The sequence below is a fragment of the Prionailurus bengalensis genome, chromosome F2 (genome assembly GCF_016509475.1).
Source record: "Prionailurus bengalensis isolate Pbe53 chromosome F2, Fcat_Pben_1.1_paternal_pri, whole genome shotgun sequence".
Classification (NCBI taxonomy): Eukaryota; Metazoa; Chordata; class Mammalia; order Carnivora; family Felidae; genus Prionailurus; species Prionailurus bengalensis.
The window spans coordinates 2,747,708-3,901,140 of NC_057353.1; the positions used below are offsets into that span (position 1 = coordinate 2,747,708).

A 1,153,433-nucleotide genomic window follows, 5' to 3' on the forward strand; every position below is an offset into this window, starting at 1 on the left:
AAGAAGTCATCCAAATGGCCATTAGGTATACGAAAAGGTGCTCAGCATCACTAATTAGCAGGGAAATGTCACGTGGAACCTACAATGAGCTATCGCCTCACATCTGTCAATATGGCTACTATCAAGAGACAAGAGTTAACAAGTGTTGACAGCGTGTGGCAAAAGGTAACCCTTATGCACTGTTGGTGAGAATGTAAGCTGTTGTGGACACTCTGGAAAACAGGATGGAGGTTTTTCAAAAACTTAAAAACAGAACTACTATACGATCCAACAATTTCTGTTGTTGGTACATATCCAAAGAAAATGAAAACAGGATATTGAAAAGATATCTGCCATCTCATATGTATTACAGAATTCTTTTCAGTAGCTGAGTTATTGAAACAGCCTGAGTGTCCATCAGTGTATTAATGGATAAAGAAAATGCGATATACGTATACAACGGAATATTATTCAGCCAAGAGAAAGAAGAAAATCCTGTCATTTGCACAAGCATGGATGGACCTTGAAAGCATTATGCCAAGTGAGATTAGCCAGTCAGAAAGATAAATACCACCTAGTATCACTAAATTGTGGAATCTAAAAAAGCCAAACTTGTAGAAACCGAGAACAGAATGACGGTGAGAAGGGGAGGCAATTGGGGAGATGTTGTCAAAGGATGCAAACTCGCAACTTGAAATCCTGGAGATCTGACCCACGGGCATAGTGATTATAACCCACAAAGCTATAGCATATACTTCACAGGTGCTGAGAGTCTAGCTCTTACAAGTTCTCATCACAAAACAGAAATTATAATTCTGTGATATGATAGAGGTATTAGCTAATGCCACAGTGGTAATATTGTAACGTATGATGAATCAAATCTACACCTTGTACACCTGGAACTTACACAATGGAATATATGAATTATATCTCAATGTTTAAAAAAATTTCTAATTATAGGGGCACCTTGGGGGCTGAGTCTATTAGACAACCAACTCTTGATTTCGGCTCAAGTCATGGTCTCATGGATAGTTGGTGAGATCAAGCCCCCGCTTGGGACTGTCTCTTTCCCTCTCTCTCTGCCCCTCCTCTGCTTGTGCTCTCTCTGTCTCTGTCTCTGTCTCTCTCTCTCTCTCTCCCTCAAAATAAATAAATAAACTTTAAAAAATTCTAATTATAAAGAATTCTGAGAGTTTTCGCTAATCCAGAACTACTCGCTTTCCTAGGATAATATTATACTTACCAATTTACTACTAATAACTTAGTTTTATTTTTGTGTTAATATTTTATTTTTCACATATTAAAATATTTCACAGACTGTGTACTTTTCTTAAATAAGTACATTTTTATACTACCTGGAGAAAATGTAATAACTATTATTTAGCAACAGAACTGATCCAAGTATGTGTGTGTAATCATAAGAAAGAAAAGGTATTTATTATTTGAGATACAGCATAAAATATTATAACATATGTTATATATGTGTATATATATATATATATACACATATATGGATAAAGTTTTCAATTCCCTTTAAATATTTTAAAAGAAAATATTGAGTCCTAATAAAAATTCCTGGGCAATTTTCACTTCTGTTTCATTTCTGAAATCTAATCAGGGACAGTTAAGATGTGCTATATCTATTTTTATCTACTAAAACATGCTTATAAAAGCAGAGAACTTATAATATTCTATGAAACCTGCTATTATTCCAGAAGTTCCCCTTTCTTTTCATGTTAAAACTCCGTTGTACCAAAGGGAACTTCTTCAGCAGTCTGGCTCTTCCTTCCTTATTTCTTTGTTTGCACGGTGTTTTGACATAGTGTGTTTTCTTAATTCCCTTGATATCTAAAAAAAAGGCTCAGCTCTTTCATGCAATAGAATATATATGAAACTATTTTAAACTTCATGCTCTTAGCTTTTCACATCTTCTGCAAGTGAACCATGTTCGTTAGAGAAATAAAACAATCTCCATATCCCCTCTAATCTTTTCCGTGTCCAAATTCATCAAACCCAGGGTTTTTCATACATAAATCAATATAGCATGAGATGCTTTTGCTGTCAATAATAAAGTGGTGTGTGTGGAATGGATTAGAATGTGGCCAGAAGATACATTTGACTTATGAATATAAAGAGTCCTGCTCTGTGATGAAGCAACCCTTCCTGCTCAAGGGAAGGTATCCTACAATGAACAAGGACCCTACAAAATTATGGTGGCAGGACTTTGAAGTTATAGAAGAAATGGCATATTCTGGACAATTCTGGTAAAGATAGTATTGTCAATTCAATTTTTAATAGATAAATAGAATTTTGTTTTCAAACATATGATTTACTACTTTTTGGTCACAAAAATTTAATTTCCCCCAGGAGAGATGATTTGTTTATTCTGATGTATTCTTTTTCCCTTCTTTTGACCAAGAATTACACTCAAAGGTGCCATAGTTGTCCTTTGTGAGAAACAGGGCAGGATAGATAGATAGATAGATAGGGATATATGGAGAACTGTTACAGGCATTAAAATATTTTAACAATATAATATTGTATTATATATTATGTAAATATTATAAATGAATATTTTATATTTCTATATTATGGTTTTTACATTATATTTTCTGTGTAGTTTTATGTATGTAATACATTATATATAATGTAATAATATATGATATTATTCTATATAATTTGATTATAATTTTAATGTATGTTATATAATATCTTATAAATATTTTAATATTTTCTGTACTATTTGACTTTCAACCATGTGCAAGTATTAATCTGATTAAAATTCACTTCACATAACATTTTCCTATTATTACTATACGATAAGAGTGCTCTATCTAGTGCTGTATTTATTAACTAGAGAAAAGAAATTGTTCAGCATGTGGCTACGTATTCGGGAAAATGAAGTTAAATTTTTACCTCACGTCACGAAAATGGATTCCAGCTGGAGTAAAAATTTACATATAGAGTTAAACTATAAAATACAAGAGAACATATTTAAGTAGGAAGGCACTTTTTTCTATACAATACTTAAGGTGAAGAATGTGGGGGGAAAGGATCAACAGAATTAAATACATTACAGTTTAGAAATCTATATATTACAAACAGATCGCAAGTAAAACAAATCTAAACAAAAACTTATAAAAGTACTTGAATATTGTATGACAAAGAGTTACCAGTCTTCTGAAGAATGAACATTTTCAAAAAACGAGTAAGATTTCCCAGCACCATTTGTTGAAAACACTCTCTGCTTCCCATTGGATATTCTTTCCTGCTTGCCAAAGATTAGTCGATCATATAGTTGTGGATCCATTTCTGGATTTTCTGTCTTCTTCCATTGATCTATGTGTCTGTTTTTGTGCCAGTACCGCACTGCCTTGATCACTACAGCTTTGTAGCATAACTTGAAGTCCGGAACTGTACTGCCTCCAACTTTGGTTTTCTTCTTCATGATTGCTTGGCTATTTGGAATCTCTCGTGGTTCCATGCATATTTTAGGATTGCTCTAGCTCTGTGAAAGACGCTGGTGGTATTTTAATAGGGATCGCATTAAATGTGTAGATTGCTTTGGGTAGTATAGACATTTTAACAATGTTTGTTCTTCCAACCCATGAGCGTGGAATGTTTTTCCACTTCTCTGTGTCTTCTTCATTTTCTTTCATAAACGTTCTATGGTTTTGAGAGCACAGATCTCTTACCTCTTTGGTCAGGCTCATTCCTAGTATCATATGGTTTTTGGTGCAATTATAAATGGGACCAATTCCTTGATTTCTCCTTCTGCTACTTCATCATTGGTATATAGAAATGCAAAACATTTCTTTATTGCATGTCATTAAGCAATATGTCATTTTTTATTAACAATGTTGCATACTGGAAGCTTCTTTTTTGACTTTCTACTTTCTCTTAATGTAAAGTTGTTGAACTTTTCCCACTTTGTGCATGTAGTCGTAGTTCATTCATATGTGAGGCTGTATGGATGCACTCGAATATACATACATATTTTACCCCTGATAGATACTCATCTTTAGGCGGTTTCTTTTCTTTTTCCTTTAATGTTTCTATGACAAATCCTATAATGTGCCTTAAACCGTCACATATGCAAAAGTTCCCTAAGGTAGATATAGTTAAGAGCCAGGTAGCTAGATCATAAAATTTTGTGCATTCTCATTTTCGTAAATGAAGTCCCGTTTTTTTCCAAAGTGCTTGTTGCAACTTATACTTTTATTGGCCATGCTTGCTGTTGCCTCGCATCCTAATGACTTTTAACTTTTGTTTTTTAAAGCTATCTGACAACTTTTTTCCAGTTAGTGTGTATATAATGGTATCTCCTTTTTTTCTTGATTTGCATTTTTCTGATTACTAATGGTGTGTGTATCTCCCTAGAATTTGGGGCCATTTGTGTTTGATCTTGTGTGACATGTCTGCTTGTTTCCTTTGGTCATTTTTCTATTAGGTTGTTATTACTATTATTTTTTAATGTTCTCAGTATGTAATGGATCCTAATCTTGGGTCGGTTTTATAATTTCCAAATATCTCCACATTTGTGGCTTATCTTTTCTTTTCACTTTCTTCATGGTCTAAGTACAGTACTGATTAATGCTGTCTAATCTTTCAAATATTTCCTTTATTATTTGCAAAGTTTGTGTGTCATTGATAATGCATTACCTAACCTGAAGTCATTAAGGCAGAATCCGGCCAAGTTGGACAACATAACTATTTACTATGTCACTGACCTACCTATATTCATAGTTTATTTTTGCAGATTTGTTCTTTGCATTTTTTTTGGTAGGATTGTGAGCATGGTAAATAGTCAAATTAAGTAAGTGCAACCAATCATTCTGCTGAGAATAGCTATAAAACTGGAAAAAAACATTAAAACATAATAAATTGGAAAACATTAGAGAACTACAAGGAAATGAACTCTTGCAAGTTTAAGATCCAAGGAAGAAAACACAGAGGGGGCGCCTGGGTGGCTCAGTCGGTTGAACATCTGACTTTGGGTCAGGTCATGATCTCATGGTTCGTGAGTTCGAGCGCCACATTAGGCTTCTGTACTGACAGTTCAGATCCTGGAGCCTGCTTCAGATTCTGTGTCTCAGCCTCTCTCTGCCCCACCCTGCTCACATCTCTCTCTCTCTCTCTCCCTCTCTCTTTAAAATGAATAAATATTAAAAAGAAATTTTTTAATTAAAAAAAAAAGAAAACAGAGAGAAATGATAATTGGCATCCCTTTTTCCCAGCACATGGCCAGTTCTATAGAAAGCATCTGAGAATCTGAGAACAAAGCAGAGCTTTCCAGGAAGCCAAAGGCTACCAGGAAGCAGGGGGCGGCCAACAAAGTTGCTCTGGGGACTCCACGTCAAATCCACCTACAAGTCCTCTAGGTGCTACCTCCAAAACCAAATAGGCCTTTTTGAAATAGAATTGAATAGAATTAAGATGGAGTCATCTCCCTATTGAAAATCTCTGAAGACGTCTCCTTTCATGTGAAATAAAAGCCAACCCTCCCCGTCCTGTCTCCCCAGCCCCCAAATAGAAGGTTATATATCTATGTTGACTGCTCTGTTTGACATTTCCTACAGTTTGGTGAGCTCAGCGGAAATAGATTATTCTGAGATACTGTAAGAAACTAGTCACAGAAAACTCACCTGTCCAAATGAGCTGCAGAAGACTATCTTAATTGATAACTTAAGAGCCTAAGTAGCCCCTTACAACTGACAGTGGTGGTATTTCCAGAGTGCAGCGAGGGGCAGCTCACTCATCATCCCTCCCTCTACCTGTCTAACGGGCTTCTCGTCTCTTCACGCTCTTAGAAGCATCACACTAATATCCTAATCACTCTGTTCCCTTTCCTTCTTCCATACCCTTGTTTTGTTTATTTCACCTGGTGTCCATTCCTTGGCGTCCTCTGAAAATGTCAATGAAATCCGTCATGGTTCACCTACTCTCATAACCCATGCGCAGCATCGGTTTTGCTTTTGCCTCTGCTTTCATAGAGTGGGAATTTAGTGGTCAGATTTTAATCTGTTATTTTCTAAACAATTGATTTTTTTTCTGCATTACACTTTATTTCATGCTTGGTGCACGTGTGTGTGTGAGGACAAAGAAAGTTGGAATCAGTTCTTCCTCTCTCCAGAGCCTGATGTCCGTAATAATTCACTGAGAACAAGGCGGGTTTACAATCGGGGTCAATCACATCTTCAAGGTTTCTCCTAAGCACATACTTAAAGTGGCAATTTTAGCTGAAGGCAAATATAAATGGGAGCAAGTACAGATAAACTAAATGTACTTAAAACATTGATCAAAGGGGCACCTGGGTGGCTCGGTCGGTTAAGCGTCCGACTTCGGCTCAAGTCATGATCTCACGGTCCGTGAGTGTGAGCCCCGTGTCGGACTCTGTGTTGACAGCTCAGAGCCTGTAGCCTGCTTTGGATTCTGTGTCTCCCTCTCTCTCTCTCTGCCCCTCCCCCGTTCATGCTCTGTCTCTCTCTGTCCCAAAAATAAATAAAAAACATTGAAAAAAAAAACTTTAAAGAAAATTGACCAAAACACAAATTAATCATTAGGCTGTTACAAAATTTGCTTGACTAAAGAGTGTCTGAAGCTGTTAGACTGTATCCACCTTTATTACTTTATGTGACACCAAATATTCCTACGTGATCCAAAACCTCCCAAAAGTATTTATTCTAATCCACTCTAGTTTTAAAAATTAATCTTTTTGCCTAAATTCTGGCTTATTGTGTCCTTACAAACATATCTTGATGATTTTTGTCAATTGCAACCTAAAAGTTCAGTACATTTGATGCTATTAGATTCTAAAGATTTTGATTTTCTTCTTTTTTTTAAATATTTATTTATTTCTGAGGATGGGGCAGAGAAAGGAAGACAGAGGATCAGAAGCGGGCTCTGTGATGACAGCAGAGAGCCCAACATGGGGCTCGAACTCACGAACCATGAGGTCATGACCTGAGCTGAAGTCGGACGCTCAACCGACTGAGGCACCCAGGCACCCCAAGATTTTGGTTTCCAAAGGCAAGTGAATAAAAAACAATATTAAAGTACATATGGTCCTTGTTCTGAGGCCCTCCCAGTGAAACTTTAGGGAGCCTCTTGCTTTCCTAGTGAGATTTTTCATTGGCATCCCTCTCACCACATTGGCTTTGAATTCAGCTTTTCCCGTTATGATGGGATCTCCATCCCCAACCTCCTTGCGGGCCCAGGTTCTCACCTGACTCGCTTGTAGCCCTCTCGCTAACATGATACCTTTCTTCTCATCTGTCTTCTCAGCCACAGTTGAAACTGAGCAACCCTGAGGCTCGCCATCCCTTCCGGAACTCCCTTTTCTGAGGTAATAGATGTATATTTTCCACGCCTTTTTAAAACAAATGTTTCAGAGATTTATATTCTTATTTTAAAAAAAATCTAAGTGCACACTGCTGTGGACGTCTGGAAGACAGGAATCACGTGGATGCACACATTCCAGGCCACCAACAATCACACTGATCAGTCCATATATTCCGATCTCAGGAGGGCTATAAGTCACGAGCAGCAGCGACAACGGCTGCTTTTGTATCTAGAATCATCTTGGTGCTATATGCCCAGTTACTGTCCCCATCTTTCTCCCAAACTGAAATTAAACACATCTGTTCTTGGATGATTTGTGTCCCCACAAAATTCCGATGTTGAAGCCTTAACCCCCAGTACCTGAGAACGTGACCATATTTGGAGACAGGGTCTTTGCAAAGGTAATGAATTTAAAATGAGGTCATTAGAGGGGGCCATGATCTGCTATGACCGGTGTCCTTCTGAGAAGAGAAATGAGGACACAGATTCGTGCAGAAGGAAAAACATCTGAGGACACAGGTAGAAATGACCATCTAAAGCCAAAGAGAGGGGCCTCAGAAAATAAACCCTACTAACACCTTGATCTTGGACTTGTTTTTTTAAGTTTATTTATTTTGAGGGTGGGGAGGTACAGAGAGAGAAAGGGAGAAGGAAAATCCCAAGCAGGCTCCACACTGACAGTGGGGCTCAAACTCACAAACCGTGAGATCCTGAACTAAGCCAAAATCAAGAGTCAGCGGCTCAACGGCCTGAGCCACCCAGGCACCCCTTGATCTTGGACTTCTGACCTTCAGAACCATGAGGAAATAAATTTCTGTTGCTTAAGCCACCCAGTCTGTGGTACTTTATTATGGTGATCCTAGCACATAATATAGTCTCTCAGTGGCTAAACAGGGCCCAGCCTTGCAGCTCAGATTTGCAGAGGTCCCAGATAGGATTCCACTTTACTTTCTCCTTAAGTGTCCTGGGGCCATCTTACTGCAAATGGACTATTTGCTCTATTTGTGGCTCTGCTTGAGATCCGTTGATGACCAGTTAACAACACAAATGTTACAGAGAATGTCACATAAATTTGAACCTTCGTATTTTCATATCTTAGTTTTGCCTTCGAAATGTTCCCAAATTAAATCATTCAATCAGTATCCTAGAAATTCACGTTGTAGCCTTTAAAGCACATTTTATGGGCACAAATCTCCCCAGGCCAGTGTAAAATACCCCAAACAAATCTCGTTCCCGGTAATATTTTCACTTCTATATCAAACTTTACTTTTTCTAATATCGTCTCAAGGCTTTTTTTCCCCCCCCTTTTACAACCAGACATAGCTTCTTATTTTTGCTTGCAATTCAGTATCACATGCTCTGCTTTTTGCTGAGCTGGCCCTAGGTTTGTATTGATTCCCTTTAGGGTTTCCTTGGAATTTAATCTTTCAACTTTCGACTTTTATTACCACACTTTCCCCCATTATTATGAATAATGTTCCTGTCTACCTATGATCTTTCTCCAGTGACTTCAATTCAGGGGGAAATTGGTATAAGTTAATGCTTCCCATTAATTTCTCAGAATCTCTCCACCTGCTCCCATCTTCCTACGAAAGAATTCAGAGTAAAATGTTTTTAATTTTCTTGTAGCAAAATACCTAAGTATTTATTTGGCATTAACTATGATTCCAGCACTGTGATAAATGCTATGATAGGTATGATTATTCCCTATTTTCCAGATGAGGAAACCAAGACTTAGAAATTGAATACTTTTTCAAAGTTCATACAAGTATTAAGGGTTGGAAATAATATGCAAACCCAGGTCTGTCTGATTTTACAACTAAGCTTAAAACACCTGTATGGATTCCTTTTTAAAGATTCTTAATCTTGGAGTCTGTATACTCTAAAAATTAGATATATTGTTCTTTCTTAGAGAACTTTTTCCTTATAAGATAAATCCATAGTAATCTGTACAAAATATGAGTAAAAACATAAAAGAAAATTGACATAAAAAGGCACCTTTACGCTCACAACCTAAAAATATTCAGTTGAATATTTTATGTACATCTCATTAGACATCTCTCTCTGTCCCCCTCACTCCTTAATTTAGGGAGGAACTGAGATTCTGGTGGATATTTTATATAAATGCAGCAGACTTGATATCAAATTTGTTTACTCTTTCCGTTTAACATTTTAACATAAGCATTTCCCATTTTTATATAAACATTTAAAAACTATTCATGATGACTGCATGGTATTCAACTAAATAGATAAACTGAAATATAATTTAAAAACTCCCATATCCGGGGCACCTGGGTGGCTCAGTCAGTTAAGTGTCCAACTTCAGCTCAGGTCATGATCTCACTGTTCATGAGTTCAAGCCCCGCGTCGGGCTCTGTGCCGACAGCTCAGAGCCTGGAGCCTGTTTCGGATTCTGTGTCTCCCTGTCTCTCTGCCCCTCCCATGCTCGTGCTCTGTCTGTCTCTTTCTCTCAAAAATAAATAAAGATTTTAAAAATTTTTTTCTTAAATTCCCATATCCTATGCTGGATACAATTCTTTTTTTTTTTTTTTTTAATTTTTTTTTCAATGTTTATTTATTTTGGGACAGAGAGAGACAGAGCATGAACGGGGGAGGGGCAGAGAGAGAGGGAGACACAGAATCGGAAGCAGGCTCCAGGCTCTGAGCCATCAGCCCAGAGCCCGACGCGGGGCTCGAACTCATGGACCGCGAGATCGTGACCTGGCTGAAGTCGGACGCTTAACCGACTGCGCCACCCAGGCGCCCCACAATTCTTGTTTTTGTACATTAGAAGATTCCTGTTCTCCTTATAAATAATGAATTCAGTGAGTATCCTTAAAGTAGACTCTAAGTTTTCTAATAGGTTTTGGTTGGCAGAAAAGTCGAGAGGACACTCCAGAGAGTTTTCACACATTCCACACCCAGTTTCCCTCATTATGCAAATCTTACATTAACAAGTTATGTTTGTCACCATCAGTGTGCCGACATTGAAACGTTACAGTCTACACTTTATTCGATTTGGTTGGTTTGCACAGGATTTCTTTTTTTGGCCGAGGATCCCATCTAAGATACGGCATTACATTTAGTGGCTCTTTGTGTTGCCTCTGATACTAACACGTTACCTGCTTCTGACAGTTTTGAGGAGAGTTGGCCAGGTCTTTCCTAGAATGTTCCTCGTTTGAGATTTATCTGCTTTTCCTATTATCAGACTGAGGTTACACATTTCGGGGCTGAAGACCATTTTTATCACATCCTTCCAGACAACATACCATCGACACGACTTATCCCTGTTGATGTTGACCCTATTCGCTGACTGAGGTAGTGTTTGCCAGGTTTCTCCACCGTAAAGTTTTTCTACTTTTCTCCTTTCCATACTGTACACGTGGGAAGGAAGTCACTGTGTGCAGCCCACACTTATGGATGGGGACGTGTGGGGCACCTGGGTGGCTCAGGCGGTTAAGCGTCCGACTCTTGATTTCAGCTGAAGTAATGATCTCACGGTTCATGGGATCAAGCCCCACACTGGTCTCTGTGCTGACAGAGTGGAACCTGCTTGAGATTCTCTCTCCCTCTCTCTCTGCCTTTCCCCCGCTCATGCACATGCCCTCTCTCTCTTTCTCTCTCCTTCAAAACAAATAAACATTAAAAAATAAAAATTAATAAAAAGGATGGGGAGTTATGGGGCACCTGGATAGCTCAGTCGGTTAAGTATTAGACTCTTGATTGCGGCTCAGGTCACGACCTCATGATTTGTGAGATAGAGCCCTGCGTCAGGGTCTGCCCTGACAGCACAGAGGCTGCTTAGGATTCCCACACACACACTTTCTCTCTCTCTCTCTCTGTCTCTGCCCCTCACTCCCCCTCTCAAATAAACTTAAAAAAAAAAAAAAAAGGATGGTGAGTTGTACTCAACTTTCTTGGGGACAGAATATCTACATAAATTATTTGGAATTATATGGGGCGCCTGGATGGCTCAGTCAGTTAGGCTTCCGACTTCCGCTCAGGTCATGATCTCAGAGTTTGTGAGTTCGAGCCCCGCATCAGGCTCTGTGCTGACAGGTCAGAGCCTGGGGCCTGCTTTGGATTCTGTGTCTCCTCCTCTCTCTGCCCCTCCCCCACTTGTGCTCTGTCTCTCTCTATCAAGAGTAAATAAATGCAAAAACAAAAAATAAAAAAAATATTTGGAATTATACTGCACTGGAAATTTGTCTTCCCCCCCCCCATGTATTTATTTATTCAATCATTATATAAATATGGACACATAGATATTTATTTCATAGTTTTTGTTATATCTAAGCTATTTTATGTATGTTGTTCACTCAAATCGTCCCACGTTTATCCATTGGGAAATCTTTCAGTTGACTCCTGTGTCCCTTTCATATACCTCCTCAGTGAGTGTGTGTGTGTGTGTGTGTGTGTGTGTGTGTGAACACGTTCTCTGTGGCTCTAGGAGATGCTTCAGGCTCATCTTATATATTCCCTTCAACAGAGAGTAATGTCACAAAGCAGACCGTGAAGAACTCTTGGGAGTTGGGGACTTTTCTGAAAACGAAAATAACCCTGAGAGCCACAGCTTTAGAAACTTTTCTGAAATGTGGCCTCTCCCCCACCTCTGATAGGTCTGAGAAGCACAAAAGATGTTCACCACCTCTCTTGCATTTCCCCATTACCAAGATTCCAGATCACTGACAACGCCTTATGAGAAAAGTATTGTGGTATGAAAATTAATAAGGGGACAAACCACTGAAGTGAACTTAGGAGGCTAAAAGGGGAGGCTGGAGGGGGAGCCGTGCCATTCAATGGCAGTTACAGACCCCAACAGAAGACTCATCAACAGGAAAGAGTCACCAACTATAGGTTCCAACTGGAAAAGGTGTACACGGCATCTCCTTCAAGAAATCCACCAACCCTACAGACTCAGCCAATGAGAAACAGGCATCACCTGAACTTCCGCTTTTGTCCGCTAGACTTTGATTCCAAACACTCCACGCAACTTCCTCCTTCTCCATAAAATAACGTTCCTCTCCTTTATTTGTTGGACTTGACTAAGCTTGTGTGTCCTGAGTTGCAATTCTCCTTCATTCTCGGGTAAGTCCATTTTTTTCTGGGAAAATAACTGACAGTTTTATTTTTAAGCTTATCAGCAGTGACAGAAGTGTATTCTGGAGTGTTCTACTTTGGGGCGAATCAATACCCTCCTGTATGAATATGCTGCAGCAACATTTGCAATTTTCACACAGTTCCGAAGGTGGTAGCTGCAAATCTACACCTAAAAATAGGCTTTAGCAGCACGTCTGTAGGCCAAGCAGGCACCGGGCTTCCTGCCTCCTTGACCGACCAACTCTTGGGCTGTTGGATGTTTAATGGCAGGAAACCCACACTCCGTTTAGTGCCGACATGGGTACCAAATGTTCCCTTTAAGTGCTCCTCTGCCTGTTTCCTAGAAAAGTGAGACTTTTGCAAAACCAGAGAAGCCGAGTTTTCCGAGGGGCCCGAAAATCATGCGCTGCACCTCCGTGCAAAATGACTTTGGGTCAGCACTTTGGGTTTCTCCAAACCCGCGAAAGGAGTTTGAGAAGTCGACTAAGGGATGTTGAACTGAAGTAAAGGTAAACAGGACAATAACATAATTCTTGAAGATAGAAATTGTCTTACATTGACAGCAGAATGTAGGAATTTTGGCCTTCACTTTTTACCTCTCCATAATGTTCTGGAAAAGGCAAGGTTTTGGAGAAGCCCCCCCACCATTTCCAATCGATTGTGTCTTCCTGAGAAGTGGTACATACGGAAAGCTGTTTCACAAATGCGTTGGCTTCTTTAAAATTCATGGTTTTTTTTAATCTGTGGGAAAAGGACTTTTAACCAAAGAGTTGTTAGTATCATCAAACACTGAAATTGGAAGTGTCTTTCCAAAGTGTTTTAAACTTTAAATGTAAGATAACTATGATAAAATATTATTTAAACTTTAAAGGAGAAATATAAAATAATCCATTGAGTAGGGAGTGAAAATTGTGATCTGTCCCCCACTTTCGGGATCCATTTCTTTCCTTCCCTTTCTGGCTGTTATGGGGTGGAGGCGGGACATCCGGTGTGGGGAGGCCGGGGAAGGTATGGAGGGTGCAGCCAGGCCAGCCGTGACCTTAACCCAGCTGAGGACCAGGAAGAATGGGAAAGCAGGACACTGAAATGGTCAATATTCCCTTCCCCATCCTAGAAAATCTGCACATCAAGTGTGCCTCCCACAGGACAAAGAAGGCATCGGGAGCTGTGTCCTCCGTCTCCTCAACTGCATGCATATTATTGATATTCCCAAGGAATCCAGAAACTTCATTCTTCAACTGTTTACAAATAGAATTTTAAGCTACCTGTCCCTAAAAACGCTATGTATCCTGAAGCAATTATCGTAACTTTGAAGATGACGTGTAAAATTTATATTTTGTTTTGAGGCCGGCCGTGGAAACTGTGCGTCTCCTAAACCGTTTATGGAGGGACAATAATGGTTAGATCAAATGATCAGCTATTTAAAGATTGCATTCTCACCTGGTATAGAAGTTTTGTGTTTACTTCACCTTCACCGTGAAATATGTTGACTGCCTTTTACCGCAGTGCCTTGACAACCACTAAGGCCACTTAGCGCAAGCTGTCACCCTGTGACACCCCAGAGCTGAGGCTGCTAATTCGCTGGCATGTTTCACTGACAGCACACACATTATTTATCAGCCGGTACAAGCGACGCACCCTCAGAGTACTGGGGAAAGTTGATTGTGCCTTTGTTGACAAGATAGATTACCCGTGCTAAGCTTGAGATTTTTAATTATGCGTGATTAAATGCAGTTCCCTTCTCTGTAATTTGCATGTTTATACCCTTTCAGAGTTAAAAGAATATGTATGTGTATATATAGCAACAGGAGAGAGAATTACTAATGCAAGCCGGAAACCCAATGGAATATATATGAGTTACACATTTAAGAGCAAACATCAGACTCCTCTGGGTAGGAAAAGCTAACAAAGTTTTTCGCATTAAAAATGACACCTTCGGTTCCAAACGTGTATGCTGCAATGACCACGTTGTTCAAATATTAGAGTGGAAAACCAGTTTATATGTACAGGCTACTTTACAGTTCAGAATGTGGTTAGGTAGCTGCTTGCTTTTCTGATGATGACTTTTCATGATAGGTCATTCAATTTTTTCAGTTACAGAATTTGCAACAATTCGACCTCCTTACTGATTCCAAAATTCTGAAGTTACACCAGAATCAGCACTTAAATTAACATATTAAATGGTAATGCGGTATGTAGAATGACATGAAAGGTAACCAAATGTTCAGAAAAACGAAATCTAAAATTCTGATTCTCCTCTAAACGGGGATGTTAAGTCAAGCAAACTTGCTTGGGTCTAATGCAATTTAGTGTGCAGAATACCAAAGGAGAAGGCAAAATACCAAAGAGAAATGAATATTAGTCTCACACTGAACAGAAAAAAATATCTATATTCCCTAAGTTTGCTTTCTGTTTTAAAACATATGCTATGTAGCATTTCTGGTAACTTACAGAGGAAGTGATATGCAAATTACTGTCTGGCTTTGACTTCCTTGACTATGGGACTTTTGGTAACTCAGTGTCACTGCACTTGGTTTTTTACCCCCTCAATACCCAGTTTCTACTCAGCTCACAGGACAGAAGCGATTTGGGCCTCATTGTATTCATACGTGTTTACTGTATCCCAGGCTTTAAAAAGTGGGTCAACATGGAATTGGGTCACATTGGGTCACATTCCTGTGTATAAACTGAGCCTGTCCTGAGGCTCCTGGGTGGCTCAGTCGGTTAAGCGGCCGACTTCGCCTCAGATCATGATCTCCTGGTTCACAAGTTCCAGCCCCGCGAAGGGCTCTGTGCTGACAGCTCAGAGCCTGGAGCCTGTTTCCGATTCTGGGTCTCCTTCTCTCTACTCCTCCCCCACTCACACTCTGTCTGTCTGTCTCTCGAAAAAAATAAACATTTAAAAATGTTAAACCGCACCTGTCCTTAGGTACATTCCCACCATCAAATGAGAAGAAATGGGGGGTTTGCCATGACTGGTGGTGGAGACCAATTTTCTTGGCTGGTAGTGCGGAAGGTAGGACTCTGATGGCAGGCATGGGACCCGAAGGCATACCTGGAAATAGCAGTTCTCCTCTGTTTTTGCCAAAACAGGGTCTTCAAAAACAAATCAGGGCTTTTTTAGTGAGGACATCCTATTTACCACAGTGCACATGTTATGATTAGCATATAGTACATTAGTTTCTTAATAAGAGAGTTTGTGAACTTGTGGATAAGAAAAAAAAATAAGTATTCAGTTTCACTGATTTCCAATTGATATTTTTCAGCTTCTTCAATTACGAATGTAGGTAAAAAAACAAAATAGCTTTGGACATACCAATAGAACCCAAAGCCATTTTTTTTATCATGTAGGTGATGTTTATTTTTTTTTTCAATATATGAAGTTTATTGTCAAATTGGTTTTCATACAACACCCAGTGTTCATCCCAAAAGGTGCCCTCCTCAATGCCCATCACCCACCCTCCCCTCCCTCCCATCCCCCATCAACCCTCAGTTTGTTCTCAGTTTTTAAGAGTCTCTTATGCTTTGGCTCTCTCCCACTCTAACCTCCCCAAAGCCATTTTAAATGTTGTGATGTTTGCATACAATTGGTACAGGTTACCCAAAATATTGTTTTGCTCATCGCTGTAATCATGGTATTTATTGAATTTAAGTGGCCTTTATGAAGTCGTGGAATTTATTAGTCCCACTGTTAGAACTTAACGTGATCAATATAATTCATAGTTACATTTCAATATAATTTGTTTTCTTTGCGATTGCACGTATTTCCTTTTATCTACTTCTATTATATAGGTACATTTTACCAAAGAAGAATAGGGCAGAGTAGAAGAACCTTTATCGTGACGGTTTTCAGTCGCAGGGTAGAAACGAGAGGCTGTTGAAAGCACTCTTTCCCACTTCAGTTTCCTGAAACCTTGAGACCCCTTAGAGGAAAAATAGTAAGGATGGAGATAGGATGGGGAAAAGAGGCTCTACGACAGCAAGGACCATGCTTTGCTAGATGATGTCTTGCGAGGGGCTGGCAGGTCCCCTGACAGCTCTGGCTCAAGACGAGGTTTATCCAGAACACTTGTACCCGGGATACATAAAGATGACTAATCCAGCTTGACATGGGAGAGTGCAGCCCCTAACTTCAAAGGAATGTGTGGACCTGGCCAGAAGCACTGTCAGTGGTGACCTGGATGGATTACAGCCCATACCCTTGTTTTCTGTGCAACTAAAAAAACCAAACCGAAACAAAACAAAACAAAAAACCCAACACCCACTCAGATAATTGTGCAACCTTGAGGAAAGACTTGTAGTTTATAAAGGATTGTAATTGGATTTACTGCCATTGCAGCAAAATGCTGGCCTGGAATCAGTTTATTTTGATCTTAAGAAAAATGAATAGATATTTTATCTACATTCAAGTTTGTAAAGAATCGACCACATTGATTGCATTATTATTATACTTACTTTCTAATAACATTAACATTTATTATTATTATTATTATTTTGTGAGTGTAGTAAATATTATTTCAAGTCCTGACATTTAGGAAGAATGTTGAAGCTTAATTTTTATAGGTTTTGAAATCTGTACTCTGATTTGGAAGGTAAGTTTTGGAGATAAGTTCATGGCAGACGAGGCATTTTATAGGTAATCATAATGACCTTTAAACATGATTTTATGAGGTGGCTCAGTCGATTAAGGGTCCGCCTCTTGATTTCTGCTCAGGTCAGATCTCACGGCTCATGGGTTCGAGCCCCACGTTGGGCTCTGCGCTGAGTGCAGGGGTGGTTGGGATTCTCTCCCTCCCTCTTTCTCTGTCCTTCCACTGCTCACTCACACTTGCTCGCTCTCTCTCAAAATAAATACATAAACTTTGACCATGATTTTATGAGTATCGACTTTAATTCTTCATGAACACATAATTGTGTGTGCTATAGAACATACTGGACATTGTTTGAGGCGACAAAATCCCAGCCACGGACAAGGGGTAGTTTGAGTTCATAGTCTAACGGGAGGACGATAGCTGAATAATCACCAACTTTAGCTAACAGTAAGTCCTGGGAAGGCAGAGGATGGGAACATAGGACGGACCTTGGTGAGTGGTGAGTGGGTTCCGGTCGTTGGCAGTGGGGAGAGGCTGTCTGAGGAACTGACATTCGTTCCAGGACACGAATGCTGAGAAGGGACTAATCACAAGGAAAAGCTCCAGGCTCAGACACTGGAAGATGCAGAGGCTTCTGGGTATTAAGAGAGCAGTGCAAAGATGGAGAATGTGTTTCTGAATGTACTGGACAAGAACAAAGAGAATAAAGGCACAAGCAACCATCGCAAGGGTTTGGGCTTTCCCATGTGACACTGCATGCTTTAAGGAATGTGGCTAACATTCGATGAAGATCACTTTGGATGCCGTTTTGAGACTGGAGTGAACAGTAGGTGTTCAAGATGACAGAGGCTTGGGCCACGGTAATGACAAAGAGATAAAGGGTGGACAATTAGAGATAATATTTTCTAGGTTGCTCTAACAGGGCTTGTGGGAGAAAGGAGTTCGGGAGACGGAGTAATTGTACAATTTACTACCCGAACCATAATGCTTTTGAAAGTAAAAGGAAGTGATTAGTAGTAAGCCAGGACAAGAGATGTAAACCAAGACTGTCCTGGATAGGGGCGCCTGAGTGGCGCAGTCGGTTAAGCGTCCGACTTCAGCCAGGTCACGATCTCGCCGTCCGTGAGTTCGAGCCCCGCGTCAGGCTCTGGGCTGATGGCTCAGAGCCTGGAGCCTGTTTCCGATTCTGTGTCTCCCTCTCTCTCTGCCCCTCCCCCGTTCATGCTCTGTCTCTCTCTGTCCCAAAAATAAATAAACGTTGAAAAAAAAAATTTAAAAAAAAAAAAAAAGACTGTCCTGGATAAATCAGGACATCTGTTTAGCCCAGATTTAAGGAAGAAGCGTCACCAAGACTGGGACTGAGGTTTTGGGCTCAGGGACAATGCAGAAGCGGTGTGCTTATTGGGAAAAATAGCAAAACCTGTAGCAGAACAAATTTGGGAGAGAAAGTCAGCTGGTCTCTATTAGATGTTAAATCTTAAAAAAAAAAAAAAAACAACCAAAAACAACTTAATTTGTTTTCCTAATCACTGGAATCTAAGGAGTCACAAGTTAAAATGCCCCTCAAAGTACCATGTGGAGTTTTGCTATAATTTTGTTCAATAATTTCCAAGACAAGTAGGCTACACTTCATAATGTTATATCCCAAATTTGCTGGGGGAAAAAAAATCAGTGAACCAATTTATTTCATTAGAGGTTTTGTTAAAAAAAAAAAAAAAAACTGATGTTAGCATCAAATGTTAGCATCAACTATGTCAAATTGTCTCCTTTACGCTACTCTGTCCCTTTGTAATTTGTTTACCTAGGTCTGGGCTCATCATTTCAAAATCAGAATAATAAGAGCAGAGCATAATGACTCTCGAGATTGAATTCTTTTGAGACTCCGATGATATTTGTAAACCCTTTGAATAGTAACGCTTATCGTTTGAAGATAATTGGGCACATCTACTCTGCAAGACATGAGCGCAGAATTGAGAAAAATGTACCCAATCAAGAAAAAAAATATTTATTTTTTGCTTAATGCACTCTACTATAAATTGGGCCCATAAATTCTAGATCCAGACTGCATTATGTCATGTGGCAATGGTTTGCAAACCCGGGCTTCACACCCCAGGGATATACGAAGTGATTATTGGTTACGGGAAATAGACGTATATTCCTCCTACCTAATCTGTAAACATTTGATTATTAGCAAAATATACTGGCACAGTAGTACAAGTTTACAGTACCAGTACCAGTTTGTAAGATGGAAAAATACAAAATCAGTGTTCAGGAAACATTTTATTGATACAGCTCTCAGAAATGCATGGGGGAGGGGTATTGTCATATGGTCCCGATGACAGCAGGACATGGTGTCACCCACCCGGACTTTTTTACCTGGCGGGTGGGCTCTGAGTCTGGCCAGACTTGACATTTGTCTGGGCTCACACCCACCCTGAACACCTCTAGGTTGTTGAGTGGTTCCTGCTCACCTCAGGAAAAGTCCCAAAATGACTGGCCAAGAATTTGTCACATGACCTCAAGCAAATCACCTTTTCTATCTCAGTCTCCTTATCTGTGAAACCAGAAATGTGGAATTAATACCTTGCCGAATTAAAGCACGAATGAATAAACGAAGACCGTACGATGGAAAGTTGTACTTAGGTTCTCTCTAGGAGGGAGAATTCTTCCTCTAGCCTCAAGGTCTTTTAGATAGACTAAGATTTTAAAATGACATGAGGCAGATTAAGAGGAGAAAGACACCCGTTTTGTCACAGGCAGACAAGCCCAACAGTGAAACAGAGACCCGAAGAAATGACCAAGCTGGCAGTCGTTCTCCATTTTAGACAAGGACACAACAAATTTCTGAAGAGCTGACAGGACAAAGAAAACAGATATTTGGGAGCTTTAATTTGTAAAGAATTATAAGCAGAATTTGGACTGGGGTAGTAGATGAAGAAAAAAGTGACAAGTTGTGTTTTTACAGTTTCCTCAGCCATAATCCTTTCTCTGGTGATACAAGGATGTCTTACTTTTTGTTTTAATGTTTATTTTTTTTGAGAGAGGGTGAGCAGGGGAGGGGCAGAGAGAGAGGGAGTCACAGAACCTGAAGCAGGCTCCAGGTTCTGAGCTGTCAGCGCAGAGCCCAACGCGGGGCTGGAACTCATGAACCATGAGATCATGACCTGAGCTGAAGTCGGATGCTCAACCGACTGAGCCACCCAGGTGCCCCAAGGATGTCTTACTTCTTAGGACAGGATGAGTATTTTTCATATGGGAGTTTGTTTCCTGCTTTCAGAGGGCAGAGGAGAGTCTGAGGGTTATTGCACCAGCTCTTTAAGTAACTTTCATTTCAAATAATCATTATGCCAAAGCAGCACATTCTGGGGCAGCCTGTCCTTGGCCTGGCGCTCTCTTCTTCAGATACTCATCTCCAACGCTCTGAAGTAGGAGGAGGAAATCTTAATCTCATCTATGAAGTTACCACCACCTACCATTGGACGTTTCAGACTTTCTTTGCCAATATGTCTACGCATTGCACATATTTTGACAGTAAATAATAAATGACACCATTAAAAATAGGGCAATAGAGAATAAGTAAATCATCACAGGCCACAATGTGGTAAAATTATTTTCTCTTTCCAGGATTTATGGGACAGAGGCGGCAAAGATAAAGTTAACTGATTCGTTAGTTCACTTTCATGGAGAGAATAATTTTTCTAAAACGCTGGAAAATTTTACTCAATGGATTTTCAGTTTAATGTTGGAGAAATGTCAGGAAGTATGTATTTGCATACCGTCTGGGATTCCCCCTAAATTAAAGGATTTGGGAAAATAATTATAAATGTAATGTATGCAACCTTGTCTTGTCTTCTGGCATCGAAACTAATAAATCAAGTACACGAATAAGGCCCCGGAAGCATAAATTTTAAGAGAGTAGAGTAAGCCTTCACAAACACAATAACATCTACCAAAAATGTATCTACAAGACGTGGTTGCAGCTACATTTCCATAACATAATTTATGAAATCATAATGAAGTACTTACTTCATCATATGATTATAAACTAACTAAGGAGGCATTACTCAATTTTATGGAAAATAAAGTGATTTAGATGAACTTCAATTTTCATCAAATGTCATAACTTTTTCTATGATCTATGAAAAATGCCACATTCCCCACTCTGTGATTTGTTAAAAATGCCATCTTCCTGTCTCCAGTCAATTTGCACGTCTATATTTCATTGGCAAGCACCATCGTTTGAAACATATCTCAAAGGACTACTTTCCCTTGAAAACTCTCTTCCTGACATTTACTATCGAATACTTACCACAGGTACCTAATACCTGATAAATCAGCGTGGTTCCAGATGGCATCTCCGAAACAACTAATTGAGGTAAACCTCGCAAAATGTGTGCAAACGCTGTGCTTTCCCCTGCCTCCCCATAAATGGCAACGACAGCAGCGGCATCCCCGAAAGCTCTCTAGATCACCAGGAGTGAGGGCACCGGGCGCTGTAATAACTTTGCCGGACTTGTGACATGGGTTACGGCATAGGGTGGTTAACTTACAGACCATTGCGGAGGAAATGTTGAGAAATGCTGAGAAAGCTTAAAGTAAGTTCACCCTGATGTGTAGTGTTCGTGTGGCGATCGGATAAGAAATCATTACAGAGGGGAAGCAGGGAAGAAGTTCATGGGCACCGCGTGCCAAGAAGGAACCGAACATCCCGAGCTCGTCACCGACGGCCTTCCGAATGCTTCCCGGTTGATGGGGTCAGTCCCGCGGAAGAGCAAGGATCCCAGGCCGCGGAGAAAATGAGCTACAGGAGTGTCTTGGATCCGAGCTCAGTTGTCAGTTTCTGGATGTTTCTCATTCTTGGCCGGGCGCCTGCAGGCCAGTGGAACCCAACGGATAACTGGCAGCGTGGTTTGGGGCTGCCGTGCCAACAGCGCATCTCCTAAATTGGATCCTCCTGCTTTTCCGAAGGTTGTCTGAAGTGCCTAATAGCCTTTAAAAGTTCCTTGTCTGTTTAAATCAGTTTGTTTAAATCAGTCTGTTTAAATCAAAAAAGTTTTGCTCCTGTGTCTGGAATAGCCTTGGCTGAGAGGAGGCCTGTGGAGGCAGCGGCACAAAGAGGCTGAACGCTTTCCTAGACGGCTGGAGCCGCGGTCACAGAGGGCGTTTACTGGGGAGCGCGCAGAGAGCTACTGGAGGCCTTCTTAGCAGAAGGCTGGGCAGGAGGTAATGCAGTTTATGCACCCAGTGTGGAAGGAAGAGAAACACCAGGCTGGGATGCGGCTCGCAGCCAATCAGCACACAGGAGCAAAGGCTCTACCAGGGTGGACCCCTACACTGGGCCTCTCTCCAAGGCAAATCCAATCTGACACACTGAGATGTAATAAAAAATAAACGTTGGGTCTTTGTGCCTAGTTCCCGTCACACAGCTTCTAAAACCCTTGGAATCTTCAGAGTAGAGTGTCTTTTTTATGCAGTGAGGTGGCTGGGAGCTGGGGGGCCCTACAAGCTTCAGGGCAGGGGCTTGGCACCAGAAAGACTCAGGCATGATTAGAAGAGTGGGACTTTCAGCCCCAACCCTGACCTTAAGGCAGGGGAGAGGACCTGGAGATTGAATTAATCTTGAGTTACCAAGGTTTTAATCAATCATGCCTACAACAATGAAACCTTCATCAGAACCCCTTACCAATGGAGTTCAGAGAGTTCTGAATTGGTGAAACCATCCACATGCCAGGAAGATGGCTCACCCCAGCTTCCTGGGGACAAGAGCTTCTGTGCTTAAGGTCTTCAGGACCTTCAGGACCTCTGTCCTCTGGCTGTTCATTTGCATCCTTTGTAATAAACCGGTGATAGTGGAGTGTAGTCCTGAGTTCTGTGAGTCATCCTAGAGAACCAACAAACCTAAAGAGGGAGCCATGGAAATGCCCGATTTATAACTGATGGGTCAGAACTATAGCTGGCAATTTAGGACTTGCAGCTGGTGTCTGAAGTGAGGACAGTTTTGTGTAACTTGGGCAGTCAGTATCAGAATCAAATTGAATTGCAGGACACTTGGTTGGTATCCAGAGAGTTAGAGCCTTGAATGATGTGGGAAACAATCCCAAAATAAGCAGGAAGCGTTAGCAGTCCCCAGAAAAAGACAGATAAGACCTAGCTTTCCAGACCCAAGAGAAATCATTATAGGTCCCCAGCTATTTTAGTGATCTATGCCCAATGGGCTCTATTTGCCCAAGCACACTTTTCTTGCAGAACTTCCTAGAAGGTGATAGAATTAGAAAAGAATGCAAAAGCATCAGTAGTTAAGGAAACAAAGGAAACAAAGGGAATGCAAAATCTAACAATATCTCCGGGCCAAAAATTAACCCGACCAAATCAAAGATAATAAGTCAACGGTGAAACCCCCAGTGTTGTTTCAAAACTAAAGATTGACCTACTGCACATTCTTGAGTCATTTTTGCAGGATTTAAACCACTTCGGGCACTCAAACACAAGACTAACTGCACCCAAAGAACTGATGATGCCAACCGTTGCTGGCCCTGTGACTTCCATCAAGTACATCCTGGACGCTGTCAATTTGGGGTGACTTTTGTTCCAGTTCTCCAATGAACTCTCCCTTGCCAAGTTCCTCCATGAATATGCATGCACCCTTAGCTTAAAACTTCCCCAATTTGGGGGGTTTGTGGGGATGGAACACTGTTTTAGGTGCTCTCCTGACTTGTTGCAAGTGCAATCCTTCCTTTTCCCACCTTTGGTCTGGTTGTCTTTTGCCCCAGTGCCCACCAACAGGTGAACCCAGTTTGGGGTTACACTGTGAGTGAAAATAGCTCATCCCTACTTTGCATGTACTATTGACAAGATAAGAAACATTCTCTCCCTTTTCGTTCACACTGTATGTGTTGGGTTCTGTGGTCAGGTGGTACGAAACAAGAAGAGAGCTTTATCCCAGCCATCAGCTGCCAGGGTCTGCATGAGAGTCACTGAGGAAAAGGAGTGGGAGCCACCCCAAGAGGACCTGGAATCACACCTGTTACGGTACAAGGAATAAGAAGAAATTCAAAACGGGCACCACACATGTGGCACAGGTATTCTCTCTCTAGGAATGGAGAGGTGCCCTTGTATGAAAAGGGATGGGCACCAAATAGAGTCCTAAGTTTCCCACCCATGTGGGAAGTCTGCAGGACAGTTACCTTTCCTGGAATCAGGGATTGAAGGACTTTGCCTGAGGAGTTCAATTACTGGCTCTCCATCCGACATCAGAATCCTTATTTACCCTGATGATGCAATTGACGGATGGAAAATTAGGATGCGTGTTGGTTCCCATACACAATACAATTAGGTTAAGGGCCACATTTTGTCATGATTCAAATTCAAGGTGCCCTGAATTTGATCTCAACGATACATTTAAATAGAGAATATATCAGATATCTGTGGCTAAAAAAGATAAAGGGAGATGCATAAGATGTTCTCTGCAGTTTGAAAGACAGGTCAGAGTAATTCTAAGGCTCAACACCTTTCAGTGGATCGTAATGATAACGATAACAATAATAATAATGAAAATAATAATTTTGAGAACTAACTATGTGCTAAGCACAGTTCCAACTTCCAAAAATACATGACCTATTTTGGACATTATTTTCATCCATAAATCCTAATTTTTTTTCTGATTTTATTTTATCTTTAAAGTCATGTCTTGATTTTTTTTAAATCTTGGTAGATAGCATGAATTTTAAATCTTCATCCAAATATTTTTGCCAAAAATTGGGGGAATATATTGAAGGTAAGCAAAACAAAAGAAGGACTGAAACAGATGAGCTTACAAGGTACATCGTATAATTTCTTTCAAAGTATTGTCTTTCTTTCTTGTGCCTCTAAACTATTATGTTTGGCCAATTGCTACTCAAAATACCTCAAAGCCATGATCATCCCTGAGATCCTCAATGCAGCTCAGACTGAATTTTATGACACAGACTTCAATCTTTAGTTATACGTAGCCCCACTCTGGCTTGCGGTGGTATCTCCATTTTTGGAATCATCTGGGGGGAAATGTGCGTGTAGTCCTTGGCTTCCTTGCTCCTCAGTCGGATGGCTTGGCTACTTTTCAGCTCAATTCCCTAATTCTTCTGGCTCTCGAGCAGGTTTGCTGAGTCACTGGGGGAGTTTCAACCCTACCACTGCCTTCCCACATCCCTCCAAGGGTGAGAGTTGCAGATCGCCAGACGCAGCACACAACGTGAAATAACTCAAGGGACAGTTTCACATAGACATCTTGTTTGCACCCTCTCTGGAAGTCCTTTTGGAAAAGTAACTATTCCCCTGGGTACTGACTGTGTACTTCATATACTGCAATGAAGACTCTATTTTTAAAATAAATGTGTATTTATTCAAAGCTATTATAGTTAATTTTATGAGATTATTAAATAAGCTTTAAAAACGATGCAATTAGTATCGGCAAATTTTAGATATGCTTATATCTTCTTCAATACACCATGCTATTTTGATGACATTATTTATTATAAACCGATTATCGGGACTTTCCATAAAGCAGGAGAATACTGATTGATTATAAGGATAATCAATTTTATTTTGAAGTCACCGTTAACATGTATAATCTAGAAGATGTGTATAGATAACTCTCTTAAGATAAGAAGTTGAGGAGGTGAGGAAAGATTTCCAAGTACTTTTGGGGGGTTAAACAGATAGAATATGAGGGTGGACCCTTTCACCTTTAAACCTGATGTCTCAGGTTCCCATAGTTTCCATTGTCCATATCTCAAACTTTCCTCTGGTTTTAAGGTAGAAGTGGTAAGATTTGTGGTCTATTCTTAATATCGTGTGATCTTAAGGATAGGAAGCGAGAAAACATGATTTTTTTTATAAAAAAACTATTTACTGTTCTGGCCAGATGCCCATAGAACCACTCTTGGCTCAAAAAACTGAACAGGATATAATAATGCAGGCTAATTCAAGCAAGGTATGTAACGTGCTTTCTTTTTTTTTTTTTTTTAATTTTTTTTTCATCGTTTATTTATTTTTGGGACAGAGAGAGACAGAGCATGAACGGGGAGGGGCAGAGAGAGAGGGAGACACAGAATCGGAAACAGGCTCCAGGCTCTGAGCCATCAGCCCAGAGCCCGACGCGGGGCTTGAACTCACGGACCGCGAGATCGTGACCTGGCTGAAGTCGGACGCTTAACCGATTGCGCCACCCAGGCGCCCCTGTAATGTACTTTCTGAATAGGCATTTGGAGAGTTAACAAGTCTGGAGGCTGCCAGGAAAGGCCTTTACAGTCTAAGAATCAAAGGGACATCAGATGTTTTCCAGACCTACAAGGCTTCTGGGTTCATTTGTTTGAATTTCAAAGGCTGACAAACACTTCCTACCCCAAGTCAAATAGCAGGCCTCTCCGGTGTAGCAACTGTTACTGCTCGGCACAAGTGAGACTTGGAGACAACCCACAGCTGGAAAGAGCGTGCTGTTTGTTCAGCTGATGTGGAAGGAAACGCACAGTCTCTGAGGATGGCCTGGAACGTGCCATAAGGTGACTTTGAGGCCTCAATTCTAGTCAGTTCTATATATACTGAATTTTAGGGCGGGGTTAAGAAATTGGTGGGTAGACATATTAGCAGGAGTAAATACTATTTAGTTCCTGAGGACTGTTCTAGAACACCATCCCCATTGGTAGAGAAGGAGCTACTCATAGGGAAGGGAAAGAAAGATGTTTGGCAACAGACATTAGAGTCTTATAAGGTTAGTGGGGCAAATGAAGGCTATGAAGGCAATTGGAAGGGTGTGAAGGATTATTAGATGGTTATTTCTTACGAAATACGGAAGCTGGTGCTAAGTCAAAAAACAACACTCTCAAAAATAAGTAAACATTATGGGGTGCCTGGGTGGTGCAGTCGGTTAAGCGTCCGACTTCAGCCAGGTCACGATCTCGCGGTCCATGAGTTCGAGCCCCGCGTCGGGCTCTGGGCTGATGGCTCGGAGCCTGGAGCCTGTTTCCGATTCTGTGTCTCCCTCTCTCTCTGCCCCTCCCCCGTTCATGCTCTGGCTCTCTCTGTCCCAAAAATAAATAAAAAACGTTGAAAAAAAAATTTTTTTTAATAAATAAAAAAAATAAATAAAAGAAAAGAAAAAAAATAAATAAATAAACATTAAAAAAATAATTAAAAAAATAAGCGGGCCACCTGGGTGACTCAGTCGATTTAGTGTCCCACTTTGGCTCAGGTCATGATCTCACAGTTCGTGAGTTCAAGCCCGCATTGGGCTGTCTGCTGTCAGTGCAGACAACCCACTTCAGATCTTCTGTCCTCCTCTCTCTGCCTCTCCCCCACCTCCTCTCTCTCTCTCTCTCTAGCTCTCGCTCTCTCTTTCTCTCCCCCCTTCTGTCTCTCAAAAATAAACATTAAACATTAAAACAAATTTTAAGTGAGCAACAGCCCAAGCAAAATAAGACAGACTAATAGAACTCACATCACCTGCATTTATAGTCTTAGGCTTTCACCTCGGAATAGGAAAGCGGAAGAAGTTATGGGGAGATGGAGGGCCTAATCACCATCAGAGTGACACGCAATCAGACATGGTCAATCCAGCATGTGGCTTCAACTGCCACTTGGACCCCTCCCTGTAGGGGTGTCCATATATGGGACATTTCCATGGTAAACTGGATTTAGATGATTCGACAGATACTGTGACACAGAGGTGAGGGCAGAAGGAGAAAGGACATTCCAGGCCTGCCGAGCCGCAAGCTGCCTTGAGACACCTTTAATCGGCTCGCCTTACACCCAGTGGATAAAGAGGAAACTGCAGGAGAATCCCCAGAGATATCCTCAAATAAAAATAAGGCGAGAAAACAGCAAAAACACGACAGTGCAGCAAGCGTAGAACCTCTGGAGATGTCCCTCCCAGGGACAAATGTCCGTCCACCAAACTGTTGGAAGTATGGAGGGATTTTTGTTGCTGTTGTTTTCTGCCTTTAAAACCCGCACTATAATTGTGTAACTAGCCAATCCGTACTGGAAGAGACCATAAGTTCTCCACATGGTGATTTCCTGGTGGGAAACAAAAAGCCCAGGAGAGAGAGAGAAACTGAAGACTTTCAGTCCAAATGGTGCTCATGCTTCAACAAGGGCAGCAAGGTTTTAAAATCAGCTCCATTCAGCAGAAATTTAAATTAAAATGCCAAATCCAAGTAGGATCCTTGTTGTGGGAAGTCCCGCTAGGGAGCTGGAGGTAGGAAGCGAGGATATTGAGAACACAAAAGGTACTCTACAAAAAAGGTAGAAAGAATCCCTCAATCCTATTTGAAGCCGAGTTATCCCACGGAGATTCCCGGCTCCTGAACCAAGAACACAACTGTTAGGAATTTGTCAAATTAACACTTGTTAAGCAGAGCACGAGGTACCAGATGGTGAGCCGCTGTTCGACAACAGACCACAGGAGAAAATGAAATGGAGTTTATTACTCACAGGTCCTGGAGAAAGTACGCGATATGCCTCCAGGGGTCGTACGGAAAGTCAAGGCAGAGTGCAGACAGAGACACAGGCCTTTATGAGGGTCCCTGGGTGGAGGGCTTTGGGGTTCCCAGGCTAAAATGAGATTGGGGTTTTGGGAAGCCCCATGAGAGTGTTATTTAAGGGGTCCAGGAGGGGAAGGTGTTGGGGGGCAAAGGGGATTGTTGTTTGCACTAGCTCTTGGGAAAGTCGTACTAGGAAGTTACATTTGCCGGTCACTCTGAGCTGCAACCCAGGGCCCGTGTTTGCATGAGGGGCTAGTGTCAGCGGTCCCTGTAGGCCACCTGGCCAAACAAAATGGATACCAAGTGAATGCTATCATGGAGCAGCCTCGCTAAACTCTCAACATCAACTGTTGCATAAGACTAACACTTACTGGGGCGCCTGGGTGGCTCAGTCGGTTAAGCCTCCGACTTCAACTCAGGTGATCTTGCAGTACATGAGTTCAAACCCCACATCAGGCTCTGTGCTGACAGCTGGGAGTGTGGAGCCTGCTTTGGATTCTGGGTCTCCCTTTCTCTCTGACCCTCCCCCGCTCTCGCTCTGTCTCTGTCTCTCTCAAAAATAAATAAACATTTAGAAAAAAAAAAAAAGACTAATACTCACTAGGAGCCAGAAACGAGGAATGCGCCTCCCCATGGTCCTGATTCCAGATCCTACATTCCTGAAACTCAAGGCACTATTGAAGTGTTTCAGAAGATGCGCTCCTGAGAAAGTGTTCAAATCCTGACTCTAGTACTTACCATCCTGTGACGTTTGGCTGGTTAAATTTTCAGTGTCTTGCTTTTCTCATGTATAAGATGGGAAAAAAAAATTGGTGGCTATGTCAGAGAGCTGAAGGTAATGAGTTAATACCAACAAATCACCAAGAAGAATGCTTGGTCCATTGCAAGTACTCAGTAAATGGTAATTATTGTTATTATCACTAGGGGACAGAAGACTGAAACAGTCATTATAAGAACTGAGTCTGAACCAGTTTAAGAGTCACACAGGAAGCTAGTAGACAGGTATATATAAACTTATGGACAGAGTCTGTCAGCCAAAGGAAAAAATTCCACTAGGTATGAGTCTAAAATCACCCGTTCCAAAAACCAGGGGGAAAAAAAAAAAAACATTGTTAAAAAGGCAGTTAACAAAATCAATGTTAGGTACACGAAAACATTCTAAATGAAACTTTTTAGTGGGCTAGTCTGAGAAAGATTTAAGCATATTTAACATTTCATAAAGGTTAATTGAAGAATTATATCTATCAAAACAAAACAAGGAATTATGACCCGTAAAAATGGGTAGAAATGAAACAACTTGAAAAGGTCTAGAAACAACTGGAAATCTTTGAAATTAAACATACGGTCACGGGAATTTTTAAAGTAAGACAAAAATCTGGACTGATTATAGTTAAGGAAACAAATTGGAGTATTGCAACATAAACATGAGGCGGTTACCCAGGATGCAACAAAGAAATACAGACATACAAAGCATTAAAGGGCAGTGACAAAACATAGAAAATAGAGGGATGCCTGGGTGGTTCAGTTGGTGAAGCATCCAAGGTCATGAACTTGCTGTTCATGAGTTCGAGCCCCACGTCCGGCTCTGCGCTGCCAGCTCCGAGCCTGGAGCCTGCTTCAGATTCCGTGTCTCCCTCTCTCTCTGCCCCTCCCCTCCCTGTCAAAAATAAATAAACATTAAAAAAATTATATTCTAATACTGGATCTTTTCCTTTCTTTAAGGATTAGCTTCATCCTTGTGACCACTTAACCATATGCTTCATGTTCTGCTTCATATTGTGATTTCAACAGCTTAGGTCCCTGGAATGTGAATCCTTCTACGTGTCCTGTTTGCTGACTAAGGTGGATTGTTTCCACCATATGTTTGTAATGTTTAAACGTAAACTCATCTTAAGTTGGTGGTAAGGGTGTAGATGGGGGCGTTAGGATTCGTCCCTGCAGAATGATAGTTTCTCTTCGCTTATTTCTGCAAGGATCCCAGAGGTATCCCTGACCCAGCACCAGGTTATCGGTTAGCTTCTTAAACTGGAGTTTCTCATATACTGTTATCTTTGAAAATTTGCATTCCAGCCAACAGTAAGCCCCAGGCTTAGATTTCTTGTGAGCATTTTTTCACACACGTTTTCCAGGAGAGAAAAACAAGCCTCTTTGTTCTGTCTTCCAAGGCCAGTGGCTGAAGATTTTCAGTCCCCTTTTCATTGGAATGATAGCTTAATGCAAGAGGTTTTTTGTTTTTTAATGTTTATTTTTTGAGAGAGAGATAGAGAGACAGACAGAGCATGAACAGAGAAGGGGCAGAGAGAGAGAGAGACACAGAATCCGAAGCAGCTCCAGGCTCCGAGCCGTCAGCACAGAGCCCAATGTGGGGCTCGAACTCGTGAACCGTGAGATCATGACCTGAGCTGAAGTCGGATGCTTACCCGATGGAGACACCCAGGTGCCCCCTTAGTGCAAGAGTTTTAATTCTAATTCTCTACTTTTCTGGAGCTGTTGACCTTCCATCTAATTAGGCTTGTACTGAGGTACTAAAACCCAATTCACGATGAAACACAGGTCAGATAGCAACACCACCACCGTCCTGGGTTGTAAGAGCACCAGGTCACGAGCTCATCACTCCTGCCCTCAGCTCCTTCTTTGTTCCTGGCTTTCGAGGATTGCCCCTTTTTGTCTTGTGTGCTATATCATACATGTTTTCAAATGTTTGGATGTGTTTGTAGGACAGGCTTTCCTGCTACTTGCCAGGGTTATAACTCTCCATGTAACTTTTATCAATGAAGAAAATATTATAAATACATTGTAATCTAATTCTGGTTAACTATCTGCTTGAGAACGTTAAAATTGTCATCCTATACACTCTACACTAGTAGCACTTCATACAGTTAACTTTGCTGCATTTCATGAGAGTGTCTTGCTAACTGAAGTTAAAGTTTGGGCAGAAAAACTTCAGTATCATTAATTCCTCTGTCACTGATTTGGCCTGAGCTTTTTCATTGCCTTAAAAAGCAAAACAAACAATGGGGGCACCTGGGGGGCTCAGTGCGTTGAACTTGAGGGGCAGACTTCAGCTCAGGTCGGGATCTCAGGGCTCATGAATTTGAGCTCCATATTAGTCTCATTGCTGTCAGCACAGACCGTGGTTCAGATCCCCTGTCCCTCTTTCTCTCTCTGCCCTTCCCCGGCTCACACTCTCTCTCACACTAAAAGAAAAAGAACGAAAGAAAGAAAGAAAGAAAGAAAGAAAGAAAGAAAGAAAGAAGAAAAAAAGGAAGGAAGGAAGGAAGGAAGGAAGGAAGGAAGGAAGGAAGGAGACAATAAAACAAAAAAGCAAGACCTGCTCAGCTAAATAACTTTGGCTCTTTGGAGGTGTGGCTCTAAGAGTTAAACTGTTAAAGGAGCAAGGTTTTGAGTCTGTGCATTTGTGCTCTAATGTGGAAACAATGCTACAATGTGTGGCCAAGTGGAAGAGAGAAAAAGAGACAAAGGAAAGAAGAAACACATAATTGTAACATTATGCACTTAGATATATTCGGTTTTTAAAATGCACTGGCCGGGGGCCTGGGTGGCTCTGTTGGTTAAGCATCGGATTTCCATTCAGATCACGATCTCACAGTTGGTGAGTTCAAGCCCCGCATCAGGCTCTGTGCTGACAACCCAGACCCTGGAGCCTGCTTCAGATTCTGTGCCTCTCTCTCTGCCCCTCCCCCACTCGTGTGCTGTCTCTCTCTCTCTCTCTCTCTCTCTCTCTCTCTCCAAAATAAATAAGCATTAAAAAATAATCTTTAAATAAATAAATGAATAAAATACACTGGCTGTCCAAAGATTAATATAGATCAAAATATAAAATTAATGTCTCTATATATCATACACGAAAGTACTGCAACACTATAATACACATAACTCGTGGTATGCCAATGATATGGGTCCGATGGTCTAATAATTTGGTTGTTGAATGGTTTTTCATGATCTTCGATATACGCAATTTATGCGACATTTTCATATTATTAGACGTAGACAGGCTTAAGAATCAAGCTTATCCGGCTTCAAATGTTCTCCACACAAAAAGCAGATATGCTCAATGCAAGTGAAACAAATTATACCGATTTAACAACCTTTGAAAACGGGGTATATGTTGCCTAAACCATGCTTGCATTCCAGGACAACACCATTTCTCAGATGAGTGTCTGCATGTCGGATAGAGAAGAGTGGTAGATTGAATTACTGGCCTGGTTCCTCACCACGCTGAGTTCACATCGTTTGCTTTTTAAAGTTCTTCCCAGCGAGGAGGAGTATTCTTTTCACTCCACGGGACTTTCTTTGGACAAGAAAGATTTTGGCAAAAATAACGCAAGTACAAGCTTCAAATGTACCTGAAGGTTTCTACGTCCACTGTGAGAAGAACAACATGCTTCACTGGCTCACTGGTCCGGCAGGTCCGTGGAGGACAAATACGCAGGAGCATCCCAGAACAATCCGGCCACTTGGAGCCAGGCCTAGCGGGGCTCATCTCCAGACGCATGGACCAGAATAAATAAATATGACTTTAAGCCATTAAGTGACAAGCTGGTTTGTTAGCCGACGTTACTGTGCCGATAGTAAAAACATACCATAAAAGACACCTAATAATTTTGGGTGTGATAGACAATTGAATTTATGTGCATAACATGTATTTATTGATTTTTCAACAAGTCGACTTTTATGTGATATTTTTATTATTCAATTAATATGAGACAGGGCATTGAAGCTAATATACCCTAAAATTAGACAGACTATCCATTATCTATATGAAAAGGCACTGTAAATCTTAAAATAGCTGAGTAGAAATTTATTCTAGTAATAGTAGGCTGAACAATTGAGACCAATTTTTCAATAAGATAATGGAAACGCTACAGGAAATTGACAGACAAAAACTCATTAAACGCTTCTCAAAGCTTTTCAAAAACTAACATGTTGGAAAAATTATAAGGCCAACATCTATGGGAAAGAGAGATCCTGAGATTGAAGACCAGCGCTCAGTCACTGCTTTTGCCTGAGGACGTTTGCTGACCCAAAAGAGACGGCTGAAACTTTTTAGTAAATAGGTATCCATATGGATGAAAAAGACAACTCAGACCTTATACCATATGCATCAAAGCACTTGCGTATAAGTCAAAGATCCAAATATGTCAGTCAAAAAGTTGAAATTAATATTGGAGAATATCTTTATAGCCCAGTAGGTAAATGACCCTGGGATGTGAAGAATTACTTAACAACAAAGGGGCAACAGATGGCAAATGGTGATACGATAAAGTGCACCCCCCACTGGTAACCGGGGAAATGTACATTAAATCCACACTGAAATACAATTGCATTGCCACTACGTTGTTTAAACTTATAAAGCCCGGAAACGCTAGTGCTTGGTAAGGGTGATGGTTTGGAGTAAAGGAGCTTCCATATATATAGTATACTATACTGAAAAATACTGAAAAATACAGTATACTATACTGAAAACTATTGAAATATGTAGTATACTACACTGAAAAATATTGAAATATATAGTATACTACACTGAAAACTATTTTTTTTCATTATCTAATAACCTGAATATACACAAGACCTATGGCCCAATAATTTCAGTCTTGGGTACATGTCAGAAAGAAACTAATGCTACATTAGTTATATATTCTATAAAATTTATCCTTAAAAGTAGAAGCTTTAAACTCCACACATTTATTCTCTCACATTCTCACACTGTCCGAAATCTGGGAGACGTTGAGCTGCATGGCCCTGGCTTCGGATGTTCCATGAGGGTATGGCCCACCTAGACGCCAGGGATGAAGTCATCTCAAGGCTCAAATAGAAGATCTGTCTCCAAACCCACTCCCATGTTTCTTGAGGAAGCTCAGGTCCTCAGGAGCTACTGACTAGCATCCTCAGTTCCCTACCACGTGGGCCTCCTTACAAGGTCACTCACAACACAGTAGCTGTCTTCCTCCAGAGCAAGAAATCTGGGGAAGAGGGAGGTAGAGAGAGGTGCACGCACACATAAACATGCAGAGACAGACAGACCGACAGAGACAGAAGGAGCCAGTGAGCACTCAAGAAGGAACTACAGACTTTTATCCAATCCAGTCTCTCAAGTGTCAAGTGTCATCCATCCGTTCACTCAGGCCATTTCCACCAGCCACACAGACCAACCGTGACAGAGACTGAGAATGAACTACAGCGCGCACAGAGTGTGAGGACGGAGAGGCAGGGGTCACCGCAGACAATGCAATGAGCCCCTGGCAGCACATATACGATCTTCCTTAATCACATTGCTTATTTTAGGTCCCGACTGGGAGGAATCCAAATGGTCAGTAATGCCAGGAGAGATAAAGCATCTTTGGTATAGCCTCAGACTGGAATATTATACAGCAGTGAGGATTAATGAACTACAGCAACAATATAAAGATAACCCTTGTTTTTTGTTTTTGTTTTTGTTTTTGTTTTTTTAAGATAACTCTTGTAGATACAATATGGAACCAAAGGAATAAGGCAAAATGGGATTATTGCAATTTGATTGCAATGACCTAAGTTCCCAAACCGGAAAAACTAAATTTTTATGAATGTATGCATTAGAAGTAAAAGTATGAAGAAAAACAAGTTGATTGCAACATCAGTCAAGAGAGAGGGTTATAACTAGCAGAGTGAAGGAGAATGTGTTTGGAAAAGAACACAGGAGGGTTTAGAAAAGAATCGCCAGTAATACCGATTTATTAATCTGAGTAATGGGTATAGTTTTTCTATGTAAGTATTCCTTATATTCTGAATAGATTTCTATTTTTACGTTTTTATCATGTGTGTGTCAGTCACGTTGACTTATCTAAATGTAACATAAAAATTGAGTTAGCTTCTTAAGTGAAACCCATCCCATATGCACTGCCACATTCTTAGACCTAATGATCGCTTATAAGCAAACACCTTAAATATAAGGGGAAGTAAATGTGAACATTCCTAGAGGAACCAAATGTCTCGTGGTCAAACTTAATATGAATTGCTCCTGTTCCATTCCAATGTTTCTTACGGTCAAGGGCAGAGTCAAATATTTCTGAAATGCCACACAGAGGTCTCAGAGTTGTCACGAATAATGTTGATATTCAGAAAACATTAGAACAAAGAAGAAGAGGCAAGAGCCGAAGAAAAACAGGGAAAGAATGGAGAGGAAGGGGCAGCATCCAAGATAACGGGAGGGAAGAAGAGAGACAATGAGACAACAGAGGCTTTGTCTACGAGGACAAAGAGATTCAGGAATCACCTTGCTGGTTCAATCAATGTTGGTTACTTAAAATGTGACTGAAGTTTTCCAAAGATACATAATTTATGCCTATATATGGGTTGAATTAATTGGGCTAAATTAGTTATTAGCTGTGAGACAGACTATCGATTTCTATGTTCCCTATTAAGGAAAGACATGAGAAAACAGGAAAGAGCTTGGTAAGTTATAAGTTTCTTTCCAAACATTAGTTTTTATTACGATCCAATCTCTTTAGTAATATATTGGGAGTTAATAAATTCCAAGTCATTTGAAAACCCTGTCATAACAATTCCAGAAAACTAAGGTTATCACTTAAACATTTTATTAACATTTCCGGTGTATGGCTTAGCCCTATCCTGCAATTACAGATAGTGTTAGTTCACGGACACTTCAAAGGGCAGAAATCAACAACTGCGCCCACTAATGCTTCTGAGTTCAAAGGTGAGCGCCGTATTTTCTCAGCCGGGGTGAAGTGTAGGTCAGGGATTTGCCAGAGCTACCCTCCTGCATTGCTCTCCTGAATTGACTCCTCAGCTCTGATGCTCACTGTGCAGCTTCGGAATCTGAGCACCAACCCCCGAGCTTCCTGGAAAACACTTTGGAATGGTTCTCTTTTCCGTCACGTTGATAGTGTTTAGAATGGCCACATGTATTTAAATTAAACACATAACAGTTAAGATTTAAAACACTATCAAGGGCGCCTGGGTGGCCCAGTCGATTGAGGGTCCGATTTCGGCTCAGGTCACGATCTCCTGTCCGTGGGTTCGAGCCCCGCGTCGGGCTCTGTGCTGACGGTTCGGAGCCTGGAGCCTGTTTCAGATTCTATCTCCCTCTCTCTCTGCTCCTCCCCCGCTCGTGCTCCCTCAGTCTCTCTCTCTCTCTCTCTCTCTCTCTCTCTCTCAAAAATAAATAAACATCTAAACATAAATTAAAAAAAAGATTTAAAAAACTTTGATCCCAATGCTGTAAATGGCATGTCAGACCATCATCCCAGGGCTCCTTATTGCAAGGGACCTTGCTTTGTCTCTTCCCCTTCCCACACTTCTAGATGGGCAGACTTCTTCATGGTCTTTGTCATGGTCTTTGTCCTTTATGAGTAGGTATACAAAAATATTGTAGGTACGTATAGTGTTTTATTTATTTAATTTTTCAATGCTTATTTATTTTGAGAGAGAGAGACAGTGAGAGCGGGAGAGGGGCAGAGAGAGAGGGAGGCAGAGCATCCAAAGCAGGCTCCAGGCTCCGAACTGTCAGAACAGAGACAGAAGCGGGGCTTGAATCCACAAACCGTGAGATCATGACCTGCGCTGAAGTCAGAGGCTTAACTGAATGAGCCACCCAGGCACCCCTGTATAGTATATTTTTTTTTAATTTTTTTTTCACGTTTATTTATTTTTGAGACAGGGAGAGACAGAGAATGAACAGTGGAGGGTCAGAGAGAGGGAGACACAGAATATGAAGCAGGCTCCAGGCTCTGAGCTGTCAGCACAGAGCCCGACACGGGGCTAGAACTCACGGACCGCAAGATCATGACCTGAGCCGAAGTCGGCCGCCTAACCGACTGAGCCACCCAGGCGCCCCTATAGTATTTTAAACATAGCCAACTAATAAATACGCAGCACAAAATACAATCATACAAACACTGCTTTAAAAGAAATACATATTATTGTATTATTAGATATAAAGCTTAAGTAATAATCTCAATAATGTCGTAGCTAAAACAAAATAAGGCACTTTCATTGGCTTTCTGTGTGGACTGCTGATCTGTTTTCCCACACAAACTTTTTTGAAGGAGAATAATATTCTGTAACGTCAGTGTTTTGCTAATTTATGTGCTGGCATACTGGCTCTCTGTGGCTTTTGAAATTAGTTTTTGCATCAATTTCTTTTTTTTTCCCTGCAATTCTAACCTGAGCATAAAAGAAAAAATGTCTATTATAAATGCAACAAAAAATATACTGCTCTTTATACCTTCATAACTAAGTCTCTAGCCTTCTGAAAAATGTCAGTATACACTTCCTATGCCCTCTCTCTTGGTCCCACACCTCCACAAGTATTCCTGTCTTCTAAATAACTAGTCAACAATCCAAATGTCCTCACCAACCTGATGGATGAGAAATGTACACGTGTATTTTGTAACAGATTTTTATATCGTCAATTTTTCCCAGTTTGTGTCATTTTTATTGGAATCTGTAACTCCTGCTTAACAGGACTTCATATGACACAGGGTAGAGGCTATTGTCCAGTCTTACATTGACAGATATCATAAAGGAATCTTAACAAAATACTCTTTTTTCCGGATATTAATTTTACACCTCAGAGCATTAGAGGAACAACATGTGTAGCGTAATTGAAACTTCACTTTTTTATACAGATCTCGCAGCAGGTAGGTGCAGCCGAGGGCTGTGTTGTCTATAAGACATTTGATTCATAGGAAAATTATACAATCATTAAAATACAGATGACACAGTGTTATTATTCAGCACACTATATTTAAATATAATAAAGATAACCTTAAACTTTCCTGGAAATTATGACCTGCAGGGATCCTTCACGTAATTATTGCGTTTTGGTCAAAGTCACTGTCAACTCTGCTGTATTTTGGACAATAAAATCAGATCCAGAGTGAACTAGTGAAGTCCTAAAAGACTGTTGGAATTTCAAGATGCATCAGCTCTGCATACACGTTTACCCACTAGAAAAGAGCAAAATGCTCCTTGTTGCTCAGCTTTCGGGGAGTATTGCAGTGTTAAAATGGGATCTAAAGGTAAGCAACAAGGTATATGAGCAGTAGAAAAAAAGAGAATACAGACTCAGGCAGTCGAGCTAGATGGAGTCTGCTCCATCGGGGCCAGCACGTACCTGAAGGATAAGCCTAAAAGTCTCGCCTCTTCCCACTACGGAAACCAAGAACAACTCGTGGCCGGACAGACTCTCCTGGGGAATAAATATCATGGCAGCCTTCCTGGTGGGAGGGAGGGAATGATGTGGGCAAGCCGAACCATACAGCAGAGGGCTCAGGTAGAATGTGGCTGTTAGCTTGGGTTTTTAAGTCGGTACCCCTTGGCCACCTCACGGAATATTAGCTTCTTAGATGACATTCTAAATCCAGCATCAAAATCTCAGTGATTTATTTTTTTGAGCAGTGGAGGGAGTTCAGGCCAGTGGGAGGTTACATGCCTTTTAGCACATGGCAGAGTGCAGTTCACACGCAGGACAAGATATATCGAAGGGGCACAAAACTGCAGTAGGGGAGATATACCAGTGTAATCGGATCTCTATCCCGGGGAAAGGGAAGGTGAGGGGAGAGGGCTTTGCAACACTGGGATGTGCTAACGTACGTGTCTCTTTAGGAGGATTTTAGGAGGATTCTGTGACAGCTAACTAGTGCTTATGGAAGTTAGGCTCCTACACTCTACAGAGACAGGGGGACAGGGGCCCTGATGATTACATTTCAGAAGAATGGCTCTCAAGTCATAGAGAAAGACACTCTTGGGGTGTGGAAGATGCTTGTACATCTCACAAGGGCAGAGAAAGGAGTTAGTATGCCAAGTTTTCAAAAGTAAATGTTCTAAGAGAAGAGAAGCTACGGGCCCGTGTCAGGTTTCTGGCTGAAACCAGAAGTAAATTCTTTGGTAGCCATGAGTCTTCCCAGGCAGGGACTTAAAGGGGGCAGGTCATCCCAGGGACATGGCCTTAAACCACTAGAAGCCATGCCAAGCTTCGTCAGGTCTCCTAGTGAGAGAGGTTGGACAGATGGTTCCCACTCAGGGTGTCCGCAGTTCTCAAGGGCATGCCTGAGGCCCGACCCACTGGGCTGGTAAAAGTACAAACGGTCACTGGTAGACTTAGAGAAAAGGAGAAAGGACCGGAAGCGCCAGCGTCCCATGATCCTACACCACACACCGAATGGCCTTGCGCCAGGGAAAGGAAAGGGGGCAGCCGTCTGAGAATTCCAGATGCCCCACCCCCGCACTCCCCGCAGAGGCACAGTGCAGTGAGGCGGGCTCTGGTTCTGCAGCTCTAGCCACTCTGAGCTCCCGATGGCCTCCCGGGACGGGGACCCGCTCTGAGCTCCCGATGGCCTCCCAGAGCAGGGACAAGGCAGCAGGAGACCACGCGGAGCAGCCCCGTGCAGGCCCCCAGCTTACCTGGCCCGGTGGGTGTTGGAAGGTGCTCGCCCAGACACCACGGGCTCAGCCTGCAACAACATCTGCCGGGAGTTGCACAGGCGGCCACGCTGCCCTTATGGATGTTGGACACTGGCACTGTTTCTCCGTTCCTCTTATCACTGGGTCACCTCAGTTTGGTTTGTGGGTGTTTCACATTTCTCTTTTTACAGGCCGTCACTTTGATTTTTACATTTTATACTCCCTGGTGGTTATTGTAACATGATTTTCGATTCTGTCTCTAGGCAGTTCCTCTAGATTGGTTTCGTTTCTCAGAGCTCCCATAATTCTGCAAAACTGAATCCATACTGGATAGGTAGGTGAGAAAGGTATGGTGTTGTTCTAGCATTGAATATTCATTTATTAAAGTTTACTTTGAGAGCGACAGGGTGCAAGCGGAGGGCGGGGGGAGGGGGCAGGGGACGTGCAGGGAGAGAGGGAGAGAGAGAATCCCAAGCAGGCTCCACACTGTCAGCAGAGAGCCTGACCCCGGCTGGATCTCACCAACTGTGAGATCATGACCTGAGCTGAAATCAAGAGTCTGACACAAGTGACTGAGCCACCCAAGCGCCCCTGCTGTTGAATCGTGAGATGCACCCTGTCACAGTCTCCAGTGTGGAACCACTTTTGTCCTTTGAACCACTGAAAATTGTCAATATGGGAACAACTGTGAACTTTCCAACTGTTCATGGGGCTCCTGAGGATGAGGCAGGGGGTTCCTTAAAGGGAAGAAGCCATTTTTAACATTGTAGGGTTTTTTAAGTACATACTGTTTATGAAGTTGAGCATGCCTAAATTAAGAATGTACCTTTAAAAATGGCACATAATTTCCATCTAAGGCATTTCATTCAAGTAATAACCTGATAAGCTCAGTTCATTCTCCAATTTTTGAATTCACCTAGTTTATTGTGCAAATTTGTCCAAAGGCTTATAGATAGGCATAGCATTGGACTGAGCACTCCAATTTCCATAAATACATCATTACAGAAGAGTGAAATAAGACCAAGGAAAAATCTATACACAAGTGAATTATTACTGATGGTGAAAACTTGGAGGCAAAATATGTATCTAAAGAGATTGATATGGTGCCTGGGTGGCTCAGTCAGTTATGCATCCGACTTGATTTCGGCTCATGGTTCATGGGTTCCAGCCCCACGTGGGGCTCTATGCTAACAGTGCAGAACCTGCTTGAGATTCTCTCTCTCCCTCTGTCTCCACCCCTCCCTGCTCCCTCTCCCTCTCTCTGTCTCTCAAAAGTAAAATAAACATTTAAAAAAAGCAATTGCATGATGATTACTTTTATAAACTGCAAAAAGATGAACACTATTTGTCCCCCTAAAACTTACAGAATAACAGAAAGGCAAGCATTAGCCAGGAACTAAAGTCTTTGAGTTAATCCAAGGTTCTTCAGAATCACGTGACAGGTAAGCTAATCCAGTCTAGAAGTCAGGAAAAACTTTTCCAAGGAAGTAATGCTTAAGATGAGACCTGATATCTGGCGGTAAACGGAATAGGCAAGGCCAGTGGAGTTGGAAGCTTGTGAATGGAGACAAGGGACCCAAAAAGGGGTGGAGGTAATTTATTCAGGACACTTTGAATTTGCAATGAATTTGCATTTGAATCTGCAATTCAATTTGCAATGTAGCTCAAAGCTGATAAAACAAAACTGAAACAAGAGCAAAAAATTCCCTCTTTTTTTTTTTTTTATCCTTGGTGCTCATAAACATGACGTGGAATTTACCATCTTCACTATTTTTTTTAAGATTTTGTTTTCAAGTAATCTCCACACCCAATGTGGGGCTCGAACTCACAACCCCAAGATCAAGAGTCACATGCTCTCTGACTGGGCCAGCCAAGCGCCCCGCGTCTTAACAATCTTCCAGTGCAAAGTTCAGTGGAATTAAGTACATTGACACTCTTTACAACCATTCTTACCAGCCATCTCCAGAACCGTCTTTCATCTTGCAACACTGAAACTCTGTGCCCATTAGACAATAATGCTGCATTAACTATCCTCCCAGCTTTATTCTGCTTCCTGTCTCTACAAATTTGACTGGTCTATATATTTCATGTAAGTAAACCATACAGTATTTGTCTCTTTATGACTGACTTAGTTCACTCAGCATAATGTCTTCAAGGTCATCCATGTTGTGGAATGTGTCAGAATTTTCTTCCTATTGAGGTCAAATAATATTTCACCCATATATATATATATATATATATATATATGTATATAAATTATATATATATATATTTATATATATACAGGCAATATATATATTGGCAATTAGTATGCCTTATTTGGAGAAATGTCTACTTAAAATATTAGTGGATTTTTAAATTGGATTGTTTGTGTTTTCGGTTTTGGGATTTTCAGAGTTCTTTTTGTACTTTGAGTATTAGCTCATCATCAGATACATCAAACCATAAGGAAAGCCTAACTCCTATCCAGATCAACAAAACCACACATTGAGGGCCTATTTACCTCTGTTTGTTTTTTTTTTATGCAGTACTTTCTGTCTGGTTTGAAAACAATTACAAGGCATAATAAAAGACAATAAGGGCAAAATAAACAAACAAAAAACAGTTTGATGAGGCAGAGCAATCATCAGAACCAGACTCAGATATGTCAGAGATATCGGAGTTACCAGAGTGGTACTTTCCGGCATCTATGATTCATATGCCACAGTCTCTAATGGAAAAAATGGCCAACATGGGTGGTGTCAGCAGATGTGCACTATAACAGGACGTGCTAAAAGTGGAAAACACTGTAACAGAAATGAAGAGTACCTTTGATGGGCTTGTCAATACGCTGAACACAGCTGAAGAAAGAAGCAGCCACAGACTTCCAAAACAAAAAGGCACAGAGAAAAACAGAATGAAAAAGACAAAATAGAACATGCAGGAACTGTGACGGCATTACAAAAGGCATAGCATCTACATCACCATAAATCAGAAGAAGAGAAAGAGAAAGGAAAAGAAGAAATGAGGTTTGAAGCAATAATAATTGAGAATTTCTGAAATTAATTATAGATACCAAGCCAAAGTACCAGGAAGCTCACAGAACCTCAAGCATAAACATGCACACACGTGCACACACACATGCACGCACACATACACACTACATCTAAGCATAATATATTCAAACTGCAGAAAAGACAAAGAGAAAAGATCTTGGGGTGAGAGAGAGCACCTTAACCTACAGAGGAGCAAAGATAAAAGTTAGATCAGACTTCTCTTCAGAAACCATGCAAATAAGAGAACAGTGGAGTGAAACATTTAAAGTGCTGAAGGGGGGCACCTGAGTGGCTCAGCCGGTTAATCATCTGACATCAGCTCAGGTCATGATCTCACAGTTCATGGGTTCGAGCCCTGCATTGAGCTGACAGCTTGGAGCCTGAAACCTGCTTCGCATTCTGTGTCTCCCTCTCTATATCCCCAGCTTGCGCTCTGTCTCTCTCTCTCTTTCCCTGTCTCAATAAATAAATATTAAAAAAAATTAAAGTGCTGGGGCACCTGGGTGGCTCAGTAGGTTAAGCGTCTGACTTTGGCTCAGGTCATGATCTCACGGTCTGTGAGTTCGAGCCCCACGTCGGGCTCTGTGCTGACAGCTCAGAGCCTGGAGCCTGCTTCGGATTCTGTGTCTCCCTCTCTCTCTGCCTCTCCCCTGCTCATGCTCTGTCTCTCTCTGTCTCAAAAATAAATTAAAAAACATTTTTAAAAAGTTAAAGTGCTGAAGAAATAAAAAATTAAACTAGAATTCTGTATCCAGTGAAATTACCTTACAAAATTAGGGAGAAATAAAGACAAAGGCAAAGAGAAGATGTAAGTAACAATCAGAAATGAATGTGGGACATTGCTACAGATCATTCAGAAATGAAAAGGATTGTAAAGGAATATTATGAACAATTGTATACCAACAAACAAGACATCTTAGGTGAAATAGATATATTCATAAAAACACACAAATTATCCAAACTGACTTGAGGAAAGATAGAGATTCTTAAGAGAACTATAATGAGCAAAGTATTTGGATCATTAGAGAAGTCCAGGGCCAGATGGCTTCACTGGTGAATTTATCAAGCATTTAAAGAATTAACACTAACCTTCCTCAAATTTTTCCAAAAAATAGAAGCATAGGGTTTACTTCCCAACTCATTCTATGAAGCTAGCATCACATGAATACCAAATGATAAGAAAAATTACAGGCCAGTATCTTTGGTGAATATAAATTCAAAACTCTTGGACAGCATACTAGTAAACCAAATCTATCAGAATATTAAAAAAAAACTATATAAATGATTAAATAAGATTTATACCATGAATGCAAAAGTGATTCAACATAAAAGCACACACACACGATCAATGAAACGTACCACGTTGATAGAACTTGGGGGGAAAACACATGATCATCGTATTCGACTCAAAGTCATTTGACAAAAATCCAACACCTTTTCATGGCAAATATCCTCACAAAAATAAGAATAAAAGGGAACTTCCTTAACATGATCAAGGGCACTTACCAACCCCACCCCACCCCCAAACCTGACATCATATCATACTCAACAGTGAGAGATTGAAAGCTTTCTCCTCAAGGTCAGGAAGAAGACAGGGTTGCCTGATTTCCCCCATTACTTTTCAGTATTATACTTAATGTTTTAGTGTATTTTTTAAAAATCTTTTTAATGTTTATTTATTTTTGAGAGACAGAGAGAAACAGAGTGTGAGTGGGTGAGGGGCAGAGAGAGAGGGAGACACAGAATCCGAAGCAGCTCCAGGCTCTGAGCTGTCAGCACAGAGCCGTCGCAGGGCTCGAACTCACAGACCGTGCGATCATGACCTGAGCGAAGTCGGACGCTTAACCAACTGAGCCACCCAGGAGCACCTAGTCAACATATTTTTAAAGGAGAAAAAATAAAATAAAATTTTACAATTTGGAAAAAACTTCGAAGTTGACATGAAATATATATATTTGTATATTTTAAAAAACACAAGAAAGCTACCAGAGCTAATACATTCAGTAAAGACATATATGGAAGATCAAGGTATTAAAATTCAATGTGTTTCTATAGAGTAAAAAAGAGAGACCAGGAAAGTAAACGAAGAAAACATTTCAATTTATAACATCATTCAGAAGAATAAAATAGCAAGGAATGAATTTAATCAAAGAAACAAAAGACTTGTACACTGAAAACTACAAAACATTGCTGAGACAAATTAAATAAGACATAAATAAATGTAATTCCAACTGGGTCCATAGATAGGAAGATTTAATAATAAGATGTCAATACTACCCAACACAACCTAGATATTCAGCTGCCTGTATAATCCTTTGAAAGAACCATAAATGATCTCTGAAAATTATTGGTTTTCTTTTTTTTAGAAGAAAAAAATTCCAAAAATTTTTTCAAAGATAACATGCCACAGATCTTTTGTTAGTTATTCTCTGTAATGAGGATTTATTGCTGTTAAAAAAAAAAGTGTTAACTGACTTGTTCTTCAGATTCTTTCCTTTTATAAAAGGAATAAGCTATAAAAGAAAACATTAATAAGTAAAAATTTAGAGAAAAAATATTTCCAAAATTCCAACAGACTTTTTATTCAGAAATCACAAAGTCTATCCTCAAATTTATATATAATTGCAAAGGGCTCCAAATACCCAAATCAACCTTGAAAAAGAGCAAAGTGGGAGAACTCACATTTTCCACTTTCAAGACTTAACACAAAACTGCAATAATTAAAATATTATGGTGCCTTCTGAGAATGAACACATCAACAAGTGGAATAAAATTGAGAATCCAGAAATTAACTCACACATCTATGGCCAACTGATATTTGATACTGTTTTCAAGTCCATCCAAATGGGAAAAAAATGGTCTCTTGAATAGGTAAACTAAGACAAGTGGGTTTCCATAAGCAGAAGAATGAAGTTGGACCCCTATTTTATAAGATTTAAAGCCTTCAAATTCATGGAATAAAACATAGACTAGACCTTCACGATCTTTGATTTGTCAATGGATTCTTAGATATATATAGAAATCAGTAAAAAGTAAAAAATAGTGTCATCAAAATTAAAACTGTGCATCAAAGGACACTATCAAGAATGTGAAAGACAACCAATGTAATGAGAGAAAACTTGCAAATCATACATCTGATACATGAAATATCTATAACAAGCATATTCGTAGAGAGAGAAAATAGAGGTTTCCAGGGGTAAGGAAGGAGGGGTGGTATGTTATTGGTTAATGCGTATAGAATTTCTGTTTGGGTTGTTGAAAACTTCTGGAACTTGATAGTGGCGATGGTTGTACAACGTTGTGAATGTCAGTAGTGCCACAAAATTACACACTTAAATATTGTTAAAATGGCAACTTTTTTGTTTGCATATATTTTAAAATAATAAAAAACAACTTCTTAAAAAGTGAGTAGAGGGCAATGATGGAGACTATGCTGGTATGCTCAGGGGCAAAAAGGACGATGAGAATGGAAGTTGATAATGATGCAAACAGTGGTAGAGGCTAAGTTGGAGATGGGGCCAAGGATGAGGTCATGAAGGATGTTAAGGCCAAGTTACAGGTGCCTATTCGATTGTAAATGCAATGGACAGCAATGAAAGAATATTGTAAGCAAGGGAAATAACAACCTGATATACGTTTTAAAAGGAACGCTGTGCCAACTGGACAAAGAATACAACCAGGAAAAAGGGGCAGGGAGTGACCAACAATAATGGAAACATGTACACAAAGCAGCATTGTTCATAGTAACTTTACAGTGGAAACAACTCAAACATCCATCAACAGACCAATAAATATGTAAAAAGTAGTATATCTGTAAAATAGATATTATGATATCATAAAATAGATATTATTTACTCAGCCATAAAAAGGAATTAATTCTATAACATTAATTAACTTCATAGGTATCACTCTAAGAAAAAGAAGCCAATCACAAAAGACCATATATTGTATGACTCCGTTTACATGAAATGTCCAGAATGGACAAATCCATAGGGACGGAAAATAAATGGGTGGTTTCTAGGGGCCAGTGGGTGGCAAGAAATGGGATGTGACTAATGAGTGTGGAATTTCTTTGGAGAATGATTAAAATGTTCTGGAATTAGACAGTGTAATTGTTGCACAACTTTGTGAATGCACTAAAAACCACTGAATCCTACACTTTTAAATGGTTGATATGGTGGGTGAACTAAATCTCGATTAAAAAAAGAGAAACACAAGAGAATGAAACCATAGGGAAAAATAAAGAGGTAAAGAGATTTTCTACTATACCTTCTTAATTCCCTTGGCATTTATCTTACTACATATTCTTTGAATTATTTTTCTCTTGGTTTCTCTGAGCAATTCAATGAATACCTTAAGTTTTGATAATCTACTTCTCAATAATACCAACTTAATTTCAGTAATATATACAAAATTTTCTCCTTTCTTTCTCTTTCCCTTCCTTCTCCTGTGTGCTATTTTCATACAAATTTACATCTTTATAAGTGCATGCCCATCAAAACAAAGTTATAATTATTTTTGTGCAGTAGTATTTTAAATCACATGCAATAAAAATAGTTACAAATAGAAAATATATTTATCTTGTCTTTTATAGTTACCTTTGTAATTACCTTTACTACTATTGTTCATGTCTTGGTTGAGTTTGAGTTATTGTCTAGGATCCTGAAAAACTAGGACAGGTGTCCTAATAACAAATTCTCTGTTTTTATTTACCCAGGAATGTCTAAATTTCTTCTTAATTTTTGAAGGGCAATTCTGATGGCTCTAAGTTGGCTGTTGTTTTTCTTTTATCTTTTCTTTTCTTTTCTTTTCTTTTCTTTTTTCTTTTCTTTTCTTTTCTTCTTCTATTTTGAGAGAGAGAGAGAGTGCAAGTGAGCAAGGGGCAGAAAGAGAGAGAGAGAGAGAGAGAGAGAGAGAGAGAGAATCCCACGAGGTGCAGAGAGAGGGAGAGTGTGGAGATGGGAGTGGGGCTGAACTCATAAACCATGAGATCATGACCTGAGCTGAAGTCAGATGCTTAACCAACTGAGCCACCTGAGTGCCCCATGTGCTTTTGTTTATGTGTTTATTTGTTTGTTTAGTATTTTGAATACATCCTCCCACTGTCCTCTCCCTGTCATGGTTCCTGATGAGAAACCAGCTATGAATATTACTCAGAAATTCTTATACATGCTTCTATCTTGCTACCTCCAAGATTCTCTTGGCCTTTGAATTTCAACTATTTGATTATGATGTGTTTAGATGTAGGCTTCTCTTTGAATTATACTAACTAGAGTTTGTTGAGCTCCTTGGATGTGCAGCTTTTTTTTTTTCTCCTAATCAAATTTTGGGAAGTTTTGGGCCATTATTTCCTCAAATGTTATTTCTTCCACCTACTCTCTCTCCTCTCCTTTTCGGAACACCACGTTATATGTATGTTGGAATGCTTGATAGTGTCTCACTCTCAAGGTCTATGAGGCTCTGCTCATTTTATTTCACTTTTTCTCTCAGACTAGATATTAATTAACCTATCTTTATATTCATCGATGCACACTCACATACTTTTTGGAGCCTTCCAGTGATTTTTTTTTTAGTTCAATGATTATACTTTCAACCTCAGAATTTATATATGGCTGTTTCTTATAATTCTGTCTTTATTGATGTCTTCTATTCCGCATGACATCGTGGTAGTGTGTTCCTTTAATTCTTTCTTTTTACCCTTTGAAAACTTTCTTTTTAAATTTTTTTAATGTTTATTAAACATTAAACAGAATTCAGAGCAGGCTCCAGGCTCCGAGCTGTCAGCACAGAGCCACATGCAGGGCTCGAACTCACGAACTGTGAGATCATGACCTTGAGCTGAAGTCAGGTGCCTAACCTACTGAGCCACCCCAGGTGCCCCTCTTTGAACAATTTTCAAATAGTGAACTAAAGTCTTTGTCTAGTAAGCCTGACATTTGAGACTTTCTCACAGAAAATTCCTATCCATTTTTTTTTCTTTTTTACTGTGTATGAGCTTTGTTGTTCTTTGCATGTCTCATTTTGGGGGTTTGGAAACAGTGTGTTTTAAATATACGTATCTATTTTTGTGCCAGTACCATACTGTTTTGATTACCCTAGTTTTGTAGTATATTTTAAAATCTGGGGTTGTAATACCCCAGTTTTGTTCTTTCTCAAGATTGCTTTGACTATCTTTGTGCACTGTTGCTCAGAATGCAAATTGGTGCAACCACTGAGGAGAACAGTATGGAGGTTTACCAAAAAATTAAAAATAGAATTACCACACGATCCAGTAACTCCACTACTGGGTATCTGCCTAAAGAAAACGAAAACACAAATTCAAAAAGGAACATGCACCCCATGTTTTTTGCAGCACTGTTTTCAATAACCAAAATAAGGAAGCAAGTGTCCATCGATAGGTGAATAGATAAATATACATAATGGAATATTACTCAGCTATAAAAAAGAATGGGATCTTGGGCTTTTTACTATCTTACTTGTACTTAATCTGAGAATTCTCTCTGTCCAGTGGTATGCAGTCCCTGACGTCTCTGTTAATTATTTTAGTTTTTATCCTGATTTTGTAGGGCTCAGATGAGTGGTAAGCCAGTGATTAGTCAGTAGTTACAATCAAAAAAGGTGAAGCCCACAAGGTTTCTAATTGCTGTTGATGATCTATGTGCGGGTTTGGAAGCACATTCAGTGTTCTGGAAGGTTTCGTGTCTGTCCCAGGTTTTCCTTTCTACCAAATCCTTTCAGAACTTCCTTGAGTTGATTACAGCCTCTCAAAGAGCCAGGAGTGTGGAGTGCTTGCCTCCTTCAGGTCTGTCCTTCCAACCTTAACCTCCAGATCAGTGAAGGATTTGTGGAGAGCATAACTACTCCTTCTATGGTTTTCTATCGGTGTGTGTTTTTCAAAAGTATTTCCTATCGAGATTGTTATTATTAATGACAATGACAATGGACATTAGTTCCTCTTCTCTGCTCCAAAGCAAATTAGTCCCTTCTGCCAGCAAAGCTATTGGTTTCACGGTCAGCATCTCCTGGTAACATTTCTGAGGGAACTGAGCTGCAGGATGGTGGGAAAGTCCCAGACAAACACACAATAGACTCACATCAAACTTCAGCAGTTTCTTATGAGTAAATGTTTGGGTTTTTTTTCAATTGTTGTTTATCTTTGGTCAATTTCTAGAGCCCTGATGATATAAGGGAGTTTTTGACAGTTTTGTTTAGTGCTATAGTTTCTGTTTTCCTGGGGAATGATTTCCTACCTCTTTACTCCATTAGGGTCAGAAGTGCCTTCTGCCCTTCCCCTCTCCTCCAGTCTGGTTAATTTCTATTTGTCCTTCAGTGACGTGTCCTCTGAGTTGCTTCCTTAACACCTATGTAACCAAGGAGAGATGCCTTTCCTTACTCTTTCCATGGGATCTCATGGGTTGCTTTATTTAGCCTTTAATCGTTTATATTAAAAGATCCCATTGACATACTTTTGTCCAACACTAACTATAAGCTCCTTGAGGGCAGGAACCGTATCTTCTTTATTTCTTTGCCTCCATAGTGAAGCTTAGCGTCTTGCATTAAATATCTGCTTTGTAAATGTCTGAAAATTGTTGTTTGTATGATAAAACCTTGTTATCTTTATGTGTGTGATTTTTCTGCAACTAGACTGGAAACCATTGTGAGTGAAAAACCAATTTTCATTCTTTTTTTCACAGAAATCTGCAAGATGTTGCATGCAATTGTTGTTAAAATACCACCATATTAAATGAATATTTGCTAAACTATTTGTTTCATCCAAAAATGCCTTGAGGTCTCTCAACTTCTTGCCTTTATCTGTTAATTAATTAATTTATGAATCTGTACCTGATCAACTATATCTACCTTCCTTGACTGATCAACTTGTCATCCCTGAAATCTCAAAGATCGCAAGGTACAGGAATCATTTTCAAATGCATTCCCGTTTCGTTGTTCAGTGAGCCTGTGTCTGTTACAGTACTTTCATACTCTATTGATATTTCTATTTAATTCGTGCCCAGGAAGTTAATTTGCTTATATCTTCAGTATTATACACAGTGACTAATGTAGACTAAGCATTCAAGAAAGATCTTGAAATAAATGAATTACAGTATATCCAATCAAAACCTTATGAGATATTTAAAATATTAATAAATTCATCTGAGTTCTTAATCTTTTAAGGCAGAAACTTAACTCTTACATTTTATTTCCTTTAAAACAATTTTAATGTTTATTCATTTTTTAGAGACAGAGCATGAGCGGAGAAGGGGTAGAGAGAAGGAGACACAGAATCTGAAGCAGGCCCCAGGCTCTGAGCTGTCAGCACAGAGCCCAACACGGAGCTCGAACTCACGAACTGCAAGATCATGACCTGAGCCGAAGTCAGATGCTCAACCGACCGAGCCCCCCGGGCACCCCATATTTTCTTTCCTTTTGATGGAATACTATTGGGTTATTAGCATCAAGTTATTTTTTTTGGCTCAGATTACTTTTATTTTGATGTCTGGTGAATTTATTAACAACTGTATCTAATATCTGCTCAAATACTGTCATTCAATTATCTTCAAATATGCAGACACAAGAAAAGCATGGTTTATGTGCAGATTGTATATAATTTTAGCAATTACGGATTTTATTACCTTGCCAGAAAATTATTATTTTTGCACTGTTTCATAAACGTGTGATTGACTTATAGTATAGGATTCCAATTCAGGAGATGGCTTATCAGATATATTAGCCAAATAACAAACCAGCAACCTTCAAAATAAAAATAGAGCAAGCTAAAATCTGTAATTTGATATTGCCATTAATATAGTAGGAACCCTTGAGAAAATGTGATTCTCTGGAGGGTGTCATAGGAAAAGAAGTATAAGAAGGAAAATATGTTCGCTTTTACCTTTTTGCCCTGCTGAGAGCCTCAGCCCTGAGTTTCTACTGCCCGGGTTTGTTAAGTAATGACTCTTCAGTTGCTGGTTACGAGATCTTGGGCAAGTAACTTCATCTCTACCCCTCTGAACCTCAGTTTGGGCATCAGCGAAAAAGGGATCAGAAATACCAACTGACACTGGCTCTTATTATGACCACAGTTACTGTTACCGTCATTCTTGTGGGCAAGTGGCAATGGAGAATGTTTCACGTCAGGAAAAGTTACAGGGACGTCAGGTAATAGATGCCTCGAAAAAAGATTCTTATGCATCAGGGAAGTAGATTGCTTCTTTCTAAGTTAAATAAATTTAGGTATGCCAATCCAATAAAGGTACGGAGCATAATGCTAAGGAGAATAAACACACATCTGAAAAGCAATAAACGTTTTCAGTTCACCGAATTTAAATGCGAGCTAAATTACTACACAGTGTACGTTTTACAAAAAGACATTCTGCCTAAAAGATAATTAAAAGTCTTTAAATGTGAATGAAGTAGTTTCTCCTTCGCTAAGTAATAACAATATAATAACTTGCATATCAGAAATAACATAAAGACAAACACGGTTTGCTCCCGTGCTATGAAAGTCTGAAATCCTGCAGGAGTTTAACCTTCAGTTTTTTCCCTTCCAGCTCTCCTCCCTCCCTGTCTCCCTCTTTCCTTCCAGGTAATGTGTTCTCTAGTAGGCATTGTGTTTAGAGTAAACTGATATCAGGTTATCAAATCCACGCATAACTCCCACGACTAGTGAGCCTCCCTCCACAGCCTGCTGCTGGGGATCACAAGCTATAGCTCTGGCAAGCTGTTACCCGAGCTATGCGAAACACCTTCAGAGAACAGCACTGAAGCTACTCAACCTTTAAAGTGCACCACCATTGTTCCCAGAAATGCTTTTTCTAATGGAGGTTGTTACATGGACGATGGAAATAATGTGAAAGACAAAAATCTGTTTTCTTGAAAGCTGTTTAGAAAAGAGCTTCAATTTTGGGGAGTGATCATAATGGCTCTTTTCATTTTTTTTCTCTCAAGAAGTTATTGGTCTAAAAGGGACCAAAAAGAAGCCGAAATGATGTGTTCGCATTACGTGCCTACCCGTTTCCACTTGGAAAAGCTGCCGACTTCCCATATTCTAAATAAATTACTGGACAGATGTGATGGCCACTTTTTAGAACACAGGCTTTCTTTCTCTCCAAGCTGAATAACTTACTTTCATATCTTTCGTGGGCATAGATAGTTTAGAGATGCTGATAAGACTTACACCCAGAAAAATGCATACTATATATAATATGCATAACACTGATGTGATTTGAAGTGGGGTTCAGGGGCAAATGGTACTTGAGATGTTTTTGGTGCAAAAACAAAAAGAAAAGGTGGTTTTATTAACGCATGGGGTCAGGACCCGTGGGCAGAAAAGAGCTGCTCTGGGATTATGAGGAACCATTGGTTATATACATTTACGTTGTGAAGGTAGAGACAAGGGAAGTTTCCAAAAGGGTTTTCATATTTAAAGAAAACACACAGGATCCTGGAGGCCTAGCTATTGTCAAGCTCAGGCTGTTTTTGTTTGTTTGCTTTTCCCCCCTAACAATGCACTGCCATTAAGACAAGAGGGAGTTCCTGGAGCAGGTGCCATACTCTGCAGTCTTTGCCTCTGTTCTCCATATCAGCACCATGCAGTATAAATGTGCATATACTTAAATGTGATAAAAGCCACCCAAATTAGGAATAATGTTGAACCTTGTATAGCACTCTATATTAAAGGCAATTACTATTCTAATAGAATAGAAAGAGTAGGTTAAAAGTGACTTCAGGGTGCCCAATAATCAGCCTTCGACCACTCATTTTGTTTGATGTCCAAATCAGATATTAATGGGCATCACTGTCAGATTAAGCGTGATAAGCATATTCTGAGCTTATACAAGGATATAGTTTCATACTGCATTTTAAAAGGGAAAGGGATCAGAATATGCCACCCCAAAATATACCATTTTGGCAGAATGATTATTTGGAGCTGAAGGCAATTGAGAAACAGTGGATTTAGAAGGAACTCTCTGCTCTCCCCCTTTCTGCATGAAAGCAGGGCATACATTTCCATTTGTAAAGGGAACTCTCCAGAATCAGGAAGAGAACAAGTATTGATCAAAAGAAATGCTCCTATCACTGGAGACTTCCCTGACTTATTTCCATAAACAAACCTTACTAAGTAAGGCTTATCTTTCATTAGTTCCCCCCAATATTTACCTTCCTACAATTTACCAGCCCTAAATGCCCAAACCTCTCCTCCTTTGTCTAGTCCTCACAAAAGCTTTTCCCTCCTCTGCAGTAGTTAGATATAGCCTCCTTAAAAGTGTCAGACAATTACAATTCTACATGTTTCCCTTCTGTCTGTATTCTCTACTTTACAATTCTGTCTCCTTGTGTCTTTCCCCTTAAAAGATCACAGTTATAGGGGCGCCTGGGTGGCGCAGTCGGTTAAGCGTCCGACTTCAGCCAGGTCACGATCTCGCGGTCCATGAGTTCCAGCCCCGCATCAGGCTCTGGGCTGATGGCTCGGAGCCTGGAGCCTGTTTCAGATTCTGTGTCTCCCTCTCTCTCTGCCCCTCCCCCGTTCATGCTCTGTCTGTCTCTGCCCCCCCCCCAAAAAAAAACGTTGAAAAAGATCACAGTTATAAAAGTTGTAACTGTGGCTAAAGTTGTTGGTGTGAGATAACAAAAAAAAAAAAAAGAAAAGAAAGCATTTTTTAATAAATATACTGATATGAGCACACATTTCAAATAGAAAAAGATAACTTGGGCTGGGACTCATGAAAATGAAAACCCGAAAGTGATTAAGAGTAGTTTTCCTTTTTCTCCCAAGTTTATGTAAAACCACAATAGAATAAGTGCATTATACAAGGTTGGTGCCAACAGAAAATGCAAATGCTTATGAAAATAAGGCAGTATTTTACAGAATGAAGTCAAATAGAAAAAAGGGGGATATCTTTTTTTTTTTTTTTAGGAATTACATAAGTTGTTTTGTTTTGTTTATTCTATTGTGGTAAAATAGACATAGGATACAATTTACCATTTTGACCATTTTTAAATGTATAATTCAGTGGCATAAGCCCCACTCACATTGTGCAGCCATCAGTTTCTCCATTGAAACTTTGTACCCCATTAGACACTGTCTCCCACTCCTCCTCCCACAACCCTGGCAACAACCATTCTACTTTCTGCCCCTGGGAATGTGACTAATGCAGGGACCTCATATAATCAATAAGGTTTTATTGTTACCATTTTAGGAATACATTTTCCTGAATAAGATTTCCTATTTGCCTGGGGACCGTACCAAACAGGAAAGAAGGGGGGGGGGGGTTATGTTAAAAGGAGAATGAAAAATATTGGCTATACCCAGCTAATGACCATTAAAAATGGAAAAAGAAAAACAAAAGCCAAATAATTACAGCAAAACTGGTTCTACACTGTTGCAGGGAAAGAGGAGTCCCCAGCTCTACATGGAGAATTTTCAAGGGCTGAAGTTTCATAGAAGCTGTGATGGTTTTCTTGCATTGCTGAGGTAAGTTTCGTAGCTTCTCAGTGAAGCCATTGCTAGCATGCTTTAATGGAAATTTTCTACCTGCCTTCTGTATTTCAACCATCTCTTGCAAAAGGGATTCAGTGGAAATCGTGGACAAGAACCGAGAAAAAAAACCAGCGGCCACACAGGATGGTGTTGCCAGCAGTGGTGCAGGCAAGCCTCGGGGCTTTTCCAGGGTAACATCTAGGAGGGAAGAGTGATCAATTTGGAAGAAACATCCAAAAAGTTGCAAACCCACGGCAACCTTGTGAATCTACTGCTTTGCAGAGGAATGAAAACAAATGAAACCAGAGCAACAAGGAAATGAGACGATAAATATATAGATCAAGTGTGACAATGGTCCCTTTTCTCTTCATCGCTTTCCCTTATCTGAGCAATATGGCAAAATGCCAACTGTAGGTATTGTCACAAGTTACTGATGACTTATATTTAAGAGAATGAGATGTTTACGTAAGTATACATTTATAATTATGTTCAATTGCATTCTTGGCTCTAGTTACATTGAGGCTTACGCTACCGTCTCTGGTGTTTATCCAGGTGAAATAAGATGTTTTTATATATATTGTATTCCAAAGTAAATTACGCACTCTGATTTCTTTTTTTTTTTTTTAATTTTTTTTTCAACGTTTATTTATTTTTGGAACAGAGAGAGACAGAGCATGAACGGGGGAGGGGCAGAGAGAGAGGGAGACACAGAATCGGAAACGGGCTCCAGGCTCTGAGCCATCAGCCCAGAGCCCGACGCGGGGCTCGAACTCCCGGACCGCGAGATCGTGACCTGGCTGAAGTCGGACGCTTAACCGACTGCGCCACCCAGGCGCCCCGATTTCTATAAGTCCATATTTTGAGAGAAAAGGCTCAGGTTTATATGTAAAATTAATTAGGAATTCTTTTTAGAATTTTATTTAAATAACTGTAAGACAAGGTCAGGAGATGAATAAATATGTTATCAAAAAGGTTTTGGTATGAAGTTGATGGGGAGGAAAACTTTTCCTCTACTGCTTAAAGATGCTTCTGGCTGGTCTGAACATTGAATTGACAGGAGACAGATTAACAGGAGAAAAATCAATGTAATTTTGTACCTATGGGAACCCCACATTTATGAGAGGTTCAAAGACAAAAAGGTAAAATAAAATATATATGTCATCCTGAGCTAAGGAATGTGATGGGGGCTGGGCTTCAAGGGCGGGGGAGGGCACCTCACAGGGAAATAAGAAAAGGGCAGATGTTTGGTGACTAGATATTTGCTGTCCCAGACAGATGCGTCACTCTGGAAAAAATTAGCTCTGGTAAAAACTCATTCTAGGAAAGAACCCCAATTTAGATTTTTCTAGGTATTTAAAGGAGCACCCAAATCTTCTCTATCTGCAGGGTCTCGATTGCCTTCAGCTCAAAACAGTCCATGTGCCAAAGTGGCACAGTTTGGGGTGACTTTTCTGAATGCCTTCAAGGTATAAAAACATGATATAAATATTTTTGCAAAAGTCAGAATGCTGAGATGACTATATATATATGTATATATATATACACACACACACATATATAATTTCTTCCTTTCCACACAGGTAGAATAAGTTTAATTTAGATAAATATATGTAGATACATATGCCAATATTATAACTCCAAATCGATTAATCTAGTCAATTCATAGAAGTTATGTTATTTTAATCCTTCTTGCTGTCCTCATGTTTAAAGACTACACTGTTATATAGGACACCTGGGTAGCTTTGTTGGTTAAGTGGTCAACTCTTGATTTCAGCTCAGGTCATGATCTCATGGTCGTGAGATTAAGCCTCATGTCAGGCCCATGGTCATGAGATTGAGCTCCACATTGGGCTCTGTGCTCAGCTTGGAGGCTGCTTGGGATTCTCTCTCTCCCTCTCTTTCTGCCTTTCCCTTGCTTGTGTGTGCATGCATGTTCTCTCTCTCAAAATACAGAAGTAAACTTAAAAAAATAAAAAAAATAAAAAAAAGATTACACTGTTACATTCAAGAAACCTTTAGCAATAGTTACTTCAGTCAAGATTTTAATGATTTTTCAGATGAAACCGTACCAAGCTCAGTATATATAGTATACACATTTGAAAACTATAAATTAGCATCAATTAATATTACGAGCTGACTGCCTCTAGATTTATGGTAATAATTTGAGTAAAATAATGAATTAAAATTTAAAGTTCTAAATTCATTTCTCAAGTACGGGTTCTAAGGCACTTTAGATGTCTTTATTCCTTCTCTACTCCCCCGCCCCCCTGCCCCGACACACACATCGGGGTTAATCTAAAGGACTAGATTAACGGTCTTGCTGATTTAGCGTCATTATCTGGAAAATCCCATTTCCCCCGGTAACACTATGGGGCTTCTTCAGCCAACTTCTCTGTTCTGTGGTATGAAGAACTACGAAGGGTCTGAGATTTTACCCTACTTAGAAGCTGACATGTTAGCCCGCCACAGCGCGACGTGTGCTGGCAAAAGACACAAGACCCAAGAGGCAGAGACAGAAGCCTTCATCCCACATGGAATGAGCTTCATGTCCACTTCGATTTCTCTTGTCCATCAAGCCCCCGAGGGATGATGCCAAAGTGCGTGCTGTAGACAACGTGGGTGTGCATCACAGTGGAGGAACACGGAGTTGAGGACGTCTCCAGTTTTGGCCCCATAGGGAGACGTTGTCTTTATTCTCCTAGTCAGAAAAATGTCTTCCCTCATCCTGGAAGAGGGCACTCTACTGTCTCTGTCTTCCAAGGCAGTGTGCCATATAGATCTCCTTGAACGGCTAAGGCAAGATGGAAACTCACAGAACATGTACAAACTTCGTAAGGAGTTCCTCATCCCAACATCTGATTCCTCCCATCATTTATCAGAATGAAAGATATTTTCCTTCGGATGCTATTTTAAGCCAAAGGTGGGTGAGGATAAGGAAAAAAGAATCAAAGCAATACTTATAAAATGCTGATGGTATAACGACAATATGTTGTACTGTGTTGTAATTTGTAAACACAGAAATTCATACTCATGAATATTTCTATATCACTTCTGATCTAAAGGAATGAGCATGAAAAAAGAGTTTGGGAATTAATACGATGCACTACAGTAAGTGAAATGCTCATGCCCCATCTTTTCCATTCTATACCATTACTTATTTATTTCACAAAAATTCAGAAATAAAGCATATGCATATATTTGTCTCCAAAAATGAGGTAGCACTAATTACGCTTTAGATGCAAAATAACAACTAAAGTTGTGTATATCAAATAGGGTATTCCATATTCTGTGAATGAATTCTAAGGTTTTTCACTTGATTCTTCAAATACATTTATGGAGATGTTAAAGACACCAATAAGATTTCTTTTGAAAATTTTACTCTAAGTAGAACATATACCAGCAAAAAAGTAAATATTTAAAGCATTGAACAAATGTTTATATAACTTACATAATATATTAACTATTTCCAATATAAAAAATGTATATAAAGTTAAAATCCTCAGCACTTGCACAGCGTCCTTATAAAATATTTTGGTTTTATTGTTATTAGGAGTATATTAGCTGATACATGTCATGTTCATTAAAAGTAGATTTTTTTTTTAATGTCCTAAAAATTTCACTAGACCACTAAGTCGTCCCAAAATGTTCTCTAAAACTTTGATAGTTGTATGATTAGAGATAGAAAGCTATGGCAGACATGATGATTTTAATAGGTTTTAATGAGATACCATTTTCTTACTGCATTTTCCAGACACTGAGAAATATCTCTATCCTAATTCTTATTTGGGGCACAGAGACGCTTTTGAAAACATTTCAGATGTAAGTGAACTGTTTCTTTATTTTGTTTGTCCACTTTTTAAACGTAATCTGAGGGCCCAATTGCTTATTATTAGAAACAAGAAGTTTTGGGTGTAATCTCACATCGAACTTCAACTACTTATAGCTATAGTCCTATTTTCCAATGTGGTGTCATATCGAATTGGGGCCCCCAAATGCAGGGTAATGATCAGGTGGCAGTCTGTGGCCCGGGCGGTGAAAGCATTCACGTGAGACGGAACAAAGGAGATGGACGTGGACTGAATACACCACAAAGGGGTGGCGGGCAGGACAGCGGGCAAAGGAGTGACTGTCTATCAGGAGGCAGTGGGCGGAGGCTGTTGTAAAGGCGGAAGATGCGGAGGTATGGTGATGCGTGGAATTTTGCCTTTTTTGGTAACTGTGCCTGGCTTTCAGTACCCATTGGTTAGTTAGGGTCTATGGATATTTTGACGTGGGTCCCCTGAGGGGCCTGTCTCTATCCAGGCCGGTGGTTGCTCTGGGCCCTTTGGCTGTGATCAGGTTTCCACTGGTCAAGCCTGTTGTCTAAAGTGGCCTCCACATCCCAGTGCAGGACGCATTTTGCGTGTTCAGGAGGCTGGATGCGGTTGTCTCTTGAGGGATAGGTCCGCGCTGCTAGGGAAAGTGACACAGGCTTCACTTCACTCGTGTCCCAATCCTGTGCGTCTCTCTGATTTCACCAGCGGCCTTAGCTTTCCTCCAGGGACTGACAAAGCTGCCATCCGCTTCCAGTGTCAGATGCCGGCTCGCCTGGGCCGGGGTCTGCGCCTCTGTCTGGACTGAGAAGGGTCTTGCAGCCCAGCGCAGACATACTCTGACCCCGGGGAGGGTGATCTTGACCCTTCGAAGTTTCAGCTTCTGCGTAGAGATGGACATTCTGAGGAGCCGCACCAGCGAGGAGAATAGCCCCACTCTGTGCAGGACGTCTGTACGTCCCTAGCATCCCTCTGGCACAGGGTCCTGACGCTCTGCTGTGGGCACATGAGGTTCCGGGTCCTGGCTTGCCCACCTGCAGGTCGTTTCTGGCAAGGGAGAGCCCTGGTGCCGGCGGCGAATTCTCAGCATCCTTCCGGTGGAAGCGGAGACCAGGCTCACTCTGCTGCGTTGCTACACCGAGTTGGTTTTCTAAGTTGTTTGTACTCGCCATGTTCTTTATTGGGAGGAAATCTCATAAAGATAAACTATCACATGACTGATTTTCTCCCCCTGTAACTAAGATAATTCGTATTTATCTATTTATCCCCAAATTCATTTCCACTCTCACCCTCCTATATGTATTCCAGGTCAACTGAAACCAACATGGACTCATTATAGTGTGGTATCGTTTTGCCACTTAAGCCATCTGAGCCGCTTAGTAGCCCCAGGATTAGCTCTGCTCCTGCTGTGACTAGATCACAAACTCTCTGAACTTGGGACAATGCCTTCTCCATGGTCTGCTAGAGTTCCTAATGAAGTGCGTAGCAAGGAGGGAGCTCTCCAGATAGCAGTTACCCCCCAACACTGGCTAACAGGTTGTTGGAGAAACTCATGAGGGAACACGATGCATAAACATCACAAGGAGTCGCTCCAGACAACTAGAAGTTCACAAGACCCTGGGGCCATTCAAACCCAAGAGGAATACTCCTCATACAGACACAACTTGGTTATTAGGATCTCTGAAACTTTGAGATCTGAACGCATGCTATTTCCACATCAGAGAACATCAGAACATCAGAAGACAGAACAAGTTTGCTTTGCACCTGTATATTTTCATTGGTTTTGAAATCTGTGTTGCATAATTCCTGCATTTTTCTAAATGGAAGATAAATTGGGAAAGGAGGAGAAAGAGTGAGGAGAGCAGGAAGAGGAGAGAAAGAATGAGGAAAGAGCCAATAACAGAAGAATGAGGGAAAGAGGAGGAGAAGGCAGTGGGAGCAGAAATGAAGGAGGAAAGAAAAAAGATGAGTTCGATGAAAGAATAAACCTTTGGATGTAACAGATTGTCAGTAAACATTGTCAGAGTTCTCAGCCAGCATTGGAAATCTTGGTTTCCTTTTGACTGTGATAAATGTACAAAATTTTCAGCTAAGAGTGTTAATAAAAAGATTGAAATACAAAAATTTAAAGAGCGCATAATTATCTTGAAAAAAGTAAATTTAAAAAAATTTTAAAAATGAAGCATAATTATTTTGCATGAAAATAGTTCTCCATGACTGTATATCCATGTTATGTGTGTGTATATATATACACATATATATACACATATACATCTATGTGTACACATAGATGTACACATATATGTACATACACATATGTAGACATATATATAGCTTATAAATATATAGTAATATTTAAATTACACACACACATACTGTTAAATAAAATTTTTTAAGTTTATTTATTTTGACAGAGAGAGACAGAGAGAGAGGGAAGGGCAGAGAGAGAGGGAGAAGAGAGAATCCCAAGCAGGCTCCACACTGTCAGCACAGACCCCAACTCAGGGCTCGAGCCCATGAACTGTGAGATGATGACCTGAGCCAAAATCAAGATCTGGATGCTTTACCAACTGAGCCACTCAGGCGCTGCTAAATGAACTTTATTCCAAGATTAAAACATAAGTTTGAGCTTCATTTATGAGGTTCTGCAATGCACGAAACTGCCTGTTCAGGGAGTTGTTCAATTTTCTCCTAGGATGAAGGGTTTATTTGGTGTTCAGAGTGTATGGGCTGTTTTCACATGTCCGAATGGGGGGACAGTGGGGAGAGGATTCCAAGATTAGCCAGGAACAACATTGAAGTCTCTGTGGCTGAAAGTCCATCACTTCTTTGATTTAGTTGAGGTAGTGGAAAGCTACCAGGCGTGGGAATTTTCCAGGGAGGCTGACAGCACACAGTATGAACTCCACAGACCTTTATTGGGCCACCAGTGTCTGTGTTCACCATTTGAGAGGTTACCCATGTCCTTCTGTTGTTCATTTCCTGGTGACACAGATACGTAAGTAATGTTTTCCTAATGGGTTCGCGAGATAACAGGAACCCGGAGCTCTCCGTGTTCAGCTTTTCCATCAAGTGTTTGAACACTTGGTCACTCGGAAAAAGGATTGGACAGAGAAGTGGCAACATCTGCCCCACAGGTTTAAGTTCTAGGACCCTAACGTGCATGACCTTCTCTGGGCCTCCCATTTGTTGGAGTCCGTATATTCCCCTATTTTGCTTTAAAAAAATCTCCTAAACAACAACCAAAGGAATTATGATTCAATATGAAAAGTGGCATAGAATGATATACTGGGCTTTTACATTTTCTTGCTTCAACTGATTTCAGTACAGAAGAAAAAAGTAAAGTAATGAAGTAGGCCTCCAGACTCGTGGTTTGAGCTCAGGTCATGATCTCACAGTTTGTGAGTTTGAGTCCCGCCCCCTCGTCGGGCTCCATGCTGGTGGTGTGGAGCCTGCTTGGGATTCTCCCTCTCTCTCCCTCCCTCTCTTCCCCTCCCCTGTCTCTCCCCCCCCCAAAATAAATAAATAAACTTAAAAAAAAAAAAGAAGTAATGAAATACAGAAGCAGAGAGGAATATACAACCAACTCAACTGGGTTGTTTGGAGAAGGATTCATGGCAAATGTAACATTGGGCTCTAAATAAAATATATTGTATCAGTTAATTATTGACATGAAACAAACTACCCCCAAACTTAGTGTCATGAGTCTGCGGTCATCTAATCTCAAGTGGGTTTGCAGATGTTATCTGTGGTGAGGGGGGCGGGGGTAAGGATGGGATGTGGTCAGGTTAGGATAATGTCAGCCAAGGGCACTCAGCTCTGCAGCATATCGTTTCTGCCTGGCTTCTTCTGGTTACCGTGGTGGTGGGAAAGGTCCAGAAGAGACCCAGAGAACTCCAGGGCTCTTGAAGCCCACATCTAGGATTACTCCTGGTTCCTTCTATTAGTAAAAGCCAATTTCAAAACTCTCTTCATTCACCGGAGAAACAGACCCCAATTCTTTATAAAACTGTGAAGTCTATTGTAAAGTAGGGATACAACGAGGTCATTAATTCAATATGTTAATCCAATCAATCCACTAGATAGACAGATGATAGATAGCTAGAGAGCTAGATGGGCTTTACACACATATGTATGTATCTGAACAAAAACGGTTATAGGGTCTAATGTGTACATACAGTGTAACATAGTACATAGTTGCATTTTCGCCTCTTTTTCTTTTTTCTTTCACTTCAGGAGTTTATGACAAGGTAACAACAGTGTAAAAAGAAAGCAACATTTATGTTGCATGCAATCCACAATTATCAGAATCCATCATAAATTTATACTTTTATGTATAAACTTTGGCATTATGCTTGTTTCTAATATTTTTGAGAAATAAATAAATAAAATTTAAAAAGTAAAGAAATAAAGTTTCTATTTGTCTTAAAAAAATGTTTTCTCTTATAAAAATCTGAATGAGTTTATGTTAGGGATGATCTTTTTTAAAATAAAGAAGATATTCTAGGGGCGCCTGGGTGGCTCAGTCGGTTGAGCATCTGACTTCGGCTCAGGTCATGATCTTGTGGTTTGTGAGTTCGAGCCCTGAGTCGGGCTCTGTGCTGTCAGCTCGGAGCCTGGAGCCTGCTTCTGATTCTGTGTCTCCTTCTCTCTCTGCCCCTCCCCTGTTGTGCTCTGTCTCTCTACGCCTCTCAAAAATAAATAAATGTAAAAAATAAAAAAAATAAAGATATTCTATATGAAATTTTCAAGGGAGGACCCTGTAGAGAAATTCAAAGATATTAAGTAGCTATCGCCCAGACAAGCTTGGCTAAGAATGTATTTTCACCACAGCTAAATGGCATTTTTGAGGTGCTTTGACAAAAATGTAAATTTTGTGGCATTTACAGAATTTAATCTTGGAGACCTGGGTAGTATACCTCTAAAAGGCACATAGTTATCCTCTTGAGAGACCGAAAATGTAGTATTACCAGAGGTGTGCAATATTCACACACACACACACACACACACACACACACACACACGTTAAGATGTGAAAAGAGGAAACAAACAATGATTTCAAATAGAAGTCCACAAAAAGAGTCACAAGGGCAAGTTACACATATTAATGTGTAATCAGGCTGCCTTTTAACATGGGAAATTCTATATAGTAAGTCCTGGAGAGAATAACACCATAACAGCATCCATTTATCATGTATGTGTGGTTAATGGTTAGTGAGCAAGGTCAACCAGGCTATTTTCTCTCTTTCTGTCTGTCTTTCACACACACATGGACCATACATTATGAACCACAGAAAAAGCATCTACTTTAACTAGCATTTCCATTTCTTTGACTCTTACCCCAAAATATTGCAAACAATAGAAACAATATATCCGTGAAACTACTCATGCAAATAATATAAAAATTAGAAAATATGCTATATGTCTTAAAGACAGGACCAATTATGTTACCTCCACATAATAGTTATATGCAGTTTTTGAAAGTCATTATAAAGGCTCTATAACAACACAGAAAAATCTTACATATTGTGTTCAATTAAAAGTATTAGGAAAAATTATAAGTATAGTGTGATAATTAATGGGGGGGGCAAGGTATTGAAAAATGTTTAGGAGAAAATACACTAAGTCATCAGGATGTGCCATACAATTTTCTTCATTCTTTTCCAATTTTTCTACAGTCACTGTATTGGTTTTTGTCACAGAAGATGCATCTATAGATAAAAACAATCACATACCTTTTCTTCCTACAGAAGTGATGATAAGGCAAGTGCAATGAACTCAGATCAAAGAGAATAAAGGGAACCGTGTAGGATTAAATAATCTGTGCCAGGGCCCTTGCTTTTGTTTTTGCCGGACTATGAATAATTCTAGTAATTTCAAACATGAATATCATCCAGTTAATTCTACTAAAACACTCTAATTATAGAAGCCTACAAGGTGAAACTCTCTAAAAAGAAATGCTCATTGCAACATGGAAAGTATACATTTGGTGGTTTCAAAATGGTTGAGTATATTTTTACATTTATTTTTTTGAGAGAGTGAGAGCGTGAGTGGGGGAGCGGCAGAGAGAGAGGGACACACAGAATCCGAAGCAGGCTCCAGGCTCTGAGTGGTCAGCATAGCACCTGACACGGGGCTCGAACCCACGAACCACTGAAAGGGCAGACCTACACCGGCCGACTCCATCTTGTTCTGTGTCCACCTTGAGTGGCTACGTCCCCGATATGCCCCCTTTCCGGGAAAATCGCAGAAACCTCAGACCACGCCTCCTCCCCTTGAGTAACCTCCGGCTCACCTTTTCAAACTTCCCAATCAAAACAAGCCTGGAGACCGGCGTAACAGGACTCTGACCCTTCCCCAGCCAATCGGCTGAGGCCACAGCCATTACCTCACCAACTGCCCCTAGACCCCAATAAAACCTTTGTGCTTTTGAAACTCGCTCTCTCTCCCTGGTATCTCACTGCTGCGTCGGTGCAGGTAGGGGATTGAGCTCGAGCTAGCTCGAATAAAGGCTCTTTTGCTCTTGCATCGGACTCAGCTCCCTGGTGGTCTTTGGGGATCACGAATTCTGGGCATAACACCACAAGATTATGACCTGAGCCGAAGTCGGATGCTCAACCAACTGAGCCACCCAGGCGCCCCGATGAGTGTATTTTTAAAAAGCAATTGTTGTAGGAAGTACCACAGTATTCGAGCTCTTTCTTATGCCTGTAAATAACAAAAGCTTCCCCGGCTTGAAAAGCAAAGACAGTACTTTGTGTAATGGTGTACTCTCAGCATTTTTCAGTGCTTCTGTCTTTAATTCTTCAACTGCCCACCCTTCCTGAACACTCACTGTGTGCTGCACGCTGTTCTAAGGAAGGGGGTTCACAAGGCACACAGGGTTCCTGCTTTCCTACAGCCTGGAGTACAGAGGGAGAGAACAATCAATAAGGAAAACCACAGGTTAATAATTTCCCCTGGTGATAATTCTTATAAAGACATTTAAAAAAATTGATGGATACACACAAAGACCACAAGGATTATTTCAATTGGCAGGTCAGGGAAATGTGACATTTGCAAATGTGACATTCCAGCTGAGACCTGAAGGAACAGTGGGACCACACAGGTACAGATATGGGCAGCGTGAGTGGTACTCCAGGTTTGAGGGATGGCCTGCGCAAAGTCCCTATGGCAGGACTAAGTGCGGCCAAAAGGAAGACTTGGGATATAGGTGATCAGGGAGCAGAGAGCGATGAGATAAATATCACACTGGCAAAGCCAGATGTTATGCTTGATGCATTAGGAAACCCTGGCAGGTTTTAAGCACAAGCATGATATGGAATGATTTGTAATGCAAAGAATTGGTTTCTACTGCTGTGCACAGGAAATATTCCAAGGAAAAAACTGGCTACAGTGAGATTAATTATTGGCATACTACCAATATATCAATCGTACTAGAGTGAAAAACTTATCCTGGAGGAAGTGGGAGAATGGGCAATATTTTACGACCAAAAGCAAGAGTTTTCCCTTGCTGATTATTTGCACACGGTGTGTAAGGAAAGATAAACACCAACATGCCTCGTTGGCTTTGAGCTTTAACTGGGTGGGTAGTGCTGAATTTACTTGATGAAGATTGTGGTCAGAGGAACAGTTTCCCTGGGGTGATGATCCAGAGTGTTGTTTCAGACGTGTTAAGTTGAGATGTTTAGTAAGCATTCACGTAGATATGTCAAATATACAACTTGAATCTACATTTATTTGGGACACAGTGGAGTCTTTTTTGGACTGAAGTATCAATATCATATAAAGGATATATTCAAAGCAATGGGATTTGGGATTAGATGAGATCACGTAAGCAGATAGTGCAGAAAAAGAAGAGAAGAGGTTCCAAGATGTTAAGTCCTGTGGAATTGCAACATGAAGGGGCTTGAGCAGGTTCCGTATCAGCAGGAAAAGCTGAGGAAAAATAGCCATTTATGTGAATAACTCCACAAGAAGGAAGAGGGAGTCATCAAAGGGGTCAAACACTGCTCTTGAGTCAGGTAAGATCTTGAATATAGTGTTAACTTTAAAAAATAAGTTATGTTACCACAAGAATGGGTTTATTTTAGAATAGCAGAGAATTGCAGTTTAGGATGTGCAAGCTATGGCAAAGCCATAGGCCAGTTCAGGAAACAAAGGAGAGGAGTTATTTCATGGAGGAGAAGAAGAAGGAACTTGGGAGGTATTGTTTTGAATGAAAGGCCACTGGAGGCAAGCAGGAGTTCAGGGTGAGGACAGTCTCTCGCTGGCTGAGTTTCAGGGGAAGTCAATTTCTTGTGAGAGATGCAGAGTACATTTCCCCCCTAGTGAAGCCAGGTAATTAACAATTCTTCCTGTAATTGACAAGGAGTGGACCACTCCTCATTCTTGCCTCCAGACTCTAGTAATTAAGGTTTCCCTTTATTAATTTTCACAAATGTAAGGCCAGAATAATGGCCAGTGGATTCAGAAATAGAAAACTCATTGGTGACCTTGACAAAGACGACCAATTAAAAGGGTCTGGAAAGAAAATAGTATAATAAGAGGTGAGCAAAATAAAATAATCCATGAGACCATTTTAGAAAATACTTCCAAGAAACGTTTCTATAAATAATTGGGTAATGGCTGGAGGTTTCAATGTAGTATTTATTTTATTTTATTTATATGTGTATAGAAACATGTGAACACATATCCATGCACATTCCCAAGCATGTGCACACACAGATACACATATATTTAAAAGGAGGTAAGTGAAACGTACATAGATGCTTATTTAAAAAAATGCATATTACTAGGCAGTTGAAAAACATTTAATATGATATACAGGTTAAAGTGGCAGTATATCTTTTCAGGATAGTTTCCTTTTTTGTCAACGGTTAACAACTTGCTACCATGGCAGGACTTGATGACCTGTGAAAGGATGTCCATAGTACTGAAAGCCTGCAGTGGAATTTCCACCTACTTGTATATAAACGCTACTCACATGGATGTGTTTTGAATACAGCAATATTCCCTGCTTGATGTTAATGAACAAGAAAAATTCTCCAAGACACTGTCTCTGCCAGACAGGCATGAAGATATGTCCTAGAAACAGATCAGTCTGTCATATATTGAGCAAGGCCCTGAGCCATGTGCTGTACATTAACCCTACTAAGCAGGTTGCATTCCTTCTATTTTAAACTGAAGCAGCAGGGGCGCCTGGGTGGCTCAGTGGACGAAATGTCAGACTTTGGCTCACGTCATGATCTCCCGGTTTTTGAGTTCGAGCCCTGCGTCGGGTTCTGTGCTGACAGCTCAGAGCCTGGAGCCTGCTTCCATTCTGTGTCTCCCTCTCTCTCTGCCCCTTCCCTGCTCATACTCTGTCTCTTAAAATAAGTAAACATTAGACACAGACTCAAAAAGGTTATGTAGCTTCTCCAAGTAACAAATGTCACACTTAGTTTTTTTTTTTTTTTTAATTTTTTTTTTCCAACGTTTATTTATTTTTGGGACAGAGAGAGACAGAGCATGAACGGGGGAGGGGCAGAGAGAGAGGGAGACACAGAATCAGAAACAGGCTCCAGGCTCTGAGCCATCAGCCCAGAGCCCGACGCGGGGCTCGAACTCACGGACCGCGAGATCGTGACCTGGCTGAAGTCGGACGCTCAACCGACTGCGCCACCCAGGCGCCCCGACTTAGTTTTTTTTTTAAGCAAGTCATACTCAACATCTTTTTTTAAGAAAAAAAAAATAAATAAGTAGGTGGTCAGGGAGCCATTGTCTACAATGAAACCACTTACACATGGGCAGCGGTGGTTTACATGGCCCAATTTGCTAAGTTTCTCTGACCTCTACAAGTCACCTTCCCCAACAGAAAAATCAAACAAAGGTAACTGATGGATTTTTGTGCTTCAGCTACTTTGAAGCCAGTGGAGTTCTGAAATCCCATCCACCTTACTCCTGTAACTGAAGTCAATTGAGCTTAACTAACACAAAAGCAAACACAAAGTCCTCTAGGTTCACCTGATGATAACTCAGCAAAGCAAATTAGAACGCCTTAGCTGGAGGAGATCCAGAGCAATTGACAAAAGTTCATGGTATTCCAAGAATCGAAACAGAAGGCCTGCATAGCCCTGCTCTCTCAAGGTCCTCCTTGACTCTACTTGGAATGACTCTTTTCAGCAATGCTTTCTACATTTTGGGATTTTTCCCCCACAAACTCAACATTTCATTAAAAAAAATAAAAAGAACAATTTTAAATAGGATCATTTTTCAGATTAGAAATCATTGGTCATAGGTAGGTAACACCTAGTTGTATTTAAACAAAGAAAATATCGGCTCAAAATGATGCTAGAGATGCTGAAGCCTTTGATTAAAAGAATCAGATGTGGGTATTGGGAACAGGAAACATAAGTGAAACACAGAAACGAGAAAAATATGCTAATAAAAACCAAACCAAACCAGAATCCTCAAGTTATCTATCCAGTCTTGAAATTGAAATGTAGAAACAGTGATCAAGGGTTATTCTGTAGATAATATCACCTACTTTTTATAGAAACATACAAAGATATTAAGATTTTACACACATTGCTTTTATTTTTGATTATGACAATTCAATGCAGTTTGCAGGAATTATCACCATTTTATATATGGTGTCAAGGTGGCTCAAAATCAGAGGCTTGTGTAGGTTATACCAAAGGTCAAAGTTTTGTATACGGTGATCCATCGGTGATCGTTACTCTGGATCGCATTGCCCGAAAGTTTTGCTTTGCATTTCAAACTCTTGCTTTGCATTTCAAACTCCCCCTTCAAAGGACTTCCAATTGTTTCCAAAATGTTTCACAAAGTAGTATTTTCTAAGATTTCTATGCTGTGAGGGCCTTGTATCCCAGTTCTGTAAACACAGAAATTGAGTGACCTGGCTTAGGAGTCAAGTAACCATTCTAGGGTATTAACATTTTCTTGTGAATGTGATGTTTCATATACTGTACTGTTTTGATGTTTCACATTCACATTTTATTATGTTTACATTTTAAAAATAGTAACAAAACAATACAAATTTAGGTTAATTTTTGTTTTTAAATCTGCTACAAGGATGACATTTCTTAAAACATTTCTTTGATTGGGGGCCCAGGGTGGCTCAGTTGGTTAAACTTCCGACTTGAGCTCAGGTCATGACCTCACAGCTCAGGAGTTCAAGCCCCGCGTCAGGCCCTGTGCTAGCAGCTCAGAGCCTGGAGCCTGCTTGGGATCCTGTGTCTCCCTCCCTCTCTCTGCCCCTTCCCCACTCAGCTTCTGTGTATCTCAAAAATAAATAAACATTAAAAAAAGATAAAGAAAGAAAACATTTGTTTGACTGTTCCCAGTGTATCTGTCCCTGGTTTTGTTGTACTTCCTGTATTCATTTGTAGCATCAGATGTTAGACTGAATTTAATTTTCATCACCTTAATTTCCATAACTGGTTATACAACTTGAGAAGGCAAAACATGGAGTCAATTTTGCTTCTTTAAAAAAAGACATCGAAGAACATAATCTTACTGGGACTGACAGTTCAAATTAATCAACTGCTTTTTTCTCTTCCTGGCAGAGAGAGAGAGAGAGAGAGAGAGAGAGAGAGAGAGAGAGAGAGAGAGAGAGAAGGAAGGGAGAGAGAGAGAGACTGTGCATTCACATCAATCAGTGTTTAGAAAGAGAGTCTGTTCCTCTAGGTCTGAATAATCAAGTGCATATGTTTTCAATTAGTAACGTGTTTGTATTCTGTGCCTCATTTAAATGCCCTTCTTTTATTTGGTGCGTTAAATTTGTGCCATTTTTCTTGCTTCTACGTGTCTGGAGAAAATAATTCAAACCATCAGTGGAATCAACTGGGATCAGCATAGAATCACCGCGGAGAGACGCCTCTGCACCGACCGAGAGAGGACGGCACCTGAGGAGTGGAGCCCTCATCCCGGCTGAGTTTCGTCCTCCGGCAAAACCCGGGCACTTTCTGAAACTTCGTGGTACGGAAGACACGCACTCGCGTCCACAGACACAGGAAGCCTGCGTTGGTCTACACTTGCTTAAGGAAAAGGCAAACTTCGTTGACCACGGTCCTGAGCAAAGCCCCCCCCCCCCCCTTCCCCACGAGCCCCAGGCGACCAGCGTTCCGAGGTCGCGCCTTGAACCCGCCCTGCAGGCCGGTGGAGTGAGGTCCCCTGCGCACGATTCCTGCGAGGCGAGCTCCACACAGCGTTCGAGGCGCGCAACGTCTCCACTGCGCGCGGCCTCCTGCGGCTCGAGCCCGGGGCTCCCCCGCCCGGGCAGGGAAGGGGGCGCAGCGCGGCCAAACAGCTCAAAGTCCAAGGAAAACACGGACTTTGCTTGTGAGTAAACAACCCGCCGGAGCGATCCCGGTGCAACCACGTTTCAGCTCCTGAGGACCAGCGAGCTCCGTGCCCGCCGCTCGCGCCCCCCCCGCCCCCAGCCCCTCGCTCCGCCCGCGCCTCGTGGAGCGCGCGTCCCTTGCGGGAGGCGGAGACCGGCCACCCCGCCTGGACCGCCCGGATCTGCGCGCCAGTCCGCGATGGACGCGGGGGAGGGCAGTTGCACTCCGGGCTTAGTCTCTGCGGGCAGAATCGGGGGCCAGGATGCGGCGAGAGTGCCGGGGGGCGGGGAGGGGGGGAGGCCGGCGACAGCGCCAGCCCCTCTCCTACCGCCCTGCAGAAATTAGTGCTTCGCTCCACCTCCCCGCTCCCGCGCCCCTCCCGCACCCGCAGTAATTCTTTCCCTAATTTCCTCCCAAGTGTACTCAATTTCCTGGCGCCGAAATGCACACAAGTTCCGAGCCTGAAGGGGTGGGCTACGTGCACTGTATTTTCCCTCTTCACTTACACGTAGCTTCCAGGCGGGTAGGATTTGGATCAGTTTTCCAACAGTTTCAACGCGGTGTGCGCCAATCCCCCAGCTCCCCGCTGTCGTGTCTGCTGCACCCGTGTGGAGCGTGGGCGGCGAATCCCTCGGTGGCCGCCCTGGGGACCACCCACGCAAGCCCTTCCACGGGCGTGCTGTCAGCCGGTTGTTGAGAGCAGGTGGAATGGGCGGAAGTGGGGGACCCGCGCACGGCGGGAGCGAAGTGGCTGCAAGGCCTGGGGGACTCCGGCCCGGAGGGGCTGGGGGCGGCCTCGGAGACTAGGGGGTGCGAGGAAAACCCAGGCCACGGGCCCGGTGGGTTGGGCATTGTTCTGGCTTTACAGGGGCGGGGATGGTCGAGCCCTCCCGCTGACTTTACGCATTTCTTATTGGATCCTTTGTGGAATCAGACTCTCCCCACACCCCTGCGGGAGCCTGGGCCGTGGGCGGCGCGAGAGCACTGCCCCGGGAACGCAGCCTCCCGAGGCTCCCGGCTGGCCGAGCCGTTTCACGCGACTCCCCGAGCACTGCCACTCACACGAACCGCGTCCGGCTGGATCCTCTTAGCTGCTCTGCAACGATTCCGATCCAGTTCATCGGCGTTTAAAGGTAGCAAAGCCGACATGCCTTCTCTTTCCCTTTTCTTGTCCTCTGTCCTTTCATGTTGTTAACTAACCTGTCCTTTCTGCTTGGAAGGTCCAAGAAAGACCCACGACCTCTTTACTGTGTCTACCCCAGGGATTTCAGATGGGGCTTTTCAGAATTTAAGTGTGGTCTCCCCCCGCCCCCCCCCCCCCACAGTGGTAATCAAGATTGCGGAGTCGTCCAAAACAGCCCTTTCCATTTTCTGTAATTAGAGACCCAAAGAAACTCTGGATTTTCCACGGCACATAATCTATATTTATTCATATTCTCTCTCTCTCTCTCTCCCTCCCTCTCTCCCTCTCTCTCTCCCCCCTCCTTCCTCGTGCGCGTGTATGCGCGCGCTTGTGCGTGCGTTTCCTTTCATTTCTAGCATTAGGAAACTCGTTCAGGGCCACTGAAAAGTCAGGAGAGGCTCACATCTCATCTCCCACGGATTCCTACCTCCAGGGTCAGATAATGCCCGGAAACGTTGCCACCAAACAAGTCTGAGAGTGTTATTTTGGAGAAACCGTTAACCCCTACCAAAATACAAAGCGCCAGAGGAAAGCAGGTGAGACTCGAAGACAAGGAAGCCCTTTGCGTTCGCTGGTGGAGGAAAGTGCGATCTGGGGACGGGCTGGGGGGCCCCGGTCCTTCTTCTTCAGCACCGGAGGGGATGGACAGCGTCTCCGGACCGGGCTGCAGCCACAGGGACGGACCTGCGCTGCCCTTGCCACTGTCGTCGCCACGGGCATCTGGGCTCCCTGCTCCTCGCAGCTAAAAGGCGGTGCCTCCTGATACCCCCTGGTCCCCCCCCCCCACTTTCCTTGATAGACGAAAAGTAACCTTTCTCATCCACCTGCTAAACTACAATCCAGGGCTCTGAGGAGTCCTCTGGTTCCGCAGATTAAACTCCCAGCAACAACTTCAAGAATAATTCTCCGTAGGGGGCTGGGAGGAATGCACCCAGAAGAGTGAGGTTGAAGTTCTTAGAGGCTCTGAAAAATCATGGGCTCCGCAGAAGGGGTCGGAATGCTCAAAGGCCCACACTTCATGATATAAACAGAATGCTCACCAGAGGGTTGCAACTGTTTTGGAAACAGCTTTGTGAGAGGAGGTTCCAGATCTAGTCACATCCCTACGTTAGAGAAACTGAAAGACTTCTAATTCCTTTACTTGGATGGTAAGTGATAATGCTGTTCTATTTACTTACAACGCTGATGATCTTTTAAATAAAGGTTGTAACAGAAAGATTATAAACAGTATTACCTTGCCTTGTGGATTAAGGAGGATATAATTTTATTTTTAAAAGATTGTTCCTACATCGTGATCTCAGGAAACCTCTTGCCTCATTAAATAGGATATTTTACTTCTCTGAGCCTCTTATGTGACAAGAATATTAAAAATAATATATATTGCCTTTTATGATTATAGTAAACTCTTGGTTGGGTTTTTTTTTTTTTTAGTGCTGATCTAATATGTTTTCGAATTTGTGTGTGTCTTTTTTTTTCAAAACTAATATAATCTGGCATTTTGTAAAAGGCTGTTTTTTTTTTTGTCTTATGCATGCAGTTTAAAGTGATCTTACCTGTGTTATACAGTATGCAAGACTCAAAGTTATAAGTAGAGATGGGTTAGCCATCTCTCCTATTATATTTTATATGATTGTAATTTGCCAAACCATGTATAAGAACAAACACATTTATACAGACACCCTTGATCCTTCCCTCTACCCCAACCCCCAAGTATACTTACACCTGTAGAATCTTACCTCAAGAAATACACACATTTTTACTTAGCATAGTCTTTCCAGCCTTTTAAAGCTTAAGACGCCTTGCTCAAACCAGATCTGCCAGAGGCAGAAAATGAGAAGCTTTAGCGTGCCTTTTTAGGAGAGCTGGGGTTTGATAGCATTCTGACTTCTTCATTCTACAAAATGTATTTGTCACTGAAATCCAAAAAGCGATAGGCCAGTAGGTTGTTGACAAACCATAAACTTTCAAGTGTTAATTAAATCTGTTTTCTGTTGATTTGTATTTCTGAAGTCTTCCCCTGGAGCTTTAAAAGAACAATCTCTCACAGTGACCTTGATAAGCATTCTGCTTTAATAAAAAGGGTTCACTGGGTAAAGGCAGTTACACAAATTTATAGCATCTGCCTGACATTTCACTAAGAGCTTGATCAATTCCAACGAGAACATTCAGTTCAGTGGACAGTGTTGACTTACAAGTATGGACTTTTACAATCATGTAAATACATGTGATGCTATATGCATATGCAACACTGTGGAAATAGTTTGCCCCTTTGAAAAATTATAGTAACTTTAGGTTTCTCTTTTAATTTCATAGTTCGTATATAACTGATGATAAAACGCCTCTAATGCGTATCCATACCTACACTCCTCAATTTCAACACAGAAATCATCTGAGGCAGTGAAGATGGGGTTTGTTGCTGAGTCGATGGGCCCTTATTTTCCATTGGCTTAGAGTGGCAGTTACACTCTGAGGAAAAATCATTCTCAACTGTCACTTACTGCTTACCATGAACCTGCTTGCTTAGCAGAAAGGGAGCAGAGGCATCTATGTCACTGAGCTCCTTGGGGGCTATTTTGCCCTATATAGGTCAGAAATGATAATCTGAGGAAAAGAAAATGTGCCATTGATTTGGATTCCTTCCCAGGAGACTTAAAAATGTTCTCCTAACACCACCAGATTTTTTTTTCCCTAATCTGAGAGATGTGGAAGTGAAATTACCACGTAGAATGACTAATCATGTTTTAAGAGAGTTATAGAATATTGTCAGGCTTTTATTTTGGATGTCAATGAATTAACATAGAGAGACTCCCCTGGTCGGCAGAGCATAAAAAGAAAGCAGAGATGTATTCCAGGAAGCATAGCTGTGGGTTTGTGGCCGCAGTTACCTTCTTAGAGGTAGAGGGGGCAGGCTTGCCCTATGTGTGGCTGAACTGCACAGAGTAATGTTACCTTTGCCTAATTCCTTTGGAGATTTAACCATAGGAATAAATAACTCTAACTCACCCATCCAAGTTCGGGCAAGGTACGTGGAAGCTCGTGTCAATCCTTGTCTTTGGGGAAATGTCATTACATTGAGATAGGCTTTTGCAGGCGAACTCAATGCCTGCCTACATGCTAATATCTAACTGCTCTCCTCCAAAAATAGAAGAAGAAAAAAAAAAGAGTTGATGGGCTAATGAACCACATCTTCCTTTTGTACAGAATCACCTGTCTTTAAAGAGCAATCTATAATTTATTCCAGGACATCCATATCTTATTAAAGTAAGCTATTTTGATAATTATTTTGGTCTGTTAATGCATGTGGTTTGGCCAGTACCAGACAGAGTAATTCAACATCCCCTCTCCTGGGGTTGCCGAGGAGGGCGGATGTTTTGCTGGTAGGGCTAAGTACTGTTGGCTGTTGCTTATACTCAAAAGAGAAAAAAGAAATAGGATTGCATAATCAGGAAAATGGAAAGTGTATATAGGACAGAGAATAATTAACAATGAGCCCTGGAATGTGTTCAGTTGCTCTTCTTTTAGTAAGAAATAGTTGAGAATGAAACAGGGAGTTCTGACCTGAATCTTTAATTAATAAAAAAATGCTATAAAGCTACTTCTTGGTTAACTTTTGGTGTAGACCATCTAAATATTAATTTGATATTCTAAGGTAAGTATTGATATCATCAGATCATATTGGATTTGAATATCCTGTTTGCCTTTGGAATTTTTGCTTGAGCTGGAATCAAGTTATACACATATTTATCAAAACACGTAGAAGCATGAAATGATTATTATTGGAACTTAGGAAGGCACCCGGTAATCGATTTTTATTTTTGTACCACTTAAAAATGTAAATTCCAGGCAAGCAGTCACTTATTCATCCAATTCTAACAAGCAAGGCAGAAGCCACTGGCGAAGAAAAGCATATTGTAAGTCAGAAGTTATTTCTATAGTCGTCTCACCTCCCCAGAAACCTGTACAGTGAGTCATAGAATAGCACTCAAATGGAGAGAGACCTCTTATTTAGGTATATTCTCTCCGTTTAGCTTAGGAGAATGAGTTGTGCATGGCGTGTGTTGAAAGAGACCAACATGTTGCAGTATAAAATATGTGAGGCATTATGACATAGCAGAGCAAGTACTGCTTGACAATGAGAAGATCGGGGCTCTTGAACTGCTTGTCATTAGAGCTGGGATAAGTCACTCAACCCACTGCAACTTAATTTTTCTTCCCTGAAAGAAGATATGTACCTACCAATGAGGGTACAGTGCTTTATATATGTGGGATATAAATACTTGTGGAATGAATGCCTAGTCTATGAAAGGTTGAAAAGTCACGATACGATGCTTTTGAGAGCATTTTGGAAATTAGAGTGCTGTATCTTTGAATTATTGTAAATAATCGTTAAGAGCATTAATTCCTTAATTCACTGAAAAATTCCCTGCTGATTACTAACTATATGGTCACCATGTGTCTTACATTTAAGAGCTTAGGTGTAGGGAATATCGTATTTCCTGTTAATTCAGCACCAATTTTCTTACAGTTTTTAATTGAATCAATATGAGAATGCAGGTAGGGCCTGGTTTAAAAATGTCTGTTACTCAAAATTAACACCATGTTTCATACCAAATAGCCAGGCCTAGGTCAGCATCACTCGAGTTCATTTTAACTACTTTCATTTTGACCTTAAATGGAGCAATCACTACCTTTGTGTCACCATTTTCCGACCTGTAAAGGAAGAATGATATTATTAGTTAATAAGGAGACTCACGGGATTAAATGGACTTTACAACTGGATATCTAAAAACACATCACAATGCATTTGATTTGATTTAGGGCTAGCGAGGATGGAGAGAAGTGTGGACAACGTGGACCAATACAGGGGGATGTCCTGGAAATACTGTGAAGATTAGCCCAAAGCTTAGATTCTACTTGGGAATATCTCAGGAAATCTCAAGAACATCCCATTGCTGTTTTTTTTTTTTTTTCCCTTAAATTAAGTTTTAAAAGTGACTATGATTTTTTAATGTAATTTTTTGAACATGTAGTCTTTACAGATTTCTGTAGTATCACTAAAAATACTCTGATAGTATGTTTAAGAAATCTAAATTATTGTGATGAAAATTATAAAATTACCTACTTGTTGATAGAATGTAAAGGTTTTTTTTTTTTTTGGTTTTATTTGTTATCACTTACCAAAAAGGAAAAAGGAAATTAACAACAGAGAAAGGAAATTGGGAAAAAAAAAAAAGCAGGAAATAAAAGGCCATTAAAATATGTCATGTGACCAAAATCTTTATCTTTGAATTATTATGAAGCTTGTTCTATACAAAGCATCAGAAGATCATTCCAGATTTTCACAGATTTAGTCTTGAAATTATTAGCAAAGCTAAAGTAATAGTATTTTTTTTTAATTAAAAGAGCCATCAAATCAATGCATTAGAATAGTGGCTAATTTTTTGTCACTTTATCACGTTTACTGTATATGCACAGATTTTACAAATTACAGTTTGTAAAGTAGTTATAACGACATTTATATTTAGCAAATATATTACCAGTTACTCAGCATTTCAGAGCTGAAGATTTAATTTTTTACAGGAATAAATACTTACCTGATAAATTCACTAAATAAGTTCACAGAACGTACGAGTCTTTCCAAATTGTACCAGAATTTTAACAGTAATGTTATATATTCGTATAAAACAGTTGAAAAAATAATACATTCTCTTTAAATGTTTTCAAAGGGATCCATGATGAGAAATAAGGAAGTCTCTGAGATTAAGAGATTTAAAATGTTGATAAGCAAAGAGTATCAATTACATCGTTAAACATACATTGAGTACATAGGAAGTCTAGAATCAAATGTCATTTTCTCATCAACTGATTATATGACCTTGGGTTAATCACTTTATCTTATTTTACTAGCTCAGCATTTTCTTGATTGTTTTGGGAAATCATTATCATGTCTCTTAGAAGACAAATACACAGAAACCCATAGGTGTAGCTGAGCTCAAAACTTTTCTTCTGTTTCCCTCAGATCTTTTTTCTTGAAAACATTCCCTTATGGTGAAAAGTGCATAGCATTTAGAATCAGTTGAATCCTGGAATTGAGTCTCATTAGCTATACAAACTTGGGCAATGGATGTAAACTCTGAGTCTCTTTATTTTCATGTGTAAAACGAAAGATTTCCACCTCTCGCGTGGTTGGGGATAGGGCATGCAGAAGGGCTAAGTGCCCTGCCCCCACCCAGCAGGAAATCGGTCAAGTTGGTGGTGTTTGTTATTACCTAGCTTGTTCCCCATCCACATCCTGTGGCTCTGACCGTCCCACCATTTTCTCTTACTGTTTTTCCAGACAAGTCTCCTGTGTTGTCTTCCAAAGCATACCATACTTACCACTACCTGGCTCTCTTCTTCACGCTTTGTCCTATAGGCCGTTTCTTTTTCCGTTGACACATCTAAACCTACATTTCTTTGTGTAGATTGTAACTGGCAATGCCTACGGGGCTCAGGCATGGAAGCTACTGAGTGTGGCTGGCCAGTAGGGCCTGCAGCAAACTGCTGAGAGCAATCCCCCCCCCCTGCCACCCCCCCACCTCTCCCGCCCCCAGGAGTTTCCTGACTCTCAATTCTCCTCAATTAGAGCAAACTCTGGGAACTGACAGCAGAGTTTTGTGTGCAATCTCCTCATTTTCAGCTAATTTAACATTTCGAGTCTTTTTTTTTTTTTTTAATAGAACCAAGTGCATCACAAGCTGGCCTCACAGTACATAGGGTGCATTTTGTCCTGTAGCCCGCAGAGCCATACTCTTCCGAGTTGAGTGGCATTTGTTAAAACCGACGTGCTTAGTCGGAGTCTTTTACTAGTCCTCTGTTTTTTTTTTTTATCTAAAAATAGGAGAATGAACCATGACTTGGCAAAAAGCAAAAAAACAAAAAACAAAAAACAAAAAAACCCTTCATCTTAATACCTTGTAGAAGTTTCCAAGCAATAAATCTCAAATACTGAGGAGTGGCTGATATGAAGTAGATGGTCCATGTCTTTGATGGTCAAAAATATAGCGGGGGAAAAATAGTTTATAGAAATAATAGGAATGGGGATAGGTCCACAGTATTCCATAATGTATTTTCTTCTAGCCTCTCTTCTTACTATTATCTTTCTTTTCTCGTATGGACGCAGCAGCAACGGTGACTCCGATGCTAACCTTGACTAACCTGTTAGGTGAAGAGAAGGAAAGATAATCATTTATTGATAACAGACAGTAGTCTTTTAAGCGCAAAGCACTCCTCCTGTCCCCCAACACAGATTTTAGTGCACTCTTCAGGAAGGAAAGGGGGGCTGTCTTACCGGACAGAAGGAACAGCAGCTGTCCGCTGTCGTGTTACCGGCCAGCCTACGAAACATTTCCAAGTCATCTCATCATCCAGTGCTGATAGAATGTTCCCCCAAAGTGGGCTCCGAGGCCTATTGTGTCTCCAAGAGCTTGCTTTTCTAAGAAAGAACGTTTTAAGCTGAAATGTAGGCAATGTGCCCTTCAGTGTCATTCGTGCACCAAAGCTTTGCGGGCGTCCTTTCTACTTTATTGCTCCGAAGTGAGTAATGTCAAAAGGCCATACAAACAGTCTAAGAGAAGAGACCGGCGCGAGGAAGAGTACTTCTTGCTGGATAGCGTTCTCCTTGGCGGTGTTTTTCTTTGCTTTCTTTTTTTTTCCCAGCAGTTTTAAATAATATATCCTCATTTATCATATGATAATCCTGCTCCATTTTCACTAGACTATTTGTCTTTGTTTTTCTCTGGTCTGGTTTTAATCTTGAAGAAGTAACACTCCTAAACGCAGATTAATTGCCTACATCTTGCGCCATGTATGATAGATAATATGACCAAGAAGTAATACAATAGGGCGCAATTACCCTAATTACCCTAATACAATAGGGCACAAATTACCTCAATTTACTCGAGGTAAATAAGAATAAGTGGTTCATCTAATTCATTCACTTCACAGATGGGCTGTGCGTTTCTTCTCTTCGAGCTCATCATTTTCTCTGCTTATAAATCCTTCAAGTGATTTACCTGTTCCCCACCTAGTCAACTGATTTTTATTTTCCGTTTTGTGTTTTCTTTCTAGGACAATACATTTTAAGAAAGTCCCTTGACATTGTTGTATCGAATCTTCGTAGAACATGATATGTTCCGGGAAACTTCACCTTTGCCTTTAATTTCCATTCATACTATGATTCTCTGGCATTTTGTATGATGTTTACAGTGTTTTTTTTTTTTTTTTTTTTTTTTAGATCCCCGTTAGGGAGTCTCATGTGATTGTCATGGCAGGCCTGTGAGGTTGACTGTCATTCCTGTTTTGCAAATGAGATAACTGCGATCAGGGCAAGTTTTCTCTAGATTAAATCAATTCTCTAGATTTCTGTCTAGATTAACTTACAATTAAGGTTTGGTTAATACTTTGTACTTTCCCACATTCTATAGGTGGTTTGGGGGGACGCACTGGCACCTGTTACTTGCATATCTCGCCTCACACATGCTTCACTTGCTGTAGATTGTGATAAAAATAAAGCTCAGCAACTGTATTTTACATTTTACAAAGTTACTGGAGGAGTTTAGATTCTTGAGGATCTTGAAGGGCTCCCATATTACCTTGACCCTAATCTTATATAGATAGGGAGGTTTGTGGACCACCTCATGACATTTTGAAGTCATAATTTCAAAGCATCATGGAGTCATGAAGGACCAGCGTTAATTCTGTTGCAGTAATTCAGACTGGAGGTGATAGGAATGTGACCTAATGGGATAAGGTTAAAAAAGGAGTCAATTAAAACTGGATGATCAGATGAGACTGATGCCACTAATAAACAAAAGAAGAATCAAGAAGGAGAGACCATATGAGATAACGTTTTCAATACCTGCCAGAGAAACGCTAAAGGATATAAATATAAAATGCTGTACTTTGGAAGGAACCGTGTCACATCTGACTTGGGACACGTCAGAGGAGTGGTGAAAGGGTATAACAGCCACATGGCAGGTGAAGGAACCCTTTGTTTCAGAAAGAGGGTAAAACCTGACTTACGAGACTCGGTTATCACAATAAAGATTATTTCTGAAACTAGGAAAATATATTAACTATTTAAGAGAATGAAGGGAAGATTGTTGTTTATGAACGTAACCATCCATATTTGGGAATGGAAAAGTAATAGGAGAGCGGATTAGAAAAAAATACTTAGAAACGTGTGAGGGAAAATACATAACATTTCAAGAACACTGTTGATTGGTTAACACTGTTGATGCTGTGGAAGTAAAAGTAATAAGGATTCAAGTGCCTTTGGGTTCACACGAAAGTCAGTCATTGGGCATCTTGGAGAGAACAGTTTTTGAAAACTGATTCAGATAACCTTTAAGAGTGTGAGGTCTTAAGGGTCAAACTAAGGCCAAGGGCTACCACATTCATGCTAAGAATGTATAAGAAGCAATACAGTTACCTTTTCAAAACTCCCAGTTCACAACCCCCATTAAAATCTGGCGAGACCACATTTCTGGGAAAGTGAATACTTTGTTGCATTACTTTGTTGCAAATCTTGCCTGTGGTGATGGAGGTCTGGTGAGAGAAAATATCGTTTGTTACAGAGTAAATCTAAAAGAGATACACATAATACTTGGGAAGAGATCTACTTATAAGCTTTTATTTTTCCTATTATTTCAATACTTATTTTAGGGGATCACATAAAATATGTAAAATATGCAATAATTGTTCTTTTGTTTCAGTTACTGGAAAATGAACTTTTCTCCATTAATAATGATGCAACGTAGTATTGACTTTACCTGAAAGGCTGAAATTAATTTCAAATAATAACGTCTTTTTCATTATATCCTCCTTTTATCCGTATCTGTATTATAGGTCCTTTCTGCTTTAGGTGTGTAATATTTACATATTTTATCTAAAAAGAAATTTCTGAGTATGAAATTGGGTACAAGAGATCTTCAGACCTAAGCCTCCTCTGTACTTTTTATCTCTCATTGAGCTGAACGACCTAGAAGGACCACAGAAGTATTGTGACGTCCATCCGAACGGCTAGACTTTCCAAAAGAGTTCAGGCAAACAAGATACTTGCTCTTGCCTAATATTCAAATTCCTTTCTCAAGCCACTCAAATTCCCCAGATTAATTGCCCGGCTTTACCTTAGTACCAAAGGAGTAAATTATCCACTTTTTGGAGGCCAGTTTTCTAAACCACTAGTGTGCCATTTACCAAATTACCTTTTCAGTGCACTAAAAGACTCCCCAGTAGCCCTGAAGGAGTTAATGTGGCACCAAATGGTGGGTGATTTACTCCCTCATCTCCCATGGAATCCAGTGTATAGAGTGACAATGTGAGCTTTTGCTTTGAATCAATGAGGCACATTTGAGTCACCGTCGGGCATGGAGTCAGTGGTTCTCTGGGAGGCTAAGCCATAGAGGACAGGAGGTGTTTATCAATGTGGAGGAGGGCAAAGGGGAGAGGTAAGGCAGATAATGCTGCCAACTATTATCTGAATGGAATTCCTGTGCCAGTGTCTGTATACCTGGCAGTGATAGGCTAGTTAGCAATCCATGGGCACAAGGAATGATCTGGTTATGGGTTTATACAAAGTTCTCTGTGAGGTAATCAACTCCTTTCCTTTTGATGTAGTGACCATTGGTTTTTTGTTTTGTTTTGTTTTGTTTTGTTTTGTTTTGTTTTGTTTTTTGTCCTGGCCTCATTTGAGATGTGGAATAATTTCTTTCCTGCCAATTGTAAATTTCCATGACTTAAATGCAAATGAGTTTACTAAAGGCAACTCTTTGGTTATAATCCTTCTCTCATTCCTCCATAAACTTTCCAATCGTTGTATCGATTCGTGTCTACTTTAGTAGTTATGATCATCTTCTGTTACACTGATATTTCACCTGGCATAGCAAATGGCAACATTTTTTTAAAGGATTCTTTCATCCTACCTGTGGGTCCTATTTAAAGTAGTATATGCACACATACGTCTATTGAATAAATCACAGGTATCCTGCATTATTTTAGGGGATACTATCAAAAATTTGAAAACTGCTAAATATTTACCAGTTATGCTTATGAATAAATGAAATTTTTTTGAGAAAGAAACAATTCTATTACGTACGATGCGAATTTTGTGAAAATGAATTTCTTTTTTTTTTTTTTTCCAATGTTTTTTATTTATTTTGGGGACAGAGAGAGACAGAGCATGAACGGGGGAGGGGCAGAGAGAGAGGGAGACACAGAATTGGAAACAGGCTCCAGGGCTCCAAGCCATCAGCCCAGAGCCTGACGCGGGGCTCGAACTCACGGACCGCGAGATCGTGACCTGGCTGAAGTCGGACGCTTAACCGACTGTGCCACCCAGGTGCCCCAAAATGAATTTCTTTAAATCATATCCAAATTTTAGTTCTCTGTGAAAATGCCTTGACATATATAAAAGCAGTGTAATCGTAGAATAATCAATTAAATGAAGCTTAGAAATCCCTTATGCTATTTTTATAAACATGTAAAGCCCCCTAACAGGCTATTTTCTCTTGAACAGAATTAACAAAACTCCAAATGAAATACAGTCTCTTCCTTCCATGTGTAGCCCCAGAATATTTGCATAAGAGCCAAATCACTCAGACTTTTCAGGTTTATCAAGAATGCATACACATTAAGATATTGAATCCTAGGAGCAAAATGGAACTCAAATACATAAAAGTTGCAGGCATCAATCTGAGACTATATCATAACTACTCTTCATGAACATGGAAATTGAGCAGTTGGAACAAGGCCGATACATGGCCAAAAAAAAAAAAAAAAGTTTGGCAATGGATGAATTACTTAGCATTTCTTTTTGTGAAGAATAAAAGCTTTCTGGCTTCCAACAAAGAGTTTGTGAGCTGTATGGCAGTATTTTGAACAAGGAGATCATTTATAAATGCAGTCTTTATATTTAGGAAATGATTACGGGATGCAGCTGCCGTTTTTAATGACTTTTAATAAAGCACGTTATAAAGTGAATTAGCAATAAATGTTTAACAGATGATAGCGAATCAAGACATTATAGAACATCGTTAGATCTGTGTATTCGATTGTTCAAGCTATATGCCAGTTCCTGGAATACTGGTGGGTTTGTAATTTTCTGGGATGTTTTGAGGGGAAGTTCAAGGCAGATTAAAGTTTAATGAATGGGTTTACTATGTCAACTAGCTCTGCTAAAACAGTAAAAACTTTAGTTATGTAAGTGATTAAGTGAACAGTCTTCAATTTTCTTAAATTTCTACAGTATATGGAACTGTAAAGTGAGATTCATACGTTAGTACGTGAAGATGCGATATTTCAACCACGTTAAATTCGTGAGTCTTTCATAAAGAAGGGTGAATGTACTTTGTAGAAAACCAAATAGTTAGAAAAAAATCTGTGTTCCACACTTGTTTTGCTGGCGTGGCCAAAATTCTAAATTTCACCATGAAGTGGTCAGAATACTGATGAGTAGAGGAGGGCACAACTCCTCATTTAGTGGTTTCTGTTCGTACAAGTATTCATAGGCCACCTCGGCATGCAGAGTAATACAGCAGAGTTTCCTTTTAAAGACTAAGCTCAGGGGTGCCTGGGTGGCGCAGTCGGTTAAGCGTCTGACTTCAGCCAGGTCACGATCTCGCGGTCCAGTGAGTTCGAGCCCCGCGTCAGGCTCTGGGCTTCTGGCTTGGAGCCTGGAGCCTGTTTCCGATTCTGTGTCTCCCTCTCTCTCTGCCCCTCCCCCGTTCATGCTCTGTCTCTCTCTGTCCCCCAAAAAATAAATAAACGTTGAAAAAAAAATTAAAAAAAAAAAAAAGACTAAGCTCAGTCTCGGACCTCAAGAAGGTTAGAGTGTACTGAGGCCAAGGACGGATGTCCAGAACCACGGACTCATTACAAGGTACAACCTGAAATGTAGTCGCTGGCAGATTGTCGGGTTAGGAAACGGACCCTCAGAAAATTGTTGAGGTTGGTTGGCAGACTCAGATGAGTGCATGGCTGAGTTGAAACGGGACCAGACATTATGGCGTCGTTAGTGGTGGCACTCTGAGAATGGGGAAAGAACGTGAAATCGTGTTTCATGAGGATCTCTCTATGGAACCATCGTGCAGGGTAAATGAGCAACATGGGGTAAGAAGCTAGAGAACAGACAAGTGGTAAGTCTTCCCTCCAGCAACTGTGACCGAATGCCCATCATAGACGCAGCGAGGGACAGCGGTGCTGTATTCGGACCGTCTCTTTTTTTCAACCTTCTGTTCCTCTTTACATCATTATAGATTCAAAGGGTGTTGCAGAGACGGTTTCTTGTGAAACTTTTCCCCAGCTTCCCCCCAGGGTGACTTTTTACATAATTATAAAATAGTACCCCATAGTCCCAGCAGTTGACATTTGCACATTACTGTGAAACAAACTCTCTTATTTAGAGTTCGCCCGTTTTTATCTCAACCCATTTGTATGTGTGTGTGTGTGTTTGTGCTGGGTGTAGTTTTATGTTATTTACACCATGCGTAGATTTAATAACCACCACCACAATCAAGATATACAACTGTTTTCACACCACAAAAGAACTTCCTTGTTCTAACCCTTAAGCCCCACTTACCTACCCAGCACTAATCCATTCTCTAGAATTTTGCCATTTTGAGAATGCTATATAAATGCCATCGTATAATATATAGTCTTTTGAGATTGACTTTTGTTTTTCCACTCAGTAAAATGCCTTTGAGATCCATTCAAGTTGGTGCATATGTCAGAAGTTTATCCTTTGAATTGGTGAATCGTATTCCATGGTTGGTTTGTTGTTCTACCAGTTTGTTGGCCTATCTAGTGGATGAAGAACTTTTGGGTTGTTTCAAATTTGGGGCCACAATGAGTACATTGTTACAAACATTCACATATGTAGTTTGTTACATAGTAATAGGTAGCCAGAATGTCTCATTATAAGTATACTTCGATACTTATCGGGATATGTTAATAATGCGTATCAGGAAGGCAGGTAAGGGGTGCCTGGGTGGCTCAGTCGGTTGAGCATCCACTCTTGATTTTGGCTCCATTCATGATCCCAGGGTCATGGGATGAAGCCCTGTGTCAGACTCCACGCTGAGAGTGGAGCCGGCTTAAAATTCTCTTTCTCTCTCCCTCTGCCCCTCTTCCCTGCCCTCTCTCTCTCTCTCTCTTTCTCTCTCTCTAAAAATAAAAATATTTTTAAAAATGCAGATAATATACTGTAGAAAGCAAAGGATTTTGAACAAGTAATACTGTTTTAAACTCCGGTTTTCCACTGATGAATGGTCAGTTTATACCAGTTACTTTTGCTCTATGAACACTACTTTCTGATACATAATAGGTGTAAAGCAGTATTTTTCTAAGAACTAATGCAGACATTTAAGTAATTCAATAATGTTCCCACACAATTGTTGATTTTCTAAAAAGCGTTTTAGTTAATGCCATATGTACTTGATTTTATAATGTTTCACACATTATATAACAGTAAGGATGTGGGTATGCAGATTTTAAAAATATGCATCATGTGTGGGGCATCTGGGTGGCTCGGTCAGTTAAGCGTCTGACTTGGGCTCGGGTCATGATCTCACGGTTTGTGCGCTGGAGCCCCACGTTGGGCTCTGTGCTGACAGCTCAGAGCCTGGAGCCTGCTTCCGATTCTGTGTCTCCCTCTCTCTGCCCTCCCTCCTTTGCTCACGCTCTGTCTCTCTCTCTCTCAAAAATAAATATGCATTAAATTAAGAAAATAAATAAAAAATCTGCATAATGTGTACAAGTCTAGATTGCTGGCAGTTTACCTTATTTAGAAGTTCACACATACATTTACAAAAACTTGACCATATATTGTGCCACATAACAAAACCACACCAGATTTCGAATGTTTAAAATTCCAAAGGCATGGTCTTTAATCAGTGGCATTCAATTAAAAAAGCAATCAATTTAAAAACTCTGGAGTCTTTTCAATAAATGGTGCTGGCGCAACTAGGCGTGCACATGAGTAAAAAATGAATCCAGACACAAATCTCATACCCTTCTTAAGAAGTAACTCAAAATGGATCCTCGACCTAAATGTAAAATACAAAACGGTGAAACACAGGACACCATCGAAAGTCTAAGACCACAAAACAGACTCTTAACTACAGAGAACAAGCTGAGGGTTGCTGGAGGAGAGGTAGGCAGGGGGATGGGCTAGATGGGTGATGGGTACCAAGCAGGGCACTGGTTGGGATGAGTCCTAGGTGTTGTATGTAAGTGATGAATCAGTACATTCTACACCTGAAACTAATATTATGCTGCGTGTTAACTGACCGGAATTCGGATAAGAACTTGTAACTGTAAAAAAGAAAAAGAAGAAAATCTAGATGACCTTAGGTATGGTGATGACTTGTTAGATCCAATACAAAGACACAATTCCTTAGAAAAATAATTGAGTAATTGAGAAGTTGGATTTCACTGAAATGAAAAACTTCTGCTCTGTAACAGATAATGTCAAGGGAATGAGAAGACAAGCCACAGACTGGGAGAAAATTATTTGTAAAAGACATATTTGATAAAGGACTATTATCCAAAGTATATAAAGAACTCTTAAAACTCAACAATAGAGGAGTGAGCAACCCAATAAAATAAAATTAGCAAAAGACCTAGACGGACCCTCACCGAAGAAGAGGTACAGATGGCAAAAAGCCTATGAAAAGATGTCTAACATTATACGCAATTAAGGAATTACACATTAACGCGAGATACTACTATGTACCCATTAGAACGGCCCAAGTGCAAAAACATTGACAACACCTAATGCTGGTGAGGATTTGGAGCAGAAAGAACTCTAACTCATTGCCGGTGGGAAAGCAAAATGGTACCACCTCTTTGGAAGACCACTTTGCAGTGTCTTACAAATCTGAACATAATCTGACCATACAAACCAACAGTTGTGGTTTTTGGTATTACCCAATGAATGGGAAGCATATGTCCACACAAAAACCTGCACCTGGGTGTTTATAGCAGCTTTTCTCATAATTGCCAAAACTTGGAAGCAGTCGAGATGTATTTCAGTAGCTAAGTGGATAAACTGACAAAGGAATAAACAGACTTTGGAATATTATTCACTTCTAAAAAGAAATGAGCTGTCAAGATCCAGTTTCTCTGCTGATTTCCTGGTGCTCTGCCCTACCATATTGTCAGCGCTCAAAAATAGTTGTTGCATGAGTGAACGTCTACCTTTTTAAAGTCTTGCATATAGTTTTTGCTGTGATGTTGAACGTTAATGCAATTCCATTTACTTTTCTTCTAAACTTTTTTTTTTTGAAAAATTTCAATCCTCCGAAAAGGTTGAAAGAATAGTACAGTAAACACCTTTAGATCCTTCACCGAGACTATTTGTTAATAACACTTTCATTATGACGTTCCGTGCTATATTAAGTGATCCACTGTCTCTGACTGTCTCAAACTAGTCATTATTGCCGTTTCTTTAAAAATTTTTTTTCAACGTTTATTTATTTTTGGGACAGAGAGAGACAGAGCATGAACGGGGGAGGGGCAGAGAGAGAGGGAGACACAGAATCGGAAACAGGCTCCAGGCTCTGAGCCATCAGCCCAGAGCCTGACGCGGGGCTCGAACTCACGGACCGTGAGATCGTGACCTGGCTGAAGTTGGACGCTTAACCGACTGCGCCACCCAGGTGCCCCTATTGCCATTTTTAAAAAATAGTTAGCACATCTTTAGATTTACTGACAATTTCTCTGTTCACTATGGCTTTTTAAAAAATAAACTGAAAAAAATAATGAATAAAAAGTAAGTTGCAATACAATTTCCATAACATAATATTGAGCCTTTTAGAATATATAACTCAGTGGTTTTCAGTATATTTACAAGGTTGTGCAAACCATCACCACTATCTAATTTCAGAATATTTTCATCACCCAGAAAGAAACTCTGTACCTTTTTCTTCTCTTCTCAGCCCTTAGCAAACCCCTGCTGTGTTTTCCATCTCTAGCTTAGAATGGATTTCCCTCTTCTGGGCATATCATATAAATAGAACCATAAAATCTGGGCTTTTTCACATAATAATGTTAAAGTTCATTCATGTTGTAGAATGAATGAATACTCTATTTTCATATATGTATAATCTATTGCATGAATATACACATTTTGTTTGTCTCATCAGTTGATGGGCATTTTGGTGTTTCCACGTTTTAGACTGTTTTGAATAGTTATTAATGTTCATCTACAAGTTTTTTTGTGAAAATACATTTTCACTTCTTGTGGGTATGTACCTACCTAGGAGTGAAGTTGCCTGATCATATGGTTCACATTTTGATTCACATTTTGAAAAACTGCAAAACTGTTTTCCAGAGAAGCTGCACCATTTTCTACTCCCACCAAAAATGTGTGAAGGACCCAATTTCTCTACATCCTTACTGACCCTTGTCATGTCCATGGTTTTGATTATAGCCATCCTACTGGGGGTCAGTGGTATCTCCTTGTTTTGATTTGCATTTATCTGATGATTAGTGATGTTGAGCATTGTTTCATGTGATTATTGGCTAACTATATGTCTTGTTTAGAGGAATGTCTATACAAATGCTTTGCCTAGTTTTTAAACTTTTATTTATTTTTGTCTTCTTAACGTTTATTCATTTATTTTGAGAGAGAACAAGCAGGGGAGGGGTGGAGAGAGAAAAACTCCCAAGGAGACTCCATGCCGCCCGTGCAGAGCCAAATGCAGGTCCTCAACTCACAGACCGTGAGATCATGGCCTGAGCTGAAATCAAGAGTCAGGCACTTAACCGACTGAGCCACCCTGGTGTCCCTGCTTTGCCTAGTTTTTAAGTGGAGTGTTTGTCTTTTTGGTGATGGCTTGTAAGAGTTCTTTTTATATTCTGGGCATTAGAATGTTATCAGTTATATGATTCAGAATATCTTCTCCAATTATATAGCTTTTTGTTTTTTTCATTCTTTTGCATGTGGATATGCAGGTGTCCCGACACCATTTGTTGAAGAGATTATTTTTCATCATTGACTGACCTTGGCACCTTTCTTGGAAATCAGTTGGCCACCAATGTAAAGGTTTATTCTTGGACCCCATTTTTTTCATTGCTCTGGATGTCTGTGCTCATCCTAGGATGACATAGTCTTATCATTGTACTTTTGTACTAAGTTTCAAAATAGGCAGGTGAACCCATTCACTTTTACTCCGCCTTGCATGATTCCCATTCAGTCATGTGATGGTTACTTGTTTGTAACTTCCTCAACTCAATGCTAGACAGTTTGAAAGGGATGCTAATATGCATTACCTCGTCTCTGCTTAGCTTAGAATTTGTTCAGGAAAGAGACGAGGCATCAGCATGAAAGAATAAGTACATACGTAAAATTCATATCCAAGATATTTACTTTCTTTGCGACTCCATAAGCTCATAATAGAAATCAAATATGCTTAGAGAAGTAAATGGAACAGTCTCTGAGACTCGAGTGTGTGTGAGCAAGTCTCTTCTGTAATGAGTGCTCTGAGGCTGGTACCCATAACCTTAACCTGTATTTGATTTAGTTACTCTCTTGTTCTTGTCATGGATGACTTACTTCACCATGGATATCTTCTCTGATTATGTGCACTTTTCCTTGCGAAAAATACCTTTCCCTCCCATGGTTATCTTTCCTGGTCATATATACCTGTGTGTGTGTGTGTGTGTATCTGTCTTATGCAGATTTATGTACATATATAATATGTGTACCATAGATGTAACATATAAAGATATGAATTGTAACATGTATTATCATATACCATTTATATGTGTGTACATTACATGGATGATGTGTAGTTGTATACATATATGTGTTATATACAACATTGTTTATGTAATTGGATATATGTAATATATACAATATGAATATATAGTATGCATATGTAATGTTATATATCATATATAACATGTTTATATTACATATATAGAGCTATATATTATATACATAATGTATATAATATGCATATACTAGAGAATATATTATATATAGCATATTACATATGTTATATATACACATCTATAAAATATTTACCTGAAATGTGTAATATGTTCTTTGTCATATTGTCACATGGAATTTCTTTGAGGGAAAGCAGGATGGAATGGTAGTTGCAAACTAAGAAATTCATGGAAGCTTGAGCCATACTCCACTTGAAGATTGAATTACTAATTCAAGGAAGAAATGTTGTAATTGAGAAAGGAAAGATTGCTATTTGGGTGGGAGAGACCTCAAGGGCAAAGCTGTTGATTAGAAAACATTCCCCTGGAGGGTATGTATCTTATGATAGCTTTTGTTCCAGGAAGTGAAATGAATGCAAAGTAAACCCAGAAATAATTGTCAATGCTGTGATTATCTATATAGTTCATGTGACATTTCATAAAAAAATACAAGTGCAAAAAAATACTTGTATAAGCCTGTGAAATATCCTTTTGAACAGGTAATAAGTTGATTTAAAATCTAATTTTCTAGGGAAATATGGGTTACAGTATGAGATGCCCAATCAGACAAATATTTTAAACAAGTTTAGGCATGTGTGTTACAAATGGATCTCTGATGGGCTTAGACAAGAAGCTTGGAGACAAATGCAGAAATCAAGGAATTGCTTCTCTTTGAATTTGTGGAGAAAAAGTTTTGGATATGGGTTTATAAGTCATCATTATACATCTCTGTGAGAAGGCCTGAGAAATCAATGCCAATACTTACTTAGCATCAGGAATTTGAATCTATCCAGTACCATAAAGGTTGTGTAGATTACTGGTTAATAAAACTGGCCAAGCAGTTTTGGGAAGCTTTTACATGTATGAATAGACCCTATTCTAGATTTCTTAACTCTTAGTCGTATTCCTGTAACGAGAGAGTAGCGAAATAGAAGTGTGTGTGTGTATGTTACAGCTCTCCTGGACATTCTGGTGTTGTCTTCTGAGAATACATGTTTGCGGAGCACCCTGAGAAAATGAGGAATCAGAAGCATATCATCATGGGGTGCCTGGGTGTCTCAGTTAGTTGAGCGCCTGACTCTTGATTTCTGCTCAGGCCATGATCTCACAGTCGTGAGACTAAGCCCCGGGTTGGGCTTAGTATGGATTGTGGAGCCTGCTTAGGATTCTTTCTCTCTCCCTCTCTCTCTGCCCCTCCCCTGCTCAAAATAAAATAAGTAAGCTAAAAAAAAAAAAAAAGAAGCATATGATCAGTGGCCCCCATATATTTCCCTTGGTAAGGGCCCTTGGAGCCACAATTCATTTTTTGATATTAAGCACAGGCAGAGATGTTTCAGATTTTACATCCGAGAAATGCTGGGCCCCTGGAAAAAATGAGTTCGTGTAAGGAAGAGAAGCCGAGAGACAAGAAAGAATCATTGAAACAGAGGAGGTGGCCCTGTTTGAAAACATACTGGTCCCTGCTGTGCTGACTATGGAGCCTGCTTAAGATTCTCTCTGTCTCTCTGTCTTTCTCCCTCTGCCCCTCTCCCCTGCTTGCATTCTCTCTCTCTCTCTCTCTCTCTCTCTCTCTCTCTCTCTCTCTCTCTCACTCTCTCTCTCTCAAAAGAAATGTTTATGACCGCTGAATAGAATCTTATTGGAATGGATCCTGTGTCCTTATTTGGCAAGAGTTGAGTTTCCAAAATGCAAAGTCATTGCGAACTAATGGATATAATTTAAAAAGCTTAGTACACGAGTAAGGATCATTAATAGAGTTGGCCAAAATTGTGTCAGCTAAATTAATGCCTTTTAAAAGTAAATTTAAAAATTGATTTGGATGAAAGGAACATTTTCTTTCCTTTTTTATTGTGCATCCTCTAGTGATTTGCCTTGAAGATTCAGTGTGCTTAAAGTATCAAAGCCACTTTCGCTACAACGTCCCTGTTGATTATTATGAGTGGGTTTCATTGTGAACTTAGTATTCTTTTAAGAATTAGTATGAAACTTGCGGTTTTGGAGACTTGTGCAAGTATCCTTCGCATGTTTGGTAATTAAAATATAGTTGTCAAACCGGCTTAAGTAGCGTTGAGTCTCTTGATTGTGGTGATAGTTTTAAATTGCACCCTTTAAATATGTGCAGCTTGTTGTACGTCATCTGTCGTCACTAATGCTGCTGTGAGAATTTCATTTAACCTATTTCTTTGTACCTTTTCGGGTGGCTGTTAGATAATTGAAAGTGACCTGTGTGGCTTGCCTTATATTTCTTTGGGAAAGTGCTGATGTAGGCCTGACTACCATTTTTCAGGAGATGCAGGGGGCCAAAAGGTATGTTATGCAATAGCACTGGGATTCCATCAGCTATTTCCAGAGTGGGGAACGTGTGGGACGAATGACCAGGCCTTTTCAACTAATAGTGGCAAAGGAACCCGGAGCTAAAAGTAGACTTAATGAAAAATAACAACAAAGGCAACATGTGACTTTTTTAGAGCTTGATTTTACACTCCTCTTTCAAGAGTTGCTCAGCTCTCTTGAGGACAGCACGTTCTCTCTCTCCCTCTCTCTCTTTTGCTACCCCTGTCTCTCTTCTTTGGCTTCTCTGTTTGTGAAATACTACTGTAACCCGATCCACAAGCTAGTAGTTTTGACACAGTCGCTGCCTTTGTCTTTGTGCCTCCTGTTTTTATACCTGGTCAGTCTTAAATTCTGCTTTGCGTTTGACTTTGAATTTGGCTTCTCACCATGGCTATGCCAGCAGTCTCCTCACTGGTCCTCCGGCTCTGTTCAAAGCCCTGCCGCTCTCTGGTTCATTTCTAAAACCCAAACCTTACTCGTTCCAGCCCTTGACCGCTTGCCTCCACCGACTGCCCGCGACTGTCAGGGTAACTCCCTCATAATTGGCAAAGCTGTTCACAAGCTGAGCCCACCGGTCTCTCTGATCTCAGGCACGGTCGTTTCCCGTGATATTTTCCGAAATAACAGTATCAGCCGAGCGTGTGCTAAGTCCTTCACTTGCCATATCTAATTTAATCTGCACCAGAATCCTAGAAGGTGAATGGCATTCGTGGTCTACATCTTATGGAGGAAGAAACATGGTGCATGTTTATTAAATCGGACCCTCATGATGAAAACCGCGGCTGTGTGGTCAGGGTCAACCGCGGTACCACTCTGCCAGCGTCTACCTAACACTGAGTGCGATTCCTCTTTCCCTCCCTCCCCCTAGCTGTTCTCTCTCTCTGTCTCCCTCTCTTTCTTCCTTTCCTCCATCGTTTCCTTGGACTTCATGACCGAAGTTAAATTAACTATACAGTTTCCTATCAGTCAGTGTCTCAGCAGGAAACATAGATGGCTGAAAGTAGGAGATCGGGAGGGAATTTAACAAGTGGCCAATTTCTGTAGCGTGGGCAGGATGAAGGGAACCGGCGTGAGCGAGTGGTATCCCCCCGGGATGGTGTCTGAAGGGGAGTCCTCATCTGGCCTCAGAGAAGGTGGGCGTGTAGACAGAGGTGCCTGCCAGGACCTGTGCTTTCCTGCAGAGGGACTTTCCCAGCTCGAGGACTTCACGGGCAGGGTCTCGGGAACAGATAGCCCAAAATCTCTTCCCCAGCTCTCCCGTCGGTGCCTCCCACGGACTTCATCTAAGCAGAAGCCAGAGGCAGGAAGGCCCCTTGACATCCACCTGCTGGGCCCAGGCTCCCGTGGGCCCAGAGGCGAGTGGAGAAATGTGGAGGAAGGAGTTTTAAAATACGGGAATATCCCTGTAATACAGATAACACGTTTTGTGTGTTAGAAATTTCTACAAACGGTGTACAAGTCGCCCTACAAATTTCCTCTGTTTATCACTTGTTTCCTCCAGCGACGTTCGTGAAGACATCACCACGTTGTTCATATACCTATATAGTTGCATATTCCTGGGTGCCACCTGGCACCGCATCCTCATGATCTACCATTTTTTACATACTTCCCTCCCGGAGATGGAACCACAGATTGTTTTCAGGGGCCCGATACCACAGGGGGTAGCATAACAAAGTCCTCACGCATGTCTTTCATTGACTTACGGGTTTGCTGAGTCGGCAGGGTTTCACAATTTTAATTTCATTAAGTACCGTCAGACTGCTTTCCAAAGTGGCTCTTTGAATTTATACGGTCTCCACTAGTGCATGAGGATTTCCGTTTTCTCACATTTTGGGTAACTTCTGGCCTCCTCCATTCTTTAAATTTGCTATTCTGTTGGGTGACAGTTAACATGCTGACATTTGAATTTGTCTTTCTGGCGTGATGAGCAAATTTTAGACTCTCTTCAAATCTTTTTTTTAATTTTTAATTTATTATTATTACTGTTTACATTTGAGAGAGAGAGAGAGAGAGAGAGAGAGAGAGAGCGAGCAAATGAGAGCAAGCAGGGGAGGGGCAGAGGGAGAGGGAGAAAGAGAATCTTAAGCAGGCTCTTAAGAGCCTGACTGGGGACTCGACAATGAGCTCAGTGTCACGACTGTGAGATCATGACCTGAACCAAAATCAAGAGTGGGACGCTTGACCGACTGAGCCAGCCAGCTGCCCCTGTTCAATTGTTTTTTCAACCATTAGAATCTCATCTGTACAGTGTCTCTTTACAGTCAGGTGTCAGTAAATAGTTTAATTGAATGACAGAGCCCTATAGCATGTGGTTTTTATAACAGCTTTTTAAAAACCCCTTGCCCTTGACCACTTAGTAGACACACGATAAATGCTCATTTAATGAAGAACATGTACTGTACATATGTTTTGTATGTAGAATTCTTGGGTATGTCTTTTGAGTTGGCTCTGACTCTTTCAAGCCTTAAGTCATTAAGGGTTTTAAAGTAACTAGACTGAACAACTTGTTCTCTAATCCCTTAGTCCATTCCACGCTCATGGATTCTTTTCTTAGAAAGGCCCGCCTTCCATACCTCTGTTCTCCCAGACGGCATTGAATTCCAGAAGAAATTCTAAGCATGGGGCTTCTTGGGAAGACAGCAGATTCTGAAAAGGTCCAGGATTCAGTAGGTTGAGAACATCCCCTCTCTGCCTTTTATTTTTAAAAATAAAAAGGGGAGTGACAAAATACATGAAGTGATAAACTAAAATGTGAAAACCCTAAAAATCCCATATGTAAAATGATCCACTGGAGGATGTTTGGACGTGATATGGAATGAGGTGAGTTCTAGGCTCCTGGGATTCCACTCTGTCAGGATTTGGTCTGTATCATCTGAAGTCCCTGGAATTTAAGGTGCTGGGACTGAACCAACCCATGACAGAGAAATAGTGCACCGAATCTGGAGGAGGCAGAAGGGCACAAACCAAATACCCGAAAGACTCCCGAAACCGGGCCCATAGACAATGAACTGGGTGGTCTTCAACAAATGCATTGAAGAGGAATAAGCAAAAATATATTAAAAGACAGAGAATCCAGACCAGAGATTGTAACACAATAATGTATCTGAGGAAAGCCTGTGTTCACTCTTGGGGTAGGTGGCAGTTAGCTAGGAAAAAAGGAGTTTTCTCCGTGAAATATTTTCTAAGGGGAAAGAAGGATGGCCGACCCAGTCATAGTGGTAGATATACCTTTATTCCAACATGCTTTATCTCTTTAACATTTCTAATTTAAATGTTAAAGGGGCGCCTGGGTGGCGCAGTCGGTTAAGCGTCCGACTTCAGCCAGGTCACAATCTCGCGGTCCGTGAGTTCGAGCCCTGCGTCAGGCTCTGGGCTGATGGCTCAGAGCCTGGAGCCTGTTTCCTATTCTGTGTCTCCCTCTCTCTCTGCCCCTCCCCATTCATGCTCTGTCTCTCTCTGTCCCCAAAATAAATAAACGTTGAAAAAAAAATTTTGACGTTTATTTATTTTGAGAGAGAGAGCGCACATGTGTGACCAAGGGAGAGGCAGAGAGAGGGGGAGAGAGAGAACCCCAAGCAGGCTCTGTGTTGTCAGCTTGGAGCCTGATGAAGGGCTTGATTCGTGAACCGTCAGATCATGCCCTGAGCCGATATCAAGAGTCAGGTGCTTAACTGATTGAGCCACCCAGGTGCCCCCAATTTTTTAAAATTTTATTTGATGTATAGTTGATATACAATATTATAGTAGCTTCAGGTGTATAACATAATGATTTCACAATTATATACATTACAAAATGTTCACTATAAGTGTAGTTACCCTGTGTCACCATGTAAAATGATTACCTTATTAGTGAGTATTCAGTATGCTGTACTTTTTGTCCCCATGACTTGTTTATTCTATAACTGAAGTATTGTACCTTTTAATCCTTTTCACCTATTTTGCCCATTCCCCAACCCCCTTCCCGCTGGCAACCACTAGCTATTCTTTGTATCTATGAGCCTGTTTTTCTTTCTTGTTTGTTTTATTTGTCTTGCTCTAACTTATTTCACTTAGCATAGTACCCTCCACCTCCATCCGTGTTGCCACAAATGCCAAGATTTCATTCTTTTTTTGGTTTCATGCTTAATCTCTTCATTGATTATGTACAATCTGTAATTTACATAGAGAAGTCATTGATTTTCATTCCAGAATTACCAAGGAAACTTTTCTAACATTTGACTTCCTCACCCATTTGCTCCATGAGAGACACTATGTTCAACAGAAGACATTTCTATATATTCTCTCCCTCTCTCTCTCTCTACATATATAGATATATTCTATATATACATATAGAATATATTCTTCTCCTCTATATATATATCTATATATATAGAATATATATATATCTATATATTCTATATATTCTCTATTATTTCTATATATAGAAATAAATATATATTTCTATATATTCTCTATATATACTCAAATGACATTTTATAAATATTTATGGAGGGCCTGCTATGTTCCCAATATTGTGGCAGGGACAGAGCATACAAAACAGTTTTGGCCCTGCCCTCATGGAATTTTGCTGCGAATGGCCAACAAACCCTGCGTTGATCGATCGAAGATAACCCCACCCTCTGCTAAGAAAGAGAGGAGAAGGCATGGGGGTCAACGTTCGCAGACGAAGACCCCGTCGGCCTCACTCGTATTCTCATTTATTGCAGTGTCAGGCCCATCACAAATGTCGGTTGGCTTGCTGTGTCCCGAGGGCTACCACATTTCAGGCATGCAGAAACGAAGGGTGCGTGACTTAGGGGTGAACGATCGTGAGGCTAATCAAATCAGAGATACACAGCAAGGGTCTCTGCGTCCTATGGGTTTGCTAAGCTTTGTATACAATGTGCGGATGATGGAGTTCCCCAGGGACTGCAGAAACACCCCGCAAGAATTCAGCAGTCAGGGCGGATAGGCAGGCCTGCAACATTCCAAGAGACCCGCGCCCCTCCCAAGTTTAACTGCAGCCCCCCCCCCCCGAAATCTCCGTGTTACATTTTAGCTAGCCAGGCATAGTGTCTAATCTCGTCGTCCTAATAACCCTGACAGAATTTATAACCTGGTGAGGGAGACAGATAGTAAACATATAACCGCACAAGTGAAAATAGACAATGCGTGTGAATACAAGAGGGAGAAACGCAGGACCCTGCCATCGTGAGCATCCCCGCCTGAAGCGTCAGGAACGACTGCCTGGAGGAAGCGATCTTTGAACTGGTGTTCTAAATTTAGCAAACGTTAATTGATAAAGTCAAGGTAACTCTGGTGGGGCGGTGTTCAGCGCGCTGTTGGGACCACCTTGAAGATTTGGACTAGAACGTTAAAGACGCTGAACTCGCCAATAACTAAGGTGTTCTTTATAGGGTGTATCTGAGTGGGCAACCATCATCCCAAGAGAAGAGCTCTTCAGGCCCATACGTTGTTGCATTCAAAATCTGAAAAAGCAGAAGTGGAAAAAGGTAACCAGGCTCCTGGGTAATTTCATAGGACACTTCTCCTCTGACATTTCACACACCTGCCATCCACGAGATACAAAAACGTTGGCTCCTTGCTTTTCCTTTAGAGGTGACGCGATGTCATCCAGCAGGTCGAATGACTCTCTACGATAACGGGACCCCACTTCACAGAGAAAGTCGTCTTTATAGCTCTCCTTCACCTCCTAGAGGTTACAAAACGGAGCGTAGAGTCACCCCGCCTATAATTGAGGATACAAGTGGCAGCCTGATGACACTTCTTACCTTAATCCTCGCTTTCCCAAGGAAACTCATCAAACAATAATTGCTTATATGAAAACACTGAGAACATTTTTAATGAAAAGCACTTAAGGTCAGTCATGGAGGTTTTGCGCACCCTTGAAATGAACGAGGAGCACAGCTAAAGCCGGAGTTAGCACCTTTGGGCTGGGAATGCCCGACCCGCCATGTGCACCCGTTCACTTCGTGCACCTGGCGGGCTTTCCCAAGAGGGAATCTGTGCCCTGCTTCTCTAGCAGATCCCATGAACGCTGTGACAGAGTCTATAGAAGAAGAGGAGGAAGCTTTCGGGATAGGGACTGGATTTTTCATTGTAGTCTAGTTCAAGCTGCCAGAAATTCTAGAAGGGATTCTTTTCTTCCAGATGCAACTCTGTCTTGCTTTACCACTTTATAATTGTTTACTTTTTTGGAGTAATAGATTTTTACGAGTCTGGGAAGCCTACTGAGAGCAAGGTACTAGGATAAAAGATAGGAGAAATGTTTAGACCTAGAAATCCTATCTTTGCCATCAAGAGGCTTAAAATCTAGTGGGATATATGGGAATGTATACAAATGATTGTAGATCAATACAGCCCAATAAGACAAAAGAGGGAAGTGTAGACTGAACATAGACCTGCTTTTCCAATTGGATGCTGGTATAAGGGAGTAAAGGAGGCATTCTTAACTTTGACCAAATAATCTGGTAAGAAGCTTTCCTAGCAGATGCTGCATTTGTCATGAGGAAATCCTACCCCAGACTGGGGAAAAGAAAAAAATAACTAATCATGATCCTAACTTTCACTTGCAGATCACGTTCCAGCTTACCAAACTCTTGCATACAGTACCTTTATTTTTTAAAAATAAACTTTATTTTTTAGCAGCTTTAAGTATACAGATAATGTTACAGGGAGAGTACAGAGAGTTCCCATATACTCCATTCCCAGTTAGCATCGTAAGCATCATGGCATATTTGTTACAATTAATGAACTGATATCAACACATTATTTTTCACGTAAGTCTACAGTTGATTCAAGTTTCCTTTTTTTTTTAAGTTTATTTATTTATTTTGAGAGAGAGAGAGAGAGAGAGAGAGAGAGAGCAGGAGCGTGCAGAGAGAAAGAGGGAGAGACAGAATCCCAAACAGGCTCTGTGCTGACAGCACAGGTGCGGGCCTTGAGCTCACAAACCATTAGATCACGACCTGAGTCAACATCCAGATCTGACCCTTAACTGACTGAGCCACGCAGGCATCCCCGGGTTTCCTTTAGTTTTAATCTGCTGTTCTTTTGTAAAGGATCCTGTCCAGAATGCCATATTACATTTAGTCATTATGTTTCTTCGGGTTTCTCTTGAATTGTGATGGTTTCTCAGACTTCCCTGGTTTCTTGATGACCTTGACAGTTTAGAGGAGTACTGCTCAGGTGGAGTGTAGTATGCCCCTCTTTTGGGGTTTGTCTGATATTCCCGCCCCCCCCCCCCATGAATAATCAGGGTGATGGGTTTTGAAGAGGAAGATCATGGGGATAAACGGCCATCTTTCACATCGTGCCAAGATGCCTAAGATCAACATGGCCCATCACTGTTGATGTTGACCTCAGTCAACTGGCCGAGGTGGTATTTGTCAGGTTCCTCCTCCATAAACTACCCACCCCCCTCACCTGCCCTTTTCCATCTTACACTCTTGGAAGGAAGTCACTGTAGGGAGTTGGGTTCCACCTTCTCAAAGGCAGACTATTTACAAAAATTATTTGAAATTCTTCTTCATGACTGATTTGTCTTTTCTCCCACTTTTTTTGGTTTATGTAGTCACTAATTGTATCGGTATGGACTCATGACGTTTATTTCATACTATTGTTTTTAGTGTGGCACTACTTTATTTTTTGGTTCAATAAGTTTCTTTTCAAAATATTTAATACTCAGGTCCATCCTGTTAAAAACGAAGGCAGTGTGTGAAATGTGGGCTTAGAGATGTTACGTGACTTGCTGAAACACACATATTCAAGATTACATCCAAATTATGTGACTCACAGGCAATGCTACTTCTTGGCTGCAGGAAGCCTCCAGATTACTGGAGAAATTAGCCAATAAAGGAAAAATTGTAGGACTGGGTATTGTAGGATGAAGACCAAATATATGTTCTAGTAACTGTTTCATTCAGTAAATACTAAACACCAATGACAAGTGCTGGCATTTCAGGAGAACATTAATGCACTCAGGCCTATGAAACTGTGTTGCTTTTCCTGAAATAACATAAAAAAGAACAGGATTATTTATGAAGGCTGGGAATTACAGAGGATCAATTTAGGTTGGAAGCTCTGAGACCATGGTTCCATCTTCCTCTCGGAAGGCCTGAGCCAACGTGGCAGCATTTGGGAATGATTGCTGGTTTGTCCAACTTGTAAAACTATAATCTTTGCCCCTCTGGCTCTACAATCTGTGTTTTTTAAAATTTCACTGTGAGCCCCACAGTAAATATAAGACTTATTTGGTTGTAAATATCTCTGTGTTTCTAGTCCTCCAAATTATGTGGCATTTCTTCTTCTATTAAAATGAGTATTTACAGAAAAATTAACTTTTGTATCACTTGAGGTATCGCATTTGAATTTTACTTCATTTTCATTTTAGTTCAATTAATATTTTTTAAGCAACCACACGTTTAAATTCTTAGTTTTTGTTATCACATTAGTTTTGTTAATGAATTAATTATTTTACAAAAGATTTTAAAAATGAAAGCAGGAAAATTTAATTTCACAATGGTTCTAAAACACACAAAGTGGTTACAGTGTAAATGTAGATTTAACGAATATTACCACCCCATACTTTATGTATTACTAGTTTGGTATTGAATATATGATGATTTAAAAATTATGCTTTCAGGGGCGCCTGGGTGGCTCAGTCGGTTGAGCGACTGACTGGTTCAGGTCATGATCTCACGGTTTGTGAGTTCAAGCCCCGCGTCGGGCTCTGTGCTGACAGCTCAGAGTCTGGGGCCTGCTTCTGATTCTGTGTCTCCTTCTCTCTCTGCCCCTCCTCCACTAATGCTCTGTCTCTCTCTGTCTCAGAAATAAATAAACATTAAAAAAATTTAAAAAAAAATTATGCTTTCAGATGACCTTACCCAAAGTGTTGCAAGCTTATCCTTATTTCACACATCCCTTGATTCTATCTGATATCCGAGTGCCAAATCTTTTTACATGTTGAATTCTGATACACATTTCATAATTGTTTCTTTGGGAAAACAAAAATGATTCCTAAGATGGTTAAACAGGTATCAGATTTGACCTTACAAAGCTATCTTCGGGCTGTGAATGCAGAATTGCATTTTAAGGAATATGGTATTGCCTACTATATCCTTTTTTTTTTTTAATTTTTTTTCAACGTTTATTTATTTTTTGGGACAGAGAGAGACAGAGCATGAACGGGGGAGGGGCAGAGAGAGAGGGAGACACAGAATCGGAAACAGGCTCCAGGCTCTGAGCCATCAGCCCAGAGCCTGACGCGGGGCTCGAACTCACGGACCGCGAGATCGTGACCTGGCTGAAGTCAGATGCTTAACCGACTGCGCCACCCAGGCGCCCCTACTATACCCTTTTTTCCATAAATCAGTAGACCCTGTGTCAGGAAGAAGTATTTGGAGAAAAGACATTTGTGTCAACATATTCTTTTTTTTTTTAAATTTTTTTTTAACGTTTATTTATTTTTGAGACAGAGAGAGACAGAGCATGAACAGGGGAGGGTCAGAGAGACGGAGACACAGAATCCGAAACAGGCCCCAGGCTCCGAGCTGTCAGCACAGAGCCCAACGCGGGGCTCGAACTCCCGGACCGCGAGATCGTGACCTGAGCCGAAGTCGGCCGCTCAACCGACTGAGCCACCCAGGCGCCCCTGTGTCAACATATTCTTAACCATTGAATATGAATATTAACTGATGTTGTTGCATTTGGCATAATGTACCCCCATTAAAGTATAAAATACCATGCGGTTTGCTCTTAAGATAGGATGAATAGACTGTTCTGAATAGATACCTAATAATTATGTATTTAGTACCCTACTTAAGATACCATCCATTTGTTCGATCTTTAGCCTTTCAATTTGTTATGTTCAAACGGTGTTAAAAGTTTGCTAAGTTAATTTTGGTACTAAAACGCGCACACAAACACACCCTCATAGATTGCTAGAATCTGGGGTTGAGAGAAGAGACTCTCCTCTTCTGATTGCCGGAGTCCCTCGTGCAGGGTCCCTGGCCCACCAGCACCTCCTCTGTGCTTTCCTGGAGCACCTCACACAGCAGAAGCACTTTATTTTTAGAGGTGGCCTATTCCATTGGGCAGCTCTAAATTGTCAGAAAGCCAGTGTCTGCAACTCTTTAATCTCCTTGCGTCCGTCTTCTGCTGATCAGCTATCGCCCCCAGTAATGCTGCATTATGAACACGGTGACTTAGAATTACCTTACAACAACAAACCTTTATTTTCGCATTGATGGGTCTGCAGATGAACCACGTTCGGCCGACCTGTGCCGGGCTCAGCCTTGCTCCAGACTCGGGTTAGGTTAGGTCTGTTGTGCACCCGGGCGCTCCGGGGCCCCGGCGGAAGGGGTGGCAGCTGTCAGGCTCATGTCAGTGACGGCTGGAGTGTGACGAGCCAGCCAAAGAACACAGGCGTGTTGAAGACCTCTGCCTGCGTCAGTTCACTAATAGTCCATTGTGAAAGCGTATCATGTGGCTCAGCCCAGCACGAGCGGAGCAAGGATGGGCACTCTGTACCCGGTGGGAGCATGAGGGAGGGGACATTGGTTGGACAATAATTCACAATTTCATGCCTCTTAGGTCTGATCTCTGCATGAAAGCATGGCATTCCAAGCATCCCCCCATATTGCAAATGAAGTGACTGAGAATCGGAAAGATTAAGGATCTTGCCAAGGGTTGCACTAAGTGCAAAAGCTGGGAAGCTCATTGAGATCCGCGTCCAAAGCTGCTTTTCTTTGGACTTTCTTTTCGTGGTGCCGACTGCCTTACCCTGGACGAGCATTTCTCTCTCTTTCTTTCTCTATACTTAACACATATTAATGTCAGAAGATGATGTCATACTTCCCTAAAGGTTTCTCTTTTCCAGCTTTACTGTTCTACCTTCAGCGTCCTTTTAATTTCTAGATGAACTCAGACTCCTAGCATCTGTAGTGGCCTAAGTCCATTCCTACAACTAGACAAAATCTTGAAAATGACTTCACAGTTCTAATAATTCTGTGTATGTTTTGACCAGTGTCGGCTTCAGTAAGATTCTGTGAATAACATCTTGAAAACTCTGGGGGATGTGTGTGGTGGTGAAACATACATACCGACCATCAAGAATGTCAACCTTTTCAACATTTTACTTGGATCCTTAAAAAATGTTAAGTATTGGGGCGCCTGGGTGGCACAGTCGGTTAAGCGTCCGACTTCAGCCAGGTCACGATCTCGCGGTCCGGGAGTTCGAGCCCCGGGTCAGGCTCTGGGCTGATGGCTCGGAGCCTGGAGCCTGCTTCCGATTCTGTGTCTCCCTCTCTCTCTGCCCCTCCCCCGTTCATGCTCTGTCTCTCTCTGTCCCAAGAATGGATAAACGTTGGAAGAAAAAAAAAAAGTTAAGTATTTGAAAATTGCAAATCTTATTTATTTATTTATTTATTTATTTATTTGTAATGTTTACATCATTAAGTTTTTATTGTCATTCCAGTTACACGTACAGGATTGTATTCGTTTCGGGTGTACAATGGGACGATCGGACGCCTCCAGACAACGCCCAGTGCTGGTCGTGACAAGTGTCCTCCTTAATCCCCATCACCGATTTCACCCATCCCCCCACCCCCCACCCCTCCAGTAGCCGTCCGTTTGTTCTCTGGAGCGAAGAGTCTGTTTCTTGGTTTGTTTCTCTCTCTCGTTGTTTCCTTTGCTAATTGGTTCTGTTTCTTAAATTCCACATAGGAAGGAAATCGTATGGTATCTGTCTTCCTGGCTGCCTTATTTCGCTTAGCGTTAGACTCTCAGCTCCATGTCATGGAAAATGGCAAGATGTCCTTCTTTTTATGGCTGAATCACATGCCACTGTGTGCCACTTCTTTTTCCATTCATCAGTCAGTGAACAGTTGGGCTGCATCTGTATCTCAGCTGTTGTATGTAATCTTGTAAACATTGGGGTACATCCCCTTGAAGTAGTGATTTTGTGTACGTTGGGCAAATGCACAGTGGATTGATGGATTGTAGAGTAGCTCTGTTTGTAACTTTTAGAGGAACCTCCATACCGTTTTCCAGAGTGGCTGCACCAGTTTGCATTCCCACCAATAGGTCACGAGTGTTCCTTTTCCTCCACATCCTCGCCAACATCTGTTGTTTCTTGTGTTGTTGATTTTAGCCATTCCGACAAGTGCAAGGTGATCTCTCATTGTAGTTTTGATTTGTATTTCCCTGAGGGTCAGCCATGTCGAGCATCTCTTCATGTATCTGTTGGCTATCCGTATGTCTTCTTTGGAGAAATGTCTATTTATGTCTTCTGCCCATTTTAAATTGGATTCTTTGTTTTTGGGGTGTTAAGTTTTATAAGTTCTTTATATATTTTGGCTACTGGACCTTTGTTGGATATGTCATCTACAAATATCTTCTCTCATTCTTTAGGGTGCCTTTTAGTTTTGTCATTTTCTTCCTCCCGTGTGCAGAAGCTAAAAAGTACTAATTTTAAAGTGGTGAAGTCACTGATTTCTTTCGTTTGGTAATTTTAATGATTTCAGGATTTTTTCCTTTTTATTTATGAAATAGAAGACAATATTTACTATTTGGAAAGAGGTGAAAATGCCTTAATACTTTAATTAAGTCTCACAATGTTTTCTTCTATTCAGACAGGGCCTCTGGTATAATCTGGTATAACCAGATTGGTTAATGTGATGAAAATCAACCATTGGAGGACACAATTACTCTTAATATGGGCAAGACCTAAAACACACGAAAAGGTTAACCTTGTATCTCTGTTGAATAATCTTAGGAGATGCAACCTTTAGTCGGATTCATATTTCATGTCTCTTGTGTACCGTTTTATTCTTACAATGAATATGTCCGTATGTTTTCATTCATATTTTCTATTTGTACATTAACATACTCAACCTAGATGTTTACCACATCTACTAAAATCTAAGGACTCCCCAAGTCCCACAAGAGATTAAAGGAGAGTAAAGATCCTTTTGTACTCAAAACAGTTACAAATTATTCTCAGTGGTAAGATAACTATGACAGGTGAAGTTGTACAGAAAAACTGCTTTTGAAAACAAGATGTAAGGGAAAGGACCTGGGCTTGGCTTTATCACAGGACTCACCTGTGTGACCCTAGGCAAGGGCCTTTTCTCATTGAATTTTACTTTTTCATTTGGGGGGAAAAAGATGTAATAATAGAAAACCTTTTAAGGTTTTGTATAAATAACATCAATTAATGAATTTTAAACATCTATACAAATATCTGTCTTATGGATGGTAAGTGTCAGCTTTTTTTAATTTGCAACATAACTTCTATGTCCTCTGAAATAAAAAAAAAAAGATATGGAATAGCAATTAAAAGTGTTCAATGTCAGCAAGAGTTTGATATTTCTTAACACATCCTTATGTTCTTAATATTTATATAAAAAAGAAGTTCTTTGAAAGTCATTCTAAATATAAATATAACTACATGAGTTCTTGGATTCGTACCTTAAACTGAGTTGGCATGAAAACCATCTACACTTCTGGTGCTGTGTATTTTAGTGAAATCTGATCACAACTTTTGACAATACTTCATACAGCAGGACAAAATCAGAAAGAACTCACATTGAGATATTTAACCTTATTACATGTTTACAAAATTGCAAGAAAAATATAAAGCCAAGTGTTCCCCACATAGCCATCTTATCTCTTTATGTTGTATATTAGAAAAAGGATTCTTAGAATCCTGACATGATTACTGAAAAAAAGTTAATTCACTGATTTTATTAAACAAACAAACAAACAAACAAACAAAAACCAGTGGAAGCATATGTAAACAATGAAACCAGGAAATAGAAGAAACATGATGATTTTAAAAAGCTTCAGACCAAAAGTTAGATAGATGCTTCATTCCTAAGTTACATGTGCAATTGTCTAGCCATATATCCTTTCATAAATGATTTGGTCCTTTGGATACTCAGTTTCTTTTTTTTTTAAGTTTATTTATTTATTTTGAAAGAGAGAAAGCAGAGGATGGTCATAGAGGGAAGGAGAGAGAGAGTCAGTGCAGAGCCTGACGTGGGGCTCAAACTCATGAACTGAGATCATGACTTGAGCCAAAATTAAGAGTTGGGCGCTTAACCGACTGAGACACTCAAGCACGCCTGGATACTCAATTTCTTAATCTGTAAAGTAGAAATGACATTTCTGATACTAACCATGCAAGGCCTTTCTCAATTTCAGGTGCAGTAAGGCATGTGAATTTTCACCACCATCATCACCTTTATCAGAACTGAGAGGTTCTGAACCGAGAGGTTTGCTCCCTACCTTCACTGATAAGCACATACGTGTTATAAATTGTGTCTCCCAGGAAGGATGTTTCTTGTTGAAACTTAAAGGTATTTTAATCTCCTATAGATGTTATCTGTGTCAATGAATATATTTGTGTTTTCTAACTAACATAAACTGTGAAAATAGGTGACCAAGATGTATATGATGGAATTAAAAAGTCCCATAGAATGTTAACTCGGGACTTGATTTCATGTGATCATAATGACCACTTTCTAACTTCTTAGGAGAGACCAGGTCACCACCAGAGCTTACGATTTTAAAGGAAAATGCTCAAAGGTATTTAAACCTTCTCCAAATAAGTGGACTTTGCCTCTATTAAAACTCTGTTAACGTTAAAATCTGGCACCTTAAAAACAAAATTCAGAAGAGGTTTTGATCTGTGTAATTACAGTCTAAATGTCTCATCTCTGACTCATAATTATTCTCTTCCTTTTAGTCTCATAAGATCTCTGTAAATTAAAATCCACACGGACTCATACTTTATCATGAAAATGTAACACTTATTAGGGTCATCCTTGAAGCTGGATCTCCAAAACCTGCATTAAGTTTATTATTTCATTATCCATTAACCGTCACAGGTTATTTTCCTCATTTGTGTTGGGCAAGTTTAACTTGAAAGGTGTTTAACTGTCCTCTCCTAGACATGAAGACCGATAGATCTATTGTAACAAAGACCCGAGTGTCTCCCCCATATATGTTAACTCTTCCCTCATGATTCCTGTCATGCACATTTTTTACTGTGTAATTTATAGATTTCTTTATCCTTAACTTCCAAGCCACTCCAGCATTATTCTTTTATTCTTCAATCATCTACTGAATAGTTTAGTTTGAAAATTTTGTTCCTATTTCTTGGACTTTTGAGTGTTGTACTTGAATTTCCTTGAGTACTCTTTTATTATTTTGGGGATCCAAACATCCTGTGTCTCCTCTGGCAGCTGTATTTGGGTAAAAACTCATTTTGTTTCTTTTTCCTCTCTCTAGACTCTTTTTTTTTTTTTGTTGGTTAATGATTGACACTTACAGCTCAGTTCTGGTTGTTAATCAGCATCAGTGAAAACGATGGAGCTTCCGTGGGCTGGAAAATTCTGTCTTCTGCTGAGGCATCAGAAGCCCTTCTCTCTATAGTTGCCTTAACTACAAATTCTAAAGGATGCCCAGGCTTAGGGCGCAGAGGAGACCAGTTCATCTCTTCACCTTGCCCAATATATCCTCCAAGATACATGTCACTCTTCCTTTAAAGGTTCCCAAACCACTGAGAATCACATTCTCCACCTCATAAGTGGACTGATTCACCCTCGTTGGCTTTTACCCCCGATCCCAAAGCTTCTTGGGGCCAAGTAGGAAAATGTCCTGTGCTTGTCCTCAGTCCGGAAAACATTGCTGTTTGTGGACACACGGTCTCCAGGCCTGATGCCTCAAGGAGCTGGCCTTCCTAGACTTGTGGCTGCTTGGTGGTTGGTGAGGAGGCCTGTTGGGATCCTGTCCACCAAAGATTTGCTAACGAGGCATTTGAAATGGTAATGAATTTATATGAACATAGATGAAGAATCAGTGTCATCACCAGAAAAAAACAAAACAAAACATACCTTTAAACTATTGCCAAACACAACAGGGTGATTTACAGCTTACTTGGAAATTAAGGACCAATGCTAGCTCCTTATGTGTTGGACAACATATAGCTCAGTCCTTATACTTAATCAATATATAGTTTACTGGTCTTGATAAATAAAGACGATGAAGGTCACCTCATGAGATCCTCGTTGTTATTTAGTTATTTTTTGAATTTTCTTTAATGTTTATTTTTGAGGGAGAGAGACAGAGCATGAGTGGGGGAGGGGCAGAGAGAGAGGGAGACACAGAATCCGAAGCGGGCTCCACGATCAGAGTTGTCGGCACAGAGCCCGACGTGGGACTCAAACTCACGAGCCGTGAGATCATGACCTGAGCCGAAGTCGGACGCTTAACCGACTGAGCCACCCAGGTGCCCTATTATTTAGTTATTTTGAGTTGCATGAATCTGTGTGAAAATTGTTGGGAAAAGCTTTACTAATTCTGAACCGTATGCAGTTCCTCAGAAGAAAGAGTATTATGTGGTAGATGTTGAGTTTCATAGTTTTCAATTGTGATGATGGTGAGATCTGAATTCTGTGTGCTCATGGATAGTTTGTGTGGCCTGAAAATGCCATACTTCCAAAAGCACGAGGGAGTGTTGTTAACATATACTTTTGAGTTAATTGAACTGTTTCATTCTAGTAATGTTTTTACGGAAGTGATTATTACTCATTGAAATTCTCAAGCATGTTCAGTTACTGTTGGAACCTTTTGAGCTTAAAGGACGGTTCAACGGGCAATCAGTGTCATTGGATCTTTATAGACTATCCCTTTCTGGGTAAATCTTCAATGTTACTTGTTTAACTTCTGTTAAAACTAAAGTTAATTTAAGTACTTATTCATTTGCTGATGGTGGGGGGAGACAGAGCATGCGTGGAGGAGGGGCAGAGAGGAAGACACAGATTCTGAAACAGGCTCCAAGCTGTCAACACGGAGCCCAACTGGGGCTTGAACTCACAAACTGTGAGATCATGACCTGAGCTGAAGTTGGATGCTTAATTGACTGAGCCACCCAGGCGCTCCATTTTTTTCCCTTTTTTAAATGAAATCAGGAATTTGGAAAATGCTTATTCTTTGACAATCAAGTAAAAGGCAGCTTCTTAATGTCTTGGTATTTTTTCATGAAAAGGATGTATTTTGCCTTCTTAAAATGATAAATTTGATCATGCAGCAGAGTCTGGGCAGTTGGTTTTGATTTGGCATGGAGAAACGCTGTCAATTTTCACCTTCACTATCTGCCAAATGTGGGTTATAGCAAATGCTCCCCAGGCTTTCTTCATTTCTCAAAGCTCTGAGACATGTGAATTTCTTCCAGAATTCCAGAAAATATTGTCACTGTTTTGAAACTGTCCATTTCTTCATGGCAAGGAGTTTCTGTCACACTTTTTTTTCATTATAAAATGATCTGTCTAGATGATAGCAAAGCTCTTTTTTCTTTAGTTATTTATAAAACCCTTATAATCTTAGAGTTGTCAGGTAATATTGAGTTATCAATTTCAACAGTTTCATTTTTAGGGATAGTGAAATTGAGACAAAGAAAGATTATGCCTCCGCTTCAATTTTACACAGCTAATTAGTGGTCAAAGTAAGAATAGAAATTAGGTTTGCTGACATCTAATTCATCATGCCATTATGCTAACATGAATATTTTGAAGGTGAAAGCAGTGATATTTTACCAGTGAAAGGCCAACTAAATAATCGGTGGGATAAGAAATTTTCACAAGGAATAATAAGTGACTCAATGCTTACTGTATCTAGGCTTTACATGAAATATCTAAATGAGTCCTCCTAAACCTTTCAAGGCAGGTGTCATTAGCTCATTTTCCTGTGGATGCCACTGAGGTGTGGAGAGTCGACCCTGGCTTTGGTCAGAACCAAGATAATGGCAACACGGTTATCAGAGAGTGCAAATGTTTATTAATATCCATTTAACTCCTTGAGGCAATCTGTGAACATAGGAGTGTGGCAAGGGTAGCCACTGGTAAATTTGTCACCTAGAACTACTCTTTGCCTTCTTGTGTCATGAGAATAATTGCAACTGGAATGACCTCAAGAAGACTTTGGAGTCTAGAGAAAGATTTCTGCCAGAAATATCATTTTAGACTTAAAAGTCTTCATAACGACTAGACTTTTCTTACAGTAACCTGCTTTAATCATTTGTCTTTACCAGGTACTATACGCTATACTCTACTATAAGAAATAAATCGACACACAGTCTTAGCCTCTCTTCTCGCAGTTTCTGAGGAAACATGAGAAGTTCTATAAAGTAAACATTGGTGCTGTTGCATTAGATGATGCAAGGTCCTGCTGGAAATGTGGACGGAGAACACCCCCTTCGGGAGTGAGAGTAGAAAAGAAGGAACCAGTCTTGTGCAAACAGTGGAGAAGGCATTCCACACAGGGTAAACAACCCCCAGGCGCAGGCGTGGAAATGGGAGAGATCTTGGCCTGTCCAACAAATCTGAGGTTGCTTTGGCTGTTGCTGGGGAATGAGGGATGATAATTTAGAACAGGGTGAGAGACACGCGGGCGAGTGGCGTGATAAACCCTTAGCCGTTGTTGTTTTTATCAGAGACTCCCCAGGATGCCTGACCTGGGAGGGGGAGTGACGGAGTCCGGTAGTTTGAAGCCACTACAGTGGTCCCAGTCACAGACTCGTGTCGCTTCGGCTGAGATCAGAAAGCGGATGTGGACAGATGTTGAATGTGTTCCTGGAGTCAAATACATAGGACTTGTTGACAGGTTTGATTTGATAGGTGATAATAAAGAAGGAATCACGGGTAAACTTAATTGGCCAAATAACTGGTTGGGTCCAGTTTACTACTGTGGAGACAATTTGGTTAGGAATCCGTTTGGGGAGGTGGAATGGTGAAAATCAAGCGGAGTATCCGGAATGTTCACATTGGTAAAATTGTTGCCTTCCAAATGGAGATGTCCATAACGCGGTGGATAAATGAATCCAGAGTTCAGAGGAATCCGTATTGGGTATGTACATTTAGAGGTCATTAGTGTACCAATGAGGTTCATATAAGTGAGAATGGATGTGACCACCATGAGACTATGTCTGCCAGAGTCCCAACAGGAAATGAATGGCATGTCAAATTAGAAGGATTTACCCCCAAGGGGACCGAAAACCATTGTGTTGTCACTCCTCATCCATAGGGAACAGCAGGCCAGCTGGAATGAATTGTCCCTGCTCTCCACAGATTGAGGCAGTCTGAGGGGACCTTTGGTAGGGGGACAGAGGACAAATGGTCTGTTCGCATTCTTCTCCCGCCCTCCTATCTTCTGTTGATTCTGCCTACTGCCCAAATACACCTGGAAGCCAGAAATTATTACAGCCTGTGGGTGTAATGTAGGTTAGCGCCCTAGCATGGTGAAGGGGGTGGGCAAGGTGGGGAAAGGGCCAAGGGCGTCCACAGAAGGTGCCTGGCACAGGAAGCAAAGTATTTTAAAATGAAGATTATGGAGCTGGTAGTCTGTTTTCTTGCTTGCTTTTAATGGTCTATGAACACAGAGGAAATGTAGAGAATATCTATTTTGTTTTCTCCCTGGGGTATGATGATAATTAAACCACTTTAGACACTGGAAATCACCCTGAAAAATTTAAAGCTTTATATAGTCACTACTATTGTTCTTGCTAAGGTCAAGTCTCCCACAGAGTGAAGGAAAACATAGCCCACGTTAGAAAAACAAATCCAGTTTTGTGGAAGCTGAGTTCATTTCTTGGAAAATCAGATCCCTGAAAAAAGGAGTATGGCAGCACTGTGTAGGAACTTATGAAATTATTTTTTTTAATTAAAAAAATTTTTTTAGAGGAGAGAGAGAGTGTGTGACAGGGGAGAGGGGCAGCGGGAGGGAGGGAGGGAGAGAGAGAGAGAGAGAGAGAGAGAGAGAGAGAATCTTAAGCAGGCACAACATGGAGTCTGACTGGGGCTCGATCTCACAACCCAACTTATGAAGTTATTTTATGCAGCAATGGGAACTTTCTACTTTTGTCTCTTCCTCCTGTGTTTTATAGGCACTTCTAGTACATGTGTAATAAAAATGCTGTGATTAAAAAATAGTCAGAAATGCAACTCTCAGAATGTATATTTACTATAGTAAAACTTAAGAAAGAAAGCTAAGGACTGCAATCATCTGTTGTGTTTTCTGCTACAATTAAAATGTAGGGGTGGAACATATGATTAGAAATGTTATGAGAATGATTTGTGTAGAAATAATTTTAATAATGTGACAGTATTTTCACTTGATTTTCATCTCCCTAATAATTGGAAAGTAGCTGGATAATTTTTAAAGGTACCCACTCAGAAAATCCCACACCGCTGGAAAGTAAAATTTAAATGAATGTGATTGTTGGGGCACCTGGGTGTCTCACTTGGTTAAGCGTCCGACTTTGGCTTAGGTCATGATCTCGCGGTCCGTGAGCTCGAGCCCCGCGTTGGGCTCTGTGCTGACAGCTCAGAGCCTGGAGGCTGCTTCGGATTCTGTGTCTCCCTCTCTCTCTGCCCTTCCCCCACTCACACTCTGTCTCTGTCTCTGTCTCTGTTTCTCTCAAAAATAAATAAAAACATTAAATGAATGCGATTGTCTTCAACCGCAGTAATTAAATAGGAGACCACATTCAGAGAGATGTCAAATAGCTAAATGGTTCGTTCATACATTTGATTGGTATTTATGTATCAAACATAAAAGTCAACAAAAGCTCTCCTTAACAGAAATGATATCAGTCTTCTGTAGCATCTAGTATTGTAAGTTAAATTCAATTTGTAAATGCTGCTAATTAGAAGGAGAAAGGTGATCAGTTTTTATTTCCTTAAATCTGTGTTAAATTTTCACAGAGAAATACACAGCCCGAAGAAAAATGTGAAGTAAGTGGAAGGTCTGTTTTCTCTTTCTTTTTGTCTTTGATTTATGGATCTGGCAAATCCACTATTAACTTGAAATTTTTACGATCACAGAGCCCGTTCGTTAAATTAGTAGCCCGGCCCTCATGAAATATGGAGCCAGAGAATAAATGGCAAAGCCTATTTTTTTAAATATGAAATTGATTGTCAAATTGGTTTTGATACAACACCCAGTGCCCCTCCCAACAGGTGCCCTCTTCAGTGCCCATCACCCGCTTTCCCCTCCCTCCCACACCCCATCACTCTCAGTTTATTCAAGAGTCTCTTATGGTTTGCCTCCCTCCCTCTCTAACTTTTTCCCCCTTCCCCTCCCCCATGGTCCTCTGTTAAGTTTCTCAGGAAGGCCTGTTTTCATTATAAATTCAGAATATTTATCAGAAAGAAGGTCAATACGTTTCCATTAATAGCTTTTACTATGTTCTTTTTATAAAAAAGGCAAAAGCCTATTGACTTATTAGTTTGCAATATTACTTTAAGTAATACATGTCTTATTGATAGTTTGCTTCAAAGAAATCAGAACACCATGATGTTTTGTGTTTTTCAATACCCATATGTTATAACTGTTTATCCAGCATTTTGTTACGCAGAGTAGATGAACCGCGATTTCTATAGTTGGCCATGATATTAATGAGTCCGAAAATGTGAACAAATGTGAAGTGTCTTCGTGAACATCAAAAGGTTAATTATGCCTGGCATCATTTTATTTAAAAAAAAATTTTTTTTAATGTTTATTTATTTTTGAGACAGAGAGAGACAGAGCATGAACGGGGGAGGGGCAGAGAGAGAGGGAGACACAGAATCTGAAATGGGCTCAGGGCTCTGAGCGGTCTGCACAGAGCCCGACGCGGGGCTCGAACTCTCGAAACGCGAGATCATGACCTGAGCCGAAGTCGGCCGCTCAACTGACTGAGCCACCCAGGCGCCCCGTGCCTGGCATCATTTTAGTATTAGGTATCTTTTGTATCTTTGTCTCTGAAAGATTCATACCCCCACCTATGGCACGAGGGAAGACACTCTCAGCCAGAGTATTTGGCATACTGCATTTCCCTTCAAGATCAAAGACCGTCTAATGTTTTTCGGTGTCTACCCGTTCATCTCATAAATCTGTTGTATGGACTGATTGGACAAGTAACTTCTTTCTCTTTTAGTGGTCCAATTTTCACACTTAAGTTAATCATATTAGAAAGCATTCATGCAGTAAAGTGGCACTGTCTTTGAGGAGCACCCTACCCTCCTCCGAATCACAGGTTGGTGGTAGTCATGTTGAGGGGGCCCATTGTCATCATGGCCACGGTGATGCAAGGCTGCCTCCTTACCGTGAGCCCCAGTGGCTTAAGCTGCTTCTTTGCACATCCGAATGCACAGCCAAGAAGTAAAGCTGTTACAGTGGCAAATCCTCCTGCAAGACGCACGCAGTAGCTTTTCATCACTTCTCTTTAAGGGGAAATGGATTAATCTGGTTTACTTTTACCAGGTGCTGAATAGGATTCCTTTGATTTTAATGGACTTTCTGCTTTAAAATGTTGTCAATGCCTATTGGCACCACTCTTTCCTGTAAAAGACCCAGACAGAATCATAAGGCCGAGCCCTCCCTGGTCACCCACACGGTGGAGCAGATTTGCTAAGTTCGTCACTATTTCCCCTCGGAGATAAACGCCCTTTATGAGCTTTCTCAGGCTTGCCTAAGGCAAGGCTGTTAAGCTCCCAGAGACCCTGGATTCCTAAGCCCCTGGCGAAAGGATTCTAGGACCCATATATGCCGTCTCATTTTCAGTGCCATTTTTCTTCTTTCTTTTGATTGACATAGGTTTCTTTTCTGTGCCAGATTTTCCTTTGATCCAGCTGGGTCGATGTTCTCATCGCAGAAATCCCCTTCAGTGTTACATAGATCAGTTGCTATATATTTCACAAGAGTCATAAAGAACATACAGATTTAAAATACTTATCTGCTTTATTTTACATTTTGCAGGAAGAAATCCCCCCCTTTTTTTACATAGACAGTAATAAAAACATAATTTAGCAGTTTGTGCAAAAAAACATGGTATAAATAGCGAGTTGAAGAAGCCCGTTGAGCCAATTTATGCCAAAGCATACCTACCCAAACTTTGATTGAATTACCTAGATTACAAAACCCAATCTTTCGAAATAACTGTACATCTCAGACTTGGCTTTGCTATTTTTCTAAGTAGGGTCCTAGCGCAGCTTATTAACTTGTATGAAAATAAATGTCAGTGCGAAGGCTGGCGTGGCGGTGACCCGCGGACAACCCTGAGTCGCCCTGATGACACTGTTACTCATTTTTGTCTCCGGACACATACATGAAGTAGGACTGCAAGAAATAAAGAAAGATCCCAACTTAGAGGAGCAATGACTAATGCAAGTCTCTTGAAGGCAGTGACCTCTAGAGCTTTAACAAATACCGGCGCAGTCACCAATCTATCCCTTATAGACCTCCACCATTGAAGCTAATGCTTCTGTAACCCGCACTGCTGTTTCCTGTGGACTTGTGAAAAGGTGTGGGTTGTCTCATTCTCACACTTTCCTGGAGGCAGCGTGTTTTGTTAGCAAGAATGGGAACAGCAAAGTCAGCAGAGTGCCGTTTTCCTGAGCTCATTTTAGTTATGGCTGTCCAATCTGTAGTACATATATTTTTATTATAATTAAATGCATTCATTTAAGAAATGTGAATGTGACTATGGTTGCCATCCATCTTTGTGTTCTTTTCCTTGAGTACTGCTGTATTTTGAGTCATCGTTTTGAGCCGTTGGAGTTGGCTTAGCCCTATGTGGAAGGGGGAGAATGTCATGGGAGCGAGTAACAAGGAGGACCATGCATGCACCTCAGGATAGGCTGGCAAGAAAGAATGTTCTCCAGAAGACAGACCTCCCTTAATAACTCTTCCCAAAGATACCAGATAAAAATAAAAACTAGAATGTCAGCAGAGTCTGAACAAGGTTACTTCATCAAATCATTAGCTTCATCGTGTACTCTGGTTGGATTTTTTTTTTTATTTTTTAATGTTTATTTCTGAGGCGGAGAGAGACAGAGCATGAGTGGGGGTGGGTCAGAGAGAGACACACACAGAATCCGAAGCAGGCTCCAGGCTCTGAGCTGGCAGCACAGAGCCCGACACGGGGCTCGAACTCACAGACCGTGAGATTATGACCTGAGCCGAAGTCAGTCGCTCAACCGACTGAGCCACCCAGGCACCCCTGGTTGGATTTTGAAAAGTTGGCTGAAGGGATGGTGGCCCTCAAGTTATGCACATGAGGTAAGGCCTGTGAAACATGACATTGGAAGTCTTGCCCTTAAAAAGTATCCCTGCTGTCCTGTGTCTAATGCTGAACTTCCACAATTAAAGATATGCCTCTGGGTTTAATGAGAGGTTAGGCATTCAAACACAGGGAAAGACTATGGAAAAGAAGGTAGACGAGAGTGAAGTCAATTGCCAAGGTCCATGAGACACTGTGGCCAGCGAGAAGGGCGGTGCCTTGACTAAAGGCTCGCAAACCCCAGTTTAAATCCACGGTGGGGCACGCCTGGGTGGCTTAGTCGGTTAAGCATTGGACTTCAGCTCAGATCACGATCTCGCGGTTCATGAGTTCAAGCCCTACTTGGGGCTCATGGTGCGGGGCCTGCTTGGGATTCTCTCTGTCTCTCCCTCTCTCTGCCCCTCCCCCACCTGTGCTCGCTTTCTCTCTCTCTCTCTCTCTCTCTCTCTCTCTCTCTCTCTTTTTCTCTCTCTCTCAAAATAATAAATAAACTTTAGAAAAATAGAAAATAAATCCAGTGTGAGACCAAACACAAGGCAAACAGCCAGTATGGAATCGCCTGCCTTCCCACAGTGTGGGGAAGAGGTGATGTGTAGACAGAACCAGACATCTGAGAAGGAGGGGTTCCTACAATGCTAGAGCTGATATGCTTGTCAATATTTTCTTTCTACTCCAAGAATTTACTCCTGTGAAACCCAATTAAAATCGTTCTTAGGTGGAAACAGTGGAGTATATAATCACAGGTGAATCATTACTGGTCATGGAGTAGAAAGATGACACTTGTTATTAGAGAAATAGTTCTCCTTTTGGGTCTCCAAAGCACAGATTATAGCCTTCATAAAAGTGAAAATACAGCTTCAATTGGAGCTTAAATTATCTCACGGTTGAAAATGTTCTTGTAAACATCCGGTGGCATGCCTTTTGATCTTTTAGTTAGTGTGGAAAATAGGATTCTCCTTGCAATATGAAGATTTAATTCATCTAATTAGCTCTTGATTTTTTTTTTGTTACAGTATTTTTTTAAGTAGTAAAAATAAGTGGGACGTATACCTTATATTTTAGTAGTAATTGTTAAATAACATTGCAGGCATTTTTTTTTTATTTGTGTGAATCATGCTCCCGAGAAAACGATCTACAGTCCACATGTGCCAAGGGCTGTCTCTCTTTCCTGCCGCCCCTGACATGGAGCATTCTGGCAAAGAGCAAGGAAGAGGAAGGAAGGCCTTTCTGGTATTTATTATTATTATGAAATATCGTTGAGAAATATGAGATCATTGACCCGAGGCCCCTAATTCTTACTGCCAGATGATTAAGATTTTACTGAACATGTGATTCCACATGTTTCTGGCATCACGTCTGAATTGTTTTTCCAAAGAGATGTTCTTAACACACATTTTTAATAGCAGCTTTATTGAGATATTCACATACCATTGCATTCACTTAAAGTGTACAATTCATTGTTTTTGTTTTTTGTTTTTTTTGGTATAAATACAGAAGTGTGCAACCATTGTCATAATCTAATTTTGGAACATTTCGTTTCCCCAAATGGAAACCTCAGATCCATTAGTAATACCCCCCATTCTCCTCACCCCCAGCCTCAGGCAACCACTAATATACTTCTGTCTCCATAGTTTACTTATTCTTGGCATTCCATAGAGGTAGCATCATACAATAGGTGGGTTTGTTGCTGTTGTTGGTGGTGTTTTGCAGCTGGCATTTTCACTTGGTATACGTTTTTCAAGACCCATCCAAATACTAGCATGTATCAGTAACCCATTCCTTTCTATGGCCAAATATACTCCCTTGTAGGGAGATACCACATTTTGTTTCTCCGTTCATTAGGGGATGGAAATTTTGGCCGTCTCCACTTTTTGACTACTACGAAGAAAGCTGCTCTGGACATTTGTGTCCGTGTTTTTGTGTGAAGCCACGTGACACGTTGCACTTAGTTTCTAGAATCCTGACCATTCTTTTCCTGGTCTGCAGACCCCACCTGCTGATCCACATGTAATATTAAATTGCATCAGGCTCTGTTCAGGTGCGAGAAGGTTTCTAGTGTAACCCCTTCCCATGGCTGCTAAGAAAGTTGGAAAACCCAGGAAGTTAGTACATTACCCACAGTCTTGTAGCTTCAAAGCGTCGGCACTGGACCTCGAGATCTGCATGAGGCTCAGCCTGGCATTCTTCATGTGCTATGTTATAGACCAAACTGGATGCAGCTGAACTGAAATGGAATCAGATGAGCCGACCCAGGGATCTAAATTTTATAATTGTTTTCCTTTTCAAATGTTTATTTATTTATTTTTGAGAGATAAAGCCATAGAGAGTGAGCAAGGGAGGGGCAGAGAGAGGGAAACAGAGAATCCCAAACAGGCTCCACACTGTCGGCAGCCCGGCGCGGGGCTCCAACCTACAAACTGTGAGACCATGACGTGAGTCGAAATCAAGAGTCGGTCGCTCAACCGACTGAGCCACCCAGGAGTCCCTTATGTAATTTATTTTTGAGAGAGATTGAGAGAGAGAGAGAGAGAGAGAGAGAGAGAGAGAGAGAGAGAGAGAGAGAGAATGTGTATGAGCCAGGGAAGGGCAGAGAGAGAGAGGGAGACAGAGAATCCAGTGCAGAGCCTGATACAGGGCTTGAACTTACAAACTCTGAGATCGTGACCTGAGGTGAAGTTGGACGCTTAACTGACTGAGCCACCTAGGCACCCCTGCACATAATATTTTAATGATGACATTCTTTATAACGACTTTGATGTATGTGTTTCTTGAATTTGCTATAAAACAACACTTGTAAAGAATGTCATACATATCAATTATATCTCAACAAAGTTGGAGAAATTTATGTTTTTCTTGACTTTGAATTTGAGTGTGCTTCTCATCTAACATCATGTGTCTATTGAGCATAAACATGGATTTGATGTTGGATATTTTGAAATTCAGAAGAAAACTACAATCAAATTAAGGAGTCAAAATAATACAACAACTACTGAACAAGGAAGTGAATAACGGAGGGTTAAATTGCATGTTCTAAGGCCAATTTCAGCAACTACACAGATTTGACTATTAAAATACAGATTTTGATGGCACTGTTAATACTAAGTAGAAATAGGACTTTGAGAAGAAGCTCTCTTTCTCTGAGCCTAAGCTATATTACCTTTGAATAGATTGCATATGGTCATGTCTAGGGTGTTTTATAACTGTCAAATGCTATGGTACAAATGGTGCCCTGAGTTACTTTGAGGAAGTAGATTATTCTGCAAGTATAATGGATACCTGTTCAAATACATTGGATGCAAGTGAATGGAAGGGACAGTTACAAAGTGGATAGAGCTCTGGAAGGAGCTGGGTTCTGTTCCAGCTCTGTTCTACTGTTAAAGCCTTGTGTATCTTTCTGGGTCTGTCTCTTTCTAGGTTAATGATAATAGATGTGCCCCTGCCCTTTGTTGGGATGCAACAAGATACTGGCTTTTCCGTTCTCGGGTAGCATGGTGAACGTCCTCCAGCGATTAGGGAAGTGTGGAGGACTCCCCAGCCTGGATGTGGCTAGGTGCCTCAACAGAAACAAGGTTATGAAGACGGGAAAGGCTTAATGCATAGAAAAATATCCTTTTATTCAAAGCCCATCTAGGAAGTAGTTTTTCTGTTATCAGGACTGTCATTTTCCAGAAAGTGAGCAGCTGGCTCGGGGAAAAATACCACTGGAGAAGCAGGATGCTGCCTTACCGTTTGAACTAAAGCTCGGTTACGTAGGGTTGTAGGGGTCCTGTTCTGGCAGATTCTACTTCACAAACACAGCTGGCTCTTTTGCCTGCCCCCTCCAGAGCTGTTTCTTCTTTAAAGGAAATTTCTATTCACTGTTTGCTAGGCAACATCACTTTGCAGCAATGCTGTTGTCATTAAACATTATATTTAAGATTTGCCATGATTATCAACAATAAAAAGAAAAGTCTTTCCTTCAATAAGAGGTTGAACCCCACTGTCTTCCATAGGCTGAGATTCCACCTTGGATGGAAAAGTTCTGACTGTGGGAACCAGAGAGGCTGGTGCTTTCTAATGGGTAGAAACGTGGATCCTTTTTGGGGACATATGTCACCCCCTACACTTTGACCCATTATTTTCTGGCAGCAGAATTTTCAATATTGTCCTTTTATTCTTTTTTGGCTGAAGGTCCATGTCTGTAACTATTAACCCTGGTAAATGAAAAATCTGTGATAAAGAATACCTACATCACTGCCAATGACATTCTTTTAGTGGCTCCCTGTTGGAGGGGTACTTTCTGTCAAAATTATTGTAATCGAATGTGCTTGATCAACTCAAAGGAGGACAGTAATAGGTTACATTGATGGAACTTGTCTGCTGAGTCATCTCCCTGTTGTGATGCTGTCGCTGGTCACGTGGCTCACTTTTACCTCCTGAGCCTGGCTCCCCTGTCATCTCATTCTGATGGAGGAAGACACTGGGACTCAGGAGAATCCAGTGACCTGTTAGAATCACAACATTAATTAGTACCAAGGTCACTTCTTGATTTTCCATCAAACTGTAGGAAAAATGACATCGTTCCTACTGTTTTTACAAAAATCATTTGTAATTGGCCTTGAGGGAGTCTGAGAATGGCAGGCAAAGCACACCAGTGACAGCTGGGCAAAACACCAGCTTCCCTTCTGTTTCTTGAGCCGTCCCTGGGGCTCTGGTTCACAGGTTCTAGTCAAGGGGACGTTCGGAAACAGACGTTAGCCTCCGCAGGTGTCACCGAGGTCAGAGTGCAAAGGAAGAGGTTATGGGCTAGGATTGGCACTGGTGACTGGGTCTGACTCTAGGATGTGCAAGGCTGGCCTTAGGGGTCAGACTTGAGCAATAACCTGGTAGATGAGTGTAAACAAGACTTGAAGTCAGTAGGATGGAGAGGCATGTGGGGCTGGGCTCGGGCCACTCAAGTAGCTGGGTAAGGGACTCTAATGGCAGGCATCCTGGGCTGTGTGTGGCAGTGAGGCAGGCCATGTCCTGGTGGGAGCAGAGGTACATGTGGGGCTCCATGAACTGTGGGTATGTGGGGCTCCGGCTAGAAGAGGGCAGCACCTACAGGAAGCTTCAGATTTCCAGCAGTTTCGTTATACCACATCCCATAATTATGATAGATGGAACCTCAACGGGTTAGTTACGAGAATAAATGAATGGATGAATGAATAAAGTATAAATGGATGAACAGATGATCCACCCTCAAGTTAGTAAGCCCTCTTCATCTCCCCCCACTGTTACCTCCTTGGTTTTTCCCAGGTCAGGAAGCAGAGAGGCCCAAGACATATGCCCCCAGCACATGCTATTGAGCATTTCTCTGCGACCACTGTCCCAGGAATCAAAGAGGACGTTGGGGACCAGCACTTAAAAATGAGTTTGGGCACATTGCCCAATTCTTACCTTGCCAAGTCTGATTTCGTTTTGGTTCCTGTGTGAGCTTGTCGTGTCCATTTATATACTATCATTTCCCACTTTTATGATCGTTTTTGAGTCTTCGTGTATAAGGGCTTGTTTTATATTACTATTTCAATGCGTTTGAGTTCCTTTTTTAGTATTTACTCTGTTTTCTTAAAAATTAAGGTTCATTTATCTTTACCTTGTTCATTTGTTCATTTGTTCTTTACCTTGTTCATTTGTTCATTTGTTCATTTGTTCTTTACCTTGCAGGGAACGTTTTTGACCAAGCAGTCAGTGCCTGTGTGTTTTGCTTCCTTTAATTCTGTAATCCGGGTAGAATTTGGGTCTGGTGCTTAGAGGTTGGGGTTTCCTTTACTATAAGTCTTTGTATGGCACCTTCAGATGACCACTTGAGCTTGAATCCATGAAGCAATGCTATGAATAGCTACCAATTGATTTCAGTGACTTCTATAATCTGTTAAAAATAAAACCTTGTGGAGACTTCATTTTCTTCTCTGTTTTCCGTAGCTGATGTGACAAAACATGTCTTTGTAAACCTTCTCAATGTAGAAGGAACTTTGCTTTGTTTCCCTACCAATGTCTGACTTAAAAAAATTATTTCTAAAGCTCAAGATGAGAAAAATTGGTTGAATCAAATCTGATAAATTCCCACAATTTATTTTCAACTTAACACAAGTTAAATCGAATATATGTATATTTCACACAGGTGCTTGTTCATGGTAGGTTGTTGGTGGGATCCTTAATGTTATGTGTCAAGACCCAAAGTGCCCAAATAGTTGATCAAACATTATTCTTGATTTTTCTCTGAAGGTGTTTATATATGAAATTAACATTTAAATCCCTACACTTTGAGTAAAGCAGATTGCTGTGTAATGTGGGTGGGCCTCATCCAAGCTGTTGAAGGCCTTGATAGAAAAACACTGACCTTCTTCTCTAAGAAAGAGGGAATTTTGCCTGCTGACTGCCTTTGGACTTGAGTTGCAATGTCAACTCTTCCCTGGGTGCTGGCCTAGCCTGCAGAGTTTGGGGTTCCTAGTTTCTACAATCCACAATCACGTGATCCAATTGTTTAAAGTAAATCTCTCTCTTTCTGTGTCTTTCTGTGCACACACGCACACACACACACACACACCCCGCCCTCTAGTAGTTCTGTTTCTCTCATGAACCCTGACTCCTAGGCTCAGTGACATTGGCTTTGATCCTTTCTTCTTTCTCATGAGGTGGCAAACCTTTGGTACAGGTGTGGCCTGCTCCCCTTTGCGATCGTACGTCCTGGCACAATCCCGGCATGAGGAAAATGCACAATCATGTTTGTTAAACGAAAATGGGGGACCTCCTATTTTCATTTTTATGATATTCCTGTTTTCTTTTGGCTTTGTAACCAGTTTTTTGATATTTCTCCAGTTCAGTGACAGTAAGTGTTCATCAGTGATGTCCTTGCTACAATGAAGTTTTAAAAATGATCTTATGGGGGCGCCTGGGTGGCGCAGTCGGTTAAGCGTCCGACTTCAGCCAGGTCACGATCTCGCGGTCCGTTGAGTTCGAGCCCCGCGTCAGGCTCTGGGCTGATGGCTCAGAGCCTGGAGCCTGTTTCCGATTCTGTGTCTCCCTCTCTCTCTGCCCCTCCCCCGTTCATGCTCTGTCTCTCTCTGTCCCAAATATAAATAAACGTTGAAAAAAAATTTAAAAATGATCTTATGAATATCCAAGATAGACGGAATTTTGCTCAGTATAATTTTGAAAGTTTGCACATTTTTTGCCTATAGCTGGTAGTCATCTGGTACCTGAGGTATTGCCCAGACACATCAGTGCCAATATTTAACATAAATCAGAGTTTCTACGTATTCACTGAAGCAAGTTGAAATTCTAAATGGCACGTGGAACAGGATGGCAATAGAATCACCGACCTTTATTTTTGGTGAAAACAGGAACCACTAAACCAATACTAATTTTTTGTCAAATGATGTCCAGAACCCCACACCTTTCATTTTGTTTGTTTGTTTGGTTTGTTTTGTTTTATGTTTGTGTTGTGTTGTCCTGGCAGATGGAAATCTGGAGGTGAAGAATACCTCCGTCGCCTCTAATGGCACTCTTTACCTCGGGTAGGGGATACTGACATTGACTCCTCTCCCTCAGGTATTAAAAATGGCCCGAGTTAACCATCATTAGCACGACCGGCCTTGCCGGGGTGAGGGATCAGCAGTGTGTAAGTGGTGATAGGCTACACATACTTGCCTGCGAGAAGTTCGTTTTCTACTGCAGGTTGTATCCATCCACCTTTCCTCATGAACAGCTGAATGTGAGTATGCGATTGAGGCCCGAATGTATTTGCCAATATAACAGCTTGCTGGTTGATCACCTTCCTCTCTTCCCAAGAATGGTTTGCCCTGGGTTGCATGCTTGCTCACTTGCTCAAAAAGAGAATGGACTCAGAAACTGAATACGTTAGGTTATCGGTGGGGCTCAGGAGAGTCTTGCTCTAGGCACCCAGACCCTGCTCCCTGGAGACATTCGACGCGTAGGTGTTCAGACACTTGACTTGTATTTCCTCCGGGTGGGTGTTGTCATGGTCCCCATCAGTCAGCGTCCCTGACCCTACCAGAAGGATCCAATTTTTAAATAACAGAATTTTTTTAATGAAGAGAGGATAAACCGGTACCACTCTGGCTTGTGTGATTTTTGAAACCAAATGTTATGCCACAGAATTTCGTTTACTGCCATTCCCTTTATCTTTCTTTCCTGCATGTTATGTTTACTAATTCACGGAGTTTTTCCTTTGTCCTGAGAACCTTCATTTTACCTTTTATTTTGTTTGGAGGAATAGTAAAGCCAGTTAATTTTTTATTGTTCAACCTTTTATGTTGGGCCTGCATATCCTTCCCTTTCATCCCCTCTTTAAATTTTTGTGCATCTTCGTATGTTTATTTTCCCGGTATTTTTACCATGTAATCTTCGTATTTAAAATATAATTTGTTTCTATTTCGGATTGACTTTTACTTATTTTCTATTTTTTGGAAAATGGTAGGAGAAAACATACCTCGGATTCTGACTACTTGGGTTTCATCATTGGTCAAGTTGCTTCTTTAATGCCTCAGCTTATGGGCTGAGCGTACGGGCTGAGCTTATGGGCTCCACTCAGTTCGTGGAGTTGTTATAAATTGTAGATTTGCACTTGAAATATAGGCAGTACTTTAGACGTATTAGTTACCGTTGTTGTTTTCTTTTTAAAAATAGTCAATTGCTTATTCCAGTCCATTTTACTAAAACGTAGATTTTGCCTCTGTAACTGATTTATTTTTATTTCACTTTTTTCATTCCAGTAGTATTTAATTTGTGATAAACAAAGGACGTGATGACTTCTGAAATCATTTTCTTTATTTTATAGTCATATCTTGTATGTACTACTCTGTATGCCTAGCACACAATAAATGCTCAATAAGTATTTATTTTGACTGTAATGCAAAGCTAACAGCTGTATTACAGTGTATGTAAGTTTGGTGTCATATCACGAATTTGCCAACGATATATTTTTCAATCTTCCTATAAACAACTTCGGCAAGTGTTTTTGTGTTCTATTTATTATTTGGAGGGCACGTGCTAAACAATACCATGAATAATAATAAAAGCGAACACTTCCTTAACACTCAATATTGGCTAGCATTGTTCCAAGTGCTTAAGCGAATTGTAATCCTCATAAAAATCTCACGAAGCTGGACCAGTTGATTTCTATTTTGCAGATGAAGAAACTAACTCACGGAAAGGTTAAGTGACTTGCCAGAAGTCACATGGTTAATGAAGTAGCATAGCCCGGCTGTGAACAATCCCTTTCTGGCTTTGGATTCTGTGCCTTTAATAATGATTCTGTATTTCCACCAAAATGCAGGGTCCCTGTTACTAGGGAACTTACAGTCTGTCACATTACGTTGTTTGTCACCACGTAACCTAGCTGTTGGTTCTATCTCTAGGATCTTCTTTCGTAGATATGAGCTAATGAAGTTCTCTGTATGGGTTTACTTTTTGCTTTGGTCCACAAATTTTCTCAGTGCATGTGTGGTGATGAAAGTCTTCATTTGATGAAGGGACAAAATCTTTACTATTCATCAGTTTTCATTTTCAATTTTTGCTAATTTATTATAACGGATAGACTGGGTCTACGTTCTAAAGGGTTAATTTGGACATAAGGGGGAAAAAAAGGTTCAGTAAATGTAATCTTTAGCCTTTTCTCAATCTGTCTTTCCCTTAACAGTGCCAGGTGTTGAGCGTAGACCTTTCTTTGAACTATGTCTTTCATTTGTAGAAAGAACTGATAGGTGCTAATTATCACTGAAAGTGAGATTAAAGCAACACAAATTCCATTAAGCAGAATTAATTACTAGGCTGGCATTGAATTAAAAAATTTTAAGCAAATCATAAGGTGCCATGAGGATATATGTCTATTGACATTTATAATTTAAAATAGTGATTATCAAAATAATATGTTTTTCCAGCATGTCTTTCATTGTCCTCCAGAAGGGAGTGTGCACCTGTCTCAGCTGATACAAGTGAGGGTATTCTCCTCCTCACTCTTTGTCCCATCATCATCCTTCAGGCCATCAAATCATTGCTCAGCTCCTTTGCAAGACCAAATATGTTTCCTCTATACCTGGTGGACATTCTTTGTTTTTGTCTGCACAGAAATACACCAGTAACTGCTCAATATATATTTATTTTTATATATGCCATTTTTTTTTAAAGAGACCAAAGATTTTGACAGTGAAGAATGAATATGGTTTCTATTCTTCCAGTTTCTCGAGGTCCAAAGCCATTGCTGACATACTTCATTGAATTTCATGACTTGAAATATTCTCCAAATACCATATATTAGCTTATGGAATTTCAACACCTTATTTATCATCCTAATCATGCTATATTTTAGCTCAAGAATACATGTGGTAGTTAATTTTATGTTTCAACGTGCATGTCCATAGGATGCCTAGATTAACTTTTATTCCTGATTTTGCCTTTGTGGGTGTTTTGGGGTGAGATTAGCATTTGACTCATACGCTCAGCAACGTAGATGGCCCTCCCCAATGTGGGTGGGTCTCATCCAACTCATTGAGGGCCCGAGTAAAACTAAAGTTGCAGGAAAGAGGAATTAGCTCCTTTTTCTCTGCCTTGTTCTAAGTTGGGACATCTTATCTCATCTTTTCCTGTCTTTAGACTCAGATTTACACCATTGGCTTTCCTGGGATCTGAGGGCTTTGGAGTTAGACTGAATTACATCAGGGACTTTTCTGAGTCTCCAGTTTGCAGACAGCAGACCTTGGATTTCTACCTCCACAACTGTGTGAGCCAATTCCTTGTAATAAATCATCTATCATCTATCTATCTAGCAATCATCTATCTGTCATCTGTCATCTCTCCTATTGATTCTGATTACACAACCAACTGTGACCAGTACAGTAGATTTTTAAACTTTTACTTTTGCTTCTTGTGACTTGAGGGGTAACGGTAAAGAACCCATCCAAAAACATTTCCCCCAGCAAGTTGACCTAGTGCCTGACTTTGAGCTAATCTTTTAGTCCCTGCATTTTGACAAGTCTCTAAAATGGAAAGATTACTGGGTGAGCTACTAAAAAGAATATAAAATGAATCAGACTTGATCCTTGCCCTGAAAGGACTCAAAATAAAGTCCGAGGTTATTATGAGCAGAAGGTGTCTTTCTGTTCAGAGGAGAAAATATAAAATAGGGAGGATCAGAGGCAGCTTCATGATGAAGGTAATTTTTAAGCTAGAGTTTCAAGAATAATGAAGACTTTCTCTCTCCCAGGCTGACAAGAGAGCATTTATTTTTCTCAGTTCAGTCACAGTTATAAATTTATATGTACTATGCTCTGACGTTTCAGAAAACCAGAAGAGGGGCCGTTCAGGATTCAACTGAGGATAATACTGGATCTTTCCATTGGTTTGATGTTGACTTGAGGCAAAGGCCAATGTTGAAAGGGAAGAGCAAAATCTAGTCTGCATCTGAAACTTGCGGGGCTTGAGTGCCAACTAAAGGGGCTTGGATAAAGTCTGGAGGAATGGGATGGGAAGTAAACATTTATCAGAGGCAGGATGAGAGAAAAATTGAATGATGGCGTATCCTGATCAAGGTAGCTGAGCTCTTGGTGGCTTGCATATGCACTGCTTAATTCAATGAGGTGTTTGAACTAAATTTTTAGGAGACTGAGTAGCCCACTTTTTAAGTTCCCTCTTTTGGTTGATTGTGAATCTTCAAGAGCTCAGAGAGAGGCTTTCATACAACGAAACCTTGGATTTCTTTCACCCCAGGATCCATATGTCACTTCGCGGAGAATTGTATGATTTGGACAAACTCCTAAGAGCAAACTTACTTCATTTTAATTCCTTTAATTTTTCAGACTACATTTGTGACAGTGGTACTTGGCATTGGACCCTTAGAGAATAGAGGTAGCTGCGCTATCAAAACAATGACACAATAGTGTCAATTCCAAGTTGACGGAACTTGAAAAGGAGTGGTCTCTTCCCCCTCTGTCCTCCTCAGCTGCACCCCAAATACTGTTAAGGATGCATGTTGATGATGATTTGCAGCTTTTGATGGTGAGATTAAGGATTATGTGTATTTTTTTCCGCTGGCCTACTCCTGAATGCTAGCAAGACGATCTCTTGCTTTTATCGTTTATTTTATCTTATTTATTTTTTTACAGTCTTTTAAAAATGTAAATCCAAGTTAGTTAACACATAGGGACTTGTTACAATGAGGACAAAAAGTGATTTCAGGGATAGGATGTAGCGATTCATCACTGACTTGTAACACCCAGGGCTCATCCCCACAAGTGCCCTCCTTAAGGTCCCTCACGCATTTAGCCCTTCCCCCCACCCCCCACCCCTCCAGCAACCCTCCGTTTGTTCTGTCTACCTAATGGTCTCTTCTGGGTTGTCTCCCTCTTTGTTTTTGTATTATCTGATTACTTATTTTAATCAACTTGCCATGATGCATACTCACGGAAGGGAACACTTGGACCAGTCTGGGGGTGACTGGCAAGGGTTGGTTGAAGAATGCAAATTCTGGTGTGGTCTGTTGAAGGGTTTTTCAATGACTTGAAACTCTGAGAATGTATCTGTGCCTTACCTTCTGGCAAAAATTCTCAGTGTGTGTATGGTGAGTAGGATCGACAAAGTTTCAACAGCTGTGGGTAGTGCTGCAGAGACATGCAGTGGAATACATTGCATTCTGCTAGTAGTACATGTATGCCCTACTCTACTGCTTTTCTGTATTTATTTTGACTGGGGGGGGGGGGAGCGGAGCATGGGGGAAGAGTAGAGAGAGAGGGAGAGTGGCTCTGCACTGCTAGCATGGAGCCTGCCCCAGGGCCAGAACCCAGGAACTGTGAAATCGACCTGAGCCGAAGTCGGAGGCTTAACTGACTGAGCCCCCCCGGGGCCCCCCTATTGTACTGCTTTTAAATTATTCAACATTTTGGGGCGCCCGGGTGGCCGAGTCCATGAAGCGTCCGGCTTCGGCTCAGGTCATGATCTCCGGCTCGTGGGTTCGAACCCCATGTCAGGCTCTGTGCTGACAGCTCAGAGCCTGGAGCCTGGTTCAGATTCCGTGTCTCCCTCTCTCTCTGCCCCTCCCCTGCTCACGCTCTGTCTCTCTCTGTCTCTCAACCATGAATAACTGTTAAAAAAATAAATAAAAACAAATAAATTGTTCAACATCCAGTACTTGGTGGCCTTGCCAGATTAGAGTAGTGACTTGTCTCCTCAGGACACCTGCGGTTGTTTTAGATGATTCTTTCTGCTCTAGAATCTCCAAAGTAATTAACAGCAAATCATCCATTTCATTGGAGACACGAACGTTTACTACTCGCATCCGAACTATAGTCATGTATCTCTTTGTTTTTTCTTTTCATTTATTCTGTAAGATCCCTGCCTGAGTTGAGGGTCAGAGAAGGGGATAACTTATGCAGTGCTAACCACCGTGTCTCTAGAGAAAAACAGTTCTGCTGTCCTAGATTCTACAGCTCGTGAGACTGGCAGACAGCTTAATTATTTATTTTTTTTTTAAACTAGAGACCCCTTTCCTCTTACCTCGCACAGTGATGCCAAAGTTGACTTAAAGGTGTAGGGCGTGTGGGGGAACTAGGGGCCTTGTGAATGTGCCAGAAACTCGGCTCCAACCTGGCTTCAGGTAAAAAAGAGACTGTTTCAGATGAGATGAAATTCGCTGCTCTCGTTTGCTGAGTCCTGGCTTTCATAAAATGCACACCCATGTGTTTTAAAAAATCAAAAATAATTCAAGCGAGATACGAACATGTATAAAAAGAAGTATAGGTGGGAAAGAAAAAGTATTCTGTTAATATGGTTAGTGTTCTTTCAAGATATTTCAATACATAGGTCAAATCAGTTGGATTTAGGACTTTAGAATAAAATTAGGGACGCAGATATTGAGAAAGGAATATTTGGGGAAATAAAACATGAAAACAACAATGATAATTCTGATCCTATTTGATAACGTCTATAACATCTCATTTCAACAAGATGCCAATTCTACGATCAATCCAGCAAATGCCTTAGATTCTATATTTGTATTCAAATTAGAGAGTGTTCTTGGTGTTATGCACCTTATCATCTTAGAGGAGAGGAAAGGATATCAGTGTTTTGCTAGAAATCCCAGTTTTCCTGGTGTTAGACTGTTAGATTGCTTCCTTTTTGAATACACTAAAATTAACCGTTAGTTCAAGTTTTTATTGTTATACCAGGAAACATGCTGTTTTCCAAAGTGAATGCGTGTAGCTTCCAAAATTTCAAATCATCCAGCTGTCTTTTTGTTCCTATCCAGAAGCACAGGCCATAACTCCATTAGCAAGCCATAAAAACCATAGACAGATAATATTTAATTACAAAAAATCACCTTAGATTTCCACATGGAGGTCGATGAAGTAAAACAACCACCAATATTAGTTAAAGAGGACTCATACTTGCTTAGTCCTCCGTATTATACAGAGTGCTTTGATATGTTTTATTAGCTTTTGGCCTTAATGGTTCTATGAGATAGGTAGATAAATCATGATTAAAATAACTTTTCTACAAGGGGAGTTTATATTCCCAAGAATATATAGTTAAAAGGTGGTAAAGTTATTCTCGGGCCCTTTGATTTTAAATTTCTTGTTCTTTCAACCATTCTCAGGATGATGCATAAGGGATCTTTTTTCTTTTTTCTTTTTGGCTTCGGTAAGAGAGAGCCCTGGCCCGGAAATTTGGAGAACACATCCCCCACACGCCAGATCAGCGATTTACTTGCTGCGTGACCTTGTGGTTCCTTTCATTAACTGTAAAATGAGGGTTTTGAACTAGATAATTTTAAGTACTTTCAGCTATAAAATTTGGTGATTCTATTTAAAGTAATGTAAAATGCTTCAGAAAAAAATTATATCTACAATAATGTACTTTATTACTGAAAGCTTCCCAGAACGTATCCTGAAAACATTCATCTCGTATATGTTAATATATATTATATCATGAAAGGTTTTTATGGGCAATGGGTTTTGGAAATACAGGGTAAGACAAAATTAGACGTCTATTTATGGTAGGACTTCTTGGTAACTTTAGCAGACTGAGTGCAAGGGGAAACTAGAAGAAGGGCATGTGGAATGGAAATGCCCAGGCGTGCTTTGCAGGTGCACTTCTCAGGTGGGATGGGTTGTCCAGAGAATGATCCCTGGGAAACCCATCATAGCCCAGGCCTCCAGAGCCTGTTCTCAGTCAGCAAATCATCACTGTGTCTAGCTTTACTTTGTTTCTTCCAAAATGGTTTTGGGGTTGCTAAGGGCTGTGTATTTCAAGACATGTTTGGTGAATTAAAATTTAAAGAAGGTTCTTACTAAATACAACTGCAACATAAAAGTTAGAACGTCTTAATTCATAGTGATCTCAGCTGCTGAGATCATTCAGCATTCCAGAGAGATTTTTGTCCTTCATTTAGGTATGGTGGTGTTGGATAAAAGGATTTTTGAAATTCCTTGGAATTTCACATGAAGAATCCTTGACTTCGTTTACTTCATATGCTCTTCAATGTTGACTTTATGAGACAGTGCCACTCAACCAAGTTTCCCAAGGTTAAGATTCCAGTGAATTGCCACGAAATACACAGCCACATTGGCCTTCAAGATCGTTATAACTTGTTTTGGGTCGTAGAGTGGGCATAGGGTCTCCACAACTCCTGAAAATGTTTTGTTTTGTTGTGTTTTGTTTTGTTTTGTTTTATTGTATTTAAGATAGGAACACTATGAAGCTGAGCTGAATCCTTTGATCTTTCCCGGGCCTTGCAAGATAGCTCTCCAACAACCATAACAGACAGTTTCTTCATACACATAAATCACAGGTGGCCCACAAGAAGGGAGCTGTGACTTTCTGTTTGGGGAGAGATTTATCCTGTGTTACAACAGTATCATTGTGTGACTGCAATACTTACAAAAACATACTTACACATTAGAAGGCTTCATTTGTTTGCTATATAATTTGAATAATTTTTGTCTTTGTTTCTGACAAATTAACAAGGTTGAGCATTTGTTAACTTGACTTCTTTTGGCATTTTTTTCTTTTCTTTTTTTGGGGGGGGAAGTTTTTGTGTTTCTGTTGGTGGTAGGTGCATGGAATATACTTTTGTTTATTTTTCAGTTAACAGCTTCTTTCACAAACTATATTTGCTCCCTGAGTCATTTATTCTTCTCATTTTTATTTCAAAAATTGGGATGGAGAGAGAATTGGAAAAAAGATCCACTACCTTTTTTGACAACTATTATTAATTTTCAAGATTCACAACCCAATTTACTATACAGCAATGATTCATCCAGAGATAGCTTTCAATCAGTGGCAAATTTAATTAGATTTTCTATCTTTTTTGGGGGGGGCAAGCAAGGCCTTTTTGAAAGCATCAAGTGTAAATATTTATGTGGAAAATGAAGAATGGGAAAAGAAGCCTTCTTTGTTTTTTAAAGTGCCTTTGATACAGACAGAGCAAACCTCTCCCTTCTTTTCTACATTTTTGCATTTTTATATTTATTTCCAAAACATTACCTGGTTTCTCCCAGACCATGAGGCAGTGTCCTCTTGTCATGACACTTATGTGCAAGTGTGTGTGTGTGTGTGTGTGTGTGTGTGTGTGTGTGTGTTTGGAGGGACGGGGGAAAAAGAAATGAAACATGACACTGGTGAATGTTCAGCAAAGAATTTTATGATGTCATGACCAAAAAAAAAAAAAAAAGTGACTTAAACCTGTTCAGGGAAACCTTTTCTAAGGAGACAAGATTTGAACTGAGCTGTAATCGACGGAACAAAGTCAAGTATGTGAAGAGTGGGGAAGAGGTCATGAAGCAGCTGGGGGCAGGTGCCAAGGTGTCTGTTCGAGGAACCAAAGGAGACAAGGAAGGGTGTCCTGGGTCCTGGTCATGTGGAGAATTTTAAAGCCAAGGAGAGGCATTTCAACTTAATTCTAAGTACAAGAGGAAGCCACCAGCAGGTTTTAAGCAAGATTAAATGGCACGGTTCCATTTGTTTTGAAGAGATCGCTGTCTACATTATGTGTAAAAAAGAATTGCAGAGTCAAGAAGGCAGCTTAGAGACCAGGAGGTGGGCTCTGTTCCAGTGACCCACAGGACAGATGCTCATGCTTTGCACAGAGGACGTGCTGGTGAGGAAAAATGGTTGTATTTTGGGCTCTGAGCTCATGATTTAATTACAAGGTGTAGAAAAGCACAGTCATTCCAACCCACCCCATTCAAAGAGAAGGAAGACCACACTGAAAGGGAAAGTCAGTGGGAAGTGGAGAGTGGAGAGAGAGAGTTCTAGAAGATGAAGAATGGATTTCACATCCTCTCAGCATCCCTAATCAGACTCAATGCGTAAAAGCAAGCATACAACCGTAAAATGTCTTCATGAAACGCCTTGTGCTATACCCGTGTTTTCGAGGAGTTTCTTCACGAAGAGAAACTCATCTCATAAAACACACAATTAAAAAATGTAGGGGCGCCTGGGTGGCTCCGTCGGTTGGGCGTCCGACTTGGGCTCAGGTCATGATCTCACGGTCCGTGAGTTCGAGCCCCACGTCGGGCTCTGTGCTGACGGCTCAGAGCCTGAAACCTGTTTCGGATTCTGTGTCTCCCTCTCTCTCTGCCCCTCCCCCGTTCATGCTCTGTCTCTCTCTGTCTCAAAAATGAATAAACGTTAAGAAAAATTAAAAAAAAAATGTACAGACGGCACTTTTCATCATTCTCACTTTGAATGTAGAATCCGTACTTTTGAAGCCAGAAAGGATCTTGGGGCCGGTTTAAACCTCAGCCTTGCATTTGGCAAATGAGGGTTCTAACATCCAGGCAGGTCAGACCACCCCACGCAAGGCCACTTGCCCAGCAGTGGGCCGGCTGGACCTACAGCCTTCATCCTTCTGCCGCCCGGTGCGGTATTAATTATATCTCAGTTTTATGCTGAGTGAATAGCTGGAAGGGAATGTATCAAAAGAAAACTGAGGTCGGAAAAAGGAGCAGAAGAATAGTGGGCGTGGACAGGAACTTGGACGTTAAAGGGCAGGGCATCCAGTCTGGGGGTCTGCTCTGGCCAGGGCGCCCTAAGGGTACAGCTGCTCACCAAGCTATTACAATGGATCACTTCCGTTTCCTCAAAGGAAGACAGAACGTAGACACCGTTTCTCTTGGCAGTCACTGTGGTCTCTGTCACCTGGTGACCCCGGGCCTCCAGTACCACGCATCCTCTCTTCCAACCCCCGGGGCTGAGGGGCAGGGCCTCCCTGGGAATGTAGCTGGGGGTGCTGCTCTGTGTGTGCACTTGTGGTCTCACCTTGTCTCCCGCGCGAGATGGCAAATTGCTTGAAGGCAGGAGCTATGTTAGGACAAACTCGCAAGAGTGCTGCAGGTAAGGAGATGTGAGGCACAGTGAGAAAGAGACCCTGCCCAGGGTATAACACCGCTCCCCTACCCACAGGCTTCAAGGTGTGAGTCCTGACTTCCATTGCACTTTCCTACTGTGGATCGTGTCATAGGGAGAAGGTGGAAAGGGAGGAATCCACAGCGAAGATTACTCAGTCAAGACTAGAAGACGAGCAAGCACACGCAGCTTCTGAGGTAGAGACACAGAGGCGAGAGCACCGCTTTCGAGTCTAGAAGGTCCTACGTTTCCTTCCTAGGAAAGCAGCCTATAAGCTTTGCAACCGTGGGCAGGTGAACTTGTTTCAGCCTTAGTTTCCATATCTTCCTAGCGGGAAGTAACGATTGATCATGTTACCAAGATGGGAGGGACAGTGGTTTGTGGTAACATGTGCATGATGGCACGGATCGCCCTAGTGACTGCTCATTCTCATAGTGTGTAAGTTGCTCGTAACCAAGATTCTGTGATTTTGATGATAGTATTCTTCTTGTCCAAGTCATTTTCATATGCTGCTCCTTCTACTTAACCTTTGCTCTTTCTTCTGGACTCTGTCTCTTTCTCCATTTGTCTACATACATACATCCTTGGGACTTACTCATTCCTGGGTTCTTAGCTTGGGCTGGGTAGGCGCCCTGTTCTTAGATTGTGTGACACCCCATGGCTGTAACATCAGGAAGTGTCTTCAGATTATAGGCTCTGTGTGGGCAGGGGCCACGTTTGTTCCGTTTGTTCATGGCCCAGGCATGGAGGCTGTTCAACGCATATTGGCTCAACGTCTAATGAGAGACGTGTGTGGCGTCCATACTCATACCTCATGAGTGTGCAAGCAGCCTGTGCATATTATTTACAGCTGTGTGTGTGTGTGTGTGCGCGCGCGCGCATGTGTATGTGTGTGTGTGTATGTGTGTAGAAGACAGCCAGGCAGATGCACATGGTTATTTATATCTGCAGATTATTTCATTGGGGAAAATTCTATCCTAGTAAAAGAGCTTGCTGTTAGAAAGCAATCATTGTACCCAGGTAGAAGGCACAAAATTTGCTGAATGTTGCTTGACAGACACACTTCATACTGTTAGGGTACAAGGAGGCATTGAGCCTCTTGCCATGCAGGGATAAAGCAAGTGAAGGGAAAAAAAACCAAACCCGGAATTTTTTTTGTCCTTTTGTACAGTTGTTTGGACAAATGCGTTTTGCGTCTACCTTTTCTGGATAATCACCTTACATTTTCATTTTTCTTTGCTGTTTTCACGTGAACATTGTGTCAGATCGTAAATCATGCGCTTGTAAAAAATTTAGCTGTGGTAAATTACACTTGACAGAATTTACCATCTTAACCATTCCTAAGACATTTACTAGTGTTAAGAATATGCATACTGTTGGGCAACCAATTTCCAGAACCTTTTCATCTTGCGAAAGCAGAACTCTATGCCCATCAAACACCGCCCCATTTCTCCACCCACCAGCCCCTGGCAATGGCTATCCTGCATTCTGTTTGAATTTGATTCTCTAGATACCCCTTTGTATTTTAATTAACGCCTACTTGACACTGTAAAGAAATTAAGTGTTTGGACCAGCGATCAGATCATTCTCGTTTACACCCTCTGGCTCCAGTCACCCTGAAATTCTCACCATTGCCTTTTGCTCTTCTGACTTATGCCTGGGTTTTGTCTCATGCAAAATGCCCTGCCCCAATGTCTGTCTTCACTAATTCCTGCCTATACAGCTCCCAGGGCCCCGAATTCGCCAGCTGAGGAGCCTTTGCCTCTGATCTCTTGGGCCCCAGTTGAGGGGCTTCAGTGTTGCCCAGAGAGTCACCTTGTGAAGTGCCGTGTGGGCTCTCAAGTATTTTTCCTATAAAAATTATGCTATAAATTATACTTGCGTGTGGTTGAAATAAAATTTAATTTCAGGTACATTTTCATCAAGTGGTTCTGTGGTTTGGACTGACAAATTAAATTCAATATAAAACAGTCTTTAGGGAAATGTGTTCCTAAGACTTTAGAAACGTTAAACCGGGGAGCCTCGGTGGCTCAGTCAGTTGGGCGTCCGACTTCAGCTCAGGTCACGATCTCATGGCTCATGAGTTCGAGCCCCGTGTCAGGCTCTGTGTTGACAGCTCGGAGCCTGGAGCCAGCTTTGGATTCTGTGTCTCCCTCTCTCTCTCTGCCCCTCCCCTGCTCATGCCCTGTCTCTGTCTCGCTCTCAAACATAAATAAATATTAAAAAAAGATGAGAAACATGAAACCTAACTTTTGGGGAAAGTTGGCTCACTCACTGTACAATCGTAGGGTTTCTATCATGTTTTTCCCAATCTTGTTTGGAAAAAAAAAAGGTTTTTTTTTTTCTTTTTTTCTTAGAGAAGACTTGTATTTCCAACCAAAATGTCGCGGTTTCCCACTATAGCAGCCTCATTTCTATAACTGTCAGTCTAGAGCCGGTGGACACACAAGACAGTGAAAAGCAATGGGTTTGTCTTTAGGGAACTAAATAAAAGATGCTTCCAAGTGTCTAACCTCTGTCAAGGCTGGGTTCCTGGTAAGCACCGAATGGAGTTCCCTGGAAGGCTCAGGTGTTAATGTGGGCAGAAGGAAAGGCATTTGAGTTAGAAGAGGAAATATGACAGAACAAGAGCAAACAACAGTATTTGAAGGAATCTTAGCAATAATAGCAAAGGAAGGAAAGGGAGAAAGGCAGAAAGAAACACATAAACTGGGCCCAGATCCCTGTGTAAGTCTTATACTTAGAGGAGCCGATAATACAAGCAAAAAGGGAACACTGGCCTCTGACTGGCTTCAGGCTCAGAAAGTTGCTTTGCTCGACCATGAAAGTCATTGTTTTGTTTGTCTTGAAGGCAGGCTAGACTGGAATGATAAAGAGTCCGGGCTCTATGACATTTAGGTTGCCAATGTTCCACTATTACTTTTAAGGGCATTATTGATTAGAATAAGTCAAAAAGATGGACCGATATCATTTGTTTTAGTCTGTCCTGCATTATGGTTAGTTGTTTACTTGTCTGCCGGCAACTATGTTAAATGCAATTTTAGAAAAGGAAGATGGCCACCCTCCCGCTACATCCCGGTACGGTGCGTGAATCCGTTTGGGTAGCTCTATCTTTTTAAGGTGACTAGTAAGAGCTGGAATAATATAATAAGTTCATCCTTATGTGCATTTTTTACTTATGTGTCTTATGAAATGTTTTCCTGTTCCTGAAAGCTGCGTGAAAATGTTTTCCTTTCAGTTAAGTAAACATGTCGTGTGTGTGTGTGTGTGTGTATTTTTTAATATCTATAAAATGACCTAACCCTGTCTTTGTTGGGCTTTCAGAGTATATGAACTTTCAAAAAAAAAAATCTTTTTAGTGAAATAAGAGTAATAAGAAATGAAATACTACTTTTAGGATATTTTTGCCTTAAGTTTACCTTTAATGGTTGCATTGAGGATATTACTAATATTTTACTACAGACCTTTTTTAAGCAAAATAACTAAATATAATCTGTGGAGAAAATAACTGCTTTAAACATAAAAGTCATTGAAAAAGCTGAGTACAGTTCTCAAAGTAACCTGATCCAAAGTTTCGTGTCTCCTTTCAAGTTAAAGGATACTGTCCTTCCATTTCCATATGAGGTCACTTATAAAAGCAAACGTGTGTCTGTGTTTGGGAGAGTTCCATGGGAAGCGTGTGAGATCTGTCAACAGTAATATGAATGGGTCCCTCAGTGGTATTCAACTGCTCAAGAAGTCAGCATTTGCATCCTTCATTTTGAGAGTTTGAAATATTTTGTGGGGCGTTAAATAACAAAAATTCAAACATGTTATCTTAAAGATCAAATTGGCCTTATTCCATAATTCATGAGTCTGTCAGCATCCCACCTAGCAGTAGAAAGGAGTTTCGCAGAGCTGCAGGAAAGGAAAGGTTTTTGAATACGGAAAGAGTGTGGGAAAGGAAATTAGCCAAGAATGCCTTGTTTCAGGCAAAGCATGGTTTCTGCCCTCCTAAAGGGCACAGAGGGAGTCTGTGGGGACAGATGACGTTACCAGTGCTGACCAGGTAACTGCATGTTGTCTAGTTAAAGGTTACGTTACTGGAAGAGGTTGAAGCTGCGATTAGATTCAATATTAAGCTGTGGTTTACTGAGGTAGCGTTTAGCACAAGTGACTCTATTTTGGGCCTGCTGTCTCCTCTGTGACAGTTCTTCCCCTTTGATCACTCTCAGCATAAGTAAGAAATGCGATCAAAGTTTAAGACATTGGCACCACTCTCAATGACTTCTCTCTAGTTCGTATAGATTTTGTTGATCTGTGGTATTGACAGATCATGATGACTTCAGAGTCACCTTTTTTAAGTTGACCATGGTTTCCATTCTTTTTCCAAGGTTCCAGTCTTAGGGAGATTATTTGCATGCTGGTTGGTGGCTGTGACCATACGCATTTAAAGTTTTTTGAGAGACTACAGTGCACCAAGGAGATATTATGATTATTGTAAGCAGGATGAGTCTTAATGTTTGGAGTTCATTTTGGATCAATGATCCCTAAGACCCAAACCAATCAAAGTCAAATATGTCAAAGAGAGATCCTCCTGGAGGAGTCCTCTCTTTCAGCCAACTGGCTAGCTCAGTCATCTTAATTTACCGAGTTTCAACTTTCCCAGAAGTATTAATCCAAGGGCAACAGGTGGTGTTGGCCACAGCACAGACACCTCCTTGCTTAACTAAAAGATAATCGACGGCTACTATTCTATTATCAGAAACGACTTTGGCCAGAGTGTCTAACAAACTTAGTTGGGCAGCTGTCGTCTTAGCAATGGATTCTACAATATGGTCAAGAGTGAAGGAGAAATTTTGGATCATATTTTCATTTATGTTTACTCATAATCAGGGAGGCCAGCCCCTGCCAAAAGAGGTGAACCCTGAGTCATGAATGCCTCCTGATAATTCCTTTCTAACTCAGTGATGGGCTTAGTTTATTTATGGGAGTTTAGGAGCACCAGGGGCCAGTGAGGTTTTCAGTGCATAAGGGGAAGAAGAAAATCTCCCAGCCTGAAAGACAAAGTTGTTTTAAATACCTTGCAAAAAGATGTGCTGCTGGTAAGAATTTTGAGTGAAAAGGGCCGTGTCTGATCTAGGTAATCATGGGCACGTGATGGTGCAAGCATGCTAAGATTTATGTACGTATCCATGTTTAATTGGATAAGTACGGTTATAATCAGAGAAGGGATAAAAAACAAACAAACAACAACACTTGATGCACTGAACTTGATAAGAGACTCCTAAGGGGGTTGACCGTGGTTTGTGGTGGCATTGGGACTAAAAGGGAAATTGGTCACAGGGAGGACCAGGGGTCTCTGGCATCACAGATAGATGGGAATCTTTGATGACAATCCAGCCGTCTGCAAATTTACCCACCCCCCTGAACCTCTCCTTAGCAATGGCCTCAAAGATTCAGATGAGGGCGTTACCTTTCCAGGCTGATGCCAGAGTAAAGGAAAGAAAGAGAAGGAAAAAGGTTTTATGTTTAGTTAGAGTGTAGGTCTTGATCCCCAGGTCGTGAGTGGAAGCAATCTACCTTTGTCCAGCTGCTTCTCTTTCTTGTCAGTTTGGTGGGAAGTCTTCATTGTCTGCACATGGCCAGGTGTCAGAAAGAGGCTTCTTCTTTAGCTGTGGGAAGTGTAGCCAACGCTCAATACCTTCCAGTTTTGCAGCACAGTCACTGGCCGGGAGAACTTGGTAAGGTCTTTACCAGCGGGGTTCGGTGATTGTTTTCCTCTGATGACGTTTCCAGAATACCCAATCGCCAGGCTCCACACTTTGACCAATACGATCCTTTGAATTTGGATCTGGGGAAGCTTTTTTAACCTTTAACATAAAACATTAAAGACTTAACAATAGCTGGTCACGCGAACACGGGATAACGAGGGATCAGCAGAAAGTTGTATACCAATGGACACTGGTATATCAGTGACTATCTAATGTGGAGTTTCTGTTTTCCCAAAGCAGCAGCTCTGAACGAATAGCCAGAAAGGCACCGGCAGCGTCTTAGGCCAAGGGAGTCTAGTTTCAGAAAGTTTAGAGATTTTAAGTTGGAGGATCTCATTTGTTCTGTCAACCTTGTCCGGTGACCGGGGGTGACGGGGACACAGTAATGATTCCCAGAGGTTTTCAAGGCTTTCATTAAGGTTTGTGTGATTTTCCCAGTGAAGTGGGTGTCTGAATCATTGCAGATTATAGAAGGTACAGTTCAGGTGGAAAACTTGTTCTCCAATAATCTCTTTGCCACTGTGAGGGCATCCCTTGTGGCAAGGGAAGGCTTCAATCCATCCAGAAAACATACAGGCAGTAACAAGAACACATTGATAGCCCATACTACCTGGTAGTTGAATGAAATCCAGCTGCAGGCTTTCAAAGGGTCAAGAGTGAGGAGGTCTGAGGCCTCTGGGGTCAAAGGTAGTTTTTCCAGGATTATGGACCTTACATGTCGGACATTACTGGTAGACTTTTTTTGTGTTGTTTTTTTTTTTTTTACAATACTTTCACCAACGTCTGTTCATATTTCAAGTCATCTTGCATATGCCATGGTGGATGAGGAATACATAAAACTGAAAAATGGGGTTTGCCACGGAGCTGGAAAGAACCAAGTGGCCCTCTTGGGTTTCCCACAGCCCTGACTGTTCATTGAGTTTGCAAACATTTGTTTGATCATCTTAATTTCTCTGAATCAGGTGCAGACTGTTGCCACGTTACCAGGACATCAGGATGGCAAAAATCTGGCAGTGAGGGGTCATATTTTGCAGCGGCAGAAGGGACTTCATACACATGTGCCACAATCTTTGCAGATTCTTTTGGTGGTCCCTTGGCATGAAGGTCAGACGGGACATTTCCCTGATGTTCAGGTTCAGGTCCTTTTAATGTGAGCCTCAGTTTTGATGACAGCAATTTTAGAAGGTAAGAGAATAGCACTAAGATGGCCATTTACCTGTTGCCCATTTTTGTTTGGGGTCCCAAAGTAGGTAAAAGAAAATCTCTTTGTTTCCATAACATTCCCAACTCACAAAGTACTCTAAAGGTATACTGGCAAACAGTGTAAATACTAACAGTTTGCCATCCTGATAACTGTCATGCTCTGGTAGGAGTTTGGAGCTCTGCTTGTCGGGCAGATTGAGCTTGTGGGAGGGAGGTTTCCCCTTTCAAGTCATTCATACTGGGCAGTAATAGCACTACCAGCTTGGAAGTTCCCTTTTCCCCCATCAACAAACAAGATTGGATCAGCATTAATCAAAAGAGTGTCTTATGAATCGAGACAGGGTGTCACAAAATGGGACGTTATTACCTCGCACTCACGGGGCTCATCTTTGTCATGAGTGGGTGCTGACATAGCAGGATTGAGAATGTTGGGTCATTGAAGATGTAGATGGGATGGGGACATGAGAAGGACATCAGAGGAGCTATAGCTTGCAGAGAAATGTTGAGTCATTCGAGGGTTAAGAAGACTTTGGATAGCGTGTGGGGTTTGCTGAAGATTCTACCACCTTGTTGGTTGCAACATATAACCTTTGGGTAGTTAGGGTAGACATGTGAAATTGATATGGGTAGTTAGGGTAGACATGAGAAATTGAGTCAAGGTGTATGTTCTGATGGACAATAGGCCTATATTTATCATCGTGATTTTGGGTAAGCCTTCCGAGGGCCTGGCTATCTCTTTCATGCACAAATAAAATGAAATAGTTTTGAAGAGTTAGGTAGTTCTAAGGCAGCGGTTCCATAGTTTTAGTCTTATGAAAGCCTGCTTATGTTTCTTTTCCCAAGGAAGGCGTTCAGGGACGGAGGTTTTAGTAAATTCATAGTTTGGGGAAGCAAATAGAGAAAAATTAGGAACTCATAGTCTACGATAGTCAGCCAGAAATCCACAAAGCTATCACTTAGTTCTTGAGCTTAGGAAATCTTTGGATTAGCTTAATTCTTTTTGGAGATAGCTGTGTTCCTTTAGCAGTTGTGTTATGACTTAGATCATCAACAGTGTCTAGAGATTACTGAAACTTCTTACAGACCTCATGGCCTTTTCCAGCTAACTGTTGCAGCAAATAAATGGAATCTTTTAGGAACACCTCTTTGATAACCCAGCACAACAAGAAGTCATCTACATATTGTCGAAGGGTCACTTTCCCTGGGGCCCGGAGGGTGCTTAAATTTGGTGAAGTACTTGGGAGAAAGAAGAAGGGATCTCAGTGAAGGCTTGAGGCATGACCGTCCAGGTACCTTGTTGATTGTTCCAGGTAAAGACAAATCGATATTGGTGGTTGGGGTCAATAGGAATGCTGGACAAGGCTGAGCAAAGGTCCACCATAGTGAATTATTTTGAGTCCGATGGAACTTGTCACAAAAGGGTGTTTGGCTTTCGAACAACTGGAAATGGGAGTAATTATCTTGTTAATAACCTGTAAGTCCCGGATGAATTACCATCTTCTCCCTATAGGTTTCTGGACTGGTAAGGTCCCTGTGTTATGGAGGCTGGTACTGGGAATGATTAGCCCCTGGGCGATTAGGTCTTCTATTATTGGTGTGAGGTCTTTGTGGACTTGGGCTTTAATGGATATTGAAGCAATTTAGCGAGACGTGTAGTCACACCCATCTGAACTTTTATAGGTTCTGCCCTTTTTATTCTCCCAACGTCAGTATTAGAAGTAGCCCACAGATTTTCCGGCATCTAGATTAAATTAGGGAACTTTTGTTTAACTTCCTCCTCTTCTGTATGAAGGACAGATTGCAAAGAACATAAAAGGTCAGGTTTAGTTTGGCCAGGAAATGCTAAGGTGAGGTCTTCATCGCAAGCAAAAGGTATTAGCCCTTTTAATTTAGAAAGGGGATCTCTAGCTAATAGATTAACGGAGGGTATATCACAGAGCCAAAAAAGATGCTTTTCAGTAAAAGGTCCCAGGGTTGAGGTAGAAACTCGCTCTGAATTTTATTACATACCTCTACTACAGAAACCTTTTTTTTTTTTTTTTTTTTTTTTTTTACTCTGAGGGATTTGTTGTCCTATGAGGGTGGATTTAAAGTAGAAAACATATCTCTGGTATGCACTAGAATTTGGCAAGGTTTCCCATTGTTATAGCTGTAAAGCTAATAGCTTGGGAGATTTTTGTTTACAGTCTCGCTCCAAGGTCTTTTCAAAGTGTTTAGGTATGGTCATGAGTTCTGTTGGGCTGGTGGCCCCCATCCTATTTTCTGCCTTTTTATTAACCCATGAATCTCAGGAGATGGTTCATTTACAAATAGAGCAGCGAGAGCAGCTTGGGTGACCTCATTTATCATACGAAATCCAGGATGCTGTAGGAAGAGAGCTTCCAAATGGGCTGTAAAGTCAGCCACAGATTCACCTTCCTTTTGTTTGCGTATTTGAATAATAGACCAGTGTGGCAGGGAAGACTCTAGGAATGGCTTTTCAAAAGATGAGTTGCTATGTTATGAATTATTTCTGGTCCAATCAAAGATCTTGCATCCCATTCTTAGGGTTATGCCATTCTGCTTCTCAAATCTAGTTTCGGGCTTTACCACGTCTTACCACCATGTATGCACAAGCGGATAAAAAATCTGGGTCACACGTCCCAATTAGGACTCTAAACACTTCAAAAAATGTTTAGGGATCACCCCTGGGCTTAGAAAATCCTTTAACGATGGCCTTTCGTTCAGTCTTTGACCAAGGACTAAAAGATATCTGGGAGGATTGCCTGCAAAAAAAAAAAAAAAAAAAAAAGGTGGCTTTTTTTTTTTTATTTCAAAAATTGTTTTTAATGAAAGCTTTCTGACCTAGGTAGGGCTTGAACTCATGACTTGGAGATCAAGAATTGCATGCTCCACCAACTGAGCCAGCCAGGCGTCCCGTGGGGTGGCTTTATTTTAAAAGGTCACTGTTCAGTATTCTCTTCCAAGTGGGCAGGCAGTTCAGACAGAATTAGTAAAATGTGAGTTACTCAGGTAAGGAAGGAGGGAGAGGATCTGGAGCTATCTCAGTCCTACCGTCTTTTGTTTTAGGTAATTCTGTGTCTTCGATTTTTAATTAGCCTTTTGTAACGAGTCTTTAATTAGGCTATTTTGGAATATTGAAGCCTTCTGGAAGCTTCTGCATACCAATTAAAATAGGCATCACATCCTGTTTGTTTAATTTGGAAACCCTTACTTAGAGGTGTGCTTCTTAAATGAATGATCCTGTCTAATTGGTACGTTCCCTATAACGGCCATTGTAATTCTATGTCGTTTCTAGCAAGATTTCGGGAGGGATCCGAATCAAAGGGGAAAACCGTGGAAAAGCAGTTCGATCGGGCGCTCCAGGCAAAGAGAGTAGAACTCGGAACAGAGAGGAACTGCCCTCAGAACCACAGAGAGTTTTAACGGGTTTGCGCGAGGCCTGTGTTTCTTATTGTCCCCGAAGCCACTAGAAGTGTCCTTCAGCCACCAACTCTGTTAAATAACAAAAATTCATCTGTGTACATTTAAACATCAAATTGGCTTTATTCAATGATTCATGAACGCAGCAGCGTCCCGTATAGCAACAGAAAGGAGCTCTGGGGAGCTGTAGAAAAGGAAAGAGTTTTCAGAAAAGGGGGAGAAAAAGGAAATCTTTAGCAAAGAATACATTGTGTCAGGCAAGGTCACCGTCCGTAAGGGAGTGGGAGGGTCTGTTTGGAATATTGTCTCACTAGCACTGACCATGTCATTCCATGTTGATGGGTTAAATGGTACATTCCTAGGAGGTTGGAAGGTTAGGCGTTAAGTCTTAGTTGGCTGAGGAGGGGTTTGGCACAACTGACTCCATCTTGGGCCTGCTGTCTTCGTTTTTAACATGGGTCAAGTGATTTTGTTTCATTCTTTAAATGTTTTTGCACACTTCCTTTTTGCTAGGTGCTGTTTTAAGTTCTGTGAATAGGCAAATATACAAGACATTCTGATAGCTGAAAAATGTGAATGTGCAAATATATGGATATACACATACTATATATAGCACAAAAATCTGTGTGTGTGTGTATATATATATATATATATGTTTAATAGTATGTGTGTTTCTAAATGTAAAATTTTGAGGCGCCTGGGTGGCGCAGTCGGTTAAGCGTCCGACTTCAGCCAGGTCACGATCTCGCGGTCCGTGAGTTCGAGCCCCGCATCGGGCTCTGGGCTGATGGCTCAGAGCCTGGAGCCTGTTTCCAATTTTGTGTCTCCCTCTCTCTCTGCCCCTCCCCCGTTCATGCTCTGTCTCTCTCTGTCCCAAAAACAAATAAACGTTGAAAAAAAAAATTTTTTTAAATAAAAAAATAAATGTAAAATTTTATACACTTGACAAAAGTCTAAGGATTTTACTTCACCTTTTCTTTACCTTAAATAAAAAAAAGAAGGATGGGGCGCCTGGGTGGCTCAGCTGGCTAAATGTCTGACTTCGGCTCAGGTCATGATCTTGTGAGTTCAAGGCCCACATGGGGGCCTCCACTCTCAGTGCAGATCAGTGCAGAGCCCGCTTCGGATCCTTTGTCTCTCTGCCCACCCCACCCCCCGGCTTGTGTGTGTGCCCATTCTCTCTCTCTCTCTCTCTCTCTCTCTCAAAAGAAAAGAAAAAAAAAAAAAAGGATGGTTAGGTGTGCCTGACTGGCTCAGTTGGTAGAGTATGTGATTCTTGATCTTGGGGTTATGAGTTCAAGCCGCAAGTTGGATGTGGATTCTACGTAATTTAAAAAAAAGAAAAGAAAAGAAAAGGATGGCTTAATCCAGTCTAGTTTAGATCATATTTAATTTCATTTTTGAAAAATAATCAAATGGCTACCTAGTAATATTTATGTCCACATATTTCCTACAATTGTTCAGTTGGTGCTGGAATACTTTAGAGTTAATGGTAAATCATGAGAGGTAGAAGATCCAGTTCAGTCTATATAATTCCATTCAATTCAGTTGGAAAGTTATTACTCTTTCAAAAGCATTAAAAAGTATGCACGTTGTGTGCTTTGAGTGAAAAATTTTTAAAGGGTAAAAACCTATCTAAAGTAAGCCTCGTGACCCTTCATAAATACAAGTTCTTGTCATATTTAACCAAGGAGGTGATGCAGAAATAGGGGGATTTTTACCGAGTGGTTTCATGGGCCATAAAATTTCAAGAACAGTTCCACAGTTAGGCAATTACTTTGAGTCTTGGCAACTGGTTTTTGATGGGTAATTATATTTGATGGAACCTCAACTCTAACTGACTCGGGAAGAAATTTCATGCAGAAACTTTCTGATTAATCTTTGTTAATAGAGAGTTGTCTGCACTTCAAGTGTACAGGTCAGGTGGTTTAGAATTCCAAATTCAAGTAACCTCTTTTCAAATTACACATTTAATGTGACTCCATATGCATGGTATTGTTTATTCTTTGTTCAATAAAAAGGCCACATTCAGTCATTTAATACAAAGAATATGAACTATACTTTTAAGGAACACTTGCTTTTCTTTTTTTTTTTTTAATCTCTGAATGCTTTATAAATAATCTCATTTGCCTTTTATTATTGAGAAGTTTCTGAAATATGAGAACAGAAATAACCACTTGACTTAACATATAATAAGGTAACAAGCAACTGTATTGTCCAGGCGGCCAACAACTTACTGTTTCTACTTTTCTGTCCCCTCCTTATCTCTTTAGCCCCACACTAAGCCTTGTCATGGAGAAGGGCCGACATCTCAGCCCAGCAGTCAGCAGTGGCCACAGAGGGCAGGAGGATTAGGCTGTTGCCCCCATCCTGGTGTTGTTGAAAGGTTTGCAGGAGAGAGATGTAGAAAAAAAAAAAACACTGCTAGTATATTCCCATTTCCTTGTGTCCTCCCTACGGTATGCAGAAGATACTGAAGGCTTCAAAATCTACATTTAGACGTGTTCATGAGAACATTCCATCATGGCAAGATGAGTGGGGAAGCTTGCCCTGAGACCCTGCTAGGGTTTCACTTTGGGGCATGTCCATTCAGTCTAGTCAGGGGATGCACCATTCTGTCTTGCTCTCTTCTAGTTTCCGTTGAGGGCAATTTCAGCTTCTAAGTTGTAGATTTAGAAACAAAATGATCTGCAATAAAGCACAGATGCTCTATCTTTTATTTTTTTAATGTTTATTTTATTTTATTTTATTTATTTTGAGAGAGAGAGAGAGAAAGAGAGAGAGAACACGAGAAGGGGAGGACCAGAGACAGAGAGAGGGAGACACAGAATCTGAAGCAGGCTCCAGGCTCCCAGCTGTCAGCATAGAGCCCGACGCGGGGCTGGAACCCACAGACCATGAGATGGTGACCTCAGCCGAAGTTGGAAATATTTAACCGACTGAGCCACCCAGGCACCAAAGCCAGATATTTAAAACGATACTTCATGCTGTGACCAGCTTTTGTTTTTATTTGTAAACAGTATCTTTCTCTTGAAATGGAGCGAGATCAAGTATCAATTCTTTCCAGTAACATCGAATGAATGATGAGGGATGAAAATTTCTCTAACATCTTAGGCCTAAAAGTATAAGGCACATTGCTAAATTACTGGGCTTTGTTCCTTTTTTTTTTTCCCAAATGGGAAGTAAATTGAAGCATTGACGCTTTGTAATAGGAAGAGATTACCATGCTAAGTATTGTACAGCTTTAAGAATGTCTGCCTTGCTGATTTCATTAATGGAATGGCAAACTTCCCACATAATACCGTTAAAAATTTGGTCTGGAGGAATATCGTGAAAGGTAAGTTGCTTCAATGTTAAGTTCTTAAGCATCTGCAGCATAGCGATCGGTTCCTCCTTTGGAGAACATTTTCTAACCTCTGCCTTATCAATTTCCAGAAGGAAAATTAACTCAGAGGCATTTTTTATTGAATTCTAATTAATCGACTTTCCTTCTGGTGTCCTGGATTAGATTTCTAAGGAAGTTAAGACGTCAGAATCAGAACTTGGGAATGAAGGGTACAGAGGCTCAAATTGAAGGTTGAAAAATACTGCAAATGTTATAAAAGTGGAAGCAAACATAATGTTTTTATTTTATTGAAGTAAATGTTGAAGTCATGCTTCGTATTATCTTCCTGGAGAATATCAATGTGAACTAAGTTTTCTTAGACTAGTAAATTGAGGGAATTAATGACAAAATATTTCATATAAATTATATAACATACTGTAAATATAGTTAAAAGAAGACCCATATTCAGTCTCTAGCAAAACACTTTTTGGCAATCAAATTGGCTGTTTTCAAATAACTCAGCAGGTGGCATACTTTTCTTCAGCTCTTGGTGGTGTCAGTTTCTCCCCATGGGTGGTCACAATTTCAGTTGATTGTTTTTTAAACCTTTGATTTTATAAATATTTTTATTTCTCATCTTTTTCCAGATGACAATGGTTTATATTTTTACTAGTACATCAGACATGACCTTCCCATTTTAAGTAGAAATTTTGCAAGAGACCTCATAAAATTCTATTTGTTGAAAATAGTCAAATAATTCATTGTAATAACAAACTTCTATGGGAGATGGGCTTTGTAGAGAAGTCTTAGATTTTTTAAAAATTTTTATTTATTTTTGAGAATTAGAGAGAGAGAGAGAGAGAGAGAGAGAGATGGATCGTGAGCAGAGGAGGGGCAGAGAGAGAGGGAGACACAGAATCTGAAGCAGGGTCCAGACTCTGAGCTGTCAGCACAGAGCCCAATGCGGGGATCGAACCACAGACTGAGAGATCGTGACCTGAGCCGAAGTCAGATGCTTAACTGAATGAGCCACCCAGGTGCCCTGAGAAATTTTAGATTTTTTAAAAATGAGTGATTTAGGATCATTTACATTTAGTGAAGTGAGTGATATGTTGATCTCAGTTCTACAATAACTATTTTAACATTACTATATAGTTGAAGTATTGACACTTTGTAATAGGAAGAGATTACCTTTTCTAACATTGGTATTGTACATAAAATGGAGAGTGGAATTGAACAGAAGACAGTCAGATCAACAGGGAGATTGCCATAATCTGTGTCTTTTGTGCCACTCAGCACCTTACATATTCTGCTTCCATCTTCCTAAGAAAGGATCTAATTGATTTAGCTGCTCTTTGGATCATGAAATGTTCTAGAGTGTAGGTGAAATGCTCACACAGGACCTTGTTTCAATCTGTTGGGGCTGTTACAGCAAAATAAAAAAGGAAAAATTCAAGTTCCAGAAACACTTTATTTAAAAATGTTGTTGCAAATACATAACAAAATAATAAGTAATGTAACAAAAATAAATAAGGAGAATAATATATTCGTATAAAATAAAAATAATCTTAGTAAAACACCAAATGTTCATAACTGAGCAAACCTATGTAAATATTTTAATGACAATGTAAGTAGTGTAGATGCTAATATTTTTTTAAACACCTCCTTACCCTCTCCTTCCCTGTGGAAGGTACTCCTTTAAATGGCTTGACCCTGTTTTAATATTTCATTTACTCCTTCAAAGCATTTATATGTTTCCATTCATGTCTTTTATTTTGTTATTTTTAAAAATGTTTATGTATTCATTTATTTAGAGAGAGAGCTAGCTATGGAGGGACAGAGAAAGAGAGAGAGAGAGAGAGAGAGAGAGAGAGAGAGAGAGAGAGAGAGAATCCCAAGCAGGCTCTGTGCTGGCACAGGGCCTGACCTGGGTTCGATCCTACAAACTGTGAGATCATGACCTGAGCTGAAATCCAGAGTGGGACACGTAACCTACTGAGCCACCCAGGCATCCCTCCATTCAAGTTTTTTAGAACATATTTTTGGGGCGCCTGGGCAACTTCAGCTCAGGTCATGATCTCATGGTTCGTGGGTTCAAGCCCCGCGTTGAGCTCTGTGCTGACAGCTCAAAGCCTGGAGCCTGCTTCCGATTCTGTGTCTCCCTTTCTCTCTGCTCCTCCCCCACTGGCTCTCGCGTGCTCTCTCTTTCTTAAAAATAAATAAACATTAAAAAATTTTAAAACATATTCAGATATGTTAGATAGAATGGGAAATATAGCTTTATAAGGAAAATAGTTCATTTAACTTTTTTTAAGTTAAGGAAAAATGTAAGATTATTATACGACAGGCCTTGGTTTTTACATCTTTCCAAAAAAATATTTTTTTGCATTCTATTAACTGGCTTAACAGTACAGGATTTCTTAAATCTTGCAAAGTTTTGACGTGTGCAGGGTTGGTTTGTTTCTTCAAACAAATGTAGCACACGATTGTTGCTGAAATATTGAGGACCACTCCATAAAAGTTACAAAAGTTGCAGTTTTAGCCTTATAGATTGATGGGGTCAATGGTTATAGTCTTGGTGACTAACAGATAATAGAAATTTATTCTTCGTAGTTCTGGAGGCTAAAAGTCCAAGATCAGGGGGCCAGCGTGGTCAGGTTCTGGCGAAGGCTCACTCCTGGATTACAGAGGGCTGTCTTCTCACTGTGTGCTCACACTGAGGAAGGGGTGAGAGATTCCTCTTATGCCTCATTCGTAGGGACACTAATCTCGTTATGAAGACTCCTCCCTCATGATCGAATCACTTCCCACCTTCTAATAACATCACATTAAGCATTAGGATTTCAACCTGAATTTTTGGGAAATGCATTCAGAACATAGCAGATACTCTCTGGTCTGGCCTAAATTTGGGTAAGATGCTATCCTTGATTAAATCAGTTGTGGGTAAGCTGGATGTATCGCATGGATCCAATCACGGGCACTGTGCATAATTAATAACTTCTAACAATTTTATGCATAGCAGCTTTCATCAGGACAGGGTTTTCAGTATGGTACATACTCAGTATAGCCTAGATTATAAACACTTAGGGGTGCCTGGGTAGCTCAGTCGGTTAAGCTCCTGACTTCCGCCCAGGTCAGGGTCTTGTGGTTTGTGAGTTCGAGCCCTGTGTCTGACTCTGTGCTGACAGCTCAGAGCCTGGAGCCTGGAGCCTGCTTCAGATTATGTGTCTCCCTCTTTCTCTCTGCCCTTCTCCTGCTCCCACTCTGCCTCCCCCCATAAATGAATAAAACATTTAAAAAATTAAATAATAATAATAATAAACACTTAGACATTGCTTATGGAGAAGAAGTCTTCTGTAATGGATATTGGTGATTCAAATTCAAGGCTAGCCAAAAATGTCTACCCAAAGTAAGGAATTTCGGTTGACTTTAGTTGATATTGGGGAAACAAATGGGACAATATGATAAATTCCGTTTGGGGAATGTTGAGTTTGAATAATATATTGGTATTGGTGGTTGAGGACCACTCAAGTTAAGTGCCCTATTGGATCCCAGGAGACAAGCTGGGAGTTGTCCCTATGCAGATGATGCATATATAGAGGGAAAAGAAAATAGATGAGGGTAGTTCATGGAAAACATGAAATTTAAGGAGGTGTATAAAAAAATATGAGAATAAGAATGGATTAGGAGAATGACTTCCAGAATGGCAGTGTAAGGAACTCCATAGCCCTCAGAGAAGCAATCACAGTGGTTAAAATTATAAAACCAACCAACCAGCAAGCAATGATTTAAAATCTGTGGAAATTCAATGGCCTACAGCAACTGAAGAAACTTTTACTCAAGAAATGTATTAAATCTCAGAATACTGACAGTCTGTGTTTAAGTCACAACCAAATCTTCCCCACTTGGCTCAACCTGACAAATGCTTTTCCCTAATCAGGTCAGCCAAGATACAGGGCACAGTCCCCGTGCAGTTCTCAAGGGAGGGTTATATCGTCTCCTCTGGCGTGGCAAACAATTAACATTTCTCATCATACCCAGTTCCATGTTCCACAAGCTCTACTCCAAGCAAGAAAACTAGGAGGTCTGGAGCTCATTTCATCTACCCATCTCCCACTTGTAAGGCATAAAGAAACTATACTCAAGATACTGCTGGTCCAAAATCCTGGGATTCCAGTTTCCTTAGTCCTGGCTCAGTCATAGAGGAGAGGTTCCCTGTAGGGAGAGGCAAGCAGAGATTAGAGCCTCCTGCTCTGCCCAGATCCCAAATGTAAAACAGCTGTAATTCTAGAAGGGGGCTGCAGTCTTTGACTTGAATTCTGGAACAGTGACACAGAAGGTTTTCCCAAGAGGAGAGGCAGACTTTCAGACAGAGTGCTCCTAAGATTTCCCAAAAGGAAATGATTTTATTTGGAAACAGGTGTGGAAACTTTAAGCCTGAAAGTGCTATTGAAACAATGGAGGGGTGCCTGAGAGGCTCAGTCAGTTAGGTGTCTAACTCTAGGTTTCGGCTCAGCTCATGATCTTATAGTTCCTGAGACTGAGCCCTGCATTGGGCTCCATGCCTGCTTAAGCCTGCTTGAGATTCTCAGGGCACCTGGGTGGCTCAGTTGGTTAAGCCCCCGACTTTGGCTCAGGTCATGATCTCATGGGAGTTCAAGCCTCGCATCAGACTCTCTGCTGTCAGTGCAGAGCCAGCTTCAGATCCTCTGTTCCCCTCTTTCTGTTCCTCCTCTGTTTGAGCTTTCTCTCAAAAATGAATAAACGTGGAAAAAAAAAAGTCCTCTCTCCCTCTCTCTCTCTGGACCTTCCCTACTTACATTGTCTTAAAAAAAATGGAAATTTTGTCTATAAGCAATTAAGAGGAAACTGGTAGCTCCTTGAGAGCAACAAGGCAAACCCTGGCCTATCGAAAAGTTTAACAGAGAGAAACAAGAACAGACACATTTAAGAAGAACCTTCCTGGAGCCGGAACGGACCTTGAATTCTATCCCCAAAGTCCGCAAAGGGTCCTAAGTTTGATTGGATCATATTGTGGAACAGTTTCAGCTCAGGGCACTTTTGAATGTAATAAAGTAATCAGCCTGAAATGAATGGAACCTTATACCTAAGTGGGATATAAACAGATATAGGTGGTTTAGCAGAGAGATCAAGGAAAGAGACCATCAAAGAGCTCTCGAAAACCGCTGTCATTCCAGGGTCTCTGCACATAGGCTCAAGGCAGTGACTTCTGAGAAGTGACAAGAGATGGCACATGAAAGGGCGAGACGTCCGTGAAATAGTCTAGCCAACTAATGAGACAAGAAAGCAAAAGCAACAAGACGTGGGGAAATACGGTTAAATATCAGCACGCAGAATTGTTACAATATTATCAAACATGTCCAATTTTCAACAAACAATCAGGACATTAAAACAAAAACAGGAACAAGTGACCTATACATGGGGAGTGAGAAAAATAGAAACTGCCTGGAGAGGGTCCAGAAATCAGATTTAGCAGAAAAAGACTTGAAACCAGCAAATATGTTCGGAGAAGTAATACCAGCGATACAGAAGAAGTAAAGGAAGCTATGATGAAGTGACTCATCCAACAGACAATATGAATGCAGTGATAAAATTATAAAAAAGAACAAAATGAAAACTGTAGAATTGAACATTAATTGAAAACAGTAATCAGTAAATTGAAATGAAAGTAAATTGAAATAAAAATTCAGTAGATGGGCCCATCAGTAGAGCTGAACTTCGCAAATTTAAAAATTTCAGTAGAGACTATGTAACCCAAACAGAGGAAAAGAAATGAAGAAAAGTCAACAGAGCTTCAGGGATTAACCAACACATGCATCATGGGGGTAGCAGAATTCGTGGAGAAAAAGAAGGGAGTAGAAAAAATATTTGAAGACATAATGGTGGAAAATTCCCTAAATGGGATGAAAAAAAGTGAATTGCGACTTTGGAAAACCCCAACATACTTTAATTAGCGCAAAGACGATTCTCAAACCCTGACACATCATAGAAATATACTGAGAGACAAAGATAAAGATACAATCTTGAATGCAGCAACAGAAGAAAAATAACTCACCATGCACAAAAGAATGCCAATGAAATTAATTGCAAACCTCTTGTCAGAAACAATTTAGACCACATGTCAGTGAAATGACACACTAAAGGTGCTAAAAGGAAAAAAAGAAAAAAACCCTGTAAAACAAGAAGCTTATATTCAGCAGAAGTATATTTAAAAAGCTAAGAGAAAATGAAAGCACTTCCAAAACAACAATTGAAACAATTGAAATTGTTGCTTCTAGATTTGCCTATGAAAAAATGTTGAAGTTTCTTAGACTGAAAACAAGTGACTCCATGAACTAATTTGAATCTAAACAGCAGCTATAAAAGACTTATGCTAAAGAAATTTTGGTAATTAAAAGAGAGTATAGTTGTAGACTTATTCTCCTATACTCTTTCGCCTGATATATGTAATTGTATTATTGGGGCTATAACATGTACAAATGTAACAGTTTGACTATAACACCACCAGGTTGTGGGTGGTAGGAAAGCTTATTAGAGTCAGCATGTAACACTGGAAGATAATATGAGTCCACAGGAAACAATCAGGAGAATCAGAAATGTTACATAAGGAAGTTAATGTTACAAAATTTACAAATATGTATTTGCTTTCCTCCACATTCTTAACTTGTTTAAAAGACATAAAATTATATAAAGCGATAATTACAACAAGCTATTGTTGGGTTTGTAACAGTTAGATGTTATGTTGTATAACAATAATGAGACAAAAAGTAAAGAGGGAACACACCCATTTGGGAGTCACATTTATATATACGACTGGATTAAATCTGTATATATCTGAAATAGGTTTTGTGATCATTTACACTGTTAGCCTCAGAGCAACCAAAGAAAATGACCCCCAAAATGGTGAAAAAATACTTCAAGAATCAAAATAATACCATAAAAATATCCACTCAACGAAACATAAAACAAGGAAAGGAAGAGAAATAAAATGATAGGTGGCTAAAAAACCAAAGTATGACGGAAAGTAAAAACCCAGATGTATCAATAATAACATGAAATATCAATGAATGAATCCACTCAAATCTAATCAAAAGGCAGATATTGCCAGATTGGTCAGAAAAAATCCAGCTACGTACTGTCTGTAGGAGACACACTTTAGGTTTAAAGAAACACAGAGATTGAAAGTAAAATTGGAAAGAGCTACATGCAATCTCTTAACAAATGGAATGGCTGTTGCTACTACCAGAAAACGTGCATTTTAAAACTGATACATGTGCTAGAGATAGAGATAGTTTATAATGATAAATGGTTGATCAGTTAGAAATCTATAACAATCACATACACATTGCCTTATAACAGAGCTTTAAATACAGGAAGCAAAAACTACCAGGAGGGAATGAAGAGACAGTTCAAAAATAAAAGTTGGAGATTTTAACTTCTCATCAGAAAATACATTTAATAATGGATAGGACATCTAGAAAGAAAATCAGTAAGGGGTGGGGGGAGAAACGATGACCAACACCACGAATCATCTAGACTTCACAAACACATGTAGAACATTCCACTGAGCATCAGCAGAGGACACATTCTTCTCAAGCGCCCTTGGAACGTTCTTCAGGATAGACCACATGTTAGGCAATAAAACAAGTATCAATAAATTAAAGACATTGAGATGATACAAAGTATGTTCTTAGATCACATAACTAAAAATCAGTATCAGAAGAGAAACTGGAAAGTTCACAAATAGGTGGAAATTGAATGAAATCCTCATAAATAACCAATTGGTCAAAGAGTAAATCACAATGGCAATTAGAAAGTATTCGAGATGAAAGAAATTGAGGATACAACACACTCACCAAAAGAGCAAAGTAAACACAACGTAAAAGAAGGAACAAGAAAGATGAAAGCAAAAATAACAAAATAGAAAAAGAAACAGCAGGGAAAATCAGTGGGCTCCAAAGTGGGTTCTCTGAAAATACCAAAAGACTGACAGACCTTTTTGCTAGAATGACCATGTTCAGTTGACCCTTGGACAGCCCCCTCACCACTGAAATCCATGGATAAGTTTTGACTTCCCCAGAACTTAACTACTTGTAGCCTACTGTTGACCGGAAGCCTTACAGATCACAACAGTCAATTACATACTTTGTATGGTATGTGTATCGTATACATTATTCTTCCAGTAACATTAGCTGGAAAAAGAAAATGTTATTAAGACAATAAGGAAGATAAAATTCATTTACAGTACTGTAGGGTGGCTGTGATCAGAAAGAAAGGTATTGGTATTGGTGAGGATGTGGAAAAAATTGGAGACCTCCTATACTGCTGGTGGGATGGTAAAATGGTGCAGTCACCTTTGAAAACAGTCTGGCAGTTCCTTAAACGTTAAACGGGCTTCCCATAGGAGCCACCAACTCTACTCTCAGGGGATATACCCAAGAGAAATGGAAACATATGTCCGTCTAAAAACTTGTATGCAGATGCTTCCAGCAGCATCGTTATTCATTGTAGTCAAAAGGTGGAAACAACACAAATAAACCATCAGTTGATGGAGGGATAAACAAAATGTGGTATATCTATAGAATGGAAGACTGTTGACAATAAAAAAAGATTCAAGTAGTGATATATACTACAACACGGATGAACTTTGAAAACATTACAGTAAGTGAAACAATGCATTCAACAGAAGAGCACATAGTTTATCATTCCATGTCTATATAATGTCCAGAATAGGCAAATCCATAGAGTCAGAGGGTAGAGGAGGGCTCCCAGAAGCTGGAGGAGGGGAGAACAGGTATGACTGCTAATGGGCATGGTGTTTCTTTTTGGCTTTATAAAATGATCTAAAATTAGATTGTGATGTTTGCACTACCCTATAAATGCCGTAAATGGATGAATTGTTAAGTTTTTAATGGGGGGATATTATGGCATGGGGACTATAGCTCATTAAAACTATTAAAAAATGAAGAATGCCTTTATTAAACACACACACACACTCCCCAGGTAACAGGCGTACCTGGGTGGCTCAGTCTGTTAAGCGTTGGACTCTCGATTTCAGCTCAGGTCATGATCTCATGGTTGTGAGATCGAGCCCTGCATTGAGCTTTGTGTTGACAGTGTGGAGCCTGCTGGGGGTTCTCTCTCTCTCCCTCTCTCTTTGCCCCTCCCCCACTCTCTCTCTCTTTACAAACACACACGCACACACACACACACACACACACACCAAGAATGCCTTAAAGGAGAATTTTCCCACTTTTTCTCCTGCCATACTTGTCTAAGATTACACTACCTCTCTATGCCTCCCTTACAGCATGTATTCCTATGCAGGAGCAGGAATTGAACAACCCTGGAATTCATTACACGTATATTATCTGTATTCTTGGAGCTGCATAATGTAGATTTCCACATAGTCAAGGAAGAGCACTTTCAAAAAAAAAAATTTTAATGTTTATTTTTTTAAGAGAGACAGAGACAGAGAATGAGAGAGGCAGAGAGAGAGAGAGAGAGAGAGAGAGAGAGAGAGAGAGAGTCCAAAGCAGGCTCACAGGCTCTGAGCTGTCAGCACAGAACCCGATGCAGGGCTCGAACCCACGAACTGTGAGATCGTGACCTGAACCAAAGTTGGACACTAACTGACTCAGCCACCCAGGTGCCCGAAATTTAACTCAATTCTGATACTATATACTTGAAGAGTGTAAGACTCTACAGAGTAAGGGCTTAATTCCACAAGACGGCCCCGCTTTAGATGCCGGTCACAAGTTCAGGTGTTCACCTGTGCTCTGACCAACGCTCTATAATCTGGAGGTTCCCACATCTCCCCTCTCCGGTTTGATTGATTGGCTAGAGTGGCTCAAAAACCAGTTTACATCCCAGATTAGCAGTTTGTTATAAAAGAATATAGCTCAGGAACAGCCAGATGGCAGAGACACACACAGCAAAGAAGTGGGAAGGAGCAAGGAGCTACCATGCTCTTTGGGCAAGCCACTGTCAGCACCCCCACATTCACCAACCTTGAAGTTGTCCAAACCCTGTCCTTGAGGATTTTTAGGGAGACTTCATTACACAGGCATGACTGGTTAAGTCGCTGACCCTTGGTGATCGATTCAGCTCCCAGCCCTTCACTCCTCTTTGGGTATCAGGTGGATGGTCCCAACCATCTAATCCTGTGGTTGGTTCCCCCGGGCAGCCCGCCAGCATCCTCAGGTGCTTCCAAAGGTCATCCCAATGGCATATACATAGATGTGGTCGAGAGGGGCTTGTTATGAATATCAGGACACCTTTATTGTTCTTATCACCTAGGAAATTCCAAAGATTTTAGGAGCTCTCTGCCAGAAATTGGGATGGAGACCAAGTATGTACTTCTTATAAATCACAGTATCACATTGTAATTGTTTTTTTTTTAATGAGGGAAAGCTTTCTTTTCATTTTAAATATAGTTTTAAAATGATCATTTTATTGCATAGTATTTTTGACACAGATTTGCACAATATTTAGCTTGAAGTATCTTAACTTTTATATTATTTGAGATACTTACTAGTAAAGGTAATCTTGATGGGTACAAGTAATAAGGGAACACAGCCTCAGAAGCCTACTTAACTGGAAACAAACCTCCCAAATGGGTCCACTGACAAATGGCTAGTGTTGGAAGAAACTTTAAGTTGGCTTTTCACGATTGTACCTAACATCAGCAGAAAGGTGGAATTCTAAGTAGTAGCTTTCTCCTGATTAAAATACTTAACTATCCCTGTAGGGTAAATGTGGGTTTCGTGTAATAATGGGCCTCTTGAGAACAATTAGGTTTTATGTATTGCTTTAACCATTAATTCACAGACATAATTCAAGGTGTCATGCTAAAAATTCATTCATAGTAAATAAAATGCCCATAGAAATACTAAAATCAGCTTTTTGTGAATGCAGCCAATAGAATTTATATTGTGTTTTTACGCTCTGTCACTTTCTTGGCTAGTCTTTAAACATGTAGACATTGGAAATTTGAAAGCAGAGTATTGTTTTTGCAGGAATGCAGCGTTCATTTTTCGGTTTACATGTTCTAAATCTCTTCCCTCGTGAAGGAAAACCTAGTCATTGTATTTATGCTTGCGTGTATATACGTATGCATTTTAAATAACTGCACTGTTAAGAAGATCAAGGAGAATGGTATGGGAAGGTCTTTTGATCCTACGGTAAGAACAGTCGTTTTCTATGGGCTCTGTGTTGAAGAGAGGGTGGTGTTGATTACTGAATGGAATACCAGATGAACCATCATACCGCTATTGAAACCTTTGAATTCTTAGACATGTAAACATGTGGGAACATTTCTTTTCCTTCTATGTCCTTTTCTACTCTCTACCTATTACAACATAGGATTCTAGCCCCCTAGGATATCCACTGTTTGCTCTGTAGTTTATTGAATTTTATTATGTACATTTTTTGGTGTTTTATTTTCTTTTATTGTTTTAGGTTTATTTATTTATTTTGAGAGATAGAAAGAGAGAGAGCAAGCGAATGTGCACATGCCAGCAGGGGAGGGGCAGAGGGAGAGGGAGAGAGAATTCCAAGCAGGTTGCATGCTCAGTGTAGAGCCTGATGCAAGTCTTGATCTCACAAACCATGAGATTATGACCTGAGCTGAAATCAGGACTCAGACGCTTAACCAACTGAGCCACCCAGGTGTCCCTTTTATTGGTGTTTTAAATAGTAATGAATATGTGTGTGTGTGTGTGTGTGTGTGTGTGTGTGTCTGTGAAAGCACATGTGAATTGTTTTTATAGTATAAATTCACTTCATCTTAGATGGTATGAATGAGACGTGAAAAAATAAATTCTTTTCTACTATCCACCCAGTATTGGGTCAAATTCTCCAGTTCATTTTTCTTACTAAGGAACATCATAAAGAGCTCTGTATTGAATTGGGTTAATCCAACGAAATAATGTTATTTCAAGGCTGAAAGAACTGTTAACGTTATCTAATATAATCCCCTAATTTTTTAATAACAATACTCCTTTTCTTTTCTCTGAATCTAGAGAACACCCTGATGAAATGAGATGAAAGGTAACAATGTTTATGGTAGAAAAGTCAGAAGCTCAAGACATTGAATGGGTTAGAGGAGACATCAAAGATGGGTATTAAAGATAATAATGGCCACTTCTTGCTTTCATTTAGAATGATTTCAGATGTTAAGATATAGTAAAGAACACTTTATTATCTCAAAGCTCATGGGTCTTTTAATTAATAGAATGTAAGTGCTAGAAAAAATGTAGTAATTGCTTAGACATATCACCTCGTAATTTAAATCAGAATATTAAAATCCAGCAGTAAGGTGATTTGAACTTGGTTTCTGCTTTAAGTTGGGAGAATCCAGAGATAGAAAAATACCAATTGAAAAGGAGATATTAATGAAATCAGAGACAAGGACATACTCACATGACAAGATTTCCGAACTTCCAGAGTGGAGGAAATGCCAAGTCTGATAAAGAGTTCAACTTAAAATTGACCAGGGCCACTCAGTATGGTGTGAAACAATAAATAAAAAAGAAAGGATGGATGTGTCTTTTGGTAAAGTTGCTGGATTTTGAGTAAATGTTGGGGTATGCTCTTGTTAGATTGCCTTTTTATAGGAAAAAGTGGAAATAAGATTATTTTCTGAAAATAAATCAGGTGGCCGCAGGTTTATAAGATTGAGAAGAATGGAGAAATTGGAAAATAAATGTGCTAAGAAAAATGGGAGAAAATACTGACATAAGAAGGATTGGGGGGCACAACTGAGAACCCAGTTTGAGTTTGGAACCTATAAAATAATGGCAGAACCAATCTATGAAATCATGTGACCTTTCTCCAATGGCATTCAGCATTTCAGGGATTTTGCTGAGCTGGCAGTCACACGTATCCAGGTGAGGTTCCCCCTTGACCATACACACGTGCACAAACACACCATCACTACCCTAATCTGCCCGACCTGGTCAGTGTAAAAGAATACGGTAGTAGAAATGTTTAGGATACTAACAAAATAGATATTGGCATCTATGTTCAACAAAGAATGAAAAGAGACTCTAGAACACTGTCTGTAGTATGTTCACAGCTCCCCAGCTGCACCTGTGCTCATAGACATTACTCATGACTTTTTCAATAGATCGCCATTTTCCTCTGTTCATTGGATACCATTTATTTGGCTTCCTAATAGTTGACCATCAAGATTCTCTTCCACCCTAAAGTTTTAAAGTTTTCTAGGCCCCCATGCCCGTTTCTTTAAAAATAAATATTTTCTGGGGCCTCTGGGTGGCTCAGTCGGTTGGGCGTCCAACTTTGGCTCAGGTCATGATCTCACAGCTCGTGAGTTCGAGCCCCACGTCCGGCTCTGTGCTGACAGCTCAGAGCCTGGAGCCTGCTTCAGATTCTGTGTCTCCGTCTCTCTCTCTGCCCCTCCCCTGCTCACGCTCTGTGTCTCCTGTCTGTCAAAAATAAATAAACATTGAAAAAAATAAAATATTTTCTGAGCCTCACTAAACTTACAAATGCACACTGACAATCAGGGAATATGACTATAGGGCAAATATGTCAACTGTAAATATTAAAGCAAAAAAAAAAGGAACCAAGATATTCAAAACAGTAACTGAACACTAGGAGATATATACTATTCAGTTTAATGTTTAAATTAGCATTTTTTTTGTTTGTCTAGTTTTTGCCATATATTTTAGAAAACAAGCCTCTTAGCTCTTTTCATTTCTTTATCCTATTTCCCCAAATTTATACGTACAACTAAATGAAATAAGAAGATGTAGTTAATATTTCACAACTGTCGTATTTATTCTAGGGTGATACGATTTTTCAAAGGAATAAGCACATGCCAAGTTATCTCCAGTATTAAATGTCTCAGAAATAAGGACTTCACTGCTCATTATTCTTGGATAAATGTATCAAGGTGAAAAGTGAAAGCAGAAGCAATATTTTTTTTTTCCCTCCGCAATGTTGGATGAAACATTCTTTTCGGAGAGAGCACTTCATTCTTCACGTCCTTGTACTTCTTTCTTATTTCTAATTTTATCTAAGAGCCTCACATTGCATGTCAGAGAGAATTATTTTGACACAATAAAGCTTGGAAATAAGGACAAAATTAAACTATAGAGAATACACTTTCTAAAACAGTAAAGCTTCTGTAAGTAAATAAGTTGCAGCCCTTCTTAAAACACCAACCATTAAACAATGCAATGTTGTTTGATGAAATGACCTAATGATAATCAAGATGTTTATTAAAATGTGTTCCCTGGAAATGATCTAGATCTACTGTCGTTGCTTTTCACTACTTAATACTATTAGAAGGATTATTGTTTTAATAACTACCGTTTTTCATAAGCCTTGACGTTTTAACATCCAGGACCTTGATATTAGCAGGGACCTAGGAGAGTTTCTTGCTTTCTGATCTAAATTTGAAGGTGGAAGCCAGTATTGTATACTTTTTAGATTGCCAGCAGCACTGGGATAATTTTATTTAATGTACTTATTTTATACAGTGTATATGTAAGGAATGGCACATCTAGAAAATAATTAGTCTTTTTAATGGTAGACTTCTGTGAGGTACTTACGTAGTTTATCACTTGAGAATATAAATGTAACTTGGATTCACCTGAGCTAGGCAATTCTGTGAATCCACAGAGCTGCTCTCTGTATAAACTGACACTGTGGAATGAGAACTCTACGTGTCTTGTTTTAATTTAAACTTAAATTAAGCTTAAATTAAATTTAAGCCATGGGTCTAACTAAAGCCAAAGCATCTGCGTATTTCGCTCCATTGCCTTATTCCTGCCTCTAGCCTGTTGAAGGGCCTCACTCTAGAAATTCTTCTCTCTCTCTATGGTATCTTTAACCCCTATGCTTCGTGGATTATCCCAATCAGCATGCAGACATATTGTTAATTGTCCATCAGAAAAAAAAAAAAAACAGGTAAAAATGAACTTTCCTGGTTTTCATAAACTACCACCTTATTTCTCTGCTTTCTATTACGCCTCAGTGGAGTTGTCTATGACCTGTCTCCAATTCCTTTCCATGTCCATTTCATTATAAATACACTCATGTTATATTTCTCCCTCACCCCATTACTGAAACTTTCCCCATCACCATTGAGATTTATGTTGTCAAAACAATAACCAATTCTTAGTACTCATCTTAGTGAATGCCAGTGAGTTAACTATTAGCACATTTGTCATAGTCGATCGTACCCTTACCCTGGGAATATTTTATCACTTGACTTCCAGAAAAACACAATGTCCTGGTTTCCCTCCACTCTCACTAGTTACTCTTTCTTAGTTATTTTGGGGGTGAGGGAGGAGTAGGGGAGGCTCTTCTGAGCCTCGATCTTGAGGCTAAGCCTTTAGCTCCTCGATCTTGAGATATTGGAGTATCCCAGGGTTCGGCCTTGGATATCTGCTATTTCATCCAGTTTCCTGCCTCTAAAAGCTATGCTAATTCTGAAATTTGTATCTTCGATCAAGATTTCTCCCCTGAAGTCCAGCCTCATACATAAGCAGCTCAGCATAGCTCTTCGGATGTCCAAAAACCATATGAAAATTAAGATGTCTAAACTTCATTCTTGATTTTTTCCCTGTCAAACCTTGTCTTTTGCATAAAAAAAATTGTTTTCATTTTTCCAGTTGAAGCCAGAATCTTTCCTTTTCTTTTTTACTGTACATTCACTCCACTAAGACAGTATCTCTTTTCTCAAAATATATCAGAATTCAACCATCTCACCACTTCTGCTATTAATATTTTCATCCACGTCAACACTCTCTGGTGCCTGGATTATAATGATAGCCTCCTGACCGGCTATTAGTACTTTTTTCTTTGTCTCTGTCTTTGCCCAAGCCCTTCCAGTCTATTCTCAACACAAAAACCAGTGATCTTACTAAGGTCAACTCTGATCAGTACTTCTCAGTGACGCTCCACATCACCCTCATGAAAGCCAAGGTTCTCTCACTGGCCTGTGATGAATCTGGCCACTCGGGCCCTTCTCTTTCCAACACAGAAGCTGCCCAGTCCTTCACTGGCTTCTAGAACCACACGGTCTCTTCACCCGGGGCTTTGCCTTTCTGCCCCACTGGGTCTGAGCATGGTCACCTCGGTTGTTTATACATGTCGCTCTTTCCCTTCCTTCCTGACTGGCTCAAGTGCCTCCATCACGGTGTCTCTTCTCCACCACTTTCCTTGAGATGAACACCTCACCCTGGCACCCTGCCCCTGCTTCCCATTCCGATTTCTGCTTTATTTTTCTCCACGGCGCTTGCCATCCATTGGCATACTAAAGACGCTAAATAATTGGCTTAGATTCATTTGCCTCCCCCACTAGACTGTATGTATCAGAAGAGCTAGGATGATCTTAGCGGTTCTGTTCCTTGTCACATCCCCGGAACCTAGATCAGTTCCTGGCCTAATCGACTTTGTCGAGTTAATCAGCTAACTGTAGCTGGTGTTAACATCTGATCATTCCTCCGCACAGGAAAAGGATAACCCGGGTCTGCAACGGCCAGGACGGAGTCTGTTCATTCATTCCGTGCTGACCGTAATAACTAGGCCAGGTGTTAACGTCTTCATATTTCAGCCTCCGCGACCTGCCTCTGCGCTTGCCTCTTGCCATCTGTGTAGAAATGATTGATTGCTGAGAGCCAGGCTTTTAATATCTATAGCACAGAGTTTTCAGTCTTTCTCTCGCTGCCCTTATTTCTAGTTCAGATTTCAAGCCCGAGTGTCATCGGCTCTGTTCCTAAAAATCTATCAACTCCGATTCCTCCAAGTTTCTAAATCACAGAAAGGCGGCCAGAGCTGTGCGCCCTCTGCACGCGCCCGCTCCTGCCCGTCATCTCCGAACGGCTTCTCTTCTTGTCCCGTTGGGTTGTAGCTCCGCACATCTTTATCCCCATGTAGGCCTCTTTCATCTACGCTGGGACAGCTCGAGGGGCTTTCCATTGTTGTGCAAAGACAGGGAACTTCGGGGGCAGCCTGACCCTAGGAGAGTAGCCCTTAAAGCGGGTACCGCAGGCCTGTGCTACTTGTCATTAGCAGCGTCACGTCCGATGAGCCAAGCTTTTACTCGGTCCTCCACCTTATGTCACATCAGTGTGTGACGACCAGAGATGGGGCTTTAAAAATATGGCCAGAAACAGCAGCTTCATCCTGGCTATTTCATGCCCGTCGTTCCATTCTGGCTGGTCTACGGGGCACCGGGACAAGAGGTCACCCTCTGTGTCCCCGGCAGACGATTTTGTGTATTTCGGCTGATGGAGCTAATCCACCGTGGCTAAACTTTTGGCCCTTGACTGCATCAGAGCTTAGCCACTAAGTGATACGCTTGTTTTTCGTTCTTGTGTTTTTTGTTTTGTTCTGTTCTGTGTGTGTGTGTGTGTGTGTGTGTGTGTGTTTGCCCTTCATCTTCTTTCCGGACACCTTATTATCTAACCTCGCTGACAGCTCTGGCTCCCCGTGACTGCGAGGTCCCCACAGCCCTCAGGGTTTCCTGGATTTTCGGCTCCTCTGGACCCACAGACAGGCCTCCTATCGCAGGCTCGAAACAGAACATGAGCGGGATGGCTGCAAAACCAGGGTCCGGTTCTCCTTCTGGCCAAACTTGTGGGAACTGACGACTGTTTGTCGAAGCGCACCAACGGCTTCCCTCTCAATGTCAGCAGACAGCCCTCCGCCAGCGTGTCCCGAATCATGCGGCTCATTCAAGGTTAAACACTTAGTTTGCAGCAAAACTTAGCGGTTATGAAAAGTAATTTTATAAGTATCAGTTTATGTGATTTATACAACCTTTGTGTGAGACGGCAGAGAACTGAGCTCCGTTTCGGAGATAAGAACTCAAGGCTCAGAGAAACGAGGTGCTTCCTGAAGGTCACAGTGGCAACGGAGCCTTCGAATCAGGCCAAGAGCTAACGTTTGGAGGCTCCAGGACCAGAGCTTTTTCTAGGCGTTTCTTATCATGCTTCTCATGTGTTTGGCACCTGTACCACTAGACGTTTTATTATATTAAAAAGTTCCGTTATGAATAATATCTCTGGAAACTATGGAGAAGCGTAGGTATGAATTGAACTGATAAGAGGAAATCATTTAGGAAAGCGATGTATCACTAAATAGACTTTTTTTGAAAGGATGTTTTCTCTCTCCTCTAAATACAGAAACACAGTGTCATCACTCTTTAGCTCTCAGGGCAGTCTGTGGCATTTCCCCCCAATTTTTTCTCCTTTACCTGCATTGTCTCCCTACGTATAATGTGATGTTCTGGGAGATACGGGGGATAGCTCTTATTTGGATGCATTGCCGATGGTTTCTGCTTGGTGTATGGTGTGACTACAGAATCAATTATTGACGATGACATGTATTTTCATGTTTAAGGTTCTACATGCCTTCCCCCTCCAAATCTATAAATGTTTGTTACTTTGGAATATGGTTCGGTGAGAAGATTCATTTATGGGGGGTAGTGAGGTGGAGTAAAGATGGTCAGAAATTTTAGTAAATATGAAAAGAGTACATCCTACTAAAAACTCTTTTAAGAAATTGCAATATAGTAGACATATGTTGCTATATCAGTTTCCAGTGTGTGACATAGTGATTCCACAATTATATACGTGGCATATGCTCACCCCAATAAGCATAGTTACTATCTGTCTCCACACAAAGTTATTACAGTAATTATCGATTGTATCCCCCAGGCTGTATTTAACTTCCCCGGGACTTACTTATCTTATAACTGGAACTTTGTACCTCTTAATCCTCTTTACTAATTTTACCCATCCCTTCACACCCCTCTCCTTTGGCAAGTACTAGTTTGTTTTCTGTCTTGATGGGTCTCTTTCTCTTTTGTTGTTCCTGTTTGTGTGTTTGTCCATTTGTCTTGTTTTTTAGAATCCACATACGTGACATCATATTTTGTCTTTTTCTTACATCGCTCAGCATAAAACCCTCTAGGTCCTTTCGTGTTGTCGCAAATGCCAAGATTTCATTCTTTTTTTATGGCCAAATTGTTTTCCATAGTGTATACAGACCACATCTTCTTTATCTGATCATCTGTTGATGGACACAGGTTTCTTCCGTATTTTGGCTGTTGTTAATAATGCTGCAATAAGCATACAGGTGCATATACCTTTTTGAATGAATGTTTTCAAATAATCCCATTAAAAATGGGACCTGAATTTGCCAAAGAAGACATCCAGATGGCCACAGACACGTGAAAACATACTCAACGTCACTAATCATCACGGAAATACAAGCCAAAACCGCAATGAGCTATGACCTCACACCTGTTAGAATGTCTAGCTTCAAAAGATAAGAAATAACCAGTTTTTGTGAGAATGTGGAGATGCCCTGTTGGTGGAAGTTGTTTCGACTACTATGGAAAACAATAGATAGAAATTTCTCAAAAAATTAAAAATAGAAGTAAAATATAACCCAGTAATTCCACTTCTGGGTATGTACCCAAGGAAAATGAAAACACTAAAAACTCTCTGAATGGTTAAAGAAACAGATGAAAAAAAAAGAGAAATGATTTGGAAAATTTAGTATTGACCCTTTTTCTTTGGGGTGTTGGATCATTTTAAATACAAATGCAACAGGCATTAAGTTCAACAGTAAAAACAATCAACGTCATTTTAGTATCTTAGTACAATTGCCCCGATGTTTCAGAAAGAAATGCAAGACTCTTGGGAGGACTGCTCAGTTCTTCTGTTTGTTTTCTGTGAGCCGTGTTTGGGTTTCAATTCTTAAAATTGTTTAAGAGATAATGTGCCTCCTCCAAATTTGGCACATTTGAACATTGTATGATAAAATGGAAGGTAGCATATGACCCAGCAATTGCACTACCGAGTATCTGCCCAAAAGAAATGAAAGCCTATCTACACAAAAACTTATTTAAAAAAATGTTTATAGCAATAGAGGTGGAAATAAACCAAACGTCCATCAACAGACTAATGGGCAAACAAAGTGTGGTATATCCTCCATGATGGAACATTACACAGCCGTTTTAAAAAATTTTTTTTTCAACGTTTATTTTTGGGACAGAGAGAGACAGAGCATGAACGGGGGAGGGGCAGAGAGAGAGGGAGACACAGAATCGGAAACAGGCTCCAGGCTGTGAGCCATCAGCCCAGAGCCTGACGCGGGGCTCGAACTCACGGACCACGAGATCGTGACCTGGCTGAAGTCGGACGCTTAACCGAGTGTGCCACCCAGGCGCCCCAACACAGCCGTTTAAAGGAGGGAGGCACTGACCCAAGCTACAACACGGGCGAACCTTGACAGTGTTATGCTGTGTGAAAGAAGCTGCTGCAAAAGTCCGCATCTCGTTGTAATTCCACTTACGTGAAACGCCAAGAACAGGCAAATCTGTCAAAACAGAATTTAGATCAGTTAGTGGTTGCCAGGGCCTGGTAGGATGGGGAAGTGAGGAATGACTGCTCCTAGGTACTAAATTCTCTTTCGGGGTGACAAAAATGACAAAATTTCGATCGAGGTAATGGTTGCACAAGCCTTCGAATATACTAAAAACCATCGAATTGCACACTCTTAAAACATGAATTTAAAGATACGTGAATTATATCTCAATAAAGCTGCATGTAAAAAATGTAATGCATTTTATATTTGTTTAAAATAAAGAGCCAGGAAATTATTTACTATTTAAAATATAAGTTAACTACCAACGATTAAATATTAGCGCTTTTCTCTCCCAAACAGCTGCAGTGCTTTTACGGGAAAAACAGATGTTTTAGGAAAACCTTCATGGAATCTAGCAAAAATTACCATTTTTTTGCTAAGGACTTGAACTAAAAAAAAAAAAATCTATTTTCTTTAATTTAAAAGACAAACCTAAATTCAAGGATGAAACAATACATTTCAAAATTCTGATGTAATTATCATGGCAAGATTTGTTGTCTTGCTTAATTAAAAAGCAGGATTATTGTGTGAAATTTACTTTCTCCTCTTAAAGAAAAAATCTGTTTAGAAGATAGATGTTTGTATTACTGGAATTACTTGATATTTTACGTTTTTTTCCCCTGCAAGTGCAGCTATCAATGTGTATCTTATATATGTGTGTATATATAGATATATATATATGAACATTGTACTAATGCCTTCAGGGGGGATAAAAGTGATTTGGCCATTTTCTTTCTGGAAGGTGCCCAAATGAAAATTGCTTGCTCACTTGGCATTATCGGTTAGAATTAAGTCATGCTTACACGTGTCACCATCCTGTTCCCCAGAGTCTGGTCCTGATCCAGAACAATCCAAGGGAGGTGAATTTCACCGGGTTATTATTCACTGGGTTATTGCTGCAGTTAAAAGACTTTGCCAAAGATCCAAAATTATGCTAGGACTCTTTTTTTTTTTTCTTGTTGGCTTTGCAAAATTTGCAAAAGGGTACACATTATGGTAGTGGTTAACAGCATATGTATCAGGACCCTGTGGTCCAAGGGACATTATTAAATGCCCTTGAACCTCAATTTGTGGTCTTTTATTAATGATTTTTGCAAGGATTAAATGTGATAATGTACACAAAGCTTTAGAGTAATAAATGGTGGTAAGAGTGGTCATACAACTGCTTAAATTCTATCCTCCCTTCTGTTCCATGGATTTTATCTATAGTAGGCCAACTCACGTCACATAAATTGGGAATTACCAACTTTGAACAGCTGTTTATTCTGGAATTCCTAGTGAATTTGGGAAACATTAAATATTTGTCACTTTAAGTATTTGTAACAAAGGCTAGTGGTTTCCCAAAAGCCAGCAGGAGAAAGACAATGGCAAGTCATGTTTACTGGGAATTAAAGTTTTTGTCAGGATCCGGAGGACATACTCTTAATGTAATTCTGCCACGGATATTGTGCTTGCCCACCCAACACCTCCTTCCCCTTCTCCTCCCCTTCCCTTTCTAATGCTTTCACACCTGCCCGGTGCAGCCAGCGATTGGCGAAGCAGACTCCATCTTGACTGTACCAAAGACACATTGCTCAGTCCTGACATCCCATCCAGTGGCAATATTTGCTATTGGCATGTGACCCCATGGTCCAATAATGTCTATGTAGAGTTTTCTAGAGCTATTAGAGAAACAAATAAACTTCCTTTTTCTCCTAAAATACCTTACAGAAGAAATCATCTGTCCTCCTTGGAAGTAGGTGAAGGAACAAATATCCCTATTGCTACTTAGAACTGAAATGGGAACCGGCATTGGAAAGAGCCTGATATCACATGATGCAGAGCAGAAAAATGAATGAAATTGGAATCTTTATGACATTATTGCACTGTTGAACTAAGTCACGCATGAAGGCTCCCTGCCCATTCACTTTCCATTATTTGAGCCAATAAATTCACTTTATTGCATGAGGCAGATAGAATTATAATTTATTTATTGGTTTTGTTTCTTGCAACAGAAGACATACTGAAATGCCAGATAGAGTCATATATATTTTTTCTGTTTCTGATACTAATATCTAGAAAGATATAGACTAGTAAATGTCTAAAATCTATTCCTTCAAACTGTTACTCATAATAATTAAAGCATACATTAGAACAAAAAGAAAAAAATACATCTGAACTGGGAAACAAAAAACATAGAGCATGGCGTCCTTATCATTATTAAAGAAGTAAAATGAAAATCTTACTTTATTTTGCAAAATGCAGTGAATCATTTTAAGGATGATAAAAATTATCAGTCTTTAGTAAGAAATTATATATTATGTCATGGTGACTTGCCATATGTATCACCTTTGATTGAATGTATGCATCATAAAGAAATTGTTAAGATTTCCTGCTAATGTTTCTCACCTTTGAAAAAATAAGAGTGAAGATTATTTGAATATAATGGAGTAGTCTTCTAGCTATTGCGGTAAAAAGTGAAAATGACTATTTGATTGTAGATTTAAAACAGTAGACATTTAAGAACTTTTTTTAACGTTTGTTTATTTAAAAAAATTTTTTTAAATGTTTATTTATTTTTGAGACAGAGAGAGACAGAACATGAATGGGGGAGGGTCAGAGAGAGAGGGAGACACAGAATCTGAAGCAGGCCCCAGGCTCTGAGCTGTCAGTACAGAGCCTGACACGGGGCTCTAACTCACGGACCGTGAGATCATGACCTGAGCCGAAGTCGGACGCTTAACTGACTGAGCCACCCAGGCACCCCCCGTTTGTTTATTTTTGAGAGCGAGAGAGTGTGTGTGCACTATGAGCAGGGGAGGGGCAGAGAGAGAGGGAGAAAGAGAATCCCAAGCAGGCTCCCTCCCCACTGTCAGTACACGGAGTCTGATGTAGGGCTTTATCTCAAGAACCAAGAAATCAAGAGATTTTGAGCAAAATCAAGAGTCCAATGCTTTACCAACTGACTGAGCCACCCAGGAGCCCCGAAAAACAGTACACATTTAAAAAATAGAATTCAAGTAGCTTTTGATCTAAAATAAACTGAAAATGTGCCAAAAGGATTGTGGTATATACATATAAATATAAAATGTCTATCTATTACATCATTGTTGAAATAGGACAAAAATGGGGATTTATATATCCCTAGTTAAGGTATATATAGTGAATATTTAAAACAGATATAAAACACTCCATGCGATATAATTAGATTTGACGGCGTGTCTGTTGGATATTTGGTTATTGTTTCACGGGTCCCTGAGGCTACATTCTTTGTTTTTGGTGAAGTCTTTCGATCTGTCCTCCAGCTCACTGTTCTGTCCTCTCTCATCTTTACTCAAAAATTGAGCTCATTCAGAGGTTCTTATTTTTGTTATTCTATTTTTCATTTCCATAACTTCGATTTTTTAAACTTCCTTTTCCTTGTCGAAATTTTCTGTTTTTTTTTTTTTTTCTTCATTTGTTTCAAGAGAATTTGAATTTGCTTGCTGAAACGTTTCTGTGATGACTGCTTTAAAATTCTTGTCTGGTTATAATATGTGTGATTCATCTCACTGTCAGTGTTAGATAATAGTCTTTTAACTTTCAAATTGTGATCTTTCTGGTTCTTGGTATGACACATAATTTTTTATTGTATCCTGTCTTTTGCTGATTATGTTACGAGACTCTGAGTCTTATTTGAGGTTTTTAAATTTATTTCTGTTTTATTTTATTTTATTTTTTTTAGGATATAGGTCCTGCCCTAGTTTTTTAGACTAATTATCTGGCTTTATTGGCAGCTGATTTTTTGACCCCATATGGTGCTATTTTGGTCTGAATGGTTTTTCTTGTGTCACTGGTCCCTGCTGGTACTCCTTGAAGGGACAGAAGAGGCTGGCCAGGCCGAGCCCCTGAGTGCCACTAAATAGAGAAAGAAATCCCTTTCCAGTGGTGACTATGGGCACTGCCAGGCTGACGCCTGTTGTGTAAAGACATCCCTCACTTACAGAGGAAGTAGGGTGGATGGGGGTCACTTCTCAAGAGGCTGCTTGTGGGGGCAGGGTAACCCTTGCTGCCCCACAGGGGAGTGTCTCTGAGTGGGAGAGAGTAGTCTCAGGCCCCAGGAAACAACCTGGTTTCCCTGGCTGGGCATGTTTTGTAGCAGCATGCTGGTGACCCAGGCTGGATGATGCCTCTAGGGGCGAGAGGAGTCAGGCCACGGAAGGAGGCCACCCCCACTGGCCACTTACTGGCACGTGGTTTCTTATCAGTGTCTTTTACCAGTTTTTCTCACCATGTCTTGTGGGACTCCCTTTTGATCCAGAGGTACTTGTGAGCCTACTTGGTCTGCCTTTGTCATTCTGTTGGTGGGGGGGGGGTGCGGTCAGGAGACGTTGGCCCGAATATCCTTCCTCAGATGGGTGGGGGCTTAAATGACACCTCACTTCTATGCTGCTCCTCCAGTCCTGGGGCCCCTAATCAGTTCCTCTTCCACTTTCTACGTTTCAGACTTCTCCTTAGGTTGTCTCCCAGGGTCTATAGTTGTGTCATTAGGGAGGAACAGGGAGAGATAGTCTTCGCCATATTGTCTGGACTGGAAATTTCTAATTTACTTTAAAGCATAACTGTTTTCCTTACCCTTTCAGTGACACTGCATTCCCTAGAGAGGAAAATAAATTATTGAGATTTATGGACTGAATAAACTGAGAGTTGGCTAGACCAAATTTAAAAGGTGGAAAGGTGAAAACCATGTAATGTACATCGACATTTCTGTGAATTGGTTTCAGATCTGCCATCTGGCAGGCCATGACTGGTTTCCAAAGGATGGTCAGTTCTGTAGGATTTCAGAGAAGAGAAACATCTCAGTGAGCTAGAGAGTGGGAACCTTTTACTGGGGGGAGGGGTTTCCAGATATCCTCCGGAAGAAACTTAGAGGGACAGAGAAGAATTTCAAAGATGATACACCCAAACAATATTTCTATGTGGAATGTAATGCTTGGCGTTTTAGAGCAGGAGTTCTACAGTCACATTTCTGGCTTGGAGCATGAACTCTTCTCCCAGCAACTGAGTGACATCAAGAAAGTGACCAAACCCTCTTTATGCGGCCGGTTCCTCATAGGAAAATGAGGTCATTGTAGAGCCTGCCTCAAAGAGACTTTGGAAGGATTAAGTGAGCAAATATGTGCACATTTCCTAATGCAATGTCTGGACAAGTGCTTAATGCTCGTCCTCTTCTATTATTAGACATACCCTGTGAGAACTATTGCTTTCCTTACCAGTCAGGTCCAGTTTTTCAGTTTTTCTTCTTATGTGAAAGTTCGTTATTGTGGGCTGTTTTCCTTTCCTTTTTTGTTTTTGTTTTTTTTCAGTTTTTCTTCTTATGTGAAACTTCGTTATTGTGGGCTGTTTTCCTTTCCTTTCCTTTTCTTTTCTTTTTTTTTTTTGTTTTTCAGTCATCCCGGATGTGGTTTGTGGCTCCATGGATGGATGGATGGATGGATGGAGAAACAGAAAATTTTCCTCAACCTTACAGTGGCTAATGCTAGAGAATGCTTTGCTGATTTAATTCTGTCTACAGCTTATCTCAGTAAATCAAATGACTTGTCAACCACTTGTTGTGTCATATTGCTGATTTGGTGGAACAAGTGAATTAGGTTCCTCATAAAGTTTTTAAATGATTATGCTTACTGCCTGCTGCGTGTGGCTCCTGTTACTTAGGTACCTGTCTGTAGTTGCAAAGTTAAATCACTAAATTGAAGAGGCATTACTGCATTTCCTTCCATGTAAGTAGTTATTTCAAGTAATTTTGAGTAATTTTTTAAAAAAAATTTTGACGTTTATTTATTTTTGAGAGAGAGCATGAGCAGGGGAGGGGCAGAGAGAAAGGGTGACAAAGAATCCAAAGAGGGCTCCAGGCTTTGAGCTGTCAGCCCAATGTGGGGCTCAAACTCATGAGCCCTGAGATCATGACCTGAGCTGAAGTTGGACGCTTAACCGACTGAGCCACCCAGGCACCTCAGTTTTGCGTAATTTTAATTTTCAATCCTAAATCCCAAATTTCCTTAGTTAACTTGCTCAGTAGGTGCTTCGATTAATTATTAATTTGTTATATGTTTTTAATTTTTTTAACATATTTATTTATTTTTGAGACACAGAGCACAAGCGGGGGAGGGGCAGAAAGAGAGGGAGACAACAGAATCTGAAGCAGGTTCCAGGCTCCCAGCTGTCAGCACGGAACCCGATGTGGGGCTGGAACTCACCAACCATGAAATCGTGACCTGAGCCTAAGTCGGCCCATTAACTGACTAAGCCACCCAGGTGCCCCGATTTGTTACAATTTAATTCATTTTTATACAATCTTAGATTTTCCATGATTATTTCTTTGGATATTATAGATGCCTATTTGAGAAGTTGCTAAGCTGCCAGACTGTCATTTCTGGACTCCTCTGCACCCTAATTTTGTATGATTTGCATGCTAGTTGACTGGGAACTGATTTTTATATAACACCTAGCTCCCACTTAAAATGTATGATTTAATTTCAATGTGCTTTTAAAAATTTTAGTTTTAATATTTGGAATATGTGGAGCTTTACGTTCTTATTGTGCACGGGATAGGAATTCTATTATTTATTTATTTATATTCATTTATTTGAGATAGAGCACGCGTGTGTGCCCCGGTGAGAGAGACAGAGGGAGAGAGAGTGCGCGTGCGAGAGAATCTTAAGTAGGCTCCATGCTCTGTGCAGAGCCCAACACGACCCTGGGGTCACAACCTGAGCCAAAATCAAGAGTTGGACGCTCAACTGACTCAGTCATCCAGGTGCCCCAGGGATACGAATTTTACTATGAATACTAGCCTAGCTGAAGGAATTATTGAATACCCTTGGACTACCTTTCCTTTGGTTCTAGGACATCGGAATGCAATTTGGCATAAGTTTGTTCCTTTGTCAGAAACATATGCTAAAGGAAAGAGGTCTATAATCTAAGAATTAGCCTAAGCATTTTTGCTTAGGAGTTTTGTGGTGCCATTTTATCTTATTATGTTCTGTGTTTTGAGAACCAGTCTTGTCATAACCATTGTCTCTATATTTGTCTGGAATAGTGTTTTGTTTTGTTTTTGTTTTTGTTTTTGTTTTTGTTGGTTGTCAGTCTTCCAAGATCAACAATAGTTTCTTCTGAGCTCTTATAGAAAAGTATTGCATAGTGTTAATTATCATTTACTCAAATAAGATTACATACGATACTGGCATTATATCCTATTACTTATCTCTTGAGTTCTTTTTTTTTCTTTTCTTTCAAGACTCTTAATTAAGCTTACTTTATTGATGAATTTTTTCATTGTGTTGATTTTCAAAGACAGTTATTAACATGGATAAAAGTAAAGATTTAATACTTACTATATACTAGTCTGGAGTTATGTCTAGTCACTATCTACATATAAAAAATACTGTGTTCACTTAAGTCAGGCACTCTTCTAAGGGTAATACTTAGACTAACTCATTTAATCCTCACAAAGTCTCGTGAGACTTTGTCCACATTTTATAGACGAGGAAACTGAAACGCAGAGAGTTTTAGGAGTTTACCTATGATCACAGTAATGGGACCTTGTCAGCTTGGTAATTTTACCAATCCGTGTATGTTTCACGAATGTTTAGAATGATATGTTAATCAAATTCCTAACTTGGAAAAACAACATCCAAATGCATCCTACGATTACTAATACGTATAGATAAAAAATCATTTCTCCTAGTGAATCACCAATGTAGACATTTTTTTTCTTTTTTTAAGAATAAGAAATTTACTAAGTGAACATGATAAATATATATCTTAAATTCTGAGACGCTCTCTTCAGCAGTAGATCTATATATATGTGTATATATATATATACATATATATACAAATTTATGTATAGACATGAAATTTGTATCTATATGTACAGACACTTGATAAAAACTTGCGTGCACAGACTCAATATTTTGGTTGCTTAGGAAACCTTAACTCCTGTTCTGTCAACCCCAGCTTTCAGTAGACAAGGTAGCATCTTTTAGCTATGAAATCATTTATGATGCTTGCTTGTGTTTCCTAGTTGGGAGTGCAGGGAAGATGACGGTGTCTGTGAACTCAGAGACTAGTTTACTGTGACATCCAAGGGCACAGGTGTCTTTCAGACAATCCCAGTTTTTGGCAGGCAGAAGGCAAGACAGGAACCAGCTGCTGTTGTTTCAAATTCCACTGCTCCCTTCAGTGGAAATAGAGTTGGGTCATTTTCTTTGTATTTTATTTCTTCATGTTGTCACACGGCTGCTCATTCATTTTAATAATAGTGAAGTATTACCCTAAATCAATAATATATATGCCACTTGCCATGCTGAATATGAATAAAACGGAGACAAACTTAAATGATTTCTGTCATATGTCTGGTTTGCCCTTTTAAATGCAGGACTAGGTATATTCATATGACTGCCTATGACATTGCTTTGAAATGGGATAAGCTCTACATTAAAGGAGTGCACTCCTTACATGTGGCTCATTGAATCCATCTGATCATCTTATTGACGGACCGGAGAACCAAAGAGAGTAAAGGGTTTTTAATCTGGCAGACAAGTGTGAATTCTAGCCAGGACATTTAAAACTTTTTTTTCCATTAAATAAGTTAGGAAAGCTTTCTAAATCACAGCTACTAAATGAGATTAAAACACCCATGTTAAAGAGTGGTGAGAGATAAAAAATAATGCTTTCAAGAACCAGGCAGGCATTTGTACATGCTACTCACCGTTAGACTTATGCAGGAATGCCCCATGAACTGTCCCTTACTTATTTATTTTTTTTATTTTTTCAACGTTTATTTGTTTTTGAGACAGAGACAGAGCATGAACAGGGGAGGGTCAGAGAGAGAGGGAGACACAGAATCCGAAACAGGCTCCAGGCTCTGAACTGTCAGCACAGAGCCCAATGCGGGGCTCAAACTCACGGACTGCTAGATCGTGACCTGAGCTGAAGTCAGACGCTCAACCGACTGAGCCACCCAGGCACCCCGAACTGTCCCTTAAGTGCAGATATTTCTAACCTTCTCTAAAGATGTGTAATAACTCAGAATTTTGAGGGCTTTGATGGAGTTATTTAAATTTAAACTTTTTTTTTTTTTTTTTTACCTTTAAGTATTCCTTTACTGTGAGCAAACTGCTAAATCTAGTTTCTCCAGGTTTTACTATTTTTATGTGTGTGTGTGATTCCAGGCCACTCTCCCCAGGCAAGAGCTCTTCTGAGCATTCCTGGTCCTTCTGTGTTTCTTCTATGAACTGTGTTATGATTGAAATTTTGGACAGAGATTGCTAATTCCTTAACGCCACCGGCGGAGGAGTCTATTTATGGAAGCACCCTGTTTTCTGACACTGGGAGATGGACAGGTTGCCGACTTAAGGCCCGGTGCTGAGAATACAGAAGTGAAGGCCGAGATAGCAGACCCGGTCCTGTTGGAGCTGTGTTCTGATGGAGATGACAAGTCCTTGAACATAAAAAGAATGTAGGGCTTCTTGTTAGGACCAAAGACCAGTGACACCCATTGTCATTGCCTCTTTCTTAGGACCATTATAAGCCCACACAACCCTCCCAAGGTAGGACTTGGCAAAAGATGAATTATTTCCACACACGCATTACAAAGTTAATATAATTTTACCTAAAAAGGGGGCTTTGGTTAAAAAAAAAAAAAAAAAAAAAAACTGCTTACATGTTACGACCGCCTTGGCCTTCTTCTGGGGATGTTGCCTGCCTTTCATCTTCTGTTTGCTTATCCTCATGTAGGAAAGTGCAACTGAGCCTGTTATTTGGAGTGTTTGTGTGTTAATAGAGCAGCGGCATGGAGGAAGGACAATATCGTATGTTCTAGATGGAAACGGAGTCTTGCTGCGTCCGTAGAAATTCCTTTCACTACCTTGTATGCATCCAGGGTCGGGACTCTGGGGACGGGACTGCAAAGTAGGTGAACCACAAAAATGCCGCAAAGTGCAGGGCCTTGATATTAATTCTTTACGTGTGTACAGACTTAAACATTTCAGACAGGCTATATATCAATTAATGCCTCATTGCAGTGACTCTGAGGTTGGGAAGTCAGACGATTAGACTTAGTAGGTTGTAATATTATGCAGATATGGTGAGGTCAGTACATCAGGAGACGACTACCACTGAAACGATACTTGGCGGAACAGTTTCCACGAGAAGTGCACAACATCTCCTGGCAGTTCATGCAGGGTAGCACCAGATGCAGACACAGCGGAAGAGGGGCAACTGTGAGCAACGGTTTATTGTGGTTTCCGCGGGAAATGACAGGGGAGATTAGGAAGCGCTTTTTCTTAAAATAGAATTATGTCATAGATTTTTGTTTGCTTCCACATTTCTCTGTGGGTTTGCCTGTCACCTCTCTTTAACTTATTAATTACTTCTTTGTGTTGTAAAAATTTCTCTTTACTAAATCTATAAGCTTCAAAATGGGGTGAATATATTCAGATTGTATCAGTAGGGGCTCCCTCTGATGGGAACTGTGAGGACAAAAATCAGGTAAAAATATTGTTTCTTTTTAATGAGAAACAACTTTAAATGCATTCAACCTGTTTCCCCAGGGAAATCAGAAAGAGGATAAATAAACACAGGCCCAGGGTTTTCATAGGTACCCATGCTGAGGGAGGACAGCCCTGGAATCTGAAAAGTTTACTCTGGAGAATGAATTCCAGAATTGCAGGGCGAGGACCTCAATTAACTCAGTATTCCTCTAATGTAACAAAAATATGACAAAACAACTAAAATCAATCATGTCAGAACTTGGGAAATTAACCAAGGACACAGAATGAACCAAAGATCATCTATCCAAGAGAAAATATTGAACCACAGTGTGACAACAGGTTCTGTGACGTTTTCACTTGGGGCTGTTCCCATCCTCCTCCCCCCACCCCCAACACCAGTTCAGTGACATAGTAACCAAAAGCCAGCATCATTGCAGACAATGGAGACATGTGACCATTTTTAGAGCTCCATTAAAGCACCATCCCAGAACCCAGTTAATAAAGGCAAGGGCAGAGGCAGCAAATAAAGAAATCTACCCCTACCTTATTACAGAAACAACAGAAAACTTCTGGCAACATTGTAGGCAACACTGTAGGTACTGAGGGCCATTCGGCTGGGGCAAAGAAGAGCGTGGCTATGAATTACACAAGAACTACACCATGGTAGGGACATCATGTACAAGAGAGATCTGAGAAAGAAGACACCGGTCACTCTGTGTTGGCCGACCTTGAGCCCCTGTACAAGCAGGAAGTGATAGCTATGGCTGCCTTAGAAATTATCTGACATTGAAAAGTATGCTCTCACACACAGATCCTCAGGGCAAAGGATGGAAAAATATAGGCAAGGCACCTACGGAAATCTACCCAATCATTGGTTGACTGCTGAATCGCAATGACTGAGGTATGACTCTTAGGAATCCAAGCTCAGAAATAAAAACAAGACTTTAAAGAACAACGTCAGAGGAGATCTCAATGGTCGCAAACGTTAGCAAATGCAGACTCTATATATTTAGTCCAGGAAGATTAGCAAACAAATAAGGAATAAAAGCAACAAAAGACCCTGGGGGGAGGTGGGGAGTGGAAGACTCTGACAGCAGAGAAATTGTAATATATAAAAGGTCCAATTTTCAACAAAAAAATTATGAGACATGCAGAAGGAAACAAAAATGACAGAAGAGTGTTCCATATGCACAAGGGAAAGAATGGAGCCAGCAGAATAAGGTCCTAAAGGAGCTCGAATTTGGGACTTGGTGGAAAGACATGAAGTTAGAAAATAAAAGGATAGAAAAAACACACAATGTAAAGTTGTAGTACTGGAATAGCAATGGTAATATAAAGCAAAATGTACTTTAAAACAAAAGTTTTTACTAGAGACAAAGGAGCATTATAAAAGGAGCATTTTATAATGACAAAAGGGTTAAATAATCAGGAATATATATGATTATCCACATAGATGCATGTAAAAATAGATCCTCAAAATAAATGAAACAAAACTGACAGAACTGGTGAGAGAGATAGGTGAGTTCAGTTGGAGATTCACCAGTAATTTTTTTTATTTTTATTTTTTTACATTTATTTATTTTTTGAGAGACATAGAGAGACAGAGCACAAGTTGGGGAGGGGCAGAGAGAGAAGGAGACACAGAATCCGAAGCAGGCTCCAGGCTCTGAGCTATCGGGCACAGAGCCCGACATGGGGCTCGAACTCACAGACGGTGAGATCATGACCTGAGCCAAAGTTGGACGCTTAACCCAGTGAGCCACCCAGGCGCCCCCACCAGTAATTTTCAATAATGAGTAGCACTAGACAGAAGATCAACAAGAAAATAGAAGACTTGAACAACACTATGAAACAAGTAGGCTTAACACTATATACAGGACAGCACTTAACAGCAGAAGATATATTTTTCTCAAGTAAATATGAGACCCTGAAAAATACACAATTCTTTGAAAGAAATTAAAGTATGTCTAAATAAGTAGACAACCCATTTTCATCAATCAGAAGACTTAATGTTAAGATGGCAATGTTCCTTATATTAATCTGAAGTTCACTTTAATGCTCATAAAAAATGCTAGCAGAGTTTTTGTATGGCAAGCTGCTCATAAAATTTGTATGAAAAGGCAATGACTCAGAGTAGTCAAAATAATTTTAAGAAAGAATATTGTTGGAGGATTCATTCTTGCTGATTTCAAAACCTGTTGGAAAGCTACAGTAATAAAGACATTGACATATTGGCAAAAGGATAGACATATATATCACTGGAATATAATTGAGAGTCCAGAACGAGACCTTCACATTTATGCTCAGTTGATTTATGGCAACAGTGCTAAGATCACTCAATGAGGAGAGAATAGTCTTGTTAACAAATGGATATCTACATGCAAAGAATGAGTTTGGACCCCCAGCTTTTAACATGCTCAAAGTCGACTCAAAGTAGACTGTTGACCTACATTTAAGAGCTAAAACAGGGGCGCCTGGGTGGCTCAGTAGGTTAAGCGGCCGACTTGGGCTCAGGTCATGATCTCGCGGTCCGTGAGTTCGAGCCCCGCGTCAGGCTCTGTGCTGCCAGCTCAGAGCCTAGAGCCTGCTTCGGATTCTGTGTCTCCCTCTCTCTGACCCTCCCCCATTCATGCTCTGTCTCTCTCTGTCTCAAAAATAAATAAACATTAAAAAAAAAAAATAAGAGCTAAAACAATAAAGCTAGAAGGAAACATAGGGGTAAATCTCTATGACTGTGTATTAGGGAATGTGTTTTTACATATGACACCGGAAGCAAAAACCACAAAGGAAAAAAATAGACAAGCTGGATATCATCAAAATTAAAAACTTGCATGTCAAAGGGCAAGACCAAGAAAGTTAAAAACAATGCATAGAATGGGAGAATGTATTTTTTTAATGTTTATTTATTTGAGAGAGAGAGAGAGAGCACGAGCATGAATGGGGGAGGGGCAGAGAGAGAGGGAGACAGTATCCACAGCAGGCTCCGAGCTTCCAGCTCCAAACTGTCAGCGCAGAGCCCCACACGGGGCTGGAACTCACAAGCCATGAGATCACGACCTGAGCTGAAGTCGGTCGCTTCACCAACTGAGCCCCTCCGGGGCTCTCGCTATTTATGTTCGTATCCAAAGTAGGCAAAAACTTAGAGCTAGTAAGTAGGTTCATAACTGATAAGGTTGGGGCTGGGGAAAAGGTGGGAGAAAAGCAGGAAAGAACAATGTCTGCGAGTATGCGGTTTTTTCTTGGGGTACTGCAAAAGTCCTAAAATCAGTCTGGGGTAGTGGTTGCACAACCTTGTGAATATACTGAAAAGGCTGAGGTCTGTAATTTAAATGGGTGAATTTTATAGTATGTGAAATCTTTCCCAATAAAGTTGTAGAAAAAGTTCCTATTGTCTCTCTGATAGATTTGAGGAAAATTATGTAGTTCTCTTATTTGGTAACATTCCCAGTCTTCAGAAAGAGTGGTTATAGAGAGACTAAGCTTATAAACACAACAAATACAAATGCATGTGCAGAGGTGTGTGTAATTGTTGTCCACTTTAATTTGTTGGGCGGAATCCAAAAGTCCCCCCTCTTTACATTGTTGGTTATTCTCAGCAAAATCTTAGTTCACCTTGCTTTCCATATCTGGAAAATTTTATCTGGACCGTTCATTTATCCCCTCATCATATATTTATTTATACATCTGTTGGTTCAGCCTTCATCCATGGAAGCCTCTGGAATGCTTTATGAACCTCTTAGATCAAAGAAAGAGAGTCCTGATGAAAATGTGGCTTATACATTTGGCAAAAAGATAAATAGCAACACAAACTCTGTCCAAATACACAAGGATATATTCGGAGTAGATAGCAATACGATCACAAGGGAACAATTGCAAGGTGAGGCGTGGGAATGTGGGGTACAACTGCACCGATATTTGACGGACTGTTCTCCATGTTGAGGCCCCGTTGTGTCTAAGGTATCATGCACAGGCTGCCATGTATTCCCAGGGAGATAAATGTGTTGTCTAAACATGGATGCTGTTTCCCCCACCGATCAAAGTGAGACCCTCTGAAAGTAACGTGATTAAAAAATAAAACAGGTGGCAGTTTGGAAGCACCGATGCATGACCACTTGTATCTTTCATCCGTTCAAAAGGATTTCACCATCCGATATGGCATTCCTCTTCTTAAACAGCACTTAACAGGGTGATCTCTTGCTCATGGACATATCTGAAATCCCAAAGGAAAATACTTCGATTTGAAGGAAAGCTCTTCTCCTTTCTCTGCCTTCTTCTGCTTAATTTTTCATTTTATCAGAGGAGGTAAAGTTTTCCGTAATACAGGGTGAGTGAAATACTTACACTTTCTTTGGGTGGGTTTTGACATCTTTATACTAGGCCTTCCTAGGCAGGGGGCAGACACAAGGCTTCCTACACAGCTGCCAGCCTGCTATCCATTTCACTCCTGTTTGACTTATTTTAATTTTTTTAATGTTTATTTATTTTTGAGAGAGAGAGAGAGAGAGTATAAGCAGGGGAGGGGCAGAGACAGAGGGAGACACAGAATCTGAAGCAGGCTCCAGGCTCTGAGCTGTCAGCACAGAGCCAGACACGGGGCTTGAACTCACAAACTGCGAGATCATGACCTGAGCCAAAGTCAGAAGTCATACACTTAACCCACTGAGCCACCCAGCCACCCCTCAGTTCACTTTAAATCATTGGGTTTAATGCAAACAAAGCTTGGCCAAGTGTATTAATTACCTTGGAGAATAACTTTTATGTACAATGTAATCATTTGGGGGTAATAAACTTTCAATTATATTTCCTTTAAAATATATTTTATCAGGGGCGCCTGGGTGGCTCAGTCAGTTGAGCGTCCGACTTCTGCTCAGGTCATGATCTCCTGGTTCGTGAGTTCCAGCCACGCGTGGGGCTCTGTGCTGACAGCTCAGAGCCTGGAGCCTGTTTCAGATTTTGTGTCCCCCACCCCCCTCCACCCCACCCCTACTTGTGCTCTGTCTCTCTCTGTCTTTCAAAAATGAATAAACATTAAAAAAATTAAAATATATTTTATCTGTAAAGTATTTTTGTAAATATTGGCTAATTTATTTAGGCACACTACTAATTAGTGTGGAGGTTTTTTTTTTGTTTTTGTTTTTGTTTGTTTTTGTTTTGGTCCACATATCTTTTTATAAAGGTACTTTTTTTTTTTTTAATTTTTTTTTTTCAACGTTTATTTATTTTTGGGACAGAGAGAGACAGAGCATGAACAGGGGAGGGGCAGAGAGAGAGGGAGACACAGAATCGGAAACAGGCTCCAGGCTCTGAGCCATCAGCCCAGAGACTGACGCGGGGCTCGAACTCACGGACCGCGAGATCGTGACCTGGCTGAAGTCGGACGCTTAACCGACTGCGCCACCCAGGGGCCCCTATAAAGGTACTTTTTATTGGAGTGAAGATGGTGTGAAAATACACAAATGATGTTCCCGTGTGGACTGATGATTTGTATTCTGGTAAACTATAATGGGGAGGAGACTACGAATGCTTTTCTTTCTTAGGAGATAAATGTAATATACAATGCACCTGGGGTTTTGGCTCTTCTTTGTGTAGCACATAAAGGTATTTAGTTTTTCAGTTTCTAAGAAATTTGGTGGGGAAAATCTCTATTTGACAGGGATTAAGCTATTTGGTAGAGAGAAACTCAATTATAACTGGATTATTTATCCTGTTCTAAAATCTTAGATACAGGCACAATCCAGCGTTTCTCCAACTGTGGTGTAAGGCCTGCTATCTCAGAATCACCCCAAATGCCTGTTAGCAATGGATATGATTAAGGGCCACCCCTCATCTGCTGTAATAACATCTCTCTGGTAGGGACAGAAGAGGCTGCATTTTAACTACAGTTCCAGGTACAAAAGCCTGGGAACTACAAAGGGCCTTGTGTAGGTTTCCATCAGATCTGACCACACTCAGAAAGCTGGCTGTGATAAACCCCATGACTCCAGAGCTGATTTTCAGGGAAAGAGCTGGAAAGTCCATCTGAAATCTACCAATCTTACTATGCCTTTCCGATTGGCTTCCTTAGTTCTGTTTACACCGTCGCCATTTCTCAGCACTGTTATATGAATTCTGGCGCATTTATCCTTTTTTGGCTATCCCTTTGTCAAAACGGATACAGTCTGTTATCCTTCTCAGATTCTAGACGTCTCTTGATTTCTCCCGCTAGTATCACGTATATTTCTTCAAGCCCTTGTTAGACGTGAACATTTAATTTGATAATGAAACTAAAGACACTTTCTGCAGGTACAGTTAATCCGGGAACTCTGGCAGTCACAGTGGGCCTGGAGAGTCATGCTGCGGTCACAGTGCTGGGACATGACACGGTCCCACAACCATCAATAACTGTCCTAGCACTTTCTGAATGCCGGATGCAACATGTGTGCTGGGTTACAAGAAGGAATATTGCACAGTTAACTTGAAGGAACCTTCATTGTAACGAACAAAGCAGTGATGGGAAATTCACAGTACACGTAAGGAAGCGTGGCAATGTCATGCAAGGGACCAGGCTCCACCTCTCTCTTGTCCTGTCACAATTAGCGAGGTAGAGAATCTCTGTGGAATGCACTAATGGGGATAGTGAATCCCTTTGACGGAGATAGTAACAGCCTCTTGAGGCTGCTCTGCCGATTAATGAGATAACGGTGCCGATAAGTGCAATAGTAGAATTCTGTACAAAATCCTTGAGGTTTCAGGGGATAAAGTACCTAATGATGTCTTGAGATGTGGTAGACGAGAGCCCAGGGCAGGCCTTAGCGCCGTAGCTGGGCCAGAGTCCAGAGCTCCCATAGGAAGCATGCAGCAGCATAGGACAAGAGCAATTATTACCAACTTCTGGAAAGCCACAGAAATCTTCAGTCAAGGCAGAGTCTCAGACAAACCCATGAGAGCGGCAGGTCTCCTCTGGCAATGATGCGACTCCTCTAAGGAGCCCTGCAACTTGGTCAGTGTCCTAAATACATAGTGAATTAAATTGGAAGGAACTGGATTCCATTAAGCAGATTAGATTATCTCTACACTGCCTGAAAGTATGAGTAGTCTTGTTGTCTTTAAAACCTGTTTAGGAGCACTTACTGCCAATGTTTTCAGGAAAAGCTATGGTAGCAAAGTATATCTAGAGTTCAGAAGCAGTGGCTACGTCACGCACGTACCCATCGGGCAAAATCCAGATTGTAACAAAGGGATGTTTGGGGGGTAGGGTGGATCTTGATCTTGTAGTCGTTCTCACACAATACATCTGTTGGTGAGGAGCAAAACTCCAGTATCTCCAGGTTAAGAGAACACTTAGAATTGTCTTAACAAGAGTAAGTAGATAAGGTGATCAGCAGCAAAACAACAACAAAAACAAACAAACAAACAACCTCTGTTAATGCCGTTAATGTTTTCTGTAAATAGACAGTAGGAAAGTCTGACCATTTATGGAAGATCAACATGGTTGAATTGAACTTGTTTGATATCCATTAGGAAAGAGCCTGTGCAGAAGAACAGAGTAAAGATAGGATGGGCAGGGGTAAGGGGGTGAATCTCAGGAGAGGGATCATGTTAATAAGAATTGGAATGAACCAGCATTCCATAATCATTTTCTGTATCCTCATCACGAATGGCACATTTATAATTTTTTTTAAAGAAGTCAAATAACACATAAGATGGCACTATTTTGTTGATGATGGTTTTCTAAATACAGTAGGCCACCAGTATGAGGCTCAGAGGGTAAAGATTAAAGACCCTTTTATATTTGTTGCAATAGCCTTACTCATATATGCCACTATGGGTTTCAGAAAATGTTATTTCATCCATGGAGTTGTAACAGGCTTCCAGAGACTTCCTAAGTATTTTGACCATTAAACTTATCTAACAGTCTCATTCCATTCCCTTTTCAACATCTTCCATGGCTTCTCTAAAGACTCCTGCTGCGTCACAGCAAAGAAAATGCAGTTTCACTAATGTCCAGTACATTCAGTGAGTTAGTCTTTCCTAAACTGAAAGAATGGATGGCAATAATAATAGCAATAAAAGATTTTAACCGTACATGTCCATGGCACCCAGATAGTCACTGAGATGAACTAGAGACCACAGCAGGTGTCTAGGCTCCTTTGTAACCACCAGTGCAAACTCTGATTGGGTCCATAGGCTTTCAGGCTTCAGGCCTCAGCTCAACTAGGACATCACTGAGTTATATTAAGCCATGGGCATGTGCTTATGTAGATGGTGAGGGAATGCACTTCAGTTCTAAACTTGGTTCTATATTAAGGTTGTGTCTTTTGTCATTCTGGATATAGTTTCTGCAGTGGTAAAAAGGAGGGTATCTCATTTCTACCCATGTGTTCTCCATATGTGATCCCCGGATCAGCTTTATCTGCATCACCTAGAAACTTGCTAGAAATTAAAATTTGGGCCCTACCCTAGAACTACGGAATCGGAAACTCTAGCAGTATAGCCCAGCAATCTGTATTTTAATGAACTGTCCTGGTGATTTTTTGGCAAATAAGATTTGAGAATTACTATCGTAGACAAGTAGAATCAGAATACAGGAAGAGAAATGAGTATGGACTGTAGAAACAAGATGGCCTTAGACATTAAAAGAAACGCAAAATCCTACACACTAGATTTGTGTTAGGAAAGCTTACTTTTTAAAAAATTTGTTTTAATGTTTATTTATTTTTGAGACAGAGAGAGACAGAGCATGAACGGGGGAGGGTCAGAGAGAGGGAGACACAGAATCTGAAGCAGGCTCCAGGCTCTGAGCTGTCAGCACAGAGGCTGACGCGGGGCTCGAACTCAAGGACCGTGAGATCATGACCTGAGCCAAAGTCCGAGGCTCAGCCGACTGAGCCACCCAGGCACCCCCAGGAAAGCTTACTTTTAAATACATGAAAATAACTTGCTCCCTTTTAGTTATCATACCATTACCCTCCACCATGCTTTCTATCCAAAAGCCAACACTGTGCTATGTTACTTTAGTAACACCAGTCAGCTCTGTGAGATGTAATCTTTTGCATGTTAATTCTTGAGAATAATTTTTTTTTACAGTCACCACTCTGAAAAAATATAGCAAACTAAGAAAAAGACATCTTTTTCATGAGCTTTTTAAAGTATAATACATTTCCTCTGGTGCTTCCCTGGCACAAAGCAGAATACTATTTCAGATTTAAAAACGGGATATATTCATTAATTTCAGTCATTTATAATGGGCCATTTTATCAGTAATCTGAATCCCAATTTATCTAAAATTTTAATTACTAGGTATTTTTTTCTCTCCTAACTTTACCATGCATTCAACCATGTCTGTCAAACTGTTAATTAGTTTAGAGTGATAAATTTGCCCTTCCAAAAATTCATGGAAGGTGAGAAGTCTGGTTCTATGAGATGATGTGATATCCACAGTCTAAGAAATGTATTTTCTTTTTGTAATGATACTCAGAGACATACAATAAATCAAAGAGAAGACCTATTAAATGAGAACATTTAAGGAAGATAGGTGGGAAGAGAAATAGTTTTTTTTTGGTGACTCCTTCAGTCTGAAAAAGCAATGTTGCTATTTTTTTGAAGCCTTTTGACACCAATTTAAGATTTCATATATTGAGGAAATTCCCATGTGCTTATAAAACTTTCCTTTTTTGGAGAAATGTGTAGAAATCTCAGCATGCTAAAAACGTTAGAAACACCCAAAAACTATACTTTCACTTTGCTCGTGCTTTAGGAAATAACTTCCTAATCGATACACTGCAATTCTTTTTTCTCTCATTGCTACATGTTGGTATACAGAGTGCATCCCACTGGCTATAGTGAAGTAAATAACTCTATTCCTCACATTGATAAAATGCTAGACCAGTGGTTACATAAATGAGCTTGCATCCAGCCAGCAATCCTCCTTGGAGCTCTGTATTTAGGTCTCTGGCCCAGATTTTCTCAACCTTTTAGGCTGCTGTATATTTAGAGTAGAATACAAATGAGTTTCGGAGGAACATAAATTATCTAAAATTGTTCCCTACTGCAAAAAAAAGTTCAGATGTTTATTCGTTAAGATTTTCTTTGATCACTTGTATGCTATTCTCCATCAATGTACAGTCTGTTTCTGATACAATATAAAAGTTGTCTTATATTGTTATTTAGTCCAGTTTTTGGATTACTTTTCGGTCCATGTATATCTTATATATAATAGTTTTGCTCTATTTGTAGGATTAAAAAAATGTCTTTGGGCCTATGCAGAGGGTAATGGTTCTATATTTATCTTAGGCCTCTTATTCTGGAGAATGTTTGCTATCTGAATTCTACATTGTCTTGGGCTATTTGGTATGTATGTAGTGAATAACAACGTATGCATTTTTAATGCTCTAATTAGAGCACACTTTTCTGGCTAGTTAACCTGGTTAAAGGGAATTGATAATGAGATAAAGGTTGAAAGTTCAAACCCCCTGTTGACCAATTATTTTCATAAAGAGAAGAACCCAGTGTCCATACTCTTGTGCTAGTAGACTGCCACCTGACAAATGCAAAATGTTGCACATGAGTGAAATTTATGGGCCTAAGGATAGTTGGACAGTAACACAAAAGCACAAATAGAGAAATAGCCCAAGTTAAGAAACCCCAAACAGGAGGGGATTTACATGTTCATTCAAAAATTACACACATATATATGTATATATATTACCTAGGAAATTAACTTGCCTCCATTGAAAGGAATAAGTTCTTTGCGAAACATCCCAAAGAGATGGGTTTACAGATTTTTAATTTATAGATTCTGTATTGTTGAAAACCTCTGTTTTTTTTTTTTCCCAGTTAAGAAATGTGTGTTTGGAGTGTCAATGGTGAAACATTAAAATAAGTATATAGATCAGAGTTAAAGGAACAAGCATTGAATGTGTGTGACAATAGCTTTTGCTTCCTGTCTCCATCTGTACTGTTCAGAATCCCATTGTCACTCATCTACAGCATTGCTGGGTCCTCTTAACTGATCGCTCACTTCTGGCTTTCTCTCTGGAGACATCCTATATACCACTATGAGGTTGATCTTTCTACAAATTACTAATCATATTTCTGTGTTTCTAACAAGCACAAATGGGGATAAAGAGGGTGCTTTGGTGAAGCGAAAAAGCAGGCATTATTTATAGCAAAACTGTAGCCTTCTCTCTCAGGGCTGCCTGCTCTATATACTTCTCTTTGTGCCAAGGTTTTGTTGTCCTTGTCCTCTACCCGTGGTGTCATGATTTTCTCTTCAGATGGCCCTAACCCCATCCAGAGACCTCACATGTTATTTTGTTGTCTGTCTGTACTGGGCTTAATAGTGTCTCTTCACAAATTCCTGTCCATCCAGAACCTCAGAATGTGACCTTGTTTGGAAATATTCTTTGCAGATGTAATTAGTTAAGATGAGGGTAAATGGATAGGGTAGGCCCAATGTGAAGACATGTGACATGTGAAAACAAAGACACACATAAAGGGGAAAAGGCTATGTGACAAGAGAAGCAGAGATTGGAGTGATGCATCTGGAAACCAAGGAGTGACAAGGATTGCAGCCACCACTAGAAGCTGGAAAAAACAAGGAAGAATTCTTCCAAGAGCCTTCAGTGGGAGCATGGTCATGCTGTTACCTTGACTTCAGATCCTTAGCCTCCGTGACTGTGAGATGATAACTTTCTGTCCTTTGAAGCCACATGGTTTGTGGTGCTTTCTTACAGCAGCTCAAGGAAGCTAATAAACACCATCCAACACAATTCATTGCATACAGCATCTGCTCAGACTTTGATTATTGTCCCCTTATCCGACTCTCTCAATTAATCCTATCATCTAATGGATTACTCATTTTTTCATAGTTTTATCTTGGAATACATATAAACTAATAGGAAGTTGCAAAGAGAGTACAAGGATGTCCAGTTTAGCCTTCCCCCGGTTTTCTCCAATGGTTGTATCTTATATATTTAGAGTACAATATTGAAGATAAGAAACTGACATGGGTACATTGTGTGTATTTTGTTTTATGTCATTTTATGACATAGGTAGGTTTCTGTAACTGCTACTGCAAATAACCAAGATACAAAACTATTCAATCAGTACAAAGATTATATATAGTCACACCCTTCCCTTAACCTCTAGAAACCAGCCTGTATTCTATCTTTATAATTCTGTAATTTCAGCTCTTTAAGGTCTAAGGTTAGGTTGTGTATCTGAAACTTTTCTCCCTTTTTTAGGAAGGCCTGAATTGCTATATATTTTCCTCTTATGACTGCCTTGGCTGCGCCCCAGAGGTTTTGGGTTGTGGTGTTATCATTTTCATTGGCTTCCATGTACTTTTTAATTTCCTCTTTAACTTCTTGGTTAGCCCACTCATTCTTTAGTAAGGTGTTCTTTAGTTTCCAAGTTATTTGTTACCTTGCCAAATCTTTTCTTGTGGTTGATTTCGAGTTTCATAGCATTGTGGTTTGAAAATATGCACGGTATGATCTCGATCGTTTTGTACTTGTTGAGGGCTGATTTGTGTCCCAGCATGTGGTCTATTCTGGAGAATGTTCTGTGTGCACTGGAGAAGAATGTATATTCTGCTGCTTTAGGATGACATGTTCTAAATATATCTGTTGAGTCCAGGGTGTCATTCAAAGCCATTGTTTCCTTGTTGATTTTCTGATTAGATGATCTGTCCATTGCTGCGAGTGGGGTGTTGAAGTCCCCCACTATTAAGGTATTATTACTGATTAGTTTCTTTATGTTTGTGATTAATTGATTTATATATTTGGGTGCTTCCACATTTGGCACATAAATGTTTACAGTTGTTAAGTCTTTTTGGTCTATAGACCCCTTGATTATGATATAATGCCCTTCTGCATCCCCCGATACAGTCTTTATTTTAAAGTCTAGATTGTCTGATATAAGTATGGCTATTCCGGCTTTCTTTTGTTGACCATTAGCATGATAGATGGTTCTCTATCCCCTTATTTTCAATCTGTAGGCATCTTTAGGTCTAAAGTGGGTCTCTTATAAACAGCATACAGATGGATCTTGTTTTCTTATCCATTATGTTACTCTGTGTCTTTTGATTGGAGCATTGAGTCCATTGACGTTTAGATTGAGTACTGAAAGATATGAATTTATTGCCATTATGTTGCTTGTAGAGTTGGAGTTTCTGGTGGTGTTCTCTCGTCCTTTCTAGTCTTTGTTGCTTTTGGTATTTTTGTTTTTGTTTTTGTTTTTTTTTTTCTTTTATCCCCTCAGAGAGTCCCCCTTACAATTTCTTGCAGGGCTGGTTTAGTGGTCACAAACTCCTTTAATTTTTGTTTGTCTGGGAAACTTTTAATCTCTCCTTCTATTTTGAATGACAGCTTGCTGGATAAAGAATTCTTGGTTGCATATTTTTCTGATTCAGCGCATTGAATATATCCTGCCACTCCCTTTTGGAGAGTGTCTGTGAATAGGTCTGTGTCAAACCAGATCTTGTCTTCCCTTGTAGGTTAGGGACTTTTTTTCCCTTGCTGCTTTCATGATTCTCTCCTTGCCTGAGTATTTTGTGAATTTGACTATGATATGCCTTGTTGATGGTCGGTTTTTGTTGAATCTAAAGGGGGTCCTCTGTGCTTCCTGGATTTTGAGGTCTGTGTCTTTCCCCAGGTTAGGAAAGTTTTCCACTATGATTTGCTCACAAAACCCTTCTACCCCTTTTTCTGTCTCTTCATTTTCTGGGGCCCCTATGATTCTGATGTTGTTCCTTTTTAATGAATCACTGAGTCCTCTAATTCTTAAATAGTGCTCTTTTGCCTTAATCTCCCTCTTTTTTTCTGTTTCATTACTCTCCATAAGTTTGTCCTCTATATTGCTGATTCTCTGCTCTCCTCATCCATCCTTGCCACTGTGGCATCCTTGGAGCTCAGTTATAGCACTTTTTATTTCATAGTGATTAGCTTTAACTTCTTTTGTTTCCACAGACAGGGATTCTAATGTATTTTTGACTCCAGCTAATATTCTTATTATTGTGTTTCTAAATTCTGGTTCAGACATCCTGAGTATCTGTGTTGGTTAAGTCTCTGGCTGTCGTTTCTTCCTGCTCTTTCTTTTGGGGTGATTTCCTTCGTTTTGTCATTTTGAAGGGAGAAAAGGAATTAATGAGGTAAAAAAAAATAAAAAAAAAATTAAAGTAAAAAAATTAACATTAAAAAATTAAAAACAACAACACACACACGCACACACACACAAATCAAATAAATGATGCTAGATCCTAGGTGTGGTTTGATCTGGGGTTGAAAGGGGCTTGATAGATTAGAGAAAAAAGGGGAAAGAAAAAAAAAGGAAATCGTTTGAAAATTTGAAAACATGAGGGGGGTGGGAGGAGGGGAGGGTGGGTGATAGGTATTGAGGAGGGCAACTTTTGGGATGAGCACTGGCTATTGTATGGAAACCAATTTGACAAATTTCATATAATGAAAAAAAAGAAAATTTGAAAAAATGAATACACTGAAGTAGAATAAACTGAAGGAAGTAAAATAGAATTTGAAAAAATTTACAGAAAATAAAAAATACAGTAGACAAAATTAAAGAACAGTATTTCCAATAAAAATTGAAAATGAAAAATTTTTTCTCTGTATTCAAGAAAAAGAAAAATGAAAAAGAAAAAAAAAAGAAAAAAATTGAATAGATGGACTGGTGAACAGACTGAAATATGATTGAAATTACTTCATTTTCCGCTAGACATCAACTATTATGCGGTTTATAGTCCATAAACTAAGCAGGCAGCGAGACCTGTGTTCTTGAAGATTGAGGTTGGCCCAGTTGGGCGGGGCTTAGTGTAATGGCTCCATTCGCCACTAGATGGCGCTGCTTAGTTTACTGGGGTAGATTGCTGTGGCATGTGTAGGTGCCTCTGCGCATGTGCGGGAGGGGTAAAAATGGCGTCACCCAGCTATCTGCTCTCTAGTCTCAAAACTCTGTTCTCCCTGATCAGCAATCGCGCACCTATCCTTTGTCTTCAGCTTCCGTCCCCTCCCCGCTTTCACACAGTCCGTGAGCAAGCCCCAGGCAGCACCTGCCTCCTGAGTTTTATCTCAGATGCGGCTGTGTTTCCCGACCCCTTATTTCTGAGGGACCGTGTCTGTGACCCCTTCCGTCCCCCTGCAGAGGGTCTCTCCGAGCCGTGGCCAGGTGCCAGGGGCACCCAGGAGCATTCGTGGGACCCTGCTGCTGCCGAAGCCCAGAGACTATGGCCTGGTGCCAGCCCGCCCCAGAAAAAGTTCATGCGATCGTGTAGCAGCGGCATTTCAGGGATGATGGAAAATCACAACACGCATCTGGCGCCAGGCTTCACCCCCAGCGACCTTGTTCCAGCACCAGCAAATGTGTTTGTGCTGGCACCTTTGCCCGAATGGGGGGCCACGCAGCCTCTACCACATGCCCTCCCAGCAGGGGAAGCGCCTCTCCCCGTGTGGCCTGAAGACCCCCGGACCCCACTCTGCTCCTGGGGATTCGCCCTTCCCGCCAGAGCACCGCCAGGTATGGCGCTGCGGAGCCTCAGACTCTGCGCTCCCCCGTTTATAGATTCTTAATGGAATTTAAACTCTCTCCTTTCTCCCTTTTTAGTTCAGTCCCTGTGGCTGTGTCTACTTTTCCACTTTCTCTCCAGCGGCTTTTGGAGGGGTGGGGGGCGTGCTTTTCCTGAACTCTCCCCGCCACCCCGTCTCCATCCTTCCTCCCCAGGCAAACAGCTCGCTGCCCTCCTCTGCTTCTCTCCCCCAGTTCACCTCCTGGCACTGCCTACCTGCTGAGTTCTGTGGTTCAGGTTGTGCAGATCGTTGTGTTAATCCTCAAGTCAGTTTTCTAGGTGCATAGGATGCTTTAGTGTTGGTCTGGCTGGATTGCATGGACACGAGACAAAAAAAATCCTATGCTGTTCCGCCATCTTGGCTCCTCCCCTATAATTCTGTAATTTCAAAATATGATATAAATGGTAATGTTACCTTAGAGATTGGCTTTCTTTTTCAGCATAATGACCTGATAGTGAATTAATACGTTGTTTGTATTGCTGAGTAACATTCCATGATACGGATTTTTTTTCAATTTATAAAGGTTAACTCGCATATTTAATAGAACTTAAATTATAATTATACTAAATTAGAATTTGGTATGGCTTATAAAGTTTCCTTTAGTAAGTTTGGCTAACCTTTCGGTTTGTGAGAGATACTACACCATTTCCAGTTCTTCGTTATTACAAATAAAACTATTATGATCGGTTGTGTACAAATCTTTGGGCGGACACGAGTTTTCATTTCTGAAGGATGAAAGCTCAGGAGCGAAATTGTTGGGTCATATGGCAGTTTAAATTTATTGTTAAGAGACATAATATTTTCCAGAGTGACTGTGCATTGTAATTTGCCATTGGGAATGTTTGAGAGATTCAGTTTCTCCAGTATCAGGCTCTTGCCAGATTTGATATTTTTGCTATTAAAAAAAAGTTATTCTAGCGGTCGGTTAAGCATCTGACTTCAGTTCAGGTCATGATATCACAGTTGGTGAGTTTGAGACCCTCTCCACACTCTCTCCCTCTCTCTCTGCTCCTGGTGGGATTCTCTCTCTCTCTCTCTCTCTTTCTCTCCATTGCTCATTTGTTCTCTCTTTCTCAAATAAATAAATAAATAGATAAATAATAAAAAGAAACGTTTAAAAAATTTAGTTATTCTAATAGATGTTGTGATATTTCATTGTGGTCTTAATTTGCATATCCTTAAAGCTTAGAGGTTGAATATGTGGTTATTTTACATGTGTATATGCTCATTAGTCAAGTATCTGTTCATCTTGTTTGCCAATTTTATAAGTATATTGTTCATTTTTTTAATGTTGAAATTTGAGAGACCTTTGTATGTTGTAGTTACAAGCGTTCATCAGATATGTGATTTGCAATTATTTTCTCTACATACGCAGCTTGTATTTTCATCCTTTTAACGGGATCTTTTGTAGAACACAGTTTTTAAAATTTTGACGTAGTCCAGTTCATCAGTATCTTTCTTTTCTGTTTGTGGTTTGGTTTTATGTCTAAGAACTCTTTCCCTAGCCTTAGGTCCAAACTGTTTTCTCTTAAATTTTATTTTGAAAGTTTTACAGTTGTTAATTTTACATTGTAATCTGTGATTCATTTTTCGTTGTTTTTTATATATGGTATAAAATTTAGTTAGAAGTCCATATTTTTGCCCATGCATACTTGTTTGCTCCAGCACGATTTATTAAATAGACTACACTTCCCCATCGAATTACTTTTGTTCTTTTGCATGGGTCTGTTTCTGGATTTCTATTTTGTTCCATTGATCTTACATCAGTCCTTCCACCAACATTACATAGTCGTGATTAGAATATAATAATTCTTGAGATTGGGTAGAGTAGTTCACTCATTTTATTCTGTTTTTAAAATGATTTCAGCTATTTTTCCTTGTCTTTCCATATACATTTTAGAGTAATTTTGCTTAAATCTTCTAAAAAATATGGTAGGATCTTGGTGAAAGTTGTGTTAAACTTGTATGTAAATTAGTAGCAAATTGACATCATTACTGTGTTAAATATGTTGATTCATGGACATTGCATTTATTTTTTTAGATTTTTTTTCCAGCAGTCTTTTATAATTTCACATCTGATACAATATTTGCTAGATTTAGATTTAAATATTCTTTCAGTGACTGTAAATGGTATTGTGTTTAAATTTTCTGTCTCCATGGGGCACCTGGGTGGCTCAGTCGGTTAAGCGTCCGACTTTGGCTCAGGTCCTGATCTCACAGTCCGTGGGTTCAAACCCCACATTGGGCTCTGTGCTGACAGCTCAGAGCCTGGAGCCAGCTTCAGATTCTGTGTCTCCCTCTCTCTCTGCCCCTGCCCTGCTCAGGCTCTGTCTCCCTCTGTCTCAAATATAAATAAACATTAAAAAAATTTAAAATTTCTGTCTCCATGTGATTGTCACTAATGTAAAGAAATACACTTGATTTTTCTAAGATGCTCTTGTATCCTGTGACCTTGCAGAGCTTATTGATGAGTTTTAGGCCTTTTCGAGTAGATCACTTGGCATTTTCTACATAGACCATGATGTCATTTGTAAATAAGAACAATTTCATATCTCGTTTTAAGATTTGCGTGCCTTTTATTTCTATTGCTTGCCTTATTACTCTGGCTTACCTTCCAGTACTATATTGATTAGTAACAGTGGATATCCTTTTCTTCTTCCCAATCTTAAGGGGAAAAGAGTATTTTAGCAGACTGGCTATAAGTTTTCTAGGTACACTTTATCAAGTTTAGAAACTTATCCTTTTATTTCTAGTTTACTGAGAGTTTTTATTATGAATGGGTATTAAATTTTGACAAATGTTTTTTCTGCATCAATTGATATGATCATTTGATATTTCTTCTTTAGTTGGTGAAATAGTAGAGTATATGGATTGATTTTCGAATGCTAAACCAGTTTTGCATCCCTAGAATAAACCACACTTGTTTATGCTGTGTGATTCTTTTGTATGTTGATAAATATTATTTGTTAATATTTTCTTAATAATTTTTGTATCTAATCCATGAATGATGTTGGTCTATAATTTGCTTGCATTTTCTTCATCTGGTTTGGTATGAGAATAATAATAGATTCGCAGAATGAGTTGGGAAGTGTTGGCTTCTCTATTTTCTGAAAAAGAATGTAGAGTATTTATATTAGTCATCCTTGGATATTTGGTAGAAATGTTCATGAAACCACTAACGCTGTATGTTTCTTTTTTTGGAAGTATTTAATTGTAAGTTTAATTTCCTTAATAGTTATAGGATTGTTGAAATAATCCATTTCATCTTAGTTGAATTTTGGTAGTGTACTTTTCCAGAAATTTGTCTATTTTGTCTAATTTGTCAAATTTATGTGTGTAGAGCATAATAATCGTGTTTTACCCTTTTGATTTCTACGGTGTCTGTAATGATGCCCCTTGCCTCATTCCTGTGGTTAGTAACTTGTATCTCCTTCCTTTGTTTTTTCTTGATCAGTCTTGCTAGAGGTTTGTCAGTTTTATTATTTTTTCCAAAGAACCAATTTTTGTTTCATTGATTTTCTGTTTTTAATTAAATTGCTTTATGCTCTTTATTATTTTCTTTTGCTTGCTTATAGCTCATTTTGGTCTTTTGCTAACTGCTTAAGAGAGGAGTTTAGATGATTGATTTGAGACTTTTTCTTTTTCCTACTATAAACATTTAGTGTCAAAAAATTTCCCTCTCAGCACTTCTTTAGCTGTACCTCATATTTTTTTCTGTTTTTTTTTCATTTTTATTCAATTTGACCTGTGAATTATTTATTTATGTTTTATTTTAATTTTTATTTATTTTTAGAAGTATATATTTTTTGTCTTTTTAAAAGTTATTTATTTATATTTATTTATTTATTTATTTACTTATTTATTTATTTTGAGAGACAGAGAGTGTAAGGGGGGGGGGGCGCGGAGGGGCAGAGAGAGAGAGAAGAAGAATCCCAAGCAGACTCTGCACTGTCAGCGCAGAGCCCCGTGTGGGGTTTGAACTCACGAACCATGAATTTATGGCCTGAGCTGAAATTAAGAGTAGGATACTTAAACGACTGAGCCACGCAAGCACCCCTGTTTGTTTATTTTGAGAGAGAGAGTGTTTGTGCATACGTGTACAAGCTGAGAAGGGGAGGAGAGAGAATCCCAAGCAGGCTCCCCACTGTTAGGATGAAGCCTCATGTGGGGCTCGAACTCACAAATCATGAGACCATGACCTGAGCCGAAATCAAGAGTTGGACACTTAACCGACTGAGTCACTCAGGTGCCCCTGACCTGTGAATTATTTAGACGTACATCTTTAGTTTCTAAGTATTGGAGATTTTCTTATTATCTTTCTGTTATTGACATATTTTTATTCTATTCTGGTCAAATAATATAGCCTATATGATTTCAATTATTTTAAACTTTGTTATTTTTTTTAAAGTGAATATATGGTCTATCTTGATATATGTTCTATAGGCACTTAAAAATAATGTCATTGAGTGCAATGTTCTATATATGGTGATTACTTTTGTCTGATGTTGTTGATGAGTTCTTTTTTTGTCTTTTGTTCTATTAAATCGGTGAAGAGGTATGTTGTAGGCTCCAAACATAACTGTGGCTATGTAAGTTTTGTCAGTTTTTGCTTCACATATTGTGGAGCTCTGTTATTTGTTATATACACACTTAATTCCCCTGTCACTAGAAACTGTCTTTGCTCTGAAGTCTGCTTTATCTAATATTAACATAACTATTCCTGCTTTTTTGGATTCATGTTTATATGATGTATATTTTTTTCATTGTTTACCTGTGTATACTATTACATTCAAACTCAGTTTCTTATAGTCGGCATAGTGTTTTGTAACTTTATTAATTCACATTGTCAATTTGTGTCTCCTAATGGATGCATTTAGAAATTTACATTTAATATCATTCTTGATATCCCCAAATTTAAGTCTGCCATTTATTTTAGCTTTTTTTGTTTTTTGTTTTTTCTGTTTACTTTTTTATACCTTTCTGTTGGTTAGTTGAGCCATATTAAGAGCTCTATTTTAGTTTACCTATGGTGTTTTTAGTGTATCATTTTGCATAGCATTTTTAGTGGTTGCTATATACATACACACACACGTGCACAAACATAAGCTCATACGTACACATTCACACATCTTATTACAGTCGACTGTAGCAAATTAATCAAACCCAAAGAAATAGGGGGTCATGGGAACCTCCTACTGGTGGTGTTGTTTTATCAATTCACATGAAGGTTAGTACCTTATTTACTTTACATTTCTTTAAAATCCTCCATTTATAATATAATTGTCTTATTTTCTTTACAAATATTGAGAACCATACTATAGCATCATAGTTACTGTTTCCACCTCAAATTTAATCTAGAAAACTGAAGTGGAGAAGAGAAGTAGATTCTATCTATACATAATTTTGCTTTATCCATATTCTCTTTTCCTTTACCATTATCCCTTTTTCTTCCCCTTCATATTCTTTCTGTTTTGAGAACTTCCGATAGCTTTTCTTTCAGGGTAGGTTGTTATGGTCTGAGTATTTGTGTCCCTTCAAAATTCACTTGTTGAAATCCTAAAACCCAGTGTGGTAGTGTTAGGAAGCAGGGCCTCTGGCAGGTGATTAAGTCATGAGGTGGAGCCCTCACGAGTGGGATTAATCCCCTTATAAAAGGGACTCACAGAGATCCCTTGCTGCTTCTGCCATATGATAATGCAACACGAGGTCTGTGACCCGGAAGAGGGCTCCCACTTGACCATATTGGCACTCTAATCTTAGAATTCCAGGTTCCAAAACCATGAAAAAAGAAATGTTGTGTATAAATCACCCAGTCTGTGGTATTTTGTTATAGCAGCCTGCAAAGAGTGGGGTGGTAGGTCCACTTGTGACAAAGTCTTCTACTTTCCTTTATCTGAAAATGCCTTGATTTTGTCTTCATTCTTAAAGGATATTTTCCCTGGATATGAAATTCTGGGTTGACAGTTCTTTTCTTTCAGCACTTGAAATATGTTGTACATCTTTCTGATGTCAGTAGATTCTGACAAGAAATCTGTTCTCAGTTGATTTGTCGGTAACGCATTGTTTCTCTGTTGCTTTCAAGCTTTTTTCTTCATCTTCAGTTTTCTGAAGTCTGCCTGTGATATGTCTTGGTTTGTTTCTCTTGGTTTGTCCTGCCACTTCCCCCACCACATGCACTTCAGATTTCAGTTGCAAGCCCGGGATAGTAATTGTGCTTCTGGGCAGAAAGGAGGTTCCCATGACCCCTCTCTTTCTTTGGGTTCGATTAATTTGCTACAGCCTCTTATAGAACTCAGGAACTATTTTACTTAATAAATCACTAGTTTATTATAAAGGATATAACTCAGAAATGGCCAGATGGGGGATGCATAGGGCATCTATTCAAGGTGTGGAGAAAGGATACAGTTTCCATGTCCTCTCCCAGGGCACCACCCTTCCAGCACCTTTACATGTTCACCAACTCCAAAGTTCTTCAAACCCTGTCCTTTTGGGTTTTTACAGAAGCTCCATTGCATAGGCACAGTTGATTAAATCATTGGCATTTGGTGTTTCAGGTCAGTCTCCAGCCCTTCTTCCCTCCTCCAAGATTGGGATTGGGAGTGAAATTTCCAATCCTCTAATCACATGGTTGGATTCACAGGCAACTAGCCCCCATCCTTAAATTTTTGGTCCAAAAGTCACCTTATTAACATAACACTTTTATAGCTCTTTCACTTAGGACATTCCAAGGATTTTAGGAACTCTGTGCAAGAAATGGGGACAAAAACCAAATATATATTTCTTACTATAAATCACACAATGTCACACTCTTCTCTCTGCTTAAGTCGTGGGTTTGTTTTAGATAACAAAATGAGATGTTGCAGGTGAAGCTTTTTGAATACTGTCTTGCACAGTGCTAGGTAAAAGTAATTAATTTTCTTAAAAATCATAGCCGATATATGCTTGATATCCCTCATATTGTTTGGAATAGAGAAGATGCTCTCTAGTCTCTTGAAATTGTTTGTTCAAAGTCATGGGTGGGAACAGGTGAACGGTAAGAAGAAAAGTCAACTCTCAGCAACCACTTATTTGATAGCAATAAAAAGATATTTAATTAATTGCATTCTTTGCTGGTGGGAGTCATATGTCAATGACGAAGAGAGGGCAAGGATGAAAGTTTCTCTTTGCATAAAAATTTGGAGCAGTCAGGCAGTTTCCTTAAGGATCTGGACCGTGGGTGAAGTTAAGAGTGTTTTCCCTTCTTGATCCAAATAAATGCAGCCATTGGACCATCAAGCTTGTTGCCCCAAGGCTTTCAAAGCATTAGAAGAAAGATTCAAAAGAAACATGAGGAGTAATAAAAATCACAGTCCTACATCTTCATTTCATTGGAAGAAACAGAAAGTGATGAAATGTGGAAGAAGCTTCTCTTAAACTTGCTACCTAGTCTACTTAAGAAGCAAGCAAGATTGTTGAAGCTCCTACGTGTGCTGTTTTCCTGTTTAAGAGGTTTAAGTATAAGGCTGATGCTGGCATTATTAAACCAAAAAGAGTTCTTTCATTGAAATTGCTATAGCAGTGAGAGCACAGGTTCTTCAATGGGGTGAGGTTGGAGTAAGGGAATCTCAGCTCTCACCTGTTGTGAGCGTCTTTCCACAGCCTGGGATGGAATGCCATCCTGGATAGTCTGGATAGTCTGGTGTTTGAGAAACTAGTGTCATTTTCTGAGACCAATATGTAGGTTGGGATGGGTCACCCACCAGCACACCAACATTCATTAGTCAACCTAATTCTTAATTTCCAACAATGGCATGGCTTCCTGGTATAGAACTATCTGCACTCCAAGTCTATTTCTGGCTGCATGATAGCCCCCTACCAGATGTGACTTTTTATTCTTTTCTACTTTGCTGATTTGGGATTTTCTCCTGGCTGTCTCCTTTCTTAGCACTCAGTGTACCAGAAGTCTTACTGAGAACTCCCTCAGGGTACACCTTGTTGGCGCTTCTAAGGACAGTTGGGCTTTCTGCAATCATTCCTCTTGGAAATACAACTCCTCTCACAGAGTTGATGTTAGATGTTGAGTAAATAAGCCGGATTGCCCTTTCTCCATCCTTTTGCAAACCTGGGAACAGTTTTCTACTAGAACTTCCCACCTCTGTGGCCTCCCTTAATTCTTTTTCTCCAACTTTTATATTGTTTGCTGTCAGATATGAAGCTACTTGCCTCTTCACTTTCCTGCCTATGAACATTCTTTTCCTATTGTTCAGGATGTGTGAGTTTGGACCCACACAGCCATTTCCCCCTGCATCCATTTTTCTTAGAGGTGAGTAAAAATGTGAACTTTTACAAAGATACAAGTCAAATATTTTGGGAGTTGTCAAAATTCTCACCTTCTTACTATAAAAGTGCATACTGTATATCCAAGAAGAGTCCTGGTATGTCCTCTTGTATTTAGCTCAGTTCAACTTTGAGTCATTTGTAAGTCGAGATTCCAAAATTCAGGCCAAGGAAATTACTTTTGGCTCTACCCAGTATCACAGGTCTTTACAGATAACGGTCCTGTGTAGACAGTCTCAACAGGTTCTAAACAAGCCATTTACGGCACAGTGGAATAAAAGAGGACATCTGCGATGAGACTAGCAAGTGCTAACCTGACAGCAAGGAAGGCCAGACGGAGTTGCTTTGAAAAAGATTTGGGTTAATTGTTAGGACAGATGTCCAAGCATGGCCTGCACCTGCCACAATCAAACTAAAGACAATTTGGTGAAGGCAACTTTTAGTTTTCTATCAAAGATCTAGTGAGAAAAAAGCAAGGGAAAAGATAGGTCATAAAGAATGAGAGTTGCAAAATTTAGAAAATTTGGTCGCTTTCTGCCTAGCTTTCTGCCCACAACAAATGCACTTAGAATAGTATAAAATGATTGAAAAGGGTGTAAAATGTGTAGTGATATGAATGAAAATTAGACTTGTTACATATGAATGTGCAATAATATGAATTAAGAGTGTCATATTCCATAGATACACTATGTTTTCCCATACATACTCTCTCTTGAACACTCAAAAAATGCTGCAAGATAGATAAAGAACATTGCATTGATGGGAAAACAATTTAGATATGTATGTGGAACTTTTGTCAATCTTTCTGGTTCTTTTAGTGCGTGATGCCCAGTGTCACCCTCAACTCTGGGCGTATTCTTTCCTCCGCTTGAAAAATCTCTTACCCGCCTTGACTCTCACTGGGTTCATGCTTATTCTTCAAGCTTCCTCCTAGATTTAGTTTTCTCCAGGATGCGTTCACAGTGTGGGATGAATTATTTTCAGAAATACTTTCCCTGTCATCGCACGTATACTCCATTGACATGGCCTTTTTCCTTGTCCGTCACGCAAGAGGAGATCTCATTCATTAAGGAATCCTCAGCTTCCAGAAGTGCGCCTCGTCTACACAGGCAGATGATGATGCTTGCAGAATGAATGGATGACACAGCTGATAATTTATTATGTGTATTAGCACGCTAAAAATGAAGCGCCTTTTCTTCAGTCATTGCAAACATTCTCTACAAGTTTAGAAGAACTTGTTTTCTCTTCCTCAGAAGTATCATATCATATTTATTCTGCCTAAAATTGTATTCTAACAATAGGTATTGTTCCCGAGCAGACAGACTCTTCTGGGACTACACACTTATGAAATATACAGGAAGTTATGTAAGAATAAGAAAGTTACCATTATATAACCTGCAATCTTGAGAAGTGAATACCTATGTAAATTTCAATAATACAAGTTCACCTATTTACTGGATACTCACAGCTTCCTCTTTAAACAGTAGGTACATAACTGTTTCATAACTCTGTAGCTTTCCAGCATTATATGGTCTTGATTCCTTTTCCAATTCTGTGACAACTGAATTGCAAAGCTAGCACATTTATTTTCTAAGTTTAGGAAGTCATTAGTGTTGTGTGTATTTCCACACTTAAATTAGACAGCTTTGGTGAACTATAGATAGTTTCAAAGTTATTATTTTAATGAAGGGCATTTCTAAGGTTTTTGATGAGTGTATAATAAACCAGGGCTTCTCCAACTTTATTTCATATGAATCATCCTGAGATTTTGTTAGATGGAGTTTCAGATTCATCGGGTCTGGAGGAAAGGCTGAGATTCTGCATTTTTAACTAGCTTTCTCTGATGGCCTGTGTGTTGGCCCGTGGACCAAGACCTCAAAATGGGAGTTCTTATCTGCTTCCCTTGAGCTTCATAATGATCAGAATAGAATCAATAGGGGGCGCATGGGTGGCTCAGTCTGTTGAGCCTCCGACTTGGGCTCAGGTCATGATCTCACAGTTTCTGGGTTTGAGCCCCGCATCAGGCTCTGTGCTGACTGCTTGCTCAGAGCCTGGAGTCTGCTTCGGATTCTGTGTCTCCTTCTCTCTCTGTTCCTCCCCCACTCATGCTTTGTCTCAATCTGTTTCTCAAAAATAAATAAATGTAAATTAAAAAAAAAATTAAAAAATAGAATCAATCGTAAGTTTGGTAATAAAAACACAATGAATAGTTAAAATGTCAATGCTTCATATTAACTCTGTTAATGTGAATTAACTTATTCTGTTTCTCATAATACCCACTGGATATTTTTAAAAAGGCCTATGTGGCATGAGTTTTAAAACCAGATTTCTTGGATTTGATTTCTGGATCACTCTTTAGTGGCTGGTTGTCTTTGGGAAAAGTCATTATCTTATGAAGTTGAGTTAACATTAAGTAGGTACTAAACTTAAGACCCCCTACCTGGGAGTTGTGAGAAAAATAGGTAAATTCACATAAAATAGCAAGAAGCATGAGATACCGTCATAATAATAATAATGATTATCGCGCTTTAGAAACTGATAAAAGAATTACCAAATTTTAGGGTTGAAAGGGATTTTATGGTCATCTAACTTAAACTTACATGTGATATTTGAATCCCATTTGATAAGATGCCCACCCTCGCCCAAGAGGATGAAGATCCATAGCACTTGAGTTTAATTTAGTCACTGAAACCCCTACACTGGAGCTTCAACCTATCCTCCTGGAACTTCTGCCCTGGGGCCTCGTTCTTTTCTGTGGATTCATATAGAAAGAGCCTCATCATTTGTCCATGTGCCAATCCTTCAATGTATGTTAATTACAACTATCTTGCCCCCTTGCTTTCACCTTTTCAGAATGAAATCACAGACTCTTCAATTTATACCCTCCTTCCCATCAGTCCCTTAAGCTCATATATAGCCCCTCCATAATTCTTAAAATAGACAACCTGGAGGTGAGTGCCATGTTCCTGGGGTGGACATGTACTCTAGATTGGGTTCTTCCAATCTCCTGTCCTGACTGCAGTAGTTCTCTTTGTACATCCCATAATCACATTAGCACTTATGGCCACATCACAGTGTAGACCTACAGTTGCAGCTGGCTACACCCTAAACTCTCTCATGTGCAACCCTGTTACCCCTCTCTCCAGTCCTCCTGTGCGGTCGGGTTTAGGGGCCTCATAGAGGAACTTACCATGATTCCTGTTAAATGCTTTCCTGTTATATAAGCCTCATGCTAGGCCATATGGACTTGGATAATTTTTCCGTCAAGAAATTTGCTATTGCTCCAAATTTGTGTCAGAGGTAAAAAATGAATGTATTAGCCTGACACTCATCATCTAAATCCCAAATAAAAGTTCTAAAAGGAAGAGTTCTAAAGAAACAAACATAATGACCAATGATATTTAAGGAATATCCTTGAATTAAATTTTTATAAACTTATGACTCATCAAGGAAAGGGTTACCATAAAAGATTTTATTTATAGCTACTTTTCCAAGACTGGTGTTTTAGTGTTAACAGGAAGATGAAGTATTAATGCATATTTATTTAATGAGAAATTATCTCATTTATAGGTTAACCAGTGTCTATTGATTTTCCTCATTTCCATCCTACTGTTTAATTCTTGGTTAAGTTTTGCTTTTTTTTTTTTTTCTTTCACTAAATTTGAAGAAAACAGACACTAAATTTAAGACCATCTAATCAGCAAATTTTGTAAGAGCTCTCTCTGGAAGGAGACTGAAGTGACTGCACATTAATTCTAGGTGCTTTTTTGCAATTATCTATACATTCCAATATTTCCTTTCCTTTCAGTGAAGAGAAGAACTCTTAAAATTGACTGTAGTGATAAATAAAAAATATTGGCTAAAATGTGTCAACTCTATGAGTGTAGCCTATAATTTTGATATATCTTTCTGCTCAATGTTCTGGTAGTGTGGATGGTCGTTTTGGTATTTATGGCCATCACACTCAATTGCAAACTTTGCTTCTGACTGGCAAGACCTCACTGCTGAGAAAAACTCAAGGATAAGAAGACAGATGGGGAGGGTAGAATCCAAAGTGAGTAAATACAACCCAGGAAGAAGCGGCTACCACGTGTGAGTTGGCCCCACCCACATGGTGATGCATGTAGTGCTAATCACTCATTATAAGACTCATTATAACACTCTTTGTAACAAGATGATACCCCCAGACTCTGTGGCCACTCTGCTTAGCCAACACCCCGTAGGAAAGCATGTCTTTCTGTAGGTTCAGTTTTGGCTACTCAAGTGTTTGTCTCCTGCCTAACAAATCGGCCAATCCTGACCATTTAGATTGCATATAAGCTCTTCATCTGTGGTGCAGTGTGCTCCAGTGGGTCCTGAGGAAGGTACTTGCAACAGGTGCTGTACCTACAACAGGAGGTCTCATTGCTTTTTGTGAGATAAGATAGAAATTTAATAAGAAATGGGTGCTATTTGCTTAGAATGGCCATAACAATTCCTTGCATTTATCCAAGTATCCTCCTGGGTGTGATTATTGTATCTGATAAATAACTCTTGGAATAAGAACTCAGTTTAATTGCCAGGCCATTTCCTTATCTCAAATGGGTATTAGGACAAGTTGGGCCCTCTAATTTGGGGTTTTTATCTGATCCCTTTTATCTAGATATGGATGAGCATACTATTCCTTCCGTCTTCCTCCATACATTTCTCTAAAAAATTATTTAATTTTTTTCATCTATTGAATATGTTCCCTGTTACCTCTTGTTATTGAATTTCCTGGAGTGCTTTAATAGATGTGAATTTCCTAGTTTCTCTGCTTTTGTCAAATTTATCATTTTCATGTTTTGTCTTTTCTGGTAATACCGGTGCCATAAACCTAAATCCTAGAACCATAAGTCATGATTCAAAAGATGCCAAACTTGCTTTTGTTAATTGAAAGATTAATGGTGATGGTGGAGATGACCTTGGCCCATCATATCCTGCAAGCCAGAGACATTTCCATGGCCATGGATTGAGCCACGGTACACGGGAGGGCCAGATGTCTGTGTGTACCCAAAGATTATCCATGGGGGCAATACACATTGATCGTCAGAAAACACACTTCAGTTCCCAAAGTGAGAATTAAGATGAACCATTTTGAATCAAGGACTTGTGTGGCTTCTAAAAACAAGAATCAGAAAATAAAGTTAAGGGCAGAAAGTATGCTTACCACAGCTCTAAACAAGCACCAGGAGCCTGCTTGTGCTTCTCCTGGGGTTGTGAGCTGTGAACACTCGTATCTCAGGCTCACGTGAGATGGACAGCACACTTTACCTTTCAATTCAGGTAGAAATAGACTCGATCTTTTGCAGTAAACATTAAATATAATGGTACATATTTGGTTTTGTTAAATCTTTGGCATTGGTCAAATATCGTTAGAAATAAATGGGACATGCACATCTTTTTTGCTATGACACTTACTACAGCATTTTTTCTGTCCTGTTACTGGACATTCATTGTCTTACATATTATGCATTTATGATTCATGAACTGCAGTGTAAATCTTAATTTGTTGGTGGTCACTTGGAATGTATTTGACTTATAAAATTTAAAATTTATCCAAGAAGAGAGAACTGCTCTTCTGATTAAGATTAAGCTCATCCAGGGATTATTCAATATTTATAAGGAAGCAATTGAGGAAACTGAGATTATGAGATCTTCTGCAGGCCAAGAAATCTTCAATGTGAAGATAGTTATGAGTAAAAGAGGTTTAAGAGACAAAGCAAATGAATGCATTTTCTGGGCCTTTGTTAGACCTTGATTTAAACAAAACAATAAAAAAATATATGAGACTTTTAGGGAAAATTCCAAAATAAATTGGGCATTGGATGGTATGAAGTAGTTGTCACTAATTTTATTAGGTCTCCTTATGAGATTTGTTTTGTTGTTTAAAATGTCCTACATGTTAGACATGCCCAAAGAAATATCGACAGTTGAAATGCAAAGGTACCAAAATTTTTTTTAAAACTCAGCCAAAAGTAAAGGTAGAGGAAGGTAGAATTAATAGCCGAATATTGATGGTATTGGAAGTGAATTGTGGGTATAGGCTGGGTCGCTACACCATTCTAATTTTATAGACTTTTGAAAAGTTTCATAGTAAAACATATATAATCCATTAACAAAAGAATAATACTAAAGGCTTTTGAACATATTGTAAGATTGATGTTAAGCAGTGACCTTCAAAACTCAAGTTTTCCGGTGAAGGTAAATAAATCAGTAAGTCACGGTGAAGCTGGAGAGATAAGACAGGAATGAGAATTGTATTCAATGTAAAAAATAGACATTGATTTGGGATTAAAAAGGATTGAGCTCAGTAGAAGCTTTAATGTCAGGAAGTATTTTTTTTTTCTTTTAAATCATTATTGCATTTTAAAACCTTTATAATTCTTCTGTACTTTATGCCTGCTTTTATTCAGCCCTCAAAACATGTGAACGGCTGTGGGACCATATTTATGTGCCAGTTGAAAACCTACCGCCTCCTTTTTCGGTTCATACCTGTATGCTATGGCGTTAGTTCCTGGATTTAGGATTTGATAATCCTTGTTATTTAGACGATGTGAGTTGGTTTCTCCCCCTAATGAGTTTGGCCAGGTACACAGTAAAGATATCAGACACCACTCCTTCCTGCAGGGATGGGTCTTTGCTCCTAACAAGGGACCCTGTCAACTTCATAGCTGAACCCAGATCTTGCCTCATCAGTGTCACATTTTTGAAAGTCTTTACCTGGTCATCTATTTTCACTTTTTTCTTTTCTCCTAGTTTTTTGTTAGCAGCATTTATACATGAGATAATTTCTCTGATCTTCCATTTTCTCTGTCTTAATTACACAAACAACAAATAAAATTTACCACCTAACTTTCTCAGTGGTCTGTCCCATCTTGCCACTCCCAGGTGACCTCTGCAGCCACACACACACACACACACACACACACACACACACCCCTCCCAATGTCTTTCCCCTGGGCGATGGCTAACCTGTCACAAATTTTAATCCTTCCAAACTGTTCTTCACGTGGCATGTGGAAATAACTTTCCAAATTAAACCTCGCCTCACCCATAATTCTGTTGACTTCAAAACCTTCAAGAGTGCCCATTTTCCATTTGTTACAGTGCAAACACCCCTATATGGTGCAAACACCCCCATATGGTGTTACAGGCTGAATCGTGTTCCCACAAAATTCATATGTTCAAGCCCTAATTCCTAGTACCTCAGATGTGACTGCATTTGGAGTGGGACCATTAAAGAGGTTAAAATGAGGTCTTTGGGGGTAGGCCCCAATCCAATATGACTGAGGTCTTTGTAAGAAGAGGAATTAGAACACAGAGACATCAGCCATGTGCACACACAGACAGAAGACCACATGAAGACACAGCAAGAAAGTGGCCTCTTGCAAGCCAGAGAGAGGCCTCATAAGAAACCAACTCTACCCACACCTTGACCTTGGACTTCTAGTTTTCAAAACTGTGAGAAAGTTAACTTCTGTTAAGTCAACAATTCCATACTTTGTTATGGCATTCCTGGCAAACTAATAATAATATGTGGCTTTCCATGTTTTCATCCATTGTCGTTCTAGCTTCTCTTGTTTCTATTTTTCTTACCTACTATGCTTCAATTCCAATTCTGACAGTATTTTCAAAATGCTATTTTCTTAGGCTCTGCACATTTACACGTGCCCTAAATAGCTTTTATTCCCATTATCTCTTTGTTTAGCCTTCAGGCCTTTGCTTAAATCACATTTCATTAGGGAAGTTGCCTTCAGAAGCCATGAATAGACACTTTTCCAAAGAAGACATCCCGGTGGCCAACAAGACACATGAAACGATGCTCAACATCATTCATCATCAGGGAAATACAAATCAAAGCCATGCTGAGATACCACCTCACATGGGTCACAGTGGCTAAAATGAACAAATCAGGAAACTATAGATGCTGGTGAGGATGTGGACAGATGGAAACCCTCTTGCACTGTTGGTAGGAATGCAAACTGCTGCAGTCACTCTGGAAAATAGTGTGGAAGTTCCTCAAAAAACTAAAAATTGAACTACCCTATGACCCAGCAATAGCACTGCTAGGAATTTACCCAAGGGATACAGGAGTGCTGATGCATAGGGGCCCATGTACCCCAATGTTTATAGCAGCACTTTCAACAATAGCCCAATTATGGAAAGAGCCTAAATGTCCATCAAGTGATGAATGGATAAAGAAGTTGTGGTTTATATATATAATGGAATACTACTTGGCAATGAGAAAGAATGAAATCTGGTCATTTGCAGCAATGTGGATGGAACTGGAGGGTATTATGCTAAGTGAAAAAAGTCAGTCAGAGAAAGACAGATATCATATGTTTTCACTCATATGTGGATCTTGAGAAACTTAACAGAAGACCAGGGGGGAAGGAAAGGGTAGAAAAAAAAAAAGTTATAAACAGAGAGGGAGGGAGGCAAACCATAAACCACTCTTCAATACAGAGAAGAAACTGAGAGTTGATGGGGGGCTTGGAGGAGAGGGGAAAATGGGTGAATGACATTGAGGAGGGCACTTGTTGGGATGAGCACTGGGTGTTATATGTAAGCCATAAAAAAGGAAAGTTTCCTTCATTTCTAAACAAGTTCAGATTTTTCTATGGCATGCTAAACCTCCCTATCACCACATCACTCATAACGTTCTCTGTGTGATGATTTAATTAATGGATGTTTTCACTGCTCTAAGTTGAAAGCTCAATGAAATCAGTTCCTCAAGTATTTAAGAACTGCAGAACTGGGATTCATGTTGGAAAGCTATTTGTAAGAGATGTATAGTTAACAAAATTATGAAACACTATTTGAAGCTTTCTTAGGAAAAAAGTCCCAATAGTGACTCAATGGTTGAATTAATTAGATGCATTTTGTATTTTTTTAAGAAAGCAATGAAAATTCTAGAACCTGATGATACTTTTTATCTGAAAGAAGCTCTTCCTAGTGTCAGTTCTTAGCTTCTTGTGATAAAATATACTTTTCCTGATATGTGACATTTCATCACTTAACTGAAGACCCATGTGATTTCAACTAATAACTGGGTTTTACAGAATAAAAAATCATACTAAAGCTTACTTGTGGGCTGATAACAATAATTTATCTGTCATTTTTGTGGGGGCATACTTTATATTCTAAAAGAACTGAAGATATCAATATATCAGGATTAAGAAATTAGAAAATTATCATTGCTATTAGAAATGTGTCTCTTTTTACTTCATATCCCAATTACAATAATTTAGGGATAAATTAAAACAAATCTTACAGAAATGAACTTATGATGGTTAATATGTGCTTATTTTGAAAATTCACCCAAATTAAATATTTCTGCATTTTAAATTTATTGGCCTTTGTTTTGTGGTTAAAATTCAAGGCTGAAATTCCCCTTCTGCCGTCCTAATATATCATAGGATTTATTGTCTCTATCTTTAGGGTTTTTGTTTTTTTTGCTTTTAACTTATTGGTACCTAAGCAAAGAAGAGTTTGAACTATTTTTAAAGTTAACCAATAATTTTACTTTCAGATATTATATAATTTTTGAAAATACGCATTTTTGAGATTCATGTTTCATGTAAAGCTTTCATATTGTTACACCAATAATTTTCTACTTAGAAATTAAAGGCTTTAGTTTATGACCACACACATATTAACCATTGATTTGTAAAAGAATAACCCATTACTCAATATTTTGATTTTTAAAAATAATTTTACCTTAAAGATTACTGGTTCTAGCTTCACTTACTTTCCTCACTTTCATCTCTTCCCCCATTACTTTCCTTCCTCTTACTCTAGAATAATAAATATATCACAATTTTTTGGACTTTCTGAAATATTAACTTGCAAAATAATCATTTAGGAAGAGCTTGTTAAAATATAAATTTTGCATTATCAGCAGAGTTTATATTAGAAAATCTGGAGTGAAGCCAGGAATTTGAATTTTCATAAGCACAATGAATGAACGATCTTAATTGATAGGGTCCATTTATAGACAATCCAACGGCTTCTCAAAGTATTTGTTATGTAGCAAGAAGTTAAATTAGAATTTTTGAGTAAAGTACAAATGTATAATATATATGGTATACAAACATGGCCAAGATGAAATTTTTAAAAAGAAATAACTGAAAACTATTGAGTTTATAAAAGCAGTTTGGTTAACAAAATGGTTTGGAAATAGACATCTCTGGGTAGCACTGATGGAGTGGAGTGAACTGTGAGTCCCTTCACCCTCAAGCTAGCATGAGTGGTCTCACCAGAACAACTATTACCTCGGCTGCAGTAACTTCTTACTCGACACATCTCCAGAGGCAAGGGAAACAAAAGCAAAAATGAACTACTGGAACTTCATCAAGATGAAAATCTTCTGCACAGCAAAGGAAACAACCAACAAAATTAAAAGGCAACCTGCAGAATGGGAGAATATATTTGCAAATGACATAGGAGATAAGGGGCTAGTATCCAACATCTGTAAAGAACCTACCAAGTCAACACTTAAAAAAAATAATCCAATTAAAAAATGGGCAGAAGACATGAACAGATATTTCTCCAAAGAAGACATACAAATGGCTGAGAGACACAAGAAAAAATACTCCACATCACTTATCATCAGGGAAATAAAAATCAAAACCAAATGTGAAATGACTTCACACCTGTCAGAATGGCTAAAACCAATGACTCAGGAAATAGCAGATGTTGGTGAGGATGTGGAGAACAGATGTTGGGTGGGAATGCAAACTGGTGCAGCCACTCTGGAAAACAGTGTGGAGGTTCCTCAGAAAGGTAAAGGTAGAGCTACCCTATGACCCAGTAGTTACACTATTAGGTTTTTATCCAAAGGATACAAAAATACTGATTCCAAGTGGCACATACATCCCAATTTTTATAGCAGGACTATCAACAATAGCCAAATTATGGAAAGAGTCCAAATGTTCATCGACTGATGAATGGATAAAGAAGATGTGCTATACATATACAATGGAGTATTACTCAGCCATCAAAAAAATGAAATCTTGCCATTTACAACAACATGGAAGGAGCTAAAGTATATTATGCTAAATGAAATAAGTCAGTCAGGGAAAGACATACCATATGATTTTACTCATGTGGAATTTAAGAAACAAAACAGGTGAACATAGGGGAAGGGAAGGAAAAATAAAATAAGATAAAAACAGAGAGGGAGACAAACCATAAGAGAACCATTATAGAGAAGAAACTGAGGGTTGCTGGAGGGAAGGTGGGTGGGAGATGGGCTAAAAGGGTGATGGACATTAAGAAGCGCACTTATGATGAGCACTGGGTGTTATATGTAAGAGATGAATCACTAAATTCTACTCCTATGACCAATTCTACACTATATGTTAACTAACTTGAATTTAAATAAAATCTTGGAAAAAAAATAACTATTCCTAGTGCCATGTGTCCCCACAGTTAAAGGAGCATAGTGGACAGGTGCTTGACTAATGCCCAATCTATTGATGAGACATTGGATAGTTCTTGCTTCACGGGCAGAGTTAACATGCCTTGGGATCAACTATGCTCACAGTGCGTCAAGGAGTGCTTCTGCTAGGCAGATAAGACTACAAACTTGGGGAGATACTCACATACACAGGCACACCAGAAACAAGATGGGCTGAGGGGCCAAGCCAGTATTCTGAGGTAAATACATCACTCACATCATAGTAAGTCCAAGGTGATGATCTCAGTGAGGATCTCTGAAGAACCACCAGATAATGAATAAACTTCAAAAATTTCCAAAATTTGTGAAGTGATAAGTCGTCTTACGATAACCACTAACAAAAAAAACTTTACTATTCTTCCAACATGTGCTCGCATGCTGTTATCCTCACACAACACTGCAAATATTTTCTAAAAATCACAATTTGCAACCTTGGGGCATATGAAAGAAGAGAAAGACCATATCTCCTGTGCCTCCAGAAGTCAGCGCACAGAACATCCAACTGGGGGTTGGGGGGGGAGATACAAGTTTAAAGAAAGTTCATTGCTTCTAAAATACCATGGAGTCAGACATATTTAATCACTAAATGGAAAATGTGCTTCTAAATTAAAGTGACCATAGAATTTTGAACCAAGAATTACCAAGTAAGTCATGAAATTGCCAATGTCTTTATCCAAGAGCAGAGGAGGAATTTCTCCAAATACATTTTAGAGGGAATCATGAGTTCTGTTTGTTACAGAGGTCAGTTGTAAATCTGAAGTGTCATTTAAATTCTCCACTGTTTACCAAATTCAATATGCAGTTATGACATTAATGTCCTTTAATAGTGGAATGAGCTCAAAAACAGATTTGGTTTGGCCATTCTCTATCGGGCTTATGAATGTCACCACTGATTTGGACATTCTGTATCCTGACCTCATCCAGAAGTTCTGATTCAGAGATTCTGTGGCATATAACCAGGCACCTGTACTTCTTAGCAGCTCTGCAAATTCATCTGAAATGCACTGTAGGTGGAGAAAATATGTTTATATGGGGATCTAGGGTGTGGCTTTGGGTTTCTTCTTGCTCCTTCTGTGCAAATCATATCTACATACTGATGTTTCTAAAATGTTTAGGGGTGCCTGGGTGGCTCAGTTAAGTGGCCGACTTCAGCTCAGGTCATGATCTTGCGGTTAATGGGTTTAAGCCTTGTGTCGGGCTCTGTGCTGACAGCTCAGAGCCTGGAGCCTGCTTCAGATTCTGTGTCTTCCCCTCTCTCTGCCCCTCCTCTGTCCTGCTCTGTCTCTCTCAAAAATAAATAGACATTTACAAACATTGAAAAAAAATATTTAAGTGAACTAACAAAATGTGTTATTAGGCATTGGAAACTTTTGTCGTGGGAAAGGAGAGAGTTACTGATTTCAAGAACTTCTAGATACAAGGACTTAAGAATTGATTATGTGGTTACGAAATATTTTTTTCCAGTAGTTATTCAGTGGATTAAAGATGAGATTTGAAAAGAATTTAGGCTAATGTCTAAAATATAAGAGGCATTTTATTGGCTTATATGGAAATGTGGTAAATATATAGAGAAATAAAAGATAATTGATAATGATAGATGATAGATAGATAATAGATGATAGATAGATATATAGATAGATAATAGATGATAGATAGATGATAGATGGATAGATGATAGGCAGATGATAGATGACAGATTAGATAGATAGATAGATGATAGATGATGGATAGATGATAGGTTAATCGATAATAGATAGATGATAGATGGATAGATGATAGGCAGATGATAGATGACAGATTAGATAGATAGATAGATGATAGATGATGGATAGATGATAGGTTAATCGATAATAGATAGATGATAGATGATGGATAGATAGGCAGCCAGACTGATAGGCCAAGTCTACATGTTGTAATGATCACATAGATAGATAGCTTACCTCACGAAATGGCATAAAGTAGGATAAATATTGGCTCATTTTCAAACTCCTGTCCCTCTGGGTTTGTGATTCTAGTAAGACAAAAGGGATGCAGGGCAGGAGCAACACATAGCGGAAAGATCTCAAAGGCAGTCAGGACAGCTGGCCCGGATTCTAAGTTCTGCTGTGAACAATTTGCAGAAACTTGGACAGGTGACCAAATTTCTAAAAACTTTTTCCTTGTGGGAATAAGAGTTCAACTAGGTCAAGGGTTAGCAAACTTTTCATTGGAGCATCAGAGGGGGGGAAATTAGGCTCGGAGGGCCTGTATGATACCTGTGGTAACACCCCAACTGCCTGCCATCTTCGCGAGGAAGCGGTCATAGACAATACGTGAACAAGTGCACCTGCGCCTGTGATCCAAGAAAACTGTGGTTATGGACACTGAAATGTGAATTTCATGTCATTTTCACTTTTTTTCTTCACAAAGTGTTCTTTTTTTTTTAACTTTCGATCTTTACTATACAAAAATCATTCTTAGTTCAGGGGCCAGAAAAAAAAGAGGTGGCAGACTGGATTTGGTGCCAGGGCTGGCGTTTTCTGATCCCTAAATTAGAGTATTACCAAGAGACATACTCTCAAGCTCTCGATTCTTTTATTATGATTGCTCTCTGTGTTTAGTCTGTTTTCTCATTCCTCTGCCATATCCTTATTTCGGCCTACCCAGCTGGTATTCTTTTTGAAAATTACCTTATACCTGCAGGGTCGTTTTTGAAGGGCAGTCACAAAGATACTACATTCTTCCTCTGATAATTTAACTTCTCTTTGGGCATCAAATGTAAGTAAGTTCATCTCCTTTCACAGTGTTCTGAAATGTGTAATGATATCCAATTTCCTTTTAAAGTGAATCTAAACCTTCTGGGGTGCCTGGGTGGCTCAGCTGGGTAAGCATCTAACTTTGGATCAGGTCATGATCTCACGGTTTGTGAGCTCAAGCCCCGCGTCAGGCTCTGTGCTAACAGCTCAGAGCCTGGACCCTGCTTCGGAATCTCTGTCTCCCTCTCTCTCTCTGCACCTCCCCCCACTTATGCTCTGTTTCTCTCTGTCTCTCAAAAATAAATAAAATTTTTAAAAATAAATAAATAAATAATAAAGTGAATATAAAGTGAATAAATAAAAAATAAAGTGAATAAAGTGTTGGCCCAAGACTTGATTGCCAAGAGCAATCATTGATTAAACTGATTTTAATTAAATAGAAATAAAAGCAATCTTGTTCTCATGTAGAGATCAAAGATAAATGATCTCAGCATTTCCATACTTTTGTATATGCTCGTTTATTTAAAAATTTTTTTTTCTTCCAACGTTTTTTTTTTTTTTAATTTATTTTTGGGATAGAGAGAGACAGAGCATGAACGGGGGAGGGGCAGAGAGAGAGAGGGAGACACAGAATCGGAAACAGGCTCCAGGCTCCGAGCCATCAGCCCAGAGCCCGACGCGGGGCTCGAACTCACGGAGCGCGAGATCGTGACCTGGCTGAAGTCGGACGCTTAACCGACTGCGCCACCCAGGCGCCCCTATGCTCGTTTATTTAAACAAAGTAAATGATACCCTACTGCCACAAATGCTGGCTCAATTTTTGCATCATTTCCAATTTCTCTACGTGTCTAATCCTTTTGACGTGTTACTGTTTTATTCTGTTTCTACTTTTACCTAGTGGAAGTGCTGTTTCTTTATAGTCAAATTGTTAGCTTTATTATAATAATTTTGGGGTTATATTTTCATATTAATTTTATTCCAATGAGAATTTACTCTTCTCCCCCAAATTTAAAGTGTCATTTATTCCATGAGGATAAATGACTTATTTCTGAGTGTCTTAAATTCTAGATAGTTTACTCACATACTAGTTTTTAGGAATATTAGATTTTGCTAGAATATCTGACAAAAGGCTCAAAGAAATATAATCCTGAGTTCAGTGTAGAACTATAAATATTATCATTTATACATACACAGAACCACTTTAAAGTTTATTCATTTACTTTGAGAGAGAGGGAGAACGAATTAGAGAGAGAGAGAAGAAAAAGAAGAAGAGAAAAATCCAAAGCTGGCTTTGTGCTGTCAGCACAGAGCCTGATGTAGGGCTTGAACTGTGAGATCATGACCTGAGCCGAAATCAAGAATCAGATGCTTAACTGACTAAGCCACCTTAAAATTATGAGTTAAAAAAAAAATAGTTAAAAAAACCTGGCTTTATGTGCCATGTAAATATGTGAGATAACATTTAAACCTTAGGAAAGATTTAAAATTAAAACCCATTAGCAAATTATAAAAAGCTACTTTAGTCACATGGTCAGAAGATTTAGAGTATGTTTCTTGTAGCAAATTGATAGAAGAAACAATTGTATTTTAGGAAAGTTTCTAGTCTTAAAATTTTAACCAAATAACTGTCATTTCTTTAATATGTCCTAATAGGCTAGACACAAAATTTTCTCCTACTCTTCTCCTTCAAAGAAGTGGTGAGATCAGAGTTTATCTTGTGTTTCCCACACTTGTCTGTGATAATGACATTGGGGAGCATATGTTGAAATAAGCATTCTCTAGGCCTTAAAGATCCTAGAAGAAGATAGGGCAAGGAATCTGTGTTTTAACCAGTGTCTGGTATTATTATTTTTAAAATTAAATCAGGCACATTTGGTGACTGTGGTTTGGTATTTAAGCATTAAGGATCAGAGTCTTAGTTTCTTCTGCTTTAAAATGGGATAATATTACCCATTTCAAAAAATTGATTAAAGGATTAAATGAGAAAGCCCAAGTAATGGATTTATTTCAGAACCTGGCACACAGGAAACTATAAATCGTCGTAATAATCATAATCAAATACAAGTAAAATAGTGTTCATGTTGGCATTCATGGGTAATGGCGTTGCAGGTATATTATTTTATTTATCAGATAGAATGATTTCCTTTAGATGACCAGCTAAGACGTTTCAAGCAAGCAAATTTTTAAACTTCTTTGAATTTTAGTTTATCCTCCTCGAAACTGATAGGTTAAAATCCTTCCAGAAGCATTGGGATAAAGAAAAATTTGAAGCCTTGAGGATAATTATACTAAGAGACCAAAACAAACAAACAATCAGACAGGTGAAATGAACAGGATTCAGAATTAAATAGTTACACACATGAAATGAGGATCGTCGCTTTCTGTCTTAGAGTCGCCTGTTCCTGGCGGTGTAGAGAATCACACACGTGAGGAAAACCCACAGTCTTTGGGTGCAGCATTGCCTGCACCTGATTTATCATGTCTGACCTCCAAATGTGCTCAACTGTTGTAGCATATTCTGTTTATGGCCTTCTCTTCTTTTAAAATAGTGATTAATTTAGTTATATTTTTAAAGGTTAGCCAATTTCCACATTATATTTATCATAAGATACAAAGAGTGCTGACTCCTATTAAAAAAAGCAAATATTAAATGAAAATGAAAATGCCGATAGTCTTCTTTCAGTTAGTTCGTTAGTTTTATTTTTGTAGCATATGCCTCATCCTCTTCAACATGATTTAGGAAACACTGGTGACATAATAAACTTGCTTTTTTTTGTACTTTAATATTGACCTTGTGACTTTAATATTTTATGTTTGCCTTTAAATTAGTCTAGCATTGTTATAAATGATGACATCTCCAACTAAATTTTACTGTAACAGCACTAGCTTCCATTCCCAATTATTCTTTACACCGTAGCATGTCTGATTCTCACAGTATGTTAGTTAAGTTTCTTGAAGGCAAGAGCTCTGTCACATGGTCAACAGTGCTTTAATAATTGTAAAATGAACGAATGCATGGATAGTTTCTCTTAATATCCGTGTTGTGTGTGTGTAGATTTATTTCGTGTTTCTAATACTTTCCTTTTGCTTGCACCCTGCTGCTTTCTAACTGGAATTGCCATTCTTTATAACGAACCTTATTGCCTTTACAAGAACATGCAGTTCTCCGGAGGGTGAGAACTGTGTTCTGATTCATCTTCTTATCACCCAAATGTGCCCAAGTCTCAAGAATTCCTTTTCCTACATTTCAGAACAATGTGGACTTGTAAGTAATTGTAAATTTTGAAGATACACGAAATTGTAAGCTGTTCTCTAGAAGCTATGTTAGGGGTGGGCAGTATTTTCCAAAGAGTAATCAGTGTCCAGTCACCACCATTTATTGACTATGCATTTCTTTCATTATATGTTGTGCAATGAACATACAAAGAGAAAGCAAGGCACTGTTCTCAAGGAATTTACAGTTTAGAGAGGGAAAAAATAAGTGCACAGAAACATATGTTACATAAAAATGATCCAAGCCTTGAAAAAGAAGTATTTACCTAACATAGTGGGGCATAGAAAACTGAAATGAATAATTTTATCTGTGGATTTCAGGACATTTTTCTCAGAAGAAGTTACACAGTTACTCAGCCCTGATAACTTTTGCATATGTTTAATCTCTGCAAGTAGTTAATTCTTTATATATGCATGTGAGAAAATATAAAAGAATATATATAAGTATATATAGAATATATAAATAGCTATAGAATATATATAGATATGTAATTGGTATAAAATATAAATATATAAAAATATACTATTTGATTTATATTAAGTATTAAATGTATGCAATATATTACAAAATGAATAGATTTAATATTAAATATATAAGTATAAAGTACATAAAAATCTGTATGTAAATAGAATAGATGTATATACATTTAAAAATATGCAAAAACACTTCTATAATAGTAAAGTAAGGACACCTCAACATCCACTTCCTCACAAAAGGACAGGAGAGCAGTGGCAAGAATTGTCAAAATTAACTTTTCCGGAAGTCTGGGAATCAGTCAGTGGCTTATGACAACTCAAGGAAAATGACAGAATCTCACCAAGAGCTGTGAACTTTCTGGCATGTTAACTTGCCCTGTTTTCATTTTTTATCTCCACTTCCATGCTGGCAAGGAGACCAGCAGCCTCGCCAACATGGTAGATGTGAAAATTCACAGCACAGCTACCACTGAAGGGAAGATAAACATTCCTAAAGAAGCCCCATCTACAGAGAACTGTTAACACTTTCTTTGTCTGATAGTTCCCTGGAAATCTCTCTTTGACTGGATCTCGTTTTATTTTACTGACCCAAAACAGTAGAAAGCCCTTTTCCCAGGATGTTTGTTGAAAACAATCAGTGACATTTGTTTAACATTGTAGCTGTGCTTGTCAGCGGGACCAGTGGGGCAAACAACAGGACGGTCAAAGAACTTAAATAGGAAATCTGGGAAATATATTCCTGGAGTTCTAGAATTCTGTCTGCATGATCAAGCCTGGGCTTATGCCTAGGAAGCACCTGAGAAGACTCCATTCTTTCATCCCTGGTTGCCTTGAGGCTCTCTATAAGCAGAAAGTGAAGGCTACAGCAGAGTTTTAAATTGCCATAGCATTGGAAGCATGCCACAACACAAACATGCTTGCACACACACACGCATACACGTACTGAGCTGAGAATTAAGTGGCTACACACTAGAAAGAATACAGACATTATGCAATTAGTCCAGGAGTCTCTAGAGAATCAACAACAGAGAAACAATAGCAAACAAAAACAACAAATCCTGAAGATATGGAGGGTTAGTTTAGAGAGTTACCACCACCTTGTGTTATTTTAAATATTCAATTTTCACCAAAAATTATGAGACATACAAGAAATAGGAATGTATGCCTAATACACAGGAAGCAAATCAGCCATTAGAAACTATCTGTGAGGAGGAAGTCCAGATATTAGAATTATTTCTTCTAATTTATTTTTTAAAATCTTTTTTTAATGTTTATTTTTGAGAGACAGAGAGATCAAGTGCAAATGGGGGAGGGACAGAGAGAGAGGGAAACACAGAATCCCAAACAGGCTCCATGCTCTGAGCTGTCAGCACAAAACCTGATGTGGGGCTCGAACCCACAAACTGCGAGACCATGACCTGAGCCGATGTCAGATGCTTCACCAACTAAGCCAGGCAGGTGCCTGCAGATATTAGAATTATTGAATAAAGCATTTAAATCAGCAATTATAAATATATTTTAAAAAATATAAATCTATATTATATCTGACAAATTAAAAGAAAGTATGAGAATAATGTCTCACCAACAGAGAATAAAAAAAAAGAGACATTATTTTTTAAAGAATCAATTAGGTATTGTAGAAAGGAAAAGTGGAGTAACTAAAATAAAAAAAAACTTTGCTAATGAGGTTCAAGAGCAAATCTGAATTGGCAGAAGAAACAATCAGTGAATTTTAAGATGTATTATCTGAGATTATTATCTGAGGAACAGTAAGCAAAAGAATAAATAAAAATGAACACAATTGACTTCTGGTTTCTGTTTTGGTAAGTAAGGAGCTTGGAAATCATTACTTCTATTCTCATGAGAAAAAAAATATATTGAATAAACTGAAAATGGACAAATATTTTTAGACCCACCAGATAATTCAGGTCACAAAACAAAATACTGTCCTCTAAACTGGAGAGACAGAGGGGTGCCTAGGTGGCTCAGTTGGTTGGGCGTCCGACTTCAGCTCAGGGCACAATCTCTCTGTCGGGAGTCTGACTTTGGCTCAAGTCATGACCTCGTGGTCCTGGGTTGGAAAGCTCAGAGCCTGGAGCCTGCTTCAGATTCCTGTCTCCCTCTCTCTCTCTCTCTCTTTGCTCCTCCCCCGCTTGTGCTCTGTCTCTCTGTCTCTCAAAAATAAATGAACGTTAAAAAAATTTTTTTTAAACTGGAGAGACAGATTGGCAGATACAGATAATCACAGCCTACCACATCAGAAGACCAGAAGTAGAAACTTCTGTCGGAATCAGTACTGCATAGGAAAATTTAAACTATGATTAATGGATTCCTGGGGGATCAGTGTGGAGTGTTGAGTTAAAAATTCCAAAGGGGTTCAGTTTTGTGAGACATCCCCAATATTTTTGTGAGTTTTACCTTGAGGAGCTCTACTAGATGAGAAAAATATGTTCTTGTGCTTCTAGAGAAGGAAGGGAAAAGCCATTTGGAAATACACCCAGAGAATTCTGTTCTTAACATGACCTGCCTTCAAGGGAAAGAATTCTAAAGGCTAACAGACTATGGCTTTACCAAAAACTGATTTGGGGGGGGGGAGGAAATCCCCAACTCTAGTCCCCCTTAGCCTTCCTTTCTACCTGGAAGGTAGGGGAATAAACTGAGACAGGCTGTGCAGGTCACAGCCCAGGGATGCAGGCTCTCTTGAAAGACTGACATCAAATCAGAGGTTTATAGAACACTTTTCTACCCCCACATCTTACCGTCACACCAATAGGGCTCCTGTATAATAGCAAGAATATAACGGAAAGAACTGCATGTCTGATCTTATTTAAGATCTAGGGAAATGCAAAGACTACAGGGGAGAGAAAAACAAGGACACCACAGGAAATTTAAGCCGTTGACCCTAACAGCTCTAACAGTAAACACAGCTTAATTACTAGCCAGATAAACATAAAATCTCACACAAAAGGGCAATTTATCTCCATTCTTTTAAACCTTTCTTCTCTGTCTTTAAGCATCATTATGTTTATTAAGTAATGTCCATTGCTTGTGGAATTTTAAAAACTTGTTTTGTTACTGTTGATTTCTTATATTTGTATCTTTGCATGATACAAATCAAGATTCCAGATAAGGGTACCCATTATGGAAACCTGTATGATTTTATTAATCTCTGGATGCCACAGGAACTTTATTTTTTTTATTTTTTTGAGTATGGTTGACACACAATATTAAATTAGTTGCAGGTACAACATTGTGGTTCACCATTTTTATACATTATGCTAAGCTCACCACAAGTGTAACTATCATCTGTCACCATACACATTGACTGTCTTCCCTATGCTGTTCCTTTCATTCCCAGACGTATTCATTCCATAACTGGAAGTCTGTATCTCCTACTCTCCTTCACCTATTTTACCTATTTCCCCACCTTCCTTCCCTCTGGCAACTATCAGTTTGTTCTCTGTATTTTTACAGCGAATCAAACCATCAACAAAACAAAAAGGACACTGACTGGGTGCAAGAAGATATTTACAAATAATATATCTGATAAAAGGTAAAAACCTAAAATATATAAAGAATTCATACAACCCAACACCAAAACAACCCAGTTTGCTTAAAAAAATTGGCAGAGGACCTGAATAGACAATTTTACAAATACATACCTTTGGCCAAAAGACACATGAAAAGCTCAATATCACTAACCATCAGAGAAATGCAAATCAAAACAACAGTGAGGTATCACGTTATACTTTCCAGAATGGCTAAAATAAAAAAGCTGAAAGTAACAAGGATGTGGAGAAAAAGGAACTCTTATGCATTATTGGTGGGAATGCAAATTGGTACAGCCACTGTGGAAAGTAGTATGGAGGTACCTTTAAAAACTAAAAATGGAAATATCATATGATCCAGTAATTGCAGTACTGAGTACCCAAAGAAAATGAAAATACTAATTGGGAAAGATAAATAAACTCTTATGTTTATTGCAGAGTTATTGACAATAGCCAAGATATGGAAGATATGGAAGATAGTAGCCAAGGTTTTATATTTATGTATTTATATTTATATTTATTTATATTTATATTTAACACAGTCCTAAAAAAGGATGAGATCTTGCCATTTGCGGCAACATGAACGGACCTACAGGGCATTATGCTACATGAAATAAGTCAGACTGAGAAAGACAAATACCATATAATTTCACTCATACGTGGGGTCTAAAAAAATGACCAAATAAAAAGCAGAATCAGACCTATAAATACAGAGAACAAATTGATGGTTAATCTGGCTTTCAGTAAAAATTTGCAAGGCATACTTAAAAAAAAAAAAAAAGATGGCAAGCATTAGAACCAGATTCAGACTCAGATCAGGTGTAGTTATGTTGGCATTATCTGTCCAGGAATTTAAAACACTAATGAATAATATACCAAAGGCTCTAAGGAAAAAAGTGAACAATATGCAGAACAGATTGGAAATGTAAGCAGAGAGATGGAAACTAAGAAATAATGTAAAGGAAATGCTTATGAATAAATTTAAAAAATCCATCATGACAGAAATGAGTGATGCTCATTAGTGGACTGGATAGAGGACAGGAAAAAACAATGTCCTTGATGAAATATCAGTAGAAACTTCCAAAGCTGAAATGCAAGCAAAACAATGACAAATGCAACATATAATATCCTAGAACTGTGGAACGACAGTCCAACAAATTGTTGAAAAATAACATGTATGTATGTAATATACAGATTAAGGGGTTACAAGAAATAGAGGAAAGAGATAAAGGAATAGAAGAAATATTTGAAGCATTAGTGCCAGAATGTTCCAAAATTAATGAGAGATGTCCAATTATAGATCCAAGAAGATCAGAGAACACCGAGAAGGAAAAATACCAATAAACCTACATCTACGCATATCATATCTAAGCTGCATAAAATCAAATAGAAAGAAAAATATTGAAGGAAGCTGGGTAGGTGTGTGTGTGTGTGTGTGTGTGTGTGTGTGTGTGTGTGTAGAACGTCTTCCCTGTAGGGGAGCAAGTGTAAGAATTACTGTGGACTTCTCTTCAGAAACCATGTTAAGCAAGAAAAGAGTAGAGTGAAATATTTAAAGTGTTGGAAGAAAAAACGCCAAACCAAAACAAACCTATAATTCTGGATTCAGTGAAATTATCCTTCAAGAGTGAAGGAGAAATAAGACCTCTTCAGGCAAAAAAAAAAAAAAAAAAAAAAGAAGGAAGGAAGGATTTTTTTTTGGCCACTAGACTTGTCTTGTGAGAAATATTAAAAGAAGTTCTTCAGAAAGAAGGAAAGCTGTGTAAATCAGAATTTCATATTTACATAAGTAACATTGTTTGAGAAGGAATGAAGAGTGTTGGAGAACAAACAGTGAAGCTAAAATAAAATCTTTTATGTTTCTGATTCTTATATATTCAGTGATTATAGCTTATGAGTAAGTGAAATGAATTAGAGTGAAGTAAGGGAAAAGAGGAAGGAATTGAAAATATTCTGTTATAATGTAATTGCATTACCTCTGAATGATTATATTTAAAAAAATTTTTAATGTTTATTTTTATTTTTGAGACAGAGAAAGACAGAGCATGAGTGGGGGAAAGGCAGAGAGAGGGAGACACAGAATCTGAAGCAGGCTCCAGGCTCTGAGCTGTCAGCACAGAACCTGATGCGGGGCTTGAACTCAGGGACTGTGAGATCATGACCTGAGCCGAAGTCAGATGCTTAACCGACTGAGCCACCCCGGTGCCCCAGAATGATTCCATTTTTTAATTCTTTCTTTGCAATGTCAATCATACTTCTTATTTCAAAGCTCACTAAAAAGCTACAGTAATTAAGACAATGTAGTATGAAATACAGACATATAGATCAATGGAGTAGAGTTGAGATGAACTTTAAAAAAAAATTTTTTTTAACGTTTATTTACTTTTGATACAGAGAGAGACAGAGCATGAACAGGAGAGGGTCAGAGAGAGAGGGAGACACAGAATCCGAAACAGGTTCCAGGCTCTGAGCTGTCGGCACAGGGCCCAACGCAGGGCTCGAACTCATGGACTGCAAGATCATGACCTGAGCCAAAGTCGGACGCTTAACCGACTGAGCCACCCAGATGCCCCAAGATGAACTTTTATATTAAAATTAAATTGATTTTTCGGGTGTCTGGGTGGCTCAGTCAGTTAAGTGTCCAGCTCCTGATTTAGGCTCATGTTCAGATCTCACAGTTTGTGAGCTCGAGCCCCACATTGAGCTCTGCGTTGACAGTGTGGATCCCGCTTGGGATTCTCTTTCTTTCCCTCTCTCTGTTCCTCCCGCACTTGTGATCGCTCTCTCAAAATAAATAAATAAATAAACTAAAAGAAATAAAATTCAATTGATTTTTGTCAAAGTTGCCAAAAAAAATTAATAAGGAAGTAGTGGTATTTTCCTCAGATAGTACTGGGACAATTGGATGTCCACGAGTGAAAGAATTAAGGTAGATCTTTATTTACACCATATAGAATATAACTCAAACATAGACCTAAATATAAGAGCTGAAATTATAAAACTCTTGAAGAAAAACAAGAGATGCATGGTGCAGCGATTTTGGACAACTTTTTGGTAGTTCTTCTACATGTTTAACCTAGAGTTCTTATATGACCTAGCCATTTGACTGCTATGTATATATGAAGATAGATGAAAGCATTTCCACATAACAACTTTCACAAAAAGGTTTATAGTAGCATTACGTGTAAGAGTCGAAATGTGGAAACAATTCAAATATCCATTTACTGATGAGAAGATAAAAAAATGTGTTTGTCCACACAGTGTAATATTTGTTAATACTAAAGGATGAACCACTGATACATGTTAGAACATGGATGAACCTTAAAAACATTGTTTAATGAAAGAAGCCACTCACAAAAGACCATGTATTGTATGATTTCATTTATATAAAATGTTCAGGATAGGAAAATTTATCCAGTTGCCCAAGCCAGAAATCTGAACATTTTATCACATCATATCTTATCTTATCTTATCTTGTCTTGTCTTGTCTTGTCTTGTCTTGTCTTGTCTTGTCTCGTCTCGTCTCATCTCATCTCATCCTGTTTTATTATAGCTTGCTTTGAAAAACATTTCATGTCCAGTGGATATTTTTGAATGAATGAATGTAATACTCTTCCAGGCTTTCAATAAACTTTGAAAACCACATTAATGCCTTGTTTCTCTGTCCTTCCATGTTACAGTGATGTCCATGTGAGGAGGCTCCATGGTGCTGGAAAGTGTGGGGGTAGGGAGGAAGACAGATGTTTTTTCCTGTTTGGGCAAACTTATTAACATCTCTGACTCTCACTTTCCTTATCCGTAACAGAAATGATAATACCTTAGAGGACTGATTGAGGGTAAAAAGAAATGTATGTAGGGGCACCTGGGTGCCTTTTTCTGTTAAGCATCCAATTTCAGCTCAGGTCATGATTTCTCAGTTTGTGAGTTTGAGCCCCGTGTTGGGCTCTGTCCTGACAGCTCAGAGCTTGGAGCCTCCTTCAGCTTCTGTCTCCATCTCTCTCTCTGCCCCTCCCCCACTCACGCTCTTTCTCTCTCTCAAATATAAATCATTAAAAACAATTTTTAAAAAAGAAATATAAGTAAGGCATGTCAGTGTAGTAGGCAGTTCCTGTCTTTCCCATCTTTGTTCAGAGAACCTCTGTCATCTTCCCTCAGCTTTGAGAAAGGATATTTCTGAGGTTTGACATAACTCATAACTCATCCTTTTTTCTCTCACAAAAGAAGTCATTTGTACCATTTCTAAGCCAAAGTTAGGGAGATAAGCCCATCGATATATTTTGTAACTTTTTAGAAATTCCTTTTTGTACAGATTTGATAGTCCTTTTCCTTAGAAAATAAACCTTACCATCTCTTTATTAAAAACAACGGAGAATATGCCATGCCAGACAATCTCTTTGACCCCATTTTTCTATCCTTTCTGTTTTCAAGGGCTTGGAAGCAGTTCCACAGGGAGGGAAACATGAATCATCCCTTTCCCGTACATGCATTTTGGATTGTCAAATTGTATTTGAAAATAGCCTTTTATTGTTTCAGGTCACAATAGCTAAAGCATGAATTTCCATCAACCCCATGATCCTTTTGGTTCTCTGTGCACTCCTGCTTAATCTAAGGATTCTCTGTCCTTAGGTTTGAATAAGGCCCTAGTAAGAGCAGGTTAGCAGAACACCATGTATTCAACATATAAGACATTGAGCTCAACCACGAAGGACAAAGCTGAGCAGGCACAGAGATTTGGGACCTAGGACTAACCTTAGGTGCGTTTACTGGAAAGAGATGAACGGGCCCCTTACTTGGGACTACGTCCTTTATCACTATAGAAACTCGTCTCTCATTTTTTTAAACATCCAGGACAGTATCTGACACAGCAGAAAAGCTATGTCAAATAGTGAAGTCAGGAGTTGGGAACCAGCTTTCAAAATATATAGCCAAGTGGTTAAATTCGTAGGCCCTGGAACCTAACTGCTTGGGTTTGAATCTATTGACAAATCACATAAGGCAGGTTTCTTAACCTCTCTGTGTAATCCGTCACATTGTTAGTCAGGTATAATAATAACAGCACTTTCTTAGGTTGTTGTATGTTCTACTGTAGGTAGGATGTTTAGGACACTGTGGGGCATGATATCACGGTCAGTGTTAGCCATTATTATCAAGTTTCTCCTTCCAACAATGTCAAATAAGACAAATGAGTGAGTGGGGCCCATGGGAGCAATACAGGATTACCCAAACAGAAGTGTATTTGGATCAAGGGCAGACATGTTTTATTTTGAGATAAACAAGCAAGCTTATAAATTCTCAGTGAGCCTGCCGGCTCAGGTTCAAGACGGTGGCCATGTCAGCTGCACTGCATTTTGAGGTTTAACCTAATTAATTTGTTATGTCTAACATTAGTATATTGTCACGGGAGGAGATATAGAAAGCTTTTCTCTGTGGTGATTCAGCAAGACATAATTTAGAGGAGATATTTAGAACTGTGTTTGTAATTAAGGGATTGATTATTCGGGTGGCTTTCCCTTCCTTTTTTTCCTTCCCTCCCTCCCTCCCTCCCTCTGTCTTGTCTTGTCTTGTCTTGTCTTGTCTTGTCTTGTCTTGTCTTGTCTTGTCTTCCCTTCCCTTCCCTTCCCTTCCCTTCCCTCCCCTTCCCTCCACTCCTTACCCTCCTTCCCCTTCTGTCCCCTCCCCCTCCCCTCTCCTCCCCTTCCCTTCTGTCCCCTTCCTATTTTAGAGGAGGGAATTGTTTACTTATAATGTGGTGTTCTAGCCAAAGATAGGTTATTTTGTCATATGCATTCATTCATCTTTTGTTGCATTAGTCAGAGGAACATGCGGAGCCCAAATGTAGTAGTCAAAATAAGTTCAGTCCATAGATGGAAACCAGGATGCATGACAATAAAATGTGCTAAAGTGATGATATCTTATTGGGACGTGAGCCTTGGCTGAGCCTATACATTTTTTTTCTTTTTTCTTATTTTGAAGACTTAGTTCTTTTTTTCAAAAATCTTTTTAATTTCATATGAACTGCTACAGTACAGCAGAAGGTCTGTGGGCTTTAAAATTAGAGAGAACTAAGGTCAAATGCAAGGTCTGGTACTTATCTGGGTGAGTTATATAAACTCCTAAAGCATCACTGTCAGTGTCTGTAAAATGGAGATAATGTCTAATTACCAGGATTGCTTTAAGGATTAAACACATAAGGCAGATGCTGGTGTCTATAGCACTATCTACATAGGGTGAGGTATAAACACGAGCTTCCTCTTGTTGTTTTAAACTGTGAAGAACCTGTGAGCTAGGCTGTGCCCATCCTGTGTTTGTTGCTCAATGACATTTGGCTATGCCCCTTTTATGGCCTGGATGTGACAAGAATGTCACATCTCAGGGCCCTAGTTCCTATTTCAGGATCCCAGGATCAGTGATCAACTTAGGGAATGATATGCAAAAAACAGATTCTGACTGACGACATGGCTTTTGGGTAGCGATAACGGTCTAGTTGTGCTTTGTAACTTACCGACTGTGATTTGTATGTAATTTGTAGGGTACTTTCACATATTGGACAAACGATCCATATGCAAACTCTTTGAGGCTGGTGGTGTTAATGTGTGCCGTTGAAAAATCTACCTCTGTTCGTTGGAATCCTAGGTCTGGAAGAGACTTGTGAGAATTTGTATTCTCTCTTTTAAAATTTGCATACTATAAACTGTGGACCCCAAAGGGCTGAGGAGCTACAGCAAGGGGCCTTAGGGCCCACCTAAGCTTTAAACATGTTTTGTAGAAAATCTAGCCCATCCCCCATCCACCTCCCTCCACCAACCCGCAGTTAGTTCTCCATCATTAAGAGTCTCTAATGATTTATCTCCTCTCTTTTTTCCCACTGTTGGATGTTTACCTGTTTTGTTTCTTAAATTCCACATATGAGTGAAATCATATGGTATTTATCTTTCTCTGACTGATTGATTTCACCTAACATAATACACTCTAGTTCTATCCACGTTGTTGCCAATTCAAGATTTCATTCTTTTTGATGGCTGAGTAATATTCCACACATCTTCTTTATCCGTTCATCAGTCACTGGGCATTTGAGCTCTTTCCATACTTTGGCTATTGTTGGTAATGCTGCTAAAAACATTGGGGTGCATGTAACCCCTCAAATCTTTATTTTTATATCCTTTGGGTAGATCCTTATTTAGCAGTGCAAGTACTGGTTCATAGGGTAGTTCTACTGTTAACTTTTTTTTTTTTTTTTTTAAATTTTTTTTTTTCAACGTTTATTTATTTTTGGGACAGAGAGAGACAGAGCATGAACAGGGGAGGGGCAGAGAGAGAGGGAGGCACAGAATCGGAAACAGGCTCCAGGCTCCGAGCCATCAGCCCAGAGCCTGACGCGGGGCTCGAACTCACGGACCGCGAGATCGTGACCTGGCTGAAGTCGGACGCTTAACCGGCTGCGCCACCCAGGCGCCCCTCTACTGTTAACTTTTTGAGGAAACTCCATACTGTTTTCCAGAACGGTTGCACAGGTTGTATTCCTAACCAACAGTGCAAGACGGTTCCCTTTCTCCTCATCCTTGCCCAAACCTGTTGTTTTTTGTGTTTTTAATTTTAGCCCTTCTGACAGGTGATGGTATCTCATCATGGTTTTGATTTGTATATCCCTGATGATGGGTGATGTTGAGCATCTTTTCATGTGTCTGTTAGCTGTCTGGATGTCTTTTTCAGAAAAAATATCTATTCATTTCTTCTGCCCACTTTTAAATTGAATTGTTTGTTTTTTAGGTGTTGAGCGTCAGAAGTTCTTTGTAGATTTTGGATACTTACCCTTCGTCAGATATGTTATTTGCAAATATTTTCTCCCATTCCATAGGCTGTCTTTTAGTTTTGTTGATTTTTGTTGATTGTTTTCATTACTGTGTAGAAGCTTTTATCTTGACGTAGTCACAGTGGTTTATTTTTGCTTATGTCTCCCTTGCCTCCAGCAATGTGTCTAGTATGAAATTGCTACATCTGAGGTCAAATAAATTGCTGCCTGTGTTCTCCTCCAGAATTTTGATGGTTTCCTGTGTCACATTTAGGTCTTTCATCCATTTTGAGTTTATCTTTGTAATGGTGTAAGAAAGTGGGTTCATTCTCCTGCAGATTGCTGTCCAGTTTTCCCAGCACCACTTGTTGAAGAGACTGTCTTTTTTTCTATTGGGTATTCTTTCCTGCTTTGTCAAAGATTAGTTGGCCATATAGTTATGGGTCCATTTCTGGGTTTTCTATTCTGTTCCATAGATCTGTGTGTCTGTTTTTGTGTTAGTACCATACTGTCTTGATCACTACAGCTTTATAATATAGATTGAAGACTGGAATAGTGATGGCTCTGCCTTTGTGTTTCTTTTTCATAACTGCTCTGGTTATTTGGGGTATTTTGTGGTTCCATAAATTCCACAAATTTTAAGATTGTGTGTTCTAGCCCTGTGAAAATGCTGTTGGTATTTGATAGACATTGCATTAAATGTGTAGATTGCTTTGGGTATAATAGACCTTTTAACAATGTTTGTTCTTTCAATCAATGAGTGTGGGAAGTTTTTCCATTTCTCTGTGTCTTTTTCAATTTATTTTATAAGCATTCTATAGTTTCCAGCATAAAGATCTTTTACCTCTCTGGTTAGTTTTTTTCCTACGTATCTTATGGTTTTTAGTGCAATTGTAAATGGGATCAATTCCTTGATTTCTCTTTCTGCTGTTTCATTATTGGTGTATAGAAATGCAACAGATTTCTGTAAATTGATTTTATATCCTGTGACTTTGCTGAATTCATATATTGATTCTAGCAATTTTTCTTGTGGAGTCTTTTGGGTTTTCTACATAGAGTATCATGTCATCTGTGAATAGTGAAAGTTTGATTTCTTCCTTGTCAATTTGGATGCCTCTTATTTATTTTTGTTGTATGATTGCTGAGGGTAAGACTTCCAGTACTATGTTAATTAGTAATTGTGAGAGTGGACATCCCTGTCTTGTTCCTGACCACAGGAACACTCTCAGGTTTTTCCCATTGCGAATGTTAGCTGTGGGTCTTTTGTATATGGCCTGTATAATGTTGAGGTATGTTCTATCTATCCCTACTTTCTTGAGGGTTTTTTATCAAGAATGTATGCTGTATTTTATCAAATGCTTTTTCTGTATCTGTTGAGAGGATATTTTGGCTCTTACCATTTTATTAACTTGGTGTATCATGTTGATTGATTTGCAAATATTTAATGAGCCCTGCATCCCAGGAATAAATCCTACCTGATCATGGTGAGTAATTCTTTTAATGTACTATTGAATTAGATTTGCTCATATCTTATTGAAAATTTTTGCATCCATGTTCAATGGCCTGCAATTCTCCTTTTTAATGGTGTCTTTGTCTGGTTTTGGAATCAAGTTAATACTGATCTTGTAGAAGGAGTTTTGAAGTTTTCCTTCCATTTCTATTTTTTGGAACAATTTGAGAAGAATAGGTATTAACACTTACTTAAGTGTCTGATAGAATTCCCCTGGGAAGCATCTGGCCCTGGACTTTTGTTTGTTGGGAGACTTGATTACTGATTCAGTTTTGTTTTTGTTTTTTTTTTTTCCTGGTTAGGGGTCTGTTAATATTTTCTATTTCTTCCTGTTTCAGTTTTGGTAGTTTGTGAGTTTCTAGGAATTTGTCCATTTTTCCAGTTTGCCCACTTTTTTGGCATATAATTTTTCATAATATCCTTTTATAATTGTTTGTGTTTCTGTAGTGTTGTTTGTAATCTCTCCACTTTCATTCATGCTTTTATCTCTTTGGGTCTTTTCTTTTTTCTTTTTGATAAGTCTGAGTAGGGTTTTATAAATTTTATTTCTTAAAAAGAACCAGCTCTTAGTTTCATTGATCTAGTCTGCTGGGTTTTGTTGTTGTGGTTGTGGTTGTGGTGGTGGTGGTGGTGGTGGTGGTTTTTTTGCATCATTTATTTCTTTAAAAAAATTTTTTTTTAATGTTTGTTTATTTTTGAGAGGCAGAAAGATAGAGCATGAGTGGAGGAGAGAGAGAGGAAGACAGAACCCGAAGCAGACTCCAGGATCCAATCCATCAGCACAGAGCCTGGTTCAGGGCTCGAACTCAAACTGTAAGCTCATGACCTGAGCTGAAGTCAGACCAACTGAGCCACCCAGGCACCCCTCTACCATTTATTTCTGCTCTAACGTTATTATTCCTTCCTTCTACTGGCTTTAGACTTTATTTGCTGTTCATTTTCTAACTCTTTTAGGTGTAAGTTAAGGTTGTATTTTTGAGACACTTTTTGCTTTTTGTGGTAGGCTAGTATTGCAATATAATTCTGTCTTAGAACTGCCTTTGCTGCAGCCCAAAGGTTTTGGACTGTCATGTTTTCATTTTTGTTGACTTTCATGAACTTTAAAAATGTCTTCTTTAATTTCCTTGTTAGCCTATTCATTCTTTAGACTTCATGTATTTGTGGTCTTTCCAAATGTTTTGCTTGAAGTTGACTTCAAGTTTTATAGCATCGTGGTCTGAAAATATGCATGGTATGATCTCAGTATTTTTTACTTGTTGAGGGCTGATTTGTGACCCAGTATGTGATCTATTCTGGAGAATGTTCCATGTGTACTCAGAAAAAATGTATATTCTGCTGCTTTAGGATACAGTGTTCTGAATATATTTAAGTGCATCTGGTCCAGCCACTGTTTCCCTATTGATTTTCTGCTTGGTGATCTGTCCATTGTCGTAAATAGGGTATTAAAATCCCCTATTATTATTATATTATTATCAACGAGCTTCTTTATGTTTGTTATTGATTGATTTATATATTTGGGTGCACCACATTGAGGGCATAAATATTTACAATTGTTAGATATTCTTAATGGATAAACTCCTTAATTATGATGTCATGTCCTTTTTTTAGGACATGACATCCTTTTATAACCTTTCTTTTAAAATCTAATTTGTCTGATATAAGTATGCTACTCTGTCTTTCTTTTCACATCATTGGCATGGTAGGTGATTCTCCATCCCCTCACTTTCAATCTACAGTCCAAAATGAGTCTCTTGTAGGCAGCATATAGATGGGTCTTCCCCCCCCCCCCCCCCGATCTATTCTGTTACCCTATGTCCTTTTATTGGAGCATTTAGTCCATTTACATTCAGAGTGATTATTGAAAGATATCAATTTAGTGCAATTGTGTTACCGATAGAGTTGGTGTTCCTGGGGATGTTCTCTGTTTCTTTCTAGTCTTTGTTGCATTTGGACTTTTAACCCCTTCAAAGAGTCCCCTTTGATATTTCTTGCAGGGCTGGTTTAGTGGTCACAAACTCTGTTAGTTTTTCGTGCCTGGGAAATTCTTTATCTCTCCTATTTTGAATGATAGCCTGGCTGGATGAATATTCTTGGCTGCCTATTTTTCCCACTTCAGTATGTTGAATATATCATGCTATTCCCTTCTGGTCTGCCAACTTTGTGTGGACAGATATGCTGCAAAGCTGATCTGTCTTCCCTTTCAGGTTAAGTACTTTTTTCCTTTATTCCTTTCAGGATTCTTTCCTTGTCTGTGTATTTTGTGAATTTGACTATGATATGTCTTGTGTATGGCTGAATTTGTTGAATTAAATGAGAGTTCTCTGTGCTTCTTGGATTTTGATGTCTGTGTGCTTCCCCAGACTAGAGAACTTTTCAGCTATAATTTGCTCAAATAAACCCTCTGCCCCCTTTTCTCTCTCTTCCTCTTCTAGGACTCCTATGATATGAATGTTATTACACTTTAAGGAATCCTGAATTGCTAAGTCTACATTTGTGATTCAATAGTTTTCTTTCCCTTTTCTTTTCAGCTTCATTATTTTCCGTGATTTTATCTTCTACCTCACTGATTTATTTCTCTGCTTCATCCAACATTTTTATCATGGGATCCATGTGGTTTTGCATTTTGGTTATAGCATTTTTTAAATTTTGCTGGACTAGATTTTAGTTCTTTTACCTCTGCAGTAAGGGATTCTCTAGTGTCTTCTATGCTTTTATCGAGGGCAGCCAGTATCCTTATAATTGTTTTTTTAAATTTTAGTTCACACATCTTACTTACATCTGTATTGATTAAATCCCTGGCCATTACTTCTACTTCCTGTTCTTTCTTTTGAGGTTAATTCCTCTGTCTTGACATTTTTTTTTTCCAGAAAAAAAAAGCTAGCTTCTAGGTGTGTTTTGGTCTGCTTGTTAAAAGATGTAACTTTCAAAAAATTAAAATAAAAAAGTATATAAATAAAACTAAAAAAATTAAAATAAAATAAATATAAAATAAAAATAAAAATGAATCAAGATCCTATTTCCCCTAGAGCTGAAGCTTTGCAGTACCATATGATCAGTGGACGTGGTGCACGTGAGCGGTGATTCTCAGGCAGATTTGCGCCGGTAGAGCTCAGGGGGCGTGGGGCTTGGTGCAAGTGTGTCTGGTCTCCAGTTGGTGTTGCTGTTGAGCTCGCTGAGGTCTGCCTGTGCTGACGGGTAAGGGGCAAAATGAGTGGCTCTGTTTTCTTGTCCCAGGAGCGGATTGCTTGGGCCTGCCACTCTTTTGGAAGTCCTCACAGAAGAGCACATGATCATCCCTCTCGTGTCCCTGACTTCCATCAGATCCTTGCCTTCACCCTAAATGTGTCCAAGCTTTCTGCCTGCCAGGTGGCACAGTACTCCTGTGTTTTATCTCAGGTGCATGATTGGGTTTCTGAACTCTAATTTTATGGACTTGTGCAGCACAGCCGATGCTGGTCCTTTGGGCAAGGGTCTCGCCATCCTTTTTCCACTTGCCAGTCCATCCCAGGAAAGTGGATGCGCAACCGGGCAGTGGTTTAGAGTCTACGGCAAAGTGCGGCGGAAAGCCAGCACCAAGTTTTGCTGCTCTCAGCCAGCATCCCTCTTCGTACACCTAGGAACAGTACATCACGTTGGTGCCACCCATTCTCCTGTCCTTGTAGAGTCCTTGCTGCCACTCCCAAATGCACTCCAAGCAGGGGAACAGTTTTTCCCCATGTGACCCAGGGTATCCTCACACCACACTGTCTGCTCCTGCGTCTCTGCCCTCCTTGCCCACAGGAGCACCGCTAAGCCAGCCAGGCATGACCCTGGCAATGGTGGTCTTCTAAAACCTCAGGGTTTAAGCTCTGCTGCTTATAATAAATTGTAACAATAGTCTCTCTCCTTAGTAGAGCCCCGTCCCTTCTGCAGCACCTACCTTTCTTATCTCCCCCAAATCAATTCTCTGCAGTTTCTAAGTTCCACAGGTGGTTGGGTGGTCTTTTTTCTACTTGTAGACTTGCCGTTTTGTTCTCTCAGCCCCGAGATCAATTTCTGGGGTGTTCAGAATGATTTGATACTTATCTGGCTGTGTTGGAGGGACTAAGCAAGCTTAGGGTCCTCTGCTCCTCTTCCATCAGCTTAACTTCTTCCTGATGAATGATATTTTCAGAACACACTATGCTTTTTCTAGCGTATGTAGATATTTATGGAATTAATAAAGGCAGAGACACACAGTTTTTTTTTTTTATGTGAAAATCTCCATCAGTGGTGGTGTTAATCATAGCAGTGTGGGATAGTGGGGCTTGTCAAATGCTTTGCTGTATAAAATAATTATAATTATATGGCCTGGAAAAATACACCTTATCTAAATCCTTCCTTTTCTTATAAGGAAACTGAAGCTTAAAATGACAAAGTGAATTTTTGAGGTATCACAGCTAAATAAGGGCTAGGTCAGAGTCTAGAAAACCTGTGGCTTCACACACAGTCCCTTGTCCTTTCTCTGGCTACCTCAAATTTCTTAGTTAACCTTTTTATTTTGAGATTGTTTTAGACTGACCTGCAGTTGAAAGAAATGATATAAATGATCTTGTGTATCCTTTACCCATTTTTCCCCAATGGTAACGTTTCAAATGACAGTATAATAAAATAACCAGCGTGTCAACATGATACAATAAACTGATCTTTCGCAGATACTTGGAGTTTTACTTATGTTCGTGTGTGTGTGTGTGTGTGTGTGTGTGTGTGACTTGTGCTGCCCAATTTTATCACAAGTATAGATTCTTGTTTATATCACCTGAGTCACGATACAAAGTTTCATCACTACAAGGATTCTTGTTGTTGTGCTTTGATAATCATCCCAACCTCTCTCCAACCCCTAATTCTGGCAAGCAACAAATTGTTCTCCATTTTTGTAACTTTGTCATTCCAAGAATGTTGTACAAATGGAATTTATGGTGTGCAGCCTTCTAGGATTGACTTCTTTCAGTATCATTCTCTTGAGATTCATATAAGTTGTAATGCATATCAGTAGTTTCTTCCTTTTTATTTCTGAGTAGTAGTCCCTGGTATGGAGTTATCATAGTTTGTGTAACCATTCACCATAGACCATTCACCATTCATCTGTTGAAGGACAGATAGATTGTTTCTAACTTTTGGCTTTTACCAATAAAGCCGCTATGAACATGCATTTAATTTTTTTGTATGAACAGAAGTTTTTATTTCACTAGGATAAATTTCAAGATTGCAGTTCCTGGATTATATGAAAGTTGCCTATATAGTTCAGCTTAGTTTTAGTTTTTATTTTAATAGCTTTATTGAGATATAATTCACAAACCACACCCATTTGTCTGAAATTTTCCATGTTCATCCATGTTGGAGAGTATATCAGGGTTTTAACGTTGTTGAATAATATTCCATCTTATGGGTATACACTTTATTTATACATTCATCATTTGGTAGACATTGGGATTATATGCATTTTTTGGTTATTATATATAATGTTGTTATGAATATTTGTGTTCAGGTTTTTATGTGGATATGTTTTCATTTATCTTGGAAATATTTGGAGTGCGAATTGTTGGATAATATGGTAACTCTGGTATTTAACCATTTGAAGAACTGCCAGATGTTTTCCAAAGCAGTTGTAACTTCTTACATTCTCACCAGAAGTGTGTGAGTGTTCCGATTTGTGCACTTCCTCATCAGAATTTGTTTTCTGTCTTGTTGACTGCTGTCGTCCTAGTGAATATGATGTGGTAACTTGTGGTTTTGATTTGTATATCCCTGATGGTTAATGATGCTGAACATCTTTTCATGTACTTACTGGCCATTTGTACATATTCTTGGGAGAAATATCTATTGAGATCATTTGCGCATTAAAAAAATTGGACCATTTGTCTTTGAGTACTAATTATTCTTTATATATCCTAGGTATAAGTGCCTTATCAGATACATGATATGCAAAAATGTTTTCTCATCCTGTGCACTGTCTTTTCAATTTCTTGATGGTGTCCTTTGAAGTAAAACGTTTTTAATTTTGATGACGGCCAGTTTACTTTAACTTTTGGGGCTTGTGTGCTTTTTTTTTGTTTTTTGTAAGTAACTATTTCCTTATTATCCAAACTCATTTTTAGGTTTTTGATTCATTTTGAGTTAAAGATTTTTAGATGGTGTGAAGGAGGGGGTCTTTCTTTTGTATGCTCCCTCTCTTCCGCCTTACTGCAGATGTTTGAACTTAGAACTTTCAACACTGTGTTGAATAAACATGGTGAGAAGAGCCATTCTTGCTTGTTCATCTCAGAGGGAAGACATTAGGTCTCTCAGCATTGTATGTACTCAGCATTGTATGGAAATTTCTGTAATGTTCTTTCTCTACTTGAAGTATGTCCTGTTTCTAGATTGCTTGGAGTCATGAATGTGGGTTAAGATTTGTCAAATGTTTTTTGTGTCAATTAATATGGTCATATGATTTTTCTTTTCTTTTTCTTTTTCTTTCTTTTTTTTTCTGTCCTATAGATATGGTAGATGCAATTACTGAATTTTGTATGTTAAATTCGCTTTTCATACCAGGAATAAATCCCACTTAATCATAGTGTGCAATTCTTTTTATATATTGTTTGATTCAATTGACTCTTATTTGGTTGATGCCTTTTGTATCTAAGTTCAAGGGAAATATTTGAAAATAGGGTTTCTCTTTATTTAGTCATTGTCTGATTTTGCTATCTGTTTAATACTGGCTTAATAAAATGAGTTAGGGAGTACTCTCTTGTATTTTATGGAAGCGACTGTGTAAAATTGTTGTTGATTCTTTAAGTAGTAGAATCAAAAGTGAAAACATTTGGAACTAAAGATTTTATGAGGGGGAATTCAAATTATGAGTTCAGTTTATGTAGTGACTAAGCTACCCTGGTCCCCCTATTATTATTTTTAAATTTCTCTTTATTGTTTATTTATTTTAAATTTCCTTTTTTTCTGCTCTTATCCCCATTATTTAATTACTTCTGCTTGATTTTGTGTTTTTTTTGTTGTGTTTTGTTTTGTTTTGTTTTCCTCCCAGTTTTGAAAGAAGGAACAATGATTATTGAGTTAAGATCTTCTCACTTCTGGGGTGTCTGGGTAGCTCAGTCAGTTAAGCATCCAACTTCAGCTCAGGTCATGATCTCATGGTTTGTTGGTTCGAGTCCCACATCGGGCTCTGTGCTGACAGCTCAGAGTCTGAAGCCTGCTTCAGATTCTCTTTCTCAATCTCTCTCTCTCTCTCAAATAAATAAACTTTTTTTTTAAAAGATCTTTTTACTTCTGTAATGTAAGCTTTTGGTGGCTTCTCGTGACTGCTTTTGCTGCATCATACATACTTCAATATGTTGACCTTTCCCATGAATTCATTTTTATATAATTCAAATTGATGTCATTTTAAAACTTCCTTTACCTCCATGCATTATTTTACATTGTGATCTTTAATTTTCAAGTTTTTAGAAATTTTTTTTCTTTCTTATTATTGATTTTTAGTTTGATTCCTTTATTATCAGAGAATTTTAATTCTTTTAAATTTGTTGAGGTTTGTTTTATGGTTCTGGACACGGTCCTTCTTGGTGAATGTTTAATTCAGTTAAAAAAAAAGTGCTTTCTGCTATTATTGGTTAGGGTATGTTATAGATACTAATTAGATGTGGTTGGTTGATTATGTTGTTCGCATTTGTATCTTTGCTAGTTTGCTGTTTTACAGTTTTGTTGGGTGCTGAGAGTATTGTTAGAATCTCTGACTCTATAGTGGATGTGTTTACTTTTTCTTCCAACTTTGTGAATATTTGCTTCATACATTTTGTGTACTGTTGCTTCGTGCATACACATTTAAGATTGTTATGTCTTACTATCGGATCATTCCTTTTGCCATTATATAATGTCTCTTTGTGCCTCTAGCATAAGTTTATTTTGTTCTGAATACTAATGTTGCCACACCTGCTTTATTTTATTAATGTTTGCATGTTAAATCTTTTTTTCTAGTTTCTTACTTTCAACCTATCTGTGTCTTTGAATTTGAAGTGAATTTCTTGTCGTCAGCAAAATGTGATTCATCTCCCCTAAGATTTGGTTTTTCTTGAAATTCTGAGAACTTTGAAAGATGATTTGCTCACAAACATTGGTCTCATCCATAAATTACAAATCATAAATATGAATGAAGTTTACACATTTTATTCATTCTGTGTATTACTTTGTTTGCATATAATATATAATATATGTAACATATTTCCCTCATTGTACCAATTGTATGATGAATTCAGTCCAACGTAAGGAAATCTGAGATAAGTTGTATGAAGAGTTCTTAACCAAGGACATGGTAACGGTCTAATGGCTGTCGACTTAGATTCAATTCTCTTGTCAAGGTAAGTAAATTTACAAGCTGCTTTAGATACATGCACTGGTATTAAGCCTCTTGTGACATCACGGTGATTTTTCCTTCTCCAGGGAAAAGATTGCCAGGTTGTCTTTCAAGAAGCATCGAGGTGAAGCACCATTAGTGTGGTAAATATGCCATAGTCTGGAGTTGGAGCCTCTAACCTATAATCTCAGACTACCGATTTTATTAGTAAAATGAAAGTGTTCACCCTTTTTAGAGGTTGCCCATGGTGATCAAACTTGGAAGATGGGTGTATTAAAGCAGAAAATAAAAATACTGAGAATTTCCAAAGAATCCCGAATACTCATGTGTGCACAGCCATACATTCGTATGTTTACACTGAGAATTCACTGTCACGTGTCTCATATCAGCAGACAAATAATAATGAGAACTCATAAAGAGAAGAAAACAGGGAAGCGAATTCGATGATTCAGGTGTTAAAAAGCACCAGTCCACAAAATAGGAACAGTAGGATCAGGATGCTCAACTGTCTTGCCAGTGGCCCCTGAAACTAAAGGTATTGACTGATGTCCCCTGGAAGGCACTGTCCGTGCTAACTGATGTCTCTCCACTTGCCCTCCACATCTGTGACCGACCCCCTTCTGGTTGACATGTTCTTTGTATGTGAAATAGTTTATATAAGATCACATTGCATAACCCTTTACTTCTGGAAAGCATTGCTTCCTTTCCTTTGATTTTGACTTCTTAATGACAGGAGGATGGGTGGGGGGGGGATGGGTGGAACAGGTGATGGGGATTCAGGAGGACACTTGCTGTGATGAGCACTGGGCGATGTATGGCAGTGTTGAATCACCATATTGTACACCTGAAACTAATATTACACTGTATGTTCACTAACTGGAATTTAAATAAAAACTTTAAAAAATACTAACAGAGGCAATCTCACTTTCAAGTTTTAAGAATGAAATTCACTATAGTTTTAAAATGTTGGAAGTATATGCCAAGGTTGTTTTGGGTGCTGGCGACCTCCAAGTGTAACAACTTCCCTCACTGAGTCTGTGTGTTATATCACGGGGCAAACTTGAGTCAGACCACTTGGGTTCAGCTTACTAGCTGTATAACTCTGGGTAACCTTTCTATGTCTGTCTTTTCTCATTTGTAAAATACTTAAACATAGGGTTATGATGAAGATATGATATGATACTATGTATAAAGCAACTTAGATGGTGCTTTACACAAATTGAACAGTCAATAAGTGTCAGCTATTCTTAATGGTTTCTTAGCATTACCAAGTATAACATGACTAAGAATCCTTGATTCCCATCCCTGGATATGGCATCAACCTAGTTCCTTAGGCCCTGAACTTAGCCATCAAAATGCATGTACCTTTCCCTTTTTCCCGTTCTTCTCCCCATCAGGAAGTTCTGCCTTCTGTCCCTACAAATAGTAAACCCATCTCCTTACCTCATGTCTCCCACCTAGTTCAAACCACTGTCGTCCCCCGCATGGGCATCGGCATCCCTCCCCTGAATTTCCTGCTTGCACTTATTGCCGTTATCACTTTTGCCACAGCACCGTCCATCACCTGCGAGTTAGAGAAAAAGTGATCTTTTCATATCCAGAAGTATGCTCTCACCCACAACACCCTCTCACTGCATACTTCCCTTGTGGGCTGGATGGCCACGCATGATTTGGGCTTGCCCACTCCTCTAGCTTTATCTTGCAGTGTTTCTCTGTGGCCACTCCACTCTTCCTTGGTTCATGTCTCTCTGGCCCTCCAACACTTCCAGCTCATTCCCATTTCAGGGCCATCCATTGCTGTCTCTTCTGTCTGCAAGACTCTGATTGGATCTTTACATACTGCTTCCTTAAAATTATTCTGATTTCACTTAGTTTATGACCTTCTCACGAAGCTTACTTGGACCACCATATCTAAACTACTGTCTGTCTCTACACATGCTTGTCCATATTGGTGTTCTGTTGTCTTCATAACTATCGTAAATTTGAGGCAGTAACTTGTTATTTATTATCCTTTCTACCATAATGTTACAATATGAATCTCTTTGCAATATTAAGTGCCTAGGACAGTGCTTAGCACATAGTAATTCTTCAACAAGTGTTTGTAAAACAGGCAGATTTAAGGAGAAATATAAAGTGATTTGGGTAATTAAATGTATTTGCAAAAGTTCCATAAGATTTAAAATTTAGGTTATTCTCCTACAAATATTTATTAAAATATCATGATCAGGGGTGCCTGGGTGGCTCAGTTGGTTAAGTGTCTGACTTTGGCTCAGGTCATGATCTCACAGTTCGTGAGTTTGAGCCCCACATCGGGCTCTGTGCTGACAGCTCGGAGCCTGGAGCTTGCTTTTGGATTCTGTGTCTCCCTCTCTCTCTGCCTCTCCCCAGCTCATGCTCTGTCTGTCTCTCTCCCAAAAATAAATAAACATTAAAGCATTTTTTAAAAAAATCATATTTATCCATTCCAGCTTATGTATAATTAAACTACCAGGTTACATGCAGCAAAATGCACAACATGTATTTATCTTATGGTCAAACATTCCGTAATGATTTTTGAATATGTCTATATTTCCCAAGACTAACTTTTAAAAAGGATATCATAATGTCCTATAAGATGCTGCAAAAAGAAATGACTGAGTCTCATATTTTTCTTAAAGATGATATGTAATTAGAACCTGTTATTTTGGTAAGTCATAACCACAGAAAGTACTAGCAACTCAGTTTCATTAAATTGGACTTCAAGCTAAATTGCCATTTTATTTTTTCGTTTATTTATTAATCTTTTTAATTGCTCATTTGTTTGCCTCTAGATTCTTTTTAATGTAAAATCATTATTGTTTTTATTCTTCTAATATCTTAAACAAAAATAAGATTAAAAGCATGATGCTTAACATCAAATTCCTCCTGGCATTATTAGTGAAAGAAGATATTTTTTAATTACAGAAAATACAATATCTAAAAATATTTTAAGTTATCATTTTATTAGATATGCAAGATAGTCCAATTCGTTCATTTGAAAATTACATGCCAGGGATGCTTGGCTGCCTCAGTTGGTGGAGCATGTGATTCCTGATCTCAGGGTTATAAGTTTGAGCCCCATGTTGGGTGTAGAGATTACTTAAAAATAAAGTCTTTTTTTTTTAAAAAGCATTAAAAGAAAAGAAAAGGAAAATTACGTGCTAAAATGCAGGGTTAACTATTTCATTTGATCATGATATTTTATTTTTTATTTTTTAAAATGCTCATTTATTTTTGAGAGAGAGAGAGTTTTTTAATCAATATGGGAAGTACTTTCAAAAGAAGGAGTTCATTTGGACTATTATATATATTATATTAATTGAATTATAAATATATATATATTTATATGTATGTATACTTTTATATGTGTAAATATATATGTTTATATGTATGCATACATATGTATGTATGTATAATTGGATATTTTTTAAGTCGGTAGACATTTTTTGAGAAACAAAGGTAATAACGATACTTATAATAATAATACAATGACAACTTGAAAATAATGATTCAATTCCTTTCCATTTGTCCCCCTACACTTTTCAGCTCATTTGTATGCTATCACAATGAAAATATTTTCAGTCACGAAGTAGTACAGGGCTTTACAGTAAGAATTTAAGAGTCCATAATTCTATTCCTTATATTCTAAATCAGTAGTGAAGGATAAGTAGAAGGGGCTCTAGCTTCAAAACTTAAAGTAGTCAAGGATACAATGAAAGTGCTTTACTATCAGGCCTTTGTGTATCATGACAGATAATCCCAATTGTACGTTGACTTTATACTGTGTACCTGTTAACTATCTAGTCACTAGTGGTATCTAGCCCCCTATGGACCAATTAATGAGAAAATCTTTGAATGGAAAAGGAAAAACGTATTAAAGAAAATGTACTCTTCTGTGGAAAACAGCACCGGAAAAAAACCAGAAGAATGAATTTGGTTAAAACGGTAAATATATACGATAAATATCGTTAACCATTGCTTACTCTTTCATTGATTATTTCTTACTATTTTTTTAAAAGACGTAAAAAGCCATTCTGCCGTTAACCACATTCATCTTTCATTTTGTTCTAAATGTGCCTCCTACTGGAAGATGTCAAAGGGCTTCGTATTGTTGCTTTCCCCCTTCCATTAGTTTGCTTGTTATGTTTTGGTGCAAGCAATTTTAATGAGGTTTTACAAAGTTGAAAAGCTTATTTTGCACACATGTGGTTTTTCCCCAGTTTATTTCAAAATCCAAACTAATGCTATTACTTTAAAAATTGAACTATTAATTCACACAACATTTAACTTCCAATTGCATTCTGAACCTAATTTAACTTTAAATTTACCTTTAAGCCATTAGGAAAATAAGATTAGTCGAAATACAATTGCAGGCCATATGGTTCTCTCAGGTCTTTCCATTTCTGATGTGGAATTTTATTTCAAATGGGCTTGTTTACTTGGCTCAGTGTGAAATTAATCGGTTTCTCGAACTACCCTTCCCGTTGTTAAAATTCATTAAACTTTTTTGGTCTTCCCTTTAACAATTTGTAATTTGTTTTTTTTGACTTTCCCAAATATATTGCCTTAATCATAATTCATGCATTATCTTCACTGGAGGAAAATCTGCAGTTCACCAACCTTCTCTCTCTCTCTTTTTTTAATCTTTCTCCTGTTCTCAAAGATCGAGAAAGCACACTATGATTTTGATGTCTTTGTCCTGATGTCTTCAGAACGCACATTTGGAGGTGCTCCTTTCCTAATGCTTTGCTTGCTCACAGTCTTATCCCAGGAGACCTCTGATGATGCAGTGTACGTGGCCCTGGTCCTGGTCCTCTGTCTCTAGGACTTAGGCACAGGGCTTGAAGGGGTTTGTCACCCAGCAGGTTCTCAGTCAGTAGTTGCTGCATGAATGATGGCAGGAATCTTTTAGACAAATTTAAATGTTCCCCAAAGATCCCACCCAGAGTTTCATATTCGTACACATCATGTCCACGCACACCCAAACTTCTCAGACACAACCAAAATCCGATGAAAAACACAGGAAAACTTCTAAAATGAATCCAAGGCATCCACATGAAGAAAAGTACAAAAGTTTGCTGAAAGACATAAAACAGGTGAAGGGATGAGAGCTACCAGTCTTGGTCCTTAACAGATTGTCTAGGTAGCAATATTTCCGTTCTTCCCAAGTAATAGGTGTGAAGCACTTCTAATTACAAGCTCAGTGGGATTAGTGGCTTTGTTAGGGAGGGGTTCTAGAAATTTTGTTCTTACATTTATCTGCAAGTATCTTCAGGCAGATTATCTACATGTCGTATCACCTCTAATTGTAGATTTTCTTGTCACCTGACTTGTAACTTTTTTCTCTACATCAGTGTTGTGAAGTCAGACTACAGTAGTCACTTCAGTGAGTAAACAATCCCTTCCAAATGTTTCCAAGATGTTTGGCATGAGAAAGGCCAAGGGATACTTGTGGTGATTTTTTAAGCACTCCAAACTCTTACTGAGCATGGCCTGAACTCTGTAGGGAAGGAAAAGTAATTTCCCCTCTAGCGTTCTTGGTTCTTGGCCAAAACCTCTCTGTACTAAAAGACGGAATAACAGGAGAAGAGAAGAACGATTTTAATTGCGTATGTACCCACTCGAGCTCCCTCAAAGATCCAGGACTCAAAAGGCATCCAGGGATTGAGGCTTGTATACCATCCTGAGCTACAGGAACCAATACGGGTCTTGGGCTTCAAAGGGGGGAAGGCAATACCTGGGAAGGTGAGAAGAGGAAATTTCTGGTAAATGAAAGTTGCCATGCCTTGCAGATGAGTCCCTCAGATGAAACAGCTCTCTGTGACAATAGGTTTCTTCCTAATACAGATCCTATTTTGAATGTAAACTTCCTTCCAAAAGCCTAACTTCTACTCTGTTTTAGAGCTTCTCCGGAGCCTACTTTCTCTTGACATAATTGGCTCAAAACACTCGGTACCAGAGAAGCATATTTTCAGGTGGTACTTTTTGCTACCCTTCACTCCCTGATCTAACGCGGCAGCCAGACCTCTGCCACATGGGACAATTCCCAGTCTCCTCTAGTTATTTCTTCCAGGAACGCTGAGCACTTTGTGACATACTATACACGACTCATTGATCTTATTCATTACCTATCTCCCCTACCAGAATGGATGCTCATGTATAGTAAGGATTTTTTTTTTTTCTGTTAGCTCACTACTGCATCAGTACTGCTTTAAACAATCTCTAATACATAGTACACGCTCAATCAACATTGGTTACGTGGGTGTGCTTCTGTTGAATGACTGGTTGATTGTTTTGTTCTTGCCCAGTGGATGTTAGCTACTCTTTGCTCCTGCTTTGTCGCATCATCTCCCCATGTGTCTTTCCTAAATCCACTCCCAATTACTGTTACTTAAAACATTATTGATAAAAAAGTGCATGGAAATGGTAGGTTTTATAAAATGACCATGTATAATCTATCCAATGCAGTTCTTGACAAAATAGAAGGAGAAGCAAAAATGTTATCTTACCGATGATTTAAAATTGGTCTGTTTATTTCCAGACTGTCAACAACTATCAATTTTCTATGTAAATTTTATCCAGTATTTTCCTGGAGTGACATAGTTTATATACAAAGGGAAATATATAAGACGTAACTAAATATCCAGTAACAGAAAAGATGAAATAAAGTTTTGCCTAGCTATACTATTGAACTTTTTTTTTTTGATGTTTATTTATTTATTTTGAGAAAGAGAGAGAGAGAGAGTGAGTGAGCAGGGGAGGGGCAGAGAAAGAGGTAATCCCAAGCAGAATCTGCTCTGCCAGCACCGAGACCGAAGCAGGGCTTGAACTCCTGAACCATGAGATCATGACCTGAGCTGAAATCAAGACCTGGATGCTTAACTGACTGAGCCACCCAGGCACTCTTAGCTATACTATTTAAAATAAACTCAGTGATGTACTTGAGCAAACTTATGCCAGATCACAAGAACGCGTTCTGTGCATTTCTTCCTAAAGCTACATTTACTGACATCATGTTGGTAGCTTGGAATTGGTCAACGTGAGAATATTTACATAAGAAAAACTTTCACATGCTACAGATCACAGCTTCTCTTTTTCAGAATGCTACTAGTCAAACATTTGCCTCAGTATTTACCAGCACACCAGTAAAAGTAATTCAATGACATGGAAAGAAAGAGACAGTATGAACAGGCCTGTATCTATTAAAGAGATTGAACCAATAATTAGTTACCTTCCAAAACAGAAAGCACCAGGCCCTGATGAGTTCACTAGTGAATTCTACCAAACATTTAAGAAAGGAATTATGTTAATTCTCTGTGATATTTTTCAGTGGATAGAAACAGAGGAAATACTTACTAATTCATTTTATGAGGCCAGTGTTATCCTAATACCAAGACCATGCAAAGATGTAACAAGAAAACTGCAGATCAATATCTCTCATGAACATAGATGCCAAACCCTAACTAAATATTAGCAAATAGAATCCAACAATGTCTCAGAAGAATTATACACTGCAACCAAGTGAAATTTATCCCTGGTATATACATCTGGTTGAATATTTAAAAATTAATTAATGTAATTCATCCCAGGAATAGGCTAAAAAAGAAAAGTCACAGAACCTTGCATAAGTGCACAAAAATTAAATCAAAATGGATCACACACATAAATGTAAAATCCCAAACCATAAAATTCTAGAAGAGAACATGGGATAAAAACCTAGAAGTCAGTGACTTTTTAGATACAACACCAAATGTACACTCCGTGAAAGAATTAATTGATAGGGTAGACTTCATTAAAATTTAAAAATTCTATGGAAGCCAGTATCAAGAAAATGAGAAGACAAGCTACAGAATGGGAGGAAATATTTGCAGAAGACTCATCTCTTAAAGAACTATAAGCCAAAATGTACAAAGAATTCTTAAAACTTCAGTAATAAGAAAGCAAACAACCCAATTTCTTTATGGAATGTACATTTGGTGTTGTAGCTAAAAAAAGTCATTGACACACTAGGAACTCAATCCTTTTTGGGTTTTTATGGAGGCTTCCTTGCATAGTCAAGTTGATTAAATCATTGGCCACTGGGGATTGATTCAACATCAGCCTCTTCTCCCCTCAGTGGAGGTTGGGGTGGGGAGAGGACTTAAAGGTCTAACCTTCTAATCACATGATTCATTTCAAGGGCAATGAGTCCTCACCACAGGTGCTTTCCAAAGTTACCTCATTAACATAACAAAATACACCTTCTTTACTCTCAGCACTTAGGAAATTCCAAGGGTTTTGGGAGCTGTGAGCCAGGAAACGTGGATGCGAAATATATTTTGTATTTATATGTATTCTTCCTACAAACCACAATATCTCAAGCAGCTTTATTTATAATTGCCCAAACTTGGAAGCAACCCAGGTGTCCGTCAGTAGGTGAACGGACAAACTGCTGCACATCCAGACGATGAAATATTATTCACGGCTGAAAAGAAATGAGCCATGAAGCTATAAAAATATATGGAGGAACTTTAAATGCGTATGACTAAGTGAAAGAAGTCAATCTGAAACAGCTACACATTGTGTAATTCCAACCATAGGACATTCTGGAAAAGGCAAAACTATGGAGACCGTAGAAAGCTCAGTGGTTGCGAGTAGTTTTGGGAAGGGCACGGATAGAAAAAACTTGGTGCATTTTTAGGACAATAAAGATACTATGTGTGGTACCATAATCAAACAAACCTGTGATTATACTTTTGTCCAAACCCATAGAATGTACAAAACCAAGAATCCACTAAGGTGTAGACTGTTGGCTTTGAGTGATTCTGACGTGTCACTTTGGTTCATTGGTTATACAAATGTGCTACCCGAGTGGGAGATACTGATATTCAGGGGAAGCTATGTACGCATAGGGACATGGGGTACATGTGAATTCTCTGTATCTTCCTCTCAGTTTTGCCGTGAACTTTAAAATTGTCTGAATTTAAAAATATAATTTGTAGTGATTATAAAAGTTATTTTCTATAGAATATTTTTTGACAGGGGAAAATACAATTTAAAAATACTATATAAAAAAAGAAAAAAGAAAGTAGTAGAAATAAAGAGTATATTTCCCTATGAAAAAAATAAAATCGTAAAAACACTATATAAAATTATTCATTACTAAAAAATGTATATTGTAACTCTACTGAAAATAAATACTTTTTATGATATTAGTGGTTATGTCTGGGTTGTGGGACTGGCTGTGTGTTTTCTTTTTTTCTTTCTCTCCAGTGACAATATACTGTTCATTATCGGACAATCTTTTCCTTTCCAAGCTCTGCTGCATTCTCCTTCCACCTGATTTCTTCCCACGGTCCTCACAATGAATCCCTGATGTGATTTCCTGTGCTTTATTTCCTCCTCGCTGCTTGCTCTTTTCTCTGCTTAGTGCACATCCCCTGTCAAAGAAAAGGCAGAGCTGGACAGTAAAGTGGTAAAAGTAGATTAAAGTCATGAATATTTCAATAAGGGAAACGAGATCTCAGTGTAGAACTGGGCTGAATTCCGAACATGGACAAGTGGGGCTTTATAGCCAAGGACTAGAGTGAATGGAAAATTACTGACAGGAAATTTCAAGGGTAAGGGGGATTCCGGCAACAGCCTTGATGAGACTCTTGCTGAAGGCAGGCCAGGGTGATCAGACATCACCTGAAGGGGTAAGGTGTATTTTGATCAGATATTGAGGGTGAGGATTTTCTTTCAACTGACTTAGAATTCTCGCTACAACTGGGCTCCACAGGACAGAGATGGACGCCCAATTGTGGACCTCCTAGAGCAGAGAGCTCAGAAGAACATGAACGAAATTTGGTCAAGGAGAGTATCTTTGGCAGTTACTCCTGTGCAAAGAAAGAAGATATGTTCTTCTTTCACTTGAGCAGTATGTCAATTTTCGGATTCAGTTGCCTTTTATTCAGTAAGGGCCAGAAGAACCATCTGTTGGGACTTGGTGGCAAAGGATATTTGTGAGCAGTTGGCCATTTAAAGAGGAGAATTTCTATGGCAATAAAAGAAAAAAAAAAAGATTAGTGGCTGGAAACCCAGTTTCTGAGTCCAGAGAGCAGCCAGCTGAAAAGACTTACAGATGTTGGGTTGGAAGTATGTTCTGACGGTGGAGTGTGGACAGCACTGACAAGGGGACAGATTTCCTGGTTTGCAGTTTGAATATCCTGGTGATGGCGTATACATCAGGATTAGTCATGCTTATTGGAATAGAGCTTGGAAGCATCCAGCTTCAGCTCACAGAAATCTGTAGACAGTCCCAGTAAAAACCTGAGCAGCTGGGTTTTAGTTCTCAGTGACACCACAAAAGGAAGGTGAAAGAAAAATTGGAAGCATTCGTTTGGAGAGTTGTAGTCACATAATGGAGGAAGCTAGAAGAGTTGAGACCTCATGAGGATTCGATATAGTTTTTCCATTCAAACTTTCCATAAAACTTCCCTCCACCGTTGCCCCTCTTTTTGATTCTGTTTACAAAACTCATCTGGTCTCCTTAGAATTGGCCTGATTATTTACATAGGTGTACCAAGAATGGTAACTCATCACACAGGCCTTTCTTATCCTGCTTTGCTGGAATTTTTCATTTTGAAAAGAAATGTCAGACTAGACTTAGAAGTCTCTAGAGTCTAGGAAGCCAAGCAAGAACTCCCCACCAGACTTCACCTTTCATACCTATTGATTTAAGTGAATTCTTCTCTCCTCTAGATCCGCCAAATCCCCCAAGGTTCCTGGGCCTGCCAGGAAGTGACCTTCCTCAGTAACCTACAAGGCTGGGAATCCTATAAACCAGGTACCAGTCTAGTTTTTGTAAGAGGGCTTTGTAAGCATTAGCTTCGGAAAGTCCACCTGGTCCCTTAAAACTGATTTATGCACATGGTTCTCAAATAGACTTTCTAGTCAAAGCCTGGGTTATATAACCAATGTTTCAAATTATGTCCTGCAGCAAAGAGGACCAATTCTTATTTAATTAATGCAAATAGGTATATTGTCATGAAAATAAGAATATCCTATAAGAGTTTCCAAATCTTGGAGGATTAAGCAGGGAGGAAATGTAAATATTTCCTTTTTGTTTATAGTGGTATAATCTATAAAATTGCTATAAATTATTGGTAGCTTAAGAGAAAAGAGGAAGGAGGATTTTTTAGAAAATAGATCAGAAAATAGATCAAGAAAGAACCATCGATATTCTAAAACCATAATCATCCTTTATCACTTCATTGAGTCCTTATGTAATTAATTCTTGTTCTGCTAGATCTTAGGTTATCAGTTTCATGAAACCATCATCAGCTTCTCTGCTAGAATTCTGGGAATTCTCAGTCCAGTGGTATAGAATCAGAGTAACTTAGGCAACGTCACCACAGAGCATTCTGGCCTGTAGCTAATGGCAAAAACTTTCAGGAAAGTGTCAAAGTAAAGTAATAACTGTCTGTGAATGACAAAAGGCTTAAAATTACCGTGGTTAAAGATTTGATAAAAGTGCATTTGACAAGATAATGTGGTTATTTTTATGGCATATGACATTTTAAATAATAACTGGATTTATAACTGGTAACATTTTACCAAGACATATCATGAGCAGCAAGGGTATTGACAACATTCTCTGAACGTCATACAATTTCTAGAATACCTACATTGGTAACATTTATCTGTATAAATACAACCTAGGAAATGTTAAGTCATCTTATTTTACTCTATATCTTATGTCATTCAACATATCAAGTAAACCATATTTTTAATATATCAAGGTGAAAGAATAAATCCTCTGATATTACCAAGAAACCCTTTGGATGATATCAGTGTTAGTTTGAGAACAAGAAGATTTCATTTAGGACTTGATTTGGGGAAGGCAAGACTGTCAAAAGGGTAAAAAACCTTACCTCTTTATTTTTTTTTTTATTTTTATTTAAAAAAAATTTTTTTTTCAACGTTTATTTATTTTTGGGACAGAGAGAGACAGAGCATGAACGGGGGAGGGGCAGAGAGAGAGGGAGACACAGAATCAGAAACAGGCTCCAGGCTCCGAGCCATCAGCCCAGAGCCTGACGCGGGGCTTGAACTCCCGGACCGCGAGATCGTGACCTGGCTGAAGTCGGATGCTCAACCGACTGCGCCACCCAGGCGCCCCAAACCTTACCTCTTTAAAAGTGAGTAGTCTCACTTCTTTAAATAATCAAGGGCATGAAAAAAAATTATCCTGCTAAGACAAATGATTTTCGTGTTCTAGGAAGGTGACTCAAAAGGTAAAAATGTTTTACACTCTCTTAGAAGACCAATAATCCAAGAAAATTTTATCATTTTAACAGAAAAGACCCAAATTCTAGTTTTTTACCAGTGTGCTTTTATATTAAATATCATAAAAAGGAATTTAAATAAATCCATTCAAATCTTAAGCAGCTTGACCACCACACATTTTTTTTTTCCTGCAAACCTTCTATAACTTTCTACGTTTAGTTGGTATTTTTTTCCTTTATTTTTCTCTGTCTCATTCTGAAATACCCAGTCACTTTATCTTTAGGACAAAATAACTCTTTTCCCTTTAATGCAAATAGATCATTCAAATACATCCTACTTTCCTTGAATACTTTTCATGCAAAACTCTTTCCCCCATTATTTTTGGTAGTTTTATCTTAATATATTGGCTATAGTTTCCAACGTTGGTAAATCTGACACAGAACATTAGGAGGCAGACTATTCTGAAGTGTCTACGACATATCAGCATTCTGTATGTAGCATACTAGTGAATTTTATACCATCTCACATTTTTTTAGAGGTTTATTCTTCCTCACAGTACAGTTTTCTTTTTTTTTTTTTAATTTTTTTTTTCAGCGTTTATTTATTTTTGGGACAGAGAGAGACAGAGCATGAACGGGGGAGGGGCAGAGAGACAGGGAGACACAGAATCCGAAACAGGCTCCAGGCTCATGAGCCATCAGCCCAGAGCCTGACGCGGGGCTCGAACTCACGGACCGCGAGATCATGGCCTGGCTGAAGTCGGACGCTTAACCGACTGCACCACCCAGGCGCCCCAAGTACAGTTTTCAACGTAGCGAAAAAACCCCAATGTTTATTAACAGACATAAATATATTTAGCTTCTCTTTATCATAGAACAATGATATGCCAGAAGTACTTAAACTTAAATCCATGCTCAGTTATTGTGTTGCAGAAGTTTATCTTACTTTGACATGATCTATGTTCTAAATGCATATTTCTTAATGTAATTCAGTCTATGTGTAAGGGTGCATGTTACGGAAAGATTTTGGAGACTGGTTATTTTGCTTGTGTTTTTATTTTTTGGTCAAACATAATATCAAACAAACTTAGCCACCATCTCAAGCTATTTCCCAGTTAACTCTTTTTACAGTATATGCATGTTAGAAAAGTGTCACAAATGCAAAAAACCTAAAAAGTTAAATATACAGGTTTTTGTTTTATTACTGTGCCTGACATGAATGAGGTAATGGATATTAAGCAATTCTCTTTTTTTACTGCATCTTTTTTAATTTTTTTTTCAACGTTTTTATTTTTGGGACAGAGAAAGACAGAGCATGAACGGGGGAGGGGCAGAGAGAGGGAGACACAGAATCGGAAACAGGCTCCAGGCTCTGAGCTGTCAGCACAGAGCCTGACGCAGGGCTCGAACTCACGGACCGCGAGATCGTGACCTGGCTGAAGTCGGACACTTAACCGACTGCGCCACCCAGGCGCCCCTGTTTTTTTTTTTTTTTACTGCATCTTTAATATACTTATGTTCATAAGTTGAATTTATAATTTTTATAGCCATAAACATCTAGTTTAGAATCATAAATAAATTTATCTCACTAATAAACCCAAATAGAATAAATATATATGATTACATAGTACTTATTGCTAACTCAGAAGATGAAGCTATTTTTCTTAAATTATGAAACTAATGCTATTTACCCAAGATTTACCAAAGTTGTGTGAACTTGAAAAGCATTCAGGTTAGTTTCTATACTTCTGGAATTGAAGGAATGTTTACTTTATATAAGTGCCTATCTATATCTAAGCCAGTTTGAATAGACTCTGTAACTCATTTTGTAAATTTGGTAATACCATCTGGAGATAAGAATACATCATGTATACATAGTATACACATTTGATGCCCATAGACATACTGATAGATGCAAACCAAGCTCTTATAGCTTTTATTCTAGAATGTGAGCCATGAGCCAGACAAACATAGTAATAAACCCTCATCTTTGCTCCACTTTATACATTTTACCTGAACTTATGGCAAATGGTACAAGCTGAGGTTACCTCTTCAATGTGAGGGCTAAAGTTTTTTACCAAGATTTTTAGAGGAGACTTTTAAGATTTTCTTTGGCTGTGTGACCTTATGGTGGCTGTGGACTGTGTGTACACTTTTACATGAGACATGGAGAGGACATGAGACATGGAGAGGACATCTAGTGGTCTCCAGGCCCCATCTGAGTGGGCGCAATATCCAGTCTACTTACGATTAGCCTTTTCCCCTCTTTTCAGTGTGCAGTGGTTGCTGCTGGGGTCCCCGAGTCCCTGGAGAGACCTCATGGGGGAGAGATCCTGACGGGGGAGCAGGTTCAGGTGGCTGGAGGCAGCTGTAGGACTGACAGTGTGGACAGAAGGATGCAGGAGGGATGTTAAAGGTGGGGTGCATATCAAAGAATTCAAGGGCACTGCAGGGAAGAGGGAGGTGGATAAAGGAGGAAGAAGGAGATGTGTGGGAAGGGAGAGACCTTAGAGAAGCCAGTTTCAGGACATCTTAAGTTTCCCAAGGAGTCCACTTATACTCTGTATCATCCTTAGTAAAATTGTGCTTACGAGAAAAGGAACACACAGCTGGTGGAGCATATAGTCGGCAGAGGTTTAAGAAGGGCGTTGTGTCAGCCAAGAAGCTCCTGTTCTTAAGTAATGGCACCCTTGCACTTATGAACAGAGAAACAGGAGACTCTAACCTGACTTCTGAACCACTCACACACAGAGAAATTTAGGGCTATTCTAGCCTCTGTTAATCTGGGCCTCTGGTACAGCTCGGATTTTACTCTAAGAATTTTAAGGATCAGATTATTTTAAGAATATCCTGCTGTGTTCCAGTGGGCTGCCATCCGGAGTCTTGGCTCAAGAGTGAGGCTCACCAGTGAATCAGTCAGCCAAGAGTGAAGGCAGGCTTTTTGAAAGGTGCACATTTGGGGTCCTGGGCCACAGGTCCGGGTGTCTGATGATGACTCTCATTCTAAACAATCCGTGGGCATCACAACTGTCAAAGTAAACCAGAGCTGGACAGTAGCTAATGTTAATAAAACAGATTCTACTCCTACACTAGGAGAAGAGACCTCACTGTAGAACTGGGCCTGGTTCTGAATGCAGTGTGGACAGGTGGGATGTATGGTCAAGCAGCAGTGGAGCCCAGGGGACAGAAAATTGCTAAGAGGAAACATTAGAGGTAAAGGGGGATTTCTACTAAATTAGCCTGACAGGATTCTTGTTGAAGGCCGGCTGGAGTGACCAGATCTCCCAGGAGGTTGGTGGGGTGGAGAAATTTGGTCAGGTATCCAGAATGAACAGATTTCAAGGGTGAGGGTCCTCTCCACACTGACTTAGTAGGGTTCTTGCTAAAACCGACCTCTGCAGGGTTGGAGACAGAAGCCCACGGCTGGGCCTAGGTAAGCCGAGGGCTCAGGTCTACTAAGAACATGACTAAAGTTTGGTTGAGGAGAACATTTGTCATTTCCACATTCCCTTGCTCTGACTCCTTTAGATTCTCCTTTCAAAGGTAATCTGTGGTTGGTTTCCTCCAGCACATGTGCTCCAAGGCTGTCCTTCCCCAGCCCTCCCACCCCGGCCCTGGGTGGGTGCCTCCTTGGAACACATTAGACTGGAGGCAGCTGGTTCCTAACTTGTCCATCTCCTCTCTCGTGACCATTTGTGGAATCACTGTGGGATTTGTACCCCCGGTGAAATACCAAAAACAGAAAATATTCAATACACGTGTGGTGAAATAACAAATAATGAATGGATATCATCATAGTAGAAGTATAATCATCACAGTAGTTAATAAGGTATTATAAGTAATTCACTCTATAAAATCTAGCAAGCAAAACAAAACATATACTACTGAGGAATATGAGAAAGAGCTTTGTAGAGGTTACCCAAGTGAAGGAAACCCTTGTGCTTTTTACTTTTTGGAAATCAAGATGAGGTTAAATAGTTCTTTAGCCATTGCTCCCATCATTTTAAAATGAAAAATAGCTTTTCTTTTGTCAACTTTTTCTGTTTTGGAAACTAGATTGGAAATGTATCATGCACTAAAATCGAAAAACATGTTGCTACTTTCTTGTAAGCAAATGTGACTATAAATCAAATCTGTATTTTTTTCCTGTTAGGAATAAAACTATTAAGTTAGGTAACACACAGTCATGCACTTGCAAATTGCTGGTGAGACCATATGGCGAGACTCACCAGACAAATTTTCATGAAAGCAGACTGACCAAGGCCTCCATCTTAGAGATTTAGGATAGAAGTAAAAAATGAAAATGGCTTTGACTCCATTCTGCAAGATACATTTGAGTAACCTGTTTAGGTTGTCTCTTGCCAAATAACAAAATTACCCTTCAAATCTAATGCTTTAAAACAACCACCATTTTCTCCTATCTAATGACAGTGTGCTTCAAGAATTCAGGTAGAGCTTAAATGGGTAACTCTGTTGCTCCACCTGTTCTCAGTTGTGATTACAATGTGTTCAGTTGGTGGCTGAGCTGGGCTACAGAGTCCAAAAAGACTTTACTCTTGGTACTGCTTGGTACCATGGCAAGAATGGCTAGAAACTACACCCTCTTTTTGAAACCCTTGCACCCCCTTTATGAAGCCTAGACTTTGCATATAGTTCTTTAGCTGGGCAGTTGTCTTACATCAAATTTCAGGAGTCCAAGGGAGAGCATTCCAAGAGCTAAGAAGTGGAGGCAACCAATGTTTTAAGGCCTGGTCACAGAAATGGGTACAGTGTACCTAACTCTGTGTTCTACTATCCAAAGCGGTCACAGAGATTGCCCAGCTTCAGGTGGATGGGATCTATATCCCAACTCCTGAGGGAACAATGTGGAAGAATCTAGAGATAATTTTTTTTAATGTTTATTTATTTATTTTAAGGTGGAGAGAGAGTGCAAGTAGGGGACAGACAGAGAGGGCGAGAGAGAGAGAATCCCACGCAGGCTCCATGCTGTCAGCACAGAACCCAGTGTGGGGCTCAGTCTCAGGAAATGTGAGATCATGACCTGAACCGAAATCAAGAGTTGAATATTTAACTGACTGAGCCACCCCTGTGCCCCTATATCTATTTTTTATCCACCACATATGCACAAACTTCATTTAAGAGATAATTAACTTTGAATTAAGGAGAACATCCTGGAACTAATTAAACTGAGAGGAATTATTCAGAAATATATAGGGTAAGGCTTCACTTGATAAATTTTCTGTCTTCCGGTAGACATAAATGTCGGTGATAAAATATTAAAATGGTAAGAACTGATGTATTTGTTCTATTCCATTAAAAATGATATCATTGCTGAAAAATATTTCTGTATATTTCTCATCTTCTTTATCCATTCATCTATCAATGGACACTTCTCTTAAATACAGAGGACAAACTGATGGTTACCAGAGGAGAGGTGGGTGGGAGGATGGGTGAAGTAGGTGAAAGGGGTTAGTAGACTTGTCATGATGAACAACACTGAGTAAAGTATAAAATTGTTGAATTACTATATTGTACACTTGAAACTAACATAACACTGTATGTTAACTACACTGGGAATTACAAGACAAAAGAGACTTGTAAGTACTATATGTACTGTATATTTATCACATATCTGAGAATACTTCATTAGAAAATTTTTAATAATAAAAATACTTATATTTTTAAAAATATTATTTCCTTGCTAATATTTATATGATTCCTAGAAACTTAAACTATGAAAAAGTATAGCAAGGTGGGCTCCCTAGTTTTATGTGTATAATTTCACTTTTGAGTACATTTTTGAAAGTCCAATATCAGAAAATTAAACAGAAAATGGCAGGTTAGCATCATGGTTAAGAGCTTGAGCTGTAGATTCAGACACACATGGATTTCTTTCTTTTGGTCAAGTAATATATCCTTGATGATCTTCCATTGTGAATGAGGAAATAATAGTAACTACCATCAAAAATGTTTTATTATTAAATGAGGATATATATAAATTACTTAACATAATGCTAAGACATATAGACACTCAATAAATAACATTATTTTTACAACTGATGGGGGAAGAGACCAAGGAAAGGTATAAAATTCTAAATTATGGTTCACACAGTTAATAATTTCTTCAGACTCAGTCTCTTTGACAAGAAAACTGAATATAGCAACCCAGGCATCTTCCCTTTCTGTGTGTTAACTGCTTGTATAGTTTCATAGGATGCTGTTAAAAAGTACAACAGATTGGTGCATTGAAACAACAGGAATTTATTTTCTCACTGGGTTATAGACTAGAAGTCCAAAGTCAAGGTGTCGGCAAGGTCATGATCCTGCTGAGACTGAGTAGAATTTTCTCTTGCCTTTGCCCATCTTCTGACAGTGGCCAGGGATAGGGGATCGTTGGGCTTCTCCGGTTTGCAGCTACATCACTGCAGTGTCTAAATCTATCATTACTTGGTGTGCCACTGAGTTTCCCTGTCTTCATGTGGTGTTTTTTCATCTTCTAAAGCTACTAATCATATTGAATTAGGGCACACCTATTGACATCATAATTTGATTGCAACTGTGAGATTCTATTTCCAAATAAGGTCAACATTCACAGGTAGTTGGGGTTAGAACTTCAACTTAACATTTGCTGGGGAGAGAATTCAACCCATAGCAGTCCACTCTCTGGCTCTCTAAACATTATATCTTTCCCATGTGCAAAATACATTCACCCATCCCAACACCCCAAAAAGCATTAACCAAATTAGTGTCAATTCTAGGTCTCAAACCTTACCTGTATCTAATCAACTAAAAAGCTCCCAAATATCATTTTGTAATCATCTAAATCAGTTTTGAAAGAGGCCTGGGATATAGTTTATCCCAGGCAGTATATTTTAGCATCAGTAAACCTATAAAACAAGACAATTCACTTGCTTCCAAAATGGAATGGTGGGAGAGGCGTAGGGTAGACATTTCCATTCTAAAAGAGAGAAATTAGAAGGATGAAAGGTGTTATGGGTACCAAGCAAGTCCAAAACTTAGCAGGAATAATTATTTTAGATTTCCGGATCTGAGAGTAATCACCTGCATTTCAGTGTTTTTTCTCTTGACCTGAGGAGGTCATGTTGACTCAAATCTTTTTTGAGGTTTGGGCCTCAGAGCCATTCTTCTTTTGCTTTGTCCCATCTCTGTCTTTTTCAGACCAGGCTGGAAATGTTTCTGATGGTATAAAATTCTCATAAACCTTGTCTATCTACTGTGCAATTGATGACAAGGGTCAAGCCATCAGGTGAAAGTTTTCCACAGATAATTGCATACCTATTCCTGGTTTCTGATGAGATGGTTGATGGGATCCAAGAATATCACAACTAGTCTCTAGAAAATGCTTGTGCCCCCACAGCCTTCCACCCATCTCCGAGGAGACACTGAGACTATCTGGCTGTGTTGGGAATTTTCCAAGTCGTCAATGCTGGTTATTTTTTTCTTAGTAGTTTCTTCCTCACTTTATCTCTTTTCTCTCACAATTACCTATAAGCATCAAGGAGAAAGAAGGCTTCACCTTTCAAACTTTGCTTGGAAATCTTCTCAGGCATATGTCCACATTCATCACTTATGAGTTCTGCTTTCCCCAGAACAGTGGAACGTAAGTCAGCCAAGACCCTTGCCACCTTATAATGAGGACTGTCTTTCTTTATTTTACAAAACATGCCCATCATCCCTGTCTGAGATATCATCAGAACCACCTGTAATGTTCAGATTTTGATCAGTATTCTTGTTCATGATGATATATATAGTCTCTAAGAAAATAGAAAGCTTTCTCCAGTTCTTTTCCTTTTTTTATTTCTTCCTGAGCCCTCACCAGAATCACATCTAAATTTCTACCAACAGTCTTTTCAAGGCAAGCTAGGTTTTTTCCTATTAAATGTCTCCAAACTCTCCCAGCGTCTACTTTTCACCCAGTTTCAAGATCACTTCCAAGGTTTTCATTGTTTGTTAGAGCAGCGCCCCACTTCCTGATACCAAAATACATATTGGTTTTCAGGGCTGCTGTTACAAATTTAGTACATGCTAACGACCTTATATCAACTTATTACTGCAAGACCTTATTTCCAAGTAAGGTCATATTTATGTGAACTAGGGGTTAAGACTGAAACATATCTTTTTGATAGACACAGTTCAAACCATAACATTGTCTTAATCAGATCACATCCCAAGGAGTGAAGATATAGAACCATGCAATGTTAAATTCTAGTTTGATATTGGTTAGGTGACTGGAGTGGAATTTTAGGAAACAAGACTGTCTTGTCCACACTGCTGAAGAAGAATGGTATTCTTGAGTCTATAAAAATCACCAGCTGGAAGCCTGTCTACTTTCAATAAACACTAGTCCCATGAAGTGTTAGGAAGTTTCTAGCAGGTCAAGAGGCTGGCACCATGAGCACGGGCCAGCAAAACCACATGTGACTTTAGCTGGAGTCAAGCCCTTTTTCTTAATGGTGTAATTTGGCCATGCTATTTCTTAAGTAACATACTTTTTAACAACTAAATTGAAAGTTGGAAGGTTGCTTGTGTTACATATACTAATAACACATTAGTGTGTTATTAATGTTAAATATTGGATTCTATGAAAATGGATGACTGGCAATACAGCAGAAAAGTCAGAAATAAAATTGTTTCCTTCCTAGAAGAATTGCTTTGGATGGACTATGAAAGGACTTCACAAAATTATATTAATTACTATGCAACCAAAATTAAAAAAGAAAAACTATGAAAGGTAAGTACAAATCAGGAAATAAAAGTTGACATATTCTTAGGCCTACATATTCTATTATGTATCATAAAAACCTTAAGGTTCTTGGGTGTTTCAACTAACTTGAGACTTTCAGCTTTGTCTCTGAAATTTTTTTTAATGTTTATTTTTGAGAAAGAGAGAGAGAGTGCGAGCAGGATAGGGGCAGAGAGAGAGGGAGGTACAAAGTCTAAAGCAGGTTCCAGGCTCTGAGCTTTCAGCACAGAGCCTGATACGGGGCTCGAACCCACCAACCACGAGATCCTGACCTGAGCAGAAGTCAGACGCTTAACCAACTGAGCCACCCAGATGCCCCTGTCTCTGAATTTTTAATTCGATAATTATAGGCACCTTGGTTTCCTATGTAAATTATAGTAATTCAACTCTTGTACTCCTGGGATATACTATTTTGAGTTCCTTAGAAAAAGAAATTTTGGAGAATCACTACAAATTATACAGCTCTGTTATTTACAATGTCGTCTGTATTCACAATTTGAAAGTAGTAGTGACTCAGGAGATTTCCAGTACCACATTTTTTCTTGGACTTTCCTCCAAATACATAAGTATATTTAAATTAAAATTATCAATAGCTAACGCCAGTTTAAAGGGGGAAATACGGATTTGGCAATTTAGTTATTAGTGACACGAACTTTGGAAATTCAGCATTGACGCCATGTTTCCAAGTACAGAAATGTTATCAGAATGAAATGACCATCTTTTCTGCCTCTGGCTTAACCTCTGTGTATATTCCCTGATGTGCTGCTGGCTTTTGCTGATTGACAGATTGCAAATGCACGGTGAGACATCCAAACACATATTTTGGCTACAAAGAAGAAAAGATGTGGAAAGAATTAATCTGTGTTCAATTTGGCAGCTCTGGGTAGTATCATTGTTGCATCCTCTATTTATTCCTCCCTCATCTGATTGGCATGTTTTCGAGTTATCATCCAGGGCAGGATATCTGAAGGAAAGTTTTCGGGCACTCAGCTTATTTAGATCATTTTACTTCTCCACAAATTTGTATTTTATTATACAGGATATTCCTAAAACAGAAGCCCTGTATCCTAACTTGTTCAGAGTAATAATGAATATTCTTTTTTTTTCTTTTTTGAGGACAACAATCAATTGAAATCAATTTAATTTTCCAATACTTGATTACTCATATCATGATGATTAGGCATATTTCATAGAACATTCTGAGATATATCTCTTCAACTTTCACTCCCTAGTATTTTTAACATCTTAAAGTTATGATTTATGTAGCATAAAATTCACCTGTGTAATGGACCATTCACACATTTTTAGTAAATTTATAGTGGTGTGCAGCAATCATTTCAATAAATTTTTAGATCAGGTCCATCATCTTGAAAAGGTTGCTAATGTCCTTTTGGAGTCAGTTGTTACTTGCAACACCATCAGTTTTGATGTGTGTCTAATACATTTTTGCCTAATTTAATGTCATAAAGATTTTCTCCTGTGTGTGTGTGTGTGTGTGTGTGTGTGTGTGTGTGTGTGTGTTTAAGCCTTACAGTCTTATAATTTTCACTTTTGCCTTTAGGTCTTTTATTAATTTTGAGTTAATATACTTTATGGTGTGAGGGTAAGGGCTTATATATGTTTATATATTTCTATTTACATTTACAAAAATTATTTTCACTATTTGCTCCTTTGCATTTCCATGTAGGGTTTATGCTTAGTTTGTCAATTTCTATGATACTGTAAATGCCTACTGGGCTTTTGAAAGAGATTGCAATGAAAAAATAGGTACATTTGCAGAGAATTGCCTTCTTAACAACATTCAGTGTTTGATTCCATGACTGTGGAGTATCCCTGTGTTTATTTTGATCTGCTTTAATATTTGTTAGCAAAGCTTTATGGATTTCAGTGTATAAGTTTTAATTGTTTGGTTAATTTATTTCTAGATATATCTTAATAATTTTGGTTGCTATTGCTAATGGCATTTTTAAATTTTATTTTTGTTTCTAATGTTATTAATATAGAAACAATTTATATTCATGTTGATCTTTTTAACCTATGACCTTGCTAAACTTGTTTATTAGTTCTATTAGTTTTATTGTGGATTCTGTCGTTTTACTGTAGTTCTGTAGTTTTATTGTAGATTATATATTTTTTACATAAGGTGTCATGTTATTTACAAATAAGATGGTTTTATTCCTTCCTTTCCAATCTGGGTGCATGCATTCAATTATTCATTCATTCATTCATTCATTCATTGCCTTATTGCATTGGTTAGACCTAAAGTAAAATGTTGAATATAAGTGATGAGAATTGATAGTCTTAGCTTGCTCTGAACTTAAGGAGAAAACATTGACTCTTTCATATTAAGTATGATATTAATCTTAGGCTTTTCAGAGATGCCCCTCATGAGTTGTATAATTTCTATTTTAGTCCTAGTTTGTAGAGGTTGTTTTGTCATGAACTGGATTTTGTAAAATTTGTTTGCATCTATGAGGTGATTACATGTTTTTTATCATTTATTCTGTTACTGTCACTTAATACATTGATTTTTGGATGTCAAATTAACCTTGCATTTCTGACTCGGTTATGATATGTAAGTTTTTGAATAAGTTGTTAAATTTGGTTTCTTAATATTTTGTTAAGGACTTTTGTGTCTGTGTTCAAGAGGAATGACTTTCTACGGTATCCTTTTCTTGTGACATTTTTGTCTGATTTGTTATTACAGTGTCCTGGAATCTAGAAAGAGTTGAGAAGTGTTCTCCACTGTTTTCTGAAATACTGTGAAGGCTATGGTTAATTATTTAATATGTGATAGAATTCCGAGTGAAGCTATCTGGTAGGCTTTCTTCGTGGGAAGATTTTAGTTACTAACAAGTAACGTAATAAGTAATAATCTACTGGGACGCCTGGGTGGCTCAGTCGGTTAAGTGTCCGACTTTGGCTTGGGTCATGATCTCGCAGTTTGTGGGTTTGCGTCCCGCATCGGACTCTGTGCTGACAGCTCAGAGCCTGGAGCCTGCTTTGGATTCTGTGCTTCGCTCTCTCTCTGCCCCTCCCCTGCTCATGGTCTGTCTCTCTCTCTCTCAAAAATAAGTAAAACATTTAAAAAAAAAATTTAAAATAAGTAATAATCTACTTAGATGATTTTCTTTAGTGAGTCAGTTTGCATAGTTTGTGTCTTTCTAGATACCATTTACTTCATCTAAATTGTCTAATTTGTTGACATTCACTTGTTTCCATTGCCCCTGACAAACCTTTTGCTTTCAGTAAACAGCAGTGACGTTTGCTCTTTCTTTTCTACTTTTGTGGACAGTCTACATGTGTCGTTCCTTTTTTTTTTTAAATCCTTTTAATGAATGAACATTGGTTTCATTGATTTTCTATCTTGTTTGTCGTTGTTAATTTCTGCTCTAGAATTTATTATTTCCTTCTGTTTGCTTGATTGGAGTTTAGTTGAGTTCTTTCCTAGCTATTTAAATGAAAGCTTAGGTTAGAAACTTTTTACCTTTTTTTCTTTCTTGATATAGCATTAAAAATATAATTTTTTCTCTACATATGGTTTAGCTGCATTTTGTAAACTCTATATGCTGTTTCATTTTCATTCAAGAAAAAAAACTATTTTTCAAGTTTTATTTGTAATTTCCTTTTGACGTATGCATTATCACAACTGTTTTGCTTAATTTCTAAATATTCATGGTTTCCCAATTTTATTCTTGTGGTGGATCTCTAATTCCTTTTTTTATTGCCAGAGAATATACTTTACATGATGTTAATCTTTATTACATTTAATAAGTCTTTTTTAGCATACTTGGATAAAATCTACCATTAGAATTTTCCATGTGGACTTTAAAAAAATTAGGGCTCTCTGCTGTCAGCAAGACCCTGCTTGAGATCCTCTATTTCCTTCTCTCTCTGTCCCTCCCCTGCTCATGCATGTACATGCAGGCACACGCTCTCTCTTTCAAAAGTAAGTCACTATCAAAAAAATTATCAAAAAACTAGAATGTCCATCTTTAATCGTTGGATGGAGTGTTTTAAAGTGTCCACCAGGTAAAATTCATTGGTGTTTCCCAGTTTTCTACAGATTTGGTTTTTGTTTTTTTTTGTTTGTTTGTTTTTTTTAATTTGTTTGATTAATTGTTTGGAAAGGATAGTTGAAGACCTCTTATTTTGGGACTCTGTTAAGTATATATGATTGTATAATTTTTAAGTTTTTGTGTATAATGACAAATTTATCATTATGGAGCATCACTGTTTTCTCTTGATTACAAGATAATTTCTTGTTTTAAAACCTATTTTGTCTGATGCTAATAAAACCAGTCCAGCTTTCTGATGGTTACTATTCGCATGGTGTATCGCTTGTTATTTTTTCTTTCCCAATCTATTTATGTCCTTGAATTGAAGATGTGTTTCTTATTGACAAAGTATAGTTGCAACTTGATTTTTAATCAGGACTGACAAGTCTGGTTCTTGAATAGGGTATTTAGTCCATTCATATTTAATGTTAATATCATATTCTATTTGCCTACCATTTTTTACTTATTTTGTGATGATTTCATGTCTTTTCAGCTTCTCTGTTCCCCTTTAATATCTCCTTTTGTGCTAAGCATTTTTAGTCTGATGTTTATCTGTTTATATTTTTACTACCTTATTTTGAATCATTTTCTTAGTGTTCATCTATGGTAGGAGTTGAAAGACTTTTTTCTGTAAAGGATTACATAATATATAATTTAGACTTTGTGGACCATATGTTCTTTATTGCAACTGATCATATCTTCCATTGTAGTGTAAAGGTAGGCACAGCCAATATATTAAGGAAAAGCATGGCTATTTTTCAATAAAAATTTAGATATAAAACTGACTATGGGCCAAATCTGATCTGTGGGTCAAATCTCGCTCTCCTAACTCCTAGGGATTGCACTGTGTGCATTAATTTGTTAAAATATACTTCACAACTATAATAGCTTCCTCATGATAAAATACAGAAAATTTGCTATATTTCCTCATTCCCCTCCTCCTTTGTTATTTCATAATATAACTAACATATATTATATCTTTATGTTAATAAATCCCAAAATACACTATAATAATTTTTATTTCATATCATCTTATGATTTTAAATAAGTAAATAGAAGAAATGAGAATATATATTTATAGATTAGTTTAGATAAACCCACTCTGGATTACCATCCCAGAAATCTTAAAATCTCTTTCTGTCAACTTTAATTGCTATTTCACTTTTTCCTTTTAGGCTAAAGGATTTATTTTAGTATTTCTTATAAGTCAGGTCTGGTAGTAACATATTTCCTTGGGATTCTTTCTCCCTGAGAATGTCTATATACTCTGTCTTCATTTTTGTAGATGAGTTTTAGCAGTTATACAATTCTTGGTTGACAATATTTTTGTCATCAATTTGAATATAAAACACTGGTTTTTACCTGTTATTTCCAATGTCCGACATTAATCATGTTGTATATGATTGATCATTTATTTCCTGCCGCTACCAAGTTTTTCTCTTTTTCTTTGGTTTTCAACAGTTTGATTGATGTGTCTGTATATTATATCTTTATTTGGGACTTATTTGGCCTCTTAAATCTGTAGATTGAAGTTTTCTATAATACTTGTAAAGTTTGAATTAATCTTTCTTCATGTATTTTTCCTCCTTTTTCTCTCTCTCCTTTCCTCCTGTGGCTCAACTTCACGTATTTTCCTCTGCTTGCAATTTTCTCACAGGTTTCTGAAGTTTCGTTCATTTTTATTTAATCTTCTTTCTCCTTGTTCTTCAGATCATATAAATCATTTTGCCTTATCTTCAAGTTCATGGATTCTTTCTCTTCTCCTCTTAAATTTTCTGTTAAACTCTTTATCTTAACCATTATGCCTTTTTAACTGCAGAATTTCCAATTAAATTTTAAATCATTTCTATGTTTGTTGAGACTCTCAATTTGTTGAATTATTGTTGTTCTACTTTAATTCTTTAGATATTATTTTCTGTAACTCTTCAAACATATTTATAAAAGCTGCCTTGATGTCTTGGCTGAGTCGCACATCTCCGTGGTCAGAAGAAACATATGCAGACTTTTTTTTTCTTCTTCTAAGTACTGATCATAGTATATTGTTTTATTTTTTTATGTTTAAATTTTTTTGGCATATTAATGAGCATTTAGATTTTTACTGGAGCAACTCTGAATTCTGACTTTTTCCACTGAGTGTTGTGTCATTTCGTTTGTTTGTTTTGTAACATGTCTGGACATACTTAGGAAGCCTGTCTTGCCTGCATTGCATGCCTAGTTACCTCTCTGCTCTGATTTGTGTTGTTTTATCTTTAAGTCTGGATTCCTGTTATTCCATGCTGCTGTGTTTGAATAGTTTCAGATTCATCTTAAGATTGGTAAAAGGATATACTCCAGGACCTATAGCCAATAAACTTTCTAACCCCGACTGTTGAACCTATGTGTGGTCTGGAGAGAGATTTTATTTTATTTATTTATTTGTAAATGTTTATTTAATTTTGAGAGAGAAAGAGAGAGAGAGAGAGCAAGCGAACGCACACAAGCAGGGGAGGGGCAGAGAGAGACAGAATCAAAAGCAGGCTCCAGGCTCTGAGCTGCCAGCACAGAGCCCGATGTGGGGGCCGAACTCACGAACTGCGAGATCATGACCTGAGCCGAAGTCAGACGCTTAACCGACTGAGCCACCCAGGTGCTTCTGGAGACAGATTTTAAATGTCCGCTCATTTTAAAGCTTCCCTACCTGTTACTTCTGATGAACTCGTTCATGCCACCTGCGTACATGTACAAACTATCTTTTGCCAGGGATATCTGGGTGTCTTAATACTTCTGCCTGTGCTGTGCATGCACACTGTTCCTATCAATCAGGAATATGTGGACAGCTTATAAAGTCACCTAGAACCCTATGGCTATTGCAACTTCTAAAGCACCCTGCTAAACCCCACACTACTCTTCTAGTCTATTGTTTGCCCCCAAGGGGGACTTGGCTCTCTGGCTGATGGAGCCACTGGCCTTTCTTTAGTTGCCACCGGGATTGCCAATTGAACTGGCAATGTTCCAGATCAAGTGAGATGTTTCCCAAGTGACCGTGAAGGTGCTGGTTTTCATGGCCTATCCTACCTCGTGTTGACTACTATGCCAACAGAACCAAGGCACTTTGGGACAGCCGTGGGCAAAACAGCCACAGTCTATTGGGCATACTTTTTCACTGTTCTTAGCTTAAGTTCAGTAGTCTCATGAAGAAAAACTTCTCAGTTTGTTGTATGGCTTTGGTCAAAATCCAGAGCTCCCCAATAGCTTATTTTGGTCATTTGGCCAGTTTTGTAAGTAGATTTTTGAGAGGGAGATTATCTATTCATGCCAGGAGTCAGAACAACATTTTTCTATGAATGTGTATACGAAAAGCTAAAGGCACTTAGATATCTTTTGTTCTTTTCAAATACATTGTTCAATAGTTGAAGTCAGTTTTGTACCCACAAATTATACTGTGATTTTACATATAACCAAGCACAGCAAATATAATCAAAGCCTTTCAATGAGAGAAATGGTTTCTAATAGAGGAGGAAATAGGCAACTGGAAGCCTGGGCTAACTTCATTACCAATTTACAAGTTTAGGTATTAAATTTGTGAGTTTTATGTAAACCAACGTATTCTTTCACTACCCGAATTCCGTTCTTCAGAAATTGTGTATGACGCAGCAAGTTATAAGATTAGTTAAACAACTACTTCAAGCATTCATTCGATTGGTATGTTAATATTTCATTGTTGTCCTGACATAGATCTATAGCTGTGTCACGATATATCCCTATTTATTGGGAAAAAAATTAACTGCCAAAATGATGGAACTGTGTTTGCTTATGCTTTTCATTTGCTTAATGCATCATGCTTTATGACTACCCAGTGAGTAGTCATACTCACTGCAATGCCCGATTATTCAAAATTGTGAGTCTTTGGTTCTACAAATAATCACATGGTTTCCTTAATCTATAATTACTAGAAAGGCTTATAGTGCATAAATTGAATACTTCCTTGGCCATCCTTAATGTATTGATAAAACCTTTATTTAAGACTTCTTTAAAATTCTAAGTGCCTCATTTTATGTGCAGACTCATGATTTTGAATGCATACCCATTCCATATTGAATATATACCCCAGGACCCAACTCTTAAAGAAACCCCTACCCCTAATCCTAGATAGTTCATTTGGAGAAAATACTCTGCCAGGGACTGTGTAGTGGCACAAAATTTTAAATATACTATTTTTGTTTTTTTTGCCCAAAATCCAGATGACCAAAATTTACGTTACTTTTCATAAGTTATTTGTGGATCTTTAATTATTTTATTACTGAAGTGACGGTAGACTATTATGCTTCAATGCTTAAAGTTACTAATCATGAACATGCTTGTAATTATAATTAAGTATGAGAGTGTTTGTAATTTTTATATGTGTCAGTAAAATCACACCCTCAAGTTAGATGATGTCGTAGCCGGAGGTCACCATGCAACATTTTCTTTAGATAATCGCACACGAATTTTCAGAATATTAAGAAATATAGAAAATGCATACAAGTCAAGTCAAATACACAATAATCCCACCATCTGCAGCACTAATCCTTCACAGAAAAATCCATAGGTCACTGAAAAACATGTTTATTTCTCCGTAATTCTACCTGGACTCTCCTTTTTAAATTTAATAACTTATAAAATTAGGTTCCTTGTCCCTTTTTTTCTTCTTTGCTTCCTTTCACATTTTATATTCAGTACAAGAGGCTGTGCACACTCCTGTAAGCACTGCAGAGGCAGGGCCAGGTAACTCGAAGAAAATCTTTTTCTCATTTCGATGACACTCTGGGGAGGTCAAGAACCACAGCATTCAAAGATCAGAGGCAAGGCCATATGCACAGTGTAATCAGCATCTCAATATCGTCAGATCCTCAGGTTCTTCTCTATTCCTCTTAGTGCTTAATTCTTTCTTAGGTTGCTTTTAGTCATGTTGCACAGACAATCTGTGCTGCAGTCTGTATGAAAAATCTCCTGTTCATAGCAGGAGGACAGAGAGCAAACCTGACTCCTGAGGCTGGAATCTAAATGATTTCCTTTATTTGATTAGGCCATTAAGTCATGCGCCGAACCCTGGTTTGGGGAACCTAAACCAGGTTCATTTACTGCAAAATTGCTCTCGTCCGTGGCTGTACTTTAGGATTTTTGGAAAAGCTTACAAAACATATTGATGCAGGTTCTGGTTCAAGATGGCAACATAACATCCCGAATTCACCTTCTTCTATGGACACCCTGAATCTACAGCTATATAAGGAATAACTTCCTCTTAATGAGACCTACAGGCTGACTGCGTGATGACTACACATAAGGCAAATGAGAAGGAAACCACATCAAAGCTTGCAGGGGGCTGCTGGAAGACAATCTTGCCACAAACCCCAAGGAACCCTTGACTCCTCAGGGAGAAGGTCCAGGTTTGGAGTTTTCTCCCGCCTATGGGCTGGCTGGCCAAGGGTTCGAACCCTACATTGGGTACCTCAATTTTTAAGACCTGCACCTGAGAGATGAACCCTTAACGCTTTTAACTGAGCACCAGCAGACTCAAGCCCTGAGCATCACAAGATTGTAGTGGTATTGCAAACAGCTCTTAAAGGGTCCATGTAATCGGACTTACCTGCGTCAGTTTTCAGCTCAGAGGACTCCGGTCATGCTCAGATTTAAAGTGAAGGAGGCTCACCTGCTTACACTAAAGTGTGAGGCTGAGGACAGGCATCTAATTCAAGACACACATGTAAGAGTTTGCTGGAACCCTGTCCAGGGGCAAAGACGGCTGGGTCCCATATTTGCGCTCTCCCTCTGCCATGCCCTAGAGCACAGTCTTTCTGAGAAGGGAGCTTTGACATACATCTGGTGCCCTCATCTTTGTGGCTGCTACCCAGGGGACACCTACTGACTGCTTGGCTCTGGAGGCCAGGGAAGCTTGCATTCGTGGTCCTGCAGGACGGCAACGATCAGCGTCACTCAGAGAGGAGCACGTACCTTCTCTGGCACTCTGATTTTTGTGGCTGCTGCCAGGGACGCTTCTATATCATGTGGCTGTGGTGGCCAGTGGGGCTTATACTCATGGGTGCCTTAGGTTTCCACTCAAAGGAGAAAAGATTCTTAAACAGCTACTAACCCCAGGGCACGGCAAGAGGCAATAGACCCAGGAGCTTGGTCTTTACGTGAAGGAGACCTATTACCTAGTACTCATAGCTGCAGCCTGAGGGACAGGCTGGTAATTAAACATGTATCTAGGGTCTGACCGGAAGACCTCTGCAGATGGATGCCATGTTCACACTCTTCCTCTGCTGTGCTCCAGAGGTCCAGGATCTCTTGGGGGAAGGATATATTCGTGGCTGACACCCTGCTTTTTATGTTTGGTGCCCTGGTTTTCACAGCTGCTGCCCAGGAGATGTCCTACGATTGCCTGGCTTTGGTAGCCAGGGGGCTGACATTCCTGGGTCCCAAGGGACTGTGGTAATCAGAGAGAGGTTGCTTGCCCATAGAACACTGCGGATGGAAGACCGAGGCATGCCCCCAGTCTTTCTGAGAAGAAGACCTCTTTGTAAGTCTTGGAGCTTTGGCCAAAGGAGCAGGTTTCCACACTTCTTATGGACCACAGATCTGCTTTCCAGGAATGTAAGCTGTGGGCACCATCTTGGTACACTTGCTCTGCCTTGCTCCAGCTTACTGCCATCACCCAGAAAAGAGCTGTATACTCACCGGGAGCCCTGATTGTGACCACTGCCCAGGGGACACCTCTAGATGCCTGGCCAGTGGGGTTACACTTGTGGTCCCACATGATATATTTGCATACTTAAAAACATTTTTTTAATGTTTATTTACCTTTGAGAGAGAGACAGACAGACAGAGGTAGTGTGAGTGGGGAAGGGGCCAAGAGAGAGGGAGACACAGAATCCAAAGCAGGCTCCAGGCTCTGAGCTGTCCACACAGAGCTCGATGTGGGGCTCGAATTCACAAACTGTGAGGTCATGACCTGAGCCAAAGATGGATGCCTAAATGACTGAGCCACGTAGGCACGCCACATACTTTTAAAAGCTGCTGCCTGAGGGTCTGCCGTCCAAACAGTCTGAATCTAGGTGCCAGGATGCTCTCCTTAAGAACACTAATAGCTCTTGGCACACGCTCAACCCCTGGTAGCTATGAAAATGTAACTGGCTGCTTGGACAAGCACAAGCTCTTTGGACAACTAAGAGCTGAGGGAGGCTTGGACAACAAGATTCTCCTCCTATATGAGGCCACTTCTTTAAAATTGGAAGTGGTGTTCTTTTCATCTGCTGTATAGAAACCAACACGGAGAGTCAGCAAATGAAGAAACAAAGAAATGTGTTCTAAATGAAAGAACAAGATAAAAACCTCAGAGAAAAAAACCTTAGTAAAATGGAGATAAGTAACATATTTGATAAAGAGTTCCAAGTAATGGTCATAAAAATGCTTATGGGACTCAGAAGGTGAATAGATGAACACAGCGAGAACAAGAGATGGAGAATGTAAGAAATAAAATACAAGAAAGTCACAGACCTGAATACTAAAATCATTGAACTAAAAAAATACAGCAGGCTAGTTGAAGCAAAAGAAAAGAGCAGTCAACTTGAAGACCAGGTGGTGGAACTTACCCAATCAGAGCAGCAAAAAGAAGAAATAAATGAAAAAAGAAGATAGTTTAAGAGGCTTATGGGACAACATCAAGCAGACCAATATTCACAGTATGAGGATCCCAGAAGGAGAAGAGAGAGAAAGGGGCAGAAGTCAAGTTTGAAGAAATATTGTCTGGAAATCTCCTTAACCTGGGGAAAGAAATGGACATCTGACCCAAAACGCTCAGGATATTTCAAATACGATGAGCCCAAAGGGGCCCACACCAAGACATGTTATAATTAAGATGTCAAAAGATAAAGGCAAGGAGAGAATATTAAAAGCAGCAAGAGAAAAACAACTTCTTATATACAAGGGAAGCCCCATAAAACTATCAACGGATTTTTCAGCAGAAACTTTGTAGCACAGAAGGGTCTGGCATGATAGATTCAGTGATGAAAGCAGAAAAACCATCTAACCAAGAATACTCTTCTTGGCAAAATTATTATTCAGAGTAGGAGAGATGAAGTTTTCCAAAAGCGATTGGAGTTTATTGCCACTAAACCAATCTCATCAGAAATGTTAAAGAGACTTCTTAAGGCCTAAAACAGAGGACACTAAAAAGTGAAAAGAAAAGTTATGAAAGAATAAATATCCCTATAAAGGTAAATCTTTTGTAAAGGCAGTACATTAAGTACTTATAAAGCCAGTATGAAGGTTAAAAGCCAAAACTAGTAAAAATAACTATGATTACAATAATTACTTAAGAGATACACAGATAAAAAGATATATCTGGTATATTGTCTCTCTCTCTCTCTCTCTCTCTCTCTCTCTCTGTGTGTGTGTGTGTATATATATATATATATATATATATATATATGTATATATATATATATATTTAAAACATTCAATCTAAAAGCAACAGAATACATATTCTTCTCAAGTGCACATGGAACATTTTTCAGAATAGATCATGTTAGGTCACAAGACAAGTATAAATAAATTTAAGAGGATGGAAATTCTATCATGCCTTTTCTGATTACTATGATCTGAAGCTAGAAATTAATTACATAAAGAAAACCGGAAAATTCATATATATATATATATATATATATATGTGTGTGTGTGTGTGTGTGTGTGTAGATTAAACAACATGCTACTGAGCAACTGATGAGTCAAAGAAGACTCAAAAGAGAAATAAAAAAATGCCTTGAGACAATTGAAATTGGATATATAACATATCAAAATTTGTGAGATGTGGCTGAAGCAGTCCTAGGAGGGAAGTTCATAGTGATAAATGCCAACCTCAAAAATAAGAAAAAGTCTCAAACAGCCTAACTTTACACTTGAAAGAACTAGAACAAGAAGGATGTAGGAAACCTAAAGTTAGTAGAAGGATAGAAATAACAAAGATTAGAGCAGAAATAAATGACATAGGACTGAAAATGTAATACAGAAAATGAATTAAACTAAGAGATGATTTTTGAAAATATAAACAAAATTGGCAAGCTAAACCTCACCAAGAAAAGCAAAAAGACTCAAATAAAATCGGAAATGATAGAGGAGACTTTATAACTGATTCCACAGAAATACAAAAGATCATGAAACTACCATGAACCATGAGCCAACAAACTGGACAATCTAGAATAAACAGATAAATTCCTAGAAGCATAGAACCTATCTAGACTGAATCATGATAAAATAGAAAATTTGAACAGATCAATTGGTAATAAGGAGATTGGATCACCAATCAAAAACCCCCCAACAAGCCAAAGCCCAGGACCAGATGGCTTCATTGGTGAATTCTACCATTAATTCAAAGAAAAATAGAATTCATACCAATCCTTCTCAGACTCTCCCAAAAAATAGGAAAGGAGGGAACCTTACAAACTCATTTTATGAGACCAGCATTATTCTGATACCACAAACAGACAAAGATACGACAAGAAAAGAAAATTAGAGACCAATATCCCTGGTGAACTTTGATGCAAAAATCCTCAACGGAATATTATCAAACAATACAATACAGTAAAAGGATCACACATCAAAATCAATTGAGATTTATATCAAGGATACAAGGATGGTTCAGCATCCAGAAATTGTCCAATGTGATACACCACATTAACAAAACGAATGATAAAAATCATATGATCATGTCAATATATAGAAAAAGCATTTGACAAAATTCAATATCAATTTATGATAAAAACTCTCAACAAAGTGGGTATGGAGAGAATGGCCCTCAATATAATAAGGCCTTATATGACAAGCCAACAGCTAACATTATATTCAGTGGTGAAAAATGTAAAGCTTTAGTTTTAATGTCAGGAATAAGACAAGGATGCCTACTCTCACCACTTTTATTCGACACAGCATTGCATGTCCTAGATAGGGTAATTAAACAAGGGGAGGGGAATATATAAATTGGAAAGGAGTAAATAAAACCATTACTATTTGTAGATGACATGGTATTATATATAGGAAACTCTAAAGGCTCTATCAAAAGTTATTAGAACTAATAAAAAAAACTCATTAAAGTTACAGGATACAAAAGCAATATACAAAAATGGTACATTCCTTTCCACTAATAATGAGCTATGAAAAGAGAAATAAATAATCCCATGTGCAATTGCATCAAAAGAATAAAATACCTAAGAGTAAATTTAACCAAGGAGATGAAAGATTTATATCTTGAACATTATAAGATATTAATGAAAGAAATTGAAGAAGACACAAATAAATGTAGTTGTTCCAAGCTCATGGATTGAAGAATCAATGTTGTTAAAATGTCCACACTGCCCAAAGCAATCTGTAGATTCAGTGCAATTACTTTCAAAATTCTAAAGGTAATTTAAAAATTCTAAAGGTAATTTTCAATGAAATACACAAATAATTTTAAAATTTGTATATAACCAACCAGCCAACCAACCAACCAAATCGAACAAAAAAAACTCAGATAGCTAAAGCAGTCTTGAGAAAGAAAAACAAAGTTGGAGGTATCACACTTTCTAGTTTCAAGCTATATTGCAAAGCTATAGTAATTTAAACAGTATGATACTGACATAAAAACAGACACATAGATCAATAGAATGGAATGGAGAGCAGCCCAGAAATAAACCCACACATATATGATCAATTCGTTTATGACAAAGGATCCAAGAATATACAATTGGGAAAGGACTGTTTCTTCAATGAATGGTGTTGGGGAAACTAGACAGCCACATGAAAAATAAATGAAACTAAAACAATATCTTATACCTTACAAAAAATTAACTCAAAATGGATTAAAGACTTGAATCTAGGACCTGAAAGCATAAAACTCCTAGAAAAAAACATAGGCCCGGGACCCCATCAAAATAAAAAGCTTCTGCACAGCGAAGGAAACAATCAGCAAAACTAAAATGCAACTGACAGAATGGGAGAAGATATTTGCAAATGACATATCAGATAAAGGGTTAGTATCCAAAATCTATAAAGAACTTATCAAACTCAACACCCAAAAACCAAATAATCCAGTGAAGAAATGGGCAAAAGACATGAATAGACACTTCTCCAAAGAAGACATCCGACACATGAGAAAATGCTCAACTTCACTCATCATCAGGGAAATACAAATCAAAACCACAATGAGATACCACCTTATACCTGTCAGAATGGCTCACGTTAACAACTCAGGCAACAACAGATGTTGGCGAGGATGCAGGGAGAGAGGATCTCTTTTGCACTGTTGGTGGGAATGCAAACTGGTGCAGCCACTCTGGAAAACAGTATGGAGGTTCCTCAAAAAACTAAAAATAGAGCTACCCTACAACCCAGCAATTGCACTACTAGATATTTATCCAAGGGATACAGGTATGCCGTTTCAAAGGGACACATGCACCCCCATGTTTATAGCAGCACTTCAACAATAGCCAAAGAATGGGAAGAGCCAAAATGTACATCAATGGATGAATGGATAAAGAAGATGTGTTCTGTATATACAATGGAGCATTACTCGGCAATCAAAAAGAATGAAATCTTGCCAATCAGTCAGAGAAAGACAAATATCATATGACTTCACTAATATGAGGACTTCAAGAGACAAAACAGATGAACATAAGGGAAAGGAAACAAAAATAATATAAAAACAGGAGGGGGACAAAACATAATTGACTTATAAATATGAAGAACAAACAGGGTTACTGGAGAGGGTGTGGGAGGGGGGATAAGCTAAATGGGTAAGGGGCATTAAGGAATCTACTCTTGAAATTATTGTTGCACTATATGCTAACTCATTTGGATGTAAATTAAAAAAAAAACTTAAAAAAAAACATAGTAAGCTCCTTGACATAGGTCTTGGTGATGACATTTTGCATCCGACACCAAAAGCCAAAGCAAGAAAAGCAAAACTAAATAAATGAGACTATATAATATGAAAACGTGTCTGCACCTCAAAGAGAATGATCAACAAACTGAAAATCAACCTTCTAAATAGGAGAAAATATTTACAAATCATACATCTGATAAGGGGATAATATCCAAAATATATGAAGAACTTATACAACTTGATAGCAACAAAACAATACAATTTAAAAATTGGCAAATGTGAATAGGTGTTTTTTTTCCCAAAGAATACTAACAGATGGCCAACAAGTACATAAAAAGATGCTCAACATTAATCACTAGGGACTTGAATCAAAACCACAATGAACTATAACCTCACTCCAGTTAGAATGGCTATTAACCAAGAATACAGGAAATAACAAGCATTGGTGAGGATATGGAGAAAAGGAAAACTTATGCACTGTTGGTGAGAATGTAAATTGGTGAAACACGATATGGAGGTTTTCAAAACATTCTAAATAAGACTCCCATATGATCCAGCAATTCCGTCTCCTGGTGTTTATCCGAAGAAACTGAAAACACTAACTTGAAAAGATACATGCACCCCCCCTGGCCATTGCAGCATTACTTACGATAGTCAAGATATGGAAACTCCCTAAGCTGTCCATTGATGGATTGGTGGATGGATGAAGAAATTGTGATTTGCACATGCATACACACTCAGTAGGTTATTATTCAGCCATAAAAAAAAAAAAAGTGGAATCTTGCCATTTGTGACAACATGGGTGGACCTGAAGAGCATTATTCAAAGTGAAATAAGTCAGGCAGAGAAAAACAAATACTGTATGATCTCTTACATGAGGAATCTAAAAAAACAAAACAAAACAAAACAAAACAAAACAACCCAAAACAGACAAACCAAAATGACAACAACAACAACAACAACAAAACCTACCAAAACAACAACAATGAAAAGAAGCTCATAGATACAGAGAACAGATTGATGGTTGTCAGAGGTGGATGAGAAGTGGGAAAAATGGTGAAAGGGGTCAAAAGGTAAAAAGAAAAAATTAGGATCCAAAATTCTTGAGATGCTGGAATAATAAGCCGAAGGGGGAAAAGAAACAAAAGAGAAATTTCACAGCAATGAATGCTAAGTCTTGATGTTCGCTTAAAACAAACATTTCCCAGGAAAAGTTGAGGAGATATATATTTTAATGTTTATTTATTTTTTTAGAGAGCACAAGCGGGGGAGAGGGGCAGAGGGAGAGAATCTTAAACAGGCCCTGTATTCAGTGCAGAGCCAAAGGCGGGGCTCTATCCCGCAACCCTGGGATCGTGACCTGAGCCAAAATCAAGAGTCAGACACAGGGCGCCTGGGTGGCTCAGTTAAGTGTCAGACTTCAGCTCAGGTCATGATCTCACGGTCTGGTCCATGAGTTCGAGCCCCACGTCGGGCTCTTTGCTGTCAGTCCAGAGCCTGGAGCCTGCATCAGATTCTAGGTCTCCCTCTCTCTCTGCCCCTCCTCCCCCTCACGTTCTGTCTCTCTCTGTCTCTCAAAAAATGAATACATGTTAAAAAAAATTAAAAAAAAAAGAGTCAGACACTTAACAGACTGAGCCACCCAGGACTGCAGGTTTGAGAATATTTGAATCAGCTCCTGTTAAAGAAAACAATCAAACAAACAACATGGATGCCCAGACACCATGCTGGATCCATTAAATCAGAATCTTGGATGCTGGGGTCTTGACAGTCACTTTGATGCACCTTTTCATTCGGGCCTGAGGGCCGCTGGCTTACAATGAGGATTTACCTTTTGTCTTATGGTGGGTGGAAATTCTGATTGAATTGGGGTTCTCTCAGAAAGGAAGGATTGATTTGGGGTAGTAACCAACTATGTTCACGGTTTTCACACCTTTCAGGAGCTGGCATGCTGTGTTGTGGGAGGAGAATGCAGAGGGTAGCCGTGCTGGTGAGAGGGGCACAGAAAACTGCAAACGATGTTTGATCTGAGTCTTAAAGAATGATAACTCACAAGACAAGGGTTGGGAAGGATCTAATTTGCAGTATACATTGTTCAACCTGCAGGCAATGTGGAGGTAATATTGGGTACAGAGGAAGCAGAGAGACCATTTAAAAGCTATGAATGTAACCTTGGCGATGAGAGACTATTATTGAATTAATTCAGTAACAAAGGATCTGAAGACAAGGCCACAGATTCAAGGGATAAGTAGGAAAAAGGTCAAAAGATGTAATAATCCGTGTTGGGAATGGTGAGAATGGTTTTTAGGATGAGAGTTTCCTGCTTGAATGGCCAGATGAAGCCAGCCGACCCCTGAGCCTGGAATATAAATTATTCATTATGTCTCTGCCATTTAGAGATCTCGGAAATAATGAGAGAAAGACACTTGGAAGGTAATGACTTGGGTTGTATCTGAAGTTTCTGAGGCATCCCATGGAACTATGCCTAAGATAGAAGTGGTTTCCAATCCTGCAAATCAACGGAGTGTATTCATGAATAGAGACACAGATTTCTGTGTTGTTTGCAAGAGGTCACTGAAAATACGGGTTTGGTGACAACCATTGGCAGGAAAAAACCCAGAAGCCTATTATATATTGTGTAACATAGTAAAGAACTAGGATTCAGGTTTTAAGCACTAATGGCAACCTTTTAGTAACTGTAGTAGTGGAACAAAGGTCTTCTAAGACTGGAGGTGGGCAATGTTTTAGGATACGCTTCTTGAAGGCAATTACGTTCTGTGGCTCTCCACAATTCTAAGGAAGGGCCATTGGTCTTTTGTGGTTCCACACAGGAAGGTGCTTGGAGGTCTTGTAAGGATGAAGAGTATCTTTGGCTTGTGGTATTATGCCATTATGTTCCAGATAGTTTTTGTGAAATAAGTGAGAGATTGTCATATCTATTTTTTTTTCAACTGCCCTCTGTTATTGAACTTCTGTGAACAAGACATGTTTTAGAAACCCTCAGGAATGCCTGACTCATTTTCAGGTTCTTCTTTTGTGGATATAATATATCTCTCAGTTGTTATTGTCTCCTGGGGAGTCTGCCTTCCTCTGAAAGGGTCAAACTTGTCTTTGACTGTAACAAGACTGTTGCTCAAGTATCCCTGAGTTTTTGGTATCTCAAATAGCACAGTTTTCGAGGGCCTGAACATTTTAGCAACTTATTTTGTTATTTTACTATGTCATGTAGAAATGTCTTCTTTCCATAATTCCAGGCAGGATTACATGGTACCAAATAAGTATTTAAAAATCCTGTCTTCTCTTGGATACCTTTCCCTCCATTTCCCTTTTGCTTCTAAAATATTTTAGGTGTTTTCATGTGAAAGAATGTTCTTACATAATCAAAGCATATATTAGTCTATGGAAATACTCTACTTAGCTCAGTGAGTATTTTTGAACAAAGTATAAACTTGATAATCTTCCCAATTGCAAAGTATGTGTGAATAATATTTATTATTGAACTTAAATTCAAATTAGTCAACAGACAACCATGGAAAGTTATATTACACTTAAAAAAGTTTTTAAAGGTATTTTAAAGGTATTTCAGGAGACAGAAGTTCTACAATATTGTATGGATCATATGATAACATACTATGGCAATGACTCTTCTTTGGCTAATAAATGAAAATTAAACACAGCTGGGCGCCTGGGTGGCTCAGTCGGTTGAGCGTCCGACTTCAGCTCAGGTCATGATCTCGCAGTCCGTGGGTTCAAGCCCTGCGTCGGGCCCTGTGATGACAGCTCAGAGCTTGGAGCCTGCTTTGGATTCTGTGTCTCACTCTCTCTCTTCCCCTCTCCCACTTACGCTCTCTCACTCTCAAAAATGAATAAATGTTAAAAAAAAATTAAAAATTAAACACAGGAAACCAGTGTCAACAAAATTGGATGAACATCAACTAATATTTTGCTATTCTTCTTTGTATGACTAGTGAATGGTAATTGATAGCAAGTTTAGAATTAGGCAACGCATCAAAGAAACATATTTCAATCAATCACAACCACTCAGGATATCAGTTTCTTCCAACTGTGGAATGAAGGAGTGGGAACAGTGTCATATTTGCTGTAAAGTCAGCACAATATCTTTCCACTACCTAGAATGCCCTTGTTCAGTTTTATGCCTGATGAAATTCTTACTGATACTTCAAAATCCAACACAAATGCCACTTCCTTTGGGACGCAATCCCTGTTTGCCAGGAGGCGTCTACGACGTAGGCACCCTCCCCGGTTCTGCTTACCAGACAACATCGATGAACTTGCTCCCCTTTATGGCGATTTCCTGTAGTGAAGACCCTGTTTCTCCCTAAGTGTTGTAAAGCACTTGCGTCAGGGTTTTAATTTCTTTTATTTTGTGTATTACTCAGTTTGCTTCAGTTGCAAGTGATGAAAGTCTACTCCTAAAACAGCGTAAGCAGAAAAAGAATTGATTGTGTTATAGCTTGTCACAAGACGTAAGGAAAGTGCTGGTTTAGGCACATCTTAAATGAGGGTCTCCCGAGATAGCACTAGGTTCCATTTCCTGTCTCCATCTCTCATCCTCTCCCCTTCTGGGTCATTTCTCATATGAAACAGGCTCTTCCTCATGGCACCTGCCTCCAGCCTTACAGCTTCCCTGACCAAAGAAAGAGCAGTAGATTTGGGGAAGCTCAGTTCCAGAAGTGGCGCAGTTAGTGGATTCGTGGGTTTGAGCCCCAGGTCAGGCTTTGTGCTGACAGTGCAGAGCCTGCTTCAGATTCTCTGTCTCCCTCTCTCTCTATCCCTCCTCTGCTCTCTCTCTCTTCTTCCCTCCTCCCTCTCAAAAATAAACATTAAAAAATAATAGAAAAATCAAAGGCTGTTGAAAAAGAAGGGGAGACCGATATTGGGCAGAAAACAGTAACCACTGAGACATTATATCTCTGTACACATTGCATGCTTTCGAACCTCAGGAGTATAGTGACACAAAGTGTATGAATAAATAAAGTGCATTTAATGCAGGAAAAACAAAGGAAAGTAGGATAGCATTTGTCTCTACCGGAGTTAAGGCCAAAGAGAAAGCCGCCTCCGTTAAGTATGCTTTCGAGGGCTTTATTTAAAAAGAACTAGTATATTAAAAATGCCCAAAGCTAATAAAGAGATAGAAAGCACTTGGGTAAATGTTCATGGACGAAATAATGTATTTTTTTTTTCAAAATGCATTTTTAGTTCTTCATAAGAATGAATGAGAATAGTGGCATGGATAATCAAAAAGTCTGTAATAAATATTTCTTTCTTAATTTTCAGTTAGAGAAAAAAGCATTTTGCCTTTTTCTTCCTACGTATGCTTTCTTTCAAGGTGGTATTTCTGTCTTTCTTGCATGTGCTCTGGTTGATGGGATCCCTGAAGGTTGGTTGATGGGAATCGAGCTGTAGGTAATCCACTGGGAGGATAACAGATAACTGGCTCTTTTTAATTTTAAATTGATCTCTTACGTAATGGTCTCTGGAAGCTTGAGCATCATTTTAATCAAACTGAAATTAAATTTGGGTGAAATATACAGTAATACAGGAACTCAGCCAAGAGACCAACACCAATGACAAAACAACATTTGTCACATAGGAACTTCCAGTCTAGATATAAAACTCTTCCAGCCTTCTTTCCTACGGTATGGAAAGTATCACAAAGCATTTATTCTTTGTTGTGGCATGTAACAAAATTACAGTCAATGAACTATTTCCATATGTTGTTTGTTTCATGGCCTTCAGCTCTCTGATGGCAGAGACATGCTCACCTGGTGAAGTACTCTGTCCTGATACAAAGACAATGACGTCACTTCATGAGTGATGGCGTATCCATGTTAAATGAAATAAAATACAAACACCAAAACAGATGCTTATTGCAATCAGTGAACAAGTTGTTAAACAACCTAAATAAGGAAAATTTTGTAGGTTTATGAAAACCACTGTGGCAACAACGAAAAGCCTCCCAGACTGTTGACTTAGGGAACATAATTTGATAGGGCCTCCTATCTGCTCTGGGCTGAATTCTGCTCTGTGTTTGCTCCAAAGCTATGCTTTCTATGGGCTGTTCTCAGCTGCTAATTGACTATGGTACAGATGAGGGGAAGAGGTGGGATTCCTCTTATGGCCAACATTGGCTAGAGACTCTCCAATAGCCTAGTAGAACTTTCCTGAGCCTGCCAGACAGTTGAGGAGATGTATACCCAACTTTACCTCTCCTCTTTATCCAGAGTCAGTCTTGTGTCATGGTCGGAGGGGCCAGACTTCCTGGACCCATTTTTATTTTTTTCACAAACATTTCCCCCCCAAATCACTGTGTGTTTAATTCCCATCTGGGCATTTGCCTCTCAAAGGACCAGGACTAATACGACCATGCTACATTGGCAAATAATTTTATTATTTGACAACCTTTGTGCAGTATGTGACTGTGCTAGGTTCTAGAAATGCAGAGACAAAAAAGAGAGCACTCTTAATGGAATATTACTATATTGGGAGGAGGAGTAATTGCAATACAATAAAAGTGTAATGATTTATGTTACATGGATTTATCACAAAAGGAAAAGAATGTGATTAGTAGATATGTACCAATGGATACAATTAACGGAGAATGCTGAACATCGAAGTATATGAAGATTCATATGTATTCAGATAATCATGCACATCATAGATCCCAGCTGGGGAACAAACATTTCAGATAATTATGACCTTATGAGGGTGTGTGTGTGTGTGTGTGTGTGTGTGTGTGTGTATACCAAGCTTTTTATGCTTCGCTTTATTGTGCTTTGCATATATTGTGTTTTTTATAAATTGATGGTTTGTGGCAATGCTGTGTCCAGCAAGCCCATTGGCATTTATCCAATAGCATTTGCTTACTTTGTGTCTCTGTGTAACATTTTGATGACTCTCACATTTTGAGCTTTTTCATTAATGGTATATTTGTTATGGTGATCAATGATTATGACCACTGAAAGCTCAGATGTTGGTCAGCATTTTTTTGTCAAAAAGTATTTAAATTTTTTTAAATGCTTATTTATTTCTGAGACAGAGAGAGACAGAGCATGAGTGAGGGAGGGGCAGAGAGAGAGAGGGAGACACATAATCAGAAGCAGGCTCCAGGCTCTGAGCTGTCAGCACGGAGCCTGACACGGGGCTCGAACTCACAAACCATGAGATCATGACCTGAGCCGAAGTCGGTCTCTCAACCAACTGAGCCACCCAGGCACCCCTGTCAAAAAGTATTTTAAAATTGAAGTATCTACCTTTTAAATATTTTTAAGTTTTTATTTAAATTCTAGTCAGTTAACGTACAGCGTAATATTAGTTTCAGGTGTACAATACAGTGATTCGGCGTTTCCATACAACATCCAATGCTGATCATGAAAACAAATGCACTCCTTAATCCTCATTGCCTTGACACATCTCTTCAACCATTTCCCTTCTAGTAAGCATCAATTTGTTTACCATAGTTAAGACTGTTTCTTCTTTTGTGCCTCTCTCTGTTTTTTTCCCTTTGCTCATTCGTTCTGCTTCTTAAATTGTGCGTGAAATCATATGGTGTTTGTCTTTCTCTGACTCATTTCACTTAGCTTAATACTCTCTAGCTCTATCTATGTCCTTGCAAATGGCAAGATTTCATTCTTTTTCATGGCTGAGTAATATTCCACTGCATGTATGTACCATTTCTTATCCATTTATCAGTCAGTGCATGCTTGGGCCATTTCCATGATTTGACTATAGTAGATAATGCTGCTATAAACATTGGGGTACACGTATATCTTTGAATTAATATTTTTGTGTTCTTTAGTTAAATACCGAGTAGTGCAATTACTGGATGGTAGGGCAGTTCTGTTTTTATTTTCTTTTAATTTAAATGTTTATTTATTTTTGAGAGGGAGAGAGAGAGCAGGGGAGGGGCAGAGAGAGAGGGAGACACAGAACCCCAAGCAGGCTCTGTACTGTCAGCACACAGCTGGACACGAGACTTGAACTTGAACCATGAGTTCATGACCAGAGCAGAAATCAAGAGTCAGATGCTTAGCTGACTGAGCCACCCAGGTGCCTCAGAAAGTTCTATTTTTAAATTTTGAGGAACCTGCATACTATTTTCCAGAGTTGCTTCCCCAGTTTGCATTCCCACCAACAGTGCAAGAGGGTTCCCCTTTCTACACATCCTTGCCAAACACCTGTTGTTTCTTGTGTTTTTGATTTTAACCATTCTGACAGGTGTGAGATGTAGTCTAATTGTAGTTTTGATTTGTATTTCCCCAAGGATCAGTGATTTTGAGCATCTTTTCATGTGTCTGTTGGCCATTTGTATGCCTTCTTTGGAAAAATGTCTATTCATGTATTCTGCCCATTTTTAAATTGGATTATTCTTTTTTGGGGGTGTTGAGATTTATAATATAAATTCCTTATATTTTGAATAATAACCCTTTATCAGATATGTCATTTGCAAATATCTTCTCCTGTACCATTGGTTGCCTTTTAGTTTTGTTGATTGTTTCCTTCACTGTGCAGAGGCTTTTATTTTGATGTAGTTCCAATGGTTACTTTTGCTTTTGTTTCCCTTGCCTTAGGAGGCATAACTAGAAATTGCCATGGTTGATCTGAAAGAAGTTAGTGCCTGTGTTCTCCTCTAGGATTTTTATGTTTTTAGGTGCCACATTTAGGTCTTTCATCCATTCTGAATTTATTTTTGTGTACGGTGTAAGAAAGTGGTCCAGGTTCATTGTTCTGCATATTGTTGTCCAGTTTTCCCAACACCATTTATTGAAGAGGGACTGTCTTTTTTCATTGGATATTATTTCCTGCCTTGTCAAAGATTAGTTGATCATATACTTCTGGGTTTTCTATTTTATTCCATTGATCTATGTGTCTGTTTTTGTGCCAGTACCATATTGCCTTGATCACTATGGCTTTGTATATAGCTTGAAGACCAGAATCATGATGCCTCCAGCTTTGCTTTCCTTTTTCAGAATTGCTTTGGTTTTTCAGGGTCTTTTGTGGTTCCATACAAATTTTAAGATTGTTTGTTCTAGCTCTGTGAAAAATGCTGTTGGTATTTTGATAGGAATTGCATTGAATGTACAGACTGCCTAGTAATATCTTAGTAATAGTAATATCTTACTATTATTATTTTTATTATTATTACTATTATTAATTATATGCAGTTATAAATGGAATTGATTTATTAATTCTATATGTGTATTCCATATGTATTCTATATGATCTATAGAATATATTTCTATACATTGATTTTGTATCCTGTGACTTTACTGAATTTGTCTATCAGTTGTAGCAGGTTTTTGGTGGAGTGTTTTGGGTTTTCTAAATAGAATATCAGGCTTTCTGCAAATAGTGAAAGTTTCCTTGCTAATTTGGATGTCTTTTATTTTTTCACCAATAGTGAAACAGCAGAAAGAGAAATTAAGAAATCAATTGCATTTACAATTGCAAATGATAATAATAATAATAATAATAATAATAATAATAATAATAAACAACCCAGAATAAACCTAACCAAAGAAGTAAAAGATCTGTACTCTGAAAACAATAAGTCACTAATAAAAAACTGAAGAAGACACAAAGAAATGGAAAGACGTTCCAAACTCTTTGTTGTCTGATTGCTGTGGCTCGGACTTCCAGTGCTATGTTGAATAAAAATAGTGAAAATGGACATCCCTTTCTTGTTCTGACCTTAGAGGAAAAGTTCTCAGTTTTTTCCCATTTAGGATGATATTAGTTGTGTATTTTCGTATATAGCCTTTATTATATTGAAGTATGTTCCCTCTAAACCTCCTTTGTTGAGAATTCTTATCATGAATGGATGTTGTACTTTGTTAAACATTTTTCCTATGTTTGTTGAGAGGATCATATTGTTCTTATCTTTTTTTTTAAGTTTATTCATTTTGAGATAGAGAATGTGTGTGAGCAGGGGAGGGAGGGGGGGAGAGAGAGAGAGAGAGAGAGAGAGAGAGAGAGAGAGAGAGAGAGAGAGAAAGTCCCAACCAGGAGCAGAGCCTGATGTAGGGATCAATCTCATGAATTGTGAGATCATGAGCTGAACCAAAATCAAGAGTTGGACACTTAAGCAAATAAACACCCAAGTGCCCCTGTTTTCCTACCTTTTATTAATATGATGTATCACATTGATTTATTTGCAAATATTGAACCACCCTTGCAACCCAGTAATAAATCCCACCTGATCATCATGAATGACTTTTCACAAGTATTGTTCGATTTGGTTTGCCAGTATTTTACTGAGAATTTTTGCATCGATGTTCATTAGGGATATTGGCCTATAGTTATCTTTTTTAGTGGTGTCTTTGTCTGGTTTTAGTATCAGGGTAATGCTGGCCTCATAAAATGAATTTGGACATTCTCATTCCTTTTCTATTTTTTGTAATAGTTTGAGAAGAATAGGTATTAACTCTTGTTTAAATGTTTGGTAGAATTCACCTATAAACCTATTTGGTCCTGGAATTTTGGTTTTTGGGAGATTTTTGGTTACTGATTCAATTTCTTTCATGTTTAATGATCCGTTCAAGTTTTCTATTTCGGTTTTGCTAGTTCATATGTTTCTAGGAATTTATCCTTTTCTTCTAGGCTATCCAATTTATTGGCATACAGTTTTTCCAAATATTATAATTGTATTTCTGTGGGGTTGGTTGTTATTTCTTCTCTCTCGTTGGTAATTTTATTTGTTTAGGTCCTTTCTCTCTCTTTTTGATAAGTGTAATTAGAAGTTTGTCAATTTTACTAATTTTGTCAAAAGACCAACTCCTGGTTTCATTAAGCAGTTCTATTGTGGGGTTTTTTTGTTTGTTTTGTTTTTGTTTTTGTAGTATTTATATCATTTATTTCTGCTCTAATCTTTATTATTTCCTTCCTTCTGTTGGATTTAGACTTTGTTTGTTGTTCTTTTTCTGGCTCATTTAGGTATAAGGTTAGGTTGTTTATTTGAGATTTTTCTTGCTTCTTCAGTTAGACCTGTATTGCTCTATACTTCTGTTTTAGGACTGCTTTTGCTGCATCCCAAAGGTTTTGGATCATTGTGTTTTCATGTTCATTTGTTTCCATGTATTTTTTTTTTTAATTTCTTCTTTGATTTCCTGGTTGTTCCTATTCATTGTTTAGTAGCATGTTGTTTAACCTTCATGTATTTTTGGTCTTTCCTGACTTTTTCTTGTGGTTGGCTTCTAGTTTTCATAGCATTATGATCAGAGAAGGTGCATGTTATGACTTCAGTCTTTTTGTATTTGTTGAGGCCTGTTCTGTGACCTAATATGTGGTCTATTCTGGAGACAGAATAAGTGTCTGGAGACACTCCAAGTGCACTTGATAAGAATATGTATTCTGCTTTAAGATGGAATGCCCTGAATATATCTGTTTATTACATCTAGTCCACTGTGTGATTCAGAACCATTGTTTCCTGGTTCACTTTCTGGGTAGATGATCTGTCCGTTGATATAAGTTGGGTGTTAAAATCCCCTACTATTAGTATCAGCGAGGTCCTTTATATTTGTTTTTAATTGTTTTATGTATTTGGGTGTTCCATTTTGGGTCCATAAATATTTACAATTTATATATCTTATTGAATTGTTCCTTTTATTATTATTATAACCTGCCCTCTTGGCCTCTTGTTACAGTCTTTGTTTTAAAGTCTAATCTGTTTGATATAAGTATTACTATTCTGGCTTTCTTTTGACATCTATTAGCATGGTAAATGTTTCTCCATCCCCTCACTTACAATCTGCAGGTGTCTTTAGGCCTGATATAAGTGTCTTTTAAGGTGACACATAGATAAGTCTTCTTTTTTTTTATCCATTTGATACCCTGTGTCTTTTTTTTTTTTTTGGAGCATTTATTCCATTTACATTAAAACTAATTATTGATACATATGTATTTATTGCCATTTTGTTACTTGTTTTGTGGTTGTTTCTGTAGATTTTCTCTGATCCTTTCTTGTCTTTGTCACTTTTGGTCTCTCCTTTCCACTCAAAGAATCCCCTTTAATATTTCCTGAAGGGCTAATTTAGTTGTCACAAACTCCTTTAGTTTTTGTTTGTCTAGGAAACTCTATCCCTCCTTGTATTCTAAATGATAGCCTTGTTGTATAGAGTATTCTTGTCTGCAGATTGTTCCCATTCAGCCCTTTAAATATATCATGCCACTCCGTTTTGTCTTGCCAAGTTTCTGTTGCAAAATCTCCAGCTAGCCTTATGGGTTTTCCCATGTAAGTTAAGGAATTCATTTGTCTTGCTTCTTTTAAGACTTTTTATTTATCATTATATTTTGCAAATTTAATGACAATATTTCTTGGTGTTGGCCTTCTTTTTTTTTTTTTTTTTTTTTTACTTTGATGGAAGTTCTCTGTGGATGTCTCTTTCCTTCCCCAGATTAAGGAAGTTATCTGTTCTTATTTCTTGAAATAAAATGTTCTGCCCCCCTTTCTTCTCTTCTTCTGGGAATCCTATAATAAGAATGTTATTACATTTAATGTAGTCACTGAGTTCCCTCATCTGTTCTCATGTTCCAGAATTCTTCTTTCTCTCTTTTGTTCAGCTTCATTATTTTCCATTATTTTGTCTTCCAGGTTATTAATTTATTCCTCTGTGTTTTCCAGCCTTCTGTTTATTACATCAAGTGTGTTTGTTTGTGTGTTTGTTATTTTCTTTCTTTAATAGGCAACGTGTCCAGCATGGAGCCTAATGCAGGGCATGAATTCATAACCCTGAGATTAAGACCTGAGATGAGATCAAGAGTCAGATGCTTTACTGACTGAGCCACTCAGGTGCCCCAGCATCAAGCGTGTTTCTAATCTCGTTTATTGCACCCTTCATCTCTGATTGATTCTTTTTAGCTATTTTATCTCTGTTGAATGAGACATCTCACTGATGTCTTCTATTCTTTTCTCAAGCCCAGTAAGTATCCTCATGATTGTTGCTTTAAATTCTCCATCAGTTATGTTACTTATATCTACTTTGTGTAGATCTTTGGTCATGGCCTTATCTTCTTCCTTCATTTGGGATAAATTCCTTCATATTTGCATTTTGTCTAAATCTCTTCCTTCTTCTATGTGTTAGAAAGCCAGTTATATTCCCTGCTCCTGAAAGTAATTCTCTTATGAAGAAGAGATCATACCCAGGGCCTGGCACTTCAGGAAGTATCTCCAGTGTATGCTGCATGCACTCTGCTGTTGAATTTTGGCTACTGTATCCTTCAGACTCATCATCTGCAGAGGTTCTCTTTGTCTGCTGTCGGAGTGTTTGGTCCCTGGTCTGAATGTGGCACATTTTAACTAGGTATTCTCTCATCTGCTTGTGAAATGAGACCTGACACCATCTCCACCAGAACTGAGGCCCTGCAGAACTCTCCAGTTGGGTGACATGTTGTGGCCAGAGGTTTGTGCTGGTCTTCTGTAGGAGAGGCCTGCCATCATAAGACTGAGATATGCTTGACTCAGAAGGGCAGTTCCACCAGGGCACATTGGATGGGTCTTGGTGTAAGCAAGTTAGGCAGCCAGTGTTGGCAACCTACTGCTTCCCGCAGATGGCTCTGTGTTTATGCTGAGGGGCAAGGGAGTGAAATGGCACCAGCCAGCTCCTTTTTTCCTGGAGAGGTGTCTCTGTGAAGGCTCTGTGTCTCTGTGTATCCCAAATAAATGCTCTGAGAAGAGCTAAAATCCCTCCACTCTGTGCCCAGATGCTCTTTAGATCACTGTTTCTATGCTGTCTGCCCTCAGGTTGGTTGCCTGCTTTCTCAATAGCAGTGCAGTGCCCTCCACACTGTATCCCAGCCAAACCCCCTGACATTTAAAACTACAGGCTTTATGCCCCACTGGTTGCAAAAACTCATGAAATTCAGCCCCTCTCCTTTTTCAAGCCAATGGCTGTGGGGAAATATTTTCCCTGTGTGTTCCCTTGTGTGCTCCTCTCTCTCTCACCCTTCTCTGTGACCATATTCTGCTTCTCTCTGCAGGACCCGTAATCTGTTTCTGCCCTAAACCACATCTCTGCCCTTCCTATGCTCCTCAGTGTGGTCTCTTCCCTCCCTTTAGTTGTGGAGTTTGTTCTGTCAGTCTTCAGGGTGATTTTGGGGGTATTTAGGATGATTTCATAGTTATCTAGTTCTGTTCCTGAGGCTAGACTAGCCCTTCGAGTCCTCCCACTCTGCTGCCATCTTCCTCACCCTGTAACATATTTGCTTTTCTAAAAGCCATAACGCAGTCACACACTTAATAGACTATAGGGTAGAGTAAACATAACTTTGATATGCCCTGGGAAACTGAGAAATCCATTTGAATCTCTTTATTGCAATATTTACCTTATTGTAGTGTTCTGGAAATGAAAGCTCAATGTCTCTGAGTTATGCTTGTACATACAAACACCTGGAGGTCTTGTTAATACTCGGCGGTCTGGGATGATGCCTGAGACCATATAGATTTTCAACAACAGTTTTGCTGATATGTAATTTACACACTGTCGATTTCCTCTTTGAAGTGCATAATTAGTGTTTTTTTAGGATGCTCACAGAGTTGTGCAGTGATCTCTGCTATCTAACAAATGGATCATGTAGAACACATTTTAAATATCAAAGTGATAAGAATCTAGTCAGATCATCAGTACCTTCATTACAAACAAAACCCTTGAATAGTTTCTGTAAGGCCAATTGAAGTGAAAACTATAATTTAACATGGATCTGGCATTATGGTAGGGCTGGCCTCAGTCCTGCCTGGGTTTTGTGTGTGTGTGTGTGTGTGTGTGTGTGTGTGTGTGTGTGCAGGCTTCTTAGAGATTTGGGCAAACCCAGAAAAGATGCTGTCCTGAGAAGCTCGGACATGTTTGCTCAGAAGAGATGAAAGGGGTTGTCTTTTGAATATGGAGAAGCTATGAGTTGGGTTTGATTATTAACCCCTGGAGAAAGCATCATATAATAGGATACCATAATGTGAAAGCATGTGATCCTATTTAAATTAAGGGACTACAAAGTATTTAGCACATCCATGATGAAGACTTTAGAAATGGTATTCTGATTGGAACCAAATCTTAGAAAGCCCATGATCCATGTTGGACTTTGGGTTTTAATCTGAACATGAAGAATCATCTAACAAGGAGACATGATTAGTAGCCATTTTAAAAAGGTCGTTTTGGTAATAGGTGAGAAGATGTATTTGAAAAATTTGAGGATAAGTGACCAATCAGAGGGATGTTCCAGCGACTGAGGTAATAATTGTTAAGTCTTCAAATAATTCATTTGCAATTAGATTAAGAAATGGAAAACAAGATAGAATGATGATAAATAGGACTTTGTGAGGATTCAGATAAAAGATGTGGGAGGAATAGGATCCCCAGATGAAATCCAGGATTGTAGCTTCCGTGATTTGAGATGATAATGGGAGCATTGTCTGAGATAGGACAAAGAAAAAGGAAAGGCTTTATTCATTTGTTTGGTCTTCACTTATTTACATATTTTATAAAGGGTTGGAGTTTAAGATAATATATGACTTGAATATTAGGAGTCTTTTAAAATTTATTTTTATTTTGAGAGAGAGAGAGAGAGAGAGAGAGAGAGAGAGAGAGAGAGAGTAGAGAGGGGCAGAGAGAAGGGGTGAGAGGGAGAGTATCCCAAGCAGGCTCCATGCTGTCCACATGGGGCCCAATCCAATGAACTGTGAGATCGTGACTTGAGCCAAAATCAAGAGTCAGATGTAAGACACCCAGGTGCCCTGAACATAATTATTATTATTTTTTATTTCTTTGTAGATGTTGGCTTAAATTATGCATGTGTTTGAGATTGGTGGGGTGGGGGGTAGTAAAAGGAAGGACAGAACGAACACTGAGACAGTGTCAACATTTCAAGAGGGAGCAGAGGTAGAAAGGTGTACAAGGCAGACAAAAAGAGGAAGATTGCTGAACAAGAAGAAGAATCATGGAACTGACTTCTCAGATCAACTCAGGGAGGAAAGAGGTAATGAGAGTAGGGGGCTGCTTGGGGTCAGATGTGCATTATATTTTGGTCGTGCAAGGATGGCGTCCTTTCTACTGGATGTGGTATTTAGTAATCTTGTGGACGGCATGGAGGTTAGTTTTGGTGGTATATTTAAGAAGACGTGAAATTCTGCTTTCATGCTTATGGCAGTAGAATAAATTGTATTTACCTGTAATCCTTCTGTGTGAAAAGACCGGATATAATAAGATAATAGCGGTGAAAGTTACTACTGTTATGTACAGTTGTCATTTCCCCTTAATAATCACAAGAGAATGTAGAGCAAGGTTTACCAAGAGAAGATCCCCCCCCCCGTTGGGTGCCTTAAATAATAGGTAAAGTGGAAAAAAACTCTAAATGAAAATTAAGATCACGTATTTTGTTTTTCAGAATCCCTCGTTTGTGGGTCAATTTTTCTTTAAGGACCATTTTTCTTGTTCTCCAAAATGAGCCTGAGTCTCTTTCCGAAATTTGTAGCAAGAGCCAAAGGATCTAATATATGCAAATTATTTTGAAATGTGGAAAGTACTATAGTGCTGTAAATTGTTATCTTACCTACCATTATTTAAATGTAAGAAATAATTCCTTGGATGACAAGTCTTTTTTAAGGACAAAAGAACCCCAGTCAAGTTAAGTACTAAAACATGGAAATTGCACTGTTCAATCTTCATTCACACTGAAGTAAAATTTAGTTATGTTGTGCAAAGGACTGACTTTTGTGTTTCCCCTGAATTCATGTGTCGAAACTATAATCCTAATGTAAGGTTATTGACAAGTGGGACCTTTAGAAAGTGATTAGGTCATGGAGTGGAGCCCTCCTGAATGAGATTCATGCCCTTCTTAAGGCATTAGTGCCCTTATAAGTAGAGGCCCCAGAGAGCCAGGTAGGTCTCTTACCACCTTGTGGCAAAACACCAGGAAATCAGCAGTCCGCACCCTGGAAGAGAGCTCTCACAGAGCTGGTCCATACTGGTACTCTGATTTCCGAGTACTAGTCTCCAGAACTGTAAGAAAAAACAAACAAAACATTTTTTTTAGCTGGGCAAACAAGTTTATTTTTAAATTAGTGAACATACATAATTGAAAACTTTCAACAGGAAGATGCATTTTAAAATCACTCAGAAAGGGGGCACCTACATGGCTCAGTCGGTTGGGCATCCGACTTCGGCTCAGGTCATGATCTCATCCTGCGTGGGTTCGAGCCCCATGTCGGGCTCTGTGCTGACAGCTCAGAGCCTGGAGCCTGCTTTGAATTCTGTGTCTCCCTCTCTCTCTGCCCTTCCCTACTCACGCTCTGTCTCTCTGTGTCTCTCAAAAACAAATAAACATTGAAAAAAAAAATTTAGGTCACTCGGAAAGCCATCTGTAAAGTGATGTTCCCAAGACTACATCAGATATAACCTAGCCTGATGGCCATTTTAACTGGCAGAGTTAGATTAACTGGGATACAGAAAGAATAACAATATTATTGAGGAAGATTTAAGCAGATCTTTAAATTACAATAGCTCAAGTTTGTTCCATTGAATTTTTTCACCAAAGTTTAACTCTGGAAACCTTTGAATTTCTGCCAAACATGGAGAAACTTGTAGGGAAAAGAGTTTAATGTTGAAGGAAGTCATGAGGGGTTTACCCATAAGACAATGGGATCCAAATGAGTCTGCTTTTGAAGTACACAAAGGTTTTTTTCTGAGTTGCCAACACAATGGTAGTTGTACTGAAAACTGAATTGTAGAGTGAAGTGTTTTCAAGTGAATGGAGCAGTTTTTATTTGTCTGTTCATAGTATGCCCCACTATTGGCAGAAATCATAAAATATGCTTTAAAAGGTGGCAAGATGTTGAAAACATGAGATATTCGTGAGCTAGAAAAGAAGACTCATAGTGCAAGATAAGGTCCTTCTTTTTTTCAGAAAGAACAGCTCTCTGTAAGTTTGCTTTTATTTTTAGAAGGATACGTGAAAAAGATTTGGCGGGATGGTGCGCAAAATTTAAGAATGGGTCGAACTGATTTTTGTGCCAGAGCCCATAGTCACATTCCAAGTAGTTGCTGAGGATATATATGAACACATTTTCCCAAGTATTTATGCATGAGGATGAAAGAAATAGTAGTAGTGTTGCTCAAATGAATAGCATAGAAATTCCTGAAGGAAAACATTGAATTCTTACTCTAACTTGTTTATATTGCTGGTGTAATATTCAACTAAAAAGTACCTGTAGATATGGTTATGAATTTGATGAAGAATTACTTTCTGCTAGAGCCTGATAGTTTAGGTGAATGTGGCATTACTAGAAGACAATTTATGACTTGATGACCAGAAATATTCCTTCTATTCTCTGTCAATTTCAAAGAACAGTTCCAAATATAGTGTGTGTGTGTGTGCGCGTGCGCATGTATCACAGAGTATAAAGAAAAGTTTCTTTCTCTGACTAATTTCGCTTAGCTAACTAACTTGGATGTAAATTTAAAAAAAAGAAAAGAAATTAAAAGAAAAAGAAAAGTTTCTTTGAATTCTGACTCAGAGTGGAAAAATTTTTAAGAGTTTCTACCCATCAAGAGTTTTGGCAGGTTCCAGAGTAAAAGGAAACTTTTAGGTAAAACAGATATTTGTTTTAAGTGTGCTGTATTTTGTTCACACATGTTTATGTCGCAGAGTTTTTGTTTCAATGATTATCCTTAGCATACTTAAACTTACGTATGAATTTTTATATAAATATTTCAAAAGATTTAAAGGTTACATTTTGGTGTGTGAACAGCTATTGGGACTCTTCTTCCTTTTCCTAAATCCTCTAATTGTCATTATTTTTCTTATGGGAGTAGAAATTGCAGATTAATTAAAACATAGCATTAACCCCAGGCAAGGAGACAGATTTAATCTTCGTTGTCTCCTGATACTCTTTTAAATTATTTTCATGGTTTCAACACTTTCCAGTGAGCTCAAAATGTTTCTACTGATTTAATCTTGCTGGTCAAGAAGAGGCCATCTGCCAGACTAATTTGCTCTAGAGAATTTAATGAATGATATATTCTTTCCAAAGGACTGCATTTCAAGAGAGAGTAAAATAATGCTTCTTAATATCGTGGAGAAAGCATGGATTTGGGATTTAGACAAGCTATTTTTCATAATGAGATCCTCATTATGTGATCATGAACAGGTTATTTCTTTGAGCCTCAGTTCTTGTTTAAAAATCATCATATGATTTGGGGGAGAATTTAACATGGATATATGCATTCATTTATTTCTCAGGGACTATGCAAGGTTTTGGAGGTTCTACGAAAGAAAAGTCCGTTTTCACATACAGTTTACAATTTAACAAAGGAGACAGATATTCACTACAGCTTTATATAAAATAGTGACCAAATCACACTAATGTTTTTTGTAGGTAGTGTATAAAGAGCCATGTGCACATTAAACAAAAGGCCACAATCCATCTGAGGTTACAGAAGGTGTTGGGGAATTGCTGATATTTTATACTGAGTTTTAAAAATATACAAAGCTGCCTCACACAAAATGGGTGATTGAGCCGAAAGAAATATATCTCAAATGGTAGAATTTCTGACTCTTTGTTACCTGCGGGGGAGACATATTTAGGTCTCTATTCACATTCCATTGCTAATGATAGTCTCTACTATACAAATGAATTTCTGCTGCTGGTCTTTTAGAATTTAGTTAGTTTTTTTATTTCCTGAACAGAATCCAGACATTTTTTTTTTAAATACTGTCTGTTGCTGAAATACACACATAGCCACACACACACACACACACACACACACACACACAACACACACACACTAGTACAGGAATCAGAGATGTTAGTTAATTGAAAAGATTGGTTAAAGGGGGAATATGTCTTTTTAAAATGACATATTCTCCCAAATATATTAATATCAACTTATAATTGTATCTTTACCTAGTCAATCTTTTGCAGTAAGGCCAAGGCATTTTCTTTGATTATGAGCCTGCTGATTAGTGTCTTATCATTTTTTGCTTGCATAAATGGTACCTGGTGTGCGCATCCTATACATTTCCATTTCCAGGATTTTTTAAGCATAATAATATTTAGATTCTTGATAAACTGAATGCACAGTTTTCTTTTAGATTTTCATGAGTTTTTCAAACTTCTAAGGTTGTCATATTTTAATTTTGATAACATTTTTGCTTAACAACTCATCTTTACTATATGCATCTCAACATTCATAGATTTCATAGCCCCAATTCTGTATTTTGGCATGGCTATTTCAACAACTTATGTATATTTTTCAGTGTTAGATAATCACAATAACAAGTTGTGCTGGAATAGACAGGTTTAGAGGCAAACCCAGTTGATTGACTCATGGTTCCAAAGTGCGTCTTTCTGACTGGCAAGAGCAGAAGTACACAGGCATCCCGTAGCCTGCTGACAACACGCATGTAGAACACATAGTGACAGTCAATACCATTAACAGATTTTTCTGTTCTAAATCAGACTTTCAGAGCTTAAATTTTCACTATCTATAAAAGCAATATTACCAATATCCTTTAAATTCATTTTTAAAATTTAATACATTACTCTTCTAAATATCTTTATATTTTATGAAAGCTCCTCAAGACTGTCATAATTTGCCAAAAAAAAGGGGGGGGGGACTTAACCAAACTGGAGAAGGAAGGCCTGGATCCCTCCCTTCATATTATATTAGAATTCTATACAGAATATGAACAAAAGAAACAGATGCATAGATACATAGGTAGGTAAGTAGATGATAGATGATAGATAGATAGATAGATAGATAGATGATAGATGATAGATAGATAGATGATAGAATTGCACCCATGGATGTTAAAGGTCAGTTTTTGATGCAGTTCATTTTTAAATAATGTATTGTTTTGAGTTTATTTTTAATAACTCTACAGTTAATACCCTCACTTTATTTGAGATGTAACAGTAAGTCACCTCAAAGCTTATTTAAAGGAATTAGGAATTGTGGTTTTAGAAAGAAAACTTCACTAATGAATTGTAAGAATCAAATGAAAATACATTTTAAATATTTAGTTTTAGAATCTCATAAGTAATTTTCTCTTGAGAAATGCTAATTGCTTTGTCTTTGCCTGGGATGTTCCCGAAGCAATACTTTAAATGGTGAGTCAGTGTCCGTATCATTGATCACATCCGAACTGCATAACGTAGTATACTAAATATTTGCCTCAGATGAGATTCTAGGTTCAGAGGCGGTAACCTCCCATGGGTTCACAAAAACCCTGCCTTGAAGAGTTTTCTGTTTTCAAATGCTTGGGCCAATATCATTGTTTTAACTTGATAGAACTTCATTAAAAGGTATTGGAGCAAAATAGAGCTTTTTTTTTTTTATTTAAAGAATATCATAGCACTGTTATTTATTTGACTTGACATGCTGAGGAAAGTCATACTGCCTTCGGGAGAATGAAGAAATGTTACAAAGTACAAGACAGGTTATATATATTCTGGTATTTCAGAGGACGGGTCAAAGGCTGATGTAGGAAGAATGACATACATTTGCCATCCCTGGCAACAATTTCATATGGAATTGGGATTGATTTAATGTCTAAAAAAATGGTAGGAAAGAAATGTGGAAAAGAGGATTTCAGTGTTAGAAAAGTGATACTCTATAAGAAGCTAGATTTATACTGCAAAATATTGTCTATGAAGGGGGAGAACACAGGCTAAGATTTATACCCAACTAAAACAACAACAAAAAGTGTCTTTGGTAGTTTGTTTTTGTAACATGATTAAAGCTAAAAATACTTCATGTATTTTTGTTCCACTTATCAAATCTTCGTTGAGAACCTACTATGTACCAGGTTCTTTGTTAATGTATCTGTGGGGTATTCTGGCCATAGAATGGTCTCAACAAATGTTTTGATTTTTGTGCTATCCAATACACTATTCTGGGAAACTCACCACTAAAACGACTGTGGTCTGTTTTTGGACGGGAGTAGGAGAATTTGGGCATTTCAGCAACCCAAGAATTTTGCAGGTGTGAGGTGATATGACCTGCAGTGATCCCTGCGTCCTTCTGTGTATGCACATGGTTAGAGGAGGAGAGTATAATGGACTTAACGGCCTCTCATGAAGAAAGGGAAGGATCCTCGTGGAATTGCTGGAAAAGCTTTGTGACAGATCAGCTGTCCCTGTTGACATCAGAGACACTCCGTGTTCCTGGGCAGGGATTATCCTATATTCCTCCCCAGAAAAGGCACATGCCAGCCCATGGCACACAGTGGGAAGTCAGGGGGAAAAGTCTAACCCTTCAGCTTCACCTGCCTTTTGTGCCAGAAGACCCGAATGTCTAACACGACATAAATAAGCAAGGATTTAATTGTGCAAACAGGCTGTTAATATCAAATGTAATGACAATTGCTAAGCGGATGCAATTAATATTCATGCGCAAGTTTCTGAAATCATAGATTCTGATGTCCTATTGTAAGACACGTTACCATAAACTGGCAGGGGCTGTCAAAAACCAAAGAAGCTGGAGTCAGAATCACGAGCTTCAACGGAGAGTATAAAACATGGAGAAATGATGCTATGGACTATCGATAAACCTACCTTCACTAGTTTCCATGTAGGACAGGAGTTCTCAAATTATGTTTTGCAGTTTTCAAAGGATGATCATATGCATATCAGGTAGCATGGTGCTCAAACGTCATGAATCCAGAACCTACCACGAGTGCTAAGGAAATTGTCACCTTCCATAGGCAGCCCTGTTACCAGTGACGAATGTCAGTCTTCCTGCTTTGCCGGCTGTGGCAGCCCGTACGTGCCTTGGTGCCCCACACTTCTGATTTCATCCACAGCTGTGGAATCCAGCCTGTGTGAGCCCAGACAAGCTGTTTATCTTTCTGCATTTTGCCTTTCCAACACTGAGCACTTCTCAGTTCTCCTGCAGGCACCCAGAAGCTGGAAGAGGGGGCAGTGGGGATTCAAGCTCCTGGAACCAACCCCGACTTAGGGGAGCTGGATCTTCTTCCTTACACCCTGGGCTTACAGACTTTTTCAGTGAACGAATAGTTGGTAAATACTTTAGCCTTGCTCGCATGCAGTCTTTGTTGTGACTACTCAGTTATAGCACCGCAGTGCAAGTCCAGCTGTAGACAATACACGGGTGTGTGTGGCTTTGTTCCCATCAAACTTTATCTACAAAACCAGGCTACTGGCTAAATGTGGCCAGTGGGTAAGCCTGTCATATTTATATGAAAAACTGCAGGACTTTTACTTAAATTGGAATTTCAGATTGCAGCGGGATTCTGGCACAGAGAGTTGTGACACTGAGGCTTTTCTTTCCAGGAAGCAACTTTATTCGTGCTGGCACAGCTCGGTTGGGTTCCTACCTGAAGAGCTGAGCCCCCAACACCACATGGAGTAGTTTTTTTTTTTTAATATGTTTTCCACGTCTTTGTCTCCCATATATGGTAACACACAAACATGTAGTCCGATTAAGGGGCCTCATGTTACAAGGTCATGAGGGATGTCATGTCGGCATATAACCAGGTTGCCTTGAGGATTTTTTTTTTCTTTCCTTAGGGAGGGGATCCTACCACAAATAAATGCAATTAACTTTTTTTTTTTTTTTAGCGTAGGTATATCCTAAACAATTATTTGTTGTTTATATGAAATGCAAAGTTAATTGAATTTTTCTGGGAATGGCCAGCAAACCCTACATCCCTGCACCAATGGATGAAACATAACTCCACCCTCTGCTAAGAAAGAGAGGAGAAGGCATGGGGGTCAACGTTCGCAGACGAAGACCCCGTCGGCCTCACTCGTATTCTCATTTATTGCAGTGTCAGGCCCATCACAAATGTCGGTTGGCTTGCTGTGTCCCGAGGGCTACCACATTTCAGGCATGCAGAAACGAAGGGTGCGTGACTTAGGGGTGAACAATCGTGAGGCTAATCAAATCAGAGATACACAGCAAGGGTCTCTGCGTCCTATGGGTTTGCTAAGCTTTGTATACAATGTGCGGATGATGGAGTTCCCCAGGGACTGCAGAAACACCCCACAAGAATTCAGCAGTCAGGGAGGATAGGCAGTCCTCCAGCATTCCAAGAGACCCGCGCCCCTCCCAAGTTTAACTGCAGCCCCCCCCAAATCTCCGTGTTAACATTTTAGCTAGCCAGGCATAGTATAATCTTGTCATCCTTGGGAACAACCACAACACAGTTTCTTATATTTTATCTGGTAACCCTACCTACAGATTGTAGGTTGGTGATGTCTGCTTCACACAGAGTTTTCTGGGGGGATGAATTCAGTGTTATCACAAGGCTCCCAGAAGAATGGCTTCTGTTGATTATAGTACTAATGCTAATAGCACATCAGTTTGGGTGGGTTTTTGGTTTTTGGTTTTTTGTTTTGTTTTTGTTTTTTTTCTTTTCCTGTCTTACTCTACACTTCCTCACATTTGCTTTCTGGGGCTACCTCCTAAGTTACTTCTGTCCCTCCCAGCTATGGTCTGACCTCTGTCCTTCCTAAATGTGTTGAAGCCTCATCCCCCATGGTGACTGTATTTAAAGAAAGGACCATTAAGGGTAAATTAAGATTAAATGATATCATAAGGGTGAAGTCCTAATAGGATTAATTTCCATATAAGTAGAGACACCAGAGAGCTATCTTTCTGTACTTTCCTGAGTGAGACAGCAGCCATCTACAAGCCAAGAAGAGTCCTCACCAGAAACGAATGCAGAAGGTACCTTGATTATGAGCTTCTAGCCTCCAGAAATGTGAGAAAACGATTTCTATTGATTGATTAAGTCACACAGTCTATAGTAGTTTGTTATGGAACCCTTAGCAGACAAATACACTCACCCTCTTTAGTGAAAATTTTTATTCGAGAGATTATCACAGGTGAAACTACACCAGCATTTGCCTAACCCCAGTGGACAACAAATTCTATTGCAAAGAGGTAGAAAACTTGATCAATGCAGTAATACTGGAAAAAGGGTCCAATACAAAAGACAAGTGTGAAATCTTCAGAGAACAGATGATTTAGTTCAACATTCAAGGAATTTGAGATCTCAGAAAAGATAGTTGGCATATATTTCATATGAGAATGTTATTAAGATATGACAATAAGAAAATTAGACCTAAGAATACAGATATAATTATTCTAACTATAATGCTAGTAAATTGAATCCAAGATTATACCAAAAGAATAATATAGCAAAGCAGATAGGCAAGCATAGATGACTCAATTCTAAACATATTAAATTAGAAAAAAAAAAAAAAAAGACTGAAGTTCATATAATCCCCCAACCGAAGGATTTTATGATAGCATAAAATGAAGCATCGTACTAATTGGACCTAAGATGGCAGGGAAAAAACTCTTAATTAAAATACTACTTAATAAAATCAAAAGATATATATTAAAAGTGTTCTGCAGCATTACCAAGTATTTAATTTTACGTATGCATGAATGGTTCAACTTTACATAAATTATTTTTATGTTTTATTCATAATGGAAAAACTCCACTGTCAGGATGACATTTGATAACAAATGACCGTTTCTTTTAAAAGCTAATGAATTAGGAATAGATGGAAAGTACTTAGACATTGTAATGCTTGCTACTTTCCTACAGCAAATACCTAATACAGTAAATGTTAAAACACTAAAACTGCTATTACTGAAATCCGTACAGCTCAGGTCAGTGCTATCTCTGCTATGTGTAAGTACTGGATTATTTTGGAGATGCTAACTGGTAATAGTCACCCAAGACTAATGCAAAAAATAAAGATAAAAAATATATGCATAGGATAAGAGACACAATTATTTATTTTCACATACGTTATTGCAAAACTAGAATTTCAAAGATTCAGCTAAAAAGCAATTGGACTTATCTTAGACAATTTGATCCGACAAAGGAGCTAAAAAATAAATACATAAAACCAATAGATTTTTAATATTATCAATAAGCAGTAAAAGCATTAATTCATTCTTAACAGCAAAAAACATGCTAATAGTAGTTTAGAAATAAATGTAACTGGAAATGTATAAGGTTTATACTGAAAGACCCTGTTGAGATCATGAAGTTAAAGTGAAACAGCCAGTTTACTTTTGTGCATATCTCTTGCAAGCTTCTGCTAGTTGGGTATAAGATTGGAAGAAATGTTGAGTGAATTCCACTAAGATGTGGTTTTATACTGTGAGGGAGAGAGGTTAAGATTGTGTAAGGCCTTTTCACGGAAGTCATTATCATGAAGATCCAGGTCATATTCTATCTGATTTCAATTTTCTAATTTCTTACATTTAGATTTTGACCTAGAATATGTTTTTCTTGTGAATGTTCCATGGCCCCTTGGTAATGCTTACTCTGATGTTGGCTGACTGACCTATGATGCTCATGTTGATTGATGGCGTTGTTCAGTTCTATAGTTTCCTTCCTTATTTTTGTTGACTGGTTTTATCATTTGCTGAGAGGTCCACGTTGAAATCCCAACATAGTTATGGGTGGCTCTATTTCTCCTTCCAGCCCTGTCAGTGTTTGCTACATGAATCCTGGAGGTCTGTCCACTGGGATATACATGGTTAGGATTGCTGTATCACCTTAGTGGGCTGACTTTTTTATCCTTATATAACGCCCATCTTATTAGCGAGTAATTTTCTTTGCTGTAAAGTCTCATTTGTTTTATAATCAGGGCTTCACTGTTTTCACTGATGCCGGTGATCAGAATACCACCAGCATCCCATTCGTGACATGGAATGGGGCAACCAGGCCTTTCATGATGCCGGTAGATCAGATCCCCCACAAGGCCAGTTGTGAAGTGGAGCAGAACGTCTGGGCTTCACTGCAGTGCTGGTGCCCACAATGGGACCACTGCCAGGGCTCCAGGGTGAACGATGGGGCTCCTCCCGGGTCTCTGGTGCGCTTCCCATTTCTGGCCTTTTATCTAGATAGACAAGTCTTTGTGGCAATTCCCGTAGGTCTCTTTGACAATCAGTCCAACATTATGAGAAAGAGAAAACTCTACTGAGTGACCACATTGTTGTCCTTAGTCAAGTCCTGAGTTCTTTAGATAATACGCTTTGCCCACACACCCCCACCTTGGACGGATTTCAGAGCCTTGTTATTCTCTTCTATCGAATAATTTCCAGGACATTCAGTTTTATTTAGATGGAAAAAAAGAGCAAGGACATTTGAGTCTATGATATCCTGTTCTAGAATCAGAACCGGTGCAACTTTTCAAATGGCTTTGCTCTAGAAAGTTATAATTATTTAGAACTTCTCAACATTTGAAATTTGTTCTTACATGAGAAATCATTTAGGGCTTGAATCACCAAGAGATGTCAGATATTAATACATCTGTGCTGATGCTAAAAGAACCAAGGCCTTAACGAATGGTCCTGCCTGAGGTCACACGTTGCCTTAAGTGAGAGCCATCTTCCTTGGTTGGAAGGCCAACCCTTCCCTGGTTGCCTGGTAGGGATTATTTATGAATCTAAACGATGAGGCTGCCAAAGCCTTTGTGCATAGCTTATGCTTGAATAAGTCATCTTTGAATATTCTTTCCTATTGTACTTACGCAATAGTCAAAATGTGAAATACTTTAAAAGCCCAGTTAATATAAAAAAGTGTGAGCTCTAGTCCTACCTTATAGTAAAAAAAAAAAAAAAAATTTTTGGCTCCAATTTCTTGTACTTTTTGAAACAATCGGTCTGTGATTTAATTGCCTATGGCCAAGCATATCCATCGCACAGAATTTTGGTCTGAAAGGAACCAAGTGTCAATCATCCTAGTCTAGTTCTGAGGTCATGTAAACTATGCCATCGTGAGGTATTAAAGCAAACAGACGGACAAACATTTAAGCATTCATTATGCCGATAGCACTGTTTTGTTTGTTCACATGTCTTTTGGTTTAACCTTTTATGAGGTACGTTCCATTTTCATCCCTGTTCTACATGAAAAGAAAAAACAGGTAGACATTAGTGACCTCCGATCGCTAATAAATGGTCAAATTTTGGATGCTGGATTCTAGACCTCATGATATGAAGCACTGTAACTAACCTCATCTCTCATTTTACACTCTACAAATGATTTTTTTGGTTTAATACACGCTGTGGCTCCGTGATGTAGGACTGACTCAGATATGTCTGGCTCTGTTTCCTTGTTTGCAGAACAAGAGGATAAGATTAGATGATACCTCCAAGATCCAGTTTAGCATAAATTTGGTCTTTCTTCCTGACTTCTCACTGGCCCTGACTTTTCTCCAACTATACTGCTGGGCCTCTTTTATTTCTGTGGCACTTAACCTGCCCTTTTGCTAACTCTGCTTATGATTAAAAAAAAAAAATTATAGGGGCGCCTGGGTGGCTCAGTCAGTTGAGCGTCCGACTTTGGCTCAGGTCATGATCTCACGGTTCGTGGGTTCGAGCCCTGCGTCGGGCTCTGTGCTGACAGCTCGGAGCCTGGAGCCTGTTTCAGATTCTGTGTCTCCTTCTCACTCTGCCCCTCCCCCACTTGCACTCTGTCTGAAAAATAAATAAACATTTAAAAAAAAAAATAAAAAATAAATATACATTTATTTATTTTTGAGAGACAGAGTGAGACAAAGTGAGAGTGGGGGAGTGGCAGAGAGGGAGACACAGAAGCCAAAGCAGGCTCCGGGCTCTGAGCTGTCAGAACAGAGCCTGCTGTGGAGCTCAAACCCACAAACTGTGAGATCATGACCGGAGCCGAAGTCGGACGCTCAACCGACTGAGCCACCCAGGTGCCCCACTGCTTATGATTTTTTAAGCATCATTGACTTTGTGATGGAAATGACTTTGTATAGATAGGATGAATTCTTACCCACTTCTGTATCCTCAGTCGTTTCCCACATCATTGTGAATTTACAAATGTGTAAGACATTTGAATATTTACTTTCTCATCACTTAGCCTGCCTATGTGCAGTTTTATATTTTAGAAGCCTATCTCTTCCTCTTGTTGGTTATGTTAGTGTGTTAATATGCCAAAAACTTTTTTTTTTAATCTCACTTTCTCTGAGCATTTACCTATGAGGCTTAGGGTGATCATTACTTTTATTTCTATGTTGATACAGAAGTCACATTTCAATAAGTTCCTGAGTTTTGTTCTCTCCTTATGAAAATTTACACGATTCTACCTGATCATGCCATAAGCAGAATAATCTCTAGAACTATGAGACAGAGTGTTGTGAAACATTTCAGCATTGTAAGTAAAGTGGAAACGTTTGCATTTCACTTACAGAGGACCAGAGATTCTGAACATTTGGGTATATATAATTTTTCATGCTAGGACTCATTTTCGAATGGAGAATGAGGCATAGCACAGCATGGAAAATATTATATTTGACAATGTTTTAATTTAGGTTAATATTGTAAAATGCTTCTTAATAGGACTGGAACCAACATATTCTATTCTTTCTGCTTGACAAAGTTCTTATCACTCAGCTGAGTGAGAACCATTGTTACTGTTTTCCGTACGTGTAAAAAAGTTCAAATTCCTTTTCAGACATCATTTCCAGAACGTGTGCACACAATTTATACTTGTTATAGCATAAAAGCAATTTAACCTAAGAATGGATGCAATTTATTATTATAACTTTAGAATCCAATTATATTTCAGCACATCATAAACTACAAGGTTAAGTAAGCTTACTGTAAGATGAAAATGTATGTGAGTCTTCAGGTTTTCAGAACATGTTAGAAAAATAAAACAGGAAGAACTACTCTGTATCCAAGACTGAGTCATAATTTCAGTAAGTGTCGTCGTTTCCCTTTTAACAAACAAAACATGTAAGGTGTTTGATTCACATGAAGGAAAACACCAATATATCAGAGTAAACCAGTAAACTTACAGTTAGACTAAGTCACAGTGCCAGCCTTCATGCTTCTCAGCAAAATCATCTTCACTGGCTTGCTGTCTGAATCCCACAATTCATTTTTTACACACAAAAAAATTCAAAACACTTTAATTTAGCATTGCGGATACAGCTCTCATCGAATTCACAATGTGAGCAACTGAAATTGCTCTCTGTAGGTCACTAAGGTTAGGTATGCGCTCTGTTGCCACTAGACCGTGACAGTGAGCATTTACCAGTAACTTAAAAGTCTTAGGAACTAGGAGGAAAGTAATGTTTCCCTCCATCGTTTTTATGTTCTTTTCATATCAGATCTGAAATCAGGTTAGTGTTTTCTTCCCCCTCAGAATCTAATAAGTACTGGTTAGATCTGTAATTAGCAACACGGAGTCCTGCTAAGTACAGCACTTGGTAAGAGCTACACAAGTGTTGGTACTTGATGGGGGAGGAAACCAAGGGTACTGGGCAAGCTTTAAAGAGTCCACCATGTTCTGAGGTTTCATTTGCCATAAAGCCTCTACTTATTGCCCTGTTTTTCAAATTTATGGGTTTAAAAATGGACCATGGTTAATGAAGGCTAAGGCTGCACCCCTGCAACTTGGAAACATGATTTGCTGATTTGCCCATCAACGTGGACTTTCCTCATTGTTCTATATTTCAGGTGGTTGAGCCACTAAGCATCCACGGTCAATGAACTCTACCCCAAAGAGTAGAAACCATTCTTCAATGGCTGGAGGAGGTAATTCAGTTCCAATAAGCAACAGCTTATTTTACTTCCTAAGTTTTCTTTTTTTTATTACACATATTTTCCAATATTTTATTTCAAATAAATGCTAATAACATGAATTAAGATTGATTAATTATAAAATCTTATTGCTTCATGGCTTTGCAGATTTAGAGTCATGTAATCCTACAGTGTCCCTATGAGGTGGACATAATTGTTCTCTCTGTGCATAAGAAAATAGAAGAAAGACTTTACTTGCTTACTCAAGGCTGCATAAGTAGGGAATTGCTGAACTGGTTATATAGAAGGAGGCTGACTCTAGAGCCTGGTTCTTCATGTTCTTCCATTTGGCCTGCAGTGAATCTGGGCACACTTGAAAGAAAGATTGAATGATTCTTTTCTTTGTATAGTTTATAAAGTTGAAATTCATTCTTAAATTCCATCCATGCTAGTTTTTCAAATGATAAAAACATATCAGCTTTTTGTTCTCATTCTAAGGAGATAGGTATAATATTGTGCTCATTTTGAGAACAAAAACTGGGGCAGCCTGAGTGGCTCAGTCGGTTAAGCATCCGACTTTGGCTCAGGTCATGATCTCACAGTTCATGAATTCGAGCCCCACGTCCGGCTCTGTGCTGACAGCTCAGAGCCTGGAGGCTGCTTCAGATTCTGTGTCTGCCTCTCTGTCTACTCCTTGCCTGTTAGCACTCTGTCTCTCTCTCTCTCTTTCAAAAATAAATAAACATTAAAGAAATGAAAACTAACCTCTTTCTCAGAATTGAAAGCAGAATAATGAAATCTAGAACCACTATGTGTTAGTCTTGAATAGAGATGCACTGTGTGTTCCGGTTGAATGACAGAATCCTGCCTCTGACTAGCTCAGAAAAATACAGGTGCAATGTTGGCTAAGGAAAATTAATGAAGAGTTAAACCCCCAGGCTGCTGGGATTAGAGGCACACAGCTGGCTTCAGAAGCATCTGAAACAAACAAACAAACAAACAACAAATACAAGTCAAAACCAAAAACAATCTTAAAAAATCTTCTAGAAATCGATTTCCATTGATTATTTCCTGATTTTCTCTCTTGAGTTAGCCTTTTTTCTGTCTCTCACTAGCTTTGTCTATGTAGTGGAAAAATAGGGCCAGTGGAGGGACTCAGTTTTATATTCTGTCACTGCTACAACTGAGAGAAGACTGATTCTCCCTTTTGGTTGCAAATGGAAAATTTTGAGGAAAACACCTGGGTTACCATTGCTGGGGATGGGCCTCCCGGGGCTGGTTGAGTGTCTCAGGGGCATTGCTGCATTCACAGGAGTCTTTTGGACAAAGCTGGTTCCCAGGGTCAGTGAGGGTGAGTGGTGAGAGGGTCTGATCTGTTCAGACCCATGAAAATGACCTTGCCTCCAAGAAAATAATAAAAGGTGCAGTGGCAAGAGTTAAAAGAATAGTGATTCAAATCCTGGTCCAAATAATCACTCCTTGAGTGATTCAAGTTACTTTGTGAATCTCTTTTCACATTGGTTCACTCGTCTACAAAATGTTGTGATAAATAAATGAGATAATATGTAAACAAATAATAGCTAGCATTAGGCTATCTAGGTATCATTTTTATCTAAGCCCTTGTATTATCCAGGTATCATCTAAGCCCTTATCAGTCTGTATAAGTTGACACTGTAAATCCAGTCAATAGCCTCCTTTCAAATGAGAAATTAAGCCATGGAGAAGGTAAACAAGCTGCTTTATGAACTCATATTTAGTAAATGTGTGAGCCAGAATATGCAGTCGTTCAAGAAATATCAATCCTTTATAATATGAGCTCAACGTTCATTCATCTTCAAAACATGCTTGGTCTTCCAGGAAAGTACAACGCTCAGGTAGGACACGCATTACGGACTTCTGGGCCTCTGACTCAGAATTTCCATAATTAGAAAAACATCCCTCGTTCTTCCTCCATGATCGCTCATCACTAGTCTTGTGCCTGATAATTCGGCATCACACCTTGAGAGACACGGCCGCTAAGAGCATGGACTCTGGAGGCAGTCTGCCTAGGTTGAAAGTGTAGCTTTGCCATTTCTTGCCACGTGTGTAGCCTTGACCATGCTGCTCAGGATATTTGTGTCTTGGGTTTCTTTCCTGTCAAACGTGCCTACCTTTCGGAGTCATTCTAGGGAAAATGTGGATGAATCAACACTTCTAGGGCTCCGAATAATGCCTGACCTTGAGCAAACACTCGAGAAAGACCTGCTGCCATTGCTGCTACTAATGTCTCTGCCACCATGAGTGGGATGGTGAGCTTTCTTCCTCTAAATCCCCTGTTTCTATTAATCACATTGTAACTTTTAGATTGTTAATTTTTGTGCCTCATTCTTATAGTCAAGAATTATGTATCCAGTTCTAAGCTGTACTAAACTGGTAAAGAAATGGTATCCACTATATTAAAGGACTGAATTCCTGTAGCTCTGGGATGAGTGCAGTTATACAAGGCAACTGTTCATATTTCAATGGCAGATTGCTAGATCTTTCATGAACATACTGTAGGAGAACTTGACCTACAAGAAACACTTGCAAAGTGTTTCTTTACAAAAAAAAAAAGAGAAAACGTTATTTTTTCCCATCGTGTCATTTTCTTTTTGTCCATACTTCATGAAGACAGCAAACTGAACCAGGCATTAAAAAGTGATTGTTACTTGTTTGACTTATTTTTACTTAAGAATATGACAATGTCTTCTGTTTTTATTGCCAATAAGTACACACTTGGAACACAAAAAAAATAGCCTCTCCATACCATGATTTTTCATACATAAGTGGTTGTGAATATAGTAATAGCATCTTCAGATAGAGTCAGAATATACTCTACTGGATGCCTGACTAATTTTGGGTATTGACTTGATTCTGTACTTTATTATTTTGGGGAATTTTGGCAAATTACAACCTCTGAGCCTATCCATATCTTTAAATAAAACACCTGAACTAGATCGTAGGTAAGACACAGAAACCAAGTGCGTTCTAGGGAAGCTAAGCAGATCTATTTATCAGCATACACAAAATTGCATATGCAAAAAGAAAAGTAATTTTCAAGGAAACTGCCAGAAATAACGTTTGTTGTGTACTTTGCGGGATAATGGAAGCTGTCAGATAGGTGTGTGAAATAACATGATTTGGTCCTATAAATAATGATTAAAATACTTTAGTATTTGAGAATAATTAGATGTTGGGAAACCAGCAACACAGATGTAGAATGTTTCTAGGTGTTCCAGGATATTGTGACTATACTAAAAGTTTGAATTTTCAATCATGAAAATGATGCAGCTTGAGGTTAAAACGAAATGAGCAGCAGGGAGTGGGGGAGGATTGCAACAAGACAAGAATATTTATCTTAAATTTAAATATCAAGTTTCTGTTTCTGCATGGGAAAGCTAATAGTAGTGGTCTTCTATTTTGCTGGTACAAATACTGGGGTGGGACCAACCCCGAGCAAAGCTGTTCACGGGTTGGCGTGTGCCTGCTGGCCTCTCACCTCCAGCCTCAACACTGGGCTCACTTTCACGCTCGTTACCTTTGCTCGGGGTCCCTGCGCATCCTCTGCCACACAGACACACACACCTTGCAAGGCTGTGCCCCCCGTGTTTTTCACACTCCTTATTCCATGCTTTTGTCGGGTCGTTATTTTAAACCTTCGAGACACGTACACATCCTCGGTAATGTGCACCCATCCTCCCTTTGATTTCCGCTCATTTTGCAAAGCAAATAGCAAGACGGTAAATATTTCCTGGTTTATCCCAGGCAGAAGGTCCAGAGTGTTCACGCGCCTGGAGAGAGTGAGGGGATGGGAGAGGCAGAGAAAGGGGAGGGAGGGCGCTTTCAGGAATTAAAGTAGGTCACAAAGCCAGTTGTGCAGGAAGTGTATGGAGAGAAGCAGGCTGAGCCCTGCACAGGAAGTGGCTCCGAGGGCCTTATAAACTCTGCTAAGGTGTGTAGACTCTACCCCGAGAACTTGAAGTCTTTTGAATAGAGGAATGATAGGAATGATACTTAGATACACACACACACACACACACACACACACACACACACACACAATACACTTTATATATATATATAAAGTGTATTTATTTATTTTGAGGGAGAGAGTCTCTGAGAAAGAAACACAGAGAACACAAGCAGGGGAGGGGCAGAGAAAGGGAGAGACAGAATCTCAAGCAGACTCTGCGCCGTTAGTGTAGAGCCTGATGCGGGGCTCGAACCCCCAAACCTTGAGATCATGACCTGAGCCAAGTCGGACGCTTAACCAACTGAGCCACCCAGGTGCCCCTAGATTTATATTTCACAAAGACCCTTCTGGCTACGATGCAGTAATAAAGGGGCAGGGATCAGGGAGGAGGTTGTTGGTGCTCTCCAGGTTGAGAGTCAGTGGCCTGAGCCAGAACGGGTCATGGATATGGGGACAAGACGATACATGTAGAAAGCACTGTTGATCAGTTAAGAGGGAACAGAAGTAGCAAAGTGAAGAAATTCCAGAGATACCTCTGATAAAATACATTATCAGCAACTCTTCTTATAGGAAATTGAACTGTATGAGCTCCCACAGAAGACAGTACCAGGTGAATAGAGAAGAGAACCTAATCTCTTTGCTTATAAAGTAGGACTGGCAGTACATTCGTTTAACACGTATTTATTGAGGGTCTATTGTGTGCTAACTCGCAAATGCTGCATGGATTCCAGCAGCTCATGGCTTCCCGCGTTGTGGTCAAGATTGCCGAACTACGTGGGCAGAAGTGGTAGACTAAGGTCATAAATACTGAATGCAAAAATTAGATCGCTAGGGCGTACAAGTCACGAAACTCTTCTAAAACCCGATTTGCCAGCTTGTGTCTAGGCATCACAGAGGTATACACAAAAAGACTGCCAGCCGATGGCAGTAACTGGACTGCTCAGTGCTCCAACACAGCTGCATTGGCGTAAAAGAGCATACATATTTAATTGTCAGGCAGTTGATTTAAGAAAACTAATGCGCTCGCCGGCTTCAGCATTTCTGAGAGACTAGGATGCTGAATAAGTCTTATATGAATTCCTAATAACAAATAGAGAGACCAGTTGTACAATAGTAAGAATACGATACAGTTACACTCGCCCCGAATTTCTTTTCAGTTTTATTTGCGACTGCCAAAATACATAAAAAGATCAGGTGCTTCCTGTTGGGATGAGCACTGGGTGTTGTATGGAAACCAAGTTGACAGTAAATTTAATATTTAAAACAATAAAAATAAAAATGAATTAAAAAAAAAGATCAGGTGCTTCAGAGTATCTTTATGTAAGAACGTGAACGTGCAATCTTTTCTCACATGCCTTATAAATGATGAAATGTCAGATTATCGAGAGATCCCTATTAGAATCCTTCATGAATTCTCATAATTGTCTCCTAAAAACTTGCTCTCAAAATAAAATTTACCTTTGAGATGTGTCCAAAAGCACTTGTTTTGTTTTCTTCCTGGGAAACAGTGTATCAGGGAAAGCAAAGAAAGAGACACTCTCAAGGTCAAACACCTAAAGAGGAATGTCCATAGTCATGATAGAGAGTGTCGTGGTAACGTTGATAACAGTGGGCAACAGTTGTTCTTAATGTCCACTAACCCTTATCACAGCCCACTTGTAGAAACAGCAACGAGGGCACAGAAAGCTAAGATGTCCAGAGAAGAGGGAACGTGTATGGACGTTTTTGTTAAACACCAAGTCCTAGGCCCCTTCCCAGACATAGTGACTCAGAATTTTCTGGGAAGGGACCTGGGAAACTATGGTTGATAATGCTCCCTGTTTCCCTTCCCCCAAGCACTTTTAACTGGGGTGTTTGGGAGACAGGTTTTTAGAGGGTATTAACTGTGAAAGAGTCCTACATGAAAAAGAGCTACATAACCCACAAGTACACAGTTTAAAATGCTCAAAGGTCCCCACGTCTTTGCTTTATTAAATGATCTTTCCAAGGCCACCTGGGTAGTAAGTGGCAGAGCTTGGATCAAACCACTGCCAAAAGTAGTTTTATTTTCAACACAACAGAGTATGAATACGTATAATTCAGGGGTTTTAGTCTCTTTTCCTTCGCATAAGAAAAGTACCTTTCAAATTTGGGCTGAATGGCATCCCTCCAAATTCCTATGTTGATGTCCCAACCCTCAGGAGCTCAGAATGTGACTTTATAGGAGCTGGATTCTTTAAAGAGATAAGTAAATTACAAGGAGGCCACTAGGGTAGGCCCTCATCCAATGGCTAGTATCCTTATAGAAAGAAGGAATTAGGGCCAGACACCTCACACATGTGAGGACACAGGGAGAAGATGGCTGTCTATATAATACACCATGGAGAGAGACTTCAGGAAACCCCCCCCGCCGAGCTCAAGAGAAACCTGAATCTGACTTTTAGCCCCCAGGACGGTGAGAAAGACATTTCTGCTGTAGAAGTCACAAGTCTGTGGCGTTTTGTAACGACAGACCTAGTACCTTTTTAGTGCATCAACAGCATTTCTGCTAAAGGGTGGGCGTAACAAATAATTGTTCAGAAATGTCTTATAGACGGTGCAAAATAGATTTGTCTGTTGCTTCTAAAACATAAAAATCGTTTAAAATATTAAAACTACATATTAGTACAACTGACATTGAAACATAAGATGATGAAAAGCAATATGGTCCTTACAACATGAATGGAGCAGATTGAAGCTTTATTTTTCACCATCTACTTATAAATTATTGATATAGCTTCCAAATATGAGTAAATAAGGCAGAAAATTACCCCATTTACATGCCAAATGACTTCCAAGGGGCTTTCCTTTTTTTCCATTTGTGCTAGGCAGCGATGGAGAAAATCGTTGCCAAATTCCTAAAGAAATTGGCCCTGCATTTTTGAAGCTTATAGCTAAAATTGGAGTGTTAGGTTGAAGAAAGTATGAGAATGCGATTTATTCTTAAAGATGGGATTAAAGACTTCCTCGAATTTTCCAAGTATTTGCTTTGTCAAAGCGTTTGTAACTGGATTACAAATTCCATTGGCTGATATGTAGTTGCTGGCACTGAACATGTTATTTTATTTTCACAGTATATCATCTCATAAATGAAACCATAAAATAATTACTTACCCACTGATATCGCCCTACCTGAAATTGCTCTGACTGTTGCTGTCGCTATGCAAGAGCCCAGCTGCTTATCCTTAAAAGCCATATTTTGGTTTTGGCTTGAAGTTCTTAAAAGAGACGATGTGGATAAGAAGTAAATTGCGGAGGTCTTCTTGAATGGGAGGCAGAGTAGTGAGTGAGCATATGTGCTTTTAATGTCAGGAACTCAGTCATCAGTTTCCTCTAACTGTGAAATTAAACCCTGACTAAGAACCTAAGCCCTGTTGGGAGCAATTACATGTGAAATTCTAAATATAGGTGTTATTATCTCTTGTTTCTCCCTTCTCTAACAGTCTCAAAATGGCTTTGTCATCATTATAAAAAATGCACTAACTAAACTGAGGGAAAGGTCAATTTGGTCCAGTATTATTATCCTTTATATTTGTTTCCTTAAGTAGGCATTGGGGCTTTTCTTTCTTTATTAGTGTGTCTTACACAGTAATCACTCAAATATCTATTTAATTGGTACCTAGGATACATCAACATATATTAGAACATGTATTTTTCTGTGAAAAGCACATAAAACATAAAGGATTTTTTATGTACTAAAACAACTATTGTACTAATTACCCCACCATTGAATTCATTCTATGTGCTAATTACTGCATAAAGTGCTATAGGTATAAAGCTAAGATGTAGACTTCCTTCATGGGGCTCCCGTTTGGTCTGGTCTAATAGAAGGGTACCATTTATAAGGCACTGTATCCTCAGTGGCCACCGTATGACGTGTCATGTGCCTGTGGTAACATAGGCTAAGTGCCCACTGTATGACATACACAATGCCCGTTGTATGGCATCCTAGGTAACCAGTGTAAGTGTGCTAAGCGCCCATCATATGTTACGCTGCGCCAATCATACAGCGTGCAAAGTACCCATCACATGGTGTGCTATGTGCCTTTTTACACTGTGTTCGGTGTGCGTTGTACGGCGTGCTGACTGTTGATCATAAAGTGCGCTAAGTGCAATGTATGGTTGCTAAGTGACCAACATAATGCAGGCTAAATGTCCATCTAACCGGGCATGCTGAATGCTTTTGCATGGAGTGCTACGTTTGGGGGTCCATGGAGGGTAAAACGCATATTCATCTTGGGGAAATCAAGGAATGTTTCATAGAGGGAGTGACGTTCTAGCTGCCCCTTAAATGCTGAATTAAAGACATTGGCTTTAGTGTCAGACAAATCTAAGTGGAGTCTCAGCTCTGCATCTCAGTAGCTGTGCTACTGGTCGAACTGTTTAGTGTCTCTGAATCACCATTTCCTGATCTGTGAAATGGGGCTAATACTGTGAAATCCATACAGTTGCGAGAATGAAATAAGATATTATATACACGATGCTTGAAGACATGGCCCTAGAGTTTTGGTTTTAAATCCATTCCCTTCATCTCCTAGCTGATAAACTTGGCCAAATTATGTGAATTCTCATCACAGATGAGATATGTATAAATGGAAGACCACAGATTATAGTTCCGGGCTCAATATTATATGGGCACATTCAGGTAAATGTGCTTAGCAACAGTCTTTGCACCTAGTAACAAGTGTTAATAAATATTTGTTATTCTTGATTTATGGTAAATGTTCATGGCTCAATAATTAGCAGCTATTACCCCTAGATATTCATTGAGAAATGTTGAAAAATATTGGAGAGTAACCAGGCAGAGAAGCAAAAACACTAAGTGTGGAATACATGGAATATTTTCTCTGCTTATGTTCATTTTGAGCATATTAGAGGACATAAGATAGGAATGGAAAATAACTTTAGATGATAATCATTATCATCATGATCATATTCAATGATTGTTAGTTTAATTCAGTCATTTTTTTTTATTATGTCAGGTTTGAAGGATATTGAAAGAATGTATTAAAGTCACACTTGAACAGATACTTTTTAATTGCTGACCCCAAATTAACCCTCACTCTGATTCAAATGCATTTCTTCTTTACGAACAGGAATCCTATTTTGTTCATGTGTCATGAGCCTAACCCGGGCAATACAAAATGGTCAGTCCAAACCAGAGGCACAGAATTCCCTATAGTAGTGATTGACCTGGAGAAGGTCTAAATTCTGGCCGACAAGATGTGTTAGAGAACAGAGCGTCATGAGAAAAACTGTCTCTAGCTACCCTGATGACACTTTGCTGTCATCCTTTGAACTCTGTCTTCTGAGCGTCTGATGGCTAGTGCTGAAGCAGCCCTCTTAGGTCACAAGACCTCAGGGCCAATGGTCACATGCTGAGGAAGCTTCAGTGAAAGGGCACTAAACCAGGGCAGGGATGTTCAGGGAGGTCACTTACCTACCTGACTCAGTAACGAAATAGTGATTTTCACTTCTGAAAGGGACCGGTGACTAAACTTTTGAGGCAATCAGATGACAGTCTTTGGACTCAGAATGGCCAATTGAAATGGGCTGTAGCACGCCATACAGTTTTATGAGGGGCTCTACAATAATAATAGATACAGGAGAGGAAATAAATTTGAATGGAATGAATCGTTTAATAGTGTGTACATAAATTTAATTAAAATAAGTTAATAGTGAATACCCAAACAGATGCGATTAGTATATCCTTTCCAAAAGTTTCAGATTGATGGAACAGGAAAAGATGGATATTAACTTGACCAGATAGAGCCGTTTTCCTTGTATCACACAGACGCTAGTGTTGGTGATCACATCAAGACAGTCTTGTGGAGGAAAGTGTAGATTCCGCATCATTAGGGAAGAACATCTGAAAGGGTTTAAAATAGTATCCAGGTTAAGCAGAAAGGCAAGTGAGATCCAAAGCAGGTCCATGAGTCACCAGGACCAGAAAAAGCCTCATCTACGAAGTGATGAGTGCAAAAGCATCGTCCTCAGGAGTATAACATCCCATGGTAGAATGCTTTTGCAAGTATAACTGTTTCCGAGAAGTTAAAGGAGTTTAGGACCTGTGTGGGCAGAGACAGAAATATGGATTGGTAAGCCATCTGGTAAATAAGGACAATGGAATGGCGGAGGTAGAGAACTGTGGTGTAGAAGAGAGCACAGTGTGCTTCAGTAGGTGATAGCTTCTGGAAGAAGGGAAGAGGACTCCTGAGATATGGTGGAGCAGAGGGTCCTGGACACAGACGTGGAAATCGAGGCTGGTGCGCCCTCTTCAGACTGTGAGGTTGATATGAGAGCATCACTTTGAGAAACGGTTGTTACTTTTAATAGTAATAAGGTGGTAGCAATATTGCACTAAAATACATCTGTAGACTACCAGAGCGAACATGAAGTCATAGTGAACTTATAGGCTTACTTAATAATTCTAAAAATAAATTAATTGTCTTGAATGACAGGCAAGGGTTTGATCACAGCAGGCATTCATTGTAGGTCTTTTTCGTCAGAATGTTTCTTCTGGTTTCCAGACGAGGAGCTGGAGGGTCGGGAACAGAAGTCTGCAAGGCTTTTCCAGGTCTGAATCCTTTCATTGACCTGCCACTGGGCCTGGCAGACAAGCCTTCCTCGTCCAGACCCGAGTTTGAGCGGATTGAGTTCAAGGTATAAAGTGAGCTTTCCATCACTATTAATGCTGTTGTGATTAGTTTTTAATAACACTTCATAGCAAAATGCCCAAACCTAATACCTTTATATTTCCCGTGTTATCTAAACCTGTGAACTCTCTGACCAAAAGTGTACCATGAAGACATATTCTCTAAAGTAAAGAAAACGTTATCTCCACTTACCTGTATTGGATCACCTCCAACTATGTTTTATAAGTCCAGTTGTGATGAGCTGACTGTGCTTGCCTCTGTTTGGCCACACACCAGTGCATCTAAACACAGCTTCCAAGATCACTTCTGTATTCAGTAGGTGGCTCGGAAATTTATGTGCATCATTATCATGCTAAACTGGTCATTAGATTGGGGAGAGAGCCTGAAGAAATGTCTTTTAGTGCAAACAAATGCGAGGGATCAAATTTTAAATCACTTAAACTGGATAGCACTGCATATTAAGTTTCTAATGTGGAACTCTAATTACCCTCTAATGAGGAATCACAAGTCACAAAAACAACTAATATAGTGAGGGGGGAAAGGATTTACATAGAGATACTATTTGCCTATCTCAGTATCAATGCCGATGTGTTAATTTTAGCTCTCTCCATTACTGACAGTGAAGGAGGGTGAAGGGACAAGCATACACCAGGCACAAAGTCAAGGAAGCAATGCTTGTGATTAAGGGATCAGCGAGGGAAACTTTGCTGTATTCCAATGTATCCCTCATAACAAGAGCTTCCGTCTTTACATATGAGCCTATAGAAAGAGCTTGTAGAAATGTAAAAGGAAAATTACTTTATATCATTAAAAGCACTTTTGAAGGATGCATTTATGCCTGTGGCAAAGATTCTAAAATTCACAAGTCCTAAAAGCAATAATAGTAAGTACCTATATCCTTTCTAAAATGCCTCCACAAATAAATGTCCACTTAGCTAAATGAAATGCACATTGCTCTCAGAACTTTATCGTAGATTCAATTCCAGTGCCATGACTTCATAGTGGTATTATGTTGGGAAAATTACATTTTTTGTTTCTTCTTCTATAAAGTGGAGAAAATAATTGAACCTGCCTTATGGAGTGTTGAAGAGTAAATGGGATAATAATGTGCTGACGTTCTTACTCTAATACTCAGCTCCTAGTCAGTGCTCAAGAAATGTTAGTTCTAATTATAATTACAAAAACTGAAATAGAGCTTTCTCCAGTCTATCTATAAGTTCACCCCATTCTTTAAAGAACCCACAATTAAAAAAAAATAATGTTTACTTTTGAGAGAGAGAGATAAAGTATGAGCGGGGGAGGGGCAGAGAGCGAGGGAAACACAGAACCTGAAGCAGGCTCCTGGCTCTGAGCCATCAGCACAGAGCCCGAAGTGGAGTTTGAACTCACAAACCATGAGTTCATGACCTAAGCTGAAGTCGGGCGCTTACTAGACGGAGCCATCCAGGTGCCCCAGAACTCACAATTTTAACTCTGTAGCATTATATATTTATGAGTTGCAAAATACACGTTGCGTTCACGTCTCAGTTCAGTAACTTGTGACTGTACATTCACTTCACTGTAAGCATAGTCAGTCAGAAAGATAAAGAAATTACTAAGAAATCCAACGTGACTCAGAACTGATGTGACCAATATTGAACCAAAATATCATTTTGTGAAAAGTTGAACATGCCAGACAACTTAATCCTCTGAAATTGCATGTAACTTAATGTCTAGCACTAAAGTTATTTATTCCTGCAACCAAGCATTTATTAGGTGCTCACTATGTACCACGTACTATGCCAAATTGTGGGGACACAGGAACGAATAGGCTAAGTTCAAACTCCTTTCCCCACTATTGCTTACATTTTATATGATTAATTTAACACATACGATGTTTGATCACAGAGCATTGAGCAACCATGCTGAAAGTCCAGGGATAATTAAGGGAGTTCTTGTTTCGAGGTTTGTAGCAGAAGAAAGAAACCCTTGGCTCTTGCCATCCAAGTAAGAGATGGAAGGCAAGTTTATTAATCTGCTCAGGCCTCCATAACAAAATACTATAAATTGTGTGGCTTAAATAGTAGTTTATTTTTCACTGTGCTGGTGGTTGGGAAGTCCAAGATCCAAGATCAAGGGGCTGGCAAAGTTTCATTCTGGGCTCTTCCCTTGGCTTCTGGGAAGCCTCCATCATGCTATGTGGTCCCACGACCTCTCTGTGCATTCACAGAGAGAGATCAAGCTGTGTGGTGTCTCGTCACCACGTAAGGGCACTCATCCCATTACAGGGGGCCCACCTTCGTGACCTCGTCTAAACCTAATTATCTCCCAAAGGCCTCATCTCCAAACCATCTTCTTGGGGGTTAGGGCTGCATCATATGACTTTTTGGTGGACGCAGTTCAGTCTGTGGTTAGCAAAGCCCTAAATAAATTTGAACTGAAGCTTCAGTTTAAATCCAAGACTCTCGGGGCGCCTGGGTGGCGCAGTCGGTTGAGCGTCCGACTTCAGCCAGGTCACGATCTTGCGGTCCGTGAGTTCGAGCCCCGCATCGGGCTCTGGGCTGATGGCTCGGAGCCTGGAGCCTGTTTCCGATTCTGTGTCTCCCTCTCTCTCTGCCCCTCCCCCATTCATGCTCTGTCTCTCTCTGTCCCAAAAATAAATAAACGTTGAAAAAAAAAAAATTTTTAAATCCAAGACTCTCAAAAAATTCAGAAATGTGGTTCAGAAAGAGTATCAGTCTGCCTGCAAAAATTAATAACACAGGGCTACGACTGCCTTGGCCTGGGTTCTCAGTGGGGCATAAGATATTGTTAGGAATGCTTTTACCCACAGACTTGCCCTCGTAGGACCTGGGGTTTAAATTTATACTATTCCATGTGGGGAGAGGTTTCAGATTTGATAGTTGTCCCAATTTTGTTAGGGCGAAACCATCCTCAATTTGCATGTACAAGTTTCCCAAGATTAAGAACACCAAAAATTCGGTCACACTTTCACATAATCAACAATTATAAACTACAGCAGAAAAGAGACTTCTGTTATTAAAGGGCAGAAGAGGGGTGCCTGGGTGGCTCAGTCAGTTAAGCGTCTGACTTCAGCTCAGGTCACGATCTGCGGTCCGTGAGTTTGAGCCCCGCGTTGGGCTCTGGGCTGATTGCTCAGAGCCTGGAGCCTGCTTCGGATTCTGTGTCTCCCTCTCTCTCTGCCCCTCCCTCCCATTCATGCTCTGTCTCTCTCTGTCTCAAAAATAAAATAAACGTTAAAAAAAAAAACTTAAAAAAAAAAAAACGAGCAGAAGAAACAAACATAAAGCAATGCTGTATGTCAAGAATTTCACTCCACAGCCCCTGGCAACCATTCCAGTCTCTGCTTCTGTTTGACTCTCTTATGATTACACATACTAGTGACATGAGGCGCTCTTGTCTTTGACTTTATGACTTATTTCACTTAGCATAATATCCTCCAGGCTTAGCAAAGTTCTCACAAATGGCAGAATTTCCTTCCTTTTTCTGGCTCAATAATATTTTATTGTGTGTTTATACCACATTTTCTTTATCCATCCATGCGGCAACAGACACTTCGGTTATTTCCACGTATTGGCTGCTGGAATCATGCTGCAGTGAGCATAGGCATGCAGATTTACCTGTGAGGCCCTGACTTCATTTCCTTTCTATGGAAGGAGATTTCTGGGTCATATGGGAGTTCATGTTCTGACTTTTTGGAAGACCCTCCATAACTGGTTTTGTAACGGCTGTGCCAGTTTACGTTTCCACCACCAGTATATGAGAGCTCTCTCTTCCTCCCACTCACAACAGTTGTTATCTCTTGTCTTTTTCATCTTAGCTGCCCTAAGAGGTGCACAGTGATAATGTCACTGTGGTTTTCATTTGTGTTTCCCTGATGATTGGGATGATTAGTGATGTGAGCAACTTTTCATATACATCTTGACCATTTGTATGTCTCCTTTAGAAAAAATAGTCTACTCAGGTCCTTCACTAAGTTTTCAATTGGGTTTTTTTTGTTTGTTTGTTTCTTTTTTTGTTTTGTTTTGCTTTTTTTTGCTATAGAGCTCTACAAGTCCCTTACATATTTTGGTTATTAATCCTTTATCATGTATCTGTTCATAAATCTTTTCTCCCATTCCATAGGTCGCTTTTTAATTTTGTGGATGGTTTCTTTCATTGTGCAGAAGTTTGGGGTAGTCCCACTTGCTGTTCTGGTTTTTGGCTTTTTTTTTTTCTTTTATTGTTTGTGCTTTTGGTGTCAAATGCAAAAAAAAAAAAAAAAAAAAAAATTATTGCCAAGGCCAATCCCTGGGAGTTTCCTCCTGTTTTCTTCTAGGGGTTTTTGACTTTTAGGTTTTTCACATAAGTCTTTAATCCCTTTTGAGTTAAATTTTGTTTGTAGTATAAGATAAGGGCCCAATTTGATTCTTTTGGATGTGGATATAATGTTTTCCTAACACTATTTTATGGACAAGACCATTCTTTCCCCATTGTGCATTCTTGACGTCTTTATCAAAGATTATTTGACAATATATTCAGGGGTGAGGGGAATGGGGAGATGTTGGTGAAAAGGTACAGACTTTCAGTTATGACATTAATAAGGTCTAGGGATCTAAGGTTCAGCATGGGGACTACAGTTAATAATGCTGTATTGCATAGTTGAAATTTGCGAGGAGAGTAAGTATTAAGTTCTCATAGCACATAAAAATGATATATGAGGTGATGGATATATTAATTAACTACATTATGGTAATAATTTCACAATATACATGTATAAAATCATTGTCATGTTGCACACCTTAAATATATACATAAATATGTCAATTATACGTTGATAAAACTAGGAAAAAAGGACAAATTTAAAAATTTAAATGTTTTTTTTAAACATTAAATTAAAATGTTATTTATTTTTGAGAGCGAGAGACTGAGTGTGAGCAGAGGAGGTGCAGAGAGAGAAGGAGACACCGAATCTGAAGCAGGCTCCAGGCTCTGAGCTATCAATACAGAGCCCAACGCAGGGCTCGAACTCATGAACTGCGAGATCATGACCTGAGTTGAAGTCCAACACTTAGCCTACTGATCCACCTAGGTGCCCCATGATACATTTAAAAATTTAATTAATTAAATTTAATTAAAAATTTTAGATGATGAGTGAACAAACATAAACTATTATATATAAATAGTTGATATATCTTTAACAATAACACTAAACAAAAATGCTCACACAAATTTGAAAAAGAAATAAGTGGAATGACTGGAAAAAAAAAAAACGTTCCAAGTTAGAACTTTGAAGGTAATTGTAAATTATCACAAAGGAGGACTTAATGATTTATAAAATATAACAACTTATTCTCAATATAAAACTGAAAAATGGAAACCGAAGTAAAGAGAGTTTATGAGTCATAGAAGCAAAACTGAGATGCTGTCACACAGGTTTTTGTTTGTTTGTTTGTTTCAGTGATAGAGAATAGAGAGAATAAAAGAAGCCCCATTTGACATTTTTTTTAAGAATTGAAGAAAGACAAAAATCTTCTGATTCAGAAACCACAAGTATTAAGAGAGATAAATAAAAAAGAAATCTATGTTTAGACTGTTTTATGGTCGGTTCCGGAATGGCAAAACAAAAGAGAAAAATGTGTTAGTAGCCAGAGGAAAAAAGATCATACATCATTTAATCATAATGATTTTAGGTATTCATTACATCAGCACCATGCTTTCTAGTGTCAAAACTGTATTAGTTTCCAAGTAACACAAACTGGGTGACTTCAAACAACAGAAATTTATTATCACATAGTTCTGGAGGCTACATGTCCAAGATCAAGATGTCAACAGGGCCAAGGTGCTTTTGAGACTCCAGAGAGGAATGCTTCCTTGCTCCTTCCCAGTTTCTAGTGGTAGCTGTCAATACTTGACATTCCTGGCTTATGGCTGTACCACTCTTGTTTCTGCCTCTATTGACACATGGAGTTCTTCCTGTGTATCTCTTTACTTACAAGGATATCAGTCATGTTGGATTAAGGGCCCTCTACTCCAATATGACTATAGCTTAACTAATGATGTCTGCAATGACCCTATTTCCAAACAAGGTCACATTCTGAAATACTAGGGTTAGGACTTAGCATATCTTTTGGACTCAATTCAACCCATTAAAAAATGTTTCAATATAATACACAGAAGAGGAAAGGGACAGCTATTCCAGACTGGGATGCACAGGAAGATCATGTTTGAGGAAGTGGTTCTTAAATGGTCTACATTGTTGAGGAAGAATTACTTAAGGCCGATATAAAGGCAATAGATATTTTCCCAAAGTTCAGTAGATTCTATGAAACATACGAAACTCAACCTTGCTGATGGTGGATTGATGTCAGGGTACCTTTCAGAGAAGATGATATCTTTGGATAGATGAGAACATGTGACATTGTTCTGAGTTATTATGACATCAGTTATAGCTGAACCGCTGGACATGAATAAATCTCCCAGGTGTATCAGATATGCATGGCTAATAAGAGGAAAGAGAGAACGGAATTCTGGAAATTACCAACATCTATGGAAAGGGCAAGGGAAGGGGAACTTTCAGATAGGGCTTAGAATATCAGAAGGGATAAAAAGACAGAATGGCAGTGTTGAACCCAGAAGGGATGGGTTGGGTGGGAACTGTCACAGAGATTAAAAAAGGGAAGAACATGCAGGTGTTCACCAGATTTGGCAAACAGGCTCTTCATGACCTGTGGAAAAACTGTTTTGGTAGAATGTGGGGGAAATGTATTCAGCAAATGTAGACAACAATATCCTTACTGTGGTGGGAAGGAGCGATAGAATGTGATAGGTAGGAAGATTGAATGGATGATGGAATGCATTTTTTTCTTTTCTTAAATGAGAGACACTGAGGTAGGCGTAAGTACTTGAGAAAAACCAAGCATTGAAAGGTTCAAATTAAAAACAAAGAAAGGGGATATTTGTTTTGTTTTTGTTTATTTTTTAAAATTTTATTTATTTAGAGAGAGTGAGAGAGAGTGGGAGAGGGGTAATGAGAGAGAAGGGGAGAGAGAGAGTGAGGGAGAGAGAGAGAAAGAAATTCCCAAGCAGGCTCCACACTGAGTGGAGCCTGATGCGGGGATTAAACTCACGTATGGCAACATCATGACCTGAGCTGAAACCAAGAGTCCAACGCTTAACCAACTGAGCCATCCAGGTGGCCCTGTTTTTGTTTTTTGAACATATATTTTTTGAATCTTATTTTTTTAAGTAAGCTCCACACCCAATATGAGGATTGAACTCACGACCCTGAGATCAAGAGTCACATGCTCCACCAAACTGAACCAGCCAAGAGGGAATTTTTGAATAACTTATGGACTGTGGTTCCTGGAAGAATGGAGAGTCAGAGTGTAGATGGAAGGCTTCTCTTTGGATAGGAGACTAGGATATCCCATGCTTACTATAAAGAAGAATCCAGCTCTGATGGTGCTCTAACAGTGATCGTAGGAAGAATTTCAGTTCTCTCTTGTTCTTTACAATGAGAAAAGGATCAAAGGAAAAGAAATGGTGCCACAGGTCTGATCTCGAGTTGGTGGTTTTCTGTGATCCTGGTAAAGAACAGCTTCACAGGTGCCGTGATGTCAACCTGGAAATGAACATTTCTGCGAGGTGCAGGCTGGATGTACTGCCTGGCTGGACATTGAAGCGTGAGAAACATTGAGGTCTTCAAAGTGCTACCCCCTCAATAAGAAACAATATCAAAAGTGACTGAATCTTATTCACTGTTGTTCACTCTCAAGGCTCTGTCCTTCTGGAATGCTTCTGGAATAAGTCTGGTTTTATTTTCTCTTAAATACGTTAATATTTGAATCTGATTTTATATTAAAATGCTGACAGTCCTTAAATAGCTCTTCATCATGTGGTAATAAATAGATAAATCAAATTAAAATATCACCCAAAGGAATAAAACTGTAGTCCTCTTTTATGTTTATTTTCATTTTTGTAAGCATTTGTCATTATTTGAATTGGTATATTCTATTTCTGTGTTTCATATTAGAGAAATTTTTTCCTAGCTAGCATTAATAGGTAGCAGATATTAAAATGATCACTGGGAAACAAGAACTGTTTTATAGTTTTTCCTATGTCTGTTTATGGATATATGATTTTTTTTCATTAAACTTCACATATAGTTTTGGATTTCTTTATAATGTTCCTGCTTACACAAAATAAAAATATTAAACAAAATATGGAGCACTTGGAAAAGAGGATTTTGCATTCTATCAAAATTAGAACTGTCTCGAAATCACTAATTATCTTTAAGTGGAGAACACAATAATTAACGTCCGTATGTTTCTACTACAGTTTTTCTCTTTGAATTATTTAATTAAAAAAAGAATCTGTTTGACCACAGATTCCACCATCCTGGACAATTTTTGTTTCTTTTTTATCAGGATTTGACATATCTTTCTTTACCAACTCTGCCAAGGTCAAAGTTCTTTAGAGTTATTTTAACTTTCTTTTGTTTTGCGATCTTCCTATTTTGTGAGGATTACTCCAGAAACACCACACGATTTCCACTAATCTTTCTCTTTCTTCATTTTCCTTGTTCCTATTCATTCTTCTTCCTTGCCACCTCTGTCATTAAATTCCACACCCAAATTGCCATTTACTTCCTGGAGCCTTGATCTGATATTTGTTGAACATTATTTTAGCCCTCATCTACAAGGGGCACAGAGCTCCTATGCTCTAGGAGCCCATGTTAAGCAGACCTATAAACCAACCAGTAGGCCCTGTGGTAACTGAGAGAAATACAAGCCCTAGGGTGTGTGAGACATAAGGGAGATGATTCATTTTCAGAAATACCAAATAAAAGCTGTGCTGTCTAGTTAATAGTAGGTTTATAACCTATTGGAAAGATGTACAAACTCCCCCTCCCCCACAATGGAGTCCTAAACCCTGAGACCCTTCACTTCCTGGTTCTTCTTCCCCTCTCTGTTTCCCGGGCTTATTTTCATGGGCTTCGCAATGAGTATGCTCCAAAGAACAAAGGAGGGGCTGAAAGTCTCTGCGTCACCTCAGGAAATGTACATTTGCTCCAATCAGATTACTTGTTGCCTTACGTGGGCATAGGTGACATCTGGGTAAGGCTGTCACCTCTGTAGTGCTCAGCCAATGAGGAATCAGGGGAGGAACTTACCTCTGAAGTGCTCGGCCAATGAGGAATCAGGGGAGGGACTTACCTCTGAAGTGCTCAGCCAATGAGGAACCAGGGGAGGGACTTACCCCTGAAGTGCTCGGCCAATGAGGAATCAGGGGAGGGACTTACCGCTGAAGTGCTCAGCCAATGAGGAACCAGGGGAGGGACTTACCCCTGAAGTGCTCAGCCAATGAGGAACCAGGGGAGGGACTTGCCCACTAGCAGATAAATTGTCTGCTGTAACTGCCCCATGTGTCTGCCGATCGGATATCCGTCTTGCTAGAACATTGATTAAAGCCTCACGTCACTGTTTTCCGAGTCTCCGCATCCCTCCTCTGATTGGGTCGGTGGGCTTATTTCTCCCGGGTGGGGCCCCAGGTGAAGTTGTGGTCCCTACTGCCTCATTGAGGAAGAGGTCGGGAGAATCTTTAGAAGGGACTCATATGAACCGTCTGTTGAATGAGAGTAAGTTTTTCACCAAGAAGATAGGGCAGAAAGCATTTGAGGACCCACTGTACCGTTTGGAAAGGGATAAGTGGAGAGCAACCTAAAAAATCACACATTTGGGGGAAAAATAACTGCTTCAGGGTGACTTCAGGTTTCAGCAAAACAGTCAGCATGGAGGACCCTCCAAGATACTGTAAGAAACAGAAACACTACCTCCTACACAGTATTAATGCGCTGTATTTAGAAATCCTCCCAGGCAGTGGTGGGGGGATGGAGAGGATCCCGGGAGAAGATGCGGAAGATCCTCCTGCATTCATTAGTATAATGAGAGAATAAAAGGAAGCAGAGCTTAAGACAGTGTTTTCCGTCAGCCCACTCATCTTCGCTCCGGCGCAGATGACAAGATCCGAGCCCCCATCTCGCCGATCGAAGTTGTGTCTGCCTCTCAAACCGCCCTACTGCTCCCATTCACTTCCGCGCGCGCTCAGCAAGCTTTATGTCAGGGCTACGGTGTCCCCACCGCTGGGGTAGGTGGGGGAACAGGGCAGTAGACAAAACAGAGACTGGTACTTAAGCAGTTTGTCCTCCAGCGGGGGAGGACAGTCGCTAGTTAAGTAAACATGTGAGTAGACAGCATGGTGGAAGGCACTTGGGAGTACTGAGAACCAAGCAAGCAGGGCGAGGGGTGGAGGGAGGATGTGCTGTCTTAACCTGAGGTGGTCGGGGAAAGCCTCGGTGAGAAGGTCATGACCGGCAGGGACCTGGAGGAAGCGAAGGTGAATGATCCATGAGGGTCTGTGGAGAAGACATTCCAGGAGAAGCCCCGGGGCGGGAGGCTTTATGTCCCCGGGCGCTGGCAACACAGTGGTTCCATTTGACCCTCAGGTTGGACCGGGTTCCCTTGGAAGTGACTGTACAGAAAACAGGAGTTCTGAGAACTAAGGCTCGGTGCCTTCCAAAATGTATAGCTTGGAGTGACGAGCTAAAACTAACAGAAGAACCAAAAGTTGTCAGCAGTGAGGAAGGAGGAGGCCAAGAGAAGGGAGTATTCTGGTAGCCATGGATGCATGAACAGCATGCTTCTGAAAGAGAGAGGGAGTGATTAGCTACACAGTATTAGTTCTCTATGGCTGCATATTATAGGATCATAAATCTAGTGGCTTAGTACGAAATACACTTACTATCTCACGGTGCCCATGGCTCAGGCACCTGAGCACAGGTTAGCTGGTTTCTCCTTGGAGAAGGGTCTCACCTTGCACCTTGGAATCAAGGTGTTGGCCAGGATGCATTCCCATCCAGAGGCTCAGTGGGGGAAGAACCTACTTCCAAGTTTACTCAGGTTGTTAGCTAAATTCAGTTTCTTGCACCTCCACGACTGAGGGTCTCAGCTTTATGCCGGGTGTCAGATGAGGGCCACTCGAAGTTCTCCATGGAGTAGCCTTCTCCAACACGGCCGCTCACTCCCTCAAGCCTGCAAGGAAGAGTCTTTGGCATCAGCGTATTAAGATGGTATCTTATAAATACAACATGATCACAAGGGTGACATGATCTTTGGCCTCTACTGTGGGTTAGAAGTAAATCTCAGACACTTCCTGCTCTCAAGAGGAAGGTATTGCACAGACATTAATATCAGAGGGCCTTCCTACCCCCACAGAAGAGTCTGTCTAACACATGTCAAATGCTGCTGATAGGTCAGATAAAATGGAGATTGAGAATGGGTCATTGGGTTGTCAGTGAGGGAAGGATCATAGACATTAACCAAAGCTGCTTCATAGGTTAAAACCATTGTTTAAGAAAGAATGGTTACGGAGAATTGTGTAACACTCAAACCTGAACACTTTAAATCTCTGTTTAAAAACCTTTGAAACCTCTCCATTTCCTGGGAGATAAGGTTCCAGTTCTTTGGTGTGGCCTTCAGAGAAGCCTTTATTGGAGACTCCGCGTTGTAATAGATCCCAAACTCTACTCTTCAGGTTCTTCTCTCTCTTCCCCTTCGTAACCTACTATGTGTGTCCTACATGCCAGGCAGGAGTGACTTCTCACCGCTCCCTGAATACATCTAGTACTGTATATCTGCACGACTTTGCTTCAAGTGTGCCTTTTCCTCTAATTTTCTTTTCTCTTTTCTACTTGGAAAAATACTACTAATTTTTAATGAGTGGTTCCTATATCACTTTTTTGTGAATTCTTCCTCAACTCACCCAAGCAGCATTGCTCATTTGTTTGTAACCCTGTTGTAGACATAAGCCATGCATAGAATTTTTTCATTCATTCACAAATACTCGAGTGTTTACAACAACAAATTGTATTTAGAATAAAAAGAGGTGTGACCTTTGCATGTACCGAGTGAAATATATCTCTATATCTTAGTAAAGCATTTATAGAACATTCTTTTACTTTATGGGTGCTAGTTAAGTTTTTAAAATATGTCTGCATGTTGTGAGGTTTATGTGACATGAACAATTTCTAACTTAGACCTTTACTCTTAAATCTAATTACAAATATTGACAATTAATAGGTCATTAGTAATTATTAAATGGATTAATGATAAATATTGATTGGCTTATGGGTACATTTATATTTCTTTTCATGCCAGGTAGACCTAATAATAAAATGAAAGCTAAAAAAAATTTATTTCATGTTTGATAAAATTAAAAACATATTTTAACATATGCATACCATGGCTACACACATTTATTTCCATAAAGGCTGTGGCTAATAACTTTTTTTGAATTGATAGAATCTTGGAACATTTAAGATGTCACGTTTTGAAGATACATTAAATCCAGGCTTTGGATGCACACAATATGCGAAATGGCTGGATGTTCCTTAGTGTTGTTTTAGAAAACCTGGCATATCTCTCTGGACTTATAGCTAATTGGCAAAAGGAGATAATCTTAGTCAGTTTCTTTTTATTATTATTATCACCATTTTTCTAATTCTACTTGAGATGTCATTGGCCTCTGCCATTTTTGCTTCCCAACATTCAAACACCCTTATTTACCAAAGGAATCTCCATAGAGAGAACCCACAGTGTCACCCCAGGGGTAGAAACCACGAAGGGCAGAAACGACCCCTCCCAGCTTCTCAGAAGTCACTGCATTCCAATACGGCCAAGAATCTGCAAAGAAGAAGTGCTTTCTAGGATTCTACGTCTAGAATGAGCGACAGAAATGCAAAGAAAGTTGATATTCTTTATAAATACTGAGGCACAGGAAAGAACTTAGCAGCATGACATCTAATAGCCAGAAGCGCTGGCACATTGCGGGAGCCCAGGACATAGTAAGTGACCACCAGTGACCTCACTAGAATCGACTCCTTAGGACAATGATGTTGTGCCAAGATGCCAGTCAGGCCTCACCTTCCAAGACATACTTTGTTTGCTGAGCCCACTTCTATAACCTTTCTGTTAAGTATGGAATCAAGTTAATACCCATCCAGTAAATGTACTTTCTGCTTAGGTTCATTACTGTAGTTCGAAGCTAACAAGCTTACGTACAGATTCTGAGAACTTGTGACTTTATAAAACTTTAAAGATAGCATTAGTGTGACTTCCTTATTGAACATTCTGGGAATAAGGACATCAGGGCAACACACACACACACACACACACACACACACACACACACACACGAAATTCACATACATATTTTTCCCCAGTAAAGAAAGCATTGAAAATTTCTAACCGGGCAACCGCAACTTAAATAAATTGTAATGATGCCATTGAAAATGTAATGGCCCGGAATGGAAAATTTCCTTGAACAACTCACGCACCGATTTTGCCTCAGTGGGCATGGAACCGATCCTTGCTAGTAATTGCTCGATGAAGCCATTTGTGACTTTGTTTTTCTTTTGCTAATAAAATAGCCACAGATTTCAAAAAGGAAAAATTTTAAATTACTTGGATAAAAAATTAGGTTTCACAAATGTGAGTGTTTATATTATAGATTTTTATGGATAATTAAAAACATAACCTATGTTTGGCTGATACAGAGTGTATCAAAGTGACTTTTTAAAATTTAAAAACTGTTTTATGATAGAATTACTGAAGTAAACTCTGAAAATTTAAAAGTGACAAAAACAGTGGAAAATAAAATAGAATTCACTTATAATCCTGATCTGTACATGTGCTGTTATCATTTTGATATGTCCATTTGTAGAATTTTTCTCTATAATTGTGTATACTTGCATCTATGTGTTTGGATTTAAACTCACATTTTAAGTGACAAAATTGGTATATAACTATATCTGATTTTGTAACTCACTTTTGATGTTGTATTCGTCAGCTTCTGCTGCTGTAACAAAATATCCCAGACTGGATTGCTTAGACAAGACTAATTTTCTTATACTTCTGGAGGCTGGAAGTCCAAGATCATGGATGATTGATTTAGTTGATTTAGTTCCTGGTGAGAACCCTCTTTCTGGCTTGAAGACTGTCCCCTCCTTACTGAATCCTCACATGGCCTTTCCTCAATGCATGTGTGAGAGAGTGGGAGCTCTCATATTTTTTTTCTTATAAGGACCTTAATCCTAGCAGATGAGAGCCCCCATCTTATGACTTCATTTAATCTTAATTACCTCCTAAAGACCCTATCTCCACACACAGTCACATTAGAAGATTGGAAGTAGACGTTTGACATAGGAATTTTGGGAGGACATAATGCAGTTCATGGCAGCCAAATGGTATGGAAATATTATGTTAACAAAAAACTTTCAGTTTTATTTATTTTCTCCTCTATTCCCCAGTCTTTATTTTTCTTACTCTATCTCCCCCTGTCAGTTTTTAAATTTAAGTATGGTTGATATACAGTATTAAATTAGTTTCAGGTACACAACATGCTTATTCAGCATGGTACCTTCCAGATCTCTCCACGTTGTTGCAATTGCATATTTGCAGTAATATTTCATTGTGTATAGAAACCACATCTTCTTTATTAACCTTATTAAAGAGTTTTAAATGGCAGCAAAATATTATACTGAATGTACAGACCACAATTTATTTAAACAAAAATTTATGTTTGGACATGTAGATTTTATTTTTTTAATATAAATTTACTATGGGCATTCAGATGCATAATATTGATTGCTATGTCTTATTTCCTTAATCTTAAATGTGGACGAACCAAATCAAAGGATGTAAACAATTTAGGCTTTTGTGCATAGTGCTGAACGGCCCTCCCAGAAAGGCTGCAGTATATGAGGAGACGTCATTGACCTAGAAAACCTGACGCCTGTGCCTTATCTGCCAACTTTTGACTCGGTTAAAATTCCCAAATACATACTAAAATGACTCCAAATTATCTTCTTCAGAGTCCATTACTGAAGATCTGAAAAACAAGAGCATACTCATTAGATGTGTCATGATAGAGCTGCATTTTTGAGAGTTCTTCAAGGGGAAGAAGGAAGAGCCCTCTTCATTTGTGGGTCTCGGAATCACGTACTCCACAATGGTGCTATTTGAAGAAGCAGCTAATTAACTTTCACGTGCCCACCGTGCACATTCCCCAGATACCTGGCAAGATTGCAAAGCATGGGAGCCAAGAATGAGTCACTGAAATTTAAAGGAGATGAGACAGTTTGCAGGAAGATTCACAGTGACTCTTAGTGATGAGGACACTGAAATAGCTCAGTAATTTAGTTCAGTTTGGATCCGTCTGTCCAAGTGCAGTTGATGTCTGAAGCCTTTCAGAAAACCTTGTGGTCTGGTGGTTTCCGTTTATATTGTAAAGAAAGCAATACAAAAATTATCGCAGGGACCAGAGTAAAATGTCACACAGATCATGATGTCATTAAGATGATACAGTATTCTATAAGGTCCCAGTACAGATAATCAGAAATCATCAATCAGTAACATCTATGAGGCAGATCTTTGTTCTGTGCAATGCTATAAGTCAGGAAGTGAAGGGGGATCGCCTAATTCAACAGTTGCTATGGTAGTCTAGAAGAAGGGTATTTGGGAACAAGATCCTCGCTTTCAGAATGGCGTTGTTCCAATTGTATACATGCTTACAGTCTTCTGATTATATATATAATATTTATTCATTTTTGAGAGAAAGAGAGAGAAAAGCAGCAGGGGGAGGGGCAGAGAGGGAGACACAGAATTCCCAGCAGGCTCCAGGCTCCCAGCTGTCAGCTGTCAGCACAGAGCCTGACGTGGGGCTCGAACTCACGAACTGAAAGATCACGACCTGAGCCGAAGTCGGACGCTTAAGTGACTGAGCCACCCAGGTGCCCCTGCAGTCTTCCGATTCTAATTCAGTGTTACCGGTGGTATTTTCTTCCTCAGCCAGATTCCCTGTTCTTGCTCATCTTGAGCACGTGTGTGTGTGTGTGTGTGTGTGTGTGTGTGCGTGTGTGTGTAGGCTTCTACATCTTAAACAAAATCAGAAGTTTATCTCATTTGTATTAAAATTCCAGAACACTTTAGGATATATATCATATATCCTAATTTATATATATATAAATTTTTTAAATGTTTATTTATTTTTGAGAGTGAGAGAGAGACAGAGCATGAAAAGACGAGGAACAGAGAGAGAGGGAGACACAGAATCTGAAACAGGTTCCAGGCTCTGAGCTGGCAGCAGAGAGCCTGATGCGGGGCTCAAATCTACAAACTGTGAGATCATGACCTGAGCCAAAGCCAGACGCTGAACCTACTGAGCTACCCAGGTGCCCCATAGGATATATTTTAATGAAGGTCACTTGCCAACACATTCTTTTAATTTTTGCTTATATGAAAAAAATTGCTTTTGTTTTTGTTAAAAATTACATTTTCTGGAAATTTTGACATATTTGACAGCGATTTTTTTCAATACTTTGACGACTTAATTCTCCTTTTATGGCTTCCGTACTTTCCTTTGGGAAGAAGGCTATAATGTTAGTATTCTGTTTCTTCCCTGTGACTAATTTAATATTTCTTTTTTTATTAATATGAAGTTTCACTACGATATTTTAGATATTGATGCCTTTTTAATTATTTCTATTATTTTACTTGTCTTGAATCTGAAGGTTGATGATTTCAACAATTTTGGAAAATTGTTAACCATTATTTCTTTAGTGTATCTTCCCTGTTATATTTCTTGAGATAAGATGATCTTCTTGAAACTGTGACTTAATCTTTTTCATTGGTTCTAGAAATTTTTTACTTATTATCATTCTAGATGTTGCTTTGGCCAGTTTGTTTTTGCCCTTCAGAACTCAGACCGATGTGTGTTAGTGCTTAATTAACCTTTCATAACTTCCACATTTATATGTTTTTATTTGGTGTTCTGAGTATTTACTTGAGATCCACCTAATTTTCTGATTCTACTGGTTAAATTATCTTTAATATTTGATTTATTATGTATTTCATTTTTATAAGATCATCTTTATTTTTTCACATTTATGCAATAAATTTTGATTTTTAATTTTTTTTAATGTTTACTTATTTTATGACAGAGTGGAGGCTGTGGGAGGGGCAGAGAGACAGAGAGAGAGAATTCCCTGCTCAGCATAGATCCTGTCATGGGACTGTCTCACAAACCATGAGATATGACCCGAGCTGAAATCAAGAACCCAGGCTACCCTATCCCATAAATTTTAATAATGTTTATTCTTACAATTTCTTTTCCAATTCACCTTTCAATTATTTAAACATGTTACATCTAAGGAAACATTTTGAGTTTCGTAGTTGCTGATTATAATTATAGTTCTACTTCTGATCCTATGGAACTTCCAATGATAATGTCTGTATCGCTTCGTTTATGCACATATTTCTTCACTAATAATTTCCTTTACCATTTGTTTGTGATTTTGATTGTGTTCTCATTTTCTCTTTCTCTTTGTCTCTGGAATTCATGAAGTCTGGTTTCACAAGCCGTTAGAATTGCTCACTAACATTCTGTGTCTCTTATTGACCTGTCCATTAAGAGTTGATTATGTTCATAAGATTGGTTTTTATCAGTGAATATGAGTAGAAAAGAAGGTTTTACAACCAATACACATTTACGGTGCTTTCTCTTTTCTTTGTTTCACTAAGAAACAATCCAAAAAGAAGCTAATCAGTAGGATGAGTTCTAGAACTTCAGCTTAACTACAATACACTTAAATCATAAGCAAGAAATAAAACTGTTATTTTAAGTCAGTGAGATTTAGTGGGAAGGGTGCTTTTTACACCAAGGTAACCTTACTGATAATCCTGGTTTAGTATGATTTTTTTTTCCTTGGTAGATATTTGTGTTTACCTCTGCGGGGTGTACTTGGGCACATTGTATTAACATATTAACTTGGAGTTTTTCAAGTAACATATAGAGTGTGATCTGCAGCTCTAAATCCAGATTATTACAGAATTCTATGTAGCTAAAAATTCTCAGGACTACTTTTTTTTCTTGTTAATTTTGTTCTTAGTTTTTTTGAAATAATTTTATGATAAATAGTTGCTATTATTTAAACAATAGTTTTAATAATTTCTTAACTTTTTATTCAACAATATGTTCTATGAAGGAGGTGATAACTTTTGAAACAATTAACAAAGTTAATCTAAAATATAAACAAGCTTGGCTGCAGTGCCCTTAAATATATGCCTTCTATTAAAAAGATAATTTTGATTTATTTTTAAATTTGTCCTTTTGTTGAATTGTGTTTTCTTTTAATTTGTGTTTTAGATAATACTTGCTCCAGGTATGTTTTGATGCATTAATATTCACAAGTGCTAAAATACATGAACATAGATTAATGTGTTCATATTGACTTTTACAGATGAAATGCTATATTTCTTTGTACAACTAAAAGATATCTTTTATCAGATATAATCATATTTTTGACAGTTATCATTAAGCTGTCTGCTTCTGTATCTTTGGCTCACATTTGTGGAGATAAGCCTTTTCCCCCTCTTTTAATATCTATAATTTTTAAAAACTTGTATTGAGTATAACACACTAAATCAAATTCAGATTTAACTGACTCCAAATACCTAATGATTGATGTTTTATTTTATTTTTTTCCAGCTTTACTGAGATATAATTGACATATAACATTGTGTAAGTTTAAGGTATAAGTTGTGACGATTTGAAGTATGTGTATATTGCAAAATGATTACCACCAAAATACTACTTAACATATATAATCACTTCACGTAATGACCTTGTCTCGTGTGTGTGTGTGTGTGTGTGTGTGTGTAGTGAAAACTTTTATTAGCAACTTTCAAGTAAATGATATAGTATCATTAATTATAATTATCATGTCTTGCATTAGATCCCCAGAGTTTATTCATCTTTTAACCCTTTGACCACCTTTAGACATCCCCTCACTCCCTCTCAGCCCCTGGCAACTCTCAGTCTACCCTCTGCTTCTATGGTTCATTTTGTTTTTTGCTTTTTTTTTTTTTTTGTTTAGATTCCACATATAAATAGGATCATACGGTACTTATCTTTCTTTGTGTAACTCATTTCATTTAGCTTAATGCCCTCAAGGTTCATCGATGTTGTTGCAAATGGCAGAATGTCCTTATTTTTTTATAGCTGGATAATATTCCATTTTATGTGTATACCACTCTTTTTTTATCCATTTATCTGCGACAGACACTGAGGTTGTTTCCATGGCTGGGCTCCTGTAAATAATGTTGCAGTGAATGTGGGGATGCAGAGATCTCTTTGATGTAGTGATTTCATTCCTTTCAGATATATACTCAGAAGTGGGATTGCTGGATCATGTGATAGTTCTGTTGTGAATTTTTTGAGGAACCTCTATTTTGTTTTCATGGTGACTCTGTCAATTTACACTCATATCAACAGTGTACAGAGTTGAGAACCTTTTTCTGTATCTGTTGGCCATTTGTATGCCTTCTTTGGAACAATGTCTACCTTAAGACCTGTCACCATTTTTCAAATGCATTATTTGAATTTTTTGATGAATTTCTTGTTTATCGGCTCACTTGTTTATTTTTGCTTTCTTATCTGTGCTTTTGGTGTCAAAAACCCCCACAATCATTGCCACGACCAACATTGAGGAGAGTTTTTCCTGTGTTTTCTTCTAGGAGTTTTACAATTTCAGGTCTTTACTCAATTTTGAACTGTGGATTGTGTATGATACAGGATAAAGGTCCGGTTTCGTTCTTCTGTATGTAGATATCCAACATTCCCAGCACCATTTGTTGAGGACACTATCATTTTCCCCTTGGGCATTATTGGCACATTGCTCAGAACTTCGTGGACAGTACGAATTGTATTATTTTTCCTACATAAGCCCAGACAGTAATGAAGATGAAGAATGTAACATAATTTATAATGTAATGTCATCAAGTTTGTAATGAGTTATGAACAAAGAAAGAGAGGAAACACAGTAAGGGATGGAAACATGGTCCACAATGAATACACATGGCAAATATCAAAATTCTGCTGTTCTCTTTTTCGTGCAAACCTCCCATTTCTTTGAACATTTGGGGTGGATGAGTTAAGCCACTAGAAATTGTATTTATTCTTTAAGAAACGGTAACCAGAAAAAATGCATACCAATAACATTGCACTCGGGTTTATTTGGGAAGAGGTATGCTTTTGTTAACTTAGTTAATGGCAAATGGAGCCCATTTGTCTAATAGCTTGCATTTTTATTACATAAACGTGTGGTATGCTTTATGAATACGTGTTGGTAGTATAACTCGTTATGCCCAACTTTCCACTGAAGTTTTGCAAAATGAAGACAGTTTACAAGTGAAGTCCATAGTGCATCCCTATATACAGGACGATGATACTAAAGTGCCATATGCACCATCTGCTAGAACATTTCCTCTGGTAGGAAAGTTGTTTATGTGCTTCTCATGCTCTTATAACATCATTTTTTGTTTGAGGCAAAATTTTTTCCTTAAGTTTTCGGGTTTTGCCTTGCTAGTTTTTATATTATTACATTATATATTGAAGACAAAAGTTGAAATTGCTCCTTTTCCTCCCTTGGCATTGAAATGCTGAATACCAGAGAAGTAAAATCACATTTTGGCATTGGCTGGAATGATTCTATATATATATATATTTTTTTTTTTCCCAAGTAAGGTGGCAGCTAGTCAGTGGTGTAGCAGAAACTGATTCTGTGCACTAAAGAACTTACATTAGAGACAGAACATTAAAAACGTCTGATGGAAACCTTTTTTCCGCCAGATTTTCTGTTTCTTATGCTTAAACATACATTTGTATAACATTTACTCAGATGCAAAATTTGATAAAAGTTGCTTAGCAAACAATCTGTAAAAGCAATTTAGGGAGAACCAATATACTGCTTGGATATACAAGTCTGGTTGTGATCTGGTTTAATTTGGGAGTACTTTACTGTGGGTAGAATAGACACGTCTCTTATTCCCGAGTAAAACTCCAGGGAAGATGCTTTTCACATTATTGGTAATGGGAGTAAACATTAAGACTGACTTCCTAATACTTGGGATGCAGCTCCTCTAGGCGGCCAATAAATAGTGAATTGTATACACCTTAACCTATGTGTAAGACTAGGCTTCCTCTCAAACATGAGGGAACTGAGATGCCTAACAAGGGTCACTAGAAAGCTCTCCATTCTCTTCTGTGTGGACGTGAGTCAAAGCGGACCTTGGAGAGCAGGACCCACATTTTCACCAGAAGCACCAACTCACATTCAGGTAAAAGATGGTCCACGTAGGAAATCAAGAGGTAGTGGTAAGAGGTAAGGAGTAGTGGTTTAGGCAGCCTGATGCCGAACAGGTTAATTTACCAAAAAAAAAAAAAAAAAGAAAAGGGATTATACGAGACTTAAGAGAACTTCCAAATATTTTAAAGAAAAAGAAGAAGAATTAAAAAAAATCCAAAATCATATTTGGAAATGTTAATGCCTTTCAATAAATCACAGAGCAAGTAGGCCCCACAAAAAACTAACACGTCAATCATCTTCATCTGATAGACAGCTGTAAAACACCTTAACAAGGGCAGCCTGGGTGGCTCAGGCGGTTAGGTGGCCAACTTTGGCTCAGGTCATGATCTCTCCGTTCGTGAGTTCGAGCCCCGCGTTGGGCTCTGTCCTCACAGCTTGGAGCCTGAAGTCTGATTCAGTTTCTGCGTCTCCCTCTCTTTCTGCCCCTCCCTCACTCACGCTCTGACTCTGTCTCTCTCTCTCTCTCAAAATGAATAAACATTAAAAAAAAAATTTAAAACCATTTTAACAAATAATAGCACAATATACATTATTTTTCTTTTTTTTATTAAAAAAATTTTTAAACATTTATTTATTTTTGAGAGAGACAGAGCAGGGGAGGGGCAGTGAGAGCGAGACACGGAATCCGAAGCAGGCTTCAGGCTCTGAGCTGTCAGCCCACTGCCTGATGAGCGGCTCGAACTCCCGAACCACCAGATTATGACCGGAGTTGAAGTCGAACACCCAACCGTCTGAGCCACCCAGGCGCCCTATGTATGCATAGGGCACATAGGGCATTCCCAGAACAAATGACATTGCCAAAGAATGTTTCAATAAATCTCAAAAGACTGAGAAAATACAGAAATACGAGAAATCTTAGAAGGAACAGTCTCAACTGTTTTTTTGAGGCCTGCAAAGCTCTGGACCCAAGTCTTGAAAAACACTATAGTACAATGGAAAAAATAATAAAATTACTGACCTACATTGTGTATGAGCGTGGATACTAAAACATTTTATGAAAAATTGTCAGATCTCACCCACAATATAGAAAATAAAGTGGAACTGCTGGATCACTATGGTAGTTCTAGTTTGTTTGTTTGTTTGTTTTTTTGAGAAGCCTCTGTCCGGTTTTTACCAGTGGTTATAGCGTTTTACGACCTTACCAACAGCGTACAAGGGTTCTCTTTTCCCCACATCCTCACCAACACGGGTCATCTCTTTTGGATACTGTCCATTCCAACAGGTGTGAGATGATATTTCATTGTGGTTTTGATTTGCATTTCCCTGATCATTAGTGATGTTCACTACCTTTTCGTGTATGTGTTAGCCATTTGTAGATCTTAGGAAAAATATTCACTTCCTCTGCCCGTTTTTAATTGGATTCTTTTCTTTTCTGCTATTGAGATTTTTGAGTTCTTTATGTATTTTGAATATTAAGCCTTTATCTGATACATGATTTGCAAATACTTTCTCCCATTCCATAGGTTGCCTCTTCGCTTTGTTAGTTGTTTCTTTTGCTGTGCAGAAGCTTTTGAGTTTGATGTAGCCCCACCCCCACCCCTTGCTGATTTTTGCTTTTGTGGCTTGTTCTTTTGGTGTCATATCCAAAAAAAAAATACTGTCAAGAGCAGTGTGAAGGATATTTGTACTCTGTTTTCTTCCAGAATTTTTTGTGCGTTCTGGTTTTATATCTAAGTTTTTAATCCATTTAGAGTCAATGTTTATGAGTGGTATAAGATGGGGGTCCAGTGTCATTCTCTGGCATGTGAATACCCACTTTTCCCATCACCATTTATTGAAAAGTCTCCTCTCTTCCCCATTTAGTAGTCTTGGCTGCCTTGTCAAATATTGGTTGATGGTATATGTGTGGGTTTGTTTCTAGGCTCTCGATGTTGTTCCCTTGGTCTGTGATGCTGTTTTTATTCCAGCTCCATGGTGTTTCCATCACACTAGCTTTGTAGCGTAGTTTGAAGTCAGGAAATGTGATGTCTCCAGCTGTTCTTTCTTAAGATTGTCTTGGATATTTGGGGTCTTTTGTGGTTCCATGTGGATTTGGGGATTGTTCTTTCTATTTCTGTGAAAAATGCTCTTGGAATTTTGATAAGGGTTGCACTGAATATGTAGCTTGCTTTGGGCACTACAGACATTTTAACAATATCGATTCTTCTGATCCATAGATATCTTTTGACTTATTTGTGTCTGACTGGATTTTTTTCATCAATGTCTTATAATTTTCACAATATTGTTATTTCAGTTCTTTGGTTCAATTTATTCCTAAGCATTTTATTGTTTGCTGCCAGTGGGAATGAGAGTGGGTTCTTAATTTCTCTTTCAGATACTTTGTTGTTAATGTATAGAAATGCAACTGATTTTGGTTTGTTGAAAATGTGCCCTGCAACATTGCTTAATTCATTTACTAGCTCTGGTTGTTTTTTATTTATTTGTTTATTTTGTAGAACTTTAAGGACCTTTATATATCAGATCATGTCACCTGCAAAAAGAGACAGCTTTACCTCCTCCTTTCTGTTTTGGATGGCTTTTCTTTTCCCCCCAAGTGCTCTGGATAGGAACACTTACTGAATAGAAGTGGCAAGAGTGGGCATCCTTGTCTTGTTCCTGATTTTAGGGGAAAAACAGTCAGCTTCCCACTATTGGGTATATTAGATGTGTGGTTGTCATATGTTGCTTTTATAATGTAAGGTTATGTTCCCTCTATACTAAATTTGTGGAGAGCTTTTATCGTGAAAAGGTGTTGAATTTCATCAAATGCTTTCTTTGACTCTCCTGAAAGGATCGTATGATTCCAGGTATCACATTGACTGAAGTATGTATGTTGAGCCATCCTTGTATCCCAGGGATAAATCATGGTGTATGATCCTTGTTATGTGCTGTTGAATTTTGTTCTCTATAAATTTGTTGAGAATGTTTGCATTTCTATTCGGCATGGATATTGGCCTGTAATTTTCTTTTCTTAGAGCACCCTTACCTGGCTTTAGAATTAGAGTAATGCTGGCATTTGGAAAATGAATTTGAGAATGTTCTCTCTGTAGTTTTTTGGAAGAGTTTGTGAAGAACTGGTGTTAATTATTCATTTAGTGTTTGATAGAATTCACCAGTGAGACCATCTGGCCCTGGGTTTTTCTTAGTTTGGAAGGTTTTTAATTACAGCTTCAAGCCCCTTAGTCATTATTGGTATGTTCAGATTTTCTATTTTTTCATAATTCAGTCTTGGTAAGATGTATGTTTCTAAGACATTTATCCATTTTTCCAGGTTATCTAATTTGTTACTGTATGATAGGACTTTGTAGCTCTGATGACCTTTTGTATTTCTGATTCTATGATTCTTTTGTATTTTTACTTCAGTTTTAATGTCTCTCATTTATAATTTTATTTGCAGCTCCTCTCTTTTTTTCTTGGTTAGTCTATCCAATATTTGTCAATTTTGTTTAATCTTTTTTAAAGTTTATTTATTAATTTTTGAGAAAGTGGGGGGGAGAGGGAGACAGAGAACACAGGAGGGGCAGAGAGGGAAGGCGAGAGAGAGAGAGAGTCCCAAGCAGGTTCTGCACTGTCAGCACAGAGCCCTAGATGGGGCTGGAACTCATGAACCGTGAGATCATGACCTGAGCCGGAATCAAGAGTCAGATGCTTAGCCGACTGAGCCACCCAGATGCCTCATTTTTTTTTTTTTAATTTTAACCAACTCTTTGTTTCATTGATTTCTTCCTATTGTCTTTCCATTCTCTGTTTCCATTTACTTCTGCTTTAATCTTTATCATTTTCTGTCCTCTGCTCTGGGCTTAGTTTGTTTTTCTTTTTCTGGTTCCTTGAGGTGTAAAGTTAGGATGATAACTTATATTGAGCAGTCCATTGCTCTTTTCTCACCCTCAGAGACAGATTACAGTGGATCCGTGGCATCCAAGGCTAGAATTAAAGAAACTAGGGAAATCTCTGAATTTACATGATGCCTATTCACCACTTTCATATGTTCTCATATTCAGTATGTCTCTAAGGACAAAAACCAACACATGTACTAAACTAATTACCGGATTGAGATTCTTCAGCTAAATACAAATTACTTTGTGGAGGGTAATATACCCCGTTATCACTACTGAATACATTTTAGCTTAGGTTTTCATGTTTTATATCTCAAAAATGAAGGCTAAACATAACTAGCCATTTCCTAAAGGAAGGGCTTCGGTGGTTTTGAGCTCAGCTCTAAAACTGATTTTGATACTTAGAAATTGATAAGAAAGAGCAGGAACTAAACTAGAAATCGGCCATTGGAATTATTGGTTTGACTTGATCCACACGAAAGCTGAGCAGGCACGATGCCCTGAAGCCAGTTGCTGCCAGGGCACATTGGGCCATACGACATCATGCTAGTTACATGGATGCCTCTGCCTTTCCCTTCACACCCCCTCGACTCTCTCGTTTCCGCATATTGGCTCCTCTGATTTCCATGGGTAGAGAATCAGTCTTTACATCTCCAAATTGGCAAAACATTAACTCCTCTAAGAGCGCTTGCCTGGGACCCTACGAGGAAGAGCACTTTGGACTTGTACGTCATTTATTACTTTCTGGTGTGTGGTCTATGGATTTGCCTCTTCTGCTTGATATTATAATAACCTCGTTTTTGTTTTAGTTCACTTCAGCAGTCTTTGTCAAAGCGGTCTCTGCAGAATTTTGGGGGAATGGCTTAATGAGTCTGAGAGGTCAAAACCATGTGTATAAGAATACTAGGTTTTTATATTCCTATTGTCCGGCTGACATTTGCACAGTGGTGCAAAACACTGGTGAGTCAAACCACCTTAGCATGAAGCACGACAGTGGCAAGAAACCAGAGTGATCACAACATTGTTCACTGCTGCACACTCACTGTTAGAAAAGAATGCCAGTTTAGATCTAAAAGTGTCGTTGGTGAAAAATATATGACTGAATCTAATCTCCACCCCTGAGTCCCCATCCTTTCCATATTCTGTGTGAGGCAATGGGAAACATGCATACAACCTTCTGCAGCAGACCAAAGGACACGGTTATCTCAAGGAAAAACTCCTGGGAGATTTGTGGCCTGAACACCTTTTCCGTGGATCTCCATTATTGCTTGCAAGAAGAACTGACAGCTGCAATATAGTTACTCAGGTCCTGGACTCGGGCAGACATTTTCTCGAAAATGAATGAAGTGAGTCTATTACTTCAAAGAAAACAAATGACGGTATTTGTTATCAATGATAAAATACAAGCTTTCAAGAGAAAATTAGAGTTGGGGAAACATATCCATTTCATCTTAATCGCTGGAAACAACGTATCACAACAGCTATGATGCCAAAGCAAAGAGGACAATCTATCTGTTGTCTCATAAAGTAAATATTAAGGAGATGTGCACAAAACAAGGTACAATGGTGATACCCTTCTCAGTAATTAATTTTGCCATAGAAGGGAAAATAGTTATTTTTATAGGAATATAATATTTAGTTAATGTATAATTGGTTGGTTATTACTTTTAACTAAATTGATAGACTTAAAAAAATTTTTTTTAATGTTTATTTTTGAGAGAGAGAGAGACAGACAGACAGACAGACAGCACAAACAGGGGAGGGACAGAGACAGAGGGAGACACAGAATCTGAAGCAGGCTCCAGGCTCTGAGCTGCCAGCACAGAGCCCGATGTCAGACTCGAACCCACAAACCTTGAGATCACGACCTGAGCCGAAGTCGGATGCTTAACTGACTGAGCCACCCAGGTACCCCTGAAATGATAGATAGCTTTTAAATCTCTCAGGTTAATTTCTTTTTAAAATTTTTTTAAAGTTTTTTTTTTAATGTTTATTTATTTTTGAGAGAGACAGGGACAGAGCATAAGCGGGGGAGAGGCAGAGAGAGGGAGACACAGGACCTGAGGCAGGCTCCAGGCTCTGAGCTGCCAGCACAGAGCCCGAGGCGGGGCTCGAACTCACAGACCATGAGATCATGACCTGAGCCAAAGTCGGATGCCCAACTGACTGAGCCACCCAAGTGCCCCTCAGTTTACTTCCTAATATAGTGCTTACTAATAGCTTTGACCCCCATACACAATAACTCCTTGAGTTCCGGATAATTTTAAGGGTATGAAGTACTCCCGAGGGCATTGCAGAAGAACACTAGTGATTAGCAATGTTCAGCAGATGACATTCCTACGATAATGGAGCATGAACAGTACTTCTATTTCGCAAAGTTAATGGAATCCAAAACACAACGCAGAAAAGGAAGTCAGAAGTTTCTTAATTTTTCACCTGCACCATTACTGAGTACCTGAGCCCATATCCAAGTCACCCACGATGACTCATGTGGCTGTAGTTGATGCATTCTGCACCGATGTAACCAACCTCCCATGGCAGTGACATTGCACAACTTCGTTTTTTATTCTTTATTTCTGCGCTCCTGCCCCCCCCCCCCCTGCCATGGACATGTCTTTGTTTTTCTTAAGTGTTTTGCTATTATAAAAATGATTCTGGTAAACAGACATTCTGGTGAGTTTTGATTAACGTGTGCAAGAGTTTATATTTTTTATTGGGTATATAGGTGTATATAATAGTCTATATAATATCTGTATAATATAGATAATAGTGTTGCTGAACCGTCAGATAGGAGTTTCTTCTAGTTTAATTAATAATGCCAGGCTATTTTCTGTAGTGATTTATCAATTTGTGTTCCTACTAGAGTGTAAAAATCAGTTGTTCCACTTAGTCATAAACACTTAGTCCCTACTGCTTTCCAATTTGATGGTTGTGGATGACGTTGATTTGTCGTGAATAGAGTTTGTCTTTGCCTGATACCAGTGATCAGAAATGCCTTTTGATATGATTACTGGCCATCTGAGCTTCGTCTTCAAAATTCTTGTCTTGGGTTCATTTCTAGACTGGGTTATTTGTCTTTCTCTTATTGATTAAATATTCATTTTCTTCCATTGTATTTTGTTACAAATATATTGGAGGTGGTTTTGACTTAACTCTTCAGACTACCTGTAAGTCAGTCTTGTTTTGAGTCCCACTGTGGCTATACTTCCAGTTTATCTAGTTTCTACAGTTTTTAGCGTCACTGGAACGCTGCAGTATAAATTGTCATATTTCTGTTCTTGCCAACTGCTGGCTTAGGAGAGCGTTTGGCACTCTTTGGTGTTCTGTGCAAGGAACCCATTAGCCTTCTGATTTTTACCTTCAAAAAATTTTGTTGCTGTGCTCTTTCCTGCTCTTTGTAGTTTTTGATTTATGTTTTTCTAATATCTTTACTGTAATCTCAATGGGATTTTGGTTGGTGGAAAAAAAAGCAAGTGCATCTTTAGTCTATTGTCATGCTACGCTTACCTAGAAAATATTTTCAATATTTGATAGGTGAATTTTAAAAGTAAGTAAGTATTTTAACTCGTGGTTATTCTGAAGCTTCGCTGACACTAAAAGCCATCTGCTTACATTTATTTGACTCTCAGCCTTTCTTATTTGACAGTGGTGTCTTATGTCTCTAGGATGCTTACACAGACATTTGCTGCCCTCAAATGTCTTCTGTCCCACTGGTCTTATGAATTCCATCACATATGGAAGGGGACCACAGGTCAGAGGCCTTACTTAGCTTGATCAGGAATACCAATGGGAAGATGGAACAAGAAATTAAACTACATTCTTCAGAATCCACCTACAGCTTCCTCTTCTACTGAAAAATAAACCCGATGACCTAAAATAGGCACTTAACCTGATAGACTTAAAATGATAAATCAACTGGGAGCAATTTTACTTCAGAAAAAGAATACAGAAAATGCTGCATGTTTGACATTTATGCAGGACATATTGAACAATGCATTGCTGGGTTTTCTAATAAAAAAGAAAACATGCTCTTGAGCATTGCACTTGATTTCTGATGCAGTATGGTCCAAGTCTTTTGAGAAAAATTGATTAATCCTTAGAGTTGGAACAACTGTTTCTAGTTAATCCTTACTTGGAGCCTTACGGAATTGAATTCCATTTCTGACACACAGCTTTGGCCACAGCAAAATTGATTTTCAATTATTACTGAAATTTTTGTGTGAAAGAAATGATATAAACAACGTCCATTATAATGGTAACTGGTGACCTTTTGTTGACTTCTGAGATGAATTTCAATGGGAAAATGCTATTTCTTTCAAACAATTACCTCTTTCCAAGGAGAAAACACCTCAGTTTTCTTAAAAGCCATAGGGATTGCTCAAGATTTGTCCTAGTCATTAAGGGCTCTGACATTCTTTTCCCTTTTGTACTTTGATTTTGTATTTCCAACTAGAGTAATTCACGGTGAATGCAGGTGAATGAAATGTAAACAAAATAATATAACATTAAATTCCCTTGAATAACAAAATGTGCAGTTGTGATCTCCCTAAATAATAATGCGTAGGAAATTTCCTCTTAATAACAAATATGTGTGGTTTGTAGTCGCTTTGTGACATATCTTATGCATTTTGAAGTTGACATCGCATTTACATGTATATCAGCTCATTTGATACTTATGAGCTCTTACAGAAGTACAGCCTAGCTAGTATATTTCTTTGAGAACGTACAACTTGAACTTGAGCATTTGCACTTCTAAAAGATTATATGTTTGTGGGGCACCTGGGTGGCTCAGTCAGTTAGACATCCGACTTCAGCTCAGGTCATGATCTCACTGTTTGTGAGTTCGAGCCCCGCATCCAGCTCTGCACACTGACAGTGCAGAGCCTGCTTGGGATTCTCTCTCTCCCTCTCTTGCTGCCCCCTCTCCAGCCCATGTCCTCTCTCTCAAAGTAAATAAATAAGCATTAAAAAATAAAAGATTCTATATTTGTAATTCAGAAAGATAACAAGCACCAGGGACAGGATAAATCAGGGTTTTTACATGGGACACCATGTGATCAGTTTGATTATGGAAATCTGAGCATGGAATGAGAACAGAATAAACCCAAGCAGAGGCCAAGAGAAGTTTAAAGGCTTTGTGGGTGTGTAAGTTTGAGAAGTAATTCAGAGGAGATTTTAAAAGAACTTAATAGTCCACTGAATGTGGAGGACGGACATGAAGGAAGAAATCAATTTCCAGGCTTAGAATACTGGAGTATGATGGGACCATTGATGGAGAGATGTGGAAAGATGGGTGTGTTTGGGAGGGGCAGAGGCTATCTTCCAATTTCGTCATGTTGATTTTGAAGACTATGTGTAGAGGAAACATATGGTAGGATGTTGTGTGTGTTTGAATTCAGGGAAAACTCTGGCCTAGAGATAGAAATCCATGATTGATTCATTTTTTAAATTTTTTAAAATGTTTTTATTTATTTTTAGACAGAGAGACAGCATGAGCAGGGGAGGGGCAGAGAGAGAGAGAGGGAGACACAGGATCCGAAGCGGGCTCCAGGCTCCGAGCTGTCAGCACAGAACCTGATGCAGGGCTGGAACTCACGAACTGTGAGATCATGACCTGAGCCGAAGTCGGGCGCTTAACTGACTGAGCCACCGAGGCGCCCCTATCCATGATTGATTCTTGAGTGGATATGATAAAACAGGCTCTAGACTCTAAGTACCAGTCTAGTGAGGAGGGAGTTCCTAAGAGGAAACGTGTAGAACGATTTGGGGAAAAAAACCAAAAAAAAGTTGACTAAATATTTAAGGTGCAGAAGACAAGACCCTAAATTAGATCAAGAGGGAATACTTTTTTCTCAAAAACCCAATTCATTCCTCACTGTGCATTGATAAAGCATATAATCTTAGCTACACATTCAAAACCCTCTATAATCTGGCCTCCACTGCTTTATAAGAACGAAGTAAAGAGGACGAAACTCAGGGAAGGAGGTAACAGAAGGAAGGAGAGGAGCAAGAGGGAGAACAAGATGTTATGTGGTTGAATTCAGCGGGTTGTGGAAATTATAGACTGGCAAGATGGAGAGCTTGACTCGGCTACCCCTCACTCGGGAGGACAAAAGAAGCTATGGGGAGAAATATATTAGATGAAAGAATCGTCACCCTGCTTCTTGTCAGGGCAGCTCAGTGAACAGCCATTGGGTGGGAAAGCAGTGTAACAAAGCCAGAGGGAGATTGAGGCAGCTCCAAGTGTTGACCCTGAAGTCAACTGGTTATTGAGAAGTACGTGGCAGTTTAAGAGGACTTTGTTTTCCATTATTGTATGGGTCCTTAGCAGTCTAAAGCTCTATTGTATCGAGATAGCTGGGATAGATACAGGTATTTGTGGCACACATGTGAAGCCAAATCATTCTGGTGTGGTCTAAACCAGCCTGGGTTACTGGTTCATAATTACACCGCTATCTAATTCTGCTCCCGCCATCTGACTGCCCTGGAAATTCCAGCTGAGGAAATGTTCTAACGACCCTGACTTCAGGGGATGCTGCCTTTACTACCTAATGTGAGCTTGAACACGTATAATTTCTCTCAAACTGCACTGCACGGCACAGCCCAAATAATCTTGAAACATTTAGGAAGACTTAACTAATGGCTCAAGAAAAAAAGAAGGAAAGGGACACATGGGTGGCTCAGTGGTTAAGCATCTGGCTTCAGTTCAGGTCATGATCTAGTGGTTCGTGAGTTCGAGCCCTGCATCGGGCTTTGTGCTGACAGCTCAGAGCCTGGAGCCTGCTTTGGATTCTGTGTCTCCCTCTCTCTGCTTCCCCCCCCCCCAGAAAAATAAACATTAAAACAAAATTAAAAAAAAAAAAGAAAAGAAGAAGGAAATTTACACATGGCATATTTGGCTACTTTTGAGGATCATAGTTCCAGCCTTTTTCTCAAGTAGTTATTAACCACCTGCTTCCAGATTCAGCTGGCCAGATTCCTCACTGCCTAGGTCCTAGCTCCTTCTTCAGGAAAGAGGCCCTCTCTCCTCACTGTCCAGTAATGCCCTTCCTCATTTCCAAATCCTTTGTAAGTCATGCAAACAGGGAAAACAACACAAAACATTTCAACTCAACTCAGCCAGTTTTTCTACCTCCCTTTTGAGAAACAGACTCATTTCATCTATAGCCACTAAGTCTCATATTTTCTAGTTTTAAATTTTGACATATATCCACATCATCATAACATCAACTATGCTAATAAAAATAATTTCTCTTTTGCTGGTGCTTCTGAATATTTATTTATTTATTTATTTATTTATTTATTTATTTTTTTCAACGTTTTTATTTTTTATTTTTGGGACAGAGAGAGACAGAGCATGAACGGGGGAGGGGCAGAGAGAGAGGGAGACACAGAATCCGAAACAGGCTCCAGGCTCCGAGCCATCAGCCCAGAGCCTGATGCGGGGCTCGAACTCCCGGACCGCAAGATCGTGACCTGGCTGAAGTCGGACGCTTAACCGACTGCGCCACCCAGGCGCTCCTATTTCTGAATATTTAAAAATATGATTTCTCAGAAATGTGGGTCTTGCTATTTTTGCAAATTTCCTATAGAAAACTTAAGTATTAAAAATTTCTTCTCAGGGATTGATTTAATTTTCAAAATGTTGCTACATATGTTCCTTTATAACAGCAGATTATTGCAGCTGTGGTTTAAAATTCAAAAGTGCAAAATGATAAAATTAAGAATTCAACACTATCACCTATATTGAATCCTACATTTTCAAGGTGACTTTATCTTTACAAATGTATCTTTAAAAAAAATTTTTTAAATGTTTATTTAGTTTTGAGAGAGAGTGAGAGCAGGAGAGGGGGAGAGAGAAAGGGAGACACAAAATCTGAAGCAGGTTTCAGGCTCTGAGCTGTCAGCACAGACCCCAGTGTGGGGCTTGAACTCACAAACCTTATGATCATGAGCCGAGCTGAAGTCAGGCGATTAACGGAGCCACCCAGGCGCCCCTACAATTGTATCCTTTAACTCTACAGATTATTGAATTGAGAGATGTAAATTTGTGAGTTTGTTCTACCTTTTGTGTTTGCTTTTTATCCATTTACTCCCCCAGCCCCGATTTTAATGTCGTCCTTGATCTCACAGACCTTGATAGAGATTTTTCTTTGAGCTTTATATCACCATGGGCTGGCTGAATATGCTTAAAATGTGGTCATAAAGTAAAAATTAACAGGACATTACCTTTTCCTTTTTACATAAAGCTTAAAATTGTTAAGGAGAATACCATATGACTCTGCTGCTATTCAGATGCTTCACCATGGTTGATGTGACAGGATGAACAATTATGAAGGGCTTTGCGCATGAACATGTTCTGTTCCAGTGTCAAATTCTGAAAGGGATTACTTTTTATTAGAGAATACATAATTCTCAAGTGACAAGCATGAATAGTAGATGACACGGCAAATCCCATTTACTGGGGCTTGTCATATTAAAGTCATAACTATGAGACATTCTCTCTGAAATGATAGTGTAGTTCTGAAAAGTCAAAAGACATTATTTTTAAGTAAACTACAAATAGACACATTTTAAACCACTGGTGGATATTTGGTCTCAATTCTCTTTGGTGCACTTAACGTGTCACATAGCATATACATTTCATTTCTATTTATTCATTTTCTGTGTTCTTTCTCTGCTGCGTTTACAAACCATAGAACAGTACTGGGTTCTTAGTAGGTACTCAAATATTTGGTGTTGTATAAATAGAAATAGCCTTATAAAATCTTTAACTTTATACCAGCAGTTGAAAATAGTATGTTTTTTGGCCATCTGAAAAAGTTATACAACATCAGAGGATAAACTTTGTTCTGAGTATTTCTCTAGCATTCTGGTCAAAGAATGAGTTATTCCTTACTTACAGGTTTTTAAATTTGCCTTTAGCTTATTTCATGGGTGTCTTGAGTTGAGAAAATAGCTGAATTACCCATTGAAAGTAAGCTTTATTTACTCCCTACAGAAAAAAAAATTTTTTTTTTCTCATTTTTAAGAAACTCTTGAACTTGTGTCAGGTGTTTTTAAACTTTAGAATATAATAGGGGTGCCTGGGTGGCTCAGTCGGTTAAGCATCCAACTTTGGCTCAAGTCGTGATCTCACAGTTCGAGAGTTCGAGCCCTGGGTCAGTCTCTGTGCTGACAGCTCAGAGCCTGGAGCCTGCTTCGGATTCTGTGTCTCCCTCTCTCTCTGCCCCTCCCCCACTCACACTCTGTCTTTCTCTCTCTCCTTCTCAAAAATAAATAAACATAAAAAAATATTCAGAGTATAGTAGAGTTGCTTTTTGCATTGATGAACTTCACAAGTATGGTTTTGTTTAACAAAAGGAGTATAAATGGCTTAATATTGCTCTACTTAATTAAGCAAAGTCAATTTAATGTAAACATCAGTCTCCATGCCCAACCATTCCCATTCACCTTGCTCTAGCAAAGTCTCTGGGAAGGTTAACATTCTCTGTCACAGTGCAGTCAGTGACAAGAATGAGACATTAGCAAATGGATGTATGGATATATTGAAAACATTTTGCAGCCTAGAGATTTATTCAGAGCAAAGACCGAGAAAAAGCATACTAGTCAAAATACATCCAAAGTCTTTCTGTGCAGTATTACCGATGCTTTTCTCTGTGTTTGACCTTTGTTCTCCTGTCTGGGTAGATACTGTCTTTTAAAGTGAAAAGTGTACAATTGATGGAGTATTGCTTAATTTAACTAAGTGACTAGTCCAGCTTGTACTCACATATTATCTTCCGGTCTCTAAGGATGGCATGTCACCCATTTAGCGAAGTCCTCTTTGAATGATTTCATCAACAGTTACAAAAGTAACTCTTGCTATGCAGGTGCTGTGCATTTTTGTAATATATATTTTAAAGTTTAATTATTTTGAGAGAGAGAGGGAATGTTTACGCATGTACCAGCTGGGGTAGCGGCAGAGAGAGGGGAAGAGAAAGACTCCCAAGCAAGCTCTGAGCTGTTAGCAGGGAGCCTGATGTAGGGCTTGATCCCACAAACCGTGAGATTGACCTGAGCCGAAATCAAGAATCAGACATTTAACCGACTGCACCACCCACGTTCCCCCCATGTTTGTAAAATTTATGTCTCAATATTTCTTTTTCCTTGGGGTGATCATAAATGGTATTGCATTTTTAAATTTTGGTTTCTGCTTATTTGATGCTGGTATGCAGAAGAGCAGTTGAATTTCATATTTTGACCTTGTATCCTGTACCTTTACTAATTATTAGTAATAGATTTTTTTCATAAATTCTTTGGGATTTCGTGCACAGACAATTATACACTCTGCAAACAGAGACAGTTTTACTTCTTCCTCTCCAAGCTTTAGACTGGCTAGCATTTAAACTACTGTGTTGAATGGAAACACTCTCTCACGGTTAAGTCTGATGTTAGCTGTGGTTCTTCAGTTTTGTTGTTGCTGTTGTTGTTTTGGGTGTTTGTTTTTGCAGAGTAGCTGTTGAATTTTGTCAAATTCTTTTTCATCTATTGATGTGATCATGTGATTTTCCTTATTTAGCCTATGAAAATGGTGGATAACACTGACTAGTTTTCCAATATTGAGCCAGCCTTGTATACCTGGAACCACTTGGTCATGGTGGGTCATATAATTATTTTTATACATTGTTTGGTTAGGTTTCCTATTTTGAGTTTTGAGTTTTATTTTGAGTTTTTTTCCTCTCAGTATATAAGAGTGATATTATTCTTTATTATTATCTTTGTGTGTGTGTGTTGTACTTGTCTGGTTCAGGTGTCTATTAATACCGGATTCATAAAATGAGTTGAAAAATGTTCCCTCCTCTTGTAATTTTGATGAATATTTGACAAAACTCTCCAGTACCCATCTCAGCATAGAGATATTTTTCAGATTTCAATTATAAATTTAAATTATTGGGATGCCTGGGTAGCTCACTCGGTTAAGTGTCCTACTTCAGTTCAGGTTTTGATCTCACAGTTTGTGAATTCAAACCCCACATCGGGCTCTCTCTGCTGTCAGCTCAGAGCCAGGTTCCAGTCCTGTCTCCCTGCCCCTCCCCCATGATCTCTCTCTCTCTCAAATATAAACATTTAAAAAATAAATACATTTAAGTTATTTAATCATATTAGACATATCTTTTTTTTTCTTTTTTTGCCAGTGTGATTGGTTGTTGTCTTCAAGAAATTATTCCATTTCTTATTTTGGTGAATTGAAAGTGGAAAGTTTTTCATAGTATTATATACCCTTATGATAATTTTAATGACTTCAGGGCCTTTTTAAATATTCTCTATTTCATTCCATACATTTGAGATGTGTGTTTTCAGTGTTTCTATCTTTGTCACTCTTGCTAATGGTTTATCATTATTGTTGATTTTTTTTCAAAGAACCAGATTTTACCTTACTAAATTTTGCTAACGTTACTATTTTCAATTTCATTGACCTCCACTCTTATTTCTACCTTCTGTTGCTTACGTTAGATTTATTTTGCTCCTTTTCTACTTTCTTGAGGCAGGAACTTAGATTACTGATTTGCGATTTACAGTCTTTTCCTAATGGAAGCATTTAGTTCTATAAATTTCACTCTGAGAACTGCTTTGTGTGTATTCAGTAACTTTTGATGTTATGTTTTTATTTTCATCCACTTTAGTATATTTTTAAATTTCTTTGAGATTTCTCTTAGAACCATGGAATATTTATAAATTTGTTGTTTAATTTCTAGATCTTTAAAGATTTTTCTCTTGTCATTAAAGTTGTTAGTATTTGTTTTGTGATCCAAAATATGGCCATCTTGCTGACTGTTACATGGACACATTAAAAGAACATATATTCTAACTTTGCTGGACAGAGTGCTCTAGGAAATCCATTAGATCCTTTTGGTTTATGATGTTGTTAATTTCTATATCTTTGCTGATTTTTTAATCCAATATAAACTGTTAAGACTGGGGTGCTTAAGTTCCCAACCAAAACTGCATGTTTGTCTATTTCTTCTTTCAGCTCTCTTGGCTTTTCTTTCATGTTTTTTGAAGTGTTGTTTACACTTAAACACACACACACACACACACACACACATAACTTTTTTTTAACGTTTTATTTATTTTTGAGACAGAGAGAGACAGAGCATGAACGGGGGAGGGGCAAGGAGAGAGGGAGACACAGAATTGGAAGCAGGCTCCAGGCTCTGAGCCATCAGCCCAGAGCCCGACGTGGGGCTCGAACTCACGGACCGCGAGATCTTGACCTGAGCCGAAGTCGGCCGCCCAACCGACTGAGCCACCCAGGCGACCCAACACACATATAACTTTTATCACAGATTACTGGTACCAGCATGTATCCATAAAAGCAAAGTATCAAAACTTATTGTCATCTTATAAAACTGAAAATCTATATATACCCATTAAACAATACCTTCTCATTCTCCCTGTCCCTAGATTCTTGCTACCACTAGTGTACTTTCTGTGTCTGTAATTTTGACAACAGTATTTATATTTTTGTGACTAGAATTTTTCAATTAGTGTAATGTGCTCCAGGTTCATCAAAGCTGTAGCATATGTCAAAATTTTCTTCCTTTAAGGATGAATAATATTCCTTTGTATGTATATATTATATTTTTTATACCCATCCATCTACTGATGGACATTTAGATTTCTTCCATGTTTTAGTTCTTCTGAATAATGCTGCATGTACATAGATGTGCAAATATATCTTTAAGATTTTTTTTTTCAGTTCTTTTTGGTGTATCCTTAGAAGTGGAATTGTTGGGTCATATGGTAATTCTATCTTTAATTATTTGAAGAATCACAATACTGTTTTCTATAGCAGCTGTACCATTTTTACATTCATATCAACAATGCACAAATACTCCAATTTCTCCACATCCTTGTCAACAACTGTTATTTTCTCTTTTATTATCTTACTATTTTTTTAACACCAGTCATCCTAACAGGTGTGAGGTTGTATCTCATTGTAGTTTTGATTTGTATTTCTCTGGTTAGTGATGTTGAGCATCTTTCCATGGGCTTATTGTTCAGTTGTGTATCTTCCTTGGAGAAATGTATTTTCAATATTTTTGCCCATTTTTCAATCAGGTTGTTTTGTTTGTTTTGTTTTGTTATTTTTGTTTGTTGTTGTTGTTGCTGCTGTTGTTGTTTTAGTTCTCTGTGTATTCTGGATATTCATCCTTTATCAGAAACATGATTTACAAGTATTTTCTCTCATTCTGTGGATAACCTTTTTACTCACTTGATACTGTCATTTGATGAACAAAATGTTTATATTTTAATGAAGTCCAATTTGCCTATTTATTTTTCTTTTCTGACAATGCATTTGAAGTCATATCCAAGAAATCATTTCAAAATCCAGGATTGTGAAGCTTTTGCCCTATGTTTTCTTCTAAGATTTTTAAACATTTAGGTCTTACATTTAGGTCTTTGATCCAGTTTGAGATGTTTGTTTATGGTGTTAGAAAATGATCTAGTTTCACACTTTTGCATGTGAATATCCAGTTTTTCAACACCATTTGTTGTCAAGACTGTTTCCCCATTGAATTTTGCCACCTTGTCAAAAATAATTGGATTGTTTTTTTTATTGGCCTTCCTATTTAATACCTGAATACCTCTGGTTACTTGGACTATATGTCTGTCTATATGGTCTATATGTCTGTCTGCCTTTCTGCCAGGACCACACAGATTGTTTTGGTTATTGTAGTTTTGTAGTAAGTTTTGAAATCAGGACGTATGAGTCTTTCAGCTTTGTTTTCTTTGCTTTTTTTTTGTTGTTGTTGTTTGCTTGTTTTTTTCAAGATTTTTGAACTATTTGGGATACCGTGAGTTTCCATATGATTTTAGGATGAATTTTTTTTTATTTTTGCAAAAAAAAAATACCATTGGATATTTTGATAGGGATTGCATTGAATCTTTAGGTGATGCTCAGTAGTCCTGACATCTTATCAATATTAAGTCTTCCAATTCATGAATATAAGATGAGTTTTTGTGTATTTATATTTTCCTCAATTTCTTTCAACAATATTTTGTAGTTTTCATCATACAAGTCTTCAGTTTCATGCTTAATTCTAAGTATTTTGTTCTTTTTGATGCTATTGTAAGTGGAATTGCTTCTGTAATTTCCTATTCAGATTCTTCATTGTTAGTTTATGGAAATGCAGCTTATTTTTATCTTTTTCTTTTGTATCCTGCTTATTTGCTGATTAGACTTATTAGCTGTAACAGTATTTTTGTGTGTGGAAACCTTAGGGTTTTTACATACAAGATCATATCATCTGCAAGCAGAGTTAATTTTACTTCTTCCTTTCCAATTTAGATACCTTTATTTCTTTTACTTACCTAATTTCTCTAGCTAGAACTTTCAGGACTATGTTGAGTAGAATTGATGAAAGCAGGCATCCTTGTGTTGTTCCTGATCTTACAGGAAAAGCTTTCAGTCTTTCAACATTGAGTATAAACTTTGTTATAGGAGTATATGGATTTTATCTTATTGAGATATTTTCCTTCTGGGGCGCCTGGGTGGCGCAGTGGGTTAAGCATCCGACTTCAGCCAGGTCACGATCTCGCGGTCCGTGAGTTCGAGCCCCGCGTCGGGCTCTGGGCTGATGGCTCAGAGCCTGGAGCCAGTTTCCAATTCTGTGTCTCCCTCTCTCTCTGCCCCTCGCCCGTTCATGCTCTGTCTCTCTCTGTCCCAAAAATAAATAAATGTTGAGATATTTTCCTTCTATTTGAGCTTGTTGAGTAGTTTTATCAAAAAAAGGTGTTGAATTTTGTTGAATACTTTTTCTGTACTAGTTGAGATGATCATGTGGTTTTTACTCCCTTTATTCTGTTAACATGCTGCGTTCCATCAACTGATTTTCACATGTTAAACTATCTTTGCATTCTGGGAAAAAATCCCACCTGGTCTTGGTGTAAAATCTTTCTAATATACTGCTGAATTTGGTTTGACAATATTTTGTCGAGGATTTTTAATTCATTGTTCACAAGTGATATTGGTCTGTAGTGATTTTATCTGGCTTTGGTATCAGAGTTAATGCTTACCTCATAGAATGAATTAGGAAGGGTTCCTTTCTTTTCCATTTTTTTGGAAAAGCTTAAGGATTGCTATTTTTTATTAAATGTTTGGTAGAATTTTCCAGTGAGAACCAGAGCTTTTTTATATCTGAAGAATTTTTATTAGTGATTATATTTTTTTAATTAAATTTAAGCTAAAAGAAAAACAACAAAAACAGTTCACACATTTCTTCTGCTCACCACCTCCTGCTTGTGACAACTACCAATCTGATTTCTGTATCTATGAGCTTGGTTACTGATATATTTTAAATTCCATATAAGAGAAATCATAAAGTATCTATTTTTCTTTGCATAACACCTTCAAGGTCCATCTGTATTATCACAAATGGCAATATATCATTCTATCTTTATGGATGAACAGTAAGCACTCTATTGTGTATATGTATCACATCTTCTTTATCCATTTATCAATCAGTGGACTCTTAACTAGGTTATATCCAATCTTGGCTATTGTAAATAATGGTGCAATCACCTGCATATATTTTTTTTCAATTTATTGTTTTCATTTTCTTTGGATAAATAACCAGAAGATATATTGCTGGATTATATGGCAGTTCTGTTTGTTTTTTAATTTATTTATTTGAATTCAATTTAGTTAGCATACAGTGTAGTATTGGATTCCAGAGTATAACCAAATGGTTCATCACTTACATATAACATCCAGTGCTCATCCCAACAAGTGTCCTCCTTAATGCCTAGCACCCATTTAGCCCATACCTTCCTCCCCACCACCTCTCCAGCAACCGCCTGTTTCTTCTCTATCTTTAAGAGTCTCTTATGGTTTGCCTCATCTCTGTTTTATCTGATTTTTCCTTTCCTTCCCCTATGTTCATCTGTTTTGTTTCTTAAATTCCACATAAGTGAAATCATGTAATACTTGTCTTTCTCTGACTTATTTCATGTAGTATAATATACTCTAGGTCCATCTACATTGTTGCAAATGGCAATATTTCATTCTTTTTGATTGCCAAGTAGAATTCCATTGTGTGTGTATGTGTGTGTATGTATATGTATGTATATATACACATATATATGTGTATGTATATACATATACATACATGGATAAAGAAGATCTGATATATGTATATATATACATATATACATATGTACATGTATACATATATACATGGATAAAGAAGATCTGATGTATGTATACATATATACATATATACATATACATATACATATACATATACATATACATATACATATATATACATACATCAGATCTTCTTTATCCATTCATTAGTTGGACATTGGGGCTTTTTCCATAATTTAGCTATTGTTGATATCACTGATATAAACATTGAAGTGCGTGTGCCCCTTCAAATAACCAGTTTTGCATCCTTTGGAGAAATACCTAGTAGTGCAATTGCTGGATCATAGGGTAGTTCTATTTTTAACTTCTTGAGGAAACTCCATACTGTGTTTTAGAGTGACTACACCAGTTTACGTTCCCAGCAATAGTGCAGAATTGTCTCCCTTCCTCTGCATCCTCACCAACATCTATTGTTGCCTGAGTTGTTAACGTGAGCCATTCTGACAGGTGTATCTCATTGTGGTTTTGACTTGTACTTCTCTGGTGATGAGTGATGTTGAAATTTTTGAGGAACCTCTATACTATTTTCTTTTCTTGAAAAATGTTTTAATGTTTATTTATTTTTGAGGGAGAGAGAGAGAGAGAGAGAGAATGAGAGAGCAGGGGAAGGGCAGAGAGAGGGGAGACACAGAATCTGAAGGATACAGCAGGCTTTGAGCTGTCAGCACAGAGCCCCATAGGGGGCTCAAACTCAAGAACCACAAGATCAAGACCTGAGCCGAAGTCAGATGCCTAACTGAGTGAGCCACCCATGTGCCCCTGTACTATGTTCCATAGTAGCTACATCAGCTTACATTCCCACCGATAGTGAGTGCATGAGAGTTCTTTTTCTCCACATCCTGGCCAACACTTGTTATTCCTTTTCTTTTGTTAATAGCCATTCTGAGGTGATTTCTGTGTGAGGTGATTTCTCATTGTGGTTTTGATTTGCATCTCCCTGATGATTAGTGATGTTAAGTATGTTTCCATGTACCTTTTGGCCATCTGCATGTCTTCTTTGGGAAAATGTCTATTCAGGTCCTCTGCCCATTTTTTAAATTTGTTTTTTCTTTTTTTGTTTTTGTTTTTGTTTTGTTTTGTTTTTGCTCTTGAGTTGTGTGAGTTATTTATATATTTTGGATACTAAGCCCTTTTTAGATACATGATTTGCAAAAATTTTCTTCCATTCGGTAGGTTGCCTTTTCATTTTGTGGATTATTTCCTTTGCTGTGCAGAAGCTTTTTACTTTGATGTCATCCTACTTGTTTATTTTTGTTGTTGCTTTTGATTTTAGTGTCAGATTAAAAAAATCATCATGAATCATCATAACATCTAATGTGAAAGAGCTTACTGCTAATGTTTTCTTCTAGAATTTTTATAGTTTCAGGTCTTATGTTCAAGTCCTTAATCCATTTGAGTTAATTTTTATGTGTGGTATAAGATAGTTCATTTAATTCATTTGCATGTGGCTTTCCAATATTCTCAACCTCATTTATTGAAGAGACTGTCCCTTTCTTATTGAATATTCTTGGCTCCTCTGTAAATTTAAATACAGTAAATTAATTTACTGTATATGCATGGGTTTATTTCTGGATTCTTTATTCTGTTGCATTCATCTCTGTGTCTGTTTCTATGCCAATACCATATTGTTTTTAATTACTATATCTTTGTAATATAGTTTGAAATCAGGGAGTGTGATGCCTTTAGGTTTTATATTTCTTTGTGATTTTGTCTTAAGATTTTTTTTCTAACAATTTGTCCATTTCACCTAGACTATTCAATATTTTGACATATAATTGTTCATAGTACTCTTATTGTCGTTTTTAGTTCTGTTGATTTAGCAATAAAGTCACCATTTTCATGTCTGATTTTATTATTTTGGGTTTTCCTTCTTTTTTTCTTTCTTTCTTCTCTATTTTTTTGTCAATGTAGCTAAAATTTTGTCTATTCTTTTGGTCTTTTCAAACAACTTGGTTTCATTGATTTTCTGTATTTTTGTTAATATCTATTTTGATGATCTCTTGTATAATCTTTATTATTTTCTTCCTTCTTCTATCTTTGGTCTTAGACTGTTATCTTCCCTCCAGGTCCTTAAGTTGTAAAGTTATGCTGTGGATTTTAGATCTTTCTTGTTTTTAATGTAAGAGTTTGCCTTTATTAATTTCCTCCTTAGCATTACTTTTCCTGTGTTTCATAAATGTTGGTGGGTTGTGTTTTTGTTTTCATTTATCTGTATGTGTTTTCTAACTGCCCTTGTGATTTCCTTGAACTATTAGTTGTTTAAAATGTGTTGTTTACTTGCCACAAATTTGTGAGTTTTTCATTTTTCCTTCTTACTGATTTCTAACTTCAACCCATTGTGGTCAGAGAAGATACTTTGTATGATATCTACCTTTTCAAATCCATTCAGACATGATGTGTGACCTGCCATATGGCTTATCCTGGAAAATGCCCCATGTGCACTTTGAGAAAATGTGTATGCCATTGTTGTTAGGTAAAGAGTCCTGCATATGTCTGTTGTGTTTACTTAGTTACTGTGTTGTTCAAGTCTGCTCTTTCTGTATGATTTTGGTCTGGTTTTTTATCCATTATTAAGAATAGAGCGCTGAACTCTCCAGCTATAACTGTAGACCTGTGTACTTCTCCCTTCTGCCTGTTTTTGCTTAATATATTTTGATTGTCTGTTATTAGATGGACGATTTTTGTAATTATTTTATCCTCCTGATGCATTGCACCTTTTATTAATATATAATGTGTCCATTTGTCTCATAAGCTTTTTTGGTTTAAAGTCTATTTTGTCTGATGAGAGTATGGCCATTGTATTCTTTTGGATACTATTTGCACGAGATAACTTTTTCCGTTATTTCACTTTTAATTGCTTTGTGTCTTTTGATCCAAGGTGGATATCTAGTAGATAGCATATAGTTGATTTATAAGTTTTTATCCATTCTGCCAATCTTTGTCTTTTGATTTGAGAGTTAAATCCACTTACATTTAAAGAACTAACTGATAGGGACCTTATTTCTGTCATTTTAAAATTTGTTTTCTATAATTTTTAGGCTTTTGTCCTTTATTTCCTACATTACTTCTTTTCTGTTTAGTTGATATTTTGTAGTGAAATGTTTAAATTCTTATTTACTTTTGGGGTGTCTGGATGGCTTGGTTGATAGAGCATGTGACTCTTGATCTCGGGATCCTGAGTTCAAGCCCCATGTTGGGTGTGGAGCCTACTTTAAAAAAAAATCTGATTTCCTTTTGTGTGTGTTCTATAGTTAACTTATTTGTGGTTACCATGGGGATCCCATTTACCATTCAAAAATTATAACATTTGAATTTATATTAACCTAACTTCAACAACATACAAAAACTCTGCTCCTTTCCACCTCTATCTGTATTGTTTGGGGATGTTGATGTCACAAAATTACATCTTTATACATTCTATGCCCCCAAACATAAACTAACAATTCTTTTAAGTGGAATAGTGTCTTAAATTAGGTAGAAAACAAAATATGGAGTTATAAATCAAAGTTAAAGTTAATGCTAGCTTCTAGACTAATAATTTAAAAAATATATTAGGTTTTGAAATCATGTAGAAAGCAAAACATAGCATCATAAACTAGTTACAGTAATATTAGTTTTTATAATTGCTGATGTATCACCTTTACTGAGCATTGCATTTATAACTCCAAATTACTATCTAATGTTCTTTCATTTCACCCAGCTGAATCCCTGAGCATTTCTTGCAGAGTAGGTCCAGTAACAATGAACTCCCTCAACTTTTGTTTTATAAAAATGTTTTAATTTCCCCTTCACTATTGAAGGACAGTTTTGCCAGATACAGGAATCTTGGTTGATGGCTTCTTTTGGGTTCTGTTTTTCCAGTTAGCATTTTGAATATATTGTATACTGCTTTCTGGCCTCCAAAGTTTCTGAGGAGAAATATGCCGACAGTCTTATTGAGGATCCATTGTATATTATGTGCCAATTTTCTCTTGCCACTTTCAAGATTTTTCTTTGTCTTTGGGTTTTATTAATTTGGCAAAAATGGGTCTTGGTGTGGGCTTCTTTGAGTTCATTTTGTTTGGAGTTCGTTGAGCTTTTTGGATGTATGTGTTGATGTTCATGAAACAAGATATTTCAGAAATTATTTCTTCAGATGTTCTCTTTGCCCCTTTCTCTCTGTCTTCTCCTTTTGGAACCTGCACTGTGTGCATGCTTGTTTTCTACAGGGTGTCCCATATGCCCCTTAGACTCTGTGTACTTTTCTTCAACCTTTTATTCTTTCTGTGTACCACAGATTCAGTAATTTCCATTGCCCAATCTACACTTTTTTCTTTGGCCTGTTCAAACCTGCCTTTGAATTCCTCAAATTAATTTTTAATTTATTGTACCTTTCACTTCCAGATATTTTGGGTTCTTTTTAGGCTTTCTCTTTATTAATATTTTCATTTTATTCACACATCAATTTCCAGACTTTCTCTATATTTTTCTTTAGCTCTTTGAACATCTTTAAGTCACTTGTTTTAAAATCTTTACCTAGTAGATCTGCCAATGAGATTTTTTTTTTCAGGAAGAGTTTCAGGTGACTTTTTTCCCTTTGAAGGAGCCATATATTCCAGTTTCTTTGTGTGCCTTGTGATCGTGTGTTGGTGTGTGTGTGCGTATGCATGTTGGAAAACTGGACATTTGATTCTAAAAATACAACCCAGGAAGTCATATTCTCCTTCCCTGAGTTTGCTATAAAAATCCTTTTTGCTTATTTTTTTTTAATTTTTAAATTTTTTAAAATTTACATCCTCATTACTTAGCATATAGTGCAACAATTATTTCATGGGTAGATTCCTTAATGCTCCTTACCCATTTAGCCCATGCCCCCTCCCACAACCCCTCCAATAACCCTCTGTTTGTTCTCCATATTTAAGAGTCTCTTATGTTTTGTCTCCCTCCCTATTTTTATATTATTTGTGCTTCCCTTCCCTTGTATTCATCTGTTCTGTGTCTTAAAGTCCTCATATGAGTGAAGTCATATGATATTTGTCTTCCTGTAATTTTGCTGTGCGTAAGACCCTCTAGTTCCATGCACGTAGTTGCAAATGGCAAAATTTCATTCTTTTTGATTGCCGAGTAATACTCCATTGTATGTATGTATACATACACTCATTCTTTATCCATTCATCCATCGATGGACATTTGGGCTCCTTCCATGCCTTGGCTATTGTTGATGGTGCTGCTATAAACACTGGGGTGCATGTGCCCCTTCAAAACAGCATACCTGTATCCCTAGAATAAATACCTACTAGTGTAAATGCTGGGTAATAGGGTAGTTCTATTTTTAATTTTTTGAGGGACCTCCATACTGTTTTCCAGAGTGGAAACACCAGTTTGCATTCCCACCAGCAGTGCAGAAGAGATCCTGTTTCTCCACATCTTTGCCAACACCTGTTGTTGCCTGAGTTGTTAATGTTAGCCATTCTGACAGATGTAAGGTGGTATCTCATTGTGGTTTTGATTTGTATTTCCCTGATGATGAGTGATATTGAGCATTTTTTCATGTGTCAGTTGGCCATCTGGATGGCTTCTTTGGAGAAGTGTCTATTCATGTCTTTTGCCCATTTCTTCACTGGAATACATTTTTTGGGTGTTGAGTTTGGTAAGTTCTTTATAGATTTTGAATACTAACCCTTTATCTGATACCTCGTTTGCAAATATCTTCTCCTATTCCATTAGTTGCCTTTTAGTTTTGCTGGTTGCTTCCTTCACTGTGCAGAAGCTTTTTATTTTGATGAGGTCTCAATAGTTCATTTTTGCTTTTGTTCCCTTATGATTGAAAATACATTGAGAAAGAAGTTGCTACGGCCAAGATCAAAGAGGTTTTGCCTGATTTCTCCTCGAGGATTTTGATGGCTTCCTGTCTTACATTTAGGTCTTTCATCTATTTTGAGTTTATTTTTGTGTATGGTGTAAGAAAGGGCTCCAGATTCATTTTTCTGCATGTTGCTGTCTAGTTTTCCCAGCACCACCTGATGAAGAGACTATCTTTATTCCACTGAATATTCTTTCCTGCTTTGTCAAAGATTAATTGGCCATACATTTGTGGGTCCATTTCTGGGTTCTCTGTTCTGTTTCATTTATCTGAGTGTCTGTTCTTGTGCCAGTACCATACTGTCTTGAAGATTACAGCTTTGTAACACAGTTTGAAGTCCGGGATTGTGATGCCTCCTGCTTTGGTCTACTTTTTCAAGATTGCTTTGGGTATTTGGGGTCTTTTCTGGTTCCATACAAATTTTAGGATTGTTCTGGCTCTGTGAAGAATGCTGGTGTCATTTTGATGGAGATTGCATTAAATATGTAGATTACTTTGGGTAGTATTGACATTTTAACAATATTTGTTCTTCCTATCCAAGAGCATGAAATATTTTTCCTTTTTTTGTGTGTCTTCAATTTCTTTCATAAGCTTTCTATAGTTTTCAGTGTATATATTTTTCACCCCTTTGGTTATATTTACTCTTAGGTATTTTATGGTTTTTGGTGCAATTGCAAATGGGATCGATTCCTTGGTTTCTCTTCCTGTTGTTTCATTGTTGGTGTATCGGAATGCAACTGATTTCTGTGCATTGACTTTATATCCTGCAACCTTGCTGAATTCATCAATCAGTTCTAGCATTTTTTTTGGTGGAATCTTTAAGGCTTTCCATATAGAGTATCATGTCATCTGTGAGGAGTGAAAGTTTGACCTCCTCCTGGCCACTTCAGAAGTCTTTTATTTCTTTGTGTTGTCTGATTGCAGAGGCTGACTTCAAATACTATGTTGGATAACAGTGGTGAGAGTAGACATCCCTGTCATCTTCCTGACCCTAGGGGGAAAGCTGTCAGTTTTTCCGCATTGAGGATGATATTAACATTGGGTCTTTCATGTATGGATTTTATAATCTCGAGGTATGGTCCTTGTATCCCTACTTTCTTGAGGTTTTTTATCAAGAAACCATGCTGTATTTTGTCAAATGATTTCTCTGCATCTGTTGAGAGGATCATGTGGTTCTCATCATTCCGTTAATTGATGTGATCGCACTTATTGTTTTGTGGATATTGAACCAGCCCTGCATCCAAGGTATAAATCCCACTTGGTCATGGTGAATAATTTTTTTAATGTATTGTTAGATACAGTTGGATAATATCTTTTTGAGGATTTTTGCATCCATGTTCATCAGGGAAATTGGTCTATAGTTCTCCTTTTTGTGGGGTCTTTGTCTGGTTTTGGAATCAAGGTAATGCTGGCCTCATAGAAAGAGTTTGGAAGTTTTCCTTCCATTTCTATTTTTTTGGAACAGCTTCAAGAGAATAGGTGTGACTCTTACTTAAATGTTTGGTAGAATTCCCCTGGAAAGCCATCTGGCCCTGGACTCTTGTTATTTGGGAGATTTTTGATTACTAATTTGATTTATTTACTGGTTATGGATCTGTTAAAATTTTTTATTTCTTCCTGTTTCAGTTTTTGTAGTGTATATGTTTCTAGGAATTTGTCCATTTCTTCCAGATTGCCCATTTATTGACATATACTTGCTCATAATATTCTCTTATTGTTGTTTTTATTTCTGCTGTGTTGGTTGTGATCTCTCCTCTTTCATTCTTGATTTTATTTATTTGGGTCCTTCCTTTCTCTTTTTGATCAAACTGGCTAGGGGGTTATAAATTTTGTTAATTATTTCAAAGAACCAGCCTTTGCTTTCATTTATGTGTTCTTCAGGTGTTGTTTTGTATTGTTTTGTTTTGTTTCGTTTTTGTTTTTTGTTTTTGTTTTTGTTTTTGTTTTTTGGTTTTGATAGCATAGATTTCTGCTCTAATCTTTATTATTTCCTGTCTTCTGTTGGTTTTAGGTTTTATTTGCTGTCCTTTTTCCAGCTGTTTAAGGTGTAAGGTTAGGTTGTGTATCTGAGAACTTTCTTCCTTCTTTAGGAAGGCCTGGATTGCTATATACTTCTCTCTTATGACCGTCTTTGCTGTGTCCCAGAGATTTGGGTTGTGGTGTTATCATTTTCATTGGCTTCCATATACTTTTTTAATTTCCTGTTTAACTTCTTGGTTAGCCCATTCATTGTTTAGTAGGATGTTCTTTATTCTTCAAATATTCATTACCTTTCCAATTTTTTTCTTGTGGATGATTCTGAATGGTCTGAAAATATACAACATATGATCTTGATCTTTTTGTACTTGTTGAGGGTTGATTTGTGTCCCAGTCTATCGTCAATTCTGGAGAATGTTCTGTGTGCACGGTAGAAGAATGTATATTCTGCTGCTTTAGGATGAAATATTCTGAATATATCTGTTAAGTCCATCTGTTCCAGTGTGCCTTTGAAAGCCATTATTTCCTTGTTGATTTTCTGATTAGATGATCTGTCCATTGCTGTAAGTGGAGTGTTGAAGTCCCCTACTATTAAAGTATTATTATCAATGAGTTTCTTTATGTTTGTGATTGATTTATATATTTGAGTACTTCCCAAATACATTTGGTGCATAAATGTTTACAATTATTAGGTCTTCTTGGTGGATAGAGCCCTTAATTATGATATTATGCCCTTCTTCATGTCTTGTTACAGTCTTTATTTTAAAGTCTAGGTTGTCTGATATAAGTGTGGCTACTCCAGCTTTCTTTTGGTGACCATTAGCAAGATAGATGGTTCTCCATCCCCTTACTTTCAATCTTAAAGTGTCTTTAGGTCTGAAGTGGTCCTCTTGTAACCAACATATAGATGGATCTTGTTTTCTTATCCATTCTGTTACCCTGTGTCTTTTGATTGGAGCATTGAGTCCATTGACATTTAGAGTGAGTACTGAAAGATATTTATTTATTGCCACTATGTTTCTTGTAGAGTTGGAGTTTCTGGTGATGTTCTCTGGTCCTTTCTAGTCTTTGTTGCCTTTGGTCTTTTTTGTTTTTGTTTTTGTTTTTCTTCTTTTATCCCCTCAGAGAGTCCCCCTTACAATTTCTTGAAAGGCTGGTTTAGTGGTCACAAACTTCCTTAATTTTTGTTTGTGTGGGAAACTTTTAATTTCCCCTTCTATTTTGAATGACAGCCTTGCTTGATAAAGAATTCTTGGCTGCATACTTTTTCTGATTCAGCACATTGAATACATCCTACCATTCCTTTCTGGCCTGCCAAGTGTCTATGGATAGGTCTGCTGCAAATATGATCTGTCTTTCCTTATAGGTTAAGGATTTTTTTCCCTTGGTGCTTTCATGATTCTTTTCTTGCTTGAGTATTTTGTAAATTTGACTATGATATGCCTTGTTGATAGTTGGTTCCTGTCGAATCTAATGGGAGTCCTCTGTGCTTCCTGGATTTAGATGTTTTTTTTCTATCCCCAAGTTAGGAAAGTTTTATGCTATGATTTGCTCACATAACCCTTCTACCCCTTTTTCTCTCTTTTTATCTTCTGGGAGCCTTATGATTCTGATGTTGTTCCTTTTTAATGAGTCAATGATTTCTATAATTCCTAAGTCATGCTCTTTTGCCTTAGTCTCTCTTTATTTTCTGTTTCATTATTCTCCATAAATTTGTCCTCTATATCGCTGATTCTCTGCTCTGCCTTATTCATCCTTGCTGCCGTGACATCCATTTGAGATTGTAGCTCAGATATAGCATTTTTTAAATTTCATCCTGGCTAGCTTTTACTTTTATCTCCTCAGAAAGAGATTCTAATCTATTTTTGACTCCAGCTAGTGTTCTTATTATCATGATTCTAAATTCTGGTTCAGACATCTTGTTTTTATCTGTGTTAGTTATCCCTCGCTGTCGTTTCTTCCTGCTGTTTCTTTTGGAGTGAATTCCTTCATTTCATTATTTTGAAGGGAGAAAAAGAATAAATGAGGCAAAAAAATTTTTTTAAATAAAATTTAAAAAAATTAAAATGAAAAATTTAACAACACACACACACAAATCAAATAAATGATGCTAGATCCTGGGTGTGTTCTGTCTGGGTGTTGAAAGGGGCTTGGTAGATTAGAGAAAAAAGGGAAAAGAAAAAGAAAGGAAATCATTTGAAAATTTGAAAAAAAATGAACACACTGAACTAGAATAAAATGATGGAAGTAAAATAGAATTTGAAAAAATTTACACACAAATAAAAGATATAGTAGAAAAAAACCTTGAGGAAAAATATTTTTAATAAAAATTGAAAATAAAAATAATTTTTTTCTCTTTCTATATCCAAGAAAAAGGAAAGAATATAAAAAGAGAAAAAAAAAGAACAAGAAATGAAAAAGAAAATTGAATATATGGACCAGTGAACAGACTGAAATATGATTAAAATTACTTTGTTTTCCCCTAGAAGTCAAAGTATGAAGTGCTTTATAGGCCATAAACTTAGCAGGCAGAGAGACTTGTGTTCCTGAAGAGCGAGGTTGGCCCAGTTAGGTGTGGCTTAGTGTAATGGATCCATTCTCCACTAGATGGCGCCGCTTAGATCACTGGGGTGGATTGTTGTGGCACTCATATGTGCATATGTGCATGCGCAGAAGTGGTGAACATGGTGTCACCCAGCTACCCAGTCTCTAGTATCAGAACTCTCTTCTCCCCGATCAGCAGTCGCGCACCCGTCCTTTGTCTCTGGCTTCAGTCCACTCCCCGCTTTTACACTGTCGGTGACCAAGCCCTAGGCAGCACCTCCTTCCTGAGTTTTATCTCAGATGTGGCTGTGTTTCCCGAACCCTTACTTCTGAGGGACTGTGGCTTTGACCCGTTCTTTCTGTCTGTGGGAGTAGAGCAATGGCTGGGTGCCGGCTGCACCCAGGAACATTCACAGGATGTGCTTATGCCGGTGCCCAGAGACTGTGGCTGTGTGCCAGCCCGCCCCAGAGAAAGTTCACGCAATCGTGTAGCAGCAGAGTTTCAGGGGTAATAGCAAATTGCAACACACATCAGGCACCAGGCTTCACCTTTAAGACCTTGTTCCAGCATCAGCGAATGTGGTTGTTCTCTGAGTTCTCTGAGACATTTGCCTTTGGGGGGCCACACAGCCTCTACCAGATGTCCTCCCAGCAGGGGAACCGCCTCTCCCCATGTGGCCCAATGACCCTTGGACTTCACTCTGTTCCTGGGGATTTTCCCTTCTCACCAGAGCACCACCAGTTATTGAGCTGCAGAGTTTCAGGCTCTGCACTCCCCCTTTATAGAGTCTTAATGGAGTTAAAACCCTCTCCTTTCTTTTCTCCCATTTTAGTTCAGTCCCTGTTGCTGTTTCCACTTTTCCACTCTCTCTCCAGCCTCCTTTGGGGGGGGGGAGTGCTTTTCCTGAACTCTCCCCCCATCTCTGTCCTCTCTACACACACAAAAAACAGGCTTATCTCTCCCCCAATTCACCTCTCCGCACCTTGTACCTGCTGAATTCTGTGGTTCAGGTTGTGCATATTGTTGTGTTAATCCTCAAATCAGTTTTCTAGATGTGCAGGATGGTTTATTGTTGATCTGGCTGTATTTCATGGACGCGAGACACAAAAAAAATCTTCCATGCTGTTCCGCCATCTTCATTCCTCCTGCTTAGTTTTTTTTTTTAACTGTTTTATAGTCAGTCTCTGTGCCAAGTTTCTGTCTCAGATGTAAACTCAAGGTTTTTTTTAAGGCTTTTTCTGGACCTACGTCCTTTTCCTGTACACACACAGCTGCTTTCTAACTCTTACTACATGTGTACTTGCATGTACATGTCCTGGCTTTTAAAGTCTGACTCCCAAAGGAGAAAAAGAGAAAATGAAGGTTATGGTCAAGAGCATTTAATTCCCCCAGAAGTCACATCTGCTGGGGGGAGGGGCAACAACAGTGGATGCCCTTCTCTTTTTCTCTTTTTCACCTCTGAGATCAGAAGCAGCAATCGGTGATCAGAACATACATAGCCAGTACTTGGAGGACAGGGTTGGTTTTTGCTCAGTCTGGCTCCTGAAAGCCACGGGCAGTCTGCTCCAGGAGCATGTGCATAGCTGCCTGCCATTAACTACAACTTTCTGTCCAAGTTCCCCCTTCAGATTGAGCCCAGAATTCCCAAAGTACATCAGACAGGTTCTGCCAATGTAATTGTTGTCCAGGTGAAGAAATAGGTTCCCAGGGCTTCTTATTCTGCCAGCTTCCCAGAATCCTTTGCTTTCCCTTGCTTTGTTGAAAAACATGTATGGCTAATCAATATGGCATTTACTTGTCTTCTGTTGTACCTTCATAAAAATCACATTATAACACACATAATTTTCAAATACTTAAATTTTCTTCATGTAACATTTTATTTCAAAGACTTAAGTATGCTCCCTTTGTGAAATTCTCTCTGTTAGCACATGAAATAGCAGATGTCTCTTATACATTCATTTCACACTTCGAGGAACTAGCAAACTGTTTTCCAAATTGCTGCATTAATTCCAGAGGATAAGAAATGCATCTCTGTGGCTATAATGAAGGACATTGACTATGACTTTTGATTTTTGCAATAATTGTATGCAGGAATATTTTGTCATGACAGTGATAGAAACAGAAGACAGAAGAACATCCAACAATTCATAGACTATTGCCCATGAAGAAGTCTACAAAGGATGTTCTCTGAATACGGTCAGAAAATGTATATATAATCATTGCTTAAACAATTCAATGTAAATGAGTTAGACAAATATGAGATTCATGAAGGTATCTGTTAAATGTACAATTGCATGCATAATCTTTCCATTTCTGTGGTTGTATTTCTTAGTGCTGCAGCATAACAAACTATCCAAAATTTTTGTAACTTGAAAAAATAAGTAGTTATTGTTGCTTATGTCATTATGGGTCATCTGAGAATCTGTCGTCTTGATTCTTTCATGTTTCCATGGTTGACTATGAGTCCCATAAGCACTTTTGCTGACTTCTCAAATGTCCAGGGCCTCAGATGGGACAATTAGTCTCCAGTGTGTGTGAGTTCTCATCATTCAAGGGGCTCTTCTGGGCTTGTTCTTCCTAGTGGAAAAGTTTTGAGGGAAAGTAGAAATATACACAGCTTCTTGAGTCCTGGTTGCAGTACTAGCATATGGTTTCTTCTGTTGCACACTGCTGATCAAGCCCAGAATGGATTTAAGTGATATGGAACTAGACACTCTTACTGGGAGATGCTGTGAGCCAATTGCAAAGGGTCTGAGTTCATGGGAGAGTTAAGAAATTATCCCACATTTTACACCTCTGTCATGGTTTTGAAAGATGTAATTTTTCCCTGTCTCTATTATCCCATGCAGACTCTGACAAATCAGCTCGTTGCCTTGGCATGTTAATCTTACAGAATGTATTCTGAAATGCATGCCAATAAAACATCACTGGGTCACTTATTATTTTTGTGTATAAAGATTATGAAAATAATTAAAAATATTTTGGCATTCTTAAGAAAAACTCCAAAGTAGCATTAATAATATTCCAACCCCCTATAGTGTAGAATGCTTGCTACAGAGCCTGCAACTTGAACATAAATCCTGATGTTCGTGTTTATGGAATACTGTAGTATGCATGTTTTAAACTACTGCTGGCACGTATAATTTGAGGTTGTCATTCTGTTACAACGTACTTTATTCTGTAACAAAAGACTCTTGTTTGGAGGACACAAAATGCCTTTTGTTAACTATGACAGGGTGTTAGAGTAAATTTGGGCAAGAAGAAAGCTTCCGGCAGTGGTGTGGACATCGATTGTAGTTTGTGTGTTTCTTTTTGCAGCATCAAGGATGATAGTATTTTTCTAATAGTGACAAACCTTCCCTTTTAAAAGCTCTGACTTGTGAAATTATTATTGTTCATAAAATGGAAAAAAAGTTGTTTTGCACACGTCAAAATTTAATCTCCAGTTAAATAACGATGCTTTGTCTTACAAGTTTATGAAGAAAGTCTATGTTGAAACCCAAGTACTATTTGGATAATGTCTTGCCTCATTAAATAATGATCGTTTAAAATGTGTGTATAGATGAGTGGTGTTCTGAAATACTGTAGATCTCATTTATTTAATTTTCTTTCTTTAACTTTTCAATACTCATGCCTAAATTTGTTTTCTTCAATGGCATTAGTGTTATGGTGTTTTCAGTGAATAACAATTTATGCCATGAGCAGCCAGCACTGGTCAAACAGGCAGTAGGACTATATCTCTGTTACATGACATGCCCATAATTGAAGTCCAGGATGTGTATTTTAAGGTCACACGTGTTCTCTTAAATTTCTCATTTAAAATTTTTCTATTCCATTCCTAAATCAACAAATGGATTTGGATTTCTGTTTCTAAAGAAACTTGGGTAGAGTAAGTTTTGCCTATTTCTTCCAGTTAAGTACAGCTTACACTCCTAGATATCATATGTAAATCATTCATATTAAGACCTGGAAAGGCAGAGAGAGAAAGGCAGATCACTCAGGGAACTGAGTATCCAGGTATTGAGGTCCCTGGAATTTCTTTTTTCTTTTTTTCTTTTTTTTGTCTTGTATTTCTCAGTGGGCAGAAACTCTGTCTCCCTCCTTTCCTGGATTTTCTTAAGTAACATATTTTTCAACCTACCTTTTTTAGGTGTTTAATAGCTTTAGCAAATTCTCCTTTTGGTTATTTGATTATTGTTTTGACTTTTAGTTTTTATCTGGTGTCACGTTAAAGTCTGTGTGGGGCACCCAAGTAGACATCAGTGGGTGGTTGTGGACCTGAAGCTGGTAAGTATCTGAACAAAAGACATAAACTGAGACATGCAGCCATCAGGTTTCCTCTCCCCCTTCTGCTTGTCATACTTGGTACTGTTCACACCTGGGGGTGCAAGAATGGCCACTTAAGACTAATATCAGCTCTTCCCTACACCCACAGAGACCAGGCATACAGCCACCGGGTTATGACAGCACAATGTTCTGTAAGCAGTGTTCCTAGTCTCACACTTCAACAGGGTCTTATGGAGCAAGGCCATGTTTTATTTGTTTGTTTGTTTTTAATTGGAGAACACTGATGCATATTTATCATTCCTGAAATAAACCCCATGGAATACATCAGGAGAAGAAAAGAAATGGAGAAAATGGGATTAGGTTAAATAATTAGTTCATGGAAAATAACTAAAGAAACAACAGAGGCTTAAATTTTGTATATCTTGAGATAGTGTTGAGAGTTGTACTGTGATTGATTCTATTCTCACTTAATACATAATTCTGAATCATCAAACTTCTGAATTAAAAAAATAACCTTAGTCACATGCAGCATCTTCTAAAGCTACAATCATGTGTCAACCAGGCTATATTATGCAGACATCAGGGTCTTTCTTCAAATCCATAGAAGTCATTCACAGAATCCAGATTTTTGTGTTTTGAGACTGGTTTCCCTGTTTTTGTGTAGCCTATCAGCCAGTGTTGCTCTGAGCTCCTAGTAGGCATATGGTCATCCCTAACAAGGCCGCTTACTTCTTCATAGCCAGGAGAAGAATCTTCCCCAGTTTGAATCTATGACCATTTGTAAGACCTCCCCTCCCTCACCCAAGTCTGGCTACTCAAGAAAATCTCCCTCGAGTTGGTTAATTCAAAATTAACTGATTCGGGAGCTTATGACAGAGTAGTGGAATCTGTACTTCTCACATCTCTCAAACAATTAAGTGCTGAAGCCAAAGGACTTTGAACTCCAAGAGTCTGGGAGGAAAAGAGACTGAGTCTAAGAGGGAGACACTGGGACATCCTTGACAGGCTATAGGTGGGTGATTGTGAACTGGGGGATATAAAAAAAGCCGCATGGGCACGGAAGGTAGGGACCCCCTTCTGCAGAGAGACAAAGGGAAGAGAAACAGCGGCTGGGGAAGCATAGGGCTGTGTCTGAACAAGAGACAAACCTCTGACCGAGACGGAGAGGGATCCCATCTCTAACTGCAGGGCTTTCTTGGACTGGGGCCGGCTCCCTGTTCAGGCACCCGGGGAGGAGGAGAGCCAGGGGCCTGGGTGCAGTGGTAGGTCAGGAGCACAGTCTGCAGCAGGAGAAAGCAGCCCCCTCCCTGGAGCGCGTTGGGACAGGACATAGCCTGCCTGCATCCACCACCCCCAGGCCTCAGCGGTGAGGTCAGCAGTGCAGTCCACAGTAGGAGAAGGCGGTCTTCCCTGAAGTGTGGCAGCACAGGCAAAGCCAGCCAGGACCACAAACCGGGCCACACAGAGAGGCGCTTCCCCAGTACCAGAGTGTCGGGAGCGGGACTTGGAATCCTAGACAAGTTCAGGCTCAGGGAAGTCGGTGGAGCAAGAAGGACCGCCCTGTCTGTGCCCTCAGCACAGTGAGGACCATTCAAACGGAGTCCACCAGGTCCATGGAGAAGAGACTGAGGGATCACCATTTTTCTCCCTATAGTCACCAAGGTGGAGCCTCAGGGATCAGTCCCGGAGCCCATAGTGGAGGGCTACTTCAAGGAACAAATCAAAGCACACCTCATGGAGGGTCCAAAACACCACTACAAGAAGGAGATAAAGTAACCAAAGTCACAACAACAGAGAGCAAGTAACACTCTCCAAAATACACCTCCTGAAGGCCCAGGCCCTGGACAGTGTATAGCCCTCCTTTACTTTATAGCAGTGCTTGCAGGTGCAGAGCACATAACAAGCTTTTAAAACACATAAGGGACAGAAAACTAGCCAAAATGATGAAACAGAAGAATTCCCCTCAAAAAGAAATTCCAGGAAGAAGTGACAGCTAAAGAATTGATCAAAACAGGTATAAGCAATATACCTGAACAAGAATTTAGAATTATAGTCATAAGATTAATCGCTGGGCTTGAAAAAGGCATAGAATACAGCAGAGGATCTATTACTGCAGAGATCAAGGAACTAAAAGATGGTCACGATGAATTAAAAAAATGTTATAAATGAGGTGCAAAATAAAATGGAGGCGGCCACAGTGCGGATTGAAGAGGCAGAGAGGAGAATAGGTGAATTAGAAGATAAAATTGTGGAAGAAGAGGAAGCTGAGAAAAAGGGAGATAAAAAATTCCAGGACCGCGAGGGAAGAATTAGAGAACTAAGTGATGCAATCAAGCAGAACAACATCCATATCATAGAAATTCCAGAAGAAGAAGAGAGGGAAAGGGGTGGAAGGTGTATTTGAACAAATCACAGCTGAGAAATTCCCTAATGTGGGGAAGGAAACAGACATTGAAATCCAAGAGGCACAGAGAACTGCCTTTAGACATAACTTGAATCGATCTTCTGCATGACATATCATAGTGAAACTGGCAAAATACAAGGATAAAGAGAGAATTCTGAAAGCAGCTAGGCATAAACGAACCTTAACGTACAAAGGTAGATGCATAAGGCCTGCATAAAATAGCAGACCTATCTACTGAAACTTGGCAGGACAGAAAGGAATGGCAGGAAATCTTCAATGTGATGAAGAGAAAAAATATACAGCTAAGAATCCTTTATCCAGCAAGCCTGTCATTCAGAATAGAAGGAGAGATAAAGGTTTTCCAAAACAAACAAAAACTGAAGGACTTCATCACCATGAAACCAGCCCTATGAGAGATCCTAAGGGGGATTCTGTGAGTGACATGTTGCAAGGACCACAAAGTACCAGAGACATCACTACAAACATGAAACCTACAGACATCACAATGACTCTAAACCCATATCTTTTTATAGTAACACTGAATGTAAATGGACTAAATGAGCCAACCAAAAGACACAGGGTATCAGAATGGATGAAAAAACAAGACCCATCTATTTGCTGTCTACAAGAGACTCATTTTAGACCTGAGGACACCTTAAGATTGAAAGTGAGGGGATAGAGAACTATCTATCATGCTACTGAAAGTCCAAAGAAAGCTGGAGTAGCCATACTTAAATCAGACAAATTAAACTTTAAATTAAAGGCTGTAACAAGAGATGAAGAAGGGCATTATATAATAAATACAAGGTCTATCCATCAGGAAGAGCTAACAATTATAAATGTTTATGCACCACATATGGAAACCCCCAAATATATAAAACAATTAATCACAAACATAAGCAACCTTATTAATAAGAATGGTAATTGCAAGGGACTTTAAGACTCCACTTACAACAATGGACAGATCATTTGGACACAGATCAGTAAAGAAACAATGGCCCTTAACAATACACTGGACCAGATGGACTTGACAGATATATTTAGAACTCTACATCCCAAAGCAACAGAATATACTTTCTTCTCCAGTGCACATGGAACATTCTCCAAGATAGATCACATACTGGGTCACGAAACAGCTCTCAATAAATATAAAAGAATTGAGATCATACCATGCATACTTTCAGTTCACAGTGCTATGAAACTTGAAATCAACCACAGGAAAAAGTCTAGAAAACCGCCAAAAGCACGGAGGTAAAAGAGCATCTTACTAAGGAACAAATGGGCCAACCAGGCAATTAGAGAAAATATTTAAAATATATATGGAAACAAATGAAAATTAAAATACAACAATCCAAACACTTTGGGATGCAGCAAAGGCAGTCCTGAGAGGAAAATACATTGCAATCCAGGCCTATCTCAAACAAGAAAATCCCAAATACAAAATCTAACAGCACACCTAAAGGAACTAGAAGCAGAACAGCAAAGACACCCCAAACCCAACAGAAGAAGAGAAATAATAAAGATCAGAGCAGAAATGAATGACATAGAATCCAAAAAAAAAAAAAACCACAAAGAAACAAACAAACAGTAGAACAAATCAATGAAACCAAGTGTTGGTTTTTTGAAAAAAATAAACAAAATTGATAAACCTCTAGCTAGGCTTCTCAAAAAGAAAAGGGAGATGACCCAAATAGATAAAATCACAAACGAAAATGGATTTATTACAACCAATCCCTCAGAAATACAAGCAATTATCAGGGAATACTATGAAAAATCATATGCCAACAAACTGGACACCCTGATAGAAATGGACAAATTCCTAAGCACCCACACACTTCCAAAACTCAAACGGGAAGAAATAGAAAATTTGAAGAGACCCACAACCAGTGAAGAAACTGAATCAGTTATCAAAAATCTCCCAACAAATAAGAGTCCTGAAACAGATGACTTCCCTGGGGAATTTGACCAGGCATTTAAAGCAGAGTTAAAACCTATCCTTCTCAATTTCTTCCAAAAAATAGAAATGGAAGGAAAACTTCCGGACTCATTCTATGCAGCCAGTATTATCTTGATTCCCAAACGAGACAGACACCAGCAAAAAAAGAGAATTATAGGCCAATATTCCTGATGAATATGGATGCAAAAATTCTCAATAAGATACTAGCGAATTGAATTCAACAGCATATAAAAATAATTATTCACCATGGTCATGTGGGATTCATTCCCGGGCTGCAGTGCTGGTTCCATATTTACAAATCAATCAGTGTGATACATCACATTAATAAAAGAAAAGATAAGAACAGTATGTTCCTGTCAATACTTGCAGAAAAAGCACCTGACAGAAAATAGCATCCTTTCTTGATGAAAACCCTCAAGAAAGTCTGGATAGAAGGAACATACTTAAACATCATAAAAGCCATTTATGAAAAGCCCACAGCTAATATCATCCTCAATGGGGAAAAACTGAGAGCTTTCCTCCTGAGATCAGGAACATGACAGGGATGTCCACTCTCACCACTGTTGTTTAACATAGTGTTGGAAGGCCTAGCATTAGCAATCAGACAACAAAATGAAATAAGAGGCATCAAAATTGGGAAAGATGAAGTCAAACTTTCACTTTTCACAGAAGACATGATACTCTACATGAAAAACCCTACAGACTCCACCAAAAGTCTGCTAGAACTGATACATGAATTCAGCAGTCACAGGGTACAAAATTAATGTACAGAAATCAGTTTCATTTTTATATACCAATAATGAAGCAACAGAAAGAGAAATAAAGAAACTGATCACGTTCACAATTGCACCAAAACCCATAAAATACCTAGGAATAAACCTGACCAAATATGTAAAAGATCTGTATGCTGAAAACTATAGAAAGCTTATGAAGGAAATTGAAGAAGATACAAAAAATGGAAAAACATTTCATGCTCATGGATTGGAAGAATATATATTGTTAAAATGTCAATACTACTCAAAGCAATCTACACATTCAATGCAATCCCAGTCAAAATTGCACCAGAATTCTCCTCAAAGCTAGAACAAACAATCCTGAAATTTGTATGGAACCACGAAAGACCCCAAATAGCCAAAGTAATATTGAAGAAGAAAACCAAAGCAGGAGACATCACAATCCCGGACTTTAGCCTCTACTACAAAGCTGTAATCATCAAGACAGTATGGTATTGGAACAAAAAACAGACACATAAACCAATGGAATAGAATAGAGACCCCAGAATTGGACCCACAAATGTATGGCCAACTAATCTTGGACAAAGCAGGAAAGAGTATCCAATGAACAAAAGACAGTCTCTTTTTAACAAATGGCGCTGGGAGAACTGGACAGCAACATGCAGAAGGATGAAACTAGACCACTTTCTTACACCATTCACAAAAATAAACTGAAAATGGATGAAGGACCTGAATGTGAGATAGGAAACCATCAAAACCCTAGAGGAGAAAGCAGGGAAACACCTCTCTGACCTCAGTCGCAGCAATTTCTTACGTGACACATCCCCAAAGGCAAGGGAATTAAAAGCAAAAGTGAACTATTGGGACCTCATCAAGATAAAAAGCTTCTGCACTGCAAAGGAAACAATCAACAAAACTAAAAGGCAACCGATGGAATGGGAAAAGATATTTGCAAATGACGTATCGGATAAAGGGCTAGTATCCAAAATCTATAAAGAACTTACCAAACTCAATACCCAAAAAACAAATAATCCAGTGAGGAATTGGGCAGAAGACATGAATAGATACTTTTCTAAAGAAGACATCCAGATGGCTAACAGACACATGAAAAGATGCTCAACGTCACTCCTCATCAGGGAAATGCAAAATCAAAACCACACTGAGATATGACCTCACGCTGGTCAGAGTGGCTAAAATGAACAAATCAGGAGACTATAGGTGCTGGAGAGGATGTGGAGAAACAGGAACCCTCTTGCACTGTTGGTGGGAATGCAAACTGGTGCAGCTGCTCTGGAAAACAGTGTGGAGCTTCCTCAAAAAGTTAAAACTAGATCTACCCTATGACCCAACAATAACACTGCTAGGAATTTACCCAAGAGATACAGGAGTGCTGATGCGTAGGGGCATTTGTCCCCAAAGTTTATAGCAGCACTTTCAACAATAGCCAACTTACAGAAAAAGCCTAAATGTCCATCAACTGATGAATGGATAAAGAAGATGTGGTTTAATACAATGGAATACTACTTGGCAATGAGGAAGAATGAAATCCAGCCATTTGCAACAACATGGATGGAACTGGGGGGCATTATGCTAAGTGAAATAAGTCAGGCAGAGAGAGACAGATACCATATGTTTTCACTCATGTGGTTCTGGAGAAACTTAACAGAAGACCCTGGGGGAGGCAAAGGGGAAAAAAAGTTACAGAGAGGGAGGGAGGCAAACCATAAGAGACTCTTACATACTGAGAACAAACTTATGGTTAATGGCGGGGTGGGGGAGAGGGGAAAGTGGGTGATGGATGTGGAGGAGGGCACTTGTTGGGTTGTATGGAAATCAATTTGACAATAAATTATATTCAAAAAAATAAAACCAACTAAAAGCATAAAAAAAAAACCCTCCAACAAACAAACAAAGCAAAGCCACAAGCTCAGCCCACAGTCATGGGATCGCGGTCAAGGGATCCTACAGGTGCCCGTACACGAGGGCGTGGGATTCTAGAGGGCCGTCAAGAATTCTTCCTACCATAGCCCAGAAGCTTATATGCTCTTTAGGGTTCTCATCATGGCTGAGATTCAGATTTCTCTATGGAGCTTATTAAAAAGTCATATATTCATATTCATAGGACTCTGGATAAATCTGATTCGGGTTCAGAATTTGGATGCATCTGTCGAATCAGAGATGTATCTTTGATGAGCTACGCAGTTTCTCTGCAGCCAGCTGTATGCCTTTGGAACTTCTTTTGATAAGGACTGCTCTATTCAATGTGACATTTCACCTGCCTACCCTTTTATTAAAGTAGTACAAACTGAGTACTACTCAAAAGTAGTACTACTGAGTACTCAAAACTACAACTGAGTTCACGAGAGGACAAATAGCATAAACGGGAGCATTAAAAATGAAGTGGCCAAAGCTGAAACATCATTCTGGCCTTTGGAATTAGCAAGCTGTTGCCCAGGCCTGGACGTGTAGAAGCTAACCCCCTTCTCCTTCATGATAAAACCGAGTTAATAGCTATGCCTCATTAAAAATAATCACTTCATGGCATCAAATCAATACGCCATTCCTCACAAGGAGTGCTTTTAAATATTATCAATAATTTAAACTCGGAGTCTAATTCTAAGGGCTGTGGAATCGGCAGCTTATATCCAAATGCCAACTACTGGCAGATACAATGTTGGGCAGATTACCAAATATGCTTTTGTACTTTTTTTATAAGCCAATTTCCCCAAAATGTGTTCTGCAGAATTCAGTCTTATAACATTAGCCATTTGGGAAATACTCATCATGCTATTTCCCCTCTTGATGATTCACAAGGTTTTGAGTTACTCCCAGAAATTCACAAAGAAATCTGGTAAAAATTGAATATGTTACACATGTAAATGGGATGCATGTCTTTCTTACGGATAAAGTGAACACATTTCGGTGTGTAGATTTTATTGCTTCTATTTTGAATGCTCATAGGACTTTTCATTTCTGCTTTTGCATCTAGACTGCTCTCCAGAATGTTGAGATTGCCAGAGAAGTGACATCTGAAAAGGGAAAATAATTGCTCTACCTAAATTCAGGTAAGACCGTTACTTTTCAAGAATGTGAGTCATTTAATGAAAAAAATAATCATTTTTCTACATTTCTATTGTAAGTTGTTCGCTTCAGTAGTAAGCTTTATGAAGCTTCTTTGCTCTAGAACCATATAACAAAATTCATTTTGTTTTTAATTTCCTGACTTCGGGAGGGCAGCAGCACTCTGAACACATGGCAATGTTCAGTGTTAGACTGTGTTTGGACGTAGCTTTCCACCATATTTATTTAAGCAACTATATTAAATTTATGTTGTTCCTTCAATGAGCACCATTTAGAGGAAGGAGCAATATAAATTAGTTTTTTCTAAAGCTTGCTTCATGAGGCGAGGGGTCCATGACTTCTCATCGAGGTGAGAACTGATGTCCCACACTGCTGTGAGCCTGCGGTCCTGGAGAAAGGGTAAATGGGTGACCATACAAGGCGGGCCTTGGCAAAATGCTGTAAAATGCTTCACAACACCAGAGTCCTGGGGATGATCACGTTCTTTGCTGTTTATTCAGAAGAGAGGAAGAGAAAGTGTAATGAAAATTTGTAAAGTAAATGAAACATGCTTTCAGTAAGGGAACTTGAGTCATAGGCCAGGCAGGTGGGAGTTGAGTATGTCTCTGACTTCAGCGCTAGGACAAATGTTACTTTTGGAAGGGCTCATACTCTATTTGCTAGAAAAAGCAGAGCATGGTCACGAAAGGTTAGGATTAAAGTCACTAGAGCTACTTTCCTCACCAATTTTCACAGTGTCTTTGAGTTCTTATTTCCTGTCATGCGAGCGCTTGCGTTGTGGTTTCAGTGAGAATCATGAAACTCATCGTCGTCTATTATGTTTAAAGGAATGTTAACACTGAAAGGCGTGTTGTGTACATATTGTGGTATTAAGTTATATTTAAGTGTAATATTAAAATGGCCGGAATGCTTTTGCGTATATGTCCGTGTGTCACAAGGACCATAGAGCTCTAGGACCAGAAATGCGTTTGCGCAGCTGGCCTATAAATGGATTTCGCAGCCTGGGTTCTCAAGGAGTGCGGCAAGGTTCGGAGCCACTTAAGATTACAAGCAATTAGATCTAGAGTTGTTCTGGTTACTGAATATTCTAAATATTTAAAAATAATATTTAATGGAAGCCACGTAGTGCTCTATTAATCACGGCGGCACCCAGATAGGGATGGATCCCTAATACTTCCTTTCTCACCGAATCCTGATCCCTAACCACCTGAGTGCAGGTAGTCTTTGTCCTCCTCCTAAAACACAAATCATTGTCGACATTTGCATAAGCTCAGAAAATTCTAATGCACATTTTCCGAGGAAGCACAAAGAACACATTCTAGTGCAGCAGAAAATTATACTCAAGGCTTTCAAATGATTTTTCATTGCTAGACTGTGTGCATAGTTAGGTCTTTTCTTCAAATAAAATATCACAGGCAAGCCCAAAAGATGAAGGAGAGGGGTGATAAAAAAATGTTATTGAAACAGGAGTGGGTGTTCTAGAACTACTTGGCCTCTCTACCACTGCCTTTCCTTGCCTCTGAATCTGCTCCTCTCTCCCCCAAACCCTACAAACCTGATGGTTGTCACTGTTTCCTGGAAGCCTGTGATTCTTTGGCATTTCAGACCTTCGTGTGGAAGCCCATGTGGAAGTGTTAACTTAAACAGAGACAGAGATCGAACCATAGAAGCGGGAACTCAGGGGCGCCTGGGTGGCTCAGTCAGTCAAGCGTCCGACTTGGGCTCAGGTCATGATCTCCCAGTTCGTGGACTCCAGCCCCGCGTCGGGCTCTGTGCTGACACCCCAGAGCCTGGAGCCCGCTTTGGATTCTGTGTCTCCTTCTCTCTCTGTTCCTCCCCTGCTCATGCTATGTCCCTCTCTCTCTCTCGCAAAAATAAATAAAGATTTAAAAAAATTAAACACATAAAAGAAGTGGGAACTGCCAAAACTATGCTGTGCTCGCCAGAAAGGGGCAAGCGATTGCTCTGCAAGAGACATTGTCTGTTACCTACTGAGGTTTCGCGGTGTCAGGCCTGGCCCCTGTGTGCTTTCACTTCACCCTTGTGGAAAGCTCGCTGGACAGGATTTCAGAGTATCATACCCTGCAGATTCCGTCTGTAGCCTGAGGAAAGTTACGTATCATAAATGAAAGCAGGGAGAAAGGCAGTCGGAAGAAGAGTACTGAAAATTCATTTGAAGATGGCGGTTCCATCCTCACAGCACCTCACAAAACATAGTTAATATTTTATTTTTAAAAATATCTCTAGGGGCGCCTGGGTGGCTCAGTCGGTTAAGCATCCGACTTCGGCTCAGATCACGATCTCACAGTCTGTGAGTTCGAGCCCCGCGTCGGGCTCTGGGCTGATGGCTCGGAGCCTGGAGCCTGCTTCCGATTCTGTGTCTCCCTCTCTCTCTGCCCCTCCCCCATTCATGCTCTGTCTCTCTCTGTCTCAAAAATAAATAATAAAAACGTTAAAAAAAAATTTAAAAAAATCGCTAAATACATTTCAAACATTTTTCTATTTTCTGAGGTAGATATCTTTGCTTTCATGTTTTTTTTTTTAAATTTTTTTAGTTTAACATAATTTGTTGGCAAGCAACACGTCTCAATTGATATTGTTTTGAGACAGGATGAGTAAAGAGGAGAAATACTAAATGTGGTCTAATAACACATAGCCTATCCACATTGCCTATTTTCTGATACTTTGTGATGAGGGAGCATAAGAGGCTGCAAACACTGCCCCTCTGCCTTCTTCCCACCCACCTCCCCCCTCCAGGTGGAAAGTGTGTGATATCCCTTGGGCACTCCAGGCTGGCCAAGAACAAAGGAAAGGGGAAAAACAAATGGTTAACTGAGGGAGATCATAGTCCCACAGGGCCCGAGTCTCCATCTATTTACAAATATCTTAGTGAATCACAAGAAAAGGGCAATCTTATCAATAGGCTAATCTCCCAGAAACCTATAGACTCCATTTCCTGGAGCCCCAGCATCATCCCTCCATAGTGATGTGGGAAACAAAGGCAGAAGGAAATGGCAGACAGAACTAAATTTCCTTATAACCTGCAACCCATTGACAAATATTTGAGGCAAGCAGAGTAAATTGCTCCAAGAACTCTCTACTGTCTTAATGCTAATGCTTTGCTAGAGGGAAAAACAACCTTAGCTTGACAATAGTTAGGCCTCCAGGATCCTGTGAGTCTTCTTTACCATACAAAAGTCTCACTGGAAACTTCCCCTGACTTTACCTCCCCCAACTCCATATAACCAGTATATAACCAGTCCCTCCTCACGGTCCAGGGGCAGCTCTTCCAGCCACAGGTCCTATACCCGTGCTTTAATAAAATCGCTTTTTTGCACCAAAAACATCTTCAAGAATTCTTTCTTGGCCACTGGCTCCAGACCCTACAAATTCCACTGTCACCCCAAAACCTCACCACTTGGCACATATAGACTATTTCAAGAATGACACGTCTTAGCACGTCCTGTCACTGGATTTTTTTCTAGTCTCTGACCCGACCTGTAGAATTTCATGAACTTGTGCCTCCCAAGTATTCATGCTCATAGTTGTCCACATGGAAAGCTCAACGGGCTTTATGTTTGAATGGAAAACAGCCCCATGAGCAAGAGCAACCTGGATGTCCACTGGGTGAGCAGCTGTCCCAGCCTGGTCACCTGTCCCTGCTTTGTGACGCCTGCCCTCTCTACTTGGCTAAAGGAATTTTCCTGAGCTTTTTTTTTTTTAACTGCCAGAACAAGACTACTACAATATAAACAGTTACTATTTGAATATATAGGTTTTATGCTCGTACTGCTTTTCTGTGCTGCCAGGGATGTCTGAGCATCTGATTTTTTCTTCTTCTTCTTGACATATTTCCATTGGTCTTTCTGCAGCCCATTCCCTTTGTGTCGCATGCTGCATCTGTTACCAGGGTGCAACATCTCTGGGCCCATTTGCCACCGGAATTGTTAGTCAAATCCCCAGTGCTTTCAGTCCTCTTTGTGAGTTTAGTCATTGGCTTCAGTGATCAAACATCTCTTATTTTGGGTTTTGCTGGCTCTATTGTCTATCCTGGGTAAAGTGACACAATTATCAAACACAAAAGAAGCTTAGCCTTGAGCACAAAACTTTCTTAATGTTTTTTGGCCAAGCTATGGTCCCCATCTACCTTTTTAAACAGGGATTTGCCTGAATAAGTTGCCTGTGGGAGGTGTGGCTCCTGGCCAGGGTGCAGAGCCATGTGGTGCCCTGCTGACTCCTGTTTTGGTTTTGTTTGCTTTCTGTTTTCATGAGAGTTCCAGGGAAGACATCAGAGTTTCTTTTTGTAACCCCAGGATCTACCATCATGCCAAGAGGTATAGGGTCCCAGTAAATATTTCAGAAAAATTAATAAATTGATGAAAATATTTTTGGAGCAGCATTCTGTGCATTTCAAAGACATTCACCCATAGTTGAGAAAAACCTGGCTACATTAAAAAAATGTACTCTCCTTTCCATTTCCCAGCCAGTATGAGTAGATTTCTAGTAGTTCTTGGTATTGCTTTCTTTCATGAACAGGTTAATGTAGGTTGCTTTAGTCTTGGTAATTCCATCTCCCCCTATTCTGGAAAATTCAGCAAAGAGAAGATTGGTTAATTCCAGCCACGTGAAGACTATTGGTAGCCTTTCAGGGCTCAAGGTACATAGTCACGTTATCTGTGTCTGCCTGTGAAGAAGATTCACAAGAAAATCTTTAGGTCACCATCAGATACCTTTGGTGATATTGGAAACAACAACAAAAAGGTCTAAAGAAATGTCATAAATCTAATGACTTTAGCACTTGTCCCCGTATCACAGCTACAGAGTAATATTGGGGAAATACTGGAGTATGGTAAGCAAAATGATGGAGGGATTCAGCGCCCGCTTGGCAGAATGGACCTAGTTCATATACTGCCCACATTCTCTCAGTCCTGTCCAGGATTTCAACTTTCGCTGCTTTCCTTGCATTGGGGCTAGACTATCCCTGGAGATGGCTCACACCATTCCTATGGATATAGAGCCTCTGCTGCCGTCGGTGCCTTATTTCCTACCAGTAGCCTTTCCTACTGCTGCGCACAAGGGCCTGTCTCGAGCATAGTCTCTGTTTTTCCCACGGAGGAGGAGCTACAGAAGCAAGAGCCCATGGTCCAGCCTAAGTGGGCCCCTGGAGTCCCCGGCTTCCCCGGAGTCTGCTCAGAGACACTGGTGGCCCCAGGCAGAAGTCTAAAGGATTACCAGCCCATCAGGCAAACACTGGCCAATGAGACCGGCCCAGGGGTGACTGTGGGAGGGAGAAGCGTGCCCTCAGAGAGGCCCCCGAGCACACAGGAGCCCCGCACTTGATTTAATTTGCCTTCAGGTTCACTGTGCACTAACGTTCGTAGGTGTTTCAGAGACGTAGTGTCCCGTAGCTCTTACCAGAGTGTCCTGCGGAGTCTTAACCACCCAACCACATTCCCTGTGCTTCGCCTCTTTCGCCCACCTCCTTTCCTTCTGAGCTCTTGGAGACCGCTGTTTTTGTTTTGTTTTCGTTTTTGTTTCTGTTTCATCATCTCCAGGGTTTTGCCTTTTCCCAGATGTCGTGCAATAGGAATCACGGAGTGTGTAGCCTTTTCAGCCTGAATCCTTTCACTTAACAAAATGCGTTTAAGAGCCATGGTGGTTTTTTTCCGTGGCTTCCTTTTTATCCAAATAATGTGCCACGATATAGATGTACCACAGTTTATCTATTCACCTACCCCTGAAGGAAATTATGGAGAAAGCTTCCATGAACTTAAATGAAGGTTTAATACATTGTCAGATCAGTTGGCTGGATATCTAGTAATGCCACTGCTGTATCATATGGTAAGAAGACAGAGAGTCTTGTAAAAACCTATACATTCTTCCAAAGTGGCTGTGGCACGTTCCATTCTTACCAGCAGTGAAGGAGATCTCCTACTGTTCCACATCCTTGTCAGCGAATGATACTGTCAGTTCTAAAACTTCATGTGTTTTTGTAAATATTTAACTTCTCTAGTGTCTTTTTAAAAATTAGGAACCAGGACATTAGCACACCTAAAAAATATACTCTCATACTGAGTAGAGACATTTCCCCCCCCAAAACAATAGAGCTTATTAACACAATATCAAACAAATATACATCAGGAGGGATATTTGGTGGGGGACACAGACATGGAAGAGTTACTAACAAATTAAAGTAGTCATAAATTCCAAATGGACAAAAGACCTAAATGGGTAAAACAGGTGATGGGGATTAAGGAGGGCACTCGCAGAATGCTGGTGAGCACTGGGCGATGTATGGAGGTGTTGAAGCACTATGTTGTCCACCCGAGACTAACATGACACTGTATGTTAACTAACTGGAATTTAAAGAAAAAGCTTTTCAAAACTTTTCAGCTTCAAATTTAAAGAAAAACTTTTCAATTAAAAATAATAAATCTATGTGTGTCAAACAGAAAAAAAATAGTCATAATTAGTGGGAAGTTTTATGAAGGAAAGACTAAGTGGCCCCTGGAGAAACCAGATGAGATTCCTTATTCTTCCCCTTGCCCCTCTTGTCTCTTCCCCACCTTGTTTTCCTCCTCCTTCTCCCTTTCCCTCCCTCCCACCCCCCAAAAACTGAGAACCTGGAGGAAATTTTAGGGGTGCCTAACATTTAAGCTGTAGAATGAACAAATTGGGAAATGCAATTATAAATAACACAAAATAATGCCTAGATGAACAGATTCAATATGAGGCCTCTTCATCAACTCATGGTATGTAGACCTCATCAATACTTGATCAACAACCTCTCAGCAAACTCTGGGCACATAATTTCTTTGGACATTTCTTACTCTTGAAATACCAGCTGTTCGTAACATCCACAACCATTCACTCTTCCTATATTTTCACCCATGTTCTGATGATTATTTTGGTTCTTCCTATCTTGGTCTATTTTTGAACGGAAAAAATCTATATCTTGATCTATATCTTGAACTGAAATCAAGAGTCAGATGCTTAACTGACTGAGCCACCCAGGCGCTCCTGTATGGACTAATTCTTTCCAAGAATGGTTTTTACTCTAGTAAAAGCCTCCTTATCGTGTAAGAACCAAACACAAATCCTCCCACCTTCCACACATTTTTCAGATGTCCCAATCCTAATTAATTATTCTTTTCCTATACACATACATGATGACATTTTAGATTATTTCTGTCTGTTTTCCCTACCAAATTGTGAACTCCTGAAGGGAGCATATTGGATTTACTCTATTACTAACAATACCATTTAGTCCAGCTAAATTCATCCAGCCTGTCAGAACCAGGAGTCTCCAGTCTCTATTGGTGGCAACTGCCCTGGGCACGATTTCCAATGATCTAAATCTGGCTCAGATTCCGTGTCTCTACACATCTTCTCACCTCCCATCTCATTTTTCTGTCCCTTGCACCCCTCAGATACTACGTCTAGCTATTTGGACATGAACTTTGTGTTTGATTTTCCTAATGGACTTTAACATAAATTTGACCCCTGGTTCTTTTAATTATCTTGATATAATTCTAGCGTTCTTGTTTTTGCACATACTAAAGCTCCAGGAGCAACCATTTGGCTAGCATTTTCATTGTTCCACATCTATAAATAGGCAGAGAGGGAGGCTCAGGAGAGTTCATAAGGTGCTATTTGCATACCATACATTCTCATTATTGTTTTAATTGAATTGAGTTTAACTGGCATTTACAACATTCATTGATTCAACAAGTTAACCTTTTGAGTATTTAGAGAAGAAAATAACACTAGTACAATGAATATTGGTTAACAGGTTTTTAATTTCTTTTTTAAACTAGGTGAGAAAATGCAAAATTCAAATCTGTAAGATTTTTTACTGATGGATAATACTTAGTGACAGATGTATAAAAAATGAGATGCTTTTGAATTATATTACCTTTTAGTCTTTTATAAGTCCAATTTGGATGTTTCCACATATTAATTTTTAAATAACACTGGAGGAAAATCAACAGTTTGAGAAGAGGCCAGTTGGCCCAATGAAGAAACACAGTTCCATTGAAATGAATGTCATGACACAATACAAGAATTATTGTGCTATTTAAAAATGAAGCCAGATTTTCAAAATCATCCTACACCTGTGTGTCACAGTATATAATTCCTGAACTCTGTGGAGCAAAGTGGTAACATTTGAATAAGAACATAAGATTGTTTTATAAAGTTAGATCAAAATGAACAAACTCTTTATTTTAAAAACAAATGACATCTACAAAGTGAGAATCCTGGTCTGAATTGTTATGTATTGAAGAGACAGAGAGAAATGAATATATAATATTCACCTGTCATTTGTATGGCACTTCATACATTTTTTTTAATTTCAGTGCAGCATCCAGCTTTTGGTATATGGATGGCAGGTTTTGTTATTGCCAATGGCATTTCCCCTAATCTATATATTGAGATAATGGCGGATCAAGAATTGCCTGTTCAGGATTCAGTTAAGTATCCAATATTTTTTCACTGCATGGCCCGACTATATTTATTAGTTCAGAGTATGAAGAATGTGAGGAATGAGTCCTCAATTAAATAACATAATTAATGAAGATGAAATGGAAGAGATCAACATATAAAATATGGGTAGATATTACTAAATGAAAATTATTTTATGATTATGTCTGATAAAAATGGCCCCAACCATAACAAGAAAATATTTTCCCTTGAAAAATATGTGTCCACAGACACACAGAGACACCCACCTCTTAGAGTTACTTCACACTCTCTTGGTTTCGCCTATGTCTTTTGGTCAATGATTCCAAATTCAGTCACTCCTACAGTGGTCATGTCTATCTGGACTTGGAAATAGTTTATGCAGGTACAAGTCACCAGCTCCTTATCTTCTTTCTGCATGTTGTACCCTTCAGCTGTTGTCTCCTTCCTGGACATTTCTGAGTGAGATGAGACATCAAACAAAAACAAAAACAAAAACAAAAGCCCAGAAGTACTATGGAGTTGACGATCCACAAGACAAGTCTTTGACCATGGGGAGAGCAGACTCAATGGATGCCTTCCTTTCTCTTCTTTCCTCAGAGGCACTGTCCCGAGAAACTCAACATTCACGAGTGCTTCATACCAAGTGGTGGCCAACTCTGGACCAGATCCTTTTACCCTTTCATCCCAGAAGGTCATAATTCCTAATCTGCCCAGTCTCCCCACCTTTCCTGATCTCCTGAACCTTCCAACTATTGTCTCTACTATTTACTTTGGCCAGCAGCAAAATCTGTATCTCTTCAAGTGCCAAGAATATTCCCTTCACCCTCATGCTCCAGTTCTAACCTGGACGTCCCCTGGGGACAATATTTCCTCTGCAGACTTCTCAGATGTGATTGCCTCTTGTACGGCTCAAGAGCCACTAGACCTGGAGGCGGGCATGTGTTCACCTTGCTCCTCTTTGCTCGTTGCTTCCCTGATTTGTTTCCTCTTCCTTTTCTTATAGACTGCTGCTCCTTTGCAATGCATTCCGTCAGATTTTATTGCTAATATACATGATGATACCATCTACTGAAACGTGGACACTGTTGTTCATTTGCTAAAGATGTTAGCATCTGTCTAATGGTGTTTTTCTACACGATTTGGGCAGTCACTGTGTGTTAGCATTTATGTAGAAGATCTGAAACTCTGAGCTTTCAGGTCTCCACCTCTTCCCTTTCAGTCATTTGTCCCTTCTTCCACAACCACCAGTTCGGTTAATTTCTAAGAGTACATTGTCGCCTTTTGCTGTACCATCACCAAAGTCTTTTTTTTTGGCTCTATATGCTACCTTTACAATTCCCTTACTTTAGTGACTCTATATTAGAGTTTGCTGAGGACTTCTAATCCATCAACCTTTTGCCCTTATCACTGTCTGTCACCAGTTATGTCTTCGCATTCATCTTATCTAACTTGGATTCTGTAATGTGTCAGTGTAGTACCGATCGTGCATCTATTTTTTTTTTTTTACCTTTCTTTCCTTTTCTAATACTCACTGGGAAAAAACTTAACCAACATTAAAATATCTTCCCATCTTCTTACCCAAGTAGCATAATAGGGTCAAGGAAAACATACACTCATGCTGGTAAGTCCACTTTTAATTTTTGAGTCCAAACCTCAGTCAACTCATAACTATCACTTGTTAGTAATCATTTGTCTCAGTTGACTCTTTATATCTTCATTCTCCCCAAAACTTTCAGCAAGCCTCCCCCCATCATTTATATCTAATAATCTTGCTTTCACTTTACTATAAGAGAAGCAATAAGAAGTAAATTGCCTTGTCTGTTTCTGAGGAACTCTGACAAACTGCCTGCATCCCTACCTATCTCTCTCTTGTTACTGTGAATGGAGTGTTTATGCTCCCATCTGAGCCCCAAACTCTTCCTTTTCATATTGGATTCCATCTTTCTTCACTAGCTTAAGGACTTTCCTCCTGAATTATCCAAGTGTCTCCTTCTGTTCTATTTCTTTGTTTCCATCACAATATAAACATGGCTGTGTCTGAAAATTAACAATAAAACCCCTCCTTTAATTCCACTTATTATCCCTCTAGTGTAGTCTGAAAGTTCTGTTTTCCTCAAATTGCCAAACTCCTCAAAGTAGTTGTAACTATTCTGTGTTTCCAAATATTCATATATTAGTCATTCCTGAAACTGTTATTCATTTATTCACTCCTGAAACACCATTCCACTGACACCCTTCTTATAGAGGTCTAATATATATATATATATATATTTACCCCTTTATTCTCCATTTAAAATATCCTCCTTCGTGCCTCATTAATTCAATACCATTGATATTGCGTTTAAAGATCGTTTCAACAATATACATTGGAGCCCCAAAAGCAAAACAATGGCTATAGTTGCTATAATATTGAACATCTTGAAAAAAAAATGTTAAAATGTTCTCAGTTCAGGTTTAAATATATTTTTCATGGAATTTATGAGTTATTCTCTTTTTTCCTCATGATTATTTATTCTCATGAGGTTCTCAATTTTTACCAATATTTTAAAACTGTGACTGTTCATTTTTAATGTAACAAAGAACACGTTGAGGCTTTTTTTTATTCAAGTAGATAGTTTGTGACATTAATTTTTCTGAGGATAATCAATGCCTTTCATAAAGTGATGAAGTTGTAAAGTGTGCTTAGGAAATACTTGTAGCTTGTGTTGAAAGTTGTATCTCTAGATTTAGACTGCAGAGGTCAAAAGTTGATGTCGTCATTCACCAGCTATCAGGCCTCTGACAACTTCTTAACCCTCTGATTCTTAGCTCCCTCATAGGTAATAGGGTTATGGAAAGAATAAATGGATAATTCAAGTGAAGTGTTCAATGTAACATCCATCAAATATTAAGCAAATAATGTTACTAAATGGATTTAAATACTAAATCTTTCACTTTAAAGTTTATAAATGATTTTTTCAAAGTGCTGTATTTAAACTTTTATTTAATTTTTGTACTAGCCCTGTGAGGAGGTGGTATTCCTTGGCTCATTATATAGCTGATAAAATAAAAAACAGGAAGCATCAAATTGTATAAAGCCATTTCGGTATAAACTCATAATGCAATTGTTTCACAGAATTTGTACGCTTGGACCATTTGCCACACTTTTGCTCTGTGCTCAAAAGCAATCCTGAGTAATACCACAGTGTTAAAGAAGGCATTTTTTTAAGTTTATGAAGGGTAATTTGAGGGGCACCTGGGTGGCTCAGTTGGTTAAGCGTCTGACTTCCGCTCAGGTCATGATCGTGTGGTCTGTGAGTTGGAGCCCCGTGTTGGGCTCTGTGCTGACAGCTCAGAGCTTGGATCCTGCTTCGGATTCTGTGTCTCCTTCTCTCTGCCCTTCCCCCTCTAGTGCTCTGTCTCTCTCTCAAAAATAAATAAAATTAAAAAAAAAAAGGGATGGTAATTTGACACAAGCACCATAGTTAGGGAAGGTAAATTGATATCTATGGTAAGTATCTATTCCACAAAGAGCCAAATGCTCCCCCTTCCATAATGACAGCAGTCCAATATAAACAATCTGCCACCTGTCAGCTAGCTGATCACCTCAGGAAATGGTGTCATATTATCAGTAGCTGTATCCAGTTCAGCCTGGATGAATGGAAACCCATGTTGTTCAGCCCATGAATGGCCTCCATCACTGCCTCCATGACCATTTTGTTCACTAGTGCATGGGATATAACAGTAATGGCTGGGGAAAGAGACTAAGTGATATCAACAGAATGGGTTGTCCTATCCTTATTAAAATATTCCTCTGCTGAAGTCACTTGTTGAAATCATTCAAATATCTTCACATTCTACACCATCCTAGATTGGACCACCCATACCCCCCTTTCCCAGACCTTCTTGTCAAGATATTCCTGTCATACTTCTTCAAATTCTTAACCATTCACCCAAGCCATTAGCCTCAGCACACAAATCAATCAGATCATAAATCATCTCTTCTTCCAGGCAAACCGAGCAACCAGGTAGGTATACTGATCCAATTTCTGCCCACCGGTAAGATTTTACTTTATTATTGCCTTCAGGACTCTCCTAGAATGAGGGTGTAGCACCCCATCTGTCTACCTGTGCGTAGTGCCTATAATATCACACAGCTACACCTATAAACCAAGCCTGAATTTTTTCGTTCTCAACCAACGTCATCAAAGGGAACTCCTCATAAGGCCACAGATGCAGCCTGGGAGAGAAGCGAGCATAGCAGGACGGGGACAATGAGCATTAGGCCACTTCTTTATGCTGTCTCAAGGCTGTCTTTGGAAAAACTTGTTGTGGGAATGATGGGATGTGCATTCCAAGAATAGGAGAAGAGGTGTGGAGCTTCTAGTAGCCTGGGTCCAGCTTGTAGGCCAGTCAGCTAGCCCTCATGTTCTCACATATGTCCTCCAATAACCAGGGACACTATAAGACCATGCCAGAATGCTGTGTTAATTCTGTTTGCATCTCGTTACTTTGTGATATAATATTATATATATATATATATATATATATATATATATATACAGTAGAATTGAATATTGAATATATTTCAGAAGAAAAACAATTTTGAGTAAGTATGAATATTGAATATTCTAGGCATAACGTATCGTATCTTTACAAAAAAAGTATGAAAATAAAAAGAGAAAGGATCTTAAATTGCTATTGGTAGTAGATCTAAGAATTGATGTTCTTGGAATCCCCGTTCTAGATTCTATTCTAAATAAAATTCTAATCTAAGTTAGTTTGCCTCTAGAGCACGTGTGAGTGGAGGTTATTTAGTGAATAGAGGGAGCATCTTTGATTATGTTATGGGTATTTCCGATTTTCCATTTGAAAATTAAATGATCCATAACATTTATTTGGTGGCTTTCATTCATTCACCCATTCAAAAGTACGTGTTGAATACTCATCAGGTATACTAGGTTCTCTGTCAACCATAGGCATTCAAATATGAATGAGCTATAAATCACTGCCTTTATGGAGCTTGTGACTAGTGGATTTAACTGAGTGTTTCTAGAGGTAGGTCAGCAATCTGATTCTGATTCCTCCTAGAACAATTTTATGTTTCACTGTATAAGATGCCAGGTCTGTTGCAAAATTCAGCTGCTCACTGTGTTTTACAGTCTTCACCTTCCTATATCAAAGAGGGCAGTGGGAATGAAGAAGGGTTCCCATGTTCCATGAAACATGTTCCATGTTTTCAGTTCTTAGGGTTACCATGTAGGTTAATTTTTATTCAATGTGTCAAAAAAATAAAATGAAATTTTGAAGTTATCTTCAAAAGACAACTTTTTACATCACAAACTCAAAAACTCGAACTCATCCTACCTGCTCTACTCAATTAATAAATAATAGCTGTGTACAATTAAAATAAAGACATAGTGATTTAAGTCTGCTGTTGGTACCGTCAGTAACATCAGTAAGGGTGTGACCACTTCCAATCAGCTTGAATGCATAGCTCTAGTTGATTTACCTTTTCTCCGAGAAAATGAATAACGAATTGGCTGTAACTAACAGGTCATCAATCAAATGGATGTTCTTTTCCATTTGAAAGTCTGAGAAAAGTATAGTCACAGAAAGTACTCTTTGTTTCTGTAGTTGCCTGTGCAATACAGTGGTGCATTGTTTCAATCAAGCTTCTTGCACGCTCTTGTAGAAGATTTGTCAGCCAGTTTACTGCTTCCTGTTGACAGACACAGCAAGATTCTGCACACATCACAGACGTGCTATGCCTGGTCACTTGGGGCAAGAGCTATTAGCAACACAGTGTAACAGGCTCCAAGTGATGAGGCGGCCACCTGTTCACTCTTTCAGTAGATGAAGCCAGGTAGCTAGAATATCTGTAGGAAAAAGGTGCAATGACAAGATAATAAGAGTAAATTGGGCTTAGATGGAATGGTGCAATTATACTACAAACAGCTTGCCTTTCATTGCCAATAAACCATGCTGGGTTAGAGTATTTTCTAGATAGGCAGCTTATTTTTCTGTTACTGCTCTTTTTTTTTCTTTTTTCAAATTTTAGCATTTCAGTATTTTTCTGTTTTCATCTGTCTTGCCATACATCATAAATACTCATTTCTTTGAAAGCTCGTAGGTCTATGGAACTTTTTGTGAAAAACATTAGGATAGGTTTTTAAAAAAAATATATTACTGTGATTTTTCAGGGGACAAAAGTCTCTCTGATGTCAAACAACCTGCAGTATATGTAGCTGTTTGGTAATGGAAAGACGACCAAGATTTTATCCTAAGAATGATTTTTATTCTCACTTTTGTTTCATCGGAATCAACATTGTAGGACAAAGGGAGAAGAATGCTTTGCTAATTTCTATTAATTTTGAAACAGTGAGTTCTTGGCATAGGTTGTCCCAGTATGCCAGATCAATCAGTATTATTCAGTTTATTCACAAGAGCAATTTGAAATAGCTTGGCAAATTACTTACTCTGCCGTCTTTGGTTAATTAGCTTCAAATGATATTGAAAAAGCCATATCTCTAATGCAGAATTATGAGGGGGAAGTTATTCTTGAGATGAGACCAGTGACACGACTGGCTATCAAATGTTTGTACTTTCAATAAATTAGTGTATTATGACAGGGTTAAAAAAAAACACCCAAGATGTCCAAATCACATATTGCCACATCATTTTACCTCCCAGTATTACTGGATGCACGGAGTTAGAGAAGACAAGGGGATGGCTAAGTGTGGCCCGTTTTGTCCAGAGACGGCCAGTCTGGGACAAGCCGTGGAGAGTCTGAGTACAAGAGTGACACTCATGCTGGGCACAGCAGAAAATCGCAACAAATTTTTTTGTTTGTTTTAGAACAAACCAGAAACAGTTTGGCGTCAATATGTTCTACTACCTGGGATGAAGGAGTCTTCTTATTCGTGTACTCATTCATCTACTTCATGAATTTGAGAAATTTGCTTCTTTTCTTTGAGCCTTAGTTGTGTCATTCCGTTGGAAGTTAGCCTCGTTCCATTGCTAAATTCTTTTTTTTTTTTTTCCACTGTTAAGTTCTAATTATGCTTAGCCCAAACGTTACGGTGTGCCTGGGCACGGGCATGGGATTACCTCTGACAGAAATATACAAATTTAATCATGTCTTTTTCTTCCGGTGTGTTCCCTCTATTTATTTACCATATTAACGAAAGAGCTAAATTTGTACTCTGCCTCAAATACCAATACCTATAGTCAGGTAAAGCGAGCAATGAAGGCAGAATTGGCTAATCTACCGTAAAACCGAGCTACATGTTTAATATGTAAGAAAATACTAAACTATTGGTTTTAATTTGGAGACTTCCCTGTGGTTTCAATGTATTTTTTGTCATTTGAAAGCTCAGTATTTTTCCTCAAATACAGATTATATTCAGACAATGACATTATTTTAAGTACTTTGCTAAAGCCTTCAAGCACTCTACCTTCCTTCTTTGAGTATAAAGGTGAAGTTCCTTGGTCAAAACATGCACCAGTATAGTTTATTGAAAACACAATTGTTCCCATTTCGGTGCTGTTGGAGTTTAGAAAGGGATAGAGGATATGTCTAGTAACAAAAATATATGAATTATTGTAATTGAATGAGTATCTTTCATGAATGCAGACTACTCGTGGCTCTATACATGATGTCTTTGATGATCTGAAGAGGAACAAGATGGCAGAAATGAAAGTCTAAGAAAAGATTCCAGGGCCTTATTGGGGAATAGACCACAGTCTAATAAATGAACAAGATCTGTTTTCAAATGAGCTTTTATGCATTTTAGGTTTAGTTAAATCTAGAAATGGCTTAGAATTTCAAAGCATAACGAAAATACTACTTTAAAACCACTAGAAACTTTATTTTCCACCCTTGTCCTAATTAGATACGGTTGTACGTGTTTTAGTTACATATTGTTACAAGTTCGACAGTTGTCTAACCTATATCAAGGAGTTAGAAGAAATACCCATTTTTACACTGAGATGGGACAAATATCACACCCTGAACCGAAATTTGTTGGTTTTTCTCAGTGAGGGAAGAATACCAGTAACCAACTTGCTTTAAATGGATAATCTATTCAATTAAAGTCTATTTTTGTAGAATCGCTTCCTTGTAATCTACTTTGTCTCTTGCCCTTAAAATTGTTCATTGCATACCTTTTACTGTTAAGTTTGTTGCTTGAATTTAGGTGATGAGCCAAAAGACGTGCTGTAGACTATTCCTTATGAGATCAGCCAGAAAATGTTATTTATTTTCAATGTGAAAAAAGTTTGAATAATGAAAATCTTGCCGTTGACTGTAAAACGGTATTTATTTCTAAAATGTGGGTCAGATTCCAATGTGGTAAGTTCTTCAAGCAATATCTGTGAAATATGGTATACCAAAGCAGGAAAATTTTAGTTTAGACGTTAGAAAAAAAATTGATTCACCATGCCAACACATAAGGAAATGCATGCATATTTGCATCTTTGATTTGAGTTTTATTAGTATTTTATAAAACTTTCTTAGTAACAGTAAGTTTCTGTTGCTGTCATGGCAATAAAATTTTATCTATACTTTTATTTTAGGACTTTGTTATCTACTGCTGTGTAATAAATTAGCACAAACTTAATGGCTTACAACAGCACGTATTTCTTATCTCAAAGTTTCAGTGGGTGGGGGTGGGGAATCTGACACAGCTTGGCTGGGCCCTCTGCGTCCAGGCTTTCACAAGGCTTCAGTCTACGGGTTGGCCAGAGCTGGTGTCTTGTCTAAAGCTCTCAGAGTCGTTTAAGAGTCTCCCATTTATTTCTAAGTTACTCACTCAGGACCTCTCTCTGAACAAATTAGATAAATGGAAGAAGGGATTAACTAACTTAAAACACTTAAAACTATATACGTAAGAAAGATAAAAGGGAATTTATCACACTGCAGATGACTGGTCTTGGAAATGCTTTGAGAGACTCAGAGGTGCCTCCAGGATTCTGAGGAACAGCATACATAGCAGCTGTTGAAGGAAAACAACAAACAGCAAAATGCTTTTAGCTTTAATAATTTTGCTGTTCAGATGGAGACTCTCCACTAGTCAGTCAGCAGGTAAATGCCCTTTCAAGTTCTATAGAAAAATGCATGTTCTAAAGCCATCATGAAGCCTTGACATTGTCATCCCATCAGATCAACCAAGAGGATCCACTCCCAGGAAGTTAGTGTAAAAGACTCTTCCAGAGTTTCTAATAAGACACTGTTTTTAAGAGTTCAGCTACCAAGATTAAATCTATAATCTCCTCAGCATCTTTTGTGGGGATTTTGGGGGGGGGGATTAGCCTGATGATCCCTACTTATTACAGCTACTCATCCTTAGAGCGTGTGTGTGTGTGTGTGTGTGTGTGTGTGTGCACAATCTGAGATACTTTGTTGGTTGAACAGTTTTTCCTTTTTAAATGTTTATTTTTAATTTTTTTAAGGTTATGAATTTTTGAGAGAGACAGAGAGAAGACACAGCCTGAGTGGGGGAGGGTTAGAGAGAGAGGGAGACACAGAATCCAAAGCAGGCTCCAGGCTCTGAGCAGTCAGCATAGAGCCGGATGCGGGGCTCAAACTCATGAAGCGTGAGATCATGACCTGAGTCGAAGTTGGACGCTTAACCAACTGAGTCACCCAGGTGCCCCTTAAATGTTTTTTTAAAATATTTATTTATTTGTTTTGAGAGAGAGAGAGAGAGAGAGAGAGAGAGAAGGAGAGAGGAGAGCATGCGTAGGGGAGGGGCAGAGAGAAGGAGAGAGGGAATCTCAAGCAGGCTCTGCACTGTTAGACTGCAGAGCCCGACGTGGGGCTCGATCCCACAAACTGTGAGATCATGACCTGAGCCAAAAAGATTCAGATGCTTAACAGACTGAGCCACCCAGATGCCCCCAGTTTCTCCTTTTTAAATGCATGCCACTATACTTTTGAACGCAAGCCTTTCCTCTCGTTTTTTAGTCTACCACATTTAAAAGAATAAAAATAACAGGTGGTAACATTGGAAGCTGGAGGGCGGAAGAAAATTTAGTAGGGAAAGAACGATACTGAAGACCAGTAAACTCAGTCTATTTGAAAAACGTGAAAGGATTGAGAGGGCTGTATGATGGCAGTGCAATACGCTGGGCTGCTACAGGCTGACGAATGATACCGTGGCCACCCATACATTCAGCGGATGCAGAAGGCAGCAGGAAGTCACCCAGCACCGCCAGGATGCACTTCTCTGCGATTCAGCATGCAACTAGATTAACCTTCTGAATTGCCCTGGTGCATCCAGGAGCTATTGAATCTTTATCAGGGATTTTTCCGCTGTAGTCTTAACTCCATGAAAGCTTTACTCCAAAACATCTTCAGGTCCTACATATTTCAGGGAAATGGTCTAATCATGCTCTAAAATATTTACAGATATTTGGTAACATTTCACTACCTACTAGTATGTTAACATTGTTTATGATCTTCAGACTTCTGTTTTCTCTTTGACCTTTAGCAACCTGCAGTGTTATTTAGAGGATTGCAAACAAACATCAGAATATAAGAATGTGTTTCTGTGTCATACAAGTTCATGTCATTGTTCAGATCTAGGATTAGCCTCCGTTAGCATGAATCATATAATACGTGTGTGTGTGTGTGTGTGTGTGTGTGTGTCCATATCAGTGTCCTTCAATTTGTTTATATGGCATGGTAGGACAAGTAACAGGTGAGTGTGGGGTTAGCTCACTAATCAATATTAGGGACTAAGTTGACAGAATTGAAATAAGGGTTTAATTTGCGACTGACGAGGCACCTGGGTGGCTCAGTCGGTTAAGCATCTGACTTCAGCCCAAGTCATGGTCTCATGGTTGGTGAGTTTGAGCCCCGTGTGGGGCTCAATGCTGACAGCTCAGGGCCTGGAACCCGCTTCAGATTCTGTGCCTCCCTCTCTCTCTGCCCCTGCCACTCCCACTCTGTCTCTCTCTGTCTCTCTCAAAAATGAATAAGCATTAAAAAATAATTTGCTACTCTTATAGGATGAACTAAGGCATATTAAAATTTCAAGAGTTTACTTGAGCCAAATTGATATTAGTCACTGCCAAACGAGAAGTGGCCCTCCTTCACTCGCACTTTTCTCTCTCTCGAAAATACAATATGATTAACATTAGCTGTCAGTTAACATTAACACAGATAATTATGCTATTGTTGTTATTATATAAATACTATCAAAAACCAAAAGGAAAGTATCATTTTCGGGAAACACTGTGTTTGAAGAGCACGTCTGTTGTATGAACACACCTGCAGAACTGGAAACCGTGTTTCCCTCCAAGTGCTAGTTTTAGGTTCTAGGGAGAATCTAGCTCCATATATAAAATTGAACTTGTCCTAAGCTGGGTATCTAAATAATGGCTTTGTTGAGGATTGTATTAATGTAGTTCTCAGCAGTTATAGAAAGGGAAAACATCCGGGGATGCTTCATCTATGTTTGCATTTGAAGAAACAGAGCTCTCCTACTTGAGAACAGCTCTTACATGTTGTTTATTTAACTGAAGGTTTAGTTGGCTGCTGTGTAAGTAACTCTGAGGTGAGGAGGAAAAATACTTGCCTTCTATTGGAGTATGTCTCTGTTTTGTAAGTTTTTTTTTTTTTTCCTAAGAAAGCTCTGAGGAACAAAATATCTCTGAACTTAGATATGTTCCTCTCTGGAATATCAGACCAGAGTTATCAGTTTATTATGCAATGATATTTTTACAATATAATCCTCAGGTTCATTTTTTTTAAGAAAGGAGTTTTTTTTTTTTTTTTAGTGACACATAATATTCAGTAAGTGTAAGATCAATACTGTGATGATATAATACATTTATAAATTGCAATATGATCATCAGTGTAGCATAAGCTGACAGCCATTATACCACATAATGATTTTATTTTTGGGTGGTGAGAACATTTAAGATCTAGTGTCTTGTGACTTTGAAGTATATGATACAGTATTGTTAACTATCAACACAACACTGCATTGGATCTTCAGAATTTACTCATCTTCGAAATGCAAGTTTGTCCATTTTTGTCAATATCTCTCCATTCCCACACACCCTAGCCCCTGGTAACCGCCATTCCACTCTCCGTTTCTGTGAGTTTAGATTTTTTCAATTTCCCATTTCTGCCCTTCTCTGACTTATGTCACTTAGCATAATGCCCTAATGGAACGTCAATGTTGTTTCAAACGGTAGGATTTGTTTGTTTGTTTGTTTGTTTATTTTTAATTTACATCCAAGTTAGTTAACATATAGTATAATAATGATTTCAGGAATAGAATTTAGTGATTCATCACTTACATGTAACGCCCAGTGCTCATCCCAACAAGTGTCCTCCTTAATGCCCATCACCCATTTAGCCCACCCCCCACCCCAAACCCCTTCAGCAACCCTCAGTTTGTTCTCTGTATTTAAGATTCTCTAATGGTTTGTCCCCCTCCCTGTTTTCATATTATTTTTGCCTCCCTTCCTTTATGTTCATCTGTTTTGTATCTTAAATTCCACATATGAGTGAAGTCATCTGATAGTTGTCTTTCTCTGACTGAAAATGGCAGGATTTCTTTATTTCTCGTTGCTGAATATTCTACTGTATTTATAAAAATCATCTTTATCCATTCATCCATTGACGGACACTTGGACTATTCTCGTATCTTCCCTGTTGTGAATATGCTTCAGTAAACATAAGGTATCTTGTTATCCTATTTACATTTCCTTTGGATATACACCCAGAAGTGGGTTTGCTCAATCACATGGTAGTTCCACTTTTAAATTCTTGAGAGAACTCATACTGTTTTCTGTAGTGGTTGTACCAATTTACATTCCCACCAGGGATGCACAAGGATTCCCTTGTCTCCATATCCTTGGCAACATTTGTTATCTCTTGTCTTTCTGGTGATAGCCGTTCTAACAGGTATGAGGCAATATCTTATTGTGGTTTTTTATTTGTATTTCTCTGATGATTAATGATAATGAGCACCCTTTCGTGTAGCTGATGGCCATTTCTATGTCTTCTTTAGAAAAAAGTCTCTTCAGTTTCTCTGCCCATTTTTAATCATATTGTTTTTTGATATTAAATTGTATGCATTATTTTTATATTTTGGATACAGACCCTTTGTTTAATACATGGTTTACAAACATTTTCTTCCATCCTATAGGTTGTATTTTCATTTTGTTGACTGTTTCCTTTGCTGTGCAGAAGATTTTTAGTTTGATATAGTTCACTTGTTTATTTTTGCTTTTGTTGCTTGTACTTTTGGTGTCATATCCAAAATATTATTGCCAAAACTAAAACCAAGGAGCATTTTCTCTATGTGATGTTTTAGGAGTTTTGTAGTTTTGTATCTTATATTTAAGCCTTTAATCCATTTCAAGTTAATTTGCGTGAATGGTGTAAGATAGAGGTCCATTTTTTTTCTACATGTGGCCAGTTTTCCCAACATTACTTATTGAAGAGACTTTTTCCCATTGAATATTTTGGCTCCATTGTCAAATGTTCGTAGACAATATAAGTGCTTTTTCCCTTTAGGGTCTTTATTCTGTTCTGTTGATTTATGTGTCCATTTTTATGCCAGTGCTATATTGTTTTGATGGCTGCCTAGTTTTAAATCAGGAAGTGTGATACTTCCAGCTTTCTTCTCCTTTGGGATTTCTTTAGCTATTTGGGGTCTTTTGTGGTCCTATAAAGTTTTAGAATTGTTTTTTCTACTTCTGTGAAAAAAATGGCATTGGGATTTTGATAGGGATTGCATTGACTCTACAGACAGATTTGGCAAGCATGGACATTGTAACCCTATTAATTTTTGTGATCCATGAACATGGGATATCTTTCCATTGTTTTATGTTCTCTTCAATCATTTTCTATACATCTTGTAGTTTTCATTGTACACATTTTCACTTCCCTGGTTAAGTTTATTTCTGAGGATTTTATTTGTCCGGGTTCTATTGTAAAATATTTCTTTTATGAATTGTGAATATTTCTTTTTCAGGTATTTTGTTGGTAGTGTATGGAAAAATAACTAATCACTGTATGTTGATTTTATATCCTGCGATTTGCTGAATTTGTAGATTAGGTCCAACCTTTTGTTTTTATTATTATTATTTTTTTTTTTGGTGAGTCTTTAGAATTTTCTGTATATAAAAACTTACTATTTACAAATAAAGACAGTTTTACTTCTTTCTGATTTGGATGCCTTTTGTATCGTTATCTTGTCTGACTGCTCTAGCTGGAGATTCCCCTTTATAAAAGTGATGATAGCATTCTTATCTTGTTCTTGATCTTGGACAAAGAGCTTTCAACCTATCATCATTGAGTGTGATAGCTGTGGGTTTGTAAAAAATGGCCTTTGTCATATTGCGATATGTTCCTTATGCACCTGGTTTGTTTAGGGGGGTTGTCACGAAAGGATATTGTATTATGTCACGTGGCTTTCCTGAAGTAAGGTTCATGTCCAAAATCTTTCTTGTTGGTTTTCGGTCTGGATGAGCTGTGCATTGCTGAAAGTATGGTATTGAAATCCCCTTCTCTTATTTCTCCCTTCAATTTTGTTTGTATTTGCTTAATATATTTAGGTATCAATATTGGATGCATATATATTTATAATTGCCATATCCTCTTGATGAGTTGACCTTTTTAACATTCATTACTTAATGACCTTCTTCATCTTGTTACATTTTTGGCTTAACGTCTATTTTGTCTGAAATATTAGTATAGCTACTCCCAGTTTTTCTTTTGTTTTCTGCATGCATGGACTGTCTTTTTCCATCCCTTCATTTTAAACCTATGTGTGTCCTTAGAGCTGAAGCAAGTCTCTTGTAGCAGCATATGGTTGGGTCTTGTTATTTTATCTATCCAGTGACTCTGTGCCTTTTGATTATAGAATTCAATCAAATTGCATTTAAAGTAATTATGGATATGTAAACACTTATTAATTACTGCAGTCTTATTAATTATTTTCAGGCTGTGTTTTGTTGTTCAAGTGTTCCTGTTTTCCCCCTAACTGCCTACCTTTGTGATTTTGTGATTTTTGTATCAGAGTAATTGCAATTAACTGTAGATAAAATTACCTTAAACTACTGTATCTCTATATCTATATGATTATTTTCATATGTAGTTTTGTATGTATTTACTTGTAGTTGTAAATATATAATAATTATTTTCGCTATGGTGGGCTTTCTGCTAATTTCTGTTCTTTAAGAAAATATACTTAGTACTAGGATCTCTCTTTCTCTCTCTCTCTTTCAGTCTGCTATTTATACATACATTTATCAAGCACTTTCACATCTCACTGCTAGGTATGGCACCCCAAAACTGTGCTACTTCCTCTTCATGCTCTTCTACATTGAATAAAAAAGAAAAAAATGAAAGAAGAAAGAAAGAAAGAAAGAAAGAAAGAAAGAAAGAAAGAAAGAAAGAAAGATATTTTGATCCCAATTAGCCAAAATAGATAAAGGTTAGATTTTTCAACCAGCCAGACTTGGAATAAAGGAAGAGTAGAAGTGGCTGAAATAGGAGGAAATGACGGCTTGAAGACTGCTTCTAAAAAAAAGTTCTAAATTGAACAATTATGATGATTGTTAACCTTACCCGTCATGACAATTTTGTCCTGTAACAGTTTTGCAGTTTGGTTTTACAAATTGTCTCATTGGACCTTCATAAGAATCTTGTGAACGTGTTGTAGTTCAACAACGAGATTTGTAGTTGTTAGCTATGAAACGGCAAATCAAGTTTCTATTCTGGCCTCTGACTACTATTTCAGTGCTCTTTCCTTGATACTAAATCAAAAGCCTTGTGGATACTGATCACATTAGGTAAGGTGTACTAAGACTTTATATAGTCTTAGTCGTAAGTCTACAGCCTTAAGTAGAACAATTCCACCAAGTACAACAGTCTGAAATGATAAAGACATTAAGAAAAAAGAGTAATTTTTAGGTTGAGCTTGGAACTTCTGAAATCACCTGCAGTTAAACAACCTCTATATACTTGCATGGATACAGACCTATGATGAAGTTATTGATATTAATATTTCATCTCAAGGTATAAGTAGACTAGATTGTTCCTTAAAATTAATGTCTTAATAAAATATATATATATTTTTTTATTTCAACGTTTACTTATTTTTGGGACAGAGAGAGACAGAGCATGAGCAGGGGAGGGGCAGAGCGAGAGGGAGACACAGAATCGGAAACAGGCTCCAGGCTCTGAGCCATCAGCCCAGAGCCCGACGCGGGGCTCGAACTCACGGACCGCGAGATCGTGACCTGGCTGAAGTCGGACGCTTAACCGACTGCGCCACCCAGGCGCCCCTTAATAAAATATTTTTACTGGTAAATTCTGGGTATTTGGGAACAATCTACTCAGACTTCCTCTACATAAACATTTGATGGGAGATGGGTGATTATCTGATTTACATTTTTTCATTAGACCTTCATTATTATGAATTTTTGAACTTTAATAATATGCTAATTTAAAAATCTGCAAGAAGCGTGGAGGGAACTGTTTATTCAGTGGGACTATGAGAGCCAAGCGGGTGCGGCAAGTGTGGTTTTTCTAATTCTGACTGACTTGTCACTGAAATTTTCTTGTGAGGAAGCAAATCATTTTACTAAATTATTTTTCCGTCTCTTCAAATACCGTAGAATAAATGTGAAAGAAGTATACTATTATTTGATTTACTTCAAATTGAAACTCAGTCTCTTTTCATCATTTAAAGACACTTATTTACTTTCAATAAGGTATATGTGCTATATAAATCATACTAAGTCAAAAAATTACAATTCTGAGAATTTTGATCCTTTGTGTGAGAACATTCTCAGAATTTTTATCCAGGATCCCATTTTCTTTGCCCTAAGGCTTGCGCATACACAATTAGATTTTGTATTGCCAGATTAATCTCCAGAATGGTGGATCAAACTATCACCGTGGATAATAAAAATATTTTATTTCATTATTTCCTATTATCTTTATCGCTTTGTCTTCCACATTTAGGTTTTCAATACATCTGGTTCCAGACTCTGAACATGCAGTTATGTGGGGATACAGTCTTAATTTTTCCCTAATAGTAGAACGTTTCCTAAAACCATCTGCTGATCCGTCTAGTGTTCCCATTGATTTTAGTGGCATCTTTATTGCGTATTTAGTTGTCACTTGTCAGCTGGTCTATCTTCAATGTCCCTACTGTGTTCCTTTGGTATCTACAGCCCTACTAGTGACACGGTGTTTATTTCTATGGCTTTGCAGCGTGTCCGCACATTTGTTTTCTTTTGGGGACGACCCACCCATCCAGTATCAGCAGCAGCAGCCACATGGCACCGCAGTGAACCCCCCCCCGTTTGTGGGTCAGGCTTCGTGTCAGTCACCGACTTTAGAATGTGAGAAAGAAACAGTACCGGTGGGGAGCAAACCAGGAGGAAACATTCTCCTGCTTTTCACCTGCCAGCTGTGAAGGTGAGAAGGGGGAAGCGAAAGCACTTTGGGAGCTCCTTACACCCAAAAGCTTTTCAGTATTTTGGACAGACATGCCATCCTGTTGGCTTGAGCTGCTTTTGGTGATTTCTCTGGAGATAAGACAGGGGGTAATGGTACTAGAAACATGGCCAAGTCACAGCTGCATTAGAGATTTTCTTCGTTCTCAACCAGATCTCCAGACAGCTGCAGAGCCCTCTCTGCATGTTACACCTGCAGGGGTTCTGCGGGCCTGTGCCTCCTTCTTGCTTTCAGAGTTTCACAGGGCAAATCAGAGCGCAGCCCGCAGCTCTGCTAGTCAGCTTTTGTGACAGGTAACAGTCAGTAAGAAAGTATGAGTGGGGCGCCTGGGTGGCTCAGTCACTTAGGTGTCCAACTTCGGCTCAGGTCGTGATCTCACGGTTTGTGAGTTCGAGCCCCGCGTGGGGCCTTGTGCTGACAGCTTAGAGCCTGGAGCCTGCTTCCGAATCTGTGTCCCTCTGTCTCCAGCCCCTCCCCTGCTCTCTCTGTCTCAAAAATAAATAACCATTAAAGAAAGTATTAATAACAGAAAAAACAGAATTGTAGCCAGAAATAGTAACATCAGCAAAGCACAGAAAATCATCCTGTTCTGCTTTTGTATATTTTCTTTTCACTAATGATGTGAAACTTTATGGAACTTTGTTGTAGGTCGATAAGATGGTAAAGACGGTTATCCATGTTGCAATTCAAGGAGTCAAATGTTCTTCTGTGATCAGCTACTTTCTCTATAGCCTAAGTCTTATGATCTTAGATTTTCTGGGATCACAGTCATGAGGAGGCTCAAATCTTTTAGCAGAAGATAAACACTATGGGGGTTTATGAAGTGATTTCAAAGCAAAACTATCCAAGTTAAAGTTTATTTCCTTCACTTGCTGAATGTGACCCTGGCACATTGTTTTTTATTTCTGATGAAAGTATCTTTTGAATGGAAATTTATGGTTGAATGTGGTGAGGATCATCTCACCTGGAAAGTGGGGATGAAAAGGAACTTAATCATGCTTAGGTTTGGAATGCTCTCTTAGGGTGAAGAAGGTAGGAAACACTTGTATTCAGTAGAAACGTGTGCCTTTTTTTCCTTTTAGTGTTAAAAAAATCATTTTTATTGATTTGAAATAAATACGATGAATTGAAACACGATGCATTAGGACCTAAATTCTAATGTGCTCCTAAAAAAGGAGGTCAGCTAATTAGGAGTTGAGCTAGCAATTCTGACCTAGTAGCACAATTCTGCTTTGGTCCAAGAAAACCCAACCCCATTTGTGATTACAGATCCTGAGAAACTATTCAAACGATGGATACAGGTCACCAGCTGTCTTTTGCAGCACATGATGTTATCTGTAAGATATTCTGCAGTCTGTGGGGAGTATAGGGGGCTGGTCTGCCCAACACCCATCTCGGTGCTTATCCAGTGTGCCTGACGTGATTACAGCAGAGGATGGAAAAAGCCATATAGAATTCCCAGACTCCTGGTCTGTGATTTGAATTTGATCAGTCCACTTACAGTTGGGGGGAACTTTGATCTTGAACTAAATTACGTGGGTAATGAAACAACATCTAGGGACTATTCTTTTGCTGGTGTGGCTGTTAGCAAAAGACTGAGGATAATAGGATGATAGACAATCCCACTATTTCTTTTTGGTTTACCACTCTCCCAATAAGCTGATTGTTCTGTTGAAGGTCTGAATGGCATAAATACTTACTTTTATGTTCCTATATGGTTGTATTAGAAAGGTGTATAGGACATGATAGTAGCATTTATTTTCCTGGCACCTACTGTATGACAGGCAGTGTACTAAGGACTTTATAGACATTGACTCACTGAACGCTGTCCCACCTTGTGAATTAAGTCCCCCTAGAATTGCTACTTCACAGTGGGAAAATTCATCACCAAAAATGAAAATAATTTGCCCAGGGTCTTGTCAATAGGACTCTAACTCAGGCAGGTTAGCTTTGAACTCTCTTTCCTGAATCACTGTACTGTTAATCCTCTACAAACATATTTGAACCACTGAATGATTGTGAAATCAGAAAGTCTACCATCATAATAACTTGGGTTGTGGAGAAAGTGAATGACCATAGCAGAATACCTTGATTCCTCAGTTTGCAGTATTAACACGTGAGGCTTCATCTCCAGGCTTGGACCAAAACTTGGGAAATGCAGCAAACAGAAACACTTCTTCTATGGTAAGATGAGAAACTCGAATTATGGTCTGTTCCACTCAGGCATTTATTGAACAATATGTCTTCTAAGCCAGGGACCCCCTTGCTCAATGATTTAGTGCATTTGTGGTTACCGGAAGCATAACAGTAGCAAGTGTTGAAAGCATTGGGCAACAAGATCTCAACTGATGAAAGATAATATTGGGTGAATCCACAGAAATGAAAACAAAAGGGGTCTCTGAGGTAGGATGGGGAATGCTACATGCCATGTTCGGTATGCCCTTTGTCTTGATATTTAAGGCAGCTGGGACTAGGAAAAAAACAAAAACCGAAATAGGAGAGGGTCGCATTTGACATAAGTAAATATGTCTACTTTTTTCTTCCCGCTGGTTACTATGGTGAACAGTGTACAAACATTATTATTTCCCCTGAATCAGGAAAAGGGCTCATATTTATAAGCAGCTTCCTCATTCATTATCTATTTGACTTTTCATTTTAAGAGCTATAACTTTTTCTAGTACCGTGGGTTACACTGAGGTATATTGATTAGAAAACTTCAGGAAGAAAGGGAGATGGAAATAATATATCAGTGCCTCAAGATAGAAACTAAAGGTGTAAAACAGTTACCATATATACCTTAAGAGCATAAGCCCAAGGGCATCAGAAAATAAATAATTGCATTTAAAGTTTTCTCATTTCTGTACCATTCCCAGAAATTTATGTGGTATTTTATTAGAACGAAGTGGCTGAGATTTCTCTTTTTCCCAAGAGAATTGAAAATAAATGCACTGCAGTTGTGAATAGAGTGTAGAATGATTGGTCCAATTTTATGTTTTTGAATTCGGGAGAAGAATGAGTGTCATTCAGGTTAGTGTTGGACGTCTATGATGTCCATTTTTTTCTTTTTTACTGTGGTTTTTAACTAGACTTTAATATTTAAAAAAAATTTTTTTTTCAACGTTTATTTATTTTTGGGACAGAGAGAGACAGAGCATGAACGGGGGAGGGGCAGAGAGAGAGGGAGACACAGAATCGGAAACAGGCTCCAGGCTCTGAGCCATCAGCCCAGAGCCCGACGCGGGGCTCGAACTCACGGAGCGTGAGATCGTGACCTGGCTGAAGTCGGATGCTTAACCGACTGTGCCACCCAGGCGCCCCTAGACTTTAATATTTAGGACAGTTTTAAAGGTATCGAAATAATTAGAAGATAGTACAGAGTTCCCATGTACTCCCACACCCAACTATTAATATATTATATATGATATATTTGTTACAAGTAATGAACCAATATTAATACATTATTTTAACTGAAGTCCACAGTATATTCAGACTTATTTCACTTTTACATAGTGTTCTTTTTATTTGTTTGTTTCAGGAGCTCATCAAATATGTCATATTACTTTCAGTCTTCATGCCTCCTGAAGCCTCTCTTGGCTGTGACAGATTCTTAGACTTCTCATGATTTTGATGACCTTGACAATTTTGAGGAATACTGTCTTATAGAACACCCCTCAGGTGGAATTTTTCAGATTTTTTCCTCCTGATTAGATGGGGTCATTGGAAGGAAGAGGGAAAATGTAAGTGCCATTTTCATCACATCATACGAAATGCACATACCCGACATGATTTATGACCATTCGTGTTGACCTTGATCACCTGGCAAAAGCTGTTTCTCCACAGTAAAGTCACTCCTTACCTCTCTCCATACTGTACTCTTGAGAAGGAAGTTAGTACATGCAATCCACTATTTAGGAGTGGGAAGTTATATTTCCTTTTATTTAGGGTAGAGCATGTACAAAATTTATTTGGAATTTTTACTTTTTTGGCAAAGGACTATGTCTCTTCTTCCTCATTTATTAATTTACTCAATCACTTCTTGAAATAAATACAGACTTATTTTTATTTTATACTTTGGTTTTAATTCAGTACTATTTAATTAGTACTATTTATTTAATTCAGTACTATTTATTTAGTTCAAATTGTTTCACCTTTGGCCATTGGGAGCTCTTTACAGATGGCTTCTGTACTTTTGACATACCCCCACAATGATGACATTTTTATTTTTGTTTTATTTATCTATTTATTTTTTGGAGAATGTTGTTACTTTCTGGCACTGTAAGATACTCTAAGGTCATGTTGTATATTTTCTGTCCAAGTTCTGGAATCAGCCATTTCTCTAAGGAGCCTGGTTCCTTTTATTGGAGAATGGTATCAGAAACCAACATCGGGATGCTGCATATCCTTATTGCTACTTTTAGGCACTCAGCTAACAGCAAAGAAATATATGTGTGCATACTAATCCTGTTGTAAACATATATCTAAATCTTTTATGTATCTATATCATCTATATCTATTCTGTATCTGTGTCTGTACCTGTATAAAGCTAAACATGAGTGGATACTAATTACTCCAACTCTAATCTATTACCACGTGGATCATTTTAGCTTCCTCCCTTGATTCTCCCTCCAAATGTTGAAATTTTGCCTCCCACTATCAGACGTACATTAACTGAAATACCCAATTCCAGAATAGCAATGTTAGTCTGTATTACCACGGGAAAAATCTCTATCAACCAAAGTTATAGTGCGTATATGCTATTCTTCTTGTCTTTAGCCTAATAGACCCTACTCCTTTCCAAAGTTACTTGGGTCTGCAACTTTTCTCCCAGAGCCCATGAATGAAGTTGCTTAATATATCCGTAGTACAATTAGGGTCTCTTGCCACAGTCTGAATTCCTCCCTGGGATCTGCTAACCTCCCAAGTTATTATTATTATTTTTAATTTCCAAAAAGGAACTTTCACTCTTTGTTCCGCACGTTCTATGGTTATAGACAAATGGTAGAGTCAAGTATCTACACTTATACTATCACACACAATAGTGTTAGTGGCCTCAGTGATTTGTACCCTCCTGCCCTCTCTCCTTCCCCCTGGAATTACTGACTTTTCTTTTTAAATCATATTTATATCTTTGTCTTTTCCAGAATGTGATATAATTGGAAACATGTGATGTATAGTCTTTTTACACTGGTCTCTTTCACTTACCATATACTATTGTTTCCTTACTCTCTTTTTGTGACCTGATAGTCCGCTTCTTTTAATTGGTAAATTTTGTTTTACTGTACATGTGAACTACAGTTTTAACTCATGCACTTATCGAAGGACATCATGATTTCGTACCCATTTTGGCAAATGTGAATAAGTTGATATAGACATCTGTGTGCACCATTATCTGTGGAAATAAGTTTTCAAGTCAATTGAGTAAATACTTGCTGGTACAATAGAGGGATCATACAGGGAGACTAAATTTAGCTTTAGAAGAAACTTCCAAACTGTCTTCTGAAGTGGCTGTACCGTTTGGCACATCCACTGGCAATCAAGGAGAGTTTTTATTCTTCCACTCCTTGCCAACAATTGCGATTGTCAGTTTTTTGATGTGAACCGTTCCGATAGGTATGTAACGGTAACTTGTTTGACTTACAACTCTCTACTGCCAGATTGTGTTCAGCAACTTTTCATAAGCTTATTAGCCATCTGTATGTTCAGATCCTTTGCTTATTATTTAACCAGGTTATTTGTTTCCTTACTATAGAGTTTTAAGGAGAGTCTATATTTTGGATATGAAAGCACATATGCGTTTTTCAATTTTTTTCTCAGTCTCTGGCTTGTATTTGTGTTCTCTTAGCAGGGTCTTTTGCAGGGCAGAAATTTTAATTTTTTTTCAACGTTTATTTATTTTTGGGACAGAGAGAGACAGAGCATGAACGGGGGAGGAGCAGAGAGAGAGGGAGACACAGAATCGGAAGCAGGCTCCAGGCTCTGAGCCATCAGCCCAGAGCCTGATGCGGGGCTCGAACTCACGGACCGTGAGATCATGACCTGGCTGAAGTCGGACGCTTAACCGACTGAGCCACCCAGGCGCCCCCAGAAATTTTAATTTTAATGTAACTCTCCAGTTTATCAATTTTTTAAAAATTTCATGTTTACACTTTTAGCGTTGTATCTAAAACCTCATCACTAAACCTAAGGTCACATAGATTTTCCTCTATATTTTCTTGTAGAAGTTTTATAGCTTTATATTTTACATTTAGATGTGCTTTTCTTTTGAGTTAAATTTTGTGAAATGTAATGCATCTTTCTAAGGTGTTTTTTTTGTTGTTGTTCCACGGGTATCATAATATACCAACACCATTTATGAAAGAACTATCCTTTCTCCTTTGAATTGACTTTGCTTCTTTGTCAGAAATTCATTGACTATATTTTTGTGTGTTTATTTTTGGGTTCTCTATTCTAGTCCATTGATCTATGTGTCTTTTCGTTTGCCAATATCACACTGTCCTGTAGCTTTATATTAAATCTTGACATTGGTTAGTGTAAATCTTCTAACTTTATTCTTCTTTACAGTACTCTGCTGTTTATTGTGTAAACGGATCTTTTATCTTTCCAAATAAATTTTATAGTCAGCTTGTTACTATGTACAAAGTAGGTTCCTGAAATTTTAAACAAGATATCTATTTCAAGTGGGATGTCTATTAAAAAATGGATATCTTAGCAATACTGTCTTCTGATCTATGAACACAGAGTTTTGTAGATTTGCAGCTATAGATCAGTGCATTTTTTGTCAGAATTATATCTGTTTCATTTTTGGGTGATTTTGTAAATGTTATTATTTTATTTCATATTTTAGTTGTTCGTTGCTGATGTACAACAAAGCAGTCGGTTTTTGTCTATCAACCTATGTCCTGTGACATTGTATCATTCACTTATTGGTTCTAGGAGATTTTTAAAATATCAATTCTTGTTAATTACTTTTTGAGACTTGCTATATAAATAACCGTATCATCTGCAAATGAAAACATAAAAAATAATCACATTATCTTCAAATATAATCCTCTACAAACAAAATAAAAAGTTTTTTTTCCCCCTTTGTAATCTGTAGATCTTTGACTTCCTTCTCTTGTCCCACTGCACTAGCTAATACTTCCATTAAGAGGTCAAGAGCAGTGGTGGGGAGAAACATCACTGCTTTTTCCCTTCATGGAGAGGGTCTAATCTCTCACCATTAAATATGATTCAGGTTTTATCTCCTCTGGGCAAAAACCAGTGAGAACAATTGCTGAATCTTACAGTAAAAGTTGTTTAGTTTGTAAGAAAGCACCAAACTGTTTTTGAAACTGACTGTACCATTTTGAATGTCCACCAGCTATGAATGGCAGTTCCTGTCACTTCACATCCTTGCTAACCTTTGGTAAGGTCAGTGTTCTGGGATGAGATGAGCAGTAGCATCTCGTTGTTCTTTTGATTTGCGCTTCCCTGATCTGTCTCGGTTTTTCATTTGATTGGCATATTAGATCATTCAAATATGCCAGTTCAAATAATCCATTTTCAAATTCAGAGTGACTGTTGACATAGTCAGATTGATATCTACGATGTGCATGACTGTTTACTATTCATCGATCTTGGTTTTTTGTTTGTTTGTTTTTCTTTTCCTCTTTTTCTACCTCTCTGGCTTCAGTCCAGGGGAGACACACAGCTCAGAGCTGAAGCTTGGAGCGTCATGCTTTTCAAAAGTTCTCAGCTCCTGCTACTTGAAATGCCTTCGCCTCATCTCTCTCCTTACACGTGTGTTGTATCTTCGGAATCGCCTCAAAGTCCTTGCAGATTCTGCTTTTCCATTCGCATTTATTTTTTTTCTTTCTTTGTATTTCAGTTTGGGAAGTTTCTAATGCCATATTTTCAAGCTCACTTACTCTTTCCTTAACCCCATCTAGGCTTCTGACAGCACCCTTCATTTCTGTTACACATCTTTTGGTCCTAGCATGTCCTTTTGATCCTTTCTTACAGTCTCTCTCTCTCCATTTGCGTGGCCCCTCTGTTTCTGCACGCCCCCTCCTTTGTCCAGGAGAGTCCAGATTACGGCTCCTGCAGCCTGTCCTTCCTTTAAGCTGATCTCAGATCTTTCTCGGTATTCACCTGTTTCTCCCGGGTGCGGGTCGGCGGCTTGCTCTCAGATCTCAGTTCTCTGATGGGTACGACAAAAGTTGTTGACTTTGGGCTTGTTCATTTTTTTCTTATCATAAGATGGAAATGCCTGCTTCCAAGCTCTTTGTTCAACAGAACTGAAACAAGGAGCTGACCAACTTTTAAGTAGCAGTGTCCACACTCTTTATTTTATGGTTTTCTTCTCTGGGCAGAAAACCGGGCAGTAAGTGTGAAAGGTAGACCTTCTATTTATTTATCTACCTACTTAATTTGAAGTATAGTTGACATTTGATATCGTATTTAGGTATACAACATAGTGACTCAATAATTCTGCAGACTATGCCCTGCTCACTGCCGTAAGTGTAGTCATCATCTTTCACCACCAACATAATTGCAATATTATTGACTATATTTCTTGTGCCGTGCTTTTCATTCCTGTGACTTATTCGTCTTATAATGAAAGTTCATACCTCTTCATCCCCTTAATCTATTTCGCCCATCCCCTCCACCCCTCCCCTGCGGCAACCACCAGTTTGTCCTCTATGTTTATGACTCTGTTCTGTTTGGTTCTGTTGGTTCCTGTGTTATGATTTTTAGATTCCAGAAATAAGTGAAATCATGTGGCATTTGTTTTTCTCTGTATCACTTATTTCACTTAGCATCATACCCTCTAGGTCTCTCCGTGTGTATCTTTTAATTGGGCATTCCACATATTTGTTAGGACCAGAGAGAGAGAGAGAGGTTAATGCACAAGTTCGCCCATTGTACTATCTTGTCCTGCTGTCTGGTTGATGCAAAAAAACACATGTACACATGTGTGTAGTGATGAATAATGCGACACTTTTAGCTTAAAAAATAAGGAATTCTAAAAGGCATGTAGGATGACTAGAAATAACTAGGCAATGTCAATGTAATTTTTGTAGCAAATATAAGATTTTTAAACCTAATAATTCTGTTGTTATTGATGAGCTCTGTAAAGGACAGCCCTGCCTTAGAGACCTTTCAGTTTTATAAGGTCATGAAAAATATACAGTGATATTTCCTGAAAAAAAAATGTAGTGGATACATTTTGTGTACAGACGCAGAATGTAATCTAAATCCAACAATTTACTAGTGCCTTAAAATTGGAACAGACATGTTTGATTTTCTCAAGTTGGGGAGGCTGCTACAGCCTAGCCGTCTGTGGTGCTTCCTTCGAAACATATCTGCAAGTGAGATTTATTTTCTTAAAGTGAAGAACTTTTTTAAGTGTTTGTTCATTTGTTTTGAGAGAGAGAGAGAGAGGGAGCACAAGCAGGGGAGAGGCAGAGAGAGAGAGGGAGAGAGAGAATCCCAGAGAGGCTCCACACTGTCAGCACTGAGCCCAACACGGGACTCGATCCCACGATCCCTGAGATCATGACCTGAGCTGCAATCAAGAGTCGATATGTAACCAATTGATCCACTCAGGAAGTTTTAATTTGTTAATATTTTAAATTATTTTTACTATACCTACACCTGTACTAGGTATGTTTTTGTTGTCTAATGAACGTGGCACTGAATGGATAGATTCAATCCTGGATGATCCGGGCATGAACTGTGCTCACAGTGAATTATCCTGACAGTGTTTTTCTGTCTTCTTACCAGCCAAAAAAATTTTTTGGTCTAGATAACTTCAAGTAAACTACAAGTTTTATTCTTGTAAATATTAACCTAGGCTCAATAAATGTGAAAGCAAATCTTTGAAAATCAATATAATTAATCCTAAAATGAAACAGAAATACTTTAATGGCAGCCCCCATCATTGCTAAACAGAGTTAGACAAAGATTAAATAATGGAATGACTTCCACCATTTGGTTTGTAACACTCGAGGATTTCTTCAAATATCCCCAAAGAGTATTGTAATACTGCCAACAAATTTATAAAAAAGAGTTATTTTCATGGTATTTTATTTCTTAGAAGTGGCAGGGTGCACAGTGAACCAAATTGGAAGGTAGACGTAATTGCATAGAGTCACTAATTAACATTGCTCTTAGACAAGTTGTGTATCTTTTCAGATACTGTCTGTAGTGTGAGACTCCTGCAATGACTAAAATTCATACATGGATAATTCATGATTGATTTTTTTCAGGATTAACATTTTAGGATCATTGTTGTTTAACAGTACAAGTGGGGAAACAGGTGTTACAAAATTAGACCAAAAAAAAAATGTAATGCAATTAGGACAAAATATGTTGACCCTAAAAAAACTATGAGCAATGGATCTTTTTTATCACATAGTGATATTCAGATAAATTTCATAACAATGTAGAGAAATTTGGAGCTTTATTTAGCACTTCTATCATAGAGTATCAGAAATCTGTTTGACCTAATATGGAAATGTTGAAAGGATGCATTTTACATATATGCTGTCTTCACTACTATTATTTGAAAATGATTAATATATGTGGACATATTAATAAAAATATAGAATAGTAATAGAAAACTATTTCTGACGTTTGAGCTGCTTTGGACCAGAACTTTATTTTCAGAGAATGCTACCTTTCATTTTCTCTGTATGATTATATTCAGTTAATAATAATGACTATGTTGCATGCTTACTTCATGCCAGTCACTGTGTTAATTCTTTAATGTTTTGACTCTTTGAATTCTGATAGCAACATATGTAATCAATAATCTCTTCCTCCGATTCACCTTGAAATAATAAGTCTATTAAATCTGTTACAGTCAGAGCTGGGATCCCAGGCAAGCAATTTGATTTTAGAACTGGTAAGTGTTACTTCTCCATTAAGATAATTTTAAGAGAAATCAAATCATTACCATCTCTGACACTTTTTTAAAGAGAGATATCAAGTATTCACAGAAAGTGTTGTATCTTCATAAGAAACACTACAATTGCAAGTATAAAATCATTGTGTTGTAATGGGATGGAAGAATTTGTACATTAAATAATGTCAGGCACCCAGTTTCAGAATTTATATTCCTGTTATTTATTCTGTGTCTCCTAGTATATGAGTCAACCTCTGTGAACAAGATCAACAAGGTTTCCTTTCTCAAGATGCTCACGGTTCAAAAGGAGAAATAAATGAGCAAAAAATAAATGGCAAACTGGATATGTGCACTGCAGGAAACTGATTATTTTTCAAGGATTTCAGCAATAGTTTTTACAGAATAAAATGTACAATTCTAGAATCCAAACAGCATTGGGAGAAGTCTAGGACTTTCACATGTGCCACTTAAAAGCAATAGTTTTTCTCTTAGTCTCTCCATCAGCACACTTATATACAAACTCAGTAATTTCTTGAACATTATTTATTTTAACTTCTATTGTGATAATAAAGAAAGCCTTTCAAACAAAGCAGCTGTGTTGCCTGGGCAACACTTTTCTTTCCTGTATTCATCTGGTTCCAGATAGGGGACCATTTTAACCATCAGTAAAGATATGCAGATTATATCCCCTAATGAAAGGGATTCTATCCAAGCTGAGTAATGAGATTCGCTTGTAGGAGAAATACCTCACTATAAAACAATATGGGATTTGGTGTTGAAACGCAGGATACATGGACACTATAACATCATCATTGTATACCTATTGGGCATTCATTAGGCAAACATCATCTGAGTGTATGAATAGTGTAGGATATAGGTAAAAACACACACGACTCTCGCTTTCCAAGAATTCACGGGTTAGCCGGAAAGACATAAGAGCAAATAAAAACAAAAACAACAACAAAAAACCCCAAAATCTGATCCTTCACTATAAGAAAAATGTGATTTTGTTTTTTCACTACAAAGTGCCACTGTGATTTGAGACAGTTAATTCACATTCTGACATGTGGTCTGTTCACTGAGGCTCTGTCTAGATATGCTCAGAAGCAGAAAAATTCAAATTCCAAACATGCTATCGAGCGGAGCAGATCAGACCCGGTTTGTCCATGTGGCAGCGTGGTTGGCAGGAATTCAAAAGTAGCATTCACTTCCTTTGAGCAGCTGTGTTTTATGATCAAGCTGACCAACGTGAATGGAAGTTTGGGTTGGAATGTTTTCGGAACCATTCTGTCAGAGGATGTGTGGACGCAGCCACAATTTTAGGCCTGTGCAGTGGTGAGCATTTCGGTGATGCCTCCCCCCAATCACCTCCATTTAGAAACAAGTTTTCTGGGGTGCTTGGGTGGCTCAGTCGGTTAAGCGTCCGACTTCGGTTCAGGTCATAGTCTCACAGTCCGTGAGTTCGAGCCCCGCGTCGGGCTCTGTGCTGACAGCTCAGAGCCTGGAGCCTGCTTCGGATTCTGTGTCTCCCTCTCTCTCTGCCCCTCCCCTGCTCACGCTCTGTATCTCTCTGTCTCAAAAATAAATAAAAACATTAAAAAAAAATGGAAACAAGTTTTCTTATGCCCCAAACTACTTAGAAACTGGCCTGTCCTGATTACAGGGCCACAGCCTTACGTTCCCTTTTTCTTTAAAGTATGCATATATGCATCCATACAGTATTCAAGTGTAGAAACATTTTAGAAGGAGATTATGAGTTTAATTAACTTTATCCCAGATGACCTTTCACATAGTGTTTGCCACAGAGTAATAAGAATCAACAACAATAAAATTCTCACGAACGGTATCTGGTTTAGTTGGAAACTCGAAGTAGTGAGAGGTCTTAATTAGAATAGCTAATTGATGGAAACGTATATTGGCAAATCCATTGATTGGCATTAATTGTAAAATCAGGATTTTTTGTTGTTTTGTTTTGTTTTGTTTTGTTTTTAAAGAAGGGGGTTTCACTCTCCATCACGAGCATGGCTCAGGTGTGTCTTCCCTTGTGACAAATGTCTCACTCGGTGGTGCCGACAGCCTGGGACATCTGTCATTCTGGGGATTGTCTTAGATGAGGCGGCTTATTTCACTGGTCGGCTTGATGTTCTTCTCTCTTATCTTTTCATGTAGGTGCCTTCCAAAGGTGCGAAGGGACAAGAACAGTTTTAAATACCCTCTTTCAATATTATTGATCTGTTTTTATTTTTTGTTTTTAGATTTCTTCACATTTATTATTTCTGGCCCAATATGTTCATTGTACATATCATTATTTTCTTCTCAACTGTTGTTCAAATATGGAACTCTTATCCCTCCAGTAGGACTTACTGCTGAAGGAAAATATGTGCAAATTATTTTGTCAGTAATCATCTATCCAGTTGTGAGAACCTGGTGAAAGGAAAATAAGAAAATTCAAGAAATTCACATCTTAAAGAGTGGTGATTGCCTTGGAGGAAGGAGGTAGTTGCCACTGATATGGCACTTGTTTATTTTAAGTTACTGCAACAAATTTGTTTCTGATTTTATCTGGAGTAGTGTGTACTAGCCTGCATGATTAAAATAACCTTTTTTTTTTTCTAGGGCAGATGCAATAATTACAGCTTCTTTTAAATTGAGGTATAATTACCATGCAGTGTTACATTTTTTCTGGTGTTCAATATAATGATTCAACACTCCTGTTCATTCCTTAGATCAGGATAAGGGTCATCTTCATCTCCTTTATCTGTTTCACCTATTTGCACATCTGCCTCACCTCTGGCAGCCACCAGTTTGTTGAAACTTGTTTTTTAACAATGGAAAGAATTTGGGTGTGAGGATGATCTGGCTGCAATACTTGCCCTCCCATTGATCACCAGGGCGGGTTTGGCTGAGCTGCCTGGCTAGACGGGCTTCCCCTTTCTGTCTCACTGCCTGGTAGGCATCCCTCCCCAAAATGTGCACTGGATTGAAGATGATGACCTCCTATAGAGCTGGACTGTTCTTTGGTCAAGGACATAATAATCCCAGCCCTCACTAGAATCTCCAAACAAGCCCCCAAGGTCCACTAGTAGAACAATGGAGGTGGTCAGACCTCCAAACATCCAATCGAGGTACGTTCACAAATCACGATATCTGAATGCTAAGAAAGGAAATGTTCAGTATCTTGAGATTTTTTTTTAATGAAGAGAAAAAAGTTGCTAAAGTTATATGTCAACAATAAACCGGGAAATATAATTTGATGAATGTTTTTAGAGACTATTAGATACATTTACCCCAGAATACATGCCAGAAGAACATTTGGAGTAGCATGATTACCCAGAGATTTGTCAATACAGCAGGTGTTATGTTAATATTTAACAGAAAGAGAAAACGTATTTATTGGATTTGGAGGGAAGAACCCTCCAAGAGTTTAAGGGCAAATGCAGAAAAATATTTGTTAAAGCTTATTAGTATTGAACACTGATAGAATAAATATTCCGACACCAAAAGGATGTTGAATTCTAAGGCTATGATTCAGCATGGTCCAGATATGTTAATTTAATAAAAGTGAACTTTATCATTATATGAGTGTTTACATATTTAAATATTACTAATTTAAGTATGATTGGTATATTGTTATATGCCGCAAGTCATTGTATATTGCTGATATATAATCGTATATAGGAAATGTCTAATAAAGTTACATTAGGCCATGATGAGAGTTGCATTAATGGAGTAGGAGTAGACTTTTAAAAATTACTAGGAAGGTCGTCCAGAGGGCTAAGGAATTTTACATCTGTTATGTGTCTAAATCAATTTTTAAAATGCTATTATCTGACCTTAGTAATTGCTCGCTAATAATCGCAATTCAACACCTTCATAATAAGGTGGTGACTACGTAATAATATTCTCATCCCGTTTCATAAAATTAAAATAAGTCAACAGTAGATTTAATAGAAAAAAGGCAAATGGAAGCCCACAGGGCCAATTCTATATACAGTTTAATCCTGAGATCTGGCGTAGACTTATGATAATAAAAGCCTATTATATTTAGTGTCTCTTTATATTCTACAAAGTTTTATTTTCACATCTAATAAAAAATATCCTCATTTTTGGCAACTCTACAGATTTTGAGACCGAGAAAGATTACTTGATTTTCAAATGACCCTGAGAGTGATATAAAAGCTCCCAAACCCTGTGCGCTGCTGTCTGTTCTGTGCTGTTAACCACGTCATTATCAGGAGGAGTCAGTAGATTTGAACATGAGGGAAAGACTGGAGACTGAAGTCATTCAGAGCCGTGATAAAAAGAGGGTGTATTAGCTCAGTTTGGGGGCTCTGATTCATTTTCTTAATTGGGTTTTCATCAGCTCTGCTCTGGCATCAAAGCAAATGAAACAAAAATATCCTATCACCCCAGACCTTGGGATAGGAGAGTGTCCCGTGCGTTCGCAACTGCTGAAATATCATTCAGCATGCGCTGATTCTCTGCGTTGAAATTTGGGTGTATATGGCTTTGTTCATATTTTTCACGATAGTAAAAATTTGGACTCTTAATACAAATGCTGTTTTACAAAATGAGGGCAATATTTTCTGGTGAGCAACATGAACAGTGTACTTACAATCCCTACGGCCTCTAAAGGGTTTAAAGAAGGTGGAAAGAAATTACAGGATTAAAGTCTGGAAGAAGGTTTAGCACTGTGTGTAACGCTCTTTTGCTTCTGAACACCCTCAGCCATTTCAGGTATTTATGAAAAAAAATGTTTAACATTTCACAAAAGAAAATCATTCATGTTCAACTCTATTAGCTTGCAGCATATAAGAATACTCATTATGTGGTTATTGGTGTGTATGTGTGCATGTGTGTGTGTGTGGTTGTTATATATTCATATTTATTTAAACTCATAAGTACCTGTGTTATATATTCTTAGAAATAGAAAAGAGCTATTCACCTTTAGAAGTGTAAGAACTTATAAAGTACTTGGCAATCACGATTACATTGTTCCTCTCCCTCCTTTCCAGTACCGGGGCTTAGAGTGAACGTTTCAATTCAACAAATGCTATTTTGCTTAAAATAATACTTTATCATGATAATAATGTGTTTTAGTTATGGAAATTTTTAAAAATACAGAAGTAAAGTGACATAAAAAGCAGCAACCGTCAGGCTTCATATTCCGACATATGTACAGCAGACTAATTTCCTAAATAAATGTCTCAATATATTATGTATAAAAAATAAAGCCCAGATATCCCCGTTTCGAGCACAGTTGACTTGGCAAGAGAGTGGGAGAAATGCCAAAGGGTGAAACCACAAATTGGAAGGGTAATGAGGCACCAGAGCTGAGGGCTGCCGTGAGAGAACTTGATCCTCAATGGCCCAAATGTCTCCATTTTAATGGCCTCGTGAAGAAGAAAGGACCAGTCCTGAACAAGGTGGGATATCATTGTAAGGATCTCTCACCAAGACAGACTCCAGAAGGTGATTTTCCCAAGAAAGGGCAAGTTATAAAAAGAAGAAAGTACTCAAAGGATAAGACAGAGGGGAAACTGTATGTAGAAGGAGGAAAAACAGCGCTAAAGAATTCGTAATATATCCTTTGGACTAGAATCCCTCTACTGCTATAGTCCTCGAAAGACGTGAATCTGTCATTTACTCGAAGAAGGTCCCAATTGGTGACCTCTCCCAGGTACCTAATGGAATGAATAAAGGGAATCCACTTTAAATCAAAGCCTCAAACCTCCCACAGATAAAATTTCATTGATCATAATCCCACAGTCCTCACAATCACATCAATGGAAGATACAAACCATGATGAGCAAGCAGAAGCGGAAGCAACAAACAGCCATGACAAAGCAACAGAACTTCAAGGCGCAATCGTCAGATCGTGAAAGGCCAGGGACACAAGAGAACCGTAGTGTAGCTTTATCAGTATATGTTAAAATAGACCTGATGACCAAAGCCTTTCTAGAAATTGGACATCAAAGTTAAAGTTACCAGGAGAAAATCACAATCCTCAACTTTCATGAACATAGTAACGTAACTTTAAAATACGTAAAACCAAAAGTGAATGAACTGCAAGAAAGAATTGATCTCTCTACAGATCTTTTTGGAAAGATGCGAGATTTTTAATTAAGTTTTTATTTTAATCCCCGTGTAGTTAACATACAATGTTGTATCAGTTCCAGCTGTACAGTGTAGTGATTCAACATTTTTATATGTTACTCATCAAGATAAGAGTACTCTTAATCCCCATCACCTGTTTGACCCATCCCCCCGCCCCCCCTCTGCTAACCATCAGTCTGTTCTCTATAGTTTGGAATCTGCTTCTTAGTTTCTCTCTCTCTCTCTCTCTCTTTTTTCCTTTGCTCATTTGTTTTGTTCCATGAATTCCACACATGAGTGAAATCAAGGTATTTGTCTCTCTGACTGACTGACTTCTCTAGCAAAATGTATGGAAGATTTGAACCACACAAATTATAGGGTGAAATTGAAGGACATATAGATATTTCTTCTCTACAAGATGAATATGTCCCGTGAATCATTTTGTTCTGTAAAAATATACACAAAAAACCCCAGCAAGGCTTCTGAGAAAAAGTAGATTGGAGAGGACAGCACAAAACTCTGTGGCTTTGTAAAAAGCGCACAAAACAGAACAAAAAAAGAGTAATTAAGACTCCAGGGGATAATTTGGACTGCCCATGCAAACGTGTTAGTGGCAACAGATGCTGTCACAGTGGTTCCTAAAAATGTACCAAAACAATAGAGTGATAATGATGGCAAAACTTTATTTGGACCGTGGCTGGTGGGTGCTTAGACAAGACAGATGGGAAGGGGCATGAGCTGCTGTGCTCCTGTTAGGATGATCACAGGAAGCAGGGCGGTGAGCAAGAGCCAAGCACAGCCTGCGTGGGAGTGGGCCTCTCTTGGATGGGGCTTGGAGGACCAGCTCCTGGGATGGAAGCCTGTTCCCATCACCTTAAGATAGATGCTGAAGTGCTTTTCCTGCTGGGATAGCAGCAAGGCGGAACATTTTCCCATTTCCTCACAAAGTTCATAATTCTGTTATCATCTTGCCCCCCTTTTCTTTAGGATATGTTGTAAATGATCTAATCAACATGATTTCCACTCTATTCCAGAATAATTCCCCCACTAATGAATCGTACGTGAGTGAATTTGCTTCACAGAAGCACAGGTTGTTGCCCAACAGGCTGCACATAGAACATGGCACTTGGGGTGATTGGAGAAAACGTATTCCTTTCAGATCAAGTCCATGAAACAAGAGGGGTATCACATAGACTATATTCTCTGACTATAGCACAAGTAAGTTAGCACAATTAAGTAACAACTAATAATAAAAGAAAATCATTAAAACCTCCATAATTTGGAAATGAAAACATTGGAGATTAAATTTAGTCTCCTAAGTATCTCATAGTTCAAGAAGAAATCATAATGGAAACACATGCAAATTCATACAACATTGTGATATAGAGATGATTAAATATAAAAATTCATAGGACACAAAGAAAAATATAGCATTTAATGCATTTATTGGGGGAAAATTCCAAGACTAGAGATTATTTTCAGTATTAAGAAAAAGTGCAATGAGAGAAATCATGAAAATGAGAATCACAATGGAAAGCAGAGATGCAATAGGGGCGCCTGGGTGGCTCAGTCGGTTGAGCGACCGACTTCAGCTCAGGTCACGATCTCCCGGTCCGTGAGTTCGAGCTCCGAGTCGGGCTCTGGGCTGATGGCTCGGAGCCTGGGGCCTGCTTCCGATTCTGTGTCTCCCTCTCTCTCTGCCCCTCCCCCGTTCATGCTCTGTCTCTCTCTGTCCCCCCCAAAAAATAAATAAAACGTTAAAAAAAAATTAAAAAAAGAAAGCAGAGACGCAATAGAGAAGATCAACAAAGCTCAAGTGATAAAAAAGAAAAACTCAAAAAAAGTAAAAGATTCACCAAAAAATTACAAACAGTTAATACAAGGCTTTCCACTTCTGCTATCCGTCCCGACCACACACACGCACACACACGCACACACACACACACACACACGCACCCGAAAAACTTACCAATTATAAGAACATATACTCAAAGGAGGCAAGAGAGAGCTATGATAAAGGAAAGATCCGGTAGCAGTAGAGCGATGTGTGCTGTGTGCTTGGCCCACTTTTGCTCTGTATTTTCCAATTTGGGAGGAATTTGACATCTTTGTGGCACTATGGGGAGAGTAATTTGAAGCTAGGGCTTACGGAGTGTTGGGACCTGGAACAGCTACGAGTCAGAAGTGAGAATAAACCTGAAGTAGACAGTTCCTCACCAGGGACTGCTGCTCGGGGTCAAGTGAGCTCCAGGGCCAAAATTAGCTTAAGTGGCCAAGGAGTGCTAGAGTCCCCAGGTGCAAACAGAAGCAAACACACCTCTCTCTGGAGGCAGAGGACATCATCCTAGACTGTCAATTATTTCTGTAAATACCCTTTCACATACAGTGTTCTGCATGCGATAAAAATTAACCTCCAACAGGAAGAGGCAAGAAAGCATGAATGAAAACTGCAGACACTTAGAAATAAGTCAACAGGGGCTTCAGTAATTAGAGTTATCAGAAGCAGACACTTGAACTCTTAATACATTTGAAAATTAAGATAAAATGGAAAAGTTCCTGAAATAGTTCTTTAGTGCCAACACGAAACAAAATAAACAAGCTAACTATTAAAGAATTCAAAGAGATATTAGTGGGAATGGCAATAAAAAATGACCTGCTAATGGGTACAGGTTTCTCTTTTTTTTTTTTTTTAATTTTTTTTTTCAACATTTATTTATTTTTGGGACAGAGAGAGACAGAGCATGAACGGGGGAGGGGCAGAGAGAGAGGGAGACACAGAATCGGAAACAGGCTCCAGGCTCTGAGCCATCAGCCCAGAGCCCGACGCGGGGCTCGAACTCCCGGACCGCGAGATCGTGACCTGGCTGAAGTCGGACGCTTAACCGACTGCGCCACCCAGGCGCCCCGGTACAGGTTTCTCTTAAGGGTAACAGAAGTGTTCTGGGACTAGATACTAGTGACAGGTGAACGACCTTGTGAATACACTGAAAACCACCAAACTGCAGAATTAAAAAAAATAGAAATGTTAAGGACCTCCCTAGAGGCAGAAAAAGTTTTACCACTTAATCAGGAAACGAGTCTATCAATCTTTTTTTTTTTTTTTTTGCAGCTTTATTGTTGAATATAACATTGTATAAGTTCAAGGTATACAACGTGATGAGTTGATACATGTATGTAATGTAAAGTGACTACCACAATAAGGTCGGTTAATACCTAGATCACCTCATATAACTATGTTTTTTTTTTTTTTTGTAGCAAAAACGTTTAAGATCTACTCTCTTAAGAACTTTCAAATATACAATATAGTATTGTTAATTGTTGTCACATGCTCTGTACACTAGACCCCCTACACTTATTTGTTTTATACTGGAAATTTGTACCCTTCGACCCACATCTCCTCACTTCCCCCATACCTCAGCTACTGGTAACCTCCAATCTAATCTCTGTTTCTTTATAAGATGGACTTTTTTAGATTCCACATATAAGTGAGATCATTCATTTGTTACTCTCTGACTTATTTGGTTAACATAATTTCCTCCATGTTCATCCATGTTTTACAAATGCAGACTTTCCTCCTTTTTTATGGCTGAAAAATTCTATTGCATAGACATACACACACACACACACACACACACACACTTAGGTTGTTTCTGTGTCTTAGCTATTGCAAATGCTGGAATGACCATGAGGAGTACAAATATCTTTTTGAGATAGTAATTTTATTTCTTCTGGATATACACCCAGACATGGGATCACTGGATCATAATCTTAGTTCTATTTTTTTATGTTTATTTTTTTTATTTCTTATTTTATTTATTTATTTTTATACTTTTGAGAGAAAGAGTGCAAACGGAGGACGGGCAGAGAGAGAAAGGGATTGGAGGCTCTGAAGCAGGCTCTGTGCTGACAGCAGCGAGCCCGACGCGGGGCTCGAACCCACGAAGCCATGAGATCACGACCTGAGCCAAAGTCGGATGCTCAACCGACTGGACCACCCAGGCCCTCCTGTTTTTATTTATTTATCTATTTTGACATTTATTCATTTTTGAGAGACAGAGAGAGACAGAGCATGAGTGGGGATGGGGCAGAGAGAGACGGAGACACAGAATCCGAAGCAGGCTCCAGGCTCTGAGCCCCGATGCAGGGCTGGAACCCACGAACCGTGAGATCATGACCTGAGCGAAGCCGGAGGCCCAACCGACTGAGCCCTCCCGGATGCCCCTCCTTTTTCTTAATGAAGGTCATTTATCAACATAAACTTTCCTCTTAAAACTGCTTTTGCTGCATCCCATAAGTTTTGGTATATTGTGTTTCCATTTTCATTTGGTTAAAATATTTTTTGATTTGCCTTTTGATTTCCTTTTTATACCCATTGGCAATTTAGGGGTACATTGCCTAATTTCCACATATTTGTGAATTTTCCAGCTTTCATCCTGTTACTGATTTTGAGTTTTAAACTACTGTAGTCAGAAAAAAAACACTTTTGATGACACGACACATGATCAATCAGGGAGAATGTTCTGTGTGGGCTTGAGAAGAATATATTCTGCTGCTTTTTGATGGCATGTTCAATATCTGATATGTTCCTTTGATGTAAAATCTACTTCATTGTCAAAGTTTCATTATTAATTTTCTGTGTGGATGGTTTATTCATTGTGGAAAGTGGGGTTTGGAGTCTCCTACTAATATTGGACTGCTGCCTATCTGTCCCTTCAGTTCTGGTAGTATTTGCTTAATATATTAGGTACTCCAATGATGGATGCATATATACTTACAATTGTTATGTCTTCTGGATGAGTTGACTCCTTTTTCATTACATAATGACCTTCTTTTCTCTTGTTACTCTTTTTAGTTTAAATATTATTTGTTTGATATGAGGATAGCTTCCCCTGCTGTTTTGCGTTCCTTTTGTGTGGAATATCTTTTCTATCCCTTCTCTTTGAGTGTGTCCTTAATGTTGGAACCAGTCTCTTGTAGGCAGCGTATAGTTGGGTCATGTGTTTTATTCATTCAGCCACTCTATTCCTTCACATTGGAGAATTTAATCCATCTATGCTTAAATAATTATGGATTGGTAAGCACAAAGGCCATGCTATTGTCTTCTGACTGTTTTGTAATTTTCTCGTTCATTTCTTCCTCTCTTGGTGCCTTCCTTTGTGATCTGATGATTTTCCGTAGCGGTATGCTTTGATTCCCTTGATTTATTTAGTGTGTGTGTGTGTGTGTGTGTGTGTGTGTGCGTGCGTGTGTGTGTGTGTGTGTGCATGCGATTCTAGTTGCAGGCCTGCCTGGTCTTACAGTCGTCGTGGCTGGATTCAAGCCTCCTAGTAGTTGTGGGGACTTTGGCTTTCAGTGTGCCCTCGCACAGCTGCAGGGGACAGTTGTGGGGGTGCATAGAGCCACAGAGACTGGTGTTGGGAGTCAGGTCAGAAGCATGCAGGTGTAGAGCTGTAGATAAGTGCAGTGGGGCCGGTCAGTCGGAGAAGTCAGGGCTGCATGTGGGCCCACAGGCGGCCACGGAGGCCTGCGCTGTTATTTTGTTCTTGTGTGACTGCAGGACTAGCCTCAGGCACATACACAATGGTGAGCATTAGCCGTGGGATCCCGGGCTGGCATGTGCGCACAGAGCCACACCTCATGTGTCACAGAGGTGACAGAGGCTTCACCTCACTGTTGGTATGAATCCAGGCTGCTGTAGGAAGAGGTTGAGGGAACATGGAGAGAATCAAGAAGTTGGTGTCTGCAGACACAAAACCCCGTGTGCAGAAACTTTCTCCACCCAATTTGCCGGGCATCCACGAGAGCTCCGCTAGCCGTTGGTCTCCTCGCGATGACAGTTGGTAGGATTGCCTGTGGAACCGTCTTCGGGGGTCCAGGGCCATGCCCTCGGTGATGAAAGCCGGGGGAGCTGCAGCATGTAGCAAGGGCTGTGGAGGTCCTCAGCTGTGAAGACTGCTGGAGCCTTCTGCAGAGCAAGCCACCGAGGATTGCAAGTGCTCTCACAGAGTGAAAGGTCCTGGTCACCACAGCCTTTCTTCCTTGTTCCTAACCGTCTGTAGAGTCCATCTTGGTCATCCGCGGGCCTGGTGAAACTGAAGCAGGTGCGTTGTGTAGCTTCTAGGAAGGCTGGGGTAGCTGCTCGTCCAACCCATTCCCCTTTTCCTGGAGAGCGGAACACCCTCAGATTGGGGGAGTTCCATCTTGGTGCCGAGCACCGCCAGCTTGGGGAATGGGAGAACGCGAGCAAAACGAACCTCTTGTTTCTAACCCTCTTGTGTGATGATTCTGTTATTTGGTTCTGCTGTGTTGCTGCATCTTCTTAAATGGACTTCTGAGCTCTTCTAGAGTTATTTCATTTGTAGGTATTCTCTGATTGCTATTCTTTGTGGGGAAACAGAGGCTGGGTCTCTTACTCCGCCATCTTGGCAAGATCACTGCCCCCAGATCGTTGAAATCTGAGGCAAAAAATGGTGGTGTGGAGAACAAAAAGAAAGATAACTCCTAATTCAATATGCTTATCCTATATGACTACTGTAACTGGACAGGAAAATTAGAAAATGAGAGTGAGATAAAGGGGGAAAATATCAATTTTACTCAAATACAGAGATACAAACAGATTAAATAAAAACTAATAAATGTAATGCAGTATAGAACAGATGATAACCATTACATCATTGGGTTTATTATAGGAGAGAAGGGTGTATTTCACATTAGAAAATCAATTAATGAAGCATACTTCCTAAAGAAATTGAAGAAAACCCCTATCATTAAATGCAAAATATAATCATTTTATGAAATGCATCTATTATTCATGAAAGAAAAAATGTGAACAAAACAAACAAAAAACAACATTACAAAAATTTAGTCTGCCCATGAAAAGGAATATTGTCAATTAGGTAAAGTGTATTTTCAAAAAATACGGCGAATATTGCCTTCAGTGGATTGATGAGAATTAAAAAAACCAAATCCTTGTAAATTCAACAGCATGACAGAAAGGTTTAATTTCGATACTTTTAATATAGCACTAATAGCCTTGCCACATGGAAATAGTAATAGTATAAAAATATAAGGAATAAAGAAATAGGATAAAATGCTACTATTTGCATATGAAGTATTCATTTGTCTATATAGAAATGCCCCCCAAATCTCAAATTGTTAGAACTAAGAAACTAGCAAAATTATTATGTATAAGATCAATTTGTGTCAGTGTGTGACATTTCTATATAATAGGAACAAGCATTTTGAGAATAAAATAAAATAAAAATTACTTAAAATACCCAAACTATAAAATATGCATTATAATAAATGAAACTATATTTATAAGACCTGCATGTAAAAATATATAAAGCAGTAAAATACATTACAGAAGACCCAGATCATTGAGAAAAGTACCACATTAATGGAAATACTATTTTAAGCATATCAATTCTATATAAGTTGATTTAAATATTTAAAGCAAGGGGAAGTGCTATGTAGTGAGCACAGATTTTAAAACAGTACTATACTCAGACTCATCTGTGGATCCCAAGCTTTGTAGAACCCACATATCATAGATAAAAATACTTTTGTCATAGCACACCAGGCTCCTGTGTTATGCACCACCCTGAGCTCAGCTTTCAAACGGTAAGGCTCGTGACCCTAAACATGGAGGCTAGTAATTAATACAACTCAGGCTATAGGAAAGCTTTCTCCGTTTCTAATGTTCTAAATCCATAAAACAAAAGAAGATTTTTTTCTGAATGCCATGAACGTTTGCTATTTGCACAACAGGAAAAACAAGAAAGCTTTTGACTAGTGAAGTGCTTGGGTAAAAGAAACATAAATTAAGTGACATGTCAGATACGCCTTAGGTACATGAATGCCATATATTCTGCATAATAAAGTATGCTTGCTCAGTAGAGCCTACAATCATTTTGTTTTCTTTCTGTTCTAAGGTATGGTTCCAGGAGTATTCACAAGTTAACACAGCATTTGCAGCAGTTACAGCTGACAGTTGAGACTACTTTGCAATATTTAAAAAAAAAATAGTATTGCTAATAAGTACTTTCATATATCTAGACAAATAGGCATGAAATATGATACCTGTTTATTCCTTGAAAAGATGGACACTGAAGCGTAGGATTGTAAGTAGTGTTATTTTACTTAAAAAATGATAAAATTGTATTTTACTTAAGTAACGGATGTGCCGTGCGGCTCTCGTTGCTTTCTGCCAGAACTGGAACTGGCGTATTTTTCTTATTCTTAAGTGAAAACGTAATCATGTAAAACATTAATAGAAGAGTTTACAAAGTGATTATATCATGTGGATAAGTTGAATGAATGATAACGCCGTAAGGGATGTCGGGGAGGAATTGGGTGTACTCAATGTTACAAGGTACATCCATGGCAAGTGACACGATATGGTTTATTTACAGATGGGCTTAGATTACACACTGCAACTGTAGGACAATTACTGGTTTTAAAATGTATAGTAAATATGCTTAGAAAGGAGATAAAAATGGAACCATATAAAGGTCAATTAAAATCAGAGAACCCAGGGACTCCTGAGTGGCTCATTTGGTTAAGCATGTAGTTCTTGATTTCGACTCAAGTCATTATCTCGCAAGTGGTGGGATTGAGCCTTGCCTGGGGCGCCACACTGAGCGTGGAGGCTGCTTGGGATTCTCTCTCTCCTTCTCTCTCTGCCCCTCCCTCTGCTTGTGCTTTCTCTCTCTGTCTCAAAGGAAATAAGCATTTTTTAAAAAGTCAGAAAAGACAGAAAGGGAGGAATATAAATATAAGTACAACAAATTGGAAATGGGTGAGCATGGTAAATATCAATCTAATAATTAGTTTTGAATACCAATTGTCGAAATACATCACTTAAAAGACAGAGCTTCAGAATGGGGGAAGAAAAGACCCAACTGTTATTGTGTTATGTACCAGGAATCACTTTACTTTTTTTTTTAGATTTCTTTATGTTTTTATTTAATGATTTATTTTTAATTTACATCCAAATGAGTTAGCATATAGTGCAACAGTGATTTCAGGAGTAGATTCCTTGATGCCCCTTACCCATTTAGCCCACCCGCCTCCCCACGACCCCTCCAGCAACACTCTGTTTGTTCTGTATATTTAAGAGTCTCTTCTGTTTTGTCCCCCTCCCTGTTTTTATATTACTTTTGCTTCCCTTCACTTATGTTCATCTGTTTTGTCTCTTAAAGTCCTCATATGAGTGAAGTCATATGATATTTGTCTTTTTCTATTTTTCTTAACATAATACACTTTAGTTCCATCCACATAGTTGCAAAGGGCAAGATTTCATTCTTCTTGATTGCCAAGTAATACTCCATTGTATATATAGACCACATCTCCTTTATCCATTCATCCATCGATGTACCTTGGGGCTCTTTCCATACTTTGGCTATTGTCGATAGTGCTGCTGTAAACATTGGGGTGCACGCGTCCCTTCGAAACAGCACACCTGTATCCCTTGGATCAATACCTAGGAGTACAATTGCTGGGTCATCGGGTAGTTCTATTTTTAAGTTTTTAGGAACCTCCGTGTTGTTTTCCAGAGTGGCTGCACCAGTCTCCATTCCCATGTCGCAGGAAACACTTTTTAAGAGAAAATAATCTGATAAGTTAAAGTGAAAAGATGGAGGAAGATATATGAGCACTAACAAAAAGAAAGCTGGAGAAGCTACATATATGTGAGGAAAAAAAGAGCTTTCCAAACAAGATAGATATCAGGAATGGTAGTTTTAGCAGGAAGACCTTGAAATCTTTTAACGTGTACACAACTAACGAGAGTGTGGAAATATGTGAGCCAGAAACCGATAGTCATGAAAGAAAAAAGTACACAAAAGCATGAGTACGATTGGAGACTTCACGGCCCTTCTCTCAGTAATTGATAGATCACGCAGGCAGAAATTCAGTATAGTTGATCGGTGGAATGCTACAAATCAATTTATTCTAATTGGTATTTAAAAAAATATTTATCCAGTAAGAGCAGAATTAAGTGGTCTCATCATGCTCATATGAAACATTTGCCAAAATAGATCAAATTATGGGCCATAAAATACACATTAACACATAGAAAATAATAAAAATCCTACAAAGTATACTTCAGAATATGAGATGGAGCTAGAATAAGACAGATAACTGGAACAGCCCCACCAAATATTTGGTGATTAAATAACATTCTTCTCAGTAACACTTGGATCTAAGAAAGAAGAATTAAGAGTAATTTAGAAATATTTTTTATATGGAAGTGCAAATATAATTTATCAAAAAGTGGAATGTGGCAATGTGGAGTGAAATTTACAGCATCACACACACACACACCTATATATATATATATATATATATATATATATATATATAAAAAATATGTATTATATATTCATGAACATTTATATGATAGAAAAAATTGATGAAAACAAATCCATTTCTTAGAAAAGGTCAATAAAATTGACAAATCTCTAAAAAGGGTATGAAACAGAAGAATATGATGTAAGTTTCAATATCACTTTGAAAAGGTAGCTTCTGTACTGACTCTTCAGAAATCAAAAGTGTATTCGTGGAATCCAAAGTATATTCAGAGAATAAAACTTACACATAAATTAACAAATTAGGTAATGTAAACCAGCTTCTTAAAAAGGCCAAACCACCACAACTCAGCTAATGCCAAATGATAATTTAAGTAGTTTATTAAGAAAATAGAAATTATAATATAAAAACTCCTAGAAAAGAAATCTGTAGGACCAAACCATTTCATTTGTGAATTCTACCAAACATTTAGAGGAAAATTAATACCAATTCTACACAATCTCTTCTAGAAAACAGAAAAGAAGAAAATAGCATTTCATTGTAATGATGTTAAAAGTACATGATTCCAAAACTAGCAAAGAGAGTGGAAAAAACGTACGGACCAATGTCTTCCATTAATATAGATGCAAAATTATTTTTTTTTGATAGTAACAAGTGGAATTATACACCATGACGAAAGGGATATTCCAAGGATGCAAGGACAGTTCAGTATTTTAAAAGCAATCAAGAAAATCCATGATATTTTCTTTCTTTTTTTTTTAAACGTTTTTATTTTTTTTGAGACAGAGAGAGACAGAGCATGAACGGGGGAGGGTCAGAGAGAAAGGGAGATACAGAATCTGAAACAGGCTCCAGGCTCTGAGCGGTCAGCACAGAGCCCGACGCGGGGCTCTAACTCACCGACCACGAGATCATGACGTGAGCCGAAGTCGGACGCTTAACCGTCTGAGCCACCCAGGCGCCCCATATCCATGATATTTTCAAGACAAAAGTAGAAGTTCCTTGAAAAAGAATTTGATAAAATTCCTTATGCATTTATGACAAATACTCTCAGAAAATTAGTAGTACAAAGCAAGGAACTTCCTCAACTTAATGAAGAGCACCTACACAAAAAGTACATTTTCCATAATACTTAATTGTGAAAAACTGAATCTTTCCCTTGAAGTTGGGGAACAAGCAAGAATGTTTACTCTCCATACCTTAATAAACATAGTTCTGGAAGTTAGAGGCAATGAAGTAAGACAAGAAATAAAATGAATATGGATCTGAAGGAAGAAATTGTATCATCTCTAACTGTAGGTGACATGGCTGTCTACATAGAAAATATCAAAGAATAGACCAAAAAAAAAAAAACCTAAAACAGAAACCTCTTAGAACTAACAGGTGAGTTTAGCAAGGTCACAAGAATACAAGATCATTATTCCAAAATTGCTTTGTATTCCTGCACAGTAGCAACACATGGACCCTGAGGTCAAAAATAAAGTACCGTTTATAATTGCTCAAAATGACAGGATACTAGGGTATAAACTTAAAACATCCATAAAACTTCTAAACTAAAAAATTCTGATAAAATAAATCAAAGAAAACTGATATATAGCCTTAAAGCAATCCTTGTCAAAATTTCAGCATGGTATTTTGTGGATAAGACAAGATTGTCTAAAATCTAATAGCCAAAATAATTTTGAAGAGGAAGAATAAAATGGGGTGGATCACTGTCTCTGATTTCAAAATTTGTTTTAGAGCTTCAGAAATCAGACTCTGTGGTATTGGCAGAGGCATAAAAACAAAGATCAATGGAACACAATAGTTGTCCCAGAAATGTACACACACGGATATGGCCAACTGACTTTTGACACAGGTACAAAAGGACTTGAATGTAGGAAGGACTGGTTTTTTGAAAAATGGCCCTGGAGTCAGGGCGCCCGGGCGGCTCAGTCGGTTAAGCATCTGACTCTTGGTTTCGGCTCAGTCGTGATCTCACGGTTCATGAGTTGGAGCCCCATGTTGGGGTCTGCATTGATAGGGCGAAGTCTGCTTGGGATTCTCTCTCTCTCTCCCTCTCTGCTCCTCCTCACTTGTGCTCTGTCTCTCAAAATAAATAAACTTTAAAAAAATGGCACTAAATTAAATGGATATCCTTAGGAAAAAGTGAACCTTGATTTAAATCTAATTCCTTATTTAAAAAAAATAACTCAAAATGGATCGTAAACTTAAGTAAAACCTGTAAATCTATAAGACCTTTAGGATAAAATATAAGATAAAATACTAGGACCTAGAGATTTGTGAAGACTTCTTCTAGACATGATGCCCAAAGCATAGTCATTAAGAAAGAAGTCAGTAAGTTGGACTCGATCTGTGAAATTCTCTATCAGGAAGATGAAAGACAAGCTACAGGCTGGCAGGGAATATCTGTAAACTGCAAATCTAATAAGGGCTCATATTTAGAATTTGTAAAGAGTTCTCAGTGCTCAACAGTTAAAAAAAACCCCACTGTGATTAGAAAATAGGGGAAAAACATGAAGCCACATTTCACAGAGGATATAAGGATGGCAAATAAATAAATGAAAGTATGTTCAACTGCTCCAACCTTTAGGGGAAAGAAAATCAATAGCACAGTATAATACCACTGCATGCCTTTTAGTATAGCTAAAATAAAAATTACAAAGTCCAAATGTTGGCAAGGATGCAGACAATCTCAATTTCCCATACATTTCTGGTGGGAGCATAAGTGAGGCAGCTAATGTGGAAAATATTTTGAGAGATTTTTATCAGACTAAATGGATTATTTGTTTTTTGGGTGTTGGATTTTATAAGTTCTTTATTTTTTTTGGATATAATCCTTTATCAGATGAGATGTTTGCAAATATCTTCCTCCATGCTATAGATTGCCTTTTAGTTTCGTTGATTGTTTTCTTCCCTGTGCAAAAGCTTTTTATTTGGATGAAGTCCCAAAAGTTTATTTTTACTTTTGTTTCCCTTGCCTCAGGATGCATATCTAGAAGGAAGTTGCTGATGTCAAAGAGGTTATTGCCTGTGTTTTCCTCTAAGATTTTTATGGTTTCCTGTCTCACACGTATGTCCTTGATCCATTTTGAATTTATTTTTGTGTATGGCATAAGAAAGTGGTCCAGTCTCATTATTTGTATGTTACTGTCCAGTTTTCCCACATCATCTATTTAAGAGACTGTGTTTTCTCCATTGAATACCCTTTTCTGCTTTGTTGATGATTAATTGACCATATAGTTGTGGGTTCATTTCTGGGTTATCTAATCTGTTCTTTGTGTCTATTTTTGTGTCAGTACCATACTATCGTGATCACTACAGTTTATAATAAAACTTAAGTCTGGAAATGTGATGCCTCCAGCTTTGCTTTTTTTTTTTTTTTCCAAAGGTGCTTTGGCCATTGGGGTCTTTTGTGGTTCCATGCAAATTTTTGGAATTTTTGTTCACACTACGTGAAAAATGCTGTTGGTATTTTGGTAAGGATTGCATTAAATGCACCCCAGGTTTATAGAAGCATTATCTATAATAACCAAATTATGGAAACAGGCCAGGCGTCCATCGACTGATGAATGGATAAAGAAGATGTAGTGAAGCACTGGGGTGGCTCAGTCGGTTAAGCATCCGACTTCAGCTTAGGTCATGGCCTCATGGTTCGTGAGTTTGAATCCCGCATCGGGATCTGTGCTGACAGCTCAAAGCCTGGAGCCTGCCTCAGATTCTGTGTCTCCCCCTCTCTCTGCCCCTCCCTGATCATACTCTGTCTCTCTCTCAAAAATAAATTAACATTGAAAAAAATTTTTTTAATATGTTGTGTAAAAAAAGAAAGGGGTGTGTGTGTGTGTGTGTGTGTGTGTGTGTGTGTGTGTGTGTGTGTGGAATATTACTAATCCATAAAAAGGAATGGAATCTTGCCATTTGCAATGATGTGGATGGAGCTAAAGAGTATTATGCTAAGCAATAAGTCAGTCAGGGAAAGACAAACGCTGTATGATTTCACCCTTATATGGGATTTAAGAAATGAAACAAAGGAGCAAAGTGGGGGGAAAAACAGGCAAACCACGAAACACCTCTTAACTATAGAGAACACACTGATGGTTACCAGAGGGGCAGTGGGTGGGAGGATGGGTTAAACAGATATTGGGGATTAAGGAGGACACTTGTTGGGATGAGCACTGGGTATTGTATGGATGTTGTACACGTAAAATGAATATTACACTGTATATTAACTAAAACTTAAAGAAAAACTTAAAAAGGGGGGTGGGGAAGAGGACGAAGTGGAAATTTACCATATTGACCCTATAATTGCCCTCCTCGACATTTATCCTAAAGCCATGAAAACTTATGTGCACACAAAACCCATATGCAATTATTCATAGCAACTTTATTTGTAACAGCTAGAGACTGGAAACAACACATGTCCCTCAATAGGTGAGTGGTTAATCCAACTTTTGTATATCCATATCATGGAACACTACTCAGTAATAAAAAAGTAAGCTATTGATACACGCAACAACTTGAATAGATCTCAGTGGCATTATGCTTAGTGAAAAAAGCCAGTATCAAAAGTTCCCATAACGTATCATTCCATTTATGGAACATTCTTGAAATGATCAAATTAATGAGATTGAGCACAGATGAGTAGTCCCTATAGGTTAGAGGTGGGTGAGACTATAATGGGCAGCGTAAGACAGGTCTCTGTGGTAATGGAATAGTTTTGTATCTTTATTTTGGTGTTGGTTAACAGAATCCAAACATGTGATAAAATCACATTACACTCTGCATACACTTTATACCAATGTCAATTTTCTGCACTGATATTTTACTATAGCTACCTTAGTTGTAACAAAACTCTCTGTATTGTCTTGACTTCCTGTGGATCCATCAAAATCTTACCAAGTTAAAAATATTAAATTTCTAAAATCATAATGTAAATATTACTAATAGCACATACTCTCAAATATTACCAAAAAGTCCAAAATGAGATAATTTCATGTCACAAAGTGACTTTAAAAATGATGTCACAGGGGTGCCGGGGTGGCTCAGTCAGCTGAGTGCCTGACTCCTGATTTTGTCTCAGGTCATGATCTCACCGTACTGAGATCTGAAATCGAGCCACAGATTGGGCCCCTCCATGCTGGGAGTGGAGCCCGTTTGGGGTTCTCTCTCCTCTCTCTCTTCCTTTCTCTCTACCCCTCCGTTGTTTGCACTCTCACTCTCTCTAAATATCACACAATTTCTCCAACTTTTAAAGTGGGTTTTCAGGTATAAAACTATCTGAATCATGTACTAGAATAAGAGTAAATACTAGTTGGTATAAGCTGTTAGTAAACGTAGGAAAAATAGGAGTGGCAGAAATCATCACAGGGAATTACACAGCAGAACACAGTGTGGGGGGAGCCGCAGGTACATTTGGAAATCTCCATGAAAAATTAAGAATGAAAGAATCGGGGCTTGATTGGTTATGAGTCAGTAACATTTTATTGAGTGCCGGAAGGATGCATAGTGTTCTGTGACTGAAAATAAACCAAAGCATTTTTGTTGAAGGGAAACACTGAATATTAAGGTCACCTATGCTTCTTACTTGTAACAAACCTGCTGTTTTATGGGGAAGGGGGTGTGGAGAGGAAACACTGATTAGATAAGAAGCAGATAGAGAGCTTAGAAAGGATCAATTGTCATTTTCTTTCTTTCCTCCCACTGCGACGCTTTGTAGATCTTCCTTCTCTAAATGCATGGAACACAAGTATTTGAAAGAAACTCACTTGAGTTTTCATTTTCCTCCAAGTTGAATATATTAGCTGTTTTGTTTTCACAGTGACTCCAGGAAAGAAAAAAAAATGTTCCTAATATGTTTCTAACTTAAGGTAGATATTATCTTAGCCATAGACAACGGTAGACCCTTGAAAACCTATTCCTGATGAATTTATAAACAAATTTAGAAGTCGAAAGCCCACTTACCTCAAAAGAGCAGAGTCATTGCCTCTAATTCTCGAGGTGAGGCATTTCTCAGTGGCGTTGGGGGTGTAGAGGAGAGGACAAGACAGGCCATCCTACCTGGATGGCTTTTCCAGAGAACACAAATTTCTTTTTAATATCCTAACATAGACGAGCCACTGTTGCTCATGATGATAGGCTGTACTGCTCAGGTAACACTGAAGGCAGAAGTAACAAATTAAGAAGATATAATTTCTGGAATAGAAACTAGACCATGACTGAGTAGAGAGAGACATTCCGTAATATTCGTTCTAATTAGTGGCTTAGTGACTAAGGTCTTAACCTTTTTCCTCTCAAGGTGTGAGATTAAGGTATACTGCCATTTTATCTGTTTATATTTTATAAGCGAAATCTATTTTTATGTTTACAGTCATTGTTAATGAGAAAAACTTTTAAATATCAAATATATACACATATCAAATAACAGCACAAACCCTTATGTAGACATTGCACAACCTCAATAACTTTCACTGTGTGGTCAATGATGTTTCCTTTTATTCTCCACCCACTTCCTCTACTTCCTCTGATTATTTTGCAGAAAATCCTGGACATCATAAAACCTCCTTTTTAAGTACTTCAGTATGTATATCTAAAAACTAACACTTTTTAGAATAACAGCTTCAATACCGCATCATTATCACAAGTAGTGCTTTCATATAAGCAAGCATTCAGTGTTTGAATCCCTCTTAACTGTTTTGTAATATTTTTAATGCTTTATTCAAATCAGGAATCAAGTAAAGATCATAAATAAAGATCATACCTTAATTTAACCTTCTCTCCACCTTTGTCCTTTATTCTCTTTCTCTCTCTGTTTCTCTCTCTCTCTCCCTCTTTCTTGCAATTTATTTCTCGGAAGAACCAGGACCTCTGTCTGGTAGTGTTTCCTCACAGACTGGGTTCTTTTTTCCAACTGCATCACCATGGCGTAATTTAATGTCTTTATGTTCCTCTGCTCCCCATATATGTCCTGCAAATCTCTAATTAGAGCTAAGGGCTTGATACGATTCAAGTTTCATTATTTTTGTCAAGAATACTTACTTGGTGATGTTAGGTATATCGATCTGAAGCTGCATGTCTAATTTTCTCTCCTTTTATGCAGTCAGCCATCACTGGTGACCATTGACTAGATCCATCTTTTCCCTAGATTTTGAACGTGGTCTTAATTTATTAGCTAGAATATATTTGCAATAGAAGATTTCCTCTTCTCAACTATTTATTTACCTTGAGGAGCAATCCATTTGGAAGAGACAGGACAAAGGCTAGATTGGTTTTCTCTATTTACCAGTTTTCAAAATAATGGGTTTCCCCCCAAAGCATTCTTCAGAGAGGCAAAAGTCTTTCCTCTTAAATTGTTTGGAGTCCACATAATACATCATTAGTAGTATTTGATAGTGTTGATAGTCTATTATAACAAGATTTCTCAGGTTTATATAGTACCTACCCTGGAATTAGTGAAACCTTTAAGAAAAGTCTGGGAATGCTGGGTACTCACTGTTACTCATGCAGTCATGGTTTCTCCATCTTTTAGTAGAAAGATACATTTTTTTTTTTCTCCAAATGAGATGTATCATGGGATCATACTTCTCTTCTGATTAAAGTTTTGGAGTTAGTACTTGACTCTGGATTTGCATTTATTTCTTCTTCCCACACTGAAAATTTCTGGTTCCTAACAGCACCAAGATCCCAATTCATTTTATTCCACAATACACACAATGTGAGAATCATAATACCAACCTTCCTAAAAAATAAGAATACTGAAAATTTTGCTATGATTTTGCACTTCCGGTTTTTCCTCTCTACATAACCTCTAATAATATACAATGAAGTATTTTAAAGCCACTTGAAATAATCTCTCTCTTTGGGATTTTACTACTATGTATAAATAATAAGGTTTCATTTATTTTACTTACTTTCAATTTTTGGAATTGCCTGTTTAATGAATTTTGTCATATTTAATATTTACATGGTTTCAAATTCAAATGTACAAACCAATGTATAATCATAGAATGTTGTAATAACTGTATGTAATCATAGAATCTTATCTCTTTCTCTCCAACAGAGGTTTTTATCTTAGTTTCTAGTGTAGCTTTCTAACATTAAAATAGAAAGTATATAATATTTTCTATTATAAAATAGATAATATAATATAGATAAATGGTAGTATACTGTGCATAGTTTCCTCATTTTTACCTCATAAAATCCTCGAGTAATTGATAGCAGTACATGGATATATTAAGTTGCATAACAACAGGCCATTTCTGTTTCTTTTGCTTAAACTATCTGTGCATTTCACTCGCCCATTTTTATATAGAGCTATTGTTCTTTTTCAATAAATTATTTACAATCCTTTTAACATATTAGTGATATCGCAACTGTGACATAAGCGTCTAAATTTGCCATTTACGTTCTAATGGTTTTTGCTGGGACAGAGTGTTTTATTTTATTTTATTATTTGTATGTAGTCAAATAATCAAATTTTTTATGCCTCTGTATTTTGAGTCACAATAATGAAAGGTGTTTTTCCACTCTGAAGACGAAGAATAATTAATTGAAATAGTAGTTGTGTTGTTTAAATTGCATATAAAATCTGATGTATCGTGGTTTATCCTGGAGTATGATTTAAGGTAATAAATCCAATTGGAACTTTCTTCATCTACCTGTGCAATCATTCCCCAAGCTATTTATTACAAAGACCACCTTTCCCACTGATTTGAGATACTAATTCCTTACTTAGAGCAACATAATTTTAATTTGCAGTAGGGAATATTTCTGATTTTTCTATCTGAATCCATTTGTCTTTTTGCTTATTCATGTTTCCGAACTGCACTGCTTTAATTTACAATCTTTGTAATTGGTCACTTTGTCCTCATTACTCTTCTTTTTCAGAATTTTCCTGTCTATTCTTGCCTGTTAATTCTTCCAGATGAGCTTAGAATTTACTTTTCTAGAGCAAGAAAAAATAACTTCATGACTTTTCATGGTATGTTTTATTAACCTTATGAATTGACTTAAGCAAGTTCAGTATCTTTCCTTCAAAAGAATTCCTATCTGCCTATCCGAGAACATACGTTGTTCGTCCAAATCAGACTTTGTGTTTTTCGGAAGTGTTTCCTCACGTAGCTTGTTAGTATTTTATATGTTTTACCGCTGTTGGTTTGTGTATTTGTTATTGGTTTTTTTGCGTTTGTTTGTTTGTTGGCCTTGAGTTAGTACTTTCCATTATTTCTTCACAACGTTTTTGGTTTGTTTATATCCAACTATTGACTTTTGTACGTTGATGTTTTCACTTCCTGTCCTGAATTTCTTACTGGTATAAAATTTCCCATTTTTCCTATGAGTCTTTGTTTTCACTGTCAATTTTTCCATTGATTCTTTTCAGCATTCCAGATATATTATGTGCATTTTCCTTCATAATTTGTATGCCTCTAATTGCTATCTCTTGTTCACCTGCGGCTGCTGTTACTACTTGACAGTGTTGAAGAGCTGTGGGAACACGGGTATCTTTATGGTCTTTTTGACTTTAGCGGGAACACTTCTAGTGTTTCCTGCTTAAGGAACATCATGTGTCTTTATGTTGTGACAATGTCTATATCTCTGTATGTATCATACAAGTCTTATATTAATGATTGGATATTGGGAAGTCTTTCTACTTGTGAATGTGATAATACCAATTTTTCCTTGAATATACAAAAATGGCATATTAAAGCATTTTATAATTTTAAATCGATCTCAATTCCGTCAACTCCAAATGTTGAATTTGTTGAATTTTTTAAAGTGCTTAAACATTGTGAGAATGTTTGCCAGGGCACCTGGGTGGCTCAGTTGGTTAAGCGTCTGACTCTGGATTTCAGCTCAGTTCATGATCTCACCATTGGTGAGATTGAGCCCTGCTTCAGGCTCCGTGCTGACAGCGCAAAGTCTGCTTGGGATTCCGTCTCTCCCTCTCTCTCTGTCCCCCAACTCAAAAGAAATAAATAAACTTAAAAACAATATTCACCTAATCCGACAATTATGTATTGTTCTTTTCTGGTGCAATTCGTTAGATTTGTAGATGTCTATTATCCTCTTTAATAGAATGGAATGGAAATGGAAATTTATCTCCTTTTTTATGCTCAGGAACAGTTTTAGTAGCATTAATGTCTGATTTTTAGAATTTTAATGTGAGTCTATTTTTAAACCACCAGAATTTACTGTGTGTAGGGAAACTTGTCAACTACCTCTTTATTTTTTCTATGATACTTGTTCTGTTTAGTTTCTGTACATTACCTGTTCTACCACAATAGGTTATATTCTCTTTAAAATTTTTTTCACTCCATCTATGTTTAAATTGTATTTATTAAGAATCTAAGGATTTTGAAACTTCCTCTCTTAATAGTTATAACTCCTTTCCAATTTCCAATTTTATTTATTGAGATTTTTCTCTCTTCTCTATTAGATTGGTTAGAGCGTTCCCTATTTTATTTATTTAATTAATGAATTCATTTTTGGACTTATATATTAGTTCCCATTTTTTTTAACTCTTTTCTTTCTGACTTAAATTTACTAATTCCATCCCTCTACTCTTAATTTTTTTTTTAATATTTATTTATTTTGGAGAGAGAGAGACAGAATCCAAGTAGGGGAGGAGCAGAGACAGAGACAGAGACAGAGAATCTGAAACAAGCTCTAGGCTCTGAGCTGTCAGCACAGAGCCCAACATGGGGTTCGAACTCAGGAATGGCCAGATCATGACCTGAGCCGAAGTCAAACACTCAGCCCACTGAGCCACCCAGATGCCCCCGCTGCTTTTGTTTTTAAATCTTTCACTTGTTTCTTCTTGATTAGATTTAATTATTTTCATTTTCAAAGTCATAAGTACCTTCTGTCATAAATGTCTCATAACTACTTTAGCTGTCTCCCACGCAGTCTGAAATACTGCATAATCAATACCATTATTTTCAAATAATTCTGTCATTTCATTTTGCGTTTTCATGTAATCTAAAGCCACTGAAGAAAACCTTTTTGTTTGTGCCTGTGCTAGTTTGGACTAATTTACTGCACTGACAGGAAAACTGTGTTGTTAGCGTCATTTGTGTTTTTTTTCAAAATTATTAAGATCTTTTTTTTTTTGCGACAAGACACAGAAAATTGTGCCCGGGGTCTACGCACGCTTACAATGCAGATGACATTCTCTGTCATCTGGGCTTGGTCATCACCTAAAACGAAGCCCATCTTTGGCTGCCGAGAATCTTTTCCTACTGAGGGAAGACACTGTGCTGTAAGGTGGGATGGTTGGCAACTCGGTTTCTCATGCTCTCGGAGCTAACCGAATAGTTTCTGTTTCCCTGGTCTACACATTCCCGCAGAGCTGCTGACACCACCTGGGGCCACTGCCCAGTGCCCTTAAGTTCCCTGGGAAGTAAGTCGAGTCTGTGAGGCTCCTTTCTCAATATTAGTCTCGATACTGTCCATGGTTTTCTTTCTTTCTTTCTTTCTTTCTTTCTTTCTTTCTTTCTTTCTTTCTTTCTTTCTTTGCTTTATGCTACTTGCTCCGTTGTTTCACTTCATTTCAGGGCTTAGGAGAGGGTTAAAGATTGGGAAGTGTGTGAATCCATCAATACCTTGAACCAGATTTTGATCTCAATCATTCAATTTGATATTTTGAGTAGTTAGGATAGCATCACGTTTAAGGATTTTTTTAATGTTTATTTATTTTTGAGAGAGACAGAGATAGAGTGAGAGCAGGGGAGGGGCAGAGAGAGAGGGAGACAAAGAATCCCAAGCAGGCTCCAGGCTCGGAGCTGTCAGCACAGAGCCCGACAGGGGGCTTGAACCCACGGACTGTGAGATCATGACCTGAGATGAAGTCGGAGGCTTAACCGACAGAGCCACCCAGGCGCCCCTAGGATAGCATCACATTTAAAAGTCCCTATTCTCCCTACTGATGCAAGAACAACCTTTGACCTCTAATACAACTTGAAATTATACATTATAATTGATGAGTAATTCTAATAGTTTGGGTTCTACTAATGGGTGGATATCTGAAGGAATAGTTGTGGAAACAGTTAATACTAAGGGTATTGATAATACTAAGTCTTTCTGGATAACAGGAAGACTCTTCGAGATTTGCAGAGTCCAGTCATCAACACGTCTGCTAGCCTTTTGCGGCAGATATGCCCAGATGTTTCCATTCTGGAAGGCATGTGAACAACAGTCAGTAAAAAGTCCATAAAGTATGGACAAAGTTTTGTGTGTTATTTATTTTTACGGTGATTCAAAGCATTTAAGTTTTGCCATGCTGCGTTTTAATTTTAATTTCAGCAGAAGGTGATGACAGCCTGAGCTGCTTTTTCAAATACTGAAAATCACACTTCTCATTTCAATAATGTTTGTGGGATAAATGAGATTTACTTAGTTAAAAGAATTAAAATTGCAGTTTTTTTTCTTTAGTTATAGCTGAAGGAATTTAAATTTTATGAGCCATCATTAATTTTTCATCCTACTTCTGTTTTGTGACTTTGTTTAACAAATTTGCTTCCAAATTTTACATTCGATATTTTATTCCAAGAGAATTCTGATCTGTGGTGAGCAGTGAAAGCTGGAAACAGACAGGGGAGATACTCTTGCTTATGATGGAACAAAATCAAGGTTAATCCTCAAAATTGCCTCAACTGATGGGTTAGCAATAGAAGTTCTTTAAATTTAAGCCCCTTATCTACAAGTGAAATCATTTATAATATAGTGCTTAAACAAAACAAAACAAAACAAAACTTTAGGCTTATGTAATTTCAATTACCAACTTTTTAAATAGAGCTCCTTCTTACCTGTGAGAGATTTATATTCTGAATTAATATTTTTGAAAATTTACTTATTTATTTTGATAGAGAGAAAGTGCACGTGTGCAAGTGCACTTGAGTGGGGGGGGGGGCGGGCGCAGAGAGAAAGGGAGAGAGAGAATCCCAAGCAGACTCAATGCTGTCAGCACTGACACAAGGCTGCTACCCATGCATGAGACCACTGAATGCGTATCTCATCTCAAGGAAATGATAGGTGCTTTTTTTCTAACAATGACGGATGGTAAAGAAAAGAGAGGAAGCTTTCTTTGATGAATTAGTCTGGGTAGAATGAGGAAGTATCCACTCTAAAAAGCCATCTAGAAATTCATGAGGGCAGAGGAAAATTTTCTCTTTTATTGGAGAATTAAAATAAACAAAAAGACTGTGCCACATAGTTGTAGATAAGGACTAAGGACTAATGGTAGAGTAAAAGGTTATTATACACTTAAAATTTAGAAGATAGATTGGGGCACCTGGATATCTCAGTCAGTTGAGTGTCCGACTTCAGCTCAGGTCATGATCTTGTGGTTTGTGGGTTTGAGCCCCTCCTCGGGCTCTGTGCTGACAGCTCAGAGCCTGGAGCCTGCTTCGGATTCTGTGTCTCCCTCTCTCTCTCTCTGCCCCTCCCCTGCTCATGCTCTGTCTGTCTGTCTCTCTCTCAAAAATAAGTAAACACTTTTTTAAAAATTTAAAAGTTTAGAAGGTATATAAATGTCCTGAAACCAATGTTACACTATGTGTGAACTAACTAGAATTTAAATAAAAACTAAAAAAAAAAAAAAAAAAAAAGAAGAAAATACAACAACAACAACAAAAAGATCCATGCATTTGTTTGGTGTTTTTTATTTTACAAAGTGTTTTGACATACTTATTTTTTTTTAACATTTTCTACTTTCCAGCTTTAGATTTGTGTGAATCATTGTGTTATATTTAAGGCCTAAAATCCAGGAAGGAGGGCAGAGAACATGAGAGGGAACAGCTTGGCATCAGAGTTACAATTTGGGAGAGACACATTCGGACTACATGGGGTTAGATGAGGTGACAGAAAGGTCTCCGATGAATAAAGGAGCAACAATATTTCTGCAGTATCATAATTTAATGCTGAAGGTGAGCCTCTGGCCAACACCAGTGACTAACCAGGATGAAGGTGTGTGACCTTTGCTGTAAATACATGTAGGAGCTGCAGTAAGGGAACAGGAAATTTAGGTGGTTGATGCTCCAATGTCCAAGTGGCCAGGCATGCAAGGAGTCCCTTCAAGCCCCTGAGTCCTGCTCCTGGGTTAAGCAGACAGAGTTTAGATCTTGGGGAGAGAAGAGTAACGAGATGGATGCCACGGCCCTCCGAGGAGTTGAATGACAGTTGCCACAAAGTGTTCTGAGAAACAGGACCTGAGGTAGAAACTTAGAGATGAGCAGCGGGAAAGTCTTCTGCCATGGGGGGATGATAGACTTCTAAAGTATGCGATGAGCTTTGTTGTCAAAACAGATGGACCACAAGATGTATGTACAGCTGGAACTTTAGAAGCAATAGGGATCTACTGGGCAAAGCTAACCTACCAGCCTTAAGCCATCTGAACAAGGACCATTCATAGACAGTCCTGTGGTCCTGAGGTCCTCAGTGCAAACATAAACCTCACTACTAAGTGATGAGGACATAGGCTAGGGCTCCTGCCTTCTTTCTACATTATGCCTAGATAATCGGTAGCCCAGACTGATCCACAACCCCTGTGTCTTAGAGCTGTTGACATTACAAGTGGAAAGAGGTGGATGTGCTTGGAGGTGAGGTAGAGGGTAGTAGAGGGTTTTTCTGATCGCGGCTAGTTAATTAAACAAAGCATCTATTATTATCTCAAAATTTTATTAAAGAAATAGCCGTGGGGCACCTGGGTGGCTCCATCGATTAAGCGTCGGACTTCAGCTCAGGTCAGGATCTCACAGTCCGTGAGTTCGAGCCCTGCATCGGGCTCTGTGCTGATGGCTCAGAGCCTGGAGCCTGCTTCGGATTCTGTCTCTCTCTCTCTCTCTCTCTCTTTATCTCTCTCTGCCCCTCCCCCGCTGGTGCTATGTCCCTGTCTCTCTCAAAAATAAATAAACATTAAAAAAAAAACTTAAAAAAATAGCCTTGAAGAAGTTGGGATGTTTGTGCAAAGTAAAACGTGTGGCATGTGACAATGTTGGGTGTTTTTCTAACATGTTCTTTCTGTTACATCCCAAAGTCATTCTACTTATGACCATTTGTTTTTTATTAATTACTAGTATTAATTCTTGACAGTTTTTAAAAAGTGGGTCTCCCTCCATATCTTTTGCAAAAGCACATTCCTTTTTTTTTTTTTTGGTTAGTAAAAACCATAGTTTTTACTAAAGGAAGAAATAAATGATTTCCTTAGTGATGGACAAATGATACAAATGTTCCTTGGTTGCTTAACACATCTCCAGAGAACATTCACACCCAGAGGAGCCCAAGCATCATGTTCCTTATGGGGGTTGACACTTGAATTTTCTAGCTGAAATTATGCTTTCCCAAAAGGACCTGTGTAGGTAACAGTGAAGCCTTGTTTCTCTTTACTTGGTGCAACTGACTACCTTTTACAAAATCTACAATGACAAAAGGAAAGTGTGTTTGATTAAGAATTAGTTAGAGGCTAAAGGAGCAGAGCCTTTATGAAGAATGCAGAGCAGTTGTTCCCAGATTTTCAAGGGAACTTCAGTTCAGGACTTTGAACTTCATGTGCACTCTGACATATCTAAAGGTGAGCTGCATCTTGAGGCACCAACGGCATAAATACATTTTTCAAACCCAGAAGTTATTTTTTTCACATGAGTTTTTCTTTCGCATCTACTCTGTTGATATGTGTGTTTGGTTAATCCTAAGACAACTTCTAAATCTGTGAGGAAGACTGATGCTCAAAGACACACACTATTTCTTCTGTAGCTGTTTATGCCATTTAGCATATTGATGTGAACCTCCATGATATACACACATTCCACTAGGTGAGGATGGCAATGTGTAGACACTCTTTCCAATAAACCTTTTTTATACCTATAGCGATGTGTATACAACCTTTAATTTAATTGTTTATAAAAAAGAGATAATGATGTCTGTCTATAGAACAGAACTGCAAAGAGGTGCCTGGGAGGCCCAGTTGGTGATGTGCCAGACTCTTGATTGCAGCTCATGTCATCATCTCATGGTTTATGAGATTGAGCCCTGGGCTGAACTCTGTGCTGACTCCATAGAGCCTGCTTGGGATTCTCTCTCTCAGCCACACTCACACCCCACTCATACTCTAAATCAATCAATCAATCAATCAATCAATAGCAGAACTGCATAGAAGTCATGGAATTCATTTTGATTCCTGCAAGACTTACTATCACTGTCAAGATCAAGGAGCTTGTCCACTGTTTCTACTGAGGTGTTGGACTCATTAATTAAATGTTGACTTATAGAATTAAATTCTACTTCTGAATGTTAAGGGAGTAACAGATATATAGCTAAGAATTAAGCATATGTTCAACAACAACAGAAACATATCTATAAATCATTTAGGAATGGGGGTGCCCAGGTGGCTCAGTCGGTTGAGCATCTGACTTCAGCTCAGGCCATGATCTCGTGGTTCATGGGTTTGAGCCCTGTTGTCGGGCTCTGTGCTGACAGCTCAGAGCCTGCAGCCTGCCTCAGATTCTGTGCCTCCCTCTCTCTCTCTCTCTCTCTCTCTCTGTCTACTCTGTTTGCTCTCTCTCTCTCTCTCTCTCCCAAAATATAAATAAACATTAAAAAATTAAAAAAAAACATTTAGGAATAAATTGACAGCTAATTATATGACAGATAAGTCAGTGTTGAACTGCTACCTTCATACATATTTAAAAATAAAAAATCTGTGTGAGGGGTATCTGGGTGGCTCAATCGTTAAGCATCTAACTCTTGATTTCAGCTTAAGTCATGATCCCAGGGTTGTGGGATCGAGTTCCACATTGGTCTCCCTGCTGGGCACGGAATCTGGTTAAGATCCTTTCTCTCTCTTCTTTCCCCCACTAGCTCTCTCTCTCTTTCTCTCAAAACACAAAAGGAAAGAAAAGAAAAAAAAGGAAAGAAAAGGAAAGGGAAAAAAATTCAAAAAAAGAAGACAAACTTGTGTGACAGTTACTAAGTTTAGTGTTGTGACAGTCTGATAAGAAAATTATAACTATATTCTTTGATATTTCAGATTCCACAAGCATTTTTAGCTATGACTGTTCTTTTAGGGTCTCATATTAGTACATAGAGTTAGTGGATATTTTTGAGTGTTCTGTTTATGAGTACTTTTCCCTGTTTACTGTGTTTGCAAGGTCAATTTGACAGTTAATCCTCTCACATCAATATCTTCGTTTTCACCTCTACTGCACTAATATTAGAAATAAAATCTCTCAGGATTTGCATGGATTTTAGACCGCAAATGTCCATCTGATGTCTCACCAACTCTAGGCTATTTTCGTTACCTCATTGACTAAGGACTATTTAACATTTTTAGGGATGGTGAATTACCCAGCTTAACAACACTCCTTGGGACTACGCCTTAAGAGCATAAGCCATGTATTTTAAGGTCTTTGTCTCCACAGAGACATGTCAGTGGAAAACCTCCAACTTTTTGTTTTTCCATGTTATGCCAAGGGCATACATCCAGATCACAAGATCTAGATGGTTAGATTAGAAACTTGAACTCTGGAAGGTTTCCTCTTCATTTTTCAAAATCACAAATACATAGTACAAGAATCTACATGGGATAGAGGATATGGAAAATAAACACATTCTCTGACATTTGCTTTCTCTTATTGAGATAAACGTGAAGGGGTCTCAGAAGAGTGAAAAACTGGCCTTGGTGGCAGTGAGCTGGTTTCTGGGGTCAAAGGAGGCCTTTGGCAAGAGGGGAGATTCATGTTCTGATGTAGTCACTTATTTCCACATTCCGCCTTTCACCATCAGTGACCTACTCAGAGTCTTAAGGCAGGCCTTTGAAAATCCTACCCTATATCCTCCTGGTATTCTCAATATCGTTTCATGTATGTCTCTTAAAATAGAAAAGTCGTGGACTTCAGAATCAAGACCATTACCTGTTTACACTTTAGATAAAGCATGCTGAATCTTCTGTGTTTCCTTCAGGAATACTACAGACATTCTAAACTTCAGTGTGAAAGCTAGCCCCTCTCAAGCTGGGAGCTATTTTAGCACAGCAGACATTCGATGGTCTTCATCCTGTATATCTACAACCTCCACAAACATGAATAATTATCAACCCTTTGCCAGTGCAGGATCATATAATGGCCAGCACAATGTGGAGACATATGTGTCTCAACGTTTTTTTTTTTTTTTAAGAAAAATCCTGTAGCCTCAAATATGCTTGGTGATTGCAGAATGGATGGTAGACTACTATTTCTGGTGTATTAATCTACAAGCTTAACTCACTAGGGAGAAAGGGATAGACACAAGACATCTACACACCTAGAGCTTATTTTCCTTTGAAACATTATATTCTGCCACTTAAAGTGTTAACGGTTTAGAGGAATCGGAGCAAATAGAGTTTTTCCAGTGTTCCATTTTTATTTTTCCAGCAAAGTTTTTATTAAGTCTTCTTGGCTAGATCAGACCAATTATAACTCTCAAAGTGCCTTGGAATATTCTCAGTGCATGCATATGGATCAATAAACATGTTTCGTATACTAGGTTAATCCAATTGTTTTCTTAAATTTTTGTAATGTTTTATTTATTTTTGAGACAGAGAGAGACAGAGCATGAGCAGGGGAGGGGCAGAGAGAGAGGGAGGGAGACACAGAATCCGAAGCAGGCTCCAGGCTCTGAGCTGTCAGCACAGAACCTGACGTGGGGCTCGAACTCATGAACCGTGAGATCATGACCTGAACTGGAGTCAGACGCTTAACCAACTGAGCCACCAAGGCTCCCCAAATCCGATCGTTTTATTTCTCCAAATGGCTTAACAAGTCAGCACACCAAAATGAGTGTGACTTCAGAATCTTGCCTGGGGCCACTCTCTCGCTCCTGAGCGCAGTGATCTGGGGTTTGCAGTGTCTCACAGTTGCTTGCTTTGAGGCAGAGTGCCAGACCACAGACACTGGTCTCTGCTGCTCTTTTGAGCCTGATGGCAACAAGGGAACACTAGATGTGGACTCCTCTGCTCACTGCAGCCTAGGGATTTTCATTTATCCATCTGGCCTCAAGTTTCTCATCTGTCAAAAGGGTAAGGCCAGAGGGAGGAGAGCACCTTCCTCTTAGGGTTGTTATGAACCACGATGGAATACATGTGAGTCAATTTGGAAACTCTGGCAATGAGGTGAACTATTAAGGATTACAGTAATGTCCATGCCACTTGTCTTTACATTGGGAGAATGTGACACAGTTGCAATCTTATAAGCCAGGATCAATCTCATAGCTTTCTGAATTTCTCAAAAATTGAAAAAAGTAAGAAAGAAAGTGAAAATCATTAAATATTTGTATTCAAATGTTTCAAAATGGTTCATGCATAGAAACAATGTGTATCTGGGGATGCCTGGGTGACTCAGTAGGTTCTCAGCATCCCACTCTAGATTTCAGTTCAGGTCATGATCCCAGGGTCATGGGATCTAACCCCATGTCTGGCTCCACACTGAATGTGGAACCTACTTGTTCTGGAGGCTAGAAGTCCAAGATCAAGGTATTGACAAAGTTGGTTCCTTTTGGGTGCTGTGAGGGAAAAGTCTGTACCAGGCCTCTTCTTGACTTGTGGATGACCAACCATCTATGTCTCTTCATGTCAGGTCTTCCCTCTATGCATGTCTGTCTCCGTATCCAAATTTCTCCTTTTTTTTTTTTTTAAATTTTTTTTTCAACGTTTTTATTTATTTTTGGGACAGAGAGAGACAGAGCATGAACGGGGGAGGGGCAGAGAGAGAGGGAGACACAGAATCGGAAACAGGCTCCAGGCTCCGAGCCATCAGCCCAGAGCCTGACGTGGGGCTCGAACTCACGGACCGCAAGATCGTGTCCTGGCTGAAGTCGGACGCTCAACCGACTGCGCCACCCAGGCGCCCCTAAATTTCTCCTTTTCATGGGGACACCAGTCAGAGTGAATTAAAGTCCATCCTAATGACCTTGTTTTAACCTGATTACCTTTATAAGGACCCTGCTTCCAAATAAGGTCACATTCTGTGGTACTGGGTGCTCAAACTTCAACATACGGATTTTGGAGGCAACACAAACCTATAGCATACTCTGTGTTGAAAAGGACAGCCCTCAAATCAAAGCTCCTTATTTGATAGTTATACAGGCCTCTCGGCTTGTCAAGTAATACTGAAAAATCTTTCCCACAATGCCTCTATTAAGATTCGACTTTCAGCTTCTCTCTAGGCATGCTCTTAAACACAATTCCCCCAAGGACAAATATGCCCTTATATCTCTCTGATTTTCAAATGTTGACTTCCTTTTTTCCCAAAAGCTTTTTCTCTGCTTGACACCTTCATAAATTTCTCCCCATCCTTCTGGACTCAGTCAGACTGTCAATTCCCCTGTGAAGTTCCTTATAACATTTACCCCAGTCTTGACAACAGTAAATTCTACAGAATCTCCCTGGCCTGCCTGCTCTTTATAATGAGTTTATGCTCTTAGAAATGAAAAATTCTTTTCTATTTATCTGTATCTAGATATTTCCAGAGGCCAGCACAAAAATAAGGTACAATGAATACAGCAACCACTCAATTTGGGTTAAAACAAATAAAGAATCGGAGTGAAAGGCTGGCAATGAAAATACTCATAACACTGGTCATGACACTAGGGAGGCCTCGTGTTTATTTAACTACTTACCATGTGCCATATATGCCTTAATTGTTTCACAAGTTTTATGCTCATTTTACAAATAGAAATATGACACAATGTAGTTAAATAACCTGCCTTCCAGTTTGTAAAATCATTAAATGGGGATGCCAGGATTAGAACCATGGCAATGAACGTCAAAGACTTGCATTCCCAACTAATACAAATTATTGCCTAGCAAAGAATATAAGCTTTGAGAGAAGTTTGTGTTGGATGATGCAGTTTGTTTGGCAGAAACTACTTTCATTTTGGTCTCCTTCCTGGAAACTCAAAGGTACCGAAAGTAGGGGTGAAATCTCATTCCCAGTGTGCCCTAGATAGCTTGGGTTGTAATTATCATGGGAACGCCTAGATCATATCTCACACCTTGTTCTCCTACTAGAGTCTTAGGTTTCCTTTCGGTAATGTCAGGACTAAAAAGAAATGAATGGGGAAGGTCAATTGGGTGCTCCTATTCTACAAGACTTCTGCTACTGGGGAATAGATTGTCTCTTTCATTCTCACTGTTTTTGCTGCAAACATTTTTGTTATCTAGTAATTCTCATTAAATTCATCTCAGTCTGAATTGTAACCTTTCTGATATTATTCATCTCTGTGACTTTATTTGCTATAGCTTATTCAGTGTAACTTCTGTCCTTTTTAATTGACCCTTTTAGATCTGAGCTCATCACAGAGCCGAGAGCTATCTTTGCATCCATAATTAGTCTTTAGAAACACTTAGTTTTCTTTCTCATCAGGGTCATTTGTAATTGCAATGTCAGACTTATATTTTTAGAATGGGGCATGGGTATTTATCACGTTTAGCCATGATTATTATTCTTACCACTTAACTGGTTTCCTTCCCTCTGAAAGCTTCTTTCTCTCTCATTCATTTTATAAATATGTCAACTTTCTATCGTGTTGAACTAAATTCTAAAGGATATCATAATTCTTCGTAACCTTCACTGTCATCACATGTATTAGTTAGGGCTGCCATAACACTGTACCACATACTGATGGCTTAAGGAACAGCAGTTTATGTGCTCACAGTTTGAAGACTAGAAATCCAAAATCAAGGTGTCAGTAGAGTTGGTTGATCTTTTCTGAGGCTGCGAAGAAAAATCTGTTCCACCCCTCCCCTAGCTTCGGTGGTTTGCTAGCAATGTTTGGTATCTGTTGGCTTGTAGAAAGGTAACTGTAATCCATCTATACATGGTGTTCTCTCTGTGTGCATGTCTGTCTACAAATTTCCTGTTCTTATTAAGATACGAGTCATTGGATTAGGGACCCATCCTATCTGATTACATCTGTAATGCCCCTATTCCCAAAAGAGGTCACATTCTGAAAGTACTAAGGACTAAGACTTCAACATATGCATGTTTGGGGGACACTATTTAACTCGTAACATCATGTTACTTGACATTGCAAAACCATCTATGTCTTTTCATTGTTTTGTAAGAGAAAGTAAACTCCACCTTGCCAGGAAGATCTTCACAGTCTGGCACTAACAAATGTTGTGATCTCCTGCTTCCCCACAGTAATGCCTTTCTCAGATACTGATCTGTTTCCAGTGACAAAGCCTGTTATCTGCATTCTGCTTCTGTGTTCTCCCCTTTTCCTATTGGTTATTTTCATCATCAGGATCTCCTCTTCCTTGATTCTCCTATAGAGTTTTATAATGACAGAACTGTTTCCGTATTCAAATAGGCTCCATATATTAGGATTAATCTCCTGGTGTACACCCTGTGTATCTTATTACACTGTGAGCATCACAAGACAGAGGCCAAACCTCTCATTCTTTATAATTCTCACAGGTCCTGCCATAGTGTCTGAAACATAGTAGATACTCATATACTCTTTTCTTAAAAAGACTGATAATCAGGGAGAATAAATAGGGAAAGACTAATCACTGTATTAGCCAATGAACTACCTCTTCTACCATAAAATATTTAAGATTTTTAAACATTTAGTGTTAAAATATTTTCTGTCTCCAGGCCTAATTAATCATGACACTCATTTATGTATTTATGTATTAACTAATATGTCCCATAAACTCTATGAACATGTGTAAAACATATCTTCAAGAAGTTCATAAACTGGGGAAATGATCAAAACATGAGAAAATAGCAGACTTGAGGGAAAATCAATTCCCACAACATTGTTTTGGGAAAATTGATTAATACTGAATGTGCTGAATAAAGATTTTAATAGAAAGTAAAACAGGGGCGCCTGGGTGGCGCAGTCGGTTAAGCGTCCGACTTCAGCCAGGTCACGATCTTGCGGTCCGTGAGTTCGAGCCCCGCATCAGGCTCTGGGCTGATGGCTCGGAGCCTGGAGCCTGTTTCCGATTCTGTGTCTCCCTCTCTCTCTCTGCCCCTCCCCCATTCATGCTCTGTCTCTCTCTGTCCCAAAAATAAATAAAAAGGTTGAAAAAAAATTGAAAGTAAAATAAAAGGAAATTAATGTAATTTTAAGCTATGACTTTCAAAACTATATCGTGAAGAGCTCGAGTGTTGGACCCTCTCTACAACCACTGAACTACAACTACTTAACTGAAAACCGTGGTCTATATGTGTGCTTTCTGGACATTCTCCTAGTGGCATACATAAAATGAATAACCACTTGGTTATTCAACAAAAACTACTCAATATTAATCAGAATAACAAGAATTGTAGCATTAGAGCCACATCTGCTCCCATCCCCACTCTCAGCTCCATATGATGGAAGACCTATTCTGTGTGAGTACGGCAAAGAAGATAGGACTCTTTCTCCCTCGATTGCCTGTCATAAGTATGGTTTAATCCCAGCAAGAGTGAGACAACCAGCATCTTTCATCAACCTCTTGTGTGGCAGGAGCTGTTAGAGGCAGGCGTGGCATATGTTGAGGATCCCTCTCTCACTAAGCCCATACTAAGTAGGACAGAAGCTCTTGCAAGATATGACTGGCAGAGAATACTGGGCCTGATAGTTCCCAACTGAGTCCACTCATAGGGTGCTTTTTCCATGCCAGCAGAGGCAAGCCACAACAATAACAGCAACAACAAAACTCCCAGAGGCTACCATCCTCTTCTAGCACCCTGCTCCTAGAGTAGAGCTATTTACAAGCAGGGTATACATATCTGGTGCATTAGTATGGAGTTCATGCCAAGTGTGAAAGAGAGGCCATAAGAACAGAGAACTTCACAGCTTACCCCAAGGAGACCACCTTTGTTACTATTTTCTAAGGGTATTTTTGAAAACAAGTGGAAACTTTTGGTCAGTAATTAAGAAGGTGTGAAAAGATATACCAGCTAAAAGTTTAAGAGGGAGAATTAGAATAAAAAGACAGCTAAGACGAGCTCTCCCGGGATTCTGGGAAAGATTGTAAAATATCCATAATGTGAATATCAGAAGCAGAAGAAATAGAGAAAGGAACAGAAGAAATTTGAAGCAATGATGACAGAGAATTTTCCAGGATTAATGTTAGATACCAAACTAAAGATCTAGGAAACTAAAAGAACAACAAGCTTGCACACTGTATTCAAAATGCAAAAATTCAAATACATATTTTTTTTAAACTTTGAAAAAGGTGAGAAGAGGGAAGAGTTAAAATGGTGAAACGGTATTGAGATCCTGAGTTTGTCTCATCCCTGAAATGCAGCCATATCAACACCAGATCATTTTGAACACTTAGGAAATGATCTGAGGATTAACACAACAATCTGCATAGCCTGAGCCACAGAACTTGGCAGGTACACGGTGTGGAGAGGTGAACTAGGAGGGAAAAAAGCTGCAGAGGGTAGGGAGCCATTTTTACTGAAAGAGGACAGAGAGAGAAAGGGAGAGAGTTTGGTATATAGTGATTATGCAAGAAAAGCACTCCCCTGAAAGTAGATGGAGAGAAAAAGACAGTGGAAACACTTGCAAATGACTGAACAAGAAATCTGTTCCCCAAAACCATTGACAGGGAGAAAGGAAAGGGTTACAAACCACCAGGATTTTATAAACAGTGGAGCACAGAGTCTGCAGTTCCAGAGCTCTGTGGCTGGAGGTGCTCTGGTGAAGAAGCAGGGCAGGCAATGGGGTCTGAGAGATCCATGTGCCACACATAGAGAAGCTGTTCCCCTGTTTGGAGTGCATTTGGTAGAGACCATCTGGCTTCCCCATAGGCAAAGGTCCCAGCAGACCCTGGAGAGCAGCCATGTTTGTTGGTATTGGGACAAAGATGCCAGAGTGTAGTGAAACCTAGCACTGTCTGTGTGTTGTGATTTGCCACATTTGCTCCATCACGCAAACATTCCTATCTGACATAAAACACAATCCCGTCTGAGATAAAACTCTGGAGGGAGGTACCACCTGGCAGGCTGATGGCTTGGACATGGAAAGAATGGAGGTGGGGAGCAGATGGAGGCCTGAGACAAAGGAGAGGTGCTTAATCATAGGTGAGAGCGCTACGTTCCTGCAAAGTTCCTTTGCCAGAGACTAGGGACCTGGGTTAAGCCATTTTTACCTCTACCATGCTTGCACATGTGTGGTCACACCTATATACCCCAGTAAGCTCAGCAGCACCACCTAGTGGAGAACAGAGCCATTACACCAAGCCCCACCCAACTCCACCCTCCAAGCATATCCCCCAGAAGACCAGGACAAATCCCTCCACCTGCTTAGTGTATGAATCATAGAGTGCTTCAAAGTTTCAGTTGGAGGATAAACTGGATATAACTTCATTCAGGTTTCATTCTGTTTGATGGTTCTTTGTGTGTTTTTGTTTTTGCTTAAATTGTTTTCTTTTTTCTTTCTTTTCTTTCTCTTTCTTGGATACAGGAAAAACAAATTCTTTTTTATTTTTTTATTTTGATATTTAAAAATTTCTATTCTATTTTATTTTCTTTATTTTACTTTATCATATATATTTTTTAATATTTGAATTTCTTCTTAACTATTTTTTCTTTCCTTTGCCTTTTTTTCTCTATTCTATCAAGCTCCTTTCAACAAACAGCCTGAAACAAACCGAGGATCTCGCTTCTCTTATTTGATTTTTTTGTTTAGTTTAAATTTTTTAATTTTTATTTTATTATTATTTTTCTTCCTTCAAAATGACAAGATGAAAGAATTCACCCCAAAGAAAGAACAGGAAGAAATGGCAGCCAGGAATTTGATCAACACAGATATAAGTAAGATGTGAGAACTACAATTTAAAACCATGGTTATAATAATACTAGGTGGGGTTGAATAAAACATATAAAACATCCAAGAATCACCTTCTGCAGAGATAAAAGAAACATAATCTAGGCAGGCTGATTTTAAAAGTGCTATAACCCAGATGCCATCTTAATGGATGTTGTGACAGCAGGGATGGATGAAGCATAGCAGTGAATCAGCGATATAGAAAACAAAATTATGGAGAATAATGAAGCAGAAAAAAAAAGAGGAAAACAAATGCAAAAGATCACAATAAAAAACATAGAGAACACAGTGACTTATTTAAAAGGAATGACATCCAAACCATCAGAATCCCAGAAGATGAAGACAGAGAAAAAAAGGGCAGAAGGCTTACGGAAGCAAATTATAACAGAAAACTTTCATAAACTGGGGAATGATACAGATATCAAAATCCAAGAAGCATAGAGAACTTCCATAGATGCAACAAAAACTGACCATCACCAAGGCATATAGTAAAATTCACAAAATACACAAACAAGGAAAGAATTATGAAAGTAGCAAGGGAAAAAAGTCCTTAACCTACAAAGGAAGAAAGATCAGGTTCACAGCATATCTGTCCACAAAAACTTGGCAGGCCAGAAAGGAGTGGCAGTATATATTCACCATGCTGAATCAGAAAAAAACGCAGCCAAGAATTATTTATCCAGCAAGGCTGTCATTCAAAATCAGAGAGATAAAGAGTTTTCCAGACAAAATCTAAAGGAATTTGTGACTACTAACCCAGGCTTCACGAAATTTTAAGGGGGACACTTTAAGTGGAAAAAGACAAAACAAAACAAAAAAAGACCAAAAGCAACAAAGACTAGAAAGGACCAGAGAACATCACCAGAAACACTAATTTAACAGGCAACACAATGGCACAAAATTCATACCTTTCACTACTCTCTCTAAATGTCAATGAACTAAACACTCCAATCAAAAATATAGGATATCAGAATGTATAACAAAACAAGACCCATCCATATGCTGCCCACAAGAGACTCATTTTAGACCTAAATATACATTTAGATTGAAAGTAAGGGGATGGAGAACCAACTCTCATGCTAATGAATGTCAAAAGAAAGCCAGAGTAGCCATACTTATATCAGACAAACTAGATTTTAAAATAAAGACTGTAACAAGAGATGAAGAAGGGCATTATATCATAATCAAGGCGTCTATCCACAAAGATCTAACAATTGTAGTAAACATTTATGCCCCCAACATGAAGCACCAAATCTATAGATCAATTAATCACAAACATAAAGAAACTCACCAATAATAATAACATAATAGTAGCGGACTTCAACACCCTAATTACAGCAATGGACAGATCATGTAAGCAGAAAAATCAATAAGGAAACAACGGCTTTGAATGACACGGCTGGATGGACTTAACAGATATATTCAGAACGTTTCATCCTAAAGCAAGCAGAATACACATTCTCCTCGAGTGCACATGAACGTCCTCCAGAATAGGTTACAGAAATGAGCCCTCAACAAGTACAAAATTATCGAGATCATACCGTGCATATTTTCAGAACACAATTCTATGAAACTTGAAATCAACCACAAGAAAAAATTTGGAAAGACCACAAATACTTGGAGATTAAAGAGCATTATACTGAAGAATGAATGGATTAACCAAGAAATTAAAGAGAAAATTAAAAAGTACATCAAATTCAAAAAATGAAAATATGACAGTACAAAACCTCTGGGATGCAGCAAAGGCAGTCATAAGAGGGAAGTATATAACAATCTTGCCTTCTTGAAGAAGGAACAAAGGTCTCAAATCCACAACTGAACCCTACACCTAAAGAAGCTGGAAAAAAAACCCCAGCAAATAAAGTCCAAAACCAGCAAAAGAAACGAAATAATAAGGATTAGAACAGAAATCAATGATATCAAAATCAAAAATCAAAACAAAATACTAGAACAGATAAATGAAACCAGGACTTGGTTCTTTGAAAGAATTAAAAAAAAATTGATAACCCCCTAGCCAGACTGATCAAAAAGAAAAAGGAAAGGACCCAAATAAATAAAATCACGAATGAAAGAAGAGACATCATAACCTACACTGCAGAAATACAAATAATAATAAGAGAATATTATATGCCAACAAATTGGGCAATCTGGAAGAAATGGGAAAATTCTTAGAAATGTATAAACTACCAAAACTGAAACAAGAAGAATAGAAAATTTGAATAGACCCATAACCAGTAAAGAATTTGAATCATTAATCAAATATATCCCAACAAACAGCAGTCCAGGGCCAGATGGCTCTCCAGGGGAGTTCTACCAAATATTTATTTATTTATTATTATTATTTTTTTTTAATTAAAAAAAATTTTTTTTTCAACGTTTATTTATTTGTGGGACAGAGAGAGACAGAGCATGAACGGGGGAGGGGCAGAGAGAGAGGGAGACACAGAATCAGAAACAGGCTCCAGGCTCTGAGCCATCAGCCCAGAGCCTGACGCGGGGCTCCAACTCACGGACCGCGAGATCGTGACCTGGCTGAAGTCAGACGCTTAACCGACTGCGCCACCCAGGCGCCCCTCTACCAAATATTTAAAGAAGAGTTAACACCCATTCTTTTGAAGCTGTTCTAAAAATAGGAATGGAATAGAAACTCATTCTATGAGGCTAGCATTACATAGAGTCCAAAAGCAGATAAAGACCCCAACAAAAAGGAGAACTACACACTAATTTCCCTGATGAACATGGATGCAAAAATTCTCAACAAGATACCAGCCAACCAGTTCTAACAATACATTAAAAGAATTACCACAACCACATGGGATTTATTTCTGGGATGCAGAGCTCTTTCAATATCTGCAAACTAATCAATGTGATACATCACATTATTAAAAGAAAGGAATAAAGCCACATGATTTCTCAATACATACAGAGAAAACATTTGACAAAATACAGCATCCTTGATAAAAACCCTCAAGAAAGTAGGAATAGAAGGATCATACCTCAAGATCATAAAAGTCACATATGAAGGACACACCACTAATACCATCTTCAATGGGGAAGAACTGAGAGCTTTCTCCCTAAGGTCAGGAACATGACAGGGATGTCCACTCTCACCACTGTTATTCAACACAGAGTTGGAAGTCCTAGCCTCAGCAATCAGACAACACAAAGGAGTCAAAGGCATCCAAATCAGCAAGGAGGAAGGTAAACTTTGACTTCTCACAGATGACATGATACTCTGTTGAAAAAACAAAAAAGACTCCACAAAAAAACTGCTAGAACTAACACATGAATTCAGTGGGATATAAAATCAATGTATAGAAATTGGTTGCATTTCTATAACCAATAATGAAGCAACAGAAAGAAATAAAAAAACTGATCCCATTTACAATTGCACCAAAAACCATAAAATACATGAGAATAAGCCTAAGCAAAGAAGTAAAGGATCTATATACTGAAAACTATCATAAAGCTTATGAAAGAAATTGAAGAAGACACATAAAAAATAGAAAAACACTCCATGTTCATGGATTCTAAGAATAAATATTGTTAAAATGTCAATACTACTCAAAGCAGACTACACATTTAACACAATCCCTATCAAAATAATGCCAGCAGTCTTCACAAAGCTAGAAGAAACTATTCTAAAATTTGTATGGACCCAGAAAAGACCCAGAATAGCCAAAGTAATGTTTAAAAAAAAAAAGCAAACTAGAGGCATCACAATTTCGAACTTCAAGCTGTAATACAAAGCTGTAATCAGGGGCGCCTGGGTGGCGCAGTCGGTTAAGCGTCCGGCTTCAGCCAGGTCACGATCTCGCGGTCGGCGAGTTCGAGCCCCGCGTCGGGCTCTGGGCTGATGGCTCAGAGCCTGGAGCCTGTTTCCGATTCTGTCTCTCCCTCTCTCTCTGCCCCTCCCCCATTCATGCTCTGTCTCTCTCTGTCCCAAAAATAAATAAACGTTGAAAAACAAACAAACAAACAAACAAAGCTGTAATCATTAAGACAGTATGGTACTGGCACAAAAACAGACACGTAGATCAATGGTACAGAATAGAGAACCCAGGAATGGGCCCACAAATATATGGCCAACTAATCTTTAACAAAGCAGGAAAGAATATCTCATGAAAAAAAAAAAAGGCAGTCTTTTCAGCAATAGTGTTGGGAAACTGGAGAGCAAAATGCAGAAGAATGCACCTGGATCACTTTCTTACACCATACACAAAAATAAATTCAAAATGAATGAAAGGCCAAAATGTTAAGACAGAAAACCATCAGAATCCCAGAGGAGGAAATAGGCAACATCCTCTTTCATCTCAGTTGCATCAACTTCTTACTTGACCTGTCTTTGGAGGCGAGGGAAACAGAAGCAAAAATGAACTATTGGGACTCATCAAGATAAAAATCTGCACAGTGAAGGAAACAATCAGCAAAAGTAAGAGGCACTGAGAGAATAGGAAAAGGTATTTTCAAATGACATATCAGATAAACGGTTTGTGTCCAAAGTCTATAAAGAACTTATCAAATTCAACACCCCAAAAAAAAATCCAGTGAGGAAATAGACAAAAGACATGAATAGATACTTTTCCAAAGAAGACATCCAGATGGTTAACAGACGCATGAAAAGATGTTCAAAATTACTCATCAACACAGAAATACAAATCGAAACCACAATGAGATACCACTTCACACCTTCAGAATGGATAAAATTAACAACTTAGGAAACAATAGATGTTGGTGAGGGCACAGAGAAGAGGGAACTCTTTTGCACTGCTTGTGGGAATGCAAACTGGTGCAGCCAGTCTCAAAACAGCATGAAGTTTCTTCAAAAAATTTTAAAAATAAAACTACCCTATGACCCAGCAATTTTACTACTAGCTATTTATTCAAAGGACTAAAAAAAAAAGTGCTGATTTAATGGGCACATGCATCCCAATGTTCATAGCAGCACTACCAACAATAGCCAAATTATGGAAAAAGCCAAAATGTCCATTGACTGATGAATGGATAAAGAAGATGTAGTATATATATACAATGGAATATTACTCAGCAATCAAAAAGAATGAAATCTTGCCTTTTGGAACAATGTGGATGGAACTAGAATGTATTATGCTTAGTAACATAAGTCAGTTAGGGAAACACAAATGCCATATGATTTCACTCATATGTGGAGTTTAAGAAATATGAGAGATGAATACAGAGGAAGGGAAAAAAACCCATAAAAACAGAGTAGGAGACAAACCATAAGTGTCTCAAATACAGGGAACAGATTGTGGCTGGAGGGGTTTTGGGCTGGAGAATCAGTTAAGTGGGTGATGGGCATTAAGGAGGCCACTTGTTGGTAAGAGTGTTGGGTGTTATATGTAAGTGATGAATCACTAAAATCTGTTCCTGAAATCATTATTACCTAAGTTGGATTTAAATTAAAAAAAAGAAAGAAAGACAAAAGTGAGAAAAAAAATAAACTTACATACAAAGGAGCAAGGGTAAGAATCATATCTGATTTGTCTTTAGAAACTGTTCAAGAAAGAAGAGGGTGGAATGAAATACAGAGTGTTGAAAAAAAGTGAAACCCACATACCTAATATTCTGTGTCCTGTGAAAGTATCTTTCGAAAGTGAAAAAGAAATAAGAGTACCTCACAGAGCAAATATCGAAGACATTTATTGCTTGTTTTTTATTTGTTTCTCAGAAACAAGAGGATGGTATAGATAGAAACTTGGATAATAAAGAAAGGAGAGCATGAGAAAAAGAATAAGTGAAGATTAAATCTTTTAGCTTTTAATTCTTATTTTCTTTGAAGTTTGTTTGTTTGTTTAATTTCATTTTGAGAGAGAGAGAGGGAGTATGCCAAGCAGGCTCCACGTCGTCAGTGCAGAGTCTGATGTGGGACTCTATCTCACGAATCATGAGATCATGATCCAAGCTGAAATCAAGAGTCAAGGCACTTAACCAACTGAGCCACCCATGTGCCCCTATTTTTTATTTCTTAATTGAAGTAAAAGGTAATAGTCTGTTTGAAACAATTATAGCAATAATGTATTTAGTGGATAGAGTTTATGGATAAGTAAATGGAGACAGCAAGGACAGAGGGGTGAAAGTGAAGAATTGGAAATACTTTCTTAGAATGTACTTCTACTACTCATAAACCAGTATGGAGTTATATGGAAGTTGAATTGGATTACATGTAAATGCATATTGCCAACCTAGGACAACTAATAAAAAAATGAGTAAAATTTGATGTGTTAAAAGGGGGAAAATGGGATCATAAAAAATATTCAATTAAAACCAAGAAAGTAAAACAAAAGTAGAAGATAAAAATGAGGAACAAGCCCCTCCAATAACATAATACTCAAATTGAAACCAGAAAGCTTTTCATCTAATATCAGAAATAAGACAAAGATGTCAATTCATTACTTTTATTCAAAATAGTAGTGGTGGAAGTCCTAGCTACAGGAATTACACAAGAAAAAGGAAATTTAAAAGTACCAAAATCAGAAAGGAAGAAATAAAACTGTCTCTATTAGCAGATTATATATGTGTATATAATGTATACATATATGTGTATATATACATGTATACATGTATATAATATATATATATATATATATATATATTTGCAAAAGCAAACATGTGGATCAAAGGCAGAAAATAAAACCAATAACAAATATGATACACATTAATCCAAATATATCAATAATTGCTTTGAACATCAACATTCCAAATATATCAATTACAATATAGAGACTGCTGGGCTGGATTATGAAAGAAGGTTCAACTGTATAAGAAACCCAGTCTAAACATAAAGGCACATATAGATTCTGTATAAAGGGATGAAAAATACGCAATTCTGACATTACTCAAAAGAAAGCTGAATTAGTTATAGTTGTTAGTAGTAGTTATATTAAGCAAACTGCAGAGCAAGGAAATTATCAGGAATATTAAAGGGTATTAGATAATTATGAAGGTTTCAGTTCTCTGAGAAGACTTAATAATCCTTAGTATATATGCTCCTAACAAGAGATTATCAAATTATATGAGAAAAAAAAAGGCATAGAACTGCAAGGAAAATGAGATGAATCAACTATTATAGACTTTAACACCCCTCTGTCAATAATAGACTGATCAAGCAGGCAGAAAATCAGTAAGGACAAAGTTGAATTCAACACCACTATCAATCAACTTGATATACTTGACATTTATGGAATACTTTACCAAAAATAGCATAACACAAATTCTTCATAAGCTCACATGGAACACTCACCAAGAAAAACCACAACCTCGGCCAAAAAATACACCTTAATGAATTTAAAAGATGAGAAATCATACAATGTGTGCTCTCAAAACCACAACAGAATTAAGGTGGAAATCAATCCCCAAATACTTGAAGTATATTGTATACTATATATTAGTATATACATATATATATAACGTGTATATATATATATATATATATATATATATATATATATATATAATAGAGAGGAAGAGAGAACATGCAGGCACACCTGTAACAGGGAAGGGGCAGAGGAAGAGAGAAGTTTTTTTAAAGTTTATTTATTTTGAGAGAGACAGAGAAAGCACACAAGCAGAGGAGGGGTAGAGAGAGAGAGGGAAAGAGAGAATCCCAAGCAGGTTCTGAACTGTCAGCTGAGAACCCAACATGAGGCTCGATGAAGGGCTTGATGCAGGGCTTGAACTCACCACCTGTGAGACCATGACCTGAGTTAAAATCAAGAGTCAGCCTCTTAACTGACTGAGCCACTCAGGCACCCTTGGAGAGAGAATCTTAAACAGGCTCCACGCCCAGTGTGGAGCCCAACATAGGACTCAATCTCATGACCTTGAGGTCATAATCTGAGGCAAAATAAAGAGTCAGACGCTCAACCAGCTCAACTACCTAGGCACTCCAAAAAATACTTTTCTAAATAGCAACATTGGTCAAAGATGAAACCTTGAGTTATTAAAAATATTTTAACTAAATGAAAATACATTTTCTCAAAATTTATGGGAGGTAGTAAAAGCAGTGTGTAGAGAAACTTATGTTAAATGCATATATTAGAAAAGAAGAAAGATATAAAATCTATGAGGTACCATAGAAAACTAGAAAATGAAGAACAAATTAAATCCAACATAAGGGGAAGAAAAAAATGACCAAAACTATACCAGAAATCAATGAAATTTAAAACAGAAAACTAATAGAGAAAATTAGCAAAACAAAAAGCTGGTTTTCTGAAAACATTAATAAAATTATTAAACCTCCCAGCCAGGCTAATTATGAAAAGAAAGCGAGATGATATACATTGCTAATATCAGTCATGAAAGAAAGGCCATCTCTAGTGATCTTACTAAAAGGATAATAAAATTAATATTATGATCAACTTATGTCCACAAATTTGGTAATGGAGATGAACGTGAACCAAGTTGAAGACAATCTGAATAGGCCTATATTTATTAAGGAAATTTCATCAATTATTGATGACTTTCCAAAACAGAATGCACTGGGTCCAGATGAGCTTACTGTTTAATTCTATCAAATATTTAAGAAGAAAATTATGCCAATTCTATAAATCTTTTCTAGAAGATAAAAGCATAGGGGATACTTTCACACTTATTCCATAGACAAGCATTACCCCAATACTAAAACCATACAAAGACATTACAAGAAAAGAAAACAACAGACCAGTATCTGTCATGGGTATAAATGCATAAATCCTTAGAATATTAGGAAATTGAAAATTACAATCCAATAAAAACCAATTATAAATCAATGAAGAAATGGGAATTTAGGTGGGTACAAGGGACTGGTTATTTAAGAACCAATTATATCAACATCAACAGGATGTGGAAGAAAAATCACATGATTATAATAGATTCAGAAAAAGCATTTGACAAAATTCAACACTCATTCATGATAAAAATTCTGAGGAAACTGGTAATAGAGGTCAACTCCTCAACTTACTGAAAAGCATTTACAAAACTCTACAGATATTATACCCCCCAATTTTTTTTAAATTCCAGTTATTTAGCATATAGTGTAATATTGGTTTCAGGAGTAAGAATTTCGTGATTCAACATTTCTATATAACACCCAGTGGTCAACACAAGTGCCCTCCTTAACACCCATCACCCATTTAGCCCATCCCTCACCCACCTCCCCTATATCAACCCTCAGTTCTGTATAGTTAAGAGTCTCTTATGGTTTGCTTCTCTCTCTCTCTCTCTCTCTCTCTCTCTCTCTCTCTCTCTCTCTCTCTCCTTTTCCCTTTCTCCTATGTTCCTCTATTTTCAGTTAACATTATACTTAATGAAGAGAAACTAGATTCATTTCTGATAAGATGAGAAAAGAGACATAATGTTTGTTCTCTCCACTCCTATTCAGTATCATACGAAAAGTCCTAAATGACACACTAAGACAAAAAGAAAGAAAGAAAGAAAGAAAGAAAGAAAGAAAGAAAGAAAGAAAGAAAGAAAAAAGTGTACAGATAGGGAATGAAGAAATAAGACTGTCTTTGCTCACAGATGACATGATTGCCTATGAAGAATGTCCCAAAATATCATAATGATGCTACTAACATAGAACATTTCCATTTGGATATGTATTTGAATACAGTGGAATGAAATTTAGAAAAGAATGAAAAGGAAATTTGGAAAACTTCTAAATATTTGAAAATTAGACATTTATATACAGTCAAAACATCAAAATAGAAGTTACAATGGAAATTAGAAAATACTTGGTACGAATTAAATAAAAATACAGTATACCAGAGCCTACACCTAAAGTGGTGTTTACAATAAAATTATAGCTGCAAATGCCTATATTAAAAAGATAAAGATTTCAAATAATATAACTTCCATCTTTAAAAAAATTTAAAAAGAAGGCAAAGTAAGTCCAAAAAAAAAGATGAAGGAAGGAAATTATAAAATAGAAATAAAAATACATAATAGAAAAAAGAATAAGGAAAATCAATGGAAACAAAAGTCAATTCTTTGAAAAGATCTACAAAATTATAAAATCTTTAATTAGATTGACAAAAGAGAAAGTTCAAGTTATTAAAATAAAAACTAAAAAAGAGGACATTAGTACTGAGATTACAGAAATAAAAAGGAATTTAAAGAAACACTATAAACAATGTCATACTTACAGATAGATAAGTGAAATGGACAAATTACTAGAAGGAAAAAAAGTACCATACTAACTCATTAAGAAATATTAGAACAGCCCTATAAATATTGGAGAGATTAAATTGGCAATTCAAAAACTTCCTTAGAAATAAAAAGCCTAGGGTCAGATGACATTCCTGATGAATTCCATCAAACATTTAAGGAATAATTAATACCAGTCTTTGATGTATAATTCTAAGAAATTAAGAGAAGTGAATGCTTCCTAACTCGTTCTCTGAGGTCAGTATTACCCTAGTATAGAAAGGCATATGTATATGTGACAATTTCCAAAAATACCAGAAAACATGTACAGTGAAAACGACAACATTACTGTAGGAAATTAAAGGTCTAAATAATTAAAAAGACATTCCATTTTCCTTCACTGTAAGAAGACACTGTTAAGGGGGATAAGTTTTACAAACTGATCTATAGGTTCCATATCATCCCTGTCAACACCCCAGTTGGCTTTCTTGCAGAAATTGATGAGCAACTGATTCTAATATTTATATAGAAATTCAAAGGACTCAAGTTATCAAATCCAATCTTGAAAGAACAGAAGAAAGCTAAAAGACTCACACTTCCAGATTTCAATACTTACTTCAAAGTTACAGTAATCAGGAAGTGTGATGGGTTCATAAGGAAAGACATAAACGAAAGAATATAATTAAGATTCTGGGGGACATCTGGGTGGCTCCATCCACTGAGCTTCAAACTCTTGATTTTGACTCAGGTCATGATCTCATGGTTCGTGAGTGCTCCGCGTCAGGCCATTAAGGAGATGGGCCTTCTGCACATCCTCACCAGAGGAACCACAAACTTTGAACTCAGCCAAACCAAAGATGCTCCAAGGACTCTTCCGAAAACCTGCAACTTGCTACATGAACAGACTTTTGCATAGTGATAGCCCTAGCAACCACTTACGTGTAGCCAAGATTAGTTTTCTGTTCCCAACACCAATCAAAATTTCTCTGGAAACAACATGTACAAGTGTTCCCTTTTGTCTTAAAAAACCTCTGCCTTTTGTTCCCTACGGGGAACACGTGAATCTGTGCCCCAAATTGCAATTCTAAGACCCCTCATAAGAGCTTTGTTTCATTTCAGTTCTGCCTCTTTTCTTGGTCAAGATGGCTTCAAGAGCCCTTCTGTCCTGTAAACTCAATGAGGGAAGGACTCGTGGTCTCTGTTCAGGGCTGTAGGCTCAGCGCCTTGCATGGGGTTTGGCAGGGAACAACAGATCGATATGTATTTTAAATGAATTATGAATGCACATGTACATGAAATAGAACCACTAGACTTAGTGCATATTGATTTTGAGTGTTAGAGAAAGGGAAGACGTAAAGCAAAGCTGTTGAGGCACTGGTATCTGGTGAGGCCAGAATTCCTTTAAAGACTGGAGAAATCATAGCAGTGCCCTGTGAGTTATGAGAACATCACAGCTTAGCTGTTTGCTATGCCTTTGGGCGTAGCTGGAATAAGGTGAAAGTTACTTTAAATATGCCCTTGCTGCCTCCGTTATTGCTACTTAGAGACACTCAGTCAGAGTCAGAAAAATAGATGAACCTCATTATTTTTTTCTGAGGGAGAACATGAGATACTATGTACCAAATTCAAAGCAACAACGAGTGCTTTAAGGTTGCCTAATTAAATGGAATAGCAATATTCCTGGCAAACGTGATTAGAGGTAAAGATTATGGAAGCATGTGAGAAAAGAAAAGTATTAAAAATAGGTTCGTTTTTGGTAGTTCATCCCTAGCCCTTTCTGAAGATGCATTATTATGCCAACAAACTAAGAATAATGATGGCGACATTTACTGAGCAAGTACAAACAGTATAACTTTCCATTTTAATGCACCATATTTCTCATGTGTATCCAGAACTCGGAAATTTTTTTATGTCCAAATTCACAGCATGTTTTTCTTTTCACTTATTTTTAAAATAACAAATTCTTCTGGCATCTGCTTAAAGTCTGAAGGTCTAGGAGGCTTTCTGGTAATGAATAGGCAGTGACATCATTTTAATCAGCTCTAGATGAGCTGTTTCTGTTCCTGATTATATTTATAGGGGGTTATTTTATACCTACATAGATTTCTTATAGCGATTTGCTTTCCAAGAATTAAATTGCAGGCTGAACACTTAAGGTATAATTCAGTTTTCTTTCGTCAGGATGATTCAACTGAGCTTAATTAGGGAGTTAGCCAGCATATTTGTACTAGAGGTTACTTTCTAAACATTTTGACCCTGAAAATCCTGTCGTTAAGATTCTCTTGGGGAGCTGTTTGCGTTTAAGTTAAGGTAGACACATACCGTGCACACTCAGCTATAACGTTATCCATTTGTGGCTTTCTCAAATGTCCAGACTTGACTAGTCTGCACGACATTTCCCAGAATTCTCCTTTCTGTATATTTCTGGCCTACAAAGGGTATCCATATGTGGGATCTGAGGGGCAGAGGTGAAGCACTGACCACTGCATAGGTCCCACATATGCTCGCTACCCTGCCGGCTGACCTCACTGGCCTGAATCAGTGGCCAGGCTCGTAAGTGCCATCTTCCCTCGAATTCGCCTTTAGCATCCTCGTTTACTTGGCCAGGGGTGCACGCTTAGCTCCATAACAAAGAGCCCCAACTTCTGCCAGGTCCCCATACCATTAAGATCATGCGCAGCAAGAACTGACGCCAGTTTCCGTCCTTCCTGCGGCAGCTCACACTTGACAGTTTCGGCTGTTCTTGCCCTCCTCTGTGGTCCATCTGTCTTTCTCTCGCACTGCCTGTCCTGTGGACTTTCACTGCCAACATCAGACACAAAGACAAGAGCCTCGGGACTCGGCTGGCAGAGTGATTCCAAGCACTATGTGCCATCGAGATGATACAACCGGTAATCCTATATATTTTTAAAATTTTAAGGTTTATTCAAATTTTCCACTTTGGAACTAAGAAATTTGTCTCAAATTCTTCTTGGAATGAGATAGGATTTGAATCAATATGGAAGATGATTAGTATTCTGAAGTTTAGGATCGTTCTAGGATATTTTTAATGAGTCATTCTTAGGTGGTCATGTGATGTTGAGGGAACTAAAAGCGGCATTCAGAATAGAGTTGCATCGTGCCACACGAAGAGCCTTATGCAAACACTTAATCCAATGTAGTTGAAATGGTCTCTGGAGAACACAGGTCTGATAGAAGTTCTGCCTAAAACTGCATATCGGATCATTGCTTTATCCCTTCACCCCTCATTCCACACATGTGCAGGGTACCTTGTGCGTGCCAGGCACTGTCCTAGGTGCTGAGACTTGTCAGCGACCAAAGTAATTGCACCCTGTTGGACTTCTACTTGGGACAGAGGGAAAAGCAACTATAACTATAATAATAAAATGATACACGGTATGTTAGATTATGTTAAGTGTTATGGAGAAAATGGAAACATCGATCAGTGTCTTAAGGATAGGATGTGCAGGAAGGGGGTAGATGTACGTTGCAATTTCAAATGGAAAGGTGGGCGTGGGTCTCCTGGAGCTGACATTTAAACAAAAACTTGAAGAAAGTGAGAGGATTAACAATGTCCATGGAGAATATTTTATATCCTGGGAGCAGCCATGCCAAGGCCCTACAGTGTGAGTTCATGACTGATATGGCCTAGCCATGGCAAGGAAGCCAGAATGGTTGGAATGAAGGGAGAGAAGGAGAGGCAGATGGGAGGAAGCCAGAGATGTAATGGGAAAGTACCAGGAAGGGTATAACCTGAGGACTAGGCATCTTCTAGTCTTGGATTGGGCTTATAGTGCAGTGAGGTGGGAGCCATCTCTGGGTTTGAACTGAGGATTAACATGGTCAGACCAAAACATTTTCAAAAGTTCATCCCACCTGCTGTGGGAAAAATTGACATTAGTCACAAAAGTCTAGTCCTGAACACCAGTAAGAGGCATAGAGTACCCACGTGCACATTAGGAGGGCTCCTGATGAGGGAGATAGCAGAGGAGGTGGTGGGAAGAAAGGGGTCTATATTTTACGGAACAGCAATAGCATTCCCTGATGGATTACATGTGAACCTGACTGAGAGAGAGGAGTCACGGATGAGCCTGTAGCTTTAGCCTTTTGAATCAGGAAGGACTGAGTTGCTATCCCTGGAGAAGAAGGAGGCTCTGAGTGTAACCTATTTTGACAGTCAGATAGCAGGTGTTTATTTTTTGAAGGTTGAATTGAAAATGCTATTAGATATCCTAGGTAAAGTTTCCAATAGGAGTGGAATATAATTTTTAAGGGGTGCTGATAAGTTTAAATAGCTGCCTGCAGGAGAATCAGAACACAAAGAGGTTTTGAGAACTCTTTGATAAAAAAAAAAAAAGCCTTTTAGATTTTGTTTAAGTGTCTCCAAGTTGCCTGGCCAAAGCATCCTCTGACAAATGTAGGTAAGGAATACCTATTATTAATTTATGAAGTTGTTCCACGGAGCAATTTGGCAAGTGAAGATAACAGATATCATACACACACACACACACACACACACACACACACACACACACGATAAGCTGAGAAAATTTAGGAAAAATCCAGATTTACAAAATTAATACTGAATCATTTAGATGTTGGAGAAGTATTATTTAAAGAATTCACAAATCCTAATGTATCAGAGGTGTTTTCACGATTAAACAAAACTTTTCAAGAACATAATCTACTGAGTGTAGAAAAGTACCCATTTTTTCTTAGTAGACCTATGTGGTATGGGTTCAGATCTGGTGATATCCCACTGTCATTTTCCCTCTTCTCTCTTCCTAAAACACCCACATGTATATAGAGAAAAGCTCATTGCTAGGCATTGCTCTAGAGGCTGATGTTGGAAAGGAACAGAGGATATCAGTGAGACTAGAAGTTTACACGCCAGTGAGAAGAGACTAGTAGACACACAAGCTAGCAATAAAATAGACTGTGATATTTCCTGTAAAATAAAATAAAATAAAATAAAATAAAATAAAATAAAATAAAATGGGTAATGGGATAGAAACTAACAGATGAGATATGGCAATTTATGTAGGAAAAAAACAAGGATATCCTAGGTCTTTAAAGACAGGAAACGTTGTCATGAAAGGGTAGCAAGTAGTCTCAAGAAGCAATAGAACCATAACCTGTATGGGAGAAAAGGATGGTAAAGGGCATGGTTCCCTTAGCTAGACTTTTCTGAGTTCTCCTGATAACTCCCTCTAAAAACAAACAACGGTTTAAATTAATAGACTTTATTTTTAGAACAGTTTTAGGTTTAGAGAAAAAATGAGCAGATAGTTGATGAAGTTTCCCTAAGCTCCCTTCTGCTCACAGTTTATCTTCCTATTGGCCACTTGTCATATTAGTAGAATACATGTGTTACAATTAATGAATCAACATTATTATTATTAACGAAAATCCACAGTTTCCTCTAAGGGCTCCGTTTTGTGTTGTACAGGTCTGTGGGTTTTGACAAACACATAATACCATATATGTACCATTACATCATCATGCAGAATAGTTTCAGCACCTGAAAAGTCAACTGTACTTCACCTGTTCAATCCCAGCCACATCCACAATCCCTGGCAAGCGTTGATCTTTTTACTGTCTGTACAGTTTTGCCTTTTCCAGAATTTTCTATGGTTAGAATCATAAAGTATATAGCTTTTTAAGATTGGCTTCTTTCACTTAGTAACATGAGTTTAATGTTCCCCATGTCTTTTTGTGGATGGAGGTCTCATTTTTTTCTGGCTGAATGATATTCCACTGTATGGGTATACCATGATTTGTTTACCAACTTACCTATTCGAGGGCATCTTATTGCTTCCAGTTTGTGATGATTACGCATGAAGCTGCCATAAACATTTCTGTGCAGTTGCTTGTGCAATCGTATGTTTTCAAACCAATTGGGTAACGCTATAGGAGTAGGATTGCTCGATCATATGGAAAGACTATATTTAGATTAGCAAGAAACTTCCAAACTGTCTTCCAAAGGGACTGTACCATATACGCTCCCACCAGCAACGAATGACAGTTCCTGGTACTCGACATCCTCACCAGAATGTTGTATGGTCAGGTCTTTAAAAACATCCAGCCTTTCTAATAATATGTGTAGTGGTGTCTCGCTGTGCATTTAATTTGCTTTCCCTGTTTTGGGGCTCTCTATTCTGTTCCTCTGATCTATGTGTCTATTCTTGCATCACTATCGCATGCCTCCTCATACTAAATCGTGAAGTCAGATAGTGTGAGTTGTCCAACTTGTTCCTTAGTGTTGTTTTGGCTATTCTGGGTCTTTTGTCTTCTCATGTAAAATTTAGAATCAGCATGTCTATATCCACAAACTATCTTGTGATTTTGATTGGGATTGCAATAAATCTACAGCCTAACTTGGGTAGAACTGTCATCCTAACAATTCTGAGTTTTTCAGAAGTGTTGAAGTAATTTATAAATGTTAATTAGACCCAGTCGATCCATGGTGCTCTTCAGGTCAACTATGTCCTTATAATTCTCTGCCTCCTGTATCTGTCCATTTCTTAATTTTTTTAATGTTTGTTTATTCATCTTGAGAGAGAGAGTGAGAGAGAAAGCACAAGCAGGGAGGGGCACAGAGATGGAGAGACGCAGTCCCCAGCAGGCTCCGCACCATCAGAGATGATCTGTGAGATCATGATCTGAGCCAAGATCAATAGTTAAATGCTCGACTGACTGTGCCACCCAGTCACCCCATGTACTTGTCCATTTCTGACAGAGTGGTGCTGAAATCCGATAGGGGGATGTCGAAATATGCAACTATAATAGTGGATTCATCTATTTCTTCTTGTGGTTCTATCAATTTATACCTCATCTATTTTAACACTCTGTTGTTAGCTGCATATACATTAAACGTTGTTATGTCGCCCCATGTCAGGCTCTGCGCTGACAGCTCAGAGCCTGGAGCCTGCTTCGGATTCTGTGTCTCCCTCTCTCTCTGACCCTCCCCTGCTTGTGCTCTCTCTCTCTCTCTCTCTCTCTCTCTCTCTCTCTCTCTCTCTCTCTCAAAATAAATAAATAAACATTAAAAAATTTTAGAAAAAGGGGGCGCCTGGATGGCTCAGTTAGTTAAGCACCAGACTTCAGCTCAGGTCATGATCTCACGGTTTGTGGGTTCGAGCCCCATGTCAGGTCTGTGCTGACAGCTTGGAGCCTGGAGCCTGCTTTGGATTCTGTGTCTCCCTCTCTCTCTGCCCCTCCCCTGCTTGTGCTGTCTCTCTCTCTCTCTCTCTCTCTCTCTCTCTCTCTCTCTCTCTCTCAAAATAAATAAACATTAAAAAATTAAAATAAAAATTAAAAAAAATTGTTATGTCTTTGGAGAACTGATCGCTTTGTAATTATTCAGTTATTTTCTTCATTACTGATAATATTCTGTGCTCTGAGGTCTACTTTGTGTGATATTAATATTACTCCAGCTTTCTTGGGCTTAGTGTTAGCAGGTGTATCTTGGTCTATCCTTTTACTCTATGTTTTATCTTTAAAGCAGATTTCTTATAAGCAACATATAGTTTGTTTTTTTTTTTAAATCCACTCTGACAGTGTTTGTCTTCAAATTGGTGTATTTAGATCATTGATGTTTGAAGTGATTGTTTATATAGTTGTATTAAACTCTACAGTATTCGTAACTGTCTCCTCTATTATACTTGTTCTTTTTTTTTTTTTGTAGTCTTCCTTTTTCTTCTTTCTCTGCTTTTAAGTTACTTTATTAGATTCTATTTTTCTCCTCTTTTAGCATTTCAACTATAATTTTAAAACTCTCCATAATGTTTGTTGTAGAGTAATCTAGGTCCACTTCCAAATGTCACACATCACAAACAGTGCGGATACCTGATAAAATCTGTAGTGGTGTTTTAGTTGGTTGTTGTTTGTTCGTTTTTTTCCCCCAGTACTTTAACTATTTCGTCCACCACCCTTTTGCTTTCGTGGTGTCTGATGAGAAGTCCAATATAATTCTTATCAATGTTTCTCTGTAGGTACAATGTTTTGTTCCCCTCTGCCTTTTTTCAAGATATCCTCCTTGACTTTGATTCTCTGCAGTTTGAATTTAACATGCCTAAGTGTAAATTTTTTAGTATTTATCTTGCAAGGTGTTTTCAGAGTTTCCTGTATCTGTGGTTTGGTCTCTGTCATTAGAAAATGCAGAGCCTTTATTACTTCAAATATTTCTTTTCTGTTCTCTCTTTTCCTCCTGGTGTTTCAATTATGCATAAGGCACAGTTCTTATACTGGTTTCACAGTTCTTAGATATCCGAGGGTGGTTGTTTTTGTTTTTGTTTTGTCATGCATTTATCTTTTTCCTTTCAGTCTGGGAAGTTTTTGTTAGCATATCTTCAAGCTCACTTATCTTACCTCAGCCAACTTCAGTGTGCCAATAAGCCCATCCTTTAAATAATGCTTCTTAGATGTATTGAGGTTGTGAATGCTAGAGATTGTAGTGAGGCAATGACTCACTGAATTCTTCCATTAGCTATTAGTTAACAAAGATGCGACATCATCCTATGTTGATGTAAATAGTTATTTATTTCTTGTCCAGGGTGTAGATATTCTACAAACTTTTCCCAAGTGCTATTTTCAGAACTTATATATATATATATATATATGTTCTGAAAATATATGTATACACACATATACACACATATATATGTATATGTGTATACATACATATACACACACATATATATGTATACACACATATACACACAAAAATATATATGTGTGTGTGTGTGTATATATATATATATATATATATATATATATATATATAATTAATGCATCAGGAAAATACCAAATATTTTTGTATAACTATCCTGTTTTTAGTCTTACTGATGTTAATGAAGTCACTCAATCAGGATCTAAATTAATTAATTTTTTATTAAAGAATTTTATTTGTATCTTATTAATTTATCAAAAATTTTTATCAAGGTTTTACATTAAATGTGATGGTTATGGAAGACACCTATTCAGGACCTATATTAATGAACAAAAATTAACTTGGGGTGCCTGGGTGGCTCAGTTGGTTAAGCGTCTGACTTCAGCTCAGGTCATGATCTCACAGTTTGTGGATTTGAGCCCCACTTTGGGCCCTGTGCTGAGCTACAGCTCAGAGCCTGTAGCCTGCTTCAGATTCTGTCTCCCTCTCTCTCTGTCCCTCCCCCACTAGAGCTCTGTCTCTCTCTCTGTCTCAAAAATAAATAAACATTAAAAAACTTAAAAAAATAACTTTATAAGTTGTTCTTTCTCCAAAATTAGAAAAAAGAATGACTCTATACACAGTTGAGTGTAATATTTCCCAAAGACAAGAAGTTTCTTTATCTGACAACTTAGTCATTTCTAGCCCCTCCTTGAAATTGCAGAGATTTATTTTATTGGTTTTGTGCTTTGCCGCTTCCTATTGACTTTGACCTTGTAATGTATTTTCTGCTTCACTAAAAGTATGATAATGAGGCCTGCTTAATTGAAATGGAAATCTGCTCAGAACTCCCTGTGATTGAATTTATTATGAATCATAAACAAGGATTCTTTAAGATATACAAACTTTGCATGTTGATTCATAGCTAAATGCTAGGGCTCTTATGGGTTGCTTATTTGTCAAATAAACCCAGTTGTATAAAACCTTCAGGGAAACATCAGTGGACTCTAAGTCAACAATCTGAAGCATGAAGTAAAGGAGAAAAAAAATGAGTAAGAAAAAAAAATGAACACAGAAAAATGTAGTTTTTTAACCTGTACATTAAATCAAAATAGCTACATATCTGGGGAAACCAACAGCAGGAAGCTTTACATTAGCTACAATGTTTCAGGAAAAGTAGATACACTCTTATCTTGAAACTTTAATCTCTAAAGGAGCAGTTTAGGGTTATTAGACTGCTGTTTTCTGCTACAGGAGCTCCAGGAATATTTGTAACATTGTTGAAGTCCTATTAGCGATCATACCATTCTTATGGTGTCATTGTTATAAAAGCTAGCACAGTTAACATCATAATTTATAACAGAGTATGAGTTTAGGATATGAGAGTATGCTTGCAAATATTTTCACAAAACTGCTCTTTGTACAATGAATTAACTCTTTTTTATTGGAAACTTACTGGGTTCATAAAAACCATGCAGAAAAGCATGGTTCCTTACCTAAATAAATTATAATCTGATTGAGAATCACTAGTGTTTGATAAAATTAGTAAGAATGTGGGTAAAACAAAGTAAAATGCTCAAAAATAAAATTAATGAAATTAGATGGTACTAAGAAAACTTTAAAGATGCCATGATTTCAGTATGTTATTACTGCTTCTTGGTACTAAAAGAAAAAAAAGTGAGAAAAGCATTATAAACTTTTGAATTAATATTTTTAAGAATCAACTTGATTGGGTGCCTGGGTGGCTCAGTCGGTTAAGCAACTGATTCTTGATTTCGGCTCAGATCATGATCTCACGGTTATGAGATCAAGCCCCATGTTGGGCTCTGTGCTGAGTGTGGAGACTGCTTGGGATTCATTCTCTCTCTCTCTCTCTCTCTCTCTCTCTCTCTCTCTCTCTCTCTCTCTTTCTCTCCCTCTCCCTCTCCCTCTCCCTCTCTCTCCCTTTCTCTCTGCCCCTATCCCACTCATGCATGTGCTCTTTCTCAAAATAAATAAACTTCAAGGATCAACTTGATGAACTTTACCAGCATGTTTTTCTACTTATTCACTGTATAATGGAATGAATAAGTAGACCAAAATGTATCTACCAGGATTAGTTTGTCATTTTAATCCCTTATTTCATGCTTTTCATAAGTATATTTGTATTTGTTTTGAAAGTTTATCTTAAAGGACGCAATTGTGAAGTTTTGAATATAAGTTTTTTCATATAAGTTATGAACAATTTTATGTCAATTCACATTCTGTTCTGTCATCACAAGTTCCAAAGTTTTTTCATAATAGCATCTCTGTTCTTATGAGTTCAGTGCCCACCATTTTTACTATCTTAACCTGATTTTTCATTCCTGAGAAGTTTATTATCACTCAAATCTAAATTGAATATTTTGAATTGCCAAGCAGTTTCTTCAAGAAGGTCACGATTATTGTATTTTCTGGTTGAGAAAGTTTGTAGTTTCCTTGATGTGCATGTATGGTAATATTGGTGGCATATATATATATATATATATATATATATATATATATTTAATGAACTTGGTTTTTAGAAGAGTTTCCAACTTAGAAAAACTTAAAATATAACATGGGCTTCCAATGTGCCCCTGAACATGGTATCCCCTGTTACTAAGAGCACATTAGCATCGTGCCCTTGTTAGAATTAATGAATTGATATTGATACATCAGTATTAAGTAGAGTCCATAGTTATTTAGATTTTCTTAATTTTATTTTTTAAAATTTTTTTAACATTTATTTATTTTTGAGACAGAGAGAGACAGAGCATGAACGGGGGAGGGGCAGAGAGAGAGGGAGACACAGAATCGGAAGCAGGCTGCAGGCTCTGAGCCGTCAGCCCAGAGCCCGATGCGGGGCTCGAACTCACGGACTGCGAGATCGTGACCTGAGTGAAGTCGGCCGCTTAACTGACTGAGCCACCCAGGCGCCCCTAGATTTTCTTAATTTTAACCTAATGCCCTGTTCTGTTCCATGATCCTCTCGAGGATACCAAATGGCATATGTTCATGTCTCTTAAGGTCTTCTTGGCTGGGACAGTTTCACAGACATTCCTTCTCTATGACGACCTTGAAAGTTTCAGGAGTACTAGTCAGGAATTTAGTAAAATGCCTCTCTACTGGAATTTGTTTGGTGTTTTGCTCATGAAGAGAGAATGAGAGTATAGGTTTCTGGGAAGAAGACCACATAGGCAAAATGCTTTTTCATCACATCCTGTCTTAATACACATATTATCAACATGACTTTTCAGTATTGATGGGTTATAATATATTACTGATTTGTTACTTCATTGCTCAAATTGTTCCAGTGTTGACCATTGGGAACTCTTTTAGTTGACTCCTGTGTCCCTTTGGCATCCCTCCATCAATGTGTGTGTGTGTGTGTGTGTGTGTGTGTGTGTGTGTGTGTGTGTAGACCTTGTTACTTTACTCCATAGATCCTCTGGTCTCATCTTGAATATTTCTTTTCCTAATCCTAAAATCAGCCATTTCTCCAAGGATCCCTGGTTTATCATATTGCAGAATGGTATTAGAAAACAAGGTCTGAACACTAAATCTGTTCATGGCTACTAGAGTTCATTTCATTTGGTCCTTTCAGCTCACGGAGAAAGAAATTGTATTTATATACACTCACATATCTGTATCTATATAGAGCTAAATGAGATCTTAACTGATGTCTCTATATCTATTCCATTACTACATGAATTTTTGTAGCCTCAACTCCCCTTGTTATATGTACATTTCCCCTCCCTGAGTGAGATCTATCTCCCACCATTCTCCATTTTTTAAATTAATCAGTTTTGGTATACGTTCATGGCAGTATCAGAATTGTTAAGCATTGTCCCTTGGGAAAAACATTAATGATTAGACCACACTTTTTGTACACAGATTCTTTTGCCTCTTAAACTTCTAGTTTAGGAGACTCCACTGACATCCAAAGTTACTTAAACCTGCAAGCATTTTCCCACAACCCTCAGTGACATCATTGCCCCATTTTGAATTTCATCTTGGTTTCTCTTGACCACTTAAATGATTTTTAAGACATTTTCATACATTAAAGTTCACTCTTTTTGTTTGTTAATAGAGAATGTGGCCTCGCTCAGTGAGGGGTCTGGTCTTTGTCCAGTCTTCTGGAAGGTAACTTCTAAAGCCTTGAGATATCCTGAATGATAGGGATATCTTTGTTATTTATGGTGAACTTCCTCTTTGAGCACAGCTGATAGTTTATGCTAAGGAGTTGACTCAGGACACCTGGCTACACTCGATGTTCTTAGGATGGGAAGTGCTAGAAAGCCCAACAGATGATTTATTATGTGCTTTGGGTAACACGATTATTATCAGTCAGCCTAGCAACTGGGCTCAGTCATGTATGCAATCGATTGACCGATAACGCTTAGGTAGTGAAGCCTGTGGATACTGAAGCATGGGTGAGAGGCCCAGAGTGGGAATACTCCATGTTATCTGTTATACATTGACACTGGGAGAAAGCCATATTCTGAAGACAATGCAAATTTATATTTTGAACTTCCTAGAGTTTGCTGTATGTATCTCTTCCTTTGGCTGATTTTCAGGTATCCTTTCTCTGTAATAAGTCTCTTTATAAATATAACAGGTTTTAGTGAGGTATATGCAATTTCTTAGCAATTTTTGACACTGAAGCTCATTTTAGAAATCCCAAATTGTAGTTGGTGTCACCAGTGAGAGTGGTCTTATGTGGAAACTGTGTCCCCAAACTTCTTATGTGGACCCTCATTTCTTGCAGTTGAGACCACAAGTCTTTGGTAGACTTTACAACCTGGAAGGCTGCGCCCTTAATGTCACAGTTTTTCCAATGTGGGGAAACATAAAGAGTAATTCTGCTGCCCTAAAACATCCCTTGTGCTTCATCCATTGGTAACTCAACAAATCCCTGAAGACCTCTGATATCCTTACCATCTGTATAGATTTGTCTTTTCTAGAATGTCATGTAATTGGATCACACAATGTGTACCTTTTGCACACTGGCTTCTTTCACTTAGTGATGTGCATTTAAGATTCTTCCAGGTCTTTTCATGACTTGATTGATAATATTTAAATTAGTGGATAATATTGCATTGTATTGACATACCATATTTGTTTCTCCCTTCATATATCAAAGGACATATTGCTTCCTATTTCTGGCAATTATGAATAAAAAATTTGCCTGTTTCTGGAAAACATGCTTTAAATATTTGTGTGCAATGTTTTGCATAAACATAAATTTTCAATTCAAATGGATTAATTGCTGTATCATATGGTGAGACTAAGTTAGACTTAGTAAGGAACTGTCAAATTGTCTTGTCAGGTTTTATGTTTTTGTTTTGTTTTGTTTTGTTTTGTTTTGTTTGTATTTTGGGCCTTCTAATAAGTGTATGATGGTATCTGGTTGTTGTTTTAATTTGTAATTGCCTAGTGAAAAACTTTGTTGAGAGTATTTGCATTTCTCTTATTTGTTCTTTCTCTTCTCTACATCTTTTTTGGTGAAGCACTTGTTAAAGCTCTTGTCCCTGTTTTAATTGCATTCTTAGTTTCTTATTGCTGAATTTAAAGAGTTTTGTATGTTTTGGATACAAATATTTTACAAGATAGGTGTTTTGTAAGTATAATCTTTCCGTTGGTTTGTCTTTCTCCTGTGTGGCTTATTTTTTTTCATTTCTTTAACAGTATATTTTACATATCTGGAACTTTTTTAATTTTAATGAAGTTCAACTTACCACTTTTCACTTTCATGTGTCTTGCTCTTGATTTGGTATATAAACACTCTGCCAAATCTGAGTTCAACTGGATTTTCTCTTATATTTTCTTCTCAGAGTTTTCTAGATTCATATTTTACATTTAGGTCCATAATCCACTTTGAGTTAATTGTATGAAAGGTATAAAAGTATATCTACATTCATGTTTTTGCATACGTCCAATTGCTCTAGCATCTTTTGTTGGAAAGACTGTCTTTCTCCATTGAATTATGTGTCCTGTTTTGCACAAAATCCGTTGCTTGTATTGTATGGATCCATTTCTGGGTTGCCTGTTCTGCTCCGTTGATCCACATGTCTGTCTATTTTCTCCCCAGTACCACACACTCTTGATTACTGTAGTTCTATAGTAGTTTTTAAAGTCTGGTCATTTGAGTTCTCCAGTTTTGTTCTTTTTTGTATTGTGTTGGCTATTTGATTCTTTGCCTTTCCAAATATTCTTCAGGACGTGCCTGTCGATATCCACATAATTGCCTGCTGGAAGCGCAATTGGAATCGCGTTGAATCTGTAGACCGTGTCGGGAAGAAGTAACATCTTAACATGTATTGTGTCTTCCTTTCCACGCACAAGGAACAACTCACCATCATTTCAGATTTTTTAAAATAAATTTATTTCATTTTTGTCATTTTTCTCGTTTTGATCTTACATTTGTTAGGTTTATAACTTAAGTATTTCACTTTTTTTGTTGCTGATGTAAATAGTATTTTGTTTATAATGTCAAACTACAATTGTCCATTCCTGGTATATTATAAATTATTGACTTTTGCTTATTAACCTTATATCTCATGAACTTAATTGTAATCACTTATTAGTTCCAGGAATTTTTTTTCGTATGGCTGGGGCTGTCTACATAGATAATTATGTTAGTTATATGCAGACATGATCATTTCTTATTTCTCCATCTGTATTAATTTTTATTTACTTTTCCTGTCTTATTGCATAAGTAGGACTTCGTCTGCAATGTTGAATAGGAGTGGTGAGAGGAGACATCCTTGCTTTGTTCCTGATCTTAGAGGAAAACTTTTAGCTTCTCACTATGAAATATGATATTAGCTGTAGGGTTTTCATAGATTTTTAAACGAAGTAAAAGAAGGTGTCTTTTGTTTTTAATTTGCTGAGAATTTTTATCATGAATGGGTGCAGTGTTTTGTTCACTGTTATTTCTGAATCTATTAATAGAATCATTTGGTTATTCTTCTTTAGTGTGTTGATATGATGGATTCTATTAATTTGCTTTTGAAATTTTAAGGCGCTTTCATATCTGGAATAAATCCCATTTCGCGACGTCGGTTATGCTTTATTATTCTTTAAATGAATTGTTGAATTTGATTTGCTAACATTTTTCTGAGTCCGCACATTCTTTTAATCAGAATTCTGTAATTCCTTATCCACTGCATTTGTGTTTCTTCTGTGCACATGTATGATGCCAGTTTGACTTTGTAGAATCCTTCTTTGTTCCTAAGTAGTTTAACGGGTATTTCTCAGTATACACACATACACACACACACATATACACACACATGTACATCTACCTCAGGAACATTATCCACAGGTTCTATAGATATCTCATAGTAACATTTTCGTTCATTATATATTTTAATACATCTCTTACAAGTTGGAAGTAATGTACTTCAGTCACAATAATTATCCTTAGGTTAAAAGTCTTTGTCTGTTTCACTCATCTAATTGCTTTATATTTTTCACTTGCATTCACTCGAGTTTTACAAGTCTTTTCCTTATATTAGGAATGAAAATTAATTAATTAATTAATTAATTAATTAACTTACTTATTATGCTTCTCATTTTTAATAGTGCTTACTTGCTTTGAAATGTTATTTCAATGTATTCCTTGAAATTGGCAAGTTCTGTTTTCATTTCATTCTATTTTTTTTATTTGCTCACTTTTAAGCTCTTATTATATTGAATTAAAGTGCTCACTAGCCTGATATTGAATAAAATAATTATGACAGCATGAAACAAGTGTGAACAATTTCTCTCAGTATCTTCAATCCTATTATGTTCATTTGTCTCACTAATAGCATGTTTCTTATATTCTATTGGTCTTCTACTTTAATACTATGTTGGCATAATTGCCATGCTCTTTAACTTCCCTTTGAGCCCTTCTGTTCAGTCATTTCTTTTGTTCTGATACAGCATGACAGATTTCTCAGTTCCTTTCCCACTCTATGCGTGACTTCCTATTCCTCTTTCTGACTCGTACTTGAAAGCCTACGCTGTGCTCTTTCTGTCTATTTCATTTCACACACTTTGAATGAATGATTGGGGTGGGGACAGCTGTGTGTAGAGAACGGAGGGATCTGAGTCGAAGTGGCCACATAAAAGTTCACTGTCTTTGCTAGAATGACAGATTTCTACTTTCCTTCTGGTATTGTATTTTTAAAGTGTTCTCCAGTAATATTTTTTTTTAACCTATTTGGGGGATGTGTCTACTTACATGTGACAAATCCCTTGAGTTTTGATTTTCGTTCTTTGCTTAATGTCTGTGTTTGTTACAAGAACCTTCACTTTTATAGTTGTTCTTGTGATTTTTCATCCCTAATTCACCCATTTCTCTCCACCAGTAACCTCCTTTATGCTTCCATAAAACATAAGAAAATATGATGGTAGCTGCCAATTTTATTCTCTTGAGATTTGGAGTATTAGGGGGAATTCTCCATATTGTTACCATACACCTATATCTCTTCAAGGTTGTGGAGGAAGTGTTAAGATCTGAGCTGAGCTGGGTGTCTGCTTAGTCCCCCAATTTATTTTTTCCCTTTTTTATTAATTTCTACTGTTAATTACATTCTGTTAATTCTGACAGCTGGGTTGGACTGGGGAAGTTGTTTCTGTTTGTAATAAATTTTTGTTAATTTCATAACTGATGAAGAAAGCTTGTAATGCAACTTTAACCCATTATTTTAGTAAGGAACCACCAGTTTATTTTTCAAGCTATACTAGAAGCTTCTCCCCCGTCACTCAGCTGTAATAGCTCTGAGTTATGTCATCAACGATTTCTGCATTACCAAATCCAATCGCCTGTTTTCAGAGCTAATTGCATCCCACCCCACACAAACATTTAACACAATGATTCTTTCTGTCTAAAAAGTTTCTTCTCTTTTCTCATCAATTAGCTCATTCTATCCTTACCATGTTCCAATATACCGAACTCCTTTTCCAGTTGTATTTGCGTGTGTTTCTTCCTCTGACTTCTTTTGAAACATCGGTTTTCCTTTTATCTTGGTCCTTTCCTTCCCTAAGTCACCACTTCCATACTTACTGTCTCAAACATGTGTCAGATTAAAGCCTCTCTCTCAAAATCCAGGCCTACTCTCCACTTCCTGATGAAAGATACCATATGGGACTCTACCGTTGTTGTATTTTTCTTATTGTTGTTTTTCTCCCATTTTTTGTGTCTTCGTGGATGAAGGTACTCCACCAAACAGTTGGAAAGGTAAACTCATTCTATCTCCCCCTTTTGTGCAGTAGTGCCCACAACCCACTGCAGAATGGCACCTTGCCCAGAGGACTGGCTTGGGCTCACTTTTCCTACAAGGACCAAGGTGCCCTCAGTCTACCGTTGCCTATCTCCACACACAAAACAATGCCAAAGTCCTTTAGCCATGACCTTGATTACAGATCTGTGGTCAGTTACCTCCTTTCTGCCTCTGTCCAAATTTACAAATTCTTCATTTCCTACCTAACTTATCTTCCTGCTTCCAGAATCATCACCCTCTGACCCATCTTCTACATTGCTTGAATGTTATTCTTAAAACGTATTCCTGAGCAAGATATTTTCCTGCTTAAACACTTAACTAACTTCCTACTACTGTAACGTGAGTCCAGACTCTATCAAAGCATTTAAAAGTCCCTCCTCTTCCCACTAATCCTTTATCTCTAATTGCCTGCTTCTGGCCTTCAGCAACAACATTCTTCAGCAAATTCAAAAAATTATTTCACACAACTTTGATTATGCTCATTTGCGTTCCCAATATCTGCCGTGTTCTGTCTTACTCCTCTGGGTCCACCTGTCTCCCCTTTGTTTCTTAGATTGCCAGTCTCATTGTGCATTTCATCACTATGATGCCTTTTCCAACTCCTTGCCTATTCTCCACTTTCTCCTTTGCTCCTCTCCAAGTATGGCGTTTACATTATGGACCTTCCAGAACCGTAAACCCCTTTAGGAAAATAACAGGATGTTCTTGTCTATATTTTTTCTTTCTAGTATTTAGATGAGTGCCAGTTATACAGTAAGACAGAATGGAATGACATTAATGAATGAAGTAAATGTTCTAAGTTCTGAATAAACATTCTTTATTTTATTTTTTTTAATTTTAAAAATTTATTTTAGAGAGACACAGAGACAGAAAGAGAGAGAGAGTGAGTCGGGGAGAGGGACAGAGGGAAAGAGAGAAATCTCAAGCAGCCTCCATGCTCCGTGCAGAGGGTCAGGCAGGGCTCGATCCCCTGACCCTGGGATCATGACCTGACATGAAATCAAGAGGCAGATGCTCAACCAACTGAGCCACCCAGGTGTCCCCATTCTTTTTCTAAAGAGTAACAATTTGAATTTCTCAAAAAGACTAAGGTTGCATACATCTAGATTTTTTATATTATCTAAATACAAAGCCCCTCATCTTTTGATTTGTTTAGAAAAAGAGAAAAATAACTCAGTCAAGTAATAAAAAAATATTTTCTGTAGGTCTAAATGGTATGCCATTGATTTATTGATTTAATTGGTTTAATTTGTTAGAATATCAGTGATGTACACTATTTATTTCCCCATAATTAAAGACATATTTTCTGAAATGGGGAATTCTACTTCGTTATATTGCCTTTGAGAGCGAAGCATATCCATGTTGGTCACTTTTTCCCTCACAAACCAAACACTTTGCATTTGCACACAGTACATGCTCACTGAATTAAGCTGCTCATTTCAAGACAAACACAACTGTCTGGGAACTCACGAGTTCAGAAACATTGAAGATCTTAAGTGATAAGTTATGCTGTAGTTATAAAACATGTTTTAGGTCCTCTGGAGAATAAAGGTTAGGAAAGACATAATGATTTAAAGTTATACAATTAAATGACATTGAAATATAAGGCTATTTTTTGTCATTTCAGAAGTTAGTGTACGTAACACTTTAGTCTTACTCCAAAGGGGATAATTTATCTTTTAATTACCATCCAAGTATCACATGTTATAGGTTGCGAACATCAATTTGTAGTGTCTCTTCTTTGTAAATTAAGCACGGCAATTTTACCCTTTTCTTGTCAAAGGAGCAGGGCTGTGTCCTAAGGTTCAATGTATTTGATAGGAAAATATAAAGTTCAAAAATGTGACAGACTGAAAAATAGGACTCTGATTCTGATGCTGTTTCTTCTAAATTTTGCTTTGGAAGAATTTTTTTGAGAAAAGTAAAATGGTAAATGTCAACCTTTGGACTTATGATAATTACAATTAGAATATAATAAGCCCCTCTAGATGATGCCTATATAAATATTGCAGTCTTTTGTTCTACGGGATGTGGGAAATAAAATGACATAAAACCTACTCATGTGTTGTTATGTTTATGGGGATCCAGGTAAAACTGTGTCTTAAATAGATAATACATCAAGTTTACTGAATCCTACAGCACTGTCCCCTAAGTAATCATCGAATAGCATGTACAAATCTCCAATTCATGAATGCTCCAGTGCCCACGACTCTTCTGCAGTGCAATAAAACATAACAGCCTCGGAAAGTGCAAATGTGCCGTCAGTGGCTGAAGTTGATGTGTTTCCTCTTTCTTCTCTCTCAGTTATAGTGAGACATTATTTTGCGCCATTAAATAGTTTCCATACATCATGGCATCACTTGACACCCCTGAAGTTCTTTAATAATTATTTATTTGGACTTAAAGAAATTTCAAACTAGAATGTAAACTATACCTGATGGGAAGCTTTGTCTGTTTTTTTCTTTGTTATATTCTCAGTGACTCTGATAGCAGAATAACGGATAGTTGTTGAATGAATATTGACTGAAAGGAAAAGCAAATAGGTTATTGTGATTACAGTCAGAATGGGTACCAGAAAAACAAACTGTGGAGTTGACTGAGCATTCACCTTTCCTTGGGATCCCAATACTTCTTCCCTTTCATAGCAAGGGAATACATGCCATATAGAGCTGGTGCCTTTGGAGTTCTTCAAAATGTACTCACAAAATTTAGATGACCATGAACATTAGCCCTGTAGAGTGTGTGTCCAGGAAGTGTGATTAAGGTTCCTTCACACTTACAGGGTCTTTCAGATCTTTCAGCGAGAGCAGTGCCCCTCAGGGTCTGGGGTTCACTTTGACCTCTCAGAAAGGGCAACTCTCTACCTCATATGAGGCTGAGGAAGTTTTCTGACACATCCCCCGGCCTCATGTCCCTCGAACCTCTCCTGTGCCAAGGTTTATCCAAATCTTGCTTATTTTAGGCATTTGGAACTCCTCTGAGAAACAAACCATCTAATGGGACTTGTGAGTTATTATGTTATTTACCTCTATTTATCACAACTCTATCGAAAGTTCCCTAACTTGGATTTCAGAATGCCATTTCAAATGCCAAATGGTCCTTGAGAGAGGATTTTTTCCTTCTTTTGAATTGAAAGAATTGTAGGGTAATTTATACCAGTGTTCACTGTTGTGTTTTCAATATAAGGTAGGGCCACTGCAAGAGAACAGCACTGTTTGGATTACCGGGACCATAGAAATGTTACCGGCTACCTGTGAAATCTTTAATGTCCAGAAATTTCAGGGTTGAACCTTTTAAAGATATGTAAAGTTCTTTCACGTTCTAACATCCCTTGTCCCTAAATATAACCATGTATAGTATGTATATGACTCCATTGCCTGTATTTGTTTACATATTTGCCTATTCTTATTTGTTCCCCTTGAGAATAGGGTATAGGTAGTTACCGATTCATTCACCTCTTTATTCATTTCTTCATGCATGCACTTTATTCAAGTAATAACTAGTGAGTATTTGCAATGCACTTCTCAAGACCCTGAGGTTTTGACAGAGAACAAAAGGGCCAAGTATCTCTCCTCAGGTGTCTTACTGACTAGAGATAGAGAGACAGATGTACATATAAATATATAATGAAAGTCCTGGGATATGAAGGAAAAACAGAGCAGAGGAGAGAATATGAAGGGTACTATTTTTAAAACTGTGGTCAGGGAAGACCTCTCTGAGCCATGTGATCTGAGCAGGGACCCGAATCCAGCAGGGGAGCAAGCTATGCCAATATTTGGGGACAAACTTTACCAGGCGGAAGGAAACGCTTTCACACAGATCATGCAGTAGAAAGCTCGCCTTGTGTTTCGAGGATCAATGATATAATGAATGGGAAATGGAGTAGTAGAAATGACATTGCCGAAACTGCAGAGCCAGATTGTGGAAGACCTTCTAGATTGTGCTAAAAACTTGGGATTTTACTGTGTATGTAATGGAGAGCCAATGCAAGTTTTGGGCAAGACGTAATATGATAGAATGGCTGTTTTTGTTTGTGTTTGTCTTTTATTTTAAATTACTGTAGTTGTTGCATGGAGAATTTGCTATAAAAATGGAAGAATGGAATCAGAGAGATCAGTTAGGAGAACAATAGAATAATCCAAATGATAGCTGCTTATGTGCTAGACCAGGGTGTTAGGAATACAGTTGAACTGAAGGCATAGTTAGGATCACTTTGAAGACAGAGAAGATAAGATTTATTCATAGTTTGGATCTGGGAAGTGAGAGAAAGGGAGGCATCAGGATGACCCCTAGTGTTTTAGATTGGCCGATGGTAGAGACATTACTGAAGTGGAGAAAGGTTCATGGTAGAAAGCAGAATGGGGGAAGTTTTGTGTTGTTTCAAATACTCAGTTTGAAATGCGTCTCACATGCGTAATCGAAAGAGGAGGTTGGCCTGAGTTCAGAATTCATGAGAGAAGGTGATCCTAGAGGTGTAAACGTGGGAGACGCCTGTGAATGTAGATGACACCTAAAACTGTGGAGACGGTTGATATCATCCAGGGAGTCATGTTGACAAGAGAGGAGCCGAGGGTCAGAGAGTGAGGGTCAATGGTTCCCCATTAGCAAAGCAGAAGGGAGACAGCAGGCTGATGTAACATATAATAGTTGTAGTTGAGAACAGGGCCCATTTGAAGACAGGATGGCCCAGGCTGAGTGAACTCTAGAAGGAAGGGAGAGTGTGACATGATCTGAGCAGCAGGAAGGGAGAACGCAGGTTCTGAGTTGACATGAGGCTGACGAGCCATGGTACTGGAGAGCGATTGAAGAATCTTTCACTGGTAATTACTTAAAATCGACTCAATGAATTGCGAAGACTCATTAGAGAGGTAAAGAGAAGGGGTGGATCCAATGAGTCTTCGAGAGATTCACAAGAGTGCAGGTGGCGGATCTTGGGCCCAGATGGTGATTGTGGAGAGAGAGAGAAGCAAAGGTGTTTAGAAGGACATTAGAAGACCCGGGTCATGTGGCTGGTTTGAGTACTTGGGGGAAGAGTTGACATCGATTTAGACATCAACCACCTGGAAGAGACATCACAAGTTGTTTTTTTTTTTTTTTTCAATATATGAAGTTTATTGTCAAATTGGTTTCCATGCAACACCCAGTGCTCATCCCAAAAGGTGCCCTCCTCAAAACCCATCACCCACCCTCCCCCCCCTCCCACCCCCCATCAACCCCCAGTTTGTTCTCAGTTTTTAAGATTCTCTTATGCTTTGGCTCTCTCCCACTCTAACCTCTTTTTTTTTTCCTTCCCCTCCCCCATGGGTTTCTGTTAAGTTTCTCAGGATCCACATAAGAGTGAAACCATATGGTATCTGTCTTTCTCTGTATGGCTTATTTCACTTAGCATCACACTCTCCAGTTCCATCCATGTTGCTACAAAGGGCCATATTTCATTCTTTCTCATTGCCACGTAGTACTCCATTGTGTATATAAACCACAATTTTTTAATCCATTCATCAGTTGATGGACATTTAGGCTCTTTCCATAATTTGGCTATTGTTGAAAGCGCTGCTATAAACATTGGGGTACAAGTGCCCCTATGCATCAGTACTCCTGTATCCCTTGGGTAAATTCCTAGCAGTGCTATTGCTGGGTCATAGGGTAGATCTATTTTTAATTTTTTGAGGAACCTCCACACTGTTTTCCAGAGTGGCTGCACCAGTTTGCATTCCCACCAACAGTGCAAGAGGGTTCCCATTTCTCCACATCCTCTCCAGCATCTATAGTCTCCTGATTTGTTCATTTTGGCCACTCTGACTGGTGTGAGGTGATATCTGAGTGTGGTTTTGATTTGTATTTCCCTGATGAGGAGCAACATTGAGCATCTTTTCATGTGCCTGTTGGCCATCCGGAGAGACATCGCAAGTTTGATGTGCTTCTTGGCAGGTGGGTGTTCTGATATTCGGCAGCACAACTGGGATGCACATATTCTAAGTTTTAGTCACCTACAACCCACGGGTGGCAATTAAAGCCAAAAGAATAAATGAACTTGCTCTATGAGTGCATAGAATGGGGGGAAGCAAGAAGTCCTGGAGAAAAAGCCATATCCAATGACATTGGAAAGAGACAGAGAGCAAGAGAGATGGAAAAGGAGAGACAGAGATAAACCCCAGGGGATTCTGGCCAGAGAAATCAAAAACAAAACCAAAAGCAAAAAAACACCAAGATACAGGAGCCCGTCTTCAAGGCGTTGAATCTGTGAGGTCCTAGCATGTGTTCACACCCATTTGCTCCTTAGAACATCTTATGTGTGAGAGTCTAATATGCAGACTTTAGAACAGAAGGTTTTGTCAGTGTATTAGTTTGCTAAAGTGACAAAGTACCACAGACTGAGTGGCTTAAACAAGCAAACAAAAAACCTGGCTTTTCTCACAGTTCTGGAGGCTAGAAATCCCAGATCATGATCTCACAGTTTGTGAGTTTGAGCCCCGCGTCGGGCATGCTACTCTCCCCTTCTCTCTCTGTCCCTCCCCTGCTCACACACTCGCCCTCAAAAATGAGTAAAAAACATCAAAACATATTAATGTCATCCAAAATGCTTTCACAGAAACATCGAGAATAGTGTTTCACCACCTATCTGAGCACCGTGGCCCAGGTGGCACACAAAATTAAGCATCACAGCAATCTGTTTCTCCCCTACGTTTGCATACGAACAGCACAGCATAAATCGGGGACGAGGCCAGTAGGGCTGAAACACACGTCAGCGTTCAGGTGTGGGCTGTCGTGCCAAGAGCCTCCTTTCCCCCGAGCTGGGCAGTGGGCACGAAATCATTCTTTCCACGGAGATAATCATATCCCTTCCCTCAGAAGCCAGGTGCCGAAGAGATCAAAGTAGTCAGATAGGTAGAGTATTTTTATAAAAATCATCTTTTTACAGGTGATGGGAACATGGAGGTTCTAGATTCTGAGAAAGAAACAATTTGAGATAGCATCTACTTCAAAGATGTTTTAAAAAATTTTATTATTTGCTAAATAAATTTTGTATTGTTATTTTATTTTTGAGAGAGAGAGAGAGAGAGAGAAAGAGAGAGAGAGACAGAGCAGGGGAGGGTCAGAGAGAGGGAGACACAGAATCTGAAGCAGGCTCCAGGCTCTGAGCTGTCAGCACAGAGCCCGATGCGGGGCTCAAAATTGCAAACATGAGATCATGACCTGAGCTGAAGTTGGACCGTTAACAAACTGAGCCCCCCAGGCACCCCTACTTCGAAGACATTTTGAAAATTTAAAGAAAAAAGCAAAGGCAGTAAAATCAAACCTAGGAATACAGTTCATTTTTAAGGCTGTGATTTAAATACTAAGTAATAATACACATTTTTCTAATCGTGGTGATCCCGGTCCTGTGATAGAAATAAGTATCAGTAGGGGTGCCTGGGTGGCGCAGTCGGTTAAGCGTCTGACTTTGGCTCAGGTCACGATCTCGCGGTCCGTGAGTTCGAGCCCCGCGTTGGGCTCTGTGTTGACAGCTTGGAGCCTGGAGCCTGCCTTGGATTCTCTGTGTTCCTCTCTCTGATCCTCCCCCTTTCATGCTCTGTCTTTCTCTGTCTCAAAAATAAATAAACATTAAAAAAAAAAAGAAAGGAGTACCAATAATGTGAACATTGGTAGGCAGTTGAGCTGTGGAAATGATGTGTACTTTCCACCTCCATTTCAAGTGCTCATAAGATTCCCATACTCCTGCTCATTCAAAAGACCCCATATGCATTTTTTATTATATATGGACTATATATATATATATATATATGTATATATATATATATAGCACACTCACTATATGTGTATGTAGTGTTTATAGTTTACCTCGAAAGATTTTTTTTCATTTAATAAAATAGGTGAATGATCTCTTTGCAATAAAAATTCTTCTTTGAACCAGTGGGTCATTGACAGGATTTGCAGTTTAAAAAATTTTTTTAAAATATTTTTATTTATTTTTGAGACAGAGACAGAGCATGAGTTGGGGCAGAGAGAGACACACACAGAATCCAAAGCAGGATCCACGTTCGGAGCTGTCAGCACAGAGCCCGACATGGGGCCCGAACTCACGAACGTTGAGATCATAATCTGAACTGAAGTTGGTTAGCAGTTTTAGCTGAGAAGTGCTTTCCGGGCTGTCAGCACAGATAGCTTGATCTGAGTCATGTGCCTTATCAAACCATAGACTCTTCTTTTGTGATAGATGAAAGGGAGAAAACATCACTGCCAGTGAGTATTGGTGCAAATAACTTTCAGAAGGTTAATTTTCTCGTTCTGCCGATGTTCTATAATTGCTACAGTCTTTGCTTGGCTCTTCAAATGGCAATTTAAAGAAAATTTAGAAACTGCAAGAATCCCCGCGTACCCTGCATAGAAAATAAACCACTACAGATGTTAATATCTTTAGACAAACGTTCCCCTGTTGAGTCTAAATCCATTCTAGAGATTTCAGTTCCTGGTTATTAACACAGAAACTCTCAATATACAAATTGCATCTCAAGCATGTAGATCCTATGGCGTTTGAGTAGGCGCATGTCCCATTAATAGGATCCCAAACTGGGAAAATGTGTTTAGGAAGATTTTACGATATGAAGTTATTTAGCATTTAGTTTGTGCTCCTCCGGACACAGCAGCACTATCTCTCACAACCTAATTAAAGGAGCAAATGCTAGTAATGGAAAGCGTGGGCTACAGGTGGCAATTAAAACAAACTCTATTGTCGGACTTCACATCATATTTGAAAACATAGACAACTCTGCCTCTTAAACGGTGAGCACAAGAAGTCCTGCCTAAACATATGCCCCACATATCCCATAAATCCATCTCGAGATTCATTGTTCGTTAACCTGACTCTGGGTTCCTTAAGAGCCGCGTCCATTGTTATTTATGGCGAATCATTAGTGCTTGGCACAGCTCAGAACACGTGGCAATGGCCAGTACCAGTTTATGGTCTTCTACTGCACAGATGCAGATATTTCATTCAATTAACTACGGAAATTGAATGAGAAACTTTGGAACCACTCATCAGTGAGCTTAGGAGTGGTGTAGTAGCAGGAGCACAGCGCTGCGGGAGGGGAGTTGGTTGATACACCCGGCTTGTTGCCAACAGCCATTTAGTCAATAGCCAAGTGTCTGTTATGTGTGGACACCCTCCTGGACCGTGAGAAAGTGAATGTAAATATTGCTTTTGTTGTCAAAACCGGGTAACGGATTAGGGTTGGGGAGGGAAGACATATCCTTTATGTTACTGTCGTGTGCAAAAGCTAAAACATCCCTACCAAGGACCAGAATCCCCTACTCGTTGGCCAGCTTTCCAGGTGCTCATGAATATCACTCCCCAAGTCAGGGTGCTCCTGACACGGCCATTGTTTCCATTCCTTTTCATCTCAAAGCTTACCCTTATGTTCCTTCACATCAACAGCTAATCCTGCCTCGGGAGGACACTCCTAGCTTCTTTCCAACAGTTAGCTTCTTTTCTCAGCTCTCATTTAAAAAGTTATTTCCTGGAGGAAGTATTCTCATGAGGAATGAGAAGTGAAATAGCATGTGCCCTGTTACTCCTGATGCTTCTTACTGGGTTCACTCCTCCTGTTCCTTGTGTCCTGTGGTTTTCTTTCAGAGTGATCTGGTAATCTTAATTAATTATTCAAGTAAGTGATTATTATGTATTTGTTAAATTATAAGTTCTGAGAAAGCAGAGATCAACTTACTCCTCTCACATTTGTGCTCTACTAAGCATATGATTAATGGATGTGTGCATCTGTACACGAGAGATCACAGGATGATTAGAGCAGGTGTTAGCGTGAGGATGGACGTGTGCACAGGGGTGTGGAGGAAAGGCATTTTCATCTGATTAGAGGATGAGGAGAGGCTTCTCCAGGAGGATAGGAGGTCTGGGTTGGGGAGGAGAGAGATTTTGCCTGGTGAGACAGTAGTTAACAGTTTGTCTCCAGAATCAGGTTGCCTGGGTTTGTCACGTTACTATAAAATATTTTCAGGTTATCTGTCTATGCTTCAGTTTCATTATGTCTAAAATGGAGAAAATAAGTACACCTCATGTACTGAGTTTCTATGCATTGTATTTATATGCGAATGCAAATAATAAACTTACCTGAATCCTGGTATATTATAACAGCTAAATAATGGGGCAGGAGGGTGGTTCAGGCAAAGGAATCAGCATGAACAATGAAAGGATGAAAGTCAATAATTTATAAACCACATTGTTTTTTCACTAGCTCTCAATGCAGTAATTCAGTGAAAAAGGGAAACAGAACCAGTAGGAGAGCTTGCCGCTCTTACAGTGCAAATTATCTTGTTTTTGCTTTGGGTTTTGATGTGACTCTCGCATGCAGTCACATTCAGCAATAGTTTTATAGGGGTTGTGTGACCAATAATTCGTAGGTTGTACAAAAATATAAAAGTTTGCATAAATACAGGGTTATGTGGCCAACAAAGAGTGAACAAAGTTGTGAATTAGGTTTTAAGAATTGGTTGAGAAGACATGCATTGAAGTCTCTGAGGTGTATAATATTATTTTGAAAATGAGTTTGACTGCTCACATGAAGAGTTCTGGATCAAAGACAGATTTCATATTACTTCAGAGTAAATAATAATTTGTTGACCCCTCTCCCCATGCCTTAATCTTTATCCCATATCATAAGAGCCCAGGGGAATTTTCCTTCATGAACAGGAGGTGAGGGGTGAAGAAAATGATTTTTCTTTACTAATAAAGAGGAATGAGACAACTGTCCCCTCCCCTCTTAAGTCTCCCCTGGGAAATATAATGGTCCTGAGTCCTAACCCCAACCCTTAGGGATGTAAATAAAGTCTCTACAGGAGCCATGTAGGTCTATGTAACTGGACACTTACAACCTAGAGATGTTTCCAAATCCTCAGGCCATCATCTTTCTTTGAAGTGGAAATTTCTAGAAAGAAACCTTTTTTAGTCTTCCTGGTACTTTGGTGTCTAACTGGGACCTAGCCTGGGCTGTGACCATTTGTCCATCTCAGGGAGATAAGAGAAGTTTTATTACCCTTTGGATCAGAGAAGTAAACTCGACAAATGATTTCACATCCAATCCTCATGTAAGAGAAAAATGTTCTTAGGGGAATTGAAGGCCAGCGTTTCCTATTTTATGTTGTGTTCATTTCCATGAGAAGGCTAAGGTCTTGCTTGAGCTCCGAGAATTCCAGGGAAGATTTGTTTTCCACAAAGCCTTTATTTATTTCTTGTTTTGTTTTGTTTGTTTTGTTCATTTTTTTAATTGCAATATAATTAACATGCAAGTGTTATATTAGTTTCAGGTGTACAATATAATGATTCAATAATTTTATGGATGTCTCTGGGCTCATCAAGTTAAGTGTACTCTTGATCCCCTTTGTCTGTTTCACCCATCCCCCCACCCACCTCCCCTCTGGCAACCATCTGTTTGTTCTCTGTATTTAAGAACCTGTTTGTCTTTTTTATCTTTTTTGTTGTATGTTCATTTGTTTTGTTTCTTAAATTCCAATATGAATGAAATCATATGGGTTTTGTCTTTCTCTGACTGATGTATTCACTTAGCATTATACCCACTAGGTCCATCTATGTTGTTACAAATAACAAGATTTCATTCTTTTCTATGGCTGAGTAATATTCCATGGTGTTTATATATCACATCTTCTTTATCCATTATTTAATTGGGTTGCTTTCATAGCATAGCTATAATAAATAATGCTGCCATAAACATGGGGGTGCCTAGATCTTTTCAAATTAGTGTTTTCACTTTCTTTGGATAGATACCCAGTAGTGGAATTACTGGATCACATGGAAATGCTATTCTTAACTTTTTGAGGAACCTCCCTACTGTTTTCCACAGTGGCTACACCAATTTATATTCTCCCCACATCCTCACCAATGCTTGTCATTTCTTACTTTTAAAATTGTAACCATTCTGACGGTATGAAGCAACATCTCATTGTGGTAACCATCAAGAAAACAAAAAGGCAAGCTACTGAATGGGAGAAGATATTTGTAAATGATGTATCCAATAAGTAGTAGATGTCCTTACACAACTCAACACTAACCTTATACAACTTACACTATACAACACTCAACTTATACAACTCAACACTAAAAAAAAACCCAAATAATCCAATTAAAAATGGGCAAAGGACCTGAACAGATATTTCACCAACGAAGACATACAGATGGCCACCAGACACATGAAAAGCCTTTATTCTTTGGCCTTTTCATATTCTTTAAGCATCAATCTCATAGCAAGCATGGCAACCTGTAAGAACTGATAAGAAAATTCGATTTCTTAGAAAGTATTGAAATCCAGGTTGTTTTACGTGCATTTGTTTGAAAGTTAAATAGCATATATCTTGAACTTGAACTCTCTAAACTCTTAGAGAAATGAAGTAGCATAATTTCAAAAACATGGCTGGTATTATTTTAAGTCACATCAAAATTGTTCCCCCTAGGAGCTGTTCACACATTGATGGCTTTAATGCCAAAGTTAGAGATTTAAGGGTGCTACAGCACAGAGAAATATGAAAAGTTTTTTACAAAATTATTTATTTGCAACTACAAATTCCAGGTAGTATTTGGATATTCATCTCATTTTTTAGATTGAGTTAATAATTTTCCTAAGGTCTCGTCCTTGTCCCCAGACCTTGCTGGCATTACTTCTTCTGTGTTTAGAGCATGTGTTTGAGGTGGTAGAAACTTGTTATAAAAAACAAGTAGTTCAAGTTCTAGTTGTTCATGTGCAGAATCTTCAAGATCTGCTGGTGTTTCCATGCTTATTTTTCTCCAAATCCTCCTCTTCCTCCTCCTCCTCATGGTTATCATTATTATCATTTTGGAGGAAAAAGAGAGGGGCTTATTTATTGGGCATATACCGTGAGGTAGGCACTTAGGTAATCTCTTTTAAATCTTACTGCCTTTATAAATAATCATTTAGTGAAGAAACCAAGATACTTCATAGTGCAGCATTGAAATATGTGAGCCACATGCGCAGTTTTAAATTTTCTAGCAGCCACATTCAAAAGTAAAAGAAGTAGGTTAATTTCGTTTTAATGGTATTTTTAATTTAACCCAGGACATCCAAAATAGTATAAATCTCAAACCTAAAGCACTGGAATCAAATGTCAGGAAGGAAAATCAATAAGATAAATATTTAAATGAAAACATAACATCCAGGACATGTTACCATTTAAATTTTTGCACTGCAATTTAGGCATTGATGTTGGATAACTGAAAGTGTGTTTCGTTCCTTAATATTAAGAGTGATATAAACTGTAAATTCTTTCAGGATAAATAAGGAATAAGTCTCTCAAACGTAGTATTTGTATGACGGTTTATATATTAAAAATTCATACTCATTAATCAAGCATGAGATAAGGATAAAATCGCACAGTTTCCTATATGAGGATACGTGAAAATGATACTTGGCCTAAGTTGTATTTTTCACTTGCAGTGAAAAGGACAAGTATGAAATTTTGTGAAAATCATAAAATTCATTTGTGTAGCTGTCTCAAGGATCGGTGTTGAGGAAGTAAAACAAATATGTATGACGAAAATTCCATAAAACCTTTCTCAATGTCCAAAGACAAAAGAAGGATCATGACAATTTTATTGTAACATTATCTTCTTAAACTTCAACAATTTACTAGCCTCTTGATTTCTGGTTTTTTTTTTCCCATCTGTAAAATGAAGATAATTTGTAACACCGTCATTTTGGCTATAAGGCTTAAAGACATTAATGACATGTAAATCTCTTAGACTAGTGTCCAGCTCTTAGGAGATTCTCAATAAAAATTAGCCACTGATTTATTATCACTTTGCTGCCATGGCTAGTGAAGTCTGTTAAAATGACCGTTTTCATTGACTCACGCATTTGTTGAACAAAAGTTTACTGAATGCCAACTATGAGCACTATGTTAGATTCAATTGTAAACCAGATACACAACATCTTAGATCATGGAGTGTTCCTTGCTTTCTCTGTCCCCACTGTGCCAGACGCAGGGGTACACGTATGAACACAAAACGATATCATAGCACCAAACTGTCCCTATACTTTATAAATCTTACCCACAAAGCATAGGAAAAATGTCAGGAAAATTAGACAGTATAAAAACCAAATTATTGCAGCACCTGGGTGGGCTCAGTCAGTTAAGCATCAGACTTCGGCTCAAGTCATGATTTCACGGTTTGTGAGTTCAAGTCCCTCATCGGGCTCTGTGCTAACAGCTCAGAGCCTGGAGCCTGCTTCTCATTCTGTGTCTCCCTCTGTGTCCCTGCCCCTCGCCTGCTAGCTCTCTGTCTCTGTCTCTCTCTCAAAAATGAATAACCATTAAAAAAAAACAAATTATTATGGCAGCCTGTATTTTTAAAATTTCTATTAAGTTTTAAATTTCAATTCAAGTATGGTTAACATACAGTGTTACATCAGTTTCAGGTGCACACTATAGTGATTCAACAATTCGATACATCATTACTCAGTGCTGGGCGTGATAAGTGTGCTCTTAATCTTCATCTGTTTCACCCATCTCCCCACCCCCACCCACCTTACCTCCCCGCTGGTAGCCATCAATTTGCTCTCTATAGTTAAGAATCTGTTTCTCGATGTATGTCTCTCTTTTTTTTTTCTGTTGTTCACTTGTTTCATTTATTAAATTCCATATGTGAGTGGAATCACACAGTATCTGTCTTTCTCTGACGGGCTTATTTCACTTAGCATAATGCTCTCTAGATACATCCATGTCGTTGCAAATGGCAAGATCTCACTTTTTATGACAGAACAGTATTCCACTATAAACCACATCTTCTCTACCCATTCACCAATTGATGGACACTTGTGCTGCTTCCGTAATTTGGCTCTTGTAAATAATGCTGCAATAAACATGGCAGTTCATACATCCCTTTGAATTATTGCCTTTTTTATGACACAGCCTCTGAAATCAGTGTTATCTCCACCATACTCTATTAATGAAATGTCACAAAACCCTACCCAGTTGAAAAGGGAAGAGTCATAGGCCCCACATCTCCATGGGAAGTAGGGCAATAATCATATTGCAAGAACGTGTCAGATGGGAGATATTGTTGTGGACATATTTGACAATACATCCTGCCATGGTATCATTTCAGAAATTTTTGAAAGGTCATCTTGCCCTCAAATGTCTTTGCCTAATAGGGTACATAAATTTCTAGCGTTTGCAATTTGTTTCTTTGACTTAGACATATATCTTCAGAAGCAATTCCCTTTATTTTCATTAGTGTTCACCTTTGTTTAGTAATCAAAAAAATGTGAGTTAAAGAATTGCTTGATGTAACAGTTTAATAACATTCCCTTTTCTGTCTTCTTTATCTCAATTCATGAATAATCCTTTTCTGTATTTTTGATGAAGGTATAATAAATGTCTCTGAATGTGAAAAGGTAAAAAATAAATCTGATTTCAAAGATAATTTTGGTGATTTAAACTTCCCTAGGAAATAATATTGTGCAATCAGAAATATAGAGGGTTGAAGGAGAACATTGGACCAGAAGGTATTCATGAACACATTTTCCTGAATGTATCTATACACACATATACATAAGACTCACTCACATTTATGCATGTTCCTAAAAATGCAATGTGTCATGTGAAATTGATTTAAGCAAAAATTTGTATCCTAATAAATACAATAATTAGAAAATATGTCTTCTGGTTATAGATTAAGTAATTCAGGCAAATCTTCCTGTGGAAGAAAAATAGAAAAGAAAAGACTGAAGAATCTAGATAAGGCTAAAAAAATAATGAACAATTAACAGACCAAGATCTGGGAGACATACACATATATATATGTATGTATGTGTGTGTATATATATATATATATATATATATATATATACTTCATCACTACTCATTTTTTGTATGAATTTGAGTTACTCTCATTTCCGTTTAGCCTGAAAGAATTATTTCAGTACTTTTTGTAGGGCAGGTATTAGCATAACATGTTTTTCTTTATCTTGGAATATCTTTGCTTTGCCTTTATTTTGGAAGGGCGATATTTTGTTTGATATACAATTTGGGGGCGACATTTTAATGTTCATTCAATAGTTTGAATATGTCATTCCACTACCTTCTTGCCTCCATTCATTCTAATGAGTAGTAAGATACTTATTGTATTGTGGTTCCCTTGTATGTGATGAGTTATTTTTTTCTTGCTGTTTTCAAGATTTTGTTTCTTGATCTTTGTCTTTCAACAGTTGGACTATGTTATAGCTAGGTTTGAATGTTCTGTGTTTATCTTATTTGGAGTTTATTGAAGTACTTGAATGTGCAGGTTAATATATTTTTTCAAATGTGGAAAGTTATCAACCATATTATTTCTCTGCCCCCCCCTTTCCTCTGTTTTTATAACTCCTATTACACATATGTGTTTATGTTTGATGAAGTCCTGTGAGACTTGAGTCTCTATTTTATTCTTTATAGTTTTTGTTCTTTAAGTTGGATATTTTCTTTTGATTTATCTTCAGGCTTACTGATTCTTTATTCAGCCAACTCAAATTTACTGTATCCCCATCTATACTTAAATTTTCATTTCAATTATTGTATTTTTAAACTTTAGAATCTCCATTTGAGTCTTTCTAAATATTGTCTCTTTATTGATAGTCATATTTTGAATAATCATTGCCTTCATACTTTCATTTTTTTTTTTTTTAGCATTTATTCAGTTTTGAAAGGCAGAGAGAAAGCGCAAATGGGGGAGGGACAGAGAGAGAGGGAGACACAGAAACAAAAGCAGGCTCCAGGCTCTGAGCCGTCAGCACAGAGCCTGCCTGACGCAGGGCTCGAACTCACGGACTGTGAGATCATGACCTGAGCTGAAGTTGGCCGCTCAACCAACTGAGCCACCCAGGCACCCCATTCATGCTTTCAATTAATACTATCCTTTTCTTCTTCTGATAGATTTATATCAGCTGATTTGAAATCTTTGTCTAGTATGTCCAATAGCTGAAAATTCTCAGGGCAGTTTCTATTGACTCTTTCTTTCTTTCTTTCTTTCTTTCTTTCTTTCTTTGAGTCATACTTTTGTGATTCTATGTATGTTTTATTTTATTTATTTATCTTCTGGAAACTGGAAATTCTACATTCTATTTTATATACTAGATTGTTGCTAGTTTGTCATATACCCTAGAGATTGTGATTTTTGCTTTTTTTCTTATTCATTTTTTTTTGTCACTTATTTTTAAATGACTTGCCTGGATTGTTTCTGTATAACTTGCTCCCTGCAGCATTCATTCATTGAGGCTCTGATTTTAATGTTTATTTATTTTTGAGAGAGAGAGAGAGAGAGAGAGAGAGAGAGAGAGAGAGACAGAGCATGACCAGGGGAGGAACAGAGAGAGAGGGAGACACCAAATCTGAAGCAGGCTCCAGGTTCTGAACTGTCAACACAGAGCCCAATGTAGGCCTGGAACTCACATACTGTGAGATCATGATCTGAGCTGAAGTCGGATGCTTAACTGACTGAGTCACCCAGGCTCCCCTTGAGGCTCTGATTTTAAATTCCTTTACTTTGCTTTTTCCTTTCCTTTGTTTTCCTCCTCTTTTTCTCTTTTTCTCTTTTTTCTTTCTTTCTTTCTTTCTTTCTTTCTTTCTTTCTTTCTTTCTTTCTTTCTTTCTTTCTTTCTTTCTTTCTTTCTCTTTCTTCCTTCCTTCCTTCCTTCCTTCCTTCCTTCCTTCCTTCCTTCCTCCTTCCTCCTTCTTCCTTCCTTCCTTCCTTCCTTCCTTCCTTCCTTCCTTCCTCCTTCCTTCCTTCCTTCCTTCCTTCCTTCCTTCCTTCCTCCCTTCCTTCTTTTCTTTCTTTCTTTCTTTCTTTCTTTCTTTCTTTCTTTCTTTCTTTCTTTCCTTCTTTCTTTTCTTTGTCTCAGCTTCCAGGGGTTACCTGTAGATCAGCCTTGTTTATGGCTTCATCAGAGGTTGTGCTTAAACATATATTTAGTGACCCTTTGCAGATGGATCAGATCAGTGCAGGGGAATGGGAAACACGTTCAATGTTGCAACAACTCACAGTGTATCCTAGCTTTTATTTCCTGCATGTGTCAGTTCCCTTGCTTAGCTGAAGAATCTCAGCTAAGGCTCTCTGCTTTCTCTTCTGAGATGCACAAACTCCTAGGCAACCAAGGATTCTGGGAGTTTCTCAAAGATCACTGTGGTTGTTTCACCCCCCAGATCTCCCTGTTATCTTTTTAACTAGTCTGTTGCTTGTTTTTCCCTGTTGTTTGCCAATGGGATAATGTCACAGACTATGAGTCTGGAGTTCTCTCTTGTCCAGCAAGAAAGTGGACACAGAATTGAATATGAAAGAGGCTAATGTCCGGGAGGAGACAACAGCCCCAAACAGGGCTTTCGTCTCCTTATTTATTGAGCTTACAAGATAATACCCACGTGGTGAAGGTGAAGAAAACAAGACAAGATCTTACACACGTGAACATGTGTAAGAAGCAGAGGGTCTGGGGGCCAGTGGAGTTTGTGATCCAAGTACAATAGTACCTTTGTGTCAGATAGTAGTTTCCTACAGGTGATATAATAAGTTACTCGTGATCCCATTACAATATCCCTCTAGCTAACCTCGGTCACTTTCACCCCGTGGTGGTGGCTTTCTGCCCTAAGCTTTTTTACAAAAAACCCATTTGATGTTAGAAGAACCTATGTCCCCACAGGATCATGACAGCTTTTGCTAACATATATGCTTATGGGATTTTTCATACTTCCCTTGGAATCAAGACCTCTCCCTCCTGAAGTGAGCCACCAGTACTCACGATGGACCTGGTAGGACTAGCCCATCATAGAGCCAGGTGGGGACTTAGCAAAACTTCAAGCAAAACACTACAAAACTCAAATGTTCTTAATGGAAGTTCAGCAAGTTTTCTTGAATAAATGCATTGTAATCAATTGTATGCTTTTGGTCAATTTCAAGAGTAAGAACTAATTTCTTTTGACAATATATTTTACAGTTTTATTATAGTTCTTTTAGAGATTTGCTGAAATCTCCACTTCCAGAATCACTGAAATATAGATTCCAGACTAACTAAAAGTATTTGATGAATAAAATAATTAATGAACATACCACCTAGCAGCAATGTCTTGGAATGGTTTATTTTATTAACACATTACAATAATTTAGTGTTGAACACTTAAGCACATAATTATGTTGTCACTTTCAAAGTTTTTAAATGTTTTAATGCTACTTCCATAGTCCTCATAAGGACTTACTATTTTTATCACACTGGACTTTCAGATGCTTTAGTTAGTTAGCTAGTTAATTAGTTGGTTAGATAGTTAGATATTCACTCCCTTATTCCAAACTGTTTCTGAGGTTTTAAATTTTGATTTCTCAAGTGCTTATTTAGTTCTTTTTTAATTACAATTATAATACATCCTTAGTATTATTACATTAATAAGAAAATTAATGTAATTAATATTAATAAAACTTCTCATTTTATTACTATTTGTTTCAGTGTTATATATCAAATACATAAAGGAAGTGAATGTCTTATAGCATAGTCACAAATACTTACATGTACAATGGTATATACTTAAAAACAAGTCAAACGAGGGTAAGCCTCAGATTTTTTAATAATGAGATGCATATGAATATAAAAGAACATAGCCTATATGAATGTATAATTTCATACAACATTATAAATTCCCCTAGGTTATGGAAAATATGTATTTTCCTAGAAATAAAAATGCATATTTGTAGCATTTTAAAGATACATATAAAATGTTTGTGTTTTGGTCTTCTGAAAAAGTCATTTTATTTATTTGTTTGTTTTTATTTTTAAATACGTAACACAGTTCTAATATTTTAATGTTTTAGCTTGCGCAACTGGTATTGAGTCTGACTGCAGGCCATAGAACATACTTCTCTGTGAACTGGACATTTTCTCTAGAATGGAGAAAATTGTGCTTTACTTTGGCAACCTGGCTTGGCCCTGTTTCCATCATGACATTACAGCTTCTTTTGAATGAAATAATAATTTGGGTAAACTGTAATGCTGCACATTATATGATTTGAAATTTCTGCAGTGCAGTAGACTGGCATTGACCCCGCAACCCTTTATCTCACAAGGAAGAACCTTATGGGACACACCAGCATGATCACAAGAGAGAAGCTGGCTACTTTTTGAGCAGCTGAGAGGATAGGAATAAAACGATAGGAGAAAGATGTCATTTGATAAACCATATTGTAAAAGATATTGGTATGAATGGACATTATTTATTAGAGTCATTTTAGATTCACAGCAAAAATGCATGGAAGGTATAAAGATTTCTCATATAACCCTGCTTCACACAGGCATAGCTTCCCCCGTTATGAACATCCTCTACCCGAGTAGGTACATTGGTTACAAAGAAATGAATTTATACTGACACATCATTTTCACCAAAGTACATGGTTTATGTTAGAGATCACTCTTGGCATTGTACATTCTATGAGTTTGAATATATAATGCCAATATGATGACATATATTCACCATGGTAACATCATACAGAGTAGTTTCACTACCCGAAAAATTTGTGCTCTGAATATTCATCCCTCCCTCCCTCCTGCTCCTGACAATCAATGATATTTTTTTACGGTTTCCATAGTTTTGTGACTTCTAGAATGTTCTAGGGAATCAGGAAGAATGTAGACTTTTGGGGTTGTGTCCTCTCACTGAGCCAAATGCATTTGGGATTCCTCCTTGTCTATGGCTTGGTAGCTCATCTCCACTTAGAGCTGAGTAATGTTCCATTTTCTGGATACACAAGAGTATATCCGCTCACCTACTGAAATACATCTTCGTTGCTTTCTAGTTTTTATAATGAATAAAGCTGCTGTAGGTTTTCATGTGATCATAAGTTTTCAACATCTTTCAGTAAATAACAAGGAACACAATAACTGGTTTTTATGGTATAAGAATGTTTATTTTGTAAGAAACCAGTCAATATCTTCCAAAGTAGATGTACCATTTTGCACTTTCAACGAATATCAGTGAGAGTTCTGTACCTGTCCATCCTCACCGACATTTGTTGTGGCCAGGGTTCCACATGTTGGCCATTCTAATAGGCATACAGTGGCATCTCATTGTTTAGGTTTGCATTTCCCAGAGGACATGTGATGAGGAACGTCTCTTCATGTTGTTATTTGTCATTTGTGTGTGTTCTTCAGTGAGGTGTCTGTTAAAGCCTTTGGCCCATATTTTGGGTAGCTTGTTTTCCATTTTGAAAGTTCTTCCAGTATATTTCATCTGGCATGTATTTTGTACATATTTTCTCTGATTCTGTGGCTTTTCTTTGCATTTTCTTGGTGGTATCTTTCATAGACCATAGATTTTTAATTTTAATGAGGTCCACCCTATCAATTATTTCTTTCATTGATTATGCCTGTGGTGTTGCCTCTAGAAAATTACTGCGAAACCTCACATCATCTAGATTTATTCCTATTTACTTCTAAGTTGTCGTCTACAAGTTTATAGTAGATCCATGATCAATTTTGAGTTAATTTTTTTTGAAGAATGCAAAGTCTGTGTCTAGATTCATTTTTTTTTTGAGTGTGGATGTCAACTCGTTACAGTTTTATTTGTCAAAAACACTGTCTTTGCTCCATTATGTTGCCTTTATTCCTTTCTGAAAGACTAGTTGACCATATTAATGTGCATCAGTCCCTGAGCTTTATAGTCTTTTCCATATATCTGTCTATTCTTTTGCCAATATCACACTGTCTTGATTACTGTAGCTTTATAGTAAGTCTTGAAGTTGGGTAAAGTTGATACCAACTTTGTTTTTCTCCTTCATTATTATATTAGCTCTTCTGGATATTTTACCTCTACATATATTGCCTATAAATATAAAATTTAGAATTAGCTTGTCAATATCTACAAAATAATTTCCTGAGAGTTTCATTGGGATTGCTTTGAATCTACAGGTCAAGTTGGAAAGAACTGACATCCAACAATATTGAGTCTTCCTATCCAAGAACCTGGACATTCTCTCCTTTTATTCAGCTCTTCTTCTTTTTGTAAATCTAAATTTGTAGTTATCCTCATATATATCTGGAACTGTTTTTTTTTAAGATTACAACTATTTCATATATGGGTGATAATGTAAACTGTAGTGTGTTTTTAATTTCAAACTTCACTTGTTCATGGCTGGTATAAAAAAAGGGATTGACTTTTGTATCCTGCAACCTTGCAATAATTACTTGTTCATCCCAGGAGTTTTTTTTTTTTTTCTTGGCTCTTTAAGTTTTACATAGATGATTGTGTCATCTGTAAACAAAGCTAGTTTTACTTTTTCCTTCCCCATCTGTGTAATTTTTTTTTTTAGATTTTTTTTTAATCCAGTAGAGGAAGTTCTCTATTCCTAGTTTACTCAGAGTTTTTGTCACTGATGGGTGTTTGATTTTGTTACATGCTCTTTTCTGAGTCTGTTGATATGATTAAGTGATTTTTCTTTAGGCTGTTGATTGATGGGTGACATTAAACTGACTTTTTAATGTTGAACTAGTTTTGCATACTTGGGCTAAATCATACTTGGTTATGGGGCAGGCACCTGGGTGGCTCAATCTATTGAATGTCTGGTTCTTGATTTTGCCTCAGGTCATGTACTCATGCCTCAGTTCATGAGTTTGAGCCCTCTGTCAGTCTCTGTGCTAACAGCATGGAGCCTGCTTGGGATTCTCTCTCTCTCTCTCTCTCTCTCTCTCTCCCCTTCTTTCCATGTACATTCTCTCTCTCTTTAAATAAATATACTTAAAAATCACCCTTAGTTATGATATACAATCACTTTTGTACATTATCAGATTTGATTTGTTAATATTTTGGTAAGGAGTTTTGCATCTAGAATAATGAGAAACAATGGTCTGTACTTTTCTGTTCCCGTAATGTTTGCCTGTTTTTGACATTAGGGTAATACTTATCTCATAAAATGAGTTGGAAAATTTTCCCTCTGTTTTTATCTTTAGGAAGAGATTGTAGAGAGTTGATATAATTTCTTTCTTAAGTATTTCGTATAATTCACCAGTGAACCCACTTGAGTCTGATGCTTTCTGCTTTGAATGGTTATAGATTACTTCTTCAATTTCTTTAATAGATATAGGCATAATCAGTTTGCCTATATACTCTTCTGAGAATTCTGACAAACTGTGTCTTTCAAGGAACTGGTCTGTTTGTTATCAATTTTGTGAGCATAGAGTTGTTCGTAATAATAATTTTTTTTTATTATCCTTTCAGTGTCCATGGAATCTGTAATGATATTCCCTCTTTCACTTCTGATAGTAGGAGATTTTGCCCTCTATTTTTTTCTTAGTTAGCTTATCGATTTTATGGATATTTTCAGAGACAGCTTTTCTTTTCATTTATTTTCTCAATTAATACTCTTATTAATTTCATTGATGTCTATTCTAATTTTTGTTACTTTTTATCCTGTTTTATTTGGATTCAATTGACTTTTTAAAGTTTCCTTAGAAGTTTAGATGACTGATTTTAGATCTTTCTTATTTCTAATATATATATTCAATGATGTAAGTTTCCTTCCAAGCACTGCTTTTGTTGAATCCCACAAGTTTGCTTAACTTATGTTTTCATTTTTATTCAGTTTAAGATATTGTAAAATTTCCTTGAGATTTCTTCTTGGACCCATATATGATTTATAAGTGTACTGTTTAATCCTCAAATAATTTGGGATTTTCCAGCTATGTGTTATTTATTTTTAATTTAATTCTATTGTGGTTTGACAGCAGCAATTTTATGATTTCCATCCTTTTAAAGTTGATAAGGTGTGTTTTATGGTCCAGAATGTGGTCTAACGTGGTGAATAGTCAATGGAGCTAGAGAAGAAATGTGTATTCTACTGTGACGGACCAAGTAGCCTATAGGTGTGCATTTTATCTGGTTGATTCATGATGTTGTTGAATTGAATTATTTCCTTACTAATTTCCTGCCTGCTGAATCTGTCCATTGCTTCAAAGGGGTGCCAGTATTCAAGTATAATGGTGGTCTTGCTTGTCTGTTTCTCCTTGCAGTTCTATTAGTTTTGCCTCGTGTATATTACCGTGGTGTTGTTAACTGCATCATGTTAAGAACTGTTAATTCTTCTTGAAGAATGGACCCATTTATCATTATGTAATGGTCTTCTTTATCTCTGATCATTGACTTGCTCTGAAATCTACTCTGTTTGTTATTAATATAGCTGCCCCCAACTTTCTTTTGCTTAGTGTTGTCTTGATATATTTTCTCCATCCATTTACTTTTAATCGCTATGTTTCCTTATTTATATAAGGAGTCTACTGAAGACAGTGGATGATTTGGTTTTGTCCTTTACTTCACTCTGACAATCTCTGATTTTCAGCTGATGCATTTAGGCATTGACATTCAAAATGATGATCAATAAAGTTGGAGTAATATCTACCACGTTTGTTACTTTGGTTTATCTGTTGCCATTGCCACTGGTTTTTGTTCCAATTTTTGTCCTCTACTTTTTTCTACCTTTCGTAGTATTTGTGGTATTAATTGAACATTTTATATGATTCCAGTTTCCTTTCTTTGTATCATGCATACTTTTATTTTAACTTCTTTAAAACTTTTTTTTAGTGCTTGACCTAGAGTTGCGATATACATTACAACAAATCCACATCCAGGTACAAATAACACGATGCTGCTTCTCAGGAAGTACAAGCACCTTATAATAACATCGTCCTAATTTCTCCCTCTCATCTCTTGTATTGTTTCTGTCATTCATTTCACTTACACATAAGCGTGGGTAGGAATAAAATATTTTATTTAACAGGGCAAGAATTCTCTCTACTACTTTATTTTCTCTCGACACTAAGTATTTCACTTCACTCTCTTCTTTACATGATTTCTGGAGAGAATTCAGGTGTTATTCTAATCTCTGCTCCTCTATAGGTGAATTGTTTTCCCTCTAGTTTCTTGCAGTTTGTCTTTATCTTTGATTTTTTGCAGTTTGAATGTCACAGGCCCACACATAGTTTTGCTTTGTTTTTGTTTTTGTTTTGTTTAGTTTTCTTTTAAGAAGGATATGAGGGCACTCATCCTGTGTGGTGTTTTCTGAGCTTCCTGCATCTGTGGTTTGGTGTTTGACCTTAATTTGGGAAAATTCTAACTAACTATTGTTTCCAATAGTTCTTCTGTTCATTTCTTTCGTCTTCTTCTGTACTTCCATTATGCATATATTATGCCTTGTGTGGTTGTATGAAAGTTTTCTGATATTCTTTTCTGGATTTTTTTCCCAATCTTTTTTTTCTTTGCTTTTCATTTTTGGAGGTTTTCTGTTGAGATATCCTTAAGGTTAGAGATTCTTTCCTTAGCTGGGTCCTATCTACTAATAAGCCCATCAAAGACATTCTTCATTTCTCTTATAGTATTTTTTATCTCTAGTGTTTCTTTTTGTTTTGTTTTGTTTTTTTCCCTAGGATTTTCATTTCTTTTCTTTACAGGCCCATCTGTTCTTTATATGTTGTCTACTTTATCCATTAGAGCCCTCTGCAAATTTATCAAAGTTGTTTTAAATTTCCAGTCTGATGACTCTAACACCCCCGCCATAGTGGAGTTTGGTTCTGATACATGCTGTCTCTCTTCAAGCGGTGTTCTGTGTTTCCTTTTGTGTATCTTTTAATTTTTAATTGCTAGCCAGACATGACGTGCCAGAAAAAAGGAACAACTCTAAATAGGTCATCAGTGATACATCAGGTGGGAAGAGGTTCTACAGTAGCATGATTAGATCTCAATCTTTTAATTAATCTTTGCTTCTGGATGTGATTCCCACATGTATCTCAGCCACCCCTCCCCCCGCCCAACTTTGGATAGAACAGAAAGGCCAAAGGAGGTAAAGCTGATGTCTCCCTTCTTCCAGATCAGTTAAGCTGTGATCAAAGCCCAGCAGGTTAAGCTCTGATTAAATATTTCTCCTCAAGGCAGAGATGGGTAAGGACAGAAATACAGAATGCTCTGGCATATTTCCAAATGGTACCGTATTTTCTCCCCCTCTTGGAAGCATAGGGGGTTTTCTCAGATGAAACTGAAATAATTTCAAAATTACTAAAGGAAATGGAAAAAATGGAACAAAAATTGTTTGTACCCTTGAATTAGATTATTCCGTAGAGTTAACATTTCATCCCACTTACTTTATGTCTGTTTATTCTCATCTCTGTGCTCCCCTGTTCCTCTCCCGTGTCTCCCCCTGCCTTTCTCTCATACACACACACATTTCCCTCTACCTTATCTCTGTCTAGCATTGTGAATTATAGCCTTAGCAGGGTAAGGATACTCCTTATTTTTTGAATGTTTTTTTTTTTTTACTCTGAAAAATATCTTGTCAGGTACCAAGTGTGTGACTCACGTTCCCTTTATATTTGTATTTGCCTGGCATCTTTGCCTACGCTTATATTTCAACCTTCCTGTCTTTGTCTTTGTATCTTTTCAGTACAGATGGAGTCGGGTTTTGCTTTGTCGACTGGAAGTTTGAAAAAAAAAAATTAAGTTGTTTGAGTCCATTTACCTTCCGGATATATTTAGTCTGCTCAGTGTGTTGTTGTGGTTTATGCATATTCACGTCTCTTACATAAATAGACTCTGATATTATGTAAATCCTGGTATTTCATTTTCTTTCTTTTCCATTTTAAGTCTTTTTTTTGCATTTTTAAAAAAAATTTTTCTTCTAATGGTTACTCTTATATTAATATCAATATATTTATGCGATTTCCTTAGTACTCTCTGGTCTGGTTTTATTATTTTTCTCTCCAAAGAGCATTCTTTCAACATGTTGTAACCTCTCCCAACCCCAACCTTCTCCCTCATCATCCAGTCTGAAGTAATACCCTTTCATTCTTTAAATATTTACCAGATAAAGATAAAGCCAATTCTGTTTTTCAGTTGCTTTCCCTCCTCGCACTCTTGGTTTTGATATTTGACCTATATCCTTGTTTTCTGAAAAATAATTATGACACGCTATATTCTGTCCCATCATTTAATCGTAATCCACTGTCAGATATAATTGTGTTCACCCTTATTCCTCTTGTCAATGTCTCTCCTGCCACGGTGTTTATCTGAAACTTTTTCCCTAAGAGAGTCATCAAGAAGTGCTAATGGGAACACTTCACTGGGCTTTTAGGGTTATGACTCTTTTATGTTAAAGTCAATTTGGTTCAGGGGCGCCTGGGTGGCTCGGTTGGTTAAGCGTCCGACTTTGGCTCAGATCATGATCTTACGGTCAGTGGGTTGGAGCCCGGCATGGGGCTCTGTGCTGACAGCTCAGAGCCCTGAGCCCAGAGCCGGCTTCGGATTCTGTGTTTCCCTCTCTCTCTTCCCCTCCCCAGCTCACACTCTGTCTGTCTCTCTCTCTCTCTCTTCTTCAAAAATAAACATTAAAAAATATTAAAGTCAATTTGGTTCAATATCATGTCCTCAGCTCATATTTTCTTTCCTAAGAATCTTAAATATGTTACTTCACTTTCTTTTAGCAGAAAGCGTGGTGACTGAGAAATCTGAAGACAATATTATCTTCTTTCCTTTATACTTAACGAGTTCAATTTTTTCTTAGGTGATGAAATGATTCTTAAAAATCTCTAAATTACGTTAAAGTCTAGTATTTTTCTAGACTCTGTCTTGATGTTAGCTATTTAGATGTAATTTTCTGAGATTTCAGACTATTTAAATTTCAAATATTTATTTTCTTAATTAGAGGAAAGCATATACACTTTATATCAGTACATATATATACTTTATACATGTACATATATATGCTTTATATATGTAAATATATATACATATGCTTTATATGTGTGTTTATATATACTTTATAAAGGTTTATATATATATACTTTATATATATGTGTGTATACATATATACACTTTATGTGTATGTGTGTTTATATATATATGCACATAGAATGAATGAAATCCACAAAAGACTGAAATATATACATATATATACACACACACATATATATATATATATACTTTTGCTTTGCTTTTATTCTATGTAGAGTTTTACCTTATTTGTACTAGATCTTTTGTTTTCCTTCAATAGGTTACTTTTTAATATTTTCAGCATTTCCTTTACTTTTTTGAAGAAATTTTGGTTGAAATGGAACATACATTAAAATTCATATAATAAAGATTACAGTTAAATGAATTGAACATACTCATGTGAGCAGTAGTTAGATAAGAAATGGAAAGCTATCAAAACCCCCCTAGACCCACATATCTTCATTAATTGCTAACATCATGAAAGGTAACTGCCGTCTTAACTTTTAATATCATCCGTGCATTTAAATTTTATGTAAAGGATAACGACAGTGTGTACTTTTTTGTGTCTGGCCTAATTCACTCAATCTTACCCATGTTGCTTTGTATCATTGTTCATTAAATCTCTTTTATATATTCTAGTCCATTGAATTAACATGTCATGATTTGTTATTTATTGTACAGCTAAAGGAAGTTTGGGCCCTTTTAGGTTCTTAGCAATTATGAATAGTTCTATTATGACCGTGAAGGTACCTGTCTTTCAGTGAACATATGTAAGCATTCTCCTGTACATATTCCTACAAACGGGATTACTGGGTCTTAGAGTATGGATATGGCCGGTTTTGGTAGATACTGCCCTATGTTGTATGAGGTACGTAATTTTTCTTCATTTACATAAAAAACTAAGATTGAGCACTTTTTTAACTGTTCTGGAGCTGTTCTGTTTTTTTTGTTTGTTTTTTGTTTTTGTTTTTGTTTAGCTCTCTGTGTTAGCTCTGCATTGTATTGTTTTTCTTTTGTCTTTCCCCATGTCTTTTTTTATTAAAAAATAAAAAGGTTTCCAACTTTTATTTCTTAAGGCATTTTCTGATTGGTTTACTTCTTTTTTCTTACTTAATTTTACTTCTACAAAATGTATTTCAGTTTTAATTATTTCCTGATTTATCATGTAGTTTCTCAGTGTTCCTCATGATGATTTATTTCATTTTGTTTTCTTCAGTCATGTTATTTTGGTTCATTTTGAAGAATTAGGTAATACTTTTTTCTACTTGTAAGCATGTCTTATTGTTTGTAAAAACATTATTCTCTTCCTTATTTTTTTTTTCTTATAGTGGCTCTGTATGTAATTCAACTTTGATTTGTTTCCTACTCCTCATTTTTTAGAAGGCATTCATTTTTTCCCCCTGAACGTTTAGAGAGGAGATTACATGACTTTGGCTCTTCTAAGTTTGTGGCTTTAGCACTTCTTCCACTGCCATATGAGTTTTTCAAGAACAATTTCATGCTTTCTGAGCTGTCCTGGGTCTGCCTTTCCCTCCTACTTTGTTGTATCCACCCTTTGCTTTGCCACCATGTCATCTGTGCTTTCGGTGACGAATATATCCTCAGAGATTTCTCCTCACTTCAGTGCTTTGTCCTAGAAGGGAGCTTTGGCTGGGCAGTTTGAAGTGCTGGAAGGATTTGCTGTCCCAGCTCCTACAGACCTTATCAGAGCCTTCCTTCTACTCACCTGGTAATTGTAGAGAACAAAAAATCCTTCAAGGTTTGGCTGTTTTCCTCAAAGGAGTCTGCACTGCTCTCTAGGGAGGTCCTGTTAGTGTGAGTTTTTCTTTTTTCTGTTCTTTCACATCCGCCAGAGGTTTGTTTATTTCTCTCTGCTTCCCTCCACACAGATAATACTGCGAGGACAGGTGATAACTGTTCCCAGGTTCTTTCTCCACTACCAAACACAGTTTGGGGTGCATGAGGCTACCTCCTCTCTTTTTGTGTTGTCATTGTTGTAGATGTTATTCGTCTATTGATATGTTAAAATATTAATGTTATTATTAATGTGTGTACATCAGTCACTTTGTGTGTTTTAGGGACAATTGAAGAAGATCCAAAAGTTGTACTGGCACTACCTCTATCTTCCTTCTATTGTCTTTAAGATTTGCATTGTTCCAAGTTCTGTATTACAAGCTGGATAGAATACACTAGTGTTAACTTCATTTCTCTTCAGTCTCTCACATATTTATACCTACTCATTCATGCATATTAAATACCTAAAAAAATAAAAGTTGCTATCACTTCATAACTGTCTGTAGATATTAGATATCTTTCAGCAATTGACTGTTAAAGTTATAAGTGCTATTTAGATCTTTTTGTTCTTGCTAATTTCTTGCTCTCATTTTCTTAGGAAATGTATTCCAGAGCTACAGAATTGCAGTCATAGTGGTATTGTTTCCTAAAGGATGCTTCTATTCATAAGCCAGGTTTTGTTATTATAATTAGGAAGCTATAGTTTTGATCTGCACACCAAAAATGACTTGAAACAACTTTTGCAAAAGAAAGCAAATGTATCTTCATGAATTCTTGGCATTTATAGTCATCTGGAAAGAACCAATAAAAAATATTTTGTAAAGCTTGTGTTAATGGCCCTTTGCTGAGTTTAATCAAGCTTAAAGTTCAAGAGATGAACCGCATGCTTTTAGCTATTGTTATATATTTTAAAGGGCATCTGGGCTTAAATTTCTTTTAAAACCGGTCTATCATTTCCCAAAGCAAAATTTCATGATTAGAAGTCAACTGTGTATTTACTCTTGTCTCTGTTTTTTTTTTAACTTTTAAATATTAAATAGGCTCTGCCTTTTAATCTTTTGAAGGAAAAAAGTATGATTATTTCCAAAACATGAGTCTAGTGCTTTTGATATTTTTCCCCTACCTTATTTGATGCAAAACTACCGCTAGGCAAAGAAGCTGATCATACTGCACTGCATTAGAATTTCAGTAGGATGAGTGGGAAATTTGACACGCAACCTATTTCATTCATCGAGGACAGATTGATTATACCTGTCTTAGGTGAAAAGATTTGAGAACCTACAAAAGTGACAGGTGTCTGAGTTGTCTCAGCTGTTGGCTTCAATGTGCCACTTTTTCAAAGATGGCTGACACAAACACCTGAAACAGGAAGCAGAGACGTAAGGCAAATGTCTACCTCAGTTAACTCGAATCACTTCTCTTCCAAAATATCCTAACTCCTTAGAAGAAAAACATTTTAATACTTAGGGTGATAGTAAATAAAATGTTTTTTGTGGGACCCAAGGAATTTAACAAAAATCCCCTACCCCTGGACAAGCAGAGCAAGACTAACTCCATTTTGTGCTACACCCACCATCTCCTGTATAACCCCCACATGACCTACTTATTGCTTAAGACACTCCCCCACCCTAGTCAAGCCGCTGAGCACATCCTTACTGGAAACCGGCTCATATAGGAATGCGGAACCCCTAACCGCCAAAGAATGTAAACCCCGCCTTTTGCCCGCGAAACTTGGGCGCCAATTCTGACCAGAGTGATAGGCTAGTTCAAACAGTTACTCTAGGGTAAATTGTAATTCAATTGGCCACCTGCGTGCGGACTGACATGACTATGCAACTTTCTGTGTGTGTTACAATCTCATTGGCCACCGGCCCCTATAAAACTGCTACGCCTCTTAACCTAGGGGTCCAAGTCCCTGCTCCACTGTGTCACTGTGTCGGGTGTACTTGGGCCCAAGCTTGAGCTTGCAAATAAACCCTCGTGTGTTTGCATCGGTATCGGCTTCTTGGTGGTCTCTCGGATTCAAAATCAGGGGCATTACATTTTTCATTTCAATACCTTGCATAAATTCCCTACCCACAAACTCGGTTGGCCAGTAACCAAGATATATTAAGCTGATAGAATTCATTGGGAAACATAATTTTTTGTAACTTCTGTCATATTAAAAGTGAAAACTCAGTTTCTTCATTTGCAAAAATAAGCAAACGTCCATTTTACTTAATGCATATTAATTAAACTTTAGTTTCTTTATGTGCACACCCACTGGCAGATGCATTAACTAAAAGGTACACCTAAACTTGCAGTTCCAAATGAATGTTGGCCTTCAAATAGGTCACCTCGGAAATGAGTTTACTTATCACATTGATACCATAATTCCTCAAGATATCTGTTCTGTTTTGTTTTTTGAACTTGTTACCCAGCTTATTCTCTAGTTTTATTAAATAAAATTGATTTTGTGAATATGATGGAATACATAAAATTTCAGTTTCAAAGAATACAGATTTGACATGGCCAAGGAGAGTTGCAGGAATGCATTCTAAAAGCAATTTTCTGAGTAGAATTCCAGAGTCTTAAAGAAAAATGGCAGCTGTATTTAAGTACTGTGTGACATTGAGTGTACAAAATTATACTGGTCAGGGGCGCCTGGGTGGCTCGGTCGGTTAAGCATCCGACTTCGGCTCAGGTCATGATCCCACGGTCCATGGGTTCGAGCCCCGCGTCAGGCTCTGTGCTGACAGCTCAGAGCCTGGAGCCTGTTTCGGATTCTGTGTCTCCCTCTCTCTGTGACCCTCCCCCGTTCATGCTCTGTCTCTGTCTCAAAAATGAGTAAACGTTAAAAAAAAAAAAATTATACTGGTCAAATAATTTGTATACCTAGATATTTGTATACCTAGATAAAGGTATGTATATGACTATAAAAATATGTTTATAGAGAATATGTGTGTATGTGTTGCATAGTTCATATATATATACATAATTGAATCACAGATTGTCATAGCTAACAAGGGTCTCCTAATATATATCAATTTTCAGTTGCTGCGGTCTTTAAACAAAAATCCAGAAAGTTTTATTTTTAGATGTCACAGCTACTTAAGGCAAGAGCCAAAAGTATGTCCTAACTTCAGATTCCTTGTTTATTTCACCAAAGCATGCTTTTTAAGAAAATATTTTGAATTTTTATGTGAACTCAAAATTACTGCTTCTAACTTTTGTTTTTGGAAATGTATTTCTTTGATTTTGTAACTTAATGACTAAGGGTGTGTTCTATTTCTGTATTCTCCCCACCACCCCACCCCCAACTCATCTAACATGGCGGAGAGGTCTGGCTATAGCTGGCCTGGTATGCAATTTCCTGTTTCAGCATTTATACAAAGGACTGAAGGACCCCTGAGGAGGCACTTTAGTAAAGGTTATGCTCCATTGTAATTATCAATATGTGTGCTGATTAACCTCTAACGGCACATTGTAAATGCAGATGCAAAGTGCTTTTATAATCATGTTTTGGTGTGGTTTGTATTTATATGTGACATTTGACTGAAAGCAAAATTAATCTTTTATTAGCATGAGGACTTACCATAGTTACACTGTAAGTAGGTTGTGTGTCTAGAGTTACAAATAACATTTTATACATAAATGTCTTAGTATTAAAATGTATCTTTTTAATATATATATTTAATATATATTATATTTAATATAATGTATTTCTAAAATTTCAACTTCCATGGATAGATAGATATATATATATCTTCACCTTCAACGGGGTCAATTTTCACCTACAACTATTTTCACCTATTTTCACCTACAACTGGGTCAATTATTTCTCTCAGTTTTTCTCTCTCTTTCTCTTCCTCTCTCTCTCCACACACACACACACACACACACACACTACACACATGCACGCACACATGAAACCCTATAAATAATACATTTTAAAAAATAGAAAAGAGTTAGAAAAATGTATAACTTAAGATTATTCTCAAAAATATTCTATAGAAATGCATGAAAATACATTTTGTATAGTTTTGACTAACCTAGAGTAGTGTGAAGTATTCAGTAAGTTGTCAAGGTAACCAAACACTGGTCTTTGTACTTGATGCATCTAGTTCAATTATTTGACATCTATGCATTATCTGATCTCCTGGGATCACCATGGAGTCTTAATTACCCACGTAAATGGAGAAGACTAGAAGAATACATCTCCTTAATCACAGTAAATGAGTTATGCACATATGATTTGGAAATATATTTTATGACTATATGGAGAGTATCTTTTTCTTTCTTTAAAATAGACAATAATCTAGCCGTGTGCAATGGATAAGTTACTCACCTACCCTAGGTTTCACTATGGTCTTTGATGTTTGCATCTTCAAAGAGTGAAAGTTTGATTAAGTAATAAATCCAGTTATTAGTAAGAATATAATGTATGATTTAATATTGCAAAACTTATACCAACACTTTTCAGTCCGTACCCACATTTTCTGTTCAAATCCTCCCTAGACCTGTTTCCAAAAAGGTGAATGTTTAGTTAGCACCTTAAAATATTAGAAATAGGTATCCTAACCCAGAAATAGCTTATTCTCTAATAATCCCAATTAAATTCTCCCTTTTTATTTCTAAGTAAGGCAAATTTAATAATTTGAAAAATATAAAAGTTTGATATAAAATGTCTAAACCTTGCAGATAAAATATAACATGATTTTAAGTCTATACCAGATTTCAAAAAGATGTAAGGTGAGTACCATCATAAAATTAGAAATTAGAACTGTAAGTAAAGCCAGCACTTGTACTGTTCAAGGAGAGAAGAAAATGTGGACAGAAGGGGTGTTCCACTAGCCAACCAAGGCTTTGGTTTAAAAAAAATACTATGATTGTGGAAAAATTTAAGTATATACAAAAAATACAGAAAATAGGATAATAAACAAACACATACATCTCACCGAACCTCTAAATAGCAAAATATGTTTTATCTTTACCTTTTCTCAACTCCCCATACTCTTACCTTGGTTATTTTGCAATGAAAAAACAGGTGATATAGGATTTCTTCTCTGTAATTTTTCTCTAGCTTTATGTGAAATAGAAGGGCTTTTAAAACAAATATAATCAAATATAATTAGCTTACCAGAAATTAACAGTACCAGTCTGTTTTCAAATTTTAGGGGTTTAAACATTAATAATCATGTATTAATTAAGGCTTTTATAAGGGAATTTTTCAATCCTTGAAAAATATATACACTAAAAGAAGACATCCAGCTAATTTGTTTATTTCACTTGGTCTCTGGGTGAAAACAGTCTCTCTAATATTCACAGCTATACATCTGCCATGACATGGCTTTGGGATTCAAATTTATAAATTCTATGTGATCTGAGAATAAGCAGTCAGCAAAATGAACATTTAGGATCATTTGCACACTGAAAATACTGCCAGAAGGATCCATCTTTGACTGAGGACACACAAGATTTCTATGGATACAACCACCAACACATAAGTTCACAATCCAAATTGCAAAACACACAAGGAAGCTTCCAATATCAGCGTAGTGAATGTCAGAAAATACAGCAAGCAACATAATGTAAATCTAAGGTATTCACATAGTGAGATTTTCAGATACAGAATCTAAGATCAGTATGTATAAGTGATTAAATAAGAGGGATTAAAAAATACAAGTTACTGTCAAACAATATACCAGTAAGACTTAGACTTGAGATAAGTAAATCCAAAAAGTGAAAAATATAGTATAACCATTGTAATTAAGACCTCAATATGTGTGGAAAATAACATAAAATATAGCTGTTACAATATTAGAGGTAATTAGAAAGTTGGAGTATAAAACTGAACAAATTATACTATGATTCAAGATGGAAAATGTGACAGGGGCTTAAGAGAGATAATTATGGAAAAATACACCCATCACATATCATGTAAGGATTCCAAAGGAGAAAATACAGTGAAAAGAGAGAAGATATTTATTTGAAGGTATGGATATAGTTGGAATTTTAAGGGACTCCCCAATAAATGACAGTATTCTTTTCAATCTGGCCCTGAAAAATTTTACAATATAATTATGTAAGTAAAATATCAATTTATTATTGATAGAGAATATTTGAATAATGTAACTTAGTGTGAGAAACAAATTAAATTACGAATGAAACTTTAGAATTGTTCAGAAATACTGACACATCAACAGTCAGTGTCTTACTGTGTAATATTGTGAAGTAAAACTTGCAGATTAAAAAAATAGTAAGAAACTTCCCAAAAGAACAAAGTCAATAATGATCATGTCATGGCCAGGTAGCCTTCCTAAATTTACCTGTCATATAAGTAAGTCATTCCGCATTGTCTGAGGGCAAGTGAATTAAGGGACGAAGAGATACACAAAGTTATAAAGATTGAGGTTATTTCATGTTTTTACAAATTCAGATGATAGGAGACAAGGGCAAATAATCTTACAGAATTGATTAAAGACAGGATAAAACTCCCAAGCAGGATGCTTAGACACAAATCCACATCAATACATGTTGGAGTGAAATTACAAAGCATCAGAAACAAAAAGGTTATCTGAAAAACACACAGAGAGGAAAAACAAATTACATAAACCAACAACCCCCCCCCCCCAGAATTTAGAATAATAGTAGACTTCCCAGTAGCCAAACTGGAAGCCAGAACTCAATGACATAGTAACTGTAAGTATCTGAGAGAAAATAGTTACCAGCATATAATTTTATACTTATCTGAATTACTATTCAAAAAATAAGGGCATGTTAAAAATTTTTTTCAGACAGTATACTCGAGGGTGTTCGCCTCTTACACAGTTTCATTACAGAATTTTTTAAAGACTGATTATATGATATATAGAAACATTGAACATTAAAATAAAGGACTGAGGTACAAGACTGAATTATGTGTAGGGATATAGAGAAATTTGTGAGTAAATGTAAAATGTTTGACTGCAACAATAGTGATATAATTTAGATCGTATTGAAATAATATGTAACTAAGATGTCATGAAACCAGTAAACATAATGTAGACCACGGTCAGTCTGTCAGGGAGACAGGGGCCGCTTGCATGTAAATATATTAGCAGAAATAAAAAATTAAAATAAAGTATAAATTGAAAAAACAGTAGAAAGGAAAAATCCAATTAACAGTAAAAGAAAAGAAAAAAGGGCGCCTGGGTGGCTCAGTTAAGTATCTGACTTCAGCTCAGGTCATCATTTCTCCCTGTTAGTGAATTGGAGCCCTTCGGCGGGCTATGTGCTGACAGCTCAAAGCCTGGTGCCTGCTTCAGATTCTGTCTCCCTCTCTCTTTGCCCCTTCCCGCTCTCTCTCAAAATAAACATTTAAAAAAAGAAAAGAAAGGAAGAGAAGAGAGGAGGAGAGGAGAGGGGAGGGGAGGGGAGGGGAGGGGAGGGGAGGGGAGAGGAGAGGAGAGGAGAGGAGAGGAGAGGAGAGGAGAGGAGAGGAAAGGAAAGGAAAGGAAAGGAAAGGAAAGGAAAGGAAAGGTAAAAGAAAAAGAGTTTAAGGCAAAGAGAAAAGAAACACTTGAATAACCCAAAAAAGAAGCAGGAAAGAAACAATAACAACAACAAAGGCTAAACCAAAAGCTCACTGCGAATTGTAACCAAATAATGTAGTGTATAATATTAAATGTGAATGGGCTAAATGTCCTAGTAAGAAGATCCCTGTCTTATGTAAAGCAATGTAGTAACTCAATGCATTGCTTATAAAGACCTTTTCTCTCCACTTAAGTACGTAACTAGAAATTTAAAAAATGGACAACAAATGCATTATTATATAATTAAGTAAAAGCAGCATTGACATTGGTAAGATTTTGCCATATTTTCCCACAGATAATTCCCTACAGGTACTTTAGGTCATATTAGTATACTTTTTCACATCATAATATGCTTCTAGATTTTTCAATTATTGTTTTATCAAAAAATAGTTTTGGTGCAACTTTTTATGTGTGTACAAGTAACCATGCAAAATGTAGTAGGACCCAGGGAAAGATAAAAATATTCTAAATTATTATTTCTTTTTTAGTGTATTTCATTTATGTTTGTCCTTACATTAATTTCTAAGTCTGTTTTTTTGTTTAATTTGCATTGATCCAGTGAAATTTAATCAGTTCAATTTGAATACATTAAAACCCTTCATAGGACTGCACATATCTGCCATCTATCATATCTGATTTGGAACCTATTTTCTATCTCCTATATCTCTACGTACGTTGAAGATATGGAATCTTGTTATAATTTTTGTGCTAAAGTCCTTGTGTTAATTCTTACATCTGTTTAAGTTCTAAGTCAGTTTTGATCAATTTCTTATCTCCTTATAATGGGTTGAATTGTCCCACTTCTTTGCACGTCTAGTCATTTTTTATTGAATTTTATACATGAATTGTACTTTACTATGTGCTAGGTGTGTTCTAATATTCCCATAAATATTCCTAAGCTCTATTTTGGCACGTAATTATTTAGAAGGAGTTTGATCCTTTTGGATTTTGCTGTAAGGTTTCCTAGGTTGGACTAGGTTTGTTTAGGCTGGACTAGAACACTGTTCAGGCTAGGACTAATTATACCTCATTGTTGAGTCATGGCCCTTCCAAATAATTTACCCAATATTCATGTGGTCTGGATGAGGAGAGATGCACTCTTCTTGGTCAGTGGGAGGATGGAGTACTATTTAACCTAATCCTTTTATGTGCTTTTTTCGTGGTCTTGAGTAATTTCTTCATATACATATTTCTGTCCTGTGGCCTGGAAACTCTCTTAGGCAGTCACCTGGAGCAATCATAGGGGTCACTTCATTTTTTTTCCCATTACTACAGATCACTGGCTTTATTACTTGATCTCTGTTATTTTGAAAACCATTGTTTCATATTTTTGTTTTTCATTGTTTCATACAAGAGGGTGTACCCTATCTTGGCCAGCAGCCTAAACCGTGATTAGTCTGAATAGCTGATTTTTATCTTGTATTCTCATTAGATTTGACAACTCTAATGTAAATCAGTCATATTTATTACACCATAGCTAAGTTTAAGGTGATGTAATTGTTATGTAAAAGAGAGAATCAATGCAAGGGTAATTGGGCAATAAAATCTATATAACTTGATCACCCTTAGTTTTAGAAGATGATGTAAAGGGAAGATTTAAAAAATGGGTATCAAGGTTACTGGAGTGTCAGGAAGAGGTGATTTTCAGTGGAAGATGTTGAGTGCCTTGTTAGGCATAGCTCATATGACGCGACAAAGGAGCGTCCATTTGAAGAAAGCACAACAGGGGTGAACATGATGTCCAAAGCACCTGAAGGAGTTTGGAACACTTTGCTGTTTCCCAAAAGTGCCTTATAGCATCTAAATCTTGCTTTGCCTTATGCTATTTTCTCATTCTGGAATGATCCATGTCATCTGCCCCATTATTCTGTGTCAAATTCTAGACAAATTCAAATGTCACTTCTTTAATAAAAATGCTTATAATTACTTCTATTGAGTACTTTTCATTTATCTTGTATTGTAGGTACTGGTGAACTTTATTGTCTACTGCATGGTTATTACCTTGAGAGACAGGTCATGTGTTAGATTATTTTGCATCCCTTATGGTAGTGGTTTTAACTATAGTATTTTGATAATTTGATTACTTTGAATTCACTGATTGTGCAGTGTTTCTTAAATGATTGATTGGGGCGCCTAGGTGGCTCGGTCGGTTCGGTGTCCGACTTTGGCTCAGGTCATGATCTCACGATCTGTGAGTTTGAGCCCCGTGTGGGGCTCTGTGCTGACAGCTCAGAGCCTGGAGCCTGCTTCGGATTCTGTGTCTCCCTCTCTCTCTGCCTCTCCCCTGCTCATGCTCTGTCTCTCTCTGTCTCAAAAATAAATTTAAAAACATTAAAAATTTAAATGATTGATTAATAAAAATTTAACCATTAGAGATTCTGAATGACTTACCTCATGCAAAAAGTGAGTTGAAAAAGATTCAACTTTAATGTTATTACAATATTCTTTTATGTAAATTATTTTTAAAATGTTTTTTAGTTTATTTATTTTTGAGAGAGAAAGAGAGAGCATGCATGCAAAAGAGGGAGGTGCAGAGAGAGGAGAGAGAGAGAGAGAGAGAGAGAGAATCCCAAGCAGGCTTCACACTGGCAGCGCTGAGCCCTATGCGGGGCTTGAACTCACGAACCATGAGACCATGACCTGAGCGGAAACCAAGAGTCAGAAGCTTAACCGACTGAGTCACCCAGGTGCCCCTATGTACATTATTTTTGATTACTAAAATGTGAGATCAAGGGATGGGGCTGTATTGATCACTAGGCGGATGCCAGTTCACTTCAATTTGTTATATATGTGATGCAGGCAAAATGCAATGCAATTCAAATTCATTTCCCATGTATGACAGGAAAAAAATGCCATTTTTTTCAGGAGCTAGGAGGAGATGCTCTACAAGTTGAGATAAATGATTATAATATTTTTTCTTCATAAATACCTTAATATCATTCAAACTCTGTCTGCATTTCACTGACATTTCCTACAAATTATATTGTAAGTTGTAAAACAAATAAAAAATAAGTGAATTAATTGTATTATGCCACATTATTAGCAAATTGTTCAGGGCTAATAAAAATAGCATTCAGGATATAGTAAACTAATATTGTAGGCAGCGAAAACAATGCAGAAAGTTAGTGAATTTGGGGCGGAAAATGTAGACTGCTTCAGGAAAAAAAGTAGAAAAGCTGTAGAATTGGACTGAAATGCGGACTAGACAGAATTATGTTAAGGCAGTCATTCCAAGAATTTTTTTTCTCTTGGAAACTCACAGGGAAAATAGATGTACCTCATAGCTAACTTTCATTCCAAATCACCAAACAAAACAAAACACCCAGAACCATAATAGTAAGCATCCCAAACCATCAGAGCCCTGCTCTTTTTATCATTAACATCTGTATCGCAGTTAAGCTCAACAATTCTTAGCTGTAAACTGAAAATATGCTGGTGACCAGCGTATTTCTTTCTACCTTTTGAATTTTAGTTCAGTAAGTACTACCGGGAAATTCAATAAAGTGAAAGGTAGTGTGAGAAGAAATCATTCAAAGGAAACAGTATTACTCAAATGTTATCCCAATTTCTTTTTATTTAAATCACAATTCGGTTGGTTTTCAAGGAACCAAATTTTAAAATCATACTTTTTCCTTCAGACTTCAGATGTCATCGTTTACCTTGCCTTATTTCGTTGTATTTCAGATTACATTTAATCTTATTTTCTCTTAATCTTATAATTGCAAGTAATCAATTTAAAAACATATCTAGTAGAATAGTGCTTAAATCTATATTCTAGTTCTGTATAATTACCACCTAATAAAAGTTGTGCCTTTAAGCATATTTTGAATACTCTCCAAACCTCACTTCCTTCATCTGTTAGATGGAGTTAAGCCAGATGATCTTTAAAACTGCTAGACTAGAACTTTGATATACCTTTTTAAAACAGTATATTACTTTGGGGATTTTTCACTTGCAATACACCACTGATCTATTAAGTAAAACATAATAAAAGTGTACACATTCTCCTAGCTTTCAGAATTTGGTAACCGTGGCAGAATCCATGATGATGCCAGAACATGTTTATGAAAAACAGAAAATGCAAATTCTGGGCATTGAGAATTTGGTGAATGACCCAGCCTCGGTAATTGTTAGGCAGTTAGTCAGACCTGAGGGAGGAGGGATAAAGCAGGTGCCGGCCACGTTAACCCCCTGCCCCCACCTCGCGCCCTCTGGCCACACCTTCAGAGCCACTTCCAAGAGCCAAGGTGGCTTCCAAGAGCTGAGCATGTGCACAAAGGTTGCGACTTGTTCTTAACTACCTTTAAGGTCACAACAGAAGCTCATTAGACACTCATACAATACATAAATAAATACAATTATTTAAAAAAAATTTTTTTTACATTTATTTATTTTTGAGAGACAGAGGGAGACAGAGCACAAGTGAGGGAGGGACAGAGAGAGAAGGAGACACAGAATCCGAAGCAGGCTCCAAGATCTGAGCTGTCAGCACAGAGTCCAATGCGGGGCTCGAACCCACAGACCGCGAAATCATGACCTGAGCCAAAGTCGGAGGCTCAACCGACTGAGCCACCCAGGCGCCCCATAAATAGATACAATTATAACAATGCATCGTGAGCAGGTGCATGAGCAGAGGCCACGATGTTATGGACACAAAGCAGGCTTAAAAGGATGCAGCTAGAGCTTTTCGGTCACTGCTGCCCTCACTCCAGTTCCCCATGTGACCGTGGTCATGTATATTTAATTAATTTTGGACTAAGTTTACATGTTTCCTGGTACTTAAAAATAAAGCAAGTGTGTCAGAAATAAAAATCAGAGCCTTTGCACATGTTGCTATTTACAAAACCCCACCAAACATAGTTAAGAGCAATGGAAGGCATCGAAATGCTCTATGGGACTTCATGTTTGGTCATTATACAGCAAATCTGTATAAAAATGGAATTTACAAAGAGATTTTAAATAATGTACCTCTCTTTTGTATCTGTGCCCTCACAGCATCCTTGCCTACACACATCCTTGCCTGAAAGCACACTGCTCACTACCTGGCTTGTACCTACTATAGGGCCGTTTCTCCTCCTCACTGGACTTGAGGGCAGGGACCGTCTCTTTTCACTTTTGTTCAGTCAGTACCTGGGGCTGTTCTCGGCCTGTACCGATACAATTTACAAATACGTGAATCCGTGTTTACATTTTCCGTTGTCAAGAATGTTGTCGGGTAATTATGTAGTTAACGCTATTGTGGAATCCACTGGATACCATGCTTACTGCATAAAGAGCATCCGTCTTTCTGTAACTTGAGAACGCACATTGATGCCCTCCTTGCGGTCTAGATCTTGCTTACCACCCTGGAGCTCCATCTGTTAAATTTTCTTGCTCATTTCCCCAGGAGAAAGGAAGATAATGTGTGATTCATTACCCTCCATCACTTCCCAGCACCGAACTAATCTCTCAATTACCCATAATACAAATGGCGCTGTGTGACTCCCCTCCTAATACGCTATACCATTTATCTCGGGAGGATCTAATGGGGGACCAGGAGTTCTGCTGCCAAGACTGGTGGGTAAATTTCCTTAAGTAGATTTAAGAAGCTGCCAGTCTCTCTTGTCGGTACCTGAATTATGTTATCTGTGATAATCTAGATTTATAGAGCCGTGGATATCAGTCTTAAAATCCTGAAATTTATGTTACGTGTATGTGTGTGAACCACGACAATGTATTATAAGAAGATAATAAACATCCAACTGGCAACTTCATATTTTAATGCACTTTTTTTAAAAGAACTTCTCAAAGTTGCTATTATATATATTTTCTAGTCTATCATTCTACCTTTCTTAATAAACTAGAATATTCATATGAAAAGAAACATCCCTTCTACTATGTGGTTATCTAGTGTTACAGCTTGTATAGGAAAGGCAAGGCAAATGCGTCTTTCCATTTATTTAACCGTATTCAAAATGATTTGCTAGTGTCAGTAGAAATACATCCTTGGGGACATTAAAATTTTTTAAATTGTCATAGTGGCTTTATCCACAATAGCCAAGAGCTGGAAATAAGTCAAATGCCCATTCATAGAATGGTGAAGTAGATTGTGTTGTATACATGCAGTGGAATATTGTACAGCAATTCAACGAAATAACTAGCAGTAGCACAATAGTATGGTTCAATCTCAGAAATACGACATTGAGTTAAGGAAGTCAGACAAAAAATACATGCTGTATGTTTCCACGTATGTAAGGTTATAAGCAGATAAAACTAATCTCTGGGAACAGCAGTGAGCTTAGTAGTTATCCCTTGGGTCGGATAATTCTGCATGGCTTGTGGTCTTCGGGAGCGTAGGGAACTTTCTGTTTCCTCACCTTAATATTTCCTCGTCAAACTGTTCACGGAAGGTTTCTGCGCTAGAAAGTATGCAAAGTATTACATAATTGTAAACTGTTATACTTCATATAATGGCTAATAACATGAACACACACGTGCATTCTCGCCAGAGTTATTGTTGTTATTGACCTTCAAATTGTCTGCCCGAGTTGTTCCTATGTCTTTTTTTTTACTTTAATTAAGTTTTGTGCTTAAAATTATTTTTTTTATTTGTTTATCTCCTGTGTCTTTTTTACACTAGCATGGTAGTTTTTAATTGCTTCATTGCTGTTTGATATGATATTCTAGACACATCTTGAATATTTCCTACCCCAAACTTGAAATCAACTGTTTCCCAAATAGCACAACTTGTAAGTAAGAGGTGACATTTTGGAATATCAATTTATAATCTTAGACTACTTGTTTTTATTGGGTTGATCATTGTTGCAAAATGATTTCAATTAAAAAAAAAAGAAACGTATTTTTAATACATACATCTCAGCATTAATTTATATATTTGACTACAAACTTAATTCTAAGAATTTGTACTTAACCGTTTATATTTTATTTACCTCTTCTCCTGTGATAAGAATCCTGTTGGTAAGCCTTTGAGTTTTTCCCACTTTTTGCTACTGTGGATAGTGTTCCCATTACTTCTTTAATAAGTGCAATGAATCTTCACTGCCCGTGTATGTAGTCATTATGAAAATCTTTCCTTTATAACATTTGTAACTCTTTATGTACTTAATGCTCACCATGAGTCCTTATGCCAATGTATCTCTGGTTGCTTCTGTTATCTGAAGTTTTTTATAAAACACATTTCTCAGAAACAGTTCATTGATTTATTTCACGCTGGTAACTACCTATATACGTGATATTTGAAAGTAATTTGACTGAATATAAAATCCTTGGGTGACTTTGTCTTTTCTTTTATAATTTATTTTATAGAGTAAGAATCAATTATATAAAGCTGTGTTACACTGCATTATTTACCCCCTTAAATGCATGCATGTACATATATGTATATGTACATATATACATGCATATATATGTATAATTTAAAATTTTGCCAAAGAATATGTTAAATATTTATTTTAGATAGGTCTCAATCGTTACACAAAATTTTATTTTTCCTCAAAATTGTTACTTAATTCAAAACATTCTCCCAATATTTGACAATATTGTTCCATCCCTTTCCAGCATCAGCAGGGCTCATGCAGTCTGATGCCAATCCTACCATTTGCCTCTCTGTGAGAACTGTCTAGTTTTGTTACCATATTTCTCTGTGAAGCTTTTGTCACTTTTCTTAGCGAACTCTGTTCTGAACATCGACTATTATGTATCTAGATGTTTTATATTTATCTTTCTCTAAGTTGATTAGCTCCTTTTAGTATTTCTATCTATTCCAATGATAAATGTACCAAATGTATATTGACCTTTCTAAATTGATTGACCCCATAATTCTAGAGTTCTACATATCTCTTCTGTATTTGTTTGGCTTTTTCTTCTGTTTCTTTTCTTTTTTTATCCATCTACTTTTTTTCCGTGAAGGTCACATTTAAAATTTTCGTGATTTCTGGATATTTTTCCACGGGTGTGGGATTCTATTTCATTTCTTAGGATACATACATATATATTAATGTTTATTTACTAATTTAGACAGAGGGAGAGCACACAGTTGGGGGGAAGAGGGAGGGGCAGAGAGAGAGGAGAAGAGAGAGAATCCCAAGTAGGCTCCATGCCATCAGTACAGAGCCGGACACAGGACTCGATTTCATGTACTATAAGATCGTGATCCGAGCCAAAATCAAGAGTCAGAGTCAGATGCTTAACTGACTGAGCCACCCAGGTGTCCCAGTTCTTAGGGTTTATTCATTACAGTTTTAAAAAAAATATATTTTTTTAATTTACTCAACTTCTTTTTTTTTAAGTTGTAGTTTATAAATTTGAAGGCTTTCCTACTTGTTATCATACAACCTGTCAGCCATGAGAAAGAGACCAGGAAATAGTATCACAGTACCATTAATCACCACTGCACTGAAGAAATGCCCAGAGGTAGCTCTCTAAAATGCTATATCCCTTCCTGCCTCCTGGATCTGGTATTTACAATTCCAAATGCATATTTTTACACATTTAATACTCCTAAGGAAATATTTTAAATTGTGATACATTCTCCAAAAGCAAAAGTTTGGCATGAATCTTTAATCATAGGTAATCCATGGAGCTGCAAACAGATTGTTCCTAAGACCCACAAGGGCTGGAGAATCTTCTTTATATTTAGCCTGGAAGATTTATGCAGTAGCTTGGAAAGATAGAATATAGTCTATCTTTAGTATGGAGTCAGTTTAAAAACGTATTTTTTCTCACATGGAAAAACAGCAAATTAACCACAATGGTTCAGTGCTTTAATTTAGCCTGTTCCCATTTTATCTATGAAAAGAATAAACCTTAAAGATATTTCTCAACACTGAAGCAAATCATATGTTGCATGTGATGCAATTAAATGTAAAACTGCCTACATTGTCTGCAGATATTTTTAAAGGCATAATTTTTAAAATGAAAAGACTTTCGCTTTTGGAGCAGTTAAGTTCATGGAAATATTGAGGAGAAAGTACAGCGAGGCCCATATAACGCCCACCCCATGGTTTCTTCTGTCGTTAACGTCTCGCATTACTATGGCAAATTTGTTAAAAGTTGACGAACCCATATTACTATTAGCAAAAACCTACCGTTTCTGTTAGGGTTGATTCTGTATTTTCCAGTTCTATGATTTAACAAAGGTGTAATGTCATATATCCTCCCTTACAGTATCATACAGGGTAGTGTCTCTGGCTTAAAACTCCCATGATCCCCCACACCCCCACTCTTCAGTCTAAACCACTGGCAGCCACTTACCTATTTATCCCATATATAGTGTTACCTTTACAGACTGTCATATACTTAGAATTATACCAGCCCGCAGCCAGTTTCTACTGGCTTCCTTCCTGTGGCAGTATTCGTTTAAGGTTACTCCTCAAATGGCTTGAGTGCTTATTTTTATTTACTGCTGAATAATGTTCCATTGTCTGCGTGGACCACAGTTTGTTTATCCATTCACCTATTGAAGGACATATTGGTCGCTTCTAATCTTTGGTAATTAAGAATAAAGTTACTGTAAACATTAGTGCGCAGGGTTTTGCGTGGACCTAAATTTTCGTACCACAGAATGAGCTTGCTGGATCATATGGTAAGACTATGTTTAGCTTGTAAGAAATTCCTGAACTGTTTTCCAAAGTAGCTGTACTATGTTTCTTTCCAACAAAAAAGTTTGCTCCACACCCTTGCCAGCATTTCACGTTGTCGATTTTCTGGAGTTTTCCCATTCCAATAACTGTAGTTGTATCTTGTTTGGAATGGCAACTCCCTGATGCGTGTTGAGCATCTGTTCATATACTTACCTGAGATCTATCTGTCTTACTTCGTGAAGATCTGCTCACATCTTTTGCCCACTTTTCAGCTGGGTTGTATGTTTCCTTATTGCCGAGGTTTTAGGGCTCTTTGTATATTTTGGATAACAGTCCTTTAAGAGATACATCTTTTATAAACTATTTTCTCCCAATCTGGTTGTCTTCTCGTTTATGAGAGTGTCTTTCACATAGCAGTATTTTTCAATTTTGGCAAAATCCAACTTATCCATTATTTCTTTCATGGGTCATGCCTTTGGTGTTGTATCTGAAAGGTTGTAGACAAACCCGAGGCCACCTAGATTTTCTCCCATTGTTCCTAGTTTTATAGTTTTGCATTTCACACTGAGGTCTGTGATCCATTTGGAGTTAATTTTTTTGTGGAGGGTGTAAGGTCTCTGTCTCGATTAAATTTTTGCATATACATGCAAAAAATTACATACACACACACACACACACACACACACACACACACATACACACACAACTGTTCCAGCCCCAGTTGATGAAAAGACGGTGTTTTCTCCATTGTATTGTTTCTGTTCCTTTGTAAAAGGTTAGTTGACTATGGTTATATGCATCTATTTCTAGGCTCTGTATTCTGTTCCACTGATCTATATGTTTACTCTTTAAAACAATTTTTTTAAGTTTATTTATTTTTCAGAGACAGAGAGAGGTAGAGAACAAGTGGGACAGGGACAGAGAGAGAGGGAGACACAGAATCAGAAGCAGGCTCCAGGCTCCAAGATGTCAGCACAGAGCCTGACATGGTGCTCGAACTCAGGAGCCGCGAGATCATGACCTGAGCCAAAGTGGGATGCTTAATAAACTGAGCCACCCAGGTACCCCTAATTGTTTACTCTTTTGTCAATGCCACACTATCTTGATTACTGTAGCTTTTTTATTAAAAAAATTTAAATGTTCATTTATTTTTGAGAGAGAGAGAGACACACACACACAGTATTCAAAGCAGGCTCCAGGCTCCGAGCTGTCAGCAGAGAGCCCGACGTGGGGCTCACACCCACAAACCGTGAGATCGTGACCTGAGGCGAAGTTGGACTCTTACCTGACTGAGCACCCAGGCGCCCCGATATGGTGGCTATATAGTATGTCTTGAAATTGGGTAATGTTGGTCCTCCAACTTGGTTCTTCTCTTCAATGTCATGTTAGCTATTCTGCTTCTTTTGCTTCCCCATAAACCTTTAGAGTCAGTGTATCAATATCCACAAAATAACTTGCTGGGATTTTTTACTGGTCATGTGTAAAAACTATAAATCAAGTTGGTAAAAAGCAATGTCTTGAAAATATTGCTTCTTCTTATCCATAAACATGGAATATATTTCTCCATTGATTTTGTTCTTTTTCAATTTCTTTTATCAGAATTTTGTTTTCCTCCTATAGATCTCATACATATTTTATTAGATTACCTAAGTATTTCATATTGTGAGTATGGATGTTAATGGTATTTTGTTTTTAATTTCAAATTCTGCCTGTTTACTTTTTGTATATAGGAAAGCGATTGATTTTTGTATTGCTGCAAACTTGCTAGATCACTTATCAGTTCCAGGAGTTTTGAAATTAATTGTTTCAATTTTTCTATAAAGATAGTCATTTGTGAACCTAGACAATTGTATCTCTTCCTTTTAAATGTGTATACTTTTTTCCTTTTCTTGTTCTATTACTTTAATTGATTGTATTAATTAGGACTTCGAATACGTTAAAAATGCGTGGTAAAAAAGGACATTCTTGCCTTCTTCTTGATCTTAGCAAGAAAGCTCATAGTTTCTCACCACTAGTGTGATGTTAACTGTAGATTTTTTATAGATGCTCTTTATCAAGTTCAAGAAGTTCTATTCCTGGTTTACTGAAAGTTTTCAAGATGAATAGGTGTTTAATTTTGTCAGATGCTTTTCCCATATTGATGTGACTATTCTTTAGCCTACCGCATTGTAGTGATAGATTAAAATGCCTGATTTTGAAATGGTAAGCTAAGCTCGGAGCCTATGATAAATTCTACTTGGTTGTGGTGCATAATTCACTTTATATATTGTTAGAATCAATTGGCTCTTTTTTGCTGAGGATTTTTGCCTCTGTGTTTATGAGAGATACTAGTCTGTAATTTTCTTGTATTGTCTTTGTCTGGATTTGATATTGGTATTAATACTGGCCTCATAAGATGAGTTAGGAAATATTCTCTCTGATTCTGTTTTCTGCAAAAGCATGAAGAGAACGGGTGTACGTTCTTACTTAAATGTTTGGTAGAATTCAACATGGAATCCATATGGGCCTATTCTTTCATGTTGGGAAAGTTTTAATTATCGAACTTGTGAGCATAGAGGTGTTCAAAATATTCCTTTAGTATCATTTTAGTATCCGTGGGATCTGTACCGATAGCCCCTCTTTCATTTCTGATATCAGTAAATTGTGTTCTTTCTCTTATGTTTTTAGCCTGGATAAAACTTAATAATTTTATTAATCTTTTCAGTAAATGATTTTTGTTTTTATTGATTTTTATCTATTGATTTTTTATTTTTAATTTCATTGATTTCTGTTCTACTTATCATTTTTTTCTGTTTACTCTGAATTTAATTTGCTCTTTCTTTCCTAGTTTCATAAGGTAGAAGCTTAGATTATTGATTTTTATCTTTCTTCTTTTCTAGTACATGCTTTTGATTTCTTAAGATTTTCCCTAAGCACTGCTTTTGCTGAATCCCACAACTTCCGATTAGTTGTATTTTCATTTTAATTTAGTTTGTAATATTTTTAATATCACTTGAGAATTTTTTTCTTTAACTCATGTATTATTTAAAAGTGTGTTATTCAGTCTCCAAGTGTTTGAGATTTCCCAGCTATCTCTCTGTTATTGATTTCTTGTTTAGTTCTGCTGTATTCATACAGCATACACTATATGATTTCTGGACTTTTTTTAAAGTGTGTTTTATGGCCCAGAATGTGGTCTGTTCTGGTGAATGTTTCCTGTGAGCTTGAGAAAACTTATACTCCTGTCGTTGGATGAAGTAGTCTATAGATATTAATTATATCCAGTCCATTAATTATGCGTTTGAGTTCAGTTATGTCCTTCGTGATATTCTGCCTGCTGGATTTGTCCATTTCTCATGGCAGGTGTTGAAATCTTTAATTAAAGTGCCTTAATTTATTTCTCCTTGCATTTCTATCAAGTTTTTCTTCATGTTGTTAGGTGCATATGCATTAAGGAGTGTTACATTTTCTTGGAGAATTACCCCTTTATCATTATGTAATGCCTGTCTTTGTCCCTGATAATTCTTCTTGTTTTGGTGTCTTCTCTGCCTAAAATTAATATAGTTACTCCAGCTTTGATTAGTGTTCACATGATATATGTTTTCCATCCCTTTCTTTTTAATCTGTATGTCTCTCTATATTTAAAATGAGTTTCTTATGAACAACTACAGCTGGGTCTTGCTTTTTTTTTTTTTATTCTTTGTCTTTTAATTGGTGTATTCAGATGATTTACCTTACAATGATTATTGTTATTCTTGGGTTAATGTCTACTATATTTGTTATTGTTTCTATTTATTTGTGTGTTGTTTTTTGTGTCTATTTTGTTTTCTGCTCTTTTTCTGCCTTTTGTGGTTTTTATTAAGCACTTGTATGGTTCCATTTTTCCTCCATTCTTAGCATTCTCCCAGTTCTTTTTAAAATTTGATCAGTGGTTGTCTAAAGTTCACCATATACATTTGCAACTGATCTGAGTCCACTTCAAATAATTCTACTCCATCTGCAGATAGTGTAAGTAACTTAGAATAAATTGTTCCCAATTTATCCATCGCATTCCTTGCATTGTTGGTGGTATTCATTTCACTTACACATGAGCTATGGTCACCAAATACATTGTTGTTATCATTTTGAACAAAATATTATACTTTTGATCAATTAAGAATAAGAAAATCAGTTTTATTTTAACTTATTTCTTATCTGGTTTCTGATCTGCATCATTTTTCTTCTCTCTTAAGATCTTCTTTACGAGTTTTGTAAGACAGGCCTACTGGCAACAAATCCCCTCAATTCTTGTTTGCCTGAGAAAGCCTTTATCTATATTTCACTACTAAAGAATATTTTTTTTCAGGTAAAGAATTCTTGTTATTTCTTTCCCCTGCCAACTGTCTTCTTTCTACTCTCGCTTACTTGGTTTCCTATTTTTTATTTGTATTTTTTTAAATTTTTTTAAATGTTTACCCTTTTTTTTTTTTTTTTTTTTGAGAGAGAGACAGAGAGCATGAGTGGGGAGGGGCAGAGAGAGAGGGAGACACAGAATCTGATGCAGGCTCCAGGCTCTGAGCTGTCAGCACAGAGTCTGAGTCAGGGGTTGAACCCATGAACCATGAGATCATGACGTGAGCTGAAGTTGGACGCTTAACCGACTGAGTCACCAAGGAGCTCCTTGCTTGCTTGGTTTCTGAGAAGTTTTCTTTGTTTCTTTGTAAATAAGACATATTTTTCCCTTTGGTTTCTTTCAAGATTTTTTTTTCTTTTTCTTTGATATCTGTGGAGTTTGGTTGCCGTTGTTGTTTTTGTTTGTTTTTTGTTTCTGGTAATTACCTTGCCTGGTGATGTTGAGCTTCCTGGATCTGTGGTTTGGTGTCTGACATTAATTTGAGGAAGCGCTCGGTTATAATTGGATACAGGAGTAGTATTCCCTGTTAATATTCAAATCTCTGGCAGACATTTTTTTAATAGTTTAACATTCCTATTTCTTTATTTCCTAGCAAAGCACTATTAAGGGTCACATTTTTGATAGGAGAGAACTATATTTACAAGAGTAAAATATGATTTACATGTTGAAACAGTGGCAAGTTATAGTGGGCCATGACTGAATAGAGGGTGTGAGATCCCCAAAGAGAAACATACGGTTGGTTCTCTCCCACAGTCACCAAAAAATGGAGTGCTTTAAAGAACTTAATAAAGTGATGTATGAAAAGAGAAAACTATTTCCTATGATATTTTCTTTCATAACAATAAAAATTTGTCTTACACAATTAGGGATTTAGTAAATAATTGTTCAGTAGGATTCAAAAAAAAAAGACAGAAGTATCAAATTACTACTTGGCCCATATTCTCCTAAGTTGAAGAAAAAAGCCTAGGTTATGTTGCAGGAAGATTATTTGAAAAGCCAACAAGAAGACAGAATCAGAAATAATAAAATGAGAAAACTTTTAAAATAATTTAATGTTCTTAAGGGGTCTATTATTTTTCTTTCTTTTGTTTCTTTCTTTCTTTCTTTCTTTCTTTCTTTCTTTCTTTCTTTCTTTCTCTTAAAGAAGAAGTTTAAAATATTAAGGGTAAAAGCCATATAGGAAAATAAATTTAAAATGAAAAAAAATCAGGGGTGCCTGGGTGGCTCAGTTGGTTAAGTGTCCGACTTCGGCTCAGGTCATGATCTCTCAGTTCGTGGGTGCAAGCCCCACATAAGGCTCTGTGCTGACAGCTCAGAGCCTGGAACCTGCTTTGGATTCTGTGTGTGTGTGTGTCTCTCTCTCTGCCCCTCCCCTGCTCATGCTCTGTCTCTCTCTTCAAAAATAAACATTGAAAACATTTTTTTTTAATCTGAAAGAAAATTTGCAACTGCACAGCAACCAAGATAATAGGTAGATAAGTAGGTAGGAAGGAAGGTAGAACGATGGACACATAGATACATCACTATCTAGAGATAGATACGTAGATAGATGGATGACGGATTCCGTTGTCTGTCCCGCTAAGATAAGGATCCATTCATAGTGACCATCCATCTATATGCCTTTAGAATCTTTTACTTTAAGATCGTATATCCAATTAAAATTTTATAATACTCTTTCTGTAGTTTTAAAGCCAAAATCTTAACAATATAAATCAAGCAATGAGTATATTTTCCGACATTAAATTAAATCCCTATAATCAATATTCACCTTAATGACATATTATTTAAACAAAAGCGTGACTTGGACAGTTATGTCCTATGAAACAAGTTATAGACATGCAATATTATAAAACTATCCCATTATAAAAATTCATTTTTCAAATGGAAAAAGTTTTCATCAGTTCAGTAAGCCCTTATAAATGCATACATATATTTATACATGTATCATGTATTTATATTATTTATATATTTGTACGAATATAACTATTTTATGTGTTAAATATATCTTTATATGTATTTTAGGTGTATTAATATAAATATACTTATATAGCTTTAGCATGATTTCACAACAGAGTATGAAAAGTGATTCCGATGGACTAGATTCACATCATATTTCGACCTTTTCCCCCAATCTCTTCTGAAACTGGATAGGTTTAATGAGAAATTCTGGGCAAGAATTCTAAATGTAATAGGTGGTATCTACTAGAATCTTTCTGAAGAGCTTTACAAACATTACCTATTTAGTCCTTAAGCTATTCTGTCAGGCAGATATTATCTGACCTATTTTATACAGGAGAAGACTGAGTACTCAACAAACTGAGTACCTTTCTCAAGCATATCCATTTATATATACTTTTTTAAAAGTAGCTGCTGTGAACAGTGCTGTGTTGTGGTCCAAGCAGCAAACAATGTGGATTGATGCATCCTTGTCAGGCAAGGTGAAGATGACTGAGGTCTGATTTGCTTGAGGGAGTCAGAGGAAGAAGTGCTGATGAAGTTCCATTAACTTGAGATCAAGGATACTTGATTAGGGGAAGAAAGAGACCTAAGGGAGAACAGAGCTTGGCATTTTTAGAAATTGAAGGAAGGCTGAGGGGCTGGAACCCCCAACCAAGGGGAAAGACGAGGCCGTTGGGAATCAGATGATTCAGTCATCGGAAGGAATTTTTTGCATTTTCTGCTATGTTCATAGGAAGCCCCAGTGGCATGTAAGCACCGGCGTGGCAAGGCAAATGTGTACTTTAACAGTACTTGTGGAGAATGGGCGCTAGTGGGTCATGAATCGGAGGATGAAGTTAAAACTGAGTAGTTCAAGGGAGAGATGGAGGTGGCTTGAATTTCCAGGGAAGTTGGAGAAAGATATATAGTTGGGGCACAGTTGATAGCATTTGGCAGTGGATTCTACATAGAAGGTGAAAAGAAGAGAGAGAGAGAGAGAGAGAGATTTCTGAATTTCTTTGTGTCAAAATTATGGGAGGAGTCAGTGGTTGAAGGAGGTGCCCTGATTCCAGGGGGAGAAAACAATAGAAAGTGTTCAACTGAAATATTTTGATGTTCCGATTCTGTCGAGTAACAAAATCATGTCTGAAGCCAAGAGGGAAGATACAGATGGCAAATTTAAAAAGAAAAAAAAAGTAGGATCATCAGCAAATAGAATCACAGAGCTGGACAAGGAAATCCGAGGCCACATTGCTAATTACCACAGATTCACAATTTAATTCTTGGCTTCCCTGACTACCACACATACGTTCTTAACCATTGAGCAAAGGAGCCAGGCAGGACACAGTTTTGTGAGATCTGAAAAATCCCCTTAATCACCACATCCACTCTAATGAACTACCATATTATAAGCATCATATGATGTTTATTACATTCATTTTTTTTAAATCCTTCCTCTAACCTGCAAATGGTTGTTGCTGTTTTCATTTCACAGAAGAGAAAATTTGAAGTTTAGAAAATTAAAAGCTAAGCCAAAGCATTGTTTTTATAACCTCTTCCTACAAAGTTCCCTCTGGGGCTCCCATGACTCCCATCAGCTTCAAAAGAACAGTGCTCTTAGGAGCACAGGGCCAACGCGGGGCTCGAACTTGCCAACCGTGAGATCACGACCTGAGCTGAAATCAAGATTCCGATACCTAACCAACTGAGCCACCCATTCCAGGCACGTTTTAAAGCATGGCGGGGCAGTGGAAGAACGAGCCCTAGTGTCAGATTGTTGGCCTCCGGTCCTGGCCTCACCATTTCACAGCTGGGCTCTTGGGTGCAGTAACTTAATCTCTCGGTACCAATGCTTCAGAAGCTACAAGGTGGGAAGAACAAAAGCGCCCACCTCACAGCGTCACCATGCAGAGATGAAATGAACTAATATTTCTCAATTAACAGCGTTCAGTGCTCTTTTAGTGTTTGTTTTGCCTGTTACTGACATTTTTCTAAATATGTGTGTTTTATATTTGCCCCAAGTCTTTGTAGATCTGCTTACATCATTTATTATTCAGAATTTTATGGTCTCGATTCCTATCTGAATAACAGATAGCGTCAAATAATACATCAGCTTATCTTTTCATCTCAAAGCCAGCTTTGGCCATTTTTTTTTTTTTTTTGTTATGGACACAAGTCACTACTTACCCCTGGGAACGATACTGTCACTGCACTCTGGGATTTATGCAGAGGCTTTCCCTCAACATGTTATCCCGTTCTCAGTGATTCTGCGCATCCGTGCTGTCCCCTCTTCCTGGAATGCTCTATCTCCATTTACTTGCTTGGAGAGATATCACTCATCTATCACCGTCACTCCTTTTGGGGCACAGGTGGAGGCTTTGCGAGCTTATCCTAGATTATCTGAGCCACGGGGTCATTTTGATTCTTGTCCTTGCACAGTAAATTGTTTGCGTCTTACCTACCAGATGAACCATAGCTGCCGTCTGCCTCCTCAGAGTTTAGGTGTTTTGTCTGGGCAGAGATCACCTCTGTGCACACCCAGCCTTGGAAAACCTCCATGAGTATGGTAAACCCACATGATGTTTGTTTGTCAGAATGAAGGAATGATGTATAAATGAATGTCCCAGTACCTATCAGATAAACTTATTGAATGCATGTATCTTAATTCTAATAGTTTCTGTTTGTAGTGGCCTTATTATATGGCGGGCCTGAGTGTTCTACAATAAGGAAATGAAGGCACTGAGAAGTTAAATCACCGCAGAAATTCATGCCCCCAGGACTGGTAGAGATACACTTTTTTTTTAATTTTTATTTTTTTTAACATTTATTTATTTTTGAGACAGAGAGAGAGAGAGAGAGAGAGAGAGAGAGAGAGAGAGAGTATGAACAGGGGAGTGTCAGAGAAAGAGGGAGACACAGAATCTGAAACAGGCTCCAGGCTCTGAGCTGTCAGCACAGAGCCCGACGCAGGGCTCAACCCCACCGACCGCGAGATCATGACCTGAGATGAAGTCGGACGCTTAACCGACTGAGCCACCCAGGCGCCCCAATGGTAGATAGAGATACACTTTGAACCCAAACATTTTGGCCTTTGAGTTTGTACTCTTCACTGCTACGTGGTTCTTAATATCAACATTATTAAAGAAAAGGCTGTGTTTACTTTTCTGTATTTATTATGTGCCAGACAGTAGAAATGTTGCTTTGGGAATATTTACTATTTTTTGTAATCTTCACAACTTCCCTGCAGAAGAGGTGTATCAGATTCGAAAACTGAGAATTCAGACTGCTGGTTGCTATTCTAATATATAAACAGTTTAGACTCACTTTCTCACAGAAGAAAACGATGAAAAACTGTAAGTCAACAACTCTTCTAAGATCGATTAGAAAACTGTGGTCACAGGGAAAAATGACGCCAAGACTGGAGAGACAGTCAACGTGGGCATCATAGCTGGCTAGGAGCATAACCCACCATCGGACCTAGCAAATGGAAGGAAATGTTAAACTGCAATTGACAAATTGCTGGAAGCTCAGAGTGGACTAGATTAGGAGTCAGACACTCCTGGGGGTCCAGCCTTTCGGGGCCACTGAACACTTGTGTTTTATCTCTAAGAGCCCCACCTGATTCTCACAGTAATGATCACAGAAAAATAAATACCCTTCTGCTTCCTGCTGTACCAAGGGAAAAGGGGCTATTTTGAAATGCACTAAGAGCATTCTTTTCTAATTAACAGAGATATTTCCTCAAGAAAAAACAACTTTACAGAACTTAACTGAACCTAGGAAAGGTAAATAGTGGCCTCCAGACCTCTCAAGATTTCCTATCTCACCCAAAGTTCGGGAGGGAAGGAAAGCTGAGAAACACTCATGAAAGCCACAGACCCGGGCCTCGGGCTCACTAAAAGACCAATTCCTTCTCAGAGGATCGTGGAATGTTTCACTGTGTCTCACACCTTACCACCATAACAGCAGCCGCCAGGAAAAAAGCAGTGTGTGGACTGTAGCTGAGGGAACGCCAAGGAACAGACTCTATGTAAAAAGGAGTCTGTCCAGAAACTCAAAAATAACATAGGAGATAAAAACAAGGACACTAGAGGAAATTGCAACCTCAGACACCTATTGCTACAACAAATAGGAAACACCAGATAAACAACAACAAAAAAACCAGAACATAAAAAAGAACTGAAGTTCTTTTTTACCTATATATCCTGCCTAGCTTTGAATCAAAAATTTCAAGGCATACTAAAAGACAAAAAACAAAACAAAACACAGTTTGAAAAGACAGAGCCAACAGGGGTGCCTGGCTGACTCAGTTGGTGGAGCATATGACTCTTGATCTCGGGGTTGAGTGTCTGAGCCCCATGTTGGGTATAGAGATTACTGAAAAATAAAATCTTAACAGAGAGAGAGGGAGAGGGGGAGAGAGAGAAGATAGAGAAAATAAAAGGCACAGAATCAGATATGGCAGAGATTTTAGAATTATCAGACTTGGAGTTTAAAATAACTGTAATATGCTTAAGGAATCTAATGGGAAAAAGTGGACAACATACGGTATCAGAAGCATAGGGATAGAAACTATAATAATGAATCAAAAGGAAATGCTAGAAGGGGCTCCTAGGTAGCTCAGTAGGTTAAGAGTCTGACTCCTGGTTTTGGCTCAGGTCACGATCTCACAGTTCATGGGTTCAAGTCCCTTATCAGTCTTGGCTGACAGTGCGAGGCTTGCTTGGGATTCTCTCTCCCTCTCTCATTTTGCCTCTCCCTCATTTGCACTTTCTCTAAATAAATAAATAAATAAATAAATAAGTAAACTTAAAAAAAAGTAAATTCTAGAAATGAAAAACATTGCAAGAGAGATAAAGAATGTTTTTGATGAGTTTACCAGTGACTGGACAGAGCCAAAGAATGAACCAGTAACCTTAAGATATTAAGGTATTAAAAATCTTAATAATCTTAAGATATTAAAAATTTTTAGACTAAGGGGCACCTTGGTGACTCAGTCAGTTAAGTGTCTGACTTCAGCTCAGGTCATGATTTCACAGTTTGTGAGTTTGAGCCCCGCATTGGACTCTGTGCTGACAACTCAGAACCTGGAGCCTTTTTCAGATTCTGTGTCTCCCCTCGCTGTCTGCTCCTCCCCCACTCACACTCTGTCTCTCCCTCTCAAAAATAATAAAATAAACATTAAAAAATAAAAGAAAATTTTCAGAATGAAAAATCAAAGAATCAATCAATCAAAGAAGATTGGGTTAAAAAAAAAAAAAAAAGGAACAGTGTATCCCAGAACTCTAGGACAATTTCAGAAGATGTAACATACATGTAATAAAAATACCAGCAGACAAATGAACAGAAGAAATATTGAAGTAATAATAATTGAGAATTTCCCAAAGTTAATGACAGACATAAATCACACATTTAGGAAGTTCAGAGAAAATCAAACAGAATAAATACTAAAAAAAAAAAAAAAAAAAAAAAAATTCAAATCTACACCTAGGCCCATCACTGCTGGAAACCAAAGAAGACCAATAAAAATCATGAAAGAAACCATAGGGAAAAACAAAACAAAACTAAAACAAATAAATAAACAAAAACAAGTTCTTCAGAGAGAAGGAAAATCACATAGATCAGAAACATGGATCTATCTAAAGAAAAGAAGAAGGCTAAAGAAGGAATAAATGTAGGTGGGATAAAATATTTTCCTTACACTCAGTTGGTCTAACAGATAGTTCTCTATTCAAAATATGAATGACAAGAATGTATTTGGTGAAGATACTAGTGTAATGAATAACAATGCTGTAAGAGGTAAAGGGGGGATTGTGAATATCTTTGTTTACAATTTTTTAAACGTTTATTTATTTATTTTGAGAGAGAGTGAGAGCAAGCTGGTGCATGAGCAGGTGGGGACAGAGACAGAGGGAGAGAGAGAATCTGTGCTGATAGCACAGAGCCCTATGTGGGTCTTGATCTCATGAACTGTGAGATCATGACCTGAGCCAAAACCAAGAGTCAGATCCTTAACTGACTGAGCCACCCAGGCACCCTAGGAATTGGGAATATCTCTTATAAGTTACCTGTGTTGCCCATGAAAAGGCATAATGTATTTGGAAGTAGATTTGTTGTAAATGTATATTGCAAACATTACAGCAATCACTGAAACACTTGAAAATATAAGATTGATATGCTAAGAGATAAGAGGAAACAGAACTGTATAAAATGCTTAATTAAAACCAAAGAAAGCAGAAAAATAGGGGAAGGCAAAACAGAAACAAAGAAAAAGGGCAACAAAGAGAAAACAGTTACAAATGTGGTAGATATGAATCCCACTATATCAGCGGTGACCTGAAGTGTGAATGAACTAAAGACACCAATTGAAAGGCAGAGCACCAAAATGGGTAAAAATCAAGAAGACCCAAGAAATTTTGACAATGTCTAGCAAAAATGAGCATATACTTATCATATGATCCAGCAGCAGTATACCAACAGTGTATCCAAATTAATGGAAAACTTACTTCCACACAAAATGTTATAGGCTAATGTTTATACCAGCTTTATTCATAATTACAAAAAACTATGAGCAACTGAAATATCTTTCAATAAAAGAGTCAGTAAACAAAGTGGGTACATTCATAAAATGGGCCATTGTTCAGTGATACAAAGAAGGAGGTTATCAGGCCAGAAAAATACTTGGAGAAACTCGAAATGCATTAGTGCTAGGTGAAATAATTCCATCCGAAATGTGGACATACTATATGATTCCAACTATATGACCTTTTTAAAAAGAACAAAACTATACAGACATAAAGTTCTGTGGTTTCTAGGGGGTTTGAGGAGAGGGAAGGAGGGATGATAGGTGGAGCGAGGGGGCTTGTAGGGCAGTGAAACTATTCTGGATAACATGGTAGTGGTGGGTATATGACTTAGTACATTTGTCACAGCCCATAGACCTGTACAACACAAAGTGTGAGCCCTAACCTTGGTATAAACTAAGGACTTCTATTAATAATGTATTGATATTGACTCCTCAGTTGTAATGAATATGCCATGTGAATACAAGATTTAATAAGAGGATATACTAGTATGGTAAAGAGGGGATATATTGGATCTCTCTGTGCTTTCTCGACTTTTCTAACCTAAAACTGCTATACAAAAGACACCCTATTATCTCTTAATCCCCTTCACTATTTTGCTCATCCCCTGACTCACCTCCCCTCTAACAACCACTGGTTTGTTTTCTGTATTTAAGAGTCTGGTAGTATTTTTGTTTTTCGGATTTCACACGCAAGTGAAATCATGTGGTATTTGGCTTTCTCTGTCTGACTCATTTCACTTTCCACAATACCTTCTAAGTTCATCCTTGTTCCCACAAATGGTATATAGAAATATCTACCATTATTTACACACACACACACACACACACACACACACACACCTCCTTATCTTCTTTATCCACTCATATACTGATGGACATTTGGGTTGCTTACATAACTGGCCTACTATAAGTAATATTGCAGTAAACACAGAGGTGCATATATCTTTTTGAATGAGTGTTTTCATTTTCTCTGGATAAATACCCTGTAATGGAATGACCAGATCTTATGGTATTTCTATTTTTAATTTTTTGAGGAACTGTCGGTTATAAATAAGTCAAGGAGATGAAAAATACATCATAAGGAATTTGGTCAACAATATTGTAATAAAGTGTTATGGTGGCAGATGGTGACGATACTTACCATGGTGGGCATTGAGTAATGTATAGAATTGTTGAACCACTACATTGTCCCTGAAACTAAGATAATATTGAATGTTAATTATACTTCAATAAAAAAATCCTGAAAAAACCCAAAATAAAGTCTATTAATTTAAAAAGAAGATTGTTGGGGTGCCTGGGTGGCTCAGTCAGTTAAGTGTCAAACTTTAGCCTTAGGTCATGATCTCCTGGCTTGTGGGTTCAAGCTCCATGATGGGCTGTGTGCTGACAGCTCAGAGCCTGGAGCCTGCTTCAGATTCTGTGTGTGTGTCTCTCTCTCTGTCCCCCCCCCCCTCAAAAATGAATAAATGTTAAAAAAATTTAAAAATTGGGGCACCTGCGTGGCTCAATCAGTTCAGCGTCTGACTTCGGCTCAGGTCATGATCTTACTGTTTGTGAGTTCAAGCCCCGTGTTGGGCTCTGTGCTGACAGCTCAGAGCGTGGACCCTGCTTTGAATTCTGTCTCCCTCTCTCTCTGCCCTTCACCTGCTCACACCTTGTCTCTCTCTGTGTCTCAAAAATAAATAAACATTGAAAGAAATTTTTTAATTTAAAATTGAAAATAAAAATAAAAAGAAGATTGTTAACTTATACCTCTCATATGCAGCAGAGTCAGGACTCCAACTCGGTCCTTCCTACCCAATACTTGTACTTTTAAAAAGTCAACATGTCTTGTAAAATGACACTAAGCCACCTCCTAAGGATGATGACTTCTTGGTTATTAGCCAGCACACAAGGAAAATACTAACAAGATATTTATTAGGAGTGTTATTAAAAAAAAGTGCTGTTCTTGAAATAATATTTGACTGACTAAAAATGAGTTTTGAACAACATTTGTCTTTTTTTTCCCATCATTTTTGAATTGGGTATTTTGCCCTTAGAGAACAAGAAGACATCATTAGCCTTCAGAATCTGCGATTCCATAATACAAGTATTCGTGTATGAAAGCATCAAAATTAGTTCATGTGTTTCTGATAAACTGCTAGCAGGTGACTTATAATCACACCATCTCTTTTGTCTTCATTAACTGAGAACAGATTTTTTCCCAAGAGGTGTTTTTTTTTTTAAATACTGGCGTTTGTGTTAGCATATCCCTTTGGGCCATTGATTACAAGTCGATTAAAAATAACATAATATATAAGGCAGAGATGTTGCTTTGGTCACTGCAGTATCTGTAAAATGCAAAACACTCCCTGCTTCAAAATAGGTGCTCAAGTTGCTGAATGAGTTTGATTAGAGGGTAGCTTTCATTTTCATGTAGCAAAACCACTTGACTTGTTCACAAAAGAATGACATTTTACTCTTGAATTTGAGACTTAATTAACCTAAGTCAAACCTTCAAATGTACTACAATCATAGATGAAAGCGAAGAGGTATAGGTTGTTTGAGTTTTTATTGCTGGGGCTATTTGTTGTTGTGTTCTTTGTTTCTGGCTAAAGTGAGAGTTGGGCCAACCCAGTGCCGTGTTGCACAGGTAGGAGGTATAGGCCCAAGCTTCCTTGGAGCGATTGGCCTCTCTCTCTTTTTGCTAGAGGAGTAGATAACCAAGTGCTCCCCATGGCACACTGAGAAGTGATCAGTACTCGGGCGCCTGGGTGGCTCAGCTGGTTAAGCGTCCAACTTCGGCTCAGGTCATGATCTCACGGTTCATGTGTTTGAGCTCCCCATCGGACTCTGTGCTGACAGCTCAGAGCCCGGAACCTGCTTCGGATTCTGTGTCTCCCTCCCACTTCCCCTTCCATGCTCATGCTCTGTCTCTCAACAATAAATAAACACTAACAAAAACTGCAAAGAAAAAAAAAAAGAAGTGATCAGTACTATGAAAATAGGCAGGTAATGTGTTGGAGTTCAAACAAGGAACAAATAAGAGTTGGACGAATGGTCCCTAAGAGATTTTTCCCTCTGTTTCCTAAGTGGAACTTTTTTTCCCCTCCATCTTTCTTTCTCCACTTTGAGCTTAATGAGTGTTTGCTATTTTCATTTCTGTGCAAAACATTGGGCCAATCTGACATTATTTATTCAACAAATATTTATATTAATTTATTCAGCAGTGTGTATTAGAATTACCTACTGTTTGCTACTTCTTTGAATACCGAATATCAGTAGATGTAGGAAATGAAATGAGGTGAATACTGATATGGAAACAAGACTCACAGGTGAGAATAAATTTTGATTGGCGGAGAGGAAGGAATTAAACAATTGGAAAGAAGAGAGTACAGCAACTTAAATATTTAATTCTGTTGCCCAGATGAATGGAATTTAGCATATGACCGGAAAACTAATATTAGTAGGGTTGGGCTCAAGCATAGGAGTACCAGTTTGGAGATGACAGTTGTCATCTTTGCCTAGGAAAGGCAATTGATAATGAGAGCCTCAATAACCCTCGGCACATGACACGATGGTTGTCGCTGTAGAATAATACTAGGCTGAATGTAAATAGAGTTATCTTTTCATTCATTCGTAGCTATGCTAGAAAACGGTCAAGTAACTGATCATTTTCCCCAAAATAATGTTTGCATGGCTGCAGATTTCTGTACTCTCAAATTAAATATACTATTCCAAATATTGTGGTGTTCAACCTTGCTTCGTCCAAGCCACTCTTACAGTCTGGATGGCCATAAAAATGGCACAATCACTATTTGTACAGTAACACTTTTGTCACTATTTGCAGAATGGCAATAAATTTATAATGTGTTTTTGTTCCAAAGAATAAATCGGCAGCGATAAAAGGCAGTTTTTTTTTCTCAGCTCATTTTAGTTCTGCGTGAAATCGTTTAAAAGCTTCCAGAATAATACCATGTACCCTTTTAACATCACAGACTGCCACCTACTGGAAGATAAACTAAATATCTAAAGATACCTGTGAAAACATACAATATTTGTCTTGCTGAACACACACACACACACACACACACAAATTCAATTGAAGAAAACATCGATACGCTTTATGCAAACAATTTCTATTATGTTTTAAAGACAAGAATGTATCATAGTTAACCAGAAACTAATTATACTCTGTGCGTTACCAAAAATAATTCTTTACCTGCAAGTCAATAGATAGAAAAAAATGTGTTACGAAGATAGACAAACCAGAAAGAGGTGTTTGCTCTAAAATTAAAATATGTCCATTGATTTAATCTGCCAATGGTCCAATTGCATCATATTCTAGGTGCCTTAAATCTGTCACCTACATTCCCCAAGAAAAATTGAAGTCCAATCAGTTGGAAGAGAAACCTAGGAAACCACGTGATTATTAATGGAGAGGAACAGTTGTCCAAATAACTTAAAAGTTCCTTTGAAAGAAAAAAATGATCACTCGTGGAAATGTTTTTTTAAACTTATCTTACTTGTCTTGGCTATCTATCCCTAAACCCGGTAGTAATTAATCATAGCAAAATAATTCTTATATTGATTGTTATTGATGCAAAAAGAAACGTATTTTTCCCATCTCTCCTTATTGGTATGATCTTAGAAAACTGGAAATGAAGGTTGAGATATTATTAGCCCAGGGCCTTGCACAAGCTAAACATAAACTAAGTATGATGAACTGCATGCATTTCTCTACCCTTGCTTCCTTCTATTTCTGACTAAAAGTGAATAAAAACTGGTAAAACTAGTAAGGTCCACAGGGGCAACAGGAAGACCACATTGAAGTTCAACTTCTATATCACCTAGCCTTTGGAATCTGAACCTATCCCTGTGGGGCAACCTGAAGGAGTGGTTCAAAAGGAAGCTTCAGCAAGTACAGGAGATGTACAGAAGCTCGTGAGACCTGCATCAGGCTTGCTTTCATTGTTGGAAAAGGAAAACCATGGCTTGCTCGTATGATGAGATCAACGCTAGTCTCGTACCAAGAAAAGATTGTTCTGACTCAGTTCTCGACAGTTCCCTGTCTTGAGGAATGAAACTAGATAGACTCTAAATTTAACCAACAAACGAAACACCCATGGGGCACACCAGTTCAGGGTAGAACAAAATGGTTGCAGCAATGCCCGGAAATGTGTTCTGATAGGACTAAACGCCTCTTGAGGACAGAGATTCTATGTTTACATCTTTATACCTATGATGTTTAGCTCCGGGTCTAGTGCACGGTAAGTGCTGAGTAAATGTTTATTAAATGAATAACCACTTTTGACTGAAGGCTTTTTGATGAAAGCATCCTCCTATGCAATACACTGGGAATGATTCCCCACTCCTTCCAGCAATAAATAACTGAATGGCAAAAGCAAAGTCTTTTTATGCCAGAAAAACATCTGGAAAAGCTGGGAAAGCAATAGTTGTCCTTGTCTAATTTTAGACTGTACATGAAAACAAAAGTACAATTATCATAAAGGTTTTCTCTCCCTGGAGGCCATCTGAAGTTGTTTAGCTCGCCATGGACATCGTGATGCAGTGTTCTTCATAACTGCTGGGCAGGGCACTGATGGGGTCTGGAATTATTGGTGGGCCTTCCCCAGTCCCATGGGCCTGTCAGAGTTTCTTGAACACGCTCAACTTGTCTACTTCTGGATCTCTGCAAATGGGTTTCCCTTTGCATGAGGTAATCTTACTCCAAATTTTCTTAAATTCATTTATTCTAAACCTATGCTTTGTATGTTTTTTCAAATGTATTTAGAAACATTAGCATCAGCAATGTGTATATAATTTATATATAATATAAATATATAATATATAAAATATATAATATAAATGTAAAATATATAAAATACACATCTATTTTTTGTAGGATCATTCAAAATATTTGAAAGGTGCCACTGAGAAGTGAAACTACTCATGTATTTTTGCATTATCTTAGGTTCAGGCAAAACTCTTCAGTCTGGTCATTTTTATTTGGAAACAAAATAGAACTCAAATTAGTTTCTCAATGTATGCACTATGGATTTACATTTTAGCCTAGTCCCCATTATTTTAATAAAAAGCTAATGTTGTCTTTAAGCACTTCACAATCTACAGATGGATAGTTTGCAAGTTTTCTCTGTTTACTTGTGTGTGTGTGCGTGTGTGTGTGTGTGTGTGTGTGTGTGTGTGTGTTTAAAATAAAGCTAAGAACTATTGGAAGGTTATTTTATGGTAAGATTGAAACACATAAAATTGCCATTTTTGTGGGCCAAAAAATTCTCTATATCAACAGTCTCATATGGTTTAATCTAATACTTACAAACAAAATCAACTTATAATTTTCATTTAAAGATACATTTATATTCTCAACTTAAATCTTTTTTGTTAAATGCCAGTTCATTAATAGTTTCTCCTGTGATAGTGACCCAATTCTCTTAACTAAATACCATCTTTTCTTGTCTCTTCTAGATCTGGTGTTTATTAGTTTGTGACTCTATGCCAACTTGTAATAAACAAATACAATCAGTAGAGAGAAGACATAAATTTTATTCATGTGTATGCATGCTAACAAATAGTTATATGAGAGGTCCTAGACAAAAACAAGTCTTTAGATTTGCTTTACCTTTTAAAAAGAAAAAAAAGTCTTCCTTTTATCTTCTATTCTAATCCTCAATCTATACAATCTCTCTAGACTAAATTTAAGACATACTTTGTCATAAAAAATGTTACTTTAATCTCTGGTATTTTCTCTTTTCATATTTGCAATTAAACTCTCTACATTATATGTCCTCTTCTAAAGGACTATTAACATCGTACTGTCGGTAAGCAAAATGTTTTCCATATATTATATGTTATGATTTTATTGCAAATATTTATAACAAGAAATAGGGCAGAACTCATGATGCCAGGTGAAATACAAGAATGAAGGTAGAGACGCTTATTAAAATGCTCAATATGGATGGAAGTGTAAAAATGGAGAACAGAATCATGCCCACATATTCAAACAGGGCTCACAGGCTCTGTGTCTGATGCAAGCATCGAGGTACCCTGGTGTTGTGGAGTTGGAAGAGGACTGACATGTTATCTGGTCTAATCCATCCTTCTCAGAGCTGAAGCAAATGAATTCCAGAGAAGTCAAATGATCTTCCTGGAGGTCTTAGACACATCCATCAGTGTGATAGCTCTGTATTATTAAGTCAAAGTCCTTTTTAGGGAAAACTGAGATTTTATTTCTAGGAAACAAAATTGAAACCAAAATCAGAAAGCAAAGGAACACAAAACCAAACAAAATTTTGTTGGTGAAAATTTCCTGCCTTGCTGTTTAATCAACATTAATTTCTTTCATTAATGTTTATTTATTTTTGAGAGAGAGACAAGCTGTGAGTGGGGTAGGGACAGACAGAGAGGAGGACACAGAATACGAAGCAAGCTCCAGGCTGTGAGCTGTCAGCACAGAGCCTGATGAGGGGCGCGAACTCACGAAATGTGAGATGATGACCTGAGCTGAGGTAGGATGCTTAATCAACTGAGATACCAGGCACCCCATAGTCAATGTTAATTTCTAGTGGGTTTGTGTCAGTCAGCCAAGATTGTGCTCAGTTAAACTTACAACAAGCTTACCTTCTCAGTGAGTGAGGATCTTTCAAACCTACAATAATAGAAGGTGGGAAAGGTAGACAGGAATGCCATAAGCATTGACTAAATAGATTGCATGGCGTTAATTGGAAACTAGTTTAAGAAATAGTTCTTAAACCAACAACTAAATGGATAACCTTTATATCATCATTATGATTTGTAAGTCAAAGTCTTTACTTGAGCTTATGAAACAACATTTTAGGTCTAGAATAGTCAAGTGAAATATTTCTATAAGAACCATCAATGTGTCCTGAATATTACAATGGTTGAAAGCAATTAACAATTGATTTGCTTTATAAAAAACATTTTAAAGAATTGCAAAGTACAAACAAAATAAAGCCCAGCAAATTATTTTCAACAAGATTACCTATGCTGCATTGGGTTTGTAAATGCAGAAATGTAAGTTACAAACAAATAGTAAACTAGATCAGGCTTGGAAATAACTTCTTTTACTATATTTTGTCTGTAGTTGCATAAAAATGACTTTAATCACTTATATTATATTTATGACTCTTATGTGACCACCATATTCACTTTACGTAGTGAGGTTATCATATAATGAAAACCAAGGCAATATTCCTATTGATTTGTGAAATAAAAAACAGTGGTGACTACTGTATGAGGTGCACATTTTTTACCAGAATATGCTCTAGGCTTAATAGAGTTGAACCCTGGGTATTAACATCATCACAATGAAGAGGAATATGGATGCTTCTCAAGCTAGCAAATTCAGGAATAAGACATCAATCAATAGAAAGGAGAGATCAGGATGGCTGATGCTAGCACCCTGAGAAGCTAGCTGAGAAGATGATAACTCAGTCCTGCAGGTGGATTTTCTTCTTTTTGACAGAATATGTCTCCAGTGACAATCTTCCAAAAGGCAGTGCATAAACTACAAGGTCAAAAACATTTTCCTCTCTGTCTGAGAAGCTTTAGGGTTGAAGTTTACCGTTTATTAATCTGTTGGTTGATTGTATTATACTCAGAATTTATTATGGTTTCTCTGTGAATCTTGATATGTGATCACTTTTGAAACAAAACAAACAAAAAATACTCAGTGTTCCAGTTAGTATGGCTTTGTTAAAAAGTAACTTGTAGACCGGTGGCTTAAAACAACCACAGTAATGTTTGTTTCATGCTGTATTAGCTGGCACGTGTTAAAATCTGGCCCCTTTGCTCATCTGAAGCCTCACTCGCTTGTTAGTCTGAAACCACCTCTGGGGCCTGTCCATGTGGCCTGAGCATCCTCACAACATGGTGAATGGGTTCCAGGGGCAGGTGCCCTGAGAGAAACAAGAGAGAGAGACAGAGGCAGAGAGAGGGAGAGAACCAAGATGAAACCACAATGCATATTATAATGCAGCCTTGGAAAACATGAAGCATTATTTCTGCCTCATTCTGCTCATTGAAGCTGTCTCCACAATGCCACCCAGTTTTAAGGACAGTGGGCATGGACTCCACCTTTCGATGGGTAGCGGCGGGATTCTAGGGGAAGATGTGGGAACAGAAATATTGCTGGGGCCATTCTGGATGGTATAATCCACCACATTCTGCCCTTTGGCCACCACAATTCATAACTTCATCCCCACATGCAAAATATACCTCCTGTCCCCAAAATTCTGAAAAAGCTCCCTCCCGTTATTGCTCCAGGACAAGATTTAATCATCCAGCTCAGACCTGGGTGCATATAAGGCTCCTCATGTTTGATTTCTTAAGTATTGCCCTCTGGTTCCTGAGGAGGTTGTTATGGGCTGAATGGCACCCACCCAAAATTCGTATGTAGAAGCCCCAGCTCTCAGTACTTCCGAATATGAATGTATTTGCCGATGGGCTTTAAGGAGGTGATTATGTTTAAATGAGACTGTGAGGGTGGGCCTTTATCCAATCTGATTAGTGTCCTTATAAGAAGAGGAGATTAGGACACAGACATGTACACACACACAGAGGGAAGACCACGTGAAGACACGGGAAGAAGGCAGCCAGCCCGAAAGCCAAGGAGAGACGCTTCAGACGAGCAAAGACCTGCTGGCACCTTTGTCTCAAACTTCCAGCCTCCAGAAGTGTAAGAAACTAAATTTGTTATTTGATTACACAGTCTGTGGGATTTTTGTTATGGTAGCCCCAGTACGCTAATATATTTTTGCACCAAAGAAACAATTTATCTTCTCCTCTCCAACAACCGTTATATAATGGTGGGTCAAGAATAGACTAGGCATCATGGACCCCGTCTGTTCAGGCAGAGGAGTAGGGGAGTCCTACAGCTGTCACTGCCCATAGCAGTTCTGAAAGCCAGCAGGGCAGACATCACAGTTCCTGCTGAGGGCTCAGTTTCAGTGCCTGGGTATGAGCCACTTGGTTCTTGACTCTGCCTTTTAAGATCTTAGCTCTGCTCATCACAGAATGATCCGTTTGGCACTTCTGACCTCTTGGCTCTGCCTTGTGGGATCCCAGCACTGCTTTCTGCAATTTGGGTTTTCCCTCTGACTCATACTTCCCAATGTATGATACCTGGGAAATTAAAATATGTATCTTCGGTTTATAGGACAGTGTGTGTGTGTGTATTCATATAATATATTTATATATTTATACACATACAAATATATTTATATATTTATACATATATAAATTATAGATATATTTATATATGTATATATATTTATGTACATATAGATATGTAAATATATCTATACTTTATATATTATATATTCATATATTTATAAAAATACACATATATTCACACACATACATACATATTTATATTTATACCCATAAATATATATGTATGTGTATAAATATATATACATATATTTATATATTATATATTTATATACATTTATATAAGTATATATTTATATATATTTATGAAATATATTTATATATACTTATAAATATATAAATATATATTTTATATGTTTCATAAATATATATTTTAAATATGTACTAACAGTATATGTTAATAAATATATAAATATATTTATGTATGATATATTTATGTAGTTTTAATATATATTTCTATGCATTGATATTATTTATTATAAAATAATATTTATATTATATAAATATATAAATAAAATAAATAATTATAAATATATTCATGCATTAATAATTCCTGCATAATTAATATGTATATAAATATACATATGCATATATGTACATATGTATATATACACATATATGTGCATATGTATATATACATGCATATATATGTATGTGTATGTATGTATATTCTCTATATATTTACATTCAACTACAAATTGTTTGCTAGGGGATATTCATTTGTAATTTATGCTTTTTTATTACATAATTTATTTATCAAGTTCAGACAAAAGTCAAAGGATGCAATGAGTATTGACTTCTTCCCTCATATTTTATATAAGATTACTTTTTAGTATGTCAGTGTTGTGTTATGGTCCATTTTTATCTAAATATGTCTAACATTTCTTTATATAAAATAATGCTTTCTCTTCAGGTATGCTTTTTTAGTTGACATTTTTATCCCCTCTTTCATTTTATCTTCATTTGCCTGACATCTTTGTCCATTCAGTGCATTTTAAACATCTTTGCTTTAGGTTAATAGCCTTATTTTACCAAATATAATTGTGTTTAATTTCATTAACTGATTTAGTTAACTTTATTGGTAGTATGTAAATATTTGATTTTAATTCAATTGTGTTTTATTATTTTATTTGACGTGATGAGAGACAATAGTGAAGCAAATTGGTTTTCTAAGTAATTGCCAAAAGACTTATGATGCATTAAACAGATATCTATGCTATATTAACCACAGACAAGCAGGTATTTCCTTCTAGGTAACTTCAAGAAATGACATTGGGTAGAATTTTGGTGTATTGGTACTTCCTTAGACTTCGACCTCGGATCCATTTATCGATTCACTTATTCTGAGCCCTTGTTATGTAGTTGGCACATAACATATACAAAATCGAAAACATACTAAACTGTGAGCTCCTTGAGGTTAAGGACCACACATTGTTCATCTTTGTATCCCCTGAACCATTCTAGTGCTTAGTTCGTAGTAGGTATTCAACAAATGTTGCTTCCTGCCTTCATTCATTGCCAGAAAGCATGAAATTATGGGTCCCTGAAAGAGTTCCAGTTCAGTTGCATAGGTAAGACATAGAGACATAAATGTTCACATATACATATGTACTTTTCTCATCTCCCCAAAAGCCAACTGGATACATCCTGTTCAAGGCACTTAGGTTAGCTCCCAACATGGCAGGGTGGCTGAAGCCTTATCTTTCTAGGTATTCACATTTTAAGGGGGAGTGAGGCCAGGAAAGTAGGAGATATCTCTAGGTCCTAGAAGCCAGAGACAGAAGAATTTAGCCTTTGGAAGGTGTATTTACATTCCAAAATGTTAGAGTGAGAATTCAGAGTCCTTCCGATCCAGCCCTAAACTGGCTGGATCCCAGGAACCCTGAGATCATGACCTGAGCCACAATCAAGGGTCAGACACTTAACTGACTGAGCCTCCCAGGAGCCCTTACCCATTCTTTTTCTCTTACACAAGAAAGACAAATATGCCCATCACTCTCTCTTCCCTTCCTTCACAAGTGAAATTGAATCATGCAACTAGAGAATTTTGATCTGGAGCAGACTTTAAAGAATCGTATTTATCACCATCTCATCTTACCTATCGCCTAAGACTCCGAAAGATAAACTGAACTCAAATTAACTGCTAAGGGTAAATACAATTAGATAATTAGCTTAAGATTGGAAAGTAATTTTCAAAACAGAGTTGGACTAACACACCCCCGTGTTAATTGACTCTGGAGAGAAAGAGAACTCTGACAGCTCCTTTCTACTGCAGGGGACCCCCAGGGAGAAGGGAGGAGGCCCGACTCACAGTTATTCCAAACAGCCTAAATCCTGGTGTCTGCTTCTCATCCTTTCCATTCTGGTAAACAACGAATACACAAATTAAGATGGCTATTAAACAAATTTCCAAAGGCAGTTGGAATTCCCTTCCCTAGACTCACAGTAGTTATCCTGCTCAGAAAAACTGCACTAAAAAAGCATTTCTTAGCAACTCTCCTGCTCCGTGGAAATAACACTAGAAATAGGCAGAAGCCCATTTATTAATCCAAGCCAGCAGAGCTCACCGATATCATAAAAAATAAGGATGCTGCCTTGATAAGTAATTCAAGTTCCAATACTCCCCTTTAAGGAGATATGACAAGTCAGTCTGGCTTTTTTTGTATGATCCACAGATCAAAGGCAGAACGGGCATTTATTTTAAGGGCACTTAGCCAGTGATGTGTGTTCGTGTGTGTGCACAAACACAATGTGTTCTTTCACATCATTCGCTGAAACCATCCCTTTCATTCACACACGGTAAACTTCAGCCACAGCCTCCACATTCAGCATGATAACAGAAGTGATGCTTTCAATAGAAATGTGAATGGGTGGAGAGTTGTCAAACCAGGATTGAAAACCATCCGGGAATGCAAGGCTGAAGGACTTCACTTTCGAAGCACATGCTTCTAGTGTCTAGTATTTCAACTGGTCCCGGAGAAAACCCACAGACTTTAGAAAGACTAATTGATAGTCCGTACCCAGGGCTCAGAATGGGGAGGATGCATAAGCCCTCAGCAGGGAGCGGACCTGGGTAGAAAGAGATCAGTGAGTGAAAAATGCACTGAATGATTCTAAAGCAGGATTTTTCATTTCAGAGAACTCTGTCCCCTCTTATTCTTATCCAGAAAACTCCATTTGCCTGTTTTCTCTGCATTCCTGCTGATGCAAACCACCTTTATTCGTTTTTACTAAAGAAAGTCTTGGCTTTTCCCCTCTTGAAGGTTTAAAAGTTACACAGAGTTCTTTAAATGGTTTAAACAGGAGCAAACAGTCACAGATCTACCATTTTATTAAAAGGGCATATTGACCCTGCAAAGTAAAACATGGCCAAGCTTCCTTCAAATCAGATTCCATCAAAAAGGTTGGCATCATCATCACACCCGGCCTGGAATACTCTGCAGAATATTAGTAACAATCTATTTCTTTCCTATTTTGTTTATGATGCGAGAATTAAGCTTCTTGTGGTCAAAGATCACCTTGTCTATACATTGCATCACTACTGAATCTTGCATGCAGTGCTTAAAAAGGAATTAGCTGCAATGATGGATTGTCTCACCTTGTCCTGGTTATCTTAAGCAAATTTTGCACCCTGAGGGTTGACCTAACCATACCTTCCGCTATATTTCGCTTTCTATTGTTGTATCATAGATTACCAGAAATGTAGTGGCTTAAAACAGCATTCAGTATTATCTCACATTTCCCATGTATCAGCTTAGCTGGGTTCTTGGTTCAGGGTCTTCCAAGGCCATAATCAAGGTGTCAGGCTGGGTCCGTTCCATACCTTGGGGTTCTGCCCAGCTCACATGGCTGTTGGCAGAATTCAGGCCCTGGCCGTTGCAGCACTGAGGTCCCCAATCTCCTTCTGACTAGAAGGGACACAATTCAACGTGAAATCAACACAGAGAAATGTATGCCTAGTAGGTAAAATTGGACTACAACTTTGATGCTATTAAGTCTCTTGATAGTGGAAGTGTATGGGGAAATGTACTTAGATGTAATACTCGGGTATCTTTCAACCAAAGAAAGCTTGCCATTCTCAGAAAGAATATATTATTTCTGCCAAGGAGACTTGCAGCCTGAAAGTCATGGAAGGAACATTGAAATGTGAGTCTGCCAATTTTCAGCACCTAAAGCATTTCCCTGATATCATGCTGCCTTCAGAGAATTTGAGTTCAAATATTGCATTTTACAAATGAAGAAATAGAAAAATGTAAGCCAAACAGCTGTTTACTAAAAACTTTGAGAACTCAAGAACCTAGTGCTTCTCATACTTATTTGATTTTCTTATCAATTAAGTAAGGTAATTAATTAGATTGCCAATTTTAGCCAAATAATATGCTTACATCTCTAATTCATGATGTATGATGATTAGATGTTATCCAGTGAAGGAAGGAAATTGAGGTCATTTATATTGCCTCCTCATGCTGCCCACTATTCCTTTCCAATCTGAAAATTCTTAGTTATTTTGGATTATATGCTACTCTTTAATGTACTTCTTTATATACTCACTTGCTTTACTTTAGAAAGGATCCATGAAAGAGAAAATGTGTGAATCTTTTAAGATCCAAAAATGTCTTTGTTCTGCCTTACCATTTGAAAGGTAGTTTGAAAACATTTTGCCCCAGAGGTCTGAAGATGTCACTCCATGTCTTTTCGTATCATTGCTGCTGATGGGCCATCCGACCCCCTAAATGGTCACCTTTACTGAAGAATCGATCGACCTCAGTCTGTGGGATGCCTATGCTGGACGGATAACGAGGTTTTATTCTAGGACAACAACATCCTCCCTGTTGGCCGTAATTGTCACAAGAATACATTTAATCTGGTCATTGAAAAAGCTTCTGATTATCTGACTGGAGTTAATCACAGCTTTTAGGTGACTTGATTTCAGGCTTCAGGCGTTAACTGGTGTTCTGAGCTCGGAGAGCCGTCCAGTCCCGGAGGAAGAGTCCTCCCACAGCATCCCATGCAGTCTCGTCAGAGTTTATTTTGGGCTATGATTCCTCTGCTGCCAGATTCTTCCACTTGTTTCTTCTGTCTTTTAGCATTTTTGGAATTGCCCTTGCCAGGCTGATTCTCCACCCTCCTGCCCTCCTCATTTGGGTGGCTTGGTTTTTCCACACTTGTATGTGAGGGGGCCTCTGCGGGGTTCAAGTCAAACGCCTGCTCAGTTCACCAGATGGAAGGCACTGCCTAAAGTCCTTTTCAGCCAAACTACTGGTTCCATCTTCCCAGAGAGGGTGTGAAAGCAGCCCGTAGAAACACAGCAGTCCCTTATGAATCGTCCCTTATGAATCTCAAATAAAGAAGCAAGGGTCCGGGGCGCCTGGGTGGCTCAGTCGGTTAAGCGTCCGACTTCGGCCTGGGTCATGATCTCACAGATCGTGGGTTCGAGCCAGCTCGAATGCTCTGACAGCTGAGAGCCTGGCGCCTGCTTCGGATTCTCCGTCTCCCTCTCTCTCTGCCCCTCCCCTGCTCACGCTCTGTCTCCCGCTCTCAAAAATAAACGTTAACAAAAAATTTTAAAAAAAGAAGAAGAAACAAGGATCTGAGTGCTGTTGTGGACAGAACCAGGGACTCAGGGGCCCCTATGAGCCAGCCCTCGGGTTCTGCTTTCCAGCCTTAGTGAATCATTGTGCTTGTGTTATGTCCAAAATCGCCCGCCTGGGACGCATGCACACTTTCTTCTCTCTGGACAGCCTTCCCTCCGTACTCAGCCATACTCTGCCCAGAAGATCTGTCTTCACCTCCTCATTGGTGGCCCCTCATGCACATCACCTGCATCGGCCGCACTGTGTAGCCAGGGTGCCCCCTTCAGCCAGCGGGGCGCAGGGCTCTGTAAACGTGGCCCATCACAGCAGGGCCCGCACCGCCGGGGAGCTGTGTTTCCCTCTTTGGTCTCCTTAGGCAGAATTCTCCGAGGGCAGGGATTTAGTCCTCGACAGCTCCGTCAGCCGCTCTGCAGGCATGTAGAGGTCAATCAATGAGTGCTAACTGAATTGAAATGAAAGACTAAGTATACATATTGTTTCGGAGACATGCTTTATTACTGCTTTGAAGTGATACGAATTCTCGGAGCATCACACACCTTCATGTTCTAAGGGAAGTTCAAAATTACATTCCAAAATCAATATAAATGTTCCTGGCATTTGGGAATTATCACTATTCCTCCCATCACCAAGTTGAATAGATTTTATATTATATTAACATCATTTTCTATGAAATAAGACTGGAGTTCAAAATGAAATTGACTACCCTTGATGCCCAAGCTGGTTTCATGCTGTCATCTCTTGACTGTCCTTGTCAGTACATTCATATTTGTCTGTATTCCCAAAATGATTCTCTCTTGTCACCTAGAATATTTTCCAGTACATTAATAACTGCTTAGTGATGTGATTTTAAAGAATATAAAGTAATTTTGTCTTTGTAGTGCTTCAAAAATGCTGAAATAGGCTTAATAACAGACAGATTGTATGAGTCGCTCCAAAGCAAACTGGAAATGATTGTTGGCTGGCAGGGGCCGCCATCTCCCTTCATAAAGCAAGGTGGCTGGTGTTTGATTGGGTCCACATTGAGGATGCATGCAACTGAAAGTTGGGTTTGTTCTCTCTTTTTATGCTGGTCTAAGTACTCCCTTAGTCTTTCAACATCCAAACTTCAGCTTACCCATAAGAACCTTTTCCAGCCACGCTGACATAATAGGAGGTCTCCTGCAAGTATTTATTGTAAATGTTAACTAATGGACAATCCAAGCAAAGGTTGAGACCATTTATCTCCACGTGTTCTCAAGAAATCCTGAAAGACAGTAGAAGGAACCAGTTCCGTGTTTGCATTTGACACACCGAAGGAGGGAATTGAATAAAGGATAGATGGTTCTGGAGACGATTCTCTCAGGGCCATAGCTCACAATGCAAGATTGCTGAGGAGCTTTGCAATGATTTAGGCTCTACAAAACACTGAGTCTATAATCATATGTTTAACTTTCATAACTTCATTCTTTTAAGTAATTCCTCTATGGTTATTGTGATAATTTTAATCACTGTAAATTACCAAATGACGTTACTAGTAGTATAGAAAAGATAATTTACTTTTAGCAGCATTGGGATTAGTGCTGTGTTGTTTCTCACAGACTTCAAGTTCAGTCAATAAATTAGCATCTTGTACTATGGAAAATTCCCACCTTCTATGCAGATGGGGTAACGTTTCTTAAACCTTGATTAATTATTCAGATTCAAACTATTGAGTGTGACAACAGAACATTTTTGTGCCTGACATTTTTATGTCTTATTATTATATGTGAATTTGCACACAGTTGGGTATTCCTCTGTCTCTAAATATTTAAAGAGCTGTGCATAGAGGTAAACTGTGACCTCGAAGAGTGGCCTTCTGACATCTTTGTTGCCGATAATCCACAGACACATCACCACACTGCCCTGCCGTGTCCGTGAAAGTGGCCATTTCTGCCTTCCAGCTGCAGAATGTCCTCATGTTTTCCCTTTTGGCTCTGCTGTCGTCACGGAAGCTGTCGCTAGTTCTTTCCATGGGTACGTGAACATCAAAGTTTCCCCAAATAGGTTTGCCTTTTATTCTGCGGTGGGCCCAGTGTTCATCTGAGTTTACAGCCTTCCCCCATGAAATTGTTCCCTACTGAACAGGGCCTCTAGATTTCCGACATTTATACTCTTCATACTCCGCAGCTCACAGGCATGTATCTGACATCTGGACTAGACTGGATTTTACACTGTGCTATGCAATTTGCATTTTGGGACTCTACATTGTAAACTGCTGGCATTTAAGTGGTCCTGAATTTGCTAGCCTTGCATGTTATGACTCAATATAACCCTGGCTTCTCTCCAATTTTTGCTTCTCTGTTTTCCTCTTGTTCCCAATGTGATAATCTTTTTCAAGAAAGTTGCTTTGAGCTGGCCTTGCATCAATGATAGGAGTAATGTTTTCCAATCTCAAAGTGATTCTGTGAATCTGTCTAAAATATGCTACTGTCTTGCAAGTGAAAACAAATTTATGCTAAATTAAATGTGTGAAGGGAGCTGGAGTGGTCTGTCAACTTCCCCATCCTAAACTCTTTTTAAAACATCTTTCAGTATGATGGGAGTAAATTTTAAGGTAAAAAGCTTCGAGACTAAAGACTGTAAAAATCTTATTTCAGAGTATTTTTCTAGTTCTTTTTTTCCCCTTTCTATTGGTTTCTCCCAATCCTTGTTCCATATTTAAACCTCTAGTCTTTCATCCTCTTACTTCTACTTTTTCCATGGGGATGCTTTTCTTTTCCCTTTCCACATGAATGTACTTCGGATTTTTTTGGCTATGTTGGTAACCAAGGAATTCACTAAATGTTCATATTAAAAAAAATAACAGATAGTTGTCTTAGAAATATAAATGTTTGTGTGGAAGCGTTGTTAGGATACACTAATGCCTGGCTCAATTTTATATTTTACTGAATGTGGTCACCAGCAGCTATGATCAACTAATGTTACTATCCATGCAGAAATACTAAACACACTCCCACACAAATAGATCATCATTGCTACAGACTTTTCACGATTCTTCCTTGGATCAAACCAAATTGGCAAAAAACTCAGCAGTGATTTATGCATACTAGACCACCCATCACCACTCTAAAACATACTACTATGCACACACCTCACACACATATGTATGTAGTGTATATATTAACCCCAGACTCCTGGATTGCTTAGCTTCTACTTAGTAATACAGTTTTCTATCAACATTGGATAGATAGATCATGTTTTTTTTTCCTTTTTTCTTTCTTTGGAGAAAAATATTTATTTTTTTCTTTGGAAAACGTATCATCGTGGTACTTGTGGGGTATCCTGGAAAGCACTGATGGGCTATCATCATTTTTCTCTGACACGTTTAAGTAATAGCACCTTATTTCTTTCTTATTTACCCCTAAATGCTTTTATTATAATTCATCTCCATCTTTTCTAGAATATTTTCATAGCAGATAGCCTTAGAAAAAAGATATAGCATCTGCCTCCAGTGCAAAGTCAGGATGCTTAATATCCAGCATAGGAAAAGTAATGTCTTTCTATGGAGCAAAAGTCAGGGATGTTTCATGTCTATTATAAAAGATTTAGGTACCCTAAGCTCAAGACTTCTTTACTGTGATGCAACCCACTGCATGCACGTGTCACCCATGTGGACCCTGCTGTGCCACCCCCTGGGACATTGGGATGAAGAGAACTAACACAACATGCCGAGGCTGTGATGCTTGCTGTGCTGTGGGGGCATAATGAACTTCTTCATCTCTGACCCAGGAGTCTCGTGTGTTCTGTCGGAACACTTGAAATGGAGACAGGCACAATGTTAGCTTGTAAGCACGTTAGAAGCTTGGAAAGTCTCCAACTCTTGACAGTTCTTAGCAGCCAGGCCATGGGCTAACTATCATTCTCCTCCAATTATCGGAGTCACCCTTAATAATTAAAAAAACTATTTGTGAGTAACTAGTATTGCAGATATTTGAATTCAAAATTAAATTTCTTCCATGATCACCAAGTAGTATTCCGTGAGTGTTCTATTTTAGTAGTCACTATTGTAGTTTTGCTTAAAGCGAATGACTTATCTGTACACATATGCCTCGCATTGTGTGTAAGGGATTCATAAGCAAAATGAACGTGAAAAATGAAGATAGTTGCCGTATATTATACATTAGATCCATGTAGTTTTTTCCCATAAATACATTTTATAAACTAACTCAATTTACTACAATTTTTATTTTAGGGAAACTTTGATAAACTTTGAGTTTGCAATTTGAGTTTAAAATCAAATTTGAGTTTAAAATCTTGGTAAGATATTATTGAACTGTTGTTTGAGGAAAATATACATTTGCCAGCCAAGAAACCCCACCAGAACCCAAACCAACCAAATCCACAAAAATCCACTCTATAACTCTACGTGGAAGAATCTCTATAACAATAGAACAAAATAAAGTATCATTTTCTTGTAGATCACCCATTGCCTTTGTCCAGAGTTTCATTTTTCATGCACCTCAGAAAAGCAATGTAGAACCCAAATTTAATAGGGGGATAAAAGTGAACTAGGTCAACATTTTCAAGAATTTCAAGTAAAACTGAATACATTACAATTGAATACCCGAAAAAAATAGTTGAGTCCTCTCTTGATTTCATATTTCTCATGTATTTTTGCTCACATCTTTATACAAATATTGAAGATTTCTGCTGTGTGTGTTTATTTGGAGAATACAAAGGCACATAGTGGAAATGTTCTGGGAAAGTAACAACCATTTAACAAATGTAAAGCATGGACACTAACCTTTACCCTGAGATGATTGTTTATTAGTACGTAATCAGTACATTATAGAATTGCACATTTATTAGCAAAAGAACTCTTCAATCCAACAAAATTTTTAGAATAATTTTTATCAAAAGGTTATTAGATTGTATTACTATCCAAAGTTATGTAAATATGTATTTTTAATGTTTATTATTTAAGCCTGAGCCACAGTAGTTTTATTTATTTATTTTTATTTATTTTTTTAAATATGAAATTTATTGTCAAATTGGTTTCCATACAACAGTGTTTATTTATTTTTGAGAGAGACACAAAGTGCGAGTAGGGGAGGGGGAGAAAGAGTGGGAGACACAGAATCTGAAGCAGTCTCCAGCTCTGAGCTGTCAGCACAGAGCCTTACATGGGGTTCAAACTCACCAACAGTGAGATCATGACCCCAGCCGAAGTCTGATGCTTAACCGACTGAGCCACCCATGCGCCCCAGGCGTCATACACATTTAGGATTGCTTGTTCTATTTCTGTGGAAAATGCCATTAGAATTTTGGTAGATATTGTGTTGAAATGACAGATGGTGTTGGGTAGCATGGACATTTTAATAATATTAATTCTTCTGATTCATGAAGACAAGATATCTTTCCATTTGTTTATGTCTTCTTCAATTTCTTTTATTCAGGTCTTAGAGTTTCCATTGCACTGAATTTTTATTTCCTTGATTAAATTCATCCCTAAGTACTTTATTGTTTTTGATGCTATTGTGAATAAGCTGTTTTTCATGACAATGAAACTGACTTCTCTATGTTTGTATCCTGCAACGTTACTGAATCCATTGATTAGCTCTAAAAGATTCTTGGTTGAATCTTTAGGATTTCTATATATAAAATTTGCAATGAGAATAATTTTTCTTTTTCTTTTCTGATTTTGATGTCTTTGTTTGTCTTGCCTAATTCCTCTAGCTAGGACGATGTTTAAGAACAGTGATGATGGGGCGCCTGGGTGGCGCAGTCGGTTAAGCGCCCCGCTTCAGCCAGGTCACGATCTCGCGGTCCGTGAGTTCGAGCCCCGCGTCGGGCTCTGGGCTGATGGCTCAGAGCCTGGAGCCTGTTTCCGATTCTGTGTCTCCCTCTCTCTCTGCCCCTCCCCCGTTCATGCTCTGTCTCTCTCTGTCCCAAAAATAAATAAACGTTGAAAAAAAAAATTTAAGAACAGTGATGAGAGTGGGGATCCTTGTTCTGGTCCTGATTTTAGAGGAAAGGCTTTCAGCTTTTGCCATTGAGTATGATAGCTCTGGGTTTGTTGAAAATGGTCTTCATTATGTTGAGACATGTTTCTTCTATACTCAGTTTGGTGAGAGGCTTAATCGTGAAAGGATGTTGTATTTTGTCAAATATTTTTCCTGCATCTATTCAAGTAATCATATATATATTTTTTTCTTTCATGCAGTCATTCTGTGGATCACATTTATTGATTTGCCTCTTTGAACATTCTACATCTTAGGCATAACCCACTTGTTCATAATGTATAATCCTTTTAATGTGATGTTGAATTTGATTCGCTATTTTGTTGACAATTTTTGCATCTTTATTCATCAGGCATATTGGTCTATATATTTCATTTCCATGAGTGTCCTTATCTGGCTTTAGTGTCAGGGTAATGCTGAAATGAATATGGAAGTGTTCTCTCCTCTTCAGTATTTTTGGAAGTTTGGGAAAGATTAGCTTAATTCTTATTTAAATGTCTGGTAGAATTCACTTATGAAGGCATCTGATCCTGAACTTCTTTGTGTCAGGAGGTTTTTGATTACCAATCCAATCTCCTTACTTGTTATTGGTTTGTTCAGATTTTTGACTTTTTCCTGATTTAGCCTTGTTTGAGTATGTTTATATCTCTCCATTTCTTCTAGGTTATCCAATTTATTTGCATATAATTTTTCATAGTAGTCTCTTATGATCCTGTTTTTCTATAGAATTAGTTGTAAACGCTCCTTTCCATTCTGATTTTATTTGTCTCAGTCTGTGTCTTTTTCATGTTAATGTAGTTAAAGATTTGTCAATTTTGTTTATCTTATCAAAAAAACAGCTGTTCATTTTGTTGATTTTTTTCTATTGTTTTTGTGGTTTCTATGTCATTTATGTCTGCTTTGATCATTGTTACTTCCTTCCTTCTGCTAAATTTAAGCTTAGTTTTTTTCTCTATTTTCTAGTTCCCTGAGGTATAAAGTTAGTTTGTTTAGTTGAGATCCTTCTATTTTCTTAATATACATATTTATCGCTATGAATCTCCCTCTCAAAACTCTTTCTGCAGCATCCCATAGTTTCTGGCATGCAGTTTCCATAATGATTTATTTTGAAATATCTTTGATTTTGCATTTGATTTCTTCTTTGACCCATTGATTGTTCAGGACTGTGTTGTTTAATATCCATGTATTTGTAGATTTCCAGCTTTCTTTCTGTGGATTTCATTTTATACCATTGTGGTCTGAAAAGATACTTGGGCTAATTTCAATCTTCATAGTTTGCTGAGATTTGTTTTGTGTCCTATCGTGTGGTCTATCATGGAAAATGTTATGTGGGCACTTGAGAACAATGTATATTCTGCTTCTTGGATGGAATGCTCTATAAATACCTGGGAGGTTCATTTGGCCTAATGTTTGGTGCAAGTTCATTGCTTTCTTGTGGATTTTATGTCTGGATGATCTATCTCTTGCTGAAAGTGAAGCATTGAAGTACCTTATTATTGTACTGGAGTCTATCTCTCCCTTGATATCTGTTAGAATTTTCTTGCTATCTTTCAGTCATCCAATGGTAAGTATATATGAATATATATTTTGTATTGTTATAGCTTCTTGATGAATTGACCCTTTTATCATTATATACTAATCTTTGTATCTTGTTAGCATTTTTGGCTTAAAGTCTATTTTGGTTTTTATAAGTATAGCTACTTCCTCTTTCTTTTGGTTCCCACTTGCATGAAATATCTTTTTCTATCCCTTCACTTTGAGTCTCCGTGTGACCTTGAAGTGAGTCCTTTGTAGGCAACATATAGTTGGGTATTGTTTTTGTTTTTGTTGTTTTAATCCACCCCACTACTTTGTGCATTTTCATTGGGATATTCAATCCATTTTGCATTTAGAGTAATTGCTGATATGTAAGGACTTACTAATGCTACCTTATTTTTTTTCTTGTTTTGTAATTCCATTGTTTCTTTTCCCCTCTGTTCTGCCCACATTTGTAAATTGTTGATTTTCTGAGATATTGTCTTTGATTTCTCCTTTCTTTATCATTTGTACATCTGTTGTAGGGTTTTGCTTTGTGGTTGACATGAAGCTTATATAAAACACCTTACAGATAAAGCAGTCCCTTTTAAGCTGATAGTAACTTAAATTTAGTTGTCACAAAATCTTCACCTGTTTTACTCTTCCCCTTTTATATTTGTGATCTCTTTTATGTTATATATTATTAACACATTACAGCAGCTATAATCATTTTTAATACTTTTTCTTTGACCTTTACACTATAGTTAAGTGACGTACACATCCTCCTGTTACTGATTTAGAGTTTTTTATGTAGGACTGTATATTTACCATTACCGATGTGTGTATAGTGGTATATGTTTTTATGCTGCTGATTTGCACCTTTTAAGATTGAAGAGCTTTTTTCAACATTCCTTGCACGGCAGGTGTAGTGGTAGTGAACTCCTTAGCTTTTGTTTGTCTGGGAAAGCCTTTATTACTTCATGTCTGCACAGTAACTACGCTGAATAAAGTATTTTTGTCTGGCATTTTTTTTCCTTCTGTAAGTTGAATATGTCATTCCACTCTCTCTTGGACTATAGGGTTTCTGCGGGGAAATCTGCTGATAGACTAAGAGAGATTCTTTTGTAGGTTACATTTTATTTTCCTCTGGCTGCTTTTCGATCTGTTTCTTTATCATTGATTTTTGATAGTTTCATTATAATGTGTTGTTAGAGAAGGTCTCTTTGTATTGAGATAATAGAATGACCTATTAGCTTTATAAACTTGGATGTCCAATTTGCTTCCCATATTTGGGAAGTTCTCAGCTACTAGTTCTTTAAATAAATGTTCTACTCCATTCTCCTTCTCCTTCCCTGATTATTCAAATATTTGTTCATTTTAGGAATTCCTGTTAATCATGTACACTATCTTCACTTTTTCATTCTTTTTTCTTGTAGTTTGTTGAGTTTCTTCAAAACAGCTGTTTTCAAATCTTTTTCATATAGATCATAAAATTCCATGCATTGGAACATGGTTATTGGAGAATTATTATTTTTTTATTGTACATTTCCTTGATTTTTCATGTTCCTTGTAGTTTTGCATTGATGCTTTCACATTTGAAACAGCACACACCTCCTTACATGTGTTCTGGTTGCCTTCACATGGAGTGTTCTCGTCAATCGTGTTAATACTTCTGGTTTTACGTATCTTTGTACACCTTTGCCACTTTTCTGATCCTTTTGTTAGCAGAATTCTTGAGCTTTTATGTCTTCTCTGGTTCTTACAAGACACCAGGCTGACTACTGGAGTTTCTTTCTTTCTTTCTTTCTTATCTTTTCCTTCAGATGGTGGCATTGTAGCTCAAGTTTGTGGTTTCTCCTTGCCACAAACCAAAGACCGTTTTCTCAATGCACTCTCTATCTACCAAAGCTCTGTCTTGCACCTGCATATGGAAATGCACACAGGAGATGGTTGCAATTTGGTGGGAGGTGTGGATTTAGGGGAGCTGGGTATGCCTGTCAACTGTAGGGAGATCCCCACGTACTGCCACAGCTTCATGGTGGACTTTCTTCTGTGTCAGTCAGTAGGAACCATGTCCCTTATCTTCCACTTTCCCAATCTTCTCCCTTACCCCACCCCAGTCGTGGAGGTTCAGCCTCAGTACTCTGTGTACTGATGGAGAGAAACGGATTTCTCCAGCCATGTCTTACCCAATTGGATTAGCTGGGCACCCACTAACCAATGCCTCTCCCTCTGTGGAAGGGGTCACCACCGTCAAATAAATCAGCTCCATGTGGTGTTTCCTTTCGGGGGGAGGGGCAACCCTGGGAAAGTTTCTCTCATCATTATCCCCACTATGAACAAACTCATTTTTTTTTTCTTTCTTCACTGGTGTGCTGGAATTTCCCCTCAGGAAGGCTGGACTTCTGCAGATTCTCTTGTGCATGGGTACCTGTCCTGTTCAGCACTCTCCAGGTTTTTTCCTAATAGCAGAGAGGGTTCTGAGCAGATTTGTTGGCTTTCCTGGTTCTATGGCTCTTACAGAGGTGTCTGCCTGTTACCAGATACGCAAGTGGAGGAAACTGGGTTCCTTGGTATATGGTGTGTGTTTCTCTTCATGAATGGATGTCCATTCTGTTGTCGAAAGAGGGGGGAGGGATAAAAAAGAGGAACATCTATGACCACCATGATGCTGTTGTCATCACCTAAATGTTTTATGCCTTGATTTTCCCCTAAGAGTATTGATCCTTTTGGTGGTGTCATTATTCTATCTACAGAAGGACATAGTGATATGATTGCCTAAATATCCCTCTAAGGCAAAATAAACCAAATGTAAAAACAAAGATAGTTAGGTGAATTTACTTTTTTACCTTTTATTTTTTTAATATAGATTTTAGCACTAAATATTTATATATACATGTTTTAATTTATATATATTAAATGTACACACTAAATTAATATATTTATGCTATATTTTATATGAATATATGTTATAATTAAATACACATTTATATCTATTAAGTACTGTATATTACATATATATTGTGTATTATATATTTGAATATATTATATATATTATATATTTGAAAGTGAATATATATACATGGAAAATATATATTTGTTATTTTTCCCTTTGAGTGTTGCTAGTCAAACAGTAGGAAACTTTGCCATATCTAAACTAAATTATTAATGCGATGACTTTAGGAAATCATACATTTTTTAAAATCTTGCAAAAATAAATCAGTAAATGCGTTTTAAAAATCATATTTAGATTATGAGATTAGAAGAATGGATACAGCAATTTCAATTCGGTTACTTTGACCAATCCCTTCAATTTATTGTGTTCTTATTTATTTCAATAGCTTGAGTACTTTATGGTATCTTCTTCATTATGGCTGTTGATTAAGAACTCTTACGCACATAAATTATGAGAATAAAGCACAATTGTTCGTGCTTATTCATTTTAAATTGCATAAAATATTTCAAAAGCTTGTTGGTCTCTAATTGTTAACATAAATTTTGAAACCTCTCTTTTGCAAAGTGTTCCAAAACTGCTTAAAGTCTAGTTCTGATTCTGGGCACCTGACATAAAAGCTATTTTCTGAGTGTTTTCTGCTTTTCTAAAATACCTCATAAATTGGCTGCATATACAACAGTTAAGTTGATTGCCATGACTATTGATATGTTAACAAACCATTTACCATACAAGCATTTGAGTAATATGGAACTTTTATCGTGCAATATTAAAAATTCCCAATGAACAATGATAGAATGAGAGCTAGGTTCTACCCAATGGATAAAATCATTCCCAAATGTGTTTCTACTTTTAAGTGGCCTCATGAGCTTAAGTTACGGTAGAGGCAACATACCACAATAACACCAAAAAGGCATGCTTGTAGGACGTCAAATCCAGAAAAGAACAGAGCTCAATCCCTATACTTGGAAATGCCTAAACTAAAATCAAAAGATCACAAAGTGAGTTAGAACAGAATTATATCTTAACCCGATGATTTTGCTGTCACACTGTGAAATTATATTTAAATCCGTATATTTTTTAGTAGTCTCCATGACCAGAGCCCTACATGGGGCTTGCCCTCATGACCCTGAAACCAAAACATGAGCTGAGATCAAGAGTTGGATGTTTGACCAAGTGAGCCACCCAGGCAACCCTAAATCAGTATTTTCAAAATGTGACCCTGAATCCAAATTATCCGGATACCCGTGAAAAATTCATATTCCTGAATGTTCCTCCAATTCCTCTGAATCAAACTGGTATCTGAGAATTATTTGTAGGATCAGCATAATTAACAATCAGCCTGTAACTCTTTCTTATGTATGCAAGATACATGCTAGTCTAAAAAATACAAACATTAAGGAGTAAAATACAGATGTAAGCAATCAACTTTTTTGTCAGCATCACTGATATAACTAATACCATCAAAATAACTGGGAGAAGTTCTCAATAACAATAATGTAAGTTCCTATAACCTATTCCAGGTATGAGAGTTGTTCTGGTTGTCAGCAAGAATGATTCCACGACTTATCGTTTTTTTTTTCATATGAAATTTATTGTCAAATTGGTTTCCATACAACACCCAGGGCTCATCCCAACAGACCCTCCTCAATGCCCATCACCCACTTTTCCCTCCCTCCCACCCCCCATCGACCCTCAGTTTGTTCTCAGTTTTTAAGAGTCTCTTATGGTTTGGCTCCCTCCCTCTCTAACTTTTTTTTGTCCTTCCCCTGCCCCATGGTCTTCTGTTAAGTTTCTCAGAATCCACATAAGAGTGAAAACATGGTACGTCTTTCTCTGTATGACTCATTTAACTTAGCATAACACTCTCCAGTTCCATTCACGTTGCTACAAAAGGCCAGATTTCATTCTTTCTCATCGCCACGTAGTATTCCATTGTGTACATAAACCATAATTTCTTTATCCATTCATCTGTTGATGGACATTTAGACTCTTTCCATAATTTGGCTATTGTTGAAAGTGCTGCTATAAACATTAGGGTACATGTGCCCCTATGAATCAGCACTCCTATATCCTTTGAATAAATTACTAGTGCTGTTGCTGGGTCATAGGGTAGTTCTATTTTTAATTGTTTGATGAACCTCCACACTGATTTCCAGAGCGGCTGCACCAGGTTGCATTCCCACCGGCAGTGCAAGAGGGTTCCCATTTCTCCACATCCTCGCCAGCATCTATAGTCTCCTGATTTGTTCATTTTAGCCACTCTGACTGGCGTGAGGTGGTATCTAAGTGTGGTTTTGATTTGTATTTCCCTGATGAGGAGCGATGTTGAACATCTTTTCATGTGCCTGTTGGCCATCTGGATGTCTTCTTTAGAGAAGTGTCTATTCGTGTTTTCTGCCCATTTCTTCACTACATTATCGAGACTTATTGGTTTTGAAAACATTTTTCTAGGTGATGACATAATTTCTTTTTCCAAGTGTAGAACTATATTATGGATTTGAAATATAGTTCTTTTTTTAAAGCTGTTTTTCTTAAGTTACAAGTTGAGAATTTAATTTTAGTCACTTGACCACCAGGAAGTCTACAGAAGCACATGACATTTCCTACTTAGCCGTACTAAAACGTACATAGTTGTGGAATTCATAAAGCTCCTGTAAGAAACTTAATTAGCAGAACATTAATTTTATTTGCTTCTGTCTTAAATACCTGATTTTAGCTAGTATTAAAAGATGTCAATTATGTCTTAATTCTATATGCAAACTTCATCGATTTTATTTTGTTTATACTAGTAATAGAAGTATGTGTTTGCATGCATGGTCTCTCAAAATATTACGACTTTTGATAATGGCTCCATTGAAAACAAAGAATATGTATTTAACTAATGTAAAACCCTTTCCAATTGTTATCCTTCATAGTTTGCCAAAAATATGAAAGCATTCAATCATGACTGTATTGGCAGATAATATGTAGCAACCACCTGTGGTGGGTTAATTTTAAATATCAACCTGGGGCGCCTGGATGGCTCATTCGGTTAAGCGTCCAACTTCAGCTCAGGTCATGATCTCCCGGTGGCAGGTTCAAGGTCCATGTTGGGCTCTGTGCTGACAGCTCAGAGCTGGAGCCCGCATCCTATTCTGTCTCCCTCTCTCTCTCTGCCCCTCCCCCGCTCATGCTCCGTCTTTCTCTCTCCCTCCCTTTCTCTCTCTCTCTCTCTCTCTCTCTCTCTCTCTCTCTCTCTCTCAAAAATAAGTAAACATTAAAAAGCTTTTTTTGGGGGGGGGGTGCTTCTGGGTGGTTCAGTGGGTTGAGTGTCCGACTTCGGCTCAGGTCATGATCTCACAGTTCTTGAGTTCAAACCCCGTGTCGGGCTCTGTGCTGACAGCTCAGGGCCTGGAGCCTGCTTCAGATTCTGTGTGTCCTTCCCTCTGCCCCTTCCCCGCTCATGCTCTCTCTCTCTCTGTCTCTCAAAAATGCATAAACGTTAAAAAAAATTAAAAAAAAACTTTTTTTAAGGTACCCGGATATTTGGTTAATTATTATTCTGAGAGTGTCAGTGAATGTGTTTTTTGGATGAGAGTAATATTTGAATCAGTAGGGTGAGCAAAGGATATTGCCCTCCCCGGTGTGAGTGGTCCTGATGCCATCAGTGGAAGGCCTGAGTCAAACAAAACAGGTTGACCCTCGCACAAATCAGAGGGAACTCCTCCTGCTGACTGCCTTGAGTTGGATAATCAGTCTTTCCTTGCCTTTCAACTTGAAGCAAAATACAGATTCTTCTTAGTTCTTGAGCCTGATGGCTTTCAGACTAGAACTTATACCATTGGTTCTTCCGGGTCTCAGGCCTTTGGACTTGAACTGAAACTACACCACTGGCTCTCTTGGGGCTGCAGCTTGCTAATTGCAAATCTTGGAACTTCTCAGCCTCCATAATTATGTGGGGCAATTCCTTACAATTAAAGAATATCATTTTATATATACACATATCTGAGGGGATATATATAGGTATGTATGTATACATATGTACACAATATTTACACATACACACACATACATAAACATATGTACATCCTTTTGGTTCTATTTCTTTTGAGAACCTTGACCAATATGCCCCCTACCCATCTATGTAAAATACAGCTCAGCTTTATTACATAGAACAGAAAGCCCAGATCTGCTTTCTGGCGTATAATCTTTAATGAAGTACATGTGGTTGGCCTTTACAGAAAGCTAGATGTTGAGGTCATAGTGGAACAATGCCAGTCAGTGATTTCTTGCTAGGACAGATGTAACATAATAGTATATTTAGGTAAAAATCATACAGAATAGATTCTTCTGTTACATTTCAAATTAAATTTGTATATTGCTTATACTTGGAATTCTGTTTGTTCCCATTTTAATGAGGCTGAATCAAGCTGGTAGAATAACTCGCAGCTCTCTGTCCACTATGGGGCAAGTAATACAGGAAAAAGTTAATAAATATGCCCATTTGTGTATTTCCATATCACTTTTCTCTTTATGTGTATCCCTCGCTCCTCCCGTTTCTGAGAGTGGAGGAAAGATCATGGCTATATGGATTTGCATCACTTCTGAGTTTGGCTAAGTTCCCTAACCAAAATGAGTTTCCCCATCTTCTTCAGAAAATTGCTTCATATAACCAACACATTAGATGTGGAATTTCAAGTTATGTGTGTCATCATTTATCATGATATAGGTAATCTAGTACACTTTTAATAAATACTTGTTGAGTAGAAATTTATACTGGCCTCACAAGACCAATCTATCATTATATTTTCCCCTATGTTAGAGGAATACAGATATAAAATGAGGGATAAAATAGGTTGTTCATAGGACACTGTTGAGGAAATGTTAAAAAATCTAAATGTTTGAAAATATCTAGCTGCCAAATTTACATGATCTTGAAATGGAAATTGATCAGAAGATATTCGAGAATGAATTCATTACACATATGTATGCACATGATGAAATTTTGCCTCTTTTAATATTTTTTTAAATGTTTACTTATTTTTGAGAGGGACAGAGCATGAGCAGGGAAGGGGTAGAGAGACAGGGAGACACAGAATCTGAAACAGGATCCAGGCTCTGAGCTGTCAGCACAGAGCCCGACAGAGGGCTCAAACTCTCAAACCGAGAGATCACGATCTGAGCCAAAGTGAGATGCTTAACCGCCTGAACCGTCCAGACGTCCTGAACTTTGCCCCTTAAATTTTGAAATAATTTTAATAAAACTAAACTATTTTATTAAATATAATCATTAAATAAAAATAAATTTTAATTTTTAAATAATTATAGGTTCACAGGAATTTGCAAAGAAATGTACAGGGAAGTCCCTTGCACTCTTCACTCAGCCTTCTGCAATGTTAGCATCTTTAATATCAAAGCCAGGATACTGACATTAATACAACCGTGTGTGTGTGTGTGTGTGTGTGTATTTTTACAGCTCTGTGCATTTTTATCACATGTGTGGCTTCATGTTAATACCACCACAATCAAGATACATTTCAATACCATAACACAAAGCTCCCTTTTACTTCTGCAGTATAGCCCCTTCCCATTTCTCCTTCTTCTTTTTTCTTTTTTTTAAATTTTTAAAAATATTTATTTATTATTGAGAGACAGAGACAAAGCATGAGTGAGGGAGGGGCAGAGAGAGAGGGAGACACAGAATCCAAAGCAGGCTCCAGACTCCAAGCTGTCAGCACAGAGCCCGACACGAGGCTTGAACCCACGACTGTGAGGTCATGACCTGAGCCAACGTTGGACGCTTAACTGACTGAGCCACCCAGGCGCCCCTTCTTCTTTTTTCTTTTACATTGAATTATCTTGGTGATTACTAACAACATACTCAACAACAACATCAGACATTTTAAATGAAATCCACAGTTATGTCCCGTGTTAATTAAATCTCTTGAACATTCCAACTTCCCACTCCTACCATTCCTAACTTTTGAACACAGCAATAGACTTAGTGACTGACAGGACTCGACCTAACATGACTCAAATCACTCCTTTTTTTTTTTTAGCCATCTCCACCATTTTTCAGTGTACAATACAGTAGTGTTAACTACACATACATTATTCTGCAATTATATTCCGTAACTTTTTTTATTTTGCAAGACAGTTGGACAACTCCTCTTTTCCCCATCCTCTCAGCCACTGGGACTGCCATCCTCCTTTCTGTCTCTAAGAATTTGATCCCTTTGGATATCTCATTTCAAGTGGAATCATTTAGTATCTGTCTTTTTGTGACTCGCTTATTCTCCTTGCCATAATGTCCTCAAGGTTCATCTATGTTGTAACATATGACGATTTCCTTCATTTTTAAGTAGAATAATATTCCATTGTAGGTATAAACCGCATTTTGTTTATCCATTCATCCATCAATGAATATTTGGCTTACTTCCATGTCTTGGCTATTGTGAACAATGATGTAAGAAGCATGAGTGTGCAAATATCTCTTTAAGATCCTGTTTTGTGGGGCGCCTGGGTGGCGCAGTCGGTTAAGCGTCCGACTTCAGCCAGGTCACAATCTCGCGGTCCGTGAGTTCGAGCCCCGCGTCGGGCTCTGGGCTGATGGCTCAGAGCCTGGAGCCTGTTTCCGATTCTGTGTCTCCCTTTCTCTCTGCCCCTCCCCCGTTCATGCTCTATCTCTCTCTGTCCCAAAAATAAAAATAAAACGTTGAAAAAAAATTAAAAAAAAAATAGTTTAAAAAAAAAAAAAGATCCTGTTTTGTAATTTATGGTTAATTATAAATGGAATTCTTTTGGATATGCACCCAGAAGTGGGATTGCTGGATCATATAGTAATTTTATTTTTAATTTTTTGGGGGATACTCCATACTCTTTTCCATAGCAGCTGCACCATTGTACATTCCCACCAATGGTGCACAAGTGTTCTACTTTCTCCACATCCTTGTCAACACTTGATATTTTTTTGTGTTTTTTTTATTAAGTTCTTTATTTAATTACAGTATAGTTAATATATAGTGTTACATTAGCTTCAGGTATATAATATAGTGATTCAATAATTGTATGCATTACTCAATGCTCATCATGTAAAGTGTATTCTTAATCCCCATCAAGTATTACACCCATTCTCCCACTACCTTCCTTCTGTTAACCCTCTGTTTTTTCTTCATAGTTAAGAGTCTGTTTCTTGGTCTGTCTCTTTCTTTTTCCTTTGTTTAGTATCCTAAATTCCATATATAAATGAAATCATATTTCATTTGTCTTCTCATATTGACTTATCTTGGTTAGCATTCTACCCTCTAGCTCCATCCATGTCATTGCAAATGGCAAGATTCCATTCTTTTTTATGGCTGAGTAATGTGTGTGTGTGTGTGTGTGTGTATTTATGTGTGTGTGTGTGTGTGTGTGTGTGCATGTATCTCACATTTTCTTTATCCATTCATCTCTCAGTGGACACCTGGACTGCTTTCATAATTAGGCTATTGTAGATAATGCTGCAATAAACATAGGAGTGCAACTATCTTTTGAATTAGTGTTTTTGTATTCTTTGGGTAAATACCCAGTAGTGTGATTACTGGGTCATGGGGTAGTTCTATTTTTAATTTTTGAGGAATCTCCATATTGTTTTAGTTTCTTTGTTTTTGACTGTGGACAGTCTAACAGGTGTGAAGTATTATCTCCTTGTGGTTTTGATTTGCATTGCTATTCTGGCTAATGATATTGAGTGTCTTTTTTTATGCTTGTCAACCACTTGTATATCTTCTTTGGAGAAATGTTTCTTAAAATCCTTTGCCAATATTTCATTTGTTTAGTTTTTGAATTGTATGGGCTCTTTATATATATTCAAGATTTTAAGCTCTTATTAGGTCTGTGGTTCGAAACTCTTTTTTCCCATTTCATAAGCTGCCTTTTTATTACAGTTTTCCTTCTTTGAGCAGAAGTTTAAGTTTTATGTAGTTCCATTTGTCTATCTTGGTTTTTACTGTCTGTGCCAAGAAATCATTGCCCAGACCAATGTGATGAAGTTTTTCCCCTTGGCTTTCTTTTAGTTTTCTGTTTTTAGATCTTATATTTAGGTCTTTTCTTTTAACTTGCAGCTTAAAAAAATGTTTACTTATTTATTGAGAGAGAGAAAGATAAGGAGAGAGAGAGAGAGAATGAGCAGGGATGGGGCAGAGAGAAGGGGAGAGAGAGAATCCCAAGCGGACTCTCTACTGTCCATGCACAGCAAGACACAGGGACGATCTCGCAAAGCATGAGATCACTACCTAAGCTGAAATCAAGAGTTGGATGCTTATCTGACTGAGTCACACAGGCGCCCTAACTTTCAACTTTTTTTAATGTTTGTTTATTTTTGAGAGAGAGAGAGAGAGAGAGAGAGAGAGAGAGAGAGAGAGAGAGAATGATCAGGGGAGGGGCAGAGAGAGAGGGAGACACAGAATCGGAAGCAGGCTCCAGGCTCTGAGCTGTCTACATGGAGCCCAACACAGGGCTGGAACCTACACTGTGAGATCATGACCTGAGCCGAAGTCAGATGCTTAACTGACTGAGCCCCCCAGGTGCCCTCAGCTTCAAAAAAAAGTTTTTTTTATAAGTATGAAGTGGGTAGGGACAAAGAGAGGGGGATACAGGATCCAAAGCAGGCTCTTCACTGACAGCAGCAAGCCTGATGGGGAGCTTGAGACCATGAATGGTGAGATCATGACTTGAGCCCAAGTGGACACTCAACAGACTGAGCTACCCAGGTGCCCTGTAACTTTCAACTTTTTTACAAAAGGTTATTTTAACAGTTTGCATTCATAGCTCTGTAAATTAAAAAGAAATCAAAGTATGCTAAGAGTCTTATGCCAGTATCTTCTTTATATTTCTTTTTCTAATGTTTTTGTTTAAATTTCAGTTAGTTAACACACAGTGTAGTATTAGTTTCAGGTGTAGAACTTAGTGATTCATCACGTATATACAACACCCGGTGCTCAGCACATGCCCCCTCCTTAATCCCCATCACCTATCTAACCCCACCCTCCCCCCTGCCTACCTCCCCTTTGGTAACCATGAGTTTGTTCTCTATAGTTAAGAGTCTGTTTCTTGGTTTGCCTCTCTTTTTTCCTCCCTATGTTCATTTGTTTTGTTTCTTAAATTCCACATATGAATTAAATCATATGCTATTTGTCCTTCTCTAACTGACTTTTTGCTTAACATAATAGTCTCTAGTTCCATCCACACCATTGCAAATGGCAAGATTTCATTCTTTTTTATGGCTGAGTAATATGGTGTGTGTGTGTGTGTGTGTGTGTGTGTGTGTGTGTGTATCACTTCATTATCCATTCATCAGTCGATGGACACTTGGGCTCTTTCCATAATTGGGCTATTGTAGGTAATGCTGAATAAACATCAGAGTGCATGTATCCCTTCGAATTAGTATCTTTATATTCTTTGGGTAAATACCTACTAGTGCAATTTCTGGATCATAGGGTAGTTCTGTTTTTAACTTTTTGAGGTTCCTCCATACTGTTTTCCAGGGTGGCCGCACCAGTTTGTATCCACACCAAAAGTGTAAGAAGATTCCCCTTTCTCCACATCCTAGTCAACACCTATTGTTTCCATCTTGCTTAACCACTCTGGCTCGTGTGAACTGATATCTCATTGTAGTTTTGATTTGTATTTCCCTGATGAAGAGTGATGTCGAGCATCTTATCATGTATCTTTTGGCCATTTGTATATCTTCTTTGGATAAATGTCTATTCATGTCTTATTTCCATTTTTAATTAGATTATTCATGTTTGGGGTATTGAGTTGTATCAGTTCTTTATATATTTTGGATACTAACCCTTTACTGGATATGTCATTTGCAAATATTTTCTCCCATTTAGTAGGTTGGCTTTTAGTTTTGTTGTTTCCTTCACTGTGCAGAAGCTTTTTATTTAGATGAAGTCCCAAAGTTTATTTTTACTTTTGTTTCTCTTGCCTCAGGAGGCATATCTAGTAAAAAGTTGCTATGGCTGATGTCAAAGAGGTTACTTACTGACTGTGTTCTCTCTGGGATTTTAATGGTTTCCTGTCTCACATGTAGGCCTTTAATCCATTTGGAATTAACTTTTGTAGATGGTTCATTTGCACATGGATATCCAGTTTTCCCAGCAACATTTGTTGAAGATAGTGTCCTTTCCTCATTGTGTAGCCTTGACATCATCTTTGAATAGCATTTGACCCTATACATGGGGGTTTGTTTCCTGGCTGTCTATTCTGTTTCATTTTGTCTATAGGTATGTCTTTATACCAGTACCACACTATCTTGATTGCTCTAACTTTATAGTAAATTTTAAACGCAAGAGTTGTGAGGGCTTCAGCTTTGTTTTTCTTTCTCAAGACTGTTTTGTCTGTCTCCGGTCTTTGAGATTCTATATAAACTTTAGGATTTTTTTTTCTATTTCTGTAAATATTACCACTGGGATAACAAAGTCCACTGGTATTTTGATAGGGATTTCATTGAATCTGCAGGTCACTTTGAGTGGTATTGACATCTTAACCATACTAAGTCATCTAATCCATGAACACAGAATGTCTTTCTATTTATTTGTGTCTTCTTTAATTTCTGTCAGTAATGTTTCGTGGGTTTTATAGTACAATTTTTTGCCTCCTTGGTTAAATCCATTCCTATTTTATTATTTTTTATGTTATTATAAATGAAGTTGTTTTCTTAATTTCCTTTGATTGTTCATTGTCCGTGTATAGAAATGCATTTTGTGTATGGATTTGTATCTTGCAGACTTGCTGAATTTGTTTATTAGTTCCAATGGGTTTTTTGTGTCATGTTTAGGGTTTCCTACAAACATGACTATGCCATTTGTGAATGGAGGTAACTTTTACTTCTTTCCTTACAATTTGGATGATTTTTATTTCTTTTTCTTGTATATTGCTTCGACTAGGAACTCCAGTGAGTGGCAGTGGCAAGAGTAGGCATCCTTGCCTTGTTGCTGATCTCAGAGGGAAAGCTTTCAGTATGATCATAACTGTGGGCTTTTCATAGGTGGCCTTTATTATATTGAAGTAATTTCCTTCCTTTTCTAGTTTGAGGTTTTTTTTTTAATCATGAAAGCATATTGAAGTTTTTTTTAAATGATTTTCTGCACCAATCAAGACATTTATATGTTTTTGGTCCTTCATTCTGTTAATGTGGTGTATCATATTGATATTCATATCCTGAAATATCCTTGCATTCCACTTAGTTATGCCCTGTAATCTTTTTTTAATTATAAATTTTTTTAAGTTTATTTATTTATTGAGAGAGAGAGAGAGAGAGTGCATGAGCACAAGTGAGGGAGGGACAGCAATACTAAGAGATGGAATCCCAAGCAGGAGTGGGGCTCAGACTCACAAACTGTGAGAAGTTTTCCAGAGCTGAGATCAAGAGTCTGACACTTAACTGACTGCACCACCCAGCACCCTGGTGTGTAGTCCTTTTAATGTGCTTTGGAATTTGATTTGCTAGTCTTTTGTTGAGGATTTTTGCATTGATATTCACCAAGAGTAATTTCCCTTTTTTTTTTTTTTTTTGTAGTGTCTTTGTCTTTGTTTTCAGAGTTATATTGGCCAGGCTTGTGAAGGCCAGGCTCCTTTTCAATTTTTTTGGGAAAAATTTGAGAAGAATTGGTGTTAATTCTTTAAATGTTTGGTAGAGTTCTCCAGTGAAACCATCTGGTGCTGGACTTGCCTCTGTTGGGAGGTCTTTGATTACTGATTCAATCTCCTTACTAGTTTTAGGTGTGTCCAGATATTTTATTTCTTAATGATTCAGTCCAGGTAGGTTATTTGTTTCTAGAAATAAATCCATTTATTCTAGGTTGTCCAATTTGTTGGTCCATTATCTTTTTTTTTTAATTTGATGGCATCATTTTGTACTATCTCTTTTTTTTTCTGATTTTTCTCATTTTAGTCTTTTCTTCTTTTTATAGTTAATCCAGTTAAGAGTTTCCGAATTTTGTTAATTTTTTCAACTCTTATTTTTTTTCTTTTTTCTTTTTTTTATTCTGTATTTCATTGACCTGGTGTCATCTGTTTCTGTCTTTCTGCTAAACTTAAGTTTAGTTTGTTCTTCTTATTTTAATTCTATAAGGTGTAAGTTAATGTTGTAGATTGGAAATATGTTTATTCTTTTTTAATGTAGACATTTATTGCTATAAACTTCCCCCTTAGTACTGATATTGCTGCATCTCCTAAGTTTTGGTATCTTGTATTTTCATTAGCCTCAAGATGGTTTATAATTTCCCTTGTGATTTTTACTCTGACCCATTGGTGTTTCCAAGAGGGTTTTGTTTAATTTTCAAATGTTTGTGAATTTTCCTCTTTTCCTTTTGCGATTGATTTCTAACATCATTTCATTGTTGTCTGAAAAGGTAGTTTGTATGATTTCAATCTTCTTAAACCTGTTGACACCTGTTTTTTGAGCTAACATCTGATCTATCCTAGACAATGTTCTGTGTGCTTGAGAAGACTGTGTATTCAGGTATTGTTGGGTAGAGTCTGAAGTATATGTCTAATAGTGTTGTTCAAATCATTTATTTCATTTTCTCTGGTTTATCCATTCATTACTGAAACCTACTTCTCCCACATTGATTGTGTTGCTGTCTATTGCTCCCTTCTATTCTGTAAATAGTTACTTCATGTATTTGAGTTCTCTCCTGTTTGGCGCATATTTGTAATTGTCATATCTTCCGGGTAAATTACCCTTTTTACCATTATTTAATTTTAATTTTATTATTATGTATCCATGTTTGTCTTTTATGACACTATTTGACTTGAAATCTGTTTCGTCTAATAGAAGTGTAGCCGCCTCTGCTCTCTTTTCGCTAATATTGAACTGATTTTCTTTCCATCCTTTCACTTTCTGCCTATGTATGCCCTTCTATTTAAAGCCAATATCTTGTGAGTAGCATATTGTTGAAACTTGCTGTTAATCCACTTAGTCATTATACATCTTTGGAATAGGGAGTTTAATATATTTACATTTAAAATAATTACAGATATGGAAGTACCTACTATTGCCATTTTGCTCACTGTTTTCTGTATGTTTTGTAATTATTTTGTCCCTCTTCTTCCTCTCTTGCTGCGTTCATTTGTGTTTCATTCCTTTGTTTTATTTTGTTTTTGGTAATATGCTTTGATTCCTTTATCGTTTTCTTTTTGCATCCTCTATATGTACATTCTATGTGGTTACCATAGGTATTACATAAAACATCATATAATTATAGCAACCTATTTAAACTGACAACAGCTTAAGCTCTATCATACAAAGTCTCTACTCTTAATCTCCTTCGGCCTACTGTATGTATCATATATTATGGTTAAGTCAGTGTCTGTGAGAATTTAAGGACTAGGGCCTCTATTCAGCCATCTTGCTGGCGCTGTTCCCCTTCTGCCTCTATTTTTAAGTGGACATTTGGAGTTATTATTTCCTATTACAAATAAGTCAAATAAGCAAAAGATGATCATAATTTAACTAAACACACTTTCACAAAATGTCTCCTCTGTGGCAAGTTCACTGAAAAGCTCTGGGAATTCCAAGAAAAGTAAGATATATCTCTGACTTGATGTAATGGGAGAGTAAGAAATCAGTAAAATCTAGTGTAATAATTTAAATAAAGGAAGTCTATATAGAGTGAAGAGTGAGAAATGCGCTCTCTCTTGATAGCCATAGAATCCATCCCAGGCAACTCCATACTGGGCTCAATTTTTGGAGGTAGAATGGCAGATATGTATGTCTACCAGCATTTATATATAGAATTACACACACACACACACACACAAAACTAAAACATTTTTTTTAACTGAAGGGTTTCCAAGAAACAATGGTAAACATAGCTGGTTTGGGATATAACAGTTACATTGAAAATGACTTCCTGTTTCTGTCTTCCAAAGGAATAGATTTAAATGTAAACATTTATCCATTCTGTATGTATACAAATGCATTCTACGTACATAATTTTTAAAAACCTCAGTATTGAATGTCTGTTTTTACAAATGGCTTTTGTTATTGTCTCTGTAGAGAAAGGAGGGAGTCAAATGTGCTAATGCAGGTAAAATATATTCTACTTGCTTATTGCAAATCACCCCAATGAAGGCTATGGTGAATTTTATTTTGTAACATAAATAATACGCTTTTTTGTTTCATGAGAATAAATGAGTTGCAATTCTCTTTGATTGGAGATTATCAAATTCCAATATGACATTATTTAAGGAATGCAAATGCATATTCACAAAATATAGTTGTTAATTTAAATTTATAATCTCAAGTATGGTGAGTTATGTTTAAATTAATGAGTAAATCTCATTTTTAAGTCTATACATGGATATGAATAACTTAAAATTTATTGAGTCATTAAAAATGCATAATAGATGGCTCACTTTCTTTATATTCAGAATAAAAATGTATTTCCCAGCGTTGTTCTGATGATAGAGAGACAATAGATGGGAGCTCGTTTAAAAAGTATGAAGTTGCAAACTCACAGGAGACATTGTAATTTTATTACAGTTAAATGTAGCTTCGAAGATATATTTGAAGAGCCCAGTATATTTGCGGCAGAATATTATTTTTCTTAAATAAAATCAAATGGTTTTGAGTCCATATATAATCATGGTGACAGTGAGCGTCAAGTCACTTGGATGGCGTTGATGCTGACTCCAGACCTCATTCTTTGTCATTGATCACCGGGCCATTTTGTCTCAAGCTCCCAGGATACTTACTCTCCTGAGTATCCTCACTCCTGAGACGTTGCAAGAGTTCTCTGATTAGTGTTCCAGGTTCTAGTCTTGGGATCTCTAACCTAGACTGTACAACACTGCGACACTGTTAACACACACTGACACACACACCAGAGCTAAAATTCTCCTAATGTGGTTCCTATCTGCCTTGATAACATGGTGTACATTAAGTCTGCTCTTTCTGCCTCAGTTGGCTTGAGAATTCGACAGCTCCTTCATTCTATCCACACTTGAGCTCAACATCATTTGTTTCTCAGAGGATGTTCGCTTCTCTCTCTATGTCTAAATTCTGCCAAGTGTAAGCCATAGATGCAGTGGATAGGACTGTCCTCTCTAGGATCAAAGGGTTTGGGCTTGAACTCTGGTGCTGTCCTTTCTGCTGTGTGGGCCTGGACTCTGCTGAAGTTTTCTGTGCCTCGGGGCTCTCAGTCATACAATGAAGATAAGAGTAACATGGTGTAAGCATTAAATCAAGACTGCGTGTAAGTAACACAGGCCTAGCACAGTGCGGGCCTATTTAGCACTATTATTACTGTAAGTAGAACTAGTCATTAGTAGTAGTGATATTAATGATGGTAACGGCAGTGGTAGCAGCAGCAGTGGAAATATTGGTCTCAGAACCCTCTTGTTGGTCTCACATCCTCTCAGCTTTCGTTTTCCTCCAGCAATCGCTGAGGGAACATGCCCTGAAGGTGAAGGCCCTGCTCGTTGCCTCAGATGCACTGCGTGTCTCTTGCTGTCTGCCAGAGGGGAAAGGGTTAACACCCACTGGCCACTGGCCGGCCGGGCCAGTAGAGCAGATCTGCACTTAAGAGCCTGCTTCTTCCCTGCCTCAAGAGGGTAATTCCAGGACCACGGTGCTGGCTCCTCGGCGGTCACCAGGCTGAGCACAGCTGGCTTGGGGTGGTGAATATGCATATTTGTCCTTCATATGACCTTCCTGCTTCTCTTTCTCTCTGTCTCCTTCCCTGTGCTACCTCTCATCCCCATCCCCCTTTGCTCCCTAGGGCCACTGTAGGTCATAAACTCTCTACCTGTGAGCTCTTCTTTTCAGCTTTATTGAGGTATAATGGAGGCATATTTAAAGTATATAATGTGAAGATTTGAGACGTGTATACCTTGCGAAATGACTGCCATAATCAGGTTAATTGACACATCCATCACCTCACATAGTTACTCTGTGTGTGTGTGTGTGTGTGTGTGTGTGTGTGTGGTTCACTCTCTAAGCAAATTTCAAGCACACAACATACTATTCTTAACCCTGGTCATCATTCAGCACATTACATGTCCAGGGCTCATTCATCTTGTAACTGAAGGCTTGTAACCTTTGGCCAGCATCTCCCCATCTCCCTAAACTCTAATCCCTGGTAACCACCATTCTTCCCTCTATTTCTATGAGTTCAAATGTTCTTTCTTTTCCAGATTCGACATTTTTTTTTTTCAACGTTTATTTATTTTTGGGACAGAGAGAGACAGAGCATGAACGGGGGAGGGGCAGAGAGAGAGGGAGACACAGAATCGGAAACAGGCTCCAGGCTCTGAGCCATCAGCCCAGAGCCCGACGCGGGGCTCGAACTCCCGGACCGCGAGATCGTGACCTGGCTGAAGTCGGACGCTTAACCGACTGCGCCACCCAGGCGCCCCTCCAGATTCGACATTTAAGTGGAATCATACAGTACTTTTCTTTCTCTTGCTGGCTAAGTTCACTTAGCATAAAATCCCGTAGATTGATCCATGTTGTCACAAATGGCAGGATTTCTATCTTTCTCATGTCAGAATAATGTGTGTGTGCGTGTGTGTGTGTGTGTAAACAAAACAATATCTTATTTATCTCTTCATCTATCCATAGAAAAGTAGGTTGTTTCCATATCCTGGTTATTGTGAATAATACTTCAATAAACATAGAAGTACAGATTTCTGAAACAATGACTCTCTCTCTCTCTCTCTCACACACACACACACACACACACACACACACACACACTCACACACTCACACACTCACTCACACACTCATGCTTGTTTATTTTCCTGAGCTTTTGATATCATATCCAAAAAATCATTGCCGAGACCAATGTCAAGGAGCTTACTCTCTGTGTTTTCTTCTAGGAGTTCTGTAGTTTCAGGTCTTACATTTAAATATGTAATTCATTTCAAATTAATTTTTGAGACTGGTATAAGGCAAGGGTCCAGTTTCCTTCTTTTGCATGTGGATAGTCAGTTTTCCCAACACCATTGAAGAGACTATCTTTTCCCCATATTGTGTTTTTGGAAACCTTGTCAAAGATTTATAGACCATCTATGCATGAGTCTCTAGCTGGGCTCTCGATTTTGTTCCAATGGTCTATGTATCCATTTTTTTTTTAATTTTTTTTTCAACGTTTATTTATTTTTGGGACAGAGAGAGACAGAGCATGAGCAGGGGAGGGGCAGAGAGAGAGGGAGACACAGAATAGAAACAGGCTCCAGGCTCTGAACCATCAGCCCAGAGCCTGACACGGGGCTCGAACTCCCGGACCGCGAGATCGTGACCTGGTTGAAGTCGGACACTTAACCGACTGCGCCACCCAGGCGCCCCTATGTATCCATTTTAATGCCATCACCATACTGCTGATTACCATGGCTTTCTTATATAGTTTGAAATCAAGAAATGTAATGCTTCAAGTTTTGTTCTTTCTCAGGATTATTTTGGCTATTAGGGATCTTTTGTGCCTCTGTATCAGTTTTAGGATTTTTTTTCTGTTTCTGTGGAGAATGTCACTGGAATTTTGATAGAGATTGCATTGAATCTGTAGATGATTTTGGTTGGGTAGTATGAATTTTTAACAGTATTGATTCTTTCAATCCATGAACATGAGATATTTTTCTTTTTATTTCTGCTTTCCTCTATTTCTTTCACCAATGTCTTAGAGTTTTCAGTATCAGATCTTTTACCTCCTGGTTAAATTTATTATTAAGTTTTTTTATTCTTTCCTATACTGCCGTAAGTGGGATTTTCTTTATTTCTCTTTCTGATAGTTTGTTACTAATGCATAGAAACACAGCTGATTTTTGTGTGTTGATTTTGTGTCCTGCAATTGAATCCGTTTATTATTTCTGACAAGTTTTGTGTGGGATCTTTAGAGTTTTCTGTTACATAAGACCATGCCATCTTCAAAGGGAGACAATCTCATTTCTTCCTTTCAAATTTGGATTTTTAAAAACTTTCCTTGCTAATTACTCTGGCTAGAACCTTCCCTTTCATGTTGAGTGGAAACGGCAAGTGGGAGTGTGCTTGTCTGGCTCCTGATCTTAGAGGAAAAGCTTTCAGCTTTTTGCCCATGTGCATGATGTTACCTTTAGGTCTGTCACATACACTCCTATATCCAGTCTGTTGAAGATTTTTGCATCTAAGTTATCAGCGCTATTGGTCTGTAATCTTTTTACTTGTGTTTTTCTTACCTGGCCTTCATAGGAGGATAGCAATGATTTTGTAATGTAAGGGAGAAAACTTATCATTTGTTTACCTTTAAATATATGTTCGAATTCCATATTCTGAGTGGAAAACCACTCAGGTCTTGCACTTTTCTTTGTGTGATATTTTTGATCACTGGTACAGTCTCCTTATTCATTGCTGGCCTGTTCAGATTTTGTCTTTCTTCATGTTTCAGTCTTGATGGATGGCATATTTCTAAGAATTTATCCATTGCTTTAGGTTGTCCAATTTTTGGCATTAATCATTCACAGTAGTCTCTTGTCATTATTCATATTTTCAATTTTCAATCATGATATTTATATTTATATGATATATTATTGGTAAATATGAAATAAATGCTAATTCTATCTGATGTAAAAGAACATTTTTTCTTCTTCTTTTGCTTAATTTATTTAATTTATAACTGTTATTAAGATTGGGATTACATTTTTAAAAATGGTTTGAATGTCTATTTATAAAATTAAATTATTCTTCTTACCAATGGGATCTCATATATATGTTTCCATAAGCCAACTCTGGCTCACAAATATGCTTTTCTCTTGTTTGTTTGTTTACTCACCACTGTCTTGGAAATTCAAAGTAAGCGTCAAAATCTGTGTATTGAGATTTGTCATTAAAATTAAATTTCCAGAGTTTCTGATAAAATTAGAATATCATGTTATATTCTGACATAGCAAGAATTTGCCAGATCTTAGTACCAGCTGCTACCATCAATCCAAAATATGTGTCAACTTAATGATTTCCATTACTTAATATATTTAGGTATTCCAGCGTTAGGTGCATTTGTATTTATAATTAGTATATCCTCTTGGTGAGTTGACCTCTTTATCATTGTATAATAATTGTATTTATCTCTTATAAACAGTTTTTGAGTTAAAGTCCATTTGTCTGACACAAGTATATCTACTCCTGCTTTCTTTTGGTTTCCATTTATATTGAATATCTTTTTCCATCCCTTCACCTTGAGCCTCTGTGTGTCCTTGGAGCTGACATGGGTCTCGTGAAGGTAGCAGGTAGTTGGGTCTTTTTGTTTTTAATCCATCCAGCCACTCTATGTCTTTTTGGGAGAATTTATTCCATCTACATTTAAAATAATTTTTTATAGGAAAGGACTCACTAATACCATTTTATTGTTTTCTGTGTGTTTGGTTGTTCTTTTGTTTCTTTTTCCCTCTCCTGCTATTTTCCTTTTGAATTCATGCTTTTCCATACTGGTTTGTTTTGATTCCATTCTTTTTATCCTTTGCACTGCACTGTAGGTTTGCTTCGTAGTTTCTGTGAAGTTAACGTAAAACATAGTTATAGCAGTTTATTTTAAGGTGATAACAACTTAATTTCATTTATATAAAAACTCTACTCTTTTACGCCTCCTCCCCACTTATTATGTTTTTGATGTCACAATTTACATCTTTTAATATTATGTATCCATTAATAAAATTATCTCTATAGCTTTTGGTTTTAATTTTCTATTGTTTATTTATTTTTGAGAGAAAGAGAGAGATGAGAGAGAGAGAGAGGGAGGGGCAGAGAGAAAGGGAGACACAGAACCCGCAACAGGCTCCAGGCTCTGAACTGTCAGCACAGAGCCTGACATGGGGCTCGGACTCAGAAACGGCAAGACCTGAGCCAAAGTCAGACGCTTAACCAACTGAGCCACCCAGGTGCCCTGTAGTTATTTTTTTAATACTTTGTCCTTTGACCTTTATAGTAGAGGTAAGTGATTTCCCATCTCATATTCCATAGTGTTAAAGTATTCTGAAGTTGACTATATACTTATATTTGTCCGTTTGTTTTATATTTTCACATGCTTTCATGCTACTAATTAGTGTCCTTTCATTTAAGCTTGAAGGATTCTTTTCACCATTTGTTGTAAAATAGGTTAGTGGTGACAAACTCCCTCAACTTTTGTTTGGGAAATTTTTTATGTCTCATTCATTTCTGAAGGGTAACTTTGTCAGGCAAACTATTCTTGGTTAGCAGGGATTTTTGTTTGTTTTGTTTTGTTTTCAGCACTTAAAAATCTTTTTAATGTTTATTTTTGAAAGAGACTGAGAGCAGGGGAAGGGAAGAGAGAGAAACAGACACAGAATCCGAAGCAGGACCCCAATGTGGGACTCAAACTCACAAACCACAAGATCATGTCCTGAGCCGAAGTCTGGCGCTTAATCAACCGAGTCACCCAGGCGCCCCCTTTTCAGCACTTGAAATATACCATCCCACTCTATTATGGCTTGTAAGCGTTTTGCTAAACAAACAAATAAACAAAAATCACAACAACAACAACAACAACAACAACAAAACCCTGTTAGCCTTATAATTGCTACCTTATGTGTGAGGACTATTTTCTTTCTGTTGCTGCTTGTAAAATTCTCTTCTGTTTTGTTTTTATTTTAGACATTTTTATTATATGTCTGTAATAAGATCTTTTGGGGTTGAATCTTTATAGGGACTTATGAGCTTCATGAACTTGGATATCCAAATGCTCGCCAGATTTGGGAAGTTCTCAGCCATTATTTCTTTAAATAAGTTTTCTTCCCCTTTCTTCCTCTCATCTCCTTCTGGGACTCCTATAATGAGGAGTTTATATTTCGCTGTTGTTATTGTTGTTTGTTTGTTTTGTTTTTTTGAGGGGTTTTTTTTGGATGATAAGCTATAATTTACATAGAGATTGTTACCTCCTTTTCATTCTTCTTTCTTTGTTCTCCGTTGACTAAATTATTTCAAATGACTTGTCTTTGACTTTACAGATCCTTTCTTCTTCTTTCCTCAATATGATGTTGATGCTCTCTATTGCATGTTTCAATTCACCCATTGTATTCTTCAGCTCTAGGATTTCTGTTGGGTTCTTTTCTATGATTTCCATATATATGTTAAACTTCCTGTTTTGTTCATGTATTGTTTTCTTGATTTCACTGAATTGTCTTTCTGTCTTATCATGTAAGTCGCATATCTCCATTTCTTTTGAATTGGTTACTGGGAAATTATTATTTTCCTTTGGTAGTCTCATGTGTCCTTGATTTTTTATGTTCCTTCTTGCATTGCTGTTTCCACATTTGAAGAAGCCTTCACAACCAGCAGTCAGTAAAGACTGACTTTGAAAGAGAAAATCCTTATCAGCCCTGCTAGGGATACTGAGGCTTTCTTACACCTTTTTTTTTGTGAGTGCACATGCTCCACACTTCTTTTTCCCTCTTGGGGGAAATTCTTATGTCTGTGTGCTTTCTCTCCATCCTGGAATGTTGGATCTGGTGCCAGAGCCTCCCGTTCACTTTCCATGACGTGGTGCTGAAAGGTCAATTTTGTGTACTTTCTCCCAGTTTTAGAGTTGAGATAGCATTCCCCATGTCTGCACTAGCATTCTGCAAAGGCTTGTACTCACTGCCTTCAGAGGCACACACAGGGAGTCAGCTGTATGGCGTGGAGATGTGTGGGTAAAGTGAGCAGAGTACTGGGGGTGCTCATGGGCCATTTGGGGGAACTCACTGGGGAAATGACCTCAGTGGTTTAATGATGGGCATCCTGATAAGTCTGCAGAGTGGATAGTAGGATCCATGTCTCTTTGATGCCCTTCAAGACCTCCGGCTGTGTTCCCTCATAGTCAAACAGCTCACCTCAGTGTTATGAGTGGGGCAAGAAAGTAGAGGGCCTCTTGGACAGTGTCTTGCAGCACTGGGGAAGACAGGAACTCATTCACACACTCTCACCTTCCTCCATGGAAGAAATTATGAGCTGAGAATGTTTTTCTTGGTACTAAGCTGTTCCACTTTGAGGGAGGTGTGACATAGGTAAAGTAACTCTTCCTCTTTACTTCTTCATTGTGTCCAATCTTAGGTTCTTTCTTCCCCAGTGGTTTGTTGGAACTTCCCCACTGAACTCTCAGATTTCCACAAAAGTGTGCTTATCCATGAGTGATTGTCAAACTTGGTATTTGGGGAGAAGATGGTAGAAAAGACCTGTTCTGCCATTTTGCTGATGTCACCTGATCTGTAACTTCTGTGTCAGCCTCTATTTTCTGAGGTGAGACCACAGGTGAGATTTATTTACTATTCAATATCCAGGGACTTGAATTTATTCCATGAATCTTCTCAGATCACTCTAGTGCACAGTGATCTATTGTGGTGTATGCCATTTGGGAGTTAATAAGTAGATATATTACCTCAATTTTATTTGTATTTGTTACTATGTAAAACATATGTCATTCCCATTAGTACTTATGACTGCCTACTATGTACAGGCATTCGAATCACCTATTTGTGTGTGCTAACTGAACTCTTTCCGCTTACCCTTGGAGGTAGTGATTATCAACTTGAAAATTATAGTGGAGGAAACTAAGGTTTAGAGAATTTAAATAATTTGACAGTTTCTTATAGCTAGTGAGTGAGCGGCCTGAATTCAAACCTTAATCTCCTTTAGTATAAATTTAATATTTCCATTCTAATATTGTTTATGCTCGGTCTTTCTTATTATGAATGTGACTCGTGTCTTCTATTTTATATCAAACCCAACACTGTGCTTCAGTAAATATTTAAGCTACCATAGGAGGAATAGCGCACTTGGGTTTTTAAAATACTGAGTTCTGTGCTAAATCTGGGCACAAAACTGAGGGATCTTAAAAAATGTACACCATTTTCAGAGAGTTCCAAAGAGACTGCCCTTTCCTCAAGAATATCAAGAGGAGGTTAGATTAAAATGATTGTCAAGGCTGTGTTTACTTTTAAAATTTTATTAGCTTTCAATCTAATTGGATACTTGATGACTTCATAAAGTGAGATAATATTTAAGAGGCTTGATTATTAATAAATCTATTTCAGAAAGTAATTTATTTTAATTATTACCATCATACAATTATTCTTTCTAATGTAAACATTATATCTTGCATCTTTTAATAGCATCAATAAATAATAATATTATGTCTTATAAAGTTGAGCTGACTACATGTGTTGCCTGCTGTGAACCATGATATCTAATATTGTTTGTGTTAAATATATAAGGCTTCTTAGGAGAAAACCTATTTTGATGGTGAAGGACTCTGAAAAAGAAGGTGCCAATGCCACTTTGCCATATTTTGGACCACCTTTTAGGTACTTGATACTTCTCTGTTTTCTACTAAAATCATACGTTTCTGAGCCACGTTGACAATCTGTAGCCTTGCTAGTAAGTGTGGTGAGAGAGCTTTGACCATTTTCTGGGAGCCTGACCTCTCTCTAGGAACCTACAGAATTGAAATCTACATGTTAACAGAACCCCATGGTGATTCATTATTTTGCATAATAAATTTTAAATTGCATCATTGAAATACAACTCAATTACTCCCTCAGGCCACATAATGAACGGAGACTTCATATTTTTTGAAGTTTTGCCTTTGTAAAAAATGATAGTACATTTTTTCCAATTTATGTCAGTCCTTGACTTTTAGATGAGAGCCATTAATATTATATTCTTGTCTTTAAATTCATAACAAGATTTCTTTTAATAGTTGTAAAGAGAAAAGATAAAGCAATTATCTGTCAAAACTTATCATTATTGTTAAAACTAAGGGCCAGATATTAAAATCATTCTGATGAAAGTACTGTTCTTGCTATAGAAAATTTGGTAATATTGTTTAAATGACATATTGATAAAAATTTCCCTTCAATATCTAAACATCCAATTAGTCAAAATATCAGAGTTGTTATTTTTGGAGTCATGGAAAATATTTTAATAAGTAAGGAAATTCTGTCTAATACAATTATACTAGCATTTTCAAATTTATTCAATTTCATTCTTATTCTTCAGTGTATTGTTAGTATTTTGTGTGGTAGAGTGACTTATTTTGATTTTTGTTGTTTTATTGAAATGTGTTTGACCTATAACATTGTATATATTTAATGTGTAAAGCATATTGATTTGCTATATTTATATATTGTGTTATGATTCTCACTGTAGCAATAATTAGTACCTTTCTCAAATTACATAATTATTATTTATTTTAATGGTTAGAATAATTAAATTCTAGTCTGTTAACAAGTTTGAGGATTATAATACAATATTGCTATCTATTTGCATAGACTTTGCATCAGGTCTCTAGGACTTATTTGCTACTTATTGCCAATTTGTACCCTTAAACCACATTTCTTCTATGTCTCCTATGCCCAGCCCCTGGTAAACACCATTTTAGTCTGTTTGTATGAACACCATTTTAATCTGTTTTAGATTACACGTTTGGAATGGAGTGATTACAGCACAATATTTGTGTGTCTCTGATTTAATCACCCAGCATAATTTCTCAAGGTCCATCCTATGTTGTCATAAATGGTCTTCTTTTACATGGTTGAATTATATTATATTGTGTATATATTCCACATTTTCTTTATCCATTTATTCACTGCTAAGCATTTAAGTTGTTTCCATATCTCGGCTATTGTGAATAGCATTGCAGTAAACATGGAAGGGCTTATATTTCTTCAGATTCCTATTTTCATTCCATTTGGGTATATACCCAGAAGTGGAATTTATGGATCATGATGTAGATCTACTTTTAATTTTTTGAGGAACCTCCATACTGTTTCATGTAGTGGCTGAACCAATTTATATTCACAACCAACACTGTGCAATTAATATCGTACAATAGTTATCTTTTCTCCACATGTTCACCAACACTTGTTATCTCTTGTCTTTTAGATAATAGCAGGTTTAACACGTGTGAAGTGATTTTCACGTACCTGTTGGCCATTTGGATGTGTGCTTTGGAAAAATGTCTATTATCTTTAATTTAGGATGTAATGTAAGGTACATTTTCATGACAGTATCGCTCCAATAATGGGTACAGATGGTCATGATTATGTGGCCACTCTGTTTCACACCTTGTCTCAGACCACATACCCAAGTCATAAAGGTGGCCAGGACTGTAGGAATCACCTACCACAGTGGTCCTTACACTTTGCCCTGCAGAAATCCAGGGCTTGAGAAAAATGGCCTAATTTTCTGTGGGAAAGAAAGCAAAGCAGAGAAGCTGGCCCTACTCTCCTGCCCATACCAACGAGAACTGCTCAGCACTTATGCATTTTTCGTACTGGATTTCTGCGTAGCATTTAGATGGAACACATCATTCCATGGCTGAATGAATAAATGCAGTTCCCTCGCTGGTTCTTCCTTTCTTGTAGCAGGTGGAAAACAGTTTTAGATGGAAACTTTTTTTTTACAACAATGAAAGTGTTTTCATTGTGAAGGGTGAGGGTCACACCCCAAATGCCTTAGATCCTGGAAAGTAAATTAACAAATGAAGGTGTCATGTAGTCTAGATGAAAGCAACCTGTAATCAATTAAGTGAAGAGGGAACGTCCTACCAGAGTCAACATTTAACACACAAAATCTGTTGACAGGCCAGATTTGGTGCTTGGTTTGTTATTGGAGATCTCAACTGTAGAGTCTCCCTGAAAATGTAGGGCAAAGTGATGTGTTCTAAAACAAAATCATGATCCACATAAGAGTGAAAACATATGGTATCTGCCTTTCTCTGTATGACTTATTTCACTTAGCATCACACTCTCCAGTTCCATCCACGTTGCTACAAAAGGCCCGATTTCATTCTTTCTCATTGCCACGTAGCAGTCCATTGTGTATACAAACCACAATTTCTTTATCCATTCATCAGTTGATGGACATTTAGGCTCTTTCCATAATTTGGCTATTGTTGAAAGCGCTGCTGTTAACATTGGAGTACAAGTGCCCCTATGCATCAGCACTCCTGTATCCCTTGGGTAAATTCCTAGCAGTGCTATTGCTGGGTCATAGGGTAGATCTATTTTTAACGTTTTAAGGAAGATCCACACTGTTTTCCAGAGTGGCTGCACCAGTTTACATTCCCACCAACAGTGCAAGAGGGTTCCCGTTTCTCCACCTCCTTGCCAGCACTTATAGTCTCCTGATTTGTTCATTTTAGCCACTCCAACTGGCGTGAAGTGATAGAAACTTAACAGAAGACCATGGGGGAGGGGAAGGGAAAAAAAAGTTAGAGAGGGAGGGCGGCAAACCATAAGAGACTCTTAAAAACTGAGAACAAACTGAGGGTTGATGGGGGGTGAGAGGGAGGGGGGGTGGGTGATGGGCACGGAGCAGGGCACCTGTTGCAATGAGCACTGGGTGTTGTCTGGAAACCAATTGGACAATAAATTTCATATTAAAAAAAGAATATAATTTGAACTTCAATAAATAAATAATAAATAAACAAAACAAAATCATGTCTGAAATGCATTGCCTGCTGGCGATAAAATGTGCTGTGCCTCTGGCTGACTTCGTGGGCAGGGACCCTTGTCTCTTTAATGTTGTCAGACCCATTTCCAGCACGGGCCAGCAGGGTGGCCTCACCTGGCTGACCTGGTGGATCCTGGGTGAATGAATTGGTCACAGGACAGCCTAGGTGACAGAGCCCAGAACCTTACAGAGTCAAGAGTTTTTGTGTGAAACACATATGACTGGTTGCGGAGCCAAAGGAAGGAGACGTGAATGACTAAATCAGAGGACTAAAGGGAAGGTGGTATTTGACATAAAGAATCATAACTGTAGTCATGATTGTGATCAACCAAAGGTAAGTGCAAACAGTACAGGACAGTAGCATGGAAACGGAGACGTTTGGGTTTAATTGCCGGCGGTGGGGCACGTATGCGGGGATAGTGTCCCAATTTAAAGGGAACCAGGATAGGCTTATTGACCAAGCCCTCTTGTAGCACGATGAATAATTAGAATTTTAAATTACTATACCTATGGAGATCATATACATCCTTCACTTCACATTTAAAACAAAACTCCCAATTAGTAAAAATTTAGCCTTATTCTTCTATTGAGTTTTGAGTGTCTACATGTCTTAGAACGGGTACAATATTTTCCTATATCAAGGCGCCTGAGCGGCTCAGTCGGTCAAAGCGTCCGACTTCAGTTCAGGTCATGATCTCGCCTCTTGTGAGTTCGAGCCCCGCATCAGGCTCTGTGCTGACCTCTTAGTCCTGGAGCCTGCTTCGGATTCTGTGCCTCCCTCTCTCTCTCTGCCCCTCACCCCCTCGTGCTCTCTCTCAAAAAATGAACAAACATTAAGAAAGTGTTTTCCTTTATCATCTTCCTGAGCTTTCCTTGCAGCAGTAATAATGCTCATGACTGACTTATTTATAATAATTCTTAAGTTTTTCAAAATACTTACAGATTCTATTTCAGTCGAACTTACATCATCCCTGAGAAGGACAGCGATTACTTTCCTCATTGGACCGAATAGGGTATTGAGAATTGGACCATTTGAGTACATTACTTAGTAAGTAAGTACCATGGTCATAGAGCGTGCTTCCTGAGTGCTTTCTGATATTTTCCACACTGCACTTGCCTTCTTTCTGAACCTTCATCAAATTGGATACTTGTGTCTCCCTGCCTCTGTGTATCCCAGGGCTTCATTTTAATCTGTTTTATAAATAAACACATATATCAGTGTTTCCCCAAGGGTTTAAAAAGAACATTACCTTACCCTGTAACTCTCTTCATTTTCACTTTCTCTTGTAAGTTACATATGTCGGTCATTTTTCCCGTGTTCTTTACACATGCATTAGCAATATGTTCGCAATGTGTTAGCAAAGTGTCAGCAATATGAATATTGATATCCACAATATTCTGTGCACAATGGGAAGGTTTTACAAATTTGTACATAATTTCAAGAATTGTATCCATTTTCTGGATTTGGAGGAGGAGATAATTTTTACATTATTTTTATTGAAATATATTTGACACAAAATTTTGTAAGTTTAAGTTGTAGACATATTGACTGTTATATTTGTACACTGCAATATGATTGTCATTGTCACATTAGTTAGCACCTCTATCACTTTGCCTAATTATCTTTTTCTTGTAATGCAATACTGTCGTCTATATTTACTATACTGTATAGTATTAGTAAATACTTCCGGACTTATTTACCTACTTATTGGAAATTGATACCCTGAATCAATACCTATCCTATTTCCCCCATTCCCCAGCCACTGGTAACCACAATTTCACTCTGTTTTTATTTGTTGGGCTTTTTTAAACTCCACACAAGAACACAGAGGAGGCATACTTTGTGCAAAATAGGGCATTCTTCAGCTTTTCAGAAGACTTCTATAAGCACACATATCTCTTTCAACATATCATTTGCTGTATTTCTAATTCACTAGCCTGCAGTGCTTGTCTGGCAATGTGTTCATGAATTTCCAGAATTTCTTCTTTTCCTCTAAGTGAGTATCAAATGTCAAGAAGACTTCCTTTTTTATTTTTTAACTATTTTTTTAACTTTTTTAAAATGTTTTTTTATCTTTAAGAGAGAGAAAGACAGAGTGCAAGCAGCAGAGGGGCAGAGAGAGGGGAGACACAGAATCTGAAGCAGGCTTTGGGCTACGAGCTGTAGCACAGAGCCCGAGGGGTGGGCTCGAACCCATGAACCATGAGATCATGACCTGAGCCAAAGTCAGACGCTTAACTGACTGAGCCACCTAGGCGCCCCAAGACTTCCCTTTTTAAAGGCGTATTACAGGGGCGCCTGGGTGACTCAGTCGGTTAAGCGTCTGACTTGGGCTCAGGTCATGATCTCGCGGTTCGTGAGTTCAAGCCCCACGTCGGGCTCTGTGCTGACAGCTCAGAGCCTGGAGCCTGTTTCAGATTCTGTGTCTCCCTCTCTCTCTCTGACCCTCCCCTGTTCATACTCTGTCTCTCTCTATCTCAAAAATGAATAAATGTTAAAAAAAATTAAAAAAAATAAAGGTGTATTACCAAAATTGCATAATTTAAAATAAATATTTTCTGAAAAGTATAAAAAGACCTAACTAAATAGATTGGCTGAAAATGAGTTTAGCATAAAAATCAAAATCACTTAAGGAATTGACATAACTGACTACATATGCATATAAGAGTTGTAAAATCAATGTGGAAATTTTGAGTCCACATAAATTTCCAAAACATCAATGGTGGATTGGAATTATTTCACTTTTTTTAAAAAAACTCAATTTGGGGGGCGCCTGGGTGGCGCAGTCGGTTAAGCGTCCGACTTCGGCCAGGTCACGATCTCGCGGTCCGCGAGTTCGAGCCCCGCGTCAGGCTCTGGGCTGTTGGCTCGGAGCCTGGAGCCTGTTTCCGATTCTGTGTCTCCCTCTCTCTCTGCCCCTCCCCAGTTCATGCTCTGTCTCTCTCTGTCCCAAAAATAAATAAACGTTGAAAAAAAAAAAAAAAAAAAAAAAAAAAACCTCAATTTGGAAAGTTCCCTCAGAGATTTCAAAAATTCTTGACAACTTTGCAAACAAGCGGAGTTAGCATAACTGGCCCAAACCGATACAATATTTGGGGGAAAATAATTTTAAAATACTAAAAAATAAATAAAAATTCCTCAATCATCTCTGAGCACATAAAAATGTTCTTAAAAGAAACATCCTTTCTAAAGGCATGAAGGTGAATGTTAAAAGTGACAGGAGCCACACTGGGAAAAGGAAGTTCTCACATTAGATGTGGCCTGGTCTACTGCTGGCCTCTCTCGTCCTCTGTGGTACACATGGTGGCCTGTCACAGGGCTGCCACTTAAACACTGCATCCCACGGTCTCAACGTGGCTAGTCTCAATGTGGTTATCTTATGACGTGAGGAATGAAATGTGAATGGACTTGATGTGTTCACCTCCCATTTTCTGCCCTGGAACAAATTTGGACAAAGAAACAAGAGGTGGATTCTTTCAGACCACCCACGGTGAGGACTGCAAGAGAAATAAGATGGAAGAAGAATGGATTTCAGATGCTTTGAGATCACCTCTTGATTATTAAGCTTAGACCTTACAGGAGAGGCAAACAAACTGCTATCCTGTTTAAACCATTATAGTCTTGCCATTTTTTTTTTGGAGTAACCAACCAGTATCCTAGGCAATATAGAAAAATGAAAGAAGGGGTAGTCCAAGATGGTGGCATACAAAGGTCCTGAGCTCACCTTTCGTGGACACAGTGAATCTACACCTATATATAGAACAATTCCTTCTGAAGAACTGAACAGCTTCTGCACAACAAAAGATGCAAAGGCCACACCGAAAAGAGTGGGAGAGATTGAGACTCCGTGATGAGAGGAACATCACCCCCACTGCAGCAACCAGCAGTAGGGAGGGATATCACCAAGTAGCCTGCACATAGACTCACCTGCTTTGGGGTACCATGAAAAAACAGTGGTTTAAAGGGCAACTGAACAGCTAACTGTAGAGCATCCACCAACCAGAGAACTGCTAGAACTCTCTCCAGGATTGAAGGCACCAGTGAGTACCATTGTTTATGTCCTCCCCCTCCGCTTTGATAGTGCAGGCAGGAGCAGGGTCCCGGCACTCTAGCTGGCTTCATAGAGCCACCCCAGTGTGCCCCAGGCTCTTGGCCTACTCCCAGATCCGCTGCCCACACCCCAACCCTGAGGTGGCCCTGGCATGGCATACCAACGGCCTTCCCTGCTTACACCCACCCCAGCTCCAGATATCTCACCAAGAAAGCCATGGCACAGTGTGCTCCAGAACTCATTCTGTCCTGCACTCAACCCCGCTGTCCCACCTACGTGACCCTGGTGCAGCCTGCCTCAGGAACCCCATGACTGTGACTGCTTTAGCTTTAACCATCCCACTAGGGCATTTCAACATGGCGTATTCCTGATGTCCCCTACAGTCTGCACCCAATCTAACTACCCCACCAAGGTGGGCCCAGAGCACATCCCAGTACCCATTACAGTGAATGCCTGCTCCAGCTCTAGCCATCTCACAAGAGTGGCCTTCCAGCCTGCACCCATTCCAGTTCCAGCTAGCCCACCAGAGATACCAGGCACACATAGTCTACACAGCACACACTCCTATACAAGGTCCTCTTTCAATAGTAAGAGAGGTAGCTGTTCTGCCTAATTCATAGAAACAAATGAGAGGGTCAAACAAAATGTGGCAACAAAGGAATATGTTCCAAATGAACTAATAAGATAAAAGTCTAGAAAAACAACAACAACAACAACAATGGGGAAAAAAAAAACAACTAATGAAATGGAGATAAGTAATTTACCTGATAAGGAGTTGAAAATAATGGCCATATACAAGGTCACCAAACTTAGGAGAAGAATGAAGGAACACACTGAGAACTTCAACAAAGAGGTTAAAAATATAAGAAAGAACAAATCAGGGCTGAAGAATACAAATCAGGGTGAAAAATGCACTACAAGGAATCAACATCAGATTAGAGCATATAGGAGAATGGTCCAGCCATTTGGAAGACAAAATAGTGGAAATCACCCAATCAGAACAGAAAAAAAAATTTTTTTGTTTAAATAGTAGCATCCACCCAAAACTGGTCCCAAAAGCAAAAAAGAGAGAGGAAGGGACAGAAAACTTATTTGAAGAAATAATAGCTGAAAACTTCTCTAACCTGGGGAAGGAAACAGACATCCAGGTCTAGAAAACACAGAGAGTCCCAACAAGATAAAACCAAAGAGATTCACATGAAGACATATTATAATTAAAATAGCAGTAAAGATAGAGAATGTTAAAAACAGCAAGAGAAAAAACATAGTCATGTACGAGGAAAACTCTCAAGGAATATCAGGTGACTTTTCAGTAGAAATTTTGCAAGCCAGAGGGATGTATTCAAAGTGCTGAAAGGGGAAAACTTACAAGCAAGAATACTTGGCCGGGCAAGGTTATTCAGAATTGAAAAATAGATAAAGAGTCTCCCAGACAAGTGAAAACTGACAGAATTGATCACTCCTGAAACTAGAAATATGAAAACATATAAAAGAAAAAAATCTCCCTGGCAAAGGCAAATATATGGTAAAGGCCACTTAAAAACTAGTATGAGTGTTAAGAGACAAAAAAATAGTAAAATCAACTATAATAAGTAGTTAAGGGACACACAAAATAAGAAGATGTAAATGTGATGTCAAACACCTAAAAACGTAGGGGTGAATAAAAATGCAGTGCTTTTTGAATGTATTTAAACTTAGGCAATTATGAACTTAAAATAGACTACCATATATATGTCAATGTATCTATTAACCTCATGGTAACCACAAAATAAAAATCTATAATAGATACATACAATAGAAAGAAAGGAACCCAATGATAACAATAATAAAAAAAGACCATCAAACCACAATGGACGAGATAACAGAAGAAAAAGGGAATAGAGAAGAGCTACCAAAACAAACAGAAAACAAATAACAAATGGAACAAATAGCAGTAAGTACATATGTATTAGTAATTGCTTTAAATATAAATGGACTAAATGCTCCAGTCAAAAGATATAGGATGGCTAAATGGATTAAAAAAGACAATACTAGACAGACAGATACCATATGATTTCACTCTTATGTGGATTCTGAGAAACTTAACAGAAACCCATGGGGGAGGAGAAGGAAAAAAAAAAGAGGTTAGAGTGGGAGAGAGCCAAAGCATAAGAGACTCTTAAAAACTGAGAACAAACTGAGGGTTGATGGGGGGTGGGAGGGAGGGGCGGGTAGGTGATGGGCATTGAAGAGGGCATCTTTTGGGATGAGCACTGGGTGTTGTATGGAAACCAATTTGACAATAAATTTCATATATTAAAAAAAAAAAAGAAAAAAAGAAAATACCAAAAAAAAAAAAAAAGACAATCCTAATTTATAAAGATATCATTAGAAAGTCATTATTTATTTGTCTTAGTTTTGGACTTAATTTGGTTCTGTTCAAAAAACTGGAATGGGCAAACATGAAAGTTAAAAAAACAGGACATCATATATTGTGTAGATATTCCATGAGTATGCTTTTATACTGGGCTCACACTTCCATGAGAATCTTGAAGGATTTACAACACTTACACACTTGCTACCAACCTTTAATGTTGGTAGTATAAGTTAAAAACAATAACAACAAAATTGTCTTTGAGTTCTCTCCAAGCATAAACATGAGAATGACAGGGAAATATTTCAGAATATGTATAACTATAAAGAAACCTGATGATATATCAACATTTTGCATTGCTTTGGGACTTTTCTCTGAGTTCTGGTAGGCAATCAGATGAAAACTGTCATTTGTTATAACTGGACAATACTTAGCAAAATCTAATATTGGAGATCTAAACTTTCTCCTACATTAGAATTCCCGGAACAACAATCATAACATAAGCACAGTGGAAAATGTAAAGGCAGAAGTTTTGGTAACTTCTGTATTTACTTTATTTCCAAGGTAACTGTACTAACTGCTAATTTTTAATAGATGCCAGCTCTAGAGAGTTTTACTTCTTGGGCCTAGTTTTTTAAGAAGGAACCTAAAACCCTCTGCATAGAACTCTGTTTTGATGGGCATGATTATTCTCTTTGCCTTTGAAAAGAAAATAACAATAATTAAGCCCTTAAAGCTTCCAGAGATGACGTTATTTTTTCTCCTAATAAAAAATATCAGGCTCTTGGTACACAGGACTTAATTAATATAATTGGTTTCATCATAACTATCAACCTCTCAGGAAAAATTTTGTTCTCTAGATGTACAATCTGCATAGAATTCCTTAAGTCTTTACTATGTAGAAAATTACTGGTCGGCCAGAGTTTAACAAATAGTATTGTAAAGAAATGTACCTATTAGAATGACAGATTTCATTTAGCAGAAGATTTTAAAATCCTGTCAATATGATTTCCATTGAGAAAGTTTTCAGTAAAATAACAAAAAATGAATGAAGGAAAATAAACCAAAAAACAAGACCCATGTCTACTAGAAACTCACTTCAGATCTAAAGACATATACAGACTGAAAGTAAAGGGATGGAAAAAAAGATATTTCATGTAAATGGAAATAAAACAAAAGTTGGAGTAGCAATACTTGTATCAGACAGAATAGACTTTAAAACAAAGACTGTAATAAAAGACAAAGAAATGCATTATATAATGATAAAATGGGGAATCCAGAAGAGGATATAACATTTGTAAATATTTATGAGCCCAACATAAGAGCACCTAAATATCTAAAGCAAATATTAACAGACATAAAGGGAGAAATTGATAGTACTACAAAAACAGTGAGGGACAGTAACACCCCACTTAGATCAATGGATAGATCATCCGGACAGAAAAACAGTAAGGAAACATCAGCCTTATATGACATATTAGACCAGATGGACTTAAAAGATATATACAAAACATTTCACCCAAAACCTGTTAGAACACACATTATTTTCAAGTGCACGTGGAACATTCTTCAGGATAGATCACATTAGGCCACAAAACAAGTAAGTCTCAATAAATTGAAGATTGAAATAACATCAAACATCTTTTCTTTTTTTTTTTTTTTTTTTTTTTTTATTTATTTTTGGGACAGAGAGAGACAGAGCATGAACGGGGGAGGGGCAGAGAGAGAGGGAGACACAGAATCGGAAACAGGCTCCAGGCTCTGAGCCATCAGCCCAGAGCCCGACGCGGGGCTCGAACTCACGGACCGTGAGATTGTGACCTGGCTGAAGTTGGACGCTTAACCGACTGCGCCACCCAGGCGCCCCTCAAACATCTTTTCAACCCTAATGTCATGTGTGTGATATACACATGTATGTGATACATATGTGATATACATGTGTATGTATATATGTATGTATGTATGTATGTAGACTACTAGTCAGCCATAACAAAGAATGAAATCTTACCATTTGCAACAACATAGATACATCTACTACATATTATGCTAAGTGAAATAAGTCAGACAAAGACAAATACCATATGATTTCACTCATGTGGATTCTAAAAGAACAAAACAGACACAGACTCACAAATACAGGCAACTGTTGGTTACCAGGGTGTATAGCGTTGGTGTGCAAATAGGTGAAGGGGATTAAAAGGTACAAACTTTCAACTATTAAATAAATAAGTCATGGGTATATAATGTACAGCATAGGAAATAGAGTCAACAATATTGTAATAACTATGTAGGGTTATAGATGATAACTAGACTTAATGTGAAGATCATTTCGTAATGTATAAAAATTTAAGGTAGTATGATATCAAATCATGGGGAACCTGGGTGGCTCAGTCTGTTGAGTGTCTGACTTCAGCTTAGGTCATAATCTCGCGGTCCCTGAGTTCGTGAGTCCCACATCCGGCTCTGTGCTGACAGCTCAGAGCCTGGAGCCTGCTTTGGATTTCTGTGTCTCCCTCCCTCCCTGCACCTCCCTTGCTCTCACTCTGTCTCTCTGTCTCTCAAAAATAAATAAACATTAAAAAATTGAAAAAAATATATCAAATCATTATCATGTACACCTGAAAGTAATAGGATATTTTATGTAAATTATACTTCAACTGGAAAAAAAAGATTAAAAGCTGCAGAAATAGCTGCCTCAAGGTACACGCTCCTAAATGAACAAAACGTTCACTAAAAATGAAACCCAAGTGACTGCAACTGTTATTTTCAATCCTATCATTTTAATCCATTTTGAGGGGGAACAATGAATAATTTGCAGTCAGGCACCCTGTTTGATGTGGAAGCATGTGGAGACAGTGTATACTGGGTATATGCCGAGTTTGGGACACACAAAAATATGGAAGATAAATTTTGCATATTTCATAATTGCCTTGGGCAAATTTTCTATAAATAGATAACATTTTTCCCATCGGTAGACTGAACTGCCATAGTACGCGCGGTATTATAAAGACTTTTTTTACACACACTAAGTAAAGCATTCTGGAAATTACCTAAGTAATTTAAGTCCAAATATTTTTGTACTCATGCTTTCTAGTCTATTCTATATGACTACCTCCGAGGTTCTCCGTGTCAGCATTTTTCTCTGGGTGGCGTTGTAGAGATACGTTCTTTTTGTTTTAGCAACCTTATGCCCAATGAAGCATTTTGAAATTTTATATGCAAGATACATGAATTTGGCTGTATTTGTCTAATTTCGTTTTGGTTATGAAAATGAGTTTTAAGCAATACGGATTGGTGCTTTTCTCAGCATAATTGAAGACGATATAGTTCCTGTTAATTTCTGGGTATCAGATTTAACCACAGGAGGCCAGACCTCTGGACAGAAGCCAAGTCTGTTGACCCATATGCCATATAAGTAGGACACTATAATCGCTCAAGAAGTATTTATCCCCGCTTTCTCTTCTCTTGGGCAGAGACCTCACTTTCATCACTAGTTGTTGGGTCACTTATGTGATAATCGTAGAAATTGGTTTCCTTAGGCTAGGGCTTTTCCATGCAGTACGGCTTACCACTAAGCTGGTCATGAGGGTTCTAAATGGATCAAGAATGATGTAGGTCACATTTATATATTGTGACACTGTAATTTTAACATCATTAATTTTATCATTAATCACTCAAGTCATTTATGCATTGATAGTCTCATCTTCATATTTTAAGTGATGGAATTTCCTAATAACCATATTTAAGAAAAACTAATTTCCATAAAAGCTTTGTTTCTTCCTAGTACAACTATACTAGATACTTATAAATCAATATATAATTTTTTTCTTTATCCCTGGATATGAGGGATAAAGAGACGAGAACATTTGGAAATTGCACATTTGTTCTTGCATTATGTCTTAATATAGATCAATTTATTTAAGACAATTATACAAGCAAAGCCTTAGAAATTTCAGATGTGAATAGGAAAAATAGTATGGAGATGATGAATGTGTCTCTAGGGGAAAAAAAAAGACATTTTTGTTTTCTGAGAAAAAGGTTAAGTTTGAAATTTCCAGTTAAGATACTGTTATCTTGTTAATGAACCAACTGTAAAATGAAATATTTTTCTCATAGTTTTTTTATAGTATAAATCTGAAATTACTAATGTATAATATATTTTAAAACTCATGTTATTGAAATTTTTGGCACTGATCAGTTGTGTTTAATGGACTTTAAAAAAGTTTTTTTAATGTTTACTTATTTTGAAGGAGAGTGAGAGAGACAGTGCATGAGTGGGGGAGGGGCAGAGAGAGAGAGGGATACACAGAATGTGAGGCAGGCTCCAAGCCCTGAGCTGTCAGCACAGAGCCCGACGCGGGGCTCAAACTCACGGACCTCGAGATCATGACATGAGCCGAAGTCCGACGCTTAACCGACTGAGACACCCAGGCGCCCTTGAACTTTCTGAAACACCTAGAAGCATGCTCTTTTAATCAGGTATTGTGACAATAGTTCTGCAGGGTGACAGCATAAATCTCACTGGCATTCACTATTGTATCATTGGGGATTCTCTAGACAACAGAACCAGTTCCACACCTGTCTATCTGGATACAGACACTGAGAATAACTTCAAGGAATTGGCTCACATTACTTTGAGCTGGCAAGTCTGAAATCTGAAGGATAGGCTAGAAGCCTGGAAATGATCAGGCAGGAGGAATTGGTGCCGTAGTCTTGAAGCTGGAGTTCTTTATCAGAGAAACATCTGAGTTTGCCTGTCAGTAAGGCCTTTCAATCGTTTGTACGAGGCTCACCCACATTATCTCGAATAATCTCACTTAATTAGTCAAAGTGATTGCAGATGTTAGCCATATCTACGCAATACCTCCACGGCAATGCCCACATTAATGTTTGATTGAATAACTGGGTTCTAGATTAAGTAACCGGTATGGTCAAGTTCGCATATAAAGGCTAACCATCACAGTCCACTCCTTATCACCTTGGCACCCAAACACCCCTCCTTAACCTACTTAACCTCCAAATAGAGGCCATAAAGTCATCCTTCCAACCAAGAAAAGGCAACTCTCCTTCACACAACCTAAAACACTAGTCCTTTCCTTTGAAGGGAATGCAGAGTCCTCAAGCAATACTCACTCTTCTCCTTGATATGAGAACATTTGAACTGTCACTTAATTGCTGTGATATGAAAGTTTATATTATTTTTAAACATTTTTAATGTTTATTTATTTTTGAGAGACAGAGAGGGAGAGAGAGAGTGGGGGAGGGGCAGAGACAGAAGGAGACACAGAATCCAAAGCGGGCTCCAGGCTCTGGGCTGTCAGCACAGAGCCTGACATGGGGCTCGATCCCATGAACTGTGAGATCATGACCTGAGCCGAAGTCGGACACCTAACCAACTGAGCCACCCAGGTGCCCCAAAACTTTATATTATTAAGAAATTATATGTTAGATGAGAAAATGATGAGAGGAAAGAAAACAAAGACATTTAATACACATAGGTATACATATATATATATATATATCTTAAATATATATTATATAAATATATATTACATATATAAGCAGATATATATACATATATAATATATATGCATATTTAAACACATTGATGTGTAATGTATACTATATATTGTATAATATACTATATATGTCATATATATGACATATATATACATATACAAACATATACATAAGAAAAAAAAGAAGAAACACAATTATAGTCTTCTTTTCTGCAACTTAACAACATGGTTGCAGCTGTTAATTTACACCTATCTTCTTCCACTATCCATTGCATATTCCACTGCCTCAGCAAGCACCTCAGCTGGTCCTGGTTCTTCATCTCATAGGGAGCTCCAAATTTTCATTCCAAAGGGTCTGACCCATTAGCGGTTGTGTTTTGTTTTTTGTTTGTTTGTTTGTTGTTGTTGTTGTTTTGTAGTTTTCCATTGACTTCAATCACATAGCCCTAAGGTATCTCCTATATTCCACACATATTCTTATTATCTTCATTGTGGAGTAGCAGTCCAATTTCCCTTGGAAGTCAGGATCAATCATCCCAGCCAGTAATGTAACTCCTTCTTTGCCTGTTGACTCAGTCTTGAAGAGCCTGAGTGGCTAGGCAGCAATCTTAGTTTCCAGTTCATTGGAATCATTGTGTCTCCTGCCAGAAGTATTTCTCCCTTTGAAACAAACACCTCTAAACCAGAGGATCCTAAGTTCTTAGGAATGAGAAGTAAAAATTTTGCTAATGGGACACTCAGGGTAATAGTGGGTGGTACCTCTTCCATTTCCTGTTTTGAATCTTGGACCCATCCAGCCTTGCTCTGGGAGAAAGAACACCATATAGTTGAGGCCAGTTCAGAGCTATATATACAGCCTTCTGGAGAGACTTACCCCAGTCTTGCAAGATATTGCCAGCTGACACTGTAATTGAGTCTTCAAAAGTCCATTACACTGTTCTATAAAGCTTGCTGTTTCAATATGGTGAGGCACATGGTCGGAACAGTAAATTCCATGAGCTTGGATCTATCCCCAAATTCAGTCACTGTTAAGTGAGTATCTTGATCAGAATCAGTGCTGTATGGAATACCAAGACAATGTAAGTCCATGGAAGGTAGTTTTGGTAAAAGGATTGCATACGGGAGGGGCACTTGGGTGGCTCAGTTGGTTAAGCATCTGACTTTGGCTCAGGTCATGATCTTACAGATGGTGAGTTTGAGCCCTGTTCAGGCTCCTTGCTGACAACTCAGAGCCCGGAGCCTGCTCTGGATTCTGTCTCCCTCTTTCCTGCCCCTTCTCTACTGGTGCTTGCTCTCTTTTAAAATAAATAAACTTAGGGACACCTTGGTGGCTCAGTCAGTTAAGTGTCTGACTCTTGGTTTCAGCTCAGGTCATGATCTCACAGTTTGTGGGTTCAAGCCCCACACTGAGCTCTGTGCTGACAGCGAGGAGCCTGCTTGGGATTCTCTCTCTCCCTCTCTCTGTTTCCCTCCCCTGCTCACTCTCTCTCAAAATAAATAAACAAACTTAAAAATAAAGAACAAACAAAATAAACTTAAAAAAAAGATCACATGCAGGAAAGGCAAGTCTGTATCCAAAGTGTTTACTCCAATAAGAACAAAACATTTGCCTTTCTAATATGGAAGCAGTCCAATGTAATCAACTTGTCATCAGGTAACTGTCTAATCATCACAGGGAATGGTGCTACATCAGACTGAGCGTTGATCTCTGTTGTTGGAAGATTAGGTATTGAGCAGTGACTGTAGCCAGGTTGACCTTGGTGAGTGGATATCCATGTTGCTGACCCATAAATATCCTCTATGTCTGCTACAGATGCCACTTTGCTCATCTGTCCACTGGGCAGTGAGTGCAGAAGTAGATGGGGGAAAAGGCTGACTGGTATTCACAGAACGGACCATCCTATTCACTTGGTTATTAAAATCTTCCTTTGCTTACTTCACCCTTTAGTGAGCATTCATATGGGATACAACCATCTTTATGGGTTTTTTTCCACTTCAGAGACTGGAAAATCTTCTCCAGACTTCCTTGTCACTAATTTGTCCAATCATGTTTTTTCTAACTCCCTGACTATCCATCCAAACTATCGGCCATAGTCCATGAATCCATCTACGCTCATAACTGTGTCCATTTGTCCTCCCAAGTAAAATGAACAAACGGGCGCACTACTTAAAGTTCTGACAACTGGGAAGATTTCTCTTTGCCATTGTACTTCAGGAGTGTTGTAGAAAGAGGCTTTAGTGCTAAAGCCATCCAATTTTAGGTGATGCCTATACAATGTGCAGAATATCTGTAACCCAGGCCTGACTTTTCCCTTCCTCCGTCATCTGATTGTGAAGACCTCCACATAAGGCCATAGATACAGGCTGGGAGAGAGAAGTCATGTGGGGCCAGGAGTGGGGGGCCATTGGAATTTGAACTGCTTCTCCATGCAACTTACTTGTGCCTTCAGAGACTGCTCGGATCCAGCTATATGTATAGAGAGAGAGCCTATACACACACGCGCGCACGCGCACACACACACACACACACACACACACACACACACATATGTATATATATGTACTTAGAGCCCGGGCTGAAATTCACCTATAGGAACCTGCCAAAGACTGCAAACACCATCCTTATCTGCCACTGACACTCCAGGCACCTTGGATGTGCTGGATCGTATGGCCTAAGTGCAGAGAAGCTCACACAGCGGCCTGACATGTTGCAGAGCCTTTTCTTTTCCTTGGACTCACTTGAAATTAGCAGCTTCTCAGGTCACTCAGTAATTGGCAGGAGTAGCTTACTTAGGTGATGACTGCTGCCTGAAAGATTCAAACAGTCCCGTTAGGCATTCTGCCTCTTATTTGGCTGGAGGAGGGGCCGTATACACCAACTTACCCTTCGCCTTAGAAGGGATAGCTCAACATCACCCATCCCATCCCACCGGACCTCTATAAGTTTCACCTAGACAGATCGTCCACAAATTTTTGGTGGATTTATGTCCCACCATCTGACACATATATCTTACCCATAAGTCTACAGTAGGTGCTGATCTGCTCACGAGGTCAAATTAGCCTAATGTCATCAAAGCAAAGGACCAGTGTGATGTCTTGTGGAAAGGAGAGGTGGTCAAGATCTTTGTAGTCTAAATTATAACATTGCTGGAGGTTGACATACCCTGAGGTAGGACAGTGAAGCTATATTGCTGGTAAGCAGACTCCTTCTGGTGAGCTTATGGACAAGTATTGAGGAGAAAAGCATCTGCCAGATCATTAGCTGCAGAGCAGGTACCAGAGGTTGTGTTAATTTGCTCAAGAAAAGAACCATACCTGGTACCACAGCTCAGTTGGAGTCATCACCTGGTTAAACTTCTGACATTCCACTGTCATTTTCAAGACCGTCTATTTTTCTGGACTAGCCAAATAGGTGAATTGAGTGGGAATGTACGGAGAATCACTACCTCTATATTCTTGGACTTCTTGATGGTAGCATTAATATCTGTAATCCTTGCAGAAATGCAGTAATGTTTTCCTATTTGTCTTGGCAGAGGCAGTTCCAGAGGCTTCCACTTGGCCTGTTCTATCATCATAGCCCTCACTCCCCAGAATAAGAAACAATGTAGGTATTCTACCAGTTGCTAAGTAGGTCTACTTAAATTGTGTATGCTGAGGCTCTGGCAGTAACCACGGGGTGGGTTCAGGAGTCCCAGAACCCACTGTGAGATGGGCCTGAGCTATAATTCCACTTACCACCTAACCTTCATAAGCTCCCCACACTAACTGAGGAAACTGTTTTGGTTTGGGATCTCCTGGAATTAAGTGTCACATCAGTTAAGAGTTGGTATCCAGTAGTCCTTGAAAAGTCTGATAATTTCCCATTCTTCAATGAACAGTTGAGGACATATGTCCTTTTGAGGAAAGCTGTGAAAAAGGTGAACCAGGCCCCTTTTTCAAAGGTGTCCGGCCTCCCCTCATTCACTGGGGTTCTGGGCTATATAAAGTGGTTCAAGTCTGGGAATTGATTGAAGGTACATGACTGTTTTGGTGAATCAGGATAGATTGTGCACTGGACCTAAAATTCTGCTTTTTAAATTCCAGTTAAAAAATAAATAGGCCTCCCATCTATTTCAATTTTAGGAACACGTAATCAGCTTGCCGAGGTGATAGGTTTCTGAGAGTCAGGCTATTCTGATTACTGCTTAGAAGGCTCTGATGCCCATTCTGGTAACCATACCCACTTTACCTTTGGTACGTAAGTGTTGCCACGTGGCCCCTGCCACCCCAGGATCCAATTAGTCCCCTGCATTTAAGCCTCCAGTTCAGCAGCAGCACTTTTCACTGTAGCTGCTAACCTACAGAGGTGACCACAGAACTCTTTGGCAGTGTTGGTTTCCTACAGCTGATTCCTGTCTCACAGTCATGGTAAGAGGTGTGGGTGAGCGGGTTGCCCACTCTGGCACCCCAATCCCCCTAAACCTTTGAATCCCTTCCTCTACATTCAACCACATTTCCAACTCTACTGTCGTGGGCCATCTTCCAGCCCATGTTTTAGCCAATCTGCCAAACGAACTGGCAGAGCCCTGCTAATCCCACAAGGTAAACCATTAAATCCAGAATCTCTGTTTCGTGGGGCCATGTCAGTAAATTTGGCCTAATTCAACTTTATGTGCCTTCCACCAGTATCCCATATTCCTTTTGTGTGTGTGTGTGTGTGTGTGTGTGTGTATTTATTTTTGATATAGACAGAGTGCGAGCAGGCAGGGGCAGAGAGAGAGGGAGAGAGAGACTCCCAAGTAGGCTCCATGCTTGTCAGCACAGAGCCCGATGCGGGGTTGGAACTCACGAACTGTGAGATCCTGACCTGAGCCGAAATCAAGAGCCAGATGCTTCACCAACTGAGTCACCCAGGCGCCCCCCATCCTACATCATTAATATCTATCTCAACACACATTCCTCAGAATTCTGTCTGTAGAAATTGAAAAAAGAAATCATTTTGCATAGGCGTATCCAGTGCTGATACTTTATATATTTCTGTAGCTGTATTAGTGTTGTCTTTCATACTGGAAATAGAGTCACTGGTGCCTTTAAATCTAATCAGAAGAGAGAACAAATCTGGAAACCCCAGTACCAATTCACACAACTTCTCCTTAAAGGTTCTATTCCTCTAAAACCACTCTTGGTTCCAGAATCATTCAATCAGGATTCTCCAGACAAACAGAACCCCTATGTATGTATGTATACAAACATATATACATATACATAAATAGAAATATTTATGTATGCATATGGAGACACACACACACACATACACACACACGTGAAGAGAGAGATTTTAAGGAATTGGCGACATGACTTGGTGGCTGGCAAGTCTTAAACCTTTATATCAGCCTGGCAGGCTGGAACTCTCAGGCAGAAGTTGATAGTGCTGTCTTCAGGCCGATTTCTTTCTTCAGAGAATCCTCAGCATTTGCTTTTAAGGCCCTCTGACTTATTGGATAAGGCTGATGCATATTATGAGGATAATTTCCTATAATTAAAGTAAGTCGATTATAGATATTATCCACATGTACAAAGTTTTTCATGGCATAACCTAGATCAGATTTTGGTTGACTGAGGACTATACCATAGTCAATTTGACACATAAAGTTAACTCTTACAAATACCAAGCCTTTTTTATTCCAGAGTCTGCAGGTTGGCTGTGAGTAAGTCTATTTAGGTAGGGCGTGAGGGTGTCTCTGCTTCACCCTATGTTCTGTGGGCCATTTAGGAAAGTTTTCCTTTATGTATGTCATTTCGGGGCCAGGCTAAGTGGAGGGCGGCTTCTTGAGAAAGCTCTTCTCATGCAAGAAAGACAAGAGAGCAGGTGGGAACGTGTGAGGCCATTAAAGAAACCAATATATGGTCACTTCACTATTGGCAGGAGCAAGTCACATGGTCAAGTCCAGAGTCAATGTAGGGACAAGCCACGCTCTCCATGATAAATATATGGCATGGAAGAGGATGCCAGGAAAGATAGAGAATCTGGGTCAATCATTCAACCTTCCACAAGTATTTGCATATGGTAGCTTAGAGTTATTTACAGCCTTGACATCTTTTATCGTATCTGTAGAGAACTACGAGTTATCAGTGTCACTTTCACCCAAATGATAGTGTTCATCTAAAAGATATTCTTTTGCTGTGGTGTTTCATTTTTCAAACCTATTTCTATTTGTTACTAAGTCAGATACTTTATTATGGATATATTTGTTATTTGATGAAGGCTGCCCCAACTAAATATAAATTATTTCTGACATCATAGGTTGGTTTTATATAAATGGGAAGAAGCTAAAGGAATCAGGTAGAGTTATATGTTTGCTTTCACTTGGAGGAATAGCTGGAGGCTTAGTCTAATTTTGTCTGGATAAATATTACTGTGGTGCACCCTTAGGATAAATATTACTATGGTGTACCCTTACAACATGGGTTATCATGTGCATGTGTACTTCCTTGCTGGAAATAAATAAATGGGGGAGGAAGAGGCATATCTTTTATCCAGAGTAATTTCATATAATTCATGTAGACACTTCACCCTCAAGGAAGGAAAACATACCTCTCCACTTCTTAAGTAGAAGCTGCTTATAGTGACTTCCAGCCAAAGAGTAAAGTGTGGAGAGAGGGGGAAAAAGAGTAACTTACCGGTGGGGAAACCTGACACTCTCCCAGCCGGGAGGTCAAGGTCAGCCTCCCCAGTGAGAAGTCCTGTTGACAGTGTGAACCTGTCATATGGCGGTGAAATGGCACTTACCTCTGTGGCATCCTCCCCAGATCTCTTAGCTCTAGTATAATCATGAGAAAAACATCAGAATAATCCCAATGGAAGTACACTCTACAAATCACTGACTAGTACTCCTCAAAACTGCCAAAGTCATTTAAAAAAAAAACAAGCTCTGAGAAACAGTCACAGCCAAGAGGAGCCTGAGACGTGGTGAAGAAATATAACGCGGTGTCCTCCAGGAAATCCTGGCACAGAAAAGGAACATGAGAAAAACAAAACAAAACAAAACAAAAACAACCACAACAAGAAAATTGGAATCAAGTATGGACTTAATATAACAGTATTGATCCGTCAATTTTAACAAATGTGTACACTAATGCAAGATGTTAATAATAGGGAAAAAAGAGCGTGGGGTGTATGGGACTCACCTTGCCATTTTCACAATATTTATGTAAATGTAAAGCTGTTCTGACATAAAAGTTTATAGAAAAAAAGGTTCAAAATATTTGAAACGAAAGAACTGAACAGATTTTACTCCAATTTTTAAATTTATGGTCGCTGAAAACAGTTTTATTATAGCTATGATATTTATTGTTACCTACTAATTAAGTTGTTTTAAATCTCATAATTTTTTTTGGAAGAAACATCTGATATTACGACCTAAGTTAACTTTGATAAAAGACAATAAAAGTTTCAGTAAAAAGAAGGAAAATGTTAAAAGCGATGTAGGCACAGTGTAGCAATGTAGGCACAGTGCGCCATATTATTAATAATGATGTCTTATATGAACTGTAATATTCAGCATATGAAACTAACTATGAGATTACATTTAGACACATGGCTAAATAGCTCATCTATTTCTCGAGTAGCTTTTTAGTAGCAGAAATTGGTCTTGGAGATACCGGGTTTTTATATAATCAATAAATCTTGAAATTCTACTTTTATGGTAAAGGAATAACTTTCTGTCAGTGTTGGAGATAAAAAGATATTTATAGTTTCTTCAAGCACAGTTTTTAAGAGCAATGTGGAAAAATAATCATTAAGGCTAACAACCAATTTCTCACGGAGATCGAAACATTTAGTAACTTCTATCATCAAATTGTAATTTTTATTATCCAATTGCCTTTCCTTTGCAAATGACTTGTTGTTACCTAGCCTTCTTATCATCAGCTTGCTGATGCGTGCCAATAAAGTGGATCCAGGCCCGCAACCCACAAAACGTACTGAGGGAAAATACTCAGTACACTATGCTGCCTGTTCAGTTAACTGTTGAAAATGGTCAGCCTCTTTTCTTTCAGAGGCAGTAGGAATCATCCAGCGAGAGCATCAGTGAACTTCTTGTTCTGGTTCACCCACACTCGCTTGATCAAGTGTTTATCATCTAGCACAACAGAAAATGACAACGAGGGAAAAAACAGGTTAATGTTTCAAGGATTCAGAGGAGGGATAATTTTGAGGAGCCCAGTCTTCTAATGCGGAATTCACCATGCACTTTACTTTGAAGTCTCATTTACCTAAGCTCTGTTGTATTTTGGTGCTGCAATTTTTTCGTTGTGTCAGGGCATCAGTTTTCTATGACGGCCCTCAGTTTTATTAAGTTGACCACATAACTGAAATAAAATTCTTCTCTAAAATCGTTTAAAAAAAAAAACCCCACATATGCATTTATACTTAAATCTGTGCTCACAATTTAGGTATTATAATAACCAGAAAATGAAACTGTGCTAGATATTTCATACATCAATTTATCTGAATATTATTCACTCTGATAAACAGCTTGTTTCCTTACATCATCCTGTTTGTGAATAAAATTGTAAGTTCCAGAGAGGATTATTCATGCATGTAGCTGTTTAATTAAAAAGAGAAAGATTAGTCAACCTTTTTTCAGGAGATAACCGAATGAAAGGCAACTTTTAATTACTCCTTTGAAGTTTCTTTCCCAGTTGCAAACTCAGGTTTCAAAACGAACTCTGGGAATGAGCGAACACTGCAGAGAGGAGACTGATCCTATCATAGATCCTGTCTGAATGCTTGGTGGAGTGGGTCAGACCAAACCCTGGCAGTATGTCTATGCTTCACAGCACAGGGAGGGGTTAACACTTTATTTTTCGCTTCCTTCCTCTGTCTTCATTGCGCCCGGGGAATTCTTGTCCCTTACAGGTGGCTGTAAGCACAGTTGGCCCGTAGGATCCGCTCCATAATTGCTTACACTTTATTAGCAGTCTCCACGCTTAACACTCGATGCGGTGCTTGATGGCTTACCGTTTTTCTGTCTTTTCAGACGACATCCTTTGCGGTGCCGTGGCACATGGATTTCAGGACTGCCTGTGAAGAGGTATGTTAAACGGCTTTCTGCTTTTTGAATAAGGAAAACAGGTTGTAAAGGGGACACGCTGGGCCCTCCTTTATGTGAGTGGAGCACTGCTTTTGGCGCAGGGACGGGTGACGGGTTCATTGCATGTCCAGGGTCTGATCTGTTTCTGCAAGACTGAAAAGCCAAAGAGTGCCTGGGGAGGACCCGGACTTTCACTCTTCCTTAAGAAGAAGACTGGAGCATATTTGATTTGATTAAATCGCCCTTCTCCATAAGCTCTGCGCTCGCTGCATGATTTCAGGTAGTAGGAGTATTGGAAGGAATTCTTTTCACATAAATGGTTATAAATTAGGAGACATCTGAAGTCCCTTTCAGCACTAAAATCCTAAGATTTTATGATTCCAATATTATTTAAGTATTTCAGTATTATTCGAGTATTAGTACATGGCAATTCAGATTCTCTGTAGAGAAGCAGCTCGGTGTGAGTTAAAGTGACACATTGCTCTTTCAAGGGTATTAAAGGCCATTCAAGTGTGTGGTCAATGGTGCATGGAGTTAGGCCCCAGGGGATGTAACTGTTCTATTTTAGGAAAAAAACACTGTGAGATGTCACTTGTTAAGTTTCTTGCAAAAATATCTTCTTTGAAAAACTATTTGTCACAGTTGGTTCAAAGTTTAGAACATAAGTAAGAATATGAATAAATTGCTTTTATATGTTTAATACCTAAGCTCTTTACTTTCCAAAGGATTTTCTTCATGCTAGTACATTTCAGATTACATTCTAGTTATTTATTTACAAACCTCTCTTCATGCGACGCTAAAAATTATAACGTCAGAGTGTATAATTTATTCATCCTTTTAACCCAGTACCTATCAGTTCACGCTTTTAAAAAAACAATTAGTGCTTTAGAAGCTTAAGTTTAGAAGCATGAGTTTAAATCTGTGCCTGTTAAATACACAGTATCATACTCTTAATTTTGGATATAATAAGTCTACCATTTCCATCACAGTTTTTGTTCTTATGTTTTGGGCAGTAGAGCATTCATTGAAATATTTGTGTGAATGAGATAAAAATGAAAAAAAAACATATGAGATTCATGTGGGAGAGACAGGATAGTGGCCAAGTACTGTCTGAACACATGGTTTACCTTGGATCTCAGAGGCTGAGCTAAGATGAACTTCTCAGACCTTTTTTTTTGTTTTGTTTTTAAACAAAATTAGTTGATTCATTGGTTTGGAATATATATCAGGTTCCATTTAAGGGTCAGAGATTTATTTTACAGTGATAATTGTATTCGCGGGAATACAGAACTATGGGATCCTCTAAACATGATCAAATCCCCCAGCCGATGAACCAAAGTCACTGAGTTTGCCTGAAATTTACAGTCTTAGAACATTCAAATGGACAGGAACCATAAAGACAATTTAGTTTAACACTCTCACTTTGAGAGGTTTTATGAAATTCTGAGTGCCATTTAATTAATTAGATAAAAGCAAAAGTGTAATGTAGAGCTTGGAATTCCTGAGTCTACGTTGGAGCCTTTTTCTAAATGATGTTGCTGGAAATTAGAACATAGTCAAAGGCATATTAAATAAAACTTGTTTTCTCTTGACTGTTAGTAAGCTATTAAAGATGAAAATCTGACTCTCATGTCCATCAGACAGATCTAGCTAGATTATAACCATGTACATATGGGGAAGTCTCTTCTTTGAAAAGAAACAGAACTATGTCCAGATAAGTTCCATTCAGGATATCTTAATTTTCTAACATAGATCCTTTGTAAAAGATAGGTTGATTTATTAAGAAGGTTCTCCTCTTAAAAAGAAACAGTCTATAAAATGCAAAAGTGAAGATAGAGAATAAATCCACAATTTATAGGAAAAGTCACATGTTATGGGCAGGAATAACTACTGATTTTCTACTTTTAGAAGTATCATCAAAATAATGATGTGGTCAGGAAGCCAACATGCTATCTTTAGTCTAAGTTTTCCTCAGATTTCATTTCCACATCGATATCCCTTAAAATATGATCCACATCTGGGTGTTGGCCATGAAAATACATATTTTTATAACATATATTTAATAATTCAATAACTTATTTACATATATAACTTAATTTAGTCCCTCAAGTAATAGAATAGAATTTGTGACTGTGATTCAATCAACACATCCTGAAAGAAATCCTACTATCGATGAAATACTATACTAGCTCTACAAATTAATATTCCTTAATTATAAAAACAGTAATAACTTATTATTAAGATCTTCTCATGATAACAAAATACATGATGAAGTTAAATACTGTGATACAGAACAGAATGTTACTGAAGTCACTACGTGATGACACGATTCTGGTTAATTGTTAGGCGAATATATTTATTCAAAGAAAACCCAGAGTTCAGAAAAGGAAGCACCTGTCTTCGGATGGAGTAGTCTCGGAAAGCCTCAAGGCAAAGTGACTCTTGTACTAGTCGTTGACAAATGGAAGAGTGTAGCCATGGAGAAGGCCATGAATGGAAGTAATCCTAGAAAGCAGGACAAGTGCAGTTGGAGGCAGATTGCATCCAATGGCCTTTCCTGCCATGTTGCTATAATATGGTACAGTATAAGCAATTACACATCACTTAAAGCTATAAGTATACAGAACAAATTAAGTTATATTTGACAACCAAAATATGGAAGTACCAAGGACACTTGCAAAACTATGTGCAAGGCATGACATAGTCTCTGCCCAGTTCCTTGTGGTTTGTATTTTTTTATGTCTGATATTGCACATTTTATATTTTTAGTTTTTAAACATTTATGTATGTATGTATGTATGTATGTATGTATGTATTGAGAGACAGAGAGAGAGAGAATCCCAGACAGGTTCTATGCTGACAGCACAGAGCTCAACGCGGGGCTCAATCTCTTGGGAGGTTCTGACCCGAGTTGAAATCAAGAGTCGGCCACTTAACTGACTGAGCCACCCAGGCACCCCACAAATTTTATATTTCAAGATTAAAGGAACACAGATTTTAAAGTTTCATGAAAACAACATGTTGTGTTCTTTTGATGTCTAGAACCCCAATTAAAGAGGCCTTAACTTTTAAGTGTCAAAGAAATTAGAGTCCGTTTTTTAAAGTTCCAAGGTAGGAGGATTAAGCTCAAGATAAATTCTTCATAAGTTTAAAACGGAGTAAATCCATGTAAATTCATAAACACATTTCATTGATTTACAGAGAGCAAGTCAATGACTAGATTTTTAAAAAGCATTGCCTGTTAAATAATGAAGAGGCATGGCCTTTTAATATTCCTCTAAGCGAACAAAGTGGATTTTGTAAAATCCCTCTGCAGTATTGGATCACCCACATCAGGCACAGGAAAACAACATTTGAATTTAATTCATTTTTTTAATGAATCATCCCTTTAACATTTCAAGTTTTCTGTATGTTTTACAATTTATGTAATATACTGTACACGTGTCTATAGAGCACCTACATTTCTTCCCTACACTGTCCACACAGTTTGAAGACCAATGATGGTGATGTTAATAAACAAACAGAAGATGAATGCAGTTCTTCAGTTTATACTAAAATGTGCAGCCAATAATTCTCTAGGTGGTTTTTTATTGTTCAGCCATCTGGGTGCACAGATGTAAAGACCGTGGCTGGACTCTCTTAGGTTGTGCGGCTAGAGCGGTCGCTCTCACGGTCCTGGTTCCTGTTCTTTTTTGTTTGTTTGTTTAATTTTTTTTAAATGTTTACTTGTTTTTGACAGAGAGAGAGGGAGAGAGAGAGAGAGAGAGAGAGAGAGAGCGCATGAGGGGTGACAGGCAGAGAGCGAGGGAAACACAGAATCCAAAGTGGGCTCCAGGCTCCGAGCTGTCAGCGCAGAGCCCGATGCGGGGCTCGAACTCACAAACCATGAATTCATGACCTGAGCCGAAGTCAGATACTCAACCAACTGAGCCACCCAGGTGCCCCTCCTGGTTCCCATTCTTATTGGAAGCAATCCATGGGGGATGAGACCTTTTAGATCAAGCCTCTCTCAGTGTCAGACAGTGTCCTATGCGTACCCCATAGCTTGTCTTTGATGGGACAATCCGCAGGTCAGCATGGCCTCACTCACTTTAACCCCCCCTCCCCCACAGTGGTCATTGCTTTGATACAGAAGGAACAGCTGCTTCAAGATGATGTCCTTCTTTGCATTCCCCTAGGAAATTCTTGGTGACCCTCTAGTCACCAAGAGCACTTTTGCAACCGCCTGGTGAGAGACACTGATGGCCATGTCATTGCATACAGGAGGATCGGGGGAGTCATCCCTCAATTAATCCGTGCATGAGGGAAACCAGAGCAAGTAGCTAAGACCGCTGCATCTGGAGCCCAGCAGTCTGGGTTCAAATCCTGCCTTCCATTCACCTCTGCTGCTCTGCTCTTTTCCTGTCTATGAAACAACTTGCACTGGGTTGTCAGGAGGATCAAATGAAATAATATTTCTGGGCACACAGTAGCGCTATGCAAGTGACTAGTAAACAATGAAAAGCCACACGGCCACATTTCACTAGAGATGATACCGGCCCAGCGGAGCTGCTCTGAATCAGAAGGGTACCCAGTTTTTAATCCACTGTCGCAGCTCTGCTTCTAATGCAGTTGTTGACCAAGCGCCAACATTTTCTGCTCCAGCTCTATACTTGTGTCAACAAAAACCATGCTGTAACTTTCCCAGTTCCTATCCGCCTCCTGCTCTGCCATAAGAAATATATTTATAAAACATAAATCCCTGGTCAGCTTTCTCTGGGGCATCTCCGATACCTTTAACCGCCTGGGACATCACACCAGGGCCTTGACCTTCCTCCTCTACACCTGGCACCTCTCCTCCCTCTGCCTCTGTCAGATCGTTGCAGACTTAGCATCAGGGATGCATGTTCGTGCTTCTCTCTTCTTCTGGCATCATGTCGGCTCTCCAATCTCACACTTTCATATCTTTACTCATTCTTCCTTCTTGAATCAAATAGCTGTCGCCTCCTCTAATTATTATTTTCTTATTTTTTAAGACATTTTTCTATAGTCAAAGGTGTCTTTAACACCTCCCTCCCTCGAGAATACTTAATTCTCCTCTCCATGTTGCTCCCATATCAGATATCACAGTGCATTTTGTGGACATATGCATATTTTTGTAAGTAAGAATACTCTGAGGTCAGAGACTATTGTCTGATTCACGTCTGACTCACTCTTAACAACATTTTTTTTGGCCAAAAAAACTATTTGCAAAATTTGCAGTATTTGAAAAATGGATGTATGTATGGGATTTTAAATGTATTTGCATGCACACAGCTGAGTTTTTATAATCAGATATATGTATCATCTCTTACCCCTAGAGACTATATTTTAAGTTGAATTTGTTAGCTTTATGAGTCCCTTTTTTCTATTTTCTCCAAACAGCTATTTATTGGGGTGCATGTGTGTGTGTGTGTGTGTGTGTGTATGTGTGTTTAGTGTGTGTGTGTGTATTCATTCTAACAAAATCTGCTTCGTTCTTTGTTTTCTTTAATTCTGTCTTCCCAGGACCCAAATCTGAGCTCAAAGTCTGTATTTTGTTTTGCAGACAACTATCTAATAATGAGGGGGCATTTTATACATTATTTGAGTGAATGGAGCTCTGACCACATCAGACGTAATGACAGAAGTCTCATAGCTGTGTTTTTGTCCCTCAAACTTTCCCTGGATGATCTTTGATATCTCTTTGATGTGTAACAATAATGTATTGATGGGCTCTCAGGGAAAACCCCTTTTTTCATCCTCACATCGAGACAGCATTATTTGTGATTGCCAGCCATTCCATTACACTTCGGGGAGAAAATTGGCCCGAATGTACTGTACATTAAAAAATCAGCAAATGTGCTCAATTATGTTCACTTGGCTTTGATATTATTTTATATCTTCCTCTTCCCCATGCCATCTCAGAGTGGTGCCCAGCCAAGATCACATTGTAAGCATGAAAGACTTTTCTCTGTGAAAAATGTAGAAAATTATGTTCTATATTAAGGAAAATAGAATTTACTTTTGCTGAAATATTTTTGTCCTCGAGACACATCCACTTGAGTTATGCTCTAGAATAGACTAATCGACACAATTTACTGAGTGTCTGCAGTGCACCAGTCCCATAAAGGAGGAAAGCACACCATCCTTGGTCCCGGAAGAAGCTTGTTTTTCCCTAAAAGACATCATAACCCTTACAGAATAATATATGGGGTGTAATGGCATGTATTAGCACATGGAATAAAGCAGTTTGCAGAAAGAATTGTTTTTAGAGGCCGCGGTCTCTAAGTATATTCTCATTTACATTATGGAACATTCTTTTAAAGAAACATACCCCTGGAGACCCACATGTGAATTTGTATTCCAAGAGAAAGCCTGGCATTATTGCCCGGGATTTTGTGCTCATTAAATACTAAGGGTAAATATGTATTTCTGTGTACTTATCCAGTTATCCAAATTAAGAATGGCTCAATACTTATGAAATGAAAATGTAATTGCCAAGGTAGCCATTGTTCCTGTTGACTTTTGGTGCAGAATAGCAGCCAGGGATGATTTTCTGTCTCAGAGGAATTTCCGTTTGTATTTCTGATGAATAGGAACCTTCAGTGCTCTTGCTAGGGAGCATATTTCTGTGGATCTGGGTGAGTGTTATACCCTGATCTGCTTCAGGAGACACGGGCTTCGTGGGCTTCGTGGGCTTCTTCCACGATCACTGAGGTCCTGGCGTAAAGCCACGCAGTGCAAGTTCCGCCACCTTCACGGGCTGTTTTGACAATTCCCCGAAATATCTGAAACAAATCAGTGGACTGGGAACCGTACATCTTGAGTCTGAAGTCAGGCGGCTTTTAATTAACTGCATTCATGTAGATAGTTCTCCTCACACCTGTATCCTCATTTCTTTAGCTGGGCTGTGTATGTGTGCATGCATGAGTGTTTGTGAGTGGGTGTGTACGTGTGTCCAACTATGTGTGTCTGTGTGCTTGGTGACTAGGAATGATGAAATCGTGGAGGTTCCAAAAGATGTTAAGTACGTAGAGTTTCAGATTTAAAATTCCACCACAGAGACAGAACGTAGGCTAGTGGTTGCCTAGGGCTAGGGTGAGGGGTGGGGTGATGGACGTAACAGGTTTCCCTTTGGAGGGATGAAAATGTTCTAAAATTGATTATAATGATGCCTGCACGACTTTTAATGCACTAAAAAACACTGACTTGTACATCCTAAAGGGTTGAATTATATAGGAGGTGATTTATTATTATAGGAGGTGATTGAATTATATAGGAGGTGATTATATAGGAGGTTGAATTATATATATAGGTGTATCTCAATAAATCTGTTACCAAAATGTTGTACTTAGATTATAAGTCTTAAACAAAACTCATCATTTTTCAGATATGGTGTATAAACTATCCTCCTCCCTGGCCTCATCTGATGTGGATTTTCTGACATAGCCTCCATTACCTGAGGTCACCTCACATGAAATGGTTAACCTTGCCTGCACCTGTATTAAGTATCAAATCCCAGATTCATCAGTGTGCAGTTTCCTTAGGTCTCAAATGCTATTCATCATGTTTTGCTGTGAATCGGCCATAAAATTATATTCTATAAACTGAGTGTAATTTATTTTCTCTGTTTTGTTCTCTCCCTGCCTGAAGACAAAGACAGGGATTTGTTTGCTGCAGGATGGTAATCAGGAGCCTTTCAAAGTCCGGCTGCACCTAGCTAAAGATATTTTGATGATCCAGGAGCAAGATGTGATATGTGTGTCTGGTGAACCTTTCTATTCTGGTGTAAGTAGCTCTTCCTTCTGTTGAAGTTTGTTGTTTTTTTCTTTTTTTTTTTTAATTTGTTCTGTTAACAAAAATGTTTATTCACAGAAAATTCATAATATATTTTCTTTTACTCTCCGAGCCTAGTCAGTCGTCTTTCGTGTCAGCTTTGTTCACATTATTAAGTAAGCACTGTCCTTTTCCAAGTACCAAACCCGGGTCCACAGCCACACATTAGGGCCCATCCCTACACACGAAGGCACCTCGCGGACTCCCGGCTGTGGTTATGGGGCTGCGGTGACACTTCTATCATCTGACCTTGAGCAGGTGCATTCCAGCTTTTTACACAGAGTACTGTCTGAGAACAGTGCAGGGCAGTTTTTCCTACTGTGACCTTACATCATTGCCTACCCTGACAGATGCATCACATTGAACTTTGCAGGTGGTACCAACGTGGAGCCCAATTCTTCGCACCTGGGAAGCGTGAGGCTTTAGGTGACAGTCACTGGACTCAATGTCAACGCTTTTCCCCAGGGGAAAGTGCATGAATGATTCCATGGACCTCCCTGATAGAATTATGCCTAAGTGTCATAGCAAGGTCTCTCTGATGCCCCGACTGGTTGGCATATTACCTCGCCGCTAATCCAGCCTCAGAAAGGGCCATAAATCATCACTCGAGACTCATTGGTCTGCTTAGTAACACTGAAGTACAGCTGTGGAAGACATCCTTAGGTGAAATTAGATTATACTTGACAAAACAACTTTGTCATTAAAGAGGACAACTTTCAGAGTTTATCACTTATTGTGTAATAACATTAAAGACATTATTTTAACAGTGTTGCCATATGTGATCTCAGAAGAAAATTATAGAAAACAACAAACATTCGGCTTCCTGGATTCCCTGGACATCTATAGCTATTTAGCACAAAGATTTAGTTTGTAGCTTATTAACAGACTTACCTCAGAGTGTTTTGTTGGTGACGAATAATGCTGAACTTGAGTTTCCACCTCACTTGTCACCAACATCCTATGGGAGTCACACCAGGTCCTAAATCAATAGGCCTTTGCTAACTAAAGATAATGGGCATTTTGCAGACTGTTAACTATTCTTTTGTCACAGACCATTTAAATCATCCTGAATCATGGGTCTGGCTGTCAAAGCTGATTAAATTGTTCCCACAGGGTGCCCTTTCTTTCTTTTAGTTAATTAAACAATAGCAGTCAATAGTCAATTCCTTCCTCCCTTCCTCCCTCCCTCCCTCCCTCCCTCCCTCCCTTCCTCCCTTCCTCCCTTCCTTCCTTCCTTCCTTCCTTCCTTCCTTCCTTCCTCCCCCACTCTATTCCCTCTCCTCCTCCCCTCTCTCTTTCTCTGTCTCTTTTCAGTGAAGCAATACAACTCCTATAAGTCTTTGGAATGAATATATTACACAAGTCCTAGAACAATAAAATGCTGTCATTTGTAAAATCCGGACTATCAACATGGAGATAATATTATTGATTTTAAGGTATGCAATCAAAATAGCTAATATACGTAAACCTAATCTCTCTTTTGAAAAGAAAGTTAGGAAGAACTTGATAGAATCAAGGAGAAACATTCTATGATAATGTCAACACATGCAAAAACAAATCGACACAATTTGGCAGTCATTTATAAGAAACACTTTCAGCAAAGTCTGGATAGGATGGAACTCCCTTAAGCCAATAATCTCCTAATGAACACTTCTTACTAACTTTATCATCCACATTGAAGAACTCTCTGAGGTTGTAAGCAAGGCACAGATCATCACTTGCCACATTTTTACTCAATATTGTTTTGGTTGTACAGTAAGTCAGGAAATGGATATAAATGGCATAACAGTTGAAAAAGGAGATAAAACAAGTTTATTTTAGATGCCATGATGGTGTGTGTAGAAAACTCTAAGAAATCTACAAAAAAGAGAATGACATACAAATTCATCAAGGTTGCTGAAAATAAGGACGATGTCCAAAGTTAGTCATATTTCCATAATTTGCAACACAAAAATAAAAATGGAATCTACAATACATCAAAGGGATAAGAAATTTAGCAAAATATGTACAAAGCTTTTACCTTGAAAACTACAATACTGTGATAAATGAAATGAAGATACACAAGCCAATGGAGAAATGTAACTTGATTGTGAGTTAACGACTAAATATTGTTAAGTTGTCACATCTTCCTAAACACTCATTATCAATCAAAATCCCCAAAATGTTTTTGTAGACCACGACAGGCTATTGCTAGGATTTACATGGAAATACAACGACTCCAGTATAGCCCAAACAATCTTGAATAAGGAGAGCAAAGTTGGAGTGTTTATACTTCCCACTTTCAGAACTTACTATAAGATTGCAATAATGAATGCAATGTGAGATTGTCACAAGTACAGGTACGTGAATCAATGGAACATTATAGAGTCTGGAAACAGACCCATGCCAATTGCTTTTTTTTTTTTTTTTTTTTTTACTGTAGTAAACTATGCATAACATAAAAGTTATCACTTTAACCATTTTTTTTTAATTTTTTTTTCAACGTTTATTTATTTTTGGGACAGAGAGAGACAGAGCATGAATGGGGGAGGGGCAGAGAGAGAGGGAGACACAGAATCGGAAACAGGCTCCAGGCTCCGAGCCATCAGCCCAGAGCCCGACGCGGGGCTCGAACTCCCGGACCGCGAGATCGTGACCTGGCTGAAGTCGGATGCTTAACCGACTGCGCCACCCAGGTGCCCCATCACTTTAACCATTTTTAAGGGTACAGTTCAGTGGCACTGAGCATATTCACATTGATGTGAACCTATCACTACTATCCGTATCGAGAATTTTCATCATCTCATACTAAAACTCTGGGTCCGTTAAGTATTTCCCAGACCCTCTCCCTTCAGCCCCTGGTAACCTCTATACTACTTCCTGTTTCTATGTATTGACTAATATAAGTGGAATCACACAATATTCAGCCATTTGTGTCTGGTTTATTTCATTCGGTATACCATCTTTAAAGTTCATCCATGCTGTAGCAAATGTCAGAATTTCCTTCCTTTATAAGACTGTGTAATATTCTGTTGCATGGATATCGCCTCTTTTGTTGATCTTGTTTATCCATCCAACCCAACAGTGTATATTTGGGTTGCTTTCGCCTTTTGGCCTTTGTGAATAATGCTAATATGAACATGGGAACACAAGTATCTGAGTCCCTGTTTTTAATTCTTTTGGATACATTCCCGGAAGTGGAATTGCTGCATGAAATGGTAATTCTGTAGCAATTTTTTGTTCAATCTCTTAGCAGATATGTAATTTGCAAATACTCTCTCCCCACCTGTGGCTTGCCTTTTACTCTGTTGTTTCCTTTGATGCGGAGTTTTTGATTTTGATGAAGTTCAATTTATATCTCTGGACTTTTGGTGTTATAGCTAAGCAATCATTGTCAGATCCAATGTCATGAGTATTTTCCCCTACATTTTCTTCTAAGAGTTCCTAGTTTCAGTTCTTATGTGTACATCATCATGTACATTGATTTATTTTGAATTAATTTTTGTATATGATTTTGGTTAAGGGCCCAACTTCATTCTTTTGCAGGTGAATATCCAGTTTTCCTACACTGTTACATCTTGGTACTCTTGTCAACAGTTATTTGACCTTGTGTGTGTGGGTTTATTTCTGGACTCTCTATTCTGTAGCATTGGTCTATCCATCTGTTTGTGTGTGAGTACAATACTGTTTTGATTACCTTAGTTTTGTGGTAAATGTTGAAATCAGGAAGTGTGTACCATCCAGCTTTGTTCTTTCGCAAGAATGTTTTGGCTACATGAGAGTTCCTTGAGAGTCTATATAAATTTTAGGATGGATTTTTATATTTCCATGAAAATTGACATGGGGATTTTAATGAGCATCGCACTGAAGGAGTAGCTAGCTTTGGATAATAATGACATTTTAACAGTATTGAGCCTTCTAAACCAATGAACACAGGATGTCTTTTCATGTATTTACATCTTTATTTTCTTTCAGTAAAATAGGTTGTGGTTTTTAGTGCATATCTGTCACCTTCTTGGTGAGTTAATTCACCTATTTTATTATTTTTGATGCTATTGTAAATGGAGCTGCTTTCTTAATTTTCTTTTCATTGTTGAACTGATTTGTGTGTGTTCACTTTGTATCCTGCTACTCTGCTGATTTTTTCTTTAGTTCTAATGGGTGGGTGTGTGTGTGTGTGTGTGTGTGTGTGTGTGTGTAATAGAAGGAAAAGTGAAAGTTCACAAATTTGTGGAAATTAAGAAATTTTTAAGCACCCAATGAGAAAAGGAGAAATCACAACGGAAAATACAACATACATAAAGACGAGTGAAAATGAAAAGTACGACATATCAAACTTTGAGCTGCAGGGGAAACTGCCAAGAAGGGAAACTTTAGCTGCAAAGTGTAGGTTTTCTGCATAGAAGATCATGTCATCTGTGAGCAGAGGTAATTTTAATTTTCTTTCCAATTTGTATATCCTTTATATATTTTTCTTGTTTCATTTCTTTGGCTAAGACCTGTAGTGCTACATTTCACAGAGATGCTGAAAGTAGGCATCTTGGCCCTGCTTTTGCTCTTGGAGATGACGCTGTAAGTCCTTCACCTCTGAGTCCAGTCTTACCTGTAGGTTTTTCATATATGCCTTTATTCTATTGAGGTAGTTTTCTTCTATTCTTAGTTTTTTGAGTGTTGAAAGGGTGTTGAATTTGTCAGATATTTTTTTTCTGCATCAATTGATGTCATTGTGTCTGTGTGTGTCCTTCATTCTGTGAATATGGTATATTACAATGGCTGAATTTCACATGTTGGATCATTCTTGCATTCCAAAAATAAATCCCACTTTGTCATGATCTATAATATTTTTAATATGTTGCTGAATTCAGTTTGCTAGTATTTTGTTGAGGATTTCGCATCGATGCTCATAAGGGTCTGTAGCTTTCTTTTCTTGTAGTCTTTCTGGTTTTGGTACCAAGGTAATGCTGCCCTCAAAAGAGGAGTTGGGGTGTTTTCCCTCCTCTTTAATTTTTTTTAACAGTTTGAGAAGAACTGGTATTGTTTCTCCTTTAAATTTTTTTTCAACGTTTTTTTATTTATTTTTGGGACAGAGAGAGACAGAGCATGAACGGGGGAGGAGCAGAGAGAGAGGGGGACACAGAATCGGAAACAGGCTCCAGGCTCTGAGCCATCAGCCCAGAGCCCGACGCGGGGCTCGAACTCCCGGACTGCGAGATCGTGACCTGGCTGAAGTCGGACGCTTAACCGACTGCGCCACCCAGGCGCCCCTTGTTTCTCCTTTAAATGTTTGGTAGAATTGACTAGTGAAATTATCAGGTCCAAGCCTATGTGGGTAGGTTTTTGATTGCTGATTTAATCTCTTTATTAGTACTATGTCTATTCAATTTTTCTATTCATGATTCAGGCTGAGTGGGTTTTGTGTTTTTAGGAATTTGTTTATTTCATCAAGCTATCTGGTTAATTCTTAGTCCTCTTTTTGATTTTTTTAAAAATTTCTATTAGTTGGTAGTAATGTCCTCACCTTTAGTTCCGATTTTAGTCATTATTTTCGTCTATAATATTCTTTTTTTCTTAGCCAATGTAGGTAAACATTTATGATTTTGTTAATCTTTTCAAAGTACAAACTTCTTATTTCATTGATTTTCTGTATTATTTTTCTATTCTTTGTTTTATGTATCTCTGTTGCAATCATTATTTTCTTCCTTCTGTTTTTTTTTTTTTTTAATCTTCTTAAATGGTTAAGTTGTTAAGTTGTTGGTTGGAGATTTCTCTTTTTATGTTAACTTTTACAGCTAAAGGTTCCCTTCCTGGCACTGCTTTCGTTGCAGCTCAAAGTTTTGCTATGTTGTATTTTCATTTTCGTTCATCTGTAAGTATGTTCTATTTCCCCTTGTGATTTCTCCTTTTCCCATCGGGTGCTTGAAAATGTCTTAAGTTCCACAAATTCGTGAACTTTCCCTTTTCCTTCGGTTACTGATTTCTAACTTCATCCTGTTATGGTCAGAGAAGATAGTTTGTATGCTCTGTGCCTTCTAAAATCTACTGAGACTTAATTTGTGTGTGGCCTGACACATGCCATGCCTGGAGAGGGTGCCATGTTCCCTTGTGAAGAGTGCCAGCCTTCGAAAGGACTGTACCGTCCTGTTGGTACGCCTTGAGATTTTTCGTTGCTGCTGAAAACTGGACATTTGTCTCTTACAGTGTGGTCACTCTGGAACTAAAATTCTTCCCTTTCCCGGGGTTTGCTGCTTTTGTGTGTTTCCTAGTCTTTAATTTCTGTAGGCCATCTCTAGGCCAGGGATTAGCCTAAAGTGTCTTCTCAGCTCTTGCCTGAGCCTGTGTCTTTCCCTGGACGTGCTCCGCGACTTTGTAAATGTCCCCATACGTGAATGCACAGTTTCTTTTGAGTATCCTACTTCTTATGTGTCTGGCTCCCAAAAGAGCAAACAGAGAGAAACGAAGGGGAAGGAAGGCCCTGGCTCTTTGAATCTCCAAGAAGTTGCTGGAGCCAGTGGGGATTGCAACAGAGGCAGCTTGCCTGTGTCTCTCTGCAGCTGTGCTAGCAAAGGAGAAATCAGTGGGGCACCTGGGTGGCTCAGCTGTAAACTTCAGACCCTTGATTTCGGCTCAGGTCACTGCACCCAGCTCAGCTGCATGAGATTCTCTCCCTCTCTGCTTCTCTCTCTCTCTCTCTCTCTCTCTGTCTCTCTCTCTCTCTCTCTGTCTCTCTCTCTCTCTCTCTCTCTCTCTCTCTCTCTCTCTCTCCCTCTCATGCTCTCTCTCAAAATAAAGAAATAAACTTAAAAAAAAAGCAGAAGTCCGTGATCAGAGCTTGGATCCACAATATTTGGAGTAGAGTTCCCACTGCCTACTCTGTTTCCCACGAGCCAGGTGTCAGCTGCTTCAGGAACAGGTACACAGCTGTCTGTCATTGGGCAGGGGCGGGTTGGGGGAGAGGAGTGGGTATTCGCTACTGTTCCTAGAGCTGAAGTTGACCTAAATTAGCCATGACTTACCATTCAGAACTTCTGCTGAAAGCTACAGTCCTTGCCGTAGACTCCAGAATTCAAAAATAATTATACCAGGCAGATTCTCCCAGTGCAATTGTAGATGGGAAAGAAGGATTCTTGGTGCTTTCTATTTCCCGTTCTTTTTTTTTTTTTAATGTTTATGCATTTATTTTTGAGAGAGAGAGCCTGTTCGCATGAGCTGGGGAGGAGAAGAGAGAGAGAATCTCGAACAGGCTCTGCGCTGTCAGTGTGGAGCCCAGTGAGGGGCTGGAACTTATGAACCGTGAGATCATGACCAGAGCCAAAATCAAGTGAGAAGCTCAACCCACTGAGCCACCCAGGCGTCCCTCCCCCATCTTCTTTAATGCCACTGGTCACTTGTCATATCAGTTCAAAGGGGACTGAAAATTTTTTCAATAAATATGCTGGAACAGTTCAGTAAATAAATGGAAAAATAAGATTACAATGAATTATGAATATTTTCAGATTGATTTTACTGTATGTGAAATGTAAAACCAAAACAAATAAGTTTCTGGAAAAAAAAATCGGAAAATATTTTTGATTTCAAGTGTAGACAACGATTTTTTAGGACAAAACAATTCTAATACAATAAAAAATGGTAATGTGTACTCTATCAATATTTTAAAAATTTAATCTTTAAAATACCTTTTTTAAGAAAATGAAAAAGCAAACCCCAGATTAGGAGAAAATGTGCCCTATTTGAGATAGGACTTGCGTCTAGAATATATAAAGAACTACCACAAATTGAAAAAAAAAAGGTACAAACAATCCAATTAAAGGAAAAAAATAATAACAACTGAGCCAAAGACCTCAAAATAAGATATTCAACTTGCTTAGGAGAGCACAAAACGATGGTCCAATTATTAGTCATCAAGGAACTGCAGATCAGATTAAAATACCATAATATACAAATTTACACTCATTACAATGACTTAAAAAAAGACTTGGCAAAGATGTGTTTCATTCAGAAATCTCATGCATTAAGTATCAGTTGAGCAACCTCTTTGGGGAACTATTTGGCAGTTTCTTATAAAGTTAAACATAAACCTTCTCTTAAGTGAAAAAATCCTACTCTTTGGGATTTACCCAAGATTAATGAAAACAAATGTTCACAGGAAGGCTTGTACAAGAATATGCAAGTTATGAACTAAAACAAGTTGTGAATTGACAAATGAATTTTGGTACATTCACAAAATGGGTTTCTATTCATTTATTCTTTCAGTGAAAAAAATAAAAAAGGGATTTCCAGTTTGTGGCTCTACATATTAAGGAACTTGGAAATCACCACTCTATTATGACAAGTAAAATCTGAACAGACCGGAAAAGCATCAGCTCTCCTTGGATCTGTAAGGGAGAGGAGGACACAGGGAAAACTGCTACTCCCAAGACTGGACAGACAGACAGGCAAATACGGAAAGTCACAGCTTACCAAATGAGAGGCCTGCCCACAGGAATCACCGTGGCCACCTGTGCTGGCATAGGAAGACCAGAACTGTAATTGGATCGCTGGAGGCTCAATGTGGACAAGTCTGAGGGTTAAAGGTGCCAGGGGACTTCTGGCTTCCAGTTCCGCTTGTAAGGATCTTGGAAGTCACCACTCCTTCCTCAAAAATAAAACGTTGAACAGACTGAAAACTCAACTCTTCTTGGATTCCTGACAGAGAAGACAGGGCCAACCTCGGCCCTCAGAACTGGGGAGACAAGACAGTTGAATACAGGGAGTTGCTGCTAACCAGAGTCTCAAGAGCAGACAGTGGGAACCAGGGCCAGGCAGGAAGATCTGAGCTATAATTGACAAAATGCTGGCCACTCAGTGTGGGCAATCTGAGAATTAACTCGAAGGGGACCCAGTCATAGGGGGCCCCACAGTGTTTTAAAATTTATCTCTAGGAGTTTGACCAGTTTCTGACAGTAAGAACTGGAGATAAATCCTCTCTGGTGTCCACGGAGTGGGAGGGAGAAATGGAACCAGAAATGGGTCAGAGCACTGTTTTCTGAATGATGCCTGCCCTCACAGGAAGCTAGTTAGCTAATCAGCGCCTAAACTACTTGGGCATTTTCTGACCATAACTGACCTGAGGAAGGAAAATACCCAACTCCAGCACCAATGCCTGTGTCCTCTAGCCATCCCGTTCTACTCAAGGGGATGGGAATAAACTGAGAAGGACTTTTGAGGTTCACATCCATAAACACAGGCTTCTCAAAAGCCTGAGACCTAATCATAGGGTTGGGGAAAGCTTCCCCTCCCGACACTGCATCACTACACTATTAAAGGCCTGCTGATAGCAGTTCCTTTGACCGAGTACATCATGGGAAGCTACCAAGAAATTAAAAGAAACACCAAGAAGGTTAAACGCACATGCACACACATGCACACACACACACACACACAAACTTTGAAGAGACAGAACAAACCTCAGAACCAGACATGTCAGAGATGTTGGCATTATCAGGGCAGAAATTTAAAACAACTCTGATTAATAAGCTAAGGGCTCTACTGAATAAAATAGACAACATGAGGAAAGATGGGTAATGTAAGCAGAAAGATGGAAATCCTCAAAAAGCACCCCCAAAAATTCTAGAGATAAAAACACAGAAACAGAAAGGATGAATTCCTTCAAAATGTTCATTGGTAGATGGGACATGGCAAAGGACAGAATCTCTGAGTTAGAGGATTTATAAATGGAATCCTCAAAAACTGAAAAATTACAAGAACAAAGACTGAAAAGAACAGAACAGAATATCCAAGGACTGTGGGACACGTACAAACAGTGTAACATATGTGAAGTGGGAATATCAGAAGGAGAAGAAAGACAGAACAGAACAGAAAGGATATTTGAAGCAATAATGACTGAGAATTTTCCCCAGATTAATGTCAGACCCCAAACCACAGGCACAGAAATCTTAGAGAACAGCAAGCAGGATAAATGCTAAAAACCTACACCTAGGCATATCATTTTCAAGTTACAGAAAATCAAAGATAAAGAAAAAAATACTGAATAAAGCCAGAAGAAAAAACACACCTTGCCTGTAGAGGAACAGAGATCAGATTTATAACTAACTTTTGGGGCACCTGGATGGCTCAGTCAGTTAAGCATCCAGCTCTTGGCGGTGATGATGATCTCGTGGTTTGTGGGTTCCAGTCCCACATCAGGCTCCACACTTACAGCACGGATAAATCAACTTAAAAAAAAAAGATTTACAACTAACTTCCCCTTAGAAACCATGCAAGCAGGAAGAGAGTGGAATGAAATATATAAAGTGTTGAGAGGAAAAAAATCACCAACCTTGAATTCTGTATCCTGCAAATTTTTTCTTCAGAAGTGGAGGACAAACAAAAACTTTCTCAAACAAAAACCAAGGAAATTTTTGGCAGCAAATCTGCCTTTCAAGAAATAATGAAAAAACATTTTTAGGGAGAAGGAAAACAATGTAGGTCAAAAACATGGATCTTCATTAAGAAAGGAAGAGCAACAAAGAATAAATAAGTGAAAGAAAAATAAGACCTTTTTTTAATTCTTAATTGGCATAACAGATAAAAGTTTGCTCAAAATAATAACAGCAAAAATGTTTTTATTATGTTTATGAACACTATATATATTTTATATAGTATACTATACTATCTAATATTTTATATTATATATAATATATATACTGTATATGAATACTGTATACATATTTATGAATGACTATTATAAGTGAAATGAGTAACAGAAACTAGACAAGGAAAGGGAGAGCAGGATTAGGATTATTTGGTTATTATAAGGTACTCAAACACCTGTGAATCAGTGTAGTGTAATTTGAAAGTGGCTTTGGATTACCTGCAAGTATATATCACGAGCATTTGGTCAACTACTAAAAAAAGTAAAAAGGGAAGTATAACTGGTATAATAAGAAAGGAGAGAAAATGGAATATGATTCTACAAAGTACAGAATACTCCATTTAAACAACCAAGTGCAGAAAAAGAGTGGTAGGATACAATCGACAGCAATAAACTGAAAAAATAAATATGGTAGCTGTTAGGCCAACTATATCAGGAACCACTGTAAAATAATATGCCAATTAAAAGACCGAGACTGTCGGAATGCATCAAAAATCCAGACCCACCTACATGTTGTCTACAAGAAATCCATCTTAAATATAAAGCCACATACAGATTAAAATTAAATAGGCTGAGAAAAATATACAGAAAGTATAGACTAATATCTTTAATGAACATAGATGCAACATCATCAACAAAATAGTCACAGGTCGAATACCAACCATGTGTAAAAACAATTGTATGCCGTGACCAAATGGGATTTATACCAGGTATGCCAATTTGGTTTATCATTGAAAACTCAACTAATGTTATCCATGACATTGACAGGCTAAAAAAGAAAAAAAAAAACCTTTCTAGTGGAAGAACCCTGGGAGGGAAGCCCCATCCCCCCTTGGTACACTGTTATGAACAGACCCCGTCTCCTTTCCAATACATACCTCACCACCAGGCCAAATGAATTTGGCCAGGAAAACATCTGGTAGCTACTGCCTCTTAGATCATCCATTCTACCTCTCACAGAATCACTGGAACCCATGAGGCTCCAGTCCTTTCCCTCTGAAAGCAGTGCAACAACTGAACAGGTATTCCCTCTGTGCACCTTTACAGGCACCAGCCAGGTCTAGGGTGTGCTCAGCCACTGTCTTTCAGAAATCCCACAATAAGAGGTCACTAGTCCCTATCTTCAAGGACACAGCAACATTTCAGGTCTATATGTTCATCCCACCCCCATGGGGAATCCTCCCAGAAGGTAGAGGAGATGGTGCCCGCAGGGGCCTGCCCATACACTGTGGTGCTCTGCCTCCTACACAATGTTGGTCCCTTGCCCAGCCACTGGCCGCTAGGGCTCACGGCTTTGTGTGTGGGAGCCCGTGCACTGGGCGAGGGAAGGTGTTAGGAACTGCCTCCCCCGGAGGCGGCCCTCCACCAGTGACAACCAGCTTAAGTTTGGGGTGGGTATTTTGAAAGACGTTCCGACTCCCAGTAGGATGGGGCCAGCGACACAGAGCAGTAACCTGCTCGATACCCTCCCTGCATTGGCTTCGCTTCCTTCCACTCTCCAACTCCCTTCTCTTCACCCGGGAACACTTCCTGGGACCCATCCCAAATGAAATTCTACCTTTTAAATCGACATCTGGAGGTAACCAGCCTACAAAAAAGAATGTAATGCCCTACACTCTCAGAACTACAGCTGTTCTCTGGGAGAACACTGCTTTTTTCAACCGCCCCCTGTTGAAGGCCCTTAGGCACCTCTGCATGGAAAACCAGACCCTCTTTGGACGTGACCTTAACAAAATATGGTCTTTGTGCTCTCTCTCTATAATGATAGCTTGACTTTTCACTTACGATGAGTTTGGGAGGGTGGAGGATTAGGGCTGAGGTCATCATCCAACTGGTGTGAGAATCAAGTCAGATCTGTGCCTAACAGCTGAAACATTGTTGATGCTTAGTCTCCTCAAGTTAGGGGAAAGGATAGGAGAGTGTTCTTAGGGCACAGCAGATATTAGGTGGAGACACCAGGCAAGGATGCCAGTATGAAATCTGGGGGCAATGTTATGAAGCTCTGGTTGGCGAATGTGGGAATAGAAAATCTGTAGTAAATGTAGGAGGAGGGCCTCTATGAGAGGGGACCTCAGGGAACTAATGACAGCCTTGTCCTCAGGCAGTTTGCTTGTGAAGGAAAATGAAGCTCCATTCTTCAGGAAACCCTAGGAGAGTATAGCAATTCACAGTTTGAATCTCCTTACACCCTGACAGGAGGGCAGGAGGAGCTGGGATTCATGTTCCTAGGCCCATTCCTTTAGTTTAGGCTTGCTTCTGGGGTTGTCACCTCCTGTCATTTCTGGCCAGCTCAGCCTAGCTGAGAAAGCCCTTGGGCAAGGAGCCTCAGTGAGATGAGTCCTGAACTGGAGAATTAGCAGTGGAACCTGACAATGCCTGAACATGGGAGGGGGGCCCTGGGACCTGGAATTGGCCTACTGACCGTGGAGCACAGACACTGAGACATGAGTCCAGGGGAAAGGCTCACTCCAATAGGTGAGACTTGGGGCTGAGTGGTTTGAGAACTTGGGTTAAGCAAAATGTTTATATGTGGAGATCAAGGATGAGCAGACTGGCCCAAACCTAGGCATCCGTGCTAAGAGAGCCTGTTAGATCCTTTCTCCGAAGGCTCTGACATAAGGTAGGGCTTAGTTCAGTCACAGAAATCTAGAACTGGAAAGTGCATAGTAAGTGTGTGAGGAGGTGCCTCTGGCAAGGCAGGAAACATACTGGATTGGGATAAGGAAGGAATACCTGGAAAGTCCATTATGGACTGAATGTATGTTCATCTCCAATTTTCATATGTTAAAACCTTAACCCCAAATGTGATAGGACCTTTGATGTAATTAGGTTTAGATGAGGTGATGAGGACAGAGCCCCATGAAGGGATAAGCACACTTATAAGAAGAGGACGAGACAGCAGAACTTCCTCTTTTCTCCACACAAAGATACAAGAAGGTGGCCGTCTCTAAGCCAGGAAGTAGGCGGACACCAGAATTCACCCCTGCTGGCACTCTGATCACCGACTTCCTGCCTCCAGAAATGTCTGTCGTTCAACCCATTCAGTCCAGCGGCCTGAGCTAAGACAGAGACTTTACCTCAGGAATGGTGTGTGGAGTTTGAGTGAGGAGGCCAGCATAGGGAAGGCCACACGGGCAATAGGTCAAGATGGAAACACCAGTCTGGTGAACTTTATCAGCAAACAAAGGTGGAACCGAGTTCTAGAAATGCCATGAGTATGCGCTTAGTAATGAAGAAGACACAATAATCACCCTCATCAGACAGGGGCTTAAACTTACGCCATCACTCCCTTCTCAGGGAGTCTTCAAATTTACAATAGAACTGAGCCAGAGACTGGAGCAAAGGACAGGCCCTTTGGTATAATATTTTACATATCTGACACTTTTATTCCAGTTATATGCATACAATGCGGCGAAATGTTGATCGTTTGGGAAAGTTGGGAACACTTGCAATTGTCAATGACAGAGAAGTAAAGCTAAGACATCCAGTGCAGTTACTTGACTCCCATCAGCAAACAGGCTAGATTGGTGCCCCAGAGCTTTGTATTAGCTACTTTTCTGGAACATTCTATGATCTATTCAGAGATGATATGATTGAAGTTTTAGCATTAGGTTCATATAAGATAAGGCCTGTTCCATCTGTGATAATTTGGAAACAGTAGAAAAATGCCAACAGCAATTACTCAAGACCTTTAGATGCAGAGAGGACAGTGACTGCTGATCAGAATGATACATAGTGTTGTCAGATAGATGTGTGAAAGCTTCAGTTAACACAAAAGAAAGCAATCATCTTCCCTTGTGCTTAGAAATCATTCAGACCCTGTCAACTTCTGAATGATCTACATTCTTAAGTGAGAGATGGCTATGGTTGACCTAGTGATATCATCCCCTCCAATGTTGCCCTGAAAGAAAATCAAATTCAGTCTATGCTAGTTTTAAGTATTGACAAAATATTTTTAGAAGGCCATTGAGGCTAAAATCAATATGGGATGGCTACATATTTCATCATGAAGACACCGGTTTCGAAAGTGAAACCGGTAGGGGAAAATCTTGGAGATTAAATTCCAGATAGGGTAGAACTATCAGATAGATATGTAGCACCAATAATGAGCAGCCTCCCCCACCCCCCGCCATCCATGGGCAATACATCTTAATAGACCCAGTGGTTGCCTGAAACCATAGATGGTACTGAACCTTATGTAAATTGTATTTTCTCCTACACATGCATACCTATGGTAAAGTCTGCATCTGGGTCTGTGTCTCCCTCTCTCTCTTCCCCTCTCCTGCTCACTCTCTCTCTCTCCCTCCCTCTCTCTCTCTCTCTCTCTCTCTCTGTCTCTCTCTCTCTCTCTCAAAAATAAATAATAAAACTTCAAAAAAAATTAAACACAACTGTTAATAAAGGAGAACAACTATAACAAGATCCTGCAATAAAATTTCTGTGAATGCGCTCTCTCTCTCTTTCTCTCTCGCTCTCTCAAAATATCTCACACCGTACTCATCTTTCTTTTTGCGATGATGTGAGATGATCAGATGCCTGTGTGATGAGATGAAGCGAGATGAAAGGGCATAGGCAGATGACGTAGCGTTAGGCTGCTGTTGACCCTCTGAGGGTACACGAGAAGGATCATTTGCTCTCTGACCACAGTTGACTGTGGATAACTGCGGAAAGCAAAATCCTGGGTAAGGTGAAGTGTGGTGGGGGGGGGGCACTGCTGCAGATGGTACCTGAGTAGCATTGTAATGGGTGCCATTGGAATTTAGAATCAACAAGACAAAACGACTTCGTTTAGTTGTGCTGGTGGAAGAAACGTGCAATTAGTAATCCCACCGGTGAAACTCGGATTTCCTGAAGGTAGCATTTAGAGAAGTTAACGGCCACCTTTAGCCTTGGAGTCAGCGCCGACTCCCACAGGGGATGTGACAGGATGCGGAACAGTCTGGGTGAGCTTCATTACCCGCGGAAAATTTGATCAGCAGAGAGACTGCAGCTAGGCTTGATAGTGTGCTCACTGGTGACAGATTCTTATTAGGTCACCTAGGACGGATGGTGTGTGTAGCCTCAGATAATTTTTTTTCTTTCTCCTGTAGCAAAGAGCCATTCAATACAGAGATCAGAATATGTGCACAAACACACACCATGCACATTATATCTTTTAAACCTTTAAAAAGACTCAAATGCCGACAATCACCTTGTAGAACATGCTATAAAACTTGATTTAAGTCAATGCATGATTTTCCCAAGTCAGTTTTACAGGTAAAAGGGGTCATTGGTATGTAAAATTAAGGCAGAAGCTATTGGTGCGATCCTGATCCTTTTATTATTATTTTAAAAATTTTTAATGTTTATTTTTGAGAGAGAGAGAGAGAGAGAGCGAGCAGGGGAGAGACAGAGAGAGAAGGAGACACAGAATCCAAAGCAGGCTCCGGGCTCAGAGCTGACAGCCAAGATCCCGACTCAGGGCTCCAACCCACAAACCGCAAGATCAGGACCTGAACCTAAGTCAGACGCTGAACCGACTGAGCCACCCAGGCGCCCCAATCCTGATCCTTTTTAAATTTTATTTTATGTGTATGAATGAAACAATAGAGGGTATTTGTTTCTGCTCCTCCTTTTTGACCTGTTCTTTTTGAGGGAGGCAGCCATTCCAAGTAAGATTAGGGAAGCAGAGCATGAATATGTCTCAAAACTAAAAATTAGTTATAGGTAGACAATTTTGGTTTCGATAGCTGTGATTTTATTATAGAAGGATATGCAAAGGCTTGACCTTCAAAACTGGGGCATCTTTTTCTTTTATTGTTATAGAGATTGCTACATTTATATGACAGTGCTGGAAAACCTTCTCTTATGGGGCTTTTGTTTTATGAAACAGTCAGCAATCACCACTAGGCCACCGATGTTTATAAATCTCCTAGGGTTTAAGCATCAGGAGATATGGCAGCCATGGAAGAGAGGATTGTGGCTCGAGTAAAAACATTGTCTCCAGACCTATAGTGGTGGCAGCGTTCTGATTGGTCACCAACCACCACGATGATGTGGGTCATAGTGGCAGTTAATCCTGTGATTACTAGCAAGCCTTTGATCATGACAGAGCACATGCAGTGGAACATTGTGGAAAAATGGAACGATAGTACTCACCACACGAAAAAAATAGCGCTGGTAAAAGTACACTTTCTGCATAGAGTTAATTTTTTTCATGAAATCATTGCTAAGGATATGATGCATACAAAGGATAGATGTTACACTAAACATGCTTCGTTAAACACAGATTTCTAAGGACATTTATCTGTTGTGTAGCATCAGTTTTTTTTTTTTACCCTTGAAACATTTTTAACAAACTTTTCTTCTTACATATAACACAAATGCCTTGACAAGTTCTTAATATTTCATTTTTAGGACCAAAATATAATTTCTGTACCATATTACTCTTGCATATTAATTTCAATGAATAAATTTAGTGCCACTGAGTCTGTAAGAAACATCCAAATGATGCTTGAATATATTACATTGGTGGTGTGCACAGTTACTGAAATGTAGGTACGTAAGAATAACAAACACATTTTTAAACCATATGAGTCAAATACTTGAACCATCACCATAATATGTGTTGAATTAGTATAATCCTATTATGCTTTTCATGTATTGAGGATACATGAAATGAGCATAATGCATAGATTATGCTTCAGGGAAAAACCTGGCTCATTAATCAGACTGGTTATCAATCCAGATTACTAATTTATCCAGTTCAAAATGTAATTTATCTCCCAACTTGGATCAGCTTACAATCACCAAAGGACTCTGGGTATGTCCTTTGTTGACAGTATATTTCATTTATCTTTTTTTTAATGTTTTTATTTTTGAGAGAGAGAGAGAGAAAGAGCGAGCACAAGCAGGGGAGGGGCAGGGAGAGAGGGAGGGAGAGAATCCCAAGCCGGGTCTGCACTGTCAGCACAACATGGGGCTCCAACTCATGAACCGTGAGATCATGACCTGAGCCCAAACCAAAAAACCAAAACCAGTGTATTTTAAAGTCTCTATTATTTTGTGTTTAGCATTTTCAAATAACTCATAATGAAATCATCATTTTTTCACTAATCTTAATACGTTTGATTCATCTGAAGTGCATTTTGATTTATATGAACAGAGCTGGTCTTTTGGATTATTGCCCAAGGTGTATCTGTTACCAAATTATCCAAGAAAAGAAGTATTTTCCTAGAAAAGATGGTATCTAATCTCTGGTCAGATAACCTGTATCAGTTATCATAAGCATACGTATCAAGGACTGAACTGTAGATAGGGCTAAACTATTCCATGTTTTCATTGAGCCCCACATGCTCAATGAATTGTGTATCCATATAAACAGGCAAAGCATGGGGTGTTGGAATTAGATTAGCTCTAGGTAAGATTTTTCCACTTCCTAGTTTGATGATTTCATCAGTTTTCTTATATATAACCGAGGAAAGTAAGATTTACCTCATTTCCTCACATGTAAATCACTTAAAAGAGGACAAAGTAACGACTTTGTTGCATAATTGTGAGGATTAGGTAAGTTAACACACATAACACAGGCAATACAGTCCCAGGCACATAATGAGGGCTAAAAAATACTATCTTCAGGAGTGTGAAACATGACAGAATGTACAGATAGATGATAGCAGAGTACAGAGGTCTAAGTTAGGGGCTGCTCCCAAAGAATGTAATTAAGGAAACACGTCTTAAATATGAGGCAGGATGTTGCAAGATACGTGTGGAGAGCAGAACTTGTAATCAGAGGGGAAATTGTGGGCAAAATTACGAAACTATGAAAGACAGCACAGTAAGCAAAGACTGTGAGTCATGGGACATGTTGCTTATGGGATGAAGTGGGGCAGGATTTAAGATGAGGTGCAAACTCATAGGCAAAGTGGCTTGGCGAGTTGTGTTGCCATTGATGAAGGGAGGAACGTGAGAAGAAATGTCAGCTTTCAGAGAGGAGTACGATACAAGTTGAATTTGAAGCACGCTCGGCAAAAATTGCTCATACAAACCCCAGTAGGACCAGCTTCAGGGAACGATACATGGGTATGGAGTACAGAGGAAACAAGCAAGGCCAGAATGGACTTCACACACTTGGAGATGCTTGGAGTTTCCACTGGACCAATTTATGTCTCTTTGTGCCTAATTACGACATTTACTGCAGTTCTCTGTGGACATATTTGCTGGCCCCCAAAGGTTATGAGTCTCTGCAGGGCAGGGAGTTTGATTCAAACATCTTAGCAACCCCTGAACTTACTAAGTACCGACCTTGAATAGTGTTTGATAGGAGTTTTAGTGAAGGGATGAGTTCTATCATGGAACATTTTAGGTCGGAAAGAGAGCTAATGGATTCAAGACGGTGAACAGAAGAAGAGCCAGTCCATTCAGACTATGATAATCTGACCCCAGTCTGTTCCTCTAAGGACTGTTTCAGAGATGTGGTAAAGTCTGAAGCCAGATCAGAATAGTGTGAGCAGTAGATGAAAACGTACTGAACTTGCTCTTCAAGAGAAAGAGGGTGGTTCCAAGTACGTACATAGAGCGAGAAAAAACCAAAGTCGTTCTCCTTCTTTACTTTTCTCACTCAGTGACAGTTGAACATGTCAGTTGACAAGGAGAAGCCAGCGGAGTAGAGATGTGGAGATACAGGAGAGAGGGGGATAAAGATTCGTTTCAGGATAATTAATTACTAAGACTGACTTAGGAAGAATGGCATCAAAATCACAGCTTCTCCTCATTCCAACATGGGGCATCCCTTCTCTGAGCATGGCATAGCAGTGACGATGCACAGAACTTCTGTACTGAGGCAAAATAAGAATAAGGTAAAGGAGATAAGGGTAATGGCAACCATACAATATATTGATTGGATATCATATTGGAAAAAAAATATATGTATATATAGAATATCTTTGGTCCAGGGCACCTGGGTGGATCAGTCCGTTAGGTGTCCAACTCTTGGTTTCAGCTCAAGTCAGGATCTTGTGGTTCATGAGAGAGCCCCACATTGGACTCTGTGCTGACAGACGGGGCCTGCTGGGGATTCTCTCTCTCCCTCTCTCTCTGCCCCTTCCCTGCCTAGGGGCACACACTCTCTCCTTCTCTCAATAAATAAATATTTTTTTAAAAGAATATCTTTGGACTAATTGGAGACATTTAAATATATTAGATATATTGGATAATAATAGATCATATACATATAATATATGTACTATATGTATATGATCTATTATTACATATAGTAATGTATCATTTAATATGGTGTCCATCTTAAATTGGGAGTGAAGATGATATTGCAAAGATACATGAAGAAAAAGAACACGTCCTTGTTCTTAGAAAAAAAATATATAGGAAAATTTGGGGGTGAAGTGTCAAGATGTCTATAACCCCAAAATGCTTCAGCAAAAATAATGCCTAAATCAATATCTGGAAAGCAAGAGAGTATTTGTAAATGTGGAAAATATCAACATCTCGTTAATTTTAGATTAAGAGGATAAAGGTGCACATTAGCTATTCTTGTAATATATTGTAAATTTGATTTTTTTTCCAAAATAAAAACTGGAACGATAACTACCTACTGTCATTTTAAAGTATAATAGTATGGATTAACATTTCCAAAGTTGAACTAAGAATGTAGGTCACATGTATAATTTTGAAAACCAGCAACAGAAATTGGCTTATGAAAACAATGATACTTAGTTAATTTGCTTATCAGTTACATTGTTCTTATTTATAACCTTTCACATACAAACATATATATCATATTTGCATAAATTTGTTTTTATAAGATACCATTTGATATTTGAAATGCAAGAAAGATATGGTCACCTATGTGCCTGCCCATCATCAGCTTAAAAAAGTAGTTCCCCTCACTGGTCCCTTTCTCCCCTCCCCCCCCCCCCCCCCCGCCATAAAGATAAACTGATTTGCCTTTCGTGTTTATAATCCTGTTAATTTTGTTTATTTGCCACATATAAATAATATAAAACTATCTCTAAGTTTTATCTACATATATGGATCATATATGTGTATATATACAGATGTAGAGAGATGGTAGATAGATAGATAGATAGATGATAGATAGATAGATTTATTTTTTTTTTTTAGTGCTTTTTTTCTTCATCTTGGAAGAAGGTTAACATTTTTGCTTTATTTTGATATATTTTTTATCGCCAAACTCTGAAGTTGCATTTGAAGTTTTGGAAAGTCTGTACTCTAATTACACTTTCTTTGTAGGGAATCTGTCCCTTATTCCTGAATGCATTGGGGATTTAGGAATCCCTGTCTGTAGTGACCTGTAGTTTCACTCTGATGTATCCGTGAAGATTTCTTTTTATTTACTTTGCTCAGGAGTCATAGGGACTCTTGAGTATGAGGTTTTGTGCTTTTTTTTCCAATTCTGACGAATTGTCAGCAATTATTTTTTTAAATATACTATTTCCCAATCTCTCTGTTCTTTCCCTTCAGTAATATTTTTTAGATGGATGTTAGATCATCTCCCTTGATTCTTCATTTTCTTACTTTCTTATACTCACCGTTTGTCTCTGGAGCATGGACAGTAAATTCTTGAGTGTTCCTGTCTCTTCATTAACTCTTTCTCTGGTTACATTTATTCTGCTGTTTAACCTCTTTACTGAAATTCTGATTCTGTAGTGATGCTATTCACTCCTTAAAAAAAAAAAAAACACATACCTTTTATTTATTTATTTTGAGAGATAGAAACAGTGCGAGCAGGGGAGGGGCAGAGAGAGGGAGACACAGAATCCCAAGCAGGCTCCAGGCTCCCAGCTGTCAGCACAGAGCCCGATGTGGGCACCAACTCACAAACAGTGAGATTGTGACCTGAGCGGAAGTTGTACACTCAATCGACTGAGCCACCCAGATGCCCCCGATGTTCACTTCTAAAAGTTCTATTCCATCCCATTTTATATTTTTCATGTAATATTTTGTATCACTGTCATACTTTTGGTATCTCTTCTTGTTCTATTAGTCATATTAAAAATCCTACCTAGGGGTGCCTGGGTGGCTCAGTCGGTTAAGCGTCGGACTTCGGCTCAGGTCATGATCTCGCAGTTCGTGGGTTCGAGCCCCACCTCAGGCTCTGTGCTGACACCTCAGAGCCTGGAGCCTGCTTCAGAGTCTGTGTGTCTCTATCTCTCTGTCCCTCCCCTGCTCACGCTCTGTGTCTCTCTGTCTCTCAATAATAAATACACATTAATTTTTAAAAAAAAATTTTTTTCAACGTTTATTTATTTTTGGGACAGAGAGAGACAGAGCATGAACGGGGGAGGGGCAGAGAGAGAGGGAGACACATAATTGGAAACAGGCTCCAGGCTCTGAGCAGTCAGCACAGAGCTGGACGCGGGGCTCGAACTCATGGATCACGAGATCGTGACCTGGCTGAAGTCGGACGCTTAACCGACTGCGCCACCCAGGCGCCCCCAGAGTAATTTTTTTTTAAAGTTGTAAAATTAAAAAAAAAATCCTATATATATGGTGTACGTGGAATTCTAGTACCTGCAGTGTTTGTAGATCATACTGCGTTATTTGTCCTATGTTTGTTGATTTGTTATTCTGCTGATACACTCATTGCGATCTATTTCCTCCTGTATTTTTCCCTGTGACCTCAAGTTTTTTGGCACCTGTGGGTATTTCTTGGGTTTGGCACTATAATGTGTTACAAAGACGAAATTTGTATTTCGCATTTGCTTTTGCCAAGTTCCCAAGGATACAAGCAATGAGATGCCCTTCTATTTTTTTATTACAAATTTTTTTTTTTAATTTATTTTGGGAAGGAGGGAACGAGAACGCAAGTCGGGGAAGGGCAGACAAAAGGGGTGAGAGCGAATCCCAAGCAAGCTCTGTGCTCAGTGCAGAGCGTGTTGTGGGGCTCAGTCCCATGAGTGGGAGAACATGACCTGAGCCCATATCAAGAGTTGGACGCGTGACTGAGCCTCCCAGCTGCCCCGAGATACATTTAAGCTAAATCCTACAATGGGGATTTGAGGCCACACAGGTGGTGTGAACCTCATCTCAAACCCACCTGTTGGGTAAGAAACATTTACACATTTTCAGGAGAATTAGTTTTTAATTCTTTCATCCAGAGCCAAATTCCAAATGAACAAGTTTTCCACTATCACCCTGTGGGTGGTGGAAGTGTTTTTCATGCTGATACACTATTGCAGTGCCATTTCTCACCTTGCCTGGGTCTTGCCAGCCAAGGGCCCAGGGTGAATGCAGTCAGGGCCACTGCTTGTGCAGAGCCTTCTTACCCCTTGATCGACACTTTGTCGTCATTCTAACAACTGAGAAATGTTTTCCCTCTTCCCTTATTGCCCTGGCTATGCTTTGGCACTATGTATCCATCATTTTTTGGTATGTTGTCCTGGAGAAAGATTTTAGTATATCTGACTCAAAGGCGTAGGGGTGTGTGTGTGTGTGTGTGCGCGCACATGTTTTGTTTTGTTTTGTTTTTTCATGGAAATCTATTGGCTTTGAAATCAGACACACCTGGTTTGTAATCTCAACCCCACCATTTGCTAGCTTTGTGACCTATGTGAGTTAATTACCTTCTCTGAATCTTGGTTCCCATGAGGGAAAAAGAGAGAACACCTCATTTCCATAATTCCCTGTGACAGCATTAAATGAGATTGCATCACCTTGGAGGCTGCTAGAGGTGAAAATTAAAGTTGGTTCTCTTCTTCTCACTTTCTGCTTTTTAACTCTTTACTTATGTTTGTCTCTGTTCCAAAACCTTATCTGAGGTCATTATTGATTCCTGAACCAATACATGAAACACTGATCTGGATATTTGTTCTGTCCTGTAGTTCACTTTGCCTACAAGTTTGAATGATTATCCTGGGTGACCAATTTATATAGTGGCCTTTCTGTATAAAATTAGAGAACAAAACTTGTCACCACAAAAGAAATGTTCTGTGAGTGTGAATGCTTTTTTAAAGACAAAGGAGTTCCATTATTACTGTTTCAAACCGAAGTGTTCTTAATATGATATTGGTAAAAAAGCGTCTAGGGCTATTCTAAAGATTAGAGATTTATGAAGGTTATATTGCTTCCACACAGCTTTATTTTAATTAAATATCTATTACTTCAATGAAAGGGAGGAGAGGAGTATGCGCTAACATGTGGTTTGTTCTGGAAACGGAGTATCACGCAAACCAGATGAAATAGGTCACGTTGTGAAAAGAAGGTCTGTATAATTTACGTAATTGCTATTGCTATCCTACATGGCTCAGTACCATAGATTAAAGAGTCAAATTTTTATTATAATTTTCATTTTTGTGAATGGCATATTTACTATTTTTCTCCATTAGAACTGACTTCTTCTGTTGTACCGCAGACAGAAATTTAATGCTGAAAAATTGTGTTTTGTTTTCCTCCATACCCCACTGGAGAGGTACACCAGGAGGCCTTGTGGAAAGTCAGGATATTCATGTTAGCCCACGGATAATGAGACCCCCTTCACTATGGTGTCGGTTGAGACCTCTCGGGGAGCAGTAATGAGACACACTCCGGCCTCCAGCCAGGGTCCTTTCCGTGGAGGCCTGGCGAGCAGCTGGAATCCCACCAATGACCAGCACTAACAAGGAAATTCTCACCGTGAGTGAAAAAAGACCATCAACGGATGCCAGCCCTGAAATGATACAGATGTTACAATTACCCAATAAGGATTATAAAGTAAGCCGTCATAAAATTGCCCTGTGTCTGTTACAAACAGGATTGAAACAAATGAGAAAATAGGAAGTCTCAGCAAAAATGGGCGAGGTAGAACTGGAAATACAATTAAAAAAAACTCAATGGATGGGCTCAACAGCAGAATGGAGAAGACAGAGGGAAACATTCATTATTAACTTGAAGATAGGAAAGTGGAAATTACCCTCTCTGAACAAAAGAGAGAAATTGGACTGAAAAACAAAACAAAACAAAACTATGGGACTCATGGCACTATAACAAAAGGTCTCACATTTATTTTATCAGGGTCTCAGGAAAAAAGAAGGAGTCCAGAACTCAAAGAGTGCTTGAAGAAAATCACTGAACACCCCCCAAATTTTGTAAAAGATATAAATCTACACATTCAAGAAATGTGACAGATCTTAAAAAGATAAACTCAGGAAACCCGTGTCAAGACACATACAGTCAAATCCTAAAAACTAAAGAGAAAAAAACCTTAAAAGCAGCAAGAAAAAGTTAACAGCTTAGAAATAGGGGGGAAACAACCTACTGCAAATGACAGTTTATTTTTCCCCAGAAAGAGGTGACAAAATATTTTTCAATGGCTGAAAAGAAGCAACTGTCAACCCAGATTTTTATAGATGTCAAAAATATCAGGAATCAGGGGGAAACTGAGGCATTATCAGAAGAAGAAGGAAAAAAAACTAATGAAAATTGTTGCCAGCAGACACATTCCACAGAATGAGGAAAAAGAACTTTATGAGCAGAAAGTAAATGATGAAGAAAGAAACTGAAACATCAAGAGGAAGAAAGAACAACGGAAGGAGTAAAAATATGGGAAGTACAATACATTTTCCTTCTGTTGAGTTTTCTAAATTATTGGTGAAGTTTCAAGCAAGAATTGCAGCACAGTCTACTGTGGTTCTCATGGACATAGAGGGAAAATTTGAGGCAATTACACTACCAATAAAGCGAGGTAAAGGGACGTAAATGAAGATGGGTTTTCTTCATCTCCTTTGAACTGGCTAAATATTGGCCCCAGGAGACAGTGATATTACATTTTCATAATGCACCGCCTACTTAGGGCAGAAGCACCAAATATGTTATCCAGAGACACATTCAAAAGCACCATAGGGGTGCATGGGTGTCTCAGTTGGTGAAGCCTCCAACTTCAGCCCAGGTCATGATCTCATGGTTTGTGAGTTCGAGCCCTGCATTCAGCTCTTTGTTGTCAGCACAGAGCTCACTTTGGATCCTCTGTCTCTCTCCTTCTCTGCCCTTTCCCCACTCATTCTCTCCCCTCTCTCTCTTTCTCTCAAAATCAATAAACATTTTTTAAAAAAAAAAGCACTGTAGATAAGTCAAAATGTAATTCTAAAAAATATCCAAGTATCTACTGGAAATCAGCAAAAGGGAGGAGAGAAACAAAGAACAGTGAGAACAGAGACAATACAAAATAAAATGCCAGACATAACATATCAATTATTGGATTGAATTAAATGTAATTGTATTTTATTGATCCAAACTTATAAATTAAAAGGCAGAGATTAGAAGTGTGAATTTAAAAAAAAAGTAAATTGGGGCGCCTGGGTGGCTCAGTCAGTTAAGCGTCCAACCTCAGCTCCGTTCATGATCTTATGGTTTGTGAGTTTGAGTCTTACGTCGGGCTCTGTGCTGACAGCTCGGAGCCTGGAGTCTGCTTTGAATTCTGTGTCTCCCTGTCTCTCTGTCTCTCCCCCACTCATGCTCTGTCTCTGTCTCTCTCTCTCAAAAATAAACATTAAAAAACATTAAAAAAAGTAAATGCACACTATGCTCTTTAGAAGACTTATACTGAGTAAAATGACATAAATAAGTTGAAAATAAAATTATGAAAAAAGGTATAAAGATATACCATTAATGGAACCATTAATTGGGAAAAAAAGCAATTTTAAGGTAAAATAGATAGTAGTATCAAAGCCAGTGGACCTTGGAGCAAAGAAAATTATCAGGAGCAGAGGAATACATTACATAATGATAAAAGGATTGATCTATCAAAAATACATAGCATTCTTTAATGTGCATGGGCCAACCAACAGAACTGCCTAATACATGAATCAAAGAGTGATAGAAATGAAAAAAGAAGTAGAGAAATCCCCAATTATATTTGGAGACTTTGGCATCCCGTCTCAAAAACTGATAGGCCAATTTAACAATAAATTTGAATCCAATAATACCATCAACCAACCAAATCTAATGAACACTTACAGAACATTTAACAGATTATGTACATGTTTAGAGCATGAACAGAGAGCATTTTTCAAGATAGAAAACACCGTGAGCCATAAAACACACATCCAAAAATTTAAAGCAATTGAAACACAAAGTGTGTTCTTTGACTATCATTGAATCAAACTAGAAATCAACACAGAAAGAAGGTAATCTCTAAATACTTGGAAACTAATCAATGAAATTCTAGACAATAATAAGTTAAATATGATGTCTCAAGAGAAATTTAAAAATACTATTAAATTGGATGAAAATGAAAATATAGCACGTCAATTTGTGTGGGATTCAGAAAAAGTAGTATTGATTGAGAGGGAAATAGCATTAAATGCATACATTAGAAGAGAAGAAAGTCTCACTCAGTAATCTAAGCTTTCACACAGAGGACCTAGAAAAACAAGAGGAAAATAAATAAAAAGCAAGTTGAATGAAGAAAATCATAAAGATAAGAACAGAAATCAATGAAATAAAAACAGATAAAAATCAGTAGAGGAAAAATCAGGAGGGGAAGTAAATATAACGACAACCCGGTTCTTGGAAAGATCAGTAAAATTGACAACCCCCACAGTGACACTGACAAAGAAAATAGATTGAAGATATAGATTCAGTTGCAGACCAACACAATAAAGTAATATCACAGTGAAGCTCATCAGATGAATTTGTTTTTGGTCTCCCAGTGCATATAAGAGTTATGTAGACGCTAGAGTGTAGTGTCGTAAGTGTGTTATGGTATTCTCTCCTAGAAAAACAATGAATATATGATTTAAAAAATACTTTATTGCTTCAAAATGCTAAACATCATTTGAACTTTTAGCGAGTCATCATCTTTTTCCTGGTGGAGGTTCTTGCCTTAATATTGATGCCAGCTGATCAGAATGGTAGTTACTCAAGGCTGGGTGGCTGTGGTAATTTCTTTAAGGAAGACGACAAGGAAGTTTGCCCCATCGGTGAACTCTTCCTTTCATGCATGAGTTCTCAGGAGAATGTGCTGCTATTTAATAGCATTTTACCCCCAGTAGAACTTCTCGGAAGATGGGAGTCACTTTTCTCAGCCCTGCCACTGCTTTATCACCTAAGTTTATGTCATATTCTAAATCTTGTGTCATTTCAACAATCTTCACGGCCTCACTAGGAGTAGATTCCATTTCAAGAAATGATTTTCGTTGCTCATCCATAAGAAGCTACTCTTCATCTGTTCAGGTTTTATCATGAGCTTGCGGTATTCAGCCACATCTTTGGGCTCCGCCTATAATTCTAGTTCTCTTGCTATTTCTACCACATCTGCTGTTACATCCTGCACTGAAGTCTCCAACCCCTCCACGTCATTCATGAAGGTTGGAATCAACTCCAAACTCTTGTTAGTGTTGATATTTTGACCTCTTCCTATGAATAACAAATGTTCTTAGTGGCATCTGGGATGGTGAATCCTTTCAGGAAGGCTTTCAATTTACTTTTCCCAGATCCATCAGAGGAATCACCATCTGTGGCCATGACAGCCTTACAAAATGTATTTCTTAAATAACAAGCATTGAACGTCTAATGACCCCTTGATCCATGGGCTGCAGAATGGGTGTTATGTTAGCAGGCATGAAAACAATATTAATCCCATTGTTTTCCATCAGAGCTCATGAGTGACCAAGTACATTGTCAATGAACAGTAATATTTTAAAAGGAATCTTTTATTTATTTTTCCTAAACAATAGGTCTCAACAGCAGGTTTAAAACATTCAACAAGCCATGTTGCAAACAGATTGCTGTCATCTAGGCCTTGTTGCTCCATTTCGAGAACACCGATAGAGTAGGTTTAGCATAATTATGAAGGTCCCTAGGATTTTTGGAATAATACGTAAGCATTTGCTTCAACTTAAAGTCACTGGTTGCATTAGAACTTAAAAAAAAGAGTCAGCCTGTCCCCTGGATCTCTGAGCTAGGCATTGACAACTCCTCTCTAGCTATGAAAATCCTAGATGGCGTCTTTTTCCAATATATGGCTGTTTCATCTACATTGAAAATCTGTTGTTTAGTGTAGCCAACTTCAAGCATGAGCTTCGCTAGATCTTCTAGATATCTGCAGCTTTTAGCTCAGCACGGGCTGCTTCATCTTGCATTTGTATGTTATAGAGACGGTTTCCTTCTTTATTCCTCATAAACCAACCTCTGCTTCAAACTTTTCTTCTGCACCTTCCTCACATCTCTCACTTCACAGAATTGAAGAGAGTTAGGGTCTTACTCTGAGAATCTTGCAGCTGGTTTGATCTTCTAGCTGGATCTCTAAAACTTTTTCCACGTCAGCAGTAATGTTTCACTTCATTATCATCTGTGTGTTCATGGGAATGGCAGCTCCAATTTCCTTCAGAAACATTTCCTTTGCATTCAGGGCTTGGCTAACTGATGCAGGAGGCCTAGCTTTTGGCCTATGTTGGCTTTCAAAGTGACTTCCTCACTAAGGCTAATCATTTCCGGCTTTTGATTTAAGTTGAGAGACATGTAGCTCTTACTTTCACTTTCACTTGACCACTGAGAGGCCATGGTAAAGTTAGGAATTGGTTTAATTTCATTATCATTGTATCTCGGGGAATAGAGAAGCCCCAAGAGAGGGAGAGAGATGGGGGACAACTAGTTGGTGAGCAGTCAGAACACACACAATATTCATTGGTTAAATTTACTGTTTTATAGGAGCATGGTGTGGTGCCACAAAATAATGACAATAGTTAACATCAAAGACTGTGATCACAGGATGCCTTGGTGGCTCAGCCGGTTGAGCATCCGACTTCAGCTCAGGTCACAATCTCACAGTTCGTGAGTTCAAGCCTTCGTGAGTTCAGGCTTTCTGCTGAGAGCCCAGAGCCTGGAGCCTGATTTGGATTCTGTGTCTCTCCCTCTCTCTGCCCCTTCCCTGCTCATGCTCTGTCTCTCTCTGTCTCCCAAAATTGAAGAAACATTAACAAAAATTGGAAAAATGATTGTGATCACAGATCACCACAAATGTAATAATAATGAAAGAGTGTGAAATACTGTGAGAATTCCCAAAATGGGACACAGAGACATGAGTGAGAAAATGGTGCCTACTACTCGCTTGAGGCAGGGCTGCCACAACCCTTCAAATCGTGACAAAACACAGTGTCCGTGAAATGCAATAAAGCGAAGCGCAAACAAGGTCTGCCTGTACTACGAACAACTCTACACACAGAAGTTTAACAAAATAGATCGAGTTGGCTAATCCTTCAAAAAACACAGGCTATGTGAAACTGATTATTTGACAATGAAGGAAATAGAATTAGAATCTGTAATGAAAGAACTTCATTAAAAGAATCTCAGATCTCGGGGCGCCTGGGTGGCTTAGTCGGTTAAGCATCTGACTTTGGCTCAGGTCATGGTCTCGTGGTTCGTGAGCTCAAGCCCCGTGGCAGGCTCTGTGCTGCCAGCTCGGAGCCTGGAGCCTGCTTCGGATATTGTGTCTCCCTCCCTCTCTACCCCTCCCCTGCTCATGCTCTGTGTCTTTCCATCTCTCAATAATAAATAAATGTTAAAAAAAAATTTTAAAAAAGAATCTCAGGTCTCAGGTGGTTTTATCAGAGAACTCTACCAATGAATAATTAATAAAAATTCTGTAAGGTCTCCTTCAGAAAAGAGAAGCAGAGGTGATACATGGCATTTCGTTTTCCCAACTTAGTCTTCTGATGCCACAATCAGAGAGACACAGCACACAAATGAAAACTATGGATCAATATCCTTCATAAATATAGACACAAAAATTCTTGAAATATTAGCAAGTACAATTCAACAATATATATAAAATGAATTATATACCATGATCAAGTTGGGTTTGTTCTGGGGATACAAGGTTGATTCAAGCGCAAAGGTCAATCAATGAACTCAATTCATGAGAAATTCCTGGTTTCTCAGAAAACCAGGAATAGAGAGGACCTGACACAGTTTTCTGCACACATTTATAGTTAATACCATACTTAATTGTGAAAGATTGAATGCTTTCCCCCTACGTTTGTGAAGAAGACAAAGATGTCTGCTCACAGCACCGCTATTCTATGCAATACTGGAGGTTTGAGCCAGATCAGCAAGGCATTAAAAAAGGAATTAAAGGCATACAGATCAAAAGAAAGAAAACTGCCTTTTTTTTCTGATGACATGACCATCTGAGTATACATGATATTTCCTGGGTATACCAGGTAAATTTCATCATAGAACTTTTGCACTTGTTGGCCCTTCATGCCTGGAATACCCTTCATCTGGGTATCTTGTCACTTATCTTCTCACCAAAACCAGTTGTGCTCAAATGTCATCATCTCAAAGAGACATCTTTTATTCACGCCTTTTTTTGGTACCAAGTTCTATCTCTGTGGCATTATTTTTCTGCAAAGCATGTATTGCCCTTAACCTGCCTCCCAATTAGAACGTGAACGCTGAACGGGCAGAGATTTTTGATGTTTTGTTCTCTTCTGTAGTTATAACAGATAAAACAGTGCCTAGTATGGGGGAGCCATTGATCAACTATTTGAAATATTTAGCATTGCAAAAATAAAAAAAAATAAGAAGCTCTCATCTCTCTTTGTTTTGAATTCTGTATTTGAACTATACTGAATAATTACCCTTTCATTATCTCTTTCCAAAAGTTTGACTTTCTTAACATTTTTGCCCTTAACATTCCTATAAAACTTTTAATGTTTAATTCAGGTTTATTTCTTTTTCCCTTCCTCTTATGTTCTTGCAAAACTCTTCATCCAAAAGCCACAGCAGAAAAATGCCATCTCACAGAGAGATAAGGTGACTTCATGTACAGAAGCAGTATTTATAGTTCAAATATGAAAAAAAGGGTGTCTTATGTGGAGATCAGTTAAGTAAGGCTTAGTCCATGAAGACTTTACTTTGAGCAAATCTAATTAAGTAATCTCCATGCCCATCATGGGACTTCAACTCATGACCTTGAGATGAAGAGTCACATGCTCTATCAGTGAGCCAGCAAAGCACTCCCTTTTGAGCAAATCTGTAAATTACTTCTAAATAAAGCCGATGAGAATGAAAAGAAATCCAGCTGGAAGCTGGCAACAATTTGGTGGGGTGAGAGACAACTGACAATAGATAGAGAAAGCTAAGACCTCAGTGCCTGGAATGGGGCTGGAAGGGATGACACAGGCAGTGTAAAGTAATCAAATCCTAACTTCGAGTGGCAAAAAATCTCAAGCATCCAAAGCCCGAGATTCCTATGTAGTCCTGGTTGCAGGGAAAGGCTAAAGACAGAAACTGATTGAAGTTCTGTGTGAGGTTTTGAATAACTGAATCCCCTTTCTTAGCTCACAGCTCCTCATTCTGCATTTTGCTCCCCACAGTAGTAAAGATGACATTCGCTTTTGGACAGGGTGAACCAGAGGCTCAGGGAATATGGCCCAGGTGAGACTGTAGTGGGACATTGCACTGAAAATGAAGGAGGTAGAAAGGGTAAGACGAATAGCAAAATACCTCAGCGACTTTCCTTCACATCACTCTCTCCCCAGAATACAACAGGGCGATCAGGGTAAGTCACTGGGGAGTGGATGGACCTCTTTTCCTTCTCCCCAAGAGGTTGAAGCATTGACCACTTGAAATTTGGCCTATCGTGTTGACCCCTGGTTCGTGTCTTTTATCAGGGACATCTTGATTAAGGGAGAGAAACCAGCAACATTCTACTGAGCTTTATGATTAATGAAGATGGCAATGTCATTACTATAGTCTATGAACTCTTATTGATGTTCGGTTAATTTTAAGAGGCTCCCTGGGTAGCCAAGGGGTCTAGGAGAAAGCTGACCTCCTTGAGCATCATGGCATCTGGCAAAGGACTGAAGACAGGGAATGCTACTCCTTCCTGCCGGCAGAATATGGTAGAGATCCAAATACGGTAGAGATTTGGTTTCATCATGCTTAAGGAGGCCTCAGTAGCCACGCTGAGCTTGTGGGGGGCTGTTTCCATGACACAAAGCATAATGAGCAGCTGAGTGCAGAGGGCCACAGACTTAGAGTCTGTGAGATCCTTTGCTTCCAGGAGAGCCCAGTTAATCACCAGTCATTTGTTGCTTTAATGATGTACAGTGTGAGGCTGAGAGGGGCACTTTCTTATATCAGGAGCCCTTGAGAAGCTTGTGGCCATCACAGATCATCCAGAGACTCAGAAGGCATGAGAAGAAGCTATCAAAGCCTTTATCGAAGGGCACTATTGGGAGGGCTTGTTGGTTTCATTTTGGACAGATCTTAGATCCTTTTGTTGGAGGAGACCCCTTGTTAGCAATAACAGCAACGTTAAGTAAAATTTATAAATGAGGAAGATATTGCTACCAGCACTCAAAGAGGACTAAACTATGTTGGACTTACGTGTCTTTAATGAGTGAGTCAGACTTACCTCTTTGGGGGAAGATGCCATCAATGGAAGGTCATGCCTGCGTTCCTGGAGAAAGTCGGATGCAGTTAAGATCTTGTCTGCAAAGACTGCGTGTCATGATAAAGCTGTTGAGGTGTCTTGTGGTATGACCCACCCAGAAAGGCATATGGTGTCAGCTGAGAGGCTGCTGACGCAGGCACTGAACAGAACATATTAGCCAAATCTATGCTAGCAAAATATAAGACCAAACCTGGATGGAGTCAGTAGCTTTCATAATATTGGGTATTGGGTACGGGAGACCTAATGGATGGCAGAGTTTAAGATGCAGTGCCCCCTCCCCCCTTGAGATGCCATTTAGTTTTTCTAAGTTTAAGAACAGGTAAAATTGAGCTGTCAAATGGAGAAGCAGTAGGGATAATCACTCCTTTATTAATTAACTCTTATATAAAAGATATAACCCTTGAAGGGCCTGTTGTAACATATACGGGGCCATATTATCTATGTTAATTTGGGGACTGTGGGATCCCATTTTACCAAGCCATTTGTAAGTGCCAAAGATTTCATTTAATTTATTAATTATTATGTCATAGAGTTTGCAACAATGGAATACTTTAGGGCAATGAGTGCTATGACTATGGGAAATTTAGGCAAGGTTACATGCAGTTAAAGTGAGGCACACCTACTTTTATTGTACTTTATACTTGGTTTCTTTCCTGAGATTATAGGGGATAACATGTTTCCATTAGAATTTGAGCTCAAGCATTGATTAAGTTAACAAAGCTTTATCAATTAGTGAACTTTAGCAAGTGCTAATGTTAATTTAGAGCATATGTTGTAGAGACACAAAAACCAATCTATGCCATTTTTATTTTATTTACATATTTTTTGCTAAATTATTTAGCAATTTTGGATTTCCAATTGGGTCAAATTATTTGTTTTAATTTAATATATATATATATGTCATATATATTACATACAATGTAAAGTTCTATAATATACAGTAAAACTTTGGATTGCAAGTAACTTGTTCTGAGAGTGTTCCACAAGACGAGCAAACATTTCTAATAAATTTTAACCTGATCAATGAGTGATGCCTTGCAATACGAGTAGTACATGACGCTGAACATCACATGATCACAACTGAGCCAACGGTTCTTGGAATTCGCTTTGATATACAAGTACTTTGGATTACACACGTGTTTCCAGAAGGCATTATGCTTGCAAACCAAGCTTTTACTGTATGTAGTTTATTTACTTTTTCTCCCCCTGTGTCAAGGTGTTTTATTATTATTTTTTCTCTCTTTTTTTTTTTTTTTGTCCTGGGGTTCAAGCCACTTAACGCTGTGGTTGTTTCTGTCTCTGAGAACTCATAGTGTGTACCTGCCAGGTGATTACAGGAAAAGAAGACAGGGGAAGAGGCATTTCTTGTTCTAAGGATTCCCACTCTACCTTCCAGGGGTGGCAGTTACACACAGAGAGCCATAACAACCTGTCCTTGGAACAGCACAGTTAGCCACCTCGTGTGAACTATCAGTCCCTTCCATTGTCTTTCAGAACATAATCTTTGAGACTGGCACATATCTCCAGGTAGCTAAAAATTTTAGTTTCTGTTTTCTCCTATTTGTCCCCAACTGTTTTTACTCTTTGGATGTTTATGGAATAAGCTCCAGTGGTCTGGAATGGCCATGTTTGTTAGTGTCTCATTCCGGGGTTTCTCAGTTGACCTTGAAGGTCGGGATTGGCATCCAGGAGAGCAATAGTGGCTCTGGTTCTAGAGAGGAATGCTAGGGTTTTGATCTTTTTTTTTAATTTTTTTGTAACGTTTATTTATTTTTGAGACAGAGAGAGACAGAGCATGAACGGGGGAGGGTCAGAGAGAGGGAGACACAGAATCAGAAACAGGCTCCAGGCTCCGAGCTGTCAGCACAGAGCCCGATGTGGGGCTCGAACCCACAGACCGCGAGATCGTGACCTGAGCAGAAGTCGGCCGCTCAACCGACTGAGTCACCCAGGCGCCCCTAGGGTTTTGATCTTAAAACAAGCTCTTAGCTTGTAGATAAACCACTTGCTACTAAGTAGTGCCTGGGTGCATTGACTTGGAGTTTTACATTTCTCCAGACACTTGGAGACATCTTCTATAGTCTTAGGGGGCAGAGAGATAAAAGTCATAAGATTCTGACCACAGGTCTACATGATATGTGTCCTGATGACACGCCTGGGGACCGAGAGTGACAGATTCGGGTAAGCAGTAATCCAGAAGCTCCTTCCTGTCCCTAAGTGCAGATATGAGCGTGAGGTTGCTTAACTTGTCTTGGGCAGTGCAACCTCAGGGAAGGCTTACATTATGCGTTGCACAGTTTAGGGCGGCAAGTGATGACAAATCCCAAAATAAACAGCACACTGTGCAGTGTCCAGAGTGCAGGTGCAGCAGACAGCAGTGCCTCCCAGGCTGAGTCTGCTTTTGCACAGATGTAGTTAGCAAGCCAAGGACAGTCTGAATACATTTCTGTCAAGTCTAGTGCCAAACCACCCTGTTCACTGAACCAATTGTTTTCATCACATTACCTTGGGTGAGGTGCGCTAAGGTGGGGAGCAGATCAAGAGAGAAACTGGAAAGAGATTCATAGTTTGCTATACATGTTTACAATCCCCTGGGGGAGAACGCAGTATGCCTTGGGCATTGCTTACCGGGCAAAGGAAAAAATGAGAACACGGGCAATCACCTTTATTGTGGTTTTAAGGAACAGGTAAGGAAAGGTAAGCAGGTTTAGAATTGGCTATTTGAATAATTGCAGCAGACTCTGAGCAATGGGCAGTTCCTAGTCGTTGGGTCCTGAGTTGTCTGGTGCCTGCTATTGGGTGATGAGGGCAGATGGATAGTGACCCAGAGTGGGAGAGTGAGGTAAGGGGGTGGTTGGGTGAAGACTTGGTCTGCAATTCCAGAGGGGAACTGTCTGGTTTCTAGCCAGTGCCTCAAGCTGGGCCAAGGCCAGCATTAAAATAAAACACAATATTACAGGGTATTGTTTCTTCTAGGCCCTCTCAACTGAACGAACAAGGAGACTCTGTGTGTGTGTGTGTGTGTGTGTGTAAACCTACCCAAAATAGGGATCTCACTAAAGGCAAAAATCAAAATTAGTAATTAATTTTACTATAATTTCCCTCTATGTCTTTGGTTAGGTTTATTCCTAGGTATTTTTTCGTTTCTGGTGCAATTGTAAACCGAATCAATTCCTTGATTTCTCTATATGTTGCTTCATTATTGTGTATAGGAATGCAACTGATTTCTGTGCATTGGTTTTATATCCTGTGACTTTGCTGAATTCATAGATCAGTTCTAGCAGTTTTTGGGGGAATCTTTTGGGTTTTCCACATAGAATGTCATGTCATCTGTGAAGAGTGAAAATTTGACTTTCTCCTTGCCTGTTTGGATGGATGCTTTTTATTCCTTTGTATTGTTTGACTGCTGAGGCTAAGACTTCCAATGCTATGTTGGATAACAGTGGAGAGAGTGGACATCCTTGTCGTGTTCCTGACCTCAGTGGGAAAGCTCTCAGTTTTTCCCCATTGAGGATGATATTAGCGGTGGGTCTTTCATATATGGCTCTCATGATCTTGAGGTATGATCCTTCTATCCCTACTTCTGGAGGGTTTTTATCAAGAGAGGATGCTGTATTTTGTAAATGCTTTCTCTGCATCTATTGAGAGGATCGTGTGGTTCTTGTCCTTTTCCTTATTGATGTGATGTATCTTATTGATTGTTTCGTGGATATCGAACCAGCCCTATATCCTAGGTATAAATCCCACTTGGTCATGGTGAGTGATTCTTTTAATGTATTGTTGGATCCAGTTGGCTAGTATCTTATTGAGGATTTTTGCATCCATGTTCATCAACTAAATTGGTCTGTAGTTCTCCTTTTAGTGGTCTTTGTCTGGTTTTGTAATCAAGGTAATGCTGGCTTCATAGAATGAGTTTGGAAGTTTTCCTTCCATTTCTATGTTTTGGAACAGCTTCAAGAGAATAGGTGTTAAATCTTCTTTAAATGTTTGATAAAATTCCCCTGGAAATCCATCCAGCTCTGGACTCTTTGGGGGGGGGGGGTATTTTTGATTACTAATTTGATTTTTTTATTGTTTGTGGGTCTGTTCAAGTTTTCTCTCTCTTCCTGTTTCAGTTTTGGTAGTTTACATGTTTCTAGGAATTTGTCCATTTCTTCCAGATTACCCATTTCATTGGCATACAATTGCTCATAATATTCTCTTCTTATTGTTTTTATTTCTGCTGTGTTGGTTGTGATCTCTCCTCTTTCATTCTTGATTTTATTTATTTGGGTCCTTTCCTTTTTGTTTTTGATCAAACTGGCTAGGGGCTTATCAATTTTGTTAATTCTTTCAGAGAACCAACTCCTGGTTTCATTGATCTATTCTACTATTTTTTGTTTTGTTTTTTGTTTTGTTTTTGGTTTTGATAGCATTGATTTCTGCTCTAATCTTTATTATTTCCTGTCTTCTTGTTTGGGTTTTATTTTCTGTTCTTTTTCCAGCTCTTCAAGGTATAAGCTTAGGTTGTGTATCTGACCTTTCTTCCTTCTTTAGGAAGGCCTGGATTGCTATATACTTCCCTCTTATGACTGCCTTTGCTGTGTTCCAGAGGTTTTGGGCTGTGGTGTTATCATTTTCATTCGCTTCAATGTACTTTTTAATTTCCTCTTTAACCTCTAGGTTACCCCATTTATTATTTAGTAGGATATTCTTTAGTCTCCAATTATTTGTTATCTTTCCAATTTTTTTTTCTTGTGGTTGATTTCAAGTTTCATAGCATTGTGGCCTGAAAATATGCATGGTATGATCTCGATCTTTTTGTACTTGTTGAGGGCTGATTTGTGTCCCAGTTTGTGATCTCTTCTGGAGAAAGTTTCAGGTGCACTGGAGAAGAATGTGTATTCTGCTTCTTTAGGACGAGATGTCCTGAATATATGTGTTAGGTCCATCCAGTCCAGGGTGTCATTCAAATACATTGTTTCCTTGATTTTCTGTTTAGATGATCTATCCATTGATGTAACTGGATTGTTGATGTCCCTTACTATTATGGTATTATTATGAATGAGTTTCTTTATGTTTGTGATTAATTGGTATATATTTGGGTGCTTCCACATTTGGAGTATGAATGTTTACAATTGTTACATCTTCTTGGTGGGTAGATCCTTTAATTATGATATAATGCCCCTCTTTATCTCTTGTTGCAGTCTTTATTTTAAAGTCTAGATTGTCTGATATAAGTATGGCTACTCGGGCTTTCTTTTGGCAACCATTAGCATGATAGACTGTTCTACATCCCTTACTTTCAATCTGAAAGTGTCTTCAGTTCTAAAATGGGTCTCCTATAAACAGCATATACATGGATTTTGTTTTCCTATCCATTCTGTTACCCTATGTCTTTTGATTGGAGCACTTAGTCTATTGACGTTTAGAGTGAGTATTGAAAGATATGAATTTATTGCCATTATTATGCTTGTAGAGTTGGAGTTTCTGGTGGTGTTCTCTAATCCTTTCTAGTCTTTATTGCTTTTGGTCTTTTTTCCCATCTTTTATCCCCTCAGATAATCCCCCTTAAAATTTCTTGCAGGCTCGTTTAGTGGTCATGAACTCCTATAGATTTTCTTTGTCAGGGAAACTTTTTTTTAATCTCTCCGTCTATTTTGAATGACAACCTTGCTGGATAAAGAATTTTTGGCTCTATTTTTCTGATTAGCACACTGAATATATCCTGCCACTCCTTTCTGGCCTCCCAAATTTCTGTGGACAGCTCTGCTATGAACATTATCTATCTTCCTTAGTAGCTAAGGACTTTTTTTTTCCCTTGCTGCTTTCATGACTCTTTCCTTGCCTTAGTATTTTGTGAATTTGACTATGATATGACTTATTAATGGTCATTTTTTTAATCTAATGGGAGTTCTCTGTGCTTCCTGATTTTGATGTCTGTGTCTTTCCCCATGTTAGGAAAGTTTTCCACTATGATTTGCTCACATAAACCTTCTACCCCTTTTTCTCTCTCTTCATCTTCTGGGGCCCCTATGATTCTGATGTTATTCCTTGTTAAGAAGTCACTGAGTTCTCCGTTTCTTGTATCATACTCTTTTGCCTTAGTCTCCTTTTTTTTTGTCAGCTTCATTATTCTCCATAAGTTTGTCCTCTATATTGCTGGTTTGCTGCTCTGTTTCATTCCTCCTTGCCGCCATGGCATCCATTCAAGATTGCAGCTCAGTTATAGCATTTTTTATTTCATCCTGACTAGCTTTTACTTCTCTAATCTACACAGAAGGGGATTCTAATCTGTTTTCAACCCCAGCTAGTATTATTATTATCATGAATCTAAATTCTGGTTCAGACATCTTGCTTCTATCTTTGTTGATTAAGTCCCTGGCTGTCATTTCTTGCTGTCTTTCATTTAGGGTGAATTCCTTCATTTAGTCATTTTGAAGGAAGAAAAGGAATGAATAAAGTAAAAAAAATATTAAACAATTAAAAACAATACAAAAAATGAAAACAGGATGCTAGATCCTAGGTATGTTTTGGTCTGGTTGTTGAAAGAAGCTTGCTAGATTAGAGAAAACAGGGAAAGATAAGAAAAAAAAAAGGAAAAAGGAATAAAAAGGAAAGCATTTGAAAATGTGAAAAAAAATGAACACAGTAGAATAGAATAAAATGAAATGATGGAAGTAAAATGGAATTTTAAAGAAATTTAAAGAAACGTCTTTTTAACAAAAATGGAAAATAAAATATTTTTTTCTCTTTCTGTGTTCAAGAATAAGAAAAGAAAAATTAAAAAAAATTGAATAGATGGGCCAGCGAACAGAATGAAGTTTCCCCTGGAAGTCAAACTATGAAGCAGTTTATAATCCTAAACTAAGCAGGCAGAGAGACTAGTGGTGTTTCTGAAGAGCACGGTTGGACCAACTGGGCAGGGCTTAGTGTAACGGCTCTGTGCTCCACTAGATGGTGGGGCTTGGCTTACTGGGGTGGATTTTTGTGATGCATATAGACTTGCTTACGCCTGCACGGGAGGGGTGAAAATGGCATCACCCAGCTACCCAGTCTCTAGTATCAGACCTCTGTGCTCTCCCTGACTAGCAATTCAATACCCCTTCTTTATCTCTGGCTTCTGTCCACTCTCTGCTTCTACACTGTCTGTGACCAAACTGTCAGGACACCAGGCAGCACCTCCCTCCTGAGTTTTATCTCAGATGGGGCTGTGTTTCCCAACCCCTCATGTCTGAGGGCCCTGCAGCTTTGACCCGTTCTGATTCTCTGGGGGAGGGTCTTGCTGAGCAATGGCCAGGTCCTGGCCCACTCCTAGGAACATTTGCAAGACCGTGCCACTGCTGATGCCCAGAGACCGTGGGCCAGCACACCCCAGAAAAAGTTTGAGTGATTGTGTAGCAAGAGCGTTTCAGGGATTGTGAGAAATCACAACACATAGCTGGCACCAGGTTACCTCCTTAACATCCTCACTCCAACACCAGGAAATGTGGCCATTCTCTGGTGTCCTCTGGGACCTTCGTCTGTGGGGAGGCCATAACGCCTCTACCAAATGTCATCCCATCAGGGGAACCACCTCTCCCTGTGTGGCCTGAGGACCCTGAGGACCTTGCTCTCTGCTCCCACGGATTCGCCCTTGCCACCAGAGCACTGCCAGGTATTGATCTGCGGAGTTTCAGACTCTGTGCTCTCCCTGTTTGTAGCATCGTAATGGAATTTAAACCCTCTCCTTTCTCTTTTCACCCTGTTTTTGTTCAGTTACTTGCATACTCTTTTTTTCCTCTCCAGCTGCTTTTGGGGGTGGGGGATGCTTTCCTGTACTCTCCCCCTATCTCTGTCCTCTCTCTGCAAGCAAAAACAACTCCCTGCCCTCTGTGGCTTCTCTTTCCCCCAGTTCACCTCTCCGTGCCACATACCTGCCAAGTTCTGTGGTTCAGATTGTGCAGATGGTTATGTTAATCCTGAAATCAGTTTTCTAGGTGTGGAGGATGGTTCAGTGTTGGTCTGGCTGGATTTCAGGGACCAGGGATACAAAAAAAACTTCCATGTGGTTCTGCCATCTTGGTCCTTCCCCCCTATAATGTCCGTCTAAATCAGCATGATGACAAAGGCAACTATCACAAGTTATTTAATAATAATATAAAATTACAAGCTAATTCCTCTAAGATACTAAATATCACAAAATTGTAATCACAATGATTGTTATTAATGCCGATATTTACAAATGTATAAATCCCCTTCTTTGAAAACTAGACTGTTGAAAACATAAAAGAAACAATGGTTACAAAAATATTCAAATATATTTTCACATACCATTTAAAACATATTCTAGGACAGATCACTTACTCAAATATTTTTTTCCTGCCAAGTGGTTTTGTGCAGACGACATATTCAAACACAATTTATTAGGTGATTAAGGGTGAATGAATCTCTGTTTCTTATGACCTTTTAAATATATATGTGCCTGAATCAATTAGAAGTCACATCACAAAATTTTTAGTTAAGGAAACAAAGATTAAACAAAAAGAAGTAGCATGGTTAGTACAGGACTTCTCAGAGCTGTCATATCTTAATAAGTGTTGGGAAATAAGAGACAGAATGGACGGGGCGCATGGGTGGCGCAGTCGGTTAAGCGTCCGACTTCAGCCAGGTCACGATCTTGCGGTCCGTGAGTTCGAGCCCCGCATCAGGCTCTGGGCTGATGGCTCAGAGCCTGGAGCCTGTTTCCGATTCTGTGTCTCCCTCTCTCTCTGCCCCTCCCCCGTTCATGCTCTCTCTTTGTCCCCAAAATAAATAAACGTTGAAAAAAAAATTCATAAAAAAAAAAAGAGACAGAATGGAGCAGGTGATGAACACATAGTTGGTAGTTCACAGCACCTGGATTTCAATATAAAAGATTCACTGCTAACTGACCTTGGTCAAGTCAGTTGACATCTATGTATCTCTTTTTACATTATAAAGGCTCATTTGTAAGAACAGAGCTATAAAGATTAAAAGATTTGGGTGGATTTTATTTTATTTTATTTTATTTTATTTTATTTTATTTATTTTATGAGATATACAGAGACAAGCAGAGAGAGAGAAGGGGAGAGAGAGAATCCCCTGCAGGCTCCGCACCATCAGCATTGAGCCCGATGTGGGGCTCAAAGTTATGAAATATGAGATCATGACGTGAGCCAAAATCAAAAGTTGGACACTCAACCAACTGGACATGAGCCGCCTAGGTGCCCCAGAAGATTTCAGCTTTGTAGATGGTGGAGAAAAATGAAGGTGGAAAGGTACAATTCCCAACTGTCTGCAATGGGAACTTTAAAAATAAACAGGAAATATTTAACTTTCAAAACAACCCCCATGTCTAGCTATTTAAATCAGATAGGAAGGACCTACTGCAAATTATATTTGCCAACAGGCTTAGGGGAATGTCAGTCTCCTTTTTCTCTACCGTCAATGTAGCAGGAGAAGGATCCTGTGAAGATTGCCAAGGAGTAAAACTAAAGGGAAGGAAGCAAGATACCCCAGATGTCCTTTAAATATGATCCCTAAAAATGAATATTTTTAAACGTATTCTCCTTAACTGCTTAGATTTTGTGAAATGATCTAAGAGGTGACTTTAATGCCTAAGCCTTCTCAGTAAGAAAGCCACTGCTTCCTTACAACAAAGGATTTCTAAACTCTAAATAACATTATTCACTAAAAATAGAATAAAAAAGAATGAAACACTTAGCAATAAATTTGCAGAAGTACAAAATATATATTCTGAAAACTAAAAAAAAAATGACTGAAAGAAATTAAAGAAGATCTGAATAAATGGAAAGACATTCTATTTGCATGGACCCGAAGACTTAATGATGTGTTAAGATAGCAATGCCTCCACAATGGTTTTTAGATCAATCTGTATCAAAATCCAAGCTTCCTTCTTCGCAGAAATAGACAAGTTAATGCTAAGATTCATATGAAAATGCAAGGGAATTAGAATAGCCAAAATAGTTTTGCAAAAGTTGAGGCGCTCACATTTCCTGATTTTAAAACTTAACAGTTTTAAAGAGATGGTAATCTAGACAGTGTGAGATATGTCCACATATGGCATATGGGTAGTCATATAGTCATTGAAATAGAATTGAGAGTCCAGAAATAAACCTCCACATTTACAGTCAATTGATTTTCAAAGGTGACAAGACCAATGGGGGGAAATTGTTTGTTCAGCAAGTGGTGCTAGGAAAACTGGATATCCACACACAAAATAATGTATTTTGGAAACATATCATTTGCAAAAATTAACTCAAAATGGATCAACAACATAATATAAGAGCTAAAATATAAAACTCCTAGAAGACAACAGAGGTGTAAAGCATGGTGACACATTGAAATAATTCTAATAGATGTTTTTCCAAAGGAGATTTATGTAAATGTCCAATGAGCAAATGAGGAGATGCTCAACGTTGTTAGCTATCAAGTACATATGTATCTTATATCAGAGTCATATGTGATACAACTTTATAGCCATTGGGATCGTTATAATCACAAAGGTAGATAAAGACAGGTGTCCGTGAAGATGTGAAATTGGAATTCTCAGACGCTGCTCGTAAGAATGTAAAACGGTACAGCTGCATATTGGAAAACAGTCTGACAGTTCCCACTTTCACTCCTTGGTATAGGCTCAAGAGGAAAAAAAAACACACATGTACACACAAAATTTGCACATAAAAGTTTATAGCAGCATTATTTATAATAACCAAAGAGTAAACCCAACCGAAACGTCCATCAGTGGAGGAATGGATAAATAAAATGCGGTATACCCATGCAGTGGAATGTTAAAAAATGAAATATTGAAACCCACTGCAACATGGATGACTCTTGAAAACATCGTGGTTAGAAGCCAAACACAAAAGACTATCTACGGACTGAGGGATATGGGGTCATTTTGAAAAATGCCAATGCTTTAAAATTGATTGTGGTGATGGATGCATAACTCTGTGAAGATACTGAAAGCCACCAAATTATACGCTTTAAATGGTTGGTTTTATGGTACATAAATTGTATCTCTGTGAAACCATTTTTAAAAGGACAAAATAACCCGTATATATTCACATATCTATAAATGTTTCTGTATGTAGCCATCTGTATCTGCATTACACCAGATGACAGTTAATACTGATGTCTTTAATTACCTTCCATTACCCCATGGACTGTTTTCACCTTCTTCCCTTGCTCCACTCCAACAGTGACAAACCGGTTCCTTCCCCCCAACATCCACTTACTTGTTTAATTTCAACATATATGTATAGCAATATCAGAATTGCTATACCTTCATGTGAAACACTTTTATCAACTAGAATACAGTACCATGTGCATTTCCCTTTGTCTTTACTCTAGCATTTGTCTTACAGACTCCATTCATTTCCAAAGTTACTTAGGTCAGTGCGTCCCCCGCCCCCCCCCCCCATTCGTTTCAAGGAAATGGTTACATACATTTGTAATGAATTTTGGGATTGTTTTGTCATAGCTGCTATTCCCTCTTTGGAACCCCTGTCTTCCTAAATGACTCTTTTAAACATACATATGTTAAGATGCACCCTTTGTTCTCTAAAGTTCTATGTGTTTTCACTAAAGCATAACACCATGTACCCATTATTGTAATATCTAAAAGAATAGTTTCATTATCCTATAAGTCCCCTATGCTTCACTTAATCAGCCCTTCCTCCCTCTCTGTGAATGCCTGGCAACCACTGATTATTTCTTTTTTCTTTTTTTTTTTTTTTTTACTTAATTTTTTAATGCTTATTTTATTTTTGAGAAAGAGAGAGAGACAGCGTGAGTGTGGGAGGGGCAGAGAGACAGAGGAAGACAGAGACTCTGCTCATTCCAGGCCCTGAGCCGGCAGCTCAGAGACTGACACGGAGTTCAAACTCACACACTCTGAGATCATGACCTGAGCTGAAGTCAGACGCGTAACTGACTGAGCCACCCAGGGGCCCCACTGATCACTGCATTGGCTGCGTAGTTTTGCCTTTTCGGAATGTCATATAAATGGAATCATAGCATGTATCCTTTTGAGACTGACTTCTTTTACTTAGTAGTATACATTTGTGGTTTCTCCGTGTCTTTTTGAAGCTAGCCAGTGTATTTCTTTCTGTTAGTGAATAATATTTCATTGTATAGATGTACCATCGTTTTTTGCTTTTTTGTTTTTCTATGGATGAAGAACATTTTGGTCACTTTCAGTTTTTGGCAATTATGAATAAAGCTGCTATACATATTTTCATGCAGGCTTTTGGGTAAACACAAATGTTAAAATTAGTTGAGTAAATACGTAGGAGTGCAATTCCTATGTCATCTGTTCAGACTATGTTTAGCTTTGTCAGAAACTGCCAAACTGTCTTTTGAATTCCCACCAGCAACGGGTGACAATTCTTATGATAATATATCTCACTTCATATTGCCAATGTTTTGGAATTTTAGCCATTCTAATAGATGTGTAATGTTATTTTTAATTTTTTTTTTTCAACGTTTATTTATTTTTGGGACAGAGAGAGACAGAGCATGAACGGGGGAGGGGCAGAGAGAGAGGGAGACACAGAATCGGAAACAGGCTGCAGGCTCCGAGCCATCAGCCCAGAGCCTGACGTGGGGCTCGAACTCACGGACCGCGAGATCGTGACCTGGCTGAAGTCGGACGCTTAACCGACTGCGCCACCCAGGCGCCCCCAAAAGTTTACTTATTTTGAAAGACAGACCATGAATGGGGGAGTGAGAGAGAGAGAATCCATGCTGAGCAGGGAGACTGACACGGGGCTTGACCTCATGACCATGAGATCATGACCTGAGCCAAAGTCAAGAGTCAGACACTCAATGGACTGAGCCATCCAGGTGCCCCATCAAATTTCATAACCTGAAATTTCCTGATAACAAATGCTGTTGGGCATCTTTTCATATGCGTGCTTGCCATCTATATATTCTTTGATGAGGTGTTTGCTCAAATATTTTGGCCACTTTCTAATTGTTTATTTTCTCGCTAAGTGTTGAGTTCTTCATATATTTTGGAAACAAGTTCTTTATCAGAATGCATTATGCAAATATTTTCTTCCAATCTGTCACTTTTTATTTTCTTAACAGTATCTTTTACAAAGTAGATGTTTTTAATCTTATTTTAACGTCAAGTGTTTTTTATGGATCATGCGTTTAGTATTGTATCGCTCACTGCCAACCCCAAAGTCATAGGTTTTCTCCTATTTTCCTCTAGAAGTTTTATAATAATTGTGTTTATGTTTGGATCTGTGATCGATGTTATGTTAATTTTTATTAAAGGAATGGCATTCATGTCTAGATCTTTCTTCTTTTCTTTCTTTCTTTCTTTCTTTCTTTCTTTCTTTCTTTCTTTTTTCTCTTTTTCTTTCTTCTTTTTCTGTTGAAAAGACTATCCTTTCTTTTCTCCATTGAACTGCTTTGTTCTTTTGTCAAAGACCAATTGACTATTTGTTTGGTTGGTTTTGTTTTATCTTGTTTTGGGACATTCTATTCTATTCCAATGGTCTATGTGTTTAGTCTTCAAAAATTTGATGCTGTCTGGATTACTGTAGCTTTATAGTAAGTCCTGCATCAGGCATCTTGAATTATCCAACGTTTTCTTCTACTTCAATATTGTGGTAGCTATTATACGTCTTTCGGCCTTCCATCTGAACGTTAGAAACAATTTATTAATATCTACAAATAGCTTGCTGGAATTTTATTGGGACTGCATTGATTCTATAGATCTAGCTGGGAAGAGTCTTCTAGTCCATGAATATGAAATATCTCTTTGTTTTGATCTGCTTTGATTTCTTTCTTCCGAGTTTTGTCGTTTCCCGTATGGAAGTTTCTACTTATTTTGTTAAATTTATACCAAATAAAAACTTTTTAGTGAGCTATTATAAATGGTATTGTGATTTTAATTCCAAATTCTAATTTCTCATGGCCGATGTATAGGAGAGAAATTGGATTTTGTATATTAACCTTATCTCCTGTGACCTTGCTACAATAACTTATTATTTCCAGGAGCTTTTGGTTGATTCTTTGGGATTTTCTACATAGACAAAAAACAAAACCATTCATTTCTTCCTCTCTAATCTGTATGCCTGTTACCTCATATGCACTAGCTGCCTCCAAACACAATGTAATAGGAGTGGTGAGACGGGGAATCCTGCCTTCTTCCTGATTTTAGAGGGAAAACATTCGGTTTCTCACAGTCCCCTCTGTTTTTATTACATCCCACCCCAATTTTCCAGTTTCTTTGTTTCTTTCATCTCAATTATTCATGTTATCACAGGCCTGCTGTTATGGAAAAGACAGTGGGAATCAGAGATACTTTCATTTAAATCATGATTTGGATCTTGGTTAAGTTAATTTAACTCTTTTGCATTTTAGTTTCCTTATTCCAAATTAGGAAAATATTGTCTATGCCATCCATGTACTGTTATGATGATTACTTGGAAGATCTTGCAAAAGCTTTTTTTTTTCCCCCACTTAATGCATGAATACCTAACTTTGTTTAGGCCCTATGCTAAATCCTTAGGCTTAGACTGTGAACGAAACACAGGTTCAGCTATCAAAAAAGTTAGTGGAAAGAAAGTCAAGGTCACAGTGTATTTTAATAATCATAAGTGCCGTGAGCCCTGTCAGTGCACATGGTTGATTTTCAATACCTCGTCTTTATTATTATTCCTTTCCCAAGTCTGTTCACTCTTTCTGAATTGTCAAAAAGAGCTAATGACATTCCTTATCTCTTTCTTTGTATACCTTGTTTCCACCCCACATAATCAGTGCAAACAATTGCCCATTTGATACTCTCTCTAGTGTCTGCATTGTTGTCACTTCTTCCTCCTCCTTTCACCTAATGTCCCAAACATTTCTATACTGAAGACATATAATAGTAACATTTTGTGATTGCTAACATTTATATTTTGGTTACCATATGGTTCATACAGTATACATAGAGTATTTCAAACATAATATTCTAGAGGGCAGGGGGGTGATAATATAGATTTTTACATAAAGCGAATTAGGCATTTAAAACAAGTTTTTTGTCATGAGGTTAATGCTGATTATTTAGGTGTACAGAATGTCTTTTATAAATCCAACATTATTCCTGGGCTCCATCCTTTGTAATCTATAAGGAATAGGAAGATTAAAGAAAGGATTTTTAACCAGGAGGAGGGGAAGGTGGGAAAAAAAGTTACAGAGAGGGAAGGAGGCAAACCATAAGAAACCCTTAAATACTGAGAACAAACTGAGGGTTGATGGGGGGGGGTGGGAGGGAGGGGGAGGTGGGTGATGGGCATTGAGGAGGGCACCTGTTGGGATGAGCACTGGGTGTTGTATGGAAGCCAATATGACAATAAATTATATATATATATATATATATATATATATATATATATGAGTGTATGGGGGCACCTGTCTTGATTTTGTGTTTTAAAGACTAAAACAAACAATAATATGTTGGTTTCCTGAAAGGCAGTGCCCTGTTACCTAGGCAATGGCTTTATGACACCCAAGATGTAACTAATACAACTTCAGATCAGCTTCCAGAAATTCTCTGGTTTATGAGATGAGTAGCCGAAACAATTCATTACATTGCCTTTCAAGAAAGTTATTTTGGGGGGAGGGGGGAGGAACCAAATGTGGGAAGGTGGAAAGGGGAGAGAAGGTATAGCTAACACAAACACAAGATTGGGGAGAAATCAGCAAGGTGCCCTACTGGGAACAGTTATTTGCCATTCCAGACTTCCTGCTACCTGCAGTGACAAATTTAGAGATTTGGCTTTAAAACACGAAGTAACTTGCCTTGCTTGTTTGTCCTTATTTTCTTAAAAGTAACCCAATGAAGCAATAGTATAGAAAAGTGCTGGCTGGGGTTTTCATGAGCATGAGTGTGTGCCCGTGTGTTTAAAATACATTAAAATAAGTGCTGCCTCTGAGATTTTCAACAGTTACTGCTGACTCTTTAGTCTCTCCAAACTCCTCTCTGCATCAGCAATTTTGTATTTGATTTGGAACATGTTCTACATATTCTCCACCAAAGACTGGAGGTCAGTCTTGTAAAGAAGTAAAGGCATTGCATAGACCTTTGATAACCCCGCCATGCCTGCTGTCCCTTCAAAGGAAAGCAGTGTTTCAGCCTACACTTGGCTGGTTAATAGAATTGACTCACCAAGTTGCCCTTGTGACTAATGATTGCCATGCGAGATGTTGTAGAATGATGTCATTTACTAATAAAATGCATTTGCTTTTACAGACTCAATTCTTTATGTTGAGAAAATAAAGATGAATCTTATTTTAAGGAATCAAGCATGTTTTCCTTACAGAAATGGAATTAAGAAAATAACTGCCATCTAAGAACCTGTTAGTTTGGTAGGCAGTATTGTAAAAAATAGTATGCCTGTCTGTTTTATAAGAGTAAAGATAACCATTTAATTGATCTATCCCTGAGTCAGTCTTCCAATATTTGAGTTACTCTGTGATTTAATATTGGAATAAAAAGTGGATAAATATCGATCAGATATTTAAGTGACTTTAAGAATTTCTGTCTAGAATAACAGATTGTGTGTGTGTGTGTGTGTGTGTGTGTATTCATTAAGCTTCTACGATATGCCTGGGTCCTTCACAAATATCAATCCTCAAAACCAAGCTGGATTTTGTAAATTTGTAAAACAAATTTTACAGATTTGGAAAAACAGATTTGGAGGGCTTAAGTAATTTTCCAAACATATTAAGTTGTGGATATTTGAGTCATTGATAGATTATTTGATTTCAAATCCATTATTTGCAATGTACAGCTTTCCTTTAATCCTTTAATGAGAAATAATTGAAAATTATGTGATATGACATATTTCTCTTATCCTGTCCAACAAAAGAACATTTCCAATAAATATTTATTTTAAATGAGATTTTGTGTGTGTATAATGCATGTGTCTACCTTTTGCTTGTGTACATGCAGGTATCCCTATTTACATGCATTTTGCAATAAAAGTTCTTAAACACTGCGTCTTCTCCTACTTATGACTTCACTAATGTGGACTGATAGAGTAGTTGGCTTAAGAATAGAATCGTAGGGGCACCTGAGTGGCTCAGTCGGTGAAGCGTCTGACTTCGGCTCAGGTCACGATCTCGCAGTCCCTGAGTTCGAGCCCCGCCTCGGGCTCTGTGCTGACTGCTCAGAGCCTGGAGCCTGTTTCCGATTCTGTGTCTCCCTCTCTCTCTGACCCTCTCCCATTCATGATCTGTCTCTCTCTGTCTCAAAAATAAATAAACGTTAAAAAAAATTAAAAAAGAAAAAAGAATAGAAACGTAGTGGTGCACCTGGGTGGCTCAGTCGGCTAAGCATCCAACTCCTGATCTCAGCTCAGATCTTGATCTCAGAGTCGGGAGTTGAAGCCTCACATTGGGCTCCATGCTGGGCATGAAGCCTACTTAAGAAAAATAATAAAAAAGTAGAGTTTATGATGTCATCCAACATGAATAGTGTGTTTTATATTTCATGTTGCTTTGCATAAATTGCAGTACACCTATACACTTAATTTGTGTAAGTAATTTTAACATGGGCTTGAAAACATAATTTGATGACAGGTTATAGGAGTAAAATCTGTAGTTTTAAGGCAGGTCAAATTACTTAGGACATGATCAAAAAGAAAATTTATATAATTAAATGCTACTCATTTGCACTAATAGTTTTTTTTTTCTTACTATGCACCAATTTCCAACCATAAAGGCTTATTTGTTGATTCAAAATAAATAACAGTTAATATACCTCAATTTCTGGCATAGTGATCTTATTCTTTAAGTGTTATTTTGTTTTTATTTATGAAATCTAAACATTTGGCTAAATGAAGGTATCTTGTAACTGCCAAAATGACCGTTTCTTATGTTACCTTAAAATACTTAGGAAGAGACATCAGAAGCACACATTTTCCAGATTTTCTCCTTGTTCTGTTTAAATAATATCATCTGTTCCACATAGCCCCTCTAAAACCGTGGAGTAAGAAAGAAAGCAGTATTTAGACTTGGAGATCAGTAGTGTAGCCAAAGAGGTTGGGCATGTGTGGGGATCAGATAACCAACATCTATCCCAGGTAGAGCAAGAGAAGAGGGGGGGGGCGGTATCTCAAACCACTATAAATAGGGGGAAGTTAAAAAAGATGAGAAAGTTATAGATAAATGAAGAACGTTATAAATAAAAGCTTTCAACCTTTCAATATGCCTCCAGAATATGCATTATGTAGAGATGATTGCCCCAAAACAGAGTAATATTGAATTTATTGGAAATTCGAGGATTTGTCCAAATGGAGATCTTTGTGATTTTTGTTTCATACACCAGCAATTGAATTATTGTTTCCACCGTGGAAGGAAAAAGAGAATTGATTTTGAAAATTGACAATACCATTGTCATTATTAGTTAGGTGTAATGTCCATTCTTTTTCCAAACAAGCCATCATTTTGAATCTGGTTTAGTCAGTTTCAATCCCAGACATGCACATGAATAGTTGATGTGCGGGGACATGGCAGCCTCCCAGCTCAGCTCTCAAATTTCCACAAGCAACATGACTCGGTTGTGATGGAGATAAGACCTTGGTTGACAAAGATAATATTTGCCATTGACATTGAGTTATTTTTATGTAACCAAAAACTGTCATTCCTTAGACAACAAGAATATAGAATGTGAAAATAAGAAGAGGTTTAAAAGTGAAGATTCCAAAATATGTCCAAAAAAGTCATTGAAAGGAACTTAATGTTTGAGAGTTTAGCACTTTACTAACAGTACAGTCTCGTTTATCTTGACAAATAAATTAACCTTTGATTTGAAAATTATAAATTGCCCCATTTGTTGCAAGAATTAAAGCCTGTACACTGTCACAAAATATTTCTTTTTTAAGGGGCAGAAACAGAACCCTGAGGAAGAAAATGGTGTGTAAATATAGTATTAGGAAATGCTAACCACTTTTAAAATCCTGTCTTTCAGGAAAGAACGGTGACCATTAGAAGACAAACTGTAGGAGGCTTTGGATTAAGCATCAAGGTAACCTGTATTTCCATTCTATCCTTAAAGGCTGTGCTGTAATGCATGCATTTTTGTGTATTTTGGGTTTTGGTGATTAATAATTAGACAAATATGGCTATAGCAAAATCTTCAATATTTGCACTGAGACATAAAGTAGGTAGGTTCTCAGAAAACCTTGGCCAACTTTTGATTTAGAAAGTTTCTTAGAAAAAGTATTTGAGAATTTTACCTGGCATTGAACATAGATAGGTAATTAACTTTATCTGGGACCACCTAAAATGTCAGATCTGGTGTTGCTGTGGGCATATCTTCCTGTATCCAGCCAGGGGAGGAGCTACTGCCCCCCACCCCCCCAACCCAGTGAATGGAGCAAGAACAAGTTTTACACTAATAACAGTTAAATGTTAGTTGGGTTTTATTCATCTTTTTCTTTTGTGTCGTTTTCATTTTTATTTTTATTTTTTAGAAATCGGCAAATTTTCATGTCACAATGCCAAGTAAATAGGGTAAACACAGTTTTAGCATCTGATTTATTTTTAAAATGACCGTCCTGTTAACTTCCATTTATTAATGAATTTTAAATGCCTTTGTTTTTTGTGGATGTGGTTGACTAGTAAAAGCGTACCACACCTTCAATTTATCGTCATTGAAACAAAACAGAAATTTTAAAAGGATGGGAAATTATATAAATATTGGAAAAGTTAATTGCTGTCTTTAAATGCCCTTTAGAAACCTACATCTTTGCATAGATAAATGAAATTTAACTTTATCTTAAGCCAGGGGGTTAGGTATTTTGCCCACGTAGGGTGAAAATCATACATCTCAGGTATATATTTCATGAAATTTTAACACAGCTCAGTTTATGTATGCTTGGAAAGTGGAGCTCTAAATTTGGTGACTATCAGTTCTAGCTGACATTATGAAAATGACTTAGAAAAATGGACCAGCGTGGAATAGCATTGTGTTGTCAAGTGATAAGAATATTACTATATAAAATGTTAGTTTTAAAATATGTATTTAACTTTCACTTTATCGTCCATCAGCTAAATCCAGGGAGGTTTGCAGTACAAGTTATAAGAAGTGAATATGATGCCATGGGAATTATATGATACAACAGACAAGCTTTTTTTGTTTGTTTTTGTTTTTTTCTGTGATATTGATTGGGATTGCTTGAAGGGTTTAAAGATACCACTAAAGATAGTAAAAAGTCCATGAGAGAGAACAAAAGCTAAATATGAATAAAATCCAATCTCGAGAGGTGGTTTCATTTGAGATAAGCATTTTTACCTAACAGGTCGGACTCTTTTTCTGACAGTGGAGCTACATTAGTTTTATGCAGGGAAATTTTCCTTTCTATTTTTTTTCTATTTCCATTTATAATTTAAACTCAATAATATGATGTTATTTATTTTTATTAAAATGCTACAATTTTAACTAAACAGATTCTAAAATATCAGGAATTTTGCCAAATGAATTATGTCTATTTAATATTTTCATGATTTCATTCCAAACAAAACTCTTATACATCAATAAATAGATTAATTTTCTAAATCAAACGAGTGTGCATTTTCCATTCATAATATTGGCCACAAAAGCAGTGCTTGAATTGCGATCTGTGCCATATATTAGGAATTCTGACAAAAAAGGAAGTTATCTTACAATTCTTATGATACACTAATCAGAAATACAAAAATTAAGTTTATTATTTCGATTATTACCCAGTCATTCTGAAAAGTTTCTCTTTAAGATTTTCCATTTTGGTTTTCTCAATAGTTACCTCTGACACTTGCTTTTTTATTTTTAAGCTGTATTTTGTTCTGTTAGTGTGCATGTGTGTGTGTATACACACACACACACACACACTGCATATATATATATATATATATACACACACACACATATATATATATAAAATGAACCATTTAAGAAAATATTTTAGCCGAATGCAGAATTAATGTTTTAACTTTGACCATTTATTTTTTTCTATTTATTTATTTTTTGTATACTTATTGCTAGAACAATTTGAACCGATAATATAAATATTCCCATAAATATATGAGTGTATATCTTATCCTTATTTGCTTCAGTTAACTAATCACTGCTGGCACACACTGGAGATTTTGCAGTGAGAGTTATTGACTAAAAACCTTGACTATCTCCACTGGAAATAACAAAAGGAAGGGTGCATCTTTGACAATTAAAAAGACATTAACTAATATAGTGAAGACTTCTACAGGTGCTCCTGAATTTCATTGTACTGAGAACATATGGTGATATTATTTCAGTTTTACCTTTCAAAAAATTATTTGTGAAAGCCTGACTAACAGGTAACAAAATGGCCACCATTTGTTTTTGGTCCGAAAACACTAAAACACTCCAATATGTGCTGTTACGAGTCAAAGCCAATGGGCCATGTTCTGTGCTCCTGCCAAATCTTGGCTGATGGGTTTTTCTTGCAACTGTCAGCCTTGTACATGGCGGCAACCCCTCAGTTTTCCCACATGGCGGCCGGTGCTACCACAGGTGGTGGACAACGTCACAGAGAGGCATCTATTCTAATGCTTTGAACGTGCCCCAGGGGCTATAGACTGTGGGCAGTGTAATATGACAGAGGCAACCAATGTCCATTAAGCTTTGATGTCACCTGTCCATGTACACTAATGTCTTGCTCCCAACACTCTCTCCGGGCAGAGACTTCCCTATTAGGGTGAGGAAAAAAAGTCAGCCTTTACTTCCTTTTATTTTCTCTACCATATTCTTGAGACAACGTTGAAACTTCTGGGACAAAAATGTGTGGCTTAGTCCCGGGGGGCTTGGAGAATGAGGTAGCCACATGTCTGTACAGTTTGATTCCAGGTCTTTGATTCGATATCCTCCCTTGAAGCCAATAAGATGTAGTGCACATTAAGGAGAGTTTCCATCTCAAAACTTCCTATAATCCTAAGGAATAAGAGAAAATTGTAAATAATAATGAAAGATTGTAGAAGATCTAAATTTTTAAAACTACAATGTAAGTAAATTTTAATCCATTTTCTTTTCAAATGTTGTCTTATCCCCTATTGTTTTATTTTATATTTTATTTTATTTTATTTTATTTTATTTTAATTTAATTTTATTTTATTTTATTTTATTTTTACCTTAAGATTTTAGTTTGCATTATTAGGACTTTCTTACAAGATCCGGGACTCTCCTTTGAAAAGTCATAGTTACCATCTTAAATCGTATCTGAAGATGCTAGACCCTCAGTGTGGAACACAGTCATCCAAAAAGAGCTTTGGCATCAGTCACATTACGTTTTAATATAGAAATCAGATTTATCTCCAGAGACAAATTTATTTTTTAAATTCTTAAAATCCCATCTTTTCAAAACAAGAGTGTTTTACCACGGAAAGGTAGAGACCAAAATTACCTATATATCCATGTTAATTCTAAACAAGGGGAAAAAAACCTCACAACACTGAACCAAGGACCTTTGGGCAGGTGACAGTCTTGTGCTAATGCAGCACGTGGTGAAGCAGGTGTCCTGACAGGACACAAGGCTGACTGTCTTGCTCCACGTTCCCATCCTCTGGTTTAGCTAATCGATTTGTTTCCAGCTCCTAAAAATAAAAGCGTTTCTTTTTAACCCCCCCCCCCCCCGAACATGCTTATCCCTGGATCTCTGCTTGTTTCTGTGTTTGCTGTCCCATGTTACAGTTTTTCTTGCACTACAGTTAGATCTAGTAGGAGCACATGTGTAACTGAGCCAGGCTACAATAAGATGAAAGTTGGAGGCACCACACACACACCTTTGTACGTGGCCCAGCTCTCTGTTGTCTTTAAATGGCATTTCACCCACAAGCTCCGACTCCAGGATCTCAAGATAGAAATGATGGCCATGCTTTCTGATCAGAAACTTAAATCATGAACCAATGCTGGGGTTTTATGCACTGTGCTCACTCCCCGGGCTGTCTTCCGGAAAGCGTTGCTCATTCGAGCTATTTTGACCCTTGTGTTGCTTTTGAGAACACTTCTGGCAACTGCTGTAACTCTGGATCTTTCCTGACAATTCTTTATGATTCTTCCTGTCTCTTACCGTTGTTGACAGTATCCTTGATTAAAACGTCCCTCAGAAGTCATTGCGTGTTTTTTCCCTTGTATTCGTTTTTGTTTTGGTTTGTCACTCAATAAAATGTCAAGCTCTTCTTATTTACGTTTTTAAATTTCCAAAAGATCATTCTCCGAAAACTGAATTGAAGGATCACTAAACTTTCCACTTATAATCATTTATCCTTCTCCGGTGTCAGACTGAAACTGCTTCCTTTTGTAAAAAGTTCAGAAATCACAGAAGTAAAAGCAATGACTCATTCCAGTCGTAATTAATAAAAGTTCATCATGCACCCACCAAGAAGACAGTTCACAGAGCAGGAGCCCTCAAACCAAAACACAGAATGAGGCTCAGGGGTATATTATTATACAGCAGCTTGTACAGTGGGAAGGCAGTGACTGTTTTTCACGGCGATTGGTCTTAAGACTGCATTACAATTTTCTTAAATGATAGGGAATGGCTTAGTGGTTCCTCCGTGTCAAACTTGGGAAACAAGTCAAGTTTTGCTTATGATTTCAGGAGGCATGAACAAAACATGACTCGGGTCAAGTTAGCCTTGCAAAATAAGCTAAATTAAGCTTTATGTATATGACTTAAACTGGTTTTGTCTGCTTGGAATTTTCAAGGCTGGTGTCCATTTGTTTTTGATTTTCACACCTTAAAGCTCTCAGATTTATTAGGCTGGCTGGTATATCCTCTCCCTGGTCCTGCAGGACATTCTGATCTGGGCCCTTGTCTGGTTTTCCCGAGTTCCTGAATTCCTATGGACTTTTCTGTCCCTTGTTCCCCACTCTTCAGCTTCTGCCCCCTTTCCCTCCCACCTTGCCTGCCTTTTGGCCTTCGGGTAGAATCTTTCTTTCACATGCTCATCCCTTTGTCTGGACTCTCCAGATACTAAGCCATTTCCAAAAATGACTTCATGGTCTCCACACCTACATTCCCAATAATCACCAAAGTTTCGCAGCAGAGGACCCAATATTCTTATATTTTTGCCTCGTTCCTTTGAGAATCACTCTATGGATACTCCCCTGAAAGTAAGTCCCTTTTATTTGTCTTCCATATCTTTGCAAATACAACATCATACATTTGCATATTATTAAATCATGCCTCTGGTCATTGTCATTTAACAAATCACCTTTCAGAGATGGGTGTTTTGCATATTATTACTAGAAAAGGTTTTCTGGAGTATTTTTCAACAGACACGCCTCTGCCATCTATGTCCATTAAGGAAATGTTTGCAATAAAAGGTGATTTTTTATGTGGAAGCCTTAACTTTGCACAATCAAGAATGAAATTATAATTATTATTAAAATTTTATCACTTATAAATAATAATTGCAAATACTTACCGACTGCTCTATAAATCCCAGATGCTGAGCTAAATACTTTATATTTGGTTTCATTTGGCCTTAATATCTAGCAAAGTAGGTAGCTATTGCTATCCCTCTATAGACAATGGGGTTACGTACTAAGAGGTTAAGTAATTTATACATTGTCGTACAGGGCAGAGCTAGGCCTAAACTTCACCTAAAGCAGATAACATTTTATTATTATTAATAATAATAAGAGAAGGCTCTTAATAACTATGCTCTACAGGTATAGAAACTGGAATATATAGAAAATATATATATATATAATATAACATGTAATTGTAGAATATATAATATATCACATATATTATATAAAATGTATGATAAATACATATATAATATATAGTTATATATATTATATAGATATACATAAATATAGAAAATTATTTAGAAATAATTTTATTTCTAAACTCTCTACCTGGGAACACAAATAATGTTTCCTTTCTAAATTATTTATGTTACGGTTTATTCAAAACTAAAATAAACAGATCAATGAGTCCAGGATCAAGCAAAGAATTTAATATCAAGGGCTTGGTATTACTTTTATCAAGTTTACCAATAAAACTATGTTTTCATACTAGGTGTAATAAATTTCTTTCTTTCAATTTATTAGTGATTTCAGGGCAAAGTCTTTAAATATCAACTGTTGATGTTAGTTTGCATATGGTTGCATTTCTCCTCATTGTGTTCCTTTTTCTTTTCACTTGAGTCTGATTCTTCTGTTTCCACCGGGGACAACATGGATATATACCTTTCCACCACAGATATAGGAGGATACCAGGCATGTAATAAGGCTTAAGTTGAAGATAATGGATTAGTCCCAAGCATCAGTTAAAAGCACTGACCGACTATCATTTTAAAGAGCATTTTTTAATTAAATAGCTTATTGAGGTGTAATTTACATACCATGCAATATAACCACATTTATAAGTTAATGGCTTTCATTATATTCACAGATGTGTGCAACCATCACTATAGTCAATTTTGGAGCACTTCATCCCCCTCATATCCTTGAGTTATCATCCCCTTCTCCACCTATCGCCCTAACTCAGCTTTATGCAACCACCAATGTACTTTCAGTCTCTATTTTGGACTTTCATATGAAGGCAGTCATATAGTATGTGGGAAGGATCATTAATCCGTGCTGAGATCAAACTAGGTGATACTAGCAGATAAGCATGGCAATTGAACAGATAAGGATATTTTCCAATATTCTTTCAGATTATATTCCTTCAGGTGCTTTTCCTGTACTTGTTCATTGGGCTCTTAACCTTAATTACTGTGTTGTTATTATCTGTTTACAAATATTTTTATTGCTGTAAGTAAATATATAATGGTGGGGTCTATGTTTCTTTCCCCCCCCCCCAGATCCCAGAATATGATTGATTGATTGATTGATTGATTGATTGGAATAATGAAAATGCTGAACTGAAAACACTTGTTTGGCAAGATTCCCCAAGCTCTGAAAACATTCTGGGTTTTATTTGGTGGAATTTCACAGTTATATTGGCAAATGCTTTATATAGAATACTACTAAAAATGTTTTAGATGGGACTTTATATCCTGGTTCCTATAAAGTTAGCCATAAGCTTAATTATACATTGAATGGTATATGTTTTAATATTTTCTGGGATGCACTGTAGAATGTTGCCTCGCTTTCCCTCGTCTTGATTTTACACTGGAACAACAGAGTTCAATGAATTCATTTATTCTCTAAACTTGAACACAAGCCATGTACCCAAGCCATCCGAAGGGTAGGTTGGGGAGAAGCCAGTAAAGGAAGCTCTGCCTGGAGCTCAGGACCTTTACAGTCTAGTAGGAAAGTAGACATTGATCAAATTTTGATGTAAATAAATGTAAATCATAGCCTAGATCCAGTGTTACAGAAGTGAATTACTTCATGTAAGCAGACATTGATAAATGGGGTCCTTAAGCTGAAATTTTGAATCTGAGTAGGAGTTTACCAGGTTAAGAGTAAAAGAAAAAAGTGTCCAGGCAGAGGGGATAGTATATATTGATGTCCTTTGGTGCTCAGAGTGATGAAGGCCCAGGATGAAGAGGCAGAGGCAGGCTGAGACCACAAGACAGGGGACCGCTGAGGATTGGGGGTTTTATTCTAAATGTAATGGGAAGTCTATCACCTATTTTAAATAGGATGAGTTGCGTTATTTGATTCTTGACTGGACAACCTTACATGTCCCCATTTAGGCCCAGAACTAAATCTAATTAACTTTAATAGAGCTGGACTGCTCTCACATTTCATCCAATAAATTAAGGTACTGTAATTTTAAGTTCCAATTTTATCTCCCAAGTTTTGTCTAAAAGTTTGCTCTTTAATTAATTAATAAAGTAATTTTCTGCAATTAGATTAAGAATCCTTTCTGAGCTCTTAATGTCTGATTTAAAAAGACCCGAAAACGAAAAACCCACCTTTGGACTCAAATCATTCAAATTTCAGGACAGATTTTACATATAAAAGAAAAAAAAATGTTGACAAAATAGGTGTTAGTTATATCCTGTCATTTAAAAATAGCTATAAGTCTCCAGGTGTTGAGAGACGAGTGTGGTTACTGAGTTCGCCCTCAGAAATTGCTATTCCAACTGTCTTTTCTCAAGGCAGACCCCAGCGAGAGGTTTCCCACTGGCCTAGCATGGTAACTGGTATGAAAAATCTTTGGCACTAAGAAAATCTTTGGATTCAATAGTGCAAGGAGAAAAAACTATGAAAAGCAAAACAGCTGAAGGAAAACACTCTGATGATAGCCACACAGAGAAGAGTGACATAAACAATGTCACTCTCTGCCCCCGAATATCTGAACCATATAGTATCTGGATGAGTTTGTTTCTTCTTTTTCTACCACCTGAAACTTCATGGGTGGATGGTTCATCTCAGTTAACCAGTTTTTTCTCCTTAGAAATGGAGATGTGTTCTTAAAATTCCTTCCAATTTCCAAGTGTCTCTAGACACCAACTATAACTATGGTCATTCGATTCATTGTACATTCTTGGCTTCTACTTAAAATCATTCTGCAATGTGCTTTAAAGAATGGAGCTATCTTAGTCCTGGAAAAGCTTTTGACTTCATTTATTCATTCACTCATTCATCAACAAACATTTCAAAGATAAAAAAGAAAGACGTTACTCCATGCATTGAGTTTACATCAATGTGTGAAACAAATTACCAAAAAATTCAGTGACCTCTTGGAACTTACATTCTAGTTACGGATGGGGGAAGGAGAAAGAAAGCAAATAAATATAAGAAATGAATAAAGATAATAGTAGGTTGGAAGCTGATAATTATAATGGGAAAGAAAGAATAGAATTAAAAATAGGGGATTGGGAACTGGGAACCCTAAACAGTAAATGCTGAGGGTCTTAGAATGGATTAGTGCTAAGCTTATTTACCACTCTAATGCCATGTAATTTTATTCATAAATCTTAATTGATAGACTAATTACGATAATAGCTACCTTGTATTCAGTGTTTATTGTGTGTTAAATAAGCGTTCATTCAACTACACTATCAGTCACAAATCACTATCCTTCGATCAGATGAGAGGTCATGTTAGACACAATTAGTGCTTCTTATGGGCATACTGACCAAAAGGCAAAGGAAAATTAGGAGCTATGTAGCTTAGGTCAGAGACTTTACAGAGCTAGTGAAGGTGGGAGCTGAATATTTGGTTGGTGAGAAATAGTGAGAAAAGAGAGTTAGCACTGGGTTTGAATTTCAGTGTGAGTGAGACGGTTTCAATATTTTATTTATCACATCTCTTTGATATTCTAGAAGGAAAAGGGACTACTTTCCAAGAAAAAAGCTGAATGTCATTACTTTTCTCAACAATAATTGCCCATCTTATATTTAAGTATATTGACAATTCAGAGTTAAAAATCGACATTCATGGAAAAACAACTGTTCTGAAATAACTTTTGTCCTTAAATAAAAAATATTTAAGAAGTTTACTTGTTCTGAAGGTAGAGAAACCCAGTGGGATTTTAGATTGTCTTTGCAACTCTCCTATATTGAAAGTGCTATATTTCTTTTATGCATGGCATTTTATTCTTTAATGCCTTCATTTGATTTTTCAACTATTGATTTCAACCTTCTCAACTCTGTCATACCAAAACAGAAGTTTTATGTGCTCATTTCAGGGATTTATTTTATTTCCTTCCATGTAAGTTTAACTTACATATTTCTTTTTCTTTTTTCATATATTATTTGGTCAATTAGATGAAGAGTTACTGCAATGTTCTTGCCAGTTTATTGTATTTTGTTAATTGTTTCATATATACTTTCACACTAAGAGGAATATACTATGAATTAAAGAAATGCAGGTGATCCCTTTCCCATCATGCATATGCAGTCTGACTTTCTGTATCACTTTGTGCAGGTAAAGGTCTCTTTAGTTACTTAGCATCCAAGGGGGCCTGTGCTTGGTCAGCAGCCTAGAACGACTTAGCCAGTTAATGTAAATACATAATTATTTGGTATTCGAATGCTAAATAAGAATTTCTACAATGGACAGCATGATACACATTGAAGAGCATGCCCATTTAAGCACTTCCAATCTTTATATGGAAAACAAAAGCTTTCAAAGTCAACTGTTATTAGTTACTGGATATCACCGTGAAATTCCAAACAGGTAGATTACGTTTTTTGGGAGCACTATGTGCTGAGTAGAGAAACTCCACAAGTTTGTTTAAATTCTATCTGGTGTCCATTCACGGACTATTCATTGCATGTATAGTTTTCTAACTAAAACCTGCATTTTTATTTTTTGCAATTAAAAAGCGCAATATATGATTTTCTCTTTTCAGGGGGGAGCAGAACATAATATTCCAGTTGTCATTTCAAAAATCTCCAAGGAGCAAAGAGGTAAAGCGTTAAGAGAATTATATAGTAACCATTCCTTTGTAAGCCATCCTTACTGTAGAATAAGTCGGATTAAATACTATAGATTAGGATATGATTGATCAGCTCCACGTTCCCCATGACCAGGCAGTAAGTGGCTGAGTCTGATTCCTGAGGCTCTCCCTTTATTACTTTTGGGGCATATTTCTTTCACAGAAAAGCAAAGGGGAAAGAGAAGAGAGAGTGTGACTCTATAAATCAGGGACCACATAGCTTTTCAATTGTTTCATTTAGCAAACAAACATATCCACAAACTTAATGATAACAAGTCCTGTCAAATATAGGCAGTTCCTGACATACATATTTTTTTCTGTTCTCATATGAAGTTTTACTCAGTCTATCATGAAGTTTCACTCAAAAACACACCACAGATGTAAAGCAACTGAAATCAGTAAGACAATCTAATGTTTAAAAGGAAACCCAGAGCTGATCCCATAGCCGAAGGACTGAATGTCTAGATTCAAGCTTTTTCATAGATACCTTAATACGGTAAGTACATGAGAAAATCTCGTCATCCATCCAGAAGAGCAACCAGTTTTCGGCAACTGTAAGATCTGAAATGATAGGATTAAACAGAAATAGGTGTTTCAATATCTGGGCGGAATCATAAGATTGTTTTTGCATTTCTATTACTTGTGGATCATTTACGATGCTGTCTATATAAAACATTTATTTTTCCCCCTTGTATCAATATTGCTTTGATTTAATTATAAAACTCTTTCATATGTATGAAGAAAATAGTCGATGCATAATCATTGCTTTTCTCTCTTCACAGCGGAACTTTCAGGTCTGCTCTTTATCGGGGATGCAATTCTGCAGGTATACACTTTACCCTAATTTTCTATGTGCAACCAAAATATAAATTCAATTCACAATAGGCCACGTGAAACCAGTTTTCTTTTCTTTGCAGATAAATGGAATTAATGTGAGAAAATGCAGACATGAAGAAGTGGTGAGTTTTCTTCACTTTTTCTTAATACCATGATTTTCCCATGTGCCAATGAGGATTCATTGCATTGCTAAATACTGTTCAACTTATTCATTAGGTAGATATGACATTGGTCCAGTGTGCTATCAGATTTTTCAAATGATCTCTTAATTGGTGTGTGTGTGTGTGTGTGTGTGTGTGTGTGTGTGTGTGTTTCATAGTAGAAACAGAATTGTGAGTACTACTCAGGATGAAATGCACTTCAAAGAAATACTTTGAGGGTTGCTTGTTATGTTTTTCCGGGTTTTCTATTAATCCCTACCAGACAGTGTCCACTGAATATATCTCTAGGTGAAATGCATCTCTAATTCTTTACAAATATTTAAAAGTTTAAAAACAGGGGAGCCTGGGTGGCTCAGTTCGTTAAGTGTCCAAATCTTGATTTCAGCTCAAGTCATGATCTCACGATTTGTGAGAACAAACCCCGCATTGGACTCTGTGTTCACAGCATGGAGCCTGCTTGAGATTCTCTCTCTGTCCCTCCCCTTCTCACACTCTCCCTCTGTCTCTCTTTCTCAAAATAAATAAATAAACATTTTTAAGAAAGCTTATGAACAATAGAATTTATGTCTGTAAAATCTTACACAGTAGCAGAGTCCATTGGAAAAGTTCATACAGACGTGTGTGTGTGTGTGTGTGTGTGTGTGTGTGTGTGTGTTTGAGAGAGAGAAAGAGGGAGACAGAGAGAGAGAAAGAGAAGGAAAGAGACAAAATTTAGAGGAGCTTAATCTTAAGGTATACTGAATTACCACAAGGCAGGAAGTTCACCAATTGTGTGTGTGTGTATGTGTTGTTGTGTTTTGTGGTTAGTTACTTATGTATCTATTTTTTTGGATGTTGGTAAATATGCAGATCTGAAGCCCAGGCCTCAGATACTCTCATTCAGTTTAGGTGGGCCTAGGAATTTTAGGCGGGCAGATTTTAACACCTGGCCCAAATGGTTCCACCCTAGGTGGCTTGTACCCACCCTTTGGGAGAAGCTGGAAGGTTGAAGGGCTTCTGTTGGGATGGTGAGGAGACATAAAGGAAGAGGACAGTGGTAGGCACTTGGGAAATATTTGTCGCACCTGACTAAATAGCATTCCTAGAGCCTTCAATGAATTTCTTTAGCATCTCACAAGGGAAGGGAAGGAGGAGAAATTATGTTTAAACGTTTATGCTCAAGGGTTGTGTTTGAATGCATTACTCCTCTGTTAAAACTATTTGGAGAAAACTATTCTGATACGTTTGTGTGTTTCAAACCTCAAGGAGGCAACCTTTGCTGTTCTTGGTGAGAAGCCACGGTTCCAAGAGCAGCCAAGGCAGGGGTGCGGGTGGGGGTGGGGGGTTCTCCATTGTGCGTACTTGGGATAGCTAAGCAGGGTTTGTCATCATCGTCCCTTTTTGTCTTCTCCAAAATCTTACCCAGGCCACTCTATTGCCCCTCTGTGGTGAATGTCCTTTAAGATATTTCCAGTCTCGACTTTAGTACAAATAAGTGCAGAAAAAGCAGGGTTTCAGGACAGGTTTTAGGCAAATGAGAGCACACCCGAGAGCACTCCGTTCTGCAGGTTCACATGCGAATGTTACATACGGCCACGTAAGCAAATAATATGTTAACTTAAGTCTTTGTGCGAAAATACAAACTGATTTTAAACTCACGACACAGGGAGCCGGAAACAAGCGCCTTCTCTTTTCAAACCACATGCTGTTAGGCGGGGCCGTGGTGGCAATTTGCCCTTCCAAGGCAGGCGGCATGCTTAGACAAGCTGTCCTGCAGCTTTGATTAAGCCGATGAGTGCTGCGTGGAAGATTAGAATGTGCTAATAATGCCACTTCCTAACGCTGTTCATTGTGTTTCAAAGAAAAGGAAGGTAGGATTATATTGCAAATTATATGTGGCTCTTCGCAATACACTTCCGTTCTTCTTTGAGAGGCTTAACCTTACCAGCTTTGAAAACCAGGCACTAATATTCTTAAGTTCCAATCTTTCACTTTCCAACAGTGATTAGATGCTTTTGTCTTCATTGCTAATTACCTAAGCAAATACACTGACTTATACCTCCGCGGAGCTGAGATACTAATTAAATGTTTAAGAATGCACTCAAATGGGCAGAAAAAGGCGCACCGAGCTCAGAGGACGTAGATGGTTTTAAAATAGCACTTTCCTGATTCCAAGTCGGTGATTCACACAGAGTTCCAAACTCAGAAACAGACTGAGTAGGTGTGGCAATATGGTGTAGGTGCACAGAACTTTCCTTCCATTCGTCTGCATCACTCATTGACATGGCTAGAAATTTTGTGTCTGGTCCCTCATTGGCTTCGACAATACAGATGTAATTTCTGTGCTGGAGTCGTGTTGACTCCGTGCGTGTTGATGTGTGCGGAAGGAGAATCCCACGGTGTCCACTGCGGGCACCCAGAAGGACTTACAAGGAGTTCGTTAGCCAAATGCCTAGAATCAGATCACCAAAGCATTTGTCTATCTGTGTCTCATGTCGCTAGTCTGGGCATACAATAATTCACTTCTCAGCTGCCCCCACACCATGCAAGGCATTCATCTTGCGAGAAGTTTGTGGAAGAAGGGACCCTTCCGAAGTTTCCACGTGAAGAAAGATTTAGCACAAGTGCCAAATGTTCCTTGGCCTGTGACATGGTGGCAAGGTGGCAGGGTCCAGAATAGATGGCTTTCATACTCACAAACAATCGTATGCAAATCCTTCCACTGTAATTTCAGGCAAATGGACTTACCTGTTCTGTTACTCATCTTAAAAGAAAGCTAACAACCCCTTTTATAAAGATCGAATGGGAATAATGTGTATGAAACTCTTAGCACAGATCTGTCAAGTAAGAAAAATTATGTATTATGTGATGCCATCAAACAATATTGCTGCCCTTTTTCCCCCGTTCGCCCCCCAGTGGTTACTGCTGTGTCCGTGTTGGGCAGTGTCTTGTTGAGATTCATCCTGGGCCCTGAGAAGCTCCCATATGAAGAGGGTACTAATGCATGCTGGGGTCTGCATCCCAAGCTCCGTCCGCCACACGCAGTCAGGAAGTGAAGTGGGCATCCATGCCTGCAGGGGAAAAGCTGTTTGAAAATGAGGGCTCCTTGCTCAGAACAGGTGCCTATTTATATATCTTTGATGTGTATGTGTTATGTAGTCCATGAGTTATGCTCCCAAGACATCGAAAGTTCCTAATGTACCGATTCTTTTTTTTCTTTTCTTTTTTTAATGTTTATTTATTTTGAGAGAGAGAGAGAGAGAGAGTGCGAGCAGGGGAGGGGAGAGAGAGAGGGAGACACGGAATGTGAAGCAGGCTCCAGGCTCTGAGCTGTCTGCACAGAGCCCGATATGGGGCTCAAACTCAGGAACCAGAGATCATGACCTGACCTGAAGTTGGACGCTCAACCGACTGAGCCACCCAGGCGCCCCACCCCCAATTCTTTTTTCAAGGAAACCCATATGTATTGCCACTGTTGATATTAAGATTAACTCTATTTCTTTTTACCTTATCACTGAACCCTAGACACCTTAAGTTGATTGTCATCTATCTATCTATCTATCTGACATTGATTAACAGGTAAACTGATCACATATCAAACTCTGAGTATCATCTATATGAAATACACTGAGATGGAGTCCTTTGTGTGACAAGAAATAATATATAAATAACTTTGTCTCTAGCTTTATTGCTATGTGAACATCATTTCTGTAGAGTGTAAAAACTGAGAGAGTGTACAAAAAATTAGCAGGAAAGGACATGTTGATTTATCTGTGGTCTTCAAAATGTAACAGTGGGATCTGTTTATGCTCACGAGAAATAAAAGGAAATAAGATCTATCTATAGCAGAAAAAAAATGCATCTTGAGTTTATAATCAAGATAGTTGGAAATGAGAATCTATTAGTGTAATTGAAATTTCATCTAATAAGACTTTCAAAACAGCAAAGCTCATCACTAGGCGAGGCAGAATTGATGGATAGATAATTCCAGATGTTTCTTTCTAAAATATTTCTGGTTTCATGTTTGAGATTTATGGGTTCTAAAAAAGAGGTTCATTTGCCTTTTGGTTTTGTGGTTTTGCTGATACCAAATATTAGATAATTAGAAATGCAAATAACTAATTTGTCCTGAATTTTTAATTTTAAAACAAAGTCCAAAAAACCATATGCATCTTATAAGAGCAGAATGAGTATCTCGATCAGTTGAAATCTGATATTCATGCCATAAAAACAAATTTTGATAAAACTAATGTAAACTGTTGTTTAATAGCATTTTAATTATTATGATATGCTTAAATTAGTTCAAAATTTCCATTAGAATAAAAAGAATATGTTCTTTTTTTAGCTTAGAATAATCAGAAAATAACTTTACAAAGGCTATATCTTATCATCTGAAAATAAGGCATTAATTTATACATTGGAACCGTTTAGTAGGTTTTATGAGTTACCAAGGAACATATTTAGGATGTGATTTGGGAACACACTTCATTTTGCATCTTGGCAAAAGATTAAAATGTCACTGAGTTGCAAATCATGTTTTACTGAACCGCTAATAATTCTTAATTTGTTCTCAGTTTGGAAATAGGTATTGAGATCTAACAGATTAATACTTTCCTTAAGAATTCTAACTATAGCAGTTTTTTTCTTTAAGTTAACTACTACCCAGGAAAGCCATACATGAAATAATTACACTTTTAGTATTTCCCACTAGTTTTGGAAACTTTAAATGCAAAGACAAAAATATGCAAAATATTGTTTATGCTATTGCTGATTTTGGAAATAAAGTATCTAGAACTTGCCTTATCTGCATACTTAGCTTTTTATTAATACTTTTAGGCCTTCCTTCTCTGCTAAGCCCACAGGCCTGTCCCTCATTAGGTATGAATATAGATAGCACAGGCCACACTTTAATTAAATGTATGCTTTTCACTCCTGGCTACTGATTCTCATCAAATCCTTTTTGCTGTCTGACATAGCTTAAAAGACCCGATTTTGCAACTCCCGTAATAATGAAACAAAGGCAAGCCTGGTAAACCAATCACGTAGTGGAGTCCCAGCCAATTTTTATCTAGAGCAATGGACACGGAGAATACACAGCAGCAAGCACAGGCGACCATGTTGTACTAGGGGACAAAGTAACTGGGACGTATCGATGCATGTGTCCATATCCACTCCTCACCTCCAACAAAGACTTCTCAGTCACTCCTGCTCCCAGGTTAGAATGATGAGGGGACATATATGTCACATATAGATTATACACTTTTCGCATAACTGACTTATTTTGTTTTCAAGGTGATTAAAGTGAAAGGCAAGGAGAGGAAAAGCATAGGAGAATAAAAGCTTCAAGATCTAAGCTAAAAATGGTGTCTCAGGCGCTTTTCAGCTACGTGATGTTCCTAAAGTTCAAAATCTCTTGCCCTCGTTTTTGTGGTCAGCAAGGTGGAGAGTTTTTCACTTTTTCGGCCAAAGTGTTCAATTATTTTATTGGACACACACTTCGGTAAACCTGGAGAACTGTGCCACACAAATAGTAAACCGTGGTGAATCTAACTATGGGCCCTAGTTGATAATAATGTATCAGTCTGTGCTTATCGCTTGTAACAAATTGATCCGCTGGTGCAAGATCTCAATAATAGAGGAGATTCTCTCTGTGTGAGAGAAGATGGGCAAGGAACTTTCTGCACAGTTTTACCACAAGCCTGAAAGCATTTTAAAAAGTAAAGTCCATTAAAGTTGAATAAAAAGGACAAAAAGCACCTTTGCAGGCACTCTTTCGTGAGCAAGTGGAGATATGCCGAAAGCAATGCCTATGTATACATCAGGCGTATACAAAAATGGTGGAAATCGAGAAGTGATACCGAGAGCTATCATAATTACTCAGATTCGTTGTTGTTGTTGTTGTTGTTTCCTTTTGGACACCCATAAGTCCTGTTAATACTGTCTGTGCCCCTGGGAGATAACTCCTTAGGGGAAAACAAACCTGAAGAAAAGTGTTTTGGAGAAAATGCCTTTAAAATAACAGGGTACAAGGAACGATGCCTTGCTGCCTGTAAGAAATGTCTCCCAGAACACTGGCTACCATTACATGAGGAAGGAAGTGGGATCTGATAGAAACAGCCTCCGTGTCCCGGAGAAACAGTAATGCTTGTTAGAGTCTACAGTAACTAAGAGAATCTGATAGAGGTGGCCAGAGAAGAAGAAAGAAAGAGAAATGGAGCCCTGGACACACGGACGGACTCATTTCTTGGAAACACTCAGAATCATCAGGGGATAAACGATTTTTTATGGAGGTTGAGGTTCTGCAGTTGTATGGGCGGTAAAAAAAAACAATGGGTTGTGGTTTCATCAATCACTCTCAAAGCGGGCAGTTCTCATCATGAAGGGACAGTAGCTGGAATCCTCCATATTGTGAAAACTTGTGGTCCTGTGGTAGCGGGAGGCCTTCTAGAAGTCACGTCTACACCGGGCGCTACTGGAAGTCTCCCCGAGGGGCTTCTGGAGGGCTATGTCCCGAAGTAGTTCTGGGACATGTCCAGATGCTACAAACTACCACCGAAGGTAATCTGGGCAGTATGCAGATCCAGGAATCAGAAAGGGAAAACCCAAGATCCAGTTAAAGATCAAAGTCCTGTGGTCGCCCAGATATCTGGGGAATTCTAAAGCAGAAAGATATCCTATTATACGTGTCTTTATTCTTAAGAATGTCAGGGAGCCTGAAAACAGCTGCTATAGAATTGTGCCATGGGAACTATCCTTATTCAGTTGTTCTGATGTTGTGTATATAAGCAAATTCCTAGAAAATTTCCTCTGGTTCTTAGTTTTAGATATCGAAATAGCATAGAAAAAAGCATATTTGACCCCTTCAGGATTATCTATCAAAAGACAAATCGAGGGCCTTCTGCTCTGGTCTGAACGCCTGTGTCTCCCCAGAATTCATATGTTGAAATTCTAATGCCAGTGTGCTAGCATTGGGAGGTGTCTGGGTCGTGAGTGTGGAGGCCTCATGAATGGGATTAGTGACCTCATAAAAGAGGCCCTACAGAGCCAGCTACCCGCTTCCCTCACGTGAGAATAAAAGGAGTCTACACCCCAAAGAGGGCCTTCGCCCAGCAATGTCGGCATACCGATCTCAGACTTCTCCAGATTGTAAGAAATAAACTCCTTCTGTTGGAAGCTACCCAGTCTGTGGTGTTTGGTTATAGCAGCTGGAACAAAGACACCTTCCCCATATGTGCGATCGGAACAAGTCTTAAGCAAGTGCAGAGATCTGGGGTTAAAAGGGATGTTTTAATTTTTTTTTCCCCTCCTGCAACTCTGATGACAATAAACAGAGTTGTTGATAATTTTTTTGAAAATAGAATGCAGATTTTCATTTCCGTGAGAATTGTCCTGGGAGGTCTGAGAAAGCCGAAGTGAAAGTCAATGTCTAGCAGAAATTCACTTTACAGAGTCAGATAGGAGTCAGAGCAAGCAGGGGTATTATAGCCAAGAACAGGAGATTGAATTAGAATTCAGGAAAAGTGAGTATTTGGCCCCAGGCACGGCAGACGGCATGGGGCGGGGGGGGGGGGGGGGGGGGTAGGTTCTGCACCACAATAAAGTGAGGTAGATACTAGGAACAGCAATCTTCTCTGCCTTTCTCCTAAACTCTCAGAACACTGGCAGCTAGGTGTTGTTTGTTTGTTTGTTTGTTTTTGTTTGTTTTTGTTTTTGTTTTTGTTTTTTACCACTAAGGGGGCAGGTAAAATTTATGGTGAAATTGATCTAAGAGAAATAACCCACAAATAATACATTTGGACTGTGCCACTGAAGGCCGAGTTCCCACTAATAACTCCACAATGCAGGCCGGTAGTGGATGTAACCATGCATCGTCTACCCAAAGCTATCAATTCGCTTTTCAGTGCCTGACTCCTAAATGTTGACTGATACCAAAGGATCACTGATATTTGAAGAAAATTGTCCACATCAAGGACAACAACTAAAGCGGAGGGAAAAAGAAATGAAGGAAACAGACAACACAGGAGTCAAGAAAAAAAGCCAGAGAGACGGATCAATACTATAATATTTTCAGAGAACTGCCAGAGACTATTATATAATTTTTTTAAAGCCATCATTATATATAAAAGGAACATGTTCAGAAAAAAAACAAGATGTTAAAACTTTGATGAAATATTGAAAAAAAAACTATAGAGTGTAGGAGGATTACAAAATAAAGTTGGGAAATGGTCAAAATGGAATAAAATAACAAGTAGGCAATAAGACAGAAAAAATATTAGAGATATTCTATTCAGGAATTCAAACATCAGAACACTAGAACTTTCAGAAAGAAAATACATAGAATAAAGGAATTGGCTGTTCTCGAAGGAATGACACAAGAAAAGTATCTGGATTTGGTGTATATACTTTCAAATATAAATGAAATGCCAAGCAAAAAAGAAAAAGGAAAAAAGAAAGCGTGTCTCCATATCTATGCTTCCTATGAAGTGGCATAATATTATGATTTTAGTTTGCATTTCCCTAATGACTGAGAATATTGAACATCTTTTTATGTGTTTATGATACTCCCAGATATTTTTGATTAATTGGGTTACTTGACTTACTGATTTTGAAGAGTTTGTTTATTTTAGGCATTCTGGCTGCAAGTCAAATATATAATTTGCAAATATTTTTCCCAGTCTTGGTGCATTTCGTGAATTTCTTAATTGCACCTTTTGAATCTGAAAGGTTTTGATTGTCATGAAGTTCGGCTCATGGATATTTTAATTTCATCTCTTGAACGCAGCTTTTGCCATCTTATCTAACAATTCTAAGGCTATGAAGATTTGTTGCTTTGTTTTGTTCTGAGGGTCTTATAGTCTTACGTATCGCATTTAAGTCTATGACCAATTTGGAGTTGATGTTTATATATGCTGTGAGATAAGGTCATGTGGGTATCCAGATGTGCCAGTATCAGGTTCTTTGGCAATTTTGTTAAAAATGAATTGGACTCGGGGCGCCTGGGTGGCGCAGTCGGTTGGGCGTCCGACTTCAGCCAGGTCACGATCTCACAGTCCGTGAGTTCGAGCCCCGTGTCAGGCTCTGGGCTGATGGCTCGGAGCCTGGAGCCTGTTTCCGATTCTGTGTCTCCCTCTCTCTCTGCCCCTCCCCGTTCATGCTCTGTCTCTCTCTGTCCCAAAAAAATAAATAAACGTTGAAAAAAAAAATTAAAAAAAAAATGAATTGGGCTCAACATAAAAGTTTATTTCTAGGTACTTAATTATGTTCCATTAATCTGTTTGTGTATGCTGATGTAAATATCACACCGCTGATCATTGTAACTTTGCAGTAAATTTTGCAAATGAAAATTTAAGTCTTAAATTTTATTCTTTTTGTATTTGTTTTTTTATTTTAAATTTTTCAATATTTGATTTTTTAAAATATTTTTTTTAACGTTTATTTATTTTTGAGAGACAGAGCACAAGAGGGGGAGGGGCAGAGAGAGAGGGAGACACAGAATCCGAAGCCTCTCCAGGCTCTGAGCTGTCTGCCCGGATCCCGACAGGGGGCTTGAACACTCAAACTGTGAGATCATGACCTGAGCTGGAGTCGGAGGCTTAACTGACTGAGCCACCCAGGCACCCCTTCAATATTCGATTTTTAAATAAACTGTTTATGTTAGAACAGTTTTAGAATGAAAGAAAATAGTAAAAATAGTATTGAGTGTTTTAATATCCTCTATACCCAGTGTTTCCAATTTCATCATCTTACATTATTATAATATATTTCTGACAGTTATTACTACCGATGTTTATACAGTTATTAATGAAAGTCTGATTGACACTCCATTCAGATTTCCTTAGTGTTTACCTAATACCTTCTCTGTTTCCAGATCCGTTCCGGAACGCAGGTTGAGTTTAGTCACGTGTCTTCTTAGGCTCCTCTTGGCTCCATTTTCTGGGGCTTCTTATTTTGATAATCTTAACGGTTTTGAAGAGTACTGGTGAGAAATTTCGTGAAATGTCCCTCAGGAGTCTTTTTTTCTAGCATATTCCCTGTGATTAGACAGGTTTATGTGTGTTGGGGAGGAAGACCTTAAAAGCAGAGTGCATTTTTGTCCTATCATGTCAAGGGTACATACTATGAACACGACTTTATTAGCATTAATATTAACCTTGGTCACCTGGCTGTGAGAGACTTTGTCAAGTTTCTCCACTCTAAAGTTACTTTTTGTTTCCTTCCCACCCCGTGCTCTTTGGAAAGAGGACACTGCACAGAGCCCACGCTTAAACATGGCAGAATATGCCTCATCTCTGCAAGGGTGGCTGTCTACTCGCATTCTTTGGAGTTCTGCTACCTAGGAGATTTGTCTACACATATTAATTTATTTGTTCATTAGATCATATTGATTGTTCAGTATAGACTCGTGGGTGTTTATTTATTTATTTATTTTTTTGCGCAAGTGGTTCTAGCATTGGCCCTTGGGAACTCTTACAGTTGGTTTCAGGGTGGCTTTGAAATGCTCCCTCAGATATTTTGGGGCACTAAAATATGTTTCAGTCTCATCTTGTATAGATTCTGCCAATCCAAGAATTAGCCGTGACCCCTAGAGGTCTTGCTTCCCTTCATTAGAGAAGTACGAGAAACCGAAATCTGAGTCCCAGGTGGGCTCATTACCTGCTGGAACGAGGAAACGTGTGTGTACAGACTTGTTCATATGCACAAATGCGTTCACGCTCATTTCTATATATAACCATTTGTGTCTGTATTAAATTGAACGTGAGTTTATGCGGCTGCCTTCAACGTAATCCAGCGTCAGGTGGATCATTCTAGTCTCCTCTTGCTTATCTATAGCCTCCTCTGTCAACAGGTGGCTGCATCATCTGCCATCCGTTTGGTTAACTTTTCAAGCCCAGTGCACATATACTGTCTCAGAATTGTTAACCCATTCCCCAGTGGGAAAAGCTTTATTAAGTGGAATAGAGAGTTTACGTACAGTTTTGGTTTTTTGTTTTTTGTTTTTTGTTTTTTGTTTTTGCATTTAGCTATACAGATTTTATTTCCAAAGTTACAGAAGTCAGTCCCACTACCCCAATTCTTTCAGTGAGGTTGTTTCAAACATTCATAATACAATTAGACTCTCTTGTCGCATTCTGTATTACATCATGATATTCCCCCAATCTCCTAAATGGTTTTGTTAAAAAAAGATCTGTAGGCAGTAAGGCTTTCTCAATTTCTGGCTGTAAATTCTATGGGTTTTGACAAGTGCAGAGTACAATGATTCACCATTAAAATACCATACAAGATAATTTCACTTTCCAGAAAAAAATCTTCCTCGTCTCTTCCTTTCCTACTCCTGCATCCTGAGCATGCCAGGATTCTCTGGAAACGATTGTTACACTGTCCGTATAGTTTTGTCTTTACCAGAAAATTATGATTGGAGTCCGAGGGAATATAGCCTTTTTGGATTGGTTTGTTTCATTCAGCAATGTGCATTTAAAAATAATCCATGTCTTCTCACGGCTTGATCGTTCCTTTCTTTTTGAACTCCGAATAATATTCCATTGTTCATCTACTGGAACAGTAAACAACCGCACTGCAGCTTGTTTATCCATTCACCTATCGAGGGACATCACGCTTGCTTCCAGTTCTTGGTGATTAGGAATAAAGCTGCTAGAAAGATTTGCATGCAGGTCTTTGTGTGGACATAAATATTCAAATTAATTGACTGTAGCCTAGGACTACAATTGCTGATTACATGGTAAGGCCATACTTATTTTGTCAGAAAGTGCCAAACTGTCTTCCAAAAAGGCTACGCCATTTTGTACCTCCACCGGTAATGAAGGGGGGTTGCCCTTGCTCAGTATTATCAGTGAGGGGAATTGTCACTTTTTGTTTATAAACTATGTTGACAGGTGTGTAGTAGTATCTCATGGCTAATTTACGGCTCTTTTATGACAAATGTTGAGCAATTTTTCACATACTTAATTTGCCTTCTTTATATCTCCTCTGACGATGTCTGTTTGTGTAGCTTTTTCACTTTTTAATTGAGTTGTGAGTTTTCTTGTTGTTGAGACTTAAGTTGTTTTGTAGGTATTGGAGATAGCTGGATATATCGGATACGACATCAGACATATGTGTGTTTTTTCCAAATAAATTGCCTTTAAAATATTTTCTCCCTGTTTCATTTTCTTAAATGTATGTTTTTCATGTTCTTAAATGTATATTTTTAATTTTCATAAATGTACATTTTTCAGAAGTCTATCATTTTATTTTATTTTATTTTATTTTATTTTATTTTATTTTATTTTATTTTTTATTTTTAATGTTTATTTATTTTTGAGACAAGACAGAGAGCGTAGGCAGGGGAGGGGCAGAGAGAGAGACACACACACAGAATCTGCAGCAGGCTCCAAGGCTCTGAGCTGTCGGCACAGAGCCCAACGTGGGGCTCGAACCCACGAACTGTAATATCATGACCTGAGCTGAAGTCGGATGCTTAACCGACTAAGCCACCCAGGTGCCCCAGAAGTCTATCATTTTAATAAAGTTCAATGCATCAATTTTTTCTTTCATGAATTGTGCTTGTGGTGTTGCATTTAAAAACTCATCACCAAACCCAAGGTCATTGGGTAATGTCCTTTGCTTTCTTCTAAACATTTTATAGTATTAGATTTTACACTTAGTTCTATGTTTAATTTAGAAGTAATTTATGTGAAAGGGATAAGGTCTACTTCTAAGCTATTATTACCATTATTTTTGGCATATGGATTTTTATTGTTCGAGCACATTTGTCAAAAAGACTATGAATTTCTACTGTATTGCCTTTACTCCTTTGTTGATCAGTTGACTATATTTGTGTGAGGCTGTTTCTGGGCTTCCTATTGTCTTATGTAAATTAATATGTGTTCTTTTACCAATAGCATGCTGCCTTGATTATTGCAGCTTTATGGTAAGTCTTGAAATCGGGAAGAGCATGCCCACTAACTTTGTTCTTCCTCAGTATTCTTTTGGCTCTTATAAATCTTGCTTTTCTTTCCTTTTCTTTGTTTTCTTTTCTTTTTTCTTTTTTTCTTTTTTTTTAGGATTTTAGTTACCAGTAGTGTAGTTTAGTTTTTTAATATAATTTATTGTCAAGTTAACAACATACAGTGTATATAGTGTGCTCTTGGCTTTGGGAATAGATTCCTATGATTCATCACTTACATACAACACCCAGTGCTCATCCCAACAAGTGCCCTTGCTTTTGCATATAAAATTTGGAATTACTTTTATTTTTTTAAGTTTTTATTTAAATGCCAGTGAATTAACATACACTGTAATATTAGTTTCAGGTGTGCAATATGGTGATCGAACACTTCTGTACAATACCCACTGCTCATCACAGGTGCACACCTTAATCCCCATCACCTATTTAACCTGTCCCCCCACCTTCCTCCCTTCTGATAACCACCAGTTTGTTCTCCACAGTGAAGTGTCTGTTTCTTGGTTTGTCTCTCTCTCTTTTTTCCCTTTGCTTATTTGTTTTGTTTCTTAAATTACACATATGAATGAAAACATATGGTATTTGTCTTTCTCTGATTGGCTTGTTTCACTTAGCATAATACATGTCATTGGAAATGGCAAGATTTCATTCATTCTTATAGCTGAGTAATATTCCAATATATATACACATATACGTACACACACACACTATATATATAATGGCTGAGTAATATATATTATATATTACTCATTATATATATACATTATATATATACACATTATATATATACACTATATATATATATATATATATATATATATATGGCTGAGTAATATTCCATTATATATATATACACATACACACACACACACCACATCTTCCTTATCCATTCATCAGTCAATGGACACTTGGGCTGCTTCCATAATCTGTTGTAGATAATGCTGTTATCAACATTGAGGTACCTGTGTCCCTTTGAATTAGTATTTTTGTATTCTTTGGGTAAATACTTAGTACTGCAATTGCTGGATCGTCAAGTATTTCTATTTTTAACTTTTTGAGGAACCTACTATTGTGGACAGAAAAGGTGAATGGTATGGTTTCAATCTTTTTATATTTGTTGAGACATGTTTTGAGATCTAATATGTGATCTACTCTGGAGAATGTTCCATTCACACATGAAAAAAATGTGTATTCTGCTCTTTTAGGATGAAATGTTCTCAATGTATCTGTTAAGTTCAGATACCTATAACATAGCTTTTAGGATTTTGATGGTGGTTACAGTAAATTGATCAGTTTAGGAAAATCAACATCTAAAAAATATTCAGTTTGGGGCTGGGTGGCTCAGTCGGTTGAGCATCCGACTTCCACTCAGGTCATGATCTCGCGGTCTGTGAGTTTGAGCCCCGCGTCAGGCTCTGTGCCGACAGCTCAGAGCCTGGAGCCTGTTTCAGATTCTGTGTCTCCGTCTCTCTCTGACCCTCCTCTGCTCATGCTCTGTCTCTCTCTCTGTCAAAAATAAATAAACATTAAAAAAATTTTAAATATTCAGTTTTATAATCCATGAGCATGGATTATCTTGTCTTTGTTCTATCCTCACAGTTTTGTAGTTTTGCTCATATAAATTCTCTCTCTCTCTCTCTCTCTCTCTCTCTATATATATAGTTAGATTTAAACCTAAGTATTTCAGTTCTTTGGTGTGACAGTCAAAGATATTGCTTCTATAACTTCAAATTCCAAATGGTTATCACTGCCACATGGCAAAACAATAAACTTTTGTATGTTAAATACCCATTTTGTCCCATTGTTTTATTCCTTTATCAGTTTCAGGAATTGGTTGTCGTTGTTTTTGTTGATTTTGGTAGAGTCTTTTGGATTTTCTACACAGAAAATTTCTGTGACTAAAGGTGGCTTTTTCCTTCCAATATATGTAACTTTTATTTCATTTTTGCACCACCCTGGACTTCCAGTATGATTTGAATAGACATTTTGGAGAAAATAAGTCCTTGTTTTGTTTCTGGTCTCAGTGGGAAGGAGTCCAGTTTCCAACCATTAAATATGATGTTAGGTGTATGTTTTTTATAGATGTTCTTTATCAAGTTGTGGAAGTCTTCCTATATTCCTACTTTGCTGAGAGTTTTAATCATTGGATATATGTTGGGTTCTTTCAAATGATTTTTCTGCATCAATTGATATGACCGTTCTGTTTTTGTTCTTTAGCCTTTTGATGTGGTGGATGGCACTGATTGAATTAAAATGTTGAGTCATCCTTGCTTACCTGGAATAAAACCAATTTGGTGTGTTATATAATCCATCTTATAGATTGTTGGGTTTGATGTGCGAATGATTTTTGGAGATCATGGTGCTAATGAGATATATTGGTCTTAATTTTCTTCATCTATAATGCTTTTCAAAATTATTTTTGGTATTAAGTTAATGCCTGGCATTGAAGAATGACTTAGGAGATGGTTCCCCTGCCTCTGTATTCCGAACAAGATTATGGAGGATTGGTATCATTTCTTCATTAGATATGTGATAGAGCTCAACAAGGAAACTTTTTACCTTTTTTGCTATGTTATTAGTATTGGTTCAATTTCTTTAATATATCTAGTCATTTCAGAATACCTATTTTTCCTTGTATGAGTTTTAGTGGTTGTGTGTGTGTCCTTTAAAGAGTTGATCCAGGGGTCCTGGGTGGCTCAGTCGGTTAAGCGTCCGACTTCAGCTCAGGTCATGATCTTGCAGTTCATGGGTGGAAGCCTCGCATTGGGCTCTGTGCTGACAGCTCAGAGCCTGGAGCCTGATTCGGATTCTGTGTCTCCCTCTTGCTCTGCTCCTCCCCTGCTTGAGCTCTGTCTCTCTCTCTTTCTCAAAAATAAACATTAAAAATTTTTTTAAAAGAATTGATCCATATCTTCCAAATAATCAAAATTGTGGGCAAAGAGTTGTTCATAGTATTCCATTATTAACCTTTTGTTTTAATGTCCGTGGGATCAATAGAGATGACCCCTTTTTTATTTCTGACACGGTAATTTGTATCTTCTCTATTTGTTGGTTAGTCTGGTTAGAGGTTTATCAATTTTATTAACCATTGTTCAAATTTATTTAATCATTGTTCATATTTCAAAGAACAAGTGTTTTGTTTCATTTATTTTTCTCTGTTGTTTTTGTTTGTTTCTTTTCCATATCATTGATTTCCTATGTAATTTTTATTGTTTGTTTTCTTCTTTGTGCATTGGGTTTTTGTTGCTCTATATTTTGTAGTTCCTTTAGTGGAAGCTGATATCTTTGATTTTAATCTCTTCTATTAATATATGCACTTGATGGTATAAATTTCTCTCTAAGCATTCCTTTCATTGCATTTCACAAATTTTGAAAAGTTGCATTTAATTTTTATTGAGTTCAAAATATTTTTAAATTTCTCTTCAGGGTTTTTCTTTGACTATGTGTTATATAGAAAGGTATTGCTTTATCTTCATGTATTTGGGGAATTTTTCAGCTCTTTCTCTGCTAGTGACTCCCACTTTAAAGTCCTTGGTGCCTGGGGACATGGTTTGTATGATTTCTATTCTTTTAAGTGTGTTAGGTTTTGTTTTCTGAACTAGAATCTGATCTGTCTTTATGAATTTTCCATGTGAGCTTGGAGGGAAAATATGCATTTTGCAGTTTGGGGATGAAGTATTCTGTAAAAGCCTATGGTCTCAATTAGAATGATAGTGTTGTTTAGGTTCAGCTATATCACTACTGAGTTGCTACCTGCTTGAACTCTTCACTCTTGAAAGAGTGCCGTTGAAGTCTATAACCATCATAATGGATATATCTACTTATCCTTTCAATTCTGTCAGTACTTACCTCGATATTTTGATATTCTATTGTGAGGTGTTAGCGACATGTAAATCTTTACATTAAACTTATAAATATATTTATATTAAAAATATTTTTGTAGAATTTATAGTTAGATCTTTTATATACCATTGACAATCTGTTTTAATAGATATATTTAGACCATTTACATATAAAATGATTTTTGATAAAACTGAATTAATATCCATCATATTTACATGTCTATTTGTCAAACATTTGATCTCTGTTTCTGCCCCTTTCCATTCCAATTATATTTACTTCCTTGGTTAAATTAAGCTTTATATATGAGTCCATTACACCTCTTCTCACATTTTATTATACGTTAAAAGCAATTTATGTTTGCCTTAGAGTTTCCAATACACATTTAAAAATTTTTTTATTTACATTTATTTATTTTTGAGAGAATGGGAGAGGCAAAGCACGAGTGGGGGAGGGACAGAGAGAGAGAAGGAGACACAGAATCCGAAGCAGGCTTCAGGCTCTGAGCTGTCAGCACAGAGCCTAATGTGGGGCTCGAACCCACGAACCATGAGATCATGACCTGAGCTGAAGTCAGATGCTCCACCGACTGAGCCACCCAGGCGCCCCCCAATAAACATTTTTAATTAATCTCCATGCACTTTCAAATAACCCCATTCTATTTCTTGCATAATTCAAGTACCTTTTAACAGAATATTCCTAATTCATACCTCTCATCTATTATTACATTGCTGTCATTCATATTACTTCTCTGTGTCCGTTAATAAACCCATACATTGTTACTATTACTTTTTCTTATGTTGATATGAGTTCTTGACATGTTAGTTTTCTAATCCCTAAAGAAATTCATGTAACTTGTTTGTTTGTTTGTTTGTTTGTTTGTTGCATTTCAGGGCTTCTTGTAAGGCATTCTCTATTGTGTATAGGATGAAGATTTTATTTCTAGGTAAAATACTTCCCTCACTCTCTGGCTTACTTCAGGATTTCTTCTTTGTCTTTGATTTTCTGCAGTTTGAGTTCCTGCAGTAAGTACCCGAGAAAAATAACATATCCACACAAATATGTACATGAATGCTCTTAGCAGCATAATTCATAATAGCCAGAAGAGAGAAACAACACATTAACTTATGAATGGATGAACAAAATGTGGTATATTCACATGATCCAGTGTTATTTGACAATAAAAAGGATAAGGGGACTGATACAGGGTACAATATGGATGATCTTGAAAACATGCTAAGTAAAAGAAGCTAGTCACAAAAGATCACATATTCTATGATCTCATTTACATGAAACATCAAGAATGGGAAATCCATAGAGACAGACAATAGATTACTGATTGCCTAGGGCTAGGGACAGGGGGTGACAAAAAGTGAATGTTAATGGGTAACAGGGTTTCTTTTTAGGTTGACAAAAAATGTTCTAAAGTTAAATAGTGGTCATCACTATACAATTCTATGTATATACTAAAACCACTGCATTGGATATTTTAACTATGTGATTCTCATGGTCTATAAATAATGTATCAACAATGGTATCAGATAAAAATGCAAATACATTTGTAGAAGTCATTGAGTATGGATTAAATGTTATTTTAGTTTTTACTTGATGTAACAATTTCACTTAAGTTTTGTGGTAAAATAAAAGGCAAATGCAGAAAACCACATAAAACAAATATAGAGCTTAGTAAATTATCAGAGAACAAATAACCTTTAAGTTATTAAGAAATAAGATTTGGCCACCACTCAGATGCCCCGCTGCGTATCCCATCTTATGCATAGGCTTCCAATGCAACCGCTAGTTTAAATTTTATATTCACATCACTTCCTTGGGTGATTTTTATTCAATCCCTATGCAGCATTATTTAGTTTTGACTAATTTTTAAGAACTTGCTCTGTAGTTTCGTTTTGATCTCCAGACTTTCGCTGGCGTCATCATCTGAAATTTCATTTTATTGTTCATTGTTAATGGGATAGATATTTTACACAAAGATTTTATACCATCTCTTTACCTTACGTCCTGGAAACATATCACAACTGTAGGTATAGTTCTATTTTAATTAAACCTTTGATTTTGAGATAAGTGCAGATTCACATGAGTTATAATACACAATGCAGAGAGACCAGGGGTACACTTTACTCAGTTGCTTCTAAGGATAACATCTTGCAAAACTATAGTACAATATCACTACCGGTATGTTCACATTGAAGACAGAGTACAACCCCATCACCAAGGGGACCCTTATTCTACCCATTTATAGCCATGCCTACCTCCCTCCTGCCCTCACTACCGAACACCTGGTAACAACTCATCTGCTTTCCATTTTTATAATTTTGCCATTTCGGGAATGTTGCCTAAGTGGGAGCATAAAGTCTAACCTTTTGGAAGTTGCTTTTTTCTCCCAGTGGATTTCTCTGGAGACTCATCCAGGGCCTGAAGAGTTATGTTCATACAAAAACCATGCATGAATGTTTATAGCAGATATATTACTAACTGCCCCAAAGGGGAAACATCCAGATATTTTTTGATGGCGATGGTTAAACTGTAGTGCATCCCTGCTAGAGCCTAATACTCAGAAAATGCTTGTGTGGCGATATGACTTCAACATCTACTCAGGGACTCTAGAAATATTCATATCACTGTAGTATAACAGGTAGATGTTTGTCATTTCCACCTAATGAACATCCATGTACAACCATTTTTCAGTTTTCTTGAATTTTTAAAAGTAATCAAATATTTAGCACAACCAGGTTTTCTGAATTAAAGACACGTAAAGTGAGAAAAACGCTGCAAATAAATCGTCTGTTAACTTACTGAGCACCAGTTGGCGATAATTTTAAAAATTAGTTTATTTACTTATTTATTTTGAGAGAAAGAGAGGGAGAGAGCATGGAGAGGGGCAGAGAGAGAGGGAAAGAGAATCTCAAGCAGGCTCCACAGTGCGGAGCCTGAGGCCGGACGTGAACTCATGAATGTGAGATCATGACCTGCCCCAAAACCAAGAGTCAGATGCTTAACTGACTGAGCCCCACAGGTGCCCCTAGTTGGCGATACTTCTTATTGGAATTTGGCCAAGACGACTTATGATGGCTCAGAGATTTAAAAGGTAAATCCTGGGGAAATGGTTCAGATTAAACAAATGTTTCTATTATTTATCTTATGATTGCTCAACAGTCTGAAAATTGTAATAAAACAATGTAAGAAATTACAATAAAAACAGAAGTTTTTCATTCGGTGATGCATTTTATATATATTTATAGATATATGTTATATATACATTTTATATATGTTATATATGTATTATATATATTCATACAGGTGTATGTGTGTGTGTGTGTGTGTGTGTGTGTGTGTATTCTAATTATACTACAAGCTAATCCTACAATAGATGACGTTATTATGTCTTTAGTACAAGCCTTCTTGCTGAGTCTGAGCCTGCGTGAGCCTGGCAAAAATAAACAGATTTATTAAATTCTTCCATTTTACTCTTTTGAAATGTTTACTGGGAAGGATGGAAAACAAAATATCAGACAATCATTGTTTTGTTCACTAGGAATTTTTTCAGAGAGATATTATAGAGATGGGGTAAATGATATATGTGTTTGAAGTTTATATTTTTGGGTTTTTATTTTTCTTGTATATATATTACTATTTTTCCCTTTCTCAAGGTTAATTATGGTCTGTTTATAAACAGATTCTTAACATGAGAAAAAATTTAAATATATTATTGTACAGCTGTAACTAATTATTACAATGAATGCTAACTGAAATTTAAATAAAAACTTAAAAAAATAAAAAATATTATACATATACTTGAGGTTTTAAAAGCACCTTGCATAAGAATATACATATCTGGTCTAAATTAGCTTTCACAAATAAAAATATAAAGGTTTAAAAGAAATTAACCCAAGTGTTTCTATTGGATATGGTATCACAGATGGTATTTATTTTCTACTCTGTGAATTTTTTATAATTTCTAACTTTTCAGCAAAGAATATGAAGAAATAAATAATTCTTTGTTTCACAGTGACAAGTTACTTGGGCATTTGATCATAGTGTAAACCAAGCCATGTGTCAGGCAATGTCATTATCTCAGGTACGCAGAAGTTATTACTATTTCATTTCTACAAATGAGGAAAGCAAGACTAAAAACACATGGGAATAATTGGCCCAAATTTGAGTCAAAGTGGCAGAATTAAGTCTAATCCAGCCTTACTTCCAAAGTTGATGGTCAACGGGCTACAAAAAGTTGTGCATAAGATTCACTCAGTAAATACATGTTTTGAAAACAAAAATGATTACCGCAACTTAGAGGACAAAAGAAAAATAAGCACCCTCCTCTTTTCTTTTAAACAAAAGATTCTCTTCAGAATTTCAAGAGAGAAGTGTCACAGTTTGGATAGTAATTAGAACATGCTTCGTCTTAATTATAAATATTCCCTTCATTGATAGGACTTTCAGTTCGTGGATATTCCTTTTTCTATTGGCAAGTATCTCCCACGCACTCATCATAGTCCATGTGAAACCACAGCATCATGACAGTTTTGAGGTCTGAGGTGGTCCATTGTGAATGACAAAGACCTACTCAGTTATCTTCTCACTAAAGGAGGTTTATAAGTGTAAGAGATAAAGATTTTATATTAGATAAAGATTAAGATATTTTGCTTTTAATTATGGAGAGATCTTCCTTTGTCATTAAAGATAAATTAAGTATAGATTTTCATTAGTCTTAATTATTTTAGCCACATGTCATTGCTTATTAGAATGTACATACGTGTAGAGAAATTTATACCAGTAAATATTATTCTGTCAGTGCCAACTTGGTACCTCCACATAGATCAAATGCACATTTCATACTTAACACAGCCAACTAGAGGTCTTAATTAATAACCTTTCTTGCTTTCCTCATTGCTATAAATAACACAATTTAGTTATGAAGTCTAAAAGGCAAAGACATGCAGCCAAGATTCCTCTTTTCTATCGCAAATTCCAGCCTGTGGACTGTTCTGAACTAAACACAAATATGCCCACTTCTCTCAGTGAATAATATCATCTCCTAGTCTATGATACTATTATTTTTGCCTGGACTACCTCAGTGGCCTCTGACTTCATTGTGTACCTGCCTTTGTCATAGACTCTAGACTATAGACTATACAAAAGTTTAGTCTAGACTTTTGTATAGTCTATACACTAGTCTAGACAAAAGACTATAGACTTTTTCTTGTCCTGCAAGAAAGCAGGACGCAGGATTAAAGTGAGAGATGGCTAATGTCCAGAAAAGACAAGAGCGCCAAATAAGGGTCCTTGCTCCGTTTTTATTAAGATCAGAAGGCTTACAAACATGGTGAGGGACGTGCACAAAGAGACAATAATTCTGTGAACATTAACTCATGGGCGTCGGGGAAAGGGAGTCTTAAAGATATTCGGGGTTAGGGGTTTGGGTTAATACAAAACAAAATCCGGGCGTGGGAGGAAGGGTGTTTACAGCAGACATGAGGCAGCATCTCTGTTCATCTTAGCTAGCCTAGGGGATGAGACAGAGCAAATGACCTCAGGGTTAACAAGGTCCCTTTTCTTTCTGTGAATCAGCTCTGCTCTGGGCACCTTCACCCACAGCACAGAGGTCTGTAGCTCTATTCACCTGTTTACCTAATTTGGTCCTTCCTTCCTGTGAAGGACCTATAGCTTTCTGCTATGGTACTAAATGCGGGGGGCACTTTTGTCCTGAATACCTAATCTTGTTTACCTCATATACCTTTGTATTGGGGGCATTTGCCACCCCCCTATTCTGAGGGCCTTAGCCCCTCTTTATTCTGGGGTCCTTAGTCCCCCTTCTCTATCCTTATTCACCTAATCTTGTTTACCCAAACTTGGGTGTGAGCATCCTATGGCTTTATTATTCTTTATGCCCTATTAACCAATTGGTGCAAGCCCAGGAAAATTTCCAAGCTTATTCCCCACATGCCCCCACCATGAGCAACTTACCACACAGCAGCCATCGCATCACTCGTGCTGGAAAATGTTCTGTGGTTTCCCAGCACATGTAAAATGAATGAAAACTCTATCTGGGCTTAAATGACCTACATGCCCACCATTCCCAAAATTACCTGGTACCAGTCTCCCACTAGCCCACCATGGGCAGCCCCCACGTACCCTCATACTGTTGTTGGTTTCTCCCACCTAGGCTCACGTCCCCCTTGGTGCCTTTGCCCTTGTCATCTCTGCCTACAGTTTTCTCCCCTGATCTCCATGGGAGGTCATTCATGCCGTCCAGAGCTCAGACTAAAACTCTGATCAGAGACTTTTCCTGATAAGTCACTCTCGACTTTGAGTCTTTCCCATTGCATTTATAGACGTCATTTGCCAGTTTGGGTTGCCTGGCGTCAGAGGGGGAACACTCCAAGAATAACTGGGAAATAGAGCTGTGGCTAGAATAAGAAAAAAATAAGAGACGGAATACATATTCCCTCGCTCTATTCCCTGGAAAGTAGAATATCAACCAATGGACTATTTTTGGCCAAATTTGATGTCCCCAACAAGAAATTTTAGCTCTAAAAGCATGTAATAAGTGTAAAATATTAGTATGAGATGATGTTTTGTGATTGAAATACGTTCAAGACTCCAGTACAGAGGTGTAAATTTCTTCATGTCAGCCCTGGTGAAACATCTTAATCAAGCCATCATTTAAAAATCACTGTGTGGGGGCGCCTGGGTGGCTCAGTCGGTTAAGCGTCCGACTTCAGCTCAGGTCACGATCTCACGGTCCGTGAGTTCGAGCCCCGCGTCGGGCTCTGGGCTAATGGCTCAGAGCCTGGAGCCTGTTTCCGGTTCTGTGTCTCCCTCTCTCTCTGCCCCTCCCCCGTTCATGCTCTGTCTCTCTCTGTCTCAAAAATAAATAAACGTTAAAAAAAAAATTAAAAAAAAAAATCACTGTGTGTTTGTGTGCGTGTGTGTGTGTATGTGTGTGTGTGTGTAGAAACCCTTGTTCCTTCCTACCAGAACATGTTTCCACACCCATTGCTTCAATTCTGTGGGCTGATACCCTTACAACATGCTTATTTTCTATGTGTTTAAAAATTGTCATCTATTATGTGCCACAAGTGAAACAGAATAGTCAAGTTGCCACTACAAATCTAGCAGAATAGCACAGCTCAAAGCCAACAATATGAGGTGCTGGTGATGTAAAGCAAGAGGAATTCTCATTGATGGCAGGTGAAAATGCAAAATGAAACCATGGTTTGACCGTTACAAAGCTAAACAGTAATGTAAAATTCAGCGTCCACATTCAAAGATATTTACCCTCCCCCAAAATGGAAACATATGTCCGCACAAAAATATACACAGGAATTTTCAGTAAAGTTGTATTCACAACTACTGAAAACTAGAGCAATCACCATGCCCTTCAACGTATGAATGGATAAACGAACTGTAGTACAATCATGAAATGGAATACTTACCAGTGAGAAAACGTAATGATTGTCTCAATTGATGTAGAAACGCATTTGACAGAATTCAGCACCATTTTCTGACTAAAAAAAAAAAAAAAAGCAAACACTAAACACAGGGCTCCTGGGTGGCTCAGTTGACGGGTGTCCGACTTTGGCTTGGGTCATGATCTCACGGCTCAGCTTGTGAGTTCGAGCCCCGTGTGGGTCTCTCAGAGCCTTGAGCCTGCTTCATATTCTGTCTCCATTTCTCCATTTCTCTCTGCCCCTTCCCCGCTCATGCTATCTCTCTTTCTCCCTCTCTCTGTCTCTGTCTCTCTATCTCTCAAAATATAAATAAACATTAAAAAATAAAAAAAAACCTGGGAATAGAAGTAAATTACCTCAACATAACAAAGGCTTTATATTAAAAGCTTTTTCTCTAAGTTCAGGAATAAAATAAAGATGCCCACTTCCACCACTTGTACTCAACATAGTACTGAAAGTCTTAGCCAGTGCAATTAGTCAAGAAGGACAAAAGACATCCATATCGGACAAGAAGAAATGAAATTATTTCTCTTCACAGAGGACATAATTTTATATGTAGAAAATCCTAAAGATTACATTAAAAATGTTAGAACTAGTGAACACAGCAAAGTAACTGGATAAAAAAGCAGTTGCATTTTTAAACACTATCATGAACAATCCAAACAAAAATGAAGGATTTAATTCCATCTATATTAACACCAAGAAAAAAAAAATAGTGGGGCACCTGGGTGGCTTATCCGGTTAAGCGTATGACTTGATTTAGGCTCAGGTTCTCATGGTTCTCAGGGGTCTCTCGGTTCATGCAATGGACCCTCATGTTGGAGCCCCTCTCCCCCCACTCTCTCTTTCAAAATAAATAAATAAACATTAAAAAAGATATAATTTTGTTAAGATGTCAATAGCAGTCTGCAAATCGAATGCAGTCTCTATCAAAATCCCAATGAGGGGTGCCTAGGAGGCTCAGTCAGTTAGGTGTCTGATTCTTGGCTTTGGTTTGGGTCATACACTCATAGTTCATGGGTTCGAACCCCACATAGGGCTCTGCACTGACAGTGCAGAGTCTGCTTGGGATTATCTCTCTCTCTCCCTCTCTCTCTGCCCCTCCCTAGCTCTCTGTCTCCCTCTGTCAAAATAAATATATAAGCTTAAAAAAATCCCAATAACATTATTTTTTGCAGAAATAGAAAAATCCATGAAATGACCCTGAATATCCAAAACGAAATTGTAGGTCTCACACTTCCAAAACTTATTACAAACCCACATTAATGAAAATGATGTAGAAGCAGTGTAAAAACAGGTATAAACTCATGGAATAGAGAGTCCAGAAATAAACCCTCATATATATGGTCAAATAATTTTTGACACAGATACTGAGACCATTTAATAAGGGAAGGACAGTTTTTTCAACAAATGCTTTTGGAATCTTCCCTTCCACCATACACAAAATTTCACTAAAAATGGATTAAATATCTTTAATTCATTTAACGTTTATTTATTTTTGAGAGAGAGAGACAGAGAGACAGAGTGTGAGCGGGGGAGGGGCAGAAAGAGAGGGAGACAGAATCTGAAGCAGGCTCCAGGCTCTGAGCTGTCAACACAGAGCCCGACACAGGGACTGAACTCGTGAACCTCAGGATCATGACCTGAGTCGAATTTGGATGCTCAACCGACTGAGCTGCCCAGGTGCCCCAAATTGATTAAATTTTAATGTAACACCTAAAACTACAAAATTCCAAGTTGAAAACAAAGGTAAAGCTCTACATTGGATTTGACAATGATTTCTTGCCTATCACACCAAAAACCCAGGCAAGGAAAGTAAAACTAGAATGCTACAATGGACTATGACTCAGTCTTAAAAGGAAAGTAATCCTGTCAAATGTTACAACATGAATGAACCTTGAGGACCCCTTGCTAAGAGACATAAACCAGTCACGCACCTACAAATAAATAAATCCTGTATGACTCCTCTTATATGATGCATCTAGACTACTCAAACTTACAGAAACAGGAAGTAGAATGATAGTTGCCAGGGACGGTCGGGGACAGGAAATGGGGTATTTTTTTAATGGTTGTAGAGTTTCACTTTTACAAGATGAAAAACATCTGGACATTTGTTGCACAACAATGTAAGTATGTATAAACTCCTAAACTGTACACTTATGAATGGTTAACACATTAAACTTGATGTGTATTTTGCTACAGTTAAAAATTTTAAAGAAAATCAAGAGATCGCATAAAAATTCAGAATTGCTTTCTTTTCCTGAAGAGATTAGAAGCTTTGGCAACTCTAGGCGGACATACTTCGTCTGTTTGCATAGTTTGCTGCCTTCCCCCATTACCTATTTGCCTGTCCGGCTTATGCCCTCACTTGAATGACAACCCTAGAATGGCAAAATGCCAACTTAGTTAAGAATGTACCAATATTGGTTCATGACCTCTGAGAGATGAACTATATGAATGCAAAACGTTAACAGTAGGGGAAACTGGGGGTGGGCTCTATAGGAATGCTCTTTTCAACTTTCTATAGATCTAGAACTATTCTCATATAAAAAGCTTACTTAGGAAAAAAACAAACAAACAAAAAAACTAAATCCAAAGGTACTTACAATTACCTTATATTTTTTTCTTTTCTTTGACTGTTTTTTTTTTTTTCACTCTCCTATCCAGAATGTCAACTCCTTGGGAGTGAGAATTGTTTCTCTTTTATTCAATGCTTTGTGTACTGACACAATCCCAGCGATCAATAAATATATAGTGGATGAAATAATGCAATGCCCTCTCCACCGCAAAGTAGGCTGTCCCACTAAGAAGTGGTTTTCCTCCTCTCTTATGGACCTTGTTTCTTCTTTTCTCACTCTTTCAAGATAATTCCCACAGATTTTTATTCAATTGTCTGTCACAACATTCTTTTGCCATCTTAAGAAAGGAAGCTTTGTATATCAGCCCTTGGACTACAGGCTTTAAAATATGTCTTTACTTTTCCCACAAAGAACCATGGGATTACAGATGAATCAACAGAATCTGAATCTCCACCTACCATTTTGAAAACCTCCCTTTGAAAAACTCTTTAGACTCTTAAGTCATTCCCAAATACATTTGATTGCTTTAGGATTTAATTACAGGTTTTTGGATTCCTTCCCTTGTTTCTGTGTCCCAATTATAAATTTCTAAATGACATGTAAAATTTGTTAAGACTTAGTTTAAAGTTCTTCTTTGTCTCGGAAATGGGATGGTTATTATCAGCCATTTCACTTTTCTAAATACTGAAGCAATTTCCTAATCACCAGTTTGGTGGGTTTTTTTGTTTTGTTTTGTTGTGTTGTGTTTGTTTGTGTTTATCTTTCCAATTTCAGGATGTCTGTAAAATGTAAACTATGCCCATTGGAAGTACATTTTCAGATTTTGCCTTCCTTGTCTATCTCAGAGTGTAGTAGTGTGTTTGTATGGCCAAAGCTATCTTTGGTTTTCTTGGGGATTCCTCCGATTTCAATCAGCTATACTATTTGATGTTGAAGACTTCCGGGAGTTCGTCCTGTGGCTTTTAGGGCAAGAAAGTGAATGGGTGTATATAGTCAGATGTGATTCTGAGTCTATACCGGAGTCCTCCCTATACTTATTGAAAACAATTTTTAATTTTTCCCATTATAGAAATAAATAAAGTTCTATAGTAAAACATTTTATATGAAATTCTTACTTCATTTAACCTAAATAGTTTTTCTGGTAATGTGAGCTAACATTTATTAAGGAAATATGGTGCCAAGCTCTTGTCTAAGCATTTTGTTGGTAGCAAAACACTTAATCTTCAAAAACTTGTTAGATAGAGATGACTATTGCCATTACTTCCCCGATAAGAAATGTGTATCACAGAGAAGTTAAATCAGTTGCCTAGGGTTATACAGTTGGCAAATTGTGGAAATAGAATTCAAACTAATAGGCTCAAGCGCCAGAGCTCAGCTTTTGACGAGGACACGCCATTTAGATTGAATAGTTTGGAGATGATTTTGTTATAATAATTTCTTCTCAAAATGTAATGGGAATTGAAATTTTTAGCTGTTTTTATTTTTATTTTTTTTTTCAGGAATGTAATAGAGCTTGAGTTTTAAAGAACTCTTGATTCAGCTTTCTGTCCTGAATGTGAATCTCATCTAATACCAACTGCTGACAGTGTTTTTGAGTGCTCCAAATCTGAAGTGTGTTGTGATAATAGAAAAATGCCTTTTCTCCTGCAGCATTTACGATGGATTTCTTAATGCTGGTCTTCTACCTATTTCCTCACTGGGGGGTAGAATTCTTTGTTTGTTTGTTTGTTTGTTGCCATCCAACTTTCCTCCACCTTCTGAATGTCCCTGATGATTCATTTAGCAAACATCTGCAGACAATATGGTTTCATACGGCGTAAGATTTGTACATCCTGGCTTGACTGTAACTCACGGAGACACCCTTCCTCTGTTTTCACAGAGACCCCAACGTCCAGGCTGGTACCAGTGTGGCTCCTGGGCCCAACCAACATCACCCCTATGGCTTGTTCCCAGTATCAGGCTGGCTGAGGGTTTCTGCAAAAGCTAATCTACACATTGCCTCATTCCTCCGTTGAGATTTCCCCCCAAACCCTTGATTAAATTCCTTTCTTCGAAATGCCTCAATTAGTTTCTGTTGACGAGACCCCAACAATTACAGATATTTATCTCTATTTCAAGATTTCCTGGGGTCTTAATGAACGTTGTTGTACTTTTCATTGTAGAAGTTTCAGCAAAGGTCTTTGATTAGGATAATGAACTGGATGAGGAAAGGTTATAAAAATAGATAACTAATTATGGAGATGAAAAAAATAATAGGACCTCAATCTAACTGAGGAAAGAACACTTCTGGTTAGAACTACATGTCAAATGTCTTGAAAGATAATACACGTAGTTTCTTTTTTTAACTCATGAGACCTAACACAAACTCTTCAAGGTAGCCTTCTGTAGTAAGTCACTCCTCCTCCTCCTTCTCTTCACCACACGCACAGTTACACTCACTCTCATTATAGCTTTGGAAATCGTTATCGTCTTCTCTTTCCTTGAGATCTTTTTCAACGCGAGCAAACTTAACTTTCAAGCCAACCTTTTGTCAGCTGCCTGCAGTGCCCCTGGAAGGGATACAGCCACTTTCACTTCACTGACTGGAGATATCTTGAAATATACAGGAGAGAAATACCTCTGGTTCCATTTCAAGAGTTGGACCCATAATGCTTGGTTTACTTATTTACTATTTACCTGGAAAGCTGCTCAGGGAAAGTAATGTGTTCCTGACTTATAGCATCATAAAAAATCGAGAAAGTAAATGGAAACAAACCTCCAGGTAGCACTAAAATAATTAGATGAGATATGCTCTTTTGGTATAAAAAACGTTGATGGCATAAAGTTTCCAGAAAATATTTATAATCTCAACAGTGTTCTTTTCACACCGACTCGATATTGAAGGCTTAGTCAAAGGCATTTTACATTCTTTACAAAATTATATTTTGATGACCAGTTATAGAATACCTTATATGGTCTAATAAGGATTAGTACAATATGTTTACTTTTACAACTTAAATCAGCCTATATTTAACAATACACAATATTTCATTGAAAAAAACAGAAAGGTTGTGAAAATGAGAGTACACAATTGTTTCAAGAGTGATATAGTTCTAATATTATGTGAGAGACAAAAACTGTAATTGCTATTATTTTATTAAATATTAATTGTATTGGAAATACAGTTAATAGATAATAGAATTATCAATTCTATTATCAATTATCAATACAATTTCCAATTGTATTGGAAATACAGTTAATAGATAAAAAAAGCCTAGATAAAAAAATCATACTAGATACTCGGTTTCTCCTTGTAAATGGTTTATAGTTTAAGATGATGATAGCCCCCACAAAACAGAGCAGTAACAGTTTGAAAGCATACAAACTGTTAAGTTTTTATAAGTTATTATATACAACATAGGTAATATATTATATACAATGTAAGGTATTATATACAACATACAGTATAACATATTATCTACAATATACAATATAAGGTATACTATACAACATGTAGCACATGGTATGATACACAGAAGACAATGTAAGGTATTATATACAACATACAAAGTATTATCATATGCTAGTGATAGACAACTTATAACGTGCTTTATTTGGAAATATTTACGCTCTTTTCCTATAATTATCCATGTTTCATTTATTCAAGGAATGTGAAGTATTATGCTTATTGAGTAGCAAATAATTATGACCACATCCAACAAAGTTGAAAAAGTATGCTGTTTTCCTATGTGCAAAGCCATTGAGATTTAATACACGACGCCTGCAGTTGGTTTTTCACTTTGTTACTCTGCACTTCAGGAAGGAAATCATAGTATCTTTCTGAGATTTTTTTCTTACCAACAATTGGAATAAGGTCATACATCTCCTAGTTACATCAAAGAGAGTGTGATCATTGGTTTAGAAAATGTCTAAGAATTCCTTTGAGCTTCTTTCACAAAGCAGTATCAAAGAGAAGGCATACTTTATTCGTCTTCATGGACTCCTTTACGATGCAATGTTTGTTGCTCTTAATTCGCTTTTTGATGTCTGCACAGTCATGGAAGGGAGATGGTCAGTTCCGGTGGCGAGCAGAATCCAAGCTGGCCCTGGAGTGTTCGGCCCGCCGTGCCATGCGTTACACACCTATTTATTGAGTCTCCAGTTTATGAAGCAAAGATAGGAACGAGTCAGCAGTGTTGTTGTAGCGATTTCCCAGTCCAGTGAGCTGACAAATTGTGGCTCCAGTCAATCTGTCAACATGTCTTTCCCATGCTTCTTCTTTGCTCTCAGTAGGTTATAGCTGTGGAGCTGCTCTGTCTGGGGGTACAGCTGTCCCAGGTTGCTATGGAGACAGAGCAGTTTTTTTTTTTTCCCTTCCTCTTATTCCTGACAAACAGGAACCTTTATCCTCCCCAGGACTCCACATAGACCTAAAGCAGGTGGAATGTGAATAAAGGAATTTCAAAAGACATATGGCTCTAGCGTTTCATACTCCAGCTGGGAAGGGAGCCCAGCTGCCCTTATTCTCACCTACGTACCACCTGCTTTTCAAAGGAAATGTTTGTGAGGATTATAATCACTGGTTTTCTCTAATGCCGTCTCATCTGAAGGTACTATTTGTGAGTTCACATAACCTCAGCGAACATTCATTCTTAAAATGTCTTCATGGAACATAAACCATTTCAGTTTTATGTCTCAAATGAATAGCCTACGGATTTTTGTAATTGCCATTAATTTACTCCAATTCATTTAAACAGATAAAGCTTAAATTCCTCGTTGCTAAGCCATTTCTTTGAGGCCACCCAGTGATCCCAGATGGCCTCTGACAAAAATGCAGTTTTAAGAACTTGAAGGGCCCAATCTCCGTTTAACAAATGGTCATGGATACCCCCTTGTGGCACCTCCTTTGGATTGGGACCATGACTCATGCGGTTTGAGGAAGCCGCTGAGTGTTGAATGCAGAGAGATTTTCCCAGAGTTGTTTCCTTGTTTTTGTCATTCAGGTACCAGGTGGCAGGAGTGTCCTTAGGGACTCTGTTGGAAAAGAAGCAGGGTTCCAAGTAGAAAAGTAGACTAAAGAGAAGTTCGAGGTGACAAAATAGAAAGGAGCTCAGTTTATAATTTTGCCAAGGGTCATTCTTATATCCTGCCAGTAATATCCATGTAAGTAACATGCAAGGCTTCCAAGTACACGCGTCTCATAAAGAGCACGCATCCTGCACAGTTTGCTAAATATCGTAAGGGCTCTTACGACTGTAGTATCTCCAACATTTTTGTGCATGAGGGAGTTCTCTGAAGGCTGAAATTTGAAGTAATCATTAAGCAAAAGAACAGATGTATTTTTTTCTTCACGTCCTTAGCAATATATAATGCAAATTAGTTCCCCTACTTTTGCACATATTGTATTTGAGACATACAACATCTATTCACAAATATTTCAAATTACCAGACACCCGAAGAAACCCACCGGCTTCCCATAGCAGCACGGCTGTGTTTCTCCCTGTGCAAACTTCAGTTACCAAGGAAGTGCAGCACCGCGTACTCGGGTGGCCCCAACAATGTTGCTAATGGTATCAGCGTGTTTGTACTGTACCCAGCGTGCATCACAGAGGGATGGCTTTAAAATTTAGAATGGCATATTTAAATGGCTCACGCAATAGGCTGAGATGACAGGGTGCGGCAGGGAGCAGTACAAGCAGTGGTAAAATATTTACTTCCTAGTTCTATGTTGTGCAAACGTGTTACGATAATATGCACAAACAAGTATTTAGCAACTGTATCCTGCAGCTGCAAATCTAATGTGGGTGTGATAACATTTAGCTTTGTTTTTCAGATTTCAATAATTCATTTGGTGTGAGATAATCTTATGCAGGATTCTATAAAAATAAGGGAAAGCGTTATGATTTCTTTCTTCCTTCAGGCATTCGACTTAAATCTGGAACTCTGTTTACAAACTAAACATTCATGGAGCTGTGGTTTTAATAAGAACTTAGAAGAAGTGTGCATGCTGGATATTGCAATCCAATATGATTATACAATATTGGCATCTTCATGAAACTTTGTTTTAAACACTCTGGACTTTCGGGGCGCCTGGGTGGCTCAGTCGGGGGAGCGTCGACTTCGGCTCCGGTCATGATCTCGCAATCTGTGAGTTCAAGCCCCGCGTCGGGCTCTGTGCTGACGGCTCAGAGTCCAGAGCCTGCTTCGAATTCTGTGTCTCCCTCTCTCTCTGGCCCTCCCCCATTCATGCTCTGTTTCTCTCTGTCTCAAAAATAAACATTAAAACAAAAAATTAAACACGTTGGACTTTCTTAGATAAATTGGAGAGGTTCTGTACCTCACTCTTCTGCTTCGGATATTACAACCATGTATAAGAAATCAGTTACAATACTTTAGGCCTATTAAAGAAGTCTTTTCTTTCCCTTCCCTCAAGATTTGAATGGAATGTGCTTTATTAATGTGCAGTGACTGCATTTTATAAATATACTTGGCATCTCTGAAGGAAGATGGGGAGTCATTCAAACATAAAGGTCTGATTTAAATATTTTCGGGCCTCAGTAAGCAGTTGATTACATTTGGTTTGGTAATTGAACGCTTGTTCATGTACTAAAGGCACTGATGATCTCTGAGGTATGACCAGTGAGAGACTGACGGAAAAACACCGGAGAGCTTCCCATTGTGAGGGCAGGCATTGCCCTGGTTTTTGTTTGTTCTTGTCGTGCTAAGCAATGAGAAGACTGTGCCCAACATCAATGCTACCCGTATTATTAGCAGAGAAACTAGACAAAAATCCCATGATATCTAGCAAGCTAAGTAGGTTTGGGTCTGAGTAAGTTACATATGGTGTTCACTTTTAAAAACCTTTCTTGTAGCCTTTGTTTTTCCTTTTATTTTATTGTGAACACCTGTCTTCTCGCTGGTTGGATAATCTGTAGAACCAAAGGGCTTTATTGTCCTGATCTCAACACTCCAGATTTTCTGGATTACAAAATACGGTGTTTTGAATATGGTAGACACCTGATGTATGTTCGTTGTGTTGATTGAAACTCCATAGTCATTAATCCCAAAAGGGAAATATGCAAAGTAAGTAATTTACACAAATGCAGTCTTACTAATTTACAGAGAAGCCCCTCCCTCCATGTTACCCTGTTTTCTAGTACCCGAGGGGACGGCGTTTTCTACCTCCTTCTCAGTACTAGGGCAGTGAGGTGATACAGGGTAAATGGACTCTGTCTATAGGGGCTATGTGAGAGCGGAGAGGTGGGGATTATCATCTCAAAATCACTATGAGACTCAAATATGCTTTTTAAAATAATTATTGAAGGTTTGCCATTAACCTCCTTGGAAAAAGGCCCAGTGGGAAAAATGGAGAACTCGCTCATACATGTAATTTTACTTGTCAGTCTGTCATTTTTAGCTGCTATATTTGAGCAAGTCGTTTAACTTCGAAATGTTTTCCACTTCTCATTTGAAAAATAAAAAGCAGTGACTTCTGTCTTGTTTACCTCACAGGCTTTATGTCACAAACCTAAGGCTGCATTAGAGCTTGCACGCTTGGTGACACGTTATTCAGTTCTTGAACTGTGGGCTATTACACGTACAACTGTATCTTAAGACTTAGTGGAAACCAGTGAACAAATCCAAATAATTTATGAGTCAGATAATGTGGCCCAATATTCAGTAGAGACAATATCGTCCTATTGAATTATTGCCGGGATATTTTAACAGTGTTGCGCTAGGCTGCACCATCATCTCTGAAAGTGTAGTATGTAAAGAACCATCCATGTATGCATCAGTTAATTAAGAGTGACAGTGGTGGTTAGGACAGGGTGGGTGGCCCCCCAGCTGTCACGCAGGCAGCTTTTAGCCTGTACGTCTAGTGTTGTTTCTGTATCTAATGAGCTGCAATATTCAAGCCCGTTATTCCCTGTGCTTTTGTCCAGCACAAGAGTGAAATGATGAATTTGAAAACTGCGCTTCCCTATTGGTGGGTCTTAGCCACTAAGTAAATCTTGGAACTTTCCTTTCGAGATCATTCAGAATAGTGTCAAGGGTCAAAGGAGCAGTGGCCCTGTCTAGGAGTTACTGATCAAATTGCAACCAAAACAAACAAGCAAGCAGAAAAACAAAATAAAAAGCAGCTCTCTTCCTCTCTATTTGAAAAAAAGTGACTAATTCAGCCGAATTCAAAGAACAGGCAAAAGTGTGGCAAAATGTACATTTAGATACATTGATATCTATCTGTATATAGCTTTAGAGACACAACTGCCTCTCCTAGGTGCTGGGTTGTTGTTCGGTTTAATATGTTCTTCTCACCCCTAGGTTTTACACGGAATCCCACATATAGGGTCTTACATTATTTTGGACAGAGTATTTACATTTAAATCTTTAATTCATTAAGACTTGTTGCTAGTATATTGCTTAAAATTGTATCCCATTTTATTTTCTTCTAAAAGGATAGGCAGATATGTTTGTACCATTTATTATAACCAGTCTTTTAAACACTTGATTAAAAGAAAAACATCTCGGGGCGCCTGGGTGGCGCAGTCGGTTAAGCGTCCGACTTCAGCCAGGTCACGATCTCGCGGTCCGTGGGTTCGAGCCCCGCGTCGGGCTCTGGGCTGATGGCTCAGAGCCTGGAGCCTGTTTCCGATTCTGTGTCTCCCTCTCTCTCTGCCCCTCCCCCGTTCATGCTCTGTCTCTCTCTGTCCCAAAAATAAATTAAAAAAACGTTGAAAAAAAATTTTTAAAAAATAAAAGAAAAACATCTCTATCGTGTATTAAAAGTTCAAGTACATTGAGATCTACTTTGTAGTTTTTTCCATTTCTACTAATTTATTTACATATCAATAACATGCTGATTGGATTAAATGACAAACATATTCAGACATGACTCACTCAGCTCCTCCCAAGCCCTACTGCGGCTCTTCTTAGCATTTTTGGATATTCTGGAGGCTATTTTAATACTTTCTTTGGACTTAATTTGTTCTCCTAGAAAATTTCACCAAGTATGTGGCATATCCTTGCAAGGCTTTAGAGTTTGGTATCTATCCTTCAATAAAAGATACAAATTACTTATATGCTTTGAAAAATCTAAACATTTTTGTTTTTTTTATGTTTTATTTGTTTTTTGAGAGACAGAGAGAGAGAGAGAGAGAGAGAGAGCAGGAGGGGGAGGGGCAGAGAGAGGGGACAGAGGATCTGAAGCGTGCTCCTCCCTGACAGGCTGACAATTAGTGAGCCCAACGCAGGGCTTGAACTCAGGAACCAGGAGATCATGACCTGAGCCAAAGCCCGAAGCTCAACCAACTGAGTCACCCAGGTGCTCCAAACATCTAAGGATTTTATAGGTTTTTCCCTCCAGATCTTTAATATTTTCCCCTGGTGTGTATTGTAACTAAGAAAAACACCTTTTCTTTTAAATTCCAATTAGCGTTTCGTGGAGAATTCTTTACGTGCACAATTATATTTTTAATAATGGGTTGATTTTATTTTCTTAATATTTACAAAACTTTATTTTTTTATCTCACTATGTTTGTAGAACTCATGAAACATTTTTTGAAAAATACTGGAGACCGTGAACACCTTTATCTAGTACCTGATTTTAATTGACATGGTCTCGCTGCTTCAACATGTAGGAAATTTTTTTTTTTTTTGCTTTTTAAAATGATTTTTTTAAATTTTTTTTTCAACGTTTATTTATTTTTGGGACAGAGAGAGACAGAGCATGAACGGGGGAGGGGCAGAGAGAGAGGGAGACACAGAATCGGAAACAGGCTCCAGGCTCCGAGCCATCAGCCCAGAGCCCGACGCGGGGCTCGAACTCCCGGACCGCGAGATCGTGACCTGGCTGAAGTCGGACGCCTAACCGACTGCGCCACCCAGGCGCCCCTAAAATGATTTTTAATAAAACTTAATAGCTTAGTCACCCCAAACTGCTTAATGAGGACTTTTTATGAGACAGGTGCTATGCCATGCCCGACTCTTTGAACACACCCGCGAAAAGATACAGCCTGCGGTCCTTGCGTGCACACGTTTTCATGGTGCATAGATACAAGAGCGTTAGACATAATATGTCAGCACACTATGGGGTAGGTAGGAACGTGCTAGTGGGTTTGACAAATGACAGGTAGAACAGGGAAATGAGGGCAGAGGCATGCGGAGAGCTGTAACTTCAAATAGATGGATGAAGATAGGACTTACTGGGATGATTTTTGAGGTGAAAGCAGAGGAAGTCAGGATGAGAGCCGTGGGCGTATTTAGAGAGAGACCACGGTAGGCTCAGGCAACAGCCAGGGATATTCAGGAAACATCGTGAGATTTTCTCCTATTCCTGTTTTTCTTAGAGTTTTTATTAGAAATTACAGCTCAGGGGCGCCTGGGTGGCGCAGTCGGTTGAGCGTCCGACTTTCAGCTCAGGTCACGATCTCGCGGTCCGGGAATTCGAGCCCCACGTCGGGCTCTGGGCTGATGGCTCAGAGCCTGGAGCCTGTTTCTGATTCTGTGTCTCCCTCTCTCTCTGCCCCTCCCCCGTTCATGCTCTGTCTCTCTCTGTCCCAAAAATAAATAAACGTTGAAAAAAAAAAAAAAAAGAAAAAATTACAGCTCAGTTTGACCAAATGTCCTTTCAGACTCTAATGGAGAGGACAAAATCTGCCCCCCCCCCAACCTATTTATTATTGATACTATTAATAGGTTATGTATATTTACCTTGATGAAATTAATTACATTGGTAATAACTTCTTGGTATTTATCCAGGTTTGCTATTTTGAAATACAGCCTATTTGGTCATAGTATAATTTTATTTGTCACTTGTAGGATTCTACAAGTGAATAGTGTATTTAAATTATTACATCTATCTTTATATTAACAGTGGTCTTTTGTTTCTTCATATGATTTATGTCAGCTTTTATTACTTGTTTTCATTTTAGTTTGACTTTGTAACACGAAGAGACTTCAATAATTTCATGCTGGAATAATTTCTTCTTTAAGAATTAGATAAAACTTAGTTTTGAACCCATATGTCCCTGATGCCGTTTGTGAAGTAAAGCTTTCGGGAATTTTAAAATTTAATTAAGCCTGCTTAATAGAACATAAACTAGTCAATTGGCCATATAACAATAAGAAGACAAAGTAAAATATTGCTTGAATTATTGAGGAAATCATCTTGGAATTAAAACAAATGCTGTAATAGCATTTCTACAGCCATGTGAACTAGTTAACAATGTATTCTGCTTGTTACATTGAAGTTCCATCCATCTAGCATTTGACTTTTCACCCACTTTTGCTACATAGAATCTCGTTTCAATGGAGTCTTTGAAAGTGATGGAATTATTTTTAGTCATAGCTTTAAATAATCCAGGAAAATTTGCTCAAATGTTTCAACATTTTGCCTCACTAAAGTAAATGGTTTTCTTGCATATTAAAATTCATTGATATTATTATTATATCCTGATTATTTTTAGAGCTGCAATTTCTTATTCATTCAAATTTTATTCTCGATTGTAATATTTACCAGAATCCAAAAATTACTGCATACTTCAACACTACTTGAGGCAGAAACTCTATGAATTCAGAAATATTAAAATTTCAGTCATTCTTTTTTTAAACATATAACCGGATATACATTTTTGCTGTGACTTTTCATTTTAAAACAACATAAATTTAGACTAGAAATGACTGTAGGAAGCCTCCTGTTGTATCCCTTTACATATATGGACTGTTTTCACAAATTAACATGCAGACGAGATGAAGAAATGAGTGAATGCACCCTCAAGAGGGTCACATTGCCTTTCTTGAAGTGCTTTGTCTGTGATAAATTCTGATCCCTATCCCATCTACTCCTGGCCCTTCCAGCACCGTTCTCTATCCCCCTGATCACACCAATTCAATGTGAAAGATGCTATTTTAAAATTAGCCCAAATCCCTTTCCTCTTCTGCATTGCTTCTTCCAGATTCTAAATTATAGTCGATTTCTCATAGTTGGTTCACCCCCTACTTCTGGTGGTGATGTGATGTGATCTTCCTGGATACAGTTCCATACCTCATTTTCCAGTTGGATAATCTCCGCTGTTACACTTGATTTCCTAGCAACCCAATAGCACCAGTTCTCGTGACCACTGTAGACTCCTTCCTTGGCCAAATGGTTCTCCCTTCAGAAGGCTCAATCTTCCACCCTGCCACCTGGCAGCCACTGTGAGCCCAGGTGTAATCTGTGGGTGTTAATGTATTCACTTGCACTCACACCTCAGAGACGGCCGTCTGCTCGGTCAACTGTTATTCTGCAGATTCCTTTGAAACCTGAACGTGAAGGCAGGTGCACAGGGCCAGAGGACCCTCTGACCCCATTCAGGAAAGCCGTTCAATTACAATTTCCTCTCAAACTCTTACCCCATAATACACGTAGTAAGTCGAGTTTTTTTTTCCCCACAATTGACATAAACAAAAAGTGATTACGTAATAGTATATATAATACAAAAGTGATTTGTTTATTCCGTGTTGACATGTAATTGTTTTCCTAACATGAACAGAAAAGCATGTGGTTGTATCTAGTGTTAGCCTAGTCGTTTTGTCTGTGAAGCAACGTATTTGAAATCATTCCTCAAAGTCACATTTAATTTCCTTTTCAGCCAAGAGTCAGGGCTTTAGGAAAATGATTTACTGCACTTAACAATATGTCGAGAGAGATGAGTCAAATGCTAATGTGAAATTCTAGGTAACTGTTTTCCATCACTGTCATCAGTGAGCCGCAGTACTTGTCTTACAGTCTGGAGATGGAAATCTTACTTGCTTGTTCTGACATCACGCGAGGGTAGTGATTGTGACCCTCACAGACTGTCTACCTGCCTTGGTTGCCACTGAAGATGTGTGTGTGTGTGTGTGTGTGTGTGTGCGTCTGTGTGTGTGTGTTTCCTGGTGTGTGCTTAAAGTACGCCCAGGCAAAGCAGAAGTCCCTCTTTTCATCGATTAAAATTAATCCCCAAGGTTGGGGTAGGGGACAGGGATGAATAGGCAGAGCACAGAGAATTTTTAGGGCAGTTAAAATACTTACATTATACAATAATGGTGAATACATGTCATTATATATTTGTCCAAACCCGTAGAATGTACAATACCAAGAGTGAACCCTAAGGTAAACAATAGACTCAGGGTGCCTTGTGATCATGGTGTGTCAATGTCAGTTCATTATTTGTAACAAATGTACCCTTCTGGTGGAGGATGTTGATGATGGGGAAGGCTGTGCATGTGTGGAGGCAGGAAGAATACGGGAACTCCCTGGGCTTTCCCTACAATCTTGCTGTAAACCTTAAACTCCTCTATAAAAATCGTCTTTAAAAAACAAAAAATACAAACCACTTCCCAGCTATGGCCAAAATTAACTTCATATACCAAAGCTGTGGCAGATAGATAAATTCCTCTTGAAAATCTCATATTAGATAGAATATCCTCTAAGGGGAAGGAGGAAAGGGTGAAGAAGACAAATGATTTTATGAAGTTTCCCTTCTAACAGGTGAGTGGAACTCAAAAACATTCAGTTCATAAACTGAGTTGTTAGGTTTGTCATCGTTTAATAGAATAAACCTATAAATATCTATTTTAATACCTGCCCCACTTTTGTTCCTATTGATTACCATCCTTTACCAATCTCTTGCCCTTTCCTCATGTACATACCCAAGGCGACATGATAGAATAGTCATGCTGATACATGATCTGATCAAAATGCACATTTGATTTGCATCATAAAATGTGAATGAAAATGAAAAAGACAGCTGGATTTATTGGTGCAGATTTCTGATTTTGCAGCCAGATGACATCCATCATTACTCATGATGTATAACCTATATTTTCCAACCCGACAGTACCAGGCTGATTAAATATGCATTCAAAGCATATTTGCAAAGCTCAGAAAAATTTAAACACATTATCTCAATCCTGTTCACTGAGAAAGTGAATATTCTTGCATTTATTAAGAAACGTGTCTGTGTCAAGGACTTGAACTTGTGATTGCCGAAAGATAGCCATATTTGATCTTTTATTAAAGACAAAACTAAATTATCTCTCCAGGGTGAGATTTTACAATTGAAAATTATTTGTTCTGATTTTTTGCAATTACATTTGAATAAAAACTTCAAGATTGAAGTACACATGTAAAGTAGCTGCCCATTGCCGATTGCTGAGGCAACCATATTTAACTTATACATGTTTAGTCTCATATTTACGCTTAAGATGCTCATATGGTTATTTTGTTATTTAGCAGTAGATATTATTTGTTGTACACTTACTATGGAATATAAGGATTGACCTGTTGCATTCCACCATCCCATATATTTCACTGATTCACCAACTCCTAATACAATGATATAATAATGATTATATCAGTGTTATGTGTCAATGCAACACGTAAGCCAAGCTCATAAGTCCCCATTAAGCCAAAAGGGAGTAAAAAAAATCCCACAAACATTGGGACCTTGAATGGGCTTGTCTTACATCTACAGAAAAGTAGGAAAAAATTGATATCTTCGCAGTATTATGTCCAGTGATCCATGACATAACATAGAGTTCCATTATTTAAAAAATAATGTTATGTTTGTTGATATCCAATCAAACCAGGTGACCTTTGTGCTGTTACAAAAATAAAATGTAACCAAGTAAATTTTAAAATCTAATTCACTTTGTTAAGCCATTTATGAATCAGGCAGCATTCCATCCAGCAAGTAGAAAGAAGCTCTAAGGTTCTGTACAAGATGGAAGGCTTTTTATTATAGGCAGATATGGGGAGGGACAACTAGAGAAGAGAGAAAGAAAGAAAGAAAGAAAGAAAGAAAGAAAGAAAGAAAGAAGAAAGAAGGAAAGAGGAAGGAAGGAAGGAAGGAAAGAAAGAAGGAAAGAAAGGAGGAAAGAAGAAAGAAAGAAAGAAAGAAAGAAAGAAAGAAGAAGGAAAGAAGGAAAGAAGGAAAGAAAGGAGGAAGAAAGAAAGAAAGAAAGAAAGAAAGAAAGAAAGAAAGAAGGAAAGAAGGAAAGAAAGGAGGAAGAAAGAAAGAAAGAAAGAAAGAAAGAAAGAAAGAAAGAAGGAAAGAAGGAAAGAAAGGAGGAAGAAAGAAAGAAAGAAAGAAGAAAGAAAGAAAGAAAGAAAAGAAAGAAGGAAAGAGAGGAGGAAGAAAGAAAGAAAGAAAAAAGAAAGAAGAAAAGAAAGGAGGAAGAAAGAAAAGAAAGAAAGAAAGAAAGAAAGAAAGAAAGAAAGAAAGAAAGAAAGAAAGAAAAAAGAAAGAAGGGAAGGAAGGAAGGCAGGAAGGGAGGAAGGAGGAAGGGAGGAAGGCAGGAAGATTACCTCCTTAGTCCTGACCAGAAAATTCCTCACTACATTTCTGGGAGAGGTTGCAAGTGAAATTAGATTAGGTTTTAGGCCCTGGTTTGGTGAAGGCCTAACAAATGTGACTACATTTGGGGCTTGTGTTTTCTTTCTAACAAGGTATTGCTTTGTGTCTATACTGTTCCATGCTAAACTCCCTTAGTAACTCACCTGCTAATATCTCATGTAATAATGTCTATAGATTCCCAAGGATTTTCTATGTTCAAAATTATGTTGGGGTGTCTGAGTGGTTCAGTGGGCTAAGCGTCTGACTTCAGCTCACATCATGAGTTTACGCCCACTGTCAGCTCAGATTCTGTCCTTCCCTCTCTCTCTGCCCCTCCCCCACTTGTGCATACACTCTCTCTCTCTCAAAATATAAGTAAAGAAATTATCTTCTCTCTGAACAATAAAACTTTCATTTCTTCTTTCAATTCTCATGCATTTTATTAGCTCTTTTCTTGCCTTACTGTGAGAAGACCTGAAGACAGACTGAGGAAAACTGAAGATAGTGGATATTTTTGTCTCATTTCTGATCTCAGGGAAAAATGTCTCAATGAATCAAAGTTAACTATGATGTTTCTAAAAAAAAAAATATATCCTCTTTATAATATGAAGATACTCTTTTGTATACTCAGGTTTTTGAGTCTCTATCAACTGTATTTTGTAATGCTTCTTTGCATCTATAGAAATGATTATCTAATTTTCTTCATTTTTAAGCTTTTTTCCTACTTTCAATGTGATGAAATATAGTATTTTTTTCTGCGTGTGACTTTATCTTGTCTATTGCTCAGAGTGGGCAAACTTTACTGTTCTGTCATCAAGTTACTGATTCTTATATCATCGTCACTGTATTACTGAGCCAATTTTGTTATTATTTTTTTAATGTTTATTTATTTTCGAGAGGGAGAGAGTGTGTGTGTGAGAGACAGAGAGTGTGAGAAGGAGAGGGGCAGAGAGAGAGGGAGGCAGAGAATTCCAAGCAGGCCCTGCACTGTCAGTACAGGGCCTGACACGGAGCTCGGTCTCAGGAACTGTGAGATCAAGACCTGAGCCGAAGTTGGCCACTTAACTGACTGAGCCACCTAGAACCTCAGGAAGGTTCTTTTTTTTTTAATTTATGTTAGCACATTTTTTAGTTCTACAATTTTCCTTTTATTTTCATAATTTGTATTTCTTTGCTGAGAGTTTGTAATTTTTCATTTGATTCAAGAGAATTTGTCATTTCTTGTTGACATATTTTTATTAGGGTGACTTTAAAGTCCTTGTCAGATAATTCCAGGATGTAATTCATCTAGTTGGAGTTAGCTCTCTTTACTCATTTAAATTGTGATTTTCCTGGGTCTTCGAGGGACATGCTATTTTATTATATCCTGGCCACTTTGGTTGTTATGTTGAGACTGTGGCTCTTACATAAGATTTTTTTTTTTTCTTTTTAGCAGGAATTCACTCTACCACAAAGGTCCTAGCCTAGTTTTGTAGGCTGTGGTTCCATTGACAATATACTTCTTAGAGTCTGTCTGGCGTCTTGGGTCTGATTGATTTCTCACTGTTCCCTGCTGATGCGATTTGAGGAAGCTGAAGGAGCTCTCTCAGCCTGGGCGCCCCCTGGTGCCACTAAGTGGACAAAGGGATGCTTTATCCAGCAGTGGGTTGAAGTTCCTCCGCTGGATGGTTGGTGTCCTCTTTGAGGTTGCTACCGTCCTGGGATCCCTACTGAGTTCTTTTTCCCTTGATCTTTCAGAGGTCACCTTGCATTTCAGTTGTGTCTTGCAAGTTTTTGAGTGTTTATACTCCCTGAGTGGGGAGCAAAGGGAGCTGAACCCATACCCTCATTTCCGGACCAGAAGCCATTCTAAATCATTTTGATAGCCAATTCTCTCATGGCTGGAGGTTGAGCGTTTTTTCTGGATGTTTAATAACAAGCTGTGTTCCCAGGTTCATTAGCCGTCTCTTCACTAATTGTTTGCAATTCCCCTCTCAGTCGATGTGAGCTTTTTAAATTAAGATATATTTTGGGGCGCTTGGGTGGCGCAGTCGGTTAAGCGTCCGACTTCAGCCAGGTCACGATCTCGCGGTCCGGGAGTTCGAGCCCCGCGTCGGGCTCTGAGCTGATGGCTCAGAGCCTGGAGCCTGTTTCCATTCTGTGTCTCCCTCTCTCTCTGCCCCTCCCCCGTTCATGCTCTGTCTCTCTCTGTCCCAAAAATAAATAAACGTTGAAAAAAAAAATTAAAAAAAAAAGATATATTTATATGTTTTCTAGGTACCTTTGCTCTAAATAACTCCTCAGCTTCTTGTACTTCTTTAGCTATTTCTCACATGTATCTTGATATAATATTTTAAGACATTGACATTACTGTAAGTGACAGAAGTAAACCCATTAGTTTACAATGTGAAACATGTTGAGAGTTGAGGATAACAGTCTTCACCATTATTCCAAGTTTGCAGGGAAAGGAAGCATGAAATATGCAGTGATATGACAGGAAAGGAATACCTATGTGTTTCTTGTGTGGTTTTGTTTGCTTGTTTGTTTTGTTGTTGTTGTTTTTGCAAAAGTGCTTGAGTGAATCGGGGCAATTTTATTTAATTTGAATTAGCTCTTTCATCAACATCTTCAGGGTCATTTATTTTTATATGTCCAAGGGGGTGCATAATAGAGGTTCAATAAATATTTATTAAATTAATGGCATAGAGGCTCGAGCACCGTACCTTCCTATAGAAGTCATAATCTCTCATATTGCCTAATAGAGACTGTACACGTAAGAGGTATCTATGAATATGAACGGAAGATGATGACATTGTGAGCGAACAGGGGACCACCAAACGGTGGGAAGAGAAAGGAGGTGATGGCTGTATTCCGACAATGTTATGTAATTCATTCCGTATTTTAATAGAATGTTTCTCACCTCTAGGGCAAAAAAGAGAGGCGAAAAGACACCCAATCATTTCAAGGTCTTTGCTATCGCATAAGATATTTCGTGAACATACTGACGATGGTATCATTTTCACTCCTTTTTGTTTCAGGTTCAGGTTCTTCGGAACGCTGGAGAAGAAGTGAACCTGACAGTGTCATTTTTAAAAAGAGCGCCCGCTTTCCTCAAACTCCCACTGAACGAAGACTGCGCATGTAAGCATTTATGAAGAATAGGTAAAATGCTCGCATCATCATATTTATTTTCGAAACCGTTATTTGCTGACAGTAATTGATAATTTCGTTTTAAAGTTGGGATTTCTGCCTGAATACAAATATTTTTTATATCACACAGCATTTTATGAATGCTTATGCAAAGGGGACAGATGCTAGTTTATTTTTTTTAACTTGTTTTATTTTTTATCTTGTAATTCACGTCCAAGTTAGTTAGCATATAGTGCAACAATGATTTCAGGAGTAGATTCCTTGATGCCCCTTCCCCATTTAGCCCATCCCCCCTCCCACAACCCCTCCCGTAACCCTCCGTTTATTCTCCATATTTGTGAGTCTCTTCTGTTTTGTCCCCCTCCCTGTTTTTTTATTATTTTTGCTCCCCTTCCCTTAGGTTCATCTGTTTTGTCTCTTACAGTCCTCATGTGAGTGAAGTCATATGATTGTTGTCTTTCTCTGACTAATTTCACTTAGCATCATACCCTCCAGTTCCATCCACGTAGTTGCAAATGGCAAGATTTCATTCTTTTTGATTGGCGAGTAATACTCCTTTGTATATATACACCACATCTTCTTTATCCATTCATCCATCGATGGACATTTGGGCTCCTTCCATGCTTTGGCTATTGTTGATAGTGCTGCTATAAACATGGGGGGGGTGCACGTGTCCCTTCGAAACAGCACACCTGTATCCCGTGGACAAATGCCTAGTAGTGCAATTTCTGGGTCTAGGGTAGTTCTATTTTTAGTTTTTTGAGGAACCTCCATACTGCTTTCCAGAGTGGCTGCACCAGCTTGCATTCCCACAGATGTTAGTTCTGTTTCAGAATGCATTCAGCACATTTACAGTTATTTTCTAGCCTATAACTGGAGACACATTATTTATTTTAAAAATAAATATTTTAATAGTATCCTATTATGTGCATTGTATATCTCTATTACATTTCATTCATAATATCTGATGAATATACTTTCTCTAACTAGAAAATGATATAATCCTATGTGGCTCCTGGACTTCTAAACAAGCATTTACACTTGTCATGGAAGGAAGCACCAGTCTAGGTAGTAATGGAATAATTTTCATAAGAGTTAACTTCAAAATGTCTGTATCAATTTGTACATTAAGAAATAAAACATTATCAAACATTTTTGCTAAAAATCAAAGAAGAATATATCTTTTAACTGAGGCATAATTTGCATGCAATGAAATACAAAGATCTTAAATGCACAATTGGATTGCTTAATCTACATGCCTTTAAATCACAGAAGGGGGGGCGCCTGGGTGGCGCAGTCGGTTAAGCGTCCGACTTCAGCCAGGTCACGATCTCGCGTCCGGGAGTTCAAGCCCCGCGTCAGGCTCTGGGCTGATGGCTCAGAGCCTGGAGCCTGTTTCCGATTCTGTGTCTCCTTCTCTCTCTGCCCCTCCCCCGTTCATGCTCTGTCTCTCTCTGTCCCAAAAATAAATAAATGTTGAAAAAAAAAATTTAAAAAAAAAAAAAAAAAAAAAAATCACAGAAGGGTTCCTCCATGGCCCTTCCCAATAAATAACACCCCAAGAAACAACCATTAATTTAATTTCTTATCATTATATATTCCTTCTCTTTCTTGTAGAACTTTTTTAGAACACAAGCATACTGTATTTACTCTTTTATGTCTAATTTCTTTCACTATGAAAAATCACGTGTGTTTTAAATTTCAGTCATTTGTTCATTCACATTGCTGTGAATATTCCATTAGATAAATAGAATAAAGTTTGCTAATCATTCTCTGATTGATAGATAAGGGACCTTGTTTCCTGTTCGTTGCCATTATAAATAAAGCTACTATGAACATTCTTGTAGGAGGCTTTGGAAATCTTCCAATTTTATGTTCACTACCATAAGTACTTAGGAGTGGGGTTGCTCAGTCACCAGGTAGATGTATAATTAACTTGTTAACTGCCAAAAAGCATTTCTACAGAGAACGTTTATTTAAAAACCTCTTTTTCTCCACTCCAGCTATGTATGAGAATTCTGACTGCTCTACATTTAATTCAATATTTTATGGTCAAAGATTTTTTAGCTCTTCTATCGAGTGTAGAGTGGTGTCTTATTATACTAGTACTTTGCATATCCCTGAAGACTAATTATGATTAGCTCCTTATCATGTACCATTTGCATATATTACTGGAGATCTGCATATCTTAGTTTGTAATGTGCGTGCTCAAATTTTGCCCATCTCTCTATTGGTATATCTTTATATTATTGTAGTGCAGGAGTTTAAGAAAATATGCTGTACATAATCTCTGTCAGCTCATGTATTACAACACTTTTCTCTCAGTCTATGGATAACTATGTTTTCCCTAAAGGTGTCTTAGGTTTGCAGAAGTTTTCCATTTTGACAAACTCCAATTTACCATTTTGTGGCTGCTCTTACTGCATATGGCTATTGTTTTCCGTATCTTCTCTAAGAAATACTTGCTTACCCCAAGGTTGCAAAGAGACTCCCCGACATTTTCCTGGAGCTTCATGACACTGGCCTTTACGTTGAGGTTTAGAGTCCATCTTATACCAATTACTATCTTGTGTCTGAGCTAGGAATTTAGAATCAAGAAATTACTTTCTTATTTCCATTAATTTTTGTGTTCATCCTTCCACCTTAGCTGCCATGTTAATCCCCTAGGACAGGTTCTCCAATTTTGCAATTGTTCATGATTATTTAGCTGTTCTATACCCTTTGCATTGCTGCATATATTTTAGAAATAGCATGTCAATTTCTATAAAATCCAGTTACAATTCTCCATGAGATGAAGTCGGATCTATAGATAATTTGTAGAATTAACATATTAACAACTTGAAATCTGTAAGCCCATGAACATGACATAACTTTCTATTTATTTATGTTCTCATTTTTCTCAGCAACATTTTAGTATTTTCAGTGGGAAAGTCTTACATATCTTTCATTAAACTGATTTCTAAGCATTTCTTATTCTATCATAAATGGCATTTAAAATAATTTTAGTGCCCATATTGTTGCTAACACATAGATGTACATTTATATATTCTGCATCATAGGCTTAATTTTCTTATTAGTTCAGGTAGGACTTTCTGTCCGTTCTTATAGGCTCTCACCTTATACAGTTATGTTATCTGCAACTATTGAATTCTCCTTCTTTCTTTACAATCTGTATTTTTAAAATTTCTTTTTCTTGCCTATTTCAGTGGCCAGGACTTCCAGTAAAATGTTGGGCAAAGTCTTGAGGGCAGATATCTCTCTTTTGCTCAAGATATTAGGAGAAATTTCCAGTCTTTTACTGTTAAGCATGACATTCATATATATGCTCACTTATACCTTTTATTTAGGTTGAAGAAGTGCTCTTTTATTCCTAGGTTACTGAGGATTTTTCTTTTCCTTTTTAACATAAGTTGATGTTGAATTGTCACAAATACTTTTTATACCCATTGAAAGATTATATTTTTAATCTTTTTTTTTATTCTGCTGATATGGTGTATTTTTATTTTTTATTATATTTTTATGAATATAATCTATTGTCAAATAGGTTTCCATACCACACTAGTGCTCATCCCAACAGGTGCCCTTCTCAATGCCCATCACCCACATTCCCCTCATCCGGCCCACCATCCACCCTCAGTTTGTTCTCTGCATTTAAGACTCTCTTATGGTTTGCCTCCCTACCTCTCTGTAATTTTTCCCCTTCCCTTCCCCCATGGTCTTCTGTTGAGTTTCTCAAGATCCACATATGAGTGAAAGCATATGGTATCTGTCTTTCTCTGACTGACTTATTTCACTCAGCATAATATTCCAGTTCCACCCACATTGCTGCAAATGGCAAGATTTCATTTTTTCTCACTACCAAGTAGTATTCCATTGAATATATAAACCACATCTTCTTTATCCATTTGTCAGTTGATGGGCATTTAGGCTCTTTCCATAATTTGGCTGTTGTTGAAAATGGTCCTATAAACATTGGGTTACAGGTGCCCTATGAATCAGCACTCCTGTAACCTTAGGATGAATTCCTAGTAGTGCTATTGCTGGGTCACAGGGTAGTTCTATTTTTAACTTTTTGAGGAACCTCCACACTGTTTTCCAGAGCGGCTGCACCAGTTTGCCTTTCCGCCAAGAGTATAAGAATGTCCCCCTTTCTCCACATCCTTGCCAGCATCTGTAGTTTCTTGATTTGTTAATTTTAGCCACTCTGACCAGCATGAGGTGGTATCTCAGTGTGGCTTTGATTTGTATTTCCCTGATGAAGAGTTACACTGAGTGTCTTTTCATGTGTGTGTTGCCATCTGGATGTCTTCTTTGGAAAAGTGTCTATTCATGTCTTCTGTCCATTTCTTCACTGGATTATTCATTTTTCAGGTGTGGAATTTGGTGAGTTCTTTATAGATTTTGGATACTAACCCTCTATCTGATATGTCATTTGCAAATACCTTCTCCCATTCGGTCGGTTGCCTTTTAGTTTTGTTGATTGTTTCCTTTGCAGTGCAGAAGCTTTTTATCTTGATAAGATCCCAATAGTTCATTTTTGCTTTTAATTTCCCTGCCTTTGGAGATGTGTTGAGTAAGAAATTACTCAGCTGTGGCTGAGGTCAAAGAGGTTGTTGCCTGCTTTCTCCCTTAGGGTTTTGATGGTTTCCTATCTCACATTTAGGTCTTTCATCTATTTTGAGTTTATTTTTTGTGAATGGTGTAAGAAAGTTGTCTAGTTTCATTCTTCTGCATGTTGCTGTCCAGTTCTCCCAGAACCATTTGTTAAAGAGACTGTCTTTTTTCCATTGGATACTCTTTCCTGCATTGTCAAAGATTAGTTGGCCACACATTTGTGGGCCCAGTTCTGGGTTCTCTATTCTATTTCATTGGTCTATGTGTCTGTTTTTGTGCCAATACCAGACTGTCCTGATAATTACAGCTTTGTAGTAGAGGCTAAAGTCTGGGATTGTGATGCCTCCCGCTTTGATTTTCTTCTTCAATATTATTTTGGCTAATTGGGGTCTTCTGTGGTTCCACACAAATTTTAGGATTGCTTGTTCGAGCTTTAAGAAGAATTTTGATTGGGATTGCATTGAATGTGTAGATTGCTTTGGGTAGTATTGACATTTTAATAATATTTATTCTTCCTTTCCATGAGATTGGAATGTTTTTCCATTTCTTTGTATCTTCTTCAATTTCCTTCATAAGCTTTCTATAGTTTTCAGCATACAGATCTTTTACATCTTTAGTTAGGTTTATTCATAGGTATTTTATCATTCTTGGTGCAATTGTAAATGGGACCAGTTTCTTTATTTCCCTTTTGTTGCTTCATTATTAATGTATAAAATGCAATTTTATTGTACATTAATTTCTGTACATTAATTTTGTATCCTTCAGTTTTGCTGAATTCATGTATCAGTTCCTGGAGTCTTTTGGTGGAGTCTTTGGGTTTTCATGTAGAGTATCATGTCACCTGTGAAACTGAAAGTTTGACTTCTTCTTTTCCAATGTTGATGCCTTTGATTTAACTTTGTTGTCTGATTGCTGATGCTAAGATTTCCCACACTATGTTAAACAACAGCAGTGAGAGTGGACATCCCTGTCGTGTTCCTGACCTCAGGGGGAAAGCTCTGAGTTTTTCCCCATTGAGGATGATATTAGCAGTAGGCTTTTCAGACATGGCTTTTATGATGTTTAGGTATGTTCCTTCTATCCTGACTTTCCTGAGGGTTTTAAGAAAGGATGCTGTATTTTGTCAATACTTTTTCGTCATCTATTGAGAGGATCATATGGGTCTTATCCTTTCTTCTATTAATATGATGTATCACATGGATTAATTTGAGAATATTAAACAGCCATGCAGCCTGGGAATGAATCCCACTTGATCATGGTGTGAATAATTCTTTTCATATGCTGTTGAATTCAATTTGCTAATATCTGGTTGAGAATTTTTGCATTAATTTCATCAGGGATATTAGCCTGTAGTTCTTCTTTTTTGTGGGGTCCCTCTCTGGTTTAGGAATCAAGGTAATGCTGGCTTCATAGAATGAGTCTGGAAGTTTTCTTTCCATTTCTATTTTTTGGAATAGCTTGAGAAGGATAGGTATTATCTCTGCTTTAAATGTCTGGTAGAATTCCCCAGGAAGCCATGTGGTCCAAGGCTCTTATTTGTTGGGACATTTTTGATAACTGATTCAATTTCTTCACTAATTATGGGTCTGTTCAAATTTTCTATTTCTTCCCATTTGAGTTTTGGTATTGTGTGAGTGTCTAGGAATTTGTCCATTCCTTCCAGGTTATCCTGTTTGTTGGCATATAATTTTTCATAGTATTCTATGATAATTCCTTGTATTTCTGAGGGATTGGTTGTGATAAATACATTTTCATTCATGATTTTATCTATTTGGGTCCTCTCTCTTTTCTTTTTGAGAAGCCTGGCTAGAGGTTTATCAATTTTGTTTATTTTTTCGAAAAACCAACTCTTGGTTTCATTGATCTGTTCTACTGTTGGCTTTGTTTTGTTTTGTTTTGGATTATATATTGTTTATTTCTGCCCTGATCTTTATGATATCTCTTCTTCTGCTGTTTTTGAGGTTTCTTTGTTGTTCTGCTTCTAGTTCCTTTAGGTATGCTATTAGATTTTGTATTTTGGATTTTTCTTGTTTCTTGAGATAGGCCTGGATTGCAATGTATTTCCCTCTTAGAACTGCCTTGGCTGTATCCCAAAGGGTTTGGATTGTTGTGTTTTCATTTTCATTTGTTTCAATATATATTTTTTATTTCTTCTTTAATTGTCTGGTTGACCCATTCGTTCTTTAGTAGGATGTTCTTTAACCTCCATGCATTTGGAGGTTTTCCAACCTTTTTCCTGTGGTTGATTTCATGTTTCATAGCATTGTGATCTGAAAGTGTGCATGGTATGATCTAAATTCCTTTATATTTATTGAGGGCTGTTTTGTGACCCAGTATATGATCTATCTTGGAGAATGTTCCATGTGCACTGGAGAAGAAAGTATATTCCATTGCTTTGGGATGCAGAGTTCTAAATATATTTGTCAAGTCCATCTGGCCCAGTGTATTATCCAAGGCCATTGTTTCTTTATTGATTTTCTGCCTAGATAATCTGCCCATTGTTGTAAGTGGAGTATTAAAGTCCCCTGCAATTACCACATTCTTACCAACAAGATTGCTTAGGTTTGTGATTGTTTCATATATTTGGGTGCCTTCGAATTCAGTGCATAAACACTCATAACTGTTAGCTCTTCTTGATGGATAGACACTGTAATTATTATATAATGCCTTTCTTCATCTCTTGTTACAGTCTTTAGTTTAAAATCTAGCTTGTCTGATATAAGTATGGCTACTGCAGCTTTCTTTTCACTTCCAGTAGCATAATAGGTAGTTCTCCATCCACTCACTTGCAATCTGAAGGTGTCCTCAGGTCTACAATGAGTCTCTTGTAGACAGCAAATAGGTGGGTCTTGGTTTTTTTTTTTTTATCCATTCTGATACCCTATGTCTTTTGATTGGAACATTTAGTCCATTTATATTCAGTGTTGTTATTAAAAGACATGGTTTTAGAGTCACTGTGATGTCTGTAGTTTTCATGCTTGTAGTGATGTCTCTGGTCCTTTGTGGTCTTTGCAACATTTCACTCACAGAGTCCCCCTTAGGATCTCTTGTAGGGCTGTTTTAGTGGTAATGAATTACTTCAGTTTTTGTTTGTTTGGGAAAACCTTTATCTGTCCTTCTATTCTGAATGACAGACTTGGCTGCATATTTTTCCTGTTCATTACATTGAAGATTTCTTGCCACTCCTTTCTGGTCTGCCATGTTTCAGTATATAGATTGAAACTACTACCCTTATGTGTCTACCTTATGTGTAGGTTAAGGTCCATTTGTCCCTAGCTGCTTTCAGAATTCTCTCTTTATCTTTGTATTTTGCCAGTTTCACTATGATATGTCGTGCAGACGATCGATTCAAGTTATGTCTGAAGGGAGTTCTCTGTGCCTCCTGGATTTCAATGTCTGTTTCCTTCCCCAAATTGAGGAAGTTCTCAGCTACGATTTGTTCAAGCACACCTTTGGCCCCTTTCTGTCTCTCTTCTTCTTCTGTAACTCCTATGATACAGATATTGTTCCGTTTCATTGAGTCACTTAGTTCTCTAATTCTCCCCTTGTGATCCAGAATATTTTTTCTCTCTTTTTCTCAGCTTCATCTTTTTCCATAATTTTATCTTCTATTTCACCTATTCTCCCCCTGCCTCTTCAATTCTGGCTGTCACCACTCTCGTTTATTTTGCACCTCATTTACAGCAATTTTTAATTCATCATGACTATTTTTTAGTTCCTTTATTTCTGCATAATAGATTCTCTGCTGTCTTTTAGGCTGTTTTTCAACTCCATCAGTTAATCTTATGACTATTATTCTAAATTCTTGTCCAGTTATATTGTTTATATCTTTTTTGATCAATTCTTTAGCTGTCATTTCTTCCTGGAATTTCTTTTGAGGGGAATTCTTCCGTTTCATCATTTTGGCTACTTTTCTGTCCCTTATGTGTTTTGAAAGCTTGCTACGTGTCCTGTTCCTGCAAACACTACTATATTAAAGAGGGATCATACACTGTCCAGAGCCTGGCCCTTCAGGAGGTGTATTTGGAGAGTGTTACTTGTTCTCTGTTGCTGTGACTCTGGCTGCTTTATCTCCCTACTCGTAGTGATGTTTTGAACCCTCCAATAAGTGTGCTTTGATTTGTTCTTGAAGTAGCCCTGGAAAGTAAAACAAAGAAACAAAAACAAACAGAAAGCAAAAACTCAAACACACACAAACAATCAAAAATCCCAAAAACAAAAACCAGGAACACCAGCTACAAGTAAACAACAGGTGGAGGCAGATAAGGAAGAGCCCTTATCCCATACAAAGAGAGACATGACAGGGACGGGGAAAATAAAGGGTAAAAAAGGACCAGAGAAACTATATGGCTTAATCCAGAGAGAGAGAGAAAGGAAAATAAAGAAGGAGGCAGGGAAAAAGAAAATAAAATAATTTATCTAGACAGAGAAACTTTAAGCCTTAACCCCAAGAGAGAGAAGGAGATTAAAGAAGGAGGTGTAGAACATGTATCAAGAGAATGGATTAAATACGTCTGCTTAAACAAACTAGCAACCAACAACCAGAGTAACCGGACTAGAGGAGGGACGAGATAAGAAGGAGAAAAGGAAGGAAGACTGTATCTACATAGTAAGAATTGTCTGAGAATTAAATCAGGCAAAACAGCAGCGCTGGTCTGGAGGAGGGGCTGTCTGGTTCCTCCCTGTCAATCCCGCTCCAGGAGATGGGCAGATACCCAGTGCCAGTGGGCGCAGTTTGGTGTGGGCGGGTCCGCCTCCACTGTGGGCCCCCTGTCTGTCCCCAGGACCTTCTCCATGGACAGCGTGTCCCAAACTACTGTGTTCGACCCATCTTCACTGTGGTGTGGATGAAAATGATGGGGTTTGTCCTGCTCCGCCGACTCCCATGCCCAGCGCTCAGCTGGGATTTAAACTCTGTCTCTGCGCCCCCCACCCCCAGTCCACCCCCTAGTACTGGGGAAGCACCTGTCCATGTTGCCCTCTATTGCAGGCAGGCTTTGTCCTGTCCCACAGCACTCCAGGGAGGGGACCACTGTCTCCCACTGCAGACGGCGCTCCTGACCTAGCCACCGAGCCCGGGCCGGCTCCTTTGCTCCCCTTGTGGGAGAACAGGACAGTCGGCCCCAGTCCAGAAAAGGCCCGCAGTCAGGGATTGGGTGTTTGTCGCCGGGTCGGTGGTTTTACTCTCCCCCAGATACGGTCCTGTGCTTCCCCAGCCGCTCTTTCTCTTCCCTTTGTTGCTCTGCAGAAGAGGATCCCTCTCCTCCATTCGTTTTGTCTCCCCCAGTTCTCAATCATGCACCTTTGGCCCGTCAGGTTGTCCTGGTGGGTCTCTGGACGTGAGACTGTCTCTTTTCCTCCCCGACTCTCAGAGTTAAAAGTCCTTTAGTTTCAACAGTACTTTGATTGAGAGAGGAGGGAACTGCGGGTCCCCTCACTTCTTCACCGTGTTCCAAGATCAATATGGTGTATTTTTGAATATTTATTTGGAATGCCAAATTGAGCTTGTATTCCCGGGATAAACACTACGTGGTGATGAAAAAAAATTTATTGCTGGTTTCAATTTGCTAATATATTAAGGCTTTTTTGGGGGCGCCTGGGTGGCTCAGTCGGTTAAGCGTCCGACTTCAGCCAGGTCACGATCTCGCGGTCAGTGAGTTCGAGCCCCGCGTCAGGCTCTGGGCTGATGGCTCAGAGCCTGGAGCCTGTTTCCGATTCTGTGTCTCCCTGTCTCTCTGCCCCTCCCCCGTTCATGCTCTGTCTCTCTCTGTCCCAAAAATAAAATAAACGTTGAAAAAAAAAATTAAAAAAAAAAGACTTTTTTGAAAACAAATGTTCATGAGGGATATCCATATATACATCTTGTTAATGTTTTAGTGGGATTTTGGTGACAGGGTTTTTGACATTTTCACGTACGTTGTGCAGTGGTAACTCCTCCTTTATTTCCACAAAGAATTTGCTTAACAGTAATAGTATATTTTTCTTAAATCACTTAGTAAACTCACCAAAGAAGCAATCTGAGCCTAGAATTATAGTTTTTATTTTGTCTGAATTAATCTCTTCAGTGCTTATAGGACTTTTTCTGATATTCTTTTCTTCCTTTGTAAGGTTTGGTAAAATGTTTTTCAAGATTTTTTTTTTTGCCATTTTAACTAAGTTACGAATTTAATTGCATGAAATTATTCATCATATCATTTTATTATTCCTTTTAAGATTTGTTGACTTGCTCGACTTGCAATAATACTGCCTCTTTTGTTCCTGATATCAATAACTTGTATTTTCTCACTCTTTTGCCCCATCACTTTTCCTATGGGTTTTATTAATCTTTCCAAAAAAAAAAACATTTTTGTCTTGGTTAATTTTGTCCATTCTTTTGTTTCAATCTTATTATTTTCCACTTCACTTTTATTGTTTTCTATCTTCTATTTACTTTGATTTGTTTTCTCTTTCATACCTAACTTCTTAATGTGAAAGCATAGATCATTAACTTTGTACCTTTCTTTTGTGCATTTGTTTAAATCTTGGAATATCACTGACAAGACTGCTTTAGATCTGTCACAGAATTTGACATAGCATTTTATTCTGCTCAAAATGGATATAAATTTGAAAGTAATATGTTTATGCATTAAAATAGTGTCTCATAAGAGAAAATGCAGATAAACATCAAAAGAAAAATTAGCTAAAACAAAGTATGAAATGCTTAAGATTTAAAAAGTAGAAAAACTGTATTCATGCTGGTTTGGAGAAAAGCCTGTGATCCTCTTCTTAGCACCAGGAAAGCTATGGAACTTTAGAGTGAAAAATGGAAAACAAAATCACTTCCTTTTTCAACACATTAATGTTAGGAGTGTCACCTAGGAGCTCTCATGTTTGAATTTAAGTATAAGATTTAAATAAAAATTGGGAGTCAATTATATCAATAGTACATATTTATCAACATTTGCACCTTCAAAATTTATAATGTTTTCAAATAATGCAATTCATCAAAAATCAAGAAATACGTATTCTAATCCTGACTGTAAAAATTACTGCATTGTGAAAGCTGAGTTTAAGACACCCATTACTCATACTTAGGTTTCTCGTGAGAATCTGATGTGAAGCTTTTTAGTTTCAATTTCACCAATTTAGATAGCATCAGTGAAGGTACTTCCAATTATAGCATATGCCAAGAACATTTATAAAGAAAGAGCCCATGCAAACTTTATTTGCATCATGGAAAATGATGATAACTACCAATATGATTTGCAAGTAGGTTGAAACGTGACAGTGAATGGAACTTTGTAGATGAACCAAATTCTGCACAATTGTAAGTATGGGTCATAAGCGTAGGTCACTTGGGATAATGGAATTCAATAGCAGTTCTACAAGGTTGTATGTTTTTATTAATAAAGCTTCGCAGCATTTCTGAAATCAAAGATAAACATATGGGTATCCTTCAGGGTCCCATTTTAGTCACTTAGCCTACTTGCAAAACTGTGGCTTTGATAGAAGTGAGGTAAAAATGTATTTTAGTAACTGATTTCATGGTATTATCGAGGATCTGGAAATATACAATGTAGAATGCAGTCTAGCATATTTTGGTGTTCTGACCAGTGGGGTGTTGTGATTTTTTTTTTCCTGCAGGTGCTCCAAGTGACCAGAGCAGTGGTACCTCCTCTCCTCTTTGTGACAGTGGGTTGCATCTCAACTATCATCCCAACAATACAGTAAGATGGCCAAGGCATATTCAGACTAATAAGGAGATAACACAAAGAAAGGCGGAAAATATGTGTGTGTGTGTGTGTGTGTGTGTGTTTTCCTATTTTCCTATTTTCTAAAAACTGCTATTGAATCTCATTGCTCTGATATAGTTGAAGTCCTTGTTTGCTTCATCCTTTAAGAATTATGATAAACCAGGGGACATCTGGGTGACTCAGTCGGTTTAGTATCTGACTCTTGGTCCACCTCACAAATCTCACGGTGAGCTCGAGCCCTGCAGCTCTGTGCTGGCAGTGTGGAGCCTGCTTGGGAATCTCTCTCTCATCTCTGTCTCTGCCCCTTCTCTGCTTGCGTGCTCTTTCTCTCTCAAAATAAATAAGTAAACTTCAAGGAATTAGGGTAAACCAGGAAAAAATAAATAGGTCAATTATTAATTTTTAAAAATTTTTTGATGTTTTTGTTTTTATTTGTTTTTGTTTTTTGTTGTTTTTTTTTTAAGAGAGAGAGACAGAGTACAAGCCGGGGAGGAGAAGAAAGAAAGGGAGACACAGAATCTGAAGCAGGCTCCAGGCTCCAGGCTGTCAGCACAGAGCCTGACTTGGGGCCTGAACTCATGAACCATGAGATCATGACCTGAGCTGAAGTCGGAGGCTTAACGGACTGAGCTACCCACGTGCCTCAGTCAATTATTTTTTAATGTCACTTTTCTCCTCTCAGGGCTGCATTAAGCCTTTTGCAAGCTAATGAGACTAACTTCATGAGATCACATAACATCATGTAATCATTTTATCATAGTGCATATTATACGTAATTTCATGCTCTAAGTGATTTGACATGATTTTTATCATTTTTCCTTTGAAATCATTTAGCTGAAAGTAGCTGCTTAATTTTCCTTTTGGTAAGATTTCTTAACGATCTGCCGGCATACCAGGAAATTAACACAAAGCGAGAAAGATCTGATATCATATTAAAACATAATGAATGCTAAACTACACATGTATTTAATCACTGATAAAATTGGCATGTTTGTTTTATATACATTTAATAAAACGTTAAATTTCCTTTTCCACTTGTAGTTTGGGGCAAGCAAGTTTTTTTGTTTGTTTTTGTTTTGTTTTGTTTTTTAATAAACATGTTTGAACTCCTTATATTTCACCCTTCAAAACGTTCACACATCTTCAAGTCAAAGCAGTTTTCTCGGGTTACGTGTGAGTCGAACTTTCCACTGGGATCACAAACATGAAGAGCAGCAGAGCAGAGATTAAGCAGGAATTTATTTTTCTATTCTGCATATTAGGTTATAAAACACCTGTAGCTTCTGACTTGGATGATTCGTCTTCCACTTGAAATTCTTGCCCTAATTGTGGCGTTTGACTCCTTTTGAGCATCTCCAACCTTCATTGTACCTCACTGCATCACTACTGTTCTTTACCTGCGTGCCTTAGGTACTCGAGTCCTATTATAGTTTTATTATTCTTTGCTCCTAAAGAGGAACCCTTGGCAAGACCAAGGGTTACCCTTACCTGCATCAACCAAGCACATCTGGGTGTATTTAATCCGATCTCCTCTCTTATTTTTGTTACCAGAGAAATAATTGTCACATTATAGATGACATTTAAAACACTGATCTTCAGAAGGTGGCAAGATCTGAGTAGTTTCAACAGTGATTTCCTAATGAGTAAATAAATAAATGCATTCTGTGCCGCCATTACCACACATCTCAATTAGTTGACTTCCAGTCTCCAAACAAATCTTCACGTCTTACCTCAGGAACCGCTCACCTTCTTTCCTTACGATCTAGATGCTCTTGGCGCTTCTGATGCCCTTCCAGTCCCCTTTACTGGGCTGGTGCACCTACTACCCCCAGCTGCTGTGAGTGCTGGTTACCTGCCCCCCAAACCGCCCCATTCACTGCTGACCTCTCTTGTAAGGACCCTGTGCCTAGGAATTTGGAATCACCACTCCTGGGGGATGGCTGCAGCCTACAACTTGAGGCCTCTCTTCAGGAGTCCCCATCTCTGGCGAAGTTGCTCCCTGTCTCATCCATTGCTTCCCTCAGTCCTCACAGGTTTCTCCCGAGAACTTTCCCTTCTCATCTCATTGACCCAAAGTCCCCATCTTAGCTCTGTCCTCAGACACGAAGGAAGAGCTCCTTGACGTCAGAGTGGAGGAAGCTGTTTAGTCATATTTTCATTCTAATTCTTGTCCTTGTACCCTTGGATTCCTTTATGATAATGAGAAGTAGAGAAGTCACTATGGGTGGGCTATAGGTAAGAATCAGTCAGGTTTTAACTTATCCCACTGACATACATAAAAACATGTATGAAATTAATTTCATGAACTGTGCCTGTATGGTGTTGCTTGCTATTATGTCCTCCCTTAGAAAGGCATAATTAAAACAAGAAAATCACTCAGTAATTCTATAACATGACTGTTCCAAGTAAACCCAGCTATATAAAATTAAAAAAAATTGTCATAAATTTTCCTTACGGGGATTATGTCTTTCCATTTTCAAGAGGCCTTTTGTTTTGCTTTTAGCTTAGGGTTGAACATTATTTTGACATCCCTGAAGATCTTTAAGTGCAAGCGAATTCATGATACTTACCATGATTTTAGAGAATAAAGATCCAAACATATGTAAATTGACATAGAGTGCATTAAATTAAAAAAAATCAATGTGTTTCAATTAAATGAATTTTTGCTGAGAGCCTACTTTTTGGAAACACTTTTTTAGGTACCATGGGGAGAAGTTAATTGTGTTTCCTGACCCAGAAAGTTTAAAATTCAGATCTATAGACAAATGCATAAAATTAACTATGATAGAAGCAGAAAAAGAACAACGTATATAGCCTTCTGATATCAGAGAGAAGGGCTGCTAGAGACTTGGAATATCGGACTTAATTGAGCTCAACAAACATTGAGGGACCACAAACCAAATTTTGTTCTGATGCCTATCATGGAATAAGGGTTCAGGCCCGATCAGATCATACCGACTTACCCAGCCGGGTGCTATCCTGTGTTTCTCTTCTATAAGGTGTGGAGAGTAGAGGATATTGCTTCTCAAAGATTTATAAAATTAGGAGCAGTCAAAGGCATGCTTTCTTCTGACCCATCAGTAAATAAATGAACAGTGAGAACTGGGAAGGAAGTATGTACTATGAGACATATTTTCCACAGAATGTGTGCACGTTATAAATAGTCTCCTGAAGAGAAACATTCAATTCTCTGATGTGTCTAAATCTTTAAGTCTATCCTGGACGAGGCAACCCATTGTTTTAATTCCTATGCCTTAATTATTCTCTGAAGCAAATTTTGAGTAAGTAGGCATGAGTTTTGTTTTCTGAAACAGCATTTTAAGCATATGGGAAAATATTTTAACATTACCCCATCATCTTACTAAAAATATAGTCTAGTCCTTCTAAGGACCCCAGGTCACCAATTTTAGGGGATAAAAGAGTCCTTTGGTTTGCCAGCCAATATGAAAAAAAAAAAGAATTTGTTTTGTGTCCACCAGGAGACTTAAATTCAGATAATTAGCTAACCAAATTCTGAGAAATGTTTTTCATAACTGTATACCTTTAATGAATATTTTTTTATGCCAAGTCCTTAACAAAATCCGGATCAGCATTTTGCTCTGTATTCGATTCTATTTTGGTATGATGCTATTCTTGAGTGGCAATTGCATGGCAATATACTTTAAAATGTGTTAACTTTGGGGAAAAGAATCTATTTGAAAGCAAAGAATATCTAAATATTACTTTTCCATTCACATTATTAATATTCTAAGAAACAACATTCTTGACATTGAAGAACAAAGCTCCTGAAAAGTAGTTATGATCCTTGAAATTAAAAAAAAAATGTTGGTTCTAGCTCATATATAATTAAAAACAACCCTAAGACTACTGTTAAAGAAAAAACTAGAAAGAAAATTTTATTCAACTTTCACAATTAACTACAGATAAATAATCCTCAAAGAGCACTATATATATATATATATTTTTAATTTTTTAATGTTTATTTATTTTTGACAGAGACAGAGAGACAGAGAAAGAGAGACAGACAGAGACAGAGCATGAGTCGGGGAGGGGCAGAGAGAAAGGGAGACAGAATCTGAAGCAGGCTCCAGGCTCTGAGCTGTCAGAGCCCGACGTGAGGCTCAAACTCACGGACTGCGAGATCATGACCTGAGCTGAAGTCAGACGCTCAACCGACTGAGCCACCCAGGAACCCCAAAAGACCCAGCCTTTTAATGAAACTTAAAATACATGTAATTTTAAACCAGCAGTGGTTGATTTAACATCAATTTAAAACAATATAAGAACATACAAACATTTTATAAACTTGAAGTTAAAACACTGGACAGAGATTTCCTTGAGTAGTTTTTAAAAGTTGTTTTATAAGAAATTCATTCTACTCAAAAATATTTACAAGTAACTGATAAATTACGAGCATGTATAACACTGTTTAGTGCTTAGCCAATACTCAGAAAATATTGGGTAATTGAATGAACGACAACTTATTCTTATATTTGTCATTTATCATTACTTCCTTGTAACTTGTCCCATATTTCCATTCCTGAATGAGTTGAGTTCTGTCACCCTTTTAATTTTTTCTCCCTTCTCCCCACTCCATTTTTTCATAGGCTTTCCCTGCCATTCTTCATCTCCATTATTCCCTTCTCATTTTCTTATATAATTCCATTAATAAGGAAGTTAAAAATACAAATTTATTGGTGATGAATATGGATTCCTTTCTGAGGCATTCTATAAATGTCTTTTGATTATTTAGGGGGAAAAAACGATCCATCAAATGGAAAGTATTCATAACATAGGAACTCAAAACACAGAAATGAAAAAAAAAAAAAAGAAAAAACCAATACTGATTGTTTGTATTCTTTCAGGACACGTTGTCGTGTTCGTCCTGGCCAACATCTCCAGGCTTGAGATGGGAAAAACGATGGTGTGACCTTAGGCTGATCCCACTGCTTCATTCACGTTTCTCTCAGTATGTGCCTGGGACAGACTTGAGTCGGTGAGTTCACACCAGTGAGTTCTGATTTTCTGTTCACTGAAAAGAGGCCTGCAACCAAACTTTTAACATCATATGGCTTACGATTTTTATTCGCAGCACATTTCTAATGGTAGCAAGAAGAACTAAAAAAAAAAAAACCAATAGTGTAACTCAAACATTTATGAATCTGATGATAAAAGACATCCAGTTAATGCCCTGACTCTGCTACTAACTTGCTATAATGGATTCAGTGTCCTTAATGGATACGGTTTTATTGGGTTTTGTTTATTTATGTTAGTTTTAATGTTATTTTTTTCAAGGAAATTGTATAGTTCTTTTAGATAGCAAGATTTATCTTCATGTACTTGATACTATTCTCATATTATTATCTTTTTAAATAAGTGTAGACCCTAAGTGATGTCCTTTTCATTCTTGAATATTTTCCTCTCTTTTTGTCTTGGTCGTTTTTGCCATGAGGTTGTAACTTTTATTCATTTATTTTTTCAAAAGCCTAATCTGGGGTTTTGTTGAAGCTCTTCATTATGTGTATGTATTATAAATAATGAGTTTCTGCTTCTTTCTTGATTGCTTTCTTCCCATAAGTTCTTAGGCTTGACTTTTTGTTCTAGTTTCTTGAGTTGGATGTTCTAGGGATCCAGAAACTTCTCTGTAACAAGTGGTATAGTAAATATTTTAGGCCTTGAAAGGCCTTAATATCTCTGGCACAACTATTGAATTCTGCCTTTGTTTCATGAAAACAGCCACAGACATTATATAAATGAATGGGCATGGCTGGATTCCAATAAAACTTTATTTATAAAAAAGGTGGCAGGCTACATTCGATCTATAGGCCATAGTTTGGCAACCTTTGGTGTGATCATTAATTTTTCAGACTTTCTTTGCTAATATATGTAGTCAGCAGTGCATGTTTCCATCAAAGTCTGCTTTAGCTATACTCACAAATTTCAGGATTATGTCTTGATTTATTTACATTGCTTTTGAGTGTATCATTTGGTATAGTTTTCTGAGTGGTTGCTCAAGGCACTAAAATATACATACAGATTCACATCACAAGTATTGATGATTTATCACTTTGAATGACGTACAGAAACATTACTTCCATTTAGTTTCCTGAAATCCCCCCTACTTTGTAAGTATAATTATCTTAATTACTTATACAGATATCAAGCACCATATCAGGTGACATTATGGTTTTAGCTTCAGTCATCAGAAATTATCTTAAAAACTTAATGGAAAGTTATTTAAAGTTCTAAGCCTTCTGTTCTATTTCCTTCCTACTTAAAGTTTTTTTTTTTTTTTAGCCCTTCTTTAAAGGTAGTTTAATAGCATCAAATTCTCTTAATTTCCTTTGTCTGAGAATATCTCTTTATTTTATCTTCATTCCAAAGGATAGTTTCCCTGGATATAGAAATCGGAGTTGATAATTCTTGCCTTATATCTGAAAACTGCTGTGCACTGCCTTTGCACCTCCCTGGGCATTCAAATTGGTGCTTCCCTGTGAATAATATGTTCTTTCTCTCTTGCTGTTTTCAAAGTTTTATTTTTGTTTTTTTTTCTTTTATTATTTGTTTTTGTTTTTGTTTTCAGAAGTTTAATTGTAATGTGTCTTTGCATGGATTTCTTTGGGTTAATTCTCTCCTGGCTTCGCTCAGCTTCTTAAATCTGTATGTTTGTGACCTTCAGCAAATTGTGGATGTCATTTCTTTAAATGCTTTCTCAGTCCCAGTCCCTCCTCTCTCCTTCTGTCACTTTGTTGATACAATGTTAGATCTTGCATTATTCTTCTACAGATCCCTAAAAATTAATATTTCTTTTTGAAAGTTTATTTATTTTGAGAGAGAAAAAGTTTGAGCAGGGGAGGGGCAGAGAGAGAGAGAATCCCAAGCAGCCTCCACTCTGTCAACATGGAGCCTGATGTGGTTCTCAAGAACCATGAGATTGTGACCTGAGCCAAAATCAAGAGTTGGACATTTAACCAACTGAGCCACCCAGGCGCCCCCTATTCTTCTGGTTTTAAGTCAATTTTCTTTCTGCTAAACAGAATGGGAAAATTCTATTGATCTATCTTTAAGTTCTATGATTCTTTTATTTTTATTTTTTTAATGTTTTATTTATTTTTGAGAGAGTACAAGTCGGGGAGGGGCAGAAAGAGAGAGAGACACAGAATCTGAAGCAGGTTCCAGGCTCTGGGCTATCAGCACAGAGCCTGACTTGGGGCTAGAACTCATGAACTGTGAGATCATGACCTGAACCGAAGTCAGATGCTTAACCAACTGAGCCACCCAGGTGCCCCTAAATTCTCTGATTCTATCCTCTTAGTTTCCATTCTGCTATTGAGCCCCTTCAGCATGATTTTTTTGTTGTTGGTGGTGGTGTGTTTTTCAGTTTTATCATGTCCATTTGTGTGTGTGTGTGTGTGGTGTGTGTGTGTGTGTGTGTCTACATATTCTTTTTCTGGCTGAAATTTTCTATTTTTTATTTGTTTCGAGAGCACTTGTGATTGCCCTTGAAGCACTTTTATGATGACTACATTAAAATACTTTTCAGATAATTTAAACACCTTATTCCTCTCAGTATTGGTGTCTTTGGATTATCTTCTCTCATTAAAGTTGTGATTTTCCTGGCTTTGGTAAAACCAGTGATTTTTTTACAAATTTCATCCTGGACATTTTGCATATTAAATTATGAGATTCTGGATTCTCTATAGTCTCTTTTTCACAGCAGGCAACCCCTTTGTTGCCGTGTAGTGTGAGGGCTGGATGGGTATGTGTGTTACGCTCCCTGAATGCCTGCTCATACTGCCTCGATGAAGATGACTGAAGTGCTGGTCTGTCACACCCCTCAGTTGCGCTCCCTAAATCCTGGTGAAAGTCAGATGCCAACCCCATCACACATCGCCCTTGAGTGGGGTGTCAACTTATCTCCCTGGTTGGCCCTGCTGCCCCCTGGGAGGGTGGGTGAGTGGGGCTGATGTTTGTGGCTTTGTAGCTACAGGACGTTGGTAGAAGCATCACTCTCCATAGTGAGATCCTGCTGACAGACAGGAGGAGACGGAGGGAAAGCCGAAGGAAGGAGGCCAACCTCCCATCACCGCACTACACCTTGGTGATGACAGGTAGGAGTGGAGGCTGAGCTTCCTGCTGAGCCATGGTAGTCAACATGGAGGAGAGGCAGAGTACTGATTCACCCCATCTTACACCACCTCACTCAGTTTAATTGCCACAGGGTGGGTGTGGGGATTGAACTTCCCACTGGACCCCACTGACCCCACTGACATTACCCCAAGGGAAATGGGAATGCTGCCTGCTTCTTCTAGGTGAGGATCAGCTTCCTGCTCGTCCCCTGGAGCACCACCAGCTGGGACAATTAGAGGATGCGTGGAAGACAACCCCCTGCTTGGCCCTGCTGAAACCTGGGAAAAAGGGACACTGGCTCTCTTGATGCTTGATCGAGTTAGGACATGTTGCCAAAAAGATTGAATGCAGTTGGCCCACTCATGTCTTAGAGAACAGACTTTTCTGGAACCATTTTTTGTTTGTTTGTTTGTTTGTTTGTTTGTTTTTGGTCTTGCTGTTAGTGATTCTGGATTGCAGACTTCTAGAGCACACAGTCTAGGATGTATGGGAGGCAATAAGAAACCCCGTGAGACTTACCACCTTGTTATTCCTCAAGTCCCTAGGTCCTAGGCCATCAGTCTTATCCTTTACCTTTCGTGGACCATCTATGCTTGTTTTTGGACTATGTCCAATGTTTGTTGGTTTGTTAAGGAGCATTTGGGAGGAATGGGGCTATTCTGCCTTAGCCAGAATTGGAAATCCACAAGTGTTGATATTCATGGATTTGTTTTTTTAGTATTCATTTAGTAATATTTTCTAATTTTTGTTACAATTATTTCTTTGACATGTGGACTGTCTAAAAGTGTGTTGCAGGATTTCAGAATATTTTAGGATTTTATACTTCTCTCTTTTGTTATTGCTTTCCTATATAATTTCATGCTGAATAATTTCAATCCTTTGATACTTATTGAGACTTGATTTCACCCAGTATATGAATAGTTTTGGCAAACATTCCATATGCATTTGAAAGAATGTGTGCTGTCATTTTCTTTAGTGCAGTATCATACGTATTTTAACTAGGTCATATTTTTTCACTAAGGGTTCTGATCCTCTGTATCATTAATGGTGTTATCATTAATGGTGTTTTTGTCTGTTTATTGTATGAGATATTGAGAAAGTGCATTTCAGTCTCCCACTGTGATGGCAGCTCTGCGTGTTTCTTCTTTTAGTATGTCAATATTTACTGTATACATTTAATTTTATATTATTTGATATAAATAGACTTAGAACTTTATGACTTTTTGATATATCACCCTTTTATCATTATGAAATATCCTATATCTCTGAAACTATTTCTTGTTTTCAAGAATTACACCAAAGAACTCCTGGCGAATATTTACGTTATATATTCTTTTATCCATTTCTTTCAACTTTGATTAGTCTTACTCTTCAAAATGTGTCCTTTCTAAGCTGTATATATTTTTTCTTGTATTTATTTTTTTTTAATTCAAAATAACAACCTTGATCTTCTAGTTGGATTATATCTACCATCTTAGTATTTGTTTTCTGTTCAACACTTTCATTTTTTTTGTTTTTTATGATTAAACATTTTATCTTGAGATAACTGCATTTTCACATATAGTTGTAAGAAATAGAGATTCTCTTTACCCCTTACCCATTTTCCCAAATGGTGTAACTTCTTGCATATCTGTAGTCCCATACCACGTTCAGGAAATGGATAAAATCCACCACTCATTCAGAATTCACGTGTGTGTGTGTGTGTGTGTTGTGTAATTCTACAGAATTTGTTCTCATGTTCACATTCTCTTATCCACCATCATAGTCGCAAACAAGAATTGCTCCAAGAGAACTGTCAGAACCTTTCTGTTACCTTTCTGTAATCATGTCATATCCATCCTCCCCCAGCATGTCCCTGACCTCTGACAACTTATTAATCTGTTCTTCACCTCAATTATTATGTCATTTTAAGAATATTATCTAAATGGAATCTTACATTTTGTAAACTTAATGGACTGAATTTTCTTACTCAGCATCATTCTCTAGTAATTCTTCCAAGTTGTTGCATTTTTCTACTGCTCATTTGTTGTTAATTTCTAATAGTATCCCATGGTATGGATATACTACATTAAAAATATTCACTCCTTGAAGGATATCTGGGTTGTTCCAGTTTTGGGCTATTCTAAATTAAAATGCTATGAACATTTGTGTATACATTTTTATGTGAACATACATTTTCATTTCTTTGGAGAAATGCTCAAGAGCTCAATTGTTGACTTGTGTGCTAACAGTATATTTAGTTTGGTAAGAAATAGGTACATTGTTTTTTTGAATGGCTGTACCATTTTAAATTCCCATCAGTATTGCATGCATGATCTAGTTTCTCTACCTCTTTGCCAATATTTGGTATTGTTGCCATCTTTTTAGTTTGCATTCTGATAGGTATGTAGCAATGTATCTTTGTGACATGAATTTTTGTGTTCTAATTATGTTGAACTTCTTTTCATGTGCTTCCTTGTCCACAAAATCCTTTCTGGTGAAATTTCTTTTGTCCTTTGACTATATTGTAATTAACTTATTTTTTTACTCTTCAGGTTTGAGAGTTTTATTTATATTCAAGAAGAGAGTTCTTTGTCTCAACACACTAGTTTCTGTATTTTATTCCCTTTATCTTTAAAACATTTTTGGAACAATTATATATATTTTTTTATTACTTTTGTTTCCTCTATAATATTGACATATATATCTGTGTGTGTGTGTATGTGTGTATACACATATATATCCTTTTTTGTTTGTTTTAGTTATTGCCTAAACATTACACCATATATCATAGACCATCAAAGCTACAATAACAAAATACCACAGACTGGGTGACTTATAAACAGCAGAAATTTATTTCTCACGCGGTTCTGGAGGCTGGAAATCCAAGATCAAGTTACCATCATGGTAGAATTCTATGATGAAGGCCCTCTCCCTCATTCAAATAGGTCGTCTTATCTCTGTGTCCACACAAGGTGGAAGGAGCTAGGGATTTCTCTGAAGCTTCTTTTATAAAACACTAATCTCATTCACGAGAGCTCCACTCTCATGGCTTAAGCATCTCCCAAAGGTTCCACCTACCACTGCCATCACATTAGTCATTAAGATTCCAACATGGAAAGTTTAGGCGTGGGGAAGCAGAGGACACAAACCTTCAGACTGTAGTACTGTACACTCATGGTTATTGGAGTTAAATACCATTTACTAATTTTTCTTTCTTAGGAAAATGTTAAAAACTTAGAACACTTTAACTCCTTTTTTCCTTTCCTATCAATGGACATATTTCTGATATGATTTTAATTATACATGTATTTTAAATTACTCAAGATATTATATTATTATTTTCATGTAACTCTTCAAATGCATCCTACTTTTAATCTTCCTGTTTTTATTTGTTTCTTCTTTTGGTTTTATTTTTCTTCTGCTTTAACAACTCTCTTAATATTTCTATTAATGATATATATATATTTAATACATGTGTTTATTTTGTTTTGTTTTACTTAAAAAAATTATACATTTACATGATGTGGAATCACTTAGCTAAAACAATTTATGAGAAAAAATAACTTGTTTGGATGAGTCCAGATGACTCACTACGTTTTTATTTTTATGGTGCCACAATACATCAGCTGCTTTTAGCAATTGAATTAATTACACTCAATAAATATTACAGTAATAAGCAGTTATAAACATAGCACTATTCAGAGTGGATTGCACAGCAATTCAGATTCAAGAGCTAATTTATTGTTCATTCATTCACTCAATAAATATTGATTTAATGTCTGTAAGAGGAGGTGTTGTGTTTGCTTCTTTCCCTGAAGGAGCTCACAGGCCAGTGGCAATTTCAAGAGTGAGGAGAAAAAAAAAAGGATAAATTACTGGCCAATGATGACAAATATAGGAAATTATTTATCTTGGTTCAAAACCTGGGATGTTATTTGTAGGTTGGTTTTGCCAAGGCCCATAATTTTAACTTCAGTGATAAAATACCTCTCATATTTAATTGCAACAAAGTTGTGTCACTGTCATCTACTACTGTGTAGGCATGAATTAAAACGTCACAATGGTTTTATCAGTGATAGAACAGTTTATGTTCATCTATGGTAATGACCCTGATTTAGAAATATATATATATCAGATTTCAATTCTGAAGTGTCATAATGTTGCAGAAAATTGTAATGTTGGGGTATTAGAATGGGAAGTAGAGGTTGTGGGAATTTTGTCTATTTTTAATTATGCTTAATTTTCCTTATATGAGAAATTTGAATATATTGAGTATATAATTTTATATGTATATTATGTACTATATATATTTGAATTTTAGAAAAATAGTATTTATCTCCATGTATCATTCAGTGCTTAGTATGCTTTATGGCTCAAAAGCACTCAATAAATGCTTATTAAATTCATTTTAATGAGGAGGAATTCCATCTCTCTGTTTTTGAGCAGGACTATCATCTACTGCATGCTTTTCAAACAGTATGGAAATCAATAGCAGTGAAATAAAGTCTCTCAATTTACATGGTTACATTTAGACATTCCAATGGGTTTCTAAATGGATTCCGGCAGAATCACTCTTGCCTTTCTGAGAGTGCTCAGCCTTTTTCTTCTGAGGTGAGGATATTTGAGTTGGTGCCATTTTTTTTAGGCATCTATATATGAAGTTTAGTATCCAAGCAGAGGACAAGGATAGGGATTGTGAGAACTTTTGTTCACCATGCAAGAGTCTTATCAAATGAATTGTAATGATAAGGACAAATATGAATGTAGCTCAAGTCTACACTCAGTTCATGATTGCTCATTGAAGGATGGGACTTTCTAGGAATGTATAGTTTAGGGGATCTCAGGAGGAAGCAGAACAGGTGATTGCATAAAATAGAAAAGATAAATAGTGGGAAGAAGAGGCCTAACTGTAATACTATAAAAAAGAATATATTGTAAACAGGGTTTTAACGTGAAGAGAGTGGCTGGCTGTACCAACTACAGAAAAGAAATACTGAAAGGACTCAAAAAGTGATTAATTTTGGAGTGACATAGGCTGGAATCATTTCTAGAGTGAATTGGATTGAAAAATAGTTGGTTATAAGAAGAATATTGACAGTAAAGAAAGGGAAACAGTGTGTAAAGGATATGCTAACATGATGAAGGGGGAAAGAGGGACATGAAATTCAAGACACATCATGGTCAAGTCATGGTTACTGACTGAGGAGAAGGAGTCAATACCAGAGAGGCTAGAAGTGAAATAGCTCCATTTGGGTGTATCATTACCCTTCCTATTTCATTGTTCTCCTGTTACATGGGGTCCCATACACATGGATCCAGTGTGACTGAACTGCTTGACTCTTCCATTTTCATGGATAGGCCAACAGGTCTACAAGGACTGTGCTTCATGTAAACCAGGAACAACCTATGATTTTCAAAAAATAATTAACATTAAGATCTTACTTGATTTCACCTATCCATGAGCCATACAAATATCCCTTTGTCTAGCACAATCTTCGTATATACTCCACTTCCTCACCCTTGGTTTACAAACTGGCCCCCTTACATGAAGGGCAAGGAAAGACCTAAGAAAGAGGAAGACCACTCCAAATTGATGGGTGGCAGGTGTAATAAGAAAAGGAACTTACGAGGTTTGTCTTGGGTGGCTGCAAAATGAATAGATCTCTGCACCCACCCAACAGAATCTTAAAGCTGATATGCAGGCTTTAATTGAGTTCAGTCATGGATACCATCCAGATGGTTTCAACAACACCTTACTTTCTCAAGGCGATATCCCTGGAACAGTTCTCACTGAGGGAATGGTGGGCAGAATGTACATTTCATAGGACAGGGCAGGGGGTAAGGAGCCTTCAGTAGCCTGGGTCTAGCTTGTGTGTCAACTGGCAATCTTGTCCGCTCCATAACCCCTTCTAATACCTCTTCCTACAAAAATTGTCCTGTGGGGTTAATGGAGAAAGTGCAATAACTTCTTCAAGACATATAACTCTCTTGGAGAGCCTGGGTGGTTTAGTCTGGTGAGTGTCCGACTCTTGATTTGGGCTCAGGTCATGATCCCAGGGTCATGGGGTAGAGCCCCATGTCGGGTTCTGTGCTGAGTGTGCATCCTGCTTTAGATTCTCTCTCTCTCAAAGAAAAAAATATAATAAAAATAATAAATAAATAAATAGATAAATAAATAAAATGGATAAGGTGTTTTTTTTTTTAAAAAAATGATAGATAACTCTCTCTCTCTCTCTCTCTCTCTCTCTGGAAAAGCTAAAACTTCTTTTGGATGACTCTGGACCAACTTTGCATAGTTTTTTCAGCCTAGGGAAAGTTATCTTGTCGTATATTCCCTACTTATTTCATTTCTCACGTTTATGACATACTTATTGATACTTCAATGATACAAACCTAACAATTACATTTTAACATTTTCTATAACCAGAGAAGGATAGAGTCCTAGTGAACTTGAGTATCTCTAGAAAATTGAAAAAATGAATAAGCAATAACCCTTAAAAGAGTATATTCTAGTAAGTTTTAGGTGTAGATAAAAGATTTCTGATTGATAAAATTTAAAAAAAAAGATATATTTCCAAAACCCCTAAAATTTTAACAAAACGTACCAGATATATTCAAGAGTTGGAACTCAAGAGTATCTTTTTGGAATGACATGAAGAAAGGCAGGATTCACAAACTGAAGAAAGACAAACTATGGGAGAGATGTTACAAGGAACAGGATTATCCAGTTGTGTGAGATAAATAAGATGACTGCTACATAAGCCAGAGAATCTGCAATGTATATAATGCAGTGAGGGTAGAAAGATAGCAAAGTAGGTCAGAGGTACTAAGGGTCCTGATAACCAAACCAATTGTATCGAGACTCCTTTGCACAAATTATTAACTTCTCCAGGGATGTCTGACACATTAGGAAGAAAAAGCTTTACATTTAGTTAAATTGAAGTTATTGAGTGCTGGTAATTCATAAGGTAGAACAGCTGGAGGAAAACAGCAGGAATTTCTGGGATGGGGAAAAACACAATTGATATGGATGAACAGAGAACTCAGTCTGGGGAGGAATGCAAATATATGCTGAATGGATTTATAGACAAATACAATTAGAAGGGTTAAAAAAGATGAAAAAGAATAAGATAATTAAGTGGTGATGGAAAGGAAAAGGTTATAGTCAAAGAACAAAAAATGTCAGGATTTATGTCTGGCATTGTAACTGTCTTGAATGACAACCATATCTTAAGTTATCAAAAGCAATGGATTGCTAAAATAAAGAAAAGAAAAGAAAAGAAAAGAAAAGATAGATTAGGAAGAAAAAATAAAACATCTGCTTTGTTTGCAGATGGCATGATAATCTGTGTAGAAAATAAAAAAGAATCGACAAAAAAATTTGTGTAACTAGTAAGTGATAACAGCAAGTATGAATGAATATACATACATAATATATATTATATGTATATGAATCTATACGAGGAAAACTACAAAACTGTGGTGAACAAAATCAAAGGAGAATTAAATCAATGGAGAGATATTCCATGTTCATCTATAGGAAATCTTGATATTGTCAAAAGCCTATTGTTCCTAACTTGGAATCTTTAGATTCCATGCAATTTCAGTCAAAATCCTAGCAGGTTATTTTGTGATTTTTTTTTTCTTCAAAGAGTCAGAGCCCAGAATAGCCGATGCAATATTCAAGAACAAGAACAGTTAGACAACTGATACTGCCTGACTTCAAGACTTAGCGAAACCTGTTATAATCCAGATGGTGTGGTACTGCAAAATAATAGACAGATAGATCAATGGAACAGAACAGAAGGCCCAGAAATAGACTCCAAGGGACACAGTCAACTGGTGTTGACAAAGAAGCAAAGACAACACAATGGAGAACAGAGTCTTTTCAACAACTGGTGTTGCAACAACTGGACACCCATATGCAAAATAATGAATCTATACAGGGACCTTATACCTTTCCTAAAAATCAACCCAAAAAGGATCAGAGAGCTAAATATAAAGTATAAAACTACAAAAATTTGGGAAGGTAACGGAGGCAAGAACCTGGATAAACTTGGGTGCGGTGATGATTTTTAGATGCAACACTGAAAGCACGGCCTGTGAAAGAAAGAATTGATTAGCTAGACTCCATTAAAATTAGTAATTTATGTCTACAAAAGATAATGTCAGTAGAATGAGAAGAGAAGCTATGGACTGGGAGAAAATATTTGCAAAAGACAAAAGATTGTTACACAGAAACAAAAGAAAGAAAGAAAGAAAGAAAGAAAGAAAGAAAGAAAGAAAGAAAGAAAGAAGAAAGAAAGAAAGAAGAAAGAAAGAAAGAAAGAAAGAAAGAAAGAAAGAAAGAAAGAAAAAAAGAAAGGAGGGAGGGAGAAGGAAGGAAGGAAAGAGGAAGGAAGAAAAATGGCAGCTCTTAAAACTCAACAATAAGAAAACAAACAACCCCACTAAAAAAGTAGGCCAAAAACGTTAACAGACACCTCACCACAGAAAATATGCAAAGGGAAAGTAAAGGCATGAAAAGATACCCCACATCATATGTTATTGGGGAAATGCAAATTAAAACAACAATGTGATGCCAGCATACCCATCAAAATGACCAGAACCCAAGACAGTGACAACACTAAATGCTAAGGAGGATGTGGGACTCTAGGAACTCATTCACTGCTGGTGGGAACTCACTATGGTCCAGCCGCTTCGGAAGTCATCTGGCAATTTCTTACAAAACTAAACATAACTCTTACCATGTGATCCAATAATCATATTTCTTGGTACTTGGATATTTCATATCCATATTTCTCCTCCATATTTCTTGGAGACAAAACTTATGTCCATACACAAACCTGCACACAGGTGTTTATAGGAGATTTATTCATAATTCCAAAACTTGGAAGCAAGATATCCTTCAGGTGGATGGATATATAAACTATATATTCCTGATAATGGAATGTTATTCAGAACTAAAAGGAAATGGACTATCAAGTGACGAAAAGACATGAGAGTGCCATAAATGCATATTACTAAATGAAATAGTCAATCTGAAATGCCTACATGCTGTGTGATTCCAACCATATGACAGACATTCTAGAAAAGGTAAAACTATGGAGACAGTAAAAAGACTAACGGTTGCTGGGGTAGGGGTGTGAGAGGCAGATAGGGGAAGAAATTAAGAAGCTGAGCAGAGAGGATATTTAATGCAGTGAAAATACTCTGTATGATGTTATTGTGAATGGATACATGCCATCATACCTTTGTCCAAACACACAGAATGCAGATCCAAGAGTGAACCCTAAAGTAAAATATGGACTTTGGGTACTAACGATGTGTCACTCGAGGTTCATCAACTGTAGCAAATGTAGCATCTAGTTGAGGGATGTTGATATTGGGCAGGGAATATATGGGAAATCTCTGTACTTTCCCCTAAGTTTGGCTGTGAACCTAAAACTGCTCTTTAAAAAAGTCTTAAAAATGCAAGAGATGAGGGACAAATGTTGCTATCTTTATTTTACACACAGAGAAATTAGAGGTCAGAAAGTCACATAGAATTAAGTGATTTGCAATAATTTTGCAGGTAATAAATGGAGCGAGACAACAGAAGAGTTTTTTAGACAAGAGGAATACTGGGGAGGGGACGACATAGTTGCATAAAATTGCAGGGCTTGTTTAGGTAATGATGAGTTATTGTGTTTCAAATCATGAAACGAATTGGCTATTTAAACCTTGGAAGATAGGTAACAAACTGGTTTGGGATAGTTCCTCATGTATTTCCCCCAAAAGTTAAGGTTTTGAACCTGAACAATAAAAGCTCTGATGAGGCATTCAACCAAGGTAGCATGCCCAGAGCAGAAATAATCCTGAACTTGGTGAATGTGAATTGAACTCAACAAGAAATAGAACAAATTGATGTAATCACTAACTTAAGTGCTTTTTAAATTTTTTTTTCCTTTCCTTTACCACCCCCCCCCAAATAATTAAGTACCAAATCAAGTAAATGGCCGCTTTTCAACACGGTCTGAATCAATGTTCTCTCCTGGTATACAGAAAACCACTCTCTGGAAGCAGATTCGTATCATTGTTCACCCTGAGTATTGCAATGCCCTCCTACATCCCTCTTGGCTTTATTATCATCTTTTCCCATCTTCTTAACCACCACAGAGAGAGCTATACAAACAGGAGCTTTCCTTCCAATCCTTGAATGTTTCCATTGGCTCCCCCTGACTTTTCAGGATTAGGTAGAAATGCTTTGCAAAGCTCTTAATGATCAGGCTTTACTTTATGGCCAACTACGTGACCTGTCGCTTCTCCATATGCACTTCTTCCAAACCAAACAGCCCGCGTTTCTCTCAACATGTCCCTATTTGCTTTTGGATGAACTATCTCCTATCTGAATGCTTTCCCTTCTCTTGTGCATCGAAACCCTTCGACCAGTGAGATCCCAAACTCTGAAGTAATTTTAATTCTCTCTTCCTCAAATTCCATTTTTTAAAAAGTGTCACAGTCTTTCTAATGCCTTTATAAAGCCCTTGAGCTAATTGCTTTCTTTTTCACTCTGATGAGCACTTTATTTCAGTTCCATATCATATCCCTCTTTAGCAGTCTTAATACTGGTCGCCCTCTATAGAAAGTCGGATAGTTGCCCTCTGGGAACTCTGAGCCCCCTGCCCTGCATACATAACCCTCCTGTTCTGAACCTGCCTGCTTTTCCATGCTGATCCGCCGTCTTCCTCATGGATGTGGCTATCCAGCCACTCCACACTGCTGTATTTCGGTGTCTGTGGTTCTCAGTCTTTGTGCTTTGAAGTGCCTTCTGTCTCTGTTTTCTCCTGTTCCCTCCTCACAAATTTAACGTCTTCCTACATATGCCTTCATGAGGTAGATTCACCAGTGCGTCAAAATGTGAACTATTAACAGTGTTAATCAGACATGTGTGTAAATTTATATGCACATAAGTTATATTGAGAATTATGTACGAACTTTGTAGTCAGCAGAATATTGTTCACACAAAGGGAAACTAAGCTTGTATTTTTAAAAAACGCATTGAAATTCAGCACAGTTTGAGAATAATTTTCATTGCCAGAGCAATGACCCCGAATCCTTAGAAAAATATAAAAATGTTGAGCAGAGAGCGGAAAGTTAATCTGAATTTGAAACTTCAGGTTATCTAACCCTAATATTGTACCTGGTTTTTCAGCACGTGTGTGTTGTGCATGCATGTGGGTATACTAAGAACCATAATTCTGTCTGGGTATCCTCAAGACTGCTACAAATACTGTTCAAGTTTAATGACTCACAATACCAAATAAGAGGTTAATGCAGTCTATTGATTTCAAAATGTATACCATCAAATAAGATGAAGCAAAAAAGCTTTTTTCCTCCTGATGATCTCTAGTCAAAGAAATGCATTTTCTAAAAGCTAAAAATAAAAAGGCAAAAGCACTACAGTTCTTCCTAAGTGCTTCATGTTAAGTCCACTAAACATTCTCAAATATTGCAGTCGGAACCACATATTAATGGATTATTCACAGGAAAATTATTCACGGAGCTTCAGTGATATATGAAAGTTATCTGGATCTCACCAGTTACTCCATAAATACTTGCTAAATCTGTAAAGTACATGATTCTCATTTTCTTCTAGAGGAAATTGTATCACAACTAAGTGAACTAATTTGTCAATATTCTCATTATTTCAATAATGGGCAGAAATATGACCCAGACTATAATTTTATGATCAGCCTATGTTGGAAGAGGTCATACATAAGCAAAAACTATTCAAGTACTTCACTTAAATTCATGAAAGGGTTTCCATCAAATCACTCTGAAAAGTTGAAACAGAATGTAAAAAGTGACATATATGTTAACATATAAGCCTGGATTTATAAAAGATTAGGCCCTCAGAACTATTCTTTCTAGGGACTATGTAACATATGATTACAGAAATTGCAAATTTGATCGAAGTGTATTATCTTAATCAGCTAAAAATATCAAAAGCCGCCATGATTCATTTAAAGCAGAGAGGACAAATATGTTCAGGACATGCTTTAATTTTTAATCAAAGCAATGGTTATGATTGGTTAGCATTGCTCCATAGCAATGGTTAGCATTGCTTTTAATCAAGCAATGGTTATGATAATCAGAGAGCCGAAAGAAACATATATTTCTAAACGCAAATTAGTTCCCATTTTCCATGGATGGTTGAGCTTTCTAGATATTTTAAATGACTTCTTCACTGCAGAATATCAAAATTAAAGCTAAGAAAGACGTGAAGTTATAATATTCTGTTCATGCTGTGCATATTTTTTCTTGTCACAAATTCAAAAGAACATTACTTCAAAGAGACAGACAATAGTTGTACTTTCTGAAGTCTTTTCATGTATTTTTAAGAGAAAACAAAACAAAAAAAAAGCATACTTGAACCCTTCCCTGTTCCAGTTGAAAGTGCTTGGTCAAGGGTATCAGAGCAGATTTCTCTAAAAATGTCAGTGATTTGGATGCAGAGTGCCTTAGAAGTGAAAGCTTTAGCTTGCGCCCAGTTCCCAGATACGGACTGGTGTCATGGGAAGAAAAGGTGACACAGGTACTGAATTGAGCCAGATCTATGCTCTGTGGGTGTCCTTTCTTTGTTTAGGAAAGTCAATCCTGCCTACCACCCACCGATGCCTAGTTACAAAACGCAGAAAACAGAAAAGGTACTTATTAAGAGAAAAAGATATGCATTTATATAATTTACAAGGCCTTTGAATGCTGAACTACAGACCTTTTCTATTTCTTCATAATTGGCTGAGATTTAATATAGTTTGTGCATTTCCCAAAGGGTATCATGTTGCACAACACACTAATTCTCAAGCCCAAGCCATTTGGCTAGCTTCCATTCATTTTGAAATTTTTATCAACTCCTGTCCATTAAGCTCATATCTAAATATGCAAGGACTTGATACAGAGAAAAAACAATCATTAAAGCTGTAGGGAGCCACTCTGAACTCTATAGGACTTTGGTGAACAATTTAGGATGGCATCATTTAATTTCCTCTAACAACAGCAATGACAACACATCAACAAAAAAGCCCTAAGGATATTTATACTGGCCTTTGGATTTTAAAGAAAAGTTTGGTTGTTATCAAAATGTATGACATGCACATAAATTCAGAGAAAATGTACACCTGAGGTGAAGCTATGAACATCTTGTCCAAATCATCTTTGAGAAGAAAAAACGGAGACTGAACATGGTTTACAACCTAGCAAAATTCTGCAGCTCGTGACGTCAGGTGATTTTTATATATGGGTTTCATATCTGTGTGTCTTTTTTTTTTTGATCTTTCCATTGTAAATCAGGAAATGCATTGAAAGATGTGAAGAGGAGAGGCTGTCAGCCAAAGTAATAGATAAACGTCCATGTATATTTTTATGGTAAACTGGGAAAAGAATCCTTCTGACATGTCTTAGCTATGCTTCCATTTATATAACATCCATTTTACGACTCAAGTTTTTTTCTGAATGCGTCTGAATCTCAAGATAACTTTCTACTAATTCAAAATATGTCATCTGGGTTCATACTTGGTGCTCCATTTAAACTCAGAGATATTTATAAAGAGAAATACGCAAATACGGATTTGAAGCTCTATTTGTATTGTGGAAGAGAAGACCTTTCCACAGATTCTATTTCGAGTTGCAAACAGATAAATGAGACGATGTTTTGATCTGATTTGTTCTGATATGTCTGCAGGCAAAATGCTTTTCAAGTCATTGCTGTGGACGGGGTCTGCAGTGGGATTATTCAGTGCCTCTCTGCTGAAGACTGTATTGACTGGCTACAAGCAATAGCAACCAATATTTCAAACCTCACAAAGCACAATGTAAGTAGCAATTCGAGGAATATCTGGCCATAGAGTTTCTCAACTGTGGTAAATTTCTCCAGTATATATGTAACTTTACAGCAACTCCTTGGTGTTTATCTAAGAGTGAGCCACGTTATATCCCTCCTGAAAGCTATTCTGCGATACTTATTTGAAGAAAATCACTTTATCTTGAGAGTTTTAGCTCAATATATCAGTTCGAGAATACCTTCACATTCAAGTTTTCATTCCCAAACACCATAAACATCAACGTGAGTTAAGTAAGTGAAAATATTTAGCATTCAATCACTAAACACTTGTATATGTAAGTAAAAGTATTCTGAACTAAAGCCGTGCTGAATTTCGAGACAGCATTATTGAGTTTCCTTTAGTGATTTTATAATCGCAGCTGGAACTGTTTGAAGGGGAGGGTGCAAGACTCAGCATGGAGACTGAAGGTCCCTCCTGGGACGATTCTGGCACAGAAATGGTCAGACGATACATTCCGGGATCCAGCAAACTCCCCCGTTAGTGCTGTGTCTATATTACCAAGAACGGCTTCTCCACCTTTTTCTCTGTTTTTCTATTCCAACTTTTCTTCCCCCATTCTGATCTCTTCCTGATCTCTATCTTCTCATCACTATTCTTTCATGACCTAATCGATCGTTTCCCCCCCTTACTTCTAGCAGTATTGTCTATCAAAACATGCAAAACTGTAAACGTCACTTCATTGAGTACTGATGCAGGTCATTAAAGATTATTCGATCTGATGCAAGATTATTCTGTTGCAAAACCAATACCGGTTATCATCCAAACTTTTGTCTTCGTATGCTCCTCCGAGCACAACTCCTCTACACCGTGTTAGTCCGAAGGAAGATTCAGAGGCCAAGCATGTAAATGGTCAAGCAGAAACATGTAACCCTTTCTCAAACTCATGGACATACAAAACTCTCCTCACCCAAGTGACCCTGCAGACCCAAGTATCTTTGCAGAGATTTTGCTTTCAAATCTAGGCAGGAGCGTGGCCATGCAGGTGTCTCCTGGGGGCACGTTGAAGGGATTATCTGGGAGGGACAAGGATAGGGATGGGACACTTGGGTGTTCAGCCTTTCCTTGCAGTGCCAAATGGTTTTCAGATGGCTGTCTACTTCGCCCCTTTCACTCTGTGGTTTCAGGTCTCTTTCTACAGATCACCTCAGCACTCCATGTCATTCTGTCTTTTGAAATTTTGGTTACTTGGTATGTGTGAAAATGAGGTCTCATTGTGGTGTTAATGAAGGGAGAGGATTTTGGTTTTTTTTCTTTTTTTTTTTTTATGGTGCCTGAATGGTAGCAAATATACCAAGCCTTACTCGGGGACATCGCTCAGCAGGGAGACCTGTTCTGGGCATATCTGGCTTGGGCAGGAGTGACCCCCCCTCCCCCACAACACCTTGTCTTTGCCAATCTGTTGATTTCATCATGTCTAAATTGCAGAAGATGACAAGAGATTTCAGACTGGCAAAAAAAAAATGCAGTGCTTCTCTAAGGATTATGCCTCTCCTCCTCTGTTACATTGTTTTTTTTTAGGAATGTTTTTAGGGATAAAGTGCTATGAAGTACAGACTTTGTATTTCATTACATGCAGTCATTAGAGTGCCTAAAAATGAGCCAAGATCCTACGTTTATGAGAACAAAGTATTTTTGAAAGAACAGAACGTTAAATTTTAAATCCAAAGTGTTTCTCTTCCTAGATCCAAATTTGCAATGACCCCAAATCCTAGGAACATTCTCAAGAAAACTGTTTCTTTGGAATGTTAAGTTTAGTTAGCCTGCTGTGACCCAGAAGACAAGCATATGAAAAGAAAGGGAAGATGCAAATGTGTCTGTTCTCTGTTGGCATAGAGAAGAACAAACCAGATTTTGCTGCTTGTTTTTCACCCTCCGTGAGAAGTACTTGCCATGACAGGTGACTTTCTTACCCTATGCTGAGAGGTCCACGTGTCTAGTATGATAATGTCGCTGTGGTAAAGTAATCGAGTTGTTCTTACACATCCTTGTGATTACTGTGTGTCCTTTCGATCTTGTAGTCAGTGCTCGTGCAAAAGTACTACTATCGCAATGAACTCTCGTGTATCCGTAATGCAACATACATGCGGGAAGGTCATTAGGCATAACAATCATATGTGAAAGTTAGGTTGACTTCCGTGAAACACAATGGCTGCCCTGATGATACAACTGATCTCGTTGGTTCCTATGAAGAAAGAAATGGTACAGATTGAGAGGAGCTCGAAAAGCTTTGTGTAGCCTAGTTGGATCATTCTAATTCTCTTAATTTTTTATTCTAGGAAAGATAGAAATAGTCCCTTGCAGAAGGATGTAGAAGTATTTTGTTTCTGTCTCTGCAAATACTTCAAGGGTGTGTGAGCTTATGTAAGTGAAATTCTGGATAGTTTACCTGCTATTAATAGACGCAGAAAGGTAAACACGGAGATAGATTACCTCAGGGAGTTTCATTCGGGAGATTAGGCTGCATAAGCGTAAAGTTGAAAAAAAAAAAGACCAACTGGAAAATGCATATAAAATGTTACGTTAAAATGTAAAAGCAAAAATCATGCTACTGAAAGGATATAAAAATATACGTCCTCAAAATGATTAGAAGGAAAAAAGAGAAGTATTAAAATCTCATTATAGAAACTTTTTAATAATGAATCATATTTCAGTAATTGGACTAACTGGAGAATATATGTAGGAGAAGTTTAGAGGAAAGAAACAAACACACACAAAACTCTCTACTGGAATTATTACAGCACTGTGCTACCACTTGCTAATTCTTTGGTTACTGATTTCCAGCAGTAATAATTGTTAAATGGGGAGACGTTCATACCTGCTTTATGTGGAAATTCCATTGTGTTTGCTGTCTGAAAGCATTATTTGTTTCAGAAGGTCACTGAATATAATAGTTCAAAATATGTAGGCAAACACTTTCTATTTCAATTTAGCGCTATTCAAGGTGACTCCAAAATATTTACAGTGCATTTAGCAAATGGCATACAGTAGAAGATGCTTCAGGGACCTGCCTTAAATCTGTGCTCGCACAGAAGCCCATTCATTCTACTTAACTTTTATGCTCACACATTGGAAAGGAAGGAACGGCAGAGGCTACGGTTTACTGGGTTCGGTTCCAGCAAGGCCTAAACCAGCTCTCTCGGGGCATTTGCTGTTATTTTGGGTAAAGCAGACTTGAACAGATTTGTAAACTTTAAATTCCTGAAATTGTGAAAAACTGTACTTGCTTCACGTTAATACTTTTTAAACTTCTTTTCTCCCTTTTATTATTTTACCAAATACATGGTCAAGTGTCTGTACAAAGTTATTAATTTTTATTTCCATGATCCAGCCAAATTAAATATGGAAGGTCCTAAAATATGAGGATGTTGCCATGGGGTGAAACTCTTGGGAACCTTGGTCGGGGGAAATGTATTTTGCACGTAGAAGGAATGTGAGTGATTGGGGGCCAACTAGCAGACTTTAAAAGATGACTCCCTATTTTGTCAACGACCTGCCTTATGCAACCCTCTCCCTTGATGCACAGGCTGGATAGTGAGTTGAGAAGCAGGTGCTTCCCTGTCAGAATTTCAGAAGACGTTGCAGTTTCAACCGACCTGATTACAACCTTGTGAGAAACCCAGAGAGAGAGGACCCAGCTAGCATCACCTGGTTTCCTGACTACAGAAGATACAAGATAGTAAATGTTTTGTTACGTCACTAAGTGTTGGAGTTACACGTTTCATAGCGGTAGGGAATGACACCTGTTTCCTAGAGTAGAGCCACTGTGACAAATAACTACAAACTTGGTAGCTTAAAATGACATAAATTTATTTTCTCACGGTTCTGGAAGTCAGAAGTCCGAAGTCAAAGTGTTATCAGGGCTGCATCTGGAGGTTCTAGAGGAAAATCTCTCCTCTCTTCTTCCAGCTTCAGGTAGCAATCAGCATTTCTTCCCTCCGTGGCTCAGGACCACATCCCTGTAATCTCTGCCTCCATGGTAACACCACCTCTCCCTCTGTGTTTCTGTTCTCCTTCATTCCTTCATGTATATCTTATAAAGACACTAGTCATTGGATTTGGTGTTCACTCAGATAATCCAGGATGATCTCACCCTAAGATCCTTAACTTAATTATATCTACAAGATATCTTTTCTCAAGAGCACCTGGGTGGCTCAGTTGGTTGAGTGACCGATTCCTGATTTTGGCTCGGGTCATGATCCCAGGGTCATGGACTCAAGCCCTGCGTCAGGCTCCATGCTAAGCCTGCTTAAGATTCTCTCCCTCCTTCTGTCCCTCTCCCCCACTAGCGCTCTCTCTCTCTTTTCCTGTCTCTCTCTCAAATAAAATAAAACATCGGTCTATGTGTCTGTTCTTGTGCCAGTACCATACTGTCTTGATGACTACAAGCTTGAAGTCCAGAACTGTGATGCCTCCAGCTTTGGTTTTCTTTTTCAACATTATTTTGTCTATTTGGGGTCTTTTCTGGTTCCATACAAATTTTAGGTTTGTCTGTTCTAGCCCTGTGAAGAATGCTGGTGTTATTTTGATAGGGATTTCATTGAATGTGTAGATTGCTTTGGATAGTATCGACATTTTATCAATATTTGTTCTTCCTATCCATGAACATGGAATATTTTCCCATTTCTTTGTGTCTTCTTAAGCTTTCTATGGTTTTCAGCATACAGATCTTTTACCTCTTTGATTAGGTTCATTCCTAGGTACCCTATGATTTTTGATGCAGTTGTAAATGAGATCAATTCCCTGATATCTCTTTCTGCTGCTGCACTATTGGTGTGTTGGAATTCAACCAATTTCTGTACACTGGCTTCCTATCTTGAGACTTTGCTGAATTCGTGTATCAGTTCTAGAAGTTTTTTGGTGGAGTCTTTCAGGTTTTCCATGTAGAATAACATGTCATCTGCAAAAAATGAAAGTTTGACTTCTTCCTTGCCAATTCAGATGCCTTTTATTTCTTTTGTTGCCCGACTGCCACGGCTAGGACTTCCAGCACTATGTTGAACAACAGTGTGAGAGTGGACATCCCTGTCTTGTTCCTGATCTCAGGGGGAAAGCTCTCAGTTTTTGCCTATTGAGGATGATATTAGCTGTGGGCCTTTCATATGTGGCTTTTATGATGTTGAAGTGTGTTCCTTTTATCCTTACTTTCTTGACAGTCTTTATCAACTTGAATTGAAATTAAAAATAATAGTAATATGAGAAAATTTAAAATATTGAAATAAAAAATTAAAAATAGAACAAACAAAGAAAGGATCCTTTTTCTGAATAAAGAAACGTTTATGAGTTACAGGAATTTGATGTGGATATCTTCTTTTTTGTTGTTTTGTTTAGTGGGGAGGGCAGTCATTTTTTGGCATATTGCAAAAACTAATATGGCAGACAAACAACAATTTAGATTCAGACATTATGTTCTGACTTATTTTCCAAGGGAATGTATCTAATATCAGCTGAGTTTTCAAAGTCTTTATTCTGCACTGTGTGAGAATGAGCCTAGAATTTCTTTCAATTCATACATCGAATTAGGGTATCCACTTCCCCCTCCTGTTCCTCTCTAGGCCTGGCTCCCAGGGAGTAACTGTCCTTGATCTTCTCAGAAAATCAGAGCGTCTCTCAAACTGTAGCCTCCCGCACTGTCTGGCCTTTCCTCATGATGAAATCCTCGTACAGGGCAAAACAGCATGAAAAAGAAGAGAAAACAAATAATAAGGATCCTTCTATAAAGGGGACCCCTCTTTCTCGTTCCTGTATTCTAAAGGGTGGGTTTTCTCTTGGGATTTCCAGGCGCCACAGCATTAGTAACAAGCAACTGCTGGACAGCCTGGCATCGGAGCAGGCTTCTGAGCCCAAAAGAGAAAATGCCATGAGCGCTCTTTCCAGAACCCACGACTTACATGGGGCCTCTAGTCAGAAAGGTTAGCTTTTCCCACAGTTTGGTTGTTCATGGTCTAGTGTGTCTTGATCCTCATGTCACCTCTGGAAAATAAAGGAAGCAAAACCGAAACAAAGCAAACATGGGAAACCCACTATAATTATATCCGTTATTTAATTTTTACTTCTGTCCCCACTGTCCTTGTTATTTTCTCTTGAAAAACGTTCAGGGAATCACCTTTTGTGCTTTGCCCACTGTATTTAGTGATGACATGGGAGACATGAGTTGCAGGGGGCTTTTTTTATTTTTAATTTTTTGTCTAAAACTGGAGGCAATAGTTCATTTTAAAAGAAATAAATGTAAGCAAAAAGGCAATTGAAGGATATGCGAAGTGTACTAAAAGAAAATAATTGTTCCCCTATCTTGACATATCCTGGAAATATCTTTTCAAGGTCCAAGTAAAGGGCACCTGGCTGGCTCAGTCTGTTAAGCACCTGACTCTTGATCTTGGCTCAGGTTACCATCTCATGGTTCATGAGATCAAGCCCCCTTGTCAGTCGCCACATTGACAGCGCCTAACCTGCTTGGGATCCTCTCTGTCCCTCTTTCCTTTCCCTTCCCCCGCTCTCTCATGCACACACACTTTCTCTCTCAAAATAAATAACTGTGGGAACGAATAAATAGTAAGGAAGTGATAAGCATGTGAATTTAGATGAACATCATAAAAACAATATTACTTTTTTCTTGAGGTATTAAGATAAATAAACATAATTAAAATACATCCCAAAGCAATAACATGTATGCCCCAAAGAAGTCAATGTAGTTAATATTAAGCCCGATAGGTCAATAATAGGTGTTGTGTTGGTTAGAGGAAACCCTGACATAATAGGCAGAGTATGTAACTTACAGATTAACCAAGGAACAAATGAGAAAATAATGTTAACACACTGAAAGAATTCCACAGAAAAGAAAAGGAAAGAAAAATAAAATAGGACAAGCTGGACAGGCAGGAAGCACAAAGTAGGATGGTGATTTAAGTCCAAATATATCAAGTATTTACAATGGAGTTAAATAGACCAAACTGTCTAGTTGTATGGGAAGATTGTCAACTGGACAACAATAATATCAATAAAAGTAACATTTATGTATTTCTTACAAGAGAAAGTATAAAATCAAGATATTAGCACAACAAAAATACAAGTATAGAAGAATGCAGTGCAAACAATAATTAAACATAGGTGTGGCAGCTTTGTTGATATCAGGTAAGGTGAACTTTATGGCAAATACATTACCAAAGATGGAGATGGTTGCTTCCTAATAATAAATATTCAATTCACTCGGTAAAGGAAGTAAAGGCAAGCATTAGTGTCACATGGAATAAAGAGTAGCTATCATCTGGGATCGAGGAGGAAGAAAAAGTCCAATTCCAGAGCTAGAACCACAATATAGTTAAGGCATATTTATGACAAAAAGGAAAGAAATATTACAGACTGTGAGATCACAAGAGGAAAGTAACTGATTCATGCAGCTCTTCATTTTAGCCAGGAGAGGGTCATTATCACATTTTCCCATCACATGCAGGTAGAAATCTCCCATTAAACCATTCACTGAGCACTGAGTCTGGGATGCCTCCCCAACAACGCCCAGGAGTGGAGCACATTGGAGTTATCTGCCTATTAAAACCTATCAGCTTCTCTCACTGCAATTCCTTAAGGCCAAAATAGTTCATCTCAGATTCTCACTATCCGATATCCATCCCATATAGACCCTTTAAATGTTAACCGCCCCACCAAAAAAACGGGCAAGCAAGCATTCACTTTAAATATTCCTAATTTTTGGGGTGCCTGGGTGGCTCAGTCAGTTAAGCGGCCGACTTCAGCTCAGGTCATGATCTCGCAGTCCGTGAGTTCAAGCTCCGCGTCGGGCTCTGTGCTGACAGCTCAGAGCCTGGAGCCTGTTTCAGATTCTGTGTCTCCCTCTCTCTGACCCTCCCCTGTTCATGCTCTGTCTCTCCCTGTCTCAAAAATAAATAAATGTTAAAAAACATTTTAAAAAATCCCTAATTTTTAATCAAGTTTTAAAAACTAATTGAAAATAAATTAAAAAATATGATTTAGTCTATAACTCAAAACCAGCCCTTAAACTTGTTTTGTTTTATCAGATTTTTACTCTGTGCATCTGTGATGGGCAAATAAGGCCTCCCCAAAATGCCTATGCCCTAATTTCTAGAACCTGTGAGTGTGTGATGTCACATGGCCAAGAAAGTTAAGGTTGTAGTTGGAATTCATTTTGCTAATCAGCTGACCTTCAAATAAATTGAGCACGCTGGATGATCCAGATGTGTCCAATGTAATCACTAATGTCTTTAAAAGTGGAAGAAAGCAAAAAGAGAGAATTTTGGAAATGGCAGCCTGAGGAGCTGGTCTGACATTGCTGGCCCTGAAGAGGCAGGAAAGGACCGGAACTTGAAGAAATCCAGGAAGCCAGTAGAAGCTGCCAGAGATGAAGGGATGTTGCCCCTCCAGAACCTCTAGAAAGGAACACATCTCTGGCAGCACCTTGATTTTATGCCAGTGTGACCTGTTTAGGACCTCTGACCTACAGAACTGTAAGATAAGAGATCAGTGTTTTGTTTTCAAGCCACTAAGTTTGTGGTAATTTGTGATTGCAACAAGAGAAAACTAACGCAGCATCTAGATAAACCCATTACATTTCTTTTCACCTCATCTAAATCTCATGTTTTAATCTGAAAAGCATACCTCTGGTCTTAACACATTTAGCTTTTTCCAAATAGCTATAAAATTCACTCCTTAAATTCTTAAAACTTTGGAATCATTATCTGGTTTTAGAATGGCTATGGAGAAGAGGTCCTGGCCATGCTGTCCACCATAGATGATTCCTGTGGACGTCTATTATCTGGCCATACTTCCCTGTCCCTCATAAATCTCCACGTTTCCTAATAGGTGTCTGATAAACGAATGTGGGTTTTTTTTTTCTTTTTTGAAATAAACCTTCTTCATCTAACTCCCTGAACGACTACCTAAGAGGCAAGAGTAGAAAAGTGCAGTGGACCAGAGAGTCAGGAATAAATAGACTGTAATGCATACATCTGATTGCAAATCAAGGCAAATACATTTGAATACATCTATATTGATTGCCCAACAGCCATGACTGTCTTATGAACATTTTTACGTGCGGTCCTCAAACCTTCTCATTAGAAGGGACCGTGGAGATCATCTAGCCCCAGCTCCCACCCAAGTACGAAATATCTCCTGCCACAGTCCCTTCGGAGGACTCTTTCTGGAAATCTTTCAATGACAAGAAAGCCACGGCTTCACAATGTGGCGACCAAATCTTTGACAACTCAGTATCAGGAAACCTTCCTTAGGCTGAATAAAATTCTCTCTCCTGTAGCTTTTATCCATTTGTACTAGGTCTGCCTTGGGAAAGCCACGCAATAATTGAAATTTCTCTTTTACTTGGCAACTCTCCAAATATAAAAGGGCAAGTATTGTATGGCACAGGCTGGTTTTTTGTTGTTTTTTTTTTTTTCAATGGAAATATCACTGGTGCCTTCCTCCCCAGGCTTTCCCATCCTGGTCACTGCCCCTGGACATAGAAACCCTTTAGAATAAGTAGAGTATTAATTACATATTTAAGTTCTCATTACTGACATTACCATGAACTCCAGTTTCTTAAAGTTTCATTATAATCTTGGCATGTATTTATTGAATTTTCAGCATTCATTTACATCTAATCGTATACTGAAAACATTCAATGACATTACATCTTATTATAATGATTGATCAAGGTTTGTGTTTTCTCATTAACTGATATTATATACTACATTAGCAGTAGGGAAAAAAATTCAAAGTTTAAGTGTGTGTTTTACGTCTAAACACATTTATGAGTCAGAAAACCTGGTTCTTGATTTGGTGGCACAAATTACAAAATACTCCAAGTGATGCGAGCAACCTATACTCAACCGTTTAAGAAAACGTTCAGTTCCTAGGTCTCTTAACTTTTCAAAGATTGATTTGTCATTGTTCTTGCCTTCCTTACTAGACAACAATGAGATTCAAATAAGATATTTCTGCAGCTGCTAACTACCATAGCCTATAATGCATAATGTTAAAGAGCAGTACTATATTAACATTAATATAAGCCTAATATTTTACCCCACATTTTTTACAAGAAGGTCATACAATGGAAATTCAACAAAATGTTGTGGATACTAGTAAATTGATAAAAATACAAGAGTGCTAAAGATATGTTTTCTTTCTTGATGTTGGTTCTTAATATGCAAAGTGACTTCCCTTCCATGTACAGAATGGAAAGGGGAAAGATGTCTAACTTTAAAATAGAGACACCTAAAAACCATAACCACAGCCAAGCGTTCAAAGTTGGCTTTAACAGTTATAGTGATGTTGATAGTATGTACCCTTGAGATGGTGTAGTAAAAATGGCACTTTACCTCCTCTGTGGTCTTCCTCCCACAAATCCATAACATCTGTTGTCTCATGAGAAAAGTATTTAAAAAAGGCCAGCTGAGGAATCTACAAAATACTTGACCATGACTCCTCAAAAGTGATGTCATAAAAACAAGGAAAGCCTGAAAAACTGTCACAGCCAAGAGTAGCCTAAGGAGACATGATGACTATACATGTAATATGGTATCCTGGGGGAGATTCTGGAAGAGAAAAAGGATATTATATAAAAACTAAGGGAATCTTAATAAAATATGGACCTTAGTTAATAACATATATTGATATTGGTTTATTAATTTTAATAAATGTTCCATAGTAGTGAATCGTGTGGTGCTGATAAGAGCCCAACCTGTGTGTGTGGTATATGGGAGTTGTAATTGTTGGACTTTTTCTGTAAATCTATAAAACTGCTATTTAAAACAATGTTTAATGTTTATTTTTGAGAGAGAAACAGAGCATGGGTGGGGGAGGGACAGAGAGAGAGGGAGACACAGAATCCAAAGCAGGCTCCAGGCTCTGAGCTGTCAGCACAGAGCCCGATGTGGGGCTCGAACTCACAAACGGTGAAATCATGATCTGAGCCTGAGTCAGACGCTCAACCAACTGAGCCACTCAGGTGCCCCTAAAACTGCTTTTTTTTTAAATTCAAGTATGAGTAACATACAGTGTTATAGTAGTTTCAGGTGTACAAGAGAACGATTTCATAATCCCATACATTACTCAGTGCTCATCAAGGTAAATGTACTCATAATCCCCTTTCTCTATTTCCCCATCCCTCTATCTACCTCCCCTCTGGCAACCACCAGTTTGTTCCCTGAATTTAAAAGTCTGGTTTTGTGTCTTTTTTTTTCTTTGCTTATTTGTTTTGTTTCTTAAATTCCACATATGATGGCCAATAAATCCAAAACTATTTCCAAATAAAATGTTCACTTTAAAGAATTCATAAGTGGAGCATCTTGGTGGCTCAGTGGGTTAAGCGTCTGACTCTTGGCTTTGGCTTAGGTCATGATCTCATGGTCTGTGGGCTTGGGCCCCACATCAGGCTCTGCAGTGAAGGATGGAGCCTGCCTGGGATTCTCAATCTCTCTCTCTCTCTCTGCATCCTCCCTACTCTCTCGTTCTCAAAAATAAATAGATTAAAAAAAATAAAGTGTGTGTGTATATGTATATATATATATATATAATGTAAATATATACAATGTAAATATATGTATTTATTTATATTATATATTTAAATTAATATCAGATATTAACATATTTTGGAGATAATTGTCAGCTTCTGGATTTATTCATCCATTTATGCACTCAAATATTTTTCAGGGACTGTTTTGTCAATTTGCTAGGGATTGGTACTTTAATTTTGAGCAAAATGAATAGTCTTTGTCTTTGTGGAGCAAAGAATCCAGTGGGGAAAGGCAACATTAATTAAATAAGCACAGAAGCAAATGTGGAATAACAACTATCATAGATGGCGTGAAAAAGTGTTATGAGAGGTTAAATCTGTAAGAGGATAATCTCCTAAAGTTGATACATGAATAATGAATAAGAATAAAATAGGTGAATTAGTGGAGAAAGACGTCTTATGCAGAGATCATAGTATCTATCTATACAAGAGAAAAAAGTCAAAGGACTCCATGACAGCAATGAATCTCATTTAATTTGGAAGTTGTCACTGGTGGTGGATAAAATGAAAATGTTTAGATCAAGATAAGTGAGTTTTTCATAAATCTCTATTTTTAAAGAACAAGTTATTAATTTGATATATATATTCCTTTTATATCTGTGTGTTAAGTGCCCATTACGTATGAAATAATGATTATCCATAGAAGTTTTGTTTAATTTGATATGTGTGTGTAATAAAATAACAGAATGCGTATGCTTTGGCATCCTACCAGACTATTTCAAGTTTTGGGGTGCCTGGGTGGCTCAGGTGGTTAAGCATCTGACTTTAGCTCAGGTCATGGGCTTGCAATCCATGAGTTCAAACACCACGTCGGGCTCTGGGCTGACAGCTCAGAGCCTGGAGCCTGCTTCAGTTTCTGTGTCTCCCTCTCTCTCTCTCTCTCTCTGACCCTTCCCCACTCACACTCTGTCTCTCTCTTTCTCAAAAATAAACTTTAAAACAAATTTCTTTTAAAGTTTTAATGCTCCAGGATCTATATATCTCCATATTGTTGAGCTAGAGCCTTACCAAATAGGGCAGGTCTAGATATATCCCTAAAATGACTGGAAACTTCAAAATTATTAACCCCAGCTCACTGAATACAAAGGCTGGATGGGAATCATTAAGAAGAGGTTGGATTTTTAGAGAGTCCCCCAGACCATTCTTCGAATGTCTTGAAGGCTGGTCTCATCTAACTCCAGAACCTTTGTAATATTAATTGACTAGATTACAAAAACTCCACACACTCATGCACGCACACACAAGATACGGTAGTAAAAACAAACATACAAGATCAAGGTAACAGAAAAGACTATAGCTGGACCTAAAAGGAGGAAGAAGTATAACTTCAAAACACTCTGTGGTTTGATCAAAGGCAATCAGGATGGATGCTTTTGCAGAAGAGTTCTTGCAATGAGCAAAAAGCATGGCCTCTGGTGTCATCAGCCTGGCTATGAAGTCCTAGCTTCTCGGCCTGAGTTATAGGGTAGGGGCTTCATATCCCTCCTCATAAGGAGGCACTAAGTTAGTTTCAGTCAATGTGAGGGTTAACGAAGACAATACTTTGAACATCGCAGCCCTGAAGTGATGCTGAGACATTTGCCATTTTTATCTCTCTCTAGTTGCATTCTACATGTAATGTTTTAATCCATGAGCCATCAATAATAGGATCGATTTGCTTATTGTATGTGGGGCAGCCTCCTTCCTTTTGTCGAATAGCCATTTGAGATTCTGAAAGATGGTTGTTTGAGTAAAAGAAAATTGACGAAACTGAACATAATGAGTTAAAATGAATGTCTCATGGTGACTACACCATTAAGCAGCTACGGTTTTAGGCCAGCCAGAGGTCTACACCACAGTTCTCTCAAGTTTAAAAGAAATAGAGGAGATAGGTAAAATGCATAGCTCTCTTTCTGCCAGTGTCTCATAAATCCAGCCTTTCCAACACCCTCTACTACTATACTACTGCACTAATCCTAATGGATAAACAGTTTCATTTGACATCTCTAAGGTTAACTGCACATAAAGGAATCACTTCTTCTTTTCTGTACTGTTTCATACATATATATATGTATGTATATGTGTGTGTATGTATGTATATATATGTGTGCATATGTATGTGTGTATACATATATATATATATATATATATATATATATATTCTCAGCATGTATTTCCTTTCTTGGAATGAAATGTATAACTTGAAATGGATTACCTGTGTGTATATGCATGTAGATGATAGATAGGTAATTGTATATTTCTACCCTTAAATGTTCATTGAAACTTAGTATAATCTTAAATAAGAATGTGTGATCGCACACGAGACAATCTCAAAATATATCAAATTCACATTGTATTATGTTAAAGAGAATAGATTCTCTTTTCCAAATGTTTATATCAGTGGCGAGTAAGAGAAACTCCTTAGGGTGGCTACTGAAAGAGTGAATAATTGGGTTTTGTCCCCAGTTGACAAGAATTCTGGACGGTGACATTTACTAGCTTTATTCCAGTGGTTCAAGGAAGGCGCCAAGAACCCATCTTCTAGCTGTGCATATTATTGCCCTCCACCACGTTTAGAGTGTTGACTTTTACCTTGTTCGCACCTCCTGATCACACAAGGGCTTCAACCGTTCTCGAAATCATTTTAGTGTTTGGAACAGGAAAGAAAGGGAAGAAGGGTAAGTAGCACCAGCTACATATCTCCCCTTTCATCAAGCTAAGAGAAAATTTACCAGAAGCCCTTTAGTGCACTATGGCTCACTTCTCATTCCCATGACAATTCGGGGTCGGGGCAGGGAGGTGAAAGGGGCTAGTCTCTACCATTTGTAGTGTTTACAGTGGGATACGACTGAAGAAGAGAAGATTGTAAATAGCTTTTGAGACAGATAAGCAACAATAATCTACCACATTACTTAATATTAAAAACATAGTGGGGCGCCTGAGTGGCTCAGTCAGTTGAGCGTCCGGCTTCGGCTCAGGTTATGATCTCACGGTTCATGAGTTCAAGCCCCTCATCGGGCTCTGTGCTGACAGCTCAGAGCTGGAACCTGCTTCGGATTCTGTGTCTCCCTCTCTCTCTTTGCCCCTCCCCCACTCACACTCTTGTTTTTCTGTCTCTCAAAATTGAATAAACATTTAAAAAATTATCATTAAAAACATACTAATCCTAAAGTTTAATGCATATATAGCCAATACCCTCTCTGATTTTTGTGGATCAGTCTTTCAGCTCTCTCTCTTGCTCTCTCTCTCTCCTACACACACACACACACACACACACACTCACACACTCACACACCCTTAATCAGTCATCTGAGTTGACTCGGCAGGCATTTCACTCATCTTTCATGTTTTGCGCATTTACTTTCAGAGATGAAAACAAAATTCTTTGGGGAATCCTATGTTTAATTCATAAAGATCTGCAACATTAGATGGCAGACACATATGTGCAAGTTGAAAAACAGAATATTTTTTCCCTAAAATTGTTGGTTGTGAAAAGCGAAAGGAAAAAGTATTGTGTCTGCCACGTTGAAAAGACCTGACGAAGCTTGTAGGTGACTTGAAAGTCGCGACAACATAAAGCTGAGCACAAAGAAGATTTACCGATGACGAACGAAAGGCGACGATCAGAGGTTGTAGGGTGTCGCTCTGACAGGCATGGATGTCACTGAAGTAGACTTTTTCTTCCTTTTTATAGCTGCTGACATTTCTGAGTCCTTAGATGTACTTTTCCGTGCTAGCATGTTGTTGTTTTCTACATTGTTTTTCCCCATGCACCAAAATCTGAACGTCAGACAGCAGGTGTCGACTGAAAATGGGTCGTAGAGTGAAATCAAACAAGCGCAGAGTCCGTAATTTAATTCGGAATAACACCAAGGGCAAATTTGGGCATTCCACTGACGTATTTTTGACATCAGATTTTTGCTTTTTGCACAATTAGAGTTTATTTTGGCATGTTATGTCAGGAGATATTTCAATAAAATAACCTACTTTGTTTCTTGAAAACCTACTAACACTTCAAGCTCTTCAATTTTGGATACTAGACAATGTTAGCCGGTTTTCCTCTGTGCAACCTGCTTTGATGTTAGCTGAATAACGCGATCATGCTCACCTGGGGCAGTGCTACGGGACACAGCTGACATAGCATCCTTGATCCAGCGGACTCTGCCCACACAGCCCGTCCCCTTCACCCAATAGGACTCATTCTTTTGCCTTTCTTCCTGGCCAGAGTATTCCCAGTTCTTAATGTTCTCATAGTCTCAGAACCGTAGGAACTTCCCAGGGAGCCTCAGCTTAACACACCTACCCCTTTTTAGCCACCCACAAGGCCTAGGGCCGGAGTTCAAGATGGCCTTCATCATGCCCATGCGAAAAGAGCTGATCCCTCTGGGCCCACTAGCTGCCCCTACACTAATGGTAACTCAGTAGGAACCTGCAGCACCTGATTCCCGTGGAGCACACACTATCCAATGAGGGACAAGGGCCAAAATGGACCTAGCTTACAAAGTGATGGCACTTCCTCAACAGGTGAACTATTTGGAAATGCAGGAATTGCATAAGGCTCTGCAGGTGTATCACACTTGGTTGAACACCAGCAAGGTTCCATGGGGCAAGGTGAGGGCAAACTCAGTGACTCAGGCGACTCACCACCTTGTGTTTGCATTCTGCTGTCCCGTCTTGCTTCTTTTTACCTTTCACCCTTCCTTCCTTGGGATTGAACATTCTCCCTCAATAAAGGTTTAGCATATATGACTTCCTCATGCTATATTTCTAGGGAAGCAAGACTAAGGAAATACCCTTTACCTCTAACTATTCATTACAGGATACTAAGCATTCCCTGGGGGGAGACATTCTTACCTAAGTAGTGCAATATGAGAGAGAAGGTGTAAATGAAGTGTGTTTAGTACCCTTAGGTACTAAGGCGGATGAAGGGCCATTAGGAAATTATGCATGGAATCATTTTGAGTTTGCAGTTCAACTGAATACATCTTAGAAGACCCCTCATTCTAAAATGTAGCTTAAAAGCTGAGGGCATCTGACCAGGGTGCAGAGGTGGCTACAAATATCCCTGAGGATTGAGTCTGAATTATTGAGTATAAACACTGTGTATTTTCTTCATTAAGAATCCTGCCTAATAATTTTGCAATGGTAAACCTAGTGTTTTCACCTATGATTGATACTGACATATTAAAAAATGACTTTCATCACTTTCTGAAACCACAGTTCCTATACTGTGCAGGCACACCTACCCTACAATCCATTTTTCCTCTTTTTTTTTTTTTTTAACTTTTATAGCGTCTTACACCACCTGTTGTAACACTCATCTCATCCCGAAAACTGGGAATTATTTTCTAATTTTGTAAGCAATTTATTTATTTTGAGAGAGAGAAAAAGTGTGAGTTGGGGAGGGGCAGAGAGACAGGGACAGAGAGAGAATTCCAAGCAGGTTTCACACTGCCAGCCTGATGCGGGGTTCGAACCCATGAACCATGAGACGATGACCCGAGCCAAAGTCAGACGCTTAACCAACTGAGCCACCCAGGTGCCCCCTCCCAAAAAAACTTAGAATTATTTGTTGCATGTTTTTTCAATACTTTCAGCTTTTAGGCTTTTAATTCATACTCAGATTAGGTCAGTGATATAGATAGATATGTGTGTGTTATATATATGGCATATATCATGTGTATGTTAATCTGAAAGACAATGATAGTAAAATTGAAAACTTCTTGTGCTAGGAAGAATAAAATTTAAGAAAATTCATTTACATATAATGCCTAATCATCCTGAAGTATTGATTTACTGTTAATAGATATGTTTTAATATTTTAATTGTTTTTTAATTTTTTAAAATTTATTTATTTCTGGGAGAGAGAGAGCACAAGCAGAGAGAGAGGGACAAGAGAGAGAGGGAGACACAGAATCTGAAGCAGGCTCCAGGCTCTGAGCTGTCAGCACAGAGCCCGGCATGGGGCTCGAACCCACAAATTGTGAGATCATGACCTGAGCCGAAGTCGGACGCCCAACCAACTTAGCCACCCAGGCACCCCAGTAGATACGTTTTTAAAAGCAACGTGGCATACTTTCAAAGTTATATTCGTAGGGATGGGGAATAACCAAGGTAGCAAGGACCTATTATCCATATCCGGAAAAAAAAGGCATGAAAATTATGAGCTGAAATGTGCGAAGTTATGTGGGCTCCTGAGGCAAAAATCATTTTTTGATGCTTCCCTCTACATGGCAAAGGCAGCGTTTTATCAGCAGCTGCAGAATAGACATATTGCCTTATGTACCCACATACTAATGTCATTAGTCGTCAGGTGAATTTATATCTATAGAATAAAAATCTTAGTCCTCACACATCTGTGAAATAATATTGGCCACAAATCTCTAAGGGAATTGGAGGATTGTTTCTTGCTTCCATAAGAATGATGTGCTTGGGTCAATCTTCAAAATTGATTTCCATGGAAAAATATACATCTGAGAACGCACCACCTTAGCCACCAAAATTGACTTGTTTGTGAGGTTTAAAAGAATAACAGGTTAGCAGAATTTGGATGAAAATTTGTACTATAAGATCTTCACTAATCTTCAAACATTGAGAAAAAAAACTATCCCTTTAAGACATTTAAAGTAGGAGGAGAGCAATTTTTTAAAGAATATTTGAATATCCTGTTGTATTTTTTTGGTCGAGAGAGGTAGTCACAAGAGAATATTACTGCTCTAGTTTCTAGATACATTTGATGATGCTAAAAATGAGTATATAAAATTAAGGGATTCAAAAAATAGGAGTGACATTTAATATAATGGACAGGCCTATTCCACCAAATTTTATTTTCAGTCAGTTAATTCCAAACAAATCTTTCTTAAAGCCAGCTGTGTATTACCCTTATCTCACCTTGAGGGATCTGCTGTAATAATTAAGCTTCCTTTAAGGGGTTTCCATCATTAACATCCAACGGAATGTTGTCAAAGAAAAGGAAGGACACGTATTTATCATTTCCCCCAGCATTTACTCTAAGTGAATATTATTCCATAAAGCACAGTTTGTAATATTTATTTTAGCAGATGTTCCCTTTTGATGTTGGGTAAATTTTAAAGTAGTAGATTTACCATGATAATTTTCAGTTTTTTAGTATAAGGAATTCAACTGAGAAATATTTATAATATAAGCAACCAATGACTTTACATTTGTCCTTCTAGTTTTTGTTTTTTGCGAGCAGGGTCTCAAAATTCCAAGTTCTAATAAAAAGTCTTCAATGAAGAAGCTACTGAATGTAAATTAAACTTTTAATGCTGCAGGAACATATTCTTGCATATAATAGGGATTCAAAATACTTATTTCTTTAAACGTAAGACTTCGTCAATACCAGAGATCCCTACAAGGAAAAAAAATCTTTGAGTAATACAATAAAGAAGACAGAATAAATGGTGAAAATGTTTGCTACAATAGAATGCATCATTTTTCTAACAATATTTAACATCTACAAATATATGTAGATGATATGCAGTGAATAAAATTGCTAGTAATTAATTATAAGATGTTGAAAATAACTTTCTTCTCTATTCCATTTTATCCAAAATATGAAGATTCTCCTCATGTTGGGTTTTTGATTATTCTTCTCCTTAAAAAACTCTGTTCAAAACCCTCTTTCTTCAAGAGTATATCTACATTACTTGACTTTTATATCCCTGGGGCATATTGTTTTCTAGAGAATCAAACACAAAACCCCATTTGCCATTTAGGGTATTAGAGTTCATAAAAAATGTATTTTAAAATATGTCTTTGCATTTGCTTTTAATTTTAGGTTTTTATTAAAGTGCAGAAGACTATAAAATGAAAACTTATTGCAATAACAATACATATGTTGCTGGTGTTTTTATTAGTAGTAGGTATTACATATACATTAAAGTATGTGCATTTTTGTTTACACATGTATAAAATAAAATTACCATCCTCTTGTTTAGGTGGTATCCTAGGGGCGCCTGGGTGGCTCAGTCGGGTCAGCATCTGACTTCAGCTCAGGTCATGATCTTGCTGTCCGTGGGGTTGAGCCCCACACCGGGCTCTAGGCTGACAACTCCAAGCCTGGAACCTGCTTCGGATTCTGTGTCTTCCTCTGTCTTTGTCCCTGTCCCGCTCACGCTCCGTTTCTCTCTCTCTCTCTCTCTCTCTCTCTCAAAAATAAATAAACGTTCAAAAAAAATTTTTAAAGATGGTATTATCCTTTGTTCAGTTAAGATTTAATCATGAGCCTTTTCCCATGACAGTAGTTGTATTCTGAGATTACCCACTTCCAATATATCAGAATTAATAAATGGATTCTTACGGGACATATAAAACACTCAAAATCTATCATTAAATAATAGTGCCCTATGGATTTTTTTTTCATTTTTCATAGTTCACAAGTTTATGATGAAAAACACTGCAGTGCTCCTGTCCAGTAACACTGGCTTACAGGAAGGGGAAAAAGTTCTGTTCGAAACAACTCACCGGGTTCTGACAATAGCAAGGAACAACATGAGGCTGAGATTTGAGACGGGAAGGAGACTGAGTGCAGACAAACCATACAACTAAACGGTATCCCTGAAAAGAAACAAAACGATCTCAAAACTCACGAGTGAAGAGGAGGCCTCGGTCCTTATTTTAAAAATGTTGGCTAAGCTCCCCGTGATTGTTTGCTGCTGTCCTTATCTGCGGTCGTGCTGAGTGAAGCTGTGGCCAAATGGGAGTTCAGTTGTATTCACGAGGTGTTAACGTTTACATCTTATTATCTGGGCTCCCTCGGAGAAAGCAAAAGTAACCACAACTAGCGCTCTGCCAGAAACTGGTTTCTTGACCAACAATGTGGCTTCGGCAATGCAAGGCCGTGGTCACGGCCGTGGATGACAAGAGGCTTCGTATTCTTACGTGGCACATCTTTTATGGCCCTGTGGACTTTTTGCCGTATTAATCAGTTCGAACATTACTGATTATACCTTCCTATGAGTATCTAGAAAAAGAAGCAAAGCATAGGAACGATTTTGGTCTCACAAACCAAGACTGATGTCTTAATCCAATCAGCTGGATCCCGACTGGGTTGGAGTTTTATAGGATTCTGTTTACTTCCCTTTGTTTTTCCCTTTTCCAACTTACAGCCCTCCAGGTCTTTGAGCTGAGAGTACGGTCTATTCCTGGGAGCCCTCCTCAGCTGGCTCTCAAGCCTCCTTGCTCACCTCTCAGCACAGCAAATTTGTGAAACTGCTGTCTACTTTTGCATGATTTTCACATGACGGTTTTTTTAACCATTTGTCCTGCCATGATTCACAATTCAGCAATACCTTGATGTGAAAACCAACTTTGTGTTCAAAGCCCCACAGATCACAAACGCTGCCAGTATGACCCTGTGAAAGAATGCTCTGCTTCTTTCTCTGTCTGGGTAAATTATGCTTCTCTCTTCCAGCCCATCCCGCGTCTACAGGGGGCCAGCTCACCTCTGTGCGCTCATCTGTCTGGGACCTCACCTGTGCTCACCCTTGTGACAGCAGGTGTTCTCAAATACCTTCATATGCATTCATTTTTGAGAGACAAAGAGAGACAGAGGGCGAGCAAGGGAGGGGCAGAGAGAGAGGGAGACACAGAATCCGAAGCAGGCTCCGGGCTCCGAGCTGTCAGCACAGAACCCGACTGGGGGCTCGAACTCACCAACCACAAGATCATGACCTGAGCCGAAGTCAGATGCTCAACCGACTGAGCCACCCAGGCGCCCCTCAAATACCTCCCAACAAAACGCTTTTAATCAGTTCTCTCCATTCGAGTCCCTACCAACAGGAAGGTAGCTGTGGTTCCTGCTCTTTCATCCGATTTAGGAACCTAATGATTTTGGTTTATTTCTTACGTATCTCTGCATAAAGATGGACTGCACTGCCAGTGAGTGGGTGACAGTGTTCCAAGGAATTCATCACGAACTCCACCGTTGCTCTCTATTGAAATTTAAAATACAGTTTTTATCATTAGCTCAATATAGTTTAGATTCAGTTACTTTTATTAATATATTTTAATTTTTACTTTTATTTACATTCTATATATTATGTTGTTATTGGTATATTTTTATTTAGTTATTACTTATTCAATTACCTACCTGTTAAAAGTCATTGGTTAATTTCGTTTTGCAGTAGGAAAACCCTGTTTTAATTGTTGTAATTCTACATGAACTGAAAATTCTAAATGCGTTTGCAAAGCCCTGGCGATTAACCTTAAATACCCTTGGGTGCATTTGACCATTTATCCTTGATAGGCCTAAATGTAGTTGCACTTAAATAATATCACACAAAACTTTTAATCTGGGAAACATTTGACATTTAGGAATGAATCTCTATTTCACATTAGGTTAATTTTTATGATTTTTTTCTTTTTAGGGTGATCAAAACGTACTCTGTTCCATTTCTGTATCTTTTTTTTTTTTCAAACTGAGGAAGTCTTGATTTGGATATATATATTTGGTAGTCAAACACCGTAAAATCTTAGTTATTTTTAATCTAATTGTCTTGAGCATTTATCATATAGTAGATTATCTTCCTCTACTGATATATGTATCCTGCCCTTTTAAATAGTTATACTTTTACATTCCGTTTTTCACCATATTATCTGGGTGATAGTTTTTAATGTCACTGTTAAGTAATAATGTAAGGGCAATCCTTTATATTTTTTTGTTAAACAGATTTCATAAGTTTAATTTTTAATCATGATATTTCTTAACTTGAAGTAAATGCTGATTCTGTATATATAAAGATATCATTATTTTTTAAGCTTATTTATTTATTGTGAAAGAGAGAGAGAGAGAGAATGTGAGCAAGGAAGAGACAGAGAGAGAGAGGGGGAGAGAGAGAGAGAGAGAGAGAGAGAGAGAGAGAGAATCCCAAGCAGGCTCCACACTGTCAGCTCAGAGCGCTATGCAGGGCTCGAACTCACAAACCATGTGATCATGACCCAAGCTGGAATCAAGAGGTGGAGGCTTAACTGACTGAGCCATGCAGGCGCCCCAAGATCATTATTTTATTTTACTTATTCCATTTCCTGTACCATTACTTTTATAAAGATTGGAATTACATTAAAAAATGGTTTTGCATAGCTATTTATAAAATTAAAATATTTTTCTTCTTAACATAACCAACATAACCATCCCTTAGATGGGTTTCCATAAACCATAACAGGTTTACAAATAGGTTTTTGTGTGTAGTCCTCACTGTCTTTGAAATTAAAAGTAAATGAAATTTTGCATATTGGGATTTGTCATAAGACTTAAATTTCCAGAACTTCTGATAAAATTACAACAGCTGGTTATATTTTGGCAGAGAGAGAGAGAATGTCGGTTCCTAATACCAACGGGTCTCATCAGTCCAAAATATATATTAATGTAGTGATTTCCTTTATTTTTGTCTTTCTGTTAATTTTACTTGTATGGAAATCATCCACAAAGTGGAAAAATGGGGTTCCTCCAATAAATTCCACGGTTCTGTAATAACTGGAATTACAAGGTTATTCTAACAAAGAAGATTAAATCAGATCCTAGTTAAGGAAGAATTAGGATAACTGAACCAATTACCGATTTTCAAATCTGAAAAGGAAGCCTCACACGGAGCCCTAAGGATGAGCTGCAGAGTAGCGGCAGCAACAGAAGGAAACCCTTGGCATCATTTTGATTCAGATCTAGGATTATCAACAAGTTTGAGAAGGTAGGAGCGACGTGAAATGTGCCCCCCTCAATAGCTAACCGTGGTTGGCAATGCTTGTTAGGTAGTATGGACACGCCACCAGGCTGAGGGAGATAAAGACTCCTCAATTACAGGTTCCATGATGGAGAGTTCAGTAGGCACATGCAACAACAGTGTAGAAACTAGACCCCCGGGGAACGCTGAAGAGAAAGTCACCGGTCAGTTCCACTAGGGGATTCGCAAAAGTTTTGGTGGTGGATATGGTTCTTGGAGACACAAAGACCCCTGCTTTGGACACATCACTCTCAGTCCCAGCTCATTGTGCTGTGGTCATCCTCTCTGTAGGACGATCATGTTTTACTACCTGATGGTAGAAGGTCAAATCAACCGTGTTTCTTGAGCCATTGCATTAATTTTTCTTCTTTTCTAGAAGTCTCTATCGAGTTTCAAAGTATCTATAAATCCTCCGAAAGAGGTCACATAAGTTTCACCAGATTTGTAAAGAGGTATATGATTAAAAATGGTTTATAAAAAAAACCCGACACTTTGCTGTCTTTGAAATAAAAGTCTTTCCTTAAGGTAGCAACATAACAACATAATTCCTTCAAGATAGAATTTTCTACCTGGCAGATTTATCTATTCTTCCTCCCTTCCTTCCGTCCTTCCTTTCTTCCTTCCTTCCTTCCTTCTTTCCTTCCCTCCCTCCCTCCTTCCATCCTTCCCTCCTTCCTTCCTTCCTCCCTCCCTTCCTTCCATCCTTCCCTCCTTCCTTCCTTTATCTCTATCATTTCTTTACCTTATGAGTGTTGATTCAAGTATAGTTCCTACTTTTTTTTATTACGATATGAGGGGTTCCTGAAAAACTACACAATGCAAATTATATCCTCTTATATTTCCAAGTGGGCATTAATTGTATTCCACAGTCTTTTTTTTTTTAATGTTTATTTATTTTTGGGACAGAGAGAGACAGAGCATGAACGGGGGAGGGGCAGAGAGAGAGGGAGACACAGAATCGGAAACAGGCTCCAGGCTCTGAGCCATCAGCCCAGAGCCTGACGCGGGGCTCGAACTCCCGGACCGCGAGATTGTGACCTGGCTGAAGTCGGACGCTTAACCGACTGCGCCACCCAGGTGCCCCAATTGTATTCCACAGTCTTAAGTCAACATGATGTTAAACAGTCAGTTTTTACAGGCTTATCTTTCTCTTTCGGACTAAAAGCCTTAACATGGATTTCCTTCACCTGAATGCCCTTTACTTGGTAGTTGTCTATGTCACTCGCTGCTCTTCTAGAATGACATGTTAGGCAGTCCTAGTTAAACCCACACTCTTATTCCTTTACAGCCTAAAGATTAATAATTTAAGTAATCCTGCTCCATAAGCAGCTAGTTTGATGTGACTGCAGTTATATTCTTTCATCTTTTTGAGCCTTCATGTTCAGACTCTGACTCTGTTTTGTGCAACATCATATTAATTGTTTTGGCTTTTCGTAACACAAATGACTGGTTCTGATAACACATAATTAACATTAGTTTCTAAGAAGTTTGACATTACAAATCTTCTTGACAGATTTCAATTTTCCTTTTTTGAAGAGTGGTCTTAAAAATAATGCAAAGAATTTAGGATTTGCATTATTTAGAATTAATATTCTTGCCAAAAGTAGAAAATTAAAAAAAAATTAATGTTCATTTATTTTTGAGAGAGAGACAGAGAGACAGAGCAGGAGCAGGGGAGGAGCAGAGAGAGAGTAAGACACAGAATCCAAAGCAGGCTCCAGGCTCTGAGCTGTCAGCACAGAGCCTGACTTGGGGCTCGAACCCACAAACTTCAAGATCATGACCTGAGCCAAAGTCGGATGCTCAGCTGACTGAGCCACTCAGGTGCCCCAAAAGTACACAATTTTTAAAACTTTGCTCAATTAATGCATTTCATTAAGAATATATTATTTAGTGGCACTTGGGTGACTCAGATGGTTGGTTAATCGACTTTTGGTTTTGGTTCAGGTCATGAGCTCACAGTTCGTAGGTCGGATCTCCCCTTTGGGCTCTGCGCTGACAACACGGAGCCTGCTTGGGATTCTCTTTTCTCTCTCTCTGCCCCTTCCTCTCTCATGCTCTCTCTCTCTCTCTCTCTCTCTCTCAAAACAAATAAACTTTTAAAAAAGAACATATTATCGCCTGATATTTTATTACATTTACTAAGTTAAGCATTATTTCAATTGTATGACACAAAGCTTTATTTTTAAAAATAAATTTAAATCGTCATTAATGTTTCCAACATGTTTATCCATAAGCGGCTTTATTGGTATGATTCCCTATGATGACAAAATGAGTCATTTAAAAGAAAATACTTCTAGCATTTTCTACCCTGAATCTTCATTTATAATTCAGGTTTCGTAGAACATTCCTAGGTAAAAGTCGGCATACTGTTTCCAACTGAGAAAGGCTTTCACATCTGAGGAAACGTCAGCTGATTCCTTATCCTTCTAACTTGGGACATGCCTGCTAGTGATTGAGGTTCTGGAGGTGCTCAGCCGGCAACCTCTGCTCTGGACCCCAGCCTGGTTCGCGCATATTTGCCACTCACTTGAGTGTATAGACATTAATCTAGAGTTGACAAGAAAACAGAAAGGGATTCGCAAAGTATAGGAGAAAACAAGGCATCTTTGCTCAGCTTCTTTAAAACACCCCCGTTGTCTTCGAAGGAAATCCAGACTTCTTTGATATTCATTTTATATGTGATTATTTATTATATTAATAACTGTCACATATTGAGCTCTAACTTCATGACCTTTGTGTTTTCATTTACTTTTCCAACAAATCTGTGTGGCTCATATGGTGATAGACTTTTTGCGTAGGATGAAAAGTAGACACAGGGTAGTTAATAACTTGCCTGCTGAAATTCAGTAACAGTTACGGCCGGATTCAGACGGAGGTCTCTATGACGGCACAGCTTGATCGTGTTATCATGCATCTACCTTGCAGCTCCAGAACACTCTGTAAACGAGCATCATTAAAGTATTGTCTCTGAACGCAATGTGTTTCATTTTCCCGTCCCAGCTCTTACAGCACCGGGACTCACATTGGTAGATTACGGAAAGGATTTTGGAAAACAACGAATGATAGTCTCCCCGCTTCTCACTGCATTTATCGAACCTACACATACATGTGCTCGTTTGTATACGTACATCCCTGCGGCCTGAGCATGGCTACATTTACTTAGATTATTCGGACTTTTCTGTCGGATGAAAACGTTAAAAGTGACAAAGCTTGACCATTTGTGCCGGAAGACAAAGGTCCATACAAACTATTGGCGGAATTTTACAGTTTTTTATAACAATCCATAAGAACTGGCAAAAAGCATAGTTCTGCCAACTTTTCAGTATGGATTTTTTTTATTGATTAATAAAAGATTCTTAGGAAACTGTTCTTTCTGTTTGTGTCTCCAAACCCATCCTGATTTTAGCTGAAGACACTGGTAGTTTTAGAGACTTTCTTTAGCTGATTCTTCACCAAAATAAGAAGTATTCTGAAATGACTATAGTAATGTAAGAAAGATATGTTTGTGTGTGTGTGTGTGTGTCCCTACTGGAATCATATAAATCTTCCAAAACTTTCTTTTCTTGTGTATTTTAAATGACACACATGTTGCCAGTAAGTTTTGCACATGAGCCGTTTGATGATTTTCCAAGTTTGTGCCTCGTATCCATTGCATTTCCTGTTAGTTCACATTTATCAGTAGGACAAAGGGAACTGAAAACTAACAACAAGGAAAAATAAACTAAATCAGGAAAATAATTTCTAAGTGAAAAGCCTGTGTTTAGTGTGATGTGAGATTATACCATACAGAGTTAGCCTTCGTTAAGTTTCTCTCTCCAACCAATGAAAAATAAAAACTGGTTTTAATTAGCAAAGTTTCTGTTGAACCAAAGACTTTGTGTGTTATGAGTTCACTTGTCTAAAAGCCGATACTCATTTCCAGTTGGAGTTTACAGTTCGTTAACATGACTTAATACAGACGAAATTCTTTCTCCGAAGATTTATTTTAAAATGTTACGATATGTCACTCATGAAATTCTCTTCAAGTAAACGTAAAAAAAAGTGAAGTGAAAAATTAAATTACAAAAAGTTATTCTATGTTCTTGATAGACTGTGCATGGACACACAGGCTTCCTGTTTCTCATAAGTGAGAAAATCATTAGAAGAAAATCTGTTTGGACCATGTGTACACATCAAATTTGGAAGACTTTTGATAGCCAACATTTTTAGAAATTTGTAGCTGATGTTTGATATGCAATGGGATTTTAGTATGCCAGTTGGGAATATCAGTATATATTAACAAAGGAAGAATAGATTCTCATAAAATTCGGGGGCTCTTGTGTAACTTTGTTGATTGCTCACTTTTATTTATTTATCATTGCAGATTAAAAAAATCAACAGAAACTTTCCCGTAAACCAGCAGGTAAGATGGAAACATACTTGGAGAGACAAAACACATATTACTTCCAGGTTATCTTTTATAGAAAATAGTTTTGATTGCATTTAATTTTTTATGTGGAAATAATTGGCACTGTTGTTTGCTCTCTAGGAAAACACATAATTTATTAGATTTTTTCACATTATGTAATATATCTGTTTCTCTAATAATATTCAAAACAGTTTTAAACAATTATTTTCTCCAGGGCCCCTGGGTGGCTCAGTCGGTTAAGCATCCGACTTCGGCTCAGGTCATGATCTCACCATTTGTGGGTTCGAGCCCCACATTGGGCTCTGTGCTGATAGCTCGGAGCCCGGAGCCTGCTTCAGATTCTGTGTCTCCCTCTCTCTCTGCCTCTTCCTCACTCGCACTCTGCCTCTCTCTCAAAAATAAATAAAGATTACCCCAAAAAACCCCTAAAAAAATAATATTTTATCTAAGTAAACTAAGTCAAAGCTATATTTGACAAAATACATATATTTATTTGAATATAATGTTGAAGAACTAAGGGAGCTATTTCTCATGAGATAGTTCGTATCTTATCTGGGAGACCTATGTTTGATCTAAAAGTTAGAAGAAATTTTCAAAATTGGCTGATGTACTTTACATGAGTCTAAATTAATGCACAGAATGAAAATAATGTCTGATTAATCCAGCCGAGAATTTAGTGGATTTATTAGACTAATAATTGATTATCAGATAAAATAGTTGATTGTAGAAAATAATAACTGATTCCAGTTATAGTTTTATTAAGCTGAACTTAACGTTTGCATCACCTTCATAAACATTATAAAAACATTCATTTGAATGAGAAGAGTCGGTGTAGGCTCAGTTCTGGACTCATGCAAGTCAGTGGTGCGTCGGGTTTTTGTGATGTTAGAGCAACAGAGGCCAGCGTGACTTTCTCACTCTTGATACAAAGTCAATGTGCAAACTTTGATCAAAATCTAAACATGTAGAGGCACCTGGGTGATATAATCGATTGAGCGCTGGACTTGGTTTTCGCTCGAGTCATGATTCCTGGGTTGTGGGATCGAGCCCCTCGTGGGCTGAGCATGGAGCCTCATTCAGATTCTCTCTCTCTTTCCCTCTGCCACTCCCACCTGCTAGCATGACCTAATTCTCAAGTGTGTGTGTGTGTGTGTGTGTGTGTGTATATGTATATATAGATATCTACATATATATACGTTATCTACATATCTATATGTGTATCAATATCTGCGTTATCTATTTGTAAATGGTAGGCCAATCACCAGTTAATTTCAATAGTAAAAATTTTAAATAATCCCAGCTTATAAAAATTAAGTTACTTCTCTTATCTAAACCTCAGTGCCCTCATATTTTTGAAGATTAAATAACAAATGTAAAATTCTCCGTGTATGCCACTATTATCATTAATGTGTTAACATTTTAAACGTGTTCTTTAGAATATAGAATTTATGTTCTTGTATAAATTGTATTATTGATGATGCCACTAGCCCAGACCAGCCTGCAGAGTTCTGTGCGACTGAAATACTAATGAAGACAGCTCTGGAGAGCCCAGTGTGTCTACAGTGCTCTTAGCCATGCCGATGATTTAGGTGGAGACAGACATTGGAGAGATGTACGTGTCACGTGTCTCACCACGTCCATCCCAAGCCGTGGTTACGTCTGAAGCCCTTGTTTGTGGTGCAGAGAATAGGGCTGTAGCCCGGAGCTCCTGATGGCCTCACGCTGGGTATCACTGGTATTCCCTCTGTGGCTCCCATTCCATCCCAGGTGCTTCTGAGGCCAGTAGAACATTACTTAGGAAATGCAGTTTAACAACTTCATAGGGCTGCAGTGGAGGAAAACTTCATTAACGAGGAATTATTCAAATAGAAAGGAGCATCAGCCATTGGGGAAAGTTGTATTGCCCATCAGTAAACCTAGTCGTTTTTATAGTCAGATACATAAAATGTAGATCTATTCACTTGGAGAATTCTTGCCAAAAATATAAATGATGAATGTTTCTTTAAGAATGACTCTAATATCTGTGTTACCATCGCTCCTTGCCCTCTCTAACCTTGACATGTGAATTGTTAATAATTAGTATAATTTATGTTACTATAAATATTTCATAACCCTAATAACCCCACTGCTATTCTTTATTTATGATGACAACTACATTTAACACTCCCTACATTTTCCTTTCAATGACCTGTGGCATTTTTTGCCACCTCTGCATTTATCTAGGATTTGAATAATAGTAAAGTAAATAAGAATCTGAAAAAACCTTACATATAGAATAAATAATAAAAAGTGTTCAATATCCCAACACCTGCATATATATAATAAATGTAGGTAAGCATTAGCATTCATAGCTTTTTATTTGCTAACCTTTTAATATTATTATACCAAGATTTTATTTCAAATCTCTTCCATCTCACATTTTTAAAAATCATAATGAATTCTTCTTGGCATTTTAAAAACTGAAAGCAAGAGTTAATAGATTTTTCCCTGACTATTTTCCATCATGGAAATGAAGACTTTCAGGAAATTGGATTCATTTATAGTTCAATATTCATATATCCACACCATAGGAAAACTCACCTGCATAGCATGATAGCAATGCATTAGGGGACCCAGGTACATTCTCTACTTAATAAAATAGGAGCCAGTTTATAATGAATTAAAATTTGAAAACACATACAGTCTCATTTCTCCTCCAGATTTAGTATTCAAACAGCACCCTTATCTTGGACTAAGCCACAATGTGTTGCTTTAATCTTAAATTTTTTTCTGACTTAATTTTCATGTAAAGTTCTCTAAAGCTTAGATTAGATATAAATACATATATTTATCCATATGCTTTTGATGAAATAATTTAGAGATATGTTAAAATAGTCAACTGTTATACAATGAAAATCAAGTGCCCTCATGCCCCTGACACATATCTAGGTCTGTAAGGAAAAAAGAACAAAAAAACCCCACAAAGATGTCACCCACTGGAGCACAAGTCTACTGCCTCCTGTGGGATTCTGTTTTTTAAATTGTGCTACCTATGTGGTACAGCTAACCCAATGGGAGAAATTCGAATAAAAGTGAAACATAAAGGGGACCAAGACATATCACTATTTTCCAACAGGGCCAGGTGTTAGAGCTGAGCTCTGTAGGGAAATCCCACCGTCCAGAATCCATGAGACTTTCAGTGAAACCACTCTCATTAAAGAAGAGATTTGAATCCAAAATTGTAAATTATTGAGAAAATAGACCATAACAGGGGAAAGCATAATTTAGAGATTAAAAAAATCCAAAATTAGTTTTGATTATCATGTCCTTTTTAAATAAAGAAATGGAAATTATAAGTCAAGAACAGGATATGGTGTTAAAAATGTGGATTTGCAGAAGAATCACATAGGAGTTCAAAAGTTTAAAAAAATAGTGTATTTAAAATTAAAATCAGTTAACCAATTGAATAATAGAATAGAAGATGAAGGTAAAATATGTCATTGAAAGTATATATCTGAGAATGTCAGTACACACAGAAAAGGGTGAAAAACAAACGTTAACGTAAGACATAAACTTTAGAATAAGAACCTAAAAGAATATCTTCAGAAAGACTGGGGAAAACGTGTGAGAGGCAATGTATGAAGACAGATGATGGTTAAGAGTTCTTATAAGTCTTCAGATTAAAGAATCCAACTAACCCCTGAGCAAGGTAAATAGAAACAAATCCACACCAACAAAGGATCTGGAATGACCTCAATATCCGGTCAGTGGAATACAGGCAACATTAAAAGGATAAACGAGCTCTGTTGGTACTGGTGTCGAAGGTCATCCAAGTAAGTTTATGAAGCAATAGCAAAGTGAAGAATAGGGAATAAAGTAATCACGCTGTTTTAATAAAGGGGTTAGAATGATACATACACATATTCTTTTACAGGCATAAACACATCTTGAGAAGATGCACAAGAATCTGGTAAAGGTGTTTGCCTCTGAGAAGTGTTTGCCCAGTCTGCTTTCCCACTGTGAGGATTTCATTCCCAAGCCTCTGTGCCCAACTCTTATGCCTTTCCCTGGAGAACCCTCTCATTTCCATTTCCGCTCATTTTGTTGATTGAAGTTCCCTATTCAGTTCCTGCAACAAGGAATTGCGTTTTCTTTTGTTTTGTCTTGAGCTCAGATGTGTGGTAATTCTGTTCTTCCCGAAGCAAATTCTATTTTGCATTTCTACCTATTGGAATCAGCCCAGCCTCCCTTATTTATTCCACATCCTCTGGCTTTTGGTCTTTACTATTGGAATAACTGGAAAAACGTATGTGCTTGCCATTTAAGACGTAACATTGGCATATACTTTTAGATGTCTGTCTTTAAATTTTGAATATGTTTCTCTTTTCTTCCTATTTTATTTATGTATAAGTACAGCATACTCCACTCATGAAGGAAATCTACTTTTCATATGTCTACATTGCCTAAGTTAAAAAGAAATTTTTATGGCTCGCAGAATTTGTGTTGTACTTGGACATTTTTTCATTTCAAGATTAACAAAAGTAAAAAAAAATGCTTCACTGTTTATGTCTAGACATTTTAGGTTTTTATTTTTACACTTACCCAACTGGCTTCTATGGACTTTAAGCATTTCTTTCTTATTGCATTTATCACGTTTTATGGTATTCTCTATTAACTCTTTGTCCCTCTCTCAGCCCAGACTCAACTGTAGACTCCTAAAGATAAAAGTGTTATTGTTATATCCTTACCTCCTACAACAGTGCCTTACGTATCATGATTCTGGTAGAGACCTCAGTGTAAAGAAGAAACGCAATTAAATCTGAGAGTTCCTCAACATGTAAAGCTTTCTCTTTTCAAAAGAAGCTCAAAGAAAAATACAGGGCACAGGCAGGGAGAAAATATTTGCAAATCATATCGAATAAAGGACTTAAATCCAGAATATATTTTTTTTAACAAATGAAAACTGAATATTTAAGAAATCAAACAATTCAATGAAAGAAAATGTGCCCAGATTTGAAAAGACACTTCACTAGAGAAGTATGTGAATATCAAATAAGTGCATGAAAAAATATTCAACCTTAAAGCACATGCAGATGAAAAACACCATGAAATACCACTATGTATACACGAGAATGGCTAATTATAACTAAGTGCTGGGAAGGAGGAATTGTTATACACTAGAATTGTTATACACTGCTGGTGGGAATACAAAATGGCACAACCACTTTGGAAGACAGTCTGACAGTTACTAAGAAGTTAAATCTACACCTACCATACGATCCAGCCAGTCCGCTCCTAGGAAATGAAAGCATGTGTTCATGCAGACTAGTTCACAAATGTTCATAGCAGCTTTATACATGAATAGCCCCAAACTGGAAACAACTCAAATTCCAACAGGTGGCTGGACACACAATATCGTATTTATACAATGCAATGTTACTTAGCAGTAAAAAGGAACACACTCCTGGTACATGCTACAGCGTAGATGAATCTCAAAATTATCCTGCTCAGTGAGAGTAACCAGGCACCCTTCCCTCAAAAATAGAATGTAGGCTGCATGCTTCTATTAGATAATCTCTAGGGATTGCAAACTAAGGTACAAAATCAGAAAGCAAATCAGCAGCTGCCTAGGAAATGGGAAGAGTGGGTGGCAACAGAAAGGGATCGGAAAGCAGCATGAGGGAAATTTGGGGTGATGTATATTTTCATTCTGTTGATTGTAGTGAAGGTTTTACGAGTGCATGCGTGCGGCACAACTTTTTAAACCTTACCTTTTAAATATGTGCCATTTATTTATGCTCTTATACCTCAATAAACTCGAAACCATTTTTATTATTAAAATGTCTGGGAATCAAATAAGTTAGGAATTGTATTAAACCAAAGCCATTGGGATTTGGTTTAATCTCAATAGTCTAGATTTGAAATTACATTTGTGTATCCCTTAGTTCACTTTTTGTGAGGAGTAACTTTCTCATTTCCTTGATGCACCTAGAACATAATCATCTGTTTTCTCTATTATGATTTGGATCAGGTTAATTTATTTTAAAAAATGCGCTGAAATTCAGCTTCAATTGATATTGAAAAGCATGGGAAGGGGCAGCAGTGGTCTTGCTGTTAAGTGTCTGTTAAGCAGTGATACTCAGCTAGGTGCAAAATTTATTCAATTCATTAGATTTTACTCAATTCATTAGATAATTTACTCAATTCATTAGAGATCTTTTAAACAAGCAGACCTATGTCACACTGCTGTATATGCCTAAATCCTTTAGGTAATAATTTATTGTATTTATCATTTTTAATCATCATTAACTAAAATTCCTCTTTTGTAGCATGCCTCATTATTCTCACAAAAATAACATTTTACAGTGACTATCTTCTGTAATTACCGAGGAGAAAGGTTATAGAGGATGATATTTTACCTCTTTCTATAAATCACAAATGTTCTTAATGACATCTGGAATGGTCAATCCTTTCCAGGAAGTTTTCAATTACTCTGCCCAGATCCATCAGAGCAATCACTGTCTATGGCAACTATAGCCTTATGAAATGTGGTTTCCTAAATAATAATACCTGAAAGTCCAAATTACTCCTTGAACTATGGGGCTGCGGAATGGATGTTGTGTTAGCAGACATGCTAACGACATTCATGTCATTCTACGTCTCCATCAGAGCTCTTGGGTGACCAGATACATTGTCAATGAGCAGTAATATTTTGAAAGGAATATCTTTTCCCGAGAAGGAGGCCCCAACAGTGAGTGTATAATAGTCAGTAAACCACGTTGTAAACAGATGTGCTATCATCCAACCTTTGTTGGGACATTGATGGAGCACAGGCAGAATAGCTTTAGCATAATTCTTGAGGGGCCCTGGGATAGTCACAATGGAAATGAGCTTCAGCTTAAAGTCCCCAGATACATTAAGCCCCTAACGGGAGGGTCAGCCTGTCCTTTGAAGCTCTGAAGCAAGACACTGACTTGTCCTCTTTAGCTGTAAAACTCCTAGATGGCATCTTCGTCCAATATAAGACTGTTTTCACTTCACTGGAAATCTGTTATTTAGTGTAGGCACCTTCATTAATGATCTTAGCTGGGCTTCTGGATAACTTGCTGCACCTTCTGTATCACCACCTGCCGTCTCACCTTGCACGCCGATACCATGGAGACAGCTTAAACCTCCTTAAACCTCATGAACCAATCTCAGCTACCTACAGACTTTTCTTCTGTGGCTTCCTCACCTCTGTCACTTCATAGGACTGAAGAGAGTTAGGACCTTGGCCTGGATCAAGATTTGGCTTAAGAAAATGCGCTGGCTGGTTTGATCTTTTGTTCAGACCATTACAACTTTCTCCATATCAGCAATGAGGCTGTGCCACTTTCTTGTAATTTGTGTGTTCACTGGAGGGGCACTTTTCATTTCCTCCGAGAACTTTTCCTTTGCGTTCACAAGTTGGCTGTTTGGCAAAAGAGACGCGGCTTTCGGCCTATCCCGGTTTTGACGCGCCTTCCCCACTAAAGCTTAAGTATTTGTGGCTTTTGATTTAATAGAGGCCACTGTAAGGTTATTAATTGGCCTAGTTTTAAGATCGCTGTGTTTCAGGGACAAGGAAGACTTGAAAAAAGGAAGAGAGATGGGGGAATGGCCCTGGCCAGTGGAGCGCTCAGAACATGAACATTGACTGACTGAGTTCTCCAGCTCATATGGAGACAGTTCATGGTGTCCCGAAACAATTACAATAGTAACATCAGAGGTCCTTTATCACAGATCACCATAACAAATATAATAGTAATGGAAAAGTTTGAAATATTGCAAGAACTACCAATTTTTTAATGTTTATTTTTGAGAGAGAGAGAGACAGAGACAGAGACAGAGTCAGAGCATGAGTGGGGGAGGGGCAGAGAGAGAGGGAGACACAGAATCTGAAGCAGGCTCCAGGCTCTGAGCTGTCAGCACACAGCCCGACATGGGGCTCAAACCCACGAACTGTGGGATCATGACCTGAGCAGAAGTTGGACGCTTAACCAACTGAGCCACCCAGGTGTCTCCAGTTTTTTTCATTTTAGAGAAAGAGTGCGTGTAAGCAGGGGAGAGGGGCCAAAGGAGAGAGAGAGAGAGAGAGAGAGAGAGAGAGAGAGAGAGAGAATTTTAACCAGGTTCCACACTCAGTGTGGAGTCTGGTGTGGGGCTCAATCCCATAACCACAAGATCATGATCTGAGCTAAAATCAACATCCAGATGCTTTACTAACTGAGCCACCCAGGCACCCCGAGAACTACAAAAATTTGACACAGAGACACAAAGTGAGCACATGCCACTGAAAATGGCGCTGATAGACTTGCTTAACAGAGGGTTGCCACAAATCTCCCATTTGTTAAAAAAAAATTGCAGCATCTACAGAACGTGATAAAGCACAGTAAAACGAGGTGTGCCTGTATTCAAGGGAAAACAACTGAATCTTGGTAAGACCGTGAGCTTGGTGGCATTTTATCTCGATCTAGCACCCATGCCTCTTTTTCTCCAGCAACACACTGACCTTGAAAGCAGCAGGTCGCGTTCCCTGTGCAGCTTTCTGCTCAGACCTACGCATTGTCTGGTCCTGTGCCAGGCATCACATAACCAGCTAGCCTAAGATTCATAGTCCAATGAGACGAGTATTTCTTTCATTCATTTTAGTTTGATCGAAATGTGTGCATCTGTGTGTCATTTTTGAGCAAAGTATTCTATTAACGAGATTGGCGATTTGTCTTTGTTTTTATTTTGTGTTTCAAAACCTAGGTTCTTTTCAGCAGAACAGAAAACTTTTATAAATGTTGACACAAACCATAGAGTCCCATAATCTTGGGATAATAGGCCTGTAATTACTTTAGTCCATTTTATAATACTTGGTGATAAAAAATGGTGGCATTCTATGATTTAAAGGAGAAACCTCCTCGAAAGCAACAAGCTTACAAATCAGTATGAAAGGATAGTGGCAGAGGCTTCATAGTAAAAAGACAGACTCAAAAGTATTTTACAGTTGAGTCCATACAAAATTATACATACAACTGGTTATTATAACAATGATAAGGGGTGTCTAGGTGGCTCAGTCCGTTGAGCGACCGACTTTGGATCAGGTCATGATCTCGCAATTCACAAATTCAAGCCCCATGTCAGGCTCTGTGCTGACAGCTCGGAGCCTGGAACCTGCTTCACATTCTGTGTCTCCCTCTTTCTCTGCCCCTCCCCCACTCCTGCTCGGCTCTGCTCTCTCTCTCTCTCTCTCTCTCTAAAATAAACATTAAAAAAATTTGAAAAATAATGATAAAATTAACTACATTTTAGAAATTCTGGAAGAGGGTTATTTAACTGGTGGGAAAAATACACTAATCAATTAGTAGATAGATAGAAAGATGATAGGGTAGGATAAGACATAGTACCCAGTGGGATGCCTGGGTAGCTCAGTAGGTTAAGCATCCGACTCTTAGTTTCGGCTCAGGCCATGGTCTCACAATTCGTGGGTTCGAACCCTGCATCGGGCTCTGTGCTGACAGTGTAGGGCCTGCTTGGGATTCTCTCTTTCCATCTCTCTATGTCTCTGTTTCTGTCTCTCTCAAAATAAATAAATAAGCATTTTAAAAACAGATACAGTATCCAGCGCACACAGAATTTTCTATTAAGGAAAAGGCACTGATGGGGAAGAAATGGGATCCTGAGATATGGATGGCTTCATGTGTGCAGTTCCACCCAAGGATAAAAAGCTAAAAGCCCCAATTTCCATGAACTTTCTTTGCAGGAATACTTCATCTGTAACAGGTGCTTCACAAAGAAATGCTCACAAAGAAATCTCCTCTAGACTTACTCTCTCTTACTTCTCCAGACCCAACATGATATTTAGATCCTCGTGTATTCCAATTTGGGAAGTACAAAATCCGGCTTGAGAGGAGACAGCTTGTGTGCAAGCCAGTGGAGTGGCCGGGTCTCGTCCTCCCTCAGCCCCATTTTAATTTCATTCTCAGCCCGCTTTCTGCCCCTACAGATCGGTTTACACTTTCCAGAATTTTACGTAAGTGAAATCATACCGTATGTATGATTTTTGCCTGACTTCTTTCACAGAGCGTAATTAGTTTTAGTTTTGCCCTTGTTACTATATGGGCCAATTCGTCCTTGTCCTTATCACTGAGTTGTATTCCGTTGCTGGCTATACCACTATTTGTGTGACCATCCATTCACTTGGCAACGGACATTGGTTCTGTCCTAAGGTCTGGTCAATTACAGATACAGCTTCCGTAAATGTGTATGGACAAGTCCTTGTGTTACATATTTGGTTTTTGGGGGGCGGGGGAGTGTTGGTAGTCATGGAATAGCTAGACAATATTGAGATGTATGTTGAAATTTTTAAGAAACTGCAAAACTGTTTTCCCCAGGGTTTGACCATTTGGCATCCACACTAGCTGCGTAAAGAGTTTCTGATATGGTCAGTTTTTAAATTGTAGACATCGTAATAGAGCAGTCTTGATCGCTCACTGTGGTATTAATTTGCATTTCTGTAAGGACCAAGGATGTGGAGCATCTTTTCACGTGCTTACTTGCCATCCATATATATCTTCATTGGTGAAGTGTCTGTTCAAATATATGTTGCCCCAAATTAGAAGTTCTTAATTATGATGAAGTCCGCTTTATCATATTTTAACGGATCTGGCTTTTGGCACTAGATTTAAGAAAACTTTGCCTAATCCAAAACGGAAATCATCAGCTATGTTTATTCTTAGATATTTTTGTTTTCCAGTATTTTCTCCAGTTGGAGGTATTGTTTTAAGAATGAGGTAGAGATGAAAGTTATTTTCAAATGAATATCCAGTTGCTCCTCTGTTATTTGTAGAAAATACTATTTTTTATCCATTGAATTATTTCATGCTTTTAATCAAAAATTCAATTGACCATACATGTGCAGATCGATTTCTAGACATTCAGTTCTGTTGAGCTGGTCTATTTCTATATTTTGACACTAGTATCTCACCATCTTGATTACGGTAGCTTTTTAATATTTTGAAAGCAGGAGTTTAGGCCCCTTAGCTAGTAATTTTTACGCAAAATTATTTTAGTTCCTCTAGGCACTTGCTATTTCTACATTAAAAAAATCAAATTGCCACTGTATGAATATTTTTAGGGGTATTTGGGTTTTTATTGGGACTGCTTTGAATCTGTAACTAAATTTGGGGTAAGTGGACATTTACCAATATTGAGTTTTGAGATCCTTGAACCTGGCATATCTCTCCATTTTGGGGGGCTTCTTTAATTTCTCTCAGAAATAATTTTTAATGATCAGTATATAGATGTATATATTTTATCAGATTTATCCTCACCTAGTTCATAATTTTCAGATGGTATAAAAATGGTATTGTTTCTTAAATTTAATTGCTAGTTATTCTTTGCAAATTTAATAGAGATGCAAATGACTTCATGCTGACTTTGTGTTCTGTAACCTTGCAAAATCATTCTAATTTCCAGGAACTATAGATGATCATGGTTGTTTGTGAATAAATAGATTTTTAATTATTCCTTTCTAAACGCATACATTTTATTTTATTTTTTGATTGGTTTATGGCACTGTGAGATTCTTCGGTAAAATGCAGACTACATTTGATGAGAGTGGACATTTATACTTTGTTTCTGATCTTAGGGGGAGAACATTAAGTGTTTCAACATTAAGTATGATATTGGCTGTCTGTTTTTCATAGATGCCCTTTATCATCTTGAAGAACTCCCTTTCTGTTACTACTTTGTTGAAAAGTATGTATCATGAATGAGTGCTAGATTTTGTCAAATGCCTCTTATTATATTAATATGGTGCATTACATTAATTTATTTTCAGAAATAAAACCAATCCTGCATTTAGGGGATATACCTCACTTGATCAAAATGGCTTAAACTTTTCATAAGTTATTGGATTCAGTTTTCAAAAACATTGCCAAGAATTTTTCCATATATGTTTCTGAGAGATACTGGTTTGTAATTTTCTCTTCGTTTAAAGACTTTATGTGAAATCGAATTTGATGTGCTACAATTTCACTTATATTTCACTAAAGATAGTTCCTTTTTTTTCTTTGTTGGAAGTTATTAATTTATTTTTTACATGTTTATTTATATTTGAGAGACACAGACAGACACACAAGAGCATGAGAGGAGGAAGGGCAGAGAGAGAGGGAGACACAGAATGTGAAGCAGGCTCCAGGCTCTGAGCTGTCAGCACAGAGCCCGACCCAGGGCTCAAACTCATGAACCTTGAGATCATGACCTGAGCTGAAGTCAGACACCCAACCGAATGAATTACACAGGCGCCCCCATAATTTATTTTTTGAATCTGCTTTTAGAATATTTCTGTCTGGTAATACAACCTTTTGATAAAATGTCAATGCAAATAATATGTTTTATATATTAAACTATTTGACTTAATTTTTAAAAATAATTAATCAATTTATTTTTTTAATTTACATCTAAGTTAGTTAGCATATAGTGAAACCAAGATTTCAGGAGTAGATTCCTTAATGCCCCTTCCCCATTTAGCTCATGCCACCTCCCACAGTCCCTCTAGCAACACTCTGTTTGTTCTCTATATCTAAGAGTCTATGTTTCGTCCCCCTCCCTGTTTTTATATTATTTTTGCTTCCCTTCCCTTATGTTCATCTATTTTGTACCTTAAATCCTTCATGTGAGTGAAGTCATATGATATTTATCTTTCTCTGACTAATTTCGCTTCGCATAATACCCTCTAGTTCCATCTGTGTAGTTGCAAATGGCAAGATTTCATTCTTTTTGATTGCTGAGTAATACTCCATTGTGTATATACACCACTTCTTCTTTATCCATTCATTTGTTGTTGTACATTCGGGCCCTTTCCATTCTTTGGCTATTGTACATAGTGCTGCTATAAAAATTGGGGTGCACGTGCCCCTCTGAAACAGCATACCTGCATCCCTTGGATAAATACCTAGTAGTGCAGTTGCTGGGTCGTAGGGTAGTTCTATTTTTAATTTTTTGAGGAACTTCAGTACTGTTTTCCAGACAGGTTGCACCAGCTTCATTCCCACCAACAATGGAAAAGAGATCCTCTTTCTCCGCATCCTCGCCAACATCTGTTGCCTGAGTTGTTAATGTGAGCCATTCTGACATGTGTCAGGTGGTATCTCATTGTGGTTTTGATTTGTATTTCCCTGATGATGAGTGATGTGGAGCATTTTTTCATGTGTCAGTTGGCCATCTGGATGTCTTCTTTGGAGAAGTGTCTGTTCATGTCTTTTGCCCATTTCTTCACTGGATTATTTGTTTTTTGGGTGTTGAGTTTGATAAGTTCTTTGTAGATTTTGGATACTAACCCTTTATCTGATATGTCATTTGCAAATATCTCCTCCCATTCTGTCGGTTGCCTTTTAGTTTTGCTGATTGTTTCCTTCACTGTGCAGAAGCTTTTTATTTTGATGAGGTCCCGGTAGTTCATTTTGGCTTTTGTTTCCTTTGCCTCAGGAGACGTGTTGAGTAAGAAGTTGCTGCGGCCAAGATGAAAGAGGTTTTTGCCTGCTTTCTCCTCGAGAATTTTGATGGCTTCCTGTCTTAACATTGAGGTCTTTCATCCATTTTGAGTTTATTTTTGTGTGTGGTGTAAGAAAGTGGTCCAGATTCATTTTTCTGCATGTCGCTGTCCAGTTTTCTCAGCACCACTTGCTGAAGAGACTGTCTTTATTCCATTGGATATTCTTTCCTTCTTTGTCAAAGATTAGTTGGCTATACGTTTGTGGGTCCATTTCTGGGTTCTCTATTTTGTTCCATCAATCTGAGTGTCTGTTCATGTGCCAGTGCCATACTGTCTTGATGATTATAGCTTTGTAATACAAGTTGAATTCCGGGATTGTGATGCCTCCTGCTTTGGTTTTCTTTTTTAAGATTGCTTTCGCTATTCGGGATCTTTTCTGTTTCCATACAAATTTTAGGATTGTTTGTTCTATGTCTCTGAAGAATGCTGGTATTATTTTGATATGGATTGCATTGAATATGTAGAATGTTTTGGGTAGTACTGACATTTTAACAATATTTGTTCTTCCTATCCAGGAGCATGGAATATTTTTCCGTATTTTGTGTCTTCTTCAATTTCTTTCATAAGCATTCTGTAGTTTTTGGTGTATACATTTTTCACCTCTTTGGTTAGATTTATTCCCAGGTATTTTATGGGTTTTGGTGCAATTGTAAATGGGATCAATTCCTTGATTTCTCTTTCTGTTGTTTCATTGTTGGTGTATAAGTATGCAACCGATTTATGTGCATTGATTTTATATCCTGCAACTTTGCTGAAATCATGAATCAGTTCTAGCATTTTTTTGGTGGAATATTTTGGGTTTTCCATATAGAATATCATATCACCTGTGAAGAGTGAAAGTTTGACCTCTTCCTGGCCAATCTGGATGCCTTTTATTTCTTTGTGTTATCTGACTGCAGAGGCTAAGACTTCCAATACTATGTTGAATAACAGTGGCGAGAGTGGACATCCCTGTCGTGTTCCTGACCTTAGGGGGAAATCTCTCAGTTTTTCCCCATTGAGGATGATATTAGCAGTGGGTCTTTCATATATGGCTTTTTTGATCTTGAGGTATGATCCTTTGTTTCCCTGCTTTCTTGAGGGTTTTTATCAAGAAAGGATGCTATATATTGTCAAATGCTTTCTCTGCATGTATTGAGAAGACCATGTGGTTCTTGTCTTTTCTTTTACTGATGTGATGAATCACATTGATTGTTTTGCAGATATTGAACCAGCCCCACATCCCAGGTATAAATCCCACTTGGTCATGGTGAATAATTTTTTAAATGTATTGTTGGATCCAGTTGGCTAGTACTTGTTGAAGATTTTTGCATCCGTGTTGACCAGGAAAATTGGTCTATAGTTCTCCTTTTTAGTGGAGTCTCTGGTTTTGGAATCAAGGTAATGCTGGCTTCATAGAAATAGTTTGGAAGTTTTCCTTCCATTTCTAGTTTTTGGAATAGCTTCAAGAGAATAGGTGTTAACTCTTCTTTAAATGTTTGGTAGAATTCCTCTGGAAAGCCATCTGGCCCCAGAATCTTGTTTTTTGGGAGTTTTTTTATTAATAATTCAATTTCTTCACTGGTTATGGATCTGCTCAAATTTTCTATTTCTTCCTGTTTCAGTGTTTGTAGTTTATATGTTTCTAGGAATTTCTCTATTTCTTCCTGATTTCCCATTTTATTGGAATATAATTGCTCATAATAGTTTCTTATTATGGTGTATATTTCTGCTGTGTTGTGATCTCTCCTCTTTCATTCTTGATTTTATTTATTTGGGTCCTTTCCTTTTTTTTTTTTTTTTTTTGATCAAACTGGCAGGGAGTTTATCAATTTTTTTTTAATTCTTTCAAAGAACCAGCTTCTGGTTTCATTGATCTGTTCGACTGGTTGTTGTTGTTGTTGTTGTTTTGGTTTCGATAGCATTGATTTCTGCTCTAATCTTTATTATTCACTGTCTTCTGCTGATTTGGTGTTTTATTTGCTGGTTTTTTTCCACCTCTTTAAGATGTAAGGTTAAGTTGTGTATCTGAGACCTTTCTTCCTTCTTTAAGAAGGCCTGGATTGCTATATACTTCCCTCCTATGACCACCTTTGCTGCATACCAGACGTTTGGGGCTGTGGTTTTATCATTTTCATTGGCTTCAATGTACTTTTAATTGCCTCTTTAACTTCTTGGTTAGCCCATTCATTCTTTTTTTTTTTTTCAAAGTTTTTATTTATTTTTGGGACAGAGAGAGACAGAGCATGAACGGGGGAGGGGCAGAGAGAGAGGGAGACACAGAATCGGAAACAGGCTCCAGGCTCCGAGCCATCAGCCCAGAGCCTGATGCGGGGCTCGAACTCACGGACCGTGAGATCGTGACCTGGCTGAAGTCGGACGCTTAACCGACTGCGCCACCCAGGCGCCCCAAGCCCATTCATTCTTAAGTATGATGTTCTTTATCTTTCCAACTTTTTTCTTGAGGTTGATTTTAAGTTTCATAGCATTGTGGTCTGAAAATATGCAAGGTATAATCTCTATCTTTTTGTACTTGTTGAGAGCTGATTTGTGTCACAGTATGTGATCTATTCTGGAGGATGTTCCATGTGCACTAGAGAAGAATGTGTATTCTGCTGCTTTAGGATGAAATGTCCTGAATATATCTGTTAAGTCTATCTGGTCCAGTGTGTCATTCAAAGCCATGTTTCCTTGTTGATTTTTCTGTTTAGATGATCTGTCCATTGATGTAACTGGGATGTTGAAGTCCCCTAATATTGTGGTATTATTATCAATGAGTTTCTTTATGTTTGTGATTAATTGGTATATATTTGGGTGCTTCCACATTTGGAGTATGATGTTTATAATTGTTACATCTTCTTGGTGGATAGATCCTTTAATTATGATATAATGTCCTTTTTCAGCTCGTTGCAGTCTTTATTTTAAAGTCTAGATTGTCTGATATAAGTATGGCTACTCAGGCTTTCTTTTGGCAACCATTAGCATGATACATTGTTCTCCACCCCCTTACTTTCAATCTGAAAGTGTCTTCAGCTCTAAAATGGGTCTCTTGTAAACAGCATATAGATGGATTTTGTTTTCCTATCCATTCTGTTACCCTATGTCTTTTGATTGGAGCACTTAGTCTATTGATATTTAGAGTGAGTACTGAAAGATATGAATGTATTGCCATTGTCATGCTTGTAGAGTTGGAGTTTCTGGCGGTGTTCTCTAATCCTTTCTAATCTTTATTGCTTTTGGTCTTTTTTTCCCCATCTTTTATCCCCTCAGATAGTCCCCCTTAAAATTTCTTGCAGGCTTGTTTAGTGGTCACGAACTCCTATAGATTTTCTTTGTCAGGGAAACTTTTTTAAATCTCTCTGTCTATTTTGAATGACAGCCTTGCTGGATAAAGAATTTTTGGCTGTATTTCTGATTAGCACATTGAATATATCCTGCCACTCCTTTCTGGCCTGCCAAGTGTCTGTGGATAGGTCTGCTTGCAAACCTGATCTGTCTTCCCTTGTAGGTTAAGGACTTTTTTTTTCCTTGATGCTTTCATGATTCTCTCCTTGCCTGAGTATTTTGTGAATTTGACTATGATATGTCTTATTGATGGTCAATTTTTGTTGAATCTAATGGGAGTTCTCTGTGCTTCCTGATTTTGATGTCTGTGTCTTTCACCATGTTAGGAAAGTTTTCCACTATGATTTGTTCACATAAACCTTCTACCCCTTTTTCTCTCTCTTCATCTTCTGGGACTCCTATGATTCTGATGTTATTCCTTTTTAAGAAGTCACTGAGTTCTCCGTTTCCATATCGCACTCCTTTGCCTTAGTCTCCATCTTTTTTTCTGCTTCATTATTCTCCATAAGTTTGTCCTCTATATTGCTGATTTGCTGCTCTGCTTCATTCCTCTTTGCCCCCATGGCATCCATTCAAGATTGTAGCTCAGTTATAGCATTTTTATTTCATCCTGACTAGCTTTTACTTCTTTAATCTACACAGAAGGGGATTCTAATCTGTTTTGAACCCAGCTATTATTACTATTATCATGATTCTAAATTCTGGCTCAGACATCTTCCTTGTATCTGTGTTGACTAAGTCCCGGGCTGTCATTTCTTCCTTTTCTTTCTTTTGGGATGAATTCCTTCTTTTTATCATTTTGAAGGAAGTAAATGAATGAATAAAGTAAACAAATAAAAATTAAAAAATTGAAAACAGTACTAAAACATCAAATAAAGGATGCTACATTCTAGATGTATTTTGGTCTGGTTGTTGAAAGGAGCTTGATACATTAAAGAAAAAAAGAGATAAGAAGGAAAAAAAGAAAAAAGAAAAAAGAAAAAAGGAAACATTTGAAAATTTGAAAAAATGAATGCCATAAAATAGAATAAAATGAAATGATGGATGTAAAATATAATTTGAAAATTTACAAAATTAAAATATGTAGTTAAAAAATTAAGGAAAAATCTTTTTAATAAAAATGGAAAATAAAAATAATTTTTTTCTCTTTCTATATTCAAGAGTAAAAAAAGAAAAGAAAAAGAAAAATTGTATACATGGACCAGCAAACAGACTGAAATATGTTTGAAATTGCATCAGTTTCCCCTAGAAGTCAAACCATGAAGCACTTTATAGTCTGTAAACTAAGCAGGTGGAGCGACTTGTGGTGTTCCTCAAGAGTGCAGTTGGCCCAGTTGAGCAAGGCTTAGTGTAACTGCTCCATTCTCCACTAGATGACGCTACTCAGCATACTGGGGTGGATTATTGTGGCGCCTGTAGGTGTCTATGTGTATGTGAGGGAGGAGCGAAAATGGCGTCACCCAGCTACCCAGTCTCTAGTATCAGAACTCTGTGCTCTCCCCGACAGGCAATCAAGCACCCGTCCTTGGTCTCCGGCTTCTGTCTATTCCCTCCTTTTACACTGTCTGTGACTAAGCCGTCAGGCTGCAGGTGGCACATCCCTCCTGAGTGTTATCTCAGGTTGGACTGTGTTTCATAACCCCTCACTTCTGAGGGACTGCAAGTTTGACCTGCTCAGACCTGCTGGGGGAGGGTCTCACCAAGCAATGGCTGGGTGCCGGCCCACCCCCAGGAACATTTGTGGGACCACTCTGCTGCTGATGCTGAGAGACTGCAGCCAGGCTCCAGCCTGCCCCAGGAAAAGTTCACGGATCGTGTAACAGAAAAGTTTGAGGGATTATGGCAAATCACAACACACATCTGGCACCAGGTTTCACCCTTAATGTCCTTGTTCCAGCACCAGGGAATATGGTTGTTCTCTGGGCTCCACTTGGAGCTTTGCTAGTGGGGAGGCCACACAGCCTCTACCAAATGTCCTCCCAGCAGGAGAACCACCTCTCTCCATGTGGACCAAGGACCCTGAGGACCTTGCTCTCTGCTCCTGAGGATTCATCATTCCCACCAGAGCACTGCCAGGTATCGAGCTGCAGGATTTCAGACTCTGCGCTCCCCCTATTTATAGACTCTTAATGGAATTTAAACCCTCTCCTTTCTCCCTTTTTTTGTTCATTCCCTTGTGTACTTTCTTTTATCTCCAGCTGCTTTCAGGCAAGGGGGATGCTTTCTGTACTCTCTCCCCATCTCCGTCCTCTCTCTGCAAGTAAAAACAGCTCCCTGCCCTCCACGGATTCTCTCTCCCCCAGTTCACCTCTCCATGCTACATACCTGCCAAGTTCTATGGTTCAGGTTGTGCAGATTGTTGTGTTAATTCTCAAATCAGTTTTCTAGGTGTGCAAGATGGTTTGGTGTTGATCAGGCTGCATTTCAGGGATGAGAGACGCAAAAGAAATCTTCCATGCTGTTCCGCCATCTTTGCCCCTCCATTCAAGATAGTTTCTAATTTATTACTGAGTTTTTGTTTTGCCCATAAGTATTTGGTAGAGTGTTGTTTAATTTCCAAATATTTGGAAATGGTCTAAGAGTAATGATATATGATAAGTATATGGTCTAGTATAAGAGTAATGATAGCTTTAGAAATTCAGTTGGAAAATAATTACTTTTCTTGAATTTTCTGCAGTAGTTTATATAGCGCTGGGAATACCTATTCTTTAAATATTGCGCAAAATTCTCCCAGTTACACCGTCTAGACCTGGATTATTTTTATTTGTAGGTTTTCAACTAAAATTTATATTATTTTGAAAGTATAGGGCTATTCAGGCTACTTATTTCTTTTTGAGTAAGATTTGGTGATTTCTATCTTTCTAGAAATTCATGCCTTTTATTTTACTTATCTAAATTGTTGGCATAAATTTATTCTTCTTGTATAATATATACTTTAAGAGCTATAAATTTTTCTCCAACACTGCTTACCTGGATTCTCCTAAGTTTGATATGTTGTATTTTCACTTTAATACACTCACAACACTCTGTCATTTTATTTGTAATTTATTCTTTTACCCATGGCTGTTTAGAGAAGTGTTTAATTTCCAAATGTTTCTGAATCTACCCTATGTCTTTCTGTTTTTAATTTCTAATTTAATATTGATTTAGTCAGAGAACATATTTCATGTGATTCCAAATCTTTAAATTTCATTGCAGTTTATATTATAGTTTATTTATCCTGGAACATAATGCATATGTGTTTATAAAGAATATGCATGTGCTCTGTTGTTTGGAGATAAAAAATATTTTTCAAATGTCGGGTATGTCAAAATGGTTGATAGTGCTATTCAAGTCATCTGTATTTTTACTACCTTTTTGATTGGTTGTTTTATCAGGTATGATGATAGTAATGTCTAAATCTCCAACCATCATTATTTTAAAAACTTCTTTTGGTTCTGTCATTTGCTTCATTACATACTGGGTTTCTGCTGTTAGGTACATATACATTTATAATTGCCATATACGAGGAAGATATTGACATTTTTGTCATCATGAGATGTCTTTCTTTTCTTCTATATTTTTTGGCTTAAAATCTATTTTCTCTCATGTTGTGCCACTGCTCCATCTCTCTTATGATTCTTATATTTTAAAGTTTTTTACTTTAATTCCAGTATAGCTAACATACAGTCAGGTGTACAATATAGTGAGTCAACAATTCTATACCTTACTCAGTGCTTATCATGATAAGTGTCGTCTTTAAACCCCATCACCTATTTTATGCATCCTCTCGCCAACTTCCCCTCTGATAACCATCAGTTTGTTCTCTATAATTAAGAGGCCATGTCCATGCTTGTTTGCCTCTCTGTTTCTTTTTTCCATTGTCCTTTTGTTTTGTTTCTTAAATTCCACATATGAGTGAAATCATATGGCATTTGTCTTTTTCTGACTGACTTAGCTTACTTACCATTGTACTCGCTATGCTCTATCTATGTTGTTGCAAATGGCAAGATTTCATTCTTTGATGGATGAATAACTATATATATACATATACATGTACACATACATATATACATATATATATATGTACACATGTATATAGAATGGTTCCTATATAGTGTACACATATGTGTACATATATATGTATATATGTATGTGTATATGTGTATATATATACAATTTTCTTTATTGTTTTCTTTATCCATTCTTCAGTCGAATGACACTTGGACTGCTTCCATAATTTGGCTATTGCAAATAATGCTGCAATAAACATAGGAGTGCATATATCCTTTCCAATTAGTGTTTATGTATTCCTTGAGTAAACACCCAGTAGTGTGCTTACTGATTGTAGGATAGTTCTATTTTTAATTTTTTTAATTTTTGACTCTTATGTTCTTAGTGAATCCTCTTCTGATATTTTATATTCCATCACTTTTCCATTAGTGAATTTAAGGCATGCTTATTTTAGAAATCATGAAGTTGGATCTTGCATTTTTTCAAAGTCTGAGTGCAAGATTAGAACCCATGAGTAGGTGTCTGATGGTAATGATAGAAAAATTTCGAAGTTTCAGGTGAGTCTCAAAGTGTTAATCTAGTAAATTCAAATCCACACTTTCTCTATGTAGAGTGTGTATGAAAGATTTGGGTGAAGTTAAGTTTGTTGGGGTGAGAAGTAGAGAGTAGTATCGATAGCTGAAAATTTCCAGAGTTTAGGTCATCTTGATTTGGAGATTTGGAACAAATAAAAGGAGTCCCTTTTGCAGCAAAAGAATATTTTCCTTGAGCTCACATATCTATCACCAAGATTATATTTCCAGTAAAGGGCAATAATAAATTGCAGTTATGTATTTGAAAATCCAAATGAAAAAAAGTATGAATTCAATGATTTAGGATTTCATTATGGTCAAGCAAAATACATAAGGACACAGAAAATATAAGAAAAATAATTTTCTCATAAATACCTTAATATAATGTAGACCACAGATATTTTTTGAAGCACAGATACCATCAACTGATATACTTGTTTTTTAACATTTACTCTAATATATCTAAATATTCAGGCACTCTCATATACTATTGGTGAGAGTGTGAATTGTTATAGTTTTTGGAGGGTGCTTTTGTATTGTGTACCAAAATGTGAATTGCACATATCATTTGGCTCAATAATAATCGTTTTTAAAGGATATTGTGAACAGAAAAAATTTACATGTGATAGAAAAATTAAGATGAGACAATTGTGACATATCAATAAAAAAGTGTTTACATAAGTTTTTATAATCATTCCATGGATCATAATACCAACATAGTCAAATAGGTCTATTGTGAAGAAATAAAAGTCAAAAAATAAAACACTCACACACAGCGGTTTCATCTGTGTGGAGTTTTCTATGCCTCTGTGCACAGGTTTTATTTTTTTTTTTCAGTTTTAGAATGGTTCCTATTAAAATGGTTAACCTATCAGTGTTCTCTAAAAAAGACATTGGAACTGAAGAAGAGATCCCATTTCATGTTTTATTTTATATATTTGTATATTTGACTTTTTAATAAACATTTATTTAGATATCATTTATTAGTTTAAAAATGGAAAATAAAACTAATCACATATTACATACAATTTTACACAAAAATAAGAACATTCAGATAGGATGTATAATTTTGTGTGATAGCAATTTTTAAAGAGCCAGATAAATTTTAACCCTTAACTGCATTTTGGAAAAATGCCAACATATTTCTGAAATACAGAAATGGAGCATTTGATATTGAACTTGAAGGAGGTTAATTCTTTCTAGATTAGATTGCCTATAATCTTCATAGTAGAAGAGTCATGCCATTTACAGTAACAAGGAATTGAGAGGTAACTTTCTTTCACCAAATGCGAAAACTTTGTTAATTTTGATTTTTATTCTAAAAAAATATATATTGGGAATCTAGTGGAAGAATTAATTTGTCAAGCCTCAAAATATAATCTGACAAACTGACATACAGTAGAATGTCATGATAACATTTACAGTTATTTTTAACTACTCAAAGAGCAATGACCTATACTGAAATTTGCATTTCAACTACATAATCCTACCCACTGAGGCATGAGTGAATTTTACACAGTTTGAACAACAGACAGATTTAGGAGAATGACTACAATGGATATGCTTAATATTGGTTTCAGTGACTGAAACTAAAATTTTTAAAAAATGAAATTTGCTTGGATTTACTGTATTCTGTATAATAGTTTGTTTTGTCCCATGAGGAAAACAATAAATGCAGCCCGAGTGTCAAAACATATTAAATATAATAAAATATTAATGATCACATAATAAAAAAGCTTAAAAATTTATGATAATGCAATAGTTTAAGATAGAGGTGTGGAGGAACAGTTATTTCTGTAGAGAAAATGATATAGTATATTTAGAAGTTAATAAATATTAGATATTCTATGATAATACATTAGAAAGAAGGAGATCTAGAAGCAGAATAGAGCTACGGCTGGAGAAAGAAAGACAAAAATAAACACCTCCCAGCTTATTTTGACATTTTGTTCAATTAAAACACCTTGGGGCTTTTGTGTGGAGAAGCTCTTCTGTGATACCTTTCATGGGAGACTTGAAAAGTGGATGGAGGAGAAAGTGTGGACATGCCAAGGGCACGGACATGAGACCTCACAGCTCTGACACGTGTTAGATTACTTGCGGGTGGCAGAGAGACGAGGAATTGTCATTGCATACGATTTCTTCAATAGCTTCCCATCACTCTGAATAATACTTGAAGTCTCTACCAGAAAGCATCATTCAGAGTCCCATCAAGAGACAGAAACCGCACCAGTTGTTTGAACAGAGAGCATTTAATGTAAAGAACTAAATATAAAGTATTAAAGAGTAACTGAAAAGAAAATAAAGATGTTACTAGGGCTATCACAGGGGTAGCAGAAAGCAGCCCAGAGACCTAGCTCTGAAAGAAAAAATGGAGGAAAGAGTACTGGATTCAGGGTACTCTAGAAAAACTAAAACAATAAAATGTATCTTTTACTGATACATATATATATATAATTTTTGTAATATTACATATTACATGCAATGTAAGAGGAAGCAGTTGAGAAGAAACGACTAAGTCGCTTCTTCATCTTTGCTGTCTCTTTCTTGACTCTATCCATTATCTTATCTATCTATCTATCTATCTATCTATCAATTTACCCATAAAGAGAGATTACAAGGAATTGGTTCATGTGGGTGTTAGGTCTGGCAAGTCTGAAATCTGTAAGCCAGACCAGCAGGCAGAAAACTCAGGCAAAATTTCTCTGTTACAGTCTTGAGATAGAATTCTGTCTTCTCCAGGAATTCAGATTTTGCTCCTAAGTCCCTCAACTATTGGGAGAGGCTCACCCACATAATGGAGGGTAATCAGCTTACTTAAAATTAACTTATTGTAGGGGTGCCTGGGTGGCTCAGAGCGTCTGACACTTGGTTTCAGCTCAGGTCTCATGATCTCACAGTTCATGAGTTTAAGCCTTGCGTCGGGCTCTGGGCTGACAGTGCGGAGCCTGCTTGGAATTCTCTCTCTCCCTCGCTCTCTGCCCCTTCCCTGCCTCCTCCATCAAAATAAATAAATAAACTTAACTAAAAATTAACTTACCATGAATATCAATCGTATTACCAAATAGCTTCGCAGCAGCATCTAGACTAATGTTTGACCAGACATTTGTCTCCATAGTTGACCATCACAGGCAGAAATAATTAAAACATACAAACATAGACGGTGTTTTGAGGAAATGAAATTCGAACGTCTGAGAAGAAGGCACTGCTAGGCTAGTGCTGGCGTCTCTGAGTTAGACTGGGTACCCTATGGAACAGGGCTGAACCGATCTGGTGATGGAAATATGGGAAAATCCTGTGAAGAGGATGCACTTCCTGGTATAGGAGGGAATTACTGCTTCTGGGGTGAAGAAGCCTTCCTGGGGGGATGCTCACAGGACACATGAGCAGGCAGGAAATTCACCAGCAGGAAACAGGAAGCAGAGGAGAACAAACAAAAAGTCCTTTCTTCACACTTGCTATTTCTTTCTTGAGCCCACCTCCCCGCTCCCCAGAGCACACGTTGCTAGAAACAATTAGCATAAGGTCCTCAGTGTAGTAGACCTGTGTTATACTGTGCACAGTGTCAAGATGGCCAAGCTCTCTGTGGACGAGGTGTGGAAAAGAGCAGGAAGTTGACTTGACCCTGAGACAAGCGTGTGGCAAGAATACATGGCCTGCCTTTTGGACACCGCTCAAGATTATCCCTCAACTATTCATTCTTCCCTGCATGCAACTCCAGCCGCACTGTCTTCCTGTCACTCACCAAACTTCCCAAACACACTTCTTTTTGTTTTTAATTTTTTTTTTCAACGTTTATTTATTTTTGGGACAGAGAGAGAGACAGAGCATGAACGGGGGAGGGGCAGAGAGAGAGGGAGACACAGAATCGGAAACAGGCTCCAGGCTCTGAGCCATCAGCCCAGAGCCTGACGCGGGGCTTGAACTCCCGGACCGCGAGATCGTGACCTGGCTGAAGTCGGACGCTTAACCGACTGCGCCACCCAGGCGCCCCAACCCAAACACACTTCTAATGGAAGCACTGGGCATTTTCTTTTGCTTCTGTCCACGTCCGCGTGTACTTCTATTAGGCAAGCACTTAGCTTAGTCACTCACTTCATTTAGGTCTCATTAAACATCACTCTTGGGCACATTTTTCCGGAATATTGTCACTAATATAGCAACTCAGTCACTCCATGGTTCTCAGTGCCACTCGTCTTGTTTTATTTTGCTGCATATCCCTTACCACTGCATAAAGCAATTTTGTGCATACTGTGCTACACAAGTGATATCATTCCATCGGTTACTTCTTTATAACATACCTCACCTGAAATATTACAAACCTGTAAGCGTAAGGACCTTGTCTGTTCACTCGTGTTTCCCTCATAGTTAACACTGTCCCTGGCATATTGTCAAATCAAAATAAATTTGTTCAGTGAGCAAATGATTCTTGGCATGCATCACCCAAGGGCCAGTGTGACTATGCCAGTAAGCTACAGTAAGAATTTTACAATATGCTTTAGAAACAAAAAGGAAACAAGGAAAAAAGTGGCGTGGCCCCCTCGGAAAATCAAGTTAATTTAAGAATATAAGCACCAGGGGTCTTGCTACCCTTTTATTGTACCCAGAGTACTAGAACTAAGTTTGACAAATAGCAACTTCTTCACAATTAAATTGATTAAGAAAAGTGAGAGCAGAAGATAGTACTTATTTGTGCCTAAGTTGTTTTAGTGTTTAAAATTTTATTTACAACTTTACAGGTTGTGTTATAAAACTGTAAAAACTTACAAGTAACTGGAAAATGGTCAACAAAGAAAAAAACGTGACCACCATAACAACAATAACAGTAACAAAATACCTAAATAAATCCAAAAACTTGCGGTTATTTTCTGTGAATTTTTTGTTGTTGTTTAACCAACGAATTTTCTGTGTGTTCACTGCATATCTTAAGCATTGTCTCCTGTTATATTCAGGGTCGTTATTTTAAAATCTTTATAACACTCATATTATTTTCTCATCATTTAATAGATTCTTCTCTATGATAAAATGTTTCCCCCTAAAACGAACTAGAAATCTTTTTTAGTTTTCTACTGCCGATGTAGTTAATTGCCCAGAAATAAGCCACATAAATGATATACATTACATAAACTCATGGCTCTCCAGGTCAGGATTCCTCCATAACTTCTCTTGTCTCTCTGTTTGACTGAGATAGAATCCACTTCCAAACTCATCAGGTTACTGGCACAATTCAGTTTCTTGTGGTTCTGTGCCTGAGACTTCTTACTGCTTACTGTTTGATCTCGAACGCTAAAAACTATCTGCAATTCCCTACCAAGCGGCCCTCTTCATAGGCTGTTCACATTTTCACCACATGATGTTTGCCCCTTCAAGGCCAGGTAATTCTCTCTAGAGTGTGCTAACAAGATGAAATTTGCTAGCCCAATATTCTATCAGTTTGAAGCAAGTCACAGGTCCCTGAGGGTAGGAAATTTTATAAGCACATGATGATATGACTCATTTGCAGTCACCTGTGTATGTGTTCTGAGACCCAGAACCCCAAAAAACAAATAAAAAATTCACAAACACCCCCCCCAAATAAATCCCAAACTGATTTTGCTGCTTACTTCTAACATAATTTCAATGTGTCATAGTTAGCCTCTCATTGGCAGACGAATTACATTCCTATGGCTGCTGTGACAGATTACCTCAAACTTGGTGACTTAAAATAACACACATTTCTTCTCTTACGGTTCTTGAGGCCAGAAGTCAGAAATGGGTTTCACTGGGCTGAAATCAAGGTGTCAACAGGGTGCCCTCTCTATAGAAGCTCTAAGGAAGAATCCATTTCTTTAACTGCTTTCGGAGACTGTCCTCGCTCCTCTGCTCATGGCCCCGCTCCTGTTATCTTATCTTTCCCCATTTTCATTTCACATCTCCTTTCTCCTTCTGTCCTCTACTCTCCCTCTACGTCTGTCTCCTGGGGATGCTTGTGAATACCTTTGGGCCTTCCCTAAATATAGAGGGTAAACCCCCCGTTGCATGACGCTTAACTTAATCACTCTTGCAAATTCCCTGGTATCATATAAGGTAACATCCACTGGTTCTGGGAATTAGGACATGAATATTTAGGCAGGGGCGCTATTCAACCTATCACAGCAGGTATTCAAAATTGGTGTGCCTACTGAAATGACAATCTAATTTTTAGCTACTTTTTTTAAAATTTTTTCTTTAATGTTTATTTTATTTTTGAGAGAGAGAGAAAGACAGAACGTGAGCAAGGGAGGAACAGAGAGAGAAAGAGGGAGACACCGAATCCAAAGCAGACTTTCGGCTCTGAGCTGTCAGCACAGCTCTGAGCCTGACGTGAGGCTCAACTCCCCACGAACCATGAGATCATGACCTGAGCTGAAGTTGGACGCTTAACTGACTGAGCCACCCAGGCGCCCCTAATTTTTAGCTGCTTCCAAGGGTAACATCCAGCAACACAAAATGAACCACTAAAGTGTATATGTCCTCACTCTCATCTACCCTTTTATTGACTTTATTATCTCCAGGTTTTAGTGGGCTTCCGCCTTTTCACTAATATTGTCTAGATTTCTCCTAAAATAAACACATTTCCATTTTTTATAGTCTAATTGTTACAGAAAATTTAGAAATTACAGAAATTAAAAGCAAGCATAATTTTTCACTTCCCAAGGGCAACCACTCCAAACGTACAGTTTTTTGTGTGTTTGATTTATGGATGTGCTCATTAATTTTTTGTTACAGTAGTATATTGTTTGTGTAACCATGTTTTATCCTGTACAGTTTCACGTTTTTTAATGCTTATTTATTTATTTTGAGAGACAGAGAGAGAGAGAGAGAGAGAGAAAGAGAACACAAGTGGGGCAGGGGCAGAGAGAAGGAGAAACAGAACCCCAAGCAGGCTCCACGCCAAAAGCGCGGAGCCTGATGCAGGGCTTGAACCCACAAACTGTGGGATCGTGACCTGAGCTGAGGTCAAGAGGCAGACACTGAACGACCTGAGCCACCCAGGTGCCCCCGATTTCACATTTAAATTACATGTATGTTTTGATTCCTTGTTATAGACATTCTCTAGTATGAAGCATTACAGTCATTAATAGCACTTTGATAAATATGCAACGTTTCAGATATGAATTTCGGAGGCAACACAAAAATGGGTTTTTATTTCAAATATGATGAATATTTTGAATTCTCTTGATAGCAATCGCAAAACTGGATTCCAACAAGGGTATACAAGCTTGCAGTAGAGTTTGTGTGAGGGCTATCTCTGCTTTCGTCTCTGAGCCAGCCTAAGACACAGGGCTCAGAGAGAGCAGTCAGTTCGGCCTGTTGGCCCATTCTACTAAATGCCTATTCTCTTTCTGTTTTCATGGGCCCCTGATTTAACAGGTTTCTACTTGGAGTGTAGTGGTTCCCACACCTCAGCCTCCCTCCTAGACATGTCTGTGGAAACGGAGGATGGTTGTATTGGTTTTCCATTGCCACCATGCCAAATTAACACAAAGGCGCTTAAACATCGCATTTTTTATTACCGTATATTTCTGTAAGCCAGAAATATGCCATGGTTTTATCAGGCTAAAACTAAGGGGCTGGCAGGGTTGTGTTCTTTGTGGAGGATCAAAGGAAAAATTTGTTTCCTTGCTCAAACTCTCCAAGGTTCTCGGCAGAGTGCAGATCCAATGATTACAGGTCTGATGTCCCCCATTCCTTGCTAAGAGACATCCCATGATTATGGAGATCACCATATTCCTTGACTCCCTCCCCCATATTCACAACAGGAATGGTGGATTGAGTCCCCCTCATCCTTCGAATCTCTGCTCTTTCTTCTATCACATTTCTCTGACGGACTCTTACGCCTCCGTCTTGCACTGTTAAAGATTTAGGAGATCCGATTGAGCCCACCGGGATAATCCAGGATCTTGTTTGTATCCCAAAGTCCTCAACTTTAACTTCTGTGGAGTCCCTTTGGCAGGTGAAGAAACATATTCACATGGACACGTCTGGGAGATATTATTCTTTCCACCATGATGCAGTTGGAGGAGTAGATAGCATACACAGGATTAGATGCTGGACACAGGTCAGATTTGCTGTGGGCCTTAGGCAAGTTTGTTTTGTTTTCTTTACCCTTTCTGGACTTCAGCTTCCATATCTGTAGAACGGAAATAATAATTCTCGGTAAGAGAAGCAAACAATGAACAAATACTTTAGTATTCGTAGGGGAAGTATCAGGTTGTCCCCCGTAGAGAAGACTGGGGGCCATTGTAGCCTGTGTGGTGAATAAAGGTCTCCCATAGGAGTGAGGCATGTCTGGAAAGATGTAGAAAGATGAAGCAACGTTCTAGTCAAGCCTGTTCACAGGAGACCGATCTTGGGTTTTTCCTAGAATCAAATAGAGTGGTTTTGGCTAAAGCATACTGGGTAACAAAGAAAGGGGTCCCAGATGAGCCTGGAAATGTAGGCAACTGCCGGATCACGCAGTGCTTTATAAACCAGGGCAAGGGGATTGGAAGTCGTTAACTGAAGTGGAAAGGCTGAGGGTTATGTGGGACTGTGAGCATCAAGAGATATCAGTCTTTGAGATGTGCTTATTCAATGAGAATTTTACTTTGTATACAATTTTCTTTTATTGTGATAGTCACAATTTTATACTTTTTCAAGATTTTTCTCAAAAATTTCAGGTAAATATATCATTCTGTGAGATAATGAATCAGATACATCACATACATATCTGTTGGGGCCACAACTCATATATTCAGAGGTAAGATAAAGCATCCTCACTACAGGGCTGGGGCTATCTCTATCCTGAGATACAGGCACAAAGTGATGAATTCATGTAGTAATGTCACAGGTCCTTAAAGTATAAGAGATGTAAGGGTGGGGGAAGGAGGCTCTCCTCCCTTATTTTCTTTCAAATATTTTGTTCAAACAAATTTAAGCAAGTTTCACTAAGGTATTATAGAGAGTATTAGTTAGAGATGATAAAAAGCAAAGATACAATATCAGTTTCTTTCTAATCCTTTAGAGAACTGATGAAATAAAGAACATAATAAACAAGTATTGACATAACCCTAAAAGTTGATCAAGAAGAAGCTGTCGATTTGTAATTCTACAACCTAAGGAAGCAAAAGGACTAGAGCAAAGCCTAATTTGATCAGTCACCCTGACAAGTATATACTGATGACTTACCGGCCAGTAATTGTGTGCACATACACAACATTGATTGATGCTGAAGTTAATTTGGAAACCAATTTTAACGTCGTGATAATCTACAAATAATTCATTTTATTCCAATTATGTAAAACTCTTAAGGCGGCTGCGAGAGAGACTGATGAATTACATCTCTCAGATTTCCTATTCAGTTGCTTTCCACCTTGCCCCCCTCTGCCGCAGCCGCACAGCCTCTCCCTCTACTGGCCATGTGTCAAACACACTGAGGGTTCTCGTTCTCAGGTCTTGGTGCTGACTGCCATCTGCCGGCAGTGTTCTTCCACCCGGCACCCCCATGACAACACCTCATCTGCTTGAAGAATATGTTCATAGGCGCCTTTCTCCCTGAGCCTACCTGACCCCTGTGATTGACCTACTGGCAACCACTCATCCCATGTCCTGGTCTATTTTTTCCTTCCTCTAGAATATTAAAAAACACAGTCGAGAAACATTTGTTAGGCGATTCTTTAGGAGCTAAAGTGGTGCTGAGTAAATATTGGCTGAAGTGAAGAATGCATAATGTTCCATACATAATGCTAATTATATTTTCATTACTTCCAAACACCTCAGCTCCTGTGGAGATAATCCTATCACAATGACCTATTCTGATATTAATCTGCATCTCCTTTCTTCAGATTTAATTTTGACACATAGTTGAGAAAATAAAGAGTGTGATTGGCATTTGTCTTTATTTTCCTTGGTAATTCACCATCATGCTTTATGTTTTCAATTAGTCACATAGTGAGGATGTCTCATTATTTGTGAATTAAGCATCAGAAAAATTTGTTTTTAAAAATGATGTTGGCAATGACATTTCCATATTCCTGTTGAAATTTTGATTCTGGCCTAAAGAAAATAAAATACATCTGAAAATAGCAAATTATTTATAATTGCAAAAATAGTTAATAATATATCATAAATGAAATCATATTGAAAAGTTGTGCCAACTGTTTTTTTTTGCTTTCCTGTTATTTAAAAGGATTTAGTACACTAAAATTAAGTTCCTAAGGGCATACTAAATTAAGAATCTTTCAATAATTAAGGGTTCAGAGATTTTCAATTATGTATCCTCAAAGTAAATATATCTCCTCAGAATTAAATATTTCTAAACTAATTGGACAAACATGTTTTGCACAAAAATGTTTCTTGAAACTCCAGTTTTAAGTGTTATTTTTTCTTTCTGAATTGTTTATTGTTATAATATAGAAATGAAACTGCTCTTTATTGGTTGACTTTGTATCCTGTAATTTTGCTGAATATGTTTATTAGTTCTACACCCTTTTTTTGGCAGAATCTTTAGGGTATTCTACATATAAGATCATGTTGTCTGTGAGCAGATAACTTTACTTTCTTCTTTCCAATTTGGAAGCATCTTATTTACTTTTCTTGACCAATTGCTGTGGCTAGAATTTCCAGTAATGTGTTGAACAGAAGAGGTAAAAAAGGTCAACCCTGTCCTATTGCTGATCTTACTGATCCATTGAGAATGAGGTTAGCTGTGGGCTTTGTTTTGTTGAGGAAATTTCCTTCTAGTCCCAGTTTGTTGAGAGTTTTTATTATAAAAATGTGTTTGATTTCTCAAATATTTATTTTTCGGCACCAAGTGAGATGATCATGTGGCTTTTCCCTCTGTTCTTTTATTTATTTTTTTTTAATTTTTTTTAACGTTTATTTATTTTTGAGACAGAGAGAGACAGAGCATGAACGGGGGAGGGTCAGAGAGAGAGGGAGACACAGAATCTGAAACAGGCTCCAGGCTCAGAGCAGTCAGCACAGAGCCTGACGCGGGGCTCGAACTCCCGGACCGCGAGACCGTGACCTGGCTGAAGTCGGACGCTTAACTGACTGAGCCACCCAGGCGCCCCTCCCTCTCTTCTTTTAATGTTGTTTATTACATTGATTGACTGACTGAGTGATCGATTGATTGCTTTTCATTTGTAGAACCATCCTTGCATTCCAAGAATAAATACTATTTGGTCATAATGTATAACCTTTTTATTGTGCTGTTGAATTCTATTTGCTAGCATGTTGTTGAGGGGTTTTGAATCTATATTCATCAAGGATATTGGTCTTTAGAGTTCTTTTCTTCTAGGGTTTTTATCTAGATTTGGTATCAGTGTACTATTGCCCTTAAGGAATAAGTTTGGGAGTCTTGTCTCATCTTCAATTTTTGGAATAATTTGAGAAGAAATGATATTAATTCTTCTTTAAATATTTGATATAATTCACCAGTGAAGCCATCTAGTACTATATTTTTCTTTGCTTGGAGGCTTTGAGTACTAAGTCAATACCCTTACTAGTGACAGGTCTCACCAGATTTTCTGTTTCTTTAAGATCCAATGTTGGTAGATTTGGTAGATTGTGTGTTTCTATTTTTTTTATTTTTTTAAAGTTTATTTAGTTATTTTGAGAGAGAGAGCACACATGTGAGTGGGGGACAGGCAGAAAAAGACGGAGAGAAAGAATCCCAAGCAGGCTCCACACTGTCAGCATGGAGCCCAACGTAGGGCTCAATCTAGAAACTGTGAGATCATGACTTGAGACAAAATCAAGAGTTGGTTACCCAACTGATTGAGCCACCCAGGCACCCATAATTTTTTTTTCAGTTCATCTAGGTTATCCAATGTTTTGGCATACAATTATTTTTGGTATTCTCTTATAACCTTTTTTATTTGTATAGAATTGGTATTAATGGTCTCTCTTTTATTTCTAATTTTAGTTATTTGGATCTTTTCTCTTTTTATTTTTATAGTCACTCTAACCAAAAATTGTGGGTTTTTAAAAATCTTTTTGAAGAACTAACTCTTGGTTTTATTTATCTGTTTGCCTTTGTATTTTCCATTTTTTTGTCTCTGCTTTAATCTTTATTGTTTCCTTCCTTCTGCTTATTTGAATTTAACTTGTTATTTAAGGTCTAGATTTTTGTTTTCAGTGGAATTGAAGAAAAGTGTAAGTTTTAATATTTATTAGAGGATCCATTTTTAAATTTTTTTTTTCAACGTTTATTTTATTTTTGGGACAGAGAGAGACAGAGCATGAACGGGGGAGGGGAATAGAGAGAGGGAGACACAGAATCAGAAACAGGCTCCAGGCTCTGAGCCATCAGCCCAGAGCCCGATGCGGGGCTCGAACTCACGGACCGTGAGATCGTGACCTGGCTGAAGTCGGACGCCCAACCGACTGCGCCACCCAGGCGCCCCTAGAGGATCCATTTTTAAAAGGAATTCCTTTACCTATGTCCATAGTTTTAAGACTATTTTATTTTATTTTATTTGTAATGTTTAGTTTTGAGGGAGAGAGACAGCACAAGTGGGGGAGGGGCAGACAGAGAAGGAAACACAGAATCTGAAGCAGGCTCCAGGCTCTGAGCTGTCAGCACAGAGCTGGACACAGGGCTTGAACTCATGAACTACAAGATCATGACCTGACCCGAAGTCAGATGCTTAACCGACTGAGCCACCCAGGCGGCCCAAGAGCAACTTCACTGTACTTTATAGCTCTTGAGTTCCATAAAATAACACAGTGAGGTTACAGCCTGGATGTTAATTTTAACGAGGCATTTAGTAAGTGGCAAGCCTCACATACAACTTTAAGTGAACAGACAGTTTTCTACAATAAATTTAAAAAATCATTACAAATATGGTGTCCTATAACAAACATTTATAGCCTAAGGTTTACTATTCAAAACTCCTTGGAATTATTAAATCAAATATTTCAAGATTTTTGCAAAACTAATAAAAATTAGTATCCAGAATACAGTATAAGTAAAAATTTAAATTAAATATTATGATAACATATATGAATAATATATAATAACTTAAATGTGAATGTAACTTTTATCTCACTACTTAAGGTTATTAACAAAAAATAAGTCAGTACATTTTTGTGTATATACATATATTACATCATTTTTACTGGAGATCCGATTTTTCTTATCGTTATAACTTAAAAGTTATACTCAGTTGCTTTATTGTGAGTGTTTCCCCATATTCTTTTACAATCTAGTTTTCAATAGTTGTACCAATGTGTACAGAAATAATCTTCTGTAACATAAATTTATTTTTTCTATTATTTACACTGAAAAATACTGATTCGATAAATAGCCTGTGTGTGCTTGTTTGTGTGCATTTCTGATCACTTTCTTAGAGTCTTCTTAACAGAACTGTTGGGTCAGAGATGATTTCATGGCTATAGTTATGTTAGTTATGTATATAGTTTTATATCACAAATGCTATAAGAAATGTCCCTCAACAGCCACATTATAGTGGCCACTTTTGATTTCAGTTCCTCACACTAGAATTCGTGTATTTACTTTCTCTTTGATGATGATTTATTTCTTCATCTCTGGCAGGAAACTACTTCTATTGATGAATAATAGTGAGTGGCTTTCATAACCTTATTTGGCATCTCCAATGTGATGTTTTATCTGCTCACACATCAAGAATTTGTTTGTTTTTTGGGTCACTCTGGCCACGTATCAACTGTAGTCAACTTCGCTAAGATGAGCAAAATGGCCCAGGAGGTCATTTTAAGTAAGAGGAAGCATGAAAGGAATGTAATACTCTACATTCTCTGAGAGAATGAGGTCAAGACCAGCTTAGAGAGTTATCATGGTAGTGGTGCTCTTAGAAAACATAATAGTTCCAAGCTACAGTATTCTAAAACAGCATTGATACCCCTTTATTGAACTACAGGATTCTGCTTTTGAGGTAGATCTTACATGTTCTGTAACTTGACCCTTCATTTCTTTTTTTTTTTAATGTTTATTTATTTTTGAGAGAGAGAGAGTGAGAGGGAGAGAGACAGAGAGAGAGTGAATGGGGAAGGGATGTAGAAAGAGGGAGACCGAATCTGAAGCAGGCTGCAGGCTCTGAGCTGTCAACAGAGCCTGATGCGGGGCTCGAACTCATGAACCGCAAGATCACAACCTGAGCCGAAGTCAGACACTTAACCGACTGAGCCGCCTAGCCGCCCCTACCCTTCATTTCTTAACATCACCATCTTTCTAACTGTGAGCACTTCATTTCTGCAGTTTACATTCACAATAACCGATCTTTTATTTGTAAATTAGTCCTTTCTAGTCATGAAAAGTTGGTTGTTTATAACTTTTCTTACACTAACAGGAAGTCCTGTTCCTGGCAATATCCATTGCCAATATCCAATAATATCACTATATCATTGAATGGATATTGTGTTCTCTAGCGGATGCAAAGAAAGGTTACTCTCTCTACCATGTAAGACATTCATAGAAAGAAATGTTCTTTCTTCTAGATCTTCTCTTGTATGATCTAAATGTTTTCAATTTCCTTACCTGTTTTCTTTGGCTCTTGCCTTCCAGAATCTTTGACATTTTGGTTAAGCTTCCTTGAGCATAGTTTAATTGGTCAATTTTCCCTATTAAAATATGATTCCAGAATAATGACAATAACGATGGACTTTTACTAAATTCTTTACTTATGTTATCCTACTGAATCCCATTTCACAGGTATGTGCTTAATTCTCTGAGCCCACATCCCATATGGGGACTCTATTGTTCGTGAAATAAAGGAGCTTGTGCAGATTACACAGCTAGTTATTGGCATGATTAGGTGCTGGACCCCAAAAAATGCAACCTTGCCCAATTTATTTTACATGCATTGCTCCCGATATGCCAGTCCTTATAGATCACAAGAGGGTATTACTTCCCTTGTAAGCACTATATTAAATGAATATTGTGGAAGTCACTGTCTGACAGGTATATCGAATCATCTACTTGTAAGGATCTTTCAGGCAGCTAATTGTTTTCGAAAGTATTTCCACCATAGACGACTCCACTCATATTCTCCTAGTTAACGTTCTCCAAGTAAATTAATACTTTCCCATTGGATCCTCTTAAATGCCATCAGTTTGTTTCAGTCTGACAAAAAGGATTTGGATCTGCTTTTCTATTCCAATGGATGAGCTAATATCCCCAACTTTGTGCCACTGCAGTTCTGATAAGAATATTTTCTGCTTTCATCCAGATTAGTCATAAAGTTGTTAAAAATGACAAGGGTTTGGGGCTCCTGGGTGGCTCAGTCGGTTAAGCGTCCGACTTCGGCTCAGGTCATGATCTCGCGGTCTGTGAGTTCGAGCCCCGCGTTGGGCTCTGTGCTGACAGCTCGGAGCCTGGAGCTTGTTTCAGATCCTGTGTCTCCCTCTCTCTGCGACCCTTCCCCGTTCATGCTCTGTCTCTCTCTGTCTCAAAAATAAATAAACGTTAAAAATGACCAGGGTTTTCTGATATGTTTGGATATGATTCATACAGCTAGGATGGGGACAGGAATACACATGTATTGACTTATTTTTTAAATCTTCTTTTCGAGGGCAGACACTTCATATCTACTTTTCCTCCCAGGGTTGTTGTGGTAGAGGGATTATATCCACTTCCTTCCGCTATATATACATTTTCAGACTGGTTACATAAGGTGTTCAAAGTTTCTTCTGATATCAAAACTCAAACGCAGCTTTGCCTGTCTGAGAACATATGTTTTTTTTTCCAATTATTCTCCTACATCCAGGAGCTTCTTGGATATATTTTGGGGCATTACCACACTTATGAGAATATGTGTGTTGAATTGCCTTTGCTCGAAACCTCCCTTTACTATGTATTTCTTGGTAGAGTCTGTTAAAGTATTTCAAGAGTGTGCTAAGCATATTAGTTGTAGGTTATTACTCACTGACTGCCCATTGAAATAAATAACAAAGGCAGCAGTGTGAGTGTAAATTATGTAATTCAGTTCAAGAAATTCAGTAAAATACGTTCCTGGATTAGAAAGAACACAATTTTCCATGTCATTACTTAGGTTTTAATCCATTTGGGAAAAGAAATGTAAATTAAAGTGTCGGTTTATTTCTCATTATAATTCCCATTTATTTTCCATTACTGATTTTTGTTATTTGTGTACTGATACTGTAGATTGCATATTTTATTCTTTTCAAGTGTCTTTCTGAGCCTTACTTAATGCTTTTTCCCCGAGTTCCCCTTTTTCTGATATGAAGAGCATCCCTTCCATTTTATTTCCATTTCATTTGCCGGCTTGTCTGCCTTTGTTCATCTTTTTGTTTCCAACTTTCCCGAGTCACTTTGTTTTACATGATTTCTGTAAATATTACATAGTTGTGTTTTTCTTAGTGAACGAATATGACAGACATCTGCTTTAAATAAAACTACTTCATTTATGCTAATTAAATAATAGCTTCGTGTCGTTAAATCTATAATCATATTTTATCAGTTTTAATAAACAAATTGTATGATTCAACCCTTCCTGTTTGCGCTTACTTTTACTTGAGAAGGTTTGCCTGTTATAATCTTCTAATTTACGATCATTCTCCACTTCCTTAGATTGAGCTATAGAATCCCTATTTTGAAAAATAAGAGAATGTACGCATTTATTCTTCCTTTTTCCTTTCCTAATGCCCCATTGCTTCCATAGATTACTTTTATATCTTTAATATATTTACTTCCTTGTTACTTGATTTTTTAGCATTGAATGATCTAGTTTGATACTTGGCCAAAATGGATGATAAAGGTGGCATAATCACGCCACTGGTGGTTTCCTTTCTCCAACCACTCCCAACTATTTTAATTTATTTTAATTTCTCCATTAATTTATTTTAATTAGCAACATTTAAATATTCTTTAGTAATGATAATTGCCAATTCAAGTTTAGTCTTGCTTTTTACAGACAGTATAGTTTCTACTATTCAGTACCGACATGGTTTCTTTTTTTCTTTTTTTTTTTTAACTTTTTTAATGTATATTTATTTTGAGAGACAGAGAATGAGTGGGGGAGGGGCAGGGAGAGAGGGAGACACAGAATCCAAAGCAGGCTTCAGGCTCTGAGCTGTCAGCACAGAGCTGGACACAGGGCTTGAACCCATGAACCCTGATATCATGACATGAGCCGGTGTCCACACTTACCCGACTGAGCCACCCAGGAGCCCCGGCTTATTGTTCTTCAGCTCCTCCGATTTCTGTGGTCGGTAGAAGTTTGCCTACAGGCATTTTCCATAGGAAGTGCTCAGGAAAATACTGTTTCCATTTGTTTTTTTCATATTCAGAATTTTTAAACTGTGCCCTTTAGTCTTGAATAGCATGTTCATATTAAAAGAACATTCAGGGGAGCCTGGGTGGCGCAGTCGGTTAAGCGTCCGACTTCAGCCAGGTCACGATCTCGCGGTCCGGGAGTTGGAGCCCCGCGTCGGGCTCTGGGCTGATGGCTCAGAGCCTGGAGCCTGTTTCCGATTCTGTGTCTCCCTCTCTCTCTGCCCCTCCCCCGTTCATGAGAGGCTCTGTCTCTCTCTGTCCCAAAAATAAATAAAATAAAATTTATAAAAACGTTTAATTTTATAAAAAAATAAAAAAAATAAATAAAAACGTTGAAAAAAATTTTTTTTTAAATAAAAAAAAGAAAAAAAAAATTTTTTTTAAAAATAAAAGAACATTCATATTTTCTTTCTTTCAGAATATTATTCTACTATCTTGTTAAATTTTTCAGTCAAGATGACACAAACTAAATTGATTTTTTCCCTCTTAAGATATTTCCTTATTGACCTGGCCAAATTGACCAAAAGATTCTTTTCTTTGCTTGAGCTTAATAACTTGATTGATTTAGGCCTCAGGATTCACCCTTGTGGTTCAATTATTCCTGGAACACCATGTGCCTATATAATTGGTAGATTCAAATAATCTTATATTTTGCAAAATTTTCTTTAGATATGTCTTTATATTTTTTTCTTTTAATTATTCTTCTATTATTCAAAGGTCTGACTAGCACAGTGTTTTGTCTGGCACACTGTAATTACACCAGCTTTATGTCCGTAATGGGTGGGCTTTGCTTCTCCCCCGTGGATATTGACTAGTGAATCTTTTTCCATGCTTCATCTATTTCTGTTTTGTTTCTCTCATTTTCTTTTTTTTTGTAATGTTTTTTATTTGTATTTGAGAGAGAGAGAGAGCACGCACAAGCAGGAGAAGGACAGAGAGCCCGATGTGGGGCTCAAACTCACAAACTGTGAGATCATGACTAGAGCCGAAGTCGGACGCTCAACCTACTGAGCCACCCGGGTGCCCCTGTTTCTCTCATCTTCTCAGTCCTGTCTTCTATTCAGAATGCAGTTCCCAATAATGCCTATTCTGATAGTATCTTTCAATTTTACCTTCATTTCTGTGAATGTTAAAATGTTTGTTTCCATTTCTCTTCTGAGGTAGACCAGCTATCTTTCTTCTCCTTTTCGCTTTAGTACCTTTCTTGTGGTCTTTAGATCCGCTTTGTCTTCTTGTCATACAGGGGAGATGTTTTTTTCAAATTCTTTAATTTATGCAAATTGTCATCATAATTTAATTTTTCCTGCAATATTGCTTATATTGCAATATCCTTGATTTTGAAATGGTATTTTCTGTTCATCATTTTTCGTGTATTATATAGAAACTTTAAGGAGTAACTATGCATGTTGCTCCAAATGAAGTGAACTTTTCCCGGTCAAGGCTGTAGTGGAGAAGCCAACTGTATTCAGACATGCAGAAACTTTCCTGAAATACATGTGATCTAACAAATCTTTACTGACCGTACTCAGATAATTAAGACAAGTTGTGGTTATGAAATAAAAACATTTGACAATATTGTTTTCTCTGCAATATCTAATATTTGCTAATCCTGTGTGCTTCTCTTGCCTGGAAGCTACTTAAATGTGTCATCAGAGATAGGTATCACTGTGATAGAATAACTGAGTCCTTACAATTGGACGTGAAGTCCTTGCTCATAGAAGATGCCTTTTGGCACTCAACAGCTGTTGGCACTTCTGTAAGCTTTGCACAAAACACTTCATTTTGTAATTTTAGAGTCATGCTAATTGGGTCATCTCCTATGTTCATATATACTGTAAAGGCTATATTTTCTCTGCTTTTTTGGCTTGCTATACTGTAACTGGCACTACTCATAACCCAAACATGTTGGGAAGGTATGTTGTCTGATGGACTTAGCTACTGTGTCAAAGGAAATGCATAACAATGCTCTACCAACATTATTAATATGAATGACCTCATCACGGAGTACAGGAGCCATGATAAGGAAGTATCTGATTTTCTTTCACTTGATAAATCAGTTGATTTTCTCTAATATCGGAATAATTTTGTGATTACTTTCAAGATTCAGTTTCCATTGGGCATGTTGGTGAGAAATCGGCGATAACAAAAGCTAAGAAGTGGTGTCTAAGTGAGGTGTTTCTCGATTGGATGGGGGGGGGGGGCCCAAATGTGGGGCGATGATTGGATGGAAGCCGGTGGCGTGGGAGGTGAAAGAAGTCACCTGAGGCAGAGCAAAGAAGATGCACATTTACTGGATACACCTCAAGGCAGCAGCCGGCAGGACAGTAAGCAAGGGAGTGATTGGCAGGAGGCAGTGGGCGGGGGCTGTTTGTAAAGGGGGAAGATGAGGAGGTGCGGTGATGTATGGAATCTTCCCTTTCTTGGTTACTGTGCCTGCTTGTAAGTAGTGCATTGATCAGTTAGGGCCTACGGATATTTTGAGGTGGGTCACCTGTCTATATTCAGCGTGGGGGTCACTGCTCAAGACTGTTGTCTAAAAGCGGCCTCTACAAGAAGGGATTTATGAAAGGCTTAAATTACTTAGGTAATTGCCTTGATGTGTATTTTGAAATACTTTTTTTTTAACTTTTTAATTTTATTTATTCATTTCTGAGAGAGAGAGAGAGCATACAAGTGGGGTAGGGGCAGAGAGAGAGGGAAAGGGAATTCCAAGCAGGCTCTACACTGCACAGAATCCGACCCACAAAAACAAACAAACAAACAACAACAACAACAACAACAAAATGTGAGACTGTGACCTGAGCTGAGATCAAGAGTCAGGTGCCTAACCCGCTGAGCCACCCAGGCACCGCTTGAAATAGTTTTTAACATTTCATTGACTTCATCAAATTCACAATGAAGCCTCTGAATCACAGAAACAAAAGGTTTATGCCAGCGGGTGATTACATGCTAACTAGGCAAATTAGCAAAAGATAAATGAAGACAAGCCCCCTAGGGGAAAGGCTTCTGTTTTTAAATACCGCAAGGGTAGGACAACTGCTATATTTTGCTTCCTTATCCCTTCCCTAAGCGTGATTTAATTGGCCAAACCTTGTGATCTATTTTCCATGGCACATGAAGGAAGATTGAAGTGATTAGTGTCACAGAAAAGCATACTAAGGAATGTTTGGCTTAAGAGACCCAGTCATCCCATTTGGGGTTTAATGGATGGACTCTGTGTTCCAGAGTGCACACCCCTGCACAAATCTTTCTTGCCAGTATTCCTTTTTCTACCAGTTTTGATGATGTAGGCACTAAACCAATGCTCATGTCTGCTAGATTTTACCAGACTAGTTTTTAGTGCTATTGGAAGCATCCAAGTATAACTCAGACAATGTGCCTAAATCTGTTAAGTGATTTGTCATTAAGAAATACTTTTAAAACAGGCTCACTTGAAACAGAAATACTGCGTTGTTTAGGAAGCACATTTTTCAACAGGGGTTATTTTTCACAGGCATGGTGTATGCCATTAACTGAAGGGCCAAACAGCTCAAAATTCAAAACTGTTAAATTATAGTTATAATTTACGGTTACATTCTACCAATAAAAGATGGGTATAAGTTTGAGAGTGGGGGAGATACATTATAAAATGATAAATATTATGTCACAGACTTTTTGATCATCTTCCGTTAGCTTAAAAATATATTTTGTGTACTATTTCCGAGATGAAATAATAAATAAGTAAAAGAGCTAAATCATGTATAACTGTGAGCCAGAATTATAAAACCAGTAAAATATTTGCAAACCCAAAGCCAAAACTGTGGAGAAGACTATCGTGTTCAAAAAGAAATTGTGGGTGAGAGGACTCCAAACCCGTTGAAGCTAGATACCGTAGCAAGGGAAGGGCCTAGTTATCAGTGAGAAATGCTAACACACAAATACAAAAAAGGAGGTCAAAGTTGAACATTTAACTATGAGAAGCAAGGTGTCCGTAGCGTAAATTGGTGGGAAGGAGGCGTCAAAGAGGAGAGCTGCGAAGTCAAGTTGTCTATGGTGTGAGTACACTGGAGTTCTGTATCTCCAGATGATGAGGAAGGATGGCTTCCGAGGAAGAGGAACTGTACCCAGCAGGACAAATCAGGAAGGGAAGGAAACCTTTTATACTGATGAGGATGGAGACTTGACTTTCAAATGGAAAGCCATCGTCATGGCGGGCATCAGTAGGACCCAGTGACACAGGAAGGAAATGAGTATTCGCATTAGGACGACAGCCCATGCCATTTTTTCCTTTGAAGAATAATAGAAAGAGATCTTACAGATCCTGTATGATCAGGGCAAAGAGGAGTCAGAGCATCACCCAAAAGGTGCCTAAGTATTGGGAAACATTTCTCGATGGCCCTCTTGCATGGCTTCTGAGAAGAAACACTAGTGTCCAGACTATTTTTTCAAGGACGTTTATGTAGCTAACAGTGTTTCTCTTCAGAGCACAGCGAACAGTTGCTTGCAGTCTTAGAGACTAGAGCATGCCTACTGTCCATCATAAATGATTTAGTCAGGTTCCCTAACTCAGGAGTCCTCTCATGGAATGTAACACACTGTATGTGCAGGTGCATCTGACGTAAATATGCGGATATTCATGATGTTCGTTGTGCCACGATTAATAAAGTGTTGTCTCTGAACCAAAAATGTTACGTCTTGCACCAAGATCCATAAGAGCAGTTGCTTCCTGCCAATAGAATTCAGGGAATCCAAGAGCCTCCTTTAATTTTGTGCTCTCTCCCTCTGTCCCTCTTGGAATTCAAGCTGGCAGTATTGTTGTTGAAATGATTTTCCTGTTTGGAGGTCGTTTGCAGATTTCACTCCGTTAGATAAAAGTTATCTTCACAGATCTTTCTGAGATTATCTCTGTGTCTAGGCCTCCTGCTGAGAGGAATGGGGGCCACACCCTCAATATTTCTAGAGAGCCTCCATTTTAGTTGAGGAGATCTCTGAATAGCATCCCTGACGTCTTGAGAGAATCCTGTGTGTGAAACCTTGATCTTTCTAAGATTTGGGGCAAGGTTGTATAGTCACACCCCTAGGCTTTCCTCTCTGCTAACATTTCAGGAGCCACCCAATTCTTGGCGCATTTTGCCATCTGAGGAAACTGAGAATATTCAAAATCAGCAAGCCTGTTTAATTTGTATTGAATAGTCTTGCACCAAGTTCCCCCACTTCCTTCCCTCCTCGCACATTTTGCTATTTGCAACAAGAAGAAACCAGGCAACACCTCCAACATTTTGCTTGGAAATCTCCATAGGTAATTAGGTAATTAGGTTCATTATTTTTTTAATGTTTATTTTTGAGAGAGAGAGAGAGAGAGAAAGGGAGAGAGTGTGAGCAGGGGAAGGCAGTGAGACAGGGAGAGAGAGAACTCCAAGTGGGCGCTGTGCTGTCAGAGTGCAGAGCCCAACGAAGGGCTTGAACTCACAAACTGAGAGATCATGACCTGAGCCGAAATCAAGAGTCAGATGCTTAAGCGACTGGAGCCACTCAGGTGCTCCTAAGCAGGTTCATTCTTTACAAGTTTTGCATTCCCCATAACTGCAGGAAAATCTTTCACCAAGCTTGCTGCCACTATCTAGAAGATCTCCTCTTTTCCTGGTTCCAGCAACATGCCTTACTCCCTTCTAAGCTCTTGCCGGTGGGTAGCATTCTTAAAGTCCGCATTCCTTCTAAGAGTCAGTCCAAGTGATTGTCTTTTTGTAATGTGATTTTGGCTTCCTCTAATGTGCTCCCCACAAACTTTTCCAGTTTCTGTCTACTCACTTCCCAATTCCAAAGCTGCTCCCAGTTTTTAGGGATTTATTAAAACAACACTCGGCTTCTGGTCCCAAAGTCTGTATTAGTTTTCTACTGTGGCATAAAAAATGACCATGACTGTATTGACTTTAAACAACACACACTTAGTTACAGTTTCTGCTCGAGCGTCCAAACTTGGTTTAGGTGGGTCCTCTACTCAGGGTCCTACAGGGCTGCAGTCAAGGTTTTGGCTCTGGCTATTATCTTATGTGAGGCTTGGAGTCCTCATCAAAGGTTCCATTCGGATTGTGAGACTAAGCTACACAGGGCTGCCTGCCACTTCCTGACACGTGCCCCTCTCCGCAACATGGCGGTCTGCTTCTTCAAGGGCAACAGTCACGTGTCCCTGATGTTTGCAATCTCCTGTAAATAGCTTACTTGAACAAGCTCCCCCAGAATAACTTTCCTTTTGATTAAAGTTGAGTTATTACAGACTTTAATTACATATGCAATGCCCGTTTACAGAATTTTACCATATAACACTGTATAACCAAGGGAGTGACATCCACCATATTCACAGGTTCCTACCCACACTCAAGAAAAGGGGATTATATAAGGGCCAGTGGCCATAATGGTAGCATTCACTTTTTTTTTCTTTTTGCTTTCTTTAAAATTCTCGCTAACAGACTTATTAGACCTCCAGAATTTCTAAACAATTCTTTTTCTTTCTTTTTTTTAATGTTTATTTATTTTGAGAGAGAGAGAAAGGGCAAGTAGGGGAGAGGCAGAGAGAGAGAGAGAGAGAGAGAGAAAATCCCAAGCAGGCAGGGCTTGAACTCACAAACCGTGAGATCTTGACCTGAGCTGAAGTCAGACACTTAACCAACAGAACCACCCAGGGGCCCCAGAATTCCTAAACACTTCTTAGGTATTCTCTGAAAACTGCTTCATGATCACCTGGAATAATGTCTCATGATAATCTAGAGACTCCATGAGTGCTTGTTGCATGAGTTAATGTCTTTGTTTCCCATGCCCTGTGCAGTACCTGGCAGCAAGTAAGTATTTGATGACAACTAAGAAAGGAAAACTTAAATTCGTCAACTTCTAGATATATATGTGAAAAAGTGAAACATCAGCTTTTTTTTTTCCTAATGTTTATTTTTGAGAGACAGTGTCAGCAGGGAATGGGCACACAGAGAGGGAGACACGGAATCTGAAGCAGACTCAAGGCTCTGAGCTGTCAGCACAGAGTCTGACACAGCGCTCAAACTCAAGAACCAGGAGATCGCAACCTGAGCTAAAGTGGATGCTTAGCGCCGACTGAGACACCCGGGCGCCCCAAGAGACATTAAGCTTTAAAGAGATAGCATTTCTTGGTTCCTGAAATAGACCACCGTGTCGTTATATCCTAAGAGCAATTTTCAATTTTCTTTTTTTTATTTATTAGTTTTGAGAGAATGAGCAGGGAAGGAGCAGAGATAGAGAGGAAAGAGGATCTAAAGTCGACTCTATGCCGACAGCCGGCAGCCCGACGTAGAGCTCGAACTCACCACCCGAGAGATCATGACCTGAGCCGGACGACCTGAGTTGGAGGCTTAACCAACTGAGCCACCCAGGCTCCCCTCATAAGAGCAGTTTTAGAGAATTAAAATAATGCTTCTATTTTGGTGGAAAAATGAATGATAACAATACTAATTTCTCTAATTATTGTACTAGTTAAGTGAGCTGCTATAACAAATCAAGTCCCAAGAGGATAGTATCTCAAACATGTGAGTTTAAGATTTTCCTCACCTAACAGTTTGACACAGGTGTTCTTAATAGGCGGGCAGCTCCCCTCCACACTCTGATTTTAACACTCATCTTGTAACTCCAGCATCTGTTGGGGTCTTGATATCAGAATGCATCCAGTCACATTTCTCTATTCTACTCGCTTCCAAAGAGCGAATAATATAGAGAAGTTGCCTGTGAGTGGCACATGTCATTTCAGCTCAAGTTGCATTGGTGAGTTCTAGTCACATGGTCACACACACCTGAAGAGAAGGCTAGGGGACGGGGCCCTTCTGGACACCTTATGGTATTCGTCAATTTCATTTACCGAAATGATCTTGAGACCTTAGCATTTTATCCTTGCTTGCTTGGGGCACAAGTGTCTTATGGCGAAGAAAATGTGTTCCTTGTTATATAATCATGTTCATTAAAACTTTGAAGTCTTTAATTTAGAGTTAGCTTTAGGAAATCTTGGGTTTGGTTTCCTCATTTTATAGAGAGAAAGATCCTAAAGGTTAATACAATTGAATATGTTATCTCTGTAAGATAACCTTTTTGTTTGTTTGTTTGTTTGTTTTGAATGGGAATAAGTTATCATATCTCAAGAAGCTAAAAATATGGTCCTGGATAAATGACTTACCCGAGGTCATTAGAGCAAGTGAATTTTAGAATCAGACTTAGGATACAGGTTTCATAAATATTTTCATTACAGTATTTAGTATAGTCTTTAGTTGCTGACTGGCTTCTATTTTATTTTTGATCCAAGCAAGGCACAAAATTGAACGCTTTATGTTATTGACATAGGGAAGATAAGGTAACAAAAACTCCCAGGATTAATTTGGATTGTTTGCTAATGTATTTAAATGAGTTATATCAACATTGATTTTATTCAGTTTTTCAAAGAGTTTATTCAAATCTATCTGCCTAGATATTATTTTGGTGTCTAATTAAAGTATTTTAAGATGCAAGAGTTAATTCCAAATCGAATAGTGTAGGGGCACCTGGGTGGGTCAATTGGTTAAGCGTCCAACTCTTGCTTTTGGCTCAGGTCATGATCTCATGGTTCATGCGTTTGAGCCCCGTATTGGGCTCTGTGCTGGCAGCATGGAGCCTACTTGGGATTCTCTGTCTCCTTCTCCCTCTCTGCCCCTCCCTGCTCACACTCTCTTTCTCTCAAAAAAAAAAACAAATAATGTAATTCTTTGTGAATATTTCCTTTAACCCACACTAATACATTAAGGATAAATTGCTTGACCACATTGTCTCAACACATTGATTCTCCATTACTTTCCAAAAGTATATTACCAATAATAGGATAGGCAGCATAATGGCCACCAAAAGGTGTCCATATCCTAATCTCCGGACCTATGAATATATTACCTGACTTGGAAAAGGAGATTTTCAGATATGATTTAGGTTGAGAACATTGAGATGGGGGCATTATCCTGTATTATCTAGACTTGTCCAATCAAATCATGAGTCCTTAAAAGCTGAGAACCTTTTCAGGCTCAGATAAGTGAATGAGAGAAAGAGAACGAGAGACAGTAAAGCGATGTGATCATGGAAGAATGGCCAAGATACTCTGCTGCTGGCTTTGAGGATGGAGCAAGGGGGTCAAATGATACAGAGTATAAGCCGCCTCTATAAGCTGGAAAAGGCAAGGAAATAGATCCTTCTCTAAGGCCCCCAGAAAGGAGTGCAGCCTACTGACATCTTGATTTTAGTCTCATCAGACGTGTTTCAGACTTCTGACCAAAAGAACCGTAATATAATAAATCTGTGCTACTTTAAGCCACTGAGTCTGGGGTGATTTCAGTAGCTGAAACAAGAAATGAAGGCAGACTTGGTATCTAGAAGTGAGGTGCCACTATAAAGTACCAAATCTATAATTATCCATTAGTTAGTGTAGATTCAAAGATTCGTATACCAATAATAATTTTCCTCATCTGCCTCCTGCTACACTTTTTGAAGTGAAATGCAAGGGGGTAGAGTCCCAAGAATTTTTTTGACAGAATGCTGGGTGTTCCAATGGAAGTCGGTGGGGCAGGATGGCTTCTCTCCTCAGGGGTCTAAGTAGAAATTGCCCCACCGAGTACTTCTATGTTCAGATGAAGCAGAAAAGCAATTATTATTATTTGAGGTCTTGACTTACTCCCGAGAATCTTCCTGAGATCCTATGAAAAGCCCTCTCCACTCCACATGAGGAAATAACCATAGCGTATCTCAGGACACCTACTTGCCAACAGAAGAAAACCCTGTCAAGCTGTCCACTTTAGACGCTATTTCACTTCATGGAGAATTAGTGTGGTGATTAACGTTGGAGTTTAGAATAGAGCATGCTGTTATAGTGACAGTGTTCCTGCACCAACAAAATAATCAGATGTCTACAAAGTCATAAGTATTTACTCTATGCACAGATTCTGTCTGTCCAGATCGAGACTCATGACTGATTTCATTAACTGAAGTTAGGGAAAACAAGCACTGTTTTGCTCAAAAAGCTGAAAACTCCTCATTGTTGTTGTTTGTTTGGTTTTAACTACTCAATTGTTGGAGTCTATATAATACAATTTCAATTGTGTGAGAACTTAACTGCAGCTTGATATTAAGGAGAATGTATTATTTATGCAAATGTAGAAAGTAAAAACAAATGGAATGCAACTTTAAAGTTCTATAAAAGGAAAAGCTAAATTATTCTCTGTTATAAAATCATGTGTTAGTGACAGAAATGCTTTTCAAAAATAAAACTCTTGCCTTATTTCGATGGTTTATTTATTTTCACAGCATTCCTTTAGCCGGTGGCCCTTATCACAATGGGAAATTATGGCCAATGCCTCACTGAGCTCTCTAAATTTTTAATAATTTGATTTCCTTCAGACGCTACTTTTACATATGGAACTTATTGCCTCTTTCTTCTTCTCTGAAATTATGTAGGAGAAAAAAAAAACCCGTCATGCCAGTGCAGCAATGAAATGAAATGAATTATAAAATGTGTGATTTGATTTGATTGCTTCCATATTAATTTCAAATAGTATGTATTTTCTTATGCTACTAAGACATATACTGCCGATTGCACCCGAATCCTCTATGATCAGGCTTTACCATGTCCTATTTGCAGTTATCCATATTCTCCATAGCAAAATATTCAATTACACCTCTGCGATAGTAATGTATATGTAAAGACACATTCAAATAATGTATCAATTAGGGGCGCCTGGGTGGCTCAGTCGGTTAAGCGTCTGACTTCGGCTCAGTTCAAGAGTTCGAGCCCCGCGTCAGGCCCTGTGCTGGCAACTCGGAGCCTGGAGCCTGCTTCAGATTCTGTGTCTCCCTCTCTCTCTGCCCCTCCCTCACTCACAGTCTGTCTCTCTCTCTCAAAAATAAACAAACATTAATATATTTTTTTTAAATGTATCAGTTAAACCCCCAGCCGGGGCCTATCGATAAACGCAAACCTGTAACTATTAACCAATCTTATTCTTTAGTGTATAATGATAGAAGACTTCGGATCTTTTCAACAAATCAGTCCAATGGAAGTTTCCTTTCTCCATAGATATTTATCGACAGAAGCTTTCCCGTCCCAAATCCCTGTGTATTACAACCGCTGACATACTCTCTTTGACTTTTCGTGGACCAATCAAGACGTGTGCCGATGTTCCAGTGGTCGCAAGTTCTTTTGTGACCGTGCCGCCATCGCAGATGTGCGGACACTTCATCTCACCGTCAAAGATGACTGTAGCAAATTGCCTGAGAAGTTGATTCGGCAATACGAAAGCACACATTGAACATTTAATTAATACGGATTAATTTGCCTCATGGAAATCTTGGCTGTATGAGCTAATAATACATGCAGAGGAAGAAAGAAATCCGACTTCCTTTGCTATACATTCTGCCTTCACCTGTCAAGAGGAATGGCTTTTCTTACTTTGTGCTATTTATACTCCAGGCTTTTTTCTTCCCTTCCTACTTTCTTGCCTCTGAACAGAGGTGGAAGGATTTATATCAACAGTTTAAGGTCCGTCCTCTGTAAATCCCCTTTTCTCTTAGTTCTTTAATTTAGTTTCTCGCCTTCCTGTGCTAATTGAAACCTGGCTGTCCTGTGGAGAATTGTTTGATCTTGTAGTTCTCCCCAACTTCCTAGACTTAAGAGGCAAGGGGAACGGCTCGCTCCCATCGCACTGTCCCTCTAATCTCTTCTCCATCTCTGTCTCTGTCTCTGTCTCCCCCCTCCCCCTGTTTCCACGGACATCCAGTATCTCAGATCTCTGCCCAGCCAGTGGTAATTTTAGTCTCCGGCTCATTACATCTCCACAATTAGTCCCTCAATACTTCTTTCCATATGAAAAAGGATACAGGACAGCGTCCTGGCCTTTCAGTTACTTGACCTGCTGTCATCCAATCACCTTGACATTCACGCTTTCTCAAAACTGTGCATCCTCGGTTGCCCCCTGCACCGTGCCATTGTGACCACCTCCCGTGTGATGATAAATCCAAACATGTGGCTGGCACCCTCCACCCTTCCACCTTAGCCCTGCAGGCATCCCAAACTCCAACATGCTCTGCACGAACGGAGTCTTGGACTGTTTGATCCCATTCTTGCGTTTTACGCCCCTTACCCGACGTACATTCCACCAGTATTGTCATTGTCCATCAGTAAGTATTGTCATTTCCCCCAGTTACGTCTGTGTTCTCTCAAGGAGAAGAATCATTCACATTAAACCCAACCCTCCTTTTCCTCCATGACTGCTCTCATTTAGCTAAAGAGAGCTAAAGAAAATCAGACAGCCGTGGTGATGCCTCCCATGATGCCTGATCAGTGACCCCCAAGTGGGCTCAGTTCTCCCTCTTCTCCAGTCCCTTCTTTCCCTCCCTTTTCAATGAATCTCCACTGGCTCTTTCAACCTCCAAACCACTGCCCCCGGCCTCAGCATCAGAAGACAATTTTGCTTCCTGCTCCACTGAGGAAATTGAAGCAATCTGAGGATAGCCGTGCACATCTGCCTGCTCCCTGCAGCCCTGCGGCACGGCTGCTCTCCAGGAGCCTTGCGCCAGGAGCTCTCCCCACACCCCCTGCGGCCCCCCAGCCCCACAGCCTTGGAACCCCCTTTCCCTCTCCACCCAGCGTCTCTCGGGACCGCTCCGTTCTTTGTTGTCCTTCAGAGCAAAGCAACTTGAAAGAGAGGCCACATTCACTGTCCCCAGGTAGCCTCGCCCATGTTCTCTGGGGTCCAACCCAACTGCAATTTGTCCCAAGGTCACCAAGCAGCGCTGTTTTGCTAGACCAGTGATGGATTCGGTCCTCCTGGCATTTGAGTGATCAGGGGCATTTGATCTCTTTTCACTGGTCTTTCAAGACATCGGAACTGCAGGAGTGTTCTCCTATGCCTTGTTTTCTTCCCCCCCCCCCCCACTAACACCTGCTGCTTCCAGAGTGTGGGGCCTCTCCTCTCCGCTGTATACACCCATCTGGCTTCCAGGCCTGTGGTACCCATCATAAACAAACGGATGGAGATTCCACGCGACGAGACAAAGTGTATGCACAGTGTATGCACAGCGGTGTATACACTTTGTCTCTTAATAAGCCCACAGTTACTGGTCTTACAGTGCGTGACACTGAGCTCTGCTCCTGCTTTTCCCTCCAAAGACGATTTTGTTTTTGAGCCTGTCCCATCTCACAGTGTTCATCCCCCTGCTTCCGTTCCTAAAGGTCAAAAACCTTGTATCATCCTTCACTTCAGTTTTTCTTCCACACCTGATGATGAAATTCTACTTTCCGAATACGGTCAGAGTCCAACAACCTCCTAAGACCTCCCCCGGGGCCCATCTTTTGTGGCCTCTGTCCTCTCTCCCGGCATCAGGGCAATAGCCTCCTTCCCGCCCCCCTGCCTCTTGCCTCCCTTCTCTTTCGGTCCAGTGCTCCAGCTCAGACACAACTTGGACTCTGTCTGTCCTCTCCTCACACCCTCCAAGGACTTACCATGTCACTCGGAGCAAAAGCCACAGCCCTCACAGTAGTCCTGAGGGCAGTTACTTCTGAGGGCACCTTGCATTTCCTCTCACCGTCAGTTACCCTCTCCAAATTTCTCTGGCTTTCAAGGCCTCCCAAACCCCCCAGCCAGGCCCTGCATTTCGGCCTTTGCTTTCTTGGCTTCCCCGCCTTAGCTTTTCCCTCCAGACGTCCACATGGGAAGCTCTCTCAGTGCCTTCAAGCCTGTATTCGGACGGACCCCCTGTGAGACCTTCTGGCAACGTCATCCAAAATCTCTGCCCCTTGCCAGTTCTTCTCATGTTTCCCTTCCTTCATTTCTTTACCTTGTTTCCCTTAGGACCCCTTGCTCCTTGACTTAACATATATTTTATTTATTTCTTTTTACTTTCTGCCTTTCAAAGTGGAATCTAGTTACATTACTGCACCGTGTATTTAGTTCACTGCTGTGTCTCCGATACTTGTAACGGGGGCTTGACTCAATTCCTGTATTTTGTCTGCGTGTTGGGGAAGATGTTCAAGTTACCCATGGTCGGAAAAAGTCACCTTTATGTGCAGAAATTTTGGATGTTATTATATCTGATAAATCTCCTAGCCAAAAAAACAAAACAAAACAACTCTTGAGTTTTACTCCTTGATTGTGAGTCAAGATGGCCTAGAATTATTTTAATCATCAAAGAAGAGTCAACCCACGATGCTCAGTGTACTTCAGGTAATGCTGACACGTTGCCAGAAAATAGCCATCCTATTTCCTATGAACATACTCAGCCTGGGCTGTTAGGTCTACCTGCTTTGTTGGACTGACAAGGGTGTCTCTTTCTTCCTTTCCTGATTGCTACTCTCCAGAATACTTTGGCCCAGTCCCAAGCTGCTTAATTTCAGTGTCTTGAAAGGCAACTTTGTCGCCAACCCTTTGCAGTGACAAATCAGGGTAATTGCTATGGTTCCCCCATTTGAGGGGCTTTGTGCTGCTCCAGTAATTGCTGGCTCAGCAGTGGTTTTCAGGGAAGCAGCTGCAAGAGGGAAAGGAGATGGTTTTTTACAGCTGATATAAAAGTAACAATAGGTTCATTGGTAAACTCACAATCAACCACGCGCCCTTCCCCCAAAAGTGAAGATTACGTCTTTCTGCTTCTACCAGAGCTCTCGGGGTACATGCAGCTCATTTTGTAACCTCTTTTTTTGTTTAAAGCTCTCCTTGAGATTCATTTTATTAAGGTTTCTCTTAGATAAACAGTAACTCAGCAAAAGCCCCCACAAAAATAAGACCACCTGGTGAAGTATTTAGCAAACGGTAGGTAATTGACCTTACAATGGCATTGGACCAAGGGATGATTTCCTAAAGGGGACAGACTCGGAAGCAGGCTGGCCTCCAGCTCATATAAAGGAGGCCGTCAAATGAGAAGGGGAGTGAGCCAGTCCATGATGGTGCAACCTCAGAAGGACGCCTCTCCAAGAAGCAGCAGGTGTAGATACTGGGGGAAGTACATTGAGGTACGCGGTGGTCACAGTGATGTATGATATGGTCAGTGTAGGTGTGGTTTTGTTAGAAATCTCCCGGAAGCCTCATTCAAGGCAGACAGAGGGAATTGGTAGGTGCTGAGGTTGCCATCTGAAAGCATAGGAGGCTGGTGGAATATAAAGACGATTGTATTTGGGAGCTCTACATCTCCTCTCCCTTGATTTAGGGACTTGAGATCCATTGTGAAGTTCTGCAGGGTAAGATGCAGACAGCTAGATGAGGGGACTACCAACTCAGGACTCCTTGGTAAATAATTTTTAAATTCTTATTCTCTTGCCTTCTGTAGGTACTTTTGATTGCTAAGGCTTTGAGAAACATTTTTAGTCCTAGATGCGTTTAGTCGTAATATTTAAACTTCTGCTCGTAAGGGGCGCACACACACATGTATGCACACACACATGTCAAGGGCTAGGAAAATGGTCTTTTTGGGGTAGAAACATGGTTGTTGTATTGATTTTGGACCAATGACTGCTAAATTCTTGTAATTCTGTGTTCCTCTATATAGCTGTATTTCAACTACTGGCAAATCCGTATTTTGAATTTTGGTTGTAGTCATTCAGTTTTCATTTCCAGATACTCATTGTATTACCTTGGATTTTTCCAGTTACCTCCTATAATTTTTGAACTGATCATCTAAATTTCAAGTATATATGTTGAGCAAAGTAGTTTGAGGTTCTGGGTCTGGTAGTTCCAAAATCTGAATCCCGTGTGTGTGTGTGTGTGTGTGTGTGTGTTTCCCCTGATTTATCCCCTGGTTTTCTGAATTGTATTTATTTTTGTCTCCTTTTATGGTTTCTAAATGTTGGTTAAAAAGTAAATATTGCATATAAACATTACAGACATAATTTGAGCTTTGAGTGAGGTTATCTTCCTCCAGAGAGGACTTACTTTTATTACTGGCAAAATAGAATCAAAAGTATAGTTTATCTTATTTCAATCAGGATTGAGTGCTTATGAACGAGGCTCCAGTCTTGATGGGACTGGGCCCTGTATTCGTTTAATTTTACTCCTATGTTGTGGTATTCTGCTGATATTTTTCTTGGAAGGCTCTGAAACACAACATGTGTTACTTAAATCTTTGAACCTGCAGAAACCTACTGTTTTAGCCCCTCTGCAGTTGGTTGACAATGGACACAGGCCAGGGGCAAGTGGCCCTGAAGGGGACTCACGTCCCTGAGTTTTTCCTTTCGACTAAAAGGCAGGCTGATTAGGTCTTTGTGCCATGGTAACATTGCAGTACCCTTTAAAATCTTTTTATTCTCCTTTTAAATATTTTTTGCCTGTTGTATTCCAGTGGTCCCAGGAAGTAGATTTGGTCTTCAACAAGCTTCCTTACCATTGTTCTATTAGGAAATACCTGTTAACTGAGAATGCATCTTTCTCTCTCTATCTCTCTCTCTCTCTCTCTCTCTTTCAAGTACTAGAATACTTTCATCATGGTTTCATCCATCATAAGTAACAGGCTCCGTTCTTAATAATACACAGACTTACCAGTTGTTGGGTCTACTCCCTGATTTAGAGATAAATTAAGATAGCTTTCACATCAGATAAGGGGTTGTTAATACACAGAATGCTGGGTCCCAACCCCAAGATTTCTGATTCAGTGAGTCTGGGATAGGACATGAGAATTTGCATTTCTAGTAAGCTCCCAGATGATACTGATGCTGAGGACCAAGGACGCCTCTATCACAAGGAGGTCAGATGAGCAAGCTGTTCATTTTCACTTAGGCTGAGAAAGGGTTAGAGACAAATCTGTGGCCTTATGTTCGTAAATGTAACGGATTTAATGTGCTATAGTTATTTTGCTGTGAGAATATACTATTTGCCTCAGTTTCATTATTCATTATGAGCATGTTGTTACCTACTATATTTTATCTTCTTAAATACCTTCCCTTCCCTTCTCTTTCACTCCCCCCAAAATACTGGGAATACATATTGTCAACCTTAAATAATACAAATGGCAATGTAATTAAACAAAGATGAGTTTATTTAAGAACAGCAGGAGAATTGCCATTTAGGACAAGCGAACTATGGCAAACCATAGGCAAGTCCTAAGATACGGGGGGAGGCTAGCTTTTATTAGGTGCTGGGACAAAACTGGGGAGGGTTGTGTTAAATAAGAATAAGTTTGAGGTGGTGGCTGTTGCTAAGGCATGTGGAATCTTGTTCCTGCTGGTCACATAGATTAAGGTGAATCACATGTGCATGAGCACTCTCCTTTCATGGCTTCCTGATTCTATGTTAAGTGAGGTTTCCTTATTCAATTTTATGTTTCCTCTGTTTGGTCCAGATATTTCTCTGAAGGCATCATTTATAAAGCATCAAGTTGAGGTATTTTTGTCTATATTTGTCCCTCAGTGCTGGGAAAAATCTTTCCCAGGAGTCATGTCCCCGTGTTGGAGGAGGGAGGAAAGAATACTAATGACCAGAAACCATAAATATCAATTCAGGTGCAGCAAATGGTGTTGGCCATAGCATAGACTATTGCTCAGCTAAAGGATAATCAAAGATTATCTAATTATCAAAAAAAAAATGGACAGAGTCTAAGGATCTTTGCGGGAGCAGCTCTTGTCTTAGAAGATTCTGTAATATCTTTGTAAGAGTTAAGAAGAGGTTTAAGATCATATCCTCATTTGCATTTACTCCTTCTCAGGGAAGTATGGCCACAAACGAAGTGAGTCTTAAATCATGAAAGTCTCTTGGTAATTCCTTTCTAACTCAATGATCTAAATGCAGGGGAGTCAGTCAATGAAGTATCTTGTTTATGGAAAGTTAGGGTCACTGATAACCTAACCAGCTATCCAGGCACCCGAAGTCCCAAGGAGAGTGATGAGCACCTCACAGATAAATCCCGTCAGGGTACCAATCACTTCTCTCAAGTGGCACTGTTAATGGACAGATGGGAGTTTTTGATGACAAATCTACAGTCTGAAAGGCAAAGGTTACCCTATTTAGTAATGGCTTGGGAGAAACAAATGATGGCACTATCTTCCCAGATCAATGCCAGGGTAAAGGAAAGGGGGAAAAAAAAGGAACAAAAGATTTCAAATTCAATTAAAGTAAGATGTTTCGATCTGGTGTTTGGAGGAAGCAGTGTACCTCGGTTTCAGCTACTTCTCTTCCGTCAGTTTGACTGAGAGGTCTCCAACGGTTACATAGGACCAGATGTCAGATGCAAACTTCTTTAGCTGTGAGATGCATATCCAAGGTTTAAGGACCTAAAGTTTGCCTCTCATCTGTGTAATGAGAAGGACATGGTATAATCTCTTCCGAAGATATTCAAGAGCACTCTTTGTTCTTAGTGATTCCAAATTAGTGGAAGAAAATTGGAAACGTGAATTTGGAAACTCATAGCCAGATTTTTGAGGAAAAGCAGGATCCAGTCCAATTTGCAGGTATATTAACAGAACCTCAAAGACAATGAACAGGATTAGAATCTAATACAGATGAAGGTATAAACATAATTTCTTCTCTCCATAATTATTATTACTTTAAAAAATAAGGTTGATTTGTTTGCATTAAACTTCGTCTTATTATTTACATAAATGCAGCAAGAATAATGATTGACCATATAAGCTCTTTTTCAAGACTGCTTTGCTGGAACAGTTTGCTTTGATGTAAGCAAATTACCACGTCGATTTTTTCCAAGGGGCTTTATTGGCTGTGAAAAGTCAATCTCAGTTCCTCAAAACTGTCTGGTCATATCTGACTGGATGCACATCTCTCTCAAATATGATATTCCAGTCAAAGACTTGGTAATATAACCAACATTTTTAATTGTGTTCTCTTACAAGGAGAATAGAATAGATTCTTATTGAACTTGTGCCAATACCTATATTGTTATGTATAAATTATTTTTTATAAATATGAGAATACTCACTAAAAGTTTCTGAATTTTAGAGAGAATAAGTAGGGAGAAAAAAAGTGTTACACCTTTGTTCATAATGGTATAACTTACAAGATTGTAGCTTAAGAATAGAAAGAATAAAGTTTCCTAAAATCTGGAAAAGAAAAATATTAGCGAGCCAGAGATGTTTTAAACAGGAGGTCCTAAAAAATGTAATCATCTTCCTCAGTTAATTCAGTCCCATGTAATTCATTCTTTTTCTGTTTGAATCCAGTTTTTCTACCAGATCTGGAAATTTTTACCCAGTTAAGTGTTGCGATTTTAAGATTACCATAAAACACTACTTGTCAAAAGCCATTTCCTTGAGTCTTCTTAAAGATGAAATACTTTTGCAGGAACATTTTTTGTGAAAGTATCAGAATAAAGCAATAACTGTCTGTAAATGACAAAAGGCTTAAAAATGGCATGGTTAAAAAGTTCCAATGAAAATTCATTCTAATGCAATTGACAAGGAAATTTGGTTATCTTCGTGAAATTCATTTTAAGATAATAACTAGAATTACAAGTGTTAGCATTACATTAGGACATAACAGATCTTTAGGAATATCTTATAGTTACTGGGACATTTATATCAATAACATATATCCACACTAACATAAGGAAAGAAGGCCTAGAATCACCTATTTCACAATTCTTAACATGTAAGTCAACGTGCCAAATAAGCCTAATTAGTTCAGTATCTCCCTTTTTATAAGGCAAGAGAACAAATCTTTTGAGATGGCACAGGGATCCCTGAAAAAAAAACAAAGGTAGTTCAAGGCGAAAAGGACTATTATTTTGAATATGAATTTGGGGGCAGTTTGTCAACAATATCAAAATGTTTGCACACTTGGTCAAACGCGATTAGGTCTCCGTGAGACAATACTTAGCTATTTATTTAGCCAAGATGGCAATTGAAGGCTTCATAAGCAAACACAGAAAGTTAAATCCTTGTAAAAAGCCTTAGTTTTTTTTAAACTCAACAGACTTAGTTTTTTTTTTCCCCACAAGTCATCAGTGACCTGATAAAGACAAATTATAGGATCTTTGTTTTTCTAGGGAGATTACATTAAAGGTAAAGAAAAACCTTTGTTTACAATGTTTTATTAAGAGCAGACCAATAAAGTAAGAAAACATTGTCCTTTTTTCTTTTTAATGTCTTATTTATTTCTGAGAGAGTGCAAGCAGCGGTGGGGCAGAGAGACAGGAAGACAGGGGATCCGAAGCTGGCTCTGTGCTGACAGCGGTGAGACCTATGCAGGGCTTGAAGTCAGGAACCGCGAGACCATGGCCTGAGCTGAAGTTGGACACTCAACCTACTGAGCCACTTATGTGCCCAGAAAATATTTGCCTCTTAACAGAGAAAAATACAACTGTAATTTTGCACCAGCGTACCTTTTTAAAATTAAACTTTTAATTCCAGGATAGTTAGCATATAGCGTCATATTAGTTTCAGTGTACAATATAGTGATTCAACAATTCTCTACATCATCTTCAGCGCTCATAATGATCAGTGCACTCTTAATGCCGTTCACTTCTTTCACCCATGCCCCGCCCACCTCCCCTCTGATGTGCTTTATTTTAAATGAGTACCCTCAGTGAAAGTTGTTTTCTTACAACAAGAACATATTTTACTTGAAGCATACTTCAGAATACATGGTTCTAAAAGATATATTTTAAATATATTTTTATAAATAAATATATGTATATTGAAAACATTCCATCCACAAAAAAATAGAGTACACATTTTCTTCAAGTACACACAGAAGAATCCCCTGGATAAATCACATAAAAAGAGACATAAAAATATTCTGAATGTGAGAGGACTGAAATTATACCAAGTGTATTTTCCAACCACAATAGTACAAAATGAAAGATCAACAATTAAAAAACCTGGAAAATCCATAGTGTAAATATCACATATTTAATATGTTAATATTGAACAACACGCTACTTAGTGCACAAGCAACGGGCCGAGTGAGAAATCAAATGGCAAATCAAAATATGTGTCAAAACAAAGAAAAAGAAAACACATTATTTCAAAACCTATAGGACGTAGCAAAAGCAGATGTTAGAGTGAAATTTATGCTATAAATGCTTGTATTAAGAAAAAAAGTGAAAGAACTTAACATTACACCACAAGGAACTGGAAAAAAAGAAGAAATTTAGCTGAAATTTAGTAAGGGAAAGAAATAACAAAGAAAAATCAAAAATAAATAGAGACCAGAATAAACAACATAACATTGAAAGTAATGACCAGTTTTCCCCCCAAAATAAACAAAATTGGCAATGTTTTAACTACATTAGGAAAAAAAGAGAAGATCCAAATGTCAAAATGAGAAATGGGAGAGAAAACAATGAAATAGATAACCACAGAAATACATAGGGCGATAATATGTTAATATGGACAAGTATATACTAACAAATCAGATAACCTAGGGGAAAAAAAGCAGTAAATTCCAATACTGAATCGTGAATCTTGAATCCAAGAAATAGGAAACCTTCTTCGACCAATAACAGGAATGAAAGTTGAATTAGGAATCAAAACTCTCCCAACACAGAAAAGCCCAAGACCACATGGCTTCATTGGTGAAACATTAACAAACATTAACAAAATAATAATTTATGGCAATCTTTATTAAAACCTTACAAATAATGGAATAGAAGGAACACATTCAAAATCATTCCATGAGGCCAGAACTACACTGACACCAAAGCAGGGCAAAAACAACACAAGAACAAAAAAGTATAGTTTGGTATAAGTGTTTCTACTTTCTTTTGACATCCATTTCGTGATAAATGTTTTTCCACCCCCTCACTTTCAATCTGCAGGTGTCTTTAGGTCTGAAATGAGTCTCTTGTGGGCAGCATGTAGATGGGTCTTGTTTTTTTATCCATTCCGACACCCTATTGATTGGAGCATCTAGTCTAATTACATTCAAAGTAATTATTGGTAGATATCTATTTATTGCCATTTTATTACTTGTTTTGCCACTGTTTTTTGGAGATTTTCCCTGATCTTTTCTTGTCTGTATCACTTTTGGTCCCTTGTTTGCACTCAAAGAATCCCCTTTCATATTTCTCGCAGGGCTGCTTTAGTGGTCACGAAGTCCTTTAGTCTTTGGGAAACTCTCTCTCTCTCCTTCTATTCTGAATGATACCTTGCTGGATAGGGTCCTCTTGGCTGCAGATTTTTTCCCATTCAGGACTTTGGGTTTTTTTGTTTTTTGTTTTTTGTTTTTTTAAATTTTTTTTTCAACGTTTTTTATTTATTTTTGGGACAGAGAGAGACAGAGCATGAACGGGGGAGGGGCAGAGAGAGAGGGAGACACAGAATCAGAAACAGGCTCCAGGCTCTGAGCCATCAGCCCAGAGCCCGACGCGGGGCTCGAACTCACGGACCGCGGGATCGTGACCTGGCTGAAGTCGGATGCTTAACCGACTGCGCCACCCAGGCGCCCCACTATTCAGGACTTTGAATACATCATGCCTCTCCCTTCTGGCTTGCCAAATTTCGGTTGAGAAATGTTCAGCTAGCCTTATGGATTTTCCTTTGTAAGTCAAAAACTTCTTTTCTTTTGCTGCTTTGAAGATTTTTTCTTTTTCACTGTATTTTGCAAATTTAATTACAATATGTCTTAGTGTTGGCCTGCTTTTTTTTTTTTTATTTTGATTGGAGTACCCTGTGCCTGGTGGATCTTGATGTCTGTTTCCTTCCTCCCCAGGTTAGAGAAGATTTCTGCTATTATTTCTTGAAATAAATTTTCTGCCGCCCACCCCCCTACCCTTCTTCTTTTGGGATTCCCATAATACTAATGTTATTACATTTGATGGAGTCACTGGGTTCCATAAGTCTATTCTTGTGTTGCGTAATTTTTTTTTCTTTCTTTTGTTTAGCTTCATTATTTTCCATGATTTTGTCTTCTAGGCCACTAATTTGTTCCTCTGCTTTTTCCAGCTTGCTGTTCATTGCATTAAGCCTGTTTCCAATATTGTTTATTGCACTCTTCATCTCTGATTGATTCTTTTTTAATTTTTTTATCTCTGTGGTAAGGACCTCCCTGCCCACCCCAGGTTGTTTGCCTGCCTTCTCTTCAGGAATAGGGCAGTGCCCTCTGAGCTCTACTGAAGCCAAGCCTAATGACCTTTAAAATTCCAGGCTTGGGGCACCTGGGTGGCTCAGTTGGTTAAGTGTCTGACTCTTGATTTCGGCTCAGGTCATGATCTCAGGGTTTGTGAGTTTGAGCCCTGCATCGGGTGCGGCTCTGACAGTGCGGAACCTGCTTGGGATTCTCTCCCTCCATTCTCTCTGCCCCTCTGCTGCTCACTCTCTCTCTCTCTCTCAAATTTAAAAAAAAATAAAATAAAATTCCAGCCTTGAAGGGGCACTTTGATGGCTCGGTCGTTTAAGCGTCAGACTCTTGATTTTGGCATTGATCTTGGGATCAAGTCCTACACTGGGCTCTGCTGAGCAAGGAGTCTGCTTGGGATTCTCTCTCCCTCTCTCTCTGCCCTCCCCTACTCATGCTCACTCTATAAACTTAAAAAAAAATAAATGAAATGAAATAAAATAAAATAATAAAACAACATTCCAAGGGTTAATCCCTGCTAGCTAGTTGCAAGAACACACGACATTCAGCCCCTCGTGTTTTCTAAGTCTTGGCTTTGAGGAAAAGTTCTCTGTGTTCCCCTGTATGCGTCTCTCTCTTTCACCCTTTTCTGAGACCATGGCTCCCTCTCCTCCGTGGCAAACGTGATCCATTTCTCCCCTAAACCACATCTCCACACTTCCTACCTTCTTTGATGTAGTCCCTTCTCTCCGTTTAGGTATGGGGTTTGTTCTGTCAGTCTTAATGTGGATTTCTGGGGTACTTAGGATGATTTAATAGTTATCTAGTGGTGTTTGTGGGAAGAGACAAGCCCAGGGTCCTCTTACTTTGCTGCCTTCTTGGGGACAACCTGCACCAGTGAACTTTTGATGCTAACACCCATTTTAAAATAAATTCATTTTAATTCTAGCCAATTTGACCACACATTAACATTCTTTTTCAAAGATTCCCTTTCCACACACATTCTACAACTTTCTTTTTTTACATTCAGATTTCATCCTGTATTTTCCCTCTTTAAATAACCAGCCTCAATTTAGCACAAAATTACTTTCTCTTCCCTCAACAAGAATGTATTTCCATCCCTCATCTTTTCTTTTGCCAAAAGCATACATCCTACTTTTCTTGCATACGGAGTTGCTTCCCTTGTTTTTTCTGCTAGCTTTAATGACATTATTAATTAGAATTCTTAACCTTTAGGAACTTTAAGAAATAAGCAATTGTGAACTATCTTTTACATTAGCATGGTGTGAAAATATAAATACTTTTAATGATTTCTAGAAACATGCTTTTTTTGATAGAAAATTTATCAGCATGGCATAATACGTGTTTACTAATAGACTCAAATATCTTTAGTTTCTCTAAGGGACTCTGCACTGACAGTGTGGAGCCTGCTTGGGATTCTCCCTCTCTCTCTGCCCCTCCCCTGCTCATGTTCTCTGTCTTTTCCAAAATAAACAAATAACTTAAAAAAATCCTTTAAAAAATAAAAATAAATGAGTATTCATTGAATTTAACTTATCATTTAACTTAACTTTAAGGTTTCAAGGTATATTAAAAGGTTGGGGAAACTGTTTAAAAAGTTCACCTAAAAACGTTTTACCCTACTTACATCTGTTTAATATACGTGTTCATAACACTTATGTTTAGATTACCCACAAAAATTTCATGGGAAATTTGACAAAGTCACTCATTGTTCCAAGCTGTTTTTCTCACTGACAAATTTTTTGACAGGTAACACAACCTAGGTAGAATAAAAGCTGTGTGCAATATATATCATTGTTGATATGCTGAATACATGCCTATTTTAATTAAAGCAAATTTTAACTAGCTTTTATTTGTCAAAGACTGTGCCAAATCACGTGACCCTGAAAAGCATTTGGTTTAGTTTCTATTATATTTTGAGAATTCTTATGGATATTAATTCATATAGGTGCTTGTTTCTTTAAATCAATTAAATAGAGATCATTTACAAATTAATTTTAGAATACGATCCAGCAGTAGAAAATACCATACATCTACAATGCACATTTATAGACACACTTAAGCATACAGACAGATATAAACAGGGGTCTTACAGTTTCCATTTTACCAGTTGTAAGAGAAGTTGTTTCTAGGTTGTTTTTCTGGTAAATGAGGTTGCTCATTCATTCCATTGGCTAAAACAAAGTTTAAATGATTTTTTATCTTTTGTTTTTCTTCTGGTAAGAATTACCTCCCAGAAGTTTGTACTTTAACATTTACATCTCAGAGACACAGGGAAGAATGCTAGTGATAAGCCTTTTAAGATAAGCAGCGATGTTTTGGGATTTATAAAAATGAATAGGTGAACTTTTGACTGCCTCTAGAATTGCATTTCTAGTTTTGCAAAGATTTGAAAGATAAGGGCAGTTGATTTCAATTCGTCAGATAATTGGTTTGCAACTTAAATAACACAGTAAGTTAATTCACCCATCCAACTGCAGTATCTTCAATTTGTTTAGGGGAGAAGGTCAAAAAAAAAAAAAAAAAAAGAAAATTCTTACCATGTTCTGAATATGAGCTATGGTCACAGATTCAGTCAGACTGGTGGTCTCCCATCTTCTTTTCTCTGTCTAATTGTTATTGTCAGGAGGTAATCCATTTACAAAAATTTTTGAGGATCCTCTCTGGACAGTGTTTTGAAAATATGGTTCTAGAACTAGACATCCATGTGCCAAAAAAAAAAAAAAAAAAAAAAGAATCATGACATAGACCATACACCCTTCACAAAATTTAACTCAAACTGGATTACAGACCTAAATGTAAAATCCAAAACTATAAAACTTCCAGACGATAACAGGAGAAACATCTAGATGACCTTGACTATGTTGATGACATTTCAGAGGTGACACCAAAGATTCTTTCCAGGATCTAGGAAAGAAACCATTGCTAACATGGAATTCACTAAAAGCAAAAATATTTACCTTGCAAAAGACCATATCAATAGAATAAGACAAGCCACATATTGGGAGAAAATATTTGCACAACGTATCTAATAAAGGACCATTATCTAAAATATACAAAGAACTCTTAAAACTCAGCAATAAAAAAAAAACAATCCAAGTAGAGGCACCTGGATGGCTCAGTTGGTTTAGAGTCCGACTTTGACTCAGCTCATGACCTCACAGTGTGTGAGTTTGAGTCCTGCATCAGGTTCCGTGTTGATAGTGCAGAAAACAGCCCAACTGAGAAATGGGCCAAAGACGGTAATAGATAGCTCACCAAAGAAGATACACAGAAGGCAAATAAACATACGAAAAGATGCTCCCCATTACATGTCATCAGCAGAATGAAAAGATAAAAGAACAATAATATACCAGTACACACTTACTCCAATGGCCAAACCCCCTGCACTGAGAATGCCAAATGCTGGCAAGGATGCGGAGAAGCAAGAACTCTGCATTGCTGGTGAGAGTAAAACATGGCGTATCCACTTTGAAAGATAGTTTTGCCGTTTCTTACGAAACAAAATATACTTTTATCATACATTTCAGCTGCCACACTCCTTGGTATATACCTGAATGAGTTGGAAACCTATGTCCAGGGGCGCCTGGGTGGCTCAGTCAATTAAGCGTCTGACTTCGGCTCAGGTCATGATCTCATTGTTTGTGAGTTTGAGCCCCGCGTCGGGCTCTGTGCCCAGAGCCCGGAGCCTGGAGCCTGGAGCCTGCAGCCTGCTTCACATTCTGTGTCTCCCTCTCTCTCTGCCCCTTCCCTGTTCATGCTCTGTCTCTCTGTCTCAAAAATAAATAAACATCAAAAAAAAAAATTTGAAAACCTATGTACAGACAAAAACTTGCAAATTGATGTTTATAGCACCTTTGTTCCTATTGCCAAAACTTGGAAGCAGCCGTGATGGCTTTGTGGATGAGTGGGTAAATAAACTGTAGTGTATCCCAAGAATGGAATATCACTCAACACTGAAAAGAAATGAAGTGTCAAGCCATGAAAGGACATGGAGGAACCATAAATATACGTTAAAAAGTGAAGGCAATCAATCTAAAAAGGCTACATACTGTATGATCCTAAAGATATGACATTCTAGAAAAGGTAAAAAATAATGTAGGCAGTAAAAAAATCAGTAATTTCCAAGGATTGGGGAGGAGGGATGAATCAGCAGAGCACAGAGGGTTTTTAAGACAGTGAAACGATTCTGTATGATACTATAATGGTAGATATGTGTCATTGAACATTTGTTATACCTATAGAATATGCAACACCAAGAGCCAGCCATAATGGACAGGATGGACTCTGGCTGATAATGATGTATCAATTGTTCATCAGTTGTAACAAATGTATCACACTTGTGGGTGATGTTGATAGTGGGAGAGGTGCATGGGGTCTATGGGAAATCTCTACCTTCCACTCAAATATGTCAAATGGCCCTAAAAATTAAAGTATTTAAAAGAGGAGAAATAATGTAAAATAAAATAAGTTTTAAAATAATAAAAATTTTAAAAATAAAATGCTGCTGTGCAGTGCAAGCTTTACATATCAGGTGTGTTTTCAGCTGATTACACACGCCATTTAAAATAAGCAAGTTTATGCAAATCAAAACCACAATGAGCTATCACCTTAACACCTGTTAGAATGGCTATCATCCAAAAGACAAGAGATAACAAGAGCTAATGAGAATGTGGAGAAAAGGATATACTTGTCTACTTTGGGTGGGAGTGCAAACTGGTGCAGCCATTGTGGAAAACAGTATGGAGGCTCCTCAAAAAAATAAAAATAGAGCTTCCATATGATCTAGCAATCCCACTTTTGGGGGTATACACAAAGGAGATGAAAATAGGGCCTCCAAGAGATATCTGCAACTCCCATGTTCATTGTAGCATTATTCACTGTAGTCAATATATGGAAACAAAGTGTCCATTAACAGATGAATGGATGAAGGAGATGTGAGACATATATTCATCGTTGAGAAAGAAGAAAATCCTGTTTGACAACATGGATGGAACTTGAGGGCATCCCGTTAAGTGAAAGAAGCCAGGCAGAGAAAGATGAATACTTCATAGTGTCACTTATATGTGAAAAAAAAAAAGTCAAACTCATAGAAATAGAGAGTATAAAAATGATTGCCAGGGGCTAGAGGAACTGGGGAGAGGTTGGTATAAAGGTGCAAATGTTCATCTAGACCCCCCCCTCCCAGGGTCTGAGGATCGAATGTATAACATGGTGACGTTAAGTAACACTGTATTGTGTAACTGAAATTTGCTCAGAGTAGAACTTAAATGTTCTTATTTATTTAAATAAAATACACACATATATGAGGTGATGGATGTATCAACGAGATGGGAGAACTCCTTTCACAGTATACGTGTTCATCAAATCATCGCAATGTGCAACTTTAAATATCTTATAATTTTATTTGCTGATTTATACCTCAATAAAGCCGAAAAATAGGCAAGCTTCTAAAATCTTTATCTTAAAATTGTACATGTGGAAGTCCTCCTGTCATTTCATATGCAAGGAAAACCATTCCCTTTTAATTATCCTTGCTTCTAAAATATCACCTTTGAAATACTCATGCCTATATTGTCCATTTGGGTTTTTAAATTTTTTTAAAGATTAAGTGATACAGTTTTTCTTTAGAATTATCATTTGCTGTGACATGTGTGGGAAGCATTTACTAAAAATGTCTAGGTCTCCTCAACCTTATAATTATTTCACAAGAGTCCCGGTAATGATGAAAATCAAAAAGTGCCTTAGAAATCTCTGCACAATTAAGAACTTTGCTTCCTTGTTTTGGAACAGAAGATGATAAGGGCAATCCTTGGCCTGGAGAGCAAGCATTCCCTGGAAGAAATCCCCCTTACAGCTCGGATAATCCCATTTTTATTAGCTATATCCTGAGCTCTTCGCCCGAGGCTCCACTCAGTTCAAAATAATAAAATTGTATTCATTGATATTTCTTGAAAAATACCAGTATCTCCTTCCTAATATTTCAGCTTCCAGCAAATTATAGAGGCAGGAAGAGACAACAAACTCAAATTTCATAGCCTTAAGAAGCTGAAATATTTCCTTTTCATGGTTATGTATACCACTCGATTCTTTTTTCTCCTGCCAATACAGAGAAGTCATCAGCCTAGAGAAACTATACATTTTATCAACATGAGTTTAAATGAAAGACTCTGACCTAATTGTGAAATGATGTTAATGATTGAAGGTGATATAATCTGTAATAACTAAAATTCTATCCCATTGCAGTGGCCCAATAATGACAGTGCAGTTTAAACCGTATTTATCAGAATACTTTCTTCCTAGAATACTCACAAAACTCTCTGTTATTTTAAGGTTGTTATAAAGCTATTACTAAGAATACACATTGCGTGCTGTTTTAGATGAGTTTTTGTAAAACATAATGCATGTAAGGAAAGCTCATAAGTCAGAGATCTGCATCTTGATTATCCAAAGGCCGAACCCCTGCATAACCACATTCTAGGTCAAGAAAAGCAGATGGCTAGCAACTCACATTTTCTCCCCGGGTTGCGTTCTCCCAGTAACAACTAGCTTGTTGTCTTCTAACGTAACCATTATCCTGACAATTATGGTGGTGATTGTCTTGCTTCACTCTAGTACTTTTTTGGTTTTTTCCCAACCAGAAATGCATTCCAAAAGACTCGTTTATCTGAAACAAATTACTTGTATGTGTTATTCCACGTCCACTTCCTTCAATTGGCATTATGTTCTGTGAGATTCATTCATGTTGTTCCGGATAGCTCTAATTTACTAATTTGCCTGATGTATTTATTTTACCATAAATTATTGCTAGTTTCATCTATGAAATATTTTGAGGATACACAGTTTATTAATATTTCAAACTATTGATACATAGGTGGGACTAAGAAGAAGAACCTGCGTGAATATTTTTATACATGTACCTAGTGCACATGTATGCACATTTGTGTTGAGTTGATGTTAGAAGTGGAGAATCAAACTTACCAGATTTACACAAGCTTTTACATTACTGCATGTCCTCAAGAAAATGTGTGTCTTCCTGTCTTTTTAACTGCATCCAGTTTGGGAGATACACAGGAAAGACATAATGTTTTAAAATTGTATTTCTTGTAGTTTAATGGCTTTAGGGCCTTTAATTCATTTTGAGTTGAGTTGAGTTTAATGCATTTTTGCATATGGTGTGAGACAAGGATCTAAAATGATTCTCTTGCATGTGATTATCTAGTTTTCCCGAGCCATTATACATTCCCCATTGTGTATTCTTGATCTTTGTTGGAGATCAGCTGACCTGAAATGCGTAAATGTATTTCTGGGCTCTCTCTTCTGTTCATTAGTTTTATCTGTCTGTTTTGACACTAGTATCTTACTGTTTTGGTTACTTTGCTTTGTAATTTTTTTTAATGTTTATTTATTTTTGAGAGAGACAGAGACAGAATGTGAGTGGGTTAGGGGCAGAGAGAGAGGGAGACACAGAATCCAAAGCAGACTCCAGGCTCTGAGCTGTCAGCACAGAGCCCAACATGGGGCTCAAACTCACAAGTGGTGAGATCATGACCTGAGCCGAAGTCAGATGCTCAATCGACTGAGCCACCTAGGCGCCCCTTGTTTTGTAATATTTTTTGAAAGCATGAAGTAAAGTGTCTCAAGCTTTGTTCTTCTTGCTCAATATTGTTTTGGTTATTCAGTCTTTTGTAGTACCATATGAATTTTAAGATATTTTTTCTATTTCCACAAGGAGTGGCTTTGGGACTTTATAGGGATGGTCAATTTGGATATTAGGAATATTTGTTAAAAATAATTCTTCTAAAAAATAACAATAATTCCTCTAAGATATGAGCATGGGAAGTCTATTTCTCTGTGTTTTATTTCTCTCTGTAAGTGAGCTGATTGTTTGGAATTAGCCTCTAGGCTGGACGTGGCTAGGCTTGGGTCCAGGAGGAAATTCTGGCTCTGGCCAGCTCCACATGCTTCCATCTTGGGTATGCTTTCTTCATGGCAATGGCAGAAGCACAAGATACTACAACTTACTTTTGTCATGTGCATTAATATCACATTAGTCACGACAGATCTCATAGCAAAAAAAAAAAAGTCTAAGAGTAGGAAAGAACATTCTGTCAACCATAAAACCAAAGTAAATGACATGATCTGGGAAATATATCCTCCCAGATATGTCTACCACATAAAGTTGTGGTAAGAGATAAATGAAATGACGTATGTGTATACATTTTTGGGAATATAAAATTCATTGAATAAATGCTTATGTATATGTTTGAGCTTCAGAACAATCAAATGATTGGAGGAGGAGTGGCTTATCTCCCATGATTTCTTTTTGGGAATTGATCCACCAATATTTAAGATCTAAAGACCAAAGAGCTGTTGTCATTGCCATTTGATATATAAATAATGTTTGAATAATCTATGTTCATCTTAGATTGGTGACTAAATCAAGAAAAGCTATCATCCCATCCTGTCAGGTAGAGGAGAGATGTGGTATACCACACCAGTGGTCATCACATAGGGTACCTCTTTTTGACTTATCTCCTTTACCCTCTTAAATAGTTTTATCCTGGGAGCACATCCTCATTGTAAAATGCCACTAATTGAGAAACGGGTAGGATAAGTTGACAAATTTCATTACGAAGAAACATTTTTAGAGTAGCAGTGGTGGAGAGGGGGAAATATAACTCATGCCCAGTTGGACTGCATAAACAAATGCTTGATAAGTGCTGATGGAAACGTAAGCTCTCGGGAGTGGTTCACATCCACTTATTGGAAAGCTTATGTGGCGTATGTATTGTTTCTCATCAATTCATTTGATAATGTTATGGGAGAATTAAAATACCCAAGATACACAAAGTACGCATCTGTAATGAGACTTTTGTTGACAGCGAATCATATTCCATTTTCCTACAGATAGTCTACATGGGCTGGTGTGAAGCACGGGAGCAAGATCCTCTACAAGATCGAGCATACTCGCCAACATTTCTAGCCCTGAGGGGATCCTGTCTTTACAAGTTTCTGGCACCTCCGGTAAGCGTTTTTGTCCCACAGTTTTTATTTTTCCCGTATTATCATGACAGAGTGACATCAATTTGATAATGGTAAATAGCGTATTACCAATATACGGTAAAACCGTGGATCGCGAGCAACCTGTTCTGCGAGTGTTCCGCAGGGCAGCAGACATTTCTAGTAAATTTTAACTTGATCAGCAAGGGATGTCTTGTAATTCACGTGGTACGCGACAGCGAGTGTCACATGATCATGACTTAGCCAATGGTTCTTGAAATTTGCCTTGATATACAAGTGCTTTGGATTACAAACATGTTTCCGGAACGAATTATGCTCACAAACCAAGGTTTTCCTGTATTTTGCAAATAAGATACAGGGGAAAAATAGAAAACAGCTCAAATGTTTCTGAAAATATCTTACTAAAGATATATGTTCTGGCGTTAAATATTTACTTTATAACCCTGGAAAAATCTAGAAGGCATTTCTGTTCAGGCATTTATGAGAGTCAAAATGTGCTTATTATCTATTTGACACAGGTATGTCTAAGTAAAAAAAAGTAGCATTTTGATATCTGTATTCTAGTCATTGGACTTTGTATTAAGTATGTATGGGTACCTATTGCACCCAAGGTCTTTCTTTTGGAATCACGTACCTTATACAACAGTAGATTCTTAATAAATATTTATTGAATATGAATATCAATTGCCAGACCACTCACTTACAGGTGTAATATTACATAGGGTTTTGGAAATATCGAATCTGACCTGCTGTTATTTTGAATGACTATGTCTATACAAAGTTCAAAGCACCCGGAAAACAGGAAAAAAAGCTATTAATATTTATACATTTTACTATATTCCTACTCTGAATAATTTCATACGAGTAGACAGACAAATGCACGTTTCAAATGTAAGAAAGTGACCAACTTCATCGTATTGTTTGGTGTCTTCACAGTGTTTAAGGCGATCACATCTTGAAATAACTTCTTGATATAAACAATGTCTTTTTAAAAAATTAAAGCCAGTGTTTATATTTAGGACGCTTCTTTGTATGTAACTGGTTGGTAAACTGGGAAATTACTGTGCGTGAGAAATAGAAATCCTTGGTATTTTTATGTAAATCATACAGTATTTAAAATATATACATACGTTGGGCAAATGGAGATGGTTACACATAACAGAAAACATTTGCTGAAAGAGGAGGAGAAATGGCAATAAAGCCTAAGAGAGAGGACACCAAAACACCACACGTGGACCTCTATGAGGATAGCTTCACAACTGAGATCATGTACTGCAGGTGGGAAAGTGTCATGGTGTGCCATATTATCTAAGTACGATAAAGAGGGAACTAGGGAGTGTGTTTCTACAACAGATGACATGTCAGTTTCTCATCTTTTCAAGGTGACAACGTGGGACTGGACCCGAGCAGAGAAAACATTCTCCGTGTATGAGATTATGTGCAAGATTCTCAAGGTATGATCAATACGTGGCGAACATTTTCAGGGCTCTTCCTTAGCAGTAGCTCTGAGCTCATAAGTGGCCTGTGAAAACAAATGGGGCAGCGGCATAAAAGATAAAGACAGAGAGAAGAAAATATACATATAAGAGACAGAAGGCAGAGAAGTATATAAGCACTCTCATATCAGCTGGAGTAATTAGGAAGCAGATACTGCAGTCCCTCGATCTGGGGAGAGGGAAGGAAGAAGCTTGGTAGGAGGTCATCGAGGGAGAAGCAGGAAGTTCGATCGAAAATAGTCCTAATTTAAACCTCAATTATTATCATCTTTTTTTTTTTCTCAGTAAAATACAAAAGGAAAAGTCTTGGATACAACTTTGAATGAGAAAATGCAGAAAATATAAAGGCATGTGCAAAGAAAGATATATATATTTTTTAATCTCAGAATTAGGTTATCTATCTGAGTATGCAAAGAATATACACTTATAAATCAAAGTCCTGTGTTATACACAAGAGTATTGGACTGGGAAGTTATGAGAATTCCGTAAAATTCCAAATGGTTTCTGTAGCCATTTTTAAGAATCAGAATGGGAAAAAAAGAATCAGAGTGGGAATAATTTATAAAACCTAACTAATAATCTACATTCAGTTTCTACTCTGGGGTCTGTAAGCTTGGAAATACTACAGATGAAAATTAAATCTTTGTTCAGGTTGACCTTGTTTGTGTAACCAAGGAGAACTAAGTTCCTTGCATTTTCTATCAGTTATTTTCTTCTAGTTAAAGGGTCAGTAGAAAATGCTGGAACATGTGAAACGTAAGTGAAATGCATCAGAAGTGTCCTGCAGCAGAAAAACGGGCAAACAAAAATGATTACCTCAAAAGGGGGCATAATTTTTCTTCCCCATAAAATAATCCTTGACTAAAATTGACATTCAGAGCAGCACAAGAGCTAAATGAATATATAGGGCATTGTTTGCTCATCACTGGGTATGGTTTTAGTTCTATTTAGGGATTTATGGAGGAAGGGCAACTCTGAGCTACTTGAGTTGGTTGTTAGTAAAGAAGGCTCTGGCAACTCCTAAAAGATGTACTGGTGTCTGAAGATAAGGAGAACATACTCAACTCCGTTTTTTTTTCAATAATTACCAAAAGGGCTAATGAAATTCTAATTGAATCTAATTGAATGAGATTCTAATTGAATTTTTTAGGGAAAAAATGGTGGCATTACGAAGAAAGAATTAAAGAGAGAGACGGGGGAGATGGAAGAAAGGAAGGGAGGAAGGAAGCATGAAAGAGGGAGAAAGAAAGATACAGAAAGAAACCCAGAAACTCACTCCTCTACAAAGTATTCCCTAGTCATACATTAATTTGTCCCTTCCTTAGCCCTACGTTAATGTAGCTTTATCAGAGTAGTAATCCAGCATGCATTTCTGTATTCTTGTGTAGACTTAAATTATTTCCTAACCATTTGCCAAGTAGCTACATGGTCTTTATAACCCTCTCAAAAAAAAAAAAAAAAGCTGATTGAACATCTAAAAACAATTCAATTTATCATAATATTTGAAATAAGGACAATATAAGGACAACTGTAAAGGAGAGAGAGAATATGTGTGGCTCCATATAAACATTGAATATTTTATTTCTTTTAAAAAATTTTTGCAATATTAGAATTATATGGCTTATAACCTTTTTCATGTAAAAATATGTCTTAAGATTTTTTTATGTCGATCAATCGACTTAGAAAAAAACTTTGACCTTTTGGTGGATTTCATCTGTCCCATCATTTGGCCATATTTATTTAGTCAGTCGCTTACTTTTGCTGTTTAGATACTTCCTCATGTGTTCTATCAGACATCACAACAATGACTCTTTGATTTATATAATAGATAATGGTTGAATATTTGATGTATACAAGACAATCTGCTAAGCACTTGTTCTGTGGTTGGGAAAAAAAACCCAGAAAATGTCCCTGGTTTCACTGAACTTACATTTTATTAGGGCGACACAGACATTAAGTTAATATGATGGCACACACACACAAAATAGATAGCAAAGAATTGATCTTTGCCCAGATACTTTTTAAAAAGTTTTTTTTTAATTTTTATTCATTTTTGAGACAGAGAGAGAGGTGGGGGGGGGGGGGGGAGACACAGAGAGAGAAGGAGACACAGAAACCAAAGCAGGCTCCAGGCTCTGAGCTGTCAGCACAGAGCCCTACATGGAGCTCGAACCCACAAACCATGAGATCTTGACCTGAGCTGAAGTCGGAGGCTTAACTGACTGAGCCCACCCAGGCGCCCTACCCACAGGCTATGTAACTTTCTAGTTATTTCTTTTAGTCTAAATTCTGAGTTTTGGAAATCCTGAGTTCAAAATATTTTAACATAGTCAAGATGTTAGGCTCAGGGATCTAAATTCCCTCCTAGAAAAGCCAGACCAATTTCTACCACCATTACAAATATCTAGAAGGGCCCATACATTTGCACTCTGCCCAAAGTAAATACAAAGGGCACTTCTCATTTTCCTTTGCACATAAAATTTTCTATAAGCTCGTTAGTTGCTTTGGGAAATTTTTTACAGAAGTTAGTGAAGCCTGGAGATAAACATTTTTAGACATTCAATAAACTCTATTTCTACTCTCACTTGTGATATGTAAATGAGAAAGCTCTCCTATAATTGATCAATATAATACTAATATTCTGTGCTTCACGGATTTGCATTTGACATACAAAATTATCTGCCAAGGATTCTCTTTCCCAAATGAAAATTTCATATAACACAGGAATAGAGAAGTGGAATAAAACTCAGTGCTAAATGGATACTTTGCCTGCATTCAGATCAGATGGTTGGCTTGACAAGGAACCCAGCCTCAGAAAGTTCGGTCTGGGGAGCAGTTATAAAGCAGGGTCTTCTGTAACCCAGCCACCTACCGTCCTCAGGTAACAGTCCTGTGCAGATGTGTATGTTGTAGACTTCAGTCTCCAGAAAGGGATATCTCAGGCATTTAGAAAAAAATGTTCAATGTTTATTTATTTTTGAGAGAGCGAGACAGAGCATGAACGGGGGCAGAGAGAGAGACGCACACAGAATTTAAAGCAGGCTCCAGGCTCCGAGCTGTCAGCACAGAGCCTGACATGGGGCTCAAACTCACAAACTGTGAGATCATGGCCTGAGTTGAAGTCAGATGCTTAACCGACAGAGTTACCCACATGCCCCTCTCAGGCAATTTTGAAGGCACAGTTTAATGATCTGGACCACAAAACATCTGGCCTGGACCGCTAATAGAGAAAATCCTCTCCTCTCTCTTCTGATATGAGGCTATACCAGGAATAAGAAAACTAAAGCTACATCATAGTTACCCAGTGTATGCGGTTTGCACATAGGTGCCAGGTTTTTTTGTTCTCAGTTTCTTGATATAATAATTTACCTAATTTTTACACCATCGCTATGAGGCAGTTATTATTTTCATTTTGCAGATATGGAAACCAAGGCAAAGAAAGGTTAACTAAATAGCCCAAAGTCATTATAGCTGGTAAATGTCAGAGGTAAGGATTTGAATCTTGCAGTCTGTCTCAAAACCTGTGCTCTTAAATATCATACTATATTCCCTCTCTCTCTGTCGGTATAAGCAATGATAAATTGGGAAGGGATGACAGTGAGAAAGCCAGCCAGCTCCTGGTGAGAAAACAAAGGCTTCAAAACAAGAGATCTTGCCAAAAACTGACAACTTTGTTACCAAGTACATTACCCTTCACAAATACATTCGGCATGTTAGACTTTGATTTCTTTTGTTCGGGGGCGGGGGGGGGGGGGGCGAAGAAAGCATAGGTTGCTGCGAAGGTTAGCAGTTCTTTAATCAATATCTTTTTATTAATTAATTCACATTACAAATATTCATGAAGCACTCTCTATGTTGCCAAGCACTTTATTCGGAATTAGGGATTCCGTACAACTGGACAAGGGGGCTGAGTTCACAAAAAGCCTAGCTGACTAAGGACTTTAGGAAGGGCATGTTGGAGGAGGCCTGAAGTAAACTTGAAATCTAAAGGATTATTCAAGGGTTCGGATGACGTGCTTTGGTTGGGATTCGGGTTTGGTGAGTGGGACAAGGGGCGCTGTGGGGCACTGTGGGGCACGGGAAATAATGTGTTAACTTGTTCAGGTGTGTAAATAATCATGTGTCACTTAAACACCTAAAAAGCACTCAGCATGGCTGTGATGCACTTAGCTATGAAGCCAATGTTGGCGTTTGGGTGGGGGAGAGCTGTTAAAAGACAGTAATAAGGAACATAAAAGTTACATGAAGAACAAAGGAGCGCCCAAATGATTTCAAGCCTGAGCAATGACTGAGTTTGCCTTTTTCAAAATAGTCTTCTAAGTGCAGCAGGAGATGAGATTGGAGGCACCGGGTGGGGGGGGGTGGGGTGGGGTGGGGAGTGTTCCAGGGCTGCTGCAAAGATCCTGGGGCAGAGACACACATTCCAGCAAGTCTTGAGCAGTGGACTAGAGAGGTGAGGGCAAGGAGCAGAAGGGAAGACTGCACAGAGACCGGTGGTGGCCATTCCACTCATGACAGCCACATACCTACAAAAAAGGCCTGTCCTCTCTCACTGCTCTGATTTATCCGACTCTTTGGGAAAAATGATTGCCTGAGTTCTAACTCTAATGCGACAGTGTAGTTGAATGTGGCTGGCAAACGACTCACCATGTGTTGGATTCTGGACTCGTCCTTCAAGAAAGCCTCAAATTCTGGGTCACGAAATTCTGTCCTCTTGCCTAGTCTACCAAAACCCAGGTTAAACCTTCTGCATTTGCCTCAAAACTGACATACACCTCTCATTCTTCATCGTATTTGATGATCCTGTTTCCTGCTTACAAAGCCCGTCAGCTCCACAAATACCCATCGGCAGGCCTGTCCTAGATATGGTTCTCCTCACTTGTGTCTAAGGCCGGCTCCTCCTGTGTAAAAGGTCTTACCCGTCTGGCACAGCGGGGACCCCAGCATTTCTACCCTGATGACCTCCAAGGTGCATGTCCTTCCCAGACCCCGTTGCACCTGTCTACTGGCATGCCTGAAATCTCAGGTGTTCCATGTCTCAAGTTTAGGAAGAACTGTTGGTGAGGAACCCGAAACACCATGGAGATTAGAGGAAAAAGGAAAAAAAAACAAAAGCTAGAATCCTGTTTCGTTTTCTGAAACTAGAAGAAGCAGCAGCAGCGGCCAACAGATACTTTACATCAAGTGGCAAAACCAGTACTCTAGACAATTAACTGACACCACACTGATTCTCGGCATTGGCTAGACTTCCATTACTGATCAACAGCCGTTGTTTAGACGTCCTGGGCCCTCTCACTTGCTCAATTTGGGGCCTCCATTACTAAACACAATTATAAAACTAAGAGCATAAAACGGGGCATGAAAGTGAATATTTAGAATGAGAAAAAAATCTCAATACAGAATAATTTTAAACGTTGAGAAATACCACAAAGTTCGGAGCATTTGTAAAAGGGCATCGTATTTTTTATTAACTAACACGATTTTTAGTACTTTTCCCCTATGCTTGTGGGATACTGTGTATTCTCTGATCATCTCTTCAGACAAAAACAACTTTACAACATTAGCTTCCATAGGAAAGAGAAGTTACTCCTTGTGTTTTGTCCGTACCTCACCGGGCACCCGTGTTACGTGCCCCCTGGAGAACACCCAGACTCCTATGCTCAGGTACAGCTCCTCATGTAACCTGGATCTCATCCGACAGCCAGCTGACTTTAGGAGTTCATGTCCAATGGTCAGATTCTCCTAGTGAGAGAATGACAGGACCTATCTGCATGATGTGGAAGTCAAGGCACAATAATTGTCCTGTCAGCCAGTCACACATGGGGAAACACAGGAAGAGTGAATGGAGTATGTTGACCTAGTTCAAAATAGTTGAATTGTATGCTGTTGTTAATAGAAATGAACCTCCTAACATCCCGTGGCTAGCAGACCCTGCAAAAGTGGAGGGCTACTTGGTTTGTAGATATTTCAAGCCTACCCCTTTCAGAGCCAGCATTAGACTGAGGAGGAACAAGCCTTTTTGAAAGACCATCTTTCTCATTTCATTTTTAGGACACTAATAGAGCATGTATTAAGTTTCAATTCTTGATAAAATATACACAGTGATCACTGTAGTCACAGCGATATTCTTACAAAATCATTTTCAGAAAAAAATACCAAACTACCATGGTTGGCTGGGCTGAGTAAGGAGAGCTTTCAGATGTGGGTTGGTGGGAGATGGGGAAAAGAGAAAGGAATGGACCAACTAAGTAGACTTGGGGAGTGGGAAATCGGAGCCTGATTTCTCACTGTCACATGTGAGAGTTGCACATATGGGAAGACGGAGTAGAATAAACCCAATAGCGCTCGATCAGAATTAGAAATACTGGTATGCGATTGGTTATACACACACACACACACACACACACACACACACACACGTGCGCGCTATAAAATAAATGCAGATGTGTTTATACACATTTACAGAGATGTGTGTGTGTATCTGTGTGTGTGTGTGCACATACAGACCTTACCTGCCCCCTGAAATTACCTAGATCAGAGAGTCCCCAACCGCAAGGAACAAACCCGGCATCCAGGTATCCCTTTCTTAATACCATCCTCCAACACAAAGAGCCAGAACTCTAGAAAAACCATTGATGGCTTGACTGCAGCACAGAAAGTGAAAGAGAAGATTAAATCATTTTATTGCCCCAGGAAAACAGAAAGTGCTCAAATGATGGAGGCATGTCAAAAGACACAGAAGCTGCTTCAAGGGCATCTTTGGGCAAATCTGGGACAAACTGATCCTCAAAATAAATGGCAGAAATGGATTATAATCCAGTGTCTAAAACAGGAAACCATGAATCTATCCTCATAAAGATAAGTAAATAACTGGAAAATTTAATGATAAGCACAACACTTACATAGCTTCAGAGGACCTCCCTACATAGTACTGACTACAATTTCAAGAGGAAAAAGAGTAACTTTACAGGGGACTTCACAATCTTAACAAGTTGATCAAAATGGACATTTTATTAGTGGAAGAAATCAAAAGCATTATGTCTGATAGTATGATAGTAGAATATCACAACTAGAAGAATATCACGCCTCCTGAAGAATATCCTCCTGAAGCTGTGTAATAAACCTAATCTAACCAGGAGGAAACATCTGGTCTAATTTAATGTCATAACAGGGAAATCTAACATAACTTAATCTAGTACGATGTGATCTAATCTATTCTAAACATGAGTAAATGTCAGACAAACCCACGTGAGGCACAGTCTACAAAATAAACCTGCCTGCAGTCTTCGATAGTGTCAAAGTCACTAGAGTCAGGGCAAGACCAGGCAGTGTTCCCATTCAAGGCAACCAAAGAGCCATGAAAATTCCATCCCAAGATGATTCTCAACCGTGAATCATGAATGAAGTATAAGGACCAGAGGACAACAATATACAATGTCAAATTCCTTGTTTTTTATGGTTATATTGTAATTATATGGGTGAATATCCTAATGTTCTTGTTTGTTAAAACTACACCAGAAATTGTGGGGCTGGAGGGTGATGAGGTGTCACATTGGCAATTATCAAATGGTTCAAGAAATAAATCTTTGTAATTCACATGCAAATTTTCTTTGTGTGATTGTAATAAAAATAGGACATTTCAGGACTTGCTAAATAAAGAGAACAAGAAAAACAAGCTTGCCTCATGTAGGGTAAATGCAGCAAATCATGCCTAAAAAGGCGATCTGGCTGGTAAGGAACATTCTAAGACAAGACTGATTAAAATTTTGCTCACATACAGAATAACTAAGAAGAATTATTAAAATGAGTAGAATAAAGAGACAAATGGCAAAAAATAATTTTATCCAATTAAAATAATGGACTAGTCTCCTTTTAGAGAAAAACGTTTTTAAATTAGTGAATTGACCTATGATCTTCGTATGTCGATAGCAAATAGTTACTGTGTTGGTAATCAAAGCACTAAATCCAATATTATCATTCCTTTCACCCCCACTACTGGCATTTTGAACAGAAAAGATCTGCTCCAGAAGTTTTTGTCATCTAATTTAAAATAAGAGCAAAAATAAATGAATATACAGCAATAGACAAATGTATAATATATACACGAATGCAAATCTGGCGAGAAAAAATGTAGAAGATAACATGTGACATCAGACTGTACTGATACAATTATTAGGCAAATGCCAATGATTTGTAGAGACAAAAATTCTTCCAAAGACTATAATTTAGATAAAGAATTATGTTAGAGTAGAAATTTATGTCAATGACATATTGTCATGGAAAGGATATTATTTGACTCTGGAATTCCCACTTTTGACAAAACCTATTTCTTCAGGGAAACCATCTCAGTACAAAAGATGTGTCAGCATTTTCTGAATATATGTGTATCAGTTTCCATTGTTAAGTAATAACTATTCTTTAAAAATGTATCAGTTGTTTTGCCTTTTATCACCTCATTTACAAATGATTAAGGTTCTTAGTTTTTTTGGCTTTAATTTTTTTTTAAAGTTAACTTATTTATTTGAGAAAGAGGGTACAGAGCAGAGAGAGAGAGAGAGAGAGAGAGAGAGGGAGAGAGAGAGAATCCCAAGCAGGCTCTACACTGTCAGCACACAGCTGGACGTGGGGCTTGAACTCGAGAACCGTGAGATCATGGCGTGAGTCAAAATCAAGAGTCAGCCACCTAATCGACTGAGCCACCCAGGCGCCCCAGGGTTCTTAGATTTTTCGTGTATCACTGGAGAATTAAACTTGCCTAAAATGTGTAATCACTTCCCAAACTGAAGCTTCTGAAACTATGTTTAATTTTTTTCCCCGATGATGATAGAACATTTCCCTGGGGACTATTAAGAGGCGTATTGGGCTGTAAACTAAGGTAGGGTTCCCGCTCTGGGCAAGAACTGTGGTTCCTCTAATCCTGATCTCTGTCTCTAGAAATGCCATAGAGACAGCAAAGACAGTGACAGCCATCCACAATGCCAGAGCCAGCTACTTTCCATCCAGCCTCTTTTATGAATAAAATACAATGACATCATTGTAAAAACATGACCTTTTCTATTATTGTGTTATTTTAGAACTTTCCTGGATTTATTAACATTTTAGCATGTATCCTCTCTCCTGTTAGAATTCCATAAATTTATAACTGTTTTTCCAAAATATCTTTAAGCCCTAAGATGTTAATTAAATCTCATTTTTATTTTATTTTTTGGTTTTTTTTTAAGCTTACTTATTTTGAGAAAGAGAGAGCACACATGTGTGCACATGGATGTGAGGGGGAGGGGCAATGAGAGAGGGAGAGAGAGAATCCCAAGCAGGTTCCTTGCCCAGCACAGAGCCTGACACAGGGTTCGATCTGACAAATGCGAGGTCACGACCTGAGCCAATATCAAGAGCTGGATATTCAACCAACTGAGCCACCCAGGTGCCCCTAAAACTCATTGGTAGAAATTTGTTTTATTGACCTTTCCACGCTCTCAAAAGCTCGAAGTCATAGTTTAATAATCTTTCCCTGTTTTGTTTTCTTTTCCGACTGGAGGTTTCAGATCTTTTTCATGTGTCCAATGTATTGGCACACATTTCAGCCTCATTCTTACATTTTTTTTTCTTTAAGTTACACCATTAGCACTGCTTTTGGTATGTCAGATGTGAACATAACATGAATTGGTCCAATATTTTAAATAATTGTACAAGACTCCTGTAATCTATCTGGTGATTCCTCAAATTGTGTTTATCCTTTTTGTTATAATATTTATACACTTCAAATGCTTTCATAAAGCTTCTAAAACAACTTAAGGTCTTTATTTGAAGGAAACAAGTATCTTTGAGCAATGGGATGTGGGAATAAAAGGATGCAGTCAATTCTCCTCCTTGAGAACATTATACACAAAAGATATCTAATCTTGTTTTCCAAATAACCAAAGTTTATCCCTGTCTTTCTCAATATCTAATTATTTATGGGGCATTCCTTCACTCCACTTAAGTGGATTTAAGAACAGTATGTTTATGAATTATTACAGCTTCATGTTACTGATATCTACATCCTTTCAGTCGATTAGAAGAATAGACTAATTCTGAAAATAAGCATTTGGGAGGATTACTGTTCTAAATCCTAATACAGTAATTTACTCCTGTAATTTTAATAAAGTATGAGAATATAACTATGTTAGGAAGAGCTGCCAAATGAAACATATTCCAAGTGAAATTTATGTAATACACATAAAATATGAATAAGTAGAATATTTCTAAAAGTATTTAAAATAAATGAAAGTTACCTTCTACAATAATTTTCTGGTTAGTAAAATGTTGTGTGGGCAGTTAGTCAGAACATACGTTTTGTATAAGGAGAAAACTAGAAAATTAACTTTGTTGCCCGTATCAATTTGGTGCCAATCTCAAGGATTCATCCTGTAAGAAGAGAATTATTTGTAATCCTTAATTCAGCATAAATTCCTTCAGGTGTATTTTAGCTTTTTTCAGTAATCTTTCTAGACTTAATACTTCTGTATTTTGTAATCTTTCTAGACTTAAAATTTTTTGTTTACAGAAATTTTATACTTTGCAAATTTACTGTTGTGTGAAATCTTAAATCTGTTTGACCTTCTAAAATCTTACATTATTGTTTTCAAAGATGCAAATAAAGTTTTAGTACTGGTGGAAACCAGGTGTAAGCCCCTTCTGAGGCCTTTATCCATTAAGGAATATTGCAGAAATGTGTTGAAATCTCCCTCAAATTGTTTTAGAATGTCTTCCCCCCCCCCCATTTTTTGAGAGAGAGACAGAGCATGTGACAGGGGGAGGAGCAGAGAGAGAGGGAGACAGAATGCCAAGTAGGCCCTGTCCGAGCCCAACTTGGAGCTTGAACTCACACACTGTGAGATCATGACCTAAACCAAAACATAGAGCCCGATGCTTAACCAACTGAGCCACCCAGGCACCCCTAGAATCTATTTTTAAAGATACAGTTTCAGGGGCACCTGCGTGGTTCAGTTCGTTGAGCTTCCGACTTTGGCTCAGGTCCTGACCTCACTGTTCGTGACTTTGAGCCCCACATCAGGCTTTCTGAGGTCAGCACAGAGCCTGCTTCGGATCCTCTGTCCCTCTCTCTCTGTCCCTCCCCAACTTGTGCTCTCTCTCAAAACTAAATAAACATTATAAAATATAGTTTTGTAGATAATTTGCAGCTCTAGTTTTTAATCATATCATTTATTATTATTAATAACTATATTTTTGCTACTATACATTTTATTAATAAAATACTGTTATTGTTACTTTGCTATTGTTTTCTTCATAATTATATCAACTTCTATGATTAATATTATCTTCTAGACAAGCCCAGCAGCATACATTGAACACTGCCTACCTCTTGTTGTTGACCCTTTGCATATATTAAAGAATTGAATAAATTGTACCTATTGCCCACTTCCCATTTTATGAAGTAGAAATGACGATTAGAGACAACTCCAGGTGATGACTCTTCAGTCACTGCCGAAGAAGGGAGGGACACATGAGGATCTCTCGGGACCCATGCTGCTCTCTGTCCATACTAGACCATCAACCTGTAAAGTATGGCTGTGTAGGCCTGTGACCTTAAATATGTCAAGACATACACTGTTGGAAATGGACTTTGGAGTGGGTCAGGTTTTTTTTAAGACCTACCTGAGCCAGATTTATTAAATTTACTTATATGATTAGATTTCCTTGTTCATTCACCTTGCAGCTTTAAAATTATGTCTATAAGGAAAAAAGAGCCTCTGGCCAAGCTCTGAAATATCTGAAGTATTTTCAATTAACATATTTTTTTCCAATAAGGAAATTAGGAGCATTGGGTTACCTCTTTTTTTTTTCCTTTTTCAAGTTTTTATTTAAATTCCAGTTAGTTATCATACAGTGTAATAATGGTTTCAGGTGTAGGAGTTAGTGATTCATCACTTATGTATAACACCTATAGCTTATCACCACACGTGCCCTCCTTAATACTCATCACCTGTTTAACCCATCCCCCAACCATCTCCCCTCCAGCAACCCTGTTTGTTCTCTACAGTTAAGAGTCTATTTTCTGGTTTGCCTCTCTCTCTTTCTTCCTCCTGTGTTCATCTGTTAAAACCCGTCATTTCTTAAATTCCACATAGGATTGAGATCATATGGTATTTTTCTTTCTCTGACAGACTTATTTTGCTTAGCGTAATATTCTCTAGCTCCATCATGTTCTTGCAAATGGCAAGATTTCGTTTTTTTGACGGCTGAGTAATATTCCATTGTATATATACCACATCGTCTTTTTCCATTCATCAGTTGTTGGACATTTGGGCTCTTTCCATAATTTGGCTAGTGTTGATAATGCTGCTATAAACATCAGGATGCACGTATCCCTTTGAATTAGTATTTTTGCATGCTTGGGGTAAATACCTAGTAGTACAATTGCTGGATCAGATTGTAGTTCTATTTTTAACTTTTGGAGGAACCTCCATACTGTTTTCCAGAGTGGATGCCCCAGTTTGCATTCCCACCAACAGTATAAGAGGTTTAGGTCTATCGATAGTTAGATCTTGTCAAAACTGACCTTGTTTGTAGCTTAAAAAAAACCATTGAGAAAATCCTTTACAGGGTTCCAATTTGTTGTGGCTAACAAAGCATAAGTGAGAGAAAAATGATCCATCCCTGTGAAATGTTTTCCTTTCCAAAGATATAGGTATATAAATACACTCGTGGGTGCCCATGTATTTGTGTTTGTAGGGGGGTATGTTTTGTCATTTTGTACTCTGGAGATATTGGTTATGATGTTTTGGAAGTAATACTAACTATTTGATATATTTTTGCTTTATCAAAACATGAAATAAAGTTCAATTTTGCTGTAACATTATTATACAAATTATTCTTTCTTTTACTATTGTCATCATTTGCTCTGAATAATAGTCAATGGTCTTAATAGGAACCAAGACAATTCTTACGAATCGGGTTATGGTTACTTTTATTTCAATAGATAACTTTACTACTTTTGTTTGTGTTTGCGTAAAGTATATTTATATTTCATCCCTTCATTATGTATTATTATTGTTTAGTTTCTATATGGCATATTAACATGATTACCAAATTGGTTGAGAGAAACAGCAGTGACATTTTAGTTTGTAACAGTGTCAGATTGCCTGAACTTGACTTCTGGATCGAATAATTCCCAGCAGTATATCATTGATTAATTGCTTCATTTTCTTTATTTGAGAATCCTCACCCTTTAATCAGGAATTATAATTAGAGCTACCTAATAAGATTATTGGTACAAATAAGTATGTGAAGAAAGGGTACTTATTGAGCATTGAATAAGTGTTAGTGATTTCTGTCTCTAAATTGGTCTTGAATAGGATGCCACCCTAAAGTGGGATTAGTCTTGTCCACCAAGGCAGTACCTTTAATTTTCTTCAATATATGAAAGTCCCCTTGCTCATTTTCTGAATGACATGACTTTCTAGCAAATGTAAAAGCCTAGATATGTTTTACTTCTGTCCAAATAAGCATTTGAATGAGAGGTCCTTCCATCCCTGAAATCACAGGACACTCTTTCAACCAAGTGCTTAGAATTAAGGGAAATGGACTCATTTCTTTGATGATGAGCTGGAATTTGACTATCTTTATAACTCTTGAAGGTTACTTTTCTCTGGGTGTTGTATCAGTTCTATTACAACCATACACATTATAGACAGAGAAATCAAGAGTGTCCTGGAGACCAGAGATAAGGCCGGTACTCGATGGCAAATATGTATCAGCGACCATATCTTGTGTGGAAGCCATGAACAGGCACCTCTCTCTGTGCAATGGGGAGCTTTGGGGCATCCATTGCCTGGGCCATTGTTGCACAGTCAGCAGCAGAGATGGAAATATAGCCTTGGTCAGTTGAAACCAAGGTGATGCTCTTTCTCCACTATCTTCAGTTATAAGAATTTTCTTGAGGTCGGTAATCTTCTCGAACATTTGTGATTCCTGCAACTCATTGATCCATCTTCTCATATACCAGTAGTAGGAGGAGAAGAGACATGGAGTGCAGACAGATTCTTCAAAAAGGGCATTGTATGTAACAGGCAATTTCATTTTCAAGACTTGCTTAATATAACAATTCAAACAGTATGCATCCAACAGTACTCTCCTCTTAATATCCTCGCACAGAATTTGCAAATAATGTGAGAATCCTTGCATAATACAGGCATATCTCATTGTGCTTCGTTTTATATTGAGCTTTGTAGATGCCATATTTTTTAGAAATGGAAAGTGTGACAAGCTTGCATTGGGCAAGTCTAGTGGTGCCATTTTTCCAACAGCATTTGCTCCTTTCATGTCTCTGCGCCACGTTTTGATAATTCTCACAGTATTTCAAACTTTTCATTATTATTATATTTGTTATGGTGACCTTTGATCAGTGATCTCTGATGTTACTATTATAATATTGCTTTCATGCTTGCTAACATATCATTCATTCTGCAGCCCATTGACCAAGGAGTAATTTCAACTTTCAAGGCTTACTATTTAAGAAATACATTTAGTAACACTATAGCTGCCATACAAAGTGGTTCTTCTGATGGATCTGGGCAAAGTAAATTGAAAACCTTCTGGAAAGGATTCACCGTCCTGGATGCTATTAAGAACATTTGTAATGCACGGGAAGAGACCAAAGTATCAACATTAACATGAGTTTGGAAGAAGTTGATTCTAACATTCATGGATGACTTTGAGGGGGTTCAAGACTTCATCCGAGGAAGAAACTGCAGATGTGGTGGAAACAGCAAGAGAACTAGAATTCGAAGTGGAGCCTGAAGACATGACTGAATTGCTACAATCTCATGATAAAACTTGAATGGATGAGCAAAGAAAGTGGTTTCTTGACATGGAAACTACTCCCGGTGAAGATGTTGTGAAGATAGTTGAAATGACAACAAAGGATTTAGAAGATTACATAAACTTAGCTGATAAAGTAGCAGCCGAGTTTGAGAGGACTGACTCCCATTTTGAAAGAAGTTCTACTGTGGGTAAAATGCTATTAAATAGCATCACATGCTACAGAGAAATTGTTCACGAAGAAAAAAGTCTATCAACGTGGTAAACTTTATTGCTATCTTATTTTAAGAACTTGCTACAGCCACCCCATCCTTAAGCAACCACTGCTCTGATCAGTTAGCAACCATCAACATTGAGGTGGGACCCTTCACAGTGAAAGCTCAAATGATGGCTAGCATGTTTCAGCAGTGAAGTCTTTTTATTAAGGCATGTCCATTTTTTTAGACATACTTCTATTTCACACTTGGTAGACTATGCTATAGTGTAAACGCAACTTTATTATGCCCTGGGAAACCAAAACAGTCATTGACTTTCTTTATTGTGATACTCACTCTACTGCAGTGGCCAAGAACTGAACCGGACAATATCTCCAGGGTGTATCTCTTTATAGACTTCAGCTTCTTGACTGAGGGATAAAAGGTGGATGAAACTGTAGTTGGCCAATATACTGAGTGTAAAATTATTTGAATATCATTAAATCACTAAAAATAATAAATTCACTTTTTCTCATTGGATGAAGAAGCGTTGTCCTTGTTACGTATTGTCCCTTTCTTCTTGGAAACAATTTAAGCTTTCACACACCAAAATGTGGGAGGGCAATGTGATCAGAGAGACAGCAGTCAGTCTGTCCATCCTTCCCAGCCATGCTCTCTTTTGTCTTCAGGCTCCAGTGTGACCTATGGTCCTCAAGGGCAGCATCCTAGGGTCCTGGTGACATGGAAGCATTGGGCTCCAGAATAGAAATGGGACTCAAGGTGAGCACAGAGCAGGTATGAGCTCACACTCCAGCCCAGTTTAGTTTCAGGACAGTAAATGACTGCACTGACCCTGCAGAGGGTACAGCCTTCCTCTTTGCAGTGAAATTCCTTCAGAGTGACCCTAAACACAGCATGTACAAGCACAAAAAGTGAGAATTTAACAAATATTCAAACATAATTTTGTTTGCTGTGTCTCCTTCCCTATACTTCTGTTTCTCTGGGGAAAGGCTTTCAAATGAACAAAAGTCATAACCATCTAAACGTAAAATAAATTAACACAGAATATATGTATTAACTGATCTGATAATTTGAGAGCTAATACAATAAATTCTGTATAACAGAAAAATTATAGGCATTAACTAAGAGTCTGACCAATCCACAGAAATAAAAATCATTTTGGATCAAAAAATACTTGCATGCTTTATATTTACATAAAATCAGAGTTATGAAGGTTATATGGTTGTATTTTATTGACATACAAACACAGACTGATACCATGAATATTACAAGTTATATGATCTTTTAAATGACAGGGATAGAAAAGAATTACATACCATAGGAGAGAGAGAAATGTTTAATTCCACATATAAATGATGGCTCTGAGTTATGCCATGCTCAATTGCTTTCATAACATCTGTTTTCCAACAATGTTATGTATATTAAAACATTTCATTAGCATGCATTTATATGTATATACGTCTATCTACATATGCAGTATTTTATATAGTTTAAATTATGCATTGATATACATACTTATATATATACTTATATATATATATATATATATCATATATATCCTGTTTTCTATTCAACAGAAATGTGTCAAAATGACAATAATGCTCTTTTTATATATGTGAAAGGAAATCTATTCTTAGAATATGTTTCGATGTTTGCGCTCTTCTGTCCAATAATGAGAAAGGACCAAACATTACTCAGAATGATCCAGTAATGCTAATAGTTCTTCATGGACTCTCATTTCTTAGATATTCCCAACGAATGGCCAATTTCATTGCTTTAAATCTCATACGTATACCAATAATCATGAAGTTGCTGAGAGCTCCTTCTAAATGCCCCAAATGAGGGCATGTACTGCCTTTGAGATGCCTCCACATGGATGTCTGATGGACATCTCGAACTCATCTTCTCCCACTCTCCAAGTGCCCACCTCAGCGAATGGCCATGCTAACTTTGGCATTCTAGTTGCTCACTTTCAAGAACTTGGCATCAGCCTGAAGGCTCTTTCTGTCATAGTCTTATCTGATGAACAAAATATACCCTAAATGGCTGTTACAACCCTGGTCACTCTCATGTCTCACCTATGTTAAACTTATCTTTTTTTTTTTTTTTTTTTGCCTGTTTTCCAAACTTAACACCTTGCCCCTTGTTAGCTTTCAACTTGGCTCATAGTAAAATCCAAAGTTTCCACGACGACTCCAGGGCACTGTAAGATCTCCCACGTACTTCCTTCAGACTTCCCACCTGTCTGCCCTAGTCTCCTGCTACCTGCCACTAACTCCCTCCAAGGCTACCGTGATGTTTGGGCACACATCAGCCTCAAGTTTTTTGAACTAGTTGCCATCCTATCCGAATATCTTAAATAGTGCGCTCTTTTACTTTATGCCTCTCTTCAAATGTCACCTCCTTAAAGAGCTCTTTTTTAAAATAATTCTGTATATGTCGCTTCTCAGCCTTTTGGCTAAGATCAAGTGTAAATAATTCTGTAAAAATGACAATGCCCCGTGCGGTTCCCATTGCCAAATGCTTTTAATAGGCTTTATCAGCATCTCGCACGTTACGGTTAAGCATTTTCTTGTTTGCTGTAGGATTTGTCTCATCCACACTCAAAACAAATTTCCATGAGGCAGAGAGGTCACCTGTTTTGCTCAGAGGAATGTCTCCACACCGGGACAGTGCCTGGCACATAGCAGGCATGCAATATTGTTTTGGTTGAATGGCAGCTGAATATCTACCATGGGCATTGGTGTAGGTCATGGGTAAAATGTGTTCTGAGACAGCAGTGGGTATGTACAATATGGAACTCTTTTCAGAAAGTTGAAAGTTATTTGTGTTGTTGAAAAGAAAACGCAATAGAAAATTAAAAAAAAAAGCATCTAACGGGACTGAGATGGAAATAGAACGCTGTTTGATCTTGAGCTGCTCATTAGAAAAGAGCACAGAAGCTAGGGGTAAGATTCTGTTATCTATACTCGTGAGTATTAATTGAGGAGTTTGGCCTCAAAACGTCCCCTTCATCTGACACAATGAGCAGGATTAATTGAACACATTTTAGGAGAGGTTTGCTAGGCAGATACCATTTCCCACAATGATCTGCACTTTTTTACATCTCCCCAGTCATGGCAGTAATACAGCATACTAGCCCATATGCACAGAAATGTCATTTTAGGTGAACAGGGAGTTCCCTTTGTATCTCATGTTGGTCAGATCCGTCCGAGTCCATTCTGGCTACTTGATGGCTTTTACTACTTGCGGGATTACGAAAGAGTTGGAGAGGTTGTAGTGGAGAGATACTCTGATAATCAAATAGCTAAGACATAGCACATATAAGGAAAGGTAAAATAATTTGCATCACTTGGTTTCAAAAAGGAAAAGCTGAGAGGTGACTTGACGCTTGTCCTCAAGGATATAAAGGTTACTTTTTAAAAAGCCGGGACCACCTGATGTGGATCATGTCTGAAGAAAGATGAAGAAAAAATTAGTATAAATTGCAGTGTGAGGGATTCCGTGTGGAAAAAAGGAATACTAGGAGATTGAGAGAGGATCTCTACATCCCAAGTATTAAAGGCCAGGAATCAGAATCTCATTCTTTGAAGATATTTCAAAGTGGGATGGTTTGGATTGTTTTTTTGAAGGCAAGACCAAATGACCAGCCACAATTCCTACTCTTTAGGACCCTAGGATGTCCACATTTACAGTAACAAGTAATACATCCCCCCCCCAAAAAAAAAGCATTTTCTCCAGAAAACCATATACTCTTCCAATGGAAGCATGGATTTCTAAGCATGGCTCTTTTTAGTGTGGTGCAGTTGTCCTCAGAAGTGGAATATTAGAATCGAAATCTGGAAGATGAATCTTATAACTATTAATTAAAACATTAATCTCAACAGGTAATTTGGAAAGCCATCTCTTTTAATAATATTATAAGGAATTAACTACATTGCGTTGTGTGTCTCTTGCTTGTTTGTTTTTCTGGGTCTAGTCATTGTAATTGATGGTAGTAAGATTTCTACGTATTTCGATAACAGTCTTAGGGAAAATGCTGATATCAATCAAAATGGTAATGAAAACTGTTTCAAGTATATTAAATAAGAAATCAAGTATGCAAATCAAATACAAGGATTAAAAGTTTCCTTTGATAATTATACACTGTTTACATACCATCTGCTTTTTAAAAATATTATCATAGGGACGCCTGGGTGGCTCAGTCAGTTAGGCATCTGACTTCTGTTCAGGTCATGATCTCACGGCTTGAGGGTTCAAGCCCCGTGTCAGGCTTGTGCTGACAGCTCGGAGCCCGGAGACTGCTTCAGATTCTGTATCTCCCTTCCCCTGCTCACACTCTCTCCCTCTCAAAAATAAATAAACATTAAAAAAATTAAAAACATTATCATAGAAAAACCCATTTTCTCTTTGAAGGTGCACAGCATTTTTTTTCTACATGGGCTAATTGTGTTTCCTGGAGCTCTCCCTTTTTTTTTCTTCAAATAGGGCTCTGCTTCCCTAAATTTCCTTTAGAAAGCTAAATCTCCTACATATTAAGCCAAAGAATGAGATTAAGTCCTGCAGTGTGGATATTTTAAACAGGAGGATGCTTATAAATGCTGGGACTGAGGGGCAGGTCGCAGAACAGGAAGTTGCTGGGGTCGATGTATCCCTGATAAAAGAGCCTTGGAGAAAAACAACCTTGGTTTTGCTCCAAGAGAACAGTTAATGTATTTGCATCTGAATCAGATTAATTCCAGTGCTGAGTAGGGATCCTGCTAGGGAGAATTTTGTCCTTTGAGACTGCACTCTGCTGGGGTCATGGTGGTCTGGGTTAATGTGTCCAACACCTACCTTATTTAAGCTACTTCTTCCCCCACATATATTTCTGAACCTAAGAATCCTAATCTTAGAACACGTATTCTAAGGCCAATAATCAGAAAAAGATTGTGAATAGTGAGTGCATTTTTTAAAAACATATTTTACCTCTATGCCCTAGAATTGTTACCAACCCAAGTTCAATTGCTTGCTGCTTGAAAGCCAATATTCGAAAGTCAAGTGTTGGTGGGAAAGGAAAGATTGTTTAACTCAAGAGGCCTGGGGAGAAGGCAGACTGATGTCTAAAGATTGTCTCCCATGTTCCAGGCTAGGAGGGGAAGAGCTATTTAAAGAGGAAATTCAGGGTAAGAGATTACAGGCATATTGATGAAAGGGGTGGGGAAACAGGATTATGCATGAGAAAGATGGAACATGTGCATTGAACACACATATATGTGACATACACCCTCATTCACTTTGGGATAGACACTTAACATCAGAACAAGGCAAACTCCAGCCCTTAACATCAGGAGGTTGTCTTCGGACAAGGAGAGGGCTATGCGCTTGCTCCCACACAGGGTACAAGGGGGATGGAGTCTTGGGTAGGGCGTTTCTCGTGCACAGGCTGGAACCACATCAGTTAGCCTGGAGTCCAGGCTTCTGCAGAGACAGCTAGTGCGTTTGCTAGTGGGGGTCTGAAAAGACACAATAGCTGATGAGGGGGAAACAATCCTCTGAGAAACCAGCTTTAAACTTTCTGCTGGCTTCCACCTCATTAACCCCATGGGGTGTGGTTTCAGAATCTCTGAATTTTCTTACGTATACTTGCTTAAGTTATTTGACTTTTCCCAGCCTTGATTTTCCTAAATATAAGAGGGATAATGGAATAATGTCTATGAAATGATTTGATAACATATGTAATATATTTCAAATAGCAAATATTATTCACAGGAACAATAAATGAATATCTATAAGGATCCGGGTTAATTAATGTTTAGGAAGCTATTTTAAACTGGATCAGAATTCACACACCTGTATGGGCACATATACATACAGCACACACACATATCTAGAGAACGGTGACTCACATTTGCCTATATAATAAACAATTCTGGCAAACATGTTTCCCTCTCAGTATGAATATGGTAATTAATTTTGTTAGAAAACGAAGCCTTCCTGACTCTACTTATATATCTCACCTTGTGTCATAGCAATATTAGACTGTATTACAGAGAAATATGTGTGTGTGTGTGTGTGTGTGTGTGTACATGTGAGTGTGTGTATACTAGAGTGTACATAAGATCTGGGTCTGATCTATTCCAGATTTTTAGTAATAGTTAACATTAGTGATGGCTAATATTGTAATTATTAGTGATATTATGTGATATTAATGATATTATGGAGCACTTAATATAATATGTGCCCATTACTTTCCTAAGCGATATACATGTATCAACTCATTTAATCTTTACAGGAACCTTGAACCTTGAATGCCTGAGCTGATTCTCAGAGAGGTGAAAAGAAGTGGTAAAATTGACATTCATATGTGAGCTAACTCCCAAACTGATGAAATCATAATCCCTAAGTCCAAATAGGTCAAAACTGGGGGGAGTGACCAGTATGTCTAAGACCTAGCTCCTTCCTCAGGGGAATAAGGATGGAAGCCTATTTTGCTGGATTATTATACAGATTAATTTAGACTATTAATGAAGACTATGCATTGTGGGTTTTTTTTTCCTGAAATTTGTTATTATGTCCATTTATATCAGCAATTCCAATTGCCTAAGAAGAGTAAGGAAATTTAAAGTTTTATTCCTTCTTTTGCCAGCTAATGCAACTAAAATTTAAAAAAAAATGAATTGGTTTATATATGTATATATACACACACACACACACATATATATATACACATACATATATATATATATATATATATATACACACATATACATATATACATAGAGAGAGAATGTTCACTTGGTTTGATTTTTGGTGTCTAAAATATCTTGAGTTTTATTTTAAATCATTTTAAAACTAACAATTGTAAATACTAACTTCAATTACTTTTTTCAGAAGTTCAACTTCAGTACTTTTTCAGATCATGAGATTTACCTGTGAATATATAAGTAATAATAAAAAGATAGGTGGTGTTCAAAATAATTACTCTGACAGACATTAGATGATATTTTAATAGAAAAGTAAGTTTTTATATTTGGTATCTGACATAGACATAAAAAATGGAAATATTTAAACTCATGTATATTACCTTCACTTACTTCTGATGTATTCCTACATAAAGAAAATGAAAGTTATGTAATTATTGTTACTATAACTTAAAACAAAGTTGTTTTTCCATATTGGTCATATTGACTAAATAATACACAAATGTCATTTTTCTTCTGGAATACATAGAATCAGAATTACAATGTTGCAAGTGAAGTTGCCAACTTCCTCTTTTACAAAATCCAATAAAGGAAAATATTCCTAACAATATTTTGATTTATATAAAAATTTTCACTGCGCAGCAATGTTAAGAATAATACTGTCATAAAACTGAAAATGGTATTGGGCGTCTGGGTGGCTCAGTTGGTTAAGTGTCCAACTCTTAACTGTCCAGCTCAGGTTTCACGGGTTGGTGAGATCCAGTCCTACATCGGGCTCTACGCTGACAGCATGGAGCCTGCCTAGAATCCTCTCTCTCTCTGCCCCTCCCCAGTCCGAGCACTTGCTCGCTCTCTCTCTCTCTCTTTCTAATAAATAATCTTAAAAAAATGAAATAGTATTGTGATGTTATTAAAACTATCAGATTTAGATAGTTGTTATGTAGATTTTATTATGTAGATTTAATAAGTGCCTTTAGGGAACCAATCATTCTTGAAAGTCTAATTTAAAATCAACTGGCAAGATTTAATTCCGAAGGGATGTTTTTCGTTCTCACTTTTAGATATTAGAAGAGTCACAAAAAATTGGAAATTCTTATTTGTAGCTGAAGCACCCTTTCTGGGCCTGCTCTTCTTGTTTCATTAAAAATTGCATGTTTGTTTGTCTTCAATACTCATGCCTGATGATTGAATGATTTTCTGATTCACTGTAAGTCCAAGTAAAGGAAGCAGTAGCAAACATAGCAGTCAAAAACATATTAAGTCACATGGTTTATAAATTAACTTATATTTAATATAATAATGCAAAAATATCCATCCTTCGCCTGCCTATTCTTTTCTCATTTCTATTTTCAATTCCACAAATGTCATTAACTTGAAGAAAAAAAATCTATTATCAGAGCAATGATAAGTCTAACTGGAAAAGTGTGAAACAAGTAACTTGCCATATTAGCGAGTATTGGATGGAATGATTATAGCGTGAAGGAGAGAAGAAACCATATTGATAGATGTAGAAATTTTGCCATAGGGATAACGCACTGATTTTTGGCACCTTTCTTCTGCCTTTAACCTTACGTGTTTTAAATACGTTAGAAAGTTAGGATGCCTAGGTGGCCTAGTCAGTTAAGCGTCCAACTTCGGCTCAGGTCACGATCTCTCAGTTTGTGAGTTCTAGCCCTGCGTCGGGCTCTGAGCTGACAGCTCAGGGCCTGGAGCCTCCTTCAGATTCTGTGTCTCCCTCTCTCTGCCCTTCCCTGCTTACACCGTGACTCACTCTCTTTCTCAAAAATAAATACACGTTAAAAAATTTTTAAAAAATACAATAGAAAGTTTATGGCTAGCTATGTCTACGATCTTAATAATTATTATTCTAAACACATAGTTTGTTTCTCTTTTTAGTAAAAAAACAACTTTGGTTATACTACTGACCTCTGAACGTCTTAGAAAAGCATCTACGTTAATAGCAAACATATCTGTAATGTGTTGTTTCTGTGTAATACTGTTTTGTGAACCTGAGACAAGCCGTAAGAAGGACAGCGTTTGGTGATTAGTGAGCAGAAAGTGTCCAGAAGACTTGGAATAAATCTAAAAAATGAGGGGATACTTCCGGAGAAGTCGCAAATGAGACCAATGCACAAAAATAGCGTCCGGGATTTGTGTAGCTATTATTTTATTACCATTCGTTAAATGACACTTTCCAATGAGCAAGAAATATCATGGAGGCTATTGTTTCTACTGGGGCCAAACTCACCCTGACCAAAGATAAACAGAGAGCGTACAGAGAGCAAATTAAAGAAGTAGAGATTAGGGAACAGCGTATATATTTACTTTATTGAGCATCAGCACTAGTAATAGAAATTTCTAATGTTAATTCAGAACTACCCTATGTCAGAAACAATGCTAAGATTTATACGCGCATGTTCCTTTTTCCATCTTCTGCCTCTCTTCTCTATCGAAAGCAGCGGATTCCGCCTCTTGCTTACCTCAGACCTTCCAGGGGGGTTCTCACAGCGCAGGCGGTCATTTGAACGAATGTCTTAGCAGGAGGACCCGAGACCATTCAGGCTTGCAACGGATTGCCCTTGCATGGGTCTCTAAGTCCTTGATGATGAGACATTCTTCCCGGAACAAAACTTTCTCCTTCCCACTTTCGAGAATGATTTATTGCTCCCATTCCAGTTCCTTAAGCACTTTAGCTGCATAGCACTGTCATGATGCTTTTTATTATTTTTATATATTTGTCTCCCTCAGGAAACTGTGACCTGAGTGCCTGGGTGCCCACAGGGGCTGTAGTGTAAGGCACCATGTAGTGCCTTATAAATAGCAATAACCAATGACCGCAAGTGTTCCCAGATGTTGAACTTCTATTTGCAGAGTCGAACAGAGAACTCTCTGTCTTTGAGAGCTCTAGTGCTGGGTCAATTTAACAGGAGATGCTAAACCAAGTTTTCAAAGAGTAAAGTAGTTAAGCTGCCAAGAAAACAGAAAAATCTTAAATGAAGGTTATTTTAAGATTTCATGGCAATGTAGGAGAAGGAAAAATGTCAACAGTTTTCTGGCTTTTAATGACACTGATTATTTTATGTTACAATTTTACATAACAAAGAAAGTTAGGACCTCTTGAATAAGCCATAAAATTAGCAAGGTTTCCAGAAATCCTGCAGTATTTGGTTACAGTTTTTGTGCCAATGTTGCCAATTAAATAAGTAATATAGAAGTTGAAATATTTACAAGATAAATAAAGGATTTGCTATTTTTTTTTAAACAGGGTAGCTTGTCATTACACTTACGTTAAAGTCCAGAATTCATGACCTGTCTCAGCAATGGCTCTCGACCTCTCTTTCACCTGCTGTCTGGATTTCTGGAATGCCATTGAAGCTGTTGCTTCAATGCCTGTGCCAATACCAATACCTTGCCAATACCTTGGTTAAAGGCCTCTTCCCGCCCATCAACCTTCAATCTTCCACGTGTCTTTCAGCCACTGCTTAAAATTTACATCCTAGAGGATATTTTCCTGACTCACCAATCCACTTTGGTGTAAACTGCATTCCTACTCTCCATAACAGCACTTATAAGGATCCGTCCCGACCTATTTACTTGTAGAGTAATTTACTTAATATCTGTCTTTGTCACTCCAGTAGACATTGTAAATGCCGAATGATGGGGGAAAAAAAAGTACCTTACAATAGCTTATCACTGGACTATGTTTTTGAAGATATGTTTTCATTTTTTTCACCTTAAGATAGTATAAGAAAATCAGTAAATACAAAGAGAATGTAACTTTCTTTAAGCTCCTGAGCATCTCCTGGCAGCAGTTATCAAAGCTAAATTCTACAACCAGAAGCAACTGCTGTTCATTCACTCTCCTCTCATATTTTAAGCATCCAAATAGGAAAAAAAAGAAAACTGAGTTTATTGATAAGATAGTTACTAGTTTGAAAACACTCGCCAGAGCAGAGAATTCCTTCTAACATTTGTGAGTGTTTAATGATACGTTTATATAGTTATGTATAAGAAATGGTGAAAGACCCCAGTGACTACGCTTTGGCCATTTTCAGCACACTCCACATGTAATTCAGAGGCCATATCTGACATATTGCTTGGGAATACCCTATTTCATCAATTCTTAACCGCATTTTCTTTTAATATCTCTGAAACTGACATACACATCGATAGGTGAACACAGTTGAAAACGTCTAACAAGACCAAGAAATTGCCACGTCACAGTCTTCTTGACTTAATAAAATATAGTTACATAAGTAAGGTAAATATGTATTTTTTAAAAGCGATCCATTTTTTTTAGACAACCTAGACTCATTGTTTCCATTTCTCGTGTAGACATGGTTATGTGGCTTTAAGGGCTAAAGAAATCAACTCAACAGAAAATGTCCTGCTTGCTTACCTTTCTAAATTTGCAAACCTACCGATAAGCATTAACTTCATCGTCTCGACAGCTCTGTAAGGGAAAAAGAAATGAGGGTTGTGTGTCATCACTTTGTACAGTCTAAACTGAACTCATGTGTTAAATTCTTTGCAAGTTATGTTGCTGGTAAGCATAGAAGCCAGCCATCCTCACTTCTGTTTCATGCGATGCTTCAGTGTTGATAACGAGGAGAAATACATTAGTTGTGGACTTTGAGGTGTGGAGTTTAGGCTGCTATGACCATTTTTAAAGCTTATTTATTTTTGACAGAGAAGGAGAGAGAGACAGAGCATGAGTAGGGGAGGGGCAGAGAGAGGGAGACACAGAATGTGAAGCAAGCTCCAGGCTCTGAGCCATCAGCACAGAGCCCGATGTGGGGCTCGAACTCTCAGACTGCGCGATCACGACCTGAGCCGAGGTCGGACGCTTAACCGACTGAGCCACCCAGGCGCCCCTGCTATGACCATTTTTAAGGAAGATGTAGTGTCATCCGTATGACCTTGGCGTCTCCACCGTGCATTAGTCAACATTGATTCGAGGTATGGCCATGTCAGCAATATGGATTGATGTATGCCAGCCTGTGTAACTCCAGGTTTCCATCAGGACAGTGACCTGCTGGACCAGCGGAAACACTGCTTCACTGTGCAGTCTGAGTCTGGAGAAGACCTCTACTTCTCCGTGGAGTTGGACTCTGACCTCGCCCAGTGGGAACGAGCCTTCCAAACAGCAACCTTTCTGGAAGTGGAACGGATACAGGTGAGAGCCTGGGAAATTTTAGGACCTGTGAGTCCCAACAATGAATGACTGCTCCCCTAGAGTTTAAATCTTAGATAGAAAATACTGTGACTTTTCTTAATTTTTGACAAAGCCACCTCCTCTTCTCCCATCGTGACCATTAGCTTGAATGGTTTCATTCACTCCCAATGCTCTTTCTTTCTAGAAATAATTTCCTTCATCTCTACCCTTCAAAACCACACAGGGAACTTGAGACATGTTTTCAGAGGTCACGTCATCGTGAAGATTTTCCTGATTTCCAGCCCGTTCTGCTCATTACCACTATTCCCACAACAGTCCCGTTCAAACCCGTCCCACATGTGCACAGCAATATCACTTTTCTGTGTGTGTGCTTGTCTGTTTCCCTAGGTCTGCTCACACTCTATCTTGTATTGGGGTGACGTATGCTTGCCATTCCCCACACTAACTTACAGGTTGCTTGGGATTATTTTATCCATTTACCAACTGGATACAGTGCCTTTTGTACATCACAAGTATTCAGCAGATATTTATTAAGCTGTATTTCTTAAGTGTGAAGTTATATCTAGATCAAACTTCATAGAGCCTTCAGCCCCTACGATTCATGGGACCATGAGATAGAAGAACCTCCCAAATACGGGTCCTGTGGCTGAGGTCTGACAGAAACCAAGGTCAAAACTGAGCAATTGTGATGTGCTCGCCACATGCAAATGGGCCCATAGAGCCAGGACCTAAATAGACACACGGACACTTAATTTCGAAAACAAATCTCTAATGATGAGAATATGGCACTGACTCTCCTGGAATGCTTGCCTATATTAGGAGACTTGGTTGCATATTTTTGCAACACGTTGAGCTGATCTGTAACATGTATTAATTTCCTTTATTTCTGACTATAACCTTCTATATTGAACATATCAGTTTGCACTAGTGTGACATGACAATCAGGGGAAAAGGACAGGGAGAAGACTCAAATTTCACTTGTTTCATTGCTCAGTTGACCCTTTCTAACAGCTCTGCTGATCTGCACGTCTCTTAAAATATTAATGTAACTGAGGAATATTGTTTAAATAAGTTAGCTATATAGAACCTCAATTCAATACATAGTTTAATATCAAAAACGGATAGATGAAAAACCTTCTACATTATTTTATTTCAAGTATCAACACCTAAGACCATTTTGAGCACTAAAATATGTTGGTCGAATAGGAGTTGACGTTTTTATTATTCATAATGATACTTTTAAGCTTCCCTAATTGTCATTTTCCCAGAATATTACACTTCACTTGCAAACAACTACATGGACATTATCTATCTAATGGTCTCAATTCAAGATTTCATTTTAAGTCCCCTGGTGTTTAGAAATGAGATAACATTATGATGTTTTGATGTAATGTAATACTGTTTTTTTGTTTTGTTTTGTTTTGTTTTGTTGGTTCTGGGCTGCATATTCTCTAAGGTAATGTCCTGAGCAATGCATTTCTTTGCACCGTCTCACTATACCATTCACTTGCACATAGCAAGTGAAAAGTAAAATATTTAATGCTTTGAAATGCCTGGGGGGCTAAGTTGGTTGAGAGTCCCACTTCAGCTCAGGTCATGATCTCATGGTTCCTGAGTTCGAGCCCTGCATTGGGCTCTGTGATGACAGCTTAGAGCCTGGAGCCTGCTTTGGATTCTTCTCACTCTCTCTCTCTGCCCCTCCCCCACTCTCTCCCTCTCTCCTCTCTCAAAAATGAATAAACATTCAAAAAAAAAATTAGCACCTTGTTAGCTTTTGTTAGCCCCCAAATGGGGCTCTATCCCATGATCCTGAGATCATGACCTGAGCTGAAATCAAGAGTTAGATGCTCAGGTGCCCTTAAAATGGAACTTTTAATGAAAGAGCATGTGACTTACAAAATTGATTTTCTTTAATTATTATTACATGTTTTATCCAGGTATAGACATTTAGCTGTCATCCAAAAGGACATATTAAAAATATTTTATGTGTGATATATGTTCAAATATTGTGTAATAATATATAATTGTGTAAAAATCTTTCAAATGTTGCAAATTACACCTGAAAAGTATAATTTTCCACTTTTTTCTAACTATAATTCAGTTTTCATTATAAAATAAATAGAAGTTAAACAATAAATCAAGTGTTATGTTATTAAAACATTAATTATATTCATTATATATATTTATTAAAAGATTATAAATTATAGAATTAAACTTTAGCGAGTCTCAATTTATATATCTGTTTCAAATTAATGGTTATTGATGAATTGGTTCTATTCGTAATTTTGAACTTAATGAGATAAATTTTCATGTTCTGTACTGAAGGTGTTTTCACCTGACATATTCTTTTATAGCAATTGAAAATAGAGAACAATTATGTCTAAATTAGAGGGAATGAGATAGCCTTGAACATTTCTTTTTAAAGATATTTTAAATGTTTATTTTTGAGAGAGAGAGAGAGAGAGAGAGAGAGAGAAAGACAGAGCATGAGCAGGGGAGGGGCAGAGAGAGAGGGAGACACAGATCTGAAGCAGGCTCCAGGCTCCGAGCTGTCCCCACAGAGCCCGACGTGGGCCTCAAACTCAGGAACCGTGAGATCATGACCTGAAGTGGGATGCTTGACTGACTGAGCCACCCAGGTGCCCCAAACATTTCTTAATATTGATAGTGGTTTTAAAGAAGTGGTGATGGGTGGATATAAGCACGGAAGATGCCCATGCATTAAACAAAATTACACCCAAAACTGAACTTACGAGGCCCATTAAGTTTGTTTTCTGAGCTGGTTTTTGAAAAATTCAACTGTGAAGGAATAATTTGGCATAGTTGTAGCTTTCCTATGCAAATTGGACTTAAAGCTATGAATATAGATTTTTGGTGAAGTCAACTTGATGCATTTAGCCATCTTATCGTCAGAATCTGATTCATTTAATATACTTTTATATACAGTATTATAAAACAAATATCATGTAAATATTGGTATTGAAAATTTGCTTGAGATAGGTTTCTGTCTCTCTCTTCCTTTCTCTCTTCCTCCTTGTTTGTGAATTATGAGTAGTTTTCTTCATTTGAACATCCCAGTACAGTTTGTAATTAAATGAAAAATACAGGTGGCCTCTGGACATAAAAATGCATCCTGTGGCACATAAGTTCCAAGTTTTCATTTCATATTTGTTACTGTTAAATGTCAGTATCTTTATTTTATTCGTCTTCCAAAATATTTATATAAGTAACATTATAATTTAATCTCATCTTTGTGTAAAAAGTCCTGGTGATTTTGGAAGAATCGGTAGGTTTATACAAATAAGAAACAAGGGGTGAATGTCTTTGGGAAATAGCTTGTACCACATGGATGAAAATTATATGACAGACTCTTAAGATAATGATGTTCTTACACGCTTTGCCTTGGTTCCTGAATCTGTGTTCGTGTGCCTGCGAGTTCTGCTTTAATAATATCCAAGAAATTGGTAGGCCAACAATTGAATTAATACCTTAACCTTTAATAATTCACTTTTGGCTTAATGAAAATGCAATGATGTGTAGCTTTAGAATGTAGCAACGTAACGTAATCTTGCCTACACCTAAACACTTTTATACCGGTTTTATTGCCGATACGGCAAAGGGTGTCAGTGCAGCCCTAGGTAAAAGCGTGTTCAGATAGCACAGGATTGGAAACTCGGCCCCTCGTACCCCTTGGCAGGTGAAAAGCTGTTCGGCTTCAGTTTTATTAACACTAAGGTGTCAATAATACTATGCTCCTCGTACAGTTATTGCTGATACTACGTTAGCTATTGTATAAACAACTTATTATAGGAGCTGTCAAAGAGTCTTTGATGAATGCTGGCTATTAATAACGGTACTGGGTCAATCACATGAAAAGTAACAGTGTTTTCTGTTCTGTCTAGTGCAAGACGTATGCATGTGTGCTAGAAAGTCATCTAATGGGACTCACGATCGACTTTAGCACAGGATTTATCTGCTTTGATGGTGCAACAAAGGTAATGTGCTCAAGTCAGCTCCAAGAAATGTGCTGCAGGCATTGTAATTTACGAATGATTGAAATGGCCTCCAACTCCTGTCAGTATCTTAATTGATGACCACGGATCTTGTTTAAGATCCTCATTTTTGTTCATAGAAGATAAATCATGCTTCATTCTGATTATAGAGAAACAAGTGTGAATTTAATAAGACAAACGTGTTTCCATAAAACATTATAACTATATAAAGTGGATATACATGTGTAATACATATACATCATATTTTATAGTATATATTATATATATTCTTCTTACTAAAGATATAGCCCTTGAGGGGAAATTTTTCCCCCAAACACAACTTTTTTAAACAAACTGTTTCTTTATTATTTTTCTACATCAACATCTCCAATATCCAAATGGGGAAAACCTTTTTTTTTTTAGTTTACTTTTATAGGTAACATGTTAGAATCATAGTGTGGAGGAATTTGGGGGGTTAGAGTTTCTAGCCAGGGAGAAGATGCTTGTCACCCTGTCTTGACTTAGCAAGGTCTTGTATTGTCTAATTGGGTGCCTTTTCCACGAAGGATCTTTCTTTCTTTAATTTTTCCACACGGTGATGCGTAGTGAATGGTGAAGGGCATCCTTCACAGTTAGTCATATCAAAACACCCCTAAAACACAATTGACCCCTTACCCACCACTAATCTTTTCCCAGTGCTAGAGTCCCTAGGACTGTGGTCCCCAGGAGAGGGAACCCCCCTCCCCACAGAGGACATCTTTTCCCTCTCATGACACATCAATTTCTAAGGTCCCCTCCACTTCCTCCATTATCAAAGTATGGCCTAAGAAGTAAACCGATATATTCCTTCCTGATAATTTTAAGGATTCATGAGTAATCCCTTCCTGGGAAACTTGTATTTTATCTAAAAATTAACGGGTGTACAGAATGTCAAGAAACAGATGTAAAGAAAACAAGACAGTGATGTACATGTGTGAGGAAGGCAGCACTCGGAAAGTGGGAGGATTTGGACCTTGGGGAAGATGGGGGTCCGGGCTGCAGTTCCGTAGCCCAAGCCAAGTATGGTGCAGGTGGGTGTATGGACTTCTTAGGATTTTTCAGGACCCAGCAATCTAGATTGTCACACAAAAGCTCACATTATTTAAGGACAGCCAATTTTTTTTTGACAGAGTGAAAGTAAGTAGTACACCCACGCTGGTCAGATTTCACTGTCCGGGCGTTGCCTTTGCCTAATGCCGAAAGGTTACTTCTCTAATTATGGAACTGTAGGTGCTGTGGCTCTTTTTATTTTATTTTTTAACTTTTTTTTTAACATTTACTTATTTTTGAGAGACAGAGACAGAGCATGAGCAGGGGAGGGGGAGGGAGAGAGGGAGACACAGAATCGGAAGCAGGCTCCGGGCTCCCAGCTGTCAGCACAGAGCCTGATGTGGGGCTCGAACCCACAAACCGTGAGATCATGACCTGAGCCAAGTCAGACGCCCAACCAACTGAGCCACCCAGGCGCCCTGCCATGGCTCTTTTGATGGCTCTCAGATGAGGCTGCCATGAACTTTTCCTGTGACTAAAGATTTTCTTTTGAATAAAACCTTCAACTCGGGGTAGGCTCCCGAGTATTAAATTAATTTAACACGTTTACTGAATTAATTATTACTCAAACTCAGAAGTATTAAACTAATGTAATAAATAACTTTAAAAATGATTAAAGTTCAAAAAAAGCTCAAGTGTGATTTTACAAAGAAAATATTATAGCCACAATTGTCCCTAAACTCTTATGAGGAAGATGAAAGTCTCACACCTTGTAAATGAGAGGGAAGGAAATCAAATCCATCTGAACACATATCTGAAAGTCTGAATCTGTTTTGACTTTTTTCTTTAAGGCTAGTATAATCCAAATCCACGTCAAGGTCCACTAAGGGTCTCTTGGTGTGGTAAGGGAGAAAATCCATGTGTTTCTACACATGTCAAGGTATTCCCGCATGGGAAGGAATGAGGAGTCGAGACCATAAGCAAATTGTCATGATGCCATCTAGGGCACACCATCTAGTAAGAATGAGATTTTACTCAGTGCAAGCTTGATGCAGGAAAAACCAAAGGCTTTGGGGAGTAGTAATCACCCTCTTTCCATTTTCTGACTGTTACCAGAAGTTCTGAACCTCAAGGCCATCTGAGAATTGGGAGGGAGGGAAAGAGTCTGTCTGCTTATGATGAGCAGAGTATTCATCGCAGAAACTGTGACACTTGCACAGCAATAGGGAGCTATTCATAATTATGTCAGGACAGCAGACATAAGCCAGGAGAGTCCTGACAAAGCATGGGGCTGTCCTTACTGCAGGAAGGTGGCCTCCCCCCATGGAATGAGCCCCAAAGTTATTTTTAAATACAAAAAGAAAAAAAAAAAGAAGGATAATTGCTACATCTTCATTAAAACGTGTTTGTTCTAGTAGTTTATTAAAATAATTAATTGATGTTAAGTTATTTTCTCTACTTGGTATGCCTGTGGAAAAAATCCTTAAGAACATATGTCCAGCAGATTTTTTTAAATGTTTGGGTTCGAGAAGGCCATGACAACAATACTACTGATACCCTCTAGCTGTTCACATTTTGTCTACATCTTGCTCAGCCTTGCAGTGACAGTGGAAGCAAACCAAAGGTCTTATGATAAAGCACAGATACCAGGAAAGGGAAGGACGGTGTTCTAAGCGGTTAATTGAGCTCCGTGTGGAGCAAGTTCCACACTGTTAGTACAGGGGCAAAGGGGAGATTTGCTGCATTAATACATAAAAAAGCAACCATATTTATCATTTCTTACAAGACATTTTTTTAAATAAAAGAAACAACATTGAAAAAATTCATTAGAAGACTGGATCAGAGATTCTCGTAGTAAGAGAATAGAGTCACCGTGACCTTCGTCTACCCTAGACTGCTACGGGTTTGGAAGCAGTGAGGTCTGGGAATGTCAAGCTCATTCTCACTGCTTGTCCCTTGGGCATGAATGTCCCTGGGGAAAACCTTCTCCCTGGAGTTTCCGGACCAGAAGGTACAAAACACACTGAATAGTATAGTACTCCCCACACTTCCGTTTACATTGGCAACATGATAGGAGGTTATACATTCTTTTGTTTCCCTTAGTATTGCTGGGGAGAGTCCCTCTTAGAAACTATTGCCATATAACAGCTCCGGTTGTTTTCTGTAATCTTCCTCCTTATTAAAATGTAGCCTTTTCAGTGTTAGACAAGGTTTTCTCACTACTATGTCAAAATATGATGTTGCAATACTAATATGGTTCCCATAGCTAAAAGTATAGATTTGTTGCCATTATATCCCTTTAAACATGCACATATGCATTAATCATTTGTATCCATTAATGAATTTCTTATATAAATAGAGCCCTTAGTAGTAACATTAAGTGGTTAACTGGATACTAACTGTCTATTGAAAGATAACAGGAGGATGTAAATATCAGTCTTGGGTGCTCTAGGAAAGCTTTCTAGATATTGAGACACCAAGGGTAAAATCATCCAGACAAATCTGTAAGGAAGAACATTGAATTTGAGGTCAGACGAGACGAGAGATCAAGTTTCAGGTAGCCAAGAACCAGATTATGAAAGGCATCGTAGTAAAGAATTTACATCTGATTGTAAGAACAGAAGGACCTTTGAAGGGTTTGAGACACAGGAAGGAAATGATCAGAAGTGTTTTTGGCCGCACAAACCCAGTAGAACAGTGGATGACTGAGATGGAGAAAACCTGGGCAATCCGAGATTCCAAATTCTCAAAATCTGTCCTCCTCTGGGCATCCCCCACCCTATGACGTTCCAGAGAAAACAGCATGCATGGTAAACAAGGTCAAACATGCCGTTACAAGTTGAGGGTGAAAATGATCAGTGTATGCACAGAAGAGATATTCAATATCATGAAAGATAAGTTACAAGGAAGGAAATGGAGAAAATGCTAGAGGTGAAAACCGGGTCCCCTGATGACGGTCCACGATGTTTCACCAAAATCTGATTTTAACTATGGAAAGCTCATTTTAGCAGAGGTATCCAGATGGCATTGATTGGATGGAGGCAAGACTGAATCACAGGGCATTAATGGAATTAATTTTTGCTTCCCGTTGGTAATTTAGAAGAACAACTTTCAAACTTTTCTTTTTAACCATGAAATTTTGTAAAAATAAAAAAAAATGAAGAAGGGTTAGTTTTATCTGTGTCAGATAGCACTTAGCTCTAATGGTTAAAATGAAGTTGAAGGTATTGGATCCTACACCTCAGACCTCTCCCTCTGCCCTTGTGTTGCAGCCCAATGGTATAAGCCAACCTCAAAGCCTCCATTGGCTATAACTGGAGCTCATCCCATGTAAATGTCCATTGCAATGTGTGCAACACTGTAAATCCTGACTCTTACCCTGGGGGAAAAGTAAAAGACAATATTACTCATATTACTGTTTTCCAGACAGTCCCCGAAGCCATTAGTTCCCTAAAATTGTTGCTGATAGTTTTTTAAAACATGCTTTAATAGTTGACCTTGAGAAATTCTAGGATAACATACTTAAAAGGCTTCTTTACCACAGGATGTCTAGGAGTCAGTACTAACAGCATATTAAAAACATTTTTGAAATAATGATTGGCTAACAGATCTATGCAGATAACTATGAAATAAAAAGGTAACATTTTTGAAGAATTGACTCTGTCATATGTTAGAAGCTACTATAGTGATTTTATGTTTTCTTTTGTACTCAATACTAATTTTCATTGATTATAGATTGGAAACGTTATCTGGAGGAAATCTGTAAAACCCATACATGTGCACGGTGAACTGCATTTTAGGAACTTATATTCTGTGGAGTAAAAGACACCATCACCCTAACTGAAATCACATCCTTCATGGTTTTGAGATGTTCTGTATAAAATTAGAGGACTTTGTCTCCTGAAATAATTGTGCTTCAGAGTTAAATTCATCATTAACATACTGATTCATGAAGTATCTTAATCTGCTTAATCCATTTGTAACTTTAGGTAGACGCTGATTTCTACAGTGTCTAAGGTAAAATTTGGAAGGAAGTTGACATGACCTATATTTACACTTTTCATTTTCAAGATATGGGTTGGGTAAGTTGAAGGTCATTAATTATCAGGAGCTTTGAGCTACTGTTTCTCCTAAAGATCGAGGATCTTCATGCACACACGCATTTCCTCATATGTTTGACTTTTCCTAAAAAGCATTTAATAATTATAACATAACTATCATATGAATCCCATAGGTTGACCTCTCAAAATAGAATTCAACTTTATTTCTTTTATTTTATGCTATTTTTTCCTATAATATTTCAACTATTTCACATCAAAGGTTGACACTAAAAATCCAAAAAGAAAGTTTGAAATTATTTAAATGAATGTTTTCTAGAAATGTCTCCTACATAAGTGGGAATCTTAAATATACATATGTTATGATGTGGTTACAATGATTTTCATATAAACCTCAATCTTAAATATACATATGTTATGATGTAGTTACAATGATTTTCACATAAACCTTAGCATTTTTCCTTTTTACAATATTTTCCAGTCATTTTTCTTCTCCAGTTGTGTAACTTATAGCCCCCAAACATGGACAAAGACATCAAATTCTATTTCATGCAATTTTTACATTCTTCTTCAGATAAATTATTTCTTCTTTGCTTTTAGGAGAATGAAGAACATTGCATTTATTGCAAAACAAACTCAGACATTTAGGGAAACAATCCATCAGGTAATTTTTTTTAACCCTCAAGCATTTCAAAGATAGCCCTAAAGTAAAATGTTTGAAAGACAAATATTAACCCAAGTTTTCATGCCATTATATCAGCTAAATGTAACAGAAGAGTAAAATCCTGGATTTTTTAAATTCATTTCTTGCAATATAAGGACATTATAAAGTAATGCGGAAACTAATACATGCTTTATTGCCTGTATTTATAATTCAAAGCATATAAAGAACAAAAGCAGGTAAGAGTAAAAAATTCTTTGGCTAATATGCTTTCTATACTTTTTCCATTTTCTATCTTTTTTCCCCCATCTTCCTCAGCCTCTTAAAAATTTTAAATTCTAATTCCTTTCTGGGCCTTTTGATATATTTTATTTTTTCTGGATACTTTTTTTTTCATTATTAAGAATATCTGCCTTAAAATTTTCTCATTCTATCTTAGGTTGTCTTTTCTTCAATCATCAGTTTTGGTTTTTATGAAATTTTTTACTATAATGTATTAACCTCTGAAACTACCACATAGGATACGGGAATAATAGTAATAGCTATGTGTCTGTCTTGCAGCATTATTCTAAAAGTAAGTGAGATAGGTTTTTGAAAAAGAAAGACATGGTAAACTGTCAAATATGAAGTATAGATTCTGACGTCCTCAAGCATTAATCCGACCAGCCCATCTTTCGGTGGGTTTTGTCTCAACCATAGATCCTGCCTTTTCATCTAATCCCAGGAATCCATCATGTTTCCCCCCTTCTCTTTCAGATTTCTCAGAACTCATTAATGAGCTGCCTCTGTCCCCTGGCCCTTAACACCTTCAGGACCTTTGCAAATCGCATGGATGCTCTAGCCTACTTTCTAGAATAGAAATGCGAATGACATCTTTTCCATATGATTATTGCAAAGTTTGCATAAATGGATGTGGGGAGGGTTGCATAGTGAGGGTTGCCTAAGAGCTGTCCGCCTACGTTTCTTTCCCACTGCCGGGTAGTTGTGAGGACGGCAGGGCACCCGCACCGACCACATCTTGCTCCTTCCTGTGCTGCCATCCCCAACACGCCACGGTGTTTTTCGAATTCTGGATCAATCAACACGTTTGTCTGCTACAATCCAGTCCTTGTGGGTCTCTGCTTTCGTGAAGGTCTTTGTTCCGGAGAAGGAGAAGATTGACATTAAGCGAGTAATCCTGAGGGTCGTGGTTCTCAGCGAAAGGAGTTCAGGGTGGCATGTAACTAGGTTAAGGGCCCATGGGTGGCACTTGGAGAAAATTACATTTCGCCCCGAAATTCCTAGGTCATGAGCGGCTAGCCAGGCCCACGCTGGAGGCAGATGAAGCAGCATGTGTGAACACCTGAGAGGTCAGATGATGAGCAGGATCAGAGGGCAGGAGCAGGAGAGTGGGAGCATGAGAGCCGTGGTCAAAAGTGGCTAGGCCCCCCGCCCCGTAAGGAGCCATGGCCTTTACAGCAAAGGTCTGACACTCCCGTCGGTTAACCACGGCCACAGACACACGACGACGGCCGTGATTTTGTTTTTCCTCTGTTTTCTCACGCGTTTGTGTGGGATCGGACGAGCGATCTGCACAGGGCTCCTTTGCGAGTCTGCACTTGGGGTGGTGGGCAGAGGAGAACCAACCGGAGCATGCCCCTGCTGCCGGGGCAATCACAAAATTCCACTGGCCGAAGCGCGAGGCTGCGACCAAGTTAAAGGGCAGGTCCCCCGGGGCCACGGTGGGAGAGCACCTCAGAGGTACACTGCAATAATCCTGGCTACCGGGATGAGGCAGATGGGGGCTGAGATGCCTGGAGCGCCAAGGGCCGTGGAAAGCCACTAAGATCTTGTCTTAGTAACAGGAGGCAAGCCATGATGACTCCGGCCCCCTTGTGGTGCTTTGGAGAGAAAGGACAAGCTGAGGTTGGGAGGGAAGGGGTTAGAAGAGGTGTAGACTAGGAGGCTTTGAGAATGCAGAGTGGCCAGGAATTCGTAATAAAGATACACAGGAGTGCTTAGGGAGAGAAGATATAGCTAAGTACAACACCAGAGTTTCTGACCTGAGCGAGGGCATGGGAAAAAAGAAATATACTGGAAAAGGAGCAGATTTGCAGGACATCCGTTGCATTATTTTCATGAAAGTAGCTCTGCAGAAGTCACCGAGGAGTTACTATGTTCATTGTAAAAATGAGAAGGATGCTATCTTACTTTTCCATTAGTTAAGTGACTTTTCTAAGTTTCTTGGGAAAACACCCTCCCGTGTAGTGTGATATACCATAGGACCCAGATACTATAAATACTGTATCGGAAACTTAAAATTCCAGGGTGTAGTTCTGATGGCTTTTCCCTATACTATGCAATGCTGCGCAACTGGTTTTACTCATCTCAGAATGCCTTCTATCCCAAGAGACTTCTTGGTCTCTAATACAAACACATCTCTGGCAGGCAGGTTTCATTTACCAATCAACTGAGATATGAAATTATTCCAAACTCATCAGGCTCTAAAACTGACGCTCTGGCTGGGATCCCCCATATATCCCACCCTGTGTAGACCCGTTCAAAACTCTACATTCACATATGCCCTCATATGTAATTCCAACTCTTTTCAACTGCTTGCCAAATGGTATGGTCTTTTTACCTAAATCGAAATGTTGCAGTGCAACAAAAGATGATGATGTATCCCGGGGTAATTCATTATGTGGCCACTTTAATGAATGCACTAGTTTCCCAAGTGATGCCTTTGACATTTGAGTCAAAAGGAAACTATCAGAATTAGAATTTTAAGAAACTTAATAAAACTGAAAAAGAGGTAAACCGTCAATTTCTAGAAATACAAATGTCCTTGAATTTTTGGGATTTTTTTTTAATCAGGCTCAGGGAGAGAAAAAACAAATAATGGATTCATACCAATAAAGTTCATAATTAAATTTTAGAAATCAAATTAGTTAATGTGAAGGATGGTGTTGCCTCAAAAATAAAGATATGCCGATACTTATGTATTAATTTAGCAGGTCTTTAATAACACGCTTCATCTCTGTCAGAGGAGGAACTTGCAGTCAACCTGGAGACGAAACAGAAATGCTGATTACACGGCACAGACACAGTGGCTTGGATGCAACATCTCAGGAAACTCATTTCTTTTTCTCTCTATAGCTGTTACTATCCGTTGAGCTGGCAGCTGACTGTGCGCACATGTTAAAAAGAAACAACTAGAAAAGAGTTGATTTGCATAGAGGATTGGTAATATGAACTCAAAGTATGGCTGAATTTTATTATGTGGCCAGAAAACAACAACAATAACAAGCCAAAACCCTAAGGATCTGAGAAATTCATACCCACAAGACCAAAATTTCTTGCCAGTTCTTATTATGCACATGACATACAAGGTTTCTCAAAAGAAAATTAGTATGTTAATAATAACAAATAGCCACATCATGTCCACGTATAGGTGGAAACATGTTAGCGCATTCTTTCTCACATATATTTTGATTAGTCTTTTGTAACATTTGTCATGGATGTGATTAAAATAAGTACTCTGTGTATATCAGTTGATGACTTTAAGCTATTCTAAAGTGACTCACAAAGTCTGAATTTTAAAAACCCGTTTTCTGGTTTTTAAATTGTTTTTACTTCTCCCTAGATTTCCCTGTAGGTAGAGTCCGTTTGAGGGGAATAAATTTAAATGAAATATGTTTGATAGACTAACTCTGAGCCTGATTGGGCTGTTTTACCCAGTCTTTAATTTAGGCAGCTGGCCTGATAATGAATTTCTGTGCTGTTTACTACAGCTCAGGTATACGTCTTGATCTCTAAGGCTGCATGTTAAACACATCTCAACACAGTCTGCCCAACACTGAACTTGGTGTCCATTTTGGTATGACTCTTCTGCATTCCATTCTTAGTTATCAAAAGAAGCCTGAATTGTCTTCTCCCCTCCTGTCTCTTCGTCAACAACTCCTCCTGAATGAATCTAGATGAGGTTTGCTAACTGAGTTGGGTCATTCCTTCTCACTTGGGTTTCTGCAATATCACCCACATCGTCCTTTTAGATTTATTTATTGGACAGACTCTTTTTATGCGTTAACTCTGCCTTGACCACAGGTAGACGCTAGGTATCCAAACAGGGATGCGGTCCCTCCTCTCAAGAAATCTACAGTTAAATGAAAACACATCTGGAACTGGGTACTTTCAGATACTGTGGCAAGAAGCAAGGGCCTTATAAAGACATAGATTTGCATCACCCTTTGGTCCATCTCTCACACCATTGCCAGATTAATTGTACTTCAAAAATGCAAATTCAGCCATGTCTCCAGTTTCTCCTGTTAAATTACTTTAGTGGCTTCCTACTGCCTTTAGACAACATTTGTTAGCATAGTATAGAAGCCTCTTAATGCTCTGGTTTCTGCCTGTAATCTAGCATTATCTCCTGCATCCTACCCCCCCGCCCCCCCCCCCCCAGCATTTGGAGGCTCAGCCATATTCCACGCTTTTACACATAACACCCCCACAATTTACATTCACCCCCAAGTGCGAATCTTCATCCAGAAAGCCTTCTTTCACCCATCTGATTTAGATGTCCCTTCTTGAAAAGCAGAGAATTGTAGGTGTACCCCAGCACAGCACTTAACATAATGTATTACAATTAAGTCGGGTGGAGATATTAACTGTAATTTCTGATCCAGACTCAAGCACAGTTCAAAGACACAGAAGTAATTCAACGACTAGTAATGAGTAGATCGATGAATATGATATCACCTAAAGAAATAAGTGAAAGGCATAAGCTTTCATCTAATTCTGTGATCTTTCGAATTTGCTCTTTTGATCCCTCTGTCATCACCATTCAAACTTACAAAATTTTAACATTCGTATGGCGTTGAAGTAAAAATGTAATTAGCCCCAAGACACATTTAATTAAGATAAATTTTACACGCATGAAGAACAAAGGGGAAGTGTAAAGGTGTGTAAAGGAAAATAGTTTTCAAGACGTTTCTTCTGGTTTTCCACCAAATATGATTGCTAGCACACCCACAAAAAGGAGAAGGGAAGAGCCTCTTTGAAACATTAAAAGTTGATGTGAATTAATTTCAGGGTTGGGGAGGGTGGATAGATTGAAGGCAAGAGGCGATACGTATGCTTGGGCTTCTTGCCAAAGTGGAAGACTTATGCAAAATGGGAATAAGGCCGAGTGGAAGGTTTGATTTACTGCCTAACTTGAAGGCCCATCAAGACAATTGGCAAGGAAACAAAGAACGTATGTGTGGTTATTGGTGGGCAAACATGAATTAAATGTCAAGGGCCAGGTGTTCAGTGTTCTAGGAAGAGTCAAATTATATCCTGCTTTCAAAGCCTTTTTGTTGTAATATATATGTAGGTTGTTCTTTCTGGTGTTTTTGCCCCCCATCTGGTAAAATATTCTACTTCTATTTCTCATAAGATAGATGACATGTTTACATTACCTTTTTAGGTAGAAGTTGTTTCCGTTCTTTTAAAGAGGGATTTTTCTGTGGGGCATGAAAAATCAATGCTGGCAAACTGTGAACAGATACGGAGACTAAGAAAGTTTGTGTTTGAGATGGTTTTGCCTTTTTTGGTTCAACATGTAAGTTTTTCACTGTCATGTGCATAGCTTCATTTTCCATTTATATGTAACCACTGAATTATATTTTTGAATAGTTTGCTTCTAAGACATTCTTGGTGCTATACAAATGGGAATTCATTCACTAACCTGAGTCACTTGGTTGTATCCCTCAAGGAATTACACAAATGTCGAAAGTTCTTTAGATCACTAACATTCCCCAACTCTAAGCCAATTCGAGCAATGGGTCTTAAACAGATGAGTAGCTTACAGAAAGCTTTCAACTTTGCACCGGTGCCGACCCAGCAGAGTCACCTCCAAAGGCTGAGCCCAGAGCCTTGGCGTAGGCCTCTTGTTATGGATGGGATTGCAGGGGCTCAAAAGAAAAAAAGAAAAAGGGGAGGGGGCGCTTATCAGTTGTGCTACGGGGGCGGTTGGCCAATGCAGGAGGCAAGCAAGATTACCAAGCCAAAAGCATGCGAGGGGAGTATCCAGCCTCGGACATCTGGCTGGCCCCTTTCATCTTGCTTTCACCAGCTTTCCTTCTTAAGCACACTTATGTTTGAGAAAATCAGTACTTTCCTGGGTTTAGTGTTTCACACCGGGTGGCGCTCTAGGTCTCTCTTCTATTTTCAGACAAGAGTCAGGCACTTGCAGTGAAAGTTCATTTATAGTTTGTCATACTCAGTAACTGGGTCCATGACTTTTTCAGTTAGCCACATAATCATAGACGATCAAAGATGCAGCTTGGGATAAAAGCAGGAATATGGAGCGTGGAGAATGACGTAGTTCGGTTTGATTCCCACTTACTAGCTGTGAAATATTATGATTGTTTATGCTGTTTCTTTAATCGTATGACCTGGAAAGTGGAAATACTGTAGCTATTGCATAACTCCTGGAGGGATTAGAAGAAATGCATGAAAGAGCTTACCTAGAACAGTTCTATGCTCATTGTAATAGTATGTCCATGGAAGGACAACAACAGACACGCAGAATGCTTCCCAGGCACTCAACAAAGTATTTTTATATTACTTATGGTCCGTTCACATGTTTACCCATCAAGTGACTCAGTGTCAGGAAGGAATGATAGATTACATGCTACATGCCTCATTATCTTCACGTGAAATATTTTGCTTGATGATAGAGCCACATTTCATGTCCAGTCATCGTTTGTAGGTGCATTTTATAAGGATTACACGCTGGTTTGAGAACAATGACCTTAAATTATAAACCCCAAATGGACTGGACCAGAGGTTTTTAGCATTTATGTTTGCCTGCACTGTTTTTAAAAAATGTGTTAATTATAAAGAGTATCTCAAAGGCAAATGATTTTTGTTCTGCAGAGTTTCTTTTTCATAATCTTTAATTGTGATAATACTTTGGTCATTAAGATTTTACTATATGTTTTCATACTACTTGCTTTTTGTTTTGACTGTCTTCAATGACTTTATTATCACTACAATATTGAAAATGCTGTGATTCAATGTGTTGTTCTTTCTTCGTGCATGTAGTAACTTTACTCGCAACTTTTAGGCACTTAAAAATATTTAAGCATATCTTCAAAATGCCACATACATTTTACATTTATCATCCCATGTAATCAAAGAATATGTTGAGTTAAACACTGTTTTTGACTATCAAAAACAAATGTTTTAATAAATCAAGAAGGCATTTCAGATCTCTTATTACAATACTTAAATTCATTAAACATTTTATTTTATAGTGCCATTTTATTTTAAATGTATTCCATGGGGAAAACTACCTGGTTAAACTAAGTTAAATGAGTTTCATTTCTGAAAATATCCTCAGACTTTATTGTGCTAATGAACCTCACCAAATGTACTTGACCATGTTTGACCTTTTTCTCCAGGAGCAGGTAGAAGCATTCATCCATGGAAAGACTTGGGCAAGTGAAAATCTAGTCTGTGATTATTTATACTGAAGTCTTGGGTCAAATTCCACACTTGGAAAATATTCAGAAACTTCTTTATATATTGCTAGTGGTGTTTGGTTTGGTTTTGTTCTGCTTTTTCTTTTTCTTGCCCCTTTTGCACTTGATCTCCATCAGTTTCAACAGATGAAGCTTCCAGCTGGTGGCAAGAATTTCCCAACCCCAAATAGGCCCTTTGGTTAAAGTTGTCTGGATAAGACAGAGACCATGGCTTGCCAAATCCAGCGACATTATTGATCTCTGGTTGTTAAAATGTTGCCTGCTCTAACATTGGAAATTCCACATTCTTAAATAAAATTCTCATTTGAGTCTGTTTTCCCCGACTTTCCGATGCCATGACAACCACATAAGAGGGAAGAGAAGGAAGATTTTTCTTCTTTAACGTTGATTCTGCCTTGATGCATGTATTTCACAAAAGTTGGGCCCATCGTGTCCTTCATACCAGCTACTCTGTTAAAAGTAAAACTCAGACCAACTACTTGCAGGGTGCTCACAGACTACAGTTAGGTCTAAGAAGGAAATCAGCAAGGTATTGTGAAACGGAAGACCTCAGAAGGGCTGTTTAATATTTTGAAAGGAAAAGACTCTTGGAGGCATTAATATTTCTAGAAGACCTAGATGGTAAGAATGGAACTGCTATGAAATTCGTTGGGGGAAAAATTTCAATCATAAAATAAGTAAGACCTCTATTTATTCAGATTGCTGTCTAGAAACCCTACAGACCTCCCACGCATCTTCTTTTTCCTGTGCGTCTTTTATGTACTACCATCTAGAATTTCCTATTTTCCACTGACCCCTCTGACAAATTCCCTGACCGTTTTAGTCTTCTCAGATACCAGGAGACAAGTTGCAGCATGCAGGAAGGTACACCAACTGGGAAATAATGAATACTTCTCACCACATAACACCTGCAGATACAAGTTGTCCTTGTTAGACCCCCTGTCCAAGTGCCCTAACTTTATCAGCAGGGACCCTGCACGTGCCATTTGTGCTGACCAGGAAAACACTCTGGTGTGATATTCCCCTATCAGCCAGTATTTCAATACAGCAGTACTCTGGAAAGGAGGGTGGTGTAATGATAAGCCTGGCTTTCTCTGTTGAGTGTGGATCTGTGGAGGGGGCTGTGTCGCCTATTGAGGGGGCAGAGTTGGATGGAAACATTACACAGCATGACAAAAAATATTGTCATTTCAGCGGTTTTGAAACAAATGAAAAATAATGAATAAACATGTCTCTGAAAGGGTCTAAGCACTCACAGTCAAAAATTCTCCCCATCCTCACTAGTTCCATGTGATTCTTCCATTTTTCACTCCCCCTTTTGCTCTGACTCTAGGGCCATGACACATCAAAGCTTTATGCAGATAAGAGGAAGACACACAAGGAAGTCATAGGAGCAGACAGAGAGGGAGGATGTTTTCCAGACCCGATAGAACTAGAACCAGGAGTCAAATCATTATGACATTTACTGGGACATGTTTTCTCACAATGCAATGTACTTTGTGACTTGTGTTTAAGATCAAGTAACTTTTTAATTTTAAAACTAAATATAAAGTTTTTTTTTTTTTTCATAGAAGACTACAGACGGGTCCGGAAGGCAGTCTTTGTCTTCTGAAAGCTCTCACCTCTACTTTCATATTCTCCCAGAATCATCACGATTATTGCTACCTGTGTTCGGAGGTCTTCTCACGTCAAAATTTGCCACATTCCACTGTTCTATTGCAAAAACTCTACTAAACTAATTTTAACTAATAGGAAAACAACCCTGCTATTTACAAAGCAATTGCATCACATTATCATCTCATCCATTTTCACAGTCACCCGTTAAGTAGGATAGTGAGCTATTGCTACTTCTACTTTACGATAGAATGTTCTCATGCTCCGATTAATTAAGAATCTTGTCCCAGGTCATGTAACTTATAACTAGGGCATAAAGTTTGGGTTACATTTCAATACTTATGCCTCTTAGGTCAGGATTTGTCTTTATTTCAGTACATTGCCTCCAAAATGCATTACCTTTTCTGAGATATAGACATTATAATAGGAAAAAAATCTTTTTTTTAATTCTTTTTTTAATGCTTATTTATTTTGGAGAGAGAGAAAGAGAAAGAGAGCACAAGAGACAGAGGGAGACACAGAATCCAAAGCAGGCTCCAGGCTCCGCTCTGTCAGCACAGAGACCGATGTGGGGCTGGAACTCACAAACCGTGAGATCATGACCTGAGTGAAGGTTGGACGCTTAGTCTACTGAGCCATCCAGTTGCCCCATATAATAGGGAAAAGATCTTAATATCTTACTGGTAATGGAAATTAAGTCAGTATATGGAGAAGAGGGCACCAAAAATAAGTGATCAAAGAGGAGGGGTTACTGATCTTTATAATCCTCATCTCATTCCATGTTGGCAACTAGTGATTATTACCCTGTGAATATAATGTATATATACATATATATTCACATATATATGTATATTAATGTATATATATGCATATATATGTGTGTGTATACATATATCTTCCAGAATAAAAAATTGGAGACAAAAATTTCACCTATTTTTTAAAGTTTTATTGTGACATCATGCTAGCTCATTTTTCCAACAAAATTCTGCTTGTATTTTATAGAGAACTTATCACTGCATCTTGGTTTACTTTCTGTCCTGATTGGAAAGGTCTTGAGGCAAAGAACAACCGCTCCTGTCATTCTTCACTAGCATCTTCTTCCTAAGAACATCAAAGTCTGTTAAACAACCACAAACAATTCCACTCTCCATACACATCTCACCAACACCATCCTCTCTTGGTCCGCCATAGAGCCAGCTACAAGGAACCCACTGTTGTACTCACCATAGCGATATAAATAACATGTTATAAAACACAGTGATGTCTACTCATCATTAATATTCTTAACATAGTGGCCATCATGCTTATCAGAAGCCTAAAAATGAAATATTGGCATAAGAAATAAGATCGCCAAAGAGTTCTTTGCCAAAGAGTTCTTTTTGGGCCTTTTTGGCCTATGAAACTTTTATTGGTAATATTTTCAGATTCAGATTCCTCCAAATTGGCCTTAATGAATTTCTATGAGGATTACCAATTCCCAAAGTAACAAAGTTACTGCATTAGCTTTTGTTTGTTTAATATTTACAAACATTTATTGAATGCTACTTTCCAGGTGCCATGTTAAGTGTTTTAAGTGCATGCTTTATTCTGCTACCGATTTACTTTTGTTGTTGTTGAAGTGTGGTGGACATACAACATTATATAAGTTTTAGGATCACAGCATTGTGATCCAACATTTGTATACATTAGGGGGTAATTACCATGATAAATCAGGCTATCATCTGTCACAGAAGTTGTTATGATATTAACTTAGTATCATTACCTCTTAATTGACAAATCTTTCGGTTGTTCCTTATTAGACTCATTGACTACTTTATTCATCTTTGGAGCATCCTACTCACAGCCAAGGATTCATGCTCCATATTCTAACAAGTTTCCAAACCTCCTTCATGTGTCTCTAAATGCCTTTTTTTACCCAGAATAACTTTGTCACTCTGTTTAAAATAATGAGCTTCTAACGTCTGTTTGACCTCTTGAAAGGCCACCTAGTTGAAATAGTAACTTCCTATTTTACACTACAATGACTTCATATGACATATGATTTCAAAGTTATTTGAAATTATAATGTGAGAATATGAAAGCTGTTAGTGTTACAGGTAAACAAGCTAAAAATAAAGTTGCTGATCTAATAGTAAGTTAACACCTGGACCTGAGCTACATAAGATGCTATAGTTTGGCAGACATTTTCCCTCTAGGCTTTTATGAGCTCCTTTGTTTTAATATGATTATCTCATCTATGATTAATATAAAGGATATTTCATGTCCCTACCATTCGTTACCATTATATTTTTTTGCATTTTTCTATGCAAATATAGAAAAATGAACATTATTTTAATGCGAAATGTTTAGAATTTCCATTTTTGATATTTACTAATAATGTGTTTTACACTTTCCTTTGTTTTTCATATATCGTATTTCCTTACAGTTAATTTTTAGAAATGGGATTTCTGGATCAAATAATATTAATATTTTTAAGGCTTAAAATAAATAATAAAATTACTGTCTTAAAGAATTCTGTTGATGGGGCGCCTGGGTGGCGCAGTCGGTTAAGCGTCCGACTTCAGCCAGGTCACGATCTCGCGGTCCGTGAGTTCGAGCCCCACGTCGGGCTCTGGGCTGATGGCTCAGAGCCTGGAGCCTGTTTCCGATTCTGTGACTCCCTCTCTCTGCCCCTCCCTCGTTCATGCTCTGTCTCTCTCTGTCCCAAAAATAAATAAACGTTGAAAAAAAAAATTAAAAAAAAAAAGAATTCTGTTGCTAGAAATTTTATGCAAATATTTGTTTCAATATAACCTTGCTAGCTTTAGTTATTATAATTTTCAGTGATTTTTATTAGATGTTCAGAAAAAACTGGGTCATTTTAATGCTATTATATTCTTTATTTCTAATTAGATCAAAAATGCTGTCATATTTATTAAAAATAATGATTGTTTTTCATTCTCTCAAATGACCTCTCTATAATATTAATTATCTTTTTCCTTATTTTATGTTTTCAGTCATACTATACCATATATCCTGCTATATGCCACTAAGTTTTTTGCTTTCCTTTTCATTTTGGTACATATACATTACTTGTACATAACGAGTATAAAATTTCTTGTTACTCCCAAGTCTAGAACTCTCTCTTTTCAAAGTTATTCAATATTCACTTACATTATGTAGTATTCCTATGATGTGGATTGTTTAAATTATTTCACTCTTTAAAACAGAAGGAATTTTATTTAGAGGAATTTGTGAGTTAAAGGTTTAACTTTTTTTTTTCCAGACAATTAATTGTCCCAAATAATTTTATTGCTAGATAGTTCTGTGTCATAATAGATGTAAAGAAACGTTTATGACAATTTATAATATTGGCTATTGTTTCTTTATAAATTGTGTAGTCCCATAGTAAGAATGAAAGGAAAGACATTTATTTGTAGAGAGATTAATGACTTCAGGATGGTGAAATGTCTTTTTTATCTAAACCTAGCAAATGCTTAATATATAATAACCATTTTATAATTGTCTGGTGATAAGTAAAGAATCAAAACATGCTGTAGAAATTAATTAGTGTCATTACTGATAATTTTCTCATACTTATTTTTAAGCAATTTATGATTTTGTTATTTCATTATACTTATTAAAGTGGAAACATTTTAATTAGCATTTACTGTGAGTGGATTTTGGAGATATATTGTTTCCAGAATGATTTTTTAAAGTTTTGTTCTTATTGTGTTAAAATAATAGAAAATTTCCCATTTTAGTAATTTTAAGTGTACAATTCAATGGCATTAATTGATTCATGCTACCTGCTTCTAAAACTTATCCTCACCCCAGACAGAAACTGTATAATCGTTAAGCAATAACTGCTATTTCCTCCTCACCACAGAATAGACTTTTAAAAAATAATCCAACTACATGCTGTCTATAAGAGGCTAGCTTTAGATCTAAAGGCTCAAGTGGATTAAAATAAAAATGATGTAAAAAGATATTCCATACAAAGTATGGAACCAGAAGAGAGCTTGTGGATAAACCAATAAAAGAAAGAATAGATTTGATGTCACTGTTACAGGAGACAAAAAGAGTATTATATATTGATAAAAGGATTAATTCAAAAAGATTTAATAATTATAATAGGCAGCAAGCATCACAGTTCCCAAATATATTAAACGCTGACAGAATTGGAGTGTTATACTTTGTTAAATTAACATTTGTTAAGTGGAGCACGGGTTCCAGATGGTGAGCCACAACTTTGACAACAGACTCTAAGAGGAATTGAAATACAGGAGTTTTTTACTCACAAGTCCTGGAGGAAAGACATGACATGCCTTGAGGAACCACACGTAGTGGTCAGAGTACAGACAGCGAGACAGGACCTGGGGTGCATGCCTTTTTTAGGGCCCATGGGTGGAGTGTCTGAGGGTTCCTGGGCTAAGGCTGGGTTGGTCAGTTCATACCCAAAGAGCAAGGTTTTGATAAGCCGGGCAGGGGTCTTATCTAAGTGGTGCACAAGGCATATAGACCCTAGGAGACAAGGGATTATATTGCTTGCAGGGCTGTTGGGGAGTCATATCAGGATTTTGACGTTTCTGCCTCTGTGGCTGCTCTCTAGGGCATACACGTGCACAGGGGGCTAATGTCAGTTTAAGGTCCTGCAGGCCGCTTGACCACGCTAAATGGATACTGAGGCAGCCATACTATGGAGTAGCTTTGCTAAATTTTCAACATACAAGGAGAAATAGACAATTCTATAAAAATAGTTAGAAATTTCTGGTACTCCACTTTCAGTAATGGAATGAACAGAAGACAAATCTAGAAATACGGAACCTGAGCAAGACTATAACTAACTATATCTAACAGACATACACAGAATACATCACCCAACCAGAACAGAATATGCATTTTTTTCAAGTGTACATGGAACATTCTCCAGAAAAGATCCTATATAAGAATACAAAACAAGAGGTAATAAATTTTAAAAGGTTGGAAACATGCAAAGTATTATTAAAACTTTAATAGGTAAGAATATTAAGAAATGGAATTCATATATAAAGCCATGCTTTTTGTTCACATATCTTTATGTTTAAATGAATTATTGATCATGTTAAGGTCACCTAATGAAGTTTAATACTTCACTCCATTGTAATAACATTTTAAATGGAAACCTTTCAGAAATATATGCTGGGATTATTGACAAAAATGACAGAGTCTTATTTCATTTCTGTAAAATCTGTGACCCATCTAGTTATGAGAAATACATCAAAGTCCGGTAGGGGGCATTCCACAAAGTATCTGGCCAGTACTCCTCAAATTACCAAGGGCAGTCTGACAAGGATCTGAGAAACTGTCACAGACAAGTAGAGCCTAAGGCACAATGAATAAATTCTTGGGTGGAATCTTGTACAAGAAAAAGGCATTCGGTTAAAACTAAGAAAAACTGAATAAATGGTGGACTCTAGTTAGGGATAATGTGCCAATATCGGCTCATTAACTGTGACAGTGTACCATATGATGTGCGATATCAATAATACAGCAAATCGTGTGATAAGAATTTTCTGTACAAGCTTCTAAGTTTTTTTTCTAAAATAAAAAAATACATGAACATCACTTACAAAAAAATCGTTGGACATGTCATTGGGTCCCATGTCACTGTCTATTCAAACAGGAAGTGCACGGTTATGTTGTAACTAACGTTATTGGTTCTTACGTATATTTCATTCTGCCTAAACTTGCTTCTGCAATATTGGAAGAAGGCTTTTAGTCAAATAATCATATTGACTGAGATAGACACATGGGCTAGTTCTGTAAAATGCTTATTCTAGTTCATTCTCATGAGGATGCTATGTAAATTTTTGTCATAATTATTTACTCAGGCTGATCTTTTATCTTGACAAAGCTACAGATTTGTTTGAGCTTTAAGAGAAAATACTATAGAATATCTCCAGAATTGTCAATTCAAAATCACCTTATCACTTCTATTAATAGAAAAAAAGCAAATAATGGTTTGCTTATTCACTAGCATAGACATATGCTTTAAGTGAACTGGATGATATTTCATGATAATATAAAGCAGGATATTCAAATTGATTTATTTGCATATATTTTTTGAAATAATTGTTTCATGGCTATTAAATTTATTTCTGGAAATTAAAGGATATATTGCCGAATAAATTATAGCCTTTGGTATATATATATATATATATATATATATTTATATTTATTATTATATGGATGTAAATATAAATGTGTAATATGTATAAATATAAATGTAAATATAATATATACAATATGTTTTAATTGACTTTTTAATAGTGGGATATCGTACTAACTTAATATGATTAACTTTTACTACTTAAAAGGGAACTATTTCTTGGCTTGAATGTAGATATTAATCATGCTGACTTGCATATGTTTCTTTTTTTGTTCCCTGTAGGCTGTACTTTGGAGGTATAAGTTTTCTCAGCTTAAAGGTTCTTCAGATGATGGCAAGAGCAAAATCAAATTTTTGTTTCAGAATCCAGATACTAAGCAGATTGAAGCAAAGGTAAATCCAGGTTTATCACATTAACCACCTCTAATTACATTAATGCCATTAAGAAGCAAAGGGGAGAATATTTAGGGGAAACAAAAGAGCAAAAACACACATTATCTGTTTCCTTTGGGATATCCCCCATGGCCAAAAGAATAAAATCACTTTGAGATTTTAGTGGCAAAATTTCAGTTAAATTCTGATTGTATTTTACCATTATCTACTCTCTCTTTGGATATGAATACAAATCCCTGAAGAAAAATATTATTTAAACCAATTCCTGTTTTCCTCATGTTACTATGTGTCAATAAAATGAATAAATGAATTATTTGTTGCTTTGCTCATGCAAATTTTCAGTATTCCAAAATATATTGACTATGTGGCTTTAAACTCGTCAGAAAGGTTCACTACCTTTATTTTAATATTTAATATTTGTATATATTCAAAATTTAAATTATTTCAGTTACTCTACAGTGAAATTCACAATAACAATGTTTGGGGCAGAATAAATTATAAATATATTATTCCAGTGTGAAGGAAAGGATAAATAACAAATGCCAAAGTAAAAAATTATTAATGGTATGGAAATGCAAACTCATATATAATTTTTCAACGATGGATTAAAATTAGCATAATTCTGTTACATACCTGTAACAGGGGGGGTAGGTCAGCCTGACAGTCAAAATCTTCCAAGGAGTCACCCTCTCGGACATCCTACTATACGTCTCCCGTAACACTGCTCTATATGCGTATCAGACCCTCTCCTTTTAACAGGATGACTTCTTTCTTGCCTTATATATCTGCCCATGCTTGTCTCTTAACTTTTCTCCTTAGAGTTTTGTCTGAATTGCTCTGAGGATACCCCATTTCTGTCTTACATTGATCTTTGGACTTACTGCCTCCACTTAGACTATAGGTTGCTTATAGAAGGAACTGTGGATATAGCCCCTTTCTGCTGGATCTTTTCCGACTGTGTTTCTGTAAAGCATTGACGTTTCACATGGCCTTGCCTTTGATTTGTCTACCATCAATTTAGACAAATACCATCGTAACTTCACCCACTCCTTTTATTTAACTTCATTCATCATTTTCAATTCTGCATTTCCATCATTGCCTTTTCCCTAAACACAGATGCACCCATGGAACTGCCTTCTATCTCTTGCTACAGCTCCTCCTCTTTTCCCCTCTCGCTCCGATTAATTGACCGTTTCCTTCGTGCTAGCCACTCACACTGCTCTTTAAATCACCATCGAAAAGATGCATTACCATTGTCCCAAATTATCCATATTTAGCTTTTGTTAGATTTCTCAATCTTTCAAAACACAGGACATACTCTAATAGTGGTGAATGATGTTAATATTGTCAGTTCCATATTCTTCTGGCTAATGTGGAAACTCAACCACTAGCTGCTGACAGCAGCTTAGCATTTGATATGTTACTTCTCTTCTAATTTTTCTAATGTGCTAATGAGTCCTTAGTTGACAACATGAAGCAAAAATATAAATGCAATGCAATGACTAACTGTAATATTTAGACTTTATTTTAATGTAGCATATGTTATATATACAGCTAATTATACTTACTAGTTATTAGTTACCCATCTGTTTCTAAATATTACTCATTCTTGTTATAGTGGGTTTTTTTCAATTTTTGAAAAATGTTTATTTTGGGGCGCCTGGGTGGCGCAGTCGGTTAAGCGTCCGACTTCAGCCAGGTCACGATCTCGCGGTCCGTGAGTTCGAGCCCCACGTCAGGCTCTGGGCTGATGGCTCAGAGCCTGGAGCCTGTTTCCGATTCTGTGTCTCCCTCTCTCTCTGCCCCTCCCCCGTTCATGCTCTGTCTCTCTCTGTCCCAAAAATAAATAAACGTTGAAAAAAAAAATTAAAAAAAAAAAAATTAAAAAAAAAAAAAAAGAAAAATGTTTATTTTGAGAGAGAGAGAGAGAGAGAGAGAAAGTGATGGAGGGAAGGGCAGAGAGACAGGAAGACAGGATTCAAAGCAGGCTCCACACTGACAGCAGAGAAACAGGTGCAGGTCTTAAACTCATGAACCATGAGATCATGCCTTGAGCTGAAGTCAGACATTTAACTGACTGAGCCACCCAGATGCCACTCTTATTATAGTATTTTAAAAAATATTTTATGAATTCGTTTATTAGGAGCTAGTTTCAGAAAATATTCATTGAATGTGTTTCTTAAACTTATGGACAGTCATTTTTGTATAGGAGAAAGAGCAGACTTAAAAATAATAACAGTATGACCACTGGTAAGTTACAGAACTTCTTTAAAGGCGCCATCTCCTTCTATAAAACGAGCTATAATAATACCTCTAAGGGTAACCATGAAAATACCAATTAAATATAGAGGCTATTTAACGCAGATGAAACTAACCAATCAGTTTTATAGGATTGTTTGGCCATGCAGGTGTGTATCCCTCAGCTGACATAGAAATTGTATAAGAATTAAAACTAGCACAATCACTATTTTGTAACCTTTATAATTGCAACTTGTGAGCAATAAAAAAGTACCATCACAGGAGAACATCAAGGAGAATACCAGCATATATAACATTATTGGATTTATGCATCAAGAGGATGGCTTATGGTTAAGAAATTGCAGCACCTGGGTGGCTCAGTCTGTTAAGCACCTGACTTTGGCTCAGGTCATGATCTCAACGGTTCATGAGTTTGAGCCTCACGTCGGGCTCTGTGCTGACAGCTCAGAGCCTGGAGCCTGCTTCAGATTCTGTGTCTCCCTTTCTCTGCCCTCCCCCACCCGCGTTCTGTCTCTCTCTGTCTCTCAAAAATGAATAAACATTAAAAAAAATCTGGGAAAATATAAAAAATAAATATAAATATAAATATAAATATAAATATTGTTACCAAGGCAGCAGAAACAGAACTAAAGCCATGAGAATTTCGAAGTATTTGTGAACTTGTCGGTAGGGATAAAATAATTTCCTTAATTACACTAGATCATTACTTTACAGTGCAGGATTGTAAGCATTCTTCTCAATATTTTATTACGAACATATTCAAGCATATAGCATACGTTAATAATTCACAGTAAACACCCTATATGCGCTATCTAAATTCTACCATTTACACTGCACTGTACTTCTTTATCACAAATCTGTGTCTTCATCTCTTTAACTGTCAACCCATCTTATCTTGGCACATTTTGAAGTAAATCACAGACATCAGCATGATATTGCGCGATTTTCAAAATGCATTTGTGCAATGTTATTTTTGTCCCTCCAACTCTAAATTCCTCACCCATTGTTTTCTTGGGCAATTCTTCAAATTTATAGTTGTTCATGATAAGTGACAGTTGTACACTTTTGTTTTTTTTTAAATGTGTTTAATTATTTTTTCAGAGAGAGAGCACACGGTGGGGAGGGGCAGAGTGAGAGGAGAATCTGAAGCGGGCTCTGTGCTGACAGGCTGAGAGAAGAGAGCTTGATGTGGGGCTTGAATTCATGTACCACAACATCATGACCTGATCTAACATCAGATGCTCAACTGACTGAGCCACACGGGCACTCCGACAATTGTACACTTTTAATTGCATAATCTAAATAATAGTGACCAAAAAATTAAAAATCAATTAATGAATTAAATCTTAACTAGTAAAAAATAATTTTAGTAAAATAACAAAAAATACTCAGCAAATGGAAGCATTCATTACATTTTAGTCCATAGATTTTAAAAAATATTTCATTTTCCAAAAGTAAGTTACATATACATACAACTTTGCCATAATTTGTAGTAATCTAAAGCATGGAATAATTTGATATGGCTGATAGTTTATAAATAAATATTTAGCAAAAATAGTATTTATTATCATATTCCCAATATCATTTGCTTACATAGTCTCACAAAAGAGAAGAAATGATAAACATAGTTTCAAAAACAATGACATAAAATTCCATGTTATTTGAAGAAAAAATTATCTTACCTAGAAAGATTGGCTTCCTTATGAGTTAGATTAACACAGAAGATATCAAAATGACATGATTTCTACTCACAGTATTTTGAGAAATGTTTTGAAGGTTATGTGTTGAGATGTTTCCATGTACTTTAATAAGTACATTGTAAAACTTTTATAATCTTGGAGAATAATTTGTGAGTGTTTTCTTAAAATCATTAATTTTGTATAAAGAGCTTAAAGTTAAATATTTTTAATGTATATTTATTTATTTTGAGAGAGAGAGGGAAGCAGAGACAGAGAGGGATACAGAGAGAATCCCAAGCAGGCTCTGAGCTGACGGTGCAGAGCCCAATGCAGGGCTCGATCGCATGAACATGAGATCATGATCTGAATCAAAATCAAGAGTTGGACACTTAACCAACTGCGCCACCGGGTGCCCCCAAAATTTATTTTTAAGTTAAACATGAAGTACACATTGGTGAATAAAGATGTGAAGAAAATAAGTTATTACCTCACTTGTCCCAGCCTGAAGTAAATAAAGCAAAACTAAATAAATATGTTATTGAGAAATTTAAAATCCTATAATGCAGTTTATCTTTATGTGCTACTTATTGTTTATCTAATTTTTATACAAGTTCAATGCCCTATAGTATAAGAATATGAGCTCAATAGTTAAAGAACTCTGGCTTCCACGTATAAAGGTGATGTCTGTTATCTAGGACTAGTTTTCTAAGCTCAGGCTCAGCATCCTGAGTGTAAGATCGAGAGTATTAAATCCATGGTTTTATAAGGATAAGAGCACATGTGCCCTTCTCAGAAGACTTGAGAATACCAACATACGTCTGTTACATGTTCAAAAATAACCTAGAATTGGCAGAGAGTTACAGGTAGGGAAAAAGTAGAAATGGAATTTGTGCCATCAACATAAAAGCGAAAAGATGGGATCAATTCACAGAAGAGCCCATAACCCAAAAAAGACAGAAGACCCTAAAAAAGATTTAATTGAGTGATTCCCACTCAGAAGGTTCTCGATGTATACACTGTGAATGAGTGGGGATTGACAGTGTGCAGTGGTTCAGTTGTCAGGAGAATTGTTCGAAAACTCTCTTGAGTTTATGGGGTAGTCAATCCCTTCTTCCCCATGAGCTTGTTCCGAGGCAGAGGTAATAAAGGGTTTATTTCATGCTGAAGCTGTGATCAAGCTCTGAATGTCTCAAGAATCTCTAGAAATGATGGAAGCCCTTATTCCATGAGACAGACTTCCAGCTTACCTTCAGCCATGATGGCAACAATCATCCAGGACAAGATCCCTAAAGCAGAACGTACATTAGCCTCCACAGAGTGCTTAGATAGACTTGCAGCTAGTTTTTAAAAACTAGCTCCTAATGAGTAGATTTTGTGACATATGAATCTCATATTTGAAATAAAAATGCTATAGCAGAATAGAGAGAGCTAAAGTTGAGGGATTCTCTCAAAGTGCAGTAGCATAAAATATGGAAAATATAAGATGAAAGACAGCTCTGTGACTCCATTACCAACACAGCCAGCATTAAGGAGGAGAAGAAAAGAGTAAAGGAAGGAGAGAAAAATAGAAACTACCAAAAAATCCCCTCAAACTGAGTATGTACTTCAGCCGTCAGCGTGAAAGGGAAAACTGAGCTGTGATTAGTAAAGAGGAAAACTACGTCACACCCCAAAACTTTCAAAATCCGAGTATAAAGCAGAAATTTAAATCAAGATTTAATTTAATATTCCAGTGGAGTAGTGGCTGGAGGGCCTCAGTGAACTCGCCTCCCTCAAAAACAGTGGAAATGCCAGGAAAGCAACTGAGTTCAAGCACCTGTTTTCAAGCATTCCAGAAATTAGCCAAATTGACAAAAATGAAAAATAACCAAAGTCACAGAATGAACTGAAAATTGACTAAGAGAAACTACTGGACCTCGCTCAGTAACATAATGAGGTTCATTTTAAAGTTTTAATTTGAAGATGTTCAAACACCCTCCCTTCCTAGACAGTGGCTTTGTAGCCAAAAGCCAGTAGCACTGCAGAAAATGGAGTGGTCTGACTTCATCCAGAGCAGAATCAATAATTTGGTTTAATTTGCAGCTTCCTGAGAATTCTCTATTCTCAGTGTGGTGGCTGTGTGACTCAGCACATAGCTCAGCGGGGGGGGGGGGGGGGGGGGGGGGGGGACAAAAGGAAACAGAGGATCTACCCCAGGACATGAACTAAAACAACAGCAACCTGCCACAACATCTTGACCACCTAAGCCTGAGATTTCCACTGGAGCAAACAAAAGCCTGGGCTGGAATTTAAAAGAAAGTCTTGGAAAACTAGACAATGATTATGAATTTAGGGAAAGCTCTGACATACTCTTGGGGACTTATGATCAAGGCTGTGTGCATGCCCAGGAGAGACCTGGGAACACAAAAGACACCAGTTGCTTACTCTGACTGAACTGGAGAACACACACAGTCAGGAGGTTAAAGTTAAATTTGTCTTGTAAATGTCCTGAAATTGGAAGATGTGCCTTCACATGCAGATTTCCATAGTAAGATGTAACAGACTTATAGGCAATACGCATAATGAAAGTGTCTGACCAATAGTTGGCTGACCTAGATGTGAGCAATAGGCAGTGAGGCTTAAACATGTAAAAAAAAAAAGTATAAAACAGAGAATTTTATGAACACACTACAGAGAATACACATTCTATAGATTTAATGCAAGAAAGTGCTAAACAAAGAAATAGCAATAAGAAAAACAACAACAACTGAAACACCAACAATAAACTTTGGGAAAGTGGAACAATCTAATGCCAAGAGTTGTTACAAGATATTATCTAAAATAGTTCCCATCAAAAAAATTATGATGTGTGCAAAAAGCAGAAAAGTATGTACAGGATAAACACCAACCAACAGATTATGCCTTGAATGGGGCTCAGATTTTGGATTCAGTAGACAAAGACTTTAAATTAGCTATAATCAATATATTTAAATTATTAGAGAAAACAATGTCTAAAGAATTAAAGAAAAATATGACAATGGTGTCTTACCAAATAGCAAGTAACAATGGAGAGGTTACATAAAAAAGTGTCTATAGTTGAAATATTCATTAACTGAAATGAAACATTTACTAGTGGGACTTAACAAGATTTCAGTTGGCAGAAGAAAGAATCAACAATCTTGAATATTGGACAATAGACACTAACCAATCAGAACAACAAGAAAATAACAAAGAATAAAGAAAACGACTATAATCAGTACCCCGTGGCACGTTGGCAAACATATCTGCATATGTATAATGAGAGTCCAAGAAGTAGAAGAAAAATAGAAAGGGACAGAAAAAATATTTGAAGAAATAATACTTGAAAACTTCTCAAAATAAATTAAAAAATAATCTACACTAAATTCAGTGGGCAAAATATGTGAAGGGGAGTAAAAGATACAAGCTTCCAGTGATGGAATGAATAAGTCATGGGAATGAAGTCTAGGGAATATAGTCAATGATATTGTAATATTATTGTATGATGACAGATGGTAACTACACTTGTGGTGAGCACAGCATAATTCAGACTTATTGAATCACTATGTTGTACACCTGAAACTGTCACATTGTGTGTCAACCCTCAAAACAAAACACACAAACAAAACAAAAACCAAAACAACAACAACAACAACAACAACAAAAAACTCCAGTAGGATAAATTCAAAGAGAACCATACCTAGACTTTATTAGAGTCAATTTGGTGAAAATCAAAGACAAAAAGAGAAAATCACATACATGGGCTCATCAATAATAATAACATAGGAAAAAATGAGCAAAATGGCAGATGAAAATACTCCATTTAGAGTGATTGCATCCAATGTAAAATGTTTAAATGCCTCAGTTTAAGGTAGAAATTGAAAAAATAGGAAAAACATTGTCCAATTAAATGCTGTTTATAATATATAGGGTTTAGATTCAGAAACACAGATAGATTGAAGGTTAAAAAATGGAAATATATATACATATATATATGACATATATATGCTAGAAGCAATAATAAAACAGAACTAAAGTGCCTATGTTAATATCAGACAAAATAGACTTTAAAACATAACTGTTACATGAGGAAAAAAAAGGGGGCATTTTATAGTGTGGAACAAGTGAATTTGTCCAGAAAACACAGGAATTGTAGATATACATGCACCTAGTAATATTAGTTAAATGCATGAAGGAAAACCCAACCATATGAGTTGCAAACTTCAATACCTCATTTACAATTATGGATGGAACTGGGAAGAAGTTGAATAAGTAACGAGAAGACTTAGAAAACAGCTAGTTTGAGACATCTAGAGGACATTCTACCCAACAACAGCAGAATACATCTTTTTCTCAACTACTCAAAGAATGTTCTTCATGATACATCCTATGCTATGACATAGAAAAGTCTCAATACAGGGGCTCCTGGGTGGCTCAGTTGGTTAAGCAGCCGACTTCGGCTCGGGTCATGATCTCGCGGTCGGTGAGTTCGAGCCCTGTGTCGGGCTCTGTGCTGACAGCTTAGAGCCTGGAGCCTATTTCAGATTCTGTGTCTCCCTCTCTCTGACCCTCCCCTGTTCATGCTCTGTCTCTCCCTGTCTCAAAAATAAAACGTTAAAAAAATTTTTTTAAAAAGTCTCAATACATCCAAAAGGATTGAAATATAAAATACATTCTCCATCAATATGAGATTAAATTAGAATAAGCAACAGAAGAGAATGGGGGAACTTCATAAATACAGTTGATTCTTGTTTTTGTGATAATTATGTGCTATAAAGTCTTCATGACCAGTAATTCAGCAAATATTGAAATATTGCTTCTAGGGGAAATACAGGGTTGAGTTCCTGCAAACCTCTGGTCACAGCATTTTCATCAACTAATTAATTAATAAATAGCTTTGTTTTTATGTGTGTTTTCATTTAAAGACAACTTATTTAATATTACTGTTGATTCTTTAACATTGAACTCGCAGTCATCAGCACTATAGCTTATGCCCAAACAAAGCTTACCCAACATGTGTGTTCTCTCTGTAAGCGCATTACAATGTTCCTGCAATTAAAACATCAAACAGCACATCAGCACTGTGCTTTGGGGACATTTTAAACAGCAAAGTTTAAATACAAGGTACAAAGTTTAAATACGATACAAAAATGTGAAAATCTTGACACTAAATACAGTGCAAAAAAAGCTACGTTTGGTGTACAGTTTATAATATGAGGGCTCAAACAGGAAGTCCAAGTATCACCTTGTTTGGCCTCTGCTGGGAAAGTACATGGCGTGTCACTAAAATTTTTCACTGCTTTGCATATATCCACAAATGACCGTGAAAACAGTGTGAATAGATTTTGGAATTACAAATAAATATCAGCACGTGGGTAAATTTGCAATAGAGATTCCACAAATAATGAGAATCGACTGTACGTGATGGGGAGAAGGAAAACAGGGAAACTGTCAGTGAGTCAAAGGTTGAATCACAAGAAAAATAAGTAAATATTTTGCGATAAGTGAAAACCAAAAGCAATCTATTAGAATTTATGAAATGCAGATAGGTCAGTGATTGAGGAAAAGTCACATCTATAAATGTTTAATTAAAAAAGAAAAGATCTCAAATCAGCATCCCGGATTTTCATGTAAAGAAACTAGATAAATAACACTAAATTGAAATTAAAGCAAGCAGAACAAAGAAAGTAATAAAAATTAGAACAGAAAAATATAAAATAGAAGATAAAAGCGAGACATAATATCACCAAAATCAAAAGTTGATGCTTTGAAAGATAAGCCAAATTGAGAACCCTTTGAGAAATCTCATAAAGCATAGAAAAGACTCAGATTGTTAAAATCATGAATGACAGAGAGGACATCATTCCTGATGGAGCATATTAAAAAAAGATAAACAGAGAATAAAGGAACGAGACTTTATGTCAACCAACTAGGTAACTTAGATGAAAGGAATTATGGAAAGACACAGGCTGCCTACTAAAAATGACTCCAGGAGAAATAGTAAGTTGATTAGACCTAATGAAAGTAAGCATTAAAATAATTTGAGGACTTCCCATAAAGAAAATGACTTCATAAATGAACACAATACTAACAATATTATTATACAATATGATATATTGAATTATATAATATAATAGTATTAATATTATTGATACTAATAGAAATGGAATCCAGCAGGGTTTTAAAATATTGACAAACCATGACAAAGTGGGATTTATTACAAGAATGCACGATTGGTTTATCACCCCCAAATCAATCGATGTGACACACCATATTCATAGAATTTAAAATAGATGTATTGTCTCAGTAAATACAGAAGCATAGAGGTTTGACAAGCCCAAGACCCTTCCATAATAAAAACACTCAGCATAGGAAAAGCAGGGAAATTCCTCAATCTACTAAAGAGCAACTTGTGTAACCCATAGTGAGCATCATGCTTAATGTAAGAATAAATGTTTTTCTGGTAAGATCAGGAACAAGACGAAGAAGTCTGCTTTTACCACCGTTACTCAACAGTGTACTGATGCTTAGCGAGGACAGTTAGACAATAAAAAGAAATAAAACTATCTCAGTTCGCACATGCTGATCTTGTATACTGAGAATAATAAGGAACCCTCTAAATACTATGTTCACTAATAAATGAGTTCAGCAGTGTTTCATTATACAAAATCAACATACAATTATCAAGTACATATCGTAACCATGAACGCTTCCTAAATGAAATTAAGAAAACAATTCTACTTAGCATCTAAATCAATTAAATAGGAAAATATGTAATAAAAGAAGTGCAAAACTTATACACTGAAAACAATGTAACATCGTTGTAAGAAATATGAAAGATTTGCCTAAAGGGAAAGATATTCTATATTTGTTCATTAGAAAACAATACTGTGAAAAAAAGCAATTTCTCCCTAAACTGAACAACAGATTCAATAAAAACCCTTTCAAAAAAGCCAGCTGTTTTTATTGTCGAAATTGACAAGCTAATCTTAAAATTTAATGAAAATGCAGGGGATCCAGATTAGCCAAAGTAGTTGAGAAAGAATGAAATTGTACAACACACACTTCTTTGACTATTACTCAAAATTAGTTCCTTTGTCTTCCATAGCGATAAGAACACATACTGGAAAAAATACTGGCATTTTTCCTTGAAAGTAGCATGCTTATGGAAAATTGCATTTGAAATGCTCATTAATATATTGATTTTTTTAAAATTTTTTTGCAACGTCTATTATTTTTGGGACAGAGAGAGACAGAGCATGAACGGGGGAGGGGCAGAGAGAGAGGGAGACACAGAATCGGAAACAGGCTCCAGGCTCCGAGCCATCAGCCCAGAGCCTGACGCGGGGCTCGAACTCCCAGACAGCGAGATCGTGACCTGGCTGAAGTCGGACGCTTAACCGACTGCGCCACCCAGGCGCCCCAATATATTGATTTTACCAAAAATCAAACTCTGATGCTTTTCACAAGACCATAGCCCTGGATATTGCATAATCAGCATTTCTGTGTATCCGAATGCTTCTGAATTTGCACAGCAATGAGTGATAGAGTAAGGAGACACTGCTTGGGATTTTAGACAGAACAGGTCCTTATTCTTAGACTGAAGGAAATAAAGCACTGAATATTTGCCACTGTAACTACAGATTTAATATAGTAAGAGAGCCATTGCCAAATCCCTTTTATTGTGCAATATAAGTTCACAGGAAGTTATAAAGATAACACAGAGACATTCCATGTAGTCTTTACCTTCTTTCCCCCAAAGGTTATATCTTATATATCTATAGTATAATATAAAAAAAACCCAGGAATTTGACATTGATGCAATATGTATATAGTCATAGGTCAACTTTAGCATGTGTGCATTTGCAGAACCATTTCCACAATCAAGATACAGGACTTCCTTTGTCGTGTTGGCCCAGCTCTAACTTCTGCCATTCCTAAATCCTAGTAACAATGAATCTGCTTTTTCATTTCTGTAATTTTGTCATTTGAGAATATCGTATAAATTAAATCATGCAATATGTGCCGTTTTGAGATTGATGCCTTTTCATTCAGCATAACGACCTTGAGATCCACCCCAATAGCTATGGATAGCAATAGTTTCTTCTTTTTTGTTGCTGAGGAGTATTCCATTTTATGGATGTGGAACACATTTGTTTAACTATTTACCTGTTGAGGAACACTTGCTTGTTTCCAGTGTTTAGTTACTGCGAACAAAGCTGTTAGGAACAATAGCATGCAGGGTTTTACCTGGACATGAGATTTCATTTCTCTGGGACAAATGCCCAAGAGCACCGTTGTTCAGAACGGTGTGGAAAACGGTTGTTTGGTTTTTAAAGAAAATGTCAAATTATGTTTCTGAGTGGCTCTAACATTTCATGTTTCCAACAGTAATGTGTGAGGAATCCAGTTTCTCTACATCCTCACCAGCATTTGGAATTGTTATTACTTTTTATTTTAGTGGTTTTCTTCATAGTCTTAGTATACATTATAATACCCTAATGGCTAGCCATGGTGAACAACTTTTCATGTGCCCATTTTGTACCTGTACATCCCCTCTTTGAAATGTCTCTGTTTGTCGACCACTTCCTAATTGTATTTTTTAGTTTGTTTTACTCTTGAGCTTTATGAGTTCTTTATTCTATCTGTGAGGCTTTGTCAGATACGCTGTTGGCAAATAGTTTCTTCCAATACGTAGGTTGTCTTTCAACTTAATAGGGTATCTTGCAGAGAAAGATTTAACATTTTCATAAACCCCATTATTAATTCTTTTATAGAGTATGTCTTTGGTGTCATGTCAAGAATTTTTCAACAGGTCCAGGTGCCAGATTTTTCTCCTGTGCTATCTTCAAAAAATTCCCTGGGCCTGACATTTACATTTAACCATAACACATCTGAGTTCACTTTCTTCCTGTAAGCTGTTAGGTTTGAACTGACCTTCACTGGTTTGTCTATCGATGCCCAATTACTTCAGCAACATTTGTTGTAAAGACTATTTTTCTCTATTGAATTGCTTTTATAGCTTTGTAAAAACATGTGTTGGGCATACTTGTGTGGCATTGTTTCTTCGTTTATCTATCCCTGTCAATATTATATAATTCTGCATACATTAACCATACTTTAAATGAAAAAAAAAAACCAAATGATTCCTTCTATTTTATTCTTACTTTCCAGAATTGCTTTAGCTATTGTAGTCCCTTTATCTTTCAATAGACATTTTATAATTACCTTGTCTGTATCTATGAATAATTTCACTAGGATTTTGACAAGGATAGCATAAAACATACATCAAGTTAAGAATTGATATCTTTACTATGTTGATAGAGCGATGAAAGCTGGATATTTTTTTGTTTCTTTAGGTCTTTTCATTTAATTATTCTGAATTGTGTACTTTTCATTCGATAATCCCCATTGGTGCATTTACATTTAGGAAAATCATTTTTTGAAGGAATGTAATAGGCATTTTTTAAAATTTTGTTTTCCAAATATTAATGCTATACTATAGAAATATAATTAATTTTTTTTGTATTTACATTGTATCCTGAAACCTGTAGAAATATACCTGTTGGTTCTCGGTGTCTTTTGTTTTTGTTTTGAAGATTCCTTGGGTTTGTCTACCTAGATCAAGACATGCAAATTAAAGAAAGATATATTTCTTTTTTCTGACCTGTAGCACATTGCTTTCATTTTCTTGCCTATCGTGTCTACAAATACCATAGTAACATCATTGGTGACTGTGGACATTCTCCACTTGTTCCTTATTTTAGAGGAAAGCGTTTAGTCTTTCACCGTTCAGCATGATGTTGTTTCAAATCTTTAATAGAAGTTTTTTTTTTTCCTCAGGTTGTGTTAGTTCCCCTCTATTTTTATTTTTCTGAAAGTTTTCATTGTGAATGTTTATCAATTAGTATGGCTACGTAAATTTTGTAGCTTATTAATATGGTGGGATATGTAATAGATTTTCAAATGTTGAACCTGTCTGACATTCCTAAAATAAATCTTACCTGATAATGATGCGTAATGTATATATACTGATGAATTACTTTTGTCAAAATTGTGTTAAATATTTTTCTGTTTATATTCATGAGGAATATTGGTCCTTAGGGATTTTTGGTATTTTGTTTGTTTGTCTCTTTGTTTTTGATACTATCTTTGCCTGGTTTTTGTATCAGGATAAAACCGTCTTATAAAATGAGTTGGAAATGTTTCCTTCTCTTCTATTTTCTGGAAGATACTGTGTAGAATTATTGATTCTTTAAAGGTTTGGTAGAGTTCTCTAATGAAAACATTTGAGCCAGGAAATTTCCTTTTTGAGACTTTTAAAATTATTAGTTCAGTTGACTTAACAGATAGCTATTCAAATGATGTATTCGTCTTAAATGAGTTGTGGTAATTTTTACTTTTTTAAAAAATTTTTTAAATGTTTATTCATTTTTGAAAAACAGAGACAGAGCACAAGCAGGGGTGGGGAAGAGAGAGAGGGGGACACAGAATCAGAAGCAGGCTCCAGGCTCTGAGCTGTCAGCACAGAGGCTGACACGGGGCTTGAACCCACGCACCATGAGATCATAACCTGAGCTGAAGTCGGATGCTCAACCGACTGAGCCACCCAGGCACACCCTGTAATTTTTACTTTTCAAGGACTTGGTCAATTCTAAGTTGTCAAATTTATGTGTGTAGACTTTCTTATAGTATTTCCATATTCTTCATTCCATTATTGTTGCTTTGAAGTCTGTAGACTTTATAATGATACCCCAGTTCCATTCCTGTGAGTAATTCATACCTTTTTTCTATTTTTCTGTTAGTCTTTACAGAAACATTTCAAAGTACCAGAATTATTTTTTCATTAATCTTCTCTTAGAGTTCTGTAATCAACTCTATGATTTCTGCTCTTAATTTTATTAATTTGCTTCTTTCTGGTTTCTTTGATTTAGTCTTTCACCGTTCAGCATGATGTTGTTTCTTTTTCTAATTTCACAAGGTAGTATTTTTAGATTGTTGAATTGAAACTTCCTTATTTCTAATACAAACATTTGATGCTATAGTTTCTTTCCTAGCACTGCATTTACTGCATTCCACAAACTTTGATACATTGCATTTCTATTTTAAAGCAAATCAATATGTTTTTAATTTTCTTCAAGGTTTCTTTTTTTGATCAACAGATTTTATTTAGAAGTGTGATACTTAATTTCTAAGTGTTTGGAGATTTTCCTGTTATCTTCCTAGAATTTATTTCTAGTCTGATACAGTTTGTCAGAGAACATACTCTGTATGACTTCAATTTTTTTTTCTAATTAGTTGACATTTTCTTTATGGCCCAGGATATAACCTCATTATGGCTTCACAAGAGTAGGAGCCTAGACCTTGGCTAATGGAAACAAGAGTAAGGTCTCAGTTTTTCCGTAGCATTTGTCCAGAGTAGAACAATTAATGGATGCACATTTTCTGCCTGACTAGACTGCCCCTTTTCAGGTGATATGGCTAGAGAAAGTCGATATCTGTTGGGTTTTTTTCATTTCGTGTTTTTTTTCATTTGTTTGTTTTTCTATAATCAGTGATGTTTCTGGGTTCCCAGCCTTGTTTGGAATATATGATGCAAAAAGAAAAACTCACCATGAGAACTCACCAGGGTCTTATTCCTCAAGTCCAGAGGTCTCTGGATCCCTAGCTTATCTGCCTTCTCCTCTCCTTTCACAGTGTCCTGTTGTTTGTTTTTACATACTATTTCCAGAGCTTTTTATTACACTCAGGGGGAGAAATAAGGAAACATATCTACTCCATCATTCCAAAAGTAGAACTGTATTTTTAAAGTACTATTAATGCCACTTCTAAAAAATATAATTGTCCTAATGAGTCTGATTCTTAGTTTTTCACCTTTAATAACCCCAACTAAATAGTGACAAAAATATAACAAAAATTAGACAGTGAAAGTTTAATTGTGGATATGGTTCTTCTTATTATGGCGATAACAAACAAGGAGACTGAATCACTGATCAAAAGCCTTCCAATAAAGAAAAACCCAGGATCAAAAGGATCCATAGGTGATACTAACAATCATTCAAAGAAGAATTAATACTGACCTTTTTTAAACTCTTAAAAAATACAAGAGGAAACACTCCCAAAATGATTTTATGAAGGTAGAATTACCCTGATTCCAATGCTAGACAAAGACAGGATTAAATGAAAGTAAACTACAGGCCAGTATCGCTAAAGAACGTGGATTCAAAAATCCTCAGTGAAATACTAGGAAGTCAAAATCAACAGCACATTAAGAGTATCATAAAGGGAATTTATGCCTGGGATAAAAGGATGGTTCAACATACAAACGTCAGTGTGATATTAGCAGAGTAAAAGACTACATTAGCAGAATAAAAGAGAAAATTACCACGATCATCTCAATAGATACAGAAAGCATTTGACCAACTTCAGCATCTTTTCATTATAAAAATTTGCAATAAAAAAAGTACAAAAAACCCACAAATATAAACACAATAAGGTTATATTTGGAAAACCCACAACTAACATCATAAGGAATAGGGAAACACTGAAAACATTTCTTCTACAATCTGGAATGAGGCAAGTGTGCCCACTTATGCCAGTGCTATTCAACAAAGTACCAAAAGTGCTAACCAGAAATTAGGCAAGAAATGTAAATAAAAGACTTCTAAATTGGAAGCAAAGAGGTAAAACTATTTCTGCTTGCAGATGATGTGATAATATGCATAGAAAACCCTGAAGATTCCACAAAATTATGATTAAAACTAAAATTCAGTAAATTCACAGGATACAAAATTGACATAAAAATCAGTGGCATAATTGTACACTAGCAGAAAACTGAAGATAAATTTGGCAAACAATCTTATTCACAATCACAACAAAAAGTGTATATTACTTAAGAATTAAACAAAGAAATGCAGGATTTATACACTGAACATTATAAAACACTGATGAAGGAAATTCTAAAAGACACAGATAAATGGAAAGACATCCCATGTTTATGAAATGGAATAATTAACATTGTTAAAATATTCATATTACCCAAAATGATCTGTAGATTCAATGGAATATCTACCAAAATCACAATCATGTTTTTTTCAGAAATAGAAAAATCATAAATTCATATGGAATCACAAGACCCCAAGTAGCTAAAGCAACCTTAAGTGAGAAGAAGAAAGCTGTAGGATCACATTTCCTAACTTCAAATTATATTACAAAGCTACAGTAACCAAAACAGTACAGTACTGCCAGAAATATAAACATATAGACCAATGATTAGAATACAGATTCCAGAAATGAACCCACACATTTATAATCAACTGCTCATTGACAAAGATTCCAAGAACACACAGTGAATGGTTCTTCAACAAGGGATGCTGGGAAAACTAGATAACCACATGCAAAAGAATAAAACTGGATCAATATCTCATAGCATACATAAAAATTAACACAAAGGCTTAAATGTATGACCTGAAACCATGCAACCATGTTTCCTAGAAGAAAACATAAGGAAAGAACTTCTTTACATCAGTCTTGGCAATAATTTGTTTGGATATGATGCCAAAAACATGGACAACACAAGACAAAATAGACAAGTGGGACCACATCAAACTAGAAAGCTTCTGTACAGGGAGGGAAATGATCAAGAAAATGAAAAGGCAATCTACAGAAAAGGAAAATTGTTTGCAGACTGTATAGCCAATAGTAATGTCTAAAATATATAAAGAACTCAAACAAATCAATACCAAAAATACAAATAACTCAATTAAAAAATGGGCGAATGTCCTAATAGACCCTTCTCAAAAGAAAAAATTTGTATGACTAACGCCTATATGAAAACATGCTCAACATCAGTAATCACCAGGGAAATGTAAATCAAAATCATAATGAGATATCACTTCACACTTATGAAGATGGCTCTTACCAAAAAGATAAACAATAACAGTGTCGGCAAGAATGTGAAGAAAAGCGAGGCCTTGTGTACTGATGATGGGGATGTAAATTGGCACAGCCACTATGGAAAACAGTATGGACATTTCTCAGAATATTAAATAGGATTACTGTATTATCCAGCAATCCTGATTCCAGGTACATTCCAAATGAAATGAAATCACTATCTTGAAAACATATCTACACTGCCATGTTCATTGCCGCATTATTCATAATAGGCAAGCGATGGGACAAAACTTACTGTCCTTTGACAGATCAAGAATATATTATACACACACACACAGTGAAATACTGTTCAACCTCATAAAAAAGGATTTTGTGCCATTTGTGACATGGATGGAATGGGAGGGCATTATGCTAACTAAAATAATAGGCAAGACACAGAAAAAAATAGCGCACAATCTAACTCACACATTGCATCTAAACCAGTCAAACCTTGAAGCAGAAAGTAGAAGGGTGATTGCCGAGGCTTGGGGGAGGGGGAAATGAGGTGATGTTGGTTAAGGGTGCAAAATTTCAGTCATGCAAAATGAATAGAACCTAATATATAATGTGACTGGCGATAGTTAACAACACTATATTGCGTATTTAAAATAAAATCTCTCTCCACCCCTGCAAACACAATGGTAAGTATGTAGATGTGATCATATGCTAATTAGCTTGATTTGGGTGCTCTTTTCACAATGTGTGCAAATATCAAAGCACCCAATCATCCACCTTAAATGCATACAATCGTGTATGTCAAAGATATCACAGTAAACTCGTACAAAGAAATTTAAAAAAATAGGGGACCCAGAACTTAAAATATGGGTCAGAAAAGATGATTAAATATGGAAGCTGTACAGTGTTTCTTTTATTTTGAAAATGATTTAAGGAGTGATAAAATAGTTTAGACAGTAGACTCATATCTTGTAATATGTAATAATAAAGAGATAATTATTGATGAAACATGCTTTAATTTAATAACACATATGTACATTTCCAGTTACAAGGTGAACGCATATAACCGAAGCTTATTTAACAAGTAATATGGTTTGTTTGGGGGACATGACTGCTTGAGTTGCCATATGTATTACAAGATAAAAGTTCTAATTAACTCTTTGGTTGTGAAAAGTTCTCATAAGTACTGAAAAAAAAGTCATGTGGATTTACCTGGGAGTTGGGGGAACTTTTTTTTTTTCCTTTTCGTTTTTGTTATTGTTCTTTATGGCTGTATGAGCTCAATGTCATAATACAAAAGCCCATTATGCATTTTTCTCTGAAAGGAGAAACTCATAAATTCTCACTTCATTACTCAGAAAGCTTAATAAATTTGCCATCTGTTTTCCAAAGCCTCATTTAACTTCTCAGAACTTTCCTAGTAGAACAGGGAAATGGTTCCCAGTTGAAGTCATGAGCAATATTGTTTGTAGCTATTTGACAATTTACCAAAAAATCATTATTGCTATTGGGAACTTTAAAAAAAAAAGTGGCTTATAGCTGATGTTAATGTAAACACTACTATATCAAGGATTACTGGCATTCTCATAGTTGTTCCTACTAAATTTTCCAGCCATATATTTTTTCTTCACTACTTCTAATGTTTTGTTTTTATATTTATGTGTATGTGTTTTAAAATTATAATTTGATATAATATGGCCAGACAGTCCACTGACTTCAAAACAGGTTGTCTTTGAAAAACATCAAAGAAGCTTTATTCATTGAAATTCGTAGCAATTCCCTCCAAGGAAATGCTTAAAATATTTCCTAAGCTAGTGTATATAGGATATTAATCCTAAATTACTAAATTTGAGATCTGGAAGCCAAGGTAGTGCTTTTATGCACAGTACAATAAGAGAAGGAAAAAAGCAATTGTGTTCCTATTTAGAGGAACAGTGCAGAGTACAGAAACATTTTTACATTGATTTGGTCATTGGAGGATTTTCCCCAAAACCATTTCCTGCCCGTAATCTCCACAGTCTCAGTGACTCTGTGCTGCCACAGGATACCTTTTCACAAATATCTGGTTCAGTAAGACTCAAGTCAGAAATCAAGGATTGACTTCCCGTAATACCACCTTCTAGCTAATCTCCATAAATCTTCCTTTTCTCATTATAAATTGTGGATAGAAGTGTCTGCCTTAAAAGAGTGCTCTAAGGGACAACCTCTTCTGTGGTTGTGATGGTAAAGACTGAACATATAACGCAATATATGGAACATTTTGTGTGCTCAGTAAGTGGCTGTCAAAGATCCTTATTAAAGAGTCCGTGATGTGTTGGTTTGTCTTCTGGAGAATGACTGGCAATTTAGACAAATTCATATGTAGCATTGAGGTCTCATAGATGAGGACGTTTAAAAATCACCAACCCGGGTAGGTTTTGGTATGAAGGATCTCCCTCTGCATTGGAAATGAAGGATAGCCTTCCTATGCTGCTTTGCACAATTTCTAACTTTTTTCTGGCATCTGGAACCAAAGGTCCTATAAAATTCCAAGATCCTTTCACTGAAAATTATCGAGAGCACCAGCTACTCAGGCTACGGAGAAAAGCATGAGGAGGGGGCAGGGACACCTATTTAAGAGGGCAGATCCTGCATCCATCCACGTTGGTTGTGCTTCAGACTGTAAAAGAAACAGAAGCACCAGGAAATAAATCAGGGAGAAAACATTGAAGTCAGTTATGTGTGTGTGTATGTAATTGACATACCCATTGCTTTATCTGAAAGGTTATTTAAAACTGTTGATTGAATTAGGAAAAGAAATATGGGGTGAAGGACGTATGTGGGCAGCACATGCTTCTACCTATAAAAGAGCTTCTAAACTGGGAATCACTGAGGATGCCGAACCATTTTTATTTCTAAGAAATTGTCTTCTTTGTACATAATTTATTTTTCAAGTCTTCTATTTTCTTTTATGAGCTATTGAATTTTATTTTCTCATGTGTTAAGAGTGCAAAACATTTTTAACTTGGAAAGTGATAAGTTTAAATTAACATCTTTAAGGAAAAACAAATATATTAACTGCCTCTAAAATAAGTAACTGTCAAGGGGAATATGTCTATGGTGTGATCTTTTTTTCCCTTTTGCCGAAAGTCACCATTTACCTATAGAAGAAATGTAACAACATTTTTATTTTAATGATGTAAATGTAAACATTTTGAAAATAAAAATTTAAAAAATAACAACACACTTGAAAGCATTTTCCAAGGAGTAACCTAGAGTATAACAATCAGGTACAATGTTTTCTTCTCATAATAAAGAAACAAATAGTGCTAAAAATTACAGTAATCATGAAATCTTTGAAAATGAGAAAAACAGAATTTTGCATTGAAAAATTAATTATTTGATTTTGAAAACAGGTACTGTAGAATTGTTCATAATATATGCATATTTTATTTATAGCCTCTTACATTTGCATTAGGATCAACTGTTTAAATTGTCCCATTTGAGTTTCTTAGGGCATCTCTCATGTCTTTTTCAAATTTATGGTCCCAGGTATCAAGACATTGGCTGGCATATTATCATTTACTAAATAACTTAGTATTAGAGAAATGGTATAAATGTGGCATTAATGTATATCAGTGGTTTTTTTTTTATTCACTTAGAGGAATGATGCAAGATATTATTAAACAAGATTATATATTACATCAGGATCCTAGGAGTACTTAAGACTTTGAAAGTAAGCATATTAGTATAGATTGGGAATTAAATGAGTTTTTATTTTATTCACCAAACCTTGTAATAGAAGTCAAGAGACCAAGATAAACAATAAGTCAATAGCCCACACCACATAAATTTTACAAATCAGTGTACCTTAAGGCATCTTATACAATCAAGTGCCAAAGTGGATTGATCTTCCAGAATGGCAAAATAAGGTCTTCTAAAATGGTGCTTCTCTGGAAAAGCAGTGTTTAAAAAAAAAAAAAGTCAAAATTATCAGAATTAACTTTTTCAGACTTTGAAATTAAACACTTTTGCAATAACTGTAGATTTATTACAGACATGCTCATGCTCTGTCTCTCTCTTTCAATAATAAATGAACATTAAAAACTTTGAAAAAATAAGTGACATAAGGAGGCGGTGCTTGTGGCATGTAGGGTGCATATTGGCAGTATAGGCTCATTACAATTCACCTTTGCTTCCTCTGTTGGGTCATTTCTTTTGGTGGCAGATATTTTTCTTGCATGTCTGTCTTCTTCCATTTAAATTTTTTTTAAGTTTACTTATTTATTTTGAGAGAGGTAGAGTGCAAGAGGAAGAGGGACAGAGAGACAGAGACAGAGAGAGAGAGTCCCCAAGCAGGCTCCGCACCGTCAGCACAGAGCCCAACGCAGGGTTCCATCTCCGGTGAGATGGCGAACTGGTGAAAGCATGAGTTGGAGGCTTAAGCGACTGAGCCACCCAGGAACCCTTGTCTTCTTCAATTTTGACTGATCGAATTTCTCCACCTCAGCCATATTGAGTTTGTCAGACACTGTTGCAGAGGAAGTAGAGGAGGGCATACAGGAAATGGAGTTAATAATAATTTTTATTTCACATAGTTTAAAAAACACGTATGACAAACATGGATTAAAACTTTGTTATTCTTTTTTATGAAGTTATAAAGTCAGTAACATGGCTTTTTTTTTTAAATTGAGGTATAATTGACAGGGGAAATTTCAGATGTATAACATAATTATTTGATATTTGAATATGCTGTGAAATGATCACCACAGAGTCTGGGTAACATCCATCACCATACATAGTTACAGTTTTTTGTCTTTGGATGTGAACTTCTAGGATTTACTCCGTTAGCAACTTTCAAATATGCAGCATCGTGTTATTGACTCTATAGTCGCATACTGTGTATACAACCCCGTGACTTATTTTTTGTATACCTGGAAGCTTGTAACGTTTGATGCTTTTCCCCTATTTCACCCACCCCTAATCCCTTCGTCTGACAACCACCAATCTGGTTACTATATCTATAAGTTTATTTATTATTATTATTCCACATATATGTCAAATCATCTCTTTCTTTGTTGGACTTATTTCAGTTAGCATAGTGCCTTCAAGATCCATTGATTTTGTCACCAATGGCAGGAATTCATTCTTTTTCATGACTGGATAATATTCTTTTGTGTGTGTGTGTGTGTGTGTGTGTGTCTCACATTTCTTTATTTTCCATTAATGGATATTTAGGTTGTTTCCATATTTTGGCTTTGTAAATTATGCCGCAATGAATACGGAGGTGCATGTATCTTTTTGAATTAGTGGTTTTGCTTTCTTTGCTTATATACCCAAAGTGGAAATGCTGAATCATATGGAAGTTCTATTTTTTTAATGTCTATTTATTTTTGAGAGAGACAGAGACAGAACATGAGTGGGGGAGGGGCAGAGAGAGAGAGGGAGACACAGAATCAGAAGGAGGCTCCAGGCTCTGAGCTGTCAGCACAGAACCCTACTGGGGCTTGAACCCACAAACTGTGAGATCACGACCTGAGTTGAAGTCGGACGCTTAACTGTCTGAGTCACCCAGGCACCCCTGGAAGTTCGTTTTTACTTTATGAGGACACTTCATAGTGTTCTCCATAGTGCCTGCACCAATTTACATTCCCACCAACAGGGTACAAGTGTTCCCTTTTCTCCACTTCCTCACCAACTCTTGTTATTTCTTGTCTTTCTGGTAATAGCCATTTAACAGGTGTGAGGCGATATCTCACTGTGGCTTTGATTTTCATTTCCCTGAGAATGAGTGATGCTGAGAGCACCTTTCCAAGTACCTGTAGGCCATCTGGATGTCTTCTTTGGGAAATATCTATTCAGATTTGTCCATTTTAAGAATCAGATTATCAGGGCGCTTAGGTGGCTCAGTAGGTTGTCTGACTTCAGCTCAGGTCATGATCCCACAGTTCGTACATCTGAGCCCCACGTCGGGCTCTGTGCTGACAGCTCAGAGCCTGGAGCCTGCTTCAGATTCTGTGTGTCTCTCTCTCTCTAACCCTCCCCCACTCATGTGTGTGCCCTCTCTCTTTTTCACTGTCAAAAATAAATAAACATTTAAAAACTTACAAATCAGATCATCATTTTGCTCTTGGGTTGTATGAATTATTTATATTTGGGGGATATTTATCAAGTCAGATTTTTACAAATATGACTTCACATTCAATAGTTTGCCTTTTTCTTTTGCTGTATAGAAGCTTTTTATTTTGATGTAGTCCCACTTATTTATTTTTGCTTTGTTGCTTTGTTTTTGGTGTTGGATCCCAAAAGAAAAAAATCATTGCCAAGACCAATGCCAGGGGGCTTACCATCTATGTTTTCTTTCAAAATTTTATGGTTTCAGTTATTACATTAAAGTCTTTAATCTATTTTGAGTCAATTTTTGTGTATAGTGTGAGATAGTGGGCCAGTTTTATTCTTTTATATGTGACTGTCCAGTTTCCCAACACCATTTATTGAAGAAATTGTCCTTTCCTCATTGTATATTCTTGGCTCTTTTGTTTTAAATGAGTTAGACAATATGCATGAGTTTAGTTTTGGAATCTTGATTCTATTCCACTGATGTGATGTATCTGTCTTTATGACAATGCCGTATCATCTTGATTCTGTAGCTTCGTAATATAGTTTGAAATCAGAGTGTGATGCCATCAGCTTTGCTCATTCTCAAGGTTGCTGGGCTATTCAGAGTCTTCTGTGGTTCTATACAGATTTGGGGATTGTCTGTTCTATTTTTGTGAAAAATACTAGCAGAATTTTGATAAGGATTACATTGAATCTATAGATTGCTTTGGGTAGCATGGACATTTTAACAGTATTAATTCTTCTAATCCATAACCACAGAATATCTTGACATTTATTTGTGTCTTCAATTTCTTTCTATCACTGTCTTTTGGTGTCTAATGTACAGCTCACTTACTTCACTGGTTACATTTATTCCTTGGTATTTATTATTTTGATGCAATTATAAGTGAGTTTATTTTCTTAATTTCTCTTTCTGATAGTTTATTATTAGTGTATAGGAATGTAATAGATTCCTGTATATTGATTTTATACCTTGCTATTTTACTGAATTTGCGTATTAGTGCTAATGTTTTTTAGTAGTGTCTTTGGGATTTTCTTTTATAATATCCTGTTATCTGCAAATATATGTATCTGTAGATATTTAAGTCCATCTTGTCCAATATGGTGTTTAAGGATGATGTTTCCTTTTGATTTTCTGTCTGGATGATCTATATATTGATGTAAGTGAGGTATTAATCCCCCAACTTTATTCTATTACTATTTCACCCTGTAGATCTTTTAATATTTGCTTTATATAGGTGCTTCCTAATTTATTAAATGTTAGAAAAACATAATTGATTTCGCCTATCGATTCATTTCTCTGCTCATTTAAGAAAGAAAAATGGACTTCTCTAAAAGATTATTATCTATACTTACTTTATTTTTTTTTGCACTCAATCACTTATGAACTGATTGCTATGAGTCTTTTGCATCCATTTCTCCATATAAACTTCTTCGTCAAGGATCAAAATGATCTCCATGTTGCTAAATCCAATAGTCAATTTCCAATTCTCATTTTCCAGACTTTGTGTTTTGTCTCTCTCTCTTCCCCGGCAATGACTTTTTTATTTTATTTTCTGTTTCTTCCCTACTTTCCTATATTTTATACTGCAGGATTCCCCAGATTAGTCCCTAATCCTTCTCTGTACATACCCTCCAAGCCTTGCCCTTCTCACTCAGATCACTGCTTTATCCTTTGTCTCATCTTTGTTCTGACACATCCTAATTTTTATAACCTACCTTGATTTTTCTACACTAATATATACATATATATAGCATATATTACATATATGCTATATATTATGTATGTTATATATATGTTATATATGTGTCATATGTTATACATATATATGTTATATATAATATATATGTTATATATGTTGTATATATGTTGTATATATGTTATATATGTGTTATATATGTTGTATATATATGTTATATATATATATATATGTTACATACTTACCCTTTTAATCCTATATGCTCTCAAATATAACATGTCCAAAACCAAACTTGATCTTTCATGCAAACCCTGCTTTTTTTCATAATTTCTCCATTTTACTAAATAACAACTCTCTCCTTTCAGTTGCTCAATCAAATATTTTGGAATCAACCTTGACTCAAGTTTACTTTCAAATCCTGCTCCTTTCCTTATTGAAAACTTTATAACTTCTTTCCTTTTTTTCAATCTTCTTCCCAAGAGCTTATTCTCAACAGTGTAGTCAGAATTATAATTTTAAGACTTAGGTCAATTCTTGTCACTTCTCTGCTTAGAAATTTCCCTTGTTTTTTTTCCATGTCACTCGGAGTAAAACTCATGAAGAGTTCATATGGACTGCAAATTCTGACCTGTGTTATTTCTTTGACTTCATTTCCTAGAGTTTTTTTTTAGACATTCCCTTAGTTCTGATTTTGCACACATGGCAATGGAGATTCTCTTATCTTGCAGCCCCTCCCTCACACACTCTTGCTGTCTTCTCTGCTTTCTTTTCTTTTTTTAAAAGTTTCTCTTTCCTTCTTATTTAGTCAGGTTTTTTTTTGAGGGAGAGAGAGGGCACAAGTGAGTGAGGGGCAGAGAGAGAGGGAGAGAGAGAGAATCCCAAGAGGGCCATATAGGGAGGGAAAGAGAGGAAGAGAGAGAGAGAGAGAGAGAGAGAGAGAGCAGCGGGACTCACTCATTGCGGGGCTCGAGCTCACCGGATACAGAGCTTGAACCCACAACCCGCGAGATCATGACCTGAGCCAGACAGAGTCTGATGCTTAACTGACTGAGCCACCTAGGCGTCCCTCTGTTTTATTTTCTTGACTTTACTTACAATTATTTCAGCAATATTATATTTAATTGATTTATAGTCTTGTATCTTGTGTCTTGCCACTAGAATTAAGTCCCTTCAGGACTTGGTTTGTCTGTTTTGCTCACTATTTTTTATCTTTCCACCAAGAAAAAGACTAAATGCCTATAAAGCACTCAATAAATATTCACTGAATGAATGAATGAATGAACGATGAAAATTTGAAGACAACTTATGTTTAGTGAGATTTATGGCGTTCAGAAGAGCTTTATCGTAAATAATCATAATAAATTTGATGTAAAAATAATAAATAATTTGATGGATGTCATTGTGGTTGCTCAGCAGGTAGATGGACAGATGTGTAGGTCTAGGAGTCATATTAGAAATGAGTAAATATATATATATATTTATATATTATATAAGTATATATATACACATACATATATATCTGTATATACACATACATATATATCTGTATGTATACATACATATATATCTGTATATATATGTATATATATAATATATATATCTGTATATATATGTATGTATACATGATAGTTAAAGCCTCAAGAACAGATATAGTTGCCAAAAGTGACCATGGAAACAGGGGAAAGATGAGTTGACATTGGAATCTAGAATCAAAATTGAGCACATGGCTGCCTCCTGCTTTCTCTTCTTACCTATCACTTCCCGCCTACCACTCACGCTCCTGAAAAAAAGGTGTAAAAACTTCAAAGTGCCAATCTACATCAAATAATTGGCATATAATTTACAAGGTATGAATAATTGGAATGAGTAATCTTTCTAAAAATTCCTGTATGATTAGATATTTATTTTTGACAATCAAGACATTATCTCCAAGTCACTAAAGATGCGGTAGAATTATTTTTGAGAAAACATTGTTATATTTTTGCCCACTTGCAATATTCAGATGTTTTCACCTTTACCAAGAGTGAATTGCATGTTTTTTTCTGGTTTTATTTTTTGTAACAGTACATGGGCACATGCAGATTTTCCAAAACTTTACCACACCTTTCATGTCTGGTGGACTTAATCTGGATTGATATCAAACATATTCAAAGTCTCCGGGTGACATAAACTGGTGGCACAAAGAGCGAAGGGATGAACAGGCGACTTTGACACAGAGTTAAGGCAAGCGGAAAGCTGCTCGTGGGCAGATACACGTCATGTTGCCAATGAAGTGGGTTGTTAAAAAGAAAGCTTCTGAAATAATTTATGGTGGGGTGACTGAAAGCATTTTTCGGTTAAAGCCTTTAAGGAAATGAGCATAACTAAATCAGATCTTTGCTGTTCTCCAGAATCGGCTAACATTGGCCATAGGAAGCTGTGAAATACAATACCAAAGTTTTGAAGGGAAGTACTGAGGCAGCGTAGCTGTTTTATCTATATCGTACAGAACTATGAGTGAATTTGTGTTGCTCTCTTAGTGTGTTTCTGCTGCATGACCTGAGAAAATATTCCTAGGATGAATTATTTTATTTCAATAGTTTCCTGGTGGATGGCAGATATTACACTCTGTCCTAACTGAATAGATACGTTGTGTTGTTTCTCATCGTCGCATATTACGAATTGCAAACACGATTAATGTGCATATCCGTTGTAATTCTGCATCCTTTATTACAAATGTGTAACGATAAAGCAACAACTTTGTCAGAAGTTTTGTGTGGTGTATTACCCTCTAGCGAATCCTCTTTGTGATAATTTTGTCATACAGATTCCATTCAGCACACGTATGTGTCTCCTCTCTATCCTCTTGAAATTAAGACATTTCTATGAGACGATTGATGGTTTTCCATAAAAAATATTTGTGACGTCAGCTTTTAAAATCTATCCTGAATATCACCTCCTGATTTTACAGCCAGTCTGACACCATTCGTGTTTGAAAAACAAAAAAGAAAAATCCAAAACTCCTTGTTTCTTTTTTTTTTTTTTTTTTTTTTTTTTTTTTTTTTTTTTTTTTTTTGCAACGTGGGATACAAATTTCCTTAAAGGTCTCAATGGGAAATACTTTTAAAAACTTCAAACTATTATTGGGCCTTGGCTGAGTTTTGTTTTGTTTTTTTTAAACAGTCAGATACAACAAATTTAAATAATCAAATACAACAGTTAAAATTAATTACATTTAAAATTAATGCATGTATTTTATTTTGGAACGGCACCATTTGGCTCCTGGTGCCGTAAATATTGATATACCCTTGCTTTCAGCATTTCGTATTCAGTGTCTTATGACAAATTGTAACTTATTCTAGAGAATAATGAAGAATATTTTTTAAATATTTTAATCCAAGTGTATCATTGGAAATGTGTATAAAGAGGTGAAAAATACTTTCTAAGTCACTCCCATGTTTCTCTTGTACTTTATCGAGAATAAGATTTTATTCTGGCCAAATATATCTCTATGCAGCATTTACCAATACTGAAGTGACTTTCATAGATAATAAGAATGCTTAGTATTTCTAGCCTCGGACTGCCATGTTTTGAAGTAGATCTTCAATACACATGAAGTTTACATATTGAATAAAAAGGCCTACAGTTTATATGCATCGGATATAATTAACTGGTTCCAATTGGTTTTATCAAGCTTCAAAAAATGACTATTATCTAGTTGTCTAGTTATTATCAAGTGTTTTCAAGACACTGATTTGTATTTGATCTGAAGCTTTTCTCGTTCCTTTGCAGGAGCTGGAATTTTCAAATCTGTTCGCTGTTCTCCACTGCATTCATTCGTTCTTTGCTGCCAAAGTAGCTTGTTTGGACCCTCTCTTTTTAGGCAATCAGGCTGCAGCTTCCGCTGCTCCCAGCTCTGCGACAACAAGCAAAGCCAAGTACACAACCTGACACACGGGGCTTCCTTTTGCCATGTACCGTGACTGTACAAGCCGAATGAACATCCTCATCATTTTAGACGCTGGAGAAACAATGGTGTCACCAGGTCGACAGTGAATTCGATTTGAAATTTCAGCAGAAAACAAGAAGGTCCTAAGGGATCTCAAAAGCATTTCTGTTTTGGAAGGCATTTGTGAATAATCTTAAAAGAACCTAACAGCTCGTTCTCACTCAGTTTATTTGTACCAGTATTTCATCAAAAGTGAAGACAAAAAAATGAATGATTCAAAGTATGTACATAATATAAAAAAATTGTAAGCTACCTATAAATAAAAATACCACTTAAATGGTTATTTCTGTATTTTAGATTATTTTGTATGACAGATACCTGTCGGGCCAGATCATGAACTAATGCCCTATCATTGAATTATAAGTAATATAAAGGAGGCAGACCATATGGCAGCAAAGGAAAAAAAGCATGCAAAATTTCATCAAGGAAGAAAGCACTTTAATTTGCTGGTGTAGAGTTTTCTGTGTATTCTCATTCCGCAACATGACGCTGGCACTCCAATTTTGTTTACCTTGTTGTCAGATATTCTTAAGAATTTCAAAAGAATAAATTCATTGATTCCATGAGAGTCGCAATGTAAAATGTATTATTTTTCCTTAAATCACTGAAACCAACGTTTTATCGCTGCTAGTGTCAACCAAACATGCCAAAAGATGCCCATTTAATGACGAATGAAGAAAACATTCGTGAACCTCTTGGTCTTTCCTTCGTTTAAGGAGATTTTCACTTACATAATGGGATTTGGTATCGCATTAAAGTTTCATAAATTTTCAGTGACCCCAAAAACTTTTGTAGAGAAAGCCATAGCGACACATGTGGCACGTGAAACAATTCTTTGTAATCCTAATTCTAGTTATTTACGGACTAAAATGATCATAGGGTATAGTCTCCAAGTTTTACTTATGTTAGGGAGATGACATTTTCCCATTTTAGTAATATTTTATGAGAAAATAAGGTGAGATACGAAAATAAAATTTTAAATTTCTAACTTACCATGTCATAAAAATGATTATATAAGGCCAAACTAAGTGGGCTATTTTAGGTATCTTGTGTTAGTAAATGTAAAGGGGATGGAAATCTGAAAACATCAGAGGTATGTGCACATGGCAGATCCCAGGCGTTACATGACCATTTGTTTAATGTCGAGAACCTTCTCCTTTACTACAGCTGTACTGAGATCTGCTTTTAAACAACCGTCTATTAAAAAAAGAAAGGTTACTTGTATGTTAACATGCATGTCCCCAACTAAATCAAACACTGGATATTTCCTTGTGAAGATGATGAAATACCCAGTAAGTTGGTTTGATTGTCTTTTTTTTTCTTTTTCAATATTTTTTTAATGTTTATTTTTGAGAGGCACAGAGAGACAGAGCATGGGTGGGGGGAGGGCAGAGGGAGAGGAAGACACAGAATCCGAAGCAGGCTCCAGGCTCTGAGCTGTCAGCCCGGAGCCCGACGCGGGGCTTGAACCTGTGAACCACAAGATCATGACCTGAGCCGAAGTCGGTTGCCCAACTGACGGAGCCACCCAGGCACCTCTGATTTTCTTTTCTTAAATAGGACAAAAAATTTATGAAAGAAAGGATCAAAATTGTTTGCAAAAAGGACACATGATCGTTATACTGACAAATTTATCAAACTATTTCCATAATCATCCTAAATTATTAATTCACTTTGTGTCTGGTTAATTCTTAAGCACATTGAGATTGAAAAGAAAAAAGCCAGGGCTCATAATTGTAACTGGCAAGAGTTAAGTTGCATCTAGGACGCCTTATTGAAAGAACTGTGGCAAATAGGACACCATGTGGTTTTTACATGGTTTCTTTTGACCATGAAATGAATATATACTCAAAATGGGGAGAACACTGTGAAATTACTGCTATCTATTGACTGAACAGGACAGTCATTCTAAAGCCAGGAGCCCGCCAAAAGCAGGCTTCAGGAAGGCCCCGGGGCCTGGGGAGGAAGAGAAGAGAGACGCCTGCCCCTTAGGGTAGGTAGCAGTAGGAGCCGGTTCTTTGCAGAATCTCTGCTGTGAGTTAGACGCGTATCTCAGAGCGCCCCACATTGGGGCAGCGTGGATGTGTCCACAGGGAGATCATCCGGTCTGTGGAGAGTAGGAAGTGGGCTCAGCCACCAGGAAAAAAAAAAAAAAAAAAGAAGTCCATTTAAACCCTTACATAAGTGCAATGTAATCATTTTTAAAAGCAATGCCAGGTTTATAAAAGCTCCGTTTTAAATATACAAAAGACAATTGAATGAAATATCTTTTTTGTTGTATAATAAAAAATCTTCTAGCCTGTGCTTAGGTGTATGAAGGAAACGGTGCACAATGAGATATGTATGGGTATATATCTCCTTGTATAACACACACACACACACACACACATATGTGTATATGTATATAATAAAATGCTACCCACAAATTATATTAGATGAATATATTTCAAATATATATATTTAATATACTTTAAATTTACACTGTAAATTGTAGCTTGAATTAAAATTTATGATAATACGATATTGTGTTTATTTTTGATACCACTGATTAAAAAAGAAAAAAACAAACCTAACAGGCCTAAATTGCTGCTTAACGTTACCTATTAGAAAAATATTACTCTGATGTTCATCAGTTACCAAATAGTATTTAGCACTTTCCTTTACAGTGGAATGATAAGCCACTGTGGTTTGTTATAACTGGAACTATTTGAATGAGAAAGATCAAAAAATGAACAAAATACTCAGATAAATATTTCTCATGTAATGTAGGTTTAGGTGCATGAGATTTACTCATCAAATCCTCGTTTGTACTAGAGCACATTTTAATAGCAGAATGCTTCATTATGTGTTAACCCCTCCAGTGCCTTGGGATATGTGTGTATGTGTGTGTGTGTGTGTGTGTGTGTGTACACATTATACATGTATGTGTACATATGTATGTGTATGTATGTATGTATATATGTATACATACATATATATGCACGTTAAAGGGTTCATTATACTGTACATAGTGCAAGCTCAAAGGGAATATTATATTATAGGTACTTAGGCCAGAGAAGGGAGTTCAAATATCATTTGAAATATTTGCTAACTACTATAATAATGTATTTTGCCTGATAAAGAATAACAATTCATTTAAGCTGACGTATATTAAAGCAGGGGCATTTTAATTTGTTATACCGCAGCAACTATTTATTTCAAATATACTTTAAGATAGAATGTGTAATGTGTACCCCAACATTTACCATCTAACACTATTTTAAAGGGAGAATAAGCAGCTAATCATTCTTGCCCATTTTTCAGGCAGGTACCAGCTTAGAGTCTTAAAGTCTGTGCTCACAAAACTGTCATTAGGCAAGAAGAAAAGTAATTACTTGAAAATAAATGTCAAGTTCATATTAACCATAAAAGCAGAGAAATTTTCCTTTGGGTGCATTGGTTTATAGATCGACGTTTCCCTCATTTACAATGACAAAGCTTATTCATAAACTTTGTTTACATGGAATGCTGGGTTTGAGAGAGCTTGATTTATTATTGTGGAAAAGTAATAATCCTAACAATGATTTAGAATTACTGCTAGAAATCAGCAGGTGGAGAAGCTTTAAAAGCACAAGGACGATCTTGTGCTTAACTTTTTAAGGTAAGTGTACACGTTCCGATATTAATAACAAACATTTTGCTACTCTTAATAGTGCTGTACTCATGAGCTCTTAAGGAATTGCTTTATTCATACCTCTAAAACTCTTGTTTATGATTTATTCTTATTCCTTAATACTTCAAAGTCATAATTCACTTATTTGCACATTTGAAGTTGCTTTTGAAGATAAATAAAATGTTATAAATGTTATATATTTTATACATATCAAAAATGCAATGACAATACCAGAAATACGAAATGTAAATATATTTATTTCATTTTTAATTGTTTCGGTGGATGTTTGTAAAATGTAAATTAATATCTGTGACAAATGACTTGTCACTTCGTTCTTTAAGTTCATTAATGTACTACTAACAAAACTGTACCTTTTCTAATGAAGCATACTGGAAAATAAAAACAAATACTTTTTACTACATTTGTATTTTCACTTCTTGGGTTTGATCTGTAAGTTTCACGTGTGTTTAGAGCATGATTCTGGGGACTTAACTGAAATGGACTGGGAGAAATATGAGTTAACAGCCTGGGGCACAGACCTCTTGGGGCATGATCTGTTCTGGTTCATCAGTATTTACCAAGATTGCATGTCTGACCTCCAAAGGCTCTAAAGGTTGAAGAAAGATGCTATCTGCCAAATTACTTAAACAGCCACAATTACAACTTTTGAAAACATGAGAACTTGGATATTTACACAGTGGTCCATTGAGAGCAGAGTCTACACTGAGAGCACTAGTCTGACAGGGCGTCATTGTCTGGCCATTTGTAACCGGAGCAGCTCATCTCATATGTCATACGAGACCACAATGGTCTTTCGGGTAACTATAGTGTGGTAAGAGAGACTGATTACAAGAATCACTTTGAGACAATTCTGATATCTAATGTTTATTTATTTTTGCGAGAGACAGAGACAGAATGCAAGTGGGTTGGGGCAGAGAGAGAGGGAGGCACAGAATCCGAAGCAGGCTCCAGGCTCTGAGCTGTCAGAACAGAGCCCGACGCGGGGCTCGAACTGACAGCTGTGAGATCGTGACCTGAGCCGAACTCCAACGCTCAACCGACTGAGCCACCCAGGCGCCCCAAGACAATTCTGATATCTATATTATTCTAGCTGTTAAATGAACATCTCTTTCATTTTTGATACTCTCTTTTTCTGTTTTGGGGAAAAAAACTGATGGAAAAATAGTACATGCCCATCATAAGTAGTTTAAGCAATTAAAAAGAATATTAAAAAGTAGGGATTATACTAAACCTTGGCAGCACAAAAATAAACATAATTCACTTTAGATAAATGTTGATATATATACCCATGTTTATATAGAGCCCAAAAGAAGTATAATTACTTGATGTACTGATGGACAAGTACGTGGATTTAAATGCTTCTATAGATATATTCCTTCAAAAAGCACAATATAAAATAAACCGGTAACTGTGTTTTGGGGGAATGTATGAACAATAATAGCAAAACGTGGATTTTTAAAAGTTGACTACCTATTAGGAAAAAGTAGAATTATGGTATATTTTAAAAGGATCAGGACTTCAAGAATATTCTCTTCTTTAATTTTTTAAGATTCATTCAAGTTTAAATACAAAAGTACCAACTTTCCTGAATAGAGTTCTGTACATTTTGATAAATGGATATAATTGTGCACCACCACCAAGATAAAAATATAGCATAGTTCAATCGCACCAATAAATGCCACTTTGTAGACAACCCCTTGCAACCCTAACCCTTGTAAACTATTGATTTGTTTTCTGTCCCCATAGCTTTCCTTTTTCAAGACTGAAATGTACAGTATTTCATCTTTTGGTATTATTCCCACTCTTTTGGGAGATCATGTCTCCACAGAAAGTATTTTTGGGTATGTTCTCTGTCAAAAGGATACCAGTCTTGATCCCTTTTGTTGTGTTCACAAAGGTTCTACCGGCTTTGCCCTTCGTCCACCGTATCCCTTCTGTCTTCTGTCACAGGCATCTCTATCCAGGCTAGGAGTCTTCTAGGCATGAAACAGGTACTACCTCTTACATGAACAAGTATGGAGTGAAGGAAATAAACATATCTGTGTAATGTCAATTCCAGTTAAGGAAAATACAACAGTCTTTTTTTTTTTTTTACCTAAGAGGTTTCATGAGTTTACTTTTATGTGAACACAAGTTTTTAACTTATTTGAATAAATACCAAGCAGGGTAATTGCCAGATCATAGGGTAAGAATATGTTTAGTTTTGTCAGAAATTATCTAAACTTCTTCCAGTTGTGCGTTCCCACCAGTAATGAATGTGAATACCTTTTCTCTACATCCTCACCAACAGTTGCTATCGTGAGTGTTTGAGATTTGGGCCATTCTAACAGGTATGTTTTGGTATCCTTATTTCACCATAAGCAGAATAAGATTCTTTGTTCTTAGTGCCCAATAGCTTCTATTCTCCCCAACTCTTTCAACCTGAGATTCCTCGTCATCTTTGTATGTGTTGGTGAGAGCTGCTGTAACAAAGTACCACAAATTGAGTGGCTTAAACAACACAAGTCTATTAGCTCTGGTCTGGAAGCTGGAAATCCAAGATCAAGGTACCAGTAGGACGATACACACTGTGAAGGCACTAAGGAAAGCTCTGTTCCAGGATTCTTTCCAAGCGCCCGGGGGTTCCTTGACAACGTCATTGCAATCTTCACATGGTATTTTCCGTGTGTGTGTGTGTGTGTGTGCACGCGCGTGTCCTTTGTTATGGTCAAATTGGATTAGGGGGCTGCCATACTCCACTATGACCTCATCTTAACTCCCTACATCTGCAGTGGCCCTCTTCCCAAGTAAAGTCACATTCTGATGTCTGGGGGTGAGGATTTTAACCTATCGATCTTGAGGAGAACACATTTCAACACATAGCAGTCCTTAAGATGGCAACTTAAATGTCCCTTACAACAAGAAGCTTTTTTCCTTCTCTTCATCAGAAAAACTGAATTCTTTATGCCATGTACTTATAACACTTGGCCATGTTTATTGCTATGGTTTAATTTACCGTCTTCCCTACTAACCTTGAATTTCTAATTTCTGGGAAGGCAGAGACTATGTCCATGTTGCTTACCTTTGTTACTCACCACCTCGCACCATGTCTGGAACACAGACGTGCTTAATGAAAGGTGTTACTGTTGAGTGATTTTAATAACCAAAAGTGAGGTTTCGTTCAGAATTAAAGCGGATGACATTACAAAAGTGACATTATTCTATTTCAGTCATTATCCTAACATAATTGCTTATGTTTCTAAGAAAATAATTGGAGAGTTTGCTCTTACACGGAACTGCTAATCATATAAATAATAGCAGGCAAGATAAGAAAACTAGAGTTGATATTCCTCTGCACTTTTTCTGTTTGATTTTTAGAACTGATATTTCTTATCTTGCATTATCATTTTATTAAAAACATCGTGGGGGGGGGGTGCCTGGGTGGCTCATTGGGTTAAGTGTCCGACTTCAGCTCAGGTCACGATCTTGTGGTTCATGGGTTCAAGCCCCACCTCAGGCTGTGTGCTGACAACTCAGAGCCTAGAGCCTGCTTTAGATTCTGTTTCTCCCTCTCTCTCTGTCCCTCCCCACTTGCACTCTGTCTGTCTCTCTCTCAAAAATAAATAATCATTAAATTTGTTAAAAAATATATCTTGTAGTTAGATATATGTGTATATATACACACATTTTAGTAATCTATAAATAGTAATCTATAACAGTGATCTATAGCTAGTCATGTATAAATACATCTTAAAACTTGTCAAGTTTTATACTGAGTAGTACATGTCTCTATGGAACAATTAAATAATTTTAAGAGAATTTTTCTAAAAGCAAGGATAAAAGAAAAAATTCAAAATTAAGGCGTTGTAAAGTGAACAATGAAAAACATATATAGATCTAGAATTGTACAGAGAAACTCAATTTACTAATTCAGTGAAATGCACTCGGAAAGATAAAAATCATCAAAATGCATCCAGGGAGAATAAGGGTCTTTGTTACCTAGCAGTAACCAGTTAGCTTTCTTAAGAATATTCAGGATGAGAGAAACTACTTTAACTCTTCTTTTCTTGAGTTAGTGATTTCGTTCAATAAATAAGATAAGTGAAACCAAAGAATCAAAGTCAAATAACCATGAATATGTTATGTTGACATTTCCAAATGACTTTGAATGTGCAGTAATGGGATTTGCAGATCTGCTTTATGACAGTTCCCACAAAATGATTATGTGGAACAAAATTATGTCATTTCTAAAAAATGATTGTGTTGCCATGGTCACCTCTGTCAGAAACACTCTATCTAATCTCTTCTATACACAGCACCTTCAGCTTCATGATCCAGTTATGTTCTAAAACTCTAGCGCACGGTAATTATGTATAACTTACTCTATTCTTTTTTATAGAAAAGGTTGCAAATGATGATCACCTACTGTTTTAAAATAATTTTTTGATGTGAAATTTATATCACATAGAATTATTTTAAAGTAAACAATTCAGGGGCATTTAGTCTATTCACAGTATTGTGCTACCAACCGCCTCTGTCTAGTTTCAAAACGTTTCCATCATTCCAGAGTAATATCATTATCCATTAGACAATTTCTTCCCATTCTCCCTTCCCCCAGACCCTCACCACCATCTATATGCATTTTGTCTTCATGGATTTAATGTATTCTGGATATTTCATATAAATGGAATGATACAATATGTCACCTATTTGTCTTACTTTTTTCACTCAGCAGAATGTGCTTGGGGTTCATCTATGTTGTTGTGGGAAACAGTTCATTCCTTTATATGGCTGAATACCCAGCTACTCTGTTAACATAGAAAAGGAAGGTAATAATTCTGCTCATTTGAGTTCCAAGTTCCAGTCAGAAAAGTCAATAGTGCTGGGGTCAGAGGAAATGAAGAAAAATCTAAGTCCATTATTGGATTCAGAATGGCCTCCATGAAATATTTAAATAAACACAATTTGTCTCTCAAAGTGGGCCATCTTTTCTCCTGCACCTCACTGCATGTTTTCTGCATAATGCGAATAATTTATGTAGTGCTGTAATGTTCCTCCTCAAACCTTCCTGGCTTAGTGTTGCCTAACATGCTCCAAAATTATGATATTCCTATCTGCATTTTATCAAAATTCATATTCCCTAAATTCCATTAAGCTAAGAGAAATATTGGAGAGTAAAATTAGAATGAATTCAAATTGATGGATATTAATGACAATAGATAACACTTTTATAGCATTTACTATGTTTTCAGTATGCTTCTGAGTTGTTTACATATATTAACTCATTCAACCTTCTTCATGGCAACCTTTAAGGTAGGTTTCAATATTATCCCTATTCTATGGGTAAGAGCATAGAGTTTAAACAGATTTGCCTAAATCCTCTAGCAAATTAGAAAAGCAGGAAAAATGAGTAGAACATTGCTAGAGTTCATATATATATATATGTATGTGTGTATATATACACACATAGAGAGAAACAGATTTCATACACACACACACACACACACACACACACACAGACACACACTTGCAAAGTACTTAAGTAGAATTTCAGTCCCAGTAATTACTTAAAAGTTGGGGGGCATTAGAAAAGTGGGTAAGTTTTTTACTTGTGTTTATTTGCAATCAGACATGGGAGCAAAGATCCACAATATTCTCAATGATTGCATGTTTGGCCTTGTGGATTGCTCTGAGGTGTTGTTCTACTTCACAATATGCTTTGATAAGGACGCCTGAGGTCTCAAATTCATGAGATTACACCCAGTGTATTCACAGTGGAATCTCTAGCAATGAAAGTAGGCACTCCCTTCAGGAGTAGATGCTCTTTACACGCAGAGAATATTTTGCACAGAATCTGTGTAATATAGTGGTAGGTGCTGTGACAGCAAGATCTCCACTGACATTGGCCTTACCTCTGTGGTTGACCTGTGCCAACGCCAGGTTCTTTATACCAAGGCCACGTGGTTCCAACTTCTGTAGACTTCTTTTAGATGACTATTACTATTGCCCTATACTTCTTCTTGCTCACAATCTTTGAACCTGGGGTGACCTCTACCTGGAAACTTATTCACTAATTTACAGGCATAACTTCTATTCACTCCAGGTGTCATTTTTAATGTCACTTTTTTCAATGAAGCTTTCCTTGATACCCCTGCTTTCCACCACCATCACTAAGACCTGTGAGTTACATTTCATTATCTTCTTTTGGTATATAAGGAAACTGAGAAAACCTGCCTATTCATTTTTGCAAGATTAGGCAAAGGGTAATTAAAATAGACTGAACGCAAGTTTGGTGGCTACATAAAACATGGAGAGAAAAATGCACACTGTCTGGGAAACTTAGGACTCATGAAAGGGAATGACCGTGAAATCTTTGCGTTTTCTTATTGACTCATGTGTCTCAGACTGGCTAGTGGAGAAAGCAGCAACTCTGGACACCAATAAACACACATTAGTAAAGGTTCCGAGGAAAACATGTTCACTTTAGCCACATGGCCTGGTAAGGGACAAACTAGCAAGATAGAAAACATTTGGATGGCAGATGTGAAGACGGAATGTTAGAAATGACAAAAACTGAAAAAGAAAGAGAAAACAGACTGAAAACAAATGAACAGGGCATCAGAGATCTGTGGGCTTAAAGCAAAAAATCTAACATTTTTGTCATGGGAATCCCAGAAGGAAAGGAAAACAATGGTGGAGTTAAACCGTATTTGAGGAACTAATGGCTGAAAACTGTCCCAATTTGCAAAATATGTATACGTATAGATTCAAGTACCTGACTGAACCCCAAACAGGATAAATTCAAAGAAGTAAATTACAAAATAAATCACAGTCAAACTATATCAAAGTGAAAACATTTATTTTGTCAAACTATAGGCAAAGCAAATGAAAGTAATAAGAGAGAAAGGACTCTGCCAGTAGGAGGAAAAAACCCAGCTAAGAGGATAGTAAATTTCACTTCTGAAACCACAGTGGCCAGAAAGAAGTAAGACAATACTTTCCAAGTATTGAAAGAAATGGTTTATCAACCCACAATACTATATACAATAAAACTACTCTTCAATAATAAGGGGGAAAGATTGGGAAGTGGAGTATAGCCTGGAGTCGTCACTTCCCTTCTTGCCCAGGCAAGGGTGCTGGGGCATAGCCCCACCCTCTGTGGCTCTTGGCCCCAGTGACTGGAAAGGCTGATAAAAAAAACCCTGAAAGCTGTACTGTCCAGTGGTGCTCAAACAAAGAGAAAGACAGGCAGAACCCATTGCTTTTAGGGCAAAGCCAATGGCCTTGTTTTGTAAGGGAACTCTATATGCAGACTGAATTAAGACAACAAAGAGTGTTGCCATTTTTAGAGCTGCTCCTCCTGCGGCAGTCAAGCAAAGACTCTAATTCATAGCTATGTTCACCATTGAATACAGCCTTCAGCTTGTTAGACCAGGGAACTCAGCCAGAGCAAATGGCAAAATGCAAAGCTCATTCAACAGTCCGGGGTACAGTAGCACTTGAACACAGAGCAAAGCTTCTCTGTGGCCGTGGCTTCCCTCATCTGCAAACCAAAACCAGTGGCCTCACTTAACCAGGAAATTTAGTGTACACTCTTGCCTAATTTGAATCCCCAATGAGTCATACAGGCCTTGTATCCTGTCTTGGTGCTCTCCCAGGGCAGGGAAGCTAATTCATACCACACCTACAAATGAATATAGTGCCCAGTCCTATCTAGTAAGCCTAACCAGAGAATCCGGGTAATTGCAGAGCCCACCATGAAGGGGACCAAGCCAGTAGTCTTATTTAACTGTTCTAAGACAGCGGAACAATCCCTCACCTTTCCTAGCCTCACATTTTGAACCTATGAAGTAGAGGAATCTGATTAACTCTAATGTTCAGATGCCAATGTAAGGAATCAAGGATTATGAAAAATCAGGTAAATATGACACCACCAAAGTATACTAATATAGCTGGAAAAATTGATCAGAAAAAATGGGAGGGGCACCTGGGTGGCTCAGTCGGTTAAGCGTCCGACTTCAGCTTAGGTCATGATCTCGCAGTTTGTGAGTTCGAGCCCTGTGTCAGGTTCTGTGCTGATGAGCCTGGAGCCAGCTTCAGATTCTATGTCTCCCTCTCTCTCTGTCCCTCCCCTACTTGTGCGCTCTCTCTCTCAAAAATAAGTAAATATTAAAAAAACTTAAAAAAAAGAAAAAATGGGAAAAAAGAAATAGAGATCAATGAACTGTCAGACAAATAATTTAGAATAAATCTCTCAAAGTACTGTAATGAAATATAAGAACACAGGCGACTAAGTGAAAATTTAAAAAAAGAAAACATTGCATGAACAAAACAAGAACATATAGGAATAGGAGGCATCTTAGAGGTAAAAAATACAATAACTGAAGTGAAGAATTCAATTCTTCAAAAGTAGAATTGATCATGCCAAAGCAAAAATCAGAGACATGGATGATAGGACATTAGAAATCATCCAATCAGAGGAGCAAAAAGAAAAACAAAGAGAAACAGTGAATAAAGCTTAAGAGTGAATAAAGAAAGCCTATGAGACACAATAAAAAGAAACAATATTTGCATTATGGGAATTCCAGAAGCAGAAGACAAAAATACAGGAACAGAAAGTATATATAAAGCAATAATGGCTGACCACTTCCCAAGCCTGGGGAGAGAGATAGACATTCAGATCCACGAGGCCAAAAGGACCCCTAAAAGGTTGAAGTTGACTAGGGCTACACTAAGACACATTGTAAGTAAATTGTCAAAAGTCAAAGACAAAGAAAAAAATTTGAAGCAGCAAGAGAGAAGAAAGAAGTTACATACAAGAGAACCCCCATAAGACTGTGAACAAATTTCTCAACAAAAATTTGTCAGGCCTACACAGCCATGTCAAATTCGGTGCCCACCCATCCGTGGCAGATGCCGGCCTGAAATAGATGAGAAGGATTATTTCTTATTTAGAGATGGTGACATTCTCAGAAAGTATGTAGACTGAAATAAATCATTATTGAAATGGCATGAGGTGAAGCTGCCCATTACAGTGAAGTTGTGAAATCTTTCATCATGTAAATAATTTTCATGTCTCTCTTTTATAGTAAACTAATGGTATCCAAAAAAAAAAAAAAAGAAAGAAAAAAAAGAAAAGAAAAGAAAAGAAATTTGTTAGGCCTGGAAAGAATTGAATGACATATTCAACATGTTGAAATAAAATACCATTAACCAAGAATTCTGTACAAAGTTTTCCTTCAGAAACGAGTTATAAAGTCTGTCCCAAACAAACAAAAATTGAGAGAATTCATTACCACTACACGTGCCTTATAAGAAATGCTACAGGGAGTTCTGTCAATGGAAGTAAGAAGATGCTAATAAAAGTCATAAAATTATTAAAAATGTAGCATTAAACTCACTGGTAATAGCAAACACATGGTCAGAATTAGATTCTGTGATTTGGTAATGGTAATCCACAATTCACCCATAACTCTAGTTGAAAAGTTTAAAAAGGAAAAATAAGCATAACTATAATAATGTTATTACAAATCTATCTGTATACAAAATATACATACAAAATGTAAACACTATGTAAATGGTAGCAGAATAACCTAAAATGTGAAGGGAAGGAGAAGTAAAAGTGTAAAGTTTAGGAATTCTAATGAAGGTAAGTTGTTTTCAGCTTAAAACACGGGGTAATAATTTTAAGGTATTTTATGTAAGTCTCCTGGTAACCAGGATGCAGATATCTGTAGCAATTACACAAAAGAACATGGAAAAGAAGTTAAAGCATACTGATACCAAAAGACATCAAAACACGAAAAAGGACAGTAGGATAAGAAACAAAGAATGATGGATCTATAAAACAAGCAGACAACAATTAACAAAATGGAAATAATAAATCCTTAATTACATTAAATATAAATGGATTAAATTCCCCAATATAAAGATATAATGAGTGAATGGATTAAAACAACAAAAAATTAAACAGGATCAAACAATGTGCTGCCTACCAGAAACTCATTTTCACCTGAAAGGCACACATAGAGTGAGAATAAAGAAATGGAGAAAGCCACTACAAGCAAATGATAAAAGGAGGAGGAGAAGGAGGAGAAATAACAATTCCAAGTATTTATGCACCCAACATCAGAGCACCTAAATATATAAAGCAAAATTAATGGAGCTAAAAGGAAAAATTAACAATAATACCATAATAGGTGGGAATTTTAATACCCACCTTCAATAATGTATACATCAATTTGAAAGAGAATTAATAAGGAAATACTGGATTAGACCAAATGGAACTGATAGTATATATACAGGCATACCTCAGGGATATTGTGGGTTCAATTCTAGAATACCACTATAAAGTAAATATCACAATAACGTGAAGTAAATGAAGTTTTCAGTTTCCAAGTGTATATATAAGTTATGTTTACACTATACTATGTTATATCAAGTGTGAAATAGCATTATGCCTAAAAAGTGTACATACCTTAATTTAAAGATGCTTTGTTGTCAAAAAGTGCTAACCATGATCTTAGCTTTCAGTAAGTCATAATCACTGATCAAAGATCACTGTAACAGGGGAGGCTGGGTGGCTCAGTCAGTTAAGCATCCAACTCTTGATTTTGGCTCAGGTCATGATCTCATGGTTCATGAGATTGAGACATGCATGGATTTTAAAAATCTGCGGTATATTCATACAACTGTGCATCACTCAGCAATAAAAAGAAATGAGCTATCAAGCCATACAATGACATGGAAAGACTTTAAATGTTCATTGCTAAGTGAAAAAAAAAACTAGTTGAAAAGACTACATACCATAGGTTTCCAACTACATAATATTCTGGAGAAGAAAAGAAAATATTAGACAGTAAAAAAGGTCAGGAGTTGCTTGGGGTTTAGGGAAAGGGGGTAGGATTGTATAAATGAAACACGGGGTTTCTATCTTAGTCTATCCAGGCCACTAAAACAGATTACCACAGACTGGCTGGCAATAATGAACAGAAATTATTCTTCACAGTTCTGGAGGCTGGCAAGTACAAGATCAAGGCAAGAGTAGATTTGGTCTTGGTGAGAACCTGCTTCCTTTTTCATAAACACCTATGTTTTTACTGTGTTCTCACATGGAGTGGGGGCATGGGAGCTATCAGGGGACTTTTGTGTAAGAGCACTAACCCCATTCATGAGGCATCTGCTATCATGACCTAATTACCTACCAAAGGCCTCATCTCCTAATACCTTTAAGTTGGGGGCTACGACTTCAGGAAATGAATTTTGAGGGGACAGGAACATTCAGTGTATAGCAGGCAGCGAATCTATTTTTCACAATACTAAATGGTGGATACCTGACATTATATATTTGTCAAAACTCACAGAATTTTACCAAAGAATGAACCTTCATGCCTGCAATTTAAAAGGTCCACTTCAGAGGTAAAGGATCCCAGGAAACAATGCAAACTTTGATAAGATCACCTAACTATATGACAAATGTATAAAACATCCTCACTGAAGGAGGTTGCGGGGGGAAGGTACTGACCGAGGTAAATGGAAATGAATAGATTCTGTAAGAATAAAGGAAACAGGTGCTGCACAGAGGCAGTGTGCTTGTTAGTAAAGTTGTTTCCCATGGAAGTAAAGGTTGACTCTCAGGTACTGTTATATGTGTGTGCTCAAATGAAACGAGTAAGTAAGTGGATGGAAAATAGTGGGAGCCAATTTCCTTACTGTTAGGCAAGCCAGGAAGGGGGCTAGACTAACCCTTATAGTGAGAGGTTAGAGCCGAAGACATCAGCAAGAACTTAGTTAGCTTAAAATAAATACTTAAAAAAAAACCCTGATCATAAAGATCAGTTAATATCACAAATTTAAAAATATGTGCGTATACAGTAGGTAGCGTACAAACATATTTCTTTGCTGTCCCAGCAAGAAATGGCCAAAGGGAAACAACACTCCAGTAGTAACGAGCACACACAACACCCAGATCTTAATTTTTAATTCCACCCTCAGTAAAAAGAAACAGGATCCTTGGAAAAATGGCTAATACTAGGAATGGAACAGGAAATATACAAGATGAGACTGGAGTACCTTGTAGTGTCAGAATGTAAGTGTGTAAGCATATGTCAAAGGGACATAGAAGCCAACTGAATGATTTTCCATTGACCAAAGCTGGAGCCATTTTAACAACAAAATAAATGGTGTCAAGTTGTAACTCAATGCATTAAATAATCAAATTGTAATTCAATGCATTAAATAATCAAATTATAACTCAGTGCATTAAATAAACAAATATCCATACTGAGATAAGTAAATGATTAAATTTTGTCAGCTTGACTCACCACGGGGTGTCCAGATTAATCTTTATTTCTGAAGGCATCTGTGAGGGTATTTCGAGATGAGATTAACAGTTGAACTGGTGGATTCGGCAAAGTAGATTTCCCTTCACAACGTGGGTGGGCATCATCCAACCCAGTGAGGATCTGAATGGAGCAGAAGGCTGAAGACTGAGGAATTCACCTTTTTTCCCTGCATCATTGAGCTGAGACATCTTATCGTCTCTGGGCTTTGGACTGGCATTTACACTATCGACTAGTCCAGTCTCAGACCTTCAGAGGTAGACTAAATTACACAACTGGTTTTCCTGGGTCTCTAGCTCATGCTTAGCTCATGCTTAGTTTTCCAAGGTGCATACCCTGCTGTGGATGGATAAATGCATACAGAAAGGAAGAATATTCTAATATGGGCAAGGTTCAACGTGATTACATTTCTCCTGCTGTCTCAATGAAGAATGTCAGCAGCTCAGCCAAACCGAAACCCCTCTATCCTTTGACTTCAACCACCGCCTTGTTACACAAATCCAATTTCTCAGTCCCTTTGCTTCTCAATTTGCATCATTGATATATTAACACTTAGGTCACAGTCCTATACAGTTGACTTTGAGACCAAGATTCCTGTGCCAATTATTAATAAGGCAGTGCTATTTAGAGAAATCAGGCAATCAGGCAAGCTGGCGGGGCCAAGGGAAAAAGACAGAGGAAGGTGTGATTATAGTCAGATGTCCGCTTTAGCGTGAATCCACAGGGGAGCTCTGGTTGGTCCTGGAGGCAAGGGTGGGGGCGGGTGGGGTTTCACTCATCCTTCCAAACTGGGGAATCATTGATTCCAAACCCAGGTTCTCTGTGCATGCTGTCCCACCGGGAGACAATTGTTTATCATGTGAGCCTTGGGATTTAGGGGTGAACCTTACAAACAAAAGTGCATAGAAAACGAGGTGGGCTCACAGAAGTCAAAGGAATGTGAAGGGACCTGAGAGAAACATCAGCTTCCATAATTCCTATTTGTCATGATTTTCTGGCTGCTGCCACCTCCCGCTCAGAATGTGTATTTCCTCCCTATTCTGTCTCCTCGCTGAAAGGTTTGACCTATTCTAAAAATCCACAGTGTTGCAACCATAGTAACCTTTCAGAAACAAAGACCCTTTTTGTTGCCTCCTATTTGCTACTTCTCAGACATTTTCCAGCACCTTTATTTTAAATTCAATTACTGAATATGACACAGAGAAAATTGTATGACCTGGATCCTCCTGGCATTTTCACCTCTTCCCCTTTACAGTATATATTTTAATCAGATTAAACCACTGGTTATGACTTGGTATGTCAGATTGTATTTTACACCGTAAGGTTCTCTCCTGTACATGTTATTCTTCCCTATCCTTTAGAGTTAACTCTGCTGTTGCACATATGGAAGGGGCTCTTCTGACCTCTGTCCACCCTATAACTCCTGCTGAAAGCTCCTTTATGTGTCCAGCTTTTGTAACCTCTGTGATGGTGCGCAGAAGATTGCAGAATGTATTTCTAATTGTTCATTTGTCAGTATCTGCAAGGAGATTATGACTGCACAAATCCTGGGGTCATTTCATATACATCAGTGTATCCTCTGTCTAAGAACAATGCCTGATGTATTATAGTAATTTAATAAGTACTGTATGCTAGTTAAATATTGAGAATGAAATGTTGAAATAAAGATGTGGGAGGCTTCATATCACTTTGTCCAATGTAACTCTTTTCAAATGAATAATTTCTCCCCCACATAAATTTTATAAAAGTTGCTTATGGTGAGCCTTTATTTGTAGCTCTTTTGTGTTATAAAACTTGCATAAATGTGAGCAATAAGAAATAATTTCTTGATATCATTGAGAGTAGATATGTTATCAAAACATCATCCAAGTGCAATTCAATTCTAAATATAAAAACTACCAAGAAGGAATTCTCAGCAACATTTTACAAAATATGTCAAGCTTGATAAATGCTTACTGCGGGCAATTCATTAAGTCTTATCGGGGAAAACAAATATTTAATGAAATAGTAGCACCTCAAGCCAAATGTGAACATTCTTTGAAATTGCTTTGATTGAATGAAGCATTCAAATATATTTCAAACTCATGTACTCAAACTCATCAATGCCGTCTCTTGGAAGCAGCTGAAAAAAAACTGACGTTAACAAGCTATGCTAAATGTTTCATATTTACCAGAGTATTTACAAGATCTAAAGGTTTATAAGGAAATAGAACATCTTAAAAGTCTACCTAAGCAAGAAGTTTGCTCTGGCTTATTAATTTTACAGATGTTCACTTGTTTCCATGGAGAGTAATATCCAGATGAAGTATATCTCCATGCAGCTTCTGGGCAGAGTGCTGTGGATTTAAAGATTCTTGGGGAAATAGCCAGAGAAGCAGTATCTGTTATCTGCACATGTGGATTCAGGCAATTTTTCAGCCGTCTCTCTCTCTAAGGAAGGGGACATCCAACACAGAGAACATTTGTATGAATTAAGCGCTTTAGCTTTTAATTTTAAAAGGGGACACTTTTTATGCTTGATTCATTTTAATGATTATTTAGCTAATTGAACACACAGCTGTACTTGTTCAGACAGTAATAGTTTCAGCAGATGGTAGGTTCAAATCTAAATTTTGGAGAATTCCTAAAGTTATGGCAACATTTAAATGAAAGATTCTGAGAATGACCTTTTATTCCTGTGGATGTGAGTTATTTTGTGTCCATACAAGATTATTGCTTCTTTTAGCTTAAATTCCATAATTTAGATTCAGTTCATGTCTTTCCTGATGAAGATAGTTCAGTAATTGATATTTGCTAATTTTCTACCAATCTGAAATATTAATATGTTAAGACGTCCAAATTTGAAAACTCACTTTTTCCACCTGACCTACTCAAACCTATTTAATTGCCAAATTTATGACTAATGAAAAGTAGAAACTCATTTTCAAATTTAGATGACACGACGAATTAAGATGACCTCTTTAGTGTTTTGTAAGCATACATGTATCTACCATAGGTGGAGAAAAATCTTACTTCCCTATGCTTCCTTTTTTGCAGCAATGAAGTTTTAATATTTTCTCTACAAACCGTGTCTCTTTACTCATATTTTATTACTGTATTCTGTATTTGTAATCATACGCCTAGCATTGATTGACCCTCAAGCATTTTTTTGCTTTATTTTGTGTAAGTGCATATTTTCACATCCTCATTCGTGGATTTTGCTATGAACTTTGTAGTCACTTAAAGAACTATCATTGACTGACAGTGTCTATGAGACAAAATTTTTAATTGCTCAGAAAATTCTCAACTGTTTTCAGTAATTACATCAGTAAAAAAGATCCCATTATATTCCTCTGAGAAAAGGCACTGATCAACAAACAAGCAAACAAAAATACTGGTGGAAACAACTTTCATTAAATACAGAGATGAGTTCATTCAGAATGGATAATTCCATGTAGAAAAAAAAATAGAGGTGAGGATTAGAGGCAGCAATGAAAATATGATAGATCTACATAGGTTTCTCAAGTCTGGCTAACGCCTTGGTAGACGGTAGATTACCATTATATTCACTATCATTTAGACATACAAAGCTTTTGATAAGTCAGAACTGACAGCACTTTAAGATTTTGGGCGGGGGGCTGGAAACTGGACCGAGAATGTACATGTTGTTCAGTAAATGTATCACTAAAACATTTACCCAGTCCTAATTAGGTAAATGGCTGACCACTTCTTATAAAAAATTATATTAAAAAAAGTATAGCCAACAAAGTCCTGGGCTTAAATATAGGGGCACCACCTCTGCCCTACAATATATAACAGAAAAGCCATGAATAAAACAAGAATTGTCCTCAAGAAATAATTTTGAGCAATCTTTATTCAGACAAATGAAGAGATAACCTCCCTGAATCTCAACCAACATTCTTAACCTAAAGTTATAAATTATTTCAGAGTAAAAGGTTATAAAAATAAAAGTTATATAAAGTCCTCATGGGGTCGTTAGTCTGCTAACATATAAATTATTACCAACACAGTTAAAGCCTCTGTGTATCCAGTCCAATGATATGCATTCCACTTATCTGAGGCATCTACAATTCTGTCTGTGCTCATTAGTACAATTTCTTTACTTTTACACATCATGCACCCTTGTTCAAGATATTTTAGAGGTTTACATGTCATGTATAAGTGGTGCCACACTGCATATATTATTTTGCAACTTGCACTTTTGTTTAAAATAAAACATTTGGGATTTACCGGTGCTGCTGATTCATGAGGGTTTAGTTTATTTTTAACACAGATGAATAAGAGAAAACACACGCACGCACACACATGTTGGAGTAATTAACACGTGTGGATATAACTGAGAACGCTTCGCGTGTATTAACTCATTTAAATCCCACAACATTCCTAAGATAGCAACATGAAAACAAAGCCGTAGTATGTCTAATTTACTAGTGAAAAATAATTGACACGGAAAGTTTGTATGAATCCACTTTATCAATTTTGCCCAAAGTCCTTTGATTGCCTATTGACGGACATTTGTGATGTTTTAAAGAGTATTTGCTATTTTTGAAAATGCTTCAGGGACGTTCCTGTGCACTTGGCCTTGCGTGTGTGTGGATTGCGGAGGTGGCTACGGAGTTGGGCCAAAGGATCGATGTTCGTGGCAACTCAGTTTGGTCTCCGTTGGTATTTCCCTAATTCGGTGTGTTTAATGTTATTGACCATGCAGTTTTCCTTTTTAAAAATATCTTTTTATGTGTGTTTTGAATTTTTTGCTCAGTAATCAGGCTTTATTTTAATGGGAACGTTTTCATATTTTGAACAACTGCTCCTTGCTTTATAGATGTGAAACAAAGATTTCCCAACGGCTTATTTGTAACTTTATTTTGATGTTTGTTCAGTGAACAGTTGCTTTTGTCTTTTATGGAGTAATATTTATCAGTAACTACTTTCATGGTGTATGTTTTTGGGTTTTAAGAAATTGTTCTCGGGGCGCCTGGGTGGCTCAGTCGGTTAAGCAACCGACTTCGGCTCAGGAAATGATCTCGCGGTCTGTGAGTTCGAGCCCCGCGTCGGGCTCTGTGCTGACAGCTCAGAGCCTGGAGCCTGTTTCCGATTCTGTGTCTCCCTCTCTCTGACCCTCCCCCATTCATGCTCTGTCTCTCTCTGTCTCAAAAATAAATAAACGCTAAAAAAAAAAAAAAAAGAAATTGTTCTCTACAGTAAAGTTATGAAGACATCATCAAATATTTCCCTCTAAAATGTTATATAGTTTTGTTTTTTATTTTAGGAACATGGAACTGATTTTTATGAACTGCGTGACATGAAAATAATTGGGTTTTATGTGGAAATATAGCCAGTTCCCCTTCCATCGATTTTGAATAGACCATCCTTTTCCTACAGATAATTTGAGCTGTCTCCACCACATATTAATGCCCACTTGTAGATTTCTGTGTGGCTCTATTGTTTTATTGGTCCGTATCTCTACCGATATGAAGGGTCTAAGTAACATGGCTTTATAATAGGTCTTGATCTCTGGTAGGTCTAATTGCCCAGGCTGTTTGCATTCTTTGTGACAGTCTATATGTTCTTTTTTTTCCCTCACACGCAGACTTTTCAGGATTAGCTTATTACTCACAGCGACAGCAATCACCACAGTTAGCAACTTGTGTTGGCTTCTCGAGCTCCAGGGTCCGCAAGGTGAGGTGATGAAGGTCCGGGGTCGCCTGTACATGGCAGGAGGGGCATATCACAAGGAGGGAAAACCCGAGATTGGGAAGATGCTCATCTTATAGACAGGAGGCTGACAAGTCTGCCAAACTTCCGTCCAGAAAGAGAGAGAAATTGTCTTTGTTAACCTACAGTGAAAGCAAATCTGCTCTAGGAGCGGCAGAAAACTTCTCTTCATTATCCTCAAATTTTCTGGTGGAGGCAATTTGAATGTAATGTTTAAAATAAGCAAACCTGGGTCTTAATGCTGCTCATTCACAGCTGTTTTGACCTTAGGCAACTAATTTAGTAAATATTGGGAGCAAGGACTACAAGGCAATATCATTTTGCATTCAAGCCACGGTTCTGTCACAAATTAGGCGTAGGGCAAGTTAAATGTCTTTAGCTTCGCTTTTCTCACCTTTAAAATTAGAATGCTAATATCTTCCCACTAAGATTTTTGTGATGATTGAATGAAAATATGAAAGACAACGCCTGGAACATCCTAAACAGAATAATATTTTGTTTGTTTTGGCAGTTTAAGTCTATGTACCATCACTTTATTGATTAATTGATTTTCAGAAATGGTTTACTGACCGCCTTTTCCCTTTTTCTAAGGAAGTTATATTAACCCATAAACATTTTTTCGATTATTATGGTAAAATACACAAACATAAAATTTACCATCTCAACCATCTGTCATTGTACAATTCACTGGCATTAAATACGTTCATGGCGTGCGGCCATCACGACCACCCATCTCCAGATCTCTTCCCATCTTGTGAAACCACAGCTCTGTACTGAAGAGGAGTGAAATATGCCACCCTAAAATATGCCATTCTGACATATTGATTCTTTTGAGCTGTAGGTACTTGAGAAACAGCCAATGCAGGGAGAAGTTTCCCTGAACTCCCCTTGTCTGCCTTTATCTGCACCCAAAAGTCAGTCAGTTGTCAAAAATCCCCCCACAGGAGTCATCAACTAGGTAGCATTGCCTGTTACCACGGAAGAGACTGGGAGTCCACACCACACCCACACGGACTTTGTCCCAAATTACCTCCCATCTTGTTTTTAAGCTCTCATTCATCTTTCCCCCAAATCATTGACTCTTCCCTCAGAGGCCTACCTCCCCTCCCTTTTCCCTGGTAAGATGATATTTAATCCTGAATTCTAAGCCACCTTGGAATTACTCATTTTTTTTTTTCTCCTGGGTATTTCCCGCGTATACATGTGGCATCCATGTTAATAAACTGTTTTTCTCGTGTTAATTTGCCTTTTATTACAGGGTTCTCGGCTAACAACTCAGAAGGATAAAGGGAAAATTATTTTTCCTCCCCTACCATACTCGTGAAACAATAATTCCCCGATCTGCTATGACTTTGAGCTATTAGCAGCCACCATTTCACTTTCCGTCTCTATGATTTCGACTACTCTAAGTACCTCATAGAAGTGGGATCGTACAGTATTTGTTTTTTTGTGGTTTTTTTTGTAACTGGCTTATTTCACTCAGCATAATGTCCTCAGGATTCATCCATGTTAGCAAACGTCAGAATTTTTCATTTTTTAAGACTGAATAATATTCCGTTGTATGTATATAACACATTTTGCTTATCTGCTTATCTGTTGGTGGCTACATGATGTTGCTTCCACATTTTAGCTATTATGAATACTGCTGCTTTGAAGACAGATGTACAAATACCACTTCAAGATCCTGCTTTCAAAATTTTGAATACATAGCCAGAAGTGTAATTGCTGGATTCTAAGGTAGTTTTATTTTTAATTTTCTGAAGAATCACCATACAGTTTTCCACAGCAGCTGTCTCATTTTTACATTCCCACCAACAATGCACAAGGGTACCAATTTCTCCACATCTTCGCAGGTATTGTTATTTCCTGTTTTATTTTTTATTTTTTTTTCATAGTAGCCATCCTACTGACTGTAAGGTGGTACCATATAGCTTTGTCTTACATTTCCCTAAGGATTAGCAATGAGTGTATGTTCATTTGTGTATTGACCATCCTTTTGTATATCTTTGGAGAATGGCTAGTCAAGTCCTTTGTGAATTTTTGTCACAGGTTGTTTCTTCATTATCAAATATTAGGTGATCCCTATATATTCTGGATATTAATTCTTTATCAGATATATGATTTGCATATTTTCTCCCATTCTGTGGACTTCCTTTATACTTTGTTGATAGAAATTTTTGATGCAGAAAATGTTTAATTTTTAAGAACCCATTTTTGTTTCCCCTGCCATTGGTGTTATATTTAACAAATCATTGCCAAATCCAATGTCCAAGCTTTGCCCTATGTTTACTCATAAGAGTTTTATATTTTTAGGTATTGCATTTAGGTCTTTAATCCATTTGTAGTTTTTGTATATGATTTTAGGTAAGGGTCAATTTCATTCTTGTGCATGTAGAAATCCAGTTTTGCCAGCAGATTAAAAAAAAAAAGAGGTCTATATTTTTCCATTGAATGAATTTGTCACTCTCATCAGAAATCATTAGACCACATATGCAAGGGTTTATTTCTGGGCTTTCTATTCCATTGTCTATTGTCTATTCTATTGTCTATATATTTGTCTTTTTGTCAGTACTATACTGTTTTGATTGCCATACCTTCCTAGTAAGTTTAAAATTCAGGGAGCATGATTCATCCAGCTTTATTCTTTTTTTTTTTTTAATTTGTTTTGGTTTTCTGGAGTTCTTTGAGATTCCATATAGGTTTTACCATGGGATTCTCTATTTCTTCAAAAAAAATGTCATTGGGATTATGATAAGAAATACATCCGTGAACTTAATTCCTAAGAATTTTATTCTTTTTGATATCATCATAAATAGAATTGCTTTCCTAATTTCCTTTTCAGATTATCATTAGAGTATAGGAGTGCAACTAATTCCTTTATGTTGACTTTGTTACTACTACTTTGTTGAATTCATTTATTAGTTCTAATTTTTTTTTCTGTGGATGTTTAGGATGTTCTGCATATGTAATAATATCATCTGCAAACAGATAATTTCACTTTCTAATTTGGGTCCTTTTTATTGCTTTTACTTGGATAATTCCTCTGATGGAATGTTCAGTATTATATTGAATAGAGGGACCAAAGCGAGCATTCTTGTATTGCTCATAATCTTAGAGCAAAAGCTTTCAGTTTTCACAAGTATGATGTGTGCTGTGAGTTTTTCTTATGTGGCTTTTATTCCATCAAGGGATTTTCCTTCTATTCCTAGTTTGTTGAGGGTTTTTGTTATGAAATAAAGTTTGTCAAATGATTTTTCTGCATCCATTGAGATGATAATTTGTGGGTGTTTTTTTATTTCATTCTGCTAATATGGCATGTAACCATTGAGTATTTTTGTTTTGTTTTGGTTTTGTTTTTGTGTTTTAAATCTGTCCTTGCATTGCAAGAATTAATCCCACTTGGTCATGGTGTATAATCCATTTAATATACTACTAAATTCAGGTTGATAGTATTTTTTTAATTTAAAAAATATTTATTTGAGAGAGAGAGATTGAGAGAGAGCGCACAAGCGAGTGGGGGAGAGGGGCAGAGTTAGGGAGAAGGGATCTTAAGCAGGCTCCTATGTTCAGTGCAGAGCCAGACACAGGGAACAATTCCATGACCCTGGAATCACAACCTGAGCCAAAATCAAGAGTCAGACGCTTAACCCAGTTGAGCTACACAGGCACCCCAGGTTGCTAGTATTTCCTGAGGATTTTTGTGTCTAGGTGGTTAGGGGGTATGGATCTGTAGTTTTCTTTTATTGTACTTCTTTGGTTCCAGGATGAGGGTAATGCTGGCCTGAAAGAATAAGTTACAAAATGTCCCTTCCTCTTCAATTGTTTTGGAAAAACTTGAGAAACATTGGTTTTTAGTTCTTCTTTAATGTTTGGTGGAATTAACCAATGAAGCCTTCAGATGCAGAAATTTTCTTTGCTGTGATCTATTTCATGTGTCAACATACTGAATCCAGCATGACAGAATGACAGAAACCTAATGACAGAAACAAGAGTGTATTGAACTACTTTCATGAGTTTTGCAATAATCTTAACAGCTATATCCATTGGTATTACTTATTTTTATTTGGCTATAAACTAAACAGAATATTTTCATGATTTTTTGTTTCTGATATATATGTATATATGTATATACATATATACATATATGTATATGTATATATACCTATGTATATATACCTATATGTATATACATATATATATATATATATATATATATATATATATATAATGGCAATCTAACTTCTTTCTTTTTTTTTTAAAGTTTATGTTTGAGAGAGAGAGAAAGTGGGAGTGGGAGATGGTCAGAGAGAGAGAGAGAGAGAGAGAGAGAGAATACCAAGCAGGCTCCACACTGTCAGCACAGAGCCCAACACGGAGCTTGAACTCACAAACCGTGAGATCATGACCTGAGCCGAAATCAAGAGTCAGATGCTTAACCAACTGAGCCACCCAGGTGCGCCTACCTTCTACCACATAAATGTTATGCAGACTTTCTAGTGGCAGGCAATAAATAGTATCACCAATAAAACAGGTGACATTTTAAGAATTATATAAATTTATATTAGTTAAGCAACCATTAGCTTGTTCCACACACTTGAATGCTTTTAAGTGTTATGAAGGGTTTTTTTTTAACAACAGATTTATTGGAGTAGTATTCAAATACGATAAAATGCACTCTGCTAAAACGTACAGTACAGTGGCGTTTAATATACTCAGAGTTTTACAGCCTTCAGCACTGTCAAATTCCAGAAGGTCTCCATCACCTCAGAAAGAAACTCCAGATGCATTAACAGTCACTCCTAATTCACCCATTGCCCCAGTCTGTGGCAACCAGTAACCAACTGTCAGCCTCTGTGGACTTGCCTATTTTAAACATTTCATGTGAAAGGAATCAGACAATATATGCTCTTTTTCCCACTGGCTTTTTTGAATAAGAGTAACGCTTCCAAGTTTCATTCATGTTGTGACATGCATCATGGCTTCATTCCTTTTTATTGTCAAATAATATTCTATTGTATAAATATAACGTTTTGTTTATATATTTACCCTTTGATGGACATTTGGATTGTTTTCACATTTTGGTCTTCTTTAATTCCTTGTAGCAATGTCGTGTAGTTTGCTTTATAAAAATCTTGCAATTCTTTTGTTAAATCTATTCCTCAATATTTATTACTCTGATATTGTAACTAGAATTGTTTTCTTAATTTCACTGTAGAGTGTTTGTTACTATTGCATAAAAATAAAAGCAATTTTTTTATATTGGACGTATATGCTACAACCTTTCTGAACTTGTTTATTAGTTCTAACCAATTGGATATTTTTGTGTGTGGGGGGGAGGGGTTCCTTCACTAATTTTTATAATCAGATCATGACATCTATAAGGATAGCTTTACTCTTTTTCTTTCAATTCTGGATGACTTTTTTTTTCCTTGTCTGTTTGTTCTGGCTAAATCCTCCAGTAAAATGTTGAGCAGAAGTGGAAAGAGCAAACTTCCCTGTCTTGTTCTTGGTTCTAGAGGAGAAGAATTCAGTTTTTCAGCATTAAGTATCTTAGGAGCTACAGGTACTTTTAGGTATGCATCACCTGGTTAAGAAAGCTCCCTTCTATTTTTAGTCTGTTGAGTGTTTTATTTTGAAAGGGTATTTTGATTTAGTCAAGTGTTTTTGCTACATCTAATTGATATAATTGTGATTTTATTGGTTCTTTATGCTACTGATCTGGTGTATTGCATTGATGGGTTTTCTTATGAGAAACCAGTTTTGCCTTTTAGGAATAATTCCCAGTTACCATGTCACATAATCCTATTGTATATATAGTGTTGGCAGCCACTTGCTTGCACTTTATTGAGGATTTTTGATTCATCACTCATAAGAGATATTGGTTTCTAGTTCACTTTTCTCTTGATATTTTTGTTTTCCAAGTCAATTAAATTCAATTGGAATAGTTCTATTTCTTTACTTTCTAGAGGCCGGATCATATTTCTATTTCTTCTCGAATCAGTTTTTGTACTTTGTAGCTTTCTAAATATGTTTCCAGTCCGTCTAGGTTATCTACTGTATTAGCACGTAGTTGTTCCAAGTATTCTCATAAATATTGTCTTTTCTCTAATGTACATAAGAGATGCTGCCTCTGTCTTTCCTGATTTTAGTAATTTTATTCTTCTTTCTTATTTTTTTGGCCAGTCTAGCTATGTTGACCTTTCCAAAGAACCAAGTTTTGGTTTCATTGATTTTCTGCATTGTTTTTCTTTTGTCTATTTTATTTACTTCTTCTCTAATCTTTATTTTCTTCCTAGACCCATGATTTAGGTTTACTTTGTTTTGTATGTATGTTTAATTTCCAAATAATAATACGTTTCCCCAACTTTTTACATTATTGATTTCTCATTTTATTCCACTGGGTTCAGAAATCATATTTTTCTATTGATTCCTTTATTACATGTGTGTCGTTTTCTTAATAGTTACAGTGGGGATTACATTAATATCTTAACTCGATGGGGCATCTGGGTGGCTCAGTTGATTAAGCATCCAACTTCATCTCAGGTCATGATCTCGTGGTTTGTGAGTTTGAGCCCCACGTCAGGCTCTGTGCTGACAGGTCAGAGCCTGGAGCCTGCTTCCGATTCGGTGTCTCCTTCTTTCTCTCTGCCCCTCCCCTGCTCATACTCTGTCTCTGTCTCTCCCCAAAATAAATGAATGTTAAATTAATATCTTAACTTGAAACAATCCAGCTTGCATGAATATTACATTCATGTCAATAGTATACAGAATTTTGTTCCAATGTAGACCCTTTCCTTCTCGTCTCTATGGTGCTGCTCTTGTCATATTTATGACATCTCGATATGTTAAAAGCTCAACATAGTTTGTGTAGTTTATGTAGGTGTCTTTTAAATCAGTTAGTAGGAGAAGAGAGTTACAAACAAAAATGCATATATACTATTATTTATATTCATCTGTGTACTGCCTTAATGTGTTCTGCTCTTTACTTCTTCATGTGGATGGAAGTTACCGGCTAGTGTCCTTTCATTTCAGCACCAATGATTCCTTTTAGTAATTCTTATACAATAGGTCTGCTAGCAATGCATTTCCTGTTTTTGGTTATCTGGGAAATCTTAAGTTTTTCTTAATTATTGGAGGGTAGTTTTTCTGGATAAAGAATTCTTGGTTGACATTTTTTGCTTTTTATTATTTCACATATGTTATTCCACAGTTTTCTGGATGCTGAAGTTTCTGGTGTGCATTAGCCTCTTTATCTTATTCAGAATTTTTTGTAGGGATGCCTGGGTGACGCAGTCAGTTAAGTGTCTGACTTCAGCTCAGACCATGATCTCAGGGTCCGTGAGTTCGAGCCCCATGTTGGGCTCTGTGTTGACAGCTCGGAGCCTGGAGCCTGCTTCGGATTCTGTGTCCTCCCTCTCTCTCTGCCCCTCCCCCTCTCTCTGCCCCTCCCCCTCTCATGCTCAGTCTCTCTCTGTTTCTTAAAAAATAATAACAATAAACGTTAAAAAAAGTTTTTTGTATGTGATGAATCACTTTTCTCTTGCTGCTTTCCAGATCCATTCCTTGCCTCTGACCCTTGGTTGTTTGACTACAATGTGTCTGGGTGTGGATCTTTTTGTGTTTATACTAATCCAAATTTATTGAGTGGGGGCAGGTGTTCTTAAATGTATAGATTAACGTTTCTAATGAAAGTTTTTTTCAGTGAATGATGTTTTTAAATGTATTTTTGAATTTGGTTTGCTAATAATTTTTTGAGGAGTTTTGCATTTGTGTTCATCAGAGATATTGGCCTGTAGCTAGCTTTCTTAGTGGTACCTTTGTTTTTGGTATCAGGATAATGCTGGTTTTGTAGAATGCATTTGGAAGCTTTCCTTCTTTTATTTTATTTATTTATTTATCTATCTATCTATTTATTTATTTTTTGGAATATGTTGAGAAGAATAGGTATTCTCTTTTCTGTAAATGTTTAGGAGAATTCACCTGTGAAGCCATCTGGTCCTGGATGTTGTTTGTTGGCAGTTTTTTGATTCCTTGATACAATTTCATTACTGGTAGGTAAGAGAACATTCTAGAGAGAATCAGTAGCATAAGCCACGCATTCCCATTGGGCATTTTGCACAATCACAAATAAGATGATTGAACTTTAATATCAGCAGGAGGTAAAAACAAGTGATTAGAGGCAAAAATATTCAGCAAATCAGTATGCATTCTGATCATATTATGTAAGAAATAGGGACATTTAAAGGTGCTTAAAGACATAATTGATGGTTAGAGTGGTGTTTTAGAAAACCTGAGGACAATACATGTGATGAAATGAGGACCAAAATCTCAAAAGAATGATGTTTCTAAAAACAATGAGTTCTTAGGGTTAGTATTAAACACAGGAAATAAAAGAAAAGAACAGTAAAATTACATATAAAAAATAGTTTATCCCCCCCTTACAAAGTAAAACGTGTCTATTTTAAAACAAAGCAAAACAAAAACAATAGGAAAGGATTTCTGTCTCTGGGTAGATGGATACACTTTTTAATGTATCCCTCCAGTAAGTAAAACTAAAAACACCAAATGTTCTATATAAAACAAGCATAAGCCAACTCTGAAAGATGAAAAGAAGGCTGTTTAACTAGAAAATGGAGCAAAAAAAGGTGGCAAGTTCCTTGTGTTTTCTTTCTGTCCCATACATGTCCCATACATGTCCCATACATGTCAGGAGAGGCCAGAAAGCTGAGGAAGGAGGGGAAGAGAGAAACACTAGGAAAGCCCACTTTTTCCAACCAAGGTAGTCTAGTAGGACAGAAACTTTCATTTTTATTTTTTTAAGATTTGTAAATGTTTATTTATTTTTGAGAGAGAGAGAGACAGAGTGCGAGTGGGGGAGAGGCAGAAAGAATGAGACACAGAATCCAAAGCAGGCTCCGGGCTCTGAGCTGTCAGCGAGAGCCCAACATGAGACTTGAACTCATGAACGAGATCATGACCTCAGCCAAAGTCAGATGCTTAACAGACTGAGCCGCCCAGGCACCCCAGGACAGAAATTTTTAGATGTCAACCACAGATTACATGAAAAAAGAGACTTCCAGTCTGTAACAAGATACCTCAACACCCTCCCTTACTCCCTCTTACTGGGTGTATCAGACAAGTCTGAGTGGGGAGCTGGGGCTTTGCTCATCACTGGGTAGTAATAGAGTTTCACGCTTGCTGTTTCAGTGGAGACCCCTAGGGAACTTCCACCTTCACTCCCACCAGGTGATGACAAGGCATGGTCCCTCTGCTTACTGAGACTGTGATCAGGGAGGCCAAGTGGAGAGTCAGGACTTTGACCAACATCCATTAGTAATGAGATCAACTCTCTCTACTGTCAGTGGAGGATATGTGGGGAGCAAGGCTCATTTCTTTCTTCCAGCACTGTGCTCTCTGTGGAGGCCCAATGAAGAGTTTGAACTACCAACTCCAGCCAGCACTAGGAAGCCTCCCTGCTGCCAGAATATCAGTTTGAACAGGGGGAAGGTTTTAGACTTCTGTCCCCATGAACAAGGAGGCAGCGTCCTCCTTCACCCGTTGGAGTAGTACTTTAGATGAGCCCTTTTAAAATACAAGATTTAAATAAAATCCAGAATCTTGTAACATAACATCTAAATCACCAGGGTTTAACAGAAAATCATCTTTCAGAACAAGAACCAGGAAAATCTAAAACTGAATGAAAAAAAATCAAGATATGCCAATACCAAGATGAAATATATATCAGAATGATCTGACAAGCATTTTAAAGCAGTCATCATAAAAATGTTTCACTGTACAATTATTAAACACCAACGAAATAATGATAGAAAATGATAGAAATAAATCAATAACAACAACAACAACAATAATAATAGAAAGTCTCAGCAAAGACATGGAAAATCGTAGGAAGAAAGAAAAGATATAAAGATACACATAGAAATTTTAGTCATACATAATATAATAACAAAAAAATTCCTCAATAAATTGGCTAAAAAGTAGAAGAGAAGGGAAAATAATCAGTAAAGTTAAAAACAGAACAATATAATTATGCATTCTGAACAAAAGTGAGAAAGTTGACTTTAAAGAAAAAGAAAACTCAGGGAAGTAACAAAAGATCAAACAGCATAATTTCATGCACCAGAAAGAGAGAAAAAGATGTAGCTATAAATTTATTCAAGGAAAAAATTGATAAAAACTTCTTACATATGACAAAATATATCAACCTAATGATTCAAGAGGCTGAAGAGATTCCAAAGGGGATAAATCCCCAAAAATCCATTCCAAGTCACATCATTATCACACTTTTGGACACTAAAAACAAACTTTTGAAAGCAGAGAGAAATAATACAAATACAACATATCAAATTTATAGGACATAGAAGGGCAATTTACAGCAATAAATGCTTACATTAGAAACATGGAGGGGCACCTGGGTGGCTCAGTCGGTTGAGCGTCCAACTTCGGCCCAGGTCATGATCTCATGGTTTGTGAGTTTGAGCCCCGCATTGGGCTCTGTTCAGACAGCTCAGAGCCTGGGGCCTGCTTCAGATTCTGTGCCTCCCTCTCTCTCTGCCCCTCCCCCACTTGTGCTCTGTCTGTCTGTCTCTCTCTCTCAAAAATAAGTAAACAGTAAAAAAAAAAAAAAAAAGAAAAGGAAAAAGAAACATGGAAAAGTTGCATACCATCAGTTTAAGTTCTGACCTCAGGAACCTAGGAAAAGAAAAGCAAAATCATCCTAAAGCCATCATAAGGAGGGGAACACATTATCGGGGACAAAACAAGGGATATCACACCAGTCCCTGTATATATCAAAAGAATGGTAAGGAAATACTGCAAACAACTTTGCACACATAAGGTTAACCATTTCGATAAAATAGATCTTTTATCTTCTAAAGTACCAACTATAATTCGCCCTATATGAAATTGAAAATTTTGAATAGCCCTAAAACAGTAAGGAAATGGAAACCATTAAAAACAAACAAACAAACTAACAAACAAACAAACTTCTGAGAAAGAAATCTTCAGGCCAAGATGATTTTACTGGAGTATTCTATCAAACATTAAAATCAAAATTAAAAACAATTTTACACGACCTAGTATCTCTCAATAATGTACACTTTTAAAACTGAACAAAATAGGGGCGCCTGGGTGGCGCAGTCGGTTAAGCATCCGACTTCAGCCAGGTCACGATCTCGCGGTCCGTGAGTTCGAGCCCCGCGTCGGGCTCTGGGCTGATGGCTCAGAGCCTGGAGCCTGTTTCCGATTCTGTGTCTCCCTCTCTCTCTGCCCCTCCCCCATTCATGCTCTGTCTCTCTCTGTCCCAAAAATAAATAAACGTTGAAAAAAAATTTAAAAAAAACTGAAAAAAATATCAGAAAATAGAATTCACCAATATATAAAAAGAACTATACACCATCATTAATTGGTGTTCATTTCAGAGATGCAAAGCTGGTTCAATATTGGAAAATCAATCAATAGCTCACCTTAACAGGCTAAAGAAGGAAAAGTCCATGATTATAATGATTAATGGTGAAAAATCATGCTCAGAAACCTAGGAATAGATAAGAACTTCCTCTAGTTGATAAAGAACACTTACACAAGACATCATAACTTACTAGTATATGACTGAATGATTTCCCCCTAAGATCAGACCAGAAGTAAGGCAATCTTTGTCAACTCTCCCCTAGTACTTAAAATAGTACTGGAAGTTGTAGCCAGCACAGAGACAGTAAAGGAAATAAAAGGCAAATAGACCTAAATGGAAGAAATACAATTTTCTCTATTTTGAAGAATATGTAACTATCCACATGGAAAATTATGAAGAATCACTCAAACCAAATAAATAGGCAAAATCAAATAAAAACTCCTAGTACTAATAGGTTAGTTCACCAGCATCACATAATACATCAACGTCCACTGAAGAAATGATAGGTTTTCTTCCAACAAATATTGCAGCACCGATTGAATAACAAGGCAAAAAAATCACTGTTTATACAAAAAGTAACTCAAAATGGATAAAAATTTTCAATGGGAAATGTGAATTTATAACACATTTAGAAGATATAGGAGATATTCTGCAGGACTTTCTATTCAAAAACTCCACCGAACCCTTGATCTGGTAAAGAAAATATAAAGAAATTAGGCTTCATTAGCACCACACGACAACAAGAACATTTTTTGTGCCACGAAAGATACTGTTAGAGGTGAAGGCCAGGTACAGACAGAGGAAACATTTTCAAAGCACATATGTGAGAAAGTACTCAGAGAGAGAATAAATGCAGAAAGAAAAACTCAAAATTAAACTATTAGAAAATGGGCAGAAAACAATGTATAGACATTCTGCCACAGAAGATACACAGATAGCAAATAAACACTGAAAACATGTTCTACATCATTAACCAATAATGAATGTGAAGTAAGACCACAATGAGCTATCACTACAAGTCTAACATAACAGTTAAAAAAGTGGTGACCATATTCAGACATGAATGTGGAGAAATTGGGTCTCCCTTACATTGCTTATGGGAATGGAAAATTTGGAAGCCACATGGGAAAACAGTCTGGCAGTTTGATAAAAACAATAAAATCAACATTCATTTACCATTTGACGTAGCAATTGCCCCTTTGGGCATTTATCCCATACCATTTAAAGCCTGTGTTCACAGAAAAGCCTGTGCAGTATTGTTCACAGTAGCTTCATTTGTGGTAGCCCAAACTAGAAACAACCAAAACGTTCCTTAATGTGTAAATGGCTAAACATTCTTTGGAAATCCAACCATGGGTTATTCTCAGAAATAAAGGAACAAATTCTTGACACATGTAAGAGCTTAGATGAAGGTCAAAGGCACTATGCCAAATGAAAGAAGCCAATCTCAAAAGGTCATACACTGTGTGGTTCCCTTTACATAGCTCTCGCAAAGCACCGACTTTCAGCCAGGGGTTCGGGATGGTGGGTAGCAGAAGGGTGAATGTGACTGTAAAGTTGTCCCCTGAGTGACATCTTTGTGATGATGGAATGGTTCTGCATCTTGATTGTAGTAGTGGTCCACACATCTGTACATGTGATACACAAGTAAAAGCATTGGCTTGGATGTCATGCTCTGTGTGAAAGGTAACCATTGAGGCAACCTGGGTGACAGTACATAGGACCTCTTTGTACTAACTTCACAACTTGCTCTGAACCTATGTATCAAATTTAAAAGGTCATGTACAAAAAATCTTGGAAAAAATAAATTATAAATTCAGAAATAAAAGCAATATATTTTCTCCCCATAAACCTCTATTTAACTTTATAATTGTCTTCATATACACCTGCATATGTATGCAGTAGTTACCTGTTTTATGAGAAATTTCTAACTGTATTGGGTTTTCTAAGTTGCTTTTATTACTTGAAAATACAGAGGATATTTTTCCTTCTCGTTTAATATTTCCTATAGCAATATTTTTGATGGCATGGGTATTCTTGTAAGTGTATTTGCCTTTTAGTTTAAAGATTAATTATAGTATTACCCATCTGCATGGACACCAACTTAAATACCAACCTCTTTAAATGAAGTTATTTGAGATTCACATACACATGGATATCTTATAACAGAGCTGAACAGATTCCTGAAAGTAGGATTGTAAGTCCAAAGGTATAAATAATTTGAAGTTTTTGATATTTATTTAATGAATCTCCTACAGAAATATTCTATCCATTTACACTACTTTTAGCAATATATTCAAATATGAGTTTCCACAGGGCAAGAACTTAATGTGTGTATTATTGATTTATTTAGTTAATTATTAGTAGGGTTGCAGTTTATTTTCAAATACTTCCTGATCATTTTTTAAAGTATTTGTTTATACCTATAGCATGTTTTTGCAATTTATCCATTGATCAGTTGTTTATATAACATGTTTTCTATACATTTAGAGGTAAAAGTAACAATTTATTTTATAATGTACATGCTGTTTTCCATTTTAGCATTCGCCTATTATTTGACACGCTATTTGTCTATCGTTTTACAGGCAGATGTCTCAAATGATTACCAGTTGCACATACCGGTGTTCTTTTCTTGATGACTTCTTTTATTTTTGCACGTGAAATGCTTTCCCCATGTTCAGATCATTTCTTTGGACACAGTTTTCCCTGAAGTTTCTCATGACTTGCACATCTTGCAAGAGAGTCTGTAACTGCCCTTTCTTCCGGACCATATTTGGAAGGATGTTTTTATAGCTAAGTGCTTCGGAAGATAGAGGTAGTGTCTCTCTCTGTCGCATATAACATGTTTGCTTACAGCCTTGGAAAAGAGGGATAATGCCTCCCACTGGAGCAGAGGGCAGGCTTGCTTACTGCTCAATATAATAAAGATAATGGCTTCCTCTGAAGCGCTGTTCAGGCATACTTACTGCTCATTATAAAACTCTGGTTTTATCCACTGTGATGCAACCCAGATCATGTATCGCTGGACTTCTCTTCATTGCCCTATGGAATTGAGAGTCAGGGAAACGGTGCAAAAATAATGAACTTCTGCCTGTTGCCAGCAGTATGACTAACAAACTAACCTTCAGCACTTACCTAAGGGTCTCACGTCTTCTGCGCAAGTTCAGGAATTTTTTATGTCGCAACATGTTAGCTGGCCAGTTTGTAAATCTCAGAGCGTTCACAACTCTTGACAATTCTATGAATAATACCTTTTAATAGTTTCCTATTTTATTTTCTATTCTATCTAATTATTTTCCATTTAACATTTAGGTAGGTTAGGTGTTTCTAGATTGTATATTTGAGTCAGGAAGATTGTTAAAAGCAAAGACTGAGGGGCCAGACTACCTGAGTTCACATCCTTCTGCCACTCGTTAGCCTCAGGAACTGAAGCAAATCACATAATCTCTCCTAGCCTCGGTGCCATGTTTACAAAGTAGACAACAACCACACTTCTGCAGAGAATTTTTATGAGGCTTGAATAAGTGGATTTATGTAAAGTACTTAAAGAGCGCCTGACACATATTACACACGATGTAAGTGTTGTTAAATTTAGAGGTTTAATTTCAATTTACTTAAAGGTTAATTTGTTGGTCAATAATTTTACTGTGCATCAGAAAGGACGATGATTTTTTTTAAATTAAAAAATAGAAATGACTAAACTGTATATTGTGCCTACTGAATCTATATCTATACTGTAGAATCTTTGCCCACTGATTCTGGTTTATATATTTATCTGGCTTATTTATTTATTTTTTTAGGTAATATTTAAAATTAATGTTTTTGGGGCACCTGGGGGGCTCATTCGGTTAAGTGTCTGACTTTGGCTCAGGTCATGATCTCATAGTTTGTGAGTTCCAGCTCTGTGCTGACAGCTCAGAGCCTGGAGCCTGCTTTGGATTCTGTGTCTCCTTTTCTCCCTCTGCCCCTCCCCTGCTTGTGCTCTTTTTCTCAAAAACAAACATGAAAAAAATTAAAATTAATGTTTTAAATAACTTTAAAAGCTCCAGAGAACAGGAGAATAGCTTTGTGCCCTTGGTTTTGGCAAAGAATTCTTAAATAGGACATAAATATTACTAAAGATTAAGGAAAACAATTGGAAAATGTTTTAAATTAAGAACTTATGCTTATCACAGTCACCTTGAGAATGGGTAAAGGTAAAGCCAGTGATCAGAGGGGATTTGCAGAATATATTATTGACAAAGGACTTTTCTTATAGTGCCATTTGCTATGAGTTCAGTATTAGTGAATCAACAATATGCAGCACATTAAATAAGGTATTTTAAAATCATACCCCAAAAAGTACATAATATGTACTGATCAGTTGACAAAAATGTTGTGACTACTCTTGCAGGAACTTAATCTTTTATTTTCCCTAGAAGCAATACCTCAGTATTTGCTAATTCAGTGCTTGTAGTGACTTTATAGAACATAACTGCCATGAATAATTAGATTCAAATGTGTGTATGTGGGGGTGCCTGGGTGGCTCAATGGGTTAAGCATCCGACTTCGGCTCAAGTCACGATCTCACAGTTTGTGGGTTCGAGCCCTATGTCAGGCTCTGTGCTGACAGCTCAGGGGCTGGAACCTGCTTCAAATTCTGTGTCTACCTCTCTCTCTGGCCCTCCACCGCTCACTCGCTCTCTCTTTCACTCTCAAAAATAAATAAACGTTAAAAAATTTTTAAATGTGTGTATGTGTATATTTCAATTCTACAAATCAATTATCAACAGGTAGATAGTACAATTTCTTTTCAGTGAGTAAAACGTCTAAACAGAACAGGTGCTTCACAAAAGACGCTACACAAAGGGCTGATTCACAGGTGTTTTCAGAAAGCCAGAAATAAGAAAGACTCCTACCTTTGTCCAGTCAAGCCATTCCCTTCCATTGGCAGACCCCAAGTGGAAGCCAGTTGACAAGGGAGTTTACAGGCCTCCTCTCCTCACTGCAGAGAGATGGGCATGAAGGGCTTGAGAGAGACACATGCTGTTCTGCAGACGGACGGAGTGGGAAACACTGGCGGGGGGTTGAGGTCCCCAGAACAGAGATGAGAGTTGCTAGACTGTGTAAATCCAAGCTTCTTTCGTTGTCTCCAGAAATATTTACGTGGTCTCAAGTATCGACTATGAATGGACTTTTATGCGGTCTTCAGGAGCTGGCAGGGGCTGAGCTGGATTTAATTTGACTTAGAAGAAAAGCAACTTTCTTTCCAGTGAAGACTGTGTGACCATATTCAAAGGTAGTTGGGGAAGTTTAGATCTCATCCGACTGTTCAAATTGTACAGTATGGGACTTGTCTAATTCTAGATTTGTAAGGATTTTACCATCAACCTGCTTGAGCACGGCCCTTAAATTGTCAGTAATATTTTTAAATTTTTAAAATTTACTCTATGATTATATTCATCCATTTATATTTGTTTGGGGTAACTTAAAAATATATTGCCTTGTAATGATTTTAACGAATTAGGAAATTGTAGATGTATAATTATTTATCTGTATGTGTACTGATTTTTTCCCCTACTTAGTATATTTATATCTTCTTTCTTTTAAAGAAGTTTAAGATATTAATTTAATTGGAGATATCAAGTCCATTTTTATTTTCCTTATTTTGTCTATTTTTCAATTTACTTATTATGCTTTCCTTTTTAAACCAATTTTATACCCTTTGTAAGTTTTTCTTACATGGATTTTGATTTTATTCTCATATATTTCACAACCAGAACATTTATTCCTATGATTATACCTAAGGGCAACATTGTGGCTTTTACCTTTAAAGTTTTATACCTGGCATTCTAATCAATAATCTTTTCAAATGTTCTGTAATTTCAACGACTCTAGTTAAACAATCACTATGTAGGACATATTTTAATCACTACAAAATTAGTTGTTACTTTACATTTTGATGTTTTATTGCTTTCTTGTCTCCAGTTTATTAAGTTGCATTAGAAAATATGGCCATACTTTATACATTTTATTGAAATCGTCTTGTGCTATATTATATGAATAGTTTTTAAACTATTTATAAGTATGTAATTTTCAGCCTTCTGGAGGTACAATTGACAAACTGTGGCATACTTAAAGTATACAGTGTCATGATTTGCTACATGTATGCATTGTGAATTTCTACCACCACATTGGTTAACACATCCATCACCTCACTTATTTACTTTTTTTGGTTGGGGGGAGTTCTACTCAGCAAATTCTAATTACACAAGACAGTGCTTTCACCTGTGGTCGCCATGTTATACAATAGATTGTCAGGCTTTATTTATCTTATAACTTAAAATTTGTATCCTTTACCAGTCTCTGCCAATTACCCCCACCTCCCAGCCCCTGGAAATCACCATTATACTTTTTGTTTCTTTTTTCTTAATGTTTATTCATTTATTTATTTGAGAGAGAGAGAGAGAGAGAGAGAGAGAGAGAGAGAGGCAGAGACAGAGAGAGAACAAGTGGGGGAGGGGCAGAGAGAGAGGGAGACAGAATCTGAAGCAGGCTCCAGGCTCTGAGCTCTGAGCTGTCAGCACAGGGTCACATATGGAACTCAACTCAGCAACAGTAAGGTCATGACCTGAGTCAGATTTGACCCTAACTGACTGAGCCACCCAGGTGCCCCTCTGCTTTCTGTTTCTATGAGTTACACATTTTTTTTTTTTTTTTTAAGATTCCACGTATAAGTGTTACCATTCAGTTTTTATCTTCGTGTGTCTGGCTCATTTCACTTAGCATAATGCCCTCCAAGTTCACCCATATTGTAAAAAATGACAGGATTTACTTCTTTATATACATAGATAGAGGGGATTTATATATATTCTTTGTATGCACATATATATTCATATATATATACATATAGATGTGATGTATCTATGTGTATATATGTATATACATATCACATTTTGTTTATCCGTTCATCTGTCAATGGACACTTAAATAGTTTCCATATCTTGGCTATGTTGAATAATGCTACTACAAATATGGGAATACAGATATCTCTTTAAGACAGGGGTTTTGTTTCTTATGTATGTATACCTGAGATTGCTGGATCATACGGTAGTTGTATATTTTTACTTTTTGAGGAAACTACATGTTGTTTTTCTATGGTGGCTGTAATGTGTACATTCCCATCAACAGTATATAAGGTTTCCCTATTCTCCACATCCTTACCAGGATCTGTTATCTCTTGTGTTTTTGACAATAACAATTCTGACAAGTGTGAGGTAATGTCTCATTATCTCAGATGGTTTTGATTTGCATTTCTCTGATGATTAGTAAGGTTGCGCAAGCTTTCACGTCCCTGTTGGCCATTCCTATGTCTTCAAACAAAATGTCTCTTTGGGTCCTTTGCCCATTTTTTAATTGGGTTATTATTATTATTATTATTATTTTTTTTTGCTATTGACTTGTATGAATTTTTGTATATTTTTGTACATAACCCCTTATTAGACTATGCCTCGCAAATTATTCTCTCATTTAATAGGTTGTCTTTTCATTTTGTAGATGGTCTCCTTCACTGAGAAGAACTGATATAGGACACTTATTAATTTTTGGTTTTGTTGTCTTTGCTTTTGATGACAAATAAAAATACATTACCAAGACCAATGCCAAGGAGATTATTTACATTTTTCATGGTTTCAGGTCTTATATTCATGTGTTTAATCCATTTTGACTTTATTTTGTGAGTGGTCCAGTTCCCTTATTTTGCATGTGGCTGTCCAATTTCCCCAACACTATTTATTGAAGAGATTTTCCTTTCCCTGTTGCGTATATTTGGCTTTTTATTGTAAATTAATTGACCATATAGGCATGGGTTTATTCTGGTCTTTCTATTCCATTCCATTGGTTTATGTGTCTGTTTTTAAGGCAATGCCATACTGTTTTGATGAAGATAGCTTTGTAATATAGTTTAAACTCTGAAATCAAAACTTGTGATGCATCGAACTTTGTTCTTTTTCCTCAAGATTGCTTTGGCTATTCAGGGGTTTTTGCAGTTTCATACAAATTTTAGGTTGTCTGTTCTTTTTCTGTGAAAAATGCAACTGAAATTTCGGAAAGGATTATATTGAATCTATAGATTCCTTGAGTGGTGTGGACATTTAATAATATTAATTCTTCCAATCTATAAATACAAAAAATATTTCTATTTATTTATGTCATCTTGAATTTCTTTCATCAATGTTCTATAGTGTTTTAGGATATAGATTTTTCAAGTCCTTGGTTTAATTTATTCCCGAGTGTTTCATTCTTTTTGATACTATTATAAATAGGATTTTTTTAAATTTCTCTTTCTGCTTGTTCATTATTAGTGTATATAAATGTAACTGATTCTTGCATATTGACTTTGTATCTTACAACTTCACTGAATTTATTAGTTCTAACGGTTTTTGGTAGAGTCTTTAGTGGTTTCTATAAATAGTATCATGTCATCAGCAAATAGTGACAGTTTTACTTTTTCCTTACATATTTAGAATTTTAAAAATTTATTTTCCTTGTATGATTGCTGTGGCTAGAACTTCCAGTATTGTATTGAATAAAAGTGTTAAGAGTGGAAATCCCTGTCTTCATCCTGATCATATAGGAAAAGTCACTTTTCACTACTGAGTATGGTGTTAGCTGGGGGGGTATCATGCATGGCATGGTATTATATTGACGTATGTTCCTTCTACAATGATTCATTGAGAGTTTTTATTATAACCAAAATTTACGTTTTGCCAAATGATTTTTCTGCATCTAATGAAATGATCAGATGATTTTTATCATTTACTTTTTTTAATATGGTGTATCACATTCATGGATTTATCAATGTTGAGCCAAATTTGGGTCTCTAGAATAAATTCTATTTGATCATGGTAGTGTTGAATTTAACTTGCTCCTATTTTGTTGAAGATTTTTACATTTATGTTCATCAGTGATATTGGACCATGGTTTTCCTTTCTTATAGTGCCCTTGTCTGGTTTCGATATCTGGTAATGGTGGCATCATAAAATGAGTTTTGAAGTGTTCTCTCTTCTATTTCTTGGAAGAATTTGAGAAGTATTGATATTCGTTCTTTAAATGTTGGTAGAATTCACCAGTGAAGCCACCTGGTCCTAGAATTTTCATTCTTAGGAGTTCTTTGATTACTGATGCTATTTTCTTACTATTTTCTATTCTTAATGAATCAATCTTGGTTAGTTGTACATTTCTAGAAATATATTCATTCCTTCTAGATTATTTAACTTATTGGCAAGTAATTATTCATAGTAGTTGCTTATGATCCATAGTATTTCTGGCATCAGTTGTAATGTCTCTTGTTTCATTTATGATTATATTTCCTTCTCTCCTTTTTTTGCTTACTTAGTCTGACTAAGGTTTTATCTCTTTTGTTTGTCTTCTTTTTAAGCTCTTAATTACATTAATCTCTTCTATTGTCTTTTACTCTTCATTTATTTCTTTCATCTTTGTTTTTCCTTTCTTCTACTAAATTAGGAGTAGACTGTACTTTTTTTTTACTTCCTTGAAGTGTAAACTTAAGTTATTTGAAGGTTTTTGTTTTTTTTTTTAATTGTTTAATCTCTTGCTTTTCATCTTACTACTTGGCGCTCATATTAGATATGTTGAAAGTGCAAAGAAGATACTGTTTAAATTTTACCTTTGTGTCCTACAATAAATCTTGTGTAAAATTTAGCCTTTGTCTTTTAAGGCTATAACCATTTTGTCTTCATACTTCAGACGCTGTGGTCTCCATATGTGGATTGTTTATTCGGTTGCTCGTGGTTGATCCATCCTGGGTTAGAATGTTAACTCTCTTTGTATTTGAGTAGATTTTCTTTCTATCTATTTCCTTTTGGATGCTATTAGAATCATTTCTCAAAACTCAAGGTAAAGATCTAGAAATTAGTGTACTTTGAAGAGAATGGGAATAAGTCGTCAGAGATGGATGATGACAGAGAAGAAAGTTACACAACGGAGCCAGACTGTGTGCTCCCTGGTGAGTGCTTCCCCTTATCCTTCTTTGCAACACCCTTGCTGTGTCCTTAGAATAAAACTCGCCTTGGGGCGCCTGGGCGGCTCAGTTGATTTCTCCTCATTGAGTTCTGCCCTGACAGTGTGGAGATTGCTTGGGATTCTCTCTCTTCCTATCTCTCTCTGCCCTTCCCCCCACTGCTCGCACATAAGATCTCTCTCTCTTTCTCTCTGTCTCTCTCTCTCAAAATAAAAAAAAAAAAAAAATTTAAAAAAAGGGGGAGGGGCGCCTGGGTGGCTCAGTTAAGCGGTTGACTTCAGCTCAGGTCATGATCTCATAGTTCATGGGTTCCAGCCTCGTTGGGCTCTGTGCTGACGGCTCAGAGCAGGGAGCCCGCTTCGGATTCTGTGTCTCTTTCTCTCTCTGCCCCTCCCCTGCTCACACTCTGTCTCTCTCTAGCAAAAATAGGTAAACATTAAAAAAAAAAAAAAAACTTTTTAAAAATAAATGAAAAATGTTTTTTAAATTAAAAAAAAAGAATAAAACTTGCCTCTTGCTTTATCATGTTGCCTGTATGACCTGAGGCCCTCAGGCACAACTGCTTTTAAATTCTTGTGATCTTTAGCACTGGGGGGCTTTTTGTGATGTCCCACAGCCAGCCTTTCCCCACAGATCTCCCTCCACCACCAGGAAGCATTCACGTGGTCCCAGGGCATTGTATCCTGTCTTCCAGGAGTCACACTCCTTTCTCAGAGAAATGATTTGTATTTCAGCCAGAAAGGTGCTTCTGGTTAACTGTCTCCCAATCATTGTACATGACGTTTCTGCCATGTTGATTACTGTCCTTCACACTTTATGATATTGTGGCTGATGCTGCAGCTTATTATTTCTTTTTGATGTTATCTTACAAAATATAGTCAGCATTTTTTTGAGAGTTAGCCAAAAATGTTCTTCCTTCTTAAAGAAAATACATGACTGTATTTACTTAGTGACTTCAGGTATCAACTATTTTATCATGCGGTGACCTTAGGCGACCCCCAGAAGCAATTGAGGTATTTGGAACCCAATACTAAAACACTACTGGACCCGCATGCTTGTGTTGACAACCCTTTTCACTACTTTCTGTCATTTCTAATAGGTAATCTATCTCCCAATTGACTGCATAACGGATATAGTTAAAGAAATAAAAGCAAACGGATAAAAAAAAAAATAGGTGATATGCTATGAATTGCAGATGGAACCATGACAAATTGTCTTAGACACCTGATGGTATTTTCTAGAAACATGATTCACAAAGGAGTCATTGCTTTTGTGACTTCTTCTTTGACTCCTGAGAGAATTTTACTTCTTTTCCAGTTCTTGGCAATGTTTAAGACAGTCGAGCTGTCAGATAAATAACTCGTGGAGGGCAGCGTCACGTTAATTTACCTATGTTTAAATAGAGTGGCATCTGATATTAAAATGACCAAGAACTCTTACTTCTATCTTTCCTTGAGTGAAAAGCCTATATAATCTCTCATAAGGTGAACGTCTAATCTGTTTAAATCATCTTTTTTTTGAAAATAAATAATCATCTTTTTTCATAGAGAAAAAGGAATGTTTTTCCCCTTTAAGCATGCTCGTTTTACTAAAGAACACACTTAAAACTCCTGCTTTGTGCTGCCAGCACTCTGTCTAGTGGCACTCATTGCATTCTGCATTTTATACACATTCCCTAGCATTCCACTAAGGAATATATACTAATCATTACAGAGAACTGAGAAATGTTGCTTCATCTAAAGTCATCATGACAACATAAGAAATAATACCCTGAAGACCTGTCCCTAAAAAGTAACAAATTTAGTTTCATACATTATAGATTTGTTATGATGGTGAATGATTTTTACCTTAAATAAGTAAGAAAGCCAGAAATGAGAACTTCGAAGCAGGAATTTCATACTCCGAACCCTGCCATTCCTCAGATCCTTCAATAAAAGCCTCAATGATCTTATATAAAACCGACTTTGTACCTGGGCAACTTTTCCCCTCCCCGAATTGAAAAAGCCAGGCATATCCAGAACCATTAAATGGATGATTTTATACTCAGCACTTGAATCAAAGCAAATGAAAAATAATTTGCTCAGCACATGACAACTATGTCAGAAATATTCCTCAGTCAACCTATGTATGTGCCTATATTCCCTTTACAACATTTAAAAGTGCCTTGTCTTGCTTATTCTTCTCACGCAAATGCAGACCTGTCCTTGTGGCCCAGTGTCTCAGAGACATGACAGTTATTTGATTTCTTGGCCACAGCTGTCCTCATTGATGCTGATGTATGGATTGCCATATTTGCTTTATCTGGTTTTGAGACTTCTCTGTTGAGGATCATTGTCTTATAGAGGTCTAAATGTTACAATATTTACCTTAGAATGGTTGTTCCATTTTTTTTTTGTACAAATAACAGCTAACATCTATAGGGCATCATAAATGTGTGGAACAGTCTTATAAGCTCTTTATAGGAAACTTACTTTATCCTCATGTAACTCAATGAGACATTGCTAGTATTATCAATGGTGATTTTTACAGATGCAAAAACAGATTCTTCAAAATAACTTGCCTATAGTCATCTAGCCAGCAAGTGACAGATCTGGGCAGGATGACTCTGGCCCTAACCCTTTAGCTGCTGAAAAGACACCCCAAAGGTCTAACGGACTGAGATGTAAAGGGAAAATGGAACTTTTCCCAGCGGCGGTATGCATATCAGTGATGACTATTTCAAGGTTATATACACAGAAATGTTACTGTATTACACTTATTCTCTATCACTCAAATAGGAACTGAACATGGTCACAACAGCTGACTCTGTGGACTTAGTTCAGACTCATGCTCTGCCATGATAAAAAGAACCATCTTAGAGTGGAATTCTTCTTATTCTAGATAGCTCTTAGCACGATCCATCCGTCCTTGGAAAAAATCTCTTCAGTAGTGTTCAAGGCCAACACACTGCCCTCAGAGAGCTTACAATTTAGCATATTCCAAAGACGTCCAGTTATGATGTTGGGCACTGCCTCTTTTGCTGAGACTCTTGCCATCATTTGCTTGAACCTGTTTCCCTATTGTGGTGATGGGTGTAATGTTAGGTCATTCATGATTTTCTGCTTTTCTTGGCCATTGGAGACCTCAGTTCTAGAATAATGGTGCAGACTCATGGCAATTAGAAACATCCCACTGACAGTACAACCACCTCAGGCGACATTAGCCGTATCCTCATACGTATTATCATTTTCATTTGTTCCATCCTGACAGTGATTGGAAGGTTTTGAGACATTCAAATAATTCTTCTTCTATCATAACCAAAATTTTACACATGATGCCAGAATTTTTTTGAATTTCTCTGAATTGTAAGGAAATGAAGGAATTGGAAAATCTGTATTAGTCAATGTTCTCTGGGGACACAGAATGAATGGGATGCCTATATACATAGAGAGACTTATCTTAAGTAATTTGTTCCTGAGATTGTGGAGGCTGGTAACTTCAGAATCCGTAGGGGAGTCACAGGCAGGAGACTCAGGAAGAGTTGTAGTCTGAGCCCCAAAGGTCTTTCATTCTCGATTTCCCTCTTGTTCAGAGGAAGTCAGTCTGTGTTCTATTTACGCCTTCAACTGATTGGATGAGCCCCACCCACATTATAGAAGGTAATCTGCCTTACTCCAAGTTTTCCATTTTAAATGCTAATCTCATCCAAAAACACCTTCACAAAAACATCACAATAATATTTGACCAAATATCTAGGCACCATGGCCCCACCAAGTTGACACAAAATTAGCCATCACATCATCCTATTTAAACTATTTTTGTGTGTGGAGTCTGAGACTAATTTATTGAATACATGTCCTTAGCTCTTCCTTAGATGAGTCACTTTGTGATAATTTTATTCCATCGTGACTACAATTTGGATGAATTTCAAAATGATTATGCAGAGTGAAAAGAGCCAGTCCCAAAAGTTTTATATTATATGTGAGTTTGGTGAAATCCGAGTAAGTTCTTTGATTGTACTGAGGTCAATTTCTGGTTCTGTTTTGTACTGTACTTATGGAAGATATTAGCCACCCCAAATAAGTCAATCTTGATTCCAACAATATGACATTCTGGAAAAGACAAAGCTATGGAGACATTAAAAACATTAATGGTTGGGGGCGCCTGGGTGGCCCAGTCAGTTAAGAGTCCGACTTCGGCTCAGGTCGTGATCTCATGGTTCATGGGTTCGAGCCCCACATCGGGCTCTGTGCTGACAGCTCAGAGCCTGGATCCTGCTTCAATCCTGTGTCTCCTTCTCTCTCTGCCCCTACCCTGCTTGTGCTCTCTGTCTCTCATAGATGAATAAATGTTAAAAAAAATTTTTTTTTAAAAATCAGTGGTTGCCAGAAATTAGATGGGCAGAGAGAGGTGATTAAGATCATAGAGAATTCTTAGAGCAGCAACTCTACTTGTATGATACTATGATGTGCATACACACTATTGTTCAGTTGTAAATCCATAAAATGTAGAAGGCCAAGGGAAAACCCTCCTATAAACTATGGCCTTTAGGTTTATGAAGGTTCAACAATTGTAGAAAATGTACAACTCTGATGAGGAATGTTGATAATGGAAGGGGCTATGCATGTGTGGGGTAAGGGAGAATATTGGAAATCTATGTATTTTCCTCTCAGTGTTTCTGTGAATCTAGACCTATTCTAAAAGATAAAGTCGATTTTATTAAGAAAGTTAGAGAAAATAGAGGAATTGTAAAATATGTTACTAATCTTAAGAAAACAAAGAGCTATATAAGAAACTGACAAGGAAAAGTATGTTACCCATGATAGAGGGTTGTCTCACAATGATCAAAGGTCTAGTTCATCAGAGACATAATCTTGATTGGATAAGCAATTATTTAAAAAAAATCAAAATTTATCAAGTAAAAAACCGAGGGTACAGAGATATAGACAAACCTAAAACAATAGTTGTGGATTTTTACACTCCTCTCTCAGAAATTGATAAAATAAGTAGACAAAAGTTAATAAAAATGTATAATATCTCTACAAAATTATTATCCGAATGAATCTACTGAATTTATAGAAAACTACACCCAAATGCAGAATTCACATACTTTTTGAGGACACATGACTTACTAACAAAGCTAGACCACATAAGGGCTATAAAATACATTATGTCATTAAAGTTAGACAAAATTATACAGAGTATGTTCACTGTTCACAGTAGAATTAAACAACAAAAGGGAAATATCTAGAAAAATCTAAAATATGTAGAAATTAATAAACACGTTTCTATTTAACTCATGAGTCAAGGAAGAATTTATATGAACACTTGGAAATGTTCATTTATGAGGCACCTGGGTGGCTCAGTTGGTTAAGTGTCCTACCTTGGCTGAAATCATGATCTTGTGCTTTGTGAGTTCGAACCCTGCATCGGGTTCTGTGCTGACAGCTCAGAGCCTGGAGCCTGTTTCGGATTCTATGTCTCCCTCTCTCTCTGCCACTCCCCTGCTCACGCTCTGTTTCTCTCTGTCTCTTAAAAATAAATAAACATTAAAAAAATTTTTTAAAGAAATATTCAGTTAGAATGATAAAACAAAACATTAAAATTATAGAGCAAGACAATAGATCAATGAAACAGAACAGAGACAGAAGTAGACCCACACAGAAAAAGGGGCAAAGGAAATTCAATGGAGAAAGGATATTTTTACAATAAATTGTGTTTACAACAACTGAACCTCTACATGCAATAACAAAAAAATGAATCTAGACACAAACCTTACTTCTTTTGCAAAACTTAACTAAAAATGGGCTATAGACACAATGGAAAATGAAAAGTATAAAGTTCCTAGAGGATTACATATAAGAAAATCTAGAGGACGTTGGGTTTGGATATTGTTGTACAACATCAAAAGCATGACCAATGAGGGGCACCTGAGTGGCTCAGTCAATTAAGGACCCGACTCTTGATTTTGGCTCGGGTCATGTCATGGATTGTGAGAATGAGCCCCACATAAGGCTCCATGCTCCCAGCATGGAGGTCGCTTGGGATTCTCTCTCTCCCACTCTCTCTGCCCACCCCCACTCACATTTTCTCTTTCAAAATAAATAAATAAACTTAAAAGTAAGTAAGTAAATAAATGATTTTAAAAAGCATGACCAATGAAAGGAAAAATTGGTAAGTTGGACTTCAAACAAATTACAAACTCTGCTCCATGAGAAACATGATTAGGAGAATGAAAAGAAAAGTCACACACCAGGAGAAATATTTGCAAAAAAATTTAAAAAGTAGTTGATAACTGGTAACCTAAATACACAAAGAATTCTGAAAATTCAACAATATGAAAAAGAAATTTAATGGGGAAAAGATCTGAGCAAAGAAGATATACAAATGGAAAATGAAAATATGAAAAGATGCTGAACAGCATATGTCATTAGATAATTGACAAAACATAAATGGGATTCCAAATATACACCTATAGAACTGCTAAACTTCAAGCACTACAGTTAGTGTTCTTTGGTATTTACTCAGATGAGTTGAAAACTTACGTCCACCCAAAAACCTGCACATAAATGCTTAGGGAAGTTTTATTCATAATTGTCAGAAGTTGGAAGCAACTAAGATATCCTTCAGCAGGTGAATAAACTGTGGTACATCCCACAAGAGAATATTGGTACATCCCACAAAAGAATATTATTCTATGGAAACAGCCCAAGTATCCATTAGTTGATGAGTGGATAAAGAAGAGGTGATAGACTCAGCCATAAAAAAGAATGAAGCCTTGCCATTTGCAACAGCGTGGCTAGAGTTATAGAGAATTCCCACTAAGCGAAATAAGTCAGTCAGAGAAACACAAATACCATATTTCACTTATAGGTGGAATTTAACAAAATAAGCAAAGGAGAAAAAAAAATAGAGGCAAACCAAGAAACAGTCTCTTAACTGTAGAAAAAAACTGATGGTCCCCAGAGGAGAGGTGTGTGGGAAGATGGGTTAATTAGATGATGGAGATTAAGGAGGGCATTTGTAAGGAGCACTGGGTATTGTATGGAAGCGTTGAATCACTGTATCATACACCTGAAACTAATATTGCACTGTATGCTAACTGACTGGAATTTAAATAAAAATTAAAACATAAAACAAAAGAAATGAGCTATTAAATCAAGGAAAACATGGAGAACTTTAAAAGCATATTACTAAGTCAAAGAAGCTAGTCTGAAAAGGCAACCTACTATATTATTCCAACCACATGACATTCTAGAAAATGCTAAGCTATGGAGACAGTAAAACGATCAGTGGCTGCCAGGGGCTTGGGAGGAGGAAGGGCAATAAATGGAGCTCAGGGGATTTTTAGGGCAGTGAAACTATTCTATATGATACAAATGGACACACATCGTTATACATATGCCAAAAGCCATAGAAAGTACAGCACGAAGAGTATGATATAAACTAATGTAAACTATGGACTTGAGTTAATAATATTATATCAATATTTGTTCATCATTTTCAACAAATGTAGCACCATAATGCAAGATATAAATAATAGTAGAAACCATGTGCGTGGTTACGGAGGAGGGTATCTGAGAACTCTGTATTTTGTAATACATTTTTCTGCACCTCTAGAGCTGCTTTATAAAATAAAGTACATGAGGGGTGCCTGGATGGCTCAGTTGGTTAAGCATCCAACTCTTGATTTCGGCTCAGGTCATGACCTCACGGTTTGTGAGTTTGAGCCTCACATCTGCTTGGGATTCTCTCTCTCTTCCTCTCTCTCTGCCCTTTCCACATGTGGTCTCTCTCTCTCTCTATCAAAATAAATAAATAAATTTTTAAAAAGTACACTAATTCTATAAAAATTATGGAATATAACTAAAGTAATGATCAGAGGGAAACTTAAAGACGTCAAGGTTTATTTTTATTCTATTTTTTTTATTTTTTAAAGTTTATTCATTTTTGAGAGACAGAGAGTGAGCAGGGGAGGGGCAGAGAGAGGGGGAGACACAGAATGTGAAGCAGGCTCCACGCTCTGAGCTGTCAGCACAGAGCCCGATGTGGAGCTCAAACTCATGGATGGTGAGATCATGACCTGAGCCGAAGTAGTACACTTAACCGACTGAGTCACCCAGGTGCCCCAAAGACATCAAAGTTTATATTAGAAAATTAAGGATGATTTTGAATTACTTAACTTTCTAACTTATTAAGCTAGTTTAAAAGAAAGATCAAATTAAGTTTGTAGTAAATAATAAGATGATAGCAATGACAGTGACATAAAAATAGTCAGATAACAGAAGAAAATCAACATAGGTAAAAGTAAGTTACATAAAAAAATATATAAATTATAAAACCCCTTAAGCAAGAAAAATCACCAGAAATAAAATAGAGGGGAAACACAAGTGAACAATATCAGAAATGAGAGACAGAACCTCATGAATGATCTTACAGACATTAAAAAATAAGAAGGAAATAGTTTGAAAACTCTATGTCAATATGCAACAGCTTAAATGAAACGGAGAAAGACTTGAAAGACACAACTTACCAAAACTAACATATGGCAAAATGAAAAACAAAAACTGACAGGTGACACCATAAAGAAAAATCCTTAAAAGAAATTGAATTTGTAGTTAATGTAGGGTCAAATATCTTCACTTGTAACTTCTACCAAGCATTTAAATAAAAATAATATCAAATTTATACAAACCCTAAAAGTAAAAAAGGAGGGATTTTTAATTTATGTTATTTCATAAGTCCAAAGAAGGGCTTTGTCGATCAGTGAATATTCACACAAAAAATTGTGGCAAATCAACAATAGATACATCAGTTAAATAGGGGCAATAAGTTGAACAAGTCTTCACAAGAACATATGATAATGACCAATAAGTATATAAACCAGCTCAATATCATTAGCCATCTGGGTATTATGAATTAAAATCAGAGATATTACTTTGTATCCATTAAAATATGTAAAATTAAAAAGACCTACAATAGCATATATTATCTAGGCTATGGACCAGGAACTTTCATACAATGTTAGGGATAGTCTAAAATTTTACCTCCAGTTAAGAAATTGCTTCACAGATTCTTATAAATCCAAATACACATCTGCATATTACCCATAATTCTGCTGCTTATATTTACTAGAGGAAGGGAAATAATTTGCCCAAGAGCCACAAAGCAGCTTTGGGGTGCCTGGGTGGCTCAGTCAGTTGAACGTCCAACTCTTGATTTCAGGTCAGCTCATGATCTCTTGGTTCACGGGATGAAGCCCCACTTTGGGTTCTGCGCTGACAGCGTGGAACCTGCTTGGGATTCTCTTTCTCCCTGTCTCTCTGACCCTTCTCCCCTCTCAAAACAAATAAATAAACATTAAAAAGAACAACATAGCAGCTCTAATCATAATAGCCCAAAACTAAAAGCAACTGAAATTTCCGTAAACGGGAATCAGTGAGCATGTTGTAGTATATTCACACAGTATCACTCAACAATAAAAATAACTAATGTGCATATATAGGTACAACACGGATGAATGTCAGAGACATAATACTGGGCAAAATAATGTAGACATAAAAAAGAGTACATGTTGTATAGTTCGATTTATATTAAATTCAAAATGGGGCAAGATTTCACCAAAGTGATTGAAATCAGAAAAGTGACTATTTCTGAGAGGTTACATAATTTGGGATAGGATATTTCTATCCTATAGATAGAGGATATTTCTAGAGGTAATAAAATATTTTATGTTTTGATTAGGATGTGGGAACTTGTATATTCATATACTATATTTCATTACAGTGTATAGTTAATATCTATGAATCTCAGTGCATATGAATTATTTCTCAATAAACATTAATATATAATAAACATTTAAAAAAAAGCTAATACACAGTACAGAAAATTAGCAAAGCCAGGAATCAGGTCTTTGAAAATGAAACCAAGAAGGCCCTTATCACCAATACCAAGGAAATGATCCTACAACAGTTACTATATTAAAGTGGAAATGGCTGGATATTATCAATACTTTTTATTAATACATTTAAAATTTTGAATAAAATGTAAAACTTTTTTAGAAAATATATATTAGAAAGAATTTAAACACACCCAGTCAACACACCAAGCAGTTTCATCACCCCAAAACTCTCCATCAAGCTTACCATTTTAGTCAAACCCACCCTCCACGTGTGACCCCTGGCAACCGTTGATCTGTTGTTCATTCACAAAGCTGCATTTTCCGGAATGTCATATTAGTGAACACATATACCAGACTCTTTGACCTTGCTTCTTTCACTTGGAATCACGCACTTGGTATTCATCCATGCTGGTTCAGGTATCAACATTGTTTTTTTCATTTTTATTGCGGAGAGTATTCCATGGATGTACCACAGTTTGTTTTTCCATTTACTATTTGGAGAACATATGGCTTCCTTCCAGATCTTTGACAATTATGAACTCAGCTGCTATAAACATTAAATAGAGGAATTTGTGTGAAGATAAATTTTTACTTCTCTTGATGAAATTGAAGCAATATTTCTGTTATATCATCATTTAACTTTCTAAGGAGTCACCAAATATTTTCAATTTTAGGACACTGCCGGTTTTCATTCATTCAGTAATGCATGCATGTTTCATTTGCTCCACAGTCTTGCCAGCACTTGGTAAAATTAAAGTTGTATAGTGTTATCTGAATGTGGATTTAATTTACATATCCCTAACGACTAACGATGTTGAACATTTTTCATGTGTTCCTTTGACCTGTTATATTTCCTTCAGATTGTTTTTGTTTAAGTCTTTTACCCATGTTTTTGGCTGCATTTGGCTGTTTTCTTATTGTTGAGTAGAGAGGATTGTTTATTTATGTTGGAAACACATTCTTTGTCAGTTATATGATTGGCAATTTGTTTTCATAATGTGCGGCTCATTTTTAATCATTATATTAACAGAGTCACAGATCAAAGTTTTAACTGATGAAGTGAGTCTATCAAGTTTTCTCTGTAATGAATTGTGATTTTGGTGTTATATCTGAACTCTTGGTTTAACTTCAGTCACAAATAGATGTTTCTGTCTTTTTCCTAAACAGATTTTATAGTTTCCCATTGTGCATTTCATTCTATGATATATATGCAGCCATTTTACAAATATATATGTAAAAAATCTATTTTATTTATATATTAAAATATATATTATATATGAAAATTACATATAAACGTGTATATATAATACCTAACATATAATATTAAGTACTAGGGAGGATTTTTTTTCTTTTTTGTATATGAATGTCCAAACATTCCAGGACAATTTCTCCACTGCATTGCCTTTCTTTGCACCTTTGCTAAAAATCTGTTGAACATATTTGTTTGGATCCTTTTTTAGATTCACCGTTATGTTTTATTTACATGTGTTAATCCTTTCATCAGTACCAAGCTGTCTTGATTACTGTAGCCTTAAGATGAGTCTTGAAATCCAGTATTGTTTGGCTTCAAACTTTGTTCTTTCACAAAATTGTTTTGACTATTTTAATTTCTTCTGCCTTCCCATATAAATTTTATTTTTCATGTCTCAGTAACTGAAGGACAGACTGCTGTGATTTTTATGAAGCCTGCAATGAATCAATGTATTAATTTTAGGAGAACGTGCAGTAAAAAAATTTAGTTTTTCAATTTATGAACATGATCTAGCTCTCCACTACCTAAATTGCCTTAGGGTTCTTTCATCAGTATTTCATAGCTCTAAACAACAAAGATCCTGCATCTAGTTTATAAGTATTTTTGGCGCTTTTGTAAATGGTATTTTAAAATAGATTCCCAGATGGTTATTACTTTTGCAATAGTTTTTGGTATTTATCATATATCTTGCCAACTTGTTAAACCCATAAGTTTAGAGGCTTTTTTATAGGTTACATGGGATATTCTATGTAGATAGTCATGTCATTTGTGAATAGACACATTTATATTTATGCATTTAAATCTTTCACCTTTAATTTTTTTGGCTCGCCTTATTGCACTGGCTTGGAATTCAGGTCTGCTGTTGAAAGAAGTGTTACGAGCACATATTCTTGTCCATTTCTGATCTTAGGAGGTGGTCTTCAGCCTTGCACAATTGAGTATTATTTTATCTGTATGTTTTTTTGTAGATTATGTTTTCAGTGCAAAGAAGTGCCCTTCTATTTCTATTGTACTGAGAGTTTGTATTACAAATGGATTGCTAATTCTTTTCAAATGTTTCTTCTGTAGTTATTGAGGTAATTATGCAATTTTCCCTATTTACTGTGTTAATATGGTGAGCTACACTAATGGATTGTCAAATATTGAACCGGCTTTGCATTCCTCATCTAAACTCCACTTAACGGTCACATGCTTTTGAGACTATCAGTTTCTTCTCAGTGCAACTTTAGTTACATCTCTTTAATTCTCTCTCTTTCTCTCTTTCTGTCTCATTCTAGTAAAAGATGACCAGAACTTCTGGGTTGGTAAATGCACTGAAGTACAGGGAGAGTGGTGCCCCTAGAGAGGGCATAGAAGCTCTATGTACATTTTTCCATCTGGCCGTTCCTGAGTTATGTCCTTTATAATAAGTTGGCAAACCTAGAAAACATAAATTTGTCTCAAGCGAGGACACTGAGAGTGGTTTTCATTAAGTTGAAAAAGAGAACTCTGGCCTCACCTGAGACATTACATGAGATTCTTTTCATCTTTCCCTTTATCGTTTTTTGGGGGCATTTGCCTTGCTGGGATCTGACATGGCTCAGATTCACATCCACGTGGGAAAGAAGAGAAAAAAATTCAGGGTAAATGACTTGTATTTGAATCGGACGTAAAAGAGGAACACCTCAGGGGCTCAGTCAGTTCAGCGTCTGACTCCTGGTGTGGCTCAGGTAATGGTTTCACGCTTTGCGGGATCGAGCCCTGTGGGCTCATCTGCACTGATGATAGTGCAGAGTCTGCTAGGGATTCTCTCTCTCCCTCTCTCTCCCTCTCTCTTTCTCTCTCTGCCCCTCCTCTGCTCTTGTTCTCTCTCTTTCTCTCTCAAAATAAGCAAATAAAAGAATAAAAATAAACTGGACATAAATGAGAAGCTGTATGAATTCCTGTGTTCACATTTCATCATAAAAACTAGGGCACATGGGCATATCTTATTTTGTAGGATAATTTATAGGGGAAACGTCTTGGAGCCGTGGTGAATGAAGAGACAAAACTGGAAGAATTTGTTAAGAGAGTCTACAAAATGCCCATGGGTCTTTTTTCACTTGTTTCTTTCAGACCATTTTTTCCCTCAGAGAAGGTTAACAAACCAGGAATCCACTGAAGCTATTTTTCCTCTTCCTTAATGTCCTCCTTTTCTTCTACCCATTATGTCTGGTAAATAAATGTTGGGCGTGAAGATTTGGACCAAGAACATGTAGTACTTTCCATCCAATACTTTGTGATTTATTTTCTGTTTTAAGACCGGAGTGGAAAAGAAGTTCACTCAATCAAATTCAGGCTGTAGAAGCAATGAAGTTAAAAAATGTATTTAATTTGTGTATTCCAGTGCTTAATATTGCTCGCATATGCTAGTAGAGTTGTTAATTAAATTTAAGCGTATGCACTGAAAATCTATGAGGAAGAACCTGATTTTGTTCATCTTTAAGGAAAAATGGAAATGAGCATTCAATGCAGAGTGCTTGCCAAAAGGTCTTTATTTTGAATAATTGTGAGTACAAACACATACGTTTAGTCGGAAGGTCAACTCTTTCTTTCATTATTTCTATTTGCTGGTGAACTTTAGGTTTATCTTTCTGACTCTCACCCTTTAAAGGAGTATATATCTATCTAGTACTTGAATTCCACGTGCAGACATCTTGCCCATCAAATGATGTGAAGTGAAAGGCAGCCTCGTCCCCTTTCTGACCAACTCACTGTCACCATCTAAGTTATCACAGCTTCTATTTCCCATAATAAGTTTCACCCAAACTTCTGTGATCATTTTTCCGTGTATTTGTTCAGCTCCTCTAATAACATCCTTGGGGACTGTAAAATTATTGTGTTAATTTCTTCTACAGACTGTTTTAAGGCATCCCTTCACACCATTTATTTGCTCGAAGTTTCTCAAAAGTCACCGTGAGATTTGCCTTATTTTTGCTAGTTTCGCCAATCCAGTGTGCCCTTGTCTTTACTGTAATCCATGCTGACAGAAACAAATGTATCTCTAATTGCCTGATGTCAGCCGCTGGAATTTAAATTATATGGTATAGAATGAGCTAAGTGACCACTTTATTGTTTGCCCTTGGTTTTAAATGTTTTTAATCGTTATGAACTGCCCCATTTATACTGAGCTTATTTTCCCTGCTGGATTTGCCAATCCCAGGAATACCAGGTGATACTCGGGGAAGGGAGTTAGAGAACCCAGTGAAATGGTAGAGATAATGAATAACCTTACATATTTGCACATAAGCATTTGATGTGTGCACATTAATGTGTGCACATAGTGACTCCAAAACTGAAGAATTCGATTTCAGAAAGCAAATACTTCCGGCAAGTGAAACGTTTAATTGTAATTGAGCAGGTATTTATTGACCTATATTACCATGGATCCATTTGTTAAACGATCTCTTCCGGAACTGAAAGAGAATAGCAGCAGCATTGATTTATTCTAAATGCACACTTTACTGACACTTGTTTGGTATCAGAGCGTGTCTATTAATTTTGCAATTTTTAAGCTGTAGTGTTATAAATTTCAATACCTGAGGATAGATCGTCTTTGCAAAGTCTGGCATTACTGAATTATAGACAAAAATATGACAGAATGAAATATTATTACAAAAAGAAGAAATTTTCTTCCTAGAGCAACTTTTCTCCTAGGACATCTAGATTTTGCTTTTCAATACATTGATAATTATTTTTTTAATTTAATTCAACTACAAATGAAAAAGCCTTCAAGTGTGCTTATTTAGAGCAAGGTTTTTGCACATTGATACATTTTAACCAGATAACATGTTACACGAGATTATCTGAGGCCTTGTAATTGTTTATTAAAGCATTCTTAAATTCAATAGAAATTTTAAGGCAAATACTAGATCACTCTGAGAGCCTCATTAGTATCTAGGGAGCTTGGCATATGAGGCTATGATAAAATGCTGCTAATTTTGGTTTCCTGCCATTTAAAATGCACCTGCCCCTGATTGATTCAAGGGAAAAATGCAGCAGATATGGGTGAATCTGAGATTGTGATTGATGCATCCAAGTACCAGAGCAGAATGAAGAGGCCACGCCCAGCTTTAACTACTTCACAGAAGCAGCTGTTCACCTGTTAGCAGGGCAGGAGTGTCATTGGCATCATCTCTGTCCTCACCCCGCAGATATGGACATAATGTCTCCAGTGGATGGAGCGCAGCTGTTTTGTGGGCTATGCATCCCTAAAGGAGCCACGCAGCCGCCTGCTGCTCTAGAACTATCCTGTCTGCCAGGCTGCCCTCAAGCACTCTCGCAGGGGGACAGTTATACTCACTTTATGGCAAGTATATTTGCATATCTCTCCCAGGAGTCCAGTAGCTGACGAATGCCTTTCAGAAGTCATTCTTGCCTCTGCTCGGGGTTACCAGTGGGCAGAATGGAAAACATCTGGGTGGTCAGTTTGTAAGTGATCCTACTTTGTTCTTCTAGGAATTTCTTTTTCTGAGATTGTAAATGATAACGTATCGACCAAAGTAACTTCTAAAAATTAATGAAGTCATTACAAAAAAAAAAACAACAACAACAACAGAAAATACTTTTGTTACCACATTGGGACAGGAGTAGTCCTGTCTGGAAAAACATATATGTAACCATAACAGGAAAAATAAAGACAACGTCAATAATTATAAATCCTTGTAAAGTGAAAGTTGCATTACATAAAATTTAAAACAGAACCAAGAGAAAAGGAGAAAATGCTTGCAAGTTATATGATGGATGAAGAGTTTCATTGTCCTTATATGCAAAGACTATTAGTAAGAATATGACAAACAGTCCAATTGATATCTGGACAAATGACATGTACAAGTGGCCACAGATTTTACACACCCTTCCACTAATACACAGAGACTACTTCCTTACTTTTGTACCTTGCCTGGCTTTGCAAGTTGCTCTAATAGAATACAGTCAAGGTCCCATGGTGCAGGTTCTAGCAGAAGACTTAGAAGGCATTAGAGCAGCTCTTCGCCTGCTCTGGTTAACTTTTCCACTTTGGGAACAGAAGCAATTTATAAATTATTCCAGACTTAGCTGCTGGCAGGTGAAAGGTGTGGGGTAGTGTCATCTCTGTCACTCCAGGTGACATCATGCCAACCTCTGGACATGTGTCCTAAGGCACAGTAGACCACACAGTCCCTGGCAAGCCTCCAGATGCCCACACCCTCATCAGAATGACCAGTCACTGTTTTACACAAAACTACTCGTTATGGGGTATGACCAGGTACTTCACAAAGAAATGTAAAGAACCCATAAACCCAGGTGTTATACAATTCCACCAATAATTATGGAAACTCAAATATACAAATATTACAAAGGAGATGCAATCTTTTTCCATTCAGTTGAAAAAATATTTAAGCTTGGAAAGTGTCTAGTGCCAGAAAATATATGGGAAATGGGTATATGCACACTTACCTGGAGTGGAAATCAGTGCAAACTTATTGAATCTAATTTTGTGGTCCAGCTAACTAACTACTGTTATATCCTATAGAAACAATGGCACAAATGGGTAAAAATTCTCATTGTAACTTTGTAATGAACTAAAAAGGAAACATTAAACTATAACTGACAGAATACCAAAGTGAGGAAACGTTGTACAAGATAGTTTATTTCTCTAATATGTAAAATAATTCTAAAGAATTCTACAAGTAGACAAGAACTGATATGGCAACATGGTGATCATTAAAGGACCATACTCCTCCTGTCTGTCTGTCTGTCTTTCTTTCTTTCTTTCTTTCTTTCTTTCTTTCTTTCTTTCTTTCTTTCTGTTTATTTATTTTGAGAGAGCACACAAGTTGGGGAGGGGGTGAGGGAGAGGGAGAGAGAGAGAGAGAGAGAGAATCCCCAAGCAGGCTCCACTCTATCAGCTCAGAGCCTGACATGGAGCTCGATCCCATGAACTGTGAGATCATGATCTGAACTGAAATGGGATGCTTGACCAACTGAGCCATCCAGGCACCCCTCCTGTCTTTCTATCACCATGTCGTCAACATGAGACTTAATACCTCATGGTACAAGGTAGATGTCACATTCATACAATAAAATACTATTTTCTATGACTAATAATATTAGTGCATAAATAGATCTACCCATATGGACTGTCCTGGAAAGATGTTCAAGAAATATTTCTAGGAAAAACAAGCAAATTGACATAATAGTGTGTACATATATACGGATTAATATAGATGGAATTGGATGCATCTTCAGAAATCTGGATAAAATCATAGCAACATAAAGAGCAAAATATTGTTCACATTTTTATTGTGGTAAATCATAAAATTTACCATTTTAACCATTTTACAGTGTACGATTCAGTGGCATTTAATACATTCATAGTGTTTATGACAATCATCATTGTCTCCTTCCAACACATTCTATCATTGCCTCCCCAAAGTCCATATTAATTAAGTAGTAATACCTTTATTCCTTCCCTCTCCGCTCCTCAATGTCCTTGGCAACCACTCATCTGTTTTCTGTCTCTATGGATTTGCCCATTCTGGATATGTCACATAAATATAATCATGTAGTATGTGGCTTTTTGTGTTTGCTTTCACTCAGCATGTTTTCAAGGTTTACCAACATTGTTGCACATAACAGAACCTCATTTTTATAGATGAATAATATTCCATTGTATGGTGGTCCCACATTTTGTTTATCAGGTGATGAACATTTAGCTGGTTCCTGCCTTTGTCCTTGTGAAATTTGTTACAAACATTCTAGTACGATTTTTGTTGGAAGACTCACTTTGAATTATTTTGTATATATAACTAGATGTGGAACTGCTGATAAGTTAATTCTATGTTTAATTTATTTAGGAATTGCAAAAGTGTTGTCTACACTGCTGCACAACTTTACTTTCCGAAGGGCAACATATAACGGTTCAAATTTCTACACAGCCTTGCCAATGCTTGTTACCTTCTATTAAAGAAAATTACAGCCACCTCGTGGGGTGTCATTTGGAATCACATTGTGCTCTGACTTCTGATTTGTTAATGACTAATAACACTGAGTGTATTTTCATGTGTGTGTTGGTCATTTGTGTATCCTCTTTGGAGAAATGTCTATGCAAGTAATTTACCCATTGTTTTTTGTTTGTCTTTTTGTTGTTCAGCTGTAAGAGTTCCTTACATTTCTTCTGCTCTGCCTGATAGACCTTTATCAGACATAAAATTTGCAAACATTTCCCCCATTCTGTGGGTTGTCTTTTCACTCTCTTAAGATTATTCTTTGATGCACGAAAGTTTTTAATTTTGATGAAGTCTAATTTATCTTTTCAAAATTGCTACTTGTCCTTTTGGTGTCATATCTGAAAAAACACTGTCAGATCCAAGATCATAAAGATTTAACCCATGTTTTCCACAAGAGTTTTATAGTTTATATTTTTATTCTTATGTCTTTAATTTTGTGTTAACTTTTCTATAAGGTGTGAGGTCAAGATCCAACTTCATTCTTTTGCATGTGATCATCTCGTTCCAGCACCATTTGTTGATGATACTATTTCTTTCCCATTGAATGATCTCAGCACCTTTGCCAAAAGTCAGTTCACCTTAGATGTATTGGTTTATTTCTGGTCTGTCAATTTTACTCCAGTGATCTCTGTGCCTTTCCTTATGTCAGTACCACATTGTCTTGAGCACTGTTGCTTTGTAGAACAAAGTGTGAAATGGGGAAATGTGTGTCCTTCAGCATTGTTCTTCTTTTCAAGATTGTTCTCACTATCCAGGGTTTTTTGAAATTCCACACGAATGTCAGCACCAGCTTTCCCATTTCTGTAAAAAGGGCTTTTGAGAGTTTCATAGGAATCGTAATAAATCTGAAATGGCTTTGAGGACAATTCCCATCTTAACAATATTAAAGCTTCTAATCTATGAACACAGGATATCTTTCCATTACCTTCTTTAATTCCTTTCAGCAATATTTTGTAGTTTTCAGTGCACAAGTCTCATACCGTCTTGGACAAATTTATTCTTGAGTTATTGTGTTCTTTTTGATATGATAATACGCTGAGTTGTTTTCTTTATTTCCCTTTTTTGTTGTTTACAAAATTGAACATTTAAACACAGTTACCAATGGGATGGAAAAGGAAGCTCGGAAGTGAAGAAAGCTTTTACTTCTTACTTTATATAGCAAACTAGACAATGGAATAGTGGATTCTCTCCCTCTCTCTCTCTTTTAGTTTGTCTTCTGTGATTTTCTTTATTTTTCATACTAAACTTCTAAAAGTAAAAAAATGCACACGGATAAGCTTTACTAACATAAAAATGTCTCATGATGACTGTTGAGGAGTCCTACATCTTTGTACTGTATTTGAGCCGTAGGGCTAATTTTCAAGCCCAAATCTGCTTGGCTTCTTCTTTTCCTTTGCAATAAACTCCAGAGACCCAGTCAGCTTTCCTTTCCTCTTCGTAGTTACAACTTCAGGCTCAATATATTGGAATCCATCTTTCTCTCTTTCTCTTCACAAATTTGGCCTTTCATTATAATTCCTCAGAGAGGCAGTTAAAACTTCTTAACTCATTGTAAGTATAAGAACTTTTGTCAGAGGGGTCTAACGCAGAGGTGGGTGCTGGGAAATTTAGAGCCAGAAATGCTCATGGAAAGGGACAGATGTGAAATATTCAAAGCATCATTTTCAGGAGGAGATAGTTAATGGAGGGCATTTAGCATTATGTTGCTACTGATATTGAATTGGAATGGAATCAGAAAATAAATATAAAACATTTTGTTTTCTCTTCTCTGTACTTTTTGTTACTGTTCTCATTGTTTCTCCTGTGATGAAGTGTGATTTTCAGGATTAAGCCCTTTGAGAAGTCTTTAGTCACCTAAGCAGCCAAATCTTATTTTAGGTAGGGTTCTGTTCAAAGGACATTCTTTTTCTAATCTGACTGTGTTTTCCCTTTCACTATCTTTTTAAACATTTCCAGAAGTCACCTTTTTCTTTTAAAATTCTTTTCTCTACCCCCAGGTTTAAGATGAAAACAAAACAAAGCACCTATTTTAATCATTTAAATACTTTTTTTTTCTTTTTTCTCCTTTAAAGAACTTTGAAGTTTACTATCTGGTTCATGATATAGGAGGAATAAAGACAGCAATGATTATACTAGATTAGTAGGAATTTAAGATAGTCTGAGGTTGGGGACAATGACAGAAAGCTATTCCAGTAGCCAGGTGAGAAATAAAGAACGTTTCCAGGTACTCAGGACAATCACTATTCTCCTAGAGTAAGAATTTCTTGGGGCACCTGGGTCGCTCAATCAGTTAAGTGTCTGACTTGAGCTCAGATCGTGATCTCTCAGTCTGTGAGTTTAAGCCCTGCATTGGGCTCTGTGCTGACAGCTCAGAGCTTGGAGCCTGCTTCAGATTCTGTGTCTCCCTTTCTCTCTGCCCCTCCCCTGCTTGCATTCTCTGTTACTCTCTCTATCTCTCTCTGAAAAATAAACATCAAAAAATTTTTTAAAAAAGAATTTTTTCAGTTGCTTAACTCACCAATTTTGCACTTGCTATGGCTCAGAGGTATGTGTGTGCACAAGTGTCTAGAGAGGAAGGCAGTTAATTTAGCTGTCAAAATACAAAATAAATGTCATTAGTTATCACCATAAAGATTTGCAACTTAAATGTAGTCTGTATAGAGCTTTGTATTCTAAATGTATTTTCTTTAAAAAGGATTTATTATTAGCTCTATGACCTGTCTGCTCTCTAGAAATGGTCTGCCTTGCATCATCCATTCATGTCCTGTCCATCTTCTGTCTTAGAAGTTTCTATCTAGTTTCATTTTGTTTCAGATATTTGTAAACTATTCTGGTTTGTGAACTTGAAGTTGATTTTAAAAAAGCAGGCTTTCTGGAATATGGAAAAAGACTTGCCTGTGATGGAAAGTTCAAAGGAATTTTTTGTTCAATGATTAACACCAAGTACAAGACTCAAGGTATTTTTAGGATTCGGGGCCTTGATAAGTAATAAACAAAAGCAAAACTTAAGTACATCTGAAGAGGTACAGGAGAGCCTTATCATGCTGCGCGATTCACCTCCGGCCCTTCCCGTGACATTGGATGTATTCAGAGAAGTGGAGAATCATTCAGCGGCTTCAGGCGGATCCGTAGGATACCGACTCAATATAAGGTCAATCTGCGGTTCTCAACTAATGCTACTGCAAGGAGAAAATAGAAAATGGTGCAACAGAGAATTCAAAACTGACTCTTCACCTCAAAGGAGTATATTTATTTTGAAAACGAGTCAGACAAATATCATCTGAGATATATTAGCTTTGTGTATTCACAGTTTCAGCCCATTTGTGTTAGACACAATGCCTTCTTACCGACTCTTCACTAAAGCTGGTTCTTATGACATCTAGGCCAATGAAGGTGATCAGCCACAAGAAAGGAGAAATATAGCCAGAAACAAATACTTCCTAGTATGATTGCCGGTGTAAAAAAGCCATTCTGAATTCCAGAAAGGGAACAGAGTGAAGAGAAAGCCTTGGAACGTCTGTTGGTATAGGAAAGAAATGAGAAGGAGGGAGAGAGAAAAGGGTCAAAAAGAAAAAAAAATTTAGAGATTACGTGACTATCTCCTGGCCTTTTAACATCTGTGAAATGAAGACTGTAAGAATAGAGGAATTTTTTTTTAATTTCTCCAAATAAGGGAATAAATGGCCACAGAATTTCTGACTGGTCCGACTAGAATGGTAATTTAATTTAACGCTTTATTTTTGGTTTTTGCTTTTTTCTTCAGGATATTTTATTTAGCTTATGACATGTTTGTCTAAGTAAAAAGGGGGATACAGGGAGACATATACATGGAAGATTCTCATATACAACCTTTGAGATCTCATACGAAATAATACCTTTGGATGAATTTGAGACAGTAATGCTAAGAGACCATTCTAAACACTGAAACCAGAATAAAAAGACCAAAAAGTCATTACAAATTATTTTAAAACACCATTACTGACTAAGTACCTCAAAAGGAAATGGTAAAGAATGTTCTCTTTCCACATTCTTTTTATGCTAGAGGGTGAAAGTTAAAAGGAGAACAATTCTAGTATTTACAATAACCTGTGTAATAATGGGGAAGCTCGATGGCTTTTCACTTAGTGAGGGCTTTGCTTCTGTTCCATTAATTAGCATAGGCTGTAAGAGTATTTAATAAAAGAGAGAGAGAGAGCGAGAAATTTTTTAATCATTTTTAGGTGATGTGATTCTGTGTGAGCTTCAGTCATTCTTACGGCCCATTCTGTTACGACACAGTGGAACATACAGTTATGTGAGAGTTTTTTTAATGTTATTTCTATTAAATCATAGAAAATAGTCCTTGTTTGTTCATGCCAAGCCTTCTGCCATATTTACAGTGAGCAAAATAAATTACAGTAGCATACAATAATTTAGGATTTGGGGTATTTAGTCACTTTAAACATATGGGATTATGGGATTCACGTTGCTTTTAAAACAATAAGCAAAACAAAACTATAATTGAACATGGTTTCATATCTCACCTACATTCTAAACTTTGTGAATATACTAACTGATAATGGTGTGGAATGAAAATGCAATGTTGGCAATTGGAGGAATATTTTGAATCTACTAATACAGTTTTAAGTACTGATTCAAAATGGTAAAAACTGGTTCAAAATAGTGTGACTATCTCTGTAGAGAAAGAATAGATGGAATTCTTTTGGCTTTCACTCTAGTAATTTTTATCCAATCCCTTATTTCTAATGGATTACATAAGGATTTGAATTCTTACCAACCATGTCAATTCCAGGACCCAGGTGGCTCATCTGAATGGACTAAACAATCTATGTGTCTTGTTTTCTTATGGCCATTTGCTAGAATCAGTTCTTAGTCAAGATTTTAAGTTAAACTCTTACTTATGATCTGCATGCAAAATTTAGTATCCTGGGGAGGCTGGGCAGCTTAGTTGGATAAGCATCCAACTTCGGCTCAGGTCATGATCTCACAGTTCATGAGTTCGAGCCCCACATTGGGCTCTATGCTGACAACTTGGAGCCTGGAGCCTGCTTCGGATTCTGTGTCTCCTTCTCTGCCCATCCCCTGCTCATACTCTGTCTATCTCTCTCTCTCTCAAAAATAAATAAACATTAAAAAAATTTTTTTAAGTATCCTTAAATTAGTTGATAAAAAGTATTTTCCTTATCTGTAAAATAAAAGACTTGAACTCAATTGTTTATAAAATTCTTTATAGCTCTAAATGTCTACTAAAATATGTGCTTCATTTATTCAAAAGGAGTTTTTTTTTTCTTCTCTAAATTCAGTAGTCAGATTACCTAACTCATGTGAAATGATTTAAAACTACTAGCATCAGGAATTTATCAAAGGGATACAGGAGCGCTGATGCATAGGGGCACTTGTACCCCAATGTTTATAGCAGCACTTTCAACAATAGCCTAATTATGGAAAAAGCCTAAATGTCCATCAAGTGATGAATGGATAAAGAAGTTGTGGTTTATATATACGATGAAATACTACTTGGCAACGAGAAAGAATGAAATCTGGCCTTTTGTAGTAACATGGATGGAACTGGAGAGTGTTATGCTATGTGAAATAAGTCATACAGAGAAAGACAGATACCATATGTTTTCACTCTTATGTGGATCCTGAGAAACTTAACAGAAGACCATGGGGAAGGAGAAGGAAAAAAAAAAGTTAGAGAGGGAGGGAGCCAAACCATAAGAGACTCTTAAAAACTGAGAATAAACTGAGGGTTGATGGGGAGTGGGAGGGAGGGGAAAGTGGGTGATGGGCATCGAGGAGGGCACCTGTTGGGATGAGCATTGGGTGGGTGTTGTATGGAAACCAATTTGACAATAAATTTCATATTAAAAAAATAAAAAATAAACTACTAGCATCAAATCCATGACATGAATAATAGAGGATATTATTTCTAAAATGAATGATATAACTGAGCTATCATTAGGCTAATAATAGTGGGCCTATATATTTATACACTCAGGTAAGTATTCATTTATCCAATTATTTACCACTTATCTACTATAGGTCATCAACTATGTTAGATGTTGTGTTCTCAGATGAATCAAATGAACATGAATTTTTTGCCTTGAGAAGGCACTGAAAGATTTGAATTCAGATTTATGATTTATTTAATAAAATCATTACAATAACTGAGACATGATCATGGTTTGTGTTATGATGAAAATAGGATTTTCAAGTAAAACCTAGGGCCCAACAGAAGGCAGCAAGATTGGTTATCTAAAATATTTTATTTTGTAGTGATAAGATGTTTAATTAAAGGATCCTCATTTAATAAAATCCCATCATAAATAATAACAAATATGCACTATTTTCTAGATTTTCTCCTTTTTGTATTTCTTTAAGTATGAATTTTAAACCTTATTTTTGTAGGACTCATTTTAATTATTGTATTGATTACAAATGAAGACTAATAATCTTCCTGTAAAGTATTTGTCTTTCTTATTTGAGAAAGAGTAATCACAAATGAGGGAGACGGGCAGAGGGAGGGAGGGAGGGAGGGAGGGAGGGAGAGAGAGAGAGAGAGAGAGAGAGAGAGAGAGAGAAAATCAATCTTAAGTAGACTGCACACTTATCACAGAGCCCAAAACAAGGCTCGATGTGGGACTCAACCCCATGACCCTGGGATTGTGGCCTGACCCAAAATCAAGAGTTGGATGCACAACAGATTGAGCCACCCAGTCATCCCTAAAGTATTTGTCTTTTGATTAGTTTTGAATTGCTTAAACCTTAAAGTTGTATTATATCAACTTAGGTTAAAGTGATGGTTTCTTAAAATAAATCTGGATTTATTTTTTATTTATTCCTTCTATAACATTTCCTATTTTTATGTTGATCCCAAGTTTCTGACTTACGTCTTTTCTCATCCACCCTGATCATACTGTATCACAGTCAGAGAAATTAAAAAATCAGCTCATTATCTCATAACTAAATTCTTTATGTTCTCTCCCATTAAATTATACCATTTTGAAAGTCTTAATTAAAATATGTTCTGTGTTATGGGAATGAAAGCTGATGCAGCCACTCTGTAAAACAGTATGGAGGTTCCTCAAAAAACTAAAAAAAGAACAACCCTACGACCCAGCAATTGCACTACTAGGCATTTATCCACGGATACAGGTGTGCTGTTTCGAAGGGACACATGCACCCCCATGTTTAGAGCAGCACTATCAACAATAGCCAAAGTATGCAAAGAGCCCCAATATCCATCAATGGATGAATGGATAAAGAAGATGTGGCATATATATACAATGGAGTATTACTTGGCAAGCAAAAAGAATGAAATCTTGCCATTTGCATCTATGTGGATGGAACTGGAGAGTATTATGCTCAGTGAAATTAGTCAGAGAAAGACAAATACCTTATGACTTCACTAATATGAGGACTTTAAGAGACAGAATAGATGAACACAAGAGAAGGGAAACAAAAATAATACAAAAACAGGGAGGGGGACAAAACATAAGAGACTCATAAACATGGAGAATAAACTGAGGGTTACTGGAGGGGTTGTGGGAGGGGGGATGGACTAAATGGGTAAATGGCACTAAGGAATCTACTCCTGAAATCATTGTTGCACTATGTGCTAACTAATTTGGATGTAAATTAAAAAAAATTTTTAAATAAAAGGAAAAGAAAAAGAAAAGCTGGGGAAAAAATAAACTAAAATATATTCTGTGTTAATGTTTCATATTTTCAGATTGCTTTAAGCATTTTAAAGGGAAAGATTACTTCTAAACTTTCTTTGTTCAAATTAAAAATGCAAGTTTAGATATTCACTAAATTGTAAGTAATGAGTCATGAAAATATGTGAAATGAATAAATTCATTAAAAAAATCTAACGTTAGTGTTCTGGGTTCTTACTTAAAACATAGCGCAAAATCGATAGAGTTGCAGAAATTTCTCAAACATACATATGATCTTGATAACTCATAGCAGGAAGGAAAGTTGTCTGACTTCAAACAAATTCCCAGTACTGGTTCCAAAGAGAAAGCCCAATAGAATTTGCTAATTATATTTCACTAGTATGAACATTATTTATTATTCATTCATCTTATATATGCAGTCCATTCTAAATTTTATATGTTAATGAGTGACAGGAGAGAAGCTGACTTACACGTAAATTCAAAAGATGATGGTACAAATAGCGTTTATATTTAAATTTGGAATGTCAAATGCACAGTAAATCTCCACTTATGATATAAAAACAATGAACACAGACACATAAAAGCAACGGGCTGATTATTCGGGTTTTTAAATCATTTTTACTCCTCTTACAATGTTAGAACCACTCTTGATGCTCTTCCATATTGTGTATATATATTTTGTTCACTCAATATTGGTTTATCCAGTGACATATTACTGAGCTAATACTTCCACTTTTTTTGAGTGGTGCTTTTTTTTAAAGGTAAAGATAGGCAGGGTGCCTGGGTGGCTCAGTCGGTTAAGCATCTGACCTCAGCTCAGATCACGATCTTGCTGTTTGGGGGTTTGAGCCCAGCATTGGGCTCTGTGCTGATTGCTCAAAACCTGGAGCCTGCTTTAGATTCTGTGTCTGCCTCTCTCTCTGCACCTCCCCTGCTCATGCTCTGTCTCTTAATAATAAATAAATGTTAAAAAAAAGATTTTTAAGGTAAAGATGAGCACTTTATTATAGGTCTGCATTTATAATATACTAAATAAATATATAAATAATAAATAAATATCTGTCTTAGAAAAGTCTATGTTTAGCAACGCAAATGTTGGTTTTAGAGTGACCAGGTCATTTAAAATTATTAATATAGATATTCTTTACTAATATTGTTTCTACCAAATTACACTGCTTAAATTATGAACAGTTTTTTCTCAATACCCCACTCTATGACGTTAGGTTCTTAGGAAAACATATCACTACATCAGTAACCTTAGCCGTAGCTACAGTGCTGTCTACAATGAGAACTTGGCACTCCTTTTTGGGGTGCTTGGGAGGGTTACCTCAGACTAGGCACTCTTTTTCCATTCCCCGATGTGTCACAGAGCTGTAAGCCATAAAGAGCTTCTGTTCCACCTCACGTTACTTTTTTCACGGTGTGCAAAGGGGACAGGTTGATTTCATCCCAATATTGAACTTGGCTTTGATTAGCAATCTCTAGGCTGTCATCTTTTTTTCCCTGCCTAGATGGGCCCAACCCCAACCCTTTATCGTCAGGGTAATAGTCATCTTTGAGGTCAACTATGTTTTAGTTAAAAGTCTTGAATATTTCAAGCCTTTTAGAAGATGAGTTCATCTCTTCTCTGGCATTAATCATTTTAGGGCTATGATCAGATCTCTCAGCCTTCACCAGAATTTTCATCTGTTAATCTTACCTCAAAAAGTATTTTCATTTTTAAGATTATTTTACCTATTTTTGACTAGCCAGAAATATGTGTAAAGACTATTTCAATCTCAGATATACTAAGTTTCATAGACATAATAACACTTCTTATCTGGGGTGCCTGGGTGGCTCAGTTGGTTAAGCATCCGACTTTGGCTCGGGACATGATCTCACGGGTCCAGAGTTCAAGCCCTGCGTCGGGCTCTATGCTGACAGCTTAGAGCCTGGAGCCTGCTTTGGATTCTGTGTCTCCCTCTCTTTCTGCCACTCCCCCCATTAATGCTCTGTCTCTCTCTATCTAAAAAATAAATAAACATTAAAGACTTTTTTTTAAATAACACTTTTTATCTTGCTTGCAGTAATATCCAAATTGGTCTCTCTTCATGTTTTGTTTTGATTGGTTGCACCAGCACAATGAATTAATAATACATTAAGTCTTTGGGGGAAAAACATTTTATAGTATTTATCATAGTCATTAATAATTTGAATTGAGAAGCCTTTTCATTTTGACATCACTAGTTCCAGAGACAAGGATCAATCTCACTCAAAATGTTTAATTATATATTATATAATGGTTTATTTCTCAACTACAGATATAAATTTAAATGTATGGTTCGTCTTCTTTATGTTGACTATACAAATGGGAAATAACCTTCTTCTAGGAATGATGACCTAACGTTATACAACTCTTTTTGTTTATCCAGATGTCTTCTCCCTCTCTTATTCTTTAAGCTCCATGTAACACTATGCTGAAGAAAGACCAGATATGTTCATTTATACATTTATGCCTCATATGCACTTGTTCCCTTCTTTTTTTTTTTTTTTTTGCTATTTAGAGATAGGACACAAACAGAACAAGCACTCAATTCTCTTTGTTTTTTTTAAATTGTTTTTCAATGTTTATTTATTTTTGAGAGAAAGACTGAGCATGAGCAGGGGAGGGGCAGAGACAGAGACACAGAAACCGAAGAAGGTTCCAGGTTCTGAGCTGTCAGCACAGAGCCCGACGTGGGGCTCGATCCCATGAACCATGAGATCATGACCTGAACTGAAGTTGGATGCTTAACCAATGGAGCCACCCAAGCACCCCTCAATTCCTTCTTATTGAATCCCTACTTACACCCCAAGACCAATGCTCCCCTTTCACGATGCAGAGCAGGTCTTCTAGGCTCCACTTACACCCCCAACTCTAATATGGTAAGACATCACGATATTCCTTGGCTAATATCTTTTCCCATTCCCTTGGTTGTCCTTTAGTTTTGTTGATTGTTTCCTTTGCAGTGCAGAAGCTTTTTTATCTTCATGAGGTCCCAATAGTTCATTTTTGGATGGAACTGGTGAGTGTTATGCTAAGTGAAATAAGTCATACAGAGAAAGACAGATACCATATGTTTTCACTCTTATGTGGATCCTGAGAAACTTAACAGAAGACCATGGGGGAGGGGAAGGGGAAAAAAAAGAGTTAGAGAGGGAGGGAGGCAAACCATAAGAGACTCTTAAAAACTGAGAATAAACTGAGAGTTGATGCGGGGTGGGAGGGAGGGGAGGGTGGTTATGGGTATTGAGGAGGGCACCTGTTGGGATGAGCATTGGGTGTTGTATGGAAACCAGTTTGACAATAAGTTTCATTTAAAAAAAATATCATGATACTCAATACACAAAAGTTCTTGCCCTTAGAAGATAATGGAATTTTATGTAAAAAGAAAAACAGCCCAAACCATATGTCATGGAACACAAGAAGCAGACATCAGTTAATTGTGTCTTTTGGAAAGCTACTTGCAGAGTTAGGATTAACAAGTAAGGTAAGACTTTTCACTGGAGTAAGGCAGCGAGGGGCCATATTCAAGGAAAGGCAGCCTGGGTACTTCATGCCGCCATCTGCCACGATGGTCCTGGTCTTTTCTCTTTTATGCCTCTATTTAATTGTAAAGCTGAATCAATGGATGGCTTTCATTTCATATGCTGCAGAACTAGATATGCTTTCTATCATCCTAAACCTTTCAGTGATTTCTTACAGGATTAAAACATCTTCATAATGAAAATGTCTATATATCTAGGGAACGGAATGTCCCTAATTGTATAAATAGGTAGATTTGCCCTCGCTCTGTCCTTAATATAGATGAACAGATGACCACTGTCTGCTCTATGTTAATGCTTTTTTACCTAGAGATAGTTAATAGGACAACTTTGTTAGACTCACTTAGACAACTTTCTTAGAGTAATCCTGATTATTTTACTTCCCCTTGTGTTTTACAAGAGTCGTACACTCATACCTCATTTCCCTAATTCCTAAATCACTTTTATTGTTCTCTTTTAGAACATTTCTTCCAACTCAATTCTTGAAAGGTGTAAAAATGGAGCCAATAAAACTGGATTAGGATGATAATAAAAAGTGGCAACGATAGGCTAAAGGATGGAAAAATGTAGGACATCCAACACTCCACTGAATATTCTCTCTGCCAAGTTCTTCATTAGCCTCGTGTTAAATGATATTTTTTACGTTTCAGAGGTTTCCGTGTCAGCAAACAGTAAAGTCGGAAACACAAGTAGAGGCTTACACTCATCAAACTGTGAAACAATCTTAGGTTCACTGAATTACTTATAGTGTCTTCTGTATAGTTTTTAAAATATTTATTTTGAAAGAGAGAGAGTGAGCATGGGAGAGAAGCAGAGAGAGAGGGAGAGATAGGATCCAAAAGCAGGCTTCGCATTTTCAAAATTTCTTTCTTTTTTTTTTTTTAATGTTTATTTTTGAGAGAGAGAGAGAGAGAGAGAGAGAGAGAGAGAGAGAGAGAGAGAGCGTGAGCAGGGGAGGGGCAGAGAGAGGGAGACACAGAATCCGAAGCAGGCTCCAGGCTCCGAGCTGTTAGCACAGAGCTAGATGTGGGGCTCAAACTCCCAAGTGGTGAGGTCATGACCTGAGCCAAAGTCAGACACTTAACAAGACTGAGCCACCCAGGCGCCCCCAGGCTTCCCATTTTCAGTACAGAGCCCTAGGCAGGGCTGAATCCCATGAACGGTGAGATCATGACCTGAGCCGAAATCAAGAGTCAGACTCTTCACTGAATGAGCCACCCACGCGCCCTGGTTACAGTAAATAAAGAGAAGTTATTATATAACATACATACACCTTACAGTTTTTATTTACATATTTTAATAAGCAAGAGTATAATTATATCATTTACTTCCTCATCTAGCAGCAAAACTTACCTGTATTGTTTCAGGTTCTTACACTAATTAGGCCGTGTGCCAAGAAATGTCCTGTTTGCTTACTGTATTGTTACTATACCTTGCGTAGTTTGGGATGTGAACAGAATGATCATTTTTGAAAGAATGTGAGTAAACCTAAGCATGTTTACTGCAACTGAATATCTTTTTGTTTCAACCATATCTGTTGGCCTCTATAAAATCTACAGATTTTTATTTATATATAAATGCACATAAATTAAATATCTATAAATTACTGTTTTATAAATTTATATATATGCATATATATATATATATATAAATTATGAGTATGTATTTATACATATAAATGTGTGGAACGATTATCACATGCCTTAAGTTCCATAACTTCACTTTTGTGAGCTTTCAAGGTGGGGCATTTTACAAATGTTAATTAATATGTCCTAAAGGGAAACATTTTGTCCTACGACCAAATATGATTGCTCTGTTTTGGACAAGTTACTAAGGAAAGGAATAACCAATGTTTTGTGCAAGATTGTTTCTCAGAGATTCTATTATCTCTTAGAAAGTTATCAAGGGATGAAGTGCTTTTGTTTATGTGGGTTATATGTGTTGCTGTTTCTGGCAGAAGTTAAAAAAGAAAAATGTTTAAGAACAGTTATATATTAATTTATTTAAGATAGCAATATTGAACCCATTACATCATGTAAATAGTTTAAATAATTAAAAATGCTATACTTTGGCAGTTCAATATAAATATTATAAGAACAAAATATATAAATAAAATATTGCTAAAAAACAATAACATTTTCAAAACAATTGTGAGGTGAACGGTGGCATTGTTTTACAATTTTGTAAATTCTTACCGTATCGCATGAGGAGTATTCCGTTGGATTCTGAATTCAAGGTCTAAGCTGCGCTTTGGTTGAAGTATGTGAGGGAAATCTTGCCTCACGCGGGCATTTAATTGGAAGAGTGTGCTGTATTTAGTAGCGTTTTCAGACACTTCTTGATATTCTTCTTTATTATACCCTGAAATTCAACAAGTAGTTTTTACTTTTAACAAGGATTTTGCAGCCACATCAATGAATTTGTTGTTTTTATTGTACCCAAATGCATCATTCTGATGCTATTTGAATAGATTTTTGATCACGTGTGATTCTGTGACATCATGCGGTGGTCATTTGGAAAACGTTGGTTGACCGAAGGGCATAGTTCAAACAAGAGCACGCTGCTGCACTTTATGATGTTAAAAAAAAATCACTTTGTCATTACCAGTCTCATCAAAATGTCTTTGCATCTCCAAAAGCTGCCTAGGTGTTGCTAGATACAAGGTTTCCAAAATGTCAACCCTTCCTGGAGCGCTTGAATTTGGCAAAAACAAACCTGTCGGTGGTTTTTCTTCGTGGACTGGCTTCACTGTTTCCATTGTTGTGAAAATGTCTGCCGAGTATCCAAACCTGCCTAAAACTACTTCCTCCGTCAGTCATTCTTTCCAGGGAAGCACGGTGTTCCATGAAGAGAGCGATTAATTCAGCTCACAACCCGCAGGGTCCCAAGGCTGCTTTTTGTTAAGACACCCGTGAAGGGCTTTTTGTGCACTTGCCCCATCACACTGTATGTTAAAAACCCGGACGCGTTACTAAAACTAATGCTTTTTACTCAAGTAGCAAGGATTTTAGATTTGTTTAGTGTTTACTTATTTTTGAGAGAGAAAGAGAGAGCAGAGGAGGGGCAGGGAGAGAGGGAGACAGAGAATGCGAAGCAGGCCCTCACTGTCAGCACAGAGCCCGATGTGGGGCTCGAAGCCACCGGTGAGATCATGACCTGAGCTGAAGTCGGATGCTCAATCCACTGAGCCACCCAGGCGCCCACCTTTTAAAAAAAAAAATTAAATGTTTATTTAGTTAGCAAGGATTTTTTAAAAGTGTAACTGCCTTTGTTTGTTCATTTCTGTAAGCATGTGGCAGTGAGGGAATCATGAGTGTTAGTGATGTCTCGTGCCAATTCCTTAATTCATACTCATGAGCAGGCACTTTTAGCCACCATCATTCATGTAACATCAGTGTGTATGTTAACCCAGGACAAAAAGCAAATAATATTCTATTATTATCAAAAAATATATAGGTTGTCCACTGTCCACTGACAGACCCTCAGAAACGGTCTCAGAGACTCTCCAGGACTATGAACCCCACTTTGGTAGCCACTGCCTTAGAGGAATGAGTGAAGAGAATTTTGAAATAGAGAAGACAAGAAGCTAGAGAACAGAGGGGAAACAGTTTCCTCACACAGGTCCCAGGGTCAAATAACGTTGCTGCCTCTGTGACAATCACGCCAATATCATAAGAGAGGATAAAAGGTTACTCGGGATTGTGTGGTAACTATTCCTTCTTGAAGGTAAGAACAATGTCAAAAATTTTTTTTCAAGACTCAAGATTTTTAAACGAAATCATTCAACCTGCATATCATAGAATTATGGAATTATAAATTCCTAGAATTTTCAAGCAAGAAGTGGTGTCAGGTAATCAGATACCTTGTATTTCAACACAACTCATTTTACAAAGGCTAAAATTAAGGTTCAGTGAAATACTCATTTGAACACCTTCTACCTTGTCAACGGCAGAACCAGGTCTATCACTCACTCCAATGTTTGGATTTCCCACTTCTTCCACTGTTTACTGAGGTGAAAATTGTTTTTCCGCCATATCATTTAGTTATACTTTCACTTGATAGTAATAGAAAACTCAATTACGTGGACTTAAAACATTTTATTTTTCTTATAGAAGAAGGAATCCCAAGGTAGTCAGCCATTGGAGTTGTTTCAGGGGCTCAGTGACATCAGTTGGACGTCTCTGCGATGTTACTGGCTTTTCTTTCTTGGCTACAAGATGGCTGCTGTGAGTAAGCGATCATACACACTTTGCAGTCAGGATTAATGGGAAAACAAGAGGGCAGCACTAAAAGACTGGTGTTTATATCTCATCAAAGAACTATGAGTGGGAAGATGCATATTAAGTGTAGCAACTTCCAGTCCCTAGGGTACAGTCAGGGGAGAAGGCGAGATTTGGTGTGATGGGGACCCACCTAGTGTGTCTCTCTCTCTCTGCAACCACTTTTCTTTTTTTCCTGCCGATCCATTGCCTCAAAGGAGGTTGACCGCTTCTGCAAATCCTTAGGTGTTCCTGAAGGTCTAAGGGTATTTTATCCCCTTGTCTACAGTAGGTTCAGTGACCCAGGCAAAGCCACTCATCATAGAGCAATTCATTTGCAAGTGGGACTAGAATCAGCATTGGTATTTTCCCCAACTGTAATCAATACATCTCAAGGAACTTCTCTGAATCTTCGAAGGAAGGAATTTCCTCTGCTTTGTGGAACAATCTCATGAAAAAGACTCTCACTATTGCTCTGCATATATCCAGATGAATTCATCAATCCTGGACTTGTCAGAGCCTAGGACTAAAATGTACTCAGAGGAGGCAGAGATAGGACAATTGCAAGAGAAATGGAGCAGGGACACTATAAATCCTTGCCTCTTCCCAGTCTTAAACTTGGACTTTATCAGTTTCATAAACTAATACATCTTTTTTATGTCTTAAACAATTTTTGATTTTCTATTACTTGTAGCTTAACACAAACCATCTAATACATTGACTGGCACAAGGAGGAACTAAAATGGATATGAATAATTCAAGTTTCTGTTCAATCCAAAAATGTTTGTGGAGAAACTATGGCATAAAGCACTGTCTGGGAGGTACAGGGAATCACAAGATACTGATAGTTCTATGAAGATTTTATGTTAGTATGTAGATAAAAATATAAAATTTTTATATACACACTGAAAGAGCTGTCTCGGGGTCAAGAGTTTTTTATGAGGCAGAGTTTGTATCTGATCTTAACGTCTGGGCAGAATTTTATCAGATATAGTTGTATGAGAGACGATGCGCGCTCTAGCTACAGAAAATAACATGATCAAAGACATGGGGATCCTACTACATGGGAGCATAATTGTGAAATAGCCACTCTTCAGGTCTCTGTAAGTTCGGGGTACACAGGACAGGTAGACTTGAAATTTACAATTAAAAAGTAAAGCTCAGGTCATATTGTGTAGGGTACTGAATGCTGGTCCAAGCAGCACAAAGGACATTTAATAAGTCATGGAGAGGTCCTGGAAGTTCTTGATTAAGGGAGTTACATTATCAGTCTTGACTTTAAAAGGCCACCCTGGCAATAATATGCTGGATAGGCCAAACAAGGACTCACCAGGACTTTTTCAATAATTGGTAATAAGGGCCTGCATCTGTAAGGTGCTGTTGAAATGAAATGAATGCCACTATGGAGAAACTGGTAAACACTTCTGTCACACCATCTTAGGTCAGGATTAGTTATTGAATTGTTTTTGAGCTGCAGGTAATGAAATAGACTGATTTATGAGAAGGGTTGATTGGATAGACATTTGGGTATCCCAGAGAATTAAAAAAACAAAACCAAAAACACAAAGATTCAAAATCATGCTTTAGCAATGACAAATACGCACACAACTCTGGCACGGTGGGCATCCAGCATTCAGCTGTCTGGGGAGACATTGCCCATGTCTTCTGTTCGAATCATTCCCTTCGCGATTTTCAGATTCTTCGTAGACTAAACCTGACCTCCCTCATTGCATTTCACAGCCCTGTTGTGTTGTGAATGAGTCAGTTCCTCCAAGATGCCATTTTATTTTATTTTATTTTATTATTATTTTTTTTTTACATTTATTCATTTTTGAAAGGCAGAGACAGAGCGTGAATGGGGAAGGGGCAGAGAGAGAGGGAGACACAGAATCAGAAGCAGGCTCCAGGCTCTGAGCCATCAGCCCAGAGCCTGACGCAGGGCTCGAACCCACAGACCGCGAGATCATGACCTGAGCTGAAGTCGGATGCTCAACCGACTGAGCCACCCAGGGGCCCCTTGAAGATGCCATTTTAGCAAAAATGTGGGGCTGGAAGGAGAGAAACATGGTGGTCCCATGAAAACAGTCCTGACAGCATACTTCCCTCTTAAGGTGGCGAGCCAGATGCTACTCAACTTTACTGTGGCCTCAACACAAAGTAATGCACCAGACAACAGATAATATGAAAATATTCTTCATTGGAAGACAGGTGAGAAGCAGACTGATCAAAGAAATGGTTTAATGTCAACTTATCCAAGGACAAAGACGTAGTTTTTTCCAAAAGAAAATCTATTTTTTTTTTTACATTTCTACTCATGTTTAAAACAGGATGATTTAAATATAAGCTTATATACTAACATAAATCACCATGCTATTCCCCATTTTTCAAAAAGGGCATTACTTGGCAAGAACTTTAGAGTAATGTAAATTTAGTCATTTCTGGAATAATCAGAGACCAAACGAGAATCACAAATATTTGTATCACAACTTAGAAAATTCTATGAGTACATTCATAGAATTTGAAAGATGTAAGATTGGAAAATACTTCAGAGTTTCAATATCATTTTAGTAAAAAAAAAATGTATTCATGTAACACATTGATATTGAATCTATATATTTTGGAAAGGAATATTTCTAAAAAGTTCAAACAGCCCTTGACCTGAGGGCTCACCAGGGAGTTCCATTAAGGCCCTGAAACACAGTGTAAATCTGCTCATGCATTTTGAGGATCTATAGCACAAAGGATATGTTTTATTATTGCGGACGTAAATCATGATCTTCAATCCCAACAGTTAATGGTGTCAATCCACATCATAGTCATTAGGGATTGCACAGTGTCCCCTGTAAATATATATGCTGGAGTCTTGACCATGTTTGCTATAACGACAAGCAATCCCAGAATATCAGTGTCTTATAACACACTATTTCTCTTTTTTTTTTTTTTTTTTTTTTTTTTACTCCAAGGCACAAACTAAAGGATTAAAAGCTTTCTGGGACATGATCTCATAATACTTGCAAGAGAGAGACTGAGTAGAGACACCCACTGTGTTTTAGAGTCTCTGTTTAGAACTGGAACTTTTACAAAACTACCCAAAGCTGCATGGAAAAGTCTCAAAGACTTCAGGTGGGGGTGTATGCACTGCTTACTTAGAGGCACTGCAAAGGCTTAGACATGTCAGTCTATCATACAGACACATTAGAATTACTAGAAATACCTCAATTCATCTAGTTGGTCATGAGGATATATTCCCTTTAGATACACAAAATATACTCAACACCCCCCGCCAAATAATTGCAGGCACTTTGGGCAAAGCCCTAAAATTCATGCCCTACATTATGGCCAAATCTGGCTTCTATTACTCCAAACAAGCAGAATACATTATCTGTCTCCCCAAACCAGTGTAATTGCAGAAGAGAAACATGATCAAAACTCCCACTCTAAGTGGAAAGGAATAGAAGGCACATATAGATATGTCCTGTCCCTCATATATAACAATTTTGAAGCATCATTTGGAAAATGCTATGAAGTCCTCGCGCTTTGTAAATAAAGAGTATGTTTTGATCAAATACCGATTTTACTTGTGGGGCATAGTGACTCCAATTCACTGTATCCCCACGCCTGGTTCTGTCCCTGTGAGATCCTGCCTTTTGCATTTCCTTCTTGTCTACATCTAAAGAGGGTAACGGAGAAAACGCCACATGTTACAGCGAGAAACTTTATCAGCTAACGTGGGGGCCTGTGGAAAGTTAGGAACATAGGTGATTATATGTATCAGTCACCCACAGCTATCCCAGGCTGGGGTGTGTATGTGTGTGTTTGATTACTGATAGCATCATAGCAAATTTTGAAATTGAGATATGTGAGTCCTCCACATAAAAACAAAACAAAAACAAAAAACTTTTGAGCACTGTTTTTAGTTCAGCAAGCTTGCCAAATTCATTTTTCATTTAAAATTTTTTATTTATAGATTTATTTTTTAAACATATACAATAAATCCATCTGCAATGACCACTGAATATAATTTTTTTGCTGGTCTTTTAGTGTGTGTCCTTTTCAGATTAAAGGCATTATATTTTATTACTAATTTGTTAAGGGATCTAATTTTCTAAAGAATAGACATTGAATATTATTAAACATTTTATTATATCTATTGAGATCAAATATAAATTGTGTCCTTTAATACTTTAATATAAGAATTATATAGAGGCACCTGGTGGCTCAGTCAGTTAAGCATCCGACTCTTGATTTGGGCTCAGGTCATGATTTCATGGTTTGAGAGTTCCAGCCCTGCTTCAGCCCCTGCACTGACAGCACACAGCCTGCTTGGGATTCTCTCTCTCTTCCTCTCTCTTTGCCCCTCCCCCACTCATGCACAAGCACAAGCACTCTCTCAAAGAAACATCAAAAGAATTATATTGACTAATTCTAAAATATTAACACAAACATCCATTCCTACACCACCACACTTTGGTTTTGATCAAGAAACACTGCTTAGGGGTGACCTGGGTGGCTCAGTAGGTTAAGTGTCCGACTTCGGCTCAAGTCATGATCTCACAGTTCGTGAGTTCAAGCCCCACGTCGGGCTCTTTGCTGACACCTCAGAGCCTGGAGACTGCTTTGGATTCTGTCTCTCTCCCTCTCTGCCCCTCCCCCACTCACAATCTGTCTATGTCTCTCAAAAATAAATAAACATTAGAAACACTTTATACATTGGTAGTTTTTAGTTTAATATTTTGTTTAAAATTGCAGCATTTCTGTTTAGAAGTGAGAAGGGGCTATACTTTGCCTTTTCTTGCGATGCCCTTGTCATATTTGGTATAAAATATTATACTGATCTCATGCAAACAGTGGAACTGATCCTCTTTCTTCTAACCCATGGCAAATTTGGCAGAATATCAATCTTCCTGCCCCCCCCCCAATATTAGTAAATACAAATGGGCAGAGCACGTACTTTCAAGATATGAGATTGTTTATGTCTTAAAAATATAATTTTTGCCTTTGAGAATTAATCGTCTGAAATCTGGCCTAAATGTTTTCTCAAATTTTGTGTTCAGCAAGCAAGAAAAAATAGGACAACATCAATGACCATTTAACTGACTGAAATTGACCACAGTAGTAGTGACGTTTAGCCACACTGTGGAAGAAGTAGGTATTAACTGGTCATGGAGGGGGTGTGGGAGAAGCAGAAAGCAGCTTCACAAACAGCCCCAGCCTCCCACCCTGGGCCATGAGAACCCAGGCAGGGCTGAAGAGCAAAGGCCTCTCTGGGAGAACAGAGACAGTAGGGGCTGGATCATGCAGGGGTTGTAGGTCATGTTAAGAACTTGGGACTTTATCCCAACATCATTGGAGGGCCAGCACACACTTGCAGAGGAATCTTCTGGAAGCATAGCCAAACCTGCCACTCCTCTCTATAAGCACTTCTGATATTTATCCCCTCAAAACAAATTCCAGATTTCTTTTTCCAAGTTTATTTTATGTATTTTTGAGAGAGAGAGAAAACGAGAGGGGGGAGGGGCAGAGAGAGAGGGCGACAGAATCCTAAGCAGGTTCTGTGCTGTCAGAGCAGAGCCCGATGTGGGGTTCCATCCCTCAGAGCGTGAGATCAGGACCTGAGCCAAAACCAAGAGTTGGATTCTTAATCTGCTGAGCCACCCAGGGGCCCCAATTCCGAGTTTCTTAACCATGCGGTCAAGTTCCTTTATGATCAGGGACCCACATGCACTTTCAGACGTTTCCCCCAGTCCTTTTCTGTACGTCTCTTACCTAAGCCAACGTACACGTCCGGTGCTGCAAACGCTACCCCACACCATCCTTTCCCATCACCTGTTTTCACTATTTCCTCTGCCTACAACGTCCTGCATCTTTCTCTGCCTTTTCTGCCTCTGGCAGAGACCTATCCATAGACCATGACCTAATTCTCAGGAGTTCTAAGACTCCAAGGAATCTTCCCAAACCCTCGGCAAACATCCGAGGTCTCTTTAGGGCTCGGAACCTGCCCACAGCTCACCTCTCTGGGTGTGCATACCACGCTCCGCCTTGTGCTGTAGTTATGTGGAGATTTTTCTTCTCTCCTCTACTTGATGAAAAAAAGAAAGAAGGGAAGGAAAAATAAGGCAACACTAATGACCATTAAACAGGCTGAAACTGACTGAGCTACTAATTATTCAGGATCATACATCTTGTTTCTAACAGTGTTCATAACAAGTCATTGCCAGGTGACAGCTGTGCAGCGGCATGTGTGACAACTAGCTCATTTTAAAAGGAGCATATGGTCTGGCTCAGCTTAGCCTGTGTGGGAAGGAGCTATATGTCTGCCAGTGGAGTGGCTGAGATCAAGCTGGACCTCCTAGTACATTGAATACATCGGTGCTCACAGACGACTTTAAGGGGGTGTAAAGACCTGTTTCTCATCTATATGCACTCATCGTAGAGAAGCACTTCTAACTTGATTGCTAGAAGTCTACATGGGACGCTATTACCACAGCAAGCTGTATCTGGGAATAATAAATAACTGCCATGGCAACATCATCCTCATACAATGGCTGCAATGAGATTGACAGTAGGAAGCGTGGGAAAGACTGCCAAACATTTTCTGGCATTACAACATATATATAAATATTGAGGGAGGCGATGGTTTTCCAAAACCAACTTACTTTTTCTTATTGAAAGGACCTCATGGTTATTGGAGGCATATAGCACTCAGGCATGTGTGAGCATCTGTGTCTTTTTCTGTTATTTAGAGTACTAATGTTAGGAGATACGCGCACCTGGACACATTTATTGCTAAGGAGTTTCCAAATCCTGCATTTTCTCGCTTAATAGTTGGGGAAACTAACATACTGCTTGCAATTTCCATAAATGATGAGCAAATTCCTTTGTGAACTGAACCCACATGGAAAAATTATAAAGACAAGCAACCACTTTAAAAACCATGAAGGACATCAACGTATCTTACCAGTGAACCCGCTTGCAGACCGGAATCCCAGGGTCGAATCGTGTTCGGACACCTCTGCCAAAACACAGATCGCCACCCTTGCCATTTCTGTTGATTTCACAATATTTTAAAATTGAAAATACGCTGCCCCAACTTTGTAGAGAAGTCTGCTTGTGAAAAACCCTGTTTGTTTATTGCGGCAAAAATGAGAAAGGAAGATCGGGAATCAGTATTTTTAAAAAGGAATTTACTCTTACCTGGTTTCAACAAGTTGTTGGATATAATAATTTAGTTGCTGTTTATTTTATAATTCTGTATCTATTCAACATATTAATTTTACACTTACATGTGCTGGGTACTGTTCTTGTTGTTGTTGTTGTTGTTGTTTTTAAATAAAACGTTCACACACATAAACACACGACAACCTTGATAATCCTTTGTTGAAGGATTATATGGAATATAAGAATAAAGCTAACATATCCGCTACAAGTATCATAGTCATGGCTATGGTATGTATGGTTTCTACCTTCTACAGAAACTGATGTGCTACAGCATAAAAATCTACATTTATATCTATGTCTATCATCTATTTGTTAACCACATGAATCACCTTCCAAGAGAATACACAACCTCAACACAGCATACCAAATTTTATATGCCAAGAAAATATTTCCTTACAATAAACATCCTAAAGAAGTATCTTGAAGAAAAGCACTCTGAAATGAAAGGATTTATGAATAATAATTAGTAACTTACTTGAATATTATGAGAAGGCAGTCTATTCATTTATACGAATTTACATCAAAGAGAGACAATAAATGAATTTGAATATTCAATTGAGAAAAATGTTATAGTAGACAAAGTAATTTTAGTTATGCAATGTGTGACATTATTAAGCATATTCAGGCAGTAAGTCTTTGAACCCAGATAGAAAAGTATTGTTTCTCCTCTGAATGAACATGTCAAACATGTCTTTGTAATTTTATGAAGAGTATTAAAATTAACAAAGTCATAAAAAGAACATCTTTAGGGTCGCCTGGGTGGCTCGGTCGGTTAAACATCGGACTTTGGCTCAGGTCATGATCTCACCGTTTTTGAGTCTGAGCCCTGCATCGGCTCTCTGCTGTCGGCACAGAGCCTGCTTCAAATCCTCTGTCTCCCCCTCTCTCTCTTTCTCTCTCAAAAATAAATAAACCTTAAAAAATTTTTAGAAAGAACTTTTATAGTTGAAATTCTTAAGCTTCCTCTCTTCCAGGAACAGAATTATATGAATCATCATGTGTATTAAAGTAAAAAGCGTCGACTTCCATGAAGAAGGTTTGGCAGCTGATTTGAGAGGCCACCACCTATATGTTTCCACTGAGACAAATACATCTTATATAAAACAACTTCAAAGATATTGAAATCTGTAGTAGCCTAGCAACAATAAAATATAGTATTTACAGAAGAAAATAATTTTTTTCTGTGTAATTCTCTGGTAATGGCAGATATAGGGCAAAGGAAATTAGGTGTCATATAATGATCTTTTGAAGAAATGTTAAAACAGGTTGGATTTATCATAACATAAAATGTGAGTTGTGAGACTATAGTGAATCGAGTTGTTTTAATTACATCTCATTATTGTCATCTTTTTTTATTTAAAAATTTTCAATTATTAGGAATTTACATCATTACCAATAGTTGTGGCAGCGGACATAATTTAGTCATTTTAATCCAACTGACTGCTTAAGTTACCCTCATTGGAGTTGCATAACACTTACGTACCTAGACATCGTTCACCATCCTAACTTACTACAGTCTTGAGCAAACACAACTATGCTAAGTGTAATCTAAATTTATTACAGAATAAGTTAAATATTGATGGATGAAGACTAAGTAAAATATGAGAATATGTTATGTTAGAACACATGTTAAAAAATATGGCCTTTTTATATGTTACCCATAAAAGAATGTGAGAATTGGATGGAAGCATAAATATCAGTTCACCAAACATCCTTGGGTCAGAGACCAGCGATGCAACCTATGTAGGTGGTAAATCAGTTGTTCAGGAAATTAAAATACCGTACACTGAATAAAACTTTGAAGTCTAGTGGTTTATTACACTTTGTTTCTATCACCGGTCTTTACCTTATATAGAATAGAATATTTATCATCAGCATGAATATAGAAATACTATCCAAGTGGGGCGCCTGGGTGGCTCCATCAGTTAAGCATCCGGCTTGGGCTCAAGTCATGATCTTGCGCTTCGTGAAGTCAAGCCCCGCAAACCTGGAGCCTCCTTCAGATTCTGTGTCTCCCTCTCTCTTTGCCCCTCCCCCGCTCACGCTCTCTCTCTCTCTCTCTCTCACAAAAATAAATAAACATTAACACAGTGTTTTTTTAATAATGAAAATCAATCAATACCGTGGAGCTATTTCTGGAGAGCGTATTGTAAGCCCTGGCAACGCGAATGGGGTCATTGGCGAAACGACATTGGGGTTCTGGTCTCAAGGCTGTGGAAGGCGACAGCACCGTGAGCTCCAGGGACCCACGACCCCAGGAGCCAGGTAGGGAACAGATACACCGGGTTGCCTGGCAGTCGTTGAAACCGCACACCTTCCCTGCGTGCTTCCACGTAAACGCCAGATGCGTGTTGGTCTGTCGGGGGGCTCCTTGTGGTCTCCTCCCGGGCTCTAACATCCTTTGATGTTTGTGCCTGGTGCACTGAAATAAAGACCAAGGGCAGTTGGCCGCGGCTGCTCTGCCGTGTTGGAGGCAGCCCTGCACGTCCGCCCAGTCGAGGAAGAGCCTGAGGACCTTGTCTTCAGTGCAAGGCTACAAAGTACTACACAAAGTACACAATTCAGCTGCTCTCACACGAGGTTACGAGTACAGGTTCTTACACGCAAACCAAGGGTATACATTTCAAAAAAATCTGTTCAGAAACAGAGACGCATCAACTGCGATTAACGTAAGGATGTCATTCTTTGCTTAATGTAATAATTCGTTATGACATAATGAGACTTCTCAAGTGAATTTTGTTATAATCACTACTATCCACTCGATAGAACACACTGCTAAGAAGAATTTACAGACAAAATTATAATACGATTTAGTTCAACTGCTGCTGTCATCAATGAGAGTATCTGATGTCAGACTCCCTGTATATGCTTAAATAACTATAAAACTGCAAACAAAATATGAAGGAAGCTATTTCAGGTATTAGGTAAACAGCCATTAGAGAGTTACATCCCCCAGAGAAGAGAAATTCGCAAACACCAAACAAACTCTGGCTCTTTGCCTGGGGATAATGTCACATTGCAAAGGCAGAGATTAGCATGCAGTGTCCAAAGCGGTTCGACCTGGGGGCAGAACCAATTTTGTGGCCTGTGACCTGTGCAACTGTACTGGCCTCATCCCCCAAAAGGCCCCACTTTTGCCTTAATCCTCTGCTTGTGTCATCTTGAAATTCTTAATACGTTTGTCTTTGAATTTGTGTCTTGTAACTCAAGTCCCATGGGACAATATACCAAGCATGTGAGCATATGTTCTTGCTGTCTCGGTCACATACAGTGTGCGACGCCCCACGGACACACAGTTCTGGCTGGCTCGTGGTGCGTGGGGTTCAGTGACGAAGCAAGCACAAAATGAGCACATCCGATCTATGACTAAGATGACCCAAGAAGTTGTGTTTTCTGTTCCAATAAAAGCTACCTCAGGGGCGCCTGGGTGGCTCAGGTTGTTGAGCATCTGACTTCGGCTCTGGTCATGATCTCGCAGTTCTCAGGTTCAAGCCCCACATGGGGTTCTGCACTGACAGCTCAGAACCTGGAGCCTGCTTCCGATTCTGTGTCTCCCTCTCTCTCTGCCCCTCCCCCACTCACGCTCTGTCTCTCTCTCAAAAATAAAAAGAACACTTAAAAATAAATAAATAAAACCTACTTCAAACACGAAAGCCAGGAATGTTCTACCGTATCTTTTCTTTTCCATGTTATTTCCATGTATTTACCAAACACTTATGGTAAAAATTGATGACACAGAAAAACCAGTCAACCCATACTTTCCTTTCAGTCCTTTCTAGTGAATCAGCAAGCCAAAGGAGATCAAGTGAAGTTAAAAGTTATCTTTGGATTTGGTAATAGGGATATCGTGGATGAAGGAGACAGTGACGTCAGAACAATGCGGTATGCTGGATGGGTCCCCCGTACTTGTCAGTGGGCCTTTAAATCTGCATTCTGTCTGTGATAGGACTGTCATTACTGACATCCCTTCAATAGGACCCTTCAAGCCAGACAAATGAAATAAAAGCAGCTGATGAAGATTAATTGTGACATGTTCAGATAGGTGACTGATGAGAGAGAGACAGAGATGATACATAGAAAATAAAGAAAGCAGCAAAAGAGATGGCCGATAGAAGAATGCAGATACATCTCCAAGTAGACTGCTCCCAGAAAAATAATTGCAATCATAATGAGAATCCCCAAAAACCTTTGGTTAAACTGGAAATGCTGGAAAAGACATTTATGTTTTACGCTTTATAATGTCCATAATACTACACGGCGGGGATCCGAGGAATGAACGTATGTGTGAAGGTGAGAGATTATGCATTCGATATGAAAATGTGTGTATCGTTGGGGCACCTGGGTGGCTCAGTCGGTTAAAGCGTCCAACTTCAGCTCAGGTCATGATCTCACAGTTGGTGAGTTCGAGTCCTGTGTTGGGCTCTGTGCCAACAGCTCAGAGCCTGGATCCTGCTTCAGATTCTGTGTCTCCCTCTCTCTCTGCCCCTCCTCTGCTCACACTCTGTCTCTCTCGCGCTCTCAAAAATAAATAAACTTTAAAAAAAAGGATACTATTTAAAAAAAAGAAAATATATGTATCATAATCTTGATCAAAAATCAGAAAAATAGCTAAAATAAATTAACTGATTTTGCAAAATCCTAAACTATAGCAACTCGAAGAAACTTTTAAAAATTTATAGTTCAGGGGCACCTGGGTGGCTCAGTAGGTTAAGCAGCTGACTTCAGCTCAGGTCATGATCTCACAGTTCATGAGTTCGAGCCCCACGTCAGGCTCTATATTGACAGCTTGGACCCTGAAGCCTGCTTGGGACTCTGTGTCTCCCTCCTTCTCTCTCTGCCCCTCCCCTACTTGCTCTCTCTCTCTCTCTCTCTCTCTCTCTCTCTCTTTATCAAAATAAACAATTTTTTTAAAAAATAAAATAAAAAAGTATAGTTCAGATATATTTTTTTTCCTTTTTGAGTGCTAAATATGAGTTTAATCTTTACAGTTAGAGAATGAAAGCTGAGACAGTAAATGTACTGGTAAAATGATTAAAATTTAGTTTAGTTAGTGGAGTCACATTTTTAAGGAATTACCAGTACTGTAATTTAAAAGAATGAGAATTATTGCAAGTATTGCTTTTTTGTGCATATGTACATGTATATTCCCCTGTATACCAAGAGAATGAACATTGATATTTATAAGTGAAAATAATGGTGAAAGACATATAAAATGTTCTTATGTATGCTTTTATTTTCTAGGCATTATATATAAAATGGACTTTTTATCTGAGCAAAGTATGAAAGCAAAGTATTTTTAGTTTGGCATAGTCAATATTTTTTGTTGAAAACAATAAGTTTATCAACGAACTCCATTTTTTAAAAGCAAAGTTCTATGATCTAAGCCCAATGACTACCACTTAGTCTCTTAAAAAATGGTGTGACTTGAATTGAAATGTGTTTTATTTGTTAAATTGTTTTCATATTCACACACTAGGAACGAGGTTTTAAAGACTTTTGCTGATATACCTTCTTGTCTTATGACTGCTATTCCTGTTGTTATATTCACTTATAAGTTCAATTAAGATGCCAGAAATTTATCTAGGCTATAGGCTCTAAGAGGTGTGATAAAAATGAGATTTTTGTTTTACCTAACCATTTTAACAGAAGTCTTTGTAATTACATTCTATTAAATGTAGATATTATTGTCTTGTTACTAATATGCTATTATTAGTGTTATTATTTCTGCTTTAGTCCAAAGACAGGATTCCCAAAGCAAGTAAAAACATTTTTATGTTGAAATTATGTATAACTAGTTAATTATCTGTAGCTGTCAGAGAACAAATATTCACAGGGGAAAGACTATAAGAACAATACATTAAAAACACAAAAACGTAAAGTAAAACAATGTGATAAAATGTTGAGAAAATAAGTATGGGAGTATACTTATTAAATAATTTATAATTCATTATTATTAGCCAATATGGGGAACATATACATTACACTCTATTTGAACTTTATCAATTTTTTAAAAAGTGTTAAGAATTCTGGGTACCTGGGTGGCTCAAACAGTTAAATGCCCAACTCTTGGTTTTGGCTCGGGTCATGATCTCAGGGCTCACGGGTTCAAGCCCTGTGTTGAGCTCTGTGCTGATGGTGCAGGGCCTGCTTAGGATTCTTTCTCTCTCTCTCTCTCTCTAAATAATTAAATAAACTCAAAAAAGCTTTTAAAATGCTAAGAATTCTATTTCTACTTAACATGAAAGAACAATGTCAAATGTTTGGTTCAGTAGTGTAAACTGTTATCTGATTCTTGACTTCTTAGTGTTTATGAGAGGCATGCCATCATGTACTGTGGTATGCTACTTTAAAAAGCAATGAAATGGAAGTCCACAGAAAGATGTCTTAGAGTCAAGTTCATAGAGATGTCTTATTTCAAGATCTGGTACAGTCACTTGTTAGCTACATGACTTTAGCCACTAACACCATTTCTGAACATTAGTTCCATGTCCTATAAATGGTGATTATAGATTTTTTTTGCTACCAAGTAAGAAAATATTACTTCAGAAGTCTAAAATGTATAAAGTGCCATATTAAGAAAAGTAAGTAGTTCTGGGCCACAAATGTGGATATTGGTAAAGATCATAATCTTTAGATAGAAGTTATCTAAGTGAGATTTCCAGACCCATCACTTCACTTTGTAAGTAAACTTGGATAAATTACACAACCTCTTTAAAATCTCATTTCTCCTTTTTGGAACTGGGTGAAATAAATAACAAGTAGTTTAGTTTTTCATGTTTAATTTTTCAAGTTTATTTAATATTATAAGCAAACATACACTTATATAATTTGGGGACTGATGTCCCAATAAAAATGCTAAAAAAATTTAAAGCCGTGAATGACACGGTATAAGTGGTGTTTGAAAGATTGATTCAAAAATGGCAATAGTAAGGATTTAAGATTGAGCAATAAATATAGGAATCTGTAAATCCTTACAATATTCTGGAATTAAGCTTTAGATTTCAAACAGATGGTGGTAAGGAGAAGGAGTGGGTGTAAGCAACATGATAGAGAAAAAATTAGCATAAAATAACTGACATAATCAAAATTTAGAAAGAGGCACAAATAACTTTTTAGAAAATTACATATTTTTCAGCAATGCAGAAGACAAAACGGAAACATTCTTAAAAAAAATGGGTCTTGCAATGGGGAAGGGATTTTTTTCTTTTTAAAGAAATAATAACTTCAGTTTTAGATATGGGGATTAGGTTACCACAGGTGAAAATGCCCACCAGAGACTTAGAAGAATAGCTATGGAGTTTGGGATTGTAGAAACACAAGGGTACCAATGTGCTCCGAGCCAATGAGTAGGGTCTGGAGATGGGACACGATTTCCTGATAATACAGCCTAAAGAGAACAGCCTAAAGACTAAACTTTGAGGAGTCCCTACTTTTTGTGACCAAGAAAAGTGGAATCAGGTGGAAAGCATGTCCGGAGAAGTTAGCCTTTCAAGAGGACTGGGAATTTATCAAAAGCCACAAGGCAATCAAGTAAAGTGACAAGTTACAGTGTTTAGAGATAAACATTAGGAAGTCATTGATCAATCTTCACAGTTTGATGTCAACCATAAAGAGATCAAGGACTGATTTGAAGAATTCAAACTTTGGTTTTAAGTGATTTCACCTGCTTTTAAAATTTTTTTTTTTTCAACGTTTATTTATTTTTTTGGGACAGAGAGAGACAGAGCATGAACGGGGGAGGGGCAGAGAGAGAGGGAGACACAGAATCGGAAGCAGGCTCCAGGCTCTGAGCCGTCAGCCCAGAGCCTGATGCGGGGCTCGAACTCACGGACCGCGAGATCGTGACCTGGCTGAAGTCGGACGCTTAACCAACTGCGCCACCCAGGCGCCCCTTCACCTGCTTTTAAAATCCCATAACGGGGCGCCTGGGTGGCGCAGTCGGTTAAGCGTCCGACTTCAGCCAGGTCACGATCTCGCGGTCCGTGAGTTCGAGCCCCGCGTCGGGCTCTGGGCTGACGGCTCAGAGCCTGGAGCCTGTTTCCGATTCTGTGTCTCCCTCTCTCTCTGCCCCTCCCCCGTTCATGCTCTGTCTCTCTCTGTCCCAAAAATAAATAAACGTTGGAAAAAAAAATTTTTAAAAAAAAAATAAATAAATAAAATAAAATAAAATCCCATAGCAATAATTAATAACATTTATAAAAGCAGCTTAAAGAAAAACCTAACCAGATATAGTACAGAAATAAAATGCGGGAAGCAAGACTAAGGGTATCACCTGTTAGCCTTCAAATCTGCATGGAATCAGGGGCAGTGGGGCTTTCCAACACCTGTGGGAAGGAAAGATGAAAAGTTCCTCAACATAAGGTGAGGAGCAGGAACGAGGACAGCATCAGCTGAAAACCTGAGAATGTTGCCAGAGCAATGGGTTATAAAATGCAACATACTTAGTAATGTCATGAGTGACATTTCCACTTGCTCAACCATATGGGACCTGGCGACTACAAAAGTTAACACCTGGTTCTACACTGGTTATTCTAGGAAGTCAGGTGAAGACTACCTTACAGTTGCTGAACAGAGACAGGCTGGAGATGAGCAAGAGACAGAAAAATAAAGATGATTCCAAATAAAACTGGAAGGCTGAAAGCTAAGTTTAATAAATACCTGAGATGCAGCATTACTTACAATAGCCAAGGTATGGAAACAACCTGCGTGTCTGTTAGTGGGTGAATGGATAAAGAAGACGTGGTGTATATATACGATGGAATATTATTCACCTGTCAGGAAGAAGGAAGTCCTACGATCTGCAACAAAATGGATGGACTTACAAGGCATGATGCTGAGTGAGACAAGCCAGACATGCAAGGTGATCGCTTCTATGTAGAATCTGAAAAAAAAAAAAAAATCAAAATCTAGAAGCAGAGACTAGAAAAGTGCTATACAACGAGAAAGTTCTGAGGATCTAATGTAGAACATGGTGACTATAGTGAATAACACCGTTATTGGATAATTGAAATCTACTAAGAAAGAACTCAAATATTCTCACCAAAACAAACAACTCTCCCTCCAAGAAAACCTGATAAAATCAACAAATAAAGAAAATTATATCACATAAAATAAAAATGGAAGGATGATACTCAAATTATACTAAAGAATAAGAAACTTAAGATGCTTAACAAGAGAAAGGAACGACCACTGAATAGTTACTAAATTGAAACAAAAACTCTCAAGAGCTGACATCAACTCTACACTTGAAAGGTTAGTTAATGGGAACAAAGTACTGTGGAATTGACCCAAAACATAGGCAGAGAAATATAAAAAAATTAAAGTACATAAAATGTCAGTTGTAGGATAAAGAAACAGACATTACAAGACCACGTTATTGCTAAAGGAAGCTTGATGGTGAGAATATATAAGAAATCCAGGGGAGAGCGTATAAAGAGATAAAGCTGGAACATTTTTCACAATTGAAGATGCGATAGCTCATGCTAAAAAATGTAAACAAATGTTCTAAAAAGAATCAATAAAAAAACTTCACCTCAAAAATACCATAGAAAAAATAGCAAAATATCAGTGATAAAGATAAAAGCTTTAGTGCCCTGAAAAAGAAAAAGAGAACATATTACCTACAAAAGAACAAAAAAAGCAGAAGGGCAGATTTCTTGTCATCACAATGGAAATCTGAAAAGAGCAAAAAAGTGTAAAAATGCTGAGAAAAAATAACTTCACGTGGTTAATTCTACCCACAGAAATCCTAGCCGTGAATTCGTAAGTATGATGATTCACCCAGATTTAATTCATGCTTCTTTGCTCACTATATTTCAAATGAAAATTTTACTTTACGGGAGAACCAAAAAGGAAGGTCCTTCAAGCAGATAAGAGAAGTAATGGTAAACCTCCTTTATTTGGACAAACTCAACTTTATATCAGATTAAAAAAATAGTTCCATATAATTTCAAGACAGGAGAGTTCATGGTCAAAAGCATTAAACATACAAGGAAACACAGCAGTAGTAAAATGGTAGCAAAACAAGATCTACAAATATTTTATTTTTTATTTATATTTTTTTGAGACAGAGAGCACACGAGCACAAGCAAGGGAGGGGCAGAGAGAGGGAGAGACAGAATCTCAAGCAGGTTCCATGCCTAGGATAGAGCCTGCTTTGGGGCTCGAACTCACCACAGAGAGATCATGACCTAAGCTGAAATCAAGTCGGATGCTTGACCACCTGAGCCACCCAGATGCCCCTGATCTATACATACTTTAGATACCAGCATATTCAGACAGAGATGATAAATTACAGTAAAACCTTCGTCTGTGAACATAATTTGTTCCAGAAACATGCTTGCAATCCAAAGCACTTGTATATCAAAGTGAATTTCAAGAACGACTGTCTCAGTTGTGATCATGTGATGTTTGGCATCACATACTACTCATATTGCAAGATATCACTCATTTATCAAGTTAAAATGTATCAGAAATGGTTGATCAGAAATGTTTGCTCCTCTTGTGGAACACTCCCAGAAGAGCACAAGTTACGCGCAGTCCAAGGTTTTACTGTTTAAATATTTGATATGTTCACAGATGTAACATAGAGTAACAAACTATAAAGAGCAAGAGAACTGTTAAGAGATAAACCGAGTCATGTTAAAAATTTGAAAATAATTTGTTTGCATATCCATCAGTTTGAACCACGCAGCAACAAACTGAATGTGGTTAGGAACGCCACGCAGGGAAGCTAAGGGAGAGGCTTCTATAGAGAAGATGCAGAAATAAAGCAAGGAAACGATTTGATTGGGTAAGTCGCTATGCTTAAGTGCTTGCCTTATTTGAAAGAGCCTAGTGGGTTCTTCCTGATAGGTTGTGCTACCATTTCATTTCTTCAGATTTGAGCTCATTGGCTCTGGCTTAGGTAGGCTACCAAAGCGTTTCAGTCTAATGGCCTCTCTGCCTGAGACTTTAACAGAACATAAAGAAGGAAGAACGGATTAGAGAAGAAAGAAATTAAGCTGGTAGAAAGGAAACATATAAATTGAAAATGAGAATTTAATGAATCATTTAATACCAGGTTAGCTATAAACAGCAGAAAAGAATTTTTAAAATTGGAAGATTTTCTAGAAGAGATCATAGAGAATGATTTCATAAATCATCTAGTAAATACAAAGAGAAAATATGAAAGAGGATAAGGGACTTAGAAGAAAGCATGAAAATGTCGCGTGAACATTTAGTTGTATTTCCAGGAGAGAAGGGGAAGGGATTGGTATTAGGTATAATTTGGAGAGAAAATGGAAAAGACTATTCCAAATTGATGAAATATATTATAGCATAGGCTTGAAATGCTCAATAAAAAATAATATATATATAAGAAATTCTAGTAAAATGATATATGAGTATTTTTTAAGTAGTAAAATCAGCAGAGAGAGAAGAAGAAAGAGGGAGACTTCAAGAGTGAAAATTTTACGGGCAATTAGCTTAGTTCTCAAAAAAAAAAAAGAATGCTATAAGAGTATACTTCATTCCTTCTGCAACAAATATTTATTATTATATACAATGAAAACTAAAGATGATAAGAACTGAAAGTGAACAAAAGAAAGAAAGAGTCAAACAAATATAGAAGCTAAAAATATAATATGTCAGGATATTTCTGCTTACTTCAGTGATGGGAGTAACAGTGAATGAACTAAAAACTAGAACAAAAAAATGAAATAGTTTGCAATAAATTAACATCAGACAAAGACAGCAACACCCATGGTTGTCCCAGTCAACTACCCAGAGAGATTTTGTAGGCTGTGGCGTAAAAGGAAGATCCAAGGCGCCTTGGTGGCCCAGACTGTTGAGCAACCAACTTTGACTCAGGTCATGATCTTAAGGTTCATGAGTTTGAGCCCCACATCAGGAGCCCGCTTCTGATCCCATCTCCCGTTCTCTCTGCCCCTCCCCCGTTCATGCGCGCACACTCCCTCTCAAAAATAAATGTACCTTAAAAAAATAATAAAATAAAAGGAAGATCCAGGTAGAGCCTCAAAGGGCCAGGATTGAAAAGAAAGAGCTGGGACAGGTCAGCATAGTGAAAATATGCTGGGAAAACTAATGACACAAGAGAGCTCCAGATCAGAGCTCCAGAGACTTTCACATGAGTGCCACCCAGCACTCCCCCTACGTGAGCCTCAAAACCCAGAGATTAGAGGAGACTTAGGATAATTCCTGTTGGCACATGCCAGAGAAGAAAATCTCAGAATACCTGGGGCATCAGACAGAATACTCACAAGAGTAATATCCATCAGCGAGACAAAAGTAACCCTAGGCTAAATGCTGCTCATTATAACAAAAATGAAAAGCAGTCCCAAGAAGATCATAATCCTTCCAAGTGAATAACTGTGATCATCACAAAGATCCAGAATATTTATAGAAATATAAAACAGTTTGGGTATCCAAAAAACCTAAATGACAAGAGTTAGTAGAAGAAAAAAATTCTGGGCAAAGAAAAGCAGGAGAAAAATATAGACTAAAAAACAAACAAAAATCAGTCAAATGAAATTGTCCCAGAAATGAGAAGAGTGCTATAATTAATATATAGAAACATTAAAATAGTTATTTAAATACAGTCTACAGGGGCGCCCGGGTGGCTTAGTCGGTTCAGTGACCGACTTCAGCTCAGGTCATGAGCTTACGGTTTGTGAGTTCAAGCCCTGCGATGGGCTCTGTGCTGACAGCTCAGAGCCTGGAGCCTGCTTCTGATTCCATGTTTCCCTCTCTCTCTGCCCCTCCCCGGCTCATGCTCGTCTCTGTCTGTCTCTCTCTGTCTCAGAAATAAATAAACATAAAAAAAAATTTTTTTAAATATAGTCTACATGTTAAGAAGGTAGAGAAATAATTGAACATGTAGGGTTAGAGACATAAAAGATTAGAAAAATCAAACGTGATTAATGAACACCACAATGTCTTATATAAAAATTACACTGGACAAGGTTAATGGAAAATTAGATATTTTAGAACAATAGATTAGTTAACTTAAAGACATCACAGCAGAACTTTCTAAAGTGAAGCTTAAAGACAAAACAGTTTTTAAAAATTTGAACAGGACATCACTGAAAAGTGAGACAACTCAAGCAGCCTAAGATATATGTGTAGTATCTGAAGAAGAGGAAATAAAGGGCCGAAAGATCATTTGAAATAACAATGGTTAGAAATTTCCAAATTTTTGAAAATGTAAACATAGATCCAAGAAACTCACATGTACCAGACACATTCAGAAAGTTATAGAAGGTTACATCATAATAAACGTGCTTAAATTCCTCAATAGAGAGACTCTCTTAAAAGCAGCCTGAGCAAAAAATAAAGATCATGTACAAGAAATAATTATATCAACGACCATACGTTTCTTCTCTGAAACAGTGGAAGCCAGAGAACAGTTTAGCAATGTCTTTAAAGTACTGAAAGAATAAAACTGACAACCTGGGATTCTATTCCCAGAGAGAACCATCTTTCAAAGACAAAGAAGAAAGACATTCCAACACAAGAAACCTGACTCATCACTAGCAGAACGGCATTATAAGAAATATCAGAGGAAGTCCTACAGGTAGAAGAAAACACTCCCAGATGGGGGTGGAGATCCACACAAAGGCGTGAATAGCAGCAGGAATGGTAATTACATGGATGACTATAGATTTTTTTTCAATTATCAGTAAATCCCTTTACAAGATAGTTGCCTATTCAAAGCAAAAATAGTAACCCTCCATGGAGAGGTTTACCGCCTTTAAGGAAGTTTTTCACTTATGAGAAATGTATGACGCCAATGGTACCAAGGCCAAGAGAGGAGTGGAAGTGAGCTACCATAATTGAAGGGCTATTCTAACGTGACATGGTCCCTCACGTGAAGGCAGATGGTGCTAGATTAACAATGTGCATTACAGGCCCGAACGATCAAAGATATTTAGAAAATGGTAGTGTTAACATATAATCACAAAAGACTCCCAATTAATCCAAAAAGAGGGCAAAATGGGGCAAAGAGAACCAGTGCTTTATTCTGTCTGGTTGACACAGAGTGTGGTCAGAGGCTCACCTCTCCCAGGGGCCCCGCTGGCAGGAGCGAGGAAGCAGATGCAGTAGGGGGGGCCAAAGTGGACCACCCTAGCCTACGTTGATCTGCGAAGCGGAAACACTGCGGTCTGGAGAAGCGAAGTCTGACTTGAATCCTCACAAGTGTGTCAGGATCCTCAACCCATTCTCAGACTTGAACCCATTCACAAACCCAGAGCTCCTCAAGAGAGAGAAGGCAGGACTTAGAGCCAGAACCCCGTGCACTGCCAGAAATGATTATTGTACGTCAGATTATCAGGAAACTTGTTCTCCGCAGGCCAAGGTGGTGAATCACTCAAGACTGCAATTGTGGAGCAGGCAACCAGCTATAGACTGTGCAAATGAATGAGCATGGCTGCACTGAAATAAAACTTTATTTACCAAAAAAAACACAAAAAAACAAAAAAAACAAAAACATCGCTGGGCCGGATTTGATCTGTGAGCCAATCCATGCTGTAAATCATGCTACTGATTTTCACCCAAGGGACCTGAAGCCATTTACCATGGTAACTATGCACTGAGGAAGAGGAAATAACCACACGTCTATTCATTTTTTAAAAATGTTTTTTTTAATGTTTATTTTTGAGAGAGAAAGAGAAAGAGCATGAGCAGGGCAGGGGCAGAGGGAGAGAGCGAGAGTGAGAGACCGAATCCAAAGCAGGTTCCAGGTTTTGAGCTGTCAGCACAGAGCCGGACATAGGGCTCAAACCGATGAACCGCAAGATCATGACCTGAGCCAAAGTCGATGCTTAACCTACTGAGCCACCCAGGCGTCCCGATAACCACACTTTTCATTATTACAGGACACTGACTCTGAGCTGTCACTAATTCCTTGAGATCCAAAATGACGCGGATCCAATAATTAGCGACTCCCAGAGGACAGATGATTAATGAAATTTTGTCCCTGTTAGATATATATCCTTGGAGCCCCCAAGAGTTTTGTCCCCAGTTCTGAAATGGTCACATTTAGTAACTCGTAGAACCTCAGCCTGGTACCCTGACAGGTGGAGCAAAGGCTATTGTTGTAGTAGGTGCTGAGTGCAAGCCACCTTCTAACCGGAACGGAAACCAGAAATAATATGGAATTTCAGAGAAGTGTTAACCACCGATTCCCAGAAAGATGCAAGTGTAGTGATTTATGCCACATAACTGTTCAACTTCTGGCCTCAGATGATGACAATGGATTCACAGAAACTTGCACAAGTGTTTTCTGTATATAATTCCTATCCCAGATACGGTTTTGCAGCTCAAGCAAACCAACATATACCATGGCACACATGTACCATATTGAACCGACAGGTTTGCCCTGTATCTCTTAGTAGTACGCTGTTGCCGTCCTGTCTCGGGTATCACCCCCTTTCCAGCCCTCCACCATGATCTCTAGTCTTTCAACTCTGTCCCCCTGGACATCACCCCAATCCACTGCATAGATGCTATCATGGCAATACGAGTAGTAACCGCCGTATACGCTGTGGTGAAACAGGTGTGCCGGTGATGCGGAGAAAATCCCACCAAAATTCACGGGCATGCCACCTCTATGAGGTTTTAAAGCACAGTGCTCTGAGATGTGTCAAGTTATATTTTCCAAGGAGAAGGACAGTTGGCGCATCTGCCCCCTCTTTTCATTAAGAAAAAGGTGCAGCCCTCAGTGAGACACTTTGGGTTTTCGAAACAACACGTACCTCATTTGAGAATGTTATTCCAATCAGTTTAGCCCCAAACGCTGTGCGTTTGCACCTCGGTCCGGAAGACTCTGTAAAGGTCCCGACTGCTGTTCATGTTGCTTTGTAACCTGGGGTGTTTGAAGCATCTACGGGCAGATGGGATGCAGCGAGGAATCGTTTATAGACTTTAGGGGTGAATCACAATGCAGACCTTTACAACTTTGGAGAGTAGCTACGCCAATGACTATAGATCATTATTTTTCTTTTAAAAAGAAGGTTTAACTGTAACCACGGCACCTAGAACAGGGCCTGAAGCATAGTATACACGCAATCCAAATTTGCTGAAGGGAAACATAAACTAGAGTGAAAATGGGTTTTGTTTCTACAATTAAATTGGGTTAATAAATCGTTCAGCTATAAATTTAATTCGACTATTTGCTAAACTACATGAAATACGGAGTTTATGTTTGCAAGGTCTTTACTTAGTGCCTTTTATAGATTTTCCATAATACAATTTCCAAGCTCGAGGCAGTGTGCGGTAGTCTTCAAGCACAAATTGTTTCTAACGCACATTTCATGTCAAAAGGCACCGGGTGATGTCTAATTCCATCTCTTTCCAAATAATTTCCCCAAATTATTCTAACATGCTACCAGGCACATATGTGGCTTCAGCAAAGATAACATCAGCAACTAGAATCGACTCTTGTTTCCATCGTTGTTGATGCTCAACCGACAGTATGGCATTTATCAAAAATACAAGGTTTAGTTCTCAAAATTATGATCATTAACCTTCAGATGATAATTTTTGACACATCTGTATTTTCTTTTTATTTCATCACCCTTTTCCCTTAGTCTTTACCTGTCTCAGGATCTTTATATAATTAGTCACAAGGAACAATTGTTATCGCTCATGTATTGATGATGGATTATATGCTAGTTCTTTATAGATCTTCTGATTACAAATTCCCATAAAATACACTAGATTTCAATAGCCTTTCAAGATGAGTTTGTGTTATTGAAGTTTGTGTGTTGGAACTTAAAGGGAAACCAAGAAAGTACTAATGTGATGTCACTGTTCATTGTCCTGGGTTATTTTTCCCTGTTCTCTAGCTACCACTATCTTACATATACTTCAATGCCTGATCAAGAAACTTTTTTTTTTTCATGTTTTACATGGTGTTTTAAGTCAGTTAAGATGTTTTCCTTTTTGTGACTCTTTTTTAAAAATGTCATTATTTTGAACTGAAACTATAATAGAAGTGTGGAGAACAGTGGAGAGGACAAGAATTAGAAGGCGAAATTGGCTTTCATTCTTGCTGTCTTCATGATAGCACACAGCCTCTCTCATTAGTGTCATATACAGTGTTGACATTTATAATCCCTTATACACCAATTTCTATAAATAGGAGGCAAATATCATGCTTACTTTTACAAGTTTTATCTTTCTGTGGGGCACCTGGCTGGCTCAGTCAGTATAGCATGCAACTCTTGATCTTGGGATTCTAAGTTTGAGCCCCATATTGGGTGTAGAGATTACTTTTTAAAATTTTTTTTTTAAATGCAAGTTACTTAACATATAGTGTAATAATGGTTTCAGGAGTAGAGTGTAGTGATTCATCAGTTATGCCTTAATGCCCCTTGCCCATTTAGCCCATTCCCCCACCCCAAACCCTCCAGCAACCCTCAGTTTGTTCTCTGTATTTAAGAGTCTCTTATGGTTTGCCTGCTCCTCTGTTTTTATCTAATTTTTTCTTCCCTTCCCTTATGTTCATCTGTTTTCTTTTTTTTTTTTCAATATATGAAATTTATTGTCAAATTGGTTTCCATACAACACCCAGTGCTCATCCCAAAAGGTGCCCTCCTCAATACCCATCACCCATCCCCCCCTCCCTCCCACTCCCCATCAACCCTCAGTTTGTTCTCAGTTTTTAAGAGTCTCTTATGCTTTGGCTCTCTCCCACTCTAACCTCTTTTTTTTTTTCTTCCCCTCCCCCATGGGTTTCTGTTAAGTTTCTCAGAGAAAGACAGATACCATATGTTTTCACTCTTATGTGGATCCTGTTTTGTTTCTTAAGTTCCATGTATGCGTGAAGTCATATATTTATCTTTTTCTGACGTATTTTACTTAGCATGATATACTTTAGTTCCATCTATGTTGATATGACTTAAAAACAAAATCTTAAAAAATAAAATAAAAACAAAAGTTTTATCTTTCTATTATATAAATTTTCAGTATCTAACACACAGCTGAATTCCATATATCCTAGGCACCAAGTTCCCATTCATTGCTTTTATTTTAAGCTCTTTGGAAAAAACAGAAAGAATGATATCCTGTGGTAATGGTGAAATGAGAATTTTCACATGCTGTTCCAATGAGGAGAAAAAAAATCACTACAGTTGAATTTATAATACAGTTATGCCTTATTATAACTTAGTTCTCTATGTCATGGATTCAGGGATGTTGATCTCTCAGAATTATATCCAGTTTAAGTTGCGTCTTATGATAGGTTATGAATGTTGCCTTCTGACATCAGCATTCTGATGGTGCTCCCCAGCATTAGCACGTATCCTAGCGGGGGCGTTATATGCAAATTTAAATCAGAATTGCTGCTAGAAAAGAGACAAAAGAGAGAACCTTCGGAATAGTAAGTTTCTACGGCACATTAAAATATGAAATTCTCCCATAATTCTTCAATTAATGGTATCTGTCGAAACCTAAGTGATAGACTACCTGCCAGTGACAAGGAATAAATCATGTAGCGAAAGGATTTGCTAAGCATCTGAAAAGAGTCAATACAAAGATTAAAATTAGTTTCTCATTATTTAGTTAACAGTTGTAAAAGCCACAGTTGTTGAGTGATTTGTTCCATGCACATACATATATATTTAAGTGCCATGTACATTTCAAGCTCTGGAGATGAAAAATCTGACTAAGTTTTGCTTTCATGGAGTTCACAGTCTAGTTCGTGGCACAGAATGGAAAACAAATAGAGACTGCATAGTGGTATAAACAAGGCATCTATAAGGAGTAGTGGTAGAAAAGTTGGCCATTCTCGCTTGAAGAGAAAAAGAGATAGGAACTACTTAACATACTGTATCCAAAGGGAAGCATAATGTAATCATATTTGGTGCAAGAATTTGGAATTATATTTATGTTTGGTAACTTCTAACCTTACTGTGAATGCTTCTCACCATGTAATTTTCCCAAAAGAAATTTCCAAATAATTAAAAACACTGTCATTTATATTTTATGAATAGATAAAATATTTATAACTAAAAACACTTTCTGTCCTTATTAAATGAATATTAAACAAATAAAACACACTTGACAAAGTTCAAGTTCTTTTTTAGACTGAAAGATAAGATTTGAGCAATGGAAACAAAGTGAGTATCTTAATACTCTAGAACGAGTGCATCTCAGTAAAATAGCATATTCTACTAAACTCACACAGGGTATTCTCTAGAATGTTCCAGAAGAGCTATTCCTATTCTTTCACTCTGATACAGTTTGTACTTAAGACTGCAACCTTGGATTTCAATCTGAAGACTTTAAAAAGAAATATTTATTTATTTTAAGAAAGAGTAAGAGAGGGGGGAGGGGCAAAGAGAGAGAGAAAGAGAGAGAATCCCAAGCAGGCTCTGCACTGTCAGCTCAGAGCCCAATGCGGGACTCAAACTCACAAACCACTAGATCATGACCTGAGCCAAAGGTGGACACCTAACTCACTAGTAACCCAGGCACCCTGTCAATCTAAAGACTGGTCTTAAATCCTTTATCTTTTATGGCCAAGGACATGTGTATAGAATTCTTGGTAGATAACTTTTCCCCCCTCAGCATTTTAAATATCTCATCATAGTACCTTATGGCTTTTTCTACGGTTTTAGGATTTGACTGTTCATCTTATTGCAAATCTCTTGTATGGGACAAGTCACCTGCTCTTTGTCTTTTGACATTTTCATTACATGTCTATCTATAGTTCTTGAGTTTATGCTACTCGGAGTTTGTTCAACTTCTTTGATGTATATGTTAATGTTATTTATCAAATTTAGAAACTTTCAGGCATGATTTCTTCAAATACACTTTCTCCCCTTCCTCTCTTCTCTCCTCTTGGGATTATGATTATGCATGTATTAGAATACTTGATGGTGTTCCAAAGTTCTCTCAAGGATTCATTTCCCTTAATTCTTTTTACTTTCTGTTCCTATATTGGCTAATCTTCAAGTTCTGTGATCTTCCTCTTTCAGTTCAAACCTACTGTTGAACCTCTTTTAGTAAATGCTTGACGTGGCAGTAATTGTATTTTTCAATTCCAGAACTAAAATATTATTTTAGTCTCTTTATTAGTATTTTCTATTTGATGATATATGAGTCATACTTTATTTCTTTGCACATGGTTTCTTTAGCTCTTTGAATCTTTTCTATAATAGCTGATTTAAAATCTTTTTGTAGTAAATCCAACATCTGAACCTCCTCCAGGACAAGCTCTATTGACGGGTCTGTTTTCATTTATTACCTATACTTTGTATCCTTATGACTCTCGTAATTTTTTGTGCTTGAAAACTGAACCATTCAGGTAGCATAATAAGGCACCTTTGGAAATCAGACCACTCTTACCTAATGGTTTATCTTTTTTGTTTTTCTATTTGTTTTGTTTCTTGGTTGTTGTTAATGATATATGCTTACTAAATAACACTACTGGACTAACTCTTTAAATCATGCACTCCCTGGATTGATAGCCACCGAAATCTCTGTGTAGTTGGGTCAGTGGTCAGCTAATAATTGATCAGAAATGACTGTACATTCTTTGAACCCTTACTCTCCTTCCTTTTGCTAATGGTTCTGTTTTGGTATGGGGTGCTCCTTCAACTCTCAAGCAGTTTGAAATTCTACATTAACTTTTAACTACTGCTTGCACAGTGCCTCAGGATCAGTCAGAACTGAGAGACAGGATCCTGTCAAGTCTTTCCCAGTCATGCACAAAGCCCTACCCTTTGCTAGGCCTTCTAATCTCCAAGAATATGTCAAAACTTTTCACAGTCCCTATGGACACCTCATTCCACAGATCTATCAAACTTCTCCTTTGTGTTTAGTGCTTTTATTGTCTAATAAATCATTGCCTTTCATAATATCATTACCTTTTTTCTCGTCTTTTAATCTCCTAGAAACTTTTTTTTCTCTTTCACATTTATGTTGACAGTCAACCTGGAACTGATTTTTATGCATGGAGTATTGTATGGTAATAAAAATTATTCCAAGGAAAAAAATTGTTCTGCTCCAACTGCTGTGCAGTTATATATGACTTGTTATATGCTTCCCTTAGTCCAAAACTATATTCGTACCCATAGGACACTTTTAAAGTATAGCTTTGTAATAAGATTTTTGTATTTAGTAGAGTTATCCAGATTTGTGTTTTTTCTCCAAACTTTCTGAACTATTTTTGTTGTCTACATTACTTAAAAATCAGGTGGTTATTTTCTTCAAAGAATGTACTATGATTTGATAGGGATTGAATTTATCTTAAAATGAATGTTTGGAATATTGAAAGTTTAGAATATTGGAATTTCCAATCAATGAACTTGGAAAATCTCCTTGCTTACATAGACTTCTTTATGTCAATAACATTTTGCAATTTGAAATGGAGATTTTGCACAGTTGTACGGACTGGCTTGTGTCCTCCCAAAATTCATATGTTGAAGCTCCAAATGACCATACTGGAGACAGGATTGAAGTCAGAAAAGTAGTGACATAAATCTTCATCTCCATTCTATAATATTTTCTGAAATATAGATTCATGTAATCCAAACTGCTTGTACTGATGTCAATATTCCTAAATGATCAATTCATGAGTACCTGTCAGTCCACGCTACCCTTTGCCATTACCCTGAAGAGTAACTCAACTTTCCAGGAACCTATTTCTGACTTAGAATTTTTGTCAAGCTTATTTCTGACTTAGAATCTTGATATTATGATTTTCCCTACCCAGAATGTTCTTTATGCAACTGTTTATTCATACATGAGTTAAACAAATGTTTTGAGAATGATTTCTTTATTCCAGATACCCTTCTAAAGGTTTTACCTGAAACCGTGATTAAAGGAGAAAAAAAAAAAGCCTCATTCTCAAGGAATTTATATTTTAGTTCCTATAAAAGACAATGAACAACTTAAGATGTATAACATAGGAAGATACTCTTTTGAAGAAAAATAAATAGGATAAGCAAAATAGAGAGTGTCTATTGGGTGGACTGGAACACTGCTAATTATAAACCATAAGGGTAATTATGGCTGTGATAGGTGACAGAGACCTAAGAAAAACTGATGATGTAATCCATGTGAACAGCATTACAGGTAAAAGAAACAGTCAATGCAAGGCCCTGAGGTTAGGATGGGTTTGACTTATTTAAAGAACGGCAGTAAACCAGAGTGTCTAGAGCAGAGAGAACAATGGAGAAATAATGAGCTATAACTAAAGATTTGTTTATTACCAACAAGTAAATGGGAAGACTTCGGAGAGTTCATGTGCAGAGAAGATGCCATGAACTGAATTGTGCCCTCCTTTCCTGACCCCCACTTCCATAAATTCATAGGTGGAAGCCCAACCCTCATCTTTTGGTATTTTGAGATGGGGCCTGTGGGAGGTAATTAGAATCAGATGAGGTCACAAGAGTGAGATCCTTACGATGGAATTAATGGATTTATAAGAAGGAAGAAAGATTACACTGTCTCTGCCATGTGAGGGCACAATAAGAAGGTGGTTGCAAGCCAGGAAGAGTACCTCTCTCCCCAGATACTGAATAGGCCTAGCACCTTGATCTTGGGCTCTCCAGAACTGTGATAAATAAATGTTCACTTTTAGGCCACCCAGTCTATGATGTATTGTTATAGCATCCCAAGTAGACCAATACAAAAGTTATATGCTATTATTTCTATCTTAAAAGGAATATTCTGGCTGCTGAGTAGAGAAAAGATAAGACTGGCGGCTTTCAGAACAATCTAAACAAGGAATATTGGTGACTAGGGCTACATCACTAGTGAAGAAGGTGATGCGATTCACATCATTTTGATGTGATTTCCTTGGAGATACCTTAGCAATGGATTTAGCAAAAAGTCCATGAGGCGGATAAAGAGTGACATGGGAGATATACATTGAAAAAATTCCAAAGCTCTCACAAGGGAATATCTTAGACGTTAAGGCTAAGAAAAGCCAGTAGGGAGTATTGATTGGTCACTGAAAGCATTCAGTAGACACCCCCAAAATGTTACACGTGAGTCATAGGAATAAACTATCACTACGATGTAGGCTACTTCATACCAACTTGAACAAAGCTTTAAAGATCAAATTGACCTGAAATTCACTTGACTTATCAGCCCTAAAACCCTAAAACTCTTTTAGGAAGGAAACAATATACAAACTTACAATAGTTTAAAAATGACAATTTATAACATTTCATCAAAGTACTAAAGACTGGAAACAAAATCTAAATCACAAATGGATGAAAAAACAGTCATAGAAAAAATTAGATATTACAAAAATATTTATCAGAGGAGGACATTCAAACATTTTTGTGAATCTGCTCATTGCTTAAAGATTAAGAGAAAGACAAGTGAATAAAAAAGAGAAATGGATGATATAATACACAAAAGAATATTTCTAGAGATTAAACATATAATATCTGAATTGAAGTAAGTTAGGTAGGCCTTAACAACATAATAGATACATAAAATATAAGTTCAGTGAATGAAAAGAGATAGATAGCAATAGAAACAAGCCCATATAAATCTTACTATAAATAAGTGTAAATAACTGAAATTATATTAAGTATGTTATCTTAAAACAAAATTATTACATACAGACATTTAAAGAAGAGTTAATATCTATTCTCAAACTGTTCCAAAAAACAGAAATAGAAGGAAAACATCCCAACTCATTCTATGATTCCAGCAATACCTTGATTCCAAAACCAGACAAAGACCCCATAAAAAGAGAATTAGAGGCCAATATCCCTGATGAACATGGATACAAAAATTCTCAACAAGATAGGAGCAAATTGAATTTGACAGTGAATTAAAAGAATAATTCACCACGATCAAGTGGGATTTATTGCTAGGTTGCAAGGGTACTTCAATATTTGCAAATCAATCAACATGATATACCACATTAATAAAAGAAAGGATAAGAACCATATGATCCTCTCAATAGATGCATAAAAAGCATTTGACAAAATATGGCATCCAATCTTGATAAAAACCCTCACAAAGTAGGGATATATAGAACATACCTCAACATCATAAAGGCCATATACAAAAGACCCACAGCTAATATCATCCTCAATGGGAAAATGGAGAGCCTTTACATATGGTCAGGAACAAGAAGACAGGGATGTCTGGTTTTACCATTACTATTTAACATAGTACTGCAAGTCTTCGCCTCAGCAATCAGACAACAAAAATCAATAAGCGGCATCCAAATTGGCAAGAAGGAAGTCAAACTTTCACCATTCGCAGATGACATGACACACTATGTGGAAAACCTGAAAGATCCCGCCAAAAATTGCTAGAACTAATACATGAATTCAGAAAAGTCACAGGGTATAAAATCAATGTACAGAAATCTGTTCCATTCCTATACACCAACAAGGAAGCAGCAGAAAGAGAAATCAAGGAATCAATCCCATTTGCAATTGAACCAAAAACAATTAGATAACTAGGAATAAACCTAACAAAGAGGTAAAAGGTCTGTACTCTAAAACTATACAACACTTATGAAAGAAATTGAAGAGAACACAAAGAAATGGAAAAGCATTCCATGTTCATGGATTGAAAGAACATTGTTGAAATGTCTATACTATCCAAAGCAATCTACACATTTAATGCAATCCCCATCAAAATACCTACCATCAGAATTTTTCAGAGCTATAGCAAACAATCCTAAAACTTGTATGGAACCACAAAAGACCCCAAATAGCCAAAGCAATCCTGAAAAAGAAAAGCAAAGCTGGAGGCATCACAATTCCAAACTTAAAGCTATATTACAAAGTTGTAGTCATTAAGACTGTATGGTACTGGCACAAAACCAGACACATAGATTAATGGAACAAAACAGAAAACCCAGAAATGGACACACAACTTTGTGGTCAACTAATCTTTGACAAAGCATGAAAGAATATCCAATGGTAAAAGTCCTTCAACAAATGGTGTTGGGAAAACCGGACATCAGCATGCAGAAGAATGAAACTGGACCACTTTCTTGCACCATATATAATAATAAATTCAAAATGGATGAAGATCTAAATGTGAGACACGAAACCATCAAAATCCTAGAGGAGAACACAGGCAGCAGCCTCTTTGACCCCAGCCATAGCAACTTCTTACTAGACATGTTGCCAGAGGCAAGGGAAACAAAAGCAAAAATGAACCATTGAGAATTCATCAACATGAAAAGCTTCTGCACAGTGAAGGAAACAATTACCAAAACTAAAAGGCAGCCTACAAAATGGGAGAAGATATTTGCAAACGGCATATCTGATAAAGGGTTAGTATCCAAAGTCTATAAAGAGCTTTACAAACTCAATACCAAAAAATCAAATAACCCAGTTAAGAAAAGGGCTAAAGACATGAATAGACACTTTTCCAAAGAAGACATCCAGATGGCTAATAGACACATGACAAGATGCTCAGCATCACTCATCATGAGGGAAATATGAATAAACACCACAGTGAGATACCACCTCACACCTGTCAGAATGGCTAGCATTAACAACACAAGAAACAACAGGTGTTGGCGAGGATGCGGAGAAAGAGGAACCCTCTTGTGCTCTTGGTGAGAATGCCAACTGGTGCAGCCACTCTGCAGAACAGTATGGAGGTTCCTCAAAAATTTAAAAAGAGAACTACCCTATGACCCAGCAATTGCACTACCAGGTATTTACCCAAAGAATACAAAAATACAGATTCAAAGGGGTACATGCACTCCAATGTTTATAGCAGCATTCTCAACAATAGCCAAACTGTAGAGAGAGCCTAAGTGTCCACTGACTGATGAATGGTTAAATAAGTTTCATTATATATTTACAACAGACTGTTATTCAGTGATCAAAAAGAATGGAATCTTGCCATTTGCAACAAGGATGGAGCCAGGATGTGTTACGCTAAGCAAGTCAGTCAGAGAAAGACAAATGCCATAGGATTCCACTCGTGTAATTTAAGAAATACAACAGATGAACATAAGGGTGAGGGGAAAAATAGAGAGGGAAATAAACCTTGAGAGGCTCTTAAAGGCAGAGAACAAACTGTGGGTTTATGGAGGGAGGTGGGTGGCGGATGGGCCAGATGGGTGATGAGTATTAAAAAGGGCACTTGTGATGCTGAGCACTGGGTGTTGTATGTAAAGTGATGAATCACTGAAATCTACTCCTGAAATGAATATTGCATTCTAGGTTAACTAACTAGAATTTAAATAAAAATGAAAAAAAAAAAAAGCTATTAAGTTATAAAGCATTAAACAAAAGATATCTGGGAAACTACCAAATATCTGGAAATCTAACTAAATGCCTCTATATAATGCATGAGTCAAAAAGAAATCATAAACAAAATTAGAAAATGGTTTGAACGAAATGTAAATTAAAATCAAATTAATCACATACTGTGTGATGCAGCAAAGAATAACACCCGCAGGAAAATTTGAGTTAAGGGCTTAAATTCCAAAAAAAAGGAATGGTCCAAAATCAATGGTCTAAGTTACCACTTCAAAGTTGTTCAAAAGAAAACCACAGGCCCAAATGGCATCAGTTAGGTAAAGGCCCCAAGTCAGTAAACCAAGACCTAATACCTAACCTAAGTGTTGTTACAATCCCCCAGAATTTTAACCTTTAACTACTGAACATAGGAATTTCCTGGTCATCACTAGAAAATTTACTAATAGACCCCCATGTGTTCCTCTTGGGAAGGCAGCATTACCTAAAACAATGGATTTTTTCCTCAATAATTTCCTTTTTTCCACTCTCTTTCTACCTTTAAAAACTGTCCTTTTCTGTAGCTCTTTGGAGCTCTGCTCTACTTGCTAGACAGGATGCTGCCTGATTCATGAGTTGATTAATAAAACCAATTAGATCTTTAAAAGTTATTCGGTTGAATTTTTGTTATTTAACAAAGCCTGCCCAAAGAAAGACAAATTAAAATGTGCAGAGAAAATAATAAAAACAAGACTAGAAATTATTATAAAAGAAAATAAAGAAAAAGAGAAAAATGCGATGATACCTAAGGCTGGTTTCGATTTGTTTTGTTTTGTTTTTGTAAGAAACAAGCCTTCTGACTAGACTGTAGGCAATTGACAACATCAGAAATTAAGGAAAAATATAAAGATGACATATAAATTAAATTATTAATAAGAGAACATTATAATTTTAAGCAATAAAAACACATTTCAGATTATTTCTCAAATTCAAAATATCTCTTATAAATGTAGGTGAAAAAATTTGTAACCAAAATTTGGCAACTTGAATCTAGTTATGTGTTGGAAAGATGACATACCATGACCATTTGAGGTTTATTTTACAAATGCAAGTTTGGTTTAACAAGTCAAGAATCATGAATGTAGTTTACTATGTTAAAAGAATAAAAGAAAAAAAATTCTAATCTTGTCAACAGATGCATAAAAATCATTTGGCAAAATTCAACACCCATTCATGGTGAAACTCCTCAGGAAACTAAAAACTGGAATGGAACTTCCTCAATCTAGTAAAGGACATACATAAAAAGTCTACAAACATGTGATACTTACTGGTGAAAGGTGAATATTGTCCCACCAAGAAAGGGGGCAGATAAGGAACATGGCTCTTGGTAATTGTGTTTAACAACTGTGCTGGAGGGCATAGAGGGCAAAGGGGCAATAAAAGAAAGAAAATATATACAGATTAAAGAAAAAAGTAAATGTGTCTTTAGCTGCTGATAATGTTATTATGTACCCAGAATATCCCAAACATTCTACGGAAATGTTTCTAGGGAAAATGAAAGAGTTCAGCAAAATCCTAGAACACAAGATTATTATGCAGAAATCAGTTGTATTTCTACTTAAGAGCTACAAAAGTTCAGAAACTCCAATTTGAAAAATACTGTGTATAATAGAATTATATATTTAGAATAGAATTCTAAAACATGAAATATGCAAATTTATTAAAATGGATCCAAAAATGTTAAGCTAAAAACTACAGAACATTAGAGAAATTCAAACTTGCATAGAAAATAAGAAATATGGCATGGTCGGGGTGCCTGGGCGGCTGAGTAGGTTAAATGGCCAACTTCTTGGTTTCGGCTCAGGTCATGATCTCACAGTTTGAGATCATGTTTGAACCCTGCATTAGGCTCTGGGCTGACAGTGTGGAGCCTGCTTGGGATTCTCTCTCTCTCTCTCTCTCTCTCCCTCTCTCTCCACCCCTCCTGCATTCTCTGTCTCTGTCATTATAAATAAATAAAACTTAAAAAAATATGACATCGTCGTGAATTGGCAATTCACTATTGGGAAAGATACAAATTCTCTACAAATGAGTCTATAGATTCTATGTAATTCCAATAAAAATAAAAATCCCAAAAGCGCTTTTGTAGAAATGAACAAGCTGAGTGTAAAATTTATATGAATATGCAAGATGTAGAATACCAAAAAAAAAATTGAAAGAGTAAAAACATGTTGGAGTCTTGATTTTAAGACTTCCTATAAAGCTACAGCAATCAAGACAGTTTGATTACATGGATAGATTCGCTGTTCAGTTGAAGACAACAGACGATCCAAAGTTGATACTTACATATATGGCCAAATAATATCTGATAAAGGTGCCAGGGTAATTCAAAGAACACAGGACTTGTTTTTAATAGACTGTGCTGCAGCAACAGAATATTATTTGAAAAAAAAAAATCTATGACATCAACTTCTCACTGTATACAAACATTTACTTCAAAGGGATCGTATACTAAACTTCAAGTAAAAAACTGTGCATGTACTTCAAAGAGCCCTACCAGGTTCTCACAGTGAATCTCAGAGGAAATCCTCTTCTGGCAGGAAGAAGGGAAAAGAAATTCTGAAATAAGCCCAGGGCTTTCCGTTCTTGCTATCTTTTTCAAGAGAAACCATTTTACTAGAGCCTAACTGACCTAGGGAAAGGAAATACCCAAATGCATCCCATTGTAGCCTTCTTAGTTGGGGAAGGAAAACAGCACAGGTTCATTAAAAGACTGAGACATAATTATAGGACTATAGAAAGCTTCTCCATCGCCAATCTCCACACTTGAGCACCACGTCAGTAGGGTTCCAATATTATAACAAAGATATACAACTGAGAGAATGGTACACGTCAGACATATTTAAGAAGACTCTAGGGAAACCCAAAGTAAATGAGGAAAAAGAAACAAGAGTAAATTTTAGCTTCTGACATCTACAGCTGCAGCAAACATTAAACACAGCTTAATTCTTAGTCAGATAAACATAAAAGCTCACACTAAAGTCCTTTTTATCTCAGTTACTTTTTACTCAGAACACCCCTTAAGGCCTTTAACAGGAAAGTGTAAGGCATACTATAAGGAGAAAATGAAACCCACCCAGAAGTTGAAGTGAGAGAGCATGCATCAGATCCAGACTCCAATATGACAGGGAAGTTAGAATTATCAGACTCAGAATTTAAAACAACTATGATTGATGTGAAAAAGTGGACAAGATGCAAGAACAGATGGGTAATGTAAGCAGAGAAATGGCAGTTTGAAGAATCAATAGAAAATCCTAGAAATCAAAAACTCTGTTTCTGAAATGAAGAATGCCTTAGACAGGCTCATCAATACACTGGACACAACTAAAGAAATTGGTAACATTGAGGAAATATTATCAGAAATTCCTACGACAGAAATGCAAAAAAAAAAAACATTAAGGAATTTTAAAAAATTAATTATTTTACAATTATTTTAATTATTATACAATTTATTTTTGAAGGAAAGAGAGACAGAAAATGAGTGGGGGAGAGGGAGACACAGAATCTGAAGCAGGCTCCAGGCTCTGAGCCATCAGCACAGAGCCTGATGCGGGGCTCAAACTCATGAACTGTGAGATCATGACCTAGGCTGAAGTCAGACGCTTAACCTACTCAGCCACCCAACTTCCCCCAAAATTTTTAAAGAATTAAAAGAAAGAGAATATTTGAAAACTGTGAGGCAATTAATAAAAGGGTCTCATGTATAACCGGAGTATGAAGAGAAGTTGAGAAAAATTTACAGAGGAAATATTTGAGGCAACAACAGAATAATAATAATTGATATCAAACTATGGGTCCAGAATCTGGAAGAAAGCCAAGCAAGATAAACACACATGAGAAAAAATCTACACCTAAGCATATTATATTAAAACTGCAGAAAACTTTTAAAAATCTTCAAGGAAGAGTAAACATCTTGAAAGAAGTCAGAGAAACACCTTATTTATAGAAAGAAATTACAAGAAACAAGTATAGAAAGTTCATCAGTTTCAGACACCACACAAACAAAATGAGAGTAGAGTGAAATATTAAATGCGTTGAAATAAAACAATCCAACAACCTGCAATACTGTATTCAATAAAATTATCCTTCTAAGAATAAGTAAAAACTTTCTCAAACAAAACTTGAGGGAATTTATCACTGGCATACCTGTTTTGCATGAAATGTTTAAAGTTCTTCAGAAAGGAGAAAAATGATATAGGTCAGAAACTTGGATCTACATAAAAAAAAAAGAGCAGTGGAGAAGGGATGCATGAAGATAAAATGAAATCTTTTATTTTCCTTATTCTGAGTTCATCGCACAGATAAAAGTTTCTTCGAAATGACAACAGCAAAAATATGTGTAGTGATTATACTCATATATATATTTGAGAATATAAGTGAGTAAATAAGTAAGTGAATATATATATATACTTATATATATTCTTATATATATATACTTATATATATTCTTATATATTCTTATATATATTCACTTATATATATTCACTTATATATATTCACTTATATATATTCACTTACTTATATATATATAAGTATATGTATATATATAATATATATATAAGTATTACTCATATATATATTTGAGAATATAAGTGAGTAAATAAGTGAATATATATATATAAATAAGTAAGTGAATATTATATATATTCTTATATATATTCACTTATATATTCACTTATATATTCACTTATATATATTCACTTATATATATTCACTTACTTATAAATATTCACTTACATATATATATATATATATGGCTAAAATAAATGAATGGCTGCAGTGTTACAAGGGATGTGAGAGAGAGATTGGGAATACTTTGTCATCAGGTACTTGAACTCCCTGTGAAGTGGTATGCTATTTGAAAGTAGACTTGGAATAGTAAAGAACAATGACTCAACAGCTAAAAACATAAGTATGTGATGTGCTAAGGAAGGGGGAAAACATAGAATTTTGTAAACTGTTCAATCAAAACCAGAGAAGGCAAGAAAAGAGTGAAAGACAAAAAAAAAAAAAAAAAGTGAAGTCAAAGGGCCAAAAAAAATAGAAGAAAGTAACAAATATGGCTGAGAGTTTGATTTAACGACACTAGAGGCAGCATAACTGGGGTAAAATAGGCTATCCTGATACAGTTCAGCCACATACTAAAAAATATATGAGCAAACAACAGGACCCAGGTTATGTGAGTGAGGGGGATTATTAATATCCATATTTACTACATTTTCTAAAATTTCCAATTTTCAACACCAAATGTAAAACATGCAAAAAATAAAAATAAAAACAACACACACACGCACGCGCACGCACGCACACACGCACACACGCAATGAGACATGCCCCATACACCGGAGGTGGGGCATTTGGGGGAAGGGAAAGAATGCAGGAGAACATGCTTTCGAGAGAGTCCAGATAGGTTTTAGGGTCTTAGCAGACAAATATTGCAAAACAGTCATTATGAGATGTCCAAAAAACTAAATAGTGCTGGGTTTAAACAATTACCGGGAGAAAAAATAATTTCTCATCAAATAAAGAAGAGCAAAAAGAGATATAAATTATTTCCTTAAATATTATTTTTTTCCAAATGGAAAATCTGGAGCTAAAAAGTACACAAACCAAAGTGAACAATTCATGAGGGTTCAACAGTAGATTTGAGCTAACCGGAATAAGAATAGATACTCTCTAAGAAAGATGAGTAAATATTAGTCAATTTGATGACAAAGACAAAACGCAGAAAAGAGTCAGGGGACTGTGGGCATCATTAGCTACATTATTAAACACACATGGAAGTACCAGATGGCGAGGAGAGAAAGAAGAAAAAAGTATTCAAAGATAAAATGTCTGAAAATTCCCAAATTTAAAATGAAAACTTTAAGCTACACACACATGAAGTTCAAGGAATTACAAATGGAATAAACATAAGTATCCACACTTAGATATATTATGGTCAAAATGTTGAAAGACAAAGACCAAAAAAAAGGAAAAAAAGAGCAAAATGATTTTTCATATACAAAGGAAACTGAATAAGATTAACTTTTTCTTCTCAACAGAAACACTGGAGCAAAAAGCTACCAGAATGATATATTTAAAGCGTTGAAGGAAAAATCTAACCGAGAATGTTATATGTTTTAAAGTTATAATTCAAAAGTCAAGGTGATTGCATCAAATGGATTCCCAGGAACAAGGCAGAAGGGTTACATTTTTCTCCACATCCTCCCCAGCACTTACTTTTTGTCTTTTTGATTCTAGCCATTCTGACGGGTGTAAAATGATATATGGTTTTGATTTATATTTCCCTGATGACTGATTATGTTGAACGTCTTTTCATGTGTCTAATGGATATCTGTATGTTTGGATTTTTTTGTTTGTTTGGTTTTTCGTTTTTCGTTTTTCGTTTTTGTGGGTTTTTTGTTTTGTTTTTAAAAATATCTATTTAGGTCTTCTGCCCATTTTTTAAATGCATTATTTGCTTTTTTGGGGTTGAGTCACATAAGTTATTTATATATTTTGGATATTAACCCCTTATAAGCTATGTCACTTGCAAATATTTCCTCTCATTCAGTAGTTTGTCTTGTCATTTTGTTGATTGTTTCCTTGACTGTGCCAAAGCTTTTTATTTTGTAGTCCCAATAGGTTACTTTTTCTTCTTCTTCCCTTGCCCAGGGAGACATATCTTGACAAATGTTGCTACAGCTGATGTCAAAAAGATCACTGTCTATGTTTTCTTCTAGGAGTTTGGTGGCATATGTATACTAGGGAATGTTATTCAGTCATTAAAAAAAAGAATGAACTCTTGCCATTTGCAACAACATGGATGGACCAAGAAGGTATTATGCTAAGTGACATAAGTGGGGTAGAGAAAGAGAAAAATACCATATTTCATTTATATGTGGAATCTAAAAAACATAACAAAAAACAAAACCGGCTCTAAAATACAGAGAACAAACTCATGGTTACAAGAGGGGAGGAAGGTGAGGGGATAGGTGAGATAAAGGAAATGAGGAAGTATAAACTTCCAGCTATGAAATAAGTAAGTCACAGAAATGAAAGCACGGCACAAGGAATATAGTAGATACTATTGTAATAATGTTTGGTGATAGATGGTGACCACGCTTACCGTGGTAAGCGCCGAGTGATGTATAGAATTGTTAAATCATTGTGTCGATTACCTGAAACTAATGTAACACTGTGTTTTCATTATAGTTCAATAAAATATACATAAACTAAAAAAATAAAGATGAAGTAGATCTATTGCCAAACGACACAAACATAGAATTTGTTGTTGTAGACCCACCGTAAAAGGCATGCCAAAGAAATTCTTTGGGCTGAAAACAAGTACCATCACACAGTATTTTGAATATGCACAAAAAGCGAAGATCACCTATAAATTTAAGATGTAGGATATTATAGAGTATAATTTTGTATTTCTTCCCTTCGTTAACTGATCAATTGCATGATGCAATGTACATATAATTATATTGTGTCTAGAACATATAGAAAAGTAATATATTTGACAAAGCAGCACAATGTAGGCGGGTCAGAACAAAGCTGTATTTAAGCCAAGAAATGACTACAAAGAACAACTTGAATCCATAGGAACAAAAAAAAAAAAAAAAATGGTAAGTGGGAACATAGCAAACACATATTTGATAAAAATATCTAACAAATACATATTTGATCTTTTTCTCTCAGCTTTTCCAAAATGCAAATATAGGGGTGCCTGGGTGGCTCAGTCAGTTAAGCGTCTGACTCTTGATTTTGGCTCAGGCTATGATCTCATGTTTAGTGAGTCCCAGCCTCTGTGTGTGCCCTGCCCTGACAGCCGAGAGCCCGCTTGGAATACTCTGTCTCCTTCTTTCTGTCCCTCCCCTGCCCACTCACTTGTGTGCGTACTCTCTCTCTCAAAAATAAACAAACATTTTTAAATGCAAATATATGCTTACATAAAGCAATAATTATAGTAATGTATTTTATAGTAACCTGTATATACATAATATGTGTAATATGTATAACAGTAAAGGAAGAAAAATAAAGATGAGCAATGATGCTCTATAGGAGTAAAATCTATCATTCAAATTAGGTTAGTATAAATGGTAAGTAAATTTCGATAGGTTAAGATATATATTTTAACCTCTAAGAATGACCGATAATTTAAAACATAATTAAAGCTCAATATATGAAGTAAAATAAAATAGCACATGTGTATCCAATTATATCAATAACATTAAATATGATTATTGGTATCAGCAAACATAGATTAGAAACAAATAAATAGAAATGAGGTATTTTCATAATAAGTCAATCAGGAAACTATAACAATTAAAAGCATGCACCAAGAATAGAGTCCTGTAATATATGATACAAAACTGACAGGACTGAAGGGAGAAGTTTCTAATTTCTAATACTTTACCTTAGTAATAAATAAAACATTATAAGGCAGAAGATTCATGGGAAATAAAAAAACTTTAGCAGCACTATTTTTGTGTTGACCAAACAAACATCCATAGATGGTCCCAACAAACCACAGCAAAATACACACACGTTTCAAGCGCACATAAAACATTCTCCAGTTAAACCACATTTTATTTCATAAAAGACATCTTAACAGATTTAATATTGAGATCATTCACATTACACTCTGATAGAATAGGATTAAATTTTTAAAAATATGTGAATTAACAAGTATCTGTTAATTAAAAATTGCTAATAACCAATGAATTTTAATCACAAGATGAAATAAAGAGTATTTTGAGATGACTGTTTTTTAAAATATCAAAACTTGTGGGGTATGGCTTAAGCAGTGTTCACAGAACAAATTATAGCTATTATCTATACGAAGAAAGCAGAAAGGTCTCAAATCACTAAACTCATTTCTCAGTTGTGTAGCCTTTGCTCTTTTATCCAAGATCAGATGGTTACATTGATGTAGGTCTAATTCTAGGCTCTCTGTTCTGTTCCATTAATTCACTTGTGTATGCTTTTGCCAATACCACAGTGTCTTGATTACTGCTCCTTGGAGTAAGTCTTGAAGTTGGCCAGTATAAGTCTCCTGACTGTCCTTCTTCAATATCATGTTGGTTATTCTGGGTCTTTTGGTTTTCAACTTCAGAATCAGTTTGTTGATATCCATTCAATAACTTGCTGGGAGTTTTATTTAGAATGTGTTGAATCCATAGATCAAATTGGACGAACTGGCATCTTGAAAATATAGTCTTTCTATCCACATATACATGGAATACCTCTCCATTCATTTAGTGCTTTTGATTTCTTTCATCACAGATTTGTAGTTCTCTTCCTGTAGGCCTAGTATATGATTTGTTAGATTTTATTCTATAAGCACCATGCAAAATATTTCAAACTACAATTTATCAGAATGATGATTAGTGGTGATAGAACCAGTAGTCTTTGTAATTTATAGTAATGAACATAAGAAGAAAATATTTATAATTCTAAGGAGAGATTAAACAATTTGTATTGTTTTTTTTTATTCTTCACAATTATCCCCAAATTCTGAGGCCCTGTTTGTTATTCTTCCTATCTTGCTCTGTCGCTTTCTCCCCAGAGTTGGTATTTGGCAGAGGTGTGTGAAAAATTCTGCTTTCTCTCTAGGGATTTGGATAGCCCCACTTCTGAGGCTTTGCTATGACTTTAAATCTGCATCAGTTTAAATATTATTAGGAAACATGTTGAGTGGAACGTGACTCAGAACATAGAAGCATATGTTTTCATGTGTTAAATGTATACTTTAATTTCTCAAGAGTCAGTGGTGGGAAAATAGCCAAATAAAACTGGGTATTCAGGCCTATTTTTTTGTCGATGAATGGGGCTTCTCATGTGTCTTAAAAGCTCAAAGAGCAGCGCTTTTGCTTCAGCATTATAATGCAACAGTCTTGATTTTCTGAGGCTAACGTAAATAATAGGAATTCGATAAATTAAAAAGAATCTAAAACAAGTATTTTTTAATGTAATATTTTAGGACATGGCAAATGCTTTCAATTTCGGTAGCAATCTTCATTTTAATCCACAGTTTTACCCCTCTAAACTCAAGCCCCAATGGAAATCAGAGTTTTTAAGGTATTATCCCTTTATTGTTTCTAAAAAATACTTACTATATATGTATGCATTGTTTACAAGAAATAAAAAACATCCTAATTTGGAACATAGACTAGTATCTCAGTATTTACTTGCCGAGTAAATGGGTTGATGATATTAAATTTATAAAATCTCATGGAATTAAGCGTAATATTTATAACAGGTTTTGCATTATTAATATAATATAATTGGCTCATCATTATGTAGATTGTTATATATACCTGTGTAAATGTATTTGAACTTTTAAATAAATAGTCTAATATTAATTCTCATGCTAAATACTAAATCTGTGCAAAATTTCAAAATGTCAGTTGCTAGATCATATTAATATCTAGATGAATTTGTGTTAATGATAGTTTCTATGATACATTGAAAAAATTATCTAGATGGATTCGACAATTTCAGCTCAATTACACTGGCTAGATATAATTTCTGTTTTAAAGGTAAAACAGAGGGAATTTTATGAGAAATTGCAATTTATACTGTTATATTTTACAAGTGATAACACTTATCCACGTTTGAGTTTAGTCAACCAGGACCGGACTAATAAGTTCAAGACTGTTTTGTTTTTCTCCTTTTCTTAACTGTTTATTTCTTTATTTTGAGAGAGACAGAGTGTGTGCGCACACATGGGGGAGGGGCAGAGAGAGAATCCCCAGTACACTCCATACTGTCGCAGAGCCTGAGGCAGGGCTAGATCCCAGGAACCTCAAGATCACGACCTGAGCCCAAATCAAGAGTTGGACACTTAGCCAAAGTCAAGCGCCCCTTGACCTTTTGTTTTTTTCTAAAGACTTTGTGGAAAATATATATATTTGATGGAATCAAAAGCTACATAAGCAAGAATAACATATGAAAACAATGCCAAGCAAACAATCTCAAACACACATTTTCTATGAAAAGTGTTTTTAGAATGGAGAAGTGTAAGGGTAATGTGTGTATGTGATACCATAGAAAGTGAAATGACAGAATAACATTATAATTTTGTCTCTACTACCCTAATGATAAACTAAATCTTTTGAGGTTTACTCTAAAAATGCTAAAAATAATTGTGGGTATTATCTCACAAATTGCTACAACTGTCACTTAGTACACATTGGTAAAGATCATTTTTGACTCTACATAATTATACTTGAGGAAAATAGCCCTTAGAAAGTATGATTAATTTCCTGCCCAAGATAGAATAGTACAATCAAATGATGTTATAATAACAGTTGTGAATTAATTTAAATCATTAATTATACCTTGGGAAGCTGGAAAAGTTTTAAATAGAGAACGTTTAAAGAGCAGGATTTATACTACTTTATATTTAATGAACTTTATAATATTCTAAACAAATTTTGTGATTCATTTCCAAATACTATGCTTACAGTTCTTTTACTTATTATTACACCCTTTCTGGTTTGTTTCATCTCTCTGTACTTCTTTTTATTTAAGTTTATATTTTAATTCCAGTTAGTTAACATACACTGTTAGATTAGTTTTGGGTGGACCATATAGTGATTCAACAATTCTGTCTCTCTGTATTTCTAAGACCTAATGTTCTACTTTTCTGTATGAGAAGAATCAAGCCTAGAGGTCAAAATGTCCTCCTTTAAAACAATTAATTTGACAACTCAGGGAACAACAGATGTTGGCAAGGATGCAGAGAAAAGGGAACACTTTTGCATGGCTGGTGAGAATGAAAACTAGTGCAGCTACTCTGGAAAACAGTAAGGAGGTTCCTCAAAAAAAAAAAAAAATGAAAACAGAACTACCCTATGACCCAACAATCACACTACTAGGTATTTATCAAAAGGATGCGAAAATGCTGATTTGAAGGGGCACATGAACCTCAATGTCTGTAGCAGTGCTATCAACAGTAGCCAAATTTTGGAAGAGCCCAACTATTCAACTGATGAATGCATAAAGATGTAGTGTACAAATATACAATGGAATATTACTTGGTAATCGAAAGAAAGAAAGAAAGAAAGAAAGAAAGAAAGAAAGAGAGAGAGAGAGAGAGAAAGGTCTTGCCATCTGCAACACGGTGGATGCAACTTGATAGAGTGTATCATGCTAAGTGAAAATAAGTCAGAGAGGGACAGATATCATATGATTTCACTCCTATGTGGACTTCAAGAAACACAATAGATGAAAATAGGGGAAGGGAAGGAAAAATTAGATAAAAATGGAGAGAAAGGCAAACCACAAGAGACTCTTAAGTACAGAGAAGAAACAGAGGGTTGCTGGAAGGGAGAGGAGTGGGGGAGAATGGGCTAAATGGGTGATGGACATTAAGGAGGGCACTTGTTGGGATGAGCACTGGGTGTCATATGTAAGTGATGAATCACTGGGTTCTCTTCCTGAGGCTGACAGTACACCGTAGGATAACTAACTTGTATTTAAATAAATAAATTTAAATAACAAAAACCAAATAAATTTGAACAAAACCATTTTCTCAAACAGTACCTGGGAGAATAGCATTCACATATCAGATATACTTGGCACAGGTTAAAACAGGGTCTTTTTCTGTAGATTAGAAAAAAAAAAAACAAAAAAACAAAAAGCTTCCTTCTATACTCCTAGGTTCTGTGGCTGGCCTAGGAATAAACTGAAATAAGAAAAATTAACAGAGGAGGAACCAAGATGGCAGAACAGCATGGAAGTTTTTTGTGTCTCGCGTCCATGCAATCCAGCCAGACCAACACTGAACCATCCTACACACCTAGAAGACTGATTGGAGGATGAACCCAACAAGCTGCACAACCTGAACCACAGAATTCAGCAGGTACGTGGCGTGGAAAACTGAACTGGGGAGCAAGAAGCCACAAAAGGTAGGGAACCGCTTTTATGGGCAGAGACTGGGGAGGGGGGGAGAATACGGGAAAAGCACCCCTCCCCGAAAGCAGCTGGAGAGAAAGTGGAAAACTGGAAACAGCCACAGGGACTAAACGAGAAAGGAGAAAGGAGAGGGTTTCAATTCCATTAAGAGTGTAAACCAGGGGAGTGCAAAGGCTGCAACTCTCCAGCTCCCTACCTGGCGGTGCTCTGGTGGGAAGGGCGAATCACCAGGAGCAGAGCGGGGTCTGGGAGGTTCTCGGGCCACACGGGGAGAAGCGGCTCCATGGCTGGAAGGACATTCGGTAGAGACGGTTGAAGCCACCTGGTCCCGGCAGACCCCGGAAAACGGCCACAGTCGCTGGTGCTGGAACCAGGTCATTAAGGGGGAAGCCGGTGCCAGACGTGTGTTGTGAGTTTCCATAATCCCTCAGATACTGCTGCTACGCTGCCTCGAGAACTTTTTCTGGGGCGGGCTGGCACCCGGCCGCAGTCTCAGGGCACCGGCAGCAGCAGGGTCCCGCAGGCGTTCCTGGCTACGGCCGACATTTGGCCATTGCTCGGTGAGACCCTCCCACGGAGGGGCGGGACGGGTCAAAGCCTCAGTCCTTCGGAAGTAAGAGGCCAGGGAAAAGGGCCTCATCTGAGACAAAACCCGGGAGGGAGGTACTGCCTGGGGCCGGTCACGGAGAGTGAAGAAGCGGGGAGTGGACAGAAGCTGACGACAGAGGACGGGTGCGCGATTGCTGATCCAGGAGAACAGACAGGGTGGCGCCATTTTTACCACTGCCGCGCAGGCGCATATGCACTGACGAGCCCCGCAACACTCCATCCCAGGAGGCCAGCGGCGCCATCTAGTGGAGCGCGGAGCCATTACACCGAGCCCCGCCCAGCTGGGCCAACTTCCCTCTTCAAGAACACAAACCTCACCGCCGGCTTAATTTAGGGACTATAAAGAGCTACATAGGCTGACTTCTAGGGGAAAACGAAATAATTTCAGTCCCAATTCAATCTGTCAGCAGCCCTACTTCATCTATTCAATTTTCTTTCTTTCCTTTTCTTTTTCCTCTTTCCCTTTACAATTCTTTTTCTTGAATACAGAAAGAGAAAAAATTCATTTTTATTTTCATTAAAAAAGTTTTTCTTCAATATTTATTAGCATATTTTTTACTTTTGTGTAAATTTTTTCAAATTCGACTTTACTTCCATCATTTTATTTTGGTCTACTTCAGTGTATTCACCTTTTCAAATTTTCAAGCAATTTCCTTTTTTTGCCTTTCTTTTTCCTTTTTTCACTTTTTCATTTCTTTTCTTTTTCTTGAATGCAGAAAGAGAAAAACTTCATTTTTACTTTCAATTTCTATTAAAAATATTTTTAATTTTTATTACTATATTTTTTGCTTTTATGTTTTTTCAAATGCTATTTTATTTCCATCATTTTATTTTAGTCTACTACAGTGTATTCACTTTTTCAAATTTTCAAATGATTTCTTTTTTCTTTTTTAATATTTTTTCTCCTTTTTGTTTCTATTCTTTTTTCTTAAAATTTTTTTAACGTTTATTTAATTTTTAGACAGAGAGAGACAGAGCATGAACAGGGGAGGGTCAGAGAGAAACGGAGACACAGAATCTGAAACAAGTTCCAGGCTCTAAGCTGTCAGCACAGAGCCTGACGCGGGGCTTGAACTCACGAACTGCAAGATCATATCCTGAGCCGAAGTTGGACATTTAACTGACTGAGCCACTCGGGTGCCCCTTTTCTTTTTTCTTAAATAGAGAAAAAGAAAAAATTCATATTTATTTTTCATTTTTATTAAAAATATTTTTCTTTAATTTTTTCTACTATATTCTTTACTTTTGTGTATATTTTTTTCAAATTCTATTTTACCCTCATTATCTCATTTTACTCTATTTCAGTGTATTCACTTTTTCAAATTCTCAAATGATTTCCTTTGTTTTTTCTCCTCCCCCCATTTTTTTTCTCTAATCTGTCAAACCACTTTCAACACCCAAACCAAAGCACACCTAGGATCTAACATCATCTATTCGATTTGTGTGTGTGTGTGTGTGTGTGTGTGTTTAATTTTTAATTTTAATTTTTTTAATTTAATTTTTTTAATTTCAATTTTTCTACCTCATTAATTCCTTTTCTCCCTTCAAAATGACAAAATGAAGGAATTCACCCTAAAAGAGCACAAAGAAACAATAGCCAGGGATTTAACCAACACAGATACAAGCAAGATGTCTGAACCAGAATTTAGAATCACGATAATAAGAATACTAGCTGGAGTCGAAAATAGATTAGAATCCCTTTCTTCAGAGATAAAAGAGGTAAAAAAAATGGCCAGAATGAAATTAAAAGTGCTATAACCGAGCTGCAATCATGGATGGATGCCATGGCGGCAAGGATGGATGAGGCAGAAGAGAGTATTGGCGATATAGAGGACAAACTTATAGAAAATAATGAAGCAGGAAAAAAGAGGGAGATTAAGGCAAAAGAGCACAATTTAAGAATTGGAGAAATCTATGACTCATTAAAAAGGAACAACATCAGAATCATAGGGGTCCCAGAAAAGGAAAAGAGAGAAATAGGGGTAGAAGGGTTATGTGAGCAAATCATAGCAGAAAACTTTCCTAACCTGGGAAAGACACAGACATCAAAATCCAGGAAGCACAGAGGACCCCCATTAGATTCAACAAAAACCAACCATCAACAAGGCATATCACAGTCAAATTCACAAAATACTCAGGCAAGGAGAGAATCATGAAAGCAGCAAGGGAAAAAAAGTCCCTAATATATAAGGGATACAGATCAGGTTTGCAGCAGACCTATCCACAGCAACTTGGCAGGCCAGAAAGGAGTGGCAGGATATATTCAGTGTGCTGAATCAAAAAAATATGCAGTTAAGAATTCTTTATCCAGCAAGGCTGTCATTCAAAATAGAAGGAGAGATTAAAAGTTTCCCAGACAAACAAAAATTAAAGGAGTTTGTGACTACTAAACCAACCCTGCAAGAAATTTTAAGGGGGACTTTCTGAGGGGAGAAAAGATGAAAAAATATAAATAAATAAATAAATAAATAAATAAACAAACAAACACCAAAAGCAACAAACATCAGAAAGGACCAGAGAACACCACGAGAAACTCCAACTCGACAAGCATCATAATGGCAATAAATTCATATCTTTCAGTACTCACTCTAAATGTCAATGGATTCAATGCTCCAATCAAAAGACATAGGGTAACAGAATGGATAAGAAAACACTATCCATCTATATGCTGTTTACAAGAGACCCACTTTAGACCTAAAGACACCTTCAGATTGAAAATAAGAGGATGGAGAACCATCTATCATGCAAATGGTCAACGAAAGACAGCCAGAGTAGCCAAACTTATATCAGACAATCTAGACTTTAAAATAAAGACTGCAACAAGAGATGAAGAAGGGCATTATATCATAATCAAGGGCTTATCCACCAAGAAGACCTAACGATTGTAAACATTTATGCGTCAAATGTGGAGCACCCAAATATATAAATCAATTAATCACACATACAAAGAAACTCATTGATAGTAATACCTTAATAGTAGAAGACTTCAACACCCCACTCCCAGAAATGGACAGATCATCTAATCAAAAAATCAACAAGGAAACAATGGCTTTGAATGACACACTGGACCAGATGGACTTAACAGATATTTTCAGAACATTTCATCCGAAAGCAGCAGAATATACATTCTTCTCCAGTGCACATGGAACATTCTCCAGAGTATACCATATACCGGGACACAAATCAGCCCTAAGTAAGTACAAAAAAATTGAGATCATACCATGCATATTTTCAGACCACAACACTATGAAACTCAAAATCAACCACAAGAAAAAAATTGGAAAGGTAACAAATACTTAGAGACTGAATAACATCCTACTAAAGAATGAATGGGCTAACCAAGCAGTTAAAGAAGAAATTAAAAACTAGATGGAAGTCAATGAAAATGATAACACCACAACCCAAAACCTCTGGGATGCAGCAAAGGAGGTCATAAGAGGAAAGTATATAGCAATTCAGGCCTTACTAAAAAAGGAAGAAAGATCTCAGATACATAACCTAACCTTACACCTTAAGGAACTGGAAAAAGAACAGCAAATAAAACCCCAAACCAGCAGAAGACAGGAAATAATAAAGATTAGAGCAGAAATTAATGCTATCAAAACCAAAACAAAAAAAAACAAAAACAAAAAAACAGTAGAACAGATCAATGAAACCAGAAACTGGTCCTTTGAAAGAATTAACAAAATTGATAAACCACTAGCCAGTTTGATCAAAAAGAAAAAGGAAAGGACCCAAATACATAAAATCAAGAATGAAAGAGGAGAGATCACAACCAACACAGCAGAAATAAAAACAATAATAAGAGAATATTATGAGCAATTATATGCCAATGAAATGGGTAATCTGGAAGAAATAGACAAATTCCTAGAAACATCTACACTACCAAAACTGAAACAGGAAGAAATAGAAAATTTGAACAGACCCATAACCAGTAAGGAAATTGAGTTAGTAATAAAAAATCTGCCAAAAAAACAACAGTTCAGGGCCAGATGACTTTCCAGGGGAGTTCTACCAAACATTTAAGGAAGAGTTAACACCTATTCTCTTGAAGCTGCTCAAAAAATAGAAATGCAAGGAAAACTTGCAAACTCTTTCTATGAAGCCAGCATTACCTTGATTCCAAAACCTGACAGATACCCCCATTAAAAAGGAGAACTATGGACCAATTTCCCTGATGAACATGGATGCAAAAATCCTCAACAAGATATTAGCCAACTGGATCCGACAATACATTAAAAAAATTATTCATCATGACCAAGTGGGATTTATACCTGGGATGCAGGTTTGGTTCAATATGTGGAAAACAATTAACATGATTCATCACATCAATAAAAGAAAGGACAAGAACCATATGATCCTCTCAAAAGATGCAGAGAAAGCTTGACAAAATACACGATCCTTTCTTGATAAAACTCTCAATAAAGTAGGGATAGAAGGAGCATATCTCGAGATCATAAAAGCCATATATAAACGACCCAACGCTAATATCATCCTCAATGGGGAAAAACTGAGAGCTTTCCCACTAAGGTCAGGAACAAGACAGGGATGTCCACTCTCGCCATTGTTATTCAACATAGTATTGGAAGTCTTAGCCTCTGCAATCAGACAACACAAAGAAATAAAAGGCATCCAAATCAGCCAGGAGGAGGTCAAACTTTCACTCTTCACAGATGACATGATACTCTATATGGAAAACCCAAAAGATTCCACCAAACAACTGTTAGAATTGATTTATGAATTCAGCAAAGTTGCAGGATATAAAATCCATGCACAGAAATTGGTTGCATTCCTATACATCAACAATGAAGCGACAGAAAGAGAAATCAAGGAATTGATCCCATTTACAGTTGCACAAAAAAACATAAAATACCTAGGAATAAATCTAACCAAAGAGGTGAAAAATCTGTACACTGAAACTATAGAAAGCTTACGAAAAAAATTGAAGAAGACACAAAAAAAAAAATGGAAAAAGATTCCATGCTCCTGGATAGGAAGAACAAATATTGTTAAAATGTCGATACTACCCAAAGCAAACTACATATTCAATGCAATCCCTATCAAAGTAACACCAGCATTCTTCACAGAACTAGAACAAATAATCCTAAAATGTGTATGGAACCCGAAAAGACCCCAAGTAGCCAAAGTAATCTTGAAAAAACCAAAGCAGGAGGCATCACAATCCCAGACTCCAAGCTATACTACAAACCTGTAATCATCAAGACAGTATGGTACTGGCACAAAAACAGACACTCAGATCAATGGAACTGAATAGAGAACCCAGAAATGAACTCACAAACGTATGGCCAACTAATCTTTGACCAAGCAGGAAAGAATATCCAGTGGAATGAAGACAGTCCCTTCAGCAAGTGGTGCTGGAAAACTGGACAGCGACATGCAGAAGAATGAACCTGGACCACTTTCTTACACCATACACAAAAATAAACTCAAAGTGGATGAAAGACCTCAATGTAAGACAGGAAGCCATCAAAATCCTCGAGGAGAAAGCAGGAAAAAACCTCTTTCATCTTGGCCGCAGCAACTTCTTACTCAACATGTCTCCTGAGGCAAGGGAAACAAAAGCAAAAATGAACTACTGGGACCTCATCAAAATAAAGAGCTTCTGCACAGCAAAGGAAACACTCAGTAAAACTAAAAGGCAACCAACAGAATGGGAGAAGATATTTGCAAATGACATATCAGATAAAGGGTTAGTATCCAAAATCTATAAAGAACTTATCAAACTCAACACCCAAAAAAACAAAAAATCCAGTGAAGAAATGGGCAAAAGACATGAACAGACACTTCTCCAAAGAAGACATCCAGATGACCAACAGGCACATGAAAAAATGCTCAACATCACTCATCATCAGGGAAATACAAATCAAAACCACAATGAGATACCACCTGACACCTGTCAGAATGGCTCACATTAACAACTCAGGCAACAACAGATGTTGGTGAGGAGGATGCGGAGAAAGAGGATCTCTTTTGCATTGTTGGTGGGAATGCAAGCTGGTGCAGCCACTCTGGAAAATAGTATGGAGGTTCCTCAAAAAACTAAAAATAGAACTACACTATGACCCAGCAATTGCACTACTAGGCATTTATCCACAGGATACAGGAGTGCTGTTTCGAAGGGACACATGCACCCCCATGTTTAGAGCAGCCCTACCAACAATAGCCAAAGTATGGAAAGATCCCAAATGTCCATCTATGGATGAATGGATAAAGAAGATGTGGTATATATGTATATATGTACACATGTATACATGTATACATGTATATATGTATATATGTACACACACACACACACACACACATATATATACACACACACACACACACACACAATGGAGTATTACTCAGCAATCAAAAAGAATGAAATCTTGCCATTTGCAACTATGTGGATGGAACTGGAGGGAATTATGCTAAGTGAAATTAGTCAGTCAGAGAAAGACAAAAATCATATGACTTCACTCATATGAGGACTTTAAGAAATAAAACAGATGAACATAAGGGAAGGGAAGCAAAAGTAACACAAAAACAGGGAGGGGGACAAAACAGAAGAGACTCATAAATATGGAGAAGAAACTGAGGGTTATAGGAGGGGTTGTAGGAGGAGGCATGGGAAAATGGGTAAGGGGCATTAAGGCACCTACTGCTGAAATCATTGTTTCACTATATGCTAACTGATTTGGCTGTAAATTTAAAAAAATAAATAATTAAATTAAAAATATTAAAAATTTAAAAAATTAAAAAAAGAAAAGTCAACAGAAAAAAAAAAACCATACAAATTTATTTATGATTTTTATGTGTACATGGGAGTTTTCAGAAGGAAAATTAAGACCTGAAAATGCTGTTAGATGCAAATGCTTACACACCTTTTTAAACAAAGAATGATAAATTTTAGGAATGTGTTGTGTCAAAGTGACTTGGAATAGGGGGAATACATTAAGGGACAGTGACTTGGAAATACAGAGAGGAAACTAAAGCAAATTAGGATTACTTTAGTAAATTTGCTTCTACTGGTCTGTCTCAGTATCACCTCTCAGTCTCTGGTGATAAGTATGTTTTCCTCTTCCTGGTGCAGAAATGGCACCTCTCTCATGAGAAATTTTGTGACCTGCTTTTGCATAGAAATAAGGAGGTCAGAGAATCCTTCCTCCACCTGTCATTTCTCAGATAGCTTCAGCCCAAAAGAATCAATATGACTAAGTGGCATATTTTGGGGTGATACGTTCTGAACTCCTTCATTGCCTGGATGAATGCCTTCAGCACAATCTAGTCTAAATAAAAAACCACTTACACTGCCACTTAAAATGCTGAAATTGAACTCACACCTAGTATACAAGAAATAAAAGCATGTTTTACATTAGATATTCAACATTTTATTATAACATAGGTTTTGTTTTGATGTTACCTAAAGTAGGCTGATGTTAGTGTTCTGAGCTCATTTTATTTTTTTATTGAAGTGTAATTAGCTTATGTTATGTTCGTTTCAGGTATACAATATAATAATTCAACAATTCGATACATTACTCAGTGCTCATGATGATAAGTGTACTCTTAATCCCCTTTTATTTCACCCCTCCCCTCCACATCCCCTCTTGCCAACATTAGTTTGCTCTCAGTATTTAAGAGTCTGGTTTTTTGCCTCTCTTTTTTCTTTGTTCATTGTTTTCATTTCTTCAATTCCACACAGAAGCAAAATCACATGGCATTTGTCTTTTGCTGACTGACTTATTTCACTTAGCCTTAAACCTTCTAGGTCTATCCATGTCGTTGCAAATGGCAAGACCTCATTCCTTTTGAAGGTTAAGTAATATTTCAGTCTCTCTCTCTCTCTCTCTCTCTCTCTCTCTCTCTCTCTCTCTCAATCTCTGTGTGTGTGTGTGTGTGTGTGTGTGTGTGTGTGTGTGTAGCACATCTTTTTTATCCATTTATCTATGGGTGGACACGTGGGTTACTTTCTTCTATTGGCTATTATAAACAATGCCTTAATGAGTATAGGAGTGCATACATATTTTTGAATTAGTGTTTTTCTTTCTTTCTTTCTTTCTTTTTGGATAAATACCCAGTAGTGGACTTACTAGATCATGTGGTAATTCTATTTTTAATTATTTGAGTACCGTCCATATTTTCCCCAATGGCTGATCCCATTTGCATTCTCGCCATCAGTGCATGAGGGTTCCTTTTTCTCCACATCCTTATCAACAGTTGTTATTTCTTGCGTTTTTAGGTTTGATCCACTGTTAAAAATACCCCATTGATAATGTGATTGCTTTTGGTATATTTTTGGTAATTTAGTACTTCATTATTATATTGAAATACTTCACGAGAAATTGGGCCTTTAGCTGTAGGGTGTAAATTTCTCTTGAATGAGATTTGGACAATGTTACACAGTAAAATTAAGGATTCTAATTTTCAAAAATAACGTTAAATATCACTAACAAGTATTAGCTCTTTTACTTGGTCTTGACAGTCAGTAAGAGGTTTATTGTTTGCATTTACTTATAATTAAAATCTAAAGAATACTACAATGGTTTTGGAGAAAGAAAAATGAGTTACTTATGCGTAAAGTCCTGGCAAATATACTATTAGTCAAACCAGAAAACTAGTATCGGGGAAGATTTCCCTGTACAATTCTACAAGAGAAAATATTTTGTATTTTAAAACAAGAATCCATTCATATTTATACTTTTTGTCATCTAAGTTCCAACTTTAAAAGTAGTATATTTAAGAAACTTTTTTTTTAATTGAAGGTATTTATCTGTTTGAGATAGACAGCTACTATAAAAAAAAAAGGCACCTTTTCTGGCATTTCTCAGCGAGACAAGAGTAAAATATCATTAGAGAAATTTTTCCTAGTCTTCCAATTAAAAAAATAATAATTCTTTGAGTTCCAAGAATTTTTGTTTCAGTAATAACATATATCCTGAGTTAATTATACTGGGAGTACTTATGTACACTTTACGACCTTAAAGTCAAAGATAATGAGTATTATTTGTGGACAAGCAAGCAATTCATAAGTTTATAAATGGTATGACTTTACAAGTGGTATAACAAAGAGTTATCTTACACAGAAGTACAAATTTGAGGAGTCAAGTAAGCCACATGCTAATATTTGTCATTAATTTCCCAGGTTTTATTTTATTTGAAAGGAGCTTTACATATTTTAGAAATGGGAGAGACTATTTAAACAAGTCTAACGACCTTTGGGGTATAGATTACAAAAACAATTTTCTATAAAATATTTTGAATATTTAGGTCATTTAGGTAATGAAATATATGGATTCATTTCAGGCAATACTTTTTCTTTAATATTTTAACGAAGAAACTTTTATTTTATTTTATTTTATTTTATTTTATTTTATTTTATTTTATTTTATTTTATTTTACTTTATTTTAGAGATAGAGAGAGCATGAATGGGGAAGAGGGTCAGAGGGAGAGAGAGAGAATCTTAAGCAAGCTTGATCCTGACCCTGGGATCATGACCTGAGCTGAAATCAAGAGTTGAATGCTCAACCGACTGAGCCACCCAGGTGCCCAAAGAAACCTTTTGAAATGTATCTCTTAAACCAACTGTGCATGATTATAGTCCTGACTTTTTCTTTTCTGATATACTGAGTCCTTTGATGTAGCATCACATTTATCTCATAGTTGTGTTAAGCTAGCCCAGTGCCTAAAATAAAATTGTGTTAGTAAGCTGGGTACAGTGGCTAAACTTAAAAAAAAAATTGAGTGAATAAACATATAAATATTAAGTAAGTAGTTTCAATAACTGGAAGGCTTTCTGTTAATTTTAAAACCAGATTTAACCAAAACTACTGATTCATTTTAAATGGCTTAGCAGCATATATCACCATTTATATGTGATGGTTAGCTCTACACAATATTTGGAAGATAAGTTAAAATAACCTATTGGGGTAGGTAGAGAGGTATTACTTTGAAATACCACTTATTTTCAAACAATACCTATAATTCCTTTAAGAAAAAATAGTCAATTGTTTCAGTAACGTTTACATTAATTGTACTTTTTTTTAACGTTTATTTATTATTGAGAGACAGAGAGAGACAGAGCATGAGAATGGGAGGCACAGAGATAGAGGGAAACACAGAATCCGAAGCAGGCTCCAGGCTCTGAGCTGCCAGCACAGAGCCCGACTTGGGGCTGGAACTCATCAAACGTGAGATCACGACCTGAGCCAAAGTCAGACGCTCAACCAACTGAAGCACCCAGGTGCCCCAATTGTACTTCCAATAAAGCAAAAATTATAAATCAAAATTTATCCTATAAGGAAGTTAAGGATTTATGATACAGAAGGGATTTCTTAAAATTGTTCATTTGTACCATGATTCTTCTATATCTACACCTAGGTATCAAAACTCTGATCTTGTTGGTAAAAAATTTATTCTACATTTTAGAATCTCAACTAAAATATGGCGAAACATTATTTTTAGCCTCCACGTGTACAAAATAACTTTGCCTTGAACTCTAGAAACTAAATCTTTGTTTTCCTAAATAGTTAAGACAATGCCTATGAACATAAATATAAGGATGCCTACCTTTATGGCAGGCAGATTTCTTTTTTAAATTTTTTTTTCAACGTTTTTATTTTATTTTCGGGACAGAGAGAGACAGAGCATGAACGGGGGAGGGGCTGAGAGAGAGGGAGACACAGAATTGGAAACAGGCTCCAGGCTCCGAGCCATCAGCCCAGAGCCTGACGCGGGGCTCGAACTCACGGAGTGCGAGATCGTGACCTGGCTGAAGTCGGACGCTTAACCGACTGCGCCACCCAGGCGCCCCGGCAGGCACATTTCTGTTGTCTTTTGGCTTCCCCCAGTGAACTCTTCTTCAATAAGTTTGCAAGTGGGCAGTTCTTTCCATTTCACTCTCCTGTTATACAGGAGCCCCATTGATGTGGTGGGGAGGTGTGGAAAGACTTCTGTAGTCCTGTGATTATATCTCAACTCTTTAGGGAGCCTGTACCTTTGAGCTGGGAACATTGCAAATGCTTCTCAGATGTTTCCTAGTAAGTGCAGTAGAAAGTCCAGATGAAGCTGCCCTGTGGTATTTCTCTCACCTTCTGGGGAAGCCTGAGGGAGCTAGAATTGGGTATTTTCTTTCTCCCAGGTAGATGAAGCTGTGGTTAACAGGTTAATCCCCAGCAGGTTAGCCTGATAAAATCTTTTCTCCTGAAGGCATGCCTTGTTAAGAAGAAAACAATGCTGTGGGCTGATTTCAGGTTGGTTCCTTTTCCCCTCCCTCCACCGGAAAATGGTTGAGTTCCAAGAGGTAAAACTCGCTAAAGTGTGCCTCTCCAGTCCCATGACTAGGTCCCCCAGAATTCTTCTTTGTCAGACTTGTCCACTCTGAGATTCCTGCAGAGTTTAGGTTTTTTCTACCTATTACTGGTTCCCCCAGAGGTTTCTGCTTTGGGCTTTTCTAGATCTATCTGTTTGTCGCTCCAATATTGGGGTTGGTGGTTTGCTCAGTCTCTTCTCTGACATGTAAGTTGAGTTATTGCTATCAGTTTTTCAGCTTTCTTCATAACGTATTGTGAGGATGAGAGTCACAACTGCCAACCTTCTTCAATGTCTCACCGGAAACCAGACATCTCCCCCTTCCATTTTTAATTTCCTTCTCATTTCTTCTGGATAAAATACTCTGCCTTTATTCCCAGGCTATGCTGCTTGTGTCAGCTGATTTCTTTCTTTCTTTTTTTTTAAGTTTATTTATTTTGAGAGAGAAAGAGAGAGAACGGGTAGGGGAGAGGTGGACAGAGAATTCCAAAGAGGCTCCGTGCGGTCAATGCAGAGCCCCATGCCGGGCTCAATCTCACAAACCATGAGATCACAACCCTAGCCTCGATCAAGAGTCAGATGCCCAACTGACTGAGCCACCCAGGAACCCCTCAGCTAACTTCTTATGACTCAAATGTAAAACAATTAGCATACCCCACATCCCAGGAAGGTGATTTAGGAAACCATTTTTTTCTCAGATTTCTCTTTCTGGAAAGTTGCTAATCATAAATCTGATTCCTTGGATGATATTTTATGGCCTTTGCGCTACCTAACATATTTCACTTTTCTTTGTTATTTTGTCTTATTTTAGAATTGTCAGCTTTTTCTCTACTTATTCCCTTGACTATATATATATATTAATTTTATATATTTTTATTATTGTTGTTTTTTTAAGTTTTTATTGAAATTCCAGTTAGTTAACATATAGTATATTATTAGTTTCAGGTATACAATGTAGTGATTCAACACTTGCATACATCACCTGGTGCTCACCACCCCATAAATGCACTCCTTGATCCCCATCACCTATTTGACCCATTCCCCACTTCCGACCTTCCCTCTGATGTACGTTGGCTTTACTATTTTTACCTTTCATTTTTGAGAGCTCTTTGATAATTTATTATTGCATGATTGTTTCTTTTTCAGATGATGATGGGATTTTTGTGTTGATCTTTAATTTTTAAGGAAGTTTGTATTTCACCTTTATTGAGGTATGATTGACATATAAAATTGTAAGGTATTTCAAGTGTACGTCATAGTGATTTGATAAATGTATACGTTGCGAAAGAATTCCTCCCCATCTAGTTAATTACCACATCCATCATTTCACATATTTACTTTTTTTTTCTTTTTGTGGGAACATATAAGCCGTACTCTCTTAGCATATTTTCATTACAAAATACAATATTATCAACGATAGTCACCATGTTTTACTCAGACTTTACTCATCTCATAGCTGAAAGTTTGTACCTTTTCACCAAGCTCTCCGTATTTCCCTTACCTCCCAACCCCTGATAAACTACTCTTCTAGTCTCTGTTTCTGTGAGTTTTGAGTTTTGCCTTTTTTTTTAAGATTCTACATATAAATAATACCATGCTATATATTTTTTCCCTATGAATTATTTTACTTAGCATAATGTCCTTAGGGTCCACCCATGGTTTTTGTAAGTGGCAGGATTTCCTTCTTTCTCATGGCTGAGTAATATTCCCCTGTGTGTGTATGTGTGTGTGTGTGTGTGTGTGTGTGTGTGTGTGTGTGCATCACATCTTTTTTATCCACTCATTCATTAATGGACACAGGATGTTTCCATATCCTGGCTATTGTGAGTAAAATGCTGTAGTAAACATGGGAATACAGTTATCTCTTTGAGATCCTGTTTTCATTTCCTTTGAATATATACCCAGAAGTGGGATTACTGGATCATACGGTAATTCTGTTTTTAATTTTTTGAGGAAACCCCATACTGTTTTCCATGGTGGCTGCACCAATTTATATCCCCATCAATGGTACACAAGCATTTGTTTTTGTTTTGTTTTTTTCCCCTCCAGACACTCATCAACACTTGCTATCTCCTGTCCTTTTGATTACAGCCATTCTAACAGGCATGAGATGATCCCATTGTGGTTTTGATTTGCATTTCCTCGAAGATTAGTGATGTTAAGCACCTTTTCATGTACTTGTTGGTTATTTGTATATCTTATTTGGAAAACTGAAAAACAATTTGTTGAAAGAGACTTTCAAAGTCTCTTGTGGCTTGTTTGCCTCCTCTTTTTCTTCCCCTTCCCGTATGTTCATCTGTTTTGCTTCTTAAATTCCATTGTGGTATATATTCCCCTTCAAACCTGTATTTTTTTATTCCTTCAGTAAATACCTAATGTGCAATTGCTGGATTGTAGGGTAGTTCTGTTTTTAGTTTTTTTTGAGGAACTTCCATCTTGTTTTCCAGTGTGGCTGCACCAGTTTGCATTCCCACCAACAGTGCAAGAGGGTTTCCCTTTCTCCACATTCTCACCAACACCTGCTGTTCCTTGTATTGTTAATTTTAGTCATTCTGACAAGTGTGAGGTGATATCTCATCATGAGTTTAATTTGTATTTCCCTGATGATGAGTGATGTTGAGCATCTTTTCATGTGTCTGTTAGCCATCTGGATGTCTTCTTTGGAAAAGTGTCTATTCATATCTTCTTCCCATTTCTTAGCTGGATTATTTGTTTTTTATGTGTTAAGTTTGATAGATTATTTATAGATAATATTTATAGATAATATAGATAATATAGATAATATTTATAGATAATCCTTTATCTGATGTAATTTGTAAATATCCTCTCCCATTCTGTAGGCTGCCTTTTAGTTCCATTGATTTTTACTTATGACACACCCTTTGCCATATAAATTACAAATTTCATTTCACTTAGTCCTCATAATTCTGTGAAGTTATCATCTCCATTTATAAATGGGAGCTCATGCTTACAAACTTTGAGTGTCCAAAGATGGCAATGATTAATTTTTTTTTCTACATTCTCTTTGTAGATGTGTCAAGAGGTGTCTAATAATTATCCTTATAAATTGGCCGCGACCCTTACTTTGACCAACATACTTTGGCAGAAGTGATGCTGTGCCAGGTCCAATTTTGGGCTTTAAGCATTCTGGAATTTTTTACCTGGTGCTTTATGGGGAAGCCAGTCATTGTGCTGTAAATAAATTCAGTCTGAGTATTGACTGGTGAGACACTGTGTGTGTGTGTGTGTGTGTGTGTGTTAGAGAGAGACAGAGAGACAGAGAGAGAGAGAATTTCACCTAAGATAACATAAGTGAAGATAGTCTGGATTTTCCAAGCTAGCACAATCACTAGCTAAACGCAGCCACATGAGTTACCACATCTCATGACTCAAGAGCAAAAGAATTGCCAACCTGGGCCCTGCTTAAATACTTAACCTATAAAATTGTAAGAAAAATAAATTCCTGTTATTTCAATCCACTGAATTTTAGGAGACTGGTTATACAGATATAGGTAACTGAAATTTTAACCTAGGATCATGTAGCTAGTTTATACAAAATTTGGAATTCATCTCCAAGTATCTGAAATGAGAGCCTGAACTGGTAACAAGCACTCTAACTTACCTTATATTATTACAACCTGTATGCATATTAGATAGATTGAATACTTCATTAAATTCATTTTACTCATAATAAATAAAACATGAAAAGAATACTGAGAAGTGTATTAGCCATGCAGCAGAATAACCAACAGCTGAAACTCAGACAAATATATAAAAGATAAATGGAATCACTGGTAATAGCAAGAAAACAAACGAAGAAAGATGAACGAACAGACACACATAATTCTGAGTGTGGTTTTAATCAAATAAAAAAACCTAGACTCTTGTCATCCTATCCTAAAGACCCTTCCTGAGTTGCATAATCAACATTCCTTCATAAGACATTTACCTACTGTCTATCTCAGGAAGTCTGTAAGCTGCCTACACCTCTCTGAGAAGTGCTGAGGATTCAGAACATTTCCCTTTATCCAACCATGTTCTCAACATTCCCATTTGGCTTTTCTCTCACCTATGCACCCAAGAATTTCTGATGTGACTTTGCTTTGTTCATACATAAAAAGCATGCTCAACTTCACTCTATTAATGAGGTACCATTGAAACTTAATGATAAAATCATCGCATTCATTTTCATTAGATGTATAATGCACTATTTTGAAGAGCTTTCAGACACATGTTGTCATGATCAACAGACAATTCTTTAGGGCAAGACAGAGTTGATATAAATGCAGAATTTCATTGTCTTCCGTCAGCAACTGCAATGCAGGACCAGTAAGTACTGTCCTTATTTTGTAGAAAATGACACAGAGACACAGGGACAAAGACCTCTAGCCATTTGGTCAGCTGGTCAACCCCCAGGCTTCAGACCCTCTGTTCCCTGATTTACTTTGACATCTGATGCTGTGTAAAACACAGGCTATACCTTCCTCGGCATCTCTCCACTGGTCTTTGTTGCCAATTATCTGATGATCAGTAAAGAAATGCAATGGAAGACATTCCATTCAGATATTCAGTTCCCTATTGACACTAAATAAATATGTCAATTCATTTATTCTACAAATAATCATTGTCTTGGAGGTAAAGTTATGATAAAAGTACTCTCTGACCTCGAGAGTGTTTTATCTAATGGATGAAACAATAGACATATAAGCCACTGTGACAAGCATAACATTTATATTCAAAATAAGATGAAAGCTGTAAACAAGGATTAATTTTATTGAATAATAAGTTCAGGTTAAGGTGCTCCCACGGTCCAGTTCCCCTGGGAGAAGCTCTGTGTACACAGCTTGTCCCAGTGTCATTATTTCAGTGCCACTTTTACCCAGAAGGATCCTGATTTGGGTGAGTAGTTCTAGGACAACTCACCTCCAGTCTTAGTGGAAGGGCATTGTAGGAGAGAAGGTAGAAACACAGACTCTAGCACAAAGCTCCGGGAGGGAAAAATCTCAGCTCTATCACTCAATGGTCATGTGACCTTGGACAAATTCCTCAATATCTCTGGACTGTGGTTACTGTAAAGCAGGGATGATGATGTCCGTCTGTGTGGTCGGGGTGAGGATTAAATGAGCTTCTATGCACAAAGCCCATTAAAATGTAGAATATTTGGAAGCATATGTAGAATATTTGGCCAAGTAGAAGCTCAAAAGCTGCTTCCGAAGAGTACAGAACATGTATTCTTGGCATGGTTTTTAAATTTATATTTTGTTTTACTCTATGTGACAACTTGAAAGCAGAACTTCTAGCATCCATGGGCCATTGTAGCGTAATTTAGTTTGGGAAATTGGTTCTCATGTGAAAACTCCACTTGACCATTTTCCCTCTTGTCTGTAAAAAGTTTTTTGTAAGCTATTTTGTACTGAAAATACAACCACGGTCAAAACCCAATAGTGTCCAGAGTAAACAGTTGTTGGTAAAGATTGGAAAATACCTAAGAGTTTTCTTAACTAGACACTGAGAGAGGATACTTTGATATGTGTATGCATCTTCATTCAGAATTACAGAAAAGTAGGTGTAAATCTCCCCACACAAACACAGAAACAAATGTTTTCTTTTCAAAGGCCATTACATTCAAATGTGAAGCAATATTTCCTGATGGTTATATTTAGATCACCAACAAACACAAGACTATCAGGTTGTCAGTGGGATCCGAGTGATTAGAACCCAAACAAAACCAAGGAAAAAGACAAAACTTGAAATGGAACAGGCACTGAAATAGCATTTGCTAAAGGATTGAAATCCTGCTTTGAAATGCTATTTGCAAACACTCCTGGTGCGGTGTTGAATGATTGTGTGTAGTTCATCTAGAAAGGCCGCTTGACATAGAAGAATGAGGGTAACAATCAGCAGACATGGGCTTTCTTCTTCACCCTGACAAAAACTTGCTTTGAGTATTTAGCCAAGTCAGTTTTTCTAATGTTCAATTATGCGATATAAAATTAGACATTAGACTTCATGACTTCCAAAAACCATTCTGTTGGATAAAAAAAAAAATAACTGACTTACAGTAGAATTACATACTTGAAGGCCTGGATTGAAATTCTGCATTAACTGATTTGTTGGCTCATCACAAGTGAGAAGTGTCGAATATCTCAGTTCCAGTTTTCAAACATTCAATGGAAGATAAGGATACCTGCATCGTCATGTTGCCTAACACAAGGACAGGAAACATTTTTTAAAGAGGACCTTTTTTTTTTAAAGTTTCATTGGGGACTCAATACAAGTTTCTTGATTCACTTATATGATATCACAAATGATACCTACTGCATAAAAGTCTCTATCAAGTTAATCCATTTTGACTTCTTCAGATTTCGTGGTAATGTAAATCACAAGGTATGAGAACTAGAATGTCTTAATAAAGGATCAAGGCCCATTCACATCCCTTTAAGAAAAGGCATCTTAGAAAAGCAAGGCTGATACTTTGCCTCTAGTCAAAAACCAAGACTCAGACTAAGACCATCATAACTAGGTTCAATATTAAATACAAATTATCTGAGTAAAGACTTCTTTATGTGGGATTTAAGCCAAAGTGAACACAAAAATTTAAACTTGAAACTGCTTAAATAGTAGTAAACATTTCCATAGAGTTATGGGATTTCCTTTCAAGTCACCTTTACTATTAATAACATAATTTCATTTGAATGTGAGGTTTGAATACCAGTGTAGCCTTTTGTAAGGGCTAAAAACTAAATTAGATGATTTCCCCTAAGACTTTTGTTAATAATATAGAATTAAAAAGAAGAAAAAGAGATTTCTGTGTTGTAGAATTACAGACAAGGTGCTGCAGTCAAATGAACTATAAGATATTACTCACCTTTATTACACCCTCCTGTATTTTTTGCTCATTCACTGTATATTACAAATAATAAATATAGTATCTCTATAGTCTCAGTTACATTACTTACACACAAAACCCATGAAGAAATGTGAACAAAGGGTGTTATTAACCATTAGGAAAATATCCAAGGGAAATTTAGAAAGAGAATTAATATGGCAGGCCCATGCTAAAAATTGTATTTGCGGGGCACCTGGGTGGCTCAGTCGGTTAAGAGTCCGACTTCGGCCCAGGTCACGATCTCACAGTTCATGGGTTCGAGCCCCGCCTCGGGCTCTGTGCTGACAGCTTAGAGCCTAGAGCCTGCTTGGGATACTGTGCCTCCCTCTCTCTCTGTTCCTCCCCTGCTCATGCTCTGTCTCTCTCTCTCTCCTTCAAAACTAAATAAATAAATAAAAACATTAAAAAAATTTTTTAAATTGTATTTGCTTTCCATGTAATGGATGGCTGCATTTTTAAAAATCAAACTTCTTAATAGTCTCACTTTTATTATTTAAAAGACAAAAATGCTCTATCAAAAAATATATACCGAGTTAACTTCCTCTTTTGAAAAATATCATACATAATAAATATTTGAGGCTCAGAAAGTTAAATATTTGGAAAACCTGTTAGATTGATCATGCTTTGCGCTAAATCTATTTCTCTTTAAAACACATGTCACCCTCAGTGAAGAAAGCCCCTGTGTCAACCATGTCAGTGTTTTAACATTTTAGACTGAGAGAAATTCTAGCTCGCCTGAAATTCCTTTACTATGTTTCAAGCTGCCCACGCTGTAATTTATGAATTTGCTTCAGGAAGAATGTTCTACTGGTAGCATTTAAAAACAAAACAAAACACAGCTTGTGTCTACGTGTTGTAGCAAAAACTCCTTCCAAAAGATCGGAAGGAGTTCCATTTGGTTGTAAGCGAGTATTTCTATCCCTTCATTAGGTCAGCTGATTGCAGTGAGAGGCCAGCCAGAAGCCAGCGCATGGCGCTGAACAGCCTTGGTGAGGAGGGTTCACACTTAACCTGTTAGTCCTCACTGGAATAGCTGTTGAGAGGAGAGAGACAGGGAGGTAGGTTAACACTACAATAATGAGGCACAGCTAGGAGGATGGGGTGATTTGGGACTAAGGCAATAGCCACTCCTTCCTTCTTTTAAAATGTTGACGATTCATGAAACAGATTTTTTTTGCATACGTTTTCACTTAAAAAATTGTATTTAAACATTATCTGCCTCGATTACTAAGGTTTTTGGAGATTTTTTAAATCTCGGGCCAAATGTGAGCAGCGAAGCCTATGGCGGGATAGGTCGCAGCATGATCTCTCTGGGGATGTGCAGGTCCTGATGTGGGAAGTGCATTTCCTGGCAGAAGCCAGGGGACGACTCCCAGGATTATGTTCTGAGGGTGTTTGGTCCAGCGGGCTGGCGTGTAAAACTGACTGAACAGGATTCATTGACTTCGGGCACTTCCTTGGGATGTGGGACTTCGTAACCTGGCAAGGATCCCAGAGGACCAGTAATCCTACTGCTGGAGGGAATCTGAAAAGCCCAGGAAGGTGGTAAAGTGGAAACAGTGAGTGACCCCAGCAGACAGGACAGAGAGGAAGAGACTCTGGGAAGGGAGATAATGTGAGGCCAGAAGCAGACTGAATGGCCAAGTTCCATGAACACGCAGAGGACATGCCATCTCCCAAGGAGGTCAGTGATGCCTTGGTGAAAGGAGGCCGTTAGTGGCTCTCTTCTACAGGAAAGATTGATGGTGGCAGGCATGCACAGACCACGCTGGTTCATAGCCAAGGGCATGGAGGCCACTGGGCAGCCATGAAACACCAGCAGCTAGGAGGTCACAATGGCCCTCAGGCCTAGCAGGTTCACAGAAGCAGCCCAGTGACTGACTTCGGACAGCAGATGTGGAGTTTGTGGATGATACAAATAAAGCCGCTATGAACACTGGCATACAAGTCTTCGAATGCACGTATATTTTCATTTCTTTAGGATATGTGTCTGAGAGTGCAAGACCGTGAGGTTAACCTTTTAGGAAACTGTTAATTTTTTTTTTCAAAGTTACAGAAGTTCCAAATACTTGCCAACAATTGGTATGGCCAGTCTGTGATTTTAGCCATTCTAATATATGTGCTGTGGCATTTCATTGTCATTTATCTTGCATTTCCATTATGACTACTTTCCATTATGAGCATCTTCTCATGGGCCCTACTCACCACCCATATATTTTTATGAAACACTTGTTAAGTTTTTGCACATTTTATTTTTGTGTTTATTACTTGATTTTGAGTACTCTTTATATATTCTGAATATGAGTCCTTTGAGTGCTTAGCAAACATATTTTATAAGTCTGTGCCTTGTCCTGTTTTTTAATAAAGACTGCATTTTTCAGATTAATTTAAGGTTCACAGTAGATTGAGGGGAAGATACAGAGATTTCCAGTACACCCCCTACTCTCAAAATTCCATAGCCTCCTCCGTTATCAACATCACTCACATTGGAACATTTGTTACCAAGAACAAACCTTCGCTGACACACCGTAATCACTTAAAGTCCATAGTTTACCTTGAGGTTCACTCTTAGCATCATTTATTTTGTGGGTTTGGACAAATGCATAACATGTATCCATCATTATAATATCATACAGAGTATTTTCATTGCCCTAAAAATCCTCTGTTCTCTGATTATTCACCCTACCCACCCCCCACAACCCTGGCAACTACTGATCTTTTTTATTGTCTCCATACTTTTGCCTTACCAAGAAATTCATATACAGGAAAGCCTTGGATTGTGAGCACCTTGCTCTGCGAGTGTTCCACAAGAGGAGCAAACATTTCTAATAAATTTTTTACTGTTTATTTAATTTTGAAAGAGAGAGTGAGCAGGGGAAGGGCAGAGAGAAGGGGAGACAGAATCCAAAGTAGGCTCCAGACTCTGAGCTGTCAGCACAGCTCTAACCCAGGAGTCGCGAGACCATGACCTGAGCCAAAGTCAGAAGCCTAACAGACTGAGCAACCAGGTGCCCCTCTAATAAATTTTAACTTGATAAATGAGCAATGTCTTGCAATATGAGTAGTACATGATGTCAAATGTCACATGGTCACAAATGAGTCAATGGTTCTTCTCTCTCTCTCTCTCTCTATCTCTCTGCAGGATGTGAGTGATCGTCTCCCACACTCAGATGCTCAGTCTCAGGCCGTGGTGACTGGCAGAAATCAGTGATTTTTCACAAAGTTGGAAAGTGCCCACAATAGGCGCTAATGTATTTTTGTCACTTCAAAGCACCTATGGACAGCCCTTTGCTTTTCCATACAAGTGTAAGCTTAGGAATGCTCTGCTTCATTCTAGGTCAGGCTGCCTGCAGATATAAACCCTTTCCTCTGCTGCCTTATTGCCAGTTATATCAAATACAGTAAATGCAAGATTTATTAATACTGTACTGTAGTCAACATCTGTAGGACCATATGGCCCCATACAATGGCCCCCATGCAGAAAAAGGTTGAAAAGGAAAGCGATAAGTAGAAGGAGACGAATACAATGGAAGTTAAGAAGGAAATTGAGAAGTACGAATGAGGTATGCAAGTGGCCAAAATTGCAAGATTTTATAAGAAGTCTGCAGAGGAGGAGGAGAAAAAAGAGGAGGAATCCGTCACTTCAAATAAGATTAGGGAGATGTGTAAATGTAGGAAACAGTCCAAAATTTTGTAGAAAAGCACCATCCAAATCAGGCTGTACCAGTGTGAGCGATGGTTCTGTTTAAAACAATGCAATGTCACCTTTCCGTGAAATCCTCAAAAGGGGGCAAAAGCAAGTGTCATTGGATAGGTTCCTTGTTACAGTTGCATGAAAAGAAGATTCCATTGAGTCAACAGATAGCAGTGATTCCGTTGGTGATAGTGAAAATCATTCCACACAATAACCCTCCTCTGTCTTGTCTCCTTCACACCAGTCATGAAGTTTTTCAAAGGTAAATGCAGGTTAATTTATCTTTCTTTATATTTTGTATTGTATTATTTTGTATTATATTACAGTATTGTAATCATTTTTGTATGAATATTTTGGGGTTGTGGAATGAATCATCTAAGTTTCCATTTTTTCTTATGGGGAAATTCACTTTGATATACAAGTGCTTTGGATTACAAGCATGTTTCTGGAACAAATGATGCTGCTCACAAACCAAGGTTTTACTCCATGAGTGTGTGTGTGTGTGTGTGTGTGTGTGTGTGTGTGTGTGTGTGTTTGTAGTGTTTTGTTTTGTTTTTTGGAAGTTCTTTTTCTCTACTGAGTTAAGTTTTCTTAAGCATATATGTTAGCCATATATGGATATATGAAAGACTTTATTCTGTTCCTTTGCTATATTTCTTTTTCATGATGCCAATGCCATATATTTTTAATTTTTAAATGAAGCTTTTGGTTAGGTATTGTTATTTCTCCAGCTTTATTTTTTCCAGAGTAGTTTATTTTATTCTGGGTTATTTCCATTTCCATACAACTGAGAGAATCTGCTTGTCAAATATTACAAAAGTCTGCTGGGATTTTTTACCAGTATTGCACTGAATCTATAAATGAATTTGGCAAGAATTAAAGTCTTAACAGTATTTAATTTTCTAATCCACAAAATTGGTTTCTTGAATATAGATTTTAATTTATCTTAGCAATGTTTCCCAGTTTTAATATAGGTCCTGTATATCTTTTTTCTAACTTTTATCCCTGTTTTATATACTTGATTATTTTGTGCTATTCCAAAGCTATTGTTTTCTTTAATTTAAAAGTTTAATTGTTTAAAAAGACAAATGTTTAATTATTTGTAGCTAGTGTATGTAAATAAAACTAGTTTTCCTGTTGATATTATATCTTTTAACTTTGCTGAACTTATTAGTTCTAATAGAATTTTGATAGATTCCATGACATTTTCCATTGGCAATCATGTCATCTGTGAACAAAGACAGTTTTAATCCCATACCAATCGAGATTTATTTTTCTCCCTTGCTCCATTGTACAGGTTAGAACCACCAATATTATGAGCCTAGATATCCTTGTCTCAATTATGATCCAAGTAAGTAAACATTTGATCTTTCACCATTAAGTATGATGTCGTGCCTTGTTCCCTACCTTTCTCTATCCCACTTCTAAGGTTAAGGAATTTCCCTTCTATTTGTAATATACTAAGACTTTTATCACCAGTGGATGTTGGATTTGTCAAGTATTCTTTTTTTTTTCTTCTATTGAAACCCTTCAACAGCTCTTTACTCATTTGTTAATATTTTGACTTATATTGATTGATTTTTTTCTTTTTTTTCACGTAGAGCCTACTGTGCAGTCTTGGGGTAAATCCCACTTGTTCATGTTTGTTTATATGTGTTTGCATAGTATTGCTGGGTTTTCCTTCATAAAATTTGGTTTAGAATTTTTTCACCTATGTTAATGAGGGATATTGGTGAGTTTTCTTTTCTTATGGTGACTGACAAGTTTTGTGATGAGGGTACTGTTTTCATAGAATGAATTCTAAAGTATTCCTTCCAGTTCAATTTTCTGTAAGATTTAATGGAGAATTACCATTATTGTTTCTTTAAATTATTGTTACAGTTCACCAGTAAAGCCATGTGAACCTGGAATTTCTTTATAAGAAAGAACTGAACGACAACTTCAGTTTCTGTAATAACGTTAGAACTGTCTAGATTATGCACTTCTTGAATGAGCATTGGTAGGTTCGGTACTGCAAAGAAATAGTCCATTTTATTGAGATTCTTAAGTTTATGGGCATAAAGTTATTCATAATTTCTCTTTTTTATTAAACAGCTAGACCAATGTCATCTCTCTTATTCCTGATATTAGTCATTTGTGTCATGTATTCTTTTTTTCCATAACCAGTGCTGTAAAGGCTTATCAATTTTTTGTGTATTCTCAAAGAACTAGCTTTTGGGTTTACTGATTTTTATTTATTTTCTATTTCATTGGTTTCTACTGTGATTTTTAATATTTCCCTCCAGTTGCGTATTTTTATTGTACTTGCTTTTCTTTTTCTAGTGACATAAGACGACAGTTGGGGATCACTGAGTTTAATGCTTTCTTCTTTTTAATGTGTGTGTTTAACTGCTATAATCCACTAAGTACCATTGTCAGCATCCCACAAACTCTGATATTTTTTCCTATTTTCACTAGGATGAAAATATATTGTGTTTTCCATATAATTGGGGATTTTCCAGATATCTTTTCATTTTGATTTCTCTTTTTTCTAATGTTTATTAATTATTTTTGAGAGAGAGAGACAAAGAGAGGGGAGGAGGAACAGAGAGAGAGAGGGAAGAGAGATAATCTCAAGCAGGTTCCACACCATCAAGGCAGAGTTCAATGTGGGCTTCAACCACACACTGTGAGATCATGACCTGAGCTGAAACCAAGAGTTGGAGGCTTAACTGACTGCACCCCCCCAGACACCCCTCATTATTGATTTCCGATTTAATTATAATTTTTAGAATTTGGAGTAAAACCTCAGTGTAAGTTGATTACTTTTAAGATGTGTTGAGACTTATTTATAAGTTAGAGTATGTTTCCGTCTTTCTCCCTCCTGCTGGGGTAGTAAAGTAGAAAATCAAGTAGTGTGGACTTACAAGGTATATCTTCCTTTTGGGTCTGCAAGCGACCTCAAGTGGCAGGGCATGGAGCTCCCCCTGCTGGCATCCTGACTTCAGTTTTTTAAAGGTTTCCTTTTATTTGCACACATTCTTACCTTTGTTCTACTGTATATAACTTGTAATTATCTTTGTTCCTTGGCTGTTTATAAAATTTTCTATTTATCACAGGCTTTTATCGATTTGATTAAAAAGCTGCATTGAGCATCTCACATCTGTGGTTTATAGTTTTCATAAATTTAGAGAATTTCGGGCAATTATATCTTAAAGTAGTTTGTAAACATCTCTTTTGGAAACTTTGAATACCATAGATTAGGTTGGTTGAAATTGGATCCAAGGTCAATGGTACTCTGTGAAGTTTTTTCTTTCCATGTTTCAATTTGATCATTTTTATTGCATTGTCTTCACTAATTTCACCTTCTGTATATCTAATCAGCTGTTAATCCATCCAGAAATATTGTAGGTTTAGCTCTAGAAGTTTGATTTGGGTCTTTTTTATTCCACATCTACTAAAAGTTTGAACACGTGCAATAGAGTTATAGTAACTGATTTAATGTCTTCGTTAATTACTGTCAATTCTGGATGAGTAGGGATTTTTTTTCTCCTCATTAAGGGACATATTTTGATTTTTTTTTTCCTCTCTGGTATTCATTGATAGAATTCTAGATATTGTGAATGTTTTCTCATGGTACTGAATATTATATTATTCCCATCCATACCTTTCAGTTTTATTTGAGATACATTTAAATTACTTGGAACTGGCTTGATCTTTTTTTACGAAGTTTTTAAATTGAGAAACTTAAGACTTAGGTACATTAAACAAAACCAATTTCTGGAGGGAAAAATCCAAGCCCACAATAGGAAAAAATCGTGAACACTGTCTGGGCAATAGCAGAACCCAGAGAATATATTCTTTAATGGAAAATTTCTCGGCACTTCATAATTGACCTTTTGATATACAATGACCTACTAAATTTGTAATTTGTTGTTCTCAGTATTGAGGTCCATAGGATGAGCTAGGAAATCGCCAAATCGTGAGTTGAATTCCATAAGGGGTTATTTCATGCTTGAATTTTTTCTTCCTTGTCGAAGAGGCAGCAATGGAAATGGGAACCATCTCTCTTGGCATGAGGAATGTGTTGAAAAGCCACAGCGTGGCCCATCTTAGAGTGGAGGGATTCAGTAGACTGCGGCATGTGTAGCAGCCCGGATTTGTCAGTCCTGTAGTCTTTCCAGTCAGTCTGGATTCATTGGTTGGATGAGCAGAACACCCAGCAACTGCTTTTGTTCCTGGGGAGGCACTGTGGCCAGCATGGAGGTGTCTTTAGCACCTTCACGTGGAATGTAGGCTGGGGTGCCTGCAGAGGCTGGACAGACAATGTGAGGGCTGCAGACACTGGGAGCATATTTGTAGGGTAGGAGCAGTGAGAGCAGCATGCACATCAGCTGCGGGAACACCGACCCTCTGAGTGGCAGTACGGAGGCCACCAGAGGCTGGGACGTTACCAGTTGGAGCCAGATGGTAGAAGGGTTGGACAAGGCCCAGGCTGGTGTAGAGTGCGTGATATTCCTCGGAAGCCGTAAGGTCTCCTACCTTGTTACCAGTATAGTTTAGGCCTCATCGGTCAGCTGAGCCTTTCTCTCTTCCTTCCCCGGGGCCAGGGCAGCATATGGCGGCTTGGAGCCACCATGCCTCCATTCATGTCAGTGACTACTTTGACTGCCTCTTCAGGGGAGGAGAAACACATGTAGCCAAACCCTATGCTTTCCCCCTCCTCCAGCGTTACCTTAACCCAGGTGAGTGATCCGAAAGGAGAAAGTTCTTCCCTTGACTTCCCATCATCAATGGAGTTACCCAAGTTCTTTAGTGTAGAGGTTCACTTCCCGATATGGATGAATTGACTTGTTTCTGCTGTCCAAATCTCCATTTTTAACTCAACCTGTCATTCGCTTTTTTTTTTTTTTTTTCCTGTGAAGGGGCTAGAAATATGACTTTTCTTTTCCATTCATCTCTTCCAGGCCTTTATTGGCACCTTCATGCTTTTCACAGCTCAGAGTCAAAGCATTTGGATTTCCCACTGGGATTTCTCACCACCTTGACGCTTAAGGTCTTGCCAAATTGGACAAATAGCTCTTTCGGACTCTCGCCATTCACCTCCTCCTTAAAGTTTTTGATGTAAGCATTGGTGCATTCCTTGGCTTGGGCTCCCAGCTCAGCTTCCCACCCTTGGGAGACTTGAACCTGCTCACAAGCACTTCATAGTCATAGAGGAGCCAAGGCCTTGTCAGTAGCCTTTTAGGTTTCCAAGAGGACAAAGGCATAACCATGAGAGCCTTTCTGATCACACACCACCTTGCAGGACAGAATGTTTCCAAAGGCAGAAAAAGTATCATGCATTGCCTTGTTTCCTAGAGATTTGTCCACGTTCTCACTGAAGACATTCCTCAGAGCAGATTTTCGCCAAGAGGGGGAACGCATGATGCAAAGTGGCTTTCCCTTAATCACATCAAATTTCGTGGTGCCCAAGGCATACCTGGCATCAATAGGCTGCTGGAAGTTGATGGAGTTGTAACCCAGGGGGCACAGGTGATCACGTCAGACCTGGATAGACAGCACAGGCCCAGCAGGACAGCTTTTCATCTGGCAAGGCCTCCCTGCCTTCCGAGGGTGGGTAAGTCCCATACAGGGGCAGCTAGGGGCAGAAGCATTGCCCTCCCCTGCCCCCGCCACCCCGAGCCTCACCAGGAGGATGCCCATGAGGAGCACACAGGTTGAAGGGGGCTCTTCTCAGAGCTGTGGCCCAGGCTGCGCGCACAGTTGGCACGGAGTGAAGCTAAGGGAAGCTGTGGCTCAGAAAGGCAAGAGTTCCACAGAGGAGTTCAGGGCACGACAGCAACACAGCAGACTTTCAAAACCAATATGATCCTCCTGGGAGCTTGAAATTTTCAATTGTCCTTCACAAGGCGGCCAAAGGCTGCTCCTAAGGGGCCCCCGGGACATTCATTTCTCTGTAGATACAGGTTTCGAGCTCCTGGACGTTTAAGATGCCAACAGCCAGTGGGAGGGGGAAACCAAAAATTTGTAGTTGCTACCGCGTAAACTCTGGGAGGGCTGGGCATGCGGTCATCCTCACAACCAGTGTGGGCAGCTCACAGGCTGGAACAAGGACCCGTGTAGCTGCTGCTGACTCACCAGCCAACTCCAGCCGACCGTGCCAGGAAGCTTCCCTGCCCAGAGTCCAACAAAGTTTCGCATGTTCTCTTTTCCATTCTATTCTATTCTATTCTATTCTATTCTATTCTATTCTATTCTATACTAATTTTCTTAATTGTATATATTTTTATTTTAAAGTATGTCTTTTTTCCTTCTTTTCTACTCTTTCTCCTTCTTCCTCCGCTCCCCCTCCTTCTTTTTAATTTCTCTCTCTCTCTCTCTCTCTCTCTCTCTCTCTCTGGTTAGGCTGCTGGGCCTGAAGCTGATGAGGCCACGGAGTCCCTGGGCAGAGAGATGGTTTGATCTTTTCATACCTTGATTTTAAGGTATTTTAGGTGAGACCAGACCTGAGTTTGGTTCACCTCTAACTTTTTCGTGAAGCATGACTCTACGCCCAGGAATCGTGAGGCTTCCTACCTGCCTGGGGAGAGTCATTGCCCTGGCTGCATGAGCACGTGGTACTGCTGCCTCTGATCCTCTCGTGTGATGCTATGGCTTCCAGAACTTTCCTCCAGACCCTGCATGCCCTGATCAGTACTTGGCTGAACACTCAAAGCTAACTGCAGGTTTCTCAATGTCTCGCTCTGTGCATCTTTCTCCATTAATATGTTCTCTACTTTCTTTCTTTCTCCATTCATCCATTCATTCATTCACTCAATCATTTGTTCATTTATTTTTATTTATTAATTGTCATTTTAAAGTGTGGGAGTAAACCCCATCCATGTGCATTTCATTGTCTTCTGGTTTTCATAGCTTCATAGAAATAGCCACCTGTTGGGGCGCCTGGGTAGCTCAGTTGGTTAAGCCTCCGACTTCGGCTCAGGTCATGATCTTGTGGCTTGTGAGTTTGAGCCCTACATTGGGCTCTGTGCTGACAGCTCAGAGCCTGGAGCCTGCCTCGGATTCTGTGTCTCCCTCTCTTTCTGCCCCTCCCCCACTCATGCTCTCTCTCTCTCTCTCTCTCTCTCAAAAATAAACAATAAAAAAAATTTTAGAAATAGCCACCTGTTATTCTTCCTGTTGTTCTGTTAAATGTAGCATGCCCTTATTTTCTTTCTACTTTTTATTTTTTTAGATGTTTATTTTTTTAATGCTTATTTGTTTTTGAGAGAGAGAGAGAGGCAGAGCGCGGGTGAGGGAGGGACACAGAGAGAGGGAGACACAGAATCCGAGGCAGGCTCCAGGCTCTGAGCTGTCAGCACAGAGCCCGACGCGGGGCTCGAACTTGTGTGCTGCGAGATCGTGACCTGAGCTGAAGCCAGACGCTTAACCAACTGACCCACCGAGGCTCCCTTCTTCCTGCCTTTTAAATATTTATGCCACTTTGCTTGTTTTGGCTGCTTTATTTCTTCTCCTGTTTTCCTGACCGTGTACTGGTCATTGTGGCATAGTAATAATTGTACTTATCAGAATCCGTGGGGTGAGCGGAAGAGCATTTGGATTAAATTATCTGGGTTAGGGCTAGGTTGCATTCAGGAATGGAAGACCCATCCTGCGTCAATCACAGGCTTGTCCTCTGTGCTAGAAGGTTTTTCCTTATGCACTGAAGAAATGTGGGCTTTCTCTGTCTATCTTTTCATCCAAGACCCCATTTCTCACACTAAACGTTACTTAAAGAAAATCCTTTGGTGTCATCTGGCAGCTGAATGTTTGGGATTTATCAAAAATCCCAATCTGTCCCAACAGCTTACATGGCCCTTAACGTCGCAATTGGTTTTTCCTCCTTCACGAAGAGTCCCTTTGTCTACGACAAGCCTAGTGCTTTCCTTGCCTATTTTATACTCAACACATGCCTCAGGGAGGAAAGTTGATTTCTGCTCATCTAAAAGAACACTTCACACTATCAAATTTAGTTTCTTTAGAATATTTGTTTCCTCAGATATCTGAAGTGTTATGTATATGTATACATTTATGTATGTGTATGTATATATCTATGTATGTGTATATGTGTGTATATGTATATGTATATGTATATGTATATATCTATCTATATCTATATCTATATCTATATCTATATCTATATCTATATCTATATATGTAATGATTTTTTTAAAGTTACTTGTTTTATCTAGTTATCATCTCGGGACAGACTGGAGGCTGTGGCCTATATCTTAAGCGGAAGCAGAATCCAGGTCTTTCTATTTTATGATAATGAACATACTAGCCTCTTGGATCTTCACAAGTTGTGTTTCATTTCAACATGTCCTCTACTTGCTCTTGGCACCTTCAGGTGTTGGTGTAGTCTGACATTATTTTGTGATTTTTAGCGATGTCCCTTTATCAACCCACCTTCCTGTTTAAAACGTATGTTTACCTGTTCTATAAAAGCAATCATTCGGGGCGCCTGGGTGGCCCAGTCGGTTAGGCGTCCGACTTCAGCCAGGTCACGATCTCGCGGTCCGTGAGTTCGAGCCCCGCGTCAGGCTCTGGGCTGATGGCTCAGAGCCTGGAGCCTGTTTCCGATTCTGTGTCTCCCTCTCTCTCTGCCCCTCCCCCGTTCATGCTCTGTCTCTCTCTGTCCCCAAAATAAATAAACGTTGAAAAAAAAAATAAAATAAAAGCAATCATTCAAGAGACTTAAGGAAACGTCAGTACCTTCTGTATTTGTTTGGGGGGTGGGACTCCTTCCTCCTTCTGGGTACTTACACGCTGTCTGAAGCTCTGCTTTTCCTGAATGACCAAGACTCCTCCTCAGTACCTTACATTCTGGATAAATGCCTCCATTGCTGCCTATTCGGTGCAGTAGAGGTAAGAGATCCATGAAAAAAATGTATTACCCAAGTTAATGATCCGTATAGTGCTGCCCCAGACCCACTTGCTCTGAGATTGCCATCTCCCATACTCGTCATCCTGGGATTACTACTCAGGCCAGACCTACTTCAAGCTCTGCAGCATTTCTTTGATTATATGAGCCTTTGGATGTGCTTTTTCTCAGACAATGGATTTTTGTTTAATTCAACCACAAAAAAGTTTAAATCTTTTCTCTTGATAGCACTTTCTTTTTTTTTTTTTTTTTTTTTTTTACCCACTCTCATGACTATCATAGGTTCATTTTCTTCAAAGATGCAGACACACACTCACACACACACACACTCAGCATTTTAAAGACTTTCGGGTGGAAGCGTGCTCTCTCGTGTTAACCTGATGTCTGAGAATGTATTAATATACATCCAATACGCGTTATTTGCGTTTCTACGTTTATGTGTATATTAGTGTCCATGTATATTTGTAGGTAACAAGTTAACACTATCTTCCATTATTCCTGTAGTGCACAAATGAGATAGATTCTCACTATGACATGCTGTTACATTGGTAAATGGTAAACGCAGGTATACATGTGCCAAGAAAACAATCCACTTAGCTTATATTTAGAGTGTCTGCGTGATCACTTCAAGGAGACAAAGTGACTGAATTCAGCACTGGCCACTGCAACCAGAAGTCATATTCATGTGTTTGCATTCTGAATAATGTTTTGATTGGATTAACGAGTGTCTTGGTACTGTGCATACAGCAAAGAGAGTTTTTCTTTTCTTGAAAAAATCTAAACCAGAAACCCATGGGAAGGCTCTTTGTTATCTATCAACCAATTTTTGCTTTACTTATTGGTGCCAAGTAAGTAGCATACACATATTTAATACGTTGTGATGCTAAATGTTGAAAATCACTCCAACTTTCCCAGTCCTCTTGCAAAGTTTAAACATCTTGCTCCATGCCATTTCCAAATAATTTGTATACAGTGTAGTTTTCATCCTACTCACCACTATTATATCATTTCATTATCATTTGAGGCCTGTTATATAGTTAAAATTTTTAATAATATAGTGTTCTACTAAATACACGTAGAAACATTTATGTGCTGGGGGCACGTGGGTGGCTCAGTCAGTAAAGCAACTGACTCTTGACTTGAGCTCAGGTTTGTGAATTCAAGCCCACGTGGGGCTCTGCGCTGACAGTGTGGAGCCTGCTTTGGATTCTCTGTCTCCCTGTCTCTCTGTGCCCTTCCCCCCACTCGTGTTCTCTCTGTCTCTGTCTCTGTCTCTCTCATCAAAATAAATAAATAAACAAACATTTAATAAAACGTTTATGTACTGGACACTTACCTCCATATTTTGCAACTATAAAAAAATGAAATAATGTCATACTCTTGAGTCCTTTGCTTTCACATATTTACTAAGCTTTTATGTTAGTCTAGCTCTGTGATAAGCACTGTAGTGTTATGGTGGAAGGACAGACACTCTTAGTCCCCTTATGGAATTTACAGTTTAGAAAGGGAGGCAGATAATTTAAAATAAAGGAAAATACACATTATAAATATTGAAGCATGAATAGAGTAGGTGTCAGGTTATGAGGAGAATGAAGGTGAAAGAGAAAGGGAACACTAAGATTTCAGGCAAATAAAAAAGCAGCTATATTTCATCACTGAAAAGAAATGAGCCATCACCCCACGAAAAGGCATGGAGAAACCGTAAGTCCGCATGATCAAGTGAAAGAAGTTAATCTGGAAAGATGCCATAATGTGTGATTTTTCCTTTATGACGTTCTGGAAAAGGCAAAACTACGGAGACAGTGAAAAGATCAGTGGTTGCAGGGGAGCCTCAGTGGAGAAAGATGTGTTAGCAAAGCACAGAGGATTTTAGGGTAGTGAAAACACTGTGTATGCTATTATAATGATGGACGCATGTCCTTGTGCACTTGTCCACCCTGTAGACTGTACACCCTGTAGAATGTACAATGCCCAGAGCGTACATAATGAACTTCGGGTATGGATTTTGAGTAATTATGATGTGCCAATGTAGATTCATTCTTGGTGAAAAAATATATATAACACTCTGGTGTGTGATGTTGATGATGGGGGAGGCTACTGATGAATAGAGACAAGGGTTACACTGGAAATATCTGTACCTTTCTCTCAACTTTATTTTTTGTTAACATTTATTTACTTTTTGAGAGACAGGAAGAGACAGGGCACGAGCAGGGGAGGGGCAGAGAAAGAGGGAGTCACGGATTCCGAAGCGGGCTCCAGACTCCAAGCCATCAGCACAGAGCTGGACATGGGACTCGAACTCGTGAACTGTGAGATCATGACCTGAGCTGAAGTCGGACGCTCAACTGACTGAGCCACCCAAGCGCCCCTAAAATTTATTGTAAAGCTAAAACTCCTGAAAGTTAAAATCATCTTAAAAAGCAGCTATGGGATCAGAACTAGAGGCAAGACGGAGCTTACAGTGAACTCAGACAAATGTCGTGTTGTTTTAACTGTAGGAGCATCTGGGAGCTGAGTGACAGCTGAGGACAGACAGATGGACAAGGCCAAAGTCATGTTAAGGAAAGCTGAGATAATTTCCTTAGGATAAATTCTGCGGGATTAAATTATTGTCAAAAGTAATGAGTGTTCTTTTTCTCTCTTATAGCCATATGTATGGGAATTAAATGTACTCACTTAAAAAATGCAAATTGGTTATGTAAATATCTGTTTATTTAACACCCACTTAGTTTTCAATGACAAATGATGCTTCTTGTGTTATACATAATAAAAAATAATGAATGTGGAATCCATTTACTCTGTTCCATTTTGTTTATTTTTATGATCATGGCACGCCACACTGATCACCCTCATTTAACAAACTAATATTCGTATGTCAATAACTGTAGTAGCATTTTCTTGGATCAATTATGTTTTCATCACATAAAGTCTAATTATTCAATCATTTGTCTTGGCAAATACATGCTTAAAACCACAATGTGACAGACATTACGGTAGGTGCTCATAATAGGTCAAAAAAGCTCCTTGCATCCTTTCCCAGTGGGGTCTACATTTGGGAAGAGAGACAGACATTAATAAAAGAGTCACTCAGATAAATACACAGTTACACTCTTTAGAAGTACTATCAAGTAGGAATACAAAGTGCTATAATTTTATATCATAATGGGAAAATCCCAGCGAGCAAAGCAGAGGATACTTCCATGAGGACATGGTGATTAGCTAACAGAGGAAGGAAAAAGTAGAGTTACCTGGAGAAAGAGAGGGAAGGATAACAGAAAATGACAGCAAGTAAAAAAGACGGCCAATAGATGTGGCTGATGAGAACATGGCGGTGGGGAGACAAAACTAGCAGGTGGTGGTCAAGGCAATTGTGACATAATAGAATGCAGGCCATGACTAGATAGACATTTAAAAATAAAAATCCTCTAGTTGTAGCAAATGAGGGTGAAGAGACAAGAACTGATATAAGAAGGTCAGTTTGGAAGATATTACAGAAGTCCAGATGAGAGATGATGGCCACCCAGAAGCAGGTATGATGCTACAACGGAAAATAATAGATGACTTTTGAGAGAGAAGAATTACGATGAAAAATTAACTAGACTTTGTTATTCAGTTTAGACGGATATATATATTTGATCACATAGAGAGTTCTTTTTCAAATTTTTCTGATCATTTTGATGGTCTATTACGTAACAACTCTTGTATGATGTTACTTTTTTTATTCTGTAAGCATTTTGTACTTTTATACAGTTGACCCTTGAACAACATGGTGTTAGGGGGACTGACCCCCATGCAGTCTAAATTCTATATGTAACTTTTGACTCCCCCAAAACTTAACTACTCATAGCCTCCGGCTGACTGAAAGCCTCACTGATAACATGAACAGCCGATGAACACATATTTTGTGTGTTCTATGTATTGTATGCCGCATTCTTCCGGGAAAGTAAGCTAGGGAAAAAACTTTTAAGAAAATCATAAGGAAGAGAAGACACACTTACAGCCTTGTACTGTACTTATTGAAAAAAAAATCCCCATGTAAGTGGACCTCTGCAGTTCAATCCCGTGTTGTTCAAGCTGTATATCAAGTATAATATCTATCTATCGACATCGTAAGGATCTAAAGTTATTGGGATGATGTTTCTATTTTTTGTTTCTACTTGCCCTCATCCATCGTGGCTTATTTCCTTGTACACCACATTTTGCTGGTATGCTTAAATATGATCAGTCTTGGTGTGTGTCCTGAGGGCTTGTAGTGGCCACGTTTTCTTCCAGAGAAATTTATGGCCCTTTTTATGGGAAGTGGGGATTCCTCCTAAAAGTGGATCAGTATAGTACCCCCTCAAGATTCTTAGACTTACTAGTCTAGATTCCTCTTCTAGAGGAATGTATTTGAGGTTTATAAATGTATTTGAGGTTTACAAAATTCCTTTTTTTAATCTGGCTCCTAACGCAAAGCTTAATTGCTACCTCACAGTGTTCCTATTTGTGTTCACCCCCGCATAATCCTTTTCGATTTTTATGGTTAACCGTCACCGATCCTTGTCATCGGGTAACAATTTTGAGAAGAAGGTGATGAAAGGGTCCATGTTTTTACCCCAGTTCAGGGCCTTCACTGATTTCTAATTCAAAAGATCTTCAGCCCACCATCAGCCACTGACCTTTTAGTTTATGAGTTTTTTGTACCGTTAAAAGCATTTGTAAGAATTGGTACTTTACCATTTTATTCTTACTTACAGTGTATCATTCCAATGCTAAAAATAAAATGACTAATTTCCTACATAATAATCTGTTTTGCAATTCGTATGTTGAATCATTGAGCTATTTTAGAAATCTTAGATAGATTAGAGAATCTCAGTGACCTTAGTTTTCTATATCCTACAGGCTGTATTTCTGTGTTTGCTATTTTGCTTCCTAATCATGTCAGATATTTATTGCTTCATAGAAATTATTCCCAGCTAGGCTAAAATAGACTGAAATAAAGGGAAACAAGGGGACCAGGGAATCTTTAAGCAGGGGCGGTACACTGCAACCGAGGGGCCAAATCTAGGCTGTCTCCTGATTTTATAAATAAAGATTTATGGGATCGCCTCCAAGCACATGCATTGTGTATCATCTATACCTGCTTTCACAATACAAAGGCAGAGTTGAGGCAAGACGACATAGAGTGTGTCGTTCACAAAGCTAAAATATTTACCGTCTGGCCATTTACAGCAAAAATGCGCCTATCCCTGGTTTAAAAGATGATTCAAAAGTACAATAAACTATGCCTATTGCACTACCATTTTATTTTCTTATTTCACTTCCCAGAGTTTTGCATTTTCAAAAATGTATACAAGGCTGGAGGTGCTATCTTTATAGACTGTTTTTAAATTTCATTTAACGCAACTGAGATTGAATTCTTCGTTCTTCATTGATAAGGGCAAAGTGAAAAAAAGGCAGAGTAGACAGGTCCCAAGTATCAGAAAAATCAAAAAATGAAAGTGAATAGCAGCACTTGAAACTATAATAAGGATAGCAAACTTGATTGCAGAGATGAAATATCAGATGCATTTTCAGGAGACAGTATCCTAGATGAATTGTCTCAAACTTAGGAATATATAAATAGATAATGTATACTGAAGGAAGAAAGGAAATATGATGTTCATAACAATTTAGTCATTTTACAGGAAGCACTTCCATTTTCTGACAAGATCCTGGCCCGTCCCAGTTTGTTAGAAAGACATGTCAGAGAAATTTTGTATTCTTCATTATGTTTATGTACCAAAATTTACTTGATATTCTTCAGAAGTGGACAAATGATGAAGACAAGTGACGAAATAAAGGTGGTTGGAAGAAAATAAATGATGTGGATATAAAAAGTTATGGGATAAATCATTCTAAATGATGGTTATAAATAAAAGAAAAAAGCCCCGAAAGGTAGCAACATAGCAAAAAGGATGGTGCTCTTCTCTTCAGAATTATTATCAGCCATCCCAAGTTCCAAAAATTATTAAGGTATTGGATTTTGATGGTGCAATTTCAGAATCACTAGTAGTGATAAGCTAGAATTGACATATTCGGAATTTCATACTAGTATTAACAAGATGGGTATATTCCAGATCCATACATGACAATTGATGAGTGGTTACTTGCATTCAGAAGACATTGTCCATTAGGTTACATATAAATTGCAACCCAGGGATCTAAATTTTGAGTTTGCCATGATTAAATTTTTATCACAATTTTCATTATTTTTTAATTCGTACTCATATAAAATTAATAAAATAAAGTATAAAGAATGAAAACGGGTTCATTGGACCCAGAGGGCAAATGTTGATGCCTTTATCTCCAAGTGTATAGACAGTTAATTCCCGGATACTGGATTTATTTAGTTGAGATTTTTATGTGACATAACTCATTTGTCCTACACTCTGAATGCTATTGACAAATGAAGAGCGTCCTTTTAATATGTTTATTAGAAGACAATTTCAAGAAGAAAGTTCTCCGAGCATATCACTTGAAATGAATCCCCTCTTGGACAGGGGTTGTGCTTGGCAGGGAAAGTGTGAGGAAAAGGAGGAGTTACCCTTTAGTGACAGTGAGATGCCTTGGCATCACGTTTGCTTACTCTACTTGCCTCTAGTGCTAGGCTAACCTTCCCCCACCTCATCTTTCCTCCTGATTCCCTCATTGTCTTCTTCTAAGTCACATCCAGTGTTGATGAGTTGTGAATAACTCTAAGACTGGGCAATATCCCCCAGGTGTGATGAGACATAGAATGGTTATGAACCACACGTTCTCACTGAACTCTGTGAACCTGAGGAAATGCTTTGGTAGGCACAAGTTTTTATAAAATATGCTTTGAGTTCATGGATCAAAGACTTATCCCCGCAGCACTAGTCCAACTTCGGTGGCCTTTCCGAAATACATGATGACACTTCAATGTCTTTATGAAAAACAAATCCTCTAATACCCATTATGATGAGATTCATGCTATTGGAATAATTCCCCTGATTGGATTGTATGGGACTTTATTTTCTACTACAAATTCAATCACAATGGTGTATTTTCCCTGGATTCCTGAGATTTCCAACTTATTCTCCTAGCTTTGGTCGAGGCTTGTTCTGTCATTTTGCCTCAAAAATTTAATTTTTAATTTCTGACATTTTTTGGTTCTGAGAAATAATTTATGTCAAATGAATTTATTAAAAATTAATGAATTATGATTTTTTAATAAATTATATTATTAAAAACTAATAAGGTACTGCATATATTTTATTTGATTCCTGCAGGATAGAAAGGACAGAATAGATAGTAGGATAGTCAATGTGATAGAAGCTTAGAAACTACCAGAATTGACAAATCATGCATTCGAGCCCATAAATACAAAGCAATCCTTTAATTGACACAGTTTTGTCAAATTGCATGCAGAATACTAAATATACAAAGAATGATTAAGAGTAACTAGGAAAAGAAACAGAGTACCTAATAAGCAGCAGAATTCTCAACAGCAATAGTTGAAGTTACAAAATATTGGAATGCTATCTAAAATATTCAGGAAAAGTAATTTCCTCGTTAGTAAGCCATAATCAGTTGATTGTCGTTCAGGAATGAATGAGAAATAAAACACTGAAATGTAAATATTAATGATAGAGTGTACCGCCATTTTTGGTGTTTAGCTACTGACTCCTTTCCTCCCTGGCCTATATCTAGACAGGCTCAGAAGAAAATCATGCACATGCAACTACTCACTTTGACACCAGTGGGAAATTACAATTTCCTGCCCGGGAAATTGTCCTTAGTCCAACCGCTGGCCATTATGGGAGTCCAAAGTTCTCCTACTTTGACCAAGCCAACCTAGACAAGCTTGTGCCCACAGAGTTCTTCCCGGGAACACCTGGTGTGAAAGATCTTTGCAAAATAATTGTTATAAGATGTACTTCAAATTTCAGTTTACCAGAGTGAAAATATTTAGAGTTTATCACATCATAAGAAAAACAGAGCTAATGATTACTTGGGGACCTCCCTAAATAGAGTATGCATGTTAGATATTTAGGAGTAGCTTTTAAAAGAACAGAAATTGAATACTGAACTCCCACACTTGTACAGGAAAATGAGAATGAAGGAACGCAATCAATCCAACAGAAAAGGAGAAAGAACAAAAAAGAGGAGCAGCTTGATATATAGAGAACTTAAAATAAAAAAGGAAAACATCTGGGGCGCCTGGGTGGCTCAGTGGGTTAAATGTCCAACTTCGGCTCAGGTCATGATCTCACGGTTCATGGGTTCGAGCCCCGCGTCGGGCTCCGGGCTGACAGCTCTGAGCCTGGGGCCTGCTTCAGACTCTTGTCTCCCTCTCTCTGTCCCTCTCCTGCTTGTGCTCCATCTCTCTCTGAGGTCTCTCAAAAATAAATAAAACCTTTTGAAAAGAGGAATATATCCAAGTATGACATGCAGTTAATACAGCTTTATGTTAACCCCAAATCCATAATATGAGAATCTGTAGTTTTTAAATCCCCAGGGGCAATGTACCCATTGTGAAATGTTGACACAACATTTTTTTTTTAATCTACTTGCGGTGATAGGTCCAGTGACCTGAAAATGTGAATGAGAAATCATTTTGGATATGTTGTTTTATAAAAATATATATATATATATAGCCTCATCCATTGGCATGTACTTTCCTTCTATCCCCCATTTGCATCCCAGCCACTATTCTCTGGTTGCCTAATGGAGAAATGATGCCTGCAAATAAAGCAGGTATTTTGCATCTGTGAGGCTGAGTCACATGTGAGGAAGGGTGAACGAGGACCCCCAAGTGTCCTCGCCTTCATGACTTATTCAAGCAGCTATACCTGTCCTGGAATGTCTATCTCTGACAGTCTTGTTGTTACACAGGAAAAGCCAACGCCCCACTTGATTAAGTCACTACAAACAGCTTCTGGTTGTATGCAATCAAACACAAGGCAAAATGATAAAATCAGTCATCTTATATGGATGAAAACACACTAAATATGCTTTTACAAAATAGAGGTAATAGAATCGGATTGTAAAAACGAGTCGATCAACAAATAAATTGAAACAACACAAAAATCCTTCCATATTCTGTTTTAAAAAAAAACACTAAGGACAAAAGAAGTGCTGGAAAGGAATGTGTGGAAAATGACACCATAGTAAGTATTCTGGACATTTTTGCTTACTCCTTTGGATTTACTCTCCACTATTTTCCAGTTGGCTCTGTGCCCTAGGAAGCTGACCTTTATTGGGCTCATCATCAGCTTCTAGTATTTTCTGGCTTCCTGTTGGGTTTATCCCATAGGATTGTAGCAGGAGATCAGGAATAAAGAAGGAAAGAGGTTAAAATGTCTACTACCTTGGGTACTTAACTGCTGATTTGCTCCACTTGGCTGTGTCCCTCAGTGGAATACTATAATTCTATAATTCTATTGGGTGGTTACCTTATAAAGATCCCAATATGCTCTGTTTCTAGTAGCTGAGTACTTCCCTGTCTCCCCAGGTTTAGGTAGAGACTGGTCTGGAAAAGACCTGCAAAGTAAAAGTATCCTACAGGGGGCGCCTGGGTGGCTCAGTCGGTTAAGTGTCCTACTCTTGGTTTCAGCTCAGGTCATAATCTCTTAGTTCGTGAGTTCCAGCCCTGCATCCGACTCTGCGCTGACAATGCTGAGATTCTTTCTCTCCCTCTCTTTGTCTCTCTCTCTCTCCTCTCCCTCTCTCTCACTCTCGCTCTTTCAAAATAAATAAATAAACTTAAAGAAAGGTATCCTATTGGGTCTCTTTTAGTGTGATACCTTCTTATGAGTGATGATATAAAATGCAAATATCTTTAAACCCTGAGCGGGTGGCTCAGACTTCTCCATGGTACCTGCTTCTAACTCTTCATCCACTTTCCCTCAATTCATACTTGCAGCTTATGGGGAATTCTACTTAACAGAGGAAGAAAACACACGAGCCCGATTGAGAGATGAATTCACATCATGTGTGATATTGGCCACAAATGGATGGTCACTATCTATACCCAGTGGTGACTGCAAACAATACTAAGAAAGAAAATCATAGCAATGTATAGAATTTATTGGCCTTGATAGGAAAGGGACATGGCTTGAAGTTTGGGTACATATTGATACATAGGTAGTGGTTAATTAGTTGGAAAGTAAAAGATTAGAAAATTGGTGAAAAGAAGGATTAAGGGAGAGAGATGTGTGAATGGACCTCTTGGAACCAGCACAGGGTATAAAGATATTTGGATTTCATATTATTGCTCTTATAAGAAGGCATCCCACTAAAAGAAACCCAAAACTCAGACAGGCAAGGTGATCCAGACACTCCATTGCTTCATCAAAAGACTCATGTGCAAATGACCCTTAGCACTACTTTTATTCAACAGGCATATCTTATTCTATGCATGGGCCTGATATCATTTGCATTTCCCCCAGGGCAGCTGTCTCCTTAGAAGTCTTCACGGAGAGAGACTCACTTCATAGTTCATTCATGTGGTTGTCTCTACTTGGTCAGTTGGCCAGAGGCCTCTTTCCGTTCTTTGACTCATGGATCTCTTTATAGCCACACCTTATGACATGGAAGGTAGTTTCCATCCGTGAAAATGAGCAAGAGAGCAATATTCAGTACACAACACCGAAGCCACAGCCTTTTTGCAAACCTAATCTTAAAAGCCATATCCTCTCACTTTGCTATAGTCTATTCATTAAAACTGAGTCATGAGATCTAGCTTACGCTCAAGGCTTGGGGAATTCAAATGGGTGTGGATATCAGGAGTTGGGACTCAGTGGAAGCCATTGCAGAGAGTGCCTATGTTTGTAATATACAACTTATTGTATAACCTTATTTTTATGATCTTTGACCACAGATTCTGGAAGCTCACCTTATTCAGAAAGCATAGCTCCCACCCATCACCCTTTCTACACTTAGACTTTGACTGGACCACACATTTTATAAAGGCCGATTGGTCAACTGCTAAAGACACCTTCCTTCACAAAATATCTATTTATTACATTTAACATATGTATTTATCTAAGAAGAAGAATGTGTACTCTGCAAAAAAAAATTGCTTCATAAATGGTAAAGTAATATTTTAATACATAACAACATAAATCTCAAATTGTCTGTGGATGTATTGCCTAGAGAATATAGAATGCAATAAGAAAGTAAAATATTCGGGGGTGCTTGGGCAGCTCAGTCAGTTAAGCATCCAAATCTTGATTTTGGTTCAGGTCATGAGCTCACGGGTGTGTGAGATCTAGCCCTGCATCAGGCTCTGTGCTGAAAGTATTGAACCTGTTGGGGATTCTCTCTCTCTCTCTCTCTCAAAAGAAATAAATAAAAAAAGAAAGTAAAATATTCAGGAGATTCTGAAGAGTTAGTAAACAGACTAAGAAAACTAATAATCAATATTGTGAACCATGTGCAAGTCAGGGCTTCAGTAAACTAGTTGTTTAACTCTCTTAATCCTTACAATGCGAGGGGTAGGTACTTTTATCGCTCAGATTTTAGAATAAAGACACCGAAGCTGAGAAAGACTAAGTGGGTTCCACAGCCAGAAGATAGGAAGCTGGGATTTGAAGCCAGATTAGAAAACAAGAGCTTGAAAACCAAATTGGGAAACCATCCAGTTAACCACCTTCCTTCTCTCCCAGACCCACTCAATGAAAACTGTCATTGTCCATTGGTTTTTGTGCACCAATTACCGACCTTAGTTTTATCTCTGTCAGACTTGTAGCTTACCTCTACTAGTCTGCATTTTCTGGTGCCGACGATTCGGTCAGCCATTTCGACATATTGAGTCGTCGGCCTTCCCACCGGTGCAAGACGAGGACCGTTCATGCATAAGCTTCCCTCTTGTATATTTCCCATGGCACCGACTGTTTCAGTCTGTTAAGGCTGGCATAACCAAAGTACCACAGGCCGGGTGACCTAAGGAAAATTTATTTCCTCACAATTTGGGGGCCAGAAGTCCTCCATCAAGGTGTCGACGGGAGTGGTTTCTTCGGAGGCCTCTATTCTTGGCTTGCAGATGGTTTTTTTTTCTTCCTGTGTCTTCACATCATCTTCCCTCTGTGGCTATGTGTCTGTGTCCTGTGTGTCTCATCTCCTCTGATTATAAGAACACCAGTCATATTCAATCAGGTCCTATCCTGGTGACCTCATTTCACCTTAAGTATCTCTTTAAAGACTCTGTCTCCAAGTACAGCCACATGGGAGGTACGGGGGGTTAGGGTTTCAGTCAGTGCCCTGGGACTTCGTATGGATTTACAGTGGACACGATGCAACCCACGATATTGGCTAAGCAGAAGGAGGAGATTCGCAGAAAATGTAAATTAGAGGGAAATACAGCTTTACAGCTATTCTTTAAGGCACAGCGACTGCACATGGGTACACTCAATAATTCTGCCAAATAATGATGCAATACACATGCAATTAAGCACTATAATATTTTCCTAAATTGTAAGCCCTTATACAACCTGTTATGAGAAACAGGAAGTCATGTTAGGAACGGCGGAAAAGAGTACACATTGATGACTTTTCAGTTTGTCGCTTAAAATTGGTAAGATTTTAAAAGCAGAACACTGTGAAGTCAGAAAAATAGAATTCTATGGTCATAAGACAAAACGCTAAAGTCATAATCAATAGGCTTTGACTGGAGCCATAAGAGATTATTCCAATAATCTTTAAATCCGGTATTGTGCTCACACAATGAATTGTTAATAGCATAGTCCTTTCTTGGGTTATTTCTGAATATAAGGTTCTGATAGTGGTTTACAAAGCAATCTTCAAGATGTTGCCTATACTACACCATTCTTTTGTCAGTGAAAGTATGAAGTTGCCAATGTTCCAAAAAATCAGTTACATTTCCAGTTCGCTTGGATAATTAATTAGTATTTACTACCCACTCACTCAAAACTGTTTTTTCTGTTCCCCATTTTTCTCATTTTTTATGCGCATACCTTTCACCTATTTCCCATTTTGTGCTGAATAAAGAGGGTCTATTTCATAACGAAGAGTCGAAGTGTGGTAGAAAAGGTTAAACTGTGTAAGGATACAAGAGTTAAAACACAGTAATCATTCCTGGAAGCTGTCTACAGACCTTTCAGGTTTACTGAGATGCTCACTACTCACAATGAATTTAACACACTGAAATGGTCAATGTTGAAATATTTATTCAAAGGCAAACATACACATAATACACATACACTCGGACAAACCTAGAAATTTAAGTTTAAAGAAATGTATTCTGCTTGTAGAAATGTAACTGAGTTAATTAATTTTTTCAGATAATTATAGATTCACCTATCGTGGTAAAAATAATATAGGTCTTCTACACTCTTCACCAAGTTCTCCAAAATGGTAACATATCGCATATTTATAATAGCATAATACCACAACCAGGAAATTGGCATTGATGCAATCTACCAATATGTTCAAATTTCATCTGGTTTTTAAAGAGAGAGAGCATGAGCAGATGAGGAGCAGAGGGGGAGAGAGAGAGAGACAGAGAGAGAGAGAGAGAGACAGAGAGAATCTCAAGCAGACCCATGCTTAGCCTGACACAGGGATCGATCCCATCACCCTGGGATCATGACCTGAGCTGAAATCAAGAGGCAGACCCTCAATTGACTGAGCCACCCAGGTGCCTCAGATTTCATCACTTTACTTGCACTTATCTGTGTGTTTGTGTGTGTGATTAGGTCTAGTACATATCAGACGTTTAGATTTGTGTGCCCATCACCTCACAACATACTGAATAGTGAAGATACCTAACAGTGTCATCATAAGGATTCCTTGTGCTACCCGTAGATAGAGCTCCCTCAATGCAGGCAATCACTAACTTGTTTTTGACCTCTAGAATTTTGCCATTGCAAGAATGTCATGGAAATGGAATTAGACACTATTGAACCTTTTGCAATTGGCATTTTTCATCAGCAATATCCCCTTGAGATCTGGCATTTATCAGTATTTTCTTGTCTTCATTGCTGCATAGTATCCCATGTACTGACTGATGATTGATGGACCATATTTATTTAATCGTTTATTTGTTGTTGGACATTTGGCTTGTTTCCTGTTTTTGACTATTACAACTGAAGCTATGAGTGTTTATGTATAGATTTTCATTTCTGCTGGATAAATACCCCCAAATTTCAATATGTGAATACATCACAATTATTCTTTTCTTTGGTAATAGATAACCGTGTTGCTTATGGTTTGTTGCTATTGCAAACATTTTTATCTTTGCGCATTTTTTGTGTTGCACTTCTACTGATAACTTCATTCTTAAAAATTTTTCCAAGTTTTTATTTAAATTCAAGCTAATTAATGTACAGTGGAAAATTAATCTCAGGTGTAGAATTTAGGGATTCATCACTTACATAAAACTCCCAGTGCTCATCACAAGTGCCCTCCTTAACCCCCATCACCTTTTTAACCCATCCCCCCACCCCACCTCCACTCCAGTAACTATCAATTTGTTCTCTATAGTTAAGAGTCTATTTCTTGGTTTGCCTCTCTTTTCCCCCTTTATGCTCATTTGTTTTGTGTCTTACATTCTTGATATGAGCGAAGTCATATGGTATTTGTCTTTCTCTGGCTGACTTATTTCGCTTAGCATAATACTTTCTACCTCTGTTCATGTCGTTGCAAATGGCAAGATTTCATTTTTTTTGATCAGTGAGTAATATTCCATTGTATATACTCACCACATCTTCTTTATCCATTCATCATTGATGACCATTTGGGATCTGTCCATAATTTGGCTATTGGTGATAATGCTGCTAATAAACACTGGGGTGCTTATATCCCTTTGAATCAGTATTTTTGTATCTTTTGGGTAAATACTTAGTAGCGCAATTGCTGGATCATAGGGTAGTTCTGTTTTTAACTTTTTGAGAAACCTCCATACTGTTTTCAGAGTGGCTGCACAAGTTTGCATTCCCACCGGCAACGTAAAAGCGTTCCCCTTTAACGAATTTTTCTAGTGAATTATCTCACAAACTTTTATGTATCATCAATAATTGGGAAATAGTGATAAAACTTCCTCTCTATTATCATAGATTTGTTAGTATTTCCTTGCAGGTCTATTAGAGTGCAAATTCCCTATTTTAAGGCCATGGTACTCACTGGATATAAGTTGTAAATTATGGCTTTTTGATTGATTGATTCTCTGGTCCTAATGTAGCAGCCAGTTTATCTTTGTAATGCTTTTTTTTACCCTTTAAAGCCTATTTTCTTCTTACATTCATGTGGCTATACAACTTTATTTAACTTCTATAGGCCTGTCTTCTTGTATTCTACACTTTATTTTCTGCTTTGCACCTGGGTTATGCCATCTTTTCAAAAAGCTAATTTGACAATCTATAATTTTTCAATGAATAGTTAATCCCTAAATTAATGATATAGTAATATATTTGGATTTATCTCTACCTGATTTAGGGAATTTCTGTGTAGGTTTCTCTCTCAGTTTCTCTGTCTCTCTCCTTTCTGGCATTTCTTTTGATTAATTTCTCCGTGTGAAATTTCCATTACTCCAAGGCTTTGCATCTGTGATTCTGATGTCTAGCATTCCTTCTGGCTTTAATGATATCATTTTATTGTTATTTTTAACTTTTGTTTGCTTTGTTTTGCTTAATTTGAGCTCATATTTCGGGAGAATATTTGGAACTCTTGAGTCCTGGGCTGCAGGTTGTTTCCTTAGGAAAAAATTAGCATTTGTTTCTGCTAGGTACCTTGTGGCCTTATAGACCTGAATCTACTTTTAAATAAATTCTGCTGAGGTTTCCAGAAACACAGATAGTTTGAATTCAGTCTCCAAACTCATGTGAAGCCTGGATTTTCATTACAAATTCTCAAGGGCATATTTTTCTATTTTTTTTCTACCTGCACCAAGTGAAAGCCATGAACATTTCCTTGCAATCCCTTAACAACAGAGCAAACCTTTTAAAATTTATGAATTTAATCAACAAGTATTTATCGAGCACCTGTTCTCAGTCTCTTAGAACCTATTGAACACCGTTCTAAGTGCTTTGATGCATTAGTAAACAACACAGAGAAACTTCTCTGGCCCTGTGGAATTTTATATCCAGTATGATAGACATAAAATGAAATACAAAATAATAAGCAAATAAATTACATGGTATGATAGAAGGTAATAAGTGCAAACGAAGAAGGATAATGTAGAGCACGCTAAGGGGGGTAAAAACACAGTATTTGTCTTATCTTATCTTTTCACATATTTTTTCCTATCATCGGTGATGCTGAACAGACTCTTGTTTTGAATTGCATGATACGGTTTTATAACCACATGCAGTTTGCCTAGCGAGTGCTCCTTTGGTGCGTGCGTTATGTCTTCTAATCCTCAAATCTATTTAAGAGTACTTGCTATTAGTAGTAACGAATGATCCAAAAAGCTGGCAAGTGATAAGGCTGAGACACGAACAGACATAATGATTCCAGAACACTTTAATTTGTACACAGTGGAGCACCAAAAAATTCTTAATTAGGCGGACAGTAAAATTCACTGGTTCCTATAATCTAGGAAAATGGCTTCTTCAGAGAATCCAGAGATTTGAAGGATATCAACTAACTCTCTTCATTTCTCTCTCCCCTTACCTAAACTCTTGGTTCCATTTTTTTCCCTGTTTTTCCTCTTTTAGCCTCACTTTCTACCACATATACGCTTCTTCCTCCAGGCAGGGGCTGGGAAGTCTAGAAGGAAGAAATGGCTACAGACCCTTCCAGGACTATGTCATCATTGATCAGTGATGCTTTATCGAAAATAGTTTTGTTATTAAAATTGTATTTTCCCTGAGTGAGTCACCAGCACATCCATGGATAAATAGCTAACCAGGCTAATGGGATGTGATCATTGGAAGCCCTATCACAACCAGAGAAGGTAAGAAAGAATTTTCCCAAAGGATATTTGGTAAGTGCTTTCACATACAGCTGTGCAGGGCCCAAATTCTATAGTTCTCTTGGTGAGGAGTGCAGTCTTGGAAGGACTATAAACAGTATGAGAGTACAAATACAAGACAAAACAAAACCAAAAAACACAGAAACTATGTCTGAGAAAACATGTGCATGTGCCTACAAGAAAGTAGTAAATGGTTTTGTTTTACACAGTTGATGTAATTTCTCCCTTCTTTCATATTATTTTAAAACCTACAAGGAATCAGTTAAGGTACTCCATGGTCTCACAAATAAAATTGCGGGGTTTTTAATGTTTATTTCATTTATTTTTGAGAGAGAGAAAGACAGAATATGAGCAGGAGAGGGAGAGAGAGAGAGAGACACAGAATCCAAAGCAGGTTCCAGGCTCTGAACTGTCAGCAGAGAATGCAACGCAGGGCTGGAACCCACGAACCGTGAGATCATGACCTAAGCTGAAGTCGTTCGCTTAACTGACTGAGCCACCCAGGGCCCCAGTAACTGTCATTTTTGGAACAGAGGAAATCTAGAGTAGAACGTTGTTATTCAAAGTATGGTTTTGGACTCTGCGTCATCATTAGTTGGGACGCACTAGAAATTTGGCATCTCGGGCTCCATCTCAGACCTACTGAATCAGTGATTCCTATGCACTTCTGCTTGAGTGAAGGGTAAAGATACAGTCTCCAGGAGTACCTTGGTAAGGTTCTTATCCGGACTTAAACACGTAACAAGCTAAGTGATGTTGAACAAATTCCTTAAATTCTCTTCGAGTTTTATTATCTTCTGAGTAGGATGGGGCTGAGACAGAAAACACTTCAATATTAAAAAATATATATATATATGTGTAATACACTTATAATGCATGATACATTCAATAGAAATGGCATTTATTTTTATTTAATCTGCAAATTTAAGCCAGTCTAATCATAACCTCTCCTAGTAGAACATTCATGTTCAAACCATGATAGAAAAAAACATGTGAATGAGTATGCTGTTTAGTATCCCAAGTATAGCGAACATTAACACTCTTTTTGATTATTTTAGTTTTTGACTTAATCACTAATTCAGGTGCTAATTATCGCAAATTTGTTTATATAAAAACCCAACAGATGTATAAAATTGCGTAACTTAATATTTATGAAATGCCATTTTCTATAAATATTTAAAACTCATATAAGGCCATTTATAAAGTAAAAGTATAAATGTTATACTTTCCTCAATATTACTATAATAACCATGATAACTATGAATATTAAATTTATTTTCATGTTTAATATATTTCTAAAAATATGACATGATAATGTTGTTTTGATTAAGAAATAATCTAGCTTAATGTTTCTTTAACTGTGCTCCAAAAAGCACTAATATCACTCAAATAAATCAGAATTTACCATGAGTGATAAAAAAGAGAAGGATAGACGTCGGAGAAGCGTTTCCATGGCCAAATATGTTTTTAACATTGATTTATTTGAGAGACAGAGAGAGAGAGAGAGAGAGAGACACTGTGTGAGCGGGGGAGGGGCAGAGAGAGGGGAGACACAGAATCTGAAGCCGGCTCCAGGCTCTGAGCTGTCAGCACAGAACCCAACATGGGACTTGAACTCACACACCGTGAGATCATGACCTGAGCTGAAGTTGGATGCTTAACTGACTGAGCCACCCAGGTGCCCCCAAATATATTTTTGAACTGCCACAAAATAATCTCCCTCTTAAAGTTCATTATGAAACTTAATATACTCAAACTTTTAAAAAAAGACTTGATAAAGAGCTATTGATGTTTTATATACCATGTATCATGGAGACCAGTGAAAGGAACAATCTCTCCTTTCATGAGGCTTACACATAGTGGGGAGCATAAACACTGATAAAATATACATTTATTGCAATTATTGATATAGTTGAGATTTAATCTATAATCTTGCTATTTCTCTTCTATTCTTCCTTTTTTTCATCTTTTTAAACTTTTTATTGCTTTTTCATTTTTCTTATTTCATATTATTATGATTCCATTTAGCGGCTTATATAACTTTATGATTATTTTGTTTTTAGAAATTGCTTTTGGGTTGATAGTATACATCTTTAATGTATCATAATCCTACCTTAAAACACATCATATAAACTCATATATACTATAAACACCTTACGAGAATATATTTCCATTTCTTTCCTCCTGGGCTTTATGCAACTATTGCCATATACTTTGCTTCACACTGATTTTAAATATCAAAATATGCTGTTATTGGTTTTGACTTAGTTTTCTTTTTGAAGAGTTTAAAATATTAAGGCCAAAAATGTCCTATGCATTTACCCACATGGCCATCATCTGGTGCTTTTCAATCCTTTGTGGAGACCCGGATTTCTACTTGGCTTCATTTTCCTTCTCTCTGTAGGACTTCTTTTAACTTAAGTTCTATAGAAATCTGTGGTGGTAATTGTTTTAGATTTCACATCTCTAATCAAGTCATTAGTTCACCTTTATTTTGAAAGAATTGTCACTAGATGTAAGGGTCCACACTGAAAGATGTATTCTTTTTTCTTAGCACTTTGATTATGTTTTTCCACTATCCTTTTCCACTTTCTTAGAAGTAGAACGCTGTCATTTATATCCTTGTTTCTCTTATGTGTAATGTATCATCGTTCTCTGGCTACTTTTAAGCAATTTGTGGTGTGCCCCAGTATATAGTTTTCTTTAAGTTTCTTGTATTTGGGATTCTTGACCTTCTTGGACACGAGTCCACTAGTTTTGATCAAATTTGGGAAATTTCATACGTTATTTCCTCAATTTTTGTTATTTCCCTAAACTTTTGGGAACACAAATTCCATGCATATTCAGCTGTCTGAATTTGTCTCACACCTCATTTTTTTGGTATCTTAACCTCATTGTTTTACATTCTGGAAAAATATATTTTTTTATTCTGCAGTATCTTTATTTTTTGAAGTGTATTTGACACGAAACATCATATAAATTTAGGGTGTTGAATGATACATTTATTTAATATAATTGCCGTTATAGCAATAACTAACACCTCTATCATGTTACATAATTATCATTTCTCTTTAGTCGTTGGGATAATTAAATACTAGTCTATTAGCAAGAATTGATGATTATAATATTATCCGTATTCACTAAACTGTGCATTAGATCTATAGGACTTATTTACTATTCATTGCATTATTTGTACCCTTAATATCTGTTTTGTCTTTCCACCACACATCCCCGGGTAACTACCATTTATTCTGTTTTTATTCATTTGGCCTTTTTAGATTCCACATAAGTGAGATCATACAGTACTTGCCTTCCTCTGTCTGACTTACCACACTTAGAATAATGTGCTTGGGTTCCATCCATGTTATTGCCCTATTTTTTCATGGCTGAATATTTCATTTGTGTGTGTGTATGTGTGTGTGTGTGTGTGTGTGTGTGTACATATATATCACATTTGTATCCATTCATTCATTGGCAGTATTATATATATTAAGTTGTTCCCATATCTAGGCTGTTGTGAATAATGCTGCCATAAACATAGAGATGCATATATCTCTTTGATATCCTGTTTTCATTTCCTTTGGGGATATGCCCAGAAACAGAATTGCTGGATCATACAGTAGATCTATATGTAATTTTCTGAGGAAACTTCATACTATTTTGCACAGTGGATTCAACAATTTAACGTCCTACCAACAGTGTACAAGGGTTCCCTTTTCTCCACCTGCTTGCCAAAACTTGTTTTTTCTTCTCTGTTGCTAATAGCCATTTTAAGTTGTGTGAAGTGATATCTCATTGTGATTTTGACTTGCGTTTCCCTGATGATAGTGATGGTGACTGTCTTCTGTGTACCTGTTCACCCTTTGGACGTCTTCTTTGGAAAGATGTTTATTTAGTTCCTCTGCCCATTTTGAAAAGTAGATTTCGTCGTTGTTGTTGTTGTTGCTGTTGCTGTTGTTGTTGTTGAGTAGTATGAGTTCTCTATATATTTTGGATATCAACCCCTTATCCTATATGTGGTTTGCAAAAATTTTCTCCCATTCAGGAGGTTGCTTTTTCACTTGTTAATTATTCAGGAGGTTGCTTTTCTCCCATTTTTTCATTTGTTAATTATTCTCTTGCTGTGCGGAAGCTTTTAAGTTTGATACAGTACCTTTTGTTGATTTTTGCTTTTGTGGCTCGTGCTTCTATAAATAATTTTTGATATTTGCTCCAACGGGCACCTGAAACCCTCCAGATTTTGAATCTGACTGCCTTCCTGCCACCTTCTTTTTGGAGTCAGCGATTACCCAATGTCTGATATTTGGTACGAAACCTACACAGTTTTGGATTTCATCTTTGCTCATCTTTGTGTTTCAGGAGAACAATCTCAGCCCAACTGAGATTTATCACGGATTTTTTACAGTCAATCCTAATACTTCAGATTCTTCCCTGAAAAAAAGCTTCTCCACATCATTTCTTTCACATTCTTTCAGAGAAATTCTGTCTTTAGGATTTAACATTTTGCTACCTGTCTACATATTATCAAATATCATAAAATATAAGGAGATGAGTGGTTGTCAGAAGAGATGGAATCTAAATCAGGTTTATGGGCAGGGAATTTACACTAAGCAAATAACTTAATTTTTTAATTAAATTAAGTTAAATTATTTTTTAATATTTATTCATTTTGGGGAGAGTGCAAGTGGGGGAGGGGCAGAGAGAGGGGGACAGAAGACCCAACGTGGGCTCTGCGCTGACAGGCTGACAGCAGCAATCCTGACGTGGGACTCGAACTCATGAACCACAAGATCATGACGGGAACCAAAGATGGATGCTCAACCAGTTGAACTACCCAGGTGCCACCTTTTTTTTAATTTTTTTTAATTTATTTTTTTATTTTAGAGAAAGAGAGCACACAAGTGGGAGACAGGACCAGAGGGAAAGAGAGACAGAGAGAGACAGGGAGAGAGAGAGAGACAGAGGGAGAGAGAGAGAGTGTCTTAAGCAGGCTTCATGCTCAGTGAGGAGCCTGACACAGGGCTCAATCCCTTGACCCTGGGATCATGGCCTAAGTTGAAATCAAGAGACAGAAGCTCAACCAATCGAATCACCCTGGCGCCCAGCAAATAACTTTTAAATGAAAACTTAAAATACAGGCAGTAATTAAGAAACAATCAAACGTATTCATTTATTCAATATTGGATTCAATAATGAATTAAATACATAAACCAAGTAAAGAAAAGGAACACTAAGGTAGTCATAGGTTTTATGAGTGACAAAAGGATTGAAACAGTGAGGGTAAGAAGAAATTTCCATCATCAATGGAGAAAGATGGGCACATCAGTTACCAGATTACCTCCATATCATGAATCCTTTTGCAACTAGTTACAACCTGGCTACTATTCTTTTCCTTCTCTTCACTTGGGTAGGTACTGTATTCATGTGATTCTAAATTGCTACCCTTTTTGTTTTCTTCCCTTTAGTAACCCCAATTATCCTACCTATGCACATATTTCTTGTCTCTATGTTCAGATATAACCTCTCTTTTATTTGCATTCTAATGATACTTTCTATAGTGGTACTATAGAAAACACTTTAATTTCAAAATGTAACACAGGAAAATAGTTTTCTGTCCTCTCTTTTAATATTTCTTTTTTGATAGTAGTGAAGAAAAGGTGATAAAAGATTCAAACACACCATCTGGACCGGTGACACAGCATTTGGAATGTTTTTTTTTATATTAGCAAAATCATTTTAAGTCCAATTGTAGATTCAGTTTAAGTTCTTGTTTATGCATCTGATTTTAAGTGCTTCAGAAAGAGCTTCAAGTATCCCTCCTCATTAGATGATTTTAATTACAGTTTTTAAAATACATGAATAGTAAATTTATTTTGTCTAGCAGGGATATGAAAATAATGCTATTCCATTATGTGAAGTGGGCATCATATTTTCATGTTATTTGTACCTTCTTTAAAGATTAAAGTGTTTTTCCCCTTAGCTTTCCCTGGTTTCAGCTTTTATGAGTCTAAGCTATTTAACAAAATTCTACTCTTACAGAAAACTAATTTCAAAGGCACACCAACGCTGAGGTACTGAAACTGATTTCAACTTCTGGCTCAAATCGTCTTGTTACTCAGGGGATTAGCAACTATCAGTACCCTCAGTTAAGTCCCATCAACCAAACATGCTTTAAGCACCCAAAGACAGGTTAAGCACTAAATGCATTTCTAGTTTAAGAAATGTCTAATTTGGTACTGTCTTCCCAATATCCCCAGTGCTATTCGTAAGTACCAAAGCTGCTTAGAATCCTCGAGAGGTTTTCTGTTTTGTTTCTTATAGTTTCTAGTTCTAATTTTAAAAATTAATACGAACAATTCGGTGGCATCAGTACATTCAGAATGTTGTACAATCACTACATCTATCTGGTTTGAAAATATTTCTATCAATCCAAAGTAAAACCCTTATCCGTTAACAAATGTTTGTCAATTCTTACCACCCTCCCCAGCTTCTGCCGGCAGCAGGGATCCAACCATAAGCATTCCGTCTTTGAGTTTATTTTGGTTATTTGATATAAAGGGAACAAGTGAAATATGTGAAATTTTATATAGCTTTATAGCATATACCCGTGTTGTAGCATGTTTCACTACTTCATTTCCTTTTATGGATGAATAATATTCCGTTGTAGTTATATGTTACATTTTGTTTGTCTCGATAGACATTTGGGCTATTTCTGCCTCTGACTATTGTGAATCATCACCCTGTGAATGCATGCTGGCTTGAGTACCTGTTTCCAACTGGGTGGTTATGTGCTTAAGCGTGAAATTATGGGAGCATATGATAGATAATTTTATGATTAACTTTTTAAGGAGTCACCAACTATTTCCACACAGGCGAGAACATTTATATAACCCACCCCAACTATTTGTGAGGATTCCAATTTCTTTTCAACTCACCATAACTTATTTCCTGTTCTTTTTTTTTAATATTTATTACAATCATCCTTGTGGGTGTGAAATGGTATCTCATTGTTTCGAATCACATTTTTCTAAGGAATAATGATGTTGAGCATCTTTTCATATGCATGTTGGCTATTTGCATATATTCTTTGAATAATGGCTATCCAAGTCATTTGCACATTTTCCTGATTAGGTTTTTTGTCTTTTCTTTTTATTAGTTGTAAGAATTCTTTATAATCTTTATTCCAGTCTTTATTAGGTATATGAGTCACAGATATTTTCTTTCCTCTGCAGATTGTCTTTTCACTTTCTTGGCGATGTGCTCTGAGGCACAAATTATTAGTATATAAGATTATAACTGATCGTATCAATTTTGAGCTGATGAAGTCCGATTTAACTATTTTCTTGTCTTTCGTGCTGTTTTTAGAGTCATATCTAAGAATCCACTGACAAATCCAGGATTATGAAGATTTACCTTTGTGTTTTCTTCTCAGAGTTTTATATTATTTATATATTATATATATATATTATTTATATATTTAGGTGATCGATCCATTTTTATTTATTTTTGTATGTGGCATGATGTAAGGGTCCAGCTTCACAGTTGGTATCTAGTATAAGGTTAACACCTTTGTCAAAAATCAGTGGACCCTAGATGAATGGGCTCTTTGCTGGACACTCAATTCTCTTCCATTGGTGTATATGTGTAAAATTATGCCCATACCACAATGTTCGGTTACTGTGAGTTTTATAGTAAACTTTGAAATCAAGAAGTATGGATCCTCTAAACTTGTCCTTTTCAACATTATTTTGGCCCTTCTGCGCCACTTAAAATTCCACGTGAATTTAGAGTTTGGCTTTTCTATTTTTACAATAAAGAGATAGGCAGACAGACAGATAAATGGCACTGGAATTTTCGTGGAGATTGCACTAAGTCTCTAGATTGCTTTGGGTAGTATTGACATCTTAATATGAAGTCTTCCGATCTTGAACGAGAAGCGGCTTTCCATTTATTTAAGACTTCTTTAGTTTCTCCCAGTAACGTTTGTATTTTTCATTGAACAAATATTTTACCTCCCTGGGCAAATTCCTAGGTATTTTATTCTTCTGCATGCTATCATACCAGGTTTGAGGCATTCAGGTTTAAAATTGCTTTTGTCTTTTTGATGAGTTGACACTTTTATCAATATATGATTTCCTCCTTCATCCCTTATAATAGTTTTTAATTTAAATCTAGGTTAACTTTTATTAGTATAGCCACCCCAGCCCTCTTTTGATTATTATTTGCATGGAATTTTTTTTTCCAGACTTTCACTTTCAATCTATTCCTGTCTGTGAATCTAAATTGAATCTTCGATTCTTGGAGAGTTTAATTCATTTTCCTTTAATGTAATTAATGGTAAAGAAAGACCTACCTCTATCATTTTGCTATTTGTTGCCTCAATGTCTTATAATTTTTTTTCCCTTGGTCCATTGCATTGTCTTTGCTACTCTGTCAAAGATATTTTTTTTTGTCACAGGTGTTTTTGTGAGTCCTTTCTGGGCTCTTAACTTATGTTTATGTTTTTCACCAGTATCAAGTTCTTTTTTGTAGTTGACTAGGAATCTTGAATTCAGGAAATGTGAGCCTTCCAAGCTTATTTTTCTTTTTCACAATTGTATTGGGTATTCTAGGGCCTTTGCTTTGGGAGAGTGTAAAATTTTAGAATCCGTTTGTCAACATCTATAAGATACCTTGTTGGAATTTTTACTGTGATTTTTGTTTAAAATTTTTTTTCCACGTTTTTTATTTATTTTTGGGACAGTGAGAGACAGAGCATGAGCGGGGGAGGGGCAGAGAGAGAGGGAGACACAGAATCGGAAACAGGCTCCAGGCTCTGAGCCATCAGCCCAGAGCCCGACGCGGGGCTCGAACTCACGGACCGCGAGATCGTGACCTGGCTGGAGTCGGACGCTTAACCGACTGCACCACGCAGGCGCCCCGATTTTTTTTTTTCAACGTTTATTTATTTTTGGGACAGAGAGAGACAGAGCATGAACGGGGGAGGGGCAGAGAGAGAGGGAGACACAGAATCGGAAACAGGCTCCAGGCTCTGAGCCATCAGCCCAGAGCCCAACTCGGGGCTCGAACTCCCGGACCGCGAGATCGTGACCTGGCTGAAGTTGGACGCTTAACCGACTGCGCCACCCAGGCGCCCCGCCGATTTTTTTTTTAATGTATAAGTCTAATCAACAAGATTCGACATCTTAAAAATAGTAAATCTTCTAATCCATAACTATAAATATTCTCCATTACTCTGGAAATTTCTCAGTAATCATTTCCAACATTTTTTCTGCTCTTTTCGCACTTTCGTCTCAATAAGCGATTCCGTAAACCTGGATGTTACACATTTTTGTATTGTTCCATAGCACTTACTTAGATGTTCCTTTTTATGTTACATTCTTTTTGCTCTTTTCATTTCAGGTTGGGTAGTGTCTACTAACACGTCTTCAAGAATTCTAGTTCTTTCCTTAGCCCTGCTCAGTCTATAAATGAGTCCGTTGGAGACATTCTTCATTAATCATACTGTACTTTTAATTTTCTAACATTTCAATTTTACTCTTCCTTAGCATTTCTATCCCTCTGCTTACATTATCCAGATATTCTTTTAGTTGTCTGTGTTTTCCTTTCTTTTTTCTTATTTTTTCTTATTTATTTTTAAGAGAGAGACAGAGCATGAGCAGGGGAGGAGCAGAGAGAGAGCAAGACACAGAATCCGAAGCAGGCTCCAGGCTCTGAGCTGTCAGCACAGAGCCCGACGTGGGGCTTAAACTCATGAACCCTGAGATCATGACCTGAGCTGAAGTTAGATGAGCCACCCAGGCACCCCTGATTTTTCCATTAGAGTTCTTAACATAGTTCTTTGAATTGTCTATCTGATAATCCCAACATCTGTATTATATTTGAATCTGGTTCTGATGATTGCTTTGCTTCTTCAGACTGTTTTCTCTAGACTTTTGGCTACCTAATATTTTTTTTTATTATAAATAAGACATGTTGTATCAGGTCGTAGCATTCAGGTAAACAGGCCTCAAGTGTGAGTATTTTCATGAATATGGCTATGATATGGGCTGTGTTTACTGTTTGTTTTAGGGATAGAGAGATACAACAATCTTCAACTTTCTTTAATGTCCTTGCTGTTATCTTTCTTCTGAGTGGTAGGTGTGTATTAGCATTCTCCAGGGAAACAGAACCAATGTCTGCCTATCTATCTGTCGATCGATCTATCTATTTATCTATCATCTATCTATTATCTATCACTTATCATCTGTCTACCATCTATCACGATTATGGACACTGGCAAGTACAAAATCAGCAGACTAGGCCAGCAGGCTGAAGACCCAGGAAGAGCCAAGGTTGCAGTCAAAGTCAGAAGGCAGTTTGCTGGCAAAATTTCCTCCTCAGGGGAAGTCATGATTTTGTTTTATCTATGACTCCAACTGATTGGATGAGCCCCACCCACATCAGAGAGGCAATCTTCTTACTCAAATTCCACTGATTTAAATGGAAGTCTCATCCGAAGCATTGCCACAGAAGCATCCCAAATAATGTTGGACAAAATATCTGGGTACTGTGGCCTACCCAAGTTGACACATGAAAGTAACCATCACACATACGTACTGAGAGAGACGTTGCATCTTAAAGGTCTTTCAGCTGTGATCTCCTTATACTGTACTGGAATTCTGGTGGTGTGGTAGTAAGGTTGTGGGAGAGGGCTTCCTACAATGTTCCAACTAAATCTCAGTGTTTTATTTAACCTACGTCTCGGTCCTTGATCTTCCTAACTGCTTCTCCAGTGGAATCATTTATTTTTCTACCCGCTGGCTCCTATTTTCTTCCCTGTCTGCATCATACCCACTGCATTTCCTTAAATCATTTACTCCTTTTAGCTAAGGGTTACCCTCCCCTCCCCCCGGGTGATACAAGAAGTCAGTCGAGGACAGGAGTGTGGAGGGAGCCCCTTTTCCAATGTGGGATAAAGTTTCAGAGTTAGGTTTTGGCTTCTTTTCCCCTAGAATGTAGACCATTGGTGGGGGGGGGGGGGATACTTGTTTTTCATCGTGTTTTCTTTTCCCCTGCCAGAGCCAAGAAGAGGGGTTTCCATGAAGAACCTAAAGAGGTTATTGGAGACAAAGCCCAGGTCACCAATAGTGTTATCTCCAGAAAGTATCCTTATACTGAGTTCACACTCAGCCTGGAGCTGTTCATCAAAGTTGCCATTTAGGTGTTCCTATCAGTTTTAGCTCCTGTGGCTTTGGCTCTAGTTAAACAAATATTTATCTCTCTGTATTTACTCGCTTTCATACTATGAGGTGGTGGTTTGCCCTGTTCATTTAAGATGTTCTATCGGTAATTTTCTAGGTGCTTTGTGAAAGATCCAACAACATTCTCAGTAAAAAGAGACTAGTTTTCAAGGATGTAAATATGTCAGGAGCTTCTGACTATTCCTAAGAAAGGTAGTTTATTTCTAAGTGAAGTGCATGAAATCCAGTTTTTTGCTTGTTTGTGTTTTTTTGTTTGTTTTTATTCAATTTTTAAAAATATATATAATTTATTGTCAAGTTGGCTAACATGCAGTGTATACAGTGTGCTCTCGGTTTTGGGGGTCGATTCCCGTGATTCATCGCTTCCATACGACACCCAGTGCTCATCCCAACAGGTGCCCTCCTCAGTGCCCATCACCCATTTTCCCTTCTCTCCCACTCCCCACATCAACCCTCAGATTGTTCTCTGTATTTAAGAGTCTCTTATGGTTTGCCTCCCTTCCTCTTTGTAACTATTTTTTCCTCTTCCCTTCCCCCATGGTTTTCTGTTAAGTTTCTCAAATTCCACCTATGAGTGAAAACATATGGTATCTGTCTTTCTCTGACTGACTTATTTCACTTAGCATAATACCCTCCAGTTCCATCCGTGTTACTGCAAATGGCAAGATTTCATTCTTTCTCATTGTCAAGTAGTATTTCATTGTATATATAAACCACATCTTTATCCATTCATCAGTTGATGGACATTTAGGCTCTTTCCATACTTTGGCTACTGTTGAAAGTGCTGCTATAAACATTGGGGTACACGTGCCCCTATACACCAGTACTCCTGTATCCCTTGGGTAAATTCCTAGCAGTGCTATTGATGGATTATAGGGTAGATCTATTTTTAACTTTTTGAGGAACGTCCACACTGTTTTCCAGAGCGGCTGCACCAGTTTGCATTCCCACCAACAGTGCAAGAGGGTTCCCGTTTCTCCACATCCTCGCCAGCATCTTTTGTTTCCTGAGTTGTTAATTTCAGCCACTCTGACTTGTGTGAGGTGGTATCTCAAGGTGGTTTGGAAAAATCCAGTTATTTAAAGAACACTTGCCTATTAGTATCTGGAAGAAATTTTTTTTTAGAAAAATTAAAATTTTAATGTTACTCTTGGGGGTGCCTGGGTGGCTAGGTTGGCTAAACATCTGACTCAGGTCATGATCTCACAGTTCGTGAGACTGAGACCCATGTTTGGCTCTGCACTGACAGCATGGAGCCTGCTTGGGATTCTCTCTCTCTCCCCATAATAAATAAATAAACTTTAAAAAAATGTTTAGTCTTGTGAAGATTTACTTTTAGTCTATATGATATTCTTTCTTTAAAAAGGGTGTATACCACTTTCTATTTAACTACTTTTGTCTTTTTAATAAATAACTCATAACTCACATAGATCTCTTCTTCTGATAAATAATATTATTGAGAATTTATCCTTGAAGGTCAGGTCTTCCACACCCAAACTATGTGTTCCCGGCCCACTGTCCCCTCAAATTTGAGATGCAAACACAGTGTTTTCCTTGATAATTTTCCTATTGCTTGTACGACTGCCTCAGGGTTTTTCTCTTATGAAGTTGAGATAAAAGCAGCCAAAAAGGTGAGAACTATTTAATTAACAGTTTTATCGAATATAAAGAGAAGATCAACATTTATGTCGACACCTTGAAATTGAAGGAAGTTTTTATTCAAATAATGAAGTTATGCACCTGACACATTTGATCCATTTTCATCCTAGAGGCGGAAGGTTGGCTTATATTACATGTCTCTACTTGTAAATGCCAGAAAGTTTTGTGGGCTAAGGTGAGGATAGGTACACGTAGTTTTAGTAACAATTTTTTTTTAATTTTTTTTTCAACGTTTATTTATTTTTGGGACAGAGAGAGACAGAGCATGAGCGGGGGAGGGGCAGAGAGAGAGGGAGACACAGAATCGGAAACAGGCTCCAGGCTCTGAGCCATCAGCCCAGAGCCCGACGCGGGGCTCGAACTCCCGGACCGCGAGATCGTGACCTGGCTGAAGTCGGACGCTCAACCGACTGCGCCACCCAGGTGCCCCCGATTAGTAACAATTTTTAATTTTACTCTGGTGGATGATTAATCTTCCTTTGACATTAAGGGACGGACTCACATGCACAATTTATTTTGCTTCATTTTATCCCAGTGGCCTAAAAAAAAAGTAAACCTCAAAAGAAAATACATTTTAATATCTTAAGCTCATTTTACTATTTTTACCCGCAATATTCAGTTTAATATTGATTAAAGCACTGAATGTGTCACGTAATGTCAAGGCTGTTTAAGTTGTCCCCTGGCATAAGAAGGAAAGGGAAAATTTCAACTTCTTGCCATAAAACTAAACCTTATAACAATTGCATTAGATAGACAACTCTAAGCCGATCTCACTTGAAATGTCAATAAACAAATCCCAAATAAAATAGAAACAAACAGAGTTAAAGTGCACATTAAAATAGTAATACATAACAAGCAAATGGAATTAATTCTAGGGCTGAAAGGTTGGTCATAATTAAGATAGGTATTCTTATATTTATATTAATAAATCTTAAGAGAAAATTTTTTTAAAAAAGAGAAAAATAACGTGATAATCTATATACTTGCACAGAAAATACCTGGCAAAACACAGCCTTAAACAAACAATCAAAAGCTATTTGAAATAAGAATTCATAATACCTTTCAGTTCCATCCATGTTGCTGCAAATGGCATGATTTCATTCTTTCTCATTGCCAAGTAGTATTCCATTGTATATGTAAACCACATCTTCTATATCCACTCACCAGTTGATGGACATTTGGGCTCTTTCCAAGAAAGACAGATATCATATGTTTTCATTCATATGTGGAACTTGAGAAACTTAACAGAACACCATGGGGGAAGGGGAGGGGGAAATTAGTTACAAAGAGGGAGGGAGGCAAACCATAAGAGACTCTTAAATACAGAGAACAATCTGAGGGTTGATGCAAGGAGTGGGGGAGAGGGGAAAATGGGCGATGGGCATTGAGGAGGGCACTTGTTGGGATGAGCACTGGGTGTAGTATGTAAGCAATAAACCACAGGAATCTACCCCAACAACCAAGAGCACACTTTATACACTGTATGTAAGCCAACTTGACAATAAATTATATTTAAAAATTAATTAATTGATTGATTAATTTAAAAATTAAAAAATGGAGTAAGAATTCATGCATCTTTTTTAATATGTAAAAGAGATTGACAGCTAAAAGCCAAAGCTCTATTTATTTACTTATTTAATGTTCCACTAAAGTCAGGAACCAGGCAAGAGTTGTCATTTCAGTTAAAATGGTAGAGTAGGGAACTTCAAGGGCCTGTCTCTCTATAGAAACATTAGAGGAAAAAACAAACAAAATGTTAAGGAATCAAATTTGTCAGAACGCTGGAACTATTCAAAGATTTATAACAACTAAGTGAATAATTGAGGAAAAGGTGACTTAAACATAGTAGGAAGGCTTTGTGACATTTTAACTTGGTCATGTTTCACCTCCCCTTGCCCAGCTTGGTCGTGGTTGAGGATCACAGGCCATGTTCCCAGAGCAATAATCTGGTTATTATAGGAGGACCAGAGTAGACTTTGTTATCAAAAAATTGTGTTTGTCTATTTTGACCTGTCTGGGCGTTCCCTGACTGACTGATGCAAAGCATTTGCCTTTGTGTAGCCTAACTTCAAGTGTTTTCAGGGCATAAAAAATGGATGGCATCGCCTGACAACATTGAAAAGGAAATTAACAAACTGCTGTTGCCTGGGACAAAAGATTACAGTTGTGACAAACAATAGACATGTCAAAGAGCTTTGGAGGCAAGTCTAAGGAGAGAGTTAATTTGGGGGCATAAGGGCTTTAGACATCTACTACCTATAACACGATATCTAGAAAGCTATCCAAATATCTGGGGCAAAAGTCATGCTTGGGAAGGAATGGAGACGGTCCTAAACTTTCAACTCCAGATGATATTTAGGTTAAATGGAAACAGAGTGGATCCTAAGGAAGAGAACTAAAGAGACTGAGCATTGAAGGAGTGCCACAACATAGAGCCAATTAGCAAACACTAGGAGACTTGTTTTTTCTCTTCTTTCCTTTTCTTTTCTTTTCTTTTCTTTTCTTCTTTCTTTTCATGGCTCTAGATATTTAAGGAATTCTCTTTAAAGCCAGTAGCTTACCATAAGCTAAAAGAATGAGACTTCAGAGACCACACATGACAAAGAATACAATCTTTCACATATAGTATGGAAAAGATATCACACAAGCAACTACAACACATAGCAAAGAAAAAAAAAACAAAACTTAAGAAGTCTGAATAGTTTGATTTCCAGATTTATCACGTTATAATGTTCAAAATGTCAAGTTTCACGAAAAAATTACGATAAATTCAAAGAAATGTAAAAGTATAGCCTATTTAGAGGGAAAAAAAATCAACAAAAATTATCCCTAAGGAGGCACAAACATTGACTAACAAAGACTTTAAATCAATTGCTTTATATGTGACCAAAAGCTATTTTAAAAATGGACAAAGAACCAAAGGAAACAAAGAAAGTTATATCTTAACAAATTGAGAATATGGATAAAGAAACAGGATTCCTATGAACCAAATGAACCACATACAAATTCTGGGATTGAAAAGGACAATAACTAAAATGAAAATTGCGCTAGAGGGGCTCAAACGCAGAAGAAAGAATGAGAAAACTTAATAACAAACCAGTTGAATTTACCCAGTCTGAGAATCAGAAAGGAAAAGAAGGAAGGAAACTGTAAAGATTTTAAGAGAGTTGTATGACATCGCGGGGTACGCGACTATGCCCACGACGGGAGTTTCAAAAGAAGATGAGATAAGTTAAGGGACAAAAACATATTTAAAGAAATAGGCAGAAAGAATATTTGAAGAAAGAATGGCCACAATTTTTGTATATATGAATCTACAAGTGAGAAACATATTAAAATTATGGAAAGTCAAAAACAGAGAATCTTGAAGGCAGAAAGAGAAGTGATTGTGTAAGGCATTGAAACTACTCTATATTGCACTATAATGGTAGCTACATGATTATGCATCTGTTAAAACCATGGAACTGTATGAGACAAAAGGTGAACCCTAATATAAATTATCGACTTCAGTTAATAAACATGTGTCAGTATTGGCTTATCAGTTATAACAAATGTACACAGGAGGTTAATAACAGGAGAAGTTGGTAGGGGGGTAGGGTGGATTGTAAAATATGGGACATCTCCATACCGTCTGCTTATTTTTTTGCAAACTTAAAAGCACTATAAGTAGTAAAGTATATTATTTTTTAAAATCTACAGGAAAAAAAAAAATAACCACTGTTTCTGTTATCATTTAACCATGTATCGAAGCTATTAACCAATGCAATCAGGTAAGAGAAATCAATGAGAAGCAGGAGAAATGGAGAAAAATGATTGAAAGCATATATTTTATACAGGTCAGCAGGGAAACGCTGCAGAGTTATAAAGTGTACATTGGGTGTGGTATCCATTGGAAAAGGGAAGTAAGGTGGTCATTTCATGCAATACGAAGTTGTGTAGATTCCTTTTTAATGTTTATTTATTTTCGGGGCGCCAGGGTGGCGCAGTCGGTTAGGCGTCCGACTTCAGCCAGGTCACGATCTCGCGGTCCGGGAGTTCGAGCCCCGCGTCCGGCTCTGGGCTGATGGCTCAGAGCCTGGAGCCTGTTTCCGATTCTGTGTCTCCCTCTCTCTCTGCCCCTCCCCCGTTCATGCTCTGTCTCTCTCTGTCCCAAAAATAAATAAACGTTGAAAAAAAAATTAATGTTTATTTATTTTTGAGAGAGAGGAAGACAGACCATGGGCGGGGGAGGGGCAGAGAGACAGGGAGACACAGAATCCGAAGCAGGCTCCAGGCTCCAGACTCTGAGCTCTGATAGGGAGTGGAACTCACGGACCACGAGATCATGACCTGAGCCAAAGTCAGACGCTTAACCCACTGAGCCACCCAGATGCCCCCAAAGTTGTGTAGATTTTGATGACTACTCATTCTTTGAGGAAATCTTAATGTTTTTTGGAAGGACATACTACCGTGAGTAGTAAGATAAGTCTCAAGTGCACTTAATTCTGTTCCCTGATAATGTGTCTTCTCCCACTTCCCTCACTAATTTCTTCTTTCTTCAATTAAGCATGTATCTCCAATGTTCTAAGAGACATCACGAAGTTCGAATGCTATTTGGTGACTGGTATAATTTGGATGTAACTGATGTGTATGAGATCAGAGCATAATTCTCAGATATTTGGTTCAGGAAGATTGGCTGATAAGTCCTAACAAAAAAGGGAAGGTGCAAAAGAAACTTTAAGACAAGATAGGCTACATTCACTTGTCTTATAAGAGCCCATGCACTCTTCAGATGAAAGTTATTTGGTAGGTAATAGCTTATATGCATTAGGCAGTCATAAACATATGCATGGGCGATAATATGAACGGGCAACGCAAATATATGAATGACTGGTAAAGTCATCGGCAACATACAGTAATTAGAGATGCACACTTGAGTAAGATTGTCTAGAAAATGTGTTCAGGGTGATAAAAATGGAACATAAATATTTAAAACACATGCATATACCTTGTGAAAATGAATGAAATAGTATAGTCAGGGAGAAAGAATATAGTCCAGAAGCAAATGATGCTTCTGGAGACACAGTAAAGAGGACCCGGGAAAAGGTCAGTCCTGCAAAAAGCTACCCAAGAGTCAAGATGAAGACGGTTAGAAGCCAAAAATTCAGCGGGGTTAAGTAGTAAATGGATATATGAATTATCCATAATATTGTAAACCAGGGTGCTACCATGAAGGACCATTGGATGGTAGAGGGTAACCCATGGTCGAAAGAGAATTTTGGCGGCGGGAACAAATCGCCACAATTGCATGCTGAGAGGAGAGCAAGATCGTAACAGCAGTGGCTCCCCTTGTTTTTAAGCTTTCAAAAAGTGCATATCATGAAGTATAATCTTATTCATACATCATAATACACCATTCAAACAGTAACTCTGGTACTAGGAAGGGTAATTAGTTGAGAAGGGCAGAATAACCCGGAGGATAGCAGTGATATGTGTGGACTGAGCCCATCACCCTACTCCTATACTATCCAGCCTCACTCCCAGTTACTTTCATACTTTTCAGCCACCACAGAAAGCAGCTATGTGACCGTCACCACCTGTGTGCCATACAACTTCCGACGTGAGATGTAATGTTCATCTTATTTAAAATTTAAAATTGATCACTCCGATATATTTGTAGAAAAAAAGGAAAACATATACAGGAAGATAAAGAGCTAATGTGTTCATTAAATTTTTGGATACAGGGGCGCCTGAGCGGCTCAGTCAGTTAAGCGACCAACTTTGGCTCGGGTCACGATGTCACGGTTCGTGAGTTCGAGCCCCACGTGGGGCTCTGGGCTGACAGCTCGGAGCCTGGAGCCCGCTTCACATTCTGTGTCTCCCTCTGTCTGCCCCTCCGCTGCTTGCACTCTGTCTCTCGGATTGTCTCAAAATAAATAAACATTAAATTTTTTTAATTAAAAAATAATAAAATTTTTGAATAAAGCTTAGAAACTGCTGCCTAGTTAAAAAAAATATCCTTTAGGGTTGAAAGGAAAGCTTTGTGTTCTTTCAAGGTAAGAAAAATAGAAAAAATAGATTTTTTTGGTAATTCTTGCTGTTTGTTATTAAAGTAAAATATAATGGCAGAAGATAATGATTATGTAAGACTTTGGTCTACACACTGTACCACAGAGTCCTCATCTTTTCTGGCAAATCTCTTTGTTTTTTCATTTATTTGAGACTAATGTTTGTATCTCTAAATGAACAGAAGATTAAGGGAATGAAAAAAACCACCATAGCTTCTCTATTACTTCCCTGTACTTTAGGGAAAAGTTATATTCCAGCAACACTCTCAAATTATTATCTGTTTACCCTATCCTTTAAAACATACATATTTGAGAAAATGAAATGCCAAGGACTCCCATGGCAACACTTTCTTTTGCAACCCTCATGCTGAAAAAAAGTTTCTTTGTAATATCTGAGCTAAATTGCTTCTATTACAGTTGCAGCTAATTTTCTTCAGTTCTATCCTTAGTGAAAATAGAGGGCAATTTTCCCCAAATACGAGGCTTTTGAATACAATTTAATTTACCTTCATTCTCCTCTATCCCATATCAACTGTTTCATTAACCTTTTTCCATAGAGGCTACTAAAGGCTTTTTGTCACCCTTATAAATCTGAGAATGAAACATCCCAAACTACAAGTAACAGATGCTACAAATCCTGATTAGAAAAAGCATAACTTTAAATTATTTTATTGTGTTGCTACTCTACATATATCTGTATACAACTGTATCCAGATATCATACTTGCATTGTAAAACTCAGCACTCCATTGTTTTTTTCACGTTTAGTTTAATCAATACTGAAATTTCATCAATACTGAAATTTCTGTGCATCTTCCCAAAATATAATATTGTAATAGACTACATGTGTAGATGGTCGTTTCAAAGTGTAGTGAAAAGAAAGAAGAGAATTTACCCCCGAAAGAAAGAGTTACAGGTAGACAAACGGGCTGTAAACCAGTGGCAAAAGAGATCTTTGGCAAAATGATTAACATTGAATCCAAAAAGGTTTGTAAAATCAACCACGCAAACACACACCACTAGAATAATGGTGTTCCTCGGGTACGTTGCAGGATAGTAATTCCAGGAAAGAAGAGCCTGAGCCAAAGGTGAAATAATTGTACCCGACCTCTCCTTGGCACATCTGTAGGTGTAGATTCAAGTAGCAAACCCAAATGTGGCCAGCTCTGCTATCCCATAAGGTAGCCATTAACAGCCTATGGCTACTTGAGCAATCTAAATGTGGCTGGTCGGGACTGAGATGTGCTGTAATACAGACTATACATGGGAATGGGACAGTCTTAGGATGAAACCAAGAATGCAAAGTGTTTGATTGATAATGTTTTGTGCTGATTATATGTTAAAATGACAAAATTTGTATATTTCAGTCAAATAAAATATATTAAAATTACTCTCACTTTAAACATTTTCTTTTTGTGGCAAGTAGGAGATTTAAAATGACATATATAGGGGTGCCTGGGTGGCTCAGTTGGTTAAGCATCCGATGTTGGCTCAGGTCATGATCTCACTGTTTGTGAGTTCAAGCCCTGCGTTGGGCTCTGTGCTGACAGCTCAGAGCCTGGCCCCTGCATCAGGTTCTGTGTGTCTCTCTCTGCCCCTCCCCTACTTGTGCTCTCTCTCTCTCTCTCTTTCTCTCTCTCTGTCTCTCAAAAATCAATTAATCAATAATGGTTAATGAGTTAATACGGTGATTATTGTGACTGATTTCTAAATGTTAAACAGACTGCCTTCCAGGAACAAATGCAGTATCATCATGGTATGTTATTCTTTGTATCTGTTGTTTGATTTAATTTGCTAAAAAAATTGTTTAAAAATTATTTTAATGATATTGGCCTTTATTTTCGTCTTGCAATGGCTTTTACTGGTTGTGATATGAAGGTAATGTTGGATTTTATAAAGGCCTCATCAAATTAGTTGGAGATGAGATGCCTCTCTTCTACTCTTCTGAAAGAATCTGAATTCTCAATATTCCTTTCATAAAGTTTGGTAGCATTCAATACTGCAGTTATCTGGGCATGGAGTTTACTTTTTGGAAAAGTTTTCATTTATAAATTAAATTACTTTATAAATATAGGATTATTCAAATAATGTAATTCTTCTTCAAATAGCTATGATAACTTTAATCTTTCAAGGAATTCATTCATTTCTTATAAGTTATTCCATTTATTGACATAAAGTTGTTCATAATATTCCCACATTGCATTTTTATTTTCTGTAGAATCTGTAGTAATAGTCTCTTTTTTTATTACTGATATTACTAATTTATCATTTTTTCCTTATTCCCCTAAGTTTCACTAGAGGCTTATAAATTTGATCTTTTCAGTTAATTAGATTTCTGTTGCATTGATTTTTTTGTGAATGATTTATGTTCTTATCATTATTATTTGATTCAGTTATTAGACTCTATTATTTTCTTCTAATATAAGTACTGATTCTATTAAAACTTTGTCTTTAGCTATATCCCACAAATATGTATGTGTGTGTGTGTTTTAATTTTCATTTAGTTCAAAATATTTCCTAATTTTTATGATTTCTTCTGTCACCCAGAGGATACTTACAAGTATATTTTAAATTGTTCACATATTTGGCATTTCCCAAGTATCTTTCTATAATTCATGTTCAGTTTAATAGCATTTGTAGCCAGAGAACATACTTAGTATTATTTAAATCTTCAAGGAGGTATTGCAATTTGTTTTATGGCTCCCCCTGTGTTCTGTTTTGATGAGCATTACATGTATACTTAGATGAATGTATTTGTCTATTTTGAGTTAGATGTTTTACAATTGTCAGTTAAGTCAAGTTGGTTGACAATGTCGTTTCAGTTTTTCTGAACAGTATGTAGTATGTAGTATATTTCTGCTAATTTACTATATACTTGTTCTATCAATTGCGGACAGTAGAATGTTGAAATTTCCAAATATATTTGAGGTCTTTTTCCTCTTTACATTTCCATGTTTTACTTAAACCATTTTAAGCCGGGTTTTAAGTCCATGTGCTTTAGGATGGTCACGTCTTCTTGACCAGTTAGTCTTTTCTTCATTATGGGATGACCTACTTCTCCATGGTAATATTCAACTCTCTGAAGTCTAACTCTCCTCGTGGTAATATAGTCATTCAACTATTTCATTTATTTTTGTTTTTGTCTTAATGTCAGTACTGTACATCTTTTTAAACCACTAGCGTTTCATCTATATTTGAATTGCTATTTAAATTAGATTCCTTTCAGAACACATATAGTTGGACCTTTATCCTATCTAATCCAATAGTCTTTGCCTTTTCATTTGCCGATTTAGACTATCTACATTTAATGTGAGTATATGGTAAAGCTTAAATTTGTCCTGTTATTTTTTTTCTATTTGTCTTAAATGCAGTTTGTTCCATTTTTTTCTATATCTTAATCATCTCTTGGACTAAA

The 1,153,433-nt window shown here is 37.9% G+C and overlaps 1 protein-coding gene and 1 pseudogene across 1 annotated transcript; one reads left to right on the top strand and one right to left on the bottom strand.

Annotated features, from left to right (window-relative positions):
• The first annotated feature begins 72,646 nt into the window (after window positions 1-72,646).
• On the top strand, window positions 72,647-960,868 carry SNTG1 (syntrophin gamma 1). Its single transcript, XM_043601045.1, has 20 exons — window positions 72,647-72,757; window positions 73,164-73,955; window positions 386,460-386,535; window positions 626,887-626,940; window positions 634,594-634,728; window positions 686,749-686,805; window positions 697,061-697,118; window positions 697,930-697,973; window positions 698,065-698,106; window positions 743,329-743,431; window positions 755,678-755,760; window positions 760,653-760,783; window positions 777,623-777,752; window positions 805,405-805,443; window positions 876,079-876,195; window positions 877,575-877,646; window positions 904,430-904,582; window positions 908,485-908,577; window positions 929,857-929,967; window positions 959,360-960,868. The coding sequence occupies exons 4-20, from the start codon at window positions 626,914-626,916 to the stop codon at window positions 959,516-959,518; spliced, it is 1,554 nt and encodes a 517-aa protein (XP_043456980.1). The 5' UTR covers window positions 72,647-72,757; window positions 73,164-73,955; window positions 386,460-386,535; window positions 626,887-626,913; the 3' UTR covers window positions 959,519-960,868.
• Window positions 960,869-1,109,510: 148,642 nt separating this feature from the next.
• Window positions 1,109,511-1,110,935, bottom strand: LOC122496129 (annotated as a pseudogene).
• Between the last annotated feature and the right edge of the window lie 42,498 nt (window positions 1,110,936-1,153,433).

Bases quoted from the DNA above. Each gene is read 5' to 3' on its own strand.
- SNTG1 (XM_043601045.1), top strand. From the start codon at position 626,914: ATGGATTTCAGGACTGCCTGTGAAGAG. The intron at 697,119-697,929 runs GTAAAGCGTTAA...CTCTCTTCACAG, and splicing joins AATCTCCAAGGAGCAAAGAG to CGGAACTTTCAGGTCTGCTC. The intron at 697,974-698,064 runs GTATACACTTTA...TTTTCTTTGCAG, and splicing joins TCGGGGATGCAATTCTGCAG to ATAAATGGAATTAATGTGAG.